This window comes from Cervus canadensis, chromosome 12, assembly GCF_019320065.1.
Source record: "Cervus canadensis isolate Bull #8, Minnesota chromosome 12, ASM1932006v1, whole genome shotgun sequence".
In the NCBI taxonomy this organism is placed as follows: Eukaryota; Metazoa; Chordata; class Mammalia; order Artiodactyla; family Cervidae; genus Cervus; species Cervus canadensis.
The window spans coordinates 56,882,549-57,898,765 of NC_057397.1; the positions used below are offsets into that span (position 1 = coordinate 56,882,549).

Below are 1,016,217 nucleotides of genomic sequence, written 5' to 3' on the forward strand. Positions count from 1 at the left end.
AAACTACCTCCATGAAAGGGAAACCCTCCTACACGCCATGAAAAGGAAACCCTCCTTACATTCCTACCAAGAATTTAAATTGGTACTGCCACTATGGGGAACAGTATGGAGGTTCCTTGAAAAACTAAAAATAGAGCTACCATATGATCCAGCAATCCCACTCCTGGGCATACAGCCAGAGAAAACCATAATTCAAAAAGATAGATGTACCCCAATTCATTGCAACACTATTTACAACAGCCAGGGCATGGAAGCCACCTAAACATCCACCAACAGAAGAATGGATAAAGAAGATGTGGCATATACATATATATGATGGAATATTACTCGGCCATAAAACAAATGTAGCAATATGGATGGATCTAGAGATTGTCACAATGAGTGAAGTCAGAGAAAGACAAACATATGATATCACTAATATGTGGAATGTAAAAAAAAAATGCTACAAATGAACTTATTAACAAAACAGAAAGGGACTCACAGACTTAGAAAATAAACAGAGTTACCAAAGTGGGGAGGGAGGATCAGAAGACTGGGATTAACATATACACACCGTTATATATAAAACAGACAATCAAGAAGAACCTACTGTATAGCACAGGGAAGAAAATAAACAAGAGTTACCAAAGTGGGGAGGGAGGATCAGAAGACTGGGATTAACATATACACACCGTTATATATAAAACAGACAATCAAGAAGAACCTACTGTATAGCACAGGGAACTCTACGCAGTACTGTGTAATGAATCTAAAAGCGTGGATACATGTATAACTGACTCACTTCACTGTAGAGCAGAAACTAACACAACATCGTAAATATCTCTTTTTTCCCTAAATTTATTTGTATTAGTTGGAGGCTAATTACTTTACAATATTGTAGTGGTTTTTGCCATACATTGACATGAATCAGCCATGGACTTACATGTGTTCCCCATCCTGAACCCCCCTCCCACTTCCCTCCCCATTGTAAATATCTTACACTCCAATAAAAGTTCATATAAATATGTTAATATAAATAACTTTTATATTAAACGTATCCAATAAAAGTTCATATAAATAAACTTTAAAAAATAAATTAATAAAACTACCCTCAAGATGTTTCCCTTCTAATGACCAAGACCTACAACGTAGAGCAGGATTCGGAGCAGCAGAGTCTGCGTTGCACTGACCTTTGGTTGCACCCCCATCCTTTGGGTGCAGGCCCAGACCCGGGTTGGCGGGATGGTGGTTGGAGGTGGATACGCCCCTTCTCCCCGCCCTACCCCGTCCCGCGGCCGAGTTGATAAACCCGGACGCGGGGCCCCGGGGCTGTCCCCGGGCACCGAGGAGGAAGGCGCCCCTCGCCATGGCTGCGCGGTCGCTCCTGCTGATCCGCGGGGGGCGCGTGGTCAACGACGACTGCTCGCAGGAGGCCGACGTGCTGGTGGAGGACGGCGTGGTGCGGGCGGTGGGGCGCCACCTGCTGCCGCCCGGGGACGCGCCCGCCGGGCTGCGGGTCCTCGACGCCGCCGGCAAGCTGGTCCTGCCCGGCGGCATCGACACGCACACACACATGCAGTTCCCCTTCATGGGCTCGCGCTCCGTGGACGACTTCCATCTGGGCACCAAGGTACCTGGCCCCCGCGCGCCCTTGCACCCCGGACGCCCGCCCAGTCCTCGGCCGTCTCTCCGGCGGTCCCCGGACCCGGAGGAGCGAGCCGGGGAGACCCCGCCGGATGCGGGCCCCCACGCTGAGCTCCTTTCTTCTGGGTGGTCCTCCTCCGGGGGGCATCAGCTCTGCTTCGGCCGAACCAGACGCCCCCTGCGCCTCTCTTTGGGTAATCTGACTCGTTTAAAGCAACCTATTCCCTCACCCTCGTTTCTCCACCCCCCTCCCCCGAACCCCTCCTTTTCACTGGGTGTTCTGTGAAACTCCGAAAGTCCTCCTTAATATCTAGACTCTTTGTAGTCGACGCTCTCAGCCAAAACCAAATGAAAAATCCATTCACCCGGTAGTTATCGCCTTGACTCAAAAGTTAGCAGCGCACGGCGGGTGATGGTGTTGAGCCCACCACATCCACAATCGTTGCTGCCACCCTCCAGCAGAAAAAGTATTCATGCAAGGCCGACGAAGGTTTCCAAGAGTGCCGTTGCAGAAACGGTCTCCCAGCGATAGCTCTCGACCTGACCCCACCCCTTCTCCTACCTGCTTGCCTGTGGACATCAAATTCAGACCCTGATTCTTGCTGATTGAGCACCTGCGGCTTTCACAGAGGGGTAGAAGGATCAGATTACAGATCTCCCCAGGTGAGGGAGGCCTGGGTTTCTCTAGACACAAAGGCCTAAAGACTCAGCCTATGAAAAGAACTGAAACGAATCTCCAAAGCTCCCGGAAGAAAAAAATAAAAAATAAAAATTAGAAGATGAACAGGGCAGCTTATAGGAACCTGCAGTTAAAACTGCACGCAGCCACTTTGCCTGGAGCCTGACCTGCACCCTTCTCGAGGCTCCCGTTGGAGCTGTGGTGGGACAGCCAGCTCCTTGCAAAATGCAAGTAGTGATATCCTGAAGGTCTGAGCTCTCTGTGCGGGTTTTTTTCTCATTGACCGTGCTCTGATGTGTATGAAGCAAATCGGGCCGTTTAGTCCAAGTACAGGCTGTGCGGTTTCAAAGCCGTTTTGAGGATTTATCCATTACCCTACCGATTTCTAACAGCTTTACTCTCTCTACACCTTTCTTCCTCCACGTTCCCAATCCTCTATAATTGACCCAAATGTTTAAGAAAAAAAGAACTGTCTGACCCAGAGAGAAGGTCTGGGGCAGGCTGCTGACACCAACATTTGCAAAGCTTCCTCCTAGTTACTAATTACCAGGACAATGGTCAAGGTCTTTTATAGGAAAGATCAGTATCTGTTGAAGAGTATTCACTTTTCTCTCTTGCTAAAACGTGAAATTTGCTAAATTTCAACAACTTTATTTATGTTGACATGTAAAATACATTTTTTCAGATATCCAAGGAATACATGATTGTAGAAAGTTGGGGGGAAAAATAGAAAAATAAAAAGAGTAACAGTATTACCCATAATTTCTCACTTGGTGACAATGTTGTGGTTTAATGTCTTTATGGTTTTCGTATGCTTTATTTTACATAACTGAGGTGGTATTGTGCATGTGTGTACCTGTGTATAGAAATTATGTATCCTGTTCTATTCGGTTATTGTACATGCACTTTCTGTTGTCACGGACTCATCATTCACTTGGTGCATTGCTGATGGCAGGGCATTTCATTGACACCCCCATTTACCAAGTAGGGAGCTGCTGTTGCTGATCATCAGTCAGTCACCAGGCCCACCAGCCTCATTCCCCTTCATTATTTCCCTTTCTCTCATCCCAGATGAAGCAGCCAAGAAGGGTTAGGATGCTGTGGGGAAGGGACGTTCCTTCTCTCTCAAGATGATTGGTGCATGCCTGAAGATCCAGGGAGGTAGTTCTCAGTTTTCTACATGTTCTTGTCCATTCTGGGATTCCAGTTTGGAGAGGTTTACGATTCCATTACAGTAAAGAATCCACCTGCAATGTGGGAGACCTGGGTTCGAAAGATCCCCTGAAGAAGGGAAAGGCTACCCACTCCAGTATTCTGGCCTGGAGAATTCCATGGACTGTACATGACTGAGTGACTTGCACTTTCACTTCACTTCATGATTCCATACTTAGAAGACAGCTTTTTGTAGCATATTATTTAAAGAACTTTCTGGTTGATTCTCTAGGCATTTCTCACTTAAAGGTTGTCAAGACATTAAAGGAAAACATGTTTTTCATGAGCTTAGAATTGCGAGCAGAAAACGATATGGTCAGAGATAAGGTCAAAGATTGAGCAAAGACTAAATGAATGTTGAACATTAAACAGTACTCACAAAAGGGCAAAGTTGCAAAAGTTTACTTTAAATTGGCTGGTTGGATCCCAGGAGGTACCCACCCTCCCACCCCCACTCCCTAAACAGATGAGACTCCATAACAGGGAACCAGACAAGTAAATATAGATAAACATGAGCATTAAAGTATTGGCCTGAGTTCTGAAAGAAGGCCGTTATGAAGTTATTTTGTCCTCTATATTCACGATAATTCCCAGTGCAGGGTTGGTGGTTTTGGGTTTGGGGAAATAGGGACAAAGAAGTCTTTTGTAAATGCTGGTCATATTTTATACTAAACTTGAAAGACATGAGTACTGTTGAGCAGCCTTTGCTTCATCAAGTCTATGCTATGTTTTAGGCACTAGCTTTGTCTTCCAACCATCCCAGGTGCCACTGTCTACCCTTTGCAGTTAAAGAAGCTGAAATGTAAGTCAGGTGGCCATGGTTGCACACCTAGTAAGTGGCGGAGTCATTCTGCAAATTCAGGACCACCTGCCTTCTATACTAGGTTCTCTTCCTTTCTGAAATGATGATTGTTTTAAAAAATCTAATGTTTAGATTCACCAAAGTGGCCATAGGTAGATGAAAAACCTATATAAGTAAGGGGTATGTTACTGTGAGATGGCTTTTGTCAAAGACAGAGCAAAGTCAACCTTAAGATATACAGTAGCCCTTCACCTTCCCAGTGCTGGAGACAGTTAAGGTTGTCAAAATAAATATACACTGCAGGGAGTGCGTTTGTGAGACATTTGTACCTGCATTTATAGCCACATCATCTCTAAGGGTACATAAATGGGTACCTTAAGTACAGAAAGCCATAAAGTAAGAATGATATATCATGCTTTCAGGAGATGGGTCCCAAAAGGTTAGACCAGTGTGTGCTTCCTGCAAGCACCAGGCTGATCATTTATAATATCTGACAAACAGAAGGGATACTGTTTGTGGTGTTCTATGTATTGATCACTAGGTTGTGATGGAGCCAAATTTAAAAACTGAAATATAGGTCAACCAAAGATTACATATGTTGGAAATCTAATTCATGTCAGAGGTAGGTTTAAAGCTTATAATTGATTTACTTAATTACAGGTAAAAGCCTTCTTTCTGATATAACTAATGGTAATAGCTCCTGCTTTAAAGAAACCACATTTCATTTTGTTATTCTGTACTAGATATACAGTAGTCTTCCAATAATTTAATATCTGTTGTGAAAGACAATGGGATTCTTCATTCAAATGGGTATTGTAAATTAGATAAACTTGAAGGAATTATGACTGCTTTTACAACATCCTGTGATAAGAAAGTGAATTAAAAGAACTTAGTCAGTTTTCAAATATATATATATTTGTATTCAGACACAGACACAGCTTGGAGTGGGTGAACTCACATTAAAAACCTGGCAGCATCTGTAGCTGGCAAAAAAATCATTTTTTTTTTAAATTGAGAGAATGCAGAACACCTTTTATGTGAAGGACAAAAAGTCCTCAAAATTATCAAGAGAGAAAATTATACTTTGCTCTGGAACTTTTTGGTAAAATGCCATGACGGTGATTACTTATAATAAGGGAGTGGAAGGTATATGATTAAGCACACATTCACGGTTGTATTTATAGAGCTTCCTCACCTTGTAGAAGAGCTGTGATTCAGAGAGTTTGGTTGCAAACCAAACCTCTTTTTCTGTTGCCTCTTTTTCGGAGCTCCAGGATGGGTTTCAGAAGGAGTGCGGGCTGACTCTGTGACCTTGGGCAAGTCAGTTCCTCTCTGGGTGTTGTCAGTGTTTCCTTATCTGTAAAACAAGGCAATAATAGTGAGAACATCTTCGATTAAACAAAGTTTTTAAGTAGTGGAAAATATATATTCATCATTCAGGAAAAGGCTGGAAATTATAGTCGCTTAATATATGTGAGTTGAATGAAGAAACCCCTTTTAAAAAAAAAGGAAAATACAGAAGAGTATAAAGAAAAATAATAGCTAGATCGCCTACAGTTTCAACATTTTGCTTTTAACATTTTCATTTCAGATTTTTCTTTTTTGGGAGGGACATATAAACGTTTTTCCTTGTACTTGACCCGTTTTTCTTCCTCTGTTTCCCCTACTGTTAACACCTCCACTCTCACCGTGTTCATGTGGGACGTTTTGGTGGCATCCAGCTTTTTTTGGCTTGTGTGTAACAGTACGACGTAATTCATCACTCAAATGCTTGATAATTGACGTGGAAATCACCCCTCAGGGTGAAATGCCTGGGCCAGCGTTGGACCCATCTTAAAAGAGTCTAACACATACATCCAGATTGCCTTTCAGTTTATGCCCCAATCCCCACCCACCTCCACAGCAATACATCCTAATTCCCATCTCACTGCATCCTAGCTAATTGTGGATGTTGACTTTTTAAAAATTGATGCTAATTTAATAGGAAAAGCATAGAATTTCTTACTGTTTTTAAACAAGAATTTCTTTCATTGCTGGTAAGGCTGAGCTTTGAACATTCTTGTGTTAATAGCTTCCATGGTCCAGCTGTAAAAGTGTGTAATTCTATGATTTCCATCAGTGGCTATTTACTGATTACAAATTTAATCTTTGTACTAATCAGAAGACAAAAATAAAACCATCTCAAAGATTAATTTGAAGCCACTTGGTATGAAGTAGGGCTTTGGCTCTGTTGAGGGTGTTGTGTGTTAGGAAGCCTTTCATTGAATTTTACAGAATCTGGGACTTGCCTTCTTTCCATTTTCATACTTGTGTTTTGCATGCTTTTCACTCCCACTTGTTTTCTTCTTCATTCATCTGGACCGCATGTCTTCAGTGTCTGACAGAGGTAGTCAGGAATCACAGTTTCCTTGATACTGCCATCAGGAAGGAAAACTTTTCCTCTAACCACTTATGTTTAGTTTGGTGGGTAGCTCAGTCGGTAAAGAATCTGCCAGCAGTGCAGGAGACCCAAGTTTGATCCCTGGGTTGGGACAATCCCCTGGAGAAGGAAACCAAGGCAAACCACTCCATTATTCCTGCCTGGAAAATCCCATGGACAGAGGAGCCTGGTGGGCTGCAGTCCATGGACTCGCAAGAGTCGGACATGACTTAGCGACTAAAACCACCCCCAAGAATTGAACTGACAAAAGACAGATTCGAAAGAGGAAAGATAGATTTTTAAAATTCATGTAAATTCAGTCCAAGCTCACAGAAAAATGTGATTCAAGAAGGCAAGTTAGAATTAGGGGCTTCTATATCACCTTGGGGCTTCCCCATGGCTCAACGGTAAAGAATCCATCTGCCAGTGCAGGAGACACAGGAGTTGCAGGTTCAATCCCTGGGTCGGGAAGATCACCTGGAGGAGGAAGTGGCAACCCACTCATATTCTAGCCTGAAAAACTCCATGGACAGAGGAGCCTGGAAGGCTATAGTCCAAAAGGTCACAAAGAGTCAGATATGACTGAGCACAGGCATGCCTATAACCTTAACATGGGAAGGGCACTTATGGGAAAACAAATGGCTTTTAGGAGAGACCAATGGGCTCTTAAGAGAATAGATGGAGATATGATATTTCATGACAAGATCTATTTAGGTGTGGTGCAAGTTTCTAGTCTCAGGTAGTAAGAGTCATCTTCCTGGAAGGGGATTTATGACAATTCATTTCTTTTTTGAAAGGCTCTGCTTTCAGGCAGGTAAAGGAGGTTCAGGCAAAGAAAAAAAAAAGGCATCTATTCTCAGATGCCTTCAGCTCAAAATGATTTTTAAGCCACAGTGGCATATTCTGGACCTCATCACTGCCATTTAATATGGAATAGCCTTAAGTGATGGATTTTTAAAGTTCATAATTAGGTTCCATGAATTCAGGCAACAAATAGTTCTTGGAAACCCCCTAAGTGCCAGGCATTGTGGTTGGGGTTATAGAGATGAAACTGTAATCTTTGTTCTCAATGGCAGACAGACTGGAGGTATATGGGGCTCTAATTTTTCTCGGCTTTGGTAATAAATTATACGCAGTGAACTTTTGGATGTGTAGGCTTAACTTGAATTTTGTGTGACTATTTTTGAGTGAACACTTGCAATGTGGCGTTTTCCCTTGTGCTTAGTAACCAGTCCTAATTGCTGACATCACTGGGCTACATTTCTGATAAGTGAGTTTCAGCACCTGCCCAGAGCCTCCCCCCAACACTGCTCTGTCCTCTTCTTTTCAGATGTCAATCACAATTGAGGGAGGACACCTCACTGTTTCTGTTACATTTCACTGCCTCTAATAGAGAAATTCTGTGTTACAGTGTAGTAGTCATGAGTTCCTCAGCCCTGAGGATCTGTTTACCCATAAATGCTTAAAATAAAATAAAGCAGATCATAATCTTTAAAAAAAACACAGGAAATTATTGGAGGCATAGATATAAAAATAGACTAATTCTGTTTTGTTAAAAGTCCTATTTAACACTGATTAAGTAATAGGCTTGGGACAAAACTGAGCATTCAGCTTTCAAATGTGCTTAGGGTCTACATTCCATGTTAACATTTTCATAGAAGGATCTTGGAAACAACACAGCCAGGGCTAGCAATGTTGTTGAGAAACAGAATTGCTCATGAATATGCAATCTGCACAGCTTTCCCACTTTGCTCTTGGAGAAGTGAACCATCCTAATTATTCTACCTCATAATTTCTGGGAGAAATTCATTGGTCTCTCTTCCTTTCTCCCTTAAACATTTAAAGAATATTTATGGACTATAACAGGCATGAGGCATATGGCAATGAAACTACATCAACTAAATAAAAAAAATCTCTGGAGGATGGGATAAAAGTTCCCTAAAAGCAGGCCAGTAGGCAGCCAGGGCTAAGAGTCACTGAACTGGGGACTTCTCTGACAATCCAGTGGTTAAGACTTCACCTTTCAATGCAGGGGGTTCAGATTTGATCCCTAATCAGGGAGCTAAGATTCCACATGCCTCAGAGTCAAAAAACCAAAACATAAAACAGAAGCAGTATTGTAACAAATTCAGTAAAGACTTAAAAAATGGTCAATTAAAAAAAAAAAATCTTAAGAAAAAAAAGAGTCCCTGGATCAGAGAAGGGACAAGGAGAGAAGAATGTGGGTGACTTGACTCTCTGATATGGAAAGGAACTCAGATCATGCAGAGCTTTAGGCAGCTGTGTGATAACTGTTTTTCCTTCCTCCTAACAGCGGAGGGAAGTCAATAAAAGGTGGAAAGTGGCCAGCGTGGCTGGGGATAAGGTGACCGTACATAGGCTAACTGCTCTAGCCTGGTCAGGAGATGCAGGTAGCCCACGGAGCAGTGATGGAAGGATGGTGACCCAGGGTCTATGTCGGGGAGGGGATACGTTTGCTGATGGATTGGACTTGGTGATAGCAGGGAGAGAGGTAGACGTCAAGGGTACCTCTTGAGTCTGTCGTTTGCCCGGTTGGATGGGTGATGGTGTGATTAATATTTCACACTTGGGGAGGCAAAGAGTAAGGCAAGGTACTGTCAGACCTCTCTTTTAAAGTATTTATACTTATTTTTAATTTGATTTATTTATGTTTTATTTTTGGCCTTGCTGGGTCTTCATTGCTTCTTTCGGGCTTTCTCTAGTCGTGGTGCGTAGGCTCTCACTGTGCTGGCTTCTCTCGTTGTGGAGCACCGGCTCTAGAGTGCGTGGGCTCTGTTGCCCCCCAGCACGAGGGACCTTCCAGGACCAGGGATCAAACCCATGTACCCAGTACCGGCAGGTGGACTCCCACCCACTGGACCACCAGGGAAGTCCCTGTGGAGGACATCTTTTTACAAAGCCTGGTTATGCTTCTGAAGTTAGAACATAAACTGGAATCATGAAATTTGCTTTCCTAAGTCTTAGTGACTATGAGAAAGTTGAAAATTCAGCCAAGTGTTTTTCTTCCTCAGGCTCAAATGTCCTGTTGGATTTCTTTTTTATTCATTTGGGTTGAGCAAGTCCTGTGATGAATTTTAGTGAAACAAAGTCACTTGTTCCAGGATGAGCTTAGAAATGAAAATTCAGCGAGGCCATAAAAGAAAACACCTGAGATGCTTTCAATAATTATTTACAGTCTAATACAGTCTTAAGTAAAATCTTGTGTTATGTAATATTATAACCCTACTGTTGGTTAGAGTTTATCCCAATTTATGTTCAGTCACAGAAAGGAGATCAAACCAGTCAATCCTAAAGGAAATCAACCCTGAATAGTCATTGGAAGGACTGATGCAGAAGCTGAAGCTGCAATACTTTGACTAGCTAATGTGAATAGCCAACTCTTTGGAAAAGACCCTGATGCTGGGAAAGACTGAATGCAAAAGGAGAAGAGAGAGGCAGAGGATGAGATAGGTAGTATCGCTAACTCAATGGACATGAATCTGAGCAAACTCCGGGAAATGGTGAAGGACAGAGGAGCCTGGTATGCTGCAGTCCATATGGTCTCAAAGAGTCAGACACGACTTAGAGACTGAACAACAAGGTTTGCACATAAGATAGCAAGTACATGCTCTTCTCTCCCTAAGAGAAGGTTCTATACAAATTAGAAGGTTTTCAAGGGAGAACAGGCAAAGTAATTAGGAGCTGAAAGAATTGATTTATGAGCCAAGATTAGAAGAGGTAACTGCATTTTGTTTGGCTAACTGATAAATAAGGGTGAAGTCAATCAGCAGTAAATACAAAGGAAACAATTAGGTTTTGTACGAAAATATGAAAGGAATTTTCCCTCTTTCCTGGTTCTCCCTCCCCTAAACTCTTTTTATTCTTCAAATGTTGATCCTGGTGAACATGTTGTGAAATGAATGAAAAGCATCTGATGTTAAAAGCAAATCAGTGAATACTGAAAATCTACAAGGTGAGCTAGGAATGCGATGTTCTGATGAGTTGATTTGCTGGATAAAGTTAATTATCCCGTGAGTAGTAGCTGTGTGAAGGCAAAAAGCATCAAGATAAGGCTTTTCCTTGTAACTCTTTCAGGAGCACAATATTTCAATGGCATTTCTCAAAATGATGAACATGACATGAGCTTAATAAAATTTCATTTCCTTTGTGAATTTGCAATTCATAGTTCAATGGGATTTGTTTTGTTTTGGTATGGTCTTGGGTTTCCTAAATGGTTAATTTATTTTACCAACCTATGCATTTCTTCAAGTAAGGATTCACTGATGAACTGGGACAATAGGCTGGAAATCATCATACTAAATTGAAGACTGGGTAAGGGGAAAAGGCCTGCATGGGGTTGAGGCCCAGTGTGGGTGGAATGTAAGACCTCCTGCTCAAAGCTGCAGCCTCTTCCGTATTCCCAATTAGAATTGCCAACTGTGTGACCCTGGAGAGCCATTTGACATCTCTGAGCCTCAGTATCCTCAACTGTAAAATAAGAAAAGCAATTTCTATCTCTCAGGACTGTAGCAAGGCATCATTCAATGAGTTAATGTATATAAGATGCTTAACACAGAGCGAACAAGATGGTGGAGGAGTAGGTGGAGGTGGAGTACATCTCTCTCCATGGATACATCAGGGATACACCTTCAGACACAGAAGTGCATGCAGAATACCATCTGAGAGCGGACAGGAGGACCTGACCAGCGGAAAAGAAGATAGAGGACCATGCAAAACTCAGTAGGACGAAGGAACTAGGGGGAAAAACAGGAGTATTAGTAGGACTGGACCTGCCCTCAGCGGGTGGGGGAACTGAAGCAGGGGTCCAATCCCCACAGCGGGCAATTGTCTGCATCAGAGGAGAAACATTTAAGGCTGAGAGTGAAATAGCTGATCTATGGCAGCCTAAATGGAATGAGAATCAGCTCTTGCCACAGCCATACATACCCTGGACAGGAACACTGGTCTCCCGGAAGGTGCAGCAGCTGGGAGCTGGAGTTTAGGGATTGTGGAGCAATCATAGGGTGAGGGCTGCTGTTGACTGCAGAGAGACAGATAGAGGGGATGTGAGGGAGGAGACTGTGGTGGAAAATGCCAGTGGAGGGAAGCCAGGCAGCCATGTAAGCAAGGCGATACTGCTGAGTCATGCGTCAGGGGTGGAGCCTCCACCATAGCCTCTCTCTTCCCACACGCCGGCATCGGCAGCTGAACAATAGGGAGGCTGGCCCATCAAATGCCTGACACAAGAACTACAGAGTAGGACCCACCCAGGGTGCCCCTTTAAGTGCCTGAAGAGCCATCTACAGAGTAGGACCCCACCCAGGGTGCCCCTTTAAGTGCCTGAAGAGCCAATCTACAGAGTAGGACCCAGCCAGGGGGTCCTCTCTATGTGCCTGATGCGCCAAACAAGAGAAGGACCCCAGACCAGTCCAATTCAGTTGTTGCTCAGTCGTGTCCAACTCTTTGCAACCCCATGGATGCCAGGCTTCCCTGTCTATCACCAACTCCCAAAGCTTGCTCAAATTCATGTCCATTGAGTTAATGATGCCATCCGACCATCTCATCCTCTCTCATCCCCTTCTACTCCCACCTTCAATCTTTCCCAGCATCAGGGTCTTTCCTAGAGAGTCAGTTCTTCGAATCAGGTGGCCAAAGTATTGGAGCTTCAGCTTCAGCATCAGTCCTTCCAATGAATATTCAGGGTTGATTTCCTTTAGGATAGACTGGTTGGATCTCCTTGCAATCCAGGGGACTCTCAAGAGTCTTCTCCAATACCACAGTTCACAAGCATCAATTCTTAGGCGCTCAGCTTTCTTTGTAATCCAACTCTCACATCCATCATGACTACTGGAAAAACCATAGCTCTGACTAGACAGATCTTTGTTGGCAAAGTAATGTCTCTTCTTTTTAATATGCTATCTAGGTTGATCACAGCTTTCCTTCCAAGGAGCAAGCATCTTTTAATTTCATGGCTGCAGTCACCATCTGCAGTGATTTTGGAGACCAAAAAAATTAAGTTTCTCACTATTTCCATTGATTTCCCCATCTATTTGCCATGAAGTGATGGGACCAGATGCCATGATCTTAGTTTTCTAAATGATGAATTTTAAGCCAGCTTTATCACTCTCCTCTTTCACTTTCATCAAAAAGCTCTTTAGTTCTTCTTTGCTTCCTGCCATAAGGGTGGTGTCATCTGCATATCTGAGGTTATTGATATTTCTCCTGGCAATATTAATTCCAGCTTGTGCTTTATCCAGCCTTGCATTTCTCATGATGTACTCTGCATATAAGTTAAATAAGCAGGGTGACAAAATACAGCCTTGACATACTTCTTTCCTGATTTGGAACCAGTCTGTTTTTCCATGTCCAGTTCTAACTGTTGCTTCTTGACCTGCATACAGATTTCTCAGGAGGCAGGTCAGGTGGTCTGGTATTCCCATCTCTTCAAGAATTTTCCACAATTTGTTTTGATCTGCACAGTCAAAGGCTTTGGCATAGTCAATAAAGCAGAAATAGATGTTTTTCTGGAACTCTCTTGCTTTTTCGATGATCCAACAGATGTTGGCAAATTGATCTCTGGTTCCTCTGCCTTTTCTAAAACCAGCTTGAACATCTGTAAGTTCACGGTTCATGTGCTGTTGAAGCGTGGCTTGGAGAATTTTGAGCATTACTTTGCTAGCATGTGAGATGAGTGCAATTGTGCAGTAGTTTGAGCATTCTTTGACATTGCCTTTCTTTGGGACTGGAATGAAAACTGACCTTTTCCAGTCCTGTGGCCACTGCTGAGTTCTCCAAATTTGCTGGCATAGTGAGTGCAGCACTTTCACAGCATCATCTTCTAGGATTTGAAATAGCTCAACTGGAATTCCATCACCTCCACTAGCTTTGTTCATAGTGATGTTTCCTAAGGCCCACTTGACTTTGAATTCCAGGATGTCTGGCTCTAGGTGGGTGATCACACCATCATGGTTACCTGAGTCATGAAGATATTTTTTGTATAGTTCTTCTGTGTATTCTTGCCACCTCTTCTTATATCTTCTACTTCTGTTAGGTCCCTACCATTTCTGTCCTTTATTGTGCCCATCTTTGCATGAAATGTTCCCTTAGTATCTCTAATTTTCTTGAAGAGATCTCTAGTCTTTCCCATTCTCTTGTTTTCCTCTATTTCTTTGCATTGATCACCGAGGAGGTCTTTCTTATCTCTCCTTGCTACTCTTTGGAACTCTGTATTCAAATGGGTATATCTTTCCTTTTCTCCTTTGCCTTTAGCTGCTCTTCTTTTCTCAGCTATTTGTAAGGCCTCCTCAGACAACCATTTTGCCTTTTTGCATTTCTTTTTTTCGGGTTTGGTCTTGATCACTGCCTCCTGTACAATGTCATGAACTTCCATCCATAGTTCTTCAGACACTCTGTCAAATTTAATCCCTTTAATCTATTTGTCACTTTTGCTGTATAATTGTAAGGGATTTGATTTAAGTCATACCTGAGTGGTCTGGTAGTTTTCCTTACTTTCTTCAATTTAAGTCTGATTTTGGCACTAAGGAGTTCTTGATCTGAGCCACAGTAGCTCCCCATCTTCTTTTTGCTGACTGTATAGTTTCTCCATCTTTGGATGCAAAGAATATAATCAATCTGATTAATCAATATAATCAATCTGATTTTGGTATTGACCATCTGGTGATGTCCATGTGTAGAGTGTTCTCTCGTGTTGTTGGAAGAAGGTGTTTGCTATGACCAGTGCATTCTCTGGCAAAACTCTGTTAGCCTTTGCGCTGCTTCATTTTGTACACCAAAGCCAAATTTGCCTGTTACTTGAGGTATCTCTTGACTTCCTACTTTTGCATTCCAGTCCCCTATGATGAAAAGCACATTTATTGGGTGTTAGTTCTAAAAAGTCTTGTAGGTCTTCATAGAACCATTTGATTTCAGCTTCTTCAGCACTCCCCAGGCAAGGGAGCCCTCTAAGTGCCTGAATAAGGTGGAGCTACGGAGAAAGACTGACCAAAGAGGCCTACTGATTGCCAACTAAAAAAGGCTTGAAAAAAGACTCTGATAGGGCCATAACTCCTGTGGCAGATGCAGTCTATGTCCCTACACACTTATGCCGCCAGGGTCCCTGCAAGCCAAGTAGCTGCACCATCTTATGCTCAACTCTCACTGGGGCAGAGCTGCCACGGGCAAAAAATAAGTCTTGCACCTATGCTCATAGGGTCACTCGGTCATGTCCAACTCTTTGTGAACCTGTAGACTGTGGCCTGCCAGGATTCTCTGTCAGAGAGGGGGTTCTCCAGGCAAGAATACTGGAGCATGTTGGCCAATTCTGGTTGCCATACCTTTCTAAAGCACTGTATTTCCTATCCTAGCCACCAACCCCCTGAGTACCTGGTGCTGCCAGAACCTCTGAGACACAAGCAGCTGCACCACCTCCACACCTGGCCCTCACAGGGGCAAACCCAAGCCATCCAGGGCAGCCTCAGGAGCTAAACTCCAGGGGACAACCCACATGTAGAGGTGGAAACAAAACCACAATTGAAACCCAGAGGTGGAAATAAAACCACAATTGAAACCCAGGGGCAATGTGTCTAAGGAAGAAGATCCAAAATCTTCCTACCAGCTATATAAGCTGCAACTTAAGTCCACATGATCAACTAAGCAGACTCTGTGTCTATGGAATACATAAAAGGCCATTGAGAGCTCCCACAAAAGAAAATGCACTAACTCTGATAGCTGTGGACATTGGAGGCAAAAACACACAGGAGTAGAACCAGATTGGAATCTGTCCCACAGCAGATCCAGAGATCAGCAGTGTTGGAGGACATCCTAGGGAGAGATCAAGCCCTGAGCATTTGGAGTTGGAGCACTGACTCCAGGACCCTAGACTACCAAAAAACTACCCGTAGTGAGTATCAAATAGTGGGAGCTCACGCAAAGGAAACTACTTGAATACAAGACCCAGCATCACCCAACCACGAGTAGCACCCTGTGCAGGATGCCTCATCTAAACAACAAACAAAACAAAAATACAATCCCAATCATCAGCAGACAGGATTACCACCTCACTCAGCCTTGCCCATCAGAGGAAAAACAAACGACAAACAAACAAAAACTCGGCACAAATTTTATCCTATATAAAGTTCACACAACACTGGACCAACCTTAGGGGAGCAGAAACCAAAAGGAAGAAAGAATTCAACCTTCTTCAAGGAAAGAATTCAACTTTCCTTGAAGCCTCGGAAAAGAAGACCTCAAACACAACAGCTTAAAAAAAAAATAATGAAAAGACAGAGAAATAACTGCAGAAATGAAGGAGCAAACTAGAAACACAGAACTCCAAATAAATGAAGACTAAATAGGCAAACTGCCTGAAAAAATTCAGAATAATGAGAGGAAAGATGATTGAAACCTTGAAAACAAAATGGATAAAATGTAAGAATCAATTAAAAACACCTAGAAGAATTAAAGAATAAACATACAAAGACAAACAACACAATTACTGATATTAAAAATACTCTAGAAGAAATCAAGAGCAGAACATCTGAAGCAGGAGAATGAATTAGTGAAATGGAAAATAAAATGGTGGAAATAACTTCTGAAGAGCAGAATAAAGTAAAAAGAATGAAAAGAATTGAGGACAGTCTCAGAGACTTCTGGGACCATATCAAACACATCAACATTCAAAGTATAGGGACCGCAGAAGAAGAAGAGAAAAAGAAAGGGTATGAGAAACTTCTTGAAGAAATTATAGTTGAAAATTTTCCCGACACGGAAAAGGAAATAGTCAATCCAGTCCAAGGGGCACATAGAGTCCCATACAGGATAAACCCAAGGAGAAACATGCCAAGACACATACTAATCAAACTAACAAAGACTAAACACAAAGAAAGAATATTAAATGCAGCAAGGGAGAAGCAACAAGTAACATACAAGGGAAACCCCATACACTTAACAGCTTATCTTTCAGCAGAAACTCTGCAGGCCAGAAGGGAATGGCAGGATTTATTTACAGTACTGAAAGGGAAAAATCTACAACTGTACCCAGCAAGGATCTCATTCAAAATTGATGGAGAAATAAAAAGCTTTTCAGACAAGCAAAAGTTAAGAAAATTCAGTACCACCAAACCAGCTTTACAACAAATGTTAAAGAGGCTTATATAGTCAAGAAATACAACAGAAGAAAAAAGATCTACAAAATCAAACCCAAACAATTAAGAAAGTGGCAATAGGAACATATATACTAACAGTTACTTTAAATGTAAATGGATTAAATGCTTCAATCAAAAGACACAGACTGGCTGAATGGATACAAAAACAAGACCCGTATATATGCTGTCTACAAGAAACCCACTTCAGACCTCAAGACACATACAGACTGAAAGTGAGAGGATGGAAAAATATATTTCATGCAAATGGGAAGCAAAAGAAAGCTGAAGTAGCAATTCTCACATCAGACAAAATAGACCTTAAAGAATATTAAAAGAGATAAGGAAGGACACTACATTATGTAGTGTAGATCAATCCCTTGGGTTGATCAAGGGATCAATCCAAGAGGAAGACATAACAATTGTAAATATCTATGCACCCAACATAGGAGCACCTCAGTACATAAGACAAACACAGACATAAAAGGAGAAATTGACAGTAACACAATAATAGTAGGAGACTTTAACAACCCACTCACACCAATGGACCGATCATCAAAACAGAAAATACGGAAACACAAGCCTTAAATGATACCTTAGATGAGATGGATCTCATTGATGTCTTCAGGACATTCCATCCAAATGCAGACAAATACACCTTCTCCAGTGCACATGGAACATTCTCCAGGATAGACCACATCTTGGGTCACAAATCAAACCTCAGTAAATTTAAGAAAATTGAAATCATATCAAGCATCTTCTTGACCAGAACACTATGAGACTAGACATCAATTACAAGAAAAAACTGTAAGAAGCACAAACACATGGAGATTAAACAACATGTTTCTAAATAACCAACAGGTTACTGAGGAAATCAAAAGGGAAATAAAAAAATTTATAGAAACAATGACGATGAAAACACAACTCAAAACCTATGGGATGCAGCAAAAGTACTTCTAAGAGGAAAGTTTATAGCAATACAATCCTACCTCAAGAAGCAAGAAAAGCACCAAATAAACAACCTAACTTTGCACCTAAAACAACTGGAAAAAGAACAACAACAACAAAGAAAAAGTCCAAAATTAGTAGAGGGAAAGAAATCATAAAGATCCAAGCAGAAATAAATGAAAAAGAAGTGAAAGAAACAATGGTAAAGGTTAATAAAACTAAAAGTTGGTTCTTTGAGATGATAAACAAAATTGACAAACCTTTAGCCAGACTCAACAAGAAAAAAAAAAGAGAGAGAAGAATCAAATCAACAAAATTAGAAATGAAAAAGGAGAGGTTACAACAGACAATGCAGAAATACAAAGGATTATAAGAGACTATTATGATCAACAATATGGCAATAAAATAGATAACCTGGAAGATATGGACAGATTCTTAGAAAAGTTCAATCTTCCAAGACTGAACCAGGAAGAAATAGAAATTATGAACAACCCAAACAAGCACTGAAATTGAAGCTGTGATCAAAAATCCCCCAAAAAACAAAAGCCCAGGACCAGATGGCTTCACAGGGGAATTTTATCAAACATTTAGAGAAGAGCTAATGCCTATCCTTGTAAAACTGTTTCCAAAAATTGCAGAGGAAGGAACACTTTCAAACTCATTCTATGAGGCCACCATCTGGTTTTGATACCAAAACCAGACAAAGACAACACACAAAAAGAAAACTACAGGCCAATACCACTGATGAACATAGATGCAAAAATCCTAAACAAAATTTTAGCAAACAGAATTCAGCAACACATCAAGAAGCTCATACACCATGATCAAGTTGGGTTTATTCCAGGGATGCAAGGATTCTTCAATATACACAAATCAATCAGTGTGATACACCATATTAACAAATTGAAAGATAAAAGCCATATGATGATCTCGATAGATGCAGAAAAAGCCTTTGACAAAATTCAGCACCCATTTATGATGAAAACTCTTAAAAAAAATGGGCATAGAAGGAACCTACCTCAACATAGTAAACTCCATATATGACAAGCCTACAGCAAACGTTATTCTCAATGGTGAAAACTGAAAGCATCCCCCATAACATCAGGAACAAGACAAGGGTGTCCACTTTTGCCACTATATTCAACATAGTTCTGGAAGTCCTAGCTGCAGCAATCAGAGAAGAAAAAGAAATAAAAGGAATCCAGCTTGGAAAAGAAGTAAAGCTCTCTTTGTTTGCAGATGACACGGTACTGTCCATTGAAAACTCTAAAGATAGTATCAGAAAATTACTAGGGCTAACCAGTGAATTTAGTAAAGCTGCAGGATACGAAATCAATACACAGAAATCACTTGCATTTCTATACACTAATAATGAAAAACCAGAAAGAGAAATTAAGGAATCAATGCCATTCACCATTGCAACAAAAGAATTAAATATTTAGGAATAAACTTACCTAAGGAGACAAAAGAACTGTACTCAGAAAGTTATAAGATAATGAAAGAAATCAAAGACGACATAATCAAATGGAGAGATAGTCCATGTTCCTGGGTAGGAAGAATCAATATTGTGAAAATGACTATACTACCAAACACAATCTACAGATTCAATGGGATCCCTATCAAATTACCAATGGCATTTTTCACAGAACTAGAACAAAAAATTTCACAATTCATATGGAAACACAAAAGACCCTGAATAGCCAAGGCAATCTTGAGAAAGAAGAACAGAGCTGGAGGAATCAACCTTCCTGACTTTAGATTATACTACAAAGCTACAGTCATCAAGACAGTATGGTACTGGCACAAAAACAGAAATATAGACCAATGGAACAAGATGGAAAGCCCAGAAATAAGCCCATGCACCTATGGGTACCTTATTTTTGACAAAAGAGGAAAGAATATACAATGGGGAAAAAATAGCCTCTTCAATAAATGGTGCTGGGAAAACCGGACAGCTACATGTAAAAGAATGAAATTAGAACACTTCCTAACACCATACACAAAGATAAACTCAAAATAGATTAAAAACCTAAATGTAAGACCAGAAACTATACACTAAACACTATACAACTCTTAGAGGAAAACATAGGTAGAACACTCGATGACATAAATCAAAGCAAGATAATCAAAGAAAATAATAGCAAATGAAACAACTGACAAAGGATTAATTTCAAAATATACAAGCAGCTCATACAGCTCAATATCAGAAAAACAAACAACCCAATCAAAAAGTAGGAAAAGACCTAAACAAACATTTTTCCAAAGAAGACATACAGATGGCTGACAAACACATGAAAAGATGCTCAACATTGCTTATTATTAGAGAAATGCAAATCAAAACTACAATGAGATATTACCTCACACTGGTCAGAATGGCTGTCATCAAAAAGTCTACAAACAATAAATGCTGGGGAGGGTATGGAGAAAAGGGAAGGCTCTTGCATTGTTGGTGGGAATGTAAATTGATATAGCCACTATGGGAGACGGTATGGAGATTCCTTAAAAAACTAGGAATAAAACCACCATATGACCCAGCAATCCCACTCCTAGGTATATACCCCAAGGAAACCAAAATTGAAAGAGACATACATATCCCATTGTTCATTGCAGAACTATTTACAATATCTGTTTATTACAATAGAACATGGAAGCAACCTAGATATCCATTGACAAGTGAATGGAGAAAGAAGTTGTGGTACATATACACAATGGAAGACTACTCAACCATAAAAAGGATTGCATTTGAGTCAGTTATAATGAGGTAGATGAACCTAGAGCCTATTATATAGAGTGAAGTGAGTCAGAAAAAGAATGATAAATACCATATTCTAATGGATATACATGGAATCTATAAAAATGGTACTGAAGAATTTATTTACAGGGCAACAATGGAGAAACAGACATAGAGAATAGACTTATGGATGTAGGGGGAGGAGAGGGTGAGATGTATAGAAAGAATAACATGGAAACTTACATTACCATGTGTAAAATAGATAGCCAACGGGAATTTGCTGCCTGGCTCAGGAAACTCAAACAGGGGCTCTGTGTCAACCTAGAGGGGTGAGTGGGGAGGGAGATGGGAGGGAGGTTCAAAAGGGAGGGGATAGATGTATACCCATGGCTGATTCATGTTGAGGTTTGACAGAAAGCAGCAAAATTCTGTAAAGTAATTATCCTTCAATAAAAAATAAATTAAAAAATAAATAAATAAAAGGGATTTAGAAGACCGAAAAAAAAAAAAAAAAAGATGCTTAACGCAGGACTGAGTGTTTGAACAAGCTCTTCCTTGTGAGGCAAATACTTAGTAGGAAGTACAGGTCTCCTTCCCACGTCTGAATGTCCCCTTTAATTGAGATTACAGAATTGCCGCTGTGATACATGGCTCCCTGGACCCAGGGGAAAGAAGGAAGTATTTCAGCTCTTGAAATCATGTTCAGGGATTTGAGAAAACTCTGGGCTGCCAAAGGACCCTGGGTGACTAGAGAGACCAAAAAGAGGCTCGAGGGACACAGGGAGGGACACTGACGGTGCCCAATCACTGTTCACCAGATCCCAGGGTAGCAGCTAGGATCCTTGCGGCAGATGGATGGATGATGCCCTAGTGGTTTGGAAAAAGACAAATTCCGTTTTCCATCCATTGCGCACTCTGGCCCGGGCCGTCCTCTCCCAGGCACTTTGTTCCCATTTTGAGATTTGAGGAAATGGAGGAAAGTGGGAAAGAGAAACAGAACAAGAAGAAATGAAAAAAGACAAAAGTCTGCTCCTTTTCAGTTCATTAGGGATGTGAAGCATTTGTGATAAATATTTATTCATGATTAAATTATAGCTAGCCCCAGGAAATTTGCTGTAGTTTTAACAAAAGCGGCTGTTTGACCATCACATCTTCAGTTTCATGAGCCTCGTCATTACTTAATTTATATGGCATATATGAGTTTGTATCATATTATGTAAAACCTATACTTAATATAATACACCAGGCTTCCCTGGTGGCTCAGACGGTAAAGAATCCTCCTGCAATGCGGGAGACCTGGGTTGGATCCCTGGGTTAGGAAGATCCGCTGGGGACGGGAACAGCTACCCACTCCAGTATTCTGGCCTGGAGAATTCCATGGACAGAGGAGCCTGGTGGGCTATAGTCCATGGAGTCACAAGGAGTCGGACACCGCTGAACGACTTTGACTCACACTAAAACCATGTAAAATTTATTTTTTCGTCTTTCGAAAGTTAGGCTTTTTCTAGAAAATATAGCAACTACAAAGACAAAAGTTAACTAGAGGAAAATGAAGAAGACCCGTAAGCACGCCATTCAGAAACAGCCACTGAAAATGTTTCGTCCTGACTCCGTCCTATTTTGTTTTCTTGCTAAGGGCTGGTATGTTCTGGAGCGTGTTGCTGCGGCTTCTCTCTCTCTCTGTCTCTGGTTATTTCCACTGACCCCAGGACCCCTCTAGCACCCTTTCCAAGGTCACTGCCACGTCTTTCTCCTATCTTCCTCCTGAGTGTTGTTCAGTATCAGGGCTGTGTCTCTCTCTGTCTGCAGAGTGGACATGCGCCCGAGCATCTCATGCTCTCTCCCAACTGTGCCGCCCTCCTCTGCCCCTCATCGACCACCTCAGTCACCCCAAGCAAACGCAGCTCACAGACCCCCATCACCCTTGCAGCCACCACCGCCCTGCCTGCCTCTGGGAATCACTGCTTCACATGTCTTGGTCATCTTTTCAAATTCATTTATTTTTAACTGGAGGATAATTGCTTTACAACACGGTGTTGGTCTCTGTCATACGTCAACCTGAATCAGTCATCGTGTACATATGTTCCTTCCCTCTAGAACCTCCCTCCCACCTCCCCCTGTTTTTGAAGTACAGTTAGTTGATTTACAATATTATGTCAGTTACAGGTGTATAGCATAGTGAGTCAATGATTTTGCAGATTATACTCCATTATAGGTTATTACAAGATAATGGCTATAATTTTCCGTACTGTGCAGTATATCCTTGTTGCTGCTCTGTTTTATTACACACAGTCGTTTGTATCTCTCAATCCTGACTGTCCCTCCCCGATTCCTGCTCTCCTTAGATAACCACGAGTTTGTGTTCTCTGTGAGCCGGTGTCTGTTGTGCAGATACATTCTGCCCTTTACCACTTTTCTGCTGATTCTTCCTCGCGGACCCTTTTCTCAGCACTTCTGCCTGCTCCTGGCTGTTCCCGAGAGCACAGGCTCTGGAACCCAGTGACCTGGGTCCAGTCCAGCCTTTGTCATTCTCTCGCTGTGAGAACTAGGGGGTTATTTCATGGTGCTATTCTCAGTTTCCTCAACTCTAAAACGGGGTTAATGATATGACCTGCTGCTGAGGTGGTTTAAACTCTTAGAACATCAGAATAGTTCCTGGAACATAATAGGTGCTCTCTACCAGTTAGATTTTATTACCATTAGTGGCAGCTTCGAGTGTATGTCCTGATACTAATTCAAATCCCAGCCTCCTCTGATCTGTTTCCCTCCTCTGAATTTTCCAGCAGTCTTTTCCCTCTGCCTCTTCTAACATGCATGCTAAGTCACTTCAGTTGTGTTCGACTCTTTGCGACCCCATGGACTGTAGCCCACCAGACTCCTCTGTTGATAGGATTCTCCAGGCAAGACTACTGTAGTGGGTTGCCATGCCCTCCTCCAGGGAAATCTTCCCAAGCCAGGGATTGAACCAGCGTCTCTTATGTCTCTTACATTGGCAGGTGGGTTCTTTACCACTTAACACCACCTGGGAAGCCCATCTCTTCTAGGAGCTTAGCAATGTTAACTTCCTTTTCACAGTCCCTATACTGTGCTTACTATGGAAGTGTACTTGCTACCTGTTATCACCATCTGATTATTTTATAATTGTTTGTTTGTATTTCTGTCTCCCCCTCTAGACTGTTTGATTATTCGTGTGTCTGATCATTTGTGTTTCACATGGTGGAATGACCAGGTGAACCACTAGGGGTCTAGTTTCTTCTGTTTAGTTGCTTAGTCCTTGCTCTGTGTAAGATCAAGGAATGGACAATGTCTAAACACAAGAAACTGGTGATGTGTATTGCCTCCTGGAAGTCAGAATTGGAGGGAAGATTTTTCACTGCATTGTGTGTAACCACCCCTTTCATTCCATGTAATAACTTACATAGGGTAGACTTTTGGGGGGTAATAATTGTATTAAGATGTAATTCATATATAATAATATTTATTCATTTGGGTGTGCAGTTTAATGTTTTTTAGTACATTCACAGAGCTGTGCAAACATCACCACATTTTTAGAACATTTTTATCTCCCTCAAAAGAAGCCCAGTACCCTTTAGCTCTCATCCCAACTTTCCCCAACCCCCTTAACCCCAAGAAACCACTAGTCTTCCTAATGTGTGATTTATCCCTTTTGGATGTTTCATGTAATTGGAGTCATAGAATATGTAACCTTTTGTGACTGGCTTCTTTCACTTAGCATCATGTTTTCAAGGTTCATCCAAGTTGTAGCAGATGTATCAGAATCCCATTCCTTTTAATGGCCAAATAATATTTCATTGTATGAACACACCACCTTTTGTTTATTCATTCAATAGTAGATGGGCATTTGAGTTGTTTACACTTTTTGATTATTATGAATAATGCCGCTCTGATTATCTGTGTACAAGTTTTTGTGTGGACATGTTTTCATTTCTCTCGGGTATATACCTAGAAGTGGAATTGCTAAGTCGCATGATAACTCTATGAGGAACTGCCAAAGTGGTTGCATCGTTTTATTTATATTCCCACCAGCACTGTATTTAGTTTCCCACATCCTGCATGTGATGAGACTTTTAATATGGGAAGAATTGTTCTTTAAGCTTGATTTTCTAGTTCAATAGACAGGAAAAAGGTATTTTCTTTCAACACTTTAATTAACAGCACTTTCTATTAGAAAAATGCCTTTCATCCTCAAGGGATATTTGTGAGAAGATATTTTAGAAGGAAGAAGGTGAGAAGATTAATCTGCATTCAAATAAAAATCCAGAGCCTAAGGAATTTTTTCTGGTACTCTCATTATACCCATAGGGATTTCTTAAGAAATGCAAATATGTATTGTTTCACCATGCATAAGGCAATTGTTATCTAAAGATAGAGATAAAAGTACAGAATCCTGTATAAATAGTGAGATTTTTGAGAGCAAAAAGAGTTGGAGTGGGACCAAATGATTTAAGGAAAAAGTAAAAATCCACTGAAGTAAGTACGAAAACAGAGATGGAATATAGCTGGTGTACCTGCTGGAACCTGGGAGCACTCATTATGTCTGGGGAGGGAGGCTGTGGGGTGGGGGGTAGGGGAAGGTGACATGTGGGCAAACCTGGGAGAGAAGCTGGTGGCACGCCCTTCTTTGTTGTAACATGACAACATGTAACTTTGTCTCTGATGGTGAGATGAGCTGACATATGAAAAGTGGGAAAAGGCCTAATTCACAAAGGCTCATTGTGAGTTGAAGTTTACGAAGCACTTACCATGAACCAAACACCATATTAAGCACTTTATATACATCACTTCAGTATAATCTTCCCAGCGACTGTATGGTTTAGGTACAATTATCGTCCTCACTTCACAGGTTAGCAATCAGAGGCACCCGGAGGTTGAGAAGTTGCTGTCTACTTTCCCCTGTTCATTGCAGGATTAGTCACAAGTCAAGATATAAATAAATTTACGTGTCCATCTATGAATGAGTGGATAAAAGAAACCTGTGTATATACAATGGAATATCATTTAGAAAGAGGGAAATCCTGCCATTTGTGACAACAGAGATGGACCTTGAGGACATTGTGCTGAGTAAAATAATATGAACTCACTTATATGTGGGATCTAAAAAAACCAAACTCAGAGAACCCAAGAGTAGAATGGTGGTTGTCAGGGGCTGAGAAGCAGGTGGGGGGCGGGAGGGGAGCTGTGGTTCAAAAGACACAGACTTCAGTTACAAGATGTATAAGTTCTGAGGACCTGATACACAGCGCAATACTGTACAAGGAAGGGAGGTACAAATGAACTAACAAAGGAAAGAGCTTCCCTGCTGGTCCAGTGGTAAAGACTCCACCTGCCAATACAGGGAATACGGGTTTGATCCCTGGTCTGGGAAGAGTCCCTGTGCTAAGAGGCTGCTAAGCCCAGGAGCCGCCAGCTACTGAAGCCCACGCACCCATAGAGCCTGGGCTCTGCGAGGAGAAAGCCTGTGCATCACAGCTAGGGAGCAGCCGCCGCTCTCCAAAACTAGAGAAAGCCCGCTTGCAGCGATGAAGAGCCAGAGCGGCCAAAAATAAACACTAAATAGATTTAATTTTAAAAAGGAAGGAAGGAAGGAGTGAGGGAGTGAAGGAGTGACTCGGAGTGTAATGTTGAAGCTGAGCTGTGCCCTGGAACCAGTGAGTCTGTGTGGTCGGTGCCCTTAACCCATGCGCTAGTGTATCTCTGCCTGTTGTTTTTCTTCATTTGAATTGTGGTTATTGTTCAGTCACCTGGTCGTGTCCGACTCTTTGCAACCCCATGGACTGCAGCACGCCAGGCCTCCCTGTCCCTCACCACTTCCCGGAGTTTGCCCAAGTTCATGTTCATTGCATCGGTGATGCTGTCCAACCGTCTCATCCTCTGATGCCCTCTTCTTCTTCTGACCTCGATCTTTCCCAGCATCAGGGACTTTTCCAATGAGTCATCTGTTCGAATCAGAAGACCAAAATACTGGAGCTTCAGCTTCATCATCAGTCCTTCCAGTGAATATTCAGGGTTGATCTACCTTAAGATTGACTGGTTTGATATCCTTGCTGTCCAAGGGACTTTCAGGAGTCTTTTCCAGCACCACAGTTCAAAGGCATCATTTCTTTGGCATTCTGCCTTCCTTATGGCCCGGCTCCCACAACTGTACGTGAGTATTCAATCATTGTTTGAATACAACAGTTAAAAACATACTTAACCATCTTGTAATAAAAGCAGTGTAAATAATTAGTCAAAGACATTTGATATAACTTAATAGTTTTTAATCCAGTCATAATGTACCATAGTATAATATGCCAAAGAGACTAGAAGTCTCAAGGCAGATCATGCAGGGCCTTGTAGACCATGTTAATGTTAAAGGCTATCCCAGGGGCAGTGGGAAGCATTCAATTTTATGTCTTGGAGTCAAGAGGTCACACTTGTGCTTTGAAATTTCCTTCTAATTGCAATAAAGGGGTTTGTATTGGAAGAAGTAATAGCAAAACTGGGGGCATGAGGAGCAAGCCGAGGGGTAACAGTAAGGCCAGAGCACTGGAGATGGATTAGGGGAGACAGCTGAGGATTAAGGAACCATTCAGGAGTTGCCTGAACGAAGACCAGCTGGGAATCATGTGAGTCTTCTGCGAGTCTGTGTGGAACCCAGTGTCATTAGAGACACAGTTCTCCGAGACTGAGTCTAATGAAGTGGATTTTACAGTGATGAATATAGTTCTCTTGAGAAGAAAAATGTTTGAGTCGTCTCCGTTTTTCCATTTTGGCTTTTCTTTACAGCCTTCACTCTGTTTTCTTTGGATCAAAGCCATTTTCATTTCACCAGACGTGTCATTCTTTTTGCAGAAGCCATTCTAGCTCTTTTAATGCTTCAGACTTTAATTTATGGAACATCTATTCATGGCTCTCTGGATCTTTTACACAGGCAGCATCTTTGTGCAAATTCCTGGACCCGTCAAATTTGCCCAAGTGCTTGTAAATGCGTGCAGTTCAAGGAGATAAATGACTCAACTAGAAAACCAATGGCTAACCTGTTGAAACTCTCTTTGTGATTTCAGGCTGCCCTGGCAGGAGGCACCACCATGATCATTGATTTTGCTATTCCACACAAAGGCCACTCCCTCATTGAGGCCTTTGACACCTGGCGAAGCTGGGCTGATCCCAAAGTCTGCTGCGACTATAGCCTTCATGTGGCGGTGACGTGGTGGAGTGACCAGGTGAACCATGGAGGGGTCCAATTTCTTCTAGTTAGTCCTTTAGTCATTGCTCTGTGCAAAGATCAAGGAACGGGCAACATCAAAACATAAGAAACCGGTGATGTTGGTTGCTTCCTGGAACTCACAATTGGAGGGAAGACTTTTCATTGCATACTCTTTTGTACCATTTGAGTTTTGAATCCTGTGAAGTATTATCAATTGAGAAAACTAAAAAAAGAAAAAGCACATGAAGATAATAGGATAAATCCCTTATACTCATTCACAATAGTCTTTCCTAATATTTAAGTCATGAATTGAAAATACTTTAAAAGCAATTTTTAAAAGTACTGGACTTTTCAACTTCAACATCTCCAGGCACTTTTAAGGAGTCTTTTCCCACAGATTAGACTTCAGTTAGATAAATATTTTTAATATCTGGAAAAAAAACAAGAAAGGGACAGACCAGGAATGTTTTCAAGGCCTTCTCCAAGCTGTGTGCTAAGCTGATGCTCTGTTAATATCAACTCCTGGTCAGATCACTTCAAAATAGAGTTTCCACAGTCTTCTGTATCTGCTCACTATTTAGACCATGGCAGAAATAACATGACTCAGATAGAAAAGATAGTTTTGTGAGATGTTAAAATATGCTTATTTTTCCCATGAAAACATGTATGTGTACTCTGGAAGAAAGTTTTACTTGTGGTTTAAATCAATAGCATGTTTTCCACATTGGACTTAATTCAGAAATCTTTTTGCTAGAAAGGGCTCACAGGGGTGACTTTATTTGAAGTCACCATGTAACTTCTGTCCCTACTTCCTCCCAAAATTTGGGTTGTAGACACTAAGTTAATATAAAACAAGTAATCAGATAGTTCAGCAAATGTATTAGCAAGGTTTAGAGTCCAGAGAAAAAGTTAATTTTTTTCCAGAAACAGCATTCTAAATGAGGCATCTGACCTCCTTTTTGCATTTAAGGTCTTCCTGCCTTCCTCCTTCTCTCCGGCCCCTCCTTCTTTCCCTTGTCCTTTCCTCCTTTCCTCCCACTCTTGTTTTATAATATTGAGCAAAGGTGAAAATGCTTGCGCGTACCAGTGTTTCTCACATTTTAATATGTAAATAATTCACCTGGTGAATACTGTTAAAGTACAGATTATGTTTAGTGAGTGTATTCGTTTGCTAGGACTGCTTTAACAAAGAACTACAAATTTCTGGGTGGCTGAAACAACAGAAATGTACTGTCTCACAGTTTAGGAGACTCACAGCCTGAGATCGAGGTGTTGGTGCGGTTGATCCCTTCTGAGAGCTGTCAGGAATAATCTCTTTCAAGCCTCTCACCAACTTCTGGTGGTTTGTTGGCAATCTCTGGTATTCTTTGATTTGTAGGAACATCACCTGAATCTCTGCCTTTGTCTTCCCATGATGTTCTCTGTGTGTGTGTGTGTGTGTGGCTAAATCACCCCTTTTTATAAATTGAATTCAGGAAGGGCATGCCTTTTTGCCCTTCAGGAAGACTCCAGGAGAAGGGCATGGCTACCCATTGAATTATGGCCCACCCTAGTGACCTCATCTTAATTGATTACTTTGGTTAATGCCCTATTTCCAAATGTTGACCTGCTTGATAAGGAGACTAAGTGCATGCTAAGTCACTTCAGTCGTGTCCAACTCTTTGGGACCCTATGGACTCCCACCAGGCTCCTCTGTCCACGGGATTCTCCAGACAAGGATACCAGAGTGGGTTGTTATGCCCTTCTCCTGGAGTCTTCCTGAAGGGCAAGGAGACTGCTTGATATTTCTCCAGCAGAGATGGGCATATTTGAGATCAACAGAAGAATTGCAGTTCAGGGTCTACAAATATGTTGAGCCACATGCAAGTCCCCACAGGGCAAGGGAAGGGGCAGGCTTTCATAGAGGGGAGAAGGAAATTGGGAGGGCTCCAGTAAACAGAGTCCATGACTTTTCATTGTTCTGGTCCTTGCCAAGAAACAAGAGGACCCTTTCTTCTGTGTGTACATGCAGGTATGAGAGCTCCCCCTTCTGGTCTCTTGACTCTACTTAATTGAGTGAGTGAAAATCACTCAGCCGTGTCCGACTTTTTGCAACTCCATGGACTGCCAGGGTCCTCTGTCCAGGGAATTCTCCAGGCCAGAATACTGGAGTGGGTAGCCGCTCCCTTCTCCAGGGGATCTTCCCAACCCAGAGATCGAACCCAGGTCTCCTGCACTGCAGGCGGATTCTTCACCATCTGAGCCACCTTCTATTTATTAATTTTTTTATAAGTCCAAGGTGGTACTGGGCTTCCCAGGTAGTGCTAGTGGGAAAGAACTTGTCTGCCAAGACAGGCGACATAAGAAGGGCATGAGTTGCCCTTCAGGAAGACTCCAGGAGAAGGGCATAACAACCCACTCTGGTATCCTTGTCTGGAGAATCCCGTGGACAGAGGAGCCTGGTGGGAGTCCATAGGGTCCCAAAGAGTTGGACACGACTGAAGTGACTTAGCATGCATGCCCAAGGTCACATTTGGTACTGCGGTTAGGATTTCAACCTATGAATTGAGGGGGACACAGTCAACCCATAGCAGTAAGTCTGGGGTTCCGCAGTAGAGCCTGAGATTCTGCATTTCTAGTAAGCTCCCGGGTGCTGCTGCTGTTGCTCTTGAGGTCCCACACTTTTGGAATAGCAAGGTTTAAACTACTATGCCTGACTCAGATAGTGGGACTTACCCACGGACACGGATATGGGTGACAGGGATGTTTAACAAGGCCATCTGCAGAAAGGCTCTTCTACTCTGGGAGTCACTTGAGCAATGTGGGTTGTAATTGGGAAGCCCGTTGTGTGAATTTTCTAACAGTCTAAAGCATTTTTTTCCCCGCTATAAAAATAATAGACTCACGGCAGAAAATTCGAACTTATAAAAGTTTTTAAAAATGAAGCACATTATACCAAGTTCTACCCTTGCTGTTGTCACTTAATGCATCTTGAAACTCATTTCATCATGTCAGTGATGTTCACTCTCAACATTTTGGTGTTTTCTGCTCCTTTTCATTCATTATTCATCCAACAGAAAGTTTTTGAGTGGCCACTATGGACCAGGCACTGTTCTAGGATATAGCAACAGATAAACTATACAAGCTTAGCTTACATGCATGCTCAGTTGTGTCTGACTCTTTGCGACCCCATGGACTGTAGCCTGCCAGGCTCCTCTGTCCATGGGATTTTTCAGGCAAGAGCACTGGAATGGGTTGCCATTTCCTTCTCCAGGGGATCTTCCCCACCCTGGGATTGAACCCACATCTCATGTGTCTCCTGCTGGGGTAAAGACAGATTCTTTACCCCAGAGCCACCTGGGAAGCCCAAATTGTACAATGCACCTCCTCATATGGGGTGAAAATTCTAGAGGAGGAGGCAGGTCATCAACAAGTAAATATATTATATGCCAGCTGATAAAGTGCCATGGAGAAAAGTGAGAAAAATTAGTAAAAGAGTAAACAGTGATGGAAGCGAGTAACTTAACATCTGATATTGTCATTTTTAAAACTTTGCTGATACAGTGGGAAAAGATTGCTTTGCTTTATTTTGCACTTTTTAATGAGTAGGAAGGTTAACATTTTTTCCATGTTTATTAGTCATTTGAATTTACTGTTTGAACTGTAAATAACATTTTTCATCTAGAATGTTAGGGTTTTTCTTATCAAGTAGAAGCAGCAATAACTGACATTTTTGTTAACTAAGCAATAATCCTATCCTTGTTACATATTTTTTATGTTTTATTATATATATTTGTTTTATGTTATATTTATATGTGTATATTTTTTATGTGTATGTGTGTGTTTTTCAACTTGTAGAAATTCAAGCAGTTTTATTTGGTCAAATCTTCTGACTTTTCCTTTGAAGTTATTAGTCATTGTTGAGACTAAAAATGGACCTGCAAAGGCAATTACTAAACTAGTTTTGATCCTATCTTATCTCTTATCATTGGTATGATATTATGATTTATAAGAACAAATTCACATCTGGTCTTTGTCCCCATTTCTGGCACAGAGGTCCTAAAATCCTTGGAATTTCCTACATGATGAGGGCAATGAAAGGGTCTATTGTATTAAGTGAAGTGAAAGTCGCTCAGTTGTGACTGACTCTTTTCGACCCCAGGGACTGTATAGTTCATGGAATTCTCCAGGCCAGAATACTGGAGTGGGTAGCCTTTCCTTTCTGCAGGGGATCTTCCCAACTTAGGGCTCGAACCCAGGTCTCCCGCATTGCAGGCAGATTCTTTACCATCTGAGCTACAAGGAATTAAAGAGGTGATTTTTAGACACCACCTAAGGACAGGGGCTGATTGACCCAGGAGCCAACTGTGTGATTAGATGGTTAAAAATTTCAGTCCCACCCAACTGACCTCTGAGGCAGGGAGAGGGGCTGGAGCCTGGGTTAGCTGCCTGTGGCCAATGCTTTCATCAGTCTTGCCTGTGTAATGGAGCCTCCACGAAACCTAGAAGGATAGGATTTGGAGAGCTTCAAGGATGGTGACCGAGTGGAGGCTTGGGAACTCTGGCGCTCTCAGAGGACACACAAGCCCTGTGCCCTTTCCCCATTCCCTCGCCTATGAGGCACCTCTTCCATCTGATGATCTTCTGTCTCCTCTGTCATGTCCTTTTATAGTAAACCATGATCCAGTAGGTACAACGTTTCTCTGAGCTCTGTGAACCACTCCAGCAGATTAATTGAACCTGAGGAGGGGGCTGTGGAAACCTCTGATTTGTAGCTGGTTGGTCAGAAGTGCAGGTGACAACCTGGACACCCCCATAGGACTGAACTCTTAACCTGTGGAGCATGGTGCAGTCTCCAGGTAGTGTTAAAATTGAGTTGAGTTGTAAGATGCCTCCTGGCTGATGTCTGGAGACCTGCTTGGCGGTGTGAAGGAACCCCCAGTCTCCCACTCACACATTGGAATTGGTGATCAGAACCTTTGAGCTGGCAACCCAGAAGGCTCCTGGGGCTTCCCACTGGTTCAGAATCTTTCACCTCCAGGAGCTGCCAGTGGGTCAGTTCACATCTTCCACCACCTCTGTCTTCTAACTCATCCTGTGGGGTTCAGATTTGACCCCAAACCTTACTTCACATTAGCTCTGATTCCTTCTAGAGACACGACTGCTTCTGTTGCTGCCAAACGGTTGTCTTTTCATGTTCTAGAATAATTTCTTCCCACCTCAGTATCTGTTTCTCTAGATACTGAGAATTTCATATCTAAGTGTAAAAGTGAAGTATTTGGGGGAGGGAGAGTACTATTAACTCTTTCATGATTTAACTCTTTCACAGCAGTTCATCAGATGACGAAGTCTGACCCAGGGGAATGATCGATTCCTTAATTACATTTTTCTGGAGTTCAACTGATGTCCTCATTTTACTTTATTTTCTTCTGAATGCAGCGTTTTGGAGAATGCTGGTATTATCTTTAAAGGGTGACATTTTGCTGTGATTGTGGTGCCCTTTTAGGTTAAAGAAGAAATGAAAATCCTCACCCAGGATAAAGGTGTGAACTCCTTCAAGATGTTTATGGCTTATAAAGATATGTACATGGTGAGAGATGTGGAGCTGTACGAGGCCTTCTCTCGGTGCAAGGAGATCGGAGCCATTGCTCAAGTTCATGCCGAAAATGGAGACCTAATTGCGGAGGTAGGTAATTACCATTCAGAGTTTCCACAGAAGGGAAACTGCCCATGAGTTAAGGTGAAGATGACTGGCCCCAAGTAGGTAAATTCATTTAAAGTACTGGAAGAAAGGAAATTCAGGAACTAATTTTCTGCGACTTGGAAACACTTGACTCCAATTACTTGCTGTCCTTGCTCTGAGTTTTTCTGCAGGTGGTATATGCACTGGAATGAGGAGTTCCCTTTTTCAGAGCAGCCATTAGATCTCAAACAAAGTTTATTCTAAAAGCACAGATATTTTTCTTTGTGTCCCCAGCACTTTTTTTTCGTTTAAAGTATGCTCAAGCTGCTGGTTCAGAATGCCAAAGTGTGGGCATCAGCATAATCTGATGACTTAAGCAGAGCATTAGGTAGCTGTTTTAAGCCCCACTCTTTTCAGAAATAGGGTATTAAAATGTGCTCTGGAGGAATCTAGATGATATTTATTTCTCATGTTAGCTCCATCATTAATGCCCAAAGGGTACACCATCTGCAAGGTTTAAAGAGCTGCCTCTTACCCTTTATACTGGTTGGTCTTTCTCTCTCCATGGGCTCAGTTCCCATTAAAGTCAGTGAGAGAGTGGCCACATGGCCAGAAGGCGGGGGTGGTGGGTGATACGAGGAAAGCATGAGCTGCAAGCTCAAACGGACTGGGATTTAAACTGGACTCTTCCACGTCCTAGCTGTATGATACCGGGCAAGTCATTTTGACACTCTGTCTTGACTTCCTGCCTTTCTTGTAAGGAAGAAATAACACTTTTGGAGAGGAGAAATACTAGCCTAATATCATTCTGTGGGTTAGAGGAGAAGGCAGTGAAGAGTATGAATCGGTAAAGACTAGAACTAACTACACAATAGCATGAGTCATTTCAACAAGAATCTAATGTGGGGGACTGGGATTCTTCGTTTTGTTTGTTCTGAACCAATGTCTTAAATATGGACACTGCTTTTCAAAGGGGCTTCAACTGGTAGTTCAGAATCCACCTGCAATGCAGGAGACCCCGGTTCGATTCCTGGGTCTTTTCAAAGAATGTGATTAGAACAGACCTCATATCTTCTTCATCTTTTCAATCAAAATAAGTTAATTGTGAAATATGTATATGAAAAATTAACAACATGTTATCAGAGTAGCAGGGTTCCCAGATGGCTCTGTAAAGAGCCCACTTGCCAAGCAGGAGACGTGTGTTCTATCCCTGGGTTGGGCAGATCCCCTGGAAAAGGAAATGGCAACTCACTCCAGTATTCTTGCCTGGGAAATCCTATGAACAGAGAAGCCTGGTGGGCTACAGTCCATGGGGTCACAAAGAGTCAGACACAACTTAGTGACTAAACAGCAACAAATCAGACTTAGTAGATTATTTTTTCACCAAAAATGCACACTGTATACACACACGTTCACACCCATCTCAGCCAAACAGATCTAAAATAAAAACCTGGCAGTGTATTTATTTCACAACATAATGATGGGATTTGTCATTAGCAAAGCTTTCTCCCTTGTACGTTCCTGCTGTCTTTTCAGGGAGCAAAGAAGATGTTGGCGTTGGGGATAACGGGTCCCGAGGGCCATGAGCTGTGCCGTCCAGAAGCGGTGGAGGCAGAAGCCACGCTGAGGGCCATCACCATAGCCAGCGCCGTGAACTGCCCTCTCTACATCGTGCACGTGATGAGCAAGTCTGCGGCAAAGGTGGTGGCGGATGCCCGGAGAGATGGTAATTCCTGAACTGTACCCTCCCTTACGACTCGATACTGTTAGCTGAAGAGTAAGGTGAAATAATGGCAACCCCTACGAGAAAGCTGTCCATGCATTTCCATAATTTTTCTTCCTGCCTTTTTATTAGCATCCTTTCTGTTTTCCCCCAGTCTTACACAGGTCTGTCTGTTTTTGCCCTCCTTCAGTCACAAGCCCCAGCCTTCACACCACTAACTACCAGTTCTCTAGGGCTTCCTAGGTGGCGCTAGTGGTAAAGAACCCACCTGCCAATGCAGGAGATATATGAGACGTGGGTTCCATCCCTGGGCTGGGAAGATGCCCTGGAGGAGGACATGGCAACCCACTCCAGTATTCTTGCCTGGAGAATCCCAAGGACAGAGGAGCCTGGTAGGCTACAGCCTATAGGGTTGCACAGAGTCAGACCAGTTTTCTAGTGAACTTCAAAGAAACTTCCCTGTCTCTTAGGCACCTCCATTAGCCCTTCCAATACCTGAATCAGGGTCATGCAGGGCACATAGTAGGTGCTCAATACATTTCTTTTGAACCAAATTAATTTGTCTCATAGCAACTTAGGCATTGGCACAAAGGAAATAATCATCCAAATAGTGTTTTTATGATAATTATTTTAAGATTTTTTGAACAAAGATATTTTTACTCCAAATTGTTTAATTGCCTCTCTTCTATAGTTTAATTTAATATGTGGTGGTGGTGGTGGTTGAGTCACTAAGTCGTATCTGACTATTGCGATCCCGTGGACTGTAACCTGTCAAGCTCCTCTGTCCATGGGATTCTCCAGGCGAGAATGCTGGAGTGGGTTGCCATTTCCTTCTCCAGGGGATCTTCCCAACCCAGGAATCAAACCCAGGTCTTATGTAATCGTCTAAAAAGAAAGAGAAAATTTGCTTTTGGTGAGACTTAAGGAAGGAAATAATTACATTCATTGGCCAGTACTGGGAAAGGAAAGATGAAAAACAAATAAGGTGTATTTTATTCAACACTTTAGATGCTCCTGGGAGATGGTTGTGGTTTCTCTCACTTTTAGGAAACCAGATAACCAGAAAGATTTGTGTAACTCCTCCTGGCTGCATTTTTATAATAGATTTTAAAACTATGAAAATAGATTTGGCATGTCCATAATAGACACTAGGATAAATTTTTTCAACATTACTTCTTATTGCTTGAATTTCAGTAAGAATTTTGGGCAAGCTAAATGCATTTTTAAATGTAATATATCAAATTAAGAGTAACTTCAGTTTTACACAGGAATTGATAAGATCTGACTACCAGCCCACCCCTCTCTGTCTTCTCTGCACTGGGAGCAGCTCTCCTGAAACAGCCCTTCATCCCCTGAAAATGTACACTTGTGCCAAGTTTGTCTCCACTCCCTCCTTGATCAGCTTCCCAGGTGGCGCTAGTGGTAAAGAACCCACCTGCTAGTGCAGGAGACCCAGGAGACGGGGGTTCGATCCCTGGGTCGGGAAGATCCCCTGGAAGAGGAAATGACAACCCGCTCCAGTATTCTTACCTGGAGAATCCTGTGGATGTGGACAGAGGGGCCTGGTGGCTACAGTCGATAAGCTTGCAAAGTGTCGGACACGACTGAAGCGACTTAGCACGCAGGCACGCCCTCCCGGGTCAGGAAGACCTCTTCACTGTTGAGCGGGTCACTGTCTGCAGTGGTACTAAAAAGGCCGGCGACGCTGACAGCTGAAGGCCTCAGTAGCTCGGCAGCCCCACGTTCCCTGACCACTTCATTATTCCTAGCCACAGCTTCCAGACCAGTGCCCTTTCAAGGGACATTGACACAGTGGTCAAGTTCATTGCAGCTGGGGCTGCCACAGCAGGGGTGGCTGGCTCCAGGACTGGAATTAGGACTGTGTTTGGGAGTCTCGGGCTTCCCTGGGGGCTCAGATGGTAAAGAATCTGCCTGCAATGCCAGAGACCCGGGTTCGATCCCAGGTCAGGAAGATCCCCTGGAGAAGGGAATAGGAACCCACTCCAGTATTCTTGCCTGGAGAATTCCATGGACAGAGGAGCCTGGTGGGCTGCAGTCCATGGGGTTGCAAAGAGTTGGACACGACTGAGCAACTCACACTTTCTGCTTTCCTTTGGGAGCCTCATCACTGGTTATGGGAGGAGCCCTTCTCTAAAGCAGCAGCTCTTCTACGCCATTCTGTGCTTTGCCCTCTCTGAGGCCATGGGGCTCTTTTTGCCTGATGGTGGACTTTGTCATCCTCTTCGCCTTGTGAAGGAGCCGTTTCCACCTCCCATAGTTCTTTCTCTCATGTCTCTTTCTGTACTTTTCCAGGCAACCTGGGGAAAATGGCTGGCTCAGGGCTTGAAAGAAGGAAGACAAATAAATCTTGTATTCATAAGAAAAAAAGATCTTAGTACCAGCCATTTCTGGTTGCTTTTTTCTGCCATATATAACTTCAACATTAAAGAACACAGCACTTCAAAAAGAACCTTTACTTCAATTTTATTAATTGTTATAGCTTTAAATTTTGCCACCAGATGGCGCTGTTGCTAGCTCTATGAAATTGGTTTTCTCTATTTTTTGGTAAGTGGTGTACCAGGTCCTATAGCCTGTCAGTGAGGTCTGTAATGTAAAAATATGATTTAAGAAACAGCAAAGTCAGCAGAAATGGTCAATCTTAACCCACCAGCAGTCTATGATTTTGACCGTTCTGTCAGGAAACAGTTTCTGGATCCTGAGTATGTATTTTGATTTGGGATAGAATTCCATTAGCAGCAGAATAAGTCTAGGAAAGATTTTAGAATGTAAATCATAGGTAGAAAATTATTAAAATTAATTATGAATATCTTAATATTATCTAAAATATAATTTTATAATTTGAATATATAAAACGTTTACCTGGTCCAAAAGTCAAAGTGATACATTAAAAGATGTATTCTCAGAGATGTCTTGCTTCCTTCCTAGCTGCTTCATCCCACATCCCATAGTTAATTATTTCATTAACTTATTTCTGGGCTACCCTTGTAGTGTTTTTTGGTTTTGGGGTTTTTTTTTTTTTTGAAAAAGAACATACATGTCTTATTTTTCTTTTTCTCCTACTTGAAAGGTAAAATACATAGTGTTCTCTATCTTTTTTTCCTACTTGAAAATATGTCCTGAAGCTCAGCTCATGTTAGATATAGAGAGCTTCCTCACTCTTTTTCACAGGTGCAAAGCATCCCACTATATTTTTGAACTAGTCTCTAATGATGGATATTTGAGTTGTTTCCAATGATTAGCTGTTACAGATAAAACCACAGTGATGGCCTTATGCATATGTTATTTCATATATGTGGAAGGTATAGTAGTCTTCTATTACTGCTGTAACGCATTATAGCAAACGTAATGGCTTACAGCAACGTAAATTTATTATCATATTGTTCTGGAGGGTGGAAGTCTGAAAAAGGTAATACTGGGCTGAAACCAAGGTGTCAGAGGGCTATATTCCTTCCGGAGGCTCCAAGGGGAATGCTCTTCCTTCTCTAGCTTCTAGAGACCACCTACATTCCTTGGTTCCTATCTCCCTGCCTCTTCTTCATAGCCAGCTGTGGTGGGTGGAGAACATTCCTTTGTTCTGATCTCTCTTTAAGGATCCTTGGATTATATTGAATTCACCTATTTAATCCAGGATAATCTCCCTATCTGAAGATCTTTAAGATCTTTGAAGTCTCTCTGCTATGTAGGTAAAATACTCACAGGTTGTAGAGATTAGGTCATGGATATCTTTGGGGCACCATTATTCTATCTCCCATAAAAGGGTAACCTCACTAGAAACGGGACTGCTAGTTCAAATACTTTTTGGATATTGCTAAATCCCTTTGCAAGGTGGTTGTAAGTATGCAATACTTAAAATCTCAACCCAAATGCTCTAGTTGAGTCAGACGTACTGTAATAACACTTATGAAGATACTCCAACGTGCAATTGTCAGGGCCAGCAGAAGTCTAGAATAAACCAGCATGAGAGATTATTCCATCACTGGCATGTGACCTCTCACAGGTGACCAAGCGGTGTCAAACCATTCACATGGTGACCGCGTCAGCCAATCCAAGGGCAGATCCATGGGGAGTACAGAGTGACAAGAGCTGGTGGACACAGTGACCTTTTACAGTGGATTCATTTACTCCGTCCTCATTCAGTTCAGTTCAGTTCAGTCGCTCAGTCACGTCCGACTCTTTGCAACCCCATGAACCACAGCAAGCCAGGCCTCCCTGTCCATCACCAACTTCCAGAGTCCACCCAAACCCATGTCCACTGAGTCAGTGATGCCATCCAACCATCTCATCCTCTGTTGTCCCCTTCTCCTCCTGCCCTCAATCTTTTCCAGTATCAGGATCTTTCCCAATGAGTCAGCTCTTCACATGAGGTGGCCAAAGTATTGGAGTTTCAGCTTCAACATCAGTCCTTCCGATGAACACCCAGGACTAATCTCCTTTAGGATGGACTGGTTGGATCTCCTTGCAGTCCAAGGGACTCTCAAGCGTCTTCTCCAACACCACAGTTCAAAAGCATCAATTCTTCGGTGCTCAGCTTTCTTTACAGTCCAACTCTCACATCCATACATGACCACTGGAAAAACGATAGGCTTGACTAGACAGACTTTTGTTGGCAAAGTAATGTCTCTGCTTTTTAATATGCTGTCTAGATTGGTCATAACTTTCCTTCCAAGGAGTAAGCATCTTTTAATTTCATGGCTACAATCACCATCTGCAGTGATTTTGGAGCCATAATAAATAAATAAATAAATAAAGTCACTGTTTCCACTGTTTCCCCATCTATTTGCCATGAAGTGATGGGACCAGATGCCATGATCTTAGTTTTCTGAATGTTAAGCTATAAGCCAACTTTTTCACTCTCCTCTTTCACTTTCATCAAGAGGCTCTTTAGTTCTTCACTTTCTGCCATAAGGGTGGTGTCATCTGCATATCTGAGCTTATTGATATTTCTCCCGGCAATCTTAATTCCAGCTTGTGCTTCCTCCAGCCCAGCGCATTTAACTCTGCATGTAAGTTAAATAAGTAGGGTATATCTCACATAATTTCTGAATGTAAAAGGGCAATACACATCTATTCATCATTATCTTTTTTAAAAAAGGAATGATTCAGCCTTACAAATTTGTAATATGAAGATCTCCTATCAGTAAATCCTTTTGCCAGCCCATTCTGTCATCCAGGGCCTTGCCACTCAGAGTGTGGTCCCTGGAACACTACATTGACATCCCCTGAGAGCTCGTTAGAGATGCAGATCCTTGGACCTCATACCAGATGCACTGAGTTGGAATGTGCCCTTATAACTAGAACCCCAGGTGATTCATATGCATATTAAATGTGAGAATCATTGCTCCCGGAGGCACGAAAGAGATCCAGTTATTAATTGTCTCTACTGTAGTTGCCTAGAAATACAACACTCTCATTATGTTGGATTGTATTGTTACATTGCCAACTATATACCCAGAAGATAGCAACCTGAGGGTTAACGATTATAACAACCAACTTTGTTGAGTGCTTAATAAGCGCTTGGCACATATTTCAATATATCTTGTTTCAAGTTTTATTATATATTATCTCATTAATACACTCTAACATACATTATCTTTTCAAATTGTCATAACAATGCTTCAGGCAAAATTTTATCACTGTTTTGTGATTGATGAAATTGAGGACTGGGAAAGTTTGGTAAATTAAGCCCAAGTTCACTTTACTAGTAAGTGCTAAAGCTGGGATTCAAGTCTGTTCAACCCCAAAGTCCACATTTTTTATTACTCTTTACTCTGTTCAAGAAGAAATTAGTTTACAGTGTTGGGAAATACAGATGTCAAGTTTATATTTAATTGGTTTTGTTTATTGGCCTTACATTTTTAAAAACATGTTTAAAATATTATTATCATTCTGTTATTTATCATTGTTAAAAGAAAAAAATGCCAGAAATGGAAATGATGAAGACTGTATTAAGTCAGAAGTAAGCATTCTCTCTCTCAGCTCAGTCTTGGAACTAGAAATTTTTAACCACATCTATTTTTTGTTGTTGGTGGTGGTGGTTTCCTCCAAAATTCTAAACCTTAAATTTGTAAGTAGTGACTTAAAAATTTTTGACAGTATCACTTGATTCTGAGTGGTGGAAAAGGAGCAGTCTAACTTACATAAATCTTACCTCTCGCCTCCTGAGTTTTGTTAGTAGTAAATGTCACTTCAAATAATATTTCTTAAATTTATGTGTTTTGGCTAATTTTTTGTGTGGGATCTCTTTATTATCTACTGTGTTGAAAAGAAACTGAGAGGCCCAGTATTACCTTCTCTGTCTCCTCCTGACTTCTATCAGTTCCGTTATTTCTTTACATGGACGGGAGTTCCAGCATTTGTAGCTGGCTCTGTAATTGGGCTTCCCAGGTGGTGCTAGTGGTAAAGAAGCCACCTGCCAGGGCTGGAGACATGGGTTCCATCCCTGGGTCGGAAAGATCCCGTGAAGGAGGGCATGGCAACCCACTCCAGTATTCTTGCCTAGAGAATCCCCGTGGACAGAGGAGCCTGGCGGGCTACAGGCCATGGGGTCACTAAGAGCCAGACAAGACTGAGTAACTTAGCACTTTTTCCTGGATTATTTCTGTTTCTTACTGAGTCCATTTTTCAATGTGTGTGTATTTTTTTTTTTAACATCTTGGCCCTTCTTTTTATGTTGTTTTTTTCTTCTTCAAGTATCTGGTGATCCTGGGCTGTCCGTGTTCATGACTGGACAGTCCAGGTGATAGAGCAGGGAGCTGGTGTGGACTTCCTCCGCTGTTGAGCAAACTCTGCCCCCAAATGAGAGCGCCGGCAATGAGACTATGAGCTTTGTGAGTGTAAATGGGGCATGGTCACTGGTGAGCTTCGGTTTCGGGTGCTTCACTCTGGAGCACCAGCACCTTTTAGGAAGCTTAGTTCCCCGGGCAGAGGTGTGGATGGGGGCCGACGGCCCCATCTCAACCCCTTCCGCACGCTCACTGCCCTCCCCACCCCAGGAAGAATGTCCGTCATGACCCTTCTGCTCCTTTGAGTTCAGGCTGTTGGTGCCACTACCTGCCGTTATAAGCACTGCAATCCCGTCTGCTTTCTGTCTTCTGCAGTCTGTCACGACCTCTGGTCAGCCATGGTCCCTCTTTTGTTCTCAGCACAGCTCTGGATTTTGTTCATCTGTTGTACATCTTTACCAGCATTTGATGTGAGCTGGAAAGGAAGAGAGGGGAATACATGTTCAGTGAATTAACTTCCATTCAAAGCCTGACATTTCCCCTTGTTCAGACCTTGATATTTCCTTTTAGGGATCAGCACCTTCAATAAAAAGTGAAAAGCAGGTTATAGGAAAAAGAATAAAGCTTCCCCATGCAAGCCATTGAAAGCTTGAGTTGCCTTTGACAGTTGGCAAGGAATTTCAATTTCGTGTTTATTTCAAGTCTCAGTTAATCCAAATTGAGCAACTAGATCTAGGCTAGCTCCCATCCACTAGTGCAAAAATGAGGCAAGGGGGTCAGAAGGCTGTCCCTAGAGTGTTATCCTTTTCTTCCAGAAGTAGAGTCCCCCTCCGTTGCTCCATACCTCCAGTAAAAAGTTGGGTGAACCTGCTGAAATTGTACCTCGTATAGAAGTTCCCATCTGCCTACTCTCAGATCTCTTTCATTCACTGTTCACTCTTTTGTCCAAATGGTACATGTGTCACTATATGTCATTTGCTTCAATGACAGAGGTACTTTTTACTTTGGTTTGAGTAGCTTTGGTTATCCATGTTCCTTTTTTTGCCACATATTGACATATGAGATTGTTAATAGTGTTTAAAAATTATTGTTCACCTCTCCTTCCCACCTCCCAGTAGAACACGGATGCACATGAATTCAGTATTTTTCTTGTGCTTTATTTAGAATGGTGGTGATTTCTCTCTGCAGCTTACTTGATGCTCTCTTTGGTGTATATCTGTTATAATTTGTTTACCAATTAATGACTGAAATTTTCAATACTAATTTCTCTATATAACTTGTGTCAATTTGTCTTAATAAAGCTTAATTCTGTTTTACATCTGTATTCATGTCTTTTGGGTATACATATGACTCTCACTTGAACTTTTTAATAAAATGTTTTGTTTATAGTTCATAAAAAGTGAAGTTATTGGATACCTAATATATGCTTGACACTGCTCTTGGCATTCAATTTGCAAAGATGATTAAGATAATTTTGATTCTCAAGCAACTTACAATGAACTGGACTACATTATGGTTGAGTTTTTTTGTTGTTCGTTTGATTTGATTTTGGTTTCACATTGGTAGAAAGCTTTATTTTTCAGGCTTATTGCTATAAAATATAAACTTCTCTTCCAGAGAGGTTTAGATGTCCCATTTTCCATTTTATTTAAACTCTACCTTCTCCTCCTCACGTGTTCCTCTTGTGTTTGGGACTGAGGGGGAGGGAGGGCCACACAGAGGCCTCTCTCTGCCGTGTGTTCATGCTGTTCCCTGCTTGTTGGTGAGTAGAGTGAACCGAATTTCACTTACACAAGTACAATGAGCTGATGCTTGGGAACCAGTGCTTTTCCTAAGAAAAGACGGATGTGTGCCTGAGCCAAGGTGGATTTGAATCTCAGACTTCCTTTATTCTTTCCTCTGCGTGAACATCTGAACCCTCCTTGTCCTTTAAATTTAGAACATGGTGATTTACCTTATGTCTATTTGCAAACCAATTCTAGAATGCCCAGTTTAAAACATTTTAAAAAAGAGAGAGAATTGACCATAAGAAAACTAATGTTTGCTGCTGCAATAAAGTACCACAGACTGGGCGGCTTAAACAACAGAAATTAATTTCCTTACAGTTCTGGAGGCTGGAAGTTTAAGACCTACGTGTTGGCAAGGTTAGTCCCTTCTGCGGTCACTGAAGGAAGGATGTGTTCCAGACCCCTCTCCTTGGCTTGTAATGCGGGTCTGTTCCCTGTGTCTTCACACTGCCTTCCCTCGGTGTGTCTGTGTCCATATTTCCTCTTCTCACAAGAACCCATTCTTATTAAATGAGTGCTCACTTCTAACGACCTCATTTTAACCTAATCAGCTCTTTAAAGCATCATTATCTCCAAATACAGTCACATTCCGAGATACTGGGGGTTAGGACTTCAACCACTTTAACGTGTGGATTTTGACAAGGGACACGATTCAGCTTATAACATGAAGTGATTCCAGGATCCCAGGAAGATGCTAAGTACTCTCATATATGTTAATTTATTTGATCCTCACCCAAACTGCCACACTAGAGGGACACTACAATCCCATTTTGCAGATGAGCAAAACTGAGGCTCATCTTGCACAAGGTCACCAACTAAAATGAACAAAATCAGAATTTGAATCTAAATCTGTGTGATCTACTTTATTATACCCCTTCTGTGTATTTTTCTTCTCAATTTTTTTTTCTTTGTAAGTGTAATGTTTTGAATCTGAAGTCCAGTAAGGTTCTACTCTGTCTTTCAAGCTGGGAAATTTTTTTTTTCATGACAGTGTTTGGTCTTCTGTTTAGTAACCAATGCTTCCACTCTTGGGCACCTATGCCAGCTTTTCTGCATCTTTCAACCTTTTCTAAAAGATGCTATGAGTTGATTAAATGCAGCTCCCAAATGCAGACAAGATGTTAATGTCTGCTCTCTCACTTTCATTTAATAAACAGTTATTTTATTAGGGTTGTCTGGTCAGGGATGGGGGCAGTTTGGGTTGATTTGACATGTTTCATTATTTAGAAATCTTAAGAATCTCTCAGAGAGCAGAACTCCTTCAACTGGGAGATTGCATCATAAGTGCAGATTCTTTGTTGGTTTTGAGCCAAAGGATGGAGAAAGGAGAGAACATGCATGGGGAGGCAGGGTACAACATACTGTGAAACTTGCTGAGACAGTGGGAGGACATTAATGATGGAGATGTACTATCTCCCAAGGGTTGTTGAAACCATCTGGTCTTGAATATAATCAAGAGAGAACAGATCTAAGACTTCTCATTACCAACCTGTTAAGTATAGTAAATCAAACCAGTAAGTGAAATTGGAAAATCGCTTAACCAAGTCCACAGATCTTATGGTTGACTTTTGAAAATATATGCTCTTTACCAAGAAATGAAAAATAATACTTTTCCCTACTAACATAGTGCCTATGTGTAGTATGTTATCAGTGTACTAGGGTTCTATAATTCTCATGGACCACTTACTACTCCTGTGTCATGGACAATTTTTTCAATTTTTATGTGGTCTATTTTTAAAGTCTTTATTAAATTTGTTACAATATTACTTCTGCTTTATGTTTTGGTTTTTTGGCCATGACTCATGTGGAATCTTAGCTCCCTGACCAAGGATTGAACCTGTACCCCCTGCATTGGAAACACTGGGCTGCCAGGGAAGTCCTGAATGTGTTTCTTTATCTGTCAAACCAGTGTTTGGGTTTCCATGAAGGTCAAATAAGATATATGATCTTGAAGCTACATCTGCAAACTCCAGAGTGCTATACATCAGTTATATTTTTTATTACTACTTTATTTTTGGCCCCCAAATAAAAGAACCCACCATTATGCTGAATTATCTAGTTTAATTCTTCAATTTATAGATTACCTAGGCCCCTTGTTTTCTTGTCATTGCTTTCCTGCTGTTTAGTCTTTTGAAAGTGTCTTAGAACCATTGTGAAATACAGGAAAGGGTAGTTAAGAATTTTTACTTTTTTTTTTTTTAACTATTTACAGATACTTAACGGGGAGTCAGTTGAAAATAGCCCTATTAATGGAGAGTTTGTAAAGTGGCACATCACATTTTAAAGGTGCTAAGCCCTTCCAAGGAAATTGCCTGTCATCTGGTTTCAAAACGACTCTGGCAGACTCCTGGTAGATGCTGACACTTTTAATTTTTCCAGAGAGCTATTAAAATTGTAGAACTTTTGGAACTATATTCCCATACCCCCTTGATGGGCCAAATGATCGAATAGAACGTGTGATAAGAATCTTTCCTCTGTGATGAAGCACCATGAAAAATCCTGAGTTGGCAACTTGTAAAGTTATTGCAGATCAAGTATCTGAGTTTCTCATTGTCTAAACTATCCATAAAGAGTTCTCTTGGACTAGGAAGGTCTATTTGTACCTGCAAATAAAATACCATGTCTGTCCTGTTATCTCTCCAATAAAGAGTGCATTACCTCTTAGTCTGGGGCTTCCCCAGTGGCAGTAAAGAATCTGCCTGCAGTGCAGTGCAGGAGACACGGGAGATTTGGGTTCGATCCCTGGTTCAGGAAGATCCCCTGGAGAAGGAAATGGCAACCCGCTCCAGTATTTTTGCCTTGAGAATTCCATGTAGACAGGAGCCTGGAAGGCTACAGTACATGGGGTTGCTAGAGAGTCGGACACGACTTAGCAACTAAACAACAGAAAGTTCTTGGAGGATAAATTTCATTGACCGTGGTTTGATACTGGGTTAGTTAAGAGGCAAAGTCGGTTAGGCTTCAAGTAGCTTTGCTTTCAGGGTTTTTCAAATTCCTAGGCTCACTGGAGGAAGATGGCTTGTTTGGGGGAGAAATGAGCTGTGTGATAATAGGCTGCTACGTCCCAATTCAGCACGACTCGGGCAGCTGGTGGCTATCCACTGTCAGAACGCTCTGCGGAAATCAGTGGATTTCAGCTGTATATCAGGGTTTTAACTAAGGTCTGGCATCTGGTTAGCCAGAGTGAAGTAACTGAGATGCCAGCCTCTTTCTTCTGTTTATTCTCCTTCAAGAGAGCTTGGATGTGATCAGGTGGATGCCGGTGAATCTATTACAGTGCTGACAAACGCTAATCAGAGATAGGCTCCTGATTTTAAATTTAAATTCACTACGTGCTATTAACTTCTCTAACATTGTGTGCTTTTGATAGTCTCATTTGCATGATTTTATAAATATGCATTTCTGGCTACAATTTTATTATCTGAGTGTTCTTTTATTTAACATGTGCTTTTAGAGGAGGTTTTTTACCTTAAGAGTGCGAAAAGATGATGAATTTATTTGTGGTTGGGCTCTATGTCATCATTATCATCAGAGTAGTGTAGTTAGGTTAGGATTGATGGAATCAAAATGCCTGGATTCAGATCCTACGTCCTCCCCCCATTTGTGTTAAGTGTAATTTAACTGTATAGAGTTTAACCCTATAAGCCTTAGCCTTGCCTTTTAAAATTTATTTATTTATTGAAATACAGTTGATTTACAATATTGTGTTAGTTTCAGGTGTTCAGCAAAGTAATTTAGTCATGTGTATATATATATATATATATATATATATGTATGTATGTATGTATATTTCTTTTCAGGTTCTTTTCCCTTCTAGGTTATTATAAAATATTAAGTATAGTTCCCTGTGTTATACAGTAGGTCCTTGATGTTTATGTATTTTTTATATATATTGGGTTGGCCAAAAGGTTCATTCGGGTTTTTCCATAAGATGTTAGGGAAAACCTGAATGAATCTTTTGGTTAACCCAATGGTAGTATGTATTTGTTAATCCTAAACTCCTAATGTATCCCTCCCCCTGCTTCTCCTTTGGTAACCTGTAAGCTTTCTATGTCTGTGGGTCTATTTCTGTTTCATAAATAAGTTCATTTGTATATTTTTTCTGAAGAGTCTGCATAGAAGCAACATCATGTGCTATTTGTCTTTCTCTGTCTTGTTTACTTCACTTAGTATGATCATCTCTAGATCATCATCATCATCTACAAATGGCATTGTTTCATTCTTTTCTATGGCTGAGTAACGTTCCACTGTATGTATGTACCATATCTTTCTTCTTTCATTTGTCGGTGGACATTTATACTGCTACCATGCTTTGGATGTAGTTAATATCGCTGCAGTGAACATTGGAATGCATGTATCCTTCCGAATTATAGTTTTCTCTAAATATATGCCCAAGACTCTTCCTTTAATGGAGATAATAATAGCATTTTCTAGACAGGGTTTTTGAGAAGATTCCATTAAAATGGCATATACATCAACCAGCTTTTGCTAGGTTATGCTCCAATAACAAATTAACCTAAAACATCAATAGCTTACAGCAGCAGAGATCTCTTTTTCATTCATGCTCATGTCCATCATCAGTTGGCTCTGCCTCTGCTCCATATTCTCTTCATTCTGAGACACACCTGAAGAAGCAGCTTCCACTGGTCTCATGACAGAGGCAAGACTCATCGTGGTTTTAATAGCTTCTGCTTGGAAGCAGCACTTCCAAGCACTTCTATTCATATTTAATTGGCCAAACAAAGTCGTGAGGCCAAGCCTAGTAGCAGTGAGTGAGTACAATCATTTACCACAAGCTGCAATGCACATTGACAGGAGCGTAGTAAAGGCTCAGTAAATAGGAGATTTTAGTTTTCAATCCAGAGCCACTGAAGAGGTGAAAGGCAAAGGTAAATGATAGTTTAGCTAGGACAGAGAGACTAATACTTAGGTGTTTGCCAATCAGCTCTCTTAAGAGCAAATGGAGGTACTGATCACTTCCTTTGAACTTTCCAGGGAAGGTGGTCTACGGAGAACCCATCGCAGCAGGTCTCGGCACGGATGGCACCCACCACTGGGATAGAGAATGGCTCCATGCTGCCCACCACGTTATGGGTCCACCCCTGCGACCGGACCCTTCAACGCCTGACTTCCTCATGAATCTGTTGGCTAAGTAATCAATTAGCAGATGATTGTTACATGTTTTGCAAAATTAAGATGTTTTTCAAGTCTCAAAACATGAAGGATTTGAGTGTAGGAGATCGTGTGATATCATCTGGACCTTCCATTGACCTCCTAGTCCTCTGTTCTACTTGACCTGACAGGCCCTGGGGAGTCCTGCATCTGGGGACCAAAAGGCATTGGCTTAATCACATTATGATGTGGTGTCAAAATCTCTCCTGACCACAGTGAAATCAGATCATTTTTCCTGAAGTTTTCCTCTGCTTTGGTTTTTTTTGTTGTTGCTGTCTTTCCTATCTCTTGTTGCTTAGGGCCGCGTCACATCCGTATGCCTAATTTTTATCAGACAGAATATTCTTGAACATTTTCCATGCTGATATAACCCAGGATCCAGATATGCCTGTGGTAGGAATACAAAAGATGATGATCTAGGGAAGAGCCACAGGTAAAAGGCAAAATCCTGCCCTCAGAGCAGGTTATCCCCATGAAAGGCCATTCAGACCATTTATATATGTTTTTTGGTGAGGGTCTAGGGGGGACATTATGATCATTTTTGTTGAGGAATATACCATTCGTGGACATTCTGATAGTCCCCATTCACAGATACTCAGATCCAAGTTAACAAAGAGCTTTTCACAACAGACTGTACAAGAGCTCACATGCCACTTCCTTCTAGCCTTGAAACGCTGCTCCTTCTCCATTGTGGTCTTCTGACTTTCAGTTGAGAATGGGGTCAGGAGACCGGGGAAAGGTATGGTAGTTTCCTCCTGACATTTTCTGTCTCCTCACCCACCTCTGCCCTCATGTGTGTCTCTTTTACAGCGATGACCTAACCACAACAGGGTCTGACAACTGTACTTTCAACAGCTGCCAGAAAGCTCTTGGGAAGGATGATTTTACCAAGATTCCCAATGGAGTGAATGGTGTTGAGGACCGGATGTCGATAATATGGGAAAAAGGCGTGGTGAGTGTCACAGAATTCAGTTTGTTTTGCTGAATTCTTCAACGGGATCTGGTCTATTTTAGGACCAAAGTTCTAGAAGCCTTCATGAGAAGCTTCTTGATTATTTTCACTAAAGTGGCCACTGAGAATACTACCGCATCACCAACACCATGCCATCTCCCACGATAATAAGGAAAAATACTTTTCTTCTCTACATGATTTAGAGGATGCTTTGTGCCAGAGTATAAATTTAGATTGGGTACCAAGAGGATTATTCTTGAAGTCTTTGAAATGTAATAGCCCTTCTATCTGATTTCCATGTTTGTGAATCCCAGTTCCTCATGTGTCACTGATATAAACACTTGGAATGATTGAAAAGACATGAAGGGGTTTTTTTAAATTACATTTGTACCTCTTTTTCATATAAAAATATAGATGTCCCTTTTAAAGAACTTTTGAATATTATGGTTTAAAAGCTACTGTATGAGGTCACATAAATCATAAATCCAAAGCACAGAGATTTTCTTTTAATTTCACAGTTTAAAAGTTTCTACCTGAAGATGAAGGATAATCACATGGCTAAATGTTCATACATAAGCCTATCCAGGCAGCTGACGAGTGTAGTTGTAAAGATCAGCAGTGAAGACTTGCTCAGTGGGACCTGAGGTCCCCGTTGGCATGTCATTCCCATCCATCTTTCAGAACCCCTCCCTTCAACGATGTAGTAATCACATGTCTGAACTTCCTTGGTGATCTAGTTGTTAAGATTCCGAGCTTCTGATATAAGGGGTATGGGTTCAATCCCTGGTCAGGGAACTGAGATTCCACGTGCTAAGTATGATACAGCCAAAAAATTTTAAAAAAGAAAAAAAGAAAAGGAATAATCACATCTACACCCAGAATCCCTTGCACATACCACTCACTGCCAGCTCTAATTTTTTTTTTTTTTGCCTCTTTATTTTTTTTGCCTCCTTATTTCCACCTTCATCTCTACCATTCTACTTGGAGTCCCATGTCTTGTTTGGACCATCATGGTAGTCTCACAGCTGGTGTCCCTGTTTCCACTCTCTGGCTGCTACAATCTATCCTATACTCTAGGACCACCATTGCATTTCAAACACCAGGGTATAGTCATGCTACTTTCTTCCCTAAAACCCTTTCATTTTCTGCATTACTTCTTGGATGATATTTGAACAATTCATTCACATGTAAGGATCTTCAAAACATCTCTACGGCCCTATCTTCTGCCATTTGTCCTCTCCACCCCCTTTTACCTCTACCTTAACTCTAATCATCCCAGACGGCTTTCCTTCTCTTTCTCCTTGCTTAGACTTTCTTGATAACAACAGTCCAACCTTTCACTTTGAATTTGTGTTAACTACACTGAGTAACTTCATTACAGCAGATTTTCATAATATATAAAGTGTATTAGTTAGTTAGTTCAGTCACTCAGTCGTGTCCGACTCTTTGCAACCCCATGAACCGCAGCACACCAGGCCTCCCTGTCCATCACCAACTCCCGGAGTTTACCCAAACTCATGTCCATTGAGTTGGTGATGCCATCCAACCATCTCATCCTCTGTCATCCCTTTCTCCTCCTGCCCTCAATCTTTCCCAGCATCAGGGTCTTTTCCAGTGAGTCAGCTCTTTGCATGAGGTGGCCAAAGTATTGGAGTTTCAGCTTCAACATCAGTCCTTCCAACGAACACCCAGGACTGATCTCCTTTAGGATGGACTGGTTGGATCTCCTTGAAGTCCAAGGGACTCTCAAGAGTCTTCTCCAACACCACAGTTCAAAAGCATCAATTCTTCTGCACTCAGCCTTCTTTATAGTCCAACTCTCACATCCACAGATGACTACTGGAAAAACCGTAGCCTTGACTAGACAGACCTTTGTTGGCAAAGTAATGTCTCTGCTTTTTAATATGCTGTCTAGGTTGGTCATAACTTTCCTTCCAAGGTGTAGTGTCTTTTAATTTCATGGCTGCAATCACCATCTGCAGTGATTTTGGAGCCAAAAAAAAAAAAAAAATACAGTCAGCCACTGTTTCCACTGTTTCCCCATCTATTTGCCCTGAAGTGATGGGATCTGATGCCATGATCTTAAAGTGTATAAGTGGATCTAAAGTGATCGGAGATTTCTTCATAACATACAGGAATCTATGTTATTTTCTGAAATTTTAGGATGATTTATTTATGGGAATGTTACTTTCAGGGTGTGGTTCCTAAAGTTTTATTTATTTATTTTTTAGGCAGAGAACCTTTGATAATTAAATAGACCTTAAGGATGCTCTTGCCATATAAGTGTGTATAGGAATAAACTCTCAACATTTAAAAAAAAAATCATTTTAGAGGGATCACATCCCACTGAAGTTTGTCCATATTAAAGTCTCTTGCAGCAGACTGTCCATGACTGTTGGTTCACGTAGATTTTAGTAGTGCAAAAACTGAACCTCTCGGCTGATTTTTCTTCTTTTTTAAAAGTGTTGTCACCAGACTTATAGGCCTATCTTATTTTAATTCTATAGTGTTCTATATAATATCTACATGATTGTCTTATAAATCTTATCTATAAATCTTAGGTCTGCAATAAATAATCCAGATCATAAATGTAGTAGGCGGTGGAAGTAAAAAAACTGAAAGTACTGTTACCAACATTTAGCTCTTTTCTCTGATTCTGGGAAGAATGGGAAAAATTTGTGCAGGTGTTTTGTTAAGCTAATAGATTTTTGAAAAGTTCCTTTCAGGTTTCCATATTTAACCTCATTCATCCCCATCATTGTCACTATGACTGTTTAAGATTTATCAGTATTCACAGATGTGTTTGGCCTCACAGTATACAAAATTAGGTGTGGTTCTATTTGGTTCTAAGAGATACAAGTCTCCTACTTTTATTGATAGGAGATTTTTAGTGTTTTATGATTCATCAGAAAAAGAAATGTATTTTCTTCCTTGCATTGTTTTACAGCACAGTGGCAAGATGGATGAAAACCGGTTTGTGGCAGTTACCAGCACAAACGCAGCTAAAATCTTTAACCTCTATCCAAGCAAAGGAAGAATAGCTGTGGGCTCAGATGCTGACATTGTGATTTGGGACCCAAAAGCCACAAGGTAAGCCTAAGGTTTTGTATTACTTGGCTTCTCCATGGAGAAAAAGCACTAACTTGCAAAGAAATTATTCATTGGCCTTAATCAGCCATTTCTTCTTAGGTGATTTATTTAGGCAGGCTCAGGTATTATAATCTGAGCCTGTGTACAGGGTACAGATTTGACTGTACAAACATTCTTTTGTTCTCCTTGGCATAGAAGATGCAAAAGTTGTGTTGCTTACCTTCTGTGGAAATGCATATGTGTATAAAACCAATATGAATTTCCCAATTCAGTGCTTGGCAAGCGCCTGAGTTCACAGGGAGGAAAGGTACAGAGCCGTGAAGAAAAGGAAAGGCTTAGTTTAAAAAGGGTTGCATTGAAAACTGGAAATAATTATAGCCTTTTTCAAGCTTTCAGATAGAAAAATTCCAGCACAAAGGATGTCACTTTTAGTTAGCCAAATTTTCCAGCTGAGTTCATCTTGAGCCTGTCATTCCCAGTAGATGCCGGCTTTTTGTTTCCAATTTCCATAATTCTATGTTAGTATTGCAGGTTTGGCCAATTCTACCAACTCAGAAAAGCGTTCGGTAGAGGCTGAAGCTTTGTTAATTTCTCCTGATAGGATGTTGATGCAGACGACATCTGCATCCTGGTTGTGTTTTTCATAAGCTCTGCAGCTGTTAATAGAGAAAACTCCACATACTTTCACATTGCATGTGTGTGTGCACAAGTGAGTGTGGATGCACATGTGTATGTGTAAATGGGGATAGGTAAATCTGTCTACTATTACCAAAGAGACATTTGTCTAAAGGTTTTATGTTGTGGAAAACAAAAGTCTACGCGAACAGACCCTGTTTTATTGGACTTCAGACAGCGTGTTTTTAACTAATTGAGGGATTGTGGCAAACCTGCTTGGAGCACGTCTGTTGGCTCCATTTTCCCAACAGTATTTGCTCAGTTAGTGTCTCTGCATTGTATTTTGGTCATTCTTGCAATGTTTCAAACTTTTTCATTGTTATTATATCAGTTATGCTGATCAGTGATCTTTGATGTTACTGTTGTAATTGTTTGGGGCTGAACTGAGCCCATGTAAGACGATGAACTTGACAGAAATTGTGTGTGCTCTCACTGCTAGATGGCCATTCGCTTGTATCTCCCTCTCTTCTTGCACCTCCCATTCCCTGTAACACAACAGCATTGAAATTAAGCCAGTTAATAACCCTACAGCAGCCTCTAAGTGCTCAAGGAAAGGGAACAGTGTCATGTCTCCCACTTTAAATCAGAAGCTCAAAATGATTAAGATTAGTGAGGAAGGCACGCTGAAAGCTGAGATAGGCTGAAAGATAGGCCTCATGCATCAAACAGCTAGCCAAGTGGGGAAAGCAAAGAAAAAGTTCCTGAAGGAAATTAAGAGTGCTCCTCCAGTGAACACATGAATGATGAGAAAGTGAAACAGCCTTGTTGCTGATATGAAGAAAGTTTTAGTGGTCTGGATAGATGATCAGACCAGCCATAACAGTCCCTTAAGCCAAAGCCTAATCCAGAGCTTTACCTGTCTTCAATTCTGTGAAGTCTGAGAGGTGTGAGGAAACTGCAGAAGAATATTCATAGTTTGAAGTTAGCAACGATTTGTTCATGAAGTTTCAGGAAAAAAGTGCAAGGTGAAGCAGCAAGTGCTGACGTAGAAACCACAGCAAGTTATCCAGAGAATCTAGCAAAAATATTTCATGAAGATGGCTACACCCCACAACAGATTGTCAGTGTAAATGAAAATGCATGAAGTATTCCTAATATCAGAAGAAGATACCGCCTAGGACTTTCATAGCTAGTGAGAGGTCAGTGCCTGGCTTCAAAGCTACGAAGGACAGGCTGACTCTCTTATTAGGGGCTAATGCAGCTGGTGACTTTAAGTAGAAGCCAGTGCTCATTTACCATTCTGAAAATCCTAGGGCCCTTAAAAATTATGCTAAACCTAGTCTGCTTGTACTCTATAAATGGACGAACAAAGTCTGGATGACAGTACATCTGTTTGCTGAGTATTTTCAGTCCGCTGATGAGACCTGTTTCTCAGGAAAAAAAAAAAAAATTCCTTTTGAAATGTGACTGCACCTGGTGACCCAAAAGCTCTGATGGAGACTCATGTTGTTTTCATGCCTGCTAATCCAACATCCATTCTGCAGCCCATTGGTCAGGAATAATTCCAACTTTCACATCTTATTGTTTAAGCAATACATTTGGTGAGGCTATGGTTGCCCTAGATAGTGATTCCTCTGATGGATCCGGGAAGTCAGTTGAAAATCTTTTGGAAAGGATTTACCATTCTAGATGCTGTTAAGAACATTTGTGATTCATGGGAAGTGGTCAAAATATCAACATTCACAGGAATTGGGAAGAAGTTGATTCCAACCCTCTTGGATGGCTTTGAGGGAATCAAGACTTCAGAGGAGAAAGTAACTGTACATGTAGTGGGGATAGCAAGAGAACTAGAGTTAGAAACCTGAGGTTATGAATTAATTGCTGCCATCTCATGGATGGAAAGTAGTTTCTCATGAGCGAGCAAAGAGAGTGGTTTCTTAAGATGAAGTTACTATGAAGGTGTTGAAATGACAACAAAGGATTTAGAATATTCTATAAGCTTAGTTGATAAAGCAGAGACCGGGTTTGAGAGGATTGACTCCAATTTTGAAAAAAGTTCTGCTGTAGGTAAAAATGCCATCAAACAGTATTGCATGCTGCAGACATTTTTTTCATGAAAGGAAGAGCCAATCATTGCAACAAACTTTATTGTTGTCTGATTTTAAGACAATTTCCAGACTTCTCTTGTGGTCCAGTGGTTAAGAATCTAACGCAGGGGACACGGGTTCCATACCTGGTCAGGGAAGATTCCACATGTTGTGGGGCAGCTAAACCCATGCACCACAGCTACTGAAGCCTGCACGCCCCAGAGCCCATGCTCTGCAACAAGAGAAGCCACCACGACAAGAAGCTCACTTGCCTAGAGAAAGCCCACGTGGAGCAGAGGAGATCCAACACAACCAAAAATAAATAAACAATAATAAAAAGGAAATTGCTGCAGCTGCCACAGCCTTCAGCAACCACCATCCTGATCAGCCAGCAGCCATCAACATCCAAGCAAGACCCTCCATCAGCCAAAAGATTAGGACTTTGCTGAAGGCTCAGATGATGGTTTGGAGAAGGCAATGGCAACCCACTCCAGTACTCTTGCCTGGAAAATCCCATGGGCAGAGGAGCCTGGTGGGCTGCAGCCCATGGGGTCACGAGGAGTCAGACATGACTGAGCGAATTCACTTTCACTTTTCACTTTGATGCATTGGAGAAGGAAATGGCAACCCACTCCAGTGTTCTTACCTGGAGAATCCCAGGGACGGGGGAGCCTGGTGGGCTGCTATCTATGGGGTCGCACAGAGTTGGACACGACTGAAGCGACTTAGCAGCAGAAGCAGGAGCAGCATATGATGGTTAGCCTTTTTTAGCAATAAAATAATTTTTCATTAAGGTATGCGTAGTGTTTCTTTAGACATAATGCTATTGCACACTTAATAGACTACAATGCAATATTGTCATGACTTTTATTTGCCCTGGGAAACCAAAAAATTCATATGACTTGCTTCATTGTGATAATCGCTTTATTCCAGTGCTCTGGAACCAAACCTGCCCTCTCTCCAAGGTATGCCTATATTCTTCCAGATTCATTATTCATGGAGTCTCCTCTTCAACCACCATTCAACCCCATTTCTCACATTCTGCAGTTTTCACATTGAAAAAGATGAATAATGATAGTGCAAAAAATTCTGACTGTGGATTAGAGAAAACTCTTAAAGGGCTGGAGAAGTAAGATACAAGTCAAAGAAATCCAAAGAGAGCTAGATCATTTCAGTATATCCTGCCAAGTAAAGATAACATTTCTCTGTGTTTCAAAAGGACATTAAAATAAGAAAAGTTTTTGTGGTTTTTTTTTTTTTAAGACTCTGAGAGTCAGAGAAATAGAACCCAATAGTTCATCTGCCTCCCTGGTCACCACAGGCAAAATAGCTGAGAACACCTAACAGTGAAAGAGTATTGCAAAGAATGACACCAGCCAAACTAGATATATGTAAAATAACCATAGTAATACATATCTTATTTTTATGTAACACTTTCTTAGGTTCTAAAACATTTTTACATTTCTTATATGATTCTTAAAAAAAATCTGAAGTAATAATAATCTAATAATTATTATTCATATCTCATTTACAGATGAGAGAGTGGACATTTAGAGACCTTAAATGATATGCCTGGCTTCTGCAGCTTAGCATTGGTGAGCTAGGACCAGACCTACACAGCAGGCTCTCAGGCTGTGCTGGTTTTCATTATGCTTAGCCCTTAGTTATATACAATAAGCAGACATCAAGAGAGAAGACTCAGAACTAGTAATCAAAGGCCAGTATGTAACCTCTCCCCAAAAGGCACGTATATAAAAATGTGAATATTTAATTTTCTGTTATCATTATTGTTATAAAGTGAAGGACAGGTATTATATAAGAAATACTAGAGAACTGATGAAAAAAAGTGGTAGAGAGAAACTTAAAAGCACAGAGGCTTTTTGGCTTGACCTTAAGTTAGTTATTTTAGGCTAGAAATTAGGGAAATTAAGCAAGTAATATATAGATCTTTAAAAAGAATAAGAACTTAACATCTGGATCATTACAGGCTATTCTGAAACAAGTGAATAGGAAAGGAAGGACAAAGAATGTTACAGAGATCAGTAGCTAACACTGGTGAGAAAGTGGTCTAAATTTATATAGTCTAAAAACATGACTCAAAGAGACATAATCACAGCCTATAAATATCTTCCAAGCAACAATATATGTGTAAGTAAAGGAAGTGCATTATTCACAACCTTGAGTTCAGGTCGTTTTTCTTTGTCCAGTTGTCTAAGGAAGACAATGCTTTACACCTGAGCTGGTGGTGTTCTCAGACATTGTAAGAACCAAGGAGACTCCTAAGGCTGATACCACGGGAGCTATCCAGGGGAAGGGTTAAAGAGAAGATCTGCAGGGACTGGCCTGCCTATGGCCGTCCACACGGCTAGGAATTAGACAAGACAGTCAACACTCGAGTGTTTTCAATTCTCTCTGGTTTTTGAGGGGCTCCCCTGGTGGCTAGACGGTAAACAATCTGCCTGCAATTCAGGAGACCCGGTTTGATCCCAGGGCTGGTGAGGAAAATGGGAAAGATTTTCTTCAGCAAAGATTAAAATGAGAGGAAAAGTGAGGAGAACATTATTTCCTCACAAGAATCAATAAATAATTGTTGAGAGAATGAATGAGTGAAGATGAAGAAAGGACAAAGGATTTTCTGAGCAAAGGAGGAAGAACTGCTTTACGGGTCTTCTTTTCATTGTGTCCCCTTTATTTTGAGGTTGGGAAGCAATGAGCTTTTTAAGCAACTCTTATAATAAACAGGAAAAGAAAATGAAGTTAACAGAGAGCTATCTTCCTGGTTCTGATTCACGCAGTCACTCAGCAAGGAGCAGCCCCGAGAGACAGGCATGAGGGTCAAGGTTATACAAGAGCCAGGCACTGCCTTTGGGAAGCTGACTGTCTACAGAGAGGAGATAAGAGATAAAGTCGAATAGTCTCAGTTTCAGAAGGAATGTGTTAAGAATATCACATGCTAGGCAACAAGGCACCACTGAAGTTCAGAGAAAGAAAGATCCTTCTTCTATTAGTGCTGCCATTGGCAAAAGACCTTTAAGGCCCACCATTAAGAGAGGAGAGAAGATGAGACTTCTAATCCTGAGTGTGTGTTATTTGCTTAGTCACGTCCAACTCTTTGTGACCCCATGGACTGCAGCCTGCCAGGCTCCTCTGTCCGTGGAATTCTCCAGGCAAGAATACTGGAGTGGGTTGCCATTTCCTTTTCAACCTGATCTTCCTGACCCAGGGATCGAACTCTAGTCTCCCGTATGGCAGGCAGATTCTTTACCGTCTGAGCCACCAGGGAAGCCTCTGACCTGAGTCAAGACATGGAGGTCAGACAAACCAAGGCATGGATAGGAGGGTCTGTCTGGGTGGAGGCAGTTAAGCTTTGGGGTTACAAGGCAGAAAGAACAGGTTCAAGATGTGGAAGGGAGCAGAAGGATGAGGAGGCCATGGGCTGCCTCTCTTCCAGTTTTAATTTTGTTTATTACAGATAGAGGCAGTTTTAAATAGAGCTTATCTAGTGGGGAAGCATTATTTAATTAAATGAACAAACAGATGTATCTATAGATTTTTTTTTTCTTTTCAACATATCCCTTTATAAAAAGGGATGATTTTACATGAGTTTATTATTATCTGAAGGCTGGTGATGTGAAAGCTTTCTGTCTGACCACACCATTAGAGATTGGACAGAATCTTCTTCCAAATTTCCCGAAAGGTTTTAGCAAAAGCAATCGCCCAACTATGTCAAATGGGAGCAATGTGCATTTCACCCAAGAACCTGAAGGGGGCGCGCACAGCCCACCCTGAGCTAGGGGCCCAAAGGAGGCCAATCTAGCTGCTGGTTATGCAAGAAAAAACCAGCCCCTGGAGGATGGATGCACTTGCTAATGATTTTTGGCTTCATGGTACATAGATGTTTTCCTTTCTTTCTTTTTTCTTTTTTTAATTCTCATTACTTTTTAATGGCATGTGAGGTAAGTATGCTTGCAACACAATCTGTAACCTTAAAAATGGGTTGCATTAGTGACTGAGGGAGATGAGGAGAAAGAAAAGCAGTACACCAGGCTTTTTTTTTCTTTTAAACCTGTAAAAAGCCAGATGATTCCAGAGTGAGGAATCTGACATGTGGTGATGGATGGTGAGACAGGATTGGCAGTGGGAGTCTGTAGAGAAGGTTTGGACATCCTGATGAAAGATTACCTAAGACGTTGCTAGCCTGTAAAAATTTCTGCAAAAATCAAGTGCAATAGCTCTTCTGTGCTATTCTGTGCACATTCAAAACAAACTGCATTTCGTGCATATGGAGCATTCACCTTTTTTGGAAGTAAAAAAGAGTCTGCTGTATGCAGCGTGACGGCCCATGGAGCCAGGGTCTATTGCTTGTGACAGAGGTATGTGTCCTAAGACGTCACAACTTGAGTCAGAGCTTCGAATTTAAGGACATGTTGCCAATCTAAATGTTTGGCCCATTTCTGCAGGATATCTTAGAACTTAGAATCAGAAGGACGAAATCAAGAGTGTGATTTTCATGTGATGTCAAGACAAAATCTGTCAGTATCACGAAGACAGAGACCAGTCAAATTGGCCAACTTGTTAAAAACCTTACTAGTGAAGATGGCATGTAAGTTACTTGCAAGCCCATAGCAGCATCAGTAACTCACGTTCTGGCAGTTTAAGACTATCCTATGAGCTTCCGTTCTTCTGTATTCATTAAATAGCACTTAGTTACTATGGCAACTGTCCCTTTTCAGTATTTATGAGCTGCAGGGTATCTCACAGAATCTCAAGCACACAAACACACAGCCAACACATTGTGTGCGCTGGAACATTTCATGAAGACTCCTAGGCTGGACTGTGTTTTGCAAAACAGGCATACTTTGCTCACAGTTATTTGTGTGTATTATTTTTCTAACTCAATTATTGCAGGTTTTGACCTTGAATATGCCATTCTTGAAGGCATTGTGCTGTCTTTCCTGCTTAATTTCCTTCCCTTTCTCATTGAAGATAGAGATAAATGAATTTAACTATATTCAGAGAAGAGTAATGACTTGCAGCTTAAGAAAGTGCCCTCCTGGATCTAGAGAGGGCCTTGGGTGTGAAAGAAAGCAGGATAAGAATGATGATTTCATCCTTGGGCAATGGGGATTGTGGGACTCGGGGAAAAACAAAAAATAGGGAGTAAGGTGCCCTTTGGTAAAGGGTGGTGACTGTGGTTGATTATTACAGCTCTGTTGCCAGTGACTATTTCATGGAAGCTACTGGGCATTTCCCCTTGAAGTTGCACACTGTGTACCATTTAACTAATTTGTATACACTATGACCTTCCTTCTCAAAAGAAGCGTCAGCATGCCCACACAGTAGCACACACTCACAGACACACAGACACAGCTACCGCGTCTGTGCTTGTAAACGCTGGTCAGCCTGAAGGCTCTGCTTTTAATGCCTGTTTCTAAGACTGTTTATAACTCACGCCTCCTCTAGTCCCCAAACCCACACTATCGCAGCACACATCCTGTGGGAGGAGGGAAGAGAGAGCCAAGCCTTGTACCAGATGGGCGACAGGAAACGAGGATGATTTACGCCATGATTTTTCACCGTGTTGCCTTGCAGACGTTCATGGGGGCAACATGGCTTCCGGTGAAGGTTGTCCAGCCTCTGCTTTTGCACAGCTATCCGAGCACCCACCACATAGTAGATTTACCATAGATTTATAGAGCAATTACGACAATTCTCTGTCAAATGATAGCAAAGTATCTCGAGGAATAAAAGACTTTTGCTAACCCACATAAAATCTAGCCTACCTGCTGGGGCAGGAGCAGAACAAGATTGTAAAGAGAAGCCTTGGCGGTTCAGTTGCTCCTCTGTCTACCACATACTCTCTGGGTGTGACCTTGGGAATGTTATTTTGTTTTTCCGAATTTCAGTCTCTTTATTTGTAAAATAGGGATGATGATGATATCTAATCTCATAGCACTGTTGTCTTTAAGACAGTGTACATAAAATGCTTGGAATAATAAACCAAATAAAAAACAAACTATCTGAAATGCTCCATACATAATTAATGTTCAGTAGTGCCTGGCATACAGTAGGTGTTCAGTAATTGTAGGTAGTCAGTGGCAGTAGATGGTCAATTGATTAAATAAGTGGGAGCTATTGTTAACTATAATTATGATTCAAAAGCAGACCAAACAGTACTAAAGTTATATGAGATCATATACCATACAGTACTAAAATTATATGAAATTATACTAAAATCATGAGAAAGCTCAATCTCTTGTGTTTCTTACACACCTGCAACTTGCAGCAAGAAGGACCAAAATGACGACACTTAGATGGAGTCTTTTGGCTAAGATAACATGATTAAATCAGAACTCATGTGCTCCCGGAGCTGACTCCTTTAAGAGATTATTTGCAGTGAAACAGTTTCAACAATCTGCTAAGATCCACTTTGTGACCTTCAGAAGATATTTGCTTTTAAAACAGTTTTGGGCTATGAGTGAGAAAAGCTAGCTTCCTGATTACATATGGGTAAAATTTTCACCACTATTTATTCCAGGTTGTTTATTTAAACATGTTCTTATGCAACTGAACCTTTCAAGTGAACTAGAAATGATTTCCAAGGACTTCACTACTAATAACTGCATTTTTTTCAAATTATAAAAGAAAAGCAGCTTAGAAACAGATCCCAGTAACCCATTCTATCACTGATGGTTTGCCTTTGCCAGAGTAAGCAGTTTATTTTCAGCATTAGGATTTGGGCAAAAAATAAGCACCAAGGGGAGGTAGTTGTATGAAAGGCATAGTCTTCTCTAACTAAACACCTGCTATATTTTTCTTCCTACCACACATATATTATACATTTTTCTGTCTTTGGCATTTGCCTGTCTTATTTACAGCTATATCCCTAGGTACCAAAACAGTTGCGGGAATACATAGAACTTCAGTAGTTATTTACTGAGTGATTAAACCAGATATTAATTGTCTTGGGCCAGTGAATAAATGTGACTTTAAATTTTTGGTTGGACCTTGTTTATCTGTTCCTGAAACAGGTTCAAGATCCAGGTTTTACATTTTCCCATCTGAGTTGGAAAAAAAGAAAGATTCTTGGCACTTCTGTCTTCTCCTTCCCCAAGGCAGTGCTTGACAAGGAGACATTCAGAGTCAAGGACCAGTAGCATTGCCAGACCTAGCCTGGCCATGAATGTGGCTTAAGCCAGATTGGATTCTCTTGCGGGTTAAATGATTCTGTGTTTTGGTCACAGACTCACCCCTAATTCTGGTTAGTTATTTTAAAAACATGGGCCCTTGGTTATGGAGGGGTCAGGAGATAGAGTGAAAATGGGTGGAAGGAAATTTAATATCAGTACCTGCAAAGAACCCCAGGGTCCTTATGCTCTTAAAGCACAGCCAAGAGCCTTAGCTTCCTACAAAGGCCTTCAGAGAAAGCCTCGGTAACAGTGCATTGTTCTCTGTGGAAGATGATCACAGTGGAAGTCTATTTGGAAGCAGTGAGTCATTTAGGAAGTTATTTTAATGGCTTGAACAAAACTCAACCCCCTCCCCCCCACACACAGACCTTAATGTAAGCTGATTTACCTTTTTTTTTTTTTTTCCAAGAGCTGGGGTCCTCAAAGGGTGGTCCCTGGACCAGCAGCATCAGAATCATCTGGGAATTTATTAGAAATGCAGATTCTCAGGTACCTCCTGGGGCCTACTGTCTCAAAAACTACATGTGGAGCCCAGCAACCTGTGTTTTCACAAGCCCTTCAGGGACTTCTGATGCTCAGGTCTGAGCAGCAGAGGTTCTCAGAGTGCATGAGAAGACTTTGGAACTCAAAATCCAATAAACTCCCCAAACGAGTTCTCTATAGCCCTGTTTGATTACTACTCATTTTAGGGAACTTACTACCTAACCAAAGTGTTTAGTCTTTCCTGGGATGGTTTTAATTGTTAGGATGTTCTTACTTTGGTTGCATTAAAAACTACCTCCTTCCAGCTCCTAACATGTTTGGCCTCTGAAGCTATAAGGAATGTTTCTACACTCTCAGATAATAGTCCATTCATTCATTCATTCAATCAAACATTTGAAGATATTGGCTCCAATAAGTCATCCCATCACCAGATAATCATCCTCAGATCCCTCAGTGGATCCTGAGGACCATAATTAGCAGAATCCCAACATCCTGGGCACACTTCTGCTCACCCTTCTCTTGACAGACACCTGTCCATATCCTACAAAGATGCAAGTCCTAGAACTGGATCTGACTTTCCACCAGGTGGTAATACCACCAGAGCAGGAACTTATGAAGATGACTGTTTTTATAACTAAGTAAAGAACTCTTCATTACCTTTATGACATTTTTCTAGAATATATTGGGGTGACCAAAAGGTTCATTCGATTTCTTCCATAACATTTTACAGTAAAAGCCAAACTAATCTTTTGGCTGACCCAATACCTTATGAAATTGCCATTTGAAGATTAAAAATGTGAAATATGAGCAATTATATGGAGTTTTAATATCTTATCACATTTATTCAGTCAATAATGTAGAAACTTGTGTAGGGCCTTCTCTGGTATTAATATTTATGTTAAGATGATAAGATTATACTGAATGGTTGTTTTTGGTCCCACACTCTTAAGTCCCCTTGAACAGATAGTAATTTACAACGTCCATAATCCTTCAAAGACACAATATTTAACATAAACAAAAGGTACAAAGAACAATGCAATTAACACTTGTGTATTAACCTTCCCAAACCCATCTCTCCCCTCCCCCCAGTAGCTACTTGAATCCTGGATTTGATGTTTATTGCTTCCATGCATTATTTCTATTTGTGCAATACATAAGTGCATTCCCAAACACAGCATATGCACAATATATGTATTTTGTGTATTTTTGGCTTTATGTGAATTGTACCACATTTATCATTGTGCCACTTTCTCAGTATTATGTTTATGGCACTCATCTGTGTTGAAATGCGTAGGTGCTTCACTCATTTCCACTGCTGTATCATATTCTGTTTTATGAATATAGCATGATTGATTATATATGTTCCAATGCTGGTGGATGTTTAGGTTTTTTCCAGTCTTTCACTATTTCAGACACTGTGTCCATCCTTGGTACACTGGGAGAGTTCCTATAGGACATCCATCTAGTCCCTGATTTGTTTTATATCAAATGCTGTCAAATTTTTGCGAGTAGAAAGATATAAAATTGCATGATTCTTTGTAAGTAAATGCAGAACTTTCCATTTGTCTGTTGTACATTTCGTCTTGTCCCACATTCATTTATTCAGTCATTAAGAATGGTATATTGGACCCCTTTTTTGTTGTTCAGTCGCTAAGTCCTTGTCTCACTCCTTGCGACTCCATAGACTGCAGCACGCCAGGCTTCTCTGTCCTTCACTGTTTCCCAGAGTTTGCTCAAACTCATGTCCATTGAGTTGGTAATGCCACCCAACCATCTCATCCTCTGCCACTTCCTTCCCCTCCTGTCCTCAATCTTTCCCAGCATCAGGGTCTTTTCCAATAAGTCATGTGTAGAAGACCACAGTAGGCAGCTGAAGACAAAAGTAAGACATAATCCCACTCTTTACTCGGGGGTAGGTGGAGCAGGGGCAAGGCTAGTGGAGAGGTGGTGGCTTTTGCTTTTTTTGCTACAGTTATTGTTTTCTGAACTGTGAGTGTGACATTCCAGGGATCAGCCCTCACTAGCAGAGTGGGACAGAATGTGGTGTTGCGGTGTGGGTGGGAGGAAGTGGAGTTAGACAACTTGGGCTCAGGATCACTTCTTGTCCCTTGAGATGATGCAGCAAATATCCACCTTTAGACCTGGCCCTGTACCTATTTTGTTATTCTAACTGCATCCCTCATCCTTGAAATATAGACTCTTAGCAATGACCCAGGAGACATCCACATAGACATATAACTGTTTCCTATTCATCAGGGACTCTGGTTATAGCCTCACATACTTTGCGCAAACATACATGTTGGTCCTGATTCCCCCACTCTCATCACATGTAAACTGAGATTAAATTTATATTCATATATATACACACATGTATATGTATAGGTTCATGAAGAGCAGGCCACCCCAGACTTCAAGATCACAGCTTCCTTGCTGGGCTATAGAGAAGCGGATTGCATGTATTGTCCTCAGTGACAAGTGTGCGCTTGGCCAGCGAGTGATATAGGTCCCTGCAAATCTGCCAGTGCTCCGGGATTGCACTTCCTAGCTCATCCTGCTGGCTGGGGGATTCTCTGAACACCAGAGGACAGTTGACATTTTCCATTTAAAAGGTTTCCTGCTCCTGTGCAAACTCTGTGCCCTCCCAGAAGAGTGGCCAGTGCAAAGCAGAGCGGGCTGGGGAAGGAGAGTCAGGGTACATTAGGTTTATTTTGCAGCTGCAGCTGGAGTCACATTAAACCTACTGCCTAATTTCCTTTGTCTAACTTGATTTCTCTTTGGCTGGAAGGCAAATGGATCAATATTGTTTTTTATGCCGAGATTATGTTGCCTGAAGGAAATTTTCCATCAGTTCCCTGTGCCTGCCTTGGGTCCTGTAATTGGGGCTGCATGCTGACCAGGCATCTGGGCCCCCCCAGGCATGGACACACGTCCCACCATCTGCACCGTGCCCGTCAAGGGCGGCCTTCTGGAGGGGGTCACAGGAGTGGTGCCTCCAGGCAGAGCGTGGTGTCTGTGCCAGGCCTCTCTGCACATTCTCTGGCCATACGTTAACACAGACAGCTTATTTGATTTTTTTCTTTTCTGTGAAGCCCTTTTCCCCTCTACCTTTTCTCTCTTTTCCTATATTTGGAATCCTCTTCGCCTCTCCAAAGTTTCTTAAAGGTTGTTTCTTTACATTTCTGTGATAATATTTTCTTCTTGTCCCCCTTCCCAACCCCACCTCCAGTGTGATTCTGTCCTTTTTTTTTTTTTTTTTTGACCACCAGGGAAGGAAGTGTTTATACTATGCTGTTGGTTCTATTCTCCTACCAGGCATTTAAGAAAAGCTAAGAGTCTGGAGGCAGAAAAATGAGAAGGCAGTTTAGCCACACACACAAAATTGGAGCATTCATCTGTGTAGAAGGGTTGCTGAATTCCTTATGCGGTGGAGGTGGGGGAGAAAGACAGACCAGTTATCTATAAACATGCATGTATTGTATGCTCACTCGATGTAAGAAATGGCATTGCTAAGCGCTGTGGGGGACATAAAGTGTAACAACTGCCATCTAGAGCCGCATTCTGGTTGGACAGACAAGATATAAACATGGGGAAGGATAAGGTAACTCTTGGAAGAGGAAAGTTATAATCTCTCAACACATCAGTTCAAGAAGAGGGCAGGGTCTCATGCACTTGATTCCTGCTAATGAATGGTTCAAATAATTGTCCTGAGCTGAGGACAGAAGATTGAGCTGGGCTTGGAAGAGGGCGCAGAACTAACTGAATCACCTTGAGGGGAGGATCTGGATGAGTAGACAGGGGGCAGTAAAGCCCTCCAGATGAAGAATCTGGGAGAAATGAGGGAAAATGGAAAAGATAATTCAATAGGCAATCAAGAGACAGAAGGGGCTGGGCAGAGGGGTCAAGAGGGCAAGCAGCTGGAGACAAGATTAGTCCTGGCCAAACTGCCAAGGGCTTTGAGTGATAGTTTAAGTCCAGAAGATTTTCTCTTAGGCAGCACGAGCTATTGAATGTCTTTGTGTGAGGATTTGAATTGATCTAAATCTGTGCCTCCCTATTTTTACATGGCATAAGTAGAAAATGGTTATTTGTAGAGTACATGGCAATAAAGAGAAGGGGATTTGGAGACTGGAAGGAGAATATAGCAAAGTCAACTTGTCCTGGTTTGCCCGGAACCTTGCCAGTTTTCCAGTAACACTGAAAATCTCACATCCAGACAAAATCCTCAGCCTGAGCCTACACCAGGACTGCTTGTCACTTGGGAGGATGCTTTTGGTCAAAGGTGACCTAGCTTAGGAGCTCTGCCCACACCTGGTCACCCTGGGATCTCAGAGTTTCAATCTTGCATCTGGGCTCATCTGTTGGGAAACCTTGATTAAATAGCATTTTAGGGTCATGAGTGTACAGGTTGGGTTGGAGTCTGGGAGAATAGTCAGGAGGCTATTGGTGGAGGCTGGGTTGAGGGATTAAGGTCTCAAACAAGATAATGGCAAAGAAAATGGGGGAAAAGGAATTGATTTAAGATATTTTTCCCTGGGGGACAGAAAAGTCTCCTGACAACTTAGAGAAAGACTGAAAATTGAATGAAGTAGAAATGACTTCAAAACAACCGCAGCTTTGTTCATTTATGACCCAAGCATTTATTGAATGCCATCTGGGTGTAAGATATCATACTCAAAGCTGAGTGAAAAATGTGTTCCCCTTATGAACTTAGAACCTAATTGGACAGATTAAAACAAAACTCTTCATATTTACTATAAGGTAAAAGGTCAGGGTGTGTGGCACAGTAGTTAAGGGGCATGAGATTCAGAGCAGAACTGGGTCACTCGATTCAAATCTCAGATATGAGCTACGTGACCTTGGATGAGTTAGTTACCTCTTCAGGTCTCAGTTCCTCTCAGACACACTAATGTAGATGTGCGAATCATAGTACCAAGCTCTGGGGCTTGTTGGAGAAGGAGATAATACCTTTCACATGATGTGTGCATAGGTAAAACTTGAAGCACATTAATAGCTTTATTGGGCTTTCTTGGTAGCTCAGATGGTAAAGAATCTGCCTGCAATGTGAGAGACCTGGATTCAATCCCTGGGTTAGGGAGATCCCCTGGAGGAGGGCATGGCAATCTGCTCCAGCATTCTTGCCGAGAGAATCCCCAGGGACAGAGGAGCCTGCTGGCTACAGTCTATGGAGTCACAAAGAGTTGGACATGACTGAGCAACTTAAGCACCACACAGCAATAGCTTTATCATTATCGCATTCAGAGTGGTGAGAGATTTCTCAACTAGCAGAGAAGTATCAAAGTAAATGACTTTTATGATTTGAGAACCTATGGGAAATAAAAAAAAAGCTTAGAAGAATCAACAATAGTTTCAGAATTCCAGTTTGTTGTGTCAATCATAGTTTCGATCCTGTTTACAAATCCTCTTCCACACATTTAGTTTCTGACTGGCGTGTCACTGGGATGCAGTTGTTCTTGTGGTTTTTACGTAAAAAACCCCTTAGATGTCACATCACAAAGGAGTGTTAGGCAGCGATGGATGTTTGATCATGTGGGGTAGTGTCTCCAGAGAAGGCTGTCTGTATAATTTCTTTATGTTAGTTATAACTTGGATCACTTTTACAGTTTTTAAGTCTTTCTCTCTCTTTTTGTTTTAAATCCAAATTTCTGATTATTTCTATTGGCTGAATTGCTAACAGCAGAATCACTACATCAAAGAATATATGAATTTAAGGGTTCTATGCATATGTGGTTACCTCCTCATTGTTGCTGACCAACTCTGAGTACAATCTTTTATTTTCTTTGATTTTTGCTGCTTTTTCAGGTAAAAATTGTTACTTTTCAGCTACAAATTGCATATGCTTGAGCACTAAGGAAGTTGAATATTTTTTCATGTTTGTGAATTGGGCTTTTTTTTTCCCCTTATAAAGAAATATCCATTCATGCACTTTGTATATTTTTCATTTGGTAACATATTGTTGTTTGTCTCTTTATTTAAATAGTCTGTCTTATTTTTTGAAAACCCCCAAGTTTCTTTTGAGAAATAAAATCTATAGTTACATGAAAGTGCTTTGCATAAACTGTAAGGCCCTATATGCACATTATTATTATTGAAAGATTGGCTTTGTTCATATTTTAGAGTCATACTTATAACAAAGAGGTCCTTGCAAATTCAGAAATAGGCTTGAGTAGAGTGTGAGCTTTATTCAGGTTGGAATTTTTTTCTGTTTTATTCAACTACTGTAGCCCCAGTGCCTGAAACAGTCCATGACATGGAGTAGTGACCAATAAATATATGTTAAATGAATGAGTATGAGATAAACACATAGATGGATAAAGATTTTCTACAATGTTCCACCAAGATGACTTCATTTCATTTTCTTTTTCGCCTCAAGCTAGAAGCAAATGGAGTTGTGGATAGCTGGCAGGTCAGAACTGTGAAATAGTATTCTTATCATTCTGGACTTAGGAAACTCATTTCTTAGAACCTAACTTTCTTTATGGTAACATTGTAGGCCTAATTAGTAATTCTACCTCATTTATTTAAGTGATAAACCAGAGACAAGAAGAGTTTAATGACCCAAGCATGGCTTTCAGCAATATGATAAAAGACTCAAGTTGTTGCTTTGCCTTTATATAAGAGCATTTCTAATTCCTAAATATATGACAAGTCTCCTAGTCTTTCCATGCCTCACTTGTTGTTTTCTGGCAATAATGAGAATAAATTGTTCACAAGGTCTAAAAGAAAACATGACAGAATGCCTTAAAATTGATTCATTCTTTGGTTGCCTAGTTTGGGGGAAAGGTTTTGCATAGAAATTTATGCTAATGAGTTTAATCTCCTATATAGACCAAAATTCATCTACCCACAGGTGCCTGGGACCATCTTCTTTCCTAAAGTTTCTCTGTTCTGTTTTTATCTCTAATTATCCTACCTCACATTATGTTTTCCTTTTAAGGTGCTTTAGTGTTTCTGGAAGAACCTGGGGTAAAATTTCCTATAAATGTGCATTTTGCTCCAGACTTGTTTTCTGGATGGATCACTTGCAGATGGAGGCAATACATGGTGGTTAAGTGCTTTGTGTTTGAGTCACATAGACTCTTATTTATGATCTTAGGTGAGTCACTCAGCTTCCCTGAGCCTCAATTTATTCATTTACAAGATAAGTATTTTAAAAATCCTGCTCCCATTGGATTGTGAGGATTAAATAAAATAACGCATGTAAAGAGGCTGGCATAGGGTTTGACAAATAAGCAAGCAGTAAATAGAAGCTGCAACAGAATGTTATTTAACATTGTTATGTCCATCATACATGGCTTGGCCATGGCTCCTAGCCACTGAGGTGCTATTAGTGACTATAAGAAAATCAAATGAAAATGTCAAAGCAAAAGACAAGGAAAGACAGAGAGATCCCTGTAAGAAAAGATCCCAGAAGTAGCCCATCTAGGATATATCAGTCAGGGTTCAAACAGAGAATTGGAACCACCTGGAAATATAGATACAGATACAGATGTATACACACATGCATATATACTTGTGTATGAGCAATAGCTATATGCTCACATGTATATATACATACATGGACTTCCCTGGTGGCTCAGTGGTAAAGAAGCTGCCTGCAATGCAGGAGATATGCATTTGATCCCTGGGTTGGGAAGATTCCCTGGAGAAGGATGTGGCAACCTTCTTGAGTATTCTTGCTTGGAAAATCCTGTGGACAGAGGAGCCTGGAGTCAGGGTAGCTGATGGAGGCTGATGAAGACGGAGCAGGAGAACCCAGGGGGGCTTCTCACACCTGGAGATGAGGCGGCAGATCATTTGACTTGCAAATTGGTTGCTGCTTCACTTCCACCCTCTAAAACCTAGATGCCATCAATGTGAGTGTCTGTCTTAAGCTTAGATACCATGAACAATGCAGGTATCTGTTTTAAGGTAAAAACACTGAGCATTTCAGGGACATTATTCATTAGCCTCAGATCACAGGGCTGAAAAGGGCAGAGCTGGGATTTAGAGCAGGCCTGGTTAGCTTGTGTCTCATCTGTCAGACACGGCAAAGTGACAGCCTCCCTAGAGGGCAGGGAAGGAAGGTGTGCCTGCAGCATAGAACACGTGGTCTCTGGATTCAGACCTCCCTGGACTCAGACCTCTCAGGTTTAAAATTTGGCTTCTCCACTTACAGATGGTGAAACCTAGGGTGAGTTGCCTAACCTTGGTTTGCTTCAATTTCCTCCTCCTCAAATGGGCCTGATTATAATCCCGTAGTCAAAGACTGTATGCAGAGTCAGGGCATTAACACAGCTGCATTCTCTGCAACAGTGCCCAGGGCTGTAAGCACCCCTGAGGGTTGGCAGTTGTTACCCCAGTTTGCTCAAGTCAGCGGGTTTCTGCCTGTCTCTCTGCAGTGGCAGAGCGCTGGTCGGGCCGCCGCTGCCTTCACTGCTTCATTATGGATGAGCTGCCCTGAGGCGGGCTCGGCGGCGGAGCGCAGTCAGCTTCGCCCGCTCCACTTTGCGCAGCTTTTCAGCATCACCACCTTGGAGTCTGAGCCTCGCACCTGCTCGAGGAGGACAGAGGTGATGCTGCAGTGACCACGATCAGCCCCGGCGCCTGCTCCTTTGACCCGACAGTGCTTCCTCGAAGCAGCTGCCTTTTGGGCCCGGTCAAATGGGAACTAGACTTCTGTATTGCTAATTGGGACTTTGGGGTTGTGCGAACTCCTCCAGAATGCTCTATTTTCAGAGGGTCGATGAAACGCTCCGGTGCACCCGGACGGAAATAGATGATTAGCTGTCACCAGCGTTCTTGCCCAGATGGAAAGCAGATACTCACTGTTAAAAGTCCAAGCGTTCTAGTAACCTTGTCAATGAGTGAAGATTGTGATGCTCTCATCCTTGGGGCAGGGGGTGCTCATGGATGGTGGGGTGTGATGATGGAGGGTGGAGTGGAGGGGATCGTCTGCCTGCGTTTATTTCCCGCCTTGCCACATATACTTCCTGTGTGACTCAAGCAAGTTTCTCAGCCTCCCTCAGTCTCCATGTCCTCAGCTGTTCAACAGAGATAATAATCTGGGCTGTTGCAAAATTAGGTGAGGCAGTGCCCATGGAAGAACCTGGAACATAGTTTAATGGACACTGATCACACCTGGAATTTGCTGGATGGTCACAGGTGTGTCCCCCTCTGCCCACAAGGATTTGGTCACCCTTTTTGTCCTCCTTTGCACTTTTGAAATTATTATTATTTTATTTATCCCTCTTCTTTCCTCTCTCTCTTTCTCCCCTGTCCCTCCATTTTTTCTTTTTTGTGTCTCTCTCCCTTGTCAAGATTTTAGGTCTTTTTTTGTTTGTTTTTTTCTTTTTGCTACTGAATGCATTTAGAACTGGAGAAGGCAATAACACCCCACTCCAGTACTCTTGCCTGGAAAATCCCATGGAAGGAGGTGCCTGGTAGGCTACAATCCATGGGGTTGCGAGGAGTCTGACATGACCAAGCGACTTCACTTTCACTTTTCACTTTCATACATTGGAGAAGGAAATGGCAACCCACTCCAGTGTTCTTGCCTGGAGGCTCCCAGGGATGGAGGAGCCTGGTGGGCTGCCGTCTATGGGGTTGCACAGAGTCGGACACGACTGACGCGACTTAGCATCAGCAGCAGCAGCATTTAGAGCAGAGGTCAGTGGACTCTCCTTTTGTAAAGGGCCAGAGAGAAAATAGTTTAGGTTTTATGGGCCATAAAACCTGCTGCTTTATGATTGCTACTATTGTTGCTACCTCTGTTGCTACTATTCAACATTGCTATTGTGATACAAAAGGAGCCACAAGTCATACATAGCTGAATGAACATGGCTATATGCTAGTAAAGCTTTATTTACAAAAACAGGCTGTGGGCCTGATTTGATCTGCAACCTCTGATAGTTTTCCAAGCCCTGATTTAGGGTTTTGGGAGATTACAGACTCTTCTTGAACATCCAAGGTCAGCGCCTTCTCTGGACACCTGGGACTCTGGTTCACACCATGACACCAGGGAAGCCTCTGGTACCTGAGTGGCTCTTGTGGAGTATCATTCCACAGCACAACCTTTAGACAGAATTTAAAAAGTGATGGGAAAATGTTACTTTGTTATTCACAATTCATGTCTAAAAAATTCTAAGGAAATTCTCTTTAGCTACTTGGATCATCAGTAACTCCATCCATTCAAAACTGACTGATGGTATTTGAGCAGTCAGCATGAGGAAAAACTTGCTAGCCGTGGCAGAAATACATAAGCATAGCATTTTGCGTAGTTAACAACCGATTGTCTCAGGCCACTTCTGAGTGTGTAGAACCTGCATTGCCATTAAATCAAGTTTTTCATCATTACGCGGAAGCCTTTTTACTTCACAGACTGAAGTTCAGGGTCTAGCTTTGCCACATGCTCACTGTGTCCTGGAAATTTTAACCTCTTTTGACCTCAGTTTTCTCATCCGTAAAATAGGCATAATGATAATACATCAATATCATAGGCTTACTGCAAGGATTAAATGAGATAATGCTTTCAATGCCTATGCCAGAGTAAATCCTAAGTATTTTGGTTATGGTTATTATAAGCAAATGACAGTTTTGGAGTTTCTGAGGGCCCCTATTTGAAGTGACTTGGAAATGAAATCACTCGACATTCTATTTGCCTCAGGAATGCTGGCAGCCAGGGGTCCATTCTTAGGTTTGTGGAGCTGGAAATTCCTTCTGATTTCTTCACACAGTTCACTGGAAGCCACATCCATGGATCTCTTTCCCGGTCATAGACTTTGCTCTTCTTCACTAACACATCTCACTCCTGGTTGTCAAGAAGTTATCTTCCAGTGTCATACCACATTTCATCTGCATTTCTGCTTACCACCTCTTTTTATTCCCTTCAGCAGGGATGGAGGGAAAATAGGTCATCTTTTTCCTTTCAAAAAAAAAAAAAAAAGTTGAGAAGTCCCTCTGACATTTCTGTTATCCAGCGTTCTCTTTTTCCATCCCTTTATTGAGAACCCTACTGTCTTCCCTTTATATTCCAGTAAGCCTTGTTTTGTTCCTAAAATATGTTATTAGAGCTGAACATAATCTTAAGGACCTGGTCTATTCTGATTTTCAGGAAGGATATTATGTGAATTTGACCTAGTGTATTGCTGTGTGGAAAACCTATACAGCTTCCCCGGTGACTCAGCTGTGAAGAATCCACCTGTAATGCAGGAGATGCGGGTTTGATCCCTGGGTGGGGATGATCCCCTGGAGGAGGGCATGACAACCCACTCCAGTACTCTTGCTTGGAGAATCCCATGGACTGAGGAGCCTGGAAGACTATAGTCCATAGGGTCACAAAGAGCTGGACATGGCTGAAGTGACTGAGAGAGCATGCATTACTACGTAGAAAATCCACATCTTTTTCTGCCCAAGTTGCACCCATAGATAGGGTATCAGTGTCATCTTGTTAAGAGCAAGGCAGCTTCCCAGGAAGGGTAACAATGTAATTACAAGGCCAAGTCCACGCCCCGCCCCCCACTCCAGAAAGTTATTTCTAACTCAGAACCAATATATTGAGCCCACAGCCTCACCTTCTGAAAGCTAACAATCAACCTCAGCAATAAGCACTTCCTTGTTTAACATTCATAAGACGTGCATCCTAGAATCATGCTAAACTTTTGCTGATTCACATTCAGCTCCTGTTCCTTTGAGACACTAAATTATTTTTAGTTCCCCACTTTCTGAAAACTACTATATAAAACATGAAATATTTATGTTAAGTAGTAATGTCAAAATTAGCTAATAACTTATTTTCAGATAAACAAATATGTATGCAAAGTGTCTCCTGTTTGCTCAGTGCTGTGTGAGGGGGTGAAAGATGTGGTACCTCCTTCCAAGGTCAACTTGTTGTTGTATCAGTTGTTCAGTTGTGTCCGACTCTTTGCGACCCCATGGACTGTAGCCCGCCAGGCTCCTCTGTCCATGGGATTCTCCAGGCAAGAATACTGGAGTCGATTGCCATTTCCTTCTCCAGGGGATCTTCCCAGCCCAGTGATCAAACCCAGATCTCTCCCACATTGCAGGCAGACTCTTTACCATCCGAGCCACCATGGAAGCCCAAGGTCAACTTTCTAGAGTCTAAATCCAGTGTATCTAACTGCGGTCTATACCACTATCCATGACCTGTAGAATATATCTCCAAGGACAAAATAGCTGGTTTACCTGATCAGTTTATTTCTGTAAGTCAATGTTTGGGCAGCATTTTTATGAATCTGCATTGAATGTTTTGTCATCCATGGAGCACCAATAGAGTTCCAAGTGATTGTCCAATTTAGATTTAATAACGTGGCTGAAGCAATTCCCATTTTCTCTTCTGTGGGAGGCGGTGCAGAAGTCCGCAGAGAGGATGGAAGATTGATGGGTGCAGTGAGCAGCAACTTTGCTTAATAATGAGAATGCACTTGAAGCAGCACCATTTAGCATTTCCAGAGAAGTGACTGCTTTTGCTCCCCATTTATATAACTTGCCACATCCAAGAAATTGACAGAGAAGTAGTTTGAAATGGACATTTGGAACACACGTCAAAAAAAAAAAAAATTGTCCATCGTGATCACCTGGAGAATAACCAATCTCAGTTTAAGGAATTTTTAATAGCATCCTAAATCTCTTGTGGCTAAACAGAAAATAGACTTAAGAAATACCAGGAAGTATGGGACGAGCTGCTCCTCATTTGTTTCCTGGTGGAGGAAGAATGTTTTCATTGATTGCATGCTTTGCAAGTAACTTCTCATAGAGCTTTCAAGGGGCTACATTGTCTAGTGGTTAAGAGTCCAACTTCTTATCTCATGTGAGATACATGAACTTACAAGCTGTGTAACAGAGCATGAGTTATTCACCTTTTTGTGTCATCATCCTTGTCTGTTGCATGGGAGAAAAAATAGTATCTACCTCATAGTGTTGTTCAGTCAGTCAGTTCAGTTGCTCAGTCGTGTCCGACTCTGCAACCCCATGGGCTGCAGCATGCCAGGCTTCCCTGTCCTTCACGAACTCCCAGAGTTTACTCAAACTCATGTTCATTTCATCAGTGATGCCATCCAACCATCTCATCCTCTGTCGTCCCCTTCTCCTGCCTTCAATCTTTCCCAGCATCAGGGTCTTTTCAAATGAGTCAGCTCTTCGCATCAGGTGGCCAAAGTACTGGACTTTCAGCTTCAGCATCAGTCCTTCCAATGAACACCCAGGACTGATCTCCTTTAGGATGGACTGGTGGGATCTCCTTGCAGTCCAAGGGACTCTCAAGAGTCTTCTCCAACACCACAGTTCAAAAGCATCAATTCTTGTGGGCTCAGCTTTCCTTATAGTCCAACTCTCACATCCATACATGACTACTGGAAAAACCATAGCTTTGACTAGATGTACCTTTGTTGGCAAAGTAATGTCTCTGCCTTTTAATATGCTCTCTAGGTTGGTCATAACTTTTCTTCCAAGGAGCAAGCATCTTTTAATTTCATGGCTATAGTCACCATCTGCAGTGATTTTGGAGCCCCCCAAAATAAAGTCTGCCACTGTTTCCACTGTTTCCCCATCTATTTGCCATGAAGTGATGGGACAAGATGCCATGATCTTAGTTTTCTGAATGTTGAGTTTTAAGCCAACTTTTTCACCCTCCTCTTTCACTTTCATCAAGAGTCTCTTTAGTTCTTCTTGGGAAGCTTTAAATGATTAATATCCTTTCATGTTCAATATATAAGGTGTCATAACTAAGTGTAGACAGATGAGATATATATATTTTTTAAAATTAATTTTTATTGGAGTATAGTTGATTACAATGTTGTGTTAGTTTCTATTGTATAGCAAAATGAATCAGAATCAGCCATACCTGTGTGAATACCATCTCCCTTTTGGACTTCTTTCCCCTTCAGGTGACCACAGTACATTAAGTAGAGTTCCCTGTGCTATACAGTACCTTCTCATTCCTTACCTACTTTGTACATAGTATCAATAGTATATATGTGTCAATCCCAAACTCCCAATTCCTCCCACCCCCTCCCTTTTTTTGAGACAAGATATATTTTTGAAGAAACCACTAATAGACATGATACGTTCTTTTAACTTCCATTTGGTTCTCATGGTAAGAATCTATTCATGCCACGGATGAAGTAGCTGAGTTGGAGAAACTATAAGAAAATACCTACAAGAGTGACTTCTCTGGGGTCAGGAAGACCCCAAACTATTCTCAGAAATTCTCATCCTCTCCCCAGTGTTCTCTCTGAAAGCACACGGACAGTGTTGCCATCTCCCGCAGGCTTTGCTTCAGTGATTTTCTCATCTGTAGGAGCACGCAGCTCTTTGATAGGAAGCTATTTGCAAAGGGACAGAATGTTTTTCTGTGGCTGTGATGTCAGTGGTATCAAAGTTATTGACTCAGTTGAAAAACAGCTTAATGTTATCTTTAGGGCTTCTGCTTTCCTGTCAGCTCAAGCCTTGGAGATGTGTATAATTGGGACTCGCTAAGACAACCTTGACACCCCTCTGCAGAGAGACGTGCCTGCTTGATACAGGCTCAAAGCTCATTTAACAGAGCAGTTTTTCCCTTGGGGCAGGGTGACCACGGAGAATCTGCTAATGAAGAGTCAATGGTCCAGGAATCCCAGCCTCACTTCCCAGATGGGAAGGCTTTAATCATCCTTATCTTTCCTGTCACCACCGGGACAGACCAAGAGCCTAGCCATCCAATCAGTAGTCTTAAAGAAGGTATTTCTTATAATTATTCCTCTCCTGAGCTGGCTTGCATATCATTAAATTGAAAAAAATGTTTGATGATGAATCTCACAGCTCTTTGGTTTGACTTATGAATGGAATCAGAGCATCACCCCACATTCGCATCTATTCTGTGGACAGATTTGGTGGAAAGTAGCTTCTGATTTCTTTTTGAGTAACAGACCTTTTGAACTGTGCCTCAGAGACATCCATGGACTCTTCATTACAAGAATTACTCTCCAAAGGCCAAGGTTTTTATCAGTCAGGGTCTTTGGCTGCAAACCAGAGCAAGTAACTTATACTCAGGTGAGTAAAAATGGTCTATGGGAAGGTCATGGGGAGCTCACAGATCAAAGGAATAGTCAGTCTACGGGCCAGGCTTTGAAAGAGCAGAGCCCAGAGCAACCCTGGACAGACTGTGGCAGAAGTTGATCTGTGTTCAGGGATGTACCCTCCAATCACTTTTTTTTTTTTTGGTCATGCCAAAGATTCAAATTCTTGGGAAATATTGTGGTTTCCCACCTCTTAGCCAGGGAAGAATAGGGCACCCTGTGTGACCATCTTGCCAGATTAACTCCAATGGGGGAAAAATGTTTCTTTCTTTCTTTTTTATTTGGCCACACCCCACAGCATGCAGAAACTTAGTTCTCTGACCAGCGATTGAACCCACCACCCCTGCAGTGGACACACATGGAGTCCTAACCACTGAACCACCAGGGAATTCGCGAGAGAGTTTTCTTAAAGAAAAATTGGGGGTGGCTAAAACCAGAGGAAGGGAGAGTGAATGTCAAGGGTTGGAACTACAGTGCTTGCTACACTGCATCTCTCGGAATAGGACCACATGTGTGGCTGAAATACACTGCAAAGCTCCAATTTGTCACCTACTCCAGTTCAATCTCCCAGTGTCACTGAACCTTAGGATGATGACATGTTAGTCCAATGACTGAATCCCTCTTAGTCAGAGCCCAGGCATGTTGTTCTTGCTTTCTTCTTAGATGGCTGAAAGAAAAAAGTGTATCAGGCAGGTTTCTTCAGCTGCAAGCAAAAGAACTCTAAGCTAGGTGGTTAAAACAAAAGAGGAATGTGTTAAAAAGAACTGGTGGCTCAGAGAATCTCCAGGAGGGCCAGAAGACCAGGCTGAGAGGATGTGTAGCTGGGACCAATGTCCCACGTCTGCCACAGGATGTGGAGAACCCCAGGACTGTCCCTGGCTCAGTTACCATGGATGGTTTGACTGAAGCAGGGCTTGAACCCTAGTGCTAAACCTCTGTCACAGCTGGCCTGAAAAACAGGATTGATCATCTCTACCTTCACCAACATGGATTCTGTGGCACCTGTTTCCTGAGCCACCAGCTTCCCATGCAAAGACTGGTGCGGGGGCACCGTTTTGGAGGAGGCCAGGTCACGTGACGGGGTCAGCTGCAAAGGTGTCTGAGAAGTGTGTTGTGGCTTCTGCCTTAGAGCAGAAGGCCTCTGCCTTGGACGAAGCATGCTCAAGCGAGAAGCGTCCTTACAAAAGCAATTGTGTGACTTTGAACTTGTGCTTCTTCCATCAGTGGACCACATCTTTCATGGTGGTAGTTTAGTTGCTAAGCTGTGTCTGACTCATGCGACCCCGTGAACTGTAGCCTGCCAGGCTCCTCTGTCCATGGAATTCTCCAGTCAAGAATACTGAAGTGGGTTGCCATTTCCTTCTCCAAGGGATCTTTCCAACTCAGGAATTGAACCTGGGTCTCCTACATTGCAGGCAGATTCTTTACCAACTGAGCTATGAGGGAAGCATCTCCCCTACTGCACTGGTAATAAGTAGATTTTAAATACATTCTGTAATAATTTAATAAACCTTGTGATGATACTATATTGTATTTTTTGCTTAAAACAAATATTGAAAATGTACCACAAGTTTTAAAATCTTCATATGATGGGGTTACAGATATACCAGTTTACTCAAAAAGTGGCAGTGATTCCAACCTCTCAGAGGTTCCTTCAATATCAAACTGGGCAAGCTCTTCAGTTCAGTTCAGTTCAGTTGCTCAGTTGTGTCCGACTCTTTGCAACCCCATGAATCGCAGCACGCCAGGCCTCCCTGTCCATCACCAGCTCCCGAAGTTTACTCAAACTCATGCCCATCAAGTCAGTGATGCCATCCAGCCATCTCATCCTCCGTCATCCCCCATCATCCCCCTCTCCTCCTGCCCCCAATCCCTCTCAGCATCAGGGTCTTTTCCAATGAGTCAACTCTTCGCATGAGGTGGCCAAAGTATTGGAGTTTCAGCTTCAACATCAGCCCTTCCAATGAACACCCAGGACTGATCTTTAGGATGGACTGGTTGGATCTCCTTGCAGGCTCTTACACAGCTGTATTTCAGCCTCATCCAGACTTGGGGTGATAATACTTATCTGTGGATTTGATCATGTTGACAATGTTGGTATTGCTAAGTATTGTTAGGTATTGATAAACAAATGTTTCACATAACTGGATACAATACAACTAAGAATAATAATTGTAACAATGTTTATTTATTTATTACTAATGAGCTTGTACAGTTCACCAGAAATTTTAAGTACACAACAGAACTGTAGGACTGGATGTTTACATTCCGTTTAAATCAGTATTCTATTTCCAAAACATACAAAACATAGTAACTGATTTACATAATGCTAAACCACAGAGCAAGGAGATCAAACCAGTCCATCCTAAAGGAGATCAGTCCTGGGTATTCATTGGAAGGACTGATGCTGAAGCTGAAACTCCAATACTTTGGCCACCTCATGCGAAGAGTTGAGTCATTGGAAAAGACCCTGATGCTGGGAGGGATTGGGGGCAGAAGGAGAAGGGGACGACAGGGTGAGATGGCTGGATGGCATCACCGACTCAATAGACATGAGTTTGAGTAAACTCCGGGAGTTGGTGATGGACAGGGAGGCCTGGCGTGCTGCGATTCATGGGGTTGCAAAGAGTCGAACACGACTGAGCCACTGAACTAAACTGAACTGAAACCACAGAGGAATATGCAAAGTTTTACCGTGGGTCATCAGGGTTAGCTTCTAGGGGGACCAGTATTCTTTTTTCTTTCCTTTCCTTTTGTTTTGTTTCTTTTCATTTCATTTCTCTTCTTTTCTTTTTCAGCTTTATTGAGATATAATTGAATGGGAGCAGGATTTTTGAGCAGAGTCTAGTGGAAGGTAAAAGAAGTTGGCATGGCAGGGGCAGGGAGAGAGCAGGTGTGAGCAGTGAGAAGGGCACCCAGGGAAAGAGAAGATTCAGAAGTCTGAAAGCACCTAAAGAACTGCAGACTCGCAGCTCAGCTGGAAGGAACAGTTGGGTGAGGAATGACACCCTGTCAGATACCTTCCAATGTGCAAGTGGGAGCGCATACTTTTTGCTGCTGGTGATAATGCCAAGAATTTATATTTTGTGTTAATTTGGCCTCATTTACATAATACCTTATTATAGTGAATCACTTAGATGTTGCCTAATTGCCCTCTTTCTCTTGCTAACCGCAACACTGAGAAAGTAAAAAACCTGACTTTTATTTTGGCTGAGGCAGAGAAATGTGATTTGATATTTTGCTGCCACAGATCTTTTGCTTTCATACTTACTTGTTTTTTGCATATTTGTTTTTCCTCGGCCACACAAGCACTTTGCTTTGTATATTTCTTTTGCATTTGTCCACATGCATATGTGTTCACCCATGCTTTCTAGGAAGTTAGGAAAACCCAACTTTTTGTTCTCATTTAAATTATATAATCATCATTTTCTTTGTTTTCCCAGTGTATTCTTAATTCTAGTCTTTCGTAGATATACCATATTCCATTGAGTAATCATTGGAAAATTGTTATGCTTCAGTTTTTCAATAGTTTAGATATTGTAATGGCAATTTTTGTGTATAGCACTTATTTCTTTTGTTAGATTATTTTCCTAACAGCATCTGTAACTCTTAACTTTCTGCTTAGAGAAATAGTTTTATAATTTAGGGTTTTCTCTTCCTTGCCTCCCAATCTTGTATGTAAATAACCATTTCAGCATGAATTACTATGCATTTTATTTTCTCTATATAGCAGCCTTACTAATGCATCAGTCTAGACATGCTTATGTAACAAAGTACAGTATAAGCCCAAGAGCTTCTGCCATCAATGTAACTATGAAAAGCAGGAACGCAGTACTAGACTATGGAATTATCACAGACAGATTGTGATGGTCATAAAAAAGTCACTGTAGCCTGAAGGTCTAAATCTCCTTTATATTGTTTCCTAGATTTATTTTTCTTTAAGTCTGTATCTTTTATCACCAACTCATAACTTATTCATAACTCATTCTATACCTACTAACCCTTCAACTATTTTATTCATTTCCGTACTTTAATGATATCACTTGCTATTTGATCAGTACTCTTCCCGCCGCCTTAGTGTTTGAAATTCTTGTTGTTGTATTTGTACCCACCTCCCAATCATTAGTGATCTTTTAATGTTTCTCTATATCAGTTAGTTGATTTCTAAGATACTGAAAGCTGTTTTTTTTGGCAGCATACACTGGCCATATGACCCAGCAATGCCACTCATGGGAATATATAGTAGAAAAGAGTTCACAACAAACATGTACATGAATCTTTATAACATCTGTATTCATAATCATCAAAAATTGGAAACAACCAAAATGACCTTCAGAAGGTGAATGGAAAAACACTCAGTCGTGCATCTGTAAATGGAATGCGTGCATGCTAAGTTGCTTCCGTCGTGTCTGACTCTTTGCTACCCTATGGACCACAGTCTGCCAGGCTCCTCTGTCCATGGGATTCTCCACGCAAGAGTACTGGAGTGGGTTACCATGCCCTCCTCCAGGGGATCTTCCCAACCAGGGATTGACCTCGCATCTCTTCTGTCTCCTGCATTGGGAGGGGTTTCTTTACCACTAGTGCCACCTGGGAAGCCCATGCAAGGTAATACTACACAGTAATTAAAAAGAAATCAACTCCTGATACATACAACAACTTGGATAAATCTCAAAATAGTTATGCCAAATGAAAGAAGTCAGATTCAAAAGGTTACCTACTCAATGATTCCATTTATATGACATTCTTGAAAAGAGACAGCTATAGTAACGAGAACAGACCAGGGTTTTCCAAGAGTTATGGGTGAGGGGAAGTTGTGACTACACAGGGACAGTATGAGTTTTGGGAGGTGATAGCACTGTTTTGTGTCCAGAGTGTTGTGAGGATAAGACTTCTACCCAGGTGTCAAAATTCAGAGAACTAACACTAAAAAAGTAAATTTATTGTATGTTAATTTTAAAAATATAAAAAGGTTGCAGTTTCATCAAAGTAGTCATAGGTCTTTTGACAAGTTATTTAATCTCTCTAAATCTCAATTTATTTACTTGTCAAGTGTAGAAAATACTATCTTGAAGCGGTGCTATAAAAATGAAATAGGATGTCATAAAGTATCCACCTGGCATAAGGAAGCTCCTGTTTTTCTTTTCCATGCGATGTTTCTCATTGGTAGCAGATTCTTTTTTGTGGTTATTATCGTCTGGACTTTTTTAACAGCTATTTGGCTTTTGGGGAACCGACTGAAGCAAGTGAGGGTTTCAAGCAGAAATGCAACCTGATCTGATACTCATTTAAAAAAAAAATCATTTGAGCAGCTTTGTGGGGAGTGGTGAGGAGTGCAGGAGGGTGGGAGTGGAAACATGGAGGGAGCTCCCTGGTGGCCTAGTGGTTAGGATTTGGTGGTTTCACTGCACATGCCCTGGATTCTATCCCTGGTCAGGGAACCATCCCACATGCAGCACAGTACAGACAAAATGCTAAAAAAAAATATAGAGTGGAAGCATCGAGAGGTGCTGGGGTTGTCCAGATGAGAGACGGTCGTGGTGTGGGCTCAGTGGGACAACAGAGTGGGAGACAGTTGGTTAGGTTTGGGATTTTTTGAGGGGAGAGGTGGAATCAATAGGCTTGATGATGGGTAAGGATTGAGGAAACATGGTTGGAGGATCATTTATTGAGATGAGAAGCTCAAGAGAGGAGCAAATTCAAGTGTGTGGACTGTAGTCATTATGGAAGATCAACAATTTGTTTGGACGCGTTAAGGAGTGGAAACCTAACAGGTAGTTGGGTACAGGGTTCTGGAACCCAGGACCAGGCCAGTGTGATCCCATTCATTTCCATTGGAGGTGGCTCTGTGAAGTCTACCAGCTCGACCCTCTAGATTAGGGCTGCAGGGGAGCTGTTAGCTGCTATTCCTTCCACCTAACCTTGGGATTTTTTTTAACGAATCACTTTTCTTTAATCCATTTCTGAGAGCAAGCATTTGTAGAAACTTCAGGTTATGCTTTTATGGTCCACTGCTGCCAGATTTTCTTTTTCATTTTCCATTTAATGTGATTTAGGGAAAGGAGACACCCAGCATTTCCAAATATCCAGCCTGGAAGTCATTAGTCACATTGTATATGATTAAGAAGTATTCATAAACTACCGAGACAGCTGATGCATATACAAACACGTGAATAAGGGATTATATGCTAACATATTTTGTTATGTATATTGTGCTCGAATTTCCAGTTTTGCCACAGACAAGGGAAAGAAATTCAAGATATAATTTTCCTTGAAAGCTACCCATTAACCATTGCCTCTAGGAATGGAATTTGGGGAGAGGTATTGAGGAAGCCTCAACTGTGTCTGCAAAAAGTTAAAATTCTGTAGAGTTGGGTATTGGGTCAGCATGTTCATTGGATTCATCTATTTGAAATATTTTATAGTTAATATTTTGTTCTTTAAACATATACATAAAAATAACTTAAAATCAAAGACATGAGAGACAATGCCCTTCTTCCACCCTCTCCACGTCTTTAATCACCATAAAGAGTGATCTATTGGGTTTTTCTCTCAGAAAATGTAATTACTTTGTAATGAAATGTTAATGCTATGTTCTATTCTTAAAGTCACTTGTTCCAGTAATAAAGCTATGGCTTAATAGAGTTGCTAAATTTTCTTCTAAGCCATTATTTTAATATTTCATACTTGTCAAGTGAGCCAGGCATGATCGGGAACATCTTTGTTTTTACATCAGGACCATTTCGGCAAAAACTCATCATCAGGCCGTCAACTTCAACATCTTCGAGGGCATGGTTTGCCATGGGGTGCCCCTGGTGACTATTTCAAGAGGCAAAGTGGTATATGAAGCTGGAGTTTTCAGTGTCTCAGCAGGAGATGGGAAGTTTATTCCTCGTAAACCGTTTGCTGAATATATTTACAAACGGATCAAGCAGCGGGACCAGGTGAGTTTGGGGCTGCAGGGGCTGTTACCATGGGCTGGGTGGTCTTGTCACGTGCTCCTGGATGTTGGTGCTGTTATTATCCCGTACAATGGGGTAACCTATTCCTGGGATGTCAGAAAAGGTTACCGACAAATAGTGTTTTCAAAGAAAACAATCATTACTAGATGGATGCATTTTCCTTTGCAGATTAGTGCCTATTCAGGGTTTCCTAATGGACCAAATCGGGTTTTCCTAGGCAAGTTCAGGGCCCCTGTGGGCCTTTTGGCAATTGCTGTTAGTCAGGGTCCACTCACAAGTAGCCATCCAGAAAGATAAAAGGGCCACCAGTTTACACCTGAGAGAAAAAATGGGAGGGAAAGTGGGAAAGACTGTGGAGAGCCACCAGACTGCAACTCAAGCCCAGCCCCAAGGAATGAGACAGGGAGAGGAAAAAAAGCGTGATAAGCACCCTAGAAGCATCTCTTGCAGACTAGAAAAGGTTGAGCAAGGCCTACAAACAGCCCTTGAGCCGGTTCCTGCGTCCAGCCACGTAGCACGCTGTCATTGGCTGGGAGCAGCAGTGGGAGGCGTGGCCTTCTTTTCACGAAGAAAAACGTGAAGTTCAAACTCAACAACAGCCCCTTGGAAAACCATGCTTCTTGTAGATGAAGGTCTGCAAGGCCATCCTGGCTTCCCTGATAGCTCAGTTGGTAAAGAATCCGCCTGCAATGCAGGAGACCCTGGCTTGATTCCTGGGTCGGGAAGATCCACTGGCGAAGGGATAGTCTACCCACTCCAGTATTCTTTGGCTTCCCTTGTGGCTCAGCTGGCAAAGAATCCTGTAAGGCCGGAGACCTGGGTTCGATCCCTAGGTTGAGAAGATCCTGTTAGAAGGGAAAGGCTACCCACTCCAGTATTCTGGCCTGGAGAATTCCATGGACTGTATAGTCCATGGGGTCACGACTGAGCACTTTCACTTTCAAGGTGCATTCGTGGCAGGGTTTGGGGTCAAGTAAATATGAATTCTACCTTGACTTCACATTTCCTGGCCGTGTGGCCAAGAGCAAGTTTCTCTGTCGTGTCTGGGCTGCTTCCTCATCTCGAAAAGGAGGATAGTGTTTTCTCCCCAGGACATTGTAAGAGTCAAGTGAGATTTTAAAATATAAGGCATTAGCGGGAGGTCTATAAATATCAGTTCGGTCTCTTTGTTTTCCCCCTTTGATGACCGAATTTTTAATAAAGTCTTTGTAATAATCCTGTTGTTATAAGAGAGGCCTTAAAAGGTATGTTCTTTTAATATGTCTTGGATTTTCACGTTTGTTTATTTAGTTCATGCAGTGTTTTCAACAATTTTAAAAATTCACTTCACTAAATACACTAACATATCAAAAATTTCAGATTAAAATCATCTAAACTGCTGGTTTGGGAGTGATGGAAGGCAACCAGTGCCCTTAATCTCACATGGTAAGAATAGGCTAGAGCTGGGTGACTGAGTCCTGCAGAGGCAGCCTTTATGACTTTGATCTACAGGCTTCACTCATTAATGTTCCCAACCTGATCATGTAACCATTACAGTTTATAACCCTTGGGTTAGTTCTAATGCTTCCTTGTCTTTTTTCATTTTAAAATACATTTCTCTTTTTCCAAAGTTCTCCAGCTGTTTTCTGATTCATTTCATTTGGGTCTTGTAGTCTCTTTGATTTCTTCCCTAATGTCTTGTGAAATTTTTTTGCTTGTGGATTCTCAGACTTTGTTATAAATAAGATTCATCCTTTCTTCTTCTTTTATAAAAATCACTTCCTAAAGCTTTGATTTAGTAAACGAGTACTCTGGAATGCTGTAAATTCTCAGAATGTTATGATTCTTCATCTATTGTATTTCAGTCAAAATATTTAAGTTTGCAATTTATTTTGCTGGGGTTAATTTGTAAATGTTGACACTGACAGGTGACAGGTAGGTAGAAACTATAAGATTCCCATGTATTTCTAAATATCATATGGTAAACTACAGCAATACTAACACTTACTGAGATCTTACTGAGGCAAAGCATAGTGCCAGGGGATCTTGTCATTGTAACAACCTTGTGAGTGAGGCAGTATTTATTGTTTTCCCCACTTTAAATATTAGGAAACGGAAGCTTCAGGAAATAAAGTTGGTCATGTCATATAGGTCATATATGGCAGGACCAAAACATAAACTCTGATTATCTGACTCCAAAAGCTATATACTTAAGCAATAAACCACATAGTGTAAAACATAAAGGTTGACTTAAGTAAGTAAGTGTCAGTCGCTCAGTCGTGCCCAACTCTTTGCGACCCGTGGACTGCAGCCCACCAGGTTCCTCTGTCCATGAGATTTTCCAGGCAAGGATACTGGAGTGGGTTGCCATTTCCTTCTCCAGGGGATCTTCCCAACCCAGGGATCAAACCCGGGTCTCCTGCACTGCAGGCAGATTCTTTTTTTTGTTTGTTTCCCATTTATTTTTATTAGTTGGAGGCTAATTACTTTACAATATTGTAGTGGTTTTTGCCATACATTGACATGAATCAGCCATGGATTTACATGTGTTCCCCTTCCCGATCCCCCCTCCCTGCAGGCAGATTCTTTATCAACTGAGCTACAAGGGAAACCCTTTAAGTGAGTTAATGGGAGATAAATTATTCTGTGCTAGGTTTGGAAAAAAATAATTAGAGACATTGATGGAAGCTAGTTCATTCATGACACTCGTAGTAGTAATACAAGGAATAAACAGAAAGGCGTAGACTTTCTGTGGTGGTAGATCCAACAGAAAAAGTGAAAGGGTTAGTCTCAGTTGTGTTGGACTCTTTGCGATCCCATGGACTGTAGCCTGCCAGGCTCCTCTGTCCATGGAATTTCCCAGGCAAGAATACTGAAATGGGTAGCCATTCCCTTCTCCGCGGATCTTCCCGACCCAGGGATCATGCCCAGGGTGAGGCAGTTCCTGGCTGTCAGTACCTGCTGCTCACTAGCAAGGGTGCTAGATTCACTGAGAACACCTCATATTAGTCTCTCTCAGTCATGTCGGACTCTTTGCGCCCTCATGGACTGTAGCTCACCAGGCTCCTCTGTCCATGGAATGTTCCAGGCAAGAATACAGGAGTGGGTTGCCATTTCCTTCTCCGGGGAATCTTCCTGACCCAGAGATCGAAGCCAGGTTTCCTGATAGATAGTATTTAGAAGACTGGCTTTGCCTAAGTCTTCCTCTTGTTGGGAAAATGTTTGAGGCAGCCAAGATCACCACATGATTGGCTTCATCAGTTCTCTATTTCAAACTGTTGTTCGGTGTTTTGTTGGCAAAATTAATGTCAACGTCATTTTTTTCAGAGTTCACCATCAGTTTTGTGAGTTAGCTTCTTAATATTTTCTTCTGATCTCAACTTTGAAGGTATTTTAGTCCATGATTGCTTTTACAATAAGTAACAGTTGTCATTATAATATGTTGTTCTGAGCACTTATGATCTGTCAGGCATTGTACTTGGTGTAATTAATAGTTTTTATTTCACTTAATCTGCACAGCAAGCCATGTGAGATAGTATCATCCCTGTTTTACAGAATAGAAAACTGACTCTCAGCAAAATTAGGTAAAATTTCCCTGGGCTAAGCAGTGAGGAATCATAAGAGCCAGGGTTTATGGTAATGCTTTCCGGATTCTCACTATACCATGGGACTTCAATAGAACAAGAAAAAAGAACATAATTGTGAAACTCAAATCATGGGAAATCCATTATTTTTAAAAGTGTTAATGTGGAAAAAGTATCAAATAAAGTGGATAAAATGAGGTTTGAGGATTGTGTGGAGATGTTTCAGATCTTTTTTTTAAATCTCCATTAGGCAAAGATAATTTTATAGAAGAAACATATCACACTGAAGTTAAGAAAAAGAGTGGTTAAGAATCCTAGATTTTGTATTCACAGGAGGTAATGAGAGCTCTTCGCTTGGTTTTCATTTAAAATATTCAGACTTCTTTGTGAGTGAGGATAAGAGTTTGAAGGCAAGCAGGAAGTGCCCACACCACTTCTCCTGCTCACCTGTTATCCTTCCCAAGAACATTAATCACTTACCACTCTGGACTCCAAAGCACAGATTGTAGAGAAATGCCAGGGTTTCTCAGTCCCAGAACTCAGCTGGTCTCCTGGCTAGAATGTTAGTTCTTTGAAAAACTTACTTTTTTATGCCCAATACTTGCTATCTAGTAGGTGTTTGATAAATAGACAAATTGCAAATGGAAGGAACAAAGACTATAGTTTCAGAGGTCATGGAAAGGAATTTAGATAAATTTACACAGAAAATTGTCCCCTGCCTCGTCCCAAACAGGGAGGTTATCTGTAAACTTGATTCCTATCAATGATTTTATTAGTTAATAAAAAACTTAGTATCATGCTGTGCAGTTGTCACTGTTAACAGATATTATGAGGAATTCCAAAGGAGAGAAATGACATTTTGATGTAGTTTGACAGCTTCAGGAAATTGTTCCTTTAACATTTAAACAGCGGATCCTTAAGGGAAAAAATTTAGATCAGGAGATGAAATATCAAACTTTATTTGATAAACAGAATAATAAAATACATATTTCAATTCAATATAAAAAGTCACTTATGGAAGAGTACTGAGGGATTCAGGAAAACAAAAATAAAAGAGGAAGAAAAAAAGTACTTTGTCCCCTGGTATCTGCAGGGGTTTTGTTCTCAGTATCGGCAGATACCAAAATCCACAGATTTTCTAGTCCTTTATACTGTTGTCCGTTTCTATCTGTGCATTCAACCAATGATGCCTATGGAGGCCTCTGTAACAGCAACTGAGATATTCAAGAACATTTTGAAAGAACAAAATCAATTTACATGTGATTAATTCTTCACCCCCCTCCAAAAGATAGCTCTTTAAACTCAAATGGTTTATTATTTCTAGACTTTGTGTGTGTTTAGAGTGTTACATATTTTTTACCAAAACTTGGAAGTATAGACATTCTTCCGATCATCCCCTTTTCTCTTTTCTCAGTAGTAAGCAACCCAATCTCTTTTGTAAAATAAGGGTCATGTTGCATTTTCTGAAGAAGCAGGAATAGCTGCATGGAGCCAGGCATGGTTGCAGAATACTGCTGCCCAAGCTTTTAAACTGGCTGTACCTTTGCATCTATACACATAATTTGCCATTTAGATATGATAAAATTGAGTGAATGGCTGATCTAATCTTTGAAATGGGTGTCCTCCATTTCTTAAATAACAGTTTTTCAATGTCTTTCTCAATGTGATAACTCAAGGAAAATAGTAATAATTGAAGTCATCATCAACTGCCATATAATTCTAATTTTCCCAGATCGATGGCTAGTAATGAATAAAGTAAGTAGATCTCTTCTTACTTACACTTAAAAAAGGTGAACTGTATGTTGGAGCCACATGTATGTATCCCATCCCAGCTCCTTATTCACTGATGTCAGTTTGGTAGCTTTAAATCAACCATGGTGGGAGCATTTGCATGACAGAAAGAGACACGTGCATTAAGTCAGGGCTTTAGGAGTGAGGAGAGAAGGGAAGGTGGGTTGTCAACATTTACCAGCACATCACCATATACAGGGACTTTCTAAATGCTTTCTTTTCATATTTCATCTAACCATTCAACACTCAATAAATATTTGCTGAAAACCAATTAGGTGCTCACGTTGTTCTGGAGAAATAGTTCACAGAGTATTTTGAACATTAAATAGAAACATTTGGTGGATTATAAAACATTACCAAAATGTGAATTTTCATTGTTATAGATCACCTCTATTGAGTCTAGTGATTCACCATCCCTTGGTGAGCTCAGTTCCATTAAGACCTCTGAGAACCTCGACGTCCACGAGGTACTGAGTACCTATCTAAATTCACCAGCCAGGCTTGGGTTTTATCCTGAGAGTCGCTGTTCCAAAGGAACAAAGGAACTGCTTGGTGTTAGGTCAGAGTCTGCTTTTGGTATTTGGAAGTTCTGTTGTCTTTATTACTATTTTAATATCTTAGCCTCCATGGTCAACATTGTATTAGGAACTCCATGGGGTTCAAGATTCTTTTCTACGGTCTTGCTAGTCAGAAAATCTAGCATCTTAGCATTCCACTCTCTGCAGACAATACAGTTAAATTTTCTATCAACTTGAAGTTTCCTCTTTCTCCTGATCAGCTAACCAAAATGCAGCTATGCAATTATGCAGGTATAATGATTGCAATTAATATTTATTCATAGCACTGCATATTGTGATATAATTCTTTTTCATCTTTCTATTAACTCATCATAGTAAGAATCATCATTAAATACTGTGAACTCAAATTGAACTCTCATTTATAGGGGTAAACCACCAGCACCCTGCTGGGTGAGGTACCATCCGTGTTTCCTATATTACTTGGGATAGACTTTCACACTATTTTACTCTCAAGCCTTTCTATTTGGTTGTGAACACATCAAGACAGGAAAAACTGCTGGCCTGGGGTGATCATTTAATTTTGACTAGCCTGTTCTAGGGGGAGAAGATGCCACTACCCAGGTCAGTCTCCCAAAGGTATATGTTCAGAACCCCAGTCTCTTGAGGTGCTCCTTGAGAAAGCTGTCAAATGACTGTAGATAATGCTACCCTCAGGTGATTCTATTGCCTGATATCATCTAAAAAGTTCTTTAAAAAAGTGTCCTGCAGTCAAGAAATCTTTCACTTAACAAATTATTAAGCCCCAGGTGCTGTTTCATCTTCCATGTGCTGGGAATACAGGTGCAAATAAAATAGCAGTCCCCGGGCTCAAAGAGCTGTGATCCTACTTCAGTTTCAGCTATAGTTTGTTGGTGCTTAAGTTCTCATTCTGTTTGAGATGCTAATTATGCCTCCCTGTGAGGAGGTCCTTAGCCACTGGGATAAAGAAGTCTGGGATTTGGGAGAGATTGGGGCTGGATATAAGAGTTAGAAATCCTGGCATATATAAGATTTAAAACCACAAGTTTGAGGCCACCAGAGAAGAAAGGGAACTTGAGAAAGATGTCAGCCTTCAGAGGTTGAGGAGAGGAGGGTAAGAGCCAGCAAGGGAGCCGAAGAAAGCTGATGGGTGAGGCCGGAAGAAACTCAGGAGAACACAAGAAGAGAAGAGACCTACTTACTTTATTCAACCCAGAACCCTCTTATGCTTCATCCTGGCCTTTCCGTGAGCTTTATGCAGAATTAACATCCTCTAAGTAATAGGAGTGCATTCAGTTGGGAGACTTGGGATGGAGTCCCTGTCATTACTGTACTCATCCTGGATACCTGGGAAAGAAACCCACTTGATTTTGATTCCCACCCCTAGGACAGCCTCTGAGATTATGCCAGATGCTGGTGCCCCAGGACAGTCTCTGGGACACCCCTAGGACAGCCTCTGAGGGCATGCCAGATGCTGGTGCCCATATCTGGGCTGAGACGGAGATTTGCCATTTGTCACCAGAGAGAAGCCACATGACTGCTCTTCCTGAGAGCTGCAGGGTCAGTCTACTTAGAAAACAAATGGGCAACTGAACTCTGGAATAACGCAGGGACAGCTTCACATTCTGCAGTACCAGCACCGTCACCTTTCCATTTCATCACAGTGAACATCACTGAGGTTCTAAAATGTACACAGAGTACAGTTCCCCGGGTGATAAACAGTACAAAGATGAGCAAGACCTGGGTCTAGCATTAAAAGAGATTATGCAACCGTGTCCGAGGATAAGAAAAGATGAAAAGGTTGAAAGGACTGCAAGGCTTGAGACCAGAGCTTGGATTGTCTTTGATTCCTGTCCACTTGTCTATAAAGGGGAAGGCTGTGAAGTGTAGGGTGGCAGAAAATTCCCCAAAGAAGGTCAGTCTGTGCCCGAGGTGGCCATGTGGGCAGGAGTGGTTAATGGCCATGGCCATTCTGGTGGGAAATCAGTCCCTGCCTGTCCCGAGCCTCAGCGGCAGATGCAGAGGGAAGCTATGTGCAGGTGACGCCTGGCCAGTCGGGTCAGAGCTGTTGGATGGTCGGTGTGACCAGAGTGACCAGCCAGGCTGCAAGGGGCCTCGTGGCGTTGCTAGTACAGTGACTGAGCAGCCTGAAAGCGGTCTTAAGACAAGTGCAAAGGGCAAGTGCAACCTGGGGAGCAGCTCAATGGTGAAGCAGAACAAAAGAAGATGAGGGAAACTGAGTCAGCTCTGGCCAGGACAACAGATGCAAAGAAGAGAGAAGCTCAGATGGGGGATCTCTTCCCCACCAATGCCCTCCACCCTCGGTAGGGACTTGTCAACTATTTACTGAGTACTTGTTATGGAGAAACAGAGCAATACACTGTCCCCGAGTCTGCTGGAGGAGGCAGGCTATTGCACAAAAACAGAAAATGGTAAGCAAGACACTCTGATGTGGCAGGGAGGGTTAAAGCTTCCTGGGCTGACGATTGCCTGGGCTGAGTTACTGAAGATCCACTGCAGATATTTAGGTAAAAAAAAGGGTGGGCATGCCACAGTAGGAGAAGACATGGCCTCAGCAGAAAGATGCTAGGAAGGATGCTGGTTCACCTGGTTTGAGTCATCCCTGAGCCTGCAGTTGGGTCCAGGGAAAGGATCCTTCAAGGGACCAGCCAGCTTGTGGAACAAGCCCTGTCCTGAATGAGGAGGGTAGGGCCCAGGCTTGACAGTCCCGTTTAAATCACCAGTGTTGTCCCTAAGGAGTCCAGGAGAGACCAAAAAGTACAGATGAAAGCCACAGACAGAAAGGTTTCAAAGGCACTGTTGTGGGAACGGGGAGGTGGGAGGGGGAGCTGATGAGGCATACACAGCACAAAGGCGGGTGACACAGATTATCTGCCCACTGATGTCATTTTCTCCAAGGGCTGTGAAAAAGCTGATGATTGAACTGAAATATGCCACGGGTTTTGCCAAGTGCAAATAACGACTGGAAAAGAGAAAGAAGCAAGACTTTAGATTGTCGGTAAGAGAAAGGTTGAAGGAAGGTGGAAACAAATCCTGGTTTGCTTGGACGGTCCTGGATTATGCCTGTTCATTGTTTAGTATCCTTTACACGCTCAGAAGTGTCCCAGTTTGGATGGTAAATTATATGGTCACTTTAGTTTCAAGTGTGCTTCCCCAGTGACTCAGGGGTAAAGAACCTACCTGCAATGCAGGAGACACAGGGCACTCGAGTTCAATCCCTGGGTCAGGAAGACCCCCTGGAGAAGGAAATGGCAACCCACTCCAGTGTTCTTGCCTGGAAAATTCCATGGAGAGAGGAGCCAAGAGTCGGACAGGACTGAGCGTGAGCATGTTGCAGGTTGTGTTGCATGTCTTAGGTTTAAGTATATATACACACAGTTGGGCTTGGAAAGTCAACCAGGAGAAGGAAAACCTGGAGACTTAACACCTGAAAGGGAGGTTGTGATCAGAGAGTGGGGAATTACGTGAGTTTAAAGTTTCAGGTGTGGATGGGCTCTAAGTAACCATAATGTCCAGGGGCTGGTTTGCAGCCACGAGAGGTTGCTATTTCATTTCTCCATGTCGATGTTCAAGGTGATGACAGGATCCAGGGTGAAGGAAGGGACTTAGTTGACAGTGAGCCGAAATGGAGGTTCAGCAAAGCTTCCCATGGGACACAGGAAATGGACAGAGGCTTGGACTTGCGTGCAGAGGGCAGGGGTCTTCCTATTCACTGAGTAATCAGCTTGCTTCAGATTCTGCAGCTGTAGGGATGGTTTCCATCTTGTTCTCTGCTTTATCCTCTGTGCCTGGGGCTCGTGTGTGCTCAATAAATATCTATTGAATGAATGAAGAAAATGCTTTGTATCTGGGAAATCTCATGTGCTGGGGACGTGGGTTTTATGCCCTCCATTTCACAGGTGAGTAAGTAGGCTCAGAGGGGCTTATTAACTTGCTAGTTTCCTACAGCCAGTAAATGGCAAAGCTAGTATTCAGACTTAGACCTGCCTTTCTCTAAAGCCCACCCGGTTGATCACTATAAGATATTAGTTTTGATGGTAAAAATAAGACAAATGTACACACATACATGTATTTATTTGTTAAGAGCTTATTATACACTTGGCATTATTTGAAATGTTTTACATATATTTAATCCTCTCAACATGTAATTCTCATAACCAGCTTATAAATTAGGTGCTGTTACCATCCTCAATTTATAGCTGACGCACAGTGTTAAATAATGTACCCAGGCAAGCTGGCTCCAGAGCCCATGCCTTTAATGACGGTGGTTTACAATTCACCTAAACTATCAGGGAATTTGTTTCCACACTGATGAACAATATAATTTACTCCTTATGAATCCCTTTGTTTAAGATAGTCCTGATTTCAAAACTCTGATCAAACACTGAATTAACTTTGGCTGAATCCAGGGTCCCACTACCCAGTTGGCCAGCAGAGAGGTGTAGTTCCAGATGGGGAAATTCTATGGAAGGCCTGTTACAAGCAGAGACAATCAGGAAAATGAGGAAATGTACACACAGACTGCTAGGATCTGCAGCAAAATGCTGAAAGTCTTAGGAGATGCGCAACAAAGAACTCTGGGAATACAGCCATCTAGAATTGAAGCCACAGGAAAAGACAGAATGTTTGATAAGCCTCTAAGGTGGTTATAGAACCCAGTGTGTGAGGATATGGTAGAGATCCCAGTGAAAGTTGCAGTGGAAAGAATGGTGTTAGGAAGTGTTCCCTGGGCCTTTGTCTGATGCAGTTTAACCCCAGAAAGAGACAGTGGGATAACACAGGTACCTGGTTGCTGGGAACTTCTGTAAAAGGATAAGGAGTGCGAGGCACTTGATAAATTCACTGCCTCATTTTTGATCTCACAATTCATTTAGATAGCAGAACTAAGCTTTGAATTCAAGAAGCCAATAAACCACAAGAGAAAAATGAAATGTTCTCTTTCAGACTTGCACACCTACCCCCGTGAAGCGTGAACCCTATAAAGGAGAAGTCGTCACACTGACATCCAGAGGGACAAAAGAAGACTCCACGCATGGGACCAGGAAACAGGCCCAGCCCTGACCACATGCTGACGGTAAGGGATGGTGGGCAGAGCAAGGCTTCCTGCCATACAACATATAACGTTAGCCTATCTCTTTTTTCCTGAATGGTTGAAGAGTCCAAGATCAAGGTCAAAGACTTCCAAGTGACTTAAGATTCAAGGATAGTTTGGCCAAAGGACAGACTGGGTGAGCCTCTTGACGCAGAATGCATGGGTGAGCCTCCCAAATTGAAGAAGGCCTTGAGCTAGCTGGAGGTTTATTCTCTGAGATGTTAGGAAACATTGCTCAAAGGCTTGGAAAACCAGATTTAAGAAAGAGGCTGATAACACAGAGGGACCTGCTGTGAGGAAGGTTGCCACTACTTAATACCAAGAGTGCAAGTTTATAGTCAAAATGTATAAACTGGTTAGGACTTCATCTGAAAGTAATGAGTCTTTGTATTGTAAAGGCAACCATGTTCTAGAAGTTAGAATGAATGAAAAATGAATCAAGTGTTACTTTGGGTGTAATTTTTCAGGAAAATTATTTGATAGTATATGATAAGTGTTATTTCACACAGTTTTAGAATAACATGACAGATATGGTCATTTTTTTAAGAAAAATTTGAGTGCTTCATCAGTTTTTTCTTTTCACATTCAAATCTGTCCTCTTCAAGCACCTATGATCATCATCTTTGTCATTTTTCTTTTTCTTGGGTTTTTAAAAAAGTATTATTATTTTTTCAGTTGTTTTCTGGTCCCACTCTGCCAAGTGTCAATTTGGCTGGGCTTTGCTGTGATTTAAACATTTCTCTAACATCATTTCTATTTACTTCATGAAATCTGCATGTTTTGTAACTTCACTAGCCTCTATGATATGTTTTCAGATTTGCAACACATCACATCAGCAAAAGATGACAGAAGAGGTTGACATGATGGACAGGGAAAGATGTTTGTGTTAATTAGGGACACTGTCAAAGGACTCATTTTACATACAAATCCAGTTAGGCATTGCTGGTTTGCACATTATGCTAACCTACGCTTCCTAACATAAACCCTGAGACTGTGATGGGATGCTGTGTTCCCCCAGCCGTGTTCTCTTTCATTTGAATGTTGTTAAGTCTTTAATAACACTGTACAGCCAACAGTTCCAGCTTTGTTGTCATTTCCTGACGATTGGAATTATTCTTCCAATCCAAAAACATTGTGTTAAAAATTCAGAGGAAGATTAACAAGAGGAAGACATTCTGTTGAATGCCCTAACATGCTATTACCAGCATTTGTAGGAGTGAGATTAGTGTTTACTTTGATTATAACATTTCTTGGGGGTTAGGCTTCGGTTCTGCATCTCTTTGTGAGGGAGAATGTTACACTCAGTTCCTTTTATTCTGTTCAAAGGTAAAATCAGAGAAAAGGATGCCACTGTTCCCATCCCAGTTAAATGCTGTCAGCCCATGGAGAAGCAAGCCTTATTTCAACTCCCTAAGATCCTTTTGAAAGAATAATCTCTCTCGGCTTCTTTGATTTCCTTTCAGAAGCAATTGCTGTCTTTCTTACTGTGACTTTGTTGCTGTGTAAGATTGAAGATATAAATGAATATTATTGTGGGAGAAAAAGTCTGTGTGAAAATTCATAGATGATACTTTAAAATGTCATCTTTGCTTGTACCAAATTTCTTACTTTGAATTTTTAAAAATCACTTTTCCGTTTAAAGTTTTATAATGACTACATTTATTTAAATAAATGTAGTTATTTAATGGCTAACTCTGTGATTTTACATTCTATTGTAGTTCATAAGCATTTAGATCTTTATTGCAATTAATAAACATCTAGATCTTCATTTTATATCCTGTTATCCAATTACGTGTGTTCTCCTAACTAATGGGATTGGGAGTCTGAGAGGTTGGTTTTGATTCGAAAGCATAATTTCCTGAGAGACATCTGCTTCCAAACTCCTGGAAATCAGATCTCTCAGCAAACCCCATGTAATCAAATTGAATACTCAACCTTAGAATACCTCCAAGGCAAATTATCCAATCATACCAATGAACACAGGATTTGAGGGCATTAAATGGAATCCGTGTGGCTGCAAGATGCTACAATGAAACCTTCCCTCCCCATGCTTCCTGGTCTATGCTGTGATCCTTCATGAATGCAGAGAAGCTGAGCTTATATTTCTTCCCCTGGGTAACTAGGCCAAGAGGGTTTTTAAAAACATGTGGTAAAATCCAGGCACTAATGTTCTCATGGTAGGCAAATCTGCCTCAACTTACTCACTTAGATGTGGGATGTATTCACGCTTTTGATAAAGGGTGGTAGAAATCCAGTTTTGTGCTGTTGTTCAATTGCTAATTCATGTGCAATTCTTTGCAACCCCATGGATGGCAGCACACCAGGCTCCTCTGTCCTTCACTACCTCCCAGAGTTTGCTTAAATTTGTGTCCACTGAGTCAGTGATGCTATTTAACCCAGAGAATCATCTCATCCTCTGCCGCCCCTTGTCCTTTTGCCTTCAATCTTCCCCAGCATCATGGTCTTTTCCAATGAGTCAGCTCTTTGCATCAGGTGGCCAAAGTACTGGAGCTTCAGCTTCAGCATCAGTCCTTCCAATGAATATTCAGGATTGATTTCCTTTAGGATTGACTGGTTTGATTTTGCAGCCCAAGGGCCTCTCAAGAGTCCCAGCACCACAATCCCAAAGCATCAATTCTTCAGTGCTCAGCCATCTTTATGGTCCAACTCTCACATCTGTACATGACCACTGGAAAAACCATAGCTTTGATAATATGGACCTTTGTTGGCAAAGTAGTGCTTCTGCTTTTTAATATGTTGTCTAGGTTTGTTATAGCTTTTCTTCCAAGGAGCAAGCATCTTTTAATTTCATGGCTGCAGTCACCATCTACCAAAGAGATTTTGGAGTGCAAGTAAATAAAATCTGTCACTGCTTCCACTTTTCCCCCTTCTCTTTGCCATAGAGTTGATGGGACGGCATGCCATGATCTTAGTGTTTAGAATGTTGAGTTTTAAGCCAGATTTTTCACTCTTCTTTTTCATCATCAAGAGCTTCTACTTTCTCTTCACTTTCTGTCATTAAAGTGGTATCATCTGCATATCTGAGGTTGTTGATAGTTTTCTCACCAGTCTTGATTTCAGCATGGGATTCATCCAGCCCCACATTTTGCATGATGTACTCTGTGCATAAGTTAAATATGCAGCCTTGATGGACTCCTTTCCCAATTTTTAACCAATCAGTTGTTCCATGTAAGGTTCTGTTTCTTTTTGACCCAAATACAGGTTTCTCAGGAGACAGGTACTCCCAGTACTTCTCAGGAGTCTGATACTCCCAGCTCTTTAAGAATTTTCCAGTTTGTTGTGATCCACAGAGTCAAAGGCTTTAGCGTAATCAGTGGAGCAGAAGTAGATGTTTTTCTGGAATTCCCTTGCTTTCTTCATGATCCAACAAACATTAGCAGTTGATCTCTGACTCCTCTGCCTCTTCAAAACCCAGCTTGGACATTTGCAGATTCTTGGTTCACATACTGCTGAAGCCTGTCTTGAAATTAGGAATCATTCTCTGCTCTTCCACAGTAGCGTATTGGACACCTTCCTACCTGGGGGGCTCATCTTCCAGCATCATATCTTTTTGCCTTTCATACTGTCCATGGAGTTCTCCAGGCAAGAATACTAGAGTGGGTTGCCATTTCCTTCTCCAGTGGACCACGTTTTGTCAGAACTCTTCACTATGACCTGTTCAGTCTTGGGTGGCCCTGCTTGGCATGGCTCATAGCCTCATTGAGGTATACAAGCCCCTTCGCCATAGCAGGCTGTGATCCATGAAGTGGGGAATCCAGTTTACTCAAACTGTAATTTATCTTGAATACACAGCAAAAAGGATGATGAACTATTGGGTTGGCCAAAAAGTTCGTTCAGGTTTGCTAGTAAAATCTTACAGGCAAAGCTGAACGAACTTTTTGGCCAAACCAGTAAGAACAGATATTTCTGATCTGTGGTGCTGGAGAAGACTCTTGAGAGTCCCCTGGACAGCAAGGAGATCAAACCAGTCAATCCTAAAGGAAATCAACCCTGAACATTCATTGGAAGGACTGATGCTGAAGCTGAGGCTCCAGTACTTTGGCCACCTGATGAGAAGAATCTACTCACTGGAAAAGATCCTGATGCCGGGAAAGATTGAAGGCAAAAGAAGAAGGGGGATGGCAGAGGATGAGATGGTTAGATAGCATCACTGACTCAGTGGACATGAATTTGAGCAAGCTTTGAGAGAGAGTGGAGGATAGAGGAACCTGGCATGCTGCAGTCCATGGGTTGCAAATAGTTGGACACGACTTACTGACTGAACAGCAACAATACATCTACAGAAGAATCACAAGGCTTTTTTCCTCGAGTAAGAGATACCTTAAAATATCTTCCTACTTTTCTTCTCCACGTTGGTTGACAATAAAAAACTGAACAATATGATGACCAAATTCTCTGAAAAGAAAGTATTGTTACTTTCTCATCTAGAAGCCAGTTTTTGCTCATCCTTTAGAATTCAGCTTAAATATCACCCAGGCTTCCCCAGTCCCAATGTGGTAGGGTTAGGTCCACTTTCTGACTCTCCATTTCAGCGCCACCATGTACCTGATCCCATAGTACCATAGTTACCTGTTTTACTTGTTAGCCTCTTCCAGGAAGCTGAAAACTTGTTCAGGGAAGGACTGTCTGGTCCACTGTTACTTCCCCAGCATCTACTAGAGTGTCAACTGTTGGGCATTTGATGGATCATGATTGGAAGACATGAAAGAGTTCCTGCTAAGTTCCTAAATTGATGCTGATGAAGTTAGTGTGAACTTTTGACAAAATAAGGATAAATTTTGTGTAGTATTTTAGTGTGTTGGTGGTAGTTGAGTTAGCTGTTGTCATGTCTGACTCTTTGTGACCCCGTGGACTGTAGCCCTCCAAGCTCCTCTGTCCATGTGATTTCCCAGGCAAGGATACTGGAGTGGGTTTTGTTTCCTCCTCCAGGGCATCTTCCCAACCCAGGGATCGAACCCGAGTCTCTTGCATCTCCTGCAATGGCAGGCAGGTTCTTTACCACCTGAGGGACCAGGGAGGGCTTTAAATGAAGAATACTGATTCATTACTAGTATTTGATGGATTTCTTTGGGAGAATGAAATAATCATAGGATCTGTATCAACAAAATCATTTGAAATGAATGTCAGGATCTCTTTGTTGCTCTCATTAGGTTTTGTTATGAAAATGTTTGTAGAAACATAGTTCTAAATAATGACGTAAGGCAATGGGAAAACATAACACCATGTTTTTCAGGATTGCTTCTGGTATACAAAATAAGGGTCCCTTAGTCACTAAACGATTACATTCTCAAGTCTTGTCCAAAGACTAGATGGAATTAGTAGCTTTTTTTTTTTTTTTAATATTCACTACTTCCTCTGATAAGCAGCGTGATATACTGGGGCACAAAAGTATGGGATCTAAACTTCTGTCTCCTAGTTTGAGGACTTAAGCAGTTTTTAAAATTAAGATGCAATATGAATATATCAAAACATACAAAAGCAAAAAAAAAAATGACATAATCACATTTATTTACCTACTATCCTGTTTAAAATAGAAAAGTTTACAGCTAAAGAGCCCTGTGTGCCTCTCTATTCATTTCCCCTTCCTCCCCGAAGGTGACCAGTGTCCTGAATCTGGTGTTTTAGCCCCATGTACAACTTTTAAAGATCAGTCCTGGGTGTTCATTGGAAGGACTGATGCTGAAGCTGAAACTCCAGTGCTTTGGCCACCTCATGCGAAGACTTGACTCATTGGAAAAGACCCTGATGCTGGGAGGGATTGGGGGCAGGAGGAGAAGGGGACGACAGAGGATGAGATGGCTGGATGGCATCACCGACTCAATGGACATGAGTTTGAGTAAACTCCGGGAGTTGGTGATGGACAGGGAGGCCTGGTGTGCTGCGATTCATGGGGTCGCAAAGAGTTGGACATGACTGAGCGACTGAACTCTGAATTCTTTTCTGTATTGCATTGTTTTGTATGTAAAATTTCATTAAAGCGTTATAGGGACTTCCCTGGTGGTCCAGTGGTAAAGACTCTGTGCTGCCAATGTAGACGGTGTGAGTTCAATTCCTGATTGGGGAATAAGATCACACATCAGCCAAAAATTTTTAAAAAGCATTATATAGGATGTATAGGTTTTTTCTGGGCTTTTTTTTAAAGTATGTATTGTTTGGTTCACATATTTGGAAGTTATTTGTTCTGAAAAGTCTAGCGCTAGTTATTATCCATTTTATTGCTGTCCAGTATTTCCTAGTATAACCACACCCCAGTCTACTTACCCACATTCCTATTGATAGACATTTAGGTTGTTTCCATTATCACAAACAACACTGCTATAAGCATTTTTGTACCAGTTTCCTTGTGTTCACTGGACATTTCTCTAAGGTGAATGCCTTGAGCAAGACTGTTAGTTAGATACTGGCAAATTCTTCTTCAATATGGAAACTTATGCCCTCCATAACAGGCTAAGGGTTTCTGCTCCTCCAGATTCTCACCAATGTTAGATATTGTCCAACTTACCAGCTTTGCCAATCAACAAAGTTATCTTATCCTGTCAAAGTTATCTTATTGGAGATTTAATTTGCATTTTCTTGAGTGCTAATGTGGTCGAGCTCCTTTTCATCATGCAGTTTAATTGATTTTACTAAGCGTCAGTTCCTTCATTTATAAGATGAGAATAATAGCATCTTCCTAATGCACATGGATGCTGTGAGGGTCACAAAGCCCATACTGTGTGGTCAGCACAGGCTAGCTAGGACTACTGCTAATAGGGACATGATGAATTAATAAACAGCACACTTCCCAGAGACTGCCAAAGTCTTGACTGTTCCCTTTCTGTGGGGAAGCTCACCAGGCTCAGGATATGCCAGATCTTTGGCAGCTGGAGGAGCCTGGAAGCCAAGACTGGAAGGGCGGAGTGAACAGGCACAGGGTGAGGAACCAGCACGGACCCGGAGAGAACTCTGAGGTCAGTGGGCTTGCGGCCCCGAGGCCTGGACCAGCTGAGCACAGTAAGCTACAAGAGGAAACATGGAGGATGAGCAGAGCCCGGCTCTCAAGTGACGCCTGTAGGTCCAGCGGATCCCAGGGTCGGCATCTGCGGCTCCAACCGGGGCCCTCTTCTCTCAGCGTTTTCTCTTCCCCTCTGCCTGTCCACCGCAGAGGAGGCAGCATCCTGTGGGGGAGAGACTGTGGGCCTGATACAGGCTCTAAAGTCACAGAGCTGGATTTGAACCAGATGATCTAGACACTTGACCTTCCTGAGTCCGTTTCCCCATTGGTAAAGTGGGAACAGCTAATAATAATTCCTCATTTGGGGAGCTTTTGAAGGGACTAATTGAGATGATACAGAAGCTGACTTTTGTCCTCATTGCCCCTTCCCCACACCTGTTTTTACTTTTTTATTTGCCTTGTTTCTCATGTATCTGCTGTTGAACCCCCTGAAAGCACAAATAGATTAATTAGATTTCTTTGTATCAAGCCCACTTTTTCCCTTTCCTTCTTTTTGGACAGTATCTGTGGACAAATTAAAATAAAGAAAAAGGCAGTGGGTCTATCATTTACTATTAAACACCTACTGCTTATAGAACACAAAACCAAACCCCTCAGGTTTTTGTTTGTTGTTTTAAAATATTTACTTATTTGGCTGAGCCTGTCTTAGCTGCAGCTTGTGTGATCTTCAGTTGTAGCATGTGGGTCTAGTTCACTGACCAGGGATCCAACCTGGGCCCCCTGCATTGGGAACTCAGAGTCCTAGCTACTGGACCACCAGGGAAGTCCCCCCAAATCCCTCAGTTTGGGCTGCCGCTGTCCCTCAAATGTACAGTGAGTAGCACAAAGAAGTGCTCAATGAATTCATCTCGGGAAAAGAAGACAAAGAAGATGATGGTGATGGAGGAAGAAAAGAGAAATAATTCACAAATGAAGATGAACAGTAGAGCAAATCATTATTTGTGTTCAGGATTCAGGAAGGCATTTATCTCAGGAGCTATCCATAGGGTGTCAGGGAAGTTTGTAAAATTAAAAATGACCAGTTGTGAAATATATTTGCCCACTTTTTAATTTAACCTATACAATAATCTAGCATGATAAAATAGCTATGTTATATTTATTGTTCAAAGTATTTGCAACTGCATTGTAATTTTAAGTTCTTCAAGGGCAGGGATGGCTTCTTAGCAGCTCATGCCTCAAACAACACCAGTACAATGATTTCCACAAGGCAGACCTTCACAATGGGCTTGGTGAATGAAAATTAAAGTACTGTGCTGAGACGATTTAAAGGAAAATGTCTGAGTTTGGAAAGACTTGCTGAAAGAAGAGGATTTTAAATCCTGTTGATGAAGACAGTCACACTTGGCAGAGGAGAAAAAGAAGTGTGTTCGAGGAAAAGAAACAGTATGGGAAGATTACAGGTCAGCTCATCCAGGGCCATCAGCCATAGAGGTTCACTGGGGACAGGCCACTGTGGCTCTATGGGCCAACGGAGGTTTCCATAACAAGCTGTTGGAGTTAGGAAGCATTAACAGGGCTTTTTCAAGCATTGCTCTCCACCTTAGATTAGGATGTAGTCTCCACAAGAACACAGAACCTTCAGCATTTTCTTTAATTATTTCTATAAACATGCTCGATTGGTCATTTTTTTTTTCAATTGGTCATTAATGTAATATTTATTAGGCCCTTATTGAAACCAAGCAGGACCCTCTAGGGCTCCTGGGCATAGAAGCCCTTCTGTGCTCCCCATTTCTTCTTTATAGGGACTAGATTCCAGCCCCCATGATCTTCCCTGAGTTGCAAAGGGCAGATTGGAACTGTTGCTAATCAGGGAAGGGAGGGGATGCAGAGACAAGGGAGGTGACCACCCAAGCCAGATTAAAGGAGCGTAGGCCCTGCACATAGCCTGATCCTTGTTAGCATCTCCACCCTTGAACCATTGCTATAAAACTCCACACCAAATCCTTCCGGGTTGGGGCACACAGGTGTTGAGGCATGAGACCGCCGTGTTCCCCTTGGCCTGGCCAGCAATAACACCATTACTTTCTAAGATTTGCTTAGGTACAGGTTCACAGACGAAGAGTTTTCAGCATCACTGGTAGATGTCTAGACCATCACTGGGACGCTCCCACACCTCGTGTTTGTGCCCATCCTGTTCATCACCCAGTGAGACTCCGATGGTCAGCTCACCCTCTTGACCAGGTACAGCGTCCACAGGGCCGAGAGAGCGCCCACCCGACCCCTCCAGGGGCATTTCCTCCCATCGGCACACTGGGAGCTGGCCAAGCTCCACGCACAGACTCACTTTGCAGACAAACATTTGGGGATTATTTATTCTCCACTCCCCCTTCTCTCAGGGCCTATGTTCTTTTCTTAAATGGTATACAATTCTCTGAGTTGCTTCACACCTTATGGCCAACTCGCCGTCAACTTGCCATAAAGCATTCTCTCATCTGGGGAATTTTAGTAACAAGACCGCTTGCTTTCTCTTTTCTGAAAGAACACACTGCACCCCCTCAAATCAATATTTACTGGGTGTAGGTCTGCTGAGAGGAAGAGAGGTTTACAGGACATTAAGGAGATGTAGACACAGCCCTCAGGGAGCTTATAATGAAAATGTTATGGGGAGAGGAGTCAAAAAATTACTAAGATTCTTAGGAGTGGATACTATGCCAGTAGTGCTGGGATTTTGAAGGACTTGTGCAAAAAAAAGGATTTTCTTGTTGTGTGTGTGTGGTTTTTTTCTTCTCCTCCTCCCTTTTCTCCTCCTCCTCCACCTTATAAGCAACAAAAGAAAAATGAAGGTTTCTGAATCCTGGAATCTACCTTTATGCCATGGATCTAATTAAAGAGGAAATATTGAAGGTATTTCTCTTTATTAAAATTCATTGGAGGACGGTGGTTTAACACTAAGAGGGAAAGATTCTTAGAATAATTTGTGGCGGGGGGTGGTGAAGGCAAAGACTCAGAGCCCCAGAAGTTGTGTCTCATGCACCAGAGGACACATGACATGGACAAGGAGCCCGGGATTTGGATGAAAGGACAGCTTTCATCACAGTGTGTGGTCTGGGGCAAGTCTCTTTGAATCTCAATTTCTTGATCCATAAAGTGGAAATGGCAACATCTGCCCTGCTTACTTTATTGTGTTAAACTGAGTGAAGCTTGTGGACAATAAAACAGTATGAATGTAATGAATATAATATGATTATAAACTCAATTTCAGGACCAAAACATCAGTTATTCTAAAAGTTGAAAAGTGAAAGTGTTAGTTGCTTGGTCATGTCCAATTCTTTGTGACCCCATGGACTGTATCTGGCCAGGCTCCTCTGTCCATAGGGATTCTCTAGGCAAGAATACTGGAGTGGGTTACCTTTTTCTTCTCCAGAGGATCTTCCCAACCAGGGATTGAACTTGATCTCCTGCATTACAGGCATATTCTTTACCATCTGAGCTACAAACCAGTTCTGAAAGTTGGTTTGTAGTTAAAAAAAAAAAAAGAGAGAGAGAGAGATTGTAAAGGCCATGGGAGACTTAAAAATAAACTGGTGAGATCACTGTAATAACAGAAGGGCACTTTTGAGGGGAGGGTGCTAAGAAAGGGAGAAAATAACTGAGAACTGAACAAGTTTAACAGGGCACAGAGAAGGAGGAGGTGTTGCTGGGTCCCACTGGAGGAAGCGGGAGGTATAGTTCACTGATACACGGAGAAATTGGGGTTAGGAAAGAGCTTATAATGTGAGCATTTACTATGAATCATTGTACCATCCCTATTGAGTGCCACATGTAAAACCCAGATCCCAAAAGAGGCATGCCAAGTGGAGGCTAGAATGGCATTCGAGAACTCATGGAAAAGATTCACGGAGCTGGGAGGACCAGGACAGTGAAATGAATTGGACGCTGCCGGAAAGTTCTGAGAAAGCTCAACAGGAGGCCATGGGAGGGAGGAGGTTAGGACAAGCACGTGGATATCTGAGCCCAAAAGGCTGCCAGGAAGTACAAAGATCTGAAGCACGGATGGAGTTGGAAGCCAAGATCAGGTCAGAAGGAGCTGGAATCCTAGGCAAGGTGGCAAGGATGCTACTGGGTCAGGAAGGAAGCTTGGCAGACATCCTGGATTAGGACCAGAGTTGCCGGGCACAGAGAGGCTGGATTCCCAGGAGCAGGACCTGAGGACAGTGTTGAGGTCTTGTTCATCCAGAGAAGAGCTAGAGACCGCAGGCTCCTCGTGACCTGGGACCACGTCGCCTTCCTCTCTGTAGCCTTACCCGCCTAGCGTAGTGCCTGGCCTTCAGAAGGTACCTGATCAATATCTGTTGGCATGAACCAACGGATGAATGAAAGGCAAATGAATAAAGCCAAGTTCAAAACACCCAACAAGCCGTGAATTTTATTCCCCTCTCTGGTGGCTTTGGACAGCCTCTGGCTTTCTTTCTAGTGCCACATAGTTCATGTGGAACCACCCTCGTGATCCCTCCTGAGAACTCCCGACCATCTAGCCTGTCTCCTTCCCTTCCCTTCACGCGGTGTGTGCGCTCGAGATGGGTGTGCGCTCGAGATGGCCACATTCCACTTAGTGGCTTGTTTCCATGGCAACTTGCTCCTTCATTATGCCACACTCACCCTGCCTCTCATTACCAAGCATTGCTGTATCTTTCTCAGATGTCTAACCGTGGCAGTTCCCAGCGTGTTTACATCCTGTCCTGATATAGAATGTCTTACATTAAGGGAACATTGTCTTCTCAGAAAATTAACTTTAAAAATTGCGTTTAAACACATTATGGCATGATTTCTTTTTTTCCAACTAGAAATAAAAATTTTCTCAACAACTTCCTCGCCAAGAAACAAGTTCCCTTGTCAGCCAGCCATTTTCATTGATTCCTTTCAAAACTTTTTTCTCCATGTGTATTGTAAAGCCCTGGGAAGAGTCTCCAGGAAAAGCATTTGGCTCCTGAAGTAACATATGGCTCTCAAACCCTCACCTACATCGGCAGACTCCACCTCCTGCTGGTCACTGCCATGATCAGACCGCAGCGACCTCACCCTTGGCACAAATGAAAAATCTGAACACCGTTCCAAGAAAAAGGAGGTACAAGAGTCACAGTGCACATGTTTTTTTCCTTTTGTACGAGAGAAGGTCCATTTTTTAAAAAATTTATGTATATATTTTTTGAGTGTAAGACCACCTCTTCTATTTATTTTTGGCCACCCTGGGTCTTTGTTGCTGTGTGCAGGCCTTCTCTAGCTGCAGCAAACAAGGGGGCTACTCTAGTTGCGGTGTTCCAGCTTCCTGTTGCCTTGGCTTCTCTCATTGTGGAGCATGGGTTCTAGGTGCGTGGGCTTCAAGAGTTGAGGCTCAGGGGCTTAGTTCCCTCCCCACCCCCACCCCAGCATGTGGAACCTTCCTGGACCAGGGATTGAACCCATGTCCCCTGCACTGGCAGGCAGATTCTTATCCACTCACAGTGCACATTTAATTTCATTTTATTGTGTCATTTTTATTAGACTGGTCCATTTGTGTCTTAAGGCTCCCGACATGGTTCCATCACTTTAATGACGATGGATCTAGCCGATCTGTTCTTAGTATCCATCTTGTTCCCCTTGCAGCCTGTGTCACGACCTCAGTCTCTTTCTCAGCTGTCACCTGTATTAAGAACCTCTCAGAGGAGGCCAACTAATGGTGGTTTGGGATTACATGATCTTTTCTTTTCCAAGGTGGATTTTTACATCTGCAAGGAGAGCTGTCTGCTATACACCTGCCACATGTAGCCAGTGTGGGTGGGCTTGTCCTTGGTCCAACAGCTCATCCTATTCCTCACTTGGGGCCTTTCACCACTCCTTGCCTTCCCATAGGACACCAGGTGGATTGCTACACTTGGTGTCTCTCGCGTATAAGGTCCCTCAGCTCAGTGGATTGCTGGGATCTTTCATCTAGAGCTTTTCCTCAACTCTCAATGAGCCTCTATGTAGCAGACCATTTATTGTGGCTAAGATACAATTCCAAGTTCCATAGAACAACTTTCCTCTGGCTGTACATCAAAAATTCAATTCTGAAGGACCTACTGTATGGAAGAAGGAACTCAATATTTTGTAATAACTGACATGGGAAAAGAATATATATGAATCACTTTGCTTTATGCCTAAAATTAACACAGCATTATAAATCAGCTATACTTCAATAAAAAAAAGAAAAAAATTTTCAATTCTTGTTTCTCCTAACCTCTTCATATCTGAATTTAGCAGTAGAATACATCAGAGGATAATGTAAAGTTTATACTAAATGTGTACTTAAGCTATGACCCAGTAAGAGATATCTTTAAAAGAGTTGGTTCTGCATACTGTACATACCATACAAGGGGTAATTCCCTAAATGGGAAAGAAATCCTAAACAGAGGGAATGTATGTATATGTATAGTTGATTCACTTTACTGAACAGTAGAAGAACTGAACACAACATTGTAAAGCAACTATACTGCAATAAAAATTAATTTAAAAGTTTTTAAAGGCTTTAAAATAAAAGTGAGCTTCCCTAAAGCTCTGTGTGTCTGGCATATCTGGGCAGGTCAGCTGGCCTGGGAGGAAGAAGGAAGAGCTGCCCTCGGTTTGGATGAGGTGGGCACACACTGGTGTACCCCTCCACCTGGTCGGCTTCCCTACATATTCTCTACCTGGGCCCTGCCCGCCGTGGGGTCTGCCAGCCCTGGGAGGGGAGGAAAGGCAGGGGCCTTGAGCCCGAGCCCAAGCTCGAGGCCAGAGCTGGGATCGTTAATGGCAGGGGTGAAGGGAAGCCTATGAAGGAACCCAAGCATGAGAAGGACCAGAGAACCTGGGTCACAGAAGCTAAGGTCTTGTCCAAAGATTGAGGGACAGACTTTCCATCTATTTTTAGATAAAGTAACAGGATGTGGAAACCAAAAAAAAAAAAAAAAAGTGGTCAGTTCTCCCATACTGCACAATGGTGATGACTTATGCAAAACATCCTCTTTTCCTATTTTTAACTAGATCACAGAAGCTGCGTCAGAGGACTGGCTGCTGACTAATCCTGTTGAGACGCCTTTCTCTGAATTGCATAAATGCCATCTATGCTAGAGAACATTCGAGAAGGGGGAAAAACTGTTAAAGACTATTGCACATGGGACGTCCTTATAAATAGTTTTCTGAGTGGGATTGAAGTGTTCTGGGCCACAGCTTTCTGGGAGTTGTCTAGGATTTCATGGCTGAATGAGGCAGACATTCAGAGAGAAATCATTCATGTACTTAAGCTGAATTAGTGGTCCCATGACTTTCTCACATTCCAAAGTACAGTGATGACTGTTTTTCAGTACATTACCTGGAGAAGAACACTGCTTTTTCAGGAAAACTATTATCTTGTGGTATAAATATCCCCACACCAGGAACAGATATTTTATTAGAAAAAAGGAGTCAGGAATGAAAGCAAAGGGTTTTCAGTGCTTTATGGATGAGAACCACATCGTGACGATGGCGGTCCTTGAACATCTGCAGAGGCCTGAACCATCATGGAAGGCAGCCCTTCTCCATTGTACTGAGGGGGAGGTGGCCCTGCCGGAGATGCTGTGGGGACCGGGTTCCTCCTACCTCCCCGGACTCACCACTTCCTCAAGCTCTAGCAGACCTCCAGCAGCCAGTCTCTGCATCTCTTTGCCTGGGAGCTTTTTTCATAACTGAAGGAAGTCAGGTGTGCCAGGGAATACATACCACCCAGAAGCCGCACCAGCCCACAGCCAGCAACTGGCAGGACTTGGTGTATAAATAGCCCCGGCCCTCAGCCTCAGTGGGATAACCCCAGGTATGGGGGCTACAAGCTGCTAACACAAACAGAAAGTGGGCTGCAGGCTTTGGTGGGTGGATGTTGGCAGAAGCTAATGTAATAATGTTGGTTTGCTTTCAAAGTATGTATATGAGTCTCTGTGTATGTCTGTATGGGGGGTGTGTGTATATATATATATATGTGTATATATATATGTGTATATATATATATACTGAGTATTAATATATATGTAAGTATATATATACAATAAATATTATATATATTATATAAATTTATAAATTATATTAATATATAATTATAAATATATATATAATTATATTATATAATAATATATAATATATAATAAATATATATATAAATATAAATAAATATATATATAATAATATATATTATATATATAATATATAATATATATAATATATATATATTAATATAATAATATATATATTATATATATATATAATAATATATATATAATATATAATATATATGTATATATATACTAAGTATTAATATATATGTAAGTATATATACAATAAATATTATATATATATTATATATTTATAAATATATATATTTATATAAATTTATAAATATATATATTATAGATCATATATATAATATATATATCATATATATGCTATATATACAATCATATGATTATATGATATATATGTATATATATGATATATATGGATATATATGTGTATATATATACATATATATACATGTACATATGTATATATGTGTGTGTGTGTATATATATAAAGATATCAGACACAGACTGAGTGACTGAGCAACAAAAAACAAATGATAAAAAAAAATAGGGAAGGATATGCATGAATGACTGAAGTCAGTCTGGTGTCTCCTGTCTCAGACTCCTCTGGCCTCAAGAACTGTGGAGAGGAAGGAAAGTTGGCTGTCACCTGCCTCAGAAGCAGGGCAACTCTGTGTGCGACCCCTATGTGAGCTGTTAGCCTGCCAAGCTCCTCTCTCCGTGAAATTTTCCAGGCAAGAATCCTGGAGTGCGTAGCTGTTCCCTTCTCCTGGGGGTCTTCCCAATGCTTGGTGAGGAGAATGTTAACTCCCCAGGATTTGTGATCCAAATCTCTGAGCTGGGAATCAACAGATCAAAACCAGGCTGTAGCAGGCAGCATGGTAGAAAGTAACTGCGATCAACTATTGCTTCATGAACACACAAGTTACTTAGCTTTTCTGTGCCTTAGCTTTTTCATCTATAAAACAGCAACAGCATCAGAACTTCTCTCTTGAGATTTGGGGGAGGATTAATGGAAATTATACACCCCAAACAATGTCTGATATCTACTAAGGGCTCAGTAAATAATAGCTACTATGATCTCTGAGGTGGAGCTGGTGGTAAAGAACCTGCCTGCCAATGCAGAAGACATAAGAGAAGGGGGTTCAATCCCTTGGGTTGGGAAGATCACTTGCAGGAGGGCATAGCAACCCACTTCAGTTTTCTTGCCTGGAGAATCCCATGGATAGACAAGCCTGGTAGGCCAGTCCCTAGGGTCATTCAAAGTTGGACACAACTGAAGCCACTTAGCACACACACATGATTTCTGAGGACTGAATTGACTCTAGAAATGAAAGTGCCTTGGCTGAGCTAGCTCGTAGCAGAGCCAGAATTAGAAGTCAGTTCCTATAATTTCCAATTCAACATTCTTTTTCTTTCATTGTATCATATTTTAAAACAGCAGATTATTTATTTTCTGGTATGTATTAGCATTTCTACTTGCAAGGCATAGTGCTCCTATTCTTTGTGCACGGTCACTACAATGGTTTCCTTTTAGAAAAAGAATTTTCATCAATTTCTTTCATTCTCTAATTAATATATTGCATTTAGAGTGAGTGCACTGTTTGCTTTGAAAAAACCAGACTTTCCATTTTCAGCCAACTGACGTTGCAGCCTTACTTTAAACCTTATGAAATTATGACATTTAGAATATAATAACTGTTCTGATTGTTTCTTTGTGTCTGTGGAGAAAACATTTATTTTGACCAAATGCTATCTTTTCCCTCTTTCATCAAATGAATCATACTTATGACCCAAGTGCATCTGTTGTTCTTTATGATTCATTGACCAACCATGAAAGAACAAACAAATCAAATGCTGAAACTTGGGTGACAGGTTATCGGTGATTCTCTCTGGGAGACTGCGGTCTCCTAAAGAATCATAGACCGGAAGAGATTGCTTCTCACTGAGGAACAAAAGGTTTAAACCTCATAGTGGGAAGCCACCACTTTTAAGCTCTGCACCTGAGAGATGGGCTCCCAAGACATCTAGCTTTGAAAACCAATAGGGCTCTGTCCACAAGCCCCACGAGGCTATAGGGAGGTGGGCTCTTAAAGGGTTCCTGTCCTGGGACGCACCAGCCTGAAAGCTCAGGGTGAAGGGCAGACACAGGGTGCTTGGACTTTGTGAGAGAGAGGCCAATGTGCTGGTCTTGGAGTTGGCCTGGGGGCAGGTATCTGATCTGACAGGCATTTGGGGGCCTGCTGGCATTCTGAGGAGGGAAGTTAGGGGTCTGGTGGCCACTGTCTTGGCTCTCTGCCCACCACCTCTGGTCCCTGGGATTCCCTCAGTGGAACTTTTATAGGCATCTGGCTCCAAGTCTTTGCGGCTGCTGTCCAGAGGCTACTTCTTGATCACCTGGCTCTCATAGGCAGCCAGGCTTGCATGCCTGGGTCCCAGGGCGATGTGGCAATCTGCGAGACGGTTCTTGGTTGGTAGCCACTCGAGGCAGTGCACAGGTGGTGATCTGAGGTGCTCCCCCCAGTCCCACACGAGGCTCTCGGTCTGGGTGGCCTCTTTGCTGGAGCTTTGACCGAAAGGACAGGGCCCACCTGTAAGGCCCTGTGGATAAAGATGTGCTCTCAGGGCAGGTAGGCTAGTCAAAGCATCTCTGCGCCCTCCCACTGCCTCACTGTAGCTTGCGGGTATCTCCCAGATGGAAGCGCATATGCTCATCTGGGGCCCCAGTTTGGGGGGTTGCTGCCCAGGGGACACCTCGAGATGATGGCCAGGGAGACATACCTTTGCAGTCCTGTAGAACTCTATAGACTTACATGCTTTAAAGTTGCTGCCTGGCAGTCTGGCTTCTTAATCACATACCACCATATAGCACGCTGTTGTAGTTTAGTCACTAAGTTGTGTCCTACTCTTTGCAACCCCATGAACTGCAGCACACCAGGCCTCCCTGTCCTTCTCTATCTCCGAATTTGCTCAAATTCATCTCCATTGAGTCAGTGATGCCATCTAAACTTCTCATCCTTTGTTACTCCTTTCTCCTCTTGCCCTCAATCTTTCCCAGCATCAGGGTCTTTTCCAATGAATCAGCTCGTTGCATCAGGTGGCCAAAGTATTGGAGCTTCTAGTTTGAAATCATCAATTCTTCGGAGCTCAGCTTTCTTTATAGTCCAACTCCCATATCCATACACGACTACCGGAAAAACTGTAGCTTTTAATATACAGACCTTTGTCAGCAAAGTGATGTCTTTGCTTTTTAATACACTGTCTGTGTTTGTCATACCTTTTCTTCCAAAGAGCAGCATCTTTCAATTTCGTGGCTGCAGTCACCCACTGTAGTGATTTTGGAGCCAAAGAAAGTGAAACCTGACACTGTTTTCACTGTTTCCCCATCTATTTGCCATGAAGTGATGGGACTGGACGCCATGATCTTCGTTTTTGAATGTTGAGTTTTAAGCCAGCTTTTTCACTCTCGTCTTTCACCTTCATCAAGAGACTTTTTAGTTCCTCTTCACTTTCTGCCATCAAAGTGATATCATCTGCATATCTGAGGTTGTTGATATTTCTCTCAGCAATCTTGATTTCATTTTGTGAGTCATCCAACCCAGCATTTCACATGAGGTACTCTGCATACTAGTTAAATAAGCAGGGTGACAATATACAGCCTTGATGTACTCCTTTCCCACTTTTGAACCATTGTTCCATGTCCAATTCTAACTATTGCTTCTTGTTCTGCATACAGATTTCTCAGGAGGCAGTTAAAGTGGATTGGTATTCCAATCTCTAAGAAACTTCCACAGTTTTCTGTGATCCACTCAGTCAAAGGCTTTACCTTGGTCAATGAAGCAGAAGTAGACATTTTTATGGAATTCCCTTGCTTTTCCTATGATCCAGCAAAAATTGGCAATTTGATCTTTGGTTCCTCTGCCTTTTCTAAATCCAGATTATTCATCTGGAAGTTCTTGGTTCTGCTGAAGCCTAGTTTGGAGAATTTTGAGCATAATTTTGGTAGTAAGTGAAATGAGTACAATTGTATGGTAATTTGAACATTCTTTGGCATTGCCTTTCTTTGGGATTAGAATTAAAACTGACCTTTGGAATTAAAACAGACCTTTGGAATTAAAACAGTCCAGTGGCCACTGCTGAGTTTTCCAAATTTGCTGGCATATTGAGTGCAGTACTTTAACAGCATCATCTTTTAGGATTTGAAATAGCTCAGCTGGAATTCTATTACCTCTACTAGCTTCGTTTGTAGAATGCTTCCTACTGCCCACTTGACTTCACACTCCGGGATGTCTGATTTTAGGTGTGACCACATCATCATGGTTATCCAGATTACTAAGACCTTTTTTATATAGTTTTTCTGTGTACTCTTGCCACCTCTTCTTAATCTCTTCTGCTTCTGTTAGATCCTTGCCATTTCTGTCTTTATTGTGCCCATCTTTGCATGAAATGAAAACTCTAAATATGAAAAATAATCTTCCACAATCTCACCAGCAATCATTGACTTTTTCATTCATGACACGCCCTAATCTGTCCAGTTTATTTTCAGAATCTGTAATGACTTTTGTTTTCTTATATGGTGATTTTAAAATACTATGTTTGTTCAGTCAAAAAAAAAAAAAACCTCTCTTAAAAAGTTATGCATGTGCTTACTAAACACAACGTTAGTTTTTCATGTGTATGTCAGTGATAAATTTACAAATATCCTGGATTACCCACCTTCTTTTTCTCTTGTACTCTTTTGCAGTCGTTCCTGGACTGACTTTGCTAATTGGTGCTTGTCAAAATAGATATTCACCTCTTCAATTTATGCTTACTAAACTTCACAGATATAGTGGTTCCGAACCACGATATATTATTAAGAACAAGCAATTAGCTTGTCATTTTATTTAAAAGTACAAAGTTCTAATTTCAAAAGTTCTGCATGCATGTACCCTAATTATATGAGAATCTTTTCAAAGCTGCTTTTTAATCTTTTGAGTTTCCCTAACTTTGCCAAATACATTGATAGTACTAATAAATCTTTACAATAATTATTTTTAAACAAATTTGCTTAGATTTTAAGACAAGTTTAATTTTCGTAAACAATTTTATAAATATAGAAAGATACTGGGCATTCTTGAAAGCAATGATTTAAAAAGCTGACCTAATAAATTTTCTGGTGTATGAACTTTGATGAATTTATATATGGTATATGAACTTATATAAATGCACACCACTACATCTTATGTTATCATGAGGCTTAATGATTATGGTCTTAGGGTAACATGAAAGATTTCTTTTAAGTAGTACCCAACATCTTTAAGAGAACAATTAACTTTCTTTACTTGGAGGCAGTGTGAAGGATTGGTGACTCTAATCATTTTTATCAGATTAATTAAAGTAAATGAGTGAACCATATCATTAAAACTTATCTTGCCTTAAATGCAATAATAATAATAACTGACCTCAGTGGTCTTTGTCAGTATTACTGACTGGGTTAAAAAGTTAGTTCTTACTTCCTTAAGTGTTAGATATTTTTATTTATTTCTCTTAGGTTAATTAAGACAAAAATATATGATATGTGAAGATGTAAATATATCCTATATTATAATTAGGATTGACGAGGTTCTAAAAGAAAAAGCAGCAGATATAGAATCTAAGAGGAAAGACAATATTTAACATCCTCAGTATAACAGTAAAAGAAATGTATTAGTATGAAGATTTTTAGAATTAGTATCTTACTGTCAAAGAGAAACACAACTGACAACAAATATGGAGTCAATGAGGGCATCGTAATGACACTTATAGCAAAATATGGACACCAAGTACAGATTCATGAGATGGGAAATAGTGATTTAGACCATGCGATACAGTTTTATAAGCCATTAAAATTAGAGGTGAAAGGAAGTTGTATTAAATTACTTAGGACAATATCTTTCTGCCTGTTTACAAGATTAAGAGAGCGCACTTCACAATAGATGTCTCCAGAAATTTAACTGACCATTCATTTAAATCTAAAGTGGATAAGCTGAAATTTAATAAGCATTTTATGTCCTACATTAGATTGTCCCTAATAAGCAAGCCTGAATCTTGTTTTCAAGATCAAAATTGCCTTTGGTGACCAGCACCTCTTTGCCTGTCTGTCCTTCCAGTGGGGACAAGCTCTTCAGAATAAGGGCAAGCATGCCTAACAGATAACAACAGCAGGACATTCTCCAGGTATCTGGCGAACTGTTCAAAGTCCATTAGAAACAAGACGGATTTTGCTACTTCAGAAAGGTAATTTGGTTTCAAGGAAATTAAGACCCCTTTACCAACCCCTCTAGTGTCCTCCTCATAGAGAAGGGGGGTAAACAGAGCATTCAGTTTACAGCGTTCAGATGAGGGCAGAGAGACAGCCCATTGTTCCCTGAAGGCACTGCCTGCTCCGTGCCCTTGGGACTTAGCAAAAGCTACCACATACTGTTGTTTATTGTCTAAGCATATATCTGTCTTCCTGAGTAGACTGAAAGCATCCCAAAGGCATGGACAAAGGTGAGTTATCTGGGCATCCCCAGCACCTTCTATGTGCCCTGTTCAATTTTTTGCTGTGGATAAAGGTGATATTTTTAGGTAAATAAGTAAGCTAGTTAATTAATAGAATTTAGAAAGGCTGAGGGTCCAATTTTTTACAAAAATTGAGTAGTCAATTATTTTTAATTTTTTATTAAAGTATAATTGATTTATAGTGTGCTAATTTCTGCCACATGGCAAAGTGATTCAGTTATATATAGACATTCTTGTTAAAATATTCTTTCCCACTATGGTTCAGCACAGGATATCGAATATAATTCTCTGTACTATACAGGGCATGTGTGCTAAGTCTTTTCAGTCGTGTCCAACTCTGGACGACCTTTTGAACTGCAGCCTGCCAGGTTCCTCTGTCCATGGGATTCTCCAGGCAAGGATACTGAAGTGGGTTGCCATGTCCTCCTCCAGGGGATCTTCCTGCGTCTCTTATGTCTAAGCTGCAATAGCAGGGGGGTTCTTTAGCATTTGGCCACCTGGGAAGCCTGTGCTGTCAGCAGGACCTTGCTTATCCATTCAATATAGAAGAGCTTACATCTGTCACCCCCATCTCCCACTCCACCCCTCCCCAACCCCCACTCCCTTGGCAACCACATATCTGTTCTATTTGTCCTTCTGTCCTTCTGTTTTATAGATAGGTTCAGTTGTGTCATATTTTAGATTCTACATAAAAGTGATATCATATGGTACTTGCCTTTCTCTTTCTGACCCACTTCACACAGTATGATAATCTCTAATTGCATCCACATTAGTGCAGATGGCATTATTTTGTTCTTTTTTATGGCTGAGTATTATTCCATTGTGCTGATATCTAGGTTCCACGTCTTCTTTATCCATTCATCTGCTGATGGACATTCAGGTTGCTTCCATGTCTTGGCTGTTGTAAACAGTGCTGCTATGAACATAGGGGTGCATATATCTTGAGCTATAGTTTTGTCTGTATATATGCCCAGGAATGGGATTGCTAGATCATGTGGTAATTCTATTTTTAGTTTTCTGAGGCCCCTCCTTACTATTTCCCATAGCGGCAGCATCAACTTACACTTCCAGCAACAGAGTAGGAGGGTTACCTTTTCTCCACATCGTGTCCAGCATTTGTTATTTGTAGACTTTTTAATGATGTCCATTCTGAACTGTGTGAGGTGGTACCTTATTGTAGCTCTGATTTTCATTTCTCTAATCAACAACATTGAGCATCTTTTCATGTGCCTACTGGCCATCTGTGTTTCTTCTTCGGTGAAATGTCTATTTACGTCTTCTGCCCATTTTTTGACTGTGTTGTTTGTTTTGTTGTTGTTGTTGAGTTGTGTGAACTGTTTGGAAATGAAATCCTTGTCATTCACAAATATTTTTTTCTCATTCTGTAGGCTTTTTGTTTTGTTTATCATTTCCTTTGCCGTGCAAAACCTTGTAAATTTGATTAGGTCTCATTCGTTTATTTTTGTTTTTATTTCTGCTTCCTTGGGAGACTGACCTAAGAAAACATTGGTACAATTTATGTCAGAGAGTGCTTTGCCTATGACCTCTTCTAAGAATTTTATGGTATCATGTCTTATGTTTAGGCCATTTAGAGTTTATTTTGTGTATGAGTGTATGCTAACTTTAGCAGCTGATTTTTTGCCTTAGTTAATGTGGGGCAAATCCCTTCTCCAGGAGAAATAAGTGCCAAATGAGTAAAAAAATATCACATATCGTATCAATTTATTAATATATATATTTGTCTATAAAATACAGTAAAGCATAAAATCATTAGAATATTTATAAAATCCAAAACTACAAATTTATCTTCACCACAGGTCTTTTTGGTCAAAAAGTTACACTAATTAAATCAGCTCTTATCAGAGTTTGGGCTCTAGAGCTGGTCCTACGTGTTATTAATAGTTATTACAGTTAAAATCGTACCAAAGTCTAATAATTTGAGAAAATTTGGGATGAAACAAAATCACATATTCCTTTATTATAGGGTTTCTCAAAGATCTATTATTATAGGGTTTCTTTTAATTCTTAAAAATTATGCCAACATGCTTTATGGATCTTCACGTTTGGAAGGCAGCTGATATGGATTTATTAACATCATTTATCTCTTTTATGAAACAACTAAGGGATTAGTGGTTTGAGGAACACATTTTGGGAAATGCTGACTCAGAATTCTAATGTCGGATCCTTCTGCTAGAGAAATTTCACCGTTGACAACCTGTATTGAAAGAACTGCAATGTAAAACTTCCTGGAATGATGGTTCTCAGGGCTGGCTGACCGTTAGAATCATCTGGGAACTTTAAACATGCGGAAGCCAAGACCCCATTCTAGGCAAGATAAGTCAGGGTTTCTGAGGGTAAGCTTTCCCCATCGAGAAGATAGAAATAATACTACCAACCTCACAGGATTGTCATGAAACATAAATGAGATCATATGTATAAAATGCCTACTCCAGTGCCCAAAACGAAAGTTGTCTTTGAAAAAAAAAAATTTCTTTCTAGGGATAATGTAGAACTTCAGTTTAAAAATGTAGAAGATATTATGAAAATAGAAAATCACCATTAAAAAAAAAAAAAGAAAATCACTATTTGGCTGGCACTGTTTTACATCCTTGAATGCAAAAACTAAAGGGTAAATGTAGGATGAGAAACAGGATGTTTGCCTAGTCTCGAAGCATTTCCTCACAACATACTTACTCATTACAAAGGGAAAATAATGACTTCAACAGTGGAAGATTCTGCGGAGCCCATCTTAACTAAGTGAAGAAAGGTTGCCTCACCAGTAACGAGGCGTGTCAGCACGACCTACCCTGATCTCGTGCATTGAGGTGAGCATGTCAGCACTTCTGTGGTACTGTTGCTAAAAAATACGTCTCCGGGGTTTCCTTACTAGGAAACATCGGACAAACCCAAGTCAAAGGACATTTTACTAAATAACTGGCAGCACTCTTCAGAAGTGTCAAGGTCATGAAAGAAAAAGAAAGAGACACTAAGGAACTGTCCCCAATCAGACGAGAGTAAGGAACTATAGCAAACAAATACAATGCGTGAGCCTGGACTGGATCAAGGACCAGTCCTTGGGACATTAATGGGATGTCAGTGGAACATTGGTGAAAATCCAATGAGTTTTATAGATTCTGCATTTTCCAAAGGCTGTTACCTGGTTTCAACAGTTGTGCTGCAGTTATATAAGATGGTAACTTTCAGAGATGAGGGGTGATGGGTAGATGGAACGTGGTACTATTTTGCAATGTTTTTGTAAGTCTGAAAAATTTTCAAAATGAAAAGTTTAAAAAATTTGATGTTTCTTTCTTTCCTACTCGGACACCATAGAGAAAACAGAATCAGTATTTTTTTTTCCTTAGGTATTATCGGGGAAATATGTCTCTGTGCTACACAGTATACATTGAGTATCATGAAAAAGAGGCCCAAGGTGAACATTGTAACCAGTCTTTCATATGATTTTAATAAATGTGTTCTCTAAATAAATGTGGCTGGAAGATTTGGTAAAAGAGGAAAAACCAAAGAGACCCAGGAAAGTAGAGGGTAGGAGAGAGGAGATGGTGGGAAGAACTTGGGAGCTGCTGGAGATGGGTTTTGGAAAGAGTTCTTGAATAAGGGTGCAGAAGGCAGACAGACAGTTGTGAGAATAGGAAATAGCCATGAAGGATGTTAAGGAGGGCAGAGAAGGGACAGAAGCACTGAAAGATATTTTCCTGGCATCATACATGTATGCTCCCCTTCATATTTGCTTGTGAGTCTATAGTAGAGATTTTGATTTTTTCCAATTTTTTTCTTTGAATATTAATCTATGCTGAGACTCATCCTTGCAGGGCCTGGGCTATTGTCCTGTTGCACAGACACACAGTCCAGACCACGTGTCTGGTCTGTGAGACAGACAGCTTCACCATTTACCTGGGAGCCCTTTATGGAAAAAAGTGGCTTGACCCTGCAAACTCAAGCCGCTGAAGGACCCTGCTGTGCAGTTCTCTCTTGCTGGGGATGAGAATGGGCTGCTGTCAGTAGCCTTGAGAAGAATCGCTGTCACAGGGTGGACGAAGAGCTGTGTGGGGTCTCTGCTGGGTTGTCTTCACCGGCAATGTCCATTTGTTTCTTCCCAATCACTTCTAAGATCGGAAGCCAGAAATGAATCTGAAAAGACACAAAGTTGGATGAATGAGCATTAGAATTATTTCAGTTGCCACTGACATAAACTTTTCAAAAGACTTTGAAAATGGCCAGAAAAGCTTATTCTTAAGAATTGTTTTGGTCTTTCATTGTCTATGAAATATTTTCCGATTCTGTAAGTTGTAGATGGCTGATGGCAACAATACAAATGATTCTTGTCCATAGGCATGCAAATGAATTTCACCCAGTAGAATACAACTCATCCTCCCATCCACCCTGTTGGAACAAGCCAGTTTTACATCTATTAAGCAAATTAATTTTGGTCTTCTCAGTGGTTTGTATATATGTGTGTGATTTAAGTTGTTCTTTGAATTGGTTGGAATTTCTTACTGTTCCCTTTTTAATTAATAAGTTGAATAAAGTCTTTGATGAGTGTTCATTTTATATGTGTGTGAGAGTCATTATTTTATCATATATATGTATAAATATACATATATCATATAAATATCATCATATATTTTTAAAAAACTTTAATGTTTATTTATGTGGCTGCACCAGGTCTTAGTTGCAGCATATAAGATCTAGGTCCCTGACTAGGAATCGAACTCGGGTCCCCTGCATTGGAAGCTTGGAGTCTTAGCCACTGGACTACAAGGACAGTCCCTATGTCTTTCAATGCTGGACAATGAGCAAATTCTTTGAAGTTTACCAAGTTGTTGCAGATACTTCCCTTCTGTTCTTTATTTACTCTGGTAAAATAACTCTCTCTGGGCAGTGTCCTTTAGCAGCAATTAGAGGAGTCATTCCCAGTAGCTTCTCTACGATAAGACTGAAAAACTCACTTGGAATCAGCGTTTTGAAGGATTACTCTTTCAGAATCTTCTGGACCAACCAGCATTATTGTAGAATCTTCTGGACTTAGCCATGTGTGTCTGTTCCCCATCCTCGCCCCCTCACCCCCAGGGTCTCCCCATCTGTTGCTGGGGATATAAGCCTTAATGTAAACTTGAAAGAGTGCTTAGAAATTCCATTTGCCCTTGAAGCTCAAAATTTCCCTAGTTACAGGTTACACCCCATTTCAGCTTTACCTTTGTAAAGTACAGACTCAGTTTCCCTTTTACTTCTCCCACTGGCTGCTTTGATCTTTTCTTCAGTATCTTCGCGTGGAGGTATTGCATGCGCTCCCTCTGCACGCTTGGGTAGAAGGATGCTGACACCAGGATTTTAAGTTGCATCAGGACGGAGGACAACAGTCCTAGCGTCACTAGTATCACAAGAATGATGCTGAGAGGAATCCAGGTCTTAGACAGAAGGAGCTTCGGTTTAGGGATGCAGGTCGGTTCAAACAGAGATATATTAAAGGAAGAATCATGGATGATGTCTTGAGTCCCTTGTTCCTAAAATGAAAGAATAAAATCATCAAGATCCATATCATTTTCATACTCTGCCCTAGTCTTTCTTTATACTGCTCTGCAGCAGGTAGCATTTATCTTAAAACACGCAGGGAGCTTTGGTGGAAGGAGCTATTCCAACTCTTTTTATGTGCAATGATTGGAGTAAAGAAGGGAGGAGTTTTAGTTGTAGCTACTGCAGTGTTTTCCAAAGTGGGCTTGGGGAAATATAGATTTCCTTGAGAGAAGGATATCAGGTAAGCTTGTTTGCTCTGCCTCTTCTTTAGAGAGAAATGATACCCACAAGACTGTTGAAGGGTCTGAGAAGAAAGCAGAGAAATTTCTTTGCTTCAGCAAATCCTTCTCCTAATAATGTTTGAAAGGATTTTAAAATTATTTATTTTATTTTTGGCTGCTCTGGGTTTTTATTGCTGCACACTGGCTTTCTCTAGTTGTGGCAAATCGGGGCTGCTCTCTAGTTGTGATGCCTGGGCGTCTCATTGTGGTGGCTTCTCTTGTTGCAGCGCACAGGCTTTAGGGCACCGAGGTTTCAGTAGTTGTGGCACACACATGGGCTTAATCGCCCTGCAGCATGCGGGATCTCCCAGACCAGGGATCAAACCCATGTCCCCTGCACCAGCAGGCAGATTCTTAACCACTGGACCACCAGGGAAAAGAAAAAAGTGAAAGTCACTCAGTCATGTCCGACTCTTTGTGTCCCTTGGACTGTGTAGCCTGCCAGGCTCCTCTGTCCATGGAATTCTCCAGGCCAGAATACTGGAGTGGGTAGCTGTTCCCTTCTCCAGGGGATCTTACCAAACCAGGTCTCCTGCACTGCAGGCAGATTCTTAACCATCTGAGCCACCAAGGAAGCCCAGACCACCAGGGAAGTCCTCTTCTAATAATTTTGACTGCATAACCCATGTATGGAATACCTGTTTCTATACTTCAGAGGATGTGGGATTCATGAAAGATGGTTTTAGCTCAACTGGAGGAGATTTTTTGTAGCAGAGCCCATCAAGACCCAGTCATAGTCTCTGCATCTTGACAAACACCCCGTCAGCAGACCACAAGGTCATAAAGATGTAGAGGCATTAAATTATGTTCTCAGTCACCCTTCTAGAGCTTGAAGTGGCGGGGATGGGGTGGAATTATTCTTGATGCAAGGGTACTAAAAAGAGTATATTTACTGAAAGTGGCTCTAAAATCCTATTTATAGAGGTCTCAAAATAGGACAATTTCTCATCTCTCTTGGATGCTAGGAGGGGTGCATTCCTTCCTGTTTGAAGGCAACAGAAAAAACCAGCTGCCCTCATCAAACTGACCCAGAGGGCAGATGACATTGGGCTACCCAGACAAGCCACCAGCAGGAGACGTGTGTGCTGATTCAGCTCTTACTTTTCCCTGACCTGAGAAAGTCACATCATCTCTCAGTGGATGTGTTTCCCAATTTGGTAAAACAGGAATTAATGGACCAGATCCTGCCCACGAATAAACTACTCCCAGTGTAAATTAAGCACATTGGGGATGGAGCATTAACCTTATAGACTGGAATACTCAGTAAGTTATTATTACCCCAGCGCCCCAGAGCCCTGGGGCCCAAAAGCTGGAAATGACTTCTGAAAAGAACCCAACCACACCCAGAGAACACCATGCACCTTGGATTCACTCCAATACCAGTGAAAAATCTGGAAACCCCAATCCTGGGACTTTAACACAAATGTCAAGTCCAATCTGCAATTTCCCCAGCACTGTAGCTAGGCAGGAGAAAGCCTTCTTGTTGCCTCTCCTTTTCTCTTATTAAAAAAAGACAGTTTGCCTGTGATTAAATAGAGAGTTTTCAGTCCCCAGAGCAAAGGCATGCACTCTTTTTAATACCGTTGAAGAAACAAACACATTGATTGAGTCAGTGATGAGAAATCCTGCAATAAGAAAGCAGCGGGTGTCCAGTCTGGAAAGGAGTTATTTAGTTTAGGAATCTAACCAGGGATTTTGCAGCTGGGAGTCAGGGTTGAGTCAACACTTTTGTAAGGGCTTGATAGAGGGCAGTGTGGAAGACAAACTCTCAAAATACAGAGCGATGTATTAAATGGTATCCCAGTGTTTTAAATGTGTTTGCCTCTCCCAAGTAAACAATTTGCCAGAACGGCATCGAGTAACAAATGAAAAGATTCGCTCAGGTAGCAGACAGTCCTGAAAAGTTAATGCAGGCTGGTGCTGGGCACACAGTAGGTGCTCAATAAGTAGCGACCTAGTAGCTATTTTTTTCTTACAGTGCCCAGCCATCCAGCCAGGTCTAGTCACATCGTCTCCCATCTTTCTTCTTTATTTAAAATCATTTGAAAGTGGGAGGAAACTTGAGCCAGTCTTTCTCCTCTTGCTTGACTGCTTTGCAAATCTGCCCCAACGGAGGGACCAGGAATCTCCAAGGTCATCCAGGAATAAGAGAGGCACTGCCAGTCACGTGGAAGCCGGCCGCTGGGGGCACGGTCTCCCAGGCTCTGCAGCAGAGAGTCTGAGAGAAGCCGGAACAGCAGTCTCGAACTCGTTTCTGTCCCAGTGCCCACCGCCCTGCTGTCCTTGTGAGCGTCCGAGGTGGCCTCCCCGCGCCAGATCATGAGCTGCTCTACGGCAGCCCTCACGCTTGAGACATCTTTGCATCCCCAGGACCCCCGCAACAACACCGACAAATGTATTTGTCAGGACAGTGTCACTGGTAAGTTTCTGGGCCTTTTTCGAAAGGCAGAGATCGCTTCCCTCTCCCATCCCCATCTCCCCACCCCGCCCCCGTTTAAAACAGTGAGAATTCACAAACCAGGCCTGGGTTTTGGCTGAAAGAGAAACAGATGAGAGAGGAGCAAAAAGAGAAAGAAAGAGAGGAACCGGTTAAAAAAAGGACCTATGGGAGGGGGGTGGGCTGTGGGGGAGGGAAGGGAAGGGTCCTTTTACCAGCTGCCCCCCACGATCCAGCCGGCCTGAAAAGTCTTGTTTGGCTTCCATCTGAGACACTGCTTCTATTATCCACTCTGCTCCAGATATCTTGAGCAACGGGGGGTTCTTGTAATTAACTGAAGTCTTCAGGGGAAGGGAATGCTCAGAGTAATCAGCTCGGAGAAGCAGCCCAGGAGTGGGAGGGACAGGGGCCAGACAGCACCTGCTGACCAGGAGAAAAGGGAGGGAGAGGGAGAGTGTGGACACCGCAGGAGGAAGTGGGGTTTCAGAGGAGGGTTTCCAGGTCCCCTTCTGCCCTTCCCCTCCGAGATTGCCCCCGGCAGAGGCATAACTTACTGTAGCTCCATAAAGAGGAAAGAAAGTCCGACACATGGAAACAGTGGATGGTGTTTTCACCACCCCAGGCTAGTACACACCACCCAGCATGCGTGACTTTCCTACACACACGCATGTGCAAACACATACAGCTCTACACATTGTGTGCACACATACTAGACACACAAGTGCACATCCCACCTAGCTCGGCTCCACAGTGACTGGGGTTAAAAACAAGTAAGACAAGTATCTGGCAGGCTGCAGATCCTCTGAAATGCCCAGAATGGGCTCAGTCGTGTTTGACTCCGTGTGACCCCGTGGACTGTAGCCCTCCATGCTCCTCTGTCCATGGCAAATATTCCAACCAAGCATACTGGAGCGGGTTGCCATTTCCTACCTTAGGGAATCTTCCCAACCCAGGGATTGAACCCAAGTCTCTTGCATCTCCTGCATTGGTAGGTGGATTCTTAACCACTGCACCTGGGAAGTGGCAAGGGAGGCCCCTGGGAAGTCCCCTGAAATGTCCATGTAATCATAAACTGCCACAGGGGAAAAATGGAAAAGAGGAAAGATGGGATGAACAAAAACCATGGTCCTCTCTGTTGGGACAAGGCTGCCCCAGGAAACTAATGCAGTGATCAAAGATGTTCAGAACGTTATAAGACTGGGGTTTCAACTCAGTTTAACCAATTTGTTTGGGGCTCTTCCTACATTCCAGGCTCGATCCCCAGGCACTGGGGGTCCAGGAGGGAAATGTAACACTGCCCTTCCTTGGGACGTTCACGATCCTTTGCAAACAGCTAGGTACCAGGTGAGACGGGCCCATGAGCACCTACCTGTCTGTGCAGTTTCAAGTGCACCTCGAGCCCGGGCAAGCTTTGGAAATGTTTGCTCATGGAGAAAATGAGCCAGTATAGCAGATAATCTATGGCTGCAAACAGCAACCAGATATAGAGGTGGGTAAGAACCGGGAAGAAAAAGAGCCCCAGGTTCCTCCTGTCTTTAGGAGTCAGCCAGAAAGACGGGACGAGGACATACTTCTTCTTTTCCTGCTTATTCAGCGGGAGGACACAGGGCCTCTGTTCACTCCTCTCCCTTTCGTCCAGCTGGACAAATTGTCTGGTGAGGTAGATGTTCTCAAACTTCCAGCCACAAGGGTCCAAGAATCGCTTCATGAAGAGGCCGGTGCCAAGCAGCAGCAGCAGCAGCCCCGTGAGGGCAAGGACCTGCCGCCCCAGGGAACACAGCACCTCCGTCGCCGTCACCATCTGGTACAAGACCCCCAGGGCTCTGTCCGTGGTGTCGTTGAGCTGAGCCTCCAGGGCTTGGCTGGGACTGAAAAGCGAGACCTCCAGGGTCTGGTTCCAAGACACAAGATCATCAAATAGACTCAGGTGAGTGACAAGGCCATACAACCACCGAATGGCTTCGATATATTTTTTCAAAAGTGGGAAATGGATGGAAAAGCTCTTTGCCCTCAGGTTGCAAGTCATACTGTCCAGGAGCCCTTTAAAGTTGTGAAAGATATTTTCCACGTGTCCGAAGATGACCACCCCGGTGCCCGCAGCGATCAACGCGTTCCTGCCTTCACGCAGGCCGCACGAGAGGAAGAACAGCAGAAGGAAGCACCGTGCGTGCTTGGAGCAGCACAGCAGAACACACGTGGCCATCCAGGAGGTGATGAAGATGAGTGAGGACAGAAACCAGCAGAAGGCCCCGGAGAGGAGGCCCACGGAAATGAAAGCGACAAAACAGCAAACGCCCACGTGTTGGGTAAAGGCCACCCATCCAGGGCTTCTTGGAGACACATACGTCTCCCAGAGGCTTAAGAAGATGTTGGTGCCTGAGGTCCAGATGCCCATGCTTCCTGTGTCCCTGGAAATGAAGAAAAACCAGGGTCAGATGCTGCTTTTAAATGTCCTCTCTCACTTTGCAAAGGGCACGGTGATAGATTGATTGCAAGAAGAATGGCCATAATTTTTTACCCTTCTCAGTCTCCACACTATTATCGAACTTAAATTGGGTCCACTCGCCTGAAGGCAGTAAAGCTAACTTACTGGCACCAGATTGTGGGGAAGGGGAATGCAGAGTTTATCCCAAGACCCCCAGCATGGGGGGCAGGCAGGAGAATTGGCAGCTTGTGTTTAAAAGACCCAAACTCGATATAAATGAGCTTATTTATGAAACAGAGATAGACTCACAGACACAGAAGACAAACGTGGTTACCAAATGGGACCATGGGGTGAGGGGTGAAGGAGAGATAAATTAATAGTTTATGATTAACATATACACACGTCTTGTGTAAAATAGATAAAAACTACAAACCTACTGTATAGCACAATTAACTGTATTCAATGTCTTTGTAATAACCTAGGGAAAAGAATCTTAAACAGAATATATATATATATGTGTGTGTGTGTGTGTATATATATACATATATATGTGCATTTTCAGTTGTGTCTGACTCTTTGTGACCCCAAGGACCCTATCGTGCCAGACTTCTCTGTCCATAGGATTTCCCAGGCAAGAATACTGGAGTGGGCTGCCATTAAGTTATGTATATACATATATATATATAAAGCTTAACTTGTATATATATAACTTAATTACTTTGCTATATACCTGAAACTAACACAACATTATAAATTAACTGTCAGTCAGTCAGTTGGAGAAGACTCTTGAGAGTCCCTTGGACTGCAAAGAGATCCAACCAGTCTATCCTAAAGGAGATCAGTCCTGGGTGTTCATTGGAAGGACTGATGTTGAAGCTGAAACTCCAGTCCTTTGGCCACCTGATGCGAAGAGCTGTCTCATTTGAAAGGACCCTGATGCTGGGAAAGATTGAAGGCAGGAGGAAAAGGGGACAACAGAGGGTGAGATGGTTGGATGGCATCACCGACTCAATGGACATGAGTTTGGGTGGACTCCATGAGTTGGTGATGGACAGGGAGGCCTGGCGTGCTGCAGTCCATGGGGTTGAAAAGAGCTGGACACAACTTAGCGACTGAACTGTCAGTCACTCAGTCGTGTCCGATGATTTGCTGAACCTCAATAAAAAACATGTTAAAAACAAAAGAAGACCATAACTCCCCAGTGGCTTTTGGGGAAGGGCTGTTAAAGTCAAGATGGGGGAGAGGCCTGCTGGTGCCTGATCAGCTCATGTAGCTCTTGATTGCCCGGTGGTGAGTGTGACATTCTGGGAATTAGCATCATCAACCTGGTTTCAACCAGTCTGAGGTCCACCTGCTGTGGTCAGCCTGCAGTTAACTTCTTTCACCTGATGGAGATTTTAATGTCTGCAAAACAACTAAAGGATATGGTGCTGAATATTATCTATAGCCTGTGAGGAGGAACTAAAGGGCCCTGACTTTGTTTTATGGCTAAATTCATTATTTTGTTTTGTTTTGCTTGACTGTTTTCCTTTGTTTCTATAGTTTCTCACTTTTCTGATTAAATTTGCTCTTTGGACTTGGAGAGGGCCTAGGAGGGTGAAGCTCTTCTACAAACAAGAGTTGGGGCACATGGGGTTGGTTCCTGGGAAGGCCCTGCAGAATACTGCTCAGTTTCAACACCTCCTTGCAAGGTGACTTTACTGCTTCTCCCATCAAGAGGTAAGAGAAATAGAATCCGGTGGTGGGGTTTATTGCTCTAGCCCTTGAATTCTGGATGGTCTTGTGACACCACTGGCCATGAGAATGTGGCAGAAGTGACAGTGTCTCTTCTGAGTTTATGATTCCCTCCTGCCTCTCTCTTGGAACCCTGCTAAGAACTTGTTAACAAGTCCAAGTGTATTAGCTTCTATTACTGCTGAAGCAAATTTCCACAGCTAGTGGCTTGTGAAAGTGTGGAAGTGTCAGTCGTTCAGTCATGTCTGATTCTTTGTGACCCCATGGGCTATAGCTGCCAGGCTCCTCCATCCATGGGATTCTCCAGGCAAGAATACTGGCAAGAGTGGGTTGCCATTCCCTTCTCCAGGGGATCTTCCCAACCCAGGGACTGAACCTGGGTCTCCTGCATTGCAGGCAGATTCTTCACTGTCTGATCCACTAGGGAAGCCCTTGTTAACAAGTCCAAATGTATTTGCCTCTATTACTACTATAGCAAATTTCAATAGACTTAATGGCTTATAGCAACACATATTTATTGTCATACAGTTCTAAATGTCAGAAGTCTAAAATTGGTCCAGAGGGCTGGAGTTTCCAGGAGAAAATCCATTCCCTTGCCTTTTTTTTAGCTTATAACGCAGCCTATATTCCTTGGCTTGTGGACTCTCCTCCATCTCGGAGAGAGAAATGCTTCATTTTCTTTTCTCTCTGACCTCTGCTTCCATCCTTATATCTTCTCTCAGGACTCTGATCCTCTTGCCTCCCTCTTGTAAGGACCCTTGTGATTATACTGGGGCCACCCAGATAATCCAGGATGATCCCTCCATCTCAAGACTGTAAACTCAAGCACACATGTAGAATCTCTTTTGCCACGAAAGATAACATAGCCACAGGTTCTGGGCATTAGGACACGGACATCTTTGGTTGGGGCTTGGGGAGGGGAGGGTCATTCTGCCTGTTATACACGGTGGACTGCTGAAGAACAAGAGGCACATGACCAGTCTATTCCATCAACTCAGCCAATAGCCAGTCCACTGTCTGAATGTGAAGCAGGGTATTACATGTCACATACCACACATCACATATCACATAGCCAGTCCTCAGCCACCAGCTGATCACAGATACTTGAACAATAATAAGAAATGCTTGTTTACACTCAGCCCCTGAATTCTGCGCGGCTTTGTTAGACAGTGGTTGTTTACTGATAAGAGCAGTGGGACTGTGCTGTGGGTCTTATTAATTGAAACCAACCTTAGGTTGATGGACAGGCTGCAGTTTCCACAAACTGCATGAAGTAAGACCACTTTCAGATAATCATCTGTTTTCTTGTGCTCTAATTTTACAAAAAAGAAGGCAAACCAAAGGCATCCAAATTCAAAGGTGGCATTGGACTGAGACCGATGTAGTCAGCTCTGTGACATTGTGCCTTCCCTCCCTAGCTCTTACCCTCCAAGTGCAGTTCTCTCCTGAGAATCTTATAAGGAAAACGAGAATAATTTGTCACTGAGTTAATCATCTTTTCTTTTTTCCCAAATCTGGTATAACTAAAATGAAGGTGCTAAGGGGTTGCTACTGCCCTGACAGTCATGCAGATTTAGGTCCATGATGCACTCAGACAGCCTTGGGTTCACTTGGAACAGTATAAAATAAATTTGAGCTCTCTTGATTGACATGAAAATATCTAATGAGCGTTATACCGTATGTACGGAATTTTAATGAAGACATTGATCAATTATTAAACCCTCTCAAATAAATCCCTTCTCACATCAAATATTGTGGGGCTGGATTTATGGAGTAACTTAATATCATTCCAGCCAGTGAATTACACTCATGATGTGAGAGAAGTGTTGGGGCATTGGCTGGAGGGCATGAACTGAGCAACCTGAAAAGAGGAAATGGCTTTCTGGGTTCGGGCAGAATGAGGTTAATGTAGGGCAGAAATGAGATGGGGAAATAGGCAGGTTAGAAACAAATCTGTGGAAATTTCTCCAGCAATAATATAGAGAGCTTGCAGCCCTTGGCACATAATCTGAATGGGAAAGTTCAGTGCAGAGAAGAGAAATGAGGAGACATTGTGTGGAAGAAGGGGTATTACCATGTGGGACTGGCCTTAGGGGAGATTCAAGATCCTCCCCACAAGGGTGTTCCAACTCCATCTGGAGGAAAGGGGATGGGAGTAAATGGTCATTAGAAGGGTAACCAGCAAAAGAACAGAGTCATTTTTTCGCCTAAGCTTGCTTCCTTTCAGAACTGGAGGTTGGTTTGGAGGCTGGCAGTGAACTTTCCCATTCAGATTACATGCTGAGAGCTGCAAGCCCACTATATTATTGCTGGAGAAATTTCCACAGGTTTGTTCCTAACCTGCCTTCCCCATCTCATTTCTGCCCTACATTAACCCTATTCTGCCTGAACCCAAAAAGAAAGTCATTTCCTCATTTCAGGTTGCTCAGTTAATGCCAGTTTGGAGGCTGGAGGACTGATGCTGAAGCTGAAACTCCAATACTTTGGACAACTGATGCGAAGAACCGACTCATTTGAAAAGACCCTGATGCTGGGAAAGAGTAAAGGCGGGAGGAGAAAGGGACGATAGAGGATGAGATGGTTGGATGGCATCCCCGACTCGATGGACGTGGGTTTGAGTAAACTCTGGAAGCTGGTGATGGACAGGAGGCCTGGCGTGCTGCAGTCCATGGGGTCACAAAGAGTCGGACACGACTGAGCGACTGAACTGAACTGAACTGAGTGATCCCATGCTTCCCTGGTGGCTCAGATGGTAAAGAATCCATCTGCAATGCAGAAGACCTGGGTTTGATCCCTGGGTCGGGAAGATGACCTGGAGAAGGGAATGACAACCCACTTCAGTATTCTTGCCTGGAGAATCCCATGGACTTCAGAAGAGCCTGGCAGGGGACAGCCCATGGGGTCACAACGAGTCAGGCATGACTGAATGACAAACACACACACGTTGAGTGCTCCCATGCACCGACTCCACACCCACGCCTCTCTGACCCTCAGAAATCATGTATGGCCCCTGTGCTCCTGAACCGTCCCCAGCCTTGCCCGCGTGAGTCAGCCCTGCTTCACTGCTGGGCAGGAGGACTTGATCAGCCGGCAATGAGCAGGTGGGGAGTTCACACAACACCCAGCCCCAGAGCCCCTGGGAGGTGCCGCCTCTCCTCCTAGGCATGGCCCCATTGCCTTCTTTGTTAGGGCTTTGGATTTGACCTCAAACCATTATGTGAGTAATTGGTGCACTAATGGGTATTAATTGCCTTTTGTGTCCTAGGGGCACTTTACAAATAGCCTCTCTCTGCATCCTCTCTGAAGCCTCTGGAGACAGATGTTCTCTGCATTTCATATAATGGATGCTGAGGCCCAGAGTGCTTGCTGAAATGTGTCAGCGGCCACACAGAGCAGGTGGCACAATGGGATTCAGGCCAGATCTCCCTGTCCCCCTGCACCATGCCCAGATTCCACGGCTCTGGGCTCTGTTGTGTGACAGGGTGCTCAGTTCACTCTATCTGCTGGAAACTCATCACACTTCCTGTCAGTGACTCTTTAAGACACTGTTTGTGTATCACAAACCCATTTCTAACTGCTCTTTTATTTTTGCATCAAAATAGTTGACCCTGTGGTCTTCCCTGGTGGGTCAGACAATAAAGAATCTGCCTGCAATGCAGGTGACCTGGGTTCGATCCCTGGGTTGGGAAGATCCCCTGGAGGAGAGCAAAGCAACCCTCTCAGTATTCTTGCCTGGAGAATCCCCATGGACGGAGGAGCCTGGCAGGCTGCAGCCCATGGGGTGTCAAAGAGTCGGACACGACTGAGCGATTAAACACAGCATAGCACAGTTGTCCCTGTGAGCATGTTTCTCAAATCAGCAGATTTTTCTCTACAGCAAATCACAAATCCCAGCTGTTTTATGTTTTCTAATATCCTTTATGAGGTACCATGTTGCTTGCTTCCTAAAAAATTAATAATGCATATTTTAGATTTGTTTTCCCCTTCTCTTGCCTTTATCCTTGTACAGTGTGTTCTTAATGAAGAGATTTCTCTGCAAGTGAGAAACAGATTTATGGATCCATTAAAATTTTAACATTTGCCAATAAAATCTAATAACAATTATATAAGATATATGCCTGCAATTTTGTCTTGTAAGAGGCACATGTTTTCTTAACAAGCAACAGATCTAATATTATTCCCATTTGTTTTGGGGTTGAAAACAGCATGTCACTAAAAGACACCAAAACTTTCTGCAGCAAGAGACCATATACCTTCCCTCCCATTTTATATTAATATCTCAAGCCACAGGGGAGAGCTTTGCACCACTGCCCCAGGACTGGTCTTCCACTCTGCCCTTCCCATCACTGTTGAATGTGGCCTTGATTTCTTCACCAATCTCTCTTCCTCATTTTCCCTACTTGAATAGAAGACATGCCTGAGCTCCTTCCTGGTGAGGTTTATGGAGGGGAGCTTTCACAAGCAGGTTAAGATGCCCTGGAGATAAGGTACCCAGTAAATGCAATCCGTTTCTTCTTGTTTCTTTGCTGCCACAGAGAATTGAACCTCTGTTCTCTGAAGCTCTTTAGGCAAGGCTTGAATGCCCTAAGGATGGGAGGCTCAGAGGCAGGAGCCGGACTGCTCCGCCTTCCCAGCACTGACATTTGACGCGGTGCCTTTATTAATAGATGTCCGTTGATTTCTATCCTCTGGTCCTGCAGAGGTGCAGTCATTCTGCTCATCTTTTTTCCAATGGCCCCAATCATTTCTTTTTAGAAAAAAAACAAAAAAAAAAAAAACAAAAAAACAGGGAATCAGGATTTGGACAAGCCGGTTGCTTATTTTTTCTCAAAGACTTTTTCAGGCAAATACCAGATTTTTTAAATTTAATTTTTAGAGCTGAAAGAAATCTTATAGGTCAGAGTTTCTTAAACTTGAGTGTGTTATCGCTGGGGGAGTCGTGTCAAAATGCAGATTTTGATCCCAAACGTCTAGAACGGCACCTGAGAGTCCACTTTCCTAACAAGTCTTGGGTGGTGCTGATGCTGCTGGTCTGGGGACCAGACATTGGGTCGCAGTCTCTAGAATTCAGCAGTGTCTGACAGCACCTTGAGTGGTGATGGAGACATTCCGTATCCGAGCTGTCTGACAAGGTCAGCACTGGCCCTCGGTGACCACTGAGCACTTGACCTAGAACTGGTGGAACTGAGAAGTTGCATTCCTAACTTTAGTTTTAATTCATTTAAATTTAAATAGTCTCACTTGGCTGGTGTCTGTGTCCTGAACAACACAGCTCTAGATGACTAACACCTGGCCAGCTGGTTTCCAGAGATGAGCAAATGAAAATCCAGAGAGGCTGCTGGGCTTGCCAAGGCCCTTCCAACACTGGAGGCAGAGGTGGGAGGCAGACCCCAGTTTCCTGCCACAGGGCAACACATTTCCCATCCCATCAACATCTCGTCTCTGACTCTTCATGAAGCCCATTTTAAAATCCCTACCAGAGTTCCTAAGCAACAGAGTATCACATTTCCCACATACCAAATTTGCCTTCAGCTATTACTAAATAAATAATTAGAAAAGAGGAACAAGCAAAATAGTAATAATAATAGATAATATTAATAGTGATCAGGTTGTTACCGAGAGCCTGGCCACTGTTACGGCATCTGAAATACATTATTCACAATCTTCGCCACAGCTCTGCATGATTATATTGATATAGTTTAGATGAGACAACTCAGGCTCAGAGAAGCTGAATAACTTGGCTAAAGTCACATAGCGAATAAGCAGAAGAAACAGAATTCTATCTCATGTTTAAGTGGTACTGAGGATTCAGGATAGGCAAGCTTCTCAGATTCTCTTTCACATGATCCTCAAAGAGTAGTTTCTAAGTCTAGTTGAACTATATTCCCAAAACCCCAGTCACACGCATATCATGAAATGCATATTCAACAACGCAGGTATACGTTCTCCTCGCCTTGTCATCTACATTGGGTGTCCTCAGCACAGACTAGCTGAATCCTCCAGAGCTGACAATGGATTTCCGTCTGGAGGTCAGGCCCATCCTGGTCTGAGGTCCAGGCTGCAAGGCATTTGTCCTCCCAGGGTCAGGGGATGAGACCTGTATTCGGTGTTGGTCCCCGCTTTCTCTGTTGGGCTGGAGGTCAGGGTCGGGGTGGTCCCTGAGTTAGGACGTTAGGGCAGCGTGGGCAGCACTGAGGTTTTCAAATGCCTGCAGGGGTCAGACAGGCACCATAAACAGTGAAGGAAATCAGGAGACAGAGACTTCTTGGAGGGCAGGGGTGTGGGGCGTGGGTCTTGGGGGGCTATGAAGCCCACACCCCAGTTGAAGTTGCCAGAGCAGCAGCTCCCCCCTCCCCCGCAGCAGGTTTTCTTTGAGGTTGTACACAGACCCTGCATGGCCAGGTTTTCTGATTTTTTCCAAGAGAAGCCAGAAATCTCATTTTCTTTGGGTAACATCTCCTGAGTTTTTCTTTTCTCTTTTAAGTTAGCTCACTTTATTTTTAAGCAGTCTGACAATGCTTTTGGACACTGGTCATCCATTTGCAATCCTTGGCCTTTGGGGAATCCGCACCTGACTTCCTCCTCCTCTCTCTGCTCTGCCTTCCTCCTCATCTTATCCTGCTTGTTCTCCCGTCATCTGAATTGCCTTTCTCTCTTTTTATCCCCTGAGACATTTTTAAAAATCATGCTGTAGGCCAGATTCCAGTCTCATGCATAAATGTTTTTCTTTATGCCTTGGGAATATTTATTTCTGCCCAAAGATCTCCAGCTCTATTTTATTCCCTTCTCTTGTGCTGCTGGATTGAGCGCCCCCTCTCCTCCACTGCTTCTTCGGCAGCACCTAAAAGTCTCACCGGATCTCTTTAACCTGTGGTTGCCCTGTATCATGCCTCCATTAGCAACAATGTTTATCTCCTGACTCCCTGTCTGTGTCTCCCCAGGACCATGTACCTGTTCTTTGCTTTTACCAACAGCAATATCCCAAGAATAATGACCACTTTTCTGCCTTTACCCCTAAACGCCAGTTTCACCACACCCTGGGGCCAAGAACCCACAGCTGGAGTCCACAGAAGACTATCACTGAGGACCCATCTCTCTTTCACGGGGTGAAAGTCATTTTTGTGTGGCTGGGTTGCTGTGCTTAGTCATCGCTCAGTCAGGTCCGACTCTTTGCGACCTATGGACTACAGCCTGCCGGGCTCCTCTGTCCATGGGGATTCTCCAGGCAAGAATACTGGAGTGGCTTACCATGCCCTCCCCCAGGGGATCTTCCCAACCCAGGGATTGAACCAGGTCTCCCGCATTACAGGCAGATTCTTTACTGTCTGAGCCACCAGGTAGGAGGGAACAGGTTAAGAAGCAGGGGCAATGATGAGAAGCACTTGGTCCAAGCAGGGAGCCATGCAGAATGTGCGGTCTGTGTATGCAGCCTGAGCCCACTTATCTGCTTCCATGCAGAGCTGAACCGTTGCCATGGGAAACAGAAGCAGCCAGGCTCCTCCATCAACCTGCACACGCCAGCAACCACCAGCGGGGAGATGCATACACAGTGGATTCGATGGTCTTTCCCAGGGAGTATTAAATGTCAGGGATCACAGCAAAAGCCCTGGTGTGGAGGGCATGGGCTCCCAGCTCCCAGCCCCTAGCCCCAGAGCTCTGTTTACCCACTTTGTTGGGGTGTCGGGGAGATGAACATTCCAGTGTTGTCCTGTGATTTTTTTGGGCCCAGATTAACTCACGGGGCACAAAGTATGCCTCCTTGCTTCAGATACGAGGCCCAATCAACAGCCCTGACAAAAACCATTAGAGCCTCTGAAGTGGCCCACCCCGGAGTCTTCTGGGTGGAGGTGTGTTAAAGACGCATACACGTCACCAGCGCCGCTCTGGGGCTGACAGACAGAAACGCACAGGCTCTCTGCTTTTGCGAGTTCAGGAGAAACTAACACAGCCCTCTTTGGGGAAAGATCCAGAGGAGGGGCACCTTAGCGTTTTCCCGTTTCTCCCCTCCTTCCCCGCGTGGGGAGCACTCGCCTGGCCTGGCATCACAAGATCTCCAGTAAGGGAGACCATCTCCCATGGCGCCTGCCCACCAGGCCCGCTGCCAATGCACTTTCTCTGCCCCTCCAGCCCGTTCTGCTAATCCGCTGCGGAAACCTAGTCTGCACCCGTCAGCCTCTCACTGACTTCAGGGCTTGGTGGGAATCTCATTCTAGAGGGAATCTGGCAAAAAGGCAGAGGAGGCATAGAAAAAGAGCGTGAGGCTGGGAGACAGCAGACCTGTGGCCTGGCCTGGTCCCCTGACCTCGCTGGGGCCGCAGAGGTGCCGTGAGCTGGCTGAGCTCAGTTCTAAGGGTCCTCCAGCCCACGGTCTCGGGAAGGAAGGCAAAGGAGAGCGGCCGAGCCCGCCCTGGGCGCTGGCATTCTGCAGCTGCCCAGGAGCCCCCAGAGGGGGACATGAGAAGAATGGAGCACTTCTTTTTTTCTTTTTTTTTCAAACTCTTGCAAACTTCATAAATCGGTTGGGAACGCACTGTTCTCTGAGCCTGCCCAAATAGCTCCAGCAGCGCCGAGAGGTGGAGTGCGTTCCTCATCATTTTGTTTTCATCGCTCTTGCCTTGGGAAAGCCAGTGAACACCTTCCTCTCTGAAAGCAACCTTCACACAAGAAAGGAAAGATTAATGAAAGCTATCGGGGTAAACCCAGCAGCGTCTACAGGACAATTCAGTCCAGCTCGGCATTGTCTGTGAGGCCTGGCAGCCCTTTCGCAGCCAGTCCTGCTCCTCTCCCCGACCCGAGCCTTGGCTAAGGGATCAATTCTTCAAAAGCTGGGGTGGCGCAAGTCCACGCGGCTGTTTGTTAAGAAGGTGCTCAAGCTGCTGTCCTCCCTGCGATGAGGGATTCAGATCCCTCAGACCATTGTTAACAAAAAGCTTTCTTTCTGCTATTTCTGTTCATCAGTAAACTGTCAGGGGTAGAAACTGGGACTTCAAGTTTCCTCTGGTCTCATCTGTTTATTCCAATTTACTAATGCTTAATTTTTTCTTTAAAAAAAAAAAGCAATTTCAAAAATCAAGATTATTCTGAAAGTTTACTTACAGGTTCTTCTCAGGTTCTTCTCTGAGTGCAGCAAGGCCCTTCCCAAGGGCTCTGAGTCTTGATATACAAGAGGGAAAAAGGAAGCAGAAGTAACAGGAGGGTCACATCACCATGAATCAACCTCTTTAATTCTCCACAGAAGTGACTAAGTCATTTAATATTGACAAAGGGAGTAACTGATGCAAAAGGACTACATATTTCTTTCTAATGTTTTCCTCGGAATAGATGTTGCAGAAATAAATTCTAGAAAATAATGAAATAGGATATTTTCAAACACCAGGGAGTGAGTTACGAAAACTTGACTGGTCTCTTGCCTTCTTCCTCTTCTTTCGTTACTCATACTCCCCACCTCCATCCCTACCCCAGAGAGGGGACCAAACGTTCACCATCCCCACTCCCATCCACAGATGAAGAGGCAAGAAGGAGCTGCCTCTGGTTTTTTTTTTTTTTCTTTCCCATTTATTTTTATTAGTTGGAGGCTAATTACTTTACAATATTGTAGTGGGTTTTGTCATACATTGACATGAATCAGCCATGGATTTACATGTATTCCCCATCCCAATCCCCCCTCCCACCTCCCTCTCTACCCAGTCCCTCTGGGTCTTCCCAGTGCACCAGGCCCGAGCACTTGTCCCATGCATCCAACCTGGTTTTGATGACCCAAGACCGCTGTATCTATCTGTGTCATATGTCTCCATCTTGCTGGGACATCCCATCTTAGACATTTCGCTTCAATTCAAGAGTACCAGCTTGTGGGGTTGCAAGGAATTAGCAAAGCCCAAAACCTTCCACAAAAGTGTTCTTCTCCTATTCACTAAAACCCACAATATACCTGAAAGAACTTTTATCCTAAAAACGCACACATTCTGGCCAAAAGGCAAGCATTCCTGAGAAGCGTCAATGCAAAGGAAAATCTAAAACAAGTAACTGTGTAGCTGGCACACTGAAAACTCATATCAAGCTCAGTGAAGATACACAAACATCTGATGTTTGGGAAACACAGCTGTCCATCAATAAGCAATAGGGATTCAACAAATTTTGTAAATTAACATTGCAAAAAGCCAGTGTGCCTCACTGGAGAGGGTTGGAGGGGAGTGAACACAGGAACAGGGAGCTGAGTTAGGAGGTAGGACAGTGTATTAGTCAGGGTTCTCCAGAAAAACAGAACCAATAGGCTGTATGTGTGGAAAGAGAAAGGTTTATTTTGAGGAACTGACTCACATGATTTTGGAGTGGGCACCTCTAAAGTCAGCAGGGTGGGCCAGCTGGCTGGAGACCCCAAGGAAGAGTGATGTTGCAGCTGGGGTCCAAAGGTGGGCTGCAGGCTGAATTCCCTCTTCTTTGGAGGACCTCAGTCTTTTCGCTCCTAAGACCTTCAACTGATTGGACAAGGCCCACCCACTTCTGAGAGGATAATCTGCTTTACTCACAGTCTACTGACTTCATTGTCCATCTAGTCTTAAAAAACATCTTAGGAGTAATGTCTAGTTCATGTTTGACCCAATATCTGGGTACTGTGGCCTAGCCAAATTGAAACAGAAAATGAATCATCACAACCAGATTGAGTAATAGTAAGGAAAGACAAAAACATAGGGCTCTGCTTGTTCACTTGTTTAGATTGTAAAAGGTGAATGGACAGAATTTGGTAGTTGGGGGAGAGGAAAAAAAAGGAATCAGTGATGATCAGAGCTTTCCACCTGAACCAGGAAGAGCACAGAAGCACTGATTCCTAAGGAATGTGGCTGGAGAAACAAGGTCCCAGACAGATGACCAGATGGAAATATCCATCCTCTGAACAGGCAGGAATGTGGACCTGGGCACAGGAGGGGACATGAGGTAAAAAGACAGAGCTGAGAGTTAGCCAGACATATACTTGCAGGGTAGGTGGGCTTCTCAAGTGCCACAGTGATAAAGAATTTGCCCACCAATGCAGGAGATGCAAGAGATGTGGGTTTGATCCCTGGGTTGGAAGGATCCCCTGGAGAAGGAAATGGCAACTCACTCCAGTATTCTTTTTTTTTTTTTTCTTCTCACTCCAGTGTTCTTGCCTGGGAAATCCCATGGACAAAGGAGCCTGGAGAGCTACAGTCCATGGGGTCGTAAAAGTTGGACATAACTGAGCAACTGAGTGTGCGCGTGTGCACGCATGAGCGTGTGCATGCACACACACACACATGCTTGCAGGGTTGCATCCAAGCATATGGAAGCCGAGTGAGGATCTCTGTTGTGTGTTGGCTTACATGGTACCTCCCCAGTACTCAAAGGGCCGGGGCTGCTGCTGTGTCATTAAGCTCATAGAATACACTAGGGAAAGCATTAGGACCATGGCTGCCTGCATCGAGGAGGAGAGGCAAGTGCAGTGGGAAGGGAGGCATTCCAGACAGAGGAGATCGTGCCTGCAAACACAGGGAGACCAATGAGAGGATTGCCAAAACTCTGGATGTGACTGAGGTGGAAGGGGCTAGGGACAAGCAGCCACAAATGATGCAGGCAAGCCCGCTAGGGCCACATCCTTGACAGCCCATCATGTCAGGGAGCCGACTTATACCTGAAGGAAATGAGAGCCATCGAGGCAAGATGTTTTCAAACAAGAAGGTCCAGACCCCAGCGCAGATGCCTGGTTGGGTAATCCAGAAGCGACGTAGGGGCTCCAAGACAGGGATGCGTTAGGGAAGGGAGAATTGGAAGCTGGCTGGAGACTGTGAGGGCAGGAAGATCATGAGGTCCCAGAAATGGCCCTTCAGTAGAAGAGGGGGTGGCAGAAACCAGAGATGAAGAGGGGAGAGGCAAGTCGAAGGTTATCATGCAGTACTAAGGATGGAAACAGAGAGGTGAGGGCAGTAGTAGAGAGGTAATGGTTTTGGTTTTTGGAAGAACAGAGAAAATTCAGCATATCAAGCTCACCAAGGAGATCAGATGGGGGGAAAAGGAAGAAAGCTGATGAGGGTGGTCTCAGCCCTCTTGGGGAAGGAGAAGAGGGGGCCTTCTGCTCAAAGAGGAGGGGAAGAGACAGAGGTTGCTGGCTTGAGGAGAGCAAATGTGGGAGCAGGTGCTGGAAGAAGCCCTGGGAGGAGGGGAGGACCCCAGCCCCCAGGGGCCATCACAGGGAGCCTGGGAATGTGGTTTGGAGAGCTGCCTGGCAATGCCCAAGCTAGGAGTGCGAGAGAACAGCCATCTGGGCTTAGACCTTACAGACTCCTAAAACTGGGTGCAACTTGAGGTTGGTGGGCTGGAATGCAGGTAGATAAGATTCAGCTATTGCTGCAAAATTTCTTTCTGGTGTATCTAGTGAACTTAGAGAATTGGAAAGCGATGCTCAGCTAGATAGTTTAACCTGATTCAGCTCAAACGTTCCTCTATGGCTTTGAGTCTGCAGTTAGTGGGTTGGACTCTTTGGGAATGTCTGTACCCCTCAGGTAAATGGCTTCAGAACAGCCATGGTCCTGATATGCAGAAACCACCCGATTTCAATGCTAGCGCCTGCCGGCCACCAGCCAACTAAAACTGGGGCCTGAACTTCCAGGGCGTCTCTAGAATTCTGGTTGGGGTGGAACAGTCAGTCACTGCTGAAATGACTGTACAGTCCTAGAGTCAGCAGCATCTCCTGTTCTTTCTCCTGCATCAAGAATGTCTGCCCCACAGGGGTGATTTTCGATTGGATGAGTCTTGAAGCACAGATACTCCAGGGTTCACTTGAGACCCATGTGAGTCATCCAGCCCAGGGATCCCTCTGCAGAAAGAAGGTGTTTTGTGAGGCTGCAGGATCTGGCATGGATGAGTGTAGTCAGTTTGTCCATTTAGTAGCTTTCAACCTCTTAAAAATTGTGACAGTCTCTGCTGAACAACCTATTAGAGGTAATAAGTTCCATATGTTGAAAAAACCAGAATTCTGTCCCATGAGGCCAGCTGCACTATCTCGGCTCTAAGTCTCTCCTTTTCATTACACAGTGATATTCCCAGGTCTATTTTTACTGCGCTCATCCCAGGGATGTCCTTTCTAATTCCAGATCTCGATCATCTCTGCTGTTTCAATACTGGAGTCTTTCAGCGTTTAGTACTCACTTCTGTAAGGACGCTGTTCCTCGCCTCCCACTTCCCACCCCCACCTTTGCCTTAAGTGTGCTCTCTGGGAACTTTTCTGGCTCCATCCGCTTTTTCTTCTATTCAAGTTCACTTTTTCAAGAGTAACTGGGCTGGGTCCTGGGACTCCCCTGATGAAAGAGGCATGATGCTAAAAGCTCACATCTGGCTGTTAAGACAGATGCAGGTACAAGCCAGTCTAGACAGAAGGACAATGATGTTATATAGAAAGACCTGCGGGAACCTGGATGAGCAGCCCTCTCAGGGGTAGAGGGTGGAGTAAGAGAGAGCCAGCAAGAGGAGGCTGAGGCTGAGTGCTGCAGTTGGAGAAGTGGGAAGGGAACAAGCAGAGCCACACTGCCCTGGCAGTGCCAGCGGAGCCCGGGTGGATGCCCACGGGGAAACACGCTCCCTTCCCTCTCCCTGACTCCGCACAGTCAGACCCTGGATATGGGACCCTACCTGGGCCAGTGGGACCCTGGGGGAAATCTATGAGGAGCTCACAGGAGAGTTTTCCTCTCTCTTAAAAAGACATACGAAAGAAGTAAGTTCATCTTTACTAAACCTGGCTGGGCCTGCATGCGACTTCTTGAAAAGCTGCATCTATTTTCGTAACACAAGGAGAGACGGAGGCAAAGACAGGAGGAATCCGTGTCGTCAGTAGCATCTGAAGCCCCTGAACAAGCCCTCGACTCCCTCTGCTCCCAGAGCCCGGATATCAGAGACCAAACATACCCCAGTTGTTCAAGCCAGTTTTAAAAAAGTGAACTCTACTTTTCAGGGCCGTTTAGGTTTACAGCAAAGCTGAGTAGACAGTGCAGAGATTTCTCACACGCACCCCTGACCGCCCCCACTGTCAACATCCCACACCAGAATGGAAAATGTGTTGCAATTGATGAATCTACGCTGACACGTGATGAATCTACGCTGACACGTCATAGCCACCCAGAGCCTGTAGGGTATGTTATAAATCACTCTTGGGCCCTACATTCAATGGGTTTGGACACATGTGTCTGCAATAACAGTGAACACTCGGTCAGACAGAATAGTTTCACTGCCCTAAAAATCCCCTGTGTTTTACCTGCTAATCCCTCTCTCCCTGCCAGCCTTTGTCAGCCACTGTTCTTTCTACTGTCTCCATAGTTTTGCCTTTCCACAACGTCATATAGCTGTAATCACATAATATGTAACCTTTTCAGATTGGGGTTTTTTTTTTCCACTTAGTATTATGTACTTAAGTTTTTTTCCATCGCTTTCCAAGGTCAAATCACTTTAAAATATTTATTGAGGTATAATGGACATACAACAAATTGCACATATTTAAACTGTATAATTCGGTGAGTTCCAACATATGGGGACGCCTATGAAATCATCATCACAGTCAGGATAGTGAACAACTCACTCCCTCAGAAGTTTCCTGGTGCAGCCCTGTGAATCTTCCCACCTCCCCCCGCAACTCCACCCCATTCATAGGCCACCACTGATCTGCTTTCTGTCACTATAGATTAGTTTGTATTTTCTAGAATTTTATAGATGGAACTACACAGTATGTAGTCTTTATTTTTTTATCTTTTTTCATGCAGTGTAATTATTCTGAGATTTCTCCATGTTGTTGCAGATACCAATAGTTCACTCCTTTTTATTGCTGAGTATTATTCCAATGAATGGACACACTACAGTTTGTTTACCCATAAACTAGTTGATGGACTCTTAGGCAGTTTCCACTTTGAGGCTATTATAAATAAAACTGCTGTGAACATTTGCAAATAAGTCTTTGGATGGACACAAGCTTTCATTTCTTTTGGGAAGATACCTAGGAGTGATACGGCTGGATCATGTGGTAGGTGTGTGTCTATCTTTCAAGTTTTCTAAAGTGGTTGCACCATTTTACACCCTCTCCAGCAAAGCCTGAGGGGCCCAGTGGCTCCACGTCTTCACTAACATTTGGTATGGTCAGTCTCTTGCATTTAACCCACTCTAATAGGCGTGCAGTGGTATATCACTGTAGTTTTAATTTGCATTTGTCTAGTGACTCATGATGTGGAGCATCTTCTCATGAACTTGTTTGCCATTCCTATATCTTCTTTGGTGAAGTGCCCATACCTGTCTCTGATTTATTTTTAATATAGCTGCTACAGTAAAAATTTCTTTCTGTTAAAATATGTATCTTCTTTACCAAAAATATGCTCATTCATTATGGAAAATCACCCTTACCTTTACCATTCAAAGTAATTGTCTGTTCATCTTATACATTTCAAATATTTTTCCAGTTTACAATTTGCATGTTAGTTTCATTTACAGGACTATTTTTTTAATATATAGAGATTTTTAAATGCTACCACTCTTTGTCATTGAAGCCATAATTATGTAGTTCGACTCTCACCACCAGGTTTGTTTGTTTGTATTGTTTGCCTATTGAAACATTTAATCTATCTACTATTATTTGATAAGTTATAAACTGGATACTCGTAATAGTTTTCTACAGATGTAACACATGGCCACAAAAACTTAGTGGCTTAAAACAATAGAAATGTGTTCCCTTATAATCCTGGAGGTCAGAAGTCTGAAATGGGTCTTAGGGGATTAAAATCAAGGTGTCAGCAGTGCTGTTTTTCTTTCTAGAGGTCCCAGGGAAGAATCTGTGTCCTTGCTTTTCCCGGCTTCTAGAGTCTGCCCACATTCTTTGTCCAGTGTCCACCTTGATCTGCAAAGCCAGCAATCACATCATGCCAAACTCTGCTTCCATCCTCACATTTGTTCTTTGATTTTGAGCCTCTCTTCCTCCCTTTTACAACCCTTGTGACTACACTGGCCCCTCCTGGATAAACCAGTATAATCCTTCAATTTTAAAACCCATGATTCAATCATATCTGTTTGCTTTGTGAAGTAGCCCACACACAGCCTCCAGGAGTCAGGACAACTCTGGGGCGGGAAGCATTATTCCATCACAGGATCTAACATTGCTTTTTATCCAAATGGCTCACCAGTTGGCCCGATGTTATTTATTAAATAATCAATCCATAATTTCTCTACTGATTAGCAATGTCAGCTTCATCATATAAGAAATTCATAGGAGAAGACATATTTATTTCAGAACTTTCTATTCTGTTCCTCTGGTCATTAGAACACATTTCTTCTAACATGGGTACATGGTCCCTATGAGTATCGGTCACATTGCAAACCCCTTTCACAACTCTGGAGATCTCCACAGCCCACTTCTGTCCCTCTTCTCAGCCTCATTGCTGACCTGGGCTCCAGCCACAGGCAGGGGTGCCTAGTAACACAGTGACCTGTCTATCCTGTAGATGATACGACTGTATGAGAGGACCGCCTTCTAAAGGGACACCAAAGTGAAAATATAAGCCCTACGAGATGTGTAATGATGGGATGCCACCTCATACTGTGTGAAAAATAATGAACTATATTTTGATGTTTTGGACTCCCTGGTGGTACGATGGTAAAGAATGTGCCTGGCGATGCAGCAGACACAGGTTTGATCCCCGGTCCCCAGCTTTTTTGACACCAGGGATTGGTTTCGTGGCAGACCTTCTTCCACAGATGGGAGAAGGAGATGGTTTTGGTCCTCCCCACCTTCCACCACTCACCTCCTGTTATGTGGCCCAGTTCCTAACAGGCCGCAGATCGGTCCATGGCCCTATGGTTGGGGACCCCTGCTATAAAACGAATAAGCTATCATCTTTGACTTCAAGGCATTCCCAATCTGGTGGAGAGCTCAAACACATGAAATGAGAATTTTAGTACAGAGAGAGAGCTGTTGCGAGGAAAACAGTTTACCCACCAGGGCTGCACACTTATTTTTTTTTTTTATGTTTCCATCATGCTATCATTTATTAAGAACCACCACGCTACTCATTTTGTCAAATAGCAGAATCTGTCAAAACCAGAGTGTTTTTACTAACATTCAGCTGTAGTGATGTCTTACAATGGTCACTGGTAGAATTACTAATGAATATCCTGAGCTCACATTGAGAAGCTGCCTAGTATTTGCTTCCTCAGCCGCATAAGCTGCCTGGTAGCATCATGTCCAGCAGCCAGGGTAAGAAACACTATGATCACTGTTCTAGTCATTGCAGATACCTCTGCCATTGACTGCCAAGCAAGACATTCTGTGCTTCTGTTTTTCATTTGCAATGTGGCAGGGTAAAACCAGATGATCTCTAGGGTCATTTTCAGTTTTAAAATTCTACTCTACCAACTCTCATTTATTGCTGATGGGAGTGCAAAATGGTAAAGCTACATTAGAGAACAGCTTGACAGTTTCTTACAAAAGTAGACATCCTCTTACCATATAATCCAGCAAACACAATCCTTGGTATTTACCCAAAGATCTTAAAAACCCAAGTCCACACAAACACCTGCACATGGATGATTGTGGCAGCTTAATTCATAATTGCCGAAAACCTGAAGTCAACCAAGGTGTCCTTCAGTAGGTGAACAGGTAAAAAAAGCTGTGGTACATCTGGACAATAGCATATTCAGTGTTAAGAAGAAATAAACTATTTAGCCATGACAAGGCATGAGGGAAGCTTAGATACACACTACTAAGTGAAAGAAGCCACTCTGAAAAGGCTACATACTGTATGATGCCAACTATATGACGTTCTGGAAAAGGCAAAACTGTGGGGATGGTACAAGCTCAGTGACTGCCAGGGGTTAAAGAGGAGGGAGTCATGAGTAGGTAGAGCACAAAGAATTTTTAGGCCAATGAAGCGATATGATACTACAATGGTGGATATATGTCAATATGTTCAAACCCATTGAATGTACAACACCAAGAGTAATTTATAATGGAAACTATGGACTTTGAGTGATCATGATATATGAATGTAGGTTCATTATTGATTATAACAAATTTTCTCCTCTGGTGGAGAATGTTGTTAGTGGGGGAGGCTGTGCACGTGTGAAGGCGGAGGGTATAAGGGGAACTCTCTGTATTTTCCATTCAAAAAATGGAAGATAGTCTTGCTGTAAACCTAAAACCATTCTAAAAAAATAAAACCTATTTTTAAAAATTCTATTATTTCATAATCCCTACTACTGAGAAATCATGAAATAAATGGCTCTGAGTAACATCGAACGTTATGGTTATTTCCCAATATCTTTTCCCTGAACTCATAAGACTTTCAGTCTTGAAGCTCACTGACTCTTGAAAACCTGGTTTCTGCATAAGCAGGATAATTCCCAGATGGAGACAGCAATGAACCCAGTCCCATGGGAGGAGCTGAGGAGCCTTCACTGCAGAAGTTTGGGACTACAGTCTGTAGAGCAAGCCAGACTGAAGCTGGGCAGAAACTCTGCAAACTGCAAACAGTCACTCATGCAGGGTCAACCCTGGCATCCATCATCTCACTGCTGGTTATTCTCCAGCAAGAACCAACCAGCTCTCCAGCACTGGAAATTTACGCTAGACCCAGAAGATCTGGGTTCAAAATGGAAAGTTCACTTAGACAGAAGAGAAACTTTTAACATAAATACATAAAATAGCAGAGTGGAGAAGCATTTGCTTCTTGAGATTAAAACATAGTTGAATTTAATATGTCATCTTCATATCATGGATCCATAAATAGAAAATGTGCCACCTCTTTATGCACTGAAGTGGAATGATCTCCAAAAAATACTGATCGGAAAAAAAATGAGGAGCAGAATGATATGGTATGCACCATTTGTATAAATAGGGGTAAAAAGAATAGGCATATTATTTTTATCTATCCCGCTGTCTCTGAAAAGATACACAAGGAACACATTAACCATGATTGCTCCTGAAGAGAGAAGGAACCTGGGTGGCTGAAGGACAAAGATTGAGGTGTGGGGACTTTTTACTGCATTCCTTTGGTATATTTTGAATTTTGAGTCAAATGCACTACTATTTGAAAAACAAAGAACACAAAACCTCAACAATAATGAAAGTCATTAACCATAAAATCATTTAATATCTTACACAATTTTACAAATAAAGCTCTGTTAATTATAAAAATATATTTATATAAGTATATGTCAATAACACTAAAATATTAACACTGTAAAAATAAGTAAACAATAAAGCAGATTGACTTGCATTTGAAGCCAGTTACTCGCTGCATGCTCTTGGACAAGTCACTTACCCATTCTGAGTCTCTGTTTTGCTTTGAGCACAGTCATGTCTATTATTGTGCAAATTAGAGAATCTAGTGGACAGTTGGTGCAAGGGCTGGCACTGGGAATGCGCTGGGAGCTGGTGGCTGGAATGTGGCTCAGCGCCAGGACCTACTTTCTGTGGGGAGATGGGCAGAGGACCAGAGGATAACAGAACACAGCCCTCCTGGGGTGAGTAAAGCACCTCGGACCAGTGTCCCTACTCTGGGAAGCAGTCCTTCTGGTTTCAAAGGCAGCTCTGGCCCAAATGCCTCACTGTAGGTCCGACTGTGGGACCTTCTTAGTCCCTGGCCTTCTCTCGGCCAGAAGGGTTGCTCAGGCCCTCTCCGCATGGCCGAATTTCTCCTTCTTCCTGCAATAGTTGGGACTCCTTCTTCTCCCAGTCAGACCCTCCCTAGGGCGCAGAACCGCCCGTGCCTTCCCAGCCGCTAGTTCTTCATTCCCCGGAAGGAGAGGAGTCGTGAATCAACTTGTGGGTTGTGAGTTAGGGAAGTGGCTTCTTCTTTCTTTAGGTTTGGTCGTGGATAAAACTGAGACACCAAAAGTCTGAGTCACAAGAGCAGGACAGGGAGGCTAGGCTGCAGGAACTCTGGCCCACCTCAACCTGCGCTGTCCTTCCACCCCCTAACTCATCTGAAAAAAATCAAACTGCTTACAGACAGAAAGAACAGACCAGAGGTTATCGGGAGAGGCAGGGGCAACACAGGGGTGGGGAGTGGGTGTCAGACAGGCTCAAAGATGCACTCTACAACAACAGGAATACAGCCGATATTTTGTAGTAACTGGAAGTGGAAAGTAACCTTTAAAAATTAAAAAAGTACAAACAAAATTAAGTAAAAGGAAATCAAAGATGGCTTGTTCTCATCTGGTCTCTGAATCCTTCCCCGGCACCTCCACCCCCACCCCGCCCCAACCTCTTCCCCAATACAGTTAGTTGTTCAATTGAAACCACCAAGTTATTTATCAATAAGCAGTAGGAAGATGAAAATGTCTTAATTTTCCCTTCTCTGTAGCATCCCTGACTCACTCAGACTGGCCTCCCTTAGTGCCCTGAAGAGGGCTAGATTTAGAAAAAATATTACTTCAGCTCTTGGGATGGAAAAAAATCTAGCCAGGAGGCAGAGACTCTGGAAAATTGCTAATAAATTGTTACTGCCTGCTATTAAAAGGATCGATAAGATAAGGCCAGAAATAACTGATGGGAGGGACTTGTGCTCTGAGTACTAAGTGGGTAAGTGACGCCTGGTGGCTCTGGTGGCTCAGCACCTCTCTGGCCAGGCTCAATGCATGCCCCACCTTCTTCAGCAGAGCCTTGGGCATCTTCCTTCATTGCCTTGGAGATCAGTAGTTACTGATGGAGGTTATGAATAATTAAATCAAATATCACGGGGGAGGGAAGTTCAGGTTTCACAGAAATTGCCTACTTTATGAGTGTAGCATGGGAAATGCACCAGCATCCTCTTCTGTGATTTTATTTGGGATGTTCTCACGGGATGGACCTGGGGTAGGGAGTGCTTGAACTTTGGGAGTCTTCCCCAGAACTGGAAGGAGCCAGGGCGTGTCACTGGCTCAGCCTCCCCTACAGCCCTGCCTTCTGCTCTGCATGCCTGTCCAGCTCATCTGTCTTCTTCCTTGAGACTTCCCTGCCTTTGCTGCAGCCCTGGGAGAGGCACTATAGGCCCTATGACGGGATAGATATGTCGTAGACCAGGTTTCTCTGTGGGACTAACCTCTCTTCCAGCCAGCACACCTCCTCCCAAGATCCAAGAGGGTGAATCCATGCATTCAACAGCCCAATCTCTCAGTCACAAGCCTCTTTGTTCATCTTCTCACTTTTTTTTTTCCTGGTCACCAAGTGGACCAGCAGAAAGGCCTATGGTGGGATTCCAAGGTGCCCCAGGAGCCTTGTTAGCTGAAAGTCCTGCCTGCCCCTCCCCCAATACTTCCATAGAATTCTCGTTCTTTTGAAGCTCCAGAATGCCTTGAACAAACCACATCTTTCTGCCAACCACCCTCCCAACACATGGAAGTGTTTGCAATCTCAAGGATCAACACAGGGAATCAGCTGTCCCTGCAAAGAGCAAGGCCACGAGGTGCAAAGTTAGGGGCCAGGGCTACAGAAGGTGGGTGGTCAGGAGACTCCACAATCCGGAAGTTGCCTGAAGGTAAGCCATCTTTGGGCAAAAAAAAAAAAAAGAAATTCGTTACGTTATATGTGGCTCTCTTGTTATCTCCTCTTCACTTTCTCTTGCCAATGCTCTTCAGTGCCTTGCTTTTCTGCTTCAGGGAGCTCTGGATAAATTTTTTTTTTCTTTTTTTTGCTTTTTCAGGAGGCATCCAGGTTCAAGGCCATTACCTTCCCTTTCTCCCAAATTCAAACAAGCCCAGCCTCCTTTCAGAAGAAGCCCAAGCTCACCCGCGGCCTGGTATTACATAACAGGAAATCATTTCACAGGCAGCAGAGGAGCACTGAGTGTATGCCGTGGCCTGGACTGGGGCCTCCTGGGTCATCACCCGCTCTCATAGCTGTTGCTCTCCTTACTGTGAGGGGGGCCTTCTGAGGGCTAGAATTATCCATTGCACAGGGCTGCTCAGCATCCCAGTTCTGGAGCCCAGATCAGGCCCCAAAGTCAGGCTCTGTCCTCTTACCCCACCCTTCCTCGGAAGATGAAGATGAATCTCTTAACAGGGGCAGAGAAGGCTCCAGAAGGGCAGGCTCATGACTTTGGGGCCCAGATCCTTGACCTTTGCTGATAATGGCAAGTAAGACTCTCAGGAAAGCCAGGACCTAAGGAGGTTATAGCTGGGAAGTGACCAACACCAAAGACTCTGGCAATTCCTTAGATCAATCTGGGGGTGTCTGGCCTGCTGGAAACAGTGCTGGTAAACTCCTGATGGAGGGAAAGACAGCCTAAAACAGCCATGCTCCAGGCGATACAACCAGAGACCGAACGGGGAGAGACTTACAGGCAGACACAGGGCCTGGCCTCTCTGACAGAGAAGTCCAGGCCATGAGAGGCCCTGTGTGGGGCTGGGAGTCAGGTTGCAGACATGGAATTCGGATCACGCTAAGGCTGAGCGCAGCCATCAGGAGACCCACACTCCTTGGGTTCGCCAGACCCAGCTCAGCTTGCTAGAAGCCAGGTGCAGCCTGGAGCACGGGACGTGCCCGCAGACTTCCAGTTGGCATTTCTACACCGTAGAGCAGTCAACTTGGGCAGTTGGCGATGTGCCACGAAACAAGTTAGGAAAATGCCGGTGGGGGCGGAGGCAGGGGCTGACAGGGACAGCTGCATGTCCTCCTGCCTGGGACCTCATGTGGTGGGGACAGAGGATCCACACACGCCCACAAACGACGCCACTTCCGCAGGGCGCAGTCTCTGGGGTGAGGTTGCTGGCCCTGGCCATTGGGCAGGGGCACGGATCGGTGAGGCATTTGGTTCCATCAGGGTGGAACTGGTGGCCAGGCATTTCAGGAAGAGGCTCTGTCCTCCACGCTTGGCCTGAAGGTGGCAGCTTATTATGTGTCTGGAGCAGTTGGGCGCTTCCTTCTCTGAGACCTTTAAAGTAGGCCAGCTTCTCGCTCCTGGAACGTCTCCAAACTCTGAAGGTTATGAAACAGGCTTACATCTGTTTTCAGAGATTCATTGGTGGAATCATCCGCATCACTCAACACTCCACAGCCTTGGAGTGGCCCTGGTAAAAGGGTCATCACCCCAAAGGGCCTTGCAGTCAAGTGCGTCCCCGGGGAGTCGAGCCAATGTCCACGTGAGCCCCTGAAATGCCACCGGCTTGTGGAGTGGCCTTGTCCCAGCAACTGAAACCCTCTGAGGATGAGAAAATTCCTGTGATTTCCTCCCTGCCTGCCTGCACTCCTCAAATAAGTCATATTGCAGGAGTCACCAGGCTGAGTGGGTTGGAGGGATAAGGCGGAAGCCTGTGAAGGAATGGAAGCACCCACTGGTCCAAGAGAATCCAGTATGTGGGTAGGAAGCATTCAGAGAACCCAGCAGCGACGGCTGCCGCCCTCACACGCTGTGCTGCTGAGGTGCAGGGCACACCCTGCTGGGCATTTTGGGAACTGCAGCTACAGCCTCTGCGCCCAGACAAGCCCCAGGAGAGACTAGTAACAGTAGTAATGCTTATAACCACTGCTGACAGACTCTGCACCCTGCACTCCTGCAAGCAATCTATATCTATTATAAACTCATTTTTGGAGAAGACTCTTGAGAGTCCCTTGGACAGGAAGAAGATCAAATCCATTAATCCTAAAGGAAATCAACCCTGAATATTCATTGGAAGGACTGACCCTGAGGCTCCAATATTTTGGTCACTTGATGCTGGATCATCGAAAACACAAGAGAGTTCCAGAAAAACATCTATTTCTGCTTTATTGACTATGCCAAAGCCTTTGACTGTGTGGATCACAACAAACTGTGGAAAATTCTGAAACAGATGGGAATACCAGACCATGTGACCTGTCTCTTGAGAAACCTGTATGAAGGTCAGAAGTAACGATTAGAACTGGACATGGAACAACAGACTGGTTCCAAATAAGAAAAGGAGTACGTCAAGGCTGTATATTGTCACCCTGCTTATTTAACTTATATGCAGAGTACATCATGAGAAATGCTGGGCTGGATGAAGCACAAACTGAAATCAAGATTGCAAGGAGAAATATCAATAACCTCAGATATGCAGATAATACCACCCTTATGGCAGAAAGTGAAGAAGATCAAGAAGATCTTGATGAAAGTGAAAGAGGAGAGTGAAAAAGTTGGCTTAAAGCTCAACATTCAGAAAACTAAGATCACGGCATCCAGTCCCATTACTTCATGGCAAATAGATGGGGAAACAGTAGTTTATTTTGGGGGGCCCCCAAATCAGTGCAGATGGTGATTGCAGTCATGAAATTAAAAGATGCTTACTCCTTGGAAGGAAAGTTATGACCAACCTAGACAGCATATTAAAAAGCAGAGACATAACTTTGCCAACAAAGGCCCATCTAGTCAAGGCTATGGTTTTTCCAGTGGTCATGTATGGATGTGAGAGTTAGACTATAAAGAAATCTGAGTGCCGAAGAATTGATGCTTTTGAACTGTGGTGTTGGAGAAGACTCTTGAGAGTCCCTTGGACTGCAAGGAGATCCAACCAGTCCATTCTAAAGGAGATCAGTCCTGAGTGTTCTTTGGTAGGACTGATGTTGAAGCTGAAACTCCAATACTTTGGCCACCTCATGTGAGGAGCTGACTCATTAGAAAAGACCCTGATGCTGGGAAAGATTGAGGGCAGGATGACAGAGGATGAGATGGTTGGATGGCATCACCGACTTGATGGATATGGGTTTGAGTAAACTCTGGGAGTTGGTGATGGACAGAGAGGCCTGGCGTGCTGTGGTTCATGGGGTTGCAAAGAGTCAGACACGACTGAGCGACTGAACTGAACTGATGTGAAGAGCCGACTCATTGGAAAAGACCCCAATGCTGGGAAAGATTGAGGGCAGGAGGAGAAAGGGGCAACAGGAGATAAGATGGTTGGATGGCATCACTGACTCAATGGACATGAGTTTGATCACACTCCGGGAGATAGTGAAGGACAGAGAAGCCTGGCATGCTGCAGGCAGTTCATGGGGTTGCAAAGAGGCAGACACGACTTAGCAACTGAACAACAACAAATTCATTTAATGCCAACAATAGCCTTGTACCATTGGCACTCGATCTATAGATGATGAAACTGAGAAGTTAACAGAGAAGTTAAGAACTTGCCCAAGGTCACATAGCTGGTAAGTGGCAGTTCTGAGATTCAAACCCAAGCAATTCGGCTTGGCTTGAGAAGGTGCTTTTAAGGACAAAACCGAGGTGCCTCTTAAAGATGCAGTGAGCACCATGGTCAACAGAGGCCAAGTGCAGATTCATGGAGGAGCTCGTCTTGGGGACCCAAGTCTATTCCACGTACAGAGCTCAGGGCTCTGTCGCTTGGCCACCAGAGTAGAAAGGACGCTCCGGAGCCCCGGTGGCAGGCAGCAGAGCTAAAGGAAGCCTACTTCTGGGGCTGGGAGGAAAGCATCCATGGGGTGCACCTTCCCCCGGATGTTGGGCCCCTCCTGTACCCTTACATTGACCCTGAGCGCTGTTACTCTGCTCCAAACCCCTCAATGGAGATGCACAGGCTCCTGACAAACCGCAAGGTCTGGGGAAGAATAACAGCAGAGTTAGAATAACGGATGCCTCCCTCCGAATTTGGAGCTACGTGAGCATTAGAATGGAAATTAAGTTGGAGAAGAGAAAGCTCTAAAGGACTTTGGGAACTGTTGGCTTTCCTTCCTCCCCCCCCCCCCCTTCCACAGATTGCCTTTCAGAGAGAAAATTAAACACAAAGCAAATGTTCAAGGGAAAAGGGACTCTTTTCTGATTGGTTGCCCGATGCTCGGGCCCGGGCCTGCCTACGTGTCCCGGCCACCTTCTGCAGACAACTGTGGGCGTGGTGGGGGTGAGGAGGGCATAGCTCTACAGAACCAACCTTCAGTGAAGGGAGTGGGGGTGGGACGGCCATAGCACATCAGCTGAAGCTATTAGAGCCACTAATGGCTGTCCGGGATGAGCCGAGCTCTAAGTGGGGCTTTGATGAACCTCCAGCATCCCAGCGTCTTCCTGCGGGGAAGCAGCAGCCATTACACTAATCACCGCATCCTCAGCCCACGGCCCTCCCCGCCCCCGCCTCCGTGCAGTTCCCGGCCTCTTGCACCCGAATTATTCCTGGAGGTGGGAATGCAGAGGTTGGACTCTCGTAATTATATTAAGGGCTTTTGACAGGACCAACCTTTCTGTCTTCTATTTCTGTCTTGTTGAAATTCTACTGCACTGAAATAAATGTGAAGGGAAGGATCCATCAACTCTTTCTGGGCACAAGGACGACAGCCGAGTGTATTGCGTGCCCAGCACTCGCATCCACGGGGAGATTTATGGCTTGTTCTCCTGACTAACAGGAAGATTGCCCAGACTTAGGTCAGCTGGGGGTGGGAAAGCACGTTGTCTCACTTAGAGTTAAATTTATTGCATGCAGTTTTATGCCAATATCAAAATAATAGGCTGAAAGGGACGCCCAAGGTATCTCTGACCTAACCCCCTCGTTCCTATTCCATGGGCTAGGTCTCTACTTGCACACCTGTTCTTGTCTTGACCTGATACTTGGTAGCTTGCCTTGTCAGGTATAAAAGAGTTAGTGCTGCCAAAGTCAAGGCCATTGGCCAGAAACTTCAACTGTCGAGTTGGCCAAGGTTCTGACTGCCTTCCATCCCCAACCACCTGCTTCTCTGACCTCAAGGGGAGTTAACAGCTAGGAACCTAATGGTGGAGGCTGCCAGACTCCTGAAGGGAGCTGTGGAGCTGGGAAGCATGATGCTAAAAGGTCAAGAAAAGCACCCTGGACAAATAGCCACTTGCTCTCGCTGAAGACTCAGATAATAACCAACATTAGCAATTATATGCCATATGCTAGGTGCTGAGTTAAGCTCATAACCTGGGCATCTCATTTAAGCTTCATCACAATGCCGTGAATGAAGCATTATTCGCCCAGTTTAGAGATGAAGTAGCGGTTCAGAGGGTTTAAATAACTCATCCAGAGTCATATGGAGAGTCAGTTTCATGATTGGAATTATATTCATAACTCAGATGTGAACCCAGACAATCTGAAGGCTACACTCTTGGCCCCTGCGTTAAATTGCCAGTTATACACCCAGCTATTAGACAAAAGAATGGAGGAGCAAGGAGGTGTGAGGCCCACCTTCCCACATCTCTTGGCACCCCCTGGCAAATATCTCCTGGGATCACAGCAAGGAACCACAGCCCCTGACAACTGTGCTCCCTGGAGGACCATCCACTTTAGTTCACATTCTGTACTTGGTCCTTGATCTGCCCTTCACACATTTTAGTTTGGGAAATGAAACACCATATTTATCTGAGTCTAGTAGTCATTTCCAAGAGTTTCATAGTCACATGTAAGAGCTTAATTCCTGGTAAACGCATGAATTCATATTTTGGTACTTACTAATTAATAGATGCAACATGACCAGGCCATCACAAGGCATGCTACTGCTTCATTCTTGCCTGTTAGGACCCGCATCAGCCAAGAGTATGCTGGGCTGCAAGGGACAGAAAATTAGACTTACAGAGGTTTACACAAAGGAATATATGTTTGTTGCACACACCAAGAAGTCTTTGACAAGGTAGCTGACCAAGTTGATCCACTGATTCAATGATGTCAGGGTCAGCTGCTCTTGGCCTTTCTTACAAGGTTGCCGGATGGTTGATTAATCCCAGCCTTGATCTTGCTGATCTGGAACAAAGGTCAACAGAAAAGGAGGCGTGGGTTTGAATCCCAGCTCTGTCTGCTTGGCCTGCCCCTTACCTCTTTGAGCCTGAAATTGTTTCCTTGCAAGATAAGGATAAAGCTTTGGTTGCTGGCTGCTTGGGGGAACAGGAGGGGGGACTGGAAAAGCACCGAGCATAGAGTCAGGTACAGAGGAAGTCCTCAGTACACTCGGTATACTTTGTATCCCTGGCACCTTCATCAGGCCTGCCAAGCTGTGATGTGCGTGGCTTGAGGCACAGAGGTACTTAATATCTCTTCAGAAAGACAGCTGAGAGATTTCTTTGGAATTCTTTGACAAGGTGCATGCCTTATGAGATGGGACAACACCACAGGCCCTGGGGCTCAGCCACGGTTGTGGGCCAGTTAAGCAGAGAGGAATGGATGTGGGTGGTTACGCCAGCCTGGTCCTCAGGGGCCCATGCTGGGAAGTGAGGCTGAGAGTGTCAGGGGTCATTGGCAGCCACACTGGCTCTGAAGCTCCAGCATTACACTTTATAAATCTTCCCACCGTGATCTGGGCCCCCTGTCAGTAAGGGGAGGGGGGGCAGGCAAGCAAGATGGTTTCTCTCTGAACCTCTTTCTGCACACAGATGAATTTTGTTCTATGGGTCAGATAAGTCTCACTGTCGTTCCCTGTGATTTAAAGGAGGAAGCGATGGGGGAAAATAGAGCTTTGCACCATTTAGCCAGAAACAGCAGTTTTATTCCTGGGGCTCAGTGGTTTCTGCTGAGAGTTCATGGACTGACTCTTGCTGCCAGGACAGGGCATTGGAGGACCCAAGGAGCCACCAGTCCAAGGAATGAGATACAGGTTTTGTTTGCAGGATACAAAGGTTGACTCTGATGCTGTTTTATACCACCTCCTAGATGCACTGTTTCTCAACTCACCCATTGTTATACTAGGCCTTGCTTCACCAGCAGTTAAAATGGACATCATTAGTGTCTGTGGTATTTATACAAGCTAGGAGGAGTTAACAAAGGCCTTCCACATCTATTTTCCATCCAACATGTCCATGGACTGGTTGGTAGTATGAAAATTGGAAGAAATGAAGAAAGTGGGGTGCAAAGAATTATTGTAGAATGTTCCTAAAGTCAAGTGAGGAAATTGAAGAAAGAGCTCAAACCTAAGTCCTCACACCAGCTCCTTTACCATTTTGATTTATTCACTAGCAAGTTTTGCACCCACGCATGAGTGAGTCACGATTTGTCACCTATGCGTGCTTTGTCTTCTTCACCTGGGTCCTCAGGAACACAGATTCCAGACTCTGACCTGTGATGGGCCTGCCGCTACTTTGTGACCTGGGTGCCTCACACGGTCTGCTTTCTGTCATCCAAACAGGGACAGTGCCTCCCATAGGATGATGTCACCAAGCACATAGTAGATGCTCAATAAATGGTGGTGTTCGCCATTACTGTGGGCTTTCCTGTTGGCTCAGTCGGTATATCATCTGCCTGCAATGCAGGAGACCTGGGTTCAGTCCCTGGGTAAGGAAGATTTCCTGGAGAAGGAAATGGCAACCTACTCTAGTATTCTTGCCTGGGAAATCCCATGGACAGAGGAGTCTCCTGGACTACAGTCCATGGGGTTGTAAGAGTCATACACAACTTAGTGACTAAACCACCATCAATTACATGACAGAAATGACACATTATTATTATTAATAATAATATCTCTGAAAAGTGAAAGTGAAAGTTGCTCAGTCATGTCCGACTCTTTGTGACCCCATGGACCTTACAGTCCATGGAATTCTCCAGGCCATAATACTGGAGAGGGTAGCCTTTCCCTTCTCCAGGGAATCTTCCCAACCCAGGGAGCAAACCCAGGTCTCCTGCATTGCAGGCGGATTCTTTACCAACTGAGCTATCGGGACAGCCCAATAATGATATCTCTAATTCAGCTTTATTTAACTGTCCAGCTCCAACAACAGGAATGACAGTGTTGTACTTTATGCATTTATGCGTTTATTTAAATGGATCTATTTAAACATTAGATAATGACTTCATTTGAATGGAAGCCTCCGAAGTTAGAGATTCTCATGATTCTCTTTGAAGCCCACCCTGACCCCTTTCCTTATCATCACAGCACCTATCTTGTACATATTTATCAATTTGATCTAAATTAGGTCACAGAGAGTTGAAACTACTGAGAAGCATGTGTATGAATGCTGTCAGTCCAAACAAATATCCAAAAGAAAACCCACCAAAAGGAAGGTGAATTCGTTCAAGCCACTTCTGAGTAGAAAAAAACAAACACCAGGTTGGAAAGACTAGACCCAGTGGTTTTGACAAAGCCTTTTACTTTGGTCTGCAAGTTTTGCCCTCAGGCAAAGCCTGCAAATATTTCTGGCTGAATCTCTGTACTTCCTGGATTCTACAGCTGTGTATGAAAAGGAAATGGTTTATCCGACAACCCAATAACCCACCTCCCACTGTTCTGTCTCTAGAGTATCAGGCAGGCATGTATTTAAGCAGGCAGGGAGACAGCAAGCAGAAGTGAAGGCATTCTTCTTGAAGGTGTATCTCCTGGAAAATCATAATCAGGTCTTTGGAAGAAACCTCATTGGCACAGATGGTCCTACCTGACAAGCCCAGCCAGCCTTTGGAGTGAGAGTTGAGACCAACGTAACGTAACGGGACCTTCCACCAAGGAGAGTATGAGGTTGTGTTTCAAGGGGAAAAGATGTTTTAACCCTGAATATTCATACTCAAACCACTGGACTCCCATTGTGTTTTTCCCCCCTCCTTCTTCTATTAGATTCATTTTTCTAAGGTCTGCAGCAATTTTCTTGAAAGTGAACTTTTAAAAATGCTGCATCTTACTTGGGGTCATGGGGCAATGACTTTTTTTTTTCTAAATTAGATCAGCCATTTTGTACTGTATTCATCCATTGTATTCATCCCTCCTGCCTCCAGACACCACCCTCTCTCTCTCCCCAGCTCTGGGACAGGCCCAGAGACAACCACCCCCATGAGGAGCCATCCCTGGGTCAGCATCACTCCCTAGCACCATCTCATTCTCATCTCTCCTGGCCAATGATGGTGGAGAGATCTCAAGGCTGATATCTGAAGGATGGAAGGCATGGGGTGCACGCCGATGCCTGGGTTTGTATCCTGGCTCCCCACTTAGAGCTGTGTGAGCTTAGGCAAGTTACTTAACCTCTCTGGGCTTCAGTTACCTTGCTGGTAAAATGAGGAATGAGAATTAGGACAATTAAGACAAACAAAGCATGCTTCCAACAGTGACCAGCATGTTGGAAGTACTCAGTGAGTAGTAGCTATTATTAGTAGCCATTATTAGCCATAGATTCATAACATAATCTCATAGATCTCCTTACTCACATCATACCAAACACAGATAGTGTGTTTGGGGATTATTACCTGTGGGCACAAGATCTGGGCGTTGCACACCACACCGTGTGTACACACCACACCGTGTGCACACACTACATAGTGTCGGCACACCACACTGAGATCTCAGAGAGGGGCTCCCCGAGGGTTAGAGGGGCACCTTTGCTTGGCCAAGTGAGGCCAGAAATGGAGATCAGGTGGCTGATCATCCTCAGGCTGAAGTTCATTAATCACCTTAAGATGTTAAAAATTTTGGCCAGAGAAGAAGCACTCTCGAAATTCAAATCGCATGAAGCTGAGCCCGGGTATGTGTGTTGTGCTTAAATGAAGCAGCTTATGATGTGGGTATTCAATGTCTATAATCTGTACTACATTTAATCACGCAAAATGTCAAGTTATCTCACTATTTTGTTTCAGTTAAAAAAAGGAGGCGGGGGGACGGGATTTAGATTTATGGCTGGATGTTACAAGAACGGCTGCTTCATTTCCAAATCCTGGCAGGGCCCTCCAAAGCAGCAACTGACCAAGAAGCCACTTCCTGAGCTAAAGGTCAGTGTGTTGGCCCTGGAATGAATATCAACACATCAATGGTAGGAGCCAAGACCTCTTTCCTGCCGTTTTGGGCCAGGGGTTGGGGGAAGGCCTTGAGGCTCCAGCTGCTCCTGGCATCACTTCGGCTCCCCATCCGGCCCCCCTAGTTCTTCCCACAAAGTGCTGCCGCAGAGCCCCACGGGGTGCACCTCCAAGGCTTGGGTTGCTCTGTTCCCTTGCCCTTGGTCCCTGGGCAAAGGTGTACCCATCTGAAAGGGTTCCCCGGACTTAGTGTTGGGGCCTAAGGGACAGTACCTGGCTTGGGGATCCCAAGTCACTTTAAAAAAATTAATTAACTAGTCAATTAATTAATTAGACCCAGGCCCCCTGCATTGGGAGCTCAGAGTTTTAGCTACTGAACCACCAGAGAAGTGCCCCCCAACCCAAGTCACTTTTAAATGTCCTTGCATGTCTGGGAATTCAAGAAGGTACCAGCATAGGTTAAATATGTATCTCCTGGTTTATGTTCTTAGGTATCAAATCCCTTATGATAATACAGTGGAAGTGGGAAATAGATTTAAGGGACTGGCTCTGATAGACAAGAGTGCCTGATGAACTATGGCCGAAGGTTCATGACATTGTCCAGGAGACAGGGATCAAGATCATCCCCAAGAAAAAGAAATGTAAAAAAGCAAGATGGCTATCTGGGGAGGTCTTACAAATAGCTGTGAAAAGAAGAGAAGTGAAAAACAAAGGAGAAAAGGAAAGATATACTCATTTGAATGCAGAGTTCCAAAGAATAGCCAGGAGAGATAAGAAAGGCTCCTTCAATGATCAGTGCAAAGAAATAGAGGAAAACAACAGAATGGGAAAGACTAGAGATCTCTTCAAGAAAATTAGAGATACCAAGGGAACATTTCATGCAAAGATGGGCTCAATAAAGGACAGAAATGGTATGGATCTAACAGAAGCAGAAGATATTAAGAAGAGGTGACCAGAATACACAGAAGAACTGTATGAAAAAGATCTTCATGACCCAAATGATCACGATGGTGTGATCACTCACCTAGAGCCAGACATCCTGGAATGTGAAGTCAAGAGGGCCTTAGAAAGCATCGCTACCAACAAAGCTTGTGGTGGTGATGGAATTCCAGTTGAGCTATTTCAAATCCTAAAAGATGATGTTGTGAAAGTGCTGCACTCAATATGCCAGCAAATTTGGAAAACTCAGCAGTGGCCACAGGACTGGAAAAGGTCCATTTTCATTCCAGTCCCAAAGAAAGGCAATGCCAAAGAATGTTCAAACTACCTCACAATTGCACTCATCTCACACGCCAGTAAAATAATGCTCAAAATTCTCCAAGCCAGGCTTCAACAATACGTCAACTGTGAACTTCCAGATGTTCAAGCTGGTTTTAGAAAAGGCAGAGGAATCAGAGATCAAATTGCCCACACCCACTGGATCATCGAAAAAGCAAGAGAGTTCCAGAAAAACATCTATTTCTGCTTTATTGACTATGCCAAAGCCTTTGACTGTGTGGATCACAACAAACTGTGGAAAATTCTGAAACAGATGGGAATACCAGACCATGTGACCTGTCTCTTGAGAAACCTGTATGAAGGTCAGAAGTAACAATTAGAACTGGACATGGAACAACAGACTGGTTCCAAATAAGAAAAGGAGTACGTCAAGGCTGTATATTGTCACCCTGCTTATTTAACTTATATGCAGAGTACATCATGAGAAATGCTGGGCTGGATGAAGCACAAACTGAAATCAAGATTGCAAGGAGAAATATCAATAACCTCAGATATGCAGATAATACCACCCTTATGGCAGAAAGTGAAGAAGATCAAGAAGATCTTGATGAAAGTGAAAGAGGAGAGTGAAAAAGTTGGCTTAAAGCTCAACATTCAGAAAACTAAGATCATGGCATCCAGTCCCATCACTTCATGGCAAATAGATGGGGAAACAGTGGAAACAGTGGCTGACTTTATGTTTTTGGGTTCCAAAATCACTGCAGATGGTGACTGCAGCCATGAAATTAAAAGACGCTTACTCCTTGGAAGGAAAGTTATGACCAACTTAGGTGAAGGTGAAGTCGCATAGTCGTGTCCGACTCTTTGCGACCCCATGGGCTGTAGCCCACCAGGCTCCTCTGTCCATGGGATTTTCCAGGCAAGAGTACTGGAGTGGGTTTCCATTTCCTTCTCCAGAGGATCTTCCCGACGCAGGGATCGAACCCAGGTCTCCTGCATTGTAGGTAGATGCTTTTACCATCTGAGCCACCAGGGAAGTCATGATCAACCTAGATAGCATATTAAAAAGCAGAGACATTACTTTGCCAACAAAGGTCCGTCTAGTCAAGGCTATAGTTTTTCCAGTGGTCATGTATGGATGTGAGAGTTGGACTGTGAAGAAAGCTGAGTGCCGAAAATTGATGCTTTTGAACTGTGGTGTTGGAGAAGACTCTTGAGAGTCCCTTGGACTGCAAGGAGATCCAACCAGTCCATCCTAAAGGAGATAAGTCCTGGGTGTTCATTGGAAGAACTGATGCTGAAGCTGAAACTCCAGTACTTTGGCCACCTGATGCGAAGAGTTGACTCATTAGAAAAGACCCTGATGCTGGGAGGGGCTGGGGGCAGGAGGAGAAGGGGACAACAGAGGATTAGATGGCTGAATGGTATCACCGACTCGATGGGCATGAGTTTGAGTAAACTCCGGGAGTTGGTGATGGACAGGGAGGCCTGGCGTGCTGAGATTCATGGGGTCGCAAAGAGTCGGACATGACTGAGCGACTGAATTGACTGAACTGACTTTCCTTATCAAAGGTCTGATAAGAAAATTTCCAGATGGCTAAAAATCATCTTTATATAGACAAAGGAAATGGGACCTGGGAGAACTTTTTATTCATTTTTTAACCAGATGTGGTTATACCTTCTGTCTGGTATAGATAAGCAAACTTATTTACTTTTTTGTAACTTAGAGACAAGAGGGCAAAACTCTTTGGTATGTCTTGAGCTTTCAGAGCCTTAGTAAAAGTGTTGTCAATCATAAATTGTCAATTGCTCCTGAATCCCAAGAGTTGCACTCAAGGCCACCCGATCTAAAGCCATCCCTGATCAATTGCAGTCTCATTTTCTCATCTTTTTTCTCAGCACATAACTCCCTGATAGTTTTCTTGTTTGCTTATCTTCGGTCTCCAGGGCACAAGATGTCAACCTCAACCACAACTGTGTCCACAGAGCCCAGAATGGTGAGTTGTTCAACACAAAAGGCTCTTTGCTGCATTAACTCTTGATATGCAGGAGAGACCAGGAAACAAGTGGAGAACCATAAGAGGAAGGAGAGCCCCATGGGGTACGGGAGCATCTGGATATCTACAAAGTAAAGGAAGCTGCTTCCAGGGGAAATCCCAGGAGGGAAAGGTTCAGGGCCATGTGGAGGTAGAAGAGGCTAGGAGAACTGGCTTCCTCCTTTCTCCATCGCTGGACCTACAAAAATAAACAGTAGTTTCAAGTCTCAACGGAACTCTTCAGTAAAGCTTTTCCTTCTGCAAGCTGCTTGATGTTCACGTGATTGTCTTTTGCACTCTTGGCTCCCATAGTCTCAGACCAGCTGCTGGAATTCATCTTCCCTTCTGTTCCCATTGCCCCACATCACAAGCACAGGTCCTGTGGCTGTGCTAGGCAGTGTTGGGAACATAACAAACTTCATGGTTGCCCATGCCTTCTACCTAAACTGAGGCGACAGCTACATGGACTCACATGATTTTTAGAGCTATAAGTCAAGAAACAGCCCATATCGGGCAAGAGGGGGTGAGGCCTGAGGACAGTGCCCAGGGGCATTGCCATATACAGACAGAAGGGGCTTTGAGCAGTGGATCAGTCAGTTCAGGCTGCATGACAATACACCACAGCTCCGTGGATTTAACAACAGATATGTATTTTTCAGTTCAGGAGACCAGAATTTGAGGATCAAGGTAGCAACAGGTTGGTTTCTTCTGAGGCCTCTGTCCTTGGCTCGCAGATGGCCACCTTCTCACTGTGTCCTCACAAGGTCTTTCCTCTGTGTGTGCACCTTCTGGTGTTTCTCTCTGTGTCCAAGTATCCTCATTTCATAAAGACATCAGTCACATTGGATTATAGCCCATCCTGTTGAAATGGGAATCCAAGTTCTTGTTCTCGAGCCGAAGAATGAACTTCAAGAACACACAAACACTCACAGTAGCAAATGAATAGGATTTATTAAAGAGAAGGAAAATACAAACTTCTCAGCATAGACACTGAGAGGGGATAAGCAGTCCCCCCAAAGGTGGGAATTATAGCAGCTTTATGTCTTTACCACTATTAATCTGTACAATTTTGGTTGGCTCCTGTCCTTAAAATATGTCATAATTAACCAGTCAGTTTAAAGGTCAAGATGCTTAACATCTTTTTGGCTTCTTTTGCTCCTCAGATTAAGTCACCACCCCTTTTTATGCCCCCTGGCCATGCTTCAGTAGACCAGGAGTATGGGCTTAAGATTAATGGTCACCAGTTGTTTTTCCCTCAGGCATATGGAACAGAAGTTAATTACTGCCCCTTCCCTGGATCTGAGTGCTAATAATTTATCAGACCAAGGGCACACTCCAGGAATTTGGGGCAAAGGGCATAGTTTTAGGCTAATTGAAAACAAGGCCAAGGTCTCAGAGTCCTACACTGACTGCCTAGAAATTTCTACCTATTGACTTCATTTTAACATAATCACCTCTCTAAAGGCTCTGTTTCTAAATGCAGTCATCTTCAGGAGTATTGAGGGTCAGGATTCAACATGTGAATTTAGTGAGGACACACTTTAGCCCATAATAAGCAGTGTAGGAACATGGAACCATGCTTGGCACCACTGGCCTGGGAGGTTTGAAAGGATGGGAGGTGGAAAGGAAAGATACAGTAGCAATTAGAATCAAGGGTGAGGTCTGGAGTTTAAAACCACCAGTTAGAACTGGGATTATTTTATGGGTTGATTTGTTCCTACTGCCCCTGCCCCCGCAACTAAATATCTTGAAATCCTATCCTCTGTAACTCCAGAAATTAAAAGACGCTTACTCCTTGGAAGGAAAGTTATGACCAACCTAGACAGCATATTAAAAAGCAGAGACATTACTTTGCCAACAAAGGTCCATCTAGTCAAGGCTATGGTTTTTCCAGTGGTCATGTATGGATGTGAGAGTTGGACTGTGAAGAAAGCTGAGTGCAGAAGAATTGATGCTTTTGAACTATGGTGTTGGAGAAGACTCTTGAGAGTCCCTTGGACTGCAAGGAGATCCAACCAGTCCATCCTAAAGGAGATCAGTCCTGAGTGTTCTTTGGAAGGACTGATGCTGAAGCTGAAACTCCAATACTTTGACCATCTCAAGCGAAGAGTTGACTCATTGGAAAAGACCCTGATGCTGGGAAAGATTGAAGGTGGGAGGAGAAGGGGATGACAGAGGATGAGATGGTTGGATGCATCACTGACTTGATGGACATGAGATTGAGCAAGCCCGGGAGTTGGTGATGAACAGGGAGGCCTGGTGTGCTGCAGTCCATGGGGTCGCAAAGAGTCAGACATGACTGAGCAACTGAACTGAACTGAATTGTCTCCCTTGAAACCAATTTTCACTGTTCTCACATATTAGTTCAGGTTGTCTGGGAGGGAGCTGAAAAGCTGCGAACATGATGTTGATCTCCCTCAATCATCAAATGCTCCCAGAGCCCCGTAGCTTTTCAGACCAGTGGAAATAAATTCTCTGGGAGCCACTTCCCCACTGACTCTCCTCTCTGCAGGAGTGACCAGCCAAGCATGAGGCGCATGCAGGACTCCATCTGTCACAGGGCATTAGCGCTGTGAGTGCACACCATGCTCGCCAAGCAGAAGACACGAAGCACCCTCGGCCGTCCCGGCACAAGCCTGAGTCTGACCTCTCCGCTCAGAGCCAGCTCCAGTGTCAGTCACCAAGCAGCAGCAGGCTTTCTGCCCGGGCACAGGAGCAGCACAGCTGGCCCTGAAGATGTTGACCCTGCATGTCAGCTCTGAGGGGAGCAGGAGAAAGATGCTGAAGACAACAGAATGGACCTCATGCCCTAGGTCAGAGGCCCCTGAATTTGCCCGGGACATTTCCTGGGTCAGCAGGACTCTGGGACAGGAGGAGTGTGGCTGTGGTCTAAGCCTGGGGAATACAGGCCCATGCAGACCAAGTGGCATCCTTCTCTGCTAATGAGGACCCTGCGCCCAGCCTGTTGGAGCAGGGAGGTGGAAAATTGGACATCCTCCTTGCCTTAATTCAGATCATCATGGCCATGATGGCTGCTCTCCTAAGACCACTGGGACTGGTCATACTCTTCAGCAGTATCGTTTAAGCTTCTCTTAAAGAAAAACACAAAAACCCAGAGCAGGCCCAGGAAAATCTGCCCTCTGCTCATGGTCACATGCAAGAAAGATGGACTTTATACAAATATTTGACCTTCATTTGCTAGAGACACTTCCATGCAAACACACACACACATGCACACATAGCCAGCTACTTAAAATGTTTCTTCTAATACCTATTTTTTTTAATGAGAAATTGATCTCAGCTTGAGAGACTTTTTTTTTTTTTAATAGTTGTTTATTTATTTATTTGGCTGAGTCTGGTCTTAGCTGTGGCACACAGGATCTTCCTTGCATCATGTGGGATCTTTTGTTGTGTTACATGGACTCTCCAGTTGCGGCACATGGGCTTAGTTGCCCTGAGGCATGTGGATCTTAGTTCCCTGACCAGGGATCGAACCCATGTCTCCTGCAAGATGGATTCTTTTTTTTTTTTTATTATTATTATTTTTTTCCAGTGGGTTTTGTCATACATTGATATGAATCAGCCATGGATTTACATGTAGATTCTTAACCACTGGGCCACCAGGGAAGCCCCTCTTTCAGAGATTCTGCTTGCCATGGAGCACTCTGGCTTGAAATCTTTCCTTGACTGATGCTTTTTGTCCTTTGAGGCTTCCCTGGTGCCTCAGCTGGTAAAGAATGTACCTGCAATATGACTGACTCAAGTTTGATCCCTGGGTTAGGAAGATCCCCTGGAGAAGGGCATGGCAACCCACTCTAGAATTCTTGCCTGGAAAATTCAGCTTATATGTCACCCCCTTCTGAGAATCCTTTCCTATCTAGTCTAGGACATACCCTTCAGCCCAGACTCCCCATCCACCCTGTGACTTCCTTTTTGAAGGAAAGGAAGAACTAGATATAGTTTATTTCATTTTATCAGAACTAAATATAATTGGAAGTTATCTCTTTCACTCATCCATTCCTCTGCTCACTTGTTTATCGGATGCCTGCCTCCACTAGAAGATAAGCTTCGTGGGAACAGAAAACTTATCTTGCTCACTCTCTCCCCAGCTCCTAAAACAGTGTTTGGCAAGAGTAAACGTTCAATAAACATTTACTGAATGAACAAATGAAAACCTGTCAGACTTCATTTAGCAAAGCAGCTTTGATTTTGCTGCTACCTCAAGCGAACATCTTATTTCCCTTCCTTTTTTTTTTCCCACAGCCCAATGCTTTGTCTCCACTTTTGATAACTCCTTCCTCAGTCTGGCTTCATATCTGGCCCCACTGCCTCTGTAAAGCAGATCTCTTGAAGGTCACCTATGTCTCCTTCATGGTCAGACTCAGCAGCCTTTCATTGGCCTCTGCTTATTTGACTAATCTTCAGATTTGGCAGTGAGGACATTTCTTGAGAGTTTTCCCAGGTGGCTCAGTGGGTAAAGAATCTGCCTGCAATGCAGGAGATGCGGGCAGACTCGGGTTTGATCCCCTGGTCAGGAAGATCCCGTGGAGGAGGACATGGCAACCCACTCCAGTATTCTTGCCTGGAGAATCCCCATGGACAGAGGAGCCTGGTGGGCTACAGTCCAGAGTCGCAAAGAGTTGGACACAAGTGACTGAGCATGCACCCACACCCTTCTTGTGATGCTTCTCATGAATGAAGCCCTAGTAAGCTGAGCCCCCGCTCTTCTCTCTGTTTTTATCTTGGCTGCTATGTATCTGTTCTTCCCGAGTGCTCCTTTACCTGCTGTCCTTACGGCTTTGTTTCCCACCCTCTGTCCTCTTTACATCGTAGGTGGTATCTACTACGCTGTCTTCATTCCAGGTCTCAGTCATGGAAAATACATACGGGAGTCAGAACAGCAGTACACAGATGGCATTTCTTTTACTCTAGCACGTGTATGGTGGTTTTTCTACATTCTCCTGAGCCCAAGGATGATCATGTGACTCACTTTTGCTGATGAAATGTGAAGGGAAGAAAGGCGTGTGTCACTTCCAGGCAGCAGTGTTATGAACTGGCTCCTGATTGCCCGTGTTTCCCTTGCCCAGTCTCTGATCACCAAGAACACCCTAAAATGAAGCCACCATGAAACTACATCCCTGAGTAATTAGGGTGAACGGAGCCTCCCTGCTGAATTGCAGCGGCCATGGAGTGTGAGTTATGAATAAGCACTGCTGTTTCAAGTCACTGGGATTTTTAGTGCTGCTTCTTACAGCAACATAACCTGGCCTATCCTGACTAATACAACAACTCAGTCTGACTTTTTTTGGAAGCTCAGTGCCCACTTCTCCAACTGCCTTCAAGATTTCTGCTTTACTTAGAGAAGTATAAGCCTAAAATATCTCTATTTATATTCATCATTTTCTTCCCCAACTCTGAAACATCCTTCTTCCCTGACTTCTTTTTTGGCTAATGGCACCAATACACTTCTCAAAAGTTAAACTTATACCATCAGTTACCACATGTTGTCCATCTTTTATTTACACCCTGCTGTGTTGTTCCCACTGGTCCCTCCCGGGTCTTAACCTTGGCTAGTACACTGCAGGGTCCACCCTAGACAGGTACATTACTGGATCAGTCCTAGACTAGTACACCTCTTGAGTCATCTCACTGTTTCCATTCTCTTTACTTTATAATCAACTCTTTTCCCTTTATCATTGGCTATTCATGAGTATGATAAAAGTAAATATCCAGATTGTATTATTCCTTTGTTCAAAAACTTCAATGTGCCACCACTGTCTACTGAATCAACTCTCAGTCCTTGGTCTAGCATTTAGACCCCCTTTTTTTCTCACCTCTAATCTGCTCTCTAACTACTCGTTTGTATGGATCTTACATTATCAATAAACCACTTAACTCACTATAAATGAAATATACTCTGAGCTAGTTTGCCTCTGGTACACTTAGAATTAATTCCTTGTCCTTGCCTTTCTTTCCACATGCCTGTTGAAACCCAAGTGAGTGAAGTCGCTTAGTCGTGTCTGACTCTTTGCGACCCCGTGGACTGTAGCCTACCACACTCCTCCGTCCATGGGATTTTCCAGGCGAGAGTGCTGGAGTGGGTTGCCCTTTCCTTCTCCAGAGGATCTTCCCAACCCAGGGATTGAACCTGGGTCTCCTGCATTGTAGGCAGATGCTTTACCATCTGGGTCACCAGGGAAGTCCTTGAAACCCAAATCCACCTCCAAAATCCTGCCGAGATGCCTGATCACTCCAACCAACAGTGACTCTCCTCTCTTCTGAATCCTCAGGTCCTTGCTTTGCTCAAATTCTTACTATCCCAGTAATTTCTGCCGGATTCTCATCTGTCCTATGGTAACCTTTCCTCTTTGAACTCACCATATCCTGGACACCTTTGACTTCCCCACAGAACACAGTTCCTAACTTTTATTGTTTTTCCATAAACACTAGTTGAGTGAAGAAGCTCCAGGACATGACCTCAATTCGCAGAAAAGTTGTGTGACTAAGCAAAGTGAATGCATGTGGGAATTTCACAGTTTGACAAAATGGAGAGCTGTATCAAGTCTAAGCAATAATCAGTGTTATTGCTGTTGTCTTTTTGGGTCTGCATCTAATACAAAAATGGGCCATCACCGGGCTATGAAATTTCATTTGATGTGAATTAGAGAAGTATTGCTGGTGGTAATGACCACCTAAATATTAGAAACATCTGTGGCTCACCATCATTAGCTTTCCCCAGTGTGGTTTATTAAAGAAATACTGTCAGATCCCAACTGTATACTTAAGGCTGTTTATTTATAACACAGTCAGTACTGGAGCAGTAACTGGAAACCCTCAAATCTCCCTGCTGTCACTGGTTTACAGGGGAAAGAAAATCTTATTATTGAAATGACTCCTTTATAACCTTCTCCTTGCTCTTGGATATCAACTTTTCACCATACCCATCTAACCCTGGGAATATGGGTGACATACACTGTAAAGTAATGAGTGACCACAGAGCTCATGACTCTCTAAAGAAACACAAATGCAGACAGCCATGAACTTGAACTTGCTCTGGGAACTCTCCACATCAGTGGCTCTTTAAAGTGTAGTCCCCAGACCAGTAGGACATGGATCCTTGTTGGAAATGCAGATTCTTGAGCCCATTCTCAGACCTACCAACTCAGGAACTCTGGCAATGGGGTCTAGACATCTGTATTTTAACAAAGTCTTCCTGTTAGATGGACACTCAAGTTTGAGAACCAGTGCTCTATACCGTGTGTATAGAGTCAAGAGAACTGAGTAAAGTTCATTACTAGCGGGGTAAAAGATGTCTCTGGGTTTTAGATTGTTTATCTGTTGTTAATATATTAGGCCTATTGCTGCCCTGACACAGTTTGTGTGTACGTGTGTGCTTAATGAAAGTATTCATATGAACATTTTTGACGAAAAGATTGATGTCACAGCTTAACAGATATTCTGAATTGTACATTATGTCACAGTTTTAGCTTGTCTCTTGGGTTAAGTAGAGGCTCATTCAAAGCAGCTTAAATTGGGGGGAGGGAATTACTGTGAGCAGTCAGGTGAAGTGAGTAGGAGATCCTTTGGATATCTCAGGAGAAGAGATCTAAAACAGGATGAAGCCTCACATAGTCTGTAGCTGACTGATAGTTCTGAGTTTAAGTTTGGTCAAAGTATCCTGGCAGAGCTGCAATACCACACCATGACTGTGATGCAATTGCAGTCTCATCGGTTTGCTTTTTAAAAATCCTACTAACAACTTCCTCTGTTTAATCATGTTTTTTGTGCTCCACAATTTTGGGTTGTAGGGTTAATTCTTTCAGTGTTTTTCATTTGAGAGAAAGACATGACATGACAAGATCAACTTATCTTTTGGGTCCCGCATTATTGGTCGTTTTTGGTGAGAGTCAAATACTTACTTGATAACTGATACTGTGCAGACCTAAACCAATCAAACTGGAGAATCAATATATTAGAAAAGATGCCAACCGATTAGAATGCGTGCTGACTGAAAACACCTGGCATGGCCATACCACAGCATTGCTGCTGAATATCAGGCTGCAAAAGAGCTGCTTAGATCTGTCCCTTTTGAATGGATTTTGGGCAGAGCAAAAGGATCAATATAAGCAGAAACGACAGGGATTTTATTGCTCAGTAGCATAACCACAGAGCTTGGCACAGTGCCTGGCATATAGTAGACACTCATTAAATGCTTATCAGGGCATTTAATTTGGAAACTATGCTTCTAAATATTTAAATAATACCTGTACTTAAAATTCAAGCTCTGAGTTAAATATTTTGTCGCTTTCTTACAATTGGCCCTTGAGTCTGCTTATCTATTCCTCTTGCCCTAACCTCTGCCTCACCAACATCGCATGAACCATTTCAACAACCTTCTAGTTCATCTTCCTATCTCTAGAATCTTTCTCTCTGATACAACTTGTATATTCTCTCCAAAGCATCTCTCTATTGCAACGTTTAAGTATTCCAGTCACTTATCCATTCTTCTGTTTGAGGATATGGTAATGAATAGAAAAAGTATAAAGACATACATGAAAATGACAAACAGAAATACAGGATTGTAGTTGCTTCTCGAGGTATAAGGAGGAATTAGAAAAAGGTTCAATCAGCTAATGTAGTTCGTTATGTGCTATAAATTTAAAATTAGTTTATATACTTATCCTTATAAAACACAAAAGAGTTGATTTTTTAAATTTTATTTTTATTTTTTTATTTTTGGCTGCGCTGGATCTTGGTTGCTTTGCACAGACTTTCTCTAGTTGCAACGAGTGGAGGCTACTCTTCCTTGCGGTACATAGGCTTCTCAGTTGCACAGGCTTATTTGCTCCACAGCATATGTACTCTTCCTGGACCAGGGATTGAACCTGTGTCCCCTGCATTGGCAGGCAACTTCTTATCCACTGTGCCACCAGGGAGTTCCAAAAGAGTTGATGTTATTATGCTATTATTAGTAGTACTACCATTAAAATAAATAAATAACATTTTAGCTGCAGATTTCTGCTTCTAGTTGTAAAAGTAATGCTGGACTTACCTTCCTTCTAAAAACAACTATAAAACTGAGCAATATATATGAAGCAACACTTTCCAGGTATGAAACAACACTCAGTGTAGACCTGTGAGCTTGAGAGGAAGAAATTCCTGGGCATTCTGGCTTTCTATCTGGGGACACTTTCCTGGCTCAGCATAAGGAGGTACAGACCAAGCACAGTCATCATCCTGCTGAGCTAAGGAGTCAAGGAGCAGCATTCTGGGCTGCTGAAGCAGCTGGAATTTTTGGACAGGATACCTGAGAAAAGGAAGCTGTACAGAGAGGTGACCTTAGAAGTCAGCATGTTAATTCACCTCAATTCCTTGGCTGCGGACACTACTGTATATAAAAAGGCTAGACTTTAGAGAACAAATATTTTGAGGAGATTAGCTGAGAGATGATGCTGGGAGATGTTGAATTGTAGATCAGCCAGAGTGGAGACTTCTTCTTGAGTAATTTGCACATTCAGTTGTTATTCCAGAAAAATCATGACTTAAGGAGGATAGTCATGCTCTAAGACTAAACTCAAAACTGAAACAGACCTGCCTACCATAGAATGAGACAAGCCTGATGTGACCCAAAGACTTTACCAATGACTTAACAGTAATGTAAATATAAAAAAAGCACATCTAGGTAGAATGTAATCAAACCACTGAAAACCAAAAATGAAAAGAAAATCTTTAAAGCAGTCATATTTTTAAAAATTTGTTTAAAAATCAGAAAGAAGAGTACAAATAATGGCTGACTTCTCATCACAGATAACAGAGGCCAGAAGACAATGGAATGATATCTTAAAGTTGTATAAAACAAAACACAGAATTCCTACAATGTAGTTGTGATGGCAGGAGCAGTAGCTACCATTTTGTAACCAGGAAGTAACCTTGAAGAAAAATAGGCCTGTATTTTAAGGCTCCTTTTACGGGGGACTCTGTTACCTATGACTGAACACAATCTCCAATTAATATAGGAAATAACTTTGGTTGAGCACTTATTATATACTAAACTATGTTGGATGTGGTCATTTCTTTTGTCATTTAAACCCCTGAGGCCCAGAAGTGAGTTTTCTATGCCTCTGATTACAGATGAGTAAACTGAAACAGAAAAGTGAACAGTAAACAGAAAAGCTCATCTCTTTTATGCAACCTTCCTAAAGAAAATTAACAAGTTCTTCCTCTGAATGCACCTGTCTAGTACATATCTTATCTAGCAACTGACAAACAGACATAGAAGAAGACATTTGGGGCATATCAGAGTATCGCTTTGCAGCCTGGAATGGTATCTGATTCACCATGGCATTGCAGGTGCCTGAAGAATTTAATGTATATTTTTTAAAAGTAAAATCAAGAGAATACACTGTCTTGTAGTATATTCTCTAGAGTTGTCACTGTTAAGAAGACCCAGTTGTGTAGTGGAGACAAGAACCAGTGGCAAACGGGGGAAAATTTTACCACTGGGAAACCAAGAACCGAGAAGTTTTTACAATCTTCAGTCTCCCGCCAGGATCACTGCTTGCTGATGTCTCAATGTTTCTTAGACCCTTGAGTTCTATTCTGTTTCTACCAGCGTAGTTCATTATATTAGCAGAACATAGGAGAAAAAAAAGCACAGACCTATCTCAGTTGAAGGAAAAAGGCATCTGACAAAATTTAACATCCATTCATGACAAAAGCCCTCAGCAAATTAAGGATAAAAGGAAGCATCCTCAACATGATAAAGAGCATGTGCAACAATCCTACAGCTAACATAGCACTTAATGGGTAAATATTGAATACTTACCCCTGCCAAGACTGGAAGTCTTGGGCAGGACTTCCAGGAAAGCTTTCAAAATAGAAGTTTCTGCCACCATCACAAAGTAGAATATTCCTATGAAATCTTATAAGCTGTAAAATGACTTAAAGCAAAGAAGTGATTACCTTAGGACCTGTCTTGCTAAGGGATGCACAGAATAAATGTAGGTAAAGCAAGGTGCTCACAGATACAGTTCGAAGCTGTGGCAGCTTGATGCTGAGATGGTGAGTGAGTTCCTTCCTGGGGAAGGAGCTTGGCAGGGTCGCTCTTGCTGCTTGGTGTGCCTACTGACTCTAGAAGTGAAAGTGAAAGTCGCTCAGTCATGTCTGACTCTTTTCAACCCCATGGACTGTACCATGGAATTCTCTAGGCCAGAATACTGGAGTGGGTAGCCTTTCCCTTCTGCACAGGATCTTCCCAACCCAGGAATTGAACCCAGGTCTCCTGCATTACAGGTGGATTCTTTACCAGCTGAGCCACAAGGGAAGCCCAAGAATACTGGAGTGGGTAGCCTATCCCTTCTCCAGTGGATCTTCCCAACCCAGGAATCGAACTAGGGTCTCCTGCATTGCAGGCAGATTCTTTATCAAACTGAGCTATCAGGGAAGCTCACTGACTGTATAAGGGCACTGCTAACAAATGCTGAACACTATTTTTGCTTTCACTAAAAATGAAAAGAGTACTAATGTAGGTTTTTCCTGAAGGTGAAGTGGTACCAAGTGGAGGATGCCTGTGTTTCCCCACCTGACTGTGCCCTTTACTCCTCCTGAAGAACTAGATCTTCAGTTTTGTGAGTTTGGAATTATTTCTCTAACAGTCTTGAGGCACCAATTTTGTACTTAAAGATTGACTGCATGGTCAACCTTGAGTTCTCGGCACCTCTCAGAACTCAAAACATTCAGGATCAACCAGTCCTTCCTCTGGCCCCCATGTCCCCACATCATTGGGGACTTGGTGGTGGGGGGGGCGGCTGCTTTGATTTCTGTTTGGTTAGTTTTGTTTACTATGTCACAAGCAACTTACATAAGCTTCCTGGCTGTTACATCAGGGCCCAGCTGGAGTCTTCAGGGATCCTGATGTTCTTGAGTGGGCACCCAAGAAGTCTTTAGTCCCTGGCAGCCCATCAGCCAGACTTATGACAGAGGGGAGCCCAGACTCTGGAGGTGAGACCCAAAAAAGAGCCTGACCCACTTCTTGCTTAGGAAGCATCCAGAGAAGCTGCATGAACAGGAAAGTGAGGATCTGCCCACGGGGATCCCGAGGTCGCCCTGCTCCCATCTAGAGTTATCGTCCAGGATCTGGGACTTCCCCTCCCATTGCCGATGCTCCAGGACACACAGAGCCAGCCCATATGGAGTGAACTCTCCCAGGGTATTTTTAAAGTCCTAGCTTTTGGATGACTGCCCAGCTCTGCCGGCCCAGCTGCTCCCATCTGAGAAGGCCCTGAGCTGCCTTCCTGCTCGAGATTTCTCACTGTCATCATTCTTGCGTGCAGGCCTGACAGTGGGCTGCTGAATCCATTGGGAGAACCTTCATTTCCAGGAGGGGAATTAGACAAAGTCTGCTGTTAGCTCAGCAGAACCACCTCCATATCCAGCAGTTAGTGCCCTGAATTTAGACGGACCTGTTTGTTTCCTTAGGAGCACTTGTAACGTCAATGAGACAGACCAGCTAAGAATGAAACAATTTTCAAGACATTTTAATTAATTGCTTACACTCATAATAGTTAAGTTGGTGAAGGACAGGGAAGCCTGGCATGCTGCAGTCCATGGCGTTGCAAAGAGTTGGACATGACTGAGCGACTGAACTGAACTGATAATAGTTGAAATTTGCAAGCCCTTATTTTGTACTTTCATAGTGCTGTGTGTTCTACATACATACTCTCATTTAATCCTATGACAACCCAAAGCATTGGATAGTTTTACTCTTTCTATTTTGCAGTGGTGGTACTGAGACTCAGAATATAAATGATATTGTCAAGGACGAACACTAAGTAAGTGGCAGAACTGAATGCAATTCTAAAACACAGAAACAAACAAAAACCCCAAAACTAGTTTGTTAAGTAGAAGCTAGTCATTTACACTCTTGGGAGTAAGTCACTATTTCATTTCATAGTTATCACAATGAAGAAGGAAGATACTGGTCATGATCAGACAGTGCCCTAGAGCTTTTAATTGATGTGTTGAAAAATTCAGAGGATATAAGGATGATTCCCTGGCAGGTGTGGTAATGGCCAAAGAAGCATGCAAAAACCAAGGAAAAACAAATCATCCTAATATTCCAACAAGAAAGAAGGGAAAGACAGACAAAACAGAAATATATAAACCAAACATGTAAGTGAAAAATCTAATTACAGAGAGGTTCCACTGATGAGCTCTGATGAGAAAAGGAAGAGGTAGGCGTCCATCAGTGAGGCAAGGGGCATCTGGGCGAGTATCTATGGAAAGGGTGGCAGAGGCTGGAATATGGTGAACCAGGAAAAATGCTGATGGTAATAAAAATGGCTCTTTTAACAGCCCTCAGAATGGGAGAAAATAATAGCAAATGAAGCAACAGACAAAGGATTAATTTCAAAAATAAACAAGCAGCTCCTGCAGCTCAATTCCAGAAAAATAAATGACCCAATCAAAAAATGGGCCAAGGAACTAAACAGACATTTCTCCAAAGAAGACATACAGATGGCTAACAAACACATGAAAAGATGCTCAACATCACTCATTATCAGAGAAATGCAAATCAAAACCACAATGAGGTACCATTACACACCAGTCAGGATGGCTGCTATCCAAAAGTCTACAAGCAATAAATGCTGGAGAGGGTGTGGAGAAAAGGGAACCCTCTTACACTGTTGGTGGGAATGCAAACTAGTACAGCCGCTATGGAGAACAGTGTGGAGATTTCTTAAAAAACTGGAAATAGAACTGCCATATGACCCAGCAATCCCACTTCTGGGCATACACACTGAGGAAACCAGATCTGAAAGAGACACGTGCACCCCAATGTTCATCGCAGCACTGTTTATAATAGCCAGGACATGGAAGCAACCTAGATGTCCATCAGCAGATGAATGGATAAGGAAGCTGTGGTACATATACACAATGGAATATTACTCAGCTATTAAAAAAATTCATTTGAATCAGTTCTAATGAGATGGATGAAACTGGAGCCCATTATACAGAGTGAAGTAAGCCAGAAAGATAAAGACCAATACAGTATACTAACACATATATATGGAATTTAAAAAGATGGTAATGATAACCCAATATGCAAAACAGAAAAAGAGACAGAGATGTACAGAACAGACTTTGGGACTCTGTTGGAGAAGGCGAGGGTGGGATGTTCTGAGAGAATAGCATTGAAACAAGTATACTATCAAGGGTGAAACAGATCACCAGCCCAGGTTGGATGCATGAGACAAGTGCTCAGGGCTGGTGCACTGGGAAGACCCAGAGGGATCAGGGTGGGGAGGGAGGCGGGAGGGGGGATCGGGATGAGGAACACATGTAAATCCATGGCTGATTCATGTCAATGTATGGCAAAAACCACTACAATATTGTAAAGTAATTAGCCTCCAACTAATAAAAATAAATGGGAAAAAAATGGCTTTTTTAGGGCTTTGGGGACTAGGAGATTTCAAAGACTCACTGCTCAGAGGTAATGGTGGAAAAATATGAAAGCATTTTCTAATTCTCTCTTGTTTCTTTTGTCTGAGACTGGGAGAAGAGTCTTTAACGGGAAATGGCAGGACAAAACAGAAAAACAAAAACAGCTAAAGAGCGGGATCCAATGCCCACGATAAAGAAAAGAACTACCATTAGTGAGTACCTAGTTCATCATCAGAAATGTAGATGACACCACTCTTATGGCAGAGAGTGAAGAGGAACTAAAAAGCCTCTTGATGAAAGTGAAAGAGGAGAGTGAAAAAGTTGGCTTAAAGCTTAACATTCAGAAAACTAAGATCATGGCATCTGGTCCTATCACCTCATGGGAAATAGATGGGTAGACAGTGGAAACAGTGTCAGACTTTACTTTTTTGGGCTCCAAAATCACTGCAGATGATGACTGCAGCCATGAAATTAAAAGACACTTACTCCTTGGAAGGAAAGTTATGACCAACCTAGATAGCATATTAAAAAGCAGAGACATTACTTTGCCAACAAAGGTCCGTCTAGTCAAGGCTATGATTTTTCCAGTGGTCATGTATGGATGTGAGAGTTGGACTGTGAAGAAAGCTGTGCGCCGAAAAATTGATGCTTTTCAACTATGGTGTTGGAGAGACTCTCGAGAGTCACTTGGACTGCAAGGAGGTCCAACCAGTCCATCCTAAAGGAGATAAGTCCTGGGTGTTCATTGGAAGGACTGATGCTGAAGCTGAAACTCCAGTACTTTGGCCACCTGATGCGAAAAGTTGACTCATTGGAAAAGACCCTGATGCTGGGAGGGGTTGGAGGCAGGAGGAGAAGGGGATGACAGGGAATGAGATGGCTGGATGGCATCACCGACTCGATGGACATGAGTCTGAGTAAACTCCGGGAGTTTGTGATGGACAGGGAAGCCTGGCGTGCTGTGATTCATGGGGTCGCAAAGAGTCGGACACGACTGAGCGACTGAACTGAACTGAACTGAACTGAGTTCATGCCAAGCCCATATCCATGTCCTCATTAGACTCAAATAATAACTCAGAGGTACTATAACCAGCAATTCCTTCCTCCTTCCCCATCTCTCCTCTCACCCCTGTGCTTTGTTAGCACCTTGCAGTAAGAGGCACATAAAACAAAAGTAGTAAATCTGTATTTCAGCAAGTCACTTGAGAATGACTCTGTGGATTGCCTGAGGATAAAGAGGGAAGATGCATGGTGGATGATGGTAAGGTGAAGTGGTCTCGTAATTGATTGAACAACTCTGCTGTCAGGGGACCCCAGAGGTTTGCATCTGGATATACCACTTAGTAGGGCTTCCCTGGTAGCTCATCTGGTAAAGAATCCACCTGCAGTGCAGGAGACCCTGGTTCGATCCCTGGGTCAGGAAGATCCCTGGAGAAGGGATATTCCACTCCAGTATTCTTGCCTGGAAAATTCCACGGACAGAGTCTGGCAGGCCACAGCCCACGGGGTCCCAAAGAGTTGGATACAACTCAGCGACTAAGCACAGCACAGCATACTCCTTATCTGATGGGAAACTTTGTTCACATTATTTAAGCTCTTTGAGCTGCAGTTTTCTTATCTGCAAAATAAAGATAATAACATGATTTACTTCACAAGGATTGTTAGATTTCATATATTAAAGGCATCTTGTGGCTCCAACAGTAGTCTGCCTGTAATGTGAGAGACCCAGGTTCAATCCCTGGGTCAGGAAGATCCCCTGGAGAAGAGAATGGCAACTCAATTTTCGAGCATTTTTGCCTGGAGAATCATAAGGACAGAGGGGCCTGGCGGCTACAGTCCATGGGGTCACAAAGAATTGGACATGACTGAGCGGCTAACATGTTTACTTTCATAAACTATAATGTATTACATGTCAATAAATATTAATGTCCAGCAATATTATCAGTAGAGGGTCAAAGCTTTGATCTTAACCTTCTTTTAGTCAACATTTAATAATGGAAGAAAACAGAGGAAACACTTTTATCAAATTTTCAGGTAACCCAGAGCAGTCAATGAAAGCAGATACATTTGATAGTCTTAATAATTCAGAGTTTATGCTAAAGTTAGGCTGGAATATTCAACAAACCCAATTGAAAAAAAATAGCTCATCGGGAATGAACTTTTAGGGACTTCCTTGGTGGTCCAGTGGTTAAGAATCTGCCTGCCAATGCAGGTGACAAGGTTCAATCTCTGGTTGGGGAAGAAAGATTATAGCATCTGGTCCCATCACCTCCAGTTGCTGCAACTAGAGAAAGCTCAGGCACAGCCAGGAAGACTCAGCACAGTGAAAAATAAATAAAGAATGTGGCTTCTTTGGTTGGCCAAAAACAAAATTCTACAAGGACAGAATGAGGAAGCTGTTCACTGAAGGAGGGTCTGGGAGAGTTGGCTGACCTCGAGCCCAGTCTGAAAGAGCTATGTGAGGGGGCTGCATAAAAAAGCAAGAGAATTATAAGTTGTGCTTATACAAGTAGAGGCCATAGTATAGTATCCATACTATTGTTGGGCCAGTATCCATTTGGGATCCTCTGTTTAATTCTAGAGACCATTTTAAGGGACAAGCATTGATTTCTAGTCAATGAGAAATAGTTGAAAGGATTGGAGGTGCCTGGGAAAGAGGAGTAAATAGTGGTAGTGCTAATTATAATCACCATCACCACAGAATGGTTAATACTGAGTTCTTACTGTGTAGAATTAATATCTGTTATCTCATTTAATCCTCTCAAATACTTTGGGAGTTGGGTACCGTTATCCCTGTTTTCCCATTTATTAGCCGATAAAGCAGACTTGAGAGGCTAGCAGCTCACTCGAGGTTATATAGCTGGAAGTGAAGGAGCATATATTTGAATCCAAGCATTCTTATCTAGAGTGGCTTCCTTAGTGGCTGAGTGGTAAAGAATCCACCTGCAATGCAGGAGATATGGTCTGGAAAGATCCCTGGACAAGGACATGGCAACCCACCAGAGTATTCTTGCCTGAGAAATCCCGTGGACAGAGGAGCCTGGTGGGTTACAGTCCATGGGGTTGCAAAAGAGTCGGACATGACTCAGCAACTTAAGAACAACAAAAATTTTATCTAGAACGTGTACTTTTAGCCAACTTGTTATGCTGCCTTCTAAGAGCTGGGGAAAATTGCAATAGCTAACTTTAAATATTCTATCGTGTGGAATAGAGGTCAGCCCTTGGTTATATAGTTCTAGCATGCATGCATACTGAGTCACTTCAGTTGTGTCCAACTCTTTGTGACCCCATGGACTGTAGCTCACCAGGCTTCTCTGTCTGTGGGATTCTCCAGGCCAGAATACTGGAGGAGGTTGCATGCCCTCCTCTGGGGGATCTTCATGACTCAGAAATGGAACCCTCATCTCCTGGGGCTCCTGCCTTGCATGCAAATTCTTTACTGTTGAGCCACCAGAGAAGCCTATAGTTCTGGAAGATAATGCTAATACAATAGGAAGGAAACTTTGTATTCTATCACAGGTTAATTACTAAAGGGATGTTGCCTATAAGCTTACATTATACATAATGGCCCATCTCTGGGAACCCTGCCTCCCAGGCAATAAGCTTTAAGCTAAAAAGCTTTGTTTAGCTCACGAGAAACATCCTGACCAGTTCCACCTGTGAATGACTGCAGGGAGGAAGAAATTAACACATTCCCTCCAGAGGCTGATGGGAACTAGGAAGTGCTTGACTTTACACCCTCCCCTTTTAGTGTGTGCATGTGCTAAGTTGGTTTAGTCGTTTCCAACTCTTTGCGACTCTATGGACTCTAGCCCACCAGGCTTCTCTGTCCATGGGATTCTCCAGGCAAGAATACCAGAGTGGGTTGCTGTGCCCTCCTCCAGGGGATCTTTTAGACCCAGGGATCAAACCCGAGTCTCTTTATGTCTGTCTTGGGAGGTGGGTTCTTTACCACTAGCCTCAGTAAAAGAAGCCTAAGTTCTAACTCAGGCAAGATGGTTGTTGGGGGCATAGGTTCACCATCTTGCTGGTCTGCCCGCTTTCTGAATCAAGTCACTATTCCTTGCCCCAACAGCTTGGTCTGTTGTGTGGCAGGCAGTATGAGCTTGGACTTGGTAATACTGAAGCCCAGCAAGTTTAAAACTCCAGAAGAGAGAGTTAGGCTAGGTGTTAGGAAGGGGAGTCTAACTGTTAGAGACTATGGGATGGGCTGCATTGCTGAGTTGCTCTCTCCAGTCACTTGTCAAGCAGAGGCTGGATGGCCAGCTGGGAGTGGAAAATTTTCAGGTAAGGCCCTAGCAGCTGCTGGGACCACTTGTCGTGAGGATCTTTGCTTCAAAATTCCCCAAAGTAGCAGTGACTACCCCAGTGCTTGACACTTGGAGCAACAAATCATTTGGTTGCTGACGAACTCCATATAGTAGGGTAAGTCACCCCAGTGTGTACAGCTGGGAACTTTATGTTTGTTTGTTTGTTTGTTTTTCGCTAGACTAAGCCAGTTTGTTTTACATTTCGGTGGGGTGTCCTATTGGAGAGAGGAATAGTTGAATTTCTACCCAATTTGTGAACCGGTTCATTTATCTCTTTGGATGCTAGCATTTTACATATGAGGTTTGTGTTTTGTGCGTCTTAAATTTCTTGTCTTTAAAAATGGGGGATGTTTCATCTATCACTAAAGTCTTCTGGGGCACTTTTTGGATAAGTGATCTGATTTATGATTTACAACCGTGAACCCGTGGGTCAGAGGATCTCCACGAGGGGTTTAAGCAGGGTTATCTTGGGACCCTGCGCATCATGTGCTGCTAAGCTTGCTATGTTAATTATGTTGTTTATGGTCTCCCGTGGTGTTGGTATGTGTAAAACCCAAGACCAAAGTTGACGTTTTATTTAGGATTATGTGTTTGTCCTTTACTGTTTCTCCACTTGCAGCCAAATCAGTTGTGATATTTAAAACTTTTACTAATGTCAAATGGAGGAAAGGAACAGAAAAAAAATAAACCTGGCTGTTCTTGTCCAAGAGTGGGACATTCCCAGGAAGAAGAGAAAAGTTCCACTTGGTTCCTAAAATCACCAAAGGCTACAAATAGAAATAGAAGTGTGTTTTCCATAGATATTACTAAAAAGGGTTTAGTCATTCAGAAAGGTGGCTTTGATTTGTCCCATCTATCAGAAAGTGAAAGTGAAGTCGCTCAGTTGTGTCCGACTCTTTGCGACCCCACGGACTGACTATAGCCTACTAGGCTCCTCCGTCCATGGGATTTTCCAGGCAATAATCCTGGAGTGGGCTGCCATTTCCATTTTAATCCTGCTTCTTTAGTAACTGATGGGTTTTTCATTGTTGTACTCGATTCAGAGTTAAGCTTTGGAATGGAAACTATGATGTCCTGTGTTTTTTTTTGTTTTTGTTTTTATTGGTTACTTTATATATATTTATTTTAATTTATAAAATGTAAACACAAAACTAGTTCATTTTAAAAAATAGATTAATAAACATTTCAGCATCAGTATCATGCCTTGCATTTCTTTTGACATTCAATGTCAAATCATAAATGAACCTCTTTTAAGACGACTTTGCCCCCTTATATAACAAAATAGCTATTAAAATGTTTATATTTTATGAAAATAACAACATAATGGCAAACAATAAAATATAAAAATAAGACATGAATAAATATTTATATGATATACAATATTTATATGATATATAATGCTTATATGGTATACAGTATTATCTTATATTTGGTATAAAGTTAGTTGTGCAAATTTTTAAAATGCTATTAATGTGTATCAATCTTATATCTCACTTTTTACAATCCAAACTTTGCTTGAACTCCAATTTTTTTTCCAGTAGAAATGGGAAAAAGATTTTCCCTAGCAAATGGGAAATTCTTTAAAATATTGACATAATCCCTATATGTTCTTCATTATGAAAGTGCATTTAGTATTTCCCCTTTGACCTCCTCCCCAGCATTTTGATTAAAGCATCATCAGAATCCTAGTTTCCTGTGGTGCATTTTGTGCACTGGTGTTGACCCATGAGATGGTGTTTCTGAACTCCTCACTTTAGGTTTTCTCTTCACATCTAGAGAATACATAAATACATTTTCTCAATGTAAATATGTTTAAAATGAAAACAGTCAACATTAGCCCTTTTCATGAAGTCCAGATCTGTTTACTCTCGTATTCATACAAATATACTATGAGAACTTTCCAGTACACAACTAATAAAGTGTAATCATAATATCAATGATTCTAGTGCACTAATATAGCAGAAAACCTGTATTTCAATGGGAGTCCTTCTCTTTATTTTGTCATCTGTAAAATGAAATGTTATAGATCTGCCCCTCTGCTTATCTTTCTTCCTCTCATTAATTCTCTCTCTGCAGCCAACATCTTTAGACAAAGATGCTCATTAACGGATGAGCATGCCCAAAGAGGACTCCATAAACTCACTCCGAACTCCCCTGCTGGTAGGAAAAGACTATTTCTTGACTCTGTCAAGTACATGCGCTCAGTCACTCAGTCATGTCCAACACTTTTGTGACCCCATGGACTGTGGCCCCCAAGGCTCCTCTGTCCATGGGGATTCTCCTGGCAAGAACACTGGAGTGGGTTGCCATTTCCTCCTCCAGGGAATCTTCTCACCTTAGAGATTAAGCCTGGGTCTCCTGCATTGCAGGTAGATTCTTTACTGAGCCACCTGGGAAACCCCTGTCAAGCACACATATGCATAAAAGAAAAATATGGGAAAGAACCTAATGCAATTTATAAACTCATTTTGTAGCAAAACACTTGGGGCAACCAACTCATGTTTATATATTTACTACTAATTTATATCATACTTCCCAAATGCTCAAATTTTGGTACCTTCTGGGAGACAATCCTAAGGGCTTGGAATAAATGATCTGCATCAATAAAAATCTATAGTGACATTTTTTTCAAGAGTCAAATATGTGGATTTGGAAAAGAAGAGAAGTATAAATTATACCTCTTTTACAACTTCTGATCTATTCATCTATGAATAGATGAATTTTCTTGTTCTTCATTGCAGCAATTTGGACTCTACTCTTTGTAGGGTTGGGGTTTTTTTTGTTGTTTGTTTGGTTGCTTAGTTTCCTCTGCCTTGGCAGTAATTGCAGTTAGCTTAAAATTTTTTTTTATTTTATATTGGAATGGAGTTGATTTATAATGTTGTGTTTCAGATGTACAGCAAAGGGATTCAGTTTTACATGTATCTCTTCTCTTTCAGATTCTTGGACCATTTAGGTTATTACAGAGTATTGAGTAGAGGTCCTTGTTGATTATCTATTTTATGTATAGTAGTGTGAATATGTTAATCCCAACCTCCTAATTTATCCCTTCCCCCACCTTTCCCCTTTGGTAACCAAAGTTTGTATTTGAAGTCTGAGTCTGTTTCTGTTTTATAAAATAAGTTCATTTGTATCATTTTTAAGATTCCACATATAAGTGATGTCATGTGATATTTGTCTTTCTCTGTTGGATTTAGTATGATAATCTCTAGGTACATGTTGCTGAAATGGCATGATTTCATTTTTTACGTCTGAGTGGTATTTCATTGTATGCGTGTACCATATCTTCCTTACACATTCCTCTGTCGATGGACATTTAGGCTGCTTCTGTGTCATGGCTATTGTAAACAGTGCTGCAGTGAATATTGGAGTGCATGTATTCATTTTGAATTATGATTTTTTTTCTGGATATGTGCTCAGGAGTAGGATTGCTGGATCATATGGTAGCTCTGTTTTTAGTTTTTAAAGGAGACTTCATACTGTTCTCCTTAGTGGATGCACCAATTTACATTCCCACCAACAGTGTAGGAGGGTTCCCTTCTCTCCACACCCTCTCCAGCATTTGTTGTCTGTAGACTTTTTAATGATGGCCACTGTGACTGGTGTGAGATGATGCCTCACTATAGTTTGGGTTTGCATTTCTCTAATACTTAACAATGTTGATCATGTTTTAATGTGCTTTTGACCATCTGTTTGTGTCTTTGGAGAAATGTCTGTTTAGATTTTCTGCCCATTTTTTTTTTAATTGGATTTTTTGGTTTCTTTTTTTTTTTTTGGCACTGAGTTGCATGAGCTATTTGTATATTTTGGATATTAATTCCTTGTTGTTTGCATGTTTTGAAAACATTTTCTCCCACTATGAGTTCTCTTTTCCTCTTTTATGGTTTCTTTTGTGCAAAAAGTTTAATTAGGTCTTGTTTATTCTTGTGTCTATTTATTTTACTCTAGGAACTAGGTCCAAAGAGAGATTGCTCCGTTTTATGTCAAAGGGTGTTCTACTTATGTTTTCCTCTTAAGAGTTTTATAGTATCCAGTCTTAGATTTAGGTCTTTAATCCATTTTGAGTTTATTTTTGTTTATGGTATTAGAGAATGTTCTAATTTAATTCTTTTTTGTGTAGCTGTTAAGCTTTCCCAGCATGACTTATTGAAGAGACTATATTTTCTCCATTATATATGCTTGCCTCTTTTGTCAAGATTAATTGATTATAGTTGTGGGTTTATTTCAAGACTTTCTACCCTGTTCCATTGATCTAAATTTCTGTCTTTGTGCCAGCACCATACTGTTTTGATGGCTGAAGCTTTTAGTGTAGTCCAAAGTCAGGGAAACTGATTCCTCCAGCTTCATTTTCCTTCCTCAAGATTGCTTTGGCTATTAGGGGTCTTTTGTGTCTCCATACAAATTTTAAGGTTTTAAAAAAATAATAAAATTAAAAAAAATTTAAGTTCTTTTTGTTATATTTCTGTGAAAAATGCTATTGGTAATTTGATAGGGATTGCATTGAATCTGTAGATTGCCTTGGGTAGTATAGTCATTTTGACAATATTAATTCTTCCAATCTAAGAACTTGATGTATCTTTCATTCCATTTATTTATATGTTCTTCAATTTTTTCATCAGCATCTTATAGTTTTTGGAGTATGGGTCTTTTGCCTATTTAGGTAGGTTTATTCCTAGGTATTTTATTATTTTTAATTCAATAGTAAGTGAGATTGTTCCCTTAATTTCTCTTTCTTTCATTATTAGCATATAGAAATGCAACAAATTTCTGTATATTAATTTTGCATCCTGCAACTTTACCAAATGCTTTGATGAGCTCTAGTAGTTTTCTGGTACCTTCATTAGGATTGTCTGAGTATAGCATCATGTCATCTACAGTGATAGTTTTACTTCTTTTCCAATTTGGATTTCTTTTATTTCTTTTTCTTTTCTGATTGCCATGGCTAGGACTATGTTGAATAAAAATGGCAAGAGTGGGCACTTTTGTTCTTTTTCTGATTTTATTTATTTTTTGGCCTCCCCGCATGGCTTGTGGAACTTCCTGACCAAAGATCAAACCCATGCCCCTTGCATTGGAAGCATGGAGTCTTAACCACTGAACCACCTGAAAAGTCCTTATTCCTGATTTTAGAGGAAATGCTTTTAGTTTTTCACTGTTGAGTATGATGTTTGCTGTGGGTTTGCCATATATGGCCTTTGAGGTATGTTACCTCTATGCTTGCTTTCTGGAGAGTGTTTATCATAAATGGGTTTTGAATTTTGTCAAAAGCTTTTTCTGCATCTATTGAGATGACTACTTGGTTTTATTCTTCAATTTGTCAATATGGTGTACTATACTGATTGATTGGTAGATACTGAAAAATCCTTGCATCCTTGGGATAAATTCCACTTGATCATGGTGTATGATCCTTTTAATGGAATGTTGGATTTGGTTTGCTATATTGTGTTGAGGATTTTTTGCATCTATGTTCATCAGTGATATTGGCCTGTAATTTTCTTTTTTTGTGGAGTTTATTTTTCTGGTTTTGGTATCAGAGCAATGGTGGCTTTATAGAATGAGTTTGGGAGTATTCCTTCCTCTGCAAATTTATGAAATAGTGTGAGAAGTTTAGGCGTTAACTCTTCTCTAAATGTTTGCTAAAATTCGCCTGTGAAGTCTTCTGGTCTTGGACTTTTGTTTGTTGGGAGTTTTTAAATCATGGTTTCAATTTCAGTACTTGTGCTTGATCTGTTCCTATTTTCTATTTCTTCCTGGTTCAGCCTTGGGAGATTATAACTTTCTAAGAATTTGTCCTTTTCCTCGAGATTGTCCACTTTATTGAATACAGTTGCTTGCAGTAGTCTCTTAAGATGCGTTTCTGAGCTGTAGTGATAGGTAGGCAGGTTTGGCATGCTCCCACGGAGAAGGAAGCCGAGTGGGCCTCTGCCAAGCCGTTCACAGTGGGTGTGCTCTGCTACGTCACCTTTCATCACTGTATGTGCTCACAAAGCTGCACTGCCCTCAGCCCCACCTCAGCCTTAGGAGTGCCGGCAATTGGCCCTGGTGTCCCTCAGGCATGGTTTTCATGAGGCCACCAGCACAGATGCACTGAAGTCCAGTTTCAGGACCACAGTAGTCATGCACTTTGACCTTCTGTGGGAGCTATGGGGGAGGTTTAAACCCAACCCTGGCCCTACCCCGATGTTGCCCACAGCTGCTAAGGCCAGCTCCATCCCAGCTGTGGCAGCACGTGTTGTCCATTCGGATGTCCTGCAGACACTGAGTTTACAAAGCCAATGGCAAAAGTGTAAAATAATGGCTCATGCAGTTGTGGAGACAGATTTCAGCCCCACTTCCTAAGTCACCTGGCCTTGGGGCTCAGGGGTGACTCCAGCCCCACCTCTGTGCATGGACAGCCTGCCAGCATCGGGGGCCCGCCCGGGTGGTGGCTGGGGCAGGGGAACTGGCGCAGGCCATGTCTGGGGGCATCCTCCTGGAGGCCACAGAGGCTGGCAGGTAGAGAAAGAGGTTGCTGGGGGGCTCCTGCCCCTCGCTTCACTCACCACTTAACAATGGTGCTTTGCTTTTATGGTCGGCCTGGGCTTCTTCCACGGACACTCCCGGCTGTGGCCGTACCACGCTCCAGCTCCTTCAGGCTGTCTCTGTGCCAGCAACCCCCGTCCTCCCCACAGGTCTGTCCTGTAAACCCCCAGTCCCAGCCTCCGCTCACCCCAGCAAACGTGTATCTCAGGCTGGGACACCAAGGGCAGTGGCATGACCAGCTGCCTACACTCTGCTCTGCCTGCCACAAACCAATCAATGCACTCTCTTCTGAGCCCCTGAAGCCCCTTTTCTATCCTGACTGATCTCCCTGCCAGTGAAGGGGCTTCTGAGGGAGCAGAGACATTTCCGCTTTTTCAGTTCCCTCCCAGGGGCACAGGTCCTATCTCAGTTCCTCTTTTTTTCCCCTTTTGTCCTACCCAGTTCTGTGGGATCTTTCTCGTCCTTTCAGGTATTTGAGGTCTTCTGCTAGTGTTCTGTAGGTGCTCTGTGAGAACTGTTTCATCTGTAGATTATTTTTGATGATGTATTTGTAGGAGGGAGGTAGGTTCCATGTCCTTCTCTACCATTTTGATTGAAGCTCCTCCTGAATCTGGTTCTCTAAGAGGACAAGTTCTTAAAATACTGAACTGCTTTTGGTAATTGTGAGTTTCTTTGTTTAACTTATCTGCATTTGTCATTGAGCTCTTTTATTATCATTGGTTAAAACTTTTGTTATTTTGACAAACTTCCCCAAAATCAAATTATAAATAAAGTTTATTTGACCTCTAGCTAACTTTAACATTTTCCAAAGGGTCCTTGGAACACCTCAAATTATTTCTTTTCTCTCTCAGAGAGGGGAACATTAAACTACTTAGGCTTTTTTAGTATGTTAAATTGAGTGGGAAGCATTGTCAAGTAAGTGGTGATAAAACTTCTTAGACTGTATCATATGGGTAAACATTATTAATGTACACATTCTAGGAATTATAACTCCTAAAATTCTGGTGTATCCTGATAAATGGTATCATTCATAATTTAGTAATTCTCTTGGATTTTGTACATCACAACAGTAACCAAATTTCTTTTCAATTGTACTGTAATTTTGGTTGGGATGAAAAAAGCATCCTGCTAATGGTTAGAGATGATCAGTTACTCCTTATGGCTTTACAGTGGCTTTTGATGACTCTGTAGCTATTTTGTGAAGAAGTAGGGAAGAATGATAAAATCCTTTGTGTGCAAGCACTTGTGGGAAAATAAATACTTCAAGGAAAATAAGAAAAGGGTGGGAATGACAGTGAAGATATGCTTCTGCAAATCTCAACTCTTGCTGAGTTACCTGGCCCAGCTACCCTGGCCATTAGGCCAATATATACATCCCTTCTCCCATTTTCCATTCTTTTCTAGGCCCAAATTCTGACACTGGGGCTCAGGACTTCCCCTGCTTCAGGGGACCAATTAGAAAATCCTGGGTTAGCTTCTGGGGTGCAGGGACTTATTCTGGTATGGTGATACCATACCGGACAGGGCACTCAATTTGAATCAGGAGCCACTTCCAGAGCAGGGCAACTTTCACTGCTGTTGTCTCAAAGGGGGCTAAATGCAAATGACCAGCCAGCTAGCTTTCTCAGACTTCTTTAACTGGAAAGATCACAACCCTCCTTTAGAGAGAGGATCTTTTACACCTGAAGCCCACTGGGCAGTACTCAGATCTGACACAAATTGGGACCCCAATGAGGAAAGAAGGCCCTTGAAAAGTGAAAGTGTTAGTCGCTCAGTCGTGTCTGACTCTTTGCGATCCCATGGACTGTAGCCTGCCTGGACCCTCTGTCCATGTCCAGGCAAGAGTACTGGAGTAGGTTGCCACTGCCTTCTCCAGGGGATTTTCCTGACGCAGGGATCAAACCTGGGTGTCCTGCATTGCAGGCAGGTTCTTTACCGTCTGCACCATCAGTAGTGCCCTCCTGGAGTACTACTTATTAGTACATCTTGGCAAGGCAGGGGAAGGAAAGCAAAGGAGTTTAAACAGAAGTCAAGAAATTTAGCCAAACAAATGAAGACTTCTCTGAATTTTTGTAAAGGATGTATCAGGCCTGTAGACAATCATACTAATGTAGATCCTGAAGCCCTTGAAAATATTATAATGGTAAATTTGACATTTTTTTAAAAATTTGGGGCAAGGTGCCTCAAATATCAGAAGAATATTGCAAACACTAGATGATGCATTTGGAATGAACCATTCTCAATTGGGAGATGTTGCCTTTAAAGTGTTCAATAGGGAACAACAACAGAAGAAATATGATGCAAACAAAACACCTGTTTTGGGCAGTGGCATTGGAATTTCCTGAAGGAGAGTAACCTGAAGAGAGGTAAGCCATGACTGGGGAAGGAACAATGTACTTACTATAAGGAGGAAGAACTTTGGCAAACAATTTGCCCTAGGCTGAAACTTAAGAAAGACAGTAAAAGACAGAGCCTCTCACCTCATAGAGAGGAACACTTGATGAATGAAGAGGCTCAGGGCCTCTTCATAGGACTTGAGGTGCCTAATTCCCCACACCCAGAGTCCCAGGTGAACTTGACAGTGGGGAGTCAGCTGCAAGTTTGCTGGGCTGAAGTAGATTGATCACCATCCTGGGAAAAAGCTGGAAGACGGCACCAAATTCTTGAAATCTGGTGATGCTGCCATCATTGATACGGTTCCTGGCAAGCCATGTGTGTTGGGAACTTCTCTGACTACTGTCTTCTTCTTAGACCACTTTGCTGGTGGTAACATGAGGCAGATGGTGACTGTGGGTGTCATTTAAGCAGTGGACAAGAAGATGGGTGGAGCTGGCAGGGGCACCAAGTCTGCCCAGAAAGTTCAGAAAGCTGAATAAATACTATACCTGCCACCCCAGGCTTAATCAGTGCTGGAAGAACAGTCGAAGAACTGTTGGTCTCAATTGGCCATCTAAGTTTCATAGTAAAGGACTGGATAATGACAACAATGGATTGTAAAACTGTCAGAAAAAGGAGAACGTTTTGTGGACTATTTTGTTTGTGGCAATTTAAAGTTATTAGTTTTAAAAATCAATATCTTGTAATTAGTTGAAGCCCTCTTTAAGGCAATTCTCCCCTGATTTGGGTTAATTATATTGGAATTATATTCATCCTGGAGACCACAATCAACAGGAAAAACTGAGAAAATGAATACTAACTTGATGTAAGATGGACATGAGTTTGAATAAGCTCCGGGAGCTGGTGATGGACAGGGAAGCCTGGCGTGCTGCGGTCCATGGGGTCGCAAAGAGTCGGACACGACTGCACGACTGAACTGAACTGAAGGCCTTGCCAGTTGCCCTGCTGTAGATCAGTGCCTTCTGGGTGGTCCCCAGAAGCAGGCTCAAATTAAGCCTCTTTGAAATGTTGACTGGTTGGCCATTCCAGGTGTCTGCCCAGGCGAGAGAATCTATAGATGATTTAAAAGACCTAGCAGTTGCCAGTTATGCTACAACTCTGGGCACTATACTAATCTCTGTCTGCCTCCAACAGGTCTGCCTGTGCAACTGGAGTGATATCATTGTCGCTGGAGAAGAGTCAACCAATTTAACCTTGCTCAAATATAAATAGCACAGGAATTCAGTACATGTATTGGGAACTGGAATCAAAACCCCTAAGTTCAATTACAAATTAGACAACAAAGTACTAAGGGGTTTCATGAGGTTCAGATAGCTGTATTTAAAAAAAAGGGGGGAATATTCCTTACCTCTGGAAGTAGCCAGAGCGGTATTTGTCCTTTTCCCACAAGATGGTGGAGTGGACACTGACAGTGAGGAGTTGTGATAGTAGAGAAATTTTATATTTTATTACAAGCTAATTGCTAAAAGGACATTGCTTATAAGTTTAAATTATACATAATGGCCCATCTCTAGGATCCTTGCCTCTCGGGTAATGAACATTAAGCTAAAGGACCTTTAGTTAGCTCTCAGGAAACATCCTCCCACCTGTGGATGACTGCAGGCAGGAAGAAATCAACACATCCCCTTTGAAGGTTGATGGGAAGTAGGAAGTGTTTGACTTTACTCTCTCCCCTTTTAATATAAGAGAAACCTGAGTTCTAACTCAGGAAGATGATTCTTCGGAAAACAAGTCCACCACCTTCTCAGTCTACTGGTTTTTGAATAAAGTCACTATTCCTTGCCCCAACAACTTGTCTATTTATTGGCCTGTCGTGTGATGAGCAGTAGGAGCTCGAACTTGCTAACAGTGAGCCCAGAAGTGTAAAATTCCAAAAGGGAGATTTAGGCTAGGTGTTCAGGAGGGAGAGTCTAACTGTCAGAGACTATGGAATGTGTTGCTTTGCCGAGTTTCTCTCTCCAGCCACTTGCCAAGCAGAGGTTGGATGCCCACCTCTTAGGGTTTTTCTTAATGCTATGAGATTGTTTTCAAAGACTCCTTCAAGATTCTATGATTCCATCAGCCTTGTCCTTGGCCAAATGTATTGATTAGGATTAGTGACTTCAAATAACAGACACCCAACTAATCAACAGCTAGAATGGATGGGCTTTCTTGGAAGAGCAAAGATGCAGCCAGTTGTCAGTTATAATGGAACCAGGAACACTTTCTTCAATTCATGCCTCCACTTGGTTTTGCTGACTTTCTTTTCAATCAATGCAATTTCCATCATATAACAGAAAACATAGCCACTGATAGCTCTTGGTCTTTTTTTCCATGAAATTTCTGTGATGGGAGATGAGCTGCCTCTTTGGTGTCAAGGCAAAACAAGACAAATATAACAAATCTTCACAGGCAAGGGTATAGACTGACCCATTTTAGGAGTCTGCAACCCCCTATACCACCATCAGTTGAAACCAGAAGAATGGGATTAGTTAGAAAATGGCAGATCTCTTGGGAACACTATGGATGGATCAGAAAAGGAGGCATCCTGAACAAAATGACACCCTACTCCAAAGGCACAATGACAGGAAGCTGGTGCTCAGGCATTAAGAACAAGACAGGTTTAGTCTTTCTGATTCAACTATATGCAAACTATTAACAGAAATTTAAGGACTCAGAAATTATCCATATTGATAACAGCAATCTTTCCAAGAATATCTGAGAGGGATATTCACTGCTAAGGCTGAGTATTTGAGCCCTGTAATTGCTTAGTGCTGAGCTAGGTCCTATGCTGGGTACAGAACTATAGGATATGGTTCCTATATTCAAAGGTTTAACAACTGAATGGGATTAGGACCATGCATTCTGAGAACTATTTTATTACAATTAAATAGAGGATTCCTGGGTAGGAAATGGCAACCCACTTCAGTATTCTTGCCTGGAAAATTCCATGGACAGAGGAACCTGGCAGGAACAGTCCATGGGATTGCAGAGTCGGACATGACTAAGCGTGCATGCACACAAATAGAGGATTAGCCCTTATTGATTATGTCATTTACAAATAGTTCTCACATCAAATTTAAGTGAAAACATTCTTCTCAACAAAACTCTCAGTGGTTCAGAAATAGTTTAGGCTGTAGGAATCTGCATTCACTCATTTATTCATTTGTTCACTCGTATGCCTGTCTTATGAACTCACCTTTGCTTTAGACACACTATGCGGAGTAATGAAAATGGTAGAGCTGCAGTTCCTTCTCTCAAATTTCTTAGCTGCTGTTTTCTGCCTGGAATATTCTTCATCTAAACTCCCATCCTCCATTGCCACCATTACCTTGTGTTTAACTCCTGTCCATTTTTATAGATACTAGCCTTCCTTGACTCTCTCAACTGGTTAAAACACTGCTGTATATTTGCATAGCATTTTTGCCCTGGGAAAGTTATCTTATTTGTAATTTTTAACCCAATGTGTATCTTTTTTATTAGAATGAAAGTTTCATGAGGACAGGGCCATGCTTTTTCTGTTTACTATAATGCCTAAAATTGTGTCTCAAAATAGCAGGACTAAATAGTCATTAACTTGGCAGATATTTATGAAGCATCTTTGTGTATAGCATTGTTTTTGGCATTGAATATATAAACCAGGGGAGAAACTAGGTATGGTCTCTTTCTTGAAGGAGCTTATAAGATAGTGAAAGTGTAGATTTAATGATGGAAGAATGTCTAACTCAAACTCCTTGTGAAAGTCACTCAGTCATGTCCAACCAGGGACCGAACCCAGGTCTCCCACATGGCAGGCAGATTCTTCACCATCTGAGGCATCAGGAAAGCCCATAAATATGGGAGTGGGTGGCCATGCCCTCCTCTTTCCCAGGTAAACAAATGATTGCCAGAGAGACTCAGTGACTTAAATCACATCATACAAAGAATTTGAGTGTCACAAATTGTTTTTGTTCCCTCTATACACTGCTTCTCAATACACATTTCACAAACCAAAGGTGGATGTGTGAACTTCTGTTCATCCGTGCATGGATGTTAGAGGCTGTTGAGGAGGCATCATGGACTGTGTGAGTGGAGACAAACATTCAGAGAATGTGTTTTTATGTCAAACTTAAGTCGGCACAGGCAGACAGCTTGGTGATTTCTTGGTCGGTTCTCCCAAAGCCCTTGTGATGGTGATCATTAAGTCCTTTATTATTGCTTTTGAACCCTTGGTTTCTAGAGTTCCTGGGAAAATGAAGGTGTTGGAGCCAAGGGCATCCATGTGTTTAGGGTTCAGTTTGGAACTGCTATAGGAGAACTCAGTCTTCAGCTGGGAATTGCAAGAAGGGACTAACATGGATCACTTTTGAGAAGGTAGAAGGACTTTTCAGGAGAGGGCATATAAAAAAGGCACGGAGAGTTTTAGAATAGGAGTGTATGAATAGCAAAGAAATAGCTCACTAGAGCAGAGAGTATATATTAATGAAAAGATAATATGGGCTAGGTATGGGGGGCTGGGGGTCCTTGGAAATGGAAGAAATGGCTGGTGCAGGGAATGGAGGGAGGACTAAGTTTGGATTTCTAATTTATCAAGTGAAAGTGTGAGCCGCTCAGTCATAGCCGGCTCTTTGAGATCCCATGGACTGTAGCCCGCCAGGCTCCTACATCCATGGGATTCTCCAGGAAAGAATACTGGAGTGGGTTACCATTTCCTTCTCCAAGGGAATCTTCCCAACTTGGAGACTGAACCCAGGTCTCCCGCATTGCAGGCAGATTCTTTATCAACTGAGCCCCCAAGGAAGACCATTCTAATTAATCAAAATAATTTTGCAATTTGAAGAATTGCCCTAGAAGGTATGGAGAGACCCTCTCTCCCATTCATGTGTGACAGAAGCCAGTCGTCTCTGGACTGGTTGTTGTCAGTCATAGCTCAGTTAGTAAAGAGTTCACCTGCGATGCAGGAGGCCTGGGTTGATTCTGGGGTCTGGAAGATCCCTTGGAGAAGGAAATGGCAACCCACTCCAGTACTCTTGCCTGGGAAATCCCATGGACAGAGGAGGCTGGTGGGCAACAGTCCATGGGGTCGCAAGAGTCGGACACGACTGAGCGACTAAACCACCATATGTCAGGTCACAACATGTAATTCCCCAACTGAAGATGCACCCCACCCTGGTCTCCCCCAAAGCCGGACTGACACATCAGTGGGAACACGGCACAGAGCCAACTGTCACCCTTGTCATCTCCACCCAGGGAACGGCAGAGCTGGTACATGACTCTGACTCTGCTGTCAGCGGAGGCCACACTGACTCAGAATCTCATTCATTTGAATTTGGGAGTTGCCAAGTCACTTCATCAGAAAGCACCTCAATGTGGAATGACCTTTTGAAAAGCAACAAGTTTAATGATGTGAGCTGAAATCCTTTGGCGTTTAAAAGAAGTGCTCTGCTGAGGGCTACCTGCTAAGACCAGCGGTCTGCTTCTGTTACAGAGAGGCAGAAGAAGATGATTTCAGTGTCTCTAAGTGATGTGTGGGTTCAGGAAATGAGCTGCAGCAGGTTTGGGAATGCGTGGGGAGAACAGAAGTCAGAGGGCCATGCATACAACGTCTGTAAAGAAAATGTTTTATTTAAAGTGTTAAATACCATCACCAGAATGAATTTGAGTTTTCCATTAGTTGGTGTTCATCACAGGACTAATCTGCCCTTTTTATTTTTTTTCCAACTGGAATTCCCTTCACTTTTAAAACATACTATGTACAGGGCAGCAATGGTCACTGGCATAGTGCTATTTACATGACTAGGTCACAAGTTGAGGTGCAGACATGTGAAAATTAAAAAAAAAAAACACCAACTTTAAAATAAATACTGCATAATGACAGGTATGTACAAATATTCCATACAGTCATGTCCTTCTTATTAAAATTAGAAATAATTTATATAGGAATATGCACAAAAGATTATGTGACTGCATCTTAGTATCAGGAAAATGTTAAACGTTTATTCTAAGGGATAGTATAGACGCTATAGGTCTATTAAATCAATTGTTGCTGGTACACAAGAGTCTAAATTATTTCAATAGTTTTATTCGTTTATTTCGCAACTTTACCTGGGTCCATCGCAGGTCTCAGAATGTCAAGACACAGCCTTGGTGTATTTCATATTGCACCACATAAAGAGAAGGCATTTTTAGTGATACTCATTTTTAACTTTTGCACCATATCAAGCATGATAGTTTTTAATGGTCAGCACTGAATTTAAAAGGAACACAAAAGAGCAATTTTTGTGCATGGCATTAACTTAAACAAATGGTATGTATGTAGATTTCAAAAGTTGTTGCTAGAAGTTAAAATCAAACTATAAGAACATGTTATCAAGGTGTACAGAAAGAAACAGAAACTATGGGTGGCTTATTACATTACTCAGTGACTTTTCCTCTAAATAGGGGAACTTAAGAGAAATTTGACCTTGCAGCACCACCCAATGGTAATAACTGTCTGTAAAACTAAAGGCAGGGGTTTGATTTTAGGGCATTTGTGTGTAGACTTTCGGTGATGGCATCAAAGAACTGTTAATAGGCAGATTGACTTTCTCTGAGTTACCTAAAAATTGGAGCTTTAAAATTATCTGTTGCAAATTTATGTTTGCTATGTTTCTTTAGAAATATAATTTGTGAAAAATTGAGTTTTACTACAGAAAAATGAATTAATAAACTGCCCTGTATTTCAGGGCTCCAAATTTTTAGCAGTGCTTCTATTCACATAGTAAACAGAAACTGGCTAAAGAAATTGCTTTTAATTAATTAAAAACAAAACTTAAAACCTTCTAGAAATAATACTTTAACCCCTGTATGAATAATGCTGGTGCTAAAAACAAATTTATTAGACATTACAATGGCCACATGATTTTAGGATTTTCCTGTAAACTGAACTTGGAAGGTGAAAATAAAATTACCATGCACTGTACAATAAATTGCAAAAGTTCAAATATCTTCTTTATCAAACACATGCTGACTTACTTTAATGTACTCCCAAGTCATGTTGCAAAATCCTTTTCAACATGCTTGAAATAAAGAAAGCTCTTAAATAGTTTTTTTCCCCCTTGAGAAATTCAGAAGCATCTACAGCTCTGAATTGAACATGGGGTATAAGAGTCAAAGACTTGTGATTTTTTTTTTTTAGCATAATGTTCACTCTAGTAGGGAGAAAGAAAATAAAAAGATTAAAAGAGGGAGAAGAGGAAAAGTGAGAGAAAGGAAGAAAGATGTGAATAATTTGCACATATTGAACTTTGTAAGATTTGGATATTTACCATGGAAATAAATTGAATACATTATACTTATTTGTCACATAAAGAGAATTTTAAGTATTTTCTAGAAAGTATTTTCTTCTGTAATGTCTGCCAAAACACAGACTGTGATTAAAGAATAAACATGGTATGTCTTTGTATCACCCTGCTGCATTCTCTCCCTTTTTTAAAACCATGCACTAGTGAAATTTATTTTTTAAAAATAATATAAATTGTTGAAAATGGCTGATTTTTTTTTTTTTTTTGCAAGTTGCAGCCCCAAGAAAATAATTTAAATATTCAGCTAATCTGTCCATGCAAAAAAAAGTTTAATCTCATTGAGTACAGTGGAGCCACAGAATTTTGTTTTTCAGAGTCCAACACATCTTGGCATTAGTGAATGACATGCCTGCTGGAGCTCCGAGGTCTGCCACTGCCCACGTCGTCACTTTGGACCGGCTCCTCCTGTCCCGTCCAGGGGAGGGCTGACGTTCTGTCCTAGACCTCGTCTTTGGTCTCTCGCTTTTCACCTGATGCTTCCCAGGACTTCAGTCCTTCACTTATAACATGGCTTAATGGCTGGATAGCTCCATTTCTGTGGCATCACAGGACTTTGGGGTCAGAGAAATGAAGAAAAAGGAACAATAAAAATATAAAGGTGCCATTGAAAAGGGCTTTTGTTGCATGAAACTGACTGATTCTTTGATATTAATCCATGGCTTCGGATTGGACCAAAACTCGAGTGTTACTGAACCCCAAACCTGAGCGTTCTTCATCGCTCCGCTCCTTCACCTGAGGGCCTCCTGTAGGGCACAATGTGTGCGACTTCCTCTGAGAACACAGGATCGCTTTGTATCCCTAGGAACAGGCTCAGAAGACACAACATTAAGCATGCAGTGTTACCAGGGTTTGCGACCTGTGATTTTTTTTTTTTGTAACGCTGGTTGCTATGACAACAGTTTTACAGCTGCTATGAACGAGAGTAAGAAGGTCCAGTTGAACTTTCCAGAGATGATTGGGAAGCTCTTCTTGTCAGAGGAGCCAAGGTTGGATCTACTAGGGAGGAAGGGGGGAAGAGTTTGAACCAGCCAATCACCATGTTGGATAGCTCCAGTTCATCTAAAAGTATCTGGGCCACTCCCATAAAGGATTTGTGATCCATGCGGCCATAGTCTCCCCAGACAATGATCTGTTGGCAAAATTAAAAGAGCAATGTCAGTATAATCATGTACGTAAAGGCTTGTAAACCAAAATATAATCAATTAATGATAGCTCAGTTGGCAAAAAAATCCACCTGCAATGCAGGAGACCCCAGTTTGATTCCTGGGTCGGGAAGATCCTCTGGAGAAGGGATAGGCTGCCCACTCCAGTATTCTTGGGCTTCCTTGTGGCTCAGCTGGTAAAGAATCTGCCTGCAATGCAGGGGACCTGGATTTGATCCCTGACTTGGGAAGATCCCCTGGAGAAGGGAAAGGCTACCCACTCCAGTATTCTGGTCTGGAGAATTTCATAGACTATATAGTCAGTCCATGGGGCTGCAAAGAGTCGGACACGACTGAGCAACTTTCATACAATGTGCTGACATCAAACATCAAGTTATGTAGTTGTATTTAATTACTGGGATAGTTATCTTTATTGGAATTCAAAGGTACAGTCAGAAAACTCTACAGGAGTGTTAGGATCATAAGCCATCAAGGAAGATGACAGCTGATGTGTGATGGAGGTTTACAAGTCTATAGTTCACTTTAAAGGAAACAGTGTGTATAGCTTTTTTTCATATTTTTTTTCCACTATGGTTTATTACAGGATATTCAACATAGTTCCCTGGTGTGTACAGCTCTATAGCACTGGCCACTGCTTGGAAGTTTCCCAAGAATTTCAGCTGGTGAGGAATGGAAGAGAATGTGATACAAAGTTTGACTTCATGAAGACACCTTCTTAGGTAAGGAATATATAATTCAGTAAATACCTGTAAAACCTTTCCTTGGGGACTTTCTTCAAAAGATAATAGTTGCTGGTAAAGGGGTTCCAGCGTTTTTCTTGCCACTTTTGTTTTCTTTTTGGCTATGCAGACTCCATTATCTAATAGATACACCTTTACATATGGTGCTTGGGAAAGAAAACAGGAGAGTTAAGAGATGAGCCATGGTTACAGAACACTCAACTTATGGATGACACCTGCCACAGCTTAGTCTTGGGCTGAAAGAGCCAACAGTCAAAAATCACTGGCCTGTCCACATTATGTCAAAATTATTAGATAAACAATAGATAAATTATTAGATAACAATAGATTAATATCAGTCATTCAGTTAGTTTTAGGCAGTTCACACAGCCTCTGAGTTGATTACTATTTTGCCATCAACTGGTTTTATATACTGCTTTTAAAAAAGAAATCCTTCTGGTCCCTGACAATATCCAAGAAAGAGGTCTCACTCAGTTTTTCATGTGCCAATTCATAAATCTAGTTAAACATGCTCAAAATCATACGGTTTTACCCATCCCCATGGAGCATTTATCACACTGATGGTGTGGGTACAAGACAAGGGTGGGGTTTGATGTAATATGTTCAAATCGGCTGGAAAGAGACAACTAATTATAAATACCATGGATTGATATTTTTCTGACAGAGTCTTTATAAAAGCATTTTCATGCATGTACAAATTGTGGTATTCTTTCTAGCCATCAGTTGACTAAACTCTGAGACCTTTATGAACACAACTGACTGTCTTAATCACCACTGCAAGGTTGTACAATAGGTAACAGTCGGTAACAACGTGAACTTTCTAGGTTAGAGATTCAAAATTACAATTCGTTCAGTGGAGGTGCTGAGGTGAGAAACCAAGTTTCAGAATTGTTCTGTACATCAGGTCTGAAGTTGTCTCCCTCCATCTCTGCACCAGGCATCTGGAATCTTTGGCATTCCCTATGGCTCTAAGCACCTTAGATTATAATATTTTGGTACAAAATGTGACATTGCAATAAAAACTTATAATGGTGCCTCTCTATACACTCCAGGAAGTAACAGTCTTCTAACTAGAATGTCCTTCATCTATGGGTTTATGCTATTATGGGGACTTATATCTATCTGTATTTATTCCAGAACTCTAAGGATTTCTAAGGAGAATTCTGAAGCTCAGATAAACTGAAGAATAACACAAAATACCAGCTAACAAGAACTTCTTAGGTAATTCATTTTGTGCAACATGTACATACGTGTGATAGTTTTTATTTTGTGGGGTTTCTACCACATATGTGCTTATTAGCTAATGACTTCTCCCCACCAGATCACCCTGACTGGGTGCTCACTCAGGAGAAATGCAAACTACTACAGATAACTGACTCATTTATCAGTACCCTTGGTTATCTAAAGACAAAGTTTTCAGCATCTCTTCAAAAACAATGTCTCTGAATTGAAAAGTGTAGATTATGAACAGTAACAGAAGAAATCTCATTTGTTCTTACCTGGCAGTGTCTTGGAACCTGGTTTTACAACAAGGCCACGGGCCCGGATTATTTCCACCTCCAGCTGTCCCTTTTTGTCCATCATTCCTACCTGAATGTCACCTAATAGTGAGTGAGGAAGAAACAAACAGGCCTTAACATACAAAAGCAGATAGAAAAATGCTTGTGTCAAAGATCTTGGTTTAACCATGTTGGATCAGTTCCCATGTATTTTCCTAAATTCAAATATATTTAAAAATATATCACTGATATCTTACCTTAAAAAGCATATAAATTAAAATGGAAAAAAAATGAAGTTTATATTGTTTAAAATTTAAGACACTCATTCCAGAAAATACTCTTAAAGATCTTATGCAATTGGGGAATGTGATTTTCAATAAGCTAAAACGAAAACAGTGAATCACATGACAGAAGTTCTTACCCATTGCGGGTGTGGCCAGAGTTTGGCGCCCCACTAGCTGGGCAGGGCCAAGGCCATCCAGAAAATCACTGAATTGGCTATCCGAGGCCAAGCGGACACCAGGGAAGATCAGACTAAAAGCAAAACAACACAGGATTATTTTGTGTTACCCTCAACTCCTGTTTCCATCTAGCCCCCTGCCTGAGGCAGGAGAAGTTGGTGTCAGTATTTTGTCACTTATTAATTGGATCCCAAGCGCCCCCTGCACCTCCACGGCCTCCTGCCTTCTCCTCCAGCAGCCCTCGTCCAGTACTTAATGCACGCTTCTGTCTGTGTGCCTTTCTCTTCCTCATCTGGAGGGCACGAACTGTGAGTTCTGCATATAGCACTCCTACACGCTGAGCACTTATTCCGTGACTGACATGAGCATACTGAATTTCTTAGCTGCTTTATGAGACAGTCTGTTATTTAATCCATTTTATCAATGAAGAAAGCCTTCAGATTTTGCCATCAATTTTACCCAAACACACTGCTATTTCTTCCACCTTAAAGAAATAAAAAATCCCTTTCCTAACACCCATTCCTCTTCAGCTACAATCTCATTTCTCTCCCTGGAATTTCTTGAAAGCTGTCTCTACGTACAACTTCACTTTCTTTAACTTTTTTTCTGCCACACTGCACAGGCAGGTGGGATCTTAGTTCCTGACAAGGGATCAAACCTGCACCCCCTGCTTTGGAAGCTCGATGTCTTAACCACTGGGCTGCTAGGGAAGTCCCTATCTTCAGTTTCTTTCCTCTCATTCTCTAGTGAAACTCTAGTCAGTTTTTCCCTGCTGTCTTCCAAGCTTTGTTTTTCTCTACTCCACCAAATTTTCTCTGATCAAGATTACCTAATAACCAGAGTGGTAAATCTTGACTGCTAATACTCCATATTCATCTAATTGAACATATTAGTCTCATTTGATCCAAATGATCCCTCCCTCTTACTTGAAACACTGCTTCCTGAACCCTCTAGTCTTTTGGTTTTCCTTTGTAACTACTTCACTGTTTCCTTTATTAGTTCTACCACTAAATATAGTCACTTGATCCTTTGACCTCTTCCCTGTACGTCCCAATTATTCCCTTGGCAATCTCATCCCATCTCAAGGTTTTAAACATCGTCTACAGTGACATTACCAAGACTGACATCTCCAGCTTGGGCTTCTCCCTTGGGTCCCAGACCTGTATTCTAACTGCTCTATTTACCTGCTTGAATGTCTAACAGGCAATCAAAACTCAACTCGTCCCACACTGACTCTCAACCCCCAAACAAACAGAAAACCAAACTCTGTTCTTCTCAGAGGATTCCTATCTTAAATGGCAACTTCATTCTTTCAATTGCTCAGCCTTGCAGTTGTCTTTCCTTTGGACTGCTAAAGCTGTAATTCTGAGTATGACTGTATTTGGAGGTAGAAACTTTAAAGGGATAGTTAAGGTTAATGAGGTCTTAACGGTGGGGCCCTAAGCTAATATGATGGTGTCCTTAACAGAAACACCAGGGGTACATATGCAGAGGGGAAAGACCATGTGAGGACCTTGTGAAAAGGTGGCCATTTGGGGGCCAAGAAGAGAGGTCTCGGGAGAAGCTAAACTTGCTGACATCTTGATCTTAGACTTTCATCCTACAAAACTATGAGAAAATAAATTTCTTTTGTTTAAGTGGTATTGTTTCTTTTTATTATTATTATTTTTTTTTTTCAAGGCACAGTACATTTTTATTCTGCAGTGGTTAATATACAACATATCCCCACTTCCCTTGAGAAACAGTATCATATCTAAAACACACTTTGATGAACACTGAATATTAAAATATTGCACAATCATTCCTCAGAATCCTGAGGGGGGTGGCTGGAAAACTTCTCAGTCAGTATTATGTGATAATAAAAGTCTCACTACTGAATGCCATCTTCTTGATTCACCAGGCCTAAACTGCAGTAATACATTCACTCAGGTGGAGAGAAGACATCAAGAACAGACCAGACACATTTCCTTTGGTGGTAACCTGATTTCCTTTTCACCTCCAAGGCCTCTCAGTGGAGAACAACCAGAAGAATTTTGAATTTAAAAATAAATCCTGACATTTTTCTTCATGTTATCAGTGCTATATTCTTATTTATATTTTTAACAGTAGCCCTAACAAACTTCCCAGAAAGCTCAGTGGGTAAAGAATCTGCCTGCAGTGGAGGAGTCTCAAGAGACACAGGTTCGATCCTCGGGTTGGAAGATCCTCTGGAGAAGAGCGTGGCAACTCACTCCAGTATTCTTGCCTGGAGAATCCCGTGGACAGAGATGCCTGGCACGCTATAGTCCATAGGGCTGCAAAGAGTCGGACACGACTGAACGCAGCACAACAAGCCAATACACACTCTTTCTCTCACATTCACAGCAAATGCGTCATTGAACCTTACTGGTTCTCCTGTCAAATACATCCAGAATCTGACCTCACTAATGCTACTATTCAGGTCCCGGCCATCATTTTCTCCTTCTGCGTTGCTGCAACAGCCTCCTGAATGATCCCCCTGTTGCCACCTTTACTCTCCACTCCCACAGCAACCAGACTGATCTGTTAAAGCTGAAGCCAGACAATGTCAGGTCTCTGCTCACTATCCTGCATTGGTTTCTCACCCCAATCTGAGTAAAGCAAAGTCCTCGCAATGATATATAAAGACAACACCAGCCGTCCACCCCTGCCCACCATATCTTAATTCCTAGTTTTTTTTATCACTTCTGCCTCACTCCCCAGGGATGTCCTTCCCATTGTTGATGACAGGCAAGCTCTGGCCTCAGCACTGCTTCAGCCTGAAATGTTCTTCATATGTCCTACATGCTCACTAATTTCCTCCAGATTTTTACTCAGATGTACCCCTTTCCCTGTCTGTCCTTCATAAAACCCTACCCTTAACCTCCACCAGCTCTCTTCCTACCTTTTCTCCTTAGCACATATACCACCCAGTCTATTATATATTTTACTAGATTTTCTTATATATGCACTTAAATACATTTTCTAGTTTATCGTCTATCTTATCTGTTAGGCAGTAAGTTTGATGAGGGTAGGGTTTTTTTTCTTCTGTGTTAACTGCTACATCTCCAGCACTAGAACCATGCCTGCAATACTGTATGTACTTATTAAACTCAATTAATGAATAAAAGAAATGAATGATAAAAAATCTAATAAATAAGTGAATCTTAAAAAATTCCATAACTTGCCCAAATTTGTATAGTACCAAAAACAGATTAGCATTTAAGCCTATATGATTCTAAAGCCTATGTCATACCAGCAACTGAGTTTTCCTCCCTTGTGTGACTTATATCCCCAACTCATAGTGAAGCACCTAGAACATGAGAAGGTATGGAAATACCTGTTGAGTGAATTTATGTGTATTAACCCCATTTCTCCAGTAAGACCGTAAGCATCTGGAGTGCAGGGGTCATAGTTCAAACATTTAAAATCCCTAACAGTATCTAACACAGCACTTTGCAGTGATGAGTGCTCATGTCCATTTCTTTTTTACTTGATTCTCCATCTCTTTTAAGACTTCCTTTATTAATGTCAAATCTGTTTCTTCCCCTGAGCTTAATTCCCAAATGTATAATTAATCTGAACATTTTTAATGCTTCCATAAATATCACACATAACCTTATTTATAGATGTATGAAAACCATATACATCTCTTGTATTTACATAACTGTGCTATGCAAATGATTCCTAAGGCAATATCATCAACACTCTGCCAGCCGCCCCCATGGCCTCACATCTGTGAACTCTTACATACTATGTTGCCTAAGCATCTGCTGCTTCCATAGTGATGACAGATGAGGTCAGTAACCCCCCCTTTCCTCTATTAATGTCCTTCACACATCCATCTACAGCTCTACAGTTGCTAATTACTGTTAATTCATGGGTGACAGGGCTGTACAATCTTTACGAATGCCTTAAAAATATCTCAGACATAGTGGAGTCAAGGGAAAGCTACATGATAATTACTTAAAGGAAAGGCTCAGCAAACTTTGTGGTGTTTCTTTTTGGTTGTTACATTTATCCAAACTGTTCATTACTGCATGGAACTAAGCATGTGTCAGTTTTCCATATTTTTTAGTAATAACTGTTAGAGCAAAGATTTTCAAAATTAGCATCGTACATGTGGCATGGGCATAGGTACTTAAAGTGTTCCTGTGTTTTTATGTATTCCTTCAGGGTAAGGCAAACTTCCCTTTGTGACAGTTATATTTTAGCATCTTGCCTTTAAAGTGAAACACTTTATCCCCAAACCTATTTCCATTGATATAAAAAGCCAGGTAAGTCACATTTCCCAGTGGCAGGTAAGCAAAAGTTTTCTTCACAGCAAATCAGCCAGTGAAAGTTAAATCAGTGCCACAGAGCATGCGAGTTAGCGTTTATGGAAACACAGAGAGGGGGAGAGAAGGAAGACTCCAGCGAGGCGTGGAGGAGACCACCGCTCTGCCAGCATCACTCACTTTCCTTCTGAGCTGTAGCTGTTCATGCTGCCGTCGGTAGATTCTCGGCTTGCTTGTCGAGTCATCCAGTTCCTCATTTCCACAGCCAAGCCTGTTTCTGTACTTCTCTGGACAGTGCTCCGTAGCTTTTTACCTCCGGTTTCTGCAAAGACAGAAGACAAAAGAGGTGATAGTTTTGTCATCACCATCAGGTAACAAACGTATCAGCCAATGCACTGAGATTCTCAGATGAAAAAAAAAAAACAAAAAAACTGCGTAAATCTAAAGTGCTTTTATGAAGGAGACAGAAAAGGTATTTCAAATCTTGTCTTGTTGAGTGGGATGAAAAGTTTCTAAAAAATTGTCAAGAAACACAAAATACCATTGTTTTATTTCCATTTAAAACAGTGTTCAAATAGGTAACAAAAGGAACAAAAAGGTTCAAGCCGTGTAAAATAAAATAAGCTTTGTTTTCATTGTAATATTTAAATCAAGATTTAATTTATGCCTGTCTTTTTCTTTTTTCTTTCTTTTTGTCATAGCCAAAGAAGTAGGCCTTCACATTATTTCCAAAGAATAGGTGGTGAGTAATCCTCAATTCTACCTTCAAGTTTCATACAAAAACCTGTTTTTGTAGGGTGATCAATATTAGAAAGTATAAAGAAAGCTACACTAAGGAGACAGCCCTGCCTGAAAACACTTTTCACATCTATTGGCAGTTTCCAGAGAGATTCTCATAGGGAATACAAAACCGAGCACTCTCAAGTGAAAAAGAGCTTTTAAGCTTTTGGTCATGGATAGTCATGTTCTTAGGGCTTCCCACGTGGCTCAGTTGGTAAAGAATTCACAGAGACCCAGGTTCGATCCCTGGTTTGGGAAGATCCCCCGGGGGAGGAAATGGCACCCCACTCCAGTACTCTTCCCTGGAGAATCCCATGGACAGAGGAGCCTGGTGGGCTACAGTTCAAGGCGTCACAAAAGAGCCAGACATAACCTAGCAACTAAAATACAATCACCACCAAGTCATGTTCTTAAGGATCTTCAACAGTCTGACTAGGAGGTTTGCTTATGGAAGCCCACTAGGCCAAATAGGAAAGAAACGGAGTCAAGGCCGCAGATGTGACAGAGGTACAAACTGCCATCTGCAGAGGACAGGAGGAAGGCGCTCCAGCTCACAGAGGGGGTGGGGTTTGAGATGGGCTTAAAAATAATGGGCAGGTTATGATCCAAGAAACAGCCCGTTATCAGAGACCTTACAGGTTAGAATGTGGAGCTGAGAGACAACTAAAGCTGCAGCAACAGTGGGATGGCTCAAAATACTTATATTAATTTACTCCCTGTCAGGCCTAACTATTTATCCACATTGACCATACATATCATCAGTATTTTGGGAGATGGTAAGCTCTTTTATTGCCTGGTATTAATAACTTCCTTTTAGATCAATAAATATTTGGTGATATTGCCAATGACTTGTGGAAATCCTTTCCATCAAACCTCTTGAAATATATGCTGTTTTGAAACACTGCTTTAAATTTCATCTGTTCTCCACTTCCAACTTTAATGTACATCAAAATGCTTTAATAAGTACATATAAAATATGTAATGACTGATCTACAACTCAGTTTCATAGATCAGTAGATGTGTAGAGTGATCTACAACTGAGGCTGATATTTTAGATAATTGATAGTAAAACATGTTGTACTGATATGAACTATTAAGAGGAGATACATCACCATCCATGGATGAGGGAAAGCATATCCTTCCAGAGAAATGATTAGTTAATACGTGTACAAAATGATAAAATGTTAAAATTACTCATTTGCAACCTCCAATGGAGTATAATTCAAATAAGACATATCAATGGATGCTAATGCCATTAAATTAAAAGAATATTAATATAAGCCAAAAAATCATCCCACAAATTAGTTCTAATCACTAAAGAATACGTACTTTAACACTGGGAAGCCTGGCTATGGCCATCTTAATCATGGGAGCAAACTTAGAAGCACTAACTGTGGCAATCACCATAGCACCTATCAAGTTGATCTGGACAAAAATATACAACCTGTTTCTAATCAGGTCTTTGTAACGATCTTCTAAGTTTTCAGAAATAGGATAGACTAACAAGATACATGATACACACACACAAAACCAGAGAAACCCAGAACATGGGATTTTGTTCAAGAATCACTTAAAATTAGTATCATGAAAACTAACAAGGTGGGAAAATTGTCCCAGATTTAAAAATATCACAGGATGTAACCATTAAATGCTATGAGTATACTTTGGTTTCTTTAAAAAAAAAAAAGAAACCCTAAAAGCAAAACACTAAAAGGAATTTTAGGACAAGTAGGGGAAATCTGAATATTAATTGGATATTAGATAGGATAAGAAAATTGTTAATTTTCCTAGGTAGATAATGGCATGTATTATATAAAATTTCCTTATCATTAGGAGATACATGCTGACATATTTAGACCTCAAGTCTTACACTGTTTGCAACTTACTTTCAAACAGTATAACAAAAAATATGCATATTCATAAAACAATGAAACATTAACAACAACAACAAAAAGGATGGGCATGAAGAGTAGATCTTGACAGTCATACACTCAGTATTTATGATTTTACTTGAGGGTGATTCTCAGAATGGCCACATTAAACTGAATGAAATTAAGTCAAAGACAAATATCATATCACTTATATGTGGCATCTAAAAAAATGGTACAAATGAACTTATTTACAAACAGAAATAGAGTCATTACCAAGGAGGAAGAGGGGGAGGGATAAGTTGGGAGACTGCGATTGACATATACACAGTTATATATAAAATAGATCATTAATAAGGACCTACTGTATATAGCACAGGAAACTCTGCTCAATACTCTGCAATGGCCTATTACAGGGAAAAGAATCTTAAAAAGAGTGGATATATGTATAGTATGTATAACTGATTCACTTTGCTATACAGCAGAAATCAACACAAATTAATCAAAAAAGTAGTAAAATTTTGTACAGATATGAACTGAAATCATGAAAGGTGCAGGGCTGCTGCGAGGGAGTCCTGGCCCCTCTGTGGAAGCTGCACTGTTTGCTTCTGGTGAAGAATGCCTGAATGAAAAATCACCACCAACTAAGACATACAACTTCAGTGACATCTGAAAATTCAGAATGAGGGTATGCACAGAAAACATGACTTCCTAAAGGCCTCAGAACACAGCCTTTGCGGTGTCAAAAATCTAGTATTTTTCATTCAATGTCTGACTCATCACAGCAAAAGTGACTTGAAAACCTGCTATTATAGGGTAAAGAGAACTAGCCACCATTTAATAAAAAATAAAAGAATAAGCATGTAATCTTCTTGTTTACAGATTGCTTTTAACGTGCCCTCTTTAGAATTCTCACAATCTCCATTTTACTGATACAGTATCCAATGGTCCCAGTTGTGACACAATTCTCTGAAGCCATACAGAAAATAACCGAACCAGAGTTTATACACAGTTTCCTGACTCCCAGGTCTCTGCTATTCCCTGCTTTGTTGTCAGAATATAACTGATGAGTAGCCTGTACAGCTGTTCAAGGAAAGGATACTGAGCTGCAAGCATATATGGAAGGCTCTACTAGAAGCAACTGCTAGGATGGAAGGAGCACAGCACAGTGAAGAGGTCGGCCCTGGTATACAACTGCTTCTCTTTGAATCCCTTAGAATCCCTACGCTATCATGTACCAGCTGGCTGACATGATGCAAGCTACCTTCTCTGTGACTCAGCTTTCTTAAACTGTAAATGGCAATGATAATAATAATGCCTACCTCACAGAATTTGTGAAGGTCAAGAAAAATATATTTAAAATGCTTAGGATAGTGCCTGCTATATAGAAAATCCTCAATTAATGATACTGTCATTAATACTGAGGCTTTCCTGGTGGCTCAGAGGATAAAGAATCTGCCTGCAATGCAGAAAACCCAGGTTTGATCCCTGGGTTGGGAAGATCACCTGGAGAAGGGAGTGGCTACACACTCCAGTGTTCTTGCCTGGAGAATTCCATGGACAGAGGAGCTTGGCAGGTTACAGTCCATGGGATCATAAAGAGTTGGGACACAATTAAGCAACCAACACTTTAACTTTTCATAAGTATATATGTGGGCTTCTAGACAGGAAATCAGAGAACACGTATTCCAGGCCAATCTCTACCACCGACTAGGCTCTATGGTTTTCTCTGAGTCATTATCCCCCTTCTGAGTCTCAGTTTCCTCATTTATGAAAAAAAGAGGAGGGGGAGGGTGACAGATGATCTCTGGTCTCTTAGCTCTATAGTCTGAGTTTCTATCATGCATGTATGACCATGACCATGATGAACAGTGTACATGAAGAGAGGAGCTACTCATTGTCATTCGATGGAATCAAAGAACTCTAGGCATAAGCTACACATTTATAATAGCTTGTGAAACTATGTCTTCTAAATGTACTTTTATCTGATACATTCACAGACTTCTTTAAAAAGTAAATGTATTTTTCAATACTGCAAATCCTTTACATCACATTCACGACAAAAGTAATTTAACCTAAATACAATTCATTATGATGAATCACATTTAATGTTCCAAAGGCTTTATCATGGTATTCAACCTAAAAATCTATATAACAGAGAATGCCTATATAAAGTGCATTAGGCAGAATTCTATGATGACTCCCATGATTATGCTACCTTACATGGCAAAGGGATTTTGCAAATAAGTAAGGTTACTAATCAGTTGACCTAAAGATAAGGAGCTTATCTCAGTGGGCCTAACATATCCACATGAACATTTTGAAAGCAGAGTGCTTTCTCTGGCTGGTTCCAGCAAAGTCAATCAGGGAGATCTGAAACACAGGAAGGATTCAGTGTACCTTTGTGTCTTAAAGATGGAGGGGCCCATGTGGGAAGGACCTGACAGTAGCCTTCAGCAATGCCCAGCTGAAAGGCAAAAAGAAAATGGAGACCTCAAGGCCAACGCCTGCAAGAGTCTGTTCTCTGCCAACACTCAGCCCAGCCAACACCCTGATACCAGCCATGTGACGTCCTAGGCAGGAACCCAGCCAGGCCAGACGTGTGCTATAGAACAGTAAACTAACAAATGGCTGTTGTTTTAAGCTGCTAACTTTGTAGTACTTGTTAAGCAACAAAATGTAATTCTTTAGATTATTTTTTTTAATGGGATATGTATAAAAATAACCTGTTGTGACCACAGGAGTAGACCAATGGAGATTATTTGTAAGAACTCAACAGCCATAATAAGAAAATGTATATATTTTAAAACATATATATAAATCTATATGAATGTGTACTCTGTCATGTCCATCTCTTTGCAACCCCGTGGAGTGTAGCCCACCTGACCCCTCTTGTCCCTGGAATTCTCCAGGCAAGATACTGTGGTGGGTAGCCACTTCCTTCTCTAGGGGATCTTCCTGACCTTGGGATTGAACCCTGGTCTCCTGCATTGCAGGCAGATTCTTTGCCCTCTGAGCCACCAGGGAAGCCCTGGTACTAATAACATTATCCTCTGGAGAAGAGAATAGTTACCCGCTCCAGTATTCTTGCCTGGAGAATTCCAGGGACAGAGGGGCCTGGAGTTATAGTCCATTGGGTTGCGAAGAGTTGGATACGACTGAGCATGCATTCGTATGTATATATGCATATATACACTGCACAACTATCATATACATGTATATGATATGTGTATGGGGGTTAAAAGATGTTTAAAAATACTCAGGTAGCAAACTATAAAACTAGGGTCCAGATTATGTTGATGCAGAGCTCTTAAACCATTCACTCTAGTGTTGGGTATTTTAAGACAAAGTATATTTGGAGAAGGGGCCTAATCAAATTCTTGAAATACAAAACATCACCAGCAGAGAGCAACACAGGAGGTGTCCCCATTATTCTGCTTCATGTAGTCTGATGACTCAATCGCTTGGTACCCTCTGAATTCAAAGAAAGCCACTTTGATTAAATAAACAACCAAAGTGTCAGTTTCCCCTAATAATAACTGAAAACCAGGAAACCCTTTTCTGGTGACTTGACAACAAAAATCAAAAAGTCCTTTCTGCTGCAGATTTTAAAACTCTCCCAAGCCCCGAAAGGAGGCTCACAGTCAAATGCCTAACAATCTCAGAGTGACTTCTTTCCAAATCCCGTGTCCACAGAACCCATTCCTGCTTGCTCTTACCTGGAAAATCTCACCCCTTTTGGCAGACAGACTTATTTTAGAGTCAGGATTTTCTTGATGCTAATATGGAAAATGATTTATGGAAACAGGTTGAAGATAGATTGGTAGATTCTGAAAAATGACTTTAATTTTTGGTTTTGACCACGATTTATGTACTTTGAGTTAATAAGCCCTATTTACATATTTTATTCAAATATTTTGCAAGTATAATTTAGAGAATCCATTTGCATTTCATCTAAAGATTTTAAAAATGCATTAAAACATGAGAATTTCTAAAATTACTGATTTATAGAATTTCAAAAGCTATTATAGGGATCCAGTGTATCTTTGTATTTTATGTACTCTCTTCCTATAGCAATGAGCAAGTTGAGGTTCAGAGTAGCTACTTTCTCTTTAATAAAAGATTTTTACCTTTAAAAATCAGTAATGATTTCAAATTGCACTTTAGCTGTCTTTTATTAATAACTTCTCTAATTTCTCAAAATTTCAAGTGTAAGAGAGTTGCCTCCAGCACTCTGGCTGGCTACTGTAACCAATGTAACTTCACATTGGTAGATATTATATCAGGATGTGAAAGAGGTTGGTTTATTTACCCACTTGGCCCAGCAAGACCTCAATATATGGATATTCATAAGTAGATTACTATGTGGTGTATAAAAGCTTGTGCACTTATATTTATGTCTGTTCAGGCTTCTTACTATAATAACTATAATTCAAATCTCTAAAAGTGTAAACAAAATAGGGACAAATATCTGACAATTTCTTTTGGGCTAATCCAGGATTTGCATTAACAACTAAAATAAATAGAGATTAATAGAAATTAACCATTGATTTTCAAAATTATTTCAGAGTTTAACACAAATTCATTCATTTCATCAGCTTTGTCACAACTACTATGAAAGTTAAATATTAATAGCTTCAGTACAGTAAGCTACAAGTAGAGGTCACAGTTATGGTAGACATTAGGGCTGTTAAAATATATTCACATTTCTTCCACTTATGAAGTTCAGTGTGGTCATGTGACTTGCTTGGCCAATGAAATGTGAGCAAAACTGGCGCATGTAACTTTAGGGCCAACAGAAGCTTCCAATCCAACAATGTGTGAAAAGAACATACACCATGATGAAGAGGAATTTATGTCAATTATGCAAAGCTGGTTCAATTTTCAAAAATCAGTTAAGGTAATCCAATACATCAACAGGTTAGAATAAAAATCACATGATATCAACAGGTGTCGATAAAGCATTCAACAAAACCCAACACCTATTCATCATAAAAAACTCTCAATAACTAGAAATAGCAGAGAGCTTCCTCAACTTGATAAGGAATATCTACAAAAAGCTTACAACTAACTTCTTAACAGTGAGAAACTTGAAACTTTCATACCAGGGTCAGATACAAAGCAAGAATTTTCCTTCTTACCACTCCTTTCAACATCATACTGGAAGCTCTAGCTAATACAGTAAAAGAATAAAAGGAAATAAAAGGTATATAGATTGAGAAGGAAAAAATAAAACTGTTTTTGTTCACAGATTGCATGATTGTCTATGTAGAAAATCTGAAAAGAATTGATATAAAAACTCTTGGAACTAGTAAGTGACTGTAGCAAGGCTGCCAAATACAAGCTTAATATTTAAGTCAACTGCTTCCCTATATACCAGCAATGAACAAATGGAATTTGAAATTAAAAACATAATACCACTTACATTAGCATCCAAAAAATGGGATACTTAGGTATAACAGCTAACAAAATATGTACAAGATCTATATGAGGAAAACTATGAAACTCTGATGGATAACATCAAAGAACAACTAAATAAATGGAGGGGTACTTCATATTCCTTGGTAGGAAGATGCAATATTGTTGAAATGTCAGGTCTTCGCAACTTGATCAGTAGACTGAATGCAATCCCAATCAAAATCCTAGCAAGTTATTTTGAGATCCTGACAAACTGACTATAAAGTTTACATGGAGAGGCAAAAGACTCAAAGAAAAAAGTTGGAGGACTGACACTATCCAACTTCAAGACTTACTATAGTGTTACAGTAATAGATCAGTAGAACAGAATATACCACCCCAAAACAGACCCACATAAATATAGTCAACTGATACTCGACGAAGGAGCAGAGGGAATACAATGCAGCAGAGACGGTCTCTTCAACGATGCTGCAAGAAGTACAACTGGATGTCCACATGCAAGAAAACAGAACAAAACTAGACACAGACCTTAAACCCTTTACAAAAATTAACTTAAAATGAATCACAAACATAAATGTAAAATGCAAAACTACAAATCTCCTAGAAGATAACATGGGAGAAAGCCTAGATGACTTTGGGTATGGTGATGACTTTTTAGATACAACAACAATAGCATGATCCATGAAATAAAGATAAGTTGGGTTTCATTAAAATTAAAAAGTTTTACCTTGCAAAACACTCTGCCAGGAGAATGAGAAGATAAGCCACAGGCTGAAAGAAATACTTGCAAAAGACATATCTAATAAGGGACTATTATCCAAATTATAGACAGAACTCTTAAAACACAACAATGGGAAAACATACAACCTGATTATAAGATGGGCCAAACAGCCTGCTGCTGCTGCTGCTAGTTGCGTCAGTCGTGTCCGACTCTGTGCTACCCCATGGACAGCAGCCAAACAGCCTGACACCTCACCAAAGAAGACAGGATACAGATGGCAAATAATCATATGAAAACGTGCTCTATCATGTCGTCAGGGAAATGCACATTAAAACAACAGTGGGATACCAGGACAGACCTATTGTGTGTGTGTTAATTGCTCAGTTGTGTCTGACTCTTTGCAACCCTTTGGACTATAGCCTGCCAAGCTACATGGGATTTTCCAGGCATGAATGTTGGAGTGGGTAGCCATTCCCTTCTTCAGGGGATCTTCCTGACCCAAGGATTGAACCCAGGTCTCATGCACTGCAGGCAGATTCTTTACCATCTGAGCCACTAGGATTAGAACGGCCAAAATTTAGAACACTGACAACACCAAACGCTGCTGAGGAAATGGAGCAACAGGAACGCTCATTCAGTGCGAACCGGAACAGCCCTTGGAAGACAGTCTAGTGCTTTCTTACGAAACGAAGAGATCACCTCAGAGAATCAGAACACTCAGCTCCCACTTGTTAATATTGTTAACAATTATTAATCCTGATTTTAGCAAGAAATAAAACCAAGCTTATGACTCTTTTGCAGTAAGATCATTCTATTTTTATCCCATAAAAGTTGAGGCTTACCACTTTGGTATTCTTAACACATTTAAGAAATTATAGCTCTCACTCTGTTTTGGGAGTTGTCGTTTCTATGGTACCTTCTTGTTCCTACTATCTGATGTTGCTTTTATGACAAATGAAATTTATTTAGAAAATTGCTCCCCTTGCTTTTTTTAGCTGACAGGTCTGTCCTTGGTCACACATCAGTCCACTGATATTTGTGCCTGTTTCTCAAGAATGGACATGAAATATCATCAACCTCTTCTTAACTCTCAAGTTAGCTATTTTGAGGCAGCATTTTGTGGTGAGAAGAGCATGTCATTTTAGAATCAGATGATATGTGTTCAAGTTTTTATTTGACCATATGCAAACTTGAGATCAGATTTAGCCTATGTCACAGAATAAATGAAATGCAGTGGTATTTAATGAATAGTGATAAATAAGGATTGGATACTGTGATCTATGTGAAAGTGTTTTGAAAACTGCAAAATGTTATACAAATCCTTCTTTGAAAAATGACTGGAATAATGTGAAATTCTCCTAAACTTAAAGGGAGAAAACTATATATAAGTAAGTGGAGTCCTGCCATAGGAAGGAGAGCCTGCTGGCCAAACTGGATTTAAGGGTTGTTTTCCCCATGCAAACCCACTGTTTTCATATGATACCAAGGCAGTTGCCATTAAGTTGAGAACAAAAGAAGTGGGCAGGGCAGAGAGACTGGAAACTGTAACAGGATCTTGAGGCTTAAAATCTTTGTCCAATGAGGTATTTGGTTAGAGTCACTTACACTTGAAACTGACTGGAATCAAACAGCCTTCTGAATTTCTGAAGGATCTGTATAGAAAAAAATAATTACCCGTCCATTTATAATTCAAAAGGTAACTACTTTTTCCCTAATCTGTACTAGAGAGAAGTGGGCTATGAAGTGGACTATTCCTTCTCTCTAATGCAAACCTTTGTGGCCATAAAGAAGAAAGGACAAAGAACCACTTTCTAAAAACAGAAACCAGGGTCCCAGATTTGTAAACCAAGAAATGTGTTCTACTCTCAATCTCCGCCATTCCCTCCAAATGGGATTTGAAAATTCCTGTGGATGATTGATTGCTTTCTGTTTCCTATTCTCTCCTTTACAAATGAAAATGTTAACTTTGGCTATCCTGTTGCTACTGTACCATTTAAACAGGATGTACTGGAGGCAGATAATACATCTTACAGTTTACAGGTCACTATAACATTAAAAGCCATATGTGTTTATGAGGGAGAGGACTATACATCACTCAAAGATCCTAGACTTCAACCTGCAGGTAAGTGGATGACAGTTTAAGGTCGTCTTTCTTAGAGACTGCCTATGTTCTACATGCAAAATAAGATTGTCCACAGATATCTGGTGGCTCACTCTGCTGGAAAAGTTAAAATGAAGACAGCCATACACTTCACCTTAGGTTTCTTCCGTAGATTTCTTTTACCATTCCTGTCAGTTTATCTTATTGAACAAAGAGGAAAATTACCAAATAACAAGCTAGTATTTTAAAAAATTAAAAATAGGTAATTAGGGTGAGCTTAATAGTTTTTGTCCCCCGCTGGTAATCATATCACTAGGTGGATATTTGTTAGTGTCTTGGGCTCACCAGCATTTGAACCTTCTTCCTATGTATGAGAAACAACCCATCCTTTCACTGTAGAAGCTAATACTGTCACCTGTCATTTTCTCAACCTGCCTGCCAATGAGGACATGAGCAAATAGCCAAGGTTCTGCTGATCAGACATCATTGCTCCAAACTTACTGAATTTGGAGAGAAGAGCCAAAAAGCTTAGATTTACCAAATTACTGGGCTACTATCCCTATTTGGTAGGTAGGGGAGCTAAACTGTATGTAAGAACCAGATTGTGAAAGATTTTGAATGTCAGGCTAAAGGTTTTATTTGTGTCAAGATTAAGATGATGTTTAAGAAAATTAGTCTGGGGACAATGAAGTTAGATTGGAGTGGGGAGATCAAGAAATGAAAGAGAGCAGGTTGGGAGATTCAGATGATTTCAAAGATGGACTAATACAGTCCTAAACTATCAAGGTGACAATGAAAATGGGAAGGAAGAAAAAACTGAGGAAAGCTGAGAAGGCAGCATTTCCTTTGTAGAAGGTGCCAACTGGTGGCACACAGTTTAGCTACACATGGTCAATAGGTATGTTGGCTCAGTTAATGTTTAAATTTTTTCACTTAGGCACCAACATTTTAAAATGCAAAGGCTTTAAGTAAACTGTCAGATTTATAGCTTCTCTTCGGGAAAAGAGAAGAATAAATTGCCAACCCTGGGCTGATATTCAACTTGGCATCAGTTAGCTAGAACTGAGTATTCACCATTTGTTTTTGGATGGATAAGCTTTCTGCAGCTTTTCAGAGTCCCTGCATTTTCCCTTTTGTATAGTATATGCCCTACTTCACTGAAGTATGTTACCTTCCTGGCCTTTGACTTACAGGAATAATAAGAGAACAAATGATCACTGGTATAGCTAAAATAAATGTCCCTTTCATTTTAGTCTAATTAGGCATAATCTAAACCTTAAATGAGTCTTCAAAATTAGAACTGATAATATCACTTTTGTGTTAGCTTCTTCAACTGGTCAAATAGTATATACATATATATATTATATATATATATATATACTATATATATATGTCACTTTTACATATATGTGTGTGTGTGTGTGTGTATTGCATTAGGTAAATCCCCTCCTCCCCAAATAAACATCATTACCATATGTGGTAGAATATACAGAATGATCTTCTCTGATCAATAATATGGACCTATGAAGACCAGCAGGGAGCACTTGACCATCATCCTTGGCAGCACTGGGAAACTGCCACTATGACTTTCTAGTGGGTTTCTTTTATTACACACAACATGTCTCAATAGGGAAGCTTGTCCCCATTTTCTAGCTTTGAATTAGTGAACCTGCTGAAGGATCATAGCAAATTGAGGTTTAACTTCACTTTTGTATTAAATTTAAATTACTTTAAGGGTGCTATTTGGACGCTTGGCAGTGAAAGATTTTTAATTTTTGATTAAAATGCAATATTTGATAAATATTTTGAGTGGAACTGTTCTTTGATTTACCTTTTTAAATTCCAAAATCTTTTGCCTCACTTTAGTCCATGGGGTCACAAAGAGTCAGACTTAGTGAGTAAAACAGTAACAATAAGCCAAAACATAAATCTAATATAAAAACTGAGCCATTATTGTTGAATATGACACAGACTAGTGTAAGGAGTGATTTATTGTATAGATTTAATCACAATCTAGGAGATGTTATATATATAGTATCCCCTAAGAAAAGATATGTATTGGGACTAGTACTGTCTATCCATGTCCTGTTCCCAATACTGACATTGTGAAAATATACAAAAACTATGAACAGTGAATTTTAATAAGTCTAGATCACATATTGTAATTTTAAAACAGTGTAAATATAGTGGCTAACAGTCAGTTACACTGATATTCAGCTTGGAAAGAATGGTAGAACTATATACTGTTGTTATTAACAGTGCTAGCACCTACAGTGCTAGACATGATGTTTGTATTTAGGAGGATTATATTTAAGTGTATGGATAATTTTTTATTCCAATGGAGCATGAGTAAAGTGCTAAGCTCCATTTTAATCAAATGGGACTGCTTACTGAGAATTAAGTACACAGGGAACTACATTCAACATCCTGTGATTAAACCATAATAGAAAAGAATATTAAAAAGAATGTATGTACAACTGAACCACTTTTCTGTACAGCAGAAGTTAACACAACACTGTAAATCAACTATAATAAAAATAAAATTAAAAAAGAAATATATTACTTAAGGATTAGAATAAGATTCTATCTTTTACTGATTGTACAGCCTCTTTAAGAATGGAGGATGATTAAACAGGTCTTCTGAATACAGTCTATTTAGTTCTTTTGATATTAATTCCTCATAGCTTCATTGTCATGTGCAAAGACACTTACCTCAGTTCTCCTGGTGATTTTTAAACTAGTCTTATTTCTTAGATGGTTTTCCTGTAACTTAACTTTCAAAACAGTGGCATGTAAAAGAAATTTAATAAATTAATTTATTCTGCTAAATAGTATTAAGTTGATAGGATCTCTCCTTCTGTAGGATTGCCAAGTCAAATTTTAAACAAGGAAGAAGGCCACAAAATCAAGCAAATCAAATTCGTCACATACTATATGTACGTAACTGAACAAAAATCACTAGCCCAGAAACAAGTAACTTTAAGATATCTTGAAAAACCAGATCTAAAAATATTAGGATATATGCCATTTCCCTACATTACATGACCATAACCATTGCCCCTGGATCTATGGGTGGGAGACTTGCTTCTCCTACTCGAAATGGAAACCATTTCAATGGCTTCTTTCTCAGAATTATTATAATGCTTAAAAATTACAGACAGTAATATTCTATATTGGGGTGGTAGATTCAATGTTGGGGTTTACATAATGAAGCTAATACTTAACTCAGAGTGTTCAATGATAAATACACATAATTTAGAAATAGTTAAATAACAAGTAGGTGCTAGTATCATTATTTTTATTTAAAAGAAAACTATTCAGAGATCTGGAGAATAGTTATCTGGCATATATCCAGGGACAAAGAAGCAAAAAAAAAAAAAAGGTAAGCATACAAAAAAAGTAGTTACAAAGACCAGTCGACAATCTTATTTTGCTTATATTAATGACACTTTCCTCCTCACTCAAGTCAGCCCTATTGAGATTTATAATCTGTGGCCAAGTTTTCACATGTGTAAATTGATAATAAGTTCCTTGAAGAATTATCATGAAATCAAAGGGATGTGGCAAAGGAGAAGGTGTCAATAAATGGTAACCACCATAACTGTTGTGCTTGATTTTCAAAATAGCACGTTGCAGGGAAATGCAGTAAAATAATGAAGAAACAATATGCAGCATAGTTGGGACCGTAAACTTCAGAGCCAGATTCTGGGTTTTGATCCCAGCTCCACTTACTGGCTGTGGACTCTGGGCAAACTGCTCTCAAAGGTATGTAAGAGGGGCTGAGAGCTATCACTGACGCATGAACCCATGCTTAACCCTCACTTTCTCAGGATACCCTTTCTGTAAATCCTCAGTTAGGCTTTCTTGTCATCTTACTGCTCTCTGTACTTTGCCTTCCTAAGCCTTGTCACAGTTTTAATTACACAGCTATTTCCTATTAATATCTATCTCCATTATACTGTGAGTTCTAAGAAGGTAGGAAGCATATTCAGCTAATTAGGGACTACCACAGTGACTAACACATCTCAGAGCCTCAGTAAATATTTCTGAATGAATGAACGAGTAAACAGAATATAGTCTCTCACTAAATGTCTCAGTACTTCTTATGTAAAATGATAATGCCTGGATGTGCTGTCCGAGAGAGAAATGAGAATATGGAACTGGAAGGCAGAGTACATTTGAGATTAGTTAGCTGTTGCACTATTTCTGAAAAGACCAAAAAAAAAAAAAGAGAGAGAGAGATTAGCTTTAAAGTCAGACCGACTACTGAACTGATCAACTGAAAGAGGTGAAAATGTAGTCACTCAGTTGTATCTGACTCTTTGTGATCTCAAGGACTGTAGCCCGTCAGGCTTCTCTGTCCATGGAATTCTCCAGGCAATAATACAGGAGTGGGTAGCCATTCCCTTCTCTGGGAGACCTTTCCAACCCAGGGACTGATTACTTCAGTTAAACCACACTGGCTGGTAGACCACTGCTCTCTTTGAAACTCATCTGTTGTGATGGATTTTCTTTGTAAATTAGTATGGTTTCACAGTTATGACTATAATAACTTGGTCCTGAGTAAGCTTATGAGAGTATGTTATCCCACATGAACTTTATGTGTCCTGTGGAGGTGTCTCAAGAGAAAAAAACTGCAGAGAAGCACCACTCCAGGCCAGTGATTTCCAACTTTTATAACTCTTCAGGGCATATTGAAAAACCCTCAACAATCTCAGCACTTTTAAGGGTGGTAGGAGTATAGCAGAATCAAAGAAGAAAGTTAGGATTTCTTCTCTTGGCAGTAAAATGACTATAACCCAGTGGAAAGACCTCTAATTTATGGGGAGTGCCTCCTCTCTGGTTACTTGCAGAGAACTATATGTTTCATTTTTAAAAAGCTGGCTTCCTTATGGAACATTTTGTCTTGGCAACTCAAGAAACCATATAGGACAGAAATCTGTTCCAATTTCCCATGTGGAGATGTAGGAATTTCCTTTGGGAGTCAAGGTTAAGTCAATGTATTTAAAATGTTGAAAAAATTTCATTTACATAAGTTTATTTTTTGTCTCAAAAAGGCTTTTAGGATGATATTTTGTAAATCCAATAATTCTAGCTACTACTTAAGAAAAAATGATGATAGCTTACCTGAAGCAAAGTCAAGACTGAAGACTTGGTGTAAAAATTCAAATTGAGAAATGAGTTTATAACAATGTGTCTTATTTAAATATGTATCTTGACCTACACGTAGGTTTGAATGCTAGTTTCAACACTTACTAGGTATGTGATTGTGGCCAAGTGTATGCAAATAATAAACTTGTATAGCTTGGTTTGGGTGAACAGATCGTGTGGTTGACTGTCTGGGTTTATATGCTGACTACTACCTACTATCTGGGTGACCTTGGGCAAGCTTCTGAATCTCTCTTACTAGGTTTCCTCATTTGTTAACTGCGGATAATAAAAGCACTGTCTCATAAGACTGCTGTGGGCCTAAAAGAGTAAGTGAATGTCAGGTTTCTAGAATAGTGCCTGGCTAATAACAAATACTGAAAGTTTCAGCTACAATTATGATCATTCCTTTACCCAATTTGATTTTCTAATTTCTTGACTTGTTTATATCTCCTGAAATGTTAATAATTTAATAACAGAAAACAAGTAAAACATAAATGTACAAGAACAGTAAAAGATTAGTATGAAAACTAAATATACAGGGAAGTAGTACCCTACCATTAAACCTGTATCAATCTAATGAAAACTGATACTGCAACAATAAGCTAGAAGAAACCTAGACAGCAATAACTAGCAGGTTATTCTGAAGAACACTTTTCAGACGTATTTTTAATCAGCCATTTTCCACCTCCTGTCCTCCACTGGGAGAAATAGGGAAAAAAATTATTTCTACCTCTTCTCAGAGCAGGTAATTTCTTTCAAATCAGGGTTCACTACAGATTTCCAAATAAGAAGTCATTGATTGTCACAGAATAAAAGCAAAGTAAATCCTAAAATAGAGGTAATATGACAATGATAACAAATCTACCCTGGTATATGTGCAAAGATGAACAGTTTACAACTAGCTTATCAATAAATTGATAAACGGCATTGCAAATGTTGGGACACTATTATTTAGCAGCCAATTCTTACTTTGATTTACAAATTATGTTTCTAGTATTAGTTGTTAATATAGGTAAGTTTTTCACAAAGAAAACGTGTGTTGTGTTATTGAAAACTTTATGAAGGACTTCAAGTCACTTGGTGAAAAGTTTGAAAGTGAGTGTCCCTCAGCTGTTTTTCTCATTAGCTTAATTAAAAGGACATCACTCAAACACCAGAGATTGACAACCAATGGTCAGATTCATAGTATTGTGCCTGCCAATGAAGTTCCAAGTGCCCACAGCACAAAGCAGCCTTTTGTATGTCAACCTTTGACCTGTCCATTGTATTACCCCCTCTCCTCATTCGGATCCTGTTTCAAAGCTCTGCTACTGCTTTCCCCTTTACTTTTTGATTATTTCTGTCCTCGAAATCAAATGCTAATACCAAGACGGCGGGAGGAAACGGAAACAAGACCAAGTGGGGTGCACCCAATAGGGCCACCCTGCCACCCACCCCATCCCCATCCAACTCTCGAGCACTGTTGCAGTCAACTCCATCAGGAAAACCGCTTCCCAAGTCAGCGCCTGTGGAGCTCTCCAAACCACCAGTCAACAGAACTCCTCGGCCGGCCGGCGCTCTGGGGGTCTCTGGCCTCAGTCACAGACCCGAGAGGAGAGGGTAGGAACACTGCTACCTGGAGTTCTCCAACCCTGCCAGTCCTCCAACCATCGACTTCCCGAGACGGGAGATGTACAGGCTGAACCCCCAACCACAGCCTCACCTTCTTCCTCCAGGGAGTTCATGCAGGGAAAGTAGCCGGCCAGCGCCTCGAAGGAGGCGGAGAGGCTGCTCCGGCTCTGCGAGCGCTGCATGGAGCGCCCCGCGGCGCCGGCGCCCCCCAAGCCCTGCCGGCCCATCTTGGACGAAGACCCGCTCTTCCCGCGGTACAAGATACGAGGCGTCTTGGCGGTTGGGGCGCGGAGACCGCAGCGCTTCGAGGGCCGCGATGGTGCCGCGGGACCCCGTGGAACTGGCCCCTGCCTCCCTGAGCCGATCCGGACCAGACGTGGCTTTCTTGGCTGCCGGGGGTCTCCACTTTTGGGGCGGGGCTGGGGGCAGGCGGGTAAAAGGAGGGGGTCCAGGCGGTGGCGAGCGGGGACGCGGTTGCTCGCTGGGAAAGTCCGAGGTCTCGCCGGGAGGGAGCTGAGGTTCCCGGAGGCTGTGGCTGCGACTCAGTCTTGGCGCCCTCCCCTCTCCGGGAGATGCTGCTGATGCTGAGGTCCCCGCCAATCAGCAGCCGGAGGGGGAGGCGGCGGCGGCGGCTGCAGCAGCTCGGAGGGCTGGCGGCTCGGAGCGCGCACCTCAGGTTCAGGACAACTGCGACCCCCAGGAGCTCCAGCTGTTTCCGCTTCTCTCCCCGCCGCCCGGACCCGCATGATGAACGCCAGAGAAAGGTCGTTAAGTAGATGTAATAGGTTAGGCATCGCAGATGGGTACAATCTCAAATTTTTGGTAGTAACTTTCCCTCTCCTCGGTCTCACTTAAAATTTATTAACGCTCCTCTAGCATAGGCAGGGCATACTGAAATTTTCTCCAAATCATAAAACAAAGGCTCCCCAATTTTCAACAGGTTCCATAAAAGCCTACAATTAGCTTTCTCCTTTACCTTCTTTCTTTATTAAAAAGATAAAAAGTCAACAGAAGGTAAAAAAGGTTTCTAAAAAAGTCAAAAGCCTGAAAAAGAATCAACACTAAAAATGGACTGTGATCTTTATCAATTTTGCTTTAATTTTAGGAATTTTTAATGCCCCCCGCCATTAATCTGCTACCTATAGTTGCTAAGAATGACAATGAGCACTGTTAGGCTTTCAAAGGTAACATCCTCTTAACATAAATCTGGAAGCAACACAGACATACCGGAAACACAACAGTGTGTAAGTGAAAGAACATCCCATTCTGCAAATCGCAGATCTCTATTCCAGACCATAAACCAACTGTAATTCCATTTTAGGAGAAGGCAAAAGACTGTCCTACTTTTTGTAACCTTAGACAAGCCCGTTGACCTCTCAGTTCCCCATCTAGGCAGGTGGGAAGTCAGGGAACAATGATTCCAGACCTAACCATGTCACAGCTTGATTGCTGTCTGTGTGTTTCAGGGGATTTCAAAAGTGATTGTAAAATGTAAATTATGCAATCTAAAATGGTTCTTTCATACCATAAGTATTTCCTGATTACTACATATGTACAAGTTCTTTGCTTGATATACTGGGAAATACAAACACTCATTCAATTAGTAGTAATTGAGCTCCTAGTGTATGTCATGTACCTTTGTAAATACTTATGGCATATAGTGATCCAAGCAGAAAGAAATCCTTGCTCTCATAGAGCTTATAATCGAGTTGGGGGGGGGGGGGAAGACACAAAAATCAGTAAATTATATAGTGTTTAAGGGGGGATAAATGAAAATGGCAAAAAAATAAGGGGTATAGGACAGTCTGCAATTCAAAAAATAGCTGTCAGGGTGGATATCATTGACAAAGTGACATCTGAATAGAGGTATAAGGAAGTTGAGAAAGTAAACCATTTGGATATGTGAGGGAGAGGGTTAGTTTGAGGCAAAGAGAGCCTCCAGGACAAGCACCCTAAGATATGACGTCCTCACGTGTCCACAGAATAGCAAAGAGGCGAGGGTGGCTGGAGTGGAGTGAGCAGGAAGGAATGGAGGTCAGAGAGATGAGACAGAGAAAGGACAGATTACACAGGGGTATGGGAACAACTTTGGCTATAGCACATCACAATTTAGAGAGTACGAAACAATGCACTCATATAATAACCCTCTCAAATCTTTCTAAAAATTAGGAAGCTTCCAGGACAACTAAGAGTGCTATCACATAATAACAACCTTTTGTTGCTTAGACTTAGGATCAGGCTTCCCTGGTGGCTCAGATGGTAAAGAATCTGCCTGCAATGTGGGAGACCTGGGTTTGATCCCTGGGTTGGGAAGATCCCCTGGAGGAGGGCATGGCAACATACTCCAGCATTCTTGCCTGGAGAATCCCCATGGACAGAGGAACCTGGCGATCTACAGCGCATGGGGTCACAGAGTCAGACACAACTGAGCGACTAAGCACAGCACACAGACAGGATTAGCCAGGTTTTCTTGCTTCTGTTTTTCTGACAGACTTTTTTTGTCCTTTCTGCTACTCTCTTAGTTCAATTTCCTATTCATTATTCACCTTCCTAAAATACCAGCATTTCAACAGAACACTGATAAAACTAGGAACTCTATGAGTATTTTCTCACACCATATTGCTTTTATTCAGAGATAGAAATGTTTTTAATAAATGAAATTTTCATTAGAAGAATAAAGAGAGTCATAGCATTTTGGAAACTGAAAGGACTATTGAAAGTCATCTAATGTGTTTTTTAAGACCGTGGGTCACAAATTTTTGGTGAATCACAAAAATAACTTATTATTAGAATGAGCCACATTATAAAAAATAAAATCAGAGTGCAGTGACTAATACAATGTAGTTATTGTAACAATGGCAGTATTAGGTCATGAATATGTGTGCATTTTTGTATGTTTGTGTGTTTACATTGTGTACTAAGTTGTGATCAAGAGAAAAGTTTCAAGGAAGAGGGACTAAGTAGGAAAATCCTAGGAAAATAAATTGGCCAAGGGTGGAAAAGCTTTATTTTGGTATCCAGGACATCATAATGAGAGTTGAAAGTCATTTAGGAAGGGGGTTATCTTGGGTTCCTACCAGTGACACCATGGTGATTGGAAATCTAAGACCTGGATCAGTGGTCATACCCGAGTTGCTTGGGTCCTACCTTCTCTACATTAATAACCTGGCTTTATGCTCCAAGATACTGAAGCTGAAGCTCCAATACTTAGGCCACCTGATGCAAAGAGCTGACTCATTGGAAAAGACCATGATGCTAGGAAAGATATAAGGTAGGAGGAGAAGGGGACCACAGAGGAAGAGATGGCTGGATGGTATCACCAACTCAATGGACATGAGTTTGAGCAAACTCTAGAAGATAGTGAAGGACAGGAAAGCCTGGTGTAACAGTCCATGGGGTTGCAAAGAGTCAGACAGGACTGAGTGACTGAACAATGAATGTGCCAAGAAGAGTTTAGTCTGGAATAGCCCAGATGCATCTATTTCTTCAAGAGCATCACTTCTCTCTTGAAGAGTCAGAACAAAGTTGTCCTGGGAAGCTTTTTGATCATTTTTCCTATAGTTGGGATTTGAGAGCTATAAATAAGTGATAGAAAATGGCACAAGGAGAAACAGGAAGTATAAAGAAGAAAGAAGAAAATCACCTTATTTCAGGGAAGCAAGCATCAAGGATAAAGAAGAACATTGGCACACAAGTATCACAGAGACAAACAATAATCGCCAGGGACCTCTAGTCTTGAATGATAACATGTGGAATATACAGAACTTACTGAGAAAATTTACAATTCCTCTTTTTTGGTCCTACACTTAAATGGTTTTGTATATAATAAATATTATATAAATAATATTTCTGGTTTATATGTTTTTAAAAGTTGATTTACTATTCCTTATCCCATTCTGTTAATATGTACTACCAACCCCAAAGGAATTTTAAATTTACATAAAAAATAAACTACTGATGAAAGATTGGAAATATCATTTCCTCCATACCAGAAAGGACATTCAAATGGCTTTGGATGTAGTTTTCAAATGATGGGCTACTATATTGTTTCATTATGTAAAACTAAACCTAATTTCAGAATCATTATAATCTAGTATTCAAATTATTTATACTATACTTATAACTTCCTTACTCAGAGAAACTCTCTTAATCAGAGAAAAAGTGAGTCACAAATTTATATACTAATCACTTTCTAAAAGCAAATTCTGGCCTTGAAAAAAATACCACCATTATATATGAAAATTATATTTCTAAAGAAAAGATATATAGATTGATATAGCTTCCATGTAATATCATAGCATTCTATTTGATGAATATGAAACATCACACCAATTATGCCACTTAATTCTTACATTAATCGTGAGTGTCATCATTATTTCTTCTTTATAGATAAGTTAATGCTTAATAATATTGAGGTTCAATGCCCTGTATACTACATCACAGGTGTCTCACATATACATAAACACAGATGAAACATACAAAACAGAGATGATAGATACAATACGAAGTATGTAGTAAATTATTTGGTTCAAAATAAATACTGAAAAAATATATTTAAAGTTATAATGTTTCTTCTAACTATATACTAATATTAAAACCATATTTGCTCTTTTAATCAAAACATATTACTATTACATAGCCATATAAACCCTGAATATTCATTGAAAGAACAGTTGCTGAAACTGGAGCGCCAATACTTTGGTCATCTGATGCAAAGTGTCAACTCAAAGGAAAAGATGCCGATGCTTGGAAAGACTGAAGGCAAAAAAGAGGGCAGCAGAGAATGAGATGGTTGTATAGTATCACCAACTCAATGGACATGAATTTGAGCAAACTCCAGGAGATAGTGGAGGACAGAGGACCCTGGTGTGCTACATTGCATGGGGTTGCAAAGAGCTGGACGCCACTTAGCTACGAAGACAACAACAACAACAACAACAACAAATGTATTTCCACTCAATTCTAACGGGACCAGAAAGTTACATGTCATTTATTTTATATATTTATTATTGTGTTGATTGCCAGGAGAAATATCAATAACCTCAGATATGCAGATGACACCACCCTTATGGCAGAAAGTGAAGAGGAACTAAAAAGCCTCTTGATGAAAGAGGAGAGTGAAAAAGTTGGCTTAAAGCTCAACATTCAGAAAACTAAGATCATGGCATCTGGTCCCATCATCATGGGAAATAGATGGGGAAACAATGGAAACTGTGTCAGACTTTATTTTTTTGGGCTCCAAAATCACTGCAGATGGTGATCGCAGCCATGAAATTAAAAGATGCTTACTCCTTGGAAGGAAAGTTATGACCAACCTAGACAGCATATTAAAAAGCAGAGACATTACTTTGTCAACAAAGGTCTGTCTAGTCAAGGCTATGGTTTTTCCAGTGGTAATGTATGGATGTGAGAGTTGGACTGTGAAGAAAGCTGAGCACTGAAAAATGGATGCTTTTGAACTGTGGTGTTGAAGAAGACTCTTGAGAGTCCCTTGGACTGCAAGGAGATCCCACCAGTCCATCCTAAAGGAGATCAGTCCTGGGTGTTCATTGGAAGGACTGATGCTGAAGCTGAAACTCCAGCACTTTGGCCACCTTGTGCGAAGAGTTGACCCACTGGAAAAGACCCTGATGCTGGGAGGGACTAGGGCCAGGAGGAGAAGGGGACAACAGAAGATGAGATGGCTGGATGGCATCACCGACTCGATGGACATGAGTTTGAGTAAACTCCTGGAGTTGGTGATGGACAGGGAGGCCTGGCGTGCTGCGATTCATGGGGTCGCAAAGAGTCAGACACGACTGAGTGACTGAACTGAACTGAACATTTATTATATGTATCATTTTTTATAATAGTTTCTCCAAAAAAACTCACCAAAATTTTAAAGAGTGTTAAATTAGCTTATTCCTGAAATAGAAGCTTGGTCACTGAAGTGAATGCATAAAGAGGTTATTATGTGAAGTAGTTACATAGTGTCTAGACCATGGATTAGTTCAACTGGGAACATAGTTGTGCCGTTGGCAGACTTGCTCTTTTCTACACTATAAATGATGTAGGCAACGATGATGAGAATGCAAACTACTAATAAAGGACAGGAAAGAGGAAGTAAGTCATTCTGGAAAGCAGGGGAAAAAACAAGTAATAAGGCCCAGAAGTGCATATGCTAAAAAGACATCTAAATAGAACTCTTATTGCTACTCCGTCACTATTTGGTGTATTCAGTCATCCCAGAAACGGCTGGTTGTAAAAAGAGATAGGAATTGCTCAGGATAGGTATAAAGCCACATTGCAGACTGAACTAACCTTTTTCTTCTTGCTATACCTTTGCTCTTGATAATATAGGAATTCATCTCTACCTCAGTCTTCACAATAGATTTCAATTACCTTTGCCACTTTGGACCATTCCTCTCTATTACAGCAAATAATCCTATACTAAATAGGAATATTTGTGGATATATTTTGGTTTGTTTTATTAAAAACTAACTCTCAAAATATTTGCAAACAATGTGACTGACAAGGGATTAATCTCCAAAATATATAAACAGCTCATGCAGCTCCAAGATCAAGAAAACAAACAATCCAATCAAAAATTAGGCAGAAGATCTAAATAGACATTTCTCCAAAGAAGACATACAGATGGCCAAAAAGCACATGAAAAGATGTTCAACGTCACTCAGTATTAGAGAAGTGCAAATCAAAACTACAATGAGGTATCACCTCATACGGGTCAGAATGCTGCTCCTGCTACTTCAGTTGTGCCCGCCTCTGTGTGACCCTATGGACGGCAGCCCACCAGGCCCCTCTGTCCACGGGATTCTCAAGGCAAGAATACTGGAGTGGGTTGCCATTTCCTTCTCCAACCAGTCAGAATGGCCATCATCAAAAAGTCTACAAACAACAAATGCTGGAGAGGGTGTGGAGAAAAGGGAACCCAATGACACGATTGATGAGAATGCAAATCAGTGCAGCCACTATGGTGACTAGTATAGAGTTCCTTAAAAAACTAACATGTGAACCAGCAATCCTACTCTTGGGCATATATTTGGAGGAGACCATAATTCAGAAAGATACGTGCACCCCAATGTCTACTGCAGCACTGTTTACAATATCTAAGACATGGAAACAGCTTAAATGTCCATTGACAGGGGAATGGACAGTAGTATATACATACAATGGAATCATACTCAGACATAAAAGAATGAAATAATGCCCCTTGAAGCAACATGGATAAACCTAGAAATCAACATACTGAGTGAATTAAGTCAAAGAGAGTAAGACAATATCATATAATATCACTTATGTGTGAAATCTAAAAAATTATATAAATGAACTTCTTAACAAAACAGAAACAGACTCATAGACTTAGAAGACAAACAGTATTACCAAAGAGGAAAGGAAGAGGGAATTTCCCAAAATTAGGAGTTTGGGATTAACATGGACACACTACTATATATGAAATAGATAACCAACGAGGACCTACTCTATAGCACAGGGAACTCTACTCAGTACCATGTAATAATCTAGATGGGACAAGAATCTGAAAAAGAATATAGGGCACTATATCTGAATCACTTTGCTGTACGCCTGAAACTAATACAACATTGTAAATCAACTACATTCCAATATAAAATAAACATTCAATTAAAAAACCCCAGTTCTCAGAGTCCATACATATACGTGTGTGTGCGCATGTGTGCACACAGTCCTTTAAGAGAGTGGTTATGGCAAGGATGGTTTCCAAGGTTGAGAAACTTCCTGTGCCAGTATTCTCTTCATTATTCTAACCAATGCTCTGGCTCTGTGATAAATTTAAACAGTCTTCATAGTAACATTCTCAAACATTTGAGAGAAAAGAAGAAATATTATAAACCCCTTGAGCTTCTAGATGAACATCATTTAGCTACTTCTTATATCATTATGAGATCAACAGCATCAAGATTTTTTAAGTATAAACATTCTGCACAAATACACAGCAAGATTTAAGAATTTTATGTACATTTCAGGTCCAATGCCAGTAACTATACAATATTTATAAACTGTGTGCATTTACACTGCTTTATTCATTTTTTATTCATTCACTATTCACTTACTCATTACTCATTTATTTCTTAACCACAGTGTGATGAGAATAATATTAGGTATGCAAGGAAAATAGAGGGATTCTCTTAATCACAATTACGTCTAATTCCTATTTGTTCACGTTTCTTCTTTTTCTTTATTGGCTAAAGCTTTACTTATTTATTTCAACATACATAAGAGAAAAGGCTTCTGATTACCATTCAGTTTAACCGAATTGTACATTGATTGTACATCAGTGGTTATACACTGTTTAAACTGTTGATACCATGCTGACATAAAAGTAGAAAATGGAACATCTTTCACAGAAATTTGGCTTAACTGTCTGGTTGACTTTTTAAATAGGCATTTTGTTTTTCATTATATATTAAGGCATAGAATTTATAACAAAGTTACTTAAAGTTGTTAAAAATCAAAGGCAGTAAAGAAGATGAAGAGTCTCTTAAAGCATTAAAATTGCAAGATTTTGAATAGTATATTGCAAGAAAAAAAAAAAAAGCCCGTGAAAAACATTCATGGTATACAGATCCAGGTCAAACATCACCTAGATTGGGCATAAGTGAATTGCTGCCTGAAGGAAGTTCTATTCAGAGCTCTAGTACATTAGGTAAACAGTTCAGACTGTGTGCAAAGTGGCCAACGTGGGAACCAAACTAAGCAACTCATCATCAGCTGACTCCCATTTAAGGCACTCAGTGTTACAGACACCTTGAAAGTAACAGTTTGTCTGTCTTGTTGATATGAAATTTCATAATAGGAAGTAACAATACAGATGAAACATGTTTTGCTCCTAAAATCCAATTCAAAATGGTTCCATCTAATATGCTTTAGTTATACTCCCAAAATAAGGTAACAAGCTCAGATCTAACAAGACAGAGGCCTCAGGAAGAGATAAATTTGTTGTGTCATACAGAAATTCTCTGAGATACAAGTAATTACAAAGAGGCAAATCAGTATGTGTTCCAGTTACAGGAATATTCTGTGATTCCTTGACCACTGCTTTATAACTTGGATTCTTCTGCTTGGCAACTCTTTCTGTAACTCAACCTAATGGAGTACTGTTTCAGATCTCAACCTCCTTTCCCATACTTGACACCAAACTGAGAAAAGACTTCCAGAGAGGACCCAAAAGTCTCGATTAACAGCCTAAACAACACTAAATATGCATATATATATACACACACACATGGGGCTTCCCAGGTGGCGCCAGTTGTAAAGAACCCAACTGCCAATGCAGGAGAAGTAAGAGATGTGGGTTTGATCCCTGGGTTGGGAAGATCACCTGGAGGAGGGCATGGCAACCCACTCCAGTATCCTTGCCTGGAGAATCCCATGGACAGAGGCACCCAGCAGGCTATGGTCCATAGGGTCACAAAGAGTTGGACACCACTGAAGCTACTTAGCACGCATGCATGCATATATACACATATATATTTAAATTGGCAACACCATTCAAAAAGCCTTTCCAAAAATGCTTATTTGTAGTCTAGCCACCATTTATCAGCATTTGAACGTAGAAAAAGTGGTGTAGAATTTTTGAGTTCCTTTATTTTCTGTTCTGCATTACTTTTTCTGTGTGATTATCTGTCATTTGATCTAACATCTAGAAAAAAGGCATTGCTTCATAATTCACTGTTATAAACTATTAATTTCATTTCAAGTAATACTGTATTTCACACTACGAAGGCAGGATTTTAAGGGTTCTCTGGATGAAGCAAAAAAACAAACTTTATGTCTTAATAAATCTTGTACTGCATCTGAATAAACACCAAATGATACATTTTCAAGGACAGTGATCTTAAAAAATGTAATTATTACATATTTTATCACAATTCAAGGTAACTGCAATTTTAAACACATATAACATTTTTGGTACTATTTCTAATTTCATTTATTAAAAATGATTCATTTTTGTCCTCAATTTCAGATTATAGGTTAAGATGAGCTGACAAAGGGTACGTTTTCTGGTTTCTATAACCACTTAGAAGGTGCTTGTCAATAGAACTCCAGTACGGGAAAGTAAAGTCACAGCATGAGTGAACAGCCCTTTGTCAACATTATAAGACAGAGTCTGCTCCTGTACCTTGCAGAACCAGAGCTCCAGTCACCCCCTTACTCTTAGGCCTGCGGCCCATCTGCATCCACGGTCTTATCCCAGCTTTACTCTCAACCTCTCTCATTTTTACTCTGACCCTGTGATTACCCCAGGCTTACCACACTGTGTCTCCTTTGCTTACACCTCTCTGTGGATGAACTTCTGACATAAATGACAGGATAGTAATGTCCCCCTATAAATAAAGGTCCTTTTGGCTTCCATACAGTACAGTACTCCTTTTGATACAAGGTCTCATGAGAGCGAAAGATCATAGTTTTTTTTCATAGTGGAGTATGTTGAGAAAAATGTAAAACAACGTTGGAGACTAAACAGCTCTATGAGAATCTATTATCAACATGTATTTCTCACTATAATGATCACAATAATTATAAGAGAAATTCTCTAAATTCTGTTTTCTGTAATGTTCTGAGTGTGCACCAGTTTAAGAAATTAATGACAATGAAACAATTGTTGATGGTCTGTCAAAACTACTATAAGAATCTCTATAAAAACTTTTCCTGTAAATGTCTTACTTGTACTGGCCTCCATTCATTGTTTGTGTTCCATTTGTGCACTACTGCTTAGAATTTTAATAAGTTTCATGTTAAACACTTATTAGAACTCATTCTTTCAGAGTCATTTTAGAGGGAGCAAGCCCCTATATACTCCTTGAGTTTACTAACATCATCTAGTATAAACGAAAATAATTTGTTCCAATTTTCAAGGGACAATTCAAGAAACAGAATAATTAGTTTACTGAAAACTCCATATGCAGTTCCAAATGCTCAGCTTCTGAGCATTTTTCCCATGGTGTAGTTTTCCCCAAGTTTTCCATATTATGTTTGTCTAATGCATAATACTTTTCTTTCATACAGTGACTTTCTCTCAAGTATTGTTTTCCAAAATCTATACATTCATGTCTAAAACATATCTGTGTAACTTGGCAGCGCTAGTCCCCATTTCATATGTGCTAAAGCATAAGGAAGATAAAAGCTTATAAATCCATTAGTGATAGGATCTGGTGAAGCCTGGGCAGTTCAACTATAGGTTTAAAACTTTTTTTACATTTCTGCACATGAATAATTGTTCACAAAAATATGTCAAGGGTTAATGAATATGTTCCTATTAAAAGATATATTTGAAAAGGTTTAACAAAGACAACTGATTGTTAGCCTAGTAGAACTAACTGACCACTCAACCATTCAATATTAAACAGTATTAAACAAATATCTATTGACTGCCACCACATGCATGTACAGCGCTAAGCATTTAAAGTAGTCAACAGTATCATTTACTAACCATTGATTAAAGCTACTCATTTCACTCCTTTATTATTTTTCAACTGATAAATATAGAAAAGCTAAGGAAACTGGTCAAGTAATGCTATGCAATTAAAAATAAAGACTAACATCATAGATTAGCATGTATCTGGAACATGTGTTTGCAGCTCAAAAGCTTTTAACATATGAGCACCAAGGCAAAACAAAGACAGCTTAAATGCTCCTGTTTTGACTATAGTAATGCTACACTTTCAAGATCATAAGACATTAATTTAAAAAATTACAGGACTACCACATTCTAAAATACAAGTTTGGAAAAGCACAGTATTCAATAAGAACACGGGCTTCCCTGGTGGCTCAGATGGTAAAGAATCTGCCTGCAATGTGGGAGACCTGGGTTCGATGCCTGAGTTGGGAAGATCCCCTGGAGGAGGGCATGGCAACCCACTCCAGTGTTCTTGCCTGGATAATCCCACGGACAGAGAAGCCTGGCAGGCTACAGTCTATGGGGTCGCGAACAGTCAGACATGACTGAGCAGCAAAGCATAGCACACAGCACAAGAACACAGAACCAAAGGGGAAATCTGAGAATAAATAACTTTGGTTATTACACACACACATGTGCACACGCACATACACACACACACACGCATTAAACTGTGGAGGCACAAATGACTCAGAAAGAATAAACTAACAAAAATATAAGAAATCGAAAATAAATCTAAGAGCAGCATTCTACCACTCTTCTGGTCTGAAAGCATTATCTTCTCTTGAATTCCATTATATTCTTCGAATTTTACTCTCATATCCCTGGCATCTCCTCATTAACCCTCATGGCTGACTTCATCTTTTCTATCAAATTTCTACCTTTAACATCTTTAACACATCCTGGGCCACCGTCTCTCATTATACTTGCTTCTTTTCTTATCGTCCCTCTCTAAATAAATTGACATCATCAGCCAAATGGTTGCTCAAACCAGAAATTTGGACATCCTGTTTTACTCCTTACTTTCCCATACTGTATGTCTCTCTCATCCAATCATCACCAAATTCTATTGATTCTATCTTTAAAATAGATCTCATATCCACCCATTTCTCTAATCCTATTGCAAGCCACTTTCACTCTTACCATCCAGATATTATTCATAAAGCAGCCAGGATTATATTTTAAAAATTATGTTGGGTCACGTCACTACCCTTCTAAAAACACATCAATGTCTTTTCACTGCAATTACATAAAACACAAACATATAGCCTGACCTCCCTCTAAGATTCTATTAACTTCTTCATATCAAATGGTTTTATTTATTACCCAGTAAGACATCCATGTGGTGTCTGGTTTCTGTTATTTACTCCAAAAATCACTGAGTATCTTTCCCTACAGTGATTTTTCTTGTTTTGTTATAGTGATATCCACTACAGTAAGTATTCTGCAATTTAAAATAGACCCTTTCCTTCTTGCTTCTTATACTTCAGTTTAAAGGGAGCTATCTAAAGGTTAGTCAGTTCCTACCAAAAATTTCCCCAGGTCTCATGAAATGCATCGTGTCTCTGGCCAGGAATTCTTCACAGCTATATCTCAGAGGCTTGGTGATTATTTAACATAACAACTTGTTGGAAGAGGATTTTGAAATTTGCACCTGCCTCCCTGAAGAACCTGTGACTCATTTATGCAGTGAATTGCTATTACTGATGAGAAAGTACCCAACTCTTATGACAAAAAACAGTGGCAGTAGGTTCAGAACTTCAGGACCATGATATAGGCCATCAAATATTGCATATTAATACTTAACATTTCATAATTTAATATTATATTATTTGATCCCATCTACATAGCTATTAGGAATTCATTAGAATGAATTTTAACATTAGAAATATTTTAATATCACCTCTCTTGTCCCCTCCAATAAAACTTGCCAGTCCCTCTGTGGTACCTCTACAGTTAGATGAAGAGGGTGGTTACCCATGAGGGAAAGATGGTTTGGTCTAGCACTAATGGCCATGCAGGCCAAGCTCTTGAAACTCTGCAATGTAGAGTTGTCATCCCTTCTTTTAGGTGCTTGGCAGACATTTCAAGTCTCATGTCAAAATGAAGTCTGATTTTTATTCTGAAACTACAATTAAGTATCTCTTTAAGAAATGTGTAACTTTAGGCAAGTCATTGAATCTCTCTGTCCCTTAATTTCTTTCCTAAAAAGAGGTTAGATAATGTCTATATACTTTTATATACTTCTTTACACTGTTTAATAGAGATGGTCACAGAGCCCCCCACCTCCAGCTTTAATAATTTGAAATTTTACTGCTTTGTTCCATGGAGCACTGAGTCTCCACCCTCCTTCCCCCTTTGCAGTCTATATCCACTCCTTACTCAGGAGACATGAAAGCACAGTGGTTAATGGTGGGAACTCTGGAATTAGACAGGCTTGGGTATATATCCTAGCTCTTCCAGTTCCTAGCTGTATGACCACAGAGAATCACTTAAACTCTCTATGCTTCAGTTTTCTCATCTGTAAATGAGATACAATAATAATGTCCTTGTAGGTTGTTGTAAGAATCATCTCAATTAACAGTGAACATGAAGCAGAGGATGGGATGGTTAGATAGCATCACTGACTCCACAGACATGAATTTGAGCACACTCCGGAAAACACTGAAGGACAGGGAGGCCTGGCGTTACATGGGGTTACAAAGAGTTGGACACAATTTAGCGACTGAACAACAATAACAACGAAGTTCATAAATTCCAAATCATCAGCTCCATATTTCTGCTCTTCCACTTAAGACTTCTATTCCTGAAGCACTGCAACCTTCAGGCTGGTTTTGAGATTAAAAGGAACTGGTGAAATATATTTGCCTTTCAGAGATATCTTCATTTTCAAACAAATGCTTAACTAATCGGTGAAACTTCAGGCAGTGCTGTAAGTGATTTTTAAAAATACCTAGGCAAACCCAGGAAAGAACTGGTATGTTTTCTCACAGATAAACAAGCCTCTACTGAGATTTTTCTCTGGGCACAGTTCTCTTGAGAACCAGCTTTGTTACAGCTTTTCTTTCCCCCTAAAAACGAACAAAGGTCAAATAATTTTTTACAAAACATCAGGTGTTCTAGAAGTGTTCTACCAGTGGAGATTGAGGCTTGTTTTTCAGACAGGCATTTGTGTGTTAAAGAACTATCTGTGCATATATTTTTCAATATATTCAAATTTCATTAATACACACCTAAGAAATTTATCACCAACCTCTGTGACACACTCCTCTGAGGCAGAGGAAGAATGCCACACAGAAATATAACACATTAACCTAACATCATTATGTCAGACAAGACGGGGTTTTGATTCAACCAAGCCTGACAAAGCAGTCATCTCGAGGTGATTCATTCCACTTTCAGGATATAAGTGTATCATGTAGTTTGCATTACCACATGACCATGATGTGAACATCACAAAGATTATTAAAGTGTCACAAGCATTTACAGAAATTCAGAATTTCTCTCTAACATTGTATACATACAGAGACAGGTCCACAATACGGAACACTGTACAGTACATTTATTTATATTTTAATGTAAGTCCATATGTGAAAACTGCTCAGATTTTATTTTATTGAAGTGGCCAGATGGGATTCAGGATAAATTTATGTCCCCGAGTGATTTTGCTATGTTTTATCTAGCATTTTCACGTGGGTGGAGTGAAAGGCAGAGGGTCTTACGCATCAACTACTCCTGCTGTACTGACTATGGAAGAACCTCAAAGATGTGGGAAGTGGCAATTCAAAAGGTTCACACTATTGGTTTTGTGTCTTCCCTTACTCAATGAGCAGCAGTGATAGCTATTCTCTATTATAAATCACCAAAGCAAAAAGGCCAAGTCTGAACTGAATGCTTCAGAAGTAGTTCCTAACAGATGAAGTCTTTCAATCATTTATTTAGTGTAATTAAAAGTATAGCTCCTCGTTGCATGAATAAAACTTTTTACAACTTGTATTGAAAATTCAATTGATATTGCATGGTCAAAAGTTGCTCTCTTAACTTAGAACCCATCTGATCATTTAAAGAGGTTTCTGCCTTTGGATCACAATATATTTACAAGACATGATAACAGTTTAAGAAATTTACTATTTAAAAACCCTCTCACATACCTTTTCTAATATAATTGTTTTGAATATCATAACAGATATACATTACATAATGAAATTTTGTGCTATTAAAACTGTGTCAACTTCCATTCTCAAAATTAATTTGTTTCTGGCAAAAGAACTGGATAATAATATGGTGTGTTACTACCACAATTTTTTTTTATAGTTTCTAGACCTGATAAATAATTTTGTATTAGGGGACTGGGAAGAATGACAGTTAACTTTAAGATCTGAACATATCTTCAGAAGGTTCTTGTATAATTTCTGTCTGCAAGTACAACTTGACATGAAGGCACTCAATTATTTTGTTGCTGTTGTTTAGTCGCTTAAGTTGTGTCCGACTCTTTGTGACCCCATGGACTGCAGCACGCCGGGCTTCCCTGTCCTTCACCAACTCTGGGAGTGTGCTCAAACTCATGTTCACTGAGTCAGTGACGCCATCCATCTCACCCTCTGCTGCCCCCTTCTCCTGCCCTCAGTCTTTCCCAGCATCATGGTCTTTTCTAATGAGTTGGCTCTTTGCATCAGTTGAATGGAGCTTCAGCATTAGCCCTTCCAATGAATATTCAGTACTGATCTCCTTTAGGATGGACTGGTTTGATCTCCTTGCTTGTTCAAGGGACTCTCAAGAGTCTTCTCCAGACCACAGTTCAAAAGCATCAGTTCTTTGGCACTCAGCCTTCTTTATAGTCCAACTCTCACATCTGTACATGACTACTGGAAAAACCATAGCTTTGACTATACAGACCTTTGTCAGCAAAGTGATGTCTCTGCTTTTTAATACACTGTCTAGGTTTGTCATAGTTTTTCTTCCAAGGAGCAAGCGTCTTTTTATTTCACTACATTAATTATATTTCTAAATATTTGAAAAGATGCTTCCCAATCTCCTGTACCTCCAGGGTCATGAAAGTCTTAGAGACACTATCCCTTAAATTTCATACCAACCTTGGTCCTAGTAAATTGAAGAAAAAGTATTGTGATTCATACCTTTTATACATAATAGCACTACACAGGTGTTACAGCTGAACTGTCTTCCCGAAAAATTCATATGTTGACATTCTGCCCCTAGGAGGTCAGCATGTAATTGCATTTGGAGATAAGGTCTTTAGAGAGGTGATTACGTTAAAATGAGGCTGTAATGAAGTGGTCAAACCCAGTCCAACATGATTGGTGTTCTTATAAGAAGAAATTTGGACACACACATTGACGCAGGGATGTGTGTGCACTGAGAAAGGATCATGTGAACAGGCAGCAAGAGGGTGCTCTCTACAAGTCAAGAAGAAAGTACCTCCAGTCTTCAAAACTACGAGAAAATAAAAGCCTGTTGTTTAAGTCATGTCATCTGCAGTATTTTATTACGGCAGTCCTACCAAAGTAGTATAATATCCCTTGAGATAAACTAAGTCCCCTATAGTCTTTAGCTTGACAATGTTTTCAAAAGCTTTCATTTGTTTTCTAAAAAGTTAAGTTTTACTTAATATCATTTAGATCTAAAATTTTTAAACACTTTGTACAATTTTGATGTCCCAATGAGCTAGGTCTCTTTGTATCTTAAAAGTTTAACTGTATAGTGAATTTCCATAAATCAAATGGTATTTTCTAATTACTCCTGCTGTTTTAACAATTGGTGTTTTACACCACGGGTGTATATTTTGCTCAGTTTACACAAAGGTAAATTATTTACACAGTCTCAAAAAAAAAACACACTTGCCAAAAAACTCCCACACTCATCACTACAATTTTTATATACATAAGACTTTTAAGTTTCTTGAGGGCAGAAACTGTACTTTATTGATGATGTTATTTGAATTCCTATCACAACAATCAAGGCCCAGCTCACTGATTTGCTTCTAAGAACATTATTTTATTTACATAAATTCTGATAAAGGAGCTGTTCATTACCAACAGACAAGCTCTAATTCTTATTTCGTTATGTTAAAGAAAAGGGTTAAAATTAAAACTGCTAATACCAGCTCCTGTGGTGAATGTGAATGAATCATCTGACTACTATTACTGTGGATGTGGCTCTTAATATTGATTTTTCTTCATTAGCATTCCAAATCATTACTTACAAATTACATTTTTTTTGATATTTAAAAAGCTCTACCAAATGCAATTATAACTTATTCAATCCACCAAAGTAAATGGATGTCCTGAACACATCTTTTATTAGGAAGCAAATCTAAAATGAACATACGTTTCTTACTCTCATCATCTGAGATATTCAGTACTAGAAGCCAAGCAAATTTTTTAAGCACTGAATACGTTAAAAACTAACTGTGTCATTTTCTACCTAGTTATTTAAATATAATCGAAATGTAAAATCTTGCATTTCTACAATGTTTTAATTCAATATCATTACTTACACCCGTGATGTTGAATTCTTTATACCCCTCAGTTGTTCACTTGCTTTCACAGCCATCTTTCGCAGAGACATCATTAATGACATATATAAAATTGAAGTGAGTTAAAGTTGATTTTGAGACTATTTTGAAAATTTTGTGATAGTTCTAAAAGAATACAGAAACCCTGAGTGTTATTACTAAATTAGGGTTGGGATGCACTGATCTACCCATCTGTTTTGAAATTCTCATAAATTTAAGTATATATTTATGATTCTAAATCTATAGCATGAATATGTCTATATCTATATATATGGGCAAAGTAACTATATCTAATTATATTCTTGAAATCATTTCAAAAATCATTCTTATGCTAGGATTAAAACTTTGTTTCAGTGCACATTGGCTAAGACAAATCAACTATTAACGCTGGTACCAACTCAGATTTAAAAGCAGATACAGTAAGTATTTCTTCTTTTCAGCTTTGTGCCCCCATGCCCTGGCCCCAGCCATTCTTACTTGTGTCTGGATCTTTCACAATCCATTCACTGGCATTCCTGCTTCCAGTCCCTCTCTTTTAATCCATTCTGAATATTTTTGCCAGGTTGATTTTCCTAGAATAGATTTATTACCAAGTATCTTATTAAGAAAAATAACAAACCAACCCTCAGTGAGTTGATAGGACAAAGTCTATTCTACCAATCTTGAAGTTCAGGGCTTCCAACCAAAAGAACGTTCTAATTTTACTCTCATTTTCCAGATACATACAGTTTATCAAACTTTGCTACTCTATTTACTGCGCCCCCAGCACACCTCTGCTTCTCATTTCTTATTTTCTTTCCTGTGGGACTGACGGTAGTGTGTGGAATTCGCCTGCTTATCCAAAGCCTCCCGTGTGCTGTGCCAGAGCTAAGTGCTCCTCTGACTGTTCCTTTATCTCAGACATGGAAGCCACTGGATTCCTTATGCCCTGAGCCTCTAGACGCTCAGCATCATGACAGAACTTCTAATCCAACTCTGAAGGTTGCCGTCTCCAGGTAATTTCTCCTGTCATGCCTCTCCCCGCTTCCTTTTGCCAAGTGGGTCCCAGGTCACTTCCCTCTTTGAGCACTCTTTGGACTGTGAGTCAGGGTGCTCAGCAAGAGGATCCAGCTCTTCAGCATCTCCAGCACCAGCCAGTTCAAGTCTTTCCTCCAGGTTCCAGCAGCCTTGCAAAGTCAGAGCCTGTTAAAGCCACTACTGTGTGCTGGTCAGAATGCCCTCCCGCCTCTCTGCTCATATACACCGCCAACCCTTCAGGATTCAGTTTTATTCCACCAGCTCTCTGAAACCCCTGGTCTATACTAATGCCTTCTTATTCTGAAATCCCTTTTTCTCATTCACTCTTTGGGTGCTTATCACAGTCTACCTGCATTATTATTGAATTTTTCTTTTTCAACCACCTACTGCATATCTTTACTTGAAAGTTCTAGAGATATAAACCCATTAGAACATCCCCAAACACCTCTCCTCTGTCCAACTTGCTAATTCTGTGTTCCCTCTCTTAGCTGGTGACAGGCCCATTCATTCACTCAGTCCCTCAGGCAGAAAAGTGGGATCAACTTCGACTTCTCCCTTTTCTTCACACCCCCATCCATCTCCAATCAATCATCAAGTCCTATTTCAGACCTAAATATCTATAATATGAAACAGATTCTTCTTCATCCCAAGCTTGCAGTATCACACGCTCTCGCTTCTGTTATATAAAAGACTCCTAATTTGTTGTTCTGGACTTGCTCAGTGGTAAAAGAGTCTGCCTGCCAGTTCAGGAGCCACAGGAGATGCGAGTTCAACCCCTGGGTCAGGAAGATCCCCTGGAGAAGGAACTGGCTACCAGCTCCAGTATTCTTGCCTGGAGAATCCCATGGACAGAGGAGCCTGGCAGGCTACAGTCCCTGGGGTCACAAAGAGTCGGACATGACTGAGCATGCATGTACACAATTCGTTGTTCTCTCTTCACTCTAAGTACTTTTCAATCTACTTTTTATGAAGTCAGATGATCTTATTTAAACAGCAAGTTAGTCCATGTCAATGCTTAGCTGAAAAACTTTTCAGTGCTTTCCCTTCCCTTGGCCTGAATGGCACCCCTACTGTCCTTCGTTATCTCTTGCTTCTTCCTGCCTCTCACTCCCAGCTCTGGCAGGACTGGGCTGTGTGAGCCGTCCTGCACACTCCAGGCTACCTCTTACCTCACCCGTGCATGTGAAGGTAGGATACCCAAAATGTTTTCCTCCCACCTTTTCTCTTTACCTAGACATTTTCTATTTATATGTTCAGGTATGTCCCAGGGAACAAGTTCTAATTTTCTGAGGAAGCAAAGGTACCTCTGAGATTCCACAGTATCTGGAATCTATCTCTGCTACACAATTAAAAGTAATAATTGTGTTCATTCACTCATTCAAGTACTTATTGAATACCTATGATGGGTCAGACATTTTTTGTGCTATGTAATAGGTATTCAATAAATGATTTTTGCTAATGAATGAGTGAATTTGCCCAGCTGAACTTTAAGAGGAACACTGTTATGTTTTATGTATTTGAATTTATTTCCACTTACCCTCATGTCCTTACTCTATGTCTATCATACTATTTTATATATAGCAATAGCTTAAGAAACACTTTTTTACATTTATTTTTACATTCAGTCTTAACATAAAGATGTATTTGAGAAAAAATTATCTTTGATTACAAAACACCATGAAGATTTTGAAAAAGTATGTAATCATACAAGTATAAATAATACACAATAATATTTGTGAAATATTAACTGCTCATAATTTTGGTAAACTATGGCAAATTTTTGTAGAAAGCTTGCTTGCTCCAAAATGTGAATTTTGGAACCACAGTATCTGAAGATTACAGGGGAATCATATGCAACAAATAAATACAAAGGTGAAATACTGGAGCATTTTGGTAATATTTGAAAAAAGAAAGCTCTTAAAATATTGCTATCTGTTATAGGAATTTAATCTAAGCAGTCTGGAAAATACTGTGGCTATTGAAAAAGACAATTTAAACACCCTCACAGGCTTTAGGCTCTACGCCTATACTACCTAATGGTTAAGAGTCTAGATTTGAGGGGTTCTAGAGTCTTCCAGATTTTACCCCACCATATTCATAATGAAAAAAAAAATCATCCAGATGAAATATCGGGAGGAAATTTTTGTAATATTTTACACTAAAAATAGAATTAATATCAGAAACTCTTGAAAACCAAAATGGTAAAGATTGCAACCCCAACCAAAAAAAGAGCATGAGTCAGAAACAGACAGTCCGCATAAGAGCAACCAAGGAGACTGATGAGCATGAGATGTTCAAACTCGTCAGTCATGAGAGAAAAGCAAGCTAACACAACAATGAGAAATCACTCATTGCTGATATCACTAAGGCTAGTCATCACTCACACTAATATCAGAAGTACTTGTATTAGCATATTAAAAATCAGGAAGTAATGCCACTTGTTGGCATGAATGTTGGGATATAGAGACTTTTATTCACTACTGTTTGGAAAGTAGACTAGGGCAGGAGATCTGGTGAAAAAGCTGGCAGAACCTGGCCAAATTAATTAAACACACACTGAATAATTTGATAGATCTAGTTCTGGGTATATATAGATATATGTAAAAGAAATTCTCACCCAGGCTCATAAGGAGACATGTATGAGGATATTCATCTCATGTTATTTGTGGTGGCAGGAGCTGGAGTCTATCTGGATGTCCAGCATTGGAAGAACAGAGAGGAAAAATGTGGTAAATGCATACCATGAAGTACTACACAGAAATTAGAAATGTAGGAAAAAATGTACACACAGGTGCTCTGAAAACCATAATGCTCAATGAGAAAAGTAAAGAGGGAATGCAAATTTAAAATGCACAAACACATATATGTGTCTATAAAACAATAAAGCGCATTGTATAAGATCACATACATATACTGAAGGTACACATTAAAATAACCATTCTAACAGATGGAGGAAGGAAAATAGGGATTAAAGGGCACTCAGTAAAGAGAGAGAGAGAGAGAGGAGAGAGAAACTCTTCTCTCAGTGTGGACGTGTGACCCTTCTCCACCCTGTTTCCCAGTGTTTCCTTGCGTTGTCTCCTTTCGACGTGTCCACAGGATGAGAACAGCTTACATGTCTTTATAGCCAGGTCTTAATCCACATGATGATTGGTGCCATGTGAGTGTCTCATTCCTGCTTAGTACCCGGTACTATGCTTGCACACAGTAGGTACTCAAGGAATATTTGTTGAAGGAATGAATGAATGCATAATTTTATATTGGCTGACCCATGCTATAATAACAGAAAGAAAGCCAAAAGCTGAACTTACGATCTTGAAAAACATTTTCACATAGATCTTTCCAGTGTTAAATTCCAGGCTTCATGTCAAGAAAGAAAAGTTCTTAGATTTCATTGAGGTGAAGTGGATAGAGCAGCAGTTTTATTTTCAATGATACTCACATGTGGCACTGGCTGAACCACTTTCATATTAGGTAATACATTTAAAATGGAGAGAATAAAGATTTTTATCTTCAGCTTTTTTTTAATGTCAGCAAGGTAAAGAGATACTACTGTTCAAATGGCAAGAAATGCCTTTCTCTTTTAAAATTTAAAGCAAGCATGTTATAATTTTCCTATCAAAACAGGATTTTTAAGTTCTTTTATACTGGAATTTCTCAGTGAGTTTTCCTTGAGCCTGTAATATAACATTACAACCTGATTCAGAATCATATTTGACCTACAAGTATGTATTTACAATGTATTTGACTTAGAACCAAATAATGTACTGCCAAAGAGATATTATAAAGGACAGAACAAATGACCCTATCCTTTCAGTGTAGGTATTGTTGATCCTTGATTTTTCCACCAGAATTCATAAATGCCCATTCACCACTACCTGCAATTGAAAGAAGTCTTATCTATGAATAAACTTTCCAAACAATCTTTTAACTGCTTCAATATCCTAGCTTCTCTTTTACAGTAAAACTGTATTTTTTTGGCTCATACATATTACAGTGAAAATTTTCATTAGGCTTAATTCTTCTGGGAACAAACATTTTTCTAGGATAACTACTTTTCTTGGGAAAGGAACACATTTTCCATTTCTAAGATGTAAGATAATTTACTTAAATAGAAGTCTCTCATAGGGCTATGCTGATCAGCTCTAAAGTAACAAGACTGCAATGCACCATTTGATTGCTTATAAACTGATTAAAAAGAGTCAAATATTATAGGTTAAATACTAATTAATGCAAGATAATTTGTACTTAGATAATAGTTTCTTTGGAACTGCTAAAGCATCTAAATAGTCTCCTTTGGCTTTTAAGTCATGTGTTACTTTCATATGCTTCCTTCCAAATCTCTCTATAGTGTGGTCTTAAACTCAATTCTTTCTTGGAAAAGCACAGAACTCACTCTAGTATGCGCAGTGCCTCACTTTACTAGATCAGCTCTTTACTGATCTGAAAAGCCAGGGTCCTGAGATTGATATATGGGATTCCCAGGTGGCTCAGTGGTAAAGAATCCACCTGCCAATGCAGGAGATGTGGGTTCGATTCCTGGGTTGGAAAGATCCCCTGGAGGAGGAAATAGCAACCCACTCCAGTATCCTTGCCTGGAAAATCCCACGGACAGAAGAGTCTGTCTTAGGCTGGCAAGAAGTAGCAGCATAGAGTGGCAAAGAGTCGGACACGACTCTGCAACTGAGCAGCACACATGAGACTTATTATACATGAAACAGGTAATTAGAAGAGGACTTATTTCACCACAAAAAATATCTTTTAGGTAGAGTGTGCTGATTCATAATAATGAAAATTTACAAACAGGTATATTCTGTGCAGAGGCCTAGTCATTGCAAAGGCAGAAGCCAAGTCTTACAAAGGCAAGACTTGAAATGGTAGGATTGGTTGCCACTGTCCTGAGAAGGCCACCACAATTCCTCCAGGAATACAGACTACATTTCACTTTACAGATTGATTATTTTTAGTATCAAATAATGAAAATTAGATCCTGCTGAAAGAGAGACTTCAAAAAAAGCAGAATGTTTCAGGTAACAAACTCTTTGTCTACCCTGGTTTTTAGAAGTGATAGTTAAGAATTGATTACATATCTTCTGCTTGATTCTATATACTACCACCTTTCCTACTCTTTACCATCTCAGAAAAGAGATTAAAACATGCTCACAAGCAGGAAAAAGAAAGAGTAAATGTAACATTCCTCAAATATTTGAGAAAGTGAGATACCTGAGGTATAGGCTTTTAAAATCACTGCAACTCTTTAGAACAACACAAAATCTGATAACAGCAACTGCTTCGTTCTTGATGCATTTTTGATGGTTTGAAATTATCTATGAAATGGTAGGACTGTTAACTAGATACCTCAAAAGTCAGTGTGCTATTATGCTGCCAAAGTACCTGCATACTCTCAAATCTATAGAGAAGATGAAGACATCATTGTCATTGTTCATCAATGTAGTCACTGCACACTCAGAAACTTATTCTCTTTTCAGTGCTAAACTTGAGAAATATAGGCAAACTTGAAATTCACTTGGAGGAGTTGAATCAAAGTATTTGGAGACTTGAAAAGTAAAGGCGAAAAGGAGAAAGACTAAAAAGGAAACTTAGGCAGGATATCAGAACTGTATTTGAAAATATGGAAAACCATCATATGAGAGTCACATGAGTCTAACGAGTAGAACAAGACCAAATGGTTGGAAACCACAGCAAGTAAAAAACAAATCATAACCAAAGCTCTTGGAGAGACAAAGTAAGTATCCTTAACTTTAAGTAGTGAATTCCCTGTCCCCGGATGTGGTGAGCATAGTACAATGACCCAGGAAACTGATAAGAGAAGATTCAAGCAACAAATGGGTAGTTGGATTAGATGGTACCTTCCAGTTCTGGCGTTGTATGATCTCTAAAGCAAAGTGATGAATGAGTCTTTTATTTGTCTTCAAAGGGAGATTCATATTAAAAATTGGCTTGTTATGAAGCAGGGACCCAAAGCCAGTGCTCCAGGACAACCCAGAGGGATAGGGTGGGGAGGGGAGTTCAGGATGGGGGACACACATGTATACCTGCATATATATGTATCAACATATATCATGTTGATATACGGCAAAAACCACCATAATATTGTAAAGCAATTATTCTCCAATTAAAATAAATTAATTTTTAAAATGGCTTGTTTCATAATTTAGTAATTAATAAAAATATACTACCTCAAATTATAATTTTGCAGCTATTATTTAGTATTAATTATATATGTGGATATATATACACGTGGAACATATATTTCTTGCTTTCCATGTTGACATTTAGCCAGGACTTTCCAGAGTTTATGCTAGAAATCAAAGAATGGTACGATCTCATTCTTTTGGACCGCTAGGGAAATAATAGGCCCAGTTCAACAATAAGGGGGCATCAGCGGTAGTGGGAGCACCCTTCGGGAGTACACAGTACTGCCATCCCCAGGTCAGGAAGATGGACCAGTGACCTCCTGACAAAAGCCCAACAATTCATCCCCCATCAAGACCTAAGCATGTACATGCTGTAATGTTTCTCTAATGCCAAAAGTTTTTAAAGTTTTAAGAGGGAAGATGTTCTTTTCCAGTTCCTTTTTCCCATTTCTACCTCTGAAAACTCACTAGAAGCTTCCTTTCCTTTCTTTGATTTTCATAGAAACAGCTATCCTATAGAATAACTTATAAAAATTCTGCTTGTTTACTGTTCTTAAAATAATTATCAAAAAGCTGATTCACAGTTAACCTTTTGAAAGACAAAAATATAATTTAATTTAGAAAGCAACTAAAATTAAGGAAGACTGAGCAATTTGTAGACATGGGCAAACCAAAAGAGGAATACTTAGGAAAAGCCAATATTTGTAATTCCCAAGACTAGTTATGCTCACTAGCCATCCTATACAACTGTTCTTTTTCTTTCTCTTTTAAGACTGTAAAAGAATGCATAATTTTAAAATATGATTTGTTTATTGCAGAAAACCTGGAAAATACTGAAAAGCCTAATGAAAAAATAACCTTCATACTTTCACTACCTGAATGAAGGAAACTATATTTTGGTTTATTATTATTATTATCTATAATTAAATTTGAAGAAAACTGAATCATGCTTTATAGTTTCATGCCCTTTTAAAAAATTTACACATTGTGAGCCTTTTCTCAGGCAAACACTGCAAATTCTCATTTGATATCATATTTCTCGACAATATCCACTGAGATTTTAATTATTTCACACCTATCAGATTGGGCACATATTATGTCTCACTTGATAGGTTTTGAGTGTTTCATGCATGTGAAATATATAAATTTTATTTACATTTTGCAATCCAGGACTTCTATAATGCCTGGCACATAATGGACACTAGACATGTTTATTATTTATTCTTTGTGAGTTGAATACAAAAAAATTAACCTGAAATGAATACTGAGAATCTTCAAGAGTTTTTAGCTCAGGATAGCTCCAGATTAAAAAAAAAAAAAGATAACTACATACTGAGATGACTATACACACATGCAGACACATACCCTCTCTAAACAACTCAAAGTCCTATATCTTTCATACAACTTTCCCTGACAAATGGCATCCAGTTGAAGTCCCCTTTCTGTAACTTTCATTAGCAACCAGTAAGCATTGTTCTATTGAACAGATGTGTTAGGCTCTGTCAGTACCCATCCTATAAATAATCATTTTTGATGACTCCTAAATCCCTCAAACTATATATGCAACCCAACCCAATCCCCTAACTGGTGTATCAACTGCTTCCTAGGTTTTTCCATAGGAATTTCTAAACTCATTATTCCCAAGATGTAAATGGTATTTCTCTTCTTGCCGTCATTCCCTATTTTGACAAAGGCTTCTACTATGCTATAGACTAAATTGTGTCCCTCCCATAGATTCGTATGTCGAAGCGCCAACCCTCCAAGGTTAATGGAGAGATGGGGCCTTTGGGAGGTAGTTAGGTTTAGATGAGAGCGGGGCCCTCACGATGGAATTAATGCTCTTATAAGAAGAGACAACAGAAAGTGCTTTCCCTCTATCCCCCAAGCATTAGAGGACATAGTGGGTAAGTAGCAGCCTGCAAACCAGGAAGTGAGCTCTCACTGGAGAATCAAATTAGCTGGCACCTTGATCTTGGGACTGTTCAGCCTCCAAAACTATGAGAAACAAATTTCTCTTGTTTAAGCCACCCAGCCTATGGTATTTGCTACAGCAGCCTGAGTAGACGACAATAGCTACTAAAGCATTCAGACATCTCAAATATGGAAAACTTTCTAGATTCTCCCTCACATTCACTTTTCACATCTAATGTCTGCAGTTTAATGCTACTGTACCAATTTAGATTTTCTAATTTTGATATTATACTATATTTATTGAAGATATTACCACCAGGGGAAGCTGGATGAAGGATATATGAGACAATATACATTATTTTTCAACTTCCATAATTATTTCACAATAAAAAAGTTATTAAAAAACCCTTCTGCATCATTTCAACCCCTACTAATAAAAATTTCTGACAAAGAAGTGTGTGTGGTATTGAAAGGTACTCACTGTTAAGGGAAGCGTGTTGGATTAAAGCCTGATAAATTTTATCAAAGTGAAGACTTAAAGAATCTGTCCGGCCTTACCTTTCACAGAATATCATGATTTCTAAGTAGTACAAAATACACCTGAAATCTGATTACACTTCACTTCCTTAATTCCTCATAAAATCATTTAAAATAATTCAATAAAAATACAAGAATGAAAGGAAAACCTTCAGCCAAACAAAATGGATTTCATGCCTCCACATAAAACTTTAAGAAGCACACAATGTTTTGCTTTTAATGTTGAAAGCAAAAGATTTAGTTTTCAAGTAGGTACATATCTAAATAAAAATAAAGTTAATTCTCTATGCTAGATTTGAACATGGTGATAGAACAAAAGACTCTAGAACAAAAGTTTCAGTTTCACCTACAGCTTTATTTTCTAAGGCTATTTTAACTCTACATTGATATTTCACTAGCAGCAGGAAACTATTTTCCTGTCACATCACTATGTTCTTTAAGATTTATTCTTAAACACACTATAGATTATCATCATTATATTACTCATATTATAAGCAATGCATAGAAATTCTCACAGTGGAGAGGAATAATAAACCACAGTACCATGCATCTACATTTTGAATTCTGTTGGAATTTACAAGAACATGTATTTTCTACACTTAAAATTCTGCAGAGTTGGCCTGCAGAATTCTGCATAGAGTTGGCCTCATGAAATCTGTGAAGTTTGAAAAGGCAAGAGTCATATAATGACTTTTACATGGATTATTCTTTCTCTAAAAGCAACCATTTGACTTCTTGTAAGAGAAAGCATGTTAAAATCATATATCTTAAGACTTGAGACTAATTATGGCTTTGTTCTATTCCTTAGTCTGTCACTATTGTCTTTTCATCCTTTCTTTTTCTCAGACCTTTTGTGAAGATAGTTCTTCCCTCCATTTTCCTTCAAGATATATTTTCCTTTTAATCATGTTCTTTCCTGCGCTTTGGAAACACTAGTTGATTGCTGGAGTCATGCTAGGGCTATGGCCTTTTGAGGCTATAAGACCTTTCTTTTTTGACCCTGACTTGATCCTATAATAAGTAAAAGGACAAGGAGATGGACTATCAAATATTCTCTAATATAGACAATGAAAACTATCTGGCCTTATGTGGAGGAGCTCCCTGCACTACAACTCAGCAAACTATGAACAGGTGAGACCTAAAGAACAAGAGGATGTAGCTGATGGAAAGTATTAACACAGAGGGCCAGAGGTTTGACTATTAACATGAAGGGCCACAAAGAGCCCTTTGAGTTCTGAGCCTGGAGTCACATTGGTAGTCAGTCCTACAGACAAAGAGAATTATTAATATCCCAACTTTTCCTTCCTCTTCTGCTCTCAACCCTGGAAATGCTAGAAATTAGATCCCTGAGAGTAAAGAGTAGTAGTAATATAACTAAGGAGATCTTTAGTAAGGGAGAAAACCATGTCCTTATGTTTAACTTTTAGATGTTGATTATATTTAGGGTTTTAATGATAAATAGCTTTAATGTCTATTTACATCTCATAGCTGAAGGCTCTCTGTAAGTATAATGTATAATAATGCAAATAATCCACTATTTGCATTAGTGCATTTGGTCAGGATTTTGGGCTACAGATAACACTGATCTAAGCAAACACAAAATGACTTAGGCCCTCTGGAAATAACACCTATATATTATTTAGACATGTTGAATGATCCTTCATTCTAATCAGAAATTTAAAAAAACCTTAAAATGACAGCCTTGAAAGGTTACAGAGATCAGGGATACTAAAAAATTTATGTATAACCCATTACTAGCAGGAAGGAAAAACATAAAAGTTTAATGAATTATTTTTGTTTACAATGAAATATAATTAATTACCAGCTTAAGCAAGATTTTATGCTTTATTCTCAGGGGTTACTGAGTTGAAATTAAGTTCCTAGTGTGAAATATAAATTTTAACTGGAGAAATTTAAACATATTTTCATTTATTCATATGCATATAAATAAATTTTCATTTATTCATATGCATAAAAAGAAATATAGGTAATTAGACTTTACACAAACCAGGGTTAAAGCTAAAAATACTTTACAACTTATCACTCAGAACAGATGCTAACCAGTACTTTTGGTACACACAAAATGGCAGAAGTAAAACAAAAAACTATTTGACCATAGCTCATGAATTTTCTTTTTTTCTTCTCTATTATAAACTTTTGTGAGAATTGGACTTCTTACCATGCGATGTATGTACATGCCTCTCAACTAAAAAGTTTCTTAAGCATAGTACTTTTCAAAAAAGTTAGATGAGTCCCAACTGACTTTTTCTTGATTACTTCCAAAATCTATCTTTGATTTGCTGAAAATTTCTAGGAAGTACAGCACTTCATCTTAATTTTTACTGAACCTTTTAGGATTAACCAAAATAAAATAAAATAAAAGTCATTCAGCAGCAAGTACAAAAACACTGAAAACTTCCTTGATCATTTGGAAACAGTTCCAAACCTAGATACTGAAGAGAAATCATAGAGGCTGAGGCCCACAGTCAGTGTGCACTTTCATCTCGATACTATCAGAAATAGCATTTATGACTAATCAAGTAAGACATATCTGCCATACTATCAAAAAAAAAAAACAAAACACCAGCTTAGATATCATGAGATATGTAAAAAAGTTATAATAAACGGTGTTTTATTTCTGGCAGATTTCAGTCTAGCTGGGTGACGAGTAACTCAAATTATATAAAAAATAATAAACAAGGTTGAGTATAGATGCTTTAAGTATAATAGTTTCTAAAGACAATAAAATCTTTGCACATGAGAAGCATATAATCTAATTCAGTATGAGCAATCTAAGGAGAGTGTAGACATGATAACCTTGAGAAAACACAGGGCATCAGAAATACTGTCTATCTAAATTTCATGTCATAGCACTGTTATCTTTTTTGTCCATGGTACATAGAGAACCTGTTTTTAAAAAAAAATCACTATTTTCTACATAGTGAGGTAGAATACAAGTTATGACATAAACAGCACATTTTTAAAATTTCTCTTTTCCCTTTCCTTCCTTCCTTCCATCCCTCCGTTTGGGAAACCTTCCACGTTTTCATAATCTTAGATGAGCCTATACCAAAAGCAAGATACTTCAATCCTAACTAAGCCCTGAGGAAACCAAAACTGAAAAAGACACACGTACCCCAATGTTCATTGCAGCACTATTTACAATAGCTAGAACATGGAAGCAACCTAGATGCCCATCAATAGATGAATGGATAAAGAAGTTGTGGTACATATACACAATGGAATATTCAGTTCAGTTCAGTTCAGTCGCTCAGTCGTGTCCAACTCTTTGCGACCCAACTAATATATTACTCAGCCATAAAAAAGAATGCGTTTGAGACAGTTCTAATGAGGTAGATGAACCTGGAGTCTATTATACAGAGTGAAGTCAGAAAGAGAAAGATAAATATCGTATATAATGCATATATATGGAATCCAGGAAGATGGTACCAAAGACTCTATTTGCAGGGCAACAATGCAGAAACCAGACATAGAGAACAGATTTATGGACATGGGAAGAGGGGAGGAGAGGGTGAGATGTATGAAGAGAGTAACATGGAAACATACATTATGTAAAGTAGATAGCCAACGGGAATTTGCTGCAGCTCTCAGGGAAATCAAACAGGGGCTCTCTATCAACCAAGAGGGGTGGGATGGGGAGGGAGATGGGAGGGAGGTGATATATGTGTACCTGTGGCTGATTCATATTGAGGTTTGACAGAAAGCAGCAAAATTCTGTAAAGCAATTATCCTTCAATTAAAAAATAAATTAATTAAAAGTAAAAAAATTAAAAACAAAAATAAGAAATAAAAGAAACAATATTTTTCTCCTTATAGATTCCCATAATGTAAGATTTCTATTGAGTATTATAGGAAGTTTAAAAAAAAATGCTGTTTTCATAGTTTTTAGCTCTACTCCAGACTTCAGGAGATATCTGTACCTAGAGAACTTAGACTGCTTACTGCATTCCCTGAAAGTCCTCCAGTGGTAAAAATACATATAATTAATGAGACTATCAAATATAGACTGTAGATTTAACTCTCTTACACATCATTAAACTTAGCTATTGTAAAAGTGGTGGTGTTTGCATGCATGCCACATTGCTTCAGTCATGTCCAACTCTTTGTGACCCTATGGACCGTAGCCTGCCAGGCTCCACTGTCTATGGGATTCTCCAGGCAAGAATACAGAATGGGTTGCCATGGCCTCCTCTAGTGGATCTTTCCAATCCAGGGATTGAACCTGTGTCCCTTACGTCTCCTGCATTGGCAGGAGGGTTCTTTACACTTGTGCCACCTGGGAAGCCCGTTAGATTAGGTGCCACTTCAGATTAGACCAAATCATTTCCAGTTAGATGACTGTACTTGTACTTCATATAATTCTTTTTTTCTATCATTCATTACATCTTTCTTCCTCCTACTATACCTCTCATCTCACTTATCAATGCAGCTAGTTCTGTGTGGTCTCTTCATGGTTCAGTGAAACAATGGAGAAAAGACACAGCTAAGAAGGCTGTTTCAGTCCTTAGTCAATCAACTTAATGAAAAAATGTAACCAGAGATCTACAACTCGATAATCAAAGAAAAGTTTGTCATCTACTTCTTCCATCTCTATGTTTTCTTAAAAACATATGTTGCAATTTAAATTTGGGGATGTCCATGTATTTTCCACAGTATTCCAATAAATTAACTCCAAGATATGCTTCTTAGACAAAGGGTTGGTCAAAGTGAGTCAGAGAGAAGTTACATATCCTTTCTTTATAAAAGTCACAAAGTACATAAACATAGCAAAGGGAAAAAAATACTAAAACTGTTTAACCCACATTTTCTAAACTTATTTGACCACAAAGCCCCATTTTTCTGCTTAGCATCTCTTGGCATCCAGAGACCAACCGTTCTATGGTATACAATTCAGGAAATGCTACTTTGGGTGAAAACATTTTCCATTTTCACACCTGATATTGTCCATTTTTAACCAGTAACACATTTAAATAAACAAAGATAGAATGCCACAGGCATAGAAACCTTTATTAAATATACTTCTGATTACTTTTTTCCCTTGTTCCTGTCACTTTGTTAATTCTATTAAAATTTACCTTTTCATGTCTCTGAAAATATTAATAGCTGGAAATAGATCTTATATTGGCAAAAGACCCAATGTCATATCAATACATTAAACAGTGTAATGACCTTAAAAAGCAGTGAATCATAGATAAAAGTTTATGCTTCAAAGAGTTCCACAGGATACAGCACAAAAGAAAACTGAATCTTTCTTTCTTTTTTGACAACATGAATTATGTAAGCTTGGGGTTGGGAAGGAAAAAATACTGCTTTTTCTATTCCCCCCTCTTTTAAAAAGAGCAGAGAGTCATATTGGTCTATTTTCTAGAGTAGCAGGGAACAGATGCAAAATAATTTCTGAACATATCTTAAGTCAATGCTCCAATTAATCTGTGATAGACCTAAGCAGATGCACCTTGAAAGTGCACCTGGAGGAGACGATTATTTTCAGAAGATCTGAGGTTGTATTTAGGAAACCTGAAGAAAAAACCAGTAGAATTAAGTATTAACTAAGAATTAAGTATATGAGAAAAAAGTATTAAAATTAAGCAGAGTTCATTAGGTGGCCTGATACAAGATTTAAAGCACTATTTAAACCAATAATTTTAACAGAAGAATACCAAAAATAACCAGTTAGGAAATGTAATAGAAAAAAGTATTTACAACAGTAATATAAGCTACAAAATACCTATGAATAATATTAACAAGTTATGTCCAGAAGCTAAATGATGAAAATTATGTAATATTACTAAAGTACTTAAAAAGAAGCCCTGAATCAATGGAAGGACATCTTATGAGTCTAAATAGGAAGAATCAACATTATAAATACGTCAGTTTGCCCCAAATTAGCCTAAATTTTGATGCAACTTTAACTTGACAGTTTACCAAGTACAGAAAACCTGGGAGTTTAGACGAGAGAATATTGAAAATGAATAATAATTATAGTCTTGCCCTACAAGTTAGTAAAATGAATTAAAAAGCTAGAATAGTACTGAAAACATTACAGTGCTATTTTAACTACTAACATTGGTAGAACAGAGTAGAAAATAATCCAGGAAAAATATAAAAGGACAATTTGATATATATAAAGGAAAAAAGGGGGGAAGGATTTAACAGAAATAAAGTTTGGATTATTCAATGAATTACCTAGGTCCAGTTATTTGGAAAAAAACATGTAGATTTCTAATTTTTTACTGTCTAAAAAGAAATTCCAGATGTATCAAAGATTTAAACTCATAAAAACTTTATACAAACATCTGAGAATAAAAATATAATGATATTTTTACAGTGCTGGAGAGGAAAAGGGTTTACTAAATATGATGGCACAGAACTAGGAAAATGGGCAAAAAAATAAACAAATGAACAAATATTTCATAGGAAAAAAGAAATAAAAATGGTAAATAAACCAATAAGTGCACTGAAATATTTGTTATATCACCAATAGTCAAAGAATGCATTCAGTGTTTATTGAATACTGAATAAAATAAAATGAAAATTTATGCTAAAGTAGCAAAGATAAAAAAATAAACACTAGTATGACCAAGAACGGGCAAATCTGAGCTCTCTCATTTTCTCTTAGACAGAATACAAACAGTGCAATTCTTACAGCAAGTAATTTCCAAAATGAAAATTGAGCACACTCTTTTAACAAGTTATTCTATGTGCAGGAATTACCCTACAGATAAGTTAGACAGCATATTAAAAAGCAGAGACATTACTTTATCAACAAAGTAATGTTTTTCCAATGGTCATGTATGGATGTGAGAGTTGGAATATAAAGAAAGCCGAGCACTGAAGAACTGATGCTTTCGAACTGTGGTGTTGGAGAAGACTCTTGAGAGTCCCTTGGATTGCAAGGAGATCCAACCAGTCCATCCTAAAGGAGATCAGTCCTGGGTGTTCATTGGAAGGACTGATGCTGAAGCTGAAACTCCAATACTTTGGCCACCTCATGCGAAGAGCTGACTCATTGGAAAAGACCCTGATGCTGGGAAAGATTGAGGGGATGACAGAGGATGAGATGGTTGGATGGCATCACTGATTCAATGGACATGGGTTTGGGTGGACTCTGGGAGTTGGTGATGGACAGGGAGGCCTGGCGTGCTGCGGTTCGTGGGGTCACAAAGAGTCGGACACAACTGAGCGACGGAACTGAACTGAAGTTAGACATAGGTTGGATCTGTATAAGGATGTTCACTGTAGCACAGTATAGAAAAAGCCTAAATGTCCCTCAGTAGGTCATGATGTTAAATCTATGAGGTAAAAGAGTGTTTGATAGAACTCCCTGAGAGATAAGAGAAATTGATACACAATGATGTGTGAAGATTCCAAAAATGCATCTTTAAGTGAAAAACCCAAAGCAAATTACATTAGAAGCTGAGAATGTATACTGAAGTATGAATAGCTGAAAGTTCAGATGATTCGATTATGCAACAAATTATTAACAGTGTTTATCTTTTGAGATCAAAGGGAAGGATGTGGTTAAGTGAGGAAGCAACTTTTACTTTCTGTTATAGGTGTTTGTATTGTTTTGTTTCTTAAAAAGGAAAAGCATTTTTAAAAAAATAAAAACACAGGAAAGTAAGTATCTTTGATGCATGTTTTCCTGGACAGACAAGGTGATGATTATACTTAGCAGATGTATATTCATCACAGATTTACAATTTGAAGATAATTTGCTATTATTTTATCATTATTATAAATAATATTATTTATTACATTTTCCTAGCCTATCCACTTAGTTCAATGGCTCAGTTTACTTAACAACAAAATGGAAAGCTTTGTGTAATAAGTAATTACTGGTTACAAAAAATTCTGAATAAAATACTATATTTTATCTTATGAGGTGAAAATTGACTCTCCTTTACATTATTATTAATAAAGGCTAGTCAGATTATAGGAGAAATTTATCAGTACAAATCCAGAAAACATCTTCTTAGAATCCACTTCAATAAAAATCAAACACGAGCATGAACTGAGTAATTGCCAGAAGCTTACCTTTATACAATAAAAATTCAATTATCTCATCACATTGAGGTTGCATATACACTTGGTATTACCAAACTATTAAAATGTAGGTCTGTTGTCTTTGAAATAAAAAGATAACCAAGAAGATTCTGATTCTTAATTAGTAGGAGACATCTACTTTGCTTTTTGTATAGATTAACCTGAGCTATTCTTATTGTTATGCCCAGTCTCTCTAGGTCTAATGACACAACAGCAAAAATAGGAAGGCCATTAGTCATATCAGGACTATGGTTCAACAACCAAGAAAGTCTATTTGGGTAAATGTCTAATAATTATCACACCATTTATCATGGTATTCCCTGCAAAGACACTAGTGCCCTTAATAAAATAAAACCCCAGTTTTCCCAAACCAGCAATACTGTAAGAATTTCTACAGGGAGATGCTGGGAGCCAACACACGAGACCCTACCCATGACAAGGCCATGAGAGAGAAAACCTGACGGGCAAGGCGGATCAGGTTTTCAGGGGTTTCGAAAAGGCCAGCTCACGAGATCCCACCCATGACAAGGTCACGAGGAGAAAGCCTGACAGGCAAGGCAGATCAGGTTTTCAGGGATTTCAAAAAGCTGCCCCCGGCGCTCACCTTAAAGATGATATCTGTCTTTCTGATGCCTGCCTCAATGGACTACTCCCTAATTTCAGTGACACAGGCAGAAGGCCTTCCCCGATCTCTTCCCAAATAAGAATCAATTTAGAACTTTAATCAATAAGTTTCCCAGGTGGTGGTATTTTATGAGATTATCCAGGGCGAAAGGAGTGTTTTAATTTAAACTCCTTTGCTGGTAGTTTGTTAGCCAAATGCATGATTGCTTATAATATCCTAATCATAAAATAGCATAAAGAACCTGATTATATAAAAGCCTTAATAGATGAAGAGCCTTTTTAAGGGGTAAAGGAGTCCTATTAGAAAACATAAGAAAAATTATTCTATAGGTGGTTATTGGGTTGAGATTTGCTGTTTTGTTTGCTGTGTTTTGCTTGCTGTGTTTTTGCTTTTAATGTGCTAAGGTTGTGTTATAGAAACCATTGTTAATATAGTTAAAGATCTAGAGAAATAAGGACTTAGCCCTAGTGTGGTAACAATGAGATGGTTGTTAATTGTCAGCCAGGAGTGCTAGGCAGAAGCTGCCTCACCAAAGTTGCAGAGTCAGTATGGGGTAAACTTCTTAGATAAATGCAACTGACAACTTTTGCAGAAGGATTAATTTTTGTATTAACAAGGATATAATTCTACTCTGTCCTATTTCCCTATGAGACTGCTACCTTTCAGTTAAGGTCACCATAAAAATGGAAAATAGGTTTACATTCACCTGACCTGCATAAAATGTTAATAGCCCCAAGGCCAGAAGATCATGTGCTAAGAATTACTATAGAATTAGAAAGCAAAAAACATCCTGCTTTTCCTAAAAAACAAAATGATGTAATACTAATCCTGTGTAATCATGAGTAAGCATCTTGTACCTTGAAAACGTTCTGTGAAAGGGTATAAAACCGGCTGTCAAAAAGTAAAACACAGACTCGGCCCTATCAAGGCTAGTCTCATGTGTCTTCTCTCTCTCTCGCCTACGCCGTTCATCCTGAGGGTACCCCCTGGATCCTGCCGAGGCTGGACCCCGGCAGGGAGAGGCACATTTTAAGCATAGTTTCTCTTAGTACTGAAGAATGTCTTTGAGATTTTCCTGCTAACTGCTATTGCCCACCACCACACTGAGCCTCTGCCAACCCTGTTTAAAGTATGTATGACTGAGTGTCCAGCCTTTTCTTAACTCTGAGACACAGTACAGAGATGACTGGAACAGTTAAATATGACTCCACAAATGCTTGTAATATCAACACTAAATGTAGATTTTAACATAAAACTAGATAATCGCCTTTATAAAATATGACTGTATCCAGGGTTCTGTGGTAAGCAGAATTTTAAAGATGTCCCACTAAAATTCCTACTCTGTGGTTTTTTAATCAAATACTAGCCTAGGTGCTGATGTTAAAACTAGGAGATTGTTCTGGATCACTCACATGAACCCAGTGGAATTAAGCGAGCTCTTATAAGAAGAAGAGAAAGGCAGAAGAGTCATTTATAGAATAGTATTAAAGGAGGGAAGTGAAGGAGAGATGAGGCAGAAGGAGAGCTCAGAGAGACTAGGAACCTGATACGAACTTAACCAGCTATTGCTGGCTTTGACAATGGAAGAAGGTCCCCACCAATCAAGGAATGCAGACTGCCTCTAGAAGCTGAGAATGACCCCATCTGACAACTAGCAAAGAAATGGGGACTTCGGTGCCACAACTGCTTGGAATGAAATTTTGCCAACAACTAAAGAACCATGAAAGAAATGAGGCTGAAAGAGGATTCACTCCCAGAGCCACCAGAAAGAAACAGTCCTGGGAACACTTTGATTTTGGTCTTGTCAGACTCTAAAGCAGATAGCCAGCTGAGTCACACTGTACCTGGACCCTAATGAAAGAACATGTTAGAGAATAAATTTGTGCTATTTTAAGCCTCTAAATTCATGGTAATTTGTTACAGTAGCAACACAAAACCAGTATAATCTTCCAGACTCTAGACCATCTCAGTTTCTTGCCTGCTTCCATGTGGTAGATCCCATCCATCACTAGAGTTCCTAATCTGTAGTTTTTATATCTTCCTTTAAGCCTGGAACCAAGAAAGTGAGGCCCAGAGACAAACACATTATGGAGACACAATTACCAATTACCAAACACTGCTTTGCCTCAGTCTGTTACAACCTTATATGTGTATTCAGCGTGTGGTTCTTCCTTCTTTGCCTGGTAACTAATCCAAAGAGATCTTTAAGCACTGTTATTTTACCTTTACAATCATTTATGTTAGGAAAAATTTTCAGAAGCACTTTATCTTGATTGGAATGTAAGAGCTATAAATGGAGCATAAACTTGTGATATTAAACAAGGTGTCAATTTAATTCTGAAAAAAGTAAAGATTAGTACATATGTTATATAAATTTGCCATTTCGATGTACTTCTTCTGAAAATAGCTACTATATAGACAATAGCTATGGATTTAAATAGAAATTTTCCTAGTACAAAGGTAACATGATCACATTATTAAAGAACTAGTGCTGATCTTTTTTTGTTATTAATATCATTATGCGACCTTGAGAAAGTCACATTTTTTTGGCTTATATAATCACGAAACAATCTCACCAATAAACATATTATAGATGACTAAGTCATACAATTTTTCTATGCACATGTGGATATTGGCTGCTCATATATCAATATAAATTCACTTGTTGAATTTGTGACGTTCTTATATACGCTAAATAACCATACTGCTTGTAGTTAAGCAAATATTTGTAAAGGTTACTAATGATAAAATAAGAGGAATACATAAAACCACATGCTTTCTGCCCTTTAATTATTAGTTCAAAAGTATACATAACTTCTATATGGTTCAGAAATATTGAGAAAGTATGGTGAATGTAATATGACTATCACTTAATAATTTGATAAATTTGTTTAAAAATAAAATTATCATATAATGTTTATGGATATCTTCATTATGCCTTACCTTGCCTCTCCACAGCCATGGTGATACTATTACTTGCACTATGGAAACTTTTACATCAAAGAGGAGAGAATAAATAAACCAATAGCTTAAAGCAGCAGAATTAAAGCCAGAATTAAGTTCCCATTATGTTACAAAGCCAGGCCAGGACTGGTGTTATGGACTAGATGGCAAGTATGATGATGGTGGTGGTGGTAGGTGGTTAGTGTTATAGCCCGATCAGAGAAAGTTTCTAAATTGTTCTTGCTTTGGCATGTTATTACAATCAGAAGAAAAATGCTTAAGGAATCTACCTATTACCTTAGTTCTTTGGAAGAATTTAGAATGCAAGACAGGAAAAGAAGCCAGAGCTGGAGATATAGGTAAGGACACGAATCAACCAGCCAAGACGCCAGAAGGGAGGGAGCACTTGCATGACAGCACAGCTGTGAGCAAGTTAGAGTAACAGATATGAAGCTGTGGGGCCGAGGACTCGCGATACTGATACATTTCATGTCTCAGAACAAGATGATGGTGAGAACGAATCTGTCATCCTGAGAAGCTGAGCTGGTTTTGGAATAAGCTATGGATTTTATGCCTGCCCCGCGACAAAGAGGAATGTGCAGCGTGGCTCAGTTTTATTTCCCTTTCAGGGGAAAGAAAAGTAAAAGAAGAGAACATACATTAGTGACTGGTTGCCTCTAGAAACTGTGTCAGAACCTGGATCTGTAGAGATTACCGGGCCTGCTCAGTGATGCTTCAGATGCTGCTATTTCTTCAAGCTTTATGGAAAGGCTTCCTCCAAGGTGTGAAAGCTTTACATGACTAACGATGGCAGACTATTCTCCACTTGTTATTTTTCCTCGTATCTCTGTTCTTCAATACCCATACTGAGAACTAGTAAGTTTATTGTACCTTAGAGAGATTCAATTTCTGATAATGTGGATAGAGAAGTCTCTGTGTTTGTTACAGCAACTTAAAAGTTACTGAAAATTTGCTATGGTAAGGCCATAATATTTTAGCAGATAACATATCTCCTGCTTAATTAACAACAGTGGCAGCTCTTCAAAGGTGAACCTGGGTATGGAAAAGAAAGGAGGTTGTGTAATCATCTTAGGGGTGGTTTTGGAGATAAAGGGCGACTCTGCCTCCTCAAACTTTTCTCTCTGCTTGTTGATGCCTGAATTCTCACCATCACAGCTTCATTATTTTGGTTTAAGACTTTCCAATTCTGAATGTACAAATACTTGTAAAGGGCTTTTAAGCATTCTGAACTATTATTTTCTATCCTAATTAGAATGAGTAGTCAATTATTTCCTGAAAAAAAGAAAAAAGTGAAAGAACCTGGAAATAAGTAAGGGGGGGCATCAGCTAGAGAAAGGAAGGGAGTCCATTCAAAGAAAATAGAAAGTAGAGACCATCAGTGAAAATTCTCCTGCTTCACAATTTTGAATATGACTTGGACAAGACATTGTTCCTCTCCTTCCCCCACTATCTCCATCACCATTGTTTGTATTGCCTCTTTCAGTTTCCTCATATAAAAAATGAGAGGTAGGGATTATAATCCCCACTTCAAAAAATAAATATGGGGATCAAAAGAGTTAATGTTAGAAAATGGTTGGTATTCCAGTAAATGTCTGTTACTTTCTTGCTGCTTTCCTAGCTCTGTTTCACTTGGCTTAAGAAGAAAAGCATTTTCTCTTCAATGAATTTGACAGTAAACAAACAGATATCAAAAGGATGATATATTAACATTATTCCTAAACTTTTTTTTTATAGCCCTATGTGCCTTTTTAAGCCCAGACTCTTTCAACTTGCCATTTAACCTTCATCCCCACAAAAAGATTTCAGGAACCTATTATCAACCATCACAAGGCCTGCTTTAAATTTCACATAGTCAGTTCCTTTTTGTCAAACATTTTTGTAATGGCTAAAATATTCCTTTGATGTTACCCATTATCTGTAATAGATAATGCATAATTTAAGAGTCCTAGAATCAGATTAAATTTTTAAAAATTCACAGAAACTATAGTAGTAAAGATTTTAAGAAAGCAAGAGCTTGTACTTATTTTCTGTATAAAACAGAATTTTGTTTCACAACAATATATAAACTCATGATCAAATTCATAGTAAAACACACTATTACTTCATTTTCATAATCTGATGTTCATTAAGATAAACAAGAGTGGTCAACATTAACCTACAATTATCCACAAAGAACAGAACTTCCCAAACTGCACATATCTGGAAAAGGCATAGTTAACTGCTATGATCATGTCTTTTTTCTCAAACGCTGCCAAAATCCAGAGGGAATAATTCTAGGTTACAGGGTAAGAAACAAGGATCTTCCAAACAGCATTCCGGACAAAGTGGAGAAATGATAACAAACACTGCAAAGAATTTTTCTTTTAACATGTGAGTACTGAGTTTGTTATACTTGTTTTACAAAATTAAAGGCATATGGTGTATTAATCCAAAAAAGAAAACAAGATCAGAAGTGAAAGAAAGCACTGTTCAGTGAGCCAGAGGCAGAGCTGGTAAGCAGCACAGTTGTTGATTTATGTAGTTGTTGCCAAGTTCCCAAGTTGCTAAGTCGCTTCAGTCATGTCCGACTCCTTGTGACCCTATGGACTGTAGCCTGCCAGGCCCCTCTGTCCACAGGATTTTCCAGGCAAGAATACTGGAGTGGTGGGTTGCCATTTCCTACTCCATGGGATCTTCCCAGCCCAGGGATTGAACCAGCATCTCTTATGTGTCCTGCAAGGCAGGCAGATTCTTTACCACTAGCTCCACCTGGGAAGCCCAATACGCAGAGCACACGATATGCAGAGCACACGATAGATGTGCTGGATGGTAAATGTACGGACAATGATAACATTTGGAGACTATTTTAGTGGGGAAACCCTTTTTTTCTCACAACAATGGAGCACTATTTCTTGACTGGATAATCCTGGAGTGATCAGCTTTGCTAGAGTAGAGAACTCTTTTCAGAGTTCAAAAGAACTAAAAATTAAGCAGGAAAAAGAAAACTGGCTTGACTGTTATCTTTAAAGTCATTTTATATTTGAGATTTTAAACCTATCCAATAAAAATGTTGGGGAGTCTCCTTCTACACTTGGTCATTTCCTTTTTTGTCTTCAATTACTCCCTTCCCTTTATGTTTTGGGTATTTGTGTGCAGTCGTGTCTGACACTTTGCAACCCTGTCGCCTGCTAGGCTCCTCTGTCCATGGATTTCCCAGGCAAGAATACTGGAATGGGTTGCCATTTCCTTATCCAGCCTTCCCTTTATGTCCAAACATAAAGACTCTTCTCATCTTGGAGGGTAAAATTATACTTGGATCCCCACCTGTAACCCCACCTGTAACAAAACTAGAAAAGGGCTTGGTCAACTTTCCCAGTAAAGGACCAGATGGCTTTTTGGACCATATGATTTTCTCCGGCAACCACTCAGCTGAGCGGCTATAGCACAAAGTAGCCATGGATAATGCATAAATAAGTGAACTTGGTTGTATTCCAAAAAAAACTTTATATTGAATGAAAAAAAATATTTATCAAGAAAAAAGCAGCATGGCCAAACTTGACCTGTAGACCATAGTTTGCCAGCCCCTGAACTAGAACTTTTCCCCTTTGCTTCTTTATAGCTGGTACCTCCAGATTTTACCACTCATTTCCTCTTTAAAGTCTTGATGATCTGGCTTTCTTTAAAAGCTACTATTTATTGAGGATTAAATTAGGTAATGTATTAAAGATGGTTATTAGATAATGCATTGAAGACAGTGTGTATGAAGCTCTTAGCATATGCATGCATGCATTCTTAGTTGTTCAGTCATGTCCGACTCTTTGCGACCCCATGGACTGTACCCCACCAGACTCCTTTGTCCATGGGATTCTCCAGGCAAGAATACTGGAGTGGGTTGCCATTCTCTTCTCCAGGGGGTTGGGATCCATTCAATCCCAACCTAGGGATTGAATCCTGGTCTCCTGCACTGCAGGAGGATTCTTTACCATCTGAATCACCAGGGAAGCCCATGAAGCTCTTAGCACAGTGCCTGGCAAATAGTAAGTACTATTACAGAATTATATTTGTCAGAGTAACCTCATGGTTCTCATTGCCTATCTCAACAAATAGCAAAAAGCTGTCTATCCAGTTGCTCAAGTCAGATTGTCAGATATTCACTTTGATCATTCTTCCATCTTCACCTCTAACTACCATCTAGTCCTATTGTTCAGTCACTAAAGTCATGTCCATCTCTTTGCAACTCTATGAACTGCAACACCTCAGGCTTCCCTGTCCTTCACTATCTCCTGGAGTTGACTAAACTCATGTCCATCAAGTTGGTGATGCCGTCCAACCATCTCATCCTCTGTCTCCCCATTCTCCTCCTGTCCTCAATCTTTCCCAGCATCAAAGTCTTTTCCAATGAGTCTGCTCTTTGTATCATGTGACCAAAGTATTGGAGCTCTAGTCACATCCTTTCACATCCTCCCTCCCCATTACTCCCCGTGGTCCAGGCCATTACCTGCCCTGAAAAGTCACTGTAAAGTTCTCCAGCAGCTTCTCCCCAGCTCTAGTCTCCCTTTAGCAAAACTGTCAATAGGTTTAGGATAAAATTCAATTTCCTAAACATGACTTTTAAGATATTCCATGATCGGTCCTCTGCTCAACTCTCCATCCTCACATTTCAATTCTATCTCTTTTACTCTAGGCTTCAGGCGCCCTGAACATAGCTTAGTTCCTTGAGCATGCCATATTCGTCTCTGAACATCCTTACAGATTACATTGCTTGACTAATCCAAATATTAAAGGGCTCCAATTGCTTAGAAAATAAGTTTAAAAACCAATGCTTGCATCAAATTAGATAACTGATCTTTCTCTGATGCATACTCTGTTTTCCTGAACTTATACTACTAAATGTTTCTAGGCTTAATATGCATTCCTATATCATTTCATTCATCTTTAAATTCTGGCTCAAATTATAAATCTTCCAAGAAGTCATCCAAAATTTCACTTCAGTCAGAAGTGATCTTTCTGAAATCTTACAGTATTTCCTGCTACTGAAATGTTATATAACACATCTTCCCTAATAGATCTAAAGCTTTTTGAGGATATAGCTGTGATTAATATAATTTTTATACTTTGTGTAATATTTAGTTGTTCATAATACCTGAACAACACTCTTATTTTATTAGAAACACCATTAATCATATTGACCGAATATTTTAAATGTGTAATACTTTTAAAAAGTCAAAGTTTAGCGCTAGTTTAATAGTCTATTTAAAAGTTTAAGCAATAGATAAATGCAATGGAATTTTAACTGACCTTATGATACTAAAGTGTCTCACTGGAAACAGAATGAAACTTAATGGGGACTCTGATAAGAACAAAAATCAAATTATACCAAGAACAGATAGAGAAAGGATTAGCAACCATAAAAAACTAAAAAGATAAGCAGATTAAAATTAAATGAACTCTTACAATTCTCTTATTCAAAATGAATAGTCATGATAGATTTTAGAGTCACACAAATATTCCATAATAAAACCAAAAAGAGTAGTATTTTTATAAAACATCTGTATAACTTTTTCCAGCTTAAGTTTCTAGTCATTAAGAAAAATGCAGAATAAATACACCTCCGGGTGTATTATTCAAGCATACTAAATATCCTTGAAAGGATTAAACAGACGAATAGTCCATTACTCAAAGTCAGTGAAGAAATTTTACCGAAGTTAAAAGAGTGTATAACTGAGAATAAGAAGTTTAAATCATTTCTAAATACATGAAATATTATTCAACTATATAGAGAAGGTGAAGCACTTGGTCTTTGTCACTATAAAATATAGAATAAAACAAAAAAGATTTGATTGTAAGTGGGATTAAATTCCAGAACATGATTCAAAGAGAGAGCCCTAAGTAGGTTTAAAATTGTACGCTGTACTGTATGATTTGGAAGATATATTATAATTCCTTGATGAAGGAAATAAACCTCAGCTTTCCATTTCAGTTGGAAATAAGAAATGGACTTTTAAACAGAGAGTTATAGCTATTCAGTTATATGGTATGCCATCTCTCTCACTGTTCAGTACATCTATTATTTTGTTTCTAAAACATGGGTATTTTCATCTGTGCAAAAGGATTTCACTGTCCTTATTTTGGGGGGAGAAATTTTCAAAATGAAAGAAGTCAAATGAACACAGATTCTTAAATATTATTTGTATTTTTTAAGGAATCTATTTCAGCGTTTTGAAATAAAACTAGCAAATTGTCATTTCCTATAAGATAAATTTACAACTGACAAGTGAAGAAGTCAGCCTGGTTGACAGCAAGTCAGAAACCTCTGGTCACACATCTTCCCTTTGACACAGATAGCTCTAATTTCAGGATAAATGACCACTGACAGAGGAAGGAGGAAGACACAGGGGAGGCTTGTGGTTGCTGTTCTACCGTTTGCTACTGTCTTTCCCTTGGAAAGGAAAGTTTGGACAAAAAGTGCTGAAGTAGAATGACTCAGTTATGAGCACATCCCACTGCAGGTTTTCTATGGTTTTCTGAAATTATTTTCATGTCTCTACACATCTCTATTTTTTCTTACTTTCATGCTGCCTCACCATCAATTTCCTCATCAGTACATATCCTCCCTCATCTCATACTCCATTAATAGCTATTGTCCCAATCTCATTTGGTAAGCCATCAAGAAGCTTAAAGTAAAAAACAATGAGTTTCTCACATATTAGAACAAAATAAAAACTCAAACCCAAACCAAATCACTCTTTGGACTAAAAAATACAGAATTTACATTCTTATGTCAGTACCAAACTTTAATGCATAAGACAGTTATACTGGATCCATTTATCCACTGTTTCAAGTCCAAGCATATATCTAGGTTAAATTGGGATCTATTGCCTCTCTCCCTCAGAATATACACAAATTTGGATCTTATACAGTTGAATTCATATCACTTTTCAATTTGGCTTTGGTCATTTGGCTTTCAATTTTAAAAAAATTAATTTATTTTCATTGGAGACTAATTACTTCACAATATCATGGTGGTTTTTGCCATACATTGACATGAATCAGTCATGGGTGTACATGTGTCTCCCTGTCCCAAACCCCCCCTCCTACCTCCCTCCCCATTTCATCCCTCTGGGTCGTCCCAGTGCACCAGCTTTGATTGCCCTGATTCATGCATCAAACTAGGACTGGTCATCTATTTCACATATACATGTTTCAGTGCTATTCTCTCTAATCATCCCACCCTCGCCGTCTTTGCCATATGGAGATTATTTGTGGACCATATTTATAAATGCAGAGATTGCTGAATAAACCATACACAAAGACAGAAGGGCCCTGTATATATGTGCATATCATTCAACAGGCATTTGTTGAAACCCTACTATGTGCAAGAGCCAGGGTGGAGGTAAAGATGAGCCAGACTAAGTTAGCATCTCCCATGATACACTTTCATGTTACATGGTACTTTTCCATCAAGGAAACTTTGTAATTTTTACTAATTATTATTTTGTTAAGTCTTGTCTTCCCCACTGGAACATGAATACCATGTGAGGAGGATCCCAGTTATTAATATAAACTCTGCTGTCTGCCATTGAGAAGAACTTTAATGCATATTTATTAAATAACAATATGTTAAGAGACTATAAGGTAGTGAAATAGGAGTGTCAGTTTTAAAGAAAGTCATACAATAAAAAGTTAGAAGGATTTGTCTTAAAGCAGCATCAGAGAAGAAAGCTGGATTCTGTCTTAGTGTTTTTCATTCTATAATGTCTGTTACAGCAAAGAGCTTTAAAAGTTCAAGGGGACAATAAGTCAACACTCCTACCTTCTTTCAAATGTTGGAAAAACAAATGATCCTTATGCCTAGTAGAATTTTACACTGCTTAGCTTAGGACTGTTATTACATTTCTAACAAATACCTACAACTGTCTCTTTAGAAGTCTTCCTGGTGGGTAACAAGAACAGGACCCACTGAAGGAAAAGCATATTTTAGTTCCACAGATCTATTTAGGGTGTGTGGGAATTTCATTAAAAATGGGCTTTACTTTAAAATACATTTTAATACTGCTTATATTCTGTGTTCGAAAACTGTAAAGCACTCAATTTTAATAAAATTAAAAGATTTCTCTTCCTTAAAATGTGCTGCTCAGCTTACAATTAGACTCATTATGGTTTAGCTATTTACTAGGCCTTTACTGATTACCAGGATGTACAATCTAATCATTTGGCTATTTACATCTTAAAATTATGTCCAATTACATTAAATAAAACCTATATTAAATTAAAAGTAGTTCCTTGAGAAAACTTTATTTCGAAGAGAACTTTTACCTCCCCCTAAAGATATGAAAAGAACTACTTATAAAAACATTACGTTTTTATAAGCAGTGGGGCCACCTAAGAGTGCCAGCTTTGGACTATATCTGTTCACCATGCAAATTGTAAGTCTCAGTTTTCTAGTATGTGAAATGAGATGATAAATTATACATCTCAGGTTGTGAAAATTAACATGATCAAACTATGTTATTGCTAATTACATTTTTTAAATGATAGACTTTTCTTAATTTTCTATTGGGAAAAAGGCTGACATCTTTAATAACTGGTATGTGTTCTTTGGTCAGATAGTATAAATTGTGAAAATTAACTTTTATTTCCATTTTGCATCAACTCCCAGGAAGCACATAGGATGTAAATAATAATTTAAAAATATCTGCAGTATTTCTTGAATCTCCCCACTTATCTGTCTCCATCCACTATCATCACAGGAAAAACCCCTAAAGATGTCCATGCACTTTTCTCTGGAACCTAGAAACACGTCACATTATATTGCAAAAGGCACCCTGAGGAGGTAATTAAGGTTAAGGAGCTTAAAACAGAGAGATGTCCTGGATCATCTAAGCAGGCTCAGTCTAATTACATGAGCTTTTAAAAGCAGAGAACTTCATCTGGCAGCAGATACAGCTGAATGGGTATGCAGAGAGATTAGAGGCAAAGGAAAGATTCAGTGTACGTTGCTGTCTCGACGAGGAAGGGGGTCAAGTGCCAAAGAAAATGGAAACCTTAGTCCTACAATGGAAAGGAACTGAATTCTGCCAACAACTTGAAAGAACTTAGAAAAACAATCTTCTCCTGAGCCTTTAAATGAAAGCCCAATATTGGTGATACCTTGATTTTGGTTTTGTAAGACACACAGCAAAGAAACCAGCCCAGCTAGCCTAGCCTTCTGACAGAATGGTAAATTTCCACTATTTTAGGTAGCTACGTTCATTTGTGGTATTAAGGAAGCAACAGAAACTAATACACCACTGATTAGGCCTGCATCATCTCTGCTCTAAACTAATAAAACTGTCTCTTATTTTTTATCTCAAGTCTTTATTGACAAAATCTTTTCAGGTCTGATTGTCACGCTGTGCTGTGATTAGTTGCTCAGTCGTGTCTGACTCTTTGTGATCCCATGGACTGTAGCCCTCCAGGCATCTCTGTCCATGGGGATTCTCTAGGCAAGAACGTACAGAGTTGCCATGCCCTCCTCCACGGGATCTTCCCAACCCAGGGATCGAACCCATTGCAGGTCTCCCTCACTGCAGGCAGATTCTTTACCAGCTGAGCTGCCAGGGAAGCCCCTGATTGTCATGACTCTGCTTCAAACCCTGCAATAGCTCCCTACTGCCAACTTTATGGTTTAAACTCTTTGGCCTGACTTTAAGTTGTAATCTTGCCCAATCTATATTGCTCATGTAAATCTCCCACTGCATCAACTAGTATTTGCTCTGCTCATACATAAACTGCATTTTCATAGCTCTGGGTCTAATATTGACCATGTCTGAAATGTACCTGTTTATTTCAGCATCTTCACAAGTTTAAACAACATTAAAAATTCAAGGCTCAGATCAACTGTTATTTGGCATCAACGTTGAAAGCAATTGTTTCCATGGCTACACTAATGATAATATAATAATATTAACAATAACAGCTTAACTAATGTTAATAATATTAACAGTTGCAGCCTCCATTTATTGAGAACTTGTTGGAGAACATTTTAAGTGCTTTCATAAGTGCTCATAACAACTTCATGAGGTAGGAAGATAGATTCCACGATCTATACAGCTGAGGAAGTAGAGGTTTAAAGAGGGTAAGTGACATGCGCAAGTAGCAGAGATGGGATCCAGTATCTCAAACTCTAAAATCTTTTTCTCCATTCTGCTACACTCCCTTATAAAAATATTCTTTGTACCTCTTGCTTGTCCTTATCATGTTCCAACTTGTTTTATATTTATTCAAGCTTACAACTCATTTTTTTCAATAGATTTTAAGAACAAATAAAAAAGCTATGAGAGAATAGGGACTCCACTTTGTAAAGTTTTATCTTTCACAGTGCTCACTAAGATGCCTTCCTTGCAAAGAGTGATAAAAATGTTTACTTAATGGGAACATTAAGTAGCTTAATAAAGGTATGGTAATGTCTATGGTTTAAGGAAATTATTAAAATACCATAAGAATTCATTAGCAGATTTTTAATAATTTGATTAAGAATGTAATATTTATGCTTGGAAAGGGATAATGCAAGATAATTTTCATTTGTAGATGTAAATGGATAGTGCCCTAATATCTTTCACAAATTCTGCTATTCTTTCCATAAATAATAACAAAACACTAGAATGTGAGATGAGAAATAAGAAATATTTCACATATATTTAATGATCATTTGTAGCTTTAAAAACTTCAGTGCAGTAGTTTAACATCTGGAGAAACATAGTTTTAAGTTATTTTATTAATATCTACAACAAAGATGCACTAAATCATTCATTCATTCATTCAAACATGTACTGAGTATTTAGTAGATATCAACTGTTATCTTAGGTACCATAGATATAAAAATGAATGAGATGGGTGCCTACAATCAAGGATTTACAATCCAATGGGATTCAGACAAATTGAAATAAGTTATATAGAAAATGTTAATAATACACAGATGACTTAAGAATCTAAAAACAGGTTTATATTTTTCTGCCATTAAAAAAAAATAGTCCAATTAGAGATTGGGTTCCCTGTGTCATACAACAAATTCCCACTGCCTGGCTACACATGGTAATGTTTATGTTTCTATGCTACTCTCTTAAATCACCCCACCTCTCTTTTGGACTGTATCTAAAAGTGTTCTCTCTGTCTGCATCTCTATTGCTGCCCGATACATAGGTTCATCAACACCATCTTTCTAGATTCCATATATATGCATTAATATATGATATTTGTCTTTCTCTTTCTGACTTATTTCACTTTGTATAATAGGTTCTAGGTTAGACCACCTCATTAGAACTGATTCAAATGCATTCTTTTTTATAGGGGAGAATTATCCCACTGTGTATATGTACCACACCTTCTTTATCCATTCATCTGTCAAGGGACATCTAGGTTGCTTCCATGTCCTCGCTGCAATGAACATTAGGGTACATGTGTCTTTTTCAGTTATGGTTTCCTCAGGGTATAGGCCCAGTAATGGGATTGTGGGCCATAATGGTAGTTTAATTCCTAGCTTTTTAATGAATTTCCATATTGTTTTCCATAGTGATTGTATCAATTTGCATTCCCACCAACAGTGCAAGAGGGTTCCTTTTTCTGCAGACCCTCTCCAGCATTTATTGTTTGTGGACTTTTTGATGATGGCCATTCTGACTGGTATGAGATGATACATCATTGTAGCTTTGATTTGCATTTCTCTAATAATGAGTGATCAGAGCAGAAATAAATGAAAAAGAAGTGAAGGGGACAATAGCAAAGATCAATAAAACCAAAAACTGATTATTTCAGAAGATAAACGAAATTGACAAACTTAGCTAGACTCATCAAGAAAAAAGGGAGAAGTTTCAAATCAATAAAATAAGAAATGAAAAAGTTGCAACAGACAACAGAGAAATACAAAGGATCATAAGGACCACTATGAGCAACTATATGTCAATAAAATGAACAATCTGGAAGAAATGGACAAATTCTTACAAAAGTATAACCTTTCAAAATGGAACCAGAAAGAAATAGAAAACATAAACAGACCAATCACAAACATGGAAATTGAAACAGTAAGCAACAAACAAAATTCCAGGGCCAGATGGCTTCACATGCAAATTCTATCAAAAGTTTAGAGAAGAGTTAACATATATCCTGCTCAAACTCTTTCAGTAAATTGCAGAGGAAGAGAAACTCCCAAATTCATTCTATGAGGCCACCATTACCATGATTCAAAACTGGACAAGGATACCACAAAATAAGAAAATTACAGGCCAATATCACTATCATTGATGAAAGTAGATGCAAAAATCCTCAACAAAATTCTAGTAAACAGAGTCAGCAAACAGAGTCTAACAACATATTAAAAGGATCAAAAAAAAAAAAAAAGGATCATATATCATGATCAAGTGGACTTTATCCCAGGGATTCAAGGATTCTTCAATATGTGCAAATCAATCAATGTGATACACCATATTAACAAACTGAAAGATAAAAACCATATGACCATCTCAATAGAGAAAACTTTTGACAAAATTCAACACTCATTTATGATAAAAAAAAAACTCTTCAGAAAGTAGTCATAGAAGGAATATACCTCAATATAATAAAAGCCATATACAATAAACCCACAGAAAACATTCTTCTTAATGGTGAAAAATTGAAAGCATTTCTTCTAAAATCAGGAACAAGAAAAGTGTGCCCACTCTCACCACTATTATTTAACATAGTTTTGGAAGAGATTAACTCTTAAAAGTTCCCATTCTATGAAAAAAATTCTGTAACTATACAAGGTGATAGATGTTAACTAGACTTATTGTAGTGATAATCTCACAACATATACAAAGACTGAATTTTCATGTTGTGCACTTGAAACTAGTATGTTGTTCATCAATTATTCTTTGATTTAAAAAAAAGAAAATGGGCAAAGGACGCAAATGGACATTTCTACAAAGAAGATATACAAGTAGCCAATAAGCTCATGAAAAGATGCTCAATATCACTAATCATTAGGGAAAGAGAAATCTAAACTACAGGGAGAAATCTAAACTACAGCCCACTAGAATGGCTATTATCAAAAAATAACAAGTGTTGGTGAGGATGTAGAGAAAATGGAACCTTTGTGTATCAATGGTGGTGATATAAAAGGTGTAGTTGCTATAGAAAACAATATGACGGTTCCTTAAAAAATTAAAAATAGATTTAGCATATGATCCAGCAATTCCATTTCTGGGCATAGGCCAAAAGAACTGAAAGCAGGGTCTGGAATACATATTTGCACACTCATGTTCACACAATGGCTAAAACGGAGAAACAACTCAAATGTCCTTTGACAGTAACTGGATAAACAAAATGTGGTATACATACATACAATGGAATATTATCCAGCCTTAACAAGGAAGGTAATTCTGATATATGCGACAATTTGGATGAACTTGGAGGACATTATGCAAAGTGAAATAAGCCAGTCTCAAAAGGACAAACACTATATGATTCCACTTATATTAGGTACCTAAAGTCATCAAATTCACAGAGACAGAAAATAGAATGGTGATTGTGAGAAGCTAGGGGAAAAAGCAAATGGGGAATTATTTCAGTTTTATAAGATGAAGAGTTCTGGAGATGGATGGTGATAATGGTAGCACAGCAGTATGAAGGTATTAATGTCACTGAATTTAACGCCACTTAAAAATGGTTAAGTGGTCAATGGCAAATTCTATGTTATGCATATTTTACCACCATTGGGCTTCCCTGGTAGCTCAGCTGGTAAAGAATCCTCCTGCAATGCAGGAGACCCCGGTTCAACTCCTGGGTCAGGAAGATCCCCCTGGAGAAGGAACAGGCTACCCACTCCCAGTATTCTTGGGCTTCCCTGGTGGCTCAGACGGTAAAGAATCCACCTGCAATGTGGGAGACCTGGTTTGATACCTGGGTTGGGAAGATCCCCTGGAGGAGGGCAAGGCAACCCACCCCAGCATTCTTGCCTGGAGAATCCCCATGGACAGAGAAGCCTTGTAGGCTGCCATCCATGGAGTCACAGAGTCAGATATGACTGAGCAATCAAGCATGCAGAAAAATTAAAAATTAAATTTTGTAGAACAAATGGTACTGATGAACCTATCTGCAGGGCAAGGATAGAGACACAGACATAGAGAACAGACTTGCGGACACAGTGAGGGAAGGAGAAGCGGGGACGAATTGGGATAGTAGCATGCAAACATATACATTACCACGTGTAAAACGAGAGCTAGTGGGAAGTTGCCATCTAACAGAGAGCTCAACCCTGCGCTCTGTGACAACTTAGAGGGACAGGATGGGTGTGGGCTGGGAGGGAGGCTCAAGACGGGGGACACACATATACTTATGGCTGATTCACGACGTTGTATGGCAGAAACCAACACAACATTGTAAAGCAAATAGTCTTCAATTAAAAACAAATTTTAAAAAGATATGAAATTCAGTTTACATTTAAGATATGTTAAATTAATTTCAGTAACAATAAAACTGCTCTTTCTCAGCCACTTGTTGATCCTAGTTTGCTACAGAAGTACTTTAACATAACTTATGCTAATAACAGCTTTCACTTATAAGGAATACTTTGTTTGCCTCATCTGTAACATTTGAACCACTTAAGCTTATTAGTAAATGACAAGTAGTGACATGACTTTTAATTAATAATGGCTCGTAGAATTATAAGTGCTAAAGCCTTATTATAATTTCAATGGTGAGAAATATGCCTAAATTTAGTGTTAAAGTCACATTCTTTGTTAGAATTCTTAACATATTAATCTTTAATGTTAGTTTGGGATTTCTAATGACATAAGGAGACAGTACTACTATTTAACATCTATATTATTCCTCACTATTACAAAGTTATCTCTTAATAGATGTGAATTTAGCAAACATTCACTTAGAATTATTATATACTAGAACAGTGGTTTTAAGCCTTTTGGAATTACATACTAGACAAGTTGTTTAAAATCTTTTAAAATATTACATCCATTTCAGTAAAAAATTATAAACATATTTACTTTTTGAATACATAAGATAATATACAAATATTTTAAAACATTATGATGAAATAAATTATTTGCAAGTCATTATTCAAATGGCAAATTAACACTTTATGCCCTCAATAAAAATGTTTGAAGTAATGTTCATTTTAGTTTTTAAAAATATTGGTTTGCTTACAAAACTGTTTCCTCTTCTTCCTGAACACTCCCTGGACTACATTTCCTAACCTCCCATTTTCCAGTATCTTGTGACTGAGTTGTAGCCAATGAAATACAAGCAGAAGTGACTTCACTATTTCCAATTCTTGCTCATAAACGCTGTCCCACGTACTGGCTGAATGCACAGGGCTCCAAGGCCCTACAAGAGGGCAGAGCCATGAGATGAAAAGAGCCTCAAACTATGAATGGCCACAGGGCAGGCCACCGTCCACTGAGAATAACTGATATTTGGACTGATATCTGCTCAATGAATAAACTTCTTTTGTATCGAATTTTCACGGTTTATATTTTATAGCAGCTGGCATTATGTTAGCTAATAAACAGAGCAATTCAAAGGTCAGGTTTCGAATTCTGTTTTCTCATACTTGGTTTAAATAATATCATAGTTGAAAAAGAAAGTTCACAAAGAAGCACCATAGATCATATAAAGTATAAATGTAAAGTTCATTGTTAATAATAGTGGCTAAAAATCGTATTTTATTAATTTTCCTGAGAACTTAGAATCTTCTAGGACTTCTTGTCATATCTTAGGGTGTCAGTGTATTTACTTCATCAGCGCCTAAAGAAAAGCTTGACTAAGGGTAGAATTTTCAGGTCTACCTTTTTTGTGTAGTTGCAGTATTGGTATTACCCTCAGTTTCACTGCAAGCCTCTTGCAATCTCTGTAAGCCTCTTGCCCACTTTCTCAGGGATAATGAAACTAACACCTCCAAAAAGGCATATGACACCTGACTGACACTCAGACCAACCGAGAAAACTAGGGTAAAGCCATATATTAAATATGGTAGTGCTTAATTTCTTTTTCTGTCTTTTAGGTTAGAAGACAAAAATAAGTTCTACCATTTTTGTTCCACTCTCCAGAGAACTTCAGGAACTCCAAAGAAGCATATGGGCCTTTCATTGGAGATCAGTTTATCTGATATGATAGCAGACACTAGGAAGGATGTACAAAATAAGGAAAAAAAAATAGTCTAGCCAAGAGATAAACAAATATACAAATGATTAAAATTACTAAATGTTATAATTAGAGCAAATAAAAAGTACTATGTGAGCTTAGAAATTACTACAAGATGAAAAGAACTGAGATGCCCGAGTGGCCACAGGTGATAACAGCTGATCTCTGCTTCAGCTCTGGATCCGAAACTCTCTCACCTACTCAGTCTTCCCCAGAAGCATCCCCTCTGTTATTAAAAAACCAAAACTCTTCTTTGACTCTATTTCTTCCAAGCTATAATCCTATTTTTTATTTTCTTTTTAAAATCAAAATTCTAGAAATTGTTTTTATTTGCATCAATACAGTAGTCATCAGTCACATGTACCTACTTAAAATTATACAAATTTAAGATGTAAAAAATGTGGTCAGTCACAGAAGCCACATACCAAGTACTCAACAGCCACACATTGTATTGGATAAAGCAGATGGAGAACTTGCCAACAATGCTAACAGTTCTATTGAACAGTGCTAGTCTAGACTATAACAGAATAATTAAGAATGAAGAATGAATACACTGCCTGCATTTCAATCCCAACTTTGACCCTCACTAGTTGAGTAAATTTGGGGAACTTACTCTTTTTGCCTACATTAGTTTCCTCATCTGTAAAATGAGGGTAATAGTAATTAATTCTTTCTCCATAACATTGTTGTGAGACTTAGATGATTTACATGTAAAGTGCCCCAAAAAACTTCCTAGCACATGAGAGTGCTCCATAAGTATTCAGTTCAGTTCAGCTCAGTCGCTGAGTCGTATCCACTCTTTGTGACCCCATGAACCACAGCACGCCAGGCCTCCTTGTCCATCACCAACTCCCGGAGTCTACCCAAACTCGTCCATTGTGTCGGTGATGCCATCCAACCATCTCGTCGTCTGTTGTCCCCTTCTCCTCCTGCCCCCAATCTTTCCTAGCATCAGGGTCTTTTCAAATGAGTCAGCTCTCCACATCAGGTGGCCAAAATTGGAGTTTCAGCTTCAATATAGGTGTTAAAAATTGTTTTAAAGGATCAATCGCATTTGTTTATTTGTAACTGATTCTATTCACTCATTTTACGTTTGGCTGCACTAGGTCTCGGTTGCTGTGCAGGCTCCCTCTAGTTGCTGAGAGCAGGGTCTGCTCTTTGTCGAGGTGTGTGGGCTTCCCACCGAGGTGGTGTCTCTTGTTGTGGAGCAAGGGCTCCGCAGTTGCTGAACACCGGCGCAGTTGCCTGGCGACACGTGGAATCTTCCTGAACCCACTGGCAGGTCAGGGAAGTCCACGTGTTATAACTTTTATTCTTGAACTTATTCTCACAGTCTCTACCTCATCTCCCATTTGTGTTAACCTGCTTCAATCAGGCTTTGTCCACCATTGCAAGGTTTGTCAAGGTTTGCCAAATTCCTCTATCATGTGAAATCCAACGGTCAAGTCCCAGTCTTCACCTTATCTGAATTACCAGAAGCACTTGACAGAGATGATTGTCTTCCTTAAAATATTTCCTTCCTTTGGTTTCTAAGATACCATATTCTTCTTTTTCATTTTCTTTAATGGCTACTCTCTCTTTAGTTTCCTTTAATGGATTCTCCTCCTGACTTCTAAATGTTGGTATATAACATGGCTCTGTTTTTATTATAGTTTTCTTCTTGATTCAAATTACACTAAGTAATATTATCTAGTGCCACAGCTTTAAATATTACCTGCTGATTACTCTCAAATTACATGTTTAGCTTGACCTACTAGACTACAGTTGCATATCTAATTAAACATATAACTGTACTTAGATGTTTAATGGGCATCTCAAAATCAACATGTCTAAAATAGAATTCCTAATTCCCAATATGAGGCTGAATTTGCTACTGATAGCTTACATCTGCAAAGTGATTTTTAAGTGCTGAAAGCATTTTCTTATACATTTAAAGTATGATCTTATAAAAACCCTGTTAGGACAGCAGGTGTTAATTCCATATGTCAGATGAACATTCTATGACTCAGATATGTTGGGTAGGTTTTTTTAAGAGGCCATATTTGATATCTTATATAACCCAGGGTAAGCAATAGCATCCAAGTCTCTTTATTCACTCTATGCACTTTCTACAAGGTTGTGATGTTTAACAAGATATATTTAAGCTTTAAAAATGGCGAGTTTCCATTTAGCAGTCAAAGACACAAAATAGCATGGGGATAGATGAGAGATATGACTTAGCTACTATGTGTATTAACCAACATATCTTTATAAATGGTTTCCCCTTTACCAATTATTAGTTATATATGATTACTGATATAATTCAGAATAATTTCAACATTCTTTAGAAAGATATTATTTTTCTGAGCTTTCTACCCTTCAGAAGTCAAGCAAGCAGTCTTCATCTGGTCTTGAAAATTCATACTGGTAAAATGATATTTACTTTTATGATCATAAATATCATTTTAAGAAGCTGAAGACATTATGTATAATATATCATTCATTAAGTGACAACTCTACAACTTAAGTACATGCAGATTTCTATGCAGAGGCCAGGAAAATCAAAACAAAGGATCTAATGTAAGATCCAGCATCACAAATCCATACATTGTTTTAAATAATGCTATCATATGATCAAAGTTTAGGTAATAAATTTGAAGATTTCAGTTTTAAACACTGTTTGAGCTTACTACTGCATTTTTAAAGAAAAGAAAATACAAAAATCTTACTTGAAACAGATACACACAAATACAGAATTTAGAAACCCAATGAAAATTTGGAGTTCAATAATTATGAAACTCTCTCTGTTGGCTATTCTACAGCTAAACTCGAGCTTTAACGTGAGAGATACTCTGAGTTCTACTGTCAATACAGGTCAAAGCTATGCAGTGTGTAAACAGGAATAATTACACATTTTAAGACGCTAAAAATTTTAATCATTATAATGTCACTGAATACCAATGAAGACAATAACAAAAAGAAACACATTGTTTTTTGCTATGCTATATATGTAAGAAGGCTATAACAAGGAAAAACTACATTTTTTAAATCTGCCAATATCACAGTGTTTCTGAAGATAAAAACCAAATCAGTGTATAGTCAACAGAGCTCTATCATTAAATAAAAATACTGTCAAGGAAAGATATATAGGATATTAATGCCAAAACTACTAAGAATGAAATTGATCACTGAGAAATACTGACCATTTTCTTCTTCAAATCTTCTACATTCTTAGTTTCTGTGACACTGCTCTCTTACAGTATTTGTTCTTTCTTCATGATAATATCTCCTTGGTCTTCACTGGCTCCTCTTCCTCTGTCCAATTCTAAAAAGTTAATCTTCCACAAAGTATTGTCTTCATCTACTGCTCTTTTATCTGTAGTGTTCTTTTTGGGCAATCTCACCCATGTTCATGGTTTCAAGCAACCTCTAAAATTTATGACTCCCAGATTTATATCTCTGGTTCTGACATGAGCCTTAGAAGTGTGTATTTAAATATGTTCTAGACATTTCTACTTGGATATTACATAGATATCTCAGATTCAAAGTGTCCTAAATCGAAGGACTCACCCTTCTTTTCCCAATCTACTCCTTTTATGCTTCCAATATCCATTAACAGCACTACAACCATTCACCCATGGATGCAAGCCAGAAACATGAGGATCACCTTAGAATCTTCTCTCCTTCACCTCCCCACATCAAACCCATCACTAAATTGTGTGGCTGACTGGCCTCAAGGCATGTGGGATCTTAGTTCCTTGACCAGGGATCAACACTGCACATTCTGTATGGGAAGACAGTCTTAACCACTGGGCCACAGGGAAGTTCCTGACATAGGATCTTGAAGTAATCTGTTTAAGTATATATCTTCTACTAGAGTATAAGCAACTCAGGTTATAAATGATTTCTGACTCATTTGTGTTCTCGATTTTCCTGGCACACAACAAGTGTTCAATATTTATCCAAAACCCCCAAATGAACAGAATTAATTATTAAGTTTAACACCACATATTCTCTAACTTGTAGTCTTATTAGTGTCTATTTTAGGTTCTTCATTTAAAAATATTAATAGACTGTATTTTTAGAGCAGTTTTAGGTTTACAAATGTAAGTTTTAAATAGAAAAATGCAATAAAGTTCTAACTGCTAGAGAAAAAAAACCTCTCAACTTCAAAAGGCCAACATCTATCATTTTAGCACAACACAGTTAATTATGTATGTATAAATATTAGCAATTTAAAAAAATCATTTAGATATGATCTCTATGTCCATACATTAAATCCCTAATTCTATATTAAAACACAAAATAACATTTAAAAACACTAAGTAAAAATTTAAACTCTAATATTAAACATAAATTAAAAATTAAACATTAAATAAACCCTCTAACATAATCACAGTAAATATAGTAAGTTACAACCAGGATATAGGAAAGCCATCAAAGTCTTATTTCAATATAATATTAATATATAAGGCTCAAATTTGCAGAATAGTTTGTAAAAACAAGATTAGGCGGGTCCAGGAACTAACGTACCCTTAAATTCTTTTGTGCTGTAGATTTATGCCCTGACTTCTCTGTACCAGAACCACAGTATTCAGACATAAATGAGATTTAATCCATTTGCCTATAATTTATTTGCTGTAAAAGAAACACCATATTACATGCTTTTGTTTGTGTGTTAAGTAGAAGATATGCTATTATTTCCCAGATACCAGGGACTGAATGTTTAATTATCAACACCCATTTGAAAAAAGACGTTGCTTTGACTCACAAATAAATTCTTAATTGCTAACAGTGGCTTTTCTGAGTTAGGAGTGTGGTATCTAATTTATTTTTGCAGATGTGATTTAGAGACTGAATTTTCAAATAGCAAAGCTTTGAATATCTTCCCCGTCAGCAGAAAATTCCTCCACCCCTGCAGCTGGAGAAGATTGCTGCCTGAAGTGTTAACCGGGAAAGTAAAAACTGCAGTGAGGAAATTGATACAACTGGTAACTGCTGCTCACAAACTGAAAAAGAGTTAGGTTGTCAGCAATGAGAGAAGCGTATCATTCACACAAAATATGTGCTGTCATCTTCATCGTGGTAACTTGCTGGGAGTGGAAATTAACTTGGTGGGTTCCAACTTGAGGAACCTAAAGAAAAGCAAACACCTCGCAGATCAGAGCACCTTTGCAAAGGACCAGAAACTGAAATCAGGGGGACCACAGCTGAGCTCCTCCTTGAGGAGAAAAGAAGTGAAGTGCATGTCAAGAACAGTAACCAAGGTTCACTTCCAAGCAGGTTCGCTCATCACTGAAAAACAAAGTCATGGTTATATTTTCAGAAAGGTCCACTAGTTTAAAATGCCCCTTTCCTTCTGGTACTTGTCATCATCCACACATTACTGAGGCAGAATGAGTAAGAGAAAAGATTATGTGTTTTAATTACAACTCAGTTAGGACGTCAACAGTAACATAAAAATGCCTACCTGTTTGGCTGAGCTGAGAAGCACTGCGGCTCTTCCGGGAAAGACCAACGATAGCTACCATTTTGGCCCCAATGCTAGAGCGGCGCTTTTTGCTGCTGCTGCCCAAGGCACCCACTGCGGTGTCCGACTGGCTGCCATCGTTCTTCCCCAGCGAGCACATGTCTCCGCTGATGCTGGTGCTTTTGGTCATGTTCTTCCCTGAGATGCCCATTTGTCTGCTTTGCATTTTGGATGTAAAGACACTGTAGGCCCATGGATCGTTAAAAGTGATGGCAAGAGCAAAAAGGAAAAGACAGAAAAGGGTATTTTAGATGAAATATCTGGAGTATAATTCAGTTATATCATTAATGGGGCATGCTTTTAGGATTTAAAATTTTTCAAACACCCTGGTCTTGAATGGGTTTTATTATTCAGGGCCAACCTTAACGTAAGTATCCAAAATCAGACATGTTTCCATTTCTGCTTTCAAAGAAGACACTGGTTTTTGCATGGCCACAGTGGGGAGAAAAAAAAGATTTGTGAAAAATAATTGGGCTCATTTAAGAGAATATGCTGTCTTATGAGTGCAATATGCTTTAAGGCAGTCATATAACAAAAAACAACAAACAAAAAGAAGTTTCCAAACCATTTTTCTCTAATTCGTTTTACCATAGCCATCAAAGAGAAATTCTATGACTGGGGAAATTTTACAAAAAAATGGCAAAAATGACAGCATCTACTGCTGCATGGCTGTTTAATTTTCTCATTTTATTAATAAGATTTTCCTAAACCTTGTTAAATTTTCTAACAGGGATTGATGTTTTCATTAGTTTTGAATTAAAAATAATTTATTTCACTTTACATTTTCATATTTATTGATATGTCTATATTCCAAAAAGGAAGGAAAGATTTTCCTCTTGTATTCATTTGAAAGAAAGAAAAGTCATTAGCAGTTTTCTATGCAATATGGTCAGAGGGCAATAATTCTTAAACACTTTTTTTCCTCTACCCAGAGTAATATCTACTAAAAGGTAAGGATTAGGAATCAAACTCGGGCATGCCTGGCATGGAGTCCTAACCATTGGACTGCCAGGGAATACCTAACATGTTAGTTTTATTAACCTATGTTCATTTTCTCCAAGTATTTAAGAGGGAAAAGACTCAGTGTGAATTTTTTAAAAAGACAGTAAAGTGTACTATTTTATCATTCATGTTAGTTTCAAGAAGAAATGAGGCATAAACAGACCAAGAGATAGCAAGAAAGGAGACAGTGTATATACTTCTATGGTGACACAAATTAATCCTTTTCAAGTTTGTTTGATTTTGCTATTTTTCAATAAGCAACTATAGAATAAAGTAGAAAGAGTTTGGAGGTAACAGATGGGGGCTTCAATCCCAGCTTTACTGTTACTTAACTGACTTCCTTCAGAAAGTTTATTGCTTCTACTTGATCCTCAGGGTCCTCATTTATAAGAGAATAGTTCACTGTAGCTTCTTATTTTAAAGAATAGACATAATAAGATTAAAATAAATATTCAAAAATAAATAAATAAATAAATAAATATTCAATAAATAGAAATGACAGCAATTAGGGAATATAGACAATACCTAAAACAAGGCTAAAGCCCTTCAACATACATATGTAAATACTTAAAAGCATCAAAAAATAATCTTTATAAATTTTAAGATTTCTGAGATTCAAATGTCTAAAATGGTTTTCATATGGCCAGCGTCATGTGGCTAAATGCAGGGTGGACTACACTGGGAGTCAGGAAATCTGGATATGAATTTTGACTTTACTGACCAATCTTATGAGAGTTGTTTCCCTTTCTGGAACTTAACTTCCTCAGTTAATAAATGAGAAAACTTAAATAAAGCACTAAGCATAGTAGGAGACACATAAGAGCTCCAACAATTATTCTCTTCCTCCTTCTTATTATTATCTCCACCACCACTACCACCACCATCACCCATTAAGCATCAATTAAACATGTCGAACTGGAATATCTTTAAGGTACCCTTTAATGATGAAACACTTTGCTCCCAGAGTATACCTTGTTTCATGGGTTCTGGGCAAATGAACATAGAAATACAACATGATTTTATGGTATGCTATCATCAGAAAAGGCATGGCATAGTCTAGACAAGTCAAAGTTCAGTCGAGACTATGGCTTTCAAAATAATATATGTTCCATAGTCACAATAACTAGTACTCTTGTTTTGTAGGAACTTTTACCCCAAGCATACTTTTCTAAAAGGACCACCTACTACATACCAAAGAAGTTAAAGATATACTCTCAAAATATTATACCTTGTGACTTTTGCATTTTAATTCTCATGGTTGGATATTAGGGCATAAAGAACTTAGCCAAAACCAATCAGGATATAATAAAATACTAACTGAAAAGATAAATAAATTTATAGATAAATGTTTTACTGACTATTTGGTTTTAAAGAAATGCACTTCTCTTCAATCTAGCACCTTTGATAATGCATTATCTACAAGAAGGGTTATTAAAAGTTTTGTAAGATGGATCTACTTCTCATCTCCTTAAAACAGAGATCATCAGGATGAGTTTGAGTAGTTGCTCTTCAGCGCCATGTTTTGAAGGGAGGGTGACTGAGTCTAGGGTATCACTATTGGTTTCTTTTACTTTCCTCACTTGGCCATCACCTTAAACTATAAGCAAACAATACTGCAAGCAAACACGCTATCAACCAACATATTAAAAGTCTTGTCACTCTTCACTTATAGAATATTTTGTAGTAAAGAATCTGTAAACATGGGTGATCATTTGGAATATTTAGTGGTTAAGAAAACACAGACCCTATCATTATATTATTACTTTAAAAGAGAACATCTGTAAGGGTCTGGTAACAAGGTAAATTACCAATGTTGCTGGTGGGAGTATCAGAGATATATCTCTGAAAGGCAATATGACAAAATGTATCAAAAGCGTTTAAAAAATATGCCTATCCTTTAACCTATCAATATTACTTTCAGGATTTACCCTAAGGGAAAACAGCAATGATCATAGATTTAGCAAGAATAATATTTATTGCAGAATTGATTGTAATAGTAAAACACAAGGCAAAACCCCCAGAAATGTCCAATGGTAGAGGATGTTTAAAGGTCATGTTCATCAATAAAATAGAATGTACCTTTGAAAATGCTGTTGTAAATAAATATTTATTAACATAAAATATGTTCTTGATATGGGAGAAAGGGCGAGAGAAAGCAGATATCTGTACTTTAGCTTTGGCTGGCACACATACCAAACATGGATTCACTCTACCACTAGGGCACACAAGCAAATTCAAATCCCAGAGTGATAGTGTCACAAACAGAAAAGAAAATAAAAGAAATTTATATAAATACAAATAAACATCTCTTGCTAAACTGGGTAGTTCAGGAAACCTAGATTCATAGATGACTCATTAGCTACCTGCACTAGAGGAATAAAGGGAATGTAAAGAAAAATAAAATATGTTTCCGATGTTTATGTTCTTGGGAAAAGAAGCACAAATGTATATAGCAAGAAATCTAAAGGATGTACTGTGAACAGTGTAAAGTTGTTTTAATTTTCTCTGGTTGGTATTATGCTTTTAAAAATGTTCTTTTTTTTCTATTTTGTTTTTTCCAAAATGAACATAAAAGTTATCGGCAACCAGAAAAGAAAATTAAAACAATCGGACAAATGAAAAACGCAATGAAGGACCAAAACAATTCAATTTGCATAGTTCATTCCATAGGCTAAAGGTATAGCGTGACTTTCAAGTTAATTCCATAAGATTACTACACACTAATATTGGGCACTGATACAGGATGCTCAATTCCAGAAAGAAACAGGGTTTCACATTCTGAATATGGTCTTATGCATTTTTCCGATTTTTGGCATTGAAAAATAATGAAAAAGTTTATATATGTAGTAGTCTTGAAATATGAAAATTGCCAGTTTTATGACATATTTTATGACTATTTTATGACATAGTTATAGCTGTTTAAAGTTGTATGCTGAAAGATTTTTTAAAGGGCAAATCTCGTATCACCTATCATTAGGAGAAAGATAATGAAAGACGGTGAAATACTTATAAATAGTCTCTAAAGACTTAATTAGCATATTTAAGGGATTATAGTAGTTAGTGATTAAACAAAATGTTTATAGGCCAAAAGTATTCATTAATAGGTTTGAATGAATACAGCTATGTAGTTTGACTGTTAAGATAACCAGCAAACACAGGACAAAGATAAACTCTTGAGTTTGTGAGAGTACAAACATAAGAGTAACACTGTAAATAAAATACACAGTTATGAAAAAATGTTTCATCATATTGAGAGGTGGGAAGGTGATCAGGAGAGAACCTGCCCAAGGAATTAGAGACTGGAGTGACTCAGAATTGTTATGAATGAAGTAGAGAGGGCCTACCAGCTCGCAGAATGGAGTGTGAGAACTGCAGCGCAGGGGCAGAAAAGACGCTTGAATGGGACTATTTATAACATCTTAGGCTAGTAAGTGCTGCTAAGGAAGGCTAGGAGGACGTAAAAGTTAGAAGACAACAGGAATAATGATAGAGTAGGAAAAAAAAACCCACAGAGATGAGCCAAAATCCCAAACATTATGCCGCCTTGAAAGTCCTAATTCTCTTTCCTTCCCATTCCTGCATTCTTGGAGGCATGTGCCAAGAGCTAACTGAATACCTATCACTATACCTCAGACTCAGCTGCACCCATTGTCAGTCACTGAGTGGATATCTGGCTTTGGAGTGCCATTTCTTGATTCTGGCATATACCTTGTGGGGAGGGGGAAAGGTGGATAATAAACCCTGCTAAAACCCTGCTCTTCACCTCATCAAATATTTTCTCTGCATTAAATATTATTTCCTTCCTAAAATGTGGAATTCAAAATGATTATGATCCTACATTATAATTTGATAAACAATATTTCATTTACTCAAATGACCATCTACAATTTTAGGCTAGTAAAATAGTAACCATTATTCAAATGTTTATTGCATATATATCCCCACAAACACAGGGATACAAGAATGGTATTACATAGGCTCTTTTAATTAATGTACTGGTAAATATATCAGCATGTAAAATGCAAATATGGCTGCATGAGAACGTTTAGAATTAAGAGTCCAATGACCAGTTCTAATGTCATTAAACCTTAATTAAGTTAGATAATAAAGAAAAGACCTCTCTCTGAAGAGTATAAAAAAACTGAGTTCTTCATGCTAAATCTTTGATTCCTGGAGATGTCCAGAATTTAAACATTTGGTATTTTAAACAATACTTCAGGTACTGTATACAAATGCATTCTATCAATACACTATAATGTATTAGCATATTATCTAAGTACTTGAATGTGTGTATTTGTCTATGCCAAAAAGTTGATGTCTAGATTAGGGAGGAATATTTAGCTAATCAACAGATTGTTTTTTAGTCAAAATATCTTCCTTGACTATACCATTAGTAATGAAACTGTGTTTAATGTTCCTAAGTCTTGGATCTCAGGATAGGAAGCAGTGCCTTGCTGGTTAAAGAGCAGATCCTTGCTCATTTGGAATGAGTGGAAATGAGTCCTATCACTTTTGGGCAGAAGCATTTGATTGGTGGTGTTCAACTCTAACTTCTCTTTCCCTCTGCTGCTGGGACTGTGAAAGACAGAGCCTCTATCAGACTGAGCCCCTGAGTGACTATAATGGGCAGAAGTGAATTTTTGTTGATTATGCAACTAAGAATTCACAGTTGTTTATAACAGCAGCACAATTTAGTATGTCTTGAATAGCAGGGTCAGGAGAGACTGCCTGTGAAAAAATCAATTAGGAGTTTATAGCAATAGTTCTGGCAAAGGAAACAGGAACTTAGGCTACTCCATTGCTACTACTAATAGAAAACAAAGCTAACGTAAAAGTTATCTAGAAGGAATCATCTATACAGCTTAGTATCTGGACCTGAGAATAAGATATAATCATAGCTCAAATTGGTAAGCATTTATTATAATCCAAATGCTTGTCCAAGTGCTTTCTATAAATAACTCATGTAATTCTCTTAAAAAGGACTTCCCTGGTGGCTCAGCAGGGAAAGAATCTGCCGGCAATGCAGGAGACCCAGGTTTGATCCCTGGGTCAGGAAGATCCCCTGGAGAAAGCAATGGCAACCCACTCCAGTATTCTTGCCTGGGAAATTCCATAGACAGAGGTATAGTCCATGGGGTTGCAGAGACTCAGACATAACTGAGAGACTAACACTTTCACTTTCAATTCTCTTAAAGAAGAGAAAATGGAGGTCCTTAGAGAGTATAGTGTTTGCCAGGTGATACTGATTTAGGAAACAATCAACACTGGACCAGTGGAATTTCCTGATGGAGAGGTTCAGTAGAAGAACTAAAGAGCCTCTTGAAGAAAGTGAAAGAGGAGAGTGAAAAAGTTGACTTAAAGCTCAACATTCAGAAAACAAAGATCATGGAATCCAGTCCCATCACTTCATGGCAAATAGATGGAGAAACAATGGAAACAGTGGCAGACTTTATTTTTTTGGGCTCCAAAATCACTGCCATGAAATAAAAAGACGCTTACTCCCTGGAAGAAAAGATATGACCAACCTAGACAGCATATTAAAAAGCAGAGATGCTCAACATCACTCATTATTAGAGAAATGCAAATCAAAACCACAATGAGGTACCATTACACGCCAGTCAGGATGGCTGCTATCCAAAAGTCTACAAGCAATAAATGCTGGAGAGGGTGTGGAGAAAAGGGAACCCTCTTACACTGTTGGTGGGAATGCAAACTAGTACAGCCGCTATGGAAAACAGTGTGGAGATTTCTTAAAAAACTGGAAATAGAACTGCCATATGACCCAGCAATCCCACTTCTGGGCATACACACTGAGGAAACCAGATCTGAAAGAGACACGTGCACCCCAATGTTCATCGCAGCACTGTTTATAATAGCCAGGACATGGAAGCAACCTAGATGCCTGCCCATCAGCAGATGAATGGATAAGGAAGCTGTGGTACATATACACCATGGAATATTACTCAGCCGTTAAAAAGAATTCATTTGAATCAGTTCTAATGAGATGGATGAAACTGGAGCCCATTATACAGAGTGAAGTAAGCCAGAAGATACAGACACATTACAGCATACTAACACATATATATGGATTTAGAAAGGTGATAACGATAACCCTATAGCTAAAACCGAAAAGAGACCAGAAATACAGAACAGACTTTTGAACTCTGTGGGAGAATATGAGGGTGGGCTATTTCAAAAGAACAGCATGTATACTATCTATGGTGAAACAGATCACCAGCCAGGTGGGATGCATGAGACAAGTGCTCTGGCCTGGTGCACTGGGAAGACCCAGAGGAATCGGGTGGAGAGGGAGGTGGGAGGGGGGATCAGGATTGGGAATACATGTAAATCCATGGCTGATTCATATCAATGTATGACAAAACCCACTGGAAAAAAAAAAAAGAAAAAAAAAAAAAAAGCAGAGAAAAATAAATAAATAAATAAAAAGCAGAGACATTACTTTGCCAACAAAGGTCCATCTAGTCAAGGCTATGGGTTTTCCAGTAGTCATTTCTGGATGGGAAAGCTGGACTATAAAGAAAGGTGAATGCCAAAGAATTGATGCTTTTGAACTGTGGTGTTGGGGAAGACTCTTGAGAGTCCCTTGGACTGCAAGGAGATCAAACCAGTCCATCCTAAAGGAAATCAGTCCTGGATGTTCATTGGAAGGACTGATATTGAAGCTGAAACTCCAATATTTTGGCCACCTGATGCAAAGAGCTGACTCATTTGAAAAGAGCCCAATGCTGGGAAAGATTGAAGGCAGGAGGAGAAGGGGACGACACAGGATGAGACGGTTGGATGGCATCACTGACTCAATGGACATGAGTTTGAGTGGACTCCGGGAGTTGGTGGTTGACAGGGAGGCCTGGCGTGCTGCAGTTCATGGGGTTGCAAAGAGTCAGACACGACTGAGCGACTGAACTGAACTGAACTGAACTGAGGTTCAGTAGGAGGAGGCTGTACACTCAGGCCAAGTGCTCAAGGGAACAATCAGGGCTAAACAGAGAACCAACAAGTATTTGTTGAACAGGAGAGGACGGATGAAATTAGGATGGCCTAAGAAGGATGGAAATGGTCTTTCCATTCTTGAAAGTGAAAGTGAAGTCGCTTAGTCGTGTCGACTTTCCATCCTTCTTGGAGGAGGAAATGGAAACCCACTCCAGTATCCTTGGATGGAAAATTCCATGGACAGAGGAACCTGGTGGGCTGCAGTCCATGGAGTTTCAAAGAGTCAGACATGACTGAACAACTGAGACACGCAAGAAGGAAGGCAGGCTAAGAGGGCAGAGAGAGAGAAATGAAAAAGATTGAAAAGATAGTCCAAGGATTACTTATATTTAAAGATTAGAAAAAGAAGAGTGACCAAGGTGAATAGAGATACATTCTCAGAAATAAGAAAAATAGTATAGAGTCAAATTCCACAGAAGATAACAATGGGGTTCAAGAAAGTTGTGGTGGTCAAATGATATGGATTAATTATCAGGAACATTTAAGAAAAGCAACAGAAAAAAAAAAAAAAAAAGAAAAGCAACAGATTTAGAGATGTGGAGGACACAAATGACCCTTAAGAAAGCGGCTATTGAAATTCCTTCAAGATGGAGATATACATGAATTTGAAAACACAAATGTTTGATTTAGAACATTAAATTTTTATGCTGTGAGGAATTTTACTAAAGGAGAATAAAAGGAATTCATCTGTGTATCTGTTAAATCAAACTGTCTTACCACAATTTCTAGATCCAAAACTACATGGCTAATAGTTCACCAGAAATGTTTCTTTTACTCCTTGGTCTTCTTTTTCCTAACTTAGCAAATGAGGTTAAAGATCATTGTTAAGGTACTATTAAACTCCGAATTTTTATGACCATAAGACCTCTGTTAAAGTGGTTTTTCAAATTAATCTCCTTCAAATTTTCATGGTTCTTTTCTTTTTTAATTCAGCTTTGCCTATTGTTCCCCACAATTTTCCTTGATATATATATTTTAAGCAAAAGCATGTCTCACTTCACAAGTTTTCAGAATAAATTTCATAGTTCTAATTGATCGATTCACCATATATATAATCTCATTTAATTTTTCTATTGGGCTTCCCTGATAGCTCAGTTAGTAAAGAATCTTTCTATTGGCTCAGTTATTTTGTTCCCAGTGATCTTCCTTGATATATGTATTTTAAGCAAAAACAGGTCTCTTCACAAGTTTTCAGAATAAATTTCATAATTCTAATCCATCAACTCACCATATATATAAGATCTCCTTTAATTTTTCTATTGGGCTTGCCTCATAAGTCAGCTGGTAAAGAACTTTTCTATTATTTTACCTGCACTTTTCAGCTAACCTCATTATTTCTACATATAAATCTTTTAGGCAGAAGTAGACTTCCCTCTGGCTTATTTTCATGTTAGTTTTTTGTTTGTTTGTTTTGCCCCATGATTACATAGTACTTCTCAATAACAGCTCCATAGTAAACTATCAGAAGGGACACTCACTGACCTGTTACTTCAAGGATAAATTTACATTTTTCACCATTCTTACTAATGTCAAAGGAACACTAAGAGTTAAAATTTTGTGGAAAAAAGTGAAAACTTGATTTATTCTTGCTAATCATCCAGCTCTGTAATCAGTGTATCAAGTTTTGTATTTAACAAATGATGAATATGCTGCACTATTGAAATGATTACAGTACAAAAAAATTCACATTATGCTGCTAAAAATAGCACTGAAAGCTAAACTATAACATGAAAACATTCTTGGACTATAACTAACCTATATAATATCACTAAATAGTGAGTTTCAAATGTATAAAAATGTATGAAGTGAAGTGAAAGTCGCTCAGTTGTGTCCGACTCTTTGCGACCCCATGGACTATATAGTCCATGGAACTCTCTAGGCCAGAATGTATAAATGGCTATAAATTAAGGATATTAATTCCTCAGACTTTAAAGTACAAACAACATTAGTTCCATATTTTGAAAAATAGTGGATACTCTGATTTTTTTTCTTTTGTAAACTTGACTGAAAATAAAATTCAAGTTAAAAATAATCTACTTTGTACAATCACATTGCAACATTTCAGAGGCTGAGAACGAACTTTAAACTTACATATCTTAATGAAATTTAATTACTATTTATAAATTCTTATATCTAATTAATGTCTCAAGAAGAATCTACCAGATTTTCTGGAGTCCCAAAGGATTAAAAAAAAAAACTCATTCTAGATTTTCAAGAGGCCATATATATACATTGTGCTTAGTTGCTCAGTCATGTCCAACTCTTTGCCTCATGGACTACAGCCCACCAGGCTCCTCTGTCCATGGGGATTCTCCAGACAAGAATACTGGAGTGGGTTGCCATGGCCTCCTCCAAGGGATCTTCCCAACACAGGAATGGAACCCAGGTCTCCTGCATTTGAGGTGGATTCTTTTACTGCTAAGCCACCAGGGAGGCCCTAGGGGTCTGGGCTTAGAGATCAAAAAAACAAGGCGCTTGTTCATCAACAGAATGTACCGAAAGGCCAATGATTACAGATATTTAAAAATATCTAAACAGCAAAGCTTCAGGTGAAAATTTTTTGTATTTCTTAGTTCAGTTTTAGTGGGTATTAAATAATTAAGGTCTAAAGAGAGTGTGTGTGTGCATATGTGTATTGATTATGTTATGTTTTGCCAATTTAAAAACCTTCCTGGCTAGGGAGCGATGTCAGATCAGTGTCTGGTGTGAGCCAATTCTAGAGATAGTAAGGGGCTCAGCCTGGGGCATGCCTTTGATATGCAAATTAGCCCAAGCCAGAGCCAGACTATTGTGGCTGAGTCACTCAGTAGTGTCCCACTCTTTGTGACCCCATGGACTGCAGCATGCCAGGATTTTCTGTCCATCATTTCCCGGAGCTTGCTCAAACTCATGTCCATCAAGTCAATGATGCCATCCAACCATCTCATCCTCTGTCGTCCCCTTCTCTTCCCGCCTTCAATATTTCTCAGCATCAGGGTCTTTTCCAATGAGTCAGCTCTTCGCATCAGGTGGCCAAAGTATTGGAGTTTCAGCTTCAGGATCAGTCCTTCCAATGAATATTCAGGTTGATTTCCTTTAGGATTGGCTGGTTTGATCTTGCTGTCTAAGGAACTCTCAAGAGTCTTCTCTAGCACCACAGTTCGAAAGCATCAATTCTTTGGCACTCAGCCTTCTTTATGGTCCAACTCTCACATCCAGACATGACTACTGGAGAAATTGACTAGACAGACCTTTGTCAACAAAGTAATGTCTCTGCTTTTTAATATGCTGTCTAGGTTTGTCATACTTTTTCTTCCACGAGCAAGCGTCTTTTAATTTCATGGCTGCAGTCACCATCTGCAGTGATTTAGGAGCCCAAGAAAATAGTCTGTCACTGTTTCCATTGTTTCCCCATCTATTTGCCATGAAGTGATGGGACTGGATTCCATAATCTTAGTTTTTTGAATGTTGAGTTTTAAACAGTTTTTTCATCCTCTTCACCTTCATCAAGAGGCTCTTTGCCCTGAACCATCCCACGGCCTGTACCAGGCAACTCGAGACCACCCCTATAACCCAAAGCCCAGCTTGCAGAAATTATTCAGATTAGCCAAATTTAAACTTTATTCTGCCCTTTCTTATCTTTCTTGCCCCAATAAAGGTTCTGGCCTTGACTTTTCTCTCACTCCTGCCCTTCTGCCTCCTGACCTACCCTGTTGCTCTGCGTGGCGTAGTATGCCTGCCTCCTTTTTCGTGGGACAAAGTTTAAACTTTGTTTTCCTAAATGCCTCCTGTATCCCCTCTTGTGGCCATACCTGACTGACCACCACAAAGAACAAAGAATAGTATGTATGTGTATGTGTATAAAATAACCACACTTCTTGTCAAGGACCATGCTTTATAGCCCTATTTAATAAATTTAGAGAAACAAACTAATAGAGGGGATATGAAGCAAAACTCTCAGAAGCTTTAATGTGTAAATTATTTTCTAAGTATAGCATGGAATCTAGGTTAAGACTTAACTTGTATATTTTAAATCAAATTTAGGCATTTCATGTGGAAAACAAAATACTTTTTATAATAGGTAACTCTTTGTCATTAAAGCATACTTTTGTTGCCTCATTAAATGAATACTTGTAATTTCCCTTTGAATAAATGCAGTGTTAATACATCAAATGTCTTGAAATGTCCGAGATTATCCCTTTGTTAATCCTACAGAAAATTTTCATGTAAAAGTGTGCAAATACATGATTTAATTTAGTATATTTGCTTAGCTTGTGTTTGTGCATGTAGACAATGTTTCAGTCATCAATACCCAAGTATAAGCTTGCTTTTTACATGTCACTCAGAACTCACGAAGAAAAGAAAGATTGTAGTCTGCTTCAGTGATTATAATGACAGTAATATTTTGACAAAATGCCCTGGGTCATATATACTGAATCTTCCTTGGAACCATTTAGAGGAAAGCCTTCAGTTTGTTAGAAATCTAAACTTATCTTTTCTTCTCAGATTTCAAGTCAGTCAGTTCTACAAAGATTGTGAATTTCTGTTCTGGAAGGATGTCTTGGTATACACAATGCTAGTCTTTAAAGGCTGTCAGCATTTTTTAGTCTAGTGCATGGTTTTCGAAGTTTTCCTTCTATTATGATCAATTTGAAAGACAAAGACTAACATGATTAAACCATGAAGTATTATTTTTAAAAAGAAGCTAAATTTTCCTGAGCTAAAGTATGCTTTAATGTTTAGGATATATAACATAAATGTGAGGCATTAAGTATCGCATCTTTGGTCCCAATGAACAAACAAATTAAAATATACAGTGAGAGTCTCAAAAACAAATCTATGGTTCTCTAAGTATCAGTATTTTATAAATTTCCTTTAGTTGGACTAATCAACAAAATGATTTTTTAGCTTTTTCTACATTTTGTTTGCCAAAAATAAGGTATTTTTAGGAGTTACTGTTCAACAAGCTTCAAAGAAAAGCAAATTATATTTAAAATAGTCCTAATTCTTTATACTGGGGTAATGAGGGAGTTCTACTTCTCAGATTCTCTTAAGCTTAGGTCATGGTCTCTCATAGGAAAAGTTTTATACTTGATTCTTAGGCACTTGTACTTCAACAATATTAGTGATTTATTCAAGGCAACAAAATCTGATAAAAATCTGGTAAAACTGACGGTGAAACATACAGTTAGGTTCAAAGTCAGACATGGATTTCTATCCTATTTCTATCATTTAATAGTTCATGACCTTGAGTTTACTTCTTAACCTGTTCTGAGCTTCTTGTCTTCTTTTTATTATATACTCTTTCACTTGAAGCTACATGGGGCAAGAACTTTATTTCTTTTGTTCACTGCTAAAGCTCAGGTTTAAAATAATGTCCAAGAATTTACACTGTAACGTGGGCACATTTGTGCCAAAAGTGCTCACATGAAACATTAGACTATTCTCTTCTCAGGTTTGTGTTGAAAACTGACAACAAAAATTAATTTAAGGAAATTATGACTTCCACTGTGGCTAGCTACTTTATGAAACTAATACACTCCCATTTTCTAATGAATTTTGAGAAGCCAAAGGCTAGAAAATAACTTAGATAATAAATATCTGTTCACCATAATGAAATAATAAATGTGAACAGAATTTAAGCAAGTTGTAAATGTTGTCTCAAACATACTTCTCCTACAGTGTATTTATGGCTGTTTCTGCTTTCATGGATATTTATCTAGTATAAGTTCTTTTTCTTTAATGAACATAACCTGCCACTTCTCTCAAAATCACGTTTGGATGGTGAATAATGAATCGCACAAACGAATGCAAATACAAAGTATTTTTTCACCTTAACATTTCTTGTAGTATTCAGTTAGAAGCATATAAAAAGCTGATGTTTTTGTGTTTTATGTTGCACTGAATATTTATAATATGATTTTGATTTTAAATGTTGAAACCAATAATGTTAAATGCCATTAAGTGGAAACTCTAAATTTTAAATGTAAAAATGTAAATTTAAAATACAACATTTAAAAAAAAAAATAAAAAAAATAAAATAAAATACAACATTTATCCCATTCTATAGAATTAAAGGCTTCCCTGGTGGTTCAGATGGTAAAGAATCTGCCTGCAATGCAGGAGACCTGGGTTCGATCCCTGGGTTGGGAAGATCCCCTGGAGAAGGGAATAGCAACCCACTCCAGTATTCTTGCCTGGAGAATCCCATGGACAGAGGAGCCTGGAGGGCCACAGTCCATGGCGTCGCAGAGTTGGACATGGCTGAGCGACCTTCACTACTACTATAGGATTAAATCCTTACATTAAAAAATTTTTATGTTCCACAAATAGAAATTATAAATCTTCAGAATTTTTGCATGATTATGCTATAGAGTTACACACAATGAAGCTATTAAATTGCCCAAGATTTATCATTAGTCATTTAAAGTCAAATTTATATAAATAAACACAATCATGCCATATGTATATGTATATATATATTTACAAATAGGCACATATAAAAAGTTTAATGAAAAAAATTATGGTAAATAAGACTATAGTAAAAGGATTGTTGATACTAAAAGAGACCAGACCTTGTAGCAGTTTGAGCTTATTTACTTTTTAAAAAACTATTTTTCTAACAAATAAGTATTTTTCCTTACCAAGATTTCTTAAACGGTTCTCTTAGGAGAAACAAAGAGCTTACCTTCATGTTATTTTGTTGAACTATACTTTTTGAAGCCTCTAGATCTGCACTGCCCAGTACTATGGGCACCAGCACATGTAGCTCATGAACACGTGAAATGTGCCTCCTCCAGATCGTGATGCATTGTGTCACACACTGTTCAGATACATTACACAGTGTAATGTACACAAGGTTTAGAAGTCTTAGTACACTCTCCAAAAGAATAAATATGTATTAATCTTTTTGTGCGTGCTGAGGTGCTCAGTCGTGTTTGTCTCTTTGCCACCCCATGGCCTGTAGCCCGTCAGGCTCCTCTGTCCATGGGGATTCTCCAGGCAAGAATACTGGGGTGGGTGGCCATGCCCTTCTCCAGGGGATCTTCCCAACCCAGGTTTCCTGCATTGTAGGTAGATTCTTTAACGACTGAGCCACCAGGGAAGCCCACTAATCTTTTTATATAGGTCAAAATTTGATATAAGAATATTTTGGACATACTGGATTAAATAAAATACATGATTAATTTTACCTGCTCCTTTTAATTTTTTAATATCTAGGCAAATATTTAAACTTAGAAATTTGGCTCATATTATATTTTTATTAGATGCTGCTGCTCTGGATGACTGATTTAAATGGCATATACAGATTCCAGCAAAAATATTTGATATAGATGTATTTTCCTATGGAAAGCATTATTTACTTTTGATATTAATTACTGTTGTGCTGTGAATAGAATGAACAAATGCAAAAACTTTATAAACGTAATTAAATGCTATTATATACAAAATATTAAGCTTAATACTAAAGTTAACAACTATAATATATGTGCATACTAAATGGCTTCAGTTGTGTCCAACTCTTTGCGACACTATGGACCACAGCCTGCCAGACTCCTCTGTCCATGGGATTCTCCAGGCAAGAATACTGGAGTGGGTTGCCATGCCGTCCTCCAGGGGATCTTCCCAACCCAGGCATCAAACCTGCATCTCTTACATCTCCTGCACTGGGGCCACCTGGGAAGCCCCAACTATAATATAACAACACTCAAAACAAAATATATTTGAAAGTGAAAATATAAAGCAGTAAATGAATATTTAACAAGTAAATATTAAAAAGATGAAGCAGACACATGCTCTAAAATGAACAATCTATTTTTCTATTTTGATACTTATTTGGACATATGTATTTCAACTGTTAAGTGTAATGATTCCTTTCCTTGAACAAAGAATATCTATGATCTGCATATCAAGTAAGAAAAATAACTATCTACTGGGAAGTCAATTTAGGTTATTAGGAGACTCATATTCAAGATGCAGTGCACTACTCATGCTATAACTGAGTTGTCAAAATAGTTTGTGCCTCAGTTTCCTATTATGTAAAACGGGGAAAATAATACCACAACCATTTTCAGAAAGTTGCAAAGAGGTTTTTCTACCTACTTTCTTTCTAGCTCATTTCATAAGTTATCCTCATTTTTTAATAATGTAAGACCTTTGATTTCTTTATTTTTTTCTCCAATTATCAACCCCCTCATCTCTACTTACGTTTAACTTAGACACTATAGCCCATCATTTAAAATCACTCTTTTGCAAATCCTCTAAACTTTTTTAGTATCCTTTCTCATGTAGCATCCACTGGCAGAACCTTTTGATGAGTCCTACCAGGTGCTTCTTCTGTGCCTACCTCTCAACACTTGAGCATTATTGAAAAAAACCAAAATTTAGTAGGACATATTGGTTCTACTATAATCCACTGTCACCAGCCTCAAGTTACTCTACACATCTGCTCCCCACTCTCCACAACAGCCACATATTCATTAGATGCTGCTGCTCTAGATGACTGGTTTAAAATGGTGTAGACAGATTCCAGCAAAATCTTAGTAGCCTTTCTGCTACTCAAATCTCCCTCCTTTTGCTTTCCTCTTAGCAGATAACTTTTCCTTGAAGTTCAGAGGAAACAGAACCATCAAAAGAAATTATCTTAAAAACTATCTTAAAAATAATACATACACAAAGATTTATCCATATATATGTGTGTGTGTGTATATATATATATATATATATTACATACATACATATATGGGCTTCCCTGGTGTCTCAGATGGTAAAGAATCTGCCTGCAATGTGGGAGACCCATGTTTGATCCCTGTGTTGGGAAGATCCCCTGGAGAAGGGCATGGCAACCCACTCCAGTATTCGTGCCTGGAGCATTCCATGGACAGAGGAGCCTGGCAGCTACAGTCCATGGGTCGCAAAAAGTCAGACACGACTGAGTGACTGTCACTCACTCACTCACATACATATATACATATACACATATATGTTCCACTCATCTCATTAATAAGTTAGCTAACTAAACTACTTTTCTGAACTTCTGAATTACCTACCTACTCACCTACTTTTTGCACAGAATATCACAAATTTGATGTGTCCCAACCTGAACTTGGCCCTTCCCAGGTGGCGTTAGTGATAAACAGCCTGCCTGCCAAGGCAGGAGACATAAGAGATGCAGGTTTGATCCCTGAGTTGGAAAGATCCCCTGGAGGAGGGCATGGCATCCCAGCATCCCAATACTCCAGTATTCTTGCCTGGAGAATCCCATGGACAGAGGAGCCTGGAGGCCACTGTCCATGGGGTTGCAAAGAGTTGGACATGACTGAGGTGACTAAGCATGCAAACTGAACTTAATCTTTTTTTTTTTTGCAAATACTTTTCTCCTTCAGTCTTCCCTGTTTCAGTAAAGAGTATAACTATTCACCAAATTGCTTAAGTTGGAAAATCAAGGGTGTCCATCATTCATAAACCTAATAATATGGCAACATTATATTTACATCATGGACTTTTGGATGCCAATTATAGTGTTTTCTCAGACTTTTATATCTCTATTATATAAATTATATCACTATTGTTTGCTTTCTTCTAATGGAACTCAGTTTATTTGTCAGTGTATTTCAGCAGCCCCATACTTGATGCTTGGCACAAACAACTCTAAAAAAAAAGAATTAACTGAATAAGTGAATTCAATAAATTCATTATATGAGTGAATGCTCCTAGTAATGTAGAGATAATTAAATACTAATGTTTAAGCTGCATCTAATAATTTTCATAAGTCATTTTGGTGCTCAATAAATATTTGCTCATGATAAAGAAAACAAAACTTCCTAATAAATGTTTTAGAAATAGAAGTTAATTAATTTGTATATACACTATGTACAGAACACTGGAGTCAATACTATGGGAATTATAAAGAAAAATAAGACACAATATTTGTTCTAAAATCCAGTATGCTAAGTGAAGCATAAAGACAGCATATACCCTAGGCAATAGGGCTTCCCTGGTGGCTCAGATGGTAATCTGACTGCAATGAAGGGGACCTAGGTCTAATCATTAGGTTGCGAAGATCCTCTGGAGAAGGAAATGGCAACCCACTCGTGTTCTTGCTTGGAGAATTTCATGGACAGAGGAGCCTGGTGGGCTATAGTCCATGGGGTCACAAAGAGTCAGACACGACTGAGTGACTAACACTTTCACTCTCATACCCTAGGCAAGTAGGGTCTATCAAGTCTATACCAAGTAAGTCCTAAAGACACTAAATAATAAAGAATTTCAGATAATAAGGAATGCAACTGATCTCCTCTGTCCATCTGTAAACTTCACAATAGTCCCCCATCCCACGGTGACCACGCAGTTACTGGATGCTGCACCCTTTTTTGCTTCTATGCTGATACTGAAAGCATTGCACTAATTTAGAGAAGCTTCCTTCTTTCTCCCACTTAAAATAATCCTTGTGCCTTCCATTATATTTAGGTTATATCTACAACAATGTGCGGATATTCAAAGCATTAAAAGAATCTAGTCTACACTGTTTTGCTTTGATACTCAGTTGCTTTTTAAAGGAGGGATATAAGGCATAACCTAAGGAAGAAATTGTATTTGGATCTAGAATGGAATAACACTCAGAATTGCTACATCAGATTACATTTTAGCCCATGTAGCCCAAGACTTTAAAAACAACAAATACATTTTTTCTTTTACAAACTGAAAACATTTAGCTAGGCTATTTAAAACAGGTGAAAACACTCTAATAAGACATTTAGCCAATCTGTTTAAATGCTACTTAGCCTAGTATTATCAAATAAATAATTTTAATGAAATAGGGCACAGTTGATACCACTTACACTGTTATGTCAGAAAGCTTATTTTTATATCTTAATTCCTCAAAGATTAGAAAATAAAATGACTTATACTTGAGTATTTAAAATGTAGCCTTTTGGTAACATTTTGAAAAGCCAATTACTCTTAGAAATGTCCTTGGAAATTGTTGATACTCCAATAGCCAACTCACCAGCACAGAGGAACTTCTAAATACCCTCCACAAAACAGAATAAACACATTCTTACCTGTGTTAGCTGCATGATCCTTCTGATCAGATGCTAAGTGTGGAGAAAGTAAATTCGGTGCTAGATCACTCCCCCTCCTAAAACTGCCACAGCTGGGGATCTTCTCAGGTACAACCAAGGAGTTGTCATTTCATTAGACTCAGAAGACTTTCTCTGTTTCACTTGTTTTAAACAGAGTGGCTAAATACCTTTTCAATTTATGACAGTATATTTTCTGTTGCTTATAGACTCTTGGGCTAGCTGGACTAAGATGTGACCTGATGTAGCAATGTGTTAGAGTTACTGTAGACTGGATTCAGAGACCCTCCCCACTTTTCCAACCTGTGAAAGAAAGGCCTGCATATGATAGATATGGGCAGAGTCCGTATCAGTTGGCTACAACTGAATTATCAAGCTAGTCTTTATTCCTAGAAACTTTAAATTAGTAGTACATGACTTTAAATATTGGCATTTCACGTATAAGTTTTACCTTTAAAGTTACAGTTAATATTTCTTTTTAATTCTAGTATTTTAGGAAATAATTATCAGTTCTTAGTGTGTGACTCTGTTATACATGATTTGTTAATTTTCATTTACTTGATCTTCAAACAATCCAATGAGGAAACTGTTATTATTACAATTTTATAGATGAGGAAACTGGGCACTGAGAGGCTAAGTGAATTGTCCAAGGTCTATGCACAGGCAAGATAGTAAGTAGTGGAGCCAGGATTCCCATCCAACTGTCTGATTCCACAACCTTCACTCTTACACATTATACTGTATCCCACACACATTATTCTTTCACTAATTTATCCATTCTTTCTAACATTCAGTGAGAACTTATAAGCACTGGGCACTGAGCAGGATACTCAGAAGATTTGTGTTGAATTAACGGTTTTACCTCAAGTTTATTCCACTTTTAGAAATCCTTAGGTGACTTCTGAAGTAACTATAATTTAAATGAAAACAAGTACAACCTTAAGAGGCAATATTTTGTCAACATTAGCCAAGAACAGACATATTTATAGAAAAAATTAATCTGAAAGAAGTGAATGTTACAAAGAGATAACACAACTAAAATTTTATATATATATATATGTATATATGATATTATATGGGGCCTCCCAGGTGGCTCATGGGTAAAGAATCTGACTGCAATGCAGAGATGCAGGAGATGTGGGTTCTATCCCCTGTGTCAGGAAGATTCCCTGGAGAAGGAAATGGCAACCCATTCCAGTATTCTTGCTTGGAGAATCCCATGGACGGAGGAGCTTGGTGGGCTACAATCCATGGGGTCACAAAAGAGTTGGACATGACTTAGGACTAGCCATATATTTCCCTACCTTTTATAAAAGCCACTGAAATAATTTAACTTGTTCTTGATGACTGGGATAATAATTATAAATATCATTTATTATTCTATGCTTCAGATAATTTGGAATTTAGGGCTGAATAGGCACTAGCTTCACAGTGATGAAAATAGATTTGAAAATCTGTACTTTTTCTTTGATCCCTTATCTCTGGAGGAAGTGTTGGTATATAAAATCAAAGATGAAAGCAACTTTATCACAGGATATTTATTGCTTTAAAAAACCATATTTTCACTAATGTCATCAAAGTGTTTTGGATTTTTAGTTCCATTCAAAATATCCTTCTCACACTACTTCAAAAACAACAGCTTCTAACATTTAATATACTGAATGCTTACTCCATGTTAGCCACTGTGTTAAGCTCCTCATGTATATTTTATCTCACTTCACATTCATATTGAACTTTAAGGTAGGAAATTATCCCCATGTTGCTGATAAAGAAACTTGATTATTTGGGAAGTAACTTGTTCATGCTGACAAGTTGATGAGTAGCTTTAATTTAAACCCAGGTTTACCTGGTTCTAGAGACCATTTGCTTCAGAACTGTATTCTATTGCAGGTCTGATGTACCCACCAATAAAGCCTCAGAGGTTCTTTTAAAATCAGTTTATACCCATCACTTGACTTGATTGACTGGCTCAATTTCTAGCCATCAAAGAGTGGAAACACAAGTGAGTTTGGAAATTATGTTTCACTGAAGTTGCAAAAATGTAGAAGAACCAGTCAAACATTATTTTCCATTTATGCATTAACTTATTTATTTATTTATTGGTTTGGTCAGTCTTTTATTTTACATTTTGACAGTAATTTCTCAGCTTCCATACTTCTATTATTTTTCAGTAAGTAAAAGTTAGAGTGGACTTGCATTTTACCACTTACAGTTAAGACATAAGGAAAATAATTAAAAAATTGACCAAAAAAAAATTCCAATTTCTCCCTACTAGGGACAAAGGAGTTTCTGGATCTGCAGGGGACAAAAGAATACCAAAGTTGGCTTTTTTTTTTTCTTCTTTTTTTGGCTGTGACACACATCTTGTGGGATCTTAGTTCCCTGACCAGGGATTGGAACTAGGCCACAGCAGTGAATGTGACAAGTCCTAACCACTGGACCAGCAGGGAACTCCCTAGAAGTTGGTTTTTATTAGGAAAATACTAGTTTTACAGCACTGAAATAATTTCACTAGTCTACTTCCTAATTTTAAGTATAGAAACACTAAGCTTTGCTTCTGAGGAAAAGAAATTTTTAATACAAAGAAGGCCAGCAAAGATGAGTCTATTACAATTTCACTTCTCACAAAGTTGGAAGAGACCCTCAAGATCAACAGCCATTCATTTATTCATCAAAATTTTGGAGCTGTGAATGCTTTCCCTCACAGATATGAAAGATTTTGCTTGCATTTTCCAGTGGTTAAATCTGTGACATTTTGGAACGTCTAGGATTATAATTTTCTGACACTGGGATTAACATATATTTAAAAAAAGATAATAAATTCTTATTTGTTTTCAAACTGGAGACATTTGGTTTACTGTCATGGTGGAAGTTGGCCATAACCATATATTATTATAATATCTTTATTCTCTAAGATTGTTCAGATTTCCTGTGTTAATAGACGCATTATTTGCAATGCCACGGCATCCTTTGAAAGCTTTGACTGCTGACATTTTACTCAATTTACATAAGTCTGTGTCTTAATTTGAATAATAAAAATGATAACAACAACTACTTATGTGCCATGCACTGTTTTATACATATCAGCTAATTTAAACCTCTTAAAGGATCTATGATGTAAGTACTATTATTATCCCAATTAAAGAAGAGAAAACCGAGAAGTCATAAACCTTGAGGAAGATGAGGAATCACAGCTCAAACAAAGGCAGTATAACCCTAGAGCTTGTGCTGCCTCTTTTGAAGAGATGAAGCTCACCTTCTTAAAATACACATCACTCAGTCAATTGACATTTAAAAGTATTTAGACTTTCTACTTGACCAGAAGTAGAGACACTTTGTTTTCAACTTAATCACTCAGAGGTGATTGGTCTTGTCTTGATTTATATATGTGCATAACAGGTCCTTTATCCAGGGGAGTACAAACCAATTTTAAGGAATGCTTGAATTTCAGTCTTTGCTGCCAATTTTCCCCTCTGGGTGTCTACTGCTGACCATCTTCCACTGCCTCTGCACTGTGGCTGCGGCTACTCACCACTAACTATCTTTAATTCAATCTCTTTTCCTGTCACTTTCATATTCAATGACAAAGCATTTATAGACATGACCAGTTAGTCAAAGTGTTCCTTCTTCTCCATGGGGCAAGCTGACAAATAACAGAATGCTGACTGTAATCTTTGTAATCTTTTCAATTTCTTCTTCTGCAGCTTGGACAATCTGCTTCTCTTTTGGCAAGGCTTTTGGGGATAATTCCAGAAACTTGAAGATTCTTCAAGCAAGCCAAACAAGCCAAGCAGTAAATTTTGTTCTTGAATGATACTGTTCAATGGAAACAGCATATGAAGTACACAATTTCCAGATGAATTAGAAGAGTAGTTCTTAAATTTTAGTTTTTGCCAGAACCACCTGAAAGAGCTTTTCAGGAATACAATCTGCAGCCTCGTGCTGGAGATTTTAATACACTTTCTGGCAAGAGAACCAGAAACTCGCATTTTAAAGTTTCTCTGCTGACTCTAATGCAAGCGATCATACAAAAACCACAAAGAAACTCTGGTGTAAGCTAACAAAAAGTAATCTTATAAAATATCTTATTTAGGTAGTTTTGCCTTTTTAGATAGAATTTTAGACCACGGTTAGATTAGATAGAATTTTATGGTTAAATTCCTAAGTCTATCAGCAAGCAGACTGGATTACTAGATTTCTCCAGCTCAAGTTACTCACATTTTTGGAGTCATCTAACTAAAGGACATCTGCCTTATCTTTAATCAGTTCTTCATACGCCTGGAGTCATGTTAGATGCCTCTTTGTGTTAAATTAGCATACACTTAAGAATCATTTTGGTTTGAAAAGCTTGTTTTTCTTTCATGTATGGATATGATTGTATATCATTAAATATTTTTACTCTGGTTGATTTTAAATTTTGAGAAAAATAAAATAGTGTTTTTGGTACAGCAGTTGGTATGATTGTACAAGCCTAATTTGGCTGATGGCGGTGGTTTAATCACTACGTCATGTCTGACTCTTTGCCACCCCATGGACTGTAGCCCGCTAGGCACCTCTCTCCATGGGATTTCTCAGGCATGAATACTGGAGTGGTTTGCCATTTCCTTCCTCAGGGGATCTTCCTGACCCAGGGATCAAACCCTGGTCTCCTGTAGAGTAGGTGGTCTTCTACATTGCAGGCGAATTCTTCACTGACTGAGCCACTAAGGAAGCCCAATTTGGTTGATAATTACACACAAAGAGAAAAACCAACTTTGGAATTTTTTTTCATGTATTTATGTATAAACACTTTATTTGAAAATTAGCTATTTTACTTTATGTATTCTGTGTCTTATTAAATTTTTGACCTTACTATTTTCTTATTTTCCTGGAGTTAAAGTAATTTTAACCACAGAAAGCTTTTAATATTTTACCATTTATATCTTGAGCTTTGAAAATAATTTTAAGTTACTATGAAGAAATCTTAGACCTATGTATTAAAACTGGTTTAAAAAAAAGTTAACCATCATACGCATTTTTTTTTTGTAATCTACCAGTGTTTTACATTTGGTCATATCCTATTCCTGTGTGAAATGTACTTAAGAAATAACAGAAAGATCTAGTTTGCATATCAAACATTTTTTTAATGAGCTACTATTATGTCTCAGTTTACTGTCCTCTTTCATTTATATAATAAGAAATTTAGTGTAAATAATACCCGTCATACTCTTCAATTCTAAAGCACTATTTTAAAACTAGAGTAAAGTTTTATTTCTAGAGGTTTTTATTTTTTAAATAGGAGAAATGCTGCCCAAGTAGAATGATCTGGGTGGCATTCCTCACTAACCTGTAGGACAGAGATGATTTTTTTGGACTCAGATTTTTCAAAATTATTGCTTATAATAATTAGAATGAAAACTTTTTAGAGTTATTGAAACATCATAAGGCCCCTTCATTTCCTATGATCCTACATTAAGTAAAATCAAGAAATTTTACTTGACCACAGGCACCTCCCTGGTGGTCCAGTGGTTAAGAATTGCCCGCCAATGCAGGGGACACGGGTTCGATCCCTGGTCTGAGAAGATCCCATGTGCCATGGGGCAACCAAGCCCGCACATCACAACTACTGAGCCCATGTGCTGCAACTACTGAGCCCATGCACCTAGAGCCCGTGCTCCACAAGAGAAGCCACTGCGATAAGAAGCCCGCACACATCAACCAAGAGGAACCACTGCTCACCACAACTAGAGAAAGCCTCATGCAGCAACGAAGACCCAGCACAGCCAAAAATACATAAATAAAAATAAATAAAATTTTTACGAAAGAGATACACAGTTGAATGAAGGTTAGCATTATAAAATAAACACTTTATGAAAGGTAATTAAATGTATTTTTTCAGATGGCAAAAATCTAGTCTCTCTTATATTCAAATACAATATTCTCTTTGCTTAAAAATGTCATTCTAATTCACTCTAATTTATTGAATGTTTTTGTGAGATAACATTATACAAAAATAATGTGACGACAATGCAAAGGCTTTAACAAATTGAAAATTTAAGATATCAAAATATAGTGTCATTTGGTAAATAATATTTTCTTTTCTTTACTCAGCAGTACAAGAAACTTTCTTTAGATTCATGTTTCTTGGCATCCTGAAAGGAAAAGAGTAATTTTTTGATCGTTAACTACACTATTCAGGAATTATATAGGGTAATAGGAAATTTACTGTCTGAGACCACAGGAAATTTAAATGTCTGCAGAGGAAATAGGTTAAAATAATCTGAAAGTGGTATGCTTAATGCCTTATTTTTATTACTATAGCTTTAAAAACTAAAGTTAACCATGAAGTTAATATTTATTTCAGTGACAATAACTGGATTGTTTCTTGTTTTCTCTTGACAGACACAGAAATATGCAAATCCACTCTCCAATTAGCTTCAAGCCAATTTCATGCCTTACTTTTAATAATTCAAAAGTCTGAAAATCTTTTACTCTCCATCTATTAAAAAATACTAACCCTTTAAACATCCCAACTCTGCTTTCAACAGTCATAGTTACTAAATATGTGAATACTGAGGTCTCTCCTCCTTCCTTTCCCTTTGCTCCCTACACGGGGTGTAAGATCACCCTTCCATCACCACAGGCTTCAGGGAAGTGGACCCCGGAACCCCATGTGCTCCTGGTCAGAAACCCCAGCCGCAGCAAACAGCCTCGCCCCCACTATCAAGATTAACCTCACTAACTCTACTTATCACAATGCGCTTCACATTTGCTAAAAATAGAAGTGCTTTACTATGTTTAAGTAAAAATGAGTCCCAAACTAGTCTTTTATTAAACATGACAGAATATCAGTCTCAATCAAAATATCTGTCCAAATATGCATTGGCTTTTGCTGTTTAAGCAAAAGATACCAGAGTGCCACTTTAGCAAACTCTAAGTCACTGTAATTTTTCAGTCACCAATTGTTTCATTTTGAGAAAGACTGAAGCAATATGACAGGCAAGAGTGGTTAAATTGCCCTTACTCAGCTTTAAACTGGGAGCACTTGATGCAGACATCAGTCACGTGGAAACTGATTGCCAGAACAGACATGCTTTATTTTATAACTTCTGTTTCAGAGAGAACACTGAGAAATCAAATTTAGAAGAAAATAAAAATGAATAACATACCATAATTTTGAACTTAAATATAAATTTTTACAATTAACAATCTTACTCTAACGAATAAGTGAACAATGGGGCATTTAGAACTTACTTGAAAATTTTACTCTTCAAACTTATAGGTAAAGTGTATTTTGCCAAGAGGTTTAACTGCTATATATATATGGTGTATATATATATATATGTAATTAGCATATTCTGTACAGAACTGCAATCCATTTCTATTGTGCTCTTGATATGATTCTAAGCAATCTGTAGTCATAATACAAATGTCCCAGTAGGAAATTAATTCAATAATGCAAGAATTCCCTTAAATTAAACATTTAGATATTTAAATGTGTATAGACATTAGACAGCCTGCATGGAGCCAGAGATTTGATAACACTATATAGAAATTTCAGAATTCAGTATAAAAGAGAAGACAAAATTTCCCCAAAACTTAAGTACAGGGTTTTGTTGATTAAAGCAGACAATAATATTTCACATAACTGGGTAATAGAAAATGTAAATATTATTTTGCTCATAGTTACTCTCTGGAAGTTCTCAGAGATAGATTTTCTTTCAAAAGTGTATATTCCTAGAAAAAATTAAAGTTCCATTACCCTAAAACTGTAAACTTGTTTGAAGGTATTAGGTTATATCCATGAAATACAGAAAACATGTCAATTTACACACTGTATGCTCACATATATCATTTGTATAATTTAAACATTAATATTACAGTGTGATGAATTTTGGATAAAGCTGAATTAAACTTGTGTAAATAAATAGCTGAGTTACTAGATCAAAAAAAAAAAAAAAGAAAGAAAGAAAGCAAAGCTGCAAACAGATTACCAAAGCATAGTTATTGATGTTACTCAGTCATTGAATTAACTGAGTTAATTCCAAGTTCATGCAATACTTTATTATACTTAGAGTGATTAAGAAAAGGTCTTTATCACTTAAAAAGTAAATCTGAAATGTATATTATGATCCCTGTTTGTACCTGTTAGACCAGGTAGACCAGGTTTATACCTGTTAGAAAGGTTAGTCTTTTTTTTTTAAAGAAATTTTATCTATCTATATAAATAATAATAAATATGCCATGCACATTTTGTTTTAGACACACATTTGATCAGAGTTAAAATAAAAATTTAAACCATTTTCTTTCATGGTAAATTAAATGTGTGTGCTAAGTCACTTAGTCATGTCTGATTCTTTGAGATTCCATGGCCTGTAGCCCACCAGGCTCCTCTGTCCATGGATTTCTCCAGGCAAGAATACTGGAGTGGGATGCCATGCCCTCTTCCAGGGATAGAACTAGAATCTCTGTCTCCTGCATTGCCAGGCAGGTTCTTTACCACTAGCGCCACCTGGGTAACCAGGTAAATTAAATAGTATCTCCTAAATTTCAAAAATTACTACAAGTGTCAAATTCAGCCTGTCTCACTGTATTCCACACGAACCTTAAAGCAATCAAGAATACTTATTTAATTCTGCAATTTTAAAGAGCTGCTTTTATTAAAAATCATTTTTAGAATTTAACTCTTTTCAATTTCTAGCAATTGCAATAAAGCTTAATTTACTTTCCCCTTAATCTAGTCATTTATAAAATATACAAAATACAGTTTTTCACAATGGCAACATCATTTATTTATACTTATTTAGCATTCTATAATTAGCTCCACTCTTGCACACTTAAACTCTATTACAGAACTTCCTTTTGTATCTGTTACGGGCTTTATAGAATTATAGACAGCAAGTCCACATAACATGCTATTATTCTGCTTATTAACTAGATGTCCATCGACAGATGAATAGATAGGAAAATTGCGGTACATACATACAATGGAATGTTACTCAGCTTTAAAAAAGAACGCATTTGAGTCAGTTCTAATGAGGTGTATGAGCCTAGAGCCTATTATACAGAGTGAAGTAAATCACAAAGAGAAAGACAAATATTGTATAAGAATGCATGGGTACGGAATCGAGAAAGATGGTTCTCGTGAACCTATCTGCAGGGCAGCAATGGAGACGCAGACACAGAGAACAGACTCGTGGACACAGCGCGGGAGGGGGAGGTGGGACGAACCGAGAGAGCAGCATGGAAACATGTGCATTATCATATGTAAAACAGATAGCCAAGGGAATCTGCTATGTGACACAGGGAGCTCAACCCACTGCTCTGTGACAACCTAGAGAGGTGGGATGGGGTGGGGAGGAGAGGGGAGGGAGGTTCAGAAGGGAGGGGACACATGTATACCTATGGCTGACTCATGTTGATGTATGGCAGAAACCAGCACAGTATTGTAAAGCAATTATCTTCCAACAAAAAATTAAAAATAAGATAAAAATTAATTAATTAGTTTTAAAAAAGAAACTGTGGGTTTTCTCCTGAGACTGTTTCCTTATCTTGGATAATGTTGAAAAGAGTCACTTGTCACTTCCTGCCTCAGTTCACTTATTCTAAATGTTTTACTATAGGGAATTATTATCAAACCACATATTAAAATTACTTTTTATAGTTTTACTCTATATTGTAATCATTTATTTATTTCTCTATCTCTTTGAGGTTAGGAATCAGGTCTTGTTATTCACTATTTTAGCACAGAATCCAAGATAGAGATGCAGATGATACCACTCTAGGGCAGAAAATGAAGAGGAACTAAAGAGCCTCTTGATGAGGGTGAAAAAGGAGAGTGAAAAAGCTGGCGTGATTCTCAACATGAAAAAAAATTAAGATCATGGCATCCAGTCCCTTCACTTCATGGAAAATAGAAGGGGGAAAAGTAGAAGCAGTGACAGATGTTCTTTTGTTGGTCTCCAAAATCACTGCAGATGGTGACTGCAGTCACAAAATTAAAAAATGCTTACTCCTTGGAAGGAAAGCTATGGCAAACCTAGACAGCATATTAACAAGCAGAGACATCATTTTGCTGACAAACATCTGTATAGTTAAAGCTATGGTTTTTTCAGTAGTCATGTATGGATGTAAGAGTTGGACCATAAAGAAGGCTCAGTGCCAAAGAATTGATGCTTTTGAATTGTGGTGCTGGAGAAGATGCTTCAGTGTTTTGGACAGCAAGGAGATCAAACTCCAGTCAATCTTAAAGGAAATCAACCCAGAATATTCATTGAAAGGACTGACGCTGAAGCTAAAGCTTCAATACTTTGGCCACTTGATGTGAAGACTCATTGGAAAAGACCCTGATGGTCTTTTCCTGATGGTGGGAAAGATTGAAGGCAAAAAGAGAAGGGGGCAGCAGAGGATGAGACGGTTAGATAGCATCACTGACTCAATGGATATGAATTTGAGCAAACTCTGGGAGATGATGAAGGACAGGGGAGCCTGGCATGTTGCAGTCTATGGGGTCACAAAGAGTCAGACACGACTTAGGAACTGAACAACAACTGGTGTATAGAAGGTGTTCAAAAATAGATGCTGAATAAATGAAGACAATTTAAGGAATAAAATAATTTAAATTCCAAGACCACTAAAGGTCAAACTATGAAACATATCTCATAAAAATTTTCTAGAGTCTCTACTATATTACTTTGTGAAGTTTAATAAAATCTTTTTTATATTTCAGAAATTATTTTCTCTTGTACAAAGCATAAGAAGGATCTACCTTATTTTGAATTGTCATCTGGCAAAGTGTTATAGAAAAGTTGCTATGAAATATGCAGATCTAAAAGCTAAAATAAGTGAGATTTTATAAACTTACTTTTCATCTCCTATCCTTTTCTTTTTCAACCCGTATTATATAACAACTTCTTGTCATGTGCCAGGAACAGTGTCAAAAGCTTTAAGGACATAATTCCATTGAATTTTGATGGCAACTCTGCAAGAATATTATTATTACTACCCCTAGTATATGGGTGAAGAAAGTGTTTTTTTCTTGCCCAAGGTTATATTGTTAGGAACTGGCAGAACTAGGATTCAATCCAGTTTCGTCTGAATAAACAGCTAAGTTTTAACCATCATTCTATATTATCTCTCATGTATATTTTTGGAGGACTTTATTATTACTTATTGTAACACCAAAAATAAATTCTGGATGACATTAAGTGACATCACGCTTACTGTGAGTCGGTGTAACATGGCACCAAGTTCTTATTCCCAACTTTGGAAAGCGGGCCATCTGAATCCCCAGTGCGCCAGACTGGAAGGCTAAGTCTCTGCACATGACAGGTGCACCATGGAATGTGCACTCATACTCCATGATAAACAGAAACAGCAAAATTAAGTTGGTTAACTTAATTTGAAAAAGTTGGCTTAAAGCTCAACATTCAGGAAACTAAGATCATGGAATCCAGTCCCATCACTTCATGGCAAATAGATGGGGAAACAGTGGAAACAGTGGCAGACTTTATTTTTCTGGGCTCCAAAATCACTGCGGATGGTGATTGCAGCCATGAAATTAAAAGACGCTTACTCCCTGGAAGGAAAGTTATGACCAACCTAGACAGCATGTTAAAAAGCAGAGACATTACTTTGCTGACAAAGGTCCATCTAGTCAAAGTTATGGTTTTTCCAGTAGTCATGTATGGATGTGAGAGTTGGACTATAAAGAAAGCTGAGCGCAGAAGAATTGATGCTTTTCAACTGTGGTGTTGGAGAAGACTCTTGAGAGTCCTTGGACTGCAAGGAGATCCAACCAGTCCGTTGTAAAGGAAATCAGTCCTTAATATTCATTGGAAGGACTGATTCTGAAGCTGAAACTCCAATACTTCGGCCACCTGATGGGAAGAACTGACTCATTTGAAAAGACCCTGATGCTGGGAAAGATTGAAGGTGGGAGGAGAAAGGGATTACAGAGGATGAGACGGTTGGATGCTATCACTGACTCTATGGGCATGAGTTTGAGTAAGCTCCGGGAGCTGGTGAGCCTGAAGTGCTGCAGTCCATGGGGTTGCAAAGAGTCGGATATGACTGAGCAACTGAACTGAACCATATATATAAAATAATGATTCTCATTCATCATATATCAAATCAGTAAACCAAACCACTAACTAAATCTTTTCACACTAGAATACACGTGTGTCATAAAACAAATTCCTCCGAAGCAAAAAACTCCACTGATTTCTGAAAGAAGTAAGTTTCTTTCCACTGAGGAAAAAAAGTGACTTCTTTGTCATTTTTGTCAAAGAAAGAGATGAGCATGTCGGATACTGAACATGCCAGAAGCACTGTGATAGCAGCTCTTCACACCTCAAAACTGTCACTGCTTTATTACGATCTCACTTATTCATACATTCATCCTCAAATTTTATTGAGTGCCTACAATGTGTGAGGGATTGTAGATTTTGAGAAGTAAGACAGCAAAAAGATAAAAATAATAAATACATATCCTTAAAGGGCTACCTAATGGTCAACAAGGGTGGATTAAGTGGATACATAATTAACTATATCACAGGATAGGAAAATGAGCACCCAAGAGAAGCTGTTACTGTAACAGAATATTAGATAAATCATGAAGGGAGAGGAGAGATGGTGTCTTTTGGGTGAATCTGTACTTGACTTGGGTGTTAAAGGATGAGCAGGTACTTTACTCAGAAAAAGAAAGAAAGAAGCTGCGCTTCAGACATCAGAAGCAATGTGAGCATACACACAAAGGAATTAAAGCAAGAGCCTGTAAAGAGAAGGTAAAAGAATGAAAAGCTGAAGTCAAGATAACACTAAACATTAAAGATTCAAATTTTGTCATTAAGGTTCTAAAGTCTCAGGCCAGGTGTTTGTGGATTTTCTTTTTTTGAATTTTGCTTCCTTAAGATTAGATTCATCCTTTCTATATGGAGAATCAGAATCTGAAATGAGGTCTTACTATACAGTTCCACCCCATACTGATAAACTGGCATCTAACAGTAACACTCAACATGGGGATCCTTCGACTTCAAACTTGATCTTAATTTTGTTATTTCTATAAAAATCAAACTTCTATATGTTAAAACTGTTCATCCTGAGGTATATCTGTGGCTCTATTAGGAGTCATTGGTTAGAATGTTGCATTTAGTTTAGAATAACAATTGTGGATTAATTGTCCTTTTGGCTTGTAAAAATAAATATTGAATATGACAGAAACTACTGCAGCAGTCTTTTCTAATGCTCTTATTTTGTATGGTAGAAATCATTTCAATTTAATTATTTCTTTACTTTCACACTAAATTTATTTTACTCTCTAACATACAGTCTGTGGGGATAATATTTTAGAAATAAAGTTACAAATGTTAGAAATAAAAATGAGTTGAGTCCATTATAGCAGACAAGTCTGTATAAACATTATTTACCTATAATCAATAGTGGTGATGCCAGAAAATGAAAGTTTAATATGTAAATGAATGCCAATGTATATTTTAAATGTATAGAACCCTAAATTGCTATTCTAACCAGAACGAAATTAATTTATCAGTAAAGATGAATCTGGGTATCTCTGAATAAGATTTCCTATGTGATAATAGGATAGAGTAACCAGTTACCACAGAAATACACATAACAGAAATTGCTAAAAATGATTATATACTACAAAGTCAATTAAATTGTGTACCTCTTAAAATTTATGTAAGATGTAGGAGTAAATTTTAATTAACACAGATCTCCAATTTCATATCAAAGTACTGAGAGGTGGTATTGAATAGAACTCTTATGAGTTAGCTGTGAAGACCACTCTGAAAATATGGTGACGCCAGCAACAAAGCAAAAGCCAGGTGGTACTGTTGCAAAGCTGTGCCCTTACCACTTGTTCCCGACCCTCTCCATTACCACCTTACCCGAAACCTGCTGCTTTCTTGAGAACTCTGCTTCCACTGAAATCTTCTCTAGTGAAAAATACTTACCCTTCTTCATAGGTTGTCATATTTCTATCTACTAGCTACTGAAAAAATACATTTCTCTTCTACTTTAAAGTTAAACTTTATTAAGCTTTCTTTTCTCTGACTTCTGGCCATGCTGACATATACCAACCGTTTTTCCCCTTTCCTTCTGTCATCTAATGACCTCGTGGTCACTGACTCATTCACTGACATTTTTGAGCTGGCTTAGTTTTCTTTTCAATTCCCAAATTCTCATAACCATATCAAATATAAGTATTCATTAAGAAGACCTATCAAATTGCTTTGTAATTCCAAAACTCACATATCTCGTTACCTTCACTTTTATTCTTTTCACCCACTCTCCTACTCTCTCCAAAGGCTTATGTCTTAGAGTTTGTCAACTAGTGAAAATAGCTCTACCACCAAGATCATAAGTTGCAACAACACTCACTCAAATGCTTTTGTCTTAGAATTTGTTAACTAGTGAAAATAGCTCCACCACAAGATCTTAAGTTTCAACAACATGCTCTACCTGCCCAACACCCTAAATTTCCTTTTTGACTACAAGACCTAGCTTTCTAATTCTTGGATTTTCTCTCCATTTTCCTAGTCCCTAAGTTCCCATATGGACTTTTCCTCCCCCTTGTCTAACACTGACATTTACACAAGCACCCTCAGTTGCTTTCAACCACTATTTTCCCAGCAACTCCATCCATCAAAACTCCCACTCCTCCACAAATGCTACAGTCTGAATTGTGTTTCCACACTTGGATGGGCTCAGTGCTGCTAGAAGAGATCACACTACTCTCCCACGCTGGTGTGTCTTGAAATTGCTGGTCTCCAACCCTCTAGATCTGCAGAACTATTCATCAACTTTTAAATTTGTCTTTGGTAAGCTACTTTCTCCTATTTTCTTCAGTGATTATTCCAAATCTTCAAATTAAATCTCAAATTCAACTTCTAAACCCTTACACTATCGCTTGTGTATTTGAGAATATTAGGGCCAACAGGCAGTGACAACCAATTTCCCAACTCCCTGTCTAATAACTGATCTATTTTCTTATTTGTCATTTTTTCTGGTTTGAGCCAACCCAGAGTCCACCTATGCTTCTGAACCAAACCCCTCCTCCATCTCCAGGTTCTTACTCTAGTACCAGTGCCTTCCCATCTTCAAATGCCCTTTCTCTTCAGACCACATTCATGTTCAAATCTCAGATTTATCCCTTTTGGTGACCCAAAACAGAGACTGGGAAGTCACAGCATGCTCAGATTCCCACACATGGAAATTTTCCTAAATTTTTATGAGAATAGCTTATTTACTTATTAACTGAGGAATCTATCTATGTATCTATCTAGAGATAGATACAGAGACAGAGAGAGACAGACACAGAGAGGAGAGAATTATTTCAGAGTTTTAGGCTAACAACTAAATTTATGTGAAAAGGAAAAATTTGAGGCTGCAAAAAAAAAAAAAAAAGGAAAAAGAAAATTATCAACTTTTCTTGAGAATAAACCTGTATGTCATTCATCTTCAGCATGCTGGTGATATTAAAAATGTATACAAGAATTCAAAAAAGAGAGAGATGAAGATTTTATTGAAAAGTAGTTTTTAAGGAGTATTGGAGTAGAAAACAAGACATGCTTGACAAACTTAACCCTAAACAAAGTATCACCTGCATTTTATTACCAACTATACTCATAATATTTACTGAAGAAGAAACACAGATCTTTTTTTTTTTTCAGAAACCTTCTGAGCACTTTTAAAGTATATTCACATACCATAAAATTCATACTTTAAAGGTATACAATTCACAAATAAACAACTTCAAAGAATCTGACTACTCATTTTTTATGCTATTAGCATAACGAGCTCAGATTTAAAGGCTATTATTTTTAAAAGATAAGATTTTCCTATTAAACTAATCTACTAAACTAACCTCCATAAGAGATAGTAGTGTAGATCATGGAAGTAGATATAGAGTTAGGGAGAAATGAAGTACTTCAGAGATAATTCAGTTTTAGGATCAATAAGACACGGTGACTGGAGGGAGGGAATTGTGCTCAGGGGAAGGACTAGTAAAGGGTGATGCTCAGGTTTCTGGTTGGGGCAGGCGTGAGGATACTGCTGCCACATCCCGAGAGAGCACAAAATGGGGAGTGGGTTACTAGATGTGGTCGCCTGTTCTGTGAGAGGTATGATGAATTCAATTATACATGCTGACTTTGGTACATCCCCAGGACAGATAAGAAGATGGCCAGAAGAGGACTGAACAGATCTGACAGATGAATAAGAAAGAGACCTGGGTTGGAAATACAGATTTGGAAGCCATCAATACATAGATGCTACCGAAAGTCATGGAATAGAAAGCCCCATCAAGATAGAACACGAAAAGGAAAGACGGCCTAGTATGGGAGTCTGGAAATTATCAAGGGGCAAAAAGAATGCTCCCAAAGAAGACAAAAGTGATCAGAAAGACGGATAGAAACCTAAAGGAGTGTACAATCACAAGAGTGCAGAGGAAAAAACATTTCAAGAAGAGAATGTAATGGGGTTGAATTGTAAAGGTTGAAAGGTTAGATGCAATATTAAAGCTGTTATGATTTAGCAGTGTATACAATTTGAGAGTTTTTTAGAACAAAGTGATATAACACAATTGTAATAAAACAGGTATAAAGAAGCAGAGTCTCAAAAAAAAGGAAAAGTAAAAATGTCAGTTATTATAGGTAATGATTTTAGTACAATGTAGTTCAAGAAACTGATTAGAATGATCATGTCTTTGGCCATGAACTTGAACCTCCTGATAGACTAGATAAAGAAAACATACAGTGGGCTACATTCTTTTTCAGTGAAACAGATACATCTATTCTTAAAGACAGCTACTCAAAATTTTAAAATAAAGTTTTACACAGACTATTCTAAAATGGATGAGTGGCACAGGAGACAACGCCCTCAGAAATGCTTTTAGAGCTAATGTGCAATTGTACGTGGCTGTTTCTTTTAAAAAACATTCCATGAGCATTTCTATTTAATATTGCAATGATGGTTTCAGCCAGGTCAATTTGACAAGACAAAGAAACAAAAGGCATTCAGATCAGAAAGGAAGAAGTAAAATTATCTTTAGTCATAGATGACATAACCTCATATAGAACATCCTAAGGTATTAACTAAAGACTTTTACAGCTAATAAATGAATATAGCATGGTTGTAGGTTTCAAGATCAAGTTATAAAAATAAACTGCATTTCTATATACTAGCAATGATTAGGCACAAAATGAATTTAATAATAATTCCACTTCAAAAATAAAATATTTGGAATAAATTTAACAAAAGTAGTACAAGGTATGTATCCTGAAAACTATGAAACATCACTGAAAGAAAGTAACATAAAGGGAACATCTTTGTGCTCATGGATTAGGAGACAACATTTTCTAAAATGGCAATAATCCCCAAATTGCTCTAATTAAACAATCCCAGTCAAAATCCTAGCTGCTTTTTTCCCCTTCGAAACTGACAAGCCGATCTCAGCATTCATGAGGATATATAAGCAACCCAAAAGAGAGGAAGGATAACATCATAATCACGTGGTGGGCAGGTGTTTGTTTTTAAAATGCAAATTCCTGGGCCTTTACAGGATCAAAATTCTAAAAGTCATAATCAAGCATTTTTGGGGTGTTTTTTTTAAAGTTCCCTTTTCACGCACAATCATAAAACAGAATAGATGTTGCCTGGGTGTGTAAGATTTTCAGTGGTATTAACTAGAAGATAGCTTCAATGAGAAGGGGAAACACAAGCCATCAATAATCTATCGACTGAACAGCATAATTCATCAGTACGCCCTCTGGGAGATTAGCACTGAGACATACTTCCAGAAAACAACAAAAATTCAACCTGATCAATGAAGTATTACAAAAGTAACCTAAATTTTGGAATCATCTGCTAGGTGAGAGAAACACATATTGAGCTGTTTGTTCTACTGGTGGTTAGAGAGACCCAATTATTTCTTGAATTCATGACAAAGACAAATCATTGGTATAACAGAAGATGCTTACTTTTCCTTTGCTGTGTAATATACTCATCTAAACAATGAGAAGGAGTGTGAATAATTCATTCATTTTAATTGACAAGTGAAAAAAGCCAGGCAAAGTGGCTAGGGACACGTAACAGAATCAGAATGAGAAAACAGGTATTTTAGATTCCTAATCCATAATTATTTTCATAAGACATACTGTTTCCCCTTTAAAGGTCAATAACACATGAGTAAGTATGTGTTAACAACAAGTTATATCACATAGTCAGGAAAATGTGTTACCACATTTTAACTCTGATCTGGAACTCTGATCTATAAGTTAGCAGGAGTAAATATTTCATTAACAATATTCTGCTTGCCCTTTTAAAGACTATAAGAATTTTTTTTGCTAGATAATTTAGATGGCTTAAGACTCCTAAAAACAGTTATTCATGAATATTTTGAACTGATGCCATCTTTTTCCTTTGAAAACTTTTCCTACCTCAAGAATATTTTCTTCAGAAAGAGAAAATATACATATCACTTTTACATATGCCTAAGAACTCATTTTTTTTAAATTTTTGAAGCTTTTAATTCATATTTTGGTCTTACAAATGATCATTTAAATTGACTCTTCTGTAAGCATGTAAAGCATAAAAATTTGCTAAATATCAGATAAATACAAATTCTCAAGGTTTTCTGTGTAGTCTTCATTAACATGAACCTTTGTGTGAATGTTTCACTTTTACTTAAGACCTTGAATCCATTTTACAATAATGAAGCCATAAAGTTTTTACACAACTATAAACTATAACATTTCTATTAAAAGAAAGCTGAGTAATACAAAAATATGAGAAGATCTGAGGAGCAGGCAATCTGTTGAGGTTCAGGATATCTTATTTGGCTATCTACACAAATTTGTAGATAAACGAGTTTCTTGAATTATTTTTCCTTTGGTCTTATATGCCCAGAACAGAATCTGGAGGAATGGATGAGTAATTTGATCACAAAGCTATCAGTGTTGTTAGTTTTGACAATACTATACTTTTCAATATTTATTTTTCTATCTTCCACTGCAGATTTACTTAAGATCTACTTCTTATGCCAAATTCTTTCATCAAATATCCTTGTGAATTTATTTATGTTTCTTGATGAAAATTTTTTGGATATGGAGCTATCCTTAAGCATCCATCCACGCAAGGCTAAGAAATTGCTTGACCTTCAGACTTAGAAATTTAGAACTGCTTGATTTCACTTTTATTCCCAGTTCAAAGTACACTGCCTGAGAAATTTTGTAAATTAACATTGGTTCACTGAATGATTTTTCATTACCTCTGGAAACTTTTTTCTGGGATAGCCTACCACATATATATATGGTATATAATCAATAGGTGTAAATAGCTATAACATTTAAAGCATATCCAGGTACACAGACTGAGAAAAATATTTTAAATGGTAAATCAGATTTTCTAGAAATGATTGCTAGTCAATCATTAATGATAGATGGATATTTAACCAGACCAATATACCTGTGTGGAAATACAAATAGCTAAATACGAATGTATTATCTACTAAGCTACTTTGAAAAATATTATATTCAAATATTTAATGGATTTTTAAAAAAATTTACTCTTTGCTATTCATTTTCTACTTGTACATTCAAAAGACCTACTTTACTACAGTTACTATAACACAAACAATATAATTTTGTATCACAACAATGAGATCCTATCACTATAATGAAAATAGCAACTATAATGGATTTGGTTCATTGCAGTTATTGTGCTAATTTTAAATATACCAGCATTGCTATAGATATTAAACTCTGAAGTCAGAAATTTTTCTTTTACAAAACTTGGATTATAAGTAAATATCAATGGTGTACTATAGAATAAGAGTACTTCCAATAATGTGGTACAAGCATATTAAGTTGTTTTTGTCATTTAAATAATCCATGATTATGTACATCAACTACCAAAACAAAATGTTACTAGCAGTACTCAGACATATTTTCTCTTGGAATAAAGATTTCTCATTTTATTCTGAGATGTGAAAGCTAATTCAGGATCTTACGCTGCAAAAATTAATTAGTGACACCAACATTTTCTCACAAATAATTGCAGTTGATACTTTTTGCCATCTTATGGAATATATGTTCCCTAAAGACATCAGCCTGGCCTGTGTAGTTTCCAGTTCTGCAAGTATTACATAGTTATATTTAAGCAGAGCACAGTGCTTTAAAAGACTCATTGCTAGGAATATACCATCCTTTTCTTTCCTGTATAAAATAATGTACTTTTATCAAGAAGAAATTAATATTAAAAATCAAGAACTTAAAATTATAACCTCCAAACTTCTCCCCACCAAGCCAGATATGCTAACATAGACTTTGGCAACAGGCACACACCAAGGGTCTCATATGTTCTCCTTCACACTATTTAAAGAAAGGAAAACACAATAGAGGCCCTCATTTTGCTCTGCTTTTTAAAGAAAGGAAGCTCTGTGTCTCTTTCTAGGGAAATTTTGGAAAACTATTCTCTGTGAATTAATGATGAAATGACTCTATGCCAAATAAGTCAGAAAAATAGTCTTCATTAATAAAGCAATGTAAACAAAGAAAATAGACTTGAAATTACTAGTTTAGATTGGAATCACAAAATATGCCTAACTTAAAATTAACTTTTAGGTTTTGTGTCTGTTACATAGAAACCTTCATAGACCACAGATAGTTAAATATAGCAAACTGAGACAAAAAGTGAAGTGTCATAGAATTAGACCACTGAATTGTATACCAAGGGGGTAAACATTTATTATGATTATCTTCTCATTAATTTTGAGTGAAGCATAAATTGAGATTGAATTTATATATAATAAAGCAAAATTTGGCTTGTAATTGGGTGTGCTTATTATGCCAACTTCATAAGAATACAAAATCAGATTCTGAATCGGCTACTAGAAAACCAAATTCCTCCAAACCGTACATGCTTTGCAACTCTTAGTCTCAGAGAAATGCAGCTAGGGAATCTCATCTCCTCAGGCAGAAAGATGAGGTCTACTGTGTACTTATGCTGATGCGACTGTGAAAATGGATTTATCCTTACTAATGCATTATTGCATCATGAAAATGAAAACATACTTGGCTTTATGCCTTGCTGTTATGTTTTTTCCATTTCCCCCCTGTTCAAAGTTCCTTCTCTGGCAGTTTTCTAGCCAAATGAATTTCTAACCCAACATGTTTGCCTTCTAACAAGCCCTGAGGCCCGCTATCCTTTCTTTTGAAAGGATCAAAGAACACTGTTCTTCACAATCTTCCTCAGTAATTAAAACTGCACTAGAACCCACCAGAAAACTATAAGACAAAGGGCTTGCTTTTTCTTTATTCGAGGACAGAATAAAGCTTACTTTTTGCTGCCTATTTTGCCACTCATTTTAAAAGTTCATTTCTAGTGTATAATATTTTTTGTAGAGCAGGCTACACTTTCCCAGCCCCTTCAGAACCTCATTTTAAAGATTTTTGACTCTACAAATTGGGAAGATATACAGTAATTCATGCTTAAAAAAAAAAAAATGGAAAGGTAAATTTACTTAAGATTTACCTAGTCAAAAAGAATTTAAAAACCCAATTAAATCATACTCAAAGCTAGTGTATACAAATTGAAGACTGGTTAATAAATCAATCTGTTGGATAGTAACTTGTCAACACATTAATTAGTTGTATTAGAAGCTAAATAGATAAAATGCAAGAAAATAAACCAAATGCAAATGGCAAAATAGGAGTAGGAGAAAGGCTATAGCTAATGGGAAATGTCTACAAAAATAAGCAAATTTTACCTGTCATCATCTTGTGAGAACTGCTTTTGCAAATCCTCTTTATTCCACTGTTCTTTTTCTTTCCCTGGCTCAGGTGTATCTGGTGTTCTTTCCTCCTCTCCTGATTCTCTGTTTCCCTCCGTATTACACATGTTTGGACTGTCTTTCCCTTTCTCTTTCTCCTTAGTTCTTTCCTCTTTCACCTCTTCCTCCGCATGAACTATCTCTTCATGCTCATCCCCTTGTTTCCCTCCCTCTTCTAGTCCCTTCGGCCTTTTGAAAGCAACACAAATTGAAGGCATGCAAACAAACACAAGAAAGAAAATGTTAAGAAAAAAAATACATACTAAATTAAATAGAAAAGTAATGAAAATTACTAAAACATAGATAAAAATTACATCTTTTAAACATCGAAAACTTTTTTTCCAGTGTATAACAGAGAAGCACTATGTAAGCAACAGTTAAATCAAAATTGCTTTTTTTTAAGTTGTGTTTTCCTGTTAGGTTACAAAGTTACCTGGAAAAAAGTTGTGGTCTCCCCATTACTGATTTTTGTTTTGTTTTGATCCAACAGGAGTTAAAAAAAAAAAAAAAAAACACAACTAATTTACCTTAGGTGCCCATAAAGTCTATGGATGAGGTGATAAATGAAAATTATACTAACATACATTTATAAATTTTTTGGAGACACTTCCATGCATTTATAAAAGTTTCAGGAGGACAAGAGCGCATCCTACTAAAAAAGTAATGTTGTGTTTTCTTAATCATTGAAATGTGTTCATCTAGGAAAAAACACCTTCCAATATGATTTTTCATATTCCTTAGAATGTTAAAAACATTCAAGTCTTCATTTAATCCCTTTAATCTCAGTAAAAATACAACAACAGAATCACTTTTTCAATAACAAACATGAAAAATAGCTAATGATACTATTTCGAATAATCTAGTAAGAAAATTATTATAAGTTCTATAAAACTTTTCTATGCAAAAAAGTATGAAATGTAGACCAAAATATAATAAAAAGTAATCACAGAAGTTGTTTATTGTCTTCATGATATATATTAACCATTTAGAAGGAAAGGATTTTACATTTATCCAAAGAAAAATAGAGATTTTCTAAAACATATTTAGAATTTCCTTCTTAAAGTCCCCCTACTCACCTGATTTTCTTGTTTCCTCTTGGCCGTTCTGATTGGACAGACATGTAGCTTGTGCTGCTGAAACGAGAAGCACTACTAGTCCTGGAAACCGCAGATATATCACTTACGTCACTGTCCGAAGATTTAGTGGAAATATTATCTGCCCCTCTATGAGGATCCCATCCTGATCGATACTGTTAACACAGATTGACAAACACGCAGAAGTTGTCAGTATTACCACACAAAGCAATTATTCGCTTCTCCTATTTCAGCACTTTAATTGTCCACAGAGGATACTGCAAAACCCCACTCAGTTGCATATAAAACAAAAGTGAATGGCAATTATCCTAAAAGAAAAATTCAATTTATATGAAATCCTTGTTTTCAGCAAAGTCAATTAGAGCATTTTCACCACACCCCAATGAAGGCCATTAAAACAGTTTCACAAGAGCAATGGCCTCAGGGAAGAACATTTAGGTAAAATCTGGGAAATAAATATTTGGCTTAATATTAGGAAGCAAATTTTTTAAAATTTTTGAATAAAATTTTTTTTAAAACATGATGAAGTTGCCACTGTAACTTATGAAAACCAATTTTAGTAGCATAAATTTTCTCTTAAATCCATTATGCTTCAGTGAAAACCTAGAGGTAATACAAAATCTAATTATTAAAACACTAACTTTTTAAAGAAAGGCCAAGAGAAAAGAGAAAGTTTAATTTCTGAGTGGTTGCTGGAATTTTGATGAATCCTAGAAATGCTAGAAAAAGTCATTATTATTTATGATAATTCAAACTTCCTGAAATTGAAATAATCAGATGATTATCTGGCACAGCCAGGGTACAGGGTGTTCAAATATTCTGGTAAACTGAAAACCATCATAGAGGCTTTATGCTGATGACATATGGAATGTAAAAAAAGGATAGATTTTGAAGTCTTGAAAACCTGGAGTAAGGAAAACTATTACTAGCTGGGTAAACTTGAGCAAATTATTCCACCTTTAAGATCCTGTTTATAAAATAATAGGGAAAATAATACCTTCCTTGCAGCATTGTTTTGATCCTTGCAGCATTGTTTTGAAAATCAGAAATAATACATGCCTGGTATATGGCATAATATAAAATAATGCAGCCAGTATTATTACTGTACCATTACTACCTGATGGCTATTATTGGGCTAAGAGACTATCAGCTAATGGATTTTTCTTTGTTAATATCTACTTAAACATAATGGTAAAAATTCTTACCTGGTGAATCTCATAATGGAAATTTTTTAAACCATAGATAGTGGCAAATTTAACAAATTGTTAAATTGTTCAATGGATACTATATTGTATTGGTAGAACTTTATCTTTCTTATTCTTTTTTTTTAATCTTTCTTATTGTTATAATTTGTAATAAAAAAGAGGAGCATACTGCTATTTATATCTTTAAAAAATAATTTATCATTGAATAGAAAAGCAATTTTTTTTCTTTGTTTTTACTTATGGGATTATTATATTATCTAAATTCAAATGATAAGCCATACTTTTAACTCAAGAAGTACTAAGGGTAAATGTAATCCATAACAGCACATGCTCTGGAATGACACTGAATTACTGGTATGAATCCTGGTTACATAAATTATTAGGTTTGTGATCCTGGGCCAATTGCATTTATGAGTTCCAGTTTTTTATTTGTTAAAATATGGAGAACAATCATACCCAATTCCCAGGTTCGCTGCAAGGATGAAATAAGATAATGCACATAATGCACTTTGCACAACATTGGACACCTAAGAAGTGTTTAATAAATGACAGATGATGACAAGGATGATGATTACATAGCAGCTGAATCCTGGCTTAGTATCAATTCCAGGAATATATTTACCAAAAGAAACATCAGGTAAAATACCCAACAGGAAGTTTATTATTTTAAAACTGCTCTAAACTACAATAAAAATATAGTTATTTCTATGTATAAAAGATTCATTTCAGAAAACATATTTATACAGCAAATGAAATAATAAACCAAATGTTCTGACTGACTCTTGATATGTCCTTAGGCCTTACCTTTCCCATTTGGCTGGGTCACTTATATCGCATCTCCTCACAGCGAACTGCTAATTCTCAATCTTAGTATATGAATCCTGACTGCTTATCTGACTTTTATATTTTAGTAGTTAGGATTCTGACTTTGCACATTCTAGCCTTTGTCTCTTTAGGTCATCAAGGCTTTTGATCCTGATGCTATGATTCATAGGTACAGACAGGCCAGCCAAAGGCTTGAGAATTTTTTTTCTTAAACACATATGGTATACACAGCACATATCTTTGGCTAACACCTCTCAGATAATTTAGTTTGCTTAGCTAAAATTTTGGATAAGCAAAATTTAAAGAAAGATAATATTCCACATACTACAGTTTTATGCCTTTATATAATTCATCAGAAGCTACCTTTTGTTATAGGTGTGTGTCTATTCATATTTAATTTTCAAAACTTCTATTAGAATATAAGCTCTGAAAAGCCAGAATAATACCCTCCTTATCTTTGTAACTCTCTTAGTACCTAAGAGTCAAAGATTTCATAAAGATTTCATTAATTTAAAATCTAAGGTTTAGTTTTTTTCACCAGTAAAATAAGGATAAATCTCATTTTAGGAGTTCTTGTGAGGGGTAAGAGAAATAACATATTCAAAATACCCAATAGCATGCTCAGCACACAGCAGTTGTTCACTTCCAGCACCTAAAGCAGCAGGTCTAAATGAAAAGACACTGAATGGATTAGTTTAAGCAAAGAAAGACTGCAAATTAGCTAAGAGCTCTAGTTTGATGATGACTTTGCTGCCTCCACAAGGCTTGCACCAAGTGCATTTCTCTATTTTTAGCAACTGAGCATGTTTATCTTTGGGATATAGCTCAAGTTCCTATTACAAATAGGCACATGATAAACAGAATAAGAAATTTGGAAAGTAAGAAATAATAGAAAAAAATGTATAAGTAAAACTTCAGAAGGACATATTTTGAATACATTTAGAACATAACATCTTATGTATACAATTCCCCAAAACACTCAAATCAAAGTAATAATTGACCTACCAGGGGAGTTTACTTTTAAAGTCATTCAATCTTTTTGCTTTTCCAAAAGTATGATAAATGAAAGTTATACAATTTATATAATTTAACAGTGAGACAGAAGCAGCCAAATTATTACACCAAGGTAATGAGTTACAACTGTGAATAAGTTCCTTTAGGAAATGGTTGGTATTGCTTTGGCACTATACAATAAATAATGTTTTAAATGATTAGCATGTATTAGTTTACAGCTGACAGATAAAAAATAGATGATGTGCTCATCATTATCTTTAATGGAACAAAAACAAAGAAGGTTTACTGCATAGGATTACAGGATCTCAGTTGAAAACTGTGCTGACTGGAGATCATTAAAGTCTTGGACTACAGTGAAGAAGCTTTTCCCGACAACACTTTGATGTTTTGTACAGTACTATTAAGCAGATCATAAACTAGAAAAATTTACAGGAAATTATTATTCTCCAGGATGTTCCAGACTCTAGAGTTCTTAAGTGGCCTGGAAAAGTTAATGTTCTCCCTATTTATCTAAATCAGTGGAAAGTAACAGAATATCAGCAGAGCTCTACTGCAAGGAAAGTTATTATCAAATTTTTATAATAATGTTCCTGAGAAAAAAAATTCAAATGTCTAAGATAAAATTTTCATTTTCTCCAGTATATTCAAGTTATTAAATTAGTAATTTCCTTGTTTGATTTCTCTGTAGCATCTCAGCAACTCATGTCATTTGAGCTTTGTATACGAACTTCTATGAGAGTTCCTGAAGTATTGCTTGTCTTCAATTTATTGAATCTCACCATAAAACTATAATCTGTTGTCTAAAACTCTAGTCTGAGAATTGGTTATGGAAAAATAGTGGGAAACAAGAAAGTCCAAGCTTGAAGAAAAATGTTTTAGGCCATCAGGAAATATTTGGAGGAATATTCATATCATATTCAGAGAGATAAAAACATGAATAGGTCAAATGGTAGGGAAAAATTGGGGCAAACAAAATCTTTGAAAGAGAAGAGAAAAGCTGAAGTTCTAGGCAGGGCTCTTGATACTGGTTGGGGGATCTAGAGGACCCAAGAACAGAGTAAAGGAACTCTTGGCAGTGTGGTAAATTAAACAATCACAAGAGCAAGAAGATGCTCTTATTTGCATCACCTTATTTTCATTTCATGTAATAATTCAAACAGAGTGGATGCTGTCTTTTGTTAGTACCACACCTGTAGGTACTCTCTTTTTAAGGAACTATTTCCAGATGTTCTTTTCTCTGTCCAAAGTTCTTATCTCTAGCCAAAGTTCTTATCATTGTCTGATTTGAATGTTGCACTGTGCAAAAATCAGTCAATAGATCATTTTGTTTAGATAGGACTCCTAAAGAAGGTATGTATGATAAATCCTCTGCTTTGGAGGGAGAAGACAATGAGGAAGGGCCAGAGAAAACTGAGGAATAATTTAAAATTTAGCTTTGTAAACAGTATCCTGCAAATGAAATCCCAGCTAGAAAACTCTTAATTTCTTCCAAGAGAATTGATCATTGCGTTGAGTGTTCCTAAACTACTTAATTCATGCCTTTCTTATGCTTTTATCACGTCTCTTTCTCCGTGTCTGTCTCTTTCTTACTATCTATCTACCTTCTACCTATCATTTTTTCTTGCTAGATTATAAATTCCTTGAGGATAATTACTGTCATATTTATTTTAGTATTCCCATTATCTAGATCAGTAATGCCTAACTAGGAACTCAACGAATTTTTAATGAGTAGAAGTGAGTGGAATGGTTGTTTTATTTGGGCTATATCCTGAGGTATTGTCTCCAGTATAAAGTATCAAATTGGAGTATAAAGTGAAAAAGTCAAAGTGTTAGTTGTTCAGTCATGTCCGACTCTCTGCGTCCCCACGGACTGTAGCCCACCAGGCTCCTTTGTCCATGGGATTCTCCAGGCAAGAATACTGGAGTGAGTTGCTATTCCCTTCTCCAGGGCATCTTCCTGACCCAGGGATCAAACCCGAGTCTTCTGCATTGCAGGCAGATTCTTTACCATCTGAGCCACCAGGGAAGCCCAAGTCAGAGTATAAACTACTGTAATGAGAGCTGAATAGAGTTCAGTCAGTTAATCCTTTCATTCTCTGTAATGGGTATGGATATAGGACGTGGTGTGCTGACACATGTGTAACAATCAGCTATCCAAAAGGGAAAAATTCTGATTTACAGAGTTGGCTGATTTCTGAAGAACAAATACTCCCACTATGGCTGATTTCCCCAGGTGGCGCTAGTGGCTAAGAACCTGCCTGGTGATGCAGGAGACTTCAGAACCACGTGTTTGATCCCTGGGTCGGGAAGATCCCCTGGGGAAGGGCACGGCAACCCACTTCAGTATTCTTGCCTAGAGAATCCTATGGACAGAGGAGCCTGGAGGGCTACAGTCCCTGGGGTCACAGAGTCAGACACGATTAAAGTAACTTAGCAGGCATGACTGATTTCAAGTTACCAACCAAGTGGTGGCTGAATGAGAGGTTGGTGCATACCACCAGGGATGGGGGTTAGAAATAAATGCACTTTGTAGGACTCTCAAAGACATGTTAGGAGACAAGAAGTAAAGGGCAATAACATATCATATCTGCAAATTACTCATCTTGTGAAAGATGGAATAAGAATAGCTTAAGGTAAAGAAACAGTTGTGGACAGAGTAGCCATCAGCTTGGAGGCCAAGACTTACTAAAGAGCCACCACTCTTGGTCTGAAGGAACCTGAAAAGTTTCTCGGAGAATTTGTAGAGGAATAATTAACACTAGTAGTCATGATGACTTTCCCAAAGACTTGGCTCTGTGAGAATTCTGTATCGGTTAGGAATCAGTGTTTCCTCGAGAAACCTCATCCTGTATTTACTTTCACTGATTCCTCACAATTTTCAGAGATGGAAATGTTAGTTCTGCAATGAAATCCAGGTTTGGAAACCTTACGTGGCTGTAGAGCTTGTGCTTTTGCCTTTAACAGATGCATTTACCATTTTCTTTCTCAGGATCTGTAACCCTTCCCCCATCCTAACCTATTATTTATTAGAACTGTTCTCAAAAACAAACAGATATCAAAAATATCCTAATTACCAGCCAGGAGTGTCTCTTTAGCTTTCTTTGTTTTTGATTTTGCTATTACATCCAGTGCTGTTAAAGTCCAGTCCTCTCCCTTCCTGGAGCTTTTCCATAATGGCTTCTCAAATAATGTCATGGCCTCTCCCCTTTCTCTCTATTCATTCTTAATATCTTTTGCTGGCTTCACTTTCCCTTACTTGATTTTAAATTACACTTTCCCAAAATGTCAATCTTTAGCCTTCTTTTCTTTTCACTGTATATATTCCCAAAGAATGATATAATCCATTATCTACTCATGTAATGATTAAAAATCCTTATCTTTTACCTTTCACTTCTCTCCCAGGCTTCAGACCTGTATTTCCAGATGCTAAAAGGACATTTCCCATATGTTGTTTTGTACATCAAATTCAATGCGGCCAAAACCAAATTTATTCCCTTTCACCCCTAACCAGTTTTTCTTGTATCTTTCATATTCCCTCCATTATTTAATGGGCTCAATAATCAACTAAAACCTAGAAATCTTGTGAGTTATCTTTGACTTCTCTTTTTCCAATATTCCCCATTCCAATAAATCAAGAAATACCAGTCATTTAATGTAAATGAATGTCTTGATATTTATCTACTTGGGGCTTATGAATGGATCCTTGTCTTTTTTAAAAATTTGCTTATTTTTAATTGGAGGATAATTGCTTTATAATGTTGAATTAGTTTCTGCCACACGAATCAGCCAAGGTATACACATGCCTCCTCCCACGCCTTGAACCAGGCACCAGGTTTGAGCTCCCTGCATCACACAGCAAATTCCTACTGGCTATCTATTTTACATATGGTAACATATCTGCCCTCAGATTAGAAGCTTGTAAGATCTAGCTAGAATTAATAAATGATCATAAGGAAACTCTTCTTAGCCATCAGAATTTTTGATATCTGTCCTTTGTAAATATCTTTAAATATTACATGACTCATTATATAATTTTTTGGAGAATATTTATGTATTTTATTAGGACACAGGATGGAGATATTACAGATACTGTAATCTGTAACATCCCCAAAATTCTAATAGAAATAAGACATGAGAATGTAGCAGTAGGATAATGAATCTGGGAATCTGTAGCAGGAAGAAAAATTTTTTAAAAAGTAATGGATTGAAGATATGAAGCAGGGTTCCCTTTCAAATATTAATTAGGTCCTATCAGGGAGGGAAGTGGGAGACATAAATTGGGAAACTGGCATACACATATAAACACAACTATATAGAATATATAATTAATAGCCTATTGAATAATACAAGAAACTCTATTTAATACTCTGTAATGATCTATATGGGAACGGAATCTTTAAAAAAGTGTATATATGTGTACATATAACACACTCACTTTGCTACACAGCAGAAACTAACATAACACTGTAAATCAACTATAAAAGAAAAAAAAGTAAGTAATAACGTAATTCAAGGTATTTGCATTTTAAGAGAATCAGACTAAGTAATAGCCTGAATAGTACTGAAAAACCTAAAAGGGCTTGATAATTGCCTTGACTCATCAAATTTAGGCATAGGGCAGATATAATTGCATTCTGTTGAAAATCTGGAAGAGGCCCACTACCCATATTTTTTTCTGTGAGAAGATAGCAAAGGATCACTTGGGTTTGGATGAAGATCATTTTGGATGCAGTCAACAATCAAACATGGGAAGGAATAACAATTATGTCTAGCTTAGACTATGCCAATAGCCTCTGACTGGGACCCCTTATCTTTAACAAGGAATTAAATGGATCCTTTTCAAATCTGTCATAATTATACCATCAGAGTTATATGCAAAAAACACAAGTGTGTTCATATTTGTGACTTTTTTCAAAAATCTTCAAAGACCATAATTGTAAAGGAGAACATCTAGATTTTTAACTGAGAGAATTAAAGCTCTCCACAATCTGGCCCCAGGCAACTTTTCCATTCTTACCTTCTAATATGTATCCCATTTTGTTTAATATTTCTATTCTAAAGAACTACTAGCTGTTCCTTAAACACAGCTTGTGCTCATATGCTTTTATGTTATAACTTTGCTTAAGGACATGACTGTCCTCCACCTCATACATTATTCTGTAATGTATTCCCAGATTTCTTTAAGCCAAATGAATATTTCTCTTTTTATTCTTCTCTTGCATAGTTTACTTTTATTATATTACTTAATATAACCTATTTTGTATGAGTACTACCTATGTACATGTGTTTCCTTGATGTGATTATGAACTCTTAGATGGGAAGGACTACCCCTGCCTGCCTTTGCCTTTGGAGCAGAAAATGGCAACCCACTCCAGTATTCTTGTCTGGAAAATCCCATGGACAGAGGAGCTTGGAGGGCTATAGTCCATGGGGTCACAAAGGGTCAGACACAACTGAGTGGCAGGGCACACACACATGCCTCTGCCTTTTCGCCTACCCTCTTTTTTTTGTTTTATCTTCTCTCTTCTGTTTTTCATTTTTTCCTCCCTTTTTCCCTTCCTTCCATTATTCCTTCCTCCTTCACTGGTCCTCCATTTAAAAAAAATTATTATTTACTTGTTTCTCTGATAATTTTTTTTTTAATGTTGCAAAACCAAAATTCAGACTTATAGCTGACCAGCTTCAGAAACACCCCAGGTATGCAGTTCAGTAACAGGAAAGAGAAAGTTACTAAATGTCCCTTGAGATCACAAAATATGTTCAGACATAAGAAAGAGGACTCACACAACCACACTTTAAGAAAAAAAAAAAAACAAAGCCCAAGAAAGGTATTTGGTATTAAAAACATACTTTTGGTTATTCACTCATCACCGATTCATTCAAAAAAATAACAATATTTTAAAGCTGAAAGTGACCTCAGAGAAGATGTAATGTACTTTCCTCATTTTATAGATGAGAAAATTTAGAGACCAAGAAGTTAAGTGAATTGACTAAGCTCATAAAACTGGTTAGTATTAGAATTTCTATTTTCATTAAAAAAAAATTTTGTGAACTACAATTTCACTACAAGGCAAGCATATTCAGAATCGAACCACTTAAAAAAATTCATACTGTTTTCTTCTGTAAGTATATACTTTAAAATAAAGATTTTCTTTTCTGAAATTTTGAAAACTATATAAAATGACATGTAAAACCAGAATACAAAGCCAGCATGGAAATACTACAACACTTATAATTTATGTACTTATAACTGTACTTGGATGAATTTTAAACAAGTAAAACTTTTAAAGAACAAAAAAATCACACAAACATATTTTATGTCATATTGAAATAACATCTTCACATTCCATTGAAAATCCAGATAGTTTTGGTTTTTTTGGGCAAAAACTGAAAATGGGCTTAAGAAATAACTTGTTCTTATGTGACTGGACCCTAAAGACTGTTAACCTTGAGGTGAATATGCCTAGTCATGAAAACGACCTGAAAAGGGCCAATCATAAAACCACAGACATTTTCTTTGTTAGTACAAAAGTTATATTAAACTGGTGGGTAATGTTCTATCCATCAGAATGGAGTTCAACTGTCAGGTTTTTTTATTACTCCCATCTCATCTGTTATAATAAATAATAAGAGTAGCTACCATTATGGGCATTCGCACATGCCAGGATGAATTCTGTATACTTTTACATATAATTTTTCTACCTCATAAAATTATCACCAGCCAAAAGTTCCTTCTCTCATATCAGTTACGTTCCAAGGTTAGCTACATTATTTTCAGACTGGAGTATTATTATATAATCTTCAAAACTGATGAAATGGAAATTATCAAAATTCCATGCTTAGGAAAATATTAGTAAATTAATTTTGCTAATAAATAATATCTGTAATCCTCACAACTGATGAAAAATTACAACTAATTTTTGTGCTCATGAAGAAAGTTTTTATATAATAAAGTTATAGATATGTTCAAATTATAATTAGCCAAATTAAACTGATATTAGAGATATGGAGGACTGCTGCCCTAGCTGACTGCCTTAATTGAGTAAACATTTTAAGTCTCACTTCAAACTTAGTTATAATTTATTTCATGTGAAGTATGAGATAAAAACATTACACACATAAATTTATTCTCTAAATCATAATTATTACACCATAAGTTAGTTAAAAATTTCAATCATTAGTGAGAATACATTAAGTAAAGAGCCTGACACTGATCAGAAATTACTGAATCAACTAAGGAGACAACAGTAGACAAAGAAAATGAAATATAAAAAATCTAGTTCAAATCTAATTTTGAAGATTAGGCTATGAGATTAAATGATTTGCTTAGTTAGTGACGAAGTTGCCTAAAACCCATGTATTAGTACCTAATGATTTTTTTTCTAGGCAGCCTCCAAAGTACCTTGTATTTGTGTAGCACTTACAGATAACAAGCTTCCCTCAATTTGTACACAGGAAAAAGCTGGCTTGTGAAGAACTCTTGGGCAGTTTACCCAAAGTCTTAGCGCATAACTAGTAGAATCAAAATTAGAACCCTAGTCTTCCAAATTTTTTTGAGTATTCTTTCTACTATGATTAACTCTAGACAGAAATCAATAATCATATATCCATTAGAAAATTTGTTTTTGACTCTTAGGTAAGAACCTACCCACACTCTCTCCAGAAATTTGTTTCTTGTCCCTACTTGTCCGTGGAGAGTCTACAAATAAATATCTGAATAAACTATATATCCATTCTCAAGAAGTGTATAGTTTAATAAAAAGGGCCGAAAAAAGCACCATATAAGACAAGATATATGTATTTTAGGAAGTGATAAATGCCATGGTTGGTTCATAAGGTTATATGTTTTCATATCTCTGTTGTTTTGAATATTCTTCTGCTCGTAATTTTTATATGACTGTACTTAACCCTTTTAAAGTATATGAAATTTGAGTTGTAAAGAATGTTTTTGCCCTATTTATCACATTTCCCTTTTTCCTTATTTCCCTTATCCTCCTTGACTATGTAAAGCAAGATCTCTCACCCCTTGGTGACCTGTATCTTTCATCCCTTGTATCCCCTGTAGGGCGTCCTTGTTGTTAGCAAGCCAGCAACCCTGGAGGTCTTATGAAAGCAAAGGTGAATGCATAAATTTCTATTTTTGCTGAAGGTAAAAGAAAAATGTTTCCCTCTTGTGTTCTTTGGAAATATACTGAGAGAAATTATGCTCTTGGCAACAGCAGCTATTGTCCACAGGTTGACCCTTTTACCAGCAAGTAGCCAGATGCAATTTATTTAAAATTCTTTCTATATTTACTAAAAAAGGGAGAAATAAATTACAATTCCTTCTGTAATCTTGCAGTGTTCTTTAACACATAAGTTGGTTCTACTCATCTCAAATGACTTCTTCATAATTAAAACAAAAAAATCTATTTTATATTTCCTGACCTGACATGTGGTTTCCCTGGCCTGACATGTGATTATACAGTAGGGGGTAGCAATTCACAAATAAAATGCAAAGAAAGAGGACACATGTTTCAATGTCTGCCTCAGAAAACATTTAAAATTTAAATGTGGTCTTATAACTAAGGAAAATAATTTTTAAAATGAACTTGCAAACAGAGTATTTCATATCCTAGGATGTGAGAAGGTAGTTGGAAAAACAGAGAACAGTGAACACAATTTTAAGAAATCAAAAAGTCTGAAACAAAAATAGCTATAGTTTGTTGCCTAAAAATCCATGTTTACGTTACAATAAAATATGCTTTCATAATGCATTAAGGTAGTAAACTAAATATTATTAACTACTTTGTAGAGATATATTGTAACTAAACTGTGTATCCTCAAAATTCATATGCTGTAGTGCTAACTTCTAGTATCTCAGAATGTGACTGTTTTGGAGATAAAACCTTTAAAGAAGTGATTAAGGTAAAATGAAGTCACACTGGTAGGCCTTAATCCAATATGACTGAAACACAGACACAACAGAGGGATGGCCATATGAGGACATAGCAAGAGGGTGGTCATCCCCAAGCCAAAGAGAAATATCTTGAAAGAAATCAAACCTGCCAGTACTTTAGTCTTGGACTTCCAGTCTCCAGACTGTGAGAAAATTAATTTCTGTTGTCTAGGCAACTGTGACATTTTATTATGGCAGCCCTAGCAAATTAATATAAACATAAAGAAAAAAGAAACTTAAAGTTATAAACTTTTACATTCAAAGATTATTCACAGATAAAAATATAAAATTTCTAAAATTCTACTATTAAATTTTTAACTGTAGGTCTGTTACATAAAGTGAGGTATACTGGTACCCGTGAGATGAGGAAGAAATAAATAGTTGTTACTTCCATCAGCTAAAATATGGAGGAGAGAAATTTTCCTTTGGCTCAGGGCTTTCAGGATGTGTATGTATAGACATGTATACAGAATCAAATTATCTGTAAATATAATTTTATCTCTCTATTAAGTACATTCCAGCTGGCTAAAGAGTAACATGACAAGAATAATAATCTGAGGCAGATCAAAAGTTAACTAACCTGATAAGAATGAGAGAACCCAAATCACTTTTTATACTTTTTAGATCATTAATTTTTACAGTTTTCCTTCCTTCTCACTCCCATATTTTTTAGGATAACTTTAAAGATATACTAATCTATATGTAGTATATTGTTAATGGCAACAAATATAGACATGGTAAGAGCAAGGTATCTGTTGAAAATGATTTCTCTTTTTCTCTTCCTTCCCCATCACCATCATCATCATCATCCCACCATCATCATACTATAGCTAACATTTCCTTTTTCCTTATGGCTTCCCTTGTGGCTCAGCTGGTAAAGAATCCACCTATAATGCAGGAGACTTGGGTTCTACCCCTAGGTTGGGAAGATCCCCTGGAGAAGGGAAAGGCTTAAGAGTCATACATACAGATTTAATCTTGAAAACAATCCTTTGAGGTAGGTATTATTATTAGCACCCTGTGCTAATTTTACTAAAGAGCATGAAGCTAACTTATTACAAGGTTATGCAGAAATGAGCACAACAATAGAGAAAATTGACAAAAGTAGAATAGACATTTAGAGAAATGGTATGTTTTAGTGAAGAAATCCAGGTCTAGCCACTGGCATTCTCCATGACATCTTCATCAGTAAGTGGTAAGATTTCTTGGCCTAGCTTGGGATGGAAACTTAAAGTAGGTGATCTTAATTCTGACTTTTAAAAAAATTAAACCATTTTGCTGGACATCTGGCTAGACTAAGCCTAGCAGTTGTTTTTTTTTTAATGTGAATCCTACTTCCGTTTATAAAATGGTTGTGCAGCCTAGTCTAAGAAAGGATACTTCATTACTTCATGTAAGACACCTTAACCTTTTCCATGAGAACCTCACAGAGTAGAGACTGGGTTACTAAAATCACTCCTAATTATAATTCTCTTGCTCTATGTATCAGATGATTCCATGTAATGCTGGTACAAGGGTGTCTGTTTCAAGCAAATATCAGGTTCTCTGGGTAGCTTAAGAATCAGTGATGCAGCAGCTCTTCTTCCAGTGGGCACCCTGCCCAGATCAATTATACTATTGTTAGGCAGTGTTGTGTGCTACCAGAAACTCAACTTTTCTGTTTATCCAAAAAGAAAATTTCCCTATCATTTTATTTTAATCACTGCTATAAAATTATACCATTCATTTCTTCACCTTCAATAAATATATGTATTTTCATATATCATCTTAGGGGTTTGTACAAGGCTACCTAATCTACATTTTAAAATTTACTTTTTATAAATTTGGTTTTTCACTTTTCAGATCCATTTATGTCACTGCTGTTACAGAGTATTTCTTTTAAAATATCTATAGCCATATTTCACCCATTAATCAACTTTCCAAGAACCAGCCAGGCTCATACAAAGTCAACCTTGATAACATCATTTCTGAATTTCAGTAATTTAGTATGTAATTTCTCATCATGTTATGTTCCGTGCTCTTTTTATCAATATAACCTTTGAAGATTCATAAATTATTTCTCCTTAAATTTGATTTTTTGGGGGGATCTCTGCTGCTTTAATCTATTTGAGAATAAAGGGAACATTCAATGATATGAGTTACACTAAAATCCTTTTCATTAGTTCAATTATTTCTTTACCACTTCCTTTTGACATTATCATATTCACTTCTGGTGTCTATGAAACATTTGTTGTTATTATAAAATAATAATAACAAATATCTTTACCATTTATTAAGCAGTTTACTAAAAGCTAAACCATATATATATATATATATATATATATACACACATTATCTTACTTCCTCCTAATCATCAACATATAAAATAGTTAAGAAATAGATCTCAAAGCCTATTTAATAAAGAAACTGAGAAGAGGTTAAGTTACCCAAAGTCACCCAGGTGGAGTTTGCTTAACTCCAGGCTGGGTTCTCATCTTGCACTCTGACCTCATTTTGATAGCAGAGTCTTGAAGTGCTCCTGACCCACAAACAACAAACATACAAGAAGCACATATATGCCGCTCCTTACCAGCTCCTACCTATCTCCCCTCTTCTGGAGTCCCAAGAATGAGTATTTTCTTCTCTTCTCGAGAATAAGCTCTAAAAAAGGGCACAGCTTAGCTAACAATGGCGATTTATTTGCCAAAAATATTTTGCCTTGAACTGTCTGAATTTTTTATATTGATACTGCCTACAACTTCATCTTGTGAGGTTTATTTGTATTTATAGAGCTTTTCTTTTCATTTTTTTTAAAAGAAACTATCTCTGTGCTATGTAATTCATATTGTAATGTAAATTACTTTAGTGGGATTGCTTTCTTCCTAATATGCCTCTTTGAAACCAGTGAAAGTGAAAGGGTTAGTCACTCAGTTGTGTCCTACTCTTTGCGACTCCATGGACTGTAGCCCACCAGGCTCCTCTGTCCATGGAATTCTCCAGGCAAGAATACTGGAATGGATAGCCATTCCCTTATGCAGGGGATCTTTCCGACCCAGAGATTGAACCCAGGTCTCCCGCACTGCAGGCAGACTCTTTACCGACTGAGACACCAGGGAAGACCTGAAATCAGTGAAAGGATCTTTAAAAGACAAGAAGCCTGGGAGAGGAGGTGTCAAGTGCTCCACTAGGTACCTACAAAGAAGGATAGAAACTCTTTTCCTTTCTTTTGCTCCATTGTACCCTGACCCCAGAACACTAAATGGATTAATATGAACTCCTGGTTCATATCTGAAAAATTATGGGAAATTTATTGACTATATTACTTAATTTTAGAGAGATAAACACAAAAACAAAATTTTAGGTGCTAAAATAGGGATAAGATATTTTTGTGATAATTTCATGGGAACATAAGCACCAAAAGAGAGCATTTTTTTTCTACAGGAAAATAAACTTTGATTTCCAAATAAACACAGTATCAATAAACTATAGTTTCCCTGTTGAATTCTTATGGACTAACTTTTAAAAAAAATCCTCTGAGTTCATTTAGAAACACTAAATATGGCTAATTTTAAAAGCAAACATCATATGCTTAAATAAATATTATCAAATTGTCCATATCAATTATCAGATATATATATATATATAAACTGTTTATCAATTATTGTTAATTATTGTAATTATATTACTCATGGAAAGGTAGTTGGCTTATGCTGAAGTATAACTCACATTGTTAAATCTAAGAAATCACATTCTACTGAACCAATGGGGAGCAGAGAATATTGGTTTTAAGTTGATCCTTAAATTTCTTTGAGAGTAGAATAGGTGAATCACATTTAAGCTGGGATAAAGAGAATGTAATAGGCACGAAACGGTGCACAGGCTGGCTACATAGTTAAATTCTGTTTTGAGGGGGAAAGTCCCGAGAATTCATCCACTGAGAGAATAGGAATCATGTGTGCACCTGGATTTGATTAAATAATTAATTAATTAATTAGCTCTTATTAAATATAGAATGTCTACTTATAAATTTCCTAATATATTTAAAATATACTTAGACACTAATTTTAAAGGCACTGTTCTTCGGGTACTTTCAAAGTGAATTACTAAGGAGATATTTTATAAATTAGTAATACTTGTTTACAACTATCAGTGCAGAACACTTGAGAAATTCAGGAAGGCAATGCCATTTAAAACATGAAATATATAGTTTTTTAAAAAACTTCATTAACAATTATATCCCATCAAAACTTCTTCATAGTTTCACTAGAATTTCAGGACTATAGCTCAGAGGTACAGCACATGCTCCATGGCTTTTGAACTTAATCTCAGTTATCTCAAAATTGACGAGATTAGCTACAAATAATATTTTCCAAGATTTAATGTGAATTGGTGTAGATTACTTAATCTTTTTATCTATGGCTTAGTTCCCTTCCTTATTAAATAATGTTTTCAAGAATGAGTTAATATATTGAAAAGAATACTGGAGCAGATAGCCTGTCCTTTCTCCAGGGGATCCTCACAACCTAGGAATCGAACTACGATCTCCTGCATTGCAGGTGGATTCTTTACCAGCTGAGCTATCAGGGAATCCCAACATACTGAAGCACTCGTTAATCAAACAAGGAAGAAAAGAATGGTAATATAGGGTAAATATCTCTAGTTAAAAAGAGAGGGATGCTGTTGAAAATTTTAATCTAAAGAATTGTTAGTATGGAAATGAATAATAACTATTCCTTATCCTTATTAAATAATGTTTTCAAGAATGAGTTAATATATTGAAAAGAATACTGGAGCAGATAGCCTGTCCTTTCTCCAGGGGATCCTCACAACCTAGGAATCGAACTACGATCTCCTGCATTGCAGGTGGATTCTTTACCAGCTGAGCTATCAGGGAATCCCAACATACTGAAGTACTCGTTAATCAAACAAGGAAGAAAAGAATGGTAATATAGGGTAAATATCTCTAGTTAAAAAGAGAGGGATGCTGTTGAAAATTTTAATCTAAAGAATTGTTAGTATGGAAATGAATAATAACTAAGTCTATACATGCACTTGACTGAAAAAGAATCCTCCGCAATTTTCTCTTTCATCCATGAAGGAGGTAGTCCAAAGTAGGGATGACAGGCAGACAGATGATCCAGCAAAGACAGTTCCACATCAGGAAATTCAGAGTGGAACAAAATAGAGTTGTGTTTTGGATTCTTTTAAAATCTTAATGATTTGATTGCCTTCTTGGTTAGGCTGAGTGCATAACTCCAGCAACTGAAAACAGATTTCTAAGTATTTGACATTCAATAGGTAGGATTTGTTAAAAACTAGGAGAGGGCTTGTAAAGATCAGATCACTTATTCTCAAAGGAAGTCTCCATTTTTAAGTGACATCATTCATCATTGTCTTCTGAATAAAACCCTAAAAGAGGAAATAAACTCATTCAGTTACCTAGAAGTAAATTCTATAAGCAGCCTGTCTTAGAGCAGTTGTGCTCAAACTATAGTTCACATCAGAATCACTTGGGAGGTTTGTTAAAACACAAGAACTCCTAGAGTTTTGTTTAAGTAGTTCTAGAGAGGGCCAGATAACTGCATTTCCAAAAATTCTGAAGTGACGTTGATGCTACTGGTCTGGAACTACAGTTTGAAAACCACTGCCTTAGCAAATACATAGGAAATTATGTTGCTTAGCATAATTAGTCCTTTGCCAAGATTTAAATCTTCTCTAACCTAAAATAATTGGTGTCAAAGTTATAAAACTTGGAGGTCTCAAGAATTAATTTATGAACTGGAATGTAATCAAAACTTGTTTTTCTAAAAATAAACTTTCAGCCACACTTATAGTATTCCTTTGGTTCATTCTCTTGTAATAAATTTGTCAGGTATCCATAACAAGAATCATTGGCATTGCTTCTCAGGAACTTATTTTTATTGTATGAACAATGTAAATCATATGAGTGATCCAGTTTCTCTTTCTGCCTTTGAGGTTTGTGAGGAAGCTCACAGTCAGAATATAAGCCCCACATGTAGCAGGCATATAGGATCTCACACTATGCATTTTGCCCTTCACAAGCTTTACTTCTGGTATTACCTTGTTGTGTCTTGACTTCATTTTCCCTTGATACTCATTTCTTCATTGACAATAGCATTATATGTATTTTAAAAATCACCTACATTCCTTCCTGAAGTACATTGGGATATAAACAAACAAATGAAACAAATGTGTTACGCTATGTTTATGAAAGCTTTAATATCCTATTTTAAGTACATTGGGATATAAACAAACAAATGAAACAAATGTGTTATGCTATGTTTATGAAAGCTTTAATATCCTATTTTATCAGGACTTAATGCCTTGATTTTTGGATTATACAAAATGAATAAATGAGAAATTAGGCATAGCAGATGCCACAAAAGTTTATGCCTATTTAGCCCTAGACAGATATATTTTTAAAAATACCTGGAAAGGGATAGAAATCAGTTCTAATATCAAGCTCAAAAGGTTAGAGATGTATCTGAAATGTTGTATCATTACAAATCTATTTTCTATGAAATTCACCAAACCTATTTGAAGTTATTCATATTTTCATTTTAGAGGAAAATTTCTAGAAGTTTATGGCCTGCAAAGCAAAGGCAAGGCTATTTTTTTGTTGGTCTTAAATTTACCTTTCTCTAGACTTTAGGCCCGTGCCATTTCCAGGACAACAGAACGCTGTGATGAACAATCCTGTATTCACCACATCGGTAAATGTTCATGTGATTTGGAAAAGAGACCGCTGGTTTGGAACATGATGCTGATGAAAGAATATCTGCCTCCTCTAGGTCATATAACAGAGAAACTAAAAACATATGCTGCCTACAATATACACATATCCAGCATAGTCAGTTATGCTTTACTTAATAAATCTTATTTTTACTGAAGAATGAGGTATAATTGAAAGAAACTGAAGTTTCAGAAGGTAAGGATAAAATAGACCCAAGTATAGAAAAATCCAAACAGCTTTTCTCTAGTACACAGATAAAAGACCACAGATATTATATGACAGTAATTATGAGAGTACATAATAACTAAAAGTTACGAATAAGCTTTGCTATTTTTATCTTTTTGTTAAATCTTAAATAGGTACATTAGAGCAAAGTCTTTTCATGACTTTGGGAATGAATAATATGATAAACCTAAAAATGTTTTGAAAACATAAAGGCAATGAAGAGCACAAACAATAAAAAGAATATTTTTTTCCTATCTTGGAAGACTTCATACCTCAATTTATTACCAAAAAGTGGTTCAAAAAGATTCTCACTAAAAAACTTGTTGAATTCCTTATAACAACTCATGAGTATGTATTTTGTTTCAAAAACTTACTAAAAATCAGATCGAATTAAAATACTATAAACAAAAAACTGTATGGAGGAAAACCGTAAGATGAAAATAGAAGTTCTTCCTATACATTTTAAAGGGTGTTAGGGCCTTTGTAGGTTTTATAAAATGAAAACTTCTAAAAGATTTGTTCTTCAGATCATTTAAGAGTTCCATTTCCTTAACCTCTTATATTATACAATGACTTTTTTCAAAAATTAAGGCAAATCTATACCTAAAAGTTGGTATACAAACACATTATAAATTTTAGCATTTAATAATATCATGGGGCCATTGCATTATATGTTCGTTTCTGACTAATCTGCCTTCAGCAGTTTGAGAATCTAACGGTTTCATATGATTGATTATTTCACAACTTTTAAAAAGAAAAATGTCTTGCCTTTGCATGGTAATCTTGTTCCAGTCTGGGATCTGATCCGGCTACCTGTTTGTATTTGTTAATTTTCATTTGGCGATTTCTCTCCTCTATATCCATAGCACCTATCGAGTAGAAAAAAACCCATAAAATTAATGTTCGGTTCTTATTTCTGAGCCCTACTTACAGGATGTACAAAAAAAAAAATGCTAGGCTGATATACTACTGTCACTCAAGGTAGTAGTACAAATTAAATATCATATTATTTTTAAGATTTATTTAAGTATGCAATTTGGTAAATAAAAGCATGATTATTAAATATGTAAAATAATTAAATCTGAATAAGGTGTAAAAAATTTTAAACAGAAGAGAACATATCTTCATTAGCTAGATAATACTTTCTGGTAAATGTCCAGGAGAATATATTCGACAGCACGTAAACATGACAACAGTAATATTGTAAGAATTTTGGTCTGTAATTAGTGCATCAAGATTGAAATTATTTACTGGAAAGAAGTTGCAAGTATAATAGTTTCAAACACGACTGTACAATTGCATTAAGTTATCAAAAAATCAGCCCATGTATCAAAGCAGGTTGTTTCAGCATCCATGTGAATGTAGCTATCAAGATCTTTTGAACATGGATTTTCTAAAACTAGGATCAAGAAAGAGGCACTTGGAGTAATACTCTTGAAAACAAACCATGCCCGGTAAAGGCACAAAGTATTACTGAAATCATTTCAGGGGAAAAAAGAAAGTGAGGAGAAAAATTGAGATGGTAAGCTTATTACAAGATGAGACTAATGCTGTCTGTAAAGGTGCTTCCTCAAAACACATCAACTATAGATATCAAGAGGGTTTTTAAAAACTTTGGTTAGAATAAGAACTAAATTCAGTGAACAAATCTTAGTAAACATGAAAAAGCAAACGTGAGAAATGAAAAAACATTTCTCATTAATATGGATAATGGAAAAACAAAATCTCAATTTGTATGCTACAAATCTACAAACTGGGAAAAATAATCATAGTTTAGTAAGTTCAACTGGTTTTCTCCAAAAAAAAGTTGCCATGTAAATTCACAAACACTGAGTCTATGTAAGATTGTGAACACACACACACATGTACTCCTTGCTTAAGATCATAACTTTAAAACTGTAGTAAAGGCATATGGACCATAGGTGTGACTATTCAAAATTGGCATTTTAATACTCATCCTGGAAAAACCCTCACCGTATATTTGATAATTGCAAGCAAAAATTTTAAGTAAAAATTGATAACTAAACTAACATACCAAGGGAAGAAAATGTTTCAAAAAGGATTAAGAAAATCTTCACTAAAAGAATGTACAGAGTTCAGATTACATGCCCTCTAAGTAAAAGTGCAAATTTAAATCATCTAATCAGTTTGAGTCAAATTTTAATAATGATATGAGTTATTTTGTGCCAAATTATAAAATGGGGAATAGAAATATATTTATATAAATTGAATGATACACAAAATCAAGTGAGTGCTTCCATGATGTGTGTTAAATATCGTCAGGTATAAATGTCTATTATTTATTAAAATACAATATTGGAGTTGTTTGTACCTCAAGAGATATTCTCAGATAAATATGTTTATTTCTCCAAGGTCAAGGGAATGAAAAAGCTTCAAAAAGTTGTGTGCTAAAAAAATACTAGCTAAAGTAAGTATTTGGGAAGGTTCTTTGAAGTTTTTTGACATTATAATGGCAAAATAGTGTTTTAAATATAAATAGCAACAATAGACAAGGTTTAAACACATTTTATGCACATATATATAAATATATATACACACACACATATATACACATACACATATACATATATGCATTTTCTAATATCGAGACTATTTTCTGGACATCAACCTCCTATGACACTACATTAAATTCTTCCTGATTACTGGATAATTATGGGATATACACTGACAGGTGTTGGGAAGCTTTTTCTGTAAAGAGTTCAACAGTAAACATCTTAGACTTTGCAGACCATGAGGTCTCTGCTGCACCTCTGCCATTGTAATATGAATGCAGATTTAGACAACACATATATTTTATGTACACAAAATGTACATGTGTATTCCAATAAAACTTTATTTACAAAATAGGCAATGGGCTGAATTTGGTCCATGGCCACAGCTTGCTGAACCCTGCATTGAAGCATTTTGGTAATTTTGCAATGAAGAACTTTTTTCCTTAGTAATGGTTTGAAGATTTTGTAGAATCAGGTTTATGGAACATCATATACATTTAACACGTCACTGATGGGAAGCTAAGAAGGATATTAATCTGTTTTTGCTAAAAGAAAACAAAGATGCAAATAGAGTAATATAAACATTTAAATATATCAACTGAATTCCAATCTCAAAATCTTTCCAAACTCAATCATCATCTGTATAGTCCTTAAATTGGAAAAATTCATTAGATTCTTTTTCCTTTTATTCCTTTTTTTTTTTGGCTAGGCTCTGGTATTTATTCATTTACATAATTTATTTTTACTTTGTTAGAGTCTTAACCAATGAAATCTCAAGGGACCATCTTAGTGAATATACAGTAAACAAACTTGGGTAAATATACTTTTAACTTAAAATTCTCCCAGGAACCTAATCTGTAAGAAAAACAGTGCCTCTCTCCAATAGTATTTTAAGTCTTCCACTTCTTTTCTACATTTTTTATCAAGCTATTTTCTTAAAGAAAACACTCCACAGATAATAATATCCTTAGAGAAGAAAGTATCCTGAATACAGAGAACTACTATAAGGGATTCTTCACCAGCAAGATAATTTTTTGTTGTTGTTCATTTTCGTTATGGAAAATAATCCAGAAATCATATTTTCAATACCAGTATTTCTTTCAATCAAACTCAGTAATTTTTATTTTTCCCAAAAATGAAAAACCATATGGAGGAATCTATGCAAGTAGAGGAATTCTCAGCTGGTGCTAGTGGTAAAGAATCCATTTGCCAATGCAGGAGACATAAGAGACACTGGTTTGATCTCTGGATTGGGAAGATCCCCTGGAGAGGGCATGGCAACCCACTCCAGAATTCTTGCCTGGAGAATCCCACATACAGAGCAATGCTGGCAGGCTACAGTCCATAGGACTGCAAAGAGTCAGACATGACTGAAGCAACTTAGCTAGCACATATGCAAGTGGAAGAGTTGCTTGCTATCTGGTTAGGGAATAGAATATGTAATTTCTCAACTTTAACTCTAACGTCCAAGGCTGGACTCTCCAAAGAAAAGTAAGTTAAAGTGATAAGGCAGATTTTTCTCCAATTCTTTTCTCTCCTTCAAATCTACCCTAAAATTTGCATATACAAGGTCCTGAATATTCTGTAATAATGACTAATCATTTGATTGCAGATAGCTCACTTCCGCATCTATTATCAAGTAATATCTTGCTGAAATAGTCTCAAAAATACATTTGGGGAAAGGCTGGTTCATAAGTTTAGAAGGTAAATTTATCTAGTAATCATTGAGTCATATTCTTATATGTGAAGACACTATGCTTATTTACAGAAGACATCTTAGTGGTTTCATATAATTTTGTAATTTGAGTACACTAAAAAACTTAGTCATTATAATGTTCAATATCAAATCAAATATCAATATATTTTCAAATTATAACAAAAGTAGATTAAAAGGTTAATAAGATTATCAGTCTTCCTGGACAAACCCAATTCAACAAAAGTTTGCATATGTTTCTATTTCTTAAAAGTTATTAAAGATATTACACTGTAATATTCAAATTGTCTCAAATTCTTGGTATAAATTATTAAGTACACTAAGAAAATACTTCTTGTTTCAATGCCTTAATAATATAATCCATCTAAGAAGTGTACTTATTCTTAAACCAATAAATAATTGTTGTGGTTACTTTTAACTTAAAAAGAGTGTATTTGCCCAAAAAGTTAAAAAGTCATATTTATAATACTGGTATGGCAATTAAGTTTAAAAAGTTAAAGTTATAGGTGGATTTAGTAATCATAGATGTATTGAATATGACCAGATTAACCAGCAGCAAGACAGTGGTAGCTTAGGTTTCTACATTTACAGTACCTCTTCAGTGATTTCTGTAGTGCAGTGCAAACAATAGTTTTAAGTTTGCTTTTCTAAGTGTGTGCGTGCATGCACACACACACACACACACACAAACAGCTGTTGGTGTCCCAAAGCAGCCTCACACATCATACTTCTTTGAAGTAAGGACACTTTGAAGTCTGGCAATAATGCAATTCATATTTAAGCTAAGTAGTGGTCAGAAAATTGCAGGACTGCTGACTCAGGCACCCATCATGTATTCTTAAATAAAATACTTAAATCTGGGGATCTTAAGAGGGAAAACTCTTTTAAGTCCAACAGCAAAGCTCAAAGAAAGAAAAACCCAGAAAATAAATTAGAGAACCTGTGATTACAACATCATGGAAGTCTGTGCTGCGCTGTGCTGAGTCACTTCAGTGATGTCTGATCCTTTGTGACCCCATGGACTGTAGCCTGCCAGGCTCCTCTGCCCATGGAATTCTCCAGGCAAGAATACTGGAGTGGGTTGCCATGTCCTCCTCCAGGGGATCTTCTGACCCAGGGATTGAACGTGAATCTCTTATGTATCCTGCACTGGCAGGCAGGTTCTTTTTTTTTTTTTAATTTTCAATTCATATTTTATTATGAGGCATTAAAATCTGGTTAGGAATAAATGAAATCAACAAGGAAGAAGGGAAGCAAAAAATGAAATACAAACAGAAACAAATAAGGGCAGGCAGGTTCTTCACCACTAGCTCCACCTGGAAAACCTCATGGAGGTCAAAGACCATTTAAATACCAACAGTGTGGAAGAGGAACAACAAAACAAAAGTAGGTTACAGACAACAATGATGACAGTGATAGAAATAACATATTTCGAATGAACAAAGTTAAAAAGGCCAAATTCATGGACTCTCTAAATGCTGCAATTACCATTTAGACATGTACCAAATTAAGAGCAATAAAAAAAGATATAATCAGTGCGTGCAGCTGTTTTCTCACTCTGAGGTAACAATGACACAAGAAAAAGCACAGCTATTTGCATATTTATTTTCTAGATTCAGTAGGTAGACTATAAAAACAACTCACTGATGTTTTTCAAAAGTCAGAGGAGTAAGAATAGAAATTGTTAAAATGACTCATGAGATAAATAAGAATATGTAATATTTTGTCATGTTATTTTTTCCAAAGGAAGTGCAATTCAAAAAGAAAGTATTCTTTTTTATTTTATTGAATATTTTAAGTACTTTTTCAATAATCTAGTAACAGAAAAAATACTTTTCAGATTGATAGTAATAAACTAGCTGTTGACAGAAAATTCATGGTCATTTATATGAGTGTTTTCCCAAGCACCTGATGTATAAATATTAAAAGCAAGCTCCTTAAATTTTTGAACCTGAAATTTCACGTCCCAGGATCTTTCTTAAAGAAATAAATCAATGTACAAAGATATACATACATATTCATTGCACTATAGTTTGATCATTTTAAAGACTGGGGAAAAGAAATTCCAAATGTTCAAAATAGGGGAATAATTACATGCATTTATGGCATGTCTACAGAATATTATACATTCACAAAAAATTATGTGAATAGTGTTTACATGCATTCACCTATATAAATTATATAAAAGATATTATAAAATATTGAATTATGGATATTGTACTATAGTTAGTAATTTTAAAAAACATACTCATAAAAACATAAATGGACATAACTGATATAAAAGACAAAGAGATGGAGTGAAAAAGATTTAAGATTTACACATCAGAGTAGTTATCATTGGTTACCAGAAGTTAGTATAAGTGCTTTTGGCTTATTTGTGTTTAATATATAGTTTATGAAGTGTCCACAATGATCATACAATATACAGAAAAAAAATTATTAAAAAACACACAAAATATAATGTTAATGTGAACAAAGACAAATTATCCAGTTTGAAAATATTTTGTCATGGTTTGATAAAGTGTTTTGGAAATAAATATTAAATAGTTTTAAAAATGCAAAAATGCAATCATTAATTATTTACCTTAGGGACATACTCTCTTGTTAAATAAAAGTATGTGGGTGTACTGATTAAAAGTGGTACAAAATAAGAAATACTTCCAAATGTAATAAAGTGCACATCTTTCCAATTTTTATGTATATTAATACAAAAGGTGATTTGGCATGTTCGTAAATTTTCCATGTTATTTTCAAGTGTAGGACCTAAGAAACTGTGCAACAAAAACTTAAGTTCACTTTAAAATAATTTCTTCATAATCACTTGTCTATAAAGAATTTTATCATATTTTTAGATTAAAATATTTATACTAGAGCCTCATAAAAAGTACACTTTTATTAGCCAAATTATTTGTTAAAATAAATGTAATGCAGAGAATTAAGAAATATTGGAACAAATTAAACTGAGAAAAGATTCGGAAATAAATGCTGTGAAAAAATTATAAATTATGTACCAAATTATTTTGTACTAGTACTGGGGCAAATGGAAGCATTTTATTTTGAAGTGTTAAACAAACATAATCGTAACTATACAAAGACACATGAGTTTTGAGAAATAGCTATTTCCAAGTCAATCAATTTTGAGGATTTCTCTACTGTTGTCACTAGGAAATAACACATTTACAATGAAAGAAAGTATGATTTGGTTTTGCTTATATTGCATTTACTTATAAAATTATCTTGACTCCTAGAAATGAAGGAAAACTGAACTTCATAAGTGCCTAAAAGTAACATAGGGAATTAAATGAAACGTAAGAGTCCTAGAAACTTATATAACTGTTGTTTTACTGTAAGGTTCATAGTTATGGGTTATAGTCTCTTGAATTATGTTCTCAACTTTAAAGATCTGTGTTAGATATTTAGGTTACCTGTTACTCTGTGTATCTGTATGCTGTTTCTCTATTAACTCTCTACCATATTCATTAAATGATACTTCAGAGGAGATGCTATAGACAAATTTCAAAGACTCCTTTCACTGTAGTCAAAAGAAACTGATATTCAAACTACTTTAGGACATATGTGATAAGATGTGGTCTAGTGATCTCAGGAAATACAGTATGTGTATTTTCAACATCTAAATTCAGTGAACAGACTTACTGAGATTTTATTATTCAGAGGACTTGGATTTTAGCACCTTTTTATGTTTCAACGTGTAAAATCAGGATGTACTTGGAATCATGGTAGATCAGGGTTTTGACCATGGAGAGTTCAGTGGAAGTAATCATCACAGTGTTGATAAGGCTTGGAACTACCCAGATTTTGAGTAACGAGTATGTTTGTATTATATGGGATTGAAGACATTCTTAAAAACAGCACTAGTTTAAAAGATAAGAGCCAAGACTAGGGTTCAAGTCTTAATTTCTCAAGCCCTATAAGTGTCAGCACTTCATTTCACCTTTTCGGGCATTAAGTTCACCATCTGCAAAATAAATAATTTTGGATCAGATAGTCTTTATGTTCCTTTCAGCTATATAACTCTCTGGTTAATTCTGAAGCTAAATAATGTTTTAAGTGCTTGTTCTTTTATATTGTAATACCTATTTCATCAATGTAGAAAATGTAAAGTGTTTTAGAAATTCTTGCTCTCTTTGCCCTGGCATTGCATTCATTAAAATTTCCTTTACTGAATGCATGCGTGTGTGTGTGTTTGTGTGTGTGTGTGTGTATAGTAGCAGGGAGAGGAATGAGATGAAGGAGTAAAGGAGGGAAGGAGAAAGGCAAAAAAGGGGGAGGGAGGGAGGCTGGGAAAGAGAGACAGAGAGAACTGAAAAGCTCATTAAACCAAAAATTTTGTACAGAAAAAAAAAAAAAGATCATAAGGGCAATCTAATCTAGAAGCATCTTTCAGACTAGCTAAAATGTAACATTTTCTACAGTGTACATTGACATGTTTAGGGGGAAATGTTAGCAATCTAATAACTTAATTACTTTAAACCTGTTAGCCAACTCCTTTATCTTTGAAAACACAAGATATATTTTAGAAGATAAACTAAATTTTAAAATGTAAGTCCCTCAAAGAAGGAAGGCAATGATTATCATTAAAATTGCTTTTAACAAATAGTATAATAACCACTGATAAAATATAAAAACATGAGTCAGTTTCATCAGGTTAATAAGGTATACCTTATACATGTTAAGCACTTTGGAATGTTCTGACTTTTCCTTATAGCTAAAATCTACATTATAGATGAGATAATCCACAGGGTGGTAAAGTCATAAGAGTACCATGAGTATGTCTTGTCTCCACCTTCCTGCGTTTTGGTATGACATAATTATCACAGATCACACTGTGTCTGACATCTGGAGCCTAATTAACATATCCTTAAAATAAACTTCAACTACATCCATTCACATATATCGAAGAATAGCACCAAAGGTTTGAAAGGAGTATAATAAAGAAATTTAAATGCATCTTTACATTTGTTTGTTTAGAAACAAATAGAAATTTAAATATACTTCGAAATACTGACTGTGTTAATTTAAAAATCATAAAAATATCCATCATATAAAAACTGGGGTAAGATCTATGCTGGAAAAGAGACCTATGTAACTTTTCTTATGTATATTAGTTCGGAAATTAATAGTACCTAAATCTATATGCCCTTGATTGAAATATTTAGATATGTAGATTTTAAATAGTACCCATGCTTGGACATCAAGATGTATTTCTTTCTCCAAAGATGCTAATAATGATTATTATTGGTCAATGGTGCAAGAATGACTATACAGAGTAATGTCACACAATATTCAAAGAAATTTATCTTGAATGCCTCCATGAATAGGGACATTTTACGAAATATTCCTGTTTAGTACTGAGAAGAAAGAAAATTAAAGTTAGATGAGATCACTCTCAGAGAAAGAATGAACAGGCACCAGTAGAGATTAACCTATGTTAGAGATTAAACTGAATTTCATTCAACTTTCCAAATTACACATGGGAATATAGTTGCACAGAGGATCCTAAATAAAACTGCAAACTGGCTTTAGTTGGTCTCCACTGACATTAGATTTCCCTTCCTGAACTCTCTTCCTGTTCTCTTCTTCCTAGACCTCTAGCCTGTTCTTTCATGTTCTCTGTACAGTATCGCCCACCCGACCTCCCTTTATTCTCTACCTTGCCACCAATAAAGCCCCCATTTCCTGAGGCTGAAGACATGGACTCTGGCACCAAATCTGAATGTTTCAGCTTAAATTCCACATTCAAATGATTAAGAGTAAGTTATTTAATAGATTTGTACCTGGATTTTTCAGTTTATATACTAGAAATAAAAATAGTACCTACAAAGCATTGGGAAACTCAGTTATGGATTAAAATAACTTATACCACAGTGACTGATCACTGAGTCCTAGTTTTGCAACTATGCCAAGTCCAAACCCTCCCAATCCCCGTGTCTGAGCTAGTTCTTATACGGGGTCTCCCAAGAGTAAAATCTGCAATATGTGGAATTAACTTCCTAGTCATCAGTTATTCATCACCATGGGATCCACTGTATCTAGTATAAAAACACTGGATTTTTACATGATGTGAGCATCTGTGCTTGTACCAGTGAGCATTATATATTTGAGCTGTCAAGTTAGACTACCCAAATATAGAGTCTCTTACTGTCTCCAATACTGAGTCAAGTGCAACATTATTTGGTTACTGCTTGTTTCCTCTTATCACATGATGACTTTACTCAAAGAAAAACTTCATTGAATACTGTAGCTAAGGTAAGCCTGATATTTTCAAACTTAGGTCTCAAAAGTTTCCTCAAAGGTCATATGTGCCAAATCCAGTGATCATTCCTCAGCACCATTCTACTGGGCTCACTGCAGCACTTGGTGTTACTATACTATACTACCCTATTCTTGATATTCTCTCCATCAGTTTGGCTCCATATTTTTCTGATACTCCTCTTGTTTGCTCTTTCTCAGATGACTTTGTGAGCTCATCTTTTTCAGCCCATCATTGACATATATGCATTTCCTAAAGTGTTACTGTAATTTTCTTTTTTATTCATACTTGAGTGATTTTGTCTAAATCCATAGTTTCAACCATCACTTCAGTTAGGAGTATTCCTCCCTTTAGTTCCTACCTTCCCTGTAACCCTAAGGCTCACATTTTTGGTGTTTTCTAAATACACCTAAAATCCCCTTCAGCACCTAAAACACAGTTTGTCCAAAACAAGTTAGTTACTTCTCACGTCTGCTCTTCCTTTAGTTATAAATAAATGTCTAAAATATCCAGACTCTATTTGCTAACCACCTTGTTTGTTCTTCATCTTTCTTGGTTAACTGATTACTGCATTAGATACAAAGTGTTGGTCCTTTCTCTGTTTTCCAGCTCATCCACTGTAGTCATCTCTTCTCTCAGAAGTCATAGGTCAACCTTGTCCATTAACATGCCCTGTTTTGGGAGGGGACATGGTTCTTAATTGCTTGAGATGGGTTAGATAGAGTAAAATTTTCTATTAGCATATATTTGGTAGTATTTGAGTAATATATTAATATTCATTTTAATTTTGTGTATTTTCAATAATTTTAAAAGTCAGATGTATGGAGGCATAAGTTACAAAAATTAATATTCACATTGTGTAGGTACAAAAGTATATGACATTTGACACATGTATATAGTCACACAGCCTCGCTACCATCAGGATGCAGAGTGTTTGTTACCCTAAAAAGTTCCCTGGTGTTGCTGTATTATCAGTCCTCCCCCTGCCAGCCCAGAGAACCACTGATCAGATTTCAGACTAAGCTTATAATTTTTCTCCAATAGTTTTTAGACTAAAATTTTATCTGATCAAGGCACAGAAAATGAAATATAACAATGCTTTTAAAAATACACAGTTAAAATTGTGTGTTCTAGAACTTGATACTAATGTTCTGGCATAATTAAGTTCTTAACAATGACAGTAATACTCTGTACGTGCTAGGAATTGTGCTAACAGCTTTACATGTGTTGTAATCATGTACAGCAAGGAGACTGAACCGGTCAATTCTAAAGGAAATCAACCCTGAATATTCACTGGAAGGACTGATGCTGAAGCTGAAGCTCCAATACTTTGGCCACCTGATGTGAAGAGCTGACTCATTGGAAAAGACCCTGATGCTGGGAAAGACTGAAGGCAGGAGGAGAAGGGGGGTGACATGAGGGTGAGATGGTTGGACGGCATCACCGACTCCATGGGCGTGAGTTTGAGTGACCTCAGGGAGATGGTGAAGGGCAGGGAGGCCTGGCGTGCTGCAGTCCATGGGGTCACAGAGAGTCGGACACGACTGAGCAACTGAACAACAGTCAGCACGGCAGTTTGTGGTAGGACTTTTTTTTTTTTTTTTAATTAGAAAATTTGTAAGGTGACTGATACTGGTCTGTTTTCTAAAACTCATAATCTGAAATATTTAGTCATGAAATGACTCTCTTTCTCTCTTTCAACATACCACTCTCAGCTCTTGTTTAATTCTTTTCTCTTTTCCCAATGTTCTCCCTTTAAACACGTCTTCTTTTTCTTTTCTAGCTACATCTCCTCTTGGCTAATTTCCTTTTTTGGCAGTGCTTCTTCAGGCTATTTCCCTGTGAGTCAACCTTAGACTGCGATATGGTAATTTTTAATCTGCAGTCTTCTTTTTAGAGATTCCTTCTGATTCTCTTTCCTACCAACCTCCTTTACATTCAGCATGACCTTATGACCCGTGACTAGGTTCTTCCTGTCAGTTGTGTCACATACCTGATTAATCCAGTTGTTGTTGCTGGTCAGTTGTTAAGTCGTGTCTGACTCTTTGAGACCCATGGACTGCAGCACACCAGGCTTCCCTGTCCATCACCAACTCCCGGAGTGTGCTCAAATTCAAGTCCAATGAGTTGGTGATGCTATCTAACCATCTCCAATATTTCTATTTATTGTCATTTTGCTGTCCATCGAACTTTGGCTTTCCCATTATCAGTTCCTTCCTCATCCCTCCCCTCATTTCCCATACCCCAGCCCTCAACCTTTCAAGCAGACTGATAAAAGAAACTGTTATCTGTCAGGTAGCATTCTCCTCTCCAGTTAAACTATAACCTAATTTACACTCCTTTGGAAATTATCTCTTAATATATTTATGCTAACTTATTCTCTTTTATATGAAACCTATTTACTGCTCATACCAATCCATTTATATTACAATATTTTTTATAGATATTAAACATACAACAATATTGTAATTAGCCTCCAACTAATAAAAGTAAATAAAAAATAAAATAAAATAAACATACAACTTTAAATAAGTGAAAAGGAAGTTATCTGAATATATGTCTTTTTTCTGAATCGATTTCTGCCAGGTCAAAAATCTATGAAAATTTTAAGGCTCTTGGTTTATGCTGAAAAAAACTGCTTTTTAGGAAGATTTATATTAAACTATGCTACCACTCTTTTACCACACTCTCCCTAGTGGTTATGAAAGAAATAAAGTATTTTTATATATTTATTGATCAACGTATTTCCTGCTTAGTAAAATTTCTGTATATGTCTTTTGCCCATTTTTCTATTAGAGCTTTTTGGAATATACAATTTATATCACAATTGATACTATTTGTTTCAAAGTGATTCAGATGTTAGGGCTCTTAATACTGAGTTGCTGCAAATACGTTTCACAATTTGTTGTCTGCCTTTTAATTAGTTTATGCTGATTTTCATATTTTGAAGCTAATACCTGACACATTTTAGTCAGATCTCTCTTTTTAAATTTTTTCATTGATTTTATTCTTAGAAAAGCATTCTCCCAGAAAGAAACTCTTTTATGCTTTCATCAAAGATAATTAACTCCTTAATCACATGCAGTTCATTTTGCTCAATAGGAAGTATAAGTAAGCAGCCCAAAGTCACATCTCTAGTGAGTGACAGACTTGGGTTAGAATTCAGACCTATATGGGTTCAATGTTCTTGCTGTTTCAATCCAACTCTCTTGCCTCAGAAATGATAAAGTTCATTTCTGCTGTAGCAGTCTTGATGTGCAAGTTCGTATGCCAAAAAGCTCCTAAACTAGTAGCCACAAACGAGTAATAAGACACTTGCAATGAATATAACAAAAAGAATTAATGCTATCATTCCATCATATCATAGAAAGAATGTCTACACATCAAAATGCATGGGCTTCAATACAGTTGATCTAAAATAAAAATTGCTTTTTAATATGTTATATAATAATAAAATAACGGTTTCACTTATATAGTGCTTACTATGTAACACAGTTTTTAGGTGCTTTACATAGTATATATTAACTAATTTCATCATTATGAAAGCACTTTGACATAGTAGTGTTATTATCTCCATTTTATAGGTGAGGTATCTGACAGCAACTTTCTCAGGATCACATATAAATAAGTGGTGAAACTGATCAGGCAGTTTAGTACCACAGTCTTTGCTCTAATACTACTTCTCAGACTATTTCTTACAGGAACACTATTTCCCCCAATATAAATATCTTTATGAAAGAGAATTAAAGTGAGCAACTGGTCTAGGCAAAATTGAATATCATATCAACAGTGCATGAAAACTATTTTGAAAACTTAGCAGTAACATCTTACAATCAGGATTAAGTTTTAAATTTAAAAACAATGCATTATAAACAGTGCTGCGATGAACATTGGGGTGCACCTGTCTCTTTCAGATCTGGTACCTAGATGCCCATCAGCAGATGAATGGATAAGGAAGCTGTGGTACATATACACCATGGAATATTACTCAGCCGTTAAAAAGAATTCATTTGAATCAGTTCTAATGAGATGGATGAAACTGGAGCCCATTATACAGAGTGAAGTAAGCCAGAAAGATAAAGAACATTACAGCATACTAACGCATATATATGGAATTTAGAAAGGTGATAACGATAACCCTATATGCAAAACAGAAAAAGAGACACAGAAATACAGAACAGACTTTTGAACTCTGTGTGAGAAGGTGAGGGTGGGATGTTTCAAAAGAACAGCATGTATACTATCTATGGTGAAACAGATCACCAGCCCAGGTGGGATGCATGAGACAAGTGCTCGGGCCTGGTGCACTGGGAAGACCCAGAGGAATCGGGTGGAGAGGGAGGTGGGAGGGGGGATCGGGATGGGGAATAGGTGTAACTCTATGGCTGATTCATATCAATGTATGACAAAACCCACTGAAATGTTGTGAAGTGATTAGCCTCCAACTAATAAAAAAAAAAAAAGTATGGCATCAATGAAAAATAAAAAATAAAAACAATGCATTATAAACCCCCATTTTAAATATGAAACAGCTGAAACCCAAAGACATTAAATTATGTGTCTGTAATCACAGCTTACTAGCAAGAATAGGACTAAAACTAGATCTCTTGACTTCTATCTAATAATCTTTTCAGTTTCTTCCACACCACCCACACAAGGAAGAAATGCTCAAGATCATGTTTATCCCATGTTTGGGTATTTCTGTGTCAAGCTCCGAGAACGTTCCTAACTCTGTTACCTTACAGTTGAATATTTATAGGCTTCAAAGAACTAAGTTTAAGTATTATACTCTATCAGTAGTAGTTTTCATAGATGATGTGATGTTTTTATATATGTCCATAAACATATATTTCATTCGAGACCTTTTGGTTAAAAACCACAATATTACTTAATAAAATGTTAAGCTTAAACTTACATAAAATATTTCTCAAAGTTATTGTGTCTCTCGTAACATTTGAGCTATCTAACACAGTACTGAATCAGAGTTGATATCATGTGCCTCATTATGAACTGAGTGATTTACATTTTCTGTAAAATTTCACTGTAGTAACTAGAGTTATGTTTTCCCATGACTAATCAATCCTGTAAAAAAAAAAGTTTCTTTTCACGCCACATGGCTTTCATGATCTTAGGTCCCCCACTAGGGATTGAACTCATGGCCTTGTCAGTCAAAGTGCAGAGTCTTAACTACTGGACTGCCAGGGAACTCCCCGTGATTGAGCAATCTTGAGTGCCTACGTCTTAGATTTTTGTTAGTAATATTATGCCCATTAAATACAGAATGTAACCAAGAACAGAAAATATCTATAAAATGGATAAAATATGTAAATAAAATGATTGGTAATAAATTGAAAATTTGGGGATATTTCAGAAACAGTTTATATGTACATTTAGATGTAAACACATATACACTTATGTCAAACTTCCCCTACAATGAATGTTACTTCTCTTACCATTTTAGGATACAATACAAGTAGAACAAAATGTCAAATGTAAGCTCATAGCACTCAAAATATGCCAAGCAAACATAATAAGAATTGAAGAGCAAATTTGAAATAATACATACCAATGAGCAATATTCAGAATAATCAGATAAACAAAACAAAAAAGGAACCATTTTCATGCTAAGAATACTATAATTGAAATAATTTAGCTCAGACTTCTCTCCAGAGCTCCAGACCCATATATCCAAACACAGATATTAAATGAATATTCCAGAGAAACCTCAAACTAACCCATCCCCAAACTGAACTTTTTATTTTGCACCCTAAATGTTTGTTTAATTCATATTCCCTGTAAGATAAAATATACCACCACCTATCCAAACATTTCAGTCACCCAAGATTATTATCTTATTTTTCCGTGCAACAATAACGTCCAATTGATAACTAAGTCTTATAGAGTCTACATCTTTAAATAACTTCTCATGAATCAACTGCCTCTACTGATACCTTAATTCAGCCGATTTTGATCTCTCAACTGATTTATGCAATATCCTTACAAATGGTATTTCTGCTTCTATAGTTTCAGTCCATTTTTGACCAAGCTTCCAGGTAGTCTTTCTAGAAGCAAATATCTGATTGTGTCCCTCTCTTGCTTTATATACTTCAATAACTTACACAAACTTCAGAAACTCTCCCCTGCCTACTTTTGTCTGAGTAAGTCTGAAGCCATTCTGCCATATTGTTTCCTCTGCCTGATATATTCAGTACACATAAGGCCAACATATTTCTAGCTTTCAATATTCAACTCAAGGATCATTGCTTCCATTTAGTCTTTCTCAAACTAAGACCCACACTTCTCAGGGGGAAATGATAACACTATCCTTTGTGATTCCACTGTAGTCTACACATACATATAAATTATATGTATGTATTTCTTATAGCACCTGTAATCCTACTGCGCTTATGTTAGACTCATACTAGAAAAGGCCCAGAAGGAAGGGGGCTCGTCTGTGCCCCCTGTGATTTCCACCGAGATCAGCACCACACAGCGAGGACTCAAATAGATAGATAAGTGTTGAATAAATGTTCAAGTTTTAGTTCGTGTGACTTCTTTCATGAAACTTTGTTTGGCCGTCTATTCGAATCAAATTTTATTTGACTTTATACCTTTGTAGAACATATTGTTGAGTCATCCATTTTAGCACATCAACATAGCATGTTACCCACACATTTTAACTCCTCTGTCATACTGACAGCTTGTTTAGGGCATGTATTAGGTCTTTAATCTTTTCCATGTTCTAACACACTGCTGAACTCAAGATAGAAACAAAATACTTTTAGAATTATGTATTAAAAAGTTAAAAATAAGTTTTAAGCCTAAAACAAATTGAAGTATGATTAATTTGTAAATTTAACCTACCTGACTATACATAAACATACATATATTTGAATCTGGAGCTAGTTACCCAGTTATGGAAAAAGGGATATATTACTTCTATGACATAAAATTAATCATTTTGTTTTTATTCATCTAATTGGAGCAGTTGTTGCTAAAAGTTGAATATACAACTACCTAAAATAAAAATGCCTGCAGATTTAACATTTTGTTAATATAGGAAAAGAATGAAAAATTATAAAATAAGTAAAATATAGTAAAAAAAAACTTCTAAGACAAGTTAGATAAAAGAAAAATAACAAAGAAAACATTAGAAGAGACAGACCTGCATGTCTTCTCCTTGTGGCGTCCACTTCTTCTGTGATCACATCGTGTAATGGACAGACATAGACAAAGGAGATGGGTGTGAGTGGATGTACTCAAAAGGTAAAAAGTGACACTGAAGGAAAGGGCCTCAAATCATTTTGAGAAAGAATCCTGTGCACAGGTGTAGGGAAGATATAATCAAATACATACCATATTAAAAGAAAAAAAATACAAAAGAACTGATGGTGAACTGGTTAAGCTACTATGGGTTAGCAGAATCAGAAAAGTAAAGTTAGTATAGAAATAAAGAGGATTCAAATGTTTACAATTATTTATGGACAGCCAATCCTGAACAGTGATGCTGAAGAAAGATATCATTAGTAAACACAACAGTACTTGTAAGACCATATTGTTTAAGACTTAGTACTAAGTCCATTTCAGATCTGTAAAAATGCTTTTAGAATTTTTAGTTATCATTGAAAGGAAAGGATTTAATTGAATAATCTTCAAAAAGAGCAATAAAAATAGTTTATTTCTGTGCCCTTCAAGTTTCCTAATTTGTCAGTGCATATATGAAAATAAAGTATGACCATTAGGCCAATAATTCACAATACTTCAATACAAAAACATATTATTATAAAAATACCCTAGAGTAACAAGTATAATAAAAATTATAAAAGACTAGCTGAAATAAAAGGCTTTATTTAAATATTAATTATTCAAGTTAACATTCAATTAAGATAAATTTTCTTTGATCATATTCCCTTATATGGCTTATTTATTCAGAAAATTATTACAGACATCACAGAACAGATCACTGATGTTCTCATAGAAATTTGCCCATCCAAATCCAACACCTCCTATAGCAGATATGGCACGTGTTTAGGAAATACTTCTTTATCCATTGATAGTGGAAAAGTTCAGAAGACATTTTATACAGTGATGAAGCAGGAAATGTTTGATAAAGTGAGCATTCTAAGAAAATTTTTTTCAAAGATATTAAAGAGTTAGTATTAGTATGACTGATACAGATAAACATTATAACACAAAATCAAAATGGTCTATTTTAATTCCTTTCTTAGCTTCAAATCAGGTGATACAAATAATTAAATCAAAACACCACACTCATTTCTGCAATACTTGTATCATGGTTTTTGAGTGATTTATAGAAAAACGTGTTATATTAAAATATATTTGGAATATTGATATACTGAAATTATAACTCTTAAGAGAAAGCATTCCTACAACAAATTTATCTCTTTCTGAATAGTGAGAAAATGAAAATTTTCCACTAGGAAAGAAGTATTGAGGTAACCAAAGCTTTATGTTTTAAGAGAGAAGAGAAATCCTGGTATGAATTCTAGAGATCTGAAAAAAAAATTACACATTTTGAAACATAATGTCATTTTGATTACTCTGCAAGCACACTTTTGACCTATTCAAAAGTAAACAGTCAATCTCATCACAACTGTAATACTAACTAGACTCTGCCAATAGGATCGACCACTAGAAAAGTATTATCTTCTGAAATACACTCATAAATTAACATGCTATATACCATATTTTCTTTTGCATCCCAGTCCACCCATTTCTCAAAGGAGATAAAATAGGAAAATATGAGCTATATTAATACAATAGGTTAATGCTGAGATATATTAATATCATATTTTGCATCATTTCCTATAGTAAAAACTTCCCTACATACATATTTACCACACTACTAAAGCAGCTTCCACACTTGTTAAAATGATATTAGTATGAATTGGACAAAATAACCGCTTAAGTATATTCCACCTCTAAGAAAATATTTTATTTTTTTACAGAAAGCATAAAAGCAACATAAATAAGTGGAGCTTCTTTTGCTACCTAGCATTTTCCTGTATTTTGAGTATTTTATAATGGCATTAAGGCAATAATTTCTCATGTTGTATGGATTCAAAACATTCAAAATTCTTTCTAACCCATTTATTAATTTCTTATAGAGAATAACTGAAGCACACAGACTTTGAGTGACTTACCCAAGGTCATAAAATAAGCTCCAGGCCAATACCAGAAATATAACACAGGTCTCCTGATTACAGATCAATTTTCTTTCTACTAGATGCTATATGACCCAATAAAAACATGTGAAATAAAAAGTCAAATAAGAAAAAAATAAATCCTTTTTCATGGTAACACCTGAACTGGATATTTTATTATATAGCATTAACTAGACACTTTTAAAAAGAGGTACATGGTATAACTAACTATGCAAGTAATTCACCAATGCTTTTTACTCTTGTGAAGAACATGGTAATACTTAGCAACAACAATTTAATTATTTTGAGAAATAATACAAAATTTATACTATAGAATAGGATGAAAATGAAAGATTTTAACAATGACCTCACTATGAACTGAAAGTGCCTATTAAATCACTTTTCCATTACTTATGTCAACATGATCACTTAATAAATATATTTTAATCTTACATAAAATCACTTAACTTTAATTAGCAGACCAAATATTAATTTAAATCATAAAATTTCAATGAATAGCTTTCAGTTATACCAAATATATTTTTTAAATGTTTGGCTTTCCTGTCTTCTTTGTGGTTATAGCTTTTATTATACACTGCTTGTATTAAAACATCCACTTTTGAAAAGAGAAGCTTATACTCTATATCCTTTAAACAGCTGTGTCATATTTCAATGGCAATAGCTATAAAAACTTATTTCACATATATTATTATAATAAATTACAGACTTTCGTGAACCTTGAAGAAGCTAAAACTACCCCCTTCACTTTTCCTATTTCTCTACTTTTCCTTTAATCCTTACTTTGTGACAAACATTCTACCTTCAGTGCTGTTAATGGCAATTCTAATGAGAAATCTTTCTAACACGTCATTTAACCAATAACCAGTTAGAGAGATTAAAGACAGTAAAAGTATACCCTCTCTTAGGGATCTATTACTGTCACACTATAGCTGGTTGTCATTAGATAGATAGATCTATATAGATAAAGATAAAATACACACTTACAGCCTTAAGACTTTAAGTGTATATTAGAACTTGCATGTAATTAAAAGTTAATAATAAGTATGAGGGCTTTTTCCTGGAGGAGGAAATGGCAACCCATTCCAGTATTTTTGCTGGAAAATTCTATGAATAGCAGAGCCTCGGGGCTATAGTCCATGAGGTTGCAAAGAGTCAGAAGTGACAAAGCATGCACACATGAGGGTTTTTTAAAGGTCATAGGAACTTTAGAATGCTTCCTTTGAGGGAAGGAGAGATATTTTTCAAAATAAAGCCTAAGCAAAGTATCTACTTAGTAGGTATCTCAACAGTATAAAGATCAGGAAAGATCTAGAATAAAAAATCAAAATGTTTATCAAAGTTTGCAGATTTCAAATTAAAATTTCCCTATTGTGACAAAAATCTTGTTGAAAAACTCCTCAATCTAAGTGATTCAAATTTGTTTTCTAAACTAGTTATTACTTTCCATAATTTTGCAACAACCTTAAGATTATTGAATATTTACAAAAGTTTCTACCTACCTATTGGAATAAGTGAAGCATAATCTTTTGAAATATTAACCTATTTTTAAAGTTAACAAAAATATTTATCTTTTAAATGTCTTGTTTATTATTCCTAGCTGTACCAGATTTTTTTCTGATTCTATCCTTAGAGTCTTACTTGTAATGCAATTTTAAATGCAGAAGAAAAATATGCTTAGAGTACTTATTGAAGGAGTTTAAAATAATTGATTTCCAAACTATAGCATGCTCTTTATCATAAAAAAGAAAGTCACTTAAGTGCAGGTTTGGCCTTATAAATTTATCTGTATGTTTAACGAAAATGGAACCAACTTTAAATGAGCAAGTAAACTCATAAATCATGAAATCTCACATTATTCCAGGAGAATATCCTTGTTAACAGTGCTGTATTTACATCTGAAGGTATCAGCAGTACTTAATTCTAAAATTTCTATCAGTTGATTTGCGTTCTATAAAATATCTAGTTTGTTTTATATCACATTCTTTTCCCAAAATAAAGTACATTCATTCTAAAACAATCCAGAAAGAATTAGAAATTACCAACCTTAATACTAACCAAGAATACAACCTTGATTCTTTTTTCCCAGATAAGATGGATTAGACTAGTGTCTAATTATAGACTAAATTAAAATATTTAGTCTGAAATAAATTGTTTCTACTTTTAAGAAAGGTTAGAGTATTCAAGAATGAAAGAAAGCAAAAGCACAAATATCAAAATAATCAAGGAAAAATTTTAAGTATAAAATTCACTAACATAACACCCTTTTGAATATTTAGTTTGCCTCACAATAAATTTTATAAAGCATAACTCCAAAGGTTGAATTAAGTGAAAAAAAAATCCCTGCCTTCACCATAGTTGCAGATCTATTAAAAATACAATATGGAAACTCTGTTTTGGTAAAAATTAAAAGTTAATACATTAAATCATACAATGCTAAATCTAGGGGCTTATGCACAGAAAATGTTACAGCAAGTAGTAAAACATAACTTGTTACTTTGAATATTCTCAATTTCCAAAAAAATTGTATGATCATACAGTCACCCAGGAAAGTGCTTCATTGCCCTCACTTTTCCAGAAAGTCATAAGCACTTATTTCCAGATAAGATACAGCAAGGTAAGTAGCACTGCCATGTTTCAGGGTAACTATACAGGAGTAGCTAAGTCAATTGTAGAGTTTCCTAGCTGCAGCATACCTTCCACTTAGAAAAAACAAATCAAGGTGGACAATCTTTGTTTATAGATAGTTATCAATTGATCATCACATATATCAGAAATCATTTACAATTACATCTCAAAGTATTGTAGATTCTGAACTATTTAAGTCCAACAGTTTTTTCTTTGGAGAAAGAGAAATTTTATCAATCTAAAACATTCATTTAGTTTAACTGAAGTTAGCTTTTGCACCAGACTACTTTTGAGTTTAAGTAAAATATGAGAGAAAATATTTTATGTAAAACTATGCTCTTTTCCCATATACTATGCTAATTACTAGAAGAACAGATAACTCACAAAGTAAAAATAGCAAATTTCAACAGATTAACTTTGCTTTCATCATTTAAAAACAGTACATTATTGTAGGCATAGTATTCTAGTCTAGAATCGGATTGTTTATTGAGAAAATAAACAACAGATTTTACATGCTCGCATGTCCTTGATTCTCAGTAAGAGTGTTTTGTTAACTTTATGGCTTACCCAAAATCTATGACACATTCTACATGACGAAGATATTTAATGATTTACTCTGAAGATTAAACATAAAACCTGGGTTTTAAAACCATTTATAAAATTCTTGTGTTTTATGATCACATCAAAGATACTAATATGATAAGCATCATTATCTTTTCCAGGGATTTTCATCTATATTGCTGTCAGTTAAGTTAGAAATACTGAAAATAAATCACCCATTTGCTGATAATTCTCTCAGAACAACCTAGTTCAGAGATATATTTTTCTTAAAAGAAGCAGGTACTAATCCATATTACTTAAAGTTCATCTAAGTTTTGTTAACCCATTTTCTAGTCTATATCATGCCATTTAATACTCCAGTTCCATAGTTATATTTAAAATAAAAATTTCAAGCAGTGTTTTAATTGTCAGTATACATCCTTAAAATGCAAAATTCCCAGTGCTGTTCTTGTATAAATTTTTGTAAGACAGCAAACAAAAAAGATAACAATAAATGTGATCAGTACATCACCAACAATGCATCTCAGGTTTGGGTTCAAGCCCTTACAAATTTTTTCTAATGCCACAAGTTTACTACAATAATCCTCTGATTAAACAACTTTGACTATTAATGGAAGATGATCTCTTAGATTTTAGTGAATAAAAATTATATATTAAACACTGATTATAATTAATGATAATTAATATGGTAGATATATTTAAATATAAAATAAAGAATGAATCCAAAGAGGTCTTCTTTGAAGTCCAACTCATAAACATGCTATTGAAATGCAATTAGGCCCACCTGATAGCCCACTGTTTTCCACTCATTCTATCATTCCAAAGTTTCAATCATTAAAAATATTCTCAACATATTCTTTCTTTTAGAAACAAAAATATTTATGAACAGTGGAATTTAACAAAGCATTTACTGCCTTAGCATACTGCATACTTACTCATGACATTCAGGGTTTGAATTCCCAGGAATTTCCCAGTATATAGGAAAATACACAATTGCCAAGGTAGGAAAATCTATAAACATTTTAAACCATGATATTAAGGCACTCTAACCACATTAATTTTTCTCTACTACATACATAGCCTATACTTAATTAGAAGGCTTAAGTAATAAAAATATGTGCAATATATGAGAATACACAAACTAAAAATATCTAAAGGAAGTTTAAGAAATTTCATTTGTGAGGCTTAAAAAGAAATTTGGCCAAATACTGCAACTTTTCATGATTTTAGTATTCAATGTAATTTATTTACATAGATAATATATGGCCACAAGGGTATTCATGTCATCAGACATGATGGCAAGCAAGAGAAATAAATAATAGTTTATGACCAAGGATAATCATATCACACAACACAAGGAGATATTTTTACAGTGATAATTTTTGTTATATAAATCACAACATAAAACCAATTTTATACTTTATTTTTTAAAGTATCTGAAATATATTAAGCTACTTGTTATTTTCCAAATAAACTGATTATTTATACATTTTATTTTTATTTTTTTTACATATTTATTTTTAATTGTAGGATAATGATTTACAATATTGTGTTGGTTTCTGCCATATGTCAACATTTAGGTGATTCTTAGATGAAACAAGTGATTCTTAATTGAAGATTTGAAAAAACGTGTAAGATATTTTTCTTACAACTTTATGAATATATTTAAATTCCCAATGTGATTTCACTTTTGTTTTTTTTTTTATTTTTAGAATTTGTTTCACTAACAGAGTTTCACAGATTAAGCCTTTTGCACAATGGCATTTTTTCCTTATGGGCTTTCCGGGTGGCTCAGTGGTAAAGTACCTGCCTGCCAATGCAGAAATGCAGGAGACAAGGATTCCATCCCTGGGTTGGGAAGATCCCCTGAAGGAGGAAATGGCAACTCACTTCAGTATTCTTGCCTAAAAAATTCCATGGACACAGGAGCTTGGTAGGCTACAGTCCATGCAGTCGCAAAGAGTCGGACACAATTGAGTGACTGAGCACACAGCACACATTTTTTCCTTGCTCCCAGACTTGTGTAACACAATACTTCTCAAAACACCCTATTCTCTTTAATAGCACTATCACAATTATAACAACCAATCTTTAGTATAATTATTTTTAACTTATGCATTATTGCCAGAATGTAAGCTCTATGAGGGCAATTTCTGCATCTCTCTTATCTACCCCAGGACCTCAGTGCTTACCATAATGTCAGGCATACAACAGCACAGCAATGAATACTTGTTAACAAATTAGTTTAATTTATATATTGATATTTTATTTTCAGCCACATGTTGTGACTTGCAGGATCTTAGTTCCCTAAGAGGTATGGCACCCAGACCCCCTGCAGAGTGAGTGAAAGTCCAAGTGCAGAGTCCTAAACACTGGGCCTCCGGGGAAGTCCCTGTATTGACATATTTTAAACTACAGGTTTCAGAGATTTAACACGAACTGAATTTCTGCATAAAAATACTTTAACCTTGTTACTATAAAACAATTTTTAAAGATGATAGTATTATAAAAAACCATTAGCATTCTTAAATTTTGAATGAAATTTTCATTGTACTCTCATCCAATTACTGATTAAAAGTAGTACTGATTATTAAGTTGACTTGTCTCTGCACTTTGCGTCTCTTCCTTTTGCTTCTGGTTTAAGTTTTTGTCCTCTCCTACTTAATCATATCTCCCCCAAAAAAGAGATGAAAGAAAGAAGAAAGTAAAATCACTTCATTTCAATTTACTGATAGAATTAATGGCTTGAAGAGACTATTGAATTCACATACTATGCTTTCATTCTGTCTTGTTTTGGTTGCGATAATTTTAGCTACAGAAGTTGTAAGTAAATCATTACCAATTGATATAATACCTCGATAGTATTTGCAATTAAATATAAGGAATGGCCTACAAAGATAAACTTAAAAAAATATATATTGAGCTTTCTAGAGAACTTTTAAAGGGATGTAAGCACTTTTCATTTAATTTGGGTCTAAACAATCAAATATATGTTATTATTTGTGCTTAAGTTAGTCACCTTTTCCCTAAGGAGTTAATCTTAATAATAAAATAATTGCTTTTTCCAAAACACAAGTAACTAGTTTTCTAAATAAATCTTGAATTGTTTTCACCATTCTAATCTAAACAGGCTCTACACACTCTAAAGTTCACACCAAAGTGAGAAAAATGAGGCACAACAGCACACACATGTTTAAAAAGCATGAAGTGCAATGCTTATAGCCTCATGCTTTCAGGTGTTTTCCAAATCCTGACAAACCTGGCTCAGATTGCTGTTTCTTTGCCGGCAATGGTTTGTCATCACTTAACGTACCATTCACCTTTTTCTGCTGGTCTTCCCATGTAACTTCTAATATAAATCAAAAAATATAATCAGAGTTTGCCAGACACATTAGATAATTTGTGTACTAAAAACTTAAAAATACATCAGGGATCTAATTTTTAAAAATTATTTTTCCTCTAAATTCTTCCATAAACTCTCAACAGTATGCAGTTAATGTTTTAAATACAGAAATATGACATTTAAAATTGTTTTATAGGTTTCAAAATCCAAAGCATTTAAGTTTACTTTCAGGGAATTCTAAACTTTATTTTCAATAAAAGATTATTGAATGTATTAAGAAAATGATTTCAGTGATATATCAAATACAGTTTTTTTAATCAATATTGAATAATATTAATTTGTTATAAATAAACATTTTGCTAAACATTAGTGTGGTGAAACAAAATGTTTATATGGAACTAAAATACAGAGATTTTCATACAAATCAAGAGAAAATCTGTTATATTTAATATACAATAAGATAAAATGGTGATTTATTTACTACCATATTTAATACTTTCGTTAAACAACAGAAAAATACATGTGCTATGGAATATTATCTTAATAAAAATTAGTATCTTAATAAAAATGAATATCAGTTTAGTATCATTGAATATGCATTATCTGGCTTATCTAAAATCATTTGGAATTATTTGTAGTATAATATAATATTCATTCATTCAAAAAATATTTATTCAGCACCTATTATAATCCAGGCATGTTTAGCCATAGGTGATATAACAACAACAACAAAAGACATAAAGCTTATATTCTGGGAAAAAAAATTACAAACAAGATAAATGAGTAAAATATGTTGTGACTTACTGGTAAGTGCTAAGAAGACAAACATGAAGTAGGTAAGAAATAAAGGAACTGTGAAAGGTGTGATGCAAATTTGAATAGAGTTAGTCATGGAAATTCTGATTAAGAAGGAAGGTTTTGAGTGAGGAACTTAAGGAAGCAAGGGAGTTATTCCTATGATTATTAAGGGAGGGCATTACAGGTAGAAGAACAGCACATGCAAATGTCCTGAGGTGGAAGAATGTCTGATATGTTCTAGGAAAGCACAAAGGTCTCCTGGCTGGAGTACAGTGAAGACAAAATGGAAAATCACAGAAGGTGTGGTTAAAGAGGTAATGAAAAGGGAAGTGGAGGGAGTACAGATCATGTTGGGCCTTGTAGGTCATGTTTCAAAAGATTCACTGGTCACTCTTTGATCTTAGAGTAGCATTCACAAACACTTAAGTATAACTTGCTTTTCTTTTTATTCACATGTTTCTAAAGCTATAAGTCAAGTAGACAATTACCATCTAAGGACATTTTAATCCACAGGAAGTTTCACCATGATGTAAATGATCCTCTGGTACTTATTCACCTTTGGCCAAAAATAATGGAATATCGGAATGAAATACTAACCTATTTTATAATATTAAGCTAAGCAAAATATAACCAGGAAGATAAAAAGCACTGTCAAAAATGAAAAAAAATATGCTATATTGCAACATCAAATATGGATGATTTTGGATACACTACCATCTTTGTTTACTTACATTGCTAGAATTGACTGCATTAAGCATAAGGGTTTTTCAGTTCCTAGACCTGAAATATGTAAATGCTATTTAATAAAGACATTTTATTCTGGTCCCACAAAAATCAGCAAGGAAATAAACTTCTTGCTTTGACAGTATTTAATTTGCTCTTTGGCATTTAGTTGACCCCCCTGATTTTCTAATTGATAAATAATCTGATAAAGATGCAAAATAGCATTCCCAAATGGTAAACAATCTGGATAAAGATGTCATGTTTGAATCAACTGTTAGTGGAAAGAGAAATCTTAAAAGCTTTAAAGAATAAATTTTCCGATAAATTTCAAGACTCTAGTTAAATACTCTTTAGTTAAAAGAACAAAGAAATGATCTCTCCTTAGTCAAAATTAATCTGTGGTAACACAAAAACAACAGACTAATTTCCCTATGTTGGGGAAAATAATAAACTCATTTACAATACAATATTTCTTGATTTTGAATACCAGTACTTTTGGTTATCTATCAATATATAAGATTTCACAAGCAATAAAGAGTGGGTTCTAATATCAAATTTTCTAAAATCCTATACATTTGTCATTTAAAAAGCTATTTCAAATTTCACCACTTGATAGAGTTTGTGATGTTCCAAAAAAGAACGATATGCTACCTTCTGAAGTAAGACTGAGTGTGTAGAAGTAGAAATAGCTTGTTTTGAAAATGGCTCAACCTTTCCATGTATTGGTAGAAAGCATATTCTGAAGTGTGGAGGAAAATATCCTAACACAAAACAGGGTTAGTTTTTAAACACTTTTTTGAGTTCACATACATTTTAGTTGAAGAAAATCTATTACATGGCGGCAACAAAAAAAAAATCTCATAACCATCCATTTATAAATACCAGACAATACAACGATGAAAGAAGACTTAGATCAAGGCTCTCAGTGATTGATAGAGGAGGTAACTGGACTAAGGCGGCTTTTAGGAACACTTCTGCCATTACCTAGCTGTACAACCTCAGACAAGCGTTATAGCCCCTCTGCCTCTAACATGTTACTTTCGCAGTAAGGAAGCTGGTCTTGAAAGTTCTAAAGTTAATGCCAGCTCTATATTTATAGAGTTGCTCTGGCTTCTTACTACTGATTAGTCGAGATTTTGTGTGAGAGTACTTACACCAGAGACAATAAAATTAAGACACTGAATCTAGAAGATTTTCTAAAAGTTCTAAATGTGACTATTATCTAACCCTATGTTGAAACTCAAATGTCTATTTAAAACAGAATTAGTCATAAAAAGCACAGAACTGACTACCAAATAATTTATCACTTCAGAAACAGTGCTAAGTATTAACCATACCTAGCCCTCTTTGAATTTATTCGGTCATATAATTAAAATGAAATACTTAATGTCATTAAGAATAAACTATGGAAAATTTCAGGAAAGTGTTCAAATTGTTTGAAAAGTGTTTTAGTCACATTAAAGAAAAATAGCAAAAAAGTGCTAAGCATGCAGCCCCTTAAAGATAGTTTTTTCTATTGAAGGATTATTGTGGTAATTTAAAAAATAGTCTTCTTAATGTTAAATAATAAAGATCTTAAGATTTAAGTACAAAGTAGTAACCCATGATACTGTACATACTACCAAAGAGTAGAGGTGAAAAATCAGATGCACAATGCAACTTAGTTGATAAGTATGAGTTAGAAAGAATGTCCCTTTGCTCAGCTGCAAACTAGAAACCCAATCAAGTAGAGAAAACATTTTTTTCTAGGGGGATAATTGCATCAAGTAAACATTCAGTTACGAATTTAATTTGTAGATGGGGAAGCCTAAAGACTCACTTAATAACTACTAGATAGTTTGAAGAAACAATTTAGTCATGAAAATTAAACTATGAGATATTTTTAAGTGATATTTTAAAGACCTACATGTCTATAGAATACCTATATTCCAGGTAGTACAATCCTATATCAAGACAACAAGTTAAAGATCACAAATTCCTATGTTAAAAGATTGTATTTGTATGATACTACGTGTTTCACTGTACTTTCACAGACAGCATCATATCTGAGCCTATAAAACCACAGAAAGGCTCTTCTATCAGGTGTTTTCTACAGGTAAGGAAGCAAAGAACTGATTAATAAGGATAAGAACTAAATAGTTCCCAGATTCACAAACAATTTCACAGATATTACCTCATTTGATTCTCAAAACAGCATATTGGGGATAAAAGAGATATGCTAAGATTTGCTTTTCTCAGATGAACTAACTTGACTTAAGGACCTAGAGTCACTAAGTTGGCCCATTGTAAAGGCGGGCCCTGAGCCAAGGTTACAAAACCTGTGATTTTTCTGTAGCACTGTATCACCTTCCTAAGATTATGCTATTTTCAAAAACAAACAGAAGATGGCTGTTTGTATTTAGGAAGTCAACAATGGTATGTTTTGAAAAATGGCTGAAGTTTGCAGAAAGGTGTGAGGTAGGAGGGGTTCTCACCCATATTAGATTAATCAATTGAGGCTTTTGTAGTCTAAAAGAAATAAAATGAGCAAAAGGGGAAGTAAAGAAAAATAAGGAAGAATGGCTACCATGAAGGAAAGGAAAGATTAGGAAAAGAAATGAGAACATATTTGTTTACAAGATAAGTAATAGAGGTCACCATATAGTTGCCTACTGAAATACCCTAAAGAGTCACAAGTCCTCAGTCTTTCAAATCCATCTTGTTTACTGTCACTAAGCTATTATTCTATAGAACAGATGTAACTGAGTGAAATATATGATAGATCCCTTGCTATTTTAAAGTATCCCTCAGTCTCTCCCATTTTATTTTTTGTCAAAGTGTTATTCATCTAGGTTAGCATGGAATGCTATCTTTAGGAAGTATCTACCATGCCACTATAAAATCTATTCTTATCTAGATATTATGTAAATTTGGAAATTAAGACATGGGTGTTGGTATTCTCCTTGCTCTAGAAGCATTTGTGAGAATGTAGAGAGGCAGCAAAACGAAGCCTGTCTACACCCTGTCACCCTAAATGCTATCCGATTCCTTGAATACTTACGGAAGCAAGCATCCATTATGAAGACTGTCAAAGTCATCTTATTATTTTTGATTCCTTTGAAGCCTGTATTTTTCCTCTCTTCTTCCTATCCTTCTTTCTTGTCTTCCTTTCTTTTTTATTTATATGGGTCTCCATATATGAAATAATGTAGGCAACTAAACATTGAGACTCAAAGGAACAAAATATTTTCCCCTACGTCTCCTTGTGTGTCTTTAGGAACTTGACTTGTGAAGGCAGTATGGTGGAGTTTAGTTTATAATCCCAGAGTGAATGGCTCACTAATAGGCAATAGTAGGTTATGGCCATTAAGTTTCCCCCAAACAGACACAATAAACAAACACATAACATCATAAACAATAAATTAGGTAAAAACTATGTGAGACTAACAATTTTTTAGCCACATCTCCAAAACACTTAGTTTCTGCTAAAGATCCTTACAGGTTAGTTTATTTTACAGAAGAGGAAACTGAGGTTCAGAGAAATTACCACAAATGCCTTGCCAGAGGTCATACGCTTAAGAGTAGAAATGAGTTTAAAACCTGATGTATTGACTTCCAGTGAAGATCTCTAAACATTATGAAACTGGAAAAGTCCAAATGGTTTAAGCAGTCTTAACTTAGAGAAAAGTATTCTAGATATTTGCATGTTGAGCTTTACATGTGGATTGAAACATGTGCAAATGTTGCACAGTATGCAACAATTCATACTGCAATTCAGGTGGATTCTTTCCTCCTTGTACTGTTGCTTATGCAAATTATGTGCCCAAGAACAGCATCAGGGTTACTATTTTCCTCAAAACTACTAAATAATATATATGAAATAATTGGTTCAGAGTGATGATCATAATCAGGTTTAGTTTCACCTTAAATCAAAATTTTCAGATTCTTACTGAAAACACAAAATTCTAGCAAGAAATAATAGTACTTACTATGTGACATGTATTGCTGTAAGCAATTTAAATAAACTAAATTATTTGAGAGGTTAATTTATAGCATATTTACATAGCAAGGAATGTTATTTAGAGTAGAAAGTGAAAGTCGCTCAATCATGTCTGACTCTTTTTGACCCCATGGACTGTGTAGTTCATGGAATTCTCCAGGCCAAAATACTGGAGTGGGTAGCCTTTCCCTTCTCCAGGGGGTCTTCCCAACCCAGGGATTAAACCCAGGTCTCCTGCATTGCAGGCAGATTCTTTACCAGCTGAGCCACAAGGGAAGCCCAAGAATACTGGAGTGGTTAGCCTATGTCTTCTCCAGAGGATCTTCCCGACCCAGGAATCAAACCGGGGTCTCCTGCATTGCAGGTGGATTCTTTACCAACTGAGCTGTGAGGGAAGCCCATTCACAAGGGGCTAGTTCAGGGCAGAGTTTATCATCATCACCCTCCCAAGGTACCAAATACTCATCCACATTTTCCAGCAGTTCTGTCCCCATACCTGACTCTCTCCATTCACAGGCTCTAACTTGTTTCCTTTGAAATTTCTATGTAGTAGTAACTCAGATCAGTCCCCTCAGGAAAATCTACATTTCAGTGTTCTAGAAATTCTGTTTTATATTATTAAAATAATTAAGCCATTAAAGAATATCAGAATATGAAGTACTATCACAAGCAGTGGGAGAAAAATTTTGGCCTGAAAACATGCCCAGAACAGTTCAAAACTTACTTCCTCTATATGGATCACAATCTTAAGAGACTCTATGCAAGTAATATGTTATAAATTTACCAACTATGTCTTATTTGTTCTGATCATTAAATTATTGCTTTATTACTATTTTTTTTAATTGGGAGCTCCCCAAAGCAGGAAATGTATCTTATTGATCATTGCATCCTCAATGACTACCTAGAACAACAAATTGGAAATAGCAGCTATCGGCTGAGTTGAACTTGCTGCTGCTGCTGCTAATCGCTTCAGTCGTGTCCGACTCTGTGCGACCCCAGACGGCAGCCCACCTAAAATCTAAAACACACACACACACACACACACACACACACACATGGTTGAAACACATGCAAGGAAAATGCCATTCATCTGAAAAGGCATGGTATGTACATGTATAACACAGGGAGTCAAGACTAGAGATCTGCTCCTACGTGGACTAAAGAAAGCTAATCCTCTAGATTCTGCTCTTTTACCAGTGAAGCAAAGCTGTTTTATCAGATTTATAAGGCTCCTTCAAAATCTAAGTCTTGATTCTAGATCTAGGAACAAAGCTACGGAACACTGATACATATCTTGGCAAAATATAGGCAGATGGCTCTAGAGAACAAACTGGCTGATCCAGATTTACAAGTCAAAGAATAAGCACAAAGTTTCCCACATATTTTTCATGTATTCTTGCTTGCTCCCCTAACTTTTCCCCTTAGTCCAGATTTTTATTTCCTTTTTTCCCTTTATAGCCAAAGGTGTCTACTTGGTGGTGGTTTAGTTGCAAAATCGAGTCTGACTCTTGCAACACCATAGACTATAGCCCACCAGGCTCCTCTGTCCATGGAATTTCCCAGGCAAACAACCTCCATTCCTTTCTTTTAATCCACTCTAATTGGCCTTTTGGCTCAGAGGTAAAGATTCCACCTGCCAGCACGGGGAGCTTTTCAGGTGGTACTATCGGTAAAGAACCCGCCTGCCAGTGCAGGAGACATAAGAGAGGCGGGTTTGATCCCTGGGTTGGGAAGATCCCCTGGAGGAGGGCACGGCAACCTACTCCAGTATTCTTGCCTGCAGAATCCTATGAACAGAGGAGCCTGGCGGCTACAGACCATGGGATCGCAAAAGGGTCGGACATGACCTAGCAACCAAACAACAACAATTGGCCGTTTCAGCCTTACAGCTCCACCAAAACTTCTCTAAAAAGGGTTAACACAATGGTCTCCTATTTGCTACATCTAGTGATTTTACCTTCTTGATAATTCTCTTTGCTTGAAGTACTTTGTTTGCACTTAGGACACTATAACGCATGGCGTCCCCACATCTCTCCTCCTACTCTTTCTGTTTCTTGCTTCTTCATCCTTTCAACTTCTAAATAAGAACAGTTCAGTTCACAGTCCTCAGACTTCTTTTAGCTACCTACACTTGTTCTCTCGGGATCTCAACGGGCCTCGTGGTTTTAAGTCTCTCTTTATAAGGATAACTCCTAAATCTATAATTATAGTCCAAATCTCTAAACTAAAATCCAGAACATATTTCAAACTGCCTATTTGACATCATATCTTACATGTCTAACAAGATCTCTATCTTATATCTAAAACTGATCACCCGATATTCCCACCAAATCTACTTTTCTCAAGTTTTTCCCTCTACCAGTTAATAGAAACTCCATCCTTCCAGTTACTCAGGGCCAACACTTGGATGCTGTCACTGCCTCTCTCTTACCCTGTCAGGTAACTCTGTTGGTTCTATCTTTGCACATCTATCCAGAATGCTATGACTCCTATTACTCTGGTCTAAGTTAGCTACCATTACCTCTTTCCTGGGTTATTAGGAATGCCTCCTAGTAGCTCTCCTTGTTTCTAATCTTGATTCTTTCTGGTTATTTTCAACCTAACAATTAAACTGATGTTTTTGTGTCACTTTAATAAAAATCTTTCTTTTTCATTCGGTGAAAAGCGAAGTCCTAACGCCGATCACCAGGTCTTATACGGGTCACCTCCCCAGCCTTTCTGACCACACCTGCTATCATTCTCCGCCTTTCTCACTCTGTGGTGCTCAGCTGGCCTCTCTACTGTTCCTCGAACAAGTCAAACTTGCTCCCATCACAGAGCCTTCATGTTCGCTGTTCCCTCTGCCAGGTACACTTTTCTTTCCTAGACTTTCACATGGTAATTCAAGTCTCTGCTCAAATATTACATACGTGGGGCTACTTCTCAGAGAAAATTATCAGGAATCACTTACTCTACTCTCTTAAACACTACCTATTCCATTATCCTGATCTATTTTTTCTTTGTAAATGTCAGTATCTGAAATTATATGATAGATTATTTTATTCATCATTTGCTTCCCCTAATAAATAAAAGGACAATGAGGCAGGTACCTTGTTTTATGTGTACACTAGTATACCTCCAGCACTCCCAAAAGGAGACTGGAATATAATAGTTTTATTATTTGTAGAAAGAATGCATAAAATTCTTTGTAGGAAGAATGAATAATGAAAAAAACTAGAAACTCGCCAATTATTTTGTTCTTTGAGTTTTGTAGTATGATGCTATGGAATAAGCTGTCTCAATTTTAACTCATTGGAGGTATGAAGAGCAATGTATTAAAAAGGATTGCCTTTAGGTAAATAATTATTTGAGAAAACTGAAACCAATTTCATGAACCAAAGAATTTGATTTTAATATAGGGTTAATGGAGAAGCTCTGGCTGATCGTATATCTCGATAACTGAAGGGCAATGTACACTATGTCTATTCCAAAATGATATGTGGGCCCTTCACACCAAGAGATAGAATAAAGTTAGCTTCATTATTTCTTCCCTTTGCATACTAAATCAGAAGAGAGGATGGTGAAAGTCCATCAATGAGGAACTCAATGCTTGAGCATTTCTAACACACAGTTACAGCTGGAATTCACTATAGCTGGAATCAACTATACTCCAACATAAAATAAAAATTAATATATAAAAACAAACAATATTCACAGTCAATTAGAGGTCAGGAAACAAACAAAAAAGCCTGCTGAAAGTATATCATTAGTTAAAACTCACTGTTTTCTCTTTCTATATAAGTAAAAGAACAAAGTAACATCCCTTTAATTTTTATAATTTTTGCTGATCCACAAACATGCTTTAGCCAATTAAAAAAACAACCTCCTACCTTAACCTTACTTATGAACTTTAATATGAGAATCAAAATAAACACTAAATTTGTCTCTCCCAAAAGAAATGCCAATAAGAAATATTAGACACCTAGACCTTAATTATAGGTAGAACATGAAAAGATTAAACTAAATAAAAATGAGAGTTAGTCTTAAGTAAAATATACAGAGTTTTCATTTTTCAAATCTTTATCGACAACTCCTTCTAGGTCCAACTATATCTTGAGTAGAATCGGTCTACATAACAAGAGTGATGTTTTGCAGTCAAGAGGACTTTTATATAAATGATAAAAATAATAATGAATGTGAGTGACTGAGGTCCCAATAACCATTGTCACTAGAACCTTTACACGTAAGATTGAAAAGCTACAAATATTAGTTTTAGAACTGTGAAAAATCTACAAATATTATAAATGTTTGTTTAATATTGTTGAACTTGTAATTAAGTTCATTTTTACTTTAAAATAGTTTTAAATAGTTCAATTTAAAAAATATTTCTGTATTGTAAACTATGTACGCTGTGTTTTTCTAAATGCATAGTAATACAACCATCACTGTTTTCCTCAGAATCTTATTCCTCCTTACTACGACCAATAAAGTAAAACTTTTTTAATGTTATAAATTCAATAGAATAGGATTGTACTAGGATCCAATAATAAGGTGGGTACTTCAAAAACAAATTTTATATTCAGAAATGTATTTTTAAAAGAGCAGAAAATGTTGGATAACTTAAACTGGGACTATAGTTGTATTTATGCCTATTTAAGTAAAGAAAGCACATTCATGCACATCACAAATGTCAACATAGGGTATTTAACATACATTAATGCACTATTAACTTCATGTTAGACTTGCCTTTTTTCCCACTGTTAGGTGGATTTGGTGTTTCTCCCTCATTGTCTTTATAGCATTGAAAACAGACAACAGTGAATAATTAAGGTCATTAACAACCCAAATGAAATCAAGCACACCACAAAAGGTGCTATCACTCACACACTAGGGAAACAAACCCATGCACCAAAGATGACACCTCGCAGAACTGAACTGAGAGTAACGTGTACCCTTCCCAGCCTAGAATAAAAATAATAAAAATAAAATGAAGACTAACAAGTCATTTTATAATAAGTTAGGAAGATTACAGTTATGGGTTCATTCTAATTTAAGAATGAATATAATTTACTAATTAAGTTGACTTTGAGAATCAAGCATAGCTGACAAACTGACTCAATGAATGGGTTTCTTTATAATTAAGTAGAAAATAAATAAAAGTAAAATGAACTACTGCTGACATCCCCAAACTAATGACTTTACTAAACAATGACTTTACTAAATGACTTTCCTAAACAATGACTTTACTGCAAAAGCCAATTCTTGAACAGTATCGAAAGACTTTCAGTATTTATATGGACTAGTTTCAGAAATATAGGAATGGGCAAGCAGGAAAACATTAACTATACAGCTAAATCAAAATGAAACTCATTCTTACAGTATTCCCTAAAAAAGCTATTCCTAAAGCACTTCAGGAAAATGGAAGATGTGTTACATTCTAGTAGTTAGTATCTGAAATGTTCAGAACAGACATACTTACACTTTTCTCTATCTATGAATCTAAACTTGCCTTTGTTTCCATGACCAGATCAACACTGATAATTTTTCTTGTCTTTATAACATTAAAAATCATTACTAAAAATTAGTAGCTGCAGCTTAAGAGGTTTTCTGTCTTAGACTCCAATCACTACTGCAAGAACGCATCCATGAAAACATGTCTTATGCACAACATGCAGAGTGGCACTGCTTTCACACGAGATAAAGGAGAGAACAGAAGGCACATGAAACCCACACAACTGTTCATGAGCACAATATCCTGATGAGCCAAATCCTCTCATAAACATTTTGATAAAGCAAAAATTATGATATGCAAACATAATTGGGGCTTAAAAACACCAAAATGAAGTGTCCTCATTCTATTTAGAAGGAGGACTCTTTGAAGAGAAATTAGGATTGTCAATAAATATTAGAGCAATACTGAACTGGGATAAAGAGGAACCTACAGTTAATTGTTCTTTTTTTTTTTTTTTCCATTTGGCTTAGTTGCCCCAGGCATGTGGGATCTTAGTTCCCCAAGCAGGGATCAAACCCACATCCCCTACATTGCAAGGCAGATTCTTAACGACTAGATCACCAGGGGAGTCCCTCATCTTATTGTAGAGAAAATTTTATGGATAAATTATGATGGTTTCTAAAAGTTTCAAAAACTAAAATTTTGGAATTTATATTCTTCCCTATATTTACTTGTAATTTACCTCTAAAAAATCAACCTTGTTGAGAAGAGAATCTAGGACTTCAATGTATTTGCACTCAATGAAGCACATGGCAAAATACAGTGTTTCAGTAGGTACTGCATAAACTGAATGTAAAGCTGGGGTAAAGGATAAGTATAAATCTTGGTCAGATGCATTGTCTGTAATTTCAGTTTGATTTAAACAACAAGGAGAATATTCAAACAGGTAAATTAAATATTCTAAGTTACCTAGATAACTCATGTAATACCGCTTCATCAATTAAGTAATTTTTAAAAAGTAGGACTGAACGATCTGTTCTCTATTCCAGATTATAAATCTGGAGCCTAAAGTCTTACATGAAGTAGAAAAGTCACACTTCTAAAACGCTCGAGTATTTATTTCAAACACAGACAGACCTGCTTTGACCTCTTCACCCTGCTTTTCTCCCCCCTGCTCTTCCATATGTCTAGTTTCTTCATTAACTTCTGTATATGCACAAGAAAAGGATAAGACCAGACGTGTACATCTGTTACTCCTCAATAAAATAAAACAAAAACTTTCAAATTATTCATGATACAATGAGTGATTATAAGGAATTGAACAGATTATTTTTAACAAGTTTCTGACATGTTAGGGAAACAAGTATACTGTGAATAAGTTATCATACAGTCTCCTTTTACGATAACTTCGATTTGTAAAAGAAATTGTGGCCCATAATCATCTGTAATACATAACAACTGTAAGAAAGGCAAAATACTTCATCTGTAAATGATATATTCTTAGAAAAATAATATAACTTTTCTTCTAGAGAAACAAAAAACCAACATTATAAACTCGTTCTTATTTTTATAAATTGCAGTACATCAAAGTTGGGGAAATTAAAAATAATAATGTCTTACAGGTATATAGTACATTGTACTTTCTTTATATTGTTTCCATTTTCTCTGACTCTCAGATTTTGACTAATATTGTACCACTGTCAAGACCAACACATATAAGGCTTTTAATTAGTTTAATTAAAATATAGACAACTATATTCCAAGTCAAAAGGAATTAAACTAGGACATTCTCATTTCTCAGCTATTGAACAGAATCAGAAGATAAACATGCCATTACTTTGATTCTAAAATAATCACTGAATTATAATGTCTGACAACTTTTAAAGAGATAATCCAAACATAATTTAATTTAGGCCATTAATCAATTAGTCAATTTTGCATTATACCTTTAACTTTACGATTAGAAAAGTAGAATATATATAGCCATTAAAGCTAAACTAAATGATACAATCATGTATTTGCTGGAGTTTTCATATTAATATTTATGAAAACACTGCTATAATCATCCACACTCTTATGCAAAACAAAAAATCAAACCCCCTCCAAATCATTTTAATTTATACTGGAAAGAATAAAAGAAGTTTTTTTGCTCTCTTTCATTTATAAAAATGGAAAAGACACAATTAGGGACATTAAAGGAAAACTATAGTTTTAATACATTCTATAGAGCAAAAGCCAGACAGTAAATAGAATTTTTGTTGACAAGCTCATTGAAAATGTCAAGTATCAGCTCTAATGTTAGTTTTCTGGTATATTTATTATTACAAAGGATGGAGCACTCATATCTCAATAGAATATTGCTACTGAAGATATCAAAATTGAATTTAGAAAAAATTATGGCATAAACTGTGTTTCTGACTTCATACGACAACAGATGATGCCAAAACTCTATCTTTAAAATTTGTGGGGAGAGGAGACAAAAAATTCCATATGTATTATAGAACTTCCCTTTTGGAAAGTACTTTTAAAACTACATGCTCCTATTTTCATGTAAATAATAGAGAACTATAGTAATGCTGCTAAAATCTTTTTATCAGGCTGTATAACCATCACAATAGTGCTGAGTTGTTTAAAATTATAGTTCATAGTACACAGCAAATAAAAAGGACCACAAAATAGGAGCTGATAAATTGTTCAACTGCAACTAACAAGAATACAGCTTGTTTTGAGTTATGTAAGGCAATAAAAGTACTGCTGCCCAAATGCAATACACTTAAAAATATGTTACCAATAGGTTATAGAAATATGAGTTTTACTATAAAAATATATATAATGACAAGTTTATTTTAATGGTACTTTCTATACTATTTGAAGTAGCTTTTCAATTTGTAAATAAATATTACATGCATTCATTCAACAAATATTTATTGAGAGCCTACAATGTGCCAGGCATTATTCTTTGTGCTGGAGATCCACCAGTAAATAAAATAGCTGACAGTTCTTCAAAGTTACAACATCATCTGCAGAATTCTATAATCAGCAGAGGAATTTTTATTGTCTTGGTAAATGCATGACATTCCATATAGCAAGACTCAACATTTTTCCTCTTGATCCATAACGTAGCATTGATAACAAAACTGTACATAGTTAACTTTACTATAAACAGTCTTGCTATAACATAAAAATTGATGCAGGATATATGAAGCACAGTCACTATCTAATTAAAAAAACTTCCTTTTCTAGAAAGCCAAATTGAATAATTAAAAAATCATCATAAACACAAAATAAAAATATATGATGATAATCATAGCTAGACTAGGTGTATATCCTCAATGACATAAACACAGACTGCAATTGACATCTTTGGTTAAAGTCTTCCACAAAATATAAAATTTTATGTCAAAGCAAATTTTTTAAAAAAGGAAATTTTACCTTGTGATTGAAAAGAAGCTAAATTCTTTGTATTCTTACTTGACTGAATCAAAGAAATTTAACTCCTTTGTATATTTTCAAAGTAAAACAAAAATTGAACACTTTATCAGAATCATAAAACAAAATAATTTTACTGTAATAAAAGTCTATACAGTGAAGGAACATCAATTGCAGTTGGGTTTATTTTTGCTCACATAGCCCCCCAAAAAGGCTATTAGCACAAAACAAACCCTCCTTTATGTACAGACCTTCATAAGGTTCTATCTCCTTGACTCCATTGTCTAGGAAAAACAAAATAAAAACAAAACAAAAAAAGGGAACCAAAGCACAGGGGTTAAAAACAACAGAAATTTCCAAAGGCACAGAATGTATCATCTACTAAAGAAAAGTTAAATGGTGACTTAAATATGTTTGTTGGTTTATTGGTTTTGGCAATGCACATCCCATTACCAAATAAAGGGACCATTTTAAAAAAATGACATTGAAAATCATTATATTCTATCAGCCATGCTTTTAGAGGTCCTTTATCCAAGACTTTATAGACCTTTGGGGAGTATGTTCATCTGTGTATAAGCAAATAGGATTTTCTTAATGAAAAATTTGAAAGTATTAAAAATATCAGTACAACATGCATCTTTCTTTTTATATTCATGATTACCTTTTTCTGGTACTCCAGTTTTGAGAAGGATCACCATTGTTGTGCATCAGCTAACCAGTCCTTTGCAGTGTGTGAAAATTGATTTGGCTAGTTACTAATAAACTTTATGTAACTATCAACAATTACATAAACTTAGTTGTAGCAAAGAAATATCATCCAACTGCTTATTTAAGATCATTAAATTTATTTCTTAAAATGCATTTATTAAAATTTGAAAAATGTGCAAGAGCAATATGATAGGTTATTTTGCCTCCAAATATTATAGATTTTAAATGTAAAATATAGAATATTTATAAATGTATTTGCAAATATAAATACTAAAAATGCAGCTAAGGTACTCAATTAACAAAAGAAGAAAGCTCATACAAAAGTAGTAAAAAAAAAATCTTGATTCACCTTAGCTTCCATGTGTATATCCTATATGACACAATTAGAAATAAAACTTACTTCTCTCCAATGTTCCCTTTGGTGGAAGCTGTGGGAGTTGTCGGCCCCTTCGTCCTGCCACTGGAGTACTTGATGGGCTTGTTTGGACAGACCCAGTACGAGGATGAGACCTACAAGATACATCATTAATATTCATTTTCAATAGAATGTGTTAAATATTTTTAATATGTTTGGTTCACATGATAGTTGTATGGTGCAATTTTAAAGGAGGTTTAGCTGCTGATTAAAAGGTTAGGAAAAGTAGGACAAAATATGGATATTTGAATGATTATCTAAATAGCAGAAGATGTTTATACTGTCATGTAATATGCATACATACACAGATACATGCACACAAAGTCTTACAGTAAAATCCATGGAATTATTAATGTAAACTGAAATTCTATCCATATGAAAGCAAGGAGAGAAGTCTGCAGCTCAAAAAATAAAAGATAATGATTCACATTTCTTTCTACCAGATTTCAAACTCTTTAACACTAACCTCCCTCCCTTGATCCTAAGAGATTTTTACTCAGGCTTATATTAGATATCCCTTTATTAGAAATTATCTCATGAAACTACAAATAAAACCCTGAATAATTCAAAATTCAGCTAAAGAAGATATTGATTAATACATATTAGTAGTGATAGAAAGAAACTAAAAATCTAGTTTTAACTATTGTTATTAGGATGGTTATCCAAAAGTGATGTCTAATGGACACAAACAATTTCTCATTCTGTAGGAGAAGAACATGATAGCCATGAAGTGTGTTATGTGGGGAATACCCAGGACTCCTGATAAATGAGAAATCACAAAACAAATGTGGTCAGGACAGTTAATAAACAAATTACAATGGTAGCTACACACTATTATATCCACGGAATATAAATAGTGTGCTTACACTGAAAAAGTTGGTGTTGATTGTTATTAGTGATCAGCCAAGGATGACAGAAGAGACCATTTAGCTGTTGGGAAAATAAAATGGTGTGCTGGTGGGGCAAAGGGGAAGTTAGTCTGATTGATTTGTCTTTCACCTCGATAAGGCAGGTGAAGGAGGGGCAGATCTTCCAGTCATTAATGAAGGCATCGACCTCATGAGGTTTGTATCAGGACGTTCAGTGGATCTGGAGCGGGTGGAGGTCCGCTCTGGGAGAGGCCGCTGTTCTGTTGATCTGGATCTGTGATATGGCTGTCTATCTGCTGCTTCACAATCCCTGAAACGTTAGTCAAAAAGCAGCTCAGTTGATCTTTTGTGCCTTTCTGCTATTTTGTTATGATGCATCAAACTGATTTTGAAAAAGGTAATTGTTTAAGATTATTGAGTATGGAAAAAAATGTTCTCTTCCCCAACATATGCTGCGTTAATTCTCACTAAACTCCATAAGAATTTTAAGGAACCAACATCTGCCTTTAATAGCAATTCCCAGTGAAGATAACAGGAGTTGCTCCGTTATAATCAAAACAAAATTATCTGTTTTCCAAAATGAATTCCCTAAATGAAACATGTGAAATATGTGAAGTATTCTATTCAGAAAGAATTCAATGACTTCCCAACATTTGTAAAGGAGTAAAGAAAACCATAAAGGCACTAATTCTCAAGCTGCTAAGGCTGTTTATACTAATAAAAAGTATACCAACTAAAATTAAAAAAAGGCTTTCAGCACAATTGGAGTATACTGATACACCTGAATGTTCAAGTGACTGAATCCAAATGTTATGAGAAAACAGTGCAACTTTGCAGTCTGTAGCCATATTTAAATATGGTCCACAAGAAAAATCATTCTTCAGGAAACTGGTAAATCAACCATTTTATATCATTTAATTCATCACACTTTAACAATGCCAACCAACGCAAGTCAGAATGAGCATTAATTGACTGAAATAACAAGGCTGAAACAATGTGATTTCTTTGATGAGAAATAAATCCAACATCAAAATTTAATCCTTCTTTAAATAAGTATACTTAAGCAAACTATCAGCGCTAATTTTTGTATCCCTGGAGTCTAGCATAATGCTTTTACATCCAATATGCAATTTGTAAATGTTTGCTAAGATCACCCCACTATCTGTGGAACAGCCCCCAAAACACTAGTTTTGATTTTAGAATTCCAAAGTATACTTCAAAGAAACTATTACCTCCCTACATAGTTGTAACAACAGTACTGGAAATGCTTATATATTATAAACACCAAAGAAAGCTTTAGTATCCCTCAAGACTAATGTACTAAGGCCTTGCACTTTACCTATAAATTCTCTTGATCTTATTTTTGATAATGAAAACTGCAAGAGCTTAAAGAAAAATAAAAGAAAGGACACAATTTTCCAAATGTAATTCATCACATGGCCTACAATTTTGGACCAGTAGATATTAGATTAGGCTTCCCTGACAGCTCAATTGGTAAAGAATCTGCCTGCTATGCAGGAGACCCGTTTGATTCCTGGGTCAGGAAGATCTGCTGGAGAAGATACAGGCTAACCACTCCAGTATTCTTGGGCTTCCCTTGTGGCTTAGCTGGTAAAGAATCCACCTGCAATGCAGGAGACCTGGGTTCAATCCCTGGGTTGGGAAGATCTCCTGGAGAAGGGAAAGGTTACCCACCCCAGTATTCTGGCCTGGAGAACTCCAAGGACTGTATAGTCCATAGGGTCGCAAAGAGTCGGACATGACTGAGCAACTTTCATTTAGATATTCAGACTTATATGACTTTAGGAACTGAATACTAGATTTATTCTACAACATATTTTGTGATTAAGATAATCACAAGTGTAAGATACACTTTATATTCATATGGTAACATGAAGGCAAAAGATTTTTTAAACTATTTTTATGTTCATGTACTATAATATGATTGATTTCTTAAAATAAGTTGAATATTTTTATAAGTGTATCCAAATATGTCAAAAAAGCTGTGTAAATAAATACACAATATCCAATTACTTATCAAAGAGAGAAATGAAAAGGCAACTTGACAGGGTAAGAAATCAGAATTTTATTTTTTCTTCCTGAAAAACTATTTTAGAGGGAACACTTCTCTTTAGAAATAAAAATGCTCAATGTCTGTTAAATGTTGTTAGTGTACATATCTTTGTATATCTTCAACACAATATATTTATATACTGCATGCATGCTGATCTGCTTTAGTCATGTCTGACTCTTTGCGACCTTTGGACTTTAGTCCTCCAGGCTTCTCTGTCCATGGGATTCTCCAGGCAAGAATACTGGAGTGGGTTGCCATCCCCTCCTCCAGGGGATCGTCCTGACCCAGGGATCGAACTCGTGGTACTTATGTCTTCTGCACTGGCAGGAGGGTTCTTTATCACTAGTGCCATATATATATATATATATATATTATATATATATATAAATATATACCTTAGATTCCTTAAACCTAGTTTTGAAGATACCAATCTTTACATTATTATCATATTTATTATCTTAAAATAACAATAATTTATTTCATTAAATAACAGGTATTAATAGTAACACAACTTTCTAGAATATCTATGACTATCCCAACAGAAAATTAAGCTAACATTTCACTTGTTTATACAAAATCTGATTTATTCTGATTCCATCAAGTAATTTTTCCAAGTGGAAAGTGAAATATTAGAATAAACAATTTCACTTCTTTGACACTATATTTTAGTAATTGAAATATATTATTGTGAGTGAAATCTAGAGATATATTTCAAATGTGTTGCTACATTTCATGTCCTTAAAAGAATACTATTATCTTTAAAGTATTAATAAACAAGTCACTCTTTAGGAAATATGCCTTTAAAAAAAATTTCATTGGTAAAAAAGTTGTTTGAAGCTATAGTCAATGTTTTAAATTTTACTTATATTTTTCTCACCATATTCATCAAAATTATAAATTATGATTATGATTTCCATAAAAATAAAAATGTTTAATAAGTGAAACATGAAAAGAACCATGGTAGAAGTTAGAAATGTATTGAAATGCTCCACCACAATTAAGAGAAGGGGAAAGTTATCATATTTTAAACTTTGATAACACAGTAGAAGGTCAAGATAGGCTTCTATTTCCACAACTGGCTAAGAATAGGTCTTACTACATGAGAACTAAGATTATTGCTGAGAAAACTGAAAGCAGCAATGCTTAAGTCTCATACATAATACTCAGTTTCATAGTAGGTTTTCTAAAGGATTGAGATATAACTTGACAACTTTCACCTAAATTCTTAGTGAGTTTTCATTTTATGGTGAAAGTGAAAGTGAAGTCGCTCAGTTGTGTCCGACTCTTTGCGACCCCACGGACTGTAGCCCACCAGGCTCCTCTGTCCACAGGATTCTCCAGGCAACAAGTACCGGAGTGGGTTGCCATTTCCTTCTCCAGAGGATCTTCCTGACCCGGGGATCAAACCCAGGTCTTCTGCATTGTAGGCAGATGCTTTACCATCATGTTGAATAGTAATGACCATTTGCAAGGCATAAAGTATTTTAGTGCCTATCTGGGTTTCTGAATTTGGGGTCTGTATTTCAATATAAATAGTTTCCTTTGTAACCCTACCTATTTATTTTACTTTCTGCATTTCAAAATATTATTTGAAAAAGGGTAGACATAGATTTTACAAGATTGCCCAAAAGCAAGCCATATAAAACACCAGAAAACTCTCACCTGTAAATTTAAATTTTTCTTAGGTTAATAATTTGATTATCTTATAAAAGTGATTTAATATCTGTCATAACTCTATTTTTAGTTTACATTTTCTGGTATATATGCTTAAAGTAGTTTAGAGTTTCTGTGTGCCATTTACCTGGATAGATACGGATATAGTTCTGCTTATTTAGTGACTGCTATTCTAAACTGCAAGCATTTCCACAGGATCCTCCACAATTAGAGCTAATTCATGTTGACTGATGGTATTGTAACAAGACCCAGTATTGTACCAGCCCAGCTTTAAAATCATTTAATAGTATGTGCAGATTTTGATTTCTAAGGGGAAAATAATTTTATAATTATCTAGCAAAGTTGTCCATTTTCAATCATTTTTCCACTCATATAGTTGCTCTTGAAAGATTTTTTAAATCTCCAAGTATTTGGCACAGCTATCTACTTATTTCACCATCTTTGTCACTTTTTTCTCCCAGTCTCAAAGTACATGGAGCTATGCAGTGTCACAGAGAAGCATAGGCCAGTGAGCATTTTCTTTCATTTATATTCAAATATTGCAATGATGCAAACTCCAGATCAACATAAACTTGATGTAGACTATCTCTTTAAGTACGATAAAAAAAATGCCAAGATTACTAAAACAATGAAAAACAAACTGCACAATGCTTCAAAGTATTGTTCAGATATCAATGAAAATTGTCCTAGGACACAACTCAGGCCTTAGAATCTATGTTAAATCAAACAGATTTATTTTATACTTATATTGTAAAGATGTGGTAAGTAAATCTAATAGGGTTTCTTTCTCAAAGACTTGCACAAAGTAAAGCTATTTAGGAATTATTTTTCTTCTTTATCAGGAAATAATTTCTTTATAAAGTCAAAATCCTAAATTAAAAAAAAAAAACTTGGAGATATCTCTGAAGGACAAAAAGTATAATCTCAGATTTGGAGCAAGAAATGACTTCCATAAATCTGTATTATGTAATGTAGCAAGCTGATTAACAGCAGCAGCATTATACTTTTCATAAAATACCCTCAATGTGTAGAGATTTTCTAAGCATTAAATACATAATTGAAGGAAGAAACAAGCACAATATAGAATTTTAAAATGAGATATAGGGTAATTAATATGTTATATGCTGTATAATATATCAAGTAATTTAAAGCAATTATATAATTAAACTCTATAATCTTCTTGCTCATCATATTGTGCGAGGTTTAAATTAAACCTTTTAAAACCCCAGTTTATATATTTTAGCACTGTTCCAGGAGTTAAGAGAATTGGAAGACACAAAATACCAAGGCAATAAATGAATATTTCTGAATATTTGTACCATGTGTACAAATAGGAATATTTTATTATTTTGGTGGAAGATAGATTAATTTTCCTTGGACATGATAGATTTTTTATACCAGAACATTTCTGTTCAAGTAAACATTAAATTTGTATGTTAGTTAAAAGTAGATGAGGTTATCAAAAATAACAGTAATATCTAGAGTCAGCCAACTTAATAACAATCTAACATGTAAAAATGATAATAATACACATATTAATGGGGAAAAAACAAGACACTTTTAATGTAGAAAAACATGTGACTATTACTCATAAACTTATTTTTATCATCAAAATAAAATGTTCCTTTACCTACAGAAGTATTATCATAAAATAGTCATTGTTGTAAATAGCAAGAAGAAAAGATTATTGCAATTTTCTTAAGAAAATTAGGGACAAATACAATACTGAACAATAAAGATATATTAGTAAACATGCACACGCAAAAACATGTAAAATATAAATGTTTGAGGACATTTTGAGTATTTAAATAAGTATTAACAGTTATAATTCTCACTGTTACTTAATTTTTACTTTAAAAAAATAACAGAAACAAAACCATATATAAGCAAGATTATTTACTCAGTGAATTATCCACTAAGTGAAACATACAGTGAATTAATACATCTTTAAAATATGTATTTCTAAAGTCTTGAGAGATTTCACCTTCTATCTACAATATTATTATTTTACTAAATAATTTTATTTTCAGTGGATGGTAAAATATAAAAATGTTTTGTCAACTGTAAGAAATTCAAGCTATTCTGTCAAGGTATTGGCCCTATGTTTTCCTTTCCCAGGTCCTCAAAGATTCCATAAAATAACAAGCTTCTTAAAGATGTATAATGGTCATCTGAGTTAAATTCACCCATTCCAGTCCATTTTAGTTTGCTGATTCCTAAAATGTTGATGTTCACTCTTGCCATCTCCTGTTTGACTGCTTCCAATTTGCCTTGATTCATGGACCTAACATTCCATGTTCCTAAGCAATATTGCTCTTTACAGCATCGGACTTTACTTCCATCACCCGTCACATCCACAGCTGGGTGTTGTTTTGCTTTGGCTCCATCTCTTCACTCTTCTGGAGTTATTTTTATTTCTCCACTGATCTCCAGTAGCATACTGGGCACCTACCGACCTGGGGAGTTCATCTTTCAGTGTCCTATCTTTTTCACTTTCCTTACTGTTCATGGGGTTCTCAAGGCAAGAATACTGAAGTGATTTGCCATTCCCTTTTCCAGTGGACCATGTTTTGTCAGAACTCTCCACCATGACCTGTCCGTCTTGGGTGGCCCTACACGGCATGGCTCATGGCTTCATTGAGTTAGACAAGGCTGTGGTCCATGTCATCAGATTGGTTAGTTTTCTGTGATTGTGATTTCCAGTCTGTTTGCCCTCTGATGGAGAAGGATAAGAGGCTTATGGAAGCTTCCTGATGGGATAGACTGACTGAGGGGGAAACTGGGTCTTGAGAGTTGGACTATAAAGAAAGCTGAGCGCTGAAGAATTGATGCTTTTGAACTGTGGTGTTGGAGAAGACTCCCTTGGACTGCAAGGATATCCAACCAGTCCATCCTAAAGGAAATCAGTCCTGAATATTCACTGGAAGGACTGATGCTAAAGCTGAAACTGCAATACTTTGACCACCTGATGTGAAGAGCTGACTCATATGAAAAGACACCGATGTTGGGAAAGATTGAAGGCAGGAGGAGAAGGGGACGACAGAGGATGACATGGTTTGATGGCATCACTGACTCAATGGACATGTGTTTGAATAGGCTTCAGGAGTTGGTGATGGACAGGGAGGCCTGGCGTGCTGCAGTCCATGGGGGTCACAAAGAGTCAGACACGACTGAGCAACTGAACTGAACTGAAGTTGTATTTCTGAAGAATCAAATTATGAATTGATATTGTTTGATATGACATAGTCCTTACTCTAGAATATCTGAGTGCCATGTTCAACAGATTCATTGGTCAGCTTTGAACAATTCACTAGCATTCCTTTTGTTTTGTTAGTTTTACAGGGATAGTGGAAGTTCCTCATCCTGGTGCTTGCTGCCCTTCACTGCTACTTCATAAGGTTAGTTCAAATCACACAGAGGTAGTGATTAGAGGACTGATTCATCCCCTCTCAAATACACAGACACACACACAGAACAAGAGGTTTGCACATTTTCAAGCATAATCCTCTTCCTCAGTCATGAATGATGATATGATGTCTAACAGTAAAAAAAAAAAAAAAAAATTACTGGAGACTCCAACAAGCAAGAAAAACAAGGCCCACTCTGAAGAAACAGATCCACAGATGTTGGAACTATCAGAATTTAAAATATTGTATGACTGGTATATTAAAGACTACCTTAGAAAAGATGGAGAATATCTCTTGCATGAAAAGCTAAGAGAAATATCAGCAGATAGATGAAGACTGTAAGAAATCAAATGGTAGGTTTGTGGTGAAGAAGGATGTGATGTGCTGTGGGGTCCTGGGCCTGGCAGACAGTGGGCAGTAGGAGGTGACTTTGGAGTAGCACTTGGAGGGTACAGTGAAGAATCCATCCATTGATGGAGTCCTGCTCACAGATTCACAAAGATTTAACCTGGATTTCTGTGAGACCTGGTCAGATAAGCAGCCTGGGGTGATATCTGTTCTAGGCCAGCAAGCAGCTAAGCTAACCTCTGACCTCACTGGTATTCCTGTGGTGTGTCTAGAATCAGACAATGGGAGTATTATTATTCAGAAAACACCAGCATCACACAGGTGTTGCACAAATGACCTCCTGATGTTTTGTATCAATCAGTTCTCCAGTAGCCTGTCATAGGACTACAATCTACCTTTGTTAATTATCTTAAAGAGTTTTTAAAGTTCAGTAGTTAGGCCTTTCATTTAATATGCATTGAACATTCTTCTATTAGCTTTAGAGTAAGCACCTTTCAACATTGTATGGAATGACCTATCAAAATATTAGTACAAAAAAGGTTTTGCTTTGAAGCAACAGGTCTAGATCACTTTGTCTATAGAATTTTCTTATGCTCAATAAATCTGGTTGGACAGGAAAAACTAACCAAATGGAAATATCAGAAATTATAGAAATTAGAATGTGGCAAAATGCTGGAAAGTTTGAAGTTAGTTTATGGAGATCTTAAATGTCTAGTTAAGAGGTTAAGATATGGTTTAATTTTCAATGAGTGACCAAAAAGTTCTGAACACAGGTAATGTTTAAATAATGAAATAAGAAGATGTCTTCAGGAGTAACATATGGAATAAATTAGAGTAGGAAGAGGCTGACTTGTAGAAAAAGGTTGGAAACAGAGAAGAAGGCATGGATGAGAAAAATAAATCATAATGTACAATATATGGAATTATACAAACATAATTTTAGGGCTAGAAGGAATCTCAGAAATTATTATTTTAAATTCCCTGCTTGATAGTCCCAACATCTGTGCATCTCTGAGTTTGATTCTGTTGATTGCTTTGCTTCTTGACAGTGGGCCAATCTCTCACATTTTCGAAATAAGCAAACTAACGCTCACAGAAACTTGATCAAAGTCACACAATTTGTTATTTTTTGAGATGGAATTTGAATTGCACTTTCTTGGTTCTAAAGCCTGTTAACTTCTTTGAGAGCAAGAATAGGGTTTTACCTACATATACTACTTGGCAAATCACCATATGAATTAAGTGAAAGAAATTAATAAACTAAAGAAAGAGGCTGATATTTCCAGCTTCTAAAATGAAATGATGATCTATTAACAGAAATAGAAGAATTATTGAGAAGAAGGAGCCTAACTTTAGGTTTGGACCTAAATTTGTGAAGTGTTGCAACAATACTCTTCTATAGATAATGTCAGATAAAGAAAATCTGATAGTTTGAGAAGTCACTGTATTATATTAATACTTCACTGTTCATTGATTCACTAATTCTTTTAAAGTTATTTATTGTATGCATGTCATGTGCCAGGCTTTATACCAGGTATTAGAAGTTTTGGACAAAGTCATAAAGATGACAGAATATAGGATAACATATAGTCAAGAAGTTGAGAACATGAGAAGTAGGAATAAAGTGAGGGGGACAGAAGAGCAGTCAAGGGGTAGAACGAGAATCAGGAGAGTTACTGTATTAGAGAGGCTAAAAAGATTAATAATGGCAGATACAAGGACATAACAAGGATACAAAGTGTAAAAAGATACAGCAAATAATAACCATGGAGAAAATAATTTAAAACAAATTGCTGGAAATAGATGTCAAACTGTAGAGGGTTAAAGCTTAGTAGCTGATGAAGCGGAGAAGGCGACGGCAACCCACTCCAGTACTCTTGCCTGGAAAATCCCATGGACGGAGGAGATTGGTAAGTTGCAGTCCATGGGGTCGCTAAGAGTTGGACACAACTGAGCGACTTCCCTTTCACTTTTCACTTTCATGCATTGGAGAAGGAAATGGCAATCCACGCCAGTGTTCTTGCCTGGAGAATCCCAGGGAGGGGAGAGCCTGGTGGGCTGCCATCTATGGGGTCACACAGAGTCGGACACGACTGAAGCGACTTAGCAGCAGCAGCTGATGAAGTGGGGAAAGCATGTGTAAAAATACATAGTCAAGAAACATGACCTAAGTAAGAGAGAGAAATCGACCATTCTCCAGGGAGCTTGAAGGTGTGATAGATTAGAAAGAAGATACTATTAAGGAGATATCAACAGGTCTCTTTAACAACAATTTGAGGAAAAACAAAATTAGTAAAGCAAGAAAGACTGAAATGTAAGAGAAACAAGACATAAGTAACAGAGGGAAATTTCAGAGAAATTAAGAATAGTTATAGTCAGAAACACAAATAGAAGATTACCTAGTGTAATAGAAGATCACTTTCCTCTTAGACAAGGCTTCTAAGAGGAAAGGAGAAGGCTGGTAAAAATGCAAAGAAATTATGGCAAAAAGATGAGGCGTAGCTCAGGAAGTGTGAATTACTTGGATTTGATCCCATTCACTAAGGGCTCTCAGTACTACTTCTCAGGGCATCTATGGGAAAACACTCTGTATTTCACACAAGAATCTCATCCTCCTGTGACTCCACTAGTTTTGTGAGAAAAAAGTGTGAAAGCGTTAGTCGTTCAGTCATGTTTGACTCTCTGTGACCCCATGGACTATAGCCCACCAAGCTCCTCTGTCCATGTAATTCTCCAGCCAAGAAAACTGGAGTGGGTAGCCATTCTCTTCTCCAGGGGATCTTCCCAATCTAGGGATTCAACATGGGTCTCTCGCACTGCAGGCAGATTCTTTACCTTCCGAGCCACCAGGGAAGCCCTTTTTTGAGCTTTGTGAGAACTCTTTCTCTAACTTGGGTCCTCATCATGACCCCAAATTCCTTAAGATAAGACCACTCGCTGCCTCTCTTCAAATGTGATGGCATCCCACAGTACCACTCTAGCCCCAGGTCAGACCCTTCCCAGAACCTTACTCCATTCTGACACCAAAACAACTTAGGATACATTTAGATGTCTCAGTTACGTCACTTCTATTTAAGCATCTTATTTGTATAATTCTTAGTATCAAGTACAGAGAAAGCCCAGTTGTCCCTTGACAGCTTCTTCTCTCTAAATTCTTCATTTCCTGTATTCTCTTATGTACCATTTTAATTTTCTCTATTCTCTTAGCTGTATTTTCAAGAATCCTCATCTATTGTTAACTAACTTCCTTATATCATCAACTTTTCTGCAGAATAGTTTCCGCACATCCCTTTCTCAAATAGCACTTAGCCCAACCCTGCAGACTCTCCTTCCAGTGTAACTCTCATCTGCAGAGGTGACTTATTCTTTCACATTTCATAGTCCATGGATTCAGGAGAAATTGGCTCTCTAGAGACACTCTGGCCATTGTTCTTCTGCTGTAACATACATGTTCTTATTTCTATCAAGCATGCCACTTGTCTGTAAGATCCATTATTAACTCAGGTTGCTAATAACTACCAACTTCCAGTCAATATCCCTTAGTCATTGATTATTTGGGGGATTTTTATCAGCCATTTTCTTTAGATAAATTCTATGGTGATTCCAGGAGATTTCAATGTACCTGCAGGAAATTGTTCAAAAATCTTGAACCATAACTCTTGGATCTTTGAAACGTCAATAATCCTCACTTTTCCCCTGCATCAGCACTCCTTTCTAGGGAAATATGGTGAATCTTAGAATCCAGTGAAACTATTCAAACTCTAAAATACTAAATTCTAATATCAATCTGATGACAATCATTAATTACTTCAGGTGTTTTATAATCTCACTTCCACTTTATTTGACCTCCATTTGACACTTTTCATTCCATGGACCTACCAATTTCTGTCAGAGTATAGTCCCTCTTTACTTTTCTTCCTTCCTTACCCATCTTAGACTCTATGATTGATCATCTGAACCATTTCTATAACAACAGATTCCCTTCTCTCCCAAATCTTCCAAATATTCATCAAAACCCTAAAATTGGTTCAATACCATAATGATTTTTCTACATTTAGGCAACTGGGTATTTCTTAAGCAAAGCATGCATTCATATAGGTTAGCACTTTGCAAATTCATAGTTTCTAAACATCTGCTGTGGTGGTATCATTAACAATCTTTCTACTTATATTTAATCAGTTCTTGTCAGTATTTACACAATGACTATTTAATAAACTTTCTCATTTTCAATTAAATATCATATTCAACCTTCAGGAATCCTCAGGAATTTGTCTCAAAAATAACCATATAATCTCAATTATAGCAACAACAGAATTGAGGTTATTAAATATAATTACCTATGACTAACATCCTTTAAAAATTTACTTAGTTCCAACTCTGTCATCTATTTCCCTCCTGTCTCAATGGTAAATAAGAACTTTTTACATTTAGAAACCCCATCTGTGTGGTTAGCCCCACCCACTGCTCTAAGACTTTTCTTCTAGTCATCCTTTCTTTTTCCCTGTTTTCAACCTATTCTTTTCTCCCCTAAAGGATTTTTTCCTCCAAGCCTATAGTAGGATGTATTTCTTACTTTGAAAGAAAGAAACCTAGTCTGATATCACATGCCTCTATCCAATATTTCTCCACACTCCTCTGAGGTGTTTATTATCTCCCAGTCACGCCTCAGGCCCTGCAATCTGCTTTTCTCCTCTCACCATCTTTCTGACATCACCTGAGTTGGAATCATCAATGACTTCTTCCCTGACAAATCTAATTGGCACTTTTCATATACCTTTACTTTCATTTATTTTTACTGTTGACATTATTTCTTCCTTCTTCAAATTATTTTTTTAAGCTCTATTCTTACTTTTCTATTCTTCCTTCACTATGTCCTTCAGAAGCTTCTCTTTCTCTGTCACTTTTTCATGGCAGAGGAAAACCCCTTGGCCTTCATTTGAAGGGTAGTATTTCTGGCTGATTTCACTTTCATTTTTGTAGCTACTTTCCACGAGTAGTAAACTTATTCCTAAATGATTATACACAGCCTAAACTTCTTCAGGGCTTCCCTGGTGGCTCAGAGGTTAAAGCATCTGCCAACAATGCAGAAGACCTGGGTTCGATCCCTGGGTTGGAAAGATCCCCTGGAGAAGGAAATGGCAACCCACTCCAGTATTCTTGCCTGGAGAATCCCATGGACAGAGGAGCCTGGTGGGCTACAGTCCACGGGGTCACAAAGAGTCGGACACGACTGAGCGACTTCACTTCACTTCAAACTTCTTTAAGCTTTAAAATTATTTAATTTACTTCTTGCTAGAAGCTTCCCCCAGCCTTCTCAATAATTCCAAAGCTGAACTTGTCTCTCACCTAAACTGATTCCTCTCCTCTAACAATTCCCCCATCTCTGTTAAGGTTCCACATGCACCCAGTTACTCAGCCAATAAAACTGGAATGTTTCTTGACTCTTGGCTTCCCCTCAACATCCAAATCTGATTATTTACCAGGTAATATTGAATTTAATTGATTAACTCTCATCATCTATCTCTGGATCCACTACCTTACTTAGTTCAGACCCTCGAAGAGCTTCTGTTGTCCTGCTGCTGCTGCTGCTAAGTCACTTCAGTCGTGTCCGACTCTGTGCGACCCCATAGACGGCAGCCCACCAGGCTCCGCCGTCCCTGGGATTCTCCAGCCAAGAACACTGGAGTGGGTTGCCATTTCCTCCTAGACCAAGGCAAATACCTCAGTATGTATTTTTCTTTTTCATACACTTTTCTCTCATCAACCATCCCCATAGTCTCTAGAGTGAATAAATGTACTACAGCCATCCTGAAACTAAAACTCTTCAAAGTACCTCTATCACACACAGTCTTAGATTTAAGTTCCTGAACAGAGGATACAAGGTTATTCATAATCGAGACTATCTCTATCATTACAGATTTATCCCTTGCTATTCCCTGCCTTGTGACGAACACTCCAACACACTAAAACACAGTGCTTATCACACCAGTAACTTTGCTTATGCATGCATGCTAAGTCGTTTCAGTTGTGTCCGACCCTTTGCAACTCCATGGACTGTAGCCCACCAGGTTCCTCTGTCCATGGGATTCTCCAGGCAAGAATACTGGAGTGGGTTTCCATGCCCTCCTCCAAGGGATCTTCCCGACCCAGGGATCGAATCCGTGTCTCTTTTGTCTCCTGCAATGGCAGGCGGGTTCTTTACCACTAGCGCCACCTGGGAAGCCCAACTTTGCTCATATATTTCTTTAAAATTCCACCAAGATCCTATCTTACTCTACCTAAATATTTCTAATTCTTCCTTTAAGATATAGTCCACCTGTCATCTCCTCCATCACATCTTTATGCAAAAGTTGCCATGTCCACCACCAATGTTAGTGACTCCTTAATATGCTATGTATAGCTTTGCATGTGTGCATGCTAAGTCACTTCAGTCGTGTCTGACACTGACTCTTTGTGACTCCATGGACCATAGCCCACTAGGTTCTTCTGTCCATGGGAGTCTCTAGGCAAGAAGACTGGAGTGCATTGCCATGCCCTCCTCCAGGTGATCTTCCCAGTCCAGGGATTGAACCTGCATCTCCCACATCTCCTACACTGGCAGGCAGGTTCTTTACCACTTTCACCACCTGGGAAGCCCCAAGTATAGCTTTAAGTAAAGATGAATACTCGGGGGGAAGTAAGATATGAGGATAGATTTTAAAATATAAAAGATACATTAACTGAAATAAAGGATATATCTTAGAGGGATATCAATAAAAGGTAACATGATATCCATTCCAAATATGTTTGTTTAAATTTTGAATGTGTGTGTTTTTTTTTTTTTTTGGCAACGTGCTGGACCTCAGTTTCGATGTGTTTTAAACTACGCAATGATCAAAGATAATTTTGCCCTGGTCAGTGCAACTTGTCCAGAGGAAAAAAAGTCTTGATCCCTAATATTAGTTAAATATTTGTTTCCTGAAGTAATATAAAAGAAGTTTAGCAAACATTAAGCTTCTATTCATCTGTTCCAAAGAGACAGCATACATATTTTATTTTACAAATGTGAAGTAAAGAGGCCAGTGGTTCTGATTCGTCACATATTGAGGATGCCATGTTTAGTTAACTACTATACATATATTCCATTCAGAAAATTCCAGATTTTATACAGCCAAACTATGGTCCACTTGGAACTATTAACACATATTTATTCACAGAAGGGGAATTCCCAGACCATGACAGTAAATGCCACCTTGAAATACAGACTGGGAAACTGAATGATTAGAAAGTTGGTGCCAATTTCTTTTTATTCTTTTCACAATCCTCAATAAAGAGGTCACTTTTCCTTGGAATGTTCAGTCATTGTTTTTCTCCAGTAGGTAATTAGAGAGAAGTTGGATAATTTAGATCAAAAACCATTTGGCAAGAGAAAACGATTGCTCCAGACTTGGACTTCGTCAAAAATGTAAAAGAAGAACAATGAAGCAAGGGAACTGAACTGACGATGTTTCCAAGAATGGATTCAACCCCCAGATATGTAAGTAAAGTGGAGGCAAATTGGGAAAGGTAAAGGGGTAAACACAGTGGATAAACAAATCAGTGAGTTAAAAGTAACTCAATGAAAGAATAAGAAAGAACCATGTGTAGTTATTGTCCAAGAATGAAGCATTTGTAATAACTATAAATGGAAAGTAATCTTTAAAAATTATATAAAAAATGAAATTTTTAAAAAAAATTTCAAAGGTAGAACAGTTTCAAGTGATGATAATATTCAGAGCATGGCCAGGGGAGTGAGTAACTAAAGCAGAACTGAGGGTAAAGCTCACTACCTCCAATCTGAGATGGTTAAGGAAGTGAGTGGGTACTAAACAGACCATTCGGGTGAATGCTAACATTGACAGGAGAAGGAAATGGCAACCTACTCCAGTATTCTTGCCTGGAGAATCCCAAGGACAGAGAAGCCTGGTGGACTACAGTCCATGGGGTCGAGAAGAGTTGGACATGACAGCACACACACACACAACATCATTCAGGTACATGGCAGGAATCATGATAAAGAGAAAGACTAAAGCCACATGCTAAAATCCTCGGTAAATAAAATAGTATATCCAAGAAGTTAACAGATGATATCAACATGTAAGGAAAATGCATGGCTGTTCAGCTGCAATATGTACAAAGGTACAGGGTTTAAACAAGATGAATTAAACATTATGGTAATAAATAAAGGAGAAGGGATAGCTGACTAGATAAGCTTTTGTATCTTCAATAATCCCTAGAATTTCATAGTGGACTGAAGTGGGAGTCAGAAGAACTAAGTAACTCAGAAAGTTAGCAGAGAGAAATAAATGATTAAAGTCACTTAAAAAAACAACAAATGAAATTAACAAGGAAACACAAACCTTAAATGACACAATGGACCAGCTAGACCTAATTGATATCTATAGGACATTTCACCCCAAAACAATCAACTTCACCTTTTTCTCAAGTGCACACGGAACCTTCTCCAGAATAGATCACATCCTGGGCCATAAATCTGGTCTTGGAAAATTCAAAAAAATTGAAATCATTCCAGTCATCTTTTCTGACCACAGTGCAGTAAGATTACATCTCAATTACAGGAAAAAAAAAATTGTTAAAAATTCAAACATATGGAGGCTAAATAACACGCTTCTGAATAACCAACAAATCATAGAAGAAATCAAAAAAGAAATCAAAATATGTATAGAAATGAATGAAAATGAAAACACAACAACCCAAAACCTATGGGACACTGTAAAAGCAGTGCTAAGGAGAAGGTTCATAGCATTACAGGCTTACATCAAGAAACAAGAAAAAAGCCAAATAAATAACCTAACTCTACACCTAAAGCAATTAAAGAAGGAAGAAATGAAGAACCCCAGGGTTAGCAGAAGGAAAGAAATCTTAAAAATCAGGGCAGAAATAAATGCAAAAGAAACTAAAGAGACCATAGCAAAAATCAACAAAGCTAAAAGCTGGTTTTTTGAAAAAATAAACAAAATTGACAACCATTAGCAAGACTCAATAAGAAACAAAGGGAGATGAACCAAATTAACAAAATTAGAAATGAAAATGGAGAGATCACAACAGACAACACTGAAATACAAAGGATCATAAGAGACTACTACCAGCAGCTCTATGCCAATAAAATGGACAACTTGGATGAAATGGACAAATTCTTAGAAAAGTATAACTTTCCAAAACTGAACCAGGAAGAAATAGAAGATCTTAACAGACCCATCACAAGCAAGGAAATCGAAACTGTCATCAAAAATCTGCCAGCAAACAAAAGCCCAGGACCAGATGGCTTCACAGCTGAATTCTACCAAAAATTTAGAGAAGAGCTAACACCTATCTTACTCAAACTCTTCCAGAAAATTGCAGATGAAGGTAAGCTTCCAAACTCATTCTATGAGGCCACCATCACCCTAATTCCAAAACCAGACAAAGATGCCACAAAAAAAGAAAACTACAGGCCAATATCACTGATGAACATAGATGCAAAAATACTTAACAAAATTCTAGCAAACAGAATCCAACAACATATTAAAAAAATCATACACCATGACCAAGTGGGCTTTATCCCAGGAATGCAAGGATTCTTTAATATCCGCAAATCAATCAATGTAATACACCACATTAACAAATTGAAAGATAAAAACCATATGATTATCTCAATAGATGCAGAGAAAGCCTTTGACAAAATTCAACACTCATTTATGATTAAAACTCTCCAAAAAGCAGGAATAGAAGGAACATACCTCAACATAATAAAAGCTATATATGACAAACCCACAGCAAGCATCACCCTCAATGGTGAAAAAATTGAAAGCATTTCCCCTGAAATCAGGAACAAGACAAGGGTGCCCACTCTCACCACTACTATTCAACATAGTGTTGGAAGTTTTGGCCACAGCAATCAGAGCAGAAAAAGAAGTAAAAGGAATCCAGATAGGAAAAGAAGAAGTGAAACTCTCGCTGTTTGCAGATGACATGATCCTCTACATAGAAAACCCTAAAGACTACCAGAAAATCACTAGAGCTAATCAATGAATATAGTAAAGTTGCAGGATATAAAATTAACACACAGAAATCCCTTGCATTCCTATATACTAACAATGAAAAAACAGAAAGAGAAATTAAGGAAACAATACCATTCACCATTGCAACAAAAAGAATAAAATACTTAGGAGTATATCTACCTAAAGAAACAAAAGACCTATACATAGAAAACTATAAAACACTGATGAAAGAAATCAAAGAGGACACAAACAGATGGAGAAACATACCGTGTTCATGGATTGGAAGAATCAATATTGTCAAAATGGCTATTCTACCCAAAGCAATCTATAGATTCAATGCAATCCCTATCAAGCTACCAACGGTATTTTTCACAGAACTAGAACAAAGAATTTCACAATTTGTATGGAAATACAAAAAACCTCGAATAGCCAAAGTAATCTTGAGAAGAAGAATGGAACTGGAGGAATCAACCTGCCTGACTTCAGACTCTACTACAAAGCCACAGTCATCAAGACAGTATGGTACTGGCACAAAGACAGAAATATAGATCAATGGAACAGAATAGAAAGCCCAGAGATAAATCCACGAACCTATGGACACCTTATCTTTGACAAAGGAGGCAAGGATATACAATGGAAAAAAGACAACCTCTTTAACAAGTGGTGCTGGGATAACTGGTCAACCACTTGTAAAAGATCATGAAACTAGAACACTTTCTAACACCATACACAAAAATAAACTCAAAATGGATTAAAGATCTAAATGTAAGGCCAGAAACTATAAAACTCCTAGAGGAGAACATAGGCAAAACACTCTCCGACATAAATCACAGCAAGATCCTCTATGACCCACCTCCCAGAATATTGGAAATAAAAGCAAAACTAAACAAATGGGACCTAATGAAACTTAAAAGCTTTTGCACTACAAAGGAAACTATAGTAAGGTGAAAAGACAGCCCTCAGATTGGGAGAAAATAATAGCAAATGAAGAAACAGACAAAGGATTAATCTCAAAAATATACAAGCAACTCCTGCAGCTCAATTCCAGAAAAATAAATGACCCAATCAAAAAATGGGCCAAAGAACTAAACAGACATTTCTCCAAAGAAGACATACAGATGGCTAACAAACACATGAAAAGATGCTCAACATCACTCATGATTAGAGAAATGCAAATCAAAACCACAATGAGGTACCATTACACGCCAGTCAGGATGGCTGCTATCCAAAAGTCTACAAGCAATAAATGCTGGAGAGGGAGTGGAGAAAAGGGAACCCTCTTACACTGTTGGTGGGAATGCAAACTAGTACAGCCGCTATGGAAAACAGTGTGGAGATTTCTTAAAAAACTGGAAATAGCACTGCCGTATGACCCAGCAATCCCACTTCTGGGCATACACACTGAGGAAACCAGCTCTGAAAGAGACACGTGCACCCCAGTGTTTATCGCAGCACTGTTTATAATAGCCAGGACATGGAAGCAACCTAGATGCCCATCAGCAGACGAATGGATAAGGAAGCTGTGGTACATATACACCATGGAATATTACTCAGCCATTAAAAAGAATTCATTTGAATCAGTTCTAATGAGATGGATGAAACTGGAGCCCATTATACAGAGTGAAGTAAGCCAGAAAGATAAAGAACATTACAGCATACTAACACATATATATGGAATTTAGAAAGATGGTAATGATAACCCTATATGCAAAACAGAAAAAGAGACACAGAAATACAGAACAGACTCTTGAACTCTGTGGGAGAATGTGAGGGTGGGATATTTCAAAAGAACAGCATGTATACTATCTAGGGTGAAACAGATCACCAGCCCAGGTGGGATGCATGAGACAAGTGCTCGGGCCTGGTGCACTGGGAAAACCCAGAGGAATCGGGTGGAGAGGGAGGTGGGAGGGGGGATCGGGATGGGGAATACGTGTAAATCTATGGCTGATTCATATCAATGTATGACAAAATAAATAAATAAATAATAAAAATAAAAATAAAAATAATTAAAAAACAACAAATGAAGGAAATGTTAAGCTGAAAATTCAATACAGTATTTACTGTTTCTGTGGAATACAATACAAATGCAATAGGCAAGAAGCCTAGAGGTAGATGAAGGAATATTAGCTGTATATTCTGGTTCTTGGTATGGGTAGTAGATTCCTAAATGTTTATTTTACTACTATGCTTTGAAACACGCAGATATGCTTTTGTATGAATCAAACTAATAATAGTAAAAGATAATATTATTGAAAGCAACTAAAGAACTACATTCTTACAATATCTATCCAATTTTTCCAAAGTAAGTATACACTAGACTCACAACTTTGAATCATTTAAGTGACGGCAAATCTTAGAGTAAGTTATTTGATAATTTGTTTTCTAAAACTGATTTTCGTAACTGTGTTTTCCTTTAATATAAACATCAGTGATATTGTGTGCCCTGACTACAAACTAAATTATGGCACAAAAGACAATTCAGAAATCTCTTTCAAAATAGGCCAGCTAGGCTGAGGTTGAGAAACTGAGCAAGAATGTGAAACTGATAATCAACCTAGAGCTGTTCAAGGACTGGCTCTATCTATGTTGGTTCACTGAAAGAACAAATAATAAGAAGCAATTTACTTATTGATAACTAAGAAAAATATAGGGCATAAAAAACTAATGTGATGCATGATTTTAATTTATATTTAAGTGGAAAGATACCAGCACAAGAATTCTATAGTCAATAATATCTCATTCATGCCACCCACCTTAAAAAAGGTCTTACCCAATTATAAGGATAGGTATATAACTATTTTTCACATTTTTGTAAGATACATGTATAATCATTGTAACCAGAAAAACAGTCTGAAAGTAATATACAGCAATAATAAAGATGACAAACACTAACAATAAAAAAAATGAAAATTATTTAGTATCAAAGCAAAATAATAGAAAAAGAGACTGAGAAAAGTAAAAGAAAATAAAACATAGCAATAACCACTACCGTATAGTAAACTGAACGCACTAAATTTCAGATACACGTACAGAAAGACATCACAAAACTTGAATTATTAGGAATTTATTGTTGATACTATCTCTTATGTTTCCTTGTATATTTGTCTAAATGAATTCAATCTTAGATATTTACCCACTAGTTTCGATTATTTTTTTCTAAGCTCTTTAATTATCAACTCTCAGTTAACTAAACTAATAGGATAAAAGTGGTCACAAAGAACCCAAATCACTCTGAAACTATAGTCAGAGTGAGTACAGCACATTAATTCCCTATCTGTATAGCTGAACCCACAACCACATTATCATTGCTGTTCTTTTCTCTGCCTACAGGGCCTCAAAATGTCACTGAACTGGCTCAAGTCCCTACAGCTACGTTTAGACTTGAGAAACTGCAAGCTCCAGAGACCTTCTTTCCCTGCTAAATATCCTTCTAGGAATAACTAGAGAGGTAATCCTCCTTTCTGTTAAATGCCAGGTAATTTATATTTCTCTTCAATACCAAGGAGAATGGTGGTAGAGTAAAAATTAACAAGGATTTTCCCACAAACCCAGTATTCTCCAGGGATCCAGACTCATCTACTATAGCCAATGAGTAGATCACAGCCACCCTTGATAAAGTAACCATAAACCTGAGTTCAGCCTCATAAACCTCTGTCCAATCTAAGCACTTTTCAAAGGCTGATTTGGAGGGAGGTAGAGTGGGTTTTTAGGATATGTACCACAATCAACTAGTGCTGTCTGAATGTCTATTCATGAACTCTCCAGAGGAAGAAGAGCTGTCAACTGTATTAATTTTTTAAAATACTGTTATTCTACTTTTCCATGTAATGATTCAAAAGTAATTTCTGGTGAATTACATGTTTAGAATCATCACAGAGATGATCCCAGCCCATTAGGGGGAAGTTATATTTTTGACATTCTAATACAATAACTTGTTTATATATGCTTTATTTTCTACTTTTTTACAAGGATAATATTTCTATATTTCATCAGTATCCACAAATGTATATATATAAAAAAATAGAAGTGAGTTAATATCAACAGACAGGCACATGCAATTCTACGAACATACTCAATTGTAAGAAAAAAATACCTGCCATCCCTGTGATGATGTTCAATGCTCTGACTGTATCTGGAGCGAGGTAGAGTAAGAAAATGACTGCAAGCATGGCAGAAACAAGAATACAAATGAGACTCAGGAAAGAAATGAAGACGGTATAGTTTAATTTTTAAAAGTGAGATTCAAAAAAGATAAGCAGAGAGCAAGCAAAGCAAATGAAAATTGTTACTGAAAGTTTGCTCCTTCTTCCCAATGTCCATTGTGATACGGCAGTGCTAAAGGTTAAAATAGTCTAAATAGTCTAAAACAAAACACAACAAAATGTAACAAATTGAGATTGAAACAAATAATATTTAAAAATAAAATCTTATCAATTATCACAAACATCTTCAGCACCATCTATAAAATGTATATAATACAGCTGCTTCCTCATTTTTGGGGAGGAAAGGTAGGAAAAGAAAAATAATAAAGTAACCAGAAAGTTTGAGAAGAAAATATTAAAAGAGATAACTTCTAATACTTATCACACTTAGGGGATTTCATAAGGCAATTATTTTTTTTACAATCATTACTAATTAAAAGTAACTAAAAGAGTTTATAAAATTTCATTTAGTAGGGAACAAATTGAATACTTTGTTTGAATATTGTTTTATTTTGATATTACTTTATTTTGAATATTAATTATTTGAAATTAACTTTATTTGAATATTAATTTTATTTTTTAAATGTATTGGATGCTATTCCATTTTCCAGTCACTATTTATTACATGTTTTGATTCTGCTGCACTTCATGCCTCATGACTTACCACAAGCCATCAAAGTAGTACATTTTCATTTTTACCCCTCCGTAGCTGATTCTCTTATTTCCATAGCACTAATATAATTTAAAAAATTTTTTTAACCTTCCATGTCAAAACACTTAATTTTGGCAGATTATCATTATGCTTCAGTAAAAAATGGAAGCCCACCTTGATCTCTCTCAACATCTCTAAAGAGGACATATACATTTGTATCTTCACTTGTCCTATTCTTCTCCAACAAAGGAAGAAATTCCTCTACTTGTAATCCTGCTTCCCATATGGCCTTGCTTCATTCATCTTCGTCTCATGCCTTCCCTTCCACAATCAAATTTAATTCTCAAAATAAAACTTCAGTAACTTTGCTTTCCTCTCTCTGTCTTTTTCATCATAAAACATCTTTTAGATGTATCTACAATTCTTGCCATCACTTTCTCACTTTTCAGTCATGCTTAAAGTTTACTGTAATTTGACTTCTGCCTCTACTATTCTCTTCAAGGTATTCTGTGAGTTTTATCTGTGAAATTCTAAAAAATCTTTTAGTTTCTTCTTGATCTTCATTATGCTCCATTTATCTACGGCTTTAGACACTGATTTTCAACCTCTATTTCTTGACACTCTCTTGGGTTTTGAAACACTGTTCTCTCAGGCTCTTACAAAGTTGTGTGTGAGCTCAGTCATGTCCAACTCTCTGCTACCCTATGGACTGTAGCCCACCAGGCTGCTCTGTCCATGGAACTTTCCAGGCAAGAATACTGGAGTGGGTTGCCATTTCCTCTTCCAGGGGATCTTCCCAACCCAGGGATCAAACCCTTGTCTCTTGAGTCTCTTCCACTGGCAGGTGGATTCTTTAACAGTGTCTATTAACACTTAACTATGTGCCACATACTCCGTTGAAGTTTTGTCTATGTCTCACTTACTACTCATAACAACCCTTCGAGATGGGGTCTAGTATTCCCACAGACAGAGAAAACTCGTTGTGAGTGCTTGCACACAGCGGTAAAGTAAGGAGCATAACTGGCTTTTAAACTCAGGGCTTCCTTCAGCCAAAATTCAGGCTCTTAACGTGTACACATTGGCCTGGCCTCCCGCCTACTAACTCTTTCTTTATCCATTTCACTTACTGATTCCCTTTCTTTTATTCCTCAGAGGCAGTGGTTTCCCAAGATTTTTCCTTGACTTTCTTCATACTCAAACACATTCTTTCTGGATAACACTATTTGTTTTTATAGTGTAAATTCTCGCTTTGGTTTAACCTTGATTTTTCTTTGGGTTTCACATTCCCAGCAGCTTCCTGAGATCTCCACATGGCTGCTTGAGTGTCATGTAAGCATTTCAGAAAAACACATGAGACATGTAGGACACTGGCCAATTTGAACAAATGGGGCTGCAATTGTAAGAGAGCTGGAGCAGTAACCTTCCAACGTTCTTTTTAAGCAGAAGACCATTTGATTTTTCAAATAAAATTTATGTCAAACCAATATTTAGGAATCCAATAAAATCAGAATGGCACTGTCTACAGAGGGAGTAAGAAGCCTAGATCCTGTCCATTTGGCTTTATCCTTGCCTACAACAGCAGTCCTTCCCGTATCTTTAGCATCTAGAACTCTATCATTTTAAAGGGCCTCCTAGTAGTTAATTACAATTCTTTTTAAAAAAAAATTTTTAATTATAATTCTTTAATCCTCTTTGGAATTTAACATAATAGTTCAGCTATTTGTTTTCTTGTAATCTCAGTTTCAACTGAGAATTTAAATATTTAATAAACCAAACTATAAAGTCTCAAAATTTAACTTATCCATTTTCCTTATTTTCTACATTCAATTGATTTATAACCATTGCTCATTCTAATGTCTAAATAACTCAGATTTATCCCTTGTTTTCCTTTTTCACTGCCATTATAAATCAGGCTTAACATGTCCAATGAAATAATCTCCTATTAAGTCTCCCTTCAGAACCCAACCCTCTCCCAATCCACCCTGCCTACAGAACTATATTTATAAATTATGATTCTGATCATGTACATTGCTCTAAATCCTTCAATTAATATCCATCTCAAAAAACAAGTACATATTCTTTAAAATGGTAAATGAACTAATTTCTAAGCTATATTCAATCTTCATCTCCTATTACTTTTCTTTTCCCATACCATCACTTTTTATCTAGGTACAGCAGACTACCTAAGATTGTCTAAATATATTCCATACTTTCAGGACTTTCAGACTAAGTTCATGCTCAACACTCATGCTCAACACTCTGCCAAGAATGTCCTATCCAAAATTCCCTCTCTGTCTCCACTTCATTGCCTTTCAAAATTCTACTATTTTTTAAAGTCCAGCTTCTCTTAGAAGCTCTTTCCAATAGATGCAAGCAAGTAATTTCCTCTCCAACCTGTTCTAATACTATTATGCTTAGGCCTCATGGTCTTTTACATTTTATAACTAGTTACTATATTGTATAATTACTTGGTATAATCAATTGGATCACGTGCTTATCTAGAGCAGGATAATGCCTACTCTAAATCTTTGTGCAGAATGCCTAACCCACTCAATAAATACATTTTGAGTTGAACTCAAAAGTAAAGCAGAATTATGATCTTTTCATGTGGAACCTACTGTTTAAAGAGAGCAGTCATTCATATAATCCCAGAAACACTCTAGAACTGTAAACAAAAGATTAAAAACCTATGCAGTATAAGAAATAAGGAAAACAGTATCAAAAAGAGATTTTTCTGGCTTTACAAAGAGTAGAAAGAATACCCAACAGTAGTGATGCTGGGATTTACTGCATTAAAAAGGAATAGACTCTCTCTGAAAATTACTTAAGGGTAACAAAAATGTGTAAATTCAAAGTTGTTAAAATATTCATATTCATAGAACATATATATATAATCACCCAACTTTTAACATTTTCCTTGAGAAGGCTTATAATTAATTTCATCTCTGTAAAGCCAAAGAAAAGACTATACAGGAATCATCATCATCATGCAACAGTTTGTTTTATTTCCCTTTTTGTGATGATGAATTTTATGTATCACCTTAACTGGCCAAGGGGTGCTCACCTTAAACATTATTTCTGGGAATGTATGTAAAGGTATCTCGGGATGAGATTCTCATTTGATTCAGTGGAATCAGTACATTGCCCACTCCAGTGTGGGTGGATATCAGGCGTGAGCCTGACATCTCATAGCTCTCTGGCCCTCTGACTGAGATTGATCAATATACCACTGGCTCACCCAGTTCTCAGGCCTTTGTACTCTGACTGAATTATACCACCATCTCACAAGTCTCCAGCGTGCAGACAGCAGATGGTAGACCTTTTCAGCTTGTATAATCACCTGAGCCAACTCCTCATAATAAATCTATCTATCACCTATCTATATATTTATCTATCTATTATCAGTTTCTCTCTATCCAGCCTAAAAATTTTGTTCCTCTGGAGAACAGGGACTATATACTTTTCCATAGACATGTTATACCTCTTAACCTAATCTGGTCATGATTCCCCTTGGAGTAAAAGCACAAACATGCATCTGTGAATATTACAGAAATAAACCATACTATTTTAGTAAGTCCCCTAAAATTCACTAAGATACAGAGGTCATTTGCTACATCCACTTAAAGCAATTTAAAAACATTTTATTTACACTTCTCCATTAAAGCATGCTTACTTTTCTCCCCAAATTAATGGACAGTATAAAATCTATGCAATAAATACTGTCCTAAATATACGTGAGGAGTTAAAGTTATTTTAAATATTGCATTTAATCCAACTTATTTGAAATTTTTAAAAAATTGAGCAGAACTTTAACTCAGTGCAAAAGAATAAAACAGGAAACCAAAACACGGCTCAAATTTTTTTTTGGTCTAACCCCCTTTACTTCTTTAAAACAAAATTACATTTATTTATTTTTAATTGAAGGGTAATTGCTCTACAATATTGTGTTGGTTTCTGCCAAACACCAATATGAATCAACCACAGGTATACTATGTCCCCTCCCTTTTGAACCTCCCTCCCGCCCCTCTGGGGTGTTACAGAGCCCCAGATTGAGTTACCTGAGTCACACAGCAAATTTGCATTGGCTATATATTTCACATGTGGTAATGTGTATGTTTCCATGTTAAGCTCTTCATACATCCCACCCTCTCCTTCCTCCCACCACCCCCGTGTCCATAAATCTGTTCTCTGGGATTTACTGCATTTACTGCAGAGTCTCCACTGCTGCTCTGCAAATAGGTTAAACAGTAGGTCTTTCTAGATTCAATATATATGCATTGATATACAATATTTGTTTTTCTCTTTCTGACTTACTTCACTCTGTGTAATAGGCTCTAGGTTCAACCACCTCATTAGAACTAACTCAAATGTGTTCCTTTTTATGGCTGAGTAATATTCCATCGTATATATGTACCACAGCTTCTTTATCCATTCATCTGTCGATGGACATCTAGGTTACTTCCATGTTCTAGCTACTGTAAACAGTGCTGCAATGAATATTGGGGTACATGTGTCTTTTTCAATTTTGGTTTCCTCAGGGTATATGCCTAGGAGTGGGATTGCTGGGTCAATGCAGCAATTGCACTGGTTTTATTCCTTGTTTTTTAAGGAATCTCCGTACTGTCTTCCATAGTGGCTGCATCAATTTACATTACCCCTCAACAGTGCAAGAATGTTCCCTTTTCTCCACACTCTCTCCAGCATTTATTGCTTGTAGATTTTTTTGATGATGGCCATTCTGACTGGTGTGAGGTGATCTCTCATTGTAGTTTTGATTTGCATTTCTCTAGTAATGAGCGATGTTGAGCATCTTTTCATGTGTTTACTAGCTATCTGTTTGTCATCTTTGGAGAAATGTCTGTTTAGGTCTTTTGCCCACTTTTTGATTGGGTTGTTTGTTTTTCTGGTATTAAGTTGTATGAGCTGCTTGTATATTTTGGAAATTAATCCACTGTCATAAAATGTGACTAAATTTTAAAAAAAGATTAAAAAAGCAACTTACAGATTCTCAAATCCTGATAAAACATTTGACTATTCAAAGAACTAAAAAAGATTACTCATCTAATTTCCTGACACACTTAGATTCTTACTAAGAAATTTAATTTTTGAAGATAAAACAAAATTATATTTATAATGAATTATCCTTCCATTGTATTTCATTAGCCTGAATGTTCCCTTTTCAGTTCAGTTCAGTTCAGTTCGGTCACTCAGTCATGTCCGATGCTTTGCAACTATCCAGAAAGAAAAACACCAATACAGTATACTAACCCATGGTCCCTTTTAGGAACTACCAGATACACAAAAAGGACTGTAAAAAAGAGGAGATAAAAATCTCACTCTTAAGCAATCTGCAGATTTTGAAAGCTAAATTTCCAACAATCTGAATTTAATACCAAACTTTCCACTCTGTCTTTGACATTGTTACTGTTTTGATACTTTATAGTTCTTAAAATACACTATGATTTAAAAAGTAAAAGTATAATCCTGAAATATAATAAATAAAAAGTTGCATTAATTTATAGGATGAGTTTTCTTTTTCATTTACTTTCTCTATGTTTTCAAACTTTCAGAGATGTATTTCTCTCATAGCTGATAACTGAAATGGTTTGGTAATTTCTGGTAGCTGACAGCCTGTTAAAGAATAGAGAAATAGCATGTGTTTGAAGCATTTCAGAAATTCATATAATAGGGCAAATATGCCCTATTCTATAAAATATTATCAAATATAAATGCATTAATTGAATGAAGAGAAGAAAAAAGTTTATGAAGTAATATATCTTCTGCCAGTATTATTTTCTTCCTTATTATGCTGAAAGTATACTCTATGGAATTAAATCCAACCAATATATTTCAGTCTCTACGATAGACATAAAAAATGTGTACTATAAAATATCTATGACAAATTATAGAAATAGCATCTAGTACTCTATACTTATTCTAGTAGTAAATTAACTCCTATAAAAAAAATAAGCTCTTGAAATGATTTCTAATACTAAAGTCACATAGTTTGCTCCAGAAAATGATGTTCCTAGTTGTAGTAGTTACCAGGATTTACCAGAAAAATAATGATACAAAAAGGTAGGAGGAATGAAGAGAAGACGACTATTACATTAATCATTTTTATTTAATATCGCTGTATAGAAGTTTCTGAATTACTTGTAATAAACCTTCTTTCTTTTCAAAATAGAAAAGGAATATGACTAGTACTAATAAAATAAGATATGCAGAGAAATAAAGATCCAATCAAAATTCTATCTATAATTCTTCTTATATTATCTATAAGAAAAGGATATCTCTTTCTTACACCACTTAAGTTTAAACAAGTGTGTGTGTGCATGCTTAAGTTGCATCAGTCGTGTCTGACTCTGTGATGCTAGAGACTGTGGTCCAACAGGCTCCCCTGTCCATGGGGTTCTCCAGGCAAGAATATTGGAGTGGGTTGCCATATCTCCTTCAGGGGATCTTCCTAATGCAGGGATCGAACGTGTCTCTTATGTCTCCTGCATTAGCAGGCAGGTTCTCTACTACTAGCACCACCTGGGAAGCCCAACCAGGTACTATAAATTAATGTCATATAGTATCATTTATTGGGGCTTCCCTGGTGTCTCAGACAATAAAGAATCCACCCACAATGCGGGAGACTGGGGTTCGATCCTTGGGTCAGGAATATCCCATGGAGAAGGGAATGGCTACCAATACCATATTCTAGCCTGGAGAATCTCATGGACAGAGGAGCCTGGCAAGCCACAGTCCATGGGGTTGTATTATTTATCACTCAACATGGCTGATATAAAAGCCATTATCTTTTTTTTTTTAAGCTATTATCTTTATTCACAATTTTCTAGTATGTCCCCTAGTCCTTCATCCTTCTTACTGGGTCTTTCTGATAGTATATGTATATTCTGCCTCTGTATCTTTTGTTGTTGCCTAAATAAACATGCTCATTTTTCAAGGTCCAAAACATATCCTACATCCTCTACAAGCCACTTCAAAAAAACAACTGAATTGACTTGACTTCTCTTTTCTCTGCCTAATTGATGAGCACATTAAAATGTAAATTATTTATAAGCTAAAAGATTCTTTTAAAATGTTAAGAGGTACTTTTTTTGAGTACATACCATTCAATTGGTAGCACTGTTTCACTTAATCTACCCAACAACCCTATAAAGTTGGTATTAATATTCTAATTTTATAGATAAGGAAATCAAATCAAAGATACACAGCGATCAGTTGTTAAAAAATCTAAATTCAAGCCCAATTGCCATTTGGTTCCAAATCCCATGAAAAAGAATACATATCATGAAATATTCTAGTCCAGTGTGTCAACTCTTACTGAAAAGCAAGATTAATGCACTACTCAAAATAACTAAATTTTACTTATCATCTCAAAGGAAATTCTTTTTTAGGCTTTTAAATCAACAGTATTATTTATCAACTCTATAAAATGCAGTTCATGAAAATTCACTATAGGAGGAGTATCCTTACCATCTATTATAAATAGTACATAAAAATAACAATGCCTTCATGCCTTCATATGCATTCTATTATTTAAAATCTTTTAGAATATTAGGATAAAACAGAAATTAAGAACCCATTGTTTAATAATGTGATAGACTATTTACATGGATAATACTGTGCTTTTCATTTTTTATTCCTCATGTAATGAATGATTGCAAAAATACTCAAAATTAACATAGAAATGGTTTTATAGGCCTATTTAAATGAAATTCTATTTTATTTATTTCTAAAAGGATTTAAAACAGCTCACAATGAAGAGCAATTATGATTTGATAATGTAAAAGACTAAAACAGTAATGAAATCATGTGGATCAATTTCCCCACAAAATCTCTGAATTACTTGAATGTTTTTGCTAAATTAAAAGATTCATAATGTTATAAAGTAAACAAAAAATATGACATTTCAATTATGACTAATTCAAATATTAACTATTACCAGGGGTTGAATAGCACTTTTCAGGCAATTAATCTTAGGGCTCTTTGTCTCAAAATGTCAATAAATAGTATGTGCTTGTCATGACAGTGACTATTTTTGTTTATAATTCTGGAGGTCAATTTTATTCTGTTCTTCCCTGCAAGATTTAGACCAGACCATATTGCCTTCAGAGAACATATCTAGTTCATTTTACATAAACTTGGAGGATTTAAAGTCATTTCAGACTTTCCTCCCTCAACACCTGCTTAACATGCCTTCAATGAACAAGGAGTTTATGAATCACTATCTGAAAAAATTCAAGAAATTATCAATTTTAAAAAATTCTACTAAGTAATGAAAAACTCATTCATCCACCCTAATATGATGCGTTCCTAATCATTCTAATATAGTTACCTTTCACTATTATTGTACTTGATAAGTATCCATTTCTGCAGGTAACATGCCTATAATTACTTTAAAGACACAAACCCCTATGAAAAACTCAAATAAATGAAAAATAAATAAAACACTACACTAACTTTCATTTGACACTAAGATATCAATTTATTCACTTCCTATTTCTTCTTAGATCTCAGACACAAAAGCCAATAGTTGATTGACACTATTGAAGACTAAGATATTCCCTATATTTCTTTTGGAAAAGTGTACTCCAACACAGTGCCATAAGCATGAACTCAGTTAGATTTAGACAAAACAATTAAATGTATAAGTATTGACAAAAAAATTTCATATCAATTGATTGAATCTCCACCCTTCCCTCCAGTGTTTTTACTAAAATTAGCTTAGGATGCATATAAAGAGATTTGTGAGTTCCCTTGTTATTTCATCATAATATTCTCTGAACAGTAAATTAAGCTTTCTATTCTAATCCTTATCTTAAACCCACTTGGTAGTTTTTGGGAAATACCATAGCATTTTTCATTTCATATATAATCAAATCATATACTAGAGGATTAATCAATTAGCTTGTTAAAAAAATTAGTAATTAACGTTATGTACTGAAACATGCCTAAGTATATCACATTTAATAGAGAAGTCTTCCAAGCACAGCAGTCAAGAAGTATAATTCTTTAAGCTGTTTAAAAGGTTTACTGAAAGCCATGAGGAAAAACCTCTTCATGAATCAGTTTTTCTGTCTGTTTAAACAAACCAGACTTGTCTCAACATGACTAAAAAGTCATATTGATTTACCAGATGAATGTAAAAGACTTTAAATCTACTGTCTCATGAAAGTATTTTTCAATATAATAATTGGTTATGATAAAGTAAAAATAATAAAACATCCTGTTTTCCTTATGATCATCATTATAATTTCATGTGCAAGTTCACCAACTTAACTGGCTTGATTTAACAAAGTACCAAAACTGCAAGAGCAAAATGAATTGTTTTTCTTAGCAAACAAAAGGTTGTTTTTTGTTTAATTTTTTAAAATGATGTGACAGTCATAAGAATTAATGTAGATATTGTAAACGAAGCACATGGTTTCAAAAACTAAGATAAGAAATACCCAAGTTCAGGATGAAAACATTTTATGGTAATCTTTATAATCTTTATAATATGGTCTCACAGTATTTGATTAAATTTACCTGTCTCTATCTGGAGAATAATGGTCATCCATGACACGATGTCTGTCCATTCGGCTAACTGTATTATAATGTCCTGTAGCAGAGCGTGTCCCTCGAAGTCCCTGTTCCACATTTCGACTGAAATAGCAAGATCCATTAAATATCTTAATAAACCATAATCATATATTATACTAAAAAATAAGGTTTTTTAATAAAGACAGCAGAAAAAGACAAAAGATCACTGCAATGTCAACCTCAAGATTTTTGCTTTAACTAATTGCACTTCTAATTAAATGTATAAATTTCACGTGGAGATTGACAATAAAATTAGGAGATTGCTGCTCTAACAGAGGTGTGTGCCTGCTAAATTGCTTCAGTCCTTTCCAGCTCTTTGTGACTCCACGGACTGTAGCCCTCCAGGTTCCTCTGTCCATGGGATTTTCCAAGCAAAAATACTGGAATGGGTTGCCATTTCTTCCTCCAGGGGATCTTTCAGAGCCAGAGATGGAAGCCGGATCTCTTACCTCTCCTATGTCTCCTACACTGGTAGGCAGGTACCCCACTAGTGCCACGGAGGAAGCCATAACAGAGGTACGACATAAAATTAAGGTAATGTCAATGGGAATGAAGACAAGGATTATGAAACCTATTAATGGTTGACTCCCAGGTGTATCGGAGAAGGCAATGGCAACTCACTCCAGTACTCTTGCCTGGAAAATCCCATGGATGGAGGAGCCTAGTAGGCTGCCATCTATGGGGTCGCATAGAGTCGGACATGACTGAAGAGACTTAGCAGCAGCAGCTGCAGCCCAGGTGTATAGTAGTGATAATAAAATATGAAATATAGGAGGAAGTATAGATTTGTGTGAAGAAAATGAGTTCAGCATGTTGCTTATACACCATGTTGCTTATAAATGGCTTATTGGCCATCTTACTTTAGGGATAATAATTGTTTATATTTTTAATCTAAACTGATGTTTTTATAACCAATCAATGACTATTTTTTTAAGCTACCATTCTTGGTCTGGGTTGTTTACTAATCTTACAGGCTTCCCTCATAGCTCAGTCAGTAAAGAGTCTGCCTGCAATGCAGGAGACCTGGGTTCGACTTCTGGGTTGGGAAGATCCCCTGGAGGAGGGAATGGCAACCCCCTCCAGTATTCTTGCCTAGAGTATCCCATGTACAGAGGAGCCTGGCAGACTACAGTCTATGAGGTCCCAAGAGTTGGACATGACTGAGTGACTAAGCACATTCTTTCTCATGATGGAATAAACCTTTTACACAAGCTCCTGCTACTACAGACTTTCTGTTAAGTGCAGGTCAATCTAATTTAAAATCCATGCCTATTTTCTACTGGGGTGTTCAAATATTCATTCTTTGATAACTCAAGAATTCTTTTTTTTTTTTTTTATGAGGGAGGGCTTAATTTACTAAAACTACAAATTTAAAATCTTATTTTCTCTTGCACTTTAAATTTCAGATTACAGGTCTTATTATTCTACTGATAGGTCTACCACATTTAAACAGTTACTTTTCAGAATACTTTTAATAATTTTAGTCCCATATACAAACTTACCTAAATCTTAAAATGTTTTAAACTATGTTTATAAATTTAATATATTAAATTTTCTCTTTAATTAATTGTCTAAATAAACATTTAAGTACTTAATATCCTTATAATTAAATAAGTTAAATTTATAAATATAATAAATCTTGTTCTCTTAGACAGTCTAATGCCATGTATAAAATTAAGATGACAACCTAAAATTCTAAGTCTAAATGTCTAAAACTAACTCAATAACTCATTTAAAATAAGTGTTCTAAGATTGTCAATCTAAGGGTTCAAATTGCCTTAAACATTGCAAGTATATAAAATGTGAAATTATGCACATATTTCCTGTTCAGAAACATTATTTCCTTGGTTCTTACTCTAGTAAGCCTTTCTATAACTTAACTGGATTGATTTGGAAATATTATTTCCATGGTTCTTACTCCAATAAGCATTTCTAACTTAACAGGATTGATCTAAGTTTTCCTTTAAATGTAAGACCTGGAATTGCAGATTTCCAAGCAATTCTTCCCACTGCTTATGCATTTCCTTTTAGTCTTCTCATGATTGTTCTTAATTGTATTGCTCCAACAAATGTTTATTCTTTCCTATTTCTTAAAATGTCAATATCATTCATGAGTACAATTAGTTGAGTCTAACTAGATCTGCTCAATATATATGAGACTGGAATTTGCATCTTCTTTATGACTATGAACTTATAATAAAATCATATTTGGGTCATCCAAAATTACAAAGTAGCCCATATTTCGTATTACTCTCATTATATAGACTACTGACTAGCACATATGTTTTTCCCTAAATAACTTTTTTCTATAAGAACCTATCTTTTAAAATTTCTAATAATATTTTAAGATAAATAGGCTTATAATATCATCCTATAAAATGTTATGCTGTCTTACCTCTGTGGAGGAGGGACACTGGGTGACCAAGATCTAGTCCTTCCTATAACATCTACTCGGTGCGGAGACCCTGATGGTGAACAGTGGTTTGATGACATTACTTGTTCTGGCACTGACAATGTTGAGCTTTGAAGATCTCGACCATTGTGTCGATAATCTAAAGGTAGAAATATTAAGATTACAGTTACCCACACACTAAGATTTTTAGTATTTTGTAATTTACTGAAAAACATAAAATGTTAGTGAAAGGCTTTAAATATAGTAAATGTAAAGCATAATGAATAAAGCACAATGCTAACATAAAATAATATTTTATAAACACTTAAACTGAGAAGGAATGACAAATATTCAAATATTTAGACAGCTACTACATTCACTTTTTTACACAGTTAGTAATCTGCAATAAAGGAATTAAGCTTATTCTAAAGGCATTTTCATCTCTTCATTGACCAGAAGAGCTTCAAATAGTTCTCAACAACTATAAATATTTAGAATAATAACCTGACAAAAAGTTCCTACTTTGTATAGTGCATGCATGTTCAGTTGCTTAAGTCGTGTCCAACTCTTTGCAACCCCATGTACTGTAGCCTGCCAGGCTTCTCTGTCTATGGGATTTTCCAGGCAAGAATGGTCAAGTTGGCTGAGTTGGTAAAGAATCTGCCTGTAAAGTAGTAGACCCAGGTTCAATCCCTGGTTCGGGAAGATACCCTGGAGAAGGAAACGGCAACCCACTCCAGTATGCTTGTCTGGAGAATTCCATGGACAGAGGAGCCAGGCAGGCTACAGTCCATGGGATTGCAAAGAGTCGGACATGACTGTGTGATTAACTTTCACTTTCAGGCAAGAATACTGGAGTGGGTTGCCATGCCTTCCTCCAGGTGATCTTCCCAAACCAGGGATCAAACCTGAGTCTCCTGTGTCTCCTGCATTGGCAAGTTGGTTCTTTACCCACTGAGCAACCTCGGAAGCCCAATGTCTATAGTCTATATAGATATTTCTTTAAGAAATAAACAATATTAGAAAGCATTCTGAATATCATTTGAAGTAAATATTTAAACTTGGATTCCAAGTATTTGAAGTTATCTCAAAAATTACACTTGATTTCAAAATAGCAACACAGAGGATATTATACAGCAGTATATTGTTCTTCAATGGATTATTGAATGAATCATCATATAGCAAAAAATTAATACTACAGAGACAAGAAACAATGATGTTTTATGGTGGTTAAACAATAATGAGCCCAGGATAAACACTTTGTATTGTGTAGGCTTAAGAAATAATATTCTGCAATAGCAAAGATTATTCCAGAGAGTAGTAACCCAAATAATGAATGATTCCTAAAAAATTTTTTTTCAAAAGGTATATTCTTTAATAAATGGAAAAAAATAACATGATCATTTTTTTGTCATCCTGGAAGTAGAAAATAAAACAACTGAGATATGCCCCAAATGACATCAAGACAAAGAGCTTTAATGACCTGAAGAAGAATATTTTGGGTAAAAAAATCTGATGGGGCTAGATATTTAATAAAGAGAAGAAGTTGAAAAGTCAATCAATAAAATAACAGAATACAAGTAGAGGAAAATGCTAACAATCTCCAAGCAAGTTATGATGAGAAATATGACTTTACTAAGATTTAGTTGAAAAATGACAAAACATGAAAAATATTTTTGCAGTCTTAGTGAATTAATATATTATTCACCTTAGTGCAAAAAATAAAGGCTAAAAGGATAGTATTGATTTTTTTAAATGTAGTAAACTGATAGCAAGCAAACTGACTCACACTCTATCAAAATTTGTCCAACAAAAATTACCAGTCACTGATGCCATTGTAGCATGTCTACATACAACAGAACATAAATATTTTGTTCATGATAAAATTGGATATGCTTATGAAATTTGCTAGGCTAATTAAACTTCAAGCAGAAGAGAATCAAACATTTTATAATAGAGTATATTATATGTAAAAACATTCCAAAAATGTATTAAAAATAGCTATTTAGCTAAATTATTAAATCATCAGACAAATTTATAGCTATAAGTGAGGCAGTATTTTAAAACTACAATATCACAATTTCAAAATGCAGCTGTAACTGATACTTAATGTAACAACAATGAACAAAACTTTTTAAAAGTGCATTCAAATATTTGATACATGTGGCTGTTTGTGATAGTAAAGACATATTTTCCATACTGTGAGTTAAATATAAAGAAGCGTTAGTTAAACAGTAACTTCTCAAACTTATAATGAAATCCTTATTATTTAGTAATTTAAAAATAGAATATTGGTAAGTACTTATGAGACATCTTTCAGTAAGATTATTCAATCTAACAATCCATACAGGTATTCCAGCAACTGGAATCATTTAGTTTAAACTGCCATAAGGCTGTTTTTGGTGGTGGGGGATAAACAGGGTAGTCCTTTGTAACTCATTATATTTATCTATATATTTACATGTTCACTGGTAAATAATTATTATACTTCCTTCTTATTACTATAAAATTCTTACCTGATACTACACCAATTCCATCATCACAGTCATAATCAGAGACCTCACTATCACTTATTCTCTTTGATCCTATGAAGCAAAAAATAGCAATAATTAAAATTGCTGATTATTTAAGGAAAAGAAAAATCCTCACCAACCTAAAAAGCAAATGAAAGGATTTTGAAGGGAACACTTGAGAATAAAAAACAAGAAGAAAAGTCATCATAAACTCACAAACATTCATTTTCACGTGTATTTCATTATGTGAGGATATTATTTTTAAATGTGTAAGATAAAGTTCCTAAAAGGGTTAAAGCTTGAAATACTATTAAACAGTAAATAATATGTTAGTGATTTGATGCTAATTGATAAAAGACCTATACATAGAAAACTATAAAACACTGATGAAAGAAATCAAAGAGGACACAAACAGATGGAGAAACATACCGTGTTCATGGACTGGAAGAATCAATATTGTCAAAATGGCTATTCTACCCAAAGCAATCTATAGATTCAATGCAATCCCTATCAAGCTACCAACGGTATTTTTCACAGAACTAGACAAAAGAATTTCACAATTTGTATGGAAATACAAAAAACCTCGAATAGCCAAAGTAATCTTGAGAAAGAAGAATGGAACTGGAGGAATCAACCTGCCTGACTTCAGACTCTACTACAAAGCCACAGTCATCAAGACAGTATGGTACTGGCACAAAGACAGAAATATAGATCAATGGAACAGAATAGAAAGCCCAGAGATAAATCCACCAACCTATGGACACCTTATCTTTGACAAAGGAGGCAAGGATATACAATGGAAAAAAGACAACCTCTTTAACAAGTGGTGCTGGGAAAACTGGTCAACCACTTGTAAAAGAATGAAACTAGAACACTTTCTAACACCATACACAAAAATAAACTCAAAATGGATTAAAGATCTAAATGTAAGACCAGAAACTATAAAACTCCTAGAGGAGAACATAGGCAAAACACTCTCCGACATAAATCACAGCAAGATCCTCTATGACCCACCTCCCAGAATATTGGAAATAAAAGCAAAACTAAACAAATGGGACCTAATGAAACTTAAAAGCTTTTGCACTACAAAGGAAACTATAAGTAAGGTGAAAAGACAGCCGTCAGATTGGAGAAAATAATAGCAAATGAAGAAACAGACAAAGGATTAATCTCAAAAATATACAAGCAACTCCTGCAGCTCAATTCCAGAAAAATAAATGACCCAATCAAAAAATGGGCCAAAGAACTAAACAGACATTTCTCCAAAGAAGACATACAGATGGCTAACAAACACATGAAAAGATGCTCAACATCACTCATTATTAGAGAAATGCAAATCAAAACCACAATGAGGTACCATTACACGCCAGTCAGGATGGCTGCTATCCAAAAGTCTACAAGCAATAAATGCTGGAGAGGGTGTGGAGAAAAGGGAACCCTCTTACACTGTTGGTGGGAATGCAAACTAGTACAGCCGCTATGGAAAACAGTGTGGAGATTTCTTAAAAAACTGGAAATAGAACTGCCATATGACCCAGCAATCCCACTTCTGGGCATACACACTGAGGAAACCAGATCTGAAAGAGACACGTGCACCCCAATGTTCATCGCAGCACTGTTTATAATAGCCAGGACATGGAAGCAACCTAGATGCCCATCAGCAGATGAATGGATAAGGAAGCTGTGGTACATATACACCATGGAATATTACTCAGCCGTTAAAAAGAATTCATTTGAATCAGTTCTAATGAGATGGATGAAACTGGAGCCCATTATACAGAGTGAAGTAAGCCAGAAAGATAAAGAACATTACAGCATACTAACACATATATATGGAATTTAGAAAGATGGTAACGATAACCCTATATGCAAAACAGAAAAAGAGACACAGAAATACAGAACAGACTTTTGAACTCTGTGGGAGAAGGTGAGGGTGGGATGTTTCAAAAGAACAGCATGTATACTATCTATGGTGAAACAGATCACCAGCCCAGGTGGGATGCATGAGACAAGTGCTCGGGCCTGGTGCACTGGGAAGACCCAGAGGAATCGGGTGGAGAGGGAGGTGGGAGGGGGGATCGGGATGGGGAATACGTGTAAATCTATGGCTGATTCATATCAATGTATGACAAAACCCACTGAAATGTTGTGAAGTAATTAGCCTCCAACTAATAAAAATAAAAATAAAAAAAGATAAAATCTATTGAAAAAAAGCCAAGTCAAAAATAGCTCAATCAGTTTTAGATGCTTTTAGACAAATGCACTTAAATCTAGGTAAATTTCAAAATACAATGTTATATTCAAAGACATTCATGTGTCTTTTTCTAATATTCATGACTAATGAATTAAATATACACAATTCTTTATTTTTCACATTTATGGAGAGGAATAATAACCTAAGACATCTTAAACATCCTTCCTTACTATTACTTTAGTTGTTTCTCTGTTGCTTTAAGAAAGATATGAGAAATAAATCATCTACAAACTAACGTATGCATTGTGAACTGTGTTATATTTTCTAAGAAACAATCTAAGACAGAATAATAATAATTATCATAAATCAATAGTCTTGTGTTTTCCTTACAAATCTCTAACAAAACTTTAAAAGTTAATCATGCTATGGCAAAACTCACATTAAACTGAATTAAGTAGAGCTTGATTGGCTAAATGCTAAAGCAGACTGCCCTCACTCTTAACTATGACATACATTTCATATACCAATAAACACATAATAATTTTGTAATCTTTTCTCCTACATGTGTCTGAGGAATAGGTACACCATACATAAGAAAATCTTTTTACTAAAGCACTTCTTCCTTCCTTGGTATCAGAAAATATTTAATGATAAATGAAGACAGTGTTTCTATTTCAAGAGGACTTGTTTTGTCTGTCTACTTACACAGCACATTACTCATTACATAGATGAAAATCTTATCAGAAAATAAATGCTTTCCTGTAAGGTTTATAAAACACTGAAAGCTCATGTTGTGTAAAATAGCAATAATTAAAATGTTCAGCCACTGACACAATTGCTTTCAAGGAATGTCTTCCAACATCTGAAACCGCCCCCTAGAAATACACTCTCTCTATATTTTGCTTGTTTGTTGTAATCCCTGCCCTCTTGGGAAAAGAAGTCTTTTTTTTGGACAGGAACTGCAGTTCTTGTTTTTCTCCTTTTAATGGTTAGGTAGAAGATGCCTATCTTTTTTGGTTATGTGGTCCCACTGAATTAATTCACCACTATTTTCCTTCCAAATCCATATGTCATAAGGTTTTAGACCCAATTGAATCTGAGGCTCTTATTGTTGCTTTGTCGCTAGGTCATGTCCAACTCTTTCGTGACCCCATGTACTGTAGCCTGCTAGGCTCCTCCTTCCATGGGACTTCCCAGGCAAGAACACTGGAATGGGTTGCCATGTCCTTCTCCAGAGGTTCTTATAGCACTGGTTAATATGGAAACCACAGATATCTGACAACATCTCAACAGAATGATCACAAAAGGATTTATAGAATTAGGACACACATTGTAAATAAACTTACGAGAAAGGAAAAAGAATACAGATGAGGCTATGGAGGAGAGAGTTAAGAATTGCTCAGCTGGTAATAAGATTTCACCTTGTAAATGATTAAGGAAAAAGCAATGATTATTTTAATGCTACTGGTTCAGCATAGAGCATAAAGATTACATGATTTTTGTCTTGGTCAAGGGAAGAATGATACCAACAAAAGGTCAAGCTCATTCTATTAGCCTTTATGTGCTTTCCTGTGTGTGTGAGACGGTAGGGGTTGGAGTAGGAGGTAGGGCATACATGTGGCTTATAAATGCTCCTTTCTTTCAACTCTTGATTACTTTCCTGAAGGAAGTCTTGATTTGTTTTGATATTAGTCCTATAGAGGTTAAATATATTGCAGTTATGTTCTCTCTATGCGGATCTTATCTTTTCATATTTTGATGAATTCAAGTACTTAAGTTTAATGGCACTGAATATATCAATCTTTTCTTTTAAAACTGTTTTCAGGGTCTCCTTTAAGAAATTTCCAGAGCTTATATACAAGTACAGAGATACTCTTATTTCCTTATGAAAGATTAAAAATGTTGCTTTGTGCATTTATATCCTTGTCCATCTTGAAATGAGTTTGTGAATGACAGGAGATATGGATGCAAATTCACTTTTTCAATATGGATAACATGTATCTCAGCACTGTTTATTTAATCATCCTCTTTCCACAATGATCTGCAATGTGACTTCTTTGTTATAAATAAATGCATTCTATCTGCTAGGACTTGTTTGGTGCTCTACTTGTTTACCTTGTACAAGCTGATTATCTCTAGACCAATAACTCACTGTCTTTGTTATTACAATGTTACATATTGAAATGCAAATAATTCACCTAATTGTTCATATCTTTGATTTTTCTCCTTCCCTCTTTGCTCTTCCATTTAAATTTCAGATTCAGGTTATCAAACTGCACAAAAAACATTCTATTGGGATTTTGACTTGATAAATACATTAAATCAAAACATCAATCATCATTTTACAGCATTGTTTTATAAGCCATGAATATGGCATTCTCTTTCTTCAAGTTTTCTTTAGGATCTCTCTGAAATTTAACTTTGGTCACTCAAATTTTCGTTATTTGTTGGATTTATCCTTTGTATCTTATCATTTCTATTGATTTTAGAAATACTGTTAAAATGATGTTTTCTAACCTAATTGCTCATAAACAGAAATGCAGTTTTATTGTAAAATAATGTTAATCAGCCAACTTGTTAAAGTCTCTTTTTTCCCTGTAGTAGTAGTGCACTAACCATGCACACATGCTCAGTGGCTAAGTCATGTCTGACTCTGTGACCACATGGACTGTAGCCCACCAGGCTCCTCTGTTCATGGGCTTTTTACAGCAAGAATACTGGAGTAGGTTGCCATTTCCTCCTCCAGGGGATATTCCCAACCCATGGGTCCAACACACATCTGCATGGGCGGGCAGATTCTTTACCACTGAACCACCTGGGATATCCCTCTCCCCTTATTTTTAATGGCAACCAATGCCAGTATTCTTGCCTGGAAAATCCCATGGATGGTGGAACCTGGTAGGCTACAGTCCATGGGGTCACAAAGAGTTGGACACGACTGAGCAACTTCATGCTTCACTTTATTTTTAATGGTTTAGTTAGTATTTTCCTATGGAGACAATCTTTCTTTCCAGCCCTAAAGCCTTTTTTCCTTTTTCTTGCCTTTCTATGCTAGTAAGTTCAATACTGGAAAGAAAAAGAACTTTCACATTTCTTTCTAATTCTGATTTTAAATAGAATTTTTCTAATATTTCTCCATTAAAAGTAATATCTGCTGAATTTACATCCTATCAGATTGACCCAAATCTTGTAAATTCAGTGATGTTTCATAAATGATTTTCAATTTTTATTTACAGTTGATTCTGGCCTGTTTCCTTCCTTGTACTAATCTTTTGGCTTAAAATCAAAGTTCAGTTCAGTTCATTTCAGTTCAGTCGCTCAGTCGTGTCCGACTCTTTGCGACCCCATAAATCGCAGAACGCCAGGCCTCCCTGTCCATCACCAACACCCGGAGTTTACTTAACCTCATGCCCATCGAGTTGGTGATGCCATCCATCCATCTCATCCTCTGTCGTCCCCTTCTCCTCCTGCCCCCAATCCCTCCCAGCATCAGGGTCTTTTCTAATGAGTCAACTCTTCGCATGAGGTGGCCAAAGTATTGGAGTTTCAGCTTCAGCATCAGTCCTTCCAATGAACACCCAGGACTGATCTCCTTTAGGATGGACTGGTTGGATCTCCTTGCAGTCCAAGGGACTCTCAAGAGTCTCCTCCAACACCACAGTTCAAAAGCATCCATTTTTCGGCACTCAGCTTTCTTCACAGTCCAACTCTCACATCCACACATGACCACCGGAAAAACCATAGCCTCGACTAGACGGACCTTTGTTGGCAAAGTAATGTCTCTGCTTTTTAATATGCTATCTAGGTTGGTCATAACTTTCCTTCCAAGGAGTAAGCGTCTTTTAATTTCATGGCTGAAATCACCATCTGCAGTGATTTTGGAGTCCAAAAAAATAAAGTCTGACACTGCTTCCACTGTTTCCCCATTTATTTCCCATGAAGTGATGGGACCAGATGCCATGATCTTAGTTTTCTGAATGTTGAGTTTTAAGCCAACTTTTTCACTCTCCTCTTTCACTTTCATCAAGAGGCTTTTTAGTTCCTCTTCACTTTCTGCCATAAGGGTGGTATCATCTGCACATCTGAGGTTATTGATATTTCTCCCGGCAATCTTGATTCCAGCTTGTGCTTCTTCCAGCCCAGCACTTCTCATGATGTACTCTGCATATAAGTTAAATAAGCAGGGTGACAATATACAGCCTTGATGTACTCCTTTTCCTATTTGGAACCTGTCTGTTGGTCCATGTCCAGTTCTAACTGTTGCTTCCTGACCTGCATATAGGTTTCTCAAGAGGTGGGCCAGGTGGTCTGGTATTCCCATCTCTTTCAGAATTTTCCACAGTTTATTGTGATCCACACAGTCAAAGGCTTTGGCACAATCAATAAAGCAGAAATAGATGTTTTTCTGGAACTCTCCTGCTTTTTTGATGATCCAGTGGATGTTACACTAGCCCAACTAAATATAGAAAATTAGTCCTATTTTATTCTCTGGGAGATTAATCTGTAGATTTAAAAAATCTGTTCTTTGAAATTTTGATAGAATTTATCTATAAAATTACCATTTCTTTGTGTGAATATTTTAAATTACTAATTCCATTTTGTGGTAGATGTAGAATGATTAATTCAAAATTAGTAAATCATATATTTTAAAAGAATTTCTTCACTTTAAATTTTCAAAGTGTTTGCTATGACATTTCTGATTTTATTTTATAATGTATTTTCTGATATATCAATCATATTACCATTTGAATACTAACTGTACCTTCTTTTTATTCTGCCATAAATTTCATCACAGGTTTATTTTGTCATTCACTTAAAGGATTAAATTTTGGGCTTCATAATCCTAACTAGAAATTAGTCTCTTGTTTTATTGATTTTTGCTCTTACTTTAAGGCTTTCTTTCCTTGGATTTTTATGACAGAGGACAAGATGGTTGGATGGCATCACCGACTTGAGTAAACATGAGTTTGAGCAAGCTCTAGAAGTTGGTGATTGACAGAGAAGCCTGACATGCTGCAGTCCATGAGGTTGAAAATAGTCGGACAAGACTGAGCAACTGAACTGAACTGATCTTTTTCCTAAAAAACTGGATGATTACATTATAATTTTCAAGCTTTGAACACTTTGTTAATGTAAGCATTTCCCCGAGTACTTCTTTGCATTACACAAATATTTGTATGTAAATATGCATTATATTTTCTTCATGGGTCTAGAAGATATTTCCGTACTTGATTAAATTTAAGACACTATTGACTGATTAATCCATGACAGATGCAGATATAATAGATCTTGAAAAAAATATTCTTTATTGTATGTGTCTATTTTTAAAATTTATCAAGGCTATGGGTGTAATATATCTCTTTCTTTAAAAATTGACATAGTTGATTAGCCTAAACCATATCAATTCTTTGAAATCTGTCAAAAATGAATTATTGAATAGTATATTAATAATTCTTTAAAATGTTTCTTGCATATAAGAGAGGAATATGAATTCATTAAATGTTAGGTTTAGAGTTCTTTAACCATGAGATAAATTTGTTAATTCCATGGTTTGTTTTGTATTGTCCCTAAATTTTTGTTTGCTTGACCAATAAATGGTTGAGAGAGAATTACATTGCACTTTCTTTTAATGGTTGTAAATTTGCTGATTTTTCTCTCTAGTTCTATTTAATGGTTACTGAAGCTGTTTCATTTATATACGCCAAGTTTTAAATTATTTTACTAGACATAATCATTTGAAAAAGTTTAACCTCAATTATGACAAAATGTCTCAGGAACCTAGTAAGAAGGAAACTTCTTCAAACTGATAAGAGGTGTTTACAAAAAACCTGCAGCTAACATAACCCTTAATTATTAAATACCGAATGCATTCCCCCTAAAAGAAAGAACAAGCCAGTGATATCCACTAAAACCCCCTTCAATTCAATATTGTACTAGTAAGATACAAGGGAAATAAATGAAAGGCATACAAACTAGAAAGCAAGATGTAACATGATCATGTAAATTAAGTCTTAAGGAAACTATTAAAAAGTTATTAAGACTGACTAATCAATGAATTTAGCAAAACTCTAGGATACGTATTCAACATACAAAAATGAACAATGAAAAATTAGAAACTTGTTTTCAAAACCACTATCATTTACAAAAATATCCAAGCACATGAAATATTTAGGAATACATTTAATATTAAATCTACAAAACATGTATGGCCCAAACCACACTACCGTATTAGTTTCATATGGCTGTGGTAACACAGTACCAAACACTGTGAAGCTCAAAAACAACAGAAATTCACTGTCTCACAGTTCTGGAGGTTGGAAGTCCAAAATCAGGGCGTCAGCAGTGCCATGTTCATTCCGATGTGCTCATTCTCTTCCTAGGGAGGAATATTTCCTGTTTCTTCTGGCTTCTAGTGTCGCCCACAACCTTTGGCATTCTTTCACTTGTAGGTCCATCACACAGTCATTTTCTCCCTGAATGTCTTCAAATTGCCTTCCTTTGTGCATGTCTGTCTCCATGTCCAAATTTCCCCTTTTTATAGGGTCACCAGCTATATTTGATTAGGGTTTGCCCTTGTGGCCTCAAGAAAACTTTATTACCTCTGTAAAGACTCTATTTCCACATAAAGTCACAGCTGAAGGTACTGTTTAGGACTTTAATAACATATTTGGGGAACACAATTCAACTCATAACAACTGCTGAAAATTAAAGAAAATTTAAATAAATGGACAGATTTTTCTGCAAAGTTGGAAACCAGAAGTTGTTAGACTAACATTCTCAGAGGGCTAAGAGAAAACAAAAATTATTCTCAAATTTTATATAAAGCTAATCTTTCCACCAGGAATGAATAAACAAAAATATATGCAGAGAATCAAAGTCTGTTTCTAGTTCTTCATTGAAAGAACTTCTTAAAACATGTGTACCTCAAAATAGAGAAATCAATCCCAGAAGAAAGGGGTGAAAAAAAGGAGAGCAGAGAGAGTTGTAAAAATTCAGATAAATAGAAATAAACTTTGAATTAACAAAATGTCAGTAATTATAATAACTACTAATTTAGAAGCAGAGGTAAAATCCTGGCAGGAATGTTTTAAATGGTAGGAGTGTGGCTGTGAATCAGATTGATTTTTAAAGTTCTGATTTGGTTAGGAAAAAAGGTAGCAATATTAGTATTACTTTGTTAAGGGCACATGTTATGATTTCAGTAGTAATACTAAAAGGATAAAGATTAAAAATAAAAAAGCAGAGTGCACAGAATATGCTAGAAAAAAATAATTTCCATATATGTATTTGTTTGTGTATACATAAAACATCTCTGCAAAAATAGATACTGGTAACAATGGTTCATTCAGGAAAAGAGAACTAGATGTTTGAAAAAATAAGGGAAATAGATTTTCTTTTAACTATACACACTTTTGAATTTATACCCTATGAATATATTAATTAAAATCAGTAGCAAAATTTTACATGTTTTATCTGTAGATGAAAAGCATTTATGTTCTCTATTTGTTGGGAATATGTTCTATGAATTCAAGTTGGTTAACTGTGTAGTTCCGATTTCTGGGAGGTTGTTACTATAACTTGGGTTTTTTAACTTCTCACTTCAATTTTTTCTGATTTTTATAATAGGTGTGACATAACCAAGTCGGCTCCTTTGGCTCCTACCGCTTTCTCCAGGCCTGTGTCAAGCGCAGTTGCACACACAAGACACCGGCTTCTTCAGTCAGTCACCCCCAACATCGTAGTTAGACATAGACACTGGTTCCAATTTGTCCTCACAGGTTCTAGTTTTCTTTGATTAACCTGGTTTTCATGCATGCTTTCTTTCCAACCTGACCTATGCCCAACTTTGGGACCCCCTACTGGGTGAACTTCTCTACTTTTCACTAGCGCCACTTTGTGGTCTCAAATGATTCTACTCATATTCTTCAATTATATGATTTGCAAATACTTCATTATCTTAACAGTGTCCTTTAAAGAAAAAAGACAAAAACGTTTTTTACTTTGAAGAAATCCAATTCATTAGTTTCTTACTTAATGGAACACAATTTTGGGGTCCTAAGATATCTCTGACTAACCAAAGGTGACAACGGTTTTTCCTAGGAGTTTTATACTTTTAAGGTTTGTGTGTGTGTGTGTGTATGCTCAGTCGTGTCTGACTCTTTTTGACCCCATAGACTGTAGCCCACCAGGCTCCTCTGTCCCTGGAATTTTCCAGGCAAGAATACTGGAGTGGGTCGCCATTTTCTTCTCCAGGGGATCTTCTTGACCCAGGGATCCTGCATTGGCAAGCAGATTCTTTACCACTGTGCCACCTGGGAGTTTCATAATTCTAAGGTTTACGTTGATCTATTCTGAGTAAACTTTACAGTGGTGTGAAATGTGGATAGAGGTTCATTTTTAAAATCACTTGATCTTTTGTACCTGGCACTTGATTTAGCATAATTTCTTTTTTAATTCAAACACATTGTTGTATGTATTAGTACTTTTCCCCCTGTTATTTATAGTAATCTGCTGTATGAATACTACTTTTTGTCCATTATGAATAATGCTATACACTCATGTACAAGTCTTTGAGTGGATATTCATTTTCATGTCACCTGCTTGTCAGTGAGTTGCTGGGTTATATGGTAAATTTATTTTTTTTAATAAACCATCAAACTTTTTTCCAAAGAACTATACCATTTCATATTTCTAGCTGTAAATATATTAGGGTTTCAACCTCTCAATATCCTTGCCAAAATTTGTTATTCTTCTTCTTTCATATTTTATTGACTATAGTGGGTATGAAATGATAATTCCTTGTGGTTATAAATTATATTTCACTAGCAAATAATGACTTGGGGCATCTTTTCATGTGCTTATTTGTCATCTGTACATCTTCTTCCATGGAAATACAATACAAATTTTTTTGCCCACTTTTTGATTGCATTATTTGTCTTGTTATTGAATTTTAAGTTCTGTTTATATATTGCAGGTGTAAGTCCTTTGTCAGATATATGATTTGCAAGTGTTTTCTCCAAAATACTTTGGAGTGGCTCATCTTTTTACCTTCTTAATGGTGTCCTGAAACAAAACATTTTAAAATTTTATTAAGTCAAATTTACTTCCTCATTCTTCTACTGATTTTGTTTTTGGTATTGGTATGTAGACATCTCTGCCTAGCCTAAGGTAATATAGATCTCTCCTATATTTTTTATTAAGAGTTTTATAGTCTTAGCTTACAGTCAGGTCTTTGATATATTTTTAAGTTTATTTTTGTGGATGTGTGAGATAAGTTCTAAAATAATTTTTTAACATGTGGATATTTGATTGTTCCTGCACTATTAGTTATAAAGATAATACTTTTTTCACTGGGCTTCCTTTGCACTCTGTTGAAAATCAGTTGACCATAAATATGAGGGCTTATTTTAAAATTCTAAATTAGATCACATTTATTTGTAGTTTGTCACTTGACCAGCACCACACTATTATGATTACTGCAGCTTTATATGTTTTGAAATCAGGAAATATAAGATTTCCAAATTTATTTTTGTTTTGACTGTTCAGGATCTTTTGCATGTCTATATAAATTTTAAGATCAGCCTGCTAATTTCAGCAAAAAATATCCTGCTTAGATTTTGATATGGATTACACTGAATCTAAAACTCAAACTCAGGAAGAACTGCCATCTTAATAATATTGAGTCTTAAATCCATGAATGTGAAATATCTCTCAATTTATGTAAATTATCCATTAATTTTTCAACAATTTCTGTGACTTCTTTAGTATGCAAGTTTGCAATTATTTTTGAAATATATTCACAAGTATTTTAATTTATTTATTATAAAATGAATAAAAATATGCTAAATTTCCTTTTCAAAATATTAATGGCTAGTATAAAAGATACAATTGAGTTAAGATATTGTCCAATTATCTAGGAACCTTGCTGACATTGTTTATTAGCTTCAGTAGCTTTCTAAGGATTCTTTACAATTTTCTATATACAGCATCATGTCATTTGTGAATAAAAACAATTTCACTTCTTCCATTCCATTTTGAATGCCTTTTATGTATTTTTCTTGCTTCACTATTTTAACTAGAGTCTCCAATCCATTGCTGAATAGAAATGCTAACAGACATCCTTGCTTTGTTCCTAGTTAGGGGGAAAGCATTCAGTCTTTTACAATTAAAAATGGTGTCAGCTGTGGGTTTTTGTAGGTTCTTTATATCAAATTGAAGAAGTTCTCCTCCATTCCAACTTCACTGATAGCTTTTTTCATGAGTGGGTGTTGGATTTTGTCATAGCTATTTCATCTTTTCATAAGATTATGCGGTTTTTGTCCTTTTTTCTATTAATATGGTGAGTTGATTTTTAGTTAGTAAACCAACTTTACATTACTAGGATAAATCCTTCTCAGTTATAGTGTATAACATATTGCTGGATTCGATTTACTAATATTTTGTTGAGGATTTCTTGTTATGTTCATGGATCTTGACTCTAGATTTCCTGTGACATGTTTGTCTGACTTTGGTATCAGGATAATACTGACCTAATGGAATTAATTGGAAAATAATTCCTTTTCTATTTTTCTCAAAGAATTTGAGACGTATTGGTATTTATTTTTACACGTACCAGAGAATTCATCATGCTCATCACTGGTAAAGCCACCAAGCCTAGGCTTTTATTTGTGGGGAAATCTTCATTACTGATTCAACTTCTTTATATGTTATACATTTATTCAGATTTTTTTTATCTGTTTCTGTAATTTATGAATCTAGAAATTTTCCCATTTCATCTAGGTTGTTTAATTTCATAGCATAAAAGTGTTCATTATATTCCTACGTGATTCTCCAGAGTATTCCCTTTAAATTCTGTTAAATTAGTAGTGAATTCCAAAGCATTTCAGTAATTTGTGTCATTTTTCTTGGCCAATTTTGTTGAGCTATTCAAAAACCATAGTTAATTCCTTTTTTATTTTTTAAAAATTGATCTAGTCTAACAATCTCTATAAATTTTCTCTAAGTAACTTGAAGCTTTATTATTACATGTTTAAATGTTGAGAATTGGCATTATCTCTTGATCAATTTACCCTATTATTGTTATAAAATAAACATTGTCCCTGGTAATATATTTGCTCTAAAATCTAATTTGTCTAATATAAGTAATTCATATTTCTTTTAATGTATATTAGCATGTTATATCTTTTCTATCCTTTTCATTAAAACTCCTTGTGTTTTATATTTATAATGGGTTTCTTGTAGGCAGCATACGGCTGGGTCTAAAAAAAATATCCAATCTCTGCCTTTTTATTCTAATATTTTGACTATTTACACTAAATGACTTGATTGGCTTATATTATCAACTTACTATTTCTTTTCTATTTGTCCCTTTGTTCCATTTTCCCTCTTTTTCTGTATTCTTTTGGATGAAATGGTTAATTTTCTTGCTTCATTTTCTCTTTTCTCCCGGCTTATTAGCACTAACACTTTATTTTGTGGTTTGAGGGCTTACAGTATACATATTTAACTTATTACAATCCACTCTCAATACACACACTCAGTATTCCATAACAACGCTACAGTCACACACTTCTATTTCTCCCCTCTTTACCCTTCTGCTGCTGTTGTCATGTATTTCACATGTACTGCAAACCCTATACGTATTGCTATTTGTTCAAATAGTCAATTATATTTAAACATATTTAAACAAGAAAAAATCTTATATATTTACCCATGAAGTTACCATTTCTGATATTCCTCTTTCTTTAATATACATTCATATTCTATATCTCTGTCTGGCATCATTATTCTTCTTTTTGATTATAGAAGGATTAAAGGACTTTCTTTAACATTTGTTATGGTACAAGTCTTCTGGTGATGAGATTTTTCAGCAGTTGTGCATTTGAAAAGATTTTATTTTGCTTTCATTTTTGTAGGAAATATGAATGGTCATGAATTCTAGATTGATATTTTTTCTTTGAGTATTCACACTGTTTCCTATGCAAAATCTGCAGTCTTCTTTACCTTTATTCCATAGTTACGTGTTGAGTTTATTTTCTCTCAATCTTATATGATTTTTTATTTGTGACTTGTTTTAAAGAACATAATTTTAATGTGCCTTGGTATATTATTTATGTTTCTTGTGCTTGGAGTTCGGTGACATTCCTGGATATGTTGGTTTATGGGTTTCCATCTAAGTGGGCAATTGATCAGCCATTATTTCTTCAAATACCTTTGTGCTTCCCCCTCTCTTCTCCTGTAGGGACTTCGGGACTTAAATTACCTGTGTATTAGATAGCTTCAAAGGTCCATATTGTCAAAGCTATGGTTTTTCCAGTAGTCATGTACAGATGTGAGAGTTGGACCAAAAAGAAAGCAGAGTGCCAAAGAACTGATGCTTTTGAACTGTGGTGCTGGGGAAGACTCTTGAGAGTCCCTTGAACTGCAAGGAGATCCAATCAGTCCATCCTAAAGGAAATCAGTCCTGAATAGTCATTGGAAGGACTGATGCTGAAGCTGAAACTCTAATACTTCGGCCACCTGATGCGAAGAACTGACTCACTGGAAAAGACCTTGATGCTGTAAAGACTGAAGGCAGGAGGAAAAGGGGATGACAGAGGATGAGGTGGTGAGATGGCATCACTGATTCGATGGATATGAGTCTGAGCAAGTTCCAGGAGTTGGTGATGGACAGGGAAGCTTGGTGTGCTGCAGTTCATGGGGTTGCAAAGAGTTGGACACAACTGAGCGACTAAACTGAATTGTTACAGCTCTTATTTAATTTTGGTTCATCTATGTCCTTTTAATGATTCTTTTTTTCCTTTTCTACATGCCTGGTAATTTTTAATTGGATGCCAGCCATTGTGAATTTTACATTGTGTGTTGGATGCTTTAATAGTCCTTTAAATATTCTTAAGCTTTATTCTACATGGAGTTTTCAAAGAAATACTTTGATCCTTTCAGTTCGTGCTTTAAAAATTTTTTTAATGTTATACTGTGTTCTATGGCTAACTATTCTTCACTACTGAGGTCAGACATTTCTGCATACTCAACACAATATCCTGTGAAACTGGATGTTTCCAGACTCACTTGAAAAAAAAAAAAAAAAAGACCCTATTCTCAGGTATTGTTATCTCTAATCCTTTTGGGTGGTTCTTTTCCCAGCATTGGGTAGATTCCTCCATTCATTCATCAAACTCGTCTGAACACTTGAGAGGGATCTTCTGTGGATCTTTGCATTCCCTCTTTGCATAGTTCTCTCCTTTCCAGGATTCTGTCTCCCTGAATTCAGCTTCATCGCCCTAATTCAGGGAGTCTGTAGGTTCCATCTGGGCTCCTCACACTATGCTGTGTGCAGGAAATTCTCTTAAACAGAATTAGGCAAGGGCAATTATAGGGTTCAACTCATCTTAGTTCTCTCAGTAGTTCTTAGGGTTCTCTTAGCAGTAGCCTGATGCCCAGTGTTATTCAAAGAGTTGTTTCTTGTACTTGTCCATTTTTGTTGTTGTTTAAGGTGGGAAGGAAAGTCCAGCCCCTTTTACTGGTTGTAAACAGTTAAGTCCTTCTTCATTTACCTCATTTTCATTTAGGGACTGAAAATTCAGTCCACTATTCCTGTGGTTTTAAATAACTTTTTTCCTAAGCTTACTTAAGTTAATTTTTTAAACAAGTTCATTAAACTAAATTTAAAATGTTAACCTTATTAAAATTGTTAAAAACCAAGAAAAAGCTCAGTAACCAGTTAAAAAACTTACCATCAGTTTAAATAGCTTGGCATACACTCTGCATGTATGAATTTAAAAGTCATAATACATTGGAGTAAAAAAACCTAAATCTATTAAGTTTTCCTCAAAAGATATGAGAAATGGCTAAAATGATGGAAACTACCGCAAACATTGCAGTTTTAATTATATTTTAATTTAACATCCTTAGAACATTTAACACTATTCCTTCATAAGTCAAAAATATAGCAAATTGCATCCATATATATTCAAAAGTTCTGAGACAGTGCACATGGTAACACAATAACACACTAAAACATACCTCATTGATGAAATAATACCATACTAAATGAGACAAGAGTAGGCACACTAAAATCACAAATCACTATATTTCAAAAAAAGGTTTTTAATACCAAAATAATAAAGATGTCAACATGGGAGATACTGGAAAAGCTCTATAGGTAGAAAAAGAAAGCTAGTGACATTTTGTTTAGGAATTTACATATGCACAATAGCCAGACAAAGAACAAAACAGCAAACCAATTAAACTGTGCATATGAATTCATGCATTAAACACTGTGCATGCTAAAATTTACCTGAATTATATGAACATAAGGCTTTATCTGGAAAAAAAATTAAAATGTCAAAATAAATTTAAAACTCTTTATGCAAAAGGGATATTAAAATCTAATTTCTGCTTCACATCACAGACTGTCATTTAACATTTTCATTTAAACGTTTAAAAGGCCATACTAATCAGAATAAAATAATGAAGGAAGATACATCATATCTAAATTAGTAAATATTTGAATTATAAATTTTAGTAGGAACTTTGAATACATGAAACAATTAGAGGCTAAGAGAGAAGCACAAATTAGAGATGGCACATAAAATAAAAAAATTAATAATAGGCCTGCCTTGCATACTAATGATTATTAATTCTATTTTATATTATATGGCCATATAACATATTAAATGTAAGACATAACTGTTATACACAGAAATTTGGCACACAAGAAGAACTAATAAATTGAAGAGATAATAGAGAAACATTACTAATTTTGGAATTTTTGATTTTGGAAAAAGTATATCTTAAAACTGACTTCTTTTTGTACAAAGAAAAATGAAAATTCATAAAGAACAAGCTATTTTGACATTCTCATTCAATAAAAAATATAATTCATAGAAATCATCACAGTTAAGTTATTAGAATACAAATTAGTTAGATTCATCTATTTCTAAATATTTACCAAGATTCAAAAGGTAGCACAATATTAACAAATTGTTTTTGCATTTAAAAGAAGAGTAAATTATCATCTGAATATACATCAGAAATTTAAAGGAATATATGAACTATCATGTCAAAAAAATACTAAGTAGTGAAAAAATGCCATATTATCTGGAAAAAAGTAGATATTTATCCTAACACATCTACGTTGTTAGCTGAAAGACAATACATCACAGGAGGACAAAATAATAAGTTCTCTAATTATTATGGAATTAGTTTCTAATGTTTAATTAAAAATTTTAAATGTGAATGACAATTCTAAACTTTACTTAACAGATAGAAAGTAGTATATTATACTTAACAGATAGAAAGTATATTATCCATTACTATATATGATTAATCTGTCCCATTGGTAATCTATACATTGCTGGAATTATATAAAGTATTTTGAGGAAAAAAAACCTTTATTCTGGACACTATAAAGGAATTTCATAAAACACAAATATAAAATTGTGGAAATAAGAAAAGAGTAGTTAAATAATTTAAGTGTATTAACATTTTCTCAAGGGCATATTTTCATAAATTAACAAAAAACTGAATCAACTAGATTAAACAAGGATTTTAAAAACATCAACACAAACTCTAATTCATTTGAGAAACACTATTAATCTATCTGGTTTCAAACTTACCTTACAACATTTTCATAAAAGAAAGACTATATTCATCATAAATGTTGTAAGGTAAGTTAGAAACCAGATAAATTAATAGTGTTTTTCAAATGAATTACAGTTTGTGTTGGTTTTTTAAAACATCCTAGTTTTTTATAATCTTCTCTGTTTCCTTCTATTACTTTCATATATCAGCTTGGTTAAACATTTATGTTTTCTAGTCCCTTAATATTTCAAATTTTTTTAATTCTGAAATTAATCCTAGTATACAATATAAGGCAGTGGTGTGCTGGTAAAGGTTTGACAACTATCTCTCTGGTGGAAAAAAAAGCCTTGATTTGTAGCACATGCCTATTTCCATAATGTAAAAACTCCCATACAGCCAGTTTCAAGCTACCAAAGTCATCGTATGTGAAGGGAAGAGATGAATATACAATTGGCTCTATCTCCAGCATACCACTGGAAAAGAATTGTTGACCATACTGAAATTTAAATATAATCGGAAGAAATAATCCCAGAGGATGTTACTATGGTAAACAAAGTAAAAACACTGATGATTCATCAAGACGTTTAAAATTCTTATTATACCACAAAGGAAAAGACAACTCTGAGAGTAACAGCAATTTTTATCCAAAAAAGAAAGACAAAATAAGAAGAGATAAAATTACAACAACTTTCAAACAAGAAAAAAGGCAGAAGATTAAGTAATATTTTAAAAACTGTACAAAAACATATCACATGTAAATAGCTGATATTTCAAAACTGTCACATAAAGAGGTAATCACAAAGCATGCAGCAAAAAATTGCAGGAAAATCATGAGTTAATAAATGAAAATAACATGTTACTTTATAAAAGATTTAATTGCTACAGTGTATGCCTAGAGTTCTGCAGTCTGTGGGGTTGCAGAGTTGGACACAACTTAGAGAAGGAATAACAACAACAAATAAAATTTTAAATTGTAATATGAATTATTATATAATACTTCCTTAAAACATTGAGCATAATTGTAAATCTAACTAAATATCTATATCAAAAAAGTATTTTACGTGCTGATTCAATTAACATTTTCCCTGGTTTTAAAATTCTCTGTAGATATCTTTGTATCATATCAATTACTGTTTATTAAATATTTAGAATGATGATATTCATAACCATACTGATTTGCCCACATATGCAAAATCATATTAATATATCCAAACCCTAGTATTTATAATGGATATATATATATATTAAAAAATATTTTTGGAATGTTTAGTAAAAAATAAAAATATATTTTTGGAATGTTCTCTGTTCTTCATGTCATTCTGCTGTCTGTATTCTTCAAAGGTAACTTTGAATCAGAAAACTTTGTTCTTGGGAACAGTGTCCAGATGTAACAATGCGTCCTTGATAAAACCGAGGGTATGTGCATTGATAATATATAATGCCTTTTTTCTCAAGAACATTATGAAAGTACAATTTCATATTCTTCCTGCATCTTGAATGATCTGGACATTATGGGTTAATGACAGATTTAACTGATATAAGTTTACTAAAGTGAAAGTGAAAATTGCTCAGTCTTGTCAAACTCTTTGCGACCCGGTGAATTGTAGCCCACCAGGCTGCTCTGACCATGGAATTCTCCAGGCAAGAATACTGGAGTGGGTTGCCATTCCCTTCTCCAGGGGATCTTCCTGACCCAGGGATTGAACCCAGGTCACCTGCTTTGCAGGCAGATTCTTTACAGTCTGAGCCACCAGGTTTACTATGCCCTTCTTTATTTCAAAGGTATTTGAGAATTTTCTGTAAAGCACTCTGTTGTTGAGAGGACCCCTCATATAGTTTGTTAAGTCATTTATATCATTATTTCAATTATATACCACTCAGAGATGGTCTTATGTGATTTTCTCTTTTTATTACTATTGGTCTAATAAATATGCCCTTGGGAAGAAAGGAACAATGAAATAATCAGTCCAATTTCCAAGAAGTATAAGGCTTAATTCATTTTTAGTATATACAAATGCAAGTGATTTCTGCATATTGATTTTGTATCCTGCAACTTTGCTAAATTTACTGATTAGCTCTAGTAATTTTCTGATACTATCTTTATGGTTTTCTGTGTACAGTATCACATCATCTGCAAACAGTGAGAGGTTTACTTCTTTTCTGATCTGGATTCCTTTTATTTCTTTTTGTTCTCTGATTGCTGTAGCTAGGACTTTCAGAACTATGTTGAGTAAGAGTGGTTAAAGTGGACACCCTTGTCTTGTTCCTGATCTTAGGGGGAATGCTTTCAGTTTTTCACCATTGAGAATAATGTTTGCTGTAGACTTATCACATAGGGCCTTTACTATGTTGAAGTAGGTTCCTTCTATGCCCATTTTTTGAAGAGTTTTAATCAAAAATGGGTGCTGAATTTTGTCAAAGGCTTTTTCTGCATCTATTGAGATCATCATATGGTTTTTATCTTTCAATTTGTTAATATGGTGTATCACATTGATTGATTTGCATATATTGTAGAATCCTTGCATCCCTGGAATAAACCCAACTTGATCATGGTGTATGAACTTCTTGACGTGCTGCTGAATTCTGTTTGCTAAAACTCTGTTGAGGATTTTGGCATCTACACTCATCAGTGATGCTGGCCTGTAGTTTTCTTGTTTTGTGTTGCCTTTGTCTGGTTTGGGTATCAGGGTGATAGTGGCCTCATAGAAAGAGTTTGGAAGTATTCAATGTAAGTTTTCACTGTCAGTATTTAGAATGAAACATTTTAACAAGTTTAAGACAAATAATCAAAGGATTATACTATTTCTTAAAACTGCATAAAGGGCATTACTATAATCAATACAGAACAAAAGACACTAATGTTTTTAAACTCCAGCTCTTTCTTCACAAATATTGTAAAATACTTCTTATTTTAAATGATTTCAGAGAGTGAATATGAATGTTTTCTGTCAAGGATATAGCTCCTCTGTCTTTTTAAAATTAAAATTTATGTTCATTATTTTAAGAATCACAACTTATAAAAAAAGTTTTCAAATAAGGAAAACAGATTAGATGTAAAAATATTGCAAGATACTAATTAAAGCTTACATTTTTATTGCAGATATTTTCATAATAAGTAGACAAATAGAGGAAAGCCATATCCCCCTAATTTTTTCATTGCAATTTACTGCTTTCTCTAATATTTACTATGTTTAACTTCCTCCAATTCCAAAATGCACGTCTACATTTATAAGCAAGATAGACATTTGTTTATACGATACAATGAAGATAATTCCCTCCCCTCAAAGCACATTTTCCCCTTGTTGTAGCACATCAGAAGAAGTAATAAATCACGTTAAGATGCTATTCCTTTAATTCTTATACCCTCAGGTTCTATTTAAAAATTAAAATATCCTAATCCTTAGCCTGGCACACAATGCTTTCTGCAATGAGTCTCATCATAATAAATTTCTTTATGTGTCTACCTTCCCAAACTTACAGTTCACTTCTCTCACCTCCATTTATTAAAATTCTACTTATTCTTTTCAGATCTAGCTGAAATGCTCATCACAACTTGCACTATTCTCTCATATTTCTAAATTACTACAGCACTCCACAAAAGCTTACAATTTTAATTTTACAACCCTCCTTCTTACATATGATTTTAAAAATTATACAAAGTTAGAAATTAAGTGTTGCATGACCACATACAGGGATAGAAATTATGTTTTATTATAGACTTTTGTGTTTCTTTGAATTAGGGACATATATCTTTCAGGACGGAAAGCTATGAGAGATGGAGATACTACAGGCTTACTAATGAGATTATGCTAAAAGACAGAAAAGAAAGAGGAATGTAGATGGCTAAAAAGAAGGCAAACCCTGCTAAAGGACAAGATTTGGCAGGATCTGTAAGGAGACAACGGTTAAAGAGCCTTGTAAATAATAGGAACCCATGCTCTAGGACTTCTCCAGAGTCCAGTGATATTTTAGGGTTCCAGGATAGCAGCTACACAAAGTATCTCAGAAGTTGGATGCTAAGCACCACAGCAACCAGCATTAGTAACAATCTCTATGTGTAGACCTGGTTTCAGAAACCAATGCACACTGGGACATACCAGTGAAGCTCACAGGAATAAAAATTAGTGGGTTTTTCCTGAATGTTGTCCATTTTTAGGGTTTTCTAGAACCTCGGTTGAGAGTTGAGAGTAGGTAAGAAGAAGGAATCTGCTATTTGACTACAAAAATGGGAACCTAAGAGTCAGATTAAATAAAATTTTTTTAAAAAGTGCACAGACAAGTTTGTAAATAATGGTTTTGCTTGCTACTTATGTATTATGTATCTTTGGATCAATCACAATGTCAAGCACCATAAGCATAACAGGTGACTATTTGTTGATGTCATTAAAATAACGTGGATCTTGAAAAAAAGTAAGAAGGGAAAAAAAGACAAATCAAAATTAAATGATGTATAAAATATTAAGCAAATTTTATAAAAAATTACATGTTAATTTATAAATTATCCCAATAAAAGATAAACTTTTCCAGATGGATTTTAGAAAATAAAGTTTACAATGTTTTCAATAGACAAATCTTAAACACAAGTACACAGAGAACTGAAAATAAAAGGATTGAGAAACACATACCGCACCAAAAAAAAAAAAACCAGCTGCAGCAAGAGTAACATCGAACAAAGCATGTCTTAAGGAAGAAGTATTCTTAAGAGAGGCATTATGTAATGATACAATTATCAGTCTATTAGGAAAAAATATAACAATTCTAGTTTTGTATGCACCTAATAACATATCCTGAAAATATATATAACAAATAGTGACAAATCATGGGTAGATATTTTAATATACCTCTCTCAATAACTGATGAAATAATCAGATGAAAAATCAAGAAAAAAAAACCCCAGAATATTTGAAAAATGAAGTTAATAAACCCAATACACAACATATGTTGAACACGTACAAACTACGACAAGATAAACATTCTTTTAAAGAACAATTACCAAAATTGATTATATACTACACCATAAAGCAAACAGTTAATTTTAAAAACTGAAATTATTCAAAGTGAATACTCTTTCAAGAGGGTTATTTGCCCAATTTCAATGTTTTACAAAATCCTAGAAAATCCCTAAAGTTTGAAAATTTAACAATATATTCTTAAAAAATCCACAGGTAAATGAAAGTACAATAATATATTATCACACCATGTTAAAAATTATCTATGTATTCTTCTGAAGAGATGACGAGAAACAAATGAAACTTAAAGGAAAAGACACAAATAATAGGGAAAAAAATCAATGGAAAAGAAAAGAAATATATAGCCTAAAAAGTAAACAAATAAAAAGTTTGCTGTTTGAAAGACTAGTAGAATTGATAGTGCATCAGCAAATCTGACCAAGAACAATAAAAGAAAAAGGAACAAATTACCAATATAAGGGAAAAGAGGACAGGACAACACATTCAATAGACATTAAATAGACAATAAGATGCTACTATGAACAAATTTAGTGCACATTTTTTTTTCAAAATTGGAGAAATATTCAAATTCCAAGAAGAGTCCAACCTAACAAACCCGACACAAAAAAACATAAAATTTTGAATAGTTTTAAATCTAGTACAGAAACTGAAAATGTAACTCAGCACCTACAAAGAAATTGCCAACCCTCGTAACATAAATGGTGAATACTTCTAAACATGTACAGGAAAAAAAATACCAATAATAATCATATTCTTTCAAACAACAGAAAATGAGGAACAATTTATGAAGCCAGAGAAGCACTGAAATAAAAGCGCGACAATGATATTACAAAAAAGGAAAATAAAAGACATCAAACAAAAAAAGAAGTAAAATTTCCTAATGTTTTGTATGAACCCAGCAGCGGAATATGGATAACAAAAGCAAATAAGATGTTACAAAAAAGACAGAAAGCAAACTCTTCTCCTTTCTCTCTCTCAGGAATACAGATGCAAAAATTCTACACATATTAACAAGCTGAATCCAGAGACAGATAAAATGATAACGCATCATGAGATACCTGGGTTTATTAAAGGAATGTAGGATAACTTGAACATTTAAAATCAATACAATTTACCAACTGGTAGAATAAAATTATATATCATATAGTTTTATTCACATACACAGAAAAAACATATAATTCAAATCCATTCATGATTAAAACTTTTCATCCAACGAGGAATTAAATAGAACTTCCAGAAGCTCCAAAAGTAGCCTAAAAATCTTATGAAAATATCAAGAAATATAAATAATCCCAAAGAAAAATGGGCAAGAAATTTGACTAGGTTTTCCATAAAAGAGGATATCTAAATAGTCAATTAACCTAAGAAACGTCTATTAGAGAAATGTAAATTAAAGCCACAGTGAGGTAATACTACACACCCACCTGAATGAGTGAATGAAAAGAACTAAAAATACCAAATATAAAGTAAGCATACAGGGAAACTCAAACCCTCATTCACTGTTGTAAGAAGTATACATTTGGATAGTTTGGGTAAAATGTAACACAATATCTACAGCAATTGAATATATGTATAGTCTATTACCTACCTACTCTATTACTAGGTATGTCCATAGCAAAAATAAACACATATGATTACCAAAAGGCATGTACAGTAAGCATGCTCAGAAATAGTCAAAATCTGAAAGCAAACTGTCAATCAACTGCAGGCTTTTTTAATTAAATAAACTATTTAATTCCCCAAACTAGTGATTTTAAATAAATACCCTCACATTATAATCTTCTTAGAAAGCTGCTAATAAACAACAGTATATCAAAATTTGTAAATAGTTTAAATCACACTTTAGAGCCAAGATAAGCAATTCCTTTGTATAGTTATTACCTCTGACCAAAGCATAAGAATTCACTTAGACAAATAGCTTTCATAACCAATCTAAAAATAAGATACATTGGTGTATATTTATAGAAATAAATTGTATATGGCAATGAAAATGATAAACAACTTCAATTATATGCAACAATATTTACGAGTCATACAACATAGTGGTAAGGGAAAAAGTCACATATTATATATGTGATGCAATATATAAATATATTGTGTAATCTCATTTCTACAAAATTCATATATATGTGAGTATTCCATTTATATGAAATTAAAAATAAGTGAAAGTATTCTATCATATGTTATCTTGACAGTGGGAATAATTACTGGAAGAGAGCAGGAGAGAGGCTGGAAAGATGCAGATGATGTTTTATTTCTTGATGTGGGTGCTAGTTACATGTTGTGGTTTCTTACTCAAAATTGATCCATGAGTATATTTATAATTTACACATATTTCTACATGGATTCTATATGCCAGTAAAACGTCTACATAAAGGTGTAGAGCTCTAGACTTATGGACACAGCAGAGGAAGGGGAGGGTGGATGAATTGAGAGAGTAGCACTGAAATACACACATCACCATGTGTAAAATAGATGGCTAATGGGAAGTTGCTATACAATGCAGGGAGCTTAGCCCGGAGCTCTGTGACAACCTAGAAGAGTGGGATGGGGTGGGAGGTGAGAGGGAGGTTCAAGAAGGAAGGGACATGTGTATTCCTATCGCTGATTCATGTCTATGTATGGCAGAAACTAACACAACATTTTAAAGCAATTATCCTCAAATTAAAAATAAAAATGTAGAGTTCTGCCTCTGAGAATAATAGGGTAGCTTATATCAAACTAACTCTCCGGTCAGTAATAATTCTAAATTCTGGAAAAATATTTTACTATAAAACTGTTTAAAGATACCAGAGAACAAACTCAGGCAGAAATTGGCAATATGACCCTTGAAATAAAAGAAAAAAAGTAAAAGTCACTCAGTCGTGTCTGACTCTTTGTGACCCCATTATATTATATATAGTCCATGGAATTCTACAGGCCAGAATACTTGAGTGGGTAGCCTATCCCTTCTCCAGGGGATCTTCCCAACCCGGGATCGAACTGGGGTCTTCTGCATTGCAGGAGGATTCTTTATCAGCTGAGCTACAGGGAAGCAAAAAAAAGGACCTATTTAACTAGTTTTCTCTTAATGGCCTTCCCCATATGGTTCACTGCAGAACAATTACAGCTCAGCAAAAAACCTCAGTTACAAGGCTGAGAAGCCAGAGATCAGAATTCAGAATTGTGAGAGCAGCTATAATTGTACAGAAATCCTGGAATGGAGGGAGCCAGAGAAGGAGGAGACCAAAAACTTACACTTAATGGTCCCCAAAATTCTTGCCTAAAATTATAAACTGCAGAGAGAAAAACAAAAAGAAACCCAGCAGAAAGCCACAGTTGAAAGGCTAAATGGTCTGCAAGATTTCAGCACCTTCCTGATGTATAGGATACAGAGTTTGGAGTTTAAATCCTATTAATTATAGGTTCTGTCCAAAATCTTGAACTCTGTGTAGAGTTCAAAACTGAGACATGAGAACCACGAATTAGACTTAGAACTATGCAAAGGATCAAAATAGAACAAAAATAAAAATGAGACACATCTTCCACAGATTTTAAGCGATCCTTCAGTAATTTCACTGTCTGCTAAAATAAAACACAATATTCTTCAAAATTCAGTCTCTAAAATATATTAAACACAATGTCCAGTACACAAAACATTAGTAGATACATAAAACAATACAGAGTGTGATCCCTAGGCAAAGAAAGAAAGAAAAATATTAATAAGCCAACAGAAGACTAAGATGTTGGAATTAGTATACTTTAAAATAAATACTATAGCTATATTAAAGAATTTATAGTATTATACATATAGATATAAATTATATTATATATATATATCACATGTATATTTATATCCACATATGTGTATATATAAAATAATCCTATAAATTCTTTTAATATATCTACATACACCTATACATGGGCTTCACAGGTGGCTCAGTGGTAAAGAATCCGCCTGCCAATGCAGGAGATGCAGGTTCCATCTCTGGGTGGGGAAGATCCCCTAGAGAAGGAAAGAGCAACCTGCTCAGTATCCTTGCCTGGGAAATCCCATGGACAGAGGAGCCTGGTGGACTACAGTCCAAGGGGCTGCGAAGAGTCTGATATGACTTAGAGACTAAGCATGCACACATCTACCTACACACATCTGTTTGTATATATATACACACACATAATAAAACAAGGGGAACAGGAAAGATATAGTAACTTCTAAGAAGATCAAATATAAAACTTAAAATGAAAAATATAATGTATTTAATAAGATAATTCACAGAATTTTTTTCCTGGAAAATTGAACACTGTAGAACAAAATATCAGTCAACTTGAAGACAAATAAAAATAATTAAAACTGAGGAAGAGAGGAAAAAAATTATAAAACAACAACATAGACTCAGTAACCTGTGAAAAAATGTCAAAGGTCTCTATATATGTAATTCTCATCCAAAAAGGAAAGCAGGGAGGCAATTGGGTAGAGAACTGAAAGAAATATTCACCCCAATGCCCCCAAAATAGTTGAAATCCTGAAAAACTTTAATTATAAAGTCATATCTCTTTTATCTTATACCTTTCAACAGTATCATTTCAGTTCTAGCTCTAAGATTTGTTTGCATTCACTTTTCCATGAAGACTTGTGGTCATGAAGGTGAATAAAAGTATAGTAGACACAATGTTTTCTTTTTTAAAGAGTGAAAGAGGTTTAACATTTGAGATATCAAAGAGAAGAATCTGGTTATTATGAGAGAAAAATAAGAATGAAGTATCAAATTAAAGAAAACTCTGATTGGATCTTTATGGTTCAAATTGTGATAAGACTAAGATGTTAATAAGATATCTCAAGAAATAAATATGTAAAGGAAGATTTTTGCCTTAAGACATTATACAACTTTAAATAAATAAGAGTAAAGAATATAACAATAAAATATCAAAGTATATTTTCCAAAACAATCTCTTTATGTTTCAAGAAAGTTATGAATAGTTTCTCATCAACGAATCAAAAATAAAATGATGTGAATATGTGAGCTATTTTGCCAACCTCATTTCTCTATTGATGCATTTTAATTATTTGAACTCATAGCTTCCGTCCTGCTGACACATTTTTAAAGATGCTTAATTAATCACTCTTTGAAATATGTACTGCTCTTTTCCCCATTCTTTGGTGTTATCAAAACAACAATGTCTGTGAAGGGAGTGGGCAACAGTAGGCTGAAGAAAAAGCGTTGTAAGAAATGTTAATTCCTCATCATTAAAGTTTTGACTCCTCACGGCCTAATTTCATTAGACTTTTGAACAATGAGCACGTAACTATTGCTATAAATTTTCTAAAACACAGCATTCTTATTTTGCAACATGCAGGGATACTGCTATAAAATGTCATCTACTTCAAATACTTTCACCAATCATTTGTGAAATCACTTAAAGCTTACAATCAAAGTTGTCTGGATTGCATCTCAAAAATACTTTTTCAGAATATTTAAACTAACTACAAATGCATGAAACAATTATTTTTAGAAGAGCTTTTAGATATTTTTAAATATATTATTAAATGATAAATTACTAATATCTTCTTAATTAAATACTGCATTGAATAATCTGAATCTACAAATTTAAAATAGAAAATCATCAGAGGAAAGAACAGAATCCCAACATTACCATTTATTCACTTTAAATAACAAAAAATGTCCAGGTACATTTAATAAATTCATAGCTTCAGAATGCTATTCATAAGCTTCAGAGATTGAATTACCAAAACTTTTACTATGTGGATGTAGGGAATAAATAAGGGCTTATTATACATTTTTGATGGCTAATTGTTCATACACGTGTGCATGCATGCTCAGTCACTTCAGCTGTGTCGGAGTCCATGTGACCCTATGGACTGTAGCCTGCAGGCTCCTCTGCCCATGATTCTCCAGGCAAGAATGCGGGAGCGAGTTGCCATGCCTCCTCCACAGCATCTTCCCAACCCAAGAATCGAACCTATATCTCCTGTGTCTCCTGCATTACAGGCAGAGTCTTTATCCGCTGAGCCACCTGGGAAGCCCATTCAAACATGTATGTTCCCTCAAATAAGTTAATGATATGATCTTTGACAATTTAAACATACTTGTAAATAAATTCCATATAAACCTTTCCATGGAGAAAAAAACCTAAAGGAGGTTCTTTTCATCAGTAAAACCTTAAAAAAATTAATATACTTACTTACTAATACCCTAACTGAGCCTGTCATTGATGAGCAACATACACTTAGCCAATGGTAATAACTTTAACTTTCTGACTACCGCTGAGTGTTATCCCCTAATCTTCCTTTATCACATCCTTTACCTATCTTTATGCCTAAACATTGCTAATAAATTATAATAAAATTTTAATGTAAAACACCAAATTCAGTCATACATTCAAGTATTGAAAATTAACTTTATTAGAAGTTAATTGATAGTGGCAAGATTCATACAGTACAACATGAAGTTATTATTTCACCCAGAGGTTTATTTAATATTATTAATGATTACTTAACAGAGGAGCCATTGTAAGGATGGAAAATATTAATATCTGCAAAATTGATTAAATTAATTTCAAGAATATCCATGATTTATATAGATAACTAGAAAGTCCTCTATTCTCATCATACCTCACATACACTATTCTTAGCCAGGGAGGGAAAAAATGAAAATTATTTGTAGATTTAAGAGTTTCAGATACTAAGAGTCATCAAACCTACTCTTTATTGCAATAACAACTAGAGTAAATAGACAAGAGGCCAGTGCTGCAAGAAAGGGCAATAGTAGCCAGCGTTAATAGCCTATAAACCTAATCTACAGGAATTAGTAGAAAATGAATTATACTAGCAACCTTCATATAGTAACTCACCGTCCTACACTGTGATTTAGAGACAATGTACTGAGTAGTTTACAGGGTCAGAAAGAGCAGACACTCTAAATTCAGTCAACATAAATTTCATGATAATGTAGTTACAACAAACAGTGTTGTGATGGCAACTGCAGATGAAGGTGTGTGGGTGTTCACTCGGGGGAGCAGAAAAAAGTGAGTGCTATAAAATTAGTGTTAAATTAATCCCCTCCAAGGGTAAGAGGTTGTATCTAATGGAAATAAAATTCCAGTAATTAGATTATTTTAAAAAGAAATTAATACAAGTCTCTATGCTTTCCTATGACTAATTATTCCACAAAGTCAATGCTTTGCTCTAATTCTCTATTCAACAACCTTCTGATGTGTAATTTAGCCCTCTATTCGTCAGAAAGGCTGTGATCCATTTATATAAGAGTTATTTGTTATATGGTCAAGTATCTTTACCATGATTGATGTCATGATGACACAGCATTTATGCTTATAAATTTGTACTTCTGAAATTTAGTTAATCTCAATCAGTTCTCCATTATTTGACAAAAAAGCTGCTAAACCTGAAACATGATGGCTCCATGAATACCATCCAGAGCAAAGATACCTATCACAAAAATACCTATCACAAAGATTCATCAGAAAAAAACAAACTTGAGCTGCAAGATCAACAAACCAACAATGCCATTTTCCATTTTCAATGTGGAAAATATTTGTGAGTTTCCTTTAAGATTCTCTGAATAACCCATTTTATAGTTTGGACTGTGCATAATTCAGCATAAAGTGCAAACACTGATAACAACAATAGTATCAGTTTATACTTCTGACATTAACTTTTAGAACCATCCTGTGACATATTATTTCCATTTTCTAAATGAAGAAAGTGAAACAGACAGAGATGACCTACCTCAAGTCATACAATTGTTAAATGAGAGAATTAAAACTTAAACTTTATGAGTAATGTTCATAGACATGATTTCAACCACTATGCTATACTTTTATCCTATATATTCATAAAATATTTGGCTTAATGAAGGAAGAAATCATAATTTCAGATATCTACAGCTCCATGACCAAATTCTACTACATTAACTATTTCATTCCTATGATTTAGATTCTAAGAGGTAAAGTTAAAACATTGTGAAGTTTTAACACAGTGAAGCACAGTATATCATACTGTGATAAGTGAACACGATATGCATTCAGGTATGTATAAATTTAAAAGCTTTAAGAATAGCTATGAAAATACTAATAGATACCTGTTAATACCCATAATGGTATCCTTAAATTCTGTGCCACATATATCATTCAAGATATTTCAATAAATTTATGAAAAATTTTACTGAAAACTTACTTTGCAACCTCCGTGTTGGGCTCTCTCCATGGAGTTGTCGTCGTGGCATATATGGCGAAGGATGGGGAAGTGGCAATGAGGAAACATCATGAGTCTGAAGTTTGTACCAATGTGGCTCGTCATCTAATAATGCTGTTTCTAATTCAATTAAAATCTACAAAGCCAAGAGACAAAGAATTGTCATATGACAATAATATAGAAATTCTCTTAAATTGTTTCATTATAATAGTAATGTTGTCAGGTCAAAAGCAAGGTTATGCAGCAGAATTGCCCATATGCTTGCCACTAGTTAAATAGATAAATATTTATAACTTCTTACTGATTTAATAACTTTATATACCTAAGACATTTATTTTGTAGATCTTTGAACTACTGGAGGCTGTAGCAGATCCTCTACTAGGGGCTGCTAAATATGACACTGATGAGATGTTTGGATGGCATCACCAACTCAATGGACATGAGTTTGGGTAAACTCCGGGAGTTGGTGATGGACAGGGAGGCCTGACATGCTGCAGTCCATGGGGTTGCAAAGAGTAGGACACGATTGAACCAATGAACTGAACTGAAAGGGAACCTGTTACTAAATGTCGGTAATTAAAACTAATATATGTATACTGTTTTATGGTTTAAAAAGCATTTCACTTACATTCATCAGCTTAACCTTTACAAATTCTGAAATGGGGATATAAAAACAAATGAGAAATGCTTACTGTGTGTTAAGAACCTTGTCATATATTATCTTAATTCTTGGGTAAAAACTACTAGGTTGGTCTTATTAGTCAACTTTTTATAGATAAGCATACCAAGGTTTAAAAAGATGAAAAAAACTTGTTTAAGCCTCCATTGCTGGTAAGTGAAAGAGGATGCAATATAAATCAAAGACTGTCTTACTTAAAACTCGGTTTAATGTATCATGATACTAAGGATTCAAAACAGGAAAGAAACAAAGAATGGATTTTTAAGTGGCTCAGCAGTAAAGAATCTGTCTGCAATGCAGGAGATGCATGAGACATGGGTTCAATCCCTTGGTTGGGAAGATTCCCTTGGAATAGGAAATGGCACCCACTCCAGAATTCTTGCCTGGAAAATTCCATGGACAGAGGAGCCTGGCAGGCTACAGTCCATGGAGTTGCAAAGAGTCGGACACAACTGAGCACACAAACACATCACATCATCACATATTATAACATGAATATATAATAAATTTGAAAAGGAAATCAGTCCATAGGAATAAATGATTCTTTTTGTTATCTTTCAAAGTCATGCAAATATGACAAGGTCTGTGTTTAAGGATATGAGAACTGTTAAATAGTGATAAATCACTACATAGCTATGGGAGGTAAAAAAGTAAAACAACTAAGGTACTCTTCATTCTTCCTAAATTGTCCCTAGTCATTTTCAAAATTACAGGGTGTTTTAAATGGTTACACATATATACACACACACATTTAATCCTCACTCTAGCCCATCTCACTCTACTAAAGAGGAAATTAAAGCGCAAATATATTAAATATCTTGCTCAAGTACCAAAGTCAGGAAGTGGCAGTGTCAGGAACGCATGATCAGGCAGCAGAAGCTAGGCTCTGATTTTAGCAATTACGTTCCCCTTCTTTCCAACTCTTCAATTCCTTAGCTAAGAACATTCAGTTCAATATTTCTATGGATTGTTGTTTTACCCATGATATTACCATTTAATTCATTCAGGAAAATCAACCACGCTGAAAAAAGCTGAAAGCAGTTATCTTAGCATGTTAATGGTGGGAGAACTGTCTCTCATCTGTTCCCTCTACCTTTCAGATAGAAATATTTCCTCAAGTATAAATGAAATCAAGTCATGCTCTTTCCAACCTGTCATTTGTTCCCATTATCTACAGGATAAAATCTAGGCTCTTAATATGACATGTGAACGGATACAATCAGACGTAAGTTTAACTTTCAAGTCTCATTTCTTACCAGGTTCCTTTCAAATTTCAATGCAGTTGTCCAAGACCCCCGTAACTCTAGTATCTCGTATTCCCTCTGCAGGAACTTTACTCCCTTCCCTGGACCACTTATTTCTGCTTCCCTGCAAAGCAATTTTGTATTCCTACTGCACTTTCCCATAGAACATCTGTCATGCTATGTTATAACTGTTCATTCACTTATATGTATTTCAGTGAATTATAAATTCTTTAAGAGAGGAATATACCTTGTCTACCTTTGAAACCTCAGTCCATAGCACATTACAGATACAGTACAGGGCTGAAAAAATGATCCATGGATAAACGATTGAATTACTAGTGGTACAATTGGTTTAGTAAACTAAAAGGATACACACATACTGTAAAAGCATCAATAAGTTATTTTCTTAAAACAGCAGCTAAATTCATTCTGTTAAATTATGTTTACTTTCTCAGGTATCCAAAATATATTACTGATAGTCATATAAACAAAAGTATTTGGGATAACATGAATAGTCTAAGCTTTAAAATAGTTCCAGATACCTCTCCTAAGAATTCACTTTCTTCCTCTCGTACTCGAGCTTGATCCCAAAGGGTAATCTCCAGCATTCGTTCCCGAAATTCTCTTCGGTGGACTGGAGAATAAATAAATGTTTGGTTCCATTTGGGTTCCAAAGTTTTCTTCACTGTTTTAGTTCTTCTCTTGTTTTTGTCACTATCAAGAAAACAAGAATATATGAACTTACATAAAGCTTCATTTGAACTTTTGCCCTAAAATGTATACATTTAAAATTTGCAGGAAACAAGTGAAGTTTTCCCATAAATTTGTCATATATTAAAAATGTTGTAAGCTTCAAAACTACCATTGAAATGTATAAGGCATATTATGTAACTTTGCTTTAATAACAGAGTATTATAATAAATATGAAAATTTTCCATGATAGATAATTAAGAACAGTCTTTCACAAATTCTAAATAAAACCAGACTAAAGAATCTTTAACTCTCATTTTCTTTTTAACACAGTGCCCTACTGGAAACCTTTAAAATGGAAATCAACTTATTGGCTACATACACTATTACTTTGAGTATTTGTACATATGCAAATTCTATGCATGGTATTTGCAACCAATATACTATTCACTTAAACTACAGAAATTCTTTGTACAATATGTCTGATTGTTATGCTCAAATCTTTACTTCCGTGCGGTTAAGCTAATGAGCAATTTATTTTCTTATATATACACACTTGCTCATTTGACATTTATCAGTTCAGCTCAGTCGCTCAGTCGTGTCCGACTCTTTGCGACCCCATGAATCAAAGCACGCCAGGCCTCCCTGTCCATCACCAACTCCCGGAGTTTACTCAAACTCATGTCCATTGAGTCGGTGATGCCATCCAGCCATCTCATCCTCTGTCTTCCCCTTCTCTTCCTGCTCCCAATCTCTCCCAGCATCAGGGTCTTTTCCAGTGAGTCAAATCTTCACATGAGGTGGCCAAAGTACTGGAGCTTCAGCTTCAGCATCAGTCCTTCCAATGAACACCCAGGACTGATCTCCTTTAGGATGGACTGATTGGATCTCCTTGCAGTCCAAGGGATTCTCAAGAGTCTTCTCCAACACCACACTTCAAAAGCATCAATTCTTCAGCGCTCAGCTTTCTTCACTGTCCAACTCTTACATCCATACATGACCACTGGAAAAACCACAGCCTTGACTAGACAGACCTTTGTTGGCAAAGTTATGTCTCTGCTTTGTTATATGCTATCTAGGTTGGTCATAACTTTCCTTCCAAGGAGTAAGCGTCTTTTAATTTCATGGCTGCAGTCACCATCTATAGTGATTTTGGAGCCCCAAAAAATAAAGTCTGACACTGTTTCTATTGTTTCCCCATCTATTTCCCATGAAGTGATGGGACCAGATGCCATGATCTTAGTTTTCTGAATGTTGAGTTTTAAGCCAACTTTTTCACTCTCCTCTTTCACTTTCATCAAGAGGCTTTTTAGTTCCTCTTCACTTTCTGCCATAAGGGTGGTATCATCTGCATATCTGAGGTGACTGATATTTCTCCCGGTAATCTTGATTCCAGCTTGTGCTTCTTCCAGCCCAGCACTTCTCATGATGTACTCTGCATATAAGTTAAATAAGTAGGGTGACAATATACAGCCTTGACATACTCCTTTTCCTATTTGGAACCAGCCTGTGGTTCCATGTCCAGTTCTAACTGTTGCTTCCTGACCTGCATATAGGTTTCTCAAGAGGTGGGCCAGGTGGTCTGGTATGCCCATTTCTTTCAGAATTTTCCACAGTTTATTGTGATCCACACAGTCAAAGGCTTTGGCATAGTCAATAAAGCAGAAATAGATGTTTTTCTGGAACTCTCTTGCCTTTTCGATGATCCAGCGGATGTTGGCAATTTGATCTCTGGTTCCTCTGCCTTTTCTAAAACCAGCTTGAACATCTGGAAGTTCATGGTTCATGTATTTCTGAAGCGTGGCTTGGAGAATTTTGAGCATAACTTTACTAGCGTGTGAGATGAGTGCAACTGTGCGGTAGTTTGAGCATTCTTTGGGATCGCCTTTCTTTGGGGCTGGAGTGAAAACTGACCTTTTCCAGTCCTGTGGCCACTGCTGAGTTTTCCAAATTTGCTGGCATATTGAGTGCAGCACTTTCACAGGACCATCTTTCAGGATTTGAAATAGCTCAACTGGAATTCCATCACCTCCACTAGGTTTGTTTGTAGTGATGCTTCCTAAGGCCCACTTGACTTCACATTCCAGGATGTCTGGCTCTAGGTGAGTGGTCACATCATAGTGATTATCTGGGTCATGAAAATCTTTTTTGTATAGTTCTTCTGTGTATTCTTGCCACCTCTTCTTAATATCTTCTGCTTCTGTTAGGTCCATACCATTTCTTTCCTTTATCAAACCCATCTTTGCATGACATGTTCCCTTGGTATCTCTAATTTTCTTGAAAAGATCTCTAGTCTTTCCCGTTCTATTGTTTTCCTCTATTTCTTTGCATTGATCGCTGAGGAAGGCTTTCTTATCTCTCCTGGCTATTCTTTGGAACTCTGCATTCAAATGGGAATATCTTTCCTTTTCTCCTTTGCTTTTCGCTTCTCTTCTTTTCACAGCTATTTGTAAGACCTACTCAGACAACCATTTTGCCTTTTTGCATTTCTTTTCCATGGGGATGGTCTGATCCCTGCCTCCTGTAAAATGTCACAAACCTCCGTCCATAGTTCATTAGGCACTCTATCAGATCTAGTCCCTTAAATCTATTTCTCACTTCCACTGTATAATCATAAGGGATTTGATTTAGATCATACCTGAATGGTCTAGTGGTTTTCCCTACTTTCTTCAATTTAAGTCTGAATTTGGCAATAAGGAGTTCATGATCTGAGCCACAGTCAGCTCCCGGTCTTGTTTTTGCTGACTGTATAGAGCTTCTCCATCTTTGGCTGCAAAGAATATAATCAATCTGATTTCAGTGTTGACCATCTGGTGATGTCCATGTGTAGCGTCTTCTCTTGTGTTGTAGGAAGAGGGTGTTTGCTATGAGCAGTGCCACTCTTGGCAAAAGTCTACCAGCCTTTGCCCTGCTTCATTCCGTACTCCAAGACCAAATTTGCCTGTTACTCCAGGTGTTTCTTGACTTCCTACTTTTGCATTCCAGTTCCCTATAATGAAAAGGACATCTTTTTTGGGTGTTAGTTCTAAAAGGTCTTGTAGGTCTTCATAGAACCGTTCAACTTCGGCTTCTTCAGCGTTACTGGTTGGGGCATAGGCTTAGATTACCATGATATTGAATGGTTTGCCTTGGAAACGAACAGAGATCATTCTGTCATTTTTGAGATTGCATCCAAGTACTGCATTTCGGACTCTTTTGTTGACCATGATGGCTACTCCATTTCTTTTAATGGATTCCTGCCCACAGTAGTAGATATAATTGTCATCTGAGTTAAATTCATCCATTCCAGTCCATTTCAGTTCGCTGAGTCCTAGAATGTCGACATTCACTCTTGCCATCTTCTATATGACCACTTCCCATTTGCCTTGATTCATAGACCTAACATTCCAGGTTCCTATGCAATATTGCTGTTTACAGCATCGGACCGTGCTTCTAGCACCAGTCACATCCACAGCTGGGTATTGTTTTTGCTTTGGCTCCATCCCTTCATTCTTTCTGGAGTTATTTCTCCACTGATCTCCAGTAGCATACTGGGCACCTACCGACCTGGGGAGTTCATCTTTCAGTATCCTATCATTTTGCCTTCTCATACTGTTCATGGGGTTCTCAAGGCAAGAATACTGAAGTGGTTTGCCATTCTGTTCTCCAGTGGACCACATTGTGTCAGATCTCTCCACCATGACCCATCCATCTTGGGTGGTCCCACACAGCATGGCTTAGTTTCATTGAGTTAGACAAGACTGTGGCCTAGTTTTCTGTTGACATTTATAGGTCTTTATAAACATAGTAAAATTATTTCTCTGTGAGGTAGCTGCTGTAGTCTGAGCTGGAAATGCAAGTTGGCCATCCTGATGGACAGAACTTCCAGTTCAGAGGCTTTCTTATTTTTTTCTGCTGCATATTTCTATCAAATGAATGTTTTTGATTATGCATTCCATTATATACACATATATTTATAAATTATATGCATGTATTACTGTACTGTTATACTAATATATTGCATTCATTGGTAAATATACAAAAATAGTAATGAAAATAGATGAAAATAAAAATACACATATTTCTTTCTGAACTCCAATGAATTGTTTCTACATTCCCTGGGTATATCCATTCTTTTTGGAGATCACTACTCTAGCTTATTAGAGAGGATCAATGGCTGAATAGGAACAAAGAAAATCATCAAGGAAGGCAATGTTAAGCTATCAGAGGAGGCTATTTGAAGTGAGAAATGCCAATGAACAGAAAGTGGAACTGTGTTAACTTCCTCAAATTATCTTAGCACAGCACAGTTCTCAGAGTATTGGGAAACAGGAAGCGGTTTGAAATAAGAAGGGATAGAGTGCCTCTAAATGAGGGAGTCTATGTGACTTCTCCTAGGTGAAAGCAGAGCTTACTGTTTAATACAAGGGCTTCCCAGGGTGTGAGTGGTAAAGAATCCTCCTGCCAATGCAGGAGATGCAAGATATTTGACTTAATGTATCAAAAGCATGTATTTAATGTGGCCATTTAAAAGCAATGTATGTTTATTAATTGCTATGGTTTCCCTAGGAAAATAACTTTGGAAACCCATGTAGGAAATCTTATCTCCATTCAAATTTATGAAAAAGAAGTGTCACTGTAAATTAGAACAACTAAGTAACAGAGAAATAATGACATGGACTATGATTTATGATCGTCACTTCCTCCTTCCAAAACTTTAACAAATATTTATAAAGCATCTACTTATATTCTATCCATAAAAGAATGAATTATGACACCCTGTCAGAGATAAAAATTCCTTCCACCAACATCAGAAAGAAAATATTTAGATGGAACCTTGCCATCTAATCCAAGAATGGTTTATACTGCTTCTTATGACCTGTGGCTTTTCTTCCAAAAAACAAATAATTCAAACTAAAAGCACAGTCCTTTATTCATGTGTAAAAACTTATGTCAACAGAATAAAAAAGGTTGAGGTGATAAAGCAGCTATGTGAGTTAACCAGAGAATTCTGTTTTCTACTACAGATAAAATCCTGACACAACTATTAATAAAGTGAGCAACAAACTTGCCTAAATATTCTTCAAATTCCTGATAACTGACAAGAAAACTCAGCTGAGAGATAATCTGAGAAAAAAAATTTCAAAACTTTCTCAATTTTTTGCTGTTGAGAAAAGATAAAAATTCTATATTGGGGAATACAGAGGAGTCTTTAAAGGGACTTTCTCATTCATCTGAGCTCTGTCTGCTCAGAAAGTTGGAAGAGGCATGAAAAATAAACTAAAACTAAAAGTCAACCAAAAAACAAATAATCTGAGAGGCTTTTACTATCTTCAAAAATAAGCATTTTTCTTAAAGAGCTCTGAATAAACAGAATCTTAAGACTCTTGCGACCTCACGGACTATGTCCATGACATTCTCCAGGCCAGAATATGGAGTGGGTGGTCTTTCCCTTCTCCAGGGGATCTTCCCAACCCAGGGATCAAACCCAGGTCTCTCGCATTGCGGGCAGATTCTTTACCAGCTGAGCCACAAGGGAAGCCCAAGAATACTGAAGTGGGTAGCCTATCCCTTCTCCAGTGGATCTTCCCAACCTAGGAATCGAACCACGGTCTCCTGCATTGCAGGCAGATTCCTTACCAACTGGGCTATGACTTGTCATGTGCTTGCATAAAAGCATATGTGGGAATGCGTGATTTTCCGCAAGTTTTTATGATGGCAATCTAAGGATGCTTAGACTCTGAGAAGCAAGTGACTTGTCCTCCCCCTAAGATGGTAGATAATATGGCTGTGACATCTGTCATCCAACTGAAGTTTTAAGTTGGATTTACCCTTTTAGTTATTGCATATCCTCATCTTCCCTTGCTGTTCAAAGTGTATCCCTCCCCAAAAGACAATCTAAGTTGTTAGAGAACAATCTTCTCTAAGTAAACCTCATAAGATAAAATCATACAGCAGCCAGTTTCTAGTAGTTTAGGAGGCTGTGGCAACCTCACATATTTTCTGAATAATTTAACTAATTTTTTTCCAAAATATGTATCAAAGTGTAAGGCCTTTGTTAACTGCTTACTTCTTATTGTCTTTGTTGAGTCTGTTCTTCAGATGATACTGTGGCATTCAATACTGATGACTTTAACTTAAACCAAATAAGAGAGTGTGCAGAAGTATACAAGTATGTTTAAAATCACATCTGTACCCTGCTACTTACATCCTGAGAAAAATGACCAGACCAACCCTAGAAAACATCAATGCAGAAGAGCTAGGGAAGGGAAATTAGTGCACTACTTTTTTCCTTTTTCATGATGTTTATTGAATAATTTCTTTCACTTTGTATGTGTTTGAAATTGAGAATGATTAGATGATTTTTGATAAATTATTTCTCCTATCCTGATTTCTCTATTTAAATCAGGGTAGATTAATAACATGCATACTGATCAGCATGAACACAAAGGAAATGACACTTTAGGAAGCTAACTCTTGGCCCAGTGGTAGAGATTTCTTGATGATATTGGTAATTAAATATAAAGCATGTTCATTAATTTTACAGATTGTAGAGAAATAATATATTAGTAAGAGAAAGTAGAAATTGTAGAGGAACATGATGAATATCTTTTAGTACCATTTCCAGCTTTTTGTCTCTGTAGTTTATGTTTAAAGTGTATTTGATTTAAAGGTGCACAATTTTTAATGAGTTTTATAAATAAAAACATACTTTATTTAAGAAGCAATCCACACAATATAAAATTGATATAGAATAAAATCATCTATACTATGAACATTTGAAATGGGTTTTAAAACAATATCAAAGCATTTACTGTCACTATTTAGATTCCTAGGAATCATTATGCCTATGCTAAACGTTCTAAGTATCTAACTGGTATGATATTTAAAAATAAATGACACAAAATCAAAACACTCCCTGCTATTAACATTTCTTATCTGTCTTCAAGAATATTTACTTTTGTTTCATATCCTTACCTTCTGTCTGGAAGAAAGTAAATTTTAACATAAGGATTCCGTGGCCTCCCATCTTCCCTGGAAGGGAGGTCTTTTGCTCCCAAAATTGTAACTATTAATTGGTGACCAACCTTGTCAAACCACAGTTTTATCTGAAAAGCAAAAATATTTATTTATCAGCTTAACCATTTACTAATATAACTGAATGCTTACATTCCCAATCTTTGTCCCATTCTCTTATCCTGATATTAGCACAGAATATAAACTTCACTTAGTAAATTGCAGTTAACTTAAAAGGATATGCTATAATAACTTCAATGAATGGAGAATTTAATTCAGATATTTTAGTTTCACAAATTTCTTGAAATTTTTATAATCTAATTTGATAGCTTTTTAACATGCACATAATAATTACACTGCCATAATAAGGACTTTATATAGGATTGTTCTGTGTCTACATTTATGCAGGAGTCTCTGTAGTTCATTTTGGTTCCCCTACAATACTGAGTTCAGAATAAATGCTCAAAATGAACTGAACAGATAAGTTGCTCATATGGCATTCATGGGAATATTTTCAGCAAATGTTTTATGTTATATCACAGCAAAGATCTTTCAAAGATTATAAGTAACTAGGAATTACTAGAAGATTTAGTAAACAGACTGCTTAAATTTGTATTTAAAACTATAATAAATTAATCTTTTAAAGTTTTTTATACATAGTCTCTTTTTCATTTGTGAAGCAAATGTATTCATCCTTAGAATAAAAGGGTATATTTTATAATTCAAGATAGGAAAATTAGAATAATTTGCCTGTGTCATAATTAAGGATTAGATCTTCACATCCAGCTGTTGAATCCATTAGACTTAACAGCTGTCACCTCCCACACACATCTCACACTCCCACAGCTAGTTATGATGACTATGATTCTGATTCACATTTGGTTCAGAATTTAGCACATCCCTGGCCACTATCTTCAAAATGAAATTGAATTGGAAATTTGGAGCTTGGGGATAAGTTTTGTTTATGTAATATGCATATTTTATTTTCAATTGTTTGATTTTTTTTCTTTTAATTTGGATGCACAATGTTTCCATTAGCTTGGAAGACTTAAATATATATCTCATGTCAGTCCCTCCCTCTCCGCTCCAAAGCAGACAGTCAATGCTGGGCCAAGCTCTAGGCTATACACATATAGACCATCCACATAAAAAAATATAAAGATAAATATATATATGATATGTTAGTAGTTCAGTTCCAATTCTAACATGGTGTTGTTGAGTCCCTCACTTCATATCCTAAGAGGATGAGAGGCCAAGCAAGAATTTTGAGTCACAAGACTAATGGCCCAGAAAGGTATATAAAATTATTTATTTATATATTTTTTTTTGGTTAAATGAAATTAACCCTCTTATAAGAGTAACTATTAGAAATGTTTAAATTTTACAAATGATAGTACTACTCTTTATATTAAGTCCTTATGTTTAATGCAGGTATTATCTTGAGGCTCTATAACAAAAACTTTTTTGAACTGACATGCTGAGTACAGACCCTAGTCAAGTGGTTTTCAAACTGTGGTTCATAAAACTCCTGCAACAGTATTATCTGACTCATCTGTTTAAAAGTTACAAATTCCTGTGGCCCACCTTTCAGCTACAGAACCAGAATAGGGCCCAGAAAATTTGCATTTTAACAAATCCTCAGGTGATTCTCATTTCCATTAAAGCTTGAGAACCACTGCCTTAGACTAGGGAAGCAACAACCTGGAAAAAAAGCATCTGATATTCAAGCGGAAAAAAAAAAGTTCAGCACCTGAAACTAACTGCAACATTATAAACTATACTCCAATATAAAATTTTTAGAAATTACTATTAAAAAAAGAAAAAAGTTCAAGTATTTCTTGCCCAACAATATTAAAACAATGATATAGATGAGAAGAGATGGAAAAAAGAGACATTCAGGCAAAAGATATGAGCGGGAAGAAAAAAGTAAGAAATACAAGAGTGTTTCATACATGAGATGAAACAGATGTCAGAAAGATTCGAAGTTCCTCTAAGTTTGTGACCAAATCACACTACTTTCTATATTCTTTATTTTCTATAGCAATAAGAGCTATGGCTTTATTTTCCATGAGGTTAAAAATCCTTCTCGGAGCATCATGACATCAATATTAGACACTTCAAAAAAGAAAAAACTTCTGAAAGACTACAAAATTGTTTTCCAATAAACAGTGCATTTAAATAACAAAGGAAAATAATAAGTATTAGACTAAATTCATAATTATTTATTGGAGCAAATTGCTGACTTCTGTGAGTATTTTTTTAGGGATTGAGACTAATCCTTTGTTGTCATCTCCACAGGCAGTATTTTTGCTCTTTTAAAATCATTACAGCTAAATCTTAAGATATATATTTCAAATGCTTGATAAATAGTACTATTTTTAATGGAAATAAAATTTCCATTAATAAAAAATATCATTTATTAATAATATTCATTTCTCACACAAACAGATATTAGGTACTAGCTTTCATATTTTCACATTATACTTTACAGTTTATTAAATTATACTTTACAAATATGTAAATATTAAATAATATAGATATGAAATAGGCATACTTTGTACTGATTTTTTGATGAAAATTATATGTTTTAATAAACTGTCAAACTGGGCATTTGATCAATAGCCCTAATTTTCATTTTATATTATGGGACTTGCATTGAAGTTTTTAATAGATATTTAGCTCACAGTATCAAAACAAAATTATTTTATTTGCTATATTATTAGTCACATTCTTAATTGTGCTTTTTAAATGAATCGTTGGAATATATCTGCTGATTCCTCAAAATAAAACAAATATACTTCCACAGTTCTAAATATGATATACTTATTTTACATCATTTTCATTAATAAAAATATTGATATCATTTTACTTGCTTTAATACACTTTTCATGTGCCACTTTTAAGTTTCCCAAGCAGAATCTGAGCATTCTAAGTAAATATTTTACACTAGATAGTGTTAACTAGAACAACTTCAGTTTTTTTTAATTTAAATTAAATTAGCATTATTGAAAACCAACAACAATAACCAAAAAAAAAAAACAAAAAAACCCATGCAGCAAAGCAAGAAAAGCATAATACTACTTTTTAAAAAACACTATATTGACATTACTTTTCCGTATAAGGGTTTCCTAATGAAAAGAGGCAAAGAACTTGTACCCAAGTATTGCAGTAAAATAAATGGTATTATAATTACATAATGCAAACAAAATAAACTCAAGACATTTTATTTGGATTGTGATTTTGTTCTATCAAAGTCATATAGTTTTCAAAAGTTGAACTCTGTATATAATATGCAGAAAATTCATATTTTAGATAAGGTACAAATTTATTTGCCAGTCTCCTCAAGGAGTAATTGCTTGGAAAATGCAAGAGAATGTAGATGTTAAGTGATATAATGAATGATTTAAAGAGACAGTAACCTTAGTGCAATAAAAATATCAATAGTATAAAATCAGCTATTTATGTCAATATTACAGATATAAGTGGAATCTACATTAAATGCCAACCTGAAACATGAGTTTTAGTATTCAGTCCATCATATAAAATTACTAACAAAGATTGTCTCTTTAAATTTTTACTTTATTTTAATCCCCATGCAGAATTTTACAAGCTGGCTCATAAAATGATTTGGAAGTCAATAATATGGTTTGGAGCAACATACCAAATTAAGTTTTCCTACTACGCATTTTCCAAAAACATACAAATAAGGGTTAAAACACAATTTTAGATTCTATCAGGCAGACAAGGCCTTTACCTGAACCCTAGGAACAAAAGGCGTTGTTCTTCTACTAAGGCTTTGGCTCTGGTAAGCAAAATTAAAGAAAAAAGCAATAAAACAAAACCAAAAAGGACAACACGCTGGAACTAAAAGACCAAAAGTAAAAAACACATACAACTATCCCTTAAATACATTTTTCCATGACAATATATATCTAAATTAAGTACTTCAACATAATGAATAATTTTCCCAAAATTATAAAACAGATTAAGAACTATATGAAATCTGAGAAGTTTTAAATCAGATTTTTAAATGTATCAACATAACAGGTATTAAGACTGAATGTAAAATAATGTAATCGGGCTCATATATTATGAAAGAATGAGTGTAAACATAAAATACGAGAGTCAGGATATTTCAGATATCATCCTTAAACACACTACATAGAAAAAAATATAGTCCAAGAAGAAGTGAGACAAAAACACATTAAAGAATTATTAGTGAAAAGTCATCTGTAGAAGTAATTATATAACTTTCCAAAGGAATATGGCTAACAAAAGTCTAAAAAATATTAGCCAAGTGAGCTTTATCACTTCTTAAGAGAATAAACACAGAAAGATAAAAGTGTGCTGGAACACACTGGATTAATTCGTTGCTTCATACTTTAAGAATCTATACTAGGCACTAGTATTTAACCACCATTTTCAGACATTTATTGTGTACCACCTGAGATAACACTATTTAGAGCTAATCATACTTATTAATGACAATAATATTTTTCTTTTTGTTTATACAGTTCTTTATATACTTTCAAGCTTTCAATAACAGTTTATTGCAAGTTTATTGCCTAAAACAACACTAGGAAGTAGTTGTTGTTATCTCCAGTATGTAGATGAGGAAACAGAGACATTAAAAAAAGGCCTAGAGATACTTGTGCAATCTCAAAAAGTAAGACAGTTTCAAAGGTAAATATTAAAGCTCAATTCTGGTTAAAACACTCTATTTCAAATTCATAGAATAAAATCAAATTTCTTTTCTCTTCTAACTTTTTTTTTTTTTTTCATTTTGAAACAGCTTCCCAATGATACCACAACCATTGGAACATTGTGCCTTTATTAAGACATGCCAACAGTTACAAGAGGAACAAAATCAGATTCAAATTCCTGGGTTTGGGAATGGATATCAGGGCATTTACTTCTTTTTCTTTCACCAAGATTCTATCCCATCTCTCACATTTTTCATGCATGTCTCTCTTGTTTAATTAGCAGTTGTGAACAGTTAAAGGTTTCAGATATCTCCACTGCTATACGGAAACAGATAATAAGTACTAGGAGGACTGCTGTCCAATGTAGCCATCATCAGACAAAACCTGATGATAGTTTAAGACATAAACTAAATCCCAAAGTAAAGTGAATCTTTAAAGCAGACTATCATTCAGCCACATGAGTCATCTTTATCTCCGAAAACCAAGACAGTCTCAAATCTCAGTTGTCTTCGCTTTCATGAGGAGACATTTCCAAAGGGAGAAAGGAACGTTTAGATATGGAGTATGTTCCTGGTATCTGTCTGCATAACCCTAAGTGGATAATTCTCTAGCCAAAGGGTAAGGGATGTTTGAAATTCATAGAGATTAGCCAGGCATGCTGAAGAAAAGGACTAACAATGCACTCAATTTAGAAATATAGCTTACTTTTCTTGCCTTCCCAACTGTCCTACCTGTTGTTGACCAAAAATATCAAGGTAATGAAAGATTTCTGCAAGTAAGTATTACTTCAAAACTAAAACATTTACTTTCAAAGAAATAGCGCTTTGAAATAAAGTAATCCTTTAAGGACAACATTCTTCCATCTTCCAAAATGACCTCAAATGAGCAACTCATAGATTTTTGAAATCAACTGTCTAAAATCTATGCCAGTTTAAACCTAACCTTTACCCACAAGCTTATGCATTAAACTTGGCTATGTAAACATATTTTGTTCTGTCAGATTATTTTAAATTGAGAAGAGATTAAAATAACATGCCATTAACCATTTTAAAGTGTACAATTCAGTGGCATTTAGTGAATCCACAATGCTGTGTCACTACCACCTCCTTCTAGTTTCAAAACTTTTTCATCACATCAGAAGAGTCATGAGTCATCACACTCTGCATCTATTAAGTAATCGCTTACCATTTCCCCATTGCCCCAGTTTCTGGCAACTACTAAACTGCTTTCTATCTCTATAGATTCTGGATATTTCATCAAAAAATGGTGAAGTATTATGCATCTCATTGCAATTTGTGATTAATATGAATTCATTTATTTTAAGCATGAAATGTCTGATAATATCTGTAACAATTCAGTTTCATACAAATGAAGAATTTGAATTTGTACACCATGATTTATTTTGCATTTTTAATGTCCCTTCATACTTCATGTGGCACTACCAACTTCAGGACATTCTTCTTACATAATACTTCTAAAATAACAAGGTTGTAACAAAGAAATATAAAAGATAAAAGAAAAAATTTTCATTTATAGAAAGTTTGAAAATGGCTATCGAATTTCTAAGTAGATATAAAGAATACATACCTATTCTTTAGCTACTTAGTCCCTTTAAATGGGCATAAAATGGATATATACCATATTTACAAGCTCATCACTAAAAATGGAGTCAGAAAAATATTAAAACAAAATAACAGGGAAAAACATTGCAGCTATTAGTTAGCCACAGACTCTGAAGTAAAATAATGATTGTCAATAAGAATTAATGTGTTCCTAGAGACAAAATTCTAAGTCACTTCTCACTTTTGAAATAGTTAAAGGCTATATCTTAATTTAACACTCTATCAAAAAACTAGTCAAAGGCTGAAATTAATTTTAAAATATTGAGAGAATTACAGAAGCAATCCTCCAAACAAGGAAACTGCTAAATTATGGAAGACCACAAATTTAAAAGAGAATCAAAATAAGGGATTGCTGACACCGAAAAGACTAACATACAGTCCAGGTGTCATTAACCTAAGCTCATACAGATTTTCTCACCAAACACATTAACGGCACTTTCATAGCTATGCCCGAGAATAATAACAAGCTAGCAGCACATTTCAAGCATGAAGAAATAAATGGAATACTATTTTTAAATTTATCAACAACAGCCCTGTGCATGAAAGTTTAAATAATGTGTTTTATATATATATATAATATATTTGAGAAAATACCAGTCCATGAACCAACATAAATATATTAGGGAGGTCAGCTCACATAATATACAGATTATCTTGTCAGACATTATGCTAGCAGACATTAACAATGTCATAATTTTATAAGTGAGTTATAGACCCAGGTAAAATCTCATTAAAAATCAAAAATATCCCAAGGTAGAACAGAAGGATATAGGGAACATAATGTTGCCTTATGACTTCCTGGCTGTTTCCCTGAAGCATGATATAAGTGGACAAATGTTTTCCCAACCTCTGCATCATTAGAGCAAACCAAAAATTGTCTCCAGTTGGCAAAAATGGTGTTAAATATAAAGGAAAATACTATATCCAGAAGGGTATCTTGCTTAGTTTTGCTGCATGAATAGAATGAAGGCAAAATTAAGTTTCATGAAGGTCAAATCCTCTGCTCATTGCTGTATTCTCTCAGCTACTAGTATTATAACTGATGAGGAGATAGATCTTAACATATATTACTTGAATTGATAATTGTAGTTTAATTTGGCAAAAATATGTTGGAGGAAAGTTTTGGCAAGAGATTTCAAGAATCTTAAGCATTTTTTCTTTCACATTGTAATTTTATATCCAGATAAAAATTATCCCGACAAAAGAATTTTGTCCTAACAAAATATGCAAGATTTATATTCAAGGATTTCTATGGCATCATTATTTAAAATACTATAAATTAGAAACAAGCAAGATATCCTATATTAGCAAATTAAGTTAAAATGGAGTATTAAACAGCAATTAAAATCATTTTAGGATGAATTAAAAAAAATAAGGGAAAATGTATACGATACATTGAGTAAAAAAAGCAAGTTTTAAAACAGTATACACAGATTTATTATAGTTCTGTTTAAAAATGTATATGTATGTGAATGACTATGCTTTAGTGGCAAGAATATAGGTGATTTAAAATTTTTATTTATCTGTGCTTTCTCAATTTACCAAAAGAAATATATATCATATTTATAAGCATTATCTTGCTGGAACACACTTCTTCTAGGTCATAAAAAATGATAAAATGGAACACATGTTAAATTACAATTATATACATTTTAAACCTTCACTTACAAACACAAGTACTATATACATTTAAGTTTATGTTTTCTCCAAATATTTAATAGTCTTACCTTTCTACCAAATTCACTTTGAACCATGAGGAAAAGTAGTTGAATTTGAAATCTGTCTAAATGCCCATACTATGAACCCTCTGTTCCTAGTTCAATTTCTAATATAACCTTGAGACTTCAAAAGAGGCAGCAACAAAGTGGTACTTACTTATTATGGGAGTCCAACTTCCACTCCCTCATTCACCAACTGAAGCTAACTAAGTATACACACACACACACACACACACACTCTCACACACACACACAGATTTAATATATACCAGCATCATCAGCCACCCAGTGCTTTACTTATAGATGAAACTATCTAAGGGAAGCCATGATTAAAAATTAAAAGCTAACATTTACTAACACTTTCTAAAATGGTGGAAGAAAATACACATATACTTGTAACCATAAATGTCAACATCTGTGCTGTCAATGTATGTAAGAGAATAAGTAGAAAGATGCTACTTATTGTGGAAAATGGAAAAAACACCACTGTCCTCAAATGAAAAAGTTCACTCTGTTTATGAAAGAGAAAGGAAAAGAAAATAATAAAGAGAAGAAATCCATTTTAGTAAGACATTTACAATCTCCTAATAGTATTTCATATTTTGTTATTCTCATTTTTGAGATTAAAGTAGTCTCAGAACAGATGTGCCTAATGACTTTTACTATGTTATTTCTGCTTATACTTCCTGTATCGTCATCTAATTCATGGAAACTCTTAAGAAAAATCAAATACTTCTCCTTCTCCCAGAAAATAAAAGGACAAAATCTGTACCTAATTTAACAAAGCTAGAAACTGCTTTTAAATTAGACCAAGAACAGTTTTGCTTTTAACTATAACAGTAACAATTATCCAAAATTCGATGTCTGAATTTTGAGAATCTTAAGAGTTCTTAATACTCATAAAATTTCAGGTTAGTAACTCATCAGAATTAGTATCAATATTAATCTGCTTGTTTCTAAAATATAAGTGGATACATTTTAACATTTTTAAATGGTTTAAAACAGAATGACAACTTTAGAAATTAATAAAATGTGAGAGCCTAAATTTGCAAAGCTCTTCTAATATGGGTACAAGATGGATAACTTAATTTTTAACTTTTATTATAAAATGTTCAAATTAGGGGTCACTTAATATGAAAGCCACATGATATACTCAGTAATCTATTATATATTTCCCCATTTTCTTAGCTGAGCAAAAATCATGACCTTGAATTTTGGAATAATATTACTTACTGAAAAAGGTTTTAGATAGCATCACAAATTCTAATTCCCACCAAATTCCAGAAAAATCTAGCTCTAATAAAGAAAGCATTCTGTTAGCTAATTATAATAGAATTTAAATTAATTAAAATTACTAAGACCGACAAAGTTGATGGTGAAAAACACAACTATATTCTAAATAGGACTTGGTTCATAAAAAAATGGCACCATGTAATAAAAATACTACTTGATATCCCAAAAAGAGAAATTAATCTAGTGATTACATACTGAAAGTTGTCCAGATAAGAACTGTGGAACATCCCTCAACATGCCAGGACTCATGGGAGATGTAACGGAAATAGAAGGACGATCCATTTTTTGAGATTCGAATGAGCTAGAACCTGAAATGGCAATTATACACAAAGAATAACAACAATGATTCTTCATTAGTATTTAATCATCTTTACCATATATCTTAAGTTACTTTTAATACCTACAAAATTCCATTATACAGACCTTTTTCTTAACCACAATGTTCTAAATATACTTAAAGGGTTTCTTTAAAAGTGTAAGTGCAGCTTAGGGATTCTTGAAAGACCAAGGGTGAACCATTTTCTGTGCCAATTATAGTAGAGACAGACATCAGAACCTAGTTACTTCATCTGTTGTGTGTTCTAAACTCATACCTTACAATAATATACTAGGAAATTTTAAAAATAGAAACTTAAGAAGGAAAAACCCAAGCCAAAACCTAAATCAATAAAGCAACTCAAACATGGTCTAAACATGTAATGCTAAAAATGTAATTACTAGAATATTAACTGTGAAAAGTTTTCAGCAGTGGTTTTTAAACATATCTGGAAGGATATAATAAATTAGATGGGTAAAAAGAAAGTGAGGAGCTATGAAAAAAAGATATAGGAGAGCAGAAAAAGCAGAACTTCAGTACCCAGAAGTTATATGTATGAATTTATTTGTATGGAGAGGAATGAACAAATTGCAAAGTAAATAAAATGGTGCTAATGAGATACTGACAGAATTAAATGCCTGGAATTCTGGGCTACAAATTTTGGCACTAATAAAATATCCATGCTAAATTTTTATGAGTAAGGTAATAAAAACTGCATTTGAGGAAGATGTCTTTACCGTTCATTTAAAGTGTCTGAATTGAGCAAGATGAAAAATAGTTAAGAATAAGTGGAATTCAATAAAATATAAAAAGAATAGGAATGACTGGAAAATGGACTGAAAAGAAAGAATTGAGGCAATATCACAAAATTAGAAAATTAGGACTCAAATTAATTAGATATGCAAGATTAAGGAAAAGGGGGGGACACTAAGAGTTCAAGGCTTGTAACCAGATATGGTCCCCTATGTCTTGTTCTCTGCACAGGACACAGAGGATATTCCCTGAGTGCAGAACCGTGGAGAAGTTCTGTGTGTAAAGGAATGGTTGGAGAAGTTAATTTGGGACCTGTCACAGTGACCCTGTGACACTGCAGACATGTAAGGGGAAATGTAAAGCAGGCAACAGATATGCAGATGGGACCAAATGTCAAGGAGATATTAGTGCTAGAAATTAAAATGTAAAGGGTCACCCTAATTGGGGTCCTAAGTGGATAGTATTCACTTTCAGAGAGAATACAGTGTAAAATGAAGGGGAAAACTGTAAGCCTTGGGATCAGAAGTAATGGTGATACCTTCATAGCATTTAGAAGTGGAAAGAATACTGCCTTTATATTAAGAAATAAGCTAAGCTTCAAGTAACAGGAAGACACTTAGAACATATTCTTCAATATTCTTTAAATATCCAGGGCTGAAGGGACAATGATAGATCATTTTGATAACGTAACTTAGGAGTCATGTGGAAATTAAAATTATATGAAGAGAAAAACTTACTGAGGAACTAAAAATAGAGGCTAAGAATTAGGCCTTGGAGAAAAGCTACTCTTCAACTTCTAAAGCAAACAGGATTCAATCTTATTTGAGAAAGGACCCCTGCCCTAACAGAAACAATTTTGGAATTGTAGCCTAGGGGTTTTTCAAATAGCTACAATAAGATAAAGGATTCCATACTGCTTATACAATATCTGGGTGATGTAAGTGAATAAAAATTTTACCTACAATCATAGACTGTTGTGAAAATTAGTATAGTAACAATATCTAGCATAGTTCCAGGCATCCAAAATAGGAGTGATGATGATGATATCATTATGCTAGTACTTATAATTTTATGTGATCATATTATTTTGAATAAAATAATTTAGCAACCAGCCAAAGGTACTAAAGCAAATATATCATATAATCAAATTTTAAAATTTAGAGTTAAGCCATTCCAAAATGATTTGACCTCTCTGGTAAAGTTTTTCTTTTTTTTTAAATTTATACTCGTAATTATAAATGTAAAAAACCCCATCTATTTTAATGGTATAGTGTCAATTGTCACGTGTAGAGAATCCAATCACTTCTCACCACCTTCACTGCAACCATCATGGTCTAAGTTACCATTGGCTCACCACTCAAGTACTGAAATAGCCTTCTCACTAGTCTCTCTGCTTTCACTTCATTTAGTCTTTTTTCAACACAGCACCCAGATTGTAAAATATAAGTTTCCCCCAAAAAACATCCTTTGTAGCTCCTTATTTCCCTTAGAGTAAAAGCCAAATTCTTCACAATGCCTCGTAAAGTCTCTGCAGTTTGGCTGCCCATTACCTCCCTGTCCTCCCCACTGCCATTCTTCCCTTTGCTCACTCTTGCAGCCACAACAGTCTTTTTGCTTTTTCTTAAATGCATCTTAGGTTTCCCTGGCTTAGCACCATTGAAACTCTGCCCTCTGTACCTGAAAAGCTTTTTCCTCAGATTGCCACTCTGTCCAACCTTGCTCCAATTCTTCTGTTTCAATGTGGTCTATCCTGATCAACGTATTTCAAACTGCGACCCTCCTCTCTTCCTTCAAAACATGCCTTCCTATTAATCAGTCAACGAACTTAATTTATTAGAAAAAATTTGTTTGCTTAATATCTGAAAGTAGCACTCAAACACAAGTAATTTAAAATGTCTATATAATTTTTAAATGTCTATATAATATATAAAATTGTAATAATTTTAACTTATATTTGCTTAAGATATTTGCTTAATATCTGAAGTAGCACTCAAACACAAGTAATTTAAAATGTTTATATATTTAATGTCATTTCAACTTAAATGTCTATTGTTCCATTACTACTTTGTTAAATCAGGACGATTATCCATTTTCTAAAAATATAGATAAGAATATATATGTAATTATTCACTAGATTGTCCTCAGGATTCCCCACATTTACTGAGGATTAGGTTACCAAGTAGTAAATTTTAAAATTAGGTGAAATTTGGGGAGAGGGTGAAATTTTGAGTAGTGATGATATGTTCATTATTTTTTAATATGATGACAGATTCACATGTATATAAAAACTTAACCTAACTGTGCATTTTAAATATGTGCAGTTTGTAGTAATATACCTTAATACAGCTATCTAAAAAATATGGTAGTTAAGACAGTGTAGTTTAAAAAAATCATCTTAAGATATAGACTTTTGTACTTTTTTCCACAATAACATGAAATAATACTAAATCTTCCATCTTTATACAACTGCATACTTGACAACAGTACTATTATATTTCTTACTTTATATTAATAAATAATTTACTTGACTCAGATGATGAATGAGTTTATTAATGACATTTTCTCCTAAAATAAATGAAACTTACTGGACTCCAGTTGTGTGTGTGTGCTATCAGGTATTCTAGGTATATCTCTGAAATGACAGAAAAAGAAAAACAAAACAAGAAATTGTTTTAAAAAGTAGTAGGAACTACCATTATGACAATTATTAATCTATATTATAACAGGACAATGCAAAATGAACAAAACTGTGCATGATAGAAGCATTATATAAATAAGGAGGAAAAAGTCATAGCACTTTATTGCTAATCAAAGTTCTCGGGGCTGACTCCTATTACTTAAAAAAATGAAAAATTACATGCATTTGGGGCAGATTTATGAAAATATATAATTCATTTCCTATGTGTTTTACTATACAATTTTCCATTCAAAAAATTTCTATACTCAAAACAAGGTAAGTTTTAGAGATATATTGTAATTATACTCTTCTCTTTACATTGTACCTGCTGTTGTTCAAATCAGCAGCATTGAAATTCAAATAAAATATCACCAAAATAAAAATTAAAATACTTGCGTTGTGACTGAAATTTTTTAAACATAATAATTCTACTAAGAAAAAAGTAAACATGTTTTTATTGGACTTAACATAATTACTCTGTAATGCATTTACACCTAAAGTATGCACATTTTTGTTTGAGATTTGCCAAGGATGATATATATTAATGGCTAAGCTCATTCAAAAAGTTGCATCAATAAAACTTAAATAGTAAACAAAAATGTGATTGGAGAATTCCTTAATACCAAGAAACACATTTATTTAATTAATACCCTAAGGTAATAGTTTAACCATATAGCAAAACTATGAAAAGACAAAATAAAAAAATAGATATAATTTCATGTGATAGATTCATTACTTTTGAAAGGAACATTTTGAAAATTAAGTTACCAATTGAAGTAATTTCCTTCATGAAAATTTCCTTCATGAAGCAATTTCATCATGAAAAACTCATCCTAAATGACTTAAAACTAGGCATTAGTATTCTATAAGAAGGAGAAATATCCAGTTTCTACCCTGGAATACTTTTACACCTGACATGCATTTAATAATTCACTGTCAGTTTATATATTTTTCTATTGCTTTTTTAAGTTATAGGTTTCTCTTTTACATTGGCTTAGAATACAAGCTTCTGTAAAGGAAATACTGCTGCAGTATTTCATGAGTAATTCTAACAACATAATTAAAAAGTAAACATAATTATTCACTAGATTTAAAAGGATTATACTTAAAATAATAATAAAAATGATTATTAATAAAAATTACCAAAAAGGATTATATTTATTGCCAATTTAAAAAGTTAAAGAGTAATTGATATTTGCTTACTTTTTATCTGTTAACTTAAAGATGTTCATTTTTCCTTAAGTGACTGCCTCCATCTAGAAACAGTGTGCCCTTACCCTGTCTCTTTTTTTTATATTAAATCTCCATTTTGGAAAAAACAGATAAAATTCATAGGATATAGCTGATTCTCGTGCAATGTAGAGAACCACAGATTATGAAACTTCTTTTGAGAATAACTGTTACTATAGTCCCCTTCTGCTAATCCTTTAGCTATCTACTGAGTTTAAGATAATAAAAATTATCTTAAATATTAAAAAAATAAAAACATACAGTCCATGGAATTCTCTAGGCTAGAATACTGGAATGGGTAGACTTTCCCTTCTCTGGGATCTTCCCAACCAAGGAATTGAACCCAGGTCTCATGTATTGCAGGCAGAATTTTTTACCAGCTGAGCAACAAGGGAAGCCCAAGAATACTGGAGAGGGTAGCCTATCCGCTCTCCAGGGGATCTTCCCAACCCAGGAATCGAACTAGGGTCTCCTACATTGCAGGCGGATTCTTTACCAACTGAGCTATCAGGGAAGTCCTAAGAAAAATTTTAAACACCTAAATTTTCTTCTTTTGTAATTAACTATATATTCTAGCATGATCAGATAAAAAGATGTCATTTTTGATAACGTGTTCTTAGTAAAGGAGTAAAAAGCACTATCCTAAAAAAATTTAGTTTTATAAAGCAATCAGATATTATTGAATTGCATATTACAAGTTGTTTAATAGTAGTCAACTTTATGACTTCCCAGCGGTGCAGTAGTAAAGAATTCACCTGCCAGCACAGGAGATAGGAGTTTGATCTTTGGGTAGAGAAGATACCCTGGAGGAGGAAATCACAACTCTAGTATTCTTGCCTAGAAAATCCCATGGACAGAGAAACCTGGTGGGCTCCAATTCTTAGGGTCAGACACAACTGAATGACTGAGCATGCACACACAGTCAAATTTATTCATGTGTAAGGTATTCAGATCAACTCACCCAATAGGCCTTGAAACAACAAGCTCCACCTGTGGTTCAGGTTTGGATTCCAGGATGATGTTATATACTTCTTCAAATGTGGCTCCTTGCAATAATCTTCCATTCCATTCTAGTACTTCATCACCTGTGGTGTGTGTCAGCAATGATAATCTTAGAAAGAAAATCTAACTTCACAAAATGCACTGGAATCAAACGCAATCTCAAACTGCAATCAATTTTGTAGAATACAAGCACCATTATGGAAGAAGAAACATACTGAGAACAGCTCCAATGGCATAAAATATGATGACTGGGATGATTAGTAAATTTCACACAAAAGGACAAGGAAAGACCAGAGGAAAATTTTACGTAAAAGTCATCTCTGTGATATCTAGAATTATTTTCAATAGTGTCCTGTCCTTGAAGAGTTATTAGTTGTTCCTGCAAGGGGAAGCAAGTTGGGAACAACCTATGTCTCCAACTTGGTGACAGCACTCTTGTCTGTGATTTCTTAATAGAAATTGCAATTCTAGAAACTATCAAGATCAGTTGCTTCTTTGAAAAACGTATAACTCTGTATTCTAGGATTCTCAATATATATGTAGTTGAGCACTTGTCTAATCTTTTTTACGAAAAGTTTAACATTGATCATTCACTGAATCCTCTCCAAGGCATTCAAGGATCTCTTCAATAGTATCCATTATCAAAGACATAAGGAGTGACACATTTCAGGAAAAACGTATTTATCCATGAAATTTGCTTTTTAAACTATACTAGAAGTTCTTCAAAAGAAATAAGGCTTATGGGAAACAAATTATGCTAATCTGAGATACGGACTAGGAATATCCATCAACAAAAAAATAAGATCAGTAAATATAAAAATCTTTTTATCTACTGTAACTCAAGAACTAATAGCTACAACTTTCCATTGATGAATAAAAATTAATATTTAAGATAAATGAAATTTTGGTTACCAGTGAAGTCACTTCTAAATGAGGACAACTTTTTCATAACTACTAAGTTTAACAGTTTAAGTGTAAATAATCAAAAATCGAAACCTACCTGGTCTAAGATGTCCTACAGTATCAGCTAAACTTCCTTTTTTAACTTTGGTTATAAAAGCACAAAGCCGACCTGATTCAGTCATCTTTCCTCCTACAACCTGTTTAAAAGAAGAAAATGTTAAAACAGGCATTTTTGTTCAATTGAACACAGTTGAAGATTCAAGTAAAACATAACTAGATAATTTGCAAGTTTTGAAACTATAATTTATTATGTTAAAAATAATTTTTAATAATATAGTGTTATTATTAGGAACTGAGTATATGTCAAGGTATATGTCAAAGTATACGTACTCCAAATGTTTTACAATTTAAGCAATTATTTGTTGAAAATGTTGCATACCTTAGAAACAATTTATAATTTCTGCCTTTATTACAGAATTCTTTCTTTTGCCATTTCTAAAACTATGTTACTACACAATACTACATAATTACATATAATTACATTAACATTTCTAATTATAAATTTCTAGTTATAGATGTCAAGTATCATACTACATAATTTGTTACTTTTACTATAATTATGATATCGTCTAAGAATTTTATTAGTTGGTAATCTTTGGGGCACATTAATAACGTGCATGATGATGATGGATTTTTCCTGAGAAAATTACAAAATTTACTTAATCTCATCCAAACTAATGTAAACTTTAGGACCATCTGCATCCCAATTTTTCTGCTCCTATTACCACATATGTTTCAGAAAAAGAAAAAAAAACAAAGGTTAGCATTAATGCGGTGGAATCATATGTGTAGCTATAAGACTAGTCTCTTAAAAATTAATGCTTTGATTCTCAGAACTGCCAATCAATCAATATATCAACTTTGTAGCAAATTATGCAAAAATCATAACTAATTTCATTGACTAGAATAGATATTTTCCCCTCCTCTCAACTGACTGAAAGATACAGAACTTAAAAATTATTGATTTATCTTATTCCATGTATTTATTCCCCAACTGCAGTGAATAACACTCAGAGGCAGTTCATTAATATTAACTAATTATTCAAATGTTTGGTTCTGAAAATTACATGTATAGATAATATGGGCTGAAATCCCTGTGTTAATATATTAAAATTTTCTTGACTTGATAAATGTTAATAATAATTATACTGACTATAATTATTATCATTGAAATCTCAGAGTGCCAGGCACAGTACTAAATGTTTGTATATTGCTTTATTTAATCTTACTAGATAATAATTCTCAGTATTATCGTCTCCGTTGTACAGATGAAGGGTCTGAGGCTAAGAGAAGTTTAGTTGCCTAATGTCATATAGCTAGTAACTGCTATAAATAGAAGTCAAGCCAAGGCATCCCGACCTCTATACTATACTGCAGTTCTAACTCTACACTGGGCAGATCTGGATTTAATTCTCACCTTCATCACCATCTTTGATACCATGGGCAAGTTAAAATACCTTGCTAAGCTTATTTCTTATCTGGGAGTCAGTAAAATGATAAAGTGCTCAAACGAGTGCCAGCCACATGGCAACCACCCAATAAATGATGCACAGCTTTATTTACAATCAAAATTTTCAAATCTCTCTTCCTGGATTCTATACAACTACTTCTGTAGCAATGACTCAATTCTAAAACTCTCTTTGCATTTCAGTTTTTAATTCACCTTACAGGTACACAAAAAATAAACAGAACCTTCTTTGGTGTACTTAAACAACTGTCTGATATTTTACAGTAAAATATGAATCAGTATTTACATTAAATCTCCTAACGTAAGTATTTCTGAGTTTTTAGACTTCAAACACTATTCTCTTTCTCTCTCTCTCACACACACACACACACGTACAAACACATACATATTTTGCTACGCTAATACAGATTATGTTCCTATGTAATACATATGTTATATTTCCCATTTTTGCACATTTAATAATTGAACAAAGCTATCATTTTAATAGAATAGAAACACATACATAGACCTGAAGGACAACTATAGGTAAAATAAGCTTAAGCACTGTATTTAGAATTCAAATATATAACTCAAGTTCTATTTTCCAAAATTAAATAAATATGTATTACTGTAAAATAATGGCAACTTCTTAAATAATACTTGGAAATGAAAAGGTTTTGAAAAATGAGTGCAAATATTTAGGAATTCTTGAAAATGGAAAAAAAAAACACTAAATTGGTATAGAGTTATTATATCTTTTGCTTTTCTGATAAATCTATAAAGGAGTATAGAGCATCTCACATATTTCATCACATACCTTCAAGCCAAGCATCGCTCCTGAATCTCGAGGTACACTTCCATCTTTTAAACGCTTATTTAATAAAATGCGACCAATTAAACGATCTCCATCTTTAGATGGCTGCCACGTCACAGGGTGCTGACATAGTGCATCAATAAACACAAAAATTAATGTTCTTTTATGATAAATGACCCTTTATTGTACAATCTCTCTAAACTTGCAATTTCCAAAGTGTTATGATTACACAAACCAGCTTTCAGTCAAAACATTGGTCAAAAATTTAATAAGATGATAAGATTATGCTTATAATCTTATTTTAATATCTCACGTTTGTTCAAAAAACCAGTTACCTCAAATTCTAACATGCTCTGACACAATACTGAAGTTATATAGTTCTACAAAAACTGATAAATCTTAAAAATATATGCAGATTCTAATTATCTACATACTGAAGATTAAAAAATGATAGGCAGAAAAGAGACTCTAATTCTATGCAATTGAATTCATTTAAAAATGAGAACTTCATCTTCAAACTCTTCTGGAAGACTTTGAAAGACTTTATTACAGTAAAAGTTAAAAGGTCAAGCTAAATTAAAATATGAAAACTGAAGAGGGTTTTCTTGAAATAGGTTTCTAGATAAAAATTATTAAAAATACCAAGGCTAGGTAACTTTCCAAATGAATGTGCATGGGAGAAACAGGTCCAATTCAAACATGAGGATAGATTACACTGCTCATTTTTTGGAGGTTTCTTGACTCTTTCAAGTTTCTGATCTATTTATTTGATAATTCAAGGGTATTGTTAAACACTGTTAAACAACCTTGAAAATATTAGTTTTTCTCAAGCCTTTTCTAAATCATGACACAATTCCATCATGTATTATATGTCAAATAACAAAGTAAACGATTTGTGTAATCACAGTTCCACAGTTATCTAAAAGTTAACATGCACATCTTCATGCAAAATTTAGCAGGCAAAAGACAAGTTCCAGTAAATCACATCTATATGATAAAAAGATTTCAAAAGTCCCACTATACTAAAAGCAAACAATAAATACCAAAGCAGATGGCAATGGCTCTAATACTAATTGATACTACATTAAAATGCTATGACAATAAAACAAAAGAGCAAAATGACAGTGAAAGGGAAAAAAGAAAAACAACTTTTTCTGTGCAAACAGACCCAATTATCTCCCTTTTACCTGGGATTCAAACTGTCAATAATTTAATTTTCATCCCAAGGAAAATATATGCAAGCAGTCAAATAAGCCAATCCAAAAAAAAAATTCTTTATATTTGTGATTTATAATAACATTACCAAGTTCTTTCATGCGACCATAAACAAAATATTCCATTGTTCCTAATTTTTATTTTCATTTACTTATTTTTTCGTATGCCATCAAAAAGCAAAAACAGCAAAGCAAGCAAGAAGTATTTTGGTTGATTGGTTTGTTTTGGTTTTGTTTTTCTTTTCTGCACCTTAAGAAATGCTATATCAACCCCTGAAATGCCCTGTCCTTTTATTATGTTTCATTTGAATGAGTGACAGAGCAAACGAAGACCAAATGAGCGGGTTAGAAGGCAGGCTCCACAGTCTCAGTACCTCATCACTATGGCTATGCTCCTCATTAAGGGTTGTGCTACTACACGTGTCTACCCCAGAGTCCTTAATCTGAGGCTCAGACCATTCGAAATCCTCTTCCAAAGAGTGGCCACCAAAGTACATCATTTCCTTTTGTCTCTCAGACCTGGTGTTAGAGTCCGACAAAAGTGCCTGCTCACTAGTTTTTCTTTTTCCCTTTTGACTGTCCCCTATAGGTGTGGGATAAAAAAAAAAAGAAAAAGATACAAAAAGAAAACATGCAAAGGTGTAAATCCAAAAGGAAAAGTGAAATGATAACAGAAATTAGATAGCAAGGCCCCACATGTCTCACCAAAGACATTGGGGATGCCTCACTGCTATGCCAAGACGTATGGTCCAACCAGTTGTGATCCACATCTCCTGTGAGAGTCAGACAGACAAAAGAGGGAAGTAAAGGAGACGGCGAAAGAAAGGGCAGACAAAGACATACTCAACATTTTAAACTGTGTGATCCCCTCTAGCTTTAAGTACTTTATGTAAGCACTCACTATGTATACCAAGAGAAAGCTAAGATTTCGAGTAAATTTATAGAATGCAGAATACTTAAGTACTCTAGACAAACTCTACAGAACAAAACTGCTGCAAGAAAAGAGATAGCTACTAATAAACAGGAATATAAAGGAAAAAAATTATATATTTTGAAAAAAAGAAAAAGACTTTCAGCGATGTCTGTTACTCATCCTATTTTTTTGATGCTGGCCTACAGACATAAGTTTGTTCTCCAAAGATTAAGAAGCATTTAAAATATTAAACAGTGGATTGCTAATAACCACTATAATGAAAAATGAAGTAATTAAATGTTTCTGGAATATAGTATGATACTCCTTAATGCTGAAACCTCCTAAAATTTTTGAGTGATTAAAAAAAGAATTGGTTACACAAAAGATTAAACCTATATGAAAATGACAAAACAGGTTCACTCAACTTCTGTTAGTAAATATAAAGTTCCCTTAAATATCATGAAGTACTTGACATTATTTTGAAGCAATTTTTCAAGTTTTTTTCAGAAATTTCATTCTCCTAAAAATAAATTTTCTACTCAAATAATTTTTCAGATGATTTATGTAATTGGCAACTGACAATAAATATCCATTTCTCAAACTTATGTGCCCCTTATTTGTCTTACCTTTGGAAAAGAAGTTTTTCATCTACATGTGCACATCTTGTTAAGCTCTATTCATATTTTCATTTATTTAAAAATATTTACTAAGCACCTTCAATATTGCTGTGCATTGTGCTAAACCTCAAGCTAAGGGGTAAAACAATGAGACATTCAGCAGAAAGGAGATAAACATAAATAAATCATCAGTGTCATATAGAATGTGCAAAACACTGAAAGAGTATAATAGCATTTAATTTAGATTTTGGGGTCAGCAAAAACCTCTAAAGAAATGATGTTTGAGAACTGAAATATGTGACCTATAAAGGACAGATAAAGATACAGGCAGATGGAAAGGAGGAAAGCATTCCAGGAAGAACAAAATGGTTCTGCACAAAACCCTGATGGACACCAGCGTGCCTGAGCCAAAGAGAACGAGGGAGAATGTGGTACCACCTGAGACTGGAGAGGCAGCACCCGTCCGCCTAGAGAGGCCTTTCACACCATGTTAAAGATTATGAATTTCATTCACTGAAGGATTTTAAGCAAGATGGTGACAGGATCTGATTTACATTTTAAAAAGATGAATCTAAGTACTAAAGAGAGATTGGGTTGGAAGATATCACGAGTTAAAAGACAGCTGTAATAACTCACAACAGGTGATTATGACTTGAACGTAGGTGATGGTATCAGACATGGTAAGGAAAGAGGAAACTGAGAGATGTGTTAGGGGTATAAATGAGAACGGTAAGCAAGACAAGCATCAAGGATAACTCTAAGGTTTCTGACATTAATAAATAAAAGGAAGTAAAGACCATTTATGAGAGGGAGAAGCACTATTTTTAGTGAAGGGAGAGAAAAGAGTTACTTTATTTCATGGAATCTGTAAGACTCATACACATTAAAATGATAAAATATGCATCTTAGGTATTATTCCAAACAACTATAAGTTATTCAGGAACTCGATTAGTTAAATTATAATAAAGCTTAAAAGGAAAATCTGAGCTGGAGACATAAATTGGGAATTATTAGATCATTTGATCTAGGAATAACTAGATCATTTAGGAAGAGAGGGTAAAATAAGATATGAAGAGGACCCAGAATGAATTCTAACAGAGTTTGATTTGAGATAAAGGAAAGAGAGAGACTGAGAAAGAGCATGCAGAGATAGAAAAAAAGAGGGAGGCAGAGATAGAGGTCTCCAGACCAAATAAAAACTGAGTTTCCTAAACAGGAGGAGAAAACAACAATAAAATGATTTCTACATGCCAGATAAGATAAGGAACTGAAAATTATGAATTTGATTTGGCAACATTAATATCAGGAAGGATGTTAGAAAAAGCACTCTGGATAGAAGGATGTAATTGAAACCAAACTGAAGTAGCTGAAAAATCAAAGAAAGATGAAGTAGAAAAATTCTGTGTAGATGACTGGTTCAAAAAATCCTTAAAATAACATAATCAACATTGCCCAGGGACTTGTTAAAAATGCAAATTCTTGGGTACCACCTAGATTTAATCAGAAATTCTGTAGGTGTTTTAACAAGAAATTCTGTAGCCTTTGTTTTAACAGTCCACCAGGTGATTCTAATCTCACTGTTGGAGAACAACAGGAGACAATTCTTTTGAGAAGTTTATTTGTAAAGAATGATAAAGCTGTACTTTCTAACATGCCCAAAGTTCAACTGGTACAGAAAAGAACCCTTTCTTCAACCTGTAAACTAGAGAAGTGCTTCCCAATCCTTTTCATGGCACAAAAAGACAATCAAAGAGTTGACAGCTACCCATAACCCTGAGTATATCTGAATCTCAGAAAACCTATAACTCTTTCGAAATACATTATTATTCCACTATAAAGCACTGATAAATCTCTGAATTGGAATAAATATGGAAACCATAAATAAAAATTTTTGACTGGTTTATGTGAAGATGTGAGAATTCAGCTTGCAGTCTCACTTCTTTCCCTGTGCCTGCAAACTACTGAAATTGCAGAAATAGTTTTTCCAAAAAATCACCCATGTAACCATTTGCAGCTAAACTGAAAATATGTGACTAAAAAAAAACAAAGTTGTCACAAATGGTAAGCCATTAGTAAACATTTCTTACATGAGTAAATATTAGTGTTACTTTAAGAATTAAATAAGCTTATCAGTGCAAAACATATAGAAAATAATCCTCAGGACTGTTAGTATTTAGAAAATAATACTTATCACTTAATATTTTTATTTTATTTAGCTTCAAAGGGCAGAACTAAGATAATAAAATGTTCTTCCTTTAGTTGCAGTACAAAAATTTATTGTTTAACTTTCTAGCTCTAGAACAAGACATGGAAGCCAAGAGGACCAAGTGGAAATTTTAGAATGTTTTGAAAAATCACTGAAATTTAAAAAGCAAATGGATGGATTCAACAGCAGAATGGAAAGGACAGAGGAACAACAATGAACTTGAAAATAGAACAGAAATTACACAATCTGAAAAACAGAGAGAAAATAGTAGAGTAAAAACTAAACAGAGCCTTGGGGACTTCAGGGTTTATAATCACATAATTAAAATACTGAAAGATTCATGCCATTATAGTTCCAGGGGAGAAGAAAGATGGAGTTGGAAAGTATTTGAAGAAATTAGGAATGAAAATTTCCCAAATTTGCAAAACATGTAAACCTACCAACTCAAGAAACTCCATAAGACCCCAAACAAGAAATATGCAAAGAAATTTGTGCAGAGATACATCATAAACAAACTAGAAACTAAAAACAAACTGTTTTTTGTTTTTTTTTGAACCCAGAAAGAAAGAAACACCACCTTATCTAAAGGATAAAAACAATTCCAAAGACAGTGATAAATTTTCCATCAGAAAGCTTGAAGGCCAGAAAGAAATGACACAGTGTTTTGTAATTGTTGAAAGAAAAGAATTGTTTACTCTGAATACAAAACACGGTGAAAATATCTTTCAGAAATAAATGAGAAATAAAGACATCCTCAGACAAAAGAAAATGAAGAGAATGCGTCACCAGCAAACTTACCCTAAAAGAATGGCTAAAACATTTTGGAAAATGTGGAAACTAAAACAAAACAAAAAGAAGGAACCTGACAATATCAAGAAGGAATAAATAAAGAACACGGTAAGTAAAACTATGGGTAAATACAATAGGCTACCGTCCTCTTTAGTTTTCCAAATTATGTTGATGTTTGAAATAAGAAGTATACATCATCTGATATGCCTTTCAACATACATAGAAGAAGTAGATATGATAATTACATTATAAGAAGGGAAAGCTAAAAGAAATTAAAGTATATAAGGTTTCCACCTTTCTCTCTGATTAGCAAAATGTCAACACCAGCATATGTAAGTTACACATATGTAATATACAGATTCTTTACCAGCTGAGCCACCAAGGAAGCCCCATAGTACCTACAGCAACAACTAAATAAAATTCTTTGCAAAGAAATACACTGAAAAACACTACAGATGAACTAAGATGCAATTTTTTTAAAAAAAATTCAAATAACCTATAGATAGCAAGAAAAAGAAAACAAAAATAAAAAACAGAAGGAAGAAACAAACAAAAAAAGCAAACAAGAAACATGCAGACCAATCCCCTCATGAATATAGACACATAAATCCTTAACAGAATATTAGCAAATATAATTCAGTAATATATAAAAATATTTATACACTCTGACCAAACAGGACTTATTTCTAGCATGCAAGGCTGGTTGAATACTAAAAATCAGTGTAAGCTGTCATATAAGTTTAAAAAAAAATCCATGATCCTATTAATTGATGAAGGAAAAAAAATCACAATAAGAAAAACAGAAAACAAGAAATGAGGAGAACTTGCTCAAATAAATAAAGGATATCAACCAAAAACTTACAGCTAAGATCATATTGTACTTAAAGGCAAAAGGCAAAGTGCTTTATATGAAGAGAAATTTCACGAAAAAGAATATCTCTATTTGTAATAGTGAAAAAGTGGAAACAAGCAAAATGTCCTTTAATAGGCAAATGGCCATGTCAATGTATGGCGGGACCACTACAATATTGTGAAGTAATTAGCCTCCAAATAAAATAAATAAATTTATATTTTTTAAAAAAATTGTTGTATAATCATACCACAGAATAATACTCAGTAATAAAAAGGAAAAAACTATTGATGCATACAACACAAATGCACCTCAAGAGCAATATGCTGAGTGAAAAACAATCACGTACCACATGATTTCATTTATATAATATAAATAATAGAACTGGAGAATGAACTAGTGGTCAGCACAGGGTAGGGCTAGGAGGGGGAGGGAGGAAGGTGTTACTATAAAGGGGCAGCATAAGGAAGATCTTTATAATGGCAGTGCTTCCATGAATCCATGCATGTGATAAGATGTCACAAACCTATACAAACACATTGTTCCAGTGTCAATTTCCTGCTTTTGATATTCTATGCATGCTATCATTATATAAAATGTAACCTTTGGGGAAAACTAGGTAAAGGGCACATGGGATCTCTATGCACTACCTTTGCAACTTTCTGCATATCTATAATTATATCAAAATTAAAAGTTAAAAATATTGTGTTGCTGCCTTCGTGGGTATTGATAATTCCATCACCGGCAGAATTTAAAGAAAAGCTGGAGTACCACACGTCAGCACGGTGAAGAAGAGGAACAGGTGCTTTAGAAAGTTACATTAAAAGAGCACTAGGGCTTTCCTGGTGGTACCGTGGATAAGAATTCACCTGCCAATGCAGGGAACATGGGTTCGATCCAGGAAGATTACACATGCCTCAGAGCAACAAAGCCCAGGTGACTGAACTACTGGGCCTGCACTTCAGAGCCCATGAGCCGCAGCTACTGAAGTCCTCGTGCCCCAGAGTCAGTGCTCCGCATGAGGGAAGCCACGGCAACGAGCAGCCCGCACACAACTAGAGCAGCCCCCAGGGGCCTCAGCTAGAGAAGGCCCATGTGCAGCAACAAAGACCCAGTTAATAAAAAAATAAATAAAAATTTAAAAAGAGAACTAAGTCCTACTGCACTCTAATATTCAATCATTCTATTAGTTTGAATTAAACATATTTATATATAAAACCTGGTGAAAACTAGTCAAAAGATTAACATTGCATGTGAAGATTTTCCTCCTTCAAATATCTCTACTGAAAAATGTAAACTAACCCAACAGTACATGTTTGTGTTGTGTGTGTGTTTGATGCACAGAGGAAAAACAGTTCAGATATCCTATTTGTAATATTTTTCCTACAGTTATTAAATGAATACAAGAGCTTATAAACTGTTTTATGTCACAGTTTTTCATTTGCTTAAGTTAATAAATGTTTTCAATTAAATCACATACCATACAAAGGTAGTCTTCAACATCTTCATTTTAACTTAATCATGTTTATAAAATCACAGCATGTTGTAACAGAAAGAGTTTTATAGCTGGAGCCACAAAACCTACATTAAACTATTGGCTCCATTCCTTATTAATTTTATGACTTGGGCAAGTCAAATAATACATTAGGCCTCATTTACTCATTTGTATAAAAAGAGATTAATTGTGACATCTTACAGATTGTTGAGAGGCTTAAGTAAGATAATGACTGTGAAAATGCTTGGCAAATTATAGAGTCATCCCAGTGTTGATGATATCATAACCATCTTCATCATTATAAAAGTAAAATAACTATAACTTTCATTCTAAATAGAAAGGGAAATTTATCTATGGCCCTTTTATTTTTCCTCTCATTTTTCTTCTTGTTATTTTACTTTCTTCCTCAGCTTGTCAGGCTATCTGTGTTGGCATTTTCCAACAAGAAACACTGCTTCTGTAAATGTTAATAGGCTTGAGTGATATACAGGTCCTTTAGTCAAATAAGCTTAGAAAACTCTGGATTAAATGTAATTAAATAGATGTCTTAAATGCAGAATTTTCCTTATAGTAATGACAATACGCTTCTTTACAAGAATTATGTTAACATACAGCTTCCACAGACTTAATTGGAACACTAACTTTTCTCACAGGACAAGTGTTACAAGAATTATATTTTGATCTATAATGCCGAAACCATCCTGGAGGGTCATTTTTCCCAAGATAGCCATTAAAACTGATAAGACTCAAGTCCTTCAAGCAAAATTGTCAGCATTAAGGGAGACTAATAGCCCAAGTTATTACAAGGCTATATATATTACAAGGTGGTATATTTTCAGCCTGCTTATTTAACTCTTATGCAGAATACATCACACAAAATTTTGCCAGGCTGTATGAAGCACAAGCTGGAATCAAGGTTGCCAGGAGAAATATTAATAACCTCAGATATGCAGATGACACCACCCTTATGGCAGAAAGTGAAGAAGAACTAAAGAGTCTCTTGATGAAGGTGAAGGGGAGAGTGAAAACGCTGGCTTAAAACTCAACATTCAAAAAATGAAGATCATGGCATCTGGTCCTACCACTTCATGGCAAATAGATGGGAAACAATGGAAACAAGGAGAGACTTTACTTTCTTGGGCTCCAAAATTACTGCAGATGGTGACTGCAGCCACAAAATTAAAAGATGCTTGCTCCTTGGAAGAAAAGCTTTGACAAACCTAGACAGCGTATTAAGAGAGACATTTCTTTGCCAACAAAGGTCCGTCTAGTCAAAGCTATGCTTTTGAGTAGTCACGTATGGGTTTGAGAGTTGGACCATATAGGCTGATGTCGAAGAATGGATGCTTTTGAACTGTGGTGTTGGAGAAGACTCTTGGGAGTCCCTTGGACTGTAAGGTCAAGCCAGTCAATCCTAAAGGAGATCAGTCCTGAACATTCATTAGAAGGACTGATACTGAAGCCGAAGCTTGAAAACTTTGGCCGCCTGATGTGAAGAACCAACTCATTAGAAAAGACCCTGACGCTGAACAAGATTGAAGGCAGGAGGAGAAGGGGACGACAGAGGATGAGATGGTTGGATGGCATCACTGACTCAATGGACATGAGTTTGAGCAAGCTCTGGGAGATGGTGAAGGACAGGGAGGCCTGCTGTGCCAGTCCATGGGGTCACAAAGAGTCAGACAATGACTGAGCAACTGAACAACAATAGCCCAAGTAAAAAAAAAAAAAAAGTTATACACAGAGGATATTATTGAAGGCAATGGTTTTCATGCGCCGTGGAGTTACCTCAGAGACAACTATTGGGTGAGTGTGGAGAACTGAGTCTAAGGTGGTGCACATAACCCCCACCTCATGTCTTCGTACAGGATCTGTGACTTGCTCCTAATCAAGGTGGTGGAATGGCTAAGTGGTGGGACGTCACTCATGATATCAGTATATATCTGCCTTAAGAGTCAACTTGCTCTAAGACTCCCTTTGCCTGTTCAGTGAAATAAGCAGTCATGCCTGAAAAGCCAACAGGGCAAGGAATAGCAGGCAATCTTTAGCAACCATGGGCACCATCTGGGAACTGCAAGTGGCATCCAGTCACAAAGAAATGAATTTTGCCGACAAATCTCATTGAATCTGAAGTTAGATTCTCCCCTCATCAAGCCTCTAGGACACAGCCCAGCCAGCAACCTGATTGGAGCTTGAGACCCTAAGAAAAATACTTAGTGAAGCCATGCTGAGACCCCTGAACAACAGAAATTATAAAGTGGTAAATATGAGCTTGAAAGCCACTAAGTTTCTGATAGAGTAAATTTTAAATTAGAATAATTTTAACTTGCATCTTATTAATGTAAATCTCATTTAATGTGTTAAATGAGAAGGAAAGGACAGCAATATAGCTACCAAAAGAAAGCATTAGGACCTGACCCAGGGATCGAATCCAGGTTTGACCGGCATTGCAGGTGGTTTCTTTACCAGCTGAGCCACCAGGAAAGCCCATCATACATACATTGATGATCTCCAAATGTATGTACCCCAAATCTAACTCCAGATTAGAATATATACTGGGTTATTCACCATCTCCATTAGATACCTAAAAGGAAAATCAAACTTAATATGTATGAAACTGGACAGCTGATCCTCCCTGCCCATCCCCCCAAATCTGTCTGCTGTAATTTCCTTATGTTAGTTAATGGCAACTCTTCCCTTCAACTTGCTTAGGCAAAAATCTTTGAAGTAATCGTAACTTACTCCTTTCTTACTGTCACACCCACCTCTAAACCACCAGAAAACCCTTGTGGCTGTACTTCCAAAGCACATCCAAAATCTGACTACCTCTCTTCACTTCCACTACTACCACATTCGTCTGAACAGCCACCACCTCTCATTAGCAATTGGATTAACCACCTAACTGGCCTCCTTAAATTCATTTTTGCCCTTCTCAACTCTGTTTCCAATACAGCATCAAGAGTAGTTAGGCCCCAACTAATAAAAATAAATGAAAAAAAAAAGAGTAATCCTCAAAAAGTAAACCAGATCAAGTCATTTGGCTTCTCAGCTCAGTTAGAATGAAAGCCAACGTTCTTGAAATGATATATAAAGCCCTACATGATCTGGCCTCTTACTACTCTTCGACCTCAGGTAATCTGCCTACTTTTTGTTTAACTGTTGTAGCCTCTGGCACATGTAGAAGTGCCTAGAACATAAAAATTAATTGAATAAATCAGTCAATGAACTGAAATATCAGGTCATCATTTTCACACTTCTTTATGCTGTAGAGTCTCTTTCCTAACAGAACTGCCAAATACAAAGTGACTAAGAGCATAATCTGATCGAAACAAACTCAGAGATCCCAGATGCTCACCCATGCTCAAGTGCCCTCTGACCCTCTTCAGCAGTTCCACAAACACCACCACAAAAATCTGGTGCTCTATTTGGCAGTTTTTAAAACAATGAGTCTATTTTCTTTATTTTTAGGAGGAAATAAAAGACCAGAAAATCAAATAACCTTTCTATGATTACAATGGGATCACTGGCAAAGCCTGGAAAAGAAATGGGTACATGTATTTTCAACTCACTGTTCCAATATACCACATTTCTTCTCTATTAAAAAAAAGGGGGGGGGGGATAACTAACAAATCCAGCAATCACACCAGCTCTTCAAAGTCCTATGAATTCCTTAAGGGAAGGAAATGGCTTTTTGCATCTTTGCCCCCCTCCAGTGTCAAGTAATGTCTAGCAAATAGTAAGTACTCCATAAAAACTGCTTTTACCGACATAATAGGTGAAGTCCAATGTGTAGAATGACTACCTTTCCCCATCCAATACCTTCTTTGTTCTGCTGGAAAATTCTATTCAACTTTCAAAACTCAATGCACATAGCAACTCCTTTGTAAGTTCCTTTCTATTAAGTCAAGTTAGAAGTACATCTTCCTTTTCTAAATTATGTCAATATCTCATATTTAATTATTTCACACATATCATACCATTTGCTTACATGCTTATCTCTCGAGCAGAGGTCATACTGTATCATCTTACACATAGCACAGGAACAGCCACACAACAGGCATGAAATTCATTTTTTTCGTATTGAAGTGTATTTCATATGAAGAGTCCTTTGGACAGCAAGGAGATAAAACTAGTCAAACTTAAAGGAAATGAACCCTGAATATTCATTGGAAGGACTGACACTAAAGCTGAAGCTCCAATATTTTGGCCACCTGATGCAAAGAGACAACTCATTGGAAACAACCCTGATGCTAGGAAAGATTGAGGGCAAAAGGAGAAGGGGGCAACACAGGATGAAACAGTTGGATGGCATCACTGACTCAATGGACATGAGTTTGAGCAAATCTAGGAGATAGTGAAGAACAGGAAGCTTGGATGCGGCAGTTCATGGGGTCGCAAAGAGTTGGACACGACTTCAGCGAATGAACAACAACAAAAACAACAATTTACTAAGCAATTAGTTTTGTTTAATACTTCATTAATAACCTCAGATATGCAGATGACACCACCCTTATGGCAGAAAGTGAAGAAGAACTCAAGAGCCTATTGATGAAAGTGAAAGAAGAGAGTGAAAAAGTTGGCTTAAAGCTCAACATTCAGAAAACTAAGATCATGGCATCCGGTCACATCACTTCATGGCAAATAGATGGGAAAACAGTGGAAACAGTGTCAGACTTTATTTTCTGGGGCTCCAACATCACTGCAGATGGTGATTGCAGCCATGAAATTAAAAGACGCTAAAGTTATGACCAACCTAGACAGCATAATTAAAAAGCAGAGACATTACTTTGCCAACAAAGGTCCATCTAGTCAGAGCTATGGTTTTCCCAGTAGCCATATATGGATATGAGAGTTGGACTATAAAGAAAGCTGAGTGCCGAAGAATTGATGTTTTTGGACTGTGGTTTGGGGAAGACTCTTGAGAGTCCCTTGAACAGCAGGAAGATCCAACCAGTCCATCCTAAAGGAGATCATTGGATGATCATTGGGTGTTTATTGGAAGGACTGATGCTGAAGCTGAAACTCCAATACTTGGCCACCTGATGCGAAGAACTGACTCATTGGAAAAGACCCCGATGCTGGGAAAGACTGAGGGCAGGAGGAAAAGGGAATGACAGAGGATGAGATGATTGGATGGCATCACCAACTCAATGGCCATGAATTTGGGTAACTCCGGGAGTTGGTGATGGACAGGGAGGCCTGGCGTGCTGCGGTTCACAGGGTCGCAAAAAGTCAGACACAGCTGAGCGACTGAAGTGAAATGAATTGAACTGAATTAACATTACTTCTTTGAGAAAATACATAAAGTTTACAATTAGAAACACTTATTTCCTGTTTCCTCAGTAAACTTTAGAGAGTCAAGCCCCTTTCATTATCGCAAAGAACAGGATACAAGGCACAAATTTCAAGTCAAAACCTAGATATCCTTAACAAAAAAGCAAAGCGAAATGGTCCCATGGGAAATAACTTTTTTCTTTAAAAAATTCTCAACATATATAGAATAGGATATGCTGAAATAAAGTGGCTTTTACAATCATCTGTAAGAAAATCTACTGAACTGCTGACTCGACACTGTTGTGGGCATTCTCATGTGCACACACATATTTCAGAATATGTTTATTTTGTAAAATACAATAATATCTAAAATGCATTTGGTTTGAAGAGACTGAAATATATTCCATTCATATTCATTTATTCTAAACCTAGAGTTTTAGAAGCCTTTTATTCTCTTCCTGTTTTCTTTTTTTGGTGTTTTTCATCTTACATATCATAACATACATATCATCTTATATATCACAACTTGTTCTTATCATCTTGGTCATTCACTAAAGTTCACAATTTTCATAGATTTTAGTATTTAATTCAACAATGTATGCAATGAATTAATTAAGATAAATATATATTTCAAGATTTGAACAAAAGTTAAGTATCAGGAGCATCTTAGATTCCTATGTAATCTTTTCCTTATATTTCATTAGATCCTCTGCTGAAAGAAAACAACAGTTTTGTACTCTAGGATTCCATGCTTATTGTATCAGGCTCACTTTATTTGCTCCTGAAAGAGACCGTAATCACACTAAGCTTTACAAAAGGAGACAGAGAGTCAGTACAAGGAAGAATGGGGTTAAGAATGGCAATAATTTGAGCTACAAAACACAACTCCCCATATCCCAAATAATTTCTCAAGAAGCCCTTCTTATAGATAAATCCTACAAAGGAAAACAGACAGCTTCAAGCACACACTAACAAAAACAAAAGCCAATCCAATGTACAACTTTCTTAGATGAGTCAGTTAGCATAAATGCAGTCATTTGGAGCACAAGTTCTTACTCCTGTTCCACAAAGCTGCAGTTCTAGGGTGATAAAACAACGCTTTCCTAGTTCATGCTTCATACTCTAGTACTCTAAATTATTGCTGTTTAATACATTTTGGTTTAATGATATAAAGAATGAATGAATGAATCTACTGTGTATTTCTTAAAATACTGAAATAGATGCAACTTTTCTGCTATTTCAACACTTTGTAAGTCAAGTAAAATTGGTTTGTACAGCACTTGTAACACCATTAGGGTATTTGCTCTGATATCCTCTTACCAATTAAGAGCAATATTTTTCACAAAATTTTGTATTTTTCTATCCATTGAATGAATTTCATCATTAAAATTTTAAAGCTATACTAAATAGATATATCTAGGCACTATCTACTATATTCTAGTTCAATTTAACAGAGACTTCATTATAAATTAAAGCTTACTGTTTCCTATTTACCAAACTAATTTCAATAACTAGTCAATAATTTAATTTGCTTTTAATTTTTCATTCAACTAGCTAAACACCCTCTCAAATACCCTACAAACTGAAATCTGAAGAAAATTTTCCCTAAATATATATACTTGATATATTCCTTGGATACTAAGTTTTCCATTAAAAATAATCCTTTTTCTTTAGGCAAATGCTTAATGTACTGTTTTATCCATAATTAACAAGAAAATATTTTTGCAACTAGAAGGAATTACTATCTTAAACATTTTACATGTTGCAATTTAGCAAGAAACAAAAAACTATCCTTTATCCCAGTTGTAAATCTACCTTCTGGCTATTCACTTCACAAATTAACTTTGAGTCAGTTTAGCTTCTTAAACTGCCTATATTCATGTTACATAATTTCATCTGAAATCACCTTCATAATATGTATTTGCAACTTGATTTATCAGCTCATAAAGTATACTTTTAGAAAAGACAATGAAACAATTGCATAATGCTGCACAGTATAACAGAATAATTATATATGTATATCTTTGATGTGATTGAGTTTTTTAATTCCATAGTGAAGATCTAAGACTCATGTTACAATTGGAAAAATTACTTAGCATAAAATTATTTTACCAATAGATTGAGTGAATATGACAAAGTAATAAATCTAAAAAATTTTACTTGTGAAAGTGTTAGCAATAAATAGCTAACTGAAGATCTTAAAATCTCTCCTTTACTAGAATTTATTAAAAAGAAAAATTTAGTTCACATAGTTAACAATTCCCTTCATGGTTCATTAGTCTCAAATATCATAAGTCAAGATTTTCCTTAAATTTCTAATGTATACTTCCTATCATTTCAATAATCTCTTTTCTTTATAAAGACATGGGATAAATTAATTACTTAAAAAGTCTAAGAAACTTGAGATGATACAGAGGGATAAATTTCACTATGGGTACTGACATCTAAACTCAGATATAAATATATAAAGTTGGTATCTTTGGGGGTTTGCCTTTAGTATTTTAAAATACATGTTTCTATCTGGAGGTTTGCAGTCTGTCGTCTCTTCCTTCTATTCTGGTCTGTTCTGTAAATTACCCCACCTTCACATCTACATACACTCTCTCCCAAAAATAAATAAAAGAAAGCAGTCGTATCACCTTAAAGATTCTAACAACATTAAATATTTCACAATTTATAGCTCAGGAGACTGCCATATGCATTTTTCTTGCATTTACTACCCCAGTCTCTCATGAATTTACACAGAAACAAGAGGCCTACAACAGTCAAATAAAATCAGTCAGATTAGGATCTGGAAGACAGGGAAAACTAAAACTCTCCACATTGATCTTAAAAAAAAGATCAAACTGCATATCTTCTGTGCAACTGGACAAATGCTTGACAACATGTAATTTAAAAAAATCAAATCCCATACCCGCCGAGTGGCTGACCCATAAACTGGAGAACGATAATACAAAAGAAGTTCTCCTACTGTTGTGAAGGTCTGGAAATCCACTTCAGGCTTCCCACACGGGGACCTGACAAAGGGACTGGGAATCTCCAGGGAATCTGACCTTGAAGCCCAGTGGGATTTGATTACAACACTTGCACAGGACCGGGGGAAACAGAGACTTCAGACTCGGAGGGCACAAACAAAACCTTGTGTGTACCAAGTCTTAGAGAACAGGAGCAGGGACTCCACAAGATACTGCACCAAAACTCCCTGCTAGTGTTGAGGGGTCACCTGTGGTGGCGTGGGCCAGCAGGGGCTCACTGCAGGGATGAGAGGGCTGGCAGCAACTGTCTAGAAAGGTCCCCTTTGGTGTAAAACTCCTTGGAGATTGCCATTAACCTGACCATAGAGCCCAGGGCTGGCTTGCCTCAGGACATAAAACTACCAAGGAGGGAGCACACCTCCACCCAGCAGCAGGTAATTGGATTAAAGCTTTACTGAGCAAGGCCCTGCCCACCAGAGTAGAACCCAGTTTTCCTCACCACCAGTCCCTCCCATTAGGGAGCTTATACAAGCCTCTTAGCCTCCTTCATCAGAGGGCAGACAGAAGAAGCAAAAAGAACCACAATCCCACAGCAACTAAAATGAAACCACATTACAGAAAGTTAATGGGATGAAAGCAGAAAGTTACGACCCAAATGAAGGGACAAGATAAAATCCCAGAAAAACAACTAAATGAAGTGGAGATAGGCAGCCTTCCAAGACATTACTTTAGCAACAAAGGTCTGTATAGTCAAAGCTATGGTTTTTCCAGTAGTTATGTATGGATTTAGAGTTGGACCATAAAAAAAGCTGAACACAAAGAAGTGATGCTTTTGAACTGTGGTGTTGGAGAAGACTCTTGAGAGCCTCTTGGACAGCAAGGAGACCAAAACAATCAATCCCAAAAGAAATCAGTCCTGAATATTCATTGGAAGGACTGATGCTGAAGCTGAAACTCCAATACTTTGGCCACCTGATGCGAAGAACTGACTCATTAGAAAAAATCCTGATGCTGGGAAAGACTGAAAGCAGAAGGAGAAGGCAACAAGAGGATGAGATGGTTGGATGGCATGACCAACTCAAAGGACGTGAGTTTGAGCAAGCTCCAGGAGTTGGTGATGGACAGGAAAGCCTGGTGTGCTATAGTCCTTGGTGTTGCAAAGAGTCAGACACAACTGAGTGACTAAACTGAACCGAGTCAACCTTCCAGAAAAAGAATTCAGAATAATGATAGTGAACATGATTCAGGATCTCAGAAAAAGAATGGAGGCAAAGATTGAGAAGACACAAGAAATGTTTTCCAAAGATCTACAAAAACTAAAGAAGAAACAGAGATGACTGCTACACTAGAAAGAATCCATAGGAGAAGAACCAAGGGAGAAGCACAGATAAATGCCCTGGGAGACAGAATGGTGAAAATCACTGCCTCAGAACAGAATATAGAAAAAAGAATGAAAAGAAAGGAAGACAGCCTAAGAGACCTCTGGGACAGCATTAAACGCATGAATATTTGCATTATAGGGGTCCCAGAAGGGAGAAGAGAGAAAGAAAGGACCTGAGAAAACATTTGAAGAGATAGCTGAAAACTTCAGTAAAATGGGAAAGGAAATAATCAACCAAGTCCAGGAAGCACAGAGTCCCAGGCAGGATAAACCCAAGGAGGAATATACCAAGACACACAGTAATCAAACTGATAAAAATTAAAGACAGAGATAAAACATTAAAAGCAACAAGGGAAAAATGACAAATAACATAGAAGGGAACTCTCATCAGGCTATCAGCTGATTTCTCAACAGAAACTCTATAAGCCAGAAGGGAATAGCATGACATATTTAAAGTGATGAAAGAGAAAAACCTGTAACCAAGAATACTCGACCCAGGAAGACTCTCCTTCAGATTTGATGGTGAAATCAAAAGCTTTCCAGACAAGCAAAAGTTAAAAGAAATCAGCACCACCAAACCGGCTTTACACTAAATGCTAAAGGAACTTCTCTAGGCAGAAAGAAGAGAAGGAAAAGCTCTACCTACAGAAAAGAAATCCAAAACAATTAAGAAAACAGTAATAGGATCACATATATTGATAATTACCTTAAATGCAAATAGATTAGATGCACCAATCAAAAGACATAGACTGGTTGAGGAAATGAAAACGTGTGCATCTATGCACCTCCACGTACAACAGCACTCTGCTTGACCCCTCAAATTGTATGTAACTATTTTGTTTTGTTAGGCTAATCATGTTTCCATTATGGCTTGCAATTGTAATTATATTTTTTGTCTGGTTACTGATTATGAAAACTGATACACATCTTTTACTATTAGATGTTTTAATGTTACATTATAATATTAAGATTATATCAAATAAGAAAATGTATTACATCTACAATACATTGATTAGCCACTGAACACTATTCTTAGATCTTTTCCCAGGTAGGTCTGGTGGAGGAGATGGGAGAGACAGGAAATACTATGATCAAGTGAGTCACAAAATCCTAATAAAAGAAGCAGCTTTAAAACATTCTTGGCCATGATCCACAGTAAAAATATGTATTTTACACTGTGAGTCTAAAGAACACGAGCAAACTAAAATAATATTTTACAGATCAATTACCTTTACTCTGTGCAATTCACTTTGATATGTTCTACTCTGTCCTATTCTGGTCTCCCTTTTTTTTTTTTTTTTTTAATACCAGTCATGACTCTCTCAATGGCTTCTGAAAGTAAGAAGGGAAGGAGAATAACAGGAAGGCCTAGGGATGGAGGGTATCCCACAAATATCCCACAAGGAATAATTGACAATGTCTGGAGACGCTTTGGGTTGTCACATTTGGGTACGGGACTGCTACTAGCCTCATTGACACTTTTTCCAAAAATAATTAAAAAAGCTAAGGATGAAACGTCAAGATACAACACAATTTAATCTTTCCTATATTATTCCAGTTTCTCAACAGCTACAACTTCTCTTCATATTGGAGGTAATATCAAATGGAAAAGGGTTATTTTATTCCTCCAAAGCTGAATTAAATTATGACTGCCCACTGGAAGAACATGTTGGCAGAAATCATACTCTGAAACAAATTATTAGGTAGATGAGAAAGACTATCTAAAAGTGTTCTACTAGTTTAAGTTAGGAGAGAATAGTGATATGAATTAGTATAGTTTCTTCTCATGCTTAAGCAGTATTACATAGGATTTTAATTTAACTCCTACATAGCTTTTTATTTATGTGAGATATTTATAAGTGTATACTTCAAAATCCTGAAACAAAGCATAAGCCCTTAGAAGAATATTACATATAAAAAGCTTTCAAGAACTGGACTGGTGCATTTGTTTTGCTTTTTCCATCTTTATGTGGTAAAAGTACAGGCACTGAGTTAGCAAAAAATATAAGTAAATAACAGAATCTAAACCAAATTACTATAGATAACAAAACTATATTTTTCTTAGGTATTGTGATACATTCAGGCAAATATGGAATGTGACCAAACTAACTGTAATTAAATATACCTAAGGAAGTAATATATTTTCTGGGAAATAAATTTTCTTTATGATCTATGATAAAATTAAGATCTACAACTTCTCTTTATAGACTTTCATATTTTAATAAACAATTTTCCTATCACTTATCACTTAAATGCAACTTCTATGAAATAAGGCTCTAACTTGATTTTTTTCACTGTATATTCACTTTCCCCAAGAGATAACTTATATCTTCCCCTTCAGTTTGTAATGCTTCCTGCACCTCTCGTTTGTTTTAATATGCCAATCCTGGCATAATGATTATTTTGAGCTGAAGGTAATTGAGAAGAAGCAGATAAAAGGAAAGCTCCCTGTCCTCCCCACATTTGCCTAAAAGCAGGACATAAATTTGTAAAGCAGAAATTTGTATGCCCTCTATACCAGAAAGGACAATATTTAATTATTCTGTATCAGCCCAGAGATGGCTCCAGAAGAATATGCATAACAAAGTTTACTAGCTAGCCCTTATCTTCCACTGGATTCCACCTCCAAATTTACCGTCCCACAATTGGCAGCTCTAGAAACTCAAGAAGTCTCTTGCCTTTCTCTGTCATCTCTCTAAAAACTGTATTATTCTTTGTTAAGATGCTATATGAACCTAAATTCTAAACGCTTCTTTGAGTTTCTTATAGCTGAGTGTGCATATGTATGCAAAATGCACATGATGATTAATAAACTTGCTTTTCTCTTATTAATTTTTTTATCAGCCTAATTTACACAAGAAACCAAGACACACAGAAGGAAACACAAACAGCTGTTTTTTTCTCCTCTACAACTTTCAGATTAACTTTAGAAATAGGATACTCCAAGCAACCAACTGGGTTATGACTAGAATGTTACTACCCCCAACAACTGTTTGGAAAGAACATGCATCTTTATAGTATTTAGACTTCCCAGTAAGGAACATAAAATGAATCTCTACTCACATCTTCCTTTATGGTGCTCAGTGAAGTTGAATAGCTTTCTTCATGGAGGCCTCCCACATTTCTTATTAGTTATTTTAAAATCACATTTTCTGTTTTTAGATCAGATTGGAAACCACCTTTCATTTATATTTCTAAATAATTATTTTAAATAATTATGTTAAGCAATTTAAGCAATTATTTTACCATCTAAATGGCTCGGATGGTAAAGAATCTGCCTGCAAAGCAGGAGACCTGGGTTTGATTCCTGGGTCAGGGAGATAACCTGCAGAAGGGAATGGCAACCCACTTCAGTAGTCTGGCCTGGAAAATTCCATAGACAAAGTAACCTGGCAGGCTACAAGTCCATGGAAACACAAAAAGTCGGACCTGACTAACTAACACTTTCTTTCACTTTCCTTAAAATAAATTTCAGAAAGATTAAAAAGTCGAAGTTTAAAAAAAAGAAATAGTAAAAACACGAGGAGTATACAGTTAAATATTCAACTGATTCGGCAATGAATAAGGAATTTCTAGGGATAAAAGGATGGACAAAAATCATGAAATATGCAAAGAGTGAGCTATACTAAACTCAGTATTTCCAAATCATAAAAGAAAATTACTAGCTCAACATCAAAATGGGAAATATATTTGGAATAGATGACAGCTAAATGAGTAAAATTCTAACCATTTAAAAATATCTCATGAATCAATAAGAGCAAAACCAATTAACACCCAATAGGATCTCGGGCAGAAGAAATAAAAGAACAGAACAGACAATTCATAGAACAATATAGCAAACACCAATAAACACACAAAACATTCATCTTCACAATCAAAGTAAGATGACAAAAAGATAGTATTTTTTGTGGTCTATTCAAATAGCAAAAATTTGGTGCATTAGGACTGAAAACTCAAGCACGTCTGGCAGGAGAACAGACTGTTATAATCTTTCTGGAGAGCATGCTGGCAGTCTGAATTAAAAGCTTAAAAGATTCAAAGCACAAACAGGTATTTGTGAAATACTCAGAAAACAGGCAAAAAATTATGTATAAAGACAGCCATTATAATATCATTTACACTAGCAATTGGAAGCAACTGCAATGACCCCAAGTAGATAAATAGTTAGTTTGTGGTACATCCTTATGATAGAACACTAATGCAGTCATTTAAAACATTTCTGAAGAACATCTGAAGGCTTAGAACAAAGTTAATGATATGATATCAATTGAAAAAAATCAGAATACAAAATTATATAGTATGATACCAGTTTTGTAAATATGCAAAATATATATGAACTGGAAAAGGGAATACAACAAAATGTTAGCAATAGCTATATTTGGCAGAAAGGACTAAGGATAGCTTGTATTTAATTCTTTATACTGAGCAATTTTTCAGATGTTTTCTGTAATAAACATACTATTCCTTTCAAAAGGAAACGCAAAAGATGTTATTTTTACAACTATAGCTAACAGGCATTTTTAAATTTGCCATCAAGTGATGCAAGAACATTTTAAGAAACAAAATCTAATTTTAAAAAATCAATAGACTTTTCTTTTATGAAAATTAATTACCAAAGATATTCACTTTTTATAACCAAATTTTCTTCACATAATGAGCACCATTAAAGAACTTAAAAACAAAGGTTGTAATACCTATTAAACGTCTACTCAGAAATACAGACTAAAAGAAAAACTCTTATCAATTACAGGTAAATGTATGATTAGAATATAGTGCTTACCTTTTTCACTTACACTCTCACTTTCAATCTCAACATCATCGCAACTCGTATATTCAGGTGTAGAAGCTAATTCCTCCTCTGAACTGCTCAATGAGACCTGGCGCATTTTACCTCCTTTCTTTGATTTATGAGGCTTTGGTGGTGGAGGTCTCACTGACTCTGACTGGTCAGAACTAAGAGAATCATTCCTTAGCATTGTTTCCATTTTTTCCCGTTTCGTTTTCCTCACAGCAGAACTAGGATCTAAGTGGTGTTGTTTCCTTAATGAGTCAGTGCGTCTCACGTCTGGTCTATCAATGGGTATTGGACTCCTCCGGGGGGTAGGAGGACTATGGTTTGTGGTCCTTTGCGGATAAGAACTTGGTCCCTGAGCCTCTCGAGTTCTTTCCATTGAATAAGATCGCTGATTTTCCATGGCAGCTCTACGTTCAGATATAGATCTTTGCCTTGATGGTCGTTCCATCCTTAGCATAGAAATCCTGGAGTCTTCCAGTTCAGCATTTGCCAAAGAAACATCACTGTGCCTTCTCTCATGCCTGGCTCGTGACACTTCAGCATGGATACGCATTTGTTCTTCATAGGGCTGTGGCTTGACTGGATAACGGGCCAAGTTCGGATCACTTCGATAGCGTGCCTGGTATTCCTCCTCTCTCCTCTGTCTTTCATATTCATCTCTGCTCTCCACATCCTCGTCATCTACAATATATTCTTTGGAATGTCTATGACTTCTCCGGTTGGAGTCCCTATAATTTATATGATCAGACTCTTCATAAAACTGAGGTTCACGTTGAGACCTCCTATCAGCATAATCTGATGGAGATCTAGGCATTGCGCTGTCCGAAGTAGCATACTGTGAATATTCTTCTCTTTCTTCCCTTTGGTCGTATCTTCTATTCTGATCTCTGGACACTGATGGACTTCTTTTCCTAAATAACCAAAGAAAAAGAATGATAAAAAGAGCAGAATGTAAGCTATTTCACATTTTACTGATTCACTGGAAGGCTGGATGGATAAATTCAAATAGTTCTTTTGCCTTTTTTTAAAAAATTTTGAAGTCATGCCATAACAAAAGTTTTACTGATACTCATTTTATTCAGTTCAAATAGGAAATTTAAAAGGTACTTTTAATATGCTTCTTCAATGACATACCCCCTATGGAATATACATATGCCCCCACATCAAATAATCAACATTTCATCCTGCTGCTGCAAAATAGCCTTTATTCTAACTTTTTTGCTTGGCTCAATACCCTTATGCTATCTCCCAACTGTTATTCAGAAGCTTAGAAAAATTTCACCTTTTTTTCTCTCTATTCCTGATACATTGATTTCATAGTTACTTGAAAACATGATGAAGCTAAACTGATTGATCTGTAGTTATTCTGTCAATAGTTTAGTCAACATTTTTTTACTAAAATGTTGGCTCTTAAAAGTCATTTTTCACTCATTATCTACCTAGATCATGCTAGTACTGGTTCATCTAAATTTTCATTTTATCATTATATTTCCAACACTTTACTGCCCTAACTTGAGATAAGCAATGTAAATAAATACCAACTATGATAATTTATTCATTTCAAAAAGAAATCAGAAAGACTTGCTACATTTATTCCATCTTCATTAAATTAAGGCTGGCTCCATGACACTTCTGTCTTCATAGCTGACCTGTATCTAATATGTCCTTACAGCCTCAGAGAAACAGTTCATTAAGTTTTCAACCTACCCCTCTAACACCATTCAAGCTGGTAGACCTTGCAATCACACAAATAACTCTTTATCAACAAAATGTTCATACTGTTCTCTTCTCTGGCACAAACTCAAATATTGGCAATCACTAGACATGAGAAGCAATGGAATGGGAATAGTGAAGATGTCAGAAAAGATTTAGAATAACTGTTACAGATATTTTGCCAGGACACATGGAAGGGTGGGGTCAGTTGAAGTTAAAGATGACAAAGATTAGAGAGCTCAGTTGAGAATTTCTTAGACAATATTTTTTGATCCAAAAGAAAGAGCAGAGAAAGGATACATGTGGAATGACCCAACACAACAAAATTATCATCCTCCTCTAAAAATCTTTTTTCTATCACCAACCCCCCATATCAGGAATGCAGTCTGTCAATGTATCAGTTAGAGTCTGTTAATAAAAACAAAAGTCACTCTAGGTTTTCCAGCGAGTCAGGGTTTCAATACAGAAATCAAAACTATACAATTGCTGATCCTGCTAAGCAATGAAGGTCAGAGACTTTAATGTTGTTCTCAGCCTGGAGAGCCAAGGACAGGGTTTTCAAAACACCCTTTAGGAAACCTCAATGAATTCCAAAAGTCTTGGGGAATTTGCCACCAATTATCTCAGCTGATTACCATATTAGGGTGGTCAACTAACAGAAGCTTAATCCAGGAGCCACTAAAACTTTCACATCTAGCCATCTGCCTGCCAGCAAATCTGCTTGGCAATAATGGTTTCTATCATCTCGTCTGCCTTTCAAACCTCATACATGTGCATTGCTAGGGCTGACTCTAACCTAGAACCATAAAGGGAAAAGTACTACAGTAAATGAAGGCGCTAGCCTGTTCCCTCAAATGTTTTATGGTTAACCAGGTATATGTACTTTAAAAAAAAAAAGAACACACACTTACATATTTACATATAAAACATTTAGGACTTAACCACAAATCTTTTAGGTTTGTGATTTACATAACACCAGACTCCAACAATTTAAAATGTACAATCAAAACAGAGCACTCAAATTATACAGCATTAACCTATATAATATCCTATTTATGTGTCTATTATGCATAATTCATTTTACTTTTTGTCATTATTTTTATACATATGAATAAAGAAAAAATATTTTAGTATGGGAGCAATGTAACATGAAAAGAACACTGGAGTTAAGGGATCTGGGTTTCTTAGTCCTACTTCAACTATTAACCAGTTACTCAAACCTTTACAGACATTTAATCTTAGAGCATGTACTTTAAAGTGAGAGATATAGATTATACACATTAACTCAAATATTATTTTAACAAGTATGTATTAGATAAAAACTTAATGCCATGTACTATAAATTAGGAATAAAGAAATGATTAAGAGATGACCCTTTGTTACAAGAAGCTGTGATTCTAAAATCCTCTTCCATTTCTTAGAGATTATGATCTTATAATATCAGTACCACAACTTCATCAAGTTAATATGCCTAAATGAAAGTTTAAAGCATTGCAAAAAATAATGATAGTCTTATCAAGATGTAATTAACTTATGAGTGCCAATTTTTAAAATATTCACATCTCATTATCTAGCTACTTATCTACTTACTACACTACAAATATATATACTAAGATAAATGAAAATTTCTCTAGGGAACTCTAAAGAATAAGGAATTAAATAAGCTCTTTCTCAAACTGACCATCTAACCTCCATTAAACACAGACTTTATGGAATTCAAATACATTTCAGTGTTTAAATAACAAATTGCTCCAACCTAAGTTAATAAATATATCTGTCTCTAAAAATAAGAAAAGAATTTTAAAGTTTCATTTAAAGATTGCTTAACTGTTTTCATTTTCTTTTTTTTTTTTGTTTTTTTTTTCATTTATTTTTATTAGTTGGAGGCTAATTACTTTACAATATTGTAGTGGTTTTTGCCATACATTGACATGAATCAGCCATGGATTTACATGTGTTCCCCATCCTGAATCCCCCTCCCTTGTTTTAATTTTCTTAAAACTAAATGTGTACTGAATAGAAATTTGTTTCCCCAACACAAAATACTATTAATTCCATTCATAATTACTTAATTAGCATTCAGTACTGACTATATTTCCCCAGCATAACACTACTCATTCTACTTTAAATTACCTAATTTTAAGTACTGTCCACTAAACCTTAAATTTTAACACACTTTTATATCTCCAATATTTGTTCAATCACTCAATAAATATTTATTTAGTGCTGACTATGGTCCAGTTATGATGCTGTTTGCTAGAAATACAACAGAGAAAAGGCACATAATGTCTCTGCCCTCAAGAAGTTCTTCCTAGTGGTGAAGACAGTAAGCACATAAACAAATCAAGCTAAATTCATATAGTAAGAAGACCTATGGAAGAAAATTGGAACCAGGTAAAATTACAAAAGTGACTGAGTGAAGCTTTCAAGAAAGAAGGTCTTTCTAAAAAAGTACATTTGACCTAAGACGTGAATAACTTAGTTACACTATGTATTCATGTAAAACATATAGCTTTGCTGGAAATGTCTTGGGTATTCTCATTTAGTGCTATCCTTTCCCATTTTTTTTTTTTTTTACTCAAAGCTGTTTCATGAAATATAAATGTACTGAATTCTTCACTGTTATTTTATTAAATCAAGGATTTTCCAGGATAGTTCATTTCTAGCATCCATCTAAAATCAGACCACTAAGCCTTTTTCACATGCTCCTCCCTTTCAAAAAATTTCAGGCTTCCAAACTGAGTAAATTGGAATTTATCATACTTGGTAAATACCTCATTATATTTTGTCTCATCTCAGTTGAAAGTCAAAAGAAAAACAAGCAGACTAAATCAGAATAAATGGATATTGGTTTTACAATATTATAAAAATACTTTCATGCCTAAGATTACTAATACAAATTAATCTCTCAAATGTGGAATTTAAGACTACAAGTAAATGAAGTAAAAAGTTGCAGAAAATGTTCACAAAATAAGATATTCTGAAGGAAAATAAACTTAGTGACGGTCTTTATCCTCACTGCACTTCTCTAGGTAATCTTACCCATTTCTATCCAGAAATATCTATAATATTGCTTAAATGTTAAATTTCAAGAAGACAGGCACCCTGGATCTAAGGAAGGTGGCACATAATAGGTGCTCAATCTGCTGAATGAAGAACTGATTGAATACTTCTCCCTTAGGTTATCTCTGCTTTTCATGGCTTGCTCTCTTCTTCAAAATTGATATGCTAAAACAGTCTAGTTCTTCTCTTTCCCCTACTACTCCCAAGGCAGTAATTATATGTTAATTATTATATGTTAATTTGGCTTTTGCTGTTGGACTTCAGACTATTGTCTATAAAATGACTTCTTTGGCAAAAATGTATTTTGAGTGCCAATCCCTTTAGAATTAAACATTTAGAACAAGATCTCTTTGGAAATGAGGGATTTCTAGTAATATATTTAACATCATTATGGTTATTATGGGACAGAGACAGGAAGGAAAAAGGAATACTTTATTTCCTTGAGGAGTTAACTTAAATTTCTGAAAGTAAGAAGGGTATAAAGTGAATATAGTGAAACTTTATAATCCAGGAAATATATATTCTGTTGTATTGATAAATAAGCATACGTATTCATTACAGAATTCAATTCTAATTGAATTGATTAGACCTTAGCCAGCTATTTAAGTGCTTTTTAAAAATCATACCTTAGGAAAACTGAATTCAATATTAAAGCCAACAATTACTTTGTTCTAGAGATTATGAAATTTGCCTGAAGCATGTGAATCACACTGTGGATGTTGATTTTCATACTATTTGAGTAAAACTTGAACACTGGTCATGATTTCTGAAATTGGGATGACTATTGTCACAGTTGCTTAACATGGAATTGGGTTTTTAAAAATATGCTTTGAGGTAGAGCACCTGAGAGTATATTAAAGCCATGCTAGAAAGCAAGGCAAGATACTTTAAGAATATTCTTACCAAACAATGAATCCACTGTCAGATATTCCAAAATATTCAAATACTCTGTCAAAACAATTTTTACCAATTATATCATTAGAATTACTTCCTATATACTTTCTTTAAATTAAAATTGCTATATTTCTCAGACACTATGTTTTTAAGGAACTGAAGAAAATCCATGAAAATGTAACTACTGTACCTCTAAACTCTGCCTTCACTACTGGCCTTTGTAAGCAGGCCTTAGCATTTATTATTATCAGGTGGCAAACATTTAATAGGAAAAAGAATATAGTGGTAACTTGTACAATTCTCTAAACAATCATAAAGCATTTAACAGTATTTAACCCATAAATTTTAATTCAGAAGAATAGAAAAATTCATCTAAGATGTTGTATTTCACTTATTCCTTCAAAGACCCTGAGAAATTAAAAGGCACAATCCAGTATTATGACTTTTTAGAATAAAATGTATTTGTGACATTGTTTTAATTTTCACTACTATGCATCAATCTTTATTCTTAATATATAACAATATCAATATCTACTTATATTACTCTGTATTTACCTAATAGCTGTTCATCTTACTTCTCTTAATTGAAACTTAAGTTGATACAATTGCTTTCTCTTTCACCATATTATAGAGGTCTTCATTAGAACTTGGAGAAGAAAATGGCAACCCACTCCAGTATTCTTACAGAAAATTCCATGGATGGAGGAGCCTGGTGGGCTACAGTCCGTGAGGTGGCAAAGAGCCAGACATGACTGAACACACAAGCAATGTAACTGTGACTAGTTTATAGAAAGTCACACGCAGAAATATCCTACATCTACTTCAATCGGCAGCATTCTTGGTCCACTGCTTATAATTTTTTGTCATCTGAACTAACTAGTCAATCTATTTATAAATATTCAAGCTATACATTCACACCTGAAACTTCATTATAAATGTTAGGCATAATAGTTTGAGCAAGAAACTCTACTAATTAGTCTCTTTAAAATTCCATGTCTAAAAATCATATTGACTGACAGTGAAACTCCAGATAAAAAGTTTTTTCCTCAATGAAAGCCACTTTCAAGAATATCCCAAAGGTAGCTCAATTTATATACTGTATATTAATTCATGATGTTTTTAACATTAGTTTCTATTTTAATATTTATACCCTTTAGCATCCTATGTGGTTTGTCTTACTATACTACCTACAATACTTACCATATATAAAATCATCAAGTGATTGAAAATGTAATCCAGTAAACATTTGAAAACATTTACAAGAACAGTGAAAGATCACACAAAAAACTTAACCTTTAATATTCATAAATTTTTAATTCTGAAAACCTATGGAATTTTTAAGAATCATAGTGACACTGAGAGAAAAGTGAAGAACTTGAAGATTACTAATTTCTCTAAATGCAAATCTGTATTATTACAACTAACACTACCTATATGAAAATCTCTTACTCATGCTTTTAGTAGAGATTACTGAATAATTATCACTATATTAGTATAAGAATAGAAATTGTATTTGAAGAGTCAATAATCTGAAAAAATCTCCAGCTCTTTAGAAGCTAAATACAGCACGATATTGCTAAATAAATTGAAATGATACTTCCTTAATTCAATGACACAATGCTAACCATATAGTTTAAACAGAACACTGTAATCAAATTCCAAAATTTGAAGCTGTTAAGGCACACTAAATCAAGGATTTAACAGATGCATACAATCCTGTAAAACATAAAATATGTAGGTTCTGTACCTATAATTCCTACAAAAAAGGAATTTTAACAAATCAAACAATTTATATTCATCATAAAACAGGAAAAAAAATCAATCTTTTTTTACATTTCACAGTATTCAACACATTTTTTATAGTTTTACCTTTTGCTCAACCAATGCACATCTGTCGAGCATGAAGCATCACGTTGACAAAAATACATCAACGCTGTTCCAGGGAGTGCTTTCGTTTAATCCTTCTAGCTCGAGCAAAATCATGGGAGCCATCCTTAATCAGATGATTTGAAAGTCTCTATTTGCTTACAATCATTATATTTCAAAATTCAATTACTAAAAAGTTACACATAAAGCAAAACTCATTCACGGATGGAGTCATAAAATCCTCTAGTGATAGGCCTGTTAAGAAAAAGGTTATTCTTTAATGTCGTTACTATGTGGCTGTATATAGCTCAGGTCAAGTAAGAATGTACCCTGTAAGAAGGATTATGGTACTTAGCTGATTAGTGCCTCACAGTACTGAACACTAAATGCATCCTACATCCAAGGCATTTCTGGGCACTATACTGAAAACAGACACATTCAAAAATCATAAACCATGTTCTCCTGTATGAGTTACAGTATTTCTAAAATAACAGGATTATTGTGTTTGCTATTGTAAGTCTACCACACTGCTTTCACGATAAAATGTAGAGGGATAGTAAAAGATGGTGATGGCTTAACAGGACTACTCTGTCATTTCTTTCGATTATTCAGTAAGTTTCTTAATCTTCACAAAAAGACAGTGCTCCCCTAAAGGTGTAATGAAAGAGGAAGTGGCAGTGTCTATAAAAATTTAATTTAAAAAATGTGCTCCATGAGCCAAGAATTTGGTTAGACACTGAGTTTAAATCAAGCTTTGCTCACTTTTATCACTTCAATGCCTCTATTTAGACATTCAAAAAACTAAAAAAAATAGAAAAAAAAAGATAAAACCATGGATTTCTTTCTACCGAAAGCCAAATACCTAGATGTTAATATTATCCTTTTGAGAGTTATGTTTAAGTGATTCCAAATAAACATATAAAACTGACAAGAAGTCAGCATTTGTAGAATAGGGAGTGTGCTGTGTTTTCGTCTCCAGTATTTCAAGTTTAAATGAGGGTTTAGGAATATGTCATAGCACCATTCAACTACTATGTGAGACACTGGGGGCAGGGGAGGGGAGGAGCAGAGACAGATAAAGTCATTTTTACCTCCCAAGATTCCTAATAAAGATTTGTAGATTAACGAACAGAAAGGAAATAAAAATTCAAATTAATTCATGTTCACAGGAATATTAACCAATAATAAAATTCAACCACTTAGACCCTACAGTTCATATCAAACTGAAAAATAATTCCACACAGTATTTGACTCTTCCAAGCAATTAAGTCCAGATTTCAGAAACAACATCACAGCTGATGGATGGCACACTCTTTTCTTTCCTTTCCCTTCCATTCACCTCTAAGCCCTTAGTGAGCTCCGGGCAGTATTTTCCCAACTGCAATGCACAGTCTGCTGTCCTGCTCCTCTCCCGTCGGCCTTGCTTCTCGCATTTGTCCATCTCAGACCGGCATCTGGATCATTTCTAACATCACGCTGCTTTCCCTTTGCTCTCTAAAGGATGTTTCAGGTCTCCAATTTCTTCTTTCCCACCTTTGAGAGTGATACGGTCCTTTTTAACTCTTTACTTTGACTGTTTTTCCTCAATTCTTCCCTAGGTAAGTACCTATACATTCAAATTTATGAAGGTCCAATTTGGGGCTTAAACAGTTTTCATGGGACTATTACACTTTTAGTAACCATTGACCACTTCAGAAGTACAACATAAGAAAAAGACTCTATGAGTCAGATATTAGCTTAATTTTATTTTATTCATAATAATATTTTCAATTTATATTTGAAAAATGAAGACCTAGTATGTAAATCTCTAGAAAATGATGCACAAATGATGCTACCTAATAGTTACATATTTGGGCCATGCCCCACTTCACTATCTTTACCATGTCAAAAAATACACGAAGACTAAGCATCATTCTATACTAGAAGATAATTTAAAACAGTAGTAATTTTCTCTTCAAGAAAATTAGAGATACTAAGGGAACATTTCATGCAAAGATGGGTACAATAAAGGAGAGAAATGGTATGGACCTAAGAGAAGCAGAACATAGTAAGAAGAGGTGGCAAGAATACACAGAAGAACGATACAAAAAGATATTCATGACCCAGATAATCACGATGGTGTAATCACTCACCTAGAGCCAGACATCCTGGAATGTGAAGTCAAGAGGGCCTTAGGAAGCATCACTACGACAAAGCTAATGGATGTGATGGAATTCCAGTTGAGCTATTTCAGATCCTGAGAGATGATGATATGAAAGCGATGCACTCAATATGCCAGCAATCTGGAAAACTCAGCAGTGGCCATAGGACTGAAAAAGGTCAGTTTTCATTCTAATCCCAAAGAAAGGCAATGCCAAAGAATGCTCAAACTACTGCACAATTTCACGCATCTCACATGCTTGCAAAGTAATGACAAAAATTCTCCAAGCCAGGCTTCAACAGTATGTGAACTGTGAAATTCCAGATGTTCAAGCTGGATTTAGAAAGGCAGAGGAACCAGAGATCAAATTGCCAACATCCGCTGGATCATCAAAAAAGCAAGAGTGTTCCAGAAAAACATCTACTTTTGCTTTATTGACTACAACAAAGCCTTTGACTGTGTGGATCACAATAAACTGTGGAAAATTCTGAAAGAGATGGGAATACCAGACCACCTGACCTGCCTCCTGAGAAATCTGTATGCAGGTCAAGAAGCAACAGTTAGAACTGGACATGGAACAATGGACTGGTTCCAAAATGGGAAAGGAGTACGTAAGGTTGTATACTGTCACCCTGCTTATTTAACTCATACGCAGAGTACATCATGTGAAATATTGGGCTGGTTGAAGCAGAAGCTGGAATTAAGATTGCCGGGAGAAATATCAATAACCTCAGATATGCAGATGACACCACCCTTATGGCAGAAAGTGAAGAGGAACTAAAGAGCCTCTTGATGAAAGTGAAAGAGGAGAGTGAAAAAGTTGGCTTAAAACTCAACATTCAGAAAACTAAGATCATGGCATCTGGTCCCATCACTTCACAGCAAATAGATGGGGAAACAGTGGAAACAGTGACAGACTTTATTTTCTTGGGCTCCAAAATCACTGCAGATGGTGACTGAAGCCATGAAATTATAGACACTTGGTCCTTGGAAGAAAAGCTATGACCAACCTAGACAGCATATTAAAAAGCAGAGACGTTACTTGACCAACAAAGGTCCATCTAGTCAAAGCTATGGTTTTTCCAGTAGCCATGTATGGATGTGAGAGTTGGACTATAAAGAAAGTTGAGTGCCGAAGAATTGATGCTTTTGAACAGTGGTGTTGGAGGAGACTCTTGAGAATCCCTTGGACTGCAAGGAGATCCAACCAGTCCATCCTAAAGGAGATCAGTACTGGGTGTTCATTGGAAAGACTGATGCTGAAGGTGAAACTCCAATACTGAACTGAATTGAAGATGCTCTATCTATATCTATGGCAGCCTTAAAACAATTCTGACAATAAACAAAGATTCATTGGAATCAATATAAAGAAGTACAATGAGCAAGATAGGAGAAATAGAAATTTTTAAAAAGAATAAATAAATTAACCTAACAACAACCTTCCATAATCACAGAGAGGCTCCAGAGTTACTTCATTCTATTTTCCACTGATAACTTTATATTCTTTTAATGCTACTGTCCCTTTATGGAATTTCAACTATTGGTTTCATATACTTTTTCTCTCCCCATATTTCTATTTGCTCCAAAGGGACAAAAGATTTTTGGTTAGGGCCTGCAATTATACTTATTCAAAAAAGAGAAATATCTTCCTATAAAATGAAACAAACATATCTAGAAGTATACATCAAATTTAAAAAGAGATGCTGTTTATCTGCAAATCAATCATATGTATAATTAATTTTCATCTTAAATGCTTAATTCCTTACTGAGAAAAGAACCATAGTGTTTTAAAACATGGCAAATTCAGATAAGTGGAGGAGCGGCATTTTCTGTTTCCATTAAGGTTAATTCTTTCCTCTCAGCTGTTCACCCAATCCATGAAGAAATTCTGTTGGATCTACTTTCTGAATATATTCAGAAGCCAAACACTTCTCACCAGCTCACCCAGTAAAAGCCTAGTTTCACCAGTATTTCTCATGCGAATTACTCGAAAACTTCCTGAGTGGTCTCCCTGCTTCTACAATATCCCTTCAGCTCTCTCTTGGCACGGCAGCAATAATGTACCTCAGATCATATCATTAACATGCTTAAAACCCTTCAACAACTTCCCATTTTGCTTACCATGCCATAGGATCCGGCACCCATTGCTCCTTGTCCTCCTCCCCAGCTGCTTGCCCCGGCTCACTCAGATCCAGCCACACTGGCTTCCCTGTACGTTTTCACTTAAGATCATTGCTCTGCCTAAAATGCTGTTTCTCCAGAAATCAGCGGAGACATCTAGTCTTCTAGTCAGTAGAAAGCTTCTTTTAATTCTTCTTTCATACCTCACTTTCTCAAAGTGAAACCTGGTCTCAAGAAGGCTTCCCCTGGTCACCCTACTCAATACTTCAATCCCCATCTCCACCTCTCACCTTCCAAATCCCAATCCCTTTAAACTGCTTTACTTTTTAACCTTTTTCATAACATATCTCACCTTCTTATTATGATATTTTAAAATATTTTTATTGGAGTCTAGTTGACTTACAATGTTGTGTTAGTTTCAGGTATATATGTCAAAGTGAATCAATTATACATAGATGCACTCTTTAGGTTCTTTTCCCTTATAGGCCATTACAGTGTATTGAGTGGAGCGTCCCTGTGTTATACAGTAGGTCCTAATTATTAATAGCTTTCTATTCTATATATAGTAGTGTATATATGTCAATTACAATCTTCCAATTTATCCCTCCTGCTCTCTTATCCCAAGTAACCATCAATTTGTCCTTGATATATTTTCTGTTTATCATGTTTACTGTTTGTTTCTTCTTGCATAAGTTTCACAGGCATTGGATCACCATTTTGGTTACTTTGTTGTTGTTGTTCAGTCACTTAGTTGTGTCCAACTCTTTGCGACCCCATGTATTGCAGAACGCCAGGCTTCCCTGTCTTTCACTATCTCCTGGACTTTGCTCAAACCCACGTCCACTGAGTCAGTGAAGCCATCCCACCACCTCATCCTCTGCTGCCCATTTCTCCTTTCACCTTCAGTCTTGCCCAGCATCAGCATTTTTTCCAATGAGTCAGCTCTTTGCAACAGGTGGCCAAAGTATTGCAGTTTCAGCTTCAGCAACAGTCCTTCCAATGAATATTCAGGGTTGATTTCCTCCAGGATTCACTAGTTTGATCTCCCTGCTGTCCAAGAGACTCTCAAGAGTCTTCTCCAGCACCACAAGTCGAAAGCATCAATTCTTCGGCACTCAGCCTTCTTTATGGTCCAACTCTCCCATCCGTACAAACCACAGCTTTAACTATATGGACCTTTGTCGACAAAGTGATGTCTCTGCTTTTTAATATGTTGTCTAGATTTATCATAGCTTTTCTTCCAAGGAGCAAGCATCTTTTAATTCCATGACTGCAGTCACTGTCTGCAGTGATTTTGGAGCCCAAGAAAATAAAGTCTGTCACTGTTTCCATTGTTTCCCCATCTATTTATCATGAAGTGATGGGACCAGATGTCATGATCTTAGTTTTTTGAATGCTGAGTTTTAAGCCAGCTTTTTCTACTCTCTTCTTTCACTTTCGTCAAGAGGCCTCTTCATTTTCTGCCCTTATGGTGGTTTATCTGAAAATCTGAGGTTATAGATAATTATTCTGGCAATCTTGATTCCAGCTTGTGTTTCACCCAGCCCAGCATCTTGCATGATGTACTTGCATATAAATCAAATAAGCAGGGTGACAAAATACAGCCTTGATGTACTCCTTTCCCAATTTTGAACCAGTCCATTGTTTCATGTCCAGTTCTAACTGTTGCTTCTTGAACTGCATAGAGGTTTCTCAGGAGGCAGGTAAGGTGGTCTAGTATACCCATCTCTTTAAGAATTTTCCAGTTTTTTGTTATTTGGTCACTTTATTCCCAAATAACTGGCCTACAGTATGTGCTCAATAAATATCTACTGAATAAGTAAAGAAAGCTACAGAAGCAAAGTATTTTTTACACTATGATTAAAAATAAACGTCATTAACCCAAATTGCCCAACTTAGCTACAATAAAAACTTAACAGGATTAGACAAAACTCACACCATTTGCTTTCCTTTTTGTATTTTAACTTGAAAAATACACTGACAAAGTACTCAAAACATTACTTTCAGGCGAACAAGCAAAATATGTGCCTTTATTGGAGGAGTTTTGAGAACACTGACCTCTTCACTCTCCCAACTACTGGATGTTTTTGTCCAATTTTGTTGACTTTTTAAGAGTGATCTAAGAATTTAAGTGATCTTTCAGAGGTGTAGAGAAAACTGCATTGCTGAAATAGGGAAAGGCAAGGAGTTAAAGAAAAGCTGTTTCTTGATAGTAGAAGAGAGAGAGTATTTGAAAATAGAGAAACAGAGCTAGTTCTGTAAGTTAGCCTGCCACTAATCTGCATGAGAACACCACTCACTCCTACTACTTTAGAATATTACAGGTACAAAGAAAGAACTTTCTGAACAAGACTTTTCTTGGGAGAGAATTCCTGACAACCAAATCAGTACAGTACTGTTTGGAGCAACTGCCATGGCAAATCAAAACCAAATAAACAAAGTATATTGTATTTAAATATGGGGAACTTCATTACGCCAGCATTTGTGATAACAGAATTTTTCCTATATGATTCCTGTGATTTTATGTACCAAATAAGTACCCTTATAGCATGTTGTATATCTTGATAGAAAGCTGAAAAAACTTACACAAAATACTTCTACATGATCTGCACTTTCAGATCTGACTAAATTAGATTTATTAAAGAAACTGGATTTATCATCCAGTTAAAGAATGCTCTTTCTCAAACAGAGAAAACAGCACTTAACAACAGCATCTAGCATGACACGTTGGGATCCTTCATTATCTATATTAAATATTGCACTGCTTCAGATCATGCTTCAGTCAGCACCACTGTTTACATATGCAACGTATTCTCTGGAAGATACATGTTCTTGATTTCTTAATTCTTCAAGATGAGTAAAAGACTGCCAAGAGGAATCTCTAACAGATTGTCTTCAAAAGAGGTTGAAAGTAAAAGATAATTTTTCTTGGGGCACAATTCTTTTCACTCCATTCCCAGTCTCAGAAAGTCTATCCCAAACCCATATATCTACATGAGTTTAATATTAAAATATGATGTAAAATTTAAGGAAATTTTACCGAGGAGGTAAAGAAGATCTTCTTTTTAATAATTCTGTTCTTTACTTGAAGTAATCTTCCCTTCAGTAAATCTCTCTTAGCCTCTTATCAGCTGTCCCCCACACTCTTCTACAAATTCCCTTTCAGAGATGTAACACAGACAGGAGAGAAAAAAGTATGATGTTTGCTGATGGTAGGCCCCAAAGAAGATGAGACAGAGTGTGATGGATGCCACTGGTGGGACTAAGTTATGAAGGAAGGCTGTCAAATTTTAACAAGTGTTTTTCTATGGTTTTATAATATTTAAAACATGATATCCACTTTTAAATACCACATTAATAGAGAGATAAACCATGGGAATGATGAGTGACCAGAGTAGACAATGGACTTAGGCCTTCCTTTTGAATGCAGGAATGTTTTGTAATATAAATCCCTCCAGATAAATCATGTATTTTACCACTTTTATAGCAAAGTTTCTTTAACAATGTTAAAAGTAACTGGTAGAAAATAATACCACACAGTGAAATTAATTGCATAACCTTTTATTTATGCCTTGTCTCTAAAAATGTGTTAGGTAACAAGTTAAAAATAGGTGAATTTTTAGGTCACTTAAATTCTTCTGAATGAATAGAAAATGCACTCTGGCAACAACTGTGATGGTAACTGTCGCTGGCCCTCTGTCATCTATTTCTCTTCTTTCTTTGGAAAGGAAGAAATGTCTCCTCTATTCTCAGCTTTGCAGTCTGGTTTGGACTGAACCGGCCTCACATGCCCCAGGGATGAGCCATGGTTAGCAAAGGCCATCCCTGCATGCACTATTCCTATTATAATGATCAGCACAATGACCTAAGCTGGACCAATTGCCATGATTCTTAAGGACATTTCACTGTCAGTGGTGACACAGATTTCCTGTTTTGTGACTGAGAAGTCACGTAACTCTCAGAGCTACTGAAGTCAACTTGGGGTCATGAGTTGAGGAAGTCGTCCCAAAATGGAGTCAATATCCACCTCGTGACAATTAAAAATAAAAAGGAGTGACAATTAAAAATAAAAAGGAAGAACTAGCACAATGTTGTAGGCCAATTATACTTCAAAAACAAAACAATAAACTCAGAAAAAAAGTAAGATTTGCGGTTACCAGAAATGAGGGATGTGGAATTAGAAGAGGGCAAGTCAAAAATTTTAAACTTCAATGATTAAAGAAATTGGCAGACAATTTTTTAAAATGTGCTAATTTTTCTGGATTTTATGATGTCTATGGTATTTATCAGCCTTTCAAATTTGTGATTTATATGATTTATTTTCCCTTTATAAGTAAATATTGACGTTTGCACTTAATTTTGAATTTGTGATTTTGATTTCTTTTCTTCAAGAGGGTCACACAAATTTGGTAAGGTTCAGGCCCCACAAGTCTGGACCCGATTCTGCTAGAAGATAAAAGATCATAGAGATTTGAAGATGTATTCAAGCTTTGTGTAGGTGCTTAAAAAAAAAAACATTTTAATAATAAAAATGAGTTACATGCCTTAAAAAAAGTTATAAATGTCAAGTTATAAGATAAATAAGTACTAGGGATGTAATGAACAAAATGATAATTAACACTGCTGTATATGTGAAAGTTGTTAAGAGAGTACATCCTAAGAGTTCTCACACAAGGAAAAATATTTTTTATATTTCTTTAATTTTGCATTTGAGATGATGAATGGTCACTAAATTTACTGTGATAATCATTTCATGATCTATGTAAGTGAAATCACTATTGTTGTACACCTTAAACTGTATGTCAATTATATCTTAACAAATCTAGAAGAAAAAATTAAAAACAAAAAGAAGGAAATTACAACCTAAGTCACATTCTATGAGATTCAGGATCAATCCTCACTTGAAGCAACATGTATCTCTGGAGTTTTGATTCTGGTAAACCAACAAATTCTTTTTTATTTTTTAAGCCAGTCACAGTTGAGTTTTCTATTACTTGCAACTGAAATCTTCTTGGTTGGCACACAATCTCTAATACAGACTCTAAAATCTGTTTATTACTTTCTCATCAGCTGTCACGATGCTTATGAACTCTGTTTCTATGGAAACTGGTTTTTCCTTTGTGAAAAGCAAGCACACTGGGACTTGTATTCTATAGTCATGTTGTTTCTTTAAAGTAGTTTTACACTAAAAACAGTCATCTAATGAGATCAAAATCTTTACTGGGATCAAAAATCACAAGACCGGATGTTTGATATTAAATTTCATTTGATAATTATGACAGTAGACTGATCTTATTTAAGGCTAGAATGCAATAAAAACAAATTACATTCCACATGTCTCAAGTGATGTAACAAACTACTTTCTTTTTTTAAAGTAATTCACATGAAACTATCTCCCACCCAACTTAAAAGCTAATTCAGAAATACATAAAAGAGGTAGTAGACAGCAAATGACATATTACTTCTATCACTGATAAAGCTGAAATTGGAAAATTGACCTACCAAAACCCTAGAACATTAAGTCTAGAACTGTGTTACTTTAAAGAAGCTCTAGTGAACATAGGACTTTATGATGTAGGGTTCAAAAGACACTTTGCTTAAACTGTAAGTCAACGAGACAGTAGTAGAGAATTAGCTTTACAGAGTTCATAGAGATGAACCAGGACTAAAGGCAAAAGAGAATATGACAGACAAAGTTAGTTGTGTCTTTTCTTTCCTACAAATAGAATCAAAATTTTATTCAGCTCAACAGTGTGCTTAGGATAAAAAAATTATTTGTCAGGGGCTTTTATGGCTAGAGGTGGTTATATGACATGATTCAGGCAAATAACATTTAGATAGAAGTTTACTAAGTATAGCTTCTATCAAAGCTATTTATTCCTAAGTAAGAGATAGACCCAACTGGCATGCACCTTTCATATTAATACTTTGTCCTTCCTCTGTTATGACTGGAATGTGGGCCTACTTCCTATAATTCAACAGTCCTCTTTAATCATAAGTTTGAGAGCCACACACTGCAAGCAGTAGGGCAATGAGCAAGAAAAGGGAAACGAACAGAAAAAAATGCATAGGTCTCTTTGATTTCCTTGAGCAGTCTATTTCCAGATTTGTTTTTACATGAGAAAAAACATAAACTCCTTTATTTAAATGTTGTAGTTATGATATAAGTGTTGCATATAGCTAAATACAATGCTGAGGTCAGAGAAAGCTTTGCTTCCAGAGAGAAGTCTAAGGTAACTGGAGTCATTAGCAACCTGGCTGCCATTTCAGTAGAAAATAAAGTAAATCAGAGGCTCCCAGAGATGAGAAGGTCTAGGGAAAAAAAACAGGTGCAGGTTATGTAATGCATATAAGCCAAGGGGAGAGTGATTTCAAGTGAAAGCGGCAGACTAGTGCAGTGCAGATGTTAACTCATTGTCCAGCCGGGCACTGGAGCCAGGAGCCCGTTGCAGCATCTCCTCGCCACTCTGTTCAGTGATGTCACACTGGGAATTTAAAGTCAGCCATGTTGGCAATGTTTACATCATGAAAATTAGCAAATGCTGCCAATCAGGATTTCTTTATTTTTTCCTTTGGAAAGCTGATTGTCCAATATTTACCAGCACACCACTGGTTATACCCCACTGCTCAGCTAAACAAGAACCTAGAAGAAAGTGCAATGGTTAGCCAAAGAGCTATCAATATTCATATGAGACTTCATTAGTGCAAAGAATACCTAATAGAGAGCCTGACATTTAGCAGGAGTTCAGTCACTGGGAAAGTAAGAGAAGAAAGGAGAATAAAACAATTCTCTCTTGGTTATAAATTATTATAGAGTTTATTATTAGGTTTCAAAAGAACTGAAAATAGGGTAACAAATTCCTCACGTTTTAACTTAATGATCCCTGGAAATCTTTGCAATTCTTTGAAAGTGCATTCCACTTCTTATCCTACACTATTCTCTTTGAGTTGCATGTTGTGACAGAGTTTCAGTGTATTTATAAAATCAAAACATGATAGAGCTTTAAAAAACCTTAGCAAGCATGATTTCAAAGATCCAATCGTCAGTATAATGACAGAGACAGGGAAAGAGGGTGTCAAAGAGCATTTAAAGTTCCCTGAATTATCGATCCCTGAATTGGGAAGATCCTCTGAAGGAGGGCAAGGCAATCTACTCCAGGATTCTTGCCTGGAGAATCCCGTGGAGAGAGGAACCTTGTGGGTTATAGTCCATGGGGTGACAAAGAATCAGACATGACTGAGAGAATTTCAATTCATGAGTTATACAGAGAAAACTGAAAGTGGTTATCATTAGATGGCACTATATTATACAACAGAATCTACATCTTGAGATACCCAAAATAAAGAAGTATGCTTGCTTTTTCCATTATTCTAGATTTGAATAGTATGTAAGATCCCTTTACATCATTTTATTTATTGGAATTATTTATGCATAATTCTTGGCACTAATAATTTTAGATGGCACAAAAACTAAAATACAGAAAAGAATTACATAGAAACAGAAAGCTGGAATCAAACTCAGCAGTGACACAGGGGCCCAGAAATAAAAGCTGGGTGAAGATTTAGAAGGCTAATGTACCATACTAGGCAAAGAAGAGGTCATCAGATATTTTCTGTTAGTGAATTAACTCAAGCAATAATCTGGTTAAACCAAGAGATAGGAGTAAGTCTAGTGGTAGGGAGATCAACTGCATTATTCCACTGATTCTGGTAAGAAATTATAGGGCCCTTAATAAAGTAGTGGAAGGAAATGAAAAAATATATTTAGGAGGTTAAACTGTGAAAGTTTTTGACAGATTCGATACAGGAGGTAAAAAAGAGAGAGCGAGAGAAACAAAAGCTATCAATTTTATTCCTTGATGGATTGAATAAATAAGATTTAGAGCACAGGAAAAGGAAAAAGTTTGTAGGAAGATATATATTCTATTGTCCAAAGAATAAATGTGTTTCATAAATGAATCTGGCAGTGTTCCTCCATCACTGAACAGAAGAGAAGATATCCTAACTACCCAACATGAGTATTTTTGTCTACTGGTAGACTATATTTTTATAGTGCAGATATGAGTGCTTGAATATGTTATGCCATAACTGAATGTGTGTGATGGAGAGTATTATGTGCTTAGTCTTTGCAACCTCATAGACTGTAATCAGCCAGCCTCCTCTGTCCATGGGATTCTCCAAGCAAGAACACTGGAGTGGGTTGCCATGCCCTCCTCCAAGGGATTTTCCCAACCCAGGGAACGAACCCAGGTCTCCTGCATTGCAGGTGGATTCTTTACCATCTGAACCACCAGGGAAGCCTGGAGGGCATTATAAATCACTGACATTATCATCATGTGGTGGTGGTGGCTGCTTATGTAAACTGAGCATTGACTAGCAGATAACGTTACATGTATCCACTTTCAGAATAATCCTGTGAAGAAAGCACTCTTACCATTACCCCATTCTTCTGATATGTTAACTAATAAGCACAAAGTAATTGAACTTTGCCTAAAATCACACAGCTAGGAAAGAGTACAGGAAGAATTTAAAACTAGTAAAAGAAAAGGCTGCCCTTATAGCTATCAGCTTGTAGCTGGCCTAGTTGCTATTGGTTAGGCTCTCGTATGCTCCCAGTAAATGAAAACAATTTCAAATGAAAACATTTCAATAATAGAATATTACCCTCAGATAAGAGCTTTCTGTTACTATTATGGAACAAAGCAAAAACAACACCACTCCATAATCAGGTCTGACCACAGATAAAAGAAAACACACTGTGTAATGAAAATAAGCAAACATTCCCCTCCCCTAAATGCAAAATGACTGTGTTTCTTCTCCAGCAGAAGTGCTAAGTAATGTTCCGTTCATTCCACCTCCTCTCCCAAACCACCTAATACAAGTGCAAATCCTGTAACAAGCTTCCCATAACCCCTTCTGGCAAACATGCCCCACAGTTTCACAAGGCATGTGGTTTTCCCTGCTGCAGCAAATAATAAGACTCAACTTTGCTTGACTAAAGACGTGTTCCTGGTTGGGTTTGGTTAATGGATAACAAATCAGGCTCCGGGGTTTCTGCCTTAAACACTATGCTGTATGTGAACACCCCCCATACATGAAAGGTATGAGGGAAATTGTCAGTCTTAAAGTCAACTAAATAGCTGGGAAAAGTAAAAAATAAAACTAAAAACTAGTGGATTTGATTTAAAAATCTAAGCACTTGCAGTTAAATGCTTAACATATAGGCAAAGAACATATAGGCCTAAATGCAAACATATAGGCCTAATTAATAATGATGATGCATGAAATGTTATATGCTAGATTTTTTAATGTCTTATTCCACATTAGAACTATATACTACATTCATAACTACTTATAAAGAATGAAAATCTGATCACATTTTAACAAAATAACAGGCAATATCTGTTTTAAACCTAGCTCTGTATTAGCAGTTTCCTGATCTACTGATGGGAATAAGAAATACAAAAAAGATTAAATGAGATAAAATGTATTCAGTGATTAACACAATCCTTGGCACACAGTAATGTGAAAGGCATTAATTTTTGGTTGTTTCTGTTTACTGGTAATGCAGAGATCACACAGTATAAAAAACAAATTTTCTATCTATACTTGAACCTAAAAGAAATGTTGAATCTTTTAAAATTTGTGAAACATATTTTCTGACATCTTTTACTCTATATCTAATCTATACTTAGTTACCCTTTCCTTTAGCCCCTAAAGATCTAACAACCATGATGACCATTAACATTTATTGAATACTTAAATACTAAATGGTACAGGAATTGACTATACTCTCTCATTTACTTCTAACAACTCTATGAATAAAGTTCTATTACAATAACCTCGTGCAAATAAGGAAAGTGAAACTCAGAGAGATCAAGTAAAAGAAAACAATGAAGGATCAAAAAAGCCTGAATTTGAACCCAGTTTATTTCACTCTAGAACCTGTACTCTTAAGACACTCCATTTCCTCACATGTGCAATTTAGTGAGCTGTCTCAGCTTGCCAGGGTATAAATATGAAAATATTAATATTTTTCTCCAATCACTGCATTCAACCCTGTTCTGTTGAATCTACTTTTCTCATTCCATAATGACATCTAGAATAGCTCAAGGAAAGTCACCTTTAATGATGTTGATCTGACCTATGGGAAATTCATTGTGGTACATGCTACCAGAATCCTGTGATACCAAAGTATCCTTCCCTTCTCACCACACAGAAGACTTCTCATGTCCCTTATCCAATGGGAGTGGCCAAGTGATTGATCCCATCCACTGAGCATTGAGAGACTGTGTACCATTTCTGGGCTGAGGCAGTTTAAAATAAAAGTTGCTCAATTCTCCAGCATCTCTCCCTCTACCCACAGATACTAGATAATACAGCTGCAGGATAATAGAACTGGTATGGCTGAACCACATGTGAAGAAACTACTCTGGAAAATTACCCTTACCCATAGTACCACACTACACCATACTATACTAAAACCACACTAAAATTCAACATTAAAAAAACAAAGATCATGGCATCTGATTCCATCACTTCATGGCAAATAGATGGGGAAACAGTGGAAACAGTGGCTGACTTTATTTTCGGGGGCTCCAAAATCACTGCAGATGGTGACTGCTGCCTTGAAATTAAAAGACGCTTGCTCCTTGGAAGTAAAGCTAAGACCAACCTACAGCATATTAAAAAGCAGAGACATAACTTTGCTAACAAAGGTCTGTCTAGTCAAAGCTATGGTTTTTCCAGTAGTCATGTATGGATGTGAGAGTTGGACCATAAAGAAAGATGAGCACTGAAGAACTGATGCTTTTGAACTGTGGTGTTGGAGAAGACTCTTAAGAGTCCCTTGGACTGCAAGGAGATCCAACCAGTCCATCCTAAAGGAGATAAGTCCTGAATATTCATTTGAAGGACTGATGCTGAAGCTGAAACTCCAACACTTTGGCCACCTGATGCAAAGAACTGACTCATTTGAAAAGACCCTCATGCTGGGAAAAACTGAAGGCAGGAGGAGAAGAAGACAACAGAGGATGACATGGCTGAATGGCATCACCGACTCAATGGACATGAGTTTGAGCAAGCTCCGAGAGTTGGTGATGGACAGGGAAGCCTGGCGTGCTGCTTGGGGTCACAAAGAGTTGGACACAACTGAGTGACTGAACTGAACTTACTGACACCATACTACACAAGACCAAAAAGTAGACATTTTTACATTAAACGCTGAGATTTTAAGAGTTGTTTATTACTGCAATATAACCTTGCCAATCATGAATAAATACTCTTACATATTCCCTTTTAGGGAAATACAGGCTGTTCTCTGACGGCAAATCCCCTACTTACACTCTCTTTCCAATTACCTTTTCCTCTGTTGAAATAGACACAGGTTAGTTAAATCAATAACTCTACTACCTAAATACTTAGCTAACCAGAGAATAGAATGTTACCATCTCCCTCCTGATTAGAATCTCTAACCACTACAAGTAATTCAGAGATTCCCTTCACTTGTTTTTTGGTAGAGAAGGATAGTATGCATGTGTGCTAAGTTGCTTCAGTGGTGTCCGGCTCTTTGCGACCCTATGGACTGTAGCCTGCCAGGCTCCTAAGTCCATAGGATTCTCCAAGAATACTGGGGTGAACTGCCATGCCTTCCTCCAGGGTATATTCCCTACCCAGGGATCAAATCCGTGTCTCTTATGTCTCCTGCCGTGGCATGCGGGTTCTTTACCACTAGCGCCACCTAGGAAGCACAAAGGATAGTATATTCCTTCCCAAAGTAGTAGGAAGGGAAGGAGAAGGTCACTGCGCTCCTCTTTAGGCTCCAGAATCATTATTTGCATTGGTTCTTCCTCCTTCCTTCTCCCCAGTCTCTTATTACAGAAAGTGAAGATTCCCCTGGATGTGATGACTGAAGGGAGCTGCCAGTTTATCTACTATTGAAAACTCTGAGAAGAATTGGGGCCCAATTATAGGTAAGGTTGTTGTTTAAAGATGGGGTATTTAATACTTTTTGTTCACAGATTAGGTTCAGTCTCTAATTCCAAAGCAACAGAAAAAGATTCACTTCAGTGTCTCATGTTATCGCAAGCCATCATTTTTAGTATTTATTTGAGCTTATTCAACGTTGAAATTTTCTTCAAGCCACAATTACCTATTTCAATTGTACATTATAAACAATGACTCAGATTGAATCCATTTATACACATGTATAAGTGACAAAAATATCCTCTAAGGAGCCTCTATTTCCTTTCTCCGTAAGATCCATGATTCAAACTAGAAAGTGAAGATCCCTTCTAGTTCTCCATTTTGCAATCCCGTAACATTGTATACTCTATTGTTGTAAATTATGATCCTATAATACTAAATGCAATGTTATAGGATTTTTACCACCCATTTAGGAGAAATACACCATGATAACTTTAGGTAATTAGGTTCTGAGTTAAGGTTAGCCCAGCGAATCTCCATGCTAATTTAATCCTCCTAATGTTACATAATAACCCAATGCTTTTCTATATACCAACACTAAAACAAGTTGGAAAAGTCACATTTTTACTTTAATATTTAAAATTTAATGAGCATTTTCCTTTATGATTGAATAAAGGTACACAGGAGGCTTCCCAGCTGGCTCCGTGGTAGGGAACCTACAGGCCAGTGCAGGAGACACAGGAGATGCAAATTCAGTCCCTGGGTCAGGAACATCCCCTGGAGGAGGAAATGGCAACCCACTCCAGTAATCATGCCTGAGAAATCCCATGGACAGGAGGAACCTGGCAGGCTACAGTCCAGAGCTGGACACAATTGAGCACACACACACACACACACACACACAGCTCACACACAAAGGCACACAAGATCCAATGACTACTACCAAAATGAATATCAAATTTTTAAATACATAACACAAACTTTAAAAAGTTAGTTAATTAACATTAACTACAGTACTTGGTAAATAATAATGTCAGCAGCAACTTTCACGTATTCAAGGGTTTCTAAACTTCCTACTATGGGTAGGAGGTTGGTATTTTTATAAACTAATATTCTCCTGGCTATGCTAAAATTAATACAGTCTTGGATGTTTCAGTTTTTTGGAAAGAAAACCAAAACATAACTATACAAATATAAAAAAAGTAATTACACTATTTGGGTTTTCCTAATGTATGCTCCCAGAATTTTAAACTGTTCATTAATAGTTTATATGAGAATATATACATATATAATGTACAAATGTTACTTATTTTCCTAATACAAATCTGTATTAAAAGGATTTTAACAGAACTAATAACTGAATATGGGCTTCCCAGGTGGTGCTAGTGGTAAAGAAGCCACGGTGCCAATTCAGGAGACCTAACAGACACAAGTTTGGTCATTGGGTCGGGAAGATCCCCTGGAGGAGGGAATGGCAACACACTCCAGTATTCTTGCCTGGAGAACCCCATGGACAGAGGAGTCTGATGGGCTACAGTCCATGGGTTCGCAAAGAGTCAAACATGACTGAAGCAAGTTAGAACACACATACGCATGCAATAGGGCTTCCCTCATGGCTCAGCTGGTTAAGAATCCACCTGCAGTGAGGGAGACCTGAGTTTGATCCCTGGGTTGGGAAGATCCCCTGGAGATGTGAACAGCTACCCACTCCAGCATTTTGGCCTGAAGAATTCCTTGGAATGTATAGTCCATGGGGTCGCAAAGAGTCAGACACGACTGAGTGACTTTCACTTCACTTCACGCATGCGATAACTAAACATAATATACAATTTTGTGATTCTTCAAAAAAGACTAGGTTTAACCCCTCCTAATAAATCCTCAGAGATTTTCCTTCTTAGTTTTTCTGCATTGACTCAATTCTGTTCAGTCACTCACTCATGTCTGACCCTTTGCAACCCCATGGACTGCAGCACTCCAGGCTTCCCTGTCCATCACCAACTCCTGGAGCCTCTCAAATCATGCCCAATGAGTCAGTGATGCCATCCAACCATCTCATCCTCTGTTGTCCCCTTCTCCTCCTGCCTTCAATCTTTCCAAGCATTAGGGTCTTTTCAAATGAGTCAGTTCTTCGCATTAGGTAGCCAAAGTACTGGAGTTTCAGCTTCAGCATCAGTCCTTCCAATGAATACTCAGGATTGATTTCCTTTAGAATGGACTGGATGGATCTCCTTGCTGTCTAAGGAACTCTCAAGATTTCCTGAAATCTAAATCAAATACTCTTAAAAGAATTTTCCACAGTTTGATGTGATCCACACAGTCAAAGGCTTTGGCATAGTCAATAAAGCAGAAATAGATGTTTTTCTGGAACACTCTTGCTTTTTTGATGACCCAGCAGATGTTGGCAATTTGATCTCTGGTTTCTCTGCCTTTTCTAAATACAGCTTGAACCTCTGCAAGTTCACAGTTCACGTACTGTTGAAGCCTGGCAATGCTAGCGTGTGGGATAAGTGCAATTGTGCAGTGGTTCGAGCATTCTTTGGCATTGCCTTTCTTAGGGACTGGAATGAAAACTGACCTTTTCCAGTCCTGTGGCCACTGCTGAGTTTTCCAAATTTGCTGGCATATTGAGTGCAGCACTTTCACAGCATCATCTTTGAGGACATGAAATAGCTCAGCTAGAATTCCATCACCTCCATCCACTAACTTTATTTGTAGTGATGCTTCCTAAGGTCCACTTGACTTCACATTCCAGGATGTCTGGCTCTAGGTGAGTGATCACACCATCGTGGTCATCTGGGTTATGAAGATCTTTTTTGTATTTTTCTGTGTATTCTTGCCAACTCTTCTTAATATCTTCTGCTTCTGCTAGGTCCATGCCATTTCTGTCTTTTATTGTGCTCATCTTTGCATAAGATGTTCCCTTGGTATCTCTAATTTTTTTGAAGAGATCTCTAGTCTTTCCCATTCTATTGTTTTCCTCTATTTCTTCGCATTGATCGCTGAGGAAAGCTTTCTTATCTCTCCTTGCTATTCTTTGGAACTCTGCATTCAAATGGGTATATCTTTCTTTTTCTCCTTTCCTTTTCACATCTCTTCTTTTCACAGCTATTTGTAAGTCCTCCTCAGATAGTCATTTTGCTTTTTGTCATTTTTTTTTCTTGAGGATGGTCTTGATCCCTGTCTCTTGTACAATGTCACGAACCTCTGTCCATAATTCATCAGGCACTCTGTCTATCAGATCTAATCCCTTGAATCTATTTCTCACTTCCACTGTATAATTGTAAGGCATTTGATTTAGGTCATACCTGAATGGTCTAGTTGTCTTTCCTACTGTCTTCAATTTAAGTCTGAATTTGGCAATAAGGAGTTCATGATCTGAGCCACAGTCAGCTCCCGGTCTTGTTTTTGCTGACTATATAGAGTTTCTCCATCTTTGGCTGCTGCAAAGAATATAATCAATTTGATTTTGGTATTGGCCATCTGGTGATGTCCATGTGTAGAGTCTTCTCTTGTGTTGTTGGGTGTCTGCTATGACCAGTGTGTTCCCTTGACAAAACTCTGTCAGACTTTGACCCACTTCATTTTGTACTCCAAGGTCAAATTTGCCTGTTACTCCAGGTATCTCTTGACTTCCTACTTTTGCATTCCAGTCCCCTGTGGTGAAAAGAACATCTTTTTTGGGCGTTAGTTCTAGAAAGTCTTGTAGGTTCTCATAGAACCATTCAACTTTAGCTTCTTCAGCGTCAGTGGTTGGGGCATAGATTTGTAATACTGTGATATTGAATGGTTTGCCTTGGAAACAAACAGATTATTCTGTCGTTATTGAGACTGCACCCAAGTACGACATTTCGGACTCTTTTTTTGAAATTGGTAAATTTCAACATAAGAGTCTTTTGTAGAAATTGGTAGATTTTGTGACAGTAATAGATTCTTAATCATTCAACAGGGCCTTCTTTTTCTCAATACATCAACAAATATTAAAATTTTTCAGCTGTAATTCTTCTGATAAAATACCGGTGCAATAAAATAAGCTGTCTATCTTAAAGCAGGAGTATTTTAGTAATTTCATTAGCAAGCCTGTAAAGTCACTTTCTTAACACTAGTTTTTTAGTGTATAAAATAATTTCATTCAATAAAAAACTTTTAAGGCAAATATATTCTTATTGTTAAAAATTAACATTGGAAATAACATATTAATAAAATTTATTGTAAGCAATACCAATTTATATATTGTTTCACTCAAAGTTTTATTCCTTTATACATGTCTTAATTAATTACTGCCACTAAGCATTGTACTAGACATGACTGGAATTTAAAATGTTAATAAAATAGTGTTCACTGTGTCACAATGTTTTCTGAGGTTATACATAAAAAGGTTACACAGGTCTAGCCCATGACAATGTCTCATGCCTTTTTCAGCAGCAACAAACATTTTTTGAAGCTCACCTCTAAAAGCTAATCTAATAATCAGTTAAGATTACAGTTGCCTACAAATTCTCATAAATTCATCAAGCAGGATTTTTAACAGGAGAGGCATTATCTTTCTGGCACAACAACAAGCCAGTCCAGGGCTGGTGCAGCACTGAATGATGCCGACAAAGCACCCAGCTCTCCAGAACATTCTGCTTTGCAATCCTGGACTTTGGATGCTGCACCTCAGGTACTTTTTTCATATGCCAGGAACCAAGAAGGGAGAAGCCAGAGTGGCTGCCCAGTAGACTAGGCTCTCTTTGTCTAGGGCTGAGTCAAGGCTGTCCAAAGCAACAGTGAAAAGATGAGCTTTTCATTTTGTACGTTCTATAGTAGAAAAGAATATATAGCAGAGGAACAGAGTAACTAAAGAGCTTCAGTGGACACTTAGTAAGATCACAAAGAGTACCTTTATGCTCATGATCTGTTGACTATTACTTTGATTTCTCAATTAAGTGTAATTCTAAAAACAACAAATTGAATAGAGTACAATAATAATCATATTATAGTAAACATTGAAATAGTAAATATTCATATCTAGGTGGGAAACTGATGATCATTAAACACTGAGATGAAACTAAAGATTAAAATACACAACCTCATATAAATATACATTTTAAAATAAAACCAAAATATCCCAAACCATATATCCCTTCATAGCTCAAAAAACTGTTAAATGAAGACCTTTAAAATAAGCATGATATTAAATACTGAGTTAAATGTTGAAAAAGGATTTTATCATAATACATATGAGCAAGAAGTTGCTTAAGAGTAATCACAAATATGAAAAGAAATGAGCATGGTTATACATTACTGATTGGAAGAAGCAGTTCAACAAACCAGAAGTATACAGTTCTCTCTATTTTAAAATAAGAAAATGGCTCAGTGAAAGACACCAAGGCACTAGACATGTCCTCAGAGTCTTCATTAAATGCAGCATATATTTGAAAACTTGAATTTGGCTATTAATAACTCCTTACTTGATTTCTATTCAAGTTTGGTAACAGAATTATGAATTTCCCTAAGCAAAATTTTATATAAAAGGGTAAAGTAGTCTATGAACTATTATCAAATTTGCTAAGAAAAGGTTCTGCTGATTTGGAGGGGAAAAACCTCAAAGTTTAGTGTAACAATACTGAATGTCTCTACCTATTACATGAATATCTAAAGGGGAAAAAAACCTCAGCTTATACTTCTTTGCAAAGTTTTTTTACAGAGACCTGAGTGACCTATAGTTTGCCACCAACTTAAAGCTGGTAACTCAATTAATGGAAATATTTAATTGATGTTTATTGTAGCTCGTATTAGATATAAGCTATATTTACCATGAGAACAATTGGTGTTTTGGTTATTTAAAAATGAATATTTCACTACTATTTATAAGGTAGACAACTAACAAGGACCTACTGTATAGCACAGGAAACTCTACTCAATATTCTGTGATAACCTGTATCAGAAAAAAATCTTAAAAGGAATGAATATATGTATATGTATAACTGAATCACTTTGCTGTACACCTCAAAATAACATAACATTGCAAATCAGATATATTCCAATAAAATTAAAATATTTTAAAAAATAAAAATGAATGTTTTTAGATAGATCCTGAAAACTATAAAAGGTCTTCAACTTTCTCCTTTCTTGTGTCCAGTTTCATCCCTTCTTTTCAAATTGCCAGGCAAACTTGTTCCCAGTAAATTTAGACAAAGAAAAACTTTTTACGTGTTTATTTCATTGATAACTAAACTGCTAAAATTAGTCCAATTCTCTATGAGTCCAGGGCTATTACATCCATACTGTATTCTGTTTGTCACTAGTTATGTTTCTTAATTCTATTGTTGCTGATTCCCCTCATGCAAACTAGCTGCTATGTCATAAGAGAAAAAACACAAAAACAGATCCTGGTCTTGCTGGCAGTTGCAACCACAATCTTACTGTCAAAGTAGTCTCTCTCCAATAATTCAGGGGGAAACAGTCATTAGTACCTATCCTATCTTAGAGTAAGGATATAGAAACTGCAGTGGAAGATTGCTCTAAATATCCATCTGCCTGAATATCACTTGCAGCATCTATACAGGAAAAGATAGGGAGCTACAATACAACCCAGATGTCTCTGACCTTTCATTGGCTCTTTACAGTGCTGAATAATAAAATATTTAATTATTTTTCTAAAAGTATAATTACATTTTCATGTGTTATTTGCCCTTACAATCAATAATACAAACAGAAAATGAAATCATAACATATATTCAATCCCATTTTTTACATTACTATAAATAATCTCTTTGGCTTTATTTATTTAAGATCAAACTATGTCATCTTTTTAATCTTCAGCTTTTGGGCTGGACATGTGCATGTGTGTGTGTAAATATATGTATCACATACAGACATATACGTATACAATTGGTCTGCAGGTAGCAACTGTAAGAAGAGTGAAGTAAAACTATTTTCTGAATATGAAGAAAAAGAAAAAATATATACACAATGGTTAGTCACATGTTTGAAAGCTCATTGTTTTATCTATGTAGAAAACAACTTTTCTTTTTTACATTCTTTTTCTTTGATTTTTTTTATTCCACTCATTTCAAGGATTCTTTCTCATAACATTATCAGACTTTTCAGATTTTATGGCTACTACAATTATTTCTAAATTATCAAAATTACAGGGAAACTTTACAGATAACTAGAAAAACATAATAACAAATAGCCCATAATTCTTACCAAGAATATACCAGTAGAAAATTGATAAGCATTTTAACAACTTCCCGGGTTCAAAAAAATAATAGGAAAATTGATATGCAACTATTTGACTGTGACTGCACTTTTTATCTTCCTTTTATCTATCATATCATATCGCTTCATAAAGAAGAAAACTTTAAATGATATCAAAAGAGTTATTCACTAAGCACTGTGCCCTTCAGGTCTGAATGTAAAAATTCACATCAGGTGACAATAAACAATTTAGAATATGAAACTATAAAGTACAATGAGAGTTTAAAATTGATTTTCCAAAACTCTGACAAAGTGAATAAATACCTAGGATGTTCTTTAACCTTTATCTAAAAGTTGCCAGTACCTAGCTCCACTCAAAGACATCACAAGATTTAATATAGAAAATTATATAATTGATATACTTTATACTCAAGAATTAGCTATCTTATCCAGTAGTAGACACTGAGTAAGAAAAAAACACAGGATTCTAAATATACTTCCAGATAAGAAGATCATGTGCAACAGGGCAGATCCAATATATTTCAATCATTCATATTAAAAATACATGACTTACCTACTAAACCCCAAGCCTACTTTTCTTAGCTCTGCTCCCTTTAGAGCCGTTAACAGGAGATACAAGTGCAAGGTAAAATTAGTACGTCATAGTCATGCAGAAAGAATTTGTGGCTATTAAAGATAAAAAGATCAGAATGAGGGTGCCTCCAGTTTCTAAACCCTCAACCAAAATCCAGAGCATTTGGCCTCTGCCATTCACTGGAGAACTAAAAAGGCACCAGGGAGCTGCCAGGAAGCTGATCCTTCCTCCAAGGCAGCAGCCTCTGTAACAGGACTCCAAACGGCACACGCACCAGAGGAGACTACTGAGCTGTCAATGACTTAGGGACTTCAGAGCGTCAGGGGAGGAGAATTTGGTTGTCAACCTATTATCAATGCCAAGTTTATATCACATTTAAAAAATAAATACCAATACCCAGTTCATTTAAATGCTTTATTAAAATGGGATAGTATTTTATTCTCTTCCTCTACAAATAAATTACAATGTGCATCTTAGAGATTTTTCATATGTAGTGATGTGATAAAATAACTACACTTAAATAGTGAGTATTCCATCACTAATGGTATCTTGAAGTATAAGAAAAATTTCTGGAAAAGTGTGTGAAAAGAAAAAAATGTTAGCAACTTACTAGTTAAGATATTGAAATTTTTCCCAATTTTAAACTATTGCTATCCTTGCAGTACGAAATCCATTCAATATTTAACTTTTTCTACATCCATTCTCTTTACTCAAGTTATATGTAAACACATATTTAGATCACTTTTGTTTTCAACACTTTTTCTCACTAGCTACTCTATGCTTTATACATACAAAACAGCCAATTCTATGTAAAAGGATAAAACACTAACATCAGTCCTTAAGTCTTTTTATTCCAAGAAATGCATGTAATTTTTCTTTTTCCTTATGGCAGACACTGACTGTTACTGTCCTTCCCAGCTCCCCTTCCCCAGGCTGATGAATCCTTTCCCCAGAGCTGTGTGCACTGGCTGCTATAATGACATGCATTCCCCATTTCAGCAAACTGTCCTCCTCAACTAACAGGAGTCACCTTCTCTGGAACATAGTGCTGACATTTCCATCTCAGGTATGGCCCAGAGCCAATGCCCTACTGAGATGGGGATGCCAAAGTCTACCACTCTTGCCTCAAAGGAGAAAACACTGTCATATGATTAACTCAAGATTTAAGCCTCCCAAACATACACCTTCCCATACATACACATACCCAGGTTAGGCTACACTCAGCCAAGACGAGGCTTTACTAGACACCACTTCAGCTGACCATCCCTCTTCAGCTGTTTCCCCTTTCCTAGCCTGCTTCTATCACTTCCTTAAAGGTCGTTCCTGAAGAACAGATCTTCAACGAATCATGGATGCAGAAATCCCTGTCTCAGGCTCTGCTTCTAATGAACTTGACCTAAGACAATAAGCGGGCTTCCGTGGTGGCTCAGACAGTAAAGAATCTGCCTGCAACGCGGGAGACCCAGGTTTGATCCCTGGGTCACAAAGATCCCCTGGAGGAGGGACTGGCAACCCACTGCAGTATTCTTGCCTGGAGAATTCCATGGACAGAGGATCCTGACAGGCTACCATCCATGGAGTTGCAAAGAGTCAGACATGACTGAGCAACTAACATACACAGGACAATAAACACCACAGGTCAGTCTAGGAGACAGACTCTAAGAAAGATCTGGAGCTGGCTCACTCACTAGCTAACTGGAAACGAGTAACCTCTTACTGGTGTAAGTGGAACACTGACAGTCCTTGATATGCAGTGGTGATGAAGTTGTAAAGATTTTCATCTGCAGTAAACCGTATTGGATTACAGGTAGAAAGGGATACATTCAATCATGTAATATCTCAGCCATTTTAGGAATATGAGAAAAACTAACTATAAAGACTGAAATTGGATGGCTGTTACTGACTGCCAGACAGATGCATTGAAAATTTGAAAATGACAAGCTCAGGGCAGCCAGTCACCAATATAAAGCAAAGTGTGAGTCAAAGGGCCTCCCTAGCCTCATTTAAAGGGTCCTCTTTCCTTAAAGCCAGATGAAAGAGCCAAAGACTAGTTCAGAATTTAATTATAAGAGTGAAAGAATTTCAGAAAAATCTCAGCCTTTTCCATGTCAGAGTGAGGAGCAACAGAAACATGGGACTTGAGATGGGACTCCCTAAGGAGATACACAAGAGATCACTGAAACTCAGATTCCCTGAATCCTTCAGACCTATGGAAGTGATCTACCCTCCCCACCTCAACTTATTGAAAGATAGAGGACCCTCTTGATTGAAGACTATGCAGAAGGCTCAAGAGATGTACAGGCCTCCCAACACCGTGCTGGTTTCCCTCAGGATCTGCCACCTGATCAAAAAGGGTCAAACCTTAATAAAACCCAATTGAGAAAGTACTGGCTTTGTGAAGGATAAAAAGAGATTATACCCCCAAACATAGCCAACACACACCAACAGGAACTGGGAGAGTATGAGTGGCAGTGAATCCTAAAGTGCTAGGTCAAAGAGGGTAAAAAATATAAAGCTAGATAAGAGAATTTAGATAAGACAGGATTTTTAACTCTGGCAATGGCCATAGCAGATGCTATTAATATGCAACTAGATTGCTCCTGAAAGCTTAAAAGTGATGATCCGCATTAAATGAAATAGAGATGCCAGCACTGCCCTAGAAAATTGTTGAAGGAGGTATCAAAAAGCTTAGTGAAGTGTGTATGACGGAATAGTTTAGCTACAGAAGACTGAAAAATGTACTGGCTATGTTCCTCAGGAGAACTCAGAGGACTCACCAAGTTGGTACAAAAATACACTGGTGAGGCAACTGTTGTCTGCAGGCCCAGGCTAAAAGTAGAAGATGCTATTGGAAAACTGGGCTCCCTAGTATCAGTGGAAAGGATGGGAATGGTGCATGTGGATGCTAACATCCAGGGATCTAAAGCACCATCGTAACCCCACCACCACCAGTTAGAGAAGGGGTGAGTAGTGTCAATAATAAACGGAGTCCCAGCCCATGTCTATCTCACAGTGGACCCATGGGTTATTTACCTCATTTCCAAATGCACAAAAATCAGAATGGATGACATACTCAGCAGTTGGCAGAAACATAACATTGGTTTTTTTAAACTGGAGAGCTCCTGTTACCTCACAGCCACCATCAAGATGGTAAATGAGAACCAATTTGCATTCTGAGGGGAATGTCAGTGACTAGGACCATTCTCAAAGACTTAAATGGCGGCATATTGTGACTCCTATAACACACCCATTTAATGCAGCAGTCTGGCCTTTACCAATCCAAACAGACCATGGGAGATGCTGATACGCTACTGTAAACATAACCAAGCAGTAACCCCCACATTCAACTGTTGTGCCAACCATGGTGTCTTTACTAGAACTGATTAACACAGTATTGAATACGTGATGTGTTGTTATCCATTTGGTGAAAGTAATTTTCCACCATCAGAAAGGAAGATTTGAAGCAATTTACATTCACATAGGCCAAACCACTGTATATATTCAGATTTACCCCAAGTAAATGTTAATTTTCCTGTTCTCTGATATAATATAGTCAGAAGGAAACTTACTAAATAAATGTTTCACAGAACCACTTTGGCCAGCTATTTTGATAATAGCCTGTTAAGTACACCAGAACAGCAACTTGATGGTAATTCACATGCATTCCAGAAGAGGATGTAAGAGAGAAACCTCAGGAACTTAAGTTTTTAGGATTTCAGGGTTATGGAACACTCCAGAACATCTCTAACATAAAGGAATGTTGATTGCACCTTAGACCTCTGAACACTAAGAAAAAAAGTCTAAAATTTGTTAGAACTCTTATCAGTTTTGAAGGTAGCATATTCTATACTTGAGAATACTGCTCTCCCCCTGAGAAAAAAGGAGGCTGCTTATTGTGAGTAGGCTGAGAGCAAAAAAAGAGACTTGCAGTGGATGCAGGCTGCTATTCCACCCCACAGAGCGCATGGTAGAGAGATACCTGCGGTAGAAAAAGAAGCTACGTGGAGTCTCTGGAAAGTCCCAACAGGAGAATTGCAATACAAACCCACAGGATTCTAAAACAAGCCCAGGCTATCAAAGCAGAGAACCGTTAAAAAGACTGCTTCTGTCATTCTGCCGGGTCCTGGAGGAGATAGAATATCTGACCTTGAAATATCAAACGACCATACATCCACAAGAGCCCTAGAGACTAGAAACCATAAGGTTAGACAGGCTCAGGAGCATCCCATAATAAAATGAAAGCAATTCACCTGGGATTAGGGTTGAGCAGATGTAGAGGGCATGAGTAAGCAGCCCAGAGAGGTGGCCCCGGCTACCAAGTCACTTAACGCTCTTACATCAATGCTTCCTCTGAAGTTCATGTTCACTTACAATCAGCTGAAGAGGAAAGAATAACGCTGGCGCTGGATAATGAATGGGTCAGCTCAGTATGTGAGTGTAAGCTAAAAATGGAGCGCTGCTGGGCCTCAGATTCAAGGTTGGCCCTGAAAGGCATTGATAAGGGGAAATCCTCTCAACAGGCAGACCTTATCCACTTTGTGTGATGAGAAAAAAACATATGGACCAATGGATAGTGGTGAATAGCTTAGTTGATAGGTCAGGGGCCAGAATAGAACCAAGACTGAAACATATGAGACAAGGAGTTCCAATAAAGAAATGTGTGGATAGAAATATGAGAGTGCATTAAAGGTATCTGGACCTTTGTATTGTACATTACATGTACTAGAGAGCATCTTCTACAAAAAAGGTATTAAGTAACCAAGAAGAGGGCTTCCCTGGTGGCTCAGTGGTAAAAAGAAATCACCTATCAATGCAGGAGACAGGGTTTGATCCCAGATCCGGGAAGACATCACATGACAAGGAGCAGCTGTGGTTCTGTGCTCTAGAGTTCGGGAGCCTCAGTTACTTGGGCCACTCATTGCAACTACTGAAGCCCACACACCCTGGAGCCTGTGCTCTGCCACAAGAGAAGCCCATGCACCACAACTAGAGAGTACCCCCACTCGGCACAACTAGAGAAAAACCAGTGCAGCAACCAAGACCCAGCACAACCAAAACTAAAGTAAAAAAATATTTTAAAAAGATCTGTAAGCTATATATGTGCCCAACAGCATACTGTATTCTTACCATGATTGATAAAACCACCCTACCTGCTGAATTTCTGACCTGTCAAGGACAGAACACCTGCAATATGATTCCATTCTTCAAAGAGAACAACTGGGCATTTGGTAATAAATTGGCTGCACTGGATACTTTACACCCTATAAGGGCCTATAACTTGTTGAAAAAGGCATAGACAGGCATTCAGGTATGGGTTGCCTTTCCTGTCCAAGTGCCACAGCAAGTACCACTATACTATGAGGGTCAGTCTACATACCAGGCAGGTCACTTAGACTAAAAGAAAGGGGGCAGGGATGGTGGGAAGGGGAGCTGGTAAGTATCAATTATGGACACAGAGTCAACTGCAGTGGTAAGAGAGAGAGTGAGTCCTCCTATAAATTGTTACAGAAATTGTGAACACAGAATCCTGGTGGGCCTGTACTGAATGGAGTAAACTTAAATCAGAGGCAACTGTCTCCAGATGCTGCAAGGGTTACAATAGAGTACACCTCGTTGGTGGCCTGCCCAAATGCCCTTTGTCAGGCCAGTACACCCATCTTCCAGCTGCTTTGAGTGTTGTCTGCTAATTGCTCACAGCTACCTTTCTTCACCAAAGAAATGTCCCCAAATGATGACAGCCATCTCATCCAGGAGGGTACCCTCATCCAAGAGACAGCACTAAGCCAGTGAGGGACTAGGAAAAGGGTACACAGACTGGAGGAACAACGCTGAGGAATGACTCATGCTCAAGAGACTCCCAGCCCAATGGATAGACTTAACCTGAAACCACATTCTTGACTAGCTCTGCCCCATCCCGCTTCACTCATTCCCTTACAGTTCTCTCCTAAAAAGCACTCACTCAGAAAAGTGTATACAACCTGCATTCCTGTCAGGCTCTGTTCCCAGACAACTTGCACCAAGATAACTCCTCTTTTTCTAACTCGTAGCATAAATTCTAACTCGTAGCATAAATGACTATCAAATATCCTTGCAAAGGCTATGAATTCCTTTCCGACTATGATCTCTCCTGCTCTTTCCTGCATTTGTTTTACGTTGCAGTCTGTATATTCAGATCCAAATTATCTATTTACTCCTCTTTTACTTAACCAACCATTATGTTTCCTTCTGCTACCAACAGGCTAGCAGTCAATGAGTGCACACCATAGAATAAACATCTGAATCAGGAACAGTATCCTAATCTAATCTGCCTGGAGTTCTTTTCAAAGAAATCTGGACACACCAAGAGACACTAGGGATGCATGCTCACAGAGGAAAGACCATATGAAGTCACAGAAGGAAAGTGACCCATCTGCAAGCCAAGCACGGAGGCCTCAGAAGAAACCAAACCTACAGACACCTTGATCTTGGACTTCTAGCCTCCAGAAGTAATAAGAAAAAAAAATGTCTGTTATTTAAGCCACTCGGTACTGTCTGCAGTACTTTGTTATGGCTACCCTAGGAAACTAATACAAGTTGTACATGAGGTTTTTTTGTTGTTGTTTTTTTTTTCAGTATTTCAGAATTTAATAACTAATAAAGTTAAAAATAAGATAATATGAAAGCAACCAATGCCAATTATGAAAAGCAATTTTATGTGTTCGTTGTGGAAATGTAGTTAGTTTAACCTTTTTTAGGAAAGCAATTTGGCAATAATAGGAGTCTTAGAAAAGATGATAGAGTTTGACCTACTAATTGGACTTCAGGGAATCTTTCAGAGTGAAATCCTGCATAGAGAAAAAGGTGTAATTAATAGCAATTAATTACCATTATTATTATTGGGCTTTCCAGGTGACGCTAGTGATAAAGAACTCATTTGCCAATGCAGGAGATCTAAGAGACCGTGTTCAATCCCTGGGTTGCAAAGATCCCTGGAGAAGGAAATGGCAACTCACTCCAGTACTCTTGCCTGCAGAATCCCATGGACAGAGGAGTCTGATGGGCTACAGTCCATAGAGTGGCAAAGAGTTGGACACAACTGAAGCAACTTAGCAGGTAGACATCATTTTTATTATTATTTTCGTAGTGTTTATTATTTGCCAGGCCAGGCCATGTTCTAAATGTTTCCATATTTCAGCTCATTCAATTTTCATAAAATTCATTGTCACCTTGTTTATTTTTAAGTTAAAATTTAAATTATAAAACCCAAAGCATTTGCTGTTAACATTTTGGTATCTTTTCTTCATTTATTTTTTCTATGATTTTTTTCTTATTTGTATAACAAAAACAAAAAGCACATAAATTTTTTTTTCACTTGACATGGGTGAAGGAAGTCAGAAAGTATTATTCTATTAATAAATCACTGAAAATATAAAGGAAATCAATAGAAAACTAGGATTTTGCTTTATGTGCAAGATTTTATGAACCCACACAAAATGAAGTTAAGCTCTTTCTTTGAATACTCCAATCTCATACATTTTTAGGTTTGTTTTTGTTTATTTTTCAGTTCAATTATAGCTGCACTAGAAGTAATGTAAGTATTGGATAAGACAAAGTTATTTCTTAATGTCAATCCTCAAACGTCTACAGATGTATAATCAAGTGTATCCACAAATAGGATTCAAACAAATTTGGAGAAAGCAGTTTGAGAATTTTAAACAGATGCTAAGAAACATTCAAACCATCTGTAAGATTGGATGGAGGAAGATGGCTTAACAAGGCTCACCTGCATTTCTACACTAGAGGCGATGAGACCGTGTACCACCAGGCTGGGAGGACTAAAAATCTTCCACTGATTCACGTGCTTACATCTTAATGCTAATAATGAACATGCACACTGACCGAAAACTAACAAGTCTAGCTTTTTCAGTGCTTCACAATAAACATCAAAATAAAAAATATAATTCTAAAGTAACATCAGGTACAAGAGAGAAAAAACTTAGGGAAAAAAAAACATTTTCCAGAGGTAATAATAGAGTAACAATTTCAAATGTGGAAACAAGCTGTATAGATTTATCATTTATTGTTTCATATAAAAATAAGATAAAAATCAAGATGAAATTCATTTTCCAATAGATGTGTGTAGAGAGACGGAGATTGCAATAACTAATTAACTGAGAATAAACAAATAATTCCCAGATGACAGCATTAAAGACCTAGGTATGCCCCCAATGGCTTAATTTAATATCACTATTGACAACACAGTTTTTCTCAGCAATCTGGAAACTTTTCTCTATAAAAATGCCAGACCTGGTGTTCTTTAAGGCCTGCTCTACACCAGCTACGCCTGCCTATTTTAAAGGTCCTACCTCACTGATGTAGGGAAGTCTTATACCTTGCTTTCGTGGGAAAAAAGAAAGAAGAAAAGGGAAGGAAGAATGAAGGGAGGGGGATAGGAAGGATGGATTAGAGAAACGGAGGAAGAAAACTTCTGATATGAGCACTCATTTGAAATATATTAATTCTATGATTATTTTCCTCTAATTAACAAGCACACCTCCTGGAGACAGCTATGTTTAAAAGTGTTCAGCTTTTTCTATTAAGGTTTTACTCTTGAATTGTTTCATTTCTACTTATGAATTCATTGAACTATTACTGCCTAAAAAACTTGTTAGAAAACACTTTGGCATTATGTCTTAAAGTTGAACATAAAAATAGAATATATCTAAGAGAAATTCCTACATACATAAAACAAGAGCTGTTCACAGCATCATTTTTCACAATAGTAAAAATTTAGAAACAACCCAAATACACATCAGTGGAAGAGTGAATTAAAAACTGTGATATAATAATACTATGGACTATCATTCAGTAGGCAAAGTAAATGAACTACCACAACACACAGAAGTATGATGAAATGTAAAATTACATGAAAAAAAACAGAAGAATTTTATATAAAGAGAAGGACACTAGTGCTGTTTAAGAACAGGTACATATTTATCTATCTATGGATATTTATGAAACCTATATAAAAAAGAAACCTAAGGAATGATGAATGTGAGTTCAGTATAATAACTGCCGCAAACTGAAGGAGTCAAGGAAATGGGATGAGATAAAGAAATAATTAAATTATTGTCAAGGTTCCATATCTTGTTTGGCATGGAAGGTTCACAGGTGCTTATTAATTTATTATAAAATAATTAAAAGATTCCTGAGTAGCAAGTATAAAGTTTTCCTCTTGCCATAAACTGCAAAACTGAGGAGAAGGGATGACACAATCACTTTAGGGCATGACACAGATTGAAATTCTTAAGAAACAACAACCATTTAACATAAGTTTCACTCTAGATTTCTGCTCGGAAACAATTTCATAACTACAGCGTGAAGAATTGGAAGCCCAGGCAGAAAGTACAAGATTTACTAGGCATATGAAACAATCTGGTGTTAAAAGTAGGGAACCCAGGCTTGCTAAGGCAGTGGCAACTTGTGATGTAGGTTACTACAAAGAGAGCTAGGAGCAAAAACTCCAGAAATACAGTTTTTACTCAGGTTCCCACACAAATTGGGAAAGAGTACTCCAAGGCTGTATATTGTCACCCTGTTTATTTAACTTATATGCAGAGTACATCAGGTGAAATGTTGGGCTGGATGAAGCACAAGCTGGAATCAAGACTGTCAGAAGAAATATCAATAACCTCAGATACACAGATGACACCACCCTTATGGCAGAAAGTGAAGAGGAACTAAAAAGCCTCTTGATGAAAGTGAAAGAGGAGAGTGAAATAGTGTGCTTAAAACTCAACATTCAGAAAACTAAGATCATGGCATCCAGTCCCATCACTTCATGGCAAATAGATGGAGAAACAATGGTAACAGTGACAGACTTTCTTTTCTTAGGCATCAAAATCGCTGCAGATGATGACTGCTGTGAAATTAAAAAATGCTTGCTCCTTGGAAGAAAAGCTATGACCAACCTAGACAGCATATTAAAAAGCAGAGACACTACTTTACCAACAAAGGTCTGTCTAGTCAAAGCTATGGTTTTTCCAATGGTCATGTATGGATGTGAGAGTTGGACCATAAGGAAATCTGGGTGCTAAAGAATTGAAGTTTTTGAACTGTGGTGTTGGAGAAGACTCTTGAGAGTCCCTTGGGCTGCAAAAAAATCAAACCAGTCCATCCTAAAGGAAACCAGTCCTGAATTTTCATTGGAAGGACTCATGCTGAAGCTGAAGCTCCAATACTTTGGCCACCTGATGCGAAGAACTGACTCACTGGAAAAGACCCTGATGCTGGGCAAGACTGAAGGCAGGAGGAGAAGGGGACGACAGAGGATGAGATGGTTGGATGGCATCATCGACTCAATGGACATGAGTTTGAGCAAGCTCCAGGAGTTAGTGATGAACATGGAGGCCTGGCATGCTGCAGTCCATGGGGTCACAAAGAGTCAAACACGACTAAGCGGCTGAACTGACTGACCTACCCAAATCCTAAACTGGACTTACTTTAAGCAGGAATTCTGTAGCACCTATTGAAGGCTAAGAGATCAAGAGAAAATTCAAAAGCCACTGATTAAGTAGGCTTAGAGAGATATTTGCAAAAAATCCAAGGTTTTCCGTTGAGACACCAGAAAATTCAGACATCAAGAGTAAGAAATCACACCCTAGAAGTAAGAGCAGTGAAGTGAAGTAAAAGTCGCTCAGTCGTGTCCAACTCTTCGTGACCCCATGGACTATACAGTCCATGGAATTCTCCAGGTCAGAATACAGGAGTGGGTAGCCTTTCCCTTCTCCAGATCTTCCCAACCCAGGGATCGAACCCAGGTCTCCTGCATTGCAGGCAGATTCTTTACCAGATGAGCCACAAGGGAAGTCCAAGAATACTGGAGTGGGTAGCCTATCCCTTCTCCAGGGGATCTTCCCAACTCAGGAATCGAACTGGGGTCTCCTGTGTTGCAGGCGGATTCTTTACCAACTGAGCTACCAGGGAAGAAGTAAGAGCAGTACCCCATAACAAAAAGGGAATGAGTACAAACAAGGTTTACCTGATGGCTCAGCAGTAACAAATCCATTTACAATGCAGGAGATCCAGGTTCAGTCCCTGGGTTGAGAAGATCCCCTGGAGGAGGGCACAGTAACCCACTCCAGTATTCTTGCCCAGAGAATCCCACTGATAGAGAAGCCTGGCAGGCTACAATCCATAGGGTCACAAGGAGTCAGACAACAGAAGCAACTGAGCATGCATGCACTGTTCAACAAACCCAAAAACCAAGCTTGGTGATCCGCTTCGATTTAACTGCCTGACAAGATTTTTTTTTAAGTAAATTCTTTAATGAAAACATAATGTAGAATCTCTGCAGTGAATCATTTACAATGTTCAGCATACAATGAAGTACTGATCAATCTGAAAAGAGGAAATAAAATGAATCCATGATAAAGGGAACAAAAGGTCAACAGAAGGAGTTCTGAACATGGACAAGAAGCTCAAAATACGTACAACGAATATGTCAAAAAGAATTTAGTGGGGAGGTGGATATAGCAGGTAAACAGAGAGGGAATTTCAGCAGATTGATAGAAGCTTGGGGAAAAAAGTGTCAATTCTAGAACTGAAACTGCAATAAGAGAAGTATAGAGTACATTACACATGTTCAACAGAGTGGATAAAAACAGCAAAGAATGAACAGATTACTATAAAGACACAGAAAGAGAAAAAAGAAAACAGAAAAGCAGGCAAGGTTGGTGGGGCAGTATCAAACATTCAAACACATATATTATTGGAGTCATAGAGGAAAAAGGGGAACAGATGGAGAAGAGGAAATACTAAAAGAGATAATGACCAATATTTTAAAAAATTGATGACAAGTCATTTCATACATCCAAGTGACTCCGTGAACCACAATGAAAATATAAAGAAAAACACACCTAAATACTTCAAACTATTAAAAACAAAAGGCAAAGAGCGCTCTTAAAAGCAACCAGAGAAAAAGGACACAATACCTATAAGAAAAAAAAAAAATGAAATCACAGCTGACTTCTTTCCATGAACATTGAAAGCCAGAAGACAACTGAAAGACAAGTCCAAAGATATGTCATATGAAGCCTAAGAATGAGATATGTTAAGAATGATGTATCTTAAGAGAGAAAGAAAAAGTTCACCTAAATCTACATCTAATCTGTAATTAAGCACCCTTCCAACAAGTGAAGGCAAGAATAAAGACTTTTTTAAACTACAAGGCTGAAAGAAGATCAACCATACAACATGCATACTAACAAAAGGTGGAACAGAAATGATACCAGAAAGGGGCCCAAATATGGAGAGAAGAATGAAGATAACCAAAAACAGCAAATATGTGAGTAATTATAAAAAAAATTCTTTCTAAAAATCAAAAATGTTGATAATTGGATGAAAATTTAGAATGTATGGTATGTTTCTAATATTTATGTATGGTAAGATATATAATGACAACAGCAAAAGTACAATGGAGGTAAAAATGAAATTATTTAATTATAAGGTTCATATATGGCATAAGATTCTAATATTAATTCATGGTAGAATTATAAATTCTATAAATTCTAAGAATGCACAGTACAATTCCAAGAGGAACACTTCTAAAAAGTTATAGTTTAAAACATATTAAAGGAGATACTATGGAATACCAAAAATTAATTCATAAATCAAACTCAAGGGTTTTTAAAAAAGAAAATGAGGGGAAAAAATGAAGAAATAGAAAGAAAATAACTAGCTGGTAGATTAAGTCTAACTGCATAAGCAATTATATGAAATGTAAATGGACAAAGCATTCCAATAAAAAAAAAGTGAGACTGGAGAAAAACCATATGCTGTCGCTCTGCCTCTCTCTCTGCCTCTCTCTCACATACATACGCGTACACTCTAAATATAAGGAATCCAACAGGTTAAGACAATGGGAAAGGATATTCTACACACATACTCACCATAAAAAGTCAATGAGTATACCTATGGCTGATTCATGCTGAGGTTTGACAGAAAACAACAAAATTCTGTAAAGCCATTATCCTTCAGTAAAAAAATAAATTAATTAAAAATAGTCAATGCAGCTACAATAATACCAGATAAAATATAATACAAGGAAAATATTACCTGAGTTAAAGAGAAAGATTTCACAGCAATAGATATATTCTTTAAAAAATGACAACTTTAAGTGCTAATATATCCAATAACAGAAAAATAAAATACATAAAGCAAAAAAATGACACAGGACTATAAGAAACAGACAAATATGTAATCATGGTTGGAAGTTTTAACACTCAGTGTCAAAAAAAAGACAATTAGTAAGGATATAGAAAATGTAAGACAACAAGAAAACTAAATAACAGGCCATATACCTAGTGAACAATCATGCAAAAATCCTCAAAAAAAATTAGCAAATGACTTCAACAATATATTAAAAAAAAATATATCATGATCAATCAAAGTGATACACCATTCAACAAAACTGATGGTACATCAATTAAAAAAACGAAGGATAAAATTTGACCATTCTAATAGACACAGAAAATGCACTTGACAAAATACAACACTTATTCATGAAAAAAACTCTCAACAAAGTTCAAAGCATACATCAATATAATAAAGGCTATGCATGACAAGCCGACAGCTAATATTATACTCAAAGATCAGGAAGAAGACAAGGTGCTCCTCCTTGCCACTTTTACTCAATGTAGTACTATAAGCTCAACACAGTACTATAAGTCCTAGTGAGAGTATTAGTCAAGAAAAAGAAATGAAAGGAATACAAAGCAGAGAGAAAGAAGTACAACTGTCTTTATTTGCAGATGACATGATATCATATACGTATGTGTATGTGTGTGTGTGTATATATATACACATACAGGGACTTCCCTGTAGCTCAGATGGTAAAGAATCTGCCTGCAATGCAGGAGACCCAGGTTTAGTTCCTGGGTTAGGAAGATCCTCTGGAGAAGGGAATGGCAACCCACTCCAGTATTCTTGCCTGGAGAATTCCACAAAGGAGCCTGGCAGGCTACAAATGTATATGTCTGTATATACAGACATACATACATATATATATACATATATATTAGTTCTAACAATATTTTGATAGAGCTCTATCAAAAATATTGTTAGAACTAATAAATTCAGTAAAATTGCAGGAAAGAAAATCAATATACAAAAATCAGCAACACTTGTATATACAAACAACAAACTATTAATATAAGGAAGAGAAATTAAGAGAACAATTCCATTCACAACTGCATCAAAAAATAAAATACCTAAGAAAAAAATCTGATCAAGAAGATGAAAGGCCTATACACTGAAAACTATAAAACAATGATGAACACATGTAAACCAATGGCTGATTCATGTTAGTGTATGGCAAAAAACCACTACACTATTGTAAGTAATTAGCCTCCAATTAAAATAAATAAATTAAAAAAAAGAAAGAAAGAAAGAAAGAATGAGGGACTTCCCTGCTGGTCCAGTGTTTAGAATTTGCCTTCCAATATAGGGGATGTGGTTGGATCCCTGGCAGGGGAACTAAGATCTCACAGGCCACTGGGAAACTAAGCTTGCACACGGTAACGGTTCTCTTTGAAGAATGGAACCATCTCGCCTGTGATCTAGGGCCCATGCATTACACCGAAGGGTCTCAGATGCCACAAGGCATCTGTGTGCTGCAACTGAGACCCAGTGCAGCCAAATAAACAAAATGTAAAAATTAAAAAAAAAAAAAAGAAATAATGGTATAAGTATATTGTCTAGAAGCATGGAGGTGAGGGCCAGAAGAAACAGCTAAATAGAAGTTTAAAAGTGACTAACCTCTGAAGAATGGGACTGGGGTACAGAGAAGGTGACCAAGGGGTCTATTATTTTTATCTTGAGACCATCAGTTCTGTTTAATACTTTTAATCATAAGTATGTTTTACATTAATAAATATTTATTCATTTCAATAAATAAATATTCTTAATGATGAAAAAATAAGTAAAAATAAAACAATGATGAAAGAAACTGAATAACAAAGAAAAAACTGAAACATATACAAATAAATGGAAAGATAGTTGATGCTTATAGGATAGAAGCATTAATATAGCTAAAATTTCCATATTACCTATAGCAATCTACAGATTCAATGCAATTTATATCAAAATTCCAATGGCATTTCTCACAAAAGAAGAAGAACCATTCCTAAAATTGGTATGGAACCACAAAAGACCTCAAACAGCCAAAGCAAACTTGAGGAAGAATAAAGTTGGTGGCATTACACTTCAATTTCAAACTATATTATAAAGCTATGGTAGTCCAAATAGTATAATACTGGCATGAACCAGACATTTAATTCAAAGGAACAGAATAGAAAGCCCAGAAATAAACCCACACATATGTGGTCAATTAATTTATGACAAAGGAGTCTGCTATATAATGGAAAAATGATAGTCTCTTCAATAAATGGTACTACAAAGACTAGACAGCCACATGCAAAAGAATGAAACTGGACCACTTTCTTACATGATACACAAAAACCAACTCCAAATGGACTGATGACATGAATGTAGGGCATGAAACCATAAAACTAAGAGAAAAAAATCACAGGGAATAAGCTCCTTGACATCGATTTTGACAATGATGTTTCTGAACTTAACAAAAGCAAACGGGGGAAAAGCAAAAGTAAACAAGTGGGATTACATAAAACTAAAAACCTTCTGTACAGCAAAGGAAATCATCAAGAAAATGAGACGGTAGTGAAAGAAAATACTTGCAAATCATGTCTGAAAAGAGGTCAATATCCAAAGTATACAAAGAACTCATACTATTCAATGGAAAAAAAATCCAATTAAAAAAATGGACAGAAGATCTAAATAGGCATTTTTCAAAGATGACAACAAATGACCAACAGGTCCATGAAAAGGTGCCCAACATCACCAGTCATCAGGAAATGCAAATTAAAACCACAATGAGATATTACCTCACACCTATTAGAACACCTAGTATCCAAAAGACAGGAAATAACAAGTGGTGACATAAATTTGGAAAAGAAGGAATCTTTTTCTGCATTGTTGGTGGGAATGTAAATTGTTTCAGCCACTGTGGAAAACAATATAAAGGAGCCTCAAAAAACTAAAAATAGAACTACTATATGAATCAGCAATTCCACTTCCAAGTACTTATGCAAAGTAAATGAAAATACCAACTTAAAAGGATATATATGCACCCCCACATTCACTGCAGCATTATTTACAACAGCCAAGACACAGAAACAACCTAAGCATCCACGGATGGAAGATAAGGAAAATGTGCAATATATACACAACGAGATATTATTTAGCCTTTGAAGAAGGAAATTCTGCCATTGGCAACAACAGAGATGGACCTTGTGGGCATTATGCTAAATGAAATATTCAGATAGAGAAATACAAATGCTGTGTATCTCACGTGTGGCATCTAAAAACAAATTCATAGATACGAGAGGAAATGGGTCGGTGCCAGTCGAGGTCTGTGGGGACAGGGGGGAGAATGCAAGGGATTCAAAAGATATCAAGCTCCTGTTACAAAATAAATAAGTCCTGAGGATGTAATATACAGCATGGAAACTATAGTTAACAAAACTGTATTTTATATTTAAGAGTTGCTAAGAAAGTAAATCTCATCACACAATTTAAAAAATTCCAACTGTTGTGGTGATGGATGCTAACAAAACTTATTTGGTAATCATTTTGCAATACATAAATATATCCAATCATTGTATAGTGTATCTACAACTAATACAATATTTTTTCAATTATATCTCAATTTTTAAATAATTATTATTAAATAAGAAAAATTTTAAAATAGAAACAGACAGAACTACTGACCAAGGAACATAAAAAGCCTCTACAAGCTGAGAGTAGCTCCCAGCTGACAGCCAGCAAGGAAATAATGATCTCAAGTCCACAAACACAAAGAACTGGGTTCTGCCAACAAACTTAATGAACTTGGAAGTAGATTCTTCCCATGATCTTCCAGATAAGAGCCCAGGCTAGCCAATATCTTCAGTCAACCTTGTGAAATCCTAAGTAGAGAAGCCAGAACTCACCTAGATTTCCAACACACAGAGCTGCAGTTAATAAGTGGGTATTGTTTTAACTTACTAAGCTTGTGGTAATATAAAATTAATACTGATATTAAGTGTTTTATATAGTAATGAACTTTCTTTACATAAGCCAATATGAATAAAAATAATAACTAATGAGAGAAAAAAGATTCATATGCTCATGCAAGTGAAGAATTCCATATAGTCTTTGGATAGTATAATCAAATTGTGGTAGCATTTTCATTAAAATTGCTCATCTACATATTTGTTACAATGCCAGTGGCAAAGGATATAATGAGCATTTTCAAGCTCTGTGAACTTCATGGAAAGTATGATAATTTTCTTTGAAATATATATTGCTCTAAGCGTATTTCACTGTCAGATTTACATTTTTTGCAAATAGTTTAACAAAAAATAAAAGAAAACTTCAATTTCTTGAGAAAAGGTAATGTATACCACTTTTATGTTCACCAAGTTGTTTCAAAGTTAAGCTATAACTCAGGAGATCCAAAGTAATATTCAGAAAAATGTCCAATGCAAAAAATGCACTGTAACACTGGAAAAATTATCAATTTAAAAAATAGGCCATAATTACAAATCATCAAATTTTCATCACATAGTTTTCATTTTTTATATTGTGATTGACATCAGTTGAAGAATCAATTGGTGACTACTCTCACAAAGATGAACTTCATCTTTTGCCTACTTATTGTCATCACAAACATCATCAATTTTCCTTTAAAAATTCTCATGGAAAATATCTTTGAAATGGATGCTCATCCAACTAAAAGATTAAGAATAAATATGATGATTTTTGTGTCATCCAATCAGACAATTTCTCAATTTCTCTTTCTGGTCTGTTAGACCAGTTATATCAATCTTATGTTTTCTACCAAGAAAGCCTACGCAGACCCTGCTCTTATGGGTCAAGTACAGTAGTAAAGAAGGGCCTCCCTGGTGGCTCAGACAGTGAGGAATCTGCCTGCAATGAAGAAGACTCAGGCTCATTCCCCGGGTCCGAAACATCCCCTGGAGAAGGGACTGGCTACCCACTCCAGTAATCCTGCCTGGAGAATGCCATGGACACAGTCGTTGGGGTCACAAAGAGAGGGATACAACTGGGCAAATAACACTTTAACTTTCACAGCAGTAAGGCGGGCTTCCCAGGTGGCTCAGTGGTAAAGAATCTGCCTCCAATGCAGGAGCTGCAGGAGTTGTATGTTGTATCCCTGGGTCAGGAAGATCCTGTGGAGGAGAAAATGGCAATCCACTCCAATATTCTTGTGGGGATAATCCCATGGACAGGGGAGCCTGGCAGTCCCTGGGGTCACAAGGACTCAGACAGGGCTGACCACACGTGCCTGGACAGTAGTGAAAAAAAGACTAAGCCACCAGTCACAGCTGCCAAGCTCTGAAACATAGCTGCTATAAATCAAACTGCTCTGCAAGTATGAAATACACACCAGATTTTGAAGACCTTTTACCAAAAAAGCCATAATCTAAAATAGTTCATTTATTGTTTTATATGCATTATGTGTTGAAATGGCAATACCTTGAATTGTTATTGTTCAGTTGCTAAGCTGTGTCCAACTCTTTGTGACCCCATGGACTGCAGCATGCCAGGCTCCTCTGTCCTCCACTATCTCCTAGAGTTTACTAAACTTCATGTCCATTGAGTCTGTGATGCTATCTAACCATCTCACCTCTGCTGTCCCCTTCTCCTTTTGTTTTTGGATAGACAGAGTTAAATAAAATATATTATTAAAATTAATTTCCAGGGAACTCCACTCAATACTCTGTAATGACCTATATGGGAATAGAATCTAAAGAAGAATGGATGTATGTATATGCATAATTGATTCACTTTGCAGTATAGCAGAAACTAATATAACACTATAAATCAACTATACTCCAATAAAAATAATTTTTAAAAAATAAAATTAATTTCAAAAAATTTAAAAGTTACATATTCTCTATAAATTCTTATGATAATTTAACTAACATATGAGATTCCTAATCAGTCACTAGCCAATGATATTTGGAAAAGCACAGCAAATTATAGAGTATGAAGATGAGGTTACAGAAGAATCTATAGATATAATTTCTGCCAAGATAGCACTTAACAAATACAATTAAAAATACTAAAGAACAGATACCTCTTTTGATAATGGCCAAACAGCTCCCATCAAATGAACCATCCCAAAGATAATGTGTTCCGGGCAAAATGTGAACAAAAACTACTTGAAGGCCCTAGATAGTAACAAAAAGAAGACAGACACTGGGGTGCAACTGACATTTGGAAGGAGAGAATGACACTGGATGAGTTTCCCATTTTTATGGCTTTTAGTCAAATCTAATCAATACCTAAAGGCTAAATCCATATTAGAAAACTCGGTTTTAGCTTGAAAAATGAGAAGAATTTCAACAAATAGAGCATGTAGAAAGTAAGGACAGAATGACAAAAAGAAAGCTACAAAAAGAAAAAATTAAATTCCATGTATAATAAACACTGTCCAAATCTCATGTATGCACAGGAAGAATTCAAACAGTTCAGTTAAAATTAAAATAATTAAGCCAAACTTTCAGCTGTTGTACCTCAGGGGAAATAAAGTCTGTAGCTCAAGTTCTGCCAAGTTAACTTGCTTTAAAAATAATCAGCACTTGGAACAGACTTCAGAGTCTCCATCTAGAACGTACTGTTGAACATGTCCAAGATACAATTAAAATTTATTCAATAAATTAAGGAATAGAAAATCATGATTCTTACTCAAGAGAAAAGACCATCAAGAGAGACTGACAGCTAACCTAGATGCTACAGTTAGCAGAAAAGGATTTGAGAGCTACCATAATAACTGTATTAAAGGAGGTAAAGATAATATGCTCATAATGAGTGAAAAGATAGGAGATCTCAACAGAGAAATGATGACTATTCAAAACAACCAAATGGAAATTTTAGAATGAAAAATAAAATTTCTGAAATTAGAAATCCACTAGATGAGCTTTTAATCAGATAGAGATTAGGAAAGAAAGATCCCATGAACTCGATAATTACATAATCTGAAAAGGAGAGAGAAAAATTTTAATTACACAATATCTGGGATAATTTCTAAATAGTTAAAAATACAAACAATTGAATGAAAAGAAAGTTAAGATAAAAACACCACTTAGTGAAACAATTGATACAAACTGGAGAGAAAATGAACAGAGCTTAAAATTTAAAAATAAACCAATCAAGCAAACAAGAGGAAAGTTCATGAATTACAAAATATCAATATCAAATATAAAAGAAAGGTTATCAGTATCAATTCCATAGATATTAAAAACAATAAAGGAAAATTATGAAATTTATACCTTTCTAAAAACTGTTAATAAAGGGCTATCACATCTTCTATTTAACACTGTACTATCTGTCCCAATGAAGAAGAAAAAGAAACAAAAAGCATAAATACTGGATATGAAGTAGAACTATATCTATCTGCAGATGACATGAATGTTTACATAGGATACTGTAATGAACCTAAAATAGTTATCACAACTAATAAGTAAATTTGGCAAGGTTAACACTGAAAATAAATTATTTACATTGAAGTTGAAAGCAACTAGAAACTGAAATTTTTAAAATAATTCTATTTATAGTATGATCAAATACTTTACATGCTTATAAAAAAATAGTCATTCAAGACCTCTACCCTTAAAACTACAAAACATCCTTAGAAGACCTAAATAAATGAAGACACATCCAATAGGAAAAATTAATGTTTTTAGATGCTAATTCTCCCTAATCAGTGTACAGAAATACAATGCAATCCCAGACTCTATCCTAGCATACTTTTAAATAAAAATTAACAAATTGACTATAAAATATATATGAAAATGCAAAGGGCCTAGAATATCCAATATCTACAAAGGTGACAAAGCAATCCAACAGAGAGTATAAAATCTTTAAGTATTTTTAGCAAATTGTGGTAAAACACTGAATAACAACCAGGAAAATTACAAATCTTGACCTCTACCTCCCACCATTCACACAAAAAATAATGTGCAATGGATTGTACACCTAAACTGAAAAGCTAAAACTCTAAACCTTCTGGAAGATATATAGGAGTATAGTCTGCCAACTTAGGGACTGGCAAATCGTTAGCACAGAGAAAACAAAAACCGTAAATTAAAAAATTGATAAATTAGATTTTTATCAAAATTAAAACTTCTGCTCATTTAAAGGGATTATTAAGAAAATAAACAGGCAAACCACAGACTGGGAAATATATTCACAAAGCATATATCTAACAAATGACTGATACCTAGAATAGATAAAGAATTTTTGCGACTCATTAATAAAAATAAAAACAACCTAATTTTTAAAAAATTGAACAGACACTTCACAAAGGAACATATACAAATGGCCAATGGGTGTATGAAAAAGTGACATTGTTAGTCACCAGGCAAATACTACCAAAAGGAGTTGCTATTATAAATTCATCACAATGACAAACAATTAAAAGATATATACCAACAAATGTCCAAAAGTGTGAGGAACCACCAAAACTCTCAAACGTATTTGGTGAGAGTTTAATTATTTTTAAAAAATGATCTGGCATAATAAAACTAAATTGTTTTTAGTTTTGGGTCTTGGGTCTCCAAAGACCCAAGAATTTCTCTTCTAGATAGTCATCCAACAGAAATAAAAATGTATGTCCACAAAAAGATTAATATGAGTATAAAATATTCATAAAATAGAAAACTACTCATAAGGAAAGGGAAAACTAATCATATATGCACAACATAAATGAATTTTTTAAATTATGCTGATCAAAAGTCTTTCATAAAAGTGTATCACCTACATGGTTTCAATTACATGAAGTTCTAAAACAGACAAACCAATCTACACTAAAAAAATAAATAATCAGAACAATACTTGGTTCTGGAGGCTGAGGAGAGATAGTATTGAGTGTAAAAAATCATGGGAGATGTAAGTGTGGGAATTCAGAGGTTAATAAATATATGGTCTCTAATTCAAGAGGCTCACCCTATAGTGACTACCCTGATATCACATGGTCAGTAAGTAGCAGACCCAAGATATGAACACAATCCCTGTGTTCAACACTACACAACATAAAGCTACCACAATATATTAGAACAGTCGGGCACAAATCACCTGCTGACATGGCAGCTCTCCTTGCCAATTTCCTTTATCTCTATATCTGACATTTCAAAGGTCATGCAATGAAATGGAAAGTTTAAAGGAACTTAACTGAGAAGTCCTGAATTTAAGTAAGCAGCTGAAAACTGTATTTCCTAGAGCCTAATTTGGGTCCCACGTCCCACTTTCTAAACCAGAGCTGCTCTACTTTTAACTATTTTATATACTGAGTTAGATTTTAAAGGAAATGTTCTCAGCTAAAATCAAAAGACAGACAAAAATCATGACTTGAAAAACACTAGACAAAGAGCCCTCATAGTTGAAGATACCACAATTTTAACTTGTAATGTCACTTTGCCCCAAAAGAACTGCTCACAACATTTCAACCCAGGTCTCCCACGTTGCAGGCAGATTCTTTATCAACTGAGCCATGAGGGAAGCCCTCTGAGATCCTTAAAACTTCTCAAATGCAGAAGCTAAATTCCTAGATCAGCCTTAGGAATTCTTTTCTTGGGGACATGAATCTTTGCCAGTAATTCACAAATGGATGTGAAGGGTCCATAGCATATATGAAATGAATTCATTTTGCTAGTCAGTGAATTAAATAAAGTGAGTTTACCAGTAATTATCTTTTTTGAGTTTTATAAGATTTCTTACAATCACATAAAAGGTGATAATAAAAAAGTATAGCTAACTTTTACTTGTCAGTCATCAACAAAAGCAGTAATGTTATAAATAAAAGTTCTTTGAATAAAGAAAATAGTACTTAGTGCCTATATATCAGTATCAGATTAAGTATCTATACTAATAATTTTGGTATATGGCCATGATTCACAGTAAACATTCCAGTAAAAGTATTAATGATACAACTCTAGAAATCAAAAGACATTCTGATTAGAAATATAGAGAGTTGTTAAGATAAGCTTTTATTTCTGTAATATAACTATTAGCATTATGATAACTATTATGTATTTAACAAGGTTTGTAGATACACTCTGGAGCTTCCCTGGTGGCTCAGCAGTAAAGAATCTATCTGCGAAGCAGGAGAGATGGGTTTGATCCCTGGGTCAGGAAGATCCCCTGGAGAAGGAAATGGCAACCCATCACAGTATTCTTGCCCAGGAAATGCCATGGATAAAGGAGCCTGGTGGCCTACAGTCCATGGGGTCACAAAAGAGTTGGACACGACTCAGTAACTAAACAACAGTAGCTTAGATACTGACATGTGTGTATGTCTGTGTATGCACATGTGTACGTTCGTACCCACCTCTTGCGTGCTTTACCTTTCAGAATATAGACTGTTTACGAAACATTCTTCCTGTCATGAAAAACTGATGCGCTGTGATCATACCAACTAAAACAATGCATACTGAGCACACTGCACTCCCAGAACTATGAAAACTAAGAATGCTGTTCTTTCGATGTCAAAGTAGTCGTGAATGTGCCATGATGAATAACAGGTGTCCGTGCCAAAAATTCTGAGCACAAATTGATGGCTTCATTACAAACCAAAGCAATAGTAAAAAGCTATATAAAAGACTAAATACTTCTAACCAAAAATACTACTAGATGAAACAGTTAAATAATTACTTTGCAAAATCAAATTTTATTTAAGATAATATTAATGTTTTAGAGGGCTTCCCAAGTGGTGCTAGTGGTAAAGAACTCACCTGCCAATGTAGGAGACCTAAGAGACCCAGGTCCGATCCATGGGTTGGGAAGATCCCCTGGAAGAGGGCGTGGCAATCCACTCCAGTATTCTTGCCTGGGGAATCCCCATGGACAGGGCAGCCTGGCGGGCTACATGCAGAGAACATCATGTGAAATGCCGGGCTGGATGAAGCACAAGCTGGAATCAAGATTGCCAGGTGAAATATCAATAACCTCAGATACACAGATGACACCACTCTTATGGCAGAAAAGCGAAGAACTCAAGAACTTCTTGATGAAAGTGAAAGAGGAGAATGAAAAAGTTGGCTTAAAACTCAACATTCAGAAAAGTAAGATCATGACATCCAGTCCCATCAGTTCAAGGCAAATAGATGGAGAAATAATGGAAACAGTGAGAAACGTCATTTTGGGGGGCTCCGGAGAAGACTCTTGAGAGTCCCTTGAACTCCAAGGAGATCCAACCAGTCCATCCTAAAGGAAATCAGTCCTGAATATTCATTGGAAGGACTGATGTTGAAGTTGAAACTCCAATACTTTGGCCACCTGATGCAAAGAACTGACTCATTGGAAAAGACCTTGATGCTGGGAAAGATTGAAGGCAGGAGGAGAAGCGGACGACAGAGGATGAGATGGTTGGATGGCATCACCGACTCGATGGACATGAGTTTGAGCAAGCTTTGGGAGTTGGTGATGGACAGGGAAACCTGGCATGCTACAGTCCATGGGGTGACAAAGAGTCGGACATGACTGAGCAACTGAACTGAACTAAACTGAACTGAATGTTTTAGAGGAAAAGAGCCCATTTACACTAGGTGAATTCAAGCTTCACATTTCAGTTTTATAATTAGAGTGGATCTGTAATTTATTGTCAAATGACAACACTTTTGAGAGGAAAAGTAGTAGTAACAATAATCAGTGGGAGACAGCAGGCATAAAGGGAGGCCAGCCCAGCCAAATCTGATCATGTGGGAACCTTACTTGTAATTAAAAATGTCAACAAATCTGAATCTTCTTTGATCTACTAGGTTTTTTAAATTTTACTTTTAAATACTAAAGCCTGTACATAGCTCATTATATACAGATGGAAAGGAGAGAGAAAGCGTGTGTCTTTAAAATCCATTCTGAATAAATTATAGCCCTATTATGCCCCTGTGTGGCCAGCCGGCACAGCAAACTCACTGACATACATTAAGTCACAAAGAAATAATTACAAGGTTTGGAGGAAAAGAACAAGAAATATTACTAAAAATCAGAAAAAGCAAAACTTAGAAAATACTAAGTACATTTTCTCCACAAATTTTATTACAAAAGATAATCATCATTATCATGTTATTTAAATACTGCTCAAAGCAAATGATTACTCAAGGCACTGAATACTGTTAAAAATATACCTTCTAGCATCCCAACATTTTTGCTTGCGTCCAAAGATAAGATCACAAATCTGGATTCCATAATGAACTTAGTACTTCAGAATTTTGTTGCTGGTAACAAAAGGAATTATCTTTACATCCTGATCAAGTCATTTAACTTGGGGCAAAATGAGTTCAGGGTAAGAAATTTTGATAATAAGAATATAAATGAAAGTGTCATTTCATCAAAACCTATCAAGTGGATTTACATCAGATGCAGACACAGATTTTTATTTTTCTTGTTGGACCTTTGGTTTTGTTATTTTAATTATAAAAGAAGATGATACTCTGCCACCTCTTTTACGTACAAAAATGGTACTTAAGAAGCACAAGATAGGAGAGTCACCTAAGAACTTTCAGTTTAAAATGTAAGAGCTATGTTATATCGTTTCCAATAAAAAGTCCATCTAAAATATTTTTATTATTTTCAAACAAAAGAAATTTCAATTATTCATTAGATAAAATATTTTAACAATCTATACATATCTCTGGTTTAGTGACTTAGGATACATCAAATATTATTGTGTATTGAAAATCTTCACTTCTTTGACAAACTGAATCTGAAAATATTTTTGGAGTAATTATTATGGAAGATTTTAATTTTTTTAACCTTTTATTGCTTATATGTCATAGAGGTAATCTGCCCTAGCACCTGAAAATCTGATGAAAGTTGAGCTGCAGATTTAGGGACAAGATTAGTTACCTAGAAAAAGTCTCAAGAAAACTATTTGAAACAGTCCTCTTTCAATAATAGATTATCTACAATTGACATGTTGTACTATTCTAGTAATTTCTCCTAGAAAGTAATTCAGAATAAAATATAATGCGATTGCCCATACCTATGATGTTATGTTTCTGTCACTTTAAAGATCATACTTAATGTCACAATACAATAACTGAATATTCCATTTCAATTAATACTACTAAACAATAATTATTCATGTAATAACAACCAACACTATTCTTTCCAGAGTGATAGTTATAGAAATGATGCTTCAACTTTAAGACCATTATTATGTACAGTCCACAAAGCTGAAAGGCCTATTATTTAGATACATTTTTAAAGTTATTATAAGAGTACAACGTCTGATGACATACTCAGATCATCTTTGTTCTATAAATTTTTCTTCAAGGATGATTTTTTATTCTACATCTTACTTTCTGATTTAATGTCTAAGCAAAGTAAGAATTTTAAAAAACTACTGTATCTGATTCAAACACAAAGAAATCAAAACATTAAAATATGTGGAGATACTAATTACAAGCTCATATAAACTCATTTTCCTCTATCATATTTCTTAAATAATAACTATTTGCATAACTGGTTTTGCTTATTAAAAGTAAATCAAGTAGTTTATATTTATGAAAATCAATAGATTGACAGGCAAAAAATGTCATGTTTTCTTAAGACTAACAAGTTAAAGATATAAAGACAGGGGATTTATTCCTCCTAAAATAGAATAAATTCTTCATTTACTAACTGTAGTTTCAGATAACTTTAGATAAAAAATTTTTAAAGTTAAATCAGGCTGATCTTACAAAAGCATTAGAAACTTCACAATTTGATGTTTAACTGCAGCAACCTGAAACTCCAGGTTTTAATCATGAAAACATTGCAATTATGAGCATGCCCATTATAATAGAAACTTGAAGCCAAGCAAAAGAATCGGAGTCAGGATACACAAAATTCCCTCAAGAAATAGATGTTTTTCAAATTTTAAAACTACTAACATTTACTTTAAAACAAATTCCATACCGTGCTGTTAATAGCACAACTTCTAAAGTGAATGTGCACTCAGCCCTAACATTAATAAACACATAAGCTCTTGGCATTACAAAAAAAGAAACAGAAATCAAACAAGGAAAAGATGTACAAAGGATAAGTACCCATCCTAAAAGTCTGATAGCTTCAGATCATGGAAATTTTAAGAAAGCCATGCTGCTTCTTTTACATAAATGTAAAATGCAATACAGATTATTTTTATCATTACATAAACTCAAGCAATGTATTTCTAAACTAAAAAAAAAAGTATCTTAAAATATAGACAGTCTCTTTTAGAATATCACAGAATTTCATAACTCATATATTTTTAACTAGTCCAAAAACTAAATGTAGGAAAAAAAAATCAAATTAGTTAATTGAACAGAACTGTAGAAGGAAAGAAGTGAAATTTACAAAAAACGGATGTTATTCCATATTTCATGAAAAGGTCATAGATAAATATATCATCAGTAAACATTTTAAATTTCAACAAATTCTAAAAGCTTCCTTTTCACTTGCTAAATTAAAACAAATACTGGGTAATAGGTATTTTTTTAATCCTAAAATAGCCTGCCTCACACTGTTCAGAGATCCTAGAAGAGACCAGCAAAAATGCATTCAATATTCTATGCACTCTTAGTTCCCCCTCAATTTCCAGAAGGTTTCAGTACATTATCATGTTCACTGTATTTCTTTCTCAGTCTTTCTCTACACATATTTAGTTAAAATGGGGTCTTTCTTAAACAAGGTATATAACATCAGAAATACTCAAAAGGCAAACAACTTAAATGAGGGAAAAACTGGGTGATAAAACTGCATTTCAAAAGCATTCTTTAATAAGCTAACTGTTACAGTGAAAGCCAGAGAAACCATCTAAAACATATGTCCGTGATTTAACAACCTTCACCATACACACATACACACACACTGAAAAAGATCAAGTTGAAAAAGCAATAGGAATTTATAACAAAGCATCCTTCCAAACTAGCCGATCTCATACAGAGCATTATTAGCAGTTCCATAACATAGCTTGTTTTAAAGTGATTATTGATCTACCCTGCATAGAGGGTAGGTCTTGGACCTAGAAAACGTCTTCTGCATGTTTTACAAAAAGCATGCATGACTGCTAATTCACATTTTCCAACAAATCACATATGATTATATAGCCCCATCCTTACATATGCAATGCAATCACTGCCGTGATCACAAAGGAAAAAACCTATCAGACATTTTAAATTAATCATTTTATTTATTAGAAAATGAAATCATGAAACAGCCTGTATTACATTTCAGAGGTCAAGCTAGTTAAATTTAAGATGTTTTTGTGCCTTGAAGTAAGCTTATTTTCCTTTTTAAAATCAATTAAGAACTACATAAAATTTTATGTTTAAGATTAAAAAGACGACACCCTTATAATACTATTTCAATACAGAACAATGTTACAGACTTAAGATTCTTATTCTGAAAATATCAATTCTAAAAGAATATATAGTTTAGCTTTACTCACCTTGCATTGTTCAGCGTTTGTCCAAAAAGCTCATTTTGTAAAATATTTGGTGGGGATGAAAAAACCCCATGAAAATGAGATAAAACAGAATTGCAGACCTGGCGCAATGTCTCAAATTGCATTTTCCTTCCTTTTTTTTTTTTTTCCCCTTCTCTTATTTTTCCTTACCACCTGTCTTTAAAGTCATCTATTTGCAGACACCATCAAATAAAAACATGCCAATCAAGTTCCATATTTCTCCTGAGCTCTGTAAAAACTGTGCTTAAATGAGCAGAGGTTGAGAGTTAATTGTACAGTCATTATTCTTCTAATTCAGTCGTAGAAGATTCAGTACCCGTGCGGCTTTCGGCTTTCTCCTGACTGTAGCAAGAATTCTAAACAGCAGTAAGCTTTTTGGGCATTCCCAGCTGAAGTGTGAAGCTGAGCTGCTTTCATGTACTCTACTCATATTTCTCTAAGCCTATTAAAAACACGCAATGAATAGATGCTGTCGTCAGGAGTTTCAGCACATCTGGCTGCCAGCAATAAAATCTCAGAAGTAATAAAAATGGGCCAAGGTATCTTCCCAATGTTACTACTGGGTAAGAGGGGAAGAAATTATACATTCCCCAACCCTTTTCTCTTTCCCTGAAAAATGAATAACTCCAGCAACAGAGTATATAGGTCTCATTAGTGTACAGGCTACTGCATAGGGCCAAAACATTCAAAAAATAAGCAGCTAACCTTCTTTTGATATCACGAAACAATAAAAATGTAACAGACAATAGGGTTTTTATTGCCTGATTTGTAATGTCATACTTTGAAAGAGACATTTGGAAAAGACATGTACTTAGCTGTCTTAATTTCCTATTTAATTTTAAAATGTCTTCATCTACTTATTTTTAAAGGAAAGTGAATAATGTTCAGCTGGGCCCTTTTTAAAGGCCATACATAGTATGAAAGTGTTAGTCACTCAGTCATTTCCAATTCTTTGCAACCCCATGTACTGTATAGCCCACCAGGCTCCTCTGTCCATGGGGATTCTCCAGGCAAGAAAAACTGGAGTGAGTTGCCATTCCCCTCTCCTGGGGACCTTATCAATCCAAGGATTAAACCTGGGTCTCTCACATTGCAGGCAGATTCTTTACCATCTGAGCCATCACGGAAGCCCATACATAGTATGATTTTACATGATTATTCAAGTAATGCTAGAAAAAAATTGTACCTTATCAATTAAAACTGAAACAGCACACATAAAATATGAACTTTCCCACAAATCAAAAAAATACAACTAAGGCTAGAGAGACTTTATCAACTATTATTTATTCCAATAACGGCAGTCACAGTATTTTTTAGAAGGATATTTCCTGAAGGTGCCAATGGTCTTAACAGTACTCCAGATCAATGTTCATTCTAAACGTGTAACTCTGATTTAGCTAAAATCTTAAGTTACTCTATATCCAGGATCATTCATCTTTCTACAAAAGATGCTCTAAAAGTAGTGTGTAAACCAAATTTTAAAAATCAACTCACACACACACAAAAAAATCAACTCACTTATAGGATGATCAATATATTTATTGATCTTTAACTGCTCCTAAATCATGACATTTCTTTAATAAATACATCTCTTTTAGCCCTTTTCTCTGAACTTTTAGCCTTAACTTCTTCTATCCCCTTCCACACACATACCACTATCAATAAATAAGCAGTTAAGTGCTTATTTAAATACACTGAAACTTTTTTATAAACTAGTGAATTCTTTTTGATACGAATAAACATGTCACAAAATAACAACATAAAAGAAACAATACTAAAATTTTTAAAGATAAAAAGTAAGCATGTAATAATATAAATTTTTAAACAACTAATTTACTCTTTTAATAAATTAAGATCTTCAATAATGGGTTTGTCCTCAACTAAGAGAGGTCTGGTAAAAGGACTTCTCTGGTGGCTCAGACGGTAAAGTGTCTGCCTACAATGCAGAAGACCCAGGTTCAATCCCTGGGTTAGGAAGATCTCCTGGAGAAGGAAATGGCAACCCACTCCAGTATTCTTGCCTGGAAAATCCCATGGATGAAGGAGCCTGGTAGACTGCTATCCATGGGGTCACAAAGAGTCGGACACGACTGAGCAACTTCACTTTCTTTAAGAGTGCTCCTATTTTGCTTATTATTTTAGATTTTAATAGGTATACACTAATATGTTTATGAAATATATACACACACAATAATCATAAACTATTTTTAGCTTATTAAGTATTAATACTTCTAAATTTTTTAATATTTAGAAAACATGAACAAGTGATTATTGCTACTATTTTATGGATGAAAAGAAACTAAGGTATTAAGGGATTAAAGATCCCACAGCTTGTAAAATAGTATTTGAATGAAGGTCTTTACTTTAGGCTCCATTTAATATGCTTCTTGCCTATTCTATCTTCTATACACGTGCACACATGGGTACCCACACATACACACACATACACACTTGTATTTGTAAATAAAAAATAAGTGAAAGTGTTAGTCATTCAGTCAACTACGACTCTTTGCGACCCCAAAGACTGTAGCCCACCAGGCTCCTCTGTCCATGGGGATTCTCCAGGTAAGAATACTGGAGTGGGTAGCCATGTTCTCCTCCAGGAATCTTCCCAACCCAGGGATCAAACCTAAGTTTTCTGCATTGCAGGCAGATTCTTTACCATCTGAGCCACCAGGGAAGCCCATTTGTAAATAAATCAGCCTCAATACATGAATAAGAAACCTATTTCTCAGTGATGCGATCAAGTATATTTCAAAGTAAACATGTCAAATTTTTAAAATTCACAAATAATTTTAAGTGGGTTTCTTCCATTTAACTCAGACAGAAGCAACCTGATGTGCTTCAAATTGTTAAGCCTCTGATTACAAGTTGATTTTTACACCTATGAAAAGTCAATTTCTATAAGTGGAAATACACACTTTTAAGTTCTTAATTTCCAAAACTTAGAGTATCTGTGATATATAACATGTGTGTGTGTATGTGTGTGTGTGTGTGTATACACATATATATACCCAACGCCTTGTGGGTAGATTCAATTTTTATAAATAGGAGACTTCCCTGGTGGTACGGTGGATGAGAATCCGCCTACCAATTCAGGGTACACAGGTTCATTCCCTCTCCCGGGAATATCCCACATTCCATGGGGCAACTAAGCCCTGGCGCCACAGCTACTGAGCCTGTGTGCTGCAAATACTGAAGCCCACGGGCCTGGAGCCAAAGAAGCCCCAGCAATGAGAAGCTCGCTCACCACAACTATAGAAAGCCCATGTGCAAAAATGAAGACCTAGCGTAAGCAAAAGTAAATTAAATATTTTTTTAAATTCTTATAAATAATCCAAAGCCATTTTAAAGCAAGTCTATTAAATATGAAGGTGACTAAACTGCAAAATAGTCTGTTGTTAAAAAATGTTTTCTTTTGTGTTTCAAAATTAAATCTTAAGGCAAGCTCACAGCAAGAGTTTCAAAAATGGTCTAAGCAATAGAAAGACTACTGGAATGAGCCTCAAAATGGCTTCTTCGAAGTAAAGAATACAGCAGCTGCCTTCCTCGGAGTCTTATTTCCAGCTGTCACTATATTACACACAGTACTGGTCGGCTTCCTCACAGTTTCTTCAACATTCCAGAAGAGGTTTCTTCTACTTCTCTACCTCTCTATCACCTCTCACCTTCTCATACTCATCTTTAAGGGTTCAAATGTCACTTTCTCAAGAAGACTTTCTTTAACCTAGATTAGGTCCCCCATTATCCACCTTCATGGTACCCTATACTTTTCCTTCACAGCATTTGATAAAAGCATAACTATATATTTACTTGAAAAAAGTCTGTCTTTCACTCTCAGTTCCATGAGATTAAGACGCACGTTTATCTGTCTACCACAATGCCTAGTAGACAGTAGATGTTTAACAAATAAGAAGCCTAAATTTTATGAAATTTTATAAATTTTATGTTTTAGTCATATCGTAAAGTAGTACAGGAAACCTCTCAGAGCTTAATTTGGTTGTTAGTTTCTGTGCTGGTTTTTTTGTTTTGGCCAGCCATATCATGTTATAAAGGCTCGTAAATACGAGAACAACCAATATTCGCAACCAAAAACATTGTGCGTTGGATGGACCTTGTAATTTGTTATAAATATCCTAAATATTATAAAGAATGTTTATACCTAATATTTGTTTTAAATTTCTATATACTGAAGGCTCACAAGTAATATAAATATCAGAGGCTTCTACAAGGACAGAAGAACATAGCACTTGTAGTCAAAAGGCCTGGATTTAAGTACTGACTCCAACCCTACCTAGCCATGAAACCTCAGGATGTTCAGTTTATATATCTGAGCTATGTTTCTTCAAATGTAAAATAAACTACATCACTTACTTAGGGTATTATTATATCAAAACAAATGTATTTTATAAACTGTGAAGTATGCTGTATGTGGGCGTAACCTCACTGTGAATTATCCAAGGAATCAAATTATTGGAACCAAGATTCTAACAATAACGTCCCTGCTGCTGGTGCTTGGTCACTTCAGTCGCGTCCGACTCTGTGCGACTCTGTGGACTGTAGCCCGCCAGGTTCTTCTGTCCACGGAATTCTCCAGGTCAAGAGTACTGGAGTGGGTTGCCATGCCCTCCTTCAGGGGATCTTCCCAGCGCAGGGATCAAACGAGCTCAGAGTCTCCTGCATCGCAGGCAGATTCTTTACCACTGAGCAACCAGGGAAGCCCAACAATAGCATTAGGTATCTTTTATTCATCATATTTATTTATGCAACAAATATTTATAGGATTTCTTTGTGTAAAGTTCTATAACTCTGTTCATTAGATGTTGAGGGGATAAAATGCTTATGCTTACCCTTTTCTGCAAAAATGAGATAAATTCAGAATGTCCTTCAAGTAAGGTCAGTTCCATACTTAAATCTAGTCCTGCAGAGGCATTAACACGCACAAATGGTATTGCTCGTAGCAAGTGCTTTCTCTGTGGCCATTCTATTAGAAAATTTAGCTCCTCAATGGAAATAGTGTTAACTAGAGTTCCCACAGAAGATGTTAAGAAACTTTAAGCAGCACAGGCAATTTCATTAAAGATGACAGGAAAAAAGTCAATCAACACCAACAAGTTAAACCTTTTTAAAGCAATCTCAAATTTTCAAATAAAAATAATAACAATTTATTTTGCCTATTAAATTGGCAAAGTATTGGCTAGAAAGTCAGAGAATGGCCACGTAAATAAACTGCATTTATTGTCAGGACTGTATACTGATAGAACCTTTTGAGAAATATTAAGTAGTATGTGGCAAAAACTTTTAAAATGCTCAAACTCTGAGAGAACACTAGGAGAATAAACAATGAAATGTTGATATTGACTACTTCTGGGTGAAAATATCACAGAATTGTTTTTTCTTATTCTGTAGCTTTTGGTACGCTATCCACAAGAAAGACCAAAACGTAAACTATGTAACGTGGAGAATTCTATAATTACAGCGAAATCTTTAACCATAATATATTATGATGCTAGCCCATAAACTTTCACTTAGCAATGCTCAAGTAAATCAAATACTAGATTATTAATTTTCACATTATTGGCTATATCCATCTCTGGGTCAGGAAGATCCCCTTGGAGAAGGAAATAGCAACCCACTCCATTATTCTGCCTGGGAAATCCTATGGACAGAGGAGCCTGGCAGGCTACAGTCCATGAGTTCACAGAGTCAAACACAACTAGTGATTACACAACAACAAATTAGCAGTGATATCTGTTTTCTTCTTTATCAATAAGTTCTTAAAATTCTGTAATCAGTAAAACTGCTTAATTAGTACCATGAAAATCCAAACAAATGAGAAAACAAAATTTAGCACTAACTTCTTTATATTATCTTCAAAAATATTTGAAGTATAAATCTTAAAATTATTAGTATTTCAGAATCTTGGTTTACAAATTTCTAGTGTCAATAAGTGAGATATATTAAGTTTAATGCAAACTCAAAAATTAGATGAATGAATAAAAATTAGGAAATTATGCTCTTCTTAAGAGTACATGTGTCTAAGGCATACACTTATGGCATATTTAAATTTTATGTTCTAAAGATGTCTAATTCCAAACATGTCTGGATTTATTTTTAATGTTTAAGAGTACCAAAATATTTCTTTTAAAATGCTACACACATGAAAACATTTAAATATTACTAATCAATTAGTGAAATTATGTTATATAGTATGTATAATCCATAAGAAAAATCCCTGAAACATTAAAAGAATCTTTCGTTTTCTTAAAATATAGATCTGTAGCTCTATCTATATAATTATAACAACTGCATTATCTCTTCTATTGTAATATTTTTGCTCCATTGACTTTCTGAAGCATCTGATAAAAATCTAAGGCTTATAAGAAAGATGATCCAGAGAATAAGGTGTCTTTATATGCTTTGCAAATAAAAGTCTTGCATTGTAAATATGTCCCTGAGGCAAGACCATGAAACCATTTACCTAAGGGATAACAAATAAGCAAAGAAATAGGAAGAAGATGAAATTTCTAACAAAAAAAGGGAAAGAAAAGACGTTCAATAAATGTAAACTGGCCTGTGCTTCAACTTAGGCTGGACCGTACAGTACATCTAAGAAAGAAACAGAGGAAGAGTAGCCCAGACCTAAGTAAGCACAAAAGTCTAAAGATTTCATATAAAAGTCAGAAAGGAGTTTAGTTCAAAATACCTACAGCAGTTTTCATAGTCAGCTTTTTAAGTTGATAGTGTTGTTTTCAGTTGTTTTCTGACATACAAAAAAAAAAAATTCTGTAGCACTTCCCAGAGCTTAAACTCTGTATCCAATCTGCCTAGTTTTGACCACTGCAGCAGAACAGATTCAACAGTTTCTACCATCTAATTCAGAAAGGAAAGGAAAAACAATGAAAGCATCCACAAATGTATGAAGTCCCACCAGCATTCTCATCTCCCTGATCCCTCTGTCTAGGCCAAATCTATGAGGGCTAACGCCACTGCGCTGTAACCAAGTTGCAGATCTAGAAGGACTTCAGGGCCACTTCAACAGTCCAAAGCAGCGCTTACCAGAGCAGTCCCCACACTTATAAGCTGGCACCAGCAGGAATACCTCTCCTATCAGATTCAAGAATTAGGCTACAGCATACCAATTCTAGATTTAAACTCCAGAATGAAAACATCCAGAGTGATTGTCTGCTCTGACACCCAAAAGGTCTAGCTGTTAGAGGAAAGAGAACCAAGATCTCAGAAAATACAATCTGGTAAGTCCCTCCAGAATTAGGACTGCTGATTCTGAGTAAATATTCCCTTGATAACCATCAAGAGAATAACTGGAAGCAATACTACAACTTCAGGGAGCAAGATCCATAGGAATAAGGTCCAACTCCACTTCTAATAGCTCCACTGTCTGGGAACCACAGTACAGAAATGATGATAGCCTTGGGACTCCAAGCACTCAACCTAATCTTGCAAACTGCCTCCATAAGGCACTCTACAACCTAGTAAATTCCAAGTATCCATAGATTCTTCATGAAAGAAATGCTGACCGCATATTGTCATTATATGAAAATGAAAAATGATAATCATTGCCACGATAAATATGTTTTAGCAAAATAAGGGGGACAATGAAATACTGTGCAATAATACTGGCCTACAAGAGTTCCCATCCACAATTCCATTCTTTCTTTTTTTATTCTTTTCCATCATGATGGAAAATAAGATACTGATATTGAATGTACACACTTCATTTCTTTCATACAATTTCCTTCTACTCATTATTTCATGAAATAAAGGAGGAGTTGGAGATTTCATAAATACACCAAAAAATTATCTCACCACATGTGGATGCAAGAACATCAATTAGAAAGCTAATAAGGTAGCCAAAGCAAGTTAATAGTTGGCTTGAATTAAATATAGCAGTAAAATGGAGGCACAGGAAGACAAAAAGTAGATGTTAAATCAACAAGACACAATGATGATTTGCCACAGGGGTGGGAAGGGGTGTATGAAGGTCAAGAGAGGCATCAAAAATGACTCTCAGATGTCTTTCTTAAGTAATCAAGCAGAGAGTCTTAACATTTCCTAAGACAGAGAATGCCAAAGGAGGAGCAGACTGAGGGAAAGGAAAGGGGAAGCTGATGAGTTGCTGAATTTAAGGAGCATGTAAGACAGCTAGAAAGACAAATAAGTAGGCAATTGGATTATGTCACTCCAGAGTTCAGAAAAGCGTTCTCAGCCAAAGATATAAATTCAGGAAGCATCAGCATGTTAGTAATGATTTCAACCAAGCAAGCAGATGAGATCACCCAGAGAAAGTTCAAAATGGTAAAAAAAAAAAAAAAAGCATAAGACAGTGCACCAGGAAACTAAGCTCCACACTGTCATCAGATAAGGAAGAAGCATAAAGAATAAAGAGATAAAGAGAAGCCACAGAGGTGGGAGGACATCAGGAAAGCGTGGTGGTCTCCAAGTCAATAAAAGACAACATTCTAAGAAGACTGATATGACTGTATTACATATTCTGCCATCTGGAATGGAAAGATTTGCCCCTTGTAATGCTGTGCTTCAGAACAGTTCTGTGGAAAATAGCTCTTTGACCTGAAATCACTTGCTCTAGAGGAAAGCCAGACCTAGCTTATGAGAGTGGACTGAGAGCAGACATCCCTAAGCTTCCTTCGTAAGCCCTCTTCCCTTCCTTGCAAGAAGGTAAGCAAACAAAATTTTTAGTCTTCGTTCAGCCAAAGCAGGAAACTCTGTGCAAATAAATGCAAATCTACATGTATTTTGATCCAATTCTATCAACTGAAAAATCTAGTTAGATATGCCTGGTCCTTAGAAACGGACAGAAATCAATACTAATCAGAGAATCTAGAGCTACTTATGAGTGAATCTGTTTAAGCACCAAATTTGAAAGTAGAAAAGAAACTAAAATATAACAAAGAGCTTTCTAGCAATTTTCTACCTAGCTTCCTTTTTTCTTACTAACTTCTTCCTAAAATATCTAGCTTACTTACTATTAACTCTATTTTAGAACCCTCTTGCTCTAGAAAATTTTGTTGCTGTTGTTCAGTAGGTAAGTTGTATCGATCCTTTGCAACCCCATGGACTGCAACATGCCAGTCTCCTCTGTCCTCCACTATATCCAGAGTTTGCTCAAATTCATGACCATTGAGTTGGTGAGTGGGTAATGCTATCTAACCATCTCATCCTCTTACACTCCCTTCTCCTTTTGCCTTCAATCTTTCCCATCATCAGGGTCTTTTCCAATGAGTCGGCTCTTCACATCAGGTCGCCAAAGTATTGGAGCTTCAGCTGAATATTCAATGAATATTCAAAGTTGATTTCTTTTAGGATTGACTGGTTTGACCTCCTTGCAGTCCAAGACACTCAAGAGTCTTCTCCAGCACCACAATTTGAAGGCATCAGTTGTTGATGCTCAACCATCTTTATGGTCCAACTCTCACATTCAGACACAACTACTTGAAAAATCATAGCTTTCACTATACAGACTTTTGTTGCAAAGTGTTGTCTCTACTTTTTAATACGCTCTCTAGATTTGTCATAGCTTCCCTTCCAAGGAGCAAGTGTCTTTCAGTTTCATGGCTGCAGTCACAGTCCACAGTGATTTTGGAGCCCAAGGGAGGAGAAAAAAAATCTTTCACTGCTTCCACTTTTTCGATTTGCCATGAAATGATGGAACTGGATCCCGTGATCTTAGTGTTTCTAGTGTTGAGTTTCAAACCAGTTTTTTCACTCTCCTTGAATAGTACTTGTAATGACAATGGATAATATTTACTTTATGTGTGAAGTAAGTCACCGGGGATTGGATTAATATATTACTTCCTATCTTAAAAGGACCCCCCGTGATGTCATACTCTGTTCTAGGCACTGCCTCATCTTTATGCTCCTCTTCTCAGCAAAATGCTTTGAAAAAATTGTCAACAGGTGCTATGTCTACCTCCTCATTTCACATTCTCTTCTCAATCTATAACAATAGAGTTTCCATCACTAATATGCCACTGAGATGGCTCTCATCAGTGACTTCCATGTTGCCATATTCCAAAACAATTCTCTGTTCTTTTCTTAACACAACTTCACTCTAGTATTTGACACTGATGCCATGCCGTCTATAGTTCTTAAACCACCTTCACTCTTTGTTCCTGAGACATATTCTCCTTATTTTCCTCCTTTTGGTGGCTTTTTTTTTTTTTTCTCAGCCTTTTTTGCTCAGTTTTTCCCTTCTTAGAACACCACCACTAGGAGTTTTCCTTAATCTTTTTCTTTTACACTCCACCACATATATTCATTCTATCAGTAGTAGATTGTGTCAACTCCATCTTCAAAATGGAACACAAGTCCAACAACATCCATCTTGTTACTATAATTCTAGCTCGAGTCACCGACATCTCTCTCTTAGACTACCTAGATAGCCTAATTTCTCTCTGCACTAATACTTGTCTCCTACAAACCATTCTTACATAGCAAAATGACCCTATGAAAATATAAATAATATCATGTTACTGCCATATTTAAAGCCTACAATGGTATCCTATTACATTTAAAACAAGATCTAAACTTCCTTACTTTACAGAAAGGGAGATGCATTTTTTTTTGTCCTAGTGGTTGGTGACAAAGTTAGAATAAGCAATCACCTCTTACTCCTTACATAGTACCACCATGTCATTGTTATTCAGAAACTCCTACGGATGCTCTCATTTAAAATGTAAGCTACTTTTACAGTTTATAAGTGTTCCCAGAATGCAAAAAAGAAAAGATAATATGAAAATACAAGTAAAAGACCAACTTAGTCCTTAGACATAAATATAACCACCAAACTTCATATTTTTTTTGAGAAAGCAAAACACTAACGTGCACTGGAGCACTGGATCAAAATATATTTAGGCAGAGGGGAAAATACCACAATGAAAAAAATAAAATTTTCCTAAGTCTCCCTATTCACATGACCCTAATTCTTATTAAGCAGAGTCAACCAGAAGAAATGGGAGTCTTACCACTTTCCAGACAGAAATAATAAATCAACCTCAAAACTTTCAACTATGTCAAATAATTTATACAAATGAATTTCAGATCTATACCATTAAAGTGAAAAAGTTATTTCACATCACAACAATCTTGAGTTCATATATTCTGCAGCCTTGCAGTCTTGGTTGTATGAAAAAATATTACACTTTTCCAGATGGATGTAACTAAAATTTGTCAATCCTCCTCTATGAACACAAATCAACTCTCACACAGAGAAAAGGAAGACTAAAATAGTTTCAAAGATTAGATAAATAGAAAACTCAATAAGAATTTGAAAATATTACTGAGAAAAAACAAGTTAAGAACTAACATCTAAGAAACAGACAAACAAACAAAACTGCTCGGGTGGAAACATAATAAAAGAAAGAAATGGATGAGGGCTGCATCAGTAGAGAGGGGAGGTCACCCTTAAGTTTAATTTTCCAGTTCAAGCACTGTGTAATTAGGCAAGCACAGTGAGAACTGTTCCACCAATAACCTTCAAACCAACCTTGAAAGACCTTTCCAGACAAAGAGCTCCAAATCATACCACAAGACTTCCAACTGTGTCAAATAATATATACAAGCATCTCTCAGGTATATATCACAGAAACAGAAATAGCTGGTTATAGGTAATAACAATTTTGATTCTCTACATTATCTTTTTTGTTGTTGCATTATTAGTTTAAAAAAAAAAAAAAAAACTAGAGTAGCCACAGATTACTAAAGAAGAAATCCACACGATTCTATATTAATGCTCCTAACAGCAAATATTGTCCAAATCTCAGGACAATAGCAATTTATCATGTGTTGAGCTATCTTGAGATGCATGAGACTAAGTTATTCTTTAAGGATAAAAGAGATCACACAAAATTAAAACAAAAACACTTAAGAGAAATACACACTAGTGCCATTACTAAATACAGCATGCATACAAAAATGAATATACATAATTAAAGATAAAAATTTCTATAAACTTCTTACAAATTAAAAAGTACATTTTGAAAACTGTTCCTGAGTTTTAAACCAAATTTCTCAATGGCTGCAGCAACTCTGCAAATAAAGGCTACAGTCAAAAGATGCCAGAATTATTTCAAGAAAAACCTCTATCCCAACTCACTGTAAATTAAACTTAGTCCCACCATTCCTCTTAGATAGTAAACTCAGCAAAGGTCTTTTGCATTTGCTTATCGCGATGATCAGAGCATAGACAAACTCAAGGACAATATCAGAAATCAAACAAAAAATAGACAAGAAAACTGAGAGTTTGAGTTATCTTCTACAATCCTGTCAATACACAATTAAATACTCTGTTGGTGATAAGGCGGGAGACTACTAAAAATTTAACCTTTAGTCTAGCAATTTTCAAAACTGTAGTGCTCTAGTGACCTCAGGGGGTGTCCCGAAGACTCCTTCAGAGAATCCGCAGAGCCAAACTACACTCATAATAATACTAAAATATTATTTGCCTTTTGGACTTTCATTCTCTCATGGGTGTACTGTGGGGTTTTTCAGAGGCTACATTATATGTGATATCTAAAGATAATGAATACACGAGGAAATAAAAGTATCCAGCTGTCTTCCACTAAATCAGACATTAAAGGGATATGAAAAAAATGCAAAATAACACCAATTTTCTCACTAAATTTTTCTTTTCTTTTTGCAATACTTGAAACATTAGCTTTTATTTATACTTTCATTTAAAATATTGCAATAGTTGTTGTATATTGCTACAAAACACATCATCACAATCTTGGTGGTGGCTTATTAACAAAATACCTATTAATTATCTCATACTTTGTATTAGGCCAGGAGTTCCAGCATGATTCAAGTGAAAGTTAAAGTCGCTCAGTCGTGTCCGACTCTTTGCGACCCCATGGACTATACAGCCCACAGGAATTCTCTAGGCTGGAATACTGGAGTGGGTAGCCTTTCCCTTCTCCAAGGGATCTTCCCAACCCAGGGATTGAACCCAGGTCTCCCACATTGCAGGCAGATTCTTTACCAGCTGAGCCACCAGGGAAGCCCAGCATGATTTAAAGGGTGTACTTAAGGTGATGGCCAGGCCACGTTTCTTTCTGAAGCTCAGGGTCCCTTTCTAGGTTCATATGATTGTTGGCAGAATTAAGTTCTTTGTGGCTCTAAGACTGAGGCCCCATTTTCCTGCTGGCTATCAGATAGGAGGACTTCCCTGGTGACTTACCAGTAAAGAATTCGCCTGCAATGCAGGGGGTGTGGGTTCAATCCCTGGATTGGGAAGACCCTCTGGAGAAGGAAATGGCTACACGCTCCAGAATTCTTGCCAGGAAAATTCCATGGACAGAGAAGCCTGGCGGGCTGCAGTCCATAGGATCGCAAATAGTTAGACACAACCAAGCAACTGAGCACATGCACACATCAGACAGAGGATGCTCTCACTTCTAGAGACGCCCCCACATCCCCGCCATGTGATCCTCTCATAACCCTTTAACAACACGGTACCTTACCTTTTAAAGCAAGCAGAAGAACCTCTGACTTCAGTCTAAGACAGAGTCCCACACAATGTAATGTAACACATAAGTGACTATCTCATCATTGTCATACTCTACCAGATAGAAACAAGTCACAAGTTCCATACATACCCAGAGGGAGGGTAAAACTCACTACAGCTCAACTTAGAATTCTGTCTACTCGATATGGTTAGTCAACATGCAGTGGGCTTATTTGTTATTTATAAATTATTTAATAAAGGTATATTCTAACTCTTTGTTTTTATTTCCAATATGATAAATATCAATAAATATAATCCATATAAACAAGCTCTCTGAGGTCCTCAACCATGTTTAAGATTGTAACGAGATCTCAATATCAAAATGTTTGAGAACTACTGCTTTAATCTAAGCTGCCTCTTGTATTTGCTGCCTCTGATATTCAACACAAAGATAAGAAAACTTACTCTCTTGCAAGCAATGTTTTAATTTTAAGACAAACAGGTAGTACTTATGATCCCAATATAAAATGAAATTTTTGAGTAAATTTTTGAGTAAATCATTGAGTAAATATTTCAAGGTATTTAGCTTTCCATATCATTTAGCTTGAAAATTTGAACTATAATCATTTATTTTTATAAATGTTTAAATATTCCCCATCCAATCCCATACTTTCACATTTCAGGAAACTGTAGGAGCAACCTTCTTGAGTAGATAAAAATAGGTGGGTCCTATGTATAACTGGAACAGGGACCATTTATCTATAGTAAAATGCAGGAAGGTAAACAATATGAGCACATATATTTCAATGTAAATGAGTATAAAAATCTTCAAAGGCCCCACCATGAGGCTGACTACTATTATTCATATTATTATGGACTGATGAATTTAGATGCCCGTATCCTTGAACAATTAAATATATCAAAAGGAAGATGTATCTTTATCTTCATTTAAAGCTAGGACTCCAAATCCCTATTTTTTAACTCTAGTGAGATGCTAGACTTTATATGAGCCTTGAAAAGACTACTCTTGCTCCTGAAGCTTCAGTACTAGATAACACAAACCTAGACTGACTCCTGATTCTCACCCTTTTCTTCTCCTTTGATCTAGCAAAGGGTACTTTCCAATTGTTCCATCTCAGGCTTGTCTTATCACATCAACTGTAAGAGATGAAAACAGGCAGTGAAAAAAAATTAAAGTAGGCACCTATTAATACCTCAAGGCACTTTCACTGATCACCACTTTACTCACTTTACTAAAAGATCTAAGAAACACTTGTACATTTACCAATCCTCACACTAGCCCACCTCAATATTGCAGTTCAATCTTGTAGTCCATATCTATCACATCCTTGACCAACATCAGAACTGCTCCACTTGTATCTATCAGGAGAGCCAAAGGGCAAGGGGGGAGATGGTGAGATTCCCTAGAAGTAAATAAGTACATGACATTAACATTGCCTTAAAAGTCAGACGAGAAGCTATGTACCCCCACAGTTGACTGTGGAGACTACACATACACTTCTACTGCCAATTTATCTGTAAAAATGTTATATGAACACTTATGCTAACAATAGTTAAAAGTTTATTAAAATTTATTAAATTTTATATGTTTAATGCATGAGTGACCTAAGTATTCAAGATACATATTATTGTTGGAATTTTTAAAAAGTCTCAAAAATTGTCATTTTGGTTTTAACTGATCATTTTCTCAGCAAGAGCATAAAAAAAAAAGTGCTGTTGGCTAACAAAACTACCACCAATAGCCAAGAAATAACCCCCATCTTAATGTCTTCTTAGCTTTCCTCTCCTAATTTTACTACTAAAGCATTTTCCTTGATATTATAAAAACCAAAACAGAACTATATTTTACAAATGAAAAAAAGGCACTAAAAAGAAACTTGTTAAAAAATAAATTTATCGACACTTTCAAGATAGTAATAAGTACAGAGTCTCAGTTAATTAAATGTCACTGATAAGGAGAGTGGATATTCAATTATAATATTTGAAGTATGACTGGAGTAACTATTTCAAAAGTGACCAATATAGTCAAGTCATACTCTAAAGGAAGTGAATAACAACCTCCCTAGACTTCGAATTAGAAGAATGAAACTAGTAGACAGTAGACTAAAAAGCAAAACTTTAGGGCAAAATAATTATGATTGAATGTCACTACACAGAAAAGTAAAAAGCCACCAAATCCATCCGGAGACACAGAGGAATGAATGGTGGCTGAAATTATCCCAGAGATAACAGCAGATATAAAAGTGAGTTGAAATTGGAATAAAATAAAGTTCTAAGACATAGATCAGTACAGAGCATGGAAAAGGTTAAAGTGGAAAGAAGTATCCTATCAAAATGTCTTATTCTGTAGACAGAATTCTATCTTCTAAAAGGAAAATAGAATGATTTTCAAATGATTAATGAGACATTCCCATAATGAATACAGCTGCTATGGCTTATAAAACTAGATGGTAAAAATATCCATATGCTCAAGAATAAGAAAGCTGAATAGTTCTATAGCTATTGAAGATACTGCCTTCATAACTTAAAAATCTAGCCACACAAAAGCCCCTAGCCCCTGGCATCAAAGACAAATTCTACCAAACATTTAGAGAAGAAATAATGGGAGTTCTACACGAACTCTACACAAAGTTCTTTCTACACAAATTTTCAGAAGATTGAGGATAGAAAAGCACATCGTAACTCACCTTCTGAGGCCAACATTCCCCTGATTTTAAACCAATGATGTTTTAGGAAAGAACACTACATACCAATATCCTTCATAAATAAAAAATTCTCTAATAAAATATTAGTAAGTCAAGTTCAGCAATAAATAAACAGAGTAACACCATCGTGAGGAAAAGCAGTATCCCCAGGAATGGAAGGTTGGTACATTTGAAAACAATCAGTGTCATTTCATTCTACAAACAAACCAAAAAAGAAAAATCATATCATCATCTCAATAGAGGCAGAAAAAAAGTAACGGACAAAATTCCACAGCCATTCATAATAAAAAAGAAAATTCTCAGCAAATAGTAGAATAGAATCTCCTCAATTTCATAAAGGACATCTATGAAAACCTACAATTAACATCATTTGATTGTGAAAGACTCAAAGGATTCACCCTAAGACCGGAAATGAGACACACATGCTACTCTGACCATATCTATTTAACACTGCAGTGGAGGCATGAGCCAAGCACTGCAAAAGATGGAAATAAATAGCTTACAAGTTGAAAAGTAAGAAATAAAGATGTCTTTTTAACAGGTGACATAATCATCTATGTTTAAAAAAAAAAAGTCAAAGAATGTTTTTAAGAGTGTGGTACCATCACAAAATAGACAATTAGACCAATAGTACAGAATGGGGAACTAGAAAATGGCCAAACTATAGTTGGGCACATGCTATAAACAGAAGTGGTACCAAAAACCAGCAGTGTGCAAAAGAACTGCTTAATAGCTGCTGCCGGCGACACTGACTCACTATACAGGAAAAATAAACTTGAATTCATGCTTTACCAGAGCCGCAAGTGAACTCCAGGTTGATTACAGACCGTTTGAAAAAGGTAGAACTAAAAGCCAACAGTACAAACTGTAAAAGTATATTTTTAGGCTCTTGAATGAGGTCTGACTTATTAATCATGACTAAAAGACCTCAAACTGTAAAGTAAAAGAGCAATACACTTTACTACATCAAAGTAAGAATGCCTCCTCTACAAAGAGACTGTAGGCAAAAATGATAAGGGGCTATTTTTTTTTTCAAATGGGCAAATGAAATAAATAAAAACCAATTCAGAGTAATTTCAATCCAAAAGCTAGCAAGTGAAGAAATGAAGAAATGCTTTGCTCTATGAAACTAGTAAATGCAAATGAAAACCAAAGTAAGTATCCTTTAATATCCACCAGACTGGCAAAAAGCCAAAGTCTGAAGAATATTAAATATTAGTAATGATAGGGGAATAACAAATTTTTAAGCACTGCAGGCAGAAGTATGGACAGTCATTATCGAGAACAGAACCAGTGAATTAAAGTTATACACACTGTGCATGCGTGCTAAGTTGCTTCAGTCATGTTGAACTCCGTGTGACCCTATGGACTGTAGCCTGCTAGGCTCTTAGTCCATGGGATTCTCCAGGCAAAAATACTCGAGTGGGGGTTGCCATGCCCTCCTCTAGGGTATCTTCCTGATCCAGGAATCAAATCTGGGTCTCTGACATCTCCTACCCTGGCAGGCAGGTTCTTTACCCCTAGGTGCCATCTGGAAAGCCCCTACATATAGCCTATGTCACATTAATTCCACATTTAGTTATACAGACTACAGGGAAAGTCTTGCATAGGTCTACCAGGAGACATGTTACAAGGACTTTCATTGGTTCACTGTTTGTAGTAATAAGGAGTTTTCACATAGCCTAGATTGCCCATCACTAACATAATTTCACAAATATGGCTGTTGCCGTCATAACAAGCTACCACAAATTTAGCAGTTTAAAACATTAGTTTATCATCTTACAGTTCTGTAGATCAGAAGTCTCCTAGAGGCCTCAATGGACTCAATCAAGGTTCTAGCTGAGTTCCTTTTTGGAGGCTCTAGAAAAAAAATCTATTTTTCGTGCAACAATGTTGTTGGCAGATTTCAGTTCCTTGGGTTGTAGAAATAAGGTCACCTTTTCTCACTGGCTGTAAACTGAAGGTGGCTTCCACCTTCTAGAGGTGGCTGAATTAACTCATGGTCCTTCTGCTCCATCTCCAAACCCAACAATGGCCAGTCAAATCCGTCTTCTGCTTTGACTCGCTTTCCCTACTCCCATCATTTCTCTCTGACCCGGTAAGGAGAGGTTCTCCAGTTCTAGGGACTCACATGATTCGTCTGGACCCACCTAGATAATCCAGGATAACCTCCTCATTTTAAGGTCCATAACCTTAATCGTATCTGCAAAGTCCCTTTTGCCATGTAGACTAACACATTCACAGGCTCCCAAGGATCAGAACGTGAATGTATTTGGAGATCACCATTCTGTCTACCACAGAGTATGGTGCAGCATTCCTACATGAATTAATCTTTTAAAATGCAAGCTCTAAAGCACCGTTTCATTTATGGAATTTAAAACACATACATACACAACACAACAATTTTTTTTATTACTCAGATACATATTTAGGTAGAAACACACAATAATTACACCGATGACTGAAGTGCCATAAACTGATAAAAATGATTAACAAAACTCACTACATCTGAGGACCAAATGAAGAGTGGCAGAAGAGACACTGATACCTAGGAATACATACATTACACAGAATTGTTTTCCCACTGTTTTTACATCATGCTGTTATCTTCCGTCTTTAAAATTCCTTCATTAAAATTCTGTTGAAGCTCTAACAAATCTACAAAACTTCCCCTAAGCTGCCATATTTGGTTCCATCACTTAGATTTGTTTACTTAATTTTCTATTTCCATATATTTCTAAGTTATATTTTGTTTTTACCAGTCTCAAATAGTTATGTTTATATGACTACATCATGAATTCTAATGTACTTATTAGATAATAAATTCTTACGGCACAGTGCATCTTCTACCATCTTTGTATTTCTCTGTATAAACTAGTGCTATGAATAAAGTATATACTCAATAAATACTGTAGGCTAAGCTCTTGAAGTAGTATTTGCTGCAATATAGTTCTATGGGGAACTTTCCATAAGTCTAAGTACTACACAGTGTTTTCAATAGTTATCACATAGAAATCCTCCAAGAATAGGAGTTCATGTAATTTATCCTCCACACAAGGATACTTTTGAGAGTGAAATGCATATTCTTAATAATTATGCTGGAATAAAAGGTATAAGCCAGGATAGGCCCTGATAAACTGGGACATAGGTCCCCCTACTCAAAAATATATTGAAGAACATGGAAAACAGAAATATATTAAATCAAATTCTCTAAAGTGAAGCTAAAATGTGTCATGTCAAAGCAAACAGACATAGAACTTCTTTTAAAATATATTAAGCTCTTAAAATTCCCCATCACCATTTCAGGTATCTAAAAAACAATAAAATTCTGGAGATCAATGTTATGTATCAAACCAAGAGTTAGTTCTCTTATACAGATTAACATGATTTTACAGAAACATTACCAAAAACAGGGGAATCTAAGAGACAGAGGAAAATACAGTACTGGATTCTGTCAGTAAATTTAATTTTGTAAACACAGGATAATTGCAGCACATAAAAGTTATGGAAAAGATAACTATTTGCTTGTCTTTTTAGTGATTCAATTTATTTCACTTCATTCCTATTCAACTAATATTCAATGAAAGCCTATGATTTCTAGAACCTAAACTAGGCATGTATGGACACAAAGCTATAAAAGAAAATATACCCTCAAATTGTTCAAAGTTAGGTAAGAGGGAAGGAAACATTGATAATAAGTACACTGAAGATCAGACAGTGGCAAGAGCTCAAATACACAAATATAAAGAATAGATGTATAAATGTGTAGACATATATGTATCTATGTATACACACACATATAAAGGTACCAAATATACAACACATATATAAAGGTACAAGAAAAAATATAATTCTTACTGGAAAAAAAAAAAAATAAGAGAAGGCTTCATGTAAGTAGGGTCTCCCAGCTGGCTCAGTGGTAAAGAACCCACCTGCCAAAGTAGAAGATGCAGGAAAACTGAGTTTGATCCCTGGGTGGGGAAGAGTCCCTGTAGGAGGCAATGGTACCCCACTTTAGTATTCTTGCCTGGAAAATCCCATGTCCTGGGGAGCCTGGCAGGCTACAGTCCATGGGATCGCAAAGAGCTGGACATGACTAAGCAGCTGAGCATGCACACATGCTCATGTCAGTAGAGACAGGGCTTGAACTTTGAAGAAAAAGTAACATTTAAGCAGATACACCAAGACACACCCTTACTTAAATTAACCATCTTGAAAGTGAAATTCACTCAGTCGTGTCCAACTCTTTGTGATCCCACCATGGGATTCTCTAGGCCAGGATATTGGAGTGGGTAGCCTTTCCCTTCTCCAGGGGATCTTCCCGACCCAGGAATCGAACCGCGCTTTCCTGCATTGCAGGCGGATTCTTTACCACTGAGCTTTCTTGGCCCTTGCTATTTTTCTGCCTGGAGTCTTCTTCCCCCAGAAATCCTCAGGACTTACTTAGTCATCTCCCTCAAGTCTTAACTCAATATAGGGCATTCCCTCACTTCTAATTAAAAATTGTTAACCTTCTCCCCACCCACCTGCCCGCCCCTCCGCCAAAAAAACAAAAACAAAAAACAAAAAAAAACCCTTCCTTCCTCCCCAGCATTCATTTTCCCAACAGCACTTATCGTCCTGGCCTGGGAGGTGCCAGCTACGGGTTGTGCCGCTCACAAATAGGTGAATGGCGCCCTCTAGTGTTCTTCTCCGCACAGCCCATGAAGTCGAACCAACAGGCCTCAAGCTCATTGCTATCCAATGTATTGATATCAGTTATTTCTTATTCCTTTGTCTTCCCCAGCTGAAAAGCAATCTCCATGACAGATTTTATTTTGTTCACTGCTATACCCTCAGCACCTAGAAATCCGTATCTCACATAATGAACATTCAATAAATATGCTGAGTTACTGTAAACCCAATGGGAACAGAATTTTAGGTAAAGAGGAATAGCATGAGCAAATACTTAGAATTTTAATAATGAAGGATTTTTAAAAATTCATTAGTTACCTACTGGAGCTGTAGGTTGTGGGGGGAGAAGAAAAAGTGGTGAGAGATGAAGTTAAAAAAGACAGATGATAGTGAACCTCAGAAAGTAGAATGATAGGGTTTTTAGTCTTTTAGTCAGGAAAAAAAAAAAAAAAAAATCAACGTTTCAATTGAAATCTTACTTCTAACTTTATAATCTTGAGAAATCATTGCAGTAAAAAAGGGGATCTCTTAAACCCCACCTTACAACATCATCATGGAAATCAGAATTCAACGCCTTAAATTTTTTCACACAGCACAAAACAGAGTAGGTACTCAATAAATGCTGGCTTCCCAAGCTCTAAGTACAAAATGGAAGGCATCAACAGTGAGCAAATGAATGACTTTATCCCATCTATACTTCAAAAACACAATTCTGAAAACAAAGTAGAATATGTAAAAAAGCAAATAAACTGGGAAGCAGGAAGTCAGAAAGAAAGCAAGACACAGATAATACCTAAACAGAGTAGTAACAAAGGTGGAATTGGCCAAAACCTTTATAAATAGTCCCTGAATATGAAAATCAACAGGGAGAGGATGAGGAAGTAATATCTAAGTATCTTAACTCGGTCAGAGGATGCCTGGTGGTAAAACCAGCAGGATAAGGGAATGACAAAGAAGCTGCTACTTTGGGAGGGAATAGACACAGACTGAAAACACTGATTGTGAAAGTGTCTGTGGGACAAAAGGAAAGACTGCACAACCTGCAGTTGAAAATACAAGTCTGGTAGATGAAGACCTCAGAACAGAAGATAAACATTTTGGAAATAAACATCATATTCAAATATGAAAGGCAATGATATGCAGGAAGTCCTATATCTCACAATCTCAAATGCCAACTTAATCCTCATATTAGTCTATCAAAAGTCCAAAGTGTCCAAAGTGAAAGTTGCTCAGTCCTATGTGACTCTTTGCGACCGCATGGACTGTAGCCCCCAGTCTCCTCTGTCCATGGGGATTCTCCAGGTAAGGATACTGGAGTGGGTTGCCATGCCCTCCTCCTCGATGCCCTCCTCCTCAATGCCCTCCTCCTCCATGTCCTCCATCCCAACCCAGGGACTGAACCCAGGTCTCCCACATTACAGACGGATTCCTTACCAGGCCACCAGACGGGCCACCAGGGAAGCCCGGAATTAGTCTATAACCAGCTATTTATCTAGTTCAGGTGGAGTGATCACAGAATTAGATTTGCTTTTGAGAAGTACTTGCGCCATCTGGTGGCAAAAATAATAAACACAGATAATTTGTAATCATTCAAATTACTTGTCATGTGGTTTATCAATAGCATTTCCAGCATTTCCAGGAAAAGGATTTTCCATTATTTATTTCTATCATAAATACTATTTCTCTCCTGATGTTTTAGTATCGTCACTAATGCATTCAAATTATATAACTGGAAGAAGTATTACTGACAAAAACATAACCTTTCAGTTCTCCAGGACTTTACCACTTCATAATTCAGTCACTCCATAATCTAAATACTCCATAAGACAGTTAAGTAACTATGAAATTAATAGTATTACTAAAGCTCATGTTTCTTTCAACAACTAGTAGTGTGGATTGTTTAAGGAATAAAATGGCTTTTTAAAACTAGATATATGCTTTAAACAAACTTATCAATAGAACAGTACAGAATATCTACATTCTAAGATATAATTAAATATGTAATAAAATGGCATCTCAAATCAGTGGAAAGGACAAATTGATTGTTTAAAATAAATATAGAAGTGAAAGGAGCAATCATGTGAAAAAAAGTCAGGTTGGATCTGCATCTCATATCATACTTTAATAAATTTCAGACAGGTCACTGTTTCACAGTGTAAAAATAAAATCATAATAGTTTTAGAGAAAATCATACTGATAATTTTTAATCTTAGTGAGGAGAGGGCCACAACAAAGGATTAGACACTTCTTCATTAAAAATATATAAATAGCCAGTAAGCACAAGGAAAGATGATCAACATCATGAATCAGGAAATGCAAATCAAAACCACAATGAGACAAAACTTCACACTCACTAGGATGACTACAATCAGAAAGACAAACACGAGAATTGAAACGTATGTCCACACAAAAACTTGCATTACAGTATTTTTCATAATAGACAAAAAAGTGGAAATAATTCAAATGTCCATCAACTGATGAAGGGAAAAGCAAAATATGGTATATCCACACTCAGTCATAAAATGAACAAACTACTGATGCATGCTACAACATGCATCTTGAAAACATTATGCTAAGGAAAAGTAGCCACTCACAAAAGGCCACATATTGATTCTTTTTTATGAAATGTCCAGAACAGGCAAAACCATAGAGATCTAAAGTAGATCAGTGGTGTCAGGGAACTGATGGCAGGGGAGAATGGGATTGACTGTTCATGGGTACAGAGTTTCTTTTGAGGATGATGGAAATGTTCTGGAATTAGACAGTATTAAAGGTTGCACAAATTCATAAATATATTAAAATCCACTGAGTTTTATACTTTGAAGGGGTGAATTTTTTACAAGTGAATTATGTCTCCATTTGTTTAAATATAGAGACTCATATAAGAAAAATACTTCAGTATAAGATTCATTTATGTTTATACACTGGAAAAAGAGCAACACAGGCATAATCATAAGATAACAAATTGGGAGAAAATACTAGCAATCTAAGGTAAGCAGAATTCTAAAATAACCCCTGAGATTCCCACGACTCAGTGTACATACCTTGTTATCCCCTGCCCTTGAGAGCAGACAGAACCTGTGAATATGATGGGATTTTACTCCAGTGATCAGGCTACATCATATGACAAAAGGAAGGTGATTCTTTGTATATAAAGTACCTACTCAGCCTATTCTAAGTTAATCAAAAGGGAAATTATGGAAGGTGGGCCTGATCGAATAGATTAAAAGTGTTTACAGAGGTCAGAGAGTGAAGTCAGAGAGATTCAGAGCAGCATTGGCTTTCTGTTGGTGTAAGAAAAACTGTCATGCTACAGGGAAGGACAAATGGCAGAGAATAGTCAACGTGTTAGTCACTCAGTCATGTCAGCCTCCTTGCAACTCCATGGACTACAGCCCGCCAGGCTCCTCTGTCCATGAGATTCTCCAGGCCAGAATACTGGAGTAGGTAGCCATTCCCTTCAGGGGCTCTTCCCAACGCAGGGATGGAACCTGAGTCTCCCACGTTGCAGGCAGATTCTTAACTATCTGAGCCATCAAGGGAAACAGTGGGTAGCCTTTAAGAGTTGAGGGCCCCAGTAACTAGCTACAAGCGCTGAATTCTGCCAACAGTTGGTGAGACTGGAAGAGGTCCCTGAGCATCAGATGAGACTACAACCCCAGTCAACACTTTACTTTCAGCCTAGTGAGACTCTGAGCCACGGATCCAGAATAACCTATCCCTGATCAAGTTGAGCGTTTCTGCATATCTTTCAGAACATTTAGATTCCTTTATAATGCACTATCATTTTTCATAAGTCAGACTGGTAAAGGTCAAAAGTTTTATAATGTTGTACTGGCTAAAGAATTAGAAAATAAGATTCCTAATAATTGTGAACAGAAGTATAAATTGGTACATTCTCTATAATAAACAATTTGCCAATGCCAACAAAAAAAAATTAAACTGCACATATTTTTTGACCAAGTGATTCAACTTGGGAATTTATCTTACAGATTTACTCTTATACAAGATTTTATATATACACATATATGCAATCCATATATTTATAAGATTATTTATTACAACAGTGTTTGTAAAGTAAAAAATTTAGGCAATAACCTAAGTTTCCATCATTAGGAACTAAATAATTTTGACACATCCATTAAAAATAATGGTGAAATGGGAATTCCCTGGCAGTCCAGTGGTTAGGACTCCATGCTTCCAATGCCAGGGTCCAGGTTCAGTCCCTGGTTGGGGAACTAAGACCCTGCAAGCCATGTGGCAAAGCCAAAAAAAAATTATGAAGCACAGTCATTAATGTATCAGTAAACATATGTTATTAAATGAAAAAAGAGAAATAGAATACTATACACATGCTATCATTTTAAAGGAAACAACATATATTGTTGTTGTTTAGTGTATCCAACTCTTTTGTGACCCTGTGGACTGTAGCCAACCAGGTTACTCTGTCCATGGGATTTCCCAAGCAAGGATACTGGAGTGGGTCACAATTTCCTTCTCCAGGAGACCTTCCTGAATTAGGGGTTGAAGCCGTGTCTCCTGCACTGGTAGGCGGATTCTTTGCCACTGAGCCACCAGGGAAATATATATATATAAAAATATATAATCTACACACATACATTTTATATGTAAAGTAACATATGTATGTATTTCTATGAAGAATATATTCTTGTATTTGCAGAGAATAAGTATAGAAATGCAAACAAAAATAGCACCAGTGTTTGTAGAAGAAAAAGAAACTGAGTGGCTAGGATATGGAGTAGGTACATAGAACTGGGACATGATACACAGAAGAAAAAACACACTTTGAAGCATAAGACAATCTTTCCCTATGAGCTCAGAAGTTTTAAGATTTACTCCAAAATCAAGAGTCCAAAACAAGATTCAAATAAAAAGTGTGGCTAATTATAAACTGTATTTTAATTAGCACATAAACTGTATTTTAATTAGCATAAATATGTTTTAAATAGCTATCAAAGCTATTTCTATAGAATAATTTGATGAATCTAGAATAGTACTAGGTCATTTAGGAGAAAATAACTTCTAACACTGGCTGATAAATTAAAAATAAATTTAATCTAATTTCACTAACAAGTATATGCTATGAATGAGTTCAGAAGTTGCTCTTGATTTTGCACCCAGTTTAAGAGACCTGATACATAAAATGCTATTTATATCCTTTTAGACTGGGTAATATTTTTATGGGCCACTGGCAAGACCAATTTTGATACTGAATGTCAGAAGAAAATGCACACAGCCCCTCTGAAAATACTCTTATATATGTACCATTATACAGTTAAATGGTGAGGCATTTTAATAGGTTTCAAATGGCAAGAATTTATACTTCATGCTCTATCTCAACCCTAAGTAGCATAAATCCCAGTTCAACTATGTGTTATCTTGGACTTTGTAACTGCATTTTCATAGCAAAGTTTTGTTTCCTAACTACTCAATCTCTCTACATCACTTTTCTTTAAGTTAACTTACCATAAAAATCCCGAAGCATTATGTAAAATGATGATGATATACTGGTTTTCAATATGAAGGCTACTACAATATTCCTTTCACTCATTTGTTCAACAAATTTCTATTGATGGTCGTCTTTCCTACCACACAGAACAGCTGAATAGTAAAAACCATTTTGGAAAGACACAAGAAAGAATAGTTAGGATGCTGCTGCTGCTGCTAAGTCGCTTCAGTCGTGTCCGACTCTGTGCGACCCCATGGACGGCAGCCCACCAGGCTCCCCCGTCCCTGGGTGAGAAACAGAGAAAAAACACTGAGATAAGAGTTTACAGAATTTGAATCCATAACTCCAATTGTTCATAAAGCTTATCCTCATTCTTTTCCTGGGGTTCTGTCAGACACCCCGATGTCCTTATAGATCAGCCTTCTTTTTCCTTAAGCTATTTTGTTATTCTATTCATTCAGGTTGTCAGTAACTATTCCCTGAGCACATTAATATTCATTGTTCAGTCACTAAATCGTGTATGACTCTCTGCAACCGCACTGACTATAGCTCACCAGGCTTCTCTGTTCGTGGGGATGTCCAGGCAAGTATACCAGAGTGGGTTACCATTTCCTTCTCCAGGGGATCTTCCCATCCCATCGAACTCCCATCTCGGGCAAGACAGGTGGATTCTTTACCACTGAGTCACCAGACAAGCCCTTCATTAAGCACACTTTATCAATTACTGTGTAAGGCGCTAGGATTACATTGATGAAGAAGATACGTGACTCTTACATCATGAAATCTATTTAATTTGTTCATTTCCTCCCCTACTTTTTGTAGAGAAAATCTTCAGTGTCTTATAGTTGATAACCACCACTTTCAAAATTCTTTTTAAAAGGTCAACACTTACCAGTGCAATGGTGTTCTTATGTTAATGAAGTTAGTAATTTACTTTTTGAGCACAAAGAAACTTGGAGTTCAAAATGAGTGAAATTAATTTTAAAGCACAGTCATTTCATGTAAAAGAAATGTTTCTCAGAATGACATGTAAAATATACCTTCTATATATGTATTATTCTGTGATTTTTGGTTCTTCCTAAAATAACCATACTAACTTTTGAAAGAGATGTTGCTTTTTCACCAGGTATTTTGTTTTCTGCACTGATGTATTCAGTGGCTATGAGCCCCCTCGTGGATGGCAAGTGAAACAAAAACTTTGTGCAGGTTATTCACAGTCAGTTAAAACACATTTTCAATTTTTAGCATCTTGCTGATGAAATACTCATTGCATTGCAAAAGTTTTTTAAATTACCAAATAATAAAATATATAAACATTTGCACATTTACAGTCTACAGTAAATGACAATACCACTGTGGAAAAAACATCCAGACTATAATTTAAATTTTCCAAAGACTACGCAAACTTTGATTTCTGCATCTCAAATGCTAAAGAATGAGCCATGACAAAACTGGCTTATAACCACAGGGTAAGTGGGTCAGTGATATTAAATACTTCTCCCACCACCACCTTTCAACCACACTTCATTTTGTCCTCGAGCACTTTACATCCTGTCCTTAAAAGAGCAATGTTAACCATCTTATGTCTGAAAAGTTGGGGAAAAGATAGACTGTTGCTGGCTGTATTTCAGGTAAGAACTTTGTTAACTGCACATGTGTTCCACACAGAATTAAATCATGTCAGAAGCTAAAAGTATAAGGTGGAGACCTATCAAACTCAAGCCATTTTATAATGCAACTCATTGAAATATTTCATACAAAAAAATTGAGGACAAGAGCCAACTGATGCAGGCTGCCAGAAGAGCAGGTGCAAACTGGACTGTCCTGGGCAAACTGGCATATATTGCAATTCTATTTATAGGTCTCTTAAATGAAGGAAACTTGACAATGGTTCAAGTTTAATTCAATTGAAAACAGGAAGCATTTACTCTCACCAGCAGAGTAAATGAAGTATAGGAAGTATACTCTCACGAGCAAAGTATTAGAGATCCAATAGCTCCAGATCCTCACAGATGTTAAAAGATATCATGGTTTTTGTTTTTGTTTTAAAATTGTAGCTTTCCAAGTGAGTGCATCAAAAGTGGCTCATTGTCACCTTGCTTTGCATCTTTCAAATGACTAAAGACATAGGACATTCTCCTTGTAGTTTTATCAGGCTAGCAGCCATTTGTGTATTTCTGTTGTGACGAAAATACTTTCTGCACTTTTAGGTTTTTTTTTTTTTATTAGGCCATGCCTGGTCTCTTAGTTGTAGCATGTGAACTCTTAATTGCAGCATGTGGGATCTAGTTCTCCAACCTGGGATTGAACCCAGATCCCTTGCATTGGGAGATTAGAGTCCTAGCCATTGGACTAAGTTCCTTATTCATATTATTTAAAGGTAAGTGTTCTTTATATTTCTTTTTAAGCTACATGTATTGCAAATATTTTCTCTGGAAATTTCTTAAAGTTTAATTTGGTTATACATTTTCTTAGTATCTTTTGATGAACAAAGTTTTTATTTTGATGATGCCTAGTTTGTCATTTGTTTGCCTTTTATGGTTAGCACTTTCTGTGTTTATCTATAGAATCTTTGCCTACATCATGAACATAGCCTCCTCTGGTTCTTCCTAGAAGCTTTATAGTTTTAGCCCAAATCAAGGTCACAATGACTTTCTTCTACATTTTCTTCTATAAGTTTTATACTTCTAATTCTCATTATTATAGCTATGATCCATTTTTGGTTATTTTTATGGTAAAAAAAAGCAAGCTTCAAATTTCATTTTCTAAATGGATATTCACTGTTTCAGCACAATGAGACTTGTTTAAAGGCCAGAAAATGGTCTATCTTCTTACTATTCTGTGTACCACTAATAAGAATGAATATTCTATTGTTGTCTGGTGGATTGTTCTGTAAATATCAATTAGGTCACATTGATTGATACTGTTTTTCAAGTCTATTATATCTTTGATGATTTTCCACCTACTGGTTTTATCAGTTATTGAGAGAAGGGTATTTGTAACTCCAATCACAACTGTGGATTTGTTGATTTCTCCCTGTAGTTAGGTGTGTATTGTTAGGTCTTCAATTACTACCAGTGTGAAAAACCTGTGCCTTGAGGCTAGACAAACAATAACATGATTATCAATATGGTTAAGTTTATCAACTTCCACTTTATTTTCTATTTGTCTGATGTGTTTCCTATCCCCCATTCCTTCTGTCTTCTTTTGATTAAGTATGTTTTGTATTCCACTTTATCTCCTTTGTTGATCTGTTATAACTCTCTGTTTTGTTACTTTCGGGTTTATAATACACATCTTTAATTTTTCATAGTCTTTCTTCAAACAGTACTATACCACTTCGAATCTAATGAAAGGACTTTGCAATAGTTGACTTCCATGCCTCCCATCTCAAATGTTACACCATTGTTGTCATATATTTTATTTCACATATGGCCTGAACCCCATAATAAAACATTATTATTATTTTTAATTAGTCAATTATCTTCTAAAGATTTTTAAATAATAAGAAAAAAGGATTATATATTTACCCATGTATTTATCACTGTCATTGCTGTTCATTTCTTGTGTAGATACATATATCTACCTGGTATAACTTTCCTTCTGCCTGGAGAACCCTGTTTATTTCCTACAATATAGTTATGATTGTGATGAATTTGTATGTCTGAAAAGGTATCTTTGCCTTCAGTTTTTAAAGATAGTTTCCCTGGGTATAGAAAACAGCTTGATGGCTTTTTTATTTTCTTTTTAGTCTCTTAGTACTTTAAAGACATTTGCTACATTCTCACCTCTCTTACATCGTTTTCAACAAGAAATCTGCTGTCATCTTTTTCTTTGTAAACATGTATGTATATAAACACTCTTCCCTGGTAGCTCAGACGGTAAAGCATCTGCCTTCAATGCAGGAGACCTGGGTTCGATCCCTGGGTCGGGAAGATCCCCTGGAGAAGGGAAAGGCCACCCACTCCAGTATTCTGGCCTGGAGAATTTCATATACTATATAGTCCATGGGATCACAAAGAGTCAGACACAACTGAGCTTATACTTGGAGAGCTTCTTAAAATTACAGATTTGTGGTTTTAGTGAAATCTGAAAAAAGTCTGGCAATCATTTCTCTAAATTTTTCTTTGTGCTCTCCATCTCTCCTTCCCCTTCAAATATATGTATTTAGCTACTTGATATTGTCCCACAGTTTGTGATACTCTTTCACTTTTAAAATTATTTTCTTCATTTTTTTAAATTTTGGGTTCCATTTTGGAAAACTTCTATTGGTTTGATTTCAAATTCACTGATCTTTTCTTCTTCAATACCTAATCTTCTATTATCCCCATCAAGTGCACTTTTCATTTCTAATATTATCATTCTCATCTCATTTTAGCATTAGGTCATTTTAGCACTTATTTTCACATATTACATACCTTACTTAACTTTTAAAATTATATGAAATACAATTACAGTACTAAAGTTAACATTCTTGCCTGCTCCTTCTAGCAGCTGTGTTGCTTCTGGATCGGTGTCCGGCGTCCGGTTACTGCCTCACTATTGACAGTGCTTTCCTGCTGTTGTGTATGCTTGGTTATCTCTGGCTGAATGCCAAATATTATACATTTTATCTTGGTGGCTTCTGGATATTTTTGTATTCCTATAAATCTTCTTTAAGTTTGTCCTGGGAGGCAGTTAAATTACTTGGAACAGGCTTATCCTTTCAGGTCTTGTTTTTATGATTTGTTATTCTGTCTGAAAGCAATCCTCGGTTTAGCATTAATTATTCCCCACTGCTGAGGCAAGACTTTTCAAAATACTCTACTCAATGTTCCAGGAATCTTGAGGTCTTCTTGTCTGGCTGCTGAGAACAGACACTGTTCTCGATGCTGTGTGAATGCAGGCCAGTGTTCCTCTGATCATTTTGGATGGTTCTTTACCTGACCTTGAGTAGTTTCTTCACATGCGTATCCCAATCATCCCTCCACTGAAAACTCAAGGATTACCATCCTTAGATCTCTAGGATATCTTGCTGTTCAGTTCACTACTCTCAGGTACTCTGTCTAGCAAACTCCAGTGGCCCTGGTCTCCCCAAACCCTCAGAACTGTCTCCTCAACTCAGGAAGACCTCTGGGCTCTGCTTATACTCCTCTCCTCTGCAACATCCTGCATGCATGCTAAGTCACTTCAATCATGTCCAACTCTTTGTGACCCTATGCACTGCAGCCCGCCAGACTCCTCTGTCCATGGGGATTCTCCAGGCAAGAATACTGGAGTGGGTGGCTATCCCTCCTCCAGGGGATCTTCCCAACCCAGGGATCAAACCTGCATCTCTTATGTCCCCTGCACTGGCACGGGAGTACTTTACCACTAGCACCACCTAGGAAGCCCTTTGCAACAACCTAGAAACTCTCAAAGCAATATACTAAGACAATCACAGGGCTCACGTTATTTCCTTTCTCTCAGGATTCTCCTTTGTCGTCTGATGCCTAATTTCTTAAAATCCATTGTTTCAAATATGTCTATTTTTTTCAGATGCTTCAGGCAAAAATATAAATCTATGCCTTATTACTCCATCCACACATATAGCAGAAGTCTTAAACGTATATTTTAATTATTACTATTACCCTAAAATAATCAAATGCTCACAAAGATACTTGGAAGGTCATGAGTAACAGCAAGACAAGAAATGATGGTTAATACCAAACTGTTAACTATTCATTATACAAGTTCTAACTTGCTTTAAAACTTTACACTTTAAATCCAAGACAATCAATTTATAGTTTGTTATTTTCTTGTCATCACTTACACCTGGCAGCATTTTTCACCATCTAACAAAATGCACTGAAATGTAATTTAGTCATATGACTTTTTGTTTTCCACTCATGTCTAATTAAAATCCCAGACCCAGTCATAATGCAGTCTCTCAGTACTTAGTGTCATTATTTAATCAGTAAAACAGAAATAAATACTTAAGAATCTATAATGCCTATAATATATTCTTTGTGCTATGCTTCTTAAAATGCTTCACAGTCCATTAGAAACAGGTAACTCTGTTACTTTTTCCTATTACTTTTAAATTTTTGTTTCACAATAGAATAAGGAAGTAGGAAAAATGAAAGAAATATTACATAATAAGACAATTACAAGATCAGAGTCAAAATTTATTATTGAAGATTTAACCTAATATTCTCAATATATTCAATTTTAAATATGAATCATGCTGAAGTTATCTGAGCCATGTGGTAAAAGGTAATATCTGTACTGAATTTCAATAAATATTTGTTAAATAAATGAATTATTATAATGAGTTATTATAATATGAATGAATATAATCTTCAACTAATTTAACACAATACTGTGAATTACAGGAGAGGGGAAATAAATGGAAGAAAATGCTTCCAAATTTATACCATGGCAGAAGACCTTAAAATATAACATAACAAAGAATTTTAGAGCTGGCGTGTTTTTTAAGATCTTGGGGCGTGCCCTTCCTATTTCAGAAATGAGAAAAGTGAACACAGAAAACAGACATACATCTACAAATGCTGAGAGCAAAGGGAAGAAGTGAGAACAGGACCCACATCTAACTTCCAGTTTTGGTACCTCTTTCGCCATACAAATTAGTCACACTATTTCTTGTTTTTTAACTTCTCCCAATGTTCTAGGAAGTGCTAAAAAGATAAATAGTAAAATTTTACACAAAAGAAAAAAACAGGCTCTTCCCTGGTGGTCCAGTGACAAAGACTTCATGCTCCCAGTGCAGGGGGCATGGGTTTGATCCCTGGTCAGGGACTAGATTCCACATGCTGCAACTAAGACCCAGTGCAGCCAAATTAATAATAATAATAAAAGAAAAAAAAACCAATTAGCTATTCTTAAATTTCATTAATTTCCAACAATGAAAAGTATGAAGCATTCAACTTTTCAACAATTTCAAATGTATAAAAACATCAACTGTTTTAAAACAGTTTTTACTTTGGTTTTCCTGTAATTTTTTAAGAAAACATATAGTTTTAAGAATAGTTATTTTGCCCACTTTCCTCTACATCCCATCTTAGATCCTCTAACCTGGTGGTTCACAACCCTCTTCCTTCCCAAAGCCTCTTTATAAAACACTTTGTAACATCCTCTTTACTACCCTGAAAAGGAAATTCAGAGGAAGAAATTGTCCTGATAAATTACATAATTTTTAAGACATATATATATTCCTAACCCTATAATAAAGAGAAAATAATTTATAAAAAATAAAATATATTTAAATAAGTAAATGCTGAAGAACAACATCCCAATATGTTATAATAAAGGAGTCAGATACTTACAGCTACATGAATGTGGCCAACATGTGCCCCACTCAATAAATGTATCAGAACAGTATACTCAAATATGGAACGGTGCTGCCTTTAAGAACCACAAAAGTCCACTAAGTGTTATGCCTCTTAGTGACAGAGCTACAGAGGACAACTGCCACTGAGCTATTAAAGGACATTGGTGTTTCCCTCCCTAACAGGTCTCTAAAGGCCTTTGTGCTTTGCCACTGGTCTCCACTAGGAGTACTGGCATCTCTTGGGAGCTTGTTAGAAATACAGATTCTCAGATGCTCCCTCAAACCTATTAAATTCAAATCTTTATTTTAATAAAATTGTCAGGTTATATGCATGTAAATTAAAGGCTGGGAAAGCACTGGGCACTTCTGGGGGACACAGTAAGGCAGAGGGTAAGCAAACTGCGCCTAACAAAAAAAGCAGTCATTTTAAAACTTACTGTGAAGGAAAACCATTTGAAAATCTCTAACAATATTTTGTATCTAAGTTGATAACAAACATTTGCTATTTTTGTAAATAAGTAAATTAAGTAAATACTCATTATTAATAACTTAGAGTTAAGTTCTAGAGACAACTTGGTATTCACCATTCAGTAAATACTAAAGGTCTATGTGTAAAGCACTGTGCTAAGATCTGTGCAGAGACATTACTTTGCCAACAAAGGTCCGTCTAGTCAAGGCTATGGTTTTTCCAGTGGTCATGTATGGATGTGAGAGTTGGACTGTGAAGAAAGCTGGGTGCCAAAGAGTTGATGCTTTTGAACTGTGGTGTTGGAGAAGACTCTTGAGAGTCCCTTGGACTGCAAGAAGATCCAACCAGTCCATCCTAAAGGAGATCAGTCCTGGGTGTTCATTGGAAGGACTGATGCTGAAGCTGAAACTCTTAGTACTTTGGCCACCTCATGCAAAGAGCTGACTCATTGGAAAAGACCCTGATGCTGGGAGGGATTGGGGGCAGGAGGAGAAGGGGACGACAGAGGATGAGATGGCTGGATGGCATCACCGACTCGATGGACATGAGTTTGAGTAAACTCTGGGAGTTGGTGATGGACAGGGAGGCCTGGCGTGCTGCGATTCATGGGGTTGCAAAGAGTCGGACACGACTGAGCGACTGAGCTGAACTGAACTGAAGATCTGTGCTAAAATAAAAAGTCATAAAATAGGTCAAAACCACTATAGTATATAGTTAAAAATTAAACTAAAGCCTCTTAAAAGCAAGATAATATAACATAATTTTCCTTCAAGCATAGTTCTAGGTCCATAGATTTAAATTAATTAAACCAAAGTTTCTCTTTTTGAGGCTGCTGGTTTCTGAATGATATTAAAGAACAAAGTATTAATAATATTGTACTTTAAACTGGAGCTATATGCTTTATGAGAAAATTCATATTACTGTCCAAGTCAAATATTGCTGGAAGACTCATTCCAGTAAGACAGGAGAGAGACATGGGGAGAGAGAAAGAAAAGACAGTGAGAGAGGAGAGGGAGGTAAGGGGAACAAGGAAACAGGCTTACCTGAAGTAATTTAAATAGAAACAGAAGAAAATAAGCAAAGAACAGAGAAATTTCAACACTGCTAAGAGAGCTAACCACTCTCTCTCTAGGACAGGAAAAGACAAACTTTTTTTGTAAAGGGTCATAGATATTATCGGAGAAGGCAATGGCACCCCACTCCAGTACTCTTGCCTGGAAAATCCCATGGACGGAGGAGCCTGGTAGGCTGCAGTCCATGGGGTCACGAAGAGTCGGACACGACTGAGTGACTTCACTTTCACTTTTCACTTTCCTGCATTGGAGAAGGAAATGGCAGCCCACTCCAGTGTTCTTGCCTGGAGAATCCCAGGGACGGCGGAGCCTGGTGGGCTGCCGTCTCTGGGGTCGCACGGAGTCGGACACGACTGAGGCGGTTTAGCAGCAGCAGCAGCAGTGTAGACAATATAAGCTATGAAGGCCATATAACTGGTTTCTTCTAACTGCTCAACTCTGGAGTTTTAGCTGAAAGTAGCCACAGACAATAACTAAACTAACAGATGTGTCTGTGTTTCAACAAAACTATTTACAAGACATACGGCACAGATTTGATGCCAGCAACAGAGTTTGCTGATCCCTTGCTCTAGGGAAAAAAATTCAAAAGGTCCACACGTACACGCCTAATAAATTAATATAGAACCTGCATTAAAAAAATAAACACTCTTTTTCTTGACTTCTTCCCTAACTAAAAGTAATTCTTCTTAACAAAAGGGGCTATTGGTTTGATTTGTATGAGGTTCAGAAAGCAAGGATATAATTACAGGATACATTGAGTCAGTAAAGTATGCATTTACTAGTTACAGATGTCAAAGGCACCAGACAAAAGAAAAAATTAAAAAAAGAACGACTACATCTTGCTTCCCTATAATGTGTCAGAATTCTACCGTTCATTTGGGCTAGTACTTTGTTAGTGAAAGAAGCATCAAGGGATAATACTGAAAGAAATATATTTGTTTTTACCACCTTCTTCAAAGATTACAGATATGCTTCTAATTTCCCTACAATGGTGAAGTACTCATAAATTTGTTGGATTTATTTTTAACATCCATAATCCTAATAATATGCACTCCAAAACTTAATAATTATTATGTAATCCAGGGTTCTAATATTTCCTTTTTTATTCCTAAACCTAACTTTCTAGAGTCCAAAGGAAACTATCTCATTCAGCTATCTAGTTTTTGAAGGAGTCTGCTTCCATTATCCATTTTATTGCCATTTATTCATTTAAAATCCTATCTCCATTGGTTTTCATCTATTTTTTTCATCCAAGTTCATATAGTTTGACCATTACTCTTGCCATTTCACAAATTTTCCTGATTCGTGAAGTCCTTGTGTAGCAGACACTGCTGCTGTCTCAACCCACATTGCCTTATTCCTTCACTGTTCCCTACATAGTGATGCTTTCTAACTGTATTTGTAATATTCTGCCTGACTGTTTTCTCTGGCACAGGAATATGCTTGAGCAATGAGTTCCAGAGAGTTAATACCTACCAGAAATAGTCTTAATCCAATACAAAGGAAAGTTATGGATACATATCTCCAGCCTCCTTGCCCATTGCATGGGATAACTCTTAGGAAGTGATACTTTGTCTCCCAAAAGTACCAGGAAGATTGAGACACAATTGCTAAGAGGTTAAGGTCTTGAATGCATCTGATATTGTATTCCTTCCTTAACTGGATCACTTCCCACCTCCCTACAGGCAATGCCTTGGATTGCCTTACATATAAAACTACCTGCTCTTAAATTTTTGTGTGCTTAAGGTGGTCCTCAATCTAAGATGGCCCTCTAACCTTAAAATTCCTGAGTTCCTGAGATTTTGCACTGAGATGTGTTCACAGCATACCAGCCATGAAATCACCCCTGTTTTGCCCAAGATAGGATTTATATTGTCTGTTTCACTTTTGCTAGTTTTCAAACAATCAGCACAGCCATCATTTCATTATTTTCCTAAGATGTAGCAACACACCAAGATGGTGGCTTTAGGCATCTTCTCAAGTGCCTCGTCCTGGAGAAGGAAATGGCAACCCATTCCGGTATTCCTGCCTAGGAAATCCATGGACAGAGGAGCCTGGTGGGCTACAGTCCATGAGTTCACAAAGAGTCAGATACGACTTAGCGACTGAACAACGGCAAAGTGACTCATGGTCACCTTACCTGTTATAATTGAGTGCTCATGTAATAGAGGCAGCATGCCTCAGCTATACTGGACACAGGAGGGGCGTGGGTGATGGGGCTGAAGGCACGCCTCCAGGGCACATCTGCTAGCGGCAGGCAAGGCTCCGACAGCCAGCAGAGGAGTCGAGATGGCCAGACTCCACACCGCCATGAGCCTGGAGGGTCATGGACACCAGGGGACAGGTCTAGCTGGCAGCCAGCCTGGCTTGGGTTCTTCCGCCTCAGCTGAGCACCTTCCCCACCCCACAGATGTGGAGGATCACAACCCTCCAGTTCTCAGCCAACCCTCCTCTCTTCTGGGTTTTGAGTCTGAGCTTTTCCATTCCTGGCACCTGGCAGGGTGTCCAGCCAGAGAAGACTGACCGGGTGGCAGACAGAGGTTGGAGGGCACCACCACCCTACGTAGGGTCAGACCACAGGCCAGCGGCCAAAGTCCAGTCTCTGCTGAAAGACAGTTAAGAGCTGTTACTGTGAAAATGGGCGGGGGTCAGGTGACTAATCCCTGGGTCAGGAAGATCCTCTGGAGATGGAAATGACAATCCACTGCAGTATCCTCGCCTGGAGAATCCCATGGACAGAGGAGCCTGGTGGGCTACAGCCCACTGGGTCGCTCCTGCTGACTGAGCAGCAGCAGCAGGTGCCCTCAAGCTGGAGGGGATCTACATCACAAACCGCAACTCAAACTGTGTTACTAAGAAACTCCTACTGAGCAGAATCTGATGTTAACTTTAAAGGAGAGATTTGTTCTTTGCCTTCGAATTGTAATAGGGACAGTGTGGGCAGACAGTCCTTAGCATGCCACTCTTACCTGGCCAGAAGTGGCCATTAGCACAAGACCCTTAGAGCAGTGGCTAGAGATGCCCCTCTGCCAACAGTCAGACTCCCAGCGATCCTCCAGGCAGAAAGTGCAGTGAGAGGTGGGTTGTGCCCTTTGCCCCAGGTCTTCCTGGGCCTCCGGCCTAGGGACCAGCAGGTGAGCTGGGGTGGCCTGGGACAGGCTAAGGACTGTGCCCTGCAAAGTTCCAGAGCCCCTGCCAAGCCCGCCCAGTGGCTGGGCCCAGGCCTCGACCGAACAGCGGGGGCAGTCTCCATGAGTCACAGTCCATGGAGGCCTCAGCACCTGAGTATGTGGATAACTGTCACTAAGGTAACAGCTTCGGTCTGTCCATTCAAGTTTCAGAAACTGGTACAGCTTGATCAGTTGTCTACCCCTAGGAGGTGGCCAGAGGTCAGGATTAAGTTGCAAGAACACTGTACACCATTACTTCAGGTCCACCTCTGTGGTTGGGGCTATTATTAAAGAAGGGCAATTGTTGTGAGCTGGGAATTAATCTGACTGGTATTTGCCACAAATGATTCTCTCCAGTTTAAATGAAAAGCCTGCAGTCCTGGGCACTGGGTTCCCTCAGTGATGACGGCTGTGCAGGGTCTGGGGACCCCATCCTGAGAGCACTGCCGGCCTCATCTGCCAGGCCCGGATCCCATAGGAGGACCCAGACCGGGGGCTGGATGTGAACACTCCTGGGCAGGGTAACCAGCCCCCTTCTCTTAGCCAGGGCCTGGACCTCAGAGAGCAAAGGCTGAGTCTCGGGACCTTGCCTTTCCTTGTCAGAACAGAGAATATCATTTGTTTTGGTGGAGGTTCGCGGGAATATTCTGACCCAACCATGACCTGACCTCAAGAACAAAGGATCTGACGCTAACGATACCCCTCCCTCACCTTTCCTATAATGGGCTTTGCTGAAAGTTTTGGGGTTCTGAGGATGTGAGTCACCCGTCGCCTCTCATGGCATTGCAATATATTTTTCTCTGTTCCAGACTCCGGAGCTTTGGTACCATTTGGCCTCACTGCATGGGGCACATAGACTTGCATTCAGTAACACTCAGAACCCACCTGTAAGCACAACTTAGATTTGTGTTTCAACAAATGTATGACTTTATAGTTGTTCAAATGTAAATGTATCTGCCACTTCCAGATAACAAACATAGTGTAAACTAGATGTTTTTTTAAATTTTCAGTTCAAACAGAGGAATATGGTATAGAAAAATAATCTTCCCAACAAAATTTTTCACTCTCCTCCTTCCAAAATTAGGAAATCTAAGACCCATAAACTATTTTTAAAAGTCTAACACTTTGAACATGGAGAAGCCCAAAGAACTGAGCCAAAGAGTAAATAACAGAGTTACTCAATGGAAAAACCAAACTATGAAACCCTTTCATCAGTTGGAAAACCACTTCATGCTTCAACCTGAGGTAGAACCTTTGGAAATGTGATTAATCTTCCCCATTCTCTCAATTCCTCTTCCAGTTGGTCCCATCAATCCAACCTTTCCAAAGTGTCTTAAAAAACCATCTCTTCTTCATTCCCATTGCTCTTACGCCCATTTGTCTTTCCTGGGATCATAACCTCCTATCTAGGCTCCCTGTTTCATTTCACTTCTTCATTCCGGAACAATCTGACACTCCTTCATCAAATCTAAGACTGTTCAAACATATAAGAGCTCAAGTCCTAATATCACTTTCAGCATTTCTATAAAACATATGGACATTTACATTATATTTAGACAACTCATTTGTTGCCTAAACATGTCATGTATTTTTATTTCTGTTTGGAATGAAGTTCAAAAATAATATTTACCTAAAGATTAAGCAAAATGTTTACCTGTCTGAAGCTACGTCACTGGCAATTTGGTGCTTCACTCCTGACCCATTTTTAATAGAATCCTGTCTTGTGAGCCCATGAGATCGACTTTTCTCCACTGCAGGTACAGATAAGTCACCTGAGGGTCCTTGGAACTGGGCCTGCTCATGCAGTTTTGCTTTCTTCTCCTGAGGCGCCTCCTCATTCCGCAGTCCTCTGAGAACCTTTTGATCAGGTTGCTGTGGTGTATTAGATCCACTATTATAAAACCATGCTCCCGATTTAGTGAGGATTTCTTGTTGTTTTCGGCACAAATTACATACCCACATAACCTGCACGTGAATATACAGGGAAAAGAAATTAGTGTTTCCAAAGTTAAAAGCAAGTAAAAGGAGAGACAAGCTAACAAAATATATATATAAATGCATGATCATTCTTTCTAAAGTTAAAACATAATCCAGATTAACTACTATTGTAAATTAAATCGCATATCTTTTAACTCTGTCAAAATAACTATAATGAAATAGACAATATTTACTGGCAGCAGAAATACCAAACTAGAATGCAAAATTACTAGTTCTTCCTTTGTAATCTTTAATTGCTTTTTATTTAAAATAGGGGCATAGTAAAATACACAGAAAATGGATTTTGAGGCTAGAAAAAAATTGGATTTAACACCAACTCCAAGGAACCTTGGCAACAATTTTATTTTGTTTTCTCTTCAAATCGGATATACATGTCTCTTCAGTTTCTCCAAATAAATTCAAAGCTCAACAAGGTACTGAACCTTCATGTTTATAAAACTTAGTTCCCTTAATGATAAAATAAGAAATAGGGATAGTAATATTCATTTTCCGATTATTGTTTTGAGGATTGAAATAATTTATATAAAATGTCTGGCACAATGGCACAATGCCTGGTTTATGTTGGACTTTCAGTACGTTACCTACTAATACTAGGTTAATCTTTTATCACCAAATATATTACAGCTTCTTGAGGGGCTTTTATTTCTTTTGAGTAGCTCTTAATGGCTAAAATAAAGCTAGGAATATTGCTGATTAATAGAAACCTAACAATTCCATAATTTTACTAGGACACTTCACATAAAATGCACCATTTAACCATTTTTAAGTGCACAGTTCAGTAGTATTAGGTATATTCACATTGTTGTGAAACAGATCTCCAAAATTTGTGTGTCTTGTAAAATTCAGTCTATATCCATTAAACAGCAAATTCCCTTTTCTCCCTCTCATCCCCTGGTAACCATCATCCTACTCTTGATTTTTTTAATAGATGTGTTTTTCAGACTTCAGGAATCAAAGAATTTTAAAATTAACATCTGTATGGGCAGATAAACTTTACCTTCTTCTGAAAAATGTTTTTCAATTAATCAAGAAAAAAATCAAGTGTTTTTTAATGTCATATTTATGTCAAATACTAAATCTTAAGGCTCTCCAGATGGTTCAACATTTCTTCTTGGTTTGAATCAATTATAATAATACAGATAATAGCAGTAAAAGAAAAATTCAACATGCTATTTTCAACTGATACAAGGATGCTTTTGTAAAATGCAATTTAAAATTTTTGCTTCATTGCCCATTATTTCAGTTCACATTGTTTGTACAGTCTATATCAAACAACACTGCACTTGATCATTTTTATTTTGTTCTCTCTTCAAATTGGATATACATTTCTCTTCATGTTTCTCCAACTAAATTCAAAGCTCACTGGGGGCAACATCTATATCTTCTATTTGCATAATGCACATGCGTGCATGCTCAGTTGCTCAGTTCAGTTCAGCTGCTCAGTCGTGTCCGACTCTTTGTGACCCCAGGGACCCCAGCAAGCCAGACCTCCCTGTCCGTCACCAACTACCAGAGATTACTCAAACTCATGTCCATTGAGTCAGTGAAGCCATCCAACCATCTCATCCTCTGTCACGCCCTTCTCCTCCTGCCTTCAATCTTTCCCAGCACCAGGGTCTTTTCAAATGAGTCAGTTCTTTGCATCAGGTGGCCAAAGTATTGGAGTTTCAGCTTCAGCATCAGTCCTTCAAATGAATATTCAGACTGATTTCCTTTAAGATGGACTGGTTGGATCTCCTTGCAGTCCAAGGAACTCTCAAGAGTCTTCTCCAACACCACAGTTCAAAAGCATCAATTCTTCGGCGCTCAGCTTTCTTCACAGTCCAACTCTCACATGCATACATGACTACTGGAAAAACCATAGCCTTGACTAGATGGACCTTTGTTGGAAAACTAAAGTCTCTACTTTTTAACATGCTGTCTAGGTTGGTCATAACTCCCAAGGAATAAGCATCTTTTAATTTCATGGCTGCAGTCACCATCTGCAGTGATTTTGGAGCCCAAGAAAATAAAGTCTGACACTGTTTCCACTGTTTCCCCGTCTATTTGCCATGAAGTGATGGGACTGGATGCCATTATCTTAGTTTTCTGAATGCTGAGTTTTAAGCCAACTTTTTCACTCTCCTCTTGCACCTTCATCAAGAGGCTCTTTAGTTCTTCTTTGCTTTCTGCCATAAGGGTGGTGTCATCTGCATATCTGAGGTTATTGATACTTCTCCTGGCAATCTTGATTCTAGCTTGTGCTTCATCCAGCCCAATGTTTCTCATGATGTACTCTGCATATAAGTTAAATAAGCAAGGTGACAACATACAGCCTTGACGTACTCCTTTCCCTATTCAGAACCAGTCTGTTGTTCCATGTCCAGTTCTAACTGTAGCTTCCTGACCTGCATACAGATTTCTCAAGAGGTCAGGTGGTCTGGTATTCCCATCTCTTTAAGAATTTTCCAGAGTTTGTTGTGGTCCACACAAAGGCTTTGGCACTGTCAATAAAGAGAAGTAGATGTTTTTCTGGAACACTCTTGCTTTTTTGATAATCCAGCAGATGTTGGCAATTTGATCTCTGGTTCCTCTGCCTTTTCTAAAACCAGCTTGAACATCTGGAAGTTCACAGTTCATGTACTGTTGAAGCCTGGCTTGGAGAATTTTGAGCGTTACTTTACTAGCATGTGAGATGCGTGAAATTGTGCAGTAGTTTGAGCATTCTTTGGCATTGCCTTTTTTGGGGATTGGAATGAAAACTGACCTTTTCCAGTCCTATGGCCACTGCTGAGTTTTCCAAACTTGCTGGCATATTGAGTGCAGCACTTTCACAGCATCATCTTTCAGGATTTGAAATAGCTCAACTGGAATTCCATCACCTCCACTAGTTTTGTTTGTAGTGATGCTTCCTAAGGCCCACTTGACCTCGCATTCCAGGATACCTGGTTCTAGGTGAGTGATCACACCATCATGATTATCTGGGTCATGAGGATCTTTTTGCACAGTTCTTCTGTGTATTCTTGCCACCTCTTCTTAATATCTTCTGCTTCTGTTAGGCCCATACCATTTCTGTCCTTTATTGTGCCCATCTTTGTATGAAATATTCCCTTGGTATCTCTAATTTTCTTGAAGAGATCTCTAGTCTTTCCCATTCTATTGTTTTCCTCTATTTCTTTGCACTGATCACTGAGGAAGGCTTTCTTATCTCTCCTGGCTATTCTTTGGAACTCTGCATTCAAATGGGAATATCTTTCCTTTTCTCCTTTGCCTTTCGCTTCTCTTCTATTCACAGCTATTTGTAAGGCCTCCTCAGACAACCATTTTGCCTTTTGCATTTCTTGTCCTTAGGGGTGGTCTTGATCCCTGCCTCCTGTACAATGTCACGAACCTCCATCCATAGTTCTTCAGGCACTCTGTCTATCAGACATAATCCCTTGAATCTGTTTGCTCAGTCAGTTGCTTGAATCAGTTGCTCTGTTGTGTCCAGTTCTTGCGACCCTATTGACAGTAGCCCACCAGGTTCCTCTATCCATGAGATTCTCCAGACAAAAATACTGGAGTGGGTTGCCATTTCCTACTCCAGGGGATCTTCCCAACCCAGGGATTGAACCCATTCTCCTGCATTCCTTGCATTGGCAGAAGGAATACCACTGAGCCACCTGGGAAACCCTATTTGCATAATAAGAGTTTATACATTATAAAACAGTAAGACCTTCTAAATGTTTGCTAACTTGAAATCATTTGAAATCTTTCTGGGGGATGTAGTGTAATAAAATTTTTATGCTATTACACTAAGACTCATGTTCATCCATTTCCAAAAGAATTAGTCATCAATAACATTAATTTTTGTTACTGTCTTATTTTTATAAGTAAATAAGAAAGCATTTTTGATATTAAAATATCAAAATCTCACTCAAATTTTTAAAAATACATCATAGTTTCTTTTGGTTTCAATACATATGAAACATAAATACATCGAACTCATCAATAGTCTCAAAAATCAAATTTCGACCAAAATCTTCGGCTTTTAAATGCCATCTTGTGACAAATGTAGGTACTGCAGATCTCTTTTAAAAGTGAAAGCAACTAAATACAGAACCAGAAAATAATATTAAAAATTAATTTGAACCTTTCTGCTTTATTTTTTAAAAATTATGATTCATGTTAACAGTGATAATACAGCTATATGATTTTATGATATGAAGTTATCTGGGCTAAGTCACACTCAGAATATTGAAGAATAACATCCTTTTGCCCCTGGTAATTGATAATGAAACAGAAATGAGAGTTTGTGAACTATCCAATCATGATCATCTGCAGAAACATCTTACTGCTGCTTCATTATTTGTCACAAGGTAAGCAGGTGACTTAAACTCTTTCAGAGAGTCTCAAGAGTGTCCCTAGAACAGCAGCGTAAGTGTCACCTGGAAACTTTAGAAGTGCACCTTTTCAGGCGACACCCAGACCTACTAGATCAGAAATTGGGAAAGAATGCAGAAATCCGTTATTTCCTTTTATTTGCCAAATCCTACAGGTGACTCTGATGCCACCATGGCGGCAATTCCCAGCTCATCATGCCCAGTGAGTCACAAGTGTGCTCCTCAGAGTGGCCAGGCTAGGCTGGAGGAGGCCATAACCAGCCCTACCCATTCACCTCAGTGTAAACTAGGTAAGTGCATGATACTATTTGTACAAATTTATAAATTTAAATTAACTCCTTGTACAAACAGTATCATTTCCAGGTAGTGCAAAATGAAAAAAAAAAAGAAGAAGAAGAACTAGAAGCACTATGAGCTTAGCTTTCCTTATCTGTTAACACTCAGTGGATATTAATATATAAATATTAATATATAAATATTATATAATATAATATATGATATATAAATAAAAATTATTATTATGACTGCAAGGTGTGAAGAATGCTGTCTGATTCCTATTAAAGACACTGCGTCTTAATACTTTTCTCATTCTCTCTGGCTATCCACATTGTGCTGTGGTTAATCGCTTAGTCGTGTCTGACTCTTTGCAACTCCACAGACTATAGCCCACCAGGCTCCTCTGTCCACGGGATTCTCCAGGCAAGAATACTGGAGTGGGTTGCCATGCCCTCCCCAGGGAATCTTCCCAACCCGGGGATCAAACCCAGGTTTCCCCCTTCGCAGGTGTATTCCTTACCGTCTGAGCCACCAGGGTATTCTGACTGGATCCTATGTTCCTTCCTAAACTGCTGGCCTCTAGTAATCCTCATATCCTAACACTGAATTACCCTTCTCTCACCATCTCCTCCTACTCTCGGATTAAGAATCTATTAATATTTAAGGATCAGAAAGTCTAAATCCACTCACTTAAATTAATACAGAAACTGACAATTTCACTGGAAGCCCTTTACATACACTGCAACTTATCAATTGCTGATACTGAACAATGTCTTACAAATACATACATGTGCTGTGACGTGAATTTTCACTAATTGACTATGAAACAATTGATGTCTATTAGAGCTGACTTCTGTGTCTGTGGAAAAAAATTAACTAATTTGGGATAAAATAGCAGGACTTTTGTTAATGGAATCCTTTAACCAGTTAAGTTAACCAGCAAATGTACCTTATGATAAATGCTTTCAAAACATCTTAGAAATATATATGCTCATAAATCACCAAGGTTAAAGCCTATTAGTTTGGTTGGTGATCATTTATAAAAAAAAAAAAAAAAAAAAAACAAAACTAGGCCCCGAGAATACAAAGACACACAAGATTCAAAATTATAAGGTATTATTACTTTCAATTCTAAATATCCCAATATTTTCAAAGTAATACAGCAACATAAGAGGTGAAATACTAGTGACCCAAATTTGCCCCTTGTTACCATATGTTCCCTTCCACAAACATCCCTGTTGGGGTTAAAAAGGGGAAAAAACTAAGGAAAATAGGAATATCTCTTCAAAACCATAAAAATGGTAAATATAATAGCTAAATTTCATAGTCACAAACAAAACTATGTTAACTACATACAATAACTTAAAGGAATGTAAACCTCTGAAAACTCTGATTTTCATCTAAATAGGGATAAGAAATAACAGAGTATCTCAGAGAAATGAAGGATTACTGCTTAGAGACTGGTGCTAATGAGACCAAGGCAAAGTTGATAAAACCAGCTATCTTTGCACAGAATAAAAGAATGATCTAAACTCCAATCTAATCAGACTAGGCTCTACCACTAATCTACAATGCTTATCAATGTGTGCATTTGTCAGAAAAAAAGTGTTAAACTGATTGGTTTAACCCTATCACATGACTAGAAAACTGTGGAAGATGCTAGCTAGCTATTAAATTTATTTCCTTTTTCTCTTAGAAAATTACATTTCCCAATCTCCCTTGTAGAGATGGCCATTATTATGTTCTGGCCATTGGATTACAAGCATTACTCTTCAAAACTCTCATATGCGATGATCAAGCTCCTCATTCAAGACCCTGGGGAATAAAGGATCCATTAAAAAAAAAGAAGGAACCTGGGAATCTGAATGACGACTTGGAAGGGAGTCTCTGATGATCAGCCACAGACAGCAGTGTGGACTTCACATTGTGAGAAATAAACTTCTATTATGTTGAGCTACAGAAACTTTCTAAGTTTATCATTTGCAGTTGATTAATTCAAAATCTTTCTAAAGCACATGTTCTACTGAATGCGTCACCAGCATACTCTTTATATGTGAAGAACAATGCTTTACTAAAATGGGCATAAAAATGTGCTTCAGTGTTGTTCTGGAGCCAACTTTCACTGAGTCTTAAGAACGACTTGGGCACATTTCTTCTCAACTCTGCATTCGATGAAGTAACCTGAGTTACTTGAAAGCAGCCATACTGGATGTTTTTAGATTATGAAAATTGGAAAATACCACCAACCAGGACATTTTCTTACAGAGAGCCTGTGGTTAGCATTTTTCAGTACATCACTGAATATAATGTATCTAATACAATCTCCTAAAAGATTATACATTTAGTATTAAAAGACAAACTTGGATGAAGCTGTAATTTACCATATAATTAATTCAAGCCATAAAATTCTAATTTATTTATAGATGTGCAAGTAACTACTAACACTAACTCATTCATTATTTATTCATTCACTCGGTATTCACTAAATGCCTAGTGTATGCCAAACAGTATGCTAAGAGCTGGCAAACACAGCTCAGCAGACATAGATTTTGCTGCGGAGTTTAAAGTATAGTAAAGAAGACAAATAATTGCAAATGACCGCACAAATATTCTTTAGATTACTATTATGAGAAATGATACAAGAGGAATACAATCACACCATAAATCCCTGATGCCTCCTCTGCCCAGGCCCAGGCTGCATTTGGGGAAAAAAAGAACGCAGAGATCTTCAAGAGGCCTGGAAACCCAGAAAAGTCAACTACAGCATTACCCTACTGTTCCCATCATTAGATCTATGGTGTTTCTGTCCCTCAAAAGGTAGGGTTCAGTGGCACTGCAGGCTACTAACCTACATGCCCCTTCGCTAGCGCTGGCAAGGAAGTACCAGACCATATTTTAAGAGGATTAAAGTTTTTCAAACATGTTCCTTAAGGAATTAAGAGATCAATGTAATTTCAATGTAACAGGCTTATAGATTACAAAACAAGTATCAGAAAATTTCTTCCATCTGATATCCCAAGACAAGCAGCCAGACTTTGCCAAGTTCCCCATGAACCACAAGCATGGCATCTCTAGCTAATATACAATCATATTTGTCAGCTGATACAGGAGAGTTCAGCAGTGTCTTCATTAAGTCCCTCAGGAGACAGCAGCAGTACAGAAGAAATTTTTACTTGGAACTCTCCAAGTCTTACTTGGCTATTGATAATGGCTTTGAAAAATTACTCACAAAGAAACATAGCTTGTTTATTTCTCTAATTATTTATCTGATTTTCCTCAACAGCAGATTAGCCAGATTTCTTTCAAAACTGAGTACTAAATTTTAGCCTGATAAATAGCTCCTTTGGATACATTCTCTATGCTTTACATTTCTACTCCTTCCCCTGCTGTTTTCCAAGAAAGTATCTGGGTGTCCCATGGAGCTTCTGCTGCTAACATCAGTAGCTCATCTAACTCGTAGTCTGGTAGTCTGGTTCAGACAAGACTGGGCTCCACCGTTGACTTGATCTCACGTCAGCTCCCAAGGCTCTGCTGACTCCCCCGAGTCTCTGAACAACCCTCCGTTCAGTCACGGCCCCAGGTAGCTGTCCTGCAGTCTCTACTGCAGAGCGGCCACATCCCTCGCCCCTCACCACTGGGGCAGTGTCACGGCAGGGACATGCAGCTGCTTCTGTGCCCTCCGTGCCACCCTGAGCTGAGGGTAGTTCTGGAAAGCTAGTACTGGAAGGACATCCAGAAAGATATTGCTTCCAAGAACCTCAAATATTAATGTTAGGTAGTTAGAAGAGAAAACAGGAGTCCAAAACGGCGGTGGCTAAAAGACAAGAAAGGGAAAAGCCCGCGAAGAGAGAACAAAGGAAGGTCAAAGAAAGGTCCAGGGACCAGAGCGAGGACTTCAGGTAAAACAGCACTCCTGGCTAAGCCAAATTTACATAGGGCAGGCCCAGGGGGAAGGAAAAAACATATAAAAAGAGGAGCCAAAGGCCTCTCTCTCTCTCCCTCTCCTGCATGCTGGGGCGCTCTTCTCTTCGCATCTTTGGGTCGGCATGCCCTCACGCCTCGAGAATGGATTTACCTGTTATTATCTAAATAAAATAGAGCTGTAACACTGATTTGTCTAAGAGCTATAACACGGTCCGTTCGAGACCTGAGAGCTATACCACGGTCTGTCCAAGACCCGAGAACTGTGACACACAGCAGGCTTTAATATCCGTCACTCCAAATCTTTGTTGTTACGAGACAAAAACCGAGAAGTATACACTCGCCTGACATTAATAAGGGTAAAAGCTGCCCTTTGACTTAACTAATAAGCATCATCATCCTGAGTCAAAGACGAGAAAAGAACAGACTAGAACATTGCTCTGATCATCTGTGCCTTCCCACTGTCTTTCTTCTTCCTCACCATGTACAGGTAGAAGCGGCAGACTCTTCCTTGACTGTGTCCCTGACACTCTCCCCAAGAACCCTCAGGCTTGGATTTAGGACTATGGCGTCCCCCTTCATCATTCCAAAGCTTCCCAAAAGAAGCCAGCTTACTGATAAAATAATCCAAACCAAGAGGCACTTCGAATATACTATATCTATTTCTCTGTGAACTGAATACTGTCAGTTACAGTCAAAAATTAATATTCGCCAAAGTGCAAAGTATGAACCAGAACCACATCTAGAGAAAGAACTGGGAACTTCTAGTTTCTGATAAAATGGCTGGTTCCTCTACTCTGGGCAGGGTGGGAGGCTGCAGAGCACAGAGAAGGAAACTACTCTTTTAAAAGACAGGAAATGAAGTGAAAATGAAAGACAATTAAGTTAAAAATATAGTCATTTATTGTAATGCCATGCAGTCAATATTACTAAACATTTTAGGTATCTGTACTTTTATCAAAACAAAACACACAATTGTTGAAAAAACACAATTTTAACTTATCCTTAAAACCTCAGGGAAATTATTATAGAGAACTAAAAACTATAGTGACCTCTACCATTCTGCCTAAACTTAAACCTTTAAGCCTCTTTCTACTTTCCTTAACTCTTATTTTTATATATTACTTTGTTTCATGGCATGATAAAAATCTTAACTTTTAACTCTTTTCTGCTAAAATAGATATTGCTTGTATAGAAAGATTTTTGTTTCTGCACCCAGAATTTTAGCTTATAAAAAGTAGAAATAAACTAGTAAAATTAAAACAAAATGAAGGTAGGAGCAGAGCTGAAGCCTTAGGGCTACTGTGCCCCCAGTCAAAAAGCAGGCACCAATGGCTGAGAACAGAGCTCTTTGGGATAAAAGAACTAAATGTGCTCCTTGTAAAATGAAAACTTGGGAGTCAAGATTCACTTCTTGATGCCCAGGGAATTCATTAATAAAAGAAGCTGGAAAATACTATAGAAAACTGCCTCAACCTACAGATTACACATAGCTTTGGGCTCAGATAAATGGGACACAGTCTTGTAACAAGACCTGCAACAAAGCCAACCATGACCTTGGTTTGTATATATGAATTTGCAAGATCATTAACTTAAAATACCACTACTATGTTAATTTGCAGTATCACTAAATATCAAGATGGAAACAAGATCCCAGCTCACTTCTAAAGACCTGGTTCTGCATTGGAGAGACCAGACACTGCATGAAGGCAATCATAAAATTATTAATAAGGAAAACATAAACTCAGAGGAAAGGCAAGGGGGGGGAGGGGAGGCAAAAGGGAGGCAAAGAGGAGGAGAGAGAGAAAAGGAAAAAACTACAGTGAAAACTTAAAAAAAAAAATCATCTCACCAAAAAGAAATGGGGTCTAGATGGTTTTAACATTTGATGCTTACCAAACGCTGAAAAGGTGATCACAAACTTTTTTGAACTATTATAGAAAGGAGAAAAAAGGTAACTTCCCCAATGCAATTTATAAGACTAAAAAGATTTTAATGGCAAAATCAGAAAAGAGCAGTAGATTAGCTTCCTATGGCTGCTATCACAAATTACCACAAACTAGAAATACATTTTCACACGGTTCTGAAGAACCAGAAGTCTGAATTCAAATTCAGCATCAATGGACCAACAGCAAGGTATCAACAGGGCCTTGCTCATTCAAGAGACTCTAGGGAAAATCAATACTTTGCCTTTTCTGGCATTCAGCTGCTGATGGCTATCAGCATTCTTTGGCTTGTGGTTACATCAGTCCAGTCTGTAAAGACAGCACCTTCAGGTCTCTCTCTGCTACATCCTCACATCACCTTCTCTCTGTGTGCAAACCTCCTCTTATAAGGATGCATTTGTGTGCTTACTCAGTCATGTCTGACTGACTCCATAGACTGGAGCCCACCAGGCTCCCCTGTCCATGGAATTTTCTGGGCAAGAATACTTGAGCAGGTTGACATTTCCTACTCCAGGGGATCTTCCCAATCCAGGGATCAAACCCATGTACATCTAGCATATTCATGCAGAAGAATTATATTCAGCAATCAAAATGAATGAATTAGAAGATGTAGGTGGATCTAAATCTCAAAATAGATAAAGAAAGAAAAATTTCAGAAAAATATATACAGTATGATTCATAATATAAAGTTTAAAACCTTGTAAAACAATGCTTTATATGGTTTAGCAGTGTTTAGGTATAAACTATACAAATAAAAACTTATAGAATAATAAGTACTCAAGATAATTGTGCTATCGCAGAAAAAAATATAAAACATGAGAACATTTTAAGATTTGTATAACTTGCTTGGTATTCTCTAAACTTCTTGATATGTTTGAAATATTTCAAAATGAAAAAAGAGAGAAAAGAAAAAAAGTGGTAGGAGTTAGAGGTGTGTGTAACCAGGTGTCAGACTAGCAACCAATTAAGGTTAAAACAAATATATTAGTTAACTGAGAACTAATCATTGAATTTTCATACAAATATAGTTTTTAAAATACAGGACAGCTTACTTTCAAGGTTTTTTTTTTTTTTTTAATGGAGTGATGTGAATAAAGTCAGGTTTATGTAAAAAGGTACCAATTAGCCAAATACATAAACAAAATTACATATTTTGCAGTGTTGTTTTATTTTCTTTCCATCAAAGCACATGATTCACTTTATAAACTCTCTGTTCTAAATTAAATTTTATCAAAAAACTAGAAAAGTGGTTTCAAAGTAAACTAGTCATTAAGGAGAATTTAATTGCATATTGCTTATTATCAGAATAGGTAGCTACTGCCTTCATAATAAATATTTGACTTTTAAATCGTACCTTAATTCAGAATCGCAATTTAAGTTTGAATTTCTCTAAGTGTTTTTTTTGTTTTTGTTTTTAAAGAAAAGACAACTCTTAAAACAGTAGGCATATCCAGTAAGTTTAAGGGAAGTGAACATTCTGCAATTATTAAGTTTTCCCACTAGTCTGTGCTATAGCACTTTGTTCAATCTGAACTACTAGTTTTATATTATCACTACACTGTTAATCTAATTTTTCCCTAAAAATAAATTAAGTTTCAGTTAAAAATATAGTAACTTTCATAAAATTAAAAGTAAGTTGAAAGAGTATCATTATTCTCCATTATAAAATGTGATGGTATTAATTAGAATCATTATTTTCCACTGCATGTTAACTTACTCAAAAATTCGAGAGAGTAAATATAAACATCTATTAGTTGACAGTTTTCTTTTCCAACATGTAGAACTTAAAAATTATGCTGTATAAATTATAGAACTATAAAATCATTTCAATAGATTTAAAGTAAAATTATGACTTGCATGTGAGCTCAGCCACTTCAGTCGTGTCCAACTCTTTGCAACCATGGAACCTGCCAGGCTCCTCTCTCCATGGGATTCTCTAGGCAAGAATACTAGAGTGGGTTGCCATGCCCTTCTCCAGTGGATCTTTTCCACCCAGGGGTTGAACCTGAGTCTTCTAAATCTCCTTCATTGCAGGCAGACTCTTACCCACTGAGCTATTTGGGAAGCCCCAAATTATGGCTTAAATTGATGGAAAGCAAGCTTTATTTTTCTTAAAATAGAAAGCATAGGTTTCATTTAAAATGGAGAACAGAACATATTTTCTGAAGAAAACATCTTATAAAAGGGAGAGGCCAGAACATAATTATATGAAGATTACAAAATGATGCTTTATCTAAACTGAAAAGAATTGGAGGTCTAAAACTAGAGGAAATAGTAACAAAACACTAACAAAATATGGTGATATGGAAATCACTAGAACACTCAAGCAAAACAGAAATTTTTAAGGAAGAGGCATTAATTCTGAGAAAAGAGTTCAAAGCATAAAGTTTCATTTACTAGTTTCTCAGATTCTCACTAATTCTTTAAAATTTTAATGGATAAAACAATTTGAGATCCTTGCAAGTAAACTGCCAGAAACGACGCACTGCTATATGGACTTCCTTTTGCAAACTCTCCTTCTTGCTCCTATAATTGCTAAAAGGCAATAGCACCACTAATCATATAGACATCTGGTCTACTTCAAAGCACAATTCAAAGTGATGTAAGTTCAAGTCAGCCCACCCAAGGGAGATTTACTATTCTATGAAAGCTAAACTGTATCACAGCACTATCACAGTACAAAATTAAAAGCACTGCCTTTTATCTAGCTTCAGTGCATATGTATCTTGATTCATCTCAAAAGTCAAAACTGAATTCCAGACCTTTTCCTCCAAACTACTGCATTCACTGTTTTATTCAGAGTGGTTAATGGCAATTCCCCATCCTCCTGGTTTGCCTGGGGCCAAAAACCTCGGAATAATTTTTTTCTTTCACACCCCACATACATTCCACCAGGAAATCTTTTAAATCCTTCTTTTAAAATATATCTACAGAGATGACATCTCATCATCTTCACCACAACCACACTAAGTCACCACCATTGCCAGCCTAAATTATTTTTGCTGGTGTTTGTCGCTCAGTCACGGCTGAATCTTTGAGACCCCATGAACTTTGCAATCCCGTCAGGTTCCTCTGCCCATGAAATTCTCCAGGCAAGAATACTGGAGTGGGTTGCCATTTCCTTCTCCAGGGGCCTAAATTATTTAAATATCCTCAAAACTGGTCTCCTAGATGTTATTCTTTTCTCACTCTCATTAACCTATCCCAACAAAACCATCAAAGCAAACCCTTCAAAACGTTTTGAAGCATGCCATGTCACTTTTTCGTCAGAACCTTTTCATACTCCCCGTTTTGCTCAGAATAAATGCTGAAGTCCTTACAGTGATCCAGAAGGTCCTCTGCAGTCTCACTCTCACACACTTGTGTCTTTGTGGCTAACTATTCTCACCCACTTGCTCTGTTCAGCCACATGAACTTCCCTCCTACTCATTCAATATGTCAAGCATGCCCCTACCACAGGACCTCTGTATCCGCTATTACCTAAGTGTAAACTGCTTTTCCCCTAGGTATCTGCATGCTAGCTCCATCATCATTTTCAAGTTTTTTAAGTTGCTGCCCAACTGTCATTTGTCAAAGGCCATTCAAATCAATATTCCAACGTCACCCAAAATTAAGTATCTAGATTTTCATTTTCTCCAGGGCACGTATAACTTCTAATATTTATCTTATTTGTTATGTACATCTCCTAATTAGAATATACTCCCCAGAAAGGTAAGAGATGTTTGTCTATTTTAGTTCACTGCTATGTCCCAATTACTTGTAAAACACCAAGAGATGTTCAATAAGTGAGTGAATTAATATATTAATGGTAAGTATATAATAGTTATACCTTACTTTCTTTAAAATCTGTTTGCCTAAAAAATTTCTATAATCCAAACACCATGAAACTGTCTTTAAGAAAAAATTAAATAACACTTAAGAATTTTCCAAATATAAGTACTATTATGAAATTTATATTTTCTTATCAAAAGTCAGAATGTACAAAGTATGTTAAGATTATTTTTATATGTATTAAAATTGCTTATATATTTAAATGAAAGTAAAATATGTATAGCTTACCTTAGGGGATTCAGACTTGTTAAATCAATGTCCTCCTTTAGATCTAACCCAACAGATTTCAGAATATTACTAGGTTTTTTATTGGGGGTGAGAGATCACATTGAATGATGTGCATGCATCTGTTCATTTTGGAGGTGATGGATATGTTTATCACCTGGATTGTGATGATGATTTCATAGCTATATGCTTAAGTTCAAAGCCATCAAACTGTATACATTAAACGTATGCAATTTTTGTACAACTGTTCTGCAAAAAAGCTGTTATAAAAATTAAAAACAAAATTGTGGGAACTGCAGTGGTTAAGTTGAGAATGGCAAAATGATGTAATAGACCAATGCTTCTCAAACTGTAATGTGCATTCCAATCACTTGGGATCTTGTTAAAATGCTGATTCCAATTGCTAAGTCTGGGGGCAGAGAGGCAGGGATTCTGAATTTTCAACAGCCTCCCAGGTGATGCTGCTTCTGCTGATCTGCAGTCCACACTTTGCACAGACTGGACTCGGAGTCAAACCCTAGGCTTTAGCTAACACCCTGGCACTACTACTACTGACACCACAACCACCACCACCACCACCGGCACTGCTACTAACAGCAACAATACAACCACCAACAGCACCTCCCGAGTTCTCCCTCTGTTCTGGGCACTCTTCTAATTCTTGCTATTGCCTCATTTAATCTACACTTTAGTAATGGATGAAGAAACTGAAGACTGGAAAAGTTAAGTCACATAGACAAGGTCTTATGGCCGATAAGTAATGCAACCAGAATTCAAACCCCTGGTCTCTTATGACCTAGGACACTAGATTTTTTGTATGAAGTCCATCTTAAGTCTCACGTTGCAGATGGTTTTGAAACTCCTTGGCTCACATCTGATTTCAGCCACATCTACAGTAGACAGTGGTGACAGCAAATCAACTCAAAAGAACTTCACACTCACTAGAACAGATAGAATTTTTAAAAAAAAGAAAATAGTAAATGCTGGTGAATAGATAGAGATATTTTAACCTTTGAACATTCTTGGTACACATATAAAGTGTCATATAAAGTCACTGTGGAAAACAGTTTGGCAGTTCTTTAAAAATTAAAAAATAGAAAAAAAAATTAAAAAATAGAATTACCATATGACCTAGCAATTCCATTACTAAGCAATACCCAAGATAATTGGAAATATATGTTCATGTAACTTGAAAGCATATGGTCCTAACAACATTATTAATAATAGCCAAAAAGTATAAACAACTTAGATGTCCTTCAGTTGGTGAGCAAATATACAACATGGGATATAGCCATACAATGGAATGTTATTAAGTCGTAAGAGGAATGAAGTACTGATTCTTGCTACAGCAAAGACACCTTAAAAGCATTATACTAAGTGAAAGAAGCCAGACACAAAGGGCCACATATTGTCTAAATCCATTTATACACAATGTCCAGAATAGGCAAATTTCCAGAGGGGAAAAAAAGGTGGATTACTGGGTGCTTGGGTGTACAGTGAGATAGGAATGATTGCTAAAGCACACAAGGTTTCTTTTCAGGGTGATGAAAATGTTCTGGAATTAGATAATGGTGATAGTTGCACAACACTATGGATATACTAAAAGCCACTTGAAAGTGGTGAAAGTTATATGAATTATATCTCAATTAAAAAATTGTTAATACCTCTTCTACAGAAAATCTCAAGCTAAGATGGTGTTTCCTGTTTGGGTTTTCTCCACAATCAGATCCCAAGCCAAAGATCTGAAAGCAAAGTAGTGTGTTTACTTGAAAAATGATACCAGGAAGTACAGTGAAAGAGAGGGGAAGTGCAACATGGAAAAATAGCCAATAAACAGTCAATTAAAGAGCAAGTTATTTCTGGAGGCAAATGGAGTTTGGTCTTGATGGAACTCTCTTAAAAATCATCCCACTAAGGGCAAGGAGCCTGGGGTATTTATCAGTCAGCTCACTGGCACTTCTCTGCCTCTCCTTCATGTCAAGCCTATTTCTTTGGTTATGAAATGCCCTGAGGCAGAGAGATGCAGGAAGCTATTGGTTTGTTCAGGTACCATTTGTAGGTGTCATCTGGGGTGGCTAAGGCTTTCGAGTAGGGTACCTAGAGCAACTGCTACAATTTTACAGGCGAGTTCCACCAAACTTTTAAAGGACAATTTATGACATAAATTATTTCATAAAATTAATTTTAGAAAAGAACAAAAGTCATATAGCTCATTTTCTGGAGCAAATGTAATTATAACAAAAAACAAGAAAACCACAGGTGAACTTCATTCACATATATATAGAGTCAAAACATAAACTAAAACTTAAATAACAAAATCTAAGACAAAAACACGTTATAGCACTATCAACCACAATTTAACCCCAGGGATATAAGGATAGTGCAATACCAGAAAATCTAGTTATGCAATCAATAAAAAAGAGTAAAGAAGAAAAATCATATCTCAATCAATGGAGAAAAGCATTTAACAATTCAACACCTGTTTATGGTTTAAAGTAACTTGTAAAACCAGGAATATTAAATTAACTCCTAGAAAAACTAGTATTCCTTTAACTTAATAGTCAAAGTAGGAATAAAAGGGCTTTTCCTTAGGTTGGTAAAAATTATATATCAAAAACTCTCAGCAAAGGTTATACTTAATGGAAAAGTTTTAGATACCTCTGACCAAATAAAACTGCACTTTCTCCAATACTTCCTTAGGGTATAAAGTAGTATACATTTGCAATATAAAAGTATGCAAAAGACTCTGAAATATCAAAAGAACCAAAAGACAAATAATCCAGAAATACAGATCCTGATTGTTTACAGAAGATGAAAGAAATGAGACTCAGTGCAGTTATGTCATAGTTACTGATCTTGTTAAGTGAATAACTTGTAAATAAACTATACTGAAATGTGATTTTTTTTATCATGCCAGTAATCTGAAGTTACCAATTTTAAGAGAAAATTTTCACATCAACACTAGCATCACCTCGATGGAATAAAAGCTTCAGATGCACAAATCTTTTTCTTCATGAAACCATGATTTTCTTAATCTAGTTTCTCAATAAATCTGTAAAGTATTTATTGTAGATAATTGGCAAACAGCTTGAGAAGAAAGAAATATGTGGCTACTTCCAGCAATAAATGGATGATACAAGTAATATACATGCAGAAGAGATATTGATATAAACGGAGATGTATCAACAGCTAATGCCAATACTAGCTGACATGTGCAGAGTTTTCTTCTATGTTCAGAGAACATTAGGGATGGTACAGTTATACAACATGACTAAAGAAGGTACCGGCTGAACTTCGAAAAAAGCCATAGAAAGAATCTAATTCTTATTGCAATAATACTAAAAAATATAATTTAAGGGTAAGAAACAACTACATTATCATTTTTAAATAGCAATGTCCTTTATAAAAATATTTTAATTGCTAATAAATCAGACCATTCCTTATAAAGCCTGTTTAGTGATAAACTACCCAACAATAAGCTAATGCCATTTAATAACTTGCAATTTGTTAAAATCCATACAGAGTTAAGAAAGGAGGTAGGGGAATATACAGAAAAGATGCTCTCAGATATATTAATATACCAAAGTGACTCCAAAATGTAAAAGAATGCATACTCCAGAAAGACAAAGAAAGACTCTGCTCTTGAGACATTACTATAAAGCAACACCATGAAACCATCACTCTTGCTACACATCTTTTTTACTTGCAAAACATTCAAACCTTAAAGAAAGCTATTAATATTAGAAGAATATTCAAGGTATTAGCAACTGACAAGCAGAAATCAAGACTGACTTTGGAAAACTCTTACAAATTAATACTGCTCACAGAAGCAATAATATTAAAACTAGAAGATCCTATATGACAAAAGAAGTTGCTATTTTGCTCTACAAGTAAATGGCTAAAAAGATGACAGCTGGTAAGTCCATCAGCACAATTTCATTAGCCTTTATAGATATCACTATGCTTTGTATATGTCATAAAATTGCAGGTGGCATTGTTCAGCAGATTGTGACAATAACTGTAGTAGAGAGAAGATATTACTTACATGCTGATTAATTTATAGATGTTTCCAATCATTCTCAGTTTTACTGAAAACAACATAACTGAAGAAACTTTAACACACAGCAACTTGCCCAGGAATCAGCTGGTGAAGACATTTCAAAACTGTGAGTACCAGCATTCAGGTTGTTTGGACTTTGTTGGCATTGTAGGATCTCTATGAATACAGTTGATCCAGTGAGCAACCCCAAGAAATAGCTTTATGGATAAAGCCTGTACTTTAAACTCTTTATTGAGAACAATCTATTCAAAAAGAAACTGTTCCCAAAAGCTGTCTTTGTGTATCAGATGCTATCATTAAAGTGGGAAATATTATTACTATAATATTAATATATAACATTCACATCTTTTTAAAGTGGCACAAATAAATGTGACCCAGACCTGAATTTGAGCAAACTCTGGGAGATAGTGGGAGGACAGAGGAGCCTGGCGTGCTGCAGTCCATGGGTCACAAAGAGTTGGACACGACTTAGAAACTGAACAACAACATAAACAGCTTTTGTCACATTTAAGAAATCACATTACTATTATTCAAGAATGTTCAATATGTTCATTATTCAATATGTACATTATTCAACATATTCATTATTCAATATGTTCAAGTATTAACATATTTCTAACTGAAAAATAAAGTCAGATTTTTTCAGAAAATTTCATTTGCCTAATTGATTTGATGACAAGGACTAGCTCTACCTATTAGTTCACATGTTCCATATTTTCTATAAACTAAGCTAAACTCTGGACATGAGTTTGAGCAAGCTTTGGGAGCTGGTGATGGACAGGAAGGCCTGGTGTGCTGCAGTCCATGGGGTCACAAAGAGCTGGACACGACTAAGTGACTGAACTGAAGTGAAGCTAAATATGCAATTCTAAGATATTTATAAAAGTAATACACATGAAAAGATGCTCAACATCACTCATCATCAGAGAAATACAAATCAAAACCACAATGAGGTACCATTACACAATGGTTGGCTGCTATCCAAAAGTCTGCAAGCAATAAATGCTGGAGAGGGTGTGGAGAAAAGGGAACCCTCTTACACTGTTGGTGGGAATGCAAACTAGTACAACCGCTATGGAAAACAGTGTGGAGATTTCTTAAAAAACTGGAAATAGAACGGCCATATGACCCAGCAATACCACTTCTGGGCATACACACCGAGGAAACCGGATCTGAAAGAGACACGTGCACCCCAATGTTCATCACAGCACTGTTTATAATAGCCAGGACATGGAAGCAACCTAGACGCCCATCAGCAGACGAATGGATAAGGAAGCTGTGGTACATATACACCATGGAATATTACTCAGCCATTAAAAAAGAATTCATTTGAATCAGTTCTAATGAGACGGATGAAACTGGAGCCCATTATACAGAGTGAAGTAAGAAAGATAAAGAACATTACAGCATACTAACACATATATATGGAATTTAGAAAGATGGTAATGATAACCCTATATGCAAAACAGAAAAAAAGACACAGATGTACAGAACAGACTTTTGGACTCTGTGGGAGAAGGCGAGGGTGGGATGTTTCGAAAGAACAGCATCAAAACATGTATAGTATCTATAGTGAAACAGATCACCAGCCCAGGTTGGATGCATGAGACAAGTGCTCGGGCCTGGTGCATTGGGAAGACCCAGAGGGATTGGGTAGAGAGGGAGGTGGGAGGGAGGATCGGGATGGGGAATACATGTAACTCCATGGCTGATTCATGTCAATGTATGACAAAACCCACTACAATACTTTAATTAGCCTCCAACTAATAAAAATAAATGAAAAAAAAAATTTAAAGCACATTGAAAGGCAATATAATTGTATTACTATAAATTAAACTTGGTAGGTACTAAAATTAATATTTTCCAAATTATTTTTAGTATACTGATTTAAACAAGATGTCACTAAGTTAAAAATAATAACAAATAGTCAATCACTTATTGAATATTCAACAAATTCAAGAATATTAAAATATTTAATAAATATTATTAAAATAGCTTAATAATAGACTAAATAAGTGGTCACCTGATATATAATTTAAAATCACTTTATAAGTTTATTATATTCCTATTAATAATTATAATTAAACTCTATCAAAAAATTTTCAAAACTTTAAGCCTTATGGTCACAAGTATTTTAAATATATATTTAATATATGTTTTTTATTGGAACAAAGTATAAAAGGTGATTTTTTTAAGATTTATAGTGAAAAATATATGATAAACTACTATGAGTGAAGTGGAATGTAAATACATTTTCAAGGATAAACAAGAAAGAACTACTTTCTACTGTTGAAAATGAATTTATTCATTGTTTGATTTTTAAGAATAATGGAAGTTGTCAACATGCACTATTTTAAAAGTATTACATGTATTTTTAAGAAGCTATAACAGCTTTTCTATAAAGTGTAGGTATTAGTATCAATAACATGCTAGAAACTATACTCTGCAACCATTTAAACACATAATGAAAATGTTAGATGTCATCTTAAAATATATGTGATGAGGTAAAAAGTTTTTAAAAATTAAGTTAGAGACTTAAACACATTTCAAGATCAATGTCTGAACTACAATTTCAGCTTCTGCTTGTAATATTCAACCTCCTCCACTCCCAAACTTCAGACTAATCAATTCTCCAATCCATAGTGATCATAGTCATCTTGTATTGAGGTAACGTGCACAATATTTTCTGAGCAGAGTCCTGTAGGCTGCAGGTGATCATCCTCTACAACAAGCCCTTACAAGCCAGGCCCTGCCAGTTGAGGCCTTTTTACTCTTCCCCACCAGCTGACTGCCAAGAAGCCAGCAGGCATCCAGGTTAAGTCAGTAAGATTTATGCAGTAATGCCCACTAAGATTCTATTTAATCACCACTTATAAAATTGCTTCTTCAACAAAATATATTTTGAGTTCCAACTTGGCATGTAAAGAATATATGTTCTTCCCCTCCTTCCCTTCACTGTCCCAAAATCTGCGTAGTAGTGATTATTATGACAAGAAATGAAAAGCCACATATTCCTGAAAACCAACAGAATGCAAACTTGACATTTTTAACAACAACAAAAAACTATCTAATTCAATCATTTCCCAGCCATTGTGAATTAAGGTACAAAGAGCATACAGGATTCTGAGCCAGAAAAAAAGGTTCATATTTATAAATCATCCTTGCTTAAAGGTTTAATCAATCCACAGGCTATCTGTACACAATTTTATTATTCGCATATATCCTATCTTTGAAAATCTAGAATTCATGACATACTGATTTCTGAGTACATTAACACTGAAAGGAAGGCAGTGCTTCAAGTTTTAAAAGGCACAATGTTTGTTGTTGTTCAGCTGCTGAGTCACGTCCAACTCTTGGCGACCACCATGGGCTGTAGCACACCTTAATATTCCACTGTCTCCTGGAGTTTGTTCAAGTTCATGTCCATTGAATTGGTGATGCTATCTAATCATCTCATCCTTTGAAACCCCTTCTCTCAGTTCAGTTCAATTCAGTCACTCAGTCGTGTCTGACTCTGAGACCCCATGAATCGCAGCACGCCAGGCCTCCCTGTCCATCACCAACTCCTGGAGTCTACCCAAACCCATGTTCATCGAGTTGGTGATGCCATCCAACCATCTCATCCTCTGTCGTCTCCTTCTCCTCCTGCCCCCAATCCTTCCCAGCATTAGAGTCTTTTCCAATGAGTCAACTCTTCGCATGAGGTGGCCAAAGTATTGGAGTTTCTGCTTCAGCATCAATCCTTCCAATGAACACCCAGGACTGATCTCCTTTAGGATGGACTGGTTGGATCTTCTTGCAGTTCAAGGGACTCTCAAGAGTCTTCTCCAACACCACAGTTCAAAAGCATTAATTCTTCAGGGTTGATTTCCTTTAGGATTGACTGGTTTGATTTCCTTGCAGTCCAAGGGACTCTCAAGAGTCTTCTCCAGCACCACCTTTCTAAAGCATCAGTTCTTCGGCACTCAGTCTTCTTTATGATCCAACGCTCACATCCGTACATGACTACTAGAAAAATCATAGCTTTGACCTTTGTTGGCAGAGTGACATTCTCTGCTTTTTAATAGTCTGTCCAGGTTTAACACAGTTTTACTTCCAAGGAGCAAGTGTCTTTTAATTTCATGGCTGCAGTTACCAACCACAGTGATTTGGGAGCCCAAGAAAATAACATCTGTTAGTGCTTCCATTTTTTCCCTTGTATTTTCCATGAAGTGATGGGACTACCTGCCATGATCTTAGTTTCTTTAAAGTTGAGTTTCAAGCCAGCTTTTTCACTCTCCTCTTTCACTTCATCAAGAGGCTCTTTAGTTCCTCTTCATTTTCTGCCATTAGTGAAGTATCATCTGTATATCTGAGGTCATTTAGAGTCTCATAAATTAGTGGTGTCTAATCCTGATTATGCATTTGAGTCATCTGAGTAATATTTTAAAAATAAATATCCTGGGGATTACTCAGATATTCTGATTCAGTCAGTCCAGTGTGCATGGAAATGTATAATTTTATTTTAAAGCTTCCCCACATAATTCTGATAAAGTCAATAAAAGGATAAGCATTAGGGAACTCCTGAGTCTGGCCCTTATCTTGGTTGGGGGATTCTGGGCAAATTACTTAATCTATTTGAAGCTCTGTTTTCTATATTTAAAAAAATACACAGATACAGATATACACAGATAATTGAGCTCATGAGGAAGAGAGAGTGAGTCTTACCCAGCTATGTAATCCTGAGCACAGTACCTGGTCACTAGTAGCTTCTAAGTGAGTATTGTTGATATACTGCTCCTCCGTCCATGGGAGTCTCCAGGCAAGAACACTGGAGTGGGTTGCCATTTCCTTCTCCAGGGGATCTTCCCAACCCAGGGATCAAACCCAGGTCTCCTGCATCACAAGCAGACACTTTATCCTCTGAGCCACCAGGGAAGCCCATACTGCATATTTAGGTATGCTTAAATACAAGTAAATTCAGTTTACTCTTTCTATTAAGGAATACCTGCAAACTGTTTGGGAATTTTAAATTCATGGAGTATGTTTTAAATGCACAACAAAAAATTCTCAATTAAAGGAAAACTATTTCTCTAATGCTCTCACCTACCAATGCTTATCAACTGGCACGTGTATGTATTAATATAGGCATAATGGCTGTGCCAGTATTGACTACAACAGCTATAATATTTAGGAACTCTAAGAATGGACATACATCTTTCATTATTAATGAAAACCACTGGAAAATGATTCAACACATATAATTATCTTTAGAGACAGTATTTCAAGACCATATTCTTTTTTTATCTTTAAGATGTATGCATGGTGTGCAATTTGAAAAAACAGACTTGGTATTAACACCATTTTTAATATAGAATACACTTAAACAAATGTTCATCTTTATTAATAACTCTAATTGCCTCTAGAAAGGAAGAATCTGTTACCATAAAAATATATAAAAAATCAAACTGAATCCATATAAAATGAATTCTAATGGTAATATTTAATGCAGAGACAAAATAACAAGTTTATGTATAAACCAAAAAATAACTTAGCTTCCTAAAATTACCTTTCATTCCTGACATCTCCCAGTTTCTTAGAAAAGTCTCAAGCTCAAGTGAGGCCATTCTTTCACCCACAGAGTTGGCTATCCATTAGGCTTGATGAGGCAATTATATATTTATTCTGTTTCTTAATTGTGTAAGAAGACCTTAATCATGTTTGAGTCAAAATAAGGATGGAAACATTAAAACTCTTTCCCTCACAGCTCCTATGATCCTACTGGTATTTAGTTGCCAAGTTGTGTTCACAGCTACTATAGAGCACAATAATTAAAAAAAAATAAATACATACAAAGAAAAATAAGAAATTGAGAGATTATAATGTTTTCCATAGAAGTAAAGAAAATTATTTCTCTTAGCTTGTTTCTTCTATTAATTTTAAAACAGTATTAGGGAAGATTAACAATGTCATTTAATAATACAGGAAGAACAATCATACAGAATGACTACATAAAAGGGGAGGAAAAGGACAAAAGGTTTTGTCCACTCATCATTCATTCACTCTGTGGGCACTGACTAAGCACCCAGGATGAATACACAGCCAGTATATGAAAATATGGAATAAAAGTCATTACCTATTTTGATTAGTCAGTTATATATTCTGACTCATTCATGTCAAAAGGCCTGCTAATTGTAAAATAATTTGACTATCAACTGTGTAAGATTTCCTATCTCTTAGTAAGTATATTAAATGCTTATGATAAAGAAATTAACAAAATGCAATATTTGCCCTCAGGAAACTAACAAGCAAGAGATATAGGTAAATAAATAAATTATAGCAAAATCTGATAAGGACAGTAATAATAACATTTAGAAGATACTGAAGAAGGACTTTAAAGAAACCCTATTGTTGTTGTTCACCAAGTTGTGTCCAACTCATTGTGACCCCATGGACCGCAGCACGCCAGGCCTCCCTGTCCTTCACTGTCTCCCTGAGCTTGCTCAAACTCACGCCCAGTGAGTCAGTGATGCCATCCAACCATCTCATCCTCCATCGGCCCCTTCTCCTCTGGCCCTCAATCTTTCCCAGCATCTGGGTCTTTCCCAAAGAAAGAAGAAATATCTAGGCTGGATTTGGAAGAAACTAGGTGAATTTCTTAAATGGACAAAATAGAGATGGGACACTAGACAGAGAAAATAAGGTGTAAAATAGACACATTAAAGAGTATCTCTTTAAAAAGAGAGAGGTCTCAAATTATTAAAATCATAAATGAAAGTAGGGACATTACTACTGATTCTACAGAAATAAAAATGAATGAGAGAGTAATATGAACAATTGTATGCCAACAAATTGGACAACACAGATAAAATAGTCAAGCCCCTAAAAATATATCTAACAAAATGAAGAATCAAGAAAAAACAGACAATCTTAATAGACCTATAATGAGTAAGGAGATTGAATCAGTAATCAAAAATATCACAACAAATAAAAGGCTTGGAGAAGATGGCTTCAATACTGAATTCCATCAAATACTTTAATGCCAATTCTTTTCAAACTTCTCACTCAACTTAAAGCTATCATTACCCTGACACCAAAGACATAATAAGAAAAAAAAAAACTATAAAGCAATACCTCTTATGAACATTGATGAAAAAAATCCTCTGCAAAATATTATACTAGCAAGCTGAATTCCACAGCATTTTAAAAGGATTATACACTATAATTAAGCAGAGTTTATTCCTGGAATATAAGAGATTCAACATGTGAAAAACAATCAGTGCAATAGACACATTAACAGAATGAGGGGGAAAAAACATGATTATCTAAAATGATGCAGAAAAAAATATTTGACAAAATGATGAGATCCTTTCATGATTAAAAAAAACAGTGAACAAGGAATAGAAAGAAACTACCTCAACATAATAAAAGTTGTACGTGAAAAATTCAGTGACCATTATACTCGACGGTAAGAGACAGAACTTTTCTCCTAAGATCAGGAACAAGGCAATAATGTTCACACTCATCACTTCTATTCAACATAGTACGAAAGTTCTATTCAGAGCAATTAAGCAAGAAAGAGAAATAAAAGGCAAATAATTGGAAAGGAAAAAGTAATACTATCTCTGTTCATGGGTGATGTGATCTTTTATGTGGAAAATGCTAAAGATTTCACACACACACACAAAAAAAAACCTCTTAGAACTGATAAACGATTTCAGCAAAGTAGCAGGATACAAAGTCAACACACAAAAATCAGTTCCACTCCTGTGCATTAACAATGAATGACTGGAAAAAAATTACAAAAATAATTCCAAATACAATGATTTTATCCAAAAAAATATTTTTATTATTAGGAACTAACCAATGGTGTGAACCTCTTACACAATGAAAACTACAGAATATTGTTGATAGAAATTAAATAAGACATAAATAAATGGAACACATCCCATGTTTATGGATTAGAAGACTTAATATTATTAAGATGTCAAACTTCCTTAAGAAAGAAAGAATATATCCTGACTCGTTCTTTAAGGCCACCAATACCGTGATACTGGGCTTCCCTGGTGCCTCGGTGGTATAGAATCCGCCTGCGATGCGGAAGACACAGGAAACCCAGGTTCGATCCTTGGGTCGGAAAGTTCCTTGGAGGAAGGCATGGCAACCCACTCCAGTATTCTTGCCTGGAGGCTCCCATGGACAGAGGAGCTTGGCAGGCTACAGTCCATAGGGTCACAAAGAGTCAGACATGACTAAGGCAACTGAGCACACATGCACCATGATGCCAAAGCCAGACAAAGAAAAGAAAAATACAGATCAATATCCCAATACTCCCCAAAGAGGCCTACAGAGTCAACGCAATTGCTAACAAAATCCTGATGACATTTTTTGCAGAAACACAAGAGCCCTTTTTAAAATTCTTATAGAATCTCAAGGGACCCTGAATAGCCAGAACAATCTTAAAAAAGAACTAAACTGGAGGACTCATACTTTCTGATTACAAACATTACTACAAAGCACATTAGTCTAATAGTGCAATACTGGCAATAAAGACAGACATAGACCAATGAATAGAAAAGAGAGCCCAGAAATAAACTCTTACATATTCAAATGGTTTTTGACAAGAGTGCCAAGACCCTGCCACAAGGATAGTACATTCTTTTCAACAAACAGTGCTAAGGAAACTGGACATCCATATGCAAAAGAATGATGTTGGACCCTTAGTTAATACCACATGAAAAAAATTAAATAAAATCAACCAAAAACCTGAATATAAGATCTAAATTATAAAATTCTTAGACTACAATATAGGGCAAACCTGCACAACATTGGATCTGACAATGATTTTTGGATATGACATCAAAGAACAAGCTATGAAAGAAAAAAAAAGACAAATAGGACTTCATTAAAATTGAAGATTTTGTCCATCAAAAAACAGAGTAAAAAGGGAATCCCAGAATGGGAGAAAACATTTGCACATCATTTATCTGATAAGTGATTAACATACAGAATCTACAGAGGACTCCTGAAACTCAACAACAACAAAAAACCAATTCAAAGTAGGGAAAGAACTTGAATAGACGTTTCTCCAAAAAAGATACACAATGTCCACAAGCACAGGAGAACATGCTCAGCCTCATTAATCACTAGAGAAATACAAATCACAACTCTTGTATGACACCTCTCAAACCTATTAGAAACAGAAAATGGCAACAGCTGATACAGATGTGGAGAAATTGGAACGTTTGTGCACCGTTGGTTGAAATATAAAATGGTACAGACCATATGAAAAACAGTACGACAGTTCCTACAAAAATTAAAGACAGAATTATCAGATGATCAATGATTCCACTTCTGGAGATATGCCCATAAGAATGGAAAGCAAGGCCTGAGGAGATATTTGTACACCCAGGTTCATAGCAGCTTTACTCACAATAGCTAAAATGTGACACAACTCAAGGGTCCATTAACACATGAGTGGATAAGCAAAACGTGGTGCATACAAGGGAATATTATACAGCCTTAAAAAGGAAGAAAATTCTGACATGTGCTATAACACAGTTGAACTTTGATGACATTATGCTAAATGAAATAAACCAATCACAAAAAGACAAATACTGTATGATTCCACTTACATGAGGTACTTAGAGTGCTCAAAATCACAGAGACAGAAAACAGAATTGTGATTTCCAAGGGTTGTAGGGTGAGAGGAGTTATTGTTCAATACATACAGAATTACTGTTTTAAAAGGTAAAAAGAGTTGAATGATGTCTATGATTGTACAACATTATGAGTGCATTTAATACCACTAAACTGTACATTTTGAAATGGTTAAGATGGTAAATATTGTTTGTGTGTTTTACCACAGTTTAAAAAAAAAATGTTTTTTAAAAAAGAGGGACAGAACCAAGAAAAAAATTCTATTTATGAAAGGTCTTATTCACCATTGCAGATAAATAATCCCAGTAGCAATTACGAGCTTTCTCTTCAACCCGTCCTCTCCTCAAACTAAATATATTTAATCAAATCAATAATTCTTAGGTTTTCATAGGCTCTATCCGGCTTTTGTTCCTCGGCCTTTTCTAAAACCAGCTTGAACATCTGGAAGTTCTTGGTTCACGTATTGCTGAAGCCTGGCTTGGTATCCCCTGGATGATCGAAAAAGCAAGCGAGTTCCAGAAAAACATCTATTTCTGCTTTACCGCCTATGCAAAAGGCTTCGACTGTGTGGATCACAATAAACTGTGGAAAATTCTGAAACAGATGGGAATACCAGACCACCTGATCTGCCTCTTGAGAAACCTGTATGCAGGTCAGGAAGCAACAGTTAGAACTAGACATGGAACAACAGACTGGTTCCAAATAGGAAAAGGAGTATGTCAAGGCTGTATATTGTCACCTTGCTTATTTAACTTATATGCAGAGTACATCATGAGAAACGCTGGGCTGGAAGAAACACAAGCTGGAATCAAGATTGCTGGGAGAAATATCAATAACCTCATATATACAGATGATACCACCCTTATGGCAGAGAGTGAAGAGGAACTAAAAAGCCTCTTGATGAAAGTGAAAGAGGAGAGTGAAAAAGTTGGCTTAAAGCTTAACATTCAGAAAACTAAGATCATGGCATCTGGTCCCATCACCTCATGGGAAATAGATGGGGAGACAGTGGAAACAGTGTCAGACTTCATTTTTTTGGGCTCCAAAATCACTGTGGATGGTGACTGCAGCCATGAAATTAAAAGACGCTTACTCCTTGGAAGGAAAGTTATGACCAACCTAGATAGCATATAACAAAACAGAGACATAACTTTGCCAACAAAGGTCAGTCTAGTCAAGGCTATGGTTTTTCCGGTGGTCATGTATGGATGTGAGAGTTGGACTGTGGAGAAAGCTGAGTGCCAAAAAATTGATGCTTTTGAGCTATGGTGTTGGAGAAGACTCTTGAGAGTCCCTTGGACTGCAAGGAGATCCAACCAGTCCATCCTAAAGGAGATGAGTCCTGGGTGTTCATTGGAAGGACTGATGCTGAAGCTGAAACTCCAATACTTTGGCCACCTCATACGAAGAGTTGACTCATTGGAAAAGACCCTGATGCTGGGAGGCAGGAGGAGAAGGGGGCGACAGAGGATGAGATGGCTGGATGGCATCACCGACTCGATGGGCATGAGTTTGAGTAAACTCCAGGAGTTGGTGATGGACAGGGAGGCCTGGAGTGCTGCGATTCATGGGGTCGCAAAGAGTCGGACACGACTGAGCGACTGAACTGAACTGAACTGATCTGGCTCTTGTATGGGTTACTTTTGGTGCATTCCTAGTGAACATTATCTAACTTTTAGCTGGCCGTTTCCCTGCCTTTTCAACATCACAATAAATTCTAATTCTATACTATTAGATTAACACCAGCCTCACTTGGTGCCATCTTCACCTAAATAAGCATTCCCTGAACTCCAAGAAGCAAAATGTGCTGGCATTTTTAAAAGGCACACACACAAACAACTCAGCAAATTCTTTTATGGTAAATAACTAAAAATAACCCAATGCACATCCCCAGACACAAGTCCCTGAGGAATCACTACCTATTCACTCAAAGCCCAGTTCAGTTACTCTGTGGCTGTCTAGAGTGAACACAGAGCTATTCTTAGAGATCCAATTTGGTCAGCTCCCAGGTTGATTACACTCTGGTGGGCTAGACGGCTCCAGACCAGAACAAACCTTCCTCATCGGTGACTATTTTAATCCAGTGTCTCCATGCAATATAAAAAGAGCAACCCTCAAAAACTGAACAGACCCTAAGATACATGACAACGGAATTTAGAGACCTAATCTATGATTAGACTTAAGGAAAGGAAGGCACTGTATTTTGTTGCTGGAGACTACCAGTCCCCAAGACACAGATTTTAAAAATCCCTTGGAACGATGCTGAGGAGTGAGATAAACACAATAAAGAACTCATACTCACAATATCTCATTGAACTGTTCACTTTTATGGTCTCATTTCTCTTAATAGCAAATGACTGAACCAAAAATTGAAAAACTGATGTTAACAGAAGAGTCATCACTGGGCCTGATGCAGCCAGTAGTTTCCTCTAGGCTCACTTGATATGCCTGATTCACGTTTTAAAATGTGAAATAATCCTGGAGCTTAAATCAAAGTAATTGAAATTTAAAAATCTGTCCACTTCAACTGGCTTTATGATGCTGTTATTTCTTTAAAATGATAGAATAATTATCTCATTTTATGTCTTTTTTATTATTTCATCTGCTCATTTTGGGTTGAAGGAAGAGAAAATTTAGTGGTATCAGAAAATATCTATTTCATTCAATCACTTAATTATTCATAGATTCACAAAGTTATTGAATACCTCCTACTATGTGCCACATCCTATACTGCTTACTAGAGAAAACGTAGTAAGTCAGAGAAGTTCTTTTCTTCTGGGGTTTACTGTCTACTGGGGGAGAAAAACAAGAAACAACTAAACAAACATATAAGGAAGGTAACTATACACCTCTACTTTGGAGAATCGATTAGTGATATGATAGAGAGAGAGTGGTCGTGAATGGGAGGGTGGGTCAGCGAAGGCCTCTCGGAACTGATGACAGTGAACTGACGGCAAAGACAAGGTGAGCCCTTCATGTGAAAAGCTGGTGAGATGCATTCCAGGTAGAAGAAACAACATATGTGAATGTCTACAGGTGGGAAAAAGCTTTGTGATTTCAGGGACAGAAATGCCTGGGATAAAAAGCAATGAAGGAAAAAATAGTATGATAAGATATTAAAGAGACAGCCAGAAGCCAGATCATGAATTACCTTCCCCGTGTGCCCCAGAAGGAAACTGTGAGAAAGCCTTAAGGGATTTAAGCAGACGAACGACATAATCTGGTTGCATTTTTTTAAAAAGATCACCCTAGTACATATATGGAGACTGGGTTGGAGAAAGGAAGGAAGCAGAGAGAGAGTTGTCAAATAAAGTTGGATATATGACTCAAGAGTCCAGGTCAGGACTAGACTATATACATTCAGAAATCATTAATTGCTGTGGACTGAATATCTGTGTTTCCTCAGAATTTGTGTGTTGAAATCCTCACCCCCCAAGGTGATGGCAATAAGATATGAGGCCTTTGGAAGGTGACCAAGTCTTAAGGGCAGAGCCCTCAGGGATGTGCCCTTAAAAGAGGTCCCAGAAGGATTGGTAGTTTCTCCCACCAAGTGGTATACAAAGAAAAAACACTATCTAACCACCAGAAAGTGGGCCCTCCCAGACACAGAGTCTGCCAGCACCTTGAACTTGGATTTTCCAGCCTCCAGGACTGTGAGAAACAAGCTCCTGTTGCTTATAAGCAGCCTAATCTATGATATTTTGTTATAGCAGCCAGGCTAGACTAAGATGTTAGAATACAGATGATATTTAAAACCACTGGAGTGTCCCATAGTCCACTCGCTTATCATTAGAATTTGGTTTACATTCAGCTAATCCTACAGGTAAAATGGAGGAGTCATCTAAGGAAAACAAATCTGGTAATTCATTATACACTCCTGTTCACAAAGGCTTATAAGATTCTGTTCTAGTTAAATATCACCCCGAGTATAACATAAAGAAAAAGAAAAAAAACCTTCATAGAAGAGAAGTCATTTTTAGTGAAAAACTCAATTTTAGGCCATTGTATTATGCTTCAAAGAATCTGCTAAGCTCTCCCAAAACTATACCAAAATGTTTCCATATAAAAACCAATTCTCAAATCAAAATCAATCAAGAACTAAAACTGAGCCAAACCTTAAGCAACACTAAAGAAAAATAGGTTTCTTAAATTTATTCCAGTCAATCCATAACTGCTCATCATAAGTCAAAATGAATCCAAAAGTGAAAAGTGAAAGTGAAAGTGAAAGTCACTCAGTCTTGTCTGACTCTTTCTAATCCCATGGACTATACAGTCTATGGAATTCCCCAGGTCAGAATACTGGAGTGGGTAGCCGTTACCTTCTCCAGGGGATCTTCCCAACCCAGGGATTGAACCCAGGTCTCCTGCAATGCAGGCGGATACATTACCAGCTGAGCCACCAGAGAAGCCCAAATTAATCCAAGGTAAAGGCTAAAAGAAATAAAGCCACATTCTCTTCAATACCAGAATAGACTTCTGTATTTCTGTGCATTGTTAAGGAACTTGAATATATCGCTTTTCTTAAGCGATTCTTGAATATATCGCTAGACTCACAATAAGGATAATTTCAAAGCTAGGTCTATTCTGGCCAGATCCTTTAATGCCAGTGACAAAATGGAATAAGCTATTTGGTTCTCACCTGTCTCTTCTTTTATTTTTTTAATTTATTTTTTAATAGGAGGAAACCTGCTTTACGATGTTGTGTTGCTTTCTACTGTACAACAACATGAGTCAGCCATAATTATACATATATCACCTCCCTCAGAGCTTCCCTCCCCTCCTCATATCCTACCCCTCTAGTTTACCACAGAACACCAGACTGGGCTCCCTCTGTTCTACAGCAACTTCTCAGCAGCTATCTATTTTACACATGATATATATGGAATCTAGAAACACGTTCTCTTCTTTTAAATGCGGTTCTATGAGTAACAAGTCTTCGATGTAAAAAAAACAAAAAAACTATATTATCCACTGTTTATAGAATTCCATCTTGACTACAACAAAATAGATATTAAGACTAAAAATATTCTAATCACCACAAGGAACTCAAGTCAAAATTCATACTTAAAACAAGCACAATGGACATAAAAACATGAAAATGATTCAGAAAAAAACCTGAAAATAATATACAACAAAAACACAAATTATTTTAACCAGAAAGGTAAGCTTGGGCTTCCATGGTGGCTCAGTGGGTAAAGTGTCTGCCTGCCATGTGGGAGACCCAGGGTCGAGCCCCTGGTTCGGAAGTTCTCCTGGAGAAGGAAATGGCAACCCACTCCAGTACTTTTGCCTAGAAAATTCCATGGACGGAGGAACCTGGTACGCTACAGTCCATGGGACTGCAAAGAGTTACAAAGAGTTGATAGGTAAGCTTGGGCTTCTCAGGTGGTACTAGAGGTAAAGAACACACCTGCCAATGCAGGAGACATAAAAGACTCAGGTTCGATCCCTGAGTCAGGAAGATACCCTGGAGGAGGGCGTGGCAATCCACCCCAGCATTCTTGCCTGGAAAATTCCATGGACAGAGGAGCCTGGTGGGCTACGGTCCATAGAGTCTCAAAGGGTCAGACACAAGTGAAGCAACTTAGCACACAAAGGAAGGCCCACAAAGTAGGAAAAGCCAGTATGCCAAAAAAGACAATGGGTTTACAAACCAGAGTGGTATGCTTAAAACTGACACTCTGTAGCTTAAAATGTTAAGGCCTATGCATTGAAAACACAAGGATAAAAAAAAAAAAAATGAATAAAAACCTGGGCCTATCTAGGCCAAAGAACTGAATTTATGATTATGTACAATCCAAGATACTGAAAACTATATCTTCAGTGAAAAAGTAAACTACAAATATTTCATCTACTGACAAGGGAAAACACAAGGAAGTATGGCGTCTCTGCTTATACAATGAACTAACAAAAAAAGTCTCCCCTAAGAATTCAAAAAAATTGCCTGCACCTCACATGGGTTTGTAATCTGCAGCATGAACGTGGAACCCACAAACCAAGAAATTATCAAGAAAACTGATGCCAGGATAGAAATTTTACAAAAAAATTCCAATTTTACAAATTGGAAGAAAAATAAATTAACTGCTTGAGAGATACACCACCAACAATGGCTGCAAAAGATATCCATAGACTGAGGTCCTCTGAAATCACATGCTTCTCCAGTAAACATGGAACACTCACCAAAAAAGACACATATTGTCTCAGTAAATCCTAAAAGGTCAAAAATTCACAGAGCTGTTCTCTCACTACAATGGCACTAAATTAGAACTCAATAAGGTATCTAAAAATTACTCAAAAACTTGGAAATAAAGCAACTTGTTTTAAAATAATCTAAAGATCCAATTAAAAATTAATAAGGAAAAATATTTAATATTTTATCTGATGACAAAATGTAAGCATGTGTATCAAAATGTAGGTGCTAAAGCAGTTTTTAGTAAAAGATTTATGGTTTTAAATGCCTGTGTTAGAAAAGAACAGTATAAAATTAATAAGGTATGCTTCTACTTTAAGATGCTAGAAAAGGAAACAAAACAAACCCAAAGCAAGTACAAGAAAGGAAATGAAGATAAAAATAGAAAACTGAATGAATAGTAAACAAAACAAAACATAAGTAAATCCAAAATTGATTCATCACGACCTGGCTGATTGTGGAAACAAACAGAAACATAGAGAGAGAAGATACAAACTATCACTATCACGCATGAAAAGTGACATCTCTAAAGATCATATCAACATTAACGGTTAACAAGTCCGTATAACAAACCCTTGCTAGGCTTTGCTGCTCAGTGGTGTCTGACTCTTTTTGACCCTTTGGACTGCAGCCCGTCAGGTTGCTCTGTCTGTGGGAATTTTCGAGCAAGAATACTGGAGTGAGTTGCTGTTCCCTTCTCCAGGGGATCTACCCGACACAGAAATCGAACCCATGTCTCCTGTGTCTCCACACTGCACGCGGATTCTTTACCCACTGAGCCATTGTTGAAGCCCAACAAATAGCTTACGGCAATAAATTCAACAAGTTTGATAAGATGGACAAATTACACCAGAAACAAAAACACACAACAATAAATAGTCTGAATAGCTCTATATATCTTTTAAAAAGAACACATAATTTGAGAACTTCTGCAGAGAACTCTACACTTAGTCAGCCTCATTAGTGAATTCCATCATATGCTCAGGAAAGAAATAATACAAACTCTTTTGGAAAAATAAGGGAGAAATAAAACCATTTATTTTACAAGGTTATCATAACCTTAAAACCAAAACCAGAAAAGAACATAGAAGAACAGAAAATTATACACCAATATTCTAGGCAAACATAGGAGAAATCCTTAACAAACTACTAGCAAATAAAATCCAAATGCAGATATATAATTTTTTTTAAATATAGCATAACCAAGTGAATTTTGTCCTAAGGATGCAGAGCTCTTATGAAAATCAAGAATTTTGGTTTACCACATAACAGATTAGGGCTTCCCAGGTGGCGCTAGTGGTAAAGAATCCACCTGCCAATGCAGGAGACTAAAGGATGCGGGTTTGATCCCTGGGTCAGGAAGATAGCCTGGAGGAGGAAATGGCAACCAACTCCAGTCTTCTTGCCTGGAGAACCCTATGAACACAGAAGCCTGGCAGGCTACACTGCATAGACTCGCAAAGAGTAGCACACTGAAGTTACTTAGCACATAACAGATTAAAGGAGAAAGTCATGGGACAATATCAATAGACACAGAAAACAAATCCTAAATGGAAACAAAATCAATATGAAAATATTTATGACTTCTTTTCAATGTCCCCTTTTGTCTTTGTATAAATTTTACATCAGGTTAAAAAAAAATCTGCTTTTTTATCCTCACACATCAAACTCAATCTTAACCACTTCCTCATTAAGTGGCCAAAAAATCTTATAACCAGCATGTCTCAATGGTTATTCTTAGAACTGACGCTAGCCAAAAGGTAGCAAAAGATAAGAAAGGGTTGGATGGTATATAACCCTTAAAGACCATGAAGTAGGAAATCAGTACATCAAGAAACCTCCAAACAAAACTGGAAAAACTCTCCACCAGAAATGGAAAAATGCAGTGGGGGTGGGGGGGTAATTTGAAAGTAAGTATACAGTTTTAAAAAACAACAAATGACAAGTTTTCTATATTATTATAATTATAAATGTGAACATATTTTTATTTAAGATTATTTTGAAGGTTCTGGTTAATACAGTTATAAAAAGGGAAATAAATGAGAAAAGAGTTAAGTTATTATTATTTTCAGGTCATATGGTTTTACAATGTTAAAACTCAAAAGAAACAACTAAAAAATTCTAATAAAAAATATAATTTAGAAAGGTGACGGCATACATACAAAGATCAATATATTACTGGGTAAAAATAAGTTTAAAAAGGACTAAAATATTTCATTTATAATTCTAAAATAAATTATTGAGAAATATCAAAATTAATATAAGTAATGCTACTGAAAGATCTATGAGAAGATAATCATATTCTAGTTTTGAATATGAAGACAATACCATAAAAATTACAATTCTTTCCTAATTTTTTCATAATTAAATGTGGTCTCAGTAAAAAAAAAAAAAAAAAAAAACCTGTATGATTTATTTAAGACTAAACAAATTAATTCTAACATGTAGATGGAAAAGTAAATAAGTAAATATAGCCAAGGGCATACCTTTGCAACTCTGGGGTAGGCAAAGATACCTTAGATTGCAAAAATCACTAACCATGAAAAAAAGGTTAGTAAATTCAACTTCATAAAAATTAAAACTTCCTGTTCTCTGAAAAGTCATTTGCAGCATGGATGGACCTAGAAATAATAATACTAAGAGAAGTAAGTCAGACAGAGATAGACAAATTATCATGATATATCAGCTATTTTTCTTGAGATCTTAAAAAATGATGCAAATGAACTTAATTACAAAATAGAGACTCGCAGACATAGAAAACAAACTTACAGTTACAAAAGGGGTAAAGGGGAGGGGAGGGATTAAGAGTTTGGGATTGATAAACCACTATATAAAAAAGATAAACAATAAAAACCTACTATACAGCAGAGGGAACCATATTCAAAATAATAACCTAGAGTGGAGCAGAATCTGAAAAAGTATAAAAATTGAAATCGCTTTGCAGTATATCTGACACTAACACAACACTGTCAATCACTGCGTGTGTGCTCAGTCACTCGGCGTGTCCGACCATCTGCAGCCCAACTGACCCAGCCCGCCAGGCTCCTCTGTCCATGGAATTTTCCAGACAAGAATACTGGAATGGTATTGCCATTTCCTACTGCAGGGGATCTTCCCAACCCAGGGATCAAACTCGCATCTCTTGCATCTCCTGCATTGGCAGGCATATTCTTTACCACTAGTGCCACCTGGGAAGCCCCAATCAGCTATACTTCGATTTAAAAAATCTCTATTCTCAAAAATATACCATTACAAAATGAAAAGGCAAGCCACAGACTGCAGAAATTCTCAATACATATATATATGATACTTATATTCAGAACATATATAAGGAGAATGTCTGCAAATAATAATAATAAATAATAATAATAAAAAGACAAAAAAGACCTTTTCAAACAGGCAGTTAAGCAAACATTTCACAAGGGAAGTAGTATGAATGGCCAATAGACACTAATGATGCTCAATCATTAGACATTAGGGAAATGGAAATAACAGCCAAACCATTGCATACTCACTGCTGCTGCTAAGTCGCTTCAGTCATATCTGACTCTGTGCAACCCCATAGACGGCAGCCCACCAGGCTCCCCTGTCCCTGGGATTCTCCAGGCAAGAACAGTGGAGTGGGTTGCCATTTCCTTCTCCAATGCATACTCACTAGAATAACTTAAATGAAATGACAACAGCAAATGCTGGTATGGTTGTAGAGAAACTAGAACTTTCTTATATTGCTGATAGAAGTGTAAAATTGCACATTAACTTTGGAAAACTGTAATAAAATTTAAACAAATATCTAACATCCTGTCCCAGAATTTCTACTTCTAGGTGTTTATCAAAGAGAAATAAAAATAAATGCCCAGAAAAAGACCCATAACACAAAAATTTATAGCAGCTTTATTTATTATAGCCAAGAAAAAGAGAAAATCCACATGTCCTCAACAGGAGAGTGGATAGATATATTGTGGTATATCCACACAATTCACACAATTAAAACAAACTATTGCTACAGGCAATGACATGCATTAATCTCTAGACTCTGAGTTGAGAAAAAGAAGAGAGTACGTGCTATAAGATTCTATTTATATGAAGTTCAAGAACAAGCCAGGCTGTCTATGGCAATAGATACGATCAGGAAGGTGATTGTCTATTGGCGGGGCGGGGTGGGGGGGAGGTGAACTTCCCAGGAGAATAGGAACAATATACATCTTCGTGAGCACAATGGTTACATGGGAATATACATACTTCTTGAAATTAATCAAACTATACTTAAATCCTGTGCATGTGATTGCAAGTTACACTTACTTTCTTAAAAAAAAAAAAAAGGAGATAATAGAGAAGAGCCAAGAAATTTTTTAAAAGAAAAAAAAGTGAGGAAATGAGCTCCAGGGGAAAGGAGTTAGAAATGTGATGGAATCTGCTCCAAAGGGAAGGAGCATTTTATTATCAAATGGTTTAGAACTGCCTGAATACGGAGATTAATAATAAGCAGGCCAATTGTTGTTAGTTTTATTATTTTTTTAATATTCTCTGCAGACACTTCCCCCACCTCATATTGTCTGTAGCCAGGGTGGTCCACGCCCACCACTCACTAATATGCCACTGGACCAGGGCTACTAGCTATTCGTAACGTATTTTTAAAAGGTACAGTCATTAAACTATGTTGTACTTGGACTGGCTCAAGAATAGAAAAATCAATATGTAAATTAAAGAGACTAGAAATGGACCATAATGTTTATGAGAATTCCATATGTGAAAAAGGTAGCTGTGCATGTTAGTGAATAAAAAATGAATCACTCAATAAATATCATTATGACAAATAAGTCACAATAAGAAATAAAGTTGGTCCATACCATATAACCTACACCAAAATGAATTCTGAGTAAAGCCAAAGTCCTCAATATTTAAAAAAACTGAATACCTCCCCCCAACAAGAAAAGCCATGAGAGAATACGGGAAAATTTGCTTTTGGAATCTTGGATTTCAAGTGATGAAGAACTAGATTCTGGAGAGACATAGGAATTGGAGGATAGGACAGGACCAGGGGAAAGAATTAAGGAACTGAAAGTGCTCTTCAGGTATTTGAGAGCACAGACTGCTAAAAAAGAAAAGAAAATGGAGAAGATCATGAAAATAAGAAATGAGTTTATTTTGCCAGGGAAGTGGACACACAAGCAGCTCCACACAAAATTCTATGTATGATATAAAATATATATTCTAAAAAACAAGATATAGTTAACTACAAGGCAATTAAACATTCTAACATATAAACAAATAAAGGAACAATTGAGATGTGCAGCATGTCATAAACAATTACATTATTTAACATAAAAAGGACTCATTCAAAAAAAAAACTAATACAAATGAGCAAAGAGAGTAAAAAATAAGAACAATGCAAGCCCCAACATGATTAGAAAAAACATGAAATCAGAACTAAAGTCTCTCTTTACTAAAGGAATAGGATTTTGATTAAAGGGACTTAGTAAATGCCTTATTAGCTATAAATACCCATTATTTGAACTAATTAGACTAAAATCAAATGTGTTAATTCAAGTGAGATTTTCCTATATCCTATTTCCCATCATGAGTTTCACCCTCCCTTATTTTTCCTGACATTTAGTATCAAAGAAGAAAATAGCTTTCAGATGTACTACTGAATGTGTCTTCAATCTTTAAAAACATAAATCCCATCTTGTATACATTGTATACACTTTAAGTTTTTAGAAATATTTGAAACAATTTAAAAATAAATGCAGGAAGTCATAAAACAGTTAAAATGGCTAACAGTAATGGTCCATAAGTTGCACTTATTTAAGAGATACTTTTGCAAAGAGCTTGCTAGACAAATTATTTTTAAATAGTCATGAGGAAAAATAAACATGGAAAATTATCATAGAATTTTTTTAAAGCAGAGAGGAACTGTCTTTTTTTTTCTTATTCTAGCCCCCTTGGTCTTCAAACTTATATTTAAAAAGAGTGAAACATCTAGTGTTTTTATAAAGCAACTTGCTTCAATATGAATACATAATAATAATAAAAGTACTTTTGATGATTTCAGAACCTAAACACGTTGCAGAGCCTTGCTCTTCTTTGAAAGCATGAACAGACAGTAAAAAGAAAACACAAATGCTTTCTAAACATGAAAAGATGCTCAACATCACTCATAGTAAATGTAAATTAAAATTATAATGAAATTGGGAAGATTAAAAACCTGGATACATTGTATTGACAAGGATGTGGAAACGAGCATTCTCACAGGCTGTTAGTGGAAACAGAAATTAATACCACTTTAGAGAGGGCAGTGTGGAATACTGAACAAAATTTTAAATGCTCTACAATTCCACCTGAAGGAACTTATCCTACAGGTACATTTGCACATATGCAATGTGACATGTACAAAAATATGTTTATAATAGCAAAAGATTAGCTATAATTTGGTTAAATAAATTATGACACAACCAAAGTAATAATGAGCTTGTTAATATAAATGTGATAATTCTATATACACCAATATAGAAAAATCCAAGCTATATAAGTAAAAGATAAAATTAAGGTACAGAACAGTTGTGTGAAAACCGTATGTCTACATAGTATCTGGTAGAACATACAGAAAAAAGTGGTAACTGATTGTCTATGGGGAAAAGAACTGAGGGACTAGGAAACTGGGGGCTTGAGGACCAGGGATAGAAAAGAAACTAAGTTTTCACTATATATAGCTGGTATCTTTTGAATTTTGTACCATATCCCTATATTATTTATCAAAGTACATAATAATCTTCTTTAAAATAAGCATCAATATTTTCTAAATACTCTAATATAGCAGTGATGAAGAACTAAATTCTGGAGAGACAAAGGAATTGGAGGATAGGATGGGACCAGGGGAAAGAATTAAGGAACTGAAAGTGCTCTTCAGGTATTTGAGAGCACAGACTGCTAAGAAAGAAAAGAAAACAGAGTAGATCATGAAAATAAGAAATGAGTTTATTTTGCCAGGGAAGTGGACTCACAAGCAGCTCCATACAAAATTCTCTCCTGGTCAGAGAAATTAAAATCAAATCCTCAGAGAAACCAAGCAAAGCCTGGAGCGAAAGAATACCTCCAGGACCTGGTAGATTGCCATTGGACCCAATGACTATGAATATCACAGGACAATCACCAAGCCAGTACCATATGTTGTTCTATTTCATCTTTTCTGTTAAAATATAATAAATCTTATTTATTTTTGGCACATGATGGTGGGTTTTACTTTCCTTTTTAGCACTTGGGAAAGAGGGTCCTCAGAGTTTTGGGGAAGAATATAATAATCAAACACTATTACTCTATGAGTTAGGCACTATTAATTGTTAAATCACCTTCATTTTAGGAGTAAAAGTGAAAGTGAAACTCGCTCAGTCATCTCCTACTCTTTGCTGACCCCGTGGACTATACGGTCCACGGAATTCTCCAGGCCAGAATACTGGAGTGGATAGCTGTTACTTTCTCCAGGGGATCATCCCAACCCAGGGATCAAACCCAGGTCTCTCACACTGCAAGTGGATTCTTTACCAGCTGAGCCACCAGGGAAGTCCAAGAATACTGGAGTGGGTGGCCTATTTCTTCTCCAGCAGATCTCCCCAACCCAGGAATTGAACCAGGGTCTCCTGCACTGCAGGCAGATTCTTTACCAGCTGACCTACTAGGGAATTATGAGGAAAGTGAGGTTTAAAGTAATAAAGTAATCAGCCCAAATACTGTAGTTAAGCAAAGTGACCGAGCCTGGTTTTAAACTCAGGAATTCTGAGGCTAGAGTTTGTGTTCTTCACTATGTTGTATCCCACCTCAGCTCCTTTTAGGCCATCTACAGCTGGCTGTTAGATAAAAGTTGTCATGAGAATTAAATAAAATCATACATGTTAAAATGTTTATTAAAGGGACCCTCCTAGTGGTCCAGTGGTGAGACTTCACACTTTCACTACAGGGGACGTGGGTATGATCCCTGATTGGGTACCTTAAGATTCCACATGCTGTGAGGTGTGGCCACACACAAAAAAAGTTTACAATAGTATTCTTTACACATAATGATTGTCTAATAAATGTTATCTGTTATTATCAATAAACGTCTCTTGCGTGGTTTCGTAAAAGCTTTGCAAATTCACTATCTCCTTAGTTAAAACCATGTGGCTTCCCTCTCTGCCCCAAATATGCCCTCCATCCTTCACATACTTACTGGCTTCAGCACAAATATCCTCATTCAGTGTAAAAACTTGGTTATCAACCTGGCTCTTAATACAACCACTGATTCTCAATTTTAACTCTCAAGTCTCAAACCCATCGTATCACATAGCCACTGACACTTCTCTATTTCAGGAATTCAAAAACTCTCATTTGCAGCATTTAGTAGTGATGGGAATCACACAGAGGATAAAGAAATAAGCCTCATTTTCAGTTATGGACTGAATGGAATGGTATACACGATGAGAATAACTAACATGATCAAAGCGAAAGTTATCTAAAAGATAGAAAAGCAGCAAAATACACAGTCAAAACTTATGACCTATCTGCTCTCTCAAGAAGTTATCTATGCTGCAGTTTTAAACATACTTTGTAGTCTCTCCAACATCCTCTGAACTTGATCAGAGCCAAACTGAGATTCACTCTAGATGAGTTATTAGTAATGTCAACTTCTATGACTTCAGCATATTATCTTTATCAGCATTTTCACTTATCATATGTTTTTAATAATTTTCTTGTGGGATATTTTAATTTACAGACATCTTAGTTCACAGGATTTTCACACTGTAAGTTTTTAATCCCTTTTTATAAGAAACAAATAGATTTTCAAAGTTCACTTACATATGTAAGAATTCTGGTTTTTGTCAGGCTTATAATAAAAGAGACAGAATAGCTGTAGTAGTATTTAAACTTGTGATTTTATTATGAGTTGGCCCTAACAGAGTTGTTATTAAAGTCATATACATATTATGTTGAAATTAAATAGAAATGCAAAAGCAAGTAAATTAACACTGTTAAGGCAGTATTTACTGGAATGCAGCTTCATAACTGCTGCCCAGAATAAAATGGAACAACCAAACATACTATAATTTGAAAAGCACCTTTAAATATATACTAAACTGCAACTCCATATGAGAATAACAGTGGGCAGCTACATAAACACATAGGGTACAGAAACCTGAATAATGTGCTTAAATCAGAAAAAGAATCAGATTGCAGTGAAAACGAAGAGCAACTTGCTCTGAATATCATAGTTGCAGTTGCAACCCAAGAGATAACTGAATTGCTTTTGAACTGTGAGAAATACTACAGGTCATACATCGCTCTCCCATACCCGTTTGTTTTGAAATATTATCATTTCAATACAATATCATTAGCTTAATAATCTGCAAATAATATTGTCTCAAGAGACACCTATATCTTAAGAAAACTAATAACTGTTGTAAAAAGAGAAACAGAATTATTTAAGATCCTCATTAAAATGGTCTTTATATAAACAGATAGCATTGTTTTTAAACAGTGCAACGAACATCATTTTGTTCCTAAAACTATAATTTCACTATGTGATCTTTCTACACATGAGTAGGTCAATATTTATTCTGAACACTTAGATCTATCTTCTAATTTATAGTAAGTAATTCACCATGAAAGTTTATTTTCACACATCCTAAAAAGTCTGAGAAACATCTAAATTGCATTTTTTAAGAATTCAACCCCCTTCACTTTGATTCTATAAAAAGTATTTTCATATTTAATGAAATAGTCAACATCTAAGACCAAAATGCTCATACTAATTTACAGTTTGCAACCTGAGGTAATTTATATCTAACCTATGAGCAGATATGTTAAGTGATCCTAATTCTTCAAACAGGCAAAAGTAGGTAGATCTGGGCAGTGATCAACCCATATTTCTTTATTCTGCTTCTGTACTTCTGAAGAATAACCCTAAATGTTCATACTCTACAGTAATGTTTCCTTGTAAATTCTTTTGGTTTTAAGTAACAGAAAATTTGACTATTGGTGGCAGAAACAAACTAGGGACGGGAATTTTTCTCACATTGGGGAAATATGTCTGACAATGTTGAATCAGTGGCTCAACAATGTCCTAACTAATGACTCAAATATTCTTCACATTCCCTCATCTGCACAAGTTACTGATGACGCTCAAGACAACACGTTTTCACTAAAAGGTAGTACCACCTCTACCTTTCTTTTTTTCATGGCTTCCTAGAAGCCCTCATAAATTTTCTTACAACTCATTTGCTAGAACTGGGTCACAGAGCCATTCCCAGTTGCAAGGCAGGCTAAATAATTTTGTCATTTTTCGAGTCCCACTATTGAGGATTGCAAGAGAGAAGGAAGTTGAAAATGTCTGTTAGGGGACTTCCTTGGTGACCCAGTAGTTAAGAATCCTCCTGCCAATGCAGGCGATTCGAGTTCAATCCCTGGTTGAGGAACTAAGATCCCACATGCCACAGGGCAACTAAGCCCACAAGCCACAACTACTGAGCCTCTACACACTAGATCCTGCGGGCCACCGCTAAAGAGAAGCCTGCATGCCGCAGAGAAGAGTGCACATGCCAGAACTTGTGCAGCCAAAGACTCAGTGCAGTCAAATAAATAAATATGTTCTTTTTTTTAAGTCTCAAGAAAAATTAAGAGATATTTTTTAAAATGTCTGTTAGGATAGTGATTGAACAGGGTCTAGAACAGTCTGCTTTCAACTACTCACAATTTCCATGCATGTATTTCACATGTAACATATCCCCCACCCAAGGGAGAGAATTCCCAACTCTCACTTAGTTATAAAACCTAGCTCTGAACATAGGATCTGTGAAGCAGAACAAATCTTTGTACACAGTCAAGTGCAGATTATTATAAACAACTGATATTGTAAATCACTGTATACAATGAAAGCCAAGTTATCTGTTCTCAACACATCCAATACAAAATGATAGAACTGCAATAGAAACTCTCATTCAAAAACAGGAAGAATGAGAAATATACCCACGGCTGATTGTCCATAGCACACAGCAATCCCTACAAAAACAAGACCTTAATTTCCTTGGTTCTTCTACCCGGTATATAGGTTCTCCACTGACTATTACACTTATTATCATCATATGCCCTGGTTCTACCCTTTGGGAGGATGTCCCTTGTCCATTATCCTTCTTGACTATATATGAGGTTGGCAGTGACAGTTACCCTGCTTGTGTTCTGTCCAGTTACATCTCCACCGACAGTACACCATCAGACTGCTACTATGAGTGCAGGGAATTGCCTTAGAGGTGTAATAGTCTACAGTGCTTGCTATCCAGACTTGGGCTTTCTTTAGCCACTAGCCACATACAACTATTCAAATTTGATTAAAATTAAATAAAATTGAAAATTCAATTCCTGAGTCACACTGGCCACAAATCATGTGTTCAATGGCTGCATGTGACTAGCACCTATAGTATTACGGAGAAGACATAAAATATTTTCATCACTGGTGAAAGTTCTATTGAACACCGGTGCATAAAGAATATCACAGAAAGACTTGTTAAAATTTAACCACAATGCTCCAAATCCACATAAATTTAGTATTGTTTTATCTGTTAGTCAATCCATGGCTTAAAATATAGACTGTTATATTTAAAATATAACATTTAAAATATAGACACATAATAAAATTGTGTCAGTACATGAAAATAACTTCTATAGCTGAACTACTACTATATGTCTCATTACTGGGATAGGTGTCAGAATTCATTGTGAAAACTACAGACAATAATCAAACCATTATGTACCCTGTGTTAACTTTAGACACAAAAGTTGCAGCAGAGACTCTAAAAGGCTTTGAATTGCCTGAATTGTACTATGTGAGAGTCAAATAATAAAGTTGACTGGTAGAAAGCTGGCAAGTTGTTTAGAGGACCTGCTCTGGGTTAAAGACTATATACCATCTGGGTAGTCACAGTATCTTTTCTTTTGCTCAGAGGGTTCATATTCTAAACTCACATCAGTATTTGCCAATGTCTACATTATCTCCCACCTAGTAACTGAAGACTGAAGAGAATGAAGAGGCTCCAAATGACAAAAAAGAAGGCCTCAGCTAAAGGATATCCTCTTTGGGTTTTATGCCAATTTGAATTTGGAAAACTTGAAAAGACTTCAAGTTTTAGTCTGATTCATCATAAAGAATCAGAACAGAAAGATTTTATCTGTGTTTGCAGCAAGTCACCAGGCTCCAGAGCGGAACCAAATTCAAATCAGATTTCTAAAAGACAGACATCAGCAGATTATTATAATCTAATGTATTATCAAATTTTATATTTCTAGGAATTTATAAATTATAGTTATATATAATATTCAACATGAGGATAAAAAGTAATCATTTTACCAATCTCTAAAACATATTTTAAGAAAAATTAAAATATATTAAATATTTAACTACGATCATGTACTTCAGAGAACCCATGTTCAATGTTATTGTGACTCATTATTACAAAAATTGAATCTTTATACTAACTCAGAAACTTATTTTAAAACTTCTGACCAGTACAATGATTAGTTTAGGGAACATAATAAGATTAAAGGAATTCTTATCACAATGAGAAATGTTATAAATGTTATAAAAACACTTTCCTTTAAAAAATACTAAATTCTAAAAATGCAAGCTTCTTTAAGAATCGAGTAAAATAATCAAATTGTCATCTATAATATAATAAACTAAACGTCTTTCAGTAAATTCAGATAGCATGCTTAAAATATATCTTACTGTTTAGCAATTATCATGCACTACAACTGTAACAAAACACTTGAGTAAATAAATTAAATATAACTATAAAATTAAATTGGCATTAATAACAATAAGAAAAAATAATATTAGACAGAAAAAGACTCTAACCACTTTGTCCTCCTGGTGTGAGTATCCACGAAAGCAAGTTAGAAAGGACAGAAAAGACAAAACAAAAAATAAATAATTAATTCCATTCTTAAATAAACTTTTTAAGACAATGAAATTAAAATTCTGGAAAATTTTAAACTACATTTTGACCAAAATATAAACATTATAACACGAAAAACTTTTCCATACATTTCAAGCAAGAGCATGCTATATACTAGAATATGTTAAGACATATAAAGAGAACAATTTCTACAAAAGCAAGTAAATCCCCAAACATCAGAAAAAGGAGAATGTTTTTTCCACAAATAAAATCTTAATTGAACACTCAATTAACTCAAAGAAAAAAACTGAAAAACGTTAAGGAAAAAAGCTTTTATGTACAAAGATAATAAAACACAGTATCACTGTTTAATTTCATTATATACTATCAAAAACTGACAAAATATAATTCTACATGAATTATTCATACTACTTTTAAGTTTTTTGTGCCATTAATTTAAGCCTTCTAAACTTTATAACTTAAAAGAAAAAATAAGTAGAAATAGACATTAAAGATAAAATATTATTGATCACAATTGGTGATTTGGGGTCATAGTTTCCTAACATTATAAATGTAGAAAATAAAATAATACATAAGATACCTGAGTTCTAAGGAAAGAATATAAAAAAGAATGAATATATGTATAACTGAACCCCTTAGCTGTACACTTGAAACTAGTACCACATTATAAAAAAACTATACTCCAATAAAATAAAAATTTTAAAAGATGTGGTACATATACACAATGAAATACTACTCAGTCATAAAAAAAATGCAATAATGCCATTTGTAGCAACATGCATGGACCTAGAGATTATCATACTAAGTAAAGTAAGCCAGAAAGAGACAAATACCATATGATATCACTTATATGTAGAATCTAAAATATGACACAACGAACTTATCTACAATACAAAAAACAGACTCACAGACATAGAGAACAGATTTGTGGTTTCCAAGGGGGAGGGGAGGTGAAGGAGGGATGGATTGGGAGTTTGGAATTAGCAGATGAAAATTTATATAGAATGGATAAACAACAAAGTCCTACTGTATAGCACATGGGACTATATTCAATATCCTGTAATAAACCATAATAGAAATGAATATTAAATAAATAAATAAGATACATGATTTGGTCAAGAGAACATATTTTAAAAGGGTAAAGTTAAAATTGTTACATTTATCTTTAATTAAACATAAATAATGATAATACTTCATAACATAATAATAATGACCTGATATATTATAATAAGTTATATAAATTAAAAATTAAAACCATGTCTTTTTAAGCATCATTGTTTCTCTGAAACATTTCTAGTTGTATACCTGATACAATTTTCTTAAGCTCTCTAGACCTTTACTTCCTTATCTGCAAAATAGGAAATCAATATTTACTTTATACAGTTTCCTGAGAGTTAAACAATATGAAAAGCTCTCCATATAGAGTGCCTGACACACAGTTCTATACCTGATATTCTAGTTGATTAAAACACAGAATATTGTATAGAAGGGATAGGATGCATCCTCTATATTATGATCTTGACTAATTCATTTGTTACAAATGTTAAGACTATAGGTCACATAAAAGCTATTGTAAAAAAGAAAAGCAACTGTATGCAGTCAAAGAAAACTATTGATGACCATTTAGTTTAACAAAAATCATTTACGGAACACTCACATATATGTATCAGGTACTATACTAGATTTACGAAACATAAAAAGTGAGTAAGACAGTTCTTGCCATCAAGGAACTAAATGTATTGAGAGGGAAATGATAAAACCACTGCAGAAAAGAAAGACGTCTGAAAGCAAGCAAAGAATAAGACACTATGGAAACACAAATGACTGATGAGATAACAGAACTTGGAAAAAAAAAATTGAAAGCTTCCGATATGTAAGTAGGCCTCCAAAGTAATAAAGAGAATATTGGCAAGACCAGTGAGGGAGAACATTTTATGCAAAGAACATGAAATATATAAAAAGCACAAAAGCACAAACGTGCCTGGCATATTTGGATACGAGTTAGCTGGGAATGCCCCCGGGGTTGGGAAGACCCCTGAAGGAGGGCATGGCAACCCACTCCAGTAGTCTTACCTGGAGAATCCCCAGGGACAGAGGAGCCTGGGGGCGGGGGTGGGGGGGCGGGCCTGCAGCCCATGGGGTCGCAAAGAGTCAGACATGACTGGGCGACTCAGCACGGCACGGCTGTGAATGGCTAAGTTATAACTGACATGTATGAACTAAGGTCTCCACAGTTAACTATATTAATATCTGGCAAAAGCTTAGAAGCAGAATACTTTCATAAAATAACTCACATTGCAGAAATTGTTTTAAAAAAGAAAAAAAAATGAAGTCTAACTAATGAATTTGCTAATCCCTCTTAGGGCTTCCCAGGTGGCGCTAGTAGTAAAGAACCCACCTGCCAATGCAGGAGACTTAAGAGACGCAAGTTCAATCTCTGGGTCGGGAAGATCCCCTGGAGGAGGGCATGGCAACCCCCTCCAGTATTCTTGCCTGGAGAATCCCATGGACAGAGGAGCCTGGGGGGCTACAGTCCACGGGGTCGCAAAGGGTCGGACACAACTGAAGCAAACTGGCGCACACTCAATCCCTCTTAACAGATAACACAGGTTCAGTTTTAGCTATAACATATACATGGAAAACTTAGCTATAATACACACGAAATATTACCCTACAATTGTATCTTAACTATCTTCCAATAAGGATAAAAAGTCAACACAAAATCGACTATATGATTTATAAATAAGGCACAACATTCCTTCTTTATATTTTATAAAGTGTTTACTTTGCTAAAACGTGTAGACAGACTGGAAGAAGAAAAGTCTAGAAGCGGAAAGAACAGTTAGGAAGCTGTTCTTGCAAGACTTCAGGTAAGAAACATATGTGATAGTGGTATGAACTATAGTAGTAGCAAGAGAAGAAGTAGGCTGATTTAGGAGATACTGAGAAGTATGGCCCCTTAAGACCTGATTGAGGAAGAGGAAGATAGAGAGAAGGACTCCCAGAGCTTGGTTTGAGCAACCAGGAGAATAAGAAGGCAATTCCTTGAAAGAAAAAACACATGAGAAGCAGATTTGGTGGAAAATAATGAATTCAAGTATAGAAGAGGTGAATATGAGGTGACTATTAATTCATCTAAGCATCGATTTTCAGCAGGCAGCTACATAGACAGACCTGTAGCTCAAAAGAATAATCCGGCTAGTGAAATCACATCTGTAAATCATTAGCATATAACAGAATCTGAAGCTATGAAAGTGAATAAAATCTCCCAAGGAAATTGTTAAAGGAAAAAGGAAAAGTGAGAATAATGACCCCTAATCAAAATGCCTCTTCTCTTTGAACTGGCAAGCCTCCAAGGAAAAGAAGTTCAAAACAAAAGGACTAGCAATCTCTTCTAATCATATTTTAGTAACACAATTTAAAGTTTCACCACATTTGTCAAAAATGATTTTAATCAAACTAGAATTGAGTTGCTTGAAAAACAAAGGTAATGTATAAATATGAAATATTATCAAGGAAGGTCCTTAAGACATTAAAATCTCATGTGAAAAATAAAAAATAACCAGCTGTGGAGCAGTAGTTTAATTTTAAACATATGGAAAATTTGGATATTTTTAAATGACTACAAATGAATCTTCAATTAAATCATCTGAATATTTACTTCAGTTTTACACTTAGTCTGTGTTTTAAAAAAAGACTAAATGGTCAATTCAAAGATTAAAGATTAGAATTACCTTATATATTTTACATATATATTCACAATGATGGAATCAGTTTAGGTATGCAACAAGGAACATACTAACCCAATATAAAATATGATCATTTAATTGAATAAGAAAACATCTACCTGACATCCCTGTTAGGTAAGAAGCAATACTATAGAAATTACTGCAAAGCATTTTAAAAGCACTCAGTGTACATGTCTAAGTGTTGCATAAATATTAACTCATTTTGTCCTCACAATAGCCTTGTAAGATAGGTACTATTATTACTTCTATTTACAGGTGAAGAAGCTGAGGCAGAGAGACTAAGCATTTTATACAAGGTCACAGAACTAGTAAATAATAAAACCGGGATTTAAGCTTAGTCTCACTTGGGCAAGAAGGGAAAACATAAACAATGTTACTACTACCCAATAGAAAGTTGGAATGGTTACAGTAAGATCAGATAAAACAGAATATTTCAGAGCCAAGAATATTTCCAGGAATAAAGAAAGTCATTTAACAATCATAAAGGGGCCAATTATTTCATAGGATGTAATAATCCTGTTTATGCAACTAAAAACAGAACTTTAAAACATATAAAGACAAAGTTGGTAAAACTGAGAGTTACATATTTCAATACCTGTCTTTTAATAATTGGTAGGGGAAAAAATGTAGAAAATAAACAAGGATTTAGTAGAGTTGAACAACTCTATCAAACAACTTGACCTACTGAACATTTAAAAACAGTCAAAAAATAACAGAATATACACTCTTTTCAAGAACACACAGAACATTTGTCAAAATAAAGCACAGTCTGGGCCATAAAATAAGTATCAGTACATTTCAAAGGACTCAAGGCATACGAAGTATATCTGGGACCACAACAGAATGAAATTAAAAATCATGAACAGAAAGATCTCTAGAAACTTCCACCCCAAATATTTAAAAAATAAATAACATACGTCTAAGTTATTCATAAGTTAAAAAAGAAAAGTAAAATTAGAAAATGTTTCAACTGAGTGAAAATGAAAAGACAACATATTAGAATTTGAGAGATGCTACTGGAGCAGTACTTAGGGGAAGTTAACAGCACATGAGGCCTGTATTAGAAAAGAAGGAACATCTCCAAGCAATAACCTCAGCTTCCACCTTATGAAACCAGGAGAGAGAAGAGGCAATAAAATCCACAGTGAGCAGCAGAAAACAAATAATAAAGATCAAAGATGAAATCAACAATTTAAAAAATCAATAAAACAAAAAACTGGTTCTTTGATAATATCAATAAAACAGGTAAGTATCTGTCAGACTGAAGAGGGAAAAAGAGAGAAGATACAAATTGCCAATATCGGGAATGAAAGAGGTAGCATCACTACAAATTATACAGATATTAAAAGAATGATAATGGAATACTATGATACTAATAAATTCAACAACTTACAAGGAACTAAACAAATTCTTTGAAAGATACAAATTACCAAAGCTCATTCAAGAAAAAAAAAAAAAATAGATAACCTGAACAACCCTATATCTATTAAATTGAAACTGTACTTAAAAACTTCCCCCCCCCCCAAATAGAACTGTATGCCCAGATGGCTTCACTGGTAAAATCTATAAAACATTAAGGATAAATGATACCAACTCTACAGAAACTCTACTAAAATACTGGAGAGAAAGAAATACTGCCCAATTCATTTTAGCTGGCCAGCATTGCTCTAATACCAAACTCAAAGACAGACATCACAAGAAAAGAAAACTACAGATATTAACCCTCATGAACACAAAAGCAAAAACTGTAAACAAAATTTTATCTAATCCAACTCATTAACATGTAAAAGATATAATTCATCATAACCAAATGGATTTATTCCAGATATAGAGTTGGTTTAACACTTCAAAATCAATCAAGGTAGTTCACCATATTAACAAAGAAAGCAAAAATGCATAATCAATCTCAATAGATGGAGAAAAAGTATTTGACAGAATTCAACATCTATTCTTAAGGTAAACAAACAAACAAAAACTTTTAGCAACATTTATGAAGAGCTGACAGCTAACGTAATACTTAATAGTGAATGCCTTCTCCACAAGATGAGAACAAAGCAGGAATGTCTCTTCTGATCACTTCCACTCAAAATTATACTGAAGTTTCTAGCCAACACAACTAGTCAAGGAAAAGAAAAGTAATCAGATAACCAGGGAGAAAGATAAGGAAAAATAAAGAAAATTTATTAGTCCTGGGTAAAACAAAAGAATGAGAAAAGGGAAACAATGAGAAAATGGAGAAATTAAACCACAAAGGGTAACAAATTCCCATTATGTCTAAGTAATATATGTGAAGACATCAGTTTCATATTCTTAAGCTACCTAAGAACTGGGTGATAAATATCTCCTACTAAGAAGGAGATAAATTCAAATTATAAAGAACTTATTGAGACAATTTAAAACATTACTTTTGCTCATTTCGACATGGAACTCTTTGGGAAATATTAATATATTTCCTAAAGTGGATGAATAAACTACAAAAATCTAGAACAGGTGTGAAACACAGCCTTAACATTTCTTCTTTAAATTCCATATTCTAATTTTTTTCATTAATGTTAAAACAAAAATAAAGGGTATTGTAGCCTCAAAAGCTATAAAATTATGAAACAGAATCTCAAAGCCAGAAAGAGCCTCCTTCAGAAAGAAAGGAAAGATAGGCCAAAAGAAGAGCAGATCTACCAAGTTGATAAAATTATGTGAGGTAATCGAAAAAGGTGTGACACAACTCAAACAGTAACGAACTGTGTGACTTTAAGAATAAACTCCGGTGTTTCTGGATCTGAACTGTCTACATCCATAAAATAAGGCATTAGGCCAACTGATCTCTAAATTCTCTTCATCTTTGAAAGTCTAAGATCCTATGAGTCTAAAAGATCATAAGCTAAAGAACAAACACAATGAGATAAATGCCTCTTTAATTCAGAGGAAAGTTTTTTTAATTTTTTATCTGACCTGAAGACACTAGGGAAGGTTTCTGTCCATTGATTAACCTGAATGTTAATTTCGTTGTCTATTTTATTCACGATGAGCTTAAAGTATGAGAGAATTAGGAATTTCAGCTTTCATCCTGTACCTTGTTTGAGCGTAAGGACACTCGACCTCCACAACGGGCACAAAACTTGGTTTGGCAATATGAACAGTTATGGCCACATCCGTCAGCGAACTTGGTTTTGTGGCAGATGCCACAGGTTGGAGCATCACCCTTCTGTTCTTGCTGCTGCTGTGATTCTTCTCCCAACTTCTTTACCTGCTCCTTATACATTTCAAACTGCTGATGAAGTTTTCTGCAGAGAACACAGACAAGAAAAATTTGGTTTCCTGATGGTCTCAAAAAATAATAATAATTACCACAATCTGTGGACACAATTTTATATCTGAAGAATCCGTAAGGTGAGAGTAAAGAATAAAAATTTAACTTTCTATTGATAGAATAACATCTTTTATGGCGCACAACATTATAAAAGTGTAACTAGTTCTACCTTCTGATATGCATGCTAATTTGATAAACAGTACAATTAACATACTTCTTTGAAAGGTAATTGTAAAATTTCTACCAACTATCTGCAATGTGTTTTCAATCATATACAATGAAATATTTACAATGTTATTTTTCAAGAGTTTGGCTTCAGAGATAGACTGAGCGATATAACTTGCACAAGGAAACCAAAACCTATCAACTTCAAATCACCAAGACAGAATCTCAACTGGAATGCAATTAAGAATCAAAACAGAGAGGAAAACAGTGGATGAGTGGTCTCACTAACTATCCAAATCTATTCAACAGCCTGGACATTAGTTGGCTGCAAAGACACTGTGAAATATTAGAAGTCTACCAAATAAGGCAGTACAAATAAAAGTAAGGCCTTTACTGATTCTAGTTAAAAATAAATAATAATAAAACTTTTACTATTATCTTTATAAAATTTTAAATGATTAAAACTATAATTTTGATTTACAAATCAAAGTTTCTAGTCAGAACTAATGCTTAGGATTTACAAAGCTGCAAATGTCACTCTCATCCTAAAAAGGATAAAAGGCTAAATAATCTACAAAAGCATAACTTCTCTTGATCCCATCAGAGAGTTGAGGGTTATAAGACAAGCAAATAATCTGAACTCCAAGACAAACCCTTCCAAAGAACAATGGGACACACTATTTCACCTTTGGCAGAGCCTAGGAGAAAGAGGTGGCCACCAGACAGTTAAGAGGAAATTCACTGAAATTTTATCTAACAAATTTTAAGTCAAGTGTGGGCTAACATGACAATTTGGAATTGCTCTGGGCCCAGGATCAGAAGCACGCTTCCACATACTGGTTATTCATGAGGAAGAATGAGAGCAGGACGTACGGACATTTAAAGAACCTTTGGGGTGCACATGTACAAATATAACAGAAGTGACTGACTAGCGGCTGCTAGAACACAGGAATTCCCCAGGTGTTTCTCCTAAAAAAGCCAAGGCTGTAAGCCACAGGAAAAGGGAGTAAACTCTGTCATCCCCAGGAGGAAGGCAAAGATCCACTGCAGCTAGGGAAAAGCGTGGGAGGGGAAAAGCCCTCTTCTCAGGAAGGAGGGACAGGAAATCATCTTCAGCCAAGATCTTACCCACAGATCAAAGGCTTTTATCACAGAGGGAGAGGTAGAAACTCCTGCCCTAAACCATTCAGAGATGATACCAAGCCAACTTCCTTACTTGGGAAAAAGGGAATAAGAACTCTGAGCAGGCCTCATCCCTGAGGCCCTCGTAGACAGAGCCTGTTAAAGATGGAAGATGGAAAACACAGAACAGAACACCCCAACCCTATCACAAGCCGAGTATCAAGAAATAAGCACCAGTATTCTGCTGCTGGGGAATGGGCAAGAACACGGAGAGAGGCGCTCTCCCTCTGTGACGTAAGTGGGTAAGAATAGCTGAAGGGGTAGCAAAACATAAAAAAACAAACAAAAAAAAACACAAACTTACAGAACTCCTGCATTCACCCCAAGCAAAAAGCAACAGGAGCTCACTGTTAGAGAAATCTGAAAACAGCAGTGCCCTAAAGATGATGACACAATCCAAACCTATCTGAGCCCCTGACTTGACTAGTGATTTCACACCCCAGTGACTCAGCGCTAAAACATTCGCCTGTAATGCAGGAGACGCATGTTTGATCCCTGGGTCAGGAAGATTCTCTGAAGGAAATGCCAACCCACTCCAGTATTCTTGCCTAGGAAATCCCATAAACAGTGGAGTCTGGTGGGTCACAGTCCATAGAGTCGCAAAGAGTCGGACATGACTTAGCAACTAACAACAACAAAGGGAAAGAATATATGATTATGTCAAAATACGCTGAGAAAGCACCTGAATCAGCAAACTAGGAATAGACAGAAACTTCCTTAACTCAATAACAGTATCCACAAAAGGGTCTACAGCTAACATCATACTGTATTTGAAATACTGAGTGCTTTCCCCCTAAAATCAAGAACAAAGCAAGGTGTTGTCTCTCACTACTCCTAATCAACACCGGACTGGAAATCCTAGCTAATGCATTAAAGCAAGAAAAAAAATAAAAATTAAACCATAGAGGTTAGAAAGGAATATTTTTAAACTGAGCAGATGGCATAATTGTCTATGTATAAAGTCCCAAAGAAACTATAAAAAAAAAAAACTCCTATAATAGATGAGTCTAGCAAGGTCACAAGATACATGCTCGATATTCAAAAAACAATTGCATTTTTGTATACTAGCAATAGACAGTTGGAAATAAAAAATTTCTACGTAGTATGCAGGGAGGGGGGATTGGGATGGGGAACACATGTAAATCCATGGTTGATTCATGTCAATGTATGGCAAAAACCACTACAATATTGTAAAGTAATTAGCCTCAAACTAATAAAAATAAATGGAAAAAATAAATAAAAGTAGTATGCAATGGCATCAAAAATAAAAGAAAGAAAAGACTAAGGTATTAATCTAGCAAAACATGAGCAGACTTTCTTTGGTAAGAACTATAAAATATTAATAATAAGAATCAAAAGAGATCTAGTTAATAGGAGAAATATTCTATATTGATCATAAGACGCTTCAGTACTGTTAAGATATCAATTCTCTACAAATTGATTCAATGTCATCTCAAATCACAATCTCAGCAAGAATTCTTTAAACAAATTGACAAGCTAAATCTAAAATTTGTATGGAAAAGCAAAACTCTCAAATTAGGCAACAAATTTTGAAAAAGAAAAAGACTGAAAAACTCACACTACCTAATTTCAAGACTCACTATAAAAACTACAGGAGTAATCAAATATTGGTAAAGCATAAACATACATAGAATAAAACAGAGTCCTGAACAGTCCCATACTTAAACAGTCACTACTTTTTTAAAAAGATGCCTAGGTACTCAACAATAAAGAATAGTCCTTTAAAACAACTGAAAATCCATGTGTGGAAATCCATTGTGTAAAAAAATAAACCTCAACCCATACCTCATACCTATATGAAAATTAACTAAATGTATTACAAAACTGTAAACAATAGACTACAGAACTAAATAAAATGACTAAAAGTATAAAACTTGTAGATGAAAACATTGAAGAAAAGTGTGGCCTTGAGTTCAACAAAGACTCCTTAGTTAGACAAGGTATAGGTTCTAGACCTTCAACAGAATTTAAAAAGCATGAACCAGAAACCTGCCAAAGACAATATGTAAATGAATGCATATAGCTATGCTCAAATAAAATATTATTTATGGATGCTGAATCTTGAATTTTATGTCATTTTTATAATCTCAAAATATTATTATTAAAAAACAATTTTTTTCAACATTTTTTAAATGTAAAAGCCATTCACTGGTTATACAGAAATACGCAGTGGGCCAGATGTGGCCTGTGGATCACATATTGTCCAATTTTATATTATATGATTTAATTTATGTAACATTCTGAAAAAGACAAAATTATAAGGACAGAAATCAGATCAGTGGTTGCTAGGGAGTGGAGTAGAGCAAGGGAACTGACTACAAATGGGAGCAAGGAACGTTTGGTGGTGAGGAAAATAGCCTATGTCTTGATTATGGTAGTAGATATTACTGTGTATGGTTTCTAGAATTCACTGAAGTGTATGCCTCAAAGGAATGAATTTTACTGGTAATAAATATAACCTCAAATAAGTTTGACTTTTAAAAAACAGTTTCAAACTGCTAACCTATAATCAGTGTGTGTGGTCAGTAGCTCAGCCATGTCCGACTCTTTGCAACCCCATGGACTGTAGCCTGCCAGGCTTCTCTGTCCATGGAATTTTCCAGGCAAGAATACAGTAGCAGGTTGCCATTTCCTAATCCAGGGTATCTTCCTGACCCAGGGATTGGACCCACATCTCTTGCACGTCTTGCATTGGCAGGTGGATTCTTTACCACTGCACAACATGGGAAGCCCCCAACCTAAAGTCAGGAGGTAAATTAAAAATACAGCCATATAAGTCCTTTTATCTCTGCAACCACAAAAGTATATTTCCATTTTCATGCCTAATATTAATAAACTCAAATAGCTATGCCACTTTTTTTTTTCCTATAACTTTAGGTAACATCCTATTTTTCCCTGATGGTCTTTCACCAGGTTTAAGTGAATCTCTAGTAACACAAAATAAGCATCACTACAAGAGACCTAAGTTCATAAAACATGTACAAGAACAAGCATGATTTTAAGTGGACCATGAATGAGCTCTGCATCAGAGCTTCTCCCACCATTTGGAAGAATCATCTTTCTATGTGTGAGGCGACTATACATGTCTACTGTATATCTGTTTATACACTTATGATCTCTGACATGGTCTTTCATTATTTGGCTGAACCTCTATGGGAGAAAGAGAAAGAAGAAGAAAATTAGAGCAAATGCTTTGTTTTAGTTCTAGAGGCACTGGAGTACTAGGCAAGTTACCAAGTCAAGTTACATTGGAACAAAAAGTAGAAACCCAGTGAAGCAAACTGTGCTACATAGGGCCTCGAGGGGAACAAACACCCCAGTTTTCACGCACAGGGAGAAGGCCAGTAACATAAGCAGAGAAATCAGGAATTATGTATCCCAAAGTGCTAGATTAGAGCTATTGAAATGGCTCTTACAATAAGAACTGTAAGAACTGAACTCAGTCCCTGAGACTGTAGCATTATTGGGGCTGTGGGATGGGATCAAATCTTTCCTGTTGTAGGGAGCAGAGAGAGAGAGAAGTCAAAAGTTCAGATAGGACTAATCTACAATAGTTTGAGGAGGTAAGAGAGGACTTTTAGAGAGGTTTTTTTTTTTTTTTTTGGTAGTCATACTTCCAGTCCTATAAAATGAGAAACTACCATATGTAGAAGCGATGGTGTACAAGCAGATTCAAGAGCTCAATCATGTTCCTTGCCAAAGAGATCATTTTTCCCCTTCCCATTTATACATAGGCCAAATTCTATCTCTGCTTCCTCACCCCAGTCACTCTTCAACCAACCTAATCTGGTTTCCAGTCTACTTCTTAATCCTCACAAAGTTTACCAATGGCCTCCCTGTACCTAAAACTAATGGACAAATTTTTTAGTCTCCCTCTTACTGGGTTCTCAACAGTACTTGAAATTATGTTCACTGCCCACTTGGCTTTCAATATATTTTTCTGGTTTTCTTATTTCTCTAGCCTTTCATGCTCTTTTTCCTTTGAAAGTCAAGACTCAGCCCTCTCTTCTCTTTTAATTCTGTGTCTTCTTAGGCAGTGTTACCCATGCCTGACTTCACTTTTCTCCTACATAAAAATGTAAATCCTCAGCTCAGACTTCTCCTCTGAGCTTCAATATTCAATTGCCTACTTCACATCTGTATTAGAAAGTCTCGACACCACTTGAATTTCAGTGCATATCAATGTGAATTCATAATTTTTCTATTAAGTCAAATTCCCTTCCAGTATTTTCTATTTCAATAAACTGTGACACCATTTAATCATGCAGGCCTGAAATATAGAATTATTCTAGAAATACCCTTCTCCTTCAAATGCATAATTAATCTATCATGAAGTCCTTTCAATTTGACTTCTTAAATGTGTCCTAAATCCTTCCACTCGTCTCTATATCCACGGTCAACACTATAGGCCTTGTTATCATCAACGCCCACCTGGCCTCCTGGCTGGCTACTCACATTCATACTTCTCCCCTTCTGCATACTATAGAAAAAGTATCTTGTCATCTCACTGCTTAAAATACTCTAATGGCTTCTGATTGCTTTCAAGAAAACGAAAAAACTTCTTATCAAGTCTTACAAAGTCTTAACGTTCGCCCACACATTCACCTCTTCAACCTCATTTTTTGCACTACTTCTTTCCCTTCTTTCTGCTAAAGCTACTCATCCTTTAGACTCACTATGGTGCATCTCATTAGAGGATGTATTTTATACATCCTCCTGCCTCCTCCCAGAATAGATTGCAACACATGCCTTTTTTTCTTTCTCTCTTTTTAAACCTTAGGTATCCAAAATAGAGTTGATCATGAGGTTGGCTTCGCTGATTCATGCTTGGCTTCCATTTTAATTAATTGTTTTCCCCTTCCCCAATGTGACTTCCCTTCCCTCAGGAACCAGTCTTTAAATTTTTCTAGCAAAATCTAAATAGACTATAGCCAATATGCCTGTGGCTTATTTTGTATCAGATACATAGGTATTATTATAAATATTCTACTATTATTCCTATTCTACAGAGAGGCTATTTTTACTTAAAGTCACACTGCTAGTAAGTAAAGCCAGATCCAAATTCAGCTGTAGAATCAGAGTGCTAACCACTAGAAGCTCACACTTGAATGGAGATATAATTTTCCCTATTTACATTTTCTTCATCCTTTTATTTTTTAAAAGTTAGCACTTTATTCTAAAAGAGAATAAACCTAGTATGCATAACTGAATCACTGTGCTGTATGCCTGAAACAAACATGAATTCACAGTGCTCCCCACGGTTGCATTACTGTCTGGACTCCACCTCCTACCAGATCAGAGGTGACACTGACCCTCATAGGAGCATGAACTGGAACCCAAAAGTCAAGGTAGAAAATCATGAGTGAAGTGAAGTTGCTCAGTTGTGTCCGACTCTTTGAGACCCCGTGGACTGTAGCCTGCCAGGCTCCTCCATCCATGCGATTTTCCAGGCAAGAAGACTGGAGTGGGTTGCCATTTCCTTCTCCAGGGAGAATATCATGAGACTGCCACAAAATAGAAATAAAGTGCACAATAAATGTAATGTGCTTGAATCTCGCAAAACCATCCCCCCACCACCCAGTCCATGGAAAAATTGTCTTCCACAAAACCAGTCCCTAGTGCTGAAAAATGATGGGGACCGCTGCTCTGTAATATTTTGTCAGCCAAAAAATTCGTTTGGGTTTTTCCATAACATCTCACAGATGAATGAACTTTTTGGCCAACCCAGTATTTCCAATAAGTTATAATATTTCTGTAATGACATATTTACAAACACATACATGTTTTTCTCTGAGACATGTATGCAAGAATATAATAGATATACTCAAGTTCAGTAAATACTTCTAAACTTCCTTCTCAAATGGCTTAACTCAGCACAACTGCAAGCAGGGTATGACGGTCCCAGTTTTCTCTTATCCTTGCCAATGTGTGATATTATTCAACTTACAAAATTGTACAGCTTGGGTATATGAAATGTTTCATTTTTTTTAGTTCATGTTTTTCTGACTCCTAATGAAGTTCAGCCACCAGTTGGACTGCCTCACCTATAAACTACCTACTCATGCCATCCTTTACCAAAACTCTACTGGATTCCCTGGGGGCCTTTTTTGTTTGTTTTGCTGATTTGTAGAAGAACTTTGTATAGCCTGTATGCTAATTCTTTATAAATTGAGCATAGCAAAAGTTCTAGTCTGACAAATAACTGCTAATTCTTTGTTAAGCAGAATTCTTTAATTTTGATGCATTCCAATACATCAGCTTCCCCCTGTATGGTTTGTGGTTTTGATGGCTGGCTATAAAAAAAATTCTTACTTACCCCTAAGTCAGTCACAAAAAAAATTCTATAATTTCTTTTAGGATCTTTATAATTTTGCCTCCCACATTTAGGCTTTTAATCGATCTAAAGTTTATTTTTATATGTAATATGATTCAAGAATTTGATTTCAATCTTTTTCACATAGTCTATTTTCCCGGTACCATTAAATAGCCCACCCTTTCTTCCACTGATTTGTAATAGCAGTCTATCATATACTTAGTTTCTACATGTGCAATGGTCTATTTACAGAGTCTATATTTTGTTTCATTGGTTTTTGGTTTGTTCCTACTCCAAAACAACATTGTTAGAATCCAAACTCCAAATATAATGAAAGGTATAAAAGATCTTAAGAATATAAACATATATTTAAGCTTATAAATATAAATATAATGGTAAATACGTAATTTCCAGATGGTAGATATTGTAGGCCTTGTGGATCTGTCACAGTTACTCAACTTTGCCAAAGAGATGTGAGAATAGTCACAGAAAAGCAAACAAATAAATGAGCTTGACTGTGTTCCAATAAAAGTTTATTTACAGAAACAGGCAATGGGCAGGATTTGACCTACAGGTCATATTTTATAGATCCCTGATATAAAGAGTCAAAGATAATACTCATATTTAATTTAAAACTTTTCTTACAAACAAATATTTAAAAGATATATCAATTTAGAAATAGTTTTTTCCACTTTGTTAACTCAAAAAGCTATTTCATCCAAATTTTTCATGTCTATTTTCTCCATCCTCACCAAAGCAACTCATTGAATTCAATGTTTTCAAAAGTAATTTCTTCATTTTGAGTTCTTTAAGAAACAGACATTATTCAATCTGTTAGTTCCCAGTAATCCTGCTGTTCCTGGTAATTTTATGCCCAGTCACATAGATTTTTGTTGCTGTTGTTGTTTTCCCATTCATCTTTTGGGGGGGTTTCCATGATTTATGTAACACTGACTTTCGTCAGATGATGAGTTTTCAGTTGTGCTTTCTATAAGCTCATGGCATACAGTTATAGAATGTAATCATTACATGCAGTCACACACATTACAGAGTGCTTTTCAAACAGCAGAGTGCAACCCAATACAAGGACATAAAATAAATTTAGCAAGCCAGGACTCACAGTTTAATGAACTAGATCAAAGCATTGGAAAGAGTGCACTATTTCTTATAAATCTTACTTCTATTATATATATATGTATGTAGGTATGTGTATACTGGGTTACAGAGCAAAATATATTTTTTATGAATGGAAGCTTTTTAAAAAAAAAAGTATGAAAGTCACTGCTTTACTAATCAGCTGAGAGAAAGGACTAATGTCTTTTTATAATAAAAGAATAAAAACATATGTCATACAGCTGGCCATCCCAGTCACATACCAAGTCCCTCCTCTGAATTTCTAAATAGCTGCCTAAGCAACTATTACAAATGTAATATGTTTCTAAAACACAGATCTGATCATACCATCCTGTTCCTCTGCCTGGAATGTCTTTCTCTCTTTCTTGGCCAGATACAGAGGCACTGAAATTCAAACAGTAGGGCACAGAAAGAAACAGTACCTATAGTATCATCAAATAAATAAGGGAAACTAGAGACTATGTCCATACATAGTACAGACATAGTAACTAGACTTAATGTTTGAAAATAGTTTTAAACAGCTGAAGTACTTCACTGTTCCAAATAACTGCAAAATTTTCCAAATAATGAGAAATAATGGCATCAGAATTATTATACTACTTATAAGTATTATAAGTATTATAGTATTATAGTAGTATTATAGTATTATTATAGTATTATACTATAAGCATTATACTACTTATATTATTATACTACTCATAGCCAAAAGTTGAAAATAACCCCAGTGCACAGAAATAGTAAAACATAAATAAATTGCAATATATTGAAATACTAGAGTGCCATACATACAGTCATGAGAATGAATGAAATACAACTAGATGCAATCATATGATTGGATCTTACAAACACATTAAACAAAATATTATAGACACAATATACCATATGATTCTATTTGTTTGAAGTCTAAATATAAATAGACAAAATATTATGTGGTATTAAAAAAATTCAAGTTAAAAGTCACTCCCAGAGGTGGGAGAGAGCCCTCCCTGGAAGAGAGCATGAGAAAGAGATCCTGGAAGTATGGTAATGTTCTGCTTTTTGCGTTCAGTGATGGTTTCCAAATATATTCACTGTCTGGCAATTCAGTGAGCTGTATATTTTCAAACTGTGCACTTATCATTACATATACTATGTTTTAATAAAAATTTTACTTGGCAATAAGCACTTTGGTACTTTTATCAATTTTTCTAAATGCACTGTCTGAGCAAGTGATCTATCATCATCATTTTTCTTTATTTACTGATCCCTGTTTTTTTTTCTCGAGCCAAAAGGAATTTAAGGCAGTTCTAACCTAAGGTACATGACAGACGTAGTCAATTTTAGACCACTCAGGTTGAAGAATACCTATGTTGGACCTGGAAACATATTTATGTGCAGAAACTGCTTTCACTATGTCACAAGTTCGTGTCAACTGCTTTCACCAGTCAAGCACCAGTAGCTTACAAGAGAACATCTTTGTCCATATCATCCTCAATCTTCAGAAAAATTAGAAAAATACAAGTGGAATTTTTTAAGTAAGTGAAAGTGAAGTCACTCAGTCGTGTCCGACTCTTGGGGACCCCACGGACTGTAACCCACCAGGCTCCCCCATCCATGAGATTCTCCAGGCAAGAGTACTGGAGTGGGTTGCCATTGCCTTCTCCAGGTTTTTAAGTAAAATTAATACTTTCAATGACCCTTCAATTTCCATTGTCAGTAGCCTTCAAAATAATAAAAATCAATTTTGAGGCAGATCCATCAGCTTTCTCTTATAATGTAATAATAAGCTGCCCACGCAATAAGAAATTTCACTTTTGACCCTAAAATCAGCCCTACTGCAAGTTAACATGATTAAGCAAAGGGATCAGGTTATACACTTAGTCTTATTAACAACGGGTATAAGCAAGATTTCCAAAACATCCTTCTAAGGGATAGTCTATGACATGAAATCTACAGATTTCATCTTCTGAAGAGAAAGGAGAGAAAAACTACCTCAGGGTTATGATGGAAAAGACTGTAGTAAGTCACATTAACAACTAGCACTTCAGCAAAAGCCTCAAAAATGTTGATCCTTAGATTCATGTTTCACAGCTAAAAAGACATAAACAATTTTGCATGAACTGTTGGAAATCTGCTCTGTCAAGAGACCTTAAATAAAAGAGTCTTAAGAATCTCCCAGAAATAAATAGTCTTTGAGAGAGAAAGAGCTAACCAACTCTTGGATCAAGCAGATAACACACCAAAATAGACAGCTTCCCTCCAAGAACAGAAGAATGATTTTCTAGTATCTCTGTTCCTCCTTTTAAAAATTACTTTGTTAACTGTTTGTCTTATTTATTATTGTTCCTTGGAATCTCTAATGTTCAAATAAGGGTGTATCAGTACGTTTTCATATACTTTCACTGTTAACCCATTTTTAATCTCCTTTCACTTCCACCTGCGTATGTGCAGCCTCAATTGTGTCTGACTCTTTGCAACCCCAGGGACTGTAGCCCGCCAGGCTCCTGCCACCTAGGAGAATGCAAAAATTCTCCTTGTAATCCCACTGACAAAATTGTATAGGTACTCCTTCAAACACTATATACCATTAATTCCTTCCTGTGAGAGGATACTTCTGTATTTGAATTTTCTTCACGTTATTAACCTTAACTTTCAGTACTGTACAAATTAGATCCTGATCTCAAATCATTACAGCAGTTTCAGATAAACCAAGAGTACTAAGAGTGGGGACTGGAGTTGTCTTTGCTACAGCAGCATTCTTTTGGCAAGTTTTTATCTTTTGGCATTCAGAAATTTCCACCTCATTGCAATAAATGAGAATCAAACGAAAACTAACTGCAGTTGATATTACTGTGTGGGTTCAATCACTTCAGTTGTGGCTGACTCTTTTGCAACCCCATGGACTATAGCCCCCCAGGCTCCTCTGTCCATGGGATTCTCCAGGCAGGAATACTGGAATGGGTTGCCAATCCCTCCTCCAGGGGATCTTCCTGACCCAGGTATCGAACCTGTGTCTCCTGCATTGCAGGTGGATTCTTTACCCACTTAGCCACCTGGGAAGCAGTCGATGCTACTAGTGCTCACTATATATAGAGTTGCCTCTCTTCATGAGGACATGGACCTTCTAGATTTCCTTTCAGCTAGTTAAGAGCCTTGTGACCAGCTTTGGGCAAGGAACTGTGAGTAAAGGTAACCTACCTCACTTCCTGTCTTACATAATTAAGAATGAATGTGAGTTCTCCCATCTCTCTCTCTCGCTCAGATGCAGCAATCTTAATAGCTATGTGTTCTAATTGGCTTGCCAACAAGACAGAAGCAGCCTGGATTGCTAAACTGCCACATGGAAGAGAATTCTAGAATCCCATAAGTCTTAAATCTTTTCATGGGCTAGTGCCCCTGGGCTATGACTGTCACAAATGCTTCTCAGCTTTTTTTTCCCCTTTTGGAGAAACAGGAAGTTTAGAGAGGACTGTAATTAGGTATTTCTCCACTCTCATGTTAGTTGGGCTCTGGTTAAGTAGTTTCCTTTCAGAATGAAAATCTCTAGGAATATGTCAAAAATGGTTACTTATCCCATCCACTGCTGGAAGTATGAGAGAATTTTTCACTGAGCTTGAGAATTTGGTAGAGTTCATGGAGGGCTTCCCCGGTGGCTCAGCTGGTAAAGAATCCACCTGCAATGCAGGAGAGCTGGGTTCGATCCCTGGGTTGGGAAGATCCCCTGGAGAAGGAACGGCTACCCACTCCAGTATTCGGGCCTGGAGAATCCTATGGACTATATAGTCCATGGAATCACAAACAGTGGGACACAACTGAGCAACTTTCACTTTCTTGGGCTTCCCTGGTAGCTCAGCTGGTAAAGAATCCGCTTGCAATGCAGGAGACCCAAGTTCGATTCCTGGGAAGGGAAGATCCACTGGTGAAGGGGTAGGCTAACCACTCCAGTATTCTCGGGCTTCCCTGGTGGCTCAGCTGGTAAAGAATCAGCCTGCAATGTGGGAGATCTGGGTTCCATCCCTAGGTTGGGAAAATCCCCTGAAGAAGGAATGGCTACCCACTCAAGTATTCTGGCCTGGAGAATTCCATGGACTGTATAGTCCATGGACTCGCAAAGAGTCAGACACAACTGAGCGACTTTCACTTTTACTTTCATGGAAGTAAAACTCATAAAACTAGGGTGGGGGCTCCCCAAAGGCTGGACTTCTAGGAATTTTTAACTCCTAAGTTAGTCTACTCTCAGATTCCGTATTTCAACAATTTCCTACCAGTTCTTGGCCCCAGGTGGGTTCTACTCCTAGAAATTCTATTTACCTCTCCTTTCAGTTGTCAGGGCACTGATTTGTCCCGTGACCTCACTTTTCTGGTGGATCAAAGAAGAGTTGGTTTTCAGTTTGTTCAGTTTATCCAGCTCTTTTCCTGTAAGGACAGGAGTGACAGTTTCCAAATTCTCTGTATATCAAGGAGGAAACCGGAAGTCTCCACAATACTGTTTTTAATTACTTATCAAGATGTTTGAATGTCAAACCTTTGAGAGCAGGAACCATAGTCCTTTATCCCTGGATTCCTAGTAACCTGAATTGTTCTGGGCTCAGTCTTGGACATTCTTATCTGCTCTTCATCACACATTCTCTCTCTGGGTCAGCTTTTCTACTCTCCTAGCTTTATACACCATACTGACAACTCCAAAAGTTTTACCTCCAGCTAATCCATTTCCTTCCTTCAAAGTTGGTTGACTTATTAGCATCTTAGACTTTTAAAATTTAAAACTTCAGTTTTAATTTCTACTTCTAACCTGTTCATCCTTTCTGCTTTTTGATCATAGTAAATGATATTACCACCCAATAAATTCTTCCAGTCAGAAATCTAGCAGTCCTCTTTGGTTCTTTCATCTTCCTTACTAACTTCCTCTAAATATACTCCACTAACAAATTACGTCATTTCAACCCCCAAATATATCTCCAATCCACTTCCCTCCATCTTCAGTGTAATCAACCTGGTCCAAGCCATCATAATCTCTAGCCAAGTCCTTCACAAAAGACTCCTTGCTACTCTCTCAACCTCCATCCTCACGCACGCTATCCACAGAACAGCCAGATTGATTCAGATCTAAACTCCTCATTCTCCAGAGAAACACTGCCCTGTCTGAGTTCTACACCTGGTCTCACACTCCCTCTTGTACACTATATTCCAGCCACACTAGTCTTCTTCGTGTCTCTCAAACCCTTCTCTACTTAAAAACTTTCACCTGTGATGTTCCCTAAGCTTAAAAAATTCTTCCCCTTACCATTTTTTTTCTATCAAAATACCTCATTATCAAAGAGAATCAATTACTATATTAAGTGGCCATCTCATTCTGATTCACATTTTAGGTTTTCCTGCTATTTTAAAAGTGCATTTATTATTTAACATGTCACAACCTGAATAAAACATGAACGTTCAAAATCAAACTAATCCAATTGGTTAGTTTAATTAATTTGTATTTAATTAATTTGTATTTTTGATACTAAGTTACATGCTGGGAGCACCAAGTTACAATAACAGTTGCATTAAAAATCATTTATATTTTTTCCTAGTATACCCTTTTTAATTATCCAAACACTTGTTTTACACTCTACATATAATGTATATTACATTGCCTTACAGGCAATAACATTTTGATATTAAAACAAAAAAGCAGTGAAAGAAAGAAAAGAATTTAAAATTATTCAATTTGTATATTAGGCAATTTCTGCAAAGGCTGAATGAACTGACAACTGAAAATCAGCCCAATCCATTTTCTATACTTCAATATTCATGGAAAGTCAAAGCTGGATACGTTATTCTACTTACACCTACATTTTCACATGAAATACCCAAATCAAAATTAAATTACATTCAAAATCCAAAATTACATTCCTGTTACATTTTTTAAAAACACTTATGAAATAAACAAACTTCAAAATTACAGACTTCAAAGAACCTACATCATTAAACTTTTAAATAATCACAACATGGGATTTATAGAAATTCATTAAAATGAAATTACTATTCAGGAAATATTAGATTTTCAATACTGAGAGAATACTTACTCTACTGTGAAAATGTTTATACAAAATATGAAAAGCATAAGTTGTACTTTCTGACATTTACAAATTAAAACAAATAACTAGAATACAACACTCCAAAATAATTTAATAAGTAAGTGAACAAGCAGATTGGATGTTATCCCATTCAAACGGTAGTCAAAGAGAGAAACCTTCAGATGATTCAGAAATAAGAAATCCTAGACTCTGATTGAAAAGAAGATGAATTAAAGAAGATTGAGAAGAAACCCTCATCTGTAGATCAGAAAGATAAAAGGAAAGCTACTAAAAAATTATGTATCAGAAATCTTTAGCACAGTAAGACTGCAAGATGAAGAAAGTAACTATATTAAGAGAACCTATTAGTTCTGATTTTTTTAAACTGTATAGGTCACAGAATAAGAAGAATGAATTAGTTGTCCATGAAACTTTAATGGAAATTATGTTTATTAATATAGAATTAATTTTTAAAACATCACAAAGTACTAGTCTCTTCTACAATATTCCCAGCCAAAAATCAAAGCAAATTGTATTATTTTTATTTTGAAATAAAGCTATTTCATTTCAAATATGCCTTGATCTTTGCTTATGCCAACCAAATGTCATTTGTTTCAGTAATTAGAAATCACTTTTTAAGGTTACTAACAAAATATCTATTTTATTTAATATCTACTGTAATCTACTAAATAATCTAATTTAATCTTGATTATTTTCTAAAACATACAAAGAAGACACATAACTGACATCATTTTAAATTGAGACAAAGTTGCATCCAATTATACTTTGCTATTGATTTTACTATATCACCATGTTTCAGTGCCTTAGAGAAAAATCAGCAAAACAATAATATTTTGTGCAATTTTAACACAATTTTTGCTGATTAGAGAAATTATTTTTATTCCTTGGAACACATCATATTTATACTGTAAGAGGATAAAATATACAAAATGAGTTGTGAAGACACATTTATTGAGTTCTTACTGTGGATCAGGCATTCTGCTAGATGTCAAAGATAAAATGTAGACAAGACAAACATAGGTCTTGATTTCAACTGGCTTAAACATAGCAACAGTTTCAACTATACTACTACATTTTCAACTATACATCTACATTATCAACTATTAGGAGGAACATATCACAATACAGTTTTCTACTTCCATTGAAACTGAAACTCTGACAAAATTTAAAATAAAATGCATACAGGATAACATAAAATGGATGAAGGAATACCCTCAACAATAGCAAAACAACGTTTCGATTAAAGGCAAAAATATTAATGTTTTTCTGAATGTTTCATCTTAAGGTTTCTGGTAGTTCTCTCATAGAGCTCATGTCACTTTTCAATCTGCCCATTCCTACAACCAAACCATCTTCTCCAAAGACATAATTCCTACTTTTAGAAAGCACAGAGGCTGACTGGTAACAGCATTTCTGAGTAAGATGACAATTATCATGGGGAGAGAGGAACTTATATCTATGCAATCTTTCTCACATTCTCCGAGTAACTTCCACTTTACAACATAAATAATATTTCTTGCACAAAGTTAAAAAGATACAAGTATGAACAACATTTTAAAGAATATGTTTCAACCTAGAAATAACTGAAATAAATGGAATTGACATATTTTAATGTTTTGGACCAATGTGAGAATAAATTGCTACATTTCCCAAATTATGTTTCATAATCTAATGAAATGTTCAGTGAAAACAGGATTTAATAGTCACATAAATTTAGTTAAGATTATATGTTCTAAGTAACACCTTTGGAGCATATTTAGATACTCAGAAGTATTACAATAAAGAAATTCTCCTAGCCTTTAAAAAAAAAAAACCTGTATAAACTTGAACAAAGATTGAATCGGTGGCGGGGGCGGGGGGGGGGGGGCGGTAAATACATCTTATGTTCAGGAATTATCTTTGAAAGAAACATGTTTTGGAATACATTGCATTATTGGAGATAATATTTTACTGGATAAATACAGATGATATAATTTATATTAAAGCTGAGGAGAGAATTACCTCTTTATTCTTACTACCCTATAAATTATCCTTGTTTTCTTTTAATATTTCTATGGGATATGAAGTATAAAGGTGAAAATATCATATTCATAATCTAACAATGTTCATTTTTGAGGAATGCTATTTCGAGGGCTGTATTTTAATACCTACTCTTCAGTATGTTATGCTATCAGAGATAATATTTAGTCTGTACAGATCAGCTTACTTACGTCTGGGGCTCCTTTTCATTTTGTTGTTTTTGCTGGGGCTGAAGAACGTTATTTACCAGTTCAGTGATCCCACTAAAGGGAAACCACCTGTTTAAATAAGCAAATAATGTGACTGAACAACCAAATGAATAAAACAACTATAGGTCAAATGTTTTCTTATCCATACTAATAAAAATACACAGCACAGAAGCTACAGCCAATGGAAATATGAGCTTCAATTATCACCCAGGCAGTCAGAATATAGGGAAATTAAGTTTGAACACTTAACCAGTCCACAAGCAGGCAGCAAAAAACTACATCTAGTCAGTGTATGGATGAAGTAAGAAGCTGCGGGCAGCTCTCTTACAAGCCAGAGTCAGAAAGCAGAAGACACACTAGCTGCAGCCTATCCAGTATTAGTGTGAGCTAATACCATCCAAGGTGCAGAAAGCAGAATGTGGCAAAGGTACAGAAGTCAAGCCTACTGAACTCAATACGTTTACTTACTGTGTCGTCTGTGGTTTGTGTTCTTCTTTGACCCTAAAAAGATAAGTTTGCACAACTGAGTGCACTGTACTAGGAAGAAATTTCTATCTACAGATCTGTGGTCATATAAAAATGAAAAATGGGGTCTGTTACATAGAAAAGCTTAATGCTTTCCACATATTTGAATTATACATCTGAATTAGTATGACACAAAAAGGAAAAGTTGAATCGTTTGTTTTATTAGAGGGCTAATATTAAAATTCTTCTGCTGTCTTAATGATTCCATGATTTGTCCTCAAGTTTTCTGCATACTTGTATTAATACTGAAACTGAAGCATTTAAAATAAAGTATTATATTAAATACAGTTACATTTGGTCTATTGAAGATGAACAGATTTCCTCTTTATTTTAAAATTTCTTCCTTAATATAATTGAAGGTATAAATATTTTAAGTAAAATTTAAAGTTTTATAAATGTATTTTAAAAGCCTTCCAAATGAATTTATTTACTTCACAAAGCAGCAGATAAAGAAGTTGGGGAGTCATGCATCCAATATACCTAAAAATAGCTACTAAGATAATTATGTGTATTAAATTTAAAATATTCATAAGCTAAAGTAAATTATTCATAAAACTATAAAAGACTAAAAATGCATTTACCCTATAATCAACTCAGTGCTTCACTGTTTAGCTGGACATTTAAAAGTAGAGAAAGCTAAAACACAAGGATAGAGATGCCTCTGAAATGTGGTTTCCCACACTTTGCCTGGGACTGGTCCTAAGAGGGAAACCTGTGATAAGTGATCAGTTGATTAGTTTGTACTATCCCGAAGAAAGACTAAGAATTGGTAACTAAAATGGATCCCTAGAATCTAGGACTTTCATTAGGAAACTATATTAACACTGTAAATTAAATTCTTTTAAAATTAAATTGATTTTTTTCCAGTGTGTTTTTATTTTAAATGATCTAATGATTTAATGAAAGGGTATACCTTTATACATTCTTGAGTATCAATGAATATAATTGGTATTTATATATCTCTATATTAACTAAAAAGAATTTCTTCTGTTCTGTACAACAGTTTTAGCCTAGAGCTAAGGCGACATCATTTAGTATTTAAATAGAGATATAACGGAATACTAATAAGGGATTATATTTAGCACCAAATATACAAGCAAATAAATACAAGCAAACTATAGTGACAATGGATTCTACCTAGAAAACTTATCATTGTATTTCTTTGAGAATAAGGCATAAAAATCTCTTAATGTTTTAGAACAAAATAGGTCCTATATAAGAAAATTTACCAAACCAGCTTATCAAAATGGGAACAATTCAAGATTATCCTTCACCAAATAATATGTACGTTAAAAACAAAAACATTAAATTCATGAAAGAGGAGAAGATATCTGAAGACATCCTAGGTGATTCTCTACAAGAAATCATATTTGCTCTTAATTAGTGATAAAGTTTTTATCATAAACAAATTTATATTAATTATAAATCAGTTTCTAATTTTAAAACATAAGTTGAAATAATTAACAGACATAAAATGTAAATTACCAATCAGAAATTTTTTATGGGCTTTGTAAAATACAAGTGAAATATACAAACATTTGCATTAGCTTCCCAAATAAAATATGTATCACAAGCATAGCAGTATAAATATTTATCATCTTCAAATACAATCAAGAGTATAAAATTACCCTTCTTTTGTCCAATATTTTAGATGAAATCAAACCTCAAGAGTATCTATCTGACCATACTTAAAATTCATTCTGAGATAATAGTTTAAGAACTGGTAATATGGAAAAGTAATTATATATGTTTTGGACAGTACCTTAACATTATTAACAATAAACTCCTACATTCCTGCATTCCAGAAAGTATATGAGAGACTTCCAGTTTCCAATAAAACATATAAAGAGCTTGGAAATCATCACTCTCATCCTTACAAGTAAAAATGCAGAACAGACTGAAAATCAACACCTCTTCTTAGTCATCAAAGAATTTAGGTCATAGAGTGGGCAAACTGAAAACTAGAGAAGCAGACAAATGGATACAGTCTATCACAGTTTACCAACAGGACAAGCCCAGGGGCAGAAGACACACGTGGGGCCAGCGTCTGTGGGAAGACTTTGAGAGACTCTCTTTGGACTAGACTGAAAGTTTAAAATTCCAAGGACCCCCGGTTTCAGGCATACCACCACACTTCCACAAAGCCCTACCAGCTGCTCGCGGTGAAGATCAGGGAAAAATTTCCTCCACATCCAGCAGCAGGAAGGGGAAAAAATTTTTTAAATCTCCCAGAGCTGTCTACTCTCTTTAACAATCCTAATCTCACGGAAAAAAATTTTAAGAGACGTTAAACAATTGAACATCTACTTCCGCTTCACTGACTACGCTAAAGCCTTTGACTGTGTGGATCACGAAGAGTTGGACACGACTTGGTGACTAAACAACAACTGGGGCTGCTGAATGGCTGTCCCGGAGCAACACCTCACCAGCAAGTCATTAGAATTCCTGAACAATAATGGGATTACAACTAAAAGAACTGCAAGCTGTAGACACTAGTAAGAAGCCTCTAAGGAAACACAAAACAGGAAGGAAGACAAAAATACAGACAGTAGAAGAGAGTAGAAAGCAACAGAACCCCGCCCCCCACCCCAAGCCTAGGCAATCTCCCTGATGTAACTATTTTGGAAATCTGGAGTCTATGAGGGTTTTTAACTTCAGAAGAATGCTAGAACTACACATTGCTGCTAACTTCAGTCAATTTGAGTTCTTAGCATAATAGCAGCTACCCATTCCATACCACCCTGCTCCGAGTAAGGTAGCTGTTTACCTGTTCCTGGAGCAACCTGCCCTCAGTTTGGAGGGCCAGGGTAGGTAATATTGACCCTGTCCCCCAAATATAAGATTTGTGCTCTGATCACTGGTTATTACTTCTCATCTCATAGGTGCATATAATGAGGTAAATTGTTTTAATCCCCTCATTGTTGCAAATCCCTTCTCCTTTGGCGAAGGTGACTTCCAGGATATATTTAAAGGACCAGTGCATTTCCCCCACAACTTTCACTTTTCAATTCCTCCCTGCTTTGGGAGCCAGACTTTAAAGACTGAAACGTAAAGTAACTGCATACATGAGAAAAAACAGAAAGTCACTACACTTGCCCAGTGAAAGGGGCAAATTCAGAAAAGACTGAGAAGATCCCAAGTTTATAACACAGCCTGATCCTCAGAAAGACACAGCCTACAACAGAAAAGAATAAAATTAAATAAAAACAATCACAGAAAGTAACGAAAATTAGTGAAGGGGGAAATATGATTTCCAGACTTACCACATATTTATATTAATATGACCAATTTCCTGACTGAGAGCAGACTGCCCCAAGACATGCACAATAGCATATAGATTATTCTGAATTAAAGTTACTTGACAAACAATGAGGAAAAAAATGATACTTAGAGGAAAATAATGCTCTGATCCTTCTCTCTCCCCCAAAAGTAAGAAAGAAATCTCCAGGATGAAGGTATTCCCCCGTACCCAAAGCACAGAAAGCGTCCTCATCAACAGAATGAGGAAATTCAAGCCTGAAGAAAGCTGTGTAAAGAGTTTGTGTGACTTCTTCACTTGTCTGCTACTACAAGTAAAGCCCTTTTGTTAACTTGTCAAAATAACTGTCTCTTTGTGTAAAATTAATATATAAACAGCCTGACTTGGTCACTTCCAGGGTTTCATTTCTATGAGACCTCTGTGCAAAGAAATTAATTTTTTTTCTCCTGTCAATCTGCCTTGTATCAATTTTTAGACCAGACAAATATCCCCCTTCCCAAAAAACGTACAAAAAGTGACATGAAAAATTCACTAGAAGAATGCAAAGGCAGATTTCAAGAGGGAAAAGAAATAATCAGCAAACTTGAAGATGTAACAATAAAATGCACTGAATCTGAGAAGACAAAGAAAACAGATTGAAGAAAAGAGTCTAAGGGAACTACGGGACACCATTAAGTAAATCAACACACGTTTGTTGTGTGAGTTCCAGAAGACAGAAAGAATACTTGATGAAATAACGGCTAAAAGTTTCCCATATTTGATAAAATACATTAATATAAACATTCAAGAAGATCAACAAATTCCATATAAGATGAAATCAAAGAGACCCACACCAAAACAAAATAAACCAACTAAACCAAACAAACATATATAGACTATTATACCCAACAAGAAAATCAAACATTCTCCTCCAGTGGAAATGGGGCCTTTTCCAGGAAAAACCATATGTCAGACCACTAATTAAGTCTCAGTAGACTTTAAAATAGAGAAATCATATAAAGTATCTTCTAAAACACAAGAAATGTCCTCATATATGCAGATGACACCATCCTTATGGCAGAAAGCAAAGAAGAACTAAAGAGCCTCTTGATGAAAGTGAAAGAGGAGAGTGAAAAAGCTGGCTTAAAACTCAACATTCAGAAAAATAAGATCATGGTGTCCGGTCCCATCACTTCATGGCAAATAGATGGGAAAACAATGGAAACAGTGACAGACTTTATTTTATTGGGCTCCAAAATCACTGCAGATGGTGACTGCAGCCATGAAATTAAAAGACACTCCTTTTAATTCCTTGCTCCTTGGAAGAAAAGTTATGATCAACCTAGACAGCATATTAAAAAAGAGACATTACTTTGCCAACAAAGGTCCATCTAGTCAAAGATATGATTTTTCCAGTAGTCATGTATGGATGTGAGAGTTGGACTATAAAGAAAGCTGAGCACTGAAGAATTGAAGCTTTTGAACTGCGGTGTTGGAGAAGACTCTTGAGAGTCCCTTGGACTGCAAGGAGATTTAACCAGAACATCCTAAAGGAGATCAGTCCTGAATATTCATTGGAAGGACTGATGCTGAAGCTGAAACTCCAATACTTTGGCCACCTGATGCAAAGAACTCACTCACTGGAAAAGACGCTGACGCTGGGAAGGATTGAAGGCAGAAGGAGAAGGGGACAACAGAGGATGAGATGATTGGATGGCATCACCAATTCCATGGACATGAGTTTGAGTAAGCTCCAGGAGTTGGTGATGGACAGGGAAGCCTGGTGTGCTGCAGTCCATGGGGTCACAAAGAGTCGGACACAACTGAGCTATTAAGCTGAACTGCCTGAAAACACAAGAGGATAAAGTGAGAAATTGAAAACCAAAGGAAACCTAGAGAAATCGTAAATTCTTAGAAATTAATTAACATATACTTTAAAACAATGAGTAAAAGAAAATACAAGGAAAATTAGAAAATACTCAGAGACAAATGAAAACAAAACAAAACAAATATATCAAAATTTATGAGATGCAGCTAAAGCAGTGCTAAGCAAGAAATTTCTAGGTATAAACAATTACACTAAAAAAAAAACAAGAAAGACCTCAAAACAAAAGCACAATTTTACAACTTAAGAAACTAGAAAAAAAATACCCAAATAACCAACCCAAAGTCACCAAAAGGAAGGAAATGTTAAAAATGACAGCAGAGACAAATAAAACAGAAAAAATACAATAGAGAAATTCAATGAAACTAAAAGTTAGTTCTTTGAAAAGATTAACAAAACTGACAAATTTTGTTAGATGGAATAAAAAAAGAGAAGAATCAAGTTACTAAAATCATAAGTGAAAGAACACTACTACTACTCTACAAAAATAAAAAAGGACTCTGAGATTGCTATGAACAAATGTAGGCCAAAAATTGGATAACCTAAATGAAATGAGCAAATTCCTACAAACATAAAACCTACCAAAGAAATAGAAAATCTGAATAGGACTCTAAGTAGTAAAAAGATGGAAGTGTTAATCAAAAATCCTGACAAAGAAAAGCTCTGGACCTGATGCCTTCACTAATGAATTCTACCAAACATTTCAATATGAACTAATAACCAATCCTTCTCTAACTTTCCAGAAAAGTCAAAAGAGGAAGGAACACTTCCTAACACGTTGTTTTACACCACCAAACCATAATACCAAAGCCAAAGACACTATGTGTGCATGCTCAGTTGCTCAGTCATGTCATACTCTTTCCTACACAAAAAGAAAACCACAGATCAATATCTAATACTACCCAAAGCAATCTATAGATTCAATGCAATTCTTATCAAAATCTCAATGATATTTTTGTCAAAATACAGAAAGACATCCTTAATTCACATGGCATCTCAAGGGACCCCGATCAGCCAAAATACTCTTGAAAAGTGAGAACAAAGACACAGGAATCACACTTCCTGATTCCAAAACATACAACAAAGCTACAGTAATCAGCGTGGTACTGGCATTAAGATAGACAAGACCAGCGGAATACAATAGAGAGCCCAAAAATAAACACCTTATAAATATATTCAACTGGATTTTGATCATTCCATGGTGTGCCAAGACCATTCCATGAGGAAAGGATAGGCTTTTCGACAATACTGAAAAATTTGGTAGTCCACATAAAAGACAATGAAGTTAGAGCCTTGCTTAACACCACATGCAAATATTAACTCAAAATGAATCAAAGATCTAAACTTAATATCTAAAACTATAAAAATTCTTAAGAAATGAGGGAGTGTGATATCTCCAGCTTTCTTCTTCCTTTTCAACACCGTTTTGACTATTTGAAGTTTTCTGTGTTTCCATACAAATATTACAATTATTTGTTTCAGTTTTGTGAAAAATGTCATTGGTATTTTGCTAAGTATTGCACTGAATCTGTAGATTGCCTTGAGTAGTATGGTCATTTTAACAATTTTAATTTTTTCAGTCCGTGAGTAGGACACGTCCTTGTGTTTGTTTGTGTCACCTTCAATTTTTGTCATCAGTGTTAAAGCTTTCTTAGTACAGGTCTTTCATGTTCTTGATTAAACTTATTCCTAGGTATTTTATTCATTTTGATACAACTGTAAAAGTGATTGTTTTCTTAATTTATCTTCCTGATAGTTCTTTGTTCGTGTCTAGAAACATGACAGATTTCTGTAGATTAATTTTGTATCCTGCAACTTTACTGAATCCAATGATGAGTTGTAATAGCTTTCTGGTGACATCTTTCAGGATTTTCTATATGAGGTATCATGTCATTTACACACAGTGATAGTTTTACTTCCCTTCCAATTTGGTTTTTTCTTTTGTAATCTTATAACAACTTTATTGAGGTGTAATTGACATACAATAAACTGCACATAATCACAATGGAAAATTTGATAAACTTGGACATATATTTATATACATGAAACCATCACCTCGATCAACATAATTAACTACACGCTGCTCCTCTTAATCTTCTTTGTCTTTCTTCCCTGTGTTTATGTGACTACTTTTGTCTTCTTTCTTTTTAAATTAATTGTTATTAATTAGTTTTATTTATTTTCATTGGAGTATAGTTGCTTTACAAAGTTTTGTTAGTTTCTGCTGTACTGCAAAGTGAATTAGTTATACATATACATATATCCCTCTTTCAGGGATCTCCTTCCCATTAAGGTCACCACAGAGAATTGTGTAGAATTCCCGGTGCTATACAGTAGGTTTTCATTAGGTATCTATTTTTTTTTTTTTTTTTTTTAGGGGCGCCTGCCGCCGCCGCCATGCTGCCCAGCCAGCGCGCGCACAGCGGGCGGGGGCGGGGCCCAGGTATCTATTTTATACATGGTAGTATATACATGTAAATCCCAATCTACCAGTTCATCTCACCTCCCCTTCCTTCCTTGGTATCCTTAAGCTTATTCTCTACATCTGTGCGTCAATTTCTGCTTTACAAATAAGTTCATCTGTATCATTCACCTAGATTCCAATACAAGCAACATACAATAATTTTCTCTTTCTGACTTCACTCTGTATGACAGGTTCTAGGTCCATCCACATCTCTGCAGATTGCACAATTTCATTCCTTTTTATGGCTGAACAATATTCCATTGTATATAGGTATCACAACTTCTTCATCCATTCATCTCTTGATGAACAGCAGGTTGCTTCCGTGTTCTGGCTTTTGGAAACAGTGCTTCATTGAACACTGGGGTGCTTCTTTTCAAATTATGTTTTTCTCAAGATAAGGGGCTTCTCTGGTGGCTCAGATGGTAAAGAATCCACCTGCAATGCAGGAGACCCAGGTTCAAGCCCTGGGTTGGTAAGATCTCCCAGGGCAACGCACTCCAGCATTCTTGCCTGGAGGATCCCACGGACAGAGGAGCCTGGCAGGCTGCAGTCCATGGGGTCGCAGAGTCAGACATGACTGAGTGACTAACACTTTCACTTTCACTTTCTCCAGAGATATGCCCAGGAATGGGATTGCTGGGTCATATAGTAGTTCTATTTTTTAAGGACCCTCCATAATGTTCTCCATAGGGGCTGTATGACTCACATTCCCACCAACAGTGCAAGAAGGTTCCCTTTTCTCCACACCCTCTCCAGCATTTATTGTTTGCAGATTTTTTTATGATGGTCATTCTGACTGATTTGAGGTGGAAGGTCATTATAGTTTTGATTTGCATTTCTCTAATAATGAGCAATGCTGAGCATATTTTCATGTATTTGTCAGCCATCTGTATGTCTTCTTTGGAGAAATGTCTATTTAGGTCTTCCACCCATCTTTTGATTGGGTTGTTTCTGAAATTGAGCTACATGAGCTGTTTGTATATTTTAGAGATTAATCCCTCTTCAATTGCTTCATTTGCAAATATATCCTCAACATGGTACTGTATGACAACCTAGAAGGGTAGGATGGGGTGAGGGTGGGGGAGAGGTTCAAGAGGGAGGACATGTGTATACTTATGCCTGCTTCATGCTGCTGTGTGAGAGAAACCAACACAATATTGTAAAGCAATTATTCTCTATTAAAAATAAATAAATAAGTTTTAAAAAGAACAGGTGAGTAGTGTGAGCAAAGAAATGTACTGCTTAAGAAAGAATGAAAAGGAATTTCTAGAAATAAGTAACACTGTAACAGGAATGAAGAATACTTGTGATGGACTCATCAGTAGACTACACTCAGCTGAAAAAGAATAAATGAGCTTGAAAATATGCCAATAAAAACTTCTAAAACTGAAAGACAAAGAAAGAAAAGATGGAATAGAATGTCCACGAACTATGGGATAACTAAAAAAAGGTGTAATATACATGCAATGGGAACATCAGAAGGAGAAGAAAGTAAGGAATGGAAGAAATACTTGAAGTAACAAAGACTGAGAATTTTCCAAAATTAATTTTCCAAAATTCCAAAATTTTCCAAAATTTCCAAAATTTTCCAAAACAGGTTCCAAGCCATAGACCTAGGAAGCATGAGGAATACTAGGCATGATCAGTAGTTTAAAAAAAAAAAGTTATACCTACACAAATGCTACTTAAACTGCAGGAAACCAAAGACAAAGAGGAAATTCTGAAAGAAGCCAGAAGGAAAATAAACATCTTACCTACAGAGAAATAAACATAAGAATTACTTTGGACTTCTCTTTAAAAAACAAGCAAGAAAGAAGAAAGTGGAATAAAATATTTGAAGAGTTGACAGAAAAAAATGACCCACTAACCTACAATTCTGTCTGCAGTGAAATTATTCTTCAAAACTAAATGAGAAATATACCCACTCAGACAAGGAAAAAATTAGGTAATTTGTCATTAGTTTACCTGCCTTTCAAAGAATGTAAAAAGGGGAGAAGAAAATGATATAAGTTGGAAACCAACATCTATATAAAATATAGGAAGAGCATTGGTGAAGGAATAAATGAGGGCAAAAAATATCTTTTATTTTTCTTATTCTTAATTGATCTAACAGAAGTTTGTTCAAAATAATAATAGTAACACAGTTTTTTATGATTATAGCTTAAGGATAAGTGAAATGACTAATACCAATTTTTAAGGTACAAGAGGGAAAAATCAGGAATACACTTTTATAAAGTATTTGTACTACCCCTAAGGTGGTATGGTGTTATCTGAAAGTTGGCTTGGATTAGTTGTTAATTTATGAATCAGTACCAAGCTCTTCAACAACCATTAAAAAATATTATTTTTAAAAAAAGAAGTATAATCCATATGTTAAGTGAGGAAAAAAAATGGAATCTAATCATATAAGATGCTGAACTCAAACCAGAGGCTAGAGAGAAACAGTGGAAGACCAAAAAAGTAAATAAAATAACAAAGGCAATTATTGGAACAATTACAAATGTGATAGCTATTAACCCAATTATATCAATAATAATTTTAAATGTGGATGATCTAAATCCACCAATTAAAAGATAGAAATTGTCAAAGTTGTGTGTGTATGTGTGTGTGTGTGTGTGTGTCTGTGTCTGCGCGCGCGCGCACGCACGCTCAGTCATGCCAGTCGTGACCAACTCTTTGCAACCCCATGGACTGTAGTCTGCCAGGCACCTCTGTCCATGGGATTTCCCAGGCAAGAATACTGGAGTGGGTTGCCACTTCAATTTTAAATGTGGATGATCTAAATTCACCAATTAAAAGATAGAAACTGTCAAAGTAGATTAACCAAAAACAAAAAACAAAAAGAGTGTCAACAATGTGTTTTCTATACGAAAACACTTGAAATAGACACAGTTAGGAATGAAGAAAGATATACCATGCTAACAGTAATAAAAAGAAAGCTGGAGAATCTACATTAATTTCAGACAAAGTCACCATCAGAGCAATGAAAATTATCAGAGATAAAGAGGGGCACTCCGTAATGATAAAGTGGTGAGTTTCCCAAGAACACAAATAACCCTTAATTTGCAGAACCTAACCATAGAATGTCAAAATACAAAAGGAAAAAATGTCAAAATACAAGAGACACAACAAATATACAAACCCACTACTATAGTTAAAGATGTTACACTTCAATCAGTAATTGACAGATCCAGTAGGCAGAAAATGAGCAAGGATATAGCAGAACTGAAGAGCATCATCAATAGAATAGATATAATTGACATTCTATAATACTTCATCCAATGGCAGAATACATATTATTCTCAAGCTCAGTGGGATGTTCGCCAAGACAGTCCACATACTAAACCATAATACACTATTCAACAAATTTAAAAGAACATAAGTCATACATAGTATGCTCAGAGTTCATAATCAAATTAAACTAGAAATAAATGACAGAACTGTAGTGGGAAATCAAAATGTCTAGAAACTAACACACTTCTAAATATGCAAAGGTCAATAAATTATCAAGAGAAATTGGAAATTTTATGAACTAAAGTGAAAATGAAAATGTATCAAGATTTGCAAGATGCATCTAAATACGTGCTTAGATGGAAATTCCTAGTACTGGATGCATATGCTAGGGAAAAAAGAAAGATCTAAATCCATAAACTAACTTCCACCTTAGGAAACCGGGGTGGGGGTGGTGGGGGAGGCGGGGAGGGGGAGGGAGCAAATTAAGTCTAAAACAAGAAGAAAAGAAATAATAAAAATTAGAAGAATCATCAGTGAAATTTAAAATAGGAAATCAACAGACAAAAATCAACAAAACCAAAAGTTGCCTATTTATAAAGATCAATAAAATTATAAACTCCTAGAACTAGACTAGTCAAGAAAAAGACACAAATTACTATCAGAAATGAAAGGCAGTCTATCACTACTGATCTAAAAATATTAAGAACAATTATATGCCCATAAATTTAATAACCTTCTGAAATGGACCATTTTCTTAGAAAATATAATCTACAAAAGTTCACACAAGGAAAAACAGATAATCTGAATAGGCCCACATCTATTAAAGAAATCTAATCAGTAGCTAAAAACAGAAATCACCAAGGTCTAGACAGTTCCATCTGTGAATTCTACCAAACAGTTAAAGAGGAAATGGTACCAATCCTCTACACTCTCCCAGAAAAGGAAACCCAGGGAACACTTCTAAACTCACTCTCTGTAGCAGCATCACCTTATTATGGAAACCAGGCAAAGACATTAAAAGAAATGAAATTTATGATGAACATCTCTCATGAACACCAATGAATGTATATTCAACAACATATTAGCAAATTGAATCCAACAATGTATAAAAACAATTGTATAGCATGACCAAGCTGGATTTAACCCAGGTATGCTAGCTCAGTATTTGAAAATCAGTTCATGTAATCAATCGCATCATCAAGCTAAAGAAGAAAAATCATATGACTACGTCAAGAGGTACAGAAAAGGCATCTGACAAAATCCAAGAACCATCCGTGATAAAACTCTCAACACACAAGAAATTGAGGAAATGTCCTCAGTTTGATACCAACAACAATATAACTTACAGCTAACTTCAGACTGAATGATGAGAAATTAAAAGCTTTTCCCTTACGATCCAGGAGGAGTTAACAACAAAGAGGTCACACAAGGGAATTTTTAGGATAACTGTTGAAACTGTTCTGTATAATACTGTGTGGCTGGATACATGACAATATATAGTTGTCAAAACTCACAGGGGAAAAAACCACAAAGCCAACAAAAACATTACAGAGAGTAAATCTTAATGTATACAAATTTTTAAAAAGTCAACCAGAACAGGAGAATCCCAGGATGGAATGAAGAATATGACAAATGAATCTCTGCATGGAAAATGTATAACATAACCTCACTGACAAGGATGGGTGGGGAAATTTGCTGACCTAATTAACATTAGGAAAGAAAAATTTAGAAAACTGTAACACTAAAGCCTAAAAAGAACTATACATAAATACTGTAGTCTAACTGCCAAATTTGTTTCACACTGCACAGGTCAGCAATTCTGACTCTATTGTACAGGTAAGCCAGGGTTGAACAATAAGTAAATAAATCACTGCTAATGAGTACCAAATTTTTCACCGAAGGGTAAAGAAGTTACAAATAAGCAAATAAGAGGCTAGAATGGACCCTGACCGCCCTGCTGGGTTTAGAGTCAGCCCTGCTGGGTTTAGAGTCAAAGATATTGCTCTAAAGTCATGTATATTTATGTATTATAGGTAAAAGTGATAAATAATACGTAGGTAGATACAAGGAAAGAGAGAAAGAGAGGTTTTGTATTTGTTCCAGACCACCACAATAAAGCAAATATCCCAATAAAGCAAGTCACAAAATTTTTGGTCTTCTAGTGCATATAAATATCCGTTTATAATTTTCTGTAGTCTAAGTGTGTGATAGCATTGTATCTAAAAAAACAATGTGCATACCTTAATTTAAAAATACTTGATTTCCAAACAATGCTAACCACCATCTGAGCTTTCAGCAAGTCATAATCATAATCTTTTTGCTAGTGAAGAGTTTGTAATAGTGCATGAATTATCAAAATCTGACAAGGAAGCGAGCAAATGCTGTTGGAAAAACTGGCATCAATAGACTTGCTCAAGGTAAAGCTGCCACAAACCTTCAGTTTGTAAAAAAATCTGCAAACACAGTAAAGTGAAGCAGAATAAAATGATGTATGCCAATGGACAGACATATAGAAAAAAAATACATGTAAGTGTTGTCTACATGGGTTAGTATACAGACATATATTTCTTTGTTATGTCCATTGAAAGGGCATAAAAATAAGTGACACCCAAGTAGCAATTAGCACACCTACCATCAGTTCTTCATTTGTATTAGGTTGGTACAAACGTGATCGTGGTTTCAGATCATGAATTTTAAATCATTATAACTAGGCTCAAACACATCTTTATTAGTCAAAATAGGAACCTTCGTAGCCATTCATTCCACTTTTGAAGCCTGGTTGTGTGACATGCAGTCGAGCGCTGTCATGGACGAGAACCGGGCCCTTCCTGTTGACCAGTGCTGCTGCAGATGCAGTCTTCAGTGCATCTCATCGACTTGCCGAGCCTAATTCTCAGATGGAATGGTTTCGCCAGGATTCAGACAGCTGTAGTGGATCAGAGGGGCAGCAGACCACCAGACAGTGACCATGACCCTTTTTTTGGTGCAATTTTGGCTTTAGGAAGTGCTCTGGAGCTGCTTCTCGGTCCATTCACTGAGCTGGTCATTGTTGATTGTCATATAAAATCCACTCTTCATCACAGGTCACAATCCAATCAAGAAATGCTTTGTTGTTGCACAGAATGAGAAGACAAGACTTCAAAATGACAATTATTTTGATTTGCTATCAGCTCATGAGGCACCCACTTATCAAGACTTTTTCACCTTTCCAATTTGCTTCAAATGCTAAATGACCATAGAATGGCTGACACTGAGTTCTTGGGTAACTTCTTGTGTAGTTGTATGAGGATCAGCTTCAATGATCCTCTCAACTGGTTGTTGTCAAGTTCCAATGGCCAGCCACTGCACCCCTCACCTTCAAGGCTCTCATCTCCTCTGCAAGACTTCTTGAGCCAACACTGCACCATACATTCATTAGCAGTTCCTCGGCCAAATGCACTGTTGATGTTCCAAGTGGTCTACACTGCTTTATGACCCATTTTGAACTCGAATAAGAAAATTACTCAAGTTGGCTTCTTATCTAACATCATTTCCCTAGTCTAAAATAAACATAAAATACACAGCAAGTAATAAGTCATTAGCAAAAAACACAGAGCAAGAAATGTGCATTAAAATGATGTACAACATAACCACATTTATTTAAGAATGTATTCCAATATCAAATAGCAAAGTTCAACAATGCAAAACTTCAATTACTTTTGCACCAACCTAATACATGCCATTTTCCAACCAAAGAAACCAAGACCACTTGAAGAAATGGCTAATGTGGGGTTACAAAGGAAAAATAGGGGTGAACATAGACTGTCTTGTAATGCCAGAATGAAAGAAAAAGAAAATGGAGCCTACTAATAAGACATAGAAGTCAACGGGAAAGAGCTCCCAACTGGAAAGAGCCAAAGCTGTGACAATTTGAGAACAAAATAAATAATAATATTGATTGTTATCGTTGTGATTTAGTTGCTAAGTCATGTCCAACTCTTTGCAACCCCATGGACTGTAGGTTTCTGTATCCATGGGACGTCCCAGGCAAGAATACTGGAGTGGGTTGCCATTTCCTCCTCTAGGGGATCTTCCCGGCCCAGGGATGGAAACCGCATCTACGGCAACACTTGCATTGGCAGGCAGATTCTTTACCAACTGTACCACCTGGGGAGACCATAACCCCTCAAAAATAAATATGGGCTTCTGCAACAGCTTACTAGGTAAAGAATACACCTAGCAATGCAGGAGACACAAGAGATATGGGTTTGATCCCTGAGTCAGGAAGATGCCCTGGAGGAAGAAATGGCAACCCACTCCAGTATTCTTGCTGGGATAATCCCATGAACAGAGGAGCCCAGCCAGCTACAGTCCAAAGGGTCGCAGAGTCGGACACAACTGAGCAACTAAGCATGCACATAAACACACACTGATATGAATAGAGAAGGGACATATCTTCCTTACAGAGGAATTCCAAATAATAAATGTAAAAGGTATGAGGCAAATAGAAAATCACCATTAGAATATTGTAGTAATAATTGCTGCAAATAACATAGTGGTCAAAACTTAAAGTAGAAAGAGAATATTTTCATAGCCTCAAAATATCCCCAAAATATTTATTACCATGGTTGTAATATATGTCCACAAACTCTTATGATATTCCTCTATCAAAAATGGTAGAACTTAACCCCTCTCCCATCAAATGGGGACTAGAATTAATGACTTACTTCTAACAATGAAAATGGAAAGGGAAAAAATAGTAACTTTACAGTGGAGAAACTTGACAGACATCACTCTAACCATGGGGTCAAAATTAACCCTCAATATAATGTAAAACGACTGTGGAATTCTTTCCAAAATTCATAATCCCAGTCTAATATAAGAAAATATTTTAAAAAATTGAGTGACATTCTATAAAATATCTAGTCAGTAGTCTTTGAAAAGTGAAAATCATGAAAACAAAGATTGACTGAGAAATTGTCAGAAATTGGAAGAGCCCTTAAGAGACATGACAACTAAATGCAAATCTGTATCCTAGATTGGATCCCAGAAATAGAAATATTAACAGGAAAAATGGTAAAATTCTAGTAAAGCCTATTGTTTAGTTACCAGTACTGTTTTCTTTGCTTTGATAAATACATCATGGTTATATAAACTGTTAACAGTGCAGAAAGTTAGGTGATAAGGATACAAGAATTCTCTATCCCATTTTTGCAACTTTTCTGTAAAATCAAAAATTACTTCAAAATGAAAATTTGGGGGGAAATACCTTCCAACAAAGAAAACTCCAAGCCTATATGGCTTCAATGATGAATTCTTAAAAATTTAAGGAATAAATATTTGTTTTTCACAGATATTTATCTTTCATAAAATCATACATCTCTCAAAACAGAAGAGAACACTTTACATCTCTTATTGTAAAGCCAGTACTATTACTCTGATACCAAAACTAGAAAGTCAATTCAAGAAAAGAAAGCTATGATGGCCTACATTCTAAAAAGCAGAACAACAGACTAGAGAACATATACCATCTGATCAGAGTTTTGAAACAGATAAGATGTGCCAATTACTGACTTAATATTTCCCAGCCCCAAACCTACCCTTCTACACTTGACTCTGATTCTGATGCTGGGCTACCTGCCACCACCCACTTCTTTGTCAGCTGGCCCCATATTAGGCTCCACCACTAGGAAGTGCTAATGGGAGATTACAAGACTGGAAGAGAAAGAACTTGAACCTTCCCAGTTTTTCAAAATGTGTGGTTTCTGTTGCCTTTCCTCCTGCTTCAAGTTCTTGTTATCAACATTTTCTTCTGCATACTGTGACAGTTATTATATACAGACATTGGGTTTTTACACAAATTGTCTGTACCTTAATTTTATCTCTTCCTTGTATATTTTGGGGTTTTTTCTATATTGGTGCATATAGAGATATCACATTTATATTAATAAATTCATTATTACTTTGTAGAGCTATGCCATAATTTATTTAACCAGATTATAACTTATCTTTTGCTATTACAAACATTCTTCTGTACATGTCACATTGCATATGTGCAAAATACCGGTAAGACTGGGCTTCCCTGGGTGGCTCAGCTGGTAAAGAATCCGCCTGCAGTGTGGGAGACCTGGGTTCGATCCCTGGGTTGGGAAGATCCCCTGAAGAAGGGAACTTGTCTACCCACTCCAGTATTCTGGCCTGAAGAATTCCATGGACTGTATAGTCCATGGGGTCGCAAAGAGTCAGACACAACTGAGTGACTTTCACTTTCACCTGTAAGATAAGTCCTTTAAGGTGGAATTGCAGAACACTTCAAATTTTGTTCAGTATTCCAAATTGCCCTCCCTAAAGCTGTATTAATTTGTATTTCCACTAACAGCACATGAGAATGCTCATTCCCACATCCTCAACGAGACAATGTATACAATTTTTTAATTTTTACCAATTTTATTGTAATTTTAATTTGCACTTATTTTACTATGCATTTCCTTTTCTTTCCACTGTCTGTTTATGCTCTCAAAGAATAGCAAAGTTCTGCAATGTGTTTGGATGTATAAGCAAGCATGACTGTGGGTCTCAAGATAACAGCAAACACGCTAAGAACTAGCAGTCAGCACATTAAACAGGCAGTTTCTCAATAAGATCCACAGGAACCCCAACTGGCTTCTCAGTGGTGAGTTCAGCAGAGACCCCCAAGAAAGGATATCCAGTGAGTTCTGAGGGTGTTTATTCAGTTTTCCATAAGATTCAATAGCACATTCCACAAGGGACTTCCTTGCAGCTCTCCAGGAAGTCAGCCAGTACCCCAGCCCCCTTTCCAGAAAGTTCAACAGTACTCCCTGTAAAGCAGATTTTTGGTGAATTTCATCAATACCCCAGCATGCAGTTTCACCAAGAGCCTCCAATGGAGGGTTTCGTCCCTACAACTGTGCTGGCCCTTGGTAGCCTGCCCACCCCTCTCATCTTCAGTGGAAAGCTTTCAACCTACCAACCCTAGACTGTGGTTCTCCTCCCACCATTCTCCCTACTGACAGTGGACCAGCTCTGGCCTGGGGCAATCTAATAAACCTCTTCCACTATCCAATGCACAACTCCACCCTCTCCAACAAGCTCTGGATCCCAACCTTGAGAAGAGACCCTGGCTTCCAAGTTTATTCTTTCCTTGAGCACTCCTTCAATCCTAGGCTGTTCTCTTTTATCCCTGTTTAACACTTTTCCCTATATATAGTTCACTTGTTATATGAAAACTTTCCTTTTGAAACATCTTTTATCTCCTGACTGGATCCTGACTGATAGCTGACCAAACAGTTGAGGGGACAAAAAACTACTTAATCTGCATAAGAAACAACAAAAGAAGACATAGTCATCTTACTCATATATGTATCCATCCAAATACATCAAAGAATAAACAGAAAAATCAGCAATTATAACTAAAAACGTAAGCACAGTCATCTCAGAAACTGCTAAAACAAGTAGACAAAAATACACAATAGAGAGAGAGAACGAAAAAAGGAGGGAGAGAGGAATACAGATGATGATAGACAGATAGATAGAATGTAACTAATAAACCAGAGCTATTATGCTCAAGTTACTAGATTAACCAAGAATGAAGTTATGAACAAATGCATTTGGTCTCATTCTGTTCCAAAAACTACTCCAAAGAAAAAATAATAGTGTGTGTTTGCTTGTTTAACAATGGAATGGTTTCAGATTTTTCAGGGAGGAGGAAATTTCCCTTGTACACCTTTCAAGTTCTTTGGGCTGCTCTAATAATTAAATATAAGACAGATTAATAGGAGGAAAAAACTATTTAATGCATATGCATGAAAGTCCCATAGAAATGTTTGCTCTGAAGTAACAAAAGCAAGCTATTTATCATTCTAAACAAAGAAACAATTATTTGTGAAGGTTTAAAAAAACAAAAGGACTTGTGTTTGGAGTTGCAGGCTCATGAAGATGTAAACAAATTTGTTTATATAGCTCTCTTAGCCTTGAATTCCCTAACCACTGATAAAGATGCTTTCTATTCTCCTGCTATAGGAAAGACACCCTCTCAATGGAGGTTATTTCCTCCTTTGAGCCAGAAAGAAAACCTCATAGGATTTTTTTTAATATCATTTTTTTTACCTGCTGTTTCTCAAGTCACTTTATAATAATCAATATGCCTGGAGGCATATTTTGGGGCAACCTGCCCTAGGCCCCAACAGATCCAATGGTAGCAAAATTCACTGAGTTGCAAAGCAGGCAGACAACTGGTAACCGACTTCAGTTCAGTTCAGTTCAGTCGCTCAGTCGTGTCCGACTGTTTGCGACCCCATGAATCACAGCACACCAGGCCTCCCTGTCCATCATCATCTCCCGGAGTTTACTCAAACTCATGCCCTTCGACTTCAGCAGGCCCCAAAAAGCTGAAACTTAAGGCAGCAGTGAAGAAAGCAAAGGAGCAAATTACATCATGGAACCCGATTAGTCACAGAAATTGGCTGCACCAGGTCATCTCTAGAAGTAGAGTTAAAACTGAGACTAAAATGAAGTCTCTTAAGAACAAGATCAGGGCCCAGATTCCCTCACTCAACCCATGCCCCTCCCCAACCTCAGCAGTTTAGCAGCGTCTTCTCTGGAGAGGGTAAAACAGAGAGTGATTAATCTAGCGGATACCAAGCAGAGACGAGGGCAAGAACAAACACTGAACACAGAGAAGGTGAGTATAATCTTATAAATGAATGTTAAAACTCTAGCTTACCAACATGGCACTAGCAGCCAAGCATATGTCCTCGAGCATTAAGTCTGGAAGATCCTGCTCTGGGAAATCTAGTTCAAGGAAGCAGTCCAGCTACTTCTCAAATCTTAGAAGAGAAACAATGCCTAAAGAAAGAGGGGCCTAAGGATCTTATGACAAGATAGTGAAATAAAATTAAGCCACCAAGTATTTATAATATCAGAATTACAAAAAAGGGAGAAGGATCAAAGAAAAGAAACCTAATAACAAAAGACTTCTACTCTCTAACATATATGTAAACAAAATGAAGTAAGACAGGACAGAGACCAAAAACTTAGAGGTTGCCTCTGCCTCTACCTCCCCCATCAGTATTTAAAGCTGCTACACCACCTGCCCACATCCGTTCCGCATCCCACTGAATTCATACTTCAGTCACTTTGGCTTTCTTTCAGCTCCCAAAACAGCCCAGGCACCTTTCTGCCACAAGATCTATGTAAATATCTGCACATATTCGGGGGAAAATATGAATATTTTCATTAATAACCACAAAACTGTCCATATAATGCCAAATATTTTAATATTTGTATTCTTCTATAAATGGACTTTTTTTTTTTTTTGCATGTTACAGCAAACAGATCAGTGTTTTAGAAATGATGGTTAAAGAACCTTGGCTGTTACTACCTTTGTAAGAATGAGCCACTCTGCTTATGAATAATGGAAGAGAACATCTGTCAAGCCGTTAGTCAAAAGAGTGATCGTAAATGAATGCTAAAGTCCTTTCCATACTAAGTTTAGTGGACAAACATTTACACAATCTGTCTGCATTACATATGTGACAACTTTTCAATGCCAAATTGTTCTCCCCCGACACCAAAAGATGTTCCCTCACTGCCACATAGTATTTGCTCAAGGAGTGGAAACGTAAATTTTTTTTTTAATTTAAATGTATAGATAACAATGAATCCATAATAGAATGTAAATTTAAGATAAAATGATTTTTATTTTCTCTTTTATATTAACATGAACAATGAAATATTGAGTCATTTAAAAACTATGATGTTTTTTTCATACATCTTTTCCCAAATTTCTTTCACTAGTTACTCAAGTTTATCACTATCAGTTTAGGGTAAAAATCTATTTCTTAACCATTTCTGAGGGAAAAACAATGATAATCTTTTAATGTAAACACAACTGAAATTCCAAAGCATTAATTTGTGTAAGATAACTGATGAACAAAGAGAATGGGTCAGGAGAATTTAGATGAAATTAGTTCCTATTTCTTAGCTATATTACCTGGTATTCATGAGATCATGATCAACTTATTTTATTTCATTGACCCTCCATTTTTAATTAATAAAATTGTGACAAGACTAGATAAAGGATTAAATAAGATATTTGGAAAGTGTCTAGCACACAATAGTAATGCAATAAACAAAAGTATTTCATTTAAACTTTTTTAAACTGAATTTCCTTTTCAAAACTAAATTTAAAATTTTTAAATTATCTCTGCCTTTAAAATATTTACATTTCATTTCTATGAATATATTCTCTTAGGAGAGAACAACAGATAAACAGGAAAATGTTTTGGAAAAGAAACTTTTCATGGTATATTTTTATAACTTTTCTGCTATATTGCATTGTATTATATATATGTATTAAAAATAAATCAATCAAATAGTAAACCAATATATTCAAAACTATTGAATCCATGTAGCACATAAAGTCCTAATAATTTTATGTGAGACACTTGAAAGCAGAAATTATGTTTTATTCATCTTTGGAACCAAAGAATTTTAAACTATGCTAAGTGCATGATAAATATTCAAAAATATCAGGATTAATAGATGCATAGTTGAGACTTCTATGTACAATATGGTCATATTTATATGGTAGCAAAAATGAAACTGAACATGGCTCTCTAGCTACCTATATTACATAACAAAATATGAGGACAACTTAATTAGTGGTGCTATCGGGGAAACCAAAAATAATTGATCCCCTAGTGATATAATTTAACAGCTGTATACAGAGAAACAATATAAAATATATGGTTAAAAAATCAAACTTTTAAAAAAAAATCAAACTTTTTTTAAAACTACCATTAATTTTTAGAGATTTATAGAGAAAAATACACTTCTCAAAACTCTAAAAATTGCTCACAAGTAATGTCATTATTTCTGTAACTGAGAAAGCCAGGTAATTCATAAAAAATGAAAACTATTTTTCCACAGCAAACTATAAGAATTAATAATTCAGAATAGACAAGGCAATAAATGAGTCCATGACACAAACATACATGTTTTGAAAATCCTTGGCATCATCATGATAAGTCAGATATCCTTGGGTCCAAAAGAGATGTTAAGATATTATCTGGAAGATTAGCTCTAAGTTTTTTGGTTTTTAATGCATAAGATTTTTTTAAAGAAAAGCACAAAATACCAACATCCCTTATTAGAGTGGCAAGATTGTTTACTCTTCCTGCTTCTATTTCCCAAATTTTCTCTAATGTATTAATAATTTTCTTGTAATTTTCTCATAATAATAAATATATATGGTATTTCTAAGATATTACCTGATTTAAAAAAGAAACCATCCAGTGTACCCTATGTTTATACGTTGTTTAAAGATTAAACAATCTTACACACAGACACATAATCCAGTTTGAAAGTACCCAAGAAAAGGGATGTACAATTAGCACCACCTGTTCACCAAGGGCACCTGCTAAACAAGCTCTTCCTGCTTTCATCACAGTGACTTAGATTGCTCAAAGAACATAAATAAATCATATGTATTTGTGCTCTGACCCCTTGAAACCTCCTGTAAATTCTCTGTGAAGATGGTTAGAGGAGAAACGGTGATAGGATTCAGTACCCCAGTCCTATTGGAGAATCCTAATTTGTTCTCCTGTCCTCTCTGCTATCAAACGAAGCACTGTCCACAGGCAGGTAGCCAAGCAGCCAGCTGAACTCTCTAGTCACTCAGGCATTTGCACACGTCTAAAACACTTTATATCCTCTTATGACAAAATTACCCAAAACATAAAGAAAGGAAGTAGGAGCAATAAATCATGTTGGCATAGCACAGTTTATTTATTCTGAACAGGATGGCTGACAAAGGAACCTGCTGTTACAACATATGAGAGGACTTAAAATAATGAAACTTAAAAAAAAAAAAAACTTAAAAAGAATAAAGAAAGACACTAAGTGTCTGATCCCATTCACAATATGTTCTCAAAGACAATGAGATGATAAGGATATTGATTTGACATACTGGAGGTTAATAACATGATATCCCAATTTAATTTTTCAGTTTTTATATGGAACTGTATGGGCTTTCAAGTCAAGCACAATGAAGTTTGAATAGTGGCTCCAATGTTCACTACCTGAAAGTTACTTAACCATTTTATAATCTACTTGTAGAAAAAAGTGAAAGTGAAAGTCACTCTGTCATGTGAGACTCTTTCCAACTCCATGGACTATACAGTCCATCGAATTCTCTAGGCCAGAATACTGGAGTGGGTAGCCTTTCCCTTCTCCAGGGATCTTCCCAACCCAGGGATCAAACCCAGGTCTCCCACATTGCAGGTGGATTCTTTACCAGCTGAGCCACAAGGGACGCCCACTTGTAGAAATGGGAACTAAAATAGCTAGCTACCTTAAGAATATTCAAACTACTGTACAGCTGTGCTATTTCACATCCTAGCAACGTTACACTCAAAATCCTTCAAGCTAGGCTTCAAGCTCAGCAGTATGTGAACCAAGAACTTTCAGATGTACAAGCTGGGTTTAGAAAAGGAAGAGGAACCAGAGATCAAGTTGCCAACATTCACTGGATCATGGAGAAAGCAAAGAAGGTCCAGAAAAACATCTACTGCTGCTTCACTGGCTACACTAAAGCCTTTGATTGCATGGATCACAACAAACTGTGGTAAATTCCTGAAGAGATGGGAGTAGCAGACCACCTTACCTGTCTCCCGAGAAACCTGTATGCAGGTCAAGAAGCAACAGAACAGGACACGGAGCAATGGACTGGTCCAAAATTGGGAAAGGAGTAAGACAAGGCTATATATAGTCACTATATATTTAACTTACATGCAGAGTACATCCTGCAAAATGCTGAGCTGGATGAAGCACAAGCTGGAATCAAGATTGCCAGGAGGAATATCAACAAGCTCAGGAATGCAGATGACAACACCCTAGTGGCAGAAAGCGAAGAGGATCTGAAGAGCCTCTTGATTAGGGTGAAAGAGAAGAGTGAAAAAGCTGGCTTGAAACTCAACATGCAAAAAACTAAGATCATGGCATCCAGTCTCATCACTTTATAGCAAATAGAAAAGGAAAAGGTAGAAACAGTAACAGATTTTATTTTCTTGGGTTCCCAAATTACTGAGGACAGTGATTGTAGCCATGAAATTAAGACACTTGCTCCTTGGAAGGAAAGCTATGACAAACCTAGATAGCATGCTAAAAAGCACTTTGCTGACAAAGGTCTGTATAGTCAGAGCTATGGTTTTCCATTAGTCATGTGAGAGTTGGACCATAAAGAAGGCTGAGCTCCAAAGAATTTCTGCTTCGGAGAAGACTCTTGAGAGCCCCTTGGACTGCAAGGAGATCAAACCAGTCAATCCTAAAGGAAATCAACCCTGAATATTCATTGGAAGGGTTGATGATGGAACTGAAACTCCAGTACTTTGGCCACCTGATGCAAAGAGCCGGCTCTCTGGAGAAGACCCTGATGCTGGGAAAGACTGAAGGCAAAGGAGAAGGGGATGACAGAGGATGAGATGGTTGGATGGCAACACCGACTCAATGGATGTGAATCTGAGCAAACTCCAGGAGACAGTGGAGGATAGAGGAGCCTGGCGTGCTAAGTAAAGCCCATGGGGTTGCAAAGAGTTAGACATGTCTTAGTGACTGAATAGCAAAACAACCTCATAGAGTAGTAGTTAGGACTAAGTAAAACAATGGGCAAAATTGCATGTTTATTATTCTCTAAACGTTTCTATATATTTGGAATATTATAAAAACATGTATTACATTGAGTGTCACAATGGACTCTCAATAAATGTAGGCTCCCTTCCTTGTTATACACCTAAGAATTTTTATTTAAAAAAAAAAAAAAGGAAGGGACGGAAGAAGGTCACTAAGTTCAGACCTCTAGGCTGATTTATCACATTAAATCAACATCATCTGATGACTTTCAGCACAGGGTATAAGAGGGACTTTTCTCAGTGCCTAAGAAAAAAAGATCACAAATAGGAAAATATTGATCAGTTAAATCTATTTAATTTACCAATTTAATAGACACAGTTGATGCTGATTATAAAAAGGAACCTGCTTTTAAGAATTCCTGCAGTTCAAATGGCTAAAACTTAACAAAAGCCATGCTGATTAAAACAAACAAAATCCACAGAATAGGTAGTATCACAAATGAATAGAAGAAAAAAATGTAACGATTTCATTGATGATATCATAGAAACTAACTCGCTATAAGAGGAAAAGTGAAATTATATGTATCTTTACACCAGGTGTGGGCAAATTATTCTACAGGGCCAGAGAGTCAACATTTTATGTTTTGCAGGTTATACAGTCCCTGTTGCAACTACCCAATACTGCCATTTTAGCAGAAAATGGCTGCTACCATTTTAGCAGCCACAGACAATACATACACGAAAGAACAAGGCTGTGTCCAGTAAAGCTTTACTTCTGAAATAGTGAAAATGTTTTCACTATCTCAAAGTATTATTATTCTTTGATTTTTTTCAAACATTTAAAAATATAAAGCCAGTCTTTATCTATGGGCTGTACAAGGATTCAGTCAGATTTGAGTCAGTGGACTGTAACTTGACAAGTCCTGCTTCACACCAAAAAGAAAAAAAAAAACTCAAATTGGTTATAAAGTACTAAATGAGAGAGGTAAAACTATAAAACTAGCATAAGAAAGTAAAGAAAAACATCTCACTAACATCTTGCAGTGAATGAAGATTTCTTAATATGACAACAAAGTAAAAAATTATTTATTTGACATTATAAAAATTAAAGATATCTGTCAAATGAAGGATATCATGGAACACCTACCATAACAGGAAGGAAACCTAATGGGGGAAAATATCTGCAACATTAAAAAGGCATTAATGTCTAGAATATTCAAAGAATTCATAAATCAATAAAAAAAGAAGGGAAACCCAATTGTATTTGAAAACTGATTGATGCCATGTACTCTCAGAATAACAAGGGGAAGAATATTTTTCTGCTTTATTATTTAACAGAGTTCATTATTAGAATTTCTTTTCCTTAGTGTTACAGTGAAAATTCTTAAAGGAATAATCTAGCCTCTGGTGTATATGTGTATGTAATATAATAGAGGAAATAATCTGAATAGAGGAAGTCATCCACTTGTAGGATTTTATTCTATTTTAGTACACAAACAACTACATAGTGATTCATATGTACCAGGCACTGTTCTAAGTAATTTACAAATACTAATTCATTTACTCTCTTAATTCTAAAAGAGGTACTATTATTATCCTCATTTTGAAGATTAGTCTTATGAGTGGTTTTTGTCTTTATACTTATCTTTATTTTCTAACTTTTAAGCAATACACATTTATACCTACATATCCACACAGAAATAAATAAAATAGTATACAGAAAAACACTGTATCCTCTTAGAGGGAGGAATGTGAAGGGGCCAAGGGAAGTACAGGATTCTAACACAACACCTGTAGGACTTGAGTTTATGCTTCATCACACCTTTGTATATAATTAATATGTTTTCTGTTTCCAACTTGGCTACCTTTCCTGTTCCTTCTGCTATAAACATATACAAATGTTTTGAGGGATAAGGTGATAAGTATGTAAAGGGCTGAGGGATTTTGTTTGTTTCAGAGCATAATGAAACCTTCTAACTACAAAACAAAGCTGTCAATCAACAAATATTTTTCAAGCACCTGTTATATCAAGCATAGTTCTAGGCAGTAAGGATAAAGTAGTAACCATGACAGATAATGATGTATTCTGAGTCTTCATCTGTTTTGATTACTACTCTATCCTTAGTGCCTAAGAGATGACTTACTGTCTAGAACTACTTACTGTCCAGAACTAAAATAGATGCTACTCAAGAACTCAAATTCTAGTTTAACAGTCATATTCTAGATCAGAGTACTGCAAAGGCAGAAACTGAGAAAACGGACTTAAAATAGGACACTTTGCTTTTTTTGTTTTGTATTCATATACAAGGTAAAGGATAGGATTCTTTATATTAACTAACATAGCACATTAAAGTTTATTAAAATGTTCTCCCATGCTTTAATTCTTTCTAACAAAGCCCAGCTTATATTGAAAACTAACGATCATACAGTTTAAATGGTATCTTCAAGATCACAGTTTTACTAATGGTATAATGATTTTTTTTTAATTTTTTTTTAATTTATTTATTTATTTATTCAGTGGGTTTTGTCATACATTGACATGAATCAGCAATAGATTTACACGTATTCCCCATCCCGATCCCCCCTCCCACCTCCCTCTCCACCCGATTCCTCTGGGTCTTCCCAGTGCACCAGGCCCGAGCACTTGTCTCATGCATCCCCACCTGGGCTGGTGATCTGTTTCACCATAGATAATATACATGCTGTTCTTTCGAAACATCGCACCCTCACCTTCTCCCACAGAGTTCAAAAGTCTGTTCTGTACTTCTGTGTCTCTTTTTCTGTTTTGCATATAGGGTTGTCGTTACCATCTTTCTAAATTCCATATATATGTGTTAGTATGCTGTAATGTTCTTTATCTTTCTGGCTTACTTCACTCTGTATAATGGGCTCCAGTTTCATCCATCTCATTAGGACTGGTTCAAATGAATTCTTTTTAACGGCTGAGTAATATTCCATGGTGTATATGTACCACAGCTTCTTTATCCATTCATCTGCTGATGGGCATCTAGGTTGCTTCCATGTCCTGGCTATTATAAACAGTGCTGCGATGAACATTGGGGTGCACGTGTCTCTTTCAGATCTGGTTTCCTCGGTGTGTATGCCCAGGAGAGGTATTGCTGGGTCATATGGAAGTTCTATTTCCAGTTTTTTAAGAAATCTCCACACTGTTCTCCATAGTGGCTGTACTAGTTTGCATTCCCACCAACAGTGTAAGAGGGTTCCCTTTTCTTCACACCCTCTCCAGCATTTATTGCTTGTAGACTTTTGGATAGCAGCCATCCTGACTGGCGTGTAATGGTACCTCATTGTGGTTTTGATTTGCATTTCTCTGATAATGAGTGATGTTGAGCATCTTTTCATGTGTTTGTTAGCCATCTGTATGTCTTCTTTGGAGAAATGTCTGTTTAGTTCTTTGGCCCATTTTTTGATTGGGTCATTTATTTTTCTGGAATTGAGCTTCAAGAGTTGCTTGTATATTTTTTAGATTAATCCTTTGTCTGTTTCTTCATTTGCTATTATTTTCTCCCAATCTGAGGGCTGTCTTTTCACCTTACTTATAGTTTCCTTTGTAGTGCATGGTATAATGATTTTTAACAAAAGGCAAAATAAGTAAATACTATCTATGCTAATCAGTTGACATTTCAAGTATTTATTGTGTGTACACAGGTCTGACATTAATATTTATAGGTGTCAGATGTATAGGTGTACATCGATAAAACATATAGCTATATTGTATATATCTGCTGGCCTTGTATAATTATTCTATTCATACAAATGTACACACATACATAAATTTTATATATTATATATTAATACTACTTTATAAATATATATATACATTTTTCATCATTTCCACTGTATAATCATAAGGGTGACGAATAAAGAAGGCTTAGTGCCAAAGAAATGATGCTTTCGAACTGTTGTGCTGGAGAAGACTCTTCAAAGTCCCTTGAACAGCAAGGAGATCAAACCAGTCAATCCTAAAGGAAATCAACCCTGAACGTTCATTGGAAGGCCTGATGATGAAGCTGAAGTTCCAATACTTTGGCCACCTGATATGAAGAGCCGACTCATTGGAAAAGACTCTGATGACTGGCAAGATTGAAGGCAAGAGGAGAAGGGGGTGACAGAGGATGAGATGGTTGGATGCCATCACTGATTCAGTGGATATGCGTTTAAGTAAACTCCAGGAGATGGTGAAGGACAGGGAAGCCTGCCGTGCTGCACTTCACGGGGTCGCAAAGAGTGGGACACGACTTAGCAACTGAACAACAATATATATACATATGGATACACATTACTAGAGTTTCTTGTTGAAATATTTATATTCCTCAACAGGGTATGAACTCATTTCAGCAGTTAAGAATCCACCTTCCAATGCAAGGGACACAGGTTCGACCTTTGGTGGTAGAACTAAGATCTCACATGCCACAGGGCAACTAAGCCCATGCTCCACAAGAAGAGAAGCCTGTGAGATGCAATGAAGAGCCTGCGTGCTGCAGAAAAGACCCAGCACAGCCAAAATAAAAAAATAATAAAAAAAAAAGAAGAATAGGGACCATGTCCTACTCATTTTGTGACTCTAAAACCTAACACAATGTCTAGCATATAATAAGTGTTAAATAAAGATTAAAGGAATGAGTGAATTGTTAATTTCCCTATATTTTAATACTTTAGTACATTCTCAGAAAGGGGATAGACTTAAATGTATGGGTTAACCCCTAAGAGGTATCTCTTTCAGATATTTTTATTAAGATAATTGTTAAAGTATAATACTTGAACTTTGATTCATAGACTGAGAATAATCAATTCATAATAAAACATGATTATAAAGCTGTCACCCTTTTCTGTTACCAACTGATTACAGTCATTCACTCCTGCCAATTTTTCTTTGATCTGTACAGAAACTTAATAGGGTAGTCATTGAAGAATACACTAGCAGAAGACAAGAAAGAAAATAATAATAACAAAGTAGTCTATATATAAAAGCAAATAAAAGAGTGCAACTGCAAAAATGTGAACATCGGCTAAAAATTATTACAATAATGTGCTATGCACACAATATACAAATCTACAAACAAGTTTAAAAACATTCAAAATAGCTGTTTCAAATAAAGATGGTACAGTTGAATAATATTCAAGAAAGTATGTATCACTACAATATAAAAAATATTGATGTCTTTCAGCAGTTCATCAAGAAAATAAAAAGAAGTTCTCAATTTTACAATGATGAACAACTGATTTCTCTTATTGTAAGACAATGACAGTCAAATCAAAATAGAAAACAGTAATGAGGTAAGGTCATTTTATTCAGAGTAGAAAGTAATTATACTTTTTATGCTTTAAGTTTAGATAAAGCTTTAAATTTATGCTAATCTAGTGCCTTTGAAAAACCTAAATGCACCTGCTTTTTTTATGTAACTGGGTACTCAATTTGCAACTCTTTTCATGGGTACTGGCTCTCCAAAGTTAGAGAGATTGGATACATATTAACTAGATCCATTTAACAATTTCACAACCCAGTATTATCTGTGACTTCTTTGTAATGCAATATTATTGCCAAATTACATAAGGAATGGAAATGCACTAAGGAAAACAAATATAGCCAGAAAACAAAAGATAAAAAGAACAAAAAGACACTATGGAGAACAGTATGGAAGATCCTTTAAAAACTAAAAATACAGTTACCATATGACCCTGCAATCCCACTCCTGGGCATGTACCCAGAGAAAAACATGGTCCAAAGGATACACCCATTGCAATGCTCATTGCAGCAGTGTTTGCAATAGCCAGGACATGGAAGCAACCTAAATGTCCATCAACAGAGGAATGGATAAAGAAGATGTGATACATATCTACAAAGGACTATTACTCAGCCATGAAAAAGAATAAAATAATGCCACTTGCAGCAACATAGATGAACCTAGATTATCATACTGAGTGAATTAAGTCAGACAAAGAAGGAGAAATATTCCTGACATGTGGAATCTAAAAAGAAGATACAAATGAACTTGTTTACAAAACAGAAACAGACTCACAGGCTTAGAGAACAAACTGATGGTTGCTAGGAGGGAAGAATGGAGGTAAGGATGAGGGGAAACAGACAGTTAGGAGATTGGAATTGACATGTACACACCACTGTATCTAAAATGGATAACCAACAAGGTCCTCCTATATAGTACAGGGAATTCTGCTCAATAATATGTGGCAGCCTGGATGGGAGGGGAGTGTTGGAGAGAACAGATTCATATATATGTGTGGCTGAGTCCCCTTGCTGTTTACCTGAAACTATCATAACATTGTTAATGAGCTATACTCCATTATAAAATAAAGTTTTAAAAAAAGAGAGAGAGAACAAAAAAGAAACTACGCCTAATTCCAGACAAAATGAAATAAACACATGCCATACTATTTTTCCTACTAATTACAATTTGTGAACTCCCAATAAAATTCAAAAAGCAACTGAAGAAGACCTTAGTAGACAAAGAAAAGAACATGGACTGGATAAGGACCTTGAGATTCAAGGAAAACTCCCTAGGAATAAGATACCTGAGGCCTCTCCCCCCAGACTCATGTCCTGTATATCCTAACATGAGCACTAAAGAGACTCGCAACCAGAAACAGCAGAAGACACAACAGTAACAACAAAAAGTCCCAGGAAACGTCTGATACCTCTAGTCAAAGGATCAGGGGAAAAGCAATCCACAGAACAAACATTTACAGTACCTGCCCTACTCCAGGCAAGTAGCACCAAAAAAAAAAAAAAATTACTTCTCTCCACTCTCTACTAAGCACTACCACGGCAGAGATCATGTCTGCATCTCCAGGGTACCCAGTTATGGGGACTGTGAGAAAAGCCCAGTCTTCTAGCCTCATCCTATAATAATGAAACAGTACTCTCCCCAGCTACAGGCTCTCAGCAGAGCCTGTCTTGTATCCTTGCTTTGCAACAATGAAACAGTACGCCTTTCTTCCTGTTCTGGCTGCTGCAGAAAGGTAAGAGCCCTCTCCTCCATATCTTTGATATAATGAGGAGGCAGAACACCATTCCCTCCCAAATGGAGAGTGGAGGAAAGACTGTCAAGAGGAAGGGATTAGAGGAAGGGATTTTCTAAATCGGCACAGGAAGCCCTGGGCAGATTTATGTGCAGCCAGTGCATACAGTTAACCAAAATTAACACAGCAAACACTTTGAGAACTACAATGTGAAATGCCACCCAAGTTCCACATTGACCTCTGGATAATATATCAGTAAGGCAAAACAGAAGAACACTGGAAAGGTTTAAAAAACTAAACTGACATTTTAATCATAATCCAAAAAAAGTGGGCCAGGATATACATATACTGAACCTAAACAGGTTAAGTACAGGCTAAAATAAACAAACAAACAAAAAACAACAACAACAAGGAAGAAGGGGCGGAATAGGGTTGGAAGGCCTTCAAAGCCTCCTTTTCAGAGAAGTCTCATTATTTGACCTGTCATGTGGTACCATGGAAGACCCCATTTGCAAGGCTATCTTTATTGTACCTGACTTGGAGCTGGCCCAATACAAAAAAAAAAAAAAACCTTTTCCCTGGAGGATTCTGTCAAAATCAATTATAAGCAACGTATGACAACTGGAGCAAATAATAGGCTAACAAAAAAGTTCAAAAAAAAAAAATAACATGTTCACAGGGGCTTCAAAAGTTCTAACAGGGAAAAAAATTCCAGGGACTCTAGAAGGCCATAGACGTGCAATAGGCCTGTGCCTAAGCACAGGAAAGACTGAAGAAGGCTCTAAGCTCTCATTTTTGGCTGATCTTTGGGACAATGCAAGCAGGACATGAAGGCAAAGGCAGAGTTGCCAACCTGCTTGCTGAATGTTAACAGCATGCCTCAACATCCACACAGAGACCCTCAGCAAACATGGCATTTTACTGTCACAGGCATTGAAGGAAATTTCTGTCCGCTCATTAGCTGACCAACAAGCTAACCAAGTGGGTTCCCAGGTGGCACAGTGGTAAAGAATCCGCCTGACAACGCAGGAGATGAAAGAGACACAGGTTCGGTCCCTGGGTCAGGAAGATCCCCTGGAGAAGGAAATGGCAATGCACTCCAGTATTCTTGCCTGGGAAATCCCATGGACAGAGGAGCCTGGTGGACTACAGTCCATGGGGCTGCAAGGAGTAAGATACCACTGAGTATAGCACACACAAGTTAATCAAGTAGCAACATCAGTGATCATCCATAACACAGAAAACAGACTTTACAGAATGAGTCCAGAAAAGCCATCAAACAAACACACAACAGTAAACAGGAAAAAACAAACCCTGAGGAAGGGGGAGGATCTGATTTCTGAATCTGCCGCAATATATTATGGTCAGTTTTCATCAAAAACTTGTGAAATAGTGATGAAGAAGTAGAGAATGGACATCAGAACACAGGGAAGTAAGGGGAGGGTGGGACAAATTAGGAGATCAGGATTGACATATATATATTACCATGTGTAAAATAGATAGCTGGTGGGAACGTGCTACAAAGTACAGGAAACTCACCTCGGTGCTCCGTGATGACCTAGAGTGGTAGGGTAAGGGGTGGGGGGTAGGGTGGGAGGGAGGTCCAAGAGGGAGGGCATCTATGTATACAGAGAGCTGACTCACTTGGTTGCTCAGCAGAAACTAACACAACACTGTAAAGCAATTATACTCTAATTTTAAAAACATGAGATATGCAAAGAAATAAAGTGTGGCCCACACACAAAAATCACTCAACTAAAATACTAGACATATTAATTTATTGTGTTGCTGCTTAGTCACTAAGTTGTTTCCAACTCTTTTGCAACCCTGTTAGACTCTTCTATCCAAGGGATTTCCCAGGCACAAATACTGGAGTGGGTTGCCATTTCCTTCTCCAGGGAATCTTCCCGACCCAGGGGACTGAACCCACATCTCCAGCACTGGCAGGCAGATTCTTTACCAATGGGCCACCAGGGAAGTCCATATTGATAATTACATGTACACATAACTACCATATGTAATGTAGTACAAGATAAATTAAATCTTTCCACATCTAAGAGCTCCATCTTGGATATCCTATTTCTGTACAAAAGCAGGCCACAGAACTACCTGTGGTCAGCATTAGGACTGTTTTCTTTTTTTAAAAGAAGCTCTATCTTAAGGTTTTAAGCAAGTATTTAGCTGAAACTCCAGATTTCTGTACCTTAAACTACGGAAGAAATGCTCTTGATTTGAAATATTTTGAAAACAGGACTTGCGGCTGAAAATCACGTTCATTTGATAGTGTAAGGGTCAAAGAACACTCCCCATTCAGGCAGGTGACAAATTACATCCTGGTCCAGGACAGAGCATAGGGATAAGGTTTTGTTTCTAACACTATTTGTTCTTATTTGCTGGAAATTTGCTGCCACTTGAGTCAGCCGAATTTCTGGTCCTAACACAGGACACAATCCTCTACCATATATTTTTCTGACAAAAAAAATCATTACCTCAAAGAATTTAATTTTGTAAGGCTATGAGTAGGAAGATGAATAGGACTTCAATATCTACACATCTTTCAGCATACTTTTCTTAACCTAGTCACTTCCAAATGTAGCTCAGGATCAAAGGAGCTGCAACAGAGCTTCAAATACCCACATACTGCTGAATTACTTTGAAATCCCAGCTTCCATGGTGGTGTCACCAAATTAAATGCTGAGTCAGGCATCTCAGAGGTGGTAATGTTGTTCTGGGGCTCAAGCAAAAGTTTGTGATAGAATTCAAGGGCTTCTACTGTAGAACTAATTTAGTTCAAATCCATTCTTTCAAGTCTTTTTATATATATTCTTATAAAGTCAATCACAACTATATGGATTGACCTCTTTGAATAAGTATAATTGGAAAGCAGCCAGACCAAAGTAAATTTTCTACTCAATGACACTCAAAAAATTTTTAACATGACAGTAAGAAATACATTTTACATATAGTATATACATTTATGGGGCTTCCCTGATAGCTCAGCTGGTAAAGAATCTGCCTGCAATGCAGGAGACCCCTGTTCAATTCCTGGGTCAGAAAGATCCCCTGGAGAGTGGATAGGCTACCCACTCCAGTATTCTTGGGCTTTCCTGGTAGTTCAGATGGTAAAGAATCCACCTGCAATGCAGAAGACCTGGGTTCGATCCTGGATTAAGAAGATCCCCTGAAGGAGGGCATGGCAACCTGCTCCAGTATTCTTGCCTGGAAAATGCCCATGGACAGAGGAGCCTGGCAGGCTACAGTCCATAGGCTCACAAAGAGTCGGACACAACTGAGCGACTAAGCACAGCATAGTATATACACTTATATAGGTGCATATAACTCCCTAACACAATATTTACTAAGTGTAATACACAATTATATTGTCTATTTTTTTCAAATTACTATTTGTTTTATTTTATTTATTTTTATTTTTAGCTGCACTGGGTCTTCATTGCTGCGCATGGGCTTTCTCAAGTTGCAGTGCGAGAGTTTCTCAAGGCAGTTGCTTCTCTCGTTGCAGAGCACAGATTCTGGGGCAAACGAGCTTCAGCAGTTGCTGCTCACGGGCCCTAGGATGCGGGTTCAGTAGTCACGGCACATGGGCCTAGCTGCCCCACAGCACGTGGAACCCTCCCAGACCATGGATGGAACCCGTGTCCCCTGCACTGGGCAGGCAGATTCTTAACCACGGGACCACCAGGGAGGTCCTACTATTTGTTTTAATTGCTAGTTATACTTCTAATAAATTGATTTTATGACCCACAGTTTGAAAAACACTCTTCTAGCTGCCCTGGTGGCTCAGTGGTAAAGAATCTGCCAACGCAGGAGATGCCGATTCAATCCCTGAGTCAGGAATAACCCCTGGAGAAGGAAATGGCAACCTACTCCAGTATTCTTGCCTGGGAAATCCCATGGACAGAGGAGCCTGGCGGGCTACAGTCCATGGGGTCACAGAGTCAGACACGACCTAGCAACTAAACAACAATAGCAACTACAGTTGATTATATCTTATAACTTCAGGCCAAATCCGTATCTTCTGAGTTCCTCATGACCTTCAGAATATTCCCAGGGTTTAGGCGAGCAGATTAAGATTCAAAAACAGCCAAATAACATGAGGTGCCTTTATAATCACCTATCATACATACAGACATGATAGGTTGTTGGGTCCTCCTATAGGGTGAAATCATTGCAATTCTAAGTGTAAAGGAGTGCAAAGGAGGGTAAGTCACAAGAGGAGGCCTTACTAGGGCCATAAGGTAGACATAAGCTTTAAGCAGAGAAAAGGAAATAAACATTAAGTAGGCTAAGAGGCAGGAGGTGTGGGACCCACTGGGTGGACAAAGGAAGCAAAGAATGGAAGATAAACACAGCCAGAGCCAGGAAAACAAGTAGAACCTGAAGCAGGAGGCTAAATGGAGCCAGAGCCAGAAGGGAAAGCAAAAACAGGCACACAAGTGGAAACAAGGCCAACAGAAAATAATGTGTTATGCCAGAAATGAAAAAAGGCTGATGGCATTTGGCTGCCTCATGCATGAGAGCAGAAAAGCATGGGACTGTGCTATTATGTGTGTTCTCTCAGGCTATCAGAGAACCAGAACTTTCCACGCAGCTAAAATTCAGTGTAGGCAAAAAAAAACATGGTCTTGGTTTATTATGCTCTATTAATTAGCATTTCTTTCCTACCAATAATTTTGACCTATTTTAATTAAAATGCTTACCCGAGTAAATAAGCATATGTTCTTTATCTACTTGATAATTTTCAACTGCCAGAATTTAGAATCAAATTTAATTTCTGCCACATTGTTTTATAATACCTTACAGACCCAGTTCCCCAGTTTCTTTAATACTTCATGCACACAACTATGCTATGAAAATACCTATTCTGTTTTACTGGAAAAATACATTAAGATTCATACACTGCTGCTGCTGAGTCGCTTCAATCGTGGCCAACACTGTGCCACCCTATAGACACCACCCTATAGACAGCAGACCCCAGGCTCCTTTGTCCATGGAATTCTCTAGGCAAGAGTACTGGAATGGATTGCCATGCCCATCTCCAGGGGATCTTCCCAACCAGGGATCCAACCCTGGTCTTCTGCACTGCAGGCAGATTCTTTACCACTGAGCCAACAGGGAAGGTCTAAGATTCATATGACAAGGAATTAATTTTTACTTATCTATTCTTAGTCTTTACTAATAAAAAAAACTATTTGCAAGATAATTCAATAAATTAGTGATGCAGTTGCTACAACCTTGTCACCATTTGCCAATACTTAAGTTGTATCTTTGAAAAATAACTGGATTTGGTTTTATCTTTTTAGAAAACAATAAGAATCAGTAACTATGTAACAAATTAACAGACAGTTCAAATTGAGGTCGGATTTAACTCAACCAGAATCAATCAGACATTTACACTTATGAGAAAAACTAAATCACCACCTAGTACAATTCACCAAAATCTATTCATTCAGGTTTATCATTAGGCAAATGTTCCAAAAACAAATTTTATAAAAGGCCTAAGTGATATTAGCTATCATATCAACTGATGAACAACTAAATAAAATCCCTCAGACAGTAAAAAATCTACCTGCAATGCAGAAGATCCAGGCTTGATCCCTGGGTGAGGAAGGTCCCCTGGAGAAGGGAACGGCTACCCACTCCAGTGTTCTTGCCTGGAGAATCCCATGGACAGAGGAGCCTGGTGGGCTACAGTCCATGAGGTCAGACACAACTGAACAGCTAACACTTTCATTTAAATTAACTGGCAAGGAATTAATTCACAGTCAAATTTCAGTAACACACTAACAGAATAAAAAACAAATACCAAATTTAGATAATTAAGACTCACAAAATAAAATTTATATAGCGCTAATAATATTAACAATTTTAAAATTTAGAAACTGTCCCTAATCAACTGACATTATTTAAACAGAAAGGTATAAAAGGGACTTCCCAGATGGATCTATTGGTAAAGAATCCACCTACCAATGCAGGAGTCACAAGAGGTGCAGGACTGATCCCTGGGTCAGGAAGACCCCCTGGAGTAGGAAATGGCACCACACTCCAGTATTCTTGCCTGGAAAATACCAAGGACACAGGAGACCACCAGGCAGTCTATGGGGCCACTGTGTCAGACACGACTGAGAACACACACACATACAGGAAGTTACAAAAACTTTTACAAGCAAAAAGTTTTTATCAAAGAAAGAAAGACATAACAATAAATTCAATTTTAAAAAAGAGCAATTTAGAAAAATTTAAAGGAGGAAAAGTTGCAAATACCCTATAATCCAAGAATGTACAAGCACTGCCATATGGTTTATAAGAAATAAATATTAAAAATACTCTGTAGTGGGAAACAGGTTACCAAAAAATAACCACTTCACCATTTTTATTCATGTATTTGTTTGGTTTGGGTTCTTTATTGAAATATATTTGACATATAACATTGTGAAAGTTTAAGAAATAAAACATGTTGATTTGATACATTTATATACTGCATTTATAAACTAAGCACAAACTTAACATCAGCTAACACCTTTATCACATCACATAATTATCTTTTATGTGTATGTGTGGTGAGAACAATTGAGATCCAGTCTCTTAGCAACTTTGAAGCATATGATATAGCATTGCTGACCATAATCACTATGTTGTGCATTAGATCTCCAGAACTTATTCATCTTTTTTTATAATTTATTTTTATAAATATAATTTATATATAATATAATAAATATAATTTATTTTATGATTTATTTATTTTTTAATTGAAAGACAATTGCTTTACAGAACTTTGTTGTTTTCTGTCAAACCTCAACATGAATCAGCCACAGGTGCACATATGTCCCCTCCTTTTTGAACCTCCCTCCCGTCTTCCTCCCATCCCACCCCTCCAGGTTGATACAGAGCCCCTGCTTGAGTTCCCTGAGACATACAGCAAATTCCCGTTGGCTATCTATTTTACATATGGCAATGTAAGTTTCCAGGTTACTCTCCACACATCTCACCGTCTCCCCATATCCATTCTCTATGGACATTCTCTGTTCATCTGTTCTCTATGTCTGTTTCTCCATTACTGCCCTTCAAATAAATTTATCAGTACCATCTTTCTAGATTCCATATATAAGTGTTAGTATACGATATTTAACTCTGTCTTTCTGACTTATTTCACTCTGTATAATAGACTCTAGGTTCATCCACCTCATTAGAACTGACTCAAATGTGTTCCTTTTTATGGCTGGAATAATATTCCATTGTGCATATATACCACAATTTCTTTACCCATTCATCTGTCAATGGACTTTGAATTGTAAGTTTGTGCCTTTGAACATTTCCCCAATATGTACACACCCAGGTAATGACCATTCTACTTGAGCTTGACTTTTTAGATTTCATATATAAGTGATAGCATACAATAACTGTCTTATCTGTATGACTTGTTTCACTTAGCATACTGCCCTCAAGGTCCATTGATGTCATCACAAAAGGCAGGATTTCCCACTACACTACATGTGTGTATGTGTGTGTGCATACAAGTCCATCTTCTTTATCCATCCATCCACTGATGGACACATCGGTTGTTTCCATATCTTGGTCACTGTGAATAATTGTGCAATGAAATTGGGAATGCAGACCTCAATGTTTATTGCAACACTATTTACTACAGCCAAGACATGGAAGCAACCTAAATGTCCATCAACAGAAGAATGGATAAAGAAGATGTGGTACATATATACACTGGAATGTTACTCAGCCATAAAAAAGAAAGATTATTTCATTCTTAAGGGAGTATCCAAAGAATTTGCTGCTGATGTCACCTCCCCTCTCCTCTAATCACAATGCCCCTGGCCTGCATTTACTTCCTTAAACCCATTAACATTAACCACAGTTAAACATGAACAATATTGCCCTTGAATGAGTTGGCCTCCATCAAAGATCTGAAGACAGCATTCCCACAGGAGAGTAAAATTCCCCTCACTTGTGAACATCCGCTCTGTTCAGGATCCTTTGATACGTTGGAGTATAAAAAAAAAAAAATAACAACACAATAATACAAGTACTACCAAAGGAAAAATTTTCATCAAAAGAAGTAAAAGTTAATCTCCATGGCCTGGACCTTCCCCCTACCCTGGGGGCTATGAGGTTTCACCATCCTTGTGATCACTGGCTAAGGCTTCTTCATAACTTGAGCCCAGTCATTGCTGGAGTCATCTACACTGGTCATCCATGATGGAGGAAGAGAGGAAGGAGAGGGAGGGGTATGGTGCTGGCTCAAACTGTGGAAAATTCTTCAAGAGATTAAGAATACTTGAAGGAGTACTAGACCACCTTACCTGTCTCCTGGGAAACCTGTATGCAGCTCAAGAAGCAACAGTTGGAATGGGACATTGAACAACTGATTGGTTCAAAATTGGGCTGCATATTATCACCCTGTTTATTTAAGTTATATGCAGAGTTCAGTTCAGTTCAGTCGCTCAGTCATGTCCGACTCTTTGTGACCCCATGAATCGCAGCACGCCAGGCCTCCCTGTCCATCACCAACTCCCGGAGTTTACTCATGTCCATCAAGTCGGTGATGCCATCCAGCCATCTCATCCTCTGTCATCCCCTTCTCCTCCTGCCCCCAATCCCTCCCAGCATCGGGGTCTTTTCCAATGAGTCAACTCTTCGCATGAGGTGGCCAAAGTACTGGAGTTTCAGAGTATCTCATGCTAAATGCTGGGCTGCAGGAGTCACAAGCTGGAATCAAGATTGCCAGGAGAAATATCAACAACCTCAGATATGCACATGATACCTACTACTCTGATGACAGAAAGTGAAGAGGAACTAAGAGCCTCTTGGTGAGAGTAAAAGAGGAGAGTGAAAAAACTGGCTTGAAACTCAACATTAAAAAAAATAAGATCATGGTATCCAGTCCCATCACTTCATGGCGAATAGATGGGAAAACAATGGAAACAGAGACAGACTTTAATTTTCTTGAGCTCCAAAATTACTACAGATGGTGACTGAAGCCATGAAATTAAAAGACGCTTGCTCCTTAGAAGAGTTATGACAAACCTAGACAGCATATGACAAAGCAGAGATGTTACTTTGCCAACAAAGGTCCATCTAGTCAAAGCTATGGTTTTTCCAGTAGTCATGTATGGATGTGAGAGTTGGACTGTGAAGAAAGCTGAGCACTGAATAATAGATGCTTTTGAACTGTGGTGTTGGAGAAGACTCTTGAGAGTCCCTTGGACTCCAAAGAGATCCAACCAGTCCATCCTAAAGGAAATCAGTCCTGAATATTCAGACTGATGCTGAAGCTGAAACTCCAATACTTTGGCCACCTGATGTGAAGAACTGACTCATTGGAAAAGACCCTGATGCTGGGAAAGATTGAAGGCAGGAGGAGAAAGAGGCGGCAAAGGATGAGATGGTTAGATACCACGATTAAGTCAATGGATATGAATTTGAGCAAACTCCAAGAGATAGTGGAGGACAGAGGAGCCTAGCATGCTTCAGTTGAGGGGGTCGCAAAGAGTAAGACATGACTTAGCAACTGAATAACAACAACAACAATAAAAAAAAAAAAAGAATGAAATACTGCCATTGGCAGCAACATAGGTGGACCTACAGATTATCATATTAAATGAAGTAAGTCAGACAGACAAAGAGAAGTATCATATGATATCACTTATATGTGGAATCTAACTTTAATAAAAAAAAAGAAATGAACTTATTTACAAAACAAAATCAGATTTATAGATCAGAAACAAACTATGGTTACCAAAGGGGAAGCAATGGGGGGGAGAAATAAGTCAGGAGACTTGGATGAACATACACACACTACTATATATAATATAGAAAACTCACAATGACTTACTCTAAAACACAGGAAACTCTGCTTAATATTCTAGGATAACCTATATGAGAAATGAATCTAAAAAAGAATGAATATACGTATTTGTATAACTAAACCACTCCACTGCACACCTGAAACTAACACAACACTGTGAACCAACTATGCTCTAATAAAACTAAAATGGTTTTAACCTGTGAGTGCGGATATCTCACTGATATCCTATTTTCATGTCCTTTGCCTATTTATCCAGGAGTGGAATTGCTGAATCATAAATGGTTCTAGTTTTAGCTTTTGAAGTTTCTGAAGAACCCCCATACTGTTTTCTACAGTGGCTGTACCAAGTTACATTCCCACTAACAGTGCCAAGAGTTCCCTTTCCTACACATTCATGTCAATGTTTGTTATCTCTTGTCTTTTTGATGATAGCTGTTTTAACAGATAATGAGTTGATATCACATTATGGTTTTCATTTGTTACTTCCCTGATGATTAGCAATGTTGAACATCTTTTCATGGACCTGTAGGCCATTTGTATGCCTTCTTGGGAAAAATGTCTATTCAATTCTTCTGCCTGTTATTAAACTGGATTGTTTGTATTTTTGTTATTGAGTTGTATGAGTTCTTTAATATTTTGGATATTAACACTTTATCCATTATATCATTTCAAATACTTTCTTCTGTTTCATAGGTTGCCTTTCCATCTTGTTAACTGTTTCTTTTGCTGTGCAGAAGCTTTTTCAGTTTGATGTAGTCCTAACTTGTTTATTTTTGCATTTGTCATTATGCTTTTGGTTTCATATCCAAACAAAAAATCATTGTCAAGACCAATGTCAAGGAGCTTACCTCCTGTGCTTTCTTCTTGGAGTTTTATGGTTTCATATTTTACATTTAAATATTTAAGCCATTTTGAGTTGCTGTAAATAGTAGAAGAGATATGAATAATTTCATTCTTTTGCATGTGGCTGTCCATTTTTCCAACACCATTTACTGAACAGACTATCCTTTCCCCATCGCACATTTTTGGCTCTTTTGTCATAAATTAATTGACAATACATATGCATGGGTTTATTCTGGGCTCTCTCTTCTGTTTCATTGATCTATGTGTCTGGTTTTATGCCAATACCATACTCTTTTGATTACTACAACTTTGTAATATAGTTTGAAATCAGGACGTGTGATGCATCCAACTTTGTTCTTTCTCAGGATTGCTTTGGTTGTTTTTATGTTTCCATACAAATATTAGAATTGTTATATTTCTGAGGAAAATGTCATTTGATATTTGATGTGAATCTATAGAAGGCTCTGGGTAGTACAGACATTTAACATTAATTCCAGCCCGTGAGCATAGAATAGCCTCCTATTTATATGTGTTTGTATTCAACTTCTTTCAGCAATATCTTATAGTTTTCAGTGTACAGCTATTTCACCAGCTTGGTTAAATGTAATCCAATTTTATTCTTTTTGAGGTAATTGTAAATGGGGTTGTTTTCTTAATTTCTTTTCCTATTTCATTATTAGTGTATAGAAACACAACTGATTTTTGTGTATTGATAATGTATCCAGCAATTTCACTGATTAATTCTAACAGTTAATTTGTGGATTTTCATGGCTTTCTATAGAGAGTATCATGTCATACTCAAATAGTAACAATTTTACTTCTTTCTCACTTTCTGACATGGATACCTTTTGTCTATCAAATCACTCTGGCTAGGATTTGTAGTACTGTGTTAAATAAATGTGTGAGAGTTAGCACCCATGCCTTTTTTTTTTTAAGATTTATTTTATTCTGTTTTGCTTTAGCTGCACTGGGTCTTCATTGCTGCACATAGGCTTTCTCTAGCTGTGGTGAGCAGGGGCTACTCTTCATTGTGGTGCAAGGGTTTCTCACTGTGCTGGCTTCTCTTGTTTCAGAGCACAGGCTCTAGATGTGTGAGCTAAGTAGTTGCAGCATGTAGGTCTAGTTGCTCCATGGCATGTGGGGTCCTCCCAGATCAGGGATCAAACCCATGTTCCCCGCATTGGCAAGAAGATTCCCAACCACTAGACCACTAGAGAAGCCCAGCATCCATGTCTTATTCCTGACCATACAGGAAAAGCTTTTCACCAACAGTATGAGGTTAGCTGTAGGCTTGTCAAATATGACCTTGATTATAGTAAGACATGTTCCCTCTCTACATAGTTTGTAGAGAGTTTTCATTATAAACGGATGTTAAATGTCATCAAATGCTTTTCTTACATACAATGAGATGATAATATGATTTTTATCCTTCATTTTGTTAATGTGGTGAATGACATTTATTGGCTTTCATGTGTTGAACCATCCTCCCATTCCATGAATAAATTCCACTTCATGATGGTGTATGACACTTATAATATACTGTTGAATCTGGCGTGCTAATACTGTTAAGGATTTTTGCATCTATGCTCATCACTCATAATGGCCTGTGTTTCCTGTAGTGTCCTTGTCTGGTTTTGGTACTAGGGTAATAACGCTGGTCACATACAATGAGATTCAAAGTACTTTTTTTTTTCCCCCAATTATTTTTATTAGTTGGAGGCTAATTACTTTACAATATTGTAGTGGTTTTTGCCATACATTGACATGAATCAGCCATGGATTTACATGTGTTCCCCATCCTGAACCCCCCTCCCACCTCCCTCCCCATCCCATCCGTCTGGGTCATCCCAGTGCACCAGCCCCAAGCACTTGTCTCATGCATCCAACCTGGACTGGCGATCTGTTTCACACTTGATAATATACATGTTTCAATGCTGTTCTCTCAGATCATCCCACCCTCGCCTTCTCCCGTAGAGTCCAAAAGTCTGTTCTATACATCTGTGTCTCTTCTTCTGTCTTGCATATAGGGTTATCATTACCATCTTTCTAAATTTCATATATATGTGTTAGTATACTTTCAATTTGGAAGTTTCCTCAATTTTTAAAAGAATTTTAGAAGGACTAGTATTAATTCTTTAAATTTTGGTATAATTCATCAGTGAAGCCATGTGGTCCTGGATTTTTGTTTGCTTTGGAGATGTTTGACCACTGACTCAATCTCCTTCCTAGTAATAAGTCTATTCAAATTTTCTGTCTTCATGTTTCAGTCTCAGGAAGTTGTACTTTCTAAAAATTTTTTCATTCCTTGTAAGTTGTCTAATATAACAGTTCATAGCAGTCTCTTATGATCCATTGTATTTCTGTGGTACCAGCTGTAACATCTTCACTTTCATTTCTAACTTTATTTATTTGAGTCTTTTCTCTTTTTTAATTGGTAAATCCAGCTAAAGATTTGTCTTTTTTAATATTAAGCAACAGCCCAATTTTATTGATCTTTTCTATTGTCTCTTAGTCTCTATTTTAGTTCTTCTCTGATCATTGTCATTTCCTTCCTTCTATGAACTTTGGTCTATATTTGCTCTCCTTTTTCTAAATTTCCTGGAGGTGTAATGGTAAGTTGTTTGAGACTTGTTTCTTGAGATAGGTATTTATCACAATGAACTTCCCTCTTAGAGATGCTTTTGCTACATTCTTTAAGTTTTTATACATTATATTTCTACTTTTGTTCAAGATATTTCTCAATTTTCCTTTTAATTTCTTTTTTGGCCCATTTGTTGTTCAATAACATTTTGCTTAATCATCATATTTCATAAGTTTTCCAGTTTTCTTCTGATAACTGATTTTAGTCTCACACTATTGTGGTTGGAAAAGATGCTCGATATGATTTTAATCTTCTTAAATTTATTAAGACTTGTTTTGTGGCCTGACATACAATCTATTGTGGAGACTATCTCATGAAAAGACTGTATATTCTGCTGCTATTGGATAGAATTTTCTGTAAATGTCTGTTAGGTTCATTGGTCTAATGTGTAATTCAAGTCCAAAGTTTCATTATTTATTTTCTGTCTGGATAATGTGTTTATTATTAAAATCAGGGAACTAAAGTCCCCTACTCTTACTGTATTGATGTAAGAGTCTGATGTCTATTTCTCCCTTCAGGTCTTTTTATATTTGCTTTAGATACGTAGGTGCTCCTTTTACAATTTTAGGATTCAAATTTTCCCTTCACTATCCAAATCACAGTAGAAGATATCAACATATGCCCATTTCTTCACGATACTTGACTTTTGAAATTTAGTCAATTCCAGGTCTATTTTCATTACATAATTTCTCTTGTTCCCTCTTATTGTTATTTGGCTTTTTTAATGTATATATTTCATGAGAACTGTCAAACAGGCCTTTAATCAAGCAGATTCTGTACCTCTTTGTAGTAGATGCTGTGGTGCACTACTTTTCAGATGCCTCCTCAGCATGCAATACGCCAATACCTTCAAGAGTATTGTCTGTTGACAGCTTACAATGAAATGCCTCCCAGAAACTTCCCTCAGTTGAAGGAAACTTCCTCACCCAAGTTACCCAAGAGCAATTCACACCCAATGACACACAGATCAGTTCAGTTTAGTTCAGTTCAATTCAGTCGCTCAGTCGTGTCTGACTCTTTGCGACCCCACGAATCGCAGCATGCCGGGCCTCCCTGTTCATCACCAACTCCCGGAGTTTATTCAAACTCATGTCCATCAAGTCAGTGATGCCATCCAGCCATCTCATCTTCTGTCGTCCCCTTCTCCTCCTGCCCCCAATCCCTCCCAGCATCAGGGTCTTTTCCAATGAGTCAACTCTTCACATGAGGTGGCCAAGGTACTAAGAGTTTCAGCTTCAGCATCAGTCCTTCCAATGAACACCCAGGGCTGATCTCCTTTAGGATGGACTGGTTGGATCTCCTTGCAGTCCAAGGGACTCTCAAGAGTCTTCTCCAACACCACAGTTCAAAAGCATCAATTCTTCAGCGCTCAGCTTTCTTCACAGTCCAACTCTCACATCCATACATGACTACTGGAAAAACCATAGCCTTGACCAGATGGACCTTTGTTGGCAAAGTAATGTCTCTGCTTTTTAATGTGCTATCTAGGTTGGTCATAACTTTCCTTCCAAGGAGTAAGCGTCTTTTAATTTCATGGCTGCAATCACCATCTGCAGTGATTTTGGAGCCCAAAAAAATAAAGTCTGACACTGTTTCCACTGTCTCCCCATCTATTTCCCATGAGGTGATGGGACCAGATGCCATGATCGTAGTTTTCTGAATGTTGAGCTTTAAGCCAACTTTTTCACTCTCCTCTTTCACTTTCATCAAGAGGCTTTTTAGTTCCTCTTCACTTTCTGCCATAAGGGTGGTGTCATCTGCATATCTGAGGTTATTGATATTTCTCCTGGCAATCTTGATTCCAGCTTGTGCTTCTTCCAGCCCAGCATTTCTCATGAAGGACATACAAATGTCCAGCAACTTTGCCACAAGTCAGGGCAACTCTGAAGGGCCATTTCACCTACAGAACAACCCTTGGACTCAGTTAAGGACCTTGTTACAACCGCATCACATTTCAAATTCTCCCTCTGCTTAGTTTTGCTTCTTTCACTCCCTCTCTAGGATTACCAAGAGCACTCTCCAGTAAACTCCTGCAGAGAAATCTCTATCTCAGAGTCTATTTCCTCAGTAATCCAACCCAAGATTCCTTCTCTAGCTATTTTGCTACTATGCCACCAAAATTGGTTTTTCTACTTGTATCATAACTATCTTCTCTTCCTAAACATCATTTCCAACTAATTTCATTTCCCTACTCTCTATAACTCACTTCTCTTCCCCCGTCATCAGTGACATTTAGTTGACTGACATAAAGTTGACTGAAAAAGAATCAGTAATTACCCTAAACAAACACTTGTAAAGTGTAGTCATAGCAGAGTTCCTTTACTGGAATATAATATGAAAGTGCACAAATCATAGGTGTACAAGTCAATTAAGTTTTGCAAAGTGATTACACCCGTGTGATCAGAATGAAAATCATGAAGTAAATTATTACCAGCACTCCAAAAGGTCTCTTTGTGCTGTCATTAACACTTTCCAAAGTTAACCACTTTGCTGACTTCAACAGCTATAGGTTCTTTCCACCTGCCTTTGAATTTTATACAAAGAAACCACAAAATATATATATATATTTTATATCTGGATACTATTATAAACACTACGTTTGTGAAAGATTTAGCCACATGTTTGGGTTTAGTATTAGTTCTTTCATCTGCATTACTGTTTGCCATACAATTATATGAATATACTACTGTGCATTTATCCATTCTATTCTCAATGAACATGTAAGTTGTTTCCAGTTTGAGGACTGCAGCAGGCCAAATAATGACCTTTAAGATGTCCACATTCTAATTCTCAGACTCTGTGAATATATAATCTTATGTGGGAAAAGGAACTTTCCTGGTTTGTTTAAGTTAAGGATCTTGAGATGAGAACATATTCCTAGACTATCTGTGTGGGCTAAATGTAATCAGAAGGGTCTTTATAAGAAAGATGCAAAACAGTCAGAGAAGAAGATGATGTGACAACAAGAGCAAAAGCAGAAAAGGCAATACAATATGGGATTACAAACCAAGGAATGAGGATAGCCTGTAAAAGCTAGAAAGGGAATGGAAAGGGATTCTTCTCTAGAAGCTCCAAACAGTAGAAACCTGACAACACCTTGACTTTAGTTCAGTGAGACTCGTTCTGAACTTCTGGCATCAAGAACTCTAAAATAAATTTGTGTTGCTTTAAAAAGCCACTAAGTTGGTGGTAATTTGTTACAGCTGCAACAGGAAACTAACATAGGAACATTACATATAATGTTGCTATGGATGCTCTTGCCTTTTCTTTTAGTATATTTACACACTCATTTCTGTTCCATATATACCTAGGTCATGGGATGTCACATGTCCATGTTTAGTACATATTTTCTATATTTTTCCAAAGCAGTTGAATTCATTTAAACTTCCAAAATTTGTATTTGAACTGCTGTTATTTGATATCCTTGCAACACCTGGTACTGTCACATTTTTTATTATTATTTCAGCCATTCTGAAGGGTATGCAGTAGGTTTTGTTGTGGTTTTAATCTGTATTTCCATTATGACTATAATGTTAAGGACCTTTCAAATGTTTATTAGCCACTTGTATAACCTCTTTTATCTATTACTTTCAAGAGGATCTCACTCATTTTTTAACTGGGAGGTTTGCTGTTTTGTTGATTTGTGTGATTTGTTTATATATTCTGAATGAGTCCATTATCAAATTAGGACCTTTTGAGAGTAAAAAAGGAAGCATCCTCATGTCTCTGCGGGGATCCTTCCCTATAAAAAACTTTAAAAGCCACAATACTGATGTGATTTGCTATCATAAGCATTCACTGTAAAATGGCTAAAAGCCTAGATTAAAAGTACTTTGGAGCAGGGACTAAACATTTCTCCTATCTCCTTTGTTTCCTCTGAAGATCCTAAACACTAAATGTACATTTTGTGTATTCTGAGTATCCATACAGGCTGCCCTGGTGCTCAGTGGTAAAGACTCCACTGGCCAGTGCAGGAGACACAGGTTCAACCCCTGGGTCAGGAAGATTCCTTGGAGAAGGAAATGACAACCCATTCTAGTATTCTTGCCTGGGAAATTCCATGGACAAAGGAGCCTGGTGGGTCACAGTCCATGGGGTCACAAAAGATTTGGACTCGACTGAGCAACTAAACAGCAACAACAAAGTATGCATAAAAATAAGAGTCTCTGAAGGTAAACAATTCATTTATATTCCAAAGTAAGGACTTCCTGGTAACCAGCTAAGTACTGAAGCTCAAGTAAATGTATATACCAGGCCAAGCACCAGGAAATCCCAGGAACCAGGCAGGACCAAAAAAATATATTTTTACAAGGTAATCAAAGACATAAAAAGAGAATAAAATTGCAGTGAATACAAACATTAACGATGTTATCAAAGTAGTTACACATCAGAGGAGTAAAGTAAGGAAATGAAACAGAAAATGAATCTCTGGAAATAGGAACAATTCAGTCATAATAAACTGGGCCAAGGAGTTCAGGATAAGACTATGAACATCATTACAACTAAGTGATACCTGTTTTTATGAGACAAGTTTTAGTGAAAAATATATAAGGAAAGACTAGTGTAGGGATGTATGGTCTAAAGATTGACTCTTGTAAGAAAAATAAAAGTATTCCATACCAGAATTATTATGGTTTTTAGAAATACCTTTGGTTCAAGTATCTTTATACTTAATAAACAGGGGAAGCTTAGGACAAACGTGCAGTTTTTCCTTGAATAGCATCCAAAGGTGCTATCTCTTCAATAGTTCCAAATAGATTACAATAAAAGTGAACAGTTGACTTCACAAAAGAATGAAGTCTACATATACTAGCCAGAGGAAAGTCTTTTTCATAAGGAAGAATAAAAACAAACAAACAGCTTACTGGAATCAATGACCAATTGAGGAAATTCATGGAACAGATACAGAAACCTGAAACACATAAACACAATACTGACAAACTAGCTGAAAATAATACAAATATGTAAGAAAAGTTCTGTGTAAAGGCAAAAGACAAGTCTTGTCTCAATTTTCTTATTCTAGTCACTTGCTTAAACAAGCTTGATTTTATCTAGACTGAATTTCAATATTTTTCAAAGTATAAATAATATTTTGAAAAGTATCTTTTGTCCAAATTTTATCTGCTTCATTTTCCTTTTCTCCATCCAAAACAAAGTTATTATAAATCAAATTTATTTTAAAATACAGATTTTAAAGCTGTACAAAACACAAAATAAAGTATTTTGAAACTGTGAAGTGATTTATTTAAAAAATTTCACTAATCTAAGATTTTCATAATTTAACAATGCAAATAACCTACCACTAGCAAATAGTCTCAAAAAGAAAACACAACACATTTAAGAAGTCTGTAATCAAAACTGACAATACTGTTGGCCTTTGACAGCTGCAGTTGCAACTTTCAATGTTTAATATGGAACTCTCTGTTGCTAAGCAGCACAGTTAATAAAATATTTGTTTAGTGGACACGTGTTTTTTAAATATGTCCCAGATCCCTTTCCTTAGGGAATCACCCTCCCCCACATTATGTGGTTCTAATAAGGCTGTCAATGGGCCAGGAAGATAACTCAGTTCTGAGTAAACATGGGATCATTATTTCTTTATGCAGAGTAACTGGTCTGAAAATGAGCTCATTATAAACGCAAAGACAATGAGTTTTTCCATGAGTTGACACTGGGCACAGTATAGCATAGTAGTAAGCACATACAGTCTGCCTGGATTTCAAAGCTCTATCACTTGACTAGCTGAATGATTAAACAAGTTACTACACTGGTCTGTCTCTTAATTTCCTCATATTTATAAATAATACTTTCCTCACAGAGTTATTGGACTTCCCTGGTGGCTCAGTGGTATAGAATCAGCCTGCCAATGAAGAAGATGCAGGTTTGATCCCTGGGTAGGGAAGGGAAGGGCAGGGAAGAGAGAAGAAAATGGAGAAGAAAATGGCAACCCCCTCCAGTAATCTTGCCTGGGAAACCCCATGGACAGAGGAGCCTGGTGGGCTATAGTCCATGCGGGGGTCACAAGAGTTCAAACACAACTTAGTAACTAAACAACAACAACACAGAGCTACTATGAAGACGAAATACTGTGAAATACATAAAGAACTTAGTATAGTAATTGGCATACAAAAGGAATTCAATAAATCTTAACATTAACTACTAATGACATTATTATTACTATTATTATTACTTTTGTTATCAGTGTTATAAACAAATTGTAAGATTGCTAAGTTTGGACAATATGCCTTATATATTCCAGAAATCAGTCTCTGCCAGTTGTGGAACAGATAGAAAAAAAAAAAATTTGAAGAAAGAAAAAGGAAGCAGAACAAAGAGAATACAGGAGACGGGAAAACACATTTCTTTAAAGCCGTGGATCCAACCACTTCCTGGACTTGCAATAATTTTTTTCCCTTAAACTAACAATTTTTCTAATTCAAAGAAAAAAGTACTGACTATGAAAACATTTTATGTCTAGAAATCACAAAATAAATGAAAATGTACACAAACATACACATCAAATAGTTGGGTTTTAGTTATTTGTTGCTGCAGTATATATACACATACACACATAGGAACAAACACACAAAAGGAAAGCATCATTATTCCACATACCCAGATGGTAAAAGCTGAATATAACTGGGTGGTAATACTTGTTATCTTATGTTATTGTTGTTGTTCAGTCTCTAAGTCATGTCCTGCTCTTTGTGATCTCATGGACTGAAGCATGTCAGGTTTCCCAATCCTTCCCGATCTCCTGTAGTTTGCTCAAATTCATGTCCATTGAGTCAATGATGCCATCCAATCATCTCATCCTGTCGCCCCCTTCTCTTCCAGCCTTCAATATTTCCCAGCATCAGGATCTTTTCCAATGAGTTGGCTCCTCACATCAGGTGGCCATAATACTGAAGCTTCAGCTTCAGCATCTGTCCTTCAAATGAATATTCAGGGTTGATTTCCTTTAGGATTGACTGGTTTGACCTCCTTGTTGTCCAAGGGGGTCTCAAGAGTCTTCACCAGCACAGTTCAAAAGCATCTTCTTCAGTGCTTAGCCTTTGTTACGGTCCAATTCTCACATCCATACATGACTCCTGGAAAAACCATAGCTTTGACTAGACAGACCTTTCTCAGCAAAGTGGTGCCTCAGCTTTTTAATATGCTGTCTAGGTTTGTCATTGCTTTTCTTCCAAGAAGCAAGAGTCTTTTAATTTCGTAGCTGAGGTCACTGTACACACTGATTTTGAAGCCCAAGAAAATGAAATTTGACACTGTTTCCACTTTATCCCCATGGTGTACAAATGGTGCTGGAAAAACTGTATATCCACATGCAAGAGGAAGACATCTACCTCACATGATAAAATTAACTCAAAATGGATAAAAAGACCTAAATGTTAGAACTAAAACAGTAAAACTCAGAAAGAAAAAAAAAAGAGAGACACAAATTTTCATGACCCTAGGTTAGGCAGCATTCCATGGATATTTCACTACAAGCAAAGATTAAAAAAAAAAAAAAAAGATAAATAGAACTACATCAACATTAAAGACTTTTCTGTATCAGTGGACTGCATCAAGAAAGTGGATAAACAATCCACAGATTGGGAGAAAATATTTACAAATAACAAATCTAATAAGGTACTTGTATGCAAAATATACAACCATTTTTTAATTAATAAAACTTGATAATAAAAAGATAACTTGATTTAAAACTGAGCAATGACTTTGAATAAGTATTTTTATGAAAAAGATTATTTTAAATGGCCAATGAGTACATGAAAAAATACTCATCATCATTAGTCACTAAAATGACAATAAATACATGCATGCATGCGTGCTAAGTCACTTCAGTCACGTCCAACTCTTTGAGACCCTATGACAGTAGCCAGCTACGTTCCTCTGTTCATGGGATTCTCCAGGCAAGAATACAGGAGTGGATTGCCATTTCAGGGGATCTTCCCAACCCTGGGATCAAACTGGTGTCTCCAGCACCTCCTCCATTGGCAAGTAGGTTCTTTACCACTAGCGCCACGTGGGAAGCCTCCAGTAAGTACACACCTACCAATTATTACTTTAAATGGACTAAATGCACCAATCAAAAGACCAACAATGGCTGAATGGATTTTTAAAAGCAGGGAGGGAAGAATTTGAAAAAGAATAGAGTACTTCCCTAGGGTTTCCCAGGTGGTGCTAGTGGTAAAGCACCTGCCTGCAATGCAGGGCGGACACATGGGTAGATCCTTAAGGAGGAAATGGCAACCCACTTCAGTATTCTTGCCTGGAAAATCCCATGGACAGAGGTCCCTGGTGGGCTACAGTCCATGGGGTCACAAAGAGTTGGACACAACTGAGTACAGAGCACAGAGGACTTCCCTGGTGGTGCAGTGGATATGAATCTGCCTGCCAAAGCAGGGCACACAGGTTGGATCCCTGGCCTGGGAAGGTCCCACAAGCAGTGGAGCAACTAACCCATGTACCACAACTACTGAACCCACGCTCTAGAGACAGCGCTACGACTACCAAGCCTGCGTGCTGCAACTACTGACGCCCACACCCTCGGGCACGTGCTGCCACTGCTGAGCCTATGGAAGCCCACACACTAGAGCCTGTGCTCTGCAACAAGAGAAGCCACAGCAGTGAGAAGCCCATGCACTGCAACAAAGAGTAGCCCCCGCTCTGTGCAACTGCAGAAATCCTGCTCAAAGCAGTGAAGATCTACCACAGCCAAAAATAAATGAATAAATAATTTTTAAAGGAAAGAAAAACAATAGAAAAATTTTAATAATTATTTGAAAAATAAAAACTTTCAAACTAAAAAAAAAATAGAAAAGTGCTGCCTACAGAAAATAAGATCAAATTTGCAGTTGCCAGGGGCAGGGGGGTGGGGGGGTGAGGTAGGGGAGTGGGAAGAGATGGATGAAATAGGTAAGGGAGATTAAGAGGTACAAACTTCTAGTTATTAAATAAATAAGTCACATATATGTATTATACAGCATAGTGAATATAGTCAATAACATCATAACAATTTTGTATGGTGACAGATAGTAACTAGACTTATCATGGTGATAATTTTGTGAAGTATAAAAATACTAATCACCATGTTATATATCTGAAACTAACATATAATACTTTAAATCAAATATATTTGAACTTTTTAAATGTTAATAAAAAAATGAAATGGAAAAATAAAATTTAGTATACCCATTAACTGGACTATTCTCCAGGCATGTAAAGAAAATACAAATGTTATGACATGGGTGAATTTTGAAAACATTATGCTAAATAAAAGAAGCCAGATATATTTTTGTACAGCAAAGGAACCATAAACAAAATGAGAAGACAACCTATGCACTAAAATATTTATAAATGAGGTCACCAACAAAGGCTTAATTCCCAAAATACACAAATAGCTCATACAACTCAATAACAAAAAAACAAACAACTTGATTTAAAAATGGGCAGATCTAAGTAGACATTTCTCTAGAGAAGACATAGAGATAGTCAGCAGGCACATGAAAAGATGCTTACTGGTAATTATTAGAGAAGTGCAAATCAAAACTACAGTAAGGTACCACCTCATACGCACGGAACAGTCATCATTAAAAAGTCAACAAATAACAAATGTTGAAGAGGATGTGGAGACAAGGGAACAAGGTTGTTGGGAATGTAAGCTGGTGCAGCCACTATGGAAAAGAATATGAAGAAGTCTCATAAAACTAAAAAGAGTTGCCATATGACCCTGAAATCCCAATCCTGGGCACATATCCAGAGAGAAAAACTATAATTTGAAAAGACATAAGCATCCCAATCTTTACTGCAGCACAATTTACATTAGCCACAACATGAAAACAATCTAAATGTCCATCAACAGATGAATGGATAAAGAAGATGTGGTGTGTGTGCATGTGTGTGGTATATGTGAATGGATAAAGAAGATGTGGTGTGTGTGCACGTGTGGTGTGTGCACACAATGGGACACTGTTGTACAGCCGCTAAGTTGTGTCTGACTCTGTGACCCCATGGACTGCAGCACACCAGGCTTCCCTGTCCTTCACTGTCTCTTGGAGTTTGCTCAGATTCATGTGCACTGAGTCGGTGATGCTGTCTAACCAACTCATCCTCTGCTGCCTCTTCTTCTGCCTTCAGTCTTTTCCAGCCCCAAGGTCTTTTCCAATGGAACACTACTCAGTCGTAAAAAAAGAATGAAATAATGTCATTTGCAGCAACATGGATAGAACTAGAGAGGGTCATACTAATTAAAGTAAATCATAAAGAGAAAGACAAATACCATATGACACCACTTGTATGTGGAATCTAAAATATGACACAAATGAACTTATCTATGAAACACAGACTCACAGACATAGAGAACAGACTTGTGGTTGCCAAGGCAGGAGGAATGAATTGGGAGTTTTGGATTAGCAGTTGTAAACTATTATATATAGAATGGATAAGCAACAAGCTTCTACTGTATACAAACAGGGAATTATATTCAATATCCTGTGATAAGCCATAATGGAAAAGAATATGAAAAAGAATACATATATTATATATATCACTTATATAATCACTTGGCTGTACAGCAGAAATTGACACATTGTAATTCAACTATACTTCAATAAAACTAATTTTACAAAAAGAATCAAACACAAAAGACTTCATCTTATATGATTCAATTTATATGAAATATCCAGAACAGGCAAATCCAAAGAGCAGGTTAGTGGTTGTCAAATTAGTGGCTGGGGGAGGGGATTATGGGGTGAGGCTTTAACAGATACAGGGTTTTCTTTTTGTGTGATTAAAATGTCTGGAACTAGATAGTTGTGACAGTTATACAACATCATGATTGTACTACATGCCGATGAATTGTATACTTCAAAATTATTAAAATGGTAGATTTTGCTATGTGTATTTTACCCCACTTGGGGAAAAAAAAGGAATGATGTATTGATACATGTTACAGCATGGATGACCCTTGAAAAAGTTACACTAAGTGAAAGAAACCAATCACAAAAACAACATATTGTATGACGCTATTTATACAAAATGTCCAAACAGGCAAATCCATAAACAGCAAGTGCCCCCTTAGGAAGGGGGAAGTGATGAATGAGGGCTAGTAGATACAAGGATTCTATTAGGAGAACAAAAATGTTCTATAATTAGACCATGGTGATGGCTCAACTGTGAATATACTAAAATATACTGAATTGTACACTTTGAAAGAATGATTTGTATGCGTGCATTATATTGCAATAAAGCTGGAGAGACAAAGGCAGACAGAGAGAACTAAGAATTAGCCCAAAAAGTGAAGGGTTAGTATAAAATAGGAATAATCAAAACAACATACAGAACAAGGATATAGAACAAGATCACCACTGCTCTTGAACATTCCCTAAATCTTGCTCCAGAGTAATCACCCCCTAAACTGTAAGATTAGGAAACATAGGATAGTTAGGAGAAATAGGAATATATCCTGGGGGAAACAACCAGCAAATGTTCACTACAAAATATAAATACAGGTAAATATATACAAGCAAAATTTAATAGAATCATAAAAATGAGAGAGTTCATGTGTTACGGACTCCATTTTCCCAATGAAGTAGGAAGTCAGGTCCCAGTTGAGAGCGAAGAGTATGGGAAGGGAGGTGAAAATTTAAAGTGAATGATAAAAGTCTGTGTTTGTCCCTGAAAGACTTGGAAAAGAGAGCCCTCTTCTTGCTTTCTGGCACTCTAAAAGACTACAGCACCAATCTTGATCTTTTTTCACCCTTAGTAAAATCTACATTTTAGTCTTCTCAATTTTCTATTTTTTAGAGTTAAGTAAAGTGGAATTCCCAGGTGGTGCTAATGGTAAAGGATCTGCCTGTCAATGCAGAAGACTTAAGACACACACGTTCCATCCCTGGGTTGGGAAGATCCCTTGGAGGAGGGCATGGCAACCCACTCCAGTATTCTTGCCTGGAGATTCCCATGGACAGAGGAGCCTAGCGGACTACAGTCAATAGAGTTGCAAAGAGTTGGACACAACTGAAGCAACTTAGCGTGCCATCTTACTAATGCAATTGTAAAGTGTCAAAATATTTGCTGAAAAACTAAATAATACCACAAAATCAGAATCAAGACTTCCTTCTCTCTCCCTCTTTCACTTTAGCACGCTACTCCTAACAAAAACCACTGGAACTAAAGAGAGTTGCTGGAAGACAACTTTGTGAAAATGTACCTAGACTAGTCTGTCCCTAATCAGTGCTCTGATGCTATGTACTCCTATCAGTTCAATTGCTCAGTCATGTCCGACTCTTTGCGACCCCATGGACTGCAGCACACCAGGCTTCCCTGTCCATCACCAACTCCCAGAGCTTACTCAAACTCATGTCCATCAAGTCAGTGATGCCATCCAACCATCTCATCCTCTGTCATTCCCCTTCTCCTCATGCCTTCAATCTTACCCAGCACCAGGGTCTTTTCTAAGGAATCAGTTCTTCACATAAGGTGGCCAAAGTATTGGAGTTTCAGCATCAGTCCTTCCAATGAATATTCAGAATTGATTTTCTTTTAAGATTGACTGGTGTGATCTCCTTGCAGTCCAAGGGACTCTCAAGAGTCTTCTCCAACACCCCAGTTCAAAAGCATCAATTCTTCAGCGCTCAGCTTTCTTTATGGTCCAACTCTCACATCCATGCAGACTACTGGAAAAACCATAGCTTTGACAAGACGGACCTTTGTCAGCAAAGTAACATCTCTTCTTTTTAATATGCTGTCTATGTATTCCTATGCTAAGGGTAAATCTTGATCAGATATAATCAACTTCTGTACACATACATGTCTTTAGTCCATATGTCCATCAAGTCTCAGTTGAGAGTCCAAACAGGACCCAGTCAGAATGCCCAGTACGAAGCTCCTCTAAAAGTCTGGCTGAAAATAGGAAGACGGTACTTTGTCACACAACAGTGGAACTCTCTTGCTGTCTCTCTTACTCTTTCTGTTCTTTCACTCTGTCTTTCTTGGTTTCACTCTTACAAAAGATGCCCTGGTCTAATCCCTTAAAAATGTGAACAGTAATGACAGGATAGTTGGAATAAACCTATAGACTCCCAAGGTGGTCACTTTAAAAGAATAAATATTCGTTCAAAGGTATAGGATCTGATATTTATTTAAAAACCACTTCATTTTTCCCTATAATCATATTTCAAATAAATATACATGAGCTAAGAGTTGAACAGAGAGATTAACTTTAATGCATGTATTACAAATGCTATGTTCCTTCTCCATACAGGAGAATTAGGACCAAGAATGTGAAACAGACATAAACACTGCTTTGAGGACACAAAAACAGTGCTGGGGAAGACACGAAGATCTGCCTGCATAAAGATCCTGAGCAACCCAGTCAGGTCAGTGCTAATTCATTTTTATGGCTGTCAAATAGCTAATATTTATTAAGTCAAGATATATTAGGGGCACAGCTTTTTCTTTGGTTGCTGTGCTTGTATTTCCGCTGCTGATAATGTGAGTAAGGAAGTACATTGTTTGGGATTTTTTTTTAAGGGAAATGGTTCTTACTGGATCAGGACTTTGTTTATATACTTATTGACGTCCATGACAGTAATATATTACAAACGTAATAAATCAGATGTCAAGATGTAGTGACTGCCAGTCAGAATGGCCATCATCAAAAACTCTACAAACAAAAATGCTGGAGAGGGTGTGGAGAAAAGGGAGCCCTCTTGCACTATTGGTAGGAATGTAAATTGATACAGCCACTGTGGAAGACAGTATGGAGATTCCTTAAAAAACTAGGAATAAAACCACCATATGACCCAGCAATCCCACTCCTAGGCATATACCCTGAGGAAACCAAAATTGAAAGAGACACACGTACCCCAATATTCATTGCAGCACGATTTACAATAGATAGACCATGGAAGCAACTTAGATGCCCATCGACAGATGAATAGATAAAGAAGCTGTGGTACATATATACAATGGAATATTACTCAGTCATAAAGGAACACATTTAAGTCAGTTCTAATGAGGTGGATGAACGTAGAGCCTATTATATAGAGTGAAGCAAGTCAGAAAGACAAAGACAGATATCATATGCTAATGAATATATATGGAATCTAGAAAGATGGTACTGATGAATTTATTTGCAGGGCAGTAATGGAGAAACAGACATAGAGAACAGACTCATGGACACGGGGGCAGGGGAAGGGGGAGGAGAGGGTGAGACGTATGGAGAGAGTAACATGGAAACTTACATTACCTTATGTAAAATAGCCAATAGGAATTGGCTGTATGTCTCAGGAAACTCAAACAGGGGCTCTGTAACAATCTAGAGGGGTGGGATGGGGAGGGAGGTGGGAGGGAGGTTCAAGAGGGAGGGCATATATGTGTACCTATGGCTGATTCCTGTTGATGTTTGACAGAAAACAACAAAATTCTGTAGAGCGATTAACCTTCAATTAAAAAATAACTTAGGGACTTCCCTGGTGGACCAGTGGCTAAGACTCCAAGCTCCCAATGCAGGGGGCCCAGGCTCGATCCCCAGTCAGGAACGAGATCTCACAAGATGCAACTGAGACCTTGCACAGAAAAAAAAATAAAATAAATAAATAACTTAATTAAAAAGAAGAAAAAAAAAAATTAAGAGATGTAATGACTGGGTCATATAACAAATGTTTAAGTAGCTATCTCTAAGTGTAAGCATTACTTCTTTTAGCCTAACTTTTCTAAATTGATACAATGAGCACGGGTTTCTTATTTTAAAAATATACTGGAATTCCTATTTTTTTATCTATCCAGATGAAAGAATCTAAAATTAAAAGTGCATAAAAACTGCTCTTCATAAAGCCTATTCTAGATTGTTATTCTTAAATATGAACGATTGATATAATCCCTTAAAATGTGTATATTTCAGATTCTGGATCACAGAGAAGAAAAAAACGACAGGAAGCTGTGCTCTGTTAAATTAAGCTACATAGTATAAAAAGCTCATGACCAATTATTTGGAACAGCTGCAACTGAGTCACTGTGCTAAATTTTAAAACCAACCTAACTTTGTCAAACAAATTCCAAAACACATTTAAGAATTTAAAGATACAGACAGTAATTCTGGTTGCTGGTTTGTTTTCATTGGTCTTTGGTATGCAGAGTTTTGTTGTTGTTGTTGTTTTTGTTTATTGGTTTGTTTGCAAGCAATACTAGTCAAGCTGCTAACCAATGCCAGTGTTTCACAGGGTTATATCTATATTCATTAACAGAACCTCAAAAGAACATAAACATAGCATCTGGGGTTTTGTGTCATTAAGGTATTTGAAAAAGTGAATGAAAGTCTTGAATAACTTTTTTAATTTAAAACATCTTAAATTTCATGATAGTACAATATGTTCAGCTTGTGTTTTTGAACACTCTCTAAATCCCCAGTGACATGCAATCTCATTACTTTATATGTAAACCACTTGAATTATTATATAAGCTACCTTTCCACCTCCCTTGATTCAAAATGTAAATATAATCAAATGTTTGACATGTGCATTCAACAACATTCAAGAACTTACTTAATACTAATTTCAGAGTGTACTCTTTTCTGTAGATTTTTATATAAGAGTCACATGTTTATCAGTTTCTAGTATTTCAGTGAATAGAGATAGAGGTGAAATCTGAATGTGCCTTTTCATCCTTTGATATAACAATAATTCTAGTATAGAATTTATATTGAGAGACAGTCCTCCATGAGTCCCTCTTTTCAGCCTGTCTCATGAGCAGAGGCACTGACTTCTCATTCTCTTGTACTAGCTTCTCAAGGATGTCTGTACAGAAAACAGAACCGGAAGATAAGATCTGCCTCAAAAGGCAAGGGCAGATATGGTTACAGACTGAGAAGAAAAGAACGTCTCCTTCCAGAGCAAAGGAAAAGCATGCTTACTCCATAGAGTAAAAAATCGGAGTTTCACAGGCTCAGAGTTCCTCTCCTATAATTCACATATTACCTGGCCCTCTTCATACCACCTTGTGAGAACAGGAGTTCAGAGACTGGCACAAATGATCACAGTCTAGCTACTGCTATTGCTCTAAGTAATAACTGTCCTTCCTCTCTGACCCAGAGTGTCATATTTTCTACCAGCATCCGTGAAACTGTAGCAGGCTAACTTGTAAATAGAGTAAAATCTCAGACCATTCATAGACAATCCAATGAATCAATATCAGTAAGTACTTATCGATTATCTTTTATGTACTTAGAACTATGCTAGGTAACATGGGGTTGGTTTTTTTAAAATTTCTATTCACACTCACCTAGTCTTGAAAACATGCAATAATGGCCAGCAACAGAGAAAGGGATTTCTTTAAACCTAAAAGCTAAAGAATGTAGCATCATTTTAAAATTGTGCTTCTCTACCAAAAATTTTTTTGCTCTATACGCTTTTACCAAATTTATTTAACCAATATTGAGGTTGTTGGGTATTTACCATAAAAGAGAATGTTCCATGATTATATCTTTGGTTAAATCCTTACCTATAACCAGGATGGAAAAATTGTAATTAGAGATGCTGAAGTATACAAACTTCAAAGATATAAGGATTTTGGTTTATCAGTAGCCTTCTTACCTAGTCTCTCTGCTTCTCATTCAGTATAGCTGGGGTAGTTGATACAGTTCTAACTTACAAGGAATAAGATTTGAATCCTGGATCCTCAATGAGATGATAGTATTATTAGAACAAAAACACATTCTAAAGAGAAGCTATTCTTTATATATACCTTTATTAAAATTTTAGAATCACAGAAATTTTTTAGAGCTGAAAGGAATCTTAGAGACAATCCAACTTTACACATGGTTGGAGGAGTTTATATAACCCGCCCAAGCTGCACATTTAGTCAGAAGAGAGAACTAGAGCACGGATTACCCACTTTCAGTACTCCTTCTACAATACCTAAACACACTATACGTGCAAATACAAACTATTTTGTTGTACTTGATTTATATATACTTTTAAAAATTGTGGCCTGTTAGGCCTAAATTATAACTGAGTGTTGAAAAAAGCAAAAATGTATAGTCAGAAAATTGGTACTGTCATTACTTAAGGAAATAATACTGGTATAGAATGTAAAGTCCACAAAGGGAGAAATTATTTGATGGCTTCATCCATTACAGTGTCCCATAGTTCTAGAACAATACCTAGAACATAAATATTTGATAGGTTATGTAGAAACCATGATGCTTTAAAATATCACATCTAACACCAATATATTACTGTTTGCTATTTTTATTTTGCCTAAAGGTGGGGAAGAATAAGAAAATCAGAAGGAATACTTACAGACATTTTTCTCAAGAAAGACAAATAAGGAAATGGTCAAAACAAATCGACCATTAGATGCTGGCAGTTAAGAAGCGCCTTGAAAAGCTTTTGACAGCACACTGTCAAGCAGCCTGGTGTTAAGATAAGGTTGTTCTCTGTGCTATATAGGAGGTCCTTATCAGTTATCTACACCCGAAACACAGCATTGCAAATCAACTTTACTCCAATAAATGTTTTTAAAAAGAAAAAATAAAACATATGCATATTATATAAATAAATTAAAAAGATAAGGTTATTCTGTCCTAGTCAGGAGACAGAATGGAGATTATATAAAAGTAGTGGCGGTAATCATTAAGGATCAGTATTATGGGTAAAAAGAAGAAAGGTGTTATCATTTTCTAAGAATCTACTAGCAATGACAGAGGAAAGCACTATGCTAGGTACTTTATATATATTATCTCATTTTATTCTCACCAGGGAAAGGTAAGGCTTCTATCTTAATTTGTATCCTGTATCACTGATCCAAACTCTATTTGTACAAACAGTCTCCAGCCTTCAAATGGATTATACTCCAAAATTATTTTTCTTAAATTGTTTGTAACCTTGAATTCATATTCCCATAGAAGTATCTTTTGGTCCCTAGACCTACCCACAAAAACTGAACTACCGCTAAATACTATAAGGTTGTGATGAATGAGAGCAGGAAATCCTGCTTAGAAGTCTCACTGTTTATTAGGCAAGATTTTTTGTGGCTGTTGTTCACCTAACTTTTATCAATAACATCTTTTTCCTTCAGAAATACATATATGGTGTATGAAGGAAACAAACACAGAAATATTGAGAACATGTCTAATTGCTGGGTAATGAACTGTCAACAACATAAAGGAAATAAGATAATATGCAGAATATTGAGTTTTATGAGTAACTTGATCTGGACATAGCAAGTGCTGGCTGAGCTAATACATAAATTTCCCATGAAGGAGAAGCATATATAAACTCAAAAAAAAACTTTGATCAAGTCCTGGCTCTCCCAGAATGACACTGGTTGTCACCTAACTTATTTAAGTCTGTTTCTTCATCTGTAAAATAAGAATAACTATTTTTCCTGCTTTAAAGAAATACAATAAGGCTAATTTCACATGTTCTCTGTAAAACAGAAATTGACTTCATTGGCCATAAATTTCTACAGTTATCTTTCTTTTTTGGCAAATAACCGAAATATAACACCAGACAGCCACAGGGTTACTTCTGTACAGCTAAACATCTCCCATCCCCACCATTTGATGGAAAAAAATATGCCACAGAAGACTAACACTTGCGTGTCACCATTAGTTGAAAAGTTAAAGAAAGAGACCAGGGGAAAGACTATAATCAAGCAGAAATTGGGGACCATCAGGCTACTACCAAGTATTGATACTAAGGTGTTAAAATTACAATTAGACAGCCCCTTTACTACTGTCTACCCGATCAGGCATGTTAAATAATACCCTATTAAGTTAAGTACTATCAGCCCCATTTCATATGACAAAGCTGAGGCTAAAGAAATTAAGTAATTTGAAGGTAACTGGAATTTGGTAATTGGATCCAAACCCAAGATATTAAATCAACACATATCTCAATTATAATCACTGTTGACTTCTTGGTCTCCCTTGCTAGAACTATGTTATTAATTGACTATTATGTGACCAAGTGCTTTATAAGAATTTTAATATATTCCCTTATACAAAACTCACACAAAAATCTGTTAAAGTATTATAAACTAATTTCAAGAATGAGAAAACCATGAGTAAGATTATGACAAAGGCCATGTCTTGTTCATTTTTGTACTCCCCAGCACCTGACAAAGATGCTGCTGCATGGTGGAGATAAAAGATGAATAGATCAGTGAATTAATTAATCAATTGTTTTTGTTTTACAGCCTATTAACATCTGAGACTTTCCTTTGGTTGATTTCCTCTTATCGTTTCTAACCTTTACAATTCAAAAATAGACATTACACAGTCAGTCTGACCAGTGCATATCTTGAGATTATTCCACAATTTCTACACACTATATTAATACTATCTCATTAAGTGTTTCTTATTGCTTTTCCTTAGATGCCTGGAGGCTGTTTAAGCCTCCTCTACACATATAGCATGTCTACAAAAACACATAAACAAACTTTAAATTTTTTTTTATGTAAAATCTCTCTTCAATCCCATATCCACATAAGTGCCCTTACGTGTTTCTACTAAGGCAAAGTCAAAAGAGCGTCCTCCTAGAGTTTAACAACCGAAATAGAGTCAAAATATTCTTTGCAGTTCCATTTCCAGGAAAAAAGTTTGGATCAAACACAACTGGACTTCCCAGTGAAATATGTGATGAAGCTGAAGTCAGAGATGTACCAAACTGCTGTTTTATTTCTGGCTATAGTATCTGGCGATAGTATTCTGCTATAGTATCTACTTGTCTCAACTGTATCATAAGAGTCAAGAACTTAAGACAGATGGACTAAGTTCTAATCTACTGTTAATAGTTACTGCTTTAAATTACTTGATCTCTGAGTTTAATCTATAAAATTCGCAGGTAGTATCTCACTCCCAGATTTTCTGCCGTAATTTAATAAAATGATACATGTAAAGCACTAGTACAGTGTCTGCCACTTTATAAAATCCAGTCCTTCCTTAATTTTGCTTCTTAAGCCTTTTCATATTCTCTCTTTCACTCTATGATTAGAGTATGCAGAAGACTGTCAAAGTTCTCATAGACTTAGAGAATGAACTTACGGTTGCCAGGGGGAAGAATGGGGTAAAGGGGTAGTTAGGGACTTGAGGATGGACACGTACACACTAGTATATTTAAAACGGATAACCAACAAGGACCCACTGTACAGCACATGGAGTCTGCTCAATGTTATGTGGCAGCCTGGATGGGAGGGAAGTTTAGGGGAGAATGGATACATCTACACATATGGCTGAGTCCCTCGCTGTTCACCATAAACTATCATAACAGTTAATAAGCTATACCCTGATACAAAATAAAAAGTTAAAAAAAGAAAAAAAAAAAAAGATTGTCAAAGTTGAACCCTAGTCATCCTGTTACATTTAATTACCGAAAAGCCTAACTCATCACCCCTTGCTAACCCTATCATCCATCAAAATGCACCAAATTTTTGCCTCACTTTTTGGCAAGAACTGAAAGTGCAGAAGCAGACCAGATGGTCAAGGTTCACCACTGGCTCCTGGAAACTAGTCAAAAGCTAATAGAGGATTCTGGCAAAGCTCTGCAGGCATTCAAAGCAGTTCTTTTGGCTGTGATCACCTCAGTGATGGTGTTAAACATAATATTGAAATGCTGGAGATGTATCTGAGCCTGATATGCTATTTATGGAATGATAACACATTTATGAACAAGGCTCTTGGGAGTTTCTAATATCAGAGTCAAAACTTAGAATATGGTGTAGATAAAGCTTTTCTAGCAGTGCAGCTCATTGCTAAACTATTTATATGTAATTAAGGGTGAAGTAACAGATTGTGTAACAAGGGAGGAAGAAGTACTTATACTATTCCTCCACACCTACTCTGCTCCTACTAGCCTAATCTCTACTAGAGCTAATTCTCACAATGAGAGGAAAAAATGTCATTGGGAGAAAGGAGCTCTGACTTTCAGAACTGATGGTGCAGACAGTTGTCCTAGTTCTGTCCACAGTTTACAGTTGTTTCTGGTTAGTCCACACTTTGTAAAGGACACAAACAAGAATGTGATAATGTTGAAACCAACCATAGATAATTATATTCTGTAGTTGTAAATAACAATTTACATTCAAAGTTTCCTCAAAAAAAATTCTTTTAGCCGGAAAGAGGCAACAGTAAACTGGTATTTCAAACTTAAAATTCCTCTTGATTACTCAAAGAAGAAAACCAACACAATGTACGGATTTCAGATTAGTATCTACTGATATTTATCAGTCTAAATCAAAGGTCAGCAAACCTTTTCTTTAAAGGGCCAAATAGTAAATATTTTAGGCTCTGGGGTCCAAAGACAAAACTGGGGATCATACATAGGACAAACATAACAAAAGAATAAACACATTTCCAAGTATTCTTATTGACAAAATTCAAACAGTTGAGTGCAATAATACAGGTCTATTAACGAGAATATACGGAATTCTTCTAGGGGAGAATAACACTTTAATTTGAGCTCCCCTGGTGGCTCAGTGGTAAAGAATTCACCTGTCAATGCAGGAGATGCAGGTTCAATCCCTGGGTTGGGAAGATCCCCTAGAGAAAGAAATGGCAACCCACTCCAGTATTCTTGCCTGGGAAATCCCCTGGACAGAGGAGCACAGTCCACGAAGTCACAAAAGATTCCAACACAACTCAAAACTAAACAACAACACTTTAGTTGGGATTCAGAGTTAGTACTCCAAATCATCCAAATCAATAGAAAATGTTCTTCTGCTAATGCTGATCTGTAATATGTGTGTGTGTTAGATCTGTAATACAATTTTAAGTATTTCATCTTAAAAATGTCTTTCACACAGATAAGAAATATCAAGTACTGACATCAACCCATGAGAATACGACTTAATTGACTACATTCATCACTAAAAGGACATAGAAAACTGAATTAGCTTCTTCTCTTGATATTTGCCATTTAGTATTTCATTACATTGCAGATTAAGGTTGAGTGGTAGCTCTTCAATTGTATAGTTAAATGAAGTTTTCCAGTAGTCCTGTATGGATGTGAGAGTTAGAAGGTAAAGAAGGCTGAGCACTGAAGAATTGATGCTTTTGAAATGTGTTGTTGGAGAACTCTTCATAATCCCTTGGACTGCAAGAGCAAACCGGTCCACTCTAAAGGGAATCAATCCTGAATATTCACTGGAGGGACTGATGCTGAGGCTGAAGCTCCAATACTCTGGCCATCTGATGCGAAGAGCCTACTCACTGGAAAAGACCCTGATGCTGGGAAAGATTGAGGTCAGGAGGAGAAGGGGATGATGCTGGAAAAGACTGAGGTCAGGAGGAGAAGGGAACAATAGAGGATGAGATGGTTGAATGACATCACTGACTCAATGGACATGAGTTTGACCAAGCTCTAGGAGATGGTGAAGGACAGGGAAGCCTGGCTTGCTGCAGTCCACGAGGTTGCAAAGAGTCGGACGACCGAATGACTGAACAACAATAACAAAAAAAAAAAAAAAAAAAAGCTTTAAATATGTAAATTTTTTGCATTTGCATCAAAGCCAGAAAAGTACTGTTGGAACCAAAGTTTGAGCTGAGAAAACAGATCCACCAAAAAACTGTATGGGAATGAAGAGTTTGCTACTTGCTTTAACTTTTGACAACATACTTGTTTTAACTTTGGAAGCATATAAAGCAACTGAAATTATTTGTGATAAATATTAGTTGTCATTGAAATGACTTCAGTTCAGCTCAGTTCAGTCGCTCAGTCGTGTCCGACTCTTTGCGACCCCGTGAATCGCAGCACGCCAGGCCTCCTTGTCCATCACCAACTCCCGGAGTTTACTCAAACTCATGCCCATCTAGTCAGTGATGCCATCCAACCATCTCATCCTCTGTCACCCCCTTCTCCTCCTGCCCCCAATCCCTCCCAGCATCAGGGTCTTTTCCAATGAGTCAACTCTTCACATGAGGTGGCCAAAGTGTTGGAGTTTCCAGCTTCAGCATCAGTCCTTCCAATGAACACCCAGGACTCATCTCCTTCAGGATGGACTGGTTGGATCTTCTTGCAGTCCAAGGGACTCTCAAGAGTCTTCTCCAACACCATAGTTCAAAAGCATCAATTCTTCAGCACTCAGCTTTCTTCACAGTCCAACTCTCACATCCATACATGACTACTGGAAAAACCATAATCTTGACCAGATGGACCTTTGTTGGCAAAGTAATGTCTCTGCTTTTTAATGTGCTATCTAGGTTGGTCATAACTTTCCTTCCAAGGAGTAAGCGTCTTTTAATTTCATGGCTGCAGTCATCATCTGCAGTGATTTTGGAGCCCAAAAAAATGAAGTCTGACACTGTTTCCACTGTCTCCCCATCTATTTCCCATGAGGTGATGGGACCAGATGCCATGATCTTAGTTTTCTGAATGTTAAGCTTTAAGCACTTTTTCACTCTCCTCTTTCACTCTTCAAGAGCTTGTTTAGTTCCTCTTCACTCTATTGCATGAAGGGTGTGGGCAGGGCTCGGCGGGGCGCTGTCATCTGTATATCTGAGGTTATTGATATTTCTCCTGGCAATCTTGATTCCAGCTTGTGCTTCTTCCAGCCCAGCGTTTCTCATGATGTACTCTGCATATAAGTTAAATAAGCAGGGTGACTATATACAGCCTTGACGTACTCCTTTTCCTATTTGGAACCAGTCTGTTGAAATTACTTACTACAGTATAAGTTCCACATATAAGCACAGTTCTGCCTTGTGATTATAGTTTGAACTCAGAAACTATCAATTCTGCAGCAAAAGCAAATTTCCAAAGCCATTCAGTGTTCAATAACAGTGGTTAAGGTTGTTATCTCATGCAAACACAGTTTAAGTGTAAGCCCTAGCTCAAAAAATCATAATAAAACGTTAGCACTTCTGGCCATTAAACTTCTACGTGATGGAGTAAGTCATGATAGTCAGTTTCTATTGCTGACAAAAATGCACAGAACTAATGTTTATACCCACAAGACAGAATGGAGTTTGCTGTTGACACTTCTGATTCAACAATCCATGATGATTCAAATATTTTCTGCCAAGTACCCACTCACAAATAATACAGTAAATAACCATGGGCTTTAAACATCTTCTATTTTCAATCTTTGTAAATGTGTCCAACTTAGCCTTTTTCTATCTATACATATTTTTATCATCATCATTTTTAACACATCTTAGCAGATTTCAGTTCAGGTCATACTGAATTCATGCTCTGTCATTTTTTTTTTTCAAACTGTTGTTGTCTCTTGCTGTTCCACATTGACTGTTCATATAGGTTTATTCTTCAGTCACTTCAAACGTTAAACACTGAAGCAGCCAATCCTGGCCAGGCAAGACAACAGTCACTTGCATGACTTATAACAGGAGGTCCTAGAAAGGAATTTGGAACTAACAAGCTGCCACCAAGCAGAAGAATTCATGAAAGTTCAAAAGGAGAGAGGAGACGCCAATCCATATGTCCTACAAACCTCCCAGAATCTTTTTCATTGAAATTCACTTTGGCTGAGAGATCCACAGGACACCTGGAAAGATCTGGAGTCAGAATGATTAGCCAGAGACAACCCAGTTGTTGTTGTTGTTCAGTCACTAAGTCATGTCCAATTCTTTGCAACTTCAGGGACTGCAGCACACCAGGCTTCCCTGTCCATCACTATCTCCTGGAGTTTACTCAAACTCATGTCTATTGAGTCATTCATGCCATCCAACCATCTCATCCTCTGTCGTCCCCTTCTCCTCATGCCCTCAATCTTTCCCAGCATCAGGGTCTTTTCCAATGAGTCAGCTCTACACATCAGGTGGCCAAAGTTTTGGAACTTCAGCTTCAGCATCACTCCTTCCAATGAATATTCAGAGTTCAATTCCTTTAGGACTGACTGGTTTAACTTCCTTGCAGTCCAAGGGATTCTCAGAGTCTCTTCCAGAACCACAGTTCAAAAGCATCAATTCTTTGGTGCTCAGCCTTCTTTATGGTCCAACTCTCACATCCATGCATGACTACCAGAAAAGCCATAGCTTTGATTATACAGATCTTTGTCAGCAAAGTAATGTCTCTGCTTTTTAGGCTGTCTAGGTCTCTCATAGCTTTTCTTCCAAAGAGCTTGCATCTTTCAATTTTGTACTGCAGTCACCACCTGCAGTGATTTTGGAGCCCAAGAAAATTAAAGTCTGTCACTAGTTCCACTGTTTCCCCATCTATTTGCCATGAAGTGACGGGACCGGATGCCACGATCTTAGTTTTTTTAATGTTATTGAGTTTTAAGCCAGCTTTTTCACTCTCCTCTTTCACTGTCATCAACAGGCTCTTTAGTTCCTCTTCCCTTTCTGTCATTAGTGGTATCATCTGGATATCTGAGGTTGTTGATATTTCTCTCAGCAAATCTTGATTCCATCTTGTGCTTCATCCAGTCCTGCATTTCTCATGATTTACTCTGAATATAAGTTAAATAAGCAGGGTGACAATATACAGCCTTGTCATACTCCTTTCCCAATTCTGAACCAGTACATTTGTTGTTCCATGCCCGTTTCTAACAGTTGATTCTTGACCTGCATACAGGTCTCTTAGGAGGCAGGTAAAGTGGTGTGGTATTTCCATCTCTAAGATTTTTCCACAGTTTGCTCTGATCCACACAATCACAGGCTTTAGCAGAGTCAATGAAGCAGAAATAGATTTTTTTTTTTTTGAATTCCCTTGCTTTTTCTACAATCCAATGGATGTTGGCAATTTGATCTCTCCTTCTTCTACCTTTTCTAAATCCAGCTTGTAAATCTGGAAGTTCTTGGTTCATGTACTACTGAAGTCCAGCTTGAAAAACTTTCAGCACTACTTTGCTAGCATGCGAAGACAACCCAGAAACTAACCCTATTTCCGTAAAACCCAAGACTGGGAGCCCCGTGGCAGAGCAGTCCTCCTGGGTTCCTTACCCTGCTGCTCTCCGCTCAGGTGCACCTTCCCAAGTCCCTTGCTTTGTCAGCACATGCTTCCTTGAACAATTCATTTCCAAGTTAGACACAAGCCCACTCTTGGGCCCTAGGAGCAGTCCCTCTTCCTGCAACACAAACAGTACTGACTTCTCAAATAAACAGCACAGCAGTACCAGTAACACCTGTCAACTTGGCAAGGGCCAAGAAAAATGACTCAAAATCATTTACCTTGCTTTTCAATTGACCATAAGATATTGCTCCTAATGCACTCAGCTTTGAGAATCTATTCTCATTGAAAGGGTTAACAGTCTTAAACAAGTTTATTTTCTCTGGGTATATTTTTTTCAGTTGCTGCAATCAAATGTTATTCAATTAAATCACCAAGGTAAATGGATTGGCTAACAAATTAGTCATTCAGAAAGTTTTTGATTCAAGACTCATTTTCATTTTTTAAATTTCCTAATTTTCTCTAGATAGGATGATTGTGATAGATGCTTAGTAAGGTAATGTCTATTACATATTGTATTCTTTTAGCATACATATATTCAATACATAGTAAACACAATGTTTTGTCATCTAACTTGATAACAAAATAATCCACACTCTCCTAGGCTTTAAGAGTACAACATTTGAAGTCTACATTTCTCATCTCTTCTTGTTTTGACAAGATAGGTATGCACTGGTTAAGTAAAAAATAAATACAACTAAACATCAAAATATAGCAGGACACACAGCACTCATTTAATCACTGTCCCAACTACTTGACTTTGACATTACAGTGCAAAACGTTCATAAACAAGACAAATTAGCATGATTGTGTTCCAAAGGAACTTTAATTATAAAGACTGGAATTTGAATTCCATACACGGTTTTCCATGAGCCATAAGACTATTCTTCTTTTGAGTTTTTTTAGACACTGAAAAATGTAAAAAGCATTCTTAACTCATAAGTCATACAAAATGAGTGAAGCAGATTTGGCTTATAGGCAGTACTTTGCTAACCTCCAGCCAAAACCCATTAATGGAGTGAGAGACTGAAAAATCAGAAAGTCCTAGAGAACTTTTTCCTTCACTCCTAGGACCACATTTTAGACATAATGACTCATAAGTCTGTGATGTAATTTGAATGAAACAGACGATCATATTTCTGGACAACAAAGAGCCAAAATATGAAAGAAGACAAGCTGACTGGCACCGTAATAAAGCAATTTCCTTCAGCCACACCTGGCTGAGCATTTCTCCGAAACTCCATGAAGAATAATGGGAAATTAACACAGAAGCACACAATAGTTACATCTGTGTATTATTGTGCTTGACCATATATATATATATATTTATACCTAAATTAACCTTAGTTAAATATTGAACATTGCATAATGTGTCATTTCTAAATATTTCTCATCTTTATGTAACCTCAGGTAGAGAGCCCCTGGGGCATTGAGGAGAGAACAGAAGACAAAATAAATAATTATTAACTGTAAATACTGTGGCTGCACTCTGTATTTGGCAGTTGATACAGTTTATCACTTAAGTCTTCCAGCCCTGGGTAGATACTTTTACTTTAAACTATAGTCCCTCAGGGTAAATAACTTATTAAAGGTCAAACTAATAGATGGCAGAAGCAATATTCCATACCAGCTTTCTCTGCTTCTAAAACCTATGCTGGGGCTTCCCTGGTGGCTCAGTGGTAAAAAATCCACCTGCCAATGCAGGGTACACAGGTTCGATTCCTTGTCCAGGAAGATTCCACATGCTGCCGGACAACTAAGCCCGCAGGTCAGAGCTACTGAAGCCCATGTACCTAGAGTCCATGTTCTGCAACAAGAGAAATCACTGCTAAGAGATACTTGTGCACTGCAACTAGAAAGTAGCCCCAGCTCACAGCAACTGTAGAAGGCCCAGCACAGCCAAATAAATAATATTTTTTAAAAATAAGTAAATAAACAAAACCAATGTTGTTTACCTGAATCCAATAAAGCAAATCAACATTATAGTAAATGTCCTGCTGTTCAAGGCATAATCATTGTTTTTCTTAAGAGTTTTTAAATAATTTAAATGACATGGAAGTAGTGATACTAAAGTATCTTCTGTAGATGCAATTTTAAAGTCATAACCATGGAATACAGAATGTTCCAATAATTAACAGAAATTGAACGTGTACTCTTAAAAGTGACATTTCAATCATCATAAAAAATCTAAAGTAAAATCCATCTGCTTCATAACACAAGAAGCAGGTAAAAATTAAACAAGTTTCTACTAATAGAATTATAGCACATTAGAAGTGAAGAAAACATCATAGAGATAATCTAACCCAGCCTCTTAAATTTACAAATGAAGGTGTAAAAGGCCACAGAACAAATGGATGGAAGAGGTGGGATTAGAGCCCAGATGACCTGATTCCTAAAGCACAAGGCTCACTTGTATTCTTTATTTACAATCATAATTCTCAAAGGAGACTGTGTAAACTCTTTATTATTTTCTATATAAAGATATAAAAGCTGTCTTTCCAATATGAAAGTAAATTGAGTTTGGCTAACCAGAAATGGCCCTGAATTGTAACATGATAATAATCATGCTTACAGTTTACCACTAGTGGTACCATTGCCAGTCTAAGTTGGTATTATTCATCTATCAAACAATAATGAGTTCAAACTACATAATAAATATAACAGAAAACTACATCATAAATGAAGTGAAGTGAAGTAAAAGTCGCTCAGTCATGTCTGACTCTTTGCAGCCCTATGGACTATACAGTCCATGGAATTCTCCAGGCCAGAATACTGGAATGAGTAGCCTTTCCCTTCTGCAGGGGATCTTCCCAACCCAGGGATCAAACCCAGGTCTCCCGCATGGCAGGCGGATTCTTTACCAGCTGAGCCACAAGGGAAGCCCACATAATAAATAAACCAGAGAAAATATCTTAAGTAGCTGAGACTCATTATAGTGTCTTGAGTAAAAATTAAAAAATGCACGATATCTTTGGATTAAATATATCATTATTTAATAGAATACTTAAAGTAGGTGCTTTACCAGTATAAAAGAACTTAAGATCCCATTTGAGCAACTGTACTAATGAATATAAAAAATAGGTCAGTAGATAAAGTATTTGATATAATGCATGTCATACAGTAATCTATGCTAAATTGCTTCAGTCATGTCCAATTCTTTGCGACCCCATGGACCCCAGAGGGCTCCATCAAGCTCTTCTGTCCATGGAATTCTACAGGCAAGAATACTGGAGTGGGTTTCCGTGCCCTCCTCCAGGGGATCTTCCCAATCCAGGGATCGAATCCATATCTCTTATGTCTCCTGCATTGGCAGACGGGTTCTTTACCACTAGCACTGTGTGTGTGTGCGTGTGCGTGTGTGTGTGTGTGTGTGTGTGTGTGTGTCACTCAGTCGTGTCCAACTCTTCAATCCCACGGACTGTAGCCCGCCCAGCTCCTCTGTACATTGAATTCTCCAGGCAAGAATACTGGAGTGAGTAATCATTTCTTTCTCCAGGGGATCTTGCCGACCCAGAGATCAAACCCAGGTCACCTTCATTACAGGAGGACTCTTTACCATCTGAACTATAAGGGAAGCCCATAAATCATCATATTTTAGATTTATTTTCTGGTGCTGTTTTTATATAGAAATATACTTGATTCCTATCTATTAACTTTGTATCCAGAAATCTTACTAAAATCCTTATTAATTCTAAAAGTATATTTTTAGTTTTTTTTTTAAATTTTCTCCATACTAACTACTCCAGGGTTGTGTTTTTTTTTTCCCTTCCCCATCCCTATACAATGTATTTCTTTTTCTTACCTTATTGTACTAGTTAGGACTCAATAGAAGTGGTGAGAGTGGGCATCCTTTTCCCATTCCCTATCTCAAAGAGAATGTTGCAGCATATTAACATAAGTAGGATATCTGTGTCAGAGTCTTTGTAATATTTTTATCAGTTTAATAATGCTCCTATCAATTACTAATTTGCTAAGACTTTTTATCAAAAATGTATAAGGTATCTTATTAAACATATTTTCTACATCTAGTGACATTATCAGTATTTTTCTTCTTCATTCTGCTAAAGCTGTGAATCACTGTAATTTTCAACCTTATATTCCCAGAACATATACAATCTAATCATGTTCCATTATCTTTTTTATTTCTGATAATTTCATTTTATATAATTTATGAACTTATATACCTAAGAAAAGTTTAAACTATAATATTTTATAATACTCCTTTATAGTAATGTCAGGCTTCAGTATCAAAGTTTTGCTTACCTCATAAAATGAATTTTTTAATTATTCTCATTTTTTCCATTCTGTGAGTTTTAAGTATCATTTCCTTCTTAACTGTCTAGTAAGTCATCTGATTTTGAAGTTTTCCTGGTGAGAAAATCCTTCAATTACATATTCAATTTCATTAAAAATTATAGGATAGTTCAAGTTTTCTGTTTCTTCTTTTAGTAATTTTAGTAGGCTTTCAGTAAATTGTTTTTAATCTAAGAATTTGACCATACAAATTAATTTTAACTGTACTGTCATAAGATTGATCAGAGTATCCTTTAATTACTTAATGTCCATAGTGTCTATAGTGATGCACTCTTTTGCATTTCTGATATTGGTTAGTTCTGCCTTCTCTCTCTTTCCTTTTTTTAACAGTGATATCCATGATGCTTTCTTTAAAAGTTTTATTAACCTTTTATTTGTGGATCTTCTCTATTTTAGGTTTCTTTTCCTTTCAATGATTTCTTTCTTATCATTATTATTTACTTCATTTTGCTTTCTTTGAGTTTAATTTGCTGGGGATTCTGTTTTCTTGAGATAAATGCTTAGATGATAAATGTTCAAACACTCTTATTTCATAATATATGCCCTTAAAGCTATTAATTACCTTCAAAGTACCCTCACTGCATCATACAAATTTTGACAAGTTGTGTTTTCATTATCATTCAGGTAAAATATCTTTAAATGTTTATTTTGATCTTTCTTTAATCCTTGAATTTTCTGAAAGTGGATTTCTTGATTTCTAATATACGGGATTTTTCTAATTATCTTTTTGTTACTGATTTCCAGCACTGTGATCAGAGAACATACCTTATACATTTAAACTGTCTGATTTTTGTTGGGGATTGCTTTATGATCCAGTGAAAGTAAAGTGAAAGTTACTCAGTCATGTCCAACTCTTTGCAACCCTATGGACTATACATATACAGTCCATGGAATTCTCCAGGCCAGAATACTGGAGTGGGTAGCTGTTCCCTTCTCCCGGGGATCTTCCCAACCCAGGGATCGAACCCAGGTCTCCCACATTGCAGGCAGATTCTTTACCAGCTGAGCCACAAGGGAAGCCCAAGAATATTGGAATGGGTAGCCTATCCCTTCTCCAGATCTTCCAGACCCAGGAATCAAACCAGGGTCTCCTGCATGGCAGGTGGATTCTTTCCCGCTGAGCCACCAAGGAAACCCTTACGATCCAGCATATAGTCAATTTTGGTATTCCATGTGCACGTGAAAAGAGTATGCACTCTACAGCTGTTGGGTGCAGTGCTCTAATATGCCATAAGGTATAGCACATTCATCATTTTGTTCACATGTTCTAGGTTACTATTAATTTTTTGTCCGCTTGATCTATTGCCTGAGAACTCCATTATTTGAATCCCTGCAAGTCTGTTGCTATGATCTTTGTTTCTCTGGGTTGCAGTCATATGATTCTGTCTCCTGTATGACCAGTTATTTTTTGTATGTATGCCAAGACATTTTATGCAAGTTATAGAAATTATTTGAGGCTTAGGATGATGTTTTCTTCCTTCAGAGAAGATTCACTTTTGTTATAACAAATGGCTAGAATCACTTATAATCCTGGAAATCTTTAATCTAATCAATGGCATGGATGATTCTAAATTAGATTTTATTTTATAAGTAGATCATTCTACTTCTGACTCACCCTTACTCCTAAGGCATGGCCTTTCAGGGTCCCAAACCAAAGCATGGATGATTTAGCAAGAAATCTCCCCTCTTGGTAGGCCCTGGACTCAAACTGTTGCTCCCTTAGTCCACCCTATGAGTATGTTGAAAACTCTTCTCAGCTTCTCAGATGTTCAGCCACCTCTACCTGAAACATAAGTTTCTCCTAAGGGGAAAAAGTCTCACATGCCTCGCTCACCTCTTTGGACTTCCTTCTTCTCCAGGATCTTGTCCCCACAGTCTTCACTGATGTGTTAGCTCTCTGATACCTTCAAACAGATGATTTTTTATATTTGATCCAGCTTTTCTAGTTGTTCTCAGTGGGAGAGTTAGTCCAAATTGCCTAATCCACCATCACCAGAAGTGCACCTCTCAATTTCTCTCATCTGTAAAATGAGGATAATAATGACAACTTCCTCAAATATATTATCAAAAGAGATCAGAGTGCCTATTATATATTAAGTGCTCAAGAACTGTGACTATGTTCTCAGGCTACCTATGACTAATGCAAACAAGCCCCAGTTAATAGTTATCTTGTGGTTTTACCTGCTGAGTATTCATTCTCCTCTAACATCTCAAAATTCCTTTAATAAACTACTCTCCAACAATCAAATAATCCTGATGTAGCTGTCAGTCAAGGTATCATGTCATCCTCTGACCAATGATGGGTAGCAAACCAAAGTTAGGCCAACGTGCTTCTCTACTGGTAATGTGAACCATGAACAAAAAAAGCCAGCCTATACAAAAAGCAAGTAACACTTGAAGAGGTCATCCATTACTTTCTATACAGATCCACAGCTACCCCAATTTCTATCTTTTCCAGAAATTAGACACTCTCCTTTTCTGAATACTAGTCAATACTCTTAAAATAATTTTCTTAAGTTAACCAGGATCCATTTTTTTGTTCTTGAAATTAATATACCCTAATTGAAACCTCAATGGAAAACTCTCTTACTTTCAAAGGTTTTCTACCATCCATATAAACTTCTTTCAACTAGAAAAAAAGGATCTTGACATTACTCAGAAAAGTTGTAAAAAGGATTCTTTTCTCTTTTATGACTGAAGAATCCTGTAACTTCTCTCTGTGCCAGTCCTTTGTTGGCTCTCAGCTGCACTCCTGCTTTCCATACCCTTCTGTACTTCAAGGGGCTAGAAGAGTGCAGACTACATTTCCTTGATAGCTGGTTTCCAATCAAGTTCTACCACTGGGAAACACTGGTGAAAAGCAGACGGCAGGAGAAAATAAACCATTTTACTTTCTTCCTTCTGTTTCTAGTTCCTGCAGAGGCATCAGCAGTAGTCCCGGATCCTCAGCAAAAGTTTGATCGTGGGCTCCGGCTCCAGCAGCAGTAGCAGTACCAGGTAACCATCATGCAAATGTTGCTACTACAACAGAAATGCAGCTCTGGTAAGGGTGGTCGTGGGTGACCGCAGGCTCCAGCATCCTCTTTGGTGAGTCCTGCATCATCAACAGACTTTACGGGTTTTCAAACATCATTAGAAGCACAAGTTCCTGGGCTTCCTGCAAAGCAGCAGCAGCTCCCAAGGGCAGCAGTGGTCCTTCAACAATCTTCGCACTACAGGACATATGAGCTCTATTGAACACCATTTCTTTTTGTTCTCTCCTAGCCCTAGGAATGGGACTGACTTCCTGCAGTTGCTGATCTTTTGGTAAAATCATCATTCATGTTTAATCGTTTCTTCAACCCTGCCAATACTTTGGTAATTAATCCTCTATATTAAATTCCTTTCATTTGAAATATTTACAGTGGATTTGTTTTCCTAGTTGCACAGTTTTCAGTGGCATGGGCCTCTTTTTCTATTACCCCATTTTTTTAGTCTTTTTTGTCCACCCTTTCTCTTTCTCATTCATTCATTCCATTTCTCTATCCTCTCTCTTCATTTTCTTCTTCTTTCTTCTGGATCTATTCCTTAAGTATATCAATAATATCTATGTCATTAATATAATGACACTCAGGGCAAAAAAAAAGGTGGAACATTTTCAATTTAAATAATCAACAGTACAAGTACAAACACAATAACTTCCTAGAAACCATAGCTCTTTATTAGAATCCAATTTTTTTTATAATTACAATTGTCAATACCTAAAAAATATTTTATATAAACACAACCACAACTCACCACTTGAGTAACATCATCTTAGCCCAAAAAACTTAAGTAACAACTGTAATTAAAATAGAAATTATGATTCATAGCTTTAGGTTCATGTTTCATTTCAAATGCATCATCATTATCACATAATAAACCAAACTGCGATAAGGCAATGTTGATATTTTAATTCATCCGAAAAGCTGAAAAAAAATCAGTTGAGATCACAATCAAACTTTACATTTGTTCTAAACAGAACTCCTGCTTGAGAGAGAAGCATGCTACTTCTCTTGTTGTTCACTCACTCAGTCATGTCTGACTCTTTGTGACCCCATGGACTGTAGCACACCAGGCTTCCCTGTGTCCTTCACCATCAGGAGGAGTTTGTTCCAACTCATGTCCATTAAGTCAGTGATGCCATCCAACCATCTCGTCCTCTGTCGTCCCCTTCTCCTGCCTTTAACCTTTCCCAGCATCAGGGTCTTTTCCAATGAGTCAGCTACTTCTCTTGCCCAAATCTAAAACACTCTCCACCACCACTTCCCCCATATCATACCACTCAACTCTATCCACTTAAATTGTCATTCTATTTAGAATACAACTGAACTCTGCTATGTCTTATCTCTGCCTGGCTCCTGCCTACTGGTCCATCCTCAACTGATCTACTTAACTTATTCAGCACAGAGATAAGGAAAATAATCAACAGTCACAGAATGACTCAATCCTAACTCATCACACCCACACACACATGCATGCACAAAATCCCTTTCAGTCCTCGGACAAAACCCTCCTATGCACCCTATGTTCACCTCATCCAGAAAAGTGGATAGAAATCAAAGTCAATCACATCTTGTCTAGACAAATAATAGGTGGCAAGTAAGTTAATGCTCAATCCGAAATTGATGGTGGAACCTGTATAGTTCAGCAGGAAATCCATTAACATAGAATGGATACTGAAGATTCATGACATTCACACTTACTCCTCTATGGTGAAGAGTAAACCATTTCTCATGAGCTCCCCCCATATGTATCTATGTATGTATGTTTGTCTCTCTTTCCCATACACACACACACACACACACACACACACACACACACACAACACCCCACATCCTCATTTCTGGCTACACCAAAATGATTAATTCTGGTTTACCTTCCGGGTCAGCTTTTAGAGTATTCTAATACTACTCTAAAATTCCCTGTCACTGTATCCCTTCATACATTCTATCAGTACCTTGAAACCCCAAACTAAACAAGGCATCTTTAGTTCCTTCATTACTTTATTACTGAACACCTGCTATGTGGTAGGTACTATGCTAACTAACCTCAAAAAGGAATAGAGTCATCTATCATACAAATTCTTGCCCTTAGTCTTCTCATACACATAACTTACTAACTACTGGCTTAACCTATAAATACGTATCTGCTTAAGATTATAACTTTATTATTAGCCATTTGGAATTTTTAAGGTTCTTTTTTATTATTTGCCATATGAGAAAATATAATTGATTACTCTTTTTCTACATAATAGAGATGGAGAAGGTTAAAGAATAGGACAGCAGTAAATGCTCAAAGAAGTCATTCCCAAGTGGAGAAACATTTACGATACCCTATTAAGTAAAAAACATTTATAGGAAAGTACTAAGTAGAATATAAAATTACACATGCAGGACATCCCTGGTGGCACAGTGGGGAGGAATCTGCCTGCCAATCCAAGGGACGTGAGTTCCGTCCCTGGTCTGGGAAGCTTTCACATGCCTAGAGCAGCTCAGCCCCTGCGCCACAGCTACTGAAGCCCACACCACACCCTAGAGCAACACACCACCACCCTGAGCCCACATGCTGCAGTCACTAAGCCCACGCACCCAGAGCCTGTGCTCTGCAATAAGAGAAGCTACTGCAACGAGAGGTCCACGCACCGCAGCGAAGAAAAACCCCGGCTCCCTGCAACCAGAGAAGGCCCGCACTGCAAGGAAGACCCAGTGAAACCAAAAATAAAGTTTTAAAGGAACTGCACATTCACCAGAACTGCATATATGTAAAACATATTATGCATAGAAATGAAAAAGATGATAAAAGAATATATAAAAAGTGAACAATTGTGTAGGGCAGTGAGAATATACAGAATTTTGCCTTTTTTCAAAAATGCTTATTGTTATTATGCTTTATAATTAAAACTGAGATAAAACAAATGGTCTCTAAAGTTTTTAAATATTTATTTATTTATTTGGCTTCACCGGGTATTAGTTACAGCATGTAAGATCTTTAGTTGCAGCATGTGAACTCTTAGTTGCAGCATGTGGGATCTAGTTTCTCTGACCAGAAACTGAACCCAGGCCCCTTGCATTGGGAGTGCAGAGTTTTAGTCACTGGACCACCAGGGAAGTACCTAAATTTTTATTTGTATAGAACATAATCAGAGCTCTAGGTGAACATATTTAAAAGATGATTTCAGCATCTAGGATGGTCAAAGAAAATTAATATAAATTTAGGAATATTGCTATTTTTGATCAATTTGAAAAAGTTATTAACAACTTTGAAATACACACTTGTCAAACCACAAATTAATTCCATAGAGGGCTTAGATTTGGATAAACTGCAGAATTTAAAAAGCAATTGCTTAAATTCTATTACTTTTTAGTTAGTTATAAAAAGACTTTAAGGTACAAATATCGGATTACTAATGGCAAGTAGAGAAAAGCTAAGGATTCTGATTAACTATTTCAGCATGTTACTTATTTTTAAAAATTTTAAAAACCACCTTTCGGATTCAAAAAGGCAATCTGTTATACTCAATCTAAAAATTCCTTTAGTGAAGAAAATGTTCAAGGACAAATACCCAGATGAATTTCACCCATGTTCTTCTCACTTCCTGTCACTCCAGTCTCATCTTCTAACCTCAAGACTGACCTTCATATAAACAAATATAACTTCATACGGGAATGGCAGGCACAAGATTGGTAGCAGAAAAAGTAATCCAAAGAACATGGTGCCTATTTCTCCCTATTAATGTTTATCATAAATTTTCAGTGTATCAAGTACATTATACTGCATCTCACCACAACCCTATGAAAGGCATTATTGTCCTCAATTTACAGTTAAAGCAACAGAGAAGCCGGGAGATTAAGTGACTTGCCTAAGGTCACACTGCATGCAAGTCAAGAAGCAACAGTTTGAACCCTGTATGGATCAACTAACTGGTTCAGGATTCAGAAAGAAGTATAACAAGGTTGTTTGTTGTCACCCTGTTTAACTTATACGCTGAGCACATCATGAGAAATGCCAAGCTGGATGAGTTACAAGTTGGAATCAAGATTGGCAAGAGAAACATCAACAGCCTCAGATATGCGGATAATACCACTCTAACAACAGAAAGTGAGGAGGAACTAAAGGGCCTCTTGATGAGGGTGAGGGAGGAGAATGAAAAACCAGCTTAAAACTAAATATTTTAAAAAACTAAGATCATGGCATCCGGCCACATCATCACTTCATGGCAAATAGAAGGGGAAAAGGTGGAAGCAGTGACAGATTTCATCTTCCCAGGCTCTAAAATCACTGCGGATGGTGACTGCAGCCATGAAATTAGAAGATGATTGCTTCTTAGCAGGAAAGCCATGACAAACCTAGACAGTGTGTTGAAATGCGAAAGACATCACTTTGCCGACAAAAGCCCGTACAGTCAAGGCTATGGTCTGTCCAGCAGTCACGTACGGTTGTGAGAGCTGAACCATACAGAAGGCAGAGTGCTGAAGAATTGATACCTTCGAACTGTGGTGTTGGAGAAGACTCTTGAGAGTCCCCTGGACAGCAACAAGATCAAATCAGTCAATTTTCAGGGAAATCAACCCTGAATACTCTCATTGGAAGGGCTGATGCTGAAGCTGAAGCTCCACCATTTTGGTCACCTGATGCGAACAGCCAACTCACTGGAAAAGACCCTGATGCTGGGAAAGATTGAGGGCAGAAGGAGAAGAGGGTATCAGAGGATGAGATGGCTAGATGGCATCACTGATGCAATGGACATGAATTTGGCCAAACTCCAGGGGATGGTGAGGGACGGGAGACCTGGCATGCTGCAGTCCATGGAGTTGTGAAGAGTTGGACACAACTGCGCAACTGAACAACTAGTAACTGAAAAACTAGTCACACAACTAGTAACTGGCAAACTAGGATATGACCCAGAGCTGACTAACACCAAAGCCTCCTCTTTACACTGCTTACATACAGTACTGCCTTAACTCCTTGAAACCAGCTACAGGAACACAGAATTAAAATAAGCAGAAAAATCAATATTTTCAGTCATTAAAAAATCCTGCTACTTATATAAGCTATCTGAATTGACTTAGACTACGTAAATTCCCCTAAATTCTAGCCAGATAAAAACAAGATCCATAAGAGAAATTTTTACTAGAATTCCACCTTATATCATTAAAGGAACCAGCTCAGCTCTAAATCATAATGTTTCTGACTCTGGTTACTTTAAACAGAAGTAAAAGACAAGTGGCAAGCTCTGAAGAACTGAGATTAGACTGCTGAACATAGATCAAGAATCAAGACTTCTGAGGATAAAGCATCGCTTATGCTAATAGCCTAGAAAAGGGTGCAGGAAACGAGGAACAATAGAGAATTGATTTTAAACTGGAAGGCTATAAAACAAAGATTTTTCATGAATCACAGAAATGAATGAGAATTACAGGGTAAAGCCGGGACAGAGCTGAGAAATGTGAACTAGAAAGGGTGGGAAAGAAGAGAGTGTTTGAAAACATTGGAAATATTGAAACATATGGTAAATTGTGAGACAGTTTGAGCTATGGCATGGTTATATAAATTCCTGCTGCAAAATCTGGTGGCAGATTGGAAGCATGTGTTCCAAAATAATTCCATAAGATTTCTATTGAAGTTGAAGAAAATGAGTAATGAGAGTTTTACATCCTCAGTGGTATCTGACTGGTCCCTTCAAAAGATGGTTTTAGCAAAACTTTTTAAATGAAGGCACCACTGAATTGTTCCCAATCTCAAATATTCAATATACATAGTATATGTATTAATTCACTAAATTATATATTTCATACTCGTCCCCCTTATAACAGGGTCCCCCTTTCCCTATTTCAGTGCTCCAGGAAGAGTGAAACTTTTGTAGCTAAAAGAAAAGATCTATGAAAGGGAAAGGCGGACAGTGAGCTGGAGAGATAGCTTAGGCAGAGACTGTGAAGGAACTTGTATACAAAAGGAAGGAGTCTAGATTTTATCCAAAGCAAGAGAAAGCCTAAAGAGGTCTTTAGACTAGGGGATGAATGATTTAAATTTTATTTTTAAGATGGTACTCTGAAACTATAGAGAGGACAAATCCAGGATAGAGCCATAAGATCCAGGGGGAAAAAAAAAAAGAACCATAAGATCCCAGAATACAAGACAATAGCAATACCAGTGGAAATACATTGGTGAGCATTCTCACACTAGCTAGATTTTCTGACAGTAAACCAACAGAATGTACAGACATACAAGCACTACCATGCTCTTATTTCCAAATCTTAAACTGCAATCAAATGTACCAGTGAGACAAATTCAAATTTCTTAACAAGGCATAAATTATCAGTCAGTCAGTCAGTTCAGTCGCTCAGTCGTGTCCAACTCTTTGCAACCCCATGAATCGCAGCACACCAGGCCTCCTTGTCCATCACCAACTCCCGGAGTTTACTCAAACTCATGCCCATCTAGTCGGTGATGCCATCCAACCATCTCATCCTCTGTCACCCCCTTCTCCTCCTGCCCCCAATCCCTCCCAGCATCAGGGTCTTTTCCAATGAGTCAACTTTTCACATGAGGTGGCAAAAGTATTGGAGTTTCAGCTTCAACGTCAGTCCTTCCAATGAACACCAAGGACTGATCTCCTTTAGGATGGACTGGTTGGATCTCCTTGCAGTCCAAGGGACTCTCAAGAGTCTTCTCCAACACCACAGTTCAAAAGCATCAATTCTTCGGCGCTCAGCTTTCTTCACAGTCCAACTCTCACATCCATACATGACCACTGGAAAAACCATAATCTTGACCAGACGGACCTTTGTTGGCAAAGTAATGTCTCTGCTTTTAAATATGCTATCTAGGTTGGTCATAACTTTCCTTCCAAGGAGTAAGCGTCTTTTAATTTCATGGCTGCAGTCATCATCTGCAGTGATTTTGGAGCCCAAAAAAATAAAGTCTGACACTGTTTCCACTGTCTCCCCATCTATTTCCCATGAGGTGATGGGACCAGATGCCATGATCTTATTTTTCTGAATGTTAAGCTTTAAGCCAACTTTTTCACTCTATAGATGGTTCTAAATATTTAACAACTGACACAACCATATAAAATATGTGTCAATGTATAAATTAACATTAAAAATAAATTTCTTTTTTCCAAATAAACTGTATAGAATTCTGCTGTGTATAGTAGTCCCTCCTTATCTGCGGTTTCGCTTACTGCAGTTTCAGTGATACACGGTCAACGGCAGTCCAAAAATATTAAATGGAAAATGTTTATTTCAAAAACAAACAATTCATAAGTTTTAAACTGTGCACTGTTCTGGACTGCATGATGAAATCTCAAACTGCCCTGCTCTGTCCCATCCAGGATGTGAATCATCCCTCTGCCAAGCTCACTCTGCCAATTTGTCACTTACTAGCCTGCATGGTTATCAGATCAACTCTCACAGTGCTTCCGTTCAAAATAACCCTAATTTTACTTAATAATGTCCCCAGAGCACAAGAGTAGTGATACTGGCAATTTGTAAGTGCCAAAGAGAAGCCATAAAGTGTTTCCTTTATGTGAAATGGTAAAAGCTTTTAATAATAAAAGAAAAAATAGTATGTTGAAGTTGCTAAGATCTACTGTGAGATCAAATTCTCTGTGAAATTGTGAAGAGGGAGAAAGAAATCTGCACTAGTTCTGCTGTCACACCTCAAACTTCAAAAGTTATGGCCATATGCATGATAAGTTAAGATGGAAAAAGCATTAAATTTATACAGTATTTTGACAGAGCACATTCACATAACCTTTATTACAGTATAATGTTGTATGTTCTATTTTATTATTAGTTATTGTTAATCTCTTATTGTGCCTAATTTGTAAATTCAACTTTATAATATATAAACTATATAATACAGGAAAAAACATAGTATATACAGAGTTTAGCACTATCCACAGTTTCAGACATCCACTGGGGGCTGTGGAACAAATCCACAGCGGATTAAAGGGGACCACTGTAATAAGAGCTATAGCAACATTATACACTAGTCATTGTAACAGTTTCCAAATCATTTGCTAAATTTTAGAAGTGCTGATTTAACCTTTCTAAGGGGGCCATGATTTGATATTGGGAACCATACTAAGCTTCTCCCAACATCTTTCGCATTAAAGTGACTGTCACGAGCCGCTGCTTCTGCACGTTGCTGAAGCTGTAAGGTAGCTGGGCCTGCCGTCTGTGTCACCGTCACACAGCATACAGAGGCTAGTGCTTCCCACCGCGCATGAAACCCCTGGGTCGCAGGACCCCTCCCCCAAAACACGCTGCCACAAAAGCGACCTGCACCGCAGCCTGCTCCATCACCCCCAGCAACAGGAAATGCTGAAGGACCAGGCAGTCACGACGGGCCTTCCAAGGACCACGTTAATCCACACCATGCTTACAGACTGCACTGGACAACATAACATTCTCTCAATAAAAGTCACCAATATGCATGCAAGTGATTCGGTATTTTAATAACTAGTGTCTCTGTTACTGGTACATATCAGCTGAATACCAGTCCTTCATACAAGGTCCTTTACAACTGACCCCTGCCAACTAGCCTCCGTGCACCTATCAATATAGGAATAGTCTGAATGGCTGGTGACAATAAGAGCACCAGTGGCCACTGTAGTTATGACAATTAACATGTTATAGCAATTCATGGCTCGTGGGCACTTTCATTTACAGTGTCACCGTAACCCTGTCAGAAAGATACCACAAACCCTAATTCCTTACCAATGGTTTCAAAACCCAAAGCTCTGAAAACAGAACTTTTTTTGCAAGTTTGGGCCAAAATTCTTGATCTAAATGAATTATTAATAGCATGAGGCTTTATGTAATCTCTATTTAACCTACTTATAAATATTCACATGTTTCACTAGAGAAATATAAATGCATTTGCTTAGGGGCTGCTGTCCTGATCCACTAAGAGTTACATATTTCTGTGGTTGCACCTTTATGTTTCTAAAATCAAAAAAAGGGGTGTTGTTGTTATTATTTAGTCGCTCAGTCATGCCTGACTCTTGTGCAACCCCAGGGACTGTAGCCCACCAGGTTCCTCTGTCCATGGAGCTTCCCAGGCAGGAATACTAAAGTGGGTTGCCATTTCCTTCTCTAGGGACTCTTTCGGACCCAGGAATCAAACCTGCGTCTCCTGCATTGCACAGAGATTCTTTACCGCTGAGCCACAGTGGAAGCCCCAAAACTCAAAATACCTGAATTCTAAACCACATCTGGCACCACGAAATTCAGTTAAGGAATTCTGGATGTGTGTTTTCAATCTCTATTTACAGAGTTTAGGGAGTTGAAGTGATTTCGTCAGGATAACATAGATTGTAAATGGTGGAGCCAGGACTCTAATCCAGACACCTAAGTCTTGTTTTATCCCCTATCCAAGACAGACCATAAATGAAAAAAGAAACCTTTCTCTGCATAAAAAGATACATCTCACAGTTCACATAATATCATGTAAGCATAAGTTAATATAAAAATTTTAATGCAAAAATTAAAAATCAAAGTCTGTATCTAACCTTCAAAAATACATTCCCTGCTGCTTAAATATTAATGTTTCACCCTCTCTATTTTACACAAATGAGTAAAGTCATTGTCAGATTTGGGGTCACTCTTCCAGAAGTTAAGAACACCATCAATTTTAATGTTGACATTATTTTTCACTAAAATTCCTAAACACTACAAAACAAATTAAACAATTTAAAAAGAGAATTATAAATAATTATCCTAGGAATTGACAAATTTTCTGATACCAATCCTGTCAATTCTGTGGTAGTTATATTTTTCAACAAATACTTCAGATTTTCCTTCTGACCATGGTAGGATTGCACTTTTCTACCGAGTTAGGCATGATCATGTAACTTACTATGGCCAATGAAATGTGTACAGCAGTTATATATATTTTTCTGAGAGGAAACTGTAAGAAACAGTCTGCAATTGACTGCTTTCTCTCTTCATCTGCTCTCAATGTTCCATACATCTTCTCCACCATCATCCTGTGTTCCAGAATGAAAATGACACGGAGTAAAGACCCCAGGCAACCCAGATAGAAACATACAACATGAAAAATAAACTTGTATTGTTTTAAGCTACTGAAATTTGAGGACAGCACAGCCTACTGTTAATTTATAAGTGTATTGCCTCTTAGCTCCTAGTTAGTCCATCTTTCTTCATCCTACTTAGTAATACTGAATCCGGACTCTACAACCCTTTCTCCTTTCGCAGTTGGAGCAATGTCAAGCTTCGTCAGTAGAGGGAGCCGGAGCAAAAGGAAGAAGGGGCTTCTCTTTCTGGATCTGGGAATTCCGTTTTCCCTGCGATGCCTGGCTGTCAGGAGCTTTCAGGATACCTACCCAGCAGCACTCACTCTCAGCACTCACCCTCACCAGCACGCAACACGTTTCACCAGCACCCAGCAGGAACTGATCCAGAAATTTCAACAGCATCCCAGCAGGCAGTATCCCAGTAAGTCTCACAGATACCCTATAGGTGGCTTCCCAGTGACTTTGGCTAAGCACATTAGCCAACTTCGCAGCAGCCCCACCGACACCCCCACAGATGATTTCCTGCCTATCCCAGCTGGTGGCAGCTCAATGGGACATCATCACACCTTCCAACAAGGGCTGAATTTCAGCCTTAGCCATGGGGGAACAGGCCTCTTCCAAGTTCGTTCCTTCCTTGAGTACTCAGCCTCAGCCCTAAAGAAGGTGGCTGCTCTCTGCTACAAGTTAATAATCCTTTATATTAAAATTTCCCTATTCAAAGTATTACTGCAGTTTTTGTCTTTCGATTGGACAGTGATATCTAGTCTACCCCAACATATAAAACTACATGCTGCAACATGAATTTCTATTAGTGGTTTTGAAGGATAACTTTGGTTATTTTCTTTTTCTGGCTATTTCATAGCTATTTTTAATATTTTATGTATCAAAGTTAAAGCAGTTAATTGTATTTTGACCACTGACATAGAATTTAAATCATACTAAATACTAAATACTTCCCTCGTGACTCAGCTGATAAAGAATCCACCTGCAATTCAGGAGACTTGGGTTCAATCTCTGGGTTGGGAAGATCCCCTGGAGGAGGGAAAGGCTGCCCACTCCAGTATTCTGGCCTGGACTCTGTATCGTCCATGGGGTTGCAAAGAGTTGGACACGACTGACAGACTTTCACTTTCACTTTCAAATACTACATGCTTTCATTAAATCAGACTTATTGGCTAAAAAATATGAGAAATAAAAATAATATATGAAAGCACATTTATTGTGGGGTAAGAAATAGTTCTTCAACCAAACATGTCAATGAAAATTATAGTCATCAAAAGATTAAATTCAAATCTTTATTTACTCATACTACAATATAAAGTTTATACTGAGTCTTTTAAAAATCAGTTTATATTCAGTCTTTTAAAATCAGATAATGAAAATATTGCATTTGGAAAAGTTTCAATACTCTTCACTATGTTAGTCATATGGCAAAATTACATATTCCTCAATCTATAAAAATAAATCCAATTATTAACTAAAAAGACTACTCAGGAAGAGTACTTAAGTGTTTCTTATGTGCAGAGCCAAAAACAATTCTCATTGCTTGCCCCCTGCCCCACTTCCCATTAAACCAGTATTTTAATTCAGGAGGAAACAAATCAAAAGTGAAGAGCACATTGCCAGTAATTTGAGGGCAATAAAGTATTATAAACCTATGGAAAAGTAAAACTATAAAATATTATTTCAGAGGTATTCTAGAATGTGTGTCTCTAATACAAAATACATTTTTAAAAATGAGTAGCTCAATGTCTCCTTTATAAAAGACATATATCCAAACTTATATCTAGTGGCACTTACTAAAGAAGTATAAGGAGAATAATGACCACCAAAGAGGTTCATTTTCTAATCCCAGGAAGGTGAATATATGTATCCTTACATGGTAAAAGAGATTTTAGAGATGTGACTAAGATAGGAAGATTATTCTGGACTATCTGGGTGGGCCCAATCTAATCATAGGAATTCTTAAAAGAGAAAAATCTCTCCCAGCTGTGGACAGAGAGAAAGGCAGTGACACAGGAAGGGTCAGAAAATGGCATCATGAGAAGAATTCAACGCTCCATTGCTGGTTCTGAGATGTAGGAAGCTATGAGCAAGACTAGAGAAGAGGTCTCTAGGAGGTCAAAACAGCATTCAGCTGATAGCTGAAGGAAATGGGAGGCTCAGTCGTTTTTCAAGGAACTGAATTCTTTCAACAGCCCAAATGAGCAAGAAAACATTCCCTCCCACCTCACCCCGAACCACCACAACGCCCCCACCCCCGCCCCCGGCCCTCACCCCTACCCCGGGTAACTTCCAGAAAGAAATACAGCCAGTTCTTTTGATTCTATCCAGTAAGACCTATGTCAGACTTCTGACTTACAGAACTGTATGATAATAAACCTCTGTTGTTTTAAGCCAGTAAGTTTGTTAGTAGCAGAAAACTAATACAAGGGACAATATTTATAACCTTTGAAGATCTAGGTCATACTTTATTAAAGAATGTAGCAATGGCTTTTCAACAGGTATTAAAATATTGGGTGTTCATAAAAGTATTTACTGAAAATAAAGTAGGTTGATTCCCAGGCAAGAATACAGGAGTGGGTAGCCATTCCCTTTTCCAAGGGATCTTTCCCATCCAGGGATGGAACCCAGGTCTCCTGTATTGCAGGTGATTCTTTACAGTCTGGGCCACCAGGGAAGCCCCTTTCATAAAAGTATTTATTGAAGATAAAGTAGATTGATAGTCTCTATAGTTATCAATGCTTCCCTCTTTCAGCTAAATTATTTATTTAACAAACACTTACATGATGTTTACTATGTGCTAAGAAGTCTTCCAAGGGCTTTACAAATGTAAACTCAATCCTCATAACAGCTTATGAAGTAGGCATTATTATCCCCATTTTACAGATAAAGACAGTAAGCTACACAACTATCAAGGAACAGAGCTGGGATTAAAACTTAAGCTCGACTGACTCCAGAATTCAAGTGCTTCAGCACTAGGCTAACTGTTTTCCGTATGAGACTCAACAGCAATGTGATAGAAAGAGATTGAGTTTTGTAGTTAAAAGGATCTAGGCAGAGATCTGTGTTCTGCTACTCATAAGCTTTGTAACCTGTATCCTAGCACATAATGGACACTAAAGAAATGTTCATTCCCTCCTTCAACTCCTGCTTGCAGTTTAGAGATACATTCAAATTCAAAGAAAACCCTATATGGAACAGGCTTAAGAAAAAAACTGAACACTAATCTTAATTCCCAAATTTGCACTTCTCTTTCCTCAGGTTTACACATTACTTTTCAGATCTCAGCTAAGACAACCAATGGTATAACAACACATTTCTAGGGGTACTCTAGGCTCTCACTATCATACCGACAAAAATATATTGGAATCTTGCCATAAAAACAAAATCACAAAAAAGGGGGGAAATTTTTTTAAGATTTAAACATGAGGTATAGGTAAAGTCTTTTTGATTGAAGGTAATCTTAGCCATAGAATGAAATGAAACAGCTATTACATGCACTTTCTGGTTCATTTTTTGTCTCAAATTTGTTACCATGTTACCTTGTTCTTGTTAACATGTGTGAAGAGTGGTCACTGGCCATATATTAATACTCTTTAAGCTAATGTTCTTTATATTTGTTATCATCTAGAAATCAACTTTACCATCTCATATTCTAGACATTGAACCTGGTCTTAACAAAGATGCTTTGTCCTCAAGGCTGCCTACCCCTACAATATCACCATTATTATTGCCCAGAGAAATCTTTTGAGGGGGAGGTAGAATTTTCTAAAATGCTAACTACTATTTCAAATAAAGACATACTTGACACTCTAGCAAAAAAGTAAAGTATCTACTGGCACACCAGCAAAAGGTGGCTTAATCTATCATGCTGTGCTGTGCGTAGTTGCTCGGTTGTGTCCGACTCTGTGATCGACCCTGTGGACTGTAGCCCGCCAGGCTTCTCTGTCATTGGGTTTCGCAGGCAAGAATACTGGAGTGGGGAGCCATTCCCTTATCCAGGAGATCTTCCTGACCCAGGGATCAAACCCGAGTCTTCTGATTGCAGGTGGATTCTAAGTACAAATTCTGGTGGAATATGACTGCTTGGGCTTACATCCTAGCTCCATACTGAAAACTCTGAGCATCCAACTTAAGTCTTCATTTTTTTCACCTGTAAAACTGGGAAAAGTAATAACTGTCTCATAATATGGTTGTAGTGGTTGAATCAGATAAATATATAAAATAGCACAGTAAGCATTCAACAAATGTTGGCTATTGAGTATTAAGGTTCAGTTCAGTTCAGTTCAGTCGCTCAGTCGTGTCCGACTCTTTGCCACCCCATGAACCACAGCATGCCAGGCCTCCCTGTCCATCATCAACTTCCAGAGTCCACCCAAACCCAAGTCCATTGAGTCGGTGATGCCATCCAACCATCTTATCCTCTGCCGTCCTGTTCTCCTCTTGCCCTCAATCTTTCCCAGCATTAGGGTCTTTTCAAATGAGTCAGCTCTTCGCATCAGGTGGCCAAAGTATTGGAGTTTCAGCTTCAACATCAGTCCTTCCAATGAAAACCCAGGACTGATCTCCTTTAGGATGGACTGGTTGGATCTCCTTGCAGTCCAAGGGACTCTCAAGAGTCTTCTCCAACACCACAGTTCAAAAGCATCAATTCTTCGGCGCTCAGCTTTCTTCACAGTCCAACTCTCACATCCATACATGACCACTGGAAAAACCATAGCCTTGACTAGACAGACCTTTGTTGACAAAGTAATGTCTCTGCTTTTTAATATGCTGTCTAGGTTGGTCATAACTTTCCTTCCAAAAAGTAAGTATTAAGGTACTCAAAGTATAATAAAATAAGAGTTATATGAGCACAAACAGTCATCTAACCCAGTTTCCAAAGTTGGAAACCTAAGGTGAATCTCAGTTAAGAATCAGTAAGACTTAGCCAGGGGAAAGTGGTTAGTGCTTTCTAGTCAAAGAGAACAGTATATGCTAAATTACAACAGAAGATGGAAAAAAAAATAGGGAACTCACTTCAATACAATTAAAACAGATAATGCTCATGAAAGACTACCAGGATGTAACACTGATAAAACATTACAAAGGGACTTCCACGATAGACCTAGAAGTTTGGACAATATCGTAAATGCAACGGGAAGGCACTAAAGAATACTAAGGATATTAAAATGAACTGTGTCAGAGTGTAGTACTATTACAGGGAGGCTGGACCAGAGGAAGTGAGCCTCAAGTAAAGATCCTTGTTTAGAAATGATTAAGGAAAATACAGTAAAGGCATGAAACAATGCAGTGACAATGCAGATGAATAGAAACAGATTTCAAAGATATTTCGGAGATAATAAAGATAGGGTTTGGTAACTGATTATATTTGAGGGCTGGGGAAGGGTGAGGAAATTAGAATGATTACCATGACGACCATGTTCACTCTGACCTTTCACTTTCCTGCTTTGGACAAGGCAATGGCAGCCCACTCCAGTGTTCTTGCCTGGAGAATCCCAGGGACAGCGGAGCCTGGTGGGCTGCCATCTATGGGGTCGCACAGAGTCAGACACGACTGAAGCGACTTAGCAGCAGCAGCAGCAGGTTTCATTAACAAATGTTTATTGACTGACAACTGTGTGCCTGGTACTACACTAGGCATAAAAAGATGATTAAAACTTGGTCCCTGACATCAAAGAAACCAGTTATACTAATAAGAACATAGAGATTAGCAACTAATATTGAATATCAGAAACATTATAAAAATCATCTACAGAATGATACGAAAATTGAAAGGAGAGACACCCAACTAGTGGAAATACATCAAAGAGATGTATTTCTTTACAGCAATGGAGCTGGACACAAAACAGCACATCGGGAAAAGAGCAAGAGGATGTGCATAATCAAAGAACATGGTACACAGATGGATTTGTAAAAAGATTACTATGATTATATAGAAGGAGGTGGGTTGTGAATACCTAAAGTCACGATTCATTCACATTCATAATCCAAATAAATTTTACTGAACTACAATGTGTCAGTCTGGGTCCTGGTAGGAAACAGACGGCATAACCTGAGTAACTAAGGAGAGCTTAATAAAGGTACTGTTCTACAAAGATGTGAGCAGGGTTTAAGGAAACCAACAAGAGACGGTGCAGTATGGCGGCTGGCAATAGAGGAAAGCAATTTCCAGAACTGGAAGAAAAGAGCTGTACTAAGAGGGCCACCACACTGGTATGGAGGAAACTTGGGAACAAATAACCTGATGTCATTCTCCTTCCATACAATCTGCCAACATCTCACATCAACGGAAACCAACTGGAGGTCTAAGAACAAGGGGACCTGCTGGGGAAATCCATAGAGGTCAACTCCTATAGTATACAGCAAAGTGGGGGAAAGTGAGTAGATCTGGAATGGTGAATGGGAAAATATGTAACATGCAATGATAAAATTCAACAACATTCAACTGTATCTCCCTCTGGTCTTATAAAAATTCACCTCCCAATTCTATAACTCTTCCTACACTTCAATTTGGAGACAGAGTTTAATTATTAGCCTTCAACCTGCAAAACTTTTAACATGAAGCTTCAATTTGTTCTAAAATGGATCCTTAGCATTGTGAATTCTTCTGTCTCATCATAAGTATATATGCTATTTTAACTCCCTGAGCAACTATCTCTATTAAGGCACAGTGTAAGCATTTCTCCAACCTTCAACAACAAATCCTCAGTTGGGGTACAGCCAGCAACTTGTCACCAAGAGGATGGAAAAGACATTTCCCAATAAATTCTGCATTCAAGAATCAATGGCCATGTTAAGACTTTCGTTAGCTTAGACCAATCGTTGAAGAGAGATCAACCTGTAATAACAAAATTCAGTGCCCAGCTGGCACTACTGGTAAAGAATCTGGCTACCAATGCAGGAGATACAAGATCCAAGTTCAATCCCTGGGTCAGGAAGATCCCCTGGAGAAGGGCGTGGCAACCCACTCCAGCATTCTTGCCTGGAGAATTTCATGGACAGAGGAGCCTGGCAGGCTACAGTCCATAGTGTCACAGAGTCATCAGCCAGAACTTAATTACATTAACTCATCTAGATACAAGGGGAGACGGAAAAGGTAGGACTAGACAGCTACTGCACAGAAACTCTATGAAAAAGGAATATAAATCTTTGAGGAACACCTATCGACCTCCACAACAAAATTCACTTTGACAGAAAAAAAAATTGTGTTAATAAAAGCATTAACTATTTCAGCTTTTAGTCAAAAGGCATTACGTGTGAGTGACATGTGATAAAACAGATTTTTCATGTATGTGCCCGAGAAGCAAACCACTACAACAGTTATCATAATAGACACCTCATATGCCAACAAAACAAGATGGATGTTAGCAACATCTCCATCTGTCAGCTGAACAATACCAAAGTACTAAATATCAATAAACACCATTGTGGTTATATTGCAACCTAGCTATATTATTTAGTGTATCCTTTTTTCCCAGTTTTAGCATCCCAGAAGCCTAGTTGCAGGATATGTGAAATTGTTATTTTTCCCTCCCAGATGAACATAGGTTTTCTTGGAAGAAAAAACACTGAAGGGCATACAGAATTCCATCTTCTTCCTGTGTGTAAAGGAGCATTTATCCAGCATCTCTGTTTAGCAGAACCTATATGTGTGTTACACAAAAATATTAAATGTTTATAACATATAAACCCTATAAAATTCTTAATTCTAAATGCCTTAAAAAAGCATTTAGCTAGCATTATGTTGTATGGAAAACATAAATTAGAGCTTTTGAGATGCATATATATAAAAGTTGCTCATTCTTATACTAATTTATACTATCTAGTTGTCCATCAGTTTTCTGGTAACAATTTTAGACAGAAAGTAGGAGAAACAATATTATATCACTCCTGGGTCAAAACCCATTCTCAACTTTTCCCTTTCTAATAACCCTACCTCTAATCATATTTCTAGAATTTCCTATCACAAAATCCAACAAAAATTATCTCCCTTTCTTAATAAAACACTTTTTTAAATTCTGCAATAATTCAGTAAGCTCATAGGAAGAGAAAGAGAATCTTCATCAACTGTAACATGTCTTTTCCAAAGTTAATCTCCCTATATTTTCCTCAAATACACTCACATTTCCAAAAGTTCATTAGAAGTGATGTAAGAAGATATATAAAAAGAACATTTCTTCTAGTTAAATCCAACATATATAATAAAGATTGTGTAATAGTTAAAAAGAAGAAAAGTTATGACCAACCTAGATAGCACGTTAAAAAGCAGAAAAGTTACTTTGCCAACAAAGGTCCATCTAGTCAAAGCTATGGTTTTTCCAGCAGTCATGTATGGATGTGAGAGCTGGACCATAAAGAACACTGAGCACTGAAGAACTGATGCTTTTGAACTGTGGTGCTGGACAAGACCCTTGAGAGTCCCTTGGACTGCAGGGAGATCAAACCAGTCAATCCTAAAGGAAATCAATCCTGAATATTCATTGGAAGGACTAATGCTGAAGCTGAAGCTCCAATATTATGGCCACCTGATGTGAAGAGTCGACTCATTAGAAAATACCTTGATGCTGGAAAAGACTGAAGGCGGGAGGAGAAGGGGATGACAGAGGATGAGATGGTTGGATGGCATCACCGAGTCGAGGGACATGAGTTTGAGCAAGCTCTGGGAGATGGTGAAGGATAGGGAAGCCTGGTGTGCTGCAGTCCATTGGGTATCAAATAGTCAGACACAACTGAGTGACTGAACACCACCACAACCTTTGTTATCAGGCTCTTTAATAATGGTTTTTGCTAGGGAAACTGCTTCCAATTCACCTTCCCTCTCCCTGTCCCTAGCTTTCTAGCAAAGAATCTGTGTACTTAGTCTCTCAGTCATGTCCAACTCTTTGGACCCCATGGACTGTAGCCCACCAGGCTTCTCTGTCCATGGGGATTCTCCAGGCAAGAATACTGGAGTGGGTTGCCATGCCTTCCTCCAGGGGATCTTCCCAACCAGGGATTGAACCCTGCAGGCAGATTCTTTACCTTCTGAGCCACCAGGGAAGCCCATGAATACCGCAGTGGGTTGCCTATCCCTTCTCCAAGGGATCCTCCCAACCCAGGAATCGAACTGGGGTCTCCAGCATTGCAGACAGATTCTTTACCAACTGAGCTGCCAGGGAAGCCCTTGACAAAGAATGAAGTCACCTAGAAGTCCTCCAGGCATATTTTGACTTCCTAGTAGGCAGGAAAAAGAATCTCTCAAAAGAAAGGGCAGGGCGACAGATTTCATCCAAAAGTGCTACTTCAGGACAGGTGTTATTACTCAGATAACACAGAAGAGGAAACATGGCCTCAGAGAGCTTATTAATGTAAGCAAGACCTTGTAGTTATTAATTAGTGAAGTAAGGTTTCAAGTCAAAATTCATCTGGCCTGTCACACTTGCCTCCACTACCTCTCTCTTCATCACACTGTACAAATCAATTTTTATCAAGATATATTGTCAACAAGAAGATACTATTTAATTGTCCTAATTACTTTAAAATATAAAATATATATGAAAAATTTATTAGGTATGTTCTCATAAAATGGCAATGTTTTAAAATGCATTTTGAATCCTTAGAAACTACGGAGTTTCAGTTTTTGGCAATGACCATGGTTACTGCGTGTACAATAATGGTTTTTATTTAAGTCTTCATGATTAAATTACATCATTTAGATGACATGCCACACTTAAAATTTCATTTAGCTGTAAGAAAAAATATGGTATTTTAAATATCAGAAAGAGGAAGATCATTCTAAGCATATCACAAAACCCAAAGGCAATAATAATAAATTTAAATATTTTTTAAAAATCTTGACTTGTAAAATAAAGGCATAAACAAGGTCATAGAACAAGTGATAAATAAAGAGCTCCCACAAATCACTGAAAATGACCAACAGAAAAAGAAATACAAAAGGCTCTAAACAAATGTAAACGGCCCTCAATCTCACTGATAATAAGAAAACTACAATTAAATTTTAGAATGGCATATTTTCCACTAAAACTATTGGCAAAGACTACCACATACTGAGTTAGCAAGGATATATGAAAATCTCCCTAGCATATGTCACTTCTGCATACTTCCTTTATGAAATTAAATGTGACAACATTAAAATTTAATTTTTTTATTTTATACATTATAAAAATATAAAGGTTACACTTTATGACCTTTTGATCAAACAATCTCATTTCTAGGAATTTATTCCAGAGACATATTCACGCATATGGAAAATGATATATGTACAAATGCAAGAGATATAAGAGACTTGGGTTTGATCCCTTGGTTGGGAAGATCCCCTGGAGAAGGGCATGGCAACCCATTTCAGTATTCTTGCCTAGAGAATCCCAAGGACAGAGGAGCCTGGTGAGCTACAGTCTATAGGGTCGAAAAGAGTGGGACATGACTGAAGCGACTTAGCATGCACAAACACACACACATACAGGCATTAAAATGAATTAGGGAGTTATATATTCATGGCTGTGGAATTGATCTCCTAAAAACTAAACTGCAGAACATATTTGTACCTTTTATGTCCACACATGTGTACACACACATATATACATATAGAGACACATAATATTTGATATACACACATATCTACTCTTAAGCATAGAATAAAAAAAAAAGCATAGAATATTTCTGAAAGAGTATAAAATAAGCTGGCAACAGGAGTTGCCTCTGGAAAAGGAAAATAGGTAGCTAAGAAATTTTGTACCATATGTATATATTACCTATTAAGTAAAGAAATTTATAAACTGATTTTGGAAAGTATTTTAAAACTGAAATATTAAAAAATATAAAACTTCTTACCTATGTTTTAAATATAATCTAAATCATTACCTTGATCTATCACTCAATTTTTTATTTATAGTTTTCTTTTATTAGGGGAGCAAATTATCCCTTTGACATTAACAGAAAATCTAAACTGTGTATGAGAAGATAATTTACATGGTAAGAAACACATAATTTCTAATTTGTTTCAAAAACATCTCATCTAAAAGACTATGATACAAGGATAGCAGAAAGCCCAATAAATATTTACTGAAAATACTTTTCTATTGATTTCAGTGGGTTTACTTTACTCATACATTTTTTTCACATCATACCCAAAACAAACAAAAAATAGTAACAAGAACAAAAACGCACTGGAAAATATAAACTTTAAATAAATTACGCACTTTGTCCAAAAAATTTCATTTTCCAACAAGTTTGGTAAACTACTTGTTAATGAACATTACTCGAAGTTAAATCAACATTGCTTACTAGATACCTACCATGTGCAGGTGTTACGGATGCTACAAAACAGAGACTCCAAAGAAGAGTACATTTTTATTCCTGCCCTCAAGAAGTTTACAGTCTTGAAAGACAAGGCTTAAAAACTTTAATCAATAAAAGAACATTATAGATTTTACTGATACACTGAGTTATCCAAACCAAAACTGTTAAAGGCATTCATGTAAGGATTTAAAAAAAGTAATTGCTGATCCATTGAAGGATCTATTGAATATAAAAATGCTTCCAAAGTCCTAATATCTCACTCATATGTAAAACTGCAACATTTGATGATGACCAAAGACTTCCAGAATATGTGAATATTCAGCTAAGCCTTGAAGAAACTGTTAATGATTAAATATAAATAGTTTTTCATTATTCACGCTCCTTAGAAGAGAGTTTACTGTAGTGGTCTCAATCAGTTTTGACTCACCTTTCTCACTAAAAATATATCAGGCATTAACTGTTAAAATATCTATATTTACTTATATGCATCTTCACATTGTCAATCTATATATTAAGTATCAATAAAACTTAATTTCTTTCTTTTTCAAATACAGACAGAAATGTAAATATAAGTTTTAATAATTTTCTTCTTGTAATCCAGTACATCATCATATGATGCCCATGGGTATCCACACTCTACTTAGTATGAATACTTAATATGAATATTTAAACTCACAGATCATGCAAAAATATTTTCATCCAATGGTTTCAATTTTTCACACAGCGAACTCACTTTTTAACATAGCTGTTAAAAGGCAGCAGACATGAATTTGAATTTCAGTTTATTTCTCTCTGCCTATGACCTTCTCTCAGAATAAATGTTAACATGCAATTAAACAGACATCACTAAAGAGAAACAAAGTATAGTCATGACCAGGCAAATGGCCCCTAAAATGTAATGGCAAACAGCAATCATTGAAGAATATTAGTACTATTTTTTTCTTATAAATAGCATTTGTAACTTAAGAGTCAATATTGAAAATAGTAGTAAGTTGTCAAAATCCTCAAAACAATCTGTCTCATTTTTATCATTCTGTTATAAAGTCTATTCTTTTCCTAATCTTCCTTGTCTAATCTTATTTTATTATGAAAGCCAAAAGGTAGTTTTTATCTACTTTTAATTGGAGGATAATTGCTTTACAATATTATGTTGGTTTCTGCAAAAGTATTTTTAAAGACCATTAAAAATTAAAGTTTCAAATATGTTATAATTTAACCTCTAAATAGTTTCTTGTTAAAATGAATACAAAAATAATTCTGAAACCATGCATATCATTTTGAGGTATGACTCCTTCCAAGTCTAACTTAGGTAAAGATGCAAATAGATATTTTACATAAACACAAACAGATTTTTCATCAATGTAATTTCATAGACTGTATGACTATGTTCTTAGAGAATGCTTGTTTCGACCTAAACCATGCAAATATGAATGCACAAACTTTATATGCATTTGCACAGTATGTAGGTTTACACAGGAATGTAAAATACTCACATGTACCTATCTGAAAAAACCCTTTCACATTTTCCTAATATAACATATAGTTCACCTTAAATAACCCTTAATTTAGTACTCAAAAATTCATTTCAGTTTCTACATATTGGAACAATAAATAGATTTGGAACTACAGCGAACTAGCCCATAAATACCAAAATTCTGCATGCCGTAAAAAAAATAAAAACACTTCCTACATTTAAGTATGAGTCAAACAAATAAAACCACATTTAATTTGAGCATCATTTTGGCAATACTTCTAACAATTATAAGAAAAGTCCACGTTTGATGCATGAGACAAGTGCTCAGGGCTGGTGCACTAGGATGACCCAGAGGGATGGGATGGAGAGGGAGGGGGGTTCAGGATGGGGAACACATGTAAATCCATTGCTGATTCATGTCAATGTACGGCAAAAACCACTACAATATTGTAATTAGCCTCCAACTAATATAAATAAATGAAAAAAAAGACCCCCTGCACACAGCCATGCTAAAAAAAAAAAGAAATACAGATTCATATATCCAAATATCAAACTCTAAGTCATCAAAAGGTTGACACTGTTAGTAAAGTTAAGCAAAAGGTAGAAGTATGCTCAAAGAGCTCTTTAAAATAATTGTTTTATTTTTTACTAGTTGAAATAAGCTACTTAAATCTCTTACTATTTTTTTCATTTCCCAAGCCTACTAATAAATCACATTGCCAAACAACTATTCAAACCCAGAAATTAGTTTTGAAGAAGCAATTCTTTATTTCAGTTTGTATGTTAGAAGCACATTTCCTCTCTTAGTCCTTCAGTATTTTTTGAGAACTAGTATTTTTCTTGGACATGTAAAGATATTTGATAAGTTTGTTATATAATTTAAAGTAGCATTTTTCATTAAAATATGTAAATATATATGTGTAGAGAGGGTTGTTTCTTTGTTAAGTGCTAAAGAATACTGAATTCAACAACCTGTTTTTTGGAATTTACATGATTAGAGGTCAGTGTGTTAGTTCCTTCCCAGAGGAACTCTACACTTTCAACTATGTGTTTCTGTGGAGAATATGGGAAAAGCATAATTTAGAAATAGGCGACACGAAAGAACTGTCGCATATTTGGTATACAAACTGTACAAAGTAATCTTATGAATAATACATTTCTAGCAAAAAATGAAAGAATTGAGCTGGAAAAACATTAAAAAACGGTTACTCATGTTCTGCACAATCTCCTTCACGTAGTAACCGAGAAGTCAAAGAACCGTAAAATATTTAAAAGCAAACCTGCTGAAACACATCTCTTAGCTAGACTGACAAGAAAAGGAATCTCAAACGCCTGCAGACCTCGCGCTCTGGCTCTCTCTGGACAGTTCCCTGGTGCTGAAGTTACACCGTCACCAAACTGTGTTGGGGGCCTGGGTGCTGCTTTCACTGTCCCACCCTCCTCAAGATCCCGCTGCCTAGACTACGAGCACGAGAAGTAGAACTTCACAAGGTAGGGAGCATCCCAAGCTGCAGTAACGGGAGGAACTGGAGTCCCTCCGGAGCCTCTTCGGGATTAAGCAGATTTACTAGTTGCAAATAGGAAGAGCGGCAGAGCGCAGGGTGTTACACACCCGCCGAGGGGGAGGGGCTGGAAGATGGCGGCGGCCGCACACCCACCCGAGACACGATAGCGCGTATTACAGGCCCCCTCGCCCGCACCGCCGCCCTCCTGCCCGGGGCGACAGTGGGCAGCGCTGCTCTTCCCGCAGTGGGGCGGGCTGTGGGGGGCAGAAGCGCCCCGCGCAGGCGGGGCCCCGGGGGCCCCCGGCGGCCCCCGGCGGCGCCCTCCTCCCCGGCCGGCGCGCCTCCGCCCGGGTCCCGGCCCGGGGAGCACCTGTGCACGGCCATATTGGATTCCTCGCCCCAGTCACTGCCTCCGCGCGGGGGCGGCGGGAAGCGACCAGGGACGCGCGGAGCCCCCAATCAGCCCCGAGCCCCGCCGGGGCCCGCAGCCGAACTGGCCCGGCGGGGCAAGCCGGAAGGACGCCGAGGGGGGATTACAACGCCCACAGGCTCGCCGCGGCCGGCCTCAGCGCTCTGCCTCCCCGACACACACACCCCTGCGCTCTGACAGCCCCAGCAAGCTAGCCCAGGCGGCCGGCGGCGGTCGCTACCCTCGTGGCCCAGGCGCCGCCGGCGGGAAGGGAGGGCGGCGATCCGCGGGCACGCCGGCGGCCGCAGGGCAGCGACCGAGGTGGGGGGGGGGGGGGCGGCGGAGGGCAGGGAGGGAGGGAGGCGGGAAGATGGAGTCAGGTCCTTACTTGAGCACCGACTGCTCCTTCTCCTCTTCTTTCTTCTGCCGATCCATGACGGCCAGGATGATTTTCCTCTCCTCCTCCGTGAGGTGGCTGAGGTCGGGCATCTCGGGCTGCAGAGGCGGCTGAGAGGCCGCCGGGGTGGGAGCCGGGCGGCCCCGCGGCCCGACAGGAGCCGACATGTTTGGCGGAGTCCAACTACCCTAGGGAAGCAGGGAGGCAACTCCACCGGCGGCGGCGGCGGCGGTGGCACCCGCGCGGGCGGCTGGGGCAGCCTCCGGCGCCGGGACAAATACATACAAATCAATGGCCTTCAATCCCAGGCGACGGCCCCCCTCCCCCAAGATGGAAAAGAGCGGGGGGGCAGGGGAGGGGAGGGCGAGCGCGGCGGGGTGGGGGGAAGGCTGGGCTGACGAGTGCGCTCCGAGAAATGTTTCTTTTTCCCCGGGGGGCGAAGGGCTGGCAAGTGAGCTGTTGGAGCGAGAAGAGGAGCGGGAGGCCGGGCCGGGCCGCGGAGGGCGCGGAGCTGCGCGGGGAGGGTGGTGGAGTAAGGTGGCGGGGACGGCGATAAGGGTGGGGTGACTGGAGGGAGCGGGCTGGAGGGCGGCGCGCCGGCCCGGGGCGCGAGGGTGTCCGGCCGCGGCGGAGGCGGAGGGCCCCGCGCGCGCTGCTCGGGAACTGAGACAGGGGTGGCTGCGACCCAGCCCCCTGGGGGGGAGTCCCGGGAACTCGCTGCGAGAGCGGGGGAGGCAGCGTCCCGCGAGCCAAAAGGGGCGCCGAGGCGGGAGCGCAGAGGGGAGTGAGGAAGCCGGGACGAATTTCCCAGGGAAGCTGCCGAGCCGTCCCGCCGACCGACGCGTCACTGGGCTCCCGGCGCCGCGGAGGGAGGATCCCCCTCCAGAAACGACGAGGAGAGGGCCGGGGTCGGGGGGGCAGCCTTGGAGACCACCCCTCCGGGCTAAAGCGGGGAAGCGAAAGCGGAGTAGGGATGACAAGGGCTAGCGGCGGACAGTCCCGAGGCCGGGGCTTCGCGGCTGCCAGCGCCCGGATCCCAGCGACCTCCGACGCGCAGCAGGGTCGGGCGCGGGTCCTTCCACATCAACGCGCCAGCCTGGAGTCCCTCAAGCTGCCACCGCCCCTGTGGTCCTTGGAGTGGGTGCGGAGGGCCCGCTCCCTACGCCGCCGCCGCTGCTGCTGCTGCCGCCGCCGCTTGGTGCCGCCGCCAGCGCCTCCTCCGCCCCTCCGCCTCCCGGGCTCCTCCCGCGGGGGCCGCGTCACCTCCCGCCCGTGGAGGCCGGGGCACCGCGGACGCCCGGCGGGCGGCGCCCACCCCTCCCGAAGGCGAACAGGACTAGGACCGGGCGGGGAGAGGCTATGGGGTGGGAGGGAGGGAAGGAAGGGAAGAGAGTGAGCTGGGCGGAGGAGGAGAGCGGGAGTTTCAAGGGCGGGGGTGTGGAGAGGGGAGCTTGAGAGCCGGCGTCGGGAGAGAGGGAAGAGTTAAGAATCGAGGTGGATGGAGAGCCCTGTGGGTCAGCTGGAGAGGTAGAGAACCGGGAGCGCAGGGACCGGCGGCGGGCGTGTCGGGTCCGGAGACTGAGTGAGATCCGGGAGTGAGGGCTCGCAAGGGTTTTGAACCGGGAATGGGGCGGGGGCGGGGGGGACGGCGCGCAAGGTGTCAGGCTGGAGGGGGAAAAGTGTGAGCGCTTGGAGGGGCTCTTGAGCTGCCAAAGGCGGAGTCCTGGAAGGAGGGAGACTGTACGTGTTGGGGGTGGGGGGGTTGGTTCCCCGGGGGATCCTCATGGCGAAGAAAGCTGGGAGAGGTATTGACTGAGGGCGCAGGAGAGGCTGGAGAATTGGGAAGTGACATTGGGAGAGTTAGGGTTTGTCTGGGAAAGGTGTGCAGATGAGGAGGAGACCGGAGGCTGTAAATGTGAAGGCGAAGGACTAAGGATCGGTTGGAGAGAGGATCAGCCGGTGCTTGGGCCAAGGGCTTCGTTCTATTTGGCCCTCTTTGGCGGGCCTTATCTCGAGAGAAGTGGCAGGGAAGCAGGGGATGGGGTTAGTGGGAGAGTCTGGTCTTCCAAGCACAGGGACGGGTAAGATGAAAGAGGTTGAGAGTGAACAGAAAACCAGCTCCTGGAGAATGGCAGTGGCTGCCGCTGCCCTGTGTTATGGGTAGGACTGAGCCCCGCCCTGACAACTCTCTGGGTGGAGTGAGGTGGGGCGGGACAGGGAGCTAGTGGAGAGCGGTAGAGTTGAGGCCAGGGGGACTCGTTGCCAGGGATCACCCCTTCTGCCCGCTCTTGGCAAGCGCAGTGGATGACTGAGGTGGGGTGCGTGTACGTGTGTGTGTATCTACGTATACGTACACACCCCTACCCCGCCTTCCACGCTAGCTTTGTTTAGTACCAGGCCAGAGTATCGTCTGATGAGTGGTGTAAGGCCTTGGGGACTTGTATTATATTTATCTTCTTGGTGTGTAGCAAACTCTCTCCTCCTCCCGCTCCCCATTCCCCGGGTAGCATCTGACTAGCTCCCAATTTAAGAGGGCTAGGGATACACAAAGCTGCCCTGGAAGTCTCTTGTGATTTCTAAGCATAAATGTCTTCTGTTTCTTTTCTTCCACCCCTTGTAAGGGAAAAGTTTACTTAAGTGCTTTTATTTATTTACTCATTTATATTACTCACCTACTTCAAATCAAACTCTTACACCCCCAAATAATTCAGTTTTCATCTCTTTGAAGTTAGTTTGGTGAGATCACATGAATCCCCATTTATGTGATTTTGTTATAGAGTTAGAGGATTATTATATATCTCTACTCCAACCTCATCATTTTATGGGAACTAGAGAACTAAGGTCAGCCAGCTAGTAAATGGCAGCACTGCAACTACTTTTACTCCTGTTTGAAACCACGGCAATGTTAAACCCTAGCTGCACTTTTTTAAAATACCACCTGGGTCTAACCCTAGATCAAATGAATCAGTCTCTGGCGTTAGGACTCTAGTCAAGAGTACATTTTGAAAATTCCTAAGTGACTAAAACATAGGAAAGGCTGGGAACTATACCAAGTGCATTACAATAAAAGATAATGGAGGAGAAACTGGGAAGTGGAAAACAAAAAGAACACTTCTAGTGAGACTGATTTTTTTTTAACCTAAAATTGGAATATTGAGTTTTTAAATAACACTCACACTTTCCTTTCTGCTAATATGCAATAACAGGTAACAGTAAATACATATATATCTATGACCTTTGCCTCACTGCCACTAAAATACACTAAAAGCTCCTTTAATAGAAAGGAGAATAGAACTAAAAACAAAAAGGATGGGTGGAACACTCTACCTTATTCAACTATTTCTGAGGCAGATTTGAAGCACCATCACCTCCATTCCCCAGCCAGCTATCAACCCAAGCAGAAAGGGACTACCCAGAGGTTAAAATGGCTTGGTTATTTTGAGTACGTAAAATGTGAACTTAAAAGAGGTTGTCCAAACTGAGCAATTTTGGCTTATTTTATAGTAGAGTCACATCCTGGGCCAAACACTGTTTTCTACCGGTCACAAAGTATGCTGAGTGCGTGCAGTTGTGTCTCCCAGAACTCCTCCTACCTCTCACCTTCCTAGAGATAATGCCAGCGTATAAAACTCAATGTGCATAAGCTGGTATCGCTGGGACACCTGATTTCTTATAGGATTGGATAAAGCAGAAGTGTATTTCCTTTTTACATTTCTTTACTTCGAACAATTGCATGTGTTTTTCCTATTAAAGGGAATGCTTAGCAGTGGAAGTATCTTAAAATCGTGTTCCACTCTGATTCATACACCTTTTCAAAATAAAAATTTGTCACAGAATTTATATAACATACAGAATCCCATAGAATTTGAGATGGGCTACTTTTCAAAGTAGTACACCCAATTTAAAGTAAGATTGGTATACTGAGAACTAAAACACCTTCCAAAGATATCTTGTGTGTCTCTGTTTTGTTTTGTTTGTTCTGGTTTAGAATTTAACCTAAAATGTTTTCACATCTCATTATGTCTTGTAAGGCGTTATGTTTTACTTAGGCATGTCCCTCAAATATATGAACACATTTGAAGTTGAGTTGAAAGTGTACTGTTCTTACTTACCTTTAGGAGTAACTCTCCATCTTCATCTTCATCCTTCATTGAGTTCTCAAGGTCTTCTTGACAGGCCACAAACTAACTCAGAAATGCAAATTCTTTCTTCAGTTCCTATAGGAGCATAAGTTTGTGAAGCCTGTAAGCCTGTGGACTTTGATTTTTACATAAGGGTAAGGGCTAATTAGGGCTTCCCTGGTGGCTCAGTGGTTAAGAATCTGCCTGACAATGCAAGAGACATGAGTTTGATCTCTGGGTAAGGAAGATTCCCTGGAGAAGGAAATGGCAACCCACTCCAATATTCTTGCCTGAAAAATCCCATGGACAGAGGAGCCTGGCGAGCTATGGTTCACTAAGTCGGACACAACTTAGTGACTAAACAACAACAACAAGGGCTAATTACTGGTAATCTACTAAATAAGTTACAGGAGGCATATCTAAACTAAAATCAAAACTGTAATAATCACTAAAATTTACTGAGGACTCAGTACTCTGCTAAGAGATCTGGCTGCCTCACAATGCTGAGAATCACTGCAGCTCTCAGTTCCTCCTAACAGATCTCCCTGCTTCCATCCTTGTGGCTTTCAGGCTTTTCTCAACACAGCATAAAGACAAAGCCTTCTAAAATATTAGTCAAATCATATCACTCTACTGGTCAAAATCCTGTGGTGGCTCCGCACTTGACTCAGCCAGAATTAAACCCCTTAAATGGCCTGCAAGTCCCCCATAACCTCTCTGACCTCATCTACTAGTCTCTTGTAGGCTTTCCTCTAGCTGTTCCTTCTGCCCAAAATACTATTCACCCTGATATTCACATGGCCTCCTCCCCTTCTGCACATTTCTGTTGAATTAGCCATCCTGTTTAATACTCCAGCCTGCTTCACCTGCTCCCTGGTCACTCTAGACTCCTTTTCCTTACCCTGATTTTTCCATGACACTTGCCACTCTCCAACTTTCCTCCAAGTTGAATAATATCCCAGCTTTTTATGTTTATCATTAATCTTTAACTTCCCACACAAGAATATTTAAGCACATGAACAAAGTAGGATTTTTACTAATGTATCGTATGGGCCTAGAACAGTACATCACATGTGGTAGGTATTCCAACAAATAAATACTCACTGAGTTAATTTCTGGGGAGAGAATCTTGTCATGATTGGTTTAAGTTGGGTGGGAGAAAAGGAAATGCATGCATGCCCAGCCACGTCTGACTTTTTTGTGACCACACGAACTGTAGCACACCAGCCTTCTCTGTCCATGGAATTCTCCAGGCAAGAATACTGATTTTGGGTTATCCATTTCCTACGCAAGGGAATCTTCCCGACCCGGGGATCTAACCCATGTCTCTTGTGTCTCCTGCATTGGCTGGTGGATTCTTCACCCCTGGGTCACCTGGGAAGCCCAAGAAAAGGAAAAAGCAGCTTCAAAAGAGGGAAACATAGGTGCAAAGAAATAAGATCTAAACTCTTTGTCTTAGGTTCCTTTAGGATTCCACTACTGCCTACCTCTGTAGCCTTATCTGCAACTCAGCCTACGAACACACACCCCTCTTCAGCCTTGACAACTGACTTGTACTTTATTGATTATATAAAGTTTCTCATCTTTAGGACTTTCTTTTATATTCCCTCAACTTGAACCACCCTTTCCGCTCCGTCTGCCATACCTTCCTCTCGGTCAGTTACTTGTCTCCTCTGCCCTGTGCTCATCCCTTCCTTTTCTGTGCTCCCTCCCGCTTGCCCCAGGCTCTCTTAGCACTGCACTACCTTCCTCACCGATAGCACTTGTCGCCCAGTGCTGGACCCTATATCTCCCTGTCTGGCTCCTCAACTAGGCCATGAATTCTTAAGGACAAGGAATATGCCTTTCACTCCAGTTTCCCCAGGGCCTATGAGACTGTCTCATATATTACAAACTCGTGATAAATATATGCACAATTACATGAGCGGTCACAAAATAATGAGAAAAATCACTGTTGCTGGAGAATGAGGCAGGGAGTTGCAGCAAGAGATAAAGCTGGGAAAATAGGCAGGGACAGTACTGTGCTATATAACCTTATGTGCTCTGCTGAAGAATTTGAACTTATCCTATAGTCATTAGATAGGCAGTGGAGGTTTCTCTAGTCAGAGAACTGACATGATCAGCTTTGATTTTCAGAATATCCTGCCTTCACTTCTTCAAGCATATCCAAAACACCTGCTAATAGAATTACTGAAAGGACACAGATGTGTGGTGATTTAGGCATGGAGACACAAATAGCAGAATTTTTTACTTCCTGTCTTCAGAATTTATTTTTCTGGCTGTGTTGCTCAGTAGATTATAACAGCATGATAATGAGGCCAAGGTCGTGGTTTAAATCTGTGGGTGAGTCAGTCAGTGCAGTGGCCACAGCTGACTGTTAATCTTTGCCAGTTGTCAGATGACAACATGTTATTTCTTGACCAGGAACTGGGTGGAAGGATATGACTGGTTCATCAAAAGTTAATAAGCATTATTGGAAAAATAACTCAAAGTGCTTAGCTATGATTGTAGGACCATACTGTCATTTTAAATCAAAATAATAGTATTATATTAGGGATAACAAAAGAGCACGGCATCAGAGAAAGAATATATTGTTTGTTCCTAGAAAATAAGCTAGAGATTAGAACAGTTTAATTATTAGGATTCGAAGCCAAGACGTAATGAAAAATTTAGAGGATGTTAGTGTAGATAATCTTTATTAATTACTTTTTGTGTATCTAGCAATATAGGAAGTTATTTCTTAATTATTATGTCATAAAACCCATAGAGCCGTTTATATTAAAAAAGTCTGGGGAAATCATATTCTAATCATCTTTCATTTATAGCATTATAAAGTTATTTCTATTTTTATTCCCTCCTAGCAATCAATGAGCACATCTTTAAAGTGAAATAGGACAGTATTGGAGGTTGGGCCATATAGACATAACTAATGTAAATATTTTCTTAATTACATCTTCATCTTAATTACAACTGTGACCACTTTCAGAAGTGAAAAAACAAGTGAATTTTATGAGATCAGAAATAAACACAAAACCCTTAATGAACAAGTATATCTAAGCATTAAATATCAATTAAATAGCAACAGCTGCTAACGTCATAAAAGATAATCAACCAGGCATTATGTGCTCCCTGATAGAAAAATTATACAACTATATGTAGAAGTTGTTTGCCCCCCTACTAAAAAAAATCAAACCTAAATTTACAACACCTTCTAAATACATCAACCAATTCATAGGAAATAGAACAGAGGAACATATTAAACTATACCAAGGTCCCCTACTAACTGGTGACCTGGAGCAAGACTGATCTCCCGGAGCCTCAGTCTTCTCACACATGACCTGGTAAGCAATGTCTCCTCACAGAGTAGTTCTGAGGACTGAACATGTGGGCTGAGAGCATTATGCAGAATAGCAGACATACAATAAAAGTGAGTGAATCCCTTCTCAAAGCTATTCCTCCATCAAGTTCCATTTATATCTCAGTTTCCATGATCCCTTTGACTGTATTTATATATATCTGTTTAGGTTTTTGTATGGTGAAGGCAATGGCACCCCACTCCAGTACTCTTGCCTGGAAAATCCCATGGACGGAGGAGCCTGGTAGGCTGCAGTCCATGAGGTCGCAAAGAGTCGGACACAACTGAGCGACTTCACTGTCACTTTTCACTTTTATGCATTGGAGAAGGAAATGGCAACCCACTCCAGTGTTCTTGCCTGGAGAATCCCAGGGACAGTGGAGCCTGGTGGGCTGCCGTCTATGGGGTCGCACAGAGTCGGACACAACAGAAGTGACTTAGCAGCAGCAGCAGCAGGTTTTTGTAACCCTTTGACTATATTTATTTAGACCTATTTAGGTTTTGGTATCTGTCTCATCTCCCCAACTTCATTTTAAATTCAAGGTCAAATTTTACTTTCCTCATTGTAAACAATATATATAGCACTTAAGAGCCATCCCGTGTGTCAGATAGCATGCTACGCTCTTCACTTACCTAATCCTAACAATGACCAACTCAGATATTAACCCCATTTTAGAAACCAACAAAGGGAGGCGTATTTCACATAACTAGTGAGTGATGGAACCAGAATTGACAATAAAGTATCTCAATTCTAGTCTCTGCTCTCATAAGCATGGTGCTTCTATCCCACTCAGGCACATTGTAGGAACACCATGGGAGTCTTTGAAAATTGCAACTAGACCCAGTGTATGAGTTACCACATAAGATATACAAATGTGCATGTTAATGACAAAATTTACTAAAATAGGACTTGTATTAGAATCAAATAAAATTTATTCTGCGAGTAAACTGCACCATGGGATTGCAATCTGTAGAATACAGAATATTTTACAAGGCAAAACCCAGGTTTGGGTGTTGTTTTTTTTTGGCCGCACCTAGAGACTTGTGGAATCCTAGTACCTAGACCAGGAATCAAACCCAGCCCCCAGGAGTGGAAACATGGAGTCCCAACCATTGGACCACCAAGGAATTCCCCAAAACAAAGGTTTTTTTCCCAGCAAATAAATTGCAAGGAAAAAAATTAAAAAGAGGTGAAGAAGGGATCTCTACTTTAAATGAAACTTAAAAAACATCAACCAAGTGCAAGGATTCATGGACCTCATCTTTTAAAAAATGAGTGAAAAACTTTTATAAGAGACCTGGAAATTTGGACAGTAATGAGGTACCTGATAATAATGGAGAATTATTGTTGCTTTATTTGGTCAATAATGATAATGTGATGATGTTAGAAAAGTAAGGAATCCTTAGTGACACATACTAAAATACCTATAGATGATATTATGTGATAGTTGAGATTTGCTTCAAAATAATATGGATGGAGGTGCGAATGGGGCAAAACTGGCCATGAAATATAGTAAAAAAAAATTCTTTACAATAAAAGTTTTTAGAAATATTTTCTTTCTAAAGAAGTCTCTATCTTCCACTCTAGCTGCCTTCATTAAACTAAAAAATCAACAAAATCAGATAATCCTTTATCAAATATTTGTTATTTGATGAATAGATACTATGTTATCTGCTTTCACATTTTTTTACCACCTTCTTATACCAAGGTACAAAAAATAAGTATCATAACACTTTATAGGTAAAGAAACAGCCTGAGAGGTTTAGGGATTCAACCAAAGGAAGAGATTGAATTTCAAGACAAATTTTCAGTCTAGGTATCCTGACTTTCTATGCAGTATTTATGCCTCTATACACAATTGTTTAATATAGCAGTATGTATATATTCTGTTTCCCTGACTAAAATCTGTGTGTGTGTCTGTGCGCTCGCGCGTGTGCGCAAGTGCACACTGTTGGCGTCTGACTCTTTGCGACCCCATGGACTGTAGTCCGCCAGGCTCCTCTGTCCATGGAAGTCTCCAGGGAAGAATACTGGAGTGACTTGCCACTTCCTACTCCAGGGTCTCTTCCTGACCCAAGGATCGAACCCGCGTCTTGCGTCTCCTGCATTGACAGATGGATTTTTTTACCGCAGTACCACCAGGGAAAGGCCAAAGTCTGAGTACACTTTATTATAGTGTCTGACATACAATAAGCATAGTTATATTTAACCCAAACTAGTCCCTAATACGGAGAAGGCAATGGCACCCCACTCCAGTACTCTTGCCTGGAAAATCCCATGGATGGAAGAGCCTGGTAGGCTGCGGTCCATGGGGTCGCAAAGAGTCGGACACTACTAAGCGACTTCACTTTCACTTTTCACTTTCACGCACTGGAGAAGGAAATGGCAACCCACTCCAGTGTTCTTGCCTGGAGAATCCCAGGGACCGGGGAGCTGGTGGACTGCCGTCTCTAGGGTCACAGAGAGTCGGACACGACTGAAGTGACTTAGCAGCAGCAGCAGCAACAGTCCCTAGTAACTGTAATATTTAAAATGCAAAAAAAGCATTTATAACAGAAACTAATATTTTGTTAATGTTCCAGTTTGCCGAGGATAGTCCTTGTTTAATCTGTTGATCAGATGTAGTTATTAGTTGTTGCTACTCACTTCAAAGTATCCCAGTTTTCACCCCAAACTTTATGGTCATGCTATATATAGGGTAATATCTCAGTTGGACAATATGTAAATTAAATTCAAACAGTATTCCCCAGGTCTATGTCATAACCATCTTGTGATTACCATAGTATATGCTAGACATTTAATAAATTTGGTTGAAGTAGAGTTACTGTGTTCTCCATGACAAAAGAGTAAATTTTTTTTAAAGTAAATCACCCTGGTTAATATTACTATTAATATTCTCCCCTTGGACAAGTTTGTTTTTTTTTTTAAACCGTAGCTGGAATCCAGAAATAGCTAAAAGGAATACCGGGAAAATGGAGCCCTTCTTTTAACAAAGAATCATGACAAAATGAATGAAACTGCCTAGGATTTGTAAGACAAGCGTAATAAATAATTGATACAGAACTCATCAACACAGGCTGAAATACTGTACAAGAAGATAAGTTTTAGAAATCTTCCCAACTAGAAAAAAAGATAACTGTTTTTATTTGAGAGCAGGTAAGAAGGGACTCTAGAAGTCTGGCCAAAATCTAATGAGGTAGAAATAGCCTGTAGTCCAAGATTTCCTACAATATTGTGGCTCTCAAAGACAAAGGGTGGGTTTATCTTTTGCAACATGAACTGACTGCTGTATACTTCAGATGCCTCCCTCTGCCTACGAGGATCACTTTGGTCTTATCTAGATGGTACCTGGTCCAGCTGCTTTTGTCCATGCCCTTTACTCCACCAGACACTGAAATTCAAGAAACCTCATCTTAGATCTGATGAAAGGAGAGGCAAAGCTTACTATCAGCTGTGTACTAATGGTACTGCATCCCTAATTACTTCACTATCTTTCTGATTAGCGTCATATAACACTAAACTGAAAGAGAGATAGAAAGGAGTCCTGTCATTTCCCACAAGGGAAAGGTGAGGAAAAGATTAGCAGAAGAGATACAGAATAATCCAGGTTTGTTAGAGTCTTTACCTTAGTCAAGGGAAATTTAGTTCACCCAAAATCCAGAGAGAGAAAAGTCAGTTTATCATGTTTATTGGCTGGATATTTTATGAGGTGCCTACTATTAATATATGGGCTTCCCAAGTGGCACTAGTGGTAAAAAAAAAAAAAAAAAAAAAACCTGCCTGCCAATGCAAGAGACATAAGAGACATGGGTTCTATCCCTGGGTCAGGAAGATTCCCTAGAGGAGGGCATGGCAACCCACTCCAGTATTCTTGCCTGGAGAATCCCATGGACAGAGGAGCCTAGCAGGCTACAGTCCATAGGGTCACAAAGAGTCAGACAGGACTGAAGCAACTGACTTAGCACGTACACACACATGCTCTATTAATATATACAGAGAAAAATGTCACCATGCTAATAACTTGGAGAAAGTCATTCAACTTTGGGGCCTCAGTTTCTCTCTTGTAAAATAAAATTTCTCTACAAGGATTTTTTTTCTACCTTTCAAATGTAGTCACTCTATGAAATATTGCAATTATCTACTACTCACTTCTGGAACATCATTCAAACAGCAAGCATGGATCAGGTGCTATTGAGAATAGCGTAACTATATGAAAAATAAAATGTCTACCTCAAAAAGTTCACAGTGTAGTATGAGAGACATGCAAATATTTATAATCCATTTGATACATGCTGTAAGAAAGGTATCTATAAAATTATGCAAAGTACAGATATACCTAACTCTTATGAGAAACCATGGAAAGAAAAACGTTAATGGGTATTGAAGACCAGAAAGAAAGTTTGTTAGGCAGCAGAGCAAAGATGAATACCCAGAATTGCAAATCATTTTGTACAAGATTGAATATGGGTTTTAAGAGATTGGGAAGGGGCAGTTGCTGGAGATGATGCGGGAAACCAAGCTAGACCAGAACCTCTAAGATATGTTAAAGAGTTTGGACTTCATCCTGAAACAGTGCTTCTCAAACTTGAATGTGCATATAAATCACCTCTATATATTTCATTAAAATGCAGATTCTAATTCAGTTAGTTTAGGTGGAGACTGTGATTCTGCATTTCCAATGAGCTCCCAGCAATGCCTCCTATCCTGCTGATCCATTTTGAGCATGAAGGGTTTTCTAAAGCAGAGATGTGATGTGGTGAGGTTGTTTTTAAGAACTGTTTACTCTATAAAGGTCTTCCCTGGTGGCTCAATGATAAAAAATTTGCCTACAATGCAGGAGATGCAGGATCGATCCCTGGGTCGGGAAGATCCCTGGGGGGAACTGAGCAAGATGCATCCTGTAAAAATGTAGGAAATGAAATAGAGAAAAACAAGCATGGTAGTCAAAAGAAAAATTGGGAAGCTATTAACTCATCAATTAATTTTATTTAAATGAATAAAATCTCATTAGATAAACGTTGAACTGCATCTCAAAGAAAACACTCTAAAAGTACACTTGTTTTGGGAATCCCCTGGCAGTCCAGTGGTTAGGACTCCATTGTAGGGGGCATGGGTTTGATTCCTGGTCAGGGAACTAAGGTCCCGCAAGCCATGTGGAATTGCCAAAAAGAAAAAAGTATACTTGTTTGGCTACAGCAATCTTTTGCCATTTTCTTATTTAACTCTTTAACAGTCTAAGGTTGATCTAGAGCTGTGTTGTCCAATGTGGTAGTTACCAGCCATAACCACACTACCCGCAGATGGCTATTTAAATTTTTATTGATTTATTGTTATATTACTTAAAATTAAGTAACAAAAAATTCAATTCTTGGGGGCTTCCCTGACAGTCCAATGGTTAAAACCCCCAGCTCCCAATGCAGGGGGTGAAGGCTGGATCCCTGGTGGGAACTAAGATCCCACATGCAGCACAGCACAGCCAAAAAAAATTAAATTCTTCATATGATCCAGTGATCCCACTCCTAGGCATAGCTGGAGAAAACTATAATTCAGAAAGATACATGCACCCCAGTGTCCAAAGCACCACTATTTATAATGGCTAAGACATGGAAGCAACCTACATGTCCGTCACCAGATGAACGGATAAAGACGATGTGGTATATATACACAGTGGAAGGTTACTCAGCCGTTTCCAACAACATGGATGGACCTAGAGAGTATCATACTAAGTGAGGTAAGTCAGACAGAGAAAGGCAAATGTATCTGCTTATATATGGAATCTAAAAAATGATACAAATGAACTGATTTATAAAACAGAAACAGATTCACAGACAAACTTATGGTTACCAAAGTGGAAAGGCAGGACGGGATAAATTAGAAATTTGTAATTAAAATATATACACTACTATATATAAAATAGATAAACAAGAAGGACCTACTAGATAGCACAGGGAGCTATACTCTTTATCTTGTAATAACCTATAATGGAAAAGGATCTTTAAAAGGATATATGTATACACACACACACACACACACACACACACACACATATATAACTGAATGACTTTGCTGTACACTTGTAACTAACACATTGTAAATCATCTAAATTTCAATAAACCTTGTTTAAAAGTTCATTTCTCTAATTATACTAAACACATTTCAAGGGCTGTACATAGCTAGTGGCTACCATTTTGCACAGCATCAATATAGAACATTTTCAACTCAGAAGAAATTTCTATTGCACAGTGCTAACAGAGGCTCAGCTAGGCATCTGTAGTATAAGGAATCAGCGTTATGAAAAGCCCATTAGCTCTATTCTTTGTTTATTTCTTTTAGAATATATCCTCTCCTTCTTGAAAGATTTTTCAGTACTTTTTAAATGTGACAATGAAGAAAGGGGAACATTTAAAAACTGTATTGAAGGTGAGGAGATCTTGGCAGACTCAACAATATCATTTTCCTTTGAGAAACAACACCAAGGTTTGGAACTCCCAGAAGATGTCTCAAGATCATAGCACCCTTGAGAAAATGAGCTCATTTGTAAGTAAGTCTATGAGAATGATAACAAATACATTATTCCCCATATGCAAACAGTAAATAAGTTTAAGACTCAGTTTCAAAACCTTATGCAATTTCCATGATTAATTTATTTAAGAATAAAAAACTGAGTATTGATGTTTAAAGATAGAGTCTGTGCTTAACACATACTTAGTTATATCCAACTCTTTGCAACCCTTTGAACTGTAGCCCACCAGACTCCTCTGTCCATGGGATTTCCCAGGCAAAAATACTGGAGTGAGTTTCCTCTTCCAAAGGATCTGCCCAACCCAGGGATCAAACCCAAGTCTCCTGTGTCTCTTGTATTGCAGGTGGATTCTTTACCTGATGAGCCACTGGGGAAGTTCCAGGACTTTTCTCCATAACAGCTATAAGTTTATCAATAGAGAAAGAATGCTTTACCTCAAGAGATGCTTTCTGTTATGTATACAAACAAATTCAACACAAACTGATAAATAAGGAAACTTATTGGCTCATTTAACCAGAAAAGCCAGAAGTGGATACGATTTCAGAATTGATTGGTCCAACAGTCTAGCTATTTTTTATCAAGGACTCAGTTTCATTCTGAATCTATCTGTGGTGTTGACTTAATTTTAACAATGATTACTTTCACTGACATAGCTGACAAAAATAATCAGGGCCTCTTTATACCTAAGCTAGGGCTTCCCTGTTGGCTCAGACAGTAAAGAACTTGCCTGTAATGCAGGAGCCCCAGTTCGATCCTTGGGTGGGAAGATCCCCTGAAGAAGGGGATGGCAACCGACTCCAGTATTCTTGCCTGAAGAATTCCATGAACAGAGGAGCCTGGAGGGCTACAGTCTATGGGGTTGCAAAAAGTCGGACATGACTGAGCGACTAACACTCTTACTTTTTCACTTTCATATCTAAGCTAGTCTGCTCCCATATCCTTTCAATAGAAGTTCTAAATTGTGCATTGATTAGAGCAATTCTCATTCATCCCTGTGGCCAGGGCAGTCCACGACTGCTCTGATGACTTAGGTCTGACTAATCTGAATTCATCATTGTAGCAAGAAGCTTGGTCCACTCAAACCACATGACTGCCATATAAAAGAGGAAGACAGAAATAAATGTTGGGGAAAGAAACAATGTTTGCCATGTCACCAGAAAAAGAAAATTATTTTTTGGTTCTCATTTATATCTACTTATTTTTAAAATCCTTACATTCCAAGTCATTTTTTTCTTGATAAGAAAAAACTTTGAAAGTGGGCAAATGATGTTTCAGATTCACAGAGAAAAAAAATCACATTAGAGAAAGCATAAGGAAGAAAATAGTGGCATGAAGGTCAATTTAATTGTTACTGCAGCCACAAAAAGTGGGGGAAATAGAATCAGAAAGAATTGATGGCATAAGGATTATTGGGATATATTCAGATTTTATTCCTATTGTTTGTGGATGAGAGAAATTCTTCCCAGCATTACAAATAAAAGTCCTAAAATTCAACCAGATTGGTTTATAGTCTCTTCTCACCACCCTCCCACACTCAGCTCCAACAGAACAATAATGTGACCAGGAAAAATGGAATGTGCCAACAATTAGCTTAAACCAGCCATAGATCTTCCTGAAGCTTGAGGTGGGATCAGGTTCCCCCCAAATACTAGAGTTTATGGTAGAAGCTATTATCCAAGCTGAAGTCTGAATGCTCTTAATAGTGAGAAAGCAAGTAATGAAGATTGGTATGGAGCCAAGAATGTCCACTCCACCATCCCTAAGGCCCAATTAAAGACTGTCTCTTGTATGAATTCACAGTGTTACCGTAGACACAGGCATTGGCTTCTCTGTGATTCAGTGTCCCGGTTTCTAAACTGGAAGTAATAGTTCTTCCTTCACAAAATTTTTGAAAGGCTGCAATGCCATGATTTCAGTAAAAATTATCTTGTAAACTGAAAAAAAATACTGTATCTTTGACAATGTTAGTTTTTATAAACGCTGCTTTGACTTGCTTTATACTATGTATATGTCTTGCCTCCCACAGTGGATTATTAGTTCCTTGAAGTCAGGGACATTATATCCCTACTCAAGCAATGAACACATACAGTGAGCACTGACTAAAGGATAAAATAGTTGAATGGTGGGGAGTCAGTGCTATATATTTGGAAAGTGGAACTAGGTCATTGAAAGAAGTGGAGTGGGTAAAAAAGAATATCATAGCTCTTAGAACTGTTCTAGGGGAGAGGCACAACCTAGGTAATGGATCCTGGGGTAAAATAACAGGCAGTTTCACTCCCCAAGACAGGAGCCCATAGAATCCCATTTCTACTTTCAGATTTGAGGCCAATAGGATTTTCTAATAGCTGTGTTTGATGATTATATTTATGCCTCCACAAGCACTTTCTTAGTCTTGACAATCTCAATTTAAGTTTCTTATTCCCTTTGGATTTTGTGAAGTGTTTCTCCTCACATGGCATCTGAGAAAACATATTCTATTCATTTACTTCAAATGGCTCCCTTGAACTCTTTATTGCTTCCCTAGCCATTAGAACCCAAGATGTGCTTGCAAACAGGACTTATTATCAACAATCTTCATCTTTTGCAGATGAAAGTGATGACAGACCCACTACTTTGTATAAAAATATTTTGCTATTTCTATACAAAATATTTTATTAATAGAAACCACACATTATGTTATCTTGAAATGTTATGACTTGAAATTTGGGTATCTAATGTCTCTAATAATAAAGGCTTCACAGTACAACTGTTGCTTGTAGATCTGTAGCTGGCTGGTATTTTAATTTTTAATTCACATTTTTTTATTTAAATATGACTGATCTGAAATATTAAGAAAAATTCTCCTTGGATCATTGCATTTCAAAAGAAGAAAGTAAATCCAGCTATTTAATGATGATGCAATCTTTTATTTATAAATTGAGATCATTAGCACTCACCTAATGCTTTCTTTCTATTAAATATATTCCTAATAATGCTAAATAAAATAAAAGCTCTTTATAACATTAAATTCACCAGAGCAACATAGCAAAGTATAGAGGTAAGAATTATTAATAACATGTTAAAGGGAAAAACTCATTTCTAAAAACTATTTCAATAAGCAATAAGTATGCAAATAAGTACTGATTTTCAGGTAATAGTTCCAAAGTTATTCTATCTTCCCCACTGAATTTTTAATACCTGAAGGTATGTGAAATGCCTTACTCCTATTATTCACCAAATTCTCTAGCATAGTGTCTTCTACACCATTGAATGCTTATTGAATCTAATTAAAAATCAATATGCTCTGCTCATACACCAACAGTAGATAGGCAGTGTTTTGACTTAAAATATTGACACTTGAAAGAAAAACATGTAAGCATAAGAATGTGATTTTCCTCACTTAAAATGTTGAGATTTTTGGACTTCCCTGGTGGTCCAGTGGTTAAGACTCCGAGCTTCCACTGCAGCAGGTGAGGGTTCTACTCCTGAGCAGAAAACTAAGATCCCCGATGGCCAACAAAAGATCCTCAGTGTGGCCAAAAGTTAAAAAAAAAAAAAAAGCTATATTTTTTTTCCTTTTACTTTTAGTCTTTATTGTCAACATAAATATTGAAAAAAGAAAGTGTATCAATATATCTGGTTAGTGATAACCACATTATAAAATTCTAACTCACCTTCATTTAGTTTTAATTTACTTTTTCATTTAATTTTATTTTTTTAGAAAAAGAAGAAAAATGATTAAACTCTTTTCTAACACTGAATATAGACGGTCTTAATTTTCTGCTACAGGATTGCTGATATTTATTTCATTCATCATCCCTATGTGTTTCTATGAAAGGACTATTCTTTTGTTAGTGTGTATGTGTTATAGTGATATGATTAAAGTCATATTGTGATGATGATAACCCTTTAGATCACTCCTTACAGAATGCTGTAGAAGTTGGCAGATCTGTTAACCTCAGCCAGAAAGGTTTAGATATTGTATGAATTCCAAGAATCCCCTACAGATAAGGTATATACCTCAGGCTAAAAACCTGAACTGTGTGAGAAGCCCTTAATTAGTCTGAGACATTTAAACCAGTCTCCTAAAGCTTAGTCCAAGAATGAGTCAGTATGTCATGAGAAGAGCTCTCTTGTGAGGGTAAATGAGTTGCCTTGTCATATGGAGTCAGGGATGAAAGAGAAGGGAACTGTGCTTGCAAAATTGATCTCATCCTTTAAGTTTGCTGTATGGTTATAATTACCTGTACAGTCCATGGAATTCTCCAGGCCAGAATACTGGAGTGGGTAGCCTTTCCCTTCTCCAGGGGATCTTCCCAACCCAGGGATTGAACCCAGGTCTCCTGCACTGGAGGCAGATTCTTTACCAGATGAGCCACAAGGGAAGCCCAAGAATTCTAGAGTGGGTAGCCTATCCCTTCTCCAGCGGATCTTCCCTACCCAGGAATCGAACTGGGGTCTCCTGCATTGCAGGTGGATTCTTTACCAACTGAGCTATGAGGGAAGCCCGTGGTTATAATTACCTCATAATAAAAAACATCTTTTACATTTGAGGTAGGTTTTTTGTTGTTTTTTTTTTTTTGCTTTTTTCCCCAATTTTTTGTTCTATCTCAATATTTAATGGTTTTCAACATGACCACTTGTTTCTTCTGTCCTAAGGAGAACCAAGGAAGGAAATATTGTTCACATTTGGACTCGAGTTAGGTACCCAGCATAATTCAAAGTGGGACAGCACAAATCTTCCCGAGGGAAGATGAAAATGGAGGTGAAATAATTAGGGTCATTTGCTTGGCTTCTCCTAGAGATTTTCCTTCCAGAATTGTCACTGAAAGAACTTCAGGTTTTGTGTTTTAGCTTTTATAAGAAAATGATTGTGACACGATATACAATATTTTTATAATATTTTATAAGATAATACTTAAGCATGACATAAGTACTCTGAACTCATGACATTTCTCTAAGAGGGGGAGGTAGCAAAAATAGTGAAGAAAATCTCAGCAAAACAAGACTAGTACCATCCCCATCATTTAATTATAGATCCCCATGGTGCCTGATGATTGCTTTCTACTCCACATGATGCTGTGCTAGGCTGGTACAAAAATAAGTCCCTAATGGCTTCAAATATGTAGTAATGATTGGGAGTATGAGATTTTACAGAGTTGAAATAATACTGAGAGATAGAAAAAGAAGATATAACATTCAGTTAAAGGAAAGTTAAGAGGAGTAAAAAGAAATAACACTGAGATCAAGAGGAATTGTGGGTTGGGTCTTTACAAATATAATTGAGGGGGAAAATGACATACGAGATGTCTGGGGGAAAAAATCTTTATCTATATATTCCTGAATTTGAAGGGAAGAAATTATACTCAGGAGGTACAAAAAGGATGGAGAAATATGGTCCTCATTAGTTTGAATACATCAATTAACAGTGTCATCTAGAGCATTTTAATACATTTTTCTAGGCTCACAAGCCTAGACTTTTACAGACTAGAAATGAAAACTACCTTTGATTTCTCCACTGGGTCCCTTATGTCTGTACTATCACTAAATCCTTCTTTAACCATTTTCTCCACTTTTTTCTTTCTTTCTCCACTGCCACTTCACCCTTCTTCAATCTGTCTTAGATAAGGCCAGCAGATTAATATTCCTAATTATTTTCATCATGTTGCTTCTCATCATCTCAAGAATATACATTGCCTAGGATATCAGGGCCACGTTCCTCTTTCTGAGAAATAAGAGCCCTCCAAAATCCAAATTCATCCTGCTTGCATAAATTTTACTTCCCAGTACTGCCTAAAACATATACTCATTTCAGACAGGGACATTTATCTAAGCACTTCCCGCACAATGCCAAGCCCATCCTTGCTTTAATGCCTGTGCAAGTGCCAGTGTATTGCTGAAATGACCTTGTTACTGCCCTCTTCACTAAATCGTCTCATTTTTGAAGTTCAGTTCAAATCCCACTGCCAGAGTGAGGCCTTTTTCAGATACTCTGGCTCTTACAACACAGATTCATCCTTTCCCTGAAATCATTCTATCCTTAGAGTTAGTGCAAGTAAATATTTCCTTTTTTTTTTTAATGCTTTACTAGGAAGATTGTAAGCTAATTCAAGCCATGTTTTTAATTCCTTTTTTCTCCAATAATGTATAAAATGAGTTGGGCCTTTGTTTCTTCTTAATGCTTTGGCTCACAGAAAAGTTGAAACTGAAGTTTGAAGATTATAATTCAGGAAAAATTTTTTAGAAATTTGTACCAGTTTAGAAATGTATTCAGTATTTGTGTGGTATAAGTTTTTGCTATTTACATTAAATAACTTTTTCAGTTCAGTTCAGTCACTCAGTCGTGTCCGAATCTTTGCAACCCCATTCACTGCAGCATGCCAGGCTTCCCTGTCCATCACCAACTCCCAGAGCTTGCTCAAACTCATGTCCATCGAGTCGGTGATGCCATCAACCATTTCATCCCCTGTCGTCCCCTTCTCCTCCTGCCTTCAAACTTTCCCAGCATCAGGGTCTTTTCCAATGAATCAGTTCTTCACATCAGGTGGCCAAAGTATTGGAGTTTCAGCTTCAGCATCAGTTCTTCCAGTGAATATTCAGGACTGATTTCCTTTAGGATGGACTGGTTTGATCTCTTTGCAGCCAAAGGGATTCTCAAGAGCCTTCTCCAACACCACAGTTCAAAAGCATCAGTTCTTCAGCGTTCAACTTTCTTTATAGTCCAACTCTCACATCCATACATGACTACTGGAAAAACCATAACTTTGACTAGATGGACTTTTGTCAGCAAAGTAATGTCTCTGCTTTTTAACATGCTGCCTAGAATGGTCATAGCTTTTCTTCCAGGGAGCAAGGTTTCTTAAAAGTTTTTTAAAAGCTATTTTGCTATACTCATGGCAAAAAGAAAATTCAAGTTTTCCTTTTTATCCCCAGCCATCCTGTCCCCAGTTTCACTTTACATAAGTAGCCGTTATTAACAGTTTTTTTCCAGAATCACTCAGAATATATCTATGCATATACAATATGTACTTAAGGCACATAAGATCATAATTTACATACTGTTCTGCCAATTTACATTTTTATTTAAAAGTATATCTTGGAACTATTTCCATATTAGTAGTGTATGTTTCCATCATTCTTAGTATTTTGCAGTTTTCCATTTATATCAAAGCTCCATAATTTATTGAACCAATGCCCTACTGATGGGTATTAAAGTTATTTCCAGTTTTCTTGCTATTATAAACAGTGCTACTATTTAAACCTTGTTATAATAATGTTATAGTTTAAACAATGTTATAAACATTCTTTATGTACATTTTTGTGTACTCATGCAAGAATATCTTAGAAAGCAAGTTTCTAGGTGAAATGGTAAACATATGTTACTTTCTCTTTTTTTGGCTGCACCACACAGCTTACAGGATCTTAGTTCCCTGACCAGGAGTCAAACTCAGGCCCAGGCAGTTAAAGCTCAGAGTCCTAACCACTGGACCACCAGAGAATTCTTTGCTACCTTTTTTAATAATTGCCAACACTGTCTTCTAAAAAAGATTGCACAAACTTATGCTCCCACCAACTGTGCAGGAGTGTTTATTTCCTACACCCTCAGTAGTACTCGGCACTGTAATCGTTGCCAGTCCAGTATTTGAAAAATAATGTCCACCTGCTTTTCTTTAATTATGAATAACAAGTGTTTATAGGTCATTTGTGGAGAGTTACTGCAGAATGTCTTTGCCACTCCTTTTTTGTCTTTTTCTTACTGATTTTTCAACATTTTTGCATATGATGGAAACTGGTCATTTTCTGTCTTATGTGTTGAGAACGTGTTTTCCAGTTTGCCTTTTTTCTTTTAAATATATTTATGGTATTTTTCTTATGTTATTGTTTCAAATTTTTATATTGTTGACTATATCAGCATTCTTTTGCTATGCAGTCTGTACTTTGTACCATAGTAAAGGCCTTCTCATTTCTAAAAGTATTTTCAAGAATTTATCCATTTTCTCATTGGAATTATCATGGTTTCATTTCTTTCTCTTTCCTTTGGTTAACTATTTTATCTATGTGAATTGGGAAAGGGGAGACTGTATGAAATAAAATATACATTTTTTTCTAAAGAGCCAGTTGTTCAAAAATGATTTCTTAGATAATCCATCTTTCCTGACATATTTATGATGTGTGTATATATATATGTATACACACACATACATTTATATATACAAGTTAGCAAACTGTGTTATTAGCTATTTTATTATTGTCAAGCACAAAGCAAGATCTGACTAACATATTCGGCCAGAAAAGAAACAATAAGCCTTTTTGTTAGATTCAGACCATTTATGACTTACGTAGACTGCAAAAGAAAGAGTATATAAAGGTGCCCGATCCCCATGGACCTTGTTCATGGCAACACCAAAACATAAGAGGCCAGATGACTGCCACACAAATGACAGAACACCGTGTTTCTGAGAAGCCAATGCTACCTTGCAACCAAGCAGTTTTACAGGCTGTGGCTGTGCCCTAAGTAGGGGGTGAGGGGTGGGGCAAGGCAGAAAGCCTCATACCTCACCAGAATCAGGAGGTGACAGGAAATGGGTTCATGACAATCTCCCTGGAGATAGGGGTTGAATAGGAAATGGCCAAATAGAACAGCTCACAAACCTCCCATGCTCCTATGTTCTGGGAAAATCACAAGCCTTCTGCCAAGATTGCTGAGGTTCAATCTTGTTCAGTCCTGTGTGGCCTATGTGGGTACAGGCAAGGTTGTCAGGTCCCAGCATGGAACTAAATCCCCTCAGCAGCTAGTCTATCCTTGCTGTTGTCTTATGAAACCTGGAGCCCCAATATATAGGATTCAGTTCAGTTCAGTTCAGTTCAGTAGCTCAGTCATGTCCAACTCTTTGTGACCCCATGAACCGCAACACGCCAGGCCTCCCTGTCCATCACCAACTCCCAGAGTCTACTTAAATCCATGTCCATTGAGTCAGTGATGCCATCTAACCATCTCATCCTCTGTCGTCCCCTTTTCCTCCTGCCCTCAATCTTTCCCAGCATCAGGGTCTTTTCAAATGAGTCAGCTGTTCTCATCAGGTGGCCAAAGTATTGGAGTTTCAGCTTCAACATCAGTCCTTCCAATGAACACCCAGGACTGATCTCCTTTAGGATGGACTGGTTGGATCTCCTTGCAGTCCAAGGGACTCTCAAGAGTCTTCTCCAACACCACAATTCAAAAGCATCAATTCTTCGGCGCCCAGCTTTGTTTATAGTCCAACTCTCACATCCATAAATGACTACTGGAAAAACCATAACCTTGACCAGATGGACCTTTGTTGGCAAAGTAATATCTCTGTTCTTTAATATACTGTCTTGTTGGTCATAACTTTTCTAACAAGGAGTAAGCGTCTTTTAATTTCATGGCCGCAGTCACCATCTGCAGTGATTTTGTAGCCCAAAAAAATAAAGTCCTTCCAATGGGAGCCATCAAACACAATGGCTAATCCTTGAGCCTTGTTTTGGGGGGTATCTGTTAAAAGAACTTAGCCTCTCACCTACTAATTCAGTACTATTTAGTACTTTAAATTACTTTATAGAGGAAAAAAGTTTATTTGGAAAGCAAGAAGAGGTAAGGAAGGAGTCTTTCCTAGAGCCTTCAGAGCATGACCCTGACAGCACCTTGACTTTTTTTTTTTTGACTGCACAGCAGGGCATGCAGAACTTTCCCAATCAGGGTTTGAACCTGTGCCCCCTGCAGTAGAAGCATGGAGTCTTAACCACTGGATCACCAGGAAGTCTGACCCTTGAATTCTGACTTTCAACTTCCAGAACTGTGAGAGAATGGATTTCCACAGTTTTAAGCCACCCACTTCGTGGTAATTTGTTACCATAGCCCTAAGGAAACCAACACATCAGTCCTTAGGCAGAACTGGAAGACTATTTTCTGGAAAAACTGATCAGCCTCAGAGAAAAGCCTTACAAATATTGACATTTAGAAGTTTAACACATACAAGAAAACAACTGTCAAGTGAACCAACAGTGAAGCTTAATTCCCCCCACATACTGCTCACTACCACAGATCGGTCTTCCAATCAGTCCTAGTGCCACATTCTTAGAAATGGACAGCTGAGAGCCATCAGGCATCTGGAAGAAGGTCTCAGGTACCTGAGGCAGAGCCAATTGTTGCTAATATTCATTCTTCTCCTTTTTCTTGTGTAATAGAACCTCCTGAATTTTTGCTGGACATGTGCATATTTAGTTAAACACTGTTTCCTAGCTCCCCTTTCAGCTAATGTGGCCAGTGGATATGAAAAGAGAGGGGAGGCACCTTCGAGTTTATGTCCTTAAAAGGAAGCTGCTTGGTGTTCCTCGCTTCCTCTTCCGTCAGACTTGGTGGTGAGCCAGTTTCAACCATGCAGAAAAGAAAAATACTTTGGGAGGATTTGGGAGTAACATGGTAGAAGGGTCCCCGGATGACTCTTTGAAACAGAGCTACCCACCCTCTTGGATGGTTAAATGAGAGAAAAATAAATTTCTGTTTCACTTGAGCCTTTGTATTCAACATCATCTTTGTTACAATAATTTAACCTCTCACTCAAGAATTCAGTATTATTTAACTCTTTAAAATTAAGAGAAGTAAAATTTCACTTTTAAAAACAAATTTAGTTCATCTCTGAAGTACCTGGATGATAGTATCTAATGCACATTTCCTGAGTTGTTTTACAGGCTGAAAACTCACACCAAATGGAAGATATTAACTACCTGATGACCTCCTAGAGCCTAAGGACTGATAATGTTAACCCCTGTGACATTACTCTGTTACCTCACCAAGGACCGATCAGAGCATTGTGCACAACCCAATCACACACTCTGCAAACCTCCTTCCTCACCTGGGCTTTAAAAATGCTTTCCTGAACCTTATTGGGGAGTTCGGGCTTTTTGAGCACTGCTAAGTCACTTCAGTCCTGTCCAACTCTATGTGACCCCATAGAGCCCACCAGGCTCTGCCGTCCCTGGGATTCTCCAGGCAAGAACAAGCACTAGTTGTCCTGAACTCCTTGCTTGGCGCCCTGCGTTAAGCACTGTACGTTCCTTCCTCACAACCCCATGTCAGTAGATTGGTTTCACCGTGCTCAGGCAAGTGGACCCAAGTTTGGTTTGGTAACAGGAGAGATTGTTAATTGAACCCTGTATCCATTTTCCTTGCTTACTTGGTATTAGAACATTTAGCTAGGCTTACATAAAGATGCCATTTTCCAGCCCCATTTATTGTTCATGTGGCTTGTGTGGCTAAGCTCTGGCTAATGAAATGTAAGTGGGAATGTCCTTGTTGGCAGTTTCTGGGAACCTCTCAAGAGAAACCTGGAGCTTGCTCTTGGCTCTTCTTATAGGCCTTCCTGCAGGCTGTTGCTGAAATATAGATGCCACCTTGGGCCTGAGTATGAGGGTGTGTATCAGTTAGGGTTCTCCAGAGAAGCAGAAGCAATAGGACCTATCTATCTATCTATATTTATATTTATTTAATCATCACGTGTTCAACAAATATTAATGAAGTACCTAGTACATCCAAATTATTATATTAGGCTCACTGTGGGCTACAAAATAAAAACCTTACCTTCAAAGAATTTACCATTAGCATCAGATGTAGTCTTAACAAATTCACATTAGTAAATAACCACAACTATCCAAAGAGAAAGTTCCAGCATTATACTATCTCTTAATTTTTCAAGTCCTTCATGTATATCTCTTAAAATTCTACAAGATAGTATACATTTATGTTTATAGTTTATATTATAAAATCTAATCTACAGAAATATTCTGAACTGGCAATGAGTTTGAAAAATGGATTAATCTCTGTGTTACATTTCAGCCTAGATTGTTCAATCCAGTACCACCGAGTAGTCAACAAGCAAAACATGTGGTTACATAAAACCCTCAGGAAAACCTCCTACAGGAGTGGGCAAATTCCACACAGACCTTTGTTCTTCTCATGAGAAACAGATGGGATCAGCAGACCATGACGATTGTCTACTGCTATTTAGCAACATACAGTAAATTTTTCTGTGTTGCTTCCAAAAAAAGAATAAGCTGTATATCTGTACCAAGGAAGAGAAACATGTGAACCTTACAATATATATGATATACAGCATATATTATATTATATATATTTCTTCATAAATAAATTAGGAGAAATTGATCTCTTAGAATTCCAAATAAGGTAAAATGAGGTTGTTATTGGTTGCTAGTATATGCCAACAATTTCTACCCTAGGAAAAGTAATAAAAGGCAGGAGGTGGGGGGATTGCCTGGCAGTCCACTGGTTAGCACTCACTGCTTTTACTGCCATGGTCCAGGTTCAGTCCCTGGTCAAGGAACTAAGATCTCAAAAGCCATGCAGCTTGGCAAAAAAAGAAGGAAAAAAAAAAAAAAACAGAAAGGACAACACCCAAGCACCTCATAACCAAACAAACCCTCCCAAAGGGATCCAGAACATTTTATCAAGAGTTTCACCTTTGGTGAAGGGTTGAAAGCCTTCGAGGTAAAAGAATTAGAATGCAATTAATGGAAAAAGATGGAAAGCATCCTTAATTTGGGAGGACTCCAAAACTTCATAAAAAATGCCCTCTTTGTATTTTAAATTATATATTTAACCTTTCATTTCCACTTTGTTAGCAATATGGAAAGAATGTTAAATCTAGTATTGATGTGAGAGGAACAAAAGAGCTTGGATTCTAGAGCCAAACTGGATTCAAATTTCAGCTCTGTCACTTACTGACTGTGTGGTCTTGGGAACTGGGCCTCAGTTTCCTCATCTACAAAATGGACAGAATAATAGCACTCACCACATAAGGCTCTCCTAAGGAATATGTAAATTAACGCACATTCACTTAGAAAAGTAGTTGGCACAGAGTAGTGTTATTAATACCTTGGCATCATTTGGGAAGGAGGACATGGTATTCTATGTTACCTGGCCATCAATTAAGATAGATTGGAATTCTATCAAATTTTAAAACTCCCAGCAGAATATTTATGGGCCTTCCCTCTTTCCTGCAGTTTTTCTGGCTTTGGGTCACCTGCTCTGTTGTGGTCAGACCTTGGAGGTAAATGAAGAGGGATAAAAGATTCTCCAGCAGTGACCCTCTTCTTACGCAGTGAGACCAAGAGTGCAAGGGTATCATATCAGATACAGTTCTATACATTCCTGCTACTCCTACCTCACTGCAATTTTTCCTTGTGCTACAAGCCATCAGAGGACAACGAATAAATAGGAGTGGTAGTAGGAACACCATCTTATTGTGTACCAGGCAATGAGCTAAGTGCTTTAAATATTGTATACCATTTAATTCTCACAAGAATGCTCTGATGTAGGTACTGTTGCGAGAGGGGATGTTGCATGATGATTTTGACTGAGGGCTTTAGAGGTAGGCTTGCCTGGGATTGTATCCTGGCCCTGTCATTGACTGGTTGGGTCTTGCGTGCATTCTCAGTTGTTTTACTCATGTCTGACACATTGCGACCCCATGGACTGTAGCCCACCCAGCTTCTCTGTCCATGGGATTTTCCCAGCAAGAATACTGGAGTGAGTTCCTGTGCCATCCTCCAAGAGATCTCTCAACCCAGGGATAGAACCTGTGTCTCCTACGTCTCCTGCACTTCAGGCAGATTCTTTACTGCTGAGCCTCCAGGGAAGCCCAGCTCGCTGTGTCATCATGGGCAAATTACCTAAACTTTCTCACCCACAGAATGAGGATAATGGTAGTACTTATCTCACAGGGTTTTTGGGTGAGCATTTCATGAGTTAATACATATAATGTCCTCAGGTTTGGACTGGTTTCGAATGTGGACTCTGACTCCAGGCGACTTGAGTTTATATCTCAGCACCGTTACTTAGGAGCTAAGTGGCCCTGGACAAGTTACCTAACTTTACCAGTGCCTCGGTTTCCTCCTCTGTAAAATGAATGTGGCCAGAAGAGTACCTAACTTAAACAGCTCTTATGAGGATTTAATTAGTTACATCTGGAAAGTACTTCAAGCAGAGACTAGCAATAATAAACTCTCTCTTATTTCTTAGGACTCCAGCTATGCAAGTTAAACCTATTCTCTGTGTTCCATTTATCTTTTTCTCTCTTTTTCATCCCTTTTGGCACTTAAGTCAGAATATTTTCTTCTGATCCTTCTTTAAATTCGTTAAAACAAAAATAAATATTTACAGGTACTTTGTTGTCTAAATAGAAAACTCTATGCACTCTCAGAATAAAAAATAAAAATAACTGAATAAATGAGTAAATACTCTGTACATAGAACATATTTGACACATGTTTGTTATACTTATTAACTCCTATATGAGAGGAAACTGAAACTTGAGGAGATCAAATAATTTTTCAAGGTTATATAGCTAGTGAGTGATGCAGCCAGTATTTAGACTCAGAGTCCAGAGCCTTAATTACTTTAATTATCATACTATGTCACTATTGCTGGAAAACTAGTAGGACATTGCAGATATTTGGTGATTTACCTTGTTTTCAAGGGTGGATACTGGCTTTGTTATCTAGTGTGTGCGTATATGTGTATATATTTTAAGGGCTTTGTTGGGGAAGGGGGTGTCATTTCAACCTAATCCACCCTACCTACATCATCCTTAATTTTGCCCAAAATACCTAATTCCCAATTAGAAAACTTAATACTCATCTATCATTCTGCATATGTGAACAGTGGGAGTTCCTCACCCAGAAGAGCAGAGTAGTGAAACTAACAATTCTTGGGCAAGCAGCTTGTGTTTCCAGAATTAACCTCATGCTGCTGCCATCATGAGCCCTGGGGCTGAGATGTGACTCTGGTGGAGGAAATTAGGTTTTCTTGTTAGTCTTTAGCTATTTGGAGCGGCACCACTTTAATTAATGAAATTTGAGTGAAAAAAATAAAAGAATTAATGAATTCTTTTTTTGCTGATAAAGCCAGGATGTATCAACATAAACTAGCTAAAAAAGAAGAGAGGAAAAACTTGGAGATGATTTTCTAGGAATAGTTCTACTTAACTAAAAGGCTCAGATAGCAGGAAATCAAATATAAAACTGGAATGGTAGTAGTCTATAAAGAAAGCATAATTGTTATTTTGTTCAACCATCCACTTCCTGTTAAATACACACAGATACACAACCATTCTTTTTACAGTAAGTTCAATTATTTCATTCTGTCTCCAACCATTAACTTTTTTTTTTACCAGCTTATTCTTCCCCTAAAATATCATCTATTCTATCAGTTTTGATGACCACATCTACAGGTGACATCTGAATTTTCATGTTGTGTGTCTCACATTTGTATCTACTTTTTAGGAATATCTGCATATTATCCTGCCATCAGCCCAAATAAACTATATTTAAAAGTAAACATAATTCCACTTCTATCTAGGACAGAGAGCTGAAAAGAATATCATTTCCACCTTAATAAAAAGAAGAGAGAAAACAGGATAATAAACATAATCATTCCTTTTCTTCAGCCCATCAAATGGCTGATATCACAGGGCAAAAAAAAAAAAGTACACTGAAATCCAAAGAAAGACAGAAACTGCCAAGGAGAGAGAAGCTGAGAACATTGGCTCACTTGTAGCAGAGCACAAAAGAAGTAACTCCAGGTGCAGCACAAGCAGGTAAGGAGGCTACAAATAATTTTTTTTTTTTTAGGGAACTGCTAAAGTCTAGTATGGGCTAGTGAGAGAATTTAGACCCCCTCGAAGCTGCAGACACCAAGGGAGATCACAGCCACCTGCAGGTTCTTCTCCATGAATACCCACTGATTGTATCAATACACACGTAGTGGAGAATACACGGTGTCTGAATGGGGCCATTCTATAGAGACAGGAAGCATATACAAATGAGCATCGGTGACACCATGGTGGGGGAAAAAAGAAGTCACAGAGGACTAAACAGCTTAAACGTCAGGTACACACATGTGTTTGTGTTCGGGAAGGAAATTGGAGGAGGCAGGAGAGGGACATGAATTCTCAGTTTGCCTTGGAGATGAAGGTTTTAGGTATCAGCTATACTGTGACTCTCTTCTTTTTTTCTTCAGTAATGTTCTTTCATTATGGTGGTTGTTAAAACCATGATGGGAAGATGCACAAGAAGTAGTGTGAAATCAAGACTGAGAAACAGTTGAGACCAAAGTGTGGCAGCTTTTCTATGTAGCTGTTCCCTTCTCAGCAAAAGCCTTATCCATCACCCCTACCCACTCCACTTGCTCCCTTAGACTTACATGTCAATTTCTACCTACACTTCTTGTGCCAAGTGTATGTTTATGAAATTCTTGTCTTATTACCTGCAATGTGAACCATCTCCTCCTCCCTTGTCTGACTGCCCCCTGGGTTTTCATCCCACGGCAGTACATGGGGGCAGGGCACTAAATAAGAGTGCGGGAGCGTGTCCTCAGGTTTGCTTTATCTGGTTGATGGCTGTCTCTGGACCAGACGCCATCTTTTACTGACACTTGACACAGATACCAGTCTCCCATTTCTGAGATAACACAGTGTCATATGCCCTGTTTTCTTTCATTCACTTAGCTGCTTCTATCACCCAAGTCACTTGGTCATAATAAACTTCCAAATCTTTTCTACATCCTAAAATCAAAATTTTGTGCCTATGTTAACCACTGGCTTCAATTAACAGCTTTGTTTTAAAAATAAACAAAACCTGTATTTTAAAATAGAATTGGTCTTCGGGGAAGATGAACTCAAAGAAAAATGTATTTGGAGTTTAACCACACCCCTGACAAAACAGCTTAAAAGTCACATGAAGACCATAGAGAACCCACTTGTGGACACAGATGGGGAAGGAGAGGGTGGGATGAATTGAGAGAATAGCCCTGAAACGTATACATTACCATATGTAAGACAGATAGCTAGTGGGAAGTTGCTGTGTAACACATGGAGCTCAACCCAGTGCCCTGTGACAACCTAGAGCGGTGGTTGGGACTCAAGGGGGAAGGCACATACGTATACTTATGACTGATTCATATTGTTCTATGGCAGAAACCAACACAACATTGTAAAGCAACTTTCCTCCAATTAAAAATATTTTTTTTTTAAAAGTCACTTGAATTATAAGCAATCAAAACATACCATTGCTCACCAAACCTAAATGGCTACATGAACCTGTACCTGCAGGGAAGAACAGAAAAATTATGGTAGATAGAAAGAAAATAAAGAATTGGGACGTATGTTTCTTTGGTTTAACCTCACATGTGGAGAAAATTTGATTTGAAGGAAAATGTATTTAAAACTTTTCACTTATGCTGCAGTTACACATTGGATTTTGGTGTGCATTGGGGGAAAAAGATGCATTTTGATCCATTCAGTTCATTCTCAGGACTAGACACAGCATGATTTGAAGGTAACTAGAAAGATCTCATACTCCCCAATAATCCTTTTTTTTCTTGGGACAAAAATATATCAGAATAACCCCTGGAAATTATTTTCCTAGAATTCCCTGTCTGGTAAGTTTCGGCATCGCCACCTGTCATATGGACTGTGGCTTTTCCCTTAATTAATTAATTAAGTCTCTAATTTCCCCTCCTTTCTGGGTCTCGTTATCTCAGCTCAGGGCAATCAGTCACTTAGATTTCAGCATAGCTTGGTTCTGCAGTGAAATTTCAGTATATAAATTATCCAGAGTGATCAGAGTACAGTCTGGCTCCTTAAACCAGTTTGATACTTCTTAACTCATTAAACCCAGTTTTAACTGTTATTCAAAATTCATCGCCAGGTCAGTTGGTGATTCAGCTCTGTTCTGGCCACTAGGCCCTGCCCTTGGTCACAACTGAAAATAGCTTTCCCTCTGCAACTTCAGGATATGACTTGAACAGTTCTCTTTAGAGTCTATCCTAAATCTCTTTATCAAATTTCTCATCTCAGGAGCCCTAGGCCTATTCAGGTGACGTGGATGAAGCTGCTTCTTTATCTTTCCAAGCCTTTTCTAGATAACGTATCTGTATAAAGCTAATGTATTTCTCCCAGTGGACTCTCCTGGCAGCCTTATAACCTACTATTTCTGCTCTGGTTTCCCATGTTTGTTTCCCCAAGTGAGAACTTTCCCCAAGTGTCTCTAAGTAACTTCTACCTTTCATTTTCCCATCTTTCCCTCTCATAGTTATAACCCCTAAAACTTCCAGAATCTTCATCCTATCCTTCTTGATAAAACATAAAACCCATTTACATATCAATTATTCTTTCTCCCATATGGATAAGAGTGCCGTATTCTTTTCATACTATTCATGTGGTTCTCAAGGCAAGAATACTGAAGTGGTTTTCCATTCCCTTCTCCAGTTGCATAAAAACATCTCCTTCTGCTTTATTGAGTACCCCAAAGCCTTTGTGTGGATCACAACAAACTGGAAAATTCTTCAAGAGATGGAAATACCAGACCACTTAACCTTCCTCCTGAGAAATCTGTATGCAGGTCAGGAAGCAACAGTTAGAACTGGACATGGAACAACAGACTGTTTCCAAATCGGGAAAGGAGTGCGTCAAGGCTGTATATTGTCACCCTGCTTATTTAACTTATATGCAGAGTACATCATACAAAATGCCAGGCTGGATGAAGCACAAACTGGAATCAAGATTGCCAGGAGAAATATCAATAACCTCAAATATGCAGATGACACCACCGTTATGGTAGAAAGTGAAGAGGAATTGAAAAGCCCCTTAATGAAAGTGAAAGAAGAGAGTGAAAAAGTTGAAAGTTGAAACTCAACATTCAAAAAACTAAGATCGTGGCATCCAATCCGATCACTTCATGGCAAATAGATGGGGAAACAATGGAAACAGTGACAGATTCTCTTTTCTTGGACTCCAAAATCACTGCAGATGGTGACTGTGGCCATGAAATTAAAATTTCTTCTTCTTTGGAAGAAAAGCTATGACTAATTTAGACAACATATTAAAAAGCTGAGACATTACTTTGTCGACAAAAGTCTGTCTAGTCAAAGCTATGGTTTTTCCAGTAGCCATGTATGGATGTGAGAGTTGGACTATAAAGAAAGCTGAGCACCAAAGAATTGATGCTGTTTAACTGTGGTGTTGGAGAAGACTCTTGAGAGTCCCTTGGGCTGCAAGGAGATCCAACCAGTCCATCCTAAAGGAAATCAATCCCGAATATTCATTGGAATATTGAAGCTGAATGTTGAAGCTGATGTTGAAGCTGAAACTCCAATACTTTGGCCACCTGAATCAAAGAACTGACTATTGGAAAGGACCCTGATGCTGGGAAAGATTGAAGGCAGGAGGGGAGGGGGACAACAGAGGATGAGACAGTTGGATGGCATCACCAACTCAATGGACACGAGTTTGAGCAAGCTCTGGGAGTTGGTGATGGACAGGGAAGCCTGGCATGCTGCAGTGAATGGGGTCGCAAAGAGTCAGACACAATTGAGCAACTGAACTGAACTGAACCTTATCCTTAAATCTACACATTCACTGGGGAAGGGTTATGTTTTTTTAGTCACAACTTTAATTACCGAAAACCTGTTAAGCCAAGGTTGCTTTACATTTGGGCATCTAATTAAGACAGGAAGACTCTATCATCAGGCATGGACTAGGATCACGATACAGAGATGCTTAGGGACCACAAGGGAGGGTATAGTAATTCATTAAGTCTCCATATAGAATACAGCTCCAAAATTTGGGGATGAGATCAAGGGAAGGTTAACTTCTGATAAACAAAGTGGATAGGACTGCATCTGCAGAAATGACACACTTTCACTGATTTAATACGAAGTCCCAGATGGAGCCATTGTCTCTTAGTTCAATTAAGAAATTCATTGGATTTCTCAAAAAAAAAAAAACAACAAAACAAAACTGTAATCCACTCAGTGATATTGTCAAATGCCTCAGATTTCTGTTGTGCTGTCATAACAGGAGGATTGGAAGTCTGCCTTAGACCTCAGGAAAGGAAGGCCAGAGAGCAAGCTGATATTAATTTTACCCAGGATCCCCTGATGGCAGGACACTTGACTTCAGGAGACCAATGTCAATTGTTTAGTTAGAATATACCTAGAAGAGAGCAGGGGCAAGCTACACTTAATTTTATAAAAATAGCAGTAATTACCTCTAACTATTTTTGTTGTTATTACTTTCACCATGTGTTACAGGAGGCAGAGAGAACTAGGAAGAGGAGTGGATAAGAATGTCATGAATGGAAAAATAATGTACATTTAGTGTCAGATAGGAAAATAAATTGCTAAATGGAAGTTTTAACGGACAGGCAGCTCAGGACTGGAAGAAAAGAAAGACTAGGAAAAAGGCAAGGTTGACCTACTGATAAGAGAAAGTAAGGATGAGGCATAATCACAAGGGAGTGCATTTGTAGATAACAGCTGAATCTAAATGCCTGAATGAAGAGGAAAATTGGAAGAAGACATCCCATGTAGAACTTGCCATAGTAAGCATTTTCCCCCATGAAGTTGATACTTTGTGATGTCAAGCAATTGAGGGGTGAGTATTTAGAACCAACATATAAGATAGGGAATAGCATGTGATTAGTTGGATGTATTAAATAAGATATCAAGACATTGCATAAGTGCTGCTAAAACTTTGTTACTTAACACAATCAATAAGTTCAGGGTCTCAAAACTTTAGTCTTTGGGCCCTGCCTTTATCAACTTCGCCATATCCTCATACCATCTGTACGCTGTTTCATGTAATTCTTAAAACAATCTTTTCTCTCTTTAGCTTCATCCTAAGCAATAGTATCTGTAGCCCCACGAGTTTGATAAGCTAGTTATATCATTTTCTAACATACATTAGCATACATTTGTAACCTTACAAATAAAAGTTCTTCATCCATGCGACAGCTGAAATCAACTTGTGTACAACTGGTGATCACAGATCCTATTATGAGAAACCCTAAGATATATATATTTTGCTTGTCTACAGTGATGTTGTGGTTTAGTGTGTAAGAAAGGAAGTACTAAATGCAGTTATGACTCACTTTTTCTTCAAGTTCATTGCCTTTTGAGAGGAAAAAAATGGAGGAAAAATATAATATCATTAATTTCCTCCAGTTAATGAGTGTCTCAGGGGTTTATTTTTAAGTTATTGAAACCACCGGATTGCTCAAAGTGTAAGGCATGGGGTAGCCATTTGTAAGAGGGCTTTAAGCTGATAGAAGAGCAAGCTCTCCCCTGGTATGGAAGGAACGGTACAGCAGCTGAGAGGCAGATAGAGCTATTGCTCTTCGATATACTGAGTATGCTTTTATTCAAGCTACAACCACCAAAAAGAAAAGCTGTGGATGGGAATGAACAGTGTACCTGTTGAAAGACAGACTCTCTTTGGAGAAAATATTTACATTCAAGTACCCTTGTGGGCTTCCAGGTGGCACTAGTGGTGAGAACCCTCCTGTCAAAGCAGGAGATGCAAGAGATGCGGGTTCCATCCCTGGGTGGGGAAGATCCCCTGGAGAAGGCATGGCAACCCACCCCAGTATTCTTGCCTGGAGAATCCCCATGGACAGAGGAGCATGGGAGGCTACAGTCCATAGGGTCTCAAGGAGTTGGACATGACTGAAGTGACTTAGCAGGCACTCATGCACCCTCGTGCTATGAGGAACAGGTAAAGATCCTTCCTACCTGGACCCACAGCACAGATCACTACTTTGTTTCTGCCAAAATGTTGCACCAACATTTTGTCTCCCAATTGGATTTACCACTAAGAGAAAGAAGTTGAAGTGAATAGCCAATGCTGACATCTGGGTAGACATAAATTTTATAAATTCTGAAATTGGCAGCTGCTGTGGAAAATCATGTGGTAGCTACTCAAAATGCTAAACATAAAATTACCATATGCCCCTAGCAGGTCAACTCCAAGGTATGTAGTCAAAAGGATTTAATACAGGTACACAAATAGATGCTCTTACATAAATATCTATGACAGTACTATTCACAATAGCCCTAAAGTGGCAGTGAAAGTGGAAGTTGCTCAGTCATGGCCAACTCTTAGCGACCCCATGAACTATACAGTCCATGGAATTCTCCAAGCAAGAATACTGGAGTGGGTAGCCTTTCCCTTCTCCAGGGGATCTTCCCAACCCAGGGATCGGACCCAGGTCTCCCATATTGCAGGCAGATTCTTTACCAGCTGAGCAACAAGGAAAGTTATTGATGAATAAATGGATAAACAAAATGTAGTAAATGAATACAATGAAATATTATTCAGCCATAAGAGAAATAAAGTACTGGTGCATGCTATGATGTAGATAAACCTCAGAAACATGTTGCTAGGTGAAAGAAGCCAGACACAGAAGGTCATCTATTGTATGACTCCATTTATATTAAGTACCCAGAATAGGTACTTAATCCATAAAGACAAAAAGGATATTGGTGCTTACCCCAGGCTAAAGAGAGGTAATGGTAAATGACTAATAATGGACATGGTTTTTCTTTCTTTTTTTAATAGGATTTTTTAAAATTTAAATTAATTTATTTTTGTTTAAATTTATTTATTTCTGCACTGGGTCTTCATTGCTGTGCACGGGCTTTCACGAGTTGGCGTGAGCAGAGGCTACTCTCTAGTTGCAGAGCACAGGCTCTAGGGCTCACAGGCTTCAGTAGTTGTGGTACATGGGCTTAGTTTCCCCACAGCATGTGAAATCTCCCCAGATGAAGTATCAAACCCAGCTCCCGTGCACTGGCAGGCAGATTCTTAACCAATGGACCACCAGGGAAGTGACTTTTTCTTTTGGGGTGATGAAAATCTTTTGGAACTTGATAGAGGTAGTGACTACACAACATTATGAATATACTAAATGCCAGAATTGTACACTTCAAACTGGTTGTCTTGATGTTATGTGGATTTAACCTCAGTTTAAAACAAAAGCCATTGATGATTATTACTTAATGATCTGACATGCAAATTTGAAGCCAAAATCAACAGAATGCAGCATTCTTATATCCATAGTTTCTGATGATGTATACAGTTCATTGAATTGAAATACTTTTTCAAAGTATCATAAAAAGCTATCTTTTCAGGGGAATCCTTTTTATGAGTGTGTATGCTCTTGTAGCTCAGTTGGTAAAGAATCTGCCTGCAGTGCAGGAGACCCGGGTTTGATCCCCAGGTTGGGAAGATCCCCTGGAGAAGGAAATGGCAACCCACTCCAGGATCCTTGCCTGGAAAATCTCATGGACAGAGGAGCCTGGTGGGCTGCAGTCCATGGGGTTGCAAACAGTCAGGCACTACTGAGTGACTAACACAACACAACACAACATGCTCAAAGTTTAGCTGATATCTGTTAAATAGCAGTATAAATTATTTAGTGTTGTTTCCCCATAACTGATGGAGAATTGATTCAGAACAAGTGACATCAGTTTGAACATGACTGGCTGACTAAAGTGACTAGGAGATCCTGGGGAAATTGATAGTGTTATGTGATGAAGCTGACAGATCCGTGGCAGTGCAGCTGACAGCTTAGAAACTACAGAAGTATATCTACTATTCTGAGGAGTGCTAATTACAGCCAAGGAGAATCAACAAGAGTGCTTTAGAAGAGCTATATATCACTCTACCAAAAACAGCTGAGTCTGCCAAGAGAGCGGGTTCTATTCCCATGGATACAGAATTGGGGTAGAAAAGCTAATAATCCTAACAAGGAAGATGTGCTTTCTATTCTATTAAGTCAGTTTCATTTGCTTACACACAAAAGAATGCCTTAATATGAGCCAACTGAACCTCTGATTTAAAGGGATTAACTTTAAATTTGCTCTTTCTTGTACCTGGCCTCATTTCCCAAACTAGTTAAAAGTTATTATCACCCTAAGGATGATTTTTGAACTGTGTTACATGCACATCTTGATAATGTGATAATGTTTCCATCAGTCAGTTCAGTCGCTCAGTCGTATCCGACTCTTTGTGATCCCATGGACTGCAGCAGGCCAGGCTTCCCTGTCTATCACCAACTCCCGGAGCTTGCTCAAACTCAAGTTCATCGAGTCGGTGATGCCATCCAACCATCTCATCCTCTGTCATCCCCTTCTCTTCCCACCTTCAATCTTTCCAAGCATCAGGGTCTTTTCCAATGAGTCAGTTCTTTGCATCAGGTAGCCAAAGTATTGGAGTTTCAGCTTCAGCATTAGTCCTTCCAATGAATATTAAGGACTGATTTCCTTTAGGATGGACTGGTTGTAACTCCTTGCAGTCCAAGGGACTCTCAAGAGTCTTCTCCAAAACCACAGTTCAAAAACATCAATTCTTCAGTGCTCAGTTTTTGTTATAGTCCAACTCTCACATCCATACATGGCTACTGGAAAAACCATAGCTTTGACTAGACGGAACTTTGTTGGTAAAGTAATGTCTCTGCTTTTTAATATGCTGTCTTGGTCATATCTTTTCTTCCAAGGAGCAAGTGTCTTTTAATTTCATGACTGTAGTCACCATCTGCAGTGATTTTGGAGCCCAAAAAATAGTCTTTCACCATTTGCACTGTTTCCCCATCTATTTGCCATGAAGTGATGAGACCGGATGCCATGATCTTAATTTTTTGAATGTTGAGTTTCAAGCCAACTTTTTCACTCTCCTCTTTCACTTTCATCAAGAGGCTCTTTAGCTCCTCTTCACTTTCTGCCATAATGGTGGTGTCATCTGCATATCTGAGGTTATTGACATTTCTCCCAGCAATCTTGATTCCAGCTTGTACTTCATCCAGCCTGGCATTTCACATGATGTATCTGCATATAAGTTAAATAAGCAGGGTAACAATATACAGCCTTGACGGTACTCCTTTCCCAATTTGGAACCAGTCTGTTGTTCCATGTCCAGTTCTAACTGTTGATTCTTAACCTGCATACATATTTCACAGGAGGCAAGTAAGGTGGTCTGGTATTTCCAACTCTTGAAGAATTTTCCAGTTTGTTGTGATCCACACAGTCAAAGGCTTTGGTATAGTCAATAAAGCAGAAATAGATGTTTTTCTTGAACTCTCTTGTTTTTTTGATAATCCAACAAATGTTGGCAATTTGATCTCTGGTTGCTCTGCCTTTTCTAAGTCCAGCTTGGACATCTGGAAGTTCATGGTTCACGTACTGTTGAAGCCTGACTTGGAGAATTTTGAGCATTACTTTCCTAGCGTGTGAGATGAGTGAAATTGTGCACTAGTTTGAGCATTCTTTGGCATTGCCTTTCTTTGGGATTGGAATGAAAACTGACCTTTTCCAGTCCTGTGGACACTGCTGAGTTTTCCAAATTTGCTGGCATATTGAGTGCAGCACCTTCACAGCATCATCTTTTAGGATTTGAAACAGCTCAACTGGAATTCCATCACCTCTACTAGCTTTGTTTGTAGTGATGCTTCCCTAAGGCCCACTTGACTTCGCATTCCAGGATGTCTGGCTCTAGGTGAGTGATCACACCATCGTGATTATCTGGGTCATGAAGATCTTTTTCGTATAGTTCTTCTGTGTGTTCTTGCCACCTCTTCTTAATATCTTCTGCTTCTGTTAGGTCCATACCATTTCTATCCTTTATTGAGCCCATCTTTGCATGAAATGTTCCCTTGGTATCTCTAATTTTCTGGAAGAGATCTCTAGTCTTTCCCATTCTATTGTTTTCCTCTATTTCTTTGCACTGATCACTGAGGAAGGCTTTCTTATCTCTCCTGGCTATTCTTTGGAACTCTGCATTCAAATGGGAATATCTTTCCTTTTCTCCTTTGCTTTTTGCTTCCCTTCTTTTCACAGCTATTTGTAAAGCCTCCTCAGACAACCATTTGCCTTTTTGCATTTCTTTTTCTTGGGGATGGTCTTGATCACTGCCTCCTGTACATATGAACTCCGTCCATACTTCCTCAGGCACTCTGTCTATCAGATATAATCTCTTGAATTTATTTGTCACTTCCACTATAATCATAAGGTATATGATTTAGGTCATACCTGAATGGTTTAGTGGTTTTCCCTACTTTCCTCAATGTAAGCCTGAATTTGGCAATAAGGAGTTCATGATCTGAGCCACAGTCAGCTCCCCCACAGTCAGCTCCCGGTCTTGTTTTTCCTGACTGTATAGAGCTTCTCCATCTTCGGCTACAAAGAATATAATCAATCTGATTTTTATATTGACCATCTGGTGATGTCCATGTGTAGAGTCTTCTCTTGTGTTGGTGGAAGAGGGTGTTTGCTATGACCAGTGCGTTTTCTTGGCAAAATTATGTTAGCCTTTGCCCTGCTTCATTTTGTACTCCAAGACCAAATTTGCCTGTTACTCCAGGTATCTCTTGACTTCCTACTTTTGCATTCCAGTCCCCTATAATGAAAAGGACATCTTTTTTGGGTGTTAGTTCTAGAAGGTCTTGTAGGTCTTCATAAAACTGTTCAACTTCAGCTTCTTTAGCATTACTGGTCGGGGCATAGACTTGGATTACTGTGATATTGAATGGTTTGCCTTGGAAATGAACAGAGATCATTCTGTCATTTTTGAGATTGCATCCAAGTACTGCATTTCGGACTCTTAGAAGAAATGAGGGATATCCCCCAATTCACTCATTCCAGTCCATTTTAGTTCACTGATTCCTAAAATGTCAGTGTTCACTCTTGCCATCTCCTGTTTGACCGCTTTCAATTTACCTTGATTCATGGACCTAACATTCCAGGTTTCTATGCAATATTGCTCTTTACAGCTTTGGACTTTACCTCCATCACAAGTCACATCCACAACTGGGTATTGTTTTTGCTTTGGTTCTGTCTCTTCATTCTTTCTGGAGTTATTTCTCCACTGTTCTCCAGTAGCATATTGGGCACCTATCAACCTGGGGAGTTCATTTTCAATGTCCTATCTTTTTGCCATAACATAACATAATATTTCCATAACATAACATAATGTTTTCATAACATAGCATAATGTTTACATAACACTAAACTATTGCCTATCTTCCACCATTTGTAAGAGTCTAGTTTACTTTCCAAATTTTTTTAAAAAAAGCTTATAATGATTACTACAGATGGAACAATATCACCCAAAATAGTCAGGAAATAAATGTATTAGTTTATCCTTTGGTGTGGGGTAGGAGATGCTTAGATTGAAATTCAAACCAAATCTTGCATCAGTTAGTATGTTTTCTTGGCTGTATGTATTCAGAAAATCAAACTAACAGTGGCTTAAACCAGTAGGGGTTTATTTGTCTCACAGAATTAGAAGACAGAAGGTCAGCTCTCCTGCTGAATGATGTCATCAGGTACCTTGACCTTTTCTATCTTTCTGTTCCCTCATACTTAGCCTCATACTTTGGACCTCACACTTTGGACTCACATATCATGGTCATAATATGTCTACCACAGTAAAATTTAAAACATAAAAGAAAGATGGATGAGGGTGGGAAGGAAGAAAATGGCATCAACCAAATCTCTCTCTTTTTAAGAAAGAAAAGCTTTCCTGGAAGCCTCACAGTAGATCCCTATTTATGCCATGTTGGCCAGAATGGGTCATGTGGCCAACTGCAACTGTAAGGCCAGTAGAAAGAAAATATTTTGCGTTTCTAACCTCTCCAGTAGAGAGTTGGGAATGAAGAAGAGGAGGGGAGTGGGTTTTAGACTGGTTGTATTTTACTGTTTGCCAAACTTTTTCTTGTAACATTAAAAAGATTCTTAGATGAGGAAATAAAGTAACTGATTTTATGGGTAATAAACAAGAATGTGGACACTATACGACTCCTCTTCCAACTGTCTTAATCTAGGAAGGTGTGAAGTTGTCTAAATTTCCACTTCATTTCAGAAAAAAAGAAAACTGATATTCTACCTTAAATAGTTTGTGGCCTTCATTTTTAGGTCATAAAAGATCTTCATGCATATTGACTCATTTGGTTTTCCTACATTTAAGAGAAAGATAGTGGAGACTGGGGATGTTACAATTTACTCACCAAATTTAGAAATTTAAGAGGTCCTGATCTGGAATTCAGGGTATTTTAGGAAAGTATTTTGTCTCTACTATTTTTTCTCCCTGTAAATGCCCAATTAAACACATACACCTATACACACACACACACACACACACACAGATTATAAATAGTCACCATCAGCATAGGGGAAAGAAGAAGCAATTACCTAAACCTTGGCCTGGGCAAAAGAAGGTCGTGACTGAATACCCAATGCCAGGAAAAGAGGGAAATTATTATTTCCCTAGGGAATACAAATCTCTTTTAAGTTATCACACTTGAAAAATGGATTTATGCAGCAATATTTCAAGGAACAGTGGTCAGATTTACGATGACATAAAATTCATTGAATTTTTTTAAAAATTCAGCTTCCTCTTTGTTATCCACAAAACCTATCTTACCCAACCAGGCAAAATAAGCTTAACCTTGACGAATTGTCTCCCTGCAGCAAATGCTTGCATCAACTGGCAGATTTTCCCAGCTATGGATTGTAATTACTTTCTTAATTTTGAAGAACAGATTAAATGGTTGCATAAGGATCTGAATATCACCATCCACAAATCTTTCTGCTAACTGATTACTATGAGTTATCATTAAATGGGCTTTCCATGTTTCATAAGAATTTCCTGTGCTGGTGCCTCCTTTGTGATACTACATATTGCCTCTGACAAATGATTCAAAAATAAAATATGAGCCTCAAAGAAAATGAAGCCAACTGTGTGGTAGAATAGATTTCAAGGAAGAGTTTAATAATATCTTAGGGTGAGGAACTTTAAAAAATACATTTTATGAGGCAAAAAGATAGTAGCTTTAAGATTTGAATGTAAATGTTAAAATAAGTTTTAGTAGAAGAACAAAAGTCTTCTAAAGTGCAATGTTTATAGGTTTTGCATTTGAACTTTAATAACTTGAGTGGCAATTGTGATAGAAATAATCTGTAAATATCACTTAAAGGCAAAATACATTCTCTTCTCGTAGGCTGAAATGCACTTCTAATCTGCTAGCCAAAGGGCATACATTAACTATCTCTATGGCAACCTTTTTTTTCCTTCATTTATCTCAGTGTCTGAAGAAAGAACATGCTGTGTAAAGCTGGATAATGCAGTTGTCTCAGACTTCAATAAATTCGCTTTTACATGCTATTTACAGATTTCTATCATATCTACAATCTCAGATATTAAGGTTAGAGATACACAGGGTCTTCATAAAGTTCTTCTCCAGATATCTGGTTATATTAATTCCCTTTGACAAACTCTTATAGTCCAGTGCTTTATATTTGGAAAGCACATCCTAATCATCCCCATTTATCTTTCCAATATCCGTAAGAATGGAGTAAGCTCCAGACAGGGGAAGTGTTGGCTACTATTGAAGGCACAAGAGTCTGCTGACCTTTTTTTACAACAATCAGAAGTTGAGAAGACAGAAAATCATCTCGTGGCAAATTCCATAATAAAGAAGGACAGCCAAAGATGCAGAAGTGAGACCCAAATATTGGAAACAAGAGAAAGAAAGAGTTAGACCAACTAGCTTCCAGACTTGGAGACTAATAATAGCTAGCCCAGAAGTGGTGAGCTAAGAGTGCTGGGCACTGGGATAAATATTTTACATAGTTTGTTGTTGTTGTCTAGTCATTCAGTCATGTCCCTCTTTTGTGACCCCATGGACTGTAGACTGCCAGGCTCCTCTGTCCATGGAATTTCCCAGATACTGGAGTGGGTTGCCATTTCCTTCTCCAGGAGATCTTTCTGACCCAGGGATTGAACCACATGTCCTGCATTTCCTAAATTGGCAGGCGGATTCTTTACTACTGTGCCACCTAGGAAGCCCATGATTGTCTAACAAATTATAATCATTCATCCAGTCATTCTTGATTTCATGCTGTGAAACTGCTTAGTGCTTGGTACTGTGCTAGTGATTGGGAAAACCAAAGTAAACAAGACCAAGTGTTTCCCTCGTGGTCCAGTGGTTAAGAATCTGCCTGCCGATGCAGGGGACATGGGTTCAATCCCTGGTCAGGGAAGATCCCACATGCCTCAAGGCAACTAAGCCCATGCACCTCAACAATTTAGCCAAAAATAAATAAATAAATCTTAAAAAAAAAAAAAGACCAATATAAGCCCTACCTTCAAAGGGTTAACTTTGTTAGTCTATTGTAGTATAGAGTCCATGTTTAAGAAGTGATGATAGCTAATGCATGTGCAGCATGTGTTACATACTAGGCACTTTTTGACAGATGTTATTTCGTTTAATTCTCCCAACATCCCTACCACTTTACAGATGAAGTAACTCAGTCAGAGCTAGAGGTTGAGTAGTTTGCCCAAGGTTATAATCCTTGTGATTGGCAAAGTTAGGAATTTGAACCCAAGCATTCTAACTTGAGGGACCACAATCTTACTACTGTACTATTAATTCTCTAATTGAGAAACTGCTTATTGAAATAGGTTGAGTAGAGACCTCTCTCATTGACTTTCAGAACTGTTGGATAACTTCTGGATACATTTTCCTTAGAGAAAGTCCTAATGGGAAAAGAATGGAAAAATAACATCTACTCGGGATATAGGGAAGATGGAGCTTTTGAGGGATGTGACGAAGTAGAGAAGTCAGGGAGCTGAGAATACAGCTCAGGATAAAACAAGCATGGTCTACATCACCCTTGATCACCACTCTCTACATCAGTTAGAGGCTCTCAGAGATTTCATAATGAGAGGCCTTCCTGACTTGTGAGGTCCAGAAAGTTTTCTCTGAGGAAATGGTGCTTGAAAAAATCTGAAGAATTTGGGACAAGCCCTTAGGAGAGAAGAAAAAAGTCTATGGACATTTTGAGGCAGGAGAAAGCTCAATGTGATCAAAGAACTAAGAGAAGATCAGATGTCTGAACACAGAGATAGAGGAGTTTGGCACGGATGGCAATGTGATATTGGTTAAGAGAGCAGACCATGTTGAGAATGTTAGACTTTTTCTAATGGCAACAGTCAGCTACAGAAAGGTTTTTATATGTAGGAGAGTCATGGTGAAATTTGCTTTTTGAAAAGATTACCTTGGCCAAACAGTAGAGAGCAAGTTAAAAGAGGGAGAAATTTATGTAAAAAGGCCTACTAGGCAGCCACTGCTTCCTAACTGTACTTTGAGTGAAGTTTGGTGGTAGGCTAAATTGGGATGTTGACAGTGGAGATGGAGAGGAGAGGAAAGACTCAAAGATAATTAGAAGGTATTTAGGAGTTAATCACTAATGAAAAAAGATGGAAGAGCCAGAGACATCCAAAGGTAGAAATCTAACATTTGGGTAATTAACAAACCAATTAGTGGAGCAATGCTAGCAAGTTGCAGAGCAGACAGAAGAAGCCAGAGGTTGCATGTAGATGATGGTATGACAGGTAGGGGAGAAGGCAAGGATTGATGCCTAGGATGACAGTAGGAAAAGGAATGTGGGTGGGGAAGTTCCTAAAGCTTCTTGGCCACTTTCAAAAACACTTCTTAAATATTTTACTAAAATTCACTTTAGCTCTCTGGTGCAGATATATTGATGAAGGTAGAATTTGAGCAGATATTTTAAAATGGAGAAAAGTTATTAGCCAATTCATATATTAAGATCCTGTTAATATTTTATTTATCAACACAAATAAACTTTGCGCTGAAGTCTCTTTTACTTACTAAACCATCACTGCCAACATCAGCACTGAAAGAGCAGTGTGTATTCTACCTGAAATTTCCTTACAAAAGTTTATTTGTAAGACTACTATTTGATCCTTGGAAAACAATTTCTAATAGAACAAGTTATAAATCGTGAATGAGTTCCCAAACCAGCTTGCACAAAGTTATTTTAAGCCTTAATACAGCTAAAATAGAATATCAAGGCTTCCCTGATAGCTCAGTTGGTAAAGAATCTGCCTACATTGCAGGAGACCCCGGTTCGATTCCTGGTTTGGGAAGATCTACTGGAAAAGCGATAGGCTACCCACTCCAGTATTCTTGGGCTTCCCTTATGGCTCAGCAGGTAAAGAATCCACCTGCAATGTGGGAGACCTGTGTTCAATCCCTGGGTTGGGAAGATTCCCTGGAGAAGGGAAAGGCCACCCAATCCAGTATTCTGGCCTGGAGAAGTCCATGGATTGTATCATGGACTACATTGGGGATGTAGTTTTCCCTTTCTCTTTTCATTTGCAATTCTGCTTCCCTAGTGGCAGAGTTCAGTCACTCAGTTGTGTATAGTCCATGGGGTCACAAAGAGTTGGATACGACTGAGCAACTTTCACTTACTACTTGCTTGCTACAGCTAGAATAAGAATCTATAAAAATCATGTTGAAGAGATCCATCACATTTATTCAACAAGCTCCATCAAGCATCTGTTAGATTCTATTTATGTGCTGAGAAGTCAATAATAAACAATGCAAAGGTCTTCGCAGTCTAGTTGGAAATAAAGGGCTGAGAATAGGAGTGATGACAACAACAAGGTTTTCTTTCCTCCTCTACATTTATCCCTTTGTCATTTCCCTACCCCGAGAGTGGAGAGCAGAAACTGCCCAGGGAATGTAAGAGAATGAAGTTTAGTAAAGGTAAATGTGATAGACTTTCTTTCCTGCCCCTTCTCCCCTTCCCAGATGCCGCCAAAAATTCCTTTATGCTCCTTCTCTCTATGGAATCTCTCTTCCTTGACCATCCGGGGTAAACCTGTGGATCAGCGGCAGGAATGCAGAGTAGGGCAGTGACTGAGCAATGAGAAAAAATAGTCCTGAGAAAAGCAAGTTGTTGTTCAGTTGCTCAGTAATGTCTGACTCTTTGAGACCCCATGGACTGCAGCATGCCAGGCTTCTCTGTCCTTCACCATCTCCTGGAGTTTGCTTAAACTCGTGTCCATTGAGTCGGTAATGCCATCCAACTATCTCATCCTCTGTCATCCCCTTCTGCTCCTGCCTTTGATCTTTCAGTCTTTTCCAATGAGTTGGCTCTTCCCATCAGGTGTCCAGAGTATCAGAACTTCAGCTTAAGCATCAGTCCTTCCAATGAATATTCAGGGTTGATTTCATTTAGGATTGACTGGTTTGATCTCCTTGCTGTTCAAGGGACTCTCAAGAGTCTTCTCCAGCACCACAGTTCAAAGGCATCAAAAGCAAGAGGTGCTGTGCTTAGTCGCTCAGTCAAGTTTGTAAAGCTCACTACCCTTCCCACGTACCTTACTCTATATATTGTATTGATTAATGTGGCTGCTCTTCTGAATCCTTTATGATAATAAAAATTATTATATTAATATTATTGTTGTTTAGTCGCTAACTCATTATCCAACTCTTTTGCGACCCCATGGACTGTAGCCTGCCAGGCCTCTCTGTCCATGGGGATTCTCTAGGCAAGAATACTGGGGTGAGTTGCCATGCCCTTCCTCTAGGGGTTCTTCCCAACCCAGGGATCAAACCCAGGTATCCCACATTGCAGGTGAATTCTTTACTGTCTGAGCCACTAGGGAAGCAGAATTGCAAATGAAAAGAGAAAGGGAAAACTACATCCCCAATAGGGGAAAAAAAAAATCCCCATTGAAATCAGAAGAGGAGGACTTCTTTGGTGGCTCAGTGGTGAAGAATCCCCCTGCCAGTGCAGGAGACACAGATTCACTCCTTGTTCTGGGAGGATCCCACATGCCTCAGAGCAGCTACAGTTGTTCTGTAGTTGTACCACAACTATTGAGCCTGTGCTCTAGAGCCTGGGAAAAGCAACTACTGAAGCTCAAGCACTCTAGAGCCCAGTGCTCTTCAACAAGAGAATCTACCGCAATGAGAAGCCTGCGCACCACAACTAGAGTAGACTCTGCTCTCTGCAACTAAAGAAAGGCCTGAGTGACAATGAAGATCAAAAAACAAAAAAAAAAAAGTCAGAAGAGGAGGCCATTCACATGCAGTTCAGTGCAGTTCAGACGCTCAGTCGTGTCCGACTCTTTGTGACCCCATGAATCGCAGCACGCCAGGCCTCCCTGTCCATCACCAACTCCCGGAGTTTATTCAAACTCATGCCCATCGAGTCGGTGATGCCATCCAGACATCTCATCCTCTGTTGTCCCCTTCTCCTCCTGCCCCCAATACCTCCCAACATCAGGGTCTTTTCCAATAAATCAACTCTTTGCATGAGGTGGCCAAAGTAGTGGAGTTTCAGCTTCAGCATCAGTCCTTCCAATGAACACCCAGGGCTGATCTCCTTTAGGATGGACTTGTTGGATCTCCTTGCAGTCCAAGGGACTCTCAAGAGTCTTCTCCAACACCATATGCATATATGTTCATATGCAACATACCCCCAAATCAATACAGGGCTTCCTGTTCTTTGTAGGGTTCTCACTCAACTGTTTCGTTGTTGCCATTGTTGTTTTTTTAAGAAAATTAATTCTCCAAAAGGCAAGATTTACTAAAGGAAAACCAATAAATTAGAATCATTCCTAATGTACCAACCAAAAGGCAATTTCCTATTAAATTAATTAGCCAAAAGCTATATGCTTGTTCTTGAAAACAAACAGAAACTGACTACTGCTAACTTCAGCAGAAAAGGAATTTGTTGGAAAGGTAGAGGATAGGTTACAGATTGGATGGGAGGGCTAGACTCCAAGTGTGGAAATTTTAGAGGAGCCAGAAACAGTCAAGGAGCAGGAACCAGGCCAAAATCCCACTGCAAGAATGGTCTATTTGTGATATCTCAATGGACATGACTGCCATTTTTGCCCTAGGCTGCTGCTAGATGCACCTCCACATATGAATTCAAAACTGTCCCTGTATAATAGCTTCACTAGCCTCATGAGAAACGCTTGGCTGGATGAAGCACAAGCTGGAATCAAGATTGCTGGGAGAAATAGCAATAACCTCAGATATGTAGATGACACCAACCTTATGCAGAAAGTGAAGAAGAACCGAAGAGCCTCTTGAAAGTGAAAGAGGAGAGTGAAAAAGTTGGCTTAAAGCTCAACGTTCAGAAAACTAAGATCATGGCATCCTGTCCCATCATTTAGTGGCAAATAGATGGGAAAATAGTGAAAACAGTGGCTGACTTTATTTTGGGGGGCTCCAAAATCGCTGCAGATGGTGACTGCAGCCATGAAATTAAAAGACACTTACTCCTTGGAAGGAAAGTTAAGACCAACCTAGACAGCATATTAAAAAGCAGAGACATTATTTTGCCAACAAAGGTCCGTCTAGTCAAGGCTATGGTTTTTCCAGTATGTATGGATATGAGAGTTGGACTATAAAGAAAGCTGAGCACCAAAGAATTGATGCTTTTGAACTGTGGTATTGGAGAAGACTATTGAGAGTCCCTTGGACTGCAAGGAGATCCAACCAGTCCATCCTAAAGGAGATCAGTCCCGGGTGTTCATTGGAAGGACTGATGTTGGAGCTAAATTTCAATACTTTGGCCACCTGATGCGAAGAGCTGCCTCATTTGAAAAGACCCTGATGCTGGGAAAGATTGAGGGCAGGAGGAGAAGGGGATGACAGAGGATGAGATGGTTGGATGGCATCACCGACTCAACGGACATGAGTTTGGCTAGGCTCCGTGAGTTGGTCATGGACAGGGAGGCCTGGCGTGCTGCAGTTCATGGGGTCGCAAAGAGTCAGACAGGACTGAGCAACTGAACCGAACTGAACTGAACTAACCTCAGATTCAGAGCACTGAGCAGGAGCATCCAATTGGCTTTTCCCATAAGGGAATAGCGAGAGGAAATGTCTGGCTCCATCACTTTCAATAATCACACAGTGTGGATTTCATCAGAATAGATTCCAGGCAGCCACAAACAGAAGACATGCCCACTGTACTCTGCTTCTGGTAATTTACTAAAGTGTTATTTTAATGAAAGTGTCAAATTTCAGCCAAGGATTTCAAAAGTGTTTGTAAGAGCAGCAGAGAAGTTCTGCCTAAGAGTCAGTCACTGGCTGACTCAAATAACAAACACCACCCATGTTTACCTTTGATTTTGATTCTTAAATCTTGAAATACACATCTTTGTCAAGATTGCCATTGCCTCCATGTGGCTTTGTCTCATTAGAAGTCCTCAGCACTCTGAAGATATAGGTATATCATTTTATATACCCATTTTACATATGATATGACTGAATCTCAGAGAGGATAAAGCATTTTGCCTATAATCACAAACTATAGGCCTAATTAGTATTATGCAATATAAACAGATTTGTGTAATTAATTCTTCTACCCTATATACTCTAATTTAAGTAAAACATGATTAATAAAATTATTTTCAAATATGTATTTCATCTATAGGGAACATTTCACTTTTTTCTTCATAAAATGAATGATAGTGATTTGAAAGTCCCTGATGGATGAATAGGAAATTTCTTCTCTACAATCGAAATTGAGCCCATTAATTATAAATCAGAATGGATAATGCTATTCAAAGCTTCACATTTCACCTGGAAGGAATCTAATTAACAAGAGTGCTTTTTATATATTAATTTCTGACCCATTTCCTTATAGAATTGAAATGACTCAAATATGTTTGCTCTAGTTAGTTGTTATAGTTGAGCCTGAAACTTTCATATTTGGGATTCTATGTACATAACACATGTAAGTCCAAATGAATTTTTTAATTAAAATTACAGATGATGAGAACAATAGCTTTGAGGAATGTGTATTATCATCCTGCCAAACTCAATGTTTCAGTTTAAATTCTCTACCAATTCTAATTGTTGAAGGGAACTTTTTCACAAAACTAATGTGATGTTTTGATTAAGGAATCCTTAGGGAACTGTTTCTTCATGAGGAAGTTCAAGGTGTTAAAGCCAATAAAAAGCTTCAGAAATCATGCAAAGCAAGGTTTCCTGAATGTGTTAGCAGGACAACACCTCTGTACAGAGTTTCTATTTTATCCCTGTGAAGGTGAAGATAAAATTCCCTTTGAGGTAATTCTGAAGTTGCCAAAGTTTGTTCTCGGGTACAAGGCATGCTGGGACCTGAGCAGTAAGAAGAGGGTCTGACCTGACAACACAGGGGCTCTAGGGGCTGGTAATGCTGCAGTACTCTCAGAGGTGCTGTGGTTTAGCAAGCCTGAGAAGAATTCAGGGGCTCTTTCGTAGCTGGTCAGAGCACGGAGGGAGGGTTTCCAAGGGGTGTTCAGCGTAGGAGCCAGAGAAGACACCTACCAATGTCCGTTATGCCAGTGACTGGGGCCCAGCTTTCGGGATTCAGCCATGTGGGAGGCCAATTTAATAGGAACCAGTTAGAGTTCCATGGCAGTCCTCTCCACCAGGACTCAGGGTGAAACCACAAGGAGAAAGAAGGACTGGGGTCTACACCCAGACCCAGAGAGACATTGAGGGTCTTAGAGAGTCTAACTGAATTTCAAGCCTCCCTCGTACTTCCTACCTCAGTTAGAAGGGCAGCAGAGGCAAGACTGGGCTGTGTTCGGGGAAGCACTAGGAGACCTGGAGGTGATGGGCTAAGAAAGCAGAGGCAGTCAAAGTCAGTTGAGGCAGACATCAATCTCCTCTTGCTGTGTCCTTATAACAACTCAGGAGTGACTTGTCCCACACTGAGCACTCCAAGTCCGTCCTATTTTCTTCACCTCCTCACCCATATCGAAATACTGATGTGATTTATTTGATTATGATTGCTGATATGATTGCAAAATACTGATTGCTATTTGTTTCGATAAGTAAGTAAGTGAGTGGTCTTAAGCATCTGAGGGACTTACCTCCCCAGAGCACATTCTGAAGCTGTCCCACCTCTAACCCATGCTACGAGAGTGGTCAAGGGCAAGATCTGCTGACCAGGGTCTCTGATGTGACTCTGCCAAAAAGGACTCTGCCCCCAAGTAAGTAATTCCAACGAAGGCGTTTTCCTCTCTTGAGAACTGAAGTTGAGAGACATAGAGGTAAAGAGCCAATTGATGGGTCACTGAAAAGCCATGTTGGATCAGGCCAGGGAAGCCATTTGTGGACTTAAAGAGTTGAAGTTACAAAAGAGCAGAAATTACAAGCAATGAGAAGGCAGCTGGCAGAGAACAGACAGGGCAGATGCTGAAGGAGTCCCGTTTACTTGTGGCTCTCCAGCGCCCAGCTCCAGAGCCCTGGCCTCTGACTCAGCTGTACTAGGGTCTTGTCCTTGGGTTTCTGCATGATTCCTTCCCATGAATTTCTTGAACGGCTTCGGGGAAAATACTGTTTCTTGTAATAACATTACCCTCAATCTACAACAAAACTACAGTGTGTTTAAATCTATGTATTCACAAATCCCTGTATTTTCAGTCTTTGTGTTTAATTACAATAAAGAGGTTTTTTGTTTTTGTTTTTGTTTTTTTCAAGTGGGGCAGAGGAGGGGAACCACAAAATAATTTAGGCCTATTTTTAAAGCTGACCCTAAAAGTAAAACTGATCCCCTCCTTTGTTTGGATGAATTATGGGTATAAAGACTAGAAGACATCTTCCCTTTTCCCTGTAGCCAGCCTTCTCCCTCATCCTTTGAGCATGCAGGCATGTGCAGGCACTTGCCACTAGCTGAACTTGCCTGGGCCACCCAGGCCTACAGAGCACCCTGTTCTGGCTCAGCCCTTCCATTACCCACACCCACCTTTATCTTTCCCTACCACTTGCCTTTTCTGCCCTGTGTCCTAAGACCCCACCCCCCCAATATGTTTTTGTGCTTTCTGATCCCTAATCTTTTAGTGCCTAGTCAAATGCCTATTCTCAACTCTCTTATCTTCCTGGAGAATATTAGCCCAAGCCTTATATATTAGACCTAGGTAATAATTTGTTGATGACATAGCATTGCTGTAACAGTTTCTTTCCTTCATAGTGATATATCTGAATGAGGAATCACAGATTTATTTTGAAAACAGCCCCGCTGTGTTTCTACTCACTAGGCAACACGCCAGAACTAGCAGCATTGGATGGTTGTTGTTCACCTCTAGAGGCTTCTTCATCTCCAGCAGGAAATTAGGCCCTTCCTCTTGGGAGGTGCCGTAGTATCCTACAGGCATCTAAATGTACTGCAGTGATTTGTTTTCATGTATATGTCCTTTAAGATTGTGCTCCTTCTTATGGCCTTCTTTTGGGGGTTCTTAGGAGAATTGACATTAAATTAATTTAAAAGCATGCAAAGCATTTGTAGTGTTGTGAGTGTTCCATAAACATTAGCAGCTATTGTTACTATTACAATTATTATTAATTACAAAGTTTGCTTCCTTCCATCTAGGTTTCTGTCTGGGTTATCTCTGTGGGTGATGTGCCATTCAAAAATAGGGAATTAAAAAGGAGGTGAAATTTGGGAGTTGGAGTAAAATAATGAGTTCGTCTGGGGACATTAGCTTCAGTGCTTGTGAAGAGACCCAAGTGTGAAGCAACTTAAAAACACACACTTCCTTTGCTGGAATAAATGCTGACTGAGAGAATGCTCATTCATTTGTTCAATGAATGAATTCTTGGCCCTGATTTAACTCTAGCTGTTCAGTAACTTTATGGGACAGGATCAAAGTAAATGTAATGTTTATTTTTAAATGTATATACCATTAGCACTACTATGAATATTATAATACCAAAAAACTGAACAACACTGGTCAATTAAATATTTTCAAATTCTTTTCTCCAAATAGTCAAATATTTATTTAGCACCTTCTAACATGGGGCTTTAAGGTCCTGTATAAGTCATCAGTGTTCACTGGGTAGCAATCAGTTTTAGATTCATTACTCAAACATCATAGAGACCCTGAAGGTTCTCTAAGGGCTTAAGATGCCTGATTTCTTGATTATCCCTTGACCATAACCAGTCCTCAAGTCTCCTTAGTATGTAGATGTCACACTAGTTATAAACAAATCTCCCTAATCTGTTCCATAATTGTAAAACTGTAGAAGAAAATGAAGGAGAAGGAGGAAATGGGGGAGGTGGAAGAGAGAAAGAAAGGAGGGAGGAGGAAGGAAAGAAGGAAAAGACAGAAAGACTGTTCTATGTTCACATTGTTAAGTGGGTGGCAAGTAAGAGAAATTGTTCTTTTCCCTTTCTTTTTTCTGAAAATAAGATAATGAGTGGAGATTATTTTTTAAAACTTACATTCAATAACAATCTGCGTTCTCTGGCTCTATCAGAGAAAATTGTCCTGCCAGTGACTAACTGGCAAGAATTAATAACAAGGCATTTGATGCAACTTTTCTTTCCTGATGGACTACTGTAAATCTTTTGTATTTATTAACATTTCTCTATCTTCTTAAGCAACACTTTCATATCACCACCATTCTTATTTTCTCCCTCAGTGTTTTACCCTGATTACCTCACTTTTCAAACATCTCTGTGCATTTTACTCCAAAAGATTTTGACTGGAAAAGTTATTATGGTCAAAATTATGCTCCCATTTCTAGATTAGTAAAAAGCTCAAATTAAAGGAAATCGCTCATGTCTTTAACCAGTCAGGTTCTCTTAAGAGCTATTCTCTGAGATGTCACTATGGAAACCACAGGTTGTATCAGGAGGTCATGCCAGTGACTCAGCAGGTGATGCTTGCCTTCAAGTCAGTAGTACCTAGTGCCCTGACAAGATGCCAGACAAACAGCACACTATGGGTATTGCATTTTTAGGTGGTATATACTCTGATTTCGGAGAAGGCAATGGCAGCCCACTCCAGTGTTCTTGCCTGGAGAATCCCAGGGACGGCGGAGCCTGGTGGGCTGCCGTCTATGGGGTCGCACAGAGTCGGACACGACTGAAGTGACTTAGCAGCAGCAGCAGCAGCAACATACTCTGATGTTCACTGGGCTCAGATGCAACCAGATTTTAGATCAGCCAAAACACAAGCAGGACAAAAACCCAACAAAGAGAAAGACCCAAATCAAGTGGTGAACAAGAATGGGAAAAAAAGTTAAGCAAGCTGCCATTCTACAGTTTTGTAAATCACTTGAAAGTTGGCCTCAGTGACTGAAACTGGTTACTCCGGGGAGGCGGTAAGGGAAGGATGCGCTTTCATGTTAGGCTCTTTCCTGCCTGGAAGCTTTTTTTTCTTAATGAATTATAAACAGTTAAACATTTGCAGTTTTGAATTTTGATTAAATAAAAAAGAAGAAGAATCTGAGCTTCCTTGGTGAAGAATCTGCCTGCCAATGCAGGAGACACGGGTTCGGTTCCTGATTCGAGAAGATCGCACATGTCTCAGAGCAACTAAGCCTGTGCCACAACTACTGAGCTCGTTCTCTAGAGCCAGGGAACCACAACTACTGACGCCTGCGCACCTAGAGTCTGTGCTCCGCAACAAGAGAAGCCGCGGCAATGAGAAGCCCAAGCACCACCACTGGGGGCTAGAGAGCAGCCCCCAGTTCACCACAACTATAGAAAAGCCTGCGCAGCAACGAAGACCCAAGACAGCCATAGATAAATAAAATTATATATGTATATATAAAATAAGGATCTCCGCTGGAATTTCTGTAGCAGCTTGGCTAAATATGACTAAACAGAGTCGCTTAACAGTGGCACTATTGACATTTTGGACCAGATAATTCTTCCTCGTGGTGATGCTGTTTTATGCATTGTAGGATATTAGCAGCTTCCCTCTCAGGCTTCTAATCACCAGATGCCAGTGACAGCGTTACCGAGCCCAAGCTCCCTCTGCTCGCCACATGACAGGCCAGTAAAGTGGGAGATGAGTTGTTGGAGTAAGGAATAACAACTTTAATCGGAAAATTAGCAGATGGAGAAGATGACAGACTAGTATTTCAAAAAACTGTCTTCGCTTGAGTCTGAATTTCTCAGTTACTTTTATACAGACGAAGGGGAGGGGGAGGGGCCCACTGCCCGTTCCAACCAATGACTGAACAGGACCGCTAACGGCTGCTGGTTGACAGTTGCTCCCTAACGGTCCCTTACTTGGGGGAGGGGCCCACTGCGACACAGACCAATGGTTGAGCGAGACGCTCCCCTCTGCCCCAGGCACCTGCTACTATTACAACCCTCTATCCCATCCAGTTGGTTGAAACAGTAAAAAATGTTTCTAGACATTCTCAAATGTCCCCAGGGCAACACAACTGCCCCCAGTTGAGAACCATAGGACAAGACGTAAAAAGTCTTGCTCCCAGTTGACTGGGAGCTGCGAATCCAGACTCTAACATTTTTCAGGAAAAAAAGTAAGTTTTGTACAGAACTCTTAGGTTTCGGAGCCAGAGGAATAAGATTCATAAATTTTCTCCCTTCCTAGGTACTTGCAATATGTGTACCAAGTATAATATACATATAATATTTATAATAACTTTATACTACTTTTTAAAAAAATGCTTCTCCTGTTCATTCATTTTATCAACATCTCTCTTTGATTTTAAGTTGAGAACTCTATCATCATACTTGACAACAAGCTCTGTGATCATTCATGCTCCATTATTCCTCTTTACACTCCCCCAAAGTAAAAATGAGAGAGAATGATGGCAAATATGGAAACTCAAAAGTGATCAAATGTCTTGTGGATAGGACAGAACCTTGCACTGGTAGTTTTCCACTATTGAAGACCCTTGCACATCCCTTTCAAAAAGAGAAAAAAAAATCTGTAGTCCTTTATGTTTTGTAAAATTTAAGAAAAAATATATGGTGGTTAAAAAGTAATCAAACAGAAGGGAAAACTAGGACTTTGTTTCTTAACTATGTGACCTGATATAGACACTCTCATCCGCCATCCTTTAAGAATCATGGTGGTGGTGGTTTAGTTGCTAAGTCATGGACTGTAACCTGCCAGGCTCCTCTGTCCGTGGGATTTTCCAGGTAAGAATACTGGAGCGGGTTGCCATTTTCTTCTCCAGTAGGAACCATGGCTGGGTTCTGTTTCAATTATAGTGATTACTCTTCCCCAGAACAATGACATCAGAAAAGTACTTTCTAAACATCTTTTTGGGCTAACTTTAAATATTTGACTGCATTTTTATACATGGATATATTTTCAATTATTTGAATCAGTTATTTCATTCAAATTGAGGTGTGATATAGGTGAAAAAATAGCTTGAATATTTTCATTAAAATGAATTTAACCAGTTATAATGCATAGTTGTGGAGAAGGAAATGGCTATCCACTCCAGTATTCTTGCCTGGAGAATTCCATGGACAGAGGAGCCAAGTGGCTACAGTTTATGGGGTCGAAAAGAGTCAGACACCACCGAGTGACTAACACTGCCACAACGCATAGTTCAGTGGCTTGAATTTAATCAACTTTTTGTTTTATCAAATATATTTTTTGATATTAAAACCATCAAAAAATTGAGCCATATGTTTTTTATTCATGCTTGTGGACAATTATTTTTAACATTTTAGGACAAAATATATTTTAAGGCAGCGTTCTTCTTAAATAGGGACATTCTGCATTTCCAGGCTTATGGAGGACAAAGGCATTAAGGAAAAAAGAGTTAAGTCATGAAAATATATAACTAAAATCATCAACAAATATTCTACCAGGAACACAAGTCTGGGTTTATTTTATGTCCACAGCACTTATTGCACACCCACTATGTGCCAAGTGCTAAGTGTTGAGCTTGGCTCCTTTTTTCTACAGTCATTTCCAATCCCATAACAGTTAATATCACTTAAGGTCAATATTAAATTAATATCTCTTAAGTGAATACCACTTAAGACCAATATTCAAATAGCATTTTGCAAATGAATTGCACTTCTACTTAATTTCAGGATAAGTAAAAAAATTAAATATGCACTTAGCAATGATCTGGTATCTCCTATATAGCAATACAAGTCGATAGTAAATCATGACAACGAAAATGAAAGCGGGTGGCTGTGGCAGCCATGGAAATGTACCACTCAGATTTCCTTCAAGAGAATTGGCAGTGGGGAGCATAGTTTTCAAAGAACCCCAGCTGCAACCCCCCTGGATCCACCACCAGGCTTCTGTCAAGCTACACTTTCCTGAGCTGTTTCAGTGACTGAGTATAGCAGGGGTCTTAGCCTGTCCTCTCCAACTCAGGGCTTCTCTGAAGACAACTTTGGCTGGAGGACTCTCCTCTGGCTTGGCTAAAGCCTTCCTAAAGCTGCCTTGCAGTCTAAGGCTCTTCCTACCCAGACCTTCTTTCCGTCTCCCGTCACATGTGTCAAGTCTTCCATACAGGTAGAAGGCTCTCACTGCCTACTGCTCCTTTGCCTTCACACACAGTTCCCTCCAATAGATCTTTTGCTTGTTTAACCTTGATTGGTGTCTGTTTCTCAGAGAACTTGAACAGAACCAGGTGATACTGGGAGCCATTCAAGAAAATACATAGGCAATAAGATGGAGTTTGGAAGTAGGCTCACTGCCTGGCTGATAAAAACTATCCTGAGTGGCCCAATTGTTGAAGATTTCAGTGGTGATGACCTAGAAAAATATCCTGATAGAAGAAACTACCATTGCAAGGGTGATGATTCAAGCCATCTGAAAGATATGAGGGGCACAAAGTCTGTAAGAATAGAAGAGTCACCAGTTATTAAATTGTATTGGTGCCCTGCAGGGCAATAATGAGGACCATTGACAATTATATGTAACTATGAGAGCCAGAGACCTGAGTCTTTGCTAGCTTCCAAAGAGGCCCTCAGCTTCTGCAGTGAAAGTGTAGACAAAGCAGAGAAGCAGACAAAGGATTTGATAATGAGTGTTGTAGAGCCACTGGGACATTTAAATGCTCCACCAATGTAGGTCTGTTTTGCTGAGGACAAGACTTAGGTAGGGGGAAAAAAAGCAGGACCTTGAACTATGGGGTGCTCTAATGATGTCCCAAGGATTTGGACACTGAAAACCTTCCTGATGCTTTTGAACTGTTGTGTTGGAGAAGACTCTTGAGAGTCCCTTGAACTGCAAGGAAATCAAACCAGTCTATCCTAAAGGAAATCAACCCTGACTATTCATTGGAAGAACTGATGCTAAAGCTGAAACTCCAATGCTTTGGCCACCTGATGCAAAGAACTGAGTTATTGGAAAAGACCCTGATGCTGGGAAAGATTGAAGGCGGGAGGAGAAGGGGATGACAGAGGATGAGATAGTTGGATGGCATGACCGACTCAATGGACATGAGTTTGAGCAAGCTCCGGGAGTTGGTGAAGGATAGGGAAGCCTGGTGTGCTGCAGTTAATGGGGTTGCAAAGAGTCAGACATTCTGAGCAACTGAACTGAACCTCCTTGAATCCCTAGAGTCTGGAGTGGTGGTCCACTCTAGCAGGAGATAGCACTTCCCCATATGGGAAGATACTGCACAAGCTTCTCGCCTGCCATGCAGCAGGTATGGAGATCTATCTATCTACACTGTGTGCTGCCAGCCCAATAACTAGAGTTAAATTCCAGCATTTCTTTTCTGGGGATTCCACGCCAAAGGAGCTGTGAGAATTAGCTAGTGTACACCGGCAGGAGCAAGGCAAGTGCTGCTGGGATTGGATTCTGAGGATACTTGATTAAGGGGACGGAACATAACACTGAAAAAGGAATAATGCATTTAACTGAGGGCACTTTCTTTTGTCATGAGACTTAACACCCTGGCAAGGACACAAGAGATGGAGCCAACAGGTATGACTCTTAGAAGCCTAGAGAAAATGATCGCTGATGTTGAGCAAAGTGGAAACACTTGTGTTGTTTTGGTAGCCTATAAAGGAAGAAACAAAGAGCTGAAGGAACTTGGCATGCTGGATGGATATGTTAGGCTAAAAGATGACCTGATGTACGATGGGAAAGCCTAGAAGACACACCATTCACCAAGGTCAACAGGAATGTGCTGGTGAGAGGAGCACTAACATCACCAAAATGCTCAGTGCTATTTCTCCTCTTCAGGCCAGAACTGGGCTCATTAAAATCTTTGGTGTTGGAACTTCCTTGGTGGTCCAGTGGTTAAGAACCTGCCTTCCAATGCAGGGGACACAGGTTCAATCCCTAGTCCAGGAAGATTTCACATGCCATGGGGGAAACTAAGCCTGTGAGCCACAACTACTGATCTTGCACTCTAGAACCCATGAGCCGCAACTACTGAGCCCATGCTCCACAACGAGAGTAGCCACCGCAGTGAGGAGCCCAAACATCACAACTAGAGAGTAGTCCCTACTAGCTGCATCTAGAAGATGTCCATAAGGGGCAATGAAGGCCCAGTACAGCCAAACATCAATAAAAAAAAAATAAAATCTCAAAAATCTATGGTATCCAAACCCTTGCCCTCAAATATTTGCCAATAATAGAGGTCAGGGGGTGGTGCTTCACCATTAGAAGCCAGGAGGCTATACTGATCAGCAAGGCTGAGGGACAGGCAAAGAGTCTTAATCTTCAGGGAATTGTGAAAACAAAGCATGGTGTCCTTTAGGCGAAACAGATGAGCATCCAATGAGGGTATTCCTTGACATCCACAACCAGCAAAGGGCAAGACTGGAGGAGTAGGGTGGAGTAGGGGTCACAATAAGAAATGCAAGCTCTTGCTGTTACGAGACCTGAGCTAGTTTTCATATCTGGAATCAGAGACTGGAGAGGTGGCTGAGTCTCTTGGAGGAAGGACCTTGCAAAACCACAGCAAGTATGTGCAACAATGGTTCCTCCGAAGGACCTCTGACCATTTACTCAGGGAACTGTGAGAAAGGGGGAATACCGAGATATTGCAAGGACTGTGGGATCCAGAGTTTGATTCCCGAAGACCTAGAGTCATCATGACCCTGTTACATGGCAGCTCATGAGGGCCACTTAATAGAGATCTATCTAAAATCTGGGTAAGTTATAAGTCTGGGCATGAGTTATAGACTGGGTAAGTTTTAAGTCCATGGACTTACCCAGTTGTCATTTCCAAAGTTCTCAAATGCATAAATGGGAATGATATAGCTAGAGTAAGCATCATATTGAATCTTGCCCTATAGGTAAGAGCTATGACAGTAAGGGAAAACAAGTAAAAACTTTAATTCCACCCCATCCTCCCAACCAAGGTAAATCTTGTTGTTGTTGTTGTTCAGTTGCTGAATCTTGGCAACCCCTGTCTGACTCTTTGCAACCCCATGGACTGCAGCATGCCAGGCTTCCCTGTCCCTCACCATCTCCCAGAGTCCACTCAAACCCATGCCATCCCCTTCTCCTGCCTTCAGTCTTTCCCAGCATCACAGTCTTTTCTAACGGGTCAGCCCTTCACATCAGGTGGCCAAAGTATTAGAGCTTCAGCATTGGTCCTTCCAATTAATATTCAGGGTTGATTTCCTTTATGATTGACTGATTTGATCTCCTTGCTGTCCAAAGGACCTTCAAGAGTCTTCTCCAGCATCACAGTTTGAAGGCATCAATTCTTTGGTGCTCAGCCTTTTTTATTGTACTTGACTACTGGAAAAATCTTGCAAATAAAAAATATTGCACTGAGAGTGGGTAAGAAAGAGATTAGTGCCATCATTAAGGACCTAAAATATGGAGGTGAGAAGGAGAGGAGCAGGTGTGGTGTCTTTTATGTGTCTGTATGTCAATCTGACCTCTGCACAAACCAGATGGATTCTGGAGAACAACTGCAATGTCAGTGCAAGCAGTCGAAAGCAGCAGCCCCAATCACAGTTGGTATGATAGACATAGTATTTTGCTAAGAGCAGATACATTGCTAAGCCTCATATACATGGTCTGTGTTTATTGATCAGGCAGATGCATTTCCTATTTCAGTGAAAAAGAGGATCAGCAACAGTTCATATTCACATGGAATGAATAATATTCGTTTACTTTTGTCCATGAACTGTTAACTCTTCTGAATTCTCTCATAGTCCAAAAAGATCTGGACTGAAAGGACATCCCATAGAACAATACATATACCCATTACATTGATGACATTCTGCTACTGGACAGGATGAACCAAAGATGACTAGTGCACTGGAAGCTTTGGTAAGACACCTGTAGTCAAGAGGGTGAAAAATTATAATCATTTGAAAGTTCAGCAATGTGCCATATAAGTAAGTGACTTTTTAGAGGTCTAGTGACCAGGGGCCTGCCATAATATCTCTTCCAAAATATTTCATTGGAAGGAAGCACTGTGCCTGGTGGACCTCTTTGAGTAGTTCAGGCAACATATTCCACACCTAGGAATATTTATGCTCTGGCTCCTATGTTGGTAACATAGAAGGCTACCAGCTTTGTGAGGGGCCTAGAACAGCATATAGTACCATAGCTGGCTGTGGTTGCAAGTGGCCCTGAAAGCTCAGGCCACAAGATCCAGCAGACCTAGAAGCATCAGAGGTGGGAAAAGATACAGTGTGGAGTTTATGGCAAGCCTTGGTGGCAGAATCAATACTCTAGGATTCCAGAGCAAAGCCGTGCCATCTGCAGCGCATTAAGCCTTTTCTAATATGTTGCTGAGCTCTGGTAGACACAGCATGCTTGACCATGAGCACCAAGTAACCAAGTCATCCAGAACTGCCCATTTTCAGTCAGACCCACCAAGATATTTAAAGTTGTATGAACTCAGCAGCAGTCCATCAGAAGACAAAACATTACATAAGCAGTCAAGTCCAAGCAGGACCAGAAGGTAAAAATAAGATGTACAAGCAGGAAGCACAGACCTACACATCACCAATCGCTGTTGCATTAATGCTATTTTTCACGTTTTATCTACAGCCATATTGGGAGGTGGGGTACAAACAGCTGAAGGATTGGCTTGGCTTAAAATATGGGTACAAAACCCAAGTGTACTGTAGCTGCATTTGTTGTTCAGTCTCTAAGTCATGTCCACCTCTTTGCAACCCCATGGACTGCAGCATGCCAGGCTTCCCAGTCCTTGGCTATCTCCCAGAGTTTGCTCAAACTCATGTCCATTGAGTCGGTCATGCCATTCCACCATCTCATCCTCTGCTGCCCCCTTCTCTTCCTGCCTTCAATCTTTCCCAGCCTCAGGGTCTTTTCCAATGAGTTGGCTCTTCTCATGAGGTGGCTGAAATATTGGAGCTTCAGCATCAGTCCTTCTAATACATATTCAGAGTTGATTTCCTTTAGGATTGATTGGTTTGCTCTCCTTGCTGTCCAAGGGATTCTCAAGAGTCTTCTCCAGCACCACAGTTTGAAAGCATCGATTCTTCGGTGCTTGAGCTTCTTTATGATCCACCTCTCACATCTGTACGTGACTACTGAAAAAACCAGAGCTTTGACCATATGGATCTTTGTTGGTAAAGGTGGCTGCATTAGAGACATATAAAGGGGTGGGCCTTGAAAGAGAGTAGTGAGGGAAAAATCTTCCCAATGGGCAGATCTAGGAGCAAGCACCTGGTTGTAGTTTTATGTAGAAGTGTACTTAGGGGAGATTCCTGGGCAGTGGTCTATGGCTGGCCCTTTGGAGAGTGTGTGGAAGAGTAACAGCTGGAAGATCAGAGACAAGGTTTGGGTTACAAGTATGTGGATGGATGAGGATGTGCGCATAAAGAATAAATATGTTGGTATAACCTGTTAATGTCCACCAGAAAGCGTCCACCATAGAGGAAGCACATAACAACCAAGTAGATAAAATGATTCCATCACTTGACAGTGGCCAGCCTAGAAGGGGCACAACGGGCATGTGGATGGAATGGCCTGTGGCAAAGACAGAGGCTATGAATGAGCCCAACAGATAAACTCCCCCTTATCAAAACTGATCTAGCTCTTGTGTTTCTATCCAATCTGTCAGCAACAGAGATGCTATGCCCCCAACGTGGCACTATTCCTTTAGAACAACAGGCCACTTGGCATCAACTTTACTACACTGGATCCTTTTGATTCTGGAAGGGCCAGCAACTCAACTTCACAGGGACATCTATTTTGATATCCCGAGATACCAGAGCTACATGTCTCAGCCAGCACCTCTATTTGGGTATTAATGGGATGCCTAATTCTCAGGCATCAATCCCACCCCAATACAATTTTTCTTAAATTTTAATTTTTTGTATGTTTATTTTTGGCTGTGCTGGGTCTTTGTTGCTGCACAAGAGCTTTTCTCGAGTTGCTGAGTGAGGGCTACTCTGTAGTTGTGGTGTGTGGGATTCTTATTGCGGTGGCTTCTCCTGTTGTGGAGCACAGGCTCTCTGGGGTGTGCAGTCTTCAGGAGTTGCAGCACACGGGCTCAGCAGTTGCCGCTTGTGGGCTCTAGAACACAGGCTCTGTAGTTGTGGCGCATAGGCTTAGCTGCCTCGTGGCATGTAGGACCTTCCTGGACCAGGGATTGCACCCATATCCTCTGCATTGAGAGATGGATTCTTAACCACTGGAGCACCAGAGAAGTCCCCCACCCCCCAGTACAGTTTTTATCAAGGGGATCTATTTCAGTAAAGAAGAGAGAGTGGGCCCAACCACAGTACCCATTGATCATATCACATAAAGGCAATCCAGAAATATGCCATCTCACAGATCACTGGAGTGGCCTACTAAAGACACAATGTTAGTACCAGCTCAGAGGCAACATGCTGAAAGGACAGGGTACCATCCTTCAGGATGCAGTATATGCATTAACTCACAAGATGAGAGGATACGTGTGATGGCTCCAATTACCATCACTTCCAGGGACTCACTGGCGGACTCTGGTTACCATTCCTAAAACTGGGCTCTTCAGGGTCAGAAGGACGGGTCACCAAAAGGGGGCACACTCTTATTAGGGTACACAGCACAAGTCCTACTGAATTACATGTCATTGTCACCAAAGTACTTTGTACTTCCATCCAGGGGCCAACAAGCTAGAAAAGCAGTCATCCTCCTGGCAGAGGTCACTGGTTTTGATCAGCAGGAGGTGGGGGTGGTGGAGGGAGGGGGGATGGGAGAACTTGTACAGAACACAGGTGACCCATTTCGTGCCTACTGGTATTCCCTCGCTCCACTGCAACTGTAAACGGATATGTGTAACAACCCCAGCCTGATAAGGGTATGATCAACAAAGGTTGGACCCCTCAGAAATGAAGGTTTGGGTCACAAGATTAGCTAAGTCACCAAAACCTGCTAAAGTGATACCTGTGGATGAGAAATATTTAAAATGGATGATGGAAGACAGGGTGAATACCAGTCATTGCCCTTCGGTGACAGGGAATATTGATGATCTGACTCAATTCCTCATTATGTACATGGAAGTCATGGAGTTGATCCCCAATCCTGCAAGAAGTGGGCCTGTGTGGTGCAAGAGGTACAGCTACAGAAATGTTCCATCTGGAATTCTCTTTTGAGAGAACTGGTTGCAGGAAGCACAGCTGAGTCCCAGCTGAGGGGTCCTAGCTGCCACCCCTCTGAATTCACCACTGCATTTGCTGCAAGGCCAGGCTCCCCTGGGGCTGCTCCCTGCCACTGACAGAGCAGAGAGGGGGCAGCAGCACTGAACCAGTCTCACAACATGGGACTCCTCTGACACGCAATTGGGCTCAAGAACACCCCAACAACCTGGTCCAAACTTTGTAGTCTGAGGCTCTTCCTACATCAGGGAAGGGTCCTCCCGCCTTCCTGCTCTCCTGCCCCAGAGGTCAAGCCTACAGTACAGATGGAAGGCTCTACCTGCCCCCTCCTGCTCCTCCTCTTTATGCTTCAAAGACAGTCCCCTCCAGGAAATCTCTCACAAGTCTTCCGTAAGCACCTGCTTCTTGATGGATTCAAATTGACACAGAAGCTCTTGTTTATAGATCAGTATATTTTCTTTGAAACCACACTCAAACTAACAGCAGTGTTAAAATGTACAAGAGAACTTGGTTCACCTTATAAATCGTTTTGAGTCCTACAATAGCTCCAAAGGAGTAAAAGGTAGATGGTTGATGTCTTTATCAGCTTTGAGAAAAACACGATGAAATGTTTAAAATATCCAAGAAAGCATAAAAAATACTAGAATGTACACACAGCTGAAGAAAGAAACCTTATCAACAGTTAAAATCTCCTGTGTATCCCACCCTGATTGAATCCTTCTCTCACTTTCCAGATTTTGATATTTATCATCGCTGTTGTATTTTAAATAGTTTTACTACAAATATATGTATTCATAACATATTTTTTCTTTTGGATTTTTAATCTCTTTTTAACATAATTTCCTAAAAATTAGGTTTGTATTTATACTAAGCTGATGATGGGTTTTAAAAAAAAAGAAAAAAACCCAATCTATGTCACACAGAGCTATTTATGATTGCTGAGATTAAAAAGAAATTATATAGCAGAAATGGAACAAAGTCATAATGCTGAGAAAAAGGATATTTTATAATATTGTAAGTTATAATTTTTATAAAAGTTATATAAATGTAGCTAATCATCTATACAGTCTCAAAAAGCCCAATATAAATACAACACAGACAATAAGTTCAATTGAGAAAAGTTCAGACAAAATTCTTCTATGTGTCATATGGAATCCAAGGAAGAATCATTGCAATAATTATCCAAAGTAACACTGAAGGTAACAAAAGAGATGTTTGGTCTTAGATGTAAATTCAAATGTAAAGTGTCTAAAATAACAGATCAAAGTGAAAGTATATCTGTAATTTCTAACAGCAAAAAATAACTTAGTTTGTAAATTCTGTATTCTTCAATGAAGAAAGATGATCAAGGATAACATGTTGGACAGTCTTATCAATCAGGTCACCTTTAAAGATAAGTTTTCAAGATAGCAAAAATGTGCAACAATTAAGCTCTACACATATAACTAAAACATTTGTTGTTATAAGAGGGGCAGTACTTTTATTTATAGAGTTCACAAATCAACATGTAACAAATAATTATACATTAGTATCGGTAAGAATACCAAATATTATTTCACAACTGCCACTATGTGTTTCTTCTTCTCTGACACCATCTGCACAGATCCAGGCTTGCTATGTTTGATACGATTCAGTTCCCTAGAAATTAAACAAAATACACAAAATTTAAGTTTATGAGAAGTCACCTTAACCAAAGAAAACTTTCTCAAAAAAATTACAAGGCATTTTCTTTCACTAGAAAACTACCCACTGAAAAAAAGTTTTCACAAGAGTAGGTAAGAAGTAGCTCTGGAGAAGGGAATGACTACCCACTCCAGTATTCTGGCCTGTAGAATTCCATGGACTATATGGTCCATGGGGTTGCAAGAGTCAGATATGACTGAGCAATTTTCACTTAGAAACCAACTTTTGTTAACTTATTTGCTTCTTCTCTTACTATATCACTGTCTTTACTAAGTTTAAAAACCTTCTGCAAGTTATCAAAATGTTTAAAATTGACTCAACCCCAACATCTATCCAAACATAACAAAATAACAATTTGCAGTGTCTAATTAAAAAAAAAAAACTCTTTCTCAGAATTTCTATAATATATTACATGAATTCAAGGATTGCAAAGAGAAGAATATTCTACAGGGGAAATGATGGTGATGGTGGAAACTTTTGCTTCAGAGCCAAAATACTAGATTCCAAATGTTATGATGAAGCAAGCATATTAGATAAATTTTTATCTAACAAATATTCTTGTCAGTCTTTAAGCTAGAAAATACACTATTACCTCTTAATTCCAGCTACATCAGAAATCATTTTTTTACACTCTCTATTTACAATAGTTTTTTCAGTATGAGTAGAGCCTTTTCTAATTTTGATATGTATGTCATTGACATTGTCTGCCCTTTAAACATATTCCCAAAGATAGGTAATGAAAATTCTCATCATGTTAGATAATCATAGCTTCCCATTTTATCAGGAAAAAGCCCAGAGGAGTATTCAAAACCACCTCTGATGTACAACAGCATATAAAATATTCCTTGGATGGGCACATTTTTTGTTTGGTTTTGGTGGGATGTGAGGGGAGAGTTAGAAAACAGTACTGAGAGATACAAATGCTCCAAAACATACTTTCGTCGACGAGCTTCTTTCATGATGCGCTGTTCCTGAATCTGGCTGTAGATAGATTTTGGTAGATGTCGGTGACGAGAGATACGTTTTATATGAGGATGATATTGAAATTTCTCCTTTAACTTCTGGTTATAATCTGTGGCTGCTTTTTCTCGTGATGTAAGCTGAAAAAAAATACATTTTGATGTTTTCACGAATGATGTGTTCGTTTTGCTTAAGTTCAACAGAGTTAGGAAGAAATGTTTCCCCAATATCAACATTTATGACATGCAACCAAAATTACTAATACAGTTACATTAAACTGTACCCATTACAAGGTTATGTTATTGATACGAGCTCTGCAAGCACTCTATTTCCTCTTAGTCAGGGTGCCTACAATGCACTGATGGATGCCACCAACTGCAAAAAAGCAGTGCCTAGGGAGTTAGGTTCTGTGGACCACTGAGTTGGTCCACATAACACAGAAAAAGCACTTAATGAACCACTCAAAAATTTTTTCTGTAAAAATTATTGAAACAGAAACAAAAGTGATGACATAATAACCATTCTTTGCCTAACAATTGTTAAGGATGATATGATTTAGAGGAATATTTAATGATGAACATAAACCTAGGCATAGTGTAGTACTTTAATAATTATTAAACCTAAAATGAATTTATCTTTAATTGCTTATTTTTATATCTTGATTTTCCTTCCAGGGCTAAGCAGAAAATAAACCACACTTAACCTTTCCTTATTAAACTTACTATTTGCTTCAGATATAAACAACCTGTATATTTCTTATAGAAAACATGAGACATTTAGAAAAACATTAAGAACAGAAATCAACCATAACTCACAACCCAGAGGTTGCTAGTCAACAGTAATATTTGTTATATTTTCATCAAATCTTTTTTAAGTCTGAAGCTGTGTATTTTTTAAGTGTTTCACTGTCTTTGATATTAAAATAATAATACCTCACAGAGACCTGCAGTCTTTGATTTGTCTGATTACTATTCCTTTAACAAAATACACATTCCAAGTTCTAAGCCTCTAGTCCCTACATCTTCTCTCCCTACCTCAAGGAAAATACAAAGAAACAAGAAGGCTCAAATGTGATCAAACATTTGAATTAACAAAGGCCTCTGGGGGAGTCCCCTGGTGGTCCAGTGGTTAGGACGCAGCATTTGTACTGCCAGGGGCCCAGGTTCAACCCCTGGTCAGGGAACTAAGAGCCCACAAGTCATGCAGTGTGGCCAAGAGCAAAAACAAAAACAAAGAACTCTGAAGGTGCCTTTGACATGAAAAAAGTAAACTTCATACAACCTTGTCTGTTTCGTAGCTAGCTTATTTCCTTTTATCAAAACTAAAGCCCTTGAAATAAATTCTCTTTATAATATAATGATATTCAATAACACTAGAAACAAGCTGTGTGATAATGAAAGAAAATAGGATCTCTTACCACACCCAACTTTTCAGAAGCATTAGCTTTCCACAGACGAATGTTCATCTCATCAGATCCACACATAATGTACTTGCTGTCAGCGGTCCATCTTACACAGATAACATGCTGCATTCTCTTTGTGTGATAGACTTCCCTACAAAGAGGAACTAAGTTAAAACCTTTAGGAATCTGGTACAGATTTTCCTTAACCAACTACCTATCAAGTATCAGGGTAACGTTGTTTTGAGTCCTGAAAGAGTATAAAAAAGAAATTAAAATTCATTTCCATGTGTTTTTATTGGACCATACTGCTAAGAGTCTATGCTAAGTGCTGCTGAACTTACTGAAAAGTCCCGCCCCCAGAGAAGTCATAATCCAGTCAGAAAAATAAGGAAAACAAACCAAGCAAAACTAGATATCCAGAAAAAAATCACAAAATAACTGTGGGCGTATAACACAAATAAAATACACTGAAGCTGGAGTAACAATTAAGATCAACCACCACACTTTTTTGGGTTTCATTTCACTGGAAAAAAAAAACTCAACGGCATCCAAAGAACACATCCTGATATGCTGATCCTAATGTCTGATTTCTGTTTTGGTCAAATTGTTGAAAAAGTTTAATTTGAACAATTTAATTAAAGTGAGAGCGGATGACTTACATATGTGAAAAGAAAGAGAGGACTACAGAAGTGATGAGTTGAGGTAAGGATCATTTAGTAAATGGAGATGTCAAATATCATACCTATTTGGAAAGGTGTGAAACATGCTAAGTGAATTCACAGAAGATACTATATTAGGAAGTGTTAAGCAGAGCATTAAAAAGCAAGTAAAAGACAAGGTCAGAAAAAATTAAAACATGAGACTCCTGGAAAAGTAAAACTTCCTTATCTGGATTAAGTGATTCAAAATGCAGACTACAGAGGAAACACGCTCAGCCAGTTCTGCACAGTAAAAGAAAACTCATATAGGATGATGAAATCGATAGATTTAGTTACCTATAAAAACATTTCAGAAGTACGCTCAGAAAAGTAGTCTATTATGCTATTTCTAACAGATACATTTTGAGCTCTTGAATGACCATGTAGATAAACCACATGACACAATTCTAAAAGAGAGGATGGTTAGAATGAACATACTATTAAAAGGAAAAGTAGATCAGACAGCCTGCCTTTTCTTCTCTCAATGCTCTGCTTCTACAAGACTCAATTCTCACAACCTCTACCCATTTAAGATCGCCCTTTCCCCACAGCAATATACTGAGTGTAAATATCAGGAAATTCAATAAGGCTTTGGTAACCACTAAAAATAACCTGCATATATTACATCAGTTCATATATTGATATTAGACTAGACCAATCCAGTGGACAGTTACTTGGCCAACTGAGAATCCTCCTTAATGGTAAACTATGCAGAGTTCTAACTTCTAGATATGTTTATGCTCATACATAGAACAGACACATAAATTTCATTATAAATTATACTATTGGTGGAGATAAATAATTTAAAAACTTAAATTCTTTACATACACAGTCAAGCTAAAAGAATTGTTCCATGTGAATACAACTGAATTTACTTGTTTGCTAAGTAAATACTGAATGAAATCCACAGAAGTGACCTTCAAATATTGATTTAACTGTAGTTTTTGAAAACCTATTCAAAATTTATTTATTTTTTTAAAGATTTCTTTATTTTTATTTTTTGGCTGTGGTGAAAATTTACTTTAAAAATATATTTCAGTGACTTTAAGTTCTTTGAAAGGAAAATATTAAAAAAATACAGATCATTCAAAGCACTGCCTGTATTATTTGATGTTTTTGTAATGATAGGAAACTAGAGCAGACCATGGAAACAAACCAGAAGCAGCTTTCCAGCAGATGACAGTAACGGTCAGAGAGAGCATCAATTGTATCGTTTATAACTAAACCCAACAGGAAGTAACACGTATTAAATTGTGATTACAAAATCTTCAAAAAACATCAGGAGACAATTCCTAGAAATGGGGTATTAGAACTACTCACTTTGTATAATTCTGGAATAATCTGAGCTTTTAACTAGACTTGAATTTAATTGCCTGTGCTGGTTTTAGAATAATCAGTTTGAACTCAACTATGGGGCTCTTGGCATCACGGGTGCCTAAATTTCCCATTTCTTGTACTCCTCCTTTGATCCTTAAGTCTGCTTATGCATCATGTTAGAACTGTCCTACTTTAATACCTCTGGAGGTCCTGGTGTCAAGACATGATGGAGGGCCACACTCTCTTGATTCTTTTTCCAGAGAGGTGAGAAGAATAGAAACTATCAGCCTTGCCTCGGGCCTAACTGAACAATTACCAACAAACCATTCATGACAAGAATGTCAAGTTAGTTTCAACAGTCACATAGGAACCAACCCCAGGAGTCCAAAACAGAAAATGACAAAATGAAGATCAAAGTCACCAGAACACCCACCCAGTATACTTTTGATTCAAATACCCTTTTAGTCATACATGATGATGATGACGACAGTTATCTGCTAGCAATTCATGCTGATATGAAAAAGTTTAGGAATTAATACGGCTTCCTCAAGTCAGAGAAGAGAAAGATACAACTATCACACGAAAAAACACCAAAGAGTTAGACAAGCAGATTGGCTATGACCAAAAAACGTATGGAGCTGTGTGACCCTGAAGAGGCTCTGTGGGCAAGATCTTTTGGTTGTGAATACAAGGCTGGGACAAGGGTGAGGCAAATGAGGTGCCTACAGTGTAAACTTTAAGGAGGCTGTCACTTTCAGGGTGGTGCAGATACAGGCTAGGCACCTGCAAGGCTCCTGAGTCAGGAGGATGTGCCTGTGAAGACAAACACACTTGCTCAGGAAGATCAGACCCCTTCAACACTGTAGAAGCTAGGATAGTTATCACTAAGAGTAATGATCAAAATTCTCATCACTGCACTTAAGTGGTGAAATTTCTCCACCCTGTTATAGTTACAACACCAAAATGAATGCTCTTTCTCTAGCTTTAAGTGAAGAAAGGGTCCCATAAAGACTGCTAATCAGTCTTTATAAAGGTGGGGAAACTGTTTCACCAGCTCCACACTGCTGTCCTCTAGCACAGATCATCACCTTCCAACCTCAGTATACAGGTTCTCTGTTCTTTCTTTTCCCTGATTCTGCTTAGTTATCTCCTTTCCTTTTCTATGACTTCCAATCATTCTGCTATCTTTCACCATGTGCATTTTCTCCAACACTGAAGCAACATGTGGTCACCCAAGCAAGTATACGAATAAATGTGTATGCATACACGTCTTGTGTATGTTGGGTGCTTGCTCTCCCAAACTTGCTTCCCTGGTGGCTCAGCAGTAAGAGTTCACCTGTAATGCAAGAGACGCAGGAGATGTGGGTTTGATTCCTGGGTTGGGAAGATCCCCTGGAGAAGGAAATGGCAACCCACTCCAGTATTTTTGCCTGGGAAATTCCATGGACAGAAGAGCCTGGCAGGCTACAGTCTATGGGGTCGCAAAAGAGTTGGACATGACTGAGCATACACATATGTGTATATATGTATAGTAATTCAGAGAGAATATACGTCCTTTTTAAATTTAATGTTCCTACTTTACTGTATCAAAATGGAGGTGGTCGTATCTTCGAAGAGTGAGTGACACCACCATACTCCTTACGGGAAGGTATCTTCTAGTTTACTTGTATTGGCCTTGAATATGCATAAAAGGGTCTGTAAATCACAGCACACTAATATAAGGGGCTGGATCTTACAGGAGTTAATTTTTAAAGTCGGCAAAAAATCAAATGCAGTCAAAAATTATTCTTGAAAACCTTTAAATGCCAGTTTACTATAAACTACCTCAATACAATAACATGTAAAATAATATTACATGGTGGTACAAGTATATACACGACATTCAGTAATGTATGTAGTAGAGGGCCAAGTTGTATGAAACAGAACATCTGAAACACTAGTTACATTCAGTGAACACAGACAATGACACACACAGAGCACAGGACAGCGGGGTACTCAGACCTCGCATCTCCTGATCATCCCAGAGCGCATATCTACTATAAGGATGGAGGGAGACTTGTCCTGACCATTTAAATCCTGATTTTTCTCTTTTCCATTTTTGCCTTAGTGTATGAGAGTTGAATTTAAATAAGCACAAAACAATAAATATAAGGTATTATTAACTTCTCTTTAACTGTATTAGGGGAAACTTTAAGTTCTTCATTATCAAATTAAATTTTTTTTTCAAGTTTACTCTATTTCAAGGCAGTGAAAATACTCTGCATGATATTATCATGATGGATATATGTCATTATACATTTATCCAAACCCATAGAATATATATGATCCAAAGAGTGAATTCTAAGGTAAATGGATTTGGGGAGATTACGATGGGTCAGTGTAGGTTCATCCTACATTGTGGTGAGGTAACGAAAGTACCACCCTATGTGAAATGTTTATAATGGAACAAGCTCTGCATGCATAGCAACTGGGAATATATGGGAACTCTCTACTTTCCTCTCCATTTTGTTGTAAACCTAAAATTCCCCTAAAAGAAATAAAGGCTTTAAAAAATTAGTATAAAACACTCAAAAAGGTTTTGAAGCTGAAACTCCAATACTTTGGCCACCTCATGTGAAGAGTTGACTCACTAGAAAAGACCCTGATGCTGGGAGGGATTGGGGGCAGGAGGAGAAGGGGACGACAGAGGATGAGATGGCTGGATGGCATCACTGACTCGATGGGCTTGAGTCTGAGTAACTCCGGGAGTTGATGATGGACAGGGAGGCCTGGTGTGCTGCGAGTCACGGGGTTGCAAAAAGTCAGACACGACTGAGCGACTGAACTGACTCACTGAAACACCAAGATTTCACATCAATAAATTATATAAAGCTAATACCTTGTTTAATAAAGAATCTGCCCCACAGGCGATGTTTTTGCTCACAGATGATGCAGAAGGTGGCACCCCACATCACAACACCTGAGTGTGAGTCCCATCATATACACAAGACCAGTGTGTGTTAGTCACTCAGTCGTGTCAGACTCTTTGCGACCCCATGGACTGGAGTCCACCAGGCTTCTCTGTCCACCAAATAACCTTTCGAAACAGACATGATGATCAAGGCAGGGAAAAAAAGTAAAACAGAAACAAATGTTTACTGGTAGTAACATACCTGCTTCTACTTTTGTCCACAGGAAAGATTCGAATAGATTTATCAAAACTAGCTGACACAAACTCTCTCCCAGTGGGAGAGTAATCCACATCAAGCACTGCAGACACATGATCCATATGCACCATTACAGGAGTGTCCAGGGCACGCATATCAAAAGTATACAGGCTGTAAAAAGAGTTTTTAATTATTTGATACAAGTTTCTATGAAAAAATGCACACGCAGTACTAAGAGAGACTAGTGAAATTAAGATGGCTAGCTAATAAATAAAGCACATCTAAATAAATAGCTCAATTCTTCACACGGCAGATAAGGGATAGGGAAAAATATCAACAGTTTTATTATTCCTTAAGATTATATACTTACACACTTTAATCCTTACAAACAGAAATCTCATTGTAGAAAATGTACAAATTCCAAGCGCATGAAGAGTATAAAACTAGGATTTAATTTCACTACCCAGAGATAGTCAGTACAATGTAACTGTTTCTTTTAACCATGCTATTTAATTATGTGCCTTTTAATACAATTAAGATATTACTGTATAAAGCTCTATATTGATATTTCATGTAGCATATTATGAGCATTTATCTATTAATCTCTGAACATGTTTTTAATGTTTTCATATATAAATGAGTTAAAATAATTGATAATCTGTTTAAATTTATATTTAAATCTGTTAGTAAAGTTTCCAATGTTTTATTATAACTTTTGATATCTAAAGGGACAGATTCCTATAATTAGAATTATTAAGTTCAAAGGCATGAGCATTTTTAAAAGTTTTTGAGTTGATAAATCACTTCCAATGAAATCACACTAATTTATACTCCATCAGTGATACATGAGAGCAAGGACAGCTTTTCAAAGGGTGTACTAAAACTAGAAAAGTATACTTCGTGCACGATTGGCAAGAACACTGACTTCATGATTTTCGAGGTTTAAAATTTTTTCATTGACAGCTAGAAGAACAGTGCTTAAAATGAACCAAGATAAATGATGGACAGTAGTAATACAGAATTACTGTAACCAATTTCCTAACATCAAAATACTTCCAGATGCAAATATTAGCGAGGGAAAAGTTTGAGGAGAAACAAGATAAACACAAAATTTCAAAGTATCTCCCTGCAGATATGTATTAATTACAGAAGAAGAAAATAATAACTTTATAGTGGGGAAAGCTGGTAGACACCACCTTAACTAAGTGATGAAGGTTAACATTACTAGCAATAAGATGTACCGACATTATGTACTCCTGATCTGATGCACCAAGAAGGGGATATCAGTGTTGTGGTTTTCTTGCCAAAGATGCATAATCTCAATGAAATAATGAGAAAACACCAGTTGAACCCAAGTTAAGAGCAGTCTACAATATAACTGACAAGTCAGTCCTTCTCAAAAGTACTAAGGTCATAACAGAAAAGGGAAGACTGAGAAAGTCAGTGAGCAGACTAAAGAGACACGGTAACCAAGTGCAAATGCAATGTAGGATCCTGCACTGGATCCTAGAACAGTAAAAGAACACTAGTGATGGAATAAAGTCTACAGTTTACAATATTGTACCAATGTTAATTTCTTGGTTTTGCTAATTGAACTATGGTGACCTAAGACATTAACATCTGGGGAAACTGTCTTACAGGTACCTTTTTTGTAACTTTTCGGCAAGCCTAAGATTACCTCAAAACAAAAATTAAAAAAAAAAAAATACAAAAACACTTCATAAAGAATATTTCCTGATACCATTATTAGAAAAAGTCACTGATGCTAAAGGTAACAATTTTCAAATAACTCAGAGATGAGTCATTGTTTTCTTTTATGATCTTCAAACATAACACAGGATTGTCGATCAAGGTCATTCTGATCACTGAGGTTAAATTTCTGAGCTGAAAACTGCTGTATATTCCCTATCTAGAGCAGTGGTTTTCAACCAGGTTTGTTTTTAGCGAATTTTTTTAGTAAATTCTGTTTTAATTTCTACATGAGAAAAAAGTTAAGAACTTATTAGAATTCCAAGCAAATCAACCCATCTGGATACAAAATGTTTTTGTAAACAAAGTTTCAAGTCACAGTATTCTTCAGGGATAAAATAGTTCAACCCTATTACCTGATGAAACTATGGTACAGATTAGTTCACATGACTTGTCTAACTTTTTACAATAGTTATTGGTTGGGTCTAGACTTGAACTTGGATTTCTAAATCACAATAGGATTATTTAAAGGGCAAGAAAAGAAATAAAATGTTAAAAGATTATTTTACACAGCAAAATCACTTTCAAGTAAGAGCAATTATGGTACTCTAAGTGTTTTACAAGTGATGTACTCTTTGTTTCAGCTTCTATATATAATTATTTCCAAGGCAAAAACTGAGAAATTCTAAAGATACTCTGAAAAAAAGATTATTTTCCCCAAATAGCTAATTAGAGCAAACTTTAGAAATGTTAGTAAGATTCGTCAGCAGGACTTTTTTTTATTGCTTTAAACTAGAACAAGGGCATTTAACTTCAAACACTAATAAAGGCTAAAAGAACTTCAATTAAGTGGTTCGAGTTGATGAGAACTTCGTTTTAGTACAGAAAAGTCGTAATTGATGCTTTTAGCTTAAAACCACTAAAGCATCATGTAATAAATCTTCTAAACTAATTTACGCTTTCCTAACAGTAGTGGAAAGAACAAAGAATTTAAATACAGAAGATCTAAAGTTCAATCCAATGACAAATTTCCACCTTCTGCCAAAAAAAAACACGTATTAAGAATCCATCATATGCATAGCAGTACAATAAATGCTTAGATTTAAAAAAAAATGAATAAGATATTCTTTCCTCATTAGGAGATTAAACCCCCTACATCAATACCCTCATCTATAAGAAGGGGATAACATACATGTCTTATTCACCTTATAGGGATATTAAAAACATAAAGTGAGCTAATGTCGAATGCTTCAGCAAGTTTTAAAGCAGTACATAAGAAATCATAAAATTCCATCCAGGTCAAGAACATAAGGCTGCTAAGTTACGCCTTTACAAAGAGTCACAGATAAATGTATCTGTAACTATTAAGGTAAAGACTGAAACTTTAGTTTTTCCTTTTGTCTTACTGAAATAATCGTGGTGGCTGATAACGTGACAACATGAATAACAATCACCTGCCCACACATTTTGCAGGCAGACATTTTTAGGCTCTTAAAACATGTATGATTCAGTCATTATTTACTGATATATGGTTAATGTCAGGGATTGGCCAACTTTTTCTGTAAAGGGCCAAATAATCAACATTTTTGGCTTTGTGGGTCATACGGGCTCTGTCGCAACTACTCAACTCAGGCATTATAGCACAAAAGCAGCCATATCCCATACGTAAGTAAATGTGTCTATGGATGACCTAGAGATTGTTATATTGAGTGAAGTGAGTCAGAAAAAGAGAAATGTACAACTGTATAGCACATGGAACTCTGCTCAAAGCTATGTGGCAGCCTGGATGGGAGGGGAGTTTGGGGGAGAATGGACACATGTATATGTACGGCTGAGTCCCTTTGCTGTTCATCTGAAACCATCACAACACTGCCAATCAGCTATACCCCAATACAAAATAAAAAGTTTAAAAAGTGAAAAATAAATAAATGTGACTATATTCCAATAAAACTTTACAGAGACATGTACTACCTAGGAAAATATATTTCATTAATAAGACATATATAGTTGAGTTACTTCTGATAGAAATTAAGTTATAAGAAAAGGGAAACTTACTTGTAATCTTCGTTTGCTGCAGTAAAAATGAATGCTTCCATAGGGTTCCAGCAAATTGTATTTGTTCTCATATCTAAGATGACCTGAGAAACATACACTAACCCATTACTATGAAATTAAGTCCCTCTAAAATGGGTAAATTTCTATGTCATTTCCTTTTCTTCATTTTTCATAAATACTTCAGTAAACACCTATCATGTGCCACAGTATTTGGCTCAGTGCAATAGGAAAAGAAAATCAATAATTTGTTTCCCAAACACACAGGCAGAGTGCTAAATATTGAAAAAATATAAAAATGTTTAATAAGTGGTCCCTTGACCTCAAAAAGCTTATAGTGTAGTTGGGGAAATGAGACATATGTAAGAAAAGTTAAACCCAAAAGTAGTAAAGTACTACTATTAACAACTGAGAAGGTAGGGTTGAAAGGGGCAGAAACTACTACTTATTAAACCAGTCCTTTGGCACGGGTGGGATGAACTGGGAGATGGGAGACTGATACACACACACACTACCCTGTGTAAGACAGACAGCTGGAGGGAACGCCTGCCGCACGGAGCCGGGAGCTCAGCTTGGTGCTCCGTGATGACCTGGGTGGGTGGGATGAAAGGCGTTCGGCTGGAGGTCCGAGACACAGGGGATATATGTATACATTCAGCTGAGTCACTTGTATAGCAGAAACCATCACGACATTGTAAAGCAACTATACCCCAATGAAAAAGACAAAAACCAAATAAACAAAAAACTAGCACTTCCATGTTAACATTCTGCTAAATGCGTAATGTTTTATTCTCACCACTGAGCTGTAAGGTAGTTATTAATATCACCATTTCACAGAAGAAACAAAGATTACGTTACCTGCTTAAAGTCTTAACACCAAAGTTCATGCATGATATTCCCACCATGTGACATGGATGAGTGAAATTTGGAAAGATTATTCTACTTATCTAGCCCAAACATCAATCAATATATTCTACTTCTAATACTTCTGAATTTATTACATGTTATGAAAATGATTTGGTAACAACAAAAATATTAAAAGCATCTCTGTTACATATGGCATAGAGATGTCTATAACAGACTTGAAGTCCATTAACAAGCTCTAGCTTTTCTTTCTCCCTCAATTCCAGCACTTGCCATCAACTGTATACTCGTTTACTTATAATGGCATTCCTCTCTTTACTAACAATATTTCCTCCCTCTTTATAATCAGCTTAAGATTGTATTAACTCTGATATCTAAGTTCTGGAGTGACTGCTTCAGAACTGCTGGGAAATCTGACACCTTGAACAGGATAGTGCTTGTCTAAATAAAATGTCAAACTGCTACCCCCACTGGTATGTAACTAAACAAATAAAGGTGATTATGTGAATTAGTTATAAAACTTTCTGGAATAAAATACCATATGTGTCTCTATGATAATCACAGGGCCTGACTAATAGGATGCAATACTTAAAAACTTTCAATTCAGTAAGTACAAACTAGATGTCTAAAATATTCGGGCATTATGGAAAAGAGAAGACTAGAATATAGTACCTCATGGAAATTTAAGGGTCTCTAAAAAGCAACAAGAAATTGAGGGAATGCCATTATGACCACTTCGAGTTTTAAGAACATCTCTATTAAAAATAATTTTTTTTTAATTCCAAAAAAACATTCGCTCTATATTTTCAGTCACTCAATTCACAAGAGAATGCATTAACAACCGTATAAAGCATAAGACAAATTGAAACTCACCTTTTTCAGAGGAGTAGCTTGTCTCATATCATACAGTACTATATTCCTGTCAGAAGCACAACTTCCCAAGAGAAATGTCTAAAAATAAGTGTAACAATTATCAGTTAAAAGCCAGGTTTGGCAGCAAACCATGTCCATTCGTGAACAAATGATTTAATTACCCTTTAAGATACAAAGCTGTAACACTAAAGTCCATTGTAAGAGGGTACAACAAATCACTCCTAATCTTGGCAACCAAAGCCAAAGATTTTCATGGTTAAATCCCCATGCATGTATTTTAGATGTCTGAGATGATATTGTAGATATTCTGCATTCTATTTTATAACAATATATTTTACTTACCCCTTCTTCACTTAGACCTGTCTCCTGTTCTTCCATATTATAAATAACACTTCAGTAAACATTTGAATACATTTAGATCTTCTTTTCCTAAGGATAAGATTTTAGTAGTGGCATCACTCTAATCAAAAAGTATGAATAATTTTATGGCTTATGCTATTCAGAGGTTATGGTTTTTCCAAAGAGTTATAGCAGTAAGCACTGCAATGTGGAAATATATTAATTTTACTACACTGGGCAGCAATATTAAGTATCATTTAAAAATATTACATCTATGGCAGTATTTCCTAAACATACAGTCATCCCTTGGTACCTGTGGGTAATTGGGTGCAGGATACCAAAATCCAAGGATTCTCAAGTCCCTAATACTCGGCCTTCTGTAACCACAGACGCAGAACCCGTGGATTTGGAGGGCTGACTGTATAAATTATTGCTTTATTAACAGTTAGACATTTCCTCATGGTTATTAACTCTCTGGTGTTTCAAATATTTATGTCAGTTATAAATGTGTCGGACATTCCTGGTGGCTCAGACGGTAAAAGAATCTGCCTACAATGCGGGAGACCTGGGTTCGATCCCTGGGTTGGGACGATCCCCTGGAGAAGGAAATAGCAACCCATTCCAGTATTCTTGCCTGGAAAATTCCATGGATGGAGGAGCCTGGCAGGCTACCGTCCATGGGGTCGCAAAAAGTCGGACACGACTGAGCGACTTCACTTATAAATGTGTCAAGTGGTTACATGATCCTTGGCATTAAGAGAAAATAAGCTCTCCACCTACCAATGGAATCCCAAATCCCACTCCCTGCAGCACCGTTCCTCCTCACCCATGGGTGCCTGATGTAACTCCTGGCTTCTGCTTATATTATTCCTACCGAAAGCATAAGAGGAACTGGAAGAGTTAATTACTAAACTGCTGTACAGCCTCCCACATTTGTGTATACAGTTCAAATAAAACTCATAAAGCCAATGCTACCATCAGGATCTCAGTTCTTTCCTAAACTCTTTTTAAACTGCTTCCTCTCTGAGCTTTTCCCCTATGAGTGACTCCTCTCAACCTTTCTTAGTTTCTCATTATTTCACTCTAAGGTCTGACCAGGTACTGTTCTCAAAAAGACTTGAATTTGAGCAAAGCAAAAAATTCTACCAAGAAGGAAAGCTGACTTTAACACTGTAAAATGTAGCAATTCTTGGCATAAACTTTTGGCTTTATCAGAATTCTCAGCTTCAATATTTTAACAGAAAGTTAATTAGTGATGATTAGAGGAGACAGATACACTCCATTTGTTCACAGCAACATGCCCTCCCCATTAAGTTTAATACAGGGTCAGGGTAAGAGACATGCACACCATTTGCTTTTACCACCAAGTCAAGGTCATAAGGTTAATAAAACACACATACACACACAGCTGAACAAATAAGAGTTTTTATACAGGCTAGTTTGAGAAACATGGTTGCTAGGTCATCACTAATCATCAATTATGATTTTAGGATTGGCCATCAGCTCTACTGACGCAGGTGTTCACCAGAACAGAGAAACAACAGATCTCATTTACCCATTGGGGAAGTAGGAATCAGGATCTGTTCCTTCTGGTTTTTGGTTTGTTGTTTTTTTTTTTAACAGCATGACACCACCATCTTAAACTTGGGTAGCACCTTTTAAAAATATTCACATATATTATCACATTTGACACTTGCAACAAACCTAAGTACACTGGAAGACATAATTAATCTCATTTCAAAAACAGACAAATACAGAGAAAAATTATGACTTGTGAAAGGTCAACACTGACAGGAAATACAGTTCCAGCCTAGGTCCACAGCAAGGCAAGACATTAAATTTTCTCACAAGTCACTTGTGTTCGTAGCCTGCTTCTGCCCAGGGTCACCGTGGCCTGGTCTGTAAGACTGACTTGCATGCCATAGCGCACTTTGACAACCAAGGGGAACCCAGGAAGGGAAATGGACGGTGGAGTGAGGAAGAGACAGACAAAAGGGACAGGTATTCTGTCCCAATGATCAGCAAACTTTTTTTGTAAAGGGCGACAGTGGATATAGTTTGGGCTTTGTAGTGCCAACTCAGTTACAAACAATACATGAGCAAAAGGGCACAGCTGTGTTTCAGAAAAAAACTTAAAAAAACCAGAAACAGGCAGTGGCCTCACAGACTCCATCTTGCCAATCCCGGCTCTAACCCTGCAGCCTCTCCCGCAAGTGTTTACCGGTGTGGGCTGAAGGAAGGGGGGTCTCCTCTAACTGATTTCTCAGCAGGACTTCAAAGCCAAGTTCATATCATACTACTGCATCTCACTCTTTTAAAAATACTTTTATTTTTATAATTTTATTTATTTTTGGCTGCACTGGGTCGTCTTTGTTGTGTGGGGTTTTCTCTAGTTGTGGTGAGCAGGGGCTTTTCATTGAGGTGGCTTCTCTTGTTGTGAGCACAGGCTCTAGGGTGCATGAGCTTCAGTAGTTGAGGCTCCCAGCCTCTAAAGCACAGGCTCAATAGTTCCTTTCTGGCATGTGGGATCTTCCTGGATCAGGGACTGAACCCACGTCTCCTGCACTGGCAGGCAGATTCTTTACCACTGAGCCACCAAGGAAGCCCCTCACTCAGTCTTTATACCCTGCTACTTTGACTCAACCTTTTATTTCTCCTTTTGTCAATCAAGAGTCTCTTAAAGGCAAAACTTGCAGATGAGAATTTTCTCTGGTACCATCTAACAAGATAGCCTCCTGATAACTTCTAAAACCAGCTCATACAGAGTGATTTCCTTTTCTTCCTTCAGAAAAAGGCATGTTGACTGGGTCTTCTGGACAGTGAGTTTATCAGTTGTTGTGCATTCAGAAAAAGCTCAGGGAAAGGCCTGGAGTCCAGGAGCTAGCTTGGCCTTCAGGGCAGCCTCCATTCCCAAGATTGGATCTAAATAAACAATAAGTAGGCTAATCTCTAACTCTTCCCTTAGATCTGGAAGGAATTAGGAATCACAATTTAGTCTTCTGAGTGAAGAAAAATAGAATTATAACAAATTATCATGTAGTATAAAAATAACCATGCATATTATTTGGAAGCACTGATGTCCTTGTAATGTACAAATGATTAAAGAAAACAATGCTCAACACTTCTCACCTCCAACAGAGTTAAGAAGAATTAACTTTTTTTTTTTAAAGGTAATCTGTGGAACATGGGGCTTCCCTTGTGGCCCAGCTGGTAAAAAATCTGCCTTCAATGCAGGAGACCTGGGTTCGATTCCTGGGTTGGGAAGATCCCCTGGAGAAGAGAAAGGCTACCTACTCCAGTATTCTGGCCTGGAGAATTCCGTGGACTGTATAATCATGGGGTCACAAAGAGTCGGACACAACTGAGCGACTTTCACTTTCACTTTGTGGAACATGAGTGCTGAAGGTACAAATAAAACTGAAAGTTCCTCAGGATGGTATGTGCTGGAGTTTTACCCCCATGAGCACACGCATACACTGCCTCTAACAGTGCTGAACACTGGTGTCTGGGACTAAACTGTGGATAAACATGTTGAGATCTGATCAAATAAAGTGGAACTCAGACATAATCTGGAAAAATGACCAAATGGGAGAACACCACTAAAACTCAGAAAATTCTTAGATCACACATTCAAATTTTTCCTGAATAGAGTTGAAATTATATGATAATAAAGAAACAATAAGCAGAACATATTTCAAAAAGGAGCATTACCTCAATTGGGTTAAATTTAACACTGCTTATACTGTCAAATCCCCAAGTCATTGAACATATAGGATTGGTTCTTTGTTCATCCCAAATGTCTACTTGCTGTCCACACGTGGCAAAAACAGCTTCTTTCCAGTGATGATCAATTCCTGTATACACTGTCTTTAAAAGCAGAGAGGTTGTTACAGATGAGTCTTTTCATTAGTACTTCAAATCTACAGAATAATATCTTAAAATATATTTCTCTACACTCTCATCTGCTTAAGAAAATCCCTGTTCACTAAGAAATTTCTTTAAAGCCCTTACTTAAAGGAGAAATTACTACCATAAGAAGTGATGTTCCTTATCACACATTCTGGGAATAAAGAAAAATGTTAACATGGGATGTATTTAATTAAGTTTGAATACATAACACTGAAGCAATTTTTAAATTGTCACTGGGTATTGAAGGGATCTTGGAATCAACTAATGAAACACAAAAGGTAATTTCTAAAACACTTAATTCCACATTTAACACATGAAATACTGAGTCCCAGGAAAGAAACACAGATAAAAACAACTGCATCAAAATTTAGAGAGAGAAACAAAATTAGCAAGTGTGGATGCTAAGGTTGTTAAAAGCAATAAAATCTCATAAATTTGGTATTATTTATTTAAAATTCGTGACTCATCTATTCAGGGCCAGATTAAAGCCTACCTTTCTACTAGACATTAAAAAAATGTTTGCAAAGCAAATTAAAGGCAACTATTTAGCCAATACTTTAAGCTTTTAAGAACTCTATCAACATGTGCAGATTTAGAATTATTTCTATTCAAGTCTCTACAGACTTTTCCACAGTAAGAATTAACCCCCAGTACCACAGAGAAAGGGTAACACTAAGTATTTCAAAAAATCTTTGGAACTCCTAGTGATAGGACATTTTACAAGGATGAAACAACTTTTCTTTCACGAATTACTAATTTTTTACCATCTGTAAACTATTTCCATCGCATACTAATATACCACCTCCACATTCTTCAAGAACATTTAGATTGACCATTAGAATTCAGCAAAGTCCTAATCATGGGCCAAACCTCTCATTTAAAAAAAAAAAAACATTTAGAACTTCTTGAAGCCTGAAGAGCAGAACTTAAATATATACTAAATACTAAAATGACAAAAAGATTTTAAAGATGAAATATTTAAAGATTAATTCTAATTTTAGAATTTCCCTTAGTATCAAAACATAAGGATTAAAAAACATGGGTAGAGCAAATGATCCAAATTATTAAGCTATAACTTAAGTTATAACTAAACTATATCAACTGATTTGCAGAATGCTATTAAGAAACGTAAATAAGATTTATATAGAAAGCACACTATTAAATTAATTTCCTAAAGAATACTTTCAAGTAAATGCTGAGCTTTGGGAAAGATCCATGATATAAATGAGAAGCTGAAGCACTATTTTTTTCTGACCTTTTATCTTATAGATCTCCTCCCATGTTCTTGCTATAGGAAATGTTTCACTGCCTCCTCTGACTAAAAATAGAAACAGAACACTATGGCAAGGAACACCAAAGAACTGTTCAAAGTCTTTAACTGCAAAGGCCCTTTGACTGCATTAACTATTGCTTAAAACAGGTGAAGTACTGCAGCCTAGAGTGTCTGATTTCTTTTACCTTTTTATGAAGTTGAAATTATGAAATAATTGTAGGTAAAAGAGAAGAATTTTAGTAGTCCAAGTATGGGTCAATTTATTTTTGTACCTTTCCTAATATAGTATGCAATGGCTCCTCCTCTTCTCCACAGCTTGGTCCATCCATTTTCCATTGCTTCACAGTTTTGTCATCACCAACCTAGAAATATTTACAATGATAATGAAGAACAGTTATAAACTGTAAACTTGCCAATGCATACATCAAATTATAAACATCTTTAGTTTAAAAAATAACATATACCACATTCTTCCAGTACTGTATTTATCGATTCATTTATATCCCACCTTGTTAAAGATTTGTGATAAACATATAAAACACATAAAATTTAAAATAAAATAGGATGAATAGAGCAAAACAAGAGTAAGCGTAGAAATAATATTACATCATAAAGATGGTAAAAGCTGCATGTTGTAATAAGGATGACATTTCAAATTAGGAAGAAAACTGAATTACAATAAAACGGTATTGTGAGATCAGGTTAGTCATTTAAAAAGTATGAACCAATGTGACACCTGATATAAAAATATAATTCCAGATAACTTTAAATGTAAAACATGCAACAAAATCCATAAAGATACTACAGACAAGGCATTTTTATTATCTTGGCATGGGAAAAGTCTTTCTTTGTATGACTCAAAACTCCAGAAACTATCAATATTAAGGCAGAGGTTTTCAAACCGTAAAATGTAGACTTCTGAAGGATACTGAGAATTTTTCAGGAGTCCATAAGGGTAATATTATTTTCATAATGTTAGCATAAGCATTGCTTGCCTTTTCACTGGAGCTGACGGTTACAGAGAAGGTGAAAGAAATGGTGGGCAGAACTGCTGGCACCTTAGCCCAAATGAAAGTTAAGGAAACAAACTATGGTAATTTAAGACTTTGGGACAAGGCTGATATGTTCAAGATATCACATAAACATCGATATTACTAAATTGTTTTGAATGTGTTTCCTCAGGCGAGGAAAACAAATGGGATTCCATCGAACTAAAAAGGCTCTGCACAGCAAAAAAAAAACTATCAACAAAGTAAAAAAAGAAGATATCTGCAAACAATATATCCAATAATGGATTAATATCCAAAGTATACAAAGAACTCATACAACTCAACATCAAAAAAAACTCAAAAAATAGGCAGAGGCTCTGAATAAACATTTTTTTCCAAAGACACACAGATGCCAAATAGGTACATGAAAAGATGCCCGACATTACTGCTCATCAGGGAAATGCAAATCAAAACCACAATGAGGTAACACCTTATACCTGTCAGAATGTTGAATGGTTATTATTGAGAGAGTCAATTTCTAGGTAGGTTGATAAGAAGTACAGGGTCCCCAAGGAGGAGGAAGGGGTCCAGAGTCCTTTAGGAGGAGAAAGGGGTCTGGGGATCTCAAGGAGAAAAGGACAAATGTTTTTTTCTACATTGCTTTGTCTTAATCAATATAACAATGTATCTTGCTCCAGGATATGTTTCTCCTTCTTAAGAATCTCTGACTAATCCTGTCGTCTTAAAATGTTTATTATGTGAGTGGGTCTGGTAACATCTTTCTATTGTTAGTTCTAATTTTGTTAATTTAAGATGTACGTTGTGGGAGGAGGTCTGGGAAAAGTACTACTTTCAATTATTTTCACTCCCCAGAGTTGACTCTATTATTGCTTATGCAGACTATTAAAACTGCCTCCAAACTGATCACTCACAGCTGTCAAATTAATCCTCTGAAAGCTCAACTCAGACTCCATCATTTTCCTATTAAAAACTTTCAATAACTTTCAATATTTGCATACCACAGTAGCATTATTCACAAAGGCCAAAAGGTAGAAATAACCAAAACATCCACTAATGGATGAGTGAATAAACAAAATGTGGTATATACATACAGCGGAGCATTAGTCTTAAAAAGGAAAGAAATTCTGATACAAAATTCTGGTACAAAACGGATGAACCTTAAGGACATTAGATTAAGTGAAATTATCAGACACATAGGGACATGCAGGGACATACAGCACAACAGTAATTACCAGGTAAATTACTCAAGGGCAGGAGGCAGGGGTGAGAGATGTGCAGTCAGTGTTTAACAGTGACACCGTATCAGTTTGGAAGGTGAAAAAGTCCTGGAGATGGATAGTGGTGATGGCTTTACAATGATGTGAACATACTTAATGCCACTGGAATATACACTTAAAAATGGCTAGAATGGTAAATTTTATGTTAAGTATATTTTATCATACACAAAAATCCTTCAATGACTTATTGCTAACTGACAAAGGAAGTACAAATGACTCCTCTTGTTTTAATCCCACTTCTAAGTGTTCTATAGAATATTAGCTCAGTAATATGTATTTGGGCTTCCCAGGTGACACTAGTGGGAAAGAGCCCGCCTGCCGATGCAGGAGACATGAGACAGGAGTTCAATCCCTGGTTGGGAAGGTCCCCTGGAGGAGAGAATGGCAACCCACTCCACTATTGTTGCCTGGGGAATTCCATGGACAGAGGAACCTGGCTGGCTACAGTCCACTGGGTAGCAAAGAGTCAGAAATGACTGAAACGACTTAGCACACACTCATCTAACGTGTAATTAGAAATAAAAAATTTTTAAAGTATGGGAAAGGCTGGATTACATAAAGAAAACCAAGACTCATCTGAGTTCTAATGTTATTTTGCATTGTGAAAATCAGAAAGGGCCTTGGATCACATAAATGAACTCAGAAAATATTCAATTAGATTAGTTCTACACATGGTGAAAAGAGTTAATGACTTAACTGTATTATACTTACAGTAAAAAAAGATGTCCCACAAAAGCGAGTACATATTCCTCGTACAAAACCTTCATGTGCTTGTATTGTACGAATACATTTTCGTCTGGTCAAGTTCCAAATTTTAACCTATAATAAAACATACTAGGAAATTTCAGTAAAGTATAAATAAAAAATGTTCAGGCACAGAAGTACTACATTCCAAGAAAAATAAGTTCAACACTGAAAAGGCTATAAATCACTCTACCAGATGGCTAAAAACAAAATCCTCTAGATCAAAATAATGCAATGCTGAACGTTCCTGGTGGTCCAATGGCTGGGGTTCTGCCTACCAGTGTAGAGGACACGGATTCAGTCCTAGTCAGGGAGGATCCCACATGGGATGGAGCAACCACAGAAGCCTGTGCACCCTGCAGCCTATGCTTGGCAACAGGAGACGCCACTGCAGCAAGAAGCCTCAGCACCGCAACCAAGAGGAGCCCCCTCCCCCACCGGTGGCAACTAGAGAAAGCCCACACACAGCAACAAAGACCCAGCGTAGCCAAAGGTAGAATAAATAAATAAATAAAAATTTTTTTACATTTCACAGAAGAATGTCTGTTAGGCACATTGGAAAAAAAAATATGCAGTGTCTATGGATACAAACATCAACAAGCAGAAAACTGAATCTCTTAAATACTCTGTTGATTCTAGTGTAAAAGTGCTTTAAAGCTTTTCTTTCCTTGGCACAGTGGGAAATAATTAAGTGTTGAATTGTTAATAACATACTCTGTGAAAAAAACTCACAGCTAAATATCTGTATTGTAAACATGCCTTATTACTTACTGTCAAACAGCCGAAAGCTACTACATTTTTAATTTCTTAGGTTTAGATAAGAAACTACTGAAGTTACTGATTCAAAGAAAATTTAGTCTTGAGAATTAAAAGAAAACAGGACATAGAAAAATGAAATCAAATCAATTAAAACCCACAGTAACTCCCAATTAAAGGAAGAATATTTGCAACATAACTATTTTCAGTTTAAAATGTCAGTGTTTAGTGATACTTGCCTCTCCATCACATGCCCCAGAAAGGACAGTAGCCAGGCTCTTTGGATTCTTTGCCAAGCAATTGACTCCATCTCGGTGACCATCCAGGGAGGCAAGGAATGGTTTTGCAAATACCCGTTCCAGTTTGGTAGCATTTAAAGCTCTTATATATTCTCGTGGGACCTCAAAAGGATGTAAGGTAGGATCATAGTTTCTTGGAACTGAAATAAGAATGATTCCTCTTAATAAAATAATTCACATTTAATACCTTCTGTGGTATTCCTTGGCTAATCACTCAATATATTATTCAATAAGCTTATATTAGGGACAGTGACTATGCCGAGGACTAAAACTAAAAACGTTGAAGACCTTTTGTCCAGAACCTCTCCAAAATTACCAGAAAGTGATAGAACACATACATCTTGCAAAATAACTATATACATACACACACACACAACTTTTCCTTTTCTATGTCCTACTACGCTCTTCAACTGGGTTATAAGCCTTCACCTGCAGGGCTTCCGCTACATTCTTCATTACATTTCTTATGCTGAGCAAAAAACAGGTGCATCATAAACGTTTGCTCAACTGACCTCTTAAGCTCCTTACTGGGTGTGTGTATGCATGCTAAGTTGCTTAAGTCGTGTCTGACTCTGTGCAACCCATTGAACGTAGCCCGCCAGGCTCCTCTGTCCATGGGATTCTCTAGGCAAGGGATCCTCCTGATACAGGGATCGAACCCATATATCTTGCATCTCCTGCACTGGCAGATGGGTTCTTTATCACTACCGCCATCTGGGAAGCCCCCTTACTGGGCAGGGAACACTAATAATCTCCAGTGCTGATCACTGTACTGATAAGGATATAATGTTGTGATGATGATTATACTACTTATTGAGCACTTTCAATGTTTGATTTTGTGTGTACGTGTTAGTCGCTCAGTTGGGTCCGATTCTTTGCGACCCCATGGACTGTAGCCTGTCAGGCTCCTCTGCTCATGGAATTCTCCAGGCAAGAATGCTGGAGTGGGTCGCCAGTCCCTTCTCCAGGGGACCTTCCTGGCCCAGGAATTGAACATAGATCTCCCACACTGCGGGCAGATTCTTTACCCTCCAAACCACCTGGGAAGCCCATTTGAACCCTACACATCCTCTAAAAAAATTCAGTTTAAATCTTGTATCTTCTACAAATTTTCCAAATACCCATAATTATGCCCATCTCTAAATTCAATTCAGTCAACAATAAACATTCAACAAAGACATATGGAACACCTCCCATATACAACACTCAGGACATCAGAGCAAACAGACTCACAGTACATACTGATGTATGTTGTTTTTATACATTTGTATGTTATCAGCTGTATTGCCAACAGAGTTTTAAAAATACAGATTCCTTGATGCCCACACCCCAGATCTATGAGTCAGAATACTCAAATAAGTATTTGAATACTGCACAACATTTACAAAGACCACTTAAACAAAAAAAATCTATGACCAACCAGTTACCCATTCCTTCATTCAGACATTAATAACGCAACTACTAGGTGCCAGGTGCTATCTAAACACAGGGGACATAGAAACAAACAAGACTGGGCCACTCTCTGCAAGCTCAATCTGGTAAAAAAGGACTGACAGTCACAATAATAATGAGACAATGTAATAAACACTCTGATATTAGTATAAAAATATGAAACAGAAGCATAAGAGGGTGCCTACATGTGTACAGGATGGGGGGAAATCTGCAGGGGACAGAAACTGGGAAGAGGTGTGTGCCATCGCATGCCTGAAAGAGAATGCCTGAAACGCACACAGACTAACAAGAGAACACGTACACTAGCTGTGGGAAAAGTAGTCACCCATGAAAGGAGAGAGGAAGATGGGACCAAGTTCAAGGAGTAGGGATGGTGTCAAGTCAGAGTGACATAATCTACTTTGCATTTTAAGAACACTGCTGTTTTGATACTTAACCTGTAAACATCTTGTGAGCAGAGACCATTTAGTTAGCATTGCTCACAATATATACTGATAAGCTATATGACTCAATCACACGGAAATATTGTTCCAGCCTCACCTTCTATGGCTCACACCTACCTCAAACTCTGAAGACATGGCCCTTCTCTTATGCCTTAAGTTTATTCCTGCCTTAAGGCCTTTGCACCTGTTATTCGCTTCACTTAGAACAGTCTATTCACACATGCTTGTTCACTTAGCTATAATTCATACGCAGTTAGCAGGTTAATGGGGGAACAGACCAGTACAGATAAAACCCATTAATTTCATTTTAGTCATTCCCCCACTAAACTTCTCCACAGGAGTTTTTAAGAGAAAACTGACGGCTTTAAGTGTCATCTTTGTCTGTTCCCACATCCCGAAGTACGTAATTTTAAGTAGCAACGTTGTCGAAAGTTAGAGTAACAACGAGAGGTTTAAGATGTTTGCTTAATTGTTAATTCCTTCACAATCCTCGAGTTTGGCTCATTCAAGTCCACGTTCCCCCCAACAGGACCCTGAGAACAGAGAGCAGCTGAAAGCGGTGTAGACGGAATCATTTTCCCATATAACTAACTGCCACTGACCACTAGACAAAAACTATGAGGAAAGGGATTTGAAGACAAGTGTTCTGCTACCCAGAACCAGAAGCGCTTTATAAACCAAGAGCCCTAGCGAAAGAAAACTGGCAAACAACGAGAGTGGAACACCAGTCTCCCCTCCCCGACCAGCTTTACTCGCTGAAGCCGAGGCCGGATCCAAGGCTGGCGGACTCCCTACTAACTTGTCTCACCTCGGTGTAAGTCCAATTTGGTTTCGCGGACATAGTGGTCGGGGTTCCGACTCAGCATCTTCACCTTCATCTTGCTGCCAGTTCTCCAGGGATCTTACGACCCTTTCCCTCCAGGCCCCAGATACCGCCGCCGCAGACTCCTTCTCCACCAACACATGCCACTTCCGCTTCTTCCCGACCACTTCCTGTCATGTGACTTCCGCGGAGCGGAAACCGGCCTCAGAAGGGCCCTGCGGCGCTCCGTAGTCGTGCGGACAAAGGTTGGCTGGGGGCGGTGCTTCATCTGTGTTCTCAGATCCACGCCCTTCAGCCTAAGCCGGTCCGCGGAGGTGGGCGAGGCGGGGACGGGGCCTTGGCGGAGGCGCCCCGCCCCGCTGCCCACTCTCTGCCTTGTCCGCTTCGTGTGCGGCGGCGCCTCTCTAGTCAGTCACTCATGTGCCTAGGACTCTCGGCTTCACCCTCGCGTCCGCGAGTGTGACTCCACGCGCGGGTGCCGGAAGTGGGCTCGTGCCCTGCGGTTTCTGCTCCAGCGCGGCGACCGTCGCCACGGTGGCGGCCACTGCATCTCGTCCCACGCCCGCGGTATCAGCGGACCCTGAGCCCATGACAGGCCAGGGCCACTCGGCGTCCGGCTTGTCGGCGTGGAGCAGCACGATATTCCGCCACGTCCGCTACGAGAATCTGGTGGCGGGCGTGAGCGGCGGGGTCCTTTCCAACCTCGCGCTGCACCCCCTTGACCTCGTGAAGATCCGCTTCGCGGGTAAGAGACCAGTCAGACCCTGGGCTTCTTGCTGTCACCCCGAACCGAGTGATAAAGACGCAGAGGGAGGGCCTCTCCCTCACCTGGCTCTCGCGTACTGCGGGCGAGGCGAGAGCTGAAGAAGAATACTGTTTGCCCGGGCTCCCGTGGGGCCAGATTTGAGGAAAGGGAGTCTGGTTTAAGTGTTCTGGCTGCCAGCGTCCACTTTCCCCCCGTACTGAGGGATGAGGAGAATGGATATAAAAGTCTGAGAAAGGTTCTCATTGGTATAGAACTTGAAACTCAAAAGCCTGCTTTATAAAATAAGAAAGGGTTGATCACATTTCAGGGCTTAAACCTCACACGTGCAAATCGTTCACCCTTGGAGGTACAAGTACCCTCCACCCCCACCCCCACCCCCAGCTTTTCGAAAGTTCGCTTCACACCACCTCGCTTTTAGGAAAGGCTTTCATTAGTAAGCCTTTTTCCGCTCACCCCCAAATCGGAAAGAATCGAAGAGGATTTTCGCCATTACAAAAAGAAGGCGAAAATCGAGAATACCAAGTTCAGCGTTTGTTTTGCACCAAGCCCTTGAGAGGCAGCGTGCATCGCCAGCAGCAGGAATGGCACCACCAGCTCCCTTCCTAGAAACTACATTCGGCATCTCAGCGTCAGTCAGTCATAGCTTTGAACTGTTTCTGTGAGCATCTGTGCTTTATCTGGATTTATTTTGTGCATTCTTTAGCAAAGTGCGTGTTAAGGTAATTGCTTCTTCGCTTTATGCACTTTTAGCCTATATTAAAGCTTTCATGCTTTACTTTAGCATAGCCGGGAAACCTGTACTTGGATATCTTAGAATTGGCACGTGTTTGCCCTCTGGGCTGAGAGGGAAATCCTGGAGTAGGGAGTAATCACATTGTTACAATTTGGTAGTAATCAGTTGTACAGAATTTTCTTGAAAGTTTGTTGTTGTCCTGTGTAGTATGGTATCGGTCCTTGTGAAGGAATAAGTAGCTAGAATCCAAATAGTACAAGTTTTTATTTAGCTTTATTGAATTAAGTGCACTAAGTGAATTAACTGTATGGAAATTAAGGAAATACTTTAAAAGTTAAACTCAACATAAAATTCTGAAAAAGATAGCTTCAAAAAATGTCTTTCATAACTTTATTTGGAAACTATTTTCTGGCATTTCAATTCTCTTACAGAAAGTGAAGTCCAGCTGCTTTTGCCTCAAAAGCAAATGAAGAGGCAAAGTTGGTAGAAAGGAAACTTTGCTTTATTTTGGAGGCTGGAACTGGGGGCAGGGACAGACTGTTGTCCCAAGGCTGAATTCCCTCCCTGCAATTGACAATCAGTGGGAAAGGACGTTTATAGGTGGAGGAAGTGGGTTACATGTAAAAACAGCACAGGCAGCCCGACAGTCATCTTGAAATTGGTCATGCAGCATAAATTGATTGTTTTAAGTATAGCTAGTCTTCAGTTTGAGGGTCCATTTGTTCTCATTTCTTTGAGGCCAGTTCTTAGAATTGTGGCAGCTAATGTCATGGCTACAGTTTTGGTCATCATATAGTTATCTTCTGCCACCGGATGGGTGTTTCAGTATCTATAAAACTGGTTAAAGGATATGGCTCAGAATATTATTTATAGCCCTTGAAGAGGAATGAAAGGTCCTTGACTTTGCTTAATGATAAACTATTAGTATTTGGTCCTGTTGGACTGTTTTTCCTTTGCTTCTCTATCTTCTCACTTTTCAGTTAAACTTATTTGACTAAAGTTTTTCTACAGACAGAAGGCTGGTAGACGATGGAGTTGGAGGAAGGGAAGGACTAGACAGTCCTGCTCTATTTAATTACTACAAGTTAAGGCCTACCTTGAGAATTAGATCTGCAGAAGTGGTTTATCTTAAAGAGTTAGGAGATTCTCTTCTGTTCACTTGTATCTTAGCCTTTTAACATTTGTATAGGATATAGAAGCACCTAAATAAAGTGCTTGCCCTTAGGACACTTACATTGTAATTTTAGTCTTGCTGCTGCTAAGTTGCTTCAGTCGTGTCTGACTCTGTGCGACCCCATAGAGGCTCCCCCGTCCCTGGGGTTCTCCAGGCAAGAACGCTGGAGTGGGTTGCCATTTCCTTCTTCAATGCATGAAAGTGAAAAGTGAAAGTGAAGTCGCTCAGTTGTGTCCGACTCTTTGCTACCCCATGGACTGCAGCCTACCAGGCTCCTCCGTCCATGGGGTTTTCCAGGCAAGAGTACTGGAGTGGGTTGCCATTGCCTCCTCCGAATTTTAGTCTTGAGACTCAGTCAAATAAAAAGTAACTGTAGACAACATAAAATTAAGGTCAAAATGGAATAAATCCAAATACCAAAACAGGAGTAGTAGTAGACTGTTAAGAAACTTATAGATTGGTGATGGTCATATGTATCTGTATCTGTAAAAAGTCTGGTTAGTCTTGAGGTTCGCCAGAGAAGGACAAAAATTTTGACAGCTGGAGAGGAGATAAGAAGCCATTGAAAATTAGTGAAAATTACGGAGGGTTCTTCTTAGAAGAGAACCCACAAAGACATGTAATTTCCATGGAGTTTACCATACATGCACAAATAAGAACTACAACAACAAGGAACATTCATTGAGTGTTTACTTGCAATAAGAGCAATGAACTAATAACTTTTCTTGCATTAGATCATTTACTGCTCTGAACAACACTGTGAATTTATTATTCCTGATACACAGATGAGGATAATTGGAGTTGACTAACTTGCTCAAGTCATAAGTTATCTGAGATTTGAATCTAGATCTGAGTTAAGTCTAACTCAAAACCCTCTGGCACTTAAGCCTTACCCCAGTAATTCCTGGTATACTGTGACTTGAACATGAAGGCAAGAATTCTGGATTTGGCTGCAGGTGCAGACCTATGTGACTTGGTATTTCTCAATTTTATGTAAGGGCAAAAGAGGTGATGGTTGAGATGATCATTTTAGTGGCTTGGCCTGTTAAGTTTAAGACAGTGCTGTGGTGCAGACTATGCCTGAGAAAAGGGGATTCTTGGTACCTGAGAATATTGGTAACATTAATTAAATGGAGAACGTATTAGGAGACCAGTAGGACTGAAGTGACAGTTAAGGCAATCAAGATAGGAGGACAAAATTAAAGATCTAGGAGTTGAAGCAGTTGAACAGAAGTTGAACAGTGTAACAAGAAACCCCCAGTGTGGCTGTGCATAGCACAAGTGTGGCTGTGAAATGGTGATAGAAAAGAAAACTTAGGAAGATGAATAACTGAAATCAAAATATCATATAGTTGACTTACCATCAGCATTAATGCTAGGATATTTAATGCTTTCATAAAATTAAGCCCTTTTAATAAAATTACAATACCTAGTGATGGGGATGTTAGTCTTGACCATTAAACCAAACGTGCAGTATTTCAATGAGTTCAGTTGCAAATTGGAATTCAGAGGTGTCCACAATAGTCGAAGGAGTAGAAATCATTTCGTGTGAGAAATAACTGGAGGAGCCAGTTTAACTTATGACATGGGAGGGACTTAAGGTATTTAGAGAACTGCCATGTGAGAAAGGGAGCTGCCTTATTGCAGGTAATCTGAAAGGCAGAGGTTGGGTGGAAGTGACAGGGAAGCAGGTTTTGGCCTGGCAAAGTGGTGGTGCTCAGAAGTGAAACTGGTGATGAATACTAGTGGTTCAGCAATTGGATGACAATGGCTAGAAGACATTTTTGTGGTGGGTGGAAAGGTCACTTGAGGTGATTATTGAAGCCCCTTATTACTTCAAGATATCGTTTTAAGCCATCAAGAATGGTGAGTGGGAGCCTTAACAAAGAATGTGAAGTAAAAATAGTAATTTTCTAAAATAACTTGAAATCCTAATAGTGTATAGGTTAATCTAAGGAACCTAAATGTAGAGTACCCTTAACAAGAATAGCATACAGTCAAGTTTTGTATGTATATGGTATTGCAGGACCTGGTAGCATAAATAATAACTTACTGAATGCTTGCTATGTGCCAGGCATGCTTTTAAGACTTACTTTATATGTATTGAAGAAAGTGAAAGTGAAGTTGCTCAGTGATCTCCGACTCTTTGCGACCCCATGGACTGTAGCCTACTAGGCTCCTCCGTCTATGGGATTTTCCAGGCAAGAATACTGGAGTGGGTTGCCATTTCCTTCTCCAGGAGATCTTCCCAACCCAGGGATTTATTAACTCACTTAAGTCTCTCTTTTATGAGAGTTTCTGTTATTTTCTCCATTTTGTGCATGAGAAAACTCACGCACAGAGTAATCTAGTAACTTACTCGGGGTTACAGAGTAAGTGTTGAAATAGGGATTCAAACCCAGGAAGTCTGATTCCATAGCTTTTGCTGCTAGACTGAAACCCTAAAATGGGTAGTTTGGTATATCTAAAGGGTAAAATGCTAGAGGTTGAAATGAAGTGATTCCAGAAAGTTAAGCTTCCAGACTGACACATCTTTTATGCCATGTAAAAATTGAAGCCAGGTCTGGATGTTAGGAATGAGGTCAGGACTGTTGTTCAGTTGCTAAGTCATGTCCGACTCTTTTCGGCCCCATGGATTGCAGCACTCCAGGTTTCTGTGTCCTTTGCTATCTCCCAGAGTTTGCTCAAACTCATGTCCATCGAGTCTGTGATGCCGTCTGACCATCTCATCCTCTGTCTCCCCCTTCTCCTCCTGCCTTCAATCTTTGCCAGCATCAGGGTCTTGTCCAGTGAGTCAGTTCTTCACATCAGGTAGCCAAAGTATTGGAGCCTCAGCATTAGTCCTTCCAATGAATATTCAGGACTGATTTCCTTTGGGATTAACTGTTTGATCTCCTTGCTGTCCAAGGGACTCTCAAGAGTATTCTTCAGCACCAGAGTTCAAAAACAGTTTGAGATCGGAACTGGAGTTGTGGAAACCAAAGCCTGAGGGTAGAAATTGAAACTACGTAGTGATTGAGAGACTAACCCTGATGAGTGGAAAGAGTGCCTAAAAACCAGCATTTAAAGGATGGGTAGAACAGGAGACTGCAAGAAAATGTAACAGTCAAAGTAAGAGAGAAATCAGGAAAGAGTGAAACCAGCCCCGGGAGGTAAACAATGTCAGATGTGGTCACGGGATAAAGAGAGGAATCCCAAAGTGCACGTGGAGGTCTTTAAACTGCAGTAGCAGGTGGAGGCCAAACCAGCCTTCAGTGGATTGAGAAGCAACAGAGGTGAGAAAGTCCACACTGAGATTGTAGTTCCCTCTTCCAGAAGCTTTACTGACAGGGAGGCACTGGGATCTGAAAGGAGACACTCAGGAGATGAGATAATTTGAGTCTTTATTTTGTTGGGAAAAAACTAAAAAATGAGGACAAGATTGGAGATGGAGGCCAGAAGATAATTAGTGAGATTTCTAAGGGGTTCTAAGCAAACAGAATCTAGAGCAGTCTCTCTCACACTTTTCTGGTCACAACCCTCAGTGGGAAAATTTTTTTTTTCTTTTTGTTTTCCAAAACTTTTTATTCTGTTTTGGGGTATAGCTGATTAACAATGTCGTGGTTCGGGTGGACAGTGAAGGGACTCCGCCATACTTACACATGTATCCGTTCTCCTCTGAATGCCCCTCCCATCCAGGCTGGCACATAACGTTGAGCAGAGCTCCATGTGCTATACAGTAGGTCCTTGTTGGTTATCCATTTGAAATATAGCAGTGTGTACGTGACCTTCCCAAAGTCCCTAACTATCCCTTCCGCCCGGCAGCCATAAGTTCATTTTCTAAGTCTGTGAGTCTCTAGGAAATAAATTTTTATCTTAGCTATCTAATGCGAGCACACACTCTTGCCTGGAGAATCCCAGGGACAGAGGAGCCTAGTGGGCTGCCGTCTATGGGGTAGCACAGAGTCGGACACGCCTGAAGAGACTTAGCAGCAGCAGCAGCAGCGAGCACACACACATTACTGAAACAAGTTTCATAAAGCAATACTTATCCTTACTGCTTGTGATGTCATTTATATTGTCTGCTACTCCAGTCTGTTGCTGGTGGCGGTTTTTGTTTTGTTCGTTTTTTGTTTTTTTTTTTAAAATGATCTGCTCAATCAGTTTCTGGACCCATCTGCAGCTTTCAAAATGCTGAGATAGAGTACAAGTAGAGGGGATTGGTTTTCTTTATTAAGAGGGACCAGCTCTTCAGTGTGACAGAGGAAAGGAGGGATAAAACTAACATGCAGCAAATGAAACAGGTTGTAATAGGGTAGTTAAAATTAGTGTCCCCTGTCTTGGCTCCCTCTTGCTCAGCAAACTTTTCTGTCTTCCCATTATGTCTGTTGGGCTTCCCTTGTGACACAGTTGGTAAAGAATCCCCCCGAAATGCAGGAGACCTGGGTTTGATTCTTGGGTCAGAAAGATCCCCTAGAGTAGGACATGGCAACCCACTCCAGTATTTCTTGCCTGGAAAATTCCATGGACAGAGGAATCTGGTGGACTACAGTCCATGGGGTCTCAAAGAATCAGACATGACTGAGTGCACATGCACACAATTGTGTCTGTTGGCATCTTTTAGTACTATCACAGGCCATTATAACAGTTATGCAGGAAGTATTTAGATGTAACTACAAAATTTTCAGTGGCAAGTATTTTTGAGACCATTATGAGGCCATTTAGGCCAAAAATATTCACTGTATTTTATTTATATAGCGATTGTAATTCAACTTTAGAGAGGCCCTAATCCAGACCCTCTTCATCTCAGTAACTGCAGTCATCTCTTGTTTTCTTGCTTCCAGGTTTTCCACCTTCAAGTGCATTCCCCCCAGGGTACCAGGGTCTCCTTTCTAAACACATATTTGATTATCTTAGGCACACCTGAACCCAAGTTTGAGAAATCTGGGACTTTGATCATAGGTTTGATCATAGGCAAATGTTCTTTTGTGATTTTCAGGAATGTTTGCAATTAAGCCTGTCTTAGTCTGCTAGGGCTGCCATAACAAAATACCACAGGCAGGGTGGCTTAAACCACAGAAATTTATTTTCTCCTAGTTTTAGGGGCTTGAAGTCCAAGATCAAGGGACCAGCAGGGGTGGTTTCCAGGTGGGGCCTTTCTCCTTGGCTTGCATATAGCTGCCTTCTGACAGTGTCCTCACAGGACTTTTCTCAGTGCCTATGCATTCCTGCTGTGTCTTCCTCTTTGTAAGGACACCAGTACTGCTGAATTAGGGTCCCGCCCTTATGATCCTGTTTAATCCTGATTACCTCCTTATAGGCCCTGTCCCAAGTACCCTCACACTGGGGGTTAGGGCTTCAATATATGAACTGGAGGAAGGATGCAATTCCTGAAAGAGGCCCTTGTCCTGTCTTATAAGCTAATTTCCTACCATCCTTTCCCTCTAAGAGCTGTGCACTTCAACTGTCCCATGTCCCCAGGATTCTCCCCAATAGCGCCAGGTGCTGTGATGCTCCATGTATTTGCACCAGCTGTCCAGTGGTCTAGAGAGAAATTTTCTCTTCTTTTCCCAAGAACAAGTTTCTAACCAATCTTCAGGACTCTACCCTTTATCTGCTCTCACACTTTCCCCCTGTCACCCTCCTGCCTCTCTCCACGTGCTCCTATATATAGTGGTGATCATGTTTCTTCCTTATTCCCATAGCTCTTCATAGGTGTACCACAGTGCTTATGACTTTGTCATGAGATTGTTTGTCCATTTTGCCTTGAGAATTACATCCTCCTCAGGGTCAGAGTTTGTGTCATACTTAGGCTTATATTCTTTCTTTGCCTGGTAATGATAAAGAATCAATACATTGTTTTCTTAATTTTTTTTAACAAAATTTATCTGTGAACAAATGAATATTTTTAAAAATTAAAGATTTGCTCCTACATATATGATAAAGTAGATAAAGTTATAGTACTAATGAAGTATAGGGTACAGAATGATGTTGCCTATTACTGAGATACTTCATACTGTGTATTTCTAGGATTAAATGACTTCTCAAAACAAAGGAATCATTGGTTCATATATAAATCAATGATTTTGTGTGATTTCTTTTTTTCTTTTTTACCTCAAAAGAAAAATTGTGTTGTGAGCTTATTGAAAGGAAAACTTCCATAGAAGGCATTTAATACAAGAAAATGAGCCATGAAATCCAAGGGAACCACCAGAAAGATTATAAAGTACACAGCAAAACATTTCTTGACAGCCAGTTACTCAGCTACATCCCTTTAAACTTATATTTTATAAAACTCACAACAGCCTGTGAGGTAGGGAATATTTATCCCCAGTTTATAAAAGAGGATGCTAAAGGTCAGGTAGAAAACACCAGGTGGCTAATGAGGGACGTTAAATATCAAAACCCAGGTCTTCTAACAAAGCCTAGTGCACTTTAATCTCACTTCATGGTGTAACATTGTCAGGGTTAATGATGAAAGAAACTGACTTTCCCCCTTTGCCTGGCATGGGTAAATAGTCTTTCCTTGCCAGGTTGCAGTATGCACAGTAAAGCAGTGGCAAGGGTACACTGAACTAGGTATGTCTGGATATGACTAGTGGACTGTAATTTGTATAAACTTTCTGGGGGACAGTTTCAGTGTGAAATTTGTAACATTAAATTTATGCCCTTTAACCCCTTCTAATTCCCCTTCTAACTATATAAGGATTTGTGCAAATTGTTGACCAGAATTTTCTTTAGAGACCTTTCGATAATAGCAAAGAGGGAAAAACAATTCACATGTCAACCAGAGGATTGTTTGTCCGAATGATGGGATATCTGTGAGAGGCAGCACCATCATATCATTGTTCAGATCTTATTTTTGAAAGGCTTTAGAAATCTTTTTTTTGGTGGGAAGGGGGGGATCTTTTGAAAATCCTATTTTACCATATATTGATTTTATAAAAACATAATCAGTATTATAAATTTGGCATTCTCTTTCATTCCATTTCCCTGTAGGAAACAGAAGACACGTTCAAAATAGGATAGCTCTGGAGCACTGTTGTTCAGTAGCTAAGTCACATCTGACTCTCTGTGACCCCATGGACTGCAGCACTCTAGGCTTCTCTGTTTCCCAGAGTTTGCTCAAGTTCATGTCCTTGTCATAGCTTTCCTTCCAAGAAGCAAGCATCTTCCAATTTCATGGCTATAATCACCACCCACAGTGACTCTGGAGCCCTAGAAAAGAAGATCTGTCACTGCTTCTACGTTTTCCTCTTCTCTTTGCCTTGAAGTGATGGGACTGGATACCGTAATCTTACTTTTTTGAATGTTGAGTTTTAAGCCAGCCTTTCACTCTCCTCTTTCCCCCTCATCAAGAGGCTCATTAGTTTCTCTTTGTTTTCTGCCATTAGAGTGGTATCATCTGTATATCTGAGATTGTTGATATTTCTCCCAGCAATCTTGATCCCAGCTTGTGCTTCATCCAGCCCATCATTACACATGAGGTACTCTGCCTATAACTTAAATAAACAGGGTGACAATATACAGCCTTGTTGTACTCGTTTCCCAGTTTTGAACCAGTCAGTTGTTCTATGTAAGGTTCTAATTGTTGCTTCTTGACCCAGATACAGGTTTCTCAGGAGACAGGTAAGGTGGTCTGATATTCCCATCTCAATAAATTTTCCAGTTTGTTGTGATCCACACAGTCAAAGGGTTTAGCATAGTCAGTGAAGCAGAAGTTGATATTTTTCTGAAATCCCTTTGCTTTCTTTATGATCCAGTCAATGTTGGCAGTTTGATCTTTGATTCCTCTGCCTTTTCTAAATCCAACTTGTATATCTGGAAGTTCTTTTTTTTTTTTTTTTTTATCTGGAAGTTCTTGATACACATGCTGCTAAAGCCTAGCTTGAAGGATTTTGGGCATAACCTTACTAACATGGGAAATGAGTGCAATTGCCTGGTAGTTTGAAAATTCTTCAGCATTGCCCTTCTTTAGGATTGGAATGAAAACTGACCTTTTCCAGTCCTGTGGCCACTGCTGAGTTTCCACATTTGCTGGCATATTGAGTGCAGCAAAAGGACTGTTTACAAAGATGTAAGCAGGTTAGTAGGACAAGGCTGTATGTTCTCACCCTGTTTATTTAACTTATACGGAGAGAACATCATGCAAAATGCCAGACTGGATGAATCACAAGCTGGAATCAAGATTGCAGGGAGAAATAACAATAACCTCAGATATGCAGACACCACCACCCTAATGGCAGAAAGCAAAAAAGATTGATAGAGCCTCTTGACAGAGGTGAAAGAGGAAAGTGAAAAGGCTGGCTTAACACTCAACGTTCAAAAAACTAAGATCATGGCATCTTGGCATCACTTCATGGCAAACTTGGGCTCCAAAATCACTGTGGATGGTGGCTGCAACCATGAAATTAAAAGATGCTTGCTGCTTGGAAGAAAAACTATGACAAACCTAGATAGTGTATTAAAAATCAGAGACATCACTTTGCTGACAAAGGTCTGTATAGTCAAACCTATGGGTTTTCCAGTAGACATATACAGATGTGAAAGTTGGACCATAAAGAAGACAGCATCAAAGAATTGATGCCTTCAAATTGTGGTGCTGGAGAAGACTCTTGAGAGTCCCATGGACTGCAAGGAGATCAAACAAGTCAATCCTAAAGGAGTCAACCCTGAGTATTCATCAGAAGGACTGATGCTGAGGTTCCAATACTTTGGCCACCTGATGGGAAGAGCTGATTCATTGGAAAAGACCCTGATGCTGGGAAAGATTGAAGGCAAAAGGAGAAGAGGGTGACAGAGGGTGAGATGATTGGATTGTATCACCAACTCAATGGACATGAATTTGAGCAAACTCCAGGAGATAGTGGAGGACAGGGAAACCTTGCGACCATGGGGTTGCAAAGAGTCAGAATGACTTAGGGACTGAACAACAACAATGCATCTTATAGGAGAACCACAAGGAATAATGCAGTATTTGGGTACTAGAAACAGTTTGGGCTGTTGTCACCTGAAGGGCCCCAGGACAGGGAGAGTCATTGAGAGAGGGTCACCTTAAGAGGAACTTTGAGCTTCAATAGAGGAATGCAGCCTACCCAAGGCAACCTCCACAAGAATAAATATTAATATCTGCATCTGCTCTCTTCTATCCCTTTCATCTGCCTGGGCTCACCACCAACCCAACTCAACTAGAAGCTAGAGGCAACATCAGACTTCTAGGGCAGAACATGGTAGAGAAGAGTGGACTCTGGTTCTGGAAAGGAAATGGAAGATATTCAGGCTGTATCAATTGAGCACATGTATTTTGAGAGCCTACAATGTACAAAGCACTATGATAGGAGGGTGGATATTGCAATGAAAAAGTAGTCTCTGCTCTCACAGAGCAATGAGAAGCCAGGATAATTGAACAAAACAAACAACCCCATGTATTTTCTTATGGTAGGGAATGTATGGTATGCCATGGGAAGCTGCATCTAGAGGGTAGGAAGGTATCCCCAAAAGAAACGATTGTTAAACTGAGACCTGAAAGAGGAATCAAAGTTACTTGTGTGAAGGAATAGTTAAGAAGAGAATTTTCATGGCAGACCATCAATAGTCTATGCCAAAGTGTTAAGGTCAGAGGCTGTGTAAGAACTGAAAATTGTTGAACATTCTAGCAATTTTCCTCAAATATTTTGAAGTGCCGGCTTCAGTGAGCCAAGTACTATGCAGTAAGTTCCCTAAGGCAGCTTTGTTTAATGCAGAGAGAGAATGAAGAGGAGACTGGGGCTTGTGGTAGAAGAGTAATGGAGGGTCTTATGTAATGTGTTAAGGAATAATGTTCTTTATTGTTTGGGGTGTAGAATAGTTGCAAGTATAATAAATAAGTGACTTATTGAAATGCGCATTTCTAGAAGGATTTCTCAACCTGCAGTGCAACTACTGGGGCAAGGCAGCAAAACTGGAGATAAGAAAGCTAATTTAATTTCTATTGCTAGTGAAGAAGTGATGGTGTCCTAAAGTAGGGCAGTGGCAATGTGAACTGAGAGACATGGATGGGTCCAGGAAAGACTTGTGATGTAGAATCAATAGGATGTCTTAATTGGTAAGAGGTTGTGAAAGGAGGAGTGTTTGTGGACTCTGGTGTCTGTCCAGGTTTCTGTCTTGAGCATCTGTATAGATGGGGTGTTAGTTGCTAAGCCAGGTCCGACTCTTGAGACCCTGTGTACTGTAGCCTACCAAGCTCCTCTGTCCATGGGATTCTCCAGGCAAAAATACTGGAGTGGGTTGCCATTCTCTTCTCCAAGGGATCTTCCTGACCCAGGGATCAAACTAGAGTCTCTTGCATTGCAGGCAGATTCTTTACCATTTGAGCCACCAGAGAATCCCTGTTGATTGACTAACACAGAGTAGTGAATAACAGCATCTTCAAAAGGGGTGGAGAAAACTAGTTCAGTTTTGGATTTGTTCAAGTTGCAGTGTTTGTTAGTTGCATTATTTATGTAGATTTGAAGATCAACAAAAAGGTCTGGTCTAGAGTTAGTTCAGTTCAGTCACTCAGTCGTGTCCGACTCTTTGTGACCCATGGACTGAAGCACGCCAGGCCTGCCTGTCCATCACCAGCTCCCGGAGTTTACTCAAACTCATGTCCGTTGAGTCGGTGTTGCCATCCGACCATCTCATTCTCTGTCGTCCCCTTCTCCTCTCGCCTTCAATCTTTCCCAGCATCAGGGTCTTTTCAAATGAGTCAGTTCTTCGCTTCAGGTGGCCAAAGTATTGGAGTTTCAGCTTCAACATCAGTCCTTCCAATGAACATTCAGGACTGATTTCCTTTAGGATGGACTGGTTGGATCTCCTAGCAGTCCAAGGGACTGTCAAGAGTCTTCTCCAACACCACAGTTCAAAAGCATCAATTCTTCAGCGCTCAGCTTTCTTTATAGTCCAACTCTCACATCCATACATGACGACTGGAAAAACCATAGCCTTGACTAGACGGACCTTTGTTGACACTGGCATTTATATCCACAGACAAAAAAGAAAGGGAGGAAATATACTACAATAAGGGCAGTCATCTTGGAGTGGTGGCGTTGGGCATGGTTTTTATTTTCTTTATGCCTTCCTGTTAGAGGAGGAAATGGCAACCCACTCCAGTATTCTTGCCTGGAAAATTCCATGGACAGAGGAGCCTGGCAGGCTACAGTCTATGGGGTCACAAAGAGTTGGCCACGACTGAGTGACTGAGCACATGCTTTCCTATATTTTGGAAATGTTCTGCAGCATACATGTTTTGCTATTTTTTTTTTCTTTTCTTTCTTTCTTTATTTATTTGTTTATTTTTTTATTAGTTGGAGGCTAATTACTTCACAACATTTCAATGGGTTTTGTCATACATTGATATGAATCAGCCATAGATTTACACGTATTCCCCATCCCGATCCCCCCTCCCACCTCCCTCTCCACCCGATTCCTCTGGGTCTTCCCAGTGCACCAGGCCCGAGGACTTGTCTCATGCATCCCACCTGGGCTGGTGATCTGTTTCACCATAGATAATATACATGCTGTTCTTTCGAAACATCCCACCCTCACCTTCTCCCACAGAGTTCAAAAGTCTGTTCTGTACTTCTGTGTCTCCTTTTCTGTTTTGCATATGGGGTTATCATTACCATCTTTCTAAATTCCATATATATGTGTTAGTATGCTGTAATGTTCTTTATCTTTCTGGCTTACTTCACTCTGTATAATGGGCTCCAGTTTCATCCATCTCATTAGAACTGATTCAAATGAATTCTTTTTAACAGCTGAGTAATATTCCATGGTGTATATGTACCACAGCTTCCTTATCCATTCATCTGCTGATGGGCATCTAGGTTGCTTCCATGTCCTGGCTATTATAAACAGTGCTGCGATGAACATTGGGGTGCACGTGTCTCTTTCAGATCTGGTTTCCTCAGTGTGTATGCCCAGAAGTGGGATTGCTGGGTCATATGGCAGTTCTATTTCCAGTTTTTTAAGAAATCTCCACACTGTTTTCCATAGCGGCTGTACTAGTTTGCATTCCCACCAACAGTGTAAGAGGGTTCCCTTTTCTCCACACCCTCTCCAGCATTTATTGCTTGTAGACTTTTGGATAGCAGCCATCCTGACTGGCGTGTAATGGTACCTCATTGTGGTTTTGATTTGCATTTCTCTGATAATGAGTGATGTTGAGCATCTTTTCATGTGTTTGTTAGCCATCTGTATGTCTTCTTTGGAGAAATGTCTATTTAGTTCTTTGGCCCATTTTTTGATTGGGTCATTTATTTTTCTGGAATTGAGCTGCAGGAGTTGCTTGTATATTTTTGAGATTAATCCTTTGTCTGTTTCTTCATTTGCTATTATTTTCTCCCAATCTGAGGGCTGTCTTTTCACCTTACTTATAGTTTCCTTTGTAGTGCAAAAGCTTTTAAGTTTCATTAGGTCCCATTTGTTTAGTTTTGCTTTTATTTCCAATATTCTGGGAGGTGGGTCATAGAGGATCTTGCTGTGATTTATGTCGGAGAGTGTTTTGCCTATGTTCTCCTCTAGGAGTTTTATAGTTTCTGGTCTTACATTTAGATCTTTAATCCATTTTGAGTTTATTTTTGTGTATGGTGTTAGAAAGTGTTCTAGTTTCATTCTTTTACAAGTGGTTGACCAGTTTTCCCAGCACCACTTGTTAAAGAGGTTGTCTTTTTTCCATTGTATATCCTTGCCTCCTTTGTCAAAGATAAGGTGTCCATAGGTTCGTGGATTTATCTCTGGGCTTTCTATTCTGTTCCATTGATCTATATTTCTGTCTTTGTGCCAGTACCATACTGTCTTGATGACTGTGGCTTTGTAGTAGAGTCTGAAGTCAGGCAGGTTGATTCCTCCAGTTCCATTCTTCTTTCTCAAGATTGCTTTGGCTATTCGAGGTTTTTTGTATTTCCATACAAATTGTGAAATTATGTGTTCTAGTTCTGTGAAAAATACCGTTGGTAGCTTGATAGGGATTGCATTGAATCTATAGATTGCTTTGGGTAGAATAGCCATTTTGACAATATTGATTCTTCCAATCCATGAACACGGTATGTTTCTCCATCTGTTTGTGTCCTCTTTGATTTCTTTCATCCGTGTTTTATAGTTTTCTATGTATAGGTCTTTTGTTTCTTAAGGTAGATATACTCCTAAGTATTTTATTCTTTTTGTTGCAGTGTGAATGGTATTGGTTCCTTAATTTCTCTTTCTGTTTTTTCATTGTTAGTATATAGGAATGCAAGGGATTTCTGTGTGTTAATTTTATATCCTGCAACTTTACTATATTCATTGATTAGCTCTAGTAATTTTCTGGAAGAGTCTTTAGGGTTTTCTAAAATGTGAGGATCATGTCATTTGCACAGCGTGAGAGTTTCACTTCTTCTTTTTCCTACTGGATTCCTTTACCTTCTTTTTTCTGCTCTGTTGCTGTGCCAAAACTTCCAACACTCAATGTTGAATAGTAAGTGGTGAGAGTGGGCACCCTTGTCTGTTCTGAATTTTCAGGGGAAATGCTTTCAATTTTTCACCATTGAGGGTGATGCTTGCTGTGGGTTTGTCATATATAGCTGTTTATTATGTTGAAGGTATGTTCCTTCTATTCCTGGCTTTTTTGGAGAGTTTTAATCAATAATGGGTGTTTGAATTTTGTCAAAGGCTTTCTCTGCATCTATTGATATAATCATATGGTTTTTTATCTTTCAATTTGTTAATGTGGTGTATTACATTGATTGATTTGCGTATATTAAAGAATCCTTGCATTCCTGGGATTAAAAGCCCACTTGGTCATGTGTGTATGATTTTTTTAATATGTTGTTGGATTCTGTTTTGCTAGAAATTTTGTTAAGGATTTTTTTGCATCTAATGTTCATCAGTGATATTGGCTGTAGTTTTCTTTTTTTTTTTGTGGCATCCTTTGTCTGTTTTGGATTAGGGTGATCGGTGGCCTCATAAATGAGCTGGAAGTTTACGTTCATCTGCAATTTTCTGGAAGAGTTTTGAGGTAAGATAGTGTTAGCTCTTCTTAAATTTTTGGTAAGAATTCAAAGCTGTGAAGCCATCTGGTCCCTGGGTCTTTTGTTTGCTGGAAAGATTTTTTATTAACAGTTTTCGATTTTCCTTGCTTGTGATGGGTCTGTTAAGATCTTCTATCTCTTCCTGGTTCAGTTTTGGAAGGTTATACTTTTCTAAGAATTTGTCCATTTCATCCAAATTGTCCATTTTATTGGCATAGAGCTGCTGGTAGTAGTCTCTTATGATCCTTTGTATTTCAGTGTTGTCTGTTGTGATTTCTCCATTTTACTTTCTAATTTTGTTGATTTTCTTCTTCTCCCTTTGTTTTCTTAATGAGTCTTGCTAATGGCTTGTCAATTTTGTTTTATGTTTTTCAAAAAACAGCTTTTAGCTTTGTTGATTTTTGCTATGGTCTCTTTAGTTTCTTTTGCATTTATTTCTGCCCTAATTTTTAAGATTTCTTTCTTTCTACTAACCCTCGGGTTCTTCATTTCTTCCTTCTCTAATTGCTTTAGGTGTAGAGTTAGGTTATTTATTTGGCTTTTTTCTTGTTTCTTGATGTAAGCCTGTAATGCTATGAACCTTCCCCTTAGCACTGCTTTTACAGTGTCCCATAGGTTTTGGGTTGTTGTGTTTTCATTTTCATTCATTTCTATACATATTTTGATTTCTTTTTTGATTTCTTCTATGATTTGTTGGTTATTCAGAAGCGTGTTATTTAGCCTCCATATGTTTGAATTTTTAACAATTTTTTTCCCTGTAATTGAGATCTAATCTTACTGCACTGTGGTCAGAAAAGATGACTGGAATGATTTCAATTTTTTTGAATTTTCCAAGACCAGATTTATGGCCCAGGATGTGATCTATTCTGGAGAAGGTTCCGTGTGCACTTGAGAAAAAAGTGAAGTTGATTGTTTTGGGGTGAAATGTCCTATAGATATCAATTAGGTCTAGCTGGTCCATTGTGTCATTTAAGGTTTGTGTTTCCTTGTTAATTTTCTGTTTAGTTGATCTATCCATAGTTGTGAGTGGGGTATTAAAGTCTCCCACTATTATTGTGTTACTATTAATTTCCTCTTTCATACTCGTTAGTGTTTGCCGTACATATTGCGGTGCTCCTATGTTGGGTGCATATATATTTATAATTGTTATATCTTCTTCTTGGATTGATCCTTTGATCATTATGTAGTGTCCTTCTTTGTCTCTTTTCACATCCTTTATTTGAAAGTCTATTTTATCTGATATGAGTATTGCGACTCCTGCTTTCTTTTGGTCTCCGTTTGCGTGAAATATTTTTTTCCAGCCCTTCACTTTTAGTCTGTATGTGTCTCTTGTTTTGAGGTGGGTCTCTTGTAGACAGCATATATAAGGGTCTTGTTTTTGTATCCATTCAGCCAATCTTTGTCTTTTGGTTGGGGCATTCAACCCATTTACATTTAAGGTAATTATTGATAGGTGTGGTCCTGTTGCCATTTACTTTGTTGTTTTGGGTTCACGTTTATACAACCTTTCTGCATTTCCTGTCTAGAGAAGATCCTTTAGCATTTGTTGAAGAGCTGGTTTGGTGGTGCTGAATTCTCTCAGCTTTTGCTTGTCTGTAAAGCTTTTGAATTCTCCTTCATATCTGAATGAGATCCTTGCTGGGTACAGTAATCTAGGTTGTAGGTTATTCTCTTTCATTACTTTCAGTATGTCCTGCCATTCCCTTCTGGCCTGGAGGGTTTCTATTGATAGGTCAGCTGTTATCCTTATGGGAATCCCTTTGTGTGTTATTTGTTGTTTCTCCCTTGCTGCTTTTAGTATTTGTTCTTTGTGTTTGATCTTTGTTAATTTGATTAATATGTGTCTTGGGGTGTTTCACCTTGGGTTTATCCTGTTTGGGACTCTCTGGGTTTATTGGACTTGGGTGGCTATTTCCTTCCCCATTTTAGAGAAGTTTTCAGCTATTATCTCCTCGAGTATTTTCTCATGGCCTTTCTTCTTGTCTTCTTCTTCTGGGACTCCTATGATTCGAATGTTGGGGCATTTCACATTGTCCCAGAGGTCCCTGAGGTTGTCCTCGTTTCTTTTAATCCTTTTTTCTTTTTTCCTCTCTGCTTCATTTATTTCCACCGTTTTATCTTCTACCTCACTTATCCTATCTTCTGTCTCCGTTATTCTACTCTTGGTTCCCTCCAGAGTGTTTTTTATCTCATTCATTGCATTATTTATTTTTAATTGACTTTTTTATTTCTTCTAGGTCTTTATTAAACATTTCTTGCATCTTTTCGATCTTTGTCTCCAGGCTATTTATCTGTAACTCCATTTTGTTTTCAAGATTTTGGATCATTTTTATTATCATTATTCTAAATTCTTTTTCAGGTAGATTCCCTATCTCCTCCTCTTTTGTTTGACTTGGTGGGCATTTTTCATGTTCCTTTACCTGTTGGGTATTTCTCTGCCTTTTCATCTTGTTTAGATTGCTGTGTCTGGAGTGGGCTTTCTGTATTCTGGAGGTCTGTGGTTCCTTTTTATTGTGGAGGTTTTACCCAGTGGGTGGGGTTAGACGATTGGCTTGTCAAGGTTTCCTGGTTAGGGAAGCTTGTGTCGGTGTTCTCGTGCGTGGAACTTGATTTCTTCTCTTTGGAGAGCAATGGAGTGCCCAGTAATGAGTTTTGAGATGGGTCTATGTGTTAGGTGTGACCTTGGGCAGCCTGTATGTTGGCGTTCAGGGCTATGTTCCTGCGTTGCTGGAGAATTTGCGTGGTATGTCTTGCTCTAAAACTTATTGGCTCTTGGGTGGTGGTTGGTTTCAGTGTAGGTATGGAGGCTTTTGGACGGTCACTTATTACTTAAAGTTCCATGTAGTCAGGAGTTTTCTGGTGTTCTCAGGTTTTGGGCTTAAGTCTCCTGCCTCTGGATTTCAGTTTTATTCTTCCTGTAGTCTCAGGACTTCTCCAACTATACAGCACTGATAAGAAAACTTCTAGGTTAATGGCGAAAAGATTCTCCCCCGTTAGGGACACCCAGAGAGGTTCACAGAGTTACATGAAGAAGAGGAGAGGGAGGAGAGAGATAGAGATGAGCAGGAGGAGAAAAAGGGGGACTCAAGAGGAGAGAGACAGATCTACGCAGTTGTCTGTTCCCAGAGTGTTCTCCATAGCCCAGACACCCACAAAGATTCACAGAATTGGATTGGGAAGAGAAGGGGAAAGGAGGAAATAGAAGTGTTCTGAGGTAGAAAACAGAGAGTCAAGATTGGGAGAGAATAATCAACACACTCCTGAATAAAAATGGGAACTGAATATTGGATTCTTAAATGTTCACAATTTATATCATATACTGAAAAACAAAAATTAAAAATCTAGAGTAGAGGTTAGACTCTTAAAAATACTATATTAAAAACAAAAACCAAAACACACACAAAAAATTTTAGAAATATGTATGAAGTTCGGTTTAAAAATAGGGCTTCTTTTTTTTTTTTTTGTAAGGTTATAGTGTATTGAAAATGAAAATTAAGGAGTAGTAGAGGAGTACTAGAGGACTTTAAAAGAAATAAGGGAAAAATAAAAATAGAAAATAGAAGAGAAAAAGGGGGAAAAAAGAAAAAAAAGAAAAAAAAATTTTCCCTAATTAAAAAAATCGTAAAAATCTATGAAAATGAAAGTTAAGGAGTAGTGGGGGAGTAATAGGGAATTTTAAAGGAAAATAAAAGAGAAAAAATAGAAAAAAAATTTTTTTTTCTTACTTAAAAAAAAAAAAAGTAAAAATATATCTAGGAATTTCTCTGGAGCTGTTGCGGTCAGTGTGGGTTCGGCTCAGTTTCAGATAGCTCCTCGTTCCAGCTTACACTTCTCGATATCTACAGGCCCCTTCCGGTGTAGTCGGTGTTTTCTACAGGGATTTTAATCTGTTGCACCGGTCCCTTATGAAGCGGTTCCCTTTGTTTATTTGGCTTCTGTTTGCCAGTCTCTTCAGAGCCTCATTTCCGCCGTGACACAGGCTGGCCAAGGTGGAATCTTATTCAGGTAGCTAGTTCCGTCGCGCTGCGGGGAGGGGCTGGCGCTGTGGGGAGGGGCTGGCGCTGCTTTCTCCGTCTGCGCTGCTCAGGCTCCCGCCGCTCTATATGGAGCTGGCCCCGCGCTGCCCGCGGTTCCAGCCCTCGGGTGTTCCACAAAAGCGCGGAACACAAAGCTGCGCCTGCTTTTTGTGCCTTCCCCGTCAGAGCGGTCCAGGCAGCCAGGGGCTTGACGGGCGCACTCTCACCGGGTGCAGCGCGCCCACTCCTTTCCACGGTCCAAGTCTCAGTTTCCGCCGGCGCCAGTCGGGTGCGTGTGCCTTCTGCCCTCCGCGTCCCCAGCCCCAGTCCCCGCCCGAGCCGGTCGGGTGCCTGCGCCCTGTCTCGCCGCGACCCTCCCAGCGGATGTCGACCATCCAGAATCTCAGGAGGTCTTTGATTAAAAACTGGAGGCCTGTTTGCAGTGCAGCAGGGGATGCGGTCCTTGGGGCTGAGCCTGCCCCCTTCCCCTTCCCCTTGCCTCCTGCCTCCGGCGGGGCTGGGCCGGTCCGCAGCCTGCGAGCTCTTCTCTGGATTTTCTCGGTCCCTTTGTTCTACGAACAGCCGGCAGGGTGTTCCGGCCTGTTAATTTTCTCTCTCCTTTGCTCTCCCACAGTTCAAGTTGGCAACTCACAAAAGCTCCCTCCCATTGTCCTCAGGGCACTCAGGCCCGGACCCTCCCCCAGGCAATGCCGCCGGCTCCTCTCCATGCCGCCCCCACTTGCTGGTGGCGGATGCGGGTGTCTGGGGTACTTTTCTGCTGGGAGTTGCTTTTAGGCTCCTAATCTGTGGGTTTTATTTATTGTTTCCCTCCCAGTCAGGTTGCCCTCCGAGATTCAAACACTTCCCCCAGGCCCGACAGTGCGAGGGTTTCCCGGTGTCTGGAAACGTCCTCTATTAAGACTCCCTTCCCAGGACGGATCTCCATCCGTAGCTCTTTTGTCTCACTTTTTATCTTTTATATTTTGTCCTACCTCCTTTCGAAGACAATGGGCTGCTTTTCTGGGCGCCTGATGACCTCAGCTAGCGATCAGAAGTTGTTTTGTGAAGTGTGCTCTGCGTTCAGTTATTCTTTTGATGAATTTGTAGGAGAGAAAGTGGCCTCCCCGTCCTACTCCTCCGCCATTTGGCTCCTCCCCCATTGTTTTGCTATTTAAAACACCATTTTTAATGACTGTATGCTGAAAGTGAAAGTGAAGTTACTCAGTCATGTCCAACTCCAGGCAAGAATACTAGAGTGGGTTGCCATTTCCTTCTCCAGGGGATCTTCCTGACCCAGGTTTTGAACCCAGGTCTCCCGCATTGCAGGCAGATGCTTTACCGTCTGAGCTACCAGGGAAGCTTTCCCCTCTCCAGGGGAATCTTCCCAACCCAGGGATTGAACCCAGGTCTTCCACATTGCAGGTGGATTCCTTACCAGCTGAGCCACAAGGGAAGCCCAAGAATACTGGAGTGGGTACCTATCCCTTCTCCAGCAGTTCTTCCCGACCAGGAATTTAACGGGGGTCTCCTGCATTGCAGGTGGATTCTTTACCAACTGAGCTATCAGGGAAGCCCAATTGTATGCTAGTTTAATATTTATTACATGAAGGAGGTTTTAAAAATTACTTCAGTTGGAGATGTGAAGCATCTGAAAATGTTCTTGGGTGAAAGATAACAGAAATAAAAGTTTAAAAGTTTCCCCTAGGCCTGCATTGTTTTATTTTATTACAAAAAGTATGTCATCATTGTTTACTCTACATCGTCAAATTTGTATTGTTGAATTGTCTTTGTCATTCTTCCTCTGTAACCACTCAGCCAGTCTTGTTCTCTGCAGATAGCTACTATTAACCATATGCAGTATTTCAGCCTATTCCTTTTATAGCTGTCAATCTTTCTGAGTATTTAGAGTAGTCCACAGTATAAATATATCATAATTTATCTAAACATTTCCCTGTTTTTGGATATTGAAATTACTTTAACTTTTGACATCACAGAAGATGCTTCAGTGAACATCACTGTATGTGTATCTTTGTAAATTTGTGGCCATATTTATATAGGATATATTTTTAGAAATGGAACTGCTAAGTCAAAGAATAATTGCATTTGAATTTTTATTAGATAGTGTTAAACTTCTCTCAAAAAGGCCATGAAAATTTCCCTATAACAAATCATAAAGCTCTTTTAATTCTGAAGGCAAAAAAAGAGAAGAAGCTACCTTGTCTAATTTGTATTTTATTGGTAAGGTTGAAAACTCTTTCAGTGCTTCTTTTTTTATTGAATACAATATTATATATTACTGGTGTACAATATAGCAATTCACAGTTTTTAGAGGTTATACTCCATTTATAAAATATTTGCTTAATTTCTCATGCTGTATGTGTGACCTTCTCTTTTAAATTTTTTTATTTCATATTGAATATAGTTGACCTACAACATTGTTTTAGTTTCCGGTGTGCAGCAAAGTGATTCAGTTACATATGCATCCATGTGGCTCTTCTTTTTCAGAGTCTTTTTCTATGTAGGTTATTAAGGAGTATTGAGCAGAGTTCCCTGTGCTCCACCCCTAGGTCCTTGTTGGTTATTTATTTTATATACAGTAGTATGTGTATGTTAATCCCAGCCGTCTGGTTTACTCCTCACCCTCACCTTTCCCCTTTGGTTACCACAAGTTTGTTTTCTAAGTCTGTGAGTCTATTTCTGTTTTGTAAATAAGTTGGTTGGTATCATTTTTTTAGATTCCACATGTGAGCAATATCATATGTTTGACTTCAGTTAGTATGATAGGTCCTTCCATATTGCTGCAAATAGCATCATTTTGTTCTTTTGTATTGTTCCATTGTGTATGTGTATATCTGTGTGTGTGTTTGTGTGCGCTCAGTTGCACAGTCATGTCTGACTCTTTGCATGTATATATGTATCGTATCTTTATCCATTCATCTGTCACTGAACATTTAAGTTGCTTCTATGTCTTGGCTATTGTAAATAGTGCTGCAATGAACATTGAGGTGCGTTTATCTTTTTGAATGAGAGTTTTCTCCAGATACATGCCCAGGAATGGGACTGCTGGATCCGAAAGCTTTCAAGTATAATTAGGTCCTCTTTGTTTATTTTTGTTTTTATTTTTATTGCTGTAGGAGATGGATCCGAAAAGATTTTGCTGCAATTTACGTCAAAGAGTGATCTGCATGTTTCCCTCTTAGAGCTTTATGGTGTCCATTCTTATATTTAGGTCTAATCCATTTTCAGTTTATTTTGTACATGGTGTTAGCGACTGTTCTAATTCCATTCTTTCGCACGTAGCTACCCAGTTTTCCCAGCACACTCATGGAGGGACTGTCTTTTCTCCATTGTACATTCTTGCCTCCTTTGTCACAGATTAATTGGCCGTAAGTGGGTGGGTTTATTTCTGGCATCTCCATTCTGTTCCATTTGACTGTGTGTAATTTTCTGTGAATCAACAGTTTATGTAATTTGCCCATAAAATTTTTAGGGACTGTTTGTCATTTTCTTATTTGTGAATCCTTTTTTTGTAAATTAGATATATTATGTCTATATTACTCTTTTCAATCTCTTCTTGGTTTATGGGATCTTTCATAAAACAGAAGTTACTTAAAATAAGTATTATCTTTTAAACTTCCAAAACAGATTTGAATTCTTGTTTAAAAAATATAGAATGTATATTGTTAGTTTTTGTTTTACCCTATCATGTTTTATTAATTTAGAACTTTTGAGAGAAAAGAATGGATGAGATTTTCTACTTTCTATTCTGATGTTGGTGTGTATGTTGGTGGGGATGGTGGTAAGAGAATTTCCAGAAACATTTATTCCATTCTCTATATTTTCTTTCTTTATTGCTGCTCATATTTTTATCCAAGTTTTCATTGAGAGCATACTAAGCACTTAAAACTTGGATAAATATAAGAATGTATTAATTTTAAAATGCCAAATCCTGGAGAATAATTTTATCAACAAAAAATGATTTTCTTTTGAATTTACCTCCTTTATATGACTGATTGTGTGACATATGTTTATAGTTCAGAGCTAGAACTTTGCTTCCACCTAACTCTGTGTATCCTTTACTGCAGTGAGTGACGGATTGGAACTGAGACCAAAATATAAAGGAATTTTGCATTGCTTGACCACCATTTGGAAACTTGATGGACTACGGGGACTTTACCAAGGAGTAACCCCAAATGTGTGGGGTGCAGGTTTATCCTGGGGACTCTACTTTTTTTTGTGAGTAGCTCTGGGAGATTTTACAGTTATAAATAAAAAGGAATTTTTGTTTTTAATGAATTTTTAAAAAATCAGTTGGTGAAACAGAATGAATCATTTAAGCAGTTTCTCTGACTTCAAGAGCTAGGAAGCATAGAATGCCTTATTAGTCTCATTTTCTGTAAGCTTTTATCATTTATCAGAGGCATTTGGTTTGGGAAAAAGTTCTTAATAAGAAGAAGGTAAAAGGATGAGATGGACATTCTTCCAGAAACCATTTTTGTGAGATGCATCAGGAAGGTGGCTTCCCAGAATACATGTGATTCATACTGAAGTTGAAAGGGCAGAAGTGGACAGATCTTGGAGCCCTCATAAGAACATGTATCACAGGACAGCCCTTTGGGAAAAGAGAGTCAAAACCAGTGCATGACTGAAAGAGTCTGAGGCGTGTTTCTTCTTATCTCCTATTTGACCTGCTCCTTCATCCTCATAGCTTATTCATTTTCTCACTCCTTTACTGGCATCACCATTTGTTATTCCTGCCAGTGGATGCTTACTGAAAAAGCCACAGACAGCATCTGTGGCAGCCACTTTTCAAGTTACTGAGTGTTCAAGGGTGAGGAAACAAAGCGTTATCACCCTGCAGTGGAGGAGCGTGTGCTGCCCTGAGCTTGCCTCTGATATTTGAAACTGAATCCATGAATGGGGAGGCTTTTGTTTATCACATGGAATTTTAGGGAAACATCAGTTCAGTTCAGTCGCTCAGTCGTGTCCGACTCTGTGACCCATGGACTGTAGCATGCCAGGCCTCCTTGTCCATCACCAACTCCTGGAGTTTACTCAAACTCATGTCCATTGAGTCAGTGATGCCATCCAGCCATCTCATCCTCTGTCGTCCCCTTCTCTCACTTTCAATCTTTCCGAGCATCAGGGTCTTTTCAAATAAGTCAGTTCTTTGCTTCAGGTGGCCAAAGTATTGGAGTTGCAGCTTCAACATCAGTCCTTCCAGTGAACCTTCAGGACTGATTTCCTTTAGGATGGACTGGTTGGATCTCCTTGCAGTCCAAGGGACTCTCAAGAGTCGTCTCCGACACCACAGTTCAAAAGCATCAATTCTTCATCACTCAGCTTTCTTTATAGTCCACCTCTGACATCCATACATGACTACTGGAAAAACCATAGCTTTGACTAGATAGACCTTTGTTGGCAAAGTAATGTCTCTGCTTTTTAATATGCTGTCTAGGTTGGTCATAACTTTTCTTCCAAGGAGCAAGCGTCTTTCTATCTCATGACTGCAGTCACCATCTGCAGTGATTTTGGAGCCCAGAAAAATAAATCTGCCACTATTTCTCCTGGTATATTTGCCTTTTCCTCTTTTGTGTCCTGTAGTTTACTTGATCTCTCATAATCTTATGGTAGGGTCCAAACCAACCTTAAAATGTTTTGTAAGTGAAAACAAAATAAAAACCAGCCTTAATACTGTTTAAATATTTTTCCTATTTTCAGTTGTAAGGTATGCTTAGACGGGTGAAACTGTATGTATAAAATTTATTGTGTTAATAACTTTAGAGTTGTGTGGATTCTTTAAAGAGAGTTTCTAAGGGCAAGCCATGTAAGGTTTAATGTGTTGAAATCATCTTATAATAAAAGAATATACTTGTTTCATGAGGAAATGGATTGGTCAAGTTTGGAAAGATTTATTTAGTTGAAGTCGTCTTCCTGGAAGAAGATGGAAATTGGAGTTAGAGAAAAAAGGAGATTGATGACTCCCTTAACTCAGAAGTATTTTGTGGCTGTTTTCCGCCAAGTAAAGTAGAAATGTCAGTGTTCCATTCAAGTGTGGCTCAATTAGCCAGGTGTTCCCATCCACTTCCCATCACTCTACACATGCTCCTGTTTCCCTATTGAAGCTGCACCTGTTTCTCCACACCTGGCTCAGTGCTGCCTCCTCTGATCAGTAGTAATTTCTGAATCTCTCATGATATCATCTGTGTTATCTTTTGTTATGATTAACAGTTGAGTGTGTGATGAAAATATTTTACATATGTATTGCCAGCCTTCCATATTTCGGGGGGGGGGGGGGATGGTGTAGTCTTCCGGTAAACCCATTGTTTGAGAAAGGTCTTATTTTGTAGTTGGATTATGCATTGACTTCTACTTTTGGGATATTGTTAAATTACCCACAGTTTAAAATAGCATTTCCTGCTTTGTGACCCCCATTCAAATATTTATCCCAGTGTTTTTGTTTTATTCTTCCAGTTACAATGCCATCAAGTCATATAAGACAGAAGGCAGAGCAGAACGGTTGGAGGCAACAGAGTATCTCATCTCAGCTGCTGAAGCTGGTAAGGTGGTGTGTGAAATATAAAACATCAGCTTCCAACTTGGTTTTCACTTTTGTTCTTTATTTGCCTTTTTTCCTGTGAACATCTGAGTTTAATTATGCTCCTCTAACTATACTAATCAGTTATTGCATGAAATTTCTTAGAAGGCAGGTATACTGATGGATTACCCTGAGTAGATTTCAAGAATTTTACTTATCACAAAGGATATAACATTTAGAATGCTTATGACTCTGATTCAAGATGATTTGATATAGGGTTCTTCAACTAAAGTATGATTTCAATCTTCAAATTAAACAATTTAGTAGCCTTGTTTATTGGAGAAGGAAATGGCAACCCACTCCAGTGTACTTGGCTCGAGAATCCCAGGGGCGGGGGAGCCTGGTGGGCTGCCGTCTATGGGGTCGCCCAGAGTCGGGCACGACTGAAGTGACTTAGCAGCAGCAGCAGCCTTGTTTAATTCCCTCATGTATGTATAATATTCAAACTTATGGGGATGCTCAGGGGTTGTACCTACAACTGTAAGATGTGGTTCCTGAGGCACAGACCTAGGGTTAATGAATGGGTAGGCATGGTATTTGGTGGTCTTAAAACAAAGTAGGACTTATAAGTCCTGCTTTGATACCTTGTTATCTTGGTTCTTTTGCAGGGGGTTGGCGGGTGGGCGGAAATGTCATGTCACGCCACACAGTCTGTGAGCACTTAGTTCCCCCACCAGGTGTAAAAGCGCTGAGTCCTAATCACTGGACCACCAGGAAATTTCCCCACCCTGGTTTCTTAATGTTTACTGAATTTTTAAAATTTTATAGATTTATTTTTTAATTTAAGGGTAATTGCTTTACAGAATTTTGTTGGTTTCTGCCAAACCTCAACATGAATCAGCCATAGATATACATAGGTCCCCTCCCTCTTGAACCTCCCTCCGATGTTTACTGATTATTTTTTAAGGCAAGAATTATCTTGCTCATTTTTGAATACCTGCCTAACTGCTGTCAGAGACCTGACTCACAGTAGGACTCAATGTTTGTTGAATAAAGGACTACTTAGGAAACGTAGCAAATGAGAAACTAAACCAGATTATTTATTCATTTATTAACTTGTCACTTTCTGTAAAAAGTGTAAATATTACTTCTGTCTTTATGGAGTTATTTAATTTTTGAGGTGTAGTGGTACTTTGAGTGGGTTTGAGGAAGACTGTGACAACGCTGAGGTGCGTATACGTGTGCACATGCCCAGATGGTTGAGATGCTGGTTTCCCGGTCCTTTCCCCAGTCCTCAGTCCCCATGGCTTGTACTGTGTCCTCCTCTTAAGCGTCTGTCTCTCTTCATCAGCATCTGCTTCCCAGGACCGCCATCTGTTCTCCACACCTTGTTTAGGAGCCAGGACATCTTTGCTGTCTTCACACCTCTCAAAGGGAGTGTTTCACATTTACCTCCTTTTAAATTTACTTCTCACTAACCACAGGGAGAACCTTTTAAGACCACCAAAAACTATGTCTACCCATTCGTTAACCCTAGGTCTGTGCCTCAGAGACCACATTTAACAGTTGTAAATACAACCCCCGAGCACCCCCCATTCTTTATATAAACAGACTGTTCTTAATTCGGATTGTCAGAAGTGAGAAAATACCTGTATGCTGAGTAATAATAGTATCTAAATCTGATTTCAGGAGCCATGACCCTCTGCATCACCAACCCACTATGGGTAACAAAAACTCGCCTTATGTTACAGTACGATGGTGTTGTTAATGCTTCACAGCGGCAATATAAAGGAATGTTTGATACACTTGTGAAAATATATAAGTATGAAGGTGTGCGTGGATTGTATAAGGTAATAAAATACTACCAACATATTTCTAATATCTGACAATTGTAATTTCCTTTGACTCTGTTGTCTGAGTTCTGAATGACCTGTAGTCAGTCCTGAAAAAAAGCCAAATTTGGGCAAGGAACAATTTAATGAAAACTGAAATCTGCATTGAAATTGTACTTTAAACCATTTGTCCTCATTACCATAAGTAGTATCATGACGCTGGTGGGTGAGAGAAGCACTGTCTAAAACTTTCAATAACCATTTCTCTAAGTCACACATTGAAGTCACCCATTCCTTACTCCTGTCCCTGTAAGCTGTGGTCCTTTGGGAACTTGCTTGGTTTAGCCTTTTTTTATCTTTTTTAGGGGTTTGTTCCTGGGCTGTTTGGAACATCACATGGTGCCCTTCAGTTTATGGCATATGAATTATTGAAGTTGAAATACAACCAACATATCAATAGATTACCAGAAGCACAATTGGTAAGATGAATTTGAAGAAAAAAAAATTTTTTTGGTATTTACTTTTATGGGCATTTAATAGATGGAAATTTTATCATGTGTAGTAGTATTGCTATGATGAGTACCGACTCTGCCACTAATTTAATTTATAGCTAAATACTCTATAGGCTAATGACACAGAAATGTTAAAAGTAGAATAGGTAAATGTTAAAAACAGAGTTTGTGTTAAGAGAGGAAACTGATTTTCACTTATGGATACACTTCAGTGTTTTCCTATCTTTATTTTTAAAGAAATTCCATCTAAAAAAAATGTCTTATATTGTCATTTTAGAGCACAGTAGAATATATATCAGTTGCAGCACTATCCAAAATATTTGCTGTGGCAGCAACATACCCCTACCAGGTTATAAGAGCTCGTCTGCAAGATCAGCACATGTTTTACAGTGGTGTATTGGATGTAATGACGAAGACATGGAGGTAAGAGCACATGTATGTTAGAATGGCTCTTAGGAGGCACCTTATAAATCTTAAACTATCCAGCTGACATTAGTTTTATAGCAAAGACCATGTCTGTGGTGAAGACATGGCTGATGGCTCCTTTCTGAACATATCCCATTTACTACATGAGACTTCACTTCATTTGTAAAATTTGAATTTCTGTGTTGACAGAGTTGTTTATAAAAATCAAATGAGATATGTGAAAGTGCCTTGACAAATTAAATTTTAGGTGTTGTAAACTATTTGAATGGCATTGAGCATAGGGAGTCATAAAAAAACTAATTTAATATAATTAAGAAGGCCCCACATCTCTACCAGTATCAGGACTTTTGCAAATAACTTGTTTCTGTATGTGGAATAGACGCTTATTCTTTGGTATGGGAATCCTTAAACTGTTACAGGTAGACATCCCCATGTTTCTTTTTAATTCTAAAAGGTCAGAACAGAATATTCACCATTTCAATTCAGTTCACTTCAGTAAATTTGTATTGAGAACCTAAGTGAAAAGTTTCAAGGCCATATTCCAACTCTAGGCATGAAGGCAATAAAGTTTTATTTTTGTGTGTGCTGTATTTAGTATTGTCTAGCATTTATTTATGAAATGTTTAATGCCTGTGTTAGATCAGTTAATACTCCTACATGTTCATACATTTAAAGGCATCTGGAAGATGGTTATGATTAAAGAGCTTTTTAGCTCTTTTTGAGGTGTCCCTGCCCTTTCTTCCTCATTCCCACAAAAGGCATGTAAGCCCTACGAATGGTTCATAAACTGTTATTTCAGGACATTGAAAACATGAACTCAAATCCCAGTGAGGTTTAAATGCTGGCTCTGTGCCCTGTCCGCTAAACTTTTGTTTTCAGGCTAGTTCTGTAGGAAATTAAGCGTGTATGTGTGTGTGTGTGTGTGTGTGTATATATATATATATATATATTTTTTTTTTCTCTCTCTCTCTCTCGCTCTAAAGGAAAGAAGGCATCGGTGGATTTTACAAAGGGATTGCCCCCAATTTGATTAGAGTTACTCCAGCCTGCTGTATTACCTTTGTGGTATATGAAAATGTCTCACATTTTTTACTTGGCCTGAGAAAAGATGACATAAACTAAGAGAAGATAATTCCAGTACATCTGCCCAAGGCAGCAACATGCTCCTTTGTATTTGAGACATAAAACTCAGAAGATTACCGCACAGCAACATAGCTCATAATCAAACTTGGTCTATAATCATTAGAAGTCACAGAACGGCTCAGTCTTCACCATGTTTTTCTGCTTTTGCCTTCCCCATGGGTATGGGACTTGGCTACCTCTCCCTGAAATGGCTGCCAGCAACACAACAGTAAAATTGACACCAAGTGGAGAATTTCACAAATTTTCTCCATTTCATTGTCCAAGTAGAAGCTGATTTGCAGCATTTGCTGGATGGATTTGAAGAATGCGCTGCTTTTTCTGAACTCATTTGCCTGGATTGGCTTTAAAAATCAACCTCTGTGCAATAGCAAGAAAATGGCCTCTTAAAAGATGTCACTGATATTTGAAGAGTAAATTAAACGTTAAGGATTTACTGGGAAAGATATTGCCCAAATCCTGACCGTTTTTGAATTGGGAAAGTTTGGTGGGGAAAAAAAAATCCTCCATAAATGTGCTTTAGTTTTAATTCAGCTGGAATGCAATTGATATTTGAAAAATTCAAGAAGTTATATACTTCTTTTACTTTGAGAAATATCTGACATGTGTTTTCATTCCATCACTACTTTTTTCCCAGAGGCTGGTTTCATAATTTAAAATGTAATCCTGGATCCCACTATTATTTTTTGGCATAGATACTTACTGTCTTTTTAATTTATAAAATCAGAACAAAATCCAGCAGTATTCAGCCCTTATTTAGCCTTCCTGACCGTAAATCAGTAGCTAATAGATAACCTTATATAAATACTAGATGAAGGAGAGTATATTTGTTGACAAACTGAAAATGAACAGTTTTAACTTTCCCTTCAGATTTCAGATACGTGGTTTCAGATCCCAAATAATTGATCAGTCTACATTGGTTGCTCAAAGTCAGGTTTAAATACAGATTACTCTAAAGGCCAGTCTTGATTTTACTTTTGAGTTATTGTAATTGTCTATAAATATAAAGGCCTCTGCCCCAAAATGATCCTTATGTCAACAAATATACCCTCAATCATCTAGTATCTATATAAGGTGATCTATTAGCTACTCCAGTAAGTAATTTTTATTTACATATGAATGCTTTTTTGCACTACCACCTATTTGTTGTAAATAAAATATTGTGGTTTTCAAAGCCATATTTAAATGGTTCTTGGAAAAGAGGTCTATTTTTTATATTTTAAAAATGGCTTTGTTTTAAAAATAAAGATGAAATGATCAGTACTTAGTTGTATTTACTTTGTTATATGCAGAGGAATGCATTGTAAATATGATATATTTTCCTACTTTTGAATTAAACTATAATTTATATAAAATCCTGATAGTAGTCCCTATATGGAAAGACAAGTTGGATTGGCATTTGGAATTTTAGAGGTAGTGTCATTTGAATGCCTCCTGTGTACCCCTAAATTAACAAGGCATAATTCCTATTCTCTAAGGGCATACAGACTTGCAGGATGAATCAGCATTAAATAACTACAGTTCTAAATTAAGAACATGGAAGATTTCTACAAACCCCACAAGAGTTCTGAGGATTCATGCCATTTGAACAATGGTTACAGCACCCCTTACTGCTCTGTGCCATCTGTGTCTGCTACCATGCTTGAGGATGAAGCAGTAAATGAGCTACACAACATTCCTGCCTTTAGGGAATTCTCATTTTTTGTGTGAGTGACCAAAATATGCATAATATAACTTCAGGTATTAAATGCTAGAACTAACTAAGGAATAGTGGGAATAGTGTTGCTATGTCACGTAGGACAGTTGAGGTCGGGAAAGGTCTCTTTGAGGAGGTAGTATTTGAAACATTGACATAAGTGAGGAAGCACGTCGCTATGATATGTCAATGTATGAAAACGAGTCGATCTAAGAAATGGAAACTGTTATTTGAGTCAACTTTGAGGCTTAAACCCAGGAGGAGCATATCAGAAGGCTCTGAGAAGTGAAGTAAAGGCACAGTTTTGGAAGCTTGTTAAGACAGAGCTGTTCCTTAAGTGATGTATTATTGACAGTTTATACAATCCAGATCTAGGAATCATCATGGCCCCTTGTAAGATCAAGAAGGAATGTTATCTTTTAAGGAGCTGTCTTGCTGATGCTAGGAGAATGTTTCTCTTTATAGTTGAGCAGGTATTTCTGCTGATAAGGAAGTTTGGCGGATGCATAATGCAGATACACAATGCACAGTAGTGGGGACAGAGGCTACCAAAGGGCAGAGAAAAAATTGTTTAAATTTTTCTTGTCTTGCCGTAAAACATGAACTTTAATGATCAGTGGGGGGAAACTGAAGTAGTCTTTCACTAGAAAGTATTAGGTGATCGACTGGTCAATCAAAACCAGGGTCACTGCTTGCCTACCCTAGGGTCTGTCATGTCCCTCCATGTCAAGTTCTAATCGCCCGATTCTCTCCTTTCCGGGGAACTGTACTAGCAGGATGTTTGGCAAGGACTGACGTTCAATTCTTAAGTTGTCAAGTAAGACTTTCAAGCCCACTTTCCTCACATGTGTGTTGTGTATATCCATGATTTTTTAGAGAACTGCAGACGTGATCTAGAGTTTCAAGTCATTTAGACATTGTCTTAGTACAAGTAGGTGATGCAGCTTGAAAGCCAGGAAAATATCAATTTATAAGTTCCAGAAACTAAATTGATAGTGGTAGCAATATCATTAGCAAAGATTTAAGCCAAAATCCTCCTGAATCAAATCATTTTCCTAGTATTTTCCCTAAACTTGGAGTAAGAAGATTGTTCAGAGCAAAAATTTGACACTTCATGGGTCATAAGGTGAGTTAACAAATAAGAGGGTATCACTTAGTGAAGTTGGTGGTAACTTTAGATTGCACAGTGCTAGAATTAATTTTAAAATAAAATGTTTAGGGACCATCTTCAAGAAGAGAAATCCATCAAGGCAACCTGGGAGTACTGGATGTAGTTAATTGTCCACAAACCCAGCACTTGCATTGATATTTGAAACTTGCCTGTGGTTGAGCCCAAGAAATACATTTGGCTCGTTAGCAAAATTGTGAGCAATTGTCAGAGTAGTCAATATACAGGCCTGCTCTGACATCTTGGGTTAGCTGTCTACTTCAGATGTTATCTTCTCAAACTGGTCTGGTAGTGCTGGTCTTAATCTAAGTCAAGTGTCAGAAACAGGAGTTCATTCAGCAGAGGCCTGATAAGGTCCCTTCAAAAGTGGCCAAGTCCTTTGTCTGTCTTTTCCAGTATGCATAATCTCCTGGTTGCAGGTCATGGTGCATTATTGATTTCTTCCAAAGTTAGATTACTGTGATAAACTTTGGAAACAGAGGGTCTTTTTAATTACTAAACTTTACAAGGCGTTATCTGGAAAGTGAGTCTTAGTAAATACAGACCTAAATTAACAAAACTAGAATTCAGTGTTAACTGAAACTTTTTTTTCTAAAGGTACCCTCACTTCTACCAAATTGAAACTTACTTGTTCACAAAATAAGTCTGGCTAATTGACTACAGAGACTTCTAAATTGGCTATGCTGGAACCTTTCATGAAGACTCTCAGACTGAGCTTTAAAAACCTCAAGGTTAGGAAAGCCATTCCAAAGGTGTGTCAGCAGTGATATTTCAGACAAAAATTATAACCGTAGGCAGTTCACCCAGTTCTATGTGACTAATCCTTGACCTTTATTTTCTGTTAACAGTTATATGAAGCCATCCAGTTTTCATTAGAATTCTTTCTTACACAGTTCAGCAGTATGATGTGACTATTAATCAGAAATCTGTACTTGTCAAGAAGTACTTTGTGAATTTTCTTTAAGGATGAAACATTTTTTTGCAAAAAGCAAAGTACAATTATAACTGTCTATAAATGACAAAAGACTTTAACCAAGGTTAAACATCTGATTATAACGCAATTGGAAAACTTGGTTACTGCTGTGACATACAATTTAAGATAATTACTAAAATGACTGACAGTCATTTACTAGGACCTAGTATGTGTATTAATGTTAGGTAGTTAGAATAGGAAAAAGGAATCCAAAATGGCGGTGGCTAAAAGACAAAGGGAAAAGCCCGTGAAAATAGAACAAAGGAAGGTTCAAGGGCGGAGTGAGGCCCTCAGGTGAAACAAACAGTCCTCTTGGCTAGGCCAGTTTACATAAGGCAGGCTCAGGGGGAGGAGAAAAAAGAGAGGGGCCAAAATTGAGGGGGTGAGGGGGTGGGGGATGCGGGGTGGGTGCAGTGGGGCTTCGCTTCTCTTCGCACCTTTTGGATCGGCCCACCCTCATGCCTCAAGGATATATTTTCCTTTGTTTGCCCAGTAAAACTGAGCTGTAACATGGAGCTGTAACCTTGGTTGGTCCATCGTTTCGAATTTTTGCTGCAGTGAGACAGAACCAAGGAAATTACACACTCCCCCAACATCTATAGTTCTGTGACTCGGATTTAACCTGGCTGAAACAACCTCAGCTCGGCCCCCAACAAGGCAGAGACTAAGCACAGCAGAAGCCCAACTCAGCGAAAGCTCCTGTGGTGGAAGCTGAATGCGAAGAAAGCCCAGCATGGGGAAGTGACAAGAAGCCCAGCGTGCTGGAAACCAGGACAGCAAAAACAATTTCAGCAGAAAGCTCACACGGCTCAGTCTCAGGTTCCAGGAGACCTCTGGCTGGGGTAGGAAGTCCTCGCCCCTATGGCTGGAAAGACATATAGCTAACAAAATCTTAATTCCTTTACAATATCTCATTCCTTGTTTCCTCGAACCCCCTGCGAATAGACGAGGGGCAGTGGATGACCCAGGATGTCCCAAAGGCTCTACTACCTGCCATACCTTAGTAATTGTTGCCCAAGAGGGTGGGGCTTCTTCTGTCCTTAATCTTCTTTGTGCCAAGGATCAGGCCAATGAAAACGGTGAGCACAGGTCAGGTATTTGGAAGATTTTCCAGCAGGTTATGAAGGGGATTCCTCAGCACATTTTTTCCACTGCTTTTTCCTCCCGTCCTTCAGCTTTTCTCTACTGGAACTTGAGCCTGGCCAAAACCCCACAGTGCCTGGCTTCAGGACCTAATGAAGCTCAAACTCTTGATGTCTCATTGCAAAAAATTCAGTGAGAGACACAGCAATAGGTAAGAGGTGGATTTATTCGAGTTCAGAGAGACGCACACTCCAAGAGTGTGGGCCATCACAGAGGGGAAGGGCCATGGAATAGGATGTGGTTAGTTTTTGAGGGCTGGGTGATTTCATATGCTAATTAGTGGGAGGATTGTTCCATTGGGGAACCACCCACTCCTCTGTCTTCTGACAGTGACTTGAAACTGTCCTGGCACCTCTGGGTGTGTCATTTATCTTGCCGATTGAGGTTCAAGGTTTAGTTGAATTTGACTTGTCATCTTGGACCCATTTGATTTTAATCAGTTTATGTTATGCCCTTGGGCTGTCATTCTTTCAAAATTTGTGCCCTTCCCCCTTCCCTCCTATTTCATGATCTTTTCCTGAGCCCCCTCCAGGCCCACAATGTTGCCTCTACAATCTTCTGGAGGGACAACCAGAAAATAGTTGGCCCTTGGGAGAGAAATACTATGTAATATCCAATCCCTCCAGATATTCAGGCCTTCATCTTCCATGTTTCCTACAACATGTATGACAACAGCCCCTCTCAGTGGACCTGCTAGGGTAGGTGACAGGCACACAATGCCTGCTAGAAGTCATCTGTTGGTGGTATCCAAGGGCCGTTGGGCTTCTGGGGATAATGTTTGCCACTATGGGAGTAGCCCTGCAGGCCGTTTGGGCCCAAACAATTACCACCCTTCTCCTAAAGTTACAAACATACTCCCAGATCAAATCTCCACTCCACTTTTGTGGAACATCTGGTCTGTTGCCTCTTATCAATTTGTTCTTAAGCCACTTACTAACTCCTACAACCAGGACCCTGCCCCCTTGTAGGCAACATTGTTCCACCCCACTTATTATTAAAATACTCCTAGTGCTCCTAACAGGGCCACATAACCCACTCCTTTGTCATTACTTCTGTTATTTCCTAGATTGGGTCTATGACAATGAAATGTTTGCCACTGGAGACACCCTAAGCTGCCCTTATGAAAGACTAGGGGAGGAAATCAGTGACTTACATTCCCTTAGAGCAATAAGAGGATAAGTCTTATGGCTCTTTCACCAGGTTCCCAGTCTCGGGGAACAGACTTGGATTGCTTTACATCATGATATCTATTCCCATCCGTGGTGGACAAGCCAGCAATGAATTAAGATTACAACCCTTAAGCCTACCCAGCACTGGTCACACTGGAGACCTTGGGGATGCCCAACTCCAATCTGGGGGTCCCAGGAGGTTGACCTGCCTCGACTTGCTTAGGGATCTGGTCCTCGGGAGGCTGCCATGCCTCAACCTGCTCAGGGATCCAACAGTCCAGGGGTCCCAGGAGGTCAACATGCCTCAACCTGCCCAGGGACCCAATTCTCAGGAGGCCAACATGCCTTAACCTGCCCGGGGATTCGATCTTCAGGAGGCTGTCGTGCCTCAATCTGTGTGGGGATCTGTATCCTGACTCGGGGATGCCCGGCTCTCAAGTTGCAACAGTACTGGGTAAGATAAGCTTCGGAAAGACTCACCCCTCAGGAAGTCCACCCATGGAAATAGAAGGAAACTTATCAGTTGTGGGACTGTGCCTGGTCTCAGCAATAACTTACGAGTGCAAGGAGAACCCTATTGCCTTTCTGGAAAGTCTAAAAGAGGCCCTCCAAAAGTTAATCAATCTGGACTTAGACTCTTACAAGGGTCAAGTGATTTTAAAGGACAAATTCCTGTCCCAGTGTGCATGAGACATCAGGATAAAGTTACAACAGCTACAGCAGCAGGACTCTCCTGCCTCTTTAGATGAAATGGTTCAGATAGCCACCAATACCTTTTATAACAGAGAACAGAAGAGGAAAGACAAGGCCCAGGAAAGGGAGAAAAGGAAAGAGACAAGCCATGCCCAGATGCTGGCCGCCCTCCAGGGAAGCCCTACGGCAAACCCCGAGTCCTTGAAGGACAAGGCACGAGGCAAATGCCTAACCTGTAAACAGGTGGGACACTGGGCCAAAGAGTGTCCAAACCATGGCAAGTTCCCCAAAACGGCTTCCTACAAATGCCATCAGTTGGGACATTGGGTAGCACTCTGCCCTGGGGACCCAAGAGCCTCAAGGTCAAGCGCCAAGCCTTCCCTCATGATGGTTCAACAGGACTGAAGCAGCCTCATCCAGCCAGCCCACCTGTCACAGATAACCATTACAGGGCTGGAGCCAAGGGTGCAACTGGATGTCCAAGGTAAGTCCTAGAATTTCTTGGTTGACACCTACTCTGTTCTGACCTCCTGCTCCAGAGCCCTCTTCCCCCAAACCTGTACCATTTTAGGTGCTACAGGAAAAACAATTACAAAAGATTCACCTGAGCACTTCTTTGTTGCTGCAATGGACAAATATTTTCCCATCAGTTTCTGGTGGTTCCTGAGTGTCCTACTCCCTTATTGGGAAGGGATCTCTCTCTGCCTTTGAAATCTTGCAGCTATTGCAGTCCTAATAGAAGGTGCTTTAAAACTCTCTCTTGGGGCAAACTATTTTTACCAGCCATCAGGTGAAACAACTCCTGAATGGGAGAGGCTATTTATGGATCTCTGATCAAAGAATCCTCAGATATCAAGTAGTGCTGATGGAAAATCCAGGCCTGACTATATCCCCTTGTGAGGTTCTTAACCCAGCTCCCCTTCTGCCTACCCCCAAGGGCTCTCTCTCCTATCACTCTTGCCTAGAAACCTTGGACCACTGCACAAAACCCCGAAAGGGATTGACAGATGATCCTCTGACCAATCCTGGGGAAATCCAGTACACTGATGGAAGCAGCTTTGTCTTGGATGGAAAAAGAAGAGCTGGATATGCAATAGTCTCTAATTTTGAGACATAGAGGCTAAACCTTTACCACCAGTTACTTCAGCCCAATTAGCTGAGCTTTTCTCCCTGACTCGAGCTTTAGAGCTGGGAAAAGGAAAAGAAGTAGCCATTTACACCGACTCCAAGTATGCCTTTCTGGTGCTACATGCACGTGCTGCTATTTGGAAAGAGGCCACTTGACCACCTGAGGGTCCCCAATCAAATATGGTGATCAAATCCTTAGACTCTTGGAGGCAGTCCATCTGCCCGCTGAGGTTTCAGTCTCCCGCTGTAGAGGACACCAAAAAGGGAGCACGGAAGTGGCACGAGGGAACCCAAGCAGCTGATCAGGCAGCTAAGAGAGCAGCGTTACAGAACCATGACCTAATAGGGGTTGCCACCTTAGTTCCACAGACTCATTTGCCAGAAACTCCTTCATATACTGAAGGTGAGACTCTTAAAGCTAGGAGTGAGGGCTTTCAAGATCATATGGGTGGTTCCAAAAGGAGGGACTCCTTTTTCTGCTTGAAACCTCCAATGGAAGTTGGTTAACTCCTTATACGCCACCACTCATTTAGGGGAGAAGGCCCTCCAAAGATTACTAGAAACAGGGCTCCAAAGGACTATAAGGCAAGTGTTCTCTTGTCCCAGTTGCCAATTAACCCCCAAGGAGCTCGAAGATTCCAGCTGGCCCAGCCCGTCCAATGACATGGGACCTACCCAGAAGAGGTCTGGCAGATGGACTTCACCCTGATACCAGTTTCTCAAGGGTATAAATACCTATTGGTCATGATAGACACAGTCACAGGATGGATTAAAGACTTTCCCACCTGGACTGAGAAAGCTGAGGAGGTGGTGAAAAAAAACTGCTCCATGAAATCATTCTGAGATTTGGTCTGCCCAGGTCATTATAAAGTGACAATGGGACATCATTTACTTCTAAGGTCACCCAAGGGGTCTCTAAAGCATTGGGCATTACTTATTATCTCCATTGTGCCTGGAGGCCTCAGTCTTCAGGAAAAGTAGAAAGAGCCAACCAATTCTTAAAATCAGTGATAAAAAAAGATAGCCCCAGAGACCTCCATGGGATGAAAGGAGGTTTTACCAACAGCTCTCCTCCACACCCATATTGCCTCTAAAGAACAAGTTGGTCTTAGTCCTTATGAGATGCCATATGGGAGACCTTTGTTTATGTCAATGACCTCTTCCTAAATCCAGAGGCTCAGACCCTCTGGTCTTATACCATGGTCATTGGGCAATTCCAGCAAGGTATATGCTTGTGGAGTGTTGACCAGACACAAAATATTCTAAAGAGCCACCACTATATGCTCTGGGGACTCAAGTCCTATTTAAAGTCTGGAAAGATGGGTCAAAAGGCTCAACTCCAGCCCACATGGAAGGGCCCCTACCCTGTAATACTTTCTACCCCCACAGCAGTCAAGGTGCCAGGACATGACTCCTGGATTCACTACTCATGATTCAAGCCATGGAAGAAAACAGAAGAGGACACTCAATACACCTGTGAGCCCTTGGGAGATCTCAGATACCTATTCAGGACTACAAATGAGTGCCATTCTAATGAACACCCCCAAAATTAAGTTTCTGGGGATAAGATTTCTCAGGACAGCTCTAAAGAGCCAACACAGCTTGTTAGATAGATCTCCTAATCCCTGAACAAGGAGGGACTTGAGCCATCTTGAATGAAAAGTGTTGTTTCAGGGTCAATACCTCCAGCTAAGTTAAAGAAAGTCTCACAGTCTCAAGAAAAACATTCAGATCCTACAGGAGAGCTGGAGAGTTCTCAGGGTGGCTGCAATCTCTCTTTGGGGGGTCCTTCTCCTGGCGAGTGGGAATTTGGAGTTGGCTAATGCCCTTACTAATCCCTGTCATCACTGTATTGATGCTGCTTATGATTGCTCTATGTATTATCAACTGTCTAACCTGTTTTGTCTCTGCCCAGATAAACACGCAACAACATGCCATGCCAGTTCAACAAGGATATATAAAACTACACCCAACCATGGAAAATATCACTCACCCTTAGATGGACACTGCTATAAGGACTCAGGCTTGAGACTGGCAAGAGGGGGAGGCCCAATGCCCCTCACCATCCCAATTCAGCAGGAAGTAGCCAGAGAGACCTCGACGGCCCTATTCCCAAAGAATTGGGCCTCCCATCTCTTGAGGGGGGAATGTTAGGAAGTTAGAATAGGAAAAAGGAGTCCAGAATGGTGGTGGCTAAAAGACAAAGAAAGGAAAAGCCCATGAAAATGGAACCAAAAAAAATCCGAGGACCAGAGTGAGAACCTCAGGTAAAACAGGTAGCCCTCCTGGCTAGCCCAATTTACATAGGGCAGGCTCAGGGGGAGGAGAAAAAACATATAAAAAGAGGAGCCAAAATTGACCCAGAGCTTCTCTTCTCTTGGTGTATTTTGGGTCGGCCCACCCTCACACCTCGAGGATATATTTTCCTTTGTTTGCCAAGTAAAACGGAACTGTAACACTGGTCTGTCCATCGCTTCAAATTCTTGCTGCGGCAAGACAGAACCGAGGAAATTACACACTCCCTTGACATTAATAACATTTACCCATAGAAAACATTCTAAGAAGTTTTATCACCACTTACTTGACAATGCTTCCCATGTAATTTGACATACCACTTAAGCCTAATTAGTTTAATATTCCTCTCTGAGATGGAGAGAAAAACATGTTTTGAGGTGTTCCAGAACCCTGTGTAAAACTTCAAAGTTAGCTGGAGGTCACATGAGCCTCATTTAGGATTTTGTCTTTCGGAATTCTGTCAAAAATATCAAGAAGTTTCCAAACACTTGGTCAAATAGAATCACAGGTCACTAAATAGAATGAATACCCATTTACAACCAAGGTGACAATAAACGATCTCACTGGCAAATACAGATCATTTAAACATGAAGAAACTCACAATCTATCACCAAAAACAATCTGAAATCTTAAGAAAACTTTATCCTCTTTGATAATCAAATTCAGGTTTTGTACCAGTTTACTTTTAAGATTTATTTTTTAAATGAAGTTCAATCTTACCTAAGCCAGTCCTGACCATGTACAAACCCCTTAGTGTTTCTTTCCACAAATCTTTGGCAAATTGATGTATCTGTTTACAAACAACCAGCTCTATAACAAAGCCACTTTTAAAAAAAAATGTATTTCCGTTCCTCTTACCTTCTTTGCTGAAAACACGCATACTGCTTTCTTTAAATACTGAAATGTTTCCCTTATAATTCTTAACCTTAAACCTTAATCTCTAGCAAAAGCCAAGAAGCAGGTAATTATAAACTGTCATACCAGCATTTCCTGATTGGCATTTATGAGTGTATTTTATAACCTCTAGAGACATACATACATACATCAAATCCCTTATGACTATACACTGGAAGTGAGAAAGATTTAAGGGACTAGATCTGATAGACAGAGTGCCTGATGAACTATGGATGGAGGTTCGTGACATTGTACAGGAGACAAGGTTCAAGACGATCCCCGTGGAAAAGAAAGGCAAAAAGGCAAACTAGTTGTCTGAGGAGGGCTTACAAATAGCTGTGAAAAGAAGAGAAGCAAAAAGCAAGGGAGAAAAGGAAAGATATTCCCATTTAATGCAGAGTTCCAAAGAATAGCAAGGAGAGATAAGAAAGCCTTCCTCAGTGATCAATGCAAAGAAATAGAGGAAAACAACAGAATGGGAAAGACTAGAGATCTCTTCAAGAAAATTAGAGATACCGAGGGACCATTTCATGCAAAGATGGTTTTGATAAAGGACAGAAATGGTGTGAACCTAACAGAAGCAGAAGATATTAAGAAGAGGTGGCAAGAATACACAGAAGACCTGTACAAAAAAGATCTTCATGACCCAGATAATCACGATGGTGTGATCACTCACCTAGAGCCAGACATCCTGGAATGTGAAGTCAGGTGGGCCTTAGAAAGCATCACTATGAACAAAGCTAGTGGAGGTGATGGAATTCCAGTTGAGCTATTTCAAATCCTGAAAGATGATGCTGTGAAAAGTGCTGCACTCAATATGCCAGCAAATTTGGAAAACTCAGCAGTGGCCACAGGACTGGAAAAGGTCCATTTTCATTCCAACTCCAAAGAAAGGCAATCCCAAAGAATGCTCAAACTACCACACAATTGCACTCATCTCACATGCAAGGAAAGTAATGCTCAAAATTCTCCAAGCCAGGCTTCAGCAATACGTGAACCGTGAACTTCCAGATGTTCAAGCTGGTTTTAGAAAAGGCAGAGGAACCAGAGATCAAATTGCCAACATCTGCTGGATCATCGAAAAAGCAAGGAAGTTCCAGAAAAACATCTATTTCTGCTTTATTGACTATGCCAAAGCCTTTGACTATGTAGATCACAATAAACTGTGGAAAATTCTGAAAGAGATCAGAATGCCAGACCACTTGACCTGCCTCTTGAGAAACCTATATGCAGGTCAGGAAGCAACAGTTAGAACTGGACATGGAACAACAGAATGGTTCCAAATAGGAAAAGGAGTACGTCAAGGCTGTATATTGTCACCCTGCTTATTTAACTGCAGAGTATGATGTATGCAGAGTACATCATGAGAAATGCTGGGCTGGAAGAAGCACAAGCTGGAATCAAGATTGCCAGGAGAAATATCAATAACCTCAGATATGCAGATGACACCACCCTTATGGCAGAAAGTGAAGAGGAACTAAAAAACCTCTTGATGAAAGTGAAAGAGGAGAGTGAAAAAGTTGGCTTAAAGTTCAACATTCAGAAAACTAAGATCATGACATCTGGTCCCATCACTTCACGGGAAATAGTTGGAAAACTGGAAACAGTGTCAGACTTTATTTTTGGGGGCTCCAAAATCACTGCAGATGGTGACTGCAGCCATGAAATTAAAAGACGCTTACTCCTTGGAAGGAAAGTTATGACCAACCTAGATAGCATTTTAAAAAGCAGAGACATTACTTTGCCAACAAAGGTCTGTCTAGTCAAGGCTATGGTTTTTCCAGTGGTCATATATGGATGTGAAAGTTGTACTGTGAAGAAAGCTGAGCGCCAAAGAATTGATGCTTTTGAACTTTGGTGTCGGAGAAGACTCTTGAGAGTCCCTTGGACTGCAAGGAGATCCAACCAGTCCATCCTGAAGGAGATCAGTCCTGAGTGTTCATCGGAAGGACTGAGGCTGAAGCTGAGACTCCAATACTTTGGTCTCTTCATGCAAAGAGTTGACTCACTGGAAAAGACCCTGATGCTGGGAGGGATTGGAGGCAGGAGGAGAAGGGGATGACAGAGGATGAGATGACTGGATGGCATCACCCACTCGATGGACATGAGTTTGAGTAAACTCTGGGAGTTGGTGATAGACAGGGAGGCCTGGCGTGCCGCGATTCATGGGATCGCAAAGAGTTGGACATGACTGAGCAGCTGAACTGAATTGAACTGAATCAGTCAACTACAATCCAAAGGGATATTATCGTGGGTGGGTCCAACCTATCTAACCAGGCAAGTTTTCTAAAAACAAAAGTTCTATTCTCCAGGATATATCACATACTAGACCACAAAACAAGTCCCCGTTAATTGAAGATTTAAATCATACATTGGGCTGTACCGTGCAGGCCTGCAAGTCTTGCAGTTGCTCAGCCTCAGGACTGAAGAAAGAGCCTGGAGATAGCAGCAGAGTCATCAGTGTCTTATTAGAAAGAGGATCTTACACATCTAAAGCAAGGTCCTGGAGCAGCACCTCATCGTGTGTGGCAGACAGCAGGCAGGGTGTGGCAGTAGTCTTTGCTACTTGGGGAAGAAGGAGACTACCATTTATAAGGGGAATTAATGTCAGACTGGCTCATCAGTTACCCAGGAGACCAGCAGCTGGGACAGGGAGCAAGCAAGTAGGCAATTACTATTAAGCCCTATAAGTAAGAGGATTGGATAGTCATATGAGTGAAGCAGGGACTGGTTGAGGAGGAGATGTACGGAGAGCAAGAAAACAGCCATCATGAATTGCCTAGTCATACATTCCACCTGTACATACCCTGTATGACCCTTATAATCTCAGCCCATCCCTCTTCTGCAACATCCCTGAGGACAGGTAGATAGAGGTGCATTGCAATGAAAAAGCACAAATGCCATAAAGACCATCCAAGATGCGGGCAAGCTTTGGAGCCAGGTGCTTATCAAGTCAATTTTTCAGGGAATTTCAGAGGTCAACAATAGCGTTTTGCTGTAGACTCACCAATCACCTCCTTTTGTGGTGAGGCCATCATTGTCACCCAGTTCACAGATTCCCTTCACTCAGAGTAGGATGAGTTGCAAGATGTTTAACAGGCCCAATACAGGAAGATCACGACTATTAACTACTAAGCAAATACAAACAGTAACATCATTCTGAAATAATGGCACCCCTGTCTAAGGGTTTTGTCCTGGCCTGCAATACTGCACCACCTGCCTACATTTAGTGCCCATAACCAGTGTCAAATAGTGAAGAGGCAGTGTAACAGACCAGACCACAGAGTTAGTATAATAGTGCCTTCCTCTAGGAGGGGCCTGGAATTACCTTGTTAGGTGGGACCAGGTAGAGGACAGGTGAAATGCGTAAGTCCCTTTCTGATCCTATTCCAACAAGGTTGTAAACCCAAATCACTGGGGACTTATCTGCCAGTCCCAAGGGCTATTTATAATCTGTTCCTCTGGGGGTAGATTCTACTGCAAAGGCAAAACTGAGTTATTGTCCTGGGCCTCCCTGGTGGCTCAGAGGTTAAAGCATCTGCCTGCAATGCAGGGGACCCGGGTTCAATCCCTGAGTCGGGAAGATCCCCTGGAGAAGGAAATGGCAGCCCACTCCAGTATTCTTGCTTGGAGAATCCCATGGAAGGAAGAGCCTGGTAGGCTACAGTCCATGGGGTCGCAAAGAGTCAGACACGACTGAGCAGCTTCACTCACTCACTCACTCATAGTTGTCAACACTTCTTCAGTGATCAACAGTTGAACCCGAGTGGTGGTGACTGTTTGTCTCTGGGTTAACATGGCCTTGGCACCAAGATGATTGCTCCTGGGATGCACCCATGTGTTGAGAGTGAGTTTCCCCATCTCAACTATTGTTTTAAGTAGTCTATTCATAGCCCAACAGCAGTGGAGTTGTAAGGCAGGTGGAAATGCCCATGTATGCCATTTATATTGGCCCATTCCTGAACTTCTTGCCTGGAGAATCCCAGTATTCTTGCCTGGAGAATCCCATGGACAGAGGAGCCTGGTGGGCTACAGTCCATGGGGTCACAAAGAACTGGACACAACTGAGCGACTTCACTTTCACTTTCATTCCTGAACTTCCTAAATTAAGTAGATTCGTTGGTCACTATTGATGTCCATGGGAACCCTATATGTTGCACACAAATAAATAGTGGTTTTTTGTGTTGCTCAAAGAATCAGGTAGTTTTTTTTTTGTAATGTCTCCCATCTGTTGTAATACATCATAGACTGCTTATAGCTGTTGTTCCATCACACTCTACTTGGGACCAGAAGCCCAAGGGCACTCTTGTTATTTTGCTATTGCTATAGGCTCCAACCAAACCTTTCCGGGTAACTGGCCATGCTCAACTCACAGATCTGTCTCTGAATTAAAATCCCTAAAGCCTGTGTCTGTAATTGTTTAGGGGTGGTAGGTCAGGAGTGTCCTTGAATTTTGTAGATAATCCAGGCCCTTGCACTTTGTCTGTATTCACCAGCCACCCCCGTGCAGTCACATGAACCAGGAGCACAGGGCTGCTACTTTCAAATTGGAAAAACACGGAGGTTAACAGGATATTATCAACATGATAGAAGAAAAAGATGTCTCTCAGAGTACACAGCTGCCACAGGGCCCCACATACTACTGGATGGCCTCCTCAGAATCACCCCCACAGCTTTCTCTTCCCCCATCCTTGTGTCCTAACATCTCAGCTCCCGGGGGTTTCCTTGTCCTGAGATGGCAACAGAGACATCAGTGACTTATTGGACAGAGCAACTTACAATCTGAAGGAAGGTCCTAGACCCCCACTGTGTATGGCAGACGGCAGACAGGACTGCTAGCTGGCAGCAAGCCTCACTACTCGGGGAGAAAGAGGATACTATTTACAGGGGGGAAATGATGTCAGATTGGCTCATTAATTACCAAGGAAACCAGCAGCTGGGGCAGAGAGCAAGCACAAGGGCAGTTACTAATTAAGCCCTATAATTAAGAGGATTGGAGAGTCATGCAAGTAAAGCAGGGATCAGTTGAGCAGAGAATGTACAGAGAGCAAAAGAATGGCCATCTTGAGTGGCCTGACCATACATCATAGCAAGCATCTTTTCTGACCCCGAGGCTGTGAGACTGGAAATCAACTACAAGGAAAAAAACAACCCCAAACACAAACACCTGGAAGCCAAGCAATATGCTACTGAATAACCAAGAAGTCATTGAAGACATCAAAGAGGAAATAAGAAGATACCTGGAGACAAATGCAAACACAACAATCTTAAAAATGCAGCACTTGGCAAGGCCCTGAGAGTCACCTCAGGTGCTGGGAGCTGTCCTCAGGCAGCAGCAAGAGCACGGGGACATTAATCACTCAGCTGCAAGGCCCTGAATTCTGCCAACAACCACGTGAGCTGTGAAGAGGACCCCAAGCCCCAGATGAGACTGCAGCCTCAGTCACCAATTTGATTTCAGCCTGGTGATGCCCTGAGCAGAGGACTCAGCTAACCTGTACCAAGATCCTTGATCAACAGAAGCCTTGGGATAAACCCATTTCCGTTATTTAAAATACACAGTCTTATCTTCCCTGGTGGCTCAGAGGGTAAAGAATCTGTCTGCAATGCAGGAGACCTGGGTTTGATACCTGGGTCCGAAAGATCCCCTGGAGAAGAGAATGGCAACCCCTCCAATATTCTTGCTTGTAGAGTTCCATGGACAGAGGAGCCTGGTGGGCTACAGTTCATGGAATCTTAAGACAGTCGGACACAATTGAGTGACTAACACTTTCTCATCTTCTAATTCAGCAGAACCGTTGTTGTGTCCCCTGGTGGAAGCTTTCGCTTATTGGATACTGAGATCTCCAGACCTGCAGAGCTCAAAGTTGTCAGGACAGGAAGCAAAGAGCCTGCAAACGGGTTATTAGATGTAACAGTGAGAGAAGCCACTCCCACTACTGCTGCTCGTATTCTGGCTGCAGAAGCAAGAGCACCTTTCTGATCCAAAGAACACACTGCACCTGTAAGACAGAACCCCATCCTTGCAGGATGCTGTCTCCCAACTGGTACCATAATGAGACCTCAGTAAGCCATTCTCCTTTTGTTTAGGCCAGTCATTTCCAGGTGGTGGGGGGATGTGGTAAGACCAGTCAATTCCATGGGGCAAGCCCCATCGCTGCACTTCTTTGTTGTGGTGTGAAGTTTCTCGATCATAAACAATGCTGTGCAGAGGGTAAGATGGTAGATAAGGCATTCTTATGAGTCCACGGATGATAGTACTAGCAGGAAAGGTCAATCTGTATCCAGAATATATATTTCCGTGAGAATGGCTCTCTGCCTCTCCATGATGGAAGTCCAGTGGAATCTGCCTGCCCTTAGGTGACTGGCTTGTCCGCCCTGGGAATGATGCTGTATTAGGGGCTCATGTTGGACTCTGCTGTTGCCCCGTTAGTTGCCCCATTAGGCACCCAGCACTCACACTACCCAGGCCAGCCTTAATATGGGAAATTCCATGTTGTCGAATCCATACATCGCCTCCATCCTAGCCACCACAGCCTCTCTGATTATGGGTCTATTGAACTACCACTGGAGTGCTGGGCAAAGAAGCTGACTCACATCCACAGCAAGTTATTTTGTCCACTTTGTCGTTAAGAGCCTCCTTTGCAGTGGGCGTCCTTTGGTGGACATTCACATGGGACACAAATGTCTTCACAATCTGTGCCAATTCAAAGAGATCTTACTAATGTTCTGGTCTCCACTCAAAATGTCCTTAATCCCAGTCTCCATTTGTCACAATTTTTACCCACCTTGGTCAACTTCTACCTATCTTCAACGTTATTTCATCTAGACCTCCTGTCACCCACTCTTCCTTTCAAGGTCATTCTGAAGCAAATTCCAGACATCATGTCACTTTATCTTGAATATTTCAGTATCTCTAAATGATAAGCACTATTTTTAAATAGTCACAATACTATTTTACACCACAAAATTATTATCCCAAGTAGCCAAATAAAGTCCAAACATTGAAAGGAGTCAGTATCTCTCAAATCTCTTCCAATCCATGTTTTTCTTTTTCTCTTTTGTTGCAATGTATTTATTAAAGAAACCCAGTTGTCTTTCAAGTTTTCCATAGGCCTGATTGGCTGACATGTCGATTAACATATTCTTCTATCCCCTGTATTTCCTAAAATTTAACGGTTATATCTGGAGGCTAAATCAGGTCCAGGCTTGATTTTTTTTTCTTTGTAAAACAACTTCCTGGGTGGTGCTACGTGCATTCCTTAGGGGGCACATAGTCTTTCTCTTATTTTGGAATGTTATCCGTCACTGATGGCCATTGCCAGAGCCCTTTAATCGTGCAGGGTTGAAAAGAGTGATATGCTATCACTTTCTTCTTTTGTTATGTTTATGTATACCAATGTATTACTACACACACACACACACACACACACACACACACACGGAAGTTTTCTCTTCATCAATTTGGATAGCCAGAAATACAGTTCATGTTGAGAAAGCAGAACAAATGCTTTGCGTTCCACTCCCCTGCCCTAAATTTCAAAGTAACAAATCGAATTCCTGGAATCCACTAAGTTGACAAATGAATTTTAATATTATTATGAACTCATGCATTTAAACATAATATCTGATGTGTTTCAAATCATTCCAGTTATTGTCTTCATTGATGCTTAATTTGTATCCTCTCTGCCAGTGGGAACCAATTCATGTTGGCTCTTGGATCCTGTTGTCATTCACAGTTGCCAAGATGTTCTAGGCTCATATCGTACATTTCCTGCCCCAGAGCTGAAATCACCCATTCCTATAAGGAACCTTAGATCCTTATAGTATGAAATGGCATGTAGAGATCACAATCAGAGTATTACTAGTTTGGTCATTGTTTCCTAGGTCTTTTAAGTAATCAAAGTTAGGAGATTCTGTTAGTTTTACAGCTTTATTTAAGATAAAGTAATTTATGAATTCATACTGACACTTCCAAGTCAAGCCCAGAATTTACTTAACCTTATCAGTATTACACCTATATTTCTTTCATCATGAACTCTTTCTGATCACCTTGGCTAGAAGTGATAGGTCTTTCTTTGAATTACACCACCCCTTCAACAACATTCCTTGCAATCAACAGAGTAATCTTTGATATATGCTATTTTTGTGTATATCCTCTCCTCCCTACCAAATGGTAAGCAACGTGAGGCTGGAGTCCACATCTCTTTACTCTTTGTTAAATAAAGATTTCTAAGGTGCTAGTATTAATATATTTCCTGGCACATAAATGCTCCTTTCTCTTTGAATCTCTTAAAATATGGAACAGTACTATACATGTACTAAATTTAAAATAAGATTGTTAAATGGATAAATACAAAGTCAGGTTTATCCTCAACTTTCCAGATATAAAATACCAGAAACCCTCCTTTTAGTAGCAATCACATTAAAAATAGCAAGGTTGTTTGAAATAAGTTTTATTTCACAGATATAAAACAATTCTGAACATTTACAACTTGTACAAAGACTGGTAGCTTTTATATTTTAAAAAGTGCTATACTAAGAGAACAGGAAAGAAATGAAGACCATAATAACATTTCAAATTACAGGTATAGGGAATGGGAAAATGAAGAAAGTATTTTAATTAACTACAAAATCTCAAAACTATAATTTTGATTGAAGGAAAACAAATAATACTGGATCTAAAAACAGTGTGAAATCACACTTTGGTCTGTAAACACATTTAGTCATGTTCTTTCACTCAGAAGTACAGGCAAAAGGAAAAGTACAGGCAGAGGATGAGATGGTTAGATAGCATCACCGACTCAATGGACATGATGCTGAGCAAACTCTGGGATATAATAAAGGACAGGGAAGTCTGGAGTGCTGCAGTCCATGGGTGGCAAAGAGCTGGACATGACTTAGCCACTGAACAACAACAGCAAAGTACACATAAAAATTATCTAAGGTGTCACTAAAGCAAACCATTCAAAGGTATAATAAAAAAGAGGTAGGGAACGAAAATGAAAAGATTTACTTTGGGAGCTCTTCAATAATGATGCGAGACACCGAATTCCACCCTGTAGAGGCATCTCCTTTCGGGTAATCTGAGCAAGTACCAACCCAGATAGCAATGTCCACTAGTCCAGCACCAATGCCTTCACAGAGTCCTTCCACTGCAAAACAAAGATGAGAGTTACAAATCTCTTTGGAATAAACAGGCAAAAACTTTCAGCTCAATTTTATTACTTTAGCATACTAGTGATTAAATCAAGTTAATGTACAGTAAGTTTAAAATGCTAATATTTAATAAGGGTCTCATAAAGATAAGTTCTCATTTTCCTAGTACGTAAGTATTTTTAAGAGATGTATATATATATCCAGGGCTTTCCTGAGAGCTCAGTGGTGAAGAATCTGCCTGCCAATGCAGGAGACACAGGTTTGATACCTGGTCTGGGAAGATCCCACGTGTCACAGAGCACCTAAGCTCACAAGCCACAACTAGTGAGCCCACGTGCTGCAACTGAGGCCCATGTCCCAAGAGCCTGTGCTCTGCAACAAGGGAAGCTTCCACAATGAGAAGCCTATGTACCATTACTAGAGAAAAGCCTACACAGCAACAAAGGTCCAGCACAGCCAAAATAATAAGTGAATTTTAAAAAAATTTTTTAAAAAAGACATATACATATCCATTCTATGGTATAAGCTCACAGGAAATTTTCTTTGAGGTTTCAGCCATAAATTTGTTTACTTACAGAGATGACCTAAAACAAAAAAAGCAATTTATTTATGACTAAATAAAGGAAGCCTACATTTATTTTTTTTCCTTTGGCCACACCATGTGGCTTGCGGGATCTTAGTTCTCCGACCAGAGGCTGAGCCCTAGCCACTAAGAGTGAAAGTACCAAGTCTGAACCACCGCACCAAGCCTACACTTTTAAAAACCAAATGTTGATGCAGGGAACTTCCCTTGTGGTCCAATGGTTAAGAATCCATCTTGCAATGCAGGGGACGTGGATTCGATCCTTCACCAAGGAACTAAGATCCCACATGCCCCAGGGTAAGTAAACTGCTGCACCTCAACTACTGAAGCCCGCATGCTCTGGAGCCCATGCCGTGACTAGAGAGTCTGTGCACCTCGACAAAAGATCTCACATGACGCACAGGAAGATCTTGTGTGCCACAACTAAGACTCAACTCAGCCAAAAAAATAAATAAATATAAAAAATTAAATAAAGTTGTATTTTCTTAAAAAAAAAAAGATGTTGATGCAATATGTAAGCTTTTTTTTTTTTAAAGAAAGACCTTTCCATCTGAAGAAAAGAGCACTGGAAGATGAAAATGCAATTCTGAATATAAACTGAATCAGTAATTTACATAACCATTTGGGACAAGTTGTTACACCTGAAGCCTCCATATTTTAATTTTCTATCAGCAGACCAAACTGAAAACACCTTATAAAAGATCAAATTTTAAGTAATTAAAATAATGTCTCATTTTAAGAGTTAAAAAAATAAAGAGAGCCCTTTCCTATATATACTTGACGGTACTAAGCAGAAGAAAGGACTTCTATAATGTCAAAAGAAACCCTAGCATACTCATTATACTAGTCCTTCAACCTGGAATCCCGTTTTACATAGAAATTCCTCCACAGTGAAAAAACAAGCTAACTAAATCCTATTTTTCCTCTGTGTTTTGTTTTTTGCTTTATAAACATGTGCCTTTTCACAGGTCCTCCAGACTTTCACATACTAATATATATATATAACCTGCATTCCATCTTATCAAGCCTCTTCTCCAATATTAAAAAAATAATCCCCCTACTGTTCATTTTAATAGGCAAAAGTTAAACCCCTCTGATGTCTGTGTCAGGGGAAAAAGGAACCACAGGTTGGCAGATTCTTTAAGAAAACGGTCCTGACACATAAGTGGGGTGGGGATGATCGAATGTGACTGGATCGTCTTCCTATTTGGTTGAGGTTAGTATGTTCAAGCTGAGCCCAGGGATGTAGGCCTGTAACAATCTGCTTCTACCAGCTGTGACATCAGTGAATTGAAGGCAAGTCCTACTGAATCCAGGTACCTGTCTCTGGTTCAAGACCCTTTCCAAGTTAGAAGAACTAAGCTGTGCGTGCCTGCAATACCCATGGCCTAGAAATGTGTTCACTTCCCTCCACAGGTCAGACAAGGTTGGGTCTGGCATCATCCTCACACAAGGAGAGTCAATGATCACTTCATGGTCTTTAATAAATAAAATAATGTTTTTTGAATGAATGAACATTTTTTGCTGTAATAAAGTAGTAATAGCTTAGTAAGCACCTAAAAGATGTTGAATTAAAGGTCCTCAACTTGTTTTCCTTCTAGATACAGGTAAGATGATATTCTAAACTCTGATGGGCATATTTAAGGCTTAATGTCATCCTCTGATGTGCAAAATATAAGTGTATTCCTTTTCTTTCTCTCAAGAGAGTATCGGTGTGCAAGGAAAGTAAATTCACTATTGAGGCAACCTTTAATTCATCTTAAGACAAAATTTGTCATGAATAACAAATTACTTCTGACATTTTACCCAACTGATCATACCAAATGAGTTTCTATAACGTGGTTGGTAAATGCTATGTTAAATAATTTATGAAGTGTGTGTATGTATAGGTGACAGTTCCTAGGCCTGAGGGCTTACATAATAGCAAGATATTAACATAAAAACTTTAAAAATAATACAATAGTAAGTTGCTTACATAAACTACTATTTTATTTTTATTTATGGATTTCATTTTTTAACTTTTATTGGAGCATAGTTGCTTTACAACATATCTTTTGAACTTTATAATTTAACCTTTAAAATGTAAGTATAGTTCAGTTACAATGCTGGGCCACTCTCTGCAGTAAGTACCACAAAGTGACTCAGTTACACACATTCTTTTTTTCCTATTCTTTTCCATTACGGTTTATCATAAGATACTGAACATAGTTTCCTGTGCTATACAGTAGGACTTGTTGTTTATCCATCCTATATGTAATAGTTTACATCTGCTAATCCCACACTCCCAGTCCTTGCCTCCCCCTTGGCAACCAAAAGTCAGTTCTCTATGTTGGTGAGTCTGTTTCTGTTTTGTAGATAGATTCATTTGTGCCATGTTTTAGAGTTCACATATTAGAGATATCTTATGGTATTTGTCTTTTTCTGACTTAGTTCACTTAGTCTGATAATCTCTAGATGCATTCGACTACTATTTGAACACATACCACTTCCTAATCAAATTTTAGATACCAAAATATTTAAAATTTTAGTGACTGCTTCTCATATGAAAAGCACGTCTCCCTTTACAGCACAGAACTTAGTGAAGAGGCTTTTCATTCTGATCAAACCTGTCTTGAGAGACAAGAGCATGTCTTGGCGTCTGTTCACCAGGACACTGATTCTCCTGTTCAGGTTACTTTCTTTCCCTGGGCCTTCTGTATGTGCAGAGAGAAGAGGTTAAAATATCTTCTTTATGTCTTGAGGATACTGTGTGGATTTGAAGAAGAAAATGGAAGGAATGCCCTTGATTCCTTAGCAATAAATGCGCTATATTAATTTGGGGATCAGTATCTGGCTTGGATCCCTAAGAATGCCGAAATATTTCTTCTGATTAGCAGTGAGGGTATCTCTTCTCTTCCCTCTCCATTCTAAAGTATAAAATCAGAGAGAAATTTTCAAGTAATCTGGGAAATGAAGCTAGTGATATATACACCTTGTGATTCTCCTGGTACATGGTGTTAAGGTAGGTCACCCCCACACCTCACTTGCCACACACACACACACACACACACACACACACATACACACACACACACACACACAACTCAAGAAAGCAAAAGAACTGTCAGTCAAATACTGATAGTGGTGTATCTGGGTGATGACATTAATATTAGGTTGATGCAAAAGTAGTTGTGGTTTTTCATTGTTGAACTTTGCCATTAGATATTGGAATACATTCTTAAATAAATGTGGTTATGTTAGACATCATTTTAATGTGCATTTCTCACTTTATGCTTTTTTGCTAATGACATTCAGTTCAGTTCTGTCACTCAATCATGTCCGACTCTTTGTGACCCCACGGACTGCAGCACGCCAGGCTTTCCTGTCCATCACCAACTCCCGGAGCTTGCTCAAATTCATGTCCATTGAGTTGGTGATGCCATCTAACCATCTCAACCTTTGTCATCCCCTTCTCCTCCTGCCTTCAATCTTTCCCAGCATCAGGGTCTTTTCTAATGAGTCACTTCACATCAGGTGGCCAAAGTACTGGAGTTTCAGCTTCAGCATCAGTCCTTGCAGTGAACACCCAGGACTGATCTCCTTTAGGATGAACTGGTTGGATCTCCTTGCTGTCCAAGGGACTCTCAAGAGTCTTCTCCAACACCACAGTTCAAAAGCATCAATTCTTCAGCACTCAGCTTTCTTTGTAGTCTAACTCTCAGATCCATACATGACTACTGGAAAAACCATAGCTTTGACTAGACGGACTTTTGTTGGCAAAGTAATGTCTCTGCTTTTTAATATTTCTGTCTTAGTTGGTCATAGTTTTTCTTCCAAGGAGCAAGTGTCTTTTCATTTCACGGCTGCAGTCACCATCTGTAGTGATTTTGGAGCCCAAGAAAATAGAGCCTCTCACTGTTTCCTTTGTTTCCCCATCTATTTGCTATGAGGTGATGGGACTGGATGCCATGATCTTAATTTTCTGAATGTTGAATAATCACTTATTACTTGTAGTGTATTTTATATGTATTTTAGATTATGGAAATGATGTTAGACAAAAATCAAGTTCGAGTGATTTTCTTATTCAAGTTCAAATGGGTCATAAAGCAGCGGAGACAACTCGCAATATCAACAATGCATTTGGCCCAGGAACTGCTAATGATCATACAGTGCAGTGGTGGTTCAAGAGGTTTTGCAAAGGAGATGAGAGCCTTGAAGATGAGGAGTGTAGTGGCCAGCCATTGGAAGTTGACAATGACCAGCTTTGATGATCCTCTTACAGCTTCCCAAGAAGTTGCCAAAGAACTCAATGTCGACCACTGTACAGTCATTTGGCATTTGAAGCAAATTGGAAATGTGAAAAAGGTTGATAAGCAGGTGCCTCATGAGCTAACCAAAAATTTTAAAAATTGTCATTTTTGAAGTGTCATCTTCTCTTATTCTATGCAACAACAACGAAGCATTTCTCAATCAGATTGTGATGTGGGACGAAAAGTGAATTGTATATGACAACCAGCAGTGGCCAGCTCAGTGGTTGGACCGAGAAAAAGCTCCAAAGTACTTCACAAAGCTAAATTTGCACTACAGAAAAGGGCCTGGTCACTGTTTGGTAGTTTGCTGCTGGTCTGACCCACTACAGCTTTCTGAATCCTGGGGAAACCATTACATCCAAGAAGTATGCTTGATGAAAGTGAAAGTGTTAGTCGCTCAGTCGTGTCTGACTCTTTGCGACCCCATGGACTGTAGCCCATCTGGCCCCTCTGTCCATGGGATTCTCCAGGCAAGAATACTGGAGTGGGTGGCCATGCCCTTCTCCAGGGAATCTTCCCAACCCAAGGATCAAACCTGGGTCTCCTGCATTGCAGGCAGATTCTTTACCATTTGAGCCATCTGGGAAGCCCGAGAATTGATGAGATGCACAGAAAACTACAATGCCTGCAGCTGGCACTGGTCAACAGAATGGGCACAATTCTTCTCCATGACAATTCCTGATTGCACATTGCACAACCACCACTTCAGAAGCTGAATGAATTGGGCTACAAAGTTTTGGCTCATCTGCCATATTTACCTGACCTCTTGCCAACCTACTACCACTTCTTCAGGCATCTAGAATTTTTTGCACAGTAAACACTTCCACAACCAGCAAGAGGCAGAAAATGATCTCCAAGAGTTCATCAAATCCCAAAGCACGAATTCTTACACTACAGGAATAAACAAACATTTCTTATTGGCAAAAATGTGTTGATTATAATGGTCCCTACTTTGATTAATAAAAATGTGTTTGAACCTAGTTATAATGATTTAAAATTCACAGTCCAAAACTGCAATTACATTTGCACCAACCTAATGGTTTGTTCCACTTCTACTTTTTTGTAGCTTCTAAACTTTTTCAATGAACCTTAAAATACAATGAAACAAATCAACCCTCCCCCCCCAAAAAAAACATAAAAACCCCAACAGTTTTACTTTTTTTTTGTTTATCTGTTTGGTTTTTTTTTTCGGTTGTGCGGAGAGGCATACAGGATCTTCCCAACCAAGGATGGAACCTGTGCCCTCTACAGAGGAAGCATGGCATTTTAACCACTGGACCACCAGGGAAGTCCCAGGTTTTTTTTTTTTTTAACAGCCTAAGTAACCACTGGTTTAATCGAATGTTCCTTCTCTCATACCAGTAGAAGCAAGCAGAGAATACAGAAACAATATAGAAATGTTCTCTCACAGATGCAGCAGACTGTACCTACTATTTTAAAGAACAGGCAGAGAAATCAGCCTCCTTATCAGTCTATGCTAGTGTTCTCAACCTTGGAGGACATTAGGATAACCAGGAGAGACTTGGGAAGTTCTGCCACGTGGGATGCAACCAGACCTACTAAGTCAGACTCCATAGAAGAGTGGTACCCAGGCATGGCGAATTTTCCAAGTTCCCCAGCTGAACACAAGGTAGGGACAAGGTTGAAAACCACTGCTCTACGGCATTACTGGCTATTTTGCCATTTCGTCTAACTCAGTGATTTTCAACCTTGTGATCTTTTTAGAAAAAACGCAGCGGCTGGGTTCTAACCATGAGATTCTGATTCAGTTGATCAGAGATGGGATTCAGGCATCCACCTATTTTTTAAAAAGATCTACAGGAAATTCTGAAGTGCAACCCAGGTGGAGAACTATATACACAGAAAGCCTGTGATGACCTACCGTCAGAGTGGACTCAAAACTAATCGTGTCGCTAAAGATCTGAGGCACATTCTGCAACGTCACTATTCTACGTACCAGAAGAAGTGCGATGAATATTAATTGTTGAATTCAATTCAGGGCTTCCTTGGTCCAAATAAATTATGGCTTCAATAGGAAGTGGCCCTGAACACTCAGCTCCATTGAATGTGAAATACCAACGCTGACAGCATGCACTTCTGCATTTTAACCGAAGTGAGCCGCTGAACAAAACTCTCAGGGCACTGTTCGAACGCATCTTTGTGAATGTACATTCCTATCACAAACACAGAAATAGGGTTTAATTAGCATTTTCATTTTTAATTAAAAAGATGCTTTCAAACTATGTTGTGAATTTTATTCAACTATTCTTTTTCCCAAAGTACATTTAAAAGGCTTAGCTTTTACAGAGGCAAACCAGTTCTCTGCAAGATGGTAAGAGACACTGATATTAGAAACTCTAAGAAAATTGAAATATGGCTTTCTTAGAATTATTCACTCCATTGAGGGTATCTCTCAGTTTTACAAAAACAGCCAGATTTCAGAATTTTAGACTAAACCAATCTATATATTTACTTTTCTTTTTCTTCCAAAATTATTTCCTATATTTTGGATGCTACAGATAACAGCAGTAAACAAAATGGAATCCCTGCCATCATGGAACTTACATTCTAGACTAGCACTGCCCATATATATTACTCTGACCTGTTTCATTTCAAGCACCAGAAAACAGTATCAGGAGTAAAGTGCAGGCGGGGTTTTTAGTCTTTAACTCTATGACACACTGATAAGACTGAGGGCTTTTTCCTCTAACTGGTCCTTGCAAAATTTGTCTGCTGACTCATGGTGCTACTATCTTTTACTTGCAAAAGGCTCCCAAGCCCATTCTGACCACCAAAAGGAAACTGGAAACATATTAATAATTCAGAATCCATAGGGAAAGTTTTTAAAGAGAACTCCACCAGCAAAATTTTGATGAAAAGCAACCAGTCTATAATGTCAAGTGTTCAAAGAAGTAGGCAACACTTTAACAAAATGCTTTCTAAGAAATCATATATGAAAGTATAACTGGTCATAGTCACCAAACTATGAAAGCTAAATGGATATTCTATCACACAGAAATCAAATCAAGACCATCTCAAACATTTTTATAAATAACAGAGCAGACACTAAAGAGGTAAGATGAGGAGCAGGGAAAATATACAGGTTGCTACTTAGAACCTGAGAGTTTTTGGAAAATAAAATTTCTTCTATTTGCCTGGTGGTAGTAGTGGTTAATATCAAGGAATAATATATTGTGGATATGGAACCATGTGTAGAGTTGGTCAACAAAAGAAGAAAGAGGCTTGAAATGGCACCAGCTTCAACTCTATGCCATCCAAGGGACTTGCCAGTTACTTTGGAAGCAAACACTAAACAAAGTGATTGAATCATTAATTCAAATGCATGGCAAGACAGGCTATTTTGAGTAATTTTTCTTCCTAAATATTGCTGAATAATTTAAAATGATCACTGTAGTACATCTCTAGCCCATTCTACTCCCATAGGCCAAATAATTTTAAGCTGGGTCTGCTACCCAGAATAAGGACAAATACCACTGGACTTCCCACCTCTAGATAATTCCAATCATGCAGTAATTTCTTGGAGATTTCTTTCCACCTTTATGTCTGGAACCACAGCAGAATTTCTTGAATTAATTTAAATTCACTTTAGGACAAGAATGGAAAGTTACTTACTGTCCAACCCAGACAGTTTCCATTGAGAAAAAAAAAAAGAGTAAGTTATTTTAAGTGTTCTTAGGGTTGAAATAATTCAGTGACGTATTTGTCTCAGAAATACCTTTATACAATTAATTCTGAAGTTATCAATTTTTTCATTAATTCTAAGTTGAAAGTCACATGATACCCATTACTTAATATTTTTTGTCTTTTAGGAAAAATAAAATTTCACCTAAAATGATCACTCAACTATGAAAACCTTTAAGTTTTATTTCAACTTTACAATAATTCAGACTAGACTTACAGCAATTTTTCCAAGATCTATGCCATAATTCAGTGAACTCCATGAACACTGCTTGTAGTTAGGTGTCCAGGACTCCTCGAAGACTTCCCTCAGGCATTCCCCCTTCTCTCCTTTGAATCCATCTCGACCTGGGATCCCGGGGGTACCAGGGATGCCATTGGCCCCGGGGCTCCCGTCTCGCCCAGGCACCCCCGCCGGCCCTTGTAGGCACATGCCATTGTACTGCAGCAGAAAAAAGAAAGGGGGAAAATCTCTCACCACCTCAGATTCAAAGACTTAGTCTGATTAGAACTGCATTTATTTTGAGCCCTAGGAGTCAAGAATCCCTTCGACGGGAACCAGTTGCCAGTGTTCCAGATAAGTCAATAATGTATATATATATACATATACATGTACATATGGGGTTTTAGTTCCCTGACCAGGGATCAAACCTGCACCTGTAGCATTGGAAGCTCAGAGTCTTAAACACAGGACCACCAGGGAAATCCCATATACATAAAGAACTGATTTTTAAAGTTATTCCTAAAATATTGGAATTTCTTTCCTATTCTATTTTTTTTTTTTTGCACAGACCTTACACACACACACACACACACACACATCAAACAACAAAAAAGAGAAAATATTTTCATTTGTCTGCTTTTTCCTACTGCTCATTGTCAATTGATGTTTTAGTCACGAAGTCATGGCCAACTGTTTTGTGACCCCATGGACTGTACCCCACCAGGCCATGGGATTTCCCAGGCAAGAATACCGGATTAGGTTACCATTTCCTTCTCCAACTGCTCATTAAAAGTATACGTAATTTTTAAATGGCTGTATTCCAAAGTGAACATAATTTGATATAACGCTTATTCTTCTAACCTTATATATTGTAAAGGAACTGGATTTCAGAACTACAGTTTTATGCAAACATTGCACTAGTTTGGGATTGCTAAGTCTTTATCTACGTAGCTTTATTCTTTTTTTGGAATTATTTCTCTAAGATAAATTCTTAGAGATACAATTATTAAATAAAATCTTAACTCAATACTTATTTCACACTGGCAATATCTCTAAGCTGGATAAGCAAACCTTCTTCTCCTCTTATTTTCATGTGGAGGAAGTGTCACTAGGGGAACACTTCTGGCCTCCAAATCCACCTAGCCCACCCTGCCAAGGAGTAGGAGTATGTGACTTCATTGCAAGTGTCCATTAGTTAGTCTTTAAGAGGGGAACAGTAATCTATCAAAAAATTTTTGGTAACTTGATTTATTTATTTGTGGTTGTGTTGGGTCTTCATTGCTATGCAAGCTTTTCTCTAGTTGCAGCGTGTGGGGACTGCTCTCTGGTTAAGGTGCACAGGTTTCTCACTGCAGTGGCTTCTCTTGTTGCAGAGCACTGGCTCTAGGCGCACAGGCTTCAGTACATGTGGCTCATAGGCTCAGTAGCTGTGGTTTCCAGGCTCTGGAGCACAGACTCAACAGTTGTGCACAGGCTTAGTTGCTCCGCGGCAGGTGGGATCTTCTCTGATCAGGGATCGAACCTGTGTCTTCTGCATTGGCAGGCGGATTCTTTACCACTGAGCCACCAGGGAAGCCCCTATCAAACTCTTAAGTGCTATGATTCTCTCTCTTTCTCTTGGGGAGTGGTGCAGTAATATGATGTAGAAGTTGAGCAAAGGATTCTAGTCATATTCTCTGGATTTTAATCTTGGCTCCACCACTTACAAGCTATGTGAGATAGGACAAGTCATTGAACACTTCAATGCCTGTTTCCTAATCTAAAACGTGGGGGAAAATAATAAAGATTCTTACCGCGTAGGAGATTTAAGTGAGATGATACATAAAATGTGCTACAGCGGTACCTGGCACGCAGTAAATATTATATTTTTCAGCCATGATTATTCTTATTATTCCCCTAAGACTGTGTGAGGCAGTTACCCAGGGCACCAGACCTGGGGAAGAGAGCATTAGCAAACTCGCCAGCTAACACACATAAGCCATGAGCCACACACAGCAAAACAGTTGCATCAGTGGTAAAACTGCATCTCCATCGGCCTAATTCTCATGCCTATTCCTGAACTGGTCCATTTATTAGACCCTTCAAGCCCCAAACCCAATTTATTTAAAATGTTACTTTAAAATCCCTATTTGTATAAATGATCTGATACTATCATTCTGTATAAATCTACTGTCCAGTGAGAACAACAACAAAAAAATCAAATTACATATTAAAATAACTTCAAATCTTATTTTTGAATTTTAGCATCCAGGATTGGATATGGTCATATTATAAAATTCAGGCACTTCCCTGGTGGTCCAGCAGCTAAGACTCTGAGCTTCCAATGCAGGGGGCCCAGGTTTGATTCCTGGTCAGAGAACTAAATCCCATATGCCGAAACGAAAGACCTTGTATGCCAAAACAAAGATGGAAGATCCCATATATGGCAACTAAGACCCAGTACAGCCAAATAAATAAACATGTTTTTAAAAAAGTCAATAATGACACTACCTAGAAAAGGTCCTTATTATCTAATGTTTGCCGATCAATCTCCTCACATCACCAATTTGAGTTTTATTTTGCTAAATGATTTTTGTGACTTCCACCACTGATATTTTCCTGACTTCAAGCAAAAAACAAAAAAGAGACACTTCTATGCATTTGCTGCCAGAGAAATAAGAAATGTATTGAACAAATTGCAAAAGTATCTGAAGACATGCCAAAGTACAAAACATTATAGTTTGGTTTATTTTATGCTTAATTTCCATTTTTTTTGTAGATATACTTTAATCTTATTTTGTAGATTGATTTAGTAGATATACTTTAATTTTCACTAAGTAGATATGTTACTTTCAGTAGCAGATATATGCAATATTCAGACACAGATTTCAAGTGGGAAGGGAGAAATAATAACATTTCTGGTATTTAAAAAAATTTTTTTCACTATTATTTCCCTGAGAGTAAGATGTTACACAAAGTTTTATTTTTCTATATATAAATTCTCAATGGGGGACAAAACTGGATACCGGGATAACAGAGGCTGCCCAGCAATGTCTGAAGACATTTTTGGTTGTCACTACTTGGGAAGGAGGGATTGCTATTGGCACTTGGTAGATGGTAGTGAAAGTCGCTCAGTTGTGTCCAACTCTTTTCGACCCCATGGACTATACAGTCCACGGGATTCTCCAGGCCAGAATACTGGGGTGGGTTGCCTTTCCCTTCTCCAGGGGATCTTCCCAACCCAGGGATTGAACCTAGGTCTCCTGCAACGCAGGGGGATTCTTTACCAGCTGAGCCACCAGGGAAGCCCAAGAATACTGGAGTGGGTAGCCTATTCCTTCTCCGGGGGATCTTCCTGACCCAGGAATCGAACCGGGTTCTCCTGCATTGCAGGCAGATTCTTTACCAACTGAGCTTTCAGGGAAGCCCAAGATGGCCGGGATGTTGCTAAGCATGCCAGATGCACAGCGCTGTCCCCACAACAAAGAACCTCCTGGCTCCAAATATCAACTGTGCTATGGTTGAGAATTTTTATTCACCTTCTTAATCTAAAAAACTGCATTGAGAGACCGCATAATTTTACTGAATTCGGTTCCACGGGTTTTAATCTGTCTTCTTTCACTTTGAAATGCTAACCCAGCACATGATCACTACCATGCAGGGCTTCCACTAAGGTCTGCGGAATGGACCCCTGTTTCTTTCACTGGCCACCAGGGGGCAGAGCTTGCTGGACGCTTGAAAGGAAGGCTTTGAAAAACCCTGTACAAAGAAGCTGCTTTATAGAATCTGTTGAAACGTTAATGACTGCGAGGATTCTTTTCCCCCAGCAAAACCAAATCCAATCTACAGGATGCACCTGAGCCTGGCTGCACAATAAACTTTTCCAAGTCGGGCCAGAGTTGTGGGAAACCTCAGGTTCTGTAAATCCTTGGAGGGAAAGGAAAAAAATTGCTAGCTTTATAGGGAAAAAGGGTATTTTGTGTATCGTAACTACAGACTCGTAAAATGCAGACTGCACATGAACCACATTCATTTGGTACAGTTTAAAACAATTTAGACACTCAAAATAGAACTATAGCCCTGAACACATAGTCTGCTTTGTGGAGGAAAATTACATAGTACATCACCAAAAAGTGCAGTGTGGAACGGCAGGAATCTTTTTCCTGAGCTTTTGAATCTGGCATAGAACTAGCAGCCAGGGAGCTTGGTTTATTAGCTCAGTTTACAATGGCAGCTTAAAAAATTCAAAACAGTTTGTTTTTATTTTAAAATTTAAAAAATGCCCCTTTTATGTCCTGCAATGATTGTATAACCCATATTTGCTCAATGACTGAAGTTTATTACATGCCAAGGAATGTGATAGATTGGAAAGGATCATTCTTGCTGCAAGGGCAGAATACCACTCTGCCCTCCAATGGGTTTGCTGACTTTTAGAGGGTTTTAAGAGCTTTACGCAAACAGACCTGCCCATAGATTAGTCCCTCAGAAATCACTTGGGTGACTTCCCTGGCAGTCCAGTGGTTAAGATTCCCCACTTCCAATGCAGGGTACATGAGTTCATCCTTGGTCAGGGAACTAGGATACTGCATGCCATGGGGGCCACCAAAGAAAGAAAGAACTTGGGCTATTCATTGCTCTCCTGGGAACTGTCTGACCCCTCAGTTCAGTTGTCATGCTCCTACCTGGTGGCACAGGCTGAAGACCCAGCGTGTCTGGAAGGACTGACTGCCCATCTGTCTAAATACAACAATGAAATGGGTCCTTGGAGGGCTAGTGCTGGGCCCCTTCATTTTCTCTTCTGATCATAAACCCTCTGAGCTATTCCTGGCCCAGCTGTGACAAAGTAAACTGCAGCACATACTCCCTAGGAAGATGACCCAACATGACTCACTGTCATCAAGTTACAAAGAGTTGGACCGATACTGGGTGAGGGTTGTTATTCTATCCCGCTGGCGGACGTGGCCACCAGCCCCAACAAAGGACACGTTGCAAGTCCCTGGCCCAGGCCCACCCAGGGGATTAGCGAATCCAGGGTCTCGCAGACAGCTCCTTGGCCTACGTTCTAACCTCCCAAGCTCCTTATTCTATCCTCATTGCAGCCCAAACCCTCTCCGTCTCTGGAGGCGGGGGACGAGCGGGGGCGGCGCAGAGGTCAGAAATTATTGGGCGACTCCTTGTACTCCGGGCGTCCCACCCAACCCACGGCGCATCTGTGGTCCACGACGGCCCTCTCAGACCAGTCTCCCTTGCGAGTTCCGGGACTCCACCATCCGCAGAGTCCAGGTCCTTTCTTACCCGCAGACTCGGACAAACGGGACCCCCAGGGGCAGGCAAGCCCCCCATCCCCTTCCCTGGCCCTGCTCCGCGGCTCTGTCCCCTCCACCCGACTCACCAGGTCCACCACCTCCCTCTGCCGGAGCAGAGCCTTTTGCTTCCCTTTGGGCGTCTCGGAGGCGCTCGACGGCGCCCGCGGCTGCAGCAGCAGGAGCAGCAGAAGGCCAAGGAGCCGCCGCGGGGAGGCGGCGGGGCCCTGGGGGCGCATGGCGCGCGGCGGCCCCGGGACTCACGGAGCTGGGGAGGAGAGACCCGGGAGCCCGGACGACGTGATCACAGTCTGGCCCCGCCGCGCTCCGAGGCCACCGCCGCCGGTTGCATGAATGCGCCTTTCACTCGCACGCTTCCCTCTCTCCCCTCTCTCCCCCCTCTCCCTCCCGCCCCTCCGGACACCAGAGTTTCCATCCAGTAATAGGTCGGAGCCCCCACCCCGATCCCGAAGTGGGGCGGGCCGACAGCCGAGCCCGCCCCGTCCTGCGGCCGCCCCGCCCGCCGGGACCCTCGCGGGGCTGTGCGGACCGCGTGGATCAGTCGCCGGTGGAGCGGGGGGAGGTGGGCGGGTGGGGTGCAGAGGCCAGCGAACCACACAGGTGGAGGCTTTGAGGACAGCCTGGAGATAGATGGCAAGGCTTAACTGAACACTGTAGAGACTTTGGGTCCAGGAACACCTGGATCAAACCCTGGCACCGTGGACAAGTTCTTTTTTTAGGAGATGACATTTGGTGGGGGGAGGATAAGAGAGATGAGAAGGAATCATAGGTATCATCGGATTCAAAGCATTTATCCTACTACCTCTGAATACATCACCCCAGGGACCCATGACTCAAAAATTAAGAACCCCTGCTTCATAATGAGTCGTAAAACTTGCAAAACTCTAGGAACCAAATAGTCTTGCATACACACTCTCTGCCCTCTTGGCAATCCTGTGGAAATTGAAAGACCCTGATGCTGGGAAAGATTGAAGGCAGGAGAAGAGGCAACAGAGGATGAGATGGTTCGATGGCATCACTGATTCAACTGACATGAACTTGGGCAGGCTCAGGGAAATGGTGAGGGACAGAGAAGCCTGGCATGCTGCAGTCCTTGAGGTCACGAAGAGTTGGACACAACTTGGCAACAGAACAACAACAACTGCTTGCCCCATTCACAGATGAGAAAACTGAGGTTCAGGAGGCTAAGCAACATTCAGTGGTAGAAGTCACCCTTGACTTCTCATTGATAATTATCCTTCTCTAACCTCTTCTGTCCTCCTTTGTCCATTCTGGAAGAAACATCCTCAGATACCCTGGTCACCCACCAGCTAGGGTCAGGCTGAAGTATGAGCAACTTTCCTCACCTCTGGCTGCAGTCAGGCAGGACAGAAGTGTTGCTATACCAATAATAACAATGTGGCAGTTTCCAACAGAATGGTGAGGCTACTGAGGCCAGATTCAGCAGCAGGGTTCTCTTTACAGACCCAGCCAGGTTCTGGGAAGTTATGGTGGGCCCAATAGATGGATATCAGTGAGAAGGAATAGTCTAGCAGAGGAGCAGTTCAGGGCAATTCTAGGATTGCTCATCTTGGGCCAGTGACTAATCTCAAGTAAGTTCCATTCCTGTTTGTTGGAAGAAGCAAACATCCAAATGGGCTCTAAAGCCAGGACTGGCTGCCTATGTGGGGCCCAGTACAAACTAAAAATGCTGGATCCTTTGTTAAAAAATTATTAAGAATTTCAAGATAGTGGTGACAGAGCAATCCACCAGGCATGGGACCCTTCTCAATGCAACCACATGGGTTGTTTACCCGTGAAACCAGCCCTGCGTGAAGCTGATGTCCTTATGCAGCCAAACCAGTGTGGTGGCGGCAGTCCACGGGCTGGAGAGGAGAGGTGGGCAACACCAGAGAATCTGTCTTCTATTCAAGCACGGTTCTTGCTGCTGTTACCACCACCCAGTGACTTCAGATGGCCCCTCTCTGTGAGGTCAAGATTGGGGTTTCAGCAATTAGCCAATACTGTATTAGCATCCATGCATTTTTTTTAAAGAATTTTTTTGGGTGTGGATCATTTTTAAAGTCTTTATTGAACTTCTTACAATATTGCTTCTATTTTATGTTTTGGTTTTTCTGGCCATGAGGCATGTGGATCTTAGCTTCTTGACTAGGGACCAAACCCACACCCCTTGCATTGGAAGGTGAAGTCCTAACCGCTGGACCACCAGGGAAGCCCTAGCATCTATGCTTTTTTAATCTACACATTCACATAGCTAATTAAGTTACACTGTAAGGCAAGTAGACTGGATATCATTGTCTATTTTTCAAAGATAACATATAATAATGTATAAGTGCTTTACAACATACAAAGGGCTCTCACATATCTGATCTCCCAGATCCTATAACTCCATGGTTTTGCAAAGTCATTTACACTACTACCTCTGAAATTTGAGTTTTCTTGGTTTAAAACTTAGACCCATTCTAACTTCATAGGTTTTAGTTCCAGTTGGGGATTATGGATTAGTTCAGAGTCCCAGGTGCTATTTCCAGAGTGATCCTTCCCAAAGATTTCCAAGTGTATACATATTTTCTGTTCAAATATTTGTTTTTTTCTATTGAGCTATTAATGTATTTCTTTTTTTTTATTAATGTATTTCTTATCTGTTATAAAAACTCCTTTAAGAGTGACATCTTTAAAATGTTTAATCTTCCCATTTAGAGACATAATATAGCTCCCTGTTTTTCCAAATCCTCATTTATGCATAGGTAAAATTTTTCTTTATATAGGTCTTATGTATTCCTCATTCTGGCAGTTATGTATTTTGCTGCTGTTGCAAAGGGAATCTATACCTCCATGCTGACTATATTATTGTTATACTACCATGTAACAAATTGCCAGAATCTTAGTGACTTAACACAACACGAATTTTATTACCTCCCATTTTTGTGGGTCAGGAGTCCAGCACATGTTAGCATCGTACAAAGCTGAAGTCAAGGTGTCAGCTGAGTGAGTCCTTATCTGGAAGCTTGACTGGGGAGAGATACACGTCCAGGCTTCCTTAAGTTGTTGGCAGAATTCATTTCCTTGTGGTTATAGGACTGAGGTTCCTGCTTGCTTGTTATCTGTTATCTGGGGATCATTCTCAGCTTCTAGAGGACACTGTCAGGTCTATGCCACATGGCCCCCTTCCATAGATCCTCTGTCACACTTTGAATCTCTGACTTCAGGAAGGGTGCTGTCTTTTTTAAGGGATCAAACAATTAAGTCATGCTTGCCCAGGATAATCTCCCTTTTGAGTAAGTCAAAGTAAAATGATTAGGGAACTTAATTGCACCTGCAAAATCCCTTCTGCCACATAATGTAACAAGGGAATGACATCCATCATATTCACAGTTTAGCTCATATTCAAGGAGAGGGGATTATATACCATAGGACAGAAATCTTAGTGGTCATCTCAGATTTCTCTCTACCACGTGTATCAACTGGCTATAGCTGGAACTTTTGATTTTTATCACTTGCCTCCTTATTGTTCTTGTGCCTGATGCACAGTGAGGCTAGACAATACTGAAATGTGGAGTTTGGAGAGAAGAAAGGTTTATTATAGGGCTAAGCAAGGCAACCCACTCCAGTATTCTTGCCTGGAGAATCCCAGGGACAGAGGAGCCTGGTGGACTGCTGTCTGTGGGATCACACGGAGTCGGACACGATTGAAGTGACTTAGCAGCAGCAGCAAGCAAGCAAGGAGAAGGGTAGCTCATACCCCCAACCCCACTGAACACCCTGAAGGGTTTCAGCAAAGCCTTTATAAAGGCCAGGTGAGGAGGGGCTTTCCAGGGTATGTGGTCAGCTCATGCACAATTCTCTGATTGGCTGATGTTTAGGTAACAGAGTGGTTAACGAACATTATCAGTTCTTAGGTGCCAGTAGGTCTGGGGGCTATGTACTTGTAATCATCAAGTAGTTAATTTCTTCTATTTGGTGGTGGTCTTTAGCATCTGAAAAACTCTGGAAATATGCCTCAGATATTATTATCTGGGTACTTCAGAGAGGAGCTAGAGCAGAGGATACGGGGGAAGGGCCCACCTGGAAAGCCCAGTAGGGTCCTGTTCAGTTGCACTTATAGAAAGCAACCAGCCTGGTGGATGGCAAGACCAGGAAGGCCAATGGAAGTATTCCAGGGACTTCCCTGGTGCACCAGTGGTTGGGACTTTCCTTCCAATACAGGAGGTGAGGATTCAATCCCTGGTCAGGGAGCTGGGATCCCACATGCCTCACTGCCAAAAAACCAAAACATAAAACAGAAGCAATGTTGCAGCAAGGTCAAAAAAGACTTTAAAAATGGTCCACATCAAAAAAATCTTTTAAAAAAGAAAGTATTCTAATCACACTAGAGGTTGGAGTCAGCCAACAGAGTTCTATATTTCTTTTGTAGGAAAACAAATACAGGCAATTCTCAGCTTTTAAACTGGTTAAGCATTCACATATGTCTCCATCACCCTTTGCATGCCAGGTGTATCTTTGATGCATCAGTTGATGATAAGCATTTCAAAGTATCACATGATCACTCCCTGCCAGTCAAATTTTTCATTTCAGCAGCATTTCTATCTTTGTAACATTATTTGTGCAATTATTTGACTTTTTTTTTTCTTTTGGTATTTTCTTCTAAAAAAAGAGCAGGAAAAGAGAAAAGTCGTGATATGAATAAGCGCTCATAAAGAGTATAGTCGAAATAAATATAGAAATAAATGGTCTAAAAGTGCCAGTTTTTCAGAATCAATGGGACATTTACTGGAATTGAGGTAGAACTTAGTTATCAGTCAAGGTCTAGGCAGAATAGCATAAAGCATACTAGATATTTCAACCAGAGGAGGTTTAATACAGGAGAATGGTCACCTGGATGTTGGAAAGCCAGGAGGTAAATGAGACTGAAGGAAGCAGCTGCCATCTCTAGGGCTGGAATCCAAAACAGAGGAGTCTCTGGGGGAGGTCCTAGAAGTTAGAGCTTAGAGGAAGTGGCAACCCCATCTCAGGGGTGCACAGCTGGTTCTTAGACTTCTGGTTGGAACACCAAGTCCATAGTATTTGGACCACCAAGGAGGTCATAGGTCATGGGCAACTGGTGCTTGTACCTCTGAGGGAGTGTAGCATGGTCAAGGGAAGCTGGAGGCTAAAGTGTAACTATCCTCTGCTGAGTTACTTACTAGGTACTTTTACCTGGCACTTATAAGGTGCTCAATACACTTTAGCTATTACCTTTCTTTAAATATTCGCCTGCAGTTTATTTTGGTTTTTCTAAATAGACAATCACATCTGTAAACAATAGGATTTTTGTTTCAGCCCCAGTCCCCAATTCCTTACAACTTTTTGTTCTCACTTACTGACAAGAACTGCCATTGTTGTTGTTGTTTAGTTAGTAAGCCGAGTCAGACCCCCGCCAGGCTTCTCTGTCCACAGGATTTCCCAGGCAAGAATACCGGAGTGGGTTGCCATTTCCTTCTCCCACATTAGCTGTTATTACTTTATTATAAAAGTAGAAGATTCTGGGGCTTCCCTGGTAATCCAGTGGTTAAGAATCTGCCTTGCAGTTCAAGGGACACGGGTTCAATCTCTGGTCTGGGGGGATCCCACGTGCCGCGGAGCAACTAAGCCAGTGTGCTACAAGTACCGAGCCAGTGCTTTAGGGCTCGTGAGCGGCAACTACTGAAGCCCGCGGGCTGCAACAGCTGCAGCTAGCGTGCCTAGAGTCAGTGCTCCCCAACCAGAGAAGCCCCCGCCATGAGAAGCCCTTGTACCGGAACTAGAGAAAGCCTGAACGCAGCAAGGAAGACCCAGCGCAGCCAAGAAATAAACAAATACCTAAATCTTTTTTAAAAAGTAGGAGATCCTGTATAAAATTAAAGAAAACCATGATTTAATAGATTTCACAACCTACAAAACAGTTCTACCACTCAGGATCCAAACAGGAAACAGAAACCACTCTCAGTATTTGAAAGAAAAGGAATTTAATGTAGGAAACTGACCACAAAGTCTAGAAGGTCAAGAGGGGACAGGGAAGCGAGCCCAGACTGGCCATAGCCGTAAGCGGCTACCACCCCTAAGCTGGAGAGACGTGGGTGCCCAGTCAAGGCTGGAATTAGTATTGGGCTTGTCCACTGGAAGCTCGAGCTAAGAAAGAGACAAAGCCAGCACCAGAGAGGAAAGACCTTCAGTACCTGGCTTCTCTGCTCTTGCCATCCTCCAGTCTCAGATGGACTAAATGCAGCTAGAGGAAAAAAGAAAGGAAGGAAGGAAGAAAACGAGAGAAAGGTAGGGAAGGAAGGGATAAAGAAGGAAGAAAGAGAAATTTATCAGTAAGTAGTGATATTAATGCTATCTGGGAAGCACAGAGGAGCCTGGAAACATTCTGCAGAGGCCACCCTCCTGGGATATAGACCAGGGCACAAAAAAGTGGTACAGAGGGCAAACAGCAGTGATGTCTTGAAAGGGGGGCTAAATTCCTCCCTCCACTGGCTCAGGTTCACATGTGCAAACACAGCAAAAAATCCAGCAATGCAGTGGCTTCATCTGCATTCCTAAACCCCTCGATTACCGAACTATTCAGATCAGTATTAAATGGTTAATCTACCCACATCTTGCACTGATAGACATTAAATACACATTTCTCTTACCAGTTCATGAGTGACTGAAATTTTTATAGTTCTAAAAGAATAAAAGTTGATGGAAAATTATATAACCTAAAAGTCACTGATGAAAGATAAGTAAGAGTCCCTTGCCCGCGATCGTGGCAAGTACATTCTACATGCATCCTGTTTTATTTGTGCAAATGTATATAACTAGAAGCTGGCATCCTTTGCAGTGCTTGAGGGCAACGCTGGTCTGTGTTAGACCAGATGCGGTTAAATTACGTTCCGAGTTACATTTCATTTATTCTGAGTCATAGCCTGCTACGTGCTTTCTGCTTGGGTAGTCTTTCATTCCCATCCAATTTTCTCCCTTTTTCTTAAGTTACCGGAAGTTATGCGTTTTCTTTCCCTCTTCATTACGCCCTGTGTACAGAGGTTTTGAAATCAGCATCCTCCGAACAGACTCTGCATTGTATGAATTCCTCAGAAAATTCTTCACCATGTGTTTGAAAATGGTCAAGATTAAAGACATTTCTGGGCAGTTCAGATGACTCTTTGCAGCCTGTGTCTCTTTCAAGGCACAAAGAACTGCCTGTTTTATGATAAAAGAAAGCCAAAGTAAGCAGGATATTTGGAATTACATCTTAAACATTTAGGTTTACAAAATACATCCAGGTCTCCTGTCTCCCTCCACAGATCTCAAACTCCATCACCTAAAATGTGGTTTCTGGTTGTTTTTTATTTCTCCAGGTCTCCTGACAACTACAGATATAATTGCTTTGTTGATATAAAGTCAGACCATAGATGGTAATTAATTGAAATAAGCCATTAATATTCATCTCTTTCCTTAACTATCAGAGTTTTTATCAAACGACAAAGCAAGCTGAATACAGTTTGACCTGTCCCCAAAGTTGCCAATAGAGGATGCTAAACAGTGATAAAATGGAAATTGACTGGTGACAGAAGAGAGAAAGAGATCAAGAAATTTGGATACAAAACGCAAACGTCCAAAGAAAAAACAAAAGTTGGAATAATTCATTGTCAGTTATGACATATTTAATAGAAGTTAGTGGTTATAAGACTTGCTACCCACTGTGTAAAATTTATAATTAAGTCTAGGCAAACTTTCTTCCCACTCTTCTTACCATGATTTGAAAATAACCCTTTGGCAACATTTCCAGATATTCAAGCTGGTTTTAGAAAAGGCAGAGGAACCAGAGATCAAATTGCCAACATCTGCTGGATCATCGAAAAAGCAAGGAAGTTCCAGAAAAACATCTATTTCTGCTTTATTGACTATGCCAAAGCCTTTGGCTGTGTGGATCACAATAAACTGTGGAAAATTCTGAAAGAGATGGGAATACCAGACCACCTGACCTGCCTCTTGAGAAACCTATATGCAGGTCAGGAAGCAACCGTTAGAACTGGACATGGGACAACAGACTGGTTCCAAATAGGAAAAGGAGTACATCAAGGCTGTATATTGTCACCCTGCTTATTTAACTTATATGCAGAGTACATCATGAGAAACGCTGGGCTAGAAGAAGCACAAGCTGGAATCAAGAATGCTGGGAGAAATATCAATAACCTCAGATATGCAGATGACACCATCCTTATGGCAGAAAGTGAAGAGGAACTAAAAAGCCTCTTGATGAAAGTAAAAGAGGAGAGTGAAAAAGTTGGCTTAAAGCTCAACATTCAGAAAACTAAGATCATGGCATCTGGTCCCATCACTTCATGGGAAATAGATGGGGAAACTTTGGAAACAGTGTCAGGCTTTATTTTTGGGGGCTCCAAAATCACTGCAGATGGTGATTGCAGCCATGAAATTAAAAGACGCTTACTCCTTGGAAGGAAAGTTATGACCAACCTAAATAGCATATTAAAAAGCAGAGACATTACTTTGCCAACAAAGGTCCGTCTGGTCAAGGCTATGGTTTTTCCAGTGGTCATGTATGGATGTGAGAGTTGGACTGTGAAGAAAGCTGAGCAACGAAAAATTGATGCCTTTGAACTGTGGTGTTGGAGGAGACTCTTGAGAGTCCCTTGGACTGCAAGGAGATCCAACCAGTCCATCATGAAGGAGATCAGTCCTAGGTGTTCTTTGGAAGGACTGATGCTGAAGCTGAAACTCCAATACTTTGGCCACCTCATGCAAAGAGTTGACTCATTGGAAAAGACCCTAATGCTGGGAGCGGTTGGGGGCAGGAGGAGAAGGGGATGACAGAGGATGAGATGGCTGAATGGAATCACCGACTTGATGGACATGAGTTTGAGTAAACTCCGGGAGTTGGTGATGGACAGGGAGGCCTGGCGTGCTGCGATTCATGGGGTCGCAAAGAGTCGGACATGACTGAGCGACTGAACTGAACTGAACTGAACATTGATAATCATTGGCAGCATTAGCAGAATTACCACAACTACAGAATTCTCACTATTGTCAATAGTATCCTCTTACCGCATTTCCTTTTAACTCTTAAGCTAGATTAATGATCCTATTTTTATGGACACTGCCCTCTCCATTTATTCATGGATTCTGTAGAAAGCATGTTTGACATGTGTAGATGACCCAAAGCTAGAAAAGATAGCTGAAGCTGCATGCACTAAAGCCAGATGGGAAAGATCTGCCTTGTAGCAGTTTCTGAGAAAAAGAGCAGGGAGGTTAGGTCTAGGGGTGAGGGGAGCAGGGTAGATGTTGTACTAGCCCTGGTGGGGCACACAGTAAAGAACCTGCCTGCAATGCAGAAGACCCAGATTCCATCCCAGGGTTGGGAAGATCCCCTGGAAAAGGGAATGGCTACCCACTCCAGTATTCTTGCCTGGAGAATTCCATGGGCAGAGGAGCCTGGCAGGCTACAGTCCATGGAGTCACAAAGAGTCGGACATGACTGAGCGACTAACACTAAGTGAAAACCAAAACAGTGTACAGAAGAAAGTCATCTGATACTGAATAATAAGAGAGAATAAAAAGTCTCACGTAGGGACTTCCCTGATGGTCCAGTGGTTAAGACTCTGTGCTTCTACTGCAGGGGATGAGGGTTTGATCCCTGGTTGGGGAAGTAAGAGTCTGCATGCCATGTGGTGTGGCCAAAGAAAAAAGTCACTTACTCATTAAACAGATAGAAACGTCTATTGATCCCTTCTTTTGGATCTTAAATCCACCAATTAGATGCTGCCACTAGCTGTGTGTGACTCCCATGTCAGGTGTGATAGGAAATGCCTAGAAGCTTGAACCCCTCAGGGTTTCATTATGAAATCTCTTCATTAGGTAACTGGGGTCTTTGGCTGCTGCTGCTGACGCTAAGTCACTGCAGTTGTGTCCGACTCTGTGCAACCCCATAGATGGCAACCCACCAGGCTCTCCATCCCTAGGATTCTCTAGGCAAGAATGCTGGAGTGGATTGCCATTTCCTTCTCCGATGCATGCATGCATGCTAAGTTGCTTCAGTCGTATCCAACTCTGTGTGACCCTATGGACAGCAGCGCACCAGGCTTCTCTGTCCACGGGATTCTCTAGGCAAGAATACTGGAATGGGTTGCCATTTCCTTCTCCAGGGGTCTTTGGCATGGACCTTAATTTTTAAGTTATTGCTCTGTTAAGTACCACAGGAAATTTGTACTAGTGCCCTAGTCCTCTCTACTCCTTTTGTTTAGATATACTTCTTCTGAGAGCCAGGTCACATCTCAGCATCTACTTCTTGGTAATCCTTTATTAAGTTGTCCGTTCACATGTCAAAGTTGTGTTTGGAATATTAGATTCCTGGGTGATCTCCCAGTTACCTGGCTTCCCCAGCTCATATTCATGCATGCAGGCAAATGTGAAGTCCTGAATTTCTGCTCTGATTATAATTATATGGCTTCATATCTCACAATTATTCAAGGCCAGGATGATATGCCTACTATGGTGGTAGTTTAGTCACTAAGTCATGTCCAACTTTTGGGATACCATAGACAATAACCTGCCAGGCTCCTCTGTCCATGGAATTTTTCCAGGCAAGAATACTGGAGTGGGTTGCCATTTCCTTCTTCAGGGGATATTCCCAACCCAGGAGTTGAACCTGGGTCTCCTGCAGTTCAGGCAGGTTCTTAACCAACTGAGCTACCAAGGTAACTTTGAAAGTGAAAGTAAAGGTCACTCAGTTGTGTCTGACTCTTTGTGACTCCATGGACTGTAGCCTGCCAGGCTCCTCTGTCCATGGAATTCTCCAGGCCAGAATACTGGAATGGGTAGCTGTTCCCTTCTTCAGGGGATCTTCCCAACCCAGGGATTGAACCCAGGTCTCCCACATTGCAGGCAGATTCTTTACCAGCTGAGCCACCAGGGAAGCCCAAGAATACTGTAGTCGGTAGCTTATCCCTGCTTCAGGGGATCTTCCCAATGCAGGAATCGAACTGGGGTCTCCTACACTGTAGGCGGATGCAGAAATATGAAGGGCTGTCACAAAAAGGGGAGAAGAACCTCGGTCTATTGTACTAAGAGGGTGGTATAAACTTCCTTGAGAGTAAGTTCCAGGAAATGCTAAGAGGAAGTGATCACTGAGGATGATGCTTGCATTGCAAGAGACATCAAGGTGTCCTGGCTGTGAGTAGTCAGGAGCAGAAGGTGCTGTTAGAAGGTGCAGTGGTACCTCTGTGAGACCTTCTTTTTGGGGTTGGTTCACATAGGGCAATTGCAGTTGATATGGAAGACCAAGACTACATTCCAGAAATAGAAATTCCCCTGCCCCCAACCTCTCCACTGAACTAGGCTTTCAGAACTGTCTAACTGGAGACCCAGCCCTTACTTCTGGTCTGCTATTTCCTTTATGTTCCCACTCTATTTCTAAAGTATATTACTTTATTAGACTGTGTTTTTGAAACTCACCTACATTTTAAAAGCTGGTCCCTTCCAGTTCAAGGACAGATAAACTTTGGATTTCAGGACACATGCTGGGCAATGAAGATGTGTCAGTTGAATAACCAAATATAGATTAGCATTCTTCCAGAGGCAAAAATGTGGAATGACCCTGTTATGTGTTCCCTTTCAAGGGTAACAACATGCTTTCTGGACTCCTCCCTGTAGACTTCCTTCCAGTCTCATTGGCCAGGATTGTCTCACATGCATGTTATCTAAAACAAATCTCTTTGGCAAGAGACATTAACTCCTTGGGGCTAGAAAGAGACTCTGCCTCCCCTAAAGAATATGGCTTCTTGGAGGACAGGGAACAACATTTGGGTTCTATTAATAAGGAAGAAGGGTGAGTGGCAGGCATAGTTAGTTGACTGTTGGGTAGAGTATCTGCCACAAAATAAGAAAAATAAAATCCTCACTATTACTATTAATATTTCCCCCAATACTATTTCCCCCTTCCTGTCAACCTTAGGAAAGTCCTTGGTTTATTTATCCAACCTACTATCAGTCATTTCATTTCTGGATGTCTTTTGGAAACGGGAGATTCCTGGATTACAGATTTTTTTGCTTGTTTTTATCTTTTTTGTCGCTGCATAGTATGTGGGATCTTAGTTCCCTGGCCAGGGATCAAATTTGTGCCCCTTGCAGTGAAAGTGCATAGTCTTAGGACAAAACACCAGAGGAAGTAAACCCTTAAGTTCAAAGGATGTATCACCAAGTTCCATTCATAGATATTAATACATGGTACCTAGTCTTTTCTTGAACTGGTAATTTTTCTAGTATACAAAGGCTAATCAGAAAACCAGCTCAATTTTTAGGGAAATAGCACCATCTCAATGTGGTTGCAGTGAAATGTTCCTGAGAAGATCCATTTTTAGGAGTGTTTCATGCAAAGTCCAAGAAGCTTGCTCTGCTTACTCAATGTCTTGTCTATAATATTTGCTTTCCGCCTCTGCAGCAATTCTAATCTCAATGGAATGTGCCTTTTCTTCCTGGGGTGAGCATTGCGGGGGGGAGCACTTTCCGAAGAGCCTGTGTAAGTCTGGGAAATGTCACCAACGAGTAAGAGTTTTTTGGTCAATGCTTCTTCCACAGGGATTTTGCTCTCTCTTGATAAAGCCTCAGATGAAACTTAGGCCCTTTCCCGATGCTTGTATTCTTTCTTTGGCTCATTACTGTTTCCACGTCCCAGAAGGGCTGGTCCATTGGTAGAAACTCAGTTATGAGGCATTGGTTTCCTAATTGCTATCAAAGATGGTTATCATGCTTCTGCTATAATAATTACCATGGCACTGTGGCTCACTGGTTGATTGTTTCCACACTAGTCTTTTTCCCCCCGACTGATGATGTGGTCTTTATTTCCAAACCCAAGAAGAAACTATGAATCCTTGTGATGTTTTTTCCACTTTATAGAATTTCTCCACCAATTTATTTGTCTGAAAGGGGTATCAGATGATTGCTTCCATCCCTTCTTCTATTCTGTTTCCTTGTAGTTCAGTACACCAGTAAAAATGATATGTATATGCAGTTTATAAGTTTATAGAGTAATAGTTCTCAGTAAAATACCTTCCCAGTTGATCATCACCTTTCATAAAATATATTTTAAAAGTATGTAGATAGAAAATTTGATTTTTAATTAGATCAAAAGTTCCATAGTAAGTACTTAGAGGGGATAACACACATTTGGCAATTAATCTTTTATACCCTTCAGTGTTGTCTAGTTATTTTAGTTTCCATATTTTTGGTTTTCCTAAAGATTGCCAAGATGGCAAGGACTGTATCTGACATGGTTTGTATCTTCCACAGTACTTAAAACAATGTGTGGGGGCACATAGTAGATGTTAAATAATGTGTATTATATTGAACTGAAATTCTGTCTTTGCCTTCCTATGAGTTGCAGAGTAAGCAAAATAGATGGATGAGGATCAGTTTGTTTTGAAATCTGTCACCAAAGTAACATTTAAAATTTGGCCCAATGATGAGAAAACAAATTTTAAATTGAAGAAAAGATTTTAAATGGGCAAAAGATCCTCACCAAAGATGTATAGATAACAAATAAGTGTATGAAAAGATGCTCATGTCATATGCCATCAGAAAACTGCAGATTAAAACAACAGCAAGAGACCACTACATACTTATTAGAAAGGTCAAAATCCAGAACGCTGACAACACCAAGTGGTGATGAGGATGTGGAGCCTTAGGACTCTCATGCGTTACTGACGGAAATATGAAATAGTTCAGTCACTTTGGGAGGTAATGTGTTTTTTTCTTAGAAAACTAGACAGAGTCTTAGCATATGATCAAGCAATCATGCTCCTTGGTATTTATACAAATTTAAATGAGTTGAAGCTTGGTGTCCACACAAAATCCTGCACATAGATACTTATAGCAGCTTTATTCATAATTTCCAAAACTTGGAAGCACCCATGATGTTCTTCAGCGGGTGATTCCAAGTAAATGACATTCCAGAAAAGGCAAAATTATGGAAACAGTAAAAAAGATCCGTGGTTTCCAGGAATGGTAGCGTTAGAGGAGGAGGGAGAGGTGAATAGGCCGAGTACAGAGGATTGAGCAGGGGCAGTGAAGCTATTCTGTATAATACTAAAATGGTGGATACATGACATTATTTGTTAAAACCCATAAAATGTACAACACCAAGAGTGAAGCCTAAATTGAAGTGTGGGTTTTGAGTGACAATGGTCCAACCATGTAGGTTCACTAGTTGTAACAAATGTACCATTCTGGCGAGTGACAGTGACGATGGGAAAACCTATGCATGTGTGGGGCAGGCGGTATACAGGAAACCTCTACCTTCTGTTCAACTTTGCTGTGAACTTAAAACTGTTCTTTAAAAAGCCTAGGTTGTTTTTTTTAATTGGGTATGATTGGGTAGACTGGTACAGGGTTGATTAAGGTCCCCATGAAATTAGGTCTTTGTTTGTACAAAGGCTTCCTAGACTTGCCATTTCCTCCACAACAAAAATCACTTTGGCTATAGCAATAGGCAAAGCAGATCTGTATGGAGTGGCACTCCTCTAAGAATACAGAAAAGAGCACAGGAATGTAGGGCAGAGCCAAAACTTTTCTATCTCTCATCTAAAGGCTCTGCGTCTGTTCTGTGTTCTCACCAGACCTCAGACTAGGATAAGCTTTCAGCTTATCACTAATTATTCTGCTCAGCCATCATTCCACCATGCTTACAGCAGAATTTCCCAGGATTTCATACTGAAGGTTGAAGTCCCTGCAGATGTAAACCACATTCCCCCAGCCAGCTGGTTACTGCTGTCTTCCCCGCTGACTCCTGACCATCACTGATGCCCAGACGTGCTCACTCCACATAAACCCTGCCATGTCCTCTTACTTTGCAACTCATTCTGCGGTATAAACAAGCTCAAACTGAGTCTTATTGGGTGGAATGACATAACTCCAGTGGAGATCATCAGAGGTCTGACATATATATTCTTATAATATTTCAATAAACATTTATTGAACATCTTTCGTGTGACAAACACTCTATGTTGGGGGCTATGTATCATCCCCAAGGAGTTGACTCTTATATCAGTTGAGATGCTTTTAGCAGCAAGTAATAGAAAATTGTGTGGCTTAATAAGGAAATTTCTTTCGCAAGGGCTGTTTCATGTGACTCAACCACATCGTCAAGGGCTCAGGTTTTTTTCCATCTTTCTGTTCTGCTGCTCTTAGGGTTTTGGCTTTGTTCTCATGTCATTACTCACCAGGGGGAGACAGCTGGTCCAAGCGTCCCTGCTGGATGCAACGATGTCAAGCGGAAGAAAAGGACATTCTCTTGTGATATCCCCTTTTTAGGAGGAAGAGAATCTTTTCCAGTAGCTTCCAGCCCTTTTACATCTCATTGGCCAGAAGATTGGGGTGGTTACATACTCAACCCTAAAATAATCTTTAACAAGGGGAAGTTGATAACCACAGACTTCAGCAAATCAAGAAGAATCTCCAGGTAGAATAGAATCGCCATGTGAGTAAGGAGGGGTAGTTGGTAATGAAAATGGGTGGAGGAATGAATGCTGAGTTGGTGGCCAACAGCTTCTGGTTGAGGATGCAGGCATGTATGTGGTTGTGGTTGTGATTTAGTCGCTAAGTCATGTCCGACTCTGCAACCCGATGGACTGTAGCCCACCCAGCTCCTTTGTCCATGGGATTTCCCAGGCAAGAATACTGGAGTGGATTGCCATTCTCTTCTCTAGGGGATCTTCCTGACCCAGGAATTGAACCCAGGTCTCCTGCATTGCAAGCTGGTTCTTTACCATCTAAGCCACCAGGGAAGCCTACAGCTATGTAAAACAGGATGTTAAAGATGACTTTTCCCTTTCCTTCAGAACTTTGGATAAAGCCTGAGTAGAGGGCACACCCCCACATGTCTACAGGGAGATGCTAGAAATGCCTGTAGCACAACACTTGACTCCTTAGCAGGCCTGGCCTCATACTCACCCCCTTCAGAGAGTGCGCTCTTTGTGTACACATGGCTCTGGCTGCCTTTGCTGAGCATATTTTTGAGATCCACCTATTATTACAAAATCAGTAGTTTGCTTCTTCTTATCATTGAGCAAAATTGCATGGGTTGTTTATCCATTTATCAGAGATTACTCCCCATCAACATTTATAGTTTAGGCTGAGTGAGTATGGGGCTGCCCTGATGGCTCAGCTGTAAAGAATCTGCCAGCCATGCAGGAGACCTGGGTTTGATCCCTGGGTCAGGAAGATCCCCTGGAGAAGGAGATGGCTACCCACTCCAGTATTCTTGCCTGGAGAATCCCATGGACAGAGGAGCCAGGTGGGCCACAGTCCATGGGGTCGCAGAGTCAGAGACGGCTTAGTGACTAAACAACGAGTGAGTGTATCAGCTCTTTTCCAGACAGCAGGATTTGGCCCTAGAGGCTGGAACTCTGGGGTGTTCCCACTGCGGAGGGATGACCCCCAAGGCCAGGAATGTGCTGAGAACAGACGACAGTGTTCCAGCAGACAAGTGTGCCAGTTAGCGGCCTCCACCAGTGAAGGGGGCCCAGACACACGCCCTGGGGGACTCCTGGGGATTCCATTAACACGGTGAGAAAGTAAAAGATTTCCCTCTCCTTATAATTTGTCACCAGGGCTCCTTTTGTTCTGAGGTTTTTGGACTTCGCGTGAGGAGCAAGAATCCAAGTTATACCATGGGCTGCTGCAAAGAATTTTTTCCCTTCTTGCCTGACAGAATCCTGGGAAACAGAAGGCAGAGGGAGACAGGGAGGCTCCCCTCTAGGGTCAGCCCAACAGGGTGCGTTATTAGCAAACTCTTGGCCTTGAAGTTAGGAGTCAAATCCAGTGTATCTATTTCAATTCCAATTTTCTGTTGGCGTTACAGTAATTCTAGACCTCAGCACAAGCCGAACTATGAGCTAAACATTTAATTCCTCAGTATATTTAACTCATGTGGTTATGAGTCATGGTTAATACATTCAACAGATAACTCTGGTCTCCAAGCTGAATATCCAAAGTCAGTGTTTTAATTGTTTTTCTTAGTGATTTGCTCATGTCTGCATACCAGCCATCAGGCTTGGCTGACCAAAGCCATCTTGAAATATTTAACTTTGAATTCAGTATAATACTAAAACATGTCAATTATTTCTAACAATCTCTATCCAGAGACATGGATCACTCATTAAGTCAAGTTCTAAAACAAGTTACAGTAGGAAGTAAAACCAACTGTATATTTTATACATTAATATTACACATGGGATGCATGAAAATTTACACACTATTGGGATTTTTTATGCATGTAGAAACAAGCATATTGTGTCTTTTACAAAATCGGAAAAAAATAAATATATATCTGGTGAATAGTAATTTGGAAAGTGCTAGAATAATATTGGAGATAATGAAATTTATAAAGCTGCTTATTTTTATATTCATGTATATCTTAAAATACAATATACCTTTATTTACCTGAAATGCCAAAGTAGTTAAACAGGTAATAGAAGTTAGCAAAACTGGCTATTGTTTCTTACCAACTGAAGCGCCCTCTCACCAGTTTTGCAGGTGGGTGGGGAATAGCATATGCTCATTTTGAAATCAGACAATACAGTGTCTGAAGCAGAAAGCCAAAGTTTCCCTGTTATTAACCCTCACCAAAACCTCCTTTAAAATAACTTTTTTTTTTTTCCTGCAATCACAAGGCAACAACTGCCAGTGTCTGGGTGGTGAGGGATGGTCTGCCATCCCAGTTGCCTTGGAGACATCATCCTGGCCCTGGCCTGGTCCTTGCCCTGTGGTGGGTGGCTTGTGTAGGCACAGGGTGGGGGCCACATGTGTGAGATGGGCAGAGGTACAGGGGTGACCTCAAGATGCTCAGTCTAGGTGTGGAACGGAGAACAGGGTTGCTCCCCAGTGGAAGGAGGAGTCAAGAGCCAAAGGTGGGGCGTTCCGCTGGGGCCGCCCTGCTAGCCAGCAGCCTCACACAGCCAGCACCTCCCTGGAGAGTTGAACCTTCAGCCCTGATGCTGCTGGGAGCAGTTAAGTGTGGAAACTTTCGTGACCTGGCTGAGTCGTCAGAGACACCTCCTTCCTTCAGGGGTGTCCACCTGCTGCCCTAGTTCTATTAGTCGTTAAACACACACGACAGATGTGAGTATAAACTAAATAGGATAATTGTATACACATACGATATTGTGACTTTTACTAAGAAGTGGATATTTGGTCTTTGTCCCCATTTCTGGCCCAGAACCCCTAAAGCCTCAGGATTCTCCAAGTGACAAGCGCAATAAAGGTGTCTTAATATTCATAACAAACTCCTTTCAACCACATCTGGGTTTACACTAATGAGGGGACTTTTAGAAAGTACCTAAGGGTAGGGGCTGGTTACCAAGGGAACCAACCACAAGATTAACGGGTTGGAAGTTTTAGTCCCATCCCCTGACCTCTGTTGGAGGAGGGGTGGCTGGAGGTTGAATCAAACAACAATGGCCAGTGATTTAATCAGTTCTGACTACATAATAAAGCCTTCATAAAATTACAAAAGGATGGGATTTGGAGAACTTATGGGTTGGCAAACACAGGCAGATGCTGGAAGAGTGGTTGCTCAGAGAGTTTGGAAGCCTCACTACCCTTCTCTTATAACTCACTCTATATATTGTATTGCTTCATGTGGCTGCTCATCTGAATCCTTTATGATAATATAAATTACTATATTAATATTACTATTGTTTAGTTGCTACCTCATGTCCCACTCTTTTGCGACCCCATGGACTGTAGCCCACCAGGCTCCTCTGTCCATGGGATTTCCCAGGCAAGAATACTGGAGTGGGTTGCTGTTTCCTTCTCCAGAGGACATTGTAAACGTAAGTGAATGTTTATTAGAGTTCTTGAGCCATTTCAGCAAATCATTTGAACCCAAGAAGGGATCAGGGGAACCTCCAATCTACAGCTGGTGCGTCGGAAGCATGGGTGACCACCTGGATTTCTGCTAGCAACTGAAGGTGGGAGGCAGTCATCTGGAACTGAACCCCTAACCTGTTTCCATCTCCTAATAGATGGTGTCAGAATTAAATTAGTTGTTTAGTGGTGTTGCAAATACATACACATATTTCCTATAATCTGTTTTCTTCACCTGTGATATTTCCTGGACTTCTTTTCCTATGAATAGTTAGGGTTCCACCTTGTTCTTTATAATATTTTCACATATTCCAATGAATGGAATGAATTATATAACCAGTTGCATATTTGTAGACACCTAAGTTCTGTTATAAGTGAAGTGAAAGTCATTCAGTCGTGTCCGACTCTTTGCAACCCCATGGACTATACAGTCCATGGAATTCTCCAGGCCAGAATACTGGAGTGGGTAGCCTTTCCTTTCTCCAGGGGATCTTCCCAACACAGGGATTGAACCCAGGTCTCCCGCATTGCGGGCAGATTCTTTACCAGCTGAGCCACAAGGGAAGCCCAGGAATACTGAAGTGGGTAGCCTTTCCCTTTTCCAGTGGATCTTTCTGACCCAGGAATTGAACTGGGGCCTCCTGCATTGCAGGCGGATTCTTTACTAACTGAGCTATGAGGGAAGCCTTTTGTTATAAAAGATGCTTCAGTTAACACCATTGACTAATATTCTAGTGTAAAGCTTATCCCTGTCTGAATTTACCTTGTTTGTTTATTCGGTTACTTGCGTTGTAGTCTTACACCCCCCTGGGATGTGAAGCAGGGGCTTGTCTCTTGTTTCTCATTCTATCACTAGCACCCAGGACAGTGAATAGTATCTGCTGTTATTACTAGGAGCTCTTGGACATTTCTAGATCCCTTCCACGAGGCAACAGAGCCTGGGGGATGTGGGGGAGCTGGCCGCCTCTGCCCCCTCCCTGCCTCTCTCCCTCGCTGGCCGCTTAGAGCGCTTTTCTGCCTCAGGAGCCCGGGCCGACTGCATGGCTCTGCATTGCTGTTCAGTCGCTAAATCACGTCTGACTCTTTGTGACCCCATGGACCGCGGCACACCAGGCTCTAAGGGGTGGGTGAACACACGGGGTGGAGTCGCTAGAGAAAAGCAGGGGTCTGCCTTCATCAGAAAGTCACATACGCCCCAGATTCACCCGGACCTTCAGATCCCAGGCTCTGGTTTTCACTACTGACCCGCTTCTCAACCTGAAATTCATGAACACAGAAACAAACGGTATGTGGCACTACCCTCTGCTGCGGCGCTCGAGGCGGGGTGTCTGTGTACGGGGGTGAGGGGTGGAGGGGAGGTGGAGAGAAAGGATTTGCCATTGTGGTCGTGGAGCTGAATCCAGCCTACGGCAGCCTCTCCTCCTTTGCTCCTGTCCCCCCGTATCACATCCTGGGTGGCTGGGGTCCTTGGACATCCCTCCGTCTCCCATGCTTGGGTCAAGTCCGCAGGCTTAAGCCTTATTTGGGGGGATGCAAGCAGGGTCTGGAGAAGGGACTGAAGCGTGGATGCTCTCAAAGCCCATGTACTTACTGCCAGCTAAAGAGAAGATGGTTTTGGGGACACAGAGAAGCACAGGAGGGAGGACGCAAATGGAGTCTGAACCAGATGAGCTGGTGTCCTTTCCAGGTCTCGGTGGTGTGGGCTGCCCCTCCCCTGCCCGCAGGCATGCACATCAGTGACAGAAAGACCCTTGCAGCCAGATGTGGCTGGACCCACTGTGTCACCGTTAGTTAGATACATGCTTGGTAGATCTTCTATTAAAAAATTAATGCTTATAACATGTGATCTATTAATGGGTATTCCTTGTAAAAATATAAACATTACATGTGTGCTAAGTCACTTCAGTCACATCCTTGTGATCCTATGGGCCATAGCCCCGAGGCTCCTCTGTCCATGGGATTCTCCAGGCAATAATACTGGGGTGGATTGCCATTGCCTTCTCCAGGGGATCTTCCTGACCAAGAGATCGAACCCAGGTCTCTTACGTCTCCTGCATTGGCAAGTGGGTTCTTTTTACCACTAGCACCACCTGGGACGCCCTGAAACATTACAGATCAGGTTACAGTCTGCTTTGATCATCACCTATGATGCTGATCCCCTCCACAGAGATAACCCGTGCTATCACATTTTCCAGAGTCCCTGATTATGTAACTGTAGAAAACATATAGCATCATTCTGTGAGGTGAGGGTTGTTCACATACATGGTATGCTTATGCATTTATATTTGTCAGTATAACAAGAGGAAACATATAGACTATCCTTTGGGGGGGCAGTTGTTTACATACATGGTGATATTCTGGAAGTATGGTTTTGCCACTGGTTTTTGTGTGCTGAGCAATATATTGGAAGACTTCCATGTCAATGTATTTAGATTTCATGCCTTGTAACTGCTGCTGCTAAGTTGCTTCAGTCATGTCCGACCCTGTGCAACCCCATAGACAGCAGCCCACCAGGCTCCCCTGTCCCTGGGATTCTCCAGGCAAGAATACTGGAGTGGGTTGCCATTTCTTTCTCCAATGCATGAAAGTGAAAAGTGAAAGTGAAGTCGCTCAGTCATGTCTGCCTCTTAGTGACCCCATGGACTGCAGCCCACGGCTCCTCCGTCCATGGGAGTTTCCAGGCAAGAGTACTGGAGTGTGGTGCCTTGTAACTAACTGCTAATTCTTTAAATGTCTTACCTCTTGCCTGTGCAGAGTCAGCCTTTTCCTCGAGGCTGTATACTTGCTGAATCGGAGGACAGGAGCTTGCTTCATCTTCAGTCTCTTCAGAGTGTCCAGGCTGGGCCCTGCCTCCACAGTTCCCAAGCTACCCTCCCCCTGAGACAGGCTGAAACCCACCACCCTTTGCTGCAATATTTGCACCAGAAGGAATGTCCCCTTGAGCAATAGATTACGAAGAAGCTATGCCTGCGTGCACAGTCACTTCAGTTATCTCCAACTCTTTGCTCCCGCATGAGCTGTAGCCCGCCAGGCTCCTCTGTCCTTGTGATTCTTCAGGCAAGAATACTGGAGTGGGTTGCCGTGCCCTCCTCCAGGGGATTTTCCCCACCCAGGAGTCGAACCAATATCTCCTGCAACTCCTACACTGCAGGCAGGTTCTTTATCCACTGAGCCACCTGGGAAGCCCCACGAAGAAGCTATAATGGACTACTAATGACCATGTGCATGGTGGTCAGTCGCTAAGTCGTGTCCAGCTCCTTGGGACCCAGATAGACTGTCGCTCCCAGGCTCCTGTAGGCTCCTCTGTCCGTGGGATTCTCCAGGCAAGAATACCGGAGTGGGCTGCCATTTCCTTCTCCAGGGGATCTTCCCGACCCAGGGATTGAACCCATGTCTCCTGCATTGCAGGCAGATTCCTTACCACTGAGCCTCCAGAGAAGCCTGGTGCATGTGCAGATGGGGCAAATAATAACGATAAAATACAAAGTGTCAAAACTTGGCTGCTACTTCTGAGCTGTTGGGAGCAAAAGCAGAGGACTGCACTGTGATCTCTGCACACAGCACCACCCAGACCACCTAAGCCACTCCTTCGGGCCAACCCACCAATCTGCCCTCACTCTCGCCCCACTCAGGGAGCAAGCAGGAGCACCTGTTGCTTGTTCTCCCCTTGCTGGTGCTGCAGGGTGTGTCTTGATAAAGCCTTGTCTGAACTTCTCCTCTGGCCACTTAGCCATTTCTATTAAGGACTCTGAGAACCCTGACTGGTAACTCCCCAGTTTGGGATGTGTTGTACGCACCTCTCCTGGTCTTGGCTTTCCTAAAGAAAATCTTTGGACTTTTTAGAGCCTGCAAGGCCAGCCTGGAAAGCCCTACCTGGAGTCTCAGAACCAGTGACAAAGAGGCAGTGATGACTGTCAGTCGAGGAAACACAGTCCTCCTGTTTTGTTTTACTGTACTTTTTATTTGCTCACAGCCTGCCAATAAGGCCAGTTTTAGAAACACAGTGTGTTATTCTTTTTCACTTGGACTCTGCACTGAAAGAAGTGGCATCTGAGAGGCTGAAAATGCCAGCAAGGGGTTTTGCCAGTGGTCAGCTTGGTTTACAGGCTCCGGAGCTTCCTGTTTTACGAAAGTTTTCATTCGGGCACTGGACCGGCTGTTCAGAAAGACTAGAACCACCAGGGGAGCTAGTACTTTGTTGGTGACTTTTCCTAGATAAAGTCTGAAGTCTCTATATATTCAGATTCATACATTTCCTGACAGTGAAACTAATTCGATCCTAGAATAGGCCCCCAAGGAAATAATTCAGTTTCATCCCCTGTCACGTCCTCCTTTTGTGGTGGAGAATTAGAAAATGTATTCTTAGAACATTTTCCTAATATTCCTTTTTCTTCTTGGGATGGAAAATAAAAACCTCAGATTTGACTGCTAAATGTATTCATCTAGCAATTATTTTTTCTTTTCATTTCTAACTGGTGTTTGCCAGCTCCAGTTCTGCCTTCTTTTTGTATCTTTTTTAAAAAGATGTTTTTAATGTCTTTATTGAATTTGTCACAGTACTGTTTTCTTTTTATGTTTTAGTTTTTTGGCCCAAGTCATATGGAATCTTAGTTCCCTGATCAGGGATAAAACCTGCACCCCCTGCATTGGAAGGTGAAGTCTTCACTACTGGGCTGCCAGGGAAGTTCCTCTGCCTTCCTTTTCTTTTCCCATCTTTCTTTCATATTGCTTCGGTTGGTTTCCGCTCCTCTGGTTATGTTCATGACAAACTTACTATGCCATTTTCATTACTGTTTAGTCCTGGGTCCAAGTGTCTTCTGAACTTTGGGATTAGCCCTTTAATCTTTTCTTTTAAAATTATTTTAATTGGAGGATAACTGTTTTGCAATGTTGTGTTGGTTTCTGCCATACATCAGCATGAATCAGCTGCAGGTATACGTATGTTCCCTCCCTCTTGAGTCTCCCTCCCACCTCCTAGCCCGTCACCTCCCCACCCCCATGCCATCACAGAGCACCAGATCCCTGTGTCATGCAGCCAATGCACACTGGCTAATTATTTTACATATGGTAGTGCATATGTTTCAAAGATACTCTTCCGTATGTCTTCTTTGGAGAAGTGTCTAAGTCTTCTGACCATTTTTTGACTGGGCTGTTTGTTTTCCTGATGCTGAGCTGTATGAGCTCTTTATTGTTGTTCTGTTTCTAAGTTGGGTCTGACTCTGCAACCCCATGGACCGCAGCACACCAGACTCCCCTGTCCTTCACTATCTCCTGGAGTTTACTCAAACTCATGTCCATTGAATCAGTGATGCCATCCAACCATCACATCCTCTGTCACCCTCTTCTCCTCCTGCCCTTAATCTTTCCTAGCATCAGGGTTTTTCCCAATAAGTCGGCTCCTCACATCAGGTGGCCAAAGTATTGGAGTTTCAGCTTCAGCATCAGTTCTTCCAATGAATTTTCAAGGTTGATTTCCTTTAGGACGGACTAGTTCGATCTCCTTGCTGTGCAAGGGACTTTGAGGAATCTTTCATTATATTATCCCTTTAATCTTTCCTTCTCTTTTCTCTTTGTTGATTCATTGCCATTGTGAGTTAATGAAAATGCGATTCTTCTGCACATGGTAAGTCCCACTGGTCACTGTTAAAACCTTTAGCATCTGGAATTTTCAGTCTTTGACGTGTCAGCAGTAAGGTATTAAAGATGATAATATTCAGGCAGAAAAGTAACAGCAGGGCTCCTGTGGTTATTAAAAAATTACATCTTTCATTTCCTGAGAGTACCACTGTTTAACTGCCTTGGCAATGTTTAAACTTTCCAGCAGAACTGGTGGGAAACACCCACCAGTGGTACACTTCTGAGAAATAAAGAGGCACTAAAACTGTGATTTTGATGATGGGTGGCAATTACAAGCTGTTTTTGGTTTAGTTTTTCGAGGAAAGCCTAGGGAAGATTCTTTCAGTACCATGAATAGCCACGATGGATCCCAATGGGGTACTGTCTTTTTGAAAGATGGCATTCCACCAAGCTCTGTTGAGAATTTGTGGCTGATTTTCATAGTGATAAATGCTGCTTTATCATATCTTGACTGCAGTTGAATTTAGCTGCACATGGCTCATGCCAACTTCATTACTGTAAATATGGTATGTAATTTAGGTCCACTTTCTTGGTTAAAAAAGGTTATGTAAATTATTATAAAAATTAACATCACTGGGACTGCCCTGGTGGTTCAATGGTTAAGACTTCGCCTTCCAAGGCAGGGGGTGCGGGTTTGATCCCTGGGTTGGGGAGCTAAGTTCCCACATGACTCATGGCCAAAAGAACTAAAACATTAAACAGAAGCAATATTGTAACAAATTCAATAAAGACTTAAAAAAATTTATGTCACTGACTCTGAAATAGCAGACCCTTTTTGCATCAAAGATGCTGGTCCCATGAAAAAGAGAAATTTTTTCTTTTGAATTAAGAAGATGGTTTTAAAGTTTGTTATTAAAAATGAATACTTAAAAAAAATCAAGCTTACTGATTACAAACATTATGCCCATGGTTGAGACATCATTTAGAACATAGGTAGATATAGAAAGTGTTTATGATCAATTAGTTATTCAAAGCATGAAAGGATACCTTTCAGGGTATTTGGAAAAGTGCTGACTACATCACAATTGTAGACTAAAACATTGCTGTTGAGTTGCTCATTGAGCCTGTTTCTTCACCCTCTCAGATGCACACTTAGACCACATTTCTCAGGCTCCTTTGGAGTTAGGTTTGGATCTGTGCCTGAGTTCTGTCAAATGGAATGTAGCTGAAAGTGAAGCAAGCCAATTCCCTGCTCAAGCCATATTTTTCTGTGTGCAGGCGGTTGCTCTTTCTCTCTCTGCCTCCACCTGCTGGCTGGGTGCAGAGAATCCTGGAGGAGAATCTGAAGCCCTAACAGACAGCAGAGTCACCAGACAGAAGTGATGGGTGCTTGAGTACTCACTTGGCAGGCTACCTCAAGAATATTTGCATTTATCATGTGAGCGGTAATGAAGTAATGAGGTCGCTCAGTCTTGTCCAATTCTTTGTGACACCAGGCTCCTCCATCCATGGGATTTTTCCAGGCAAGAATACTGGAGTGGGTTGCCATCTCCTTCTCCAGGGGATCTTCCTAGCCAGGTCTCCCACATTGCAGGCAGACGATTTACCGTCTGAGCCACTAGGGAAGCGTGGTAACAGATTTTAAAATGCTAAATTTAAAAGAAAAATCATTGGAGTATAGTTGATTGACAGTGTTGTGTTAGTTTCAGGTGTATAGCCAAGTGAATCATTTATACATATACCCACTCCCCACGGACAGAGGAGTCTGGCGGGCTACAGTCCACAGGGTCGAAAAGAGTCGGACACGACTGAAGTGACTCAGCACTCACTTTTTAGATTCTTTTCCCATATAGGCCATTACAGAGTACTGAGTAAAGTTCCCTGTGCTGTAAGTAGGTCCTTGTTAGTTACCTATTTTCTATGTATGAGCTACTAAAATTCTGAGGATTGTTTGTGATAGCAATTAGCCCCCTTGACTAACACTGGTAGCAAAAGGCATTTGATAAAATCCAACTCTACTGCCAACTAAAAAATAATTGTCAAATGGAACAGAATTTTTTTATTGTTAAAAATACCTACCTTATATCAAATGCCAACATTGTTATCTATAGGCATTTTCATTAAAATAAACAAGAATACCTGCTACTATTCACTATTAATAATTACTGGCTTCAAGATCGAGTTAGTTAAAAGGTGAGAAATGAAATTATCATTATTTGGGATGAAAAGCTCACTTACCTAGAAAATCCAGGAAAAACCAACCACAAAATTATTAGGGCCTAAAGGACTTTAATAAGTCATCTGTTACAAAATAAAAATTCAACATTAATATATTTTCTATGACCTTAAAAAGGAAATTATGTATCTTCCAACGTAGGAAGATTGCATACATAATTTCAAAAATGGCATACATAATTTCAAAAAGAGTCATGAAAACAGGAAGTTACTACAAAATGCTCTGTGAAATTAAAAAATGATAGCCAAAATAAAAATTCAACAGGTATTTAGAAGATAAGCTCGAAATGTTTTCTTAGAGAACAAAAACTCAGACATGAACAAAAGGGGAGGAAAAACAAGAAAATTGGAGTATCCATCTACAATGTCCAGCAACTGATGAAAAGGAATGCCATTGACCTAGAGCCAGCAGAGGGGAGGAACTTATTACATATATAATTAATGAATATTCCACTGAATTGAAGGACTAAAACCCATGCTTTATTCGGATTTTGTTAGTTTTTATCTAATGTAGCTTTTCTTTTCTAGGATACTATATTACATCATGTCTCCTTAGCTCTTCTTGGCATGACTGTTTTTCAGACTGTTTTTGATAACCTTGATAGTTTTGAGGAGTACTACTGGTTGGGTATTTTGTAAAAACTCCATCTGCCTAGATTTGTGTGACTGGAGAAGTCATGACTAGAGGGAAGTTAGAAATTTGGGGGAGGAAGATCACAGAGGTCAAGAGCCGTTTTCAGCACATCATACGAAGGGTACCTGCTCTCAGTATGACTTATCACTGCTGATACTGACTTTCACCTGGTGGAGGTAGTGTCAAGTTTATCCACTCAAACAGTCATTCTTCCCCCACCCTGTTCCCATATTGTATTCTTTCGGAGGAAGTCACTCTGTGCTGATGAGACTGAAGGAGTGGAGGGTTTTATACTGCATGTCAAGGGTAGTGTATCTTTATAAATCAGTTAAACACCTAGGAGTGTGACTGCTGGATCATATGGTAAGACGACATTCAGCTGTGTGAGAAACTGCCCAAATGTTTTTAAAGTGCTTACACCATTTTGCATCCCATCAGCAATAAATGAGAGCATCCTCAGCACGAATTGATGTGGTCAATTTCTTGGATTTTAACCATTCTAATAAGTGTGCAGTGGTATCTCACTATTGTTTTCTTTGTCTTTTTTTGTTTTCTTTTCTTTTTAAATTATACTAGTTTAATGAACCTATGCCTGGCAATTTAGGAGTATCTCTCAATATTTTTCTCTTGTCTGATGCTTGTACCAATTCTTGTTCAGTATTGTTTTTGCATATCTGAGTATGTCTGAGTATATGATGGACATTGTATTTGAAAAAGTATCCACAGAGTAGGTAAAATGACATTTTCTTCCTCCAAAGAAAAGTTTCATTTGCTTCTGCCCGATGCCTAATGGTCACAGTTATCCACCTTATTCTAATTCCAGGGTTAGAGACTTTTCTAGTCCACCCAGATAACAAAGCAGAGCCGCTTTCCTTATAGTTCATCCTTCTCCTAGGATGCATCCCTTTGAGGTCACAATTCTGACTCCCTTCTCCTTGTCCTCGTCTTCCAGAGTCTGAGGCTGATAACAGCACCGTTCAATGTCTCAGCCAGCTTTTCCGAATTGTCAAATGCTTCCTAGGCAAAAGAAGCTCCAGTTGGGCTTGGCAGTGTGAATTTCTCTTCTCCCAAATCTTAATCTGGCAATTTCACATGATCTTATTAGATTTTTCTAATGTTATCAGGATGATCTTATTTTATTTCTCATTGTCAGGAGTGAAAGCAGGGTCCTGGGTTCCCTTTGCTTTATTCCATATCCCAGGTCTACACTTGGCTTTAAAAAGTTATGACAAAAACAGTTCTATAATTATACTATACATTACCAACTCAATAGACATGAACTTGAGCAAACTCCAGGAGATGGTGGAAGACAGCCTGGCATGCTGCAGTCCATGGGGTCGCAAAGAGTGGGATGTGACTCAGTGACTGAACAAGAATTATACTTTGAGAAGAAACTGTGACAAAGAAAAAATAACACTAGTCTTGACTGTCTTTTGATTCTCCAGGTAAAAAAAGAGCCTATTCTGGCTTATTAGTCATAGAGCCACCAATCTGAAAAACTATACCACTTCTTGGGCCAGGAACACTGTGCATAACCATAGATTACTCTATAATCTCATATACAGAGAACATTTTATTACTGAAAAGATCACACAAAATTGTTGTATACAAAGTTAAAAAATGTGGAAAAGTTAATATTTACATCTTTCATACAGTACATGATGATTTTCTTTTTACGCTTTAACAGAATGTTAAATAGAGGAAAAAACCAAAAGCATAAGAAAGCTTTGTTCAGGGAAAGATATTCATTGAAAACAAAATTAAGAAAATTCTTTAATATTTCAGAGTATGTTATTTGAAATACATTTTCTGTTTATCAGGACTATATATTTTTTTTTCCCATTTGTTTGGCACTAATACTGCTAGCACATGTTTGAATATTCAGCAAAATCCTATTTAGCTGCACAGATGAATTCTACATTATGTCTGAGAAAGATACTGCAAAAATGCAAAAAGTCAGTAGTATTCTAGATGTTAAAAAACAAAAGTTAAATGTATAAGCAACTGTAAATGGTCATACAAACACAATCTCGGGTAGTCATGATATATTAAAAAAAGGAATCAATTGCACTTGGCTTAATTTATAAAAGAGTAACAATTCATCTTGCACTTGGCTTAATTTATAAAAGAGTAACAATTCATCTTGCACTTGGCTTAATTTATAAAAGAGTAACAATTCATCTACTAATCCTTCAGAACATTTCATTTAAAAAAATCAGAAGGATCAGTCAGCAGCATAATATTATCAACATTGGACACTCAGTAAGCACCTTACTTCAATTGCATAATAGATCTGTGAAATTCCTAAAACAACTAGACTTTATAAAATTCACACATTGAAGATGATAAGGTAAACAGATTTTTAAAGTTGAGTTTCCATTATAAATGAATTTCAGTGTATCAACTATTTTTTATACTACAAAAGAATACTTATTTTCTTAGAAATTCAATGTAAAAGCTACCAAAATAGTGTTAAAATTAGCTATTGGAATAACATAATAAAAATATCTGAATAGACTTGAGGATTTCTAAAAAAAAGTTCAAAACATAAAAATTCATTTTCAAATATATAAAAATGCTATAAAGATAAGTTTTAAATACTTCAGCAAAGAAAAATCTTGACTTTATAACTGTAAAAGTGAAACAGCATAGTACAACTTAAAACACTTTTGACACAGGAGAATCTTCATAAATAGAAAAGGAAGATTCCTCTAACAGTCTCTCCTCCCACACAACTTGAAAAATACTATTAACCTGCACATTTCCGTTTGGGGAGATATACTGCTGCCATTAACCTCTGTGTGAAATGAATCACATTCTCAGAATCTATTGTTTCCAGTGTAACAAGAGGCGACGTAGCTTTAAGTGCAAAAGAAGACTGTAACAGTGATTCTCGGAAGACAGTGTACTGTCATCTCCAGTGTAGCAGGAATCCACTTCTCAGTAACACGATGACCTGGTTTTCAAGTGTCTGAATGACCGCCAGTGCCCTGCTCTTTTCCAACTCCTGAAGCCGAGTGAACAAGCAGTGATGTTGAGCCTTTGAGGCTGCCTGGCTCTGGAGAACTGGACGCCTGCACACTGTTGCTCTGTACTGGGCCAGCTTCGGGGACATCACTCTTCGGGGTTACCCTAGGTAACACAACAAAAGCTGATGCGCATACACACCAAAGCACAGACATGATGCTGGATGTCCTTACAACTGCTATTTCTCTTTCCGTGAGTTTTACTCCTAACCAGTAACCACTTTTACCAGAAAATAATTAACTCTTTATGCATACTCTTAACACCTCAAAGTACAAATAATTTATTTTCAAATACATTTTTTGCTAACTTCAGAAACTTCATCAAGCACCACCCCTGTACGGGCTAAGCATGGTATCTCATGGGGAATAAGACAGGATTCCTGCCCTTAGTTTAGCAAACCTTTTGTTGATCCCCCCCCCATGGATTAGACCCTGTGTAAGATGCTGGGAGCACAAAGATGAGTATGACCTCAGCTTCACCTTTGAGGAGTTTACAAATCTAGGGGACGATAAAGGCACTTATCTAATAATACATAATCTAGTAGGCAAAAGCTGTTGGAGGTACATTTGGTCTAGTTTGGGAGGATGAGGTAAGACAGCCTTGAGACCTTAAAGTAGTCAGCTGTCAATATTTTGGCTAATTCAATACTTACCTGTGTTTAGACCACTTGTGATCATTTGGAAAAATTCATTAAAGGTAATGTCAATATCCTTTCATGTTCAGAAAATAAAAACATTTTATAATCAAACTCATATAAAATGACAAATACCTTTTAGACAGTATTATAATGTAGGGCTAATTGAAGCTTAATGGCCTGTATTGTACATGAATCAAACATTTCCCTAAATTCACAAGCAACTCTTAACAATTACCATAGAAATGAACATTACTTTTCTATTTAAACAATATACATGAAAGGCTCTTCCCAATACTAAGAATTAAACTATAAAAGAGCATTTATAGGCAGAATCCAGACTTCTTAACCCCAAACTGACTTGGACTAAAAATGTATAGACCTGTCATCTCAAAGAATGCTTTCTTTCCAGCTTTATGCTGGAAATGAAAATGTTATGCTTTAATGAAAAATGTGTAAGGCAGTATTTGAAATAGTCATATGATTTAAGAGAGGCAAGTCCAAGCTCACCTTCCTTCACTCCGCGCACTTTCAGACACACTGCTCTGGTCATTCACGTTGCCTGCCCGGCCTTGGCCTTTCCTGTCCGTCTGTTCCCCGCAGAGTTTGGAGCTGGGTGCTGCTGGGGAGGCAGGCTCCTCACAGTCCCGTTCTCTTAATTTGGGGGTGCTCGCTCCATCCCCTCTCACCTCTCTCACTGATGTTTCTGGTGAAGTTTGTATTTCGGTCAGAGTTTCTTGTCCTAAGTAATCATGGTTAGTGATTGCTACTGCAGAAGTACCATGATTTGCCGTCACTCCTGTGCTGGTTCCCATGGATTTGGAAATGACCTTCAGTTTATGTGAACTTGGCTTGTAGTGCTTCTTTTTGTGTTTAACTTTAGAATTGTGCTTTAAGAAAAACTCACATGACTCCTGTAACACTCTTCGACTTTCACTGATTGGACTGTAAGAAAATTCAAGCAGAGTTTACTGGATAAAGGTTAAGTGTTATAATAGAAACCGTAAAGCATACCATACATCTTGTGCCAAAAATCCTTATTCATTCAAGTTAGATTCTATATGATTTACATTATTTATAAAAATCTAGGATTATAAATGCTATGAGATATAAGTAGATTGCCACAAAGTGAAATCTTTTGTGCATACACTGTCAGTGTCTTTTGTCAGCATAAATAGTAGAAAGAAATTAAATATGCAAAATCAAAAGATGAGGGCAAAAAAACTCAAACTGGCATAAAGTAGGGGATTATTTGTATGTGTATCATAAACAAAGATATAAAATGTGAAAGCATACCAGAGAGAGAGAGTATAGAATATAATTAATGGTCTTTGTTTAAATACAATTGTTTTCTTTCTAATATTCAAGTTATAGCAAGTTATTCTGAAGTTAGTGTGGGCACATAAATATGGGATGTGCTTAGTCACTCAGTTGTGTCCGACTCCATAAACTATAGCCTGCCAGGCTCCTCTGTTTATGGAATTTTCCAGGCAAGAATACTGGAGTGGGTTGCCATGCCCTCCTCCAGGGGATCTTCCTGACCCAGGGATCCAATCCAGGTCTCCCGCATTGCAGGTGGAGTCTTTACCATCTGAGCCACCAGGGATAGAGATATAATAATAGTTCAAAGAAATTAAAGTCCAGTTAAGCGAATTCTTCAGACTTCAAAAATTAATTTGTAAAAAGGTTCTAAAATTTTTACCACAAAAATGTCCACTAGTCAAACCAATTGGAAACAGTTTAAAAACTCTATATTACATCAATTGTACATAACCTATAACATATGTAAATAATAAAATTAACTATTTACTCATAAATGTAAGTCTACTATGTTGTTATAGAATACTCCATAAGTTGAAATTTTTACCATCTTAAACAAGGCAAATAAGTGGCATGTTAAGTCAGTACTATGTGTAATAAAATTTAAAGGTAATGATCATATACCACATTTGAATCATATTCTATGTTGCTTAATATATATTGATATTTGACCCATTTCATCTTTTATCACTGATAAAAAAGGATAAAATTATTTACAATGCTGAACCCAAAACAATGAATTCAATGATAGCAATAATAATATTGGATATATTATAAGCCATGGAAAGAAAATGTACATTTTACAAACTTTGTATTTATATTTCAATAGAATAGTATATGTCAAAGACTACTGTAACAAATACTAAAATAAAGCATCTCTCTCAATGAAAAAAGACTACAGTTTGAAAACACAGTTAATATAATGAAACTCCAGTACAGTGATGATTTGAATAGTTCCTTGCTATTTGATCTATTTATTTTAAAACAATGTCAGATAATTCAATAGATGCTTACTCTTTCTTGCGATTTCGTTTAAAAAATCCAGCCCATTCTGTGCATGTCTTTTTGCTTCCAACCCAGAAGACAGCAGAGATGCCAACAATTAATGTCATCAGATATTTTATCATAAATAAGGCCAGTTCTGGTCGAGTTTCTGTATTTACCTGCAAAAAAATAAGAAGAATTTCAGTGATAAATTTAAAGTAAAGAGAAATCTATACAGCTAATGCAAAACTTGAACAAAAGTATAAATCAGTTGGTCTTATGAAATGTTTGATATGGCATAATGGATAGTTATATAAGTGTAATACATTCCTCACAGAAGTTCTGAACAAAGAACTTTTATCAAAATATATAACTAGAAAGGGAAAAACACATTAAATACATTTAGGAAGGATGTCTTTACATCTTGGCTTGATATCTGGCATTTTTTTTTCTGTAAGTATAGCAGCCTCTTATAATTCCCAAAATATGTGCCTCTCAATATTTATCTATTTTCCTTAACTACAATCTATAAAAAAAATACATTTAAACTCATTTTTAACAGCATAGTATTTACAGTCTTTATGCACTATTGATGTTTATGTCACAAAAACTAGGTTAGTGAGAACAAAGTAAGCATCAGTAAAATGAAAAAAATGTGGAAATTTGTAAAAATTAAATCATACTTTTCTTTCAAGTATAAACTTTCAAATATTTTTAGAATGTTATACAATATCAAAATGCTATACATTAGGCATTATATCTTTCTTTTTACACTTACTAATATTTCTTGGAAACCATTCTATATCAGTGTAAGTAGAACATTCCTTTTAAAGGCCGCTCCATTATGTGAATGAACTATAATTTATTCAACTACCCCTACTAATAGACGTTCAGGTTATTTCCTATTGTCATTGCAAATAATGTTACAGTGACTATCTTTGTATGTATGTAATATCTCACATCTGTGAGCAGATCTGTTGATAAAGTCCCAGAAGGACAGGATCAAAGAGTACGTGCATTTTAAATAATGGATATTATCAAAATTCTTTCCACAGAAGGTTGAACTAATTGAGCAGCAAAGTCTAGAACGTGTATTCTGCCACAGTTTCATCAATACAGTGGTTATAAAACCACATTTGTCATGTCATAAGCAGAAATATGATTTTATTATAATTTTAATTTGCATTTTTCTTATGTTAAGAATAGCTTGTTTTATTTTTTTTGTGTGACCTCTTGACATATCCTTTTGTCATTTATATACCAGATTGTTGATTTTTTTCTTATTGACCTATGAAGTGAAGTGAAGTGAAGTCACTCAGTCGTGTCCGACTCCTTGCGACCCCATGGACTATAGCCCACCAGGCTCCTCTGTCCACAGGATTCTCCAGGCAAGAATACTGGAGTGGGTTGCCATTTCCTTCTCCAGGGGATCTTCCCAACCCAGGGATCGAACCCAGGTCTCCCACATTGTAGGCAGACGCTTTATCCTCTGAGCCACCAGGGAAGCCCAGAATACTGGGGTGGGTAGCCTATCCCTTCTCCAGTGGATTTTCCCAGCCCAGGAATCGAACCGGAGTCTCCTGCATTGCAGGCAGATTCTTTACCGACTGAGCTACCAGGGAAGCCCGTAGAGTCAGTATTGATCTATAGGACCTCTTTATAAATAAGGAAATTAGCCCTTTAATTATGATGTGAAGTGTGAATAAAATTTCCCAGTTGGTCTCCTGACTTTGATTGTGGTGGGGTTTTCTGCCATGCAGAATCTGAAAAAAAAATTTTCCTTAGTCAAATTTAGCAATCTTTTCTTTCATAGCTCCTGCATTTTATATCATAAAGTCCTTCCCCATTATAAGATTAGAATTTTCTCACTTTATCTTCTAATACAGTTTTTCTTTACATGAGACGTAATCTTAAAAGATCATATATCTTATACTTTTTAGCAGTATGTAACGGTTGCCTTCCCCCCAAGTTTGCCAAAAATATGAGCAATCTAGGACAAAATATGGCAGGATCACTTTAAGAGTACTTCCTTATTGATTATATAGTAAAAACAGATGATGGATAACAGACTATGGACAGGCTGTAAGGCAGGTAAAACCATTATCCCCACACACCAGTATGTAAAACAGGTTTCACTGTTACAGTGCAATAACTTTCTAGAATATAAATTACTACGTAAAATGATTCAGTCCATACATTGCTTGATCTGATACACTGTGATGACATAGCACTCACAAGCAACATTAGTCAGTACCATATACAGATATTCAAGAAAAATTTAAAAATCTATTAAAAACAAAGCTTCTATTTTAAAAACTCAACTAAAATGCTCTAAGAGATTTTCTATTTTCAGATACTTTTAAATCTTAAAATCACAACTTTAATCAGAAGTATCAGAAACACATGAATCATGTTTTGTTTTAATTGTGCTTTTTGTCACAAGAAATGACAGGATAGTTTAGGCAAAAATTCTGTTTTTAAAAGTGTATACGAGCAAAATATAAAATTATATATTACATATCATCTTATTATAAACCCAAATAAGGGCCTTCTCAACTAAAGAATTAAAAACTACTCCCAACTTAGCAAAAGTTCCTTTTCTTCTCCCTATGACAAGAGCCTGTTCTTCTGACTCTATTCTTCATTTTACCATTCATCTGCTTTTGCAATCTAACTTAATTTTTAAAAGAACAGCTAAACGAGGCACTTTACTATCTTTGTAACTGAAGCTAAAACTGAGGAAACAACTCTTAAGACACTCATCCCAGTTTCCACTGATGCCTAGGGAACATTTCCCTCTGTTGGATTTTCTCACCTGCAATCTAATTTTAGCTTCATGACGAATTCAAAGATATTTCCAGGGAATGCCATGTTAAAATTAAATAGTGAAATAATACAAATGATAGCCTTTACCTGATAAGGACATGGGATATGGTACTGACGACAGTGGTCAGAGACCCAAGTTATCTCCCAGGTAATCCTGTTTACTTGCTCGTAGACGTAGCACCCCAGAAGAGTTACTAATGGCACAAGATACAGGCCACTGAAGACTCCAATTCGAATCATAAATTTCTTCAGTTTCTCTTGGTTCCGGCCATCATGCTGTATAACTTGTCGAACGTGATTTAAGGAAATAATGCCAGCTAAGAGAAGAGACAGCCCGACAAACACGCAAAGGCACAGTGGCAAGAGGACGAAGTAGCGAGAAGCATCCAGGTCGTAAAGGCCGACGAAGCAGACTCCACTAATGTTGTCTCCTTCAACTTTGTTCATGGCAAGAAGCATAATGGTGAGAAAACCTGGTATTCCCCATGCAACAGCATGAAACCACACTGCTTTTTGTTCAATGGCCTCACAACTCCATTTTCTGCCAGCAGCTAAGAACCAAGTAATGGTAAGCATCACCCACCACACAGTGCCAGCCATGGTGAAAAAATACAAAAACATGAACAAAATGGTGCAAGCCTTATTTTGAGAGCCTAGAACAACTGTGTCGCCAAGTTCCAGTTTCTCATCTGCCTTATTGCACGCCGTGCTATTGCCTAGCAAGAATCCGATAAAGTACATGAGAGATACAATGCTGTAACAGACAGAGTAATATATAATAGGTCGCTCTGGGTATCTGAATCTTCTAACATCAATTAAAAAAGTAAGGAATGTGAAAAGGGTTGCACAGAGACAAAATATTGAAACTATTCCAATAAAACTTTTTGCAAACTCTAGCTCATCACTTTTAAAATACATGTTGGGGCATGGAGGTGCACATTGGTCAATTCCCAGAAACTTATAGCCTTGTCCCCCAGAAGTCTTAAGATGCCTTGGACACCAAAATCCAATGTCTCTTCGGATTTGTTCTGATTTCTTGTGAGGACCAAGAAGCTCTGTGTGTGGGTTAAAAGTTGCAGGAACAGACTCATCACAGTACTGTAATCTGTAAAGATTTAAAAATAAATAAATAAAAGCAGCCAACATTTTTGAGTTACTATTTTAATGTTATACTTCACAACTATAAACTATTCCTTATGTATTCATTCTAGAATTCTTTTATTATTATTATCATTTTAAAATCTTTTGGCCCAGCCACATGGCATGTGGAATCTTAGTTCCCTAAGATTGAACCCACACCCCCTTTATTGGTAGCATGGACTCTTAACCACTGGGCTGCCAGGGAAGTCCCTCCTTATGCATTCATAACTGATGGGGAGACATACAAACTTAAGCAGATACAGGTTTACAGTTGGGGAGGAAGTTTTGAAATTGACTAAAAACTTGTAGTTGTTAATGGGGCCCCAATACACTAACATATATATTAAGTATCAGGCAAGTGAACATGAAAACTCCCTTCCTGGAAAACAATCAATTAATAACTGTTAAATAAATTCTGATTTCAAGGCTAAGTGTTTAAGAAAGAATTTATCTTGATTGGTAGTCTCTAGACAGAAAGATGCTGACTTATCTGTTTGAAATATTTTGAAATATAAGTCTTGGGGAAATGAATTTTTATTTTCTAATACCCATAAGCAAAGTAGATCAGCTACATAGTAAGGTGATGACAATTAAAATGACTGAAATGAGATCATTTCCTGGGTGGAGAAGACAAAGTTCAAGTGATTTCTAAGTTTATAAAGAAGGGCAAGAAGATCACCAAGAGGAAGGCTGAGGACCAGCTGAACACACATCACCGTTTTGTTGCGGTATGGTTGACTGCCTCCCTTGTTCAAGGCAGTCCAGAATGATACAAGTGATATTTCTGCTTTGTGCAGAACTTTATCACTGAGTTTCTACACACCCAGAATTATTTTGGAGGAGCTACATGGTTTAGAAATTAGTGGAGGACCTCCCTGGTGGGTCCAGTGGTTAAGATTCACGCTTCCAACACAGGGGGCATGGGTTTGATCCCTGCGGGGAACTAAGATCCCACATACCACATGGCCAAAAAATTTAAAAATTAAAAAAAAAAAGAAATTAGTGGAGGTTTTAAAGGAGAAAGCATTTTAAATATGCCTTAGAAAGAATAGAAAATAATAAAATGTATGCCCGTATAAAAACATGGATGTTTCTACTAGTTTTTTCAAAAGGTAGTATATGTTTTACTTTATTACAGATACAGTTGGGACCCCTTTCTGGTCCTACTCTCTTTTCTCTCTCTCTTCCAAAGTATTCATTACTACAAGTTCAGTTTTTATTTCTCCTCCCTTACTATGTTTTTTCCAACTATAATGTTATACAGTATTATTTTACAGGTTTTGAACTTTTTTGGCACTGTGCTATATATATCATACTTTTTTTTTTACTTATAACTTTTAGATTTATCTATGTTGACAGATGCAGGACAACCGCCCTCGTAACTGTATGGCAGTATCCTAGTGTGTAAGTACATCACAATTTACTTATTCTTACAACGGACTTTCAGACTTTTTCTCATTTAAAGAAATCTTATTTTTTTGGCCGTGATGGTTCTTCATTGCTTGCGAGGGCTTTCCCTAGTTTCAGTGAGTGAGGGCTACTCTTTGTGGGTGTGGGGGCTTCTCACTGCATGGCTTCTCTGGCTGCGGAGCACAGACTCTGGGCACATGGGCTTCAATAGTTGCAGCTCATGGGCTTGAGGGTGTGGGGTCAGTAATTGTGGAGCACGGACTTAGCTGCTCTGTGGCATGTAGTATCTTCCCGGACCAGTGTTCCCTGCACTGCAAGGCAAATTCTTAACTAGTGGGCCACCAGGGAAGCCCCCAGACTTTTTCTCATTAAAAAAAATTATGAGTAATGCTACAATAAGTATTCTTGCATATGATTCATTGTTTGGGGAAAAGTTTCCATAGAAGGGGATTTTCTAAGATGTACAGTAAGAACACCTTCACTTTTACTATGTATTATCAGTTGTTCTAGAAAGTGATTATGCATCTAGCAGAAGTGTACGAGCTCCACAAAGGCTCTAGAGTTTCTTTAGTCTATGGATAAAGAAACAAAGAGAACCGTCACCACTGTTCCCAGATTTATTATATGAAGTCTCATTATGTCAGCAGAATATTTCAAATTATTAGCTTTCAATGTCTAGAGATTAGCAGACAAAAGTAATTAATCAAGACATATGCAGAAAGGTCCATGAATTGATAATAATACCATTTCCCCCCCAGTTTAGAGCAAAGGCATCTTAATTCATTCTCACAGAACTTTGCACCCTCACTTGTTGTATTAACACAGGTGTAATTGTGCATTTAATTTTATGCTTATTTGATTACTCTCTATTCCTCCCACCCCACTGCAAGTTCTCTAAAAACAAGAACCAAGTCTGGTTTTGCTCACCACTGTGTACAATGCTGATATACAAGTGCCTAACGTATATTAAGTGTGCAATAAATAGTTGTTGACAAATAATGAAAGCTTGTCACTAACATTCTTGAAAATTAATACCAGTATGAAAATATCATCAGTAGCTTTCAGCTAAAAACATAATTTACCTATCACATTCAAGTTCCTCAGGCCATCGGATATCAAAAGTGTCCATTAATTTCTTGCAATCAGAATACACTTTCTCACAAAATTTCCGACAGGGTGGAACCACATGAATTTGCTCAGTGCAGGTTGGTACAAAAGCTTTGCAAAGGAAAGTTTCAACATTTGGTGAACATTCCAGATTTGCCAGAGGAAGAAAAAGCTGTTAAAAAACAAACAATAAGAGAAGGTTAGAAAACAGGTTAGAAGGTTAGAATTTTTTAGCATACACTTTTTCACTTAAACTCCAAAAGAATTTTAAATCTCACTCTCAATACAATCAAATCTGAGGAGATAAGTGTTTGATTAGACATAAGAACCCTTCATACACAGTGGAATATTAATTTATACAATTATGCATTTTTCAAGCAGACATTAGGGTTAAATCAAAAGTATGAGTTGATCGCTATATGAAATAAATTATACAAATAATCAATTTATAAGTATATGCTCCCTGGAGGAGGAAATGGCAACCCACTCCAGTAGTCTTTACTGGAAAATTCCATGCACAGAGGAGCCTGGTGGGTGATAGTCCATGGGGTTGCAAAGAGTCAGACATGACTGGGCATGCATGCAAGTATATCTTAAAATACCCTATCACTATAGTGAGCATTCTGGAGAATAAAGGAATGTTTGGGGTGGAGGGAACAGCATGAAAAAAGGCATGAGGATCATAAGAATATGGTGGATTCAGGGAAAGAAGTTCAGTATGAATAGAATACAAGGTCAAAGACTTGAAGTCAAGAATGCAGTAGACAGAGATGACCTGATCACAGAGAGCACAGATGACATGCTATTGCTTGGATTATAAAAGAAGGAGTGGGGTACTACGGGAGAATGTTAAGCAGGAGACGTCTACAGTCTGACAGCTGTGTTTGAATGCTGGCTCCACGTTTACCAGTTTTATAGCTCTGGCAGGTTACTTAAACTCACTGTGCCTTAGTTTCTTCATCTGTAAAATGGCAATAATAATAGTACTTGTCTCACAAGATTGGTATGAATACAAGGTTAACAAATGTAAAGTGCTGAGAACACTGTCGAGCATATAGTTACGTACTCAATAAATATTCAACCTAGTGGCTCAGATGGTAAGCATCTGCCTGCACTGCAGGAGACCTGGGATCAATTCCTGGGTCGGGAAGATCCCCTGGAGAAGGGAATGGCAACCCACTCCAGTATTCTTGCCTGGAGAATTCCACAGACAGAGGAACCTGGTGGGCTATAGTCTGTGGGATGGCAAAGAGGCAGATACGACTGACTGACTAACACACACACACAAGATTGTTATGAATACAAAGTTAATAAATGTAAGGTGCTTAGAACAGAGTCTGGCATAAAGTTAAGTTCTCAATAAATGTTAGTTATTATGATTATTACCCTTTAGGGAGTGTGGACAGGTTCTGGAAAAACCTGGTAGGCTGAGCACATATGTTTATCTCCTTTCTCCCCTCCTTACCTCCTTATTAACAGGACAAATCCATTAGTAAGCGAACAAGAGAAACTACGTCAGCATATCAGAGTTCTCCGAAGGACAAAAATGAAACAAAACAACAAAAAAGCAAGCCCCAAACTTTGAGCGACAGGAAGCTACTAGAGGAGTGGTAAGTGACTTAATGGGACCAAGATGGAGTGGAGGGATTCATGTGAGAATGAGCTGATTCATTTGCCCTAAAGAATCTGAGAGTCTCAGTTCTTTGAAGCACAGAGTAGCATAAAAGGCTACAACTGGAGGAACGTTCACACGTTAGTTCCTCACTATGTCACCCCACGCCCCTACCCAGGCAGCCAGATGACCACTGCATCCTACCAAGGTTGTTTCCAGAAGAGATGGAACTAGACGTTCTGCACTTGGGTATCAGGCACAGAGCAGGGCAGAAGTACAATCCACAGTGAAGAGAGGGACTGAGGAACGGTCTACCTATGGAGACAGGAAGCCCTCCCCTTCTCCCGCTCTGTTTCCCAAAGGCATATATACCTACCATCCCCAAACTTTGAAAAAATTCAACAGCCTTGGAGAAAAGACCTCTACACACTGACAATGAAAAAGCTAGTTGCCCTCGCGCTCACCTTCCTATGAAGCCCGCCAGTAACAAGGCCCGTTCACTCACACCGAGCTTTTCAGGGCCCCACACAAACATACATGGGCAGCCAAGCATCATCAGGCATCTGAAGAAAACATCACAAGAGACAGAAACTCAAAATAAGCAAGCAGATAAAATGAAATGTGGAGGAAACAGAGATTATCCAGGGAATAGAAGGAAACAAATCACAAAACAAACAAAAACCTTAGTCAGTTAAATGAGAGGCTATTGCTTCCATTAAAGAATCAGATAGTAAGGAAAATTTAAAAATAAGATAGCTGAAATTAAAAACTCTATAGAAGCACTAGAAGATAAAGCTGAAAGAAGAGACATCCCATAGGAGTACCAGTCTAAGCGTCCAACTCCTGACTAAAGGACTTACAGAAATAAACAAGGAAGATGGGAGTGGGGAAGACAATCAAATAAAGAAATTAAGAATATTTTTCAGAACAGAAGGATGCCAGTTTCCACATTGGAAAGGTTGGCAGCACATTGCAATCCTGCTACTAAAACATGTCTGGGCTAAAATGTCAGTCAACTAACTCTTTTACATTCTCTCCTGAGGTGATGACTTTGTTCCTAGTTCACTGAAAAGTCAGAAATAACCAGAAGATAATTTCCTTAACCTCTCACAAAAGGTACCAAACCTAACCTACTTTATCCATATTCTTTCTTCTACTATTTCAATGGTTGAATGGCTTGAACTCATAACCAAGTCTTGCATTTGTACACTGCATCCCTCCCCACTTTCCTAATCAAGGACTTTCCTCTGGTAATGGTCTCCTATTCTTGCAATAATTTCCCCCCTCTGTTACAGTGATTCCATCATACAAACTTACTCTATTATCTCTAACCATAAAAAAAAAAAAATCTTTCCTTGACTCCACATTCCCACCCCAACTCAGGTATCATTTCATTTTTTTCTTCCTCTTTATAAAACACCCCACCCTGAAAATAGTTAGCTTTACCCACTTTCTTCAATTCTTCTCTTCCATTTCCTTTCGAGCCCACTCTCCAATCTGGTTTTGTCTGCATACTTCAGTGAAACTGCTTGTCAGAGTTACCAGTAAGCTTCAAATTGTCAAATCCAATGGTCAATTCTGAGTCCTCATTCTACTCAACTCAACATTTGACACAGTAGATTCTGCCCTCCTCCTGAGATACTTTTTTCAACTGACTTCTAGAATACGAATTTTCCTGAATTCCTATGGATCTCACTCTTCTGATTTCTTCCATTTCTCTTCTGATTTCTTCCATTTCCCAACTGGAAATATTGAAGCACTCCAGGCTCACTCCTCAGACCTCTGTCTACTCTCTGTAAACCCAACTCCTCAGGAGAAACAAATCCAGAATCACGGTATTAAACACCAACTCTCCATGAAGGATTCACAATTTCTGGCCTCTATCTCACCTGTGAATCCTAGACTTGAATGACCATCTGCCTTCTGGACAACTCCAGTTGGCTGTCAACATGCATCTCAAACCTAACACGTCAAAAACACAACTCAAACCGCCAAACACTGCATTAGTCTCCCCATCTCGGTGAGCTGGTGCCACCATTCGCCAAGTTACTCAGGCCAAAAATCTAAAGATCCATCCTCTACTCCTCTCCTTTCCTCACTCCATAGCCAATCCATCAGCAAATCCATTGGCTCTCCCTCCAAAATATATCTCAAATGTGACCACTTGTTGCTGTTGTTGTTCAATCGCTCAGTCGTGTCCGACTATTTGCAACTCCCATGGACTGCAGCACGCCAGGCCTCCCTGTCCTTCACCATCTCCCAGAGCTTGCTCAAGCTCATGTCCATTGAATCAGTGATGCCATCCAACCATCTCATCCTCTTCTGTCCCCTTCTCCTCCTGCCTTCAAGCTTTCCCAGCATGGGGATCTTTTCCAATGAGTCGGCTCTTCGCATCAGGAACCCAAAGTATTGGAGTTTCAGTTTCAGCATTAGTCCTTCCAAAGAATATTCAGGACTGATTTCCTTTAGGATTGACTGGTTTCATCTCCATGCAGTCCAAGGAACTCTCAAGAGTCTTCTCCAGCATCACAGTTCGAAGGCATCAATTCTTTGGTGCTCAGCCTTTTTTATGGTCCAACTCTCACATTACTACTGGAAAAACCATAGTTTTGACTATATGGACTCACTGTTATTAAGTTACTACATCTAAGCCAGTATACATTTCACCTAGACTACTGAAATAACCCTAAAAGGTCTCACTGGGCTTCCCCGGTGGCTCAGTGGTAAAGAACCAACTTCCAAAGAAGGAGTCTCGGAGAGGAGGGTTCAATCACTGCATCATGAAGATCCCTGGATAAGGAAGGGAATGGCTACCCACTCCAGTATTCTTGCCTGGGAAGTTTGAGGGACAGAGGAGCCTGGCATGCTAATCCATGGGGTTGCAAAAGAGTTGAGCAACCAAACAACAGGTCTTACTACTTACCACTCTTGCTAATCTTACAGTCAATTTCTCTGATTCTTTAAAATGCAAATTTATCCTTGTCCAGAAGACTCCAAGGGAAAAAAAATCTCAAAGTCCTTATTAAGTCCTATAAGGCCTTAAGTTCCCTACTCTCGGCTATGTCTCCAGTTTCCCTTTCTAACTCTCTCTTACTCCACTGCCCCCAAACTGGCTCTCTGCCTCTCAGCATTCTACGCATACGTCTGCTTCGGGATTCTGCATTTGCTTTCCCTTCATCTGGAACACTCCTCCTCCAGGTAGTCACACAGCTTGTGTCTTGGCTCAACTGTTACCTCAGAGAGGCATACCCTGCCCGCCCTTCATAAAAATTATACTGTCTTTCTCTGGTTCATTATTATGCTTTGTATTTCTTTATAGTCCTTATCATTATCAGACATCTCATTATATGACTAGTTTTATAGATTCTCTAGTTTATTTTTGGGCTCCGAAATCACTGCAGATGGTGACTGCAGCCATGAAATTAAAAGACGCTTGCTCCCTGGAAGAAAAGCTATGACCAACTTAGCATATTAAAAAGCAGAGACATTATTTTGCTGACAATGGTCTGTCTAGTCAAAGCTATGTCTTTTCCAGTAGTCATGTATGGATGTGAGAGTTGGACCATAAAGAAGGCTGAGCACCAAAGAATTGATGCTTTTGAACTGTGGTGCTGGAGAAGACTCTTGAGAGTCCCTTGGACTGCAAGGATATGAAACCAGTCCATCCTAAAGGAAATCAGTCCTGAATATTCTTTGGAAGGACTAATGCTGAAACTGAAACTCCAATACTTTGGGCACCTGATGCGAAGAGCCGACTCATTGGAAAAGATCCTGATGCTGGGAAAGATTGAAGGCAGGAGAAGGGGACGACAGAGGATGAGATGGTTGGATGGCATCACTGACTCGATGGACAGGAGTCTGAGCAAGCTCCAAGAGTTGGTGATGGACAGGGACGCCTGGCATACTACAGTCCATGGCATTGCAGTTGGACATGACTGAGCAACTGAACTGAACTGAACTGATATATTCTCTAGTTTATTTCTGCCTTCACTGTCAGAAGGTAAATTCCACAAAGGGAAGGGATTTCGTCTGTTTTTTTAACTGCTGTACCCACAATGCCTAGAACCATTTGTGTGAATGTAGAGTGATTTATCTATAAATATTTATTGAATAAATTATAACTATCCAGAGCAATGAAGGAACAATGACAAGGCATGTCAAAAAATTTCAAACCATCAAGATGAAAAAAGATCATAAATATTTCCAGCTGGAAAAAAAATAGCCCACATGCAAAGGAATTAAATTCTCAAGATTTGATAATATCAGATGCTAGAAGACAATGCAGAAATAATTTATAAAATTCTGAAGGAGTATTACTTTCAATCTAGAATTCTACATCCAACCAAACATTTAGGTGACAGTAAAATAATGACCTTTTGGGCCCTGTGAGGAAGCAAATTTTTAACTTTCAAATAAAGCTTTTAAGGAAGCAACTAGAGGATACAGTATTCCTAAAACCAACTGAAGGAGTATATGAATAAATCAGGAAGGAAAATGACACAGGACTCAGGAATTAGTTGACCCAACTCTAAGAATGGCAAGAGGAAGCCACAGTACAACAACTGAGAATCTAAACCAAGCAGCCAGGACATACTGATAAGAAGACAGACAGCTGAAGGGGAAGATCTCCAAGGGACTGGAAGTGGGGGACTGGAACTGACAGATTATATGATATTCTGAGCATCTGGGATAATTACTGCTATATGTCTAACAAGTCTGCTGGAACATCTGAAAAAAATTAGCCATAGGTACACAGGAAACAAAGCAAATGGGGAAAAATGCGATTGCTGCATTAACGGAGCGGGGGGGGGGGGTGGCGTAGGTATTACAGAAGTAAATGTAATCAAAGTATACTACTTGATTCAGCACTGTAACATGTTCTATTAGGTTGAGAGAAATAAAAGTGGAAGAATAAGATAAATAAATTATCAACTACCATAATGGAGGAAAGATTGAAAGACTGAACAGATACTGCCTGAAGTTGTAAACTGATAAATCAATAAATAACAAACTAAGCATATTAGGTAGAATATGGCCTACGTAGCAGGCGAATACCCAAAAGAGCTCAAAGTACCTGCCACGAGGGAGGACGACTGGGTGGAGATAGAGAACAGTGGGCAAGGATTGTTGTTTTCCTGTTAAAAGTCCTTAATTCTGAGGGTTTTTTTCCCAGCTTTATTCAGGTATAATTGATGTATGATAAACTGAACATGTATAAAGTGCATTCTTTGATAGGTTTTGAAATCATTGCCATAATCAAGGTACCAATCTATCCATCACTACCAGAAGTTTCCTCTTGCCTATTGGTAATCCCTCCCTCCTACCCCCTCTCTCCTCAATACCCCTTCTCCCACCCATAACCTTCGCTGGCAATCACTGATCTGTTTTTTATCACTATAGAGTGGTATTTTTCTAGAATTTTACATAAAGGGAATCATACAGTATATATCCTTTTTTGTCTGGTTTCTCACTTAGCATCATTTTGAGATTTATCCCTGGTGTCCTGTGTATCAACGCTTCATTCTTGACAACTACAATCTACCGTACTGGGCTTCCCTGGTGGCTCCCTGATGGTAAGGAATCTGCCCGCAATGCAGGAGAACTGAGTTTGATCCCTGGGTCTGAAAGTTCTCCTGGAAAAGGGAATGGCAACTCATCCCACTATTCTCGTCTGGAAAGTTCCATGGACAGAGGAGCCTGGCAGGCTATAGTTCAAAGGATTGCAAAGAATTAGACATGACTGAGAGACTAACACACACACTCTATTGCATGGCTATATCAAAATTTGCTTGTCCATTCTCCTGTTGATGGACAGTAAGAACTGCCCATGGGACATGTGAGTGTCTGTATCTACTAACAGGAAGTTAAATAAACAGAGCTCTGCAGGTAAGAGATTAGGTTAAGGCTACAGATTTGTAAGTCATCATTATAAAAATGGTAACTAAAATGATTGAATGAAATTATCAAAAGAGAACATGTAGAATAAGATGAAAAATCTGAATCAAGGGGGAATGCACTGATCTTATATATTCTTTCTTTCCAAATGCCACTGAAATGTGAGAAAATGTTTAAAGATAAAAAAGAAATCTATAGAAAATCTATAGCTACACAAAAAAATAGGGAAAGGGTCTCATCAGTGAACTATGAACATCGAACTATGAACTCTGAGACATCTCTGAAAAATAAAAAGGGGAATGAAGACTTCTACTTTCCGCACTGTGACCAATTAAACATCTCTGGCCACAAAACATTCAGATTCCAGACAAACTGCAACAGATAAACTTTAAAATACACTGCTGAGCAAGGCATTAACCTAATAAAATGGCACAAAATATATAAAATTCAAAACAACAAATCTACGAGGAGAAGTGGATAATTCCATGATCACAATGAGAAATTTCAACCCATAGTTCTTGGTAAACGAAAGACCAGGCAGACAAAAAATTAGGAAGTAAATATGAGATGTGATTACAACACTGCAATTAACAAGTCTGGTTAAAGGCAAGCCCAACTATTAGAGGACAAGAGCTGCAGAGGACTCTGGACCAGTATAGAGTTCATCTTGCCCTGATGGGGCAAGTGACTGAGCCAAGAGAGGACTGCCACGATGATACACTGGAAGTGAAGGTCGCTCAGTCGTGTCTGACCCTTTGCGACCCCATGGACTGTATAGTTCATGGAATTCTCCAGGCCAGAATACTGGAGTGGGTAGCCTTTCCCTTCTCCAGGGGATCTTCCCAACCCAGGGATCGAACCCAGGTCTCCTGCATTGCAGGCAGATTCTTTACCAGCTGAGCCAAAAGGGAAGCCCAAGAATACTAGAGCGGGTAGCCTATCCCTTCTCCAGGGGATCTTCCCGACCCAGAAATTGAACCGGTGTCTTCTGCACTGCAGGCGGATTCTTTACCAACTGAACTATGAGGGAGATAAAGGAGATACATTGCATCTCCCTTATTTGAATGAGGCTGAATTTGATACTTATTTGAATGATGCTGAAGCCTAAACCACCTAACAGGAGCTTGCTGGAGAGCAAACAGTAGTGTACTTTTTCCATTTTCTCTGTCCCGAGGGGGAGAACACCCAGCTTCTGTGCGGGTATCCTCCTCTGGGACTGCGGTGGAACAGGGGAGGCATGAGCAACTGGTAGCATTTACCTCTTTGTTTGCTGTCCCAAGAAAGTCTAGTTCCTACAAATTCTGAATCTCTGGAAATTGAATCTTATGATGGAAAGAATTAAAACACACTGTGTTTAAGTCTTCAAGCCCAACAGCTATAAATAAATTGAGGGTCAGCACTTTAGGACTATTATTGTCCTGGGTGGACAAAATGAAACTAACACATGTACCTTTTGCTATATTAAAACAATTTTCTTATGGGGCAAAAAAGGCAAGTCACATCCTCTGTCTAATCCTTCGAGAGTGTCAACATTGGTTAATCCAATAATGTTGTTGTTCATGCAATCCACAAGGATAAACCAGATGTTGATAACTCAAGTGGCCAGGCAGATAAATTCAAAAGCGTAGGAGTAGTTGGGTAGCAGCTGCTACTCACTTCTAGTGGACTGTTATCAAGGAGTGGGAACACAGAACTCTCAGGAATTTCAAGCTTTCATAAGAAAACAGAATCTGGATTTGTATGAGAAGTCTCCAAATAAAAAGAAAAATTTAATGTGAACATGTAAAATAATGTACAGGACAAACAAAGCATGTCTTCAGATCTGATCCAGTGTGGACTACTAATGTTCACGCTCCGCTACAAGCTAATAGCCGTTCAGAATTTTAGACTTGGGAGGGACTTTGTTTTTAAAACGTGTGTATGTATGTGTGCATTCTGCCAAGGAATAGTTTCTTTAAGTAAGAGGTACAAAGAGGCGTAATACATTCAGTAAATAAAAGCACAGCTGCATTGGCTGAACAGGAAGCCCTCCCTCTGAGACATCTCTCACTGTTCCCCTTTCCCTCCAGTAACCTCAGCGCACCTTCAGAGATCACGTCTGCAAAGCACTGACCTAATCCAAACCCTCAGACTACAAGTGAGAACATGGAATCCAATTCTTACTGAAATTGTTTTTGCAATCCCCACAACCAGTCTGAATTAGACTTTAAGGGCCTTATCCCTGAGCTAACATTACTGATAATAAATGAGAGCTTTGATTTATTCAGCACCTACCATAAACTAGGCACTGTGCTTTTTCATATACCAGGTCTTTTCACAGCAAGTCTGTGAGAGGGACATTCTTTTTTTTTTTTTTTTTGAGAGGGACATTCTTATCTCCACCTCGTAGATGGGGAAACAGAGACTCTAAGAGCACCTTTTATAGAGTCAATAAGTAGTAAGCGGCAACCAGGATAGGAACCTGGGTCTACACTCCAGATTTGTCCTCTGTAACCCTGATGCTAAGCTGCCACCCAGCTCTCCCTGAAAACTACTCTTCCCCAAAGCACGATGCAGGCAGGAATGCCAATGTGAGTGGAGGCGAAGAAGGATATCAAAAGAGGACTGAGTCGTCTAACATAAAACAAAACCAATGTTCACAGGACATATTACTCAAAGACAATAAAACCTTAAACTATGTTTATCATATGCTGGATGATACATGCACCTCCTGAAGCTGGTAATTCTGGAACAGGTAATTTTATAACACATAATAGCACTTTAAATAATGGGTAGTCAGCCTGTTATTGAACTCGTCCCAAATGGTTGAAAAAACAGGAGGAGCATATTTCCCTCATCTTTTAAATAAATCATCTACGTTCCTCCATAAAATGTCCTGGGTTTCATTCTCAGAAACCAAACCTTGACTGAGATGTAAAGACTGCTAACATGACCCACTGTGACATTTCCTGTGTCCTTAATCTTGTACTCAGAATATCATCATGTTATTTAACTAGCATTTAGCATGGCAGGATTTTATCTAATTCTTCGCTGGAAATGCCAGTTCTGTAGTTCTGGTCCCAGCTCTGCCATTAACTACTGGTGTCACCTTTGGAAGGTGACTTTCTGTCTTTTAGTCTCAGAGCATTCATCAGGAAAATGAATGTGACGAACTCCTGGATAGCCTCTAAGGACACTTTGTGTCTCAAAAAGTTTGTGAAGAAGCTGACAAAGACGTGAATAGCAGAGGTGGACATACATTTCAAAGCAACCGTTGGTACTACGATGAACATTTCTCCTAGTTCATTAACTAACTCTGTCTGTACTGAGCTCTAGAGTGAACGTTTTCATTTCCATCTGGCCAGCAGTACAATTCTGGGGAATCCCAAAGTAGGTTCGGATGCTGCACAAACTTAAGGATGGATGCAACCTGACAACAAAAATACAGACACGAAATCTAAGCTAGGCCATTCTTCCAGGCATTGAGATTCCTGTACAAAAGAACAGTCAGATTACTTGATGCATTTGCAGTGGGATCAATAATACCCATGGGGCCAAAGTAAGTGTCCAGGGACAACAGCTCAGGAAGTGCCTGCTGGCGCTGGTGACAGGGTGATGTTATGGCATGATCTTAACTGTGTGTTGTTCCTCTTTGCTTCTCTCTGGTTCTCCAGCCTCTCCAATGATCCAACAAGCCACCCAACATCCATCCATTTTCTGCTTCAGTTCGTCAAAGTGGGGTTCTATTGTTTGCAACTAAGACCAGCCAGCATGGCAATGATATAAAGAATGAGTTGTAAATGAACTTAGTGAAATGAGAAGAATTCTGGAACTAGTTTTCTGGCCTAACTGGGGCCAAAAGCAAGTGAACATTCTGTCAGTGTTTAAAGATGGAAATCTGGAAGCCCATGACATATAGCAGAAAAGCAATTAATCACGTTATCTTATAATCACTTGGATTCAAAGAACTTCTTAGAGTGATGTGCCCAGTGGAGACAAGGCTGAGTGGCTGCTACCAGAGAAACCGAGAAAGCTATAAAGAGCATCATGTATTCAAGGTCCGTGGGCTGAAGTGAGTGCTTCTAAGGGCACTGTTTGGCTTAGGAAGAAAGTGACAAACTGGCACCTGTGAATTCTCGGTTCAAGGTGTGGAGTGCAACACATGGATTAAAGGCCACTCCAGACTGGTAGGTGCCACCTTTAGTAAGCAAGAAAACATACACACGAGGCCTGTCCTGGGTAGCTACAAGATGATGAGACCTCCGCACCTGCCCGCCAGAATCTTAAAGGTTTATACAGAGGCCTTAACTGGGATCAATCACACAGACCATCTACTGGCCTCAGTACTGCTTTACTATCTCAAGGCTGAAGTTGAAAACCAAAGGTACGGACTGATCCTGCAGGTTATCAGATTACATCAGTTAAATTTGCTTCCCTGTCGTATAAGAGATCTATCATGATGAGGGATACTGTGATGAGTGGGACCTCAAGATGTGACATGGGGGTACATGACAAGGTTCAGAGTACCCACGCAGGATTCTGAACCCACAGCCCTCAAGGCAGACCCTCATCCCTTGTCTGCTGGGGCATTCCTCCAAAAGATATACTTTGTAACAAGACAATAAATAGCCTCATATCCCATTCCCACCATTCTTCAATGTCTTCATCTGTAGGTAGAGTTCTACCCACCAGTGCTCTGGAAAGGTCAAGTCAAACTTAAATCTGGAAAAAGGATTATATATTATTTATAGGACACTATACATTTACATTGGTTTGAGGGTACTAGATTATGGAGGAAAGGATGAAATTTTAGATGGGGCTAAGATATACTGACATGAATGTATTGATTCTAGATTCAATGTGGTAGCTTCAGAGACTGGTCTTTTAGGGGTCAGATGATCAGTGGGTTTTTGACAAGGGCTTGGTGGGATCGTGTTGGAGGAGTTAATGGGGAGGACATGACCCATGAGCTGGACCCTGGCAACTGGAGGTCTCTCATCCCCTCTCCTGTCCTTGGAAGTTATGTTCACTGGCTTTTCCTGCCCTAGAAGCTGCCCAAGATTCATAGTCTGCCCAAGAACCGTACTGGCTTCCTGGATAAACATTTTTATGGTTGAAGTAGCCAAATGAAAAATATTAGAGATCTCCCTCTTGCATGGTAGGAAATCAAAAGCAATACTGCAGATGGGGCTTTCAGAGATAAGTAACACCCATATTCATGGGTAGCAATTCTTGGCATTTGTCCATTTTAACTGGATGTTATTAATATATTGTCTTGAGCAACCTTAATCAAATGTCTAAGGTAGTTTTCCAGATGTGGTCTCTTTAATGCAACAAATCAGTACACCCTTGGCAACACATATGCAGCTTGAATCTGGCCAATGCTTTTTCCTCCAAAAGGAATTTCCTTTCACCTAGCAAGGAGAGCAACAAGTCTTCACCAACTTGCCTCAGAGCATTCTCAAAGAGTGCTCCCTGAAGCAGCAGCAGCCCCTGAAACCTGTTAGAAAGGCAAGTTCTCCATCCCACATCAGACCTACTGATTTGGGAGGTGGGGTCAGTGATTTGTGTTTTAATAAGCCCTACAGATGATTCTGATGCACACTAGAGGGTGAGGAACACCGCCTTAGAGTAACATCAACTCTTCAGCTCTGTGCCTTAATTTCATTTGACCAGAGACTAGAGACTCTAAGCATATTACTGTTTCATAGGGCATCACACTAGCCCATCTTATTTAGGACAGAAAGCTGGTGAGGCCATAGATACATTCCAATGAGGATATTCAGTTCAGTTCAGTTGCTCAGTCATGTCCGACTCTTTGCGACCCGATGAATCACAGCACGCCAGGCCTCCCTGTCCATCACCAACTTCCAGAGTCTACCCAAACTCATGTCCATCGAGTCGGTGATGCCATCCAGCCATCTCATCCTCTGCATTAACCCTAAAGAAATAAAAGGGGCCTTTCACCTCGATTCTACTAATGGTTCCTGGCAGACACTGGACACATCAATGGAACACCTGGAGAGATAATCAGCCCAAGACCTCTCATGAACTGGGTGCTATCTGGTCACCTACTTATGACATCAGGTGTAGCCAAAAGCATTCCCTCTTCAAGTGGCCGGAGTAGAACTTAAGAGACAAGGGAAAGCTACTGCTCATATCCTCAGAATGCCTACTACTGCCATGTTACACCTTTTCCTTAAAACACACTGGCTAGCTCCCCATGCTATAATGACAGGATAATGGAAAGAACCACAGCACGGGCCTTGGCTTGCTGTTGCTGTAAGATCCTGAAGAGAAACTCTGGGTTAGGAGGCTAATAAAGTGAAAAGTGAAGTAGCTCAGTTGTGTCCAACTCTGCAACCCCGTGGACTGTAGCCCACCAGGCTCCTCCCTCCATGGGATTCTCCAGGCAAGAATACTGGAATGGGTTGCCATTTCCTTCTCCAGGGGATCTTCCGGACCCAAGGATCGAACCCGGGTCTCCTGCATTGTAGGCAGACACTTTAACCTCTGAGCCACCAGGGAAGCTGCAGAAGGCTAACAGAGAGGAATCTAAAGAGAAAAAATATTTTTATTTTAAAAAATATATAAAATATACAGAGCTAAGACTCTGCAGAGTGGTCTTTGGTACTGTCTTATCTATACCTTGCCTCCCTTTGTACTAAAACCGCAGATTATATAAACATTTGTCACTTTTCTGAAGCCCCTGGTACGTGGAAGAAGCCACGTTACTAGTGACCAAGGAAGGCCACGTGACCGTCAAGCATCTGATTCTGAGCTCAGCATTTGTGCTTTCTACTTCTGGTAACGTACACAGTAACTCAAGAAGTGGTAAGAGCTTTATTTCCTACCCTAATATGTCACCAAAAAGAAATCCAATTTCCAGTGATAGTAATGAAAACAGAGAAAGTGAAGAAGTTTAAAAAACGATTGAAACAAAAGTGGTTCACTGTAGCTAGGAAACAGATTCACTAAAGAGCCAAAGGGGTCCTCAACTGTTTATACTTCACAGAATAAATCCTTTCCAAGTGGTTACAAGAGTCTTGAGTAAATTCTTTGAGAATGTTAATTGACTAGGATATAATCAAGTGGTACAAACTTTGCCACTTATTATCATGAATGTGACCAACCTCAGGCAAGTCAACTTCTTTTTAAAAAAATGCAAAGCAGGGCCTGGGATATAAGAAAAAGAATAATAAGCAGAAATTTGCATTATTTCCACAACAGAAAACAGATTACTTTTAAAGTACTTCTTAGCTCAGTGGTAAAGAATCCACAGGAGACATGGTTTTGATCCCTGGGTAGGGAAAATCCCCTGGAGTAGGAAATGGCAACCTCCTCCAGTATTCTTGCCTGGAGAATCCCATGGACAGAGGAGCCTGGCGGGCTACAGTCCATGGGGTTGTAAAGAGTTGGACACGACTGAGCACAGCATAACCACGGCAACAAAGCAGTGAGCACTATAAATTTTAAACTATTTCTCCAAATGAGCTTTCCTTTGGAAATTAGACAAATATACATTAAGTTCTTGGCACTGCAAAAGAATCTATCCACTGAAGGGTCAATTTTTAAATTTAAAATTTGTTACTTAAAGGGATTTAAGTAACAAATTTAAGCAAAATTAAGTAATAAATTAAGTAAAACTTGTTACTTAAGTCCCCCCTACTTAGAGGAACTTCGTTGGTGGTCCAGTAGCTAACACTTGGTGGTCCCAATGCAGGAGGTCCAAGTGTGATCCCTGGTCAGGGAACTAGATCCCACATGCCACAACTAAGATCTGACACAGCCAAACAAATAAATAAAAAGAAATATTAAAAAGAAATAAACTTATAACTTAGAGAGTATGGCCAAGATGGTGGAGCAGGAAGACTGTGAGCTCACCTCCTCCCACAGGCACACCAAAATTACAGCTATGTACACAGTGTCTACTGATGAACATGACCTGAAGACTAGCAGAAAAGATCTTCCACAACTAAAGACATAAAGAAGGAACCACAATGAGACAGGTAGGGGAGGTAGTGATACAGTACAGTCAAGATTGACTCCCCAGGGTAGGCAATCCACAAACGGAAGCATAATCACAACTGCAGAGGTCTTCCCCGAGGAGTGAGGGTCCTAGCCCTACATCAGCTCCCTAAGCTGGGGGTCTCACACTGGGAAGATGAGACCCAGTATGCCTAGCCTTAAAGGCCAGCAGCCCTGCACACAGGAGAGCTGGAGAGATGCAAGAAAGAAACATTCCAAAAAAAAAAAAAGAAAGAAAGAGACATTCCACACTCAAAGGGCACAGACAAAACTTCACACACTCCAAGTGCCAGTGCAGGGGCAGTAATGTGACCAGGTAAGACCACCTTGCTGATCTTAGAGAGCCTCCCAGAGAGGCAGAAGGCAAGGGACTCCTCCTGGGGAAACAGACACTGGCGGCACCCATCTGGGGAAGCTCATTCTACCAGGAGGACAATGGTGCTGGCAAGTGCCATTTTTGAGTCTTCCATCTAGCCTATTAGTGGTGGGGGGTCCACTACCACTGGTGGCCACCAAACAAGTGAGGGATGTGGCAGCCAGTAGGGCCAGGGTACCCACAGTAGTCAGCCCTGTCACATCAGGAGGGCCCACACAGGGGACACCTTTAGAGCATTTGGCCCTGGTGACCAGTGAGGAGTGTTCTGCCAGGCCCCATGGGATGTCTCTTACATAAGACCAGTTCTCCAAGACTGGGAAACATAACTGACCTACTTAATACATAGAAATAAGCACAAGGAATTTGGCAAAATGAAGAGACAGAGGAATATGATCCAAATGAAGAAACAAGACAAAACCTCATAAGAACTAAGTACAGAGGAAATTCTCGACCTACCAGATAAAGAGTTCAAGATAATGACCACAAGATGCGCAAATGAATTCAGAAGAATGGATAAATACAGTGAGAAATTTAACAGAGCTTAAAATTATAAAGAAGAATTAAATAGAACTGAAGAATACAATAACTGAAAGAAAAAATACACTGCAAGGAATAAACAGTAGATCAGATAATACAGAGGACCAGATCAGTGAATTGGAATACAGAGTAGTAAAAATCTCCCAAGCTGAACTGAAAAAAGGAAAGAGAATTTTTAAAAATGAGGCCAGTTTAAGAGACCTCTGGGACAGCATCAAGCATACTAACATTTGCATTATAAGGGTCCCACAAGGAGGAGAGAGACAGAGAAAGGGGCAGAGACTTTACTGGAAGAAAATTTATAACTTGAAAGACTATAATTCACATTCAGGTACACCTTGAACAAACATCAATGAATGGATACATAACACATATACAAACTAGAGTAATAAAAATTTAATATCTACATGCTGCATTCTCAAGGAAAGGTGATAATCACAACACAACAGTCTTCCCATGGTGTAAAAGAACCACATCTCTTTGTGGCAGGCTCTCCTGAAATCAAAACTAATATCCTAGACTGTACAATGTCAAGGAATGGCCCTAGGATCCTTGCGCCTATCAAAGAGACTCCTAGGAGAAATATTGTCCCGTGTTTCCATACAGGTCTAACCTTGATTCTGTAGACTCAGAAGTGGTCATGGTGCTCTCTCTTTTAATGCAGAACAATGTCAGGAAGGAAGGTAAGTTTATATTTTCATTTAAAATGCAACAGTGGCCATTATACACACAACTGATCTGGAATACTTTTCCGTATCTATTTCACTTTAAATGACTCAATACATGACTTTCAGAATAGTTACACTTATTTTCAGAAAGTCTTCCTTAACAAAATACAGAGGTTAGTCATATTAAACATTTCCTTTTGCATGGGATAGAAGTGGAGTCCACTAGACTCATCAAAAAGCAGGTGAATGTGTTTAAAAACCAATGCCCAATAGAAGCTGACTTTTTCTTAAAAGGTTGTTTATACAGTTTTTCTCCATCCCCTTATTTTTAATTGAATAGAGACATTTTAATAGTGCAATTAACAGGTGAAAGGAAAGGGTTTTTTTTGGCTCATTTCCCTCTAGGCCGTTCAAAAGTGGAACAACCACATGCTGTTCCAAACACAATACTTGACTTAGCTTTTGCCTAGGCGTTAATGTAGGCAATTCAAAAAGAAAAATACAATATTCCTGTTTCCATTTTCCCTAGATCAGTCTCAGCTCTTTTTGGATGAAATCAGTCTCTCAGGGGACATCAACCTCACAATTTGAGAAACAATGCTCTAGATATGAAACAAAAAGCAACACAATGGAAAACCAGCAACCATTTGTTTTCACACTTGGAGAGTTACACTGTACAACATCCTTTTCATTATAAAGCCAAGTAACTACTCAGAATTGTAAATTAACTCTTTGTAATACAAATTAATTCAGCCTCAGATAATAAAATAAGGAAAAAAAAATCAAAGTCCTTCATTTCAGGTAATCTCTGAAACAAAACTAAAGGACCAGGATGTCTTGGTCAGATCCTTTGGTTTGTGATAAATTTGACTTTAAAAAATTTATCTGGAAAGTTAATAACATATAACACATATGGTAACACATTAATAAGAATGCACAAAAATGATTATTTATTACATGCTGTATGTATGTAACCCTTAAGAAGATTTTCAAGTACTTTAAACCAGGGTTCAGCAAATTATAACCTGTGGGCCAAAAATGATGCACTGTATTGAAACACATCCACACTCATTTGTTATTTGCTACAACTGAAGAGTTGAATAGCTGTGCCAGAGACCAAATGTTTTGCAAAGCCAAAAGTACTATTTAGCCCTTTACAGAAAAAGTTTGCATTCCCTGTTCTAAACCAGTGGGTCTCAAAATTTAATGCTCCTAAGAAACACCTGAACAGCTTGTTATCAATTTCCTGGGCTCTACTTTCACAGATCATGGTTCAGTAGGTTGGAATGGGGTCCATGAACTTTCACCTTTAACAAGCTCACAAGCTGCTGGTCTATGAACTAAACTTTGACAAACCACTTTTCCCTAAACCATCTCATATAATCACAGATCAGCAATGACCACAAATTCTATAAAACAGGATAGTCATCACATATAATGAAAACTAAGGCATAAAAGAGGAAGGAAACAGATCTCCTGACTTATATGAAATTCACGATAGCTAGGAAGGCACAACTGGTTGCCACAGTCAACAGATAATTCTTCACTCCCTCATCCTAACATTAGTGATAGTGACAGTGTTGGTCGGTCAGTCATGTCTGACTCTTTGCGACCCCATGAACTGCAGCTTGCCAGGCTCCTCTGTCCATGGAATTCTCAAGGCAAGAATACTGTAGTGGGTTGCCATTCCCTTCTCTAGGGGATCTTTCTGACCCAGGGATTGAACCAGGGTCTCCTGCATTGCAGGCAGAGTCTACCATCTGAGCCACCAGGGAAGCCCCTAACATTACACCAGGGAGCATCCTAACATTAATTCACAGTGAACCCTGGAAATTCAACAGGGACAGCAGGAACGCAAAGCAATTGGGTTGGAGGTGTAAAACCCCATCAGTTCTTCAGAGAAGTTATAAAACACTTTTTAAAAATAAAAGCCCCTTTATATTCAGTTATAATTTAATACTTGACTGGACTATAAATACTCAAAGACAACATTTGAAAAGAAATCTGACACATATGGTTTATAATACAAAGGTCCAATCAAAAGATTAATTCTTACACATCATATAAATAAATATAAATTTTAAATTAGTTAAAGGGTTATTTAAAACTCTAATCCTTTAAATTAAAAACAAATACATGTCAAGCTAGTATGTGAATGAACACAGATGATACAACTGATGTTATTTTATTAGAACTAGCTCAGGTAGATCAAAGGTGGATGATATGTAAACCACGAAAGATATTAGTGCCTTTCACTTAGACTCTGCAAAAGATACAGAGGAAGGGAAAGATTTGGAGGGAAAATTCTCTTTGCTGATTTATTAGAATAGGAAACATCTCCTTTTCCTTTAGTCAGCCTTTATTGAACATCTACCAGGCTCAGAGGCATTGTAGTAGGCATCAGAAAAGAATAAACATCCCTCCTCTCAATGAGCTCACAAACTCATGAGAGAGCTATGTAAGTCAGCGTCCTGTGGCATGGTAACCACAGGACACTTGCAGATCAGAGTGTACAGTGAGCTGATTAAATATGCTCGGGAGGAAAGTGAAAGGAAGGCTTCCCTAGACATAGAGTTACTTTAGTTGAGACCTGAAAAGACTGAGCTGATGAAGAAGGGTAGGTATTGAGGCAGTGGATACAATATATGCAAAGGTATGGAAGTGAGAGGGAATAATATGAATCTGAGTTCTACAAACAGGTCAGTTTGGCTGAAGCAGAGTGTATAATGTGGAAAGCAGCGAGATGGGCAGCTGGACAGGAAGGCAGGGTCATATACAAAGAACGCTAGGTGTCATGCTGGTCAGGTCTGTATTTTTCCGGCTTTAGGGAAATAAAGAATTTTAACCCCAGAGAGGACTGCAGATATTTGCATATCAATAAAATCACTTTGGCACCACCAGAGGGGACAGACCGAAGCCAAAAGATTTTATTTTCAATCTAAAAATTCTGACAAGACTTTGGATCCAAGGCATGGATGAGAAAGAGAGAGGTAAAACTGATTAGAGGTTAAAAAAAATCTCCCAGCTTAATTTTTATTGACGTTTATAAAGAAGCAGCAAAGACTGAAATTAACACATGACATTCTAATCTGAGGAAGTATTTTGTTGTTGTTGTTATCTAAGAAAGGCAAGGGTAAAAAAAAAATACATAAAATAGTTAAAAGATGACACTACGGTCCATGGTAACAGAGAAGACTGCATCAGACCATAGTGCTCAAATCACAACTTCTAGCTTCATAGTGCTCAAATCACAAGCAAATCACAACTTCTTGGGGCTTCAGTTTTTCACCTATATAATGACAGGTTCAAAGCTTCCTAACCTGGGCTATAAACAGAAGTATATTTCAATACAATTGGTTTCCTTTGTAATCCTACTCATTTCATTTAAAATTCTGAGAGTGCATCAATGGCACAAAAGAGGATAAGAAACTCTGCAAGATATTTAAGTCATTTGTGTGCATGCTAAGCTGCTTCAGCTGTGTCCAACTCTTTGTGACCCTATGCTGGCTACGTAGCCCGCTAGGCTCCTCCGTCTGTGGGGATTCTCCAGGCAAGAATACTGGAGTGGTTGCCATTCCCTCCTCCAGGGAAGCTAGACCTGAACACTTTGGCTCCAACACTTTGGCCACCTGATGTGAAGAGCCGACTCACTGGAAAAGACCCTGATGCTGGAAATATTGAAGGCGGGAGAAGGGGATGACAGAGGATGAGGTGATTGGATGGCATCACTGACTCAATGGACAAGAGTTTGAGCAAGCTCCAGGAGATAGCAGAGTACAGGGAAGTCTGGTATGCTGCACTCTATGAGGTTGCAGAGTCAGACAAGACTTAGCGACTGAATAAGAACAACAAAGGCTGACTTAAGTTGATATTATTTTGCCTTTCCATTTCCCTTTCTTCTTTTGTAGACTTAGGCTAATGCTGATATTAAATGACTGCTTGATATCTTTCTTTTACATCCTTAAAGCAACTGAAAAGTGACTTATGGAATAAAACTCAATAGTAAGAGGTAGGAGAAAGTTTAGTGCATGAGAAAGATTATATAATGAAGAAATTAGTAGTGTCAGCAATCAAGTAAAGGAGGACATTTCTTGGGTATGTCCAGACACAAAACTACCTGGGAAAGAAACTAGGTAAGTAAAAAAATAACTCTTTCAGGGGTCAGAAACAATTGGCTTTAAAAAGACATGCATAAAACAAAAACTCATTCTTATCATCTTAAAACTTCAGTATCTAATAGCAGGGAGGCATCTCTCTATATATTCATAATGGTACTTCTCTATGATAAAGAACTCTAAAGAATCTGAATTTTAAGGTCAATGTCAGCATTCTAACTTCAAATGTATATAGCTATTACACAAAAAGGAAACCAGATTAAAAAAATTTTTTAAGAAAGCTATAAGAAATGTTATAAAACACAGAGAAAATGCGAATGAATGTTATAATTATTTCTTGAAGTTACTCACACTACATGATTTAATCAGATTAAACGATCAAAATAGTTCTGATTAGCCAATGGAAATCTCACCACATCATCTGTTCAGTGCTCAGAGTGACAACTTTGCACTGGTTTGGAAATCTACTGAAAGATTATGGTAATACATTGATAATTTGCCATATCTTTTAAAAGCACTTTTACTCAGTAATCAAAAGCCCTCCTATTTCAGACAAGAGTCTACAATGAGGTAGCTGGACAACTATTCAATTAAACAATAGGGGGAAGACTGCAAAATCAAGGCTAGTCAGTTTTTAAAGCTGTGTCTATATTAAAATTGCCGGGGTTTCAACTCTTAGAAACAATCTGAGGGAAATAAGCCTTAACCTTTCTCAGCCTTTCTGGAGAAAATCTACAAAAACATTTGTCTTCTTTCCCTCACAAAATTTATCATCCTAACAGATCTGTAGGAGAGGACAGGTTCCTGTGAGGTAACTCTTTCTTCCCACACCTCCCTAGCCATCTGCGTATCTCCAAACCAGAGGCAGGCAACTGAGGCACCTGCGGCAATCTTTACTGTCACTCTGCTCCTCCCCTGACGTGTGGTTTCTTTTAAGGTCGGGAAGATTTCCTGGAGAAGGAAATGGCAACCCATCCAGTACTCTTGCCTAGGAAATTCCATGGATGGAGGAGCCTGGTGGGCTACAGTCCATGGGGTCGCAAAGAGTCGGACACGACTGAGCGACTTCACTTTCTTTCTTTCTTTTTACAAAGACTACTTAGGCACTATACTTTAAAAAGTCACTTCTTAGCAAAACACTATCTACAGCCCCTAAATCCCCAAAATCTTCTAGTCACTGATTTGCTTCAGACAAACAGGCCCACGTGAACATAACAACTACTCATGAAAATATATGTAGTCCAAGCACTTTAGTCCAGGCAATAGAAGATTATATGTTCAATGAATTAATAAAAATTCAGAATTCACATTTTTTTACCATGAGGAACTACCAAATTGACTCAGGAGAGCAAAATATCTGCCAGGTGCACGATATTTCAAAATCATTCATAACTACAATTCATAGAGAATGAACCCTATCTTATGCAAATCCGCTAAACAAAGCCACAAATGTACACAAATATAAGTCAGTAGGGAGATTTAATTTTCAAAGGCATTTATTCAAAGTAGGACTTATTTACAACTTGAAGAAATCCCTGTTATCTTTTTTTTTAAAAAAAGGTTGCATTTATAGCTTATTCCAGAACAGAGCATAAACTATTCTTCCATAAAGATATGAAGAACTACTTACCTCCATTTCCACAGCAGCAATACTCTGGTCATAATGACCCATCAAATTAGGGAAAAACGTCATGTTGTAGGCCATTTTCATACATCTGGGAACAGTAATTGGTTCACAGGTGAAAAGACTGTGCCCTCTTACCAGGGGTAGAAAAATACATGTCCAGAAAAATATAAATGTTTCCATTCTCTTCAAATTCCTAATTTTACCACATGGCTTGGATTAATCACTCTTCATTCTCAGATTTCCATCCAAAGATAAAATGTTCAAATTCCTCATTTGATTATTTTACCATTTTGAAGGAAGCTCTTTTTCCTGAAAATGAGTTCTGGGTCAAGTACTGTAAAAACAATCAAAAGGGTGTATCAGCAACATTTGTTATCGACTCGAACGTCAACGTCAAAGTGCAGAGTTTCATGCTAGGTAATTAACACCGGGAAAACGACGGAAAATTTTGTCCCATCAATTACTGTTCCACCTGCCCTGGCGCAGAATCTATGACTAGCGGAGGAAATCGCATCTCTAGGGACGGGATGACTGGAGGTTCGTGCCGTACGGAACCCAGGGTAAAAGCGGGGCACTGGACGAGTGAGGTGGAGAAAATGGTGGGGCTGGGAACAAGTTAACGAGGATTAACAGAACTGTAAAATCTAAAAGGCCCCGTCGGCTGTCTGATTACGCACAAGGAAACTGAGTTCCAGGGAAATTCCTTAAGATCTCACGAGTTCTTAAATTCTTTAAAGACTCTAAAGGACCAGCTTTTGTGGCACTCTTCTGGAGACGAACTTTTTTGTCTTTAAAAAGGCCAAGCAGAGAGAGACTTACAGGATTCCTACTGCGGAGGAGCGAAACGAGTGTTCAAAAGGCTGGGGGGCGGGGGCGAGGAGCGATCTCACTGAAAAGAAAAATGAGCAAAGCTGTCCCGGGAGGCCGACGGAGTTGCGGTGGGAGGGAAGCTGTGGGCACTGAGCCACAAATCGTCACACCCGTCACCCCATCCCCCCAACACACACACACACACACACGTACGTCCCGGCTTCACTGAGCCACAAATCGTCACACCCGTCACCCCATCCCCCCAACACACACACACACACACACAGCGCCGGGCAGGGCAACGCGCCCCACCCCCGGGCACCTGCCCCAGGCCCAGCGCCGTGCTCCGCGTCCCTGGCCCCTTGGGGACCAGCATCGCAGCGCCCCAGCTTCCTGGGAACCTCGGGCCAGCGCGGATCGTCCGGCCGCAGCCTTTCGCGCACCTGCGGCTCGGAGCGCGCGCCCCCCGCCCACCCCGCACCCCTCGAGGCCCGCCCCGCTCGCCCCGCTCGCCCCGGCGCCCGCCCGCCCGCCCGCCCGCGGCCACTCGCCCAGTTGGAGCCCGAGGAACCTCACCTGGGGCGGCGGTCGAAGGCACCCGTTCCTCCCCGTCCCCGTCCAGCCCACCGTCCCCCCGCGGCCAGCGACGGCTCCAGAGAGCGTTCGGGACTCCGGCAACCACGGGAGCCGGGAGTCGCACGGCCGGGCGAGAGCTGAGCAATCCCGCGAGACAGCGCCGCCAGGTCGGACGGGCAGGTCCCGGCTCGCGGCGGCGGCGGCGGCAGGCCTGGCTCTCCGCCCGGGCCCCACCCGCGCCGCGCCGTCCGGGTCTGGCTCCGGGCTTCGGGCTCGCCCCACCCGGCAGGGACGAACGGTGTCGCGGGGGCGAGGTCCGGCTGCGGGGCCGGGGAGCCCCCTCCACCTCGCCGTCTCTTATGTGCCCTCCGCAGGGGTTCAGCCTAGAAGGGTTTTTTTTGAAGTTCTTATTGATTCCCAGATAAAACTACTTTTAGAAAAACCCAAGTTATTTCGAATTTCAGGAGCCAATTCTTAAACGGGGCCAGTTTGCTCTATAAAGTCAATTGCCCAAGTGACCTTAGACGGAGGGTGGGTAATTTCCTGGGTATGTCCTAAAAACAAAACAAAAACAAACAAAAAAAAACCCTTTTATTAATTCAGGGTGTCTGGTCACTAACTGGAGGCACAGGTGGCAATGAGATTTCAGGCCTGGCAGGTCCGTGGTTTATTGATGCAGAACCGTCTTAGAAAGTTGAACTGCTCTAGAAGTCAACCCAGTTTTTAGTCCCAGCTGTGCCACACATCATCTCACAGTGCTTCCCTGTTCATCCCCCTCTTAACGTTTGAAAATCACCAGATCTTACTGTCACCAAGGTTGGTCTTTTGAAGAATGTCATACCCTTCTTTTAGTCCGGTGGAGTCAAACAGTATGTAGCCTTTTCAGACTGGCCTCTCAGGCTGTTTCATGGAGTCATATTCCTTCATGCCTTCTTGTGTCTTGATAGCTCATTTCTTTTTAGTGATAAATAATATTGTATTGTCTGGATGGACCACAGGTTATTTACACATTCACCTACTGAAAGACATCTTGGTTGACTCCAAGTATGGGCTCTTATAAATAAAACTGTTGTAAACATCTGTGCACAGGCTTTTGTGTGGAAGGAAGCTTTCAATTCCTTTGAGTAAATACCAAGGAACCAGCGTGTGTGGTAAGGGTATATTTAGTTTTATATTTTTTTTAAAAAGTGCCAAACTGTCTTCCAAAGTGGCTGAACTACTTTACATTCACACCAGCAGTGCTTGAGAGTTCCTGCTTTTTCACAACTTGCCAACATTTGCTATTGTTAGTGTTCTGGATTTTGGCTAGTCTAATAGGTATTTAGTGATAGCTCTGTTTTAATTTACATTTTCCTGATGAAATATGATGTGAGCATTTTTTCACGTGCTTTTTTGTCATTTGAATATCTTCTTTGATGAGGCCTTTATTAAGGTGTTTGGCCTATTTTTTAATTGGGTTTTTTATTTTCTTATGGTTGAATTTAGAGAGTCCTGTGTATATTTTGGATATCAGTTCTTTATCAGTTATATCTTTTGCAAATATTTTCTCCATGTCTGTGGTTTAATGTCTAATTCTCTAGACATCATATTTCATAGAGCAGAAGTTAATTGATTTTAATGAAGTACAGTTTATTAATTATTTCTTTCATGGATTGTGCCTTTGGTGTTATATCTAAAAAGTTGTCACCAAACCCAAGGACTTCTAGATTTTCTCATATGCTATCTTCTAGGAGTTTTATAGTTTTGTGTTTAAATTTAGGTCTGTGATTCATTTTGAGTTAATTTTTGTGAAAGCTGTAAGATTTGTGACATTGATTTCTTTTTTCTGCATGTGCATATCTAGTTGTTCCAGCACTGTTTGTTGAAAAGATGGTCTTTTCAACTTTGTCAAGGATAAGTTGATTTTATTTATATGGGTCTGTTTCTGGGTCCTCTGTTCTGTTCCATTGATGTATTTGTCTATTCTTTCACCAATACCACACTACTTTGATTGCTGTAGCTTTGTAGTGAGTTCAAGTTGGTAGTATCAGCTTCCAACTTTGTTCTTCCTCAATATTGTGTTGGCTATTCTGGGTCTTTTTCTTCCCTATATAAACTTTAGAATCATTTTGTCGATATCCACAAAATAACTTGTTGGGATTTTGATTGGGATTTCATTGAATCTCAATAGATTTGGGAACTAAGATCATGGCATCTGGTCCCATTACTTCATGGCAGATAGATAGGGAAACAGTGGAAACAGTGACAGACTTTATTTTTGGGGGCTTCAAAATCACTGCAGATGGTGACTGCAGCCATGAAATTAAGACACTTGCTCCTTGGAAGAAAAGTTATGACCAATCTAGATAACATATTAAAAAGCAGCGACATTACTTTGCCAACAAAAGTCTGTCTAGTCAAGGCTATGGTTTTTCCAGTAGTCACGTATGGATGTGAGAGTTGGACTATAAAGAAAGCTGAGCGTCGAAGAATTGATGCTTTTGAACTGTGGTGTTGGAGAAGACTCTTGAGAGTCCCTTGGACTGCAAGGACATCCAACCAGTTCATCCTAAAGGAAATCAGTCCTGAATATTCATTGGAAGGACTGATATTGAAGTTGAAACTCCAATACTTTGACCACCTGATGTGAAGAGCTGACTCATTGGAAAAGACCCTGATGCTGGGAAAGATTGCAGGCAGGAGGAGAAGGGGGTGACAGAGGATGAGTTGGTTGGATGGCATCACTGACTCAATGGACATGAGTTTGAGTAAACTCCAGGAGTTGGTGATAGACAGGGAGGCCTGACGTGCCGCAGTCCATGGGGTGGCAAAGAGTCGGACATGAGTGAGTGACTGAACTGAAGAGAACTGAGATTTGGGAGGCACTAGTTGGAAAGTGCTAACATCTTGCCAGTATGGAGTCTTCCTATCCCTGAGCATCAAACATCTTTGTTTCTTCTTTGATTTCTTTCATCACAGTGTTGTGGTTTTCCTCATAGCAATCTTGTTTACACTTTGTTAGGTTTATGCTCAAGTATTTCACTTTTTGATATACTTTTGTAAATGGTATTGGAGTTGTTTGTTTGTTTTTAATTGGGATTGTATTTTTTCTTTCAAATTCACTTGTTCATTGCTTGTATATAGGAAGGGAATGGGATCTATGTTAACCTTGTATCCTGCAACCTTACTATAATCACTTACTAGTTACAGGTGTTTTTAGTAGATCTTTTCAGATCTCCTACATGGACAGTCATGTCATGTGTAAACAGAAAGTTTTATTTCTTCCCATCCAATCTGTATACCTTTTACTTTTGTGTGTGTGTGTTGTCATTGCATTAGCTGGGACTTCCACTACAACGCTGATAAAGAATAATGAGAAGGAACATTCTTCCCTGATGGTAGCAGGAAAGCTTCTAGCATTTAAAATGATGTTAGCTATAGGTTCTTTAGTAGAACTTTTATCTTAAATGGGTGGTGGATTTCACCCAGTGCTTTTTCTGGATATATTGATATGATTACATGATTTTTCTTCTTTAGCCTGTTGATGTGATGGATTGCTGCTGCTGCTAAGTCGCTTCAGTTGTGTCCAACTCTGTGCGACCCCATAGGCAGCAGCCCACCAGGCTCCCCTGTCCCTGGGATTCTCCAGGCAAGCACACTGGAGTGGGTTGCCATTTCCTTCTCCAATTCATGAAAGTGAGAAGTGAAAGTGAAGTCGCTCAGTCGTGTCCAACTCTTAGCAACCCCATGGACTGCAACCTACCAGGCTCCTCTGTCCATGGGATTTTCCAGGCAAGAGTACTGGAGTGGGGTGCCATTGCCTTCTCCGTGATGGATTGCATGAATTTTCAAATGTTGAATCAGTCTTGCATACCTAAGATAAATTGCTCTGCTCTGCTGAAATGAACATAGCTACTCTAGCTTTCTTTTTATTTAGTTATTTACTTATTTTTGGCTGTGCTGGGTCTTCGTTGCTGCGAGGGCTTTTCTCTAGTTGCAGTGAGCAGGGGCTACTTTCTAGTTGTGGTGCGTGGGCTTCTCATTGTGGTGGCCTCTTGTTGCAGAGCACGGGTTCTAGAGCAGGTGGGTTCAACAGGCTCATTCGTTGTGGCTCCTGGGTTCTGGAGCACAGGCTCAACTGCTATGGTGCACTGGCTTAGTTGCTCCGTGGCTTGTGGGATCTTCCCAGACCAGGGATCAAACCTATGTCCTGCATTGGTAGGTGGATTCTTTACCGCTGAGACACAGGGGAGCCCTAGCTTTCTTTTGATTAGTATTAGTGTGGCATATCTTTCTCCATTCCTTTACTTTTAACCTATATGTGTCTTTATTTTTCAACTGGATTTCTTGTGGACAACACATTGTTGAGGCTTGTGCTTTGATCCACTCTCATAACTTCTGCCTTTTAATTAGTATATTTCTACCATTGATGTAGATTATTGGATTAATATCTGACATTGGATGCTGTTTTCTATTCATTGACCTTGGTCTTGTTGCTATTTCTGCCTTTCACTTTTTCCCTGCCATTCTGTGGTTTTAATTGAGCATTATAATTCCATTCTCTCTTTTCTTAGTATATAAATTATACTTCTTTTCCTACTATTTTTTTAATGGTTGCTGCTGGGAGCCATTATGGGAGGTCCCGCCCATGACGAGGTCATGAAGAAAATACCGGGAAGGCAAGGCCGTCCGGGACCCCATCCATGACAAGGTCACGAGGAAGAAACCTGACAGGCAAGGCCATCTAGGATAGGGGACCCTCCAGGTTGGCCTCGGCCTCTACCCCACCCTGTATCCTCCCCCCATTTTTTGCTGTTGTTCTTGTTTGCCCTGCTGCGGATTCTTGTGTTGCCTGCCGAGAGCTCTCCTGCTCCTCTTTCACTGAATGAGGACCAACTTAAAACCCTAATTAATAAATCCCATGGACGGTGGTACCCTATGAAGGGGCCAGGGATGAAGGAAATGCTTCAATTCAAACCCTTTTGCTGGAATTCTGGCTTGTTTGATAAATATGTGCTCTCGGGCTGGTGCACTGGGAAGACCCAGAGGAATCGGGTGGAGAGGGAGGTGGCAGCGGGGATCGGGAAGGGGAATACATGTAACTCCATGGCTGATTCATGTCAATGTATGACAAAACCCACTGCAATGTTGTGAAGTAATTTGCCTCCAAATAATAAAAATAAATGAAAAAAAATGTGCTCTCATTGCACAAAATGCTCATGATTGTTCTAAACATCCTAAGCACAGTATGCTAACAAAAGAAACTATTAAGCATAGGTCCCTCCACGGGGTGAGAAAAGTTCCACAAATATAATAGCCACAAATGTGCCTAATAGAAAATACTTTAGATAGAGATTAGCTGGCGACTTCTTGCAGGTAGTTAACTTTTAGACTAAGAGCCTGTTTTGTGCTATATCTGCTGTTTTTGCAGTCCTTCGTATTTCTGTTCTGTAAAAATGTAATCCTATCTAGTTCCCATAGAGATGATGCCTATTAGAAAGAAAATAGATTAATTATAAGAAATACAGTGTCGGCTACTGAAGTTGCTTAAGTCACACCAGGTGCAAGCCATAAAATGTTAGCAGGCCTGAAGGCCAAATGATAAGAAAGACTCTTGTAAACGAAAAGTATGTGGGTGACATCCTGTTTCTGTTGAAGGTCAAGTTGCTGTAATGTTTTGAGATGCCCTGTGTGTAAGCAATCTGCACTTCCCCCAAAAAGATGTTGTTAAGGGTATAAAGGAGCCATGCAAAAATAAACTTCAGACTCAGCCCTGAGCTTTGTCTCACTCTCTCTCTCACTTGCCGACGCCGTTCATCCTGAGGGTTCCCCTGGATCCTGCTGGGGCTGGACCCCGGCAGGTTGCCCTGGAGTTTCCAACATATATTTATAACTCATTCAAGTCCACTTTCAAATAACAATATGCCATTTCAGGAGTTGTGTAAGTACCTTATAATAACAAAGTATTCCTTTTTTTTTATAACAAAGTATTCTTAATTCCTCTCTCCCACCCTTTATATCATTGCTGTCATTCATTTCACTTATACATAAGCTATAATCATTGAATGTGTAGTTGCTATTAGTATTTTGAGCAAGCTATTCTCTCTTAGACCAAAAAAGAATAAGAAAAATAAAGGTTTTAGTTTGCCTTCACTTACTCTTTCTCTAATGCTTTTCCTTCCTTTGTTAGATCTGGTTTCTGACCGATATAATTTTCCTTTTTTCTGAAGAACTTATTTTAACATTTATTGCAAGGCAACAAATTCCCTCAATGTTTGGATGGAAAAATCTTTATTTTTCCTTAGCTTTAGAAGGATGATTTTGCAGGATACAGAATTCTAGGTTGGTGGGGTTTTTTTCCTCTCAACACTAAATATTTCATTCCAGTCTCTTCTTGCTTGCATGAATTCTGAGAAGTAAAATTTAATTCTTATTTTTGCTTCTCCATAAGTATGATTTCCCCCCCACTCTGGCTTCAAGATTTTTTTTTTTTTTTAATTTTCTGCAATGTGCATTTGCCATGCCTAGGTATAATGTTTTGTTTTCTATATTTATCCTGCTTGGTGTTCCCTGAGCTTCCTGTCTCTGTGGTTGGGTGTCTGACATTAATATGTGGGTAGTTTCTTAGTCATTATTTCTTCAAATATTTCTTCCGTTCCTTTTTCTCTTTCTTCTCCTCTGGTATTTTGAAAACATGTATGTTATACTTTTGTAGCTGTTCCAGAGTCCCTGGACATTCTATTAAATTTTTTTCTTAATCTTTTGTCTCTTTGCTTTTCAGTTTTGGAAGTTTGTATTGATATATCCTCAAGCTCAGAGCTTCTTTCCTCAACTGTGTCCAGTCTACTAAGGAGCCCATTTCTATTACACTGTGTTTTTTTGTTTTTTTTTTTAATCTCTAGCATGTTTTTTGTGATTCTTTCTTAGGGTTTCCATTTATCTGCTTACGTGATCCATCTGTTCTTGCATGTTGTCTATTTTTTTCATTTAAAGCCCTCAGCATATTAATCATAGTTATTTTAAATTTCTAGTCTGATAATTCCAACATTCCTGCCATATCTGAGTCTGATTTGATGCTTGCTCTGTTTCTTCATATTGTGGGTTGTGTTTTTTTTTTTCTTTATGGTATACCAAATAACTTTTTGTTAAAAGCCAGACATGATGTACTGGGTGAAAGAAACTTGGGTAAGCAAAGCTTTAGTGCTGTGATGTTAAGGTGATGGTGGGGGAAGCATCCTATAGATCTATGATTAGGTCTCAGTCTTTAGTGTGCCTGTGATCTTAATCTATGAACTTCTTAGTTCATACACGCGTTAGGTGGGATAGTATGGCTAGAGTGGGCTGCCATGGAGTGTTTCTTTCTTCCCAGGTCAATTAAAAACTTCACAGAGATCCAGTGTTTTCAGGATACCACACTTCTGGGAGTTTTATCTTCTGAAGCTCTACCAGATTCTCACAGTGAATATTAGAAAAAAAAAAAAAAACCCTCACATTTCTGGCAGGGTGGAAAGAAAAGGTAAAATTTTGAAACATGCTAGAGAATTCTGTTCTTAACAGTTAAAAACTTCAGTTAGGCTCTGATAAAGCCATGCAATTAAAGATGCTTGCTCCGTGGAAGAAAAGCTAGACAGCATATTAAAAACTAGAGACATGACTTTACCAACAAACGTCCATCTAGTCAAAGCTATGGTTTTTCCAGTAGTCATGTATGGGAGAGTTGGACTATAAAGAAAGCTGAGCACCAAAGAATTGATGCTTTTGAACTGTGGTGCTGGAGAAGACTCTTGAGAGTTCTTTGGACTGCAAGGAGATCCAACCAGCCCATCCTAAAGGAAATCAGTCCTGAATATTCATTGGAAGGACTGATGCTGAAACTGAAACTCCAATACTTTGGCCACCTAATGCAAAGAACCGACTCATTGGAAAAGACCCTGATGCTGGGAAAGATGGAAGGCGGGAGGAGAAGGGGATGACAGAGGATGAGATGGTTGGGTGGCATCACTGACACAATGGACATGAGTTTGAGTAAGCTCTGGATGTTGGTAATGAACAGGGAAGCCTGGCATGCTGCAGTCCATGGGGCTGCAAAGAGTTGGACACGACTTTGCGACGGAACTGAACTGAAAACCCCAAAGGTTAGTTTCTGGTAAAATAATTTCTCTAGAGGGTAGGACTTGTTAAAAACAGAATTCTCTAGCATGTTTCAAAATTTTACCTTTTCTTTCCACCCTGCCAGAAACGTGAGGGTTTTTTTTTCTCTAATATTCACTGTGAGAATCTGGTAGAGCTTCAGAAGATAAAACCCCCAGAAGTGTGGGTATCCTGCAAATACTGGGTCTCCGTGAAGTTTTTTTTTTTTTTTTTTTCCGTGAAGTTTTTAACTCTCAGAATCATTGACACTGAGTCTCCAGGGATTCATCTATGACAGTTCAGGTTTTTCATACCCCTTACTGGTTCCCCTGGAGGTTTCTGCCCATGGGTTTCTGCTCCAGTAAGTTGTGATTCTCTGTTTCTACCCATTTGTCTCTCCAGTTTTAGGAGCAGCAGTTTGTTTTGTGATCTCAATTCCCTGACAGATCTATGAAGAGTTGTTGATTTTCAGTTTGTTCAGCTTTTTACTTGTTAGGATGATATGATGGCTTCTATACTCTTTACATGCCAGAACAGAAACCCCAATTCTTCATTTTCTAAAATAAATATTTTTTTAAGAATCTTGTTGGCAATTTCAACTGCTGCTGAGCAGAAAAAAGTTTCTCCAAAAGGTGAAATTAAATTTAAAAATTCCAAAGCTACAATATTATGTTGTTTGGCATTATTAATTTAACACTGGTTATATGAAAAGTATGGTTATAACAAGTTCCTTAAGTTATTTTGCTGAAATGAAGGGGAGAAAATAAATTTCATAGAGTAAGTTGTATGAGTTTTTATTTTATTAATATTACTTATCCAAACATCTATGGCCCATCATCAGGCTATGCAAGCACTCACAATAATAATTAAATCTTTTCATCACTGCCCGTACTCATTAAAATGCCCATGAGTCTGCCCATGTTCATTAAAATTAGCTTTATACATAATAAAAAATTGTATCTTAGGATAAATGTAGAAAGACTTAACATATTTTATTTAACAGTTTGTTAGCTTGATTTATAACTTTCAACTATGTAAACATAGAGGTGCAACCACTACAGAAAACAGTATGCATACTCCCAAAAAACTAGTTACCATATGATCCAGCAATCCCACTCCTGGGTGTGTAGTTAGACAAAACTATAATTTGAAAAGATACATGCACTTCAGTGTTCATAGCATCACTGCTTACAGTTGCCAAGACATGGAAACAATCTAAATGTCCATCAACAGATGAATGGATAAAGAAGACAGAGAACATATATACACAATGGAATACTACTCAGCCATAAAAAGAATGAAATAATGCCATTTGCAGCAACATGGATGAACCTAGAGATTGTTATACTAAGTAAGTCAGTAAGAGGACAAATACTGTATGATGTCACATATATGTGGAATCTGAAATATGCTACAAATGCACTTATTAATGAAACAGAAACATACTCACAGACATAGAAAGCAAACTTACATGGCTACCAGCAGGGAAAAGGGGTTGGGGAGCGACAAACTAGGAGTTTGAGATTGGTAGATACAAATTACTGTATATTAAAGATAAGCATCAAAGTCTGTATAGCACAGGGAACTATATTAGCAACCTGTAATAAACCATAGTGGAAAAGAAGATGAAAAAGAGTATGTATATATATCAGTATAACTGAGTCACTTTGCTGGGCACCAGAAACTAACAAGATTGTATACCAACTGTATTTCAATAAAAAAAATAAACAGAGTACAGTGCCCTCCTTTGTACTCTTGCCTAGGGCCTGCAGACATGTGGATAGGTCTGCTTGTGACTGCTCCCCAGGTGTTAGGGCCTGGGGAGCAAAATGCATTAGGGGGATTCCTGCTAGAGGAGTCTGGGCTGAGCAGAGGCGTAGAAGAGAACAGAGAGAAAGAGAGGAACTTGGGCTGCACCAGACCTTCCCTCCTGAAGTTTCTGCCTAAACTCTTCTTGGTCTAATCTTTGGAAGAGCTCCACATGGCTCCAGTCCCTACAGGTGACACGTGTGAATTTGATAGCTTATTGACTTAATTTAGGGGAGTCTACAAGCACAACATCTTGGAGGAGGGCATGGCAATCCACTCCAGTATCTTGCCTGGAGAATCCCCATGGACAGAGGAGCCTGGTGGGCTACGGTCCATGGGGT

The 1,016,217-nt window shown here is 38.1% G+C and overlaps 7 protein-coding genes and 1 non-coding gene across 46 annotated transcripts; 3 read left to right on the plus strand and 5 right to left on the minus strand.

The window, feature by feature from the left end:
- The first annotated feature begins 1,215 nt into the window (after positions 1–1,215).
- DPYS (dihydropyrimidinase) lies at positions 1,216–122,451 on the plus strand. Of its 5 annotated transcripts, none has more exons than XM_043483691.1 (10): positions 1,216–1,609; positions 27,618–27,776; positions 33,246–33,425; positions 34,959–35,148; positions 48,671–48,827; positions 49,658–49,799; positions 52,747–52,889; positions 85,072–85,279; positions 96,153–96,282; positions 110,294–111,235. In XM_043483691.1, exons 1-9 carry the CDS (start codon positions 1,346–1,348, stop codon positions 96,267–96,269), a joined length of 1,560 nt encoding a protein of 519 aa, XP_043339626.1. In that variant the 5' UTR covers positions 1,216–1,345; the 3' UTR covers positions 96,270–96,282; positions 110,294–111,235. The 5 variants fall into 5 exon arrangements, with proteins under 5 accessions (XP_043339626.1, XP_043339627.1, XP_043339625.1 ...); XM_043483690.1 differs by lacking the exon at positions 110,294–111,235 and adding an exon at positions 120,586–122,451 and having other exon boundaries at positions 1,218–1,609; XM_043483689.1 differs by lacking the exon at positions 110,294–111,235 and adding an exon at positions 97,627–98,073 and having other exon boundaries at positions 1,219–1,609.
- On the minus strand, positions 121,905–139,431 carry LOC122451119 (dendrocyte expressed seven transmembrane protein). The gene is made up of 4 exons (XM_043483694.1): positions 139,388–139,431; positions 127,502–128,540; positions 123,096–123,404; positions 121,905–122,031 (listed from the first exon to the last, which is right to left on the minus strand). Exons 2-4 carry the CDS (start codon positions 128,525–128,527, stop codon positions 121,924–121,926), a joined length of 1,443 nt encoding a protein of 480 aa, XP_043339629.1. The 5' UTR covers positions 128,528–128,540; positions 139,388–139,431; the 3' UTR covers positions 121,905–121,923.
- Positions 139,432–198,399: 58,968 nt separating this feature from the next.
- On the minus strand, positions 198,400–784,916 carry RIMS2 (regulating synaptic membrane exocytosis 2). 34 transcript variants are annotated; one of them, XM_043483845.1, is made up of 30 exons: positions 784,447–784,916; positions 663,446–663,656; positions 656,566–656,577; positions 608,899–609,209; positions 508,805–509,730; positions 488,230–488,297; positions 486,314–486,433; positions 484,087–484,186; positions 483,046–483,169; positions 480,763–480,809; positions 477,304–477,416; positions 471,527–471,574; positions 467,734–467,864; positions 460,629–460,800; positions 458,146–458,299; positions 427,212–427,280; positions 424,699–424,855; positions 422,250–422,366; positions 411,949–412,014; positions 390,461–390,640; positions 389,447–389,556; positions 365,430–365,462; positions 348,535–348,635; positions 328,809–328,981; positions 286,771–287,012; positions 208,455–208,596; positions 203,961–204,073; positions 203,540–203,641; positions 202,047–202,186; positions 198,400–201,266 (listed from the first exon to the last, which is right to left on the minus strand). In XM_043483845.1, exons 1-30 carry the CDS (start codon positions 784,620–784,622, stop codon positions 201,048–201,050), a joined length of 4,677 nt encoding a protein of 1,558 aa, XP_043339780.1. In that variant the 5' UTR covers positions 784,623–784,916; the 3' UTR covers positions 198,400–201,047. The 34 variants fall into 34 exon arrangements, with proteins under 34 accessions (XP_043339780.1, XP_043339779.1, XP_043339808.1 ...); XM_043483844.1 differs by lacking the exon at positions 365,430–365,462 and adding an exon at positions 388,590–388,622 and having other exon boundaries at positions 784,447–784,720; XM_043483873.1 differs by lacking the exons at positions 390,461–390,640; positions 411,949–412,014; positions 471,527–471,574 and adding exons at positions 388,590–388,622; positions 680,767–680,853; positions 681,253–681,285 and having other exon boundaries at positions 784,447–784,720.
- A 64,914-nt stretch (positions 784,917–849,830) lies between these two features.
- DCAF13 (DDB1 and CUL4 associated factor 13) lies at positions 849,831–876,575 on the minus strand. Its single transcript, XM_043483458.1, has 11 exons — positions 876,393–876,575; positions 873,630–873,829; positions 872,602–872,709; positions 869,876–869,965; positions 868,133–868,288; positions 864,083–864,160; positions 862,349–862,431; positions 858,611–858,775; positions 853,459–853,594; positions 852,018–852,181; positions 849,831–851,036 (listed from the first exon to the last, which is right to left on the minus strand). Exons 1-11 carry the CDS (start codon positions 876,460–876,462, stop codon positions 850,949–850,951), a joined length of 1,338 nt encoding a protein of 445 aa, XP_043339393.1. The 5' UTR covers positions 876,463–876,575; the 3' UTR covers positions 849,831–850,948.
- Positions 853,151–853,224, plus strand: TRNAT-UGU. Its single transcript has one exon. It is a non-coding gene; the product is annotated as a tRNA-Thr (tRNA).
- A 110-nt stretch (positions 876,576–876,685) lies between the features above and the next one.
- Positions 876,686–908,813, plus strand: SLC25A32 (solute carrier family 25 member 32). The gene is made up of 7 exons (XM_043483459.1): positions 876,686–877,152; positions 901,188–901,338; positions 903,577–903,662; positions 905,330–905,490; positions 905,838–905,951; positions 906,262–906,407; positions 907,394–908,813. The coding sequence occupies exons 1-7, from the start codon at positions 876,996–876,998 to the stop codon at positions 907,530–907,532; spliced, it is 954 nt and encodes a 317-aa protein (XP_043339394.1). The 5' UTR covers positions 876,686–876,995; the 3' UTR covers positions 907,533–908,813.
- An 18,335-nt stretch (positions 908,814–927,148) lies between these two features.
- CTHRC1 (collagen triple helix repeat containing 1) lies at positions 927,149–942,345 on the minus strand. Its single transcript, XM_043483883.1, has 4 exons — positions 942,034–942,345; positions 936,660–936,881; positions 934,698–934,914; positions 927,149–927,864 (listed from the first exon to the last, which is right to left on the minus strand). Exons 1-4 carry the CDS (start codon positions 942,181–942,183, stop codon positions 927,722–927,724), a joined length of 732 nt encoding a protein of 243 aa, XP_043339818.1. The 5' UTR covers positions 942,184–942,345; the 3' UTR covers positions 927,149–927,721.
- A 28,501-nt stretch (positions 942,346–970,846) lies between these two features.
- On the minus strand, positions 970,847–1,006,161 carry FZD6 (frizzled class receptor 6). Of its 2 annotated transcripts, XM_043483805.1 has the most exons (8): positions 1,005,959–1,006,161; positions 1,005,392–1,005,461; positions 1,004,576–1,004,906; positions 981,711–981,907; positions 978,166–979,183; positions 975,283–975,431; positions 973,459–973,893; positions 970,847–972,419 (listed from the first exon to the last, which is right to left on the minus strand). In XM_043483805.1, the coding sequence occupies exons 3-8, from the start codon at positions 1,004,750–1,004,752 to the stop codon at positions 972,251–972,253; spliced, it is 2,145 nt and encodes a 714-aa protein (XP_043339740.1). In that variant the 5' UTR covers positions 1,004,753–1,004,906; positions 1,005,392–1,005,461; positions 1,005,959–1,006,161; the 3' UTR covers positions 970,847–972,250. The 2 variants fall into 2 exon arrangements, with proteins under 2 accessions (XP_043339740.1, XP_043339741.1); XM_043483806.1 differs by lacking the exon at positions 1,005,392–1,005,461.
- Positions 1,006,162–1,016,217: the final 10,056 nt, after the last annotated feature.

Bases quoted from the DNA above. Each gene is read 5' to 3' on its own strand.
- DPYS (XM_043483691.1), top strand. From the start codon at position 1,346: ATGGCTGCGCGGTCGCTCCTGCTGATCCGCGGGGGGCGCGTGGTCAAC. The intron at 35,149-48,670 runs GTAATTCCTGAA...TGAACTTTCCAG, and splicing joins GGCGGATGCCCGGAGAGATG to GGAAGGTGGTCTACGGAGAA. The intron at 48,828-49,657 runs GTAATCAATTAG...TCTCTTTTACAG, and splicing joins CTCATGAATCTGTTGGCTAA to CGATGACCTAACCACAACAG.
- LOC122451119 (XM_043483694.1), bottom strand. From the start codon at position 128,527: ATGGGCATCTGGACCTCAGGCACCAACATCTTCTTAAGCCTCTGGGAG. The intron at 123,405-127,501 runs GTAGGTGCTCAT...CTTTCATTTTAG, and splicing joins ACTTGAAACTGCACAGACAG to GAACAAGGGACTCAAGACAT. The intron at 122,032-123,095 runs GTAAAGCTGAAA...GTGTCTTTTCAG, and splicing joins TGAGTCTGTACTTTACAAAG to ATTCATTTCTGGCTTCCGAT.
- RIMS2 (XM_043483870.1), bottom strand. From the start codon at position 784,622: ATGTCGGCTCCTGTCGGGCCGCGGGGCCGCCCGGCTCCCACCCCGGCG. The intron at 477,417-480,762 runs GTAAGTTTCATT...TTGCCATTTCAG, and splicing joins ACACACACAACTGGAGTCCA to GTTCTAGCTCATTCGAATCT. The intron at 389,557-390,460 runs GTGAAAGACAAA...TGTATCTTGTAG, and splicing joins CCTTCACCTGCCTTATCGAG to GTCTCATCCTCGTACTGGGT.
- DCAF13 (XM_043483458.1), bottom strand. From the start codon at position 876,462: ATGAAGGTGAAGATGCTGAGTCGGAACCCCGACCACTATGTCCGCGAA. The intron at 864,161-868,132 runs GTAATGCTCCTT...ACTTATTTTTAG, and splicing joins TTAAATTTAACCCAATTGAG to ACATTTCTCTTGGGAAGTTG. The intron at 851,037-852,017 runs GTATGTTTTGGA...TTTAATTTCTAG, and splicing joins AAAGAAGCTCGTCGACGAAA to GGAACTGAATCGTATCAAAC.
- SLC25A32 (XM_043483459.1), top strand. From the start codon at position 876,996: ATGACAGGCCAGGGCCACTCGGCGTCCGGCTTGTCGGCGTGGAGCAGC. The intron at 901,339-903,576 runs GTGAGTAGCTCT...TTATTCTTCCAG, and splicing joins TGGGGACTCTACTTTTTTTT to TTACAATGCCATCAAGTCAT. The intron at 905,952-906,261 runs GTAAGATGAATT...TTGTCATTTTAG, and splicing joins GATTACCAGAAGCACAATTG to AGCACAGTAGAATATATATC.
- CTHRC1 (XM_043483883.1), bottom strand. From the start codon at position 942,183: ATGCGCCCCCAGGGCCCCGCCGCCTCCCCGCGGCGGCTCCTTGGCCTT. The intron at 936,882-942,033 runs GTGAGTCGGGTG...TTTCTGCTGCAG, and splicing joins AGAGGGAGGTGGTGGACCTG to TACAATGGCATGTGCCTACA. The intron at 927,865-934,697 runs GTACGTAGAATA...TTTGTTTTGCAG, and splicing joins TATTCATCGCACTTCTTCTG to TGGAAGGACTCTGTGAAGGC.
- FZD6 (XM_043483806.1), bottom strand. From the start codon at position 1,004,752: ATGGAAACATTTATATTTTTCTGGACATGTATTTTTCTACCCCTGGTA. The intron at 981,908-1,004,575 runs GTAAGTAGTTCT...GTTTTTTAACAG, and splicing joins TTGCTGCTGTGGAAATGGAG to CTTTTTCTTCCTCTGGCAAA. The intron at 972,420-973,458 runs GTGAGCTTGGAC...TGTGTTACCTAG, and splicing joins AGTGCGCGGAGTGAAGGAAG to GGTAACCCCGAAGAGTGATG.